Here is a 1,153,433-nt window from a genome sequence, read left to right on the forward strand (position 1 = left end):
GCACGCCCATGCTGCTCTTTTTAGCACCCGCGCATAGATTTGTGCCAAACCACTTGTTGAGCATGCACATGAATTTTTGGTAGACGCGGACGTTCTTTTCTGCAAAACCACAAGTTATGCATGCGCATGGTGCTTTTGGCAGAGCGCGCAAGTGTATTTCTGCCAAACGACACGCTAAGCACGCCCATACTGCTCTTTTTAGCACCCGCGCATAGATTTGTCCCAAACCACTTGTTGAGCATGCACATGCATTTTTGGTAGACGCGGACGTTGTTTTCTGAAAAACCACAAGTTATGCATGCACATGCTGCTTTTGGCAGAGCGCGCACGTGGATTTCTGCCAAACGACGTGCTAAACACGCCCATGCTGCTCTTTTTAGCACCCGCTCATGGATTTGTGCCAAACCACTTGTTAAGCATGCACATGCTTCTTTTGGTAGACGCGGACGTTGTTTTCTGCCAAACCACAACTTATGCATGCACATGCTGCTTTTGGCAGAGCGCGCACGTGGATTTCTGCCATACGACGTGCTAAGTACGCCCATGGTGCTCTTTTTAGCACCCGCGCATGGATTTGTGCCAAACCACATGTTAAGCATGCCCATGCATCTTTTGGTAGACGCGGACGTTGTTTTCTGCAAAACCACAAGGTATGCATGTACATGCTGCTTTTGGCAGAGCGCGCACGTGGATTTCTGCCAAACGACGTGCTAAGCACGCCCATGGTGCTCTTTTAGCACCCGCACATAGATTTGTGCTAAACCACTTGTTCAGCATGCACACGCATTTTTTGGTAGACGCGGACGATTTTTTCAGCAAAACCACAAGTTATGCATGCACATGCTGCTTTTGGCACAGCGCGCACGTGGATTTCTGCCAAACGACGTGCTAAACACGCCCATGCTGCTCTTTTTAGCACCCGCTCATGGATTTGTGCCAAACCACTTGTTAAGCATGCACATACTTCTTTTGGTAGACGCGGACGTTGTTTTCTGCCAAACCACAACTTTTGCATGCACATGCTGCTTTTGGCAGAGTGCGCACGTGGATTTCTGCCAAACGACGTGCTAAGCACGCCCATGCTGCTTTTTTAGCACCCGCTGGATTTGTGCCAAACCACTTGTTGACCATGCACATGCATCTTTTGATAGAAGCGGACATTGTTTTCTGCCAAACCACAAGTTGTGCATGTACATGCTGCTTTTGGCAGAGCGCGCACGTGGAAATCTGCCAAACGACGAAGCACGCCCATGCTGCTCTTTTTAGCACCCGCGCATGGATTTGTGCCAAACCACATGTTAAGCATGCCCATGCATCTTTTGGTAGACGAGGACGTTGTTTTCTGCAAAACCACAAGTTATGCATGCTCATGCTGCTTTTGGCAGAGCGCGCAGGTGGATTTCTGCCAAACGACGTGCTAAGCACGCCCATGCTGCTCTTTTTAGCACCCGCACATGGATTTGTGCCAAACCACTTGTTAAGCATGCACATGCATCTTTTGGTAGACGCGGACGTTTGCTGCAAAACCACAAGGTATGCATGCACATGCTGCTTTTGCCAGAGCGCGCACGCGGATTTCTGCCAAACGACGTGATAAGCAAGCCATACTGCTCTTTTTAGCACCCGCGCATAAATTTGTGCCGAACCACTTGTTGAGCATGCACATGCATCTTTTGGTAGACGCGGACGTTGGTTTCTGCAAAACCAAAGGTATGCATGCAAATGCTGCTTTTGGCAGAGCGCGCACGTAGATTTCTGCCAAGCGACGTGCTAAGGACGCCCATGGTGCTCTTTTTAGCACCCGCGCATGCATTTGTGCCAAATCACTTGTAAAGCATGCACATGCATCTTTTAGTAGACCCGGACGTTGTTTTCTGCAAAACCACAAATTAAGCATGCACATGCTGCTTTTCGCCGAGCGCGCACGTGGATTTCTACCAAACGACGTGCTAAGCACGCCCATACTCCTCTTTTTAGCACACGCGCATGGCTTTGTGCCAAACCACTTGTTAAGCATGCACATGCATCTTTTGGCAGACGCGGACGATTTTTTCAGCAAAACCACAAGGTATGCATGCCCATGCTGCTTTTGGCAGAGCGCGCACGTGGATTTCTACCAAGCGACATGCTAAGCACGCCCATGCTGCTCTTTTTAGCACCCGCGCATAGATTTGTGCCAAACCACATGTTAAGCATGCCCACGCATCTTTTGGTAGACGCGGACGTTGTTTTCTGCAAAACCACAAGGTATGCATGTACATGCTGCTTTTGGCAGAGCGCGCACGTGGATTTCTGCCAAACGACGTGCTAAGCACGCCCATGGTGCTCTTTTAGCACCCGCACATAGATTTGTGCTAAACCACTTGTCCAGCATGCACACGCATTTTTTGGTAGACGCGGACGATTTTTTCAGCAAAACCAAAAGGTATGCATGCCCATGCTGTTTTTGGCAGAGCGCGCACGTGGATTTCTGCCAAACGACGAAGCAGGCCCATGCTGCTCTTTTTAGCACCCGCGCATGGATTTGTGCCAAACCACTTGTTAAGCATGCCCATGCATCTTTTGGTAGACGCGGACGTTGTTTTCTGCAAAACCACAAGTTATGCATGCACATGCGGCTTTTCGCAGAGCGCGCACGTGGATTTCGGCCAAACGACGTGCTAAGCACACCCATGCTTCTCTTTTTAGCTCTCGCACATGCATTTGTGCCAAAATACTTGTTAAGCATGCACATGCATCTTTCGGTAGAGGCGCACGTTATTTTCTGCCAAACCTCAAGCTAAGCATGCACATGCTGCTTTTGGAAGAGCACGCACGTGGATTTCTACCAAACCACGTGCCAAGCACGCCCATGCTGCTGTTTTCAGCACACGCGCATGAATTTGTGCCAAACCACTTGTTAAGCATGCACATGCATCTTTCGGTAGAGGCGCACGTTATTTTCTGCCAAACCTCAAGCTAAGCATGCACATGCAGCTTTTGGCGGAGCGCGCACGTGGATTTCTGCCGAACGACGTGCCAAGCACGCCCATGCTGCTCTTTTTAGCACCTTCGCATGGATTTGTGCCAAACCACTTGTTAAGCATGCACATGCATCTTTTGGTAGACGTGGACGTTGGTTTCTGCAAAACCACAAGTTATGCATGCACATGCTGCTTTTGGCAGAGCGCGCACGTGGATTTCTGCCAAACGACTAAGCACGCCCATGCTGCTCTTTTTAGCACCCGCGCATGGATTTGTGCCAAATCAGTTGTTAAGCATGCACATGCATCTTTTGGTAGACGCGGACGTTGGCTTCTGCAAAACCACAAGTTATGCATGCACATGCTGCTTTTGGCAGAGCGCGCACGTGGATTTCTGCCAAGCGACGTGCTAAGCACACCCATGCTGCTCTTTTTAGCACCCGCGCATGAATTTGTGCCAAACCACTTGTTAAGAATCTTTTGGTATACGCGGACGTTGTTTTCTGCAAAACCACAAGTTATGCATGCACATGCTGCTTTTGGCAGAGCGCGCACGTGGATTTCTGCCATACGACGTGCTAAGTACGCCCATGGTGCTCTTTTTAGCACCCGCGCATGGATTTGTGCCTAACCAAATGTTAAGCATGCCCATGCATCTTTTGGTAGACGCGGACGTTGTTTTCTGCAAAACCTCAAGTTATGCATGCACATGCGGCTTTTGGCAGAGCGCGCACGTGGATTTCTGCCAAACGACGTGCTAAGCACGCCCATGCTGCTCTTTTTAGCACCCGCGCATGGGTTTGTGCCAAACCACTTGTTAAGCGTGCCCATGCATCTTTTGGTAGACGCGGACGTTGTTTTCTGCAAAACCACAAGTTATGCATGCACATGCTGCTTTTGCCAGACCACGCGCGTGGATTTCTGCCAAACGACGTGCTAAGCACACCCTTGCTGCTCTTTTTAGCACCTTCGCATGGATTTGTGCCAAACCACTTGTTAAGCATGCACATGCATCTTTTGGTAGACGCGGACGTTGGTTTCTGCAAAACCACAAGTTATGCATGCACATGCTGCTTTTGGCAGAGCGCGCACGTGGATTTCTGCCAAACGACGTGCTAAGCACGCCCATGCTGCTCTTTTTAGCACCCGCGCATGGATTTGTGCCAAATCAGTTGTTAAGCATGCACATGCATCTTTTGGTAGACGCGGACGTTGGCTTCTGCAAAACCACAAGTTATGCATGCACATGCTGCTTTTGGCAGAGCGCGCACGTGGATTTCTGCCAAGCGACGTGCTAAGCACACCCATGCTGCTCTTTTTAGCACCCGCGCATGAATTTGTGCCAAACCACTTGTTAAGAATCTTTTGGTATACGCGGACGTTGTTTTCTGCAAAACCACAAGTTATGCATGCACATGCTGCTTTTTGCAGAGCGCGCACGTGGATTTCTGCCAAACGACGTGCTAAGCACGCCCATGCTGCTTTTTTTAGCACACGCGCATGGGTTTGTGCCAAACCACTTGTTAAGCATGCGCAGCATCTTTTGGCAGACGCGGACTTTGTTTTCTTACAAACCACAAGTTATGCATGCACATGCTGCTTTTGGCAGAGCGCGCACGTGGATTTCTGCCAAACGACGTGCTAAGCACGCCCATGCTGCTCTTTTAAGCACCGGCACATGAATTTTTGCCAAATCAGTTGTTAAGCATGCACATGCATCTTTTGGTAGACGCGGACGTTGGCTTCTGCAAAACCACAAGTTATGCATGCACATGCTGCTTTTGGCAGAGCGCGCACGTGGATTTCTGCCATACGACGTGCTAAGTACGCCCATGGTGCTCTTTTTAGCACCCGCGCATGGATTTGTGCCAAACCACTTGTTAAGCATGCACATGCATCTTTTGGTAGACCCGGACGTTGCTTTCTGCAAAACCACAAGTTATGCATGCACATGCTGCTTTTCGCAGAGCGCGCGCGTGGATTTCGGCCAAACGACGTGCTAAGCACGCCCATGCTGCTCTTTTTAGCACACGCGCATGGATTTGTGCCAAACCACTTGTTAAGCATGCACATGCATCTTTTGGTAGACCCGGACGTTGCTTTCTGCAAAACCACAAGTTATGCATGCACATGCTGCTTTTGGCAGAGCGCGCACGTGGATTTCTGCCAAACGACGTGCTAAGCACGCCCATGGTGCCCTTTTTAGCACCCGCGCATGAATTTGTGCCAAACCACTTGTTAAGCATGCACATGCATCTTTTGGTTGACCCGGATATTGCTTTCTGGAAAACCACAAGTTATGCATGAACATGCTGCTTTTCGCAGAGCGCGCACGTGGATTTCGGCCAAACGACGTGCTAAACACGCCCATGCTGCTCTTTTTAGCACCCGCGCATGGATTTGTGCCAAACCACTTGTTGAGCATGGACATGCATCTTTTGGTAGACGCGGACGTTTGCTACAAAACCACAAGTTATGCATGCACATGCTGCTGTTGGCAGAGCGCGCACGTGGATTTCTGCCAAACGACGTGCTAAGCACACCCATGCTGCTCTTTTTAGCACCCGCGCATGGATTTGTACCAAACCACTTGTTGAGCATGCATATGCATCTTTTGGCAGACGCGGACGTTGTTTTCTTCCAAACCAGAAGTTATGCATGCACATGCTGCTTTTGGCAGAGCGCGCACGTGGATTTCTGCCAAGCGACGTGCGAAGCACGCCCGCGCTGCTCTTTTTAGCACCCGCGCATGGATTTGTGCCAAACCACTTGTTAAGCATGCACATGCATCTTTTGGTAGACGCGGACGTTGTTTTCTGCATAACCACAAGTTATGCATGCACATGCTGCTTTTTGCAGAGCGCGCACGTGGATTTCTGCCAAACGACGTGCTAAGCACGCCCATGCTGCTTTTTTTAGCACACGCGCATGGGTTTGTGCCAAACCACTTGTTAAGCATGCACATGCATCTTTCGGTAGAAGCGCACGTTGTTTTCTGCCAAACCACAAGTTATGCATGCACATGGTGCTTTTGGCAGAGCGCGCAAGTGTATTTCTGCCAACGACGTGATAAGCACGCCCATGCTGCTCTTTTTAGCACCCGCGCATAGATTTGTGCCAATCCACTTGTTGAGCATGCACATGCATTTTTGGTAGACGCGGACGTTGTTTTCTGCAAAACCACAAGTTATGCATGCACATGGTGCTTTTGGCAGAGCGCGCAAGTGTATTTCTGCCAAAAGACACGCTAAGCACGCCCATGCTACTATTTTTAGCACCCGCGCGTAGATTTGTGCCAAACCACTTGTTGAGCATGCACATGCATTTTTGGTAGACGCGGACGTTGTTTTCTGCAAAACCACAAGTTATGCATGCACATGCTGCTTTAGGCAGAGCGCGCACGTGGATTTCTGCCAAACGACGTGCTAAACACGCCCATGCTGCTCTTTTTAGCACCCGCTCATGGATTTGTGCCAAACCACTTGTTAAGCATGCACATGCTTCTTTTGGTAGACGCGGACGTTGTTTTCTGCCAAACCACAACTTATGCATGCACATGCTGCTTTTGGCAGAGCGCGCACGTGGATTTCTGCCAAACGACGTGCTAAGCACGCCCATGCTGCTTTTTTAGCACCCGCTGGATTTGTGCCAAACCACTTGTTGACCATGCACATGCATCTTTTGATAGAAGCGGACATTGTTTTCTGCCAAACCACAAGTTGCGCATGCACATGCTGCTTTTGGCAGAGCGCGCACGTGGAAATCTGCCAAACGACGAAGCACGCCCATGCTGCTCTTTTTAGCACCCGCGCATGGATTTGTGCCAAACCACATGTTAAGCATGCCCATGCATCTTTTGGTAGACGAGGACGTTGTTTTCTGCAAAATCTCAAATTATGCATGCATATGCGGCTTTTGGCAGAGCGCGCACGTGGATTTCTGCCAAACGACGTGATAAGCACGCCCATGCTGTTCTTTTTAGCACCCGCGCATGGGTTTGTGCCAAACCACTTGTTAAGCGTGCCCATTCATCTTTTGGTTGACGCGGACGTTGTTTTCTGCAAAACCACAAGTTATGCATGCACATGCTGCTTTTGGCAGACCACGCGCGTGGATTTCTGCCAAACGACGTGCTAAGCACACCCTTGCTGCTCTTTTTAGCACCTTCGCATGGATTTGTGCCAAACACTTGTTAAGCATGCACATGCATCTTTTGGTAGACGCGGACGTTGTTTTCTGCAAAACCACAAGTTATGCATGCTCATGCTGCTTTTGGCAGAGCGCGCAGGTGGATTTCTGCCAAACGACGTGCTAAGCACGCCCATGCTGCTCTTTTTAGCACCCGCACATGGATTTGTGCCAAACCACTTGTTAAGCATGCACATGCATCTTTTGGTAGACGCGGACGTTGGTTTCTGCAAAACCACAAGTTATGCTTGCACATGCTGCTTTTGGCAGAGCGCGCACGTGAATTTCTGCCAAACGACGTGCTAAGCACGCCCATGGTGCTCTTTTTAGCACCCGCGCATGGATTTGTGCCAAACCACTTGTTGAGCATGCACATGCATCTTTTGGTAGACGCGGACGTTTGCTGCAAAACCACAAGGTATGCATGCACATGCTGCTTTTGCCAGAGCGCGCACGCGGATTTCTGCCAAACGACGTGATAAGCAAGCCATACTGCTCTTTTTAGCACCCGCGCATAAATTTGTGCCGAACCACTTGTTGAGCATGCACATGCATCTTTTGGTAGACGCGGACGTTGGTTTCTGCAAAACCACAAGTTATGCATGCACATGCTGCTTTTGGCAGAGCGCGCACGTAGATTTCTGCCAAGCGACGTGCTAAGGACGCCCATGGTGCTCTTTTTAGCACCCGCGCATGCATTTGTGCCAAATCACTTGTAAAGCATGCACATGCATCTTTTAGTAGACCCGGACGTTGTTTTCTGCAAAACCACAAATTAAGCATGCACATGCTGCTTTTCGCCGAGCGCGCACGTGGATTTCTACCAAACGACGTGCTAAGCACGCCCATACTCCTCTTTTTAGCACACGCGCATGGCTTTGTGCCAAACCACTTGTTAAGCATGCACATGCATCTTTTGGCAGACGCGGACGATTTTTTCAGCAAAACCACAAGTTATGCATGCCATGCTGCTTTTGGCAGAGCGCGCACGTGGATTTCTACCAAGCGACATCCTAAGCACGCCCATGCTGCTCTTTTTAGCACCCGCGCATAGATTTGTGCCAAACCACATGTTAAGCATGCCCACGCATCTTTTGGTAGACGCGGACATTGTTTTCTGCAAAACCACAAGGTATGCATGTACATGCTGCTTTTGGCAGAGCGCGCACGTGGATTTCTGCCAAACGACGTGCTAAGCACGCCCATGGTGCTCTTTTAGCACCCGCACATAGATTTGTGCTAAACCACTTGTTCAGCATGCACACGCATTTTTTGGTAGACGCGGACGATTTTTTCAGCAAAACCACAAGTTATGCATGCCCATGCTGTTTTTGGCAGAGCGCGCACGTGGATTTCTGCCAAACGACGAAGCAGGCCCATGCTGCTCTTTTTAGCACCCGCGCAAGGATTTGTGCCAAACCACTTGTTAAGCATGCCCATGCATCTTTTGGTAGACGCGGACGTTGTTTTCTGCAAAACCACAAGTTATGCATGCACATGCGGCTTTTCGCAGAGCGCGCACATGGATTTCGGCCAAACGACGTGCTAAGCACACCCATGCTTCTCTTTTTAGCTCTCGCACATGCATTTGTGCCAAAATACTTGTTAAGCATGCGCATGCATCTTTCGGTAGAAGCGCACGTTATTTTCTGCCAAACCTCAAGCTAAGCATGCACATGCAGCTTTTGGCGGAGCGCGCACGTGGATTTCTGCCGAACGACGTGCCAAGCACGCCCATGCTGCTCTTTTCAGCACACGCGCATGAATTTGTGCCAAACCACTTGTTAAGCATGCACATGCATCTTTCGGTAGAAGCGCACGTTGTTTTTTGCCAAACCACAAGTTATGCATGCACATGGTGCTTTTGGCAGAGCGCGCAAGTGTATTTCTGCCAACGACGTGATAAGCACGCCCATGCTGCTCTTTTTAGCACCCGCGCATAGATTTGTGCCAAACCACTTGTTGAGCATGCACATGAATTTTTGGTAGACGCGGACGTTCTTTTCTGCAAAACCACAAGTTATGCATGCGCATGGTGCTTTTGGCAGAGCGCGCAAGTGTATTTCTGCCAAACGACACGCTAAGCACGCCCATGCTGCTCTTTTTAGCACCCGCGCATAGATTTGTCCCAAACCACTTGTTGAGCATGCACATGCATTTTTGGTAGACGCGGACGTTGTTTTCTGAAAAACCACAAGTTATGCATGCACATGCTGCTTTTGGCAGAGCGCGCACGTGGATTTCTGCCAAACGACGTGCTAAACACGCCCATGCTGCTCTTTTTAGCACCCGCTCATGGATTTGTGCCAAACCACTTCTTAAGCATGCACATGCTTCTTTTGGTAGACGCGGACGTTGTTTTCTGCCAAACCACAACTTATGCATGCACATGCTGCTTTTGGCAGAGCGCGCACGTGGATTTCTGCCATACGACGTGCTAAGTACGCCCATGGTGCTCTTTTTAGCACCCGCGCATGGATTTGTGCCAAACCACATGTTAAGCATGCCCATGCATCTTTTGGTAGACGCGGACGTTGTTTTCTGCAAAACCACAAGGTATGCATGTACATGCTGCTTTTGGCAGAGCGCGCACGTGGATTTCTGCCAAACGACGTGCTAAGCACGCCCATGGTGCTCTTTTAGCACCCGCACATAGATTTGTGCTAAACCACTTGTTCAGCATGCACACGCATTTTTTGGTAGACGCGGACGATTTTTTCAGCAAAACCACAAGTTATGCATGCACATGCTGCTTTTGGCAGAGCGCGCACGTGGATTTCTGCCAAACGACGTGCTAAACACGCCCATGCTGCTCTTTTTAGCACCCGCTCATGGATTTGTGCCAAACCACTTGTTAAGCATGCACATACTTCTTTTGGTAGACGCGGACGTTGTTTTCTGCCAAACCACAACTTATGCATGCACATGCTGCTTTTGGCAGAGCGCGCACGTGGATTTCTGCCAAACGACGTGCTAAGCACGCCCATGCTGCTTTTTTAGCACCCGCTGGATTTGTGCCAAACCACTTGTTGACCATGCACATGCATCTTTTGATAGAAGCGGACATTGTTTTCTGCCAAACCACAAGTTGTGCATGTACATGCTGCTTTTGGCAGAGCGCGCACGTGGAAATCTGCCAAACGACGAAGCACGCCCATGCTGCTCTTTTTAGCACCCGCGCATGGATTTGTGCCAAACCACATGTTAAGCATGCCCATGCATCTTTTGGTAGACGAGGACGTTGTTTTCTGCAAAATCTCAAATTATGCATGCATATGCGGCTTTTGGCAGAGCGCGCACGTGGATTTCTGCCAAACGACGTGATAAGCACGCCCATGCTGTTCTTTTTAGCACCCGCGCATGGGTTTGTGCCAAACCACTTGTTAAGCGTGCCCATGCATCTTTTGGTAGACGCGGACGTTGTTTTCTGCAAAACAACAAGTTATGCATGCACATGCTGCTTTTGGCAGACCACGCGCGTGGATTTCTGCCAAACGACGTGCTAAGCACACCCTTGCTGCTCTTTTTAGCACCTTCGCATGGATTTGTGCCAAACACTTGTTAAGCATGCACATGCATCTTTTGGTAGACGCGGACGTTGTTTTCTGCAAAACCACAAGTTATGCATGCTCATGCTGCTTTTGGCAGAGCGCGCAGGTGGATTTCTGCCAAACAACGTGCTAAGCACGCCCATGCTGCTCTTTTTAGCACCCGCACATGGATTTGTGCCAAACCACTTGTTAAGCATGCACATGCATCTTTTGGTAGACGCGGACGTTGGTTTCTGCAAAACCACAAGTTATGCTTGCACATGCTGCTTTTGGCAGAGCGCGCACGTGAATTTCTGCCAAACGACGTGCTAAGCACGCCCATGGTGCTCTTTTTAGCACCCGCGCATGGATTTGTGCCAAACCACTTGTTGAGCATGCACTTGCATCTTTTGGTAGACGCGGACGTTTGCTGCAAAACCACAAGGTATGCATGCACATGCTGCTTTTGCCAGAGCGCGCACGCGGATTTCTGCCAAACGACGTGATAAGCAAGCCATACTGCTCTTTTTAGCACCCGCGCATAAATTTGTGCCGAACCACTTGTTGAGCATGCACATGCATCTTTTGGTAGACGCGGACGTTGGTTTCTGCAAAACCACAAGTTATGCATGCACATGCTGCTTTTGGCAGAGCGCGCACGTAGATTTCTGCCAAACGACGTGCTAAGCACACCCATGCTGCTCTTTTTAGCACCCGCGCATAGATTTGTGCCAAACCACATGTTAAGCATGCCCACGCATCTTTTGGTAGACGCGGACGTTGTTTTCTGCAAAACCACAAGGTATGCATGTACATGCTGCTTTTGGCAGAGCGCGCACGTGGATTTCTGCCAAACGACGTGCTAAGCACGCCCATGGTGCCCTTTTTAGCACCCGCGCATGAATTTGTGCCAAACCACTTGTTAAGCATGCACATGCATCTTTTGGTTGACCCGGATATTGCTTTCTGGAAAACCACAAGTTATGCATGAACATGCTGCTTTTCGCAGAGCGCGCACGTGGATTTCGGCCAAACGACGTGCTAAACACGCCCATGCTGCTCTTTTTAGCACCCGCGCATGGATTTGTGCCAAACCACTTGTTGAGCATGGACATGCATCTTTTGGTAGACGCGGACGTTTGCTACAAAACCACAAGTTATGCATGCACATGCTGCTGTTGGCAGAGCGCGCACGTGGATTTCTGCCAAACGACGTGCTAAGCACACCCATGCTGCTCTTTTTAGCACCCGCGCATGGATTTGTACCAAACCACTTGTTGAGCATGCATATGCATCTTTTGGCAGACGCGGACGTTGTTTTCTTCCAAACCAGAAGTTATGCATGCACATGCTGCTTTTGGCAGAGCGCGCACGTGGATTTCTGCCAAGCGACGTGCGAAGCACGCCCACGCTGCTCTTTTTAGCACCCGCGCATGGATTTGTGCCAAACCACTTGTTAAGCATGCACATGCATCTTTTGGTAGACGCGGACGTTGTTTTCTGCATAACCACAAGTTATGCATGCACATGCTGCTTTTTGCAGAGCGCGCACGTGGATTTCTGCCAAACGACGTGCTAAGCACGCCCATGCTGCTTTTTTTAGCACACGCGCATGGGTTTGTGCCAAACCACTTGTTAAGCATGCACATGCATCTTTCGGTAGAAGCGCACGTTGTTTTCTGCCAAACCACAAGTTATGCATGCACATGGTGCTTTTGGCAGAGCGCGCAAGTGTATTTCTGCCAACGACGTGATAAGCACGCCCATGCTGCTCTTTTTAGCACCCGCGCATAGATTTGTGCCAATCCACTTGTTGAGCATGCACATGCATTTTTGGTAGACGCGGACGTTGTTTTCTGCAAAACCACAAGTTATGCATGCACATGGTGCTTTTGGCAGAGCGCGCAAGTGTATTTCTGCCAAAAGACACGCTAAGCACGCCCATGCTACTATTTTTAGCACCCGCGCGTAGATTTGTGCCAAACCACTTGTTGAGCATGCACATGCATTTTTGGTAGACGCGGACGTTGTTTTCTGCAAAACCACAAGTTATGCATGCACATGCTGCTTTAGGCAGAGCGCGCACGTGGATTTCTGCCAAACGACGTGCTAAACACGCCCATGCTGCTCTTTTTAGCACCCGCTCATGGATTTGTGCCAAACCACTTGTTAAGCATGCACATGCTTCTTTTGGTAGACGCGGACGTTGTTTTCTGCCAAACCACAACTTATGCATGCACTTGCTGCTTTTGGCAGAGCGCGCACGTGGATTTCTGCCAAACGACGTGCTAAGCACGCCCATGCTGCTTTTTTAGCACCCGCTGGATTTGTGCCAAACCACTTGTTGACCATGCACATGCATCTTTTGATAGAAGCGGACATTGTTTTCTGCCAAACCACAAGTTGTGCATGCACATGCTGCTTTTGGCAGAGCGCGCACGTGGAAATCTGCCAAACGACGAAGCACGCCCATGCTGCTCTTTTTAGCACCCGCGCATGGATTTGTGCCAAACCACATGTTAAGCATGCCCATGCATCTTTTGGTAGACGAGGACGTTGTTTTCTGCAAAATCTCAAATTATGCATGCATATGCGGCTTTTGGCAGAGCGCGCACGTGGATTTCTGCCAAACGACGTGATAAGCACGCCCATGCTGTTCTTTTTAGCACCCGCGCATGGGTTTGTGCCAAACCACTTGTTAAGCGTGCCCATTCATCTTTTGGTAGACGCGGACGTTGTTTTCTGCAAAACCACAAGTTATGCATGCACATGCTGCTTTTGGCAGACCACGCGCGTGGATTTCTGCCAAACGACGTGCTAAGCACACCCTTGCTGCTCTTTTTAGCACCTTCGCATGGATTTGTGCCAAACACTTGTTAAGCATGCACATGCATCTTTTGGTAGACGCGGACGTTGTTTTCTGCAAAACCACAAGTTATGCATGCTCATGCTGCTTTTGGCAGAGCGCGCAGGTGGATTTCTGCCAAACGACGTGCTAAGCACGCCCATGCTGCTCTTTTTAGCACCCGCACATGGATTTGTGCCAAACCACTTGTTAAGCATGCACATGCATCTTTTGGTAGACGCGGACGTTGGTTTCTGCAAAACCACAAGTTATGCTTGCACATGCTGCTTTTGGCAGAGCGCGCACGTGAATTTCTGCCAAACGACGTGCTAAGCACGCCCATGGTGCTCTTTTTAGCACCCGCGCATGGATTTGTGCCAAACCACTTGTTGAGCATGCACATGCATCTTTTGGTAGACGCGGACGTTTGCTGCAAAACCACAAGGTATGCATGCACATGCTGCTTTTGCCAGAGCGCGCACGCGGATTTCTGCCAAACGACGTGATAAGCAAGCCATACTGCTCTTTTTAGCACCCGCGCATAAATTTGTGCCGAACCACTTGTTGAGCATGCACATGCATCTTTTGGTAGACGCGGACGTTGGTTTCTGCAAAACCACAAGTTATGCATGCACATGCTGCTTTTGGCAGAGCGCGCACGTAGATTTCTGCCAAGCGACGTGCTAAGGACGCCCATGGTGCTCTTTTTAGCACCCGCGCATGCATTTGTGCCAAATCACTTGTAAAGCATGCACATGCATCTTTTAGTAGACCCGGACGTTGTTTTCTGCAAAACCACAAATTAAGCATGCACATGCTGCTTTTCGCCGAGCGCGCACGTGGATTTCTACCAAACGACGTGCTAAGCACGCCCATACTCCTCTTTTTAGCACACGCGCATGGCTTTGTGCCAAACCACTTGTTAAGCATGCACATGCATCTTTTGGCAGACGCGGACGATTTTTTCAGCAAAACCACAAGTTATGCATGCCATGCTGCTTTTGGCAGAGCGCGCACGTGGATTTCTACCAAGCGACATCCTAAGCACGCCCATGCTGCTCTTTTTAGCACCCGCGCATAGATTTGTGCCAAACCACATGTTAAGCATGCCCACGCATCTTTTGGTAGACGCGGACATTGTTTTCTGCAAAACCACAAGGTATGCATGTACATGCTGCTTTTGGCAGAGCGCGCACGTGGATTTCTGCCAAACGACGTGCTAAGCACGCCCATGGTGCTCTTTTAGCACCCGCACATAGATTTGTGCTAAACCACTTGTTCAGCATGCACACGCATTTTTTGGTAGACGCGGACGATTTTTTCAGCAAAACCACAAGTTATGCATGCCCATGCTGTTTTTGGCAGAGCGCGCACGTGGATTTCTGCCAAACGACGAAGCAGGACCATGCTGCTCTTTTTAGCACCCGCGCAAGGATTTGTGCCAAACCACTTGTTAAGCATGCCCATGCATCTTTTGGTAGACGCGGACGTTGTTTTCTGCAAAACCACAAGTTATGCATGCACATGCGGCTTTTCGCAGAGCGCGCACATGGATTTCGGCCAAACGACGTGCTAAGCACACCCATGCTTCTCTTTTTAGCTCTCGCACATGCATTTGTGCCAAAATACTTGTTAAGCATGCGCATGCATCTTTCGGTAGAAGCGCACGTTATTTTCTGCCAAACCTCAAGCTAAGCATGCACATGCTGCTTTTGGAAGAGCACGCACGTGGATTTCTACCAAACCACGTGCTAAGCACGCCCATGCTGCTGTTTTCAGCACACGCGCATGAATTTGTGCCAAACCACTTGTTAAGCATGCACATGCATCTTTCGGTAGAGGCGCACGTTATTTTCTGCCAAACCTCAAGCTAAGCATGCACATGCAGCTTTTGGCGGAGCGCGCACGTGGATTTCTGCCGAACGACGTGCCAAGCACGCCCATGCTGCTCTTTTCAGCACACGCGCATGAATTTGTGCCAAACCACTTGTTAAGCATGCACATGCATCTTTCGGTAGAAGCGCACGTTGTTTTTTGCCAAACCACAAGTTATGCATGCACATGGTGCTTTTGGCAGAGCGCGCAAGTGTATTTCTGCCAACGACGTGATAAGCACGCCCATGCTGCTCTTTTTAGCACCCGCGCATAGATTTGTGCCAAACCACTTGTTGAGCATGCACATGAATTTTTGGTAGACGCGGACGTTCTTTTCTGCAAAACCACAAGTTATGCATGCGCATGGTGCTTTTGGCAGAGCGCGCAAGTGTATTTCTGCCAAACGACACGCTAAGCACGCCCATGCTGCTCTTTTTAGCACCCGCGCATAGATTTGTCCCAAACCACTTGTTGAGCATGCACATGCATTTTTGGTAGACGCGGACGTTGTTTTCTGAAAAACCACAAGTTATGCATGCACATGCTGCTTTTGGCAGAGCGCGCACGTGGATTTCTGCCAAACGACGTGCTAAACACGCCCATGCTGCTCTTTTTAGCACCCGCTCATGGATTTGTGCCAAACCACTTGTTAAGCATGCACATGCTTCTTTTGGTAGACGCGGACGTTGTTTTCTGCCAAACCACAACTTATGCATGCACATGCTGCTTTTGGCAGAGCGCGCACGTGGATTTCTGCCATACGACGTGCTAAGTACGCCCATGGTGCTCTTTTTAGCACCCGCGCATGGATTTGTGCCAAACCACATGTTAAGCATGCCCATGCATCTTTTGGTAGACGCGGACGTTGTTTTCTGCAAAACCACAAGGTATGCATGTACATGCTGCTTTTGGCAGAGCGCGCACGTGGATTTCTGCCAAACGACGTGCTAAGCACGCCCATGGTGCTCTTTTAGCACCCGCACATAGATTTGTGCTAAACCACTTGTTCAGCATGCACACGCATTTTTTGGTAGACGCGGACGATTTTTTCAGCAAAACCACAAGTTATGCATGCACATGCTGCTTTTGGCAGAGCGCGCACGTGGATTTCTGCCAAACGACGTGCTAAACACGCCCATGCTGCTCTTTTTAGCACCCGCTCATGGATTTGTGCCAAACCACTTGTTAAGCATGCACATACTTCTTTTGGTAGACGCGGACGTTGTTTTCTGCCAAACCACAACTTATGCATGCACATGCTGCTTTTGGCAGAGCGCGCACGTGGATTTCTGCCAAACGACGTGCTAAGCACGCCCATGCTGCTTTTTTAGCACCCGCTGGATTTGTGCCAAACCACTTGTTGACCATGCACATGCATCTTTTGATAGAAGCGGACATTGTTTTCTGCCAAACCACAAGTTGTGCATGTACATGCTGCTTTTGGCAGAGCGCGCACGTGGAAATCTGCCAAACGACGAAGCACGCCCATGCTGCTCTTTTTAGCACCCGCGCATGGATTTGTGCCAAACCACATGTTAAGCATGCCCATGCATCTTTTGGTAGACGAGGACGTTGTTTTCTGCAAAATCTCAAATTATGCATGCATATGCGGCTTTTGGCAGAGCGCGCACGTGGATTTCTGCCAAACGACGTGATAAGCACGCCCATGCTGTTCTTTTTAGCACCCGCGCATGGGTTTGTGCCAAACCACTTGTTAAGCGTGCCCATGCATCTTTTGGTAGACGCGGACGTTGTTTTCTGCAAAACAACAAGTTATGCATGCACATGCTGCTTTTGGCAGACCACGCGCGTGGATTTCTGCCAAACGACGTGCTAAGCACACCCTTGCTGCTCTTTTTAGCACCTTCGCATGGATTTGTGCCAAACACTTGTTAAGCATGCACATGCATCTTTTGGTAGACGCGGACGTTGTTTTCTGCAAAACCACAAGTTATGCATGCTCATGCTGCTTTTGGCAGAGCGCGCAGGTGGATTTCTGCCAAACAACGTGCTAAGCACGCCCATGCTGCTCTTTTTAGCACCCGCACATGGATTTGTGCCAAACCACTTGTTAAGCATGCACATGCATCTTTTGGTAGACGCGGACGTTGGTTTCTGCAAAACCACAAGTTATGCTTGCACATGCTGCTTTTGGCAGAGCGCGCACGTGAATTTCTGCCAAACGACGTGCTAAGCACGCCCATGGTGCTCTTTTTAGCACCCGCGCATGGATTTGTGCCAAACCACTTGTTGAGCATGCACTTGCATCTTTTGGTAGACGCGGACGTTTGCTGCAAAACCACAAGGTATGCATGCACATGCTGCTTTTGCCAGAGCGCGCACGCGGATTTCTGCCAAACGACGTGATAAGCAAGCCATACTGCTCTTTTTAGCACCCGCGCATAAATTTGTGCCGAACCACTTGTTGAGCATGCACATGCATCTTTTGGTAGACGCGGACGTTGGTTTCTGCAAAACCACAAGTTATGCATGCACATGCTGCTTTTGGCAGAGCGCGCACGTAGATTTCTGCCAAGCGACGTGCTAAGGACGCCCATGCTGCTCTTTTTAGCACCCGCGCATAGATTTGTGCCAAACCACATGTTAAGCATGCCCACGCATCTTTTGGTAGACGCGGACGTTGTTTTCTGCAAAACCACAAGGTATGCATGTACATGCTGCTTTTGGCAGAGCGCGCACGTGGATTTCTGCCAAACGACGTGCTAAGCACGCCCATGGTGCTCTTTTAGCACCCGCACATAGATTTGTGCTAAACCACTTGTTCAGCATGCACACGCATTTTTTGGTAGACGCGGACCATTTTTTCAGCAAAACCACAAGTTATGCATGCCCATGCTGTTTTTGGCAGAGCGCGCACGTGGATTTCTGCCAAACGACGAAGCAGGCCCATGCTGCTCTTTTTAGCACCCGCGCATGGATTTGTGCCAAACCACTTGTTAAGCATGCCCATGCATCTTTTGGTAGACGCGGACGTTGTTTTCTGCAAAACCACAAGTTATGCATGCACATGCGGCTTTTCGCAGAGCGCGCACGTGGATTTCGGCCAAACGACGTGCTAAGCACACCAATGCTTCTCTTTTTAGCTCTCGCACATGCATTTGTGCCAAAATACTTGTTAAGCATGCACATGCATCTTTCGGTAGAAGCGCACGTTATTTACTGCCAAACCTCAAGCTAAGCATGCACATGCTGCTTTTGGAAGAGCACGCACGTGGATTTCTACCAAACCACGTGCTAAGCACGCCCATGCTGCTGTTTTCAGCACACGCGCATGAATTTGTGCCAAACCACTTGTTAAGCATGCACATGCATCTTTCGGTAGAGGCGCACGTTATTTTCTGCCAAACCTCAAGCTAAGCATGCACATGCAGCTTTTGGCGGAGCGCGCACGTGGATTTCTGCCGAACGACGTGCCAAGCACGCCCATGCTGCTCTTTTCAGCACACGCGCATGAATTTGTGCCAAACCACTTGTTAAGCATGCACATGCATCTTTCGGTAGAAGCGCACGTTGTTTTTTGGCAAACCACAAGTTATGCATGCACATGGTGCTTTTGGCACAGCGCGCAAGTGTATTTCTGCCAACGACGTGATAAGCACGCCCATGCTGCTCTTTTTAGCACCCGCGCATAGATTTGTTCCAAACCACTTGTTGAGCATGCACATGCATTTTTGGTAGACGCGGACGTTCTTTTCTGCAAAACCACAAGTTATGCATGCGCATGGTGCTTTTGGCAGAGCGCGCAAGTGTATTTCTGCCAAACGACACGCTAAGCACGCCCATGCTGCTCTTTTTAGCACCCGCGCATAGATTTGTCCCAAACCACTTGTTGAGCATGCACATGCATTTTTGGTAGACGCGGACGTTGTTTTCTGAAAAACCACAAGTTATGCATGCACATGCTGCTTTTGGCAGAGCGCGCACGTGGATTTCTGCCAAACGACGTGCTAAACACGCCCATGCTGCTCTTTTTAGCACCCGCTCATGGATTTGTGCCAAACCACTTGTTAAGCATGCACATGCTTCTTTTGGTAGACGCGGACGTTGTTTTCTGCCAAACCACAACTTATGCATGCACATGCTGCTTTTGGCAGAGCGCGCACGTGGATTTCTGCCATACGACGTGCTAAGTACGCCCATGCTGCTCTTTTTAGCACCCGCGCATGGATTTGTGCCAAATCAGTTGTTAAGCATGCACATGCATCTTTTGGTAGACGCGGACGTTGGCTTCTGCAAAACCACAAGTAATGCATGCACATGCTGCTTTTGGAAGAGCGCGCACGTGGATTTCTGCCAAGCGACGTGCTAAGCACACCCATGCTGCTCTTTTTAGCACCCGCGCATGAATTTGTGCCAAACCACTTGTTAAGAATCTTTTGGTATACGCGGACGTTATTTTCAGCAAAACCACAAGTTTGCTGCTTTTGGCAGAGCGCGCACGTGGATTTCTGCCAAACGACGTGCCAAGCACGCCCATGCTGCTCTTTTTAGCACCGGCACATGGATTTTTGCCAAATCAGTTGTTAAGCATGCACATGCATCTTTTGGTAGACGCGGACGTTGGCTTCTGCAAAACCACAAGTTATGCATGCACATGCTGCTTTTGGCAGAGCGCGCACGTGGATTTCTGCCATACGACGTGCTAAGTACGCCCATGGTGCTCTTTTTAGCACCCGCGCATGGATTTGTGCCAAACCACTTGTTAAGCATGCACATGCATCTTTAGGTAGACCCGGACGTTGCTTTCTGCAAAACCACAAGTTATGCATGCACATGCTGCTTTTCGCAGAGCGCGCGCGTGGATTTCGGCCAAACGACGTGCTAAGCACGCCCATGCTGCTCTTTTTAGCACACGCGCATGGATTTGTGCCAAACCACTTGTTAAGCATGCACATGCATCTTTTGGTAGACCCGGACGTTGCTTTCTGCAAAACCACAAGTTATGCATGCACATGCTGCTTTTGGCAGAGCGCGCACGTGGATTTCTGCCAAACGACGTGCTAAGCACGCCCATGGCGCCCTTTTTAGCACCCGCGCATGAATTTGTGCCAAACCACTTGTTAAGCATGCACATGCATCTTTTGGTAGACCCGGACATTGCTTTCTGGAAAACCACAAGTTATGCATGAACATGCTGCTTTTCGCAGAGCGCGCACGTGGATTTCGGCCAAACGACGTGCTAAACACGCCCATGCTGCTCTTTTTAGCACCCGCGCATGGATTTGTGCCAAACCACTTGTTGAGCATGGACATGCATCTTTTGGTAGACGCGGACGTTTGCTACAAAACCACAAGTTATGCATGCACATGCTGCTGTTGGCAGAGCGCGCACGTGGATTTCTGCCAAACGACGTGCTAAGCACGCCCATGCTGCTCTTTTTAGCACCCGCGCATGGATTTGTACCAAACCACTTGTTGAGCATGCATATGCATCTTTTGGCAGACGCGGATGTTGTTTTCTTCCAAACCACAAGTTATGCATGCACATGCTGCTTTTGGCAGAGCGCGCACGTGGATTTCTGCCAAGCGACGTGCGAAGCACGCCCACGCTGCTCTTTTTAGCACCCGCGCATGGATTTGTGCCAAACCACTTGTTAAGCATGCACATGCATCTTTTGGTAGACGTGGACGTTGTTTTCTGCATAACCACAAGTTATGCATGCACATGCTGCTTTTTGCAGAGCGCGCACGTGGATTTCTGCCAAACGACGTGCTAAGCACGCCCATGCTGCTTTTTTTAGCACACGCGCATGGGTTTGTGCCAAACCACTTGTTAAGCATGCACATGCATCTTTCGGCAGACGCGGACTTTCTTTTCTTACAAACCACAAGTTATGCATGCACATGCCGCTTTTGGCAGAGCGCGCACGTGGATTTCTGCCAAACGACGTGCTAAGCACGCCCATGCTGCTCTTTTTAGCACCCGCGCATGGATTTGTGCCAAATCAGTTGTTAAGCATGCACATCCATCTTTTGGTAGACGCGGACGTTGGCTTCTGCAAAACCACAAGTTATGCATGCACATGCTGCTTTTGGCAGAGCGCGCACGTCAATTTCTGCCAAGCGACGTGCTAAGCACACCCATGCTGCTCTTTTTAGCACCCGCGCATGAATTTGTGCCAAACCACTTGTTAAGAATGCACATGCATCTTTTGGTAGACGCGGACGTTGTTTTCTGCAAAACCACAAGTTATGCATGCACATGCTGCTTTTTGCAGAGCGCGCACGTGGATTTCTGCCAAACGACGTGCTAAGCACGCCCATGCTGCTTTTTTTAGCACACGCGCATGGGTTTGTGCCAAACCACTTGTTAAGCATGCACAGCATCTTTTGGCAGACGCGGACTTTGTTTTCTTACAAACCACAAGTTATGCATGCACATGCTGCTTTTGGCAGAGCGCGCACGTGGATTTCTGCCAAACGACGTGCCAAGCACGCCCATGCTGCTCTTTTTAGCACCGGCACATGGATTTTTGCCAAATCAGTTGTTAAGCATGCACATGCATCTTTTGGTAGACGCGGACGTTGGCTTCTGCAAAACCACAAGTTATGCATGCACATGCTGCTTTTGGCAGAGCGCGCACGTGGATTTCTGCCATACGACGTGCTAAGTACGCCCATGGTGCTCTTTTTAGCACCCGCGCATGGATTTGTGCCAAACCACTTGTTAAGCATGCACATGCATCTTTTGGTAGACCCGGACGTTGCTTTCTGCAAAACCACAAGTTATGCATGCACATGCTGCTTTTCGCAGAGCGCGCGCGTGGATTTCGGCCAAACGACGTGCTAAGCACGCCCATGCTGCTCTTTTTAGCACACGCGCATGGATTTGTGCCAAACCACTTGTTAAGCATGCACATGCATCTTTTGGTAGACCCGGACGTTGCTTTCTGCAAAACCACAAGTTATGCATGCACATGCTGCTTTTGGCAGAGCGCGCACGTGGATTTCTGCCAAACGACGTGCTAAGCACGCCCATGGTGCCCTTTTTAGCACCCGCGCATGAATTCGTGCCAAACCACTTGTTAAGCATGCACATGCATCTTTTGGTAGACCCGGACATTGCTTTCTGGAAAACCACAAGTTATGCATGAACATGCTGCTTTTCGCAGAGCGCGCACGTGGATTTCGGCCAAACGACGTGCTAAACACGCCCATGCTGCTCTTTTTAGCACCCGCGCATGGATTTGTGCCAAACCACTTGTTGAGCATGGACATGCATCTTTTGGTAGACGCGGACGTTTGCTACAAAACCACAAGTTTTGCATGCACATGCTGCTGTTGGCAGAGCGCGCACGTGGATTTCTGCCAAACGACGTGCTAAGCACGCCCATGCTGCTCTTTTTAGCACCCGCGCATGGATTTGTACCAAACCACTTGTTGAGCATGCATATGCATCTTTTGGCAGACGCGGACGTTGTTTTCTGCCAAACCACAACTTATGCATGCACATGCTGCTTTTGGCAGAGCGCGCACGTGGATTTCTGCCAAACGACGTGCTAAGCACGCCCATGCTGCTCTTTTTAGCACCCGCGCATGGATTTGTACCAAACCACTTGTTGAGCATGCATATGCATCTTTTGGCAGACGCGGACGTTGTTTTCTGCCAAACCACAACTTATGCATGCACATGCTGCTTTTGGCAGAGCGCGCACGTGGATTTCTGCCATACGACGTGCTAAGTACGCCCATGGTGCTCTTTTTAGCACCCGCGCATGGATTTGTGCCAAACCACATGTTAAGCATGCCCATGCATCTTTTAGTAGACGCGGACGTTGTTTTCTCCAAAACCACAAGGTATGCATGTACATGCTGCTTTTGGCAGAGCGCGCACGTGGATTTCTGCCAAACGACGTGCTAAGCACGCCCATGGTGCTCTTTTAGCACCCGCACATAGATTTGTGCTAAACCACTTGTTCAGCATGCACACGCATTTTTTGGTAGACGCGGACGATTTTTTCAGCAAAACCACAAGTTATGCATGCACATGCTGCTTTTGGCAGAGCGCGCACGTGGATTTCTGCCAAACGACGTGCTAAGCACGCCCATGCTGCTCTTTTTAGCACCCGCGCATGGATTTGTGCCAAATCAGTTGTTAAGCATGCACATGCATCTTTTGGTAGACGCGGACGTTGGCTTCTGCAAAACCACAAGTTATGCATGCACATGCTGCTTTTGGCAGAGCGCGCACGTCAATTTCTGCCAAGCGACGTGCTAAGCACACCCATGCTGCTCTTTTTAGCACCCGCGCATGAATTTGTGCCAAACCACTTGTTAAGAATGCACATGCATCTTTTGGTAGACGCGGACGTTGTTTTCTGCAAAACCACAAGTTATGCATGCACATGCTGCTTTTTGCAGAGCGCGCACGTGGATTTCTGCCAAACGACGTGCTAAGCACGCCAATGCTGCTTTTTTTAGCACACGCGCATGGGTTTGTGCCAAACCACTTGTTAAGCATGAACATGCATCTTTTGGCAGACGCGGACTTTGTTTTCTTACAAACCACAAGTTATGCATGCACATGCTGCTTTTGGCAGAGCGCGCACGTGGATTTCTGTCAAACGACGTGCTAAGCACGCCCATGCTGCTCTTTTTAGCACCCGCGCATGGATTTGTGCCAAACCACTTGTTAAGCATGCACATGCATCTTTTGGTAGACCCGGACGTTGCTTTCTGCAAAACCACAGGTTATGCATGCACATGCTGCTTTTCGCAGAGCGCGCGCGTGGATTTCGGCCAAACGACGTGCTAAGCACGCCCATGGTGCCCTTTTTAGCACCCGCGCATGGATTTGTGCCAAACCACTTGTTAAGCATGCACATGCATCTTTTGGTAGACCCGGACATTGCTTTCTGGAAAACCACAAGTTATGCATGCACATGCTGCTTTTCGCAGAGCGCGCACGTGGATTTCGGCCAAACGACGTGCTAAGCACACCCATGCTGCTCTTTTTAGGACCCGCACATGCATTTGTCCCAAAATACTTGTTAAGCATGCACATGCATCTTTTGGTAGAAGCGGACGTTGTTTTCTGCCAAACGACAAGTTATGCATGCACATGGTGCTTTTGGCAGAGCGCGCAAGTGTATTTCTGCCAACGACGTGCTAAGCACGCCCATGCTGCTCTTTTTAGCACCCGCGCATAGATTTGTGCCAAACCACTTGTTAAGCATGCACCTGCATTTTTGGTAGACGCGGACGTTGTTTTCTGCAAAACCACAAGTTATGCATGCACATGCTGCTTTTGGCAGAGCGTGCACGTGAATTTCTGCCAAACGACGTGCTAAGCACGCCTATGCTGCCCTTTTTAGCACCCGCGCATGGATTTGTGCCAAACCACTTGTTAAGCATGCACATGCATCTTTTGATAGACGCGGATGTTGGTTTCTGCAAAACCACAAGTTATGCATGCACATGCTGCTTTTGGCAGAGCGAGCACGTGGATTTCTGCCAAACGACGTGATAAGCACGCCCATGGTGCTCTTTTTAGCACCCGCGCATGGATTTGTGTCAAACCACTTGTTAAGCATGCACATGCATCTTTTGGTAGACCCGGACGTTGTTTTCTGCAAAACCACAAGTTATGCATGCACATGCTGCTTTTCGCAGAGCGCGCACGTGGATTTCGGCCAAACGACGTGCTAAGCGCGCCCATGCTGCTCTTTTTAGCACACGCGCATGGGTTTGTGCCAAACCACTTGTTAAGCATGCACATACATCTTTTGGTAGACGCGGACGTTGTTTTCTGCCAAACCACAAGTTATGCATGCACATGGTGCTTTTGTCAGAGCGCGCAAGTGTATTTCTGCGAAACGACGTGCTAAGCACGCCCATGCTGCTCTTTTTAGCACCCGCGCATAGATTTGTGCCAAACCACTTGTTGATTATGCACATGCATTTTTGGTAGACGCGGACGTTGTTTTCTGCTAAACCACAAGATATGCATGCACATGCTGCTTTTGCCAGAGCGCGCACGTGGATTTCTGCCAAACGACGTGCTAAGCACGCCCATGCTGCTCTTTTTAGCACCCGCGCATGGATTTGTACCAAACCACTTGTTGAGCATGCATATGCATCTTTTGGCAGACGCGGACGTTGTTTTCTTCCAAACCACAAGTTTTGCATGCACATGCTGCTTTTGGCAGAGCGCGCACGTGGATTTCTGCCAAGCGACGTGCGAAGCACGCCCACGCTGCTCTTTTTAGCACCCGCGCATGGATTTGTGCCAAACCACTTGTTAAGCATGCACATGCATCTTTTGGTAGACGCGGACGTTGTTTTCTGCATAACCACAAGTTATGCATGCACATGCTGCTTTTTGCAGAGCGCGCATGTGGATTTCTGCCAAACGACGTGCTAAGCACGCCCATGCTGCTTTTTTTAGCACACGCGCATGGGTTTGTGCCAAACCACTTGTTAAGCATGCACATGCATCTTTTGGCAGACGCGGACTTTGTTTTCTTACAAACCACAAGTTATGCATGCACATGCTGCTTTTGGCAGAGCGCGCACGTGGATTTCTGCCAAACGACGTGCTAAGCACGCCCATGCTGCTCTTTTTAGCACCCGCGCATGGATTTGTGCCAAATCAGTTGTTAAGCATGCACATGCATCTTTTGGTAGACGCGGACGTTGGCTTCTGCAAAACCACAAGTTATGCATGCACATGCTGCTTTTGGCAGAGCGCGCACGTCAATTTCTGCCAAGCGACGTGCTAAGCACACCCATGCTGCTCTTTTTAGCACCCGCGCATGAATTTGTGCCAAACCACTTGTTAAGAATGCACATGCATCTTTTGGTAGACGCGGACGTTGTTTTCTGCAAAACCACAAGTTATGCATGCACATGCTGCTTTTTGCAGAGCGCGCACGTGGATTTCTGCCAAACGACGTGCTAAGCACGCCCATGCTGCTTTTTTTAGCACACGCGCATGGGTTTGTGCCAAACCACTTGTTAAGCATGAACATGCATCTTTTGGCAGACGCGGACTTTGTTTTCTTACAAACCACAAGTTATGCATGCACATGCTGCTTTTGGCAGAGCGCGCACGTGGATTTCTGCCAAACGACGTGCTAAGCACGCCCATGCTGCTCTTTTTAGCACCCGCGCATGGATTTGTGCCAAACCACTTGTTAAGCATGCCCATGCATCTTTTGGTAGACGCGGACGTTGTTTTCTGCAAAACCACAAGGTATGCATGTACATGCTGCTTTTGGCAGAGCGCGCACGTGGATTTCTGCCAAACGACGTGCTAAGCACGCCCATGGTGCTCTTTTAGCACCCGCACATAGATTTGTGCTAAACCACTTGTTCAGCATGCACACGCATTTTTTGGTAGACGCGGACGATTTTTTCAGCAAAACCACAAGTTATGCATGCACATGCTGCTTTTGGCAGAGCGCGCACGTGGATTTCTGCCAAACGACGTGCTAAGCACGCCCATGCTGCTCTTTTTAGCACCCGCGCATGGATTTGTGCCAAATCAGTTGTTAAGCATGCACATGCATCTTTTGGTAGACGCGGACGTTGGCTTCTGCAAAACCACAAGTTATGCATGCACATGCTGCTTTTGGCAGAGCGCGCACGTCAATTTCTGCCAAGCGACGTGCTAAGCACACCCATGCTGCTCTTTTTAGCACCCGCGCATGAATTTGTGCCAAACCACTTGTTAAGAATGCACATGCATCTTTTGGTAGACGCGGACGTTGTTTTCTGCAAAACCACAAGTTATGCATGCACATGCTGCTTTTTGCAGAGCGCGCACGTGGATTTCTGCCAAACGACGTGCTAAGCACGCCCATGCTGCTTTTTTTAGCACACGCGCATGGGTTTGTGCCAAACCACTTGTTAAGCATGAACATGCATCTTTTGGCAGACGCGGACTTTGTTTTCTTACAAACCACAAGTTATGCATGCACATGCTGCTTTTGGCAGAGCGCGCACGTGGATTTCTGTCAAACGACGTGCTAAGCACGCCCATGCTGCTCTTTTTAGCACCCGCGCATGGATTTGTGCCAAACCACTTGTTAAGCATGCACATGCATCTTTTGGTAGACCCGGACGTTGCTTTCTGCAAAACCACAGGTTATGCATGCACATGCTGCTTTTCGCAGAGCGCGCGCGTGGATTTCGGCCAAACGACGTGCTAAGCACGCCCATGGTGCCCTTTTTAGCACCCGCGCATGGATTTGTGCCAAACCACTTGTTAAGCATGCACATGCATCTTTTGGTAGACCCGGACATTGCTTTCTGGAAAACCACAAGTTATGCATGCACATGCTGCTTTTCGCAGAGCGCGCACGTGGATTTCGGCCAAACGACGTGCTAAGCACACCCATGCTGCTCTTTTTAGGACCCGCACATGCATTTGTCCCAAAATACTTGTTAAGCATGCACATGCATCTTTTGGTAGAAGCGGACGTTGTTTTCTGCCAAACGACAAGTTATGCATGCACATGGTGCTTTTGGCAGAGCGCGCAAGTGTATTTCTGCCAACGACGTGCTAAGCACGCCCATGCTGCTCTTTTTAGCACCCGCGCATAGATTTGTGCCAAACCACTTGTTGAGCATGCACATGCATTTTTGGTAGACGCGGACGTTGTTTTCTGCAAAACCACAAGTTATGCATGCACATGCTGCTTTTGGCAGAGCGTGCACGTGGATTTCGGCCAAACGACGTGCTAAGCACACCCATGCTGCTATTTTTAGCACCCGCACATGCATTTGTCCCAAAATACTTGTTAAGCATGCACCTGCATTTTTGGTAGACGCGGACGTTGTTTTCTGCAAAACCACAAGTTATGCATGCACATGCTGCTTTTGGCAGAGCGTGCACGTGAATTTCTGCCAAACGACGTGCTAAGCACGCCTATGCTGCCCTTTTTAGCACCCGCGCATGGATTTGTGCCAAACCACTTGTTAAGCATGCACATGCATCTTTTGATAGACGCGGATGTTGGTTTCTGCAAAACCACAAGTTATGCATGCACATGCTGCTTTTGGCAGAGCGAGCACGTGGATTTCTGCCAAACGACGTGATAAGCACGCCCATGTTGCTCTTTTTAGCACCCGCGCATGGATTTGTGTCAAACCACTTGTTAAGCATGCACATGCATCTTTTGGTAGACCCGGACGTTGTTTTCTGCAAAACCACAAGTTATGCATGCACATGCTGCTTTTCGCAGAGCGCGCACGTGGATTTCGGCCAAACGACGTGCTAAGCGCGCCCATGCTGCTCTTTTTAGCACACGCGCATGGGTTTGTGCCAAACCACTTGTTAAGCATGCACATACATCTTTTGGTAGACGCGGACGTTGTTTTCTGCCAAACCACAAGTTATGCATGCACATGGTGCTTTTGTCAGAGCGCGCAAGTGTATTTCTGCGAAACGACGTGCTAAGCACGCCCATGCTGCTCTTTTTAGCACCCGCGCATAGATTTGTGCCAAACCACTTGTTGATTATGCACATGCATTTTTGGTAGACGCGGACGTTGTTTTCTGCTAAACCACAAGATATGCATGCACATGCTGCTTTTGGCAGAGCGCGCACGTGGATTTCTGCCAAACGACGTGCTAAACACGCCCATGCTGCTCTTTTTAGCACCCGCGCATGGATTTGTGCCAAACCATTTGTTGAGCATGGACATGCATCTTTTGGTAGACGCGGACGTTTGCTGCAAAACCACAAGTTATGCATGCACATGCTGCTGTTGGCAGAGCGCGCACGTGGATTTCTGCCAAACGACGTGCTAAGCACGCCCATGCTGCTCTTTTTAGCACCCGCGCATGGATTTGTACCAAACCACTTGTTGAGCATGCATATGCATCTTTTGGCAGACGCGGACGTTGTTTTCTTCCAAACCACAAGTTATGCATGCACATGCTGCTTTTGGCAGAGCGCGCACGTGGATTTCTGCCAAGCGACGTGCGAAGCACGCCCACGCTGCTCTTTTTAGCACCCGCGCATGGATTTGTGCCAAACCACTTGTTAAGCATGCACATGCATCTTTTGGTAGACGCGGACGTTGTTTTCTGCATAACCACAAGTTATGCATGCACATGCTGCTTTTTGCAGAGCGCGCATGTGGATTTCTGCCAAACGACGTGCTAAGCACGCCCATGCTGCTTTTTTTAGCACACGCGCATGGGTTTGTGCCAAACCACTTGTTAAGCATGCACATGCATCTTTTGGCAGACGCGGACTTTGTTTTCTTACAAACCACAAGTTATGCATGCACATGCTGCTTTTGGCAGAGCGCGCACGTGGATTTCTGCCAAACGACGTGCTAAGCATGCCCATGCTGCTCTTTTTAGCACCCGCGCATGGATTTGTGCCAAATCAGTTGTTAAGCATGCACATGCATCTTTTGGTAGACGCGGACGTTGGCTTCTGCAAAACCACAAGTTATGCATGCACATGCTGCTTTTGGCAGAGCGCGCACGTCAATTTCTGCCAAGCGACGTGCTAAGCACACCCATGCTGCTCTTTTTAGCACCCGCGCATGAATTTGTGCCAAACCACTTGTTAAGAATGCACATGCATCTTTTGGTAGACGCGGACGTTGTTTTCTGCAAAACCACAAGTTATGCATGCACATGCTGCTTTTTGCAGAGCGCGCACGTGGATTTCTGCCAAACGACGTGCTAAGCACGCCCATGCTGCTTTTTTTAGCACACGCGCATGGGTTTGTGCCAAACCACTTGTTAAGCATGAACATGCATCTTTTGGCAGACGCGGACTTTGTTTTCTTACAAACCACAAGTTATGCATGCACATGCTGCTTTTGGCAGAGCGCGCACGTGGATTTCTGCCAAACGACGTGCTAAGCACGCCCATGCTGCTCTTTTTAGCACCCGCGCATGGATTTGTGCCAAACCACTTGTTAAGCATGCACATGCATCTTTTGGTAGACCCGGACGTTGCTTTCTGCAAAACCACAGGTTATGCATGCACATGCTGCTTTTCGCAGAGCGCGCGCGTGGATTTCGGCCAAACGACGTGCTAAGCACGCCCATGGTGCCCTTTTTAGCACCCGCGCATGGATTTGTGCCAAACCACTTGTTAAGCATGCACATGCATCTTTTGGTAGACCCGGACATTGCTTTCTGGAAAACCACAAGTTATGCATGCACATGCTGCTTTTCGCAGAGCGCGCACGTGGATTTCGGCCAAACGACGTGCTAAGCACACCCATGCTGCTCTTTTTAGGACCCGCACATGCATTTGTCCCAAAATACTTGTTAAGCATGCACATGCATCTTTTGGTAGAAGCGGACGTTGTTTTCTGCCAAACGACAAGTTATGCATGCACATGGTGCTTTTGGCAGAGCGCGCAAGTGTATTTCTGCCAACGACGTGCTAAGCACGCCCATGCTGCTCTTTTTAGCACCCGCGCATAGATTTGTGCCAAACCACTTGTTGAGCATGCACATGCATTTTTGGTAGACGCGGACGTTGTTTTCTGCAAAACCACAAGTTATGCATGCACATGCTGCTTTTGGCAGAGCGTGCACGTGGATTTCGGCCAAACGACGTGCTAAGCACACCCATGCTGCTCTTTTTAGCACCCGCACATGCATTTGTCCCAAAATACTTGTTAAGCATGCACATGCATTTTTGATAGACGCGGACGTTGTTTTCTGCAAAACCACAAGTTATGCATGCACATGCTGCTTTTGGCAGAGCGTGCACGTGAATTTCTGCCAAACGACGTGCTAAGCACGCCTATGTTGCCCTTTTTAGCACCCGCGCATGGATTTGTGCCAAACCACTTGTTAAATGCACATGCATCTTTTGATAGACGCGGATGTTGGTTTCAGCAAAACCACAAGTTATGCATGCACATGCTGCTTTTGGCAGAGCGAGCACGTGGATTTCTGCCAAACGACGTGATAAGCACGCCCATGGTGCTCTTTTTAGCACCCGCGCATGGATTTGTGTCAAACCACTTGTTAAGCATGCACATGCATCTTTTGGTAGACCCGGACGTTGTTTTCTGCAAAACCACAAGTTATGCATGCACATGCTGCTTTTCGCTGAGCGCGCACGTGGATTTCGGCCAAACGACGTGCTAAGCGCGCCCATGCTGCTCTTTTTAGCACACGCGCATGGGTTTGTGCCAAACCACTTGTTAAACATGCACATACACCTTTTGGTAGACGCGGACGTTGTTTTCTGCCAAACCACAAGTTATGCATGCACATGGTGCTTTTGTCAGAGCGCGCAAGTGTATTTCTGCGAAACGACGTGCTAAGCACGCCCATGCTGCTCTTTTTAGCACCCGCGCATAGATTTGTGCCAAACCACTTGTTGATTATGCACATGCATTTTTGGTAGACGCGGACGTTGTTTTCTGCTAAACCACAAGATATGCATGCACATGCTGCTTTTGGCAGAGCGCGCACGTGGATTTCTGCCAAGCGACGTGCGAAGCACGCCCACGCTGCTCTTTTTAGCACCCGCGCATGGATTTGTGCCAAACCACTTGTTAAGCATGCACATGCATCTTTTGGTAGACGCGGACGTTGTTTTCTGCATAACCACAAGTTATGCATGCACATGCTGCTTTTTGCAGAGCGCGCATGTGGATTTCTGCCAAACGACGTGCTAAGCACGCCCATGCTGCTTTTTTTAGCACACGCGCATGGGTTTGTGCCAAACCACTTGTTAAGCATGCACATGCATCTTTTGGCAGACGCGGACTTTGTTTTCTTACAAACCACAAGTTATGCATGCACATGCTGCTTTTGGCAGAGCGCGCACGTGGATTTCTGCCAAACGACGTGCTAAGCACGCCCATGCTGCTCTTTTTAGCACCCGCGCATGGATTTGTGCCAAATCAGTTGTTAAGCATGCACATGCATCTTTTGGTAGACGCGGACGTTGGCTTCTGCAAAACCACAAGTTATGCATGCACATGCTGCTTTTGGCAGAGCGCGCACGTCAATTTCTGCCAAGCGACGTGCTAAGCACACCCATGCTGCTCTTTTTAGCACCCGCGCATGAATTTGTGCCAAACCACTTGTTAAGAATGCACATGCATCTTTTGGTAGACGCGGACGTTGTTTTCTGCAAAACCACAAGTTATGCATGCACATGCTGCTTTTTGCAGAGCGCGCACGTGGATTTCTGCCAAACGACGTGCTAAGCACGCCATTGCTGCTTTTTTTAGCACACGCGCATGGGTTTGTGCCAAACCACTTGTTAAGCATGAACATGCATCTTTTGGCAGACGCGGACTTTGTTTTCTTACAAACCACAAGTTATGCATGCACATGCTGCTTTTGGCAGAGCGCGCACGTGGATTTCTGCCAAACGACGTGCTAAGCACGCCCATGCTGCTCTTTTTAGCACCCGCGCATGGATTTGTGCCAAACCACTTGTTAAGCATGCACATGCATCTTTTGGTAGACCCGGACGTTGCTTTCTGGAAAACCACAGGTTATGCATGCACATGCTGCTTTTCGCAGAGCGCGCGCGTGGATTTCGGCCAAACGACGTGCTAAGCACGCCCATGGTGCCCTTTTTAGCACCCGCGCATGGATTTGTGCCAAACCACTTGTTAAGCATGCACATGCATCTTTTGGTAGACCCGGACATTGCTTTCTGGAAAACCACAAGTTATGCATGCACATGCTGCTTTTCGCAGAGCGCGCACGTGGATTTCGGCCAAACGACGTGCTAAGCACACCCATGCTGCTCTTTTTAGGACCCGCACATGCATTTGTCCCAAAATACTTGTTAAGCATGCACATGCATCTTTTGGTAGAAGCGGACGTTGTTTTCTGCCAAACGACAAGTTATGCATGCACATGGTGCTTTTGGCAGAGCGCGCAAGTGTATTTCTGCCAACGACGTGCTAAGCACGCCCATGCTGCTCTTTTTAGCACCCGCGCATAGATTTGTGCCAAACCACTTGTTGAGCATGCACATGCATTTTTGGTAGACGCGGACGTTGTTTTCTGCAAAACCACAAGTTATGCATGCACATGCTGCTTTTGGCAGAGCGTGCACGTGGATTTCGGCCAAACGACGTGCTAAGCACACCCATGCTGCTCTTTTTAGCACCCGCACATGCATTTGTCCCAAAATACTTGTTAAGCATGCACATGCATTTTTGATAGACGCGGACGTTGTTTTCTGCAAAACCACAAGTTATGCATGCACATGCTGCTTTTGGCAGAGCGTGCACGTGAATTTCTGCCAAACGACGTGCTAAGCACGCCTATGTTGCCCTTTTTAGCACCCGCGCATGGATTTGTGCCAAACCACTTGTTAAATGCACATGCATCTTTTGATAGACGCGGATGTTGGTTTCAGCAAAACCACAAGTTATGCATGCACATGCTGCTTTTGGCAGAGCGAGCACGTGGATTTCTGCCAAACGACGTGATAAGCACGCCCATGGTGCTCTTTTTAGCACCCGCGCATGGATTTGTGTCAAACCACTTGTTAAGCATGCACATGCATCTTTTGGTAGACCCGGACGTTGTTTTCTGCAAAACCACAAGTTATGCATGCACATGCTGCTTTTCGCAGAGCGCGCACGTGGATTTCGGCCAAACGACGTGCTAAGCGCGCCCATGCTGCTCTTTTTAGCACACGCGCATGGGTTTGTGCCAAACCACTTGTTAAGCATGCACATACACCTTTTGGTAGACGCGGACGTTGTTTTCTGCCAAACCACAAGTTATGCATGCACATGGTGCTTTTGTCAGAGCGCGCAAGTGTATTTCTGCGAAACGACGTGCTAAGCACGCCCATGCTGCTCTTTTTAGCACCCGCGCATAGATTTGTGCCAAACCACTTGTTGATTATGCACATGCATTTTTGGTAGACGCGGACGTTGTTTTCTGCTAAACCACAAGATATGCATGCACATGCTGCTTTTGGCAGAGCGCGCACGTGGATTTCTGCCAAACGACGTGCTAAACACGCCCATGCTGCTCTTATTAGCACCCGCGCATGGATTTGTGCCAAACCATTTGTTGAGCATGGACATGCATCTTTTGGTAGACGCGGACGTTTGCTGCAAAACCACAAGTTATGCATGCACATGCTGCTTTTGGCAGAGCGCGCACGTGGATTTCTGCCAAACGACGTGCTAAGCATGCCCATGGTGCCCTTTTTAGCACCCGCGCATGGATTTGTGCCAAATCAGTTGTTAAGCATGCACATGCATCTTTTGGTAGACGCGGACGTTGGCTTCTGCAAAACCACAAGTTATGCATGCACATGCTGCTTTTCGCAGAGCGCGCGCGTGGATTTCGGCCAAACGACGTGCTAAGCACGCCCATGCTGCTCTTTTTAGCACACGCGCATGGATTTGTGCCAAACCACTTGTTAAGCATGCACATGCATCTTTTGGTAGACCCGAACGTTGCTTTCTGCAAAACCACAAGTTATGCATGCACATGGTGCTTTTGGCAGAGCGCGCAAGTGTATTTCTGCCAACGACGTGCTAAGCACGCCCATGCTGCTCTTTTTAGCACCCGCGCATAGATTTGTGCCAAACCACTTGTTGAGCATGCACATGCATTTTCGGTAGACGCGGACGTTGTTTTCTCCAAAACCACAAGTTATGCATGCACATGCTGCTTTTGGCAGAGCGCGCACGTGGATTTCTGCCAAACGACGTGCTAAACACGCCCATGCTGCTCTTTTTAGCACCCGCTCATGGATTTGTGCCAAACCACTTGTTAAGCATGCACATGCTTCTTTTGGTAGACGCGGACGTTGTTTTCTGCCAAACCACAACTTATGCATGCACATGCTGCTTTTGGCAGAGCGCGCACGTGGATTTCTGCCATACGACGTGCTAAGTACGCCCATGGTGCTCTTTTTAGCACCCGCGCATGGATTTGTGCCAAACCACATGTTAAGCATGCCCATGCATCTTTTGGTAGACGCGGACGTTGTTTTCTGCAAAACCACAAGGTATGCATGTACATGCTGCTTTTGGCAGAGCGCGCACGTGGATTTCTGCCAAACGACGTGCTAAGCACGCCCATGGTGGTCTTTTAGCACCCGCACATAGATTTGTGCTAAACCACTTGTTCAGCAAGCACACGCATTTTTTGGTAGACGCGGACGATTTTTTCAGCAAAACCACAAGTTATGCATGCACATGCTGCTTTTGGCACAGCGCGCACGTGGATTTCTGCCAAACGACGTGCTAAACACGCCCATGCTGCTCTTTTTAGCACCCGCTCATGGATTTGTGCCAAACCACTTGTTAAGCATGCACATACTTCTTTTGGTAGACGCGGACGTTGTTTTCTGCCAAACCACAACTTTTGCATGCACATGCTGCTTTTGGCAGAGCGCGCACGTGGATTTCTGCCAAACGACGTGCTAAGCACGCCCATGCTGCTTTTTTAGCACCCGCTGGATTTGTGCCAAAGCACTTGTTGACCATGCACATGCATCTTTTGATAGAAGCGGACATTGTTTTCTGCCAAACCACAAGTTGTGCATGTACATGCTGCTTTTGGCAGAGCGCGCACGTGGATTTCTGCCAAACGACGTGCTAAGCACGCCCATGCTGCTCTTTTTAGCACCCGCACATGGATTTGTGCCAAACCACTTGTTAAGCATGCACATGCATCTTTTGGTAGACGCGGACGTTGGTTTCTGCAAAACCACAAGTTATGCTTGCACATGCTGCTTTTGGCAGAGCGCGCACGTGAATTTCTGCCAAACGACGTGCTAAGCACGCCCATGGTGCTCTTTTTAGCACCCGCGCATGGATTAGTGCCAAACCACTTGTTGAGCATGCACATGCATCTTTTGGTAGACGCGGACGTTTGCTGCAAAACCACAAGGTATGCATGCACATGCTGCTTTTGCCAGAGCGCGCACGCGGATTTCTGCCAAACGACGTGATAAGCAAGCCATACTGCTCTTTTTAGCACCCGCGCATAAATTTGTGCCGAACCACTTGTTGAGCATGCACATGCATCTTTTGGTAGACGCGGACGTTGGTTTCTGCAAAACCACAAGTTATGCATGCACATGCTGCTTTTGGCAGAGCGCGCACGTAGATTTCTGCCAAGCGACGTGCTAAGGACGCCCATGGTGCTCTTTTTAGCACCCGCGCATGCATTTGTGCCAAATCACTTGTAAAGCATGCACATGCATCTTTTAGTAGACCCGGACGTTGTTTTCTGCAAAACCACAAATTAAGCATGCACATGCTGCTTTTCGCCGAGCGCGCACGTGGATTTCTACCAAACGACGTGCTAAGCACGCCCATACTCCTCTTTTTAGCACACGCGCATGGCTTTGTGCCAAACCACTTGTTAAGCATGCACATGCATCTTTTGGCAGACGCGGACGATTTTTTCAGCAAAACCACAAATTATGCATGCCCATGCTGCTTTTGGCAGAGCGCGCACGTGGATTTCTACCAAGCGACATCCTAAGCACGCCCATGCTGCTCTTTTTAGCACCCGCGCATAGATTTGTGCCAAACCACATGTTAAGCATGCCCACGCATCTTTTGGTAGACGCGGACGTTGTTTTCTGCAAAACCACAAGGTATGCATGTACATGCTGCTTTTGGCAGAGCGCGCACGTGGATTTCTGCCAAACGACGTGCTAAGCACGCCCATGGTGCTCTTTTAGCACCCGCACATAGATTTGTGCTAAACCACTTGTTCAGCATGCACACGCATTTTTTGGTAGACGCGGACGATTTTTTCAGCAAAACCACAAGTTATGCATGCCCATGCTGTTTTTGGCAGAGCGCGCACGTGGATTTCTGCCAAACGACGAAGCAGGCCCATGCTGCTCTTTTTAGCACCCGCGCATGGATTTGTGCCAAACCACTTGTTAAGCATGCCCATGCATCTTTTGGTAGACGCGGACGTTGTTTTCTGCAAAACCACAAGTTATGCATGCACATGCGGCTTTTCGCAGAGCGCGCACGTGGATTTCGGCCAAACGACGTGCTAAGCACACCCATGCTTCTCTTTTTAGCTCTCGCACATGCATTTGTGCCAAAATACTTGTTAAGCATGCACATGCATCTTTCGGTAGAAGCGCACGTTATTTTCTGCCAAACCTCAAGCTAAGCATGCACATGCAGCTTTTGGCGGAGCGCGCACGTGGATTTCTGCCGAACGACGTGCCAAGCACGCCCATGCTGCTCTTTTCAGCACACGCGCATGAATTTGTGCCAAACCACTTGTTAAGCATGCACATGCATCTTTCGGTAGAAGCGCACGTTGTTTTTTGCCAAACCACAAGTTATGCATGCACTTGGTGCTTTTGGCAGAGCGCGCAAGTGTATTTCTGCCAACGACGTGATAAGCACGACCATGCTGCTCTTTTTAGCACCCGCGCATAGATTTGTGCCAAACCACTTGTTGAGCATGCACATGAATTTTTGGTAGACGCGGACGTTCTTTTCTGCAAAACCACAAGTTATGCATGCGCATGGTGCTTTTGGCAGAGCGCGCAAGTGTATTTCTGCCAAACGACACGCTAAGCATGCCCATGCTGCTCTTTTTAGCACCCGCGCATAGATTTGTCCCAAACCACTTGTTGAGCATGCACATGCATTTTTGGTAGACGCGGACGTTGTTTTCTGAAAAACCACAAGTTATGCATGCACATGCTGCTTTTGGCAGAGCGCGCACGTGGATTTCTGCCAAACGACGTGCTAAACACGCCCATGCTGCTCTTTTTAGCACCCGCTCATGGATTTGTGCCAAACCACTTGTTAAGCATGCACATGCTTCTTTTGGTAGACGCGGACTTTGTTTTCTGCCAAACCACAACTTATGCATGCACATGCTGCTTTTGGCAGAGCGCGCACGTGGATTTCTGCCATACGACGTGCTAAGTACGCCCATGGTGCTCTTTTTAGCACCCGCGCATGGATTTGTGCCAAACCACATGTTAAGCATGCCCATGCATCTTTTGGTAGACGCGGACGTTGTTTTCTGCAAAACCACAAGGTATGCATGTACATGCTGCTTTTGGCAGAGCGCGCACGTGGATTTCTGCCAAACGACGTGCTAAGCACGCCCATGGTGCTCTTTTAGCACCCGCACATAGATTTGTGCTAAACCACTTGTTCAGCATGCACACGCATTTTTTGGTAGACGCGGACGATTTTTTCAGCAAAACCACAAGTTATGCATGCACATGCTGCTTTTGGCACAGCGCGCACGTGGATTTCTGCCAAACGACGTGCTAAACACGCCCATGCTGCTCTTTTTAGCACCCGCTCATGGATTTGTGCCAAACCACTTGTTAAGCATGCACATACTTCTTTTGGTAGACGCGGACGTTGTTTTCTGCCAAACCACAACTTTTGCATGCACATGCTGCTTTTGGCAGAGCGCGCACGTGGATTTCTGCCAAACGACGTGCTAAGCACGCCCATGCTGCTTTTTTAGCACCCGCTGGATTTGTGCCAAACCACTTGTTGACCATGCACATGCATCTTTTGATAGAAGCGGACATTGTTTTCTGCCAAACCACAAGTTGTGCATGTACATGCTGCTTTTGGCAGAGCGCGCACGTGGAAATCTGCCAAACGACGAAGCACGCCCATGCTGCTCTTTTTAGCACCCGCGCATGGATTTGTGCCAAACCACATGTTAAGCATGCCCATGCATCTTTTGGTAGACGAGGACGTTGTTTTCTGCAAAACCACAAGTTATGCATGCTCATGCTGCTTTTGGCAGAGCGCGCAGGTGGATTTCTGCCAAACGACGTGCTAAGCACGCCCATGCTGCTCTTTTTAGCACCCGCACATGGATTTGTGCCAAACCACTTGTTAAGCATGCACATGCATCTTTTGGTAGACGCGGACGTTGGTTTCTGCAAAACCACAAGTTATGCTTGCACATGCTGCTTTTGGCAGAGCGCGCACGTGAATTTCTGCCAAACGACGTGCTAAGCACGCCCATGGTGCTCTTTTTAGCACCCGCGCATGGATTTGTGCCAAACCACTTGTTGAGCATGCACATGCATCTTTTGGTAGACGCGGACGTTTGCTGCAAAACCACAAGGTATGCATGCACATGCTGCTTTTGCCAGAGCGCGCACGCGGATTTCTGCCAAACGACGTGATAAGCAAGCCATACTGCTCTTTTTAGCACCCGCGCATAAATTTGTGCCGAACCACTTGTTGAGCATGCACATGCATCTTTTGGTAGACGCGGACGTTGGTTTCTGCAAAACCAAAGGTATGCATGCAAATGCTGCTTTTGGCAGAGCGCGCACGTAGATTTCTGCCAAGCGACGTGCTAAGGACGCCCATGGTGCTCTTTTTAGCACCCGCGCATGCATTTGTGCCAAATCACTTGTAAAGCATGCACATGCATCTTTTAGTAGACCTGGACGTTGTTTTCTGCAAAACCACAAATTAAGCATGCACATGCTGCTTTTCGCCGAGCGCGCACGTGGATTTCTACCAAACGACGTGCTAAGCACGCCCATACTCCTCTTTTTAGCACACGCGCATGGCTTTGTGCCAAACCACTTGTTAAGCATGCACATGCATCTTTTGGCAGACGCGGACGATTTTTTCAGCAAAACCACAAGGTATGCATGCCCATGCTGCTTTTGGCAGAGCGCGCACGTGGATTTCTACCAAGCGACATGCTAAGCACGCCCATGCTGTTCTTTTTAGCACCCGCGCATAGATTTGTGCCAAACCACATGTTAAGCATGCCCACGCATCTTTTGGTAGACGCGGACGTTGTTTTCTGCAAAACCACAAGGTATGCATGTACATGCTGCTTTTGGCAGAGCGCGCACGTGGATTTCTGCCAAACGACGTGCTAAGCACGCCCATGGTGCTCTTTTAGCACCCGCTCATAGATTTGTGCTAAACCACTTGTCCAGCATGCACACGCATTTTTTGGTAGACGCGGACGATTTTTTCAGCAAAACCACAAGTTATGCATGCCCATGCTGTTTTTGGCAGAGCGCGCACGTGGATTTCTGCCAAACGACGAAGCAGGCCCATGCTGCTCTTTTTAGCACCCGCGCATGGATTTGTGCCAAACCACTTGTTAAGCATGCCCATGCATCTTTTGGTAGACGCGGACGTTGTTTTCTGCAAAACCACAAGTTATGCATGCACATGCGGCTTTTCGCAGAGCGCGCACGTGGATTTCGGCCAAACGACGTGCTAAGCACACCCATGCTTCTCTTTTTAGCTCTCGCACATGCATTTGTGCCAAAATACTTGTTAAGCATGCACATGCATCTTTCGGTAGAGGCGCACGTTATTTTCTGCCAAACCTCAAGCTAAGCATGCACATGCTGCTTTTGGAAGAGCACGCACGTGGATTTCTACCAAACCACGTGCTAAGCACGCCCATGCTGCTGTTTTCAGCACACGCGCATGAATTTGTGCCAAACCACTTGTTAAGCATGCACATGCATCTTTCGGTAGAGGCGCACGTTATTTTCTGCCAAACCTCAAGCTAAGCATGCACATGCAGCTTTTGGCGGAGCGCGCACGTGGATTTCTGCCGAACGACGTGCCAAGCACGCCCATGCTGCTCTTTTTAGCACCTTCGCATGGATTTGTGCCAAACCACTTGTTAAGCATGCACATGCATCTTTTGGTAGACGTGGACGTTGGTTTCTGCAAAACCACAAGTTATGCATGCACATGCTGCTTTTGGCAGAGCGCGCACGTGGATTTCTGCCAAACGACTAAGCACGCCCATGCTGCTCTTTTTAGCACCCGCGCATGGATTTGTGCCAAATCAGTTGTTAAGCATGCACATGCATCTTTTGGTAGACGCGGACGTTGGCTTCTGCAAAACCACAAGTTATGCATGCACATGCTGCTTTTGGCAGAGCGCGCACGTGGATTTCTGCCAAGCGACGTGCTAAGCACACCCATGCTGCTCTTTTTAGCACCCGCGCATGAATTTATGCCAAACCACTTGTTAAGAATCTTTTGGTATACGCGGACGTTGTTTTCTGCAAAACCACAAGTTATGCATGCACATGCTGCTTTTGGCAGAGCGCGCACGTGGATTTCTGCCATACGACGTGCTAAGTACGCCCATGGTGCTCTTTTTAGCACCCGCGCATGGATTTGTGCCAAACCACATGTTAAGCATGCCCATGCATCTTTTGGTAGACGCGGACGTTGTTTTCTGCAAAACCTCAAGTTATGCATGCACATGCGGCTTTTGGCAGAGCGCGCACGTGGATTTCTGCCAAACGACGTGCTAAGCACGCCCATGCTGCTCTTTTTAGCACCCGCGCATGGGTTTGTGCCAAACCACTTGTTAAGCGTGCCCATGCATCTTTTGGTAGACGCGGACGTTGTTTTCTGCAAAACCACAAGTTATGCATGCACATGCTGCTTTTGCCAGACCACGCGCGTGGTTTTCTGCCAAACGACGTGCTAAGCACACCCTTGCTGCTCTTTTTAGCACCTTCGCATGGATTTGTGCCAAACCACTTGTTAAGCATGCACATGCATCTTTTGGTAGACGCGGACGTTGGTTTCTGCAAAACCACAAGTTATGCATGCACATGCTGCTTTCGGCAGAGCGCGCACGTGGATTTCTGCCAAACGACGTGCTAAGCACGCCCATGCTGCTCTTTTTAGCACCCGCGCATGGATTTGTGCCAAATCAGTTGTTAAGCATGCACATGCATCTTTTGGTAGACGCGGACGTTGGCTTCTGCAAAACCACAAGTTATGCATGCACATGCTGCTTTTGGCAGAGCGCGCACGTGGTTTTCTGCCAAGCGACGTGCTAAGCACACCCATGCTGCTCTTTTTAGCACCCGCGCATGAATTTGTGCCAAACCACTTGTTAAGAATCTTTTGGTATACGCGGACGTTGTTTTCTGCAAAACCACAAGTTATGCATGCACATGCTGCTTTTTGCAGAGCGCGCACGTGGATTTCTGCCAAACGACGTGCTAAGCACGCCCATGCTGCTTTTTTTAGCACACGCGCATGGGTTTGTGCCAAACCACTTGTTAAGCATGCGCAGCATCTTTTGGCAGACGCGGACTTTGTTTTCTTACAAACCACAAGTTATGCATGCACATGCTGCTTTTGGCAGAGCGCGCACGTGGATTTCTGCCAAACGACGTGCTAAGCACGCCCATGCTGCTCTTTTAAGCACCGGCACATGAATTTTTGCCAAATCAGTTGTTAAGCATGCACATGCATCTTTTGGTAGACGCGGACGTTGGCTTCTGCAAAACCAGAAGTTATGCATGCACATGCTGCTTTTGGCAGAGCGCGCACGTGGATTTCTGCCATACGACGTGCTAAGTACGCCCATGGTGCTCTTTTTAGCACCCGCGCATGGATTTGTGCCAAACCACTTGTTAAGCATGCACATGCATCTTTTGGTAGACCCGGACGTTGCTTTCTGCAAAACCACAAGTTATGCATGCACATGCTGCTTTTCGCAGAGCGCGCGCGTGGATTTCGGCCAAACGACGTGCTAAGCACGCCCATGCTGCTCTTTTTAGCACACGCGCATGGATTTGTGCCAAACCACTTGTTAAGCATGCACATGCATCTTTTGGTAGACCCGGACGTTGCTTTCTGCAAAACCACAAGTTATGCATGCACATGCTGCTTTTGGCAGAGCGCGCACGTGGATTTCTGCCAAACGACGTGCTAAGCACGCCCATGGTGCCCTTTTTAGCACCCGCGCATGAATTTGTGCCAAACCACTTGTTAAGCATGCACATGCATCTTTTGGTTGACCCGGATATTGCTTTCTGGAAAACCACAAGTTATGCATGCACATGCTGCTTTTCGCAGAGCGCGCACGTGGATTTCTGCCAAGCGACGTGCGAAGCACGCCCACGCTGCTCTTTTTAGCACCCGCGCATGGATTTGTGCCAAACCACTTGTTAAGCATGCACATGCATCTTTTGGTAGACGCGGACGTTGTTTTCTGCATAACCACAAGTTATGCATGCACATGCTGCTTTTTGCAGAGCGCGCACGTGGATTTCTGCCAAACGACGTGCTAAGCACGCCCATGCTGCTTTTTTTAGCACACGCGCATGGGTTTGTGCCAAACCACTTGTTAAGCATGCACATGCATCTTTCGGTAGAAGCGCACGTTGTTTTCTGCCAAACCACAAGTTATGCATGCACATGGTGCTTTTGGCAGAGCGCGCAAGTGTATTTCTGCCAACGACGTGATAAGCACGCCCATGCTGCTCTTTTTAGCACCCGCGCATAGATTTGTGCCAAACCACTTGTTGAGCATGCACATGCATTTTTGGTAGACGCGGACGTTGTTTTCTGCAAAACCACAAGTTATGCATCCACATGGTGCTTTTGGCAGAGCGCGCAAGTGTATTTCTGCCAAAAGACACGCTAAGCACGCCCATGCTACTATTTTTAGCACCCGCGCGTAGATTTGTGCCAAACCACTTGTTGAGCATGCACATGCATTTTTGGTAGACGCGGACGTTGTTTTCTGCAAAACCACAAGTTATGCATGCACATGCTGCTTTTGGCAGAGCGCGCACGTGGATTTCTGCCAAACGACGTGCTAAACACGCCCATGCTGCTCTTTTTAGCACCCGCTCATGGATTTGTGCCAAACCACTTGTTAAGCATGCACATGCTTCTTTTGGTAGACGCGGACGTTGTTTTCTGCCAAACCACAACTTATGCATGCACATGCTGCTTATAGCAGAGCGCGCACGTGGATTTCTGCCAAACGACGTGCTAAGCACGCCCATGCTGCTTTTTTAGCACCCGCTGGATTTGTGCCAAACCACTTGTTGACCATGCACATGCATCTCTTGATAGAAGCGGACATTGTTTTCTGCCAAACCACAAGTTGTGCATGCACATGCTGCTTTTGGCAGAGCGCGCACGTGGAAATCTGCCAAACGACGAAGCACGCCCATGCTGCTCTTTTTAGCACCCGCGCATGGATTTGTGCCAAACCACATGTTAAGCATGCCCATGCATCTTTTGGTAGACGAGGACGTTGTTTTCTGCAAAATCTCAAATTATGCATGCATATGCGGCTTTTGGCAGAGCGCGCACGTGGATTTCTGCCAAACGACGTGATAAGCACGCCCATGCTGTTCTTTTTAGCACCCGCGCATGGGTTTGTGCCAAACCACTTGTTAAGCGTGCCCATTCATCTTTTGGTAGACGCGGACGTTGTTTTCTGCAAAACCACAAGTTATGCATGCACATGCTGCTTTTGGCAGACTACGCGCGTGGATTTCTGCCAAACGACATGCCAAGCACGCCCATGCTGCTCTTTTTAGCACACGCGCATGGATTTGTGCCAAACCACTTGTTAAGCATGCACATGCATCTTTTGGTAGACCCGGACGTTGCTTTCTGCAAAACCACAAGTTATGCATGCACATGCTGCTTTTGGCAGAGCGCGCACGTGGATTTCTGCCAAACGACGTGCTAAGCACGCCCATGGTGCCCTTTTTAGCACCCGCGCATGAATTTGTGCCAAACCACTTGTTAAGCATGCACATGCATCTTTTGGTTGACCCGGATATTGCTTTCTGGAAAACCACAAGTTATGCATGAACATGCTGCTTTTCGCAGAGCGCGCACGTGGATTTCGGCCAAACGACGTGCTAAACACGCCCATGCTGCTCTTTTAGCACCCGCGCATGGATTTGTGCCAAACCACTTGTTGAGCATGGACATGCATCTTTTGGTAGACGCGGACGTTTGCTACAAAACCACAAGTTGTGCATGCACATGCTGCTGTTGGCAGAGCGCGCACGTGGATTTCTGCCAAACGACGTGCTAAGCACACCCATGCTGCTCTTTTTAGCACCCGCGCATGGATTTGTACCAAACCACTTGTTGAGCATGCATATGCATCTTTTGGCAGACGCGGACGTTGTTTTCTTCCAAACCAGAAGTTATGCATGCACATGCTGCTTTTGGCAGAGCGCGCACGTGGATTTCTGCCAAGCGACGTGCGAAGCACGCCCACGCTGCTCTTTTTAGCACCCGCGCATGGATTTGTGCCAAACCACTTGTTAAGCATGCACATGCATCTTTTGGTAGACGCGGACGTTGTTTTCTGCATAACCACAAGTTATGCATGCACATGCTGCTTTTTGCAGAGCGCGCACGTGGATTTCTGCCAAACGACGTGCTAAGCACGCCCATGCTGCTTTTTTTAGCACACGCGCATGGGTTTGTGCCAAACCACTTGTTAAGCATGCACATGCATCTTTCGGTAGAAGCGCACGTTGTTTTCTGCCAAACCACAAGTTATGCATGCACATGGTGCTTTTGGCAGAGCGCGCAAGTGTATTTCTGCCAACGACGTGATAAGCACGCCCATGCTGCTCTTTTTAGCACCCGCGCATAGATTTGTGCCAAACCACTTGTTGAGCATGCACATGCATTTTTGGTAGACGCGGACGTTGTTTTCTGCAAAACCACAAGTTATGCATGCACATGGTGCTTTTGGCAGAGCGCGCAAGTGTATTTCTGCCAAAAGACACGCTAAGCACGCCCATGCTACTATTTTTAGCACCCGCGCGTAGATTTGTGCCAAACCACTTGTTGAGCATGCACATGCATTTTTGGTAGACGCGGACGTTGTTTTCTGCAAAACCACAAGTTATGCATGCACATGCTGCTTTTGGCAGAGCGCGCACGTGGATTTCTGCCAAACGACGTGCTAAACATGCCCATGCTGCTCTTTTTAGCACCCGCTCATGGATTTGTGCCAAACCACTTGTTAAGCATGCACATGCTTCTTTTGGTAGACGCGGACGTTGTTTTCTGCCAAACCACAACTTATGCATGCACATGCTGCTTTTGGCAGAGCGCGCACGTGGATTTCTGCCAAACGACGTGCTAAGCACGCCCATGCTGCTTTTTTAGCACCCGCTGGATTTGTGCCAAACCACTTGTTGACCATGCACATGCATCTTTTGATAGAAGCGGACATTGTTTTCTGCCAAACCACAAGTTGTGCATGCACATGCTGCTTTTGGCAGAGCGCGCACGTGGAAATCTGCCAAACGACGAAGCACGCCCATGCTGCTCTTTTTAGCACCCGCGCATGGATTTGTGCCAAACCACATGTTAAGCATGCCCATGCATCTTTTGGTAGACGAGGACGTTGTTTTCTGCAAAATCTCAAATTATGCATGCATATGCGGCTTTTGGCAGAGCGCGCACGTGGATTTCTGCCAAACGACGTGATAAGCACGCCTATGCTGTTCTTTTTAGCACCCGCGCATGGGTTTGTGCCAAACCACTTGTTAAGCGTGCCCATTCATCTTTTGGTAGACGCGGACGTTGTTTTCTGCAAAACCACAAGTTATGCATGCACATGCTGCTTTTGGCAGACCACGCGCGTGGATTTCTGCCAAACGACGTGCTAAGCACACCCTTGCTGCTCTTTTTAGCACCTTCGCATGGATTTGTGCCAAACACTTGTTAAGCATGCACATGCATCTTTTGGTAGACGCGGACGTTGTTTTCTGCAAAACCACAAGTTATGCATGCTCATGCTGCTTTTGGCAGAGCGCGCAGGTGGATTTCTGCCAAACGACGTGCTAAGCACGCCCATGCTGCTCTTTTTAGCACCCGCACATGGATTTGTGCCAAACCACTTGTTAAGCATGCACATGCATCTTTTGGTAGACGCGGACGTTGGTTTCTGCAAAACCACAAGTTATGCTTGCACATGCTGCTTTTGGCAGAGCGCGCACGTGAATTTCTGCCAAACGACGTGCTAAGCACGCCCATGGTGCTCTTTTTAGCACCCGCGCATGGATTTGTGCCAAACCACTTGTTGAGCATGCACATGCATCTTTTGGTAGACGCGGACGTTTGCTGCAAAACCACAAGGTATGCATGCACATGCTGCTTTTGCCAGAGCGCGCACGCGGATTTCTGCCAAACGACGTGATAAGCAAGCCATACTGCTCTTTTTAGCACCCGCGCATAAATTTGTGCCGAACCACTTGTTGAGCATGCACATGCATCTTTTGGTAGACGCGGACGTTGGTTTCTGCAAAACCACAAGTTATGCATGCACATGCAGCTTTTGGCAGAGCGCGCACGTAGATTTCTGCCAAGCGACGTGCTAAGGACGCCCATGGTGCTCTTTTTAGCACCCGCGCATGCATTTGTGCCAAATCACTTGTAAAGCATGCACATGCATCTTTTAGTAGACCCGGACGTTGTTTTCTGCAAAACCACAAATTAAGCATGCACATGCTGCTTTTCGCCGAGCGCGCACGTGGATTTCTACCAAACGACGTGCTAAGCACGCCCATACTCCTCTTTTTAGCACACGCGCATGGCTTTGTGCCAAACCACTTGTTAAGCATGCACATGCATCTTTTGGCAGACGCGGACGATTTTTTCAGCAAAACCACAAGTTATGCATGCCCATGCTGCTTTTGGCAGAGCGCGCACGTGGATTTCTACCAAGCGACATCCTAAGCACGCCCATGCTGCTCTTTTTAGCACCCGCGCATAGATTTGTGCCAAACCACATGTTAAGCATGCCCACGCATCTTTTGGTAGACGCGGACGTTGTTTTCTGCAAAACCACAAGGTATGCATGTACATGCTGCTTTTGGCAGAGCGCGCACGTGGATTTCTGCCAAACGACGTGCTAAGCACGCCCATGGTGCTCTTTTAGCACCCGCACATAGATTTGTGCTAAACCACTTGTTCAGCATGCACACGCATTTTTTGGTAGACGCGGACGATTTTTTCAGCAAAACCACAAGTTATGCATGCCCATGCTGTTTTTGGCAGAGCGCGCACGTGGATTTCTGCCAAACGACGAAGCAGGCCCATGCTGCTCTTTTTAGCACCCGCGCATGGATTTGTGCCAAACCACTTGTTAAGCATGCCCATGCATCTTTTGGTAGACGCGGACGTTGTTTTCTGCAAAACCACAAGTTATGCATGCACATGCGGCTTTTCGCAGAGCGCGCACATGGATTTCGGCCAAACGACGTGCTAAGCACACCCATGCTTCTCTTTTTAGCTCTCGCACATGCATTTGTGCCAAAATACTTGTTAAGCATGCACATGCATCTTTCGGTAGAAGCGCACGTTATTTTCTGCCAAACCTCAAGCTAAGCATGCACATGCTGCTTTTGGAAGAGCACGCACGTGGATTTCTACCAAACCACGTGCTAAGCACGCCCATGCTGCTGTTTTCAGCACACGCGCATGAATTTGTGCCAAACCACTTGTTAAGCATGCACATGCATCTTTCGGTAGAGGCGCACGTTATTTTCTGCCAAACCTCAAGCTAAGCATGCACATGCAGCTTTTGGCGGAGCGCGCACGTGGATTTCTGCCGAACGACGTGCCAAGCACGCCCATGCTGCTCTTTTCAGCACACGCGCATGAATTTGTGCCAAACCACTTGTTAAGCATGCACATGCATCTTTCGGTAGAAGCGCACGTTGTTTTTTGCCAAACCACAAGTTATGCATGCACATGGTGCTTTTGGCAGAGCGCGCAAGTGTATTTCTGCCAACGACGTGATAAGCACGCCCATGCTGCTCTTTTTAGCACCCGCGCATAGATTTGTGCCAAACCACTTGTTGAGCATGCACATGAATTTTTGGTAGACGCGGACGTTCTTTTCTGCAAAACCACAAGTTATGCATGCGCATGGTGCTTTTGGCAGAGCGCGCAAGTGTATTTCTGCCAAACGACACGCTAAGCACGCCCATGCTGCTCTTTTTAGCACCCGCGCATAGATTTGTCCCAAACCACTTGTTGAGCATGCACATGCATTTTTGGTAGACGCGGACGTTGTTTTCTGAAAAACCACAAGTTATGCATGCACATGCTGCTTTTGGCAGAGCGCGCACGTGGATTTCTGCCAAACGACGTGCTAAACACGCCCATGCTGCTCTTTTTAGCACCCGCTCATGGATTTGTGCCAAACCACTTGTTAAGCATGCACATGCTTCTTTTGGTAGACGCGGACGTTGTTTTCTGCCAAACCACAACTTATGCATGCACATGCTGCTTTTGGCAGAGCGCGCACGTGGATTTCTGCCATACGACGTGCTAAGTACGCCCATGGTGCTCTTTTTAGCACCCGCGCATGGATTTGTGCCAAACCACATGTTAAGCATGCCCATGCATCTTTTGGTAGACGCGGACGTTGTTTTCTGCAAAACCACAAGGTATGCATGTACATGCTGCTTTTGGCAGAGCGCGCACGTGGATTTCTGCCAAACGACGTGCTAAGCACGCCCATGGTGCTCTTTTAGCACCCGCACATAGATTTGTGCTAAACCACTTGTTCAGCATGCACACGCATTTTTTGGTAGACGCGGACGATTTTTTCAGCAAAACCACAAGTTATGCATGCACATGCTGCTTTTGGCAGAGCGCGCACGTGGATTTCTGCCAAACGACGTGCTAAACACGCCCATGCTGCTCTTTTTAGCACCCGCTCATGGATTTGTGCCAAACCACTTGTTAAGCATGCACATACTTCTTTTGGTAGACGCGGACGTTGTTTTCTGCCAAACCACAACTTATGCATGCACATGCTGCTTTTGGCAGAGCGCGCACGTGGATTTCTGCCAAACGACGTGCTAAGCACGCCCATGCTGCTTTTTTAGCACCCGCTGGATTTGTGCCAAACCACTTGTTGACCATGCACATGCATCTTTTGATAGAAGCGGACATTGTTTTCTGCCAAACCACAAGTTGTGCATGTACATGCTGCTTTTGGCAGAGCGCGCACGTGGAAATCTGCCAAACGACGAAGCACGCCCATGCTGCTCTTTTTAGCACCCGCGCATGGATTTGTGCCAAACCACATGTTAAGCATGCCCATGCATCTTTTGGTAGACGAGGACGTTGTTTTCTGCAAAATCTCAAATTATGCATGCATATGCGGCTTTTGGCAGAGCGCGCACGTGGATTTCTGCCAAACGACGTGATAAGCACGCCCATGCTGTTCTTTTTAGCACCCGCGCATGGGTTTGTGCCAAACCACTTGTTAAGCGTGCCCATGCATCTTTTCGTAGACGCGGACGTTGTTTTCTGCAAAACAACAAGTTATGCATGCACATGCTGCTTTTGGCAGACCACGCGCGTGGATTTCTGCCAAACGACGTGCTAAGCACACCCTTGCTGCTCTTTTTAGCAACTTCGCATGGATTTGTGCCAAACACTTGTTAAGCATGCACATGCATCTTTTGGTAGACGCGGACGTTGTTTTCTGCAAAACCACAAGTTATGCATGCTCATGCTGCTTTTGGCAGAGCGCGCAGGTGGATTTCTGCCAAACAACGTGCTAAGCACGCCCATGCTGCTCTTTTTAGCACCCGCACATGGATTTGTGCCAAACCACTTGTTAAGCATGCACATGCATCTTTTGGTAGACGCGGACGTTGGTTTCTGCAAAACCACAAGTTATGCTTGCACATGCTGCTTTTGGCAGAGCGCGCACGTGAATTTCTGCCAAACGACGTGCTAAGCACGCCCATGGTGCTCTTTTTAGCACCCGCGCATGGATTTGTGCCAAACCACTTGTTGAGCATGCACTTGCATCTTTTGGTAGACGCGGACGTTTGCTGCAAAACCACAAGGTATGCATGCACATGCTGCTTTTGCCAGAGCGCGCACGCGGATTTCTGCCAAACGACGTGATAAGCAAGCCATACTGCTCTTTTTAGCACCCGCGCATAAATTTGTGCCGAACCACTTGTTGAGCATGCACATGCATCTTTTGGTAGACGCGGACGTTGGTTTCTGCAAAACCACAAGTTATGCATGCACATGCTGCTTTTGGCAGAGCGCGCACGTAGATTTCTGCCAAGCGACGTGCTAAGGACGCCCATGGTGCTCTTTTTAGCACCCGCGCATGCATTTGTGCCAAATCACTTGTAAAGCATGCACATGCATCTTTTAGTAGACCCGGACGTTGTTTTCTGCAAAACCACAAATTAAGCATGCACATGCTGCTTTTCGCCGAGCGCGCACGTGGATTTCTACCAAACGACGTGCTAAGCACGCCCATACTCCTCTTTTTAGCACACGCGCATGGCTTTGTGCCAAACCACTTGTTAAGCATGCACATGCATCTTTTGGCAGACGCGGACGATTTTTTCAGCAAAACCACAAGTTATGCATGCCCATGCTGCTTTTGGCAGAGCGCGCACGTGGATTTCTACCAAGCGACATGCTAAGCACGCCCATGCTGCTCTTTTTAGCACCCGCGCATAGATTTGTGCCAAACCACATGTTTAGCATGCCCACGCATCTTTTGGTAGACGCGGACGTTGTTTTCGGCAAAACCACAAGGTATGCATGTACATGCTGCTTTTGGCAGAGCGCGCACGTGGATTTCTGCCAAACGACGTGCTAAGCACGCCCATGGTGCTCTTTTAGCACCCGCACATAGATTTGTGCTAAACCACTTGTTCAGCAGGCACACGCATTTTTTGGAAGACGCGGACGATTTTTTCAGCAAAACCACAAGTTATGCATGCCCATGCTGTTTTTGGCAGAGAGCGCACGTGGATTTCTGCCAAACGACGAAGCAGGCCCATGCTGCTCTTTTTAGCACCCGCGCATGGATTTGTGCCAAACCACTTGTTAAGCATGCCCATGCATCTTTTGGTAGACGCGGACGTTGTTTTCTGCAAAACCACAAGTTATGCATGCACATGCGGCTTTTCGCAGAGCGCGCACGTGGATTTCGGCCAAACGACGTGCTAAGCACACCAATGCTTCTCTTTTTAGCTCTCGCACATGCATTTGTGCCAAAATACTTGTTAAGCATGCACATGCATCTTTCGGTAGAAGCGCACGTTATTTACTGCCAAACCTCAAGCTAAGCATGCACATGCTGCTTTTGGAAGAGCACGCACGTGGATTTCTACCAAACCACGTGCTAAGCACGCCCATGCTGCTGTTTTCAGCACACGCGCATGAATTTGTGCCAAACCACTTGTTAAGCATGCACATGCATCTTTCGGTAGAGGCGCACGTTATTTTCTGCCAAACCTCAAGCTAAGCATGCACATGCAGCTTTTGGCGGAGCGCGCACGTGGATTTCTGCCGAACGACGTGCCAAGCACGCCCATGCTGCTCTTTTCAGCACACGCGCATGAATTTGTGCCAAACCACTTGTTAAGCATGCACATGCATCTTTCGGTAGAAGCGCACGTTGTTTTTTGCCAAACCACAAGTTATGCATGCACATGGTGCTTTTGGCAGAGCGCGCAAGTGTATTTCTGCCAACGACGTGATAAGCACGCCCATGCTGCTCTTTTTAGCACCCGCGCATAGATTTGTGCCAAACCACTTGTTGAGCATGCACATGCATTTTTGGTAGACGCGGACGTTCTTTTCTGCAAAACCACAAGTTATGCATGCGCATGGTGCTTTTGGCAGAGCGCGCAAGTGTATTTCTGCCAAACGACACGCTAAGCACGCCCATGCTGCTCTTTTTAGCACCCGCGCATAGATTTGTCCCAAACCACTTGTTGAGCATGCACATGCATTTTTGGTAGACGCGGACGTTGTTTTCTGAAAAACCACAAGTTATGCATGCACATGCTGCTTTTGGCAGAGCGCGCACGTGGATTTCTGCCAAACGACGTGCTAAACACGCCCATGCTGCTCTTTTTAGCACCCGCTCATGGATTTGTGCCAAACCACTTGTTAAGCATGCACATGCTTCTTTTGGTAGACGCGGACGTTGTTTTCTGCCAAACCACAACTTATGCATGCACATGCTGCTTTTGGCAGAGCGCGCACGTGGATTTCTGCCATACGACGTGCTAAGTACGCCCATGGTGCTCTTTTTAGCACCCGCGCATGGATTTGTGCCAAACCACATGTTAAGCATGCCCATGCATCTTTTGGTAGACGCGGAAGTTGTTTTCTGCAAAACCTCAAGTTATGCATGCACATGCGGCTTTTGGCAGAGCGCGCACGTGGATTTCTGCCAAACGACGTGCTAAGCACGCCCATGCTGCTCTTTTTAGCACCCGCGCATGCGTTTGTGCCAAACCACTTGTTAAGCGTGCCCATGCATCTTTTGGTAGACGCGGACGTTGTTTTCTGCAAAACCACAAGTTATGCATGCACATGCTGCTTTTGCCAGACCACGCGCGTGGATTTCTGCCAAACGACGTGCTAAGCACACCCTTGCTGCTCTTTTTAGCACCTTCGCATGGATTTGTGCCAAACCACTTGTTAAGCATGCACATGCATCTTTTGGTAGACGCGGACGTTGGTTTCTGCAAAACCACAAGTTATGCATGCACATGCTGCTTTTGGCAGAGCGCGCACGTGGATTTCTGCCAAACGACGTGCTAAGCACGCCCATGCTGCTCTTTTAGCACCCGCGCATGGATTTGTGCTAAATCAGTTGTTAAGCATGCACATGCATCTTTTGGTAGACGCGGACGTTGGCTTCTGCAAAACCACAAGTAATGCATGCACATGCTGCTTTTGGCAGAGCGCGCACGTGGATTTCTGCCAAGCGACGTGCTAAGCACACCCATGCTGCTCTTTTTAGAACCCGCGCATGAATTTGTGCCAAACCACTTGTTAAGAATCTTTTGGTATACGCGGACGTTATTTTCAGCAAAACCACAAGTTATGCATGCACATGCTGCTTTTGGCAGAGCGCGCACGTGGATTTCTGCCAAACGACGTGCCAAGCACGCCCATGCTGCTCTTTTTAGCACCGGCACATGGATTTTTGCCGAATCAGTTGTTAAGCATGCACATGCATCTTTTGGTAGACGCGGACGTTGGCTTCTGCAAAACCACAAGTTATGCATGCACATGCTGCTTTTGGCAGAGCGCGCACGTGGATTTCTGCCATACGACGTGCTAAGTACGCCCATGGTGCTCTTTTTAGCACCCGCGCATGGATTTGTGCCAAACCACTTGTTAAGCATGCACATGCATCTTTAGGTAGACCCGGACGTTGCTTTCTGCAAAACCACAAGTTATGCATGCACATGCTGCTTTTCGCAGAGCGCGCGCGTGGATTTCGGCCAAACGACGTGCTAAGCACGCCCATGCTGCTCTTTTTAGCACACGCGCATGGATTTGTGCCAAACCACTTGTTAAGCATGCACATGCATCTTTTGGTAGACCCGGACGTTGCTTTCTGCAAAACCACAAGTTATGCATGCACATGCTGCTTTTGGCAGAGCGCGCACGTGGATTTCTGCCAAACGACGTGCTAAGCACGCCCATGGCGCCCTTTTTAGCACCCGCGCATGAATTTGTGCCAAACCACTTGTTAAGCATGCACATGCATCTTTTGGTAGACCCGGACATTGCTTTCTGGAAAACCACAAGTTATGCATGAACATGCTGCTTTTCGCAGAGCGCGCACGTGGATTTCGGCCAAACGACGTGCTAAACACGCCCATGCTGCTCTTTTTAGCACCCGCGCATGGATTTGTGCCAAACCACTTGTTGAGCATGGACATGCATCTTTTGGTAGACGCGGACGTTTGCTACAAAACCACAAGTTATGCATGCGCATGCTGCTGTTGGCAGAGCGCGCACGTGGATTTCTGCCAAACGACGTGCTAAGCACGCCCATGCTGCTCTTTTTAGCACCCGCGCATGGATTTGTACCAAACCACTTGTTGAGCATGCATATGCATCTTTTGGCAGACGCGGACGTTGTTTTCTTCCAAACCACAAGTTATGCATGCACGTGCTGCTTTTGGCAGAGCGCGCACGTGGATTTCTGCCAAGCGACGTGCGAAGCACGCCCACGCTGCTCTTTTTAGCACCCGCGCATGGATTTGTGCCAAACCACTTGTTAAGCATGCACATGCATCTTTTGGTAGACGCGGACGTTGTTTTCTGCATAACCACAAGTTATGCATGCACATGCTGCTTTTTGCAGAGCGCGCACGTGGATTTCTGCCAAACGACGTGCTAAGCACGCCCATGCTGCTTTTTTTAGCACACGCGCATGGGTTTGTGCCAAACCACTTGTTAAGCATGCACATGCATCTTTCGGCAGACGCGGACTTTCTTTTCTTACAAACCACAAGTTATGCATGCACATGCTGCTTTTGGCAGAGCGCGCACGTGGATTTCTGCCAAACGACGTGCTAAGCACGCCCATGCTGCTCTTTTTAGCACCCGCGCATGGATTTGTGCCAAATCAGTTGTTAAGCATGCACATGCATCTTTTGGTAGACGCGGACGTTGGCTTCTGCAAAACCACAAGTTATGCATGCACATGCTGCTTTTGGCAGAGCGCGCACGTCAATTTCTGCCAAGCGCCGTGCTAAGCACACCCATGCTGCTCTTTTTAGCACCCGCGCATGAATTTGTGCCAAACCACTTGTTAACAATGCACATGCATCTTTTGGTAGACGCGGACGTTGTTTTCTGCAAAACCACAAGTTATGCATGCACATGCTGCTTTTTGCAGAGCGCGCACGTGGATTTCTGCCAAACGACGTGCTAAGCACGCCCATGCTGCTTTTTTTAGCACACGCGCATGGGTTTGTGCCAAACCACTTGTTAAGCATGCACAGCATCTTTTGGCAGACGCGGACTTTGTTTTCTTACAAACCACAAGTTATGCATGCACATGCTGCTTTTGGCAGAGCGCGCACGTGGATTTCTGCCAAACGACGTGCCAAGCACGCCCATGCTGCTCTTTTTAGCACCGGCACATGGATTTTTGCCAAATCAGTTGTTAAGCATGCACATGCATCTTTTGGTAGACCCGGACGTTGCTTTCTGCAAAACCACAAGTTATGCATGCACATGCTGCTTTTCGCAGAGCGCGCGCGTGGATTTCGGCCAAACGACGTGCTAAGCACGCCCATGCTGCTCTTTTTAGCACACGCGCATGGATTTGTGCCAAACCACTTGTTAAGCATGCACATGCATCTTTTGGTAGACCCGGACGTTGCTTTCTGCAAAACCACAAGTTATGCATGCACATGCTGCTTTTGGCAGAGCGCGCACGTGGATTTCTGCCAAACGACGTGCTAAGCACGCCCATGGTGCCCTTTTTAGCACCCGCGCATGAATTCGTGCCAAACCACTTGTTAAGCATGCACATGCATCTTTTGGTAGACCCGGATTTGCTTTCTGGAAAACCACAAGTTATGCATGAACATGCTGCTTTTCGCAGAGCGCGCACGTGGATTTCGGCCAAACGACGTGCTAAACACGCCCATGCTGCTCTTTTTAGCACCCGCGCATGGATTTGTGCCAAACCACTTGTTGAGCATGGACATGCATCTTTTGGTAGACGCGGACGTTTGCTACAAAACCACAAGTTTTGCATGCACATGCTGCTGTTGGCAGAGCGCGCACGTGGATTTCTGCCAAACGACGTGCTAAGCACGCCCATGCTGCTCTTTTTAGCACCCGCGCATGGATTTGTACCAAACCACTTGTTGAGCATGCATATGCATCTTTTGGCAGACGCGGACGTTGTTTTCTTCCAAACCACAAGTTATGCATGCACATGCTGCTTTTGGCAGAGCGCGCACGTGCATTTCTGCCAAGCGACGTGCGAAGCACGCCCACGCTGCTCTTTTTAGCACCCGCGCATGGATTTGTGCCAAACCACTTGTTAAGCATGCACATGCATCTTTTGGTAGACGCGGACGTTGTTTTCTGCATAACCACAAGTTATGCATGCACATGCTGCTTTTTGCAGAGCGCGCACGTGGATTTCTGCCAAACGACGTGCTAAGCACGCCCATGCTGCTTTTTTTAGCACACGCGCATGGGTTTGTGCCAAACCACTTGTTAAGCATGCACATGCATCTTTTGGCAGACGCGGACTTTGTTTTCTTACAAACCACAAGTTATGCATGCACATGCTGCTTTTGGCAGAGCGCGCACGTGGATTTCTGCCAAACGACGTGCTAAGCACGCCCATGCTGCTCTTTTTAGCACCCGCGCATGGATTTGTGCCAAATCAGTTGTTAAGCATGCACATGCATCTTTTGGTAGACGCGGACGTTGGCTTCTGCAAAACCACAAGTTATGCATGCACATGCTGCTTTTGGCAGAGCGCGCACGTCAATTTCTGCCAAGCGACGTGCTAAGCACACCCATGCTGCTCTTTTTAGCACCCGCGCATGAATTTGTGCCAAACCACTTGTTAAGAATGCACATGCATCTTTTGGTAGACGCGGACGTTGTTTTCTGCAAAACCACAAGTTATGCATGCACATGCTGCTTTTTGCAGAGCGCGCACGTGGATTTCTGCCAAACGACGTGCTAAGCACGCCCATGCTGCTTTTTTTAGCACACGCGCATGGGTTTGTGCCAAACCACTTGTTAAGCATGAACATGCATCTTTTGGCAGACGCGGACTTTGTTTTCTTACAAACCACAAGTTATGCATGCACATGCTGCTTTTGGCAGAGCGCGCACGTGGATTTCTGTCAAACGACGTGCTAAGCACGCCCATGCTGCTCTTTTTAGCACCCGCGCATGGATTTGTGCCAAACCACTTGTTAAGCATGCACATGCATCTTTTGGTAGACCCGGACGTTGCTTTCTGCAAAACCACAGGTTATGCATGCACATGCTGCTTTTCGCAGAGCGCGCGCGTGGATTTCGGCCAAACGACGTGCTAAGCACGCCCATGGTGCCCTTTTTAGCACCCGCGCATGGATTTGTGCCAAACCACTTGTTAAGCATGCACATGCATCTTTTGGTAGACCCGGACATTGCTTTCTGGAAAACCACAAGTTATGCATGCACATGCTGCTTTTCGCAGAGCGCGCACGTGGATTTCGGCCAAACGACGTGCTAAGCACACCCATGCTGCTCTTTTTAGGACCCGCACATGCATTTGTCCCAAAATACTTGTTAAGCATGCACATGCATCTTTTGGTAGAAGCGGACGTTGTTTTCTGCCAAACGACAAGTTATGCATGCACATGGTGCTTTTGGCAGAGCGCGCAAGTGTATTTCTGCCAACGACGTGCTAAGCACGCCCATGCTGCTCTTTTTAGCACCCGCGCATAGATTTGTGCCAAACCACTTGTTGAGCATGCACATGCATTTTTGGTAGACGCGGACGTTGTTTTCTGCAAAACCACAAGTTATGCATGCACATGCTGCTTTTGGCAGAGCGTGCACGTGGATTTCGGCCAAACGACGTGCTAAGCACACCCATGCTGCTATTTTTAGCACCCGCACATGCATTTGTCCCAAAATACTTGTTAAGCATGCACATGCATTTTTGGTAGACGCGGACGTTGTTTTCTGCAAAACCACAAGTTATGCATGCACATGCTGCTTTTGGCAGAGCGTGCACGTGAATTTCTGCCAAACGACGTGCTAAGCACGCCTATGCTGCCCTTTTTAGCACCCGCGCATGGATTTGTGCCAAACCACTTGTTAAGCATGCACATGCATCTTTTGATAGACGCGGATGTTGGTTTCTGCAAAACCACAAGTTATGCATGCACATGCTGCTTTTGGCAGAGCGAGCACGTGGATTTCTGCCAAACGACGTGATAAGCACGCCCATGGTGCTCTTTTTAGCACCCGCGCATGGATTTGTGTCAAACCACTTGTTAAGCATGCACATGCATCTTTTGGTAGACCCGGACGTTGTTTTCTGCAAAACCACAAGTTATGCATGCACATGCTGCTTTTCGCAGAGCGCGCACGTGGATTTCGGCCAAACGACGTGCTAAGCGCGCCCATGCTGCTCTTTTTAGCACACGCGCATGGGTTTGTGCCAAACCACTTGTTAAGCATGCACATACATCTTTTGGTAGACGCGGACGTTGTTTTCTGCCAAACCACAAGTTATGCATGCACATGGTGCTTTTGTCAGAGCGCGCAAGTGTATTTCTGCGAAACGACGTGCTAAGCACGCCCATGCTGCTCTTTTTAGCACCCGCGCATAGATTTGTGCCAAACCACTTGTTGATTATGCACATGCATTTTTGGTGGACGCGGACGTTGTTTTCTGCTAAACCACAAGATATGCATGCACATGCTGCTTTTGGCAGAGCGCGCACGTGGATTTCTGCCAAACGACGTGCTAAACACGCCCATGCTGCTCTTTTTAGCACCCGCGCATGGATTTGTGCCAAACCATTTGTTGAGCATGGACATGCATCTTTTGGTAGACGCGGACGTTTGCTGCAAAACCACAAGTTATACATGCACATGCTGCTGTTGGCAGAGCGCGCACGTGGATTTCTGCCAAACGACGTGCTAAGCACGCCCATGCTGCTCTTTTTAGCACCCGCGCATGGATTTGTACCAAACCACTTGTTGAGCATGCATATGCATCTTTTGGCAGACGCGGACGTTGTTTTCTTCCAAACCACAAGTTATGCATGCACATGCTGCTTTTGGCAGAGCGCGCACGTGGATTTCTGCCAAGCGACGTGCGAAGCACGCCCACGCTGCTCTTTTTAGCACCCGCGCATGGATTTGTGCCAAACCACTTGTTAAGCATGCACATGCATCTTTTGGTAGACGCGGACGTTGTTTTCTGCATAACCACAAGTTATGCATGCACATGCTGCTTTTTGCAGAGCGCGCATATGGATTTCTGCCAAACGACGTGCTAAGCACGCCCATGCTGCTTTTTTTAGCACACGCGCATGGGTTTGTGCCAAACCACTTGTTAAGCATGCACATGCATCTTTTGGCAGACGCGGACTTTGTTTTCTTACAAACCACAAGTTATGCATGCGCATGCTGCTTTTGGCAGAGCGCGCACGTGGATTTCTGCCAAACGACGTGCTAAGCACGCCCATGCTGCTCTTTTTAGCACCCGCGCATGGATTTGTGCCAAATCAGTTGTTAAGCATGCACATGCATCTTTTGGTAGACGCGGACGTTGGCTTCTGCAAAACCACAAGTTATGCATGCACATGCTGCTTTTGGCAGAGCGCGCACGTCAATTTCTGCCAAGCGACGTACTAAGCACACCCATGCTGCTCTTTTTAGCACCCGCGCATGAATTTGTGCCAAACCACTTGTTAAGAATGCACATGCATCTTTTGGTAGACGCGGACGTTGTTTTCTGCAAAACCACAAGTTATGCATGCACATGCTGCTTTTTGCAGAGCGCGCACGTGGATTTCTGCCAAACGACGTGCTAAGCACGCCCATGCTGCTTTTTTTAGCACACGCGCATGGGTTTGTGCCAAACCACTTGTTAAGCATGAACATGCATCTTTTGGCAGACGCGGACTTTGTTTTCTTACAAACCACAAGTTATGCATGCACATGCTGCTTTTGGCAGAGCGCGCACGTGGATTTCTGCCAAACGACGTGCTAAGCACGCCCATGCTGCTCTTTTTAGCACCCGCGCATGGATTTGTGCCAAACCACTTGTTAAGCATACACATGCATCTTTTGGTAGACCCGGACGTTGCTTTCTGCAAAACCACAGGTTATGCATGCACATGCTGCTTTTCGCAGAGCGCGCGCGTGGATTTCGGCCAAACGACGTGCTAAGCACGCCCATGGTGCCCTTTTTAGCACCCGCGCATGGATTTGTGCCAAACCACTTGTTAAGCATGCACATGCATCTTTTGGTAGACCCGGACATTGCTTTCTGGAAATCCACAAGTTATGCATGCACATGCTGCTTTTCGCAGAGCGCGCACGTGGATTTCGGCCAAACGACGTGCTAAGCACACCCATGCTGCTCTTTTTAGGACCCGCACATGCATTTGTCCCAAAATACTTGTTAAGCATGCACATGCATCTTTTGGTAGAAGCGGACGTTGTTTTCTGCCAAACGACAAGTTATGCATGCACATGGTGCTTTTGGCAGAGCGCGCAAGTGTATTTCTGCCAACGACGTGCTAAGCACGCCCATGCTGCTCTTTTTAGCACCCGCGCATAGATTTGTGCCAAACCACTTGTTGAGCATGCACATGCATTTTTGGTAGACGCGGTGGTTGTTTTCTGCAAAACCACAAGTTATGCATGCACATGCTGCTTTTGGCAGAGCGTGCACGTGGATTTCGGCCAAACGACGTGCTAAGCACACCCATGCTGCTCTTTTTAGCACCCGCACATGCATTTGTCCCAAAATACTTGTTAAGCATGCACATGCATTTTTGATAGACGCGGATGTTGGTTTCAGCAAAACCACAAGTTATGCATGCACATGCTGCTTTTGGCAGAGCGAGCACGTGGATTTCTGCCAAACGACGTGATAAGCACGCCCATGGTGCTCTTTTTAGCACCCGCGCATGGATTTGTGTCAAACCACTTGTTAAGCATACACATGCATCTTTTGGTAGACCCGGACGTTGTTTTCTGCAAAACCACAAGTTATGCATGCACATGCTGCTTTTCGCAGAGCGCGCACGTGGATTTCGGCCAAACGACGTGCTAAGCGCGCCCATGCTGCTCTTATTAGCACCCGCGCATGGATTTGTGCCAAACCATTTGTTGAGCATGGACATGCATCTTTTGGTAGACGCGGACGTTTGCTGCAAAACCACAAGTTATGCATGCACATGCTGCTTTTGGCAGAGCGCGCACGTGGATTTCTGCCAAACGACGTGCTAAGCATGCCCATGGTGCCCTTTTTAGCACCCGCGCATGGATTTGTGCCAAATCAGTTGTTAAGCATGCACATGCATCTTTTGGTAGACGCGGACGTTGGCTTCTGCAAAACCACAAGTTATGCATGCACATGGTGCTTTTGGCAGAGCGCGCAAGTGTATTTCTGCCAACGACGTGCTAAGCACGCCCATGCTGCTCTTTTTAGCACCCGCGCATAGATTTGTGCCAAACCACTTGTTGAGCATGCACATGCATTTTCGGTAGACGCGGACGTTGTTTTCTCCAAAACCACAAGTTATGCATGCACATGCTGCTTTTGGCAGAGCGCGCACGTGGATTTCGGCCAAACGACGTGCTAAACACGCCCATGCTGCTCTTTTTAGCACCCGCGCATGGATTTGTGTCAAACCACTTGTTAAGCATGCACATGCATCTTTTGGTAGACCCGGACGTTGCTTTCTGCAAAACCACAAGTTATGCATGCACATGCTGCTTTTCGCAGAGCGCGCACGTGGATTTCGGCCAAACGACGTGCTAAGCGCGCCCATGCTGTTCTTTTTAGCACACCCGCATGGGTTTGTGCCAAACCACTTGTTAAGCATGCACATAGATCTTTTGGTAGACGCGGACGTTGTTTTCTGCCAAACCACAAGTTATGCATGCACATGGTGCTTTTGGCAGAGCGCGCACGTGGATTTCTGCCAAACGACGTGCTAAACACGCCCATGCTGCTCTTTTTAGCACCCGCGCATGGATTTGTGCCAAACCACTTGTTGGGCATGGACATGCATCTTTTGGTAGACGCGGACTTTTGCTGCAAAACCACAAGTTATGCATGCACATGCTGCTTTTGGCAGAGCGCGCACGTGGATTTCTGCCAAACGACGTGCTAAGCACGCCCATGCTGCTCTTTTTAGCACCCGCGCATGGATTTGTACCAAACCACTTGTTGAGCATGCGCATACATCTTTTGGTAGACGCGGACGTTGTTTTCTGCCAAACCACAAGTTATGCATGCACATGGTGCTTTTGGTAGAGCGCGCACGTGGATTTCTGCCAAACGACGTGCTAAGCACACCCAGGCTGCTCTTTTTAGCACCCCCGCATGAATTTGTGCCAAACCACTTGTTAAGCATGCACATGCATCTTTTGGTAGACGCGGACGTTGTTTTCTGCAAAACCACAAGTTATGCATGCACATGCTGCTTTTTGCAGAGCGCTCACGTGGATTTCTGCCAAACGACGTGCTAAGCACGCCCATGCTGCTCTTTTTAGCACACGCGCATGGGTTTGTGCCAAACCACTTGTTAAGCATGCACATGCTTCTTTTGGCAGACGCGGACTTTGTTTTCTTACAAACCACAAGTTATGCATGCACATGCTGCTTTTGGCAGAGCGCGCATGTGGATTTCTGCCAAACGACTTGCTAAGCACGCCCATGCTGCTCTTTTTAGCAGCCGCGCATGGATTTGTGCCAAATCAGTTGTTAAGCATGCACATGCATCTTTTGGTAGACGCGGACGTTGGCTTCTGCAAAACCACAAGTTATGCATGCACATGCTGCTTTTCGCAGAGCGCGCGCGTGGATTTCGGCCAAACGACGTGCTAAGCACGCCCATGGTGCCCTTTTTAGCACCCGCGCATGGATTTGTGCCAAACCACTTGTTAAGCATGCACATGCATCTTTTGGTAGACCCGGACATTGCTTTCTGGAAAACCACAAGTTATGCATGCACATGGTGCTTTTCGCAGAGCGCGCACGTGGATTTCGGCCAAACGACGTGCTAAGCACACCCATGCTGCTCTTTTTAGCACCCGCACATGCATTTGTGCCAAAATACTTGTTAAGCATGCACATGCATCTTTTGGTAGAAGCGGACGTTGTTTTCTGCCAAACCACAAGTTATGCATGCACATGCTGCTTTTGGCAGAGCGCGCACGTGGATTTCGGCCAAACGACGTGCTAAACACGCCCATGCTGCTCTTTTTAGCACCCGCGCATGGATTTGTGTCAAACCACTTGTTAAGCATGCACATGCATCTTTTGGTAGACCCGGACGTTGCTTTCTGCAAAACCACAAGTTATGCATGCACATGCTGCTTTTCGCAGAGCGCGCACGTGGATTTCGGCCAAACGACGTGCTAAGCGCGCCCATGCTGTTCTTTTTAGCACACCCGCATGGGTTTGTGCCAAACCACTTGTTAAGCATGCACATAGATCTTTTGGTAGACGCGGACGTTGTTTTCTGCCAAACCACAAGTTATGCATGCACATGGTGCTTTTGGCAGAGCGCGCACGTGGATTTCTGCCAAACGACGTGCTAAACACGCCCATGCTGCTCTTTTTAGCACACGCGCATGGATTTGTGCCAAACCACTTGTTGGGCATGGACATGCATCTTTTGGTAGACGCGGACTTTTGCTGCAAAACCACAAGTTATGCATGCACATGCTCCTTTTGGCAGAGCGCGCACGTGGATTTCTGCCAAACGACGTGCTAAGCACGCCCATGCTGCTCTTTTTAGCACCCGCGCATGGATTTGTACCAAACCACTTGTTGAGCATGCACATACATCTTTTGGTAGACGCGGACGTTGTTTTCTGCAAAACCACAAGTTATGCATGCACATGCTGCTTTTTGCAGAGCGCTCACGTGGATTTCTGCCAAACGACGTGCTAAGCACGCCCATGCTGCTCTTTTTAGCACACGCGCATGGGTTTGTGCCAAACCACTTGTTAAACATGCACATGCTTCTTTTGGCAGACGCGGACTTTGTTTTCTTACAAACCACAAGTTATGCATGCACATGCTGCTTTTGGCAGAGCGCGCATGTGGATTTCTGCCAAACGACTTGCTAAGCACGCCCATGCTGCTCTTTTTAGCAGCCGCGCATGGATTTGTGCCAAATCAGTTGTTAAGCATGCACATGCATCTTTTGGTAGACGCGGACGTTGGCTTCTGCAAAACCACAAGTTATGCATGCACATGCTGCTTTTCGCAGAGCGCGCGCGTGGATTTCGGCCAAACGACGTGCTAAGCACGCCCATGGTGCCCTTTTTAGCACCCGCGCATGGATTTGTGCCAAACCACTTGTTAAGCATGCACATGCATCTTTTGGTAGACCCGGACATTGCTTTCTGGAAAACCACAAGTTATGCATGCACATGGTGCTTTTCGCAGAGCGCGCACGTGGATTTCGGCCAAACGACGTGCTAAGCACACCCATGCTGCTCTTTTTAGCACCCGCACATGCATTTGTGCCAAAATACTTGTTAAGCATGCACATGCATCTTTTGGTAGAAGCGGACGTTGTTTTCTGCCAAACCACAAGTTATGCATGCAGATGGTGCTTTTGGCAGAGCGCGCAAGTATATTTCTGCCAACGACGTGCTAAGCACGCCCATGCTACTCTTTTTAGCACCCGCGCATAGATTTATGCCAAACCACTTGTTGAGCATGCACATGCATTTTCGGTAGACGCGGACGTTGTTTTCTGCAAAACCACAAGTTATGCATGCACATGCTGCTTTTGGCAGAGCGTGCACGTGGATTTCTGCCAAACGACGTGCTAAGCACGCCCATGCTGCTCTTTTTAGCACCCGCACACGCATTTGTGCCAAACCACTTGTTAAGCATGCACATGCATTTTTGGTAGACGCGGACGTTGTTTTCTGCTAAACCACAAGATATGCGTGCACATGCTGCTTTTGGCAGAGCGCGCACGTGGATTTCTGCCAAACGACGTGCTAAGCACGCCCATGCTGCTCTTTTTAGCACCCGCGCATGGATTTGTGCCAAACCACTTGTTCAGCATGGACATGCATCTTTTGGTAGACGCGGACGTTTGCTGCACAAGTTATGCATGCACATGCTGCTTTTGGCAGAGCGCGCACGTGGATTTCTGCCAAACGACGTGCTAAGCACGCCCATGGTGCCCTTTTTAGCACCCGCGCATGGATTTGTGCCAAACCACTCGTTAAGCATGCACATGCATCTTTTGGTAGACCCGGACATTGCTTTCTGGAAAACCACAAGTTATGCATGCACATGGTGCTTTTCGCAGAGCGCGCACGTGGATTTCGGCCAAACGACGTGCTAAGCACACCCATGCTGCTCTTTTTAGCACCCGCACATGCATTTGTGCCAAAATACTTGTTAAGCATGCACATGCATCTTTTGGTAGAAGCGGACGTTGTTTTCTGCCAAACCACAAGTTATGCATGCACATGGTGCTTTTGGCGGAGCGCGCAAGTGTAATTCTGCCAACGACGTACTAAGCACGCCCATACTGCTCTTTTTAGCACCCGCGCATAGATTTGTGCCAAACCACTTGTTGAGCATACACATGCATTTTCGGTAGACGCGGACGTTGTTTTCTGCAAAACCACAAGTTATGCATGCACATGCTGCTTTTGGCAGAGCGTGCACGTGGATTTCTGCCAAACGACGTGCTAAGCACGCCCATGCTGCTCTTTTTAGCACCCGCACATGGATTTGTGCCAAACCACTTGTTAAGCATGCACATGCATTTTTGGTAGACGCGGACGTTGTTTTCTGCTAAACCACAAGATATGCATGCACATGCTGCTTTTGGCAGAGCGCGCACGTGGATTTCTGACAAACGACGTGCTAAACACGCCCATGCTGCTCTTTTTAGCACCCGCGCATGAATTTGTGCCAAACCACTTGTTGAGCATGGACATGCATCTTTTGGTAGACGCGGACGTTTGCTGCAAAACCACAAGTTATGCATGCACATGCTGCTTTTGGCAGAGCGCGCACGTGGATTTCTGCCAAGCGACGTGCTAAGCACGCCCACGCTGCTCTTTTTAGCACCCGCGCATGGATTTGTGCCAAACCACTTGTCAAGCATGCACAAGCTTCTTTTGGTAGACGCTGACGTTGTTTTCTGCCAAACCACAACTTATGCATGCACATGCTGCTTTTGGCAGAGCGCGCACGTGGATTTCTGCTAAACGTCGAAGCAGGCCCATGCTGCTCTTTTTAGCACTCGCGCATGGATTTGTGCCAAACCACTTGTTGAGCATGCCCATGCATGTTTTGGTAGACGCGGACGTTGTTTTCTGCAAAACCACAAGTTATGCATGCGCATGCGGCTTTTGGCAGAGCGCGCACGCGGATTTCGGCCAAACGACGTGCTAAGCACGCCCATGCTGGTCTTCTTAGCATCCGCGCATGGATTTGTGCCAAACCACTTTTTAAGCATGCATATGCATGTTTTGGCAGACGCGGAAGTTGTTTTCTGCCAAACCACAATGTATGCATGCACATGCTGCTTTTGGCAGAGCGCGCACGCGGATTTCTGCCAAACGACGTGCTAAGCAAGCCTTACTGCTCTTTTTAGCACCCGCGCATAAATTTGTGCCAAACCACTTGTTGAGCATGCACATGCATCTTTTGGTAGACGCGGACGTTGGTTTCTGCAAAACCGCAAGTTATGCATGCACATGCTGCTTTTGGCAGAGCGCGCACGTAGATTTCTGCCAAACGACGTACTAAGCACGCCCATGGTGCTCTTTTTAGCACCCGCGCATGCATTTGTGCCAAATCACTTGTAAAGCATGCACTTGCATCTTTTGGTAGACCCGGACGTTGTTTTCTGCAAAACCACAAATTAAGCATGCACATGCTGCTTTTCGCAGAGCGCGCACGTGGATTTCTACCAAACGACGTGCTAAACACGCCCATGCTGCTCTTTTTAGCACGCGCGCATGGCTTTGTGCCAAACCACTTGTTAAGCATGCACATGCATCTTTTGGCAGACGCGGACTTTGTTTTCTTCCAAACCACAAGTTATGCATGCACATGCTGCTTTTGGCGGAGCGCGCACGTGGATTTCTGCCAAACGACGTGCGAAGCACGCCCATGGTGCTCTTTTTAGCACCCGTGCATGGATTTGTGCCAAACCACTTGTTAAGCATGCACATGCATCTTTTCGTAGACCCGGACGTTGTTTTCTGCAAAAGCCCAAGGTATGCATGCACATGCTGCTTTTGGCAGAGCGCGCACGTGGATTTCTGCCAAACGACGTGCTAAACACGCCCATGCTGCTCTTTTTAGCACTCGCGCATGGATTTGTGCCAAACCACTTGTTAAGCATGCACGTGCATCTTTTGGTAGACGCGGACATTCTTTTCTGCAAAACCACAAGTTATGCATGCACATGCTGCTTTTGGCAGACCACGCGCGTGGATTTCTGCCAAACGACTTGCTAAGCACACCCATGCTGCTCTTTTTAGCACCCGCGCATGAATTTGTGCCAAACCACTTGTTAAGCATGCACATGCATCTTTTGGTAGACGCGGACGTTGTTTTCTGCAAAACCACAAGTTATGCATGCACATGCTGCTTTTTGCAGAGCACGCACGTGGATTTCTGCCAAACGACGTGCTAAGCACGCCCATGCTACTCTTTTTAGCACACGCGCATGCGTTTGTGCCAAACCACTTGTTAAGCATGCACATGCATCTTTTGGTAGACCCGGACATTGCTTTCTGGAAAACCACAAGTGATGCATGCACATGGTGCTTTTCGCAGAGCGCGCACGTGGATTTCGGCCAAACGACGTGCTAAGCACACCCATGCTGCTCTTTTTAGCACCCGCACATGCATTTGTGCCAAAATACTTGTTAAGCATGCACATGCATCTTTTGGTAGAAGCGGACGTTGTTTTCTGCCAAACCACAAGTTATGCATGCACATGGTGCTTTTGGCAGAGCGCGCAAGTATATTTCTGCCAACGACGTGCTAAGCACGCCCATGCTACTCTTTTTAGCACCCGCGCATAGATTTATGCCAAACCACTTGTTGAGCATGCACATGCATTTTCGGTAGACGCGGACGTTGTTTTCTGCAAAACCACAAGTTATGCATGCACATGCTGCTTTTGGCGGAGCGTGCACGTGGATTTCTGCCAAACGACGTGCTAAGCACGCCCATGCTACTCTTTTTAGCACCCGCGCATAGATTTATGCCAAACCACTTGTTGAGCATGCACATGCATTTTCGGTAGATGCGGACGTTGTTTTCTGCAAAACCACAAGTTATGCATGCACATGCTGCTTTTGGCAGAGCGCGCACGTGGATTTCTGCCAAACGACGTGCTAAGCACGCCCATGCTGCTCTTTTTAGCACACGCGCATGGGTTTGTGCCAAACCACTTGTTAAGCATGCACATGCTTCTTTTGGCAGACGCGGACTTTGTTTTCTTACAAACCACAAGTTATGCATGCACATGCTGCTTTTGGCAGAGCGCGCATGTGGATTTCTGCCAAACGACGTGCTAAGCACGCCCATGCTGTTCTTTTTAGCACCCGCGCATGGATTTGTGCCAAATCAGTTGTTAAGCATGCACATGCATCTTTTGGTAGACGCGGACGTTGGCTTCTGCAAAACCACAAGTTATGCATGCACATGCTGCTTTTCGCAGAGCGCGCGCGTGGATTTCGGCCAAACGACGTGCTAAGCACGCCCATGGTGCCCTTTTTAGCACCCGCGCATGGATTTGTGCCAAACCACTTGTTAAGCATGCACATGCATCTTTTGGTAGACCCGGACATTGCTTTCTGGAAAACCACAAGTTATGCATGCACATGGTGCTTTTCGCAGAGCGCGCACGTGGATTTCGGCCAAACGACGTGCTAAGCACACCCATGCTGCTCTTTTTAGCACCCGCACATGCATTTGTGCCAAAATACTTGTTAAGCATGCACATGCATCTTTTGGTAGAAGCGGACGTTGTTTTCTGCCAAACCACAAGTTATGCATGCACATGGTGCTTTTGGCAGAGCGCGCAAGTATATTTCTGCCAACGACGTGCTAAGCACGCCCATGCTACTCTTTTTAGCACCCGCGCATAGATTTATGCCAAACCACTTGTTGAGCATGCACATGCATTTTCGGTAGACGCGGACGTTGTTTTCTGCAAAACCACAAGTTATGCATGCACATGCTGCTTTTGGCAGAGCGTGCACGTGGATTTCTGCCAAACGACGTGCTAAGCACGCCCATGCTGCTCTTTTTAGCACCCGCACACGGATTTGTGCCAAACCACTTGTTAAGCATGCACATGCATTTTTGGTAGACGCGGACGTTGTTTTCTGCTAAACCACAAGATATGCGTGCACATGCTGCTTTTGGCAGAGCGCGCACGTGGATTTCTGCCAAACGACGTGCTAAGCACGCCCATGCTGCTCTTTTTAGCACCCGCGCATGGATTTGTGCCAAACCACTTGTTCAGCATGGACATGCATCTTTTGGTAGACGCGGACGTTTGCTGCACAAGTTATGCATGCACATGCTGCTTTTGGCAGAGCGCGCACGTGGATTTCTGCCAAACGACGTGCTAAGCACGCCCATGGTGCCCTTTTTAGCACCCGCGCATGGATTTGTGCCAAACCACTCGTTAAGCATGCACATGCATCTTTTGGTAGACCCGGACATTGCTTTCTGGAAAACCACAAGTTATGCATGCACATGGTGCTTTTCGCAGAGCGCGCACGTGGATTTCGGCCAAACGACGTGCTAAGCACACCCATGCTGCTCTTTTTAGCACCCGCACATGCATTTGTGCCAAAATACTTGTTAAGCATGCACATGCATCTTTTGGTAGAAGCGGACGTTGTTTTCTGCCAAACCACAAGTTATGCATGCACATGGTGCTTTTGGCAGAGCGCGCAAGTGTAATTCTGCCAACGACGTGCTAAGCACGCCCATACTGCTCTTTTTAGCACCCGCGCATAGATTTGTGCCAAACCACTTGTTGAGCATACACATGCATTTTCGGTAGACGCGGACGTTGTTTTCTGCAAAACCACAAGTTATGCATGCACATGCTGCTTTTGGCAGAGCGTGCACGTGGATTTCTGCCAAACGACGTGCTAAGCACGCCCATGCTGCTCTTTTTAGCACCCGCACATGGATTTGTGCCAAACCACTTGTTAAGCATGCACATGCATTTTTGGTAGACGCGGACGTTGTTTTCTGCTAAACCACAAGATATGCATGCACATGCTGCTTTTGGCAGAGCGCGCACGTGGATTTCTGCCAAACGACGTGCTAAACACGCCCATGCTGCTCTTTTTAGCACCCGCGCATGGATTTGTGCCAAACCACTTGTTGAGCATGGACATGCATCTTTTGGTAGACGCGGACGTTTGCTGCAAAACCACAAGTTATGCATGCACATGCTGCTTTTGGCAGAGCGCGCACGTGGATTTCTGCCAAGCGACGTGCTAAGCACGCCCACGCTGCTCTTTTTAGCACCCGCGCATGGATTTGTGCAAAACCACTTGTTAAGCATGCACAAGCTTCTTTTGGTAGACGCTGACGTTGTTTTCTGCCAAACCACAACTTATGCATGCACATGCTGCGTTTGGCAGAGCGCGCACGTGGATTTCTGCTAAACGTCGAAGCAGGCCCATGCTGCTCTTTTTAGCACTCGCGCATGGATTTGTGCCAAACCACTTGTTGAGCATGCCCATGCATGTTTTGGTAGACGCGGACGTTGTTTTCTGCAAAACCACAAGTTATGCATGCGCATGCGGCTTTTGGCAGAGCGCGCACGCGGATTTCGGCCAAACGACGTGCTAAGCACGCCCATGCTGGTCTTCTTAGCATCCGCGCATGGATTTGTGCCAAACCACTTTTTAAGCATGCATATGCATGTTTTGGCAGACGCGGAAGTTGTTTTCTGCCAAACCACAATGTATGCATGCACATGCTGCTTTTGGCAGAGCGCGCACGCGGATTTCTGCCAAACGATGTGCTAAGCAAGCCTTACTGCTCTTTTTAGCACCCGCGCATAAATTTGTGCCAAACCACTTGTTGAGCATGCACATGCATCTTTTGGTAGACGCGGACGTTGGTTTCTGCAAAACCGCAAGTTATGCATGCACATGCTGCTTTTGGCAGAGCGCGCACGTAGATTTCTGCCAAACGACGTACTAAGCACGCCCATGGTGCTCTTTTTAGCACCCGCGCATGCATTTGTGCCAAATCACTTGTAAAGCATGCACTTGCATCTTTTGGTAGACCCGGACGTTGTTTTCTGCAAAACCACAAATTAAGCATGCACATGCTGCTTTTCGCAGAGCGCGCACGTGGATTTCTACCAAACGACGTGCTAAACACGCCCATGCTGCTCTTTTTAGCACGCGCGCATGGCTTTGTGCCAAACCACTTGTTAAGCATGCACATGCATCTTTTGGCAGACGCGGACTTTGTTTTCTTCCAAACCACAAGTTATGCATGCACATGCTGCTTTTGGCGGAGCGCGCACGTGGATTTCTGCCAAACGACGTGCGAAGCACGCCCATGGTGCTCTTTTTAGCACCCGTGCATGGATTTGTGCCAAACCACTTGTTAAGCATGCACATGCATCTTTTCGTAGACCCGGACGTTGTTTTCTGCAAAAGCCCAAGGTATGCATGCACATGCTGCTTTTGGCAGAGCGCGCACGTGGATTTCTGCCAAACGACGTGCTAAACACGCCCATGCTGCTCTTTTTAGCACTCGCGCATGGATTTGCGCCAAACCACTAGTTAAGCATGCACATGCATCTTTTGGTAGACGCGGACGTTGTTTTCTGCAAAACCACAAGTTATGCATGCACATGCTGCTTTTTGCAGAGCACGCACGTGGATTTCTGCCAAACGACGTGCTAAGCACGCCCATGCTGCTCTTTTTAGCACACGCGCATGCGTTTGTGCCAAACCACTTGTTAAGCATGCACATGCATCTTTTGGCAGACGCGGACTTTGTTTTCTTACAAACCACAAGTTATGCATGCACATGCTGCTTTTGGCAGAGCGCGCACGTGGATTTCTGCCAAACGACGTGCTAAGCACGCCCATGCTGCTCTTTTTAGCACCCGTGCATGGATTTGTGCCAAATCAGTTGTTAAGCATGCACATGCATCTTTTGGTAGACGCGGACGTTGGTTTCTGCAAAACCACAAGTTATGCATGCACATGCTGCTTTTGGCAGAGCGCGCACGTGGATTTCTGCCAAACGACGTGCTAAGCACGCCCATGCTGCTCTTTTTAGCACACGTGCATGGGTTTGTTCCAAACCACTTGTTAAGCATGCACATGCTACTTTTGGCAGACACAGACTTTGTTTTCTTCCAAACCACAAGTTATGCATGCACATGCTGCTTTTGGCAGAGCGCGCAAGTGGATTTCTGCCAAACGACATGCTAAGCACGCCCATGGTGCTCTTTTTAGCACCCGCGCATGGATTTGTGCCAAACCACTTGTTAAGCATGCACATGCATCTTTTGGTAGACCCGGACGTTGCTTTCTGCAAAACCACAAGTTATGCATGCACATGCTGCTTTTCGCAGAGCGCCCGCGTGGATTTCGGCCAAACGACGTGCTAAGCACGCCCATGCTGCACCTTTTTAGCACACGCGCATGGATTTGTGCCAAACCACTTGTTAAGCATGCACATGCATCTTTTGGTAGACCCGGACATTGCTTTCTGGAAAACCACAAGTTATGCATGCACATGCTGCTTTTGGCAGACCACGCGCATGGATTTCTGCCAAACGACGTGCTAAGCACACCCATGCAGCTCTTTTTAGCACCCGCGCATGGATTTGTGCCAAACCACTTGTTAAGCATGCACATGCATCTTTTGGTAGACCCGGACGTTGCTTTCTGCAAAACCACAAGTTATGCATGCACATGCTGCTTTTGGCAGACCGCGCACGTGGATTTCTGCCAAATGACGTGCTAAGCACGCCCATGGTGCTCTTTTTAGCACCCGCGCATGGATTTGTGCCAAACCACTTGTTAAGCATGCCCATGCATCTTTTGGCAGACGCGGACTTTGTTTTCTTACAAACCACAAGTTATGCATGCACATGCTGCTTTTGGCAGAGCGCGCACGTGGATTTCTGCCAAACGACGTGCTAAGCACGCCCATGCTGCTCTTTTTAGCACCCGCGCATGGATTTGTGCCAAATCAGTTGTTAAGCATGCACATGCATCTTTTGGTAGACGCGGACGTTGGTTTCTGCAAAACCACAAGTTATGCATGCACATGCTGCTTTTGGCAGAGCGCGCACGTGGATTTCTCCCAAACGACGTGCTAAGCACGCCCATGCTGCTCTTTTTAGCACACGTGCATGGGTTTGTGCCAAACCACTTGTTAAGCATGCACATGCTACTTTTGGCAGACGCGGACTTTGTTTTCTTCCAAACCACAAGTTACGCATGCACATGCTGCTTTTGGCAGAGCGCGCACGTTGATTTCTGCCAAACGACATGCTAAGCACGCCCATGGTGCTCTTTTTAGCACCCGCGCATGGATTTGTGCTAAACCACTTGTTAAGCATGCACATGCATCTTTTGGTAGACCCGGACGTTGCTTTCTGCAAAACCACAAGTTATGCATGCACATGGTGCTTTTCGCAGAGCGCGCGCGTGGATTTCGGCCAAACGACGTGCTAAGCACGCCCATGCTGCTCTTTTTAGCACACGCGCATGGATTTGTGCCAAACCACTTGTTAAGCATGCACATGCATCTTTTGGTAGACCCGGACATTGCTTTCTGGAAAACCACAAGTTATGCATGCACATGCTGCTTTTGGCAGACCACGCGCATGGATTTCTGCCAAACGACGTGCTAAGCACACCCATGCTGCTCTTTTTAGCACCCGCGCATGAATTTGTGCCAAACCACTTGTTAAGCATGCACATGCATCTTTCGGTAGACGCGGACGTTGTTTTCTGCAAAACCACAAGTTATGCATAAACATGCTGCTTTTTGCAGAGCGCGCACGTGGATTTCTGCCAAACGACGTACTAAGCACGCCCATGCTGCTCTTTTTAGCACACGCGCATGGGTTTGTGCCAAACCACTTGTTAAGCATGCACATGCATCTTTTGGCAGACGCGGACTTTGTTTTCTTACAAACCACAAGTTATGCATGCACATGCTGCTTTTGGCAGAGCGCGCACGTGGATTTCTGCCAAACGACGTGCTAAGCACGCCCATGCTGCTCTTTATAGCACCCGCGCATGGATTTGTGCCAAATCAGTTGTTAAGCATGCACATGCATCTTTTGGTAGACGCAGACGTTGGTTTCTGCAAAACCACAAGTTATGCATGCACAGTCTGCTTTTGGCAGAGCGCGCACGTGGATTTCTGCCAAACGACGTGCTAAGCACGCCCATGCTGCTCTTTTTAGCACACGCGCATGGGTTTGTGCCAAACCACTTGTTAAGCATGCACATGCATCTTTTGGCAGACGCGGACTTTGTTTTCTTCCAAACCACAAGTTATGCATGCACATGCTGCTTTTGGCAGAGCGCGCACGTGGATTTCTGCCAAACGACGTGCTAAGCACGCCCATGGTGCTCTTTTTAGCACCCGCGCATGGATTTGTGCCAAACCACTTGTTAAGCATGCACATGCATCTTTTGGTAGACCCGGACGTTGCTTTCTGCAAAACCACAAGTTATGCATGCACATGCTGCTTTTCGCAGAGCGCGCGCGTGGATTTCGGACAAACGACGTGCTAAGCACGCCCATGCTGCTCTTTTTAGCACACGCGCATGGATTTGTGCCAAAGCACTTGTTAAGCATGCACATGCATCTTTTGGTAGACCCGGATGTTGCTTTCTGCAAAACCACAAGTTATGCATGCACATGCTGCTTTTGGCAGAGCGCGCACGTGGATTTCTGCCAAACGACGTACTAAGCACGCCCATGCTGCTCTTTTTAGCACACGCGCATGGGTTTGTGCCAAACCACTTGTTAAGCATGCACATGCATTTTTTTTTCAGTCGCGGACTTTGTTTTCTTACAAACCACAAGTTATGCATGCACATGCTGCTTTTGGCAGAGCGCGCACGTGGATTTCTGCCAAACGACGTGCTAAGCACGCCCATGGTGCTCTTTTTAGCACCCGCGCATGGATTTGTGCCAAACCACTTGTTAAGCATGCACATGCACCTTTTGGTAGACCCGGACGTTGCTTTCTGCAAAACCACAAGTTATGCATGCACATGCTGCTTTTCGCAGAGCGCGCACGTGGATGTCGGCCAAACGACGTGCTAATCACACCCATGCTGCTCTTTTTAGCACCCGCAAATGCATTTGTGCCAAAATACTTGTTAAGTATGCACACGCATCTTTTGGTAGAAGCGGACGTTGTTTTCTGCCAAACCACAAGTTATGCATGCACATGGTGCTTTTGGCAGAGCGCGCAAGTGTATTTCTGCCAACGACGTGCTAAGCACGCCCATGCTGCTCTTCTTAGCACCCGCGCATAGATTTGTGCCAAACCACTTGTTGAGCATGCACATGCATTTTTGGTAGACGCGGACGTTGTTTTCTGCAAAACCACAAGTTATGCATGCACATGCTGCTTTTGGCAGAGCGTGGATTTCTGCCAAACGACGTACTAAGCACGCCCATGCTGCTCTTTTTAGCACACGCGCATGGGTTTGTGCCAAACCACTTGTTAAGCATGCACATGCATCTTTTGGCAGACGCGGACTTTGTTTTCTTACAAACCACAAGTTATACATGCACATGCTGCTTTTGGCAGAGCGCGCACGTGGATTTCTGCCAAACGACGTGCTAATCACACCCATGCTGCTCTTTTTAGCACCCGCGCATGGATTTGTGCCAAACCACTTGTTGAGCATGGACATGCATCTTTTGGTAGACGCGGACGTTTGCTGCAAAACCACAAGTTATGCATGCACATGCTGCTTTTGGCAGAGCGCGCACGTGGATTTCTGCCAAACGACGTGCTAAGCACGCCCATGCTGCTCTTTTTAGCACCCGCGCATGGATTTGTGCCAAATCAGTTGTTAAGCATGCACACGCATCTTTTGGTAGACGCGGACGTTGGTTTCTGCAAAACCAAAAGGTATGCTTGCACATGCTGCTTTTGGCAGAGCGCGCACGTGGATTTCTGCCAAACGACGTGCTAAGCACGCCCATGCTGCTCTTTTTAGCACCCGCGCATGGATTTGTGCCAAACCACTTGTTAAGCATGCACATGCATCTTTTGGTAGACCCGGACGTTGCTTTCTGCAAAACCACAAGTTATGCATGCACATGCTGCTTTTGGCAGACCGCGCACGTGGATTTCTGCCAAATGACGTGCTAAGCACGCCCATGGTGCTCTTTTTAGCACCCGCGCATGGATTTGTGCCAAACCACTTGTTAAGCATGCCCATGCATCTTTTGGCAGACGCGGACTTTGTTTTCTTACAAACCACAAGTTATGCATGCACATGCTGCTTTTGGCAGAGCGCGCACGTGGATTTCTGCCAAACGACGTGCTAAGCACGCCCATGCTGCTCTTTTTAGCACCCGCGCATGGATTTGTGCCAAATCAGTTGTTAAGCATGCACATGCATCTTTTGGTAGACGCGGACGTTGGTTTCTGCAAAACCACAAGTTATGCATGCACATGCTGCTTTTGGCAGAGCGCGCACGTGGATTTCTCCCAAACGACGTGCTAAGCACGCCCATGCTGCTCTTTTTAGCACACGTGCATGGGTTTGTGCCAAACCACTTGTTAAGCATGCACATGCTACTTTTGGCAGACGCGGACTTTGTTTTCTTCCAAACCACAAGTTACGCATGCACATGCTGCTTTTGGCAGAGCGCGCACGTTGATTTCTGCCAAACGACATGCTAAGCACGCCCATGGTGCTCTTTTTAGCACCCGCGCATGGATTTGTGCTAAACCACTTGTTAAGCATGCACATGCATCTTTTGGTAGACCCGGACGTTGCTTTCTGCAAAACCACAAGTTATGCATGCACATGGTGCTTTTCGCAGAGCGCGCGCGTGGATTTCGGCCAAACGACGTGCTAAGCACGCCCATGCTGCTCTTTTTAGCACACGCGCATGGATTTGTGCCAAACCACTTGTTAAGCATGCACATGCATCTTTTGGTAGACCCGGACATTGCTTTCTGGAAAACCACAAGTTATGCATGCACATGCTGCTTTTGGCAGACCACGCGCATGGATTTCTGCCAAACGACGTGCTAAGCACACCCATGCTGCTCTTTTTAGCACCCGCGCATGAATTTGTGCCAAACCACTTGTTAAGCATGCACATGCATCTTTCGGTAGACGCGGACGTTGTTTTCTGCAAAACCACAAGTTATGCATAAACATGCTGCTTTTTGCAGAGCGCGCACGTGGATTTCTGCCAAACGACGTACTAAGCACGCCCATGCTGCTCTTTTTAGCACACGCGCATGGGTTTGTGCCAAACCACTTGTTAAGCATGCACATGCATCTTTTGGCAGACGCGGACTTTGTTTTCTTACAAACCACAAGTTATGCATGCACATGCTGCTTTTGGCAGAGCGCGCACGTGGATTTCTGCCAAACGACGTGCTAAGCACGCCCATGCTGCTCTTTATAGCACCCGCGCATGGATTTGTGCCAAATCAGTTGTTAAGCATGCACATGCATCTTTTGGTAGACGCAGACGTTGGTTTCTGCAAAACCACAAGTTATGCATGCACAGTCTGCTTTTGGCAGAGCGCGCACGTGGATTTCTGCCAAACGACGTGCTAAGCACGCCCATGCTGCTCTTTTTAGCACACGCGCATGGGTTTGTGCCAAACCACTTGTTAAGCATGCACATGCATCTTTTGGCAGACGCGGACTTTGTTTTCTTCCAAACCACAAGTTATGCATGCACATGCTGCTTTTGGCAGAGCGCGCACGTGGATTTCTGCCAAACGACGTGCTAAGCACGCCCATGGTGCTCTTTTTAGCACCCGCGCATGGATTTGTGCCAAACCACTTGTTAAGCATGCACATGCATCTTTTGGTAGACCCGGACGTTGCTTTCTGCAAAACCACAAGTTATGCATGCACATGCTGCTTTTCGCAGAGCGCGCGCGTGGATTTCGGACAAACGACGTGCTAAGCACGCCCATGCTGCTCTTTTTAGCACACGCGCATGGATTTGTGCCAAAGCACTTGTTAAGCATGCACATGCATCTTTTGGTAGACCCGGATGTTGCTTTCTGCAAAACCACAAGTTATGCATGCACATGCTGCTTTTGGCAGAGCGCGCACGTGGATTTCTGCCAAACGACGTACTAAGCACGCCCATGCTGCTCTTTTTAGCACACGCGCATGGGTTTGTGCCAAACCACTTGTTAAGCATGCACATGCATTTTTTTTTCAGTCGCGGACTTTGTTTTCTTACAAACCACAAGTTATGCATGCACATGCTGCTTTTGGCAGAGCGCGCACGTGGATTTCTGCCAAACGACGTGCTAAGCACGCCCATGGTGCTCTTTTTAGCACCCGCGCATGGATTTGTGCCAAACCACTTGTTAAGCATGCACATGCACCTTTTGGTAGACCCGGACGTTGCTTTCTGCAAAACCACAAGTTATGCATGCACATGCTGCTTTTCGCAGAGCGCGCACGTGGATGTCGGCCAAACGACGTGCTAATCACACCCATGCTGCTCTTTTTAGCACCCGCAAATGCATTTGTGCCAAAATACTTGTTAAGTATGCACACGCATCTTTTGGTAGAAGCGGACGTTGTTTTCTGCCAAACCACAAGTTATGCATGCACATGGTGCTTTTGGCAGAGCGCGCAAGTGTATTTCTGCCAACGACGTGCTAAGCACGCCCATGCTGCTCTTCTTAGCACCCGCGCATAGATTTGTGCCAAACCACTTGTTGAGCATGCACATGCATTTTTGGTAGACGCGGACGTTGTTTTCTGCAAAACCACAAGTTATGCATGCACATGCTGCTTTTGGCAGAGCGTGGATTTCTGCCAAACGACGTACTAAGCACGCCCATGCTGCTCTTTTTAGCACACGCGCATGGGTTTGTGCCAAACCACTTGTTAAGCATGCACATGCATCTTTTGGCAGACGCGGACTTTGTTTTCTTACAAACCACAAGTTATACATGCACATGCTGCTTTTGGCAGAGCGCGCACGTGGATTTCTGCCAAACGACGTGCTAATCACACCCATGCTGCTCTTTTTAGCACCCGCGCATGGATTTGTGCCAAACCACTTGTTGAGCATGGACATGCATCTTTTGGTAGACGCGGACGTTTGCTGCAAAACCACAAGTTATGCATGCACATGCTGCTTTTGGCAGAGCGCGCACGTGGATTTCTGCCAAACGACGTGCTAAGCACGCCCATGCTGCTCTTTTTAGCACCCGCGCATGGATTTGTGCCAAATCAGTTGTTAAGCATGCACACGCATCTTTTGGTAGACGCGGACGTTGGTTTCTGCAAAACCAAAAGGTATGCTTGCACATGCTGCTTTTGGCAGAGCGCGCACGTGGATTTCTGCCAAACGACGTGCTAAGCACGCCCATGCTGCTCTTTTTAGCACACGCGCATGGGTTTGTGCCAAACCACTTATTAACCATGCACATGCATCTTTTGGCAGACGCGGACTTTGTTTTCTTACAAACCACAAGTTATGCATGCACATGCTGCTTTTCGCAGAGCGCGCACGTGGATTTCGGCCAAACGACGTGCTAATCACACCCATGCTGCTCTTTTTAGCACCCGCGCATGGATTTGTGCCAAACCACTTGTTGAGCATGGACATGCATCTTTTGGTAGACGCGGACGTTTGCTGCAAAACCACAAGTTATGCATGCACATGCTGCTTTTGGCAGAGCGCGCACGTGGATTTCTGCCAAACGACGTGCTAAGCACGCCCATGCTGCTCTTTTTAGCACCCGCGCATGGATTTGTACCAAACCACTTGTTGAGCATGCATATGCATCTTTTGGCAGACGCGGACGTTGTTTTCTTCCAAACCACAAGTTATGCATGCACATGCTGCTTTTGGCAGAGCGCGCACGTGGATTTCTGCCAAGCGACGTGCTAAGCACACCCACGCTGCTCTTTTTAGCACCCGCGCATGGATTTGTGCCAAACCACTTGTTAAGCATGCACAAGCTTCTTTTGGTAGACGCTGACGTTGTTTTCTGCCAAACCACAACTTATGCATGCACATGCTGCTTTTGGCAGAGCGCGCACGTGGATTTCTGCTAAACGTCGAAGCAGGCCCATGCTGCTCTTTTTAGCACTCGCGCATGGATTTGTGCCAAACCACTTGTTGAGCATGCCCATGCATCTTTTGGTAGACGCGGACGTTGTTTTCTGCAAAACCACAAGTTATGCATGCACATGCGGCTTTTGGCAGAGCGCGCACGCGGATTTCGTCCAAACGACGTGCTAAGGACGCCCATGCTGCTCTTTTAAGCACCCGCACATGGATTTCTGCTAAACCACTTGCTGAGCATGCACACGCATTTTTTGGTAGACGCGGACGATTTTTTCAGCAAAACCACAAGTCGTGCATGCCCATGCTGCTTTTGGCAGAGCGCACACGTGGATTTCTACCAAACGACGTGCTGAGCACGCCCATGCTGCTCTTTTTAGCACCCGCGCATGGATTTGTGCCAAACCACTTGTTAAGCATGCGCATGCATCTTTTGGTACACGCGGACGTTGTTTTCTGCAAAACCACAAGTTATGCATGCACATGCTGCTTTTAGCAGAGCGCGCACGTGGATTTCTGCCAAACGACGTGCTAAGCACGCCCATGCTGCTCTTTTTAGCACCCGCGCATGGATTTGTGCCAAACCAGTTGTTGAGCATGCATATGCATCTTTTTGCAGAAGCGGATGTTGTTTTCTGCCAAACCACAAGTTATGCATGCACATGCTGCTTTTGGCAGAGCGCCCACGTGGATTTCTGCCAAACGACGTGCTAAGCACGCCCATGCTGCTCTTCTTAGCATCCGCGCATGGATTTGTGCCAAACCACTTTTTAAGCATGCATATGCATGTTTTGGCAGACGCGGAAGTTGTTTTCTGCCAAACCACAATGTATGCATACACAGGCTGCTTTTGGCAGAGCGCGCACGCGGATTTCTGCCAAACGACATGCTAAGCAAGCCTTACTGCTCTTTTTAGCACCCGCGCATAAATTTGTGCCAAACCACTTGTTGAGCATGCACATGCATCTTTTGGTAGACGCGGACGTTGGTTTCTGCAAAACCGCAAGTTATGCATGCACATGCTGCTTTCGGCAGAGCGCGCACGTAGATTTCTGCCAAACGACGTACTAAGCACGCCCATGGTGCTCTTTTTAGCACCCGCGCATGGATTTGTGCCAAACCACTTGTTAAGCATGCACATGCACCTTTTGGTAGACCCGGACGTTGCTTTCCGCAAAACCACAAGTTATGCATGCACATGCTGCTTTTCGCAGAGCGCGCACGTGGATGTCGGCCAAACGACGTGCTAATCACAACCATGCTGCACTTTTTAGCACCTGCAAATGCATTTGTGCCAAAATAGTTGTTAAGTATGCACAGGCATCTTTTGGTAGAAGCGGACGTTGTTTTCTGCCAAACCACAAGTTATGCATGCACATGGTGCTTTTGGCAGAGCGCGCAAGTGTATTTCTGCCAACGACGTGCTAAGCACGCCCATGCTGCTCTTTTTAGCACCCGCGCATAGATTTGTGCCAAACCACTTGTTGAGCATGCACATGCATTTTTGGTAGACGCGGACGTTGTTTTCTGCAAAACCACAAGTTATGCATGCACATGCTGCTTTTGGCAGAGCGTGGATTTCTGCCAAACGACGTACTAAGCACGCCCATGCTGCTCTTTTTAGCACACGCGCATGGGTTTGTGCCAAACCACTTGTTAAGCATGCACATGCATCTTTTGGCAGACGCGGACTTTGTTTTCTTACAAACCACAAGTTATGCATGCACATGCTGCTTTTGGCAGAGCGCGCACGTGGATTTCTGCCAAACGACGTGCTAAGCACGACCATGCTGCTCTTTTTAGCACCCGCGCATGGATTTGTGCCAAATCAGTTGTTAAGCATGCACACGCATCTTTTGGTAGACGCGGACGTTGGTTACTGCAAAACCAAAAGGTATGCATGCACATGCTGCTTTTGGCAGAGCGCGCACGTGGATTTCTGCCAAACGACGTGCTAAGCACGCCCATGCTGCTCTTTTTAGCACACGCGCATGGGTTTGTGCCAAACCACTTGTTAAGCATGCACATGCATCTTTTGGCAGACGCGGACTTTGTTTTCTTACAAACCACAAGTTATGCATGCACATGCTGCTTTTCGCAGAGCGCGCACGTGGATTTCGGCCAAACGACGTGCTAATCACACCCATGCTGCTCTTTTTAGCACCCGCGCATGGATTTGTGCCAAACCACTTGTTGAGCATGGACATGCATCTTTTGGTAGACGCGGACGTTTGCTGCAAAACCACAAGTTATGCATGCACATGCTGCTTTTGGCAGAGCGCGCACGTGGATTTCTGCCAAACGACGTGCTAAGCACGCCCATGCTGCTCTTTTTAGCACCCGCGCATGGATTTGTACCAAACCACTTGTTGAGCATGCATATGCATCTTTTGGCAGACGCGGACGTTGTTTTCTTCCAAACCACAAGTTATGCATGCACATGCTGCTTTTGGCAGAGCGCGCACGTGGATTTCTGCCAAGCGACGTGCTAAGCACACCCACGCTGCTCTTTTTAGCACCCGCGCATGGATTTGTGCCAAACCACTTGTTAAGCATGCACAAGCTTCTTTTGGTAGACGCTGACGTTGTTTTCTGCCAAACCACAACTTATGCATGCACATGCTGCTTTTGGCAGAGCGCGCACGTGGATTTCTGCTAAACGTCGAAGCAGGCCCATGCTGCTCTTTTTAGCACTCGCGCATGGATTTGTGCCAAACCACTTGTTGAGCATGCCCATGCATCTTTTGGTAGACGCGGACGTTGTTTTCTGCAAAACCACAAGTTATGCATGCACATGCGGCTTTTGGCAGAGCGCGCACGCGGATTTCGTCCAAACGACGTGCTAAGGACGCCCATGCTGCTCTTTTAAGCACCCGCACATGGATTTCTGCTAAACCACTTGCTGAGCATGCACACGCATTTTTTGGTAGACGCGGACGATTTTTTCAGCAAAACCACAAGTCGTGCATGCCCATGCTGCTTTTGGCAGAGCGCACACGTGGATTTCTACCAAACGACGTGCTGAGCACGCCCATGCTGCTCTTTTTAGCACCCGCGCATGGATTTGTGCCAAACCACTTGTTAAGCATGCGCATGCATCTTTTGGTACACGCGGACGTTGTTTTCTGCAAAACCACAAGTTATGCATGCACATGCTGCTTTTAGCAGAGCGCGCACGTGGATTTCTGCCAAACGACGTGCTAAGCACGCCCATGCTGCTCTTTTTAGCACCCGCGCATGGATTTGTGCCAAACCAGTTGTTGAGCATGCATATGCATCTTTTTGCAGAAGCGGATGTTGTTTTCTGCCAAACCACAAGTTATGCATGCACATGCTGCTTTTGGCAGAGCGCCCACGTGGATTTCTGCCAAACGACGTGCTAAGCACGCCCATGCTGCTCTTCTTAGCATCCGCGCATGGATTTGTGCCAAACCACTTTTTAAGCATGCATATGCATGTTTTGGCAGACGCGGAAGTTGTTTTCTGCCAAACCACAATGTATGCTTACACAGGCTGCTTTTGGCAGAGCGCGCACGCGGATTTCTGCCAAACGACATGCTAAGCAAGCCTTACTGCTCTTTTTAGCACCCGCGCATAAATTTGTGCCAAACCACTTGTTGAGCATGCACATGCATCTTTTGGTAGACGCGGACGTTGGTTTCTGCAAAACCGCAAGTTATGCATGCACATGCTGCTTTCGGCAGAGCGCGCACGTAGATTTCTGCCAAACGACGTACTAAGCACGCCCATGGTGCTCTTTTTAGCACCCGCGCATGGATTTGTGCCAAACCACTTGTTAAGCATGCACATGCACCTTTTGGTAGACCCGGACGTTGCTTTCCGCAAAACCACAAGTTATGCATGCACATGCTGCTTTTCGCAGAGCGCGCACGTGGATGTCGGCCAAACGACGTGCTAATCACAACCATGCTGCACTTTTTAGCACCTGCAAATGCATTTGTGCCAAAATAGTTGTTAAGTATGCACAGGCATCTTTTGGTAGAAGCGGACGTTGTTTTCTGCCAAACCACAAGTTATGCATGCACATGGTGCTTTTGGCAGAGCGCGCAAGTGTATTTCTGCCAACGACGTGCTAAGCACGCCCATGCTGCTCTTTTTAGCACCCGCGCATAGATTTGTGCCAAACCACTTGTTGAGCATGCACATGCATTTTTGGTAGACGCGGACGTTGTTTTCTGCAAAACCACAAGTTATGCATGCACATGCTGCTTTTGGCAGAGCGTGGATTTCTGCCAAACGACGTACTAAGCACGCCCATGCTGCTCTTTTTAGCACACGCGCATGGGTTTGTGCCAAACCACTTGTTAAGCATGCACATGCATCTTTTGGCAGACGCGGACTTTGTTTTCTTACAAACCACAAGTTATGCATGCACATGCTGCTTTTGGCAGAGCGCGCACGTGGATTTCTGCCAAACGACGTGCTAAGCACGACCATGCTGCTCTTTTTAGCACCCGCGCATGGATTTGTGCCAAATCAGTTGTTAAGCATGCACACGCATCTTTTGGTAGACGCGGACGTTGGTTACTGCAAAACCAAAAGGTATGCATGCACATGCTGCTTTTGGCAGAGCGCGCACGTGGATTTCTGCCAAACGACGTGCTAAGCACGCCCATGCTGCTCTTTTTAGCACACGCGCATGGGTTTGTGCCAAACCACTTGTTAAGCATGCACATGCATCTTTTGGCAGACGCGGACTTTGTTTTCTTACAAACCACAAGTTATGCATGCACATGCTGCTTTTCGCAGAGCGCGCACGTGGATTTCGGCCAAACGACGTGCTAATCACACCCATGCTGCTCTTTTTAGCACCCGCGCATGGATTTGTGCCAAACCACTTGTTGAGCATGGACATGCATCTTTTGGTAGACGCGGACGTTTGCTGCAAAACCACAAGTTATGCATGCACATGCTGCTTTTGGCAGAGCGCGCACGTGGATTTCTGCCAAACGACGTGCTAAGCACGCCCATGCTGCTCTTTTTAGCACCCGCGCATGGATTTGTACCAAACCACATGTTGAGCATGCATATGCATCTTTTGGCAGACGCGGACGTTGTTTTCTTCCAAACCACAAGTTATGCATGCACATGCTGCTTTTGGCAGAGCGCGCACGTGGATTTCTGCCAAGCGACGTGCTAAGCACACCCACGCTGCTCTTTTTAGCACCCGCGCATGGATTTGTGCCAAACCACTTGTTAAGCATGCACAAGCTTCTTTTGGTAGACGCTGACGTTGTTTTCTGCCAAACCACAACTTATGCATGCACATGCTGCTTTTGGCAGAGCGCGCACGTGGATTTCTGCTAAACGTCGAAGCAGGCCCATGCTGCTCTTTTTAGCACTCGCGCATGGATTTGTGCCAAACCACTTGTTGAGCATGCCCATGCATCTTTTGGTAGACGCGGACGTTGTTTTCTGCAAAACCACAAGTTATGCATGCACATGCGGCTTTTGGCAGAGCGCGCACGCGGATTTCGGCCAAACGACGTGCTAAGCACGCCCATGCTGCTCTTTTAAGCACCCGCACATGGATTTCTGCTAAACCACTTGCTGAGCATGCACACGCATTTTTTGGTAGACGCGGACGATTTTTTCAGCAAAACCACAAGTCGTGCATGCCCATGCTGCTTTTGGCAGAGCGCACACGTGGATTTCTACCAAACGACGTGCTGAGCACGCCCATGCTGCTCTTTTTAGCACCCGCGCATGGATTTGTGCCAAACCACTTGTTAAGCATGCGCATGCATCTTTTGGTACAAGCGGACGTTGTTTTCTGCAAAACCACAAGTTATGCATGCACATGCTGCTTTTAGCAGAGCGCGCACGTGGATTTCTGCCAAACGACGTGCTAAGCACGCCCATGCTGCTCTTTTTAGCACCCGCGCATGGATTTGTGCCAAACCAGTTGTTGAGCATGCATATGCATCTTTTTGCAGAAGCGGATGTTGTTTTCTGCCAAACCACAAGTTATGCATGCACATGCTGCTTTTGGCAGAGCGCCCACGTGGATTTCTGCCAAACGACGTGCTAAGCACGCCCATGCTGCTCTTCTTAGCATCCGCGCATGGATTTGTGCCAAACCACTTTTTAAGCATGCATATGCATGTTTTGGCAGACGCGGAAGTTGTTTTCTGCCAAACCACAATGTATGCATGCACAGGCTGCTTTTGGCAGAGCGCGCACGCGGATTTCTGCCAAACGACATGCTAAGCAAGCCTTACTGCTCTTTTTAGCACCCGCGAATAAATTTGTGCCAAACCACTTGTTGAGCATGCACATGCATCTTTTGGTAGACGCGGACGTTGGTTTCTGCAAAACCGCAAGTTATGCATGAACATGCTGCTTTTGGCAGAGCGCGCACGTAGATTTCTGCCAAACGACGTACTAAGCACGCCCATGGTGCTCTTTTTAGCACCCGCGCATGGATTTGTGCCAAACCACTTGTTAAGCATGCACATGCACCTTTTGGTAGACCCGGACGTTGCTTTCTGCAAAACCACAAGTTATGCATGCACATGCTGCTTTTCGCAGAGCGCGCACGTGGATGTCGGCCAAACGACGTGCTAATCACACCCATGCTGCTCTTTTTAGCACCCGCAAATGCATTTGTGCCAAAATACTTGTTAAGTATGCACACGCATCTTTTGGTAGAAGCGGACGTTGTTTTCTGCCAAACCACAAGTTATGCATGCACATGGTGCTTTTGGCAGAGCGCGCAAGTGTATTTCTGCCAACGACGTGCTAAGCACGCCCATGCTGCTCTTTTTAGCACCCGCGCATAGATTTGTGCCAAACCACTTGTTGAGCATGCACATGCATTTTTGGTAGACGCGGACGTTGTTTTCTGCAAAACCACAAGTTATGCATGCACATGCTGCTTTTGGCAGAGCGTGGATTTCTGCCAAACGACGTACTAAGCACGCCCATGCTGCTCTTTTTAGCACACGCGCATGGGTTTGTGCCAAACCACTTGTTAAGCATGCACATGCATCTTTTGGCAGACGCGGACTTTGTTTTCTTACAAACCACAAGTTATGCATGCACATGCTGCTTTTGGCAGAGCGCGCACGTGGATTTCTGCCAAACGACGTGCTAAGCACGACCATGCTGCTCTTTTTAGCACCCGCGCATGGATTTGTGCCAAATCAGTTGTTAAGCATGCACACGCATCTTTTGGTAGACGCGGACGTTGGTTACTGCAAAACCAAAAGGTATGCATGCACATGCTGCTTTTGGCAGAGCGCGCACGTGGATTTCTGCCAAACGACGTGCTAAGCACGCCCATGCTGCTCTTTTTAGCACCCGCGCATGGGTTTGTGCCAAACCACTTGTTGAGCATGCATATGCATCTTTTGGCAGACGCGGACGTTGTTTTCTTCCAAACCACAAGTTATGCATGCACATGCTGCTTTTGGCAGAGCGCGCACGTGGATTTCTGCCAAGCGACGTGCTAAGCACACCCACGCTGCTCTTTTTAGCACCCGCGCATGGATTTGTGCCAAACCACTTGTTAAGCATGCACAAGCTTCTTTTGGTAGACGCTGACGTTGTTTTCTGCCAAACCACAACTTATGCATGCACATGCTGCTTTTCGCAGAGCGCGCACGTGGATTTCTGCTAAACGTCGAAGCAGGCCCATGCTGCTATTTTTAGCACTCGCGCATGGATTTGTGCCAAACCACTTGTTGAGCATGCCCATGCATCTTTTGGTAGACGCGGACGTTGTTTTCTGCAAAACCACAAGTTATGCATGCACATGCGGCTTTTGGCAGAGCGCGCACGCGGATTTCGGCCAAACGACGTGCTAAGCACGCCCATGCTGCTCTTTTTAGCACCCGCACATGGATTTCTGCTAAACCACTTGTTGATGATATGTGGTTTTTAATGGCGCAAGGGCCAGTTATGGCCAAAGAGCGCCATGTCCATGGTAATGAGTTTGCAATGAAATCATGAGTTCGATGAAGTTGGTGTGTTGTGGCTGTAGAGGGGCCTTAAAAATGTTCGCGCTAAAGTGCGCAAAATCTGTACATTAAGATTATGGCGATGTCTTATGACGTGTACTATGAACATTTAAGGTGCATTTAAAAAGAATGATACAATGTGCAAAAATATATATGGTTATAAGATATGCGAGAGCACTATTGCCTCCTTAGAGCCCTTCAAGAACAAGGGCCTGGAGGCATGTGCTATGCAAAACTGTTATCGCAGTGGCATCCTCTGGAGCGAGGATGCTCTACGAATTTAATGGGCATATAACGTGTAGTACGACATCATTTAAATAGTTGAGGATTGCCTTCGTGTCAAAAAGCGGTTCCTTGCCGAGAAACATAGCCGGGTGTAGAGGGATGTTATAATGGTAAGCAAGCGGAAAATGCTTCTTTCTCTCTGTTTCGGCTTCCCGACACTCCAGGAGCACGTGGAGGACGGTAAGCCTCTCACCGCATCTGCCACAGGTTGGAGGTTCACTTTCAGTAAGCAGGTAACTATGGGTGGAAAATGTGTGTCCTATTCTGAGGCGACAGAATAGGACATCTGTTGGCCGAGATTTTGTTGGGGAGGGCCAGAAACCTAACTGGGGCTTTATAACGTGCAGTTTGTTATTTGTTTGCCCGTCCCACGTGCACTGCCAGTGATGTCGCAGTTTATTTCGTAAGAAAGGCCTCAGATCTGTGACAGGCACATCAGCGGTAGGGTTAACAGCTTGCGATGTGATTGACGTGGCCATCTCGTCCGCGAGAACGTTACCTTCGATTCCCCTATGGCCAGGGACCCAGCATATTATGATGTTCTGGTTAGATGAGTACGCTTTACACAATACCGAATACAGTTCATTGAATACGGGATTTTTATGTTTGTAGAGTGACATTAGGGCCTTCACGACGCTTAGAGAGTCTGTATAGATCGCTGCTTTTGGAAGTTTTGATCTTCTTATATGCTTCACAGCAGAGAGTAATGCGTAGGCCTCGGCCGTAAAGATGCTTGTTTCCGGATGCAGTACATCGGATTCCGAGAAGGATGGGCCGACGGCTGCATAGGATACCCCGGCATTTGACTTCGAAGCGTCTGTGTAGTACGCTGCGCAGGAGTGTTTGTACTGCAGTTCGAGGAAATGCATTCTAATTTCGGCCTCAGGAGCGTGCTTTGTAATATTTATAAAGGATATGTCACATTGTATCACCTGCCATTCCCAAGGAGGTAAGAGCTTGGTTAGGTGCTTTAAGCGGTGCTCCAGGAGTGGGACATGCATTTCATCGCTAAGCTCCTTCACACGCAGCGAGAAAGGCTGTCTTATGGAGGGGCGATTGCTGAAAAGTGTAGCGCACGTCATATCGGTAACGGTATGAAAACATGGATGTTCAGGATTGGAGCGTACTTTAAGGAAATATGTAAAGCTAATGTATGATCTCTGTAGATGGAGCGACCATTCATTAGATTCCGCGTATAAGCTTTCAATCGGGCTTGTTCTGAAAGCACCAGTGGCTAAGCGGATACCGAGATGGTGGATAGGATCTAGGATTTTTAGTGCGCTCGGAGCGGCAGAGTTATATACTACAGCACCATAATCCAATCGAGACCGAATTAGGCTCTTGTATAGGTTCATTAAACACTTCCTGTCACTACCCCATGTAGTCTTAGAAGTTTCATTAGGTTCATGGTTTTTAGACATTTTTCTTTCAGATATTTAATGTGTGGAATGAAAGTGAGTCTGTAATCAAGTATAATACCCAGAAATTTGTGCTCTTTGTTGACAGGTATTTGGTGTCCACACAGTTCTAAGGAAGGATCCGGAAACAGGCCTCTCTTTCTTGTAAAAAGAACGCAAGAGCTTTTGTGGGGGTTGATTTTAAATCCGTTTTTGTCTGCCCACTTGGAAATCTTGTTCAAGCCCTGTTGCACCTGTCTCTCGCATACTGAGAGGTTACAGGATTTGAAGCCGATTTGAATGTCGTCAACGTAGACAGAATAAAGAATGGCAGGTGGTAGCGAAGCACGAAGCGAGTTCATCTTCACGATGAAGAGCGTACAACTCAGCACGCCTCCCTGTGGTACACCTGTTTCTTGTGTGAAAGGTCGCGACAATATGTTGCCGATTTTCACTCGGAAGATTCGATTCAACAAATAGCTGTCAATTATTTTCAGCATATTGCCACAGATGCCCATTTCCGACAAGTCTCGCAAGATGCCGTAGCGCCATGTTGTGTCATATGCCTTCTCCATGTCAAGGAATATTGACATGAAAAACTGCTTATGTACAAATGCGTCCCGAATATATCCTTCAATGCGTACAAGGTGATCTGTTGTCGACCGGCCTTCTCTGAAGCCACACTGATAGGGATCAAGTATATTATTGAGTTCAAGGAAGTGTATGAGTCTGCGATTAATCATTTTTTCAAAAACCTTACACAGGCAGCTCGTAAGAGCTATTGGGCGATAGCTTGCCGCCATGGATGGGTCTTTCCCCTGCTTCAAAACAGGGACCACAATTGCTTCTTTCCATGCAGTTGGAAAGTATCCCGCAGCCCAAATAGTGTTGAAAATTTTGAGTAGTGTAACTTCGGTGTCATTGTGTAGGTTTTTCATCATTTCATACATAATTCTGTCACAACCCGGTGCGGAGCTCTTGCATGATCTCAAGGCAGCTCTGAACTCGGCAATACTAAATGGACAGTTGTATGGTTCATTCTTTCGACATTTTCCTATGAGTGGCTTACATTCTTCTATTTGTTTGTATTTTAGAAAGGATTGCGAATAATTTGTTAGACTTGACACGCTCTCAAAATACTCCCCAAGTGAGTCTGCCTGGTCTTTCAGTGTATCGCCCTGTGTATTTACCAGGGGGAGTGAATATGTTTGGCGCCCTCTAATCCTATTCACCCTGTTCCAGGCTTTGGCCTCATCTCTAAACGAGTTAATACTCGATAAATACTTCTGCCAGCTTTCTCTTCTGGCCTGCCTGCGGGTTCTCCTGCCTTGAGATTTGATTTTCTTAAAGTTAATAAGATTCTCTGCAGTGGGGGAAGCGCGTAGCAACCCCCACGCTTTGTTCTGTTTCTGACGAGCAATCCTACATTCGTCGTTCCACCACGGGACACGCCGTCTACATGCCAAACCACTTCCTTCGGATATGCATTTAGATGCGGCATCTATTATGAACGCTGTAAAATACTCCACAGCGGCATCAATTTCTAGAGAAGACATATCAGCCATGCTGCTCTTTTTAGCACCCGCACATGCATTTGTGCCAAAATACTTGTTAAGCATGCACATGCATCTTTTGGTAGAAGCGGACGTTGTTTTCTACCAAACCACAAGTTATGCATGCACATGGTGCTTTTTGCAGAGCGCGCACGTGGATTTCTGCCAAACGACGTGCTAAGCACGCCCATGGTGCTCTTTTTAGCACCCGCGCATGGATTTGTGCCAAACCACTTGTTAAGCATGCACATGCATCTTTTGGTAGACGCGGACGTTGTTTTCTGCAAAACCACAAGTTATGCATGCACATGCTGCTTTTGGCAGAGCGTTCACGTGGATTTCTGCCAAATGACGTGCTAAGCACGCCCATGCTGCTCTTTTTAGCACCCGCGCATGGATTTGTGCCAAACCACTTGTTAAGCATGCGCATGCATCTTTTGATTGACGCGGACGTTGGTTTCTGCAAAACCACAAGTTATGCATGCACATGCTGCTTTTGGCAGAGCCCGCACGTGGATTTCTGCCAAACGGCGTGCTAAGCACGCCCATGGTGCTCTTTTTAGCACCCGCGCATGGATTTGTGCCAAACCACTCGTTAAGCATGCACATGCATCTTTTGGTAGACCCGGACGTTGCTTTCTGCAAAACCACAAGTTATGCATGCACATGCTGCTTTTCGCAGAGCGCGCACGTGGATTTCGGCCAAACGACGTGCTAAGCGCGCCCATGCTGCTCTTTTTAGCACACGCGCATGGGTTTGTGCCAAACCACTTGTTAAGCATGCACATACATCTTTTGGTAGACGCGGACGTTGTTTTCTGCCAAACCACAAGTTATGCATGCACCCCGCAGGGGCGTCTGCGTCAGCAGGCGTTTGGTGTGTTGCGACACCACGGACCCGAGCACACGAGGGTTGGACCCTCCCGCGTGTAGCCGTGCGCGGCTTAGCCGTGTCCGGGGAAAGGGGGATCCTAGGGGTTGAGCCGATGCCGGGTGTTCGGACCTTTAAGGCCCCCCGGCGGAGGCAACACACCTCTTTGGCCTCGGCTTCGCGTAGACGGCACCCCCGGACTGACCCACCCGGGGGAAATCGGCAGTCGCCGTTTCCTGTCTCTCCCTCCTCGAACCTTCGTCTTTTCTCCCACTTTTTGACCTTTCCTGTCTCCTTCTCTCTTCTTTTTACTTCCTTTCTCCTGGCGGCAAGGGTTAACCCTGTGTGGCTATCCAACCTTGGGTACACCATATTCGGTTATAGTGACTGCGTACGACTGGCGTCGTGCAGACTTGTACGCAAGCTCTGCCGCGTCCCCTCGTTGGGCTCCGTGGTGGGCGGTCGGCGCTGTTGCCGAATGCATACGTTTTTTCATGGAAACTTCTTTCCCCTCCCTTACTGATCGCCCTCAGAAACGAGGGCGCACCGAAGATGTCTTCAAGTTTTTTGGACGCCAAACTCAGAACTTTCCCCGCTTCCATGTTATTCATTCCGAAAAGCCAAACAAAGCAGTGCGAAACATCTCACCATTCCTTGTTTCAAAGTCCCTAACTGATATTTTTGGTCCAGGTTACAAAGTGTCGAGGATGACAAGCGGCGACCTCCTCTTGGAGCTCCGCGATGTAAAACAGTATGAGAAACTACCGCAACTAGTGTCATTTGGAGAGACCCCCATAACAGTAACCCCGCACCGTACAATGAACACCACCCGTGGTGTTGTGTCAGATGATGATTTGCTTGAGCTGACTGAAGCGGAACTACTGGAGGGCTTCAGCGAACAAAATGTGATCAATGTCAGAAGAATTAATATGAGGCGGGATGGAAAAGAGATTCAGACGAAGCACCTAATAATTACCTTTGGATCAAGTATCTTGCGACAACCCCGTAATCGTGGCCGGGGACTTCAACGCCCCTAACACGGCCTGGGGATACGTCGCCAGCAGAGCCAAAGGCAAGGACTTGCTAAACGACGCCGATGAACTAGACCTAACGCTCATCACGAACGCCGAGTACCCCACAAGAACGGGTAACTCGGTCAACCGCGACACAACGCCAGATCTCACTTTCGTCCGCAACGTTCCACACTATCAGTGGAACAACCTCTTCGAGGATCTGGGCAGCGATCATCACATTGTTGAGACAACAATTGACACCCCATCCAGAGGACCCAGAAAGATGACGTACGTCGATTGGGACAAGTTCCGCGAGTTCAGACACGAACGCCGAACAGGCAACGAAACAATGGAACAATGGACGTCGCAACTAAAGGCCGACATTAAGGCGGCCACGAAGGAAATAGAGACAGATCTTCCCGTTCAAAGCATGGACAGCCGACTGGCCCACATGCTCGAAGCCAAACAATCGCTCACCAGGAGATGGAAAGAACAAAGACACAATCGACGGCTCAGGAAAAGAATTTCTTCCCTCAACCGGCTGATTGCAGAATATTGCACGCAACTATCTAACCAGCAATGGAACGAGGTGTGCGACGCCGCGGACGGCCGCATCAACAGCGGGACGACGTGGCACCTGCTCAAACATCTTTTAGATAGAACCAAAACCAAAGCGGACCAGCGTCGTACGCCGAACAAGATCATGCACGAGGAACTCAAAATTACTACGGAAAACGAGCTCATTGACCGTCTTGCCGACAAGTACCTCCCGCTGGCCAAAAATGCTAGAGGCACGACCGCCGATGCATATCGCGGCAAAGCCAACCCAGAGCTTGATCGGGACTTCTCAACCGAAGAGGTGCGCACGGCGCTTCAGAACCTAAACAGCAAGTCAGCGCCGGGGCCGGATGGCGTAACTAACAAGGCACTTAGAAACCTCGAAGAAACCTCAATCGAAACCCTCACAGAGGAAATCAACAAAATCTGGAGGAATGGAGCACTACCAGAAGACTGGAAAACGGCCCTTATCGTGCTCATCCCAAAGCCTGGCAAGGCGCCCAACATCAATAACCTCAGACCTATCTCGCTGACGTCTTGCGTCGGCAAGGTAGCCGAGCACGCGGTCCTAAACAGGCTCTCGAAACATCTCGAAGATAGAGATGTCTACCCCGCAGCAATGATCGGCTTTAGACCCGGGCTATCCACCCAAGACGCTATGAAGCTCCTCAAGCATCAGATCATTGACGCAGACACGAGAGACGCGAGAGTAATCCTAGGGCTAGACCTCGAAAAGGCATTCGATAATTTATCACACGACTACATACTCGACACGATCTCCAACCTCGACCTCGGCACGAGACTCTACGCTTATACAAAATCGTTCCTGAGCGACAGAACGGCCACCCTCCGTCTAGGGGAAATCAAGTCCCAGAAATACAAACTCGGAGGCAGGGGCACCCCGCAAGGTTCTGTCATCTCTCCGACGCTTTTTAACCTTGCGCTAGCTGGCCTAGGCAAGAAACTGGATCAAATCGAGAACGTCAAATACACGATATACGCCGATGACGTAACGCTCTGGGTCCCCGGAGGTAGCCTGGGATCAATTGAAAGCGCTCTGCAGGAAGCGATAGACGTGATCGAGGAATACCTCGCTCCCACCGGCCTGCGATGTTCGCCTGCGAAGTCGGAGCTCCTCGTCTACAAACGATCGAGGAGCGGTCCCAAACCAAAGAATGAAATCAGAGACACACACGTCATTAGTGTCAGAACAAAAGACGGAGGAACCATTCCACACGTCAGCAAAATCAGAGTCCTTGGGATGTTCATTGAGAGCAGCGGCTCTAACGCCGCTACAGTGGAGAAGATCGTGACAAAGTCGAATAATGCATTGAACCTCATACGACGCGTAGCCAACAGACAACACGGCCTTAAGGAAGAAAATCTTCTCAAGCTAACACACGCCTTTGCGCTATGCCACTTCACCTACGAGGCGGCCATGCACAGATGGAAGGTAGCGGAGAAGGACAAACTCAACGTACAACTGAGGAAGCTAGTCAAACTAGCGCTGGGAATCCCCAAGAACACCGAGACAGAGCTCCTGCTGCAACTGGGGGTACACAACACACTTGAAGAAATCGCCGAAGCTCAAGAACGGGCTCAATGGACAAGACTCTCTGGAACAAAACCGGGTAGAGACATCCTAGCCAAACTAGGTCATGACACCACAGTAATCGAGAATCTATATCAAAGCGTTCCGACGGACATACGCAACTTTTACACGGTTCGCCCACTGCCGCGGAACATGAACCCGGCGCACCATCAACCCAGAAGGCTGGCACGCGGATCGTTCATCCTGCGCGAAATACGTGATAAGAAGATCCTAGCCTGTTTCGTTGACGCGGCACAGTACCCAACCAGGAAAGCGTTCGTTGCCACCACGATCAATAAGCAAGGTCAAGTGAGAAACGCTCTCACAGTCAAGACCCACAAGTCCGAGATAGCAGAACAGGTTGCCATTGCACTCGCGCTCACAGACCCGACTACCACCCACGTCTACAGCGATTCACGCTCGGCCGTCAAAGCCTTTCAGAAAGGAGCAGTTGCAAGACAAGCACTACAAATAATCAATAGATCCGCAACGCTGCAGCATCACACCATCTGCTGGTTCCCGGCACACCTCGGAGAGATCGAGGACGCCCCTCGCAATCTCAATGAGATGGCTCACAGGAGCGCGCGAGACCTAATCTTCCGCGACGCCCCCTATTCTGGTCGTGACCATCCCAGCGAGAATCGGGACCCTCCCTCCACATATAACGAGATCATAAAGCACTTTTATCTAGACCGCAGAATATACAGCACACCTCACAATAAGCTCACCAGGCCTCAAGCCCTGACGTTCAGAATGCTTCAAACAAACACGTACCCCACGCAGAACAGACTCCACCACTACATGCCTGACCTATACAAAACATCATATTGCGAAAATTGCCATAGAACACTAGACGTACATCACTTGCTCTGGCCATGTGGTCGGACCCACGCAAACAAGGATCAAGACTCCGCCAGGCTACAAGACGCATTACGCAGCACGGACCTGGCGGAGCAGCTCTGGGCCGTCCAGCGAGCCCACGATGCGGCCAGGGAGTTACAACTCCCGGTCCCAACGTGGGAGTAGCCCGCTCTATGGGACCTTGCGCCCCGTAGCTCGCAGGACCTTTCTATAAAGTTACTCCATCCATCCATCCAAGTATCTTGCCCGAATCAATCGAGGCCGGGTACATCAAGCTCCGTGTCAGGCCGTACGTGCCAAACCCACTTCGATGTTTCAAATGCCAGCGCTTCGGCCACAGCTCGCAGAGCTGCCGAGGCCGCCAAACATGTGCAAAATGCAGTGCCCACGAACACACATCTGAAGCTTGTGAGAATGCTCTCCACTGTGTAAACTGTGATGGGGAGCACGCCGCGTACTCGCGGGCGTGCCCATCCTGGAAAAAAGAAAAGGAAATTGTAACAGTTAAAGTAAAGGAAAATATAAGTTTCAAGGAGGCACGCAGGCGGGTATCGTACCCGCCCAAGAAAACCTTTGCCGATGTGGCGCGTCAGGGGGCAGCGTCACAACGGCCTCCGGCGGCTGTCCGACCCACAGGCAGTGAGTCGGCAGTTACGCCATCTGCCCCCGCGGCGGTTGCAGCTAGCGCTGCTCCGTCGACCCAGAATGAGGGACCGTCGACCCCGAAGGTGGCCGCCGCCGAGGCTGTCCCAACTTCCCCGGCCCCCTCCAGCGCTGGCAACAGCCGGCGCAGCCAAATCCCGCAGGGTGCCCCATCAACCTCTGGGCTGGTGGGCGCAGGGGTCTTGCCCTCCAAGGCAGGACTCTCTCTTCTAACTTCTCGCTCGTAAGAGCACGTGTCCGGCGCCTCACAAGAGGCAATGGACACTACTCCGGTCCTCAAGGCGCACCAAACGCCTAAGGAGCGGCGAGGCTCCCTCGAACGCTCCAGAAAGGCCAGAACCCCCGTTACAGGGCCTCGAAAGAGCTCTGTAACCTAAATCATCACCTCCCTTTCCGTACACACAGCACTTATTTACTTTCAACATGGATACACAAATCATTCAATGGAATGTCAGAGGTCTTCTTAGGAACCTTGATGATGTGCAAGAGATTATACACAAACACAATCCAAAAGTGCTGTGTCTACAGGAAACACACCTAAAAGCACAACACACAAGTTTTCTCCGACAGCATGTTACTTTTCGCAAAGATCGCGATGATGCAATCGCATCATCGGGAGGTGTTGCAATTGTAATCCAAAAGAGCATAGCATGTCAGCATTTACAGCTACGAACGGCCCTTGAAGCAGTGGCGGTTCGAATAGTTTTGCTAAACAAACTTATCACTATTTGCTCTATTTATATACCCCCACACTACAAACTAAGCAAACATGAATTTCAGTCCTTCATAGATGAATTGCCAGAACCTTATGTTGTTCTTGGCGATTTCAATGCACACAGCAGCTTGTGGGGAGACTCTCGTATCCATGCGCGAGGGCGTCTCGTTGAACAGTTCCTTTACTCTTCTGGAGCATGCCTTCTAAATAAGAAAGAACCCACATATTACTCTCTTGCGAACAGAACCTTTTCGTCAATAGATCTTAGTATAGTTTCCGCCTCTTTACTGCTTGAACTCGAATGGGAAGTTACGAGCAATCCTTACGGGAGCGATCACTTCCCCCTATTGCTAAGAACATCTAAAGAAAATGAATTTCCTCCACAAGCTCCTAGGTGGAAGATTGATACAGCAGACTGGGAGAAATTCCGAACTTTAAGTAGTATTTCATGGGATGACATGTCCGCGTTAGGAATTGATGCTGCTGTGGAATATTTTACAGCCTTCATAATAGATGCCGCAACTAAATGTATATCACAAGTAAATGGATTGACATGCAAACGGCGTGTCCCGGGGTGGAACGACGATTGCAGGATCGCTCGTAAGAAACAAAACAAAGCGTGGGGATTGCTACGCGCCTCCCCCACTGCGGAGAATCTGATCAGTTTTAAAAAAGTAAAATCCCAAGGCAGGCGAATCCGCCGACAGGCCAGAAGAGAGAGTTGGCAGAAGTTTTTATCCGGTATCAACTCCTATACAGATGAGGCCAAAGCCTGGAACAGGGTTAATAGGATAAAAGGGCGACAAACGTATTCACTTCCTTTGGTGAACACACAAGGGGAAACACTGAAAGATCAGGCAGACTCACTTGGAGAACACTTTGAGAATGTGTCGAGTTCAAACCATTATTCGCAATCCTTTTTGAAATACAAACAGATAGAAGAATGCAAGCCAATAATACGAAAATCCAGACAGAATGAACCTTATAACCGGCCGTTCAGTATTGCTGAGTTGAGAGCTGCCTTGACCACATGCAAAAGCTCTGCACCGGGACCTGATAGAGTCATGTACGAAATGATCAGAAACTTACACACTGACACCAAACTTACACTACTCACGCTTTTCAACGCTATTTGGGCTACGGGATACCTCCCATCCACATGGAAAGATGCGATTGTGGTCCCTGTTCTTAAGCAGGGTAAGGACCCTTCCTTGGCTGCAAGTTACCGTCCGATAGCTCTTACAAATTGTCTTTGTAAGCTTTTTGAAAAAATGTTTAACCGCCGACTTGTGCATTTCCTTGAACTCAACAATATCCTCGATCCCTTTCAGTGTGGCTTCAGAGAAGGGCGGTCCACAACCGATCACCTTGTGCGCATTGAGGGAAACATTCGCGACGCCTTTCTACATAAACAATATTTCCTATCCGTATTCCTCGATATGGAGAAGGCGTACGACACTACGTGGCGCTATGGAATCATGAGAGACTTGTCGGGAATTGGCATCTGTGGCAATATGCTCGTCCTCATAGAAAGCTATTTGTCCAACCGTACATTCCGCGTGAAAGTCGGCAATGCATTGTCGCGACCTTTTATACAGGAAACTGGTGTACCTCAAGGTGGTGTACTTAGCTGCACGCTCTTCATCGTGAAAATGAACACCCTTCGTGCTTCATTACCGCCAGCAATTTTTATTCTGTTTACGTAGACGACATACAGATAGGCTTCAAATCCTGCAACCTTGCTGTATGTGAGAGGTAAGTTCAACAGGGCTTGAACAAAGTGTCCAAATGGGCAGAAGAAAACGGATTTAAAGTTAACCCCAACAAAAGTTCTTGTGTGCTTTTCACAAGAAAGAGAGGGCTCATTGCAGAACCCAGTATCGAAATGAATGGTCAGCGAATTCCTGTGATCAAAGAACACAAGTTCTTAGGCATCATACTTGATTCGAAATTAACTTTTAGTCCACACATAAAGTACCTCAAGGTCACATGTTTAAAAACAATGAACTTACTCAAAATGTTATCCCACACAACATGGGGCAGCGACAGGAAATGTTTAATGAATCTTTACAAGAGCCTCATCCGATCACGGTTGGACTACGGCGCCGTGATCTATCATTCTGCAGCCCCGAGCGCGCTAAAGATGCTAGATCCGGTCCACCATCTAGGAATCCGACTGGCCACTGGAGCTTTCAGAACAAGTCCTATTGAAAGCTTATATGCAGAATCGAATGAGTGGTCACTTCATATCCAGAGAACATACATCAGCCAAACATATTTTTTGAAAGTCCACTCTAATCCTGAACATGCCTGTTTTAACACCATTAATGATATGACATACGCTACACTGTTTCGTAACCGTCCTTCCGTAAGACAGCCTTTCTCGCTGCGTGTGAGGGAGCTTAGTCATGAAATGCGTGTTCCCCTCCTCGAACTTCGCCTAATGCATCCAGCCAAGCTGCTACCTCCTTGGGAGTGGCAGCTCATACAATGCGATATATCTTTCATGCAAGTTACGAAACACGCTTCAGACATTGAAATCCAAATGCATTTCCGGGAACTCCAGCACAAACACTCCTGCACGGAGTTCTATACAGACGCATCGAAGTCACACGACGGGGTGTCCTACGCAGCCATCGGGCCATCCTTCTCGGAAACCGATGTACTACATGCGGAAACTAGTATCTTTACGGCTGAGGCCTACGCACTATTGTCGGCTGTGAAACATATCAGAAAATCAAAACTCCAGAAAGCAGTCATATATACGGATTCCCTTAGTGTTGTGAAGGCCTTGATGGCATTCTCTAACCACAAGAATCCGGTAATTAACGAACTCTATTCTGCTCTGTGTAACGCGTATATAGGTAATCAGCATGTCATCATATGCTGGGTGCCAGGTCATAGGGGCATCGAAGGTAACGTTGTGGCGGACCAGATGGCCACGTCAGTTGCATCACATTCTGCTAATCACACCGCTGCAGTTCCTGTCACAGACCTGAAGCCCTTCTTACGGAGGAAACTACGAAATCACTGGCAACGCCTATGGGACGCGGAAACAAATAATAAACTCCACGTGATAAAGCCACAGTTAGGATTCTGGCCCTCCGTAACAAAATCACGCCGAACAGATGTCCTATTCTGTCGTCTCAGAATAGGACACACATTTGGCACGCATAACTATTTACTCACTGAAAATGATCCGCCAACCTGCGGTAGATGCGGGGAGAGGCTGACCGTCCTACACGTCCTCCTGGAGTGTCGGGAAGCTGAATATGAAAGAAAGAAACATTTTCCTTTAGCATACCGGCATCATATCCCCCTTCATCCCGCAATGCTACTCGGGCCAGAACCTTTATTTGACACCAACGCCGTCCTAAGTTTTCTGAAAGATGTTGTCTTGCATGTTTTTAGCCCCACATGTTCGTAGCGGGTCCTCTCTTCAGAGGATGCCGCTGCGATATCTCTTTAGTATAGCACATGCCTCTAGGCCCTTGTCTTTCAAGTGCTCTGTCGAGGCAGCAGTGCTGCAAGTAATTTTACGATCTTATATATTTTATAATTTGCATCATTCTTCTACGATGGATTTTAATCTTCATAGTATTCGTCATAAGTCATCGCCATAATTTTATAGCACGTAGACTTTACGCACTTTACAGCGAACATTTTTAGGCCACTTTACAGCCAAGTCACATCTTCCATAATACATCTTCAACATTACCACGTGTCATGGCGCTCTTTGGCCAAATCTGGCCCTTGCGCCACAAAACACCACATATCATCAAGATATGCATGCACATGCTGCTTTTGGCAGAGCGCGCACGTGGATTTCTGCCAAACGACGTGCTAAACACGCCCATGCTGCTCTTTTTAGCACCCGCGCATGAATTTGTGCCAAACCACTTGTTAAGCATGCACATGCATCTTTTGGCAGACGCGGACTTTGTTTTCTTCCAAACCACAAGTTATGCATGCACATGCTGCTTTTGGCAGAGCGCGCACGTGGATTTCTGCCAAACGACGTGCTAAGCACGCCCATGGTGCTCTTTTTAGCACCCGCGCATGGATTTGTGCCAAACCACTTGTTAAGCATGCACATGCATCTTTTGGTAGACCCGGACGTTGCTTTCTGCAAAACCACAAGTTATGCATGCACATCCTGCTTTTCGCAGAGCGCGCGCGTGGATTTCGGCCAAACGACGTGCTAAGCACGCCCATGCTGCTCTTTTTAGCACACGCGCATGGATTTGTGCCAAACCACTTGTTAAGCATGCACATGCATCTTTTGGCAGTCGCGGACTTTGTTTTCTTACAAACCACAAGTTATGCATGCACATGCTGCTTTTGGCAGAGCGCGCACGTGGATTTCTGCCAAACGACGTGCTAAGCACGCCCATGGTGCTCTTTTTAGCACCCGCGCATGGATTTGTGCCAAACCACTTGTTAAGCATGCACATGCATCTTTTGGTAGACCCGGACGTTGCTTTCTGCAAAACCACAAGTTATGCATGCACATGCTGCTTTCCGCAGAGCGCGCGCGTGGATTTCGGCCAAACGACGTGCTAAGCACACCCATGCTGCTCTTTTTAGCACCCGCACATGCATTTGTGCCAAAATACTTGTTAAGTATGCACACGCATCTTTTGGTAGAAGCGGACGTTGTTTTCTGCCAAACCACAAGTTATGCATGCACATGGTGCTTTTGGCAGAGCGCGCACGTGGATTTCTGCCAAACGACGTACTAAGCACGCCCATGCTGCTCTTTTTAGCACACGCGCATGGGTTTGTGCCAAACCACTTGTTAAGCATGCACATGCATCTTTTGGCAGACGCGGACTTTGTTTTCTTACAAACCACACGTTATGCATGCACATGCTGCTTTTCGCAGAGCGCGCACGTGGATGTCGGCCAAACGACTTGCTAATCACACCCATGCTGCTCTTTTTAGCACCCGCACATGCATTTGTGCCAAAATACTTGTTAAGTATGCACACGCATCTTTTGGTAGAAGCGGACGTTGTTTTCTGCCAAACCACAAGTTATGCATGCACATGGTGCTTTTGGCAGAGCGCGCAAGTGTATTTCTGCCAACGACGTGCTAAGCACGCCCATGCTGCTCTTTTTAGCACCCGCGCATAGATTTGTGCCAAACCACTTGTTGAGCATGCACATGCATTTTTGGTAGACGCGGACGTTGTTTTCTGCAAAACCACAAGTTATGCATGCACATGCTGCTTTTGGCAGAGCGTGGATTTCTGCCAAACGACGTACTAAGCACGCCCATGCTGCTCTTTTTAGCACACGCGCATGGGTTTGTGCCAAACCACTTGTTAAGCATGCACATGCATCTTTTGGCAGACGCGGACTTTGTTTTCTTACAAACCACAAGTTATGCATGCACATGCTGCTTTTGGCAGAGCGCGCACGTGGATTTCTGCCAAACGACGTGCTAAGCACGCCCATGCTGCTCTTTTTTGCACCCGCGCATGGATTTGTGCCAAATCAGTTGTTAAGCATGCACATGCATCTTTTGGTAGACGCGGACGTTGGTTTCTGCAAAACCAAAAGGTATGCATGCACATGCTGCTTTTGGCAGAGCGCGCACGTGGATTTCTGCCAAACGACGTGCTAAGCACGCCCATGCTGCTCTTTTTAGCACACGCGCATGGGTTTGTGCCAAACCACTTGTTAAGCATGCACATGCATCTTTTGGCAGACGCGGACTTTGTTTTCTTACAAACCACAAGTTATGCATGCACATGCTGCTTTTCGCAGAGCGCGCACGTGGATTTCGGCCAAACGACGTGCTAATCACACCCATGCTGCTCTTTTTAGCACCCGCACATGCATTTGTGCCAAAATACTTGTTAAGCATGCCCATGCATCTTTTGGTAGAAGCGGACGTTGTTTTCTGCCAAACCACAAGTTATGCATGCACATGGTGCTTTTGGCATAGCACGCAAGTGTATTTCTGCCAACGACGTGCTAAGCACGCCCATGCTGCTCTTTTTAGCACCCGCGCATAGATTTGTGCCAAACCACTTGTTGAGCATGCACATGCATTTTTGGTAGACGCGGACGTTGTTTTCTGCAAAACCACAAGTTATGCATGCACATGCTGCTTTTGGCAGAGCGTTCACGTGGATTTCTGCCAAACGACGTGCTAAGCACGCCCATGCTGCTCTTTTTAGCACCCGCGCATGAATTTGTGCCAAACCACTTGTTAAGCATGCACATGCATCTTTTGGTAGACGCGGACGTTGTTTTCTGCAAAACCACAAGTTATGCATGCACATGCTGCTTTTTGCAGAGCGCGCACGTGGATTTCTGCCAAACGCCCATGCTGCTCTTTTTAGCACTTCCGCATGCGTTTGTGCCAAACCACTTGTTAAGCATGCACATGCATCTTTTGGCAGACGCGGACTTTGTTTTCCTACAAACCACAAGTTATGCATGCACATGCTGCTTTTGGCAGAGCGCGCACTTGGATTTCTGCCAAACGACGTGCTAAGCACGCCCATGCTGCTCTCTTTAGCACCCGCGCATGGATTTGTGCCAAATCAGTTGTTAAGCATGCACATGCATCTTTTGGTAGACGCAGACGTTGGTTTCTGCAAAACCACAAGTTATGCATGCACAGTCTGCTTTTGGCAGAGCGCGCACGTGGATTTCTGCCAAACGACGTGCTAAGCACGCCCATGCTGCTCTTTTTAGCACACGCGCATGGGTTTGTGCCAAACCACTTGTTAAGCATGCACATGCATCTTTTGGCAGACGCGGACTTTGTTTTCTTCCAAACCACAAGTTATGCATGCACATGCTGCTTTTGGCAGAGCGCGCACGTGGATTTCTGCCAAACGACGTGCTAAGCACGCCCATGGTGCTCTTTTTAGCACCCGCGCATGGATTTGTGCCAAACCACTTGTTAAGCATGCACATGCATCTTTTCGTAGACCCGGACGTTGCTTTCTGCAAAACCACAAGTTATGCATGCACATGCTGCTTTTCGCAGAGCGCGCGCGTGGATTTCGGCCAAACGACGTGCTAAGCACACCCATGCTGCTCTTTTTAGCACCCGCGCATGAATTTGTGCCAAACCACTTGTTAAGCATGCACATGCATCTTTTGGTAGACGCGGACGTTGTTTTCTGCAAAACCACAAGTTATGCATGCACATGCTGCTTTTTGCAGAGCGCGCACGTGGATTTCTGCCAAACGACGTACTAAGCACGCCCATGCTGCTCTTTTTAGCACACGCGCATGGGTTTGTGCCAAACCACTTGTTAAGCATGCACATGCATCTTTTGGCAGACGCGGACTTTGTTTTCTTACAAACCACAAGTTATGCATGCACATGCTGCTTTTCGCAGAGCGCGCACGTGGATGTCGGCCAAACGACGTGCTAATCACACCCATGCTGCTCTTTTTAGCACCCGCACATGCATTTGTGCCAAAATACTTGTTAAGTATGCACACGCATCTTTTGGTAGAAGCGGACGTTGTTTTCTGCCAAACCACAAGTTATGCATGCACATGGTGCTTTTGGCAGAGCGCGCAAGTGTATTTCTGCCAACGACGTGCTAAGCACGCCCATGCTGCTCTTTTTAGCACCCGCGCATAGATTTGTGCCAAACCACTTGTTGAGCATGCACATGCATTTTTGGTAGACGCGGACGTTGTTTTCTGCAAAACCACAAGTTATGCATGCACATGCTGCTTTTGGCAGAGCGTGGATTTCTGCCAAACGACGTACTAAGCACGCCCATGCTGCTCTTTTTAGCACACGCGCATGGGTTTGTGCCAAACCACTTGTTAAGCATGCACATGCATCTTTTGGCAGACGCGGACTTTGTTTTCTTACAAACCACAAGTTATGCATTCACATGCTGCTTTTGGCAGAGCGCGCACGTGGATTTCTGCCAAACGACGTGCTAAGCACGCCCATGCTGCTCTTTTTAGCACCCGCGCATGGATTTGTGCCAAACCACTTGTTAAGCATGCACATGCATCTTTTGGTAGACCCGGACGTTGCTTTCTGCAAAACCACAAGTTATGCATGCACATGCTGCTTTTCGCAGAGCGCGCGCGTGGATTTCGGCCAAACGACGTGCTAAGCACGCCCATGCTCCTCTTTTTAGCACACGCGCATGGATTTGTGCCAAACCACTTGTTAAGCATGCACATGCATCTTTTGGCAGTCGCGGACTTTGTTTTCTTACAAACCACAAGTTATGCATGCACATGCTGCTTTTGGCAGAGCGCGCACGTGGATTTCTGCCAAACGACGTGCTAAGCACGCCCATGGTGCTCTTTTTAGCACCCGCGCATGGATTTGTGCCAAACCACCTGTTAAGCATGCACATGCATCTTTTGGTAGACCCGGACGTTGCTTTCTGCAAAACCACAAGTTATGCATGCACATGCTGCTTTTCGCAGAGCGCGCGCGTGGATTTCGGCCAAACGACGTGCTAAGCACACCCATGCTGCTCTTTTTAGCACCCGCGCATGAATTTGTGCCAAACCACTTGTTAAGCATGCACATGCATCTTTTGGTAGACGCGGACGTTGTTTTCTGCAAAACCACAAGTTATGCATGCACATGCTGCTTTTTGCAGAGCGCGCACGTGGATTTCTGCCAAACGACGTACTAAGCACGCCCATGCTGCTCTTTTTAGCACACGCGCATGGGTTTGTGCCAAACCACTTGTTAAGCATGCACATGCATCTTTTGGCAGACGCGGACTTTGTTTTCTTACAAACCACAAGTTATGCATGCACATGCTGCTTTTCGCAGAGCGCGCACGTGGATGTCGGCCAAACGACGTGCTAATCACACCCATGCTGCTCTTTTTAGCACCCGCACATGCATTTGTGCCAAAATACTTGTTAAGTATGCACACGCATCTTTTGGTAGAAGCGGACGTTGTTTTCTGCCAAACCACAAGTTATGCATGCACATGGTGCTTTTGGCAGAGCGCGCAAGTGTATTTCTGCCAACGACGTGCTAAGCACGCCCATGCTGCTCTTTTTAGCACCCGCGCATAGATTTGTGCCAAACCACTTGTTGAGCATGCACATGCATTTTTGGTAGACGCGGACGTTGTTTTCTGCAAAACCACAAGTTATGCATGCACATGCTGCTTTTGGCAGAGCGTGGATTTCTGCCAAACGACGTACTAAGCACGCCCATGCTGCTCTTTTTAGCACACGCGCATGGGTTTGTGCCAAACCACTTGTTAAGCATGCACATGCATCTTTTGGCAGACGCGGACTTTGTTTTCTTACAAACCACAAGTTATGCATTCACATGCTGCTTTTGGCAGAGCGCGCACGTGGATTTCTGCCAAACGACGTGCTAAGCACGCCCATGCTGCTCTTTTTAGCACCCGCGCATGGATTTGTGCCAAATCAGTTGTTAAGCATGCACATGCATCTTTTGGTAGACGCGGACGTTGGTTTCTGCAAAACCAAAAGGTATGCATGCACATGCTGCTTTTGGCAGAGCGCGCACGTGGATTTCTGCCAAACCACGTGCTAAGCACGCCCATGCTGCTCTTTTTAGCACACGCGCATGGGTTTGTGCCAAACCACTTGTTAAGCATGCACATGCATCTTTTGGTAGAAGCGGACGTTGTTTTCTGCCAAACCACAAGTTATGCATGCACATGGTGCTTTTGGCAGAGCGCGCAAGTGTATTTCTGCCAACGACGTGCTAAGCACGCCCATGCTGCTCTTTTTAGCACCCGCGCATAGATTTGTGCCAAACCACTTGTTGAGCATGCACATGCATTTTTGGTAGACGCGGACGTTGTTTTCTGCAAAACCACAAGTTATGCATGCACATGCTGCTTTTGGCAGAGCGTTCACGTGAATTTCTGCCAAACGACGTGCTAAGCACGCCCATGCTGCTCTTTTTAGCACCCGCGCATGGATTTGTGCCAAACCACTTGTTAAGCATGCGCATGCATCTTTTGATAGACGCGGACGTTGGTTTCTGCAAAACCACAAGTTATGCATGCACATGCTGCTTTTGGCAGAGCCCGCACGTGGATTTCTGCCAAACGACGTGCTAAGCACGCCCATGGTGCTCTTTTTAGCACCCGCGCATGGATTTGTGCCAAACCACTCGTTAAGCATGCACATGCATCTTTTGGTAGACCCGGACGTTGCTTTCTGCAAAACCACAAGTTATGCATGCACATGCTGCTTTTCGCAGAGCGCGCACGTGGATTTCGGCCAAACGACGTGCTAAGCGCGCCCATGCTGCTCTTTTTAGCACACGCGCATGGGTTTGTGCCAAACCACTTGTTAAGCATGCACATACATCTTTTGGTAGACGCGGACGTTGTTTTCTGCCAAACCACAAGTTATGCATGCACCCCGCAGGGGCGTCTGCGTCAGCAGGCGTTTGGTGTGTTGCGACACCACGGACCCGAGCACACGAGGGTTGGACCCTCCCGCGTGTAGCCGTGCGCGGCTTAGCCGTGTCCGGGGAAAGGGGGATCCTAGGGGTTGAGCCGATGCCGGGTGTTCGGACCTTTAAGGCCCCCCGGCGGAGGCAACACACCTCTTTGGCCTCGGCTTCGCGTAGACGGCACCCCCGGACTGACCCACCTGGGGGAAATCGGCAGTCGCCGTTTCCTGTCTCTCCCTCCTCGAACCTTCGTCTTTTCTCCCACTTTTTGACCTTTCCTGTCTCCTTCTCTCTTCTTTTTACTTCCTTTCTCCTGGTGGCAAGGGTTAACCCTGTGTGGCTATCCAACCTTGGGTACACCATATTCGGTTATAGTGACTGCGTACGACTGGCGTCGTGCAGACTTGTACGCAAGCTCTGCCGCGTCCCCTCGTTGGGCTCCGTGGTGGGCGGTCGGCGCTGTTGCCGAATGCATACGTTTTTTCATGGAAACTTCTTTCCCCTCCCTTACTGATCGCCCTCAGAAACGAGGGCGCACCGAAGATGTCTTCAAGTTTTTTGGACGCCAAACTCAGAACTTTCCCCGCTTCCATGTTATTCATTCCGAAAAGCCAAACAAAGCAGTGCGAAACATCTCACCATTCCTTGTTTCAAAGTCCCTAACTGATATTTTTGGTCCAGGTTACAAAGTGTCGAGTATGGCAAGCGGCGACCTCCTCTTGGAGCTCCGCGATGTAAAACAGTATGAGAAACTACCGCAACTAGTGTCATTTGGAGAGACCCCCATAACAGTAACCCCGCACCGTACAATGAACACCACCCGTGGTGTTGTGTCAGATGATGATTTGTTTGAGCTGACTGAAGCGGAACTACTGGAGGGCTTCAGCGAACAAAATGTGATCAATGTCAGAAGAATTAATATGAGGCGGGATGGAAAAGAGATTCAGACGAAGCACCTAATAATTACCTTTGGATCAAGTATCTTGCGACAACCCCGTGATCGTGGCCGGGGACTTCAACGCCCCTAACACGGCCTGGGGATACGTCGCCAGCAGAGCCAAAGGCAAGGACTTGCTAAACGACGCCGATGAACTAGACCTAACGCTCATCACGAACGCCGAGTACCCCACAAGAACGGGTAACTCGGTCAACCGCGACACAACGCCAGATCTCACTTTCGTCCGCAACGTTCCACACTATCAGTGGAACAACCTCTTCGAGGATCTGGGCAGCGATCATCACATTGTTGAGACAACAATTGACACCCCATCCAGAGGACCCAGAAAGATGACGTACGTCGATTGGGACAAGTTCCGCGAGTTCAGACACGAACGCCGAACAGGCAACGAAACAATGGAACAATGGACGTCGCAACTAAAGGCCGACATTAAGGCGGCCACGAAGGAAATAGAGACAGATCTTCCCGTTCAAAGCATGGACAGCCGACTGGCCCACATGCTCGAAGCCAAACAATCGCTCACCAGGAGATGGAAAGAACAAAGACACAATCGACGGCTCAGGAAAAGAATTTCTTCCCTCAACCGGCTGATTGCAGAATATTGCACGCAACTATCTAACCAGCAATGGAACGAGGTGTGCGACGCCGCGGACGGCCGCATCAACAGCGGGACGACGTGGCACCTGCTCAAACATCTTTTAGATAGAACCAAAACCAAAGCGGACCAGCGTCGTACGCTGAACAAGATCATGCACGAGGAACTCAAAATTACTACGGAAAACGAGCTCATTGACCGTCTTGCCGACAAGTACCTCCCGCTGGCCAAAAATGCTAGAGGCACGACCGCCGATGCATATCGCGGCAAAGCCAACCCAGAGCTTGATCGGGACTTCTCAACCGAAGAGGTGCGCACGGCGCTTCAGAACCTAAACAGCGAGTCAGCGCCGGGGCCGGATGGCGTAACTAGCAAGGCACTTAGAAACCTCGAAGAAACCTCAATCGAAACCCTCACAGAGGAAATCAACAAAATCTGGAGGAATGGAGCACTACCAGAAGACTGGAAAACGGCCCTTATCGTGCTCATCCCAAAGCCTGGCAAGGCGCCCAACATCAATAACCTCAGACCTATCTCGCTGACGTCTTGCGTCGGCAAGGTAGCCGAGCACGCGGTCCTAAACAGGCTCTCGAAACATCTCGAAGATAGAGATGTCTACCCCGCAGCAATGATCGGCTTTCGACCCGGGCTATCCACCCAAGACGCTATGAAGCTCCTCAAGCATCAGATCATTGACGCAGACACGAGAGACGCGAGAGTAATCCTAGGGCTAGACCTCGAAAAGGCATTCGATAATTTATCACACGACTACATACTCGACACGATCTCCAACCTCGACCTCGGCACGAGACTCTACGCTTATACAAAATCGTTCCTGAGCGACAGAACGGCCACCCTCCGTCTAGGGGAAATCAAGTCCCAGAAATACAAACTCGGAGGCAGGGGCACCCCGCAAGGTTCTGTCATCTCTCCGACGCTTTTTAACCTTGCGCTAGCTGGCCTAGGCAAGAAACTGGATCAAATCGAGAACGTCAAATACACGATATACGCCGATGACGTAACGCTCTGGGTCCCCGGAGGTAGCCTGGGATCAATTGAAAGCGCTCTGCAGGAAGCGATAGACGTGATCGAGGAATACCTCGCTCCCACCGGCCTGCGATGTTCGCCTGCGAAGTCGGAGCTCCTCGTCTACAAACGATCGAGGAGCGGTCCCAAACCAAAGAATGAAATCAGAGACACACACGTCATTAGTGTCAGAACAAAAGACGGAGGAACCATTCCACACGTCAGCAAAATCAGAGTCCTTGGGATGTTCATTGAGAGCAACGGCTCTAACGCCGCTACAGTGGAGAAGATCGTGACAAAGTCGAATAATGCATTGAACCTCATACGACGCGTAGCCAACAGACAACACGGATTTAAGGAAGAAAATCTTCTCAAGCTAACACACGCCTTTGCGCTATGCCACTTCACCTACGAGGCGGCCATGCACAGATGGAAGGTAGCGGAGAAGGACAAACTCAACGTACAACTGAGGAAGCTAGTCAAACTAGCGCTGGGAATCCCCAAGAACACCGAGACAGAGCTCCTGCTGCAACTGGGGGTACACAACACACTTGAAGAAATCGCCGAAGCTCAAGAACGGGCTCAATGGACAAGACTCTCTGGAACAAAACCGGGTAGAGACATCCTAGCCAAACTAGGTCATGACACCACAGTAATCGAGAATCTATATCAAAGCGTTCCGACGGACATACGCAACTTTTACACGGTTCGCCCACTGCCGCGGAACATGAACCCGGCGCACCATCAACCCAGAAGGCTGGCACGCGGATCGCTCATCCTGCGCGAAATACGTGATAAGAAGATCCTAGCCTGTTTCGTTGACGCGGCACAGTACCCAACCAGGAAAGCGTTCGTTGCCACCACGATCAATAAGCAAGGTCAAGTGAGAAACGCTCTCACAGTCAAGACCCACAAGTCCGAGATAGCAGAACAGGTTGCCATTGCACTCGCGCTCACAGACCCGACTACCACCCACGTCTACAGCGATTCACGCTCGGCCGTCAAAGCCTTTCAGAAAGGAGCAGTTGCAAGACAAGCACTACAAATAATCAATAGATCCGCAACGCTGCAGCATCACACCATCTGCTGGTTCCCGGCACACCTCGGAGAGATCGAGGACGCCCCTCGCAATCTCAATGAGATGGCTCACGGGAGCGCGCGAGACCTAACCTTCCGCGACGCCCCCTATTCTGGTCGTGACCATCCCAGCGAGAATCGGGACCCTCCCTCCACATATAACGAGATCATAAAGCACTTTTATCTAGACCGCAGAATATACAGCACACCTCACAATAAGCTCACCAGGCCTCAAGCCCTGACGTTCAGAATGCTTCAAACAAACACGTACCCCACGCTGAACAGACTCCACCACTACATGCCTGACCTATACAAAACATCATATTGTGAAAATTGCCATAGAACACTAGACGTACATCACTTGCTCTGGCCGTGTGGTCGGACCCACGCAAACAAGGATCAAGACTCCGCCAGGCTACAAGACGCATTACGCAGCACGGACCTGGCGGAGCAGCTCTGGGCCGTCCAGCGAGCCCACGATACGGCCAGGCAGTTACAACTCCCGGTCCCAACGTGGGAGTAGCCCGCTCTATGGGACCTTGCGCCCCGTAGCTCGCAGGACCTTTCTATAAAGTTACTCCATCCATCCATCCAAGTATCTTGCCCGAATCAATCGAGGCCGGGTACATCAAGCTCCGTGTCAGGCCGTACGTGCCAAACCCACTTCGATGTTTCAAATGCCAGCGCTTCGGCCACAGCTCGCAGAGCTGCCGAGGCCGCCAAACATGTGCAAAATGCAGGCCCACGAACACACATCTGAAGCTTGTGAGAATGCTCTCCACTGTGTAAACTGTGATGGGGAGCACGCCGCGTACTCGCGGGCGTGCCCATCCTGGAAAAAAGAAAAGGAAATTGTAACAGTTAAAGTAAAGGAAAATATAAGTTTCAAGGAGGCACGCAGGCGGGTATCGTACCCGCCCAAGAAAACCTTTGCCGATGTGGCGCGTCAGGGGGCAGCGTCACAACGGCCTCCGGCGGCTGTCCGACCCACAGGCAGTGAGTCGGCAGTTACGCCATCTGCCCCCGCGGCGGTTGCAGCTAGCGCTGCTCCGTCGACCCAGAATGAGGGACCGTCGACCCCGAAGGTGGCCGCCGCCGAGGCTGTCCCAACTTCCCCGGCCCCCTCCAGCGCTGGCAACAGCCGGCGCAGCCAAATCCCGCAGGGTGCCCCATCAACCTCCGGGCTGGTGGGCGCAGGGGTCTTGCCCTCCAAGGCAGGACTCTCTCTTCTAACTTCTCGCTCCTAAGAGCACGTGTCCGGCGCCTCACAAGAGGCAATGGACACTACTCCGGTCCTCAAGGCGCACCAAACGCCTAAGGAGCGGCGAGGCTCCCTCGAACGCTCCAGAAAGGCCAGAACCCCCGTTACAGGGCCTCGAAAGAGCTCTGTAACCTAAATCATCACCTCCCTTTCCGTACACACAGCACTTATTTACTTTCAACATGGATACACAAATCATTCAATGGAATGTCAGAGGTCTTCTTAGGAACCTTGATGATGTGCAAGAGATTATACACAAACACAATCCAAAAGTGCTGTGTCTACAGGAAACACACCTAAAAGCACAACACACAAGTTTTCTCCGACAGCATGTTACTTTTCGCAAAGATCGCGATGATGCAATCGCATCATCGGGAGGTGTTGCAATTGTAATCCAAAAGAGCATAGCATGTCAGCATTTACAGCTACGAACGGCCCTTGAAGCAGTGGCGGTTCGAATAGTTTTGCTAAACAAACTTATCACTATTTGCTCTATTTATATACCCCCACACTACAAACTAAGCAAACATGAATTTCAGTCCTTCATAGATGAATTGCCAGAACCCTATGTTGTTCTTGGCGATTTCAATGCACACAGCAGCTTGTGGGGAGACTCTCGTATCCATGCGCGAGGGCGTCTCGTTGAACAGTTCCTTTACTCTTCTGGAGCGTGCCGTCTAAATAAGAAAGAACCCACATATTACTCTCTTGCGAACAGAACCTTTTCGGCAATAGATCTTAGTATAGTTTCCGCCTCTTTACTGCTCGAACTCGAATGGGAAGTTACGAGCAATCCTTACGGGAGCGATCACTTCCCCCTATTGCTAAGAACATCTAAAGAAAATGAATTTCCTCCACAAGCTCCTAGGTGGAAGATTGATACAGCAGACTGGGAGAAATTCCGAACTTTAAGTAGTATTTCATGGGATGACATGTCCGCGTTAGGAATTGATGCTGCTGTGGAATATTTTACAGCCTTCATAATAGATGCCGCAACTAAATGTATATCACAAGTAAATGGATTGACATGCAAACGGCGTGTCCCGTGGTGGAACGACGATTGCAGGATCGCTCGTAAGAAACAAAACAAAGCGTGGGGATTGCTACGCGCCTCCCCCACTGCGGAGAATCTGATCAGTTTTAAAAAAGTAAAATCCCAAGGCAGGCGAATCCGCCGACAGGCCAGAAGAGAGAGTTGGCAGAAGTTTTTATCCGGTATCAACTCCTATACAGATGAGGCCAAAGCCTGGAACAGGGTTAATAGGATAAAAGGGCGACAAACGTATTCACTTCCTTTGGTGAACACACAAGGGGAAACACTGAAAGATCAGGCAGACTCACTTGGAGAACACTTTGAGAATGTGTCGAGTTCAAACCATTATTCGCAATCCTTTTTGAAATACAAACAGATAGAAGAATGCAAGCCAATAATACGAAAATCCAGACAGAATGAACCTTATAACCGGCCGTTCAGTATTGCTGAGTTGAGAGCTGCCTTGACCACATGCAAAAGCTCTGCACCGGGACCTGATAGAGTCATGTACGAAATGATCAGAAACTTACACACTGACACCAAACTTACACTACTCACGCTTTTCAACGCTATTTGTGCTACGGGATACCTCCCATCCACATGGAAATATGCGATTGTGGTCCCTGTTCTTAAGCAGGGTAAGGACCCTTCCTTGGCTGCAAGTTACCGTCCGATAGCTCTTACAAATTGTCTTTGTAAGCTTTTTGAAAAAATGGTTAACCGCAGACTTGTGCATTTCCTTGAACTCAACAATATCCTCGATCCCTTTCAGTGTGGCTTCAGAGAAGGGCGGTCCACAACCGATCACCTTGTGCGCATTGAGGGAAACATTCGCGACGCCTTTCTACATAAACAATATTTCCTATCCGTATTCCTCGATATGGAGAAGGCGTACGACACTACGTGGCGCTATGGAATCTTGAGAGACTTGTCGGGAATTGGCATCTGTGGCAATATGCTCGCCCTCATAGAAAGCTATTTGTCCAACCGTACATTCCGCGTGAAAGTCGGCAATGCATTGTCGCGACCTTTTATACAGGAAACTGGTGTACCTCAAGGTAGTGTACTTAGCTGCACGCTCTTCATCGTGAAAATGAACACCCTTCGTGCTTCATTACCGCCAGCCATTTTTTATTCTGTTTACGTAGACGACATACAGATAGGCTTCAAATCCTGCAACCTTACTGTATGTGAGAGGTAAGTTCAACAGGGCTTGAACAAAGGGTCCAAATGGGCAGAAGAAAACGGATTTAAAGTTAACCCCAACAAAAGTTCTTGTGTGCTTTTCACAAGAAAGAGAGGGCTCATTGCAGTACCCAGTATCGAAATGAATGGTCAGCGAATTCCTGTGAACAAAGAACACAAGTTCTTAGGCGTCATACTTGATTCGAAATTAACTTTTATTCCACACATAAAGTACCTCAAGGTCACATGTTTAAAAACAATGAACTTACTCAAAATGTTATCCCACACAACATGGGGCAGCGACAGGAAATGTTTAATGAATCTTTACACGAGCCTCATCCGATCACGGTTGGACTACGGCGCCCTGATCTATCATTCTGCAGCCCCGAGCGCGCTAAAGATGCTAGATCCGGTCCACCATCTAGGAATCCGACTGGCCACTGGAGCTTTCAGAACAAGTCCTATTGAAAGCTTATATGCAGAATCGAATGAGTGGTCACTTCATATCCAGAGAACATACATCAGCCAAACATATTTTTTGAAAGTCCACTCTAATCCTGAACATGCCTGTTTTAACACCATTAATGATATGACATACGCTACACTGTTTCGTAACCGTCCTTCCGTAAGACAGCCTTTCTCGCTGCGTGTGAGGGAGCTTAGTCATGAAATGCGTGTTCCACTCCTCGAACTTCGCCTAATGCATCCAGCCAAGCTGCTACCTCCTTGGGAGTGGCAGCTCATACAATGCGATATATCTTTCATGCAAGTTACGAAACACGCTTCAGACATTGAAATCCAAATGCATTTCCGGGAACTCCAGCACAAACACTCCTGCACGGAGTTCTATACAGACGCATCGAAGTCACACGACGGGGTGTCCTACGCAGCCATCGGGCCATCCTTCTCGGAAACCGATGTACTACATGCGGAAACTAGTATCTTTACGGCTGAGGCCTACGCACTATTGTCGGCTGTGAAACATATCAGAAAATCAAAACTCCAGAAAGCAGTCATATATACGGATTCCCTTAGTGTTGTGAAGGCCTTGATGGCATTCTCTAACCACAAGAATCCGGTAATTAACGAACTCTATTCTGCTCTGTGTAAAGCGTATATAGGTAATCAGCATGTCATCATATGCTGGGTGCCAGGTCATAGGGGCATCGAAGGTAACGTTGTGGCGGACCAGATGGCCACGTCAGTTGCATCACATTCTGCTAATCACACCGCTGCAGTTCCTGTCACAGACCTGAAGCCCTTCTTACGGAGGAAACTACGAAATCACTGGCAACGCCTATGGGACGCGGAAACAAATAATAAACTCCACGTGATAAAGCCACAGTTAGGATTCTGGCCCTCCGTAACAAAATCACGCCGAACAGATGTCCTATTCTGTCGTCTCAGAATAGGACACACATTTGGCACGCATAACTATTTACTCACTGAAAATGATCCGCCAACCTGCGGTAGATGCGGGGAGAGGCTGACCGTCCTACACGTCCTCCTGGAGTGTCGGGAAGCTGAATATGAAAGAAAGAAACATTTTCCTTTAGCATACCGGCATCATATCCCCCTTCATCCCGCAATGCTACTCGGGCCAGAACCTTTATTTGACACCAACGCCGTCCTAAGTTTTCTGAAAGATGTTGTCTTGCATGTTTTTAGCCCCACATGTTCGTAGCGGGTCCTCTCTTCAGAGGATGCCGCTGCGATATCTCTTTAGTATAGCACATGCCTCTAGGCCCTTGTCTTTCAAGTGCTCTGTCGAGGCAGCAGTGCTGCAAGTAATTTTACGATCTTATATATTTTATAATTTGCATCATTCTTCTACGATGGATTTTAATCTTCATAGTATTCGTCATAAGTCATCGCCATAATTTTATAGCACGTAGACTTTACACACTTTACAGCGAATATTTTTAGGCCACTTTACAGCCAAGTCACATCTTCCATAATACATCTTCAACATTACCACGTGTCATGGCGCTCTTTGGCCAAATCTGGCCCTTGCGCCACAAAACACCACATATCATCAAGATATGCATGCACATGCTGCTTTTGGCAGAGCGCGCACGTGGATTTCTGCCAAACGACGTGCTAAACACGCCCATGCTGCTCTTTTTAGCACCCGCGCATGAATTTGTGCCAAACCACTTGTTAAGCATGCACATGCATCTTTTGGTAGACGCGGACGTTGTTTTCTGCAAAACCACAAGTTATGCATGCACATGCTGCTTTTTGCAGAGCGCGCACGTGGATTTCTGCCAAACGCCCATGCTGCTCTTTTTAGCACTTGCGCATGCGTTTGTGCCAAACCACTTGTTAAGCATGCACATGCATCTTTTGGCAGACGCGGACTTTGTTTTCCTACAAACCACAAGTTATGCATGCACATGCTGCTTTTGGCAGAGCGCGCACGTGGATTTCTGCCAAACGACGTGCTAAGCACGCCCATGCTGCTCTTTTTAGCACCCGCGCATGGATTTGTGCCAAATCAGTTGTTAAGCATGCACATGCATCTTTTGGTAGACGCAGACGTTGGTTTCTGCAAAACCACAAGTTATGCATGCACAGTCTGCTTTTGGCAGAGCGCGCACGTGGATTTCTGCCAAACGACGTGCTAAGCACGCCCATGCTGCTCTTTTTACCACACGCGCATGGGTTTGTGCCAAACCACTTGTTAAGCATGCACATGCATCTTTTGGCAGACGCGGACTTTGTTTTCTTCCAAACCACAAGTTATGCATGCACATGCTGCTTTTGGCAGAGCGCGCACGTGGATTTCTGCCAAACGACGTGCTAAGCACGCCCATGGTGCTCTTTTTAGCACCCGCGCATGGATTTGTGCCAAACCACTTGTTAAGCATGCACATGCATCTTTTGGCAGTCGCGGACTTTGTTTTCTTACAAACCACAAGTTATGCATGCACATGCTGCTTTTGGCAGAGCGCGCACGTGGATTTCTGCCAAACGACGTGCTAAGCACGCCCATGGTGCTCCTTTTAGCACCCGCGCATGGATTTGTGCCAAACCACTTGTTAAGCATGCACATGCATCTTTTGGTAGACCCGGACGTTGCTTTCTGCAAAACCACAAGTTATGCATGCACATGCTGCTTTTCGCAGAGCGCGCGCGTGGATTTCCGCCAAACGACGTGCTAAGCACACCCATGCTGCTGTTTTTAGCACCCGCGCATGAATTTGTGCCAAACCACTTGTTAAGCATGCACATGCATCTTTTGGTAGACGCGGACGTTGTTTTCTGCAAAACCACAAGTTATGCATGCACATGCTGCTTTTTGCAGAGCGCGCACGTGGATTTCTGCCAAACGACGTACTAAGCACGCCCATGCTGCTCTTTTTAGCACACGCGCATGGGTTTGTGCCAAACCACTTGTTAAGCATGCACATGCATCTTTTGGCAGACGCGGACTTTGTTTTCTTAGAAACCACAAGTTATGCATGCACATGCTGCTTTTCGCAGAGCGCGCACGTGGATGTCGGCCAAACGACGTGCTAATCACACCCATGCTGCTCTTTTTAGCACCCGCACATGCATTTGTGCCAAAATACTTGTTAAGTATGCACACGCATCTTTTGGTAGAAGCGGACGTCGTTTTCTGCCAAACCACAAGTTATGCATGCACATGGTGCTTTTGGCAGAGCGCGCAAGTGTATTTCTGCCAACGACGTGCTAAGCACGCCCATGCTGCTCTTTTTAGCACCCGCGCATAGATTTGTGCCAAACCACTTGTTGAGCATGCACATGCATTTTTGGTAGACGCGGACGTTGTTTTCCGCAAAACCACAAGTTATGCATGCACATGCTGCTTTTGGCAGAGCGTGGATTTCTGCCAAACGACGTACTAAGCACGCCCATGCTGCTCTTTTTAGCACACGCGCATGGATTTGTGCCAAACCACTTGTTAAGCATGCACATGCATCTTTTGGCAGACGCGGACTTTGTTTTCTTACAAACCACAAGTTATGCATGCACATGCTGCTTTTGGCAGAGTGCGCACGTGGATTTCTGCCAAACGACGTGCTAAGCACGCCCATGCTGCTCTTTTTAGCACCCGCGCATGGATTTGTGCCAAATCAGTTGTTAAGCATGCACATGCATCTTTTGGTAGACGCGGACGTTGGTTTCTGCAAAACCACAAGTTATGCATGCACATGCTGCTTTTTGCAGAGCGCGCACGTGGATTTCTGCCAAACGCCCATGCTGCTCTTTTTAGCACTTGCGCATGCGTTTGTGCCAAACCACTTGTTAAGCATGCACATGCATCTTTTGGCAGACGCGGACTTTGTTTTCCTACAAACCACAAGTTATGCATGCACATGCTGCTTTTGGCAGAGCGCGCACGTGGATTTCTGCCAAACGACGTGCTAAGCACGCCCATGCTGCTCTTTTTAGCACCCGCGCATGGATTTGTGCCAAATCAGTTGTTAAGCATGCACATGCATCTTTTGGTAGACGCGGACGTTGTTTTCTGCAAAACCACAAGTTATGCATGCACATGCTGCTTTTTGCAGAGCGCGCACGTGGATTTCTGCCAAACGACGTACTAAGCACGCCCATGCTGCTCTTTTTAGCACACGCGCATGGGTTTGTGCCAAACCACTTGTTAAGCATGCACATGCATCTTTTGGCAGACGCGGACTTTGTTTTCTTAGAAACCACAAGTTATGCATGCACATGCTGCTTTTCGCAGAGCGCGCACGTGGATGTCGGCCAAACGACGTGCTAATCACACCCATGCTGCTCTTTTTAGCACCCGCACATGCATTTGTGCCAAAATACTTGTTAAGTATGCACACGCATCTTTTGGTAGAAGCGGACGTCGTTTTCTGCCAAACCACAAGTTATGCATGCACATGGTGCTTTTGGCAGAGCGCGCAAGTGTATTTCTGCCAACGACGTGCTAAGCACGCCCATGCTGCTCTTTTTAGCACCCGCGCATAGATTTGTGCCAAACCACTTGTTGAGCATGCACATGCATTTTTGGTAGACGCGGACGTTGTTTTCCGCAAAACCACAAGTTATGCATGCACATGCTGCTTTTGGCAGAGCGTGGATTTCTGCCAAACGACGTACTAAGCACGCCCATGCTGCTCTTTTTAGCACACGCGCATGGATTTGTGCCAAACCACTTGTTAAGCATGCACATGCATCTTTTGGCAGACGCGGACTTTGTTTTCTTACAAACCACAAGTTATGCATGCACATGCTGCTTTTGGCAGAGCGCGCACGTGGATTTCTGCCAAACGACGTGCTAAGCACGCCCATGCTGCTCTTTTTAGCACACGCGCATGGGTTTGTGCCAAACCACTTGTTAAGCATGCACATGCATCTTTTGGCAGACGCGGACTTTGTTTTCTTACAAACCACAAGTTATGCATGCACATGCTGCTTTTCGCAGAGCGCGCACGTGGATTTCGGCCAAACGACGTGCTAATCACACCCATGCTGCTCTTTTTAGCACCCGCACATGCATTTGTGCCAAAATACTTGTTAAGCATGCACATGCATCTTTTGGTAGAAGCGGACGTTGTTTTCTGCCAAACCACAAGTTATGCATGCACATGGTGCTTTTGGCAGAGCGCGCAAGTGTATTTCTGCCAACGACGTGCTAAGCACGCCCATGCTGCTCTTTTTAGCACCCGCGCATAGATTTGTGCCAAACCACTTGTTGAGCATGCACATGCATTTTTGGCAGACGCGGACGTTGTTTTCTGCAAAACCACAAGTTATGCATGCACATGCTGCTTTTGGCAGAGCGTTCACGTGAATTTCTGCCAAACGACGTGCTAAGCACGCCCATGCTGCTCTTTTTAGCACCCGCGCATGGATTTGTGCCAAACCACTTGTTAAGCATGCGCATGCATCTTTTGATAGACGCGGACGTTGGTTTCTGCAAAACCACAAGTTATGCATGCACATGCTGCTTTTTGCAGAGCGCGCACGTGGATTTCTGCCAAACGCCCATGCTGCTCTTTTTAGCACTTGCGCATGCGTTTGTGCCAAACCACTTGTTAAGCATGCACATGCATCTTTTGGCAGACGCGGACTTTGTTTTCCTACAAACCACAAGTTATGCATGCACATGCTGCTTTTGGCAGAGCGCGCACGTGGATTTCTGCCAAACGACGTGCTAAGCACGCCCATGCTGCTCTTTTTAGCACCCGCGCATGGATTTGTGCCAAATCAGTTGTTAAGCATGCACATGCATCTTTTGGTAGACGCAGACGTTGGTTTCTGCAAAACCACAGGTTATGCATGCACAGTCTGCTTTTGGCAGAGCGCGCACGTGGATTTCTGCCAAACGACGTGCTAAGCACGCCCATGCTGCTCTTTTTAGCACACGCGCATGGGTTTGTGCCAAACCACTTGTTAAGCATGCACATGCATCTTTTGGCAGACGCGGACTTTGTTTTCTTCCAAACCACAAGTTATGCATGCAGATGCTGCTTTTGGCAGAGCGCGCACGTGGATTTCTGCCAAACGACGTGCTAAGCACGCCCATGGTGCTCTTTTTAGCACCCGCGCATGGATTTGTGCCAAACCACTTGTTAAGCATGCACATGCATCTTTTGGTAGACCCGGACGTTGCTTTCTGCAAAACCACAAGTTATGCATGCACATGCTGCTTTTCGCAGAGCGCGCGCGTGGATTTTGGCCAAACGACGTGCTAAGCACGCCCATGCTGCTCTTTTTAGCACACGCGCATGGATTTGTGCCAAACCACTTGTTAAGCATGCACATGCATCTTTTGGCAGTCGCGGACTTTGTTTTCTTACAAACCACAAGTTATGCATGCACATGCTGCTTTTGGCAGAGCGCGCACGTGGATTTCTGCCAAACGACGTGCTAAGCACGCCCATGGTGCTCTTTTTAGCACCCGCGCATGGATTTGTGCCAAACCACTTGTTAAGCATGCACATGCATCTTTTGGTAGACCCGGACGTTGCTTTCTGCAAAACCACAAGTTATGCATGCACATGCTGCTTTTCGCAGAGCGCGCGCGTGGATTTCGGCCAAACGACGTGCTAAGCACACCCATGCTGCTGTTTTTAGCACCCGCGCATGAATTTGTGCCAAACCACTTGTTAAGCATGCACATGCATCTTTTGGTAGACGCGGACGTTGTTTTCTGCAAAACCACAAGTTATGCATGCACATGCTGCTTTTGGCAGAGCCCGCACGTGGATTTCTGCCAAACGACGTGCTAAGCACGCCCATGGTGCTCTTTTTAGCACCCGCGCATGGATTTGTGCCAAACCACTCGTTAAGCATGCACATGCATCTTTTGTAGACCCGGACGTTGCTTTCTGCAAAACCACAAGTTATGCATGCACATGCTGCTTTTCGCAGAGCGCGCACGTGGATTTCGGCCAAACGACGTGCTAAGCGCGCCCATGCTGCTCTTTTTAGCACACGCGCATGGGTTTGTGCCAAACCACTTGTTAAGCATGCACATACATCTTTTGGTAGACGCGGACGTTGTTTTCTGCCAAACCACAAGTTATGCATGCACCCCGCAGGGGCGTCTGCGTCAGCAGGCGTTTGGTGTGTTGCGACACCACGGACCCGAGCACACGAGGGTTGGACCCTCCCGCGTGTAGCCGTGCGCGGCTTAGCCGTGTCCGGGGAAAGGGGGATCCTAGGGGTTGAGCCGATGCCGGGTGTTCGGACCTTTAAGGCCCCCCGGCGGAGGCAACACACCTCTTTGGCCTCGGCTTCGCGTAGACGGCACCCCCGGACTGACCCACCCGGGGGAAATCGGCAGTCGCCGTTTCCTGTCTCTCCCTCCTCGAACCTTCGTCTTTTCTCCCACTTTTTGACCTTTCCTGTCTCCTTCTCTCTTCTTTTTACTTCCTTTCTCCTGGCGGCAAGGGTTAACCCTGTGTGGCTATCCAACCTTGGGTACACCATATTCGGTTATAGTGACTGCGTACGACTGGCGTCGTGCAGACTTGTACGCAAGCTCTGCCGCGTCCCCTCGTTGGGCTCCGTGGTGGGCGGTCGGCGCTGTTGCCGAATGCATACGTTTTTTCATGGAAACTTCTTTCCCCTCCCTTACTGATCGCCCTCAGAAACGAGGGCGCACCGAAGATGTCTTCAAGTTTTTTGGACGCCAAACTCAGAACTTTCCCCGCTTCCATGTTATTCATTCCGAAAAGCCAAACAAAGCAGTGCGAAACATCTCACCATTCCTTGTTTCAAAGTCCCTAACTGATATTTTTGGTCCAGGTTACAAAGTGTCCAGGATGGCAAGCGGCGACCTCCTCTTGGAGCTCCGCGATGTAAAACAGTATGAGAAACTACCGCAACTAGTGTCATTTGGAGAGACCCCCATAACAGTAACCCCGCACCGTACAATGAACACCACCCGTGGTGTTGTGTCATATGATGATTTGCTTGAGCTGACTGAAGCGGAACTACTGGAGGGCTTCAGCGAACAAAATGTGATCAATGTCAGAAGAATTAATATGAGGCGGGATGGAAAAGAGATTCAGACGAAGCACCTAATAATTACCTTTGGATCAAGTATCTTGCGACAACCCCGTGATCGTGGCCGGGGACTTCAACGCCCCTAACACGGCCTGGGGATACGTCGCCAGCAGAGCCAAAGGCAAGGACTTGCTAAACGACGCCGATGAACTAGACCTAACGCTCATCACGAACGCCGAGTACCCCACAAGAACGGGTAACTCGGTCAACCGCGACACAACGCCAGATCTCACTTTCGTCCGCAACGTTCCACACTATCAGTGGAACAACCTCTTCGAGGATCTGGGCAGCGATCATCACATTGTTGAGACAACAATTGACACCCCATCCAGAGGACCCAGAAAGATGACGTACGTCGATTGGGACAAGTTCCGCGAGTTCAGACACGAACGCCGAACAGGCAACGAAACAATGGAACAATGGACGTCGCAACTAAAGGCCGACATTAAGGCGGCCACGAAGGAAATAGAGACAGATCTTCCCGTTCAAAGCATGGACAGCCGACTGGCCCACATGCTCGAAGCCAAACAATCGCTCACCAGGAGATGGAAAGAACAAAGACACAATCGACGGCTCAGGAAAAGAATTTCTTCCCTCAACCGGCTGATTGCAGAATATTGCACGCAACTATCTAACCAGCAATGGAACGAGGTGTGCAACGCCGCGGACGGCCGCATCAACAGCGGGACGACGTGGCACCTGCTCAAACATCTTTTAGATAGAACCAAAACCAAAGCGGACCAGCGTCGTACGCCGAACAAGATCATGCACGAGGAACTCAAAATTACTACGGAAAACGAGCTCATTGACCGTCTTGCCGACAAGTACCTCCCGCTGGCCAAAAATGCTAGAGGCACGACCGCCGATGCATATCGCGGCAAAGCCAACCCAGAGCTTGATCGGGACTTCTCAACCGAAGAGGTGCGCACGGCGCTTCAGAACCTAAACAGCAAGTCAGCGCCGGGGCCGGATGGCGTAACTAACAAGGCACTTAGAAACCTCGAAGAAACCTCAATCGAAACCCTCACAGAGGAAATCAACAAAATCTGGAGGAATGGAGCACTACCAGAAGACTGGAAAACGGCCCTTATCGTGCTCATCCCAAAGCCTGGCAAGGCGCCCAACATCAATAACCTCAGACCTATCTCGCTGACGTCTTGCGTCGGCAAGGTAGCCGAGCACGCGGTCCTAAACAGGCTCTCGAAACATCTCGAAGATAGAGATGTCTACCCCGCAGCAATGATCGGCTTTAGACCCGGGCTATCCACCCAAGACGCTATGAAGCTCCTCAAGCATCAGATCATTGACGCAGACACGAGAGACGCGAGAGTAATCCTAGGGCTAGACCTCGAAAAGGCATTCGATAATTTATCACACGACTACATACTCGACACGATCTCCAACCTCGACCTCGGCACGAGACTCTACGCTTATACAAAATCGTTCCTGAGCGACAGAACGGCCACCCTCCGTCTAGGGGAAATCAAGTCCCAGAAATACAAACTCGGAGGCAGGGGCACCCCGCAAGGTTCTGTCATCTCTCCGACGCTTTTTAACCTTGCGCTAGCTGGCCTAGGCAAGAAACTGGATCAAATCGAGAACGTCAAATACACGATATACGCCGATGACGTAACGCTCTGGGTCCCCGGAGGTAGCCTGGGATCAATTGAAAGCGCTCTGCAGGAAGCGATAGACGTGATCGAGGAATACCTCGCTCCCACCGGCCTGCGATGTTCGCCTGCGAAGTCGGAGCTCCTCGTCTACAAACGATCGAGGAGCGGTCCCAAACCAAAGAATGAAATCAGAGACACACACGTCATTAGTGTCAGAACAAAAGACGGAGGAACCATTCCACACGTCAGCAAAATCAGAGTCCTTGGGATGTTCATTGAGAGCAACGGCTCTAACGCCGCTACAGTGGAGAAGACCGTGACAAAGTCGAATAATGCATTGAACCTCATACGACGCGTAGCCAACAGACAACACGGCCTTAAGGAAGAAAATCTTCTCAAGCTAACACACGCCTTTGCGCTATGCCACTTCACCTACGAGGCGGCCATGCACAGATGGAAGGTAGCGGAGAAGGACAAACTCAACGTACAACTGAGGAAGCTAGTCAAACTAGCGCTGGGAATCCCCAAGAACACCGAGACAGAGCTCCTGCTGCAACTGGGGGTACACAACACACTTGAAGAAATCGCCGAAGCTCAAGAACGGGCTCAATGGACAAGACTCTCTGGAACAAAACCGGGTAGAGACATCCTAGCCAAACTAGGTCATGACACCACAGTAATCGAGAATCTATATCAAAGCGTTCCGACGGACATACGCAACTTTTACACGGTTCGCCCACTGCCGCGGAACATGAACCCGGCGCACCATCAACCCAGAAGGCTGGACGCGGATCGTTCATCCTGCGCGAAATACGTGATAAGAAGATCCTAGCCTGTTTCGTTGACGCGGCACAGTACCCAACCAGGAAAGCGTTCGTTGCCACCACGATCAATAAGCAAGGTCAAGTGAGAAACGCTCTCACAGTCAAGACCCACAAGTCCGAGATAGCAGAACAGGTTGCCATTGCACTCGCGCTCACAGACCCGACTACCACCCACGTCTACAGCGATTCACGCTCGGCCGTCAAAGCCTTTCAGAAAGGAGCAGTTGCAAGACAAGCACTACAAATAATCAATAGATCCGCAACGCTGCAGCATCACACCATCTGCTGGTTCCCGGCACACCTCGGAGAGATCGAGGACGCCCCTCGCAATCTCAATGAGATGGCTCACGGGAGCGCGCGAGACCTAACCTTCCGCGACGCCCCCTATTCTGGTCGTGACCATCCCAGCGAGAATCGGGACCCTCCCTCCACATATAACGAGATCATAAAGCACTTTTATCTAGACCGCAGAATATACAGCACACCTCACAATAAGCTCACCAGGCCTCAAGCCCTGACGTTCAGAATGCTTCAAACAAACACGTACCCCACGCAGAACAGACTCCACCACTACATGCCTGACCTATACAAAACATCATATTGCGAAAATTGCCATAGAACACTAGACGTACATCACTTGCTCTGGCCGTGTGGTCGGACCCACGCAAACAAGGATCAAGACTCCGCCAGGCTACAAGACGCATTACGCAGCACGGACCTGGCGGAGCAGCTCTGGGCCGTCCAGCGAGCCCACGATGCGGCCAGGCAGTTACAACTCCCGGTCCCAACGTGGGAGTAGCCCGCTCTATGGGACCTTGCGCCCCGTAGCTCGCAGGACCTTTCTATAAAGTTACTCCATCCATCCATCCAAGTATCTTGCCCGAATCAATCGAGGCCGGGTACATCAAGCTCCGTGTCAGGCCGTACGTGCCAAACCCACTTCGATGTTTCAAATGCCAGCGCTTCGGCCACAGCTCGCAGAGCTGCCGAGGCCGCCAAACATGTGCAAAATGCAGGCCCACGAACACACATCTGAAGCTTGTGAGAATGCTCTCCACTGTGTAAACTGTGATGGGGAGCACGCCGCGTACTCGCGGGCGTGCCCATCCTGGAAAAAAGAAAAGGAAATTGTAACAGTTAAAGTAAAGGAAAATATAAGTTTCAAGGAGGCACGCAGGCGGGTATCGTACCCGCCCAAGAAAACCTTTCCCGATGTGGCGCGTCAGGGGGCAGCGTCACAACGGCCTCCGGCGGCTGTCCGACCCACAGGCAGTGAGTCGGCTGTTACGCCATCTGCCCCCGCGGCGGTTGCAGCTAGCGCTGCTCCGTCGACCCAGAATGAGGGACCGTCGACCCCGAAGGTGGCCGCCGCCGAGGCTGTCCCAACTTCCCCGGCCCCCTCCAGCGCTGGCAACAGCCGGCGCAGCCAAATCCCGCAGGGTGCCCCATCAACCTCCGGGCTGGTGGGCGCAGGGGTCTTGCCCTCCAAGGCAGGACTCTCTCTTCTAACTTCTCGCTCGTAAGAGCACGTGTCCGGCGCCTCACAAGAGGCAATGGACACTACTCCGGTCCTCAAGGCGCACCAAACGCCTAAGGAGCGGCGAGGCTCCCTCGAACGCTCCAGAAAGGCCAGAACCCCCATTACAGGGCCTCGAAAGAGCTCTGTAACCTAAATCATCACCTCCCTTTCCGTACACACAGCACTTATTTACTTTCAACATGGATACACAAATCATTCAATGGAATGTCAGAGGTCTTCTTAGGAACCTTGATGATGTGCAAGAGATTATACACAAACACAATCCAAAAGTGCTGTGTCTACAGGAAACACACCTAAAAGCACAACACACAAGTTTTCTCCGACAGCATGTTACTTTTCGCAAAGATCGCGATGATGCAATCGCATCATCGGGAGGTGTTGCAATTGTAATCCAAAAGAGCATAGCATGTCAGCATTTACAGCTACGAACGGCCCTTGAAGCAGTGGTGGTTCGAATAGTTTTGCTAAACAAACTTATCACTATTTGCTCTATTTATATACCCCCACACTACAAACTAAGAAAACATGAATTTCAGTCCTTCATAGATGAATTGCCAGAACCCTATGTTGTTCTTGGCGATTTCAATGCACACAGCAGCTTGTGGGGAGACTCTCGTATCCATGCGCGAGGGCGTCTCGTTGAACAGTTCCTTTACTCTTCTGGAGCGTGCCGTCTAAATAAGAAAGAACCCACATATTACTCTCTTGCGAACAGAACCTTTTCGTCAATAGATCTTAGTATAGTTTCCGCCTCTTTACTGCTCGAACTCGAATGGGAAGTTACGAGCAATCCTTACGGGAGCGATCACTTCCCCCTATTGCTAAGAACATCTAAAGAAAATGAATTTCCTCCACAAGCTCCTAGGTGGAAGATTGATACAGCAGACTGGGAGAAATTCCGAACTTTAAGTAGTATTTCATGGGATGACATGTCCGCGTTAGGAATTGATGCTGCTGTGGAATATTTTACAGCCTTCATAATAGATGCCGCAACTAAATGTATATCACAAGTAAATGGATTGACATGCAAACGGCGTGTCCCTTGGTGGAACGACGATTGCAGGATCGCTCGTAAGAAACAAAACAAAGCGTGGGGATTGCTACGCGCCTCCCCCACTGCGGAGAATCTGATCAGTTTTAAAAAAGTAAAATCCCAAGGCAGGCGAATCCGCCGACAGGCCAGAAGAGAGAGTTGGCAGAAGTTTTTATCCGGTATCAACTCCTATACAGATGAGGCCAAAGCCTGGAACAGGGTTAATAGGATAAAAGGGCGACAAACGTATTCACTTCCTTTGGTGAACACACAAGGGGAAACACTGAAAGATCAGGCAGACTCACTTGGAGAACACTTTGAGAATGTGTCGAGTTCAAACCATTATTCGCAATCCTTTTTGAAATACAAACAGATAGAAGAATGCAAGCCAATAATACGAAAATCCAGACAGAATGAACCTTATAACCGGCCGTTCAGTATTGCTGAGTTGAGAGCTGCCTTGACCACATGCAAAAGCTCTGCACGGGGACCTGATAGAGTCATGTACGAAATGATCAGAAACTTACACACTGACACCAAACTTACACTACTCACGCTTTTCAACGCTATTTGGGCTACGGGATACCTCCCATCCACATGGAAATATGCGATTGTGGTCCCTGTTCTTATGCAGGGTAAGGACCCTTCCTTGGCTGCAAGTTACCGTCCGATAGCTCTTACAAATTGTCTTTGTAAGCTTTTTGAAAAAATGGTTAACCGCAGACTTGTGCATTTCCTTGAACTCAACAATATCCTCGATCCCTTTCAGTGTGGCTTCAGAGAAGGGCGGTCCACAACCGATCACCTTGTGCGCATTGAGGGAAACATTCGCGACGCCTTTCTACATAAACAATATTTCCTATCCGTATTCCTCGATATGGAGAAGGCGTACGACACTACGTGGCGCTATGGAATCTTGAGAGACTTGTCGGGAATTGGCATCTGTGGCAATATGCTCGCCCTCATAGAAAGCTATTTGTCCAACCGTACATTCCGCGTGAAAGTCGGCAATGCATTGTCGCGACCTTTTATACAGGAAACTGGTGTACCTCAAGGTGGTGTACTTAGCTGCACGCTCTTCATCGTGAAAATGAACACCCTTCGTGCTTCATTACCGCCAGCCATTTTTTATTCTGTTTACGTAGACGACATACAGATAGGCTTCAAATCCTGCAACCTTACTGTATGTGAGAGGTAAGTTCAACAGGGCTTGAACAAAGTGTCCAAATGGGCAGAAGAAAACGGATTTGAAGTTAACCCCAACAAAAGTTCTTGTGTGCTTTTCACAAGAAAGAGAGGGCTCATTGCAGTACCCAGTATCGAAATGAATGGTCAGCGAATTCCTGTGAACAAAGAACACAAGTTCTTAGGCGTCATACTTGATTCGAAATTAACTTTTATTCCACACATAAAGTACCTCAAGGTCACATGTTTAAAAACAATGAACTTACTCAAAATGTTATCCCACACAACATGGGGCAGCGACAGGAAATGTTTAATGAATCTTTACAAGAGCCTCATCCGATCACGGTTGGACTACGGCGCCGTGATCTATCATTCTGCAGCCCCGAGCGCGCTAAAGATGCTAGATCCGGTCCACCATCTAGGAATCCGACTGGCCACTGGAGCTTTCAGAACAAGTCCTATTGAAAGCTTATATTCAGAATCGAATGAGTGGTCACTTCATATCCAGAGAACATACATCAGCCAAACATATTTTTTGAAAGTCCACTCTAATCCTGAACATGCCTGTTTTAACACCATTAATGATATGACATACGCTACACTGTTTCGTAACCGTCCTTCCGTAAGACAGCCTTTCTCGCTGCGTGTGAGGGAGCTTAGTCATGAAATGCGTGTTCCACTCCTCGAACTTCGCCTAATGCATCCAGCCAAGCTGCTACCTCCTTGGGAGTGGCAGCTCATACAATGCGATATATCTGTCATGCAAGTTACGAAACACGCTTCAGACATTGAAATCCAAATGCATTTCCGGGAACTCCAGCACAAACACTCCTGCACGGAGTTCTATACAGACGCATCGAAGTCACACGACGGGGTGTCCTACGCAGCCATCGGGCCATCCTTCTCGGAAACCGATGTACTACATGCGGAAACTAGTATCTTTACGGCTGAGGCCTACGCACTATTGTCGGCTGTGAAACATATCAGAAAATCAAAACTCCAGAAAGCAGTCATATATACGGATTCCCTTAGTGTTGTGAAGGCCTTGATGGCATTCTCTAACCACAAGAATCCGGTAATTAACGAACTCTATTCTGCTCTGTGTAACGCGTATATAGGTAATCAGCATGTCATCATATGCTGGGTGCCAGGTCATAGGGGCATCGAAGGTAACGTTGTGGCGGACCAGATGGCCCCGTCAGTTGCATCACATTCTGCTAATCACACCGCTGCAGTTCCTGTCACACACCTGAAGCCCTTCTTACGGAGGAAACTACGAAATCACTGGCAACGCCTATGGGACGCGGAAACAAATAATAAACTCCACGTGATAAAGCCACAGTTAGGATTCTGGCCCTCCGTAACAAAATCACGCCGAACAGATGTCCTATTCTGTCGTCTCAGAATAGGACACACATTTGGCACGCATAACTATTTACTCACTGAAAATGATCCGCCAACCTGCGGTAGATGCGGGGAGAGGCTGACCGTCCTACACGTCCTCCTGGAGTGTCGGGAAGCTGAATATGAAAGAAAGAAACATTTTCCTTTAGCATACCGGCATCATATCCCCCTTCATCCCGCAATGCTACTCGGGCCAGAACCTTTATTTGACACCAACGCCGTCCTAAGTTTTCTGAAAGATGTTGTCTTGCATGTTTTTAGCCCCACATGTTCGTAGCGGGTCCTCTCTTCAGAGGATGCCGCTGCGATATCTCTTTAGTATAGCACATGCCTCTAGGCCCTTGTCTTTCAAGGGCTCTGTCGAGGCAGCAGTGCTGCAAGTAATTTTACGATCTTATATATTTTATAATTTGCATCATTCTTCTACGATGGATTTTAATCTTCATAGTATTCGTCATAAGTCATCGCAATAATTTTATAGCACGTAGACTTTACGCACTTTACAGCGAATATTTTTAGGCCACTTTACAGCCAAGTCACATCTTCCATAATACATCTTCAACATTACCACGTGTCATGGCGCTCTTTGGCCAAATCTGGCCCTTGCGCCACAAAACACCACATATCATCAAGATATGCATGCACATGCTGCTTTTGGCAGAGCGCGCACGTGGATTTCTGCCAAACGACGTGCTAAACACGCCCATGCTGCTCTTTTTAGCACCCGCGCATGAATTTGTGCCAAACCACTTGTTAAGCATGCACATGCATCTTTTGGTAGACGCGGACGTTGTTTTCTGCAAAACCACAAGTTATGCATGCACATGCTGCTTTTTGCAGAGCGCGCACGTGGATTTCTGCCAAACGCCCATGCTGCTCTTTTTAGCACACGCGCATGCGTTTGTGCCAAACCACTTGTTAAGCATGCACATGCATCTTTTGGCAGACGCGGACTTTGTTTTCTTACAAACCACAAGTTATGCATGCACATGCTGCTTTTGGCAGAGCGCGCGCGTGGATTTCTGCCAAACGACGTGCTAAGCACACCCATGCTGCTCTTTTTAGCACCCGCGCATGAATTTGTGCCAAAGCACTTGTTAAGCATGCACATGCATCTTTTGGTAGACCCGGACGTTGCTTTCTGCAAAACCACAAGTTATGCATGCACATGCTGCTTTTGGCAGAGCGCGCACGTGGATTTCTGGCAAACGACGTGCTAAGCACGCCCATGGTGCTCTTTTTAGCACCCGCGCATGGATTTGTGCCAAACCACTTGTTAAGCATGCACATGCATCTTTTGGTAGACCCGGATATTGCATTCTGGAAAACCACAAGTTATGCATGCACATGCTGCTTTTCGCAGAGCGCGCACGTGGATTTCGGCCAAACGACGTGCTAATCACACCCATGCTGCTCTTTTTAGCACCCGCACATGCATTTGTGCCAAAATACTTCTTAAGCATGCACATGCATCTTTTGGTACAAGCGGACGTTGTTTTCTGCCAAACCACAAGTTATGCATGCACATGGTGCTTTTGGCAGAGCGCGCAAGTGTATTTCTGCCAACGACGTGCTAAGCACGCCCATGCTGCTCTTTTTAGCACCCGCGCATGGATTTGTGCCAAACCACTTGTTAAGCATGCACATGCATCTTTTGATAGACGCGGACGTGTGTTTCTGCAAAACCACAAGTTATGCATGCACATGCTGCTTTTGGCAGAGCGCGCACGTGGATTTCTGCCAAACGACGTGCTAAGCACGCCCATGGTTCTCTTTTTAGCACCCGCGCATGGACTTGTGCCAAATCAGTTGTTAAGCATGCACATGCATCTTTTGGTAGATGCGGACGTTGGTTTCTGCAAAACCAAAAGGTATGCATGCACATGCTGCTTTTGGCAGAGCGCGCACGTGGATTTCTTCCATACGACGTGCTAAGCACGCCCGTGCTGCTCTTTTTAGCACACGCGCATGGGTTTGTGCCAAACCACTTGTTAAGCATGCACATGCATCTTTTGGCAGACGCCGACTTTGTTTTCTTCCGAACCACAAGTTATGCATGCACATGCTGCTTTTGGCAGAGCGCGCACGTGGATTTCTGCCAAACGACGTGCTAAGCACGCCCATGGTGCTCTTTTTAGCACCCGCGCATGGATTTGTGCCAAACCACTTGTTAAGTATGCACATGCATCTTTTGGTAGACCCGGACATTGCTTTCTGGAAAACCACAAGTTATGCATGCACATGCTGCTTTTCGCAGAGCGCGCACGTGGATTTCGGCCAAACGACGTGCTAATCACACCCATGCTGCTCTTTTTAGCACCCGCACATGCATTTGTGCCAAAATATTTGTTAAGCATGCACATGCATCTTTTGGTAGAAGCGGACGTTGTTTTCTGCCAAACCACAAGTTATGCATGCACATGGTGCTTTTGGCAGAGCGCGCACGTGGATTTCTGGCAAACGACGTGCTAAGCACGCCCATGGTGCTCTTTTTAGCACCCGCGCATGGATTTGTGCCAAACCACTTGTTAAGCATGCACATGCATCTTTTGGTAGACCCGGACATTGCTTTCTGGAAAACCACAAGATATGCATGCACATGCTGCTTTTGGCAGACCATGCGCGTGGATTTCTGCCAAACGACGTGCTAAGCACACCCATGCTGCTCCTTTTAGCACCCGCGCATCAATTTGTGCCAAACCACTTGTTAAGCATGCACATGCATCTTTTGGTAGACCCGGACGTTGCTTTCTGCAAAACCACAAGTTATGCATGCAATGCTACTTTTGGCAGAGCGCGCACGTGGATTTCTGGCAAACGACGTGCTAAGCACGCCCATGGTGCTCTTTTTAGCACCCGCGCATGGATTTGAGCCAAACCACTTGTTAAGCATGCACATGCATCTTTTGGTAGACCCGGATATTGCATTCTGGAAAACCACAAGTTATGCATGCACATGCTGCTTTTCGCAGAGCGCGCACGTGGATTTCGGCCAAACGACGTGCTAATCACACCCATGCTGCTCTTTTTAGCACCCGCACATGCATTTGTGCCAAAATACTTGTTAAGCATGCACATGCATCTTTTGGTAGAAGCGGACGTTGTTTTCTGCCAAACCACAAGTTATGCATGCACTTGGTGCTTTTGGCAGAGCGCGCAAGTGTATTTCTGCCAACGACGTGCTAAGCACGCCCATGCTGCTCTTTTTAACACCCGCGCATAGATTTGTGCCAAACCACTTATTGAGCATGCACATGCATTTTTGGTAGACGCGGACGTTGTTTTCTGCAAAACCACAAGTTATGCATGCACATGCTGCTTTTGGCAGAGCGTGCACGTGGATTTCTGCCAAACGACGTGCTAAGCACGCCCATGCTGCTCTTTTTAGCACCCGCGCATGGATTTGTGCCAAACCACTTGTTAAGCATGCACATGCACCTTTTGATAGACGCGGACGTTGGTTTCTCCAAAACCACAAGTTATGCATGCACATGCTGCTTTTGGCAGAGCGCGCACGTGGATTTCTGCCAAACGACGTGCTAAGCAGGCCCATGGTTCTCTTTTTAGCACCCGCGCATGGACTTGTGCCAAATCAGTTGTTAAGCATGCACATGCATCTTTTGGTAGACGCGGACGTTGGTTTCTGCAAAATCAAAAGGTATGCATGCACATGCTGCTTTTGGCAGAGCGCGCACGTGGATTTCTGCCAAACGACGTGCTAAGCACGCCCGTGCTGCTCTTTTTAGCACACGCGCATGGGTTTGTGCCAAACCACTTGTTAAGCATGCACATGCATCTTTTGGCAGACGCGGACTTTGTTTTCTTCCGAACCACAAGTTCTGCATGCACATGCTGCTTTTGGCAGAGCGCGCACGTGGATTTCTGCCAAACGACGTGCTAAGCACGCCCATGGTGCTCTTTTTAGCACCCGCGCATGGATTTGTGCCAAACCACTTGTTAAGCATGCACATGCATCTTTTGGTAGACCCGGACATTGCTTTCTGGAAAACCACAAGTTATGCATGCACATGCTGCTTTTCGCAGAGCGCGCACGTGGATTTCGGCCAAACGACGTGCTAATCACACACATGCTGCTCTTTTTAGCACCCGCACATGCATTTGTTCCAAAATATTTGTTAAGCATGCACATGCATCTTTTGGTAGAAGCGGACGTTGTTTTCTGCCAAACCACAAGTTATGCATGCACATGGTGCTTTTGGCAGAGCGCGCACGTGGATTTCTGGCAAACGACGTGCTAAGCACGCCCATGGTGCTCTTTTTAGCACCCGCGCATGGATTTGTGCCAAACCACTTGTTAAGCATGCACATGCATCTTTTGGTAGACCCGGACGTTGCTTTCTGCAAACCCACAAGTTATGCATGCACATGCTGCTTTTCGCAGAGCGCGCACGTGGATTTCTGCCAAACGACGTGCTAAGCACGCCCATGGTGCTCTTTTTAGCACCCGCGCATGGATTTGTGCCAAACCACTTGTTAAGCATGCACATGCATCTTTTGGTAGACCCGGACATTGCTTTCTTGAAAACCACAAGTTATGCATGCACAAGCTGCTTTTGGCAGACCACGCGCATGGATTTCTGCCAAACGACGTGCTAAGCACACCCATGCTGCTCTTTTTAGCACCCGCGAAAGAATTTGTGCCAAAACACTTGTTAAGCATGCACATGCATCTTTCGGTAGACGCGGACGTTGTTTTCTGCAAAACCACAAGTCATGCATGCACATGCTGCTTTTTGCAGAGCGCGCACGTGGATTTCTGCCAAACGACGTACTAAGCACGCCCATGCTGCTCTTTTTAGCACACGCGCATGGGTTTGTGGCAAACCACTTGTTAAGCATGCACATGCATCTTTTGGCAGACGCGGACTTTGTTTTCTTACAAACCACAATCTATGCATGCACATGCTGCTTTTGGCAGAGCGCGCACGTGGATTTCTGCCAAACGACGTGCTAAGCACGCCCATGCTGCTCTTTTTAGCACCCGCGCATGGATTTGTGCCAAATCAGTTGTTAAGCATGCACATGCATCTTTTGGTAGACGCGGACGTTGGTTTCTGCAAAACCAAAAGGTATGCATGCACATGCTGCTTTTGGCAGAGCGCGCACGTGGATTGATGCCAAACGACGTGCTAAGCACGCCCATGCTGCTCTTTTTAGCACACGCGCATGGGCTTGTGCCAAACCACTTGTTAAGCATGCACATGCATCTTTTGGCAGACGCGGACTTTGTTTTCTTCCAAACCACAAGTTATGCATGCACATGCTGCTTTTGGCAGAGCGCGCACGTGGATTTCTGCGAAACGACGTGCTAAGCACGCCCATGGTGCTCTTTTTAGCACACGCGCATGGATTTGTGCCAAACCACTTGTTAACCATGCACATGCATCTTTTGGTAGACCCTGACGTTGCTTTCTGCAAAACCACAAGTTGTGCATGCACATGCTGCTTTTCGCAGAGCGCGCACGTGGATTTCGGCCAAACGACGTGCTAATCACACCCTTGCTGCTCTTTTTAGCACCCGCACATGCATTTGTGCCAAAATACTTGTTAAGCATGCACATGCATCTTTTGGTAGAAGCGGACGTTGTTTTCTGCCGAACCACAAGTTATGCATGCACATGGTGCTTTTGGCAGAGCGCGCAAGTGTATTTCTGCCAACGACGTGCTAAGCACGCCCATGCTGCTCTTTTTAACACCCGCGCATAGATTTGTGCCAAACCACTTATTGAGCATGCACATGCATTTTTGGTAGACGCGGACGTTGTTTTCTGCAAAACCACAAGTTATGCATGCACATGCTGCTTTTGGCAGAGCGTGCACGTGGATTTCTGCCAAACGACGTGCTAAGCACGCCCATGCTGCTCTTTTTAGCACCCGCGCATGGATTTGTGCCAAACCACTTGTTAAGCATGCACATGCATCTTTTGATAGATGCGGACGTTGGTTTCTGCAAAACCACAAGTTATGCATGCACATGCTGCTTTTGGCAGAGCGCGCACGTGGATTTCTGCCAAACGACGTGCTAAGCCCGCCCATGGTTCTCTTTTTAGCACCCGCGCATGGACTTGTGCCAAATCAGTTGTTAAGCATGCACATGCATCTTTTGGTAGACGCGGACGTTGGTTTCTGCAAAACCAAAAGGTATGCATGCCCATGCTGCTTTTGGCAGAGCGCGCACGTGGATTTCTCCCAAACGACGTGCTAAGCACGCCCGTGCTGCTCTTTTTAGCACACGCGCATGGGTTTGTGCCAAACCACTTGTTAAGCATGCACATGCATCTTTTGGCAGACGCGGACTTTGTTTTCTTCCGAACCACAAGTTATGCATGCACATGGTGCTTTTGGCAGAGCGCGCACGTGGATTTCTGGCAAACGACGTGCTAAGCACGCCCATGGTGCTCTTTTTAGCACCCGCGCATGGATTTGTGCCAAACCACTTGTTAAGCATGCACATGCATCTTTTGGTAGACCCGGACGTTGCTTTCTGCAAAACCACAAGTTATGCATGCACATGCTGCTTTTCGCAGAGCGCGCGCGTGGATTTCGGCCAAACGACGTGCTAAGCACGCCCATGCTGCTCTTTTTAGCACACGCGCATGGATTTGTGCCAAACCACTTGTTATGCATGCACATGCATCTTTTGGTAGACTCGGACGTTGCTTTCTGCAAAACCACAAGTTATGCATGCACATGCTGCTTTTGGCAGAGCGCGCACGTGGATTTCTGCCAAACGACGTGCTAAGCACGCCCATGGTGCTCTTTTTAGCACCCGCGCATGGATTTGTGCCAAACCACTTGTTAAGCATGCACATGCATCTTTTGGTAGACCCGGACATTGCTTTCTTGAAAACCACAAGTTATGCATGCACAAGCTGCTTTTGGCAGACCACGCGCATGGATTTCTGCCAAACGACGTGCTAAGCACACCCATGCTGCTCTTTTTAGCACCCGCGCATGAATTTGTGCCAAAACACTTGTTAAGCATGCACATGCATCTTTCGGTAGACGCGGACGTTGTTTTCTGCAAAACCACAAGTCATGCATGCACATGCTGCGTTTTGCAGAGCGCGCACGTGGATTTCTGCCAAACGACGTACTAAGCACGCCCATGCTGCTCTTTTTAGCACACGCGCATGGGTTTGTGCGAAACCACTTGTTAAGCATGCACATGCATCTTTTGGCAGACGCTGACTTTGTTTTCTTACAAACCACAATCTATGCATGCACATGCTGCTTTTGGCAGAGCGCGCACGTGGATTTCTGCCAAACGACGTGCTAAGCACGCCCATGCTGCTCTTTTTAGCACCCGCGCATGGATTTGTGCCAAATCAGTTGTTAAGCATGCACATGCATCTTTTGGTAGACGCGGACGTTGGTTTCTGCAAAACCAAAAGGTATGCATGCACATGCTGCTTTTGGCAGAGCGCGCACGTGGATTGATGCCAAACGACGTGCTAAGCACGCCCATGCTGCTCTTTTTAGCACACGCGCATGGGCTTGTGCCAAACCACTTGTTAAGCATGCACATGCATCTTTTGGCAGACGCGGACTTTGTTTTCTTCCAAACCACAAGTTATGCATGCACATGCTGCTTTTGGCAGAGCGCGCACGTGGATTTCTGCCAAACGACGTGCTAAGCACGCCCATGGTGCTCTTTTTAGCACCCGCGCATGGATTTGTGCCAAGCCACTTGTTAAGCATGCACATGCATCTTTTGGTAGACCCGGACGTTGCTTTCTGCAAAACCACAAGTTATGCATGCACATGCTGCTTTTCGCAGAGCGCGCGCGTGGATTTCGGCCAAACGACTTGCTAAGCACGCCCATGCTGCTCTTTTTAGCACACGCGCATGGATTTGTGCCAAACCACTTGTTAACCATGCACATGCATCTTTTGGTAGACCCTGACGTTGCTTTCTGCAAAACCACAAGTTATGCATGCACATGCTGCTTTTGGCAGAGCGCGCACGTGGATTTCTGCCAAACGACGTGCTAAGCACGCCCATGGTGCTCTTTTTAGCACCCGCGCATAGATTTGTGCCAAACCACTTGTTAAGCATGCACATGCATCTTTTGGTAGACCCGGACATTGCTTTCTGGAAAACCACAAGTTATGCATGCACATGCTGCTTTTCGCAGAGCGCGCACGTGGATTTCGGCCAAACGACGTGCTAATCACACGCATGCTGCTCTTTTTAGCACCCGCACATGCATTTGTGCCAAAATACTTGTTAAGCATGCACATGCATCTTCTGGTAGAAGCGGACGTTGTTTTCTGCCAAACCACAAGTAATGCATGCACATGGTGCTTTTGGCAGAGCGCGCAAGTGTATTTCTGCCAACGACGTGCTAAGCACGCCCATGCTGCTCTTTTTAACACCCGCGCATAGATTTGTGCCAAACCACTTATTGAGCATGCACACGCATTTTTGGTAGACGCGGACGTTGTTTTCTGCAAAACCACAAGTTATGCATGCACATGCTGCTTTTGGCAGAGCGTGCACGTGGATTTCTGCCAAACGACGTGCTCAGCACGCCCATGCTGCTCTTTTTAACACCCGCGCATGGATTTGTGCCAAACCACTTGTTAAGCATGCACATGCATCTTTTGATAGACGCGGACGTTGGTTTCTGCAAAACCACAAGTTATGCATGCACATGCTGCTTTTGGCAGAGCGCGCACGTGGATTTCTGCCAAACGACGTGCTAAGCACGCCCATGGTTCTCTTTTTAGCACCCGCGCATGGACTTGTGCCAAATCAGTTGTTAAGCATGCACATGCATCTTTTGGTAGACGCGGACGTTGGTTTCTGCAAAACCAAAAGGTATGCATGCACATGCTGCTTTTGGCAGAGCGCGCACGTGGATTTCTGCCAAACGAAGTGCTAAGCACGCCCGTGCTGCTTTTTTTAGCACACGCGCATGGGTTTGTGCCAAACCACTTGTTAAGCATGCACATGCATCTTTTGGCAGACGCGGACTTTGTTTTCTTCCGAACCACAAGTTATGCATGCACATGCTGCTTTTGGCAGAGCGCGCACGTGGATATCTGCCAAACGACGTGCTAAGCACGCCCATGGTGCTCTTTTTAGCACCCGCGCATGGATTTGTGCCAAACCACTTGTTAAGCATGCACATGCATCTTTTGGTAGACCCGGACATTGCTTTCTGGAAAACCACAAGTTATGCATGCACATGCTGCTTTTCGCAGAGCGCGCACGTGGATTTCGGCCAAACGACGTGCTAATCACACCCATGCTGCTCTTTTTAGCACCCGCACATGCATTTGTGCCAAAATATTTGTTAAGCATGCACATGCATCTTTTGGTAGAAGCGGACGCTGTTTTCTGCCAAACCACAAGTTATGCATGCACATGGTGCTTTTGGCAGAGCGCGCACGTGGATTTCTGTCAAACGACGTGCTAAGCACGCCCATGGTGCTCTTTTTAGCACCCGCGCATGGATTTGTGCCAAACCACTTGTTAAGCATGCACATGCATCTTTTGGTAGACCCGGACGTTGCTTTCTGCAAAACCACAAGTTATGCATGCACATGCTGCTTTTCGCAGAGCGCGCACGTGGATTTCGGCCAAACGACGTACTAAGCACGCCCATGCTGCTCTTTTTAGCACACGCGCATGGATTTGTGCCAAACCACTTGTTAAGCATGCACATGCATCTTTTGGTAGACCCGGACGTTGCTTTCTGCAAAACCACAAGTTATGCATGCACATGCTGCTTTTGGCAGAGCGCGCACGTGGATTTCTGCCAAACGACGTGCTAAGCACACCCATGCTGCTCTTTTTAGCACCCGCGAAAGAATTTGTGCCAAAACACTTGTTAAGCATGCACATGCATCTTTCGGTAGACGCGGACGTTGTTTTCTGCAAAACCACAAGTCATGCATGCACATGCTGCGTTTTGCAGAGCGCGCACGTGGATTTCTGCCAAACGACGTACTAAGCACGCCCATGCTGCTCTTTTTAGCACACGCGCATGGGTTTGTGCCAAACCACTTGTTAAGCATGCACATGCATCTTTTGGCAGACGCGGACTTTGTTTTCTTACAAACCACAATCTATGCATGCACATGCTGCTTTTGGCAGAGCGCGCACGTGGATTTCTGCCAAACGACGTGCTAAGCACGCCCATGCTGCTCTTTTTAGCACCCGCGCATGGATTTGTGCCAAATCAGTTGTTAAGCATGCACATGCATCTTTTGGTAGACGCGGACGTTGGTTTCTGCAAAACCAAAAGGTATGCATGCACATGCTGCTTTTGGCAGAGCGCGCACGTGGATTGATGCCAAACGACGTGCTAAGCACGCCCATGCTGCTCTTTTTAGCACACGCGCATGGGCTTGTGCCAAACCACTTGTTAAGCATGCACATGCATCTTTTGGCAGACGCGGACTTTGTTTTCTTCCAAACCACAAGTTATGCATGCACATGCTGCTTTTGGCAGAGCGCGCACGTGGATTTCTGCCAAACGACGTGCTAAGCACGCCCATGCTGCTCTTTTTAGCACACGCGCATGGATTTGTGCCAAACCACTTGTTAACCATGCACATGCATCTTTTGGTAGACCCTGACGTTGCTTTCTGCAAAACCACAAGTTATGCATGCACATGCTGCTTTTGGCAGAGCGCGCACGTGGATTTCTGCCAAACGACGTGCTAAGCACGCCCATGGTGCTCTTTTTAGCACCCGCGCATAGATTTGTGCCAAACCACTTGTTAAGCATGCACATGCATCTTTTGCTAGAACCGGACATTGCTTTCTGGAAAACCACAAGTTATGCATGCACATGCTGCTTTTCGCAGAGCGCGCACGTGGATTTCGGCCAAACGACGTGCTAATCACACCCATGCTGCTCTTTTTAGCACCCGCACATGCATTTGCGCCAAAATACTTGTTAAGCATGCACATGCATCTTTTGGTAGAAGCGGACGTTGTTTTCTGCCAAACCACAAGTTATGCATGCACATGGTGCTTTTGGCAGAGCGCGCAAGTGTATTTCTGCCAACGACGTGCTAAGCACGCCCATGCTGCTCTTTTTAACACCCGCGCATAGATTTGTGCCAAACCACTTATTGAGCATGCACATGCATTTTTGGTAGACGCGCACGTTGTTTTCTGCAAAACCACAAGTTATGCATGCACATGCTGCTTTTGGCAGAGCGTGCACGTGGATTTCTGCCAAACGACGTGCTAAGCACGCCCATGCTGCTCTTTTTAGCACCCGCGCATGGATTTGTGCCAAACCACTTGTTAAGCATGCACATGCATCTTTTGATAGATGCGGACGTTGGTTTCTGCAAAACCACAAGTTATGCATGCACATGCTGCTTTTGGCAGAGCGCGCACGTGGATTTCTGCCAAACGACGTGCTAAGCCCGCCCATGGTTCTCTTTTTAGCACCCACGCATGGACTTGTGCCAAATCAGTTGTTAAGCATGCACATGCATCTTTTGGTAGACGCGGACGTTGGTTTCTGCAAAACCAAAAGGTATGCATGCCCATGCTGCTTTTGGCAGAGCGCGCACGTGGATTTCTCCCAAACGACGTGCTAAGCACGCCCGTGCTGCTCTTTTTAGCACACGCGCATGGGTTTGTGCCAAACCACTTGTTAAGCATGCACATGCATCTTTTGGCAGACGCGGACTTTGTTTTCTTCCGAACCACAAGTTGTGCATGCACATGCTGCTTTTGGCAGAGCGCGCACGTGGATTTCTGCCAAACGACGTGCTAAGCACGCCCATGGTGCTCTTTTTAGCACCCGCGCATGGATTTGTGCCAAACCACTTGTTAAGCATGCACATGCATCTTTTGGTAGACCCGGACATTGCTTTCTGGAAAACCACAAGTTATGCATGCACATGCTGCTTTTCGCAGAGCGCGCACGTGGATTTCGGCCAAACGACGTGCTAATCACACCCATGCTGCTCTTTTTAGCACCCGCACATGCATTTGTGCCAAAATATTTGTTAAGCATGCACATGCATCTTTTGGTAGAAGCGGACGTTGTTTTCTGCCAAACCACAAGTTATGCATGCACATGGTGCTTTTGGCAGAGCGCGCACGTGGATTTCTGCCAAACGACGTGCTAAGCACGCCCATGGTGCTCTTTTTAGCACCCGCGCATAGATTTGTGCCAAACCACTTGTTAAGCATGCACATGCATCTTTTGGTAGACCCGGACATTGCTTTCTGGAAAACCACAAGTTATGCTTGCACATGCTGCTTTTCGCGGAGCGCGCACGTGGATTTCGGCCAAACGACGTGCTAATCACACCCATGCTGCTCTTTTTAGCACCCGCACATGCATTTGTGCCAAAATACTTGTTAAGCATGCACATGCATCTTTTGGTAGAACCGGACGTTGTTTTCTGCCAAACCACAAGTTATGCATGCACATGGTGCTTTTGGCAGAGCGCGCAAGTGTGTTTCTGCCAACGACGTGCTAAGCACGCCCATGCTGCTCTTTTTAACACCCGCGCATAGATTTGTGCCAAACCACTTATTGAGCATGCACATGCATTTTTGGTAGACGCGGACGTTGTTTTCTGCAAAACCACAAGTTATGCATGCACATGCTGCTTTTGGCAGAGCGTGCACGTGGATTTCTGCCAAACGACGTGCTCAGCACGCCCATGCTGCTCTTTTTAGCACCCGCGAAAGAATTTGTGCCAAAACACTTGTTAAGCATGCACATGCATCTTTCGGTAGACGCGGACGTTGTTTTCTGCAAAACCACAAGTCATGCATGCACATGCTGCGTTTTGCAGAGCGCGCATGTGGATTTCTGCCAAACGACGTACTAAGCACGCCCATGCTGCTCTTTTTAACACCCGCGCATGGATTTGTGCCAAACCACTTGTTAAGCATGCACATGCATCTTTTGATAGACGCGGACGTTGGTTTCTGCAAAACCACAAGTTATGCATGCACATGCTGCTTTTGGCAGAGCGCGCACGTGGATTTCTGCCAAACGACGTGCTAAGCACGCCCATGGTTCTCTTTTTAGCACCCGCGCATGGACTTGTGCCAAATCAGTTGTTAAGCATACACATGCATCTTTTGGTAGACGCGGACGTTGGTTTCTGCAAAACCAAAAGGTATGCATGCACATGCTGCTTTTGGCAGAGCGCGCACGTGGATTTCTGCCAAACGACGTGCTAAGCACGCCCGTGCTGCTCTTTTTAGCACACGCGCATGGGTTTGTGCCAAACCACTTGTTAAGCATGCACATGCATCTTTTGGCAGACGCGGACTTTGTTTTCTTCCGAACCACAAGTTATGCATGCACATGCTGCTTTTGGCAGAGCGCGCACGTGGATTTCTGCCAAACGACGTGCTAAGCACGCCCATGGTGCTCTTTTTAGCACCCGCGCATGGATTTGTGCCAAACCACTTGTTAAGCATGCACATGCATCTTTTGGTAGACCCGGACATTGCTTTCTGGAAAACCACAAGTTATGCATGCACATGCTGCTTTTCGCAGAGCGCGCACGTGGATTTCGGCCAAACGACGTGCTAAGCACACCCATGCTGCTCTTTTTAGCACCCGCACATGCATTTGTGCCAAAGTATTTGTTAAGCATGCACATGCATCTTTTGGTAGAAGCGGACGTTGTTTTCTGCCAAACCACAAGTTATGCATGCACATGGTGCTTTTGGCAGAGCGCGCACGTGGATTTCTGGCAAACGACGTGCTAAGCACGCCCATGGTGCTCTTTTTAGCACCCGCGCATGGATTTGTGCCAAACCACTTGTTAAGCATGCACATGCATCTTTTGGTAGACCCGGACGTTGCTTTCTGCAAAACCACAAGTTATGCATGCACATGCTGCTTTTCGCAGAGCGCGCGCGTGGATTTCGGCCAAACGACGTGCTAAGCACGCCCATGCTGCTCTTTTTAGCACACGCGCATGGATTTGTGCCAAACCACTTGTTAAGCATGCACATGCATCTTTTGGTAGACCCGGACGTTGCTTTCTACAAAACCACAAGTTATGCATGCACATGCTGCTTTTCGCAGAGCGCGCGCGTGGATTTCGGCCAAACGACGTGCTAAGCACGCCCATGCTGCTCTTTTTAGCACACGCGCATGGATTTGTGCCAAACCACTTGTTAAGCATGCACATGCATCTTTTGGTAGACCCGGACGTTGCTTTCTGCAAAACCACAAGTTATGCATGCACATGCTGCTTTTGGCAGAGCGCGCACGTGGATTTCTGCCAAACGACGTGCTAAGCACGCCCATGGTGCTCTTTTTAGCACACGCGCATGGGTTTGTGCCAAACCACTTGTTAAGCATGCACATGCATCTTTTGGTAGACCCGGACATTGCTTTCTTGAAAACCACAAGTTATGCATGCACAAGCTGCTTTTGGCAGACCACGCGCATGGATTTCTGCCAAACGACGTGCTAAGCACACCCATGCTGCTCTTTTTAGCACCCGCGAAAGAATTTGTGCCAAAACACTTGTTAAGCATGCACATGCATCTTTCGGTAGACGCGGACGTTGTTTTCTGCAAAACCACAAGTCATGCATGCACATGCTGCGTTTTGCAGAGCGCGCACGTGGATTTCTGCCAAACGACGTTCTAAGCACGCCCATGCTGCTCTTTTTAGCACACGCGCATGGGTTTGTGCCAAACCACTTGTTAAGCATACACATGCATCTTTTGGTAGACGCGGACGTTGGTTTCTGCAAAACCAAAAGGTATGCATGCACATGCTGCTTTTGGCAGAGCGCGCACGTGGATTTCTGCCAAACGACGTGCTAAGCACGCCCATGCTGCTCTTTTTAGCACCCGCGCATGGATTTGTGCCAAATCAGTTGTTAAGCATGCACATGCATCTTTTGGTAGACGCGGACGTTGGTTTCTGCAAAACCAAAAGGTATGCATGCACATGCTGCTTTTGGCAGAGCGCGCACGTGGATTGATGCCAAACGACGTGCTAAGCACGCCCATGCTGCTCTTTTTAGCACACGCGCATGGGCTTGTGCCAAACCACTTGTTAAGCATGCACATGCATCTTTTGGCAGACGCGGACTTTGTTTTCTTCCAAACCACAAGTTATGCATGCACATGCTGCTTTTGGCAGAGCGCGCACGTGGATTTCTGCCAAACGACGTGCTAAGCACGCCCATGGTGCTCTTTTTAGCACCCGCGCATGGATTTGTGCCAAGCCACTTGTTAAGCATGCACATGCATCTTTTGGTAGACCCGGACGTTGCTTTCTGCAAAACCACAAGTTATGCATGCTCATGCTGCTTTTCGCAGAGCGTGCACGTGGATTTCTGCCAAACGACGTGCTCAGCACGCCCATGCTGCTCTTTTTAACACCCGCGCATGGATTTGTGCCAAACCACTTGTTAAGCATGCACATGCATCTTTTGATAGACGCGGACGTTGGTTTCTGCAAAACCACAAGTTATGCATGCACATGCTGCTTTTGGCAGAGCGCGCACGTGGATTTCTGCCAAACGACGTGCTAAGCACGCCCATGGTTCTCTTTTTAGCACCCGCGCATGGACTTGTGCCAAATCAGTTGTTAAGCATACACATGCATCTTTTGCTAGACGCGGACGTTGGTTTCTGCAAAACCAAAAGGTATGCATGCACATGCTGCTTTTGGCAGAGCGCGCACGTGGATTTCTGCCAAACGACGTGCTAAGCACGCCCATGGTGCTCTTTTTAGCACCCGCGCATAGATTTGTGCCAAACCACTTGTTAAGCATGCACATGCATCTTTTGGTAGACCCGGACATTGCTTTCTGGAAAACCACAAGTTATGCATGCACATGCTGCTTTTCGCAGAGCGCGCACGTGGATTTCGGCCAAACGACGTGCTAATCACACCCATGCTGCTCTTTTTAGTACCCGCACATGCATTTGTGCCAAAATACTTGTTAAGCATGCACATGCATCTTTTGGTAGAAGCGGACGTTGTTTTCTGCCAAACCGCAAGTTATGCATGCACATGGTGCTTTTGGCAGAGCGCGCAAGTGTGTTTCTGCCAACGACGTGCTAAGCACGCCCATGCTGCTCTTTTTAACACCCGCGCATAGATTTGTGCCAAACCACTTATTGAGCATGCACATGCATCTTTTGGTAGACCCGGACGTTGCTTTCTGCAAAACCACAAGTTATGCATGCACATGCTGCTTTTCGCGGAGCGCGCGCGTGGATTTCGGCCAAACGACGTGCTAAGCACGCCCATGCTGCTCTTTTTAGCACACGCGCATGGATTTGTGCCAAACCACTTGTTAAGCATGCACATGCATCTTTTGGTAGAAGCGGACGTTGTTTTCTGCCAAACCACAAGTTATGCATGCACATGGTGCTTTTGGCAGAGCGCGCAAGTGTGTTTCTGCCAACGACGTGCTAAGCACGCCCATGCTGCTCTTTTTAACACCCGCGCATAGATTTGTGCCAAACCACTTATTGAGCATGCACATGCATTTTTGGTAGACGCGGACGTTGTTTTCTGCAAAACCACAAGTTATGCATGCACATGCTGCTTTTGGCAGAGCGTGCACGTGGATTTCTGCCAAACGACGTGCTCAGCACGCCCATGCTGCTCTTTTTAACACCCGCGCATGGATTTGTGCCAAACCACTTGTTAAGCATGCACATGCATCTTTTGATAGACGCGGACGTTGGTTTCTGCAAAACCACAAGTTATGCATGCACATGCTGCTTTTGGCAGAGCGCGCACGTGGATTTCTGCCAAACGACGTGCTAAGCACGCCCATGGTTCTCTTTTTAGCACCCGCGCATGGACTTGTGCCAAATCAGTTGTTAAGCATACACATGCATCTTTTGGTAGACGCGGACGTTGGTTTCTGCAAAACCAAAAGGTATGCATGCACATGCTGCTTTTGGCAGAGCGCGCACGTGGATTTCTGCCAAACGACGTGCTAAGCACGCCCATGGTGCTCTTTTTAGCACCCGCGCATAGATTTGTGCCAAACCACTTGTTAAGCATGCACATGCATCTTTTGGTAGACCCGGACATTGCTTTCTGGAAAACCACAAGTTATGCATGCACATGCTGCTTTTCGCAGAGCGCGCACGTGGATTTCGGCCAAACGACGTGCTAATCACACCCATGCTGCTCTTTTTAGCACCCGCACATGCATTTGTGCCAAAATACTTGTTAAGCATGCACATGCATCTTTTGGTAGAAGCGGACGTTGTTTTCTGCCAAACCACAAGTTATGCATGCACATGGTGCTTTTGGCAGAGCGCGCAAGTGTGTTTCTGCCAACGACGTGCTAAGCACGCCCATGCTGCTCTTTTTAACACCCGCGCATAGATTTGTGCCAAACCACTTATTGAGCATGCACATGCATTTTTGGTAGACGCGGACGTTGTTTTCTGCAAAACCACAAGTTATGCATGCACATGCTGCTTTTGGCAGAGCGTGCACGTGGATTTCTGCCAAACGAAGTGCTCAGCACGCCCATGCTGCTCTTTTTAACACCCGCGCATGGATTTGTGCCAAACCACTTGTTAAGCATGCACATGCATCTTTTGATAGACGCGGACGTTGGTTTCTGCAAAACCACAAGTTATGCATGCACATGCTGCTTTTGGCAGAGCGCGCACGCGGATTTCTGCCAAACGACGTGCTAAGCACGCCCATGGTTCTCTTTTTAGCACCCGCGCATGGACTTGTGCCAAATCAGTTGTTAAGCATACACATGCATCTTTTGGTAGACGCGGACGTTGGTTTCTGCAAAACCAAAAGGTATGCATGCACATGCTGCTTTTGGCAGAGCGCGCACGTGGATTTCTGCCAAACGACGTGCTAAGCATGCCCGTGCTGCTCTTTTTAGCACACGCGCATGGGTTTGTGCCAAACCACTTGTTAAGCATGCACATGCATCTTTTGGCAGACGCGGACTTTGTTTTCTTCCGAACCACAAGTTATGCATGCACATGCTGCTTTTGGCAGAGCGCGCACGTGGATTTCTGCCAAACGACGTGCTAAGCACGCCCATGGTGCTCTTTTTAGCACCCGCGCATGGATTTGTGCCAAACCACTTGTTAAGCATGCACATGCATCTTTTGGTAGACCCGGACATTGCTTTCTGGAAAACCACAAGTTATGCATGCACATGCTGCTTTTCGCAGAGCGCGCACGTGGATTTCGGCCAAACGACGTGCTAAGCACACCCATGCTGCTCTTTTTAGCACCCGCACATGCATTTGTGCCAAAGTATTTGTTAAGCATGCACATGCATCTTTTGGTAGAAGCGGACGTTGTTTTCTGCCAAACCACAAGTTATGCATGCACATGGTGCTTTTGGCAGAGCGCGCACGTGGATTTCTGGCAAACGACGTGCTAAGCACGCCCATGGTGCTCTTTTTAGCACCCGCGCATGGATTTGTGCCAAACCACTTGTTAAGCATGCACATGCATCTTTTGGTAGACCCGGACGTTGCTTTCTGCAAAACCACAAGTTATGCATGCACATGCTGCTTTTCGCAGAGCGCGCGCGTGGATTTCGGCCAAACGACGTGCTAAGCACGCCCATGCTGCTCTTTTTAGCACACGCGCATGGATTTGTGCCAAACCACTTGTTAAGCATGCACATGCATCTTTTGGTAGACCCGGACGTTGCTTTCTACAAAACCACAAGTTATGCATGCACATGCTGCTTTTCGCAGAGCGCGCGCGTGGATTTCGGCCAAACGACGTGCTAAGCACGCCCATGCTGCTCTTTTTAGCACACGCGCATGGATTTGTGCCAAACCACTTGTTAAGCATGCACATGCATCTTTTGGTAGACCCGGACGTTGCTTTCTGCAAAACCACAAGTTATGCATGCACATGCTGCTTATTGCAGAGCGCGCACGTGGATTTCTGCCAAACGACGTGCTAAGCACGCCCATGGTGCTCTTTTTAGCACCCGCACATGGATTTGTGCCAAACCACTTGTTAAGCATGCACATGCATCTTTTGGTAGACCCGGACATTGCTTTCTTGAAAACCACAAGTTATGCATGCACAAGCTGCTTTTGGCAGACCACGCGCATGGATTTCTGCCAAACGACGTGCTAAGCACACCCATGCTGCTCTTTTTAGCACCCGCGAAAGAATTTGTGCCAAAACACTTGTTAAGCATGCACATGCATCTTTCGGTAGACGCGGACGTTGTTTTCTGCAAAACCACAAGTCATGCATGCACATGCTGCGTTTTGCAGAGCGCGCACGTGGATTTCTGCCAAACGACGTACTAAGCACGCCCATGCTGCTCTTTTTAGCACACGCGCATGGGTTTGTGCCAAACCACTTGTTAAGCATGCACATGCATCTTTTGGCAGACGCGGACTTTGTTTTCTTACAAACCACAATCTATGCATGCACATGCTGCTTTTGGCAGAGCGCGCACGTGGATTTCTGCCAAACGACGTGCTAAGCACGCCCATGCTGCTCTTTTTAGCACCCGCGCATGGATTTGTGCCAAATCAGTTGTTAAGCATGCACATGCATCTTTTGGTAGACGCGGACGTTGGTTTCTGCAAAACCAAAAGGTATGCATGCACATGCTGCTTTTGGCAGAGCGCGCACGTGGATTGATGCCAAACGACGTGCTAAGCACGCCCATGCTGCTCTTTTTAGCACACGCGCATGGGCTTGTGCCAAACCACTTGTTAAGCATGCACATGCATCTTTTGGCAGACGCGGACTTTGTTTTCTTCCAAACCACAAGTTATGCATGCACATGCTGCTTTTGGCAGAGCGCGCACGTGGATTTCTGCCAAACGACGTGCTAAGCACGCCCATGGTGCTCTTTTTAGCACCCGCGCATGGATTTGTGCCAAGCCACTTGTTAAGCATGCACATGCATCTTTTGGTAGACCCGGACGTTGCTTTCTGCAAAACCACAAGTTATGCATGCTCATGCTGCTTTTCGCAGAGCGTGCACGTGGATTTCTGCCAAACGACGTGCTCAGCACGCCCATGCTGCTCTTTTTAACACCCGCGCATGGATTTGTGCCAAACCACTTGTTAAGCATGCACATGCATCTTTTGATAGACGCGGACGTTGGTTTCTGCAAAACCACAAGTTATGCATGCACATGCTGCTTTTGGCAGAGCGCGCACGTGGATTTCTGCCAAACGACGTGCTAAGCACGCCCATGGTTCTCTTTTTAGCACCCGCGCATGGACTTGTGCCAAATCAGTTGTTAAGCATACACATGCATCTTTTGCTAGACGCGGACGTTGGTTTCTGCAAAACCAAAAGGTATGCATGCACATGCTGCTTTTGGCAGAGCGCGCACGTGGATTTCTGCCAAACGACGTGCTAAGCACGCCCATGGTGCTCTTTTTAGCACCCGCGCATAGATTTGTGCCAAACCACTTGTTAAGCATGCACATGCATCTTTTGGTAGACCCGGACATTGCTTTCTGGAAAACCACAAGTTATGCATGCACATGCTGCTTTTCGCAGAGCGCGCACGTGGATTTCGGCCAAACGACGTGCTAATCACACCCATGCTGCTCTTTTTAGTACCCGCACATGCATTTGTGCCAAAATACTTGTTAAGCATGCACATGCATCTTTTGGTAGAAGCGGACGTTGTTTTCTGCCAAACCGCAAGTTATGCATGCACATGGTGCTTTTGGCAGAGCGCGCAAGTGTGTTTCTGCCAACGACGTGCTAAGCACGCCCATGCTGCTCTTTTTAACACCCGCGCATAGATTTGTGCCAAACCACTTATTGAGCATGCACATGCATCTTTTGGTAGACCCGGACGTTGCTTTCTGCAAAACCACAAGTTATGCATGCACATGCTGCTTTTCGCGGAGCGCGCGCGTGGATTTCGGCCAAACGACGTGCTAAGCACGCCCATGCTGCTCTTTTTAGCACACGCGCATGGATTTGTGCCAAACCACTTGTTAAGCATGCACATGCATCTTTTGGTAGAAGCGGACGTTGTTTTCTGCCAAACCACAAGTTATGCATGCACATGGTGCTTTTGGCAGAGCGCGCAAGTGTGTTTCTGCCAACGACGTGCTAAGCACGCCCATGCTGCTCTTTTTAACACCCGCGCATAGATTTGTGCCAAACCACTTATTGAGCATGCACATGCATTTTTGGTAGACGCGGACGTTGTTTTCTGCAAAACCACAAGTTATGCATGCACATGCTGCTTTTGGCAGAGCGTGCACGTGGATTTCTGCCAAACGACGTGCTCAGCACGCCCATGCTGCTCTTTTTAACACCCGCGCATGGATTTGTGCCAAACCACTTGTTAAGCATGCACATGCATCTTTTGATAGACGCGGACGTTGGTTTCTGCAAAACCACAAGTTATGCATGCACATGCTGCTTTTGGCAGAGCGCGCACGTGGATTTCTGCCAAACGACGTGCTAAGCACGCCCATGGTTCTCTTTTTAGCACCCGCGCATGGACTTGTGCCAAATCAGTTGTTAAGCATACACATGCATCTTTTGGTAGACGCGGACGTTGGTTTCTGCAAAACCAAAAGGTATGCATGCACATGCTGCTTTTGGCAGAGCGCGCACGTGGATTTCTGCCAAACGACGTGCTAAGCACGCCCATGGTGCTCTTTTTAGCACCCGCGCATAGATTTGTGCCAAACCACTTGTTAAGCATGAACATGCATCTTTTGGTAGACCCGGACATTGCTTTCTGGAAAACCACAAGTTATGCATGCACATGCTGCTTTTCGCAGAGCGCGCACGTGGATTTCGGCCAAACGACGTGCTAATCACACCCATGCTGCTCTTTTTAGCACCCGCACATGCATTTGTGCCAAAATACTTGTTAAGCATGCACATGCATCTTTTGGTAGAAGCGGACGTTGTTTTCTGCCAAACCACAAGTTATGCATGCACATGGTGCTTTTGGCAGAGCGCGCAAGTGTGTTTCTGCCAACGACGTGCTAAGCACGCCCATGCTGCTCTTTTTAACACCCGCGCATAGATTTGTGCCAAACCACTTATTGAGCATGCACATGCATTTTTGGTAGACGCGGACGTTGTTTTCTGCAAAACCACAAGTTATGCATGCACATGCTGCTTTTGGCAGAGCGTGCACGTGGATTTCTGCCAAACGAAGTGCTCAGCACGCCCATGCTGCTCTTTTTAACACCCGCGCATGGATTTGTGCCAAACCACTTGTTAAGCATGCACATGCATCTTTTGATAGACGCGGACGTTGGTTTCTGCAAAACCACAAGTTATGCATGCACATGCTGCTTTTGGCAGAGCGCGCACGTGGATTTCTGCCAAACGACGTGCTAAGCACGCCCATGGTGCTCTTTTTAGCACCCGCGCATGGATTTGTGCCAAACCACTTGTTAAGCATGCACATGCATCTTTTGGCAGACGCGGACTTTGTTTTCTTCCAAACCACAAGTTATGCATGCACATGCTGCTTTTGGCAGAGCGCGCACGTGGATTTCTGCCAAACGACGTGCTAAGCACGCCCATGGTGCTCTTTTTAGCACCCGCGCATGGATTTGTGCCAAGCCACTTGTTAAGCATGCACATGCATCTTTTGGTAGACCCGGACGTTGCTTTCTGCAAAACCACAAGTTATCCATGCACATGCTGCTTTTCGCAGAGCGCGCACGTGGATTTCGGCCAAACGACGTGCTAATCACACCCATGCTGCTCTTTTTAGCACCCGCACATGCATTTGTGCCAAAATACTTGTTAAGCATGCACATGCATCTTTTGGTAGAAGCGGACGTTGTTTTCTGCCAAACCACAAGTTATGCATGCACATGGTGCTTTTGGCAGAGCGCGCAAGTGTGTTTCTGCCAACGACGTGCTAAGCACGCCCATGCTGCTCTTTTTAACACCCGCGCATAGATTTGTGCCAAACCACTTATTGAGCATGCACATGCATTTTTGGTAGACGCGGACGTTGTTTTCTGCAAAACCACAAGTTATGCATGCACATGCTGCTTTTGGCAGAGCGTGCACGTGGATTTCTGCCAAACGAAGTGCTCAGCACGCCCATGCTGCTCTTTTTAACACCCGCGCATGGATTTGTGCCAAACCACTTGTTAAGCATGCACATGCATCTTTTGATAGACGCGGACGTTGGTTTCTGCAAAACCACAAGTTATGCATGCACATGCTGCTTTTGGCAGAGCGCGCACGTGGATTTCTGCCAAACGACGTGCTAAGCACGCCCATGGTGCTCTTTTTAGCACCCGCGCATGGATTTGTGCCAAACCACTTGTTAAGCATGCACATGCATCTTTTGGTAGACCCGGACATTGCTTTCTGGAAAACCACAAGTTATGCATGCACATGCTGCTTTTCGCAGAGCGCGCACGTGGATTTCGGCCAAACGACGTGCTAAGCACACCCATGCTGCTCTTTTTAGCACCCGCACATGCATTTGTGCCAAAGTATTTGTTAAGCATGCACATGCATCTTTTGGTAGAAGCGGACGTTGTTTTCTGCCAAACCACAAGTTATGCATGCACATGGTGCTTTTGGCAGAGCGCGCACGTGGATTTCTGGCAAACGACGTGCTAAGCACGCCCATGGTGCTCTTTTTAGCACCCGCGCATGGATTTGTGCCAAACCACTTGTTAAGCATGCACATGCATCTTTTGGTAGACCCGGACGTTGCTTTCTGCAAAACCACAAGTTATGCATGCACATGCTGCTTTTCGCAGAGCGCGCGCGTGGATTTCGGCCAAACGACGTGCTAAGCACGCCCATGCTGCTCTTTTTAGCACACGCGCATGGATTTGTGCCAAACCACTTGTTAAGCATGCACATGCATCTTTTGGTAGACCCGGACGTTGCTTTCTACAAAACCACAAGTTATGCATGCACATGCTGCTTTTCGCAGAGCGCGCGCGTGGATTTCGGCCAAACGACGTGCTAAGCACGCCCATGCTGCTCTTTTTAGCACACGCGCATGGATTTGTGCCAAACCACTTGTTAAGCATGCACATGCATCTTTTGGTAGACCCGGACGTTGCTTTCTGCAAAACCACAAGTTATGCATGCACATGCTGCTTATTGCAGAGCGCGCACGTGGATTTCTGCCAAACGACGTGCTAAGCACGCCCATGGTGCTCTTTTTAGCACCCGCACATGGATTTGTGCCAAACCACTTGTTAAGCATGCACATGCATCTTTTGGTAGACCCGGACATTGCTTTCTTGAAAACCACAAGTTATGCATGCACAAGCTGCTTTTGGCAGACCACGCGCATGGATTTCTGCCAAACGACGTGCTAAGCACACCCATGCTGCTCTTTTTAGCACCCGCGAAAGAATTTGTGCCAAAACACTTGTTAAGCATGCACATGCATCTTTCGGTAGACGCGGACGTTGTTTTCTGCAAAACCACAAGTCATGCATGCACATGCTGCGTTTTGCAGAGCGCGCACGTGGATTTCTGCCAAACGACGTACTAAGCACGCCCATGCTGCTCTTTTTAGCACACGCGCATGGGTTTGTGCCAAACCACTTGTTAAGCATGCACATGCATCTTTTGGCAGACGCGGACTTTGTTTTCTTACAAACCACAATCTATGCATGCACATGCTGCTTTTGGCAGAGCGCGCACGTGGATTTCTGCCAAACGACGTGCTAAGCACGCCCATGCTGCTCTTTTTAGCACCCGCGCATGGATTTGTGCCAAATCAGTTGTTAAGCATGCACATGCATCTTTTGGTAGACGCGGACGTTGGTTTCTGCAAAACCAAAAGGTATGCATGCACATGCTGCTTTTGGCAGAGCGCGCACGTGGATTGATGCCAAACGACGTGCTAAGCACGCCCATGCTGCTCTTTTTAGCACACGCGCATGGGCTTGTGCCAAACCACTTGTTAAGCATGCACATGCATCTTTTGGCAGACGCGGACTTTGTTTTCTTCCAAACCACAAGTTATGCATGCACATGCTGCTTTTGGCAGAGCGCGCACGTGGATTTCTGCCAAACGACGTGCTAAGCACGCCCATGGTGCTCTTTTTAGCACCCGCGCATGGATTTGTGCCAAGCCACTTGTTAAGCATGCACATGCATCTTTTGGTAGACCCGGACGTTGCTTTCTGCAAAACCACAAGTTATCCATGCACATGCTGCTTTTCGCAGAGCGCGCGCGTGGATTTCGGCCAAACGACGTGCTAAGCACGCCCATGCTGCTCTTTTTAGCACACGCGCATGGATTTGTGCAAACCACTTGTTAACCATGCACATGCATCTTTTGGTAGACCCTGACGTTGCTTTCTGCAAAACCACAAGTTATGCATGCACATGCTGCTTTTGGCAGAGCGCGCACGTGGATTTCTGCCAAACGACGTGCTAAGCACGCCCATGGTGCTCTTTTTAGCACCCGCGCATAGATTTGTGCCAAACCACTTGTTAAGCATGCACATGCATCTTTTGGTAGACCCGGACATTGCTTTCTGGAAAACCACAAGTTATGCATGCACATGCTGCTTTTCGCAGAGCGCGCACGTGGATTTCGGCCAAACGACGTGCTAATCACACCCATGCTGCTCTTTTTAGCACCCGCACATGCATTTGTGCCAAAATACTTGTTAAGCATGCACATGCATCTTTTGGTAGAAGCGGACGTTGTTTTCTGCCAAACCACAAGTTATGCATGCACATGGTGCTTTTGGCAGAGCGCGCAAGTGTATTTCTGCCAACGACGTGCTAAGCACGCCCATGCTGCTCTTTTTAACACCCGCGCATAGATTTGTGCCAAACCACTTATTGAGCATGCACATGCATTTTTGGTAGACGCGGACGTTGTTTTCTGCAAAACCACAAGTTATGCATGCACATGCTGCTTTTCGCAGAGCGCGCGCGTGGATTTCGGCCAAACGACGTGCTAAGCACGCCCATGCTGCTCTTTTTAGCACACGCGCATGGATTTGTGCAAACCACTTGTTAACCATGCACATGCATCTTTTGGTAGACCCTGACGTTGCTTTCTGCAAAACCACAAGTTATGCATGCACATGCTGCTTTTGGCAGAGCGCGCACGTGGATTTCTGCCAAACGACGTGCTAAGCACGCCCATGGTGCTCTTTTTAGCACCCGCGAAAGAATTTGTGCCAAAACACTTGTTAAGCATGCACATGCATCTTTCGGTAGACGCGGACGTTGTTTTCTGCAAAACCACAAGTCATGCATGCACATGCTGCGTTTTGCAGAGCGCGCACGTGGATTTCTGCCAAACGACGTACTAAGCACGCCCATGCTGCTCTTTTTAGCACACGCGCATGGGTTTGTGCCAAACCACTTGTTAAGCATGCACATGCATCTTTTGGCAGACGCGGACTTTGTTTTCTTACAAACCACAATCTATGCATGCACATGCTGCTTTAGGCAGAGCACGCACGTGGATTTCTGCCAAACGACGTGCTAAGCACGCCCATGCTGCTCTTTTTAGCACCCGCGCATGGATTTGTGCCAAATCAGTTGTTAAGCATGCACATGCATCTTTTGGTAGACGCGGACGTTGGTTTCTGCAAAACCAAAAGGTATGCATGCACATGCTGCTTTTGGCAGAGCGCGCACGTGGATTGATGCCAAACGACGTGCTAAGCACGCCCATGCTGCTCTTTTTAGCACACGCGCATGGGCTTGTGCCAAACCACTTGTTAAGCATGCACATGCATCTTTTGGCAGACGCGGACTTTGTTTTCTTCCAAACCACAAGTTATGCATGCACATGCTGCTTTTGGCAGAGCGCGCACGTGGATTTCTGCCAAACGACGTGCTAAGCACGCCCATGGTGCTCTTTTTAGCACCCGCGCATGGATTTGTGCCAAGCCACTTGTTAAGCATGCACATGCATCTTTTGGTAGACCCGGACGTTGCTTTCTGCAAAACCACAAGTTATGCATGCACATGCTGCTTTTCGCAGAGCGCGCGCGTGGATTTCGGCCAAACGACGTGCTAAGCACGCCCATGCTGCTCTTTTTAGCACACGCGCATGGATTTGTGCAAACCACTTGTTAACCATGCACATGCATCTTTTGGTAGACCCTGACGTTGCTTTCTGCAAAACCACAAGTTATGCATGCACATGCTGCTTTTGGCAGAGCGCGCACGTGGATTTCTGCCAAACGACGTGCTAAGCACGCCCATGGTGCTCTTTTTAGCACCCGCGCATAGATTTGTGCCAAACCACTTGTTAAGCATGCACATGCATCTTTTGGTAGACCCGGACATTGCTTTCTGGAAAACCACAAGTTATGCATGCACATGCTGCTTTTCGCAGAGCGCGCACGTGGATTTCGGCCAAACGACGTGCTAATCACACCCATGCTGCTCTTTTTAGCACCCGCACATGCATTTGTGCCAAAATACTTGTTAAGCATGCACATGCATCTTTTGGTAGAAGCGGACGTTGTTTTCTGCCAAACCACAAGTTATGCATGCACATGGTGCTTTTGGCAGAGCGCGCAAGTGTATTTCTGCCAACGACGTGCTAAGCACGCCCATGCTGCTCTTTTTAACACCCGCGCATAGATTTGTGCCAAACCACTTATTGAGCATGCACATGCATTTTTGGTAGACGCGGACGTTGTTTTCTGCAAAACCACAAGTTATGCATGCACATGCTGCTTTTGGCAGAGCGTGCACGTGGATTTCTGCCAAACGACGTGCTAAGCACGCCCATGCTGCTCTTTTTAGCACCCGCGCATGGATTTGTGCCAAACCACTTGTTAAGCATGCACATGCATCTTTTGATAGATGCGGACGTTGGTTTCTGCAAAACCACAAGTTATGCATGCACATGCTGCTTTTGGCAGAGCGCGCACGTGGATTTCTGCCAAACGACGTGCTAAGCCCGCCCATGGTTCTCTTTTTAGCACCCGCGCATGGACTTGTGCCAAATCAGTTGTTAAGCATGCACATGCATCTTTTGGTAGACGCGGACGTTGGTTTCTGCAAAACCAAAAGGTATGCATGCCCATGCTGCTTTTGGCAGAGCGCGCACGTGGATTTCTCCCAAACGACGTGCTAAGCACGCCCGTGCTGCTCTTTTTAGCACACGCGCATGGGTTTGTGCCAAACCACTTGTTAAGCATGCACATGCATCTTTTGGCAGACGCGGACTTTGTTTTCTTCCGAACCACAAGTTATGCATGCACATGCTGCTTTTGGCAGAGCGCGCACGTGGATTTCTGCCAAACGACGTGCTAAGCACGCCCATGGTGCTCTTTTTAGCACCCGCGCATGGATTTGTGCCAAACCACTTGTTAAGCATGCACATGCATCTTTTGGTAGACCCGGACATTGCTTTCTGGAAAACCACAAGTTATGCATGCACATGCTGCTTTTCGCAGAGCGCGCACGTGGATTTCGGCCAAACGACGTGCTAATCACACCCATGCTGCTCTTTTTAGCACCCGCACATGCATTTGTGCCAAAATACTTGTTAAGCATGCACATGCATCTTTTGGTAGAAGCGGACGTTGTTTTCTGCCAAACCACAAGTTATGCATGCACATGCTGCTTTTGGCAGAGCGCGCACGTGGATTTCTGCCAAACGACGTGCTAAGCCCGCCCATGGTTCTCTTTTTAGCACCCGCGCATGGACTTGTGCCAAATCAGTTGTTAAGCATGCACATGCATCTTTTGGTAGAAGCGGACGTTGTTTTCTGCCAAACCACAAGTTATGCATGCACATGGTGCTTTTGGCAGAGCACGCACGTGGATTTCTGGCAAACGACGTGCTAAGCACGCCCATGGTGCTCTTTTTAGCACCCGCGCATGGATTTGTGCCAAACCACTTGTTAAGCATGCACATGCATCTTTTGGTAGACCCGGGCGTTGCTTTCTGCAAAACCACAAGTTATGCATGCACATGCTGCTTTTCGCAGAGCGCGCGCGTGGATTTCGGCCAAACGACGTGCTAAGCACGCCCATGCTGCTCTTTTTAGCACACGCGCATGGATTTGTGCCAAACCACTTGTTAAGCATGCACATGCATCTTTTGGTAGACCCGGACGTTGCTTTCTGCAAAACCACAAGTTATGCATGCACATGCTGCTTTTGGCAGAGCGCGCACGTGGATTTCTGCCAAACGACGTGCTAAGCACGCCCATGGTGCTCTTTTTAGCACCCGCGCATGGATTTGTGCCAAACCACTTGTTAAGCATGCACATGCATCTTTTGGTAGACCCGGACATTGCTTTCTTGAAAACCACAAGTTATGCATGCACAAGCTGCTTTTGGCAGACCACGCGCATGGATTTCTGCCAAACGACGTGCTAAGCACACCCATGCTGCTCTTTTTAGCACCCGCGCATGAATTTGTGCCAAAACACTTGTTAAGCATGCACATGCATCTTTCGGTAGACGCGGACGTTGTTTTCTGCAAAACCACAAGTCATGCATGCACATGCTGCGTTTTGCAGAGCGCGCACGTGGATTTCTGCCAAACGACGTACTAAGCACGCCCATGCTGCTCTTTTTAGCACACACGCATGGGTTTGTGCCAAACCACTTGTTAAGCATGCACATGCATCTTTTGGCAGACGCGGACTTTGTTTTCTTACAAACCACAATCTATGCATGCACATGCTGCTTTTGGCAGAGCGCGCACGTGGATTTCTGCCAAACGACGTGCTAAGCACGCCCATGCTGCTCTTTTTAGCACCCGCGCATGGATTTGTGCCAAACCACTTGTTAAGCATGCACATGCATCTTTTGGTAGACCCGGACGTTGCTTTCTGCAAAACCACAAGTTATGCATGCACATGCTGCTTTTCGCAGAGCGCGCGCGTGGATTTCGGCCAAATGACGTGCTAAGCACGCCCATGCTGCTCTTTTTAGCACACGCGCATGGATTTGTGCCAAACCACTTGTTAAGCATGCACATGCATCTTTTGGTAGACCCGGACGTTGCTTTCTGCAAAACCACAAGTTATGCATGCACATGCTGCTTTTGGCAGAGCGCGCACGTGGATTGATGCCAAACGACGTGCTAAGCACGCCCATGCTGCTCTTTTTAGCACACGCGCATGGGCTTGTGCCAAACCACTTGTTAAGCATGCACATGCATCTTTTGGCAGACGCGGACTTTGTTTTCTTCCAAACCACAAGTTATGCATGCACATGCTGCTTTTGGCAGAGCGCGCACGTGGATTTCTGCCAAACGACGTGCTAAGCACGCCCATGGTGCTCTTTTTAGCACCCGCGCATGGATTTGTGCCAAGCCACTTGTTAAGCATGCACATGCATCTTTTGGTAGACCCGGACGTTGCTTTCTGCAAAACCACAAGTTATGCATGCACATGGTGCTTTTGGCAGAGCGCGCAAGTGTGTTTCTGCCAACGACGTGCTAAGCACGCCCATGCTGCTCTTTTTAACACCCGCGCATAGATTTGTGCCAAACCACTTATTGAGCATGCACATGCATTTTTGGTAGACGCGGACGTTGTTTTCTGCAAAACCACAAGTTATGCATGCACATGCTGCTTTTGGCAGAGCGTGCACGTGGATTTCTGCCAAACGACGTGCTCAGCACGCCCATGCTGCTCTTTTTAACACCCGCGCATGGATTTGTGCCAAACCACTTGTTAAGCATGCACATGCATCTTTTGATAGACGCGGACGTTGGTTTCTGCAAAACCACAAGTTATGCATGCACATGCTGCTTTTGGCAGAGCGCGCACGTGGATTTCTGCCAAACGACGTGCTAAGCACGCCCATGGTTCTCTTTTTAGCACCCGCGCATGGACTTGTGCCAAATCAGTTGTTAAGCATACACATGCATCTTTTGGTAGACGCGGACGTTGGTTTCTGCAAAACCAAAAGGTATGCATGCACATGCTGCTTTTGGCAGAGCGCGCACGTGGATTTCTGCCAAACGACGTGCTAAGCACGCCCATGGTGCTCTTTTTAGCACCCGCGCATAGATTTGTGCCAAACCACTTGTTAAGCATGCACATGCATCTTTTGGTAGACCCGGACATTGCTTTCTGGAAAACCACAAGTTATGCATGCACATGCTGCTTTTCGCAGAGCGCGCACGTGGATTTCGGCCAAACGACGTGCTAATCACACCCATGCTGCTCTTTTTAGCACCCGCACATGCATTTGTGCCAAAATACTTGTTAAGCATGCACATGCATCTTTTGGTAGAAGCGGACGTTGTTTTCTGCCAAACCACAAGTTATGCATGCACATGGTGCTTTTGGCAGAGCGCGCAAGTGTGTTTCTGCCAACGACGTGCTAAGCACGCCCATGCTGCTCTTTTTAACACCCGCGCATAGATTTGTGCCAAACCACTTATTGAGCATGCACATGCATTTTTGGTAGACGCGGACGTTGTTTTCTGCAAAACCACAAGTTATGCATGCACATGCTGCTTTTGGCAGAGCGTGCACGTGGATTTCTGCCAAACGAAGTGCTCAGCACGCCCATGCTGCTCTTTTTAACACCCGCGCATGGATTTGTGCCAAACCACTTGTTAAGCATGCACATGCATCTTTTGATAGACGCGGACGTTGGTTTCTGCAAAACCACAAGTTATGCATGCACATGCTGCTTTTGGCAGAGCGCGCACGCGGATTTCTGCCAAACGACGTGCTAAGCACGCCCATGGTTCTCTTTTTAGCACCCGCGCATGGACTTGTGCCAAATCAGTTGTTAAGCATACACATGCATCTTTTGGTAGACGCGGACGTTGGTTTCTGCAAAACCAAAAGGTATGCATGCACATGCTGCTTTTGGCAGAGCGCGCACGTGGATTTCTGCCAAACGACGTGCTAAGCATGCCCGTGCTGCTCTTTTTAGCACACGCGCATGGGTTTGTGCCAAACCACTTGTTAAGCATGCACATGCATCTTTTGGCAGACGCGGACTTTGTTTTCTTCCGAACCACAAGTTATGCATGCACATGCTGCTTTTGGCAGAGCGCGCACGTGGATTTCTGCCAAACGACGTGCTAAGCACGCCCATGGTGCTCTTTTTAGCACCCGCGCATGGATTTGTGCCAAACCACTTGTTAAGCATGCACATGCATCTTTTGGTAGACCCGGACATTGCTTTCTGGAAAACCACAAGTTATGCATGCACATGCTGCTTTTCGCAGAGCGCGCACGTGGATTTCGGCCAAACGACGTGCTAAGCACACCCATGCTGCTCTTTTTAGCACCCGCACATGCATTTGTGCCAAAGTATTTGTTAAGCATGCACATGCATCTTTTGGTAGAAGCGGACGTTGTTTTCTGCCAAACCACAAGTTATGCATGCACATGGTGCTTTTGGCAGAGCGCGCACGTGGATTTCTGGCAAACGACGTGCTAAGCACGCCCATGGTGCTCTTTTTAGCACCCGCGCATGGATTTGTGCCAAACCACTTGTTAAGCATGCACATGCATCTTTTGGTAGACCCGGACGTTGCTTTCTGCAAAACCACAAGTTATGCATGCACATGCTGCTTTTCGCAGAGCGCGCGCGTGGATTTCGGCCAAACGACGTGCTAAGCACGCCCATGCTGCTCTTTTTAGCACACGCGCATGGATTTGTGCCAAACCACTTGTTAAGCATGCACATGCATCTTTTGGTAGACCCGGACGTTGCTTTCTACAAAACCACAAGTTATGCATGCACATGCTGCTTTTCGCAGAGCGCGCGCGTGGATTTCGGCCAAACGACGTGCTAAGCACGCCCATGCTGCTCTTTTTAGCACACGCGCATGGATTTGTGCCAAACCACTTGTTAAGCATGCACATGCATCTTTTGGTAGACCCGGACGTTGCTTTCTGCAAAACCACAAGTTATGCATGCACATGCTGCTTATTGCAGAGCGCGCACGTGGATTTCTGCCAAACGACGTGCTAAGCACGCCCATGGTGCTCTTTTTAGCACCCGCACATGGATTTGTGCCAAACCACTTGTTAAGCATGCACATGCATCTTTTGGTAGACCCGGACATTGCTTTCTTGAAAACCACAAGTTATGCATGCACAAGCTGCTTTTGGCAGACCACGCGCATGGATTTCTGCCAAACGACGTGCTAAGCACACCCATGCTGCTCTTTTTAGCACCCGCGAAAGAATTTGTGCCAAAACACTTGTTAAGCATGCACATGCATCTTTCGGTAGACGCGGACGTTGTTTTCTGCAAAACCACAAGTCATGCATGCACATGCTGCGTTTTGCAGAGCGCGCACGTGGATTTCTGCCAAACGACGTACTAAGCACGCCCATGCTGCTCTTTTTAGCACACGCGCATGGGTTTGTGCCAAACCACTTGTTAAGCATGCACATGCATCTTTTGGCAGACGCGGACTTTGTTTTCTTACAAACCACAATCTATGCATGCACATGCTGCTTTTGGCAGAGCGCGCACGTGGATTTCTGCCAAACGACGTGCTAAGCACGCCCATGCTGCTCTTTTTAGCACCCGCGCATGGATTTGTGCCAAATCAGTTGTTAAGCATGCACATGCATCTTTTGGTAGACGCGGACGTTGGTTTCTGCAAAACCAAAAGGTATGCATGCACATGCTGCTTTTGGCAGAGCGCGCACGTGGATTGATGCCAAACGACGTGCTAAGCACGCCCATGCTGCTCTTTTTAGCACACGCGCATGGGCTTGTGCCAAACCACTTGTTAAGCATGCACATGCATCTTTTGGCAGACGCGGACTTTGTTTTCTTCCAAACCACAAGTTATGCATGCACATGCTGCTTTTGGCAGAGCGCGCACGTGGATTTCTGCCAAACGACGTGCTAAGCACGCCCATGGTGCTCTTTTTAGCACCCGCGCATGGATTTGTGCCAAGCCACTTGTTAAGCATGCACATGCATCTTTTGGTAGACCCGGACGTTGCTTTCTGCAAAACCACAAGTTATGCATGCACATGCTGCTTTTCGCAGAGCGCGCGCGTGGATTTCGGCCAAACGACGTGCTAAGCACGCCCATGCTGCTCTTTTTAGCACACGCGCATGGATTTGTGCAAACCACTTGTTAACCATGCACATGCATCTTTTGGTAGACCCTGACGTTGCTTTCTGCAAAACCACAAGTTATGCATGCACATGCTGCTTTTGGCAGAGCGCGCACGTGGATTTCTGCCAAACGACGTGCTAAGCACGCCCATGGTGCTCTTTTTAGCACCCGCGCATAGATTTGTGCCAAACCACTTGTTAAGCATGCACATGCATCTTTTGGTAGACCCGGACATTGCTTTCTGGAAAACCACAAGTTATGCATGCACATGCTGCTTTTCGCAGAGCGCGCACGTGGATTTCGGCCAAACGACGTGCTAATCACACCCATGCTGCTCTTTTTAGCACCCGCACATGCATTTGTGCCAAAATACTTGTTAAGCATGCACATGCATCTTTTGGTAGAAGCGGACGTTGTTTTCTGCCAAACCACAAGTTATGCATGCACATGGTGCTTTTGGCAGAGCGCGCAAGTGTATTTCTGCCAACGACGTGCTAAGCACGCCCATGCTGCTCTTTTTAACACCCGCGCATAGATTTGTGCCAAACCACTTATTGAGCATGCACATGCATTTTTGGTAGACGCGGACGTTGTTTTCTGCAAAACCACAAGTTATGCATGCACATGCTGCTTTTCGCAGAGCGCGCGCGTGGATTTCGGCCAAACGACGTGCTAAGCACGCCCATGCTGCTCTTTTTAGCACACGCGCATGGATTTGTGCAAACCACTTGTTAACCATGCACATGCATCTTTTGGTAGACCCTGACGTTGCTTTCTGCAAAACCACAAGTTATGCATGCACATGCTGCTTTTGGCAGAGCGCGCACGTGGATTTCTGCCAAACGACGTGCTAAGCACGCCCATGGTGCTCTTTTTAGCACCCGCGAAAGAATTTGTGCCAAAACACTTGTTAAGCATGCACATGCATCTTTCGGTAGACGCGGACGTTGTTTTCTGCAAAACCACAAGTCATGCATGCACATGCTGCGTTTTGCAGAGCGCGCACGTGGATTTCTGCCAAACGACGTACTAAGCACGCCCATGCTGCTCTTTTTAGCACACGCGCATGGGTTTGTGCCAAACCACTTGTTAAGCATGCACATGCATCTTTTGGCAGACGCGGACTTTGTTTTCTTACAAACCACAATCTATGCATGCACATGCTGCTTTAGGCAGAGCACGCACGTGGATTTCTGCCAAACGACGTGCTAAGCACGCCCATGCTGCTCTTTTTAGCACCCGCGCATGGATTTGTGCCAAATCAGTTGTTAAGCATGCACATGCATCTTTTGGTAGACGCGGACGTTGGTTTCTGCAAAACCAAAAGGTATGCATGCACATGCTGCTTTTGGCAGAGCGCGCACGTGGATTGATGCCAAACGACGTGCTAAGCACGCCCATGCTGCTCTTTTTAGCACACGCGCATGGGCTTGTGCCAAACCACTTGTTAAGCATGCACATGCATCTTTTGGCAGACGCGGACTTTGTTTTCTTCCAAACCACAAGTTATGCATGCACATGCTGCTTTTGGCAGAGCGCGCACGTGGATTTCTGCCAAACGACGTGCTAAGCACGCCCATGGTGCTCTTTTTAGCACCCGCGCATGGATTTGTGCCAAGCCACTTGTTAAGCATGCACATGCATCTTTTGGTAGACCCGGACGTTGCTTTCTGCAAAACCACAAGTTATGCATGCACATGCTGCTTTTCGCAGAGCGCGCGCGTGGATTTCGGCCAAACGACGTGCTAAGCACGCCCATGCTGCTCTTTTTAGCACACGCGCATGGATTTGTGCAAACCACTTGTTAACCATGCACATGCATCTTTTGGTAGACCCTGACGTTGCTTTCTGCAAAACCACAAGTTATGCATGCACATGCTGCTTTTGGCAGAGCGCGCACGTGGATTTCTGCCAAACGACGTGCTAAGCACGCCCATGGTGCTCTTTTTAGCACCCGCGCATAGATTTGTGCCAAACCACTTGTTAAGCATGCACATGCATCTTTTGGTAGACCCGGACATTGCTTTCTGGAAAACCACAAGTTATGCATGCACATGCTGCTTTTCGCAGAGCGCGCACGTGGATTTCGGCCAAACGACGTGCTAATCACACCCATGCTGCTCTTTTTAGCACCCGCACATGCATTTGTGCCAAAATACTTGTTAAGCATGCACATGCATCTTTTGGTAGAAGCGGACGTTGTTTTCTGCCAAACCACAAGTTATGCATGCACATGGTGCTTTTGGCAGAGCGCGCAAGTGTATTTCTGCCAACGACGTGCTAAGCACGCCCATGCTGCTCTTTTTAACACCCGCGCATAGATTTGTGCCAAACCACTTATTGAGCATGCACATGCATTTTTGGTAGACGCGGACGTTGTTTTCTGCAAAACCACAAGTTATGCATGCACATGCTGCTTTTGGCAGAGCGTGCACGTGGATTTCTGCCAAACGACGTGCTAAGCACGCCCATGCTGCTCTTTTTAGCACCCGCGCATGGATTTGTGCCAAACCACTTGTTAAGCATGCACATGCATCTTTTGATAGATGCGGACGTTGGTTTCTGCAAAACCACAAGTTATGCATGCACATGCTACTTTTGGCAGAGCGCGCACGTGGATTTCTGCCAAACGACGTGCTAAGCCCGCCCATGGTTCTCTTTTTAGCACCCGCGCATGGACTTGTGCCAAATCAGTTGTTAAGCATGCACATGCATCTTTTGGTAGACGCGGACGTTGGTTTCTGCAAAACCAAAAGGTATGCATGCCCATGCTGCTTTTGGCAGAGCGCGCACGTGGATTTCTCCCAAACGACGTGCTAAGCACGCCCGTGCTGCTCTTTTTAGCACACGCGCATGGGTTTGTGCCAAACCACTTGTTAAGCATGCACATGCATCTTTTGGCAGACGCGGACTTTGTTTTCTTCCGAACCACAAGTTATGCATGCACATGCTGCTTTTGGCAGAGCGCGCACGTGGATTTCTGCCAAACGACGTGCTAAGCACGCCCATGGTGCTCTTTTTAGCACCCGCGCATGGATTTGTGCCAAACCACTTGTTAAGCATGCACATGCATCTTTTGGTAGACCCGGACATTGCTTTCTGGAAAACCACAAGTTATGCATGCACATGCTGCTTTTCGCAGAGCGCGCACGTGGATTTCGGCCAAACGACGTGCTAATCACACCCATGCTGCTCTTTTTAGCACCCGCACATGCATTTGTGCCAAAATACTTGTTAAGCATGCACATGCATCTTTTGGTAGAAGCGGACGTTGTTTTCTGCCAAACCACAAGTTATGCATGCACATGCTGCTTTTGGCAGAGCGCGCACGTGGATTTCTGCCAAACGACGTGCTAAGCCCGCCCATGGTTCTCTTTTTAGCACCCGCGCATGGACTTGTGCCAAATCAGTTGTTAAGCATGCACATGCATCTTTTGGTAGAAGCGGACGTTGTTTTCTGCCAAACCACAAGTTATGCATGCACATGGTGCTTTTGGCAGAGCACGCACGTGGATTTCTGGCAAACGACGTGCTAAGCACGCCCATGGTGCTCTTTTTAGCACCCGCGCATGGATTTGTGCCAAACCACTTGTTAAGCATGCACATGCATCTTTTGGTAGACCCGGACGTTGCTTTCTGCAAAACCACAAGTTATGCATGCACATGCTGCTTTTCGCAGAGCGCGCGCGTGGATTTCGGCCAAACGACGTGCTAAGCACGCCCATGCTGCTCTTTTTAGCACACGCGCATGGATTTGTGCCAAACCACTTGTTAAGCATGCACATGCATCTTTTGGTAGACCCGGACGTTGCTTTCTGCAAAACCACAAGTTATGCATGCACATGCTGCTTTTGGCAGAGCGCGCACGTGGATTTCTGCCAAACGACGTGCTAAGCACGCCCATGGTGCTCTTTTTAGCACCCGCGCATGGATTTGTGCCAAACCACTTGTTAAGCATGCACATGCATCTTTTGGTAGACCCGGACATTGCTTTCTTGAAAACCACAAGTTATGCATGCACAAGCTGCTTTTGGCAGACCACGCGCATGGATTTCTGCCAAACGACGTGCTAAGCACACCCATGCTGCTCTTTTTAGCACCCGCGCATGAATTTGTGCCAAAACACTTGTTAAGCATGCACATGCATCTTTCGGTAGACGCGGACGTTGTTTTCTGCAAAACCACAAGTCATGCATGCACATGCTGCGTTTTGCAGAGCGCGCACGTGGATTTCTGCCAAACGACGTACTAAGCACGCCCATGCTGCTCTTTTTAGCACACACGCATGGGTTTGTGCCAAACCACTTGTTAAGCATGCACATGCATCTTTTGGCAGACGCGGACTTTGTTTTCTTACAAACCACAATCTATGCATGCACATGCTGCTTTTGGCAGAGCGCGCACGTGGATTTCTGCCAAACGACGTGCTAAGCACGCCCATGCTGCTCTTTTTAGCACCCGCGCATGGATTTGTGCCAAACCACTTGTTAAGCATGCACATGCATCTTTTGGTAGACCCGGACGTTGCTTTCTGCAAAACCACAAGTTATGCATGCACATGCTGCTTTTCGCAGAGCGCGCGCGTGGATTTCGGCCAAATGACGTGCTAAGCACGCCCATGCTGCTCTTTTTAGCACACGCGCATGGATTTGTGCCAAACCACTTGTTAAGCATGCACATGCATCTTTTGGTAGACCCGGACGTTGCTTTCTGCAAAACCACAAGTTATGCATGCACATGCTGCTTTTGGCAGAGCGCGCACGTGGATTGATGCCAAACGACGTGCTAAGCACGCCCATGCTGCTCTTTTTAGCACACGCGCATGGGCTTGTGCCAAACCACTTGTTAAGCATGCACATGCATCTTTTGGCAGACGCGGACTTTGTTTTCTTCCAAACCACAAGTTATGCATGCACATGCTGCTTTTGGCAGAGCGCGCACGTGGATTTCTGCCAAACGACGTGCTAAGCACGCCCATGGTGCTCTTTTTAGCACCCGCGCATGGATTTGTGCCAAGCCACTTGTTAAGCATGCACATGCATCTTTTGGTAGACCCGGACGTTGCTTTCTGCAAAACCACAAGTTATGCATGCACATGCTGCTTTTGGCAGAGCGCGCACGTGGATTTCTGCCAAACGACGTGCTAAGCACGCCCATGGTGCTCTTTTTAGCACCCGCGCATAGATTTGTGCCAAACCACTTGTTAAGCATGCACATGCATCTTTTGGTAGACCCGGACATTGCTTTCTGGAAAACCACAAGTTATGCATGCACATGCTGCTTTTCGCATAGCGCGCACGTGGATTTCGGCCAAACAACGTGCTAATCACACCCATGCTGCTCTTTTTAGCACCCGCACATGCATTTGTGCCAAAATACTTGTTAAGCATGCACATGCATCTTTTGGTAGAAGCGGACGTTGTTTTCTGCCAAACCACAAGTTATGCATGCACATGGTGCTTTTGGCAGAGCGCGCAAGTGTATTTCTGCCAACGACGTGCTAAGCACGCCCATGCTGCTCTTTTTAACACCCGCGCATAGATTTGTGCCAAACCACTTATTGAGCATGCACATGTATTTCTGGTAGACGCGGACGTTGTTTTCTGCAAAACCACAAGTTATGCATGCACATGCTGCTTTTGGCAGAGCGTGCACGTGGATTTCTGCCAAACGACGTGCTCAGCACGCCCATGCTGCTCTTTTTAACACCCGCGCATGGATTTGTGCCAAACCACTTGTTAAGCATGCACATGCATCTTTTGATAGACGCGGACGTTGGTTTCTGCAAAACCACAAGTTATGCATGCACATGCTGCTTTTGGCAGAGCGCGCACGTGGATTTCTGCCAAACGACGTGCTAAGCACGCCCATGCGGCTCTTTTTAGCACACGCGCATGGATTTGTGCCAAACCACTTGTTAAGCATGCACATGCATCTTTTGGTAGACCCGGACGTTGCTTTCTGCAAAACCACAAGTTATGCATGCACATGCTGCTTTTGGCAGAGCGCGCACGTGGATTGATGCCAAACGACGTGCTAAGCACGCCCATGCTGCTCTTTTTAGCACACGCGCATGGGCTTGTGCCAAACCACTTGTTAAGCATGCACATGCATCTTTTGGCAGACGCGGACTTTGTTTTCTTCCAAACCACAAGTTATGCATGCACATGCTGCTTTTGGCAGAGCGCGCACGTGGATTTCTGCCAAACGACGTGCTAAGCACGCCCATGGTGCTCTTTTTAGCACCCGCGCATGGATTTGTGCCAAGCCACTTGTTAAGCATGCACATGCATCTTTTGGTAGACCCGGACGTTGCTTTCTGCAAAACCACAAGTTATGCATGCACATGGTGCTTTTGGCAGAGCACGCACGTGGATTTCTGCCAAACGACGTACTAAGCACGCCCATGCTGCTCTTTTTAGCACACGCGCATGGGTTTGTGCCAAACCACTTGTTAAGCATGCACATGCATCTTTTGGCAGACGCGGACTTTGTTTTCTTACAAACCACAATCTATGCATGCACATGCTGCTTTTGGCAGAGCGCGCACGTGGATTTCTGCCAAACGACGTGCTAAGCACGCCCATGCTGCTCTTTTTAGCACCCGCGCATGGATTTGTGCCAAATCAGTTGTTAAGCATGCACATGCATCTTTTGGTAGACGCGGACGTTGGTTTCTGCAAAACCAAAAGGTATGCATGCACATGCTGCTTTTGGCAGAGCGCGCACGTGGATTGATGCCAAACGACGTGCTAAGCACGCCCATGCTGCTCTTTTTAGCACACGCGCATGGGCTTGTGCCAAACCACTTGTTAAGCATGCACATGCATCTTTTGGCAGACGCGGACTTTGTTTTCTTCCAAACCACAAGTTATGCATGCACATGCTGCTTTTGGCAGAGCGCGCACGTGGATTTCTGCCAAACGACGTGCTAAGCACGCCCATGGTGCTCTTTTTAGCACCCGCGCATGGATTTGTGCCAAGCCACTTGTTAAGCATGCACATGCATCTTTTGGTAGACCCGGACGTTGCTTTCTGCAAAACCACAAGTTATGCATGCACATGCTGCTTTTCGCAGAGCGCGCGCGTGGATTTCGGCCAAACGACGTGCTAAGCACGCCCATGCTGCTCTTTTTAGCACACGCGCATGGATTTGTGCAAACCACTTGTTAACCATGCACATGCATCTTTTGGTAGACCCTGACGTTGCTTTCTGCAAAACCACAAGTTATGCATGCACATGCTGCTTTTGGCAGAGCGCGCACGTGGATTTCTGCCAAACGACGTGCTAAGCACGCCCATGGTGCTCTTTTTAGCACCCGCGCATAGATTTGTGCCAAACCACTTGTTAAGCATGCACATGCATCTTTTGGTAGACCCGGACATTGCTTTCTGGAAAACCACAAGTTATGCATGCACATGCTGCTTTTCGCAGAGCGCGCACGTGGATTTCGGCCAAACGACGTGCTAATCACACCCATGCTGCTCTTTTTAGCACCCGCACATGCATTTGTGCCAAAATACTTGTTAAGCATGCACATGCATCTTTTGGTAGAAGCGGACGTTGTTTTCTGCCAAACCACAAGTTATGCATGCACATGGTGCTTTTGGCAGAGCGCGCAAGTGTATTTCTGCCAACGACGTGCTAAGCACGCCCATGCTGCTCTTTTTAACACCCGCGCATAGATTTGTGCCAAACCACTTATTGAGCATGCACATGCATTTTTGGTAGACGCGGACGTTGTTTTCTGCAAAACCACAAGTTATGCATGCACATGCTGCTTTTCGCAGAGCGCGTGCGTGGATTTCGGCCAAACGACGTGCTAAGCACGCCCATGCTGCTCTTTTTAGCACACGCGCATGGATTTGTGCAAACCACTTGTTAACCATGCACATGCATCTTTTGGTAGACCCTGACGTTGCTTTCTGCAAAACCACAAGTTATGCATGCACATGCTGCTTTTGGCAGAGTGCGCACGTGGATTTCTGCCAAACGACGTGCTAAGCACGCCCATGGTGCTCTTTTTAGCACCCGCGAAAGAATTTGTGCCAAAACACTTGTTAAGCATGCACATGCATCTTTCGGTAGACGCGGACGTTGTTTTCTGCAAAACCACAAGTCATGCATGCACATGCTGCGTTTTGCAGAGCGCGCACGTGGATTTCTGCCAAACGACGTACTAAGCACGCCCATGCTGCTCTTTTTAGCACACGCGCATGGGTTTGTGCCAAACCACTTGTTAAGCATGCACATGCATCTTTTGGCAGACGCGGACTTTGTTTTCTTACAAACCACAATCTATGCATGCACATGCTGCTTTAGGCAGAGCACGCACGTGGATTTCTGCCAAACGACGTGCTAAGCACGCCCATGCTGCTCTTTTTAGCACCCGCGCATGGATTTGTGCCAAATCAGTTGTTAAGCATGCACATGCATCTTTTGGTAGACGCGGACGTTGGTTTCTGCAAAACCAAAAGGTATGCATGCACATGCTGCTTTTGGCAGAGCGCGCACGTGGATTGATGCCAAACGACGTGCTAAGCACGCCCATGCTGCTCTTTTTAGCACACGCGCATGGGCTTGTGCCAAACCACTTGTTAAGCATGCACATGCATCTTTTGGCAGACGCGGACTTTGTTTTCTTCCAAACCACAAGTTATGCATGCACATGCTGCTTTTGGCAGAGCGCGCACGTGGATTTCTGCCAAACGACGTGCTAAGCACGCCCATGGTGCTCTTTTTAGCACCCGCGCATGGATTTGTGCCAAGCCACTTGTTAAGCATGCACATGCATCTTTTGGTAGACCCGGACGTTGCTTTCTGCAAAACCACAAGTTATGCATGCACATGCTGCTTTTCGCAGAGCGCGCGCGTGGATTTCGGCCAAACGACGTGCTAAGCACGCCCATGCTGCTCTTTTTAGCACACGCGCATGGATTTGTGCAAACCACTTGTTAACCATGCACATGCATCTTTTGGTAGACCCTGACGTTGCTTTCTGCAAAACCACAAGTTATGCATGCACATGCTGCTTTTGGCAGAGCGCGCACGTGGATTTCTGCCAAACGACGTGCTAAGCACGCCCATGGTGCTCTTTTTAGCACCCGCGCATAGATTTGTGCCAAACCACTTGTTAAGCATGCACATGCATCTTTTGGTAGACCCGGACATTGCTTTCTGGAAAACCACAAGTTATGCATGCACATGCTGCTTTTCGCAGAGCGCGCACGTGGATTTCGGCCAAACGACGTGCTAATCACACCCATGCTGCTCTTTTTAGCACCCGCACATGCATTTGTGCCAAAATACTTGTTAAGCATGCACATGCATCTTTTGGTAGAAGCGGACGTTGTTTTCTGCCAAACCACAAGTTATGCATGCACATGGTGCTTTTGGCAGAGCGCGCAAGTGTATTTCTGCCAACGACGTGCTAAGCACGCCCATGCTGCTCTTTTTAACACCCGCGCATAGATTTGTGCCAAACCACTTATTGAGCATGCACATGCATTTTTGGTAGACGCGGACGTTGTTTTCTGCAAAACCACAAGTTATGCATGCACATGCTGCTTTTGGCAGAGCGTGCACGTGGATTTCTGCCAAACGACGTGCTAAGCACGCCCATGCTGCTCTTTTTAGCACCCGCGCATGGATTTGTGCCAAACCACTTGTTAAGCATGCACATGCATCTTTTGATAGATGCGGACGTTGGTTTCTGCAAAACCACAAGTTATGCATGCACATGCTGCTTTTGGCAGAGCGCGCACGTGGATTTCTGCCAAACGACGTGCTAAGCCCGCCCATGGTTCTCTTTTTAGCACCCGCGCATGGACTTGTGCCAAATCAGTTGTTAAGCATGCACATGCATCTTTTGGTAGACGCGGACGTTGGTTTCTGCAAAACCAAAAGGTATGCATGCCCATGCTGCTTTTGGCAGAGCGCGCACGTGGATTTCTCCCAAACGACGTGCTAAGCACGCCCGTGCTGCTCTTTTTAGCACACGCGCATGGGTTTGTGCCAAACCACTTGTTAAGCATGCACATGCATCTTTTGGCAGACGCGGACTTTGTTTTCTTCCGAACCACAAGTTATGCATGCACATGCTGCTTTTGGCAGAGCGCGCACGTGGATTTCTGCCAAACGACGTGCTAAGCACGCCCATGGTGCTCTTTTTAGCACCCGCGCATGGATTTGTGCCAAACCACTTGTTAAGCATGCACATGCATCTTTTGGTAGACCCGGACATTGCTTTCTGGAAAACCACAAGTTATGCATGCACATGCTGCTTTTCGCAGAGCGCGCTCGTGGATTTCGGCCAAACGACGTGCTAATCACACACATGCTGCTCTTTTTAGCACCCGCACATGCATTTGTGCCAAAATATTTGTTAAGCATGCACATGCATCTTTTGGTAGAAGCGGACGTTGTTTTCTGCCAAACCACAAGTTATGCATGCACATGGTGCTTTTGGCAGAGCACGCACGTGGATTTCTGGCAAACGACGTGCTAAGCACGCCCATGGTGCTCTTTTTAGCACCCGCGCATGGATTTGTGCCAAACCACTTGTTAAGCATGCACATGCATCTTTTGGTAGACCCGGACGTTGCTTTCTGCAAAACCACAAGTTATGCATGCACATGCTGCTTTTGGCAGAGCGCGCACGTGGATTTCTGCCAAACGACGTGCTAAGCACGCCCATGGTGCTCTTTTTAGCACCCGCGCATGGATTTGTGCCAAACCACTTGTTAAGCATGCACATGCATCTTTTGGTAGACCCGGACGTTGGTTTCTGCAAAACCACAAGTTATGCATGCACATGCTGCTTTTGGCAGAGCGCGCACGTGGATTTCTGCCAAACGACGTGCTAAGCACACCCATGCTGCTCTTTTTAGCACCCGCGCATGAATTTGTGCCAAAACACTTGTTAAGCATGCACATGCATCTTTCGGTAGACGCGGACGTTGTTTTCTGCAAAACCACAAGTCATGCATGCACATGCTGCGTTTTGCAGAGCGCGCACGTGGATTTCTGCCAAACGACGTACTAAGCACGCCCATGCTGCTCTTTTTAGCACACACGCATGGGTTTGTGCCAAACCACTTGTTAAGCATGCACATGCATCTTTTGGCAGACGCGGACTTTGTTTTCTTACAAACCACAATCTATGCATGCACATGCTGCTTTTGGCAGAGCGCGCACGTGGATTTCTGCCAAACGACGTGCTAAGCACGCCCATGCTGCTCTTTTTAGCACCCGCGCATGGATTTGTGCCAAACCACTTGTTAAGCATGCACATGCATCTTTTGGTAGACCCGGACGTTGCTTTCTGCAAAACCACAAGTTATGCATGCACATGCTGCTTTTCGCAGAGCGCGCGCGTGGATTTCGGCCAAACGACGTGCTAAGCACGCCCATGCTGCTCTTTTTAGCACACGCGCATGGATTTGTGCCAAACCACTTGTTAAGCATGCACATGCATCTTTTGGTAGACCCGGACGTTGCTTTCTGCAAAACCACAAGTTATGCATGCACATGCTGCTTTTGGCAGAGCGCGCACGTGGATTGATGCCAAACGACGTGCTAAGCACGCCCATGCTGCTCTTTTTAGCACACGCGCATGGGCTTGTGCCAAACCACTTGTTAAGCATGCACATGCATCTTTTGGCAGACGCGGACTTTGTTTTCTTCCAAACCACAAGTTATGCATGCACATGCTGCTTTTGGCAGAGCGCGCACGTGGATTTCTGCCAAACGACGTGCTAAGCACGCCCATGGTGCTCTTTTTAGCACCCGCGCATAGATTTGTGCCAAACCACTTGTTAAGCATGCACATGCATCTTTTGGTAGACCCGGACATTGCTTTCTGGAAAACCACAAGTTATGCATGCACATGCTGCTTTTCGCAGAGCGCGCACGTGGATTTCGGCCAAACGACGTGCTAATCACACACATGCTGCTCTTTTTAGCACCCGCACATGCATTTGTGCCAAAATATTTGTTAAGCATGCACATGCATCTTTTGGTAGAAGCGGACGTTGTTTTCTGCCAAACCACAAGTTATGCATGCACATGGTGCTTTTGGCAGAGCACGCACGTGGATTTCTGGCAAACGACGTGCTAAGCACGCCCATGGTGCTCTTTTTAGCACCCGCGCATGGATTTGTGCCAAACCACTTGTTAAGCATGCACATGCATCTTTTGGTAGACCCGGACGTTGCTTTCTGCAAAACCACAAGTTATGCATGCACATGCTGCTTTTGGCAGAGCGCGCACGTGGATTTCTGCCAAACGACGTGCTAAGCACGCCCATGGTGCTCTTTTTAGCACCCGCGCATGGATTTGTGCCAAACCACTTGTTAAGCATGCACATGCATCTTTTGGTAGACCCGGACGTTGGTTTCTGCAAAACCACAAGTTATGCATGCACATGCTGCTTTTGGCAGAGCGCGCACGTGGATTTCTGCCAAACGACGTGCTAAGCACACCCATGCTGCTCTTTTTAGCACCCGCGCATGAATTTGTGCCAAAACACTTGTTAAGCATGCACATGCATCTTTCGGTAGACGCGGACGTTGTTTTCTGCAAAACCACAAGTCATGCATGCACATGCTGCGTTTTGCAGAGCGCGCACGTGGATTTCTGCCAAACGACGTACTAAGCACGCCCATGCTGCTCTTTTTAGCACACACGCATGGGTTTGTGCCAAACCACTTGTTAAGCATGCACATGCATCTTTTGGCAGACGCGGACTTTGTTTTCTTACAAACCACAATCTATGCATGCACATGCTGCTTTTGGCAGAGCGCGCACGTGGATTTCTGCCAAACGACGTGCTAAGCACGCCCATGCTGCTCTTTTTAGCACCCGCGCATGGATTTGTGCCAAACCACTTGTTAAGCATGCACATGCATCTTTTGGTAGACCCGGACGTTGCTTTCTGCAAAACCACAAGTTATGCATGCACATGCTGCTTTTCGCAGAGCGCGCGCGTGGATTTCGGCCAAACGACGTGCTAAGCACGCCCATGCTGCTCTTTTTAGCACACGCGCATGGATTTGTGCCAAACCACTTGTTAAGCATGCACATGCATCTTTTGGTAGACCCGGACGTTGCTTTCTGCAAAACCACAAGTTATGCATGCACATGCTGCTTTTGGCAGAGCGCGCACGTGGATTGATGCCAAACGACGTGCTAAGCACGCCCATGCTGCTCTTTTTAGCACACGCGCATGGGCTTGTGCCAAACCACTTGTTAAGCATGCACATGCATCTTTTGGCAGACGCGGACTTTGTTTTCTTCCAAACCACAAGTTATGCATGCACATGCTGCTTTTGGCAGAGCGCGCACGTGGATTTCTGCCAAACGACGTGCTAAGCACGCCCATGGTGCTCTTTTTAGCACCCGCGCATAGATTTGTGCCAAACCACTTGTTAAGCATGCACATGCATCTTTTGGTAGACCCGGACATTGCTTTCTGGAAAACCACAAGTTATGCATGCACATGCTGCTTTTCGCAGAGCGCGCACGTGGATTTCGGCCAAACGACGTGCTAATCACACACATGCTGCTCTTTTTAGCACCCGCACATGCATTTGTGCCAAAATATTTGTTAAGCATGCACATGCATCTTTTGGTAGAAGCGGACGTTGTTTTCTGCCAAACCACAAGTTATGCATGCACATGGTGCTTTTGGCAGAGCACGCACGTGGATTTCTGGCAAACGACGTGCTAAGCACGCCCATGGTGCTCTTTTTAGCACCCGCGCATGGATTTGTGCCAAACCACTTGTTAAGCATGCACATGCATCTTTTGGTAGACCCGGACGTTGCTTTCTGCAAAACCACAAGTTATGCATGCACATGCTGCTTTTGGCAGAGCGCGCACGTGGATTTCTGCCAAACGACGTGCTAAGCACGCCCATGGTGCTCTTTTTAGCACCCGCGCATGGATTTGTGCCAAACCACTTGTTAAGCATGCACATGCATCTTTTGGTAGACCCGGACGTTGGTTTCTGCAAAACCACAAGTTATGCATGCACATGCTGCTTTTGGCAGAGCGCGCACGTGGATTTCTGCCAAACGACGTGCTAAGCACACCCATGCTGCTCTTTTTAGCACCCGCGCATGAATTTGTGCCAAAACACTTGTTAAGCATGCACATGCATCTTTCGGTAGACGCGGACGTTGTTTTCTGCAAAACCACAAGTCATGCATGCACATGCTGCGTTTTGCAGAGCGCGCACGTGGATTTCTGCCAAACGACGTACTAAGCACGCCCATGCTGCTCTTTTTAGCACACACGCATGGGTTTGTGCCAAACCACTTGTTAAGCATGCACATGCATCTTTTGGCAGACGCGGACTTTGTTTTCTTACAAACCACAATCTATGCATGCACATGCTGCTTTTGGCAGAGCGCGCACGTGGATTTCTGCCAAACGACGTGCTAAGCACGCCCATGCTGCTCTTTTTAGCACCCGCGCATGGATTTGTGCCAAACCACTTGTTAAGCATGCACATGCATCTTTTGGTAGACCCGGACGTTGCTTTCTGCAAAACCACAAGTTATGCATGCACATGCTGCTTTTCGCAGAGCGCGCGCGTGGATTTCGGCCAAACGACGTGCTAAGCACGCCCATGCTGCTCTTTTTAGCACACGCGCATGGATTTGTGCCAAACCACTTGTTAAGCATGCACATGCATCTTTTGGTAGACCCGGACGTTGCTTTCTGCAAAACCACAAGTTATGCATGCACATGCTGCTTTTGGCAGAGCGCGCACGTGGATTGATGCCAAACGACGTGCTAAGCACGCCCATGCTGCTCTTTTTAGCACACGCGCATGGGCTTGTGCCAAACCACTTGTTAAGCATGCACATGCATCTTTTGGCAGACGCGGACTTTGTTTTCTTCCAAACCACAAGTTATGCATGCACATGCTGCTTTTGGCAGAGCGCGCACGTGGATTTCTGCCAAACGACGTGCTAAGCACGCCCATGGTGCTCTTTTTAGCACCCGCGCATAGATTTGTGCCAAACCACTTGTTAAGCATGCACATGCATCTTTTGGTAGACCCGGACATTGCTTTCTGGAAAACCACAAGTTATGCATGCACATGCTGCTTTTCGCAGAGCGCGCACGTGGATTTCGGCCAAACGACGTGCTAATCACACCCATGCTGCTCTTTTTAGCACCCGCACATGCATTTGTGCCAAAATACTTGTTAAGCATGCACATGCATCTTTTGGTAGAAGCGGACGTTGTTTTCTGCCAAACCACAAGTTATGCATGCACATGGTGCTTTTGGCAGAGCGCGCAAGTGTATTTCTGCCAACGACGTGCTAAGCACGCCCATGCTGCTCTTTTTAACACCCGCGCATAGATTTGTGCCAAACCACTTATTGAGCATGCACATGTATTTCTGGTAGACGCGGACGTTGTTTTCTGCAAAACCACAAGTTATGCATGCACATGCTGCTTTTGGCAGAGCGTGCACGTGGATTTCTGCCAAACGACGTGCTCAGCACGCCCATGCTGCTCTTTTTAACACCCGCGCATGGATTTGTGCCAAACCACTTGTTAAGCATGCACATGCATCTTTTGATAGACGCGGACGTCGGTTTCTGCAAAACCACAAGTTATGCATGCACATGCTGCTTTTGGCAGAGCGCGCACGTGGATTTCTGCCAAACGACGTGCTAAGCATGCCCATGCTGCTCTTTTTAGCACACGCGCATGGATTTGTGCCAAACCACTTGTTAAGCATGCACATGCATCTTTTGGTAGACCCGGACGTTGCTTTCTGCAAAACCACAAGTTATGCATGCACATGCTGCTTTTGGCAGAGCGCGCACGTGGATTGATGCCAAACGACGTGCTAAGCACGCCCATGCTGCTCTTTTTAGCACACGCGCATGGGCTTGTGCCAAACCACTTGTTAAGCATGCACATGCATCTTTTGGCAGACGCGGACTTTGTTTTCTTCCAAACCACAAGTTATGCATGCACATGCTGCTTTTGGCAGAGCGCGCACGTGGATTTCTGCCAAACGACGTGCTAAGCACGCCCATGGTGCTCTTTTTAGCACCCGCGCATGGATTTGTGCCAAGCCACTTGTTAAGCATGCACATGCATCTTTTGGTAGACCCGGACGTTGCTTTCTGCAAAACCACAAGTTATGCATGCACATGGTGCTTTTGGCAGAGCACGCACGTGGATTTCTGCCAAACGACGTACTAAGCACGCCCATGCTGCTCTTTTTAGCACACGCGCATGGGTTTGTGCCAAACCACTTGTTAAGCATGCACATGCATCTTTTGGCAGACGCGGACTTTGTTTTCTTACAAACCACAATCTATGCATGCACATGCTGCTTTTGGCAGAGCGCGCACGTGGATTTCTGCCAAACGACGTGCTAAGCACGCCCATGCTGCTCTTTTTAGCACGCGCGCATGGATTTGTGCCAAACCACTTGTTAAGCATGCACATGCATCTTTTGGTAGACCCGGACGTTGCTTTCTGCAAAACCACAAGTTATGCATGCACATGCTGCTTTTGGCAGAGCGCGCACGTGGATTGATGCCAAACGACGTGCTAAGCACACCCATGCTGCTCTTTTTAGCACACGCGCATGGGCTTGTGCCAAACCACTTGTTAAGCATGCACATGCATCTTTTGGCAGACGCGGACTTTGTTTTCTTCCAAACCACAAGTTATGCGTGCACATGCTGCTTTTGGCAGAGCGCACACGTGGATTTCTGCCAAACGACGTGCTAAGCACGCCCATGGTGCTCTTTTTAGCACCCGCGCATGGATTTGTGCCAAAATATTTGTTAAGCATGCACATGCATCTTTTGGTAGAAGCGGACGTTGTTTTCTGCCAAACCACAAGTTATGCATGCACATGGTGCTTTTGGCAGAGCACGCACGTGGATTTCTGGCAAACGACGTGCTAAGCACGCCCATGGTGCTCTTTTTAGCACCCGCGCATGGATTTGTGCCAAACCACTTGTTAAGCATGCACATGCATCTTTTGGTAGACCCGGACATTGCTTTCTGGAAAACCACAAGTTATGCATGCACATGCTGCTTTTCGCAGAGCGCGCACGTGGATTTCGGCCAAACGACGTGCTAATCACACACATGCTGCTCTTTTTAGCACCCGCACATGCATTTGTGCCAAAATATTTGTTAAGCATGCACATGCATCTTCTGGTAGAAGCGGACGTTGTTTTCTGCCAAACCACAAGTTATGCATGCACATGGTGCTTTTGGCAGAGCACGCACGTGGATTTCTGGCAAACGACGTGCTAAGCACGCCCATGGTGCTCTTTTTAGCACCCGCGCATGGATTTGTGCCAAACCACTTGTTAAGCATGCACATGCATCTTTTGGTAGACCCGGACGTTGCTTTCTGCAAAACCACAAGTTATGCATGCACATGCTGCTTTTCGCAGAGCGCGCGCGTGGATTTCGGCCAAACGACGTGCTAAGCACGCCCATGCTGCTCTTTTTAGCACACGCGCATGGATTTGTGCCAAACCACTTGTTAAGCATGCACATGCATCTTTTGGTAGACCCGGACGTTGCTTTCTGCAAAACCACAAGTTATGCATGCACATGCTGCTTTTGGCAGAGCGCGCACGTGGATTTCTGCCAAACGACGTGCTAAGCACGCCCATGGTGCTCTTTTTAGCACCCGCGCATGGATTTGTGCCAAACCACTTGTTAAGCATGCACATGCATCTTTTGGTAGACCCGGACATTGCTTTCTTGAAAACCACAAGTTATGCATGCACAAGCTGCTTTTGGCAGACCACGCGCATGGATTTCTGCCAAACGACGTGCTAAGCACACCCATGCTGCTCTTTTTAGCACCCGCGCATGAATTTGTGCCAAAACACTTGTTAAGCATGCACATGCATCTTTCGGTAGACGCGGACGTTGTTTTCTGCAAAACCACAAGTCATGCATGCACATGCTGCGTTTTGCAGAGCGCGCACGTGGATTTCTGCCAAACGACGTACTAAGCACGCCCATGCTGCTCTTTTTAGCACACACGCATGGGTTTGTGCCAAACCACTTGTTAAGCATGCACATGCATCTTTTGGCAGACGCGGACTTTGTTTTCTTACAAACCACAATCTATGCATGCACATGCTGCTTTTGGCAGAGCGCGCACGTGGATTTCTGCCAAACGACGTGCTAAGCACGCCCATGCTGCTCTTTTTAGCACCCGCGCATGGATTTGTGCCAAACCACTTGTTAAGCATGCACATGCATCTTTTGGTAGACCCGGACGTTGCTTTCTGCAAAACCACAAGTTATGCATGCACATGCTGCTTTTCGCAGAGCGCGCGCGTGGATTTCGGCCAAACGACGTGCTAAGCACGCCCATGCTGCTCTTTTTAGCACACGCGCATGGATTTGTGCCAAACCACTTGTTAAGCATGCACATGCATCTTTTGGTAGACCCGGACGTTGCTTTCTGCAAAACCACAAGTTATGCATGCACATGCTGCTTTTGGCAGAGCGCGCACGTGGATTGATGCCAAACGACGTGCTAAGCACGCCCATGCTGCTCTTTTTAGCACACGCGCATGGGCTTGTGCCAAACCACTTGTTAAGCATGCACATGCATCTTTTGGCAGACGCGGACTTTGTTTTCTTCCAAACCACAAGTTATGCATGCACATGCTGCTTTTGGCAGAGCGCGCACGTGGATTTCTGCCAAACGACGTGCTAAGCACGCCCATGGTGCTCTTTTTAGCACCCGCGCATGGATTTGTGCCAAGCCACTTGTTAAGCATGCACATGCATCTTTTGGTAGACCCGGACGTTGCTTTCTGCAAAACCACAAGTTATGCATGCACATGCTGCTTTTGGCAGAGCGCGCACGTGGATTTCTGCCAAACGACGTGCTAAGCACGCCCATGGTGCTCTTTTTAGCACCCGCGCATAGATTTGTGCCAAACCACTTGTTAAGCATGCACATGCATCTTTTGGTAGACCCGGACATTGCTTTCTGGAAAACCACAAGTTATGCATGCACATGCTGCTTTTCGCAGAGCGCGCACGTGGATTTCGGCCAAACGACGTGCTAATCACACCCATGCTGCTCTTTTTAGCACCCGCACATGCATTTGTGCCAAAATACTTGTTAAGCATGCACATGCATCTTTTGGTAGAAGCGGACGTTGTTTTCTGCCAAACCACAAGTTATGCATGCACATGGTGCTTTTGGCAGAGCGCGCAAGTGTATTTCTGCCAACGACGTGCTAAGCACGCCCATGCTGCTCTTTTTAACACCCGCGCATAGATTTGTGCCAAACCACTTATTGAGCATGCACATGTATTTCTGGTAGACGCGGACGTTGTTTTCTGCAAAACCACAAGTTATGCATGCACATGCTGCTTTTGGCAGAGCGTGCACGTGGATTTCTGCCAAACGACGTGCTCAGCACGCCCATGCTGCTCTTTTTAACACCCGCGCATGGATTTGTGCCAAACCACTTGTTAAGCATGCACATGCATCTTTTGATAGACGCGGACGTTGGTTTCTGCAAAACCACAAGTTATGCATGCACATGCTGCTTTTGGCAGAGCGCGCACGTGGATTTCTGCCAAACGACGTGCTAAGCACGCCCATGCTGCTCTTTTTAGCACACGCGCATGGATTTGTGCCAAACCACTTGTTAAGCATGCACATGCATCTTTTGGTAGACCCGGACGTTGCTTTCTGCAAAACCACAAGTTATGCATGCACATGCTGCTTTTGGCAGAGCGCGCACGTGGATTTCTGCCAAACGACGTGCTAAGCACGCCCATGGTGCTCTTTTTAGCACCCGCGCATGGATTTGTGCCAAACCACTTGTTAAGCATGCACATGCATCTTTTGGTAGACCCGGACATTGCTTTCTTGAAAACCACAAGTTATGCATGCACAAGCTGCTTTTGGCAGACCACGCGCATGGATTTCTGCCAAACGACGTGCTAAGCACACCCATGCTGCTCTTTTTAGCACCCGCGCATGAATTTGTGCCAAAACACTTGTTAAGCATGCACATGCATCTTTCGGTAGACGCGGACGTTGTTTTCTGCAAAACCACAAGTCATGCATGCACATGCTGCGTTTTGCAGAGCGCGCACGTGGATTTCTGCCAAACGACGTACTAAGCACGCCCATGCTGCTCTTTTTAGCACACGCGCATGGGTTTGTGCCAAACCACTTGTTAAGCATGCACATGCATCTTTTGGCAGACGCGGACTTTGTTTTCTTACAAACCACAATCTATGCATGCACATGCTGCTTTTGGCAGAGCGCGCACGTGGATTTCTGCCAAACGACGTGCTAAGCACGCCCATGCTGCTCTTTTTAGCACCCGCGCATGGATTTGTGCCAAACCACTTGTTAAGCATGCACATGCATCTTTTGGTAGACCCGGACGTTGCTTTCGGCAAAACCACAAGTTATGCATGCACATGCTGCTTTTGGCAGAGCGCGCACGTGGATTGATGCCAAACGACGTGCTAAGCACACCCATGCTGCTCTTTTTAGCACACGCGCATGGGCTTGTGCCAAACCACTTGTTAAGCATGCACATGCATCTTTTGGCAGACGCGGACTTTGTTTTCTTCCAAACCACAAGTTATGCGTGCACATGCTGCTTTTGGCAGAGCGCACACGTGGATTTCTGCCAAACGACGTGCTAAGCACGCCCATGGTGCTCTTTTTAGCACCCGCGCATGGATTTGTGCCAAGCCACTTGTTAAGCATGCACATGCATCTTTTGGTAGACCCGGACGTTGCTTTCTGCAAAACCACAAGTTATGCATGCACATGCTGCTTTTCGCAGAGCGCGCGCGTGGATTTCGGCCAAACGACGTGCTAAGCACGCCCATGCTGCTCTTTTTAGCACACGCGCATGGATTTGTGCCAAACCACTTGTTAACCATGCACATGCATCTTTTGGTAGACCCTGACGTTGCTTTCTGCAAAACCACAAGTTATGCATGCACATGCTGCTTTTGGCAGAGCGCGCACGTGGATTTCTGCCAAACGACGTGCTAAGCACGCCCATGGTGCTCTTTTTAGCACCCGCGCATAGATTTGTGCCAAACCACTTGTTAAGCATGCACATGCATCTTTTGGTAGACCCGGACATTGCTTTCTGGAAAACCACAAGTTATGCATGCACATGCTGCTTTTCGCAGAGCGCGCACGTGGATTTCGGCCAAACGACGTGCTAATCACACCCATGCTGCTCTTTTTAGCACCCGCACATGCATTTGTGCCAAAATACTTGTTAAGCATGCACATGCATCTTTTGGTAGAAGCGGACGTTGTTTTCTGCCAAACCACAAGTTATGCATGCACATGGTGCTTTTGGCAGAGCGCGCAAGTGTATTTCTGCCAACGTCGTGCTAAGCACGCCCATGCTGCTCTTTTTAACACCCGCGCATAGATTTGTGCCAAACCACTTATTGAGCATGCACATGCATTTTTGGTAGACGCGGACGTTGTTTTCTGCAAAACCACAAGTTATGCATGCACATGCTGCTTTTGGCAGAGCGTGCACGTGGATTTCTGCCAAACGACGTGCTCAGCACGCCCATGCTGCTCTTTTTAACACCCGCGCATGGATTTGTGCCAAACCACTTGTTAAGCATGCACATGCATCTTTTGATAGACGCGGACGTTGGTTTCTGCAAAACCACAAGTTATGCATGCACATGCTGCTTTTGGCAGAGCGCGCACGTGGATTTCTGCCAAACGACGTGCTAAGCACGCCCATGGTTCTCTTTTTAGCACCCGCGCATGGACTTGTGCCAAATCAGTTGTTAAGCATGCACATGCATCTTTTGGTAGACGCGGACGTTGGTTTCTGCAAAACCAAAAGGTATGCATGCACATGCTGCTTTTGGCAGAGCGCGCACGTGGATTTCTGCCAAACGACGTGCTAAGCACGCCCGTGCTGCTCTTTTTAGCACACGCGCATGGGTTTGTGCCAAACCACTTGTTAAGCATGCACATGCATCTTTTGGCAGACGCGGACTTTGTTTTCTTCCGAACCACAAGTTATGCATGCACATGCTGCTTTTGGCAGAGCGCGCACGTGGATTTCTGCCAAACGACGTGCTAAGCACGCCCATGGTGCTCTTTTTAGCACCCGCGCATGCATTTGTGCCAAACCACTTGTTAAGCATGCACATGCATCTTTTGGTAGACCCGGACATTGCTTTCTGGAAAACCACAAGTTATGCATGCACATGCTGCTTTTCGCAGAGCGCGCACGTGGATTTCGGCCAAACGACGTGCTAATCACACCCATGCTGCTCTTTTTAGCACCCGCACATGCATTTGTGCCAAAATATTTGTTAAGCATGCACATGCATCTTTTGGTAGAAGCGGACGTTGTTTTCTGCCAAACCACAAGTTATGCATGCACATGGTGCTTTTGGCTGAGCGCGCACGTGGATTTCTGGCAAACGACGTGCTAAGCACGCCCATGGTGCTCTTTTTAGCACCCGCGCATGGATTTGTGCCAAACCACTTGTTAAGCATGCACATGCATCTTTTGGTAGACCCGGACGTTGCTTTCTGCAAAACCACAAGTTATGCATGCACATGCTGCTTTTCGCAGAGCGCGCGCGTGGATTTCGGCCAAACGACGTGCTAAGCACGCCCATGCTGCTCTTTTTAGCACACGCGCATGGATTTGTGCCAAACCACTTGTTAAGCATGCACATACATCTTTTGGTAGACCCGGACGTTGCTTTCTGCAAAACCACAAGTTATGCATGCACATGCTGCTTTTCGCAGAGCGCGCGCGTGGATTTCGGCCAAACGACGTGCTAAGCACGCCCATGCTGCTCTTTTTAGCACACGCGCATGGATTTGTGCCAAACCACTTGTTAAGCATGCACATGCATCTTTTGGTAGACCCGGACGTTGCTTTCTGCAAAACCACAAGTTATGCATGCACATGCTGCTTTTGGCAGAGCGCGCACGTGGATTTCTGCCAAACGACGTGCTAAGCACACCCATGGTGCTCTTTTTAGCACCCGCGCATGGATTTGTGCCAAACCACTTGTTAAGCATGCACATGCATCTTTTGGTAGACCCGGACATTGCTTTCTTGAAAACCACAAGTTATGCATGCACAAGCTGCTTTTGGCAGACCACGCGCATGGATTTCTGCCAAACGACGTGCTAAGCACACCCATGCTGCTCTTTTTAGCACCCGCGAAAGAATTTGTGCCAAAACACTTGTTAAGCATGCACATGCATCTTTCGGTAGACGCGGACGTTGTTTTCTGCAAAACCACAAGTCATGCATGCACATGCTGCGTTTTGCAGAGCGCGCACGTGGATTTCTGCCAAACGACGTACTAAGCACGCCCATGCTGCTCTTTTTAGCACACGCGCATGGGTTTGTGCCAAACCACTTGTTAAGCATTCACATGCATCTTTTGGCAGACGCGGACTTTGTTTTCTTACAAACCACAATCTATGCATGCACATGCTGCTTTTGGCAGAGCGCGCACGTGGATTTCTGCCAAACGAAGTGCTAAGCACGCCCATGCTGCTCTTTTTAGCACCCGCGCATGGATTTGTGCCAAATCAGTTGTTAAGCATGCACATGCATCTTTTGGTAGACGCGGACGTTGGTTTCTGCAAAACCAAAAGGTATGCATGCACATGCTGCTTTTGGCAGAGCGCGCACGTGGATTGATGCCAAACGACGTGCTAAGCACGACCATGCTGCTCTTTTTAGCACACGCGCATGGGCTTGTGCCAAACCACTTGTTAAGCATGCACATGCATCTTTTGGCAGACGCGGACTTTGTTTTCTTCCAAACCACAAGTATTGCATGCACATGCTGCTTTTGGCAGAGCGCGCACGTGGATTTCTGCCAAACGACGTGCTAAGCACGCCCATGGTGCTCTTTTTAGCGCCCGCGCATGGATTTGTGCCAAGCCACTTGTTAATCATGCACATGCATCTTTTGGTAGACCCGGACGTTGCTTTCTGCAAAACCACAAGTTATGCATGCACATGCTGCTTTTCGCAGAGCGCGCGCGTGGATTTCGGCCAAACGACGTGCTAAGCACGCCCATGCTGCTCTTTTTAGCACACGCGCATGGATTTGTGCAAACCACTTGTTAACCATGCACATGCATCTTTTGGTAGACCCTGACGTTGCTTTCTGCAAAACCACAAGTTATGCATGCACATGCTGCTTTTGGCAGAGCGCGCACGTGGATTTCTGCCAAACGACGTGCTAAGCACGCCCATGCTGCTCTTTTTAGCACACGCGCATGGATTTGTGCAAACCACTTGTTAACCATGCACATGCATCTTTTGGTAGACCCTGACGTTGCTTTCTGCAAAACCACAAGTTATGCATGCACATGCTGCTTTTGGCAGAGCGCGCACGTGGATTTCGGCCAAACGACGTGCTAATCACACCCATGCTGCTCTTTTTAGCACCCGCACATGCATTTGTGCCAAAATACTTGTTAAGCATGCACATGCATCTTTTGGTAGAAGCGGACGTTGTTTTCTGCCAAACCACAAGTTATGCATGCACATGGTGCTTTTGGCAGAGCGCGCAAGTGTATTTCTGCCGACGACGTGCTAAGCACGCCCATGCTGCTCTTTTTAACACCCGCGCATAGATTTGTGCCAAACCACTTATTGAGCATGCACATGCATTTTTGGTAGACGCGGACGTTGTTTTCTGCAAAACCACAAGTTATGCATGCACATGCTGCTTTTGGCAGAGCGTGCACGTGGATTTCTGCCAAACGACGTGCTCAGCACGCCCATGCTGCTCTTTTTAACACCCGCGCATGGATTTGTGCCAAACCACTTGTTAAGCATGCACATGCATCTTTTGATAGACGCGGACGTTGGTTTCTGCAAAACCACAAGTTATGCATGCACATGCTGCTTTTGGCAGAGCGCGCACGTGGATTTCTGCCAAACGACGTGCTAAGCACGCCCATGGTTCTCTTTTTAGCACCCGCGCATGGACTTGTGCCAAATCAGTTGTTAAGCATGCACATGCATCTTTTGGTAGACACGGACGTTGGTTTCTGCAAAACCAAAAGGTATGCATGCACATGCTGCTTTTGGCAGAGCGCGCACGTGGATTTCTGCCAAACGACGTGCTAAGCACGCCCGTGCTGCTCTTTTTAGCACACGCGCATGGGTTTGTGCCAAACCACTTGTTAAGCATGCACATGCATCTTTTGGCAGACGCGGACTTTGTTTTCTTCCGAACCACAAGTTATGCATGCACATGCTGCTTTTGGCAGAGCGCGCACGTGGATTTCGGCCAAACGACGTGCTAAGCACGCCCATGCTGCTCTTTTTAGCACACGCGCATGGATTTGTGCCAAACCACTTGTTAACCATGCACATGCATCTTTTGGTAGACCCTGACGTTGCTTTCTGCAAAACCACAAGTTATGCATGCACATGCTGCTTTTGGCAGAGCGCGCACGTGGATTTCTGCCAAACGACGTGCTAAGCACGCCCATGGTGCTCTTTTTAGCACCCGCGCATAGATTTGTGCCAAACCACTTGTTAAGCATGCACATGCATCTTTTGGTAGACCCGGACATTGCTTTCTGGAAAACCACAAGTTATGCATGCACATGCTGCTTTTCGCAGAGCGCGCACGTGGATTTCGGCCAAACGACGTGCTAATCACACCCATGCTGCTCTTTTTAGCACCCGCACATGCATTTGTGCCAAAATACTTGTTAAGCATGCACATGCATCTTTTGGTAGAAGCGGACGTTGTTTTCTGCCAAACCACAAGTTATGCATGCACATGGTGCTTTTGGCAGAGCGCGCAAGTGTATTTCTGCCAACGACGTGCTAAGCACGCCCATGCTGCTCTTTTTAACACCCGCGCATAGATTTGTGCCAAACCACTTATTGAGCATGCACATGCATTTTTGGTAGACGCGGACGTTGTTTTCTGCAAAACCACAAGTTATGCATGCACATGCTGCTTTTGGCAGAGCGTGCACGTGGATTTCTGCGAAACGACTTGCTCAGCACGCCCATGCTGCTCTTTTTAACACCCGCGCATGGATTTGTGCCAAACCACTTGTTAAGCATGCACATGCATCTTTTGATAGACGCGGACGTTGGTTTCTGCAAAACCACAAGTTATGCATGCACATGCTGCTTTTGGCAGAGCGCGCACGTGGATTTCTGCCAAACGACGTACTAAGCACGCCCATGGTTCTCTTTTTAGCACCCGCGCATGGACTTGTGCCAAATCAGTTGTTAAGCATGCACATGCATCTTTTGGTAGACGCGGACGTTGGTTTCTGCAAAACCAAAAGGTATGCATGCACATGCTGCTTTTGGCAGAGCGCGCACGTGGATTTCTGCCAAACGACGTGCTAAACACGCCCGTGCTGCTCTTTTTAGCACACGCGCATGGGTTTGTGCCAAACCACTTGTTAAGCATGCACATGCATCTTTAGGCAGACGCGGACTTTGTTTTCTTCCGAACCACAAGTTATGCATGCACATGCTGCTTTTGGCAGAGCGCGCACGTGGATTTCTGCCAAACGACGTGCTAAGCACGCCCATGGTGCTCTTTTTAGCACCCGCGCATGGATTTGTGCCAAACCACTTGTTAAGCATGCACATGCATCTTTTGGTAGACCCGGACATTGCTTTCTGGAAAACCACAAGTTATGCATGCACATGCTGCTTTTCGCAGAGCGCGCACGTGGATTTCGGCCAAACGACGTGCTAATCACACCCATGCTGCTCTTTTTAGCACCCGCACATGCATTTGTGCCAAAATATTTGTTAAGCATGCACATGCATCTTTTGGTAGAAGCGGACGTTGTTTTCTGCCAAACCACAAGTTATGCATGCACATGGTGCTTTTGGCAGAGCGCGCACGTGGATTTCTGGCAAACAACGTGCTAAGCACGCCCATGGCGCTCTTTTTAGCACCCGCGCATGGATTTGTGCCAAACCACTTGTTAAGCATGCACATGCATCTTTTGGTAGACCCGGACGTTGCTTTCTGCAAAACCACAAGTTATGCATGCACATGCTGCTTTTCGCAGAGCGCGCGCATGGATTTCGGCCAAACGACGTGCTAAGCACGCCCATGCTGCTCTTTTTAGCACACGCGCATTAATTTGTGCCAAACCACTTGTTAAGCATGCACATGCATCTTTTGGTAGACCCGGACGTTGCTTTCTGCAAAACCACAAGTTATGCATGCACATGCTGCTTTTGGCAGAGCGCGCACGTGGATTTCTGCCAAACGACGTGCTAAGCACGCCCATGGTGCTCTTTTTAGCACCCGCGCATGGATTTGTGCCAAACCACTTGTTAAGCATGCACATGCATCTTTTGGTAGACCCGGACATTGCTTTCTGGAAAACCACAAGTTATGCATGCACATGCTGCTTTTTGGAGAGCGCGCACGTGGATTTCTGCCAAACGACTTGCTCAGCACGCCCATGCTGCTCTTTTTAACACCCGCGCATGGATTTGTGCCAAACCACTTGTTAAGCATGCACATGCATCTTTTGATAGACGCGGACGTTGGTTTCTGCAAAACCACAAGTTATGCATGCACATGCTGCTTTTGGCAGAGCGCGCACGTGGATTTCTGCCAAACGACGTGCTAAGCACGCCCATGGTTCTCTTTTTAGCACACGCGCATGGACTTGTGCCAAATCAGTTGTTAAGCATGCACATGCATCTTTTGGTAGACGCGGACGTTGGTTTCTGCAAAACCAAAAGGTATGCATGCACATGCTGCTTTTGGCAGAGCGCGCACGTGGATTTCTGCCAAACGACGTGCTAAGCACGCCCGTGCTGCTCTTTTTAGCACACGCGCATGGGTTTGTGCCAAACCACTTGTTAAGCATGCACATGCATCTTTTGGCAGACGCGGACTTTGTTTTCTTCCGAACCACAAGTTATGCATGCACATGCTGCTTTTGGCAGAGCGCGCACGTGGATTTCTGCCAAACGACGTGCTAAGCACGCCCATGGTGCTCTTTTTAGCACCCGCGCATGGATTTGTGCCAAACCACTTGTTAAGCATGCACATGCATCTTTTGGTAGACCCGGACATTGCTTTCTGGAAAACCACAAGTTATGCATGCACATGCTGCTTTTCGCAGAGCGCGCACGTGGATTTCGGCCAAACGACGTGCTAATCACACCCATGCTGCTCTTTTTAGCACCCGCACATGCATTTGTGCCAAAATATTTGTTAAGCATGCACATGCATCTTTTGGTAGAAGCGGACGTTGTTTTCTGCCAAACCACAAGTTATGCATGCACATGGTGCTTTTGGCAGAGCGCGCACGTAGATTTCTGGCAAACGACGTGCTAAGCACGCCCATGGTGCTCTTTTTAGCACCCGCGCATGGATTTGTGCCAAACCACTTGTTAAGCATGCACATGCATCTTTTGGTAGACCCGGACGTTGCTTTCAGCAAAACCACAAGTTATGCATGCACATGCTGCTTATGGCAGAGCGCGCACGTGGATTTCTGCCAAACGACGTGCTAAGCACGCCCATGCTGCTCTTTTTAGCACACGCGCATGGGCTTGTGCCAAACCACTTGTTGAGCATGCACATGCATCTTTTGGCAGACCCGGACGTTGCTTTCTGCAAAACCACAAGTTATGCATGCACATGCTGCTTTTGGCAGAGCGCGCACGTGGATTTCTGCCAAACGACGTGCTAAGCACGCCCATGGTGCTCTTTTTAGCACCCGCGCATGGATTTGTGCCAAACCACTTGTTAAGCATGCACATGCATCTTTTGGTAGACCCGGACATTGCTTTCTGGAAAACCACAAGTTATGCATGCACATGCTGCTTTTTGGAGAGCGCGCACGTGGATTTCTGCCAAACGACGTGCTAAGCACACCCATGCTGCTCTTTTTAGCACCCGCGCATGAATTTGTGCCAAACCACTTGTTAAGCATGCACATGCATCTTTCGGTAGACGCGGACGTTGTTTTCTGCAAAACCACAAGTTATGCATGCACATGCTGCTTTTTGGAGAGCGCGCACGTGGATTTCTGCCAAACGACGTACTAAGCACGCCCATGCTGCTCTTTTTAGCACACGCGCATGGGTTTGTGCCAAACCACTTGTTAAGCATGCACATGCATCTTTTGGCAGACGCGGACTTTGTTTTCTTACAAACCACAAGTTATGCATGCACATGCTGCTTTTGGCAGAGCGCGCACGTGGATTTCTGCCAAACGACGTGCTAAGCACGCCCATGCTGCTCTTTTTAGCACCCGCGCATGGATTTGTGCCAAATCAGTTGTTAAGCATGCACATGCATCTTTTGGTAGACGCGGACGTTGGTTTCTGCAAAACCAAAAGGTATGCATGCACATGCTGCTTTTGGCAGAGCGCGCACGTGGATTTCTGCCAAACGACGTGCTAAGCACGCCCATGCTGCTCTTTTTAGCACACGCGCATGGGCTTGTGCCAAACCACTTGTTGAGCATGCACATGCATCTTTTGGCAGACGCGGACTTTGTTTTCTTCCAAACCACAAGTTATGCATGCACATGCTGCTTTTGGCAGAGCGCGCACGTGGATTTCTGCCAAACGACGTGCTAAGCACGCCCATGGTGCTCTTTTTAGCACCCGCGCATGGATTTTTGCCAAACCACTTGTTAAGCATGCACATGCATCTTTTGGTAGACCCGGACGTTGCTTTCTGCAAAACCACAAGTTATGCATGCACATGCTGCTTTTCGCAGAGCGCGCGCGTGGATTTCGGCCAAACGACGTGCTAAGCACGCCCATGGTGCTCTTTTTAGCACCCGCGCATAGATTTGTGCCAAACCACTTGTTAAGCATGCACATGCATCTTTTCGTAGACCCGGACATTGCTTTCTGGAAAACCACAAGTTATGCATGCACATGCTGCTTTTGGCAGACCACGCGCGTGGATTTCTGCCAAACGACGTGCTAAGCACACCCATGCTGCTCTTTTTAGCACACGCGCATGGGTTTGTGCCAAACCACTTGTTAAGCATGCACATGCATCTTTTGGCAGACGCGGACGTTGTTTTCTTACAAACCACAAGTTATGCATGCACATGCTCCTTTTGGCGGAGCGCGCACGTGGATTTCTGCCAAACGACGTGCTAAGCACGCCCATGGTGCTCTTTTTAGCACCCGCGCATGGATTTGTGCCAAACCACTTGTTAAGCATGCACATGCATCTTTTGGTAGACCCGGACGTTGCTTTCTGCAAAACCACAAGTTATGCATGCACATGCTGCTTTTGGCAGAGCGCGCACGTGGATTTCTGCCAAACGACGTGCTAAGCACGATCATGCTGCTCTTTTTAGCACCCGCGCATGGATTTGTGCCAAATCAGTTGTTAAGCATGCACATGCATCTTTTGGTAGACGCGGACGTTGGTTTCTGCAAAACCACAAGTTATGCATGCACATGCTGCTTTTGGCAGAGCGCGCACGTGGATTTCTGCCAAACGACGTGCTAAGCACGCCCATGCTGCTCTTTTTAGCACCCACGCATGGATTTGTGCCAAATCAGTTGTTAAGCAAGCACATGCATCTTTTGGTAGACGCGGACGTTGGTTTCTGCAAAACCACAAGTTATGCATGCACATGCTGCTTTTGGCAGAGCGCGCACGTGGATTTCTGCCAAACGACGTGCTAAGCACGCCCATGGTTCTCTTTTTAGCACCCGCGCATGGACTTGTGCCAAATCAGTTGTTAAGCATGCACATGCATCTTTTGGTAGACGCGGACGTTGGTTTCTGCAAAACCAAAAGGTATGCATGCACATGCTGCTTTTGGCAGAGCGCGCACGTGGATTTCTGCCAAACGACGTGCTAAGCACGCCCGTGCTGCTCTTTTTAGCACACGCGCATGGGTTTGTGCCAAACCACTTGTTACTCATGCACATGCATCTTTTGGCAGACGCGGACTTTGTTTTCTTCCGAACCACAAGTTATGCATGCACATGCTGCTTATGGCAGAGCGCGCACGTGGATTTCTGCCAAACGACGTGCTAAGCACACCCATGCTGCTCTTTTTAGCACCCGCGCATGAATTTGTGCCAAACCACTTGTTAAGCATGCACATGCATCTTTTGGTAGACGCGGACGTTGTTTTCTGCAAAACCACAAGTTATGCATGCACATGCTGCTTTTTGCAGAGCGCGCACGTGGATTTCTGCCAAACGACGTACTAAGCACGCCCATGCTGCTCTTTTTAGCACACGCGCATGGGTTTGTGCCAAACCACTTGTTAAGCATGCACATGCATCTTTTGGCAGACGCGGACTTTGTTTTCTTCCAAACCACAAGTTATGCATGCACATGCTGCTTTTGGCAGAGCGCGCACGTGGATTTCTGCCAAACGACGTGCTAAGCACGCCCATGGTGCTCTTTTTAGCACCCGCGCATGGATTTGTGCCAAATCAGTTGTTAAGCATGCACATGCATCTTTTGGTAGACGCGGACATTGGTTTCAGCAAAACCAAAACGTATGCATGCACATGCTGCTTTTGGCAGAGCGCGCACGTGGATTTCTGCCAAACGACGTGCTAAGCACGCCCATGCTGCTCTTTTTAGCACACGCGCATGGGTTTGTGCCAAACCACTTGTTAAGCATGCACATGCATCTTTTGGCAGACGCGGACTTTGTTTTCTTCCAAACCACAAGTTATGCATGCACATGCTGCTTTTGGCAGAGCGCGCACGTGGATTTCTGCCAAACGACGTGCTAAGCACGCCCATGGTGCTCTTTTTAGCACCCGCGCATGGATTTGTGCCAAACCACTTGTTAAGCATGCACATGCATCTTTTGGTAGACCCGGACGTTGCTTTCTGCAAAACCACAAGTTATGCATGCACATGCTGCTTTTCGCAGAGCGCGCGCGTGGATTTCGGCCAAACGACGTGCTAAGCACACCCATGCTGCTCTTTTTAGCACCCGCGCATGAATTTGTGCCAAACCACTTGTTAAGCATGCACATGCATCTTTTGGTAGACGCGGACGTTGTTTTCTGCAAAACCACAAGTTATGCATGCACATGCTGCTTTTTGCAGAGCGCACACGTGGATTTCTGCCAAACGACGTACTAAGCACGCCCATGCTGCTCTTTTTAGCACACGCGCATGGGTTTGTGCCAAACCACTTGTTAAGCATGCACATGCATCTTTTGGCAGACGCGGACTTTGTTTTCTTACAAACCACAAGTTATGCATCCACATGCTGCTTTTCGCAGAGCGCGCACGTGGATTTCGGAAAAAAGACGTGCTAATCACACCCATGCTGCTCTTTTTAGCACCCGAACATGCATTTGTGCCAAAATACTTGTTAAGCATGCACATGCATCTTTTGGTAGAAGCGGACGTTGTTTTCTGCCAAACCACAAGTTATGCATGCACATGGTGCTTTTGGCAGAGCGCGCAAGTGTATTTCTGCCAACGACGTGCTAAGCACGCCCATGCTGCTCTTTTTAGCACCCGCGCATAGATTTGTGCCAAACCACTTGTTAAGCATGCACATGCATCTTTTGATAGACGCGGACGTTGGTTTCTGCAAAACCACAAGTTATGCATGCACATGCTGCTTTTGGCAGAGCGCGCACGTGGATTTCTGCCAAACGACGTGCTAAGCACGCCCATGGTGCTCTTTTTAGCACCCGCGCATGGATTTGTGCCAAACCACTTGTTAAGCATGCACATGCATCTTTTGGTAGACCCGGACGTTGCTTTCTGCAAAACCACAAGTTATGCATGCACATGCTGCTTTTCGCAGAGCGCGCGCGTGGATTTCGGCCAAACGACGTGCTAAGCACGCCCATGCTGCTCTTTTTAGCACACGCGCATGGGTTTGTGCCAAACCACTTGTTAAGCATGCACATGCATCTTTTGGCAGACGCGGACGTTGTTTTCTTACAAACCACAAGTTATGCATGTACATGCTGCTTTTGGCGGAGCGCGCACGTGGATTTCTGCGAAACGACGTGCTAAGCACGCCCATGCTGCTCTTTTTAGCACCCGCGCATGGATTTGTGCCAAATCAGTTGTTAAGCATGCACATGCATCTTTTGGTAGACGCGGACATTGGTTTCAGCAAAACCAAAACGTATGCATGCACATGCTGCTTTTGGCAGAGCGCGCACGTGGATTTCTGCCAAACGACGTGCTAAGCACGCCCATGCTGCTCTTTTTAGCACACGCGCATGGGTTTGTGCCAAACCACTTGTTAAGCATGCACATGCATCTTTTGGCAGACGCGGACTTTGTTTTCTTCCAAACCACAAGTTATGCATGCACATGCTGCTTTTGGCAGAGCGCGCACGTGGATTTCTGCCAAACGACGTGCTAAGCACGCCCATGGTGCTCTTTTAAGCACCCGCGCATGGATTTGTGCCAAACCACTTGTTAAGCATGCACATGCATCTTTTGGTAGACCCGGACGTTGCTTTCTGCAAAACCACAAGTTATGCATGCACATGCTGCTTTTCGCAGAGCGCGCGCGTGGATTTCGGCCAAACGACGTGCTAAGCACACCCATGCTGCTCTTTTTAGCACCCGCGCATGAATTTGTGCCAAACCACTTGTTAAGCATGCACATGCATCTTTTGGTAGACGCGGACGTTGTTTTCTGCAAAACCACAAGTTATGCATGCACATGCTGCTTTTTGCAGAGCGCACACGTGGATTTCTGCCAAACGACGTACTAAGCACGCCCATGCTGCTCTTTTTAGCACACGCGCATGGGTTTGTGCCAAACCACTTGTTAAGCATGCACATGCATCTTTTGGCAGACGCGGACTTTGTTTTCTTACAAACCACAAGTTATGCATCCACATGCTGCTTTTCGCAGAGCGCGCACGTGGATTTCGGAAAAAAGACGTGCTAATCACACCCATGCTGCTCTTTTTAGCACCCGAACATGCATTTGTGCCAAAATACTTGTTAAGCATGCACATGCATCTTTTGGTAGAAGCGGACGTTGTTTTCTGCCAAACCACAAGTTATGCATGCACATGGTGCTTTTGGCAGAGCGCGCAAGTGTATTTCTGCCAACGACGTGCTAAGCACGCCCATGCTGCTCTTTTTAGCACCCGCGCATAGATTTGTGCCAAACCACTTGTTAAGCATGCACATGCATCTTTTGATAGACGCGGACGTTGGTTTCTGCAAAACCACAAGTTATGCATGCACATGCTGCTTTTGGCAGAGCGCGCACGTGGATTTCTGCCAAACGACGTGCTAAGCACGCCCATGGTGCTCTTTTTAGCACCCGCGCATGGATTTGTGCCAAACCACTTGTTAAGCATGCACATGCATCTTTTGGTAGACCCGGACGTTGCTTTCTGCAAAACCACAAGTTATGCATGCGCATGCTGCTTTTCGCAGAGCGCGCGCGTGGATTTCGGCCAAACGACGTGCTAAGCACGCCCATGCTGCTCTTTTTAGCACACGCGCATGGATTTGTGCCAAACCACTTGTTAAGCATGCACATGCATCTTTTGGTAGACCCTGACGTTGCTTTCTGCAAAACCACAAGTTATGCATGCACATGCTGCTTTTTGCAGAGCGCGCACGTGGATTTCTGCCAAACGACGTGCTAAGCACGCCCATGGTGCTCTTTTTAGCACCCGCGCATGGATTTGTGCCAAACCACTTGTTGAGCATGCACATGCATCTTTTGGTAGACCCGGACGTTGCTTTCTGCAAAACCACAAGTTATGCATGCACATGCTGCTTTTCGCTGAGCGCGCACGTGGATTTCGGCCAAACGACGTGCTAAGCACGCCCATGCTGCTCTTTTTAGCACACGCGCATGGGTTTGTGCCAAACCACTTGTTAAGCATGCACATCATCTTTTGGCAGACGCGGACGTTGTTTTCTTACAAACCACAAGTTATGCATGTACATGCTGCTTTTGGCGGAGCGCGCACGTGGATTTCTGCGAAACGACGTGCTAAGCACGCCCATGCTGCTCTTTTTAGCACCCGCGCATGGATTTGTGCCAAATCAGTTGTTAAGCATGCACATGCATCTTTTGGTAGACGCGGACATTGGTTTCAGCAAAACCAAAACGTATGCATGCACATGCTGCTTTTGGCAGAGCGCGCACGTGGATTTCTGCCAAACGACGTGCTAAGCACGCCCATGCTGCTCTTTTTAGCACACGCGCATGGGTTTGTGCCAAACCACTTGTTAAGCATGCACATGCATCTTTTGGCAGACGCGGACTTTGTTTTCTTCCAAACCACAAGTTATGCATGCACATGCTGCTTTTGGCAGAGCGCGCACGTGGATTTCTGCCAAACGACGTGCTAAGCACGCCCATGGTGCTCTTTTTAGCACCCGCGCATGGATTTGTGCCAAACCACTTGTTAAGCATGCACATGCATCTTTTGGTAGACCCGGACGTTGCTTTCTGCAAAACCACAAGTTATGCATGCACATGCTGCTTTTCGCAGAGCGCGCGCGTGGATTTCGGCCAAACGACGTGCTAAGCACACCCATGCTGCTCTTTTTAGCACCCGCGCATGAATTTGTGCCAAACCACTTGTTAAGCATGCACATGCATCTTTTGGTAGACGCGGACGTTGTTTTCTGCAAAACCACAAGTTATGCATGCACATGCTGCTTTTTGCAGAGCGCACACGTGGATTTCTGCCAAACGACGTACTAAGCACGCCCATGCTGCTCTTTTTAGCACACGCGCATGGGTTTGTGCCAAACCACTTGTTAAGCATGCACATGCATCTTTTGGCAGACGCGGACTTTGTTTTCTTACAAACCACAAGTTATGCATCCACATGCTGCTTTTCGCAGAGCGCGCACGTGGATTTCGGAAAAAAGACGTGCTAATCACACCCATGCTGCTCTTTTTAGCACCCGAACATGCATTTGTGCCAAAATACTTGTTAAGCATGCACATGCATCTTTTGGTAGAAGCGGACGTTGTTTTCTGCCAAACCACAAGTTATGCATGCACATGGTGCTTTTGGCAGAGCGCGCAAGTGTATTTCTGCCAACGACGTGCTAAGCACGCCCATGCTGCTCTTTTTAGCACCCGCGCATAGATTTGTGCCAAACCACTTGTTAAGCATGCACATGCATCTTTTGATAGACGCGGACGTTGGTTTCTGCAAAACCACAAGTTATGCATGCACATGCTGCTTTTGGCAGAGCGCGCACGTGGATTTCTGCCAAACGACGTGCTAAGCACGCCCATGGTGCTCTTTTTAGCACCCGCGCATGGATTTGTGCCAAACCACTTGTTAAGCATGCACATGCATCTTTTGGTAGACCCGGACGTTGCTTTCTGCAAAACCACAAGTTATGCATGCACATGCTGCTTTTCGCAGAGCGCGCGCGTGGATTTCGGCCAAACGACGTGCTAAGCACGCCCATGCTGCTCTTTTTAGCACACGCGCATGGGTTTGTGCCAAACCACTTGTTAAGCATGCACATGCATCTTTTGGCAGACGCGGACGTTGTTTTCTTACAAACCACAAGTTATGCATGTACATGCTGCTTTTGGCGGAGCGCGCACGTGGATTTCTGCGAAACGACGTGCTAAGCACGCCCATGCTGCTCTTTTTAGCACCCGCGCATGGATTTGTGCCAAATCAGTTGTTAAGCATGCACATGCATCTTTTGGTAGACGCGGACATTGGTTTCAGCAAAACCAAAACGTATGCATGCACATGCTGCTTTTGGCAGAGCGCGCACGTGGATTTCTGCCAAACGACGTGCTAAGCACGCCCATGCTGCTCTTTTTAGCACACGCGCATGGGTTTGTGCCAAACCACTTGTTAAGCATGCACATGCATCTTTTGGCAGACGCGGACTTTGTTTTCTTCCAAACCACAAGTTATGCATGCACATGCTGCTTTTGGCAGAGCGCGCACGTGGATTTCTGCCAAACGACGTGCTAAGCACGCCCATGGTGCTCTTTTAAGCACCCGCGCATGGATTTGTGCCAAACCACTTGTTAAGCATGCACATGCATCTTTTGGTAGACCCGGACGTTGCTTTCTGCAAAACCACAAGTTATGCATGCACATGCTGCTTTTCGCAGAGCGCGCGCGTGGATTTCGGCCAAACGACGTGCTAAGCACACCCATGCTGCTCTTTTTAGCACCCGCGCATGAATTTGTGCCAAACCACTTGTTAAGCATGCACATGCATCTTTTGGTAGACGCGGACGTTGTTTTCTGCAAAACCACAAGTTATGCATGCACATGCTGCTTTTTGCAGAGCGCACACGTGGATTTCTGCCAAACGACGTACTAAGCACGCCCATGCTGCTCTTTTTAGCACACGCGCATGGGTTTGTGCCAAACCACTTGTTAAGCATGCACATGCATCTTTTGGCAGACGCGGACTTTGTTTTCTTACAAACCACAAGTTATGCATCCACATGCTGCTTTTCGCAGAGCGCGCACGTGGATTTCGGAAAAAAGACGTGCTAATCACACCCATGCTGCTCTTTTTAGCACCCGAACATGCATTTGTGCCAAAATACTTGTTAAGCATGCACATGCATCTTTTGGTAGAAGCGGACGTTGTTTTCTGCCAAACCACAAGTTATGCATGCACATGGTGCTTTTGGCAGAGCGCGCAAGTGTATTTCTGCCAACGACGTGCTAAGCACGCCCATGCTGCTCTTTTTAGCACCCGCGCATAGATTTGTGCCAAACCACTTGTTAAGCATGCACATGCATCTTTTGATAGACGCGGACGTTGGTTTCTGCAAAACCACAAGTTATGCATGCACATGCTGCTTTTGGCAGAGCGCGCACGTGGATTTCTGCCAAACGACGTGCTAAGCACGCCCATGGTGCTCTTTTTAGCACCCGCGCATGGATTTGTGCCAAACCACTTGTTAAGCATGCACATGCATCTTTTGGTAGACCCGGACGTTGCTTTCTGCAAAACCACAAGTTATGCATGCGCATGCTGCTTTTCGCAGAGCGCGCGCGTGGATTTCGGCCAAACGACGTGCTAAGCACGCCCATGCTGCTCTTTTTAGCACACGCGCATGGATTTGTGCCAAACCACTTGTTAAGCATGCACATGCATCTTTTGGTAGACCCTGACGTTGCTTTCTGCAAAACCACAAGTTATGCATGCACATGCTGCTTTTTGCAGAGCGCGCACGTGGATTTCTGCCAAACGACGTGCTAAGCACGCCCATGGTGCTCTTTTTAGCACCCGCGCATGGATTTGTGCCAAACCACTTGTTGAGCATGCACATGCATCTTTTGGTAGACCCGGACGTTGCTTTCTGCAAAACCACAAGTTATGCATGCACATGCTGCTTTTCGCTGAGCGCGCACGTGGATTTCGGCCAAACGACGTGCTAAGCGCGCCCATGCTGCTCTTTTTAGCACACGCGCATGGGTTTGTGCCAAACCACTTGTTAAGCATGCACATACATCTTTTGGTAGACGCGGACGTTGTTTTCTGCCAAACCACAAGTTATGCATGCACCCCGCAGGGGCGTCTGCGTCAGCAGGCGTTTGGTGTGTTGCGACACCACGGACCCGAGCACACGAGGGTTGGACCCTCCCGCGTGTAGCCGTGCGCGGCTTAGCCGTGTCCGGGGAAAGGGGGATCCTGGGGGTTGAGCCGATGCCGGGTGTTCGGACCTTTAAGGCCGCCCGATGGAGGCAACACACCTCTTTGGCCTCGGCTTCGCGTAGACGGCACCCCCGGACTGACCCACCCGGGGGAAATCGGCAGTCGCCGTTTCCTGTCTCTCCCTCCTCGAACCTTCGTCTTTTCTCCCACTTTTTGACCTTTCCTGTCTCCTTCTCTCTTCTTTTTACTTCCTTTCTCCTGGCGGCAAGGGTTAACCCTGTGTGGCTGTCCAACCTTGGGTACACCATATTCGGTTATAGTGACTGCGTACGACTGGCGTCGTGCAGACTTGTACGCAAGCTCTGCCGCGTCCCCTCGTTGGGCTCCGTGGTGGGCGGTCGGCGCTGTTGCCGAATGCATACGTTTTTTCATGGAAACTTCTTTCCTCTCCCTTACTGATCGCCCTCAGAAACGAGGGCGCACCGAAGATGTCTTCAAGTTTTTTGGACGCCAAACTCAGAACTTTCCCCGCTTCCATGTTATTCATTCCGAAAAGCCAAACAAAGCAGTGCGAAACATCTCACCATTCCTTGTTTCAAAGTCCCTAACTGATATTTTTGGTCCAGGTTACAAAGTGTCGAGGATGGCAAGCGGCGACCTCCTTTTGGAGCTCCGCGATGTAAAACAGTATGAGAAACTACCGCAACTAGTGTCATTTGGAGAGACCCCCATAACAGTAACCCCGCACCGTACAATGAACACCACCCGTGGTGTTGTGTCAGATGATGATTCGCTTGAGCTGACTGAAGCGGAACTACTGGAGGGCTTCAGCGAACAAAACGTGACCAATGTCAGAAGAATTAATATGAGGCGGGATGGAAAACAGATTCAGACGAAGCACCTAATAATTACCTTTGGATCAAGTATCTTGCCCGAATCAATCGAGGCCGGGTACATCAAGCTCCGTGTCAGGCCGTACGTGCCAAACCCACTTCGATGTTTCAAATGCCAGCGCTTCGGCCACAGCTCGCAGAGCTGCCGAGGCCGCCAAACATGTGCAAAATGCAGTGCCCACGAACACACATCTGAAGCTTGTGAGAATGCTCTCCACTGTGTAAACTGTGATGGGGAGCACGCCGCGTACTCGCGGGCGTTCTCATCCAGGAAAAAAGAAAAGGAAATTGTAACAGTTAAAGTAAAGGAAAGTATAAGTTTCAAGGAAGCACGCAGGCGGGTATCGTACCCGCCCAAGAAAACCTTTGCCGATGTGGCGCGTCAGGGGGCAGCGTCACAACGGCCTCCGGCGGCTGTCCGACCCACAGGCAGTGAGTCGGCAGTTACGCCATCTGCCCCCGCGGCGGTTGCAGCTAGCGCTGCTCCGTCGACCCAGAATGAGGGACCGTCGACCCCGAAGGTGGCCGCCGCCGAGGCTGTCCCAACTTCCCCGGCCCCCTCCAGCGCTGGCAACAGCCGGCGCAGCCAAATCCCGCAGGGTGCCCCGTCAACCTCCGGGCTGGTGGGCGCAGGGGTCTTGCCCTCCAAGGCAGGACTCTCTCTTGTAACTTCTCGCTCGCAAGAGCACGTGTCCGGCGCCTCACAAGAGGCAATGGACACTACTCCGGTCCTCAAGGCGCACCAAACGCCTAAGGAGCGGCGAGGCTCCCTCGAACGCTCCAGAAAGGCCAGAACCCCCGTTACAGTGCCTCGAAAGAGCTCTGTAACCTAAATCATCACCTCCCTTTCCGTACACACAGCACTTATTTACTTTCAACATGGATACACAAATCATTCAATGGAATGTCAGAGGTCTTCTTAGGAACCTTGATGATGTGCAAGAGATTATACACAAACACAATCCAAAAGTGCTGTGTCTACAGGAAACACACCTAAAAGCACAACACACAAGTTTTCTCTGACAGCATGTTACTTTTCGCAAAGATCGCGATGATGCAATCGCATCATCGGGAGGTGTTGCAATTGTAATCCAAAAGAGCATAGCATGTCAGCATTTACAGCTACGAACGGCCCTTGAAGCAGTGGCGGTTCGAATAATTTTGCTAAACAAACTTATCACTCTTTGCTCGATTTATATACCCCCACACTACAAACTAAGCAAACATGAATTTCAGTCCTTCATAGATGAATTGCCAGAACCCTATGTTGTTCTTGGCGATTTCAATGCACACAGCAGCTTGTGGGGAGACTCTCGTATCGATGCGCGAGGGCGTCTCGTTGAACAGTTCCTTTACTCTTCTGGAGCGTGCCTTCTAAATAAGAAAGAACCCACATATTACTCTCTTGCGAACAGAACCTTTTCGTCAATAGATCTTAGTATAGTTTCCGCCTCTTTACTGCTCGAACTCGAATGGGAAGTTACGAGCAATCCTTACGGGAGCGATCACTTCCCCGTATTGCTAAGAACATCTAAAGAAAATGAATTTCCTCCACAAGCTCCTAGGTGGAAGATTGATACAGCAGACGGGAGAAATTCCGAACTTTAAGTAGTATTTCATGGGATGACATGTCCGCGTTAGGAATTGACGCTGCTGTGGAATATTTTACAGCCTTCATAATAGATGCCGCAACTCAATGTATATCACAAGTAAATAGATTGACATGCAAACGGCGTGTCCCGTGGTGGAACGACGATTGCAGGATCGCTCGTAAGAAACAAAACAAAGCGTGGGGATTGCTACGCGCCTCCCCCACTGCGGAGAATCTGATCAGTTTTAAAAAAGCAAAATCCCAAGGCAGGCGAATCCCCCGACAGGCCAGAAGAGAGAGTTGGCAGAAGTTTTTATCCGGTATCAACTCCTATACAGATGAGGCCAAAGCCTGGAACAGGGTTAATAGGATAAAAGGGCGACAAACGTATTCACTTCCTTTGGTGAACACACAAGGGGAAACACTGAAAGATCAGGCAGACTCACTTGGAGAACACTTTGAGAATGCGTCGAATTCAAACCATTATTCGCAATCCTTTTTGAAACACAAACAAATAGAAGAATGCAAGCCAATAATACGAAAATCCAGACAGAATCAACCTTATAACCGGCCGTTCAGTATTGCTGAGTTGAGAGCTGCCTTGACCACATGCAAAAGCTCTGCACCGGACCTGATAGAGTCATGTACGAAATGATCAGAAACTTACACACTGACACCAAACTTACACTACTCACGCTTTTCAACGCTATTTGGGCTACGGGATACCTCCCATCCACATGGAAAGATGCGATTGTGGTCCCTGTTCTTAAGCAGGGTAAGGACCCTTCCTTGGCTGCAAGTTACCGTCCGATAGCTCTTACAAATTGTCTTTGTAAGCTTTTTGAAAAAATGGTTAACCGCAGACTTGTGCATTTCCTTGAACTCAACAATATCCTCGATCCCTTTCAGTGTGGCTTCAGAGAAGGGCGGTCCACAACCGATCACCTTGTGCGCATTGAGGGAAACATTCGCGACGCCTTTCTACATAAACAATATTTCCTATCCGTATTCCTCGATATGGAGAAGGCGTACGACACTACGTGGCGCTATGGAATCTTGAGAGACTTGTTGGGAATTGGCATCTGTGGCAATATGCTCGTCCTCATAGAAAGCTATTTGTCCAACCGTACATTCCGCGTGAAAGTCGGCAATGCATTGTCGCGACCTTTTATACAGGAAACTGGTGTACCTCAAGGTGGTGTACTTAGCTGCACGCTCTTCATCGTGAAAATGAACACCCTTCGTGCTTCATTACCGCCAGCCATTTTTTATTCTGTTTACGTAGACGACATACAGATAGGCTTCAAATCCTGCAACCTTACTGTATGTGAGAGGCAAGTTCAACAGGGCTTGAACAAAGTGTCCAAATGGGCAGAAGAAAACGGATTTAAAGTTAACCCCAACAAAAGTTCTTGTGTGCTTTTCACAAGAAAGAGAGGGCTCATTGCAGAACCCAGTATCTAAATGAATGGTCAGCGAATTCCTGTGAACAAAGAACACAAGTTCTTAGGCATCATACTTGATTCGAAATTAACTTTTATTCCACACATAAAGTACCTCAAGGTCAAATGTTTAAAAACAATGAACTTACTCAAAATGTTATCCCACACAACATGGGGCAGCGACAGGAAATTTTTAATGAATCTTTACAAGAGCCTCATCCGATCACGGTTGGACTACGGCGCCGTGATCTATCATTCTGCAGCCCCGAGCGCGCTAAAGATGCTAGATCCGGTCCACCATCTAGGAATCCGACTGGCCACTGGAGCTTTCAGAACAAGTCCTATTGAAAGCTTATATGCAGAATCGAATGAGTGGTCACTTCATATCCAGAGAACATACATCAGCCAAACATATTTTTTGAAAGTCCACTCTAATCCTGAACATCCCTGTTTTAACACCATTAACGACGTGACATATGCTACACTGTTTCGTAATCGTCCTTCCGTAAGACAGCCTTTCTCGCTGCGTGTGAGGGAGCTTAGTCATGAAATGCGTGTTCCCCTCCTCGAACTTCGCCTAATGCATCCAGCCAAGCTGCTACCTCCTTGGGAGTGGCAGCTCATACAATGCGATATATCTTTCATGCAAGTTACGAAACACGCTTCAGACATTGAAATCCAAATGCATTTCCGGGAACTCCAGCACAAACACTCCTGCACGGAGTTCTATACAGACGCATCGAAGTCACACGACGGGGTGTCCTACGCAGCCATCGGGCCATCCTTCTCGGAAACCGATGTACTACATGCGGAAACTAGTATCTTTACGGCTGAGGCCTACGCACTATTGTCGGCTGTGAAACATATCAGAAAATCAAAACTCCAGAAAGCAGTCATATATACGGATTCCCTTAGTGTTGTGAAGGCCTTGATGGCATTCTCTAACCACAAGAATCCGGTAATTAACGAACTCTATTCTGCTCTGTGTAACGCGTATATAGGTAATCAGCATGTCATCATATGCTGGGTGCCAGGTCATAGGGGCATCGAAGGTAACGTTGTGGCGGACCAGATGGCCACGTCAGTTGCATCACATTCTGCTAATCACACCGCTGCAGTTCCTGTCACAGACCTGAAGCCCTTCTTACGGAGGAAACTACGAAATCACTGGCAACGCCTATGGGACGCGGAAACAAATAATAAACTCCACGTGATAAAGCCACAGTTAGGATTCTGGCCCTCCGTAACAAAATCACGCCGAACAGATGTCCTATTCTGTCGTCTCAGAATAGGACACACATTTGGCACGCATAACTATTTACTCACTGAAAATGATCCGCCAACCTGCGGTAGATGCGGGGAGAGGCTGACCGTCCTACACGTCCTCCTGGAGTGTCGGGAAGCTGAATATGAAAGAAACAAACATTTTCCTTTAGCATACCGGCATCATATCCCCCTTCATCCCGCAATGCTACTCGGGCCAGAACCTTTATTTGACACCAACGCCGTCCTAAGTTTTCTGAAAGATGTAGTCTTGCATGTTTTTAGCCCCACATGTTCGTAGCGGGTCCTCTCTTCAGAGGATGCCGCTGCGATATCTCTTTAGTATAGCACATGCCTGTAGGCCCTTGTCTTTCAAGGGCTCTGTCGAGGCAGCAGTGCTGCAAGTAATTTTACGATCTTATATATTTTATAATTTGCATCATTCTTCTATGATGGATTTTAATCTTCATAGTATTCGTCATAAGTCATCGCCATAATTTAATAGCACGTAGACTTTACGCACTTTACAGCGAATATTTTTAGGCCACTTTACAGCCAAGTCACATCTTCCATAATACATCTTCAACATTACCACGTGTCATGGCGCTCTTTGGCCAAATCTGGCCCTTGCGCCACAAAACACCACATATCATCAAGTTATACATCCAAATGGTGCTTTTGGCAGAGCGCGCAAGTGTATTTCTGCCAAACGACGTAATAAGCACGCCCATGCTGCTCTTCTTAGCACCCGCGCATAGATTTGTGCCAAACCACTTGTTGAGCATGCACATGCATTTTTGGTAGACGCGGACGTTGTTTTCTGCTAATCCACAAGATATGCATGCACATGCTGCTTTTGGCAGAGCGCGCACGTGGATTTCTGCCAAACGACGTGCTAAACACGCCCATGCTGCTCTTTTTAGCACCCGCGCATGAATTTGTGCCAAACCACTTGTTAAGCATGCACATGCATCTTTTGGTAGAAGCGGACGTTGTTTTCTGCAAAACCACAAGTTATGCATGCACATGCTGCTTTTTGCAGAGCGCGCACGTGGATTTCTGCCAAACGCCCATGCTGCTCTTTTTAGCACACGCGCATGCGTTTGTGCCAAACCACTTGTTAAGCATGCACATGCATCTTTTGGCAGACGCGGACTATGTTTTCTTACAAACCACAAGTTATGCATGCACATGCTGCTTTTGGCAGAGCGCGCACGTGGATTTCTGCCAAACGACGTGCTAAGCACGCCCATGCTGCTCTTTTTAGCACCCGCGCATGGATTTGTGCCAAATCAGTTGTTAAGCATGCACATGCATCTTTTGGTAGACGCAGACGTTGGTTTCTGCAAAACCACAAGTTATGCATGCACAGTCTGCTTTTGGCAGAGCGCGCACGTGGATTTCTGCCAAACGACGTGCTAAACACGCCCATGCTGCTCTTTTTAGCACACGCGCATGGGTTTGTGCCAAACCACTTGTTAAGCATGCACATGCATCTTTTGGCAGACGCGGACTTTGTTTTCTTCCAAACCACAAGTTATGCATGCACATGCTGCTTTTGGCAGAGCGCGCACGTGGATTTCTGCCAAACGACGTCCTAAGCACGCCCATGGTGCTCTTTTTAGCACCCGCGCATGGATTTGTGCCAAACCACTTGTTAAGCATGCACATGCATCTTTTGGTAGACCCGGACGTTGCTTTCTGCAAAACCACAAATTATGCATGCACATGCTGCTTTTCGCAGAGCGCGCGCGTGGATTTCGGCCAAACGACGTGCTAAGCACGCCCATGCTGCTCTTTTTAGCACACGCGCATGGATTTGTGCCAAACCACTTGTTAAGCATGCACATGCATCTTTTGGTAGACCCGGATGTTGCTTTCTGCAAAACCACAAGTTATGCATGCACATGCTGCTTTTGGCAGAGCGCGCACGTGGATTTCTGCCAAACGACGTGCTAAGCACGCCCATGGTGCTCTTTTTAGCACCCGCGCATGGATTTGTGCCAAACCACTTATTAAGCATGCACATGCATCTTTTGGTAGACCCGGACATTGCTTTCTGGAAAACCACAAGTTATGCATGCACATGCTGCTTTTGGCAGACAACGCGCGTGGATTTCTGCCAAACGACGTGCTAAGCACACCCATGCTGCTCTTTTTAGCACCCGCGCATGAATTTGTGCCAAACCACTTGTTAAGCATGCACATGCATCTTTTGGTACACCCGGACATTGCTTTCTGGAAAACCACAAGTTATGCATGCACATGCTGCTTTTCGCAGAGCGCGCACGTGGATTTCGGCCAAACGACGTGCTAATCACACCCATGCTGCTCTTTTTAGCACCCGCACATGCATTTGTGCCAAAATACTTGTTAAGCATGCACATGCATCTTTTGGTAGAAGCGGACGTTGTTTTCTGCCAAACCACAAGTTATGCATGCACATGGTGCTTTTGGCAGAGCGCGCTAGTGTATTTCTGCCAACGACGTGCTAAGCACGCCCATGCTGCTCTTTTTAACACCCGCGCATAGATTTGTGCCAAACCACTTATTGAGCATGCACATGCATTTTTGGTAGACGCGGACGTTGTTTTCTGCAAAACCACAAGTTATGCATGCACATGCTGCTTTTGGCAGAGCGTTCTCGTGGATTTCTGCCAAACGACGTGCTAAGCACGCCCATGCTGCTCTTTTTAGCACCCGCGCATGGATTTGTGCCAAACCACTTTTTAAGCATGCACATGCATCTTTTGATAGACGCGGACGTTGGTTTCTGCAAAACCACAAGTTATGCATGCACATGCTGCTTTTGGCAGAGCGCGCACGTGGATTTCTGCCAAACGACGTGCTAAGTACGCCCATGGTGCTCTTTTTAGCACCCGCGCATGGACTTGTGCCAAATCAGTTGTTAAGCATGCACCTGCATCTTTTGTTAGACGCGGACGTTGGTTTCTGCAAAACCACAAGTTATGCATGCACATGCTGCTTTTGGCAGAGCGCGCACGTGGATTTCTGCCAAACGACGTGCTAAGCACGCCCATGGTGCTCTTTTTAGCACCCGCGCATGGACTTGTGCCAAATCAGTTGTTAAGCATGCACATGCATCTTTTGGTAGACGCGGACGTTCGTTTCTGCAAAACCAAAAGGTATGCATGCACATGCTGCTTTTGGCAGAGCGCGCACGTGGATTTCTGCCAAACGACGTGCTAAGCACGCCCATGGTGCTCTTTTTAGCACCCGCGCATGGATTTGTGCCAAACCACTTGTTAAGCATGCACATGCATCTTTTGGTAGACTCGGACATTGCTTTCTGGAAAACCACAAGTTATGCATGCACATGCTGCTTTTCGCAGAGCGCGCACGTGGATTTCGGCCAAACGACGTGCTAATCACACCCATGCTGCTCTTTTTAGCACCCGCACATGCATTTGTGCCAAAATATTTGTTAAGCATGCACATGCATCTTTTGGTAGAAGCGGACGTTGTTTTCTGCCAAACCACAAGTTATGCATGCACATGGTGCTTTTGGCAGAGCGCGCACGTGGATTTCTGGCAAACGACGTGCTAAGCACGCCCATGGTGCTCTTTTTAGCACCCGCGCATGGATTTGTGCCAAACCACTTGTTCAGCATGCACATGCATCTTTTGGAAGACCCGGACGTTGCTTTCTGCAAAACCACAAGTTATGCATGCACCTGCTGCTTTTCGCAGAGCGGGTGCGTGGATTTCGGCCAAACGACGTGCTAAGCACGCCCATGCTGCTCTTTTTAGCACACGCGCATGGATTTATGCCAAACCACTTGTTAAGCATGCACATGCATCTTTTGGTAGACCCGGACGTTGCTTTCTGCAAAACCAAAAGGTATGCATGCACATGCTGCTTTTTGCAGAGCGCGCACGTGGATTTCTGCCAAACGACGTACTAAGCACGCCCATGCTGCTCTTTTTAGCACACGCGCATGGGTTTGTGCCAAACCACTTGTTAAGCATGCACATGCATCTTTTGGCAGACGCGGACTTTGTTTTCTTACAAACCACAAGTTATGCATGCACATGCTGCTTTTGGCAGAGCGCGCACGTGGATTTCTGCCAAACGACGTAATAAGCACGCCCATGCTGCTCTTTTTAGCACCCGCGCATGGATTTGTGCCAAATCAGTTGTTAAGCATGCACATGCATCTTTTGGTAGACGCGGACGTTGGTTTCTGCAAAACCAAAAGGTATGCATGCACATGCTGCTTTTGGCAGAGCGCGCATGTGGATTTCTGCCAAACGACGTGCTAAGCACGCCCATGCTGCTCTTTTTAGCACACGCGCATGGTTTTGTGCCAAACCACTTGTTAAGCATGCACATGCATCTTTTGGCAGACGCGGACTTTGTTTTCTTCCAAACCACAAGTTATGCATGCACATGCTGCTTTTGGCAGAGCGCGCACGTGGATTTCTGCCAAACGACGTGCTAAGCACGCCCATGGTGCTCTTTTCAGCACCCGCGCATGGATTTGTGCCATACCACTTGTTAAGCATGCACATGCATCTTTTGGTAGACCCGGACCTTGCTTTCTGCAAAACCACAAGTTATGCATGCACATGCTGCTTTTCGCAGAGCGCGCGCGTGGATTTCGGCCAAACGACGTGCTAAGCACGCCCATGCTGCTCTTTTTAGCACACGCGCATGGATTTGTGCCAAACCACTTTTAACCATGCACATGCATCTTTTGGTAGACTCGGACGTTGCTTTCGGCAAAACCACAAGTTATGCATGCACATGCTGCTTTTGGCAGAGCGCGCACGTGGATTTCTGCCAAACGACGTGCTAAGCACGCCCATGGTGCTCTTTTTAGCACCCGCGCATAGATTTGTGCCAAACCACTTGTTAAGCATGCACATGCATCTTTTGGTAGACCCGGATATTGCTTTCTGGAAAACCACAAGTTATGCATGCACATGCTGCTTTTGGCAGACCACGCGCGTGGATTTCTGCCAAACGACGTGCTAAGCACACCCATGCTGCTCTTTTTAGCACCCGCGCATGAATTTGTGCCAAACCACTTGTAAAGCATGCACATGCATCTTTTGGTAGACGCGGACGTTGTTTTCTGCAAAACCACAAGTTATGCATGCACATGCTGCTTTTTGCAGAGCGCGCACGTGGATTTCTGCCAAACGACGTGCTAAGCACGCCCATGGTGCTCTTTTTAGCACCCGCGCATGGACTTGTGCCAAATCAGTTGTTAAGCATGCACATGCATCTTTTGGTAGACGCGGACATTGGTTTCTGCAAAACCAAAAGGTAAGCATGCACATGCTGCTTTTGGCAGAGCGCGCACGTGGATTTCTGCCAAACGACGTGCTAAGCACGCCCATGCTGCTCTTTTTAGCACACGCGCATGGGTTTGTGCCAAACCACTTGTTAAGCATGCACATGCATCTTTTGGCAGACGCGGACTTTGTTTTCTTCCGAACCACATGTTATGCATGCACATGCTGCTTTTGGCAGAGCGCGCACGTGGATTTCTGCCAAACGACGTGCTAAGCACGCCCATGGTGCTCTTTTTAGCACCCGCGCATGGATTTGTGCCAAACCACTTGTTAAGCATGCACATGCATCTTTTGGTAGACCCGGACATTGCCTTCTGGAAAACCACAAGTTATGCATGCACATGCTGCTTTTCGCAGAGCGCGCACGTGGATTTCTGGCAAACGACGTGCTAAGCACGCCCATGGTGCTCTTTTTAGCACCCGCGCATGGATTTGTGCCAAACCACTTGTTAAGCATGCACATGCATCTTTTGGTAGACCCGGACGTTGCTTTCTGCAAAACCAAAAGGTATGCATGCACATGCTGCTTTTCGCAGAGCGCGCGCGTGGATTTCGGCCAAACGACGTGCTAAGCACGCCCATGCTGCTCTTTTTAGCACACGCGCATGGATTTGTGCCAAACCACAAGTTATGCATGCACATGCTGCTTTTGGCAGACCACGCGCGTGGATTTCTGCCAAACGACGTGCTAAGCACACCCATGCTGCTCTTTTTAGCACCCGCGCATGAATTTGTGCCAAACCACTTGTAAAGCATGCACATGCATCTTTTGGTAGACGCGGACGTTGTTTTCTGCAAAACCACAAGTTATGCATGCACATGCTGCTTTTTGCAGAGCGCGCACGTGGATTTCTGCCAAACGACGTGCTAAGCACGCCCATGCTGCTCTTTTTAGCACACGCGCATGGGTTTGTGCCAAACCACTTGTTAAGCATGCACATGCATCTTTTGGCAGACGCGGACTTTGTTTTCTTCCGAACCACATGTTATGCATGCACATGCTGCTTTTGGCAGAGCGCGCACGTGGATTTCGGCCAAACGACGTGCTAATCACACCCATGCTGCTCTTTTTAGCACCCGCACATGCATTTGTGCCAAAATATTTGTTAAGCATGCACATGCATCTTTTGGTAGAAGCGGACGTTGTTTTCTGCCAAACCACAAGTTATGCATGCACATGGTGCTTTTGGCAGAGCGCGCACGTGGATTTCTGGCAAACGACGTGCTAAGCACGCCCATGGTGCTCTTTTTAGCACCCGCGCATGGATTTGTGCCAAACCACTTGTTAAGCATGCACATGCATCTTTTGGTAGACCCGGACGTTGCTTTCTGCAAAACCACAAGTTATGCATGCACATGCTGCTTTTCGCAGAGCGCGCGCGTGGATTTCGGCCAAACGACGTGCTAAGCACGCCCATGCTGCTCTTTTTAGCACACGCGCATGGATTTGTGCCAAACCACTTGTTAAGCATGCACATGCATCTTTTGGTAGACCCGGACGTTGCTTTCTGCAAAACCACAAGTTATGCATGCACATGCTGCTTTTGGCAGAGCGCGCACGTGGATTTCTGCCAAACGACGTGCTAAGCACGCCCATGGTGCTCTTTTTAGCACCCGCGCATGGATTTGTGCCAAACCACTTGTTAAGCATGCACATGCATCTTTTGGTAGACCCGGATGTTGCTTTCTGCAAAACCACAAGTTATGCATGCACATGCTGCTTTTGGCAGACCACGCGCGTGGATTTCTGCCAAACGACGTGCTAAGCACACCCATGCTGCTCTTTTTAGCACCCGCGCATGAATTTGTGCCAAACCACTTGTAAAGCATGCACATGCAACTTTTGGTAGACGCGGACGTTGTTTTCTGCAAAACCACAAGTTATGCATGCACATGCTGCTTTTTGCAGAGCGCGCACGTGGATTTCTGCCAAACGACGTGCTAAGCACGCCCATGGTGCTCTTTTTAGCACCCGCGCATGGACTTGTGCCAAATCAGTTGTTAAGCATGCACATGCATCTTTTGGTAGACGCGGACATTGGTTTCTGCAAAACCAAAAGGTAAGCATGCACATGCTGCTTTTGGCAGAGCGCGCACGTGGATTTCTGCCAAACGACGTGCTAAGCACGCCCATGCTGCTCTTTTTAGCACACGCGCATGGTTTTAAACCACTTGTTAAGCATGCACATGCATCTTTTGGCAGACGCGGACTTTGTTTTCTTCCGAACCACATGTTATGCATGCACATGCTGCTTTTGGCAGAGCGCGCACGTGGATTTCTGCCAAACGACGTGCTAAGCACGCCCATGGTGCTCTTTTTAGCACCCGCGCATGGATTTGTGCCAAACCACTTGTTAAGCATGCACATGCATCTTTTGGTAGACCCGGACATTGCCTTCTGGAAAACCACAAGTTATGCATGCACATGCTGCTTTTCGCAGAGCGCGCACGTGGATTTCGGCCAAACGACGTGCTAATCACACCCATGCTGCTCTTTTTAGCACCCGCACATGCATTTGTGCCAAAATATTTGTTAAGCATGCACATGCATCTTTTGGTAGAAGCGGACGTTGTTTTCTGCCAAACCACAAGTTATGCATGCACATGGTGCTTTTGGCAGAGCGCGCACGTGGATTTCTGGCAAACGACGTGCTAAGCACGCCCATGGTGCTCTTTTTAGCACCCGCGCATGGATTTGTGCCAAACCACTTGTTAAGCATGCACATGCATCTTTTGGTAGACCCGGACGTTGCTTTCTGCAAAACCACAAGTTATGCATGCACATGCTGCTTTTCGCAGAGCGCGCGCGTGGATTTCGGCCAAACGACGTGCTAAGCACGCCCATGCTGCTCTTTTTAGCACACGCGCATGGATTTGTGCCAAACCACTTGTTAAGCATGCACATGCATCTTTTGGTAGACCCGGACGTTGCTTTCTGCAAAACCACAAGTTATGCATGCACATGCTGCTTTTGGCAGAGCGCGCACGTGGATTTCTGCCAAACGACGTGCTAAGCACGCCCATGGTGCTCTTTTTAGCTCCCGCGCATGGATTTGTGCCAAACCACTTGTTAAGCATGCACATGCATCTTTTGGTAGACCCGGATGTTGCTTTCTGCAAAACCACAAGTTATGCATGCACATGCTGCTTTTGGCAGAGCGCGCACGTGGATTTCTGCCAAACGACGTGCTAAGCACGCGCATGGTGCTCTTTTTAGCACCCGCGCATGGATTTGTGCCAAACCACTTGTTAAGCATGCACATGCATCTTTTGGTAGACCCGGACATTGCTTTCTGGAAAACCACAAGTTATGCATGCACATGCTGCTTTTGGCAGACCACGCGCGTGGATTTCTGCCAAACGACGTGCTAAGCACACCCATGCTGCTCTTTTTAGCACCCGCGCATGAATTTGTGCCAAACGACTTGTTAAGCATGCACATGCATCTTTTGGTAGACCCGGACGTTGCTTTCTGCAAAACCACAAGTTATGCATGCACATGCTGCTTTTGGCAGAGCGCGCACGGGGATTTCTGGCCAACGACGTGCTAAGCACGCCCATGGTGCTCTTTTTAGCACCCTCGCATGGATTTGTGCCAAACCACTTGTTAAGCATGCACATGCATCTTTTGGTACACCCGGACATTGCTTTCAGGAAAACCACAAGTTATGCATGCACATGCTGCTTTTCGCAGAGCGCGCACGTGGATTTCGGCCAAACGACGTGCTAATCACACCCATGCTGCTCTTTTTAGCACCCGCACATGCATTTGTGCCAAAATACTTGTTAAGCATGCACATGCATCTTTTGGTAGAAGCGGACGTTGTTTTCTGCCAAACCACAAGTTATGCATGCACATGCTGCTTTTGGCAGAGCGCGCACGTGGATTTCTGCCAAACGACGTGCTAAGCACGCCCATGGTGCTCTTTTTAGCACCCGCGCATGGACTTGTGCCAAATCAGTTGTTAAGCATGCACATGCATCTTTTGGTAGACGCGGACGTTCGTTTCTGCAAAACCAAAAGGTATGCATGCACATGCTGCTTTTGTCAGAGCGCGCACGTGGATTTCTGCCAAACGACGTGCTAAGCACGCCCATGGTGCTCTTTTTAGCACCCGCGCATGGATTTGTGCCAAACCACTTGTTAAGCATGCACATGCATCTTTTGGTAGACCCGGACATTGCTTTCTGGAAAACCACAAGTTATGCATGCACATGCTGCTTTTCGCAGAGCGCGCACGTGGATTTCGGCCAAACGACGTGCTAATCACACCCATGCTGCTCTTTTTAGCACCCGCACATGCATTTGTGCCAAAATATTTGTTAAGCATGCACATGCATCTTTTGGTAGAAGCGGACGTTGTTTTCTGCCAAACCACAAGTTATGCATGCACATGGTGCTTTTGGCAGAGCGCGCACGTGGATTTCTGGCAAACGACGTGCTAAGCACGCCCATGGTGCTCTTTTTAGCACCCGCGCATGGATTTGTGCCAAACCACTTGTTCAGCATGCACATGCATCTTTTGGTAGACCCGGACGTTGCTTTCTGCAAAACCACAAGTTATGCATGCACCTGCTGCTTTTCGCAGAGCGCGTGCGTGGATTTCGGCCAAACGACGTGCTAAGCACGCCCATGCTGCTCTTTTTAGCACACGCGCATGGATTTATGCCAAACCACTTGTTAAGCATGCACATGCATCTTTTGGTAGACCCGGACGTTGCTTTCTGCAAAACCAAAAGGTATGCATGCACATGCTGCTTTTTGCAGAGCGCGCACGTGGATTTCTGCCAAACGACGTACTAAGCACGCCCATGCTGCTCTTTTTAGCACACGCGCATGGGTTTGTGCCAAACCACTTGTTAAGCATGCACATGCATCTTTTGGCAGACGCGGACTTTGTTTTCTTACAAACCACAAGTTATGCATGCACATGCTGCTTTTGGCAGAGCGCGCACGTGGATTTCTGCCAAACGACGTAATAAGCGCGCCCATGCTGCTCTTTTTAGCACCCGCGCATGGATTTGTGCCAAATCAGTTGTTAAGCATGCACATGCATCTTTTGGTAGACGCGGACGTTGGTTTCTGCAAAACCAAAAGGTATGCATGCACATGCTGCTTTTGGCAGAGCGCGCATGTGGATTTCTGCCAAACGACGTGCTAAGCACGCCCATGCTGCTCTTTTTAGCACACGCGCATGGTTTTGTGCCAAACCACTTGTTAAGCATGCACATGCATCTTTTGGCAGACGCGGACTTTGTTTTCTTCCAAACCACAAGTTATGCATGCACATGCTGCTTTTGGCAGAGCGCGCACGTGGATTTCTGCCAAACGACGTGCTAAGCACGCCCATGGTGCTCTTTTCAGCACCCGCGCATGGATTTGTGCCATACCACTTGTTAAGCATGCACATGCATCTTTTGGTAGACCCGGACGTTGCTTTCTGCAAAACCACAAGTTATGCATGCACATGCTGCTTTTCGCAGAGCGCGCGCGTGGATTTCGGCCAAACGACGTGCTAAGCACGCCCATGCTGCTCTTTTTAGCACACGCGCATGGATTTGTGCCAAACCACTTTTAACCATGCACATGCATCTTTTGGTAGACTCGGACGTTGCTTTCGGCAAAACCACAAGTTATGCATGCACATGCTGCTTTTGGCAGAGCGCGCACGTGGATTTCTGCCAAACGACGTGCTAAGCACGCCCATGGTGCTCTTTTTAGCACCCGCGCATAGATTTGTGCCAAACCACTTGTTAAGCATGCACATGCATCTTTTGGTAGACCCGGATATTGCTTTCTGGAAAACCACAAGTTATGCATGCACATGCTGCTTTTGGCAGACCACGCGCGTGGATTTCTGCCAAACGACGTGCTAAGCACACCCATGCTGCTCTTTTTAGCACCCGCGCATGAATTTGTGCCAAACCACTTGTAAAGCATGCACATGCATCTTTTGGTAGACGCGGCCGTTGTTTTCTGCAAAACCACAAGTTATGCATGCACATGCTGCTTTTTGCAGAGCGCGCACGTGGATTTCTGCCAAACGACGTGCTAAGCACGCCCATGGTGCTCTTTTTAGCACCCGCGCATGGACTTGTGCCAAATCAGTTGTTAAGCATGCACATGCATCTTTTGGTAGACGCGGACATTGGTTTCTGCAAAACCAAAAGGTATGCATGCACAGGCTGCTTTTGGCTGAGCGCGCACGTGGATTTCTGCCAAACGACGTGCTAAGCACGCCCATGCTGCTCTTTTTAGCACACGCGCATGGGTTTGTGCCAAACCACTTGTTAAGCATGCACATGCATCTTTTGGCAGACGCGGACTTTGTTTTCTTCCGAACCACATGTTATGCATGCACATGCTGCTTTTGGCAGAGCGCGCACGTGGATTTCTGCCAAACGACGTGCTAAGCACGCCCATGGTGCTCTTTTTAGCACCCGCGCATGGATTTGTGCCAAACCACTTGTTAAGGATGCACATGCATCTTTTGGTAGACCCGGACATTGCCTTCTGGAAAACCACAAGTTATGCATGCACATGCTGCTTTTCGCAGAGCGCGCACGTGGATTTCGGCCAAACGACGTGCTAATCACACCCATGCTGCTCTTTTTAGCACCCGCACATGCATTTGTGCCAAAATATTTGTTAAGCATGCACATGCATCTTTTGGTAGAAGCGGACGTTGTTTTCTGCCAAACCACAAGTTATGCATGCACATGGTGCTTTTGGCAGAGCGCGTACGTGCATTTCTGGCAAACGACGTGCTAAGCACGCCCATGGTGCTCTTTTTAGCACCCGCGCATGGATTTGTGCCAAACCACTTGTTAAGCATGCACATGCATCTTTTGGTAGACCCGGAAGTTGCTTTCTGCAAAACCACAAGTTATGCATGCACATGCTGCTTTTCGCAGAGCGCGCGCGTGGATTTCGGCCAAACGACGTGCTAAGCACGCCCATGCTGCTCTTTTTAGCACACGCGCATGGATTTGTGCCAAACCACTTGTTAAGCATGCACATGCATCTTTTGGTAGACCCGGACGTTGCTTTCTGCAAAACCACAAGTTATGCATGCACATGCTGCTTTTGGCAGAGCGCGCACGTGGATTTCTGCCAAACGACGTGCTAAGCACGCCCATGGTGCTCTTTTTAGCACCCGCGCATGGATTTGTGCCAAACCACTTGTTAAGCATGCACATGCATCTTTTGGTAGACCCGGATGTTGCTTTCTGCAAAACCACAAGTTATGCATGCACATGCTGCTTTTGGCAGAGCGCGCACGTGGATTTCTGCCAAACGACGTGCTAAGCACGCGCATGGTGCTCTTTTTAGCACCCGCGCATGGATTTGTGCCAAACCACTTGTTAAGCATGCACATGCATCTTTTGGTAGACCCGGACATTGCTTTCTGGAAAACCACAAGTTATGCATGCACATGCTGCTTTTGGCAGACCACGCGCGTGGATTTTTGCCAAACGACGTGCTAAGCACACCCATGCTGCTCTTTTTAGCACCCGCGCATGAATTTGTGCCAAACGACTTGTTAAGCATGCACATGCATCTTTTGGTAGACCCGGACGTTGCTTTCTGCAAAACCACAAGTTATGCATGCACATGCTGCTTTTGGCAGAGCGCGCACGGGGATTTCAGGCCAACGACGTGCTAAGCATGCCCATGGTGCTCTTTTTAGCACCCTCGCATGGATTTGTGCCAAACCACTTGTTAAGCATGCACATGCATCTTTTGGTACACCCGGACATTGCTTTCAGGAAAACCACAAGTTATGCATGCACATGCTGCTTTTCGCAGAGCGCGCACGTGGATTTCGGCCAAACGACGTGCTAATCACACCCATGCTGCTCTTTTTAGCACCCGCACATGCATTTGTGCCAAAATACTTGTTAAGCATGCACATGCATCTTTTGGTAGAAGCGGACGTTGTTTTCTGCCAAACCACAAGTTATGCATGCACATGGTGCTTTTGGCAGAGCGCGCAAGTGTATTTCTGCCAACGACGTGCTAAGCACGCCCATGCTGCTCTTTTTAACACCCGCGCATAGATTTGTGCCAAACCACTTATTGAGCATGCACATGCATTTTTGGTAGACGCGGACGTTGTTTTCTACAAAACCACAAGTTATGCATGCACATGCTGCTTTTGGCAGAGCGTGCTCGTGGATTTCTGCCAAACGACGTGCTAAGCACGCCCATGGTGCTCTTTTTAGCACCCGCACATGGATTTGTGCGAAACCACTTGTTAAGCATGCACATGCATCTTTTGATAGACGCGGACGTTGGTTTCTGCAAAACCACAAGTTATGCATGCACATGCTGCTTTTGGCAGAGCGCGCACGTGGATTTCTGCCAAACGACGTGCTAAGCACGCCCATGGTGCTCTTTTTAGCACCCGCGCATGGACTTGTGCCAAATCAGTTGTTAAGCATGCACATGCATCTTTTGGTAGACGCGGACGTTGGTTTCTGCAAAACCAAAAGGTATGCATGCACATGCTGCTTTTGGCAGAGCGCGCACGTGGATTTCTGCCAAACGACGTGCTAAGCACGCCCATGCTGCTCTTTTTAGCACACGCGCATGGGTTTGTGCCAAACCAATTGTTAAGCATGCACATGCATCTTTTGGCAGACGCGGACTTTGTTTTCTTCCGAACCACAAGTTATGCATGCACATGGTGCTTTTGGCAGAGCGCGCACGTGGATTTCTGGCAAACGACGTGCTAAGCACGCCCATGGTGCTCTTTTTAGCACCCGCGCATGGATTTGTGCCAAACCACTTGTTCAGCATGCACATGCATCTTTTGGTAGACCCGGACGTTGCTTTCTGCAAAACCACAAGTTATGCATGCACCTGCTGCTTTTCGCAGAGCGCGTGCGTGGATTTCGGCCAAACGACGTGCTAAGCACGCCCATGCTGCTCTTTTTAGCACACGCGCATGGATTTATGCCAAACCACTTGTTAAGCATGCACATGCATCTTTTGGTAGACCCGGACGTTGCTTTCTGCAAAACCAAAAGGTATGCATGCACATGCTGCTTTTTGCAGAGCGCGCACGTGGATTTCTGCCAAACGACGTACTAAGCACGCCCATGCTGCTCTTTTTAGCACACGCGCATGGGTTTGTGCCAAACCACTTGTTAAGCATGCACATGCATCTTTTAGCAGACGCGGACTTTGTTTTCTTACAAACCACAAGTTATGCATGCACATGCTGCTTTTGGCAGAGCGCGCACGTGGATTTCTGCCAAACGACGTAATAAGCGCGCCCATGCTGCTCTTTTTAGCACCCGCGCATGGATTTGTGCCAAATCAGTTGTTAAGCATGCACATGCATCTTTTGGTAGACGCGGACGTTGGTTTCTGCAAAACCAAAAGGTATGCATGCACATGCTGCTTTTGGCAGAGCGCGCATGTGGATTTCTGCCAAACGACGTGCTAAGCACGCCCATGCTGCTCTTTTTAGCACACGCGCATGGTTTTGTGCCAAACCACTTGTTAAGCATGCACATGCATCTTTTGGCAGACGCGGACTTTGTTTTCTTCCAAACCACAAGTTATGCATGCACATGCTGCTTTTGGCAGAGCGCGCACGTGGATTTCTGCCAAACGACGTGCAAAGCACGCCCATGGTGCTCTTTTCAGCACCCGCGCATGGATTTGTGCCATACCACTTGTTAAGCATGCACATGCATCTTTTGGTAGACCCGGACGTTGCTTTCTGCAAAACCACAAGTTATGCATGCACATGCTGCTTTTCGCAGAGCGCGCGCGTGGATTTCGGCCAAACGACGTGCTAAGCACGCCCATGCTGCTCTTTTTAGCACACGCGCATGGATTTGTGCCAAACCACTTTTAACCATGCACATGCATCTTTTGGTAGACTCGGACGTTGCTTTCGGCAAAACCACAAGTTATGCATGCACATGCTGCTTTTGGCAGAGCGCGCACGTGGATTTCTGCCAAACGACGTGCTAAGCACGCCCATGGTGCTCTTTTTAGCACCCGCGCATAGATTTGTGCCAAACCACTTGTTAAGCATGCACATGCATCTTTTGGTAGACCCGGATATTGCTTTCTGGAAACCACAAGTTATGCATGCACATGCTGCTTTTGGCAGACCACGCGCGTGGATTTCTGCCAAACGACGTGCTAAGCACACCCATGCTGCTCTTTTTAGCACCCGCGCATGAATTTGTGCCAAACCACTTGTAAAGCATGCACATGCATCTTTTGGTAGACGCGGCCGTTGTTTTCTGCAAAACCACAAGTTATACATGCACATGCTGCTTTCTGCAGAGCGCGCACGTGGATTTCTGCCAAACGACGTGCTAAGCACGCCCATGGTGCTCTTTTTAGCACCCGCGCATGGACTTGTGCCAAATCAGTTGTTAAGCATGCACATGCATCTTTTGGTGGACGCGGACATTGGTTTCTGCAAAACCAAAAGGTATGCATGCACAGGCTGCTTTTGGCTGAGCGCGCACGTGGATTTCTGCCAAACGACGTGCTAAGCACGCCCATGCTGCTCTTTTTAGCACACGCGCATGGGTTTGTGCCAAACCACTTGTTAAGCATGCACATGCATCTTTTGGCAGACGCGGACTTTGTTTTCTTCCGAACCACATGTTATGCATGCACATGCTGCTTTTGGCAGAGCGCGCACGTGGATTTCTGCCAAACGACGTGCTAAGCACGCCCATGGTGCTCTTTTTAGCACCCGCGCATGGATTTGTGCCAAGCCACTTGTTAAGGATGCACATGCATCTTTTGGTAGACCCGGACATTGCCTTCTGGAAAACCACAAGTTATGCATGCACATGCTGCTTTTCGCAGAGCGCGCACGTGGATTTCGGCCAAACGACGTGCTAATCACACCCATGCTGCTCTTTTTAGCACCCGCACATGCATTTGTGCCAAAATATTTGTTAAGCATGCACATGCATCTTTTGGTAGAAGCGGACGTTGTTTTCTGCCAAACCACAAGTTATGCATGCACATGGTGCTTTTGGCAGAGCGCGCACGTGCATTTCTGGCAAACGACGTACTAAGCACGCCCATGGTGCTCTTTTTAGCACCCGCGCATGGATTTGTGCCAAACCACTTGTTAAGCATGCACATGCATCTTTTGGTAGACCCGGAAGTTGCTTTCTGCAAAACCACAAGTTATGCATGCACATGCTGCTTTTCGCAGAGCGCGCGCGTGGATTTCGGCCAAACGACGTGCTAAGCACGCCCATGCTGCTCTTTTTAGCACACGCGCATGGATTTGTGCCAAACCACTTGTTAAGCATGCACATGCATCTTTTGGTAGACCCGGACGTTGCTTTCTGCAAAACCACAAGTTATGCATGCACATGCTGCTTTTGGCAGAGCGCGCACGTGGATTTCTGCCAAACGACGTGCTAAGCACGCCCATGGTGCTCTTTTTAGCACCCGCGCATGGATTTGTGCCAAACCACTTGTTAAGCATGCACATGCATCTTTTGGTAGACCCGGATGTTGCTTTCTGCAAAACCACAAGTTATGCATGCACATGCTGCTTTTGGCAGAGCGCGCACGTGGATTTCTGCCAAACGACGTGCTAAGCACGCGCATGGTGCTCTTTTTAGCACTCGCGCATGGATTTGTGCCAAACCACTTGTTAAGCATGCACATGCATCTTTTGGTAGACCCGGACATTGCTTTCTGGAAAACCACAAGTTATGCATGCACATGCTGCTTTTGGCAGACCACGCGCGTGGATTTTTGCCAAACGACGTAATAAGCACACCCATGCTGCTCTTTTTAGCACCCGCGCATGAATTTGTGCCAAACGACTTGTTAAGCATGCACATGCATCTTTTGGTAGACCCGGACGTTGCTTTCTGCAAAACCACAAGTTATGCATGCACATGCTGCTTTTGGCAGAGCGCGCACGGGGATTTCAGGCCAACGACGTGCTAAGCACGCCCATGGTGCTCTTTTTAGCACCCTCGCATGGATTTGTGCCAAACCACTTGTTAAGCATGCACATGCATCTTTTGGTACACCCGGACATTGCTTTCAGGAAAACCACAAGTTATGCATGCACATGCTGCTTTTCGCAGAGCGCGCACGTGGATTTCGGCCAAACGACGTGCTAATCACACCCATGCTGCTCTTTTTAGCACCCGCACATGCATTTGTGCCAAAATACTTGTTAAGCATGCACATGCATCTTTTGGTAGAAGCGGACGTTGTTTTCTGCCAAACCACAAGTTATGCATGCACATGGTGCTTTTGGCAGAGCGCGCAAGTGTATTTCTGCCAACGACGTGCTAAGCACGCCCATGCTGCTCTTTTTAACACCCGCGCATAGATTTGTGCCAAACCACTTATTGAGCATGCACATGCATTTTTGGTAGACGCGGACGTTGTTTTCTGCAAAACCACAAGTTATGCATGCACATGCTGCTTTTGGCAGAGCGTGCTCGTGGATTTCTGCCAAACGACGTGCTAAGCACGCCCATGGTGCTCTTTTTAGCACCCGCACATGGATTTGTGCGAAACCACTTGTTAAGCATGCACATGCATCTTTTGATAGACGCGGACGTTGGTTTCTGCAAAACCACAAGTTATGCATGCACATGCTGCTTTTGGCAGAGCGCGCACGTGGATTTCTGCCAAACGACGTGCTAAGCACGCCCATGGTGCTCTTTTTAGCACCCGCGCATGGACTTGTGCCAAATCAGTTGTTAAGCATGCACATGCATCTTTTGGTAGACGCGGACGTTGGTTTCTGCAAAACCAAAAGGTATGCATGCACATGCTGCTTTTGGCAGAGCGCGCACGTGGATTTCTGCCAAACGACGTGCTAAGCACGCCCATGCTGCTCTTTTTAGCACACGCGCATGGGTTTGTGCCAAACCAATTGTTAAGCATGCACATGCATCTTTTGGCAGACGCGGACTTTGTTTTCTTCCGAACCACAAGTTATGCATGCACATGCTGCTTTTGGCAGAGCGCGCACGTGGATTTCTGCCAAACGACGTGCTAAGCACGCCCCATGGTGCTCTTTTTAGCACCCGCGCATGGATTTGTGCCAAACCACTTGTTAAGCATGCACATGCATCTTTTGGTAGACCCGGACATTGCTTTCTGGAAAACCACAAGTTGTGCATGCACATGCTGCTTTCTCGCAGAGCGCGCACGTGGATTTCGGCCAAACGACGTGCTAATCGCACCCATGCTGCTCTTTTTAGCACCCGCACATGCATTTGTGCCAAAATATTTGTTAATCATGCACATGCTCTTTTCGTAGAAGCGGACGTTGTTTTCTGCCAAACCACAAGTTATGCATGCACATGGTGCTTTTGGCAGAGCGCGCACGTGGATTTCTGGCAAACGACGTGCTAAGCACGCCCATGGTGCTCTTTTTAGCACACCGCGCATGGATTTGTGCCAAACTCACTTGTTAAGCATGCACATGCATCTTTTGGTAGACCCGGACGTTGCTTTCTGCAAAACCACAAGTTATGCATGCACATGCTGCTTTTCGCAGAGCGCGTGCGTGGATTTCGGCCAAACGACGTGCAATAGCACGCACCATGCTGCTCTTTTTAGCACACGCGCATGGATTTATGCCAAACCACTTGTTAAGCATGCACATGCATCTTTTGGTAGACCCGGACGTTGCTTTCTGCAAAACCACAAGTTATGCATGCACATGCTGCTTTTTGCAGAGCGCGCACGTGGATTTCTGCCAAACGAACGTACTAAGCACGCCCATGCTGCTCTTTTTAGCACACGCGCATGGGTTTGTGCCAAACCACTTGTTAAGCATGCACATGCATCTTTTGGCAGACGCGGACTTTGTTTTCTTACAAACCACAAGTTATGCATGCACAATGCTGCTTTTGGCAGAGCGCGCACGTGGATTTCTGGCCAAACGACGTGCTAAGCACGCCCATGAGCTCTTTTTAGCACCCGCGCATGGATTTGTGCCAAATCAGTTGTTAAGCATGCACATGCATCTTTTGGTAGACGCGGACGTTGGTTTCTGCAAAACCAAAAGGTATGCATGCACATGCTGCTTTTGGCAGAGCGCGCACGTGGATTTCTGCCAAACGACGTGCTAAGCAAGCCCATGCTGTCTTTTTAGCACACGCGCATGGGTTTTGTGCCAAACCACTTGTTAAGCAAGCACATGCATCTTTTGGCAGAGGCGGACTTTGTTTTCTTCCAAACCACAAGTTATGCATGCACATGCTGCTTTTGGCAGAGCGCGCACGTGGATTTCTGCCAAACGACGTGCTAAGCACGCCCATGCTGCTCTTTTTAGCACACGCGCATGGATTTTGTGCCAAACCACTTTTAACCATGCACATGCATCTTTTGGTAGACTCGGACGTTGCTTTCTGCAAAACCACAAGTTATGCATGCACATGCTGCTTTTCGCAGAGCGCGTGCGTGGATTTCGGCCTAACGACGTGCTAAGCACGCCCATGCTGCTCTTTTTAGCACACGCGCATGGATTTATGCCCAAACCACTTGTTAAGCATGCACATGCATCTTTTGGTAGACCCGAGACGTTGCTTTCTGCAAAACCACAAGTTATGCATGCACATGCTGCTTTTGCAGAGCGCGCACGTGGATTTCTGCCAAACGACGTGCTAAGCACGCCATGGTGCTCTTTTAGCACCCGCGCATAGATTTGTGCCAAACCACTTGTTAAGCATGCACAATGCATCTTTTGGTAGACCCGGAATATTGCTTTCTGGAAAACCACAAGTTATGCATGCACAGTGCTGCTTTTGGCAGACCCACGCGCGTGGATTTCTGCCAACGACGTGCTAAGCACACCCATGCTCTCTTTTAGCACCCGCGCATGAATTTGTGCAAACCACTTGTAAAGCATGCACCATGCATCTTTTGGCAGACGCGGACTTTGTTTTCTTCCGAACCACATGTTATGCATGCACATGCTGCTTTTGGCAGAGCGCGCACGTGGATTTCTGCCAAACGACGTGCTAAGCACGCCCATGGTGCTCTTTTTAGCACCCGCGCATGGATTTGTGCCAAACCACTTGTTAATCATGCACATGCATCTTTTGCTAGACCCGGACATTGCCTTCTGGAAAACCACAAGTTATGCATGCACATGCTGCTTTTCGCAGAGGGCGCACGTGGATTTCGGCCAAACGACGTGCTAATCACACCCATGCTGCTCTTTTTAGCACCCGCACATGCATTTGTGCCAAAATATTTGTTAAGCATGCACATGCATCTTTTGGTAGAAGCGGACGTTGTTTTCTGCCAAACCACAAGTTATGCATGCACATGGTGCTTTTGGCAGAGCGCGAACGTGGATTTCTGGCAAACGACGTGCTAAGCACGCCCATGGTGCTCTTTTTAGCACCCGCGCATGGATTTGTGCCAAACCACTTGTTAAGCATGCACATGCATCTTTTGGTAGACCCGGATGTTGCTTTCTGAAAACCACAAGTTATGCATGCACATGCTGCTTTTGGCAGAGCGCGCACGTGGATTTCTGCCAAACGACGTGCTAAGCACGCGCATGGTGCTCTTTTTAGCACCCGCGCATGGATTTGTGCCAAACCACTTGTTAAGCATGCACATGCATCTTTTGGTAGACCCGGACATTGCTTTCTGGAAAACCAAAAGGTATGCATGCACATGCTGCTTTTGGCAGAGCGCGCACGTGTATTTCTGCCAACGACGTGCTAAGCACGCCCATGCTGCTCTTTTTAACACCCGCGCATAGATTTGTGCCAAACCACTTATTCAGCATGCACATGCATTTTTGGTAGACGCGGACGTTGTTTTCTGCAAAACCACAAGTTATGCATGCACATGCTGCTTTTGGCAGAGCGTGCTCGTGGATTTCTGCCAAACGACGTGCTAAGCACGCCCATGGTGCTCTTTTTAGCACCCGCACATGGATTTGTGCGAAACCACTTGTTAAGCATGCACATGCATCTTTTGATAGACGCGGACGTTGGTTTCTGCAAAACCACAAGTTATGCATGCACATGCTGCTTTTGGCAGAGCGCGCACGTGGATTTCTGCCAAACGACGTGCTAAGCACGCCCATGGTGCTCTTTTTAGCACCCGCGCATGGACTTGTGCCAAATCAGTTCTTAAGCATGCACATGCATCTTTTGGTAGACGCGGACGTTGGTTTCTGCAAAACCAAAAGGTATGCATGCACATGCTGCTTTTGGCAGAGCGCGCACGTGGATTTCTGCCAAACGACGTGCTAAGCACGCCCATGCTGCTCTTTTTAGCACACGCGCATGGGTTTGTGCCAAACCACTTGTTAAGCATGCACATGCATCTTTTGGCAGACGCGGACTTTGTTTTCTTCCGAACCACATGTTATGCATGCACATGCTGCTTTTGGCAGAGCGCGCACGTGGATTTCTGCCAAACGACGTGCTAAGCACGCCCATGGTGCTCTTTTTAGCACCCGCGCATGGATTTGTGCCAAACCACTTGTTAATCATGCACATGCATCTTTTGGTAGACCCGGACATTGCCTTCTGGAAAACCACAAGTTATGCATGCACATGCTGCTTTTCGCAGAGGGCGCACGTGGATTTCGGCCAAACGACGTGCTAATCACACCCATGCTGCTCTTTTTAGCACCCGCACATGCATTTGTGCCAAAATATTTGTTAAGCATGCACATGCATCTTTTGGTAGAAGCGGACGTTGTTTTCTGCCAAACCACAAGTTATGCATGCACATGGTGCTTTTGGCAGAGCGCGAACGTGGATTTCTGGCAAACGACGTGCTAAGCACGCCCATGGTGCTCTTTTTAGCACCCGCGCATGGATTTGTGCCAAACCACTTGTTAAGCATGCACATGCATCTTTTGGTAGACCCGGATGTTGCTTTCTGAAAACCACAAGTTATGCATGCACATGCTGCTTTTGGCAGAGCGCGCACGTGGATTTCTGCCAAACGACGTGCTAAGCACGCGCATGGTGCTCTTTTTAGCACCCGCGCATGGATTTGTGCCAAACCACTTGTTAAGCATGCACATGCATCTTTTGGTAGACCCGGACATTGCTTTCTGGAAAACCAAAAGGTATGCATGCACATGCTGCTTTTGGCAGAGCGCGCACGTGTATTTCTGCCAACGACGTGCTAAGCACGCCCATGCTGCTCTTTTTAACACCCGCGCATAGATTTGTGCCAAACCACTTATTCAGCATGCACATGCATTTTTGGTAGACGCGGACGTTGTTTTCTGCAAAACCACAAGTTATGCATGCACATGCTGCTTTTGGCAGAGCGTGCTCGTGGATTTCTGCCAAACGACGTGCTAAGCACGCCCATGGTGCTCTTTTTAGCACCCGCACATGGATTTGTGCGAAACCACTTGTTAAGCATGCACATGCATCTTTTGATAGACGCGGACGTTGGTTTCTGCAAAACCACAAGTTATGCATGCACATGCTGCTTTTGGCAGAGCGCGCACGTGGATTTCTGCCAAACGACGTGCTAAGCACGCCCATGGTGCTCTTTTTAGCACCCGCGCATGGACTTGTGCCAAATCAGTTCTTAAGCATGCACATGCATCTTTTGGTAGACGCGGACGTTGGTTTCTGCAAAACCAAAAGGTATGCATGCACATGCTGCTTTTGGCAGAGCGCGCACGTGGATTTCTGCCAAACGACGTGCTAAGCACGCCCATGCTGCTCTTTTTAGCACACGCGCATGGGTTTGTGCCAAACCACTTGTTAAGCATGCACATGCATCTTTTGGCAGACGCGGACTTTGTTTTCTTCCGAACCACAAGTTATGCATGCACATGCTGCTTTTGGCAGAGCGCGCACGTGGATTTCTGCCAAACGACGTGCTAAGCACGCCCATGGTGCTCTTTTTAGCACCCGCGCATGGATTTGTGCCAAACCACTTGTTAAGCATGCACATGCATCTTTTGGTAGACCCGGACATTGCTTTCTGGAAAACCACAAGTTATGCATGCACATGCTGCTTTTCGCAGAGCGCGCACGTGGATTTCGGCCAAACGACGTGCTAATCGCACCCATGCTGCTCTTTTTAGCACCCGCACATGCATTTGTGCCAAAATATTTGTTAATCATGCACATGCATCTTTTCGTAGAAGCGGACGTTGTTTTCTGCCAAACCACAAGTTATGCATGCACATGGTGCTTTTGGCAGAGCGCGCACGTGGATTTCTGGCAAACGACGTGCTAAGCACGCCCATGGTGCTCTTTTTAGCACCCGCGCATGGATTTGTGCCAAACCACTTGTTAAGCATGCACATGCATCTTTTGGTAGACCCGGACGTTGCTTTCTGCAAAACCACAAGTTATGCATGCACATGCTGCTTTTCGCAGAGCGCGTGCGTGGATTTCGGCCTAACGACGTGCTAAGCACGCCCATGCTGCTCTTTTTAGCACACGCGCATGGATTTATGCCAAACCACTTGTTAAGCATGCACATGCATCTTTTGGTAGACCCGGACGTTGCTTTCTGCAAAACCACAAGTTATGCATGCACATGCTGCTTTTTGCAGAGCGCGCACGTGGATTTCTGGCAAACGACGTGCTAAGCACGCCCATGGTGCTCTTTTTAGCACCCGCGCATGGATTTGTGCCAAACCACTTGTTAAGCATGCACATGCATCTTTTGGTAGACCCGGACGTTGCTTTCTGCAAAACCACAAGTTATGCATGCACATGCTGCTTTTCGCAGAGCGCGTGCGTGGATTTCGGCCTAACGACGTGCTAAGCACGCCCATGCTGCTCTTTTTAGCACACGCGCATGGATTTATGCCAAACCACTTGTTAAGCATGCACATGCATCTTTTGGTAGACCCGGACGTTGCTTTCTGCAAAACCACAAGTTATGCATGCACATGCTGCTTTTTGCAGAGCGCGCACGTGGATTTCTGCCAAACGACGTACTAAGCACGCCCATGCTGCTCTTTTTAGCACACGCGCATGGGTTTGTGCCAAACCACTTGTTAAGCATGCACATGCATCTTTTGGCAGACGCGGACTTTGTTTTCTTACAAACCACAAGTTATGCATGCACATGCTGCTTTTGGCAGAGCGCGCACGTGGATTTCTGCCAAACGACGTGCTAAGCACGCCCATGCTGCTCTTTTTAGCACCCGCGCATGGATTTGTGCCAAATCAGTTGTTAAGCATGCACATGCATCTTTTGGTAGACGCGGACGTTGGTTTCTGCAAAACCAAAAGGTATGCATGCACATGCTGCTTTTGGCAGAGCGCGCACGTGGATTTCTGCCAAACGACGTGCTAAGCACGCCCATGCTGCTCTTTTTAGCACACGCGCATGGGTTTGTGCCAAACCACTTGTTAAGCAAGCACATGCATCTTTTGGCAGAGGCGGACTTTGTTTTCTTCCAAACCACAAGTTATGCATGCACATGCTGCTTTTGGCAGAGCGCGCACGTGGATTTCTGCCAAACGACGTGCTAAGCACGCCCATGGTGCTCTTTTCAGCACCCGCGCATGGATTTGTGCCATACCACTTGTTAAGCATGCACATGCATCTTTTGGTAGACTCGGACGTTGCTTTCTGCAAAACCACAAGTTATGCATGCACATGCTGCTTTTGGCAGAGCGCGCACGTGGATTTCTGCCAAACGACGTGCTAAGCACGCCCATGGTGCTCTTTTTAGCACCCGCGCATAGATTTGTGCCAAACCACTTGTTAAGCATGCACATGCATCTTTTGGTAGACCCGGACATTGCTTTCTGGAAAACCACAAGTTATGCATGCACATGTTGCTTTTGGCAGACCACGCGCGTGGATTTCTGCCAAACGACGTGCTAAGCACACCCATGCTGCTCTTTTTAGCACCCGCGCATGAATTTGTGCCATACCACTTGTTAAGCATACACATGCATCTTTTGGTAGACGCGGACGTTGTTTTCTGCAAAACCACAAGTTATGCATACACATGCTGCTTTTTGCAGAGCGCGCACGTGGATTTCTGCCAAACGACGTGCTAAGCACGCCCATGGTGCTCTTTTTAGCACCCGCGCATGGACTTGTGCCAAATCAGTTGTTAAGCATGCACATGCATCTTTTGGTAGACTCGGACATTGGTTTCTGCAAAACCAAAAGGTATGCATGCACATGCTGCTTTTGGCAGAGCGCGCACGTGGATTTCTGCCAAACGACGTGCTAAGCACGCCCATGCTGCTCTTTTTAGCACACGCGCATGGGTTTGTGCCAAACCACTTGTTAAGCATGCACATGCATCTTTTGGCAGACGCGGACTTTGTTTTCTTCCGAACCACATGTTATGCATGCACATGCTGCTTTTGGCAGAGCGCGCGCGTGGATTTCTGCCAAACGACGTGCTAAGCACGTCCATGGTGCTCTTTTTAGCACCCGCGCATGGATTTGTGCCAAACCACTTGTTAATCATGCACATGCATCTTTTGGTAGACCCGGACATTGCCTTCTGGAAAACCACAAGTTATGCATGCACATGCTGCTTTTCGCAGAGGGCGCACGTGGATTTCGGCCAAACGACGTGCTAATCACACCCATGCTGCTCTTTTTAGCACCCGCACATGCATTTGTGCCAAAATATTTGTTAAGCATGCACATGCATCTTTTGGTAGAAGCGGACGTTGTTTTCTGCCAAACCACAAGTTATGCATGCACATGGTGCTTTTGGCAGAGGGCGCACGTGGATTTCTGGCAAACGACGTGCTAAGCACGCCCATGGTGCTCTTTTTAGCACCCGCGCATGGATTTGTACCAAACCACTTGTTAAGCATGCACATGCATCTTTTGGTAGACCCGGATGTTGCTTTCTGCAAAACCACAAGTTATGCATGCACATGCTGCTTTTGGCAGAGCGCGCACGTGGATTTCTGCCAAACGACGTGCTAAGCACGCGCATGGTGCTCTTTTTAGCACCCGCGCATGGATTTGTGCCAAACCACTTGTTAAGCATGCACATGCATCTTTTGGTAGACCCGGACATTGCTTTCTGGAAAACCACAAGTTATGCATGCACATGCTGCTTTTGGCAGACCACGCGCGTGGATTTCTGCCAAACGACGTGCTAAGCACACCCATGCTGCTCTTTTTAGCACCCGCGCATGAATTTGTGCCAAACGACTTGTTAAGCATGCACATGCATCTTTTGGTAGACCCGGACGTTGCTTTCTGCAAAGCCACAAGTTATGCATGCACATGCTGCTTTTCGCAGAGCGCGCACGTGGATTTCTGGCCAACGACGTGCTAAGCACGCCCATGGTGCTCTTTTTAGCACCCGCGCATGGATTTGTGCCAAACCACTTGTTAAGCATGCACATGCATCTTTTGGTACACCCGGACATTGCTTTCAGGAAAACCACAAGTTATGCATGCACATGCTGCTTTTCGCAGAGCGCGCACGTGGATTTCGGCCAAACGACGTGCTAATCACACCCACGCTGCTCTTTTTAGCACCCGCACATGCATTTGTGCCAAAATACTTGTTAAGCAAGCACATGCATCTTTTGGTAGAAGCGGACGTTGTTTTCTGCCAAACCACAAGTTATGCATGCACATGGTGCTTTTGGCAGAGCGCGCAAGTGTATTTCTGCCAACGACGTGCTAAGCACGCCCATGCTGCTCTTTTTAACACCCGCGCATAGATTTGTGCCAAACCACTTATTGAGCATGCACATGCATTTTTGGTAGACGCGGACGTTGTTTTCTGCAAAACCACAAGTTATGCATGCACATGCTGCTTTTGGCAGAGCGTGCTCGTGGATTTCTGCCAAACGACGTGCTAAGCACGCCCATGGTGCTCTTTTTAGCACCCGCGCATGGATTTGTGCGAAACCACTTGTTAAGCATGCACATGCATCTTTTGGTAGACCCGGACATTGCTTTCTGGAAAACCACACGTTATGCATGCACATGCTGCTTTTGGCAGAGCGTGCTCGTGGATTTCTGCCAAACGACGTGCTAAGCACGCCCATGCTGCTCTTTTTAGCACCCGCGCATGGATTTGTGCCAAACCACTTGTTAAGCATGCACATGCATCTTTTGATAGACGCGGACGTTGGTTTCTGCAAAACCACAAGTTATGCATGCACATGCTGCTTTTGGCAGAGCGCGCACGTGGATTTCTGCCAAACGACGTGCTAAGCACGCCCATGGTGCTCTTTTTAGCACCCGCGCATGGACTTGTGCCAAATCAGTTGTTAAGCATGCACATGCATCTTTTGGTAGACGCGGACGTTGGTTTCTGCAAAACCAAAAGGTATGCATGCACATGCTGCTTTTGGCAGAGCGCGCACGTGGATTTCTGCCAAACGACGTGCTAAGCACGCCCATGCTGCTCTTTTTAGCACACGCGCATGGGTTTGTGCCAAACCACTTGTTAAGCATGCACATGCATCTTTTGGCAGACGCGGACTTTGTTTTCTTCCGAACCACATGTTATGCATGCACATGCTGCTTTTGGCAGAGCGCGCACGTGGATTTCTGCCAAACGACGTACTAAGCACGCCCATGGTGCTCTTTTTAGCACCCGCGCATGGATTTGTGCCAAACCACTTGTTAAGCATGCACATGCATCTTTTGGTAGACCCGGACATTGCTTTCTGGAAAACCACAAGTTATGCATGCACATGCTGCTTTTCGCAGAGCGCGCACGTGGATTTCGGCCAAACGACGTGCTAATCACACCCATGCTGCTCTTTTTAGCACCCGCACATGCATTTGTGCCAAAATATTTGTTAAGCATGCACATGCATCTTTTGGTAGAAGCGGACGTTGTTTTCTGCCAAACCACAAGTTATGCATGCACATGGTGCTTTTGGCAGAGCGCGCACGTGGATTTCTGGCAAACGACGTGCTAAGCACGCCCATCGTGCTCTTTTTAGCACCCGCGCATGGATTTGTGCCAAATCAGTTGTTAAGCATGCACATGCATCTTTTGGTAGACGCGGACGTTGGTTTCTGCAATACCAAAAGGTATGCATGCACATGCTGCTTTTGGCAGAACGCGCACGTGGATTTCTGCCAAACGACGTGCTAAGCACGCCCATGCTGCTCTTTTTAGCACACGCGCATGGGTTTCTGCCAAACCACTTGTTAAGCATGCACATGCATCTTTTGGCAGACGCGGACTTTGTTTTCTTCCAAACCACAAGTTATGCATGCACATGCTGCTTTTGGCAGAGCGCGCACGTGGATTTCTGCCAAACGACGTGCTAAGCACGCCCATGGTGCTCTTTTTAGCACCCGCGCATGGATTTGTGCCAAACCACTTGTTAAGCAAGCACATGCATCTTTTGGTAGACCCGGACGTTGCTTTCTGCAAAACCACAAGTTATGCATGCACATGCTGCTTTTCGCAGAGCGCGCGCGTGGATTTCGGCCAAACGACGTGCTAAGCCCGCCCATGCTGCTCTTTTTAGCACACGCGCATGGATTTGTGCCAAACCACTTGTTAACCATGCACATGCATCTTTTGGTAGACTCGGACGTTGCTTTCTGCAAAACCACAAGTCATGCATGCACATGCTGCTTTTGGCAGAGCGCGCACGTGGATTTCTGCCAAACGACGTGCTAAGCACGCCCATGGTGCTCTTTTTAGCACCCGCGCATAGATTTGTGCCAAACCACTTGTTAAGCATGCACATGCATCTTTTGGTAGACCCGGACATTGCTTTCTGGAAAACCACAAGTTATGCATGCACATGTTGCTTTTGGCAGACCACGCGCGTGGATTTCTGCCAAACGACGTGCTAAGCACACCCATGCTGCTCTTTTTAGCACCCGCGCATGAATTTGTGCCATACCACTTGTTAAGCATACACATGCATCTTTTGGTAGACGCGGACGTTGTTTTCTGCAAAACCACAAGTTATGCATACACATGCTGCTTTTTGCAGAGCGCGCACGTGGATTTCTGCCAAACGACGTGCTAAGCACGCCCATGGTGCTCTTTTTAGCACCCGCGCATGGACTTGTGCCAAATCAGTTGTTAAGCATGCACATGCATCTTTTGGTAGACTCGGACATTGGTTTCTGCAAAACCAAAAGGTATGCATGCACATGCTGCTTTTGGCAGAGCGCGCACGTGGATTTCTGCCAAACGACGTGCTAAGCACGCCCATGCTGCTCTTTTTAGCACACGCGCATGGGTTTGTGCCAAACCACTTGTTAAGCATGCACATGCATCTTTTGGCAGACGCGGACTTTGTTTTCTTCCGAACCACATGTTATGCATGCACATGCTGCTTTTGGCAGAGCGCGCGCGTGGATTTCTGCCAAACGACGTGCTAAGCACGTCCATGGTGCTCTTTTTAGCACCCGCGCATGGATTTGTGCCAAACCACTTGTTAATCATGCACATGCATCTTTTGGTAGACCCGGACATTGCCTTCTGGAAAACCACAAGTTATGCATGCACATGCTGCTTTTCGCAGAGGGCGCACGTGGATTTCGGCCAAACGACGTGCTAATCACACCCATGCTGCTCTTTTTAGCACCCGCACATGCATTTGTGCCAAAATATTTGTTAAGCATGCACATGCATCTTTTGGTAGAAGCGGACGTTGTTTTCTGCCAAACCACAAGTTATGCATGCACATGGTGCTTTTGGCAGAGGGCGCACGTGGATTTCTGGCAAACGACGTGCTAAGCACGCCCATGGTGCTCTTTTTAGCACCCGCGCATGGATTTGTACCAAACCACTTGTTAAGCATGCACATGCATCTTTTGGTAGACCCGGATGTTGCTTTCTGCAAAACCACAAGTTATGCATGCACATGCTGCTTTTGGCAGAGCGCGCACGTGGATTTCTGCCAAACGACGTGCTAAGCACGCGCATGGTGCTCTTTTTAGCACCCGCGCATGGATTTGTGCCAAACCACTTGTTAAGCATGCACATGCATCTTTTGGTAGACCCGGACATTGCTTTCTGGAAAACCACAAGTTATGCATGCACATGCTGCTTTTGGCAGACCACGCGCGTGGATTTCTGCCAAACGACGTGCTAAGCACACCCATGCTGCTCTTTTTAGCACCCGCGCATGAATTTGTGCCAAACGACTTGTTAAGCATGCACATGCATCTTTTGGTAGACCCGGACGTTGCTTTCTGCAAAGCCACAAGTTATGCATGCACATGCTGCTTTTCGCAGAGCGCGCACGTGGATTTCTGGCCAACGACGTGCTAAGCACGCCCATGGTGCTCTTTTTAGCACCCGCGCATGGATTTGTGCCAAACCACTTGTTAAGCATGCACATGCATCTTTTGGTACACCCGGACATTGCTTTCAGGAAAACCACAAGTTATGCATGCACATGCTGCTTTTCGCAGAGCGCGCACGTGGATTTCGGCCAAACGACGTGCTAATCACACCCACGCTGCTCTTTTTAGCACCCGCACATGCATTTGTGCCAAAATACTTGTTAAGCAAGCACATGCATCTTTTGGTAGAAGCGGACGTTGTTTTCTGCCAAACCACAAGTTATGCATGCACATGGTGCTTTTGGCAGAGCGCGCAAGTGTATTTCTGCCAACGACGTGCTAAGCACGCCCATGCTGCTCTTTTTAACACCCGCGCATAGATTTGTGCCAAACCACTTATTGAGCATGCACATGCATTTTTGGTAGACGCGGACGTTGTTTTCTGCAAAACCACAAGTTATGCATGCACATGCTGCTTTTGGCAGAGCGTGCTCGTGGATTTCTGCCAAACGACGTGCTAAGCACGCCCATGGTGCTCTTTTTAGCACCCGCGCATGGATTTGTGCGAAACCACTTGTTAAGCATGCACATGCATCTTTTGGTAGACCCGGACATTGCTTTCTGGAAAACCACAAGTTATGCATGCACATGCTGCTTTTGGCAGAGCGTGCTCGTGGATTTCTGCCAAACGACGTGCTAAGCACGCCCATGCTGCTCTTTTTAGCACCCGCGCATGGATTTGTGCCAAACCACTTGTTAAGCATGCACATGCATCTTTTGATAGACGCGGACGTTGGTTTCTGCAAAACCACAAGTTATGCATGCACATGCTGCTTTTGGCAGAGCGCGCACGTGGATTTCTGCCAAACGACGTGCTAAGCACGCCCATGGTGCTCTTTTTAGCACCCGCGCATGGACTTGTGCCAAATCAGTTGTTAAGCATGCACATGCATCTTTTGGTAGACGCGGACGTTGGTTTCTGCAAAACCAAAAGGTATGCATGCACATGCTGCTTTTGGCAGAGCGCGCACGTGGATTTCTGCCAAACGACGTGCTAAGCACGCCCATGCTGCTCTTTTTAGCACACGCGCATGGGTTTGTGCCAAACCACTTGTTAAGCATGCACATGCATCTTTTGGCAGACGCGGACTTTGTTTTCTTCCGAACCACATGTTATGCATGCACATGCTGCTTTTGGCAGAGCGCGCACGTGGATTTCTGCCAAACGACGTACTAAGCACGCCCATGGTGCTCTTTTTAGCACCCGCGCATGGATTTGTGCCAAACCACTTGTTAAGCATGCACATGCATCTTTTGGTAGACCCGGACATTGCTTTCTGGAAAACCACAAGTTATGCATGCACATGCTGCTTTTCGCAGAGCGCGCACGTGGATTTCGGCCAAACGACGTGCTAATCACACCCATGCTGCTCTTTTTAGCACCCGCACATGCATTTGTGCCAAAATATTTGTTAAGCATGCACATGCATCTTTTGGTAGAAGCGGACGTTGTTTTCTGCCAAACCACAAGTTATGCATGCACATGGTGCTTTTGGCAGAGCGCGCACGTGGATTTCTGGCAAACGACGTGCTAAGCACGCCCATCGTGCTCTTTTTAGCACCCGCGCATGGATTTGTGCCAAATCAGTTGTTAAGCATGCACATGCATCTTTTGGTAGACGCGGACGTTGGTTTCTGCAATACCAAAAGGTATGCATGCACATGCTGCTTTTGGCAGAACGCGCACGTGGATTTCTGCCAAACGACGTGCTAAGCACGCCCATGCTGCTCTTTTTAGCACACGCGCATGGGTTTCTGCCAAACCACTTGTTAAGCATGCACATGCATCTTTTGGCAGACGCGGACTTTGTTTTCTTCCAAACCACAAGTTATGCATGCACATGCTGCTTTTGGCAGAGCGCGCACGTGGATTTCTGCCAAACGACGTGCTAAGCACGCCCATGGTGCTCTTTTTAGCACCCGCGCATGGATTTGTGCCAAACCACTTGTTAAGCAAGCACATGCATCTTTTGGTAGACCCGGACGTTGCTTTCTGCAAAACCACAAGTTATGCATGCACATGCTGCTTTTCGCAGAGCGCGCGCGTGGATTTCGGCCAAACGACGTGCTAAGCCCGCCCATGCTGCTCTTTTTAGCACACGCGCATGGATTTGTGCCAAACCACTTGTTAACCATGCACATGCATCTTTTGGTAGACTCGGACGTTGCTTTCTGCAAAACCACAAGTCATGCATGCACATGCTGCTTTTGGCAGAGCGCGCACGTGGATTTCTGCCAAACGACGTGCTAAGCACGCCCATGGTGCTCTTTTTAGCACCCGCGCATAGATTTGTGCCAAACCACTTGTTAAGCATGCACATGCATCTTTTGGTAGACCCGGACATTGCTTTCTGGAAAACCACAAGTTATGCATGCACATGCTGCTTTTGGCAGACCACGCGCGTGGATTTCTGCCAAACGACGTGCTAAGCACACCCATGCTGCTCTTTTTAGCACCCGCGCATGAATTTGTGCCAAACCACTTGTTAAGCATGCACATGCATCTTTTGGTAGACGCGGACGTTGTTTTCTGCAAAACCACAAGTTATGCATGCACATGCTGCTTTTTGCAGAGCGCGCACGTGGATTTCTGCCAAACGACGTGCTAAGCACACCCATGCTGCTCTTTTTAGCACCCGCGCATGAATTTGTGCCAAACCACTTGTTAAGCATGCACATGCATCTTTTGGTAGACGCGGACGTTGTTTTCTGCAAAACCACAAGTTATGCATGCACATGCTGCTTTTGGCAGAGCGCGCACGTGGATTTCTGCCAAACGACGTGCTAAGCACGCCCATGGTGCTCTTTTTAGCACCCGCGCATGGACTTGTGCCAAATCAGTTGTTAAGCATGCACATGCATCTTTTGGTAGACGCGGACGTTGGTTTCTGCAAAACCAAAAGGTTTGCATGCACATGCTGCTTTTGGCAGAGCGCGCACGTGGATTTCTGCCAATCGACGTGCTAAGCACGCCCATGCTGCTCTTTTTAGCACACGCGCATGGGTTTGTGCCAAACCACTTGTTAAGCATGCACATGCATCTTCTGGCAGACGCGGACTTTGTTTTCTTCCGAACCACATGTTATGCATGCACATGCTGCTTTTGGCAGAGCGCGCACGTGGATTTCTGCCAAACGACGTGCTAAGCACGCCCATGGTGCTCTTTTTAGCACCCGCGCATGGATTTGTGCCAAACCACTTGTTAAGCATGCACATGCATCTTTTGGTAGACCCGGACGTTGCTTTCTGCAAAACCACAAGTTATGCAAGCACATGCTGCTTTTCGCAGAGCGCGTGCGTGGATTTCGGCCAAACGACGTGCTAAGCACGCCCATGCTGCTCTTTTTAGCACACGCGCATGGATTTATGCCAAACCACTTGTTAAGCATGCACATGCATCTTTTGGTAGACCCGGACGTTGCTTTCTGCAAAACCACAAGTTATGCATGCACATGCTGCTTTTTGCAGAGCGCGCACGTGGATTTCTGCCAAACGACGTACTAAGCACGCCCATGCTGCTCTTTTTAGCACACGCGCATGGGTTTGTGCCAAACCACTTGTTAAGCATGCACATGCATCTTTTGGCAGACGCGGACTTTGTTTTCTTACAAACCACAAGTTATGCATGCACATGCTGCTTTTGGCAGAGCGCGCACGTGGATTTCTGCCAAACGACGTGCTAAGCACGCCCATGCTGCTCTTTTTAGCACCCGCGCATGGATTTGTGCCAAATCAGTTGTTAAGCATGCACATGCATCTTTTGGTAGACGCGGACGTTGGTTTCTGCAATACCAAAAGGTATGCATGCACATGCTGCTTTTGGCAGAACGCGCACGTGGATTTCTGCCAAACGACGTGCTAAGCACGCCCATGCTGCTCTTTTTAGCACACGCGCATGGGTTTCTGCCAAACCACTTGTTAAGCATGCACATGCATCTTTTGGCAGACGCGGACTTTGTTTTCTTCCAAACCACAAGTTATGCATGCACATGCTGCTTTTGGCAGAGCGCGCACGTGGATTTCTGCCAAACGACGTGCTAAGCACGCCCATGGTGCTCTTTTTAGCACCCGCGCATGGATTTGTGCCAAACCACTTGTTAAGCAAGCACATGCATCTTTTGGTAGACCCGGACGTTGCTTTCTGCAAAACCACAAGTTATGCATGCACATGCTGCTTTTCGCAGAGCGCGCGCGTGGATTTCGGCCAAACGACGTGCTAAGCACGCCCATGCTGCTCTTTTTAGCACACGCGCATGGATTTGTGCCAAACCACTTGTTAACCATGCACATGCATCTTTTGGTAGACTCGGACGTTGCTTTCTGCAAAACCACAAGTTATGCATGCACATGCTGCTTTTGGCAGAGCGCGCACGTGGATTTCTGCCAAACGACGTGCTAAGCACGCCCATGGTGCTCTTTTTAGCACCCGCGCATAGATTTGTGCCAAACCACTTGTTAAGCATGCACATGCATCTTTTGGTAGACCCGGACATTGCTTTCTGGAAAACCACAAGTTATGCATGCACATGCTGCTTTTGGCAGACCACGCGCGTGGATTTCTGCCAAACGACGTGCTAAGCACACCCATGCTGCTCTTTTTAGCACCCGCGCATGAATTTGTGCCAAACCACTTGTTAAGCATGCACATGCATCTTTTGGTAGACGCGGACGTTGTTTTCTGCAAAACCACAAGTTATGCATGCACATGCTGCTTTTTGCAGAGCGCGCACGTGGATTTCTGCCAAACGACGTGCTAAGCACACCCATGCTGCTCTTTTTAGCACCCGCGCATGAATTTGTGCCAAACCACTTGTTAAGCATGCACATGCATCTTTTGGTAGACGCGGACGTTGTTTTCTGCAAAACCACAAGTTATGCATGCACATGCTGCTTTTTGCAGAGCGCGCACGTGGATTTCTGCCAAACGACGTGCTAAGCACGCCCATGGTGCTCTTTTTAGCACCCGCGCATGGACTTGTGCCAAATCAGTTGTTAAGCATGCACATGCATCTTTTGGTAGACGCGGACGTTGGTTTCTGCAAAACCAAAAGGTTTGCATGCACATGCTGCTTTTGGCAGAGCGCGCACGTGGATTTCTGCCAAACGACGTGCTAAGCACGCCCATGCTGCTCTTTTTAGCACACGCGCATGGGTTTGTGCCAAACCACTTGTTAAGCATGCACATGCATCTTTTGGCAGACGCGGACTTTGTTTTCTTCCGAACCACATGTTATGCATGCACATGCTGCTTTTGGCAGAGCGCGCACGTGGATTTCTGCCAAACGACGTGCTAAGCACGCCCATGGTGCTCTTTTTAGCACCCGCGCATGGATTTGTGCCAAACCACTTGTTAAGCATGCACATGCATCTTTTGGTAGACCCGGACATTGCTTTCTGGAAAACCACAAGATATGCATGCACATGCTGCTTTTCGCAGAGCGCGCACGTGGATTTCGGCCAAACGACGTGCTAATCACACCCATGCTGCTCTTTTTAGCACCCGCACATGCATTTGTGCCAAAATATTTGTTAAGCATGCACATGCATCTTTTGGTAGAAGCGCACGTTGTTTTCTGCCAAACCACATGTTATGCATGCACATGGTGCTTTTGGCAGAGCGCGCACGTGGATTTCTGGCAAACGACGTGCTAAGCACGCCCATAGTGCTCTTTTTAGCACCCGCGCATGGATTTGTGCCAAACCACTTGTTAAGCATGCACATGCATCTTTTGGTAGACCCGGACGTTGCTTTCTGCAAAACCACAAGTTATGCATGCACATGCTGCTTTTCGCAGAGCGCGCGCGTGGATTTCGGCCAAACGACGTGCTAAGCACGCCCATGCTGCTCTTTTTAGCACACGCGCATGGATTTGTGCCAAACCACTTGTTAAGCATGCACATGCATCTTTTGGTAGACCCGGACGTTGCTTTCTGCCAAACCACAAGTTATGCATGCACATGCTGCTTTTGGCAGAGCGCGCGCGTGGATTTCTGCCAAACGACGTGCTAAGCACGCCCATGGTGCTCTTTTTAGCACCCGCGCATGGATTTGTGCCAAACCACTTGTTAAGCATGCACATGCATCTTTTGGTAGACCCGGACATTGCTTTCTGGAAAACCACAAGTTATGCATGCACATGCTGCTTTTGGCAGACCACGCGCATGGATTTCTGCCAAACGACGTGCTAAGCACACCCATGCTGCTCTTTTTAGCACCCGCGCGTGAATTTGTGCCAAACCACTTGTTAAGCATGCACATGCATCTTTCGGTAGACGCGGACGTTGTTTTCTGCAAAACCACAAGTTATGCATGCACATGCTGCTTTTTGCAGAGCGCGCACGTGGATTTCTGCCAAACGACGTACTAAGCACGCCCATGCTGCTCTTTTTAGCACACGCGCATGGGTTTGTGCCAAACCACTTGTTAAGCATGCACATGCACCTTTTGGCAGACGCGGACTTTGTTTTCTTCCAAACCACAAGTTATGCATGCACATGCTGCTTTTGGCAGAGCGCGCACGTGGATTTCTGCCAAACGACGTGCTAAGCACGAAGAGAGGACGAAGAGAAAGAGGAATGCACACACGAAGCTTAACCGTCCCACTTGCTGAAGGGAGACAGCACTGTGGAGACTACGCAGACATCAGGGTGTGTTGCAAGCCGTGGGTAAGAAGGTGAAAATGCCTGTACAAATGATAAGGTCTTTTTGCTATTGGGGCCTCCTAGGCGTTTTCCAACGGTTGCAGGCGGCTCGGCGTATTTAAAAGGTCCAGCCTTTCACTGTTGCTTTGGCGCCGCGATACAAATCGTTGACCACACAGGCCAGTCATAACATCAGTTAGACTAGTTCTTGCGCACGTTCAAGGACACTGAGCTTGAACGACGCCGTGAACGCTCTGTCTTTTCAGCGCTATTAGAACTGTTCTTGTATTTTCTGTGTATACGAAGTCGATTATAGATCTCTTGTGCATTTTGCAACGTGGCCTTAGATATCCAAGCACTGAAACGCAGCCACATGATCAGAGTGAGCAGCATTCACTTGCATATCGTGACTTGCCAGAATAAATTGAAGATATTGTGCTGCGACTATCATTACTGCGTCATGAAGCAACCAGAAATGACTGTACCATGCTTCACAATGCGACTTTCATTTCTCCCCTGGTGCGCTTGTACTTTTCTGGTCCCCTTTCCACTGTGTAGGGCTCCCAGAAAAGCTTTTCTCAGGACAGGGGACCATACTGTGCGCTCAACCAGGTGGCACCCATCACCACAACATTGCCCCAATCAGTCTGACCTTGTCATCTCTCGTCCTGTCCAGTGACGTCCTTCACATTTCAAGGATGAAGGTTTAGCACTGTGTTTCCAATGACTCTCTTTAGAGCTCTGGGACAGCGCTTCCGCTGCCAGGGGTAATGCTACAGAATAGCGATTCCACTGACCCCAAGCAGGTACGCCATGTTTGAAGAGACAAAGATAAAACCTTGTGCAGGCTGTCCGACATACATATACATCTTTTTCTGCGTCTCTTTCTAAGCAACAATACTTTCACTGGTGAACAGGAAGGCAGCATTTGTTTCTTTTTTTCATTATCGTTTCTCAGTTTTACAAGGCCACGAAGAAAAATAAAGAAAACAGGAAAGATTGCAAACCAGCCCTGCAATTTTCCTGAATTATTGGAAACGAATATGTGCGAACAGAGGATGCCAAATGAAATGAACAGCCAGGTGCAACAACAAGTGACATCATTCAGGTGGTGCAGGCGGTTTGGCGGGCCCATAAAATGCCTTAATAACGAGATTTATTTGAGCGTGAACATGGTGAGAAGGCTGCTTCTGCCTTGCAGTGGTGTAAAGACTGCTGCATGTCTGGAGGTTAAAATGCTCATCATTCTATCATACATGGAAGTATTCCGACTATTTAGTGGAGTCATGGGAAAGCCACTCAAGCCTACATTAGCAAAATGTGTGGTACTGATTACAGCGAACACACTCCCTCCATATTCATGCAACCGAATGCAAACATACTGAAACCTGAGGTGTACCTGACGAGTGTACCTGCCAACAGCCCATAGGACAGGAAAGGCAAATCCCTGTGCACGCATAGTGAATTCGTCACTGCTGTGCATGCTCATTTCGGCAAACTGGCACAACAGATGAATTGCGAGTGCAATATGTGACTGTAAAGCACGGGGCGCATCTTTGTCACCATAGCTTGAGCTTGGTGAGAATCAAGTGGTTTGATAAATGTACAACAGAGTCAGCAATGGTAGGACAGTTCTTAGAAACTTCACAGCATGCCCGTCTGCCTCTACAATGTAAAAAAAAATCGCTTTGATCCAAGAGTCAGATCTTTCTGACTGGGCAACATTCATGCACCAGCTTTGTCAGTTTTTTGATGCTCCCACTACTTGTGCTGAGGTCGCTAGAAGAGCTCGGAGAGAGTATAAAATTCGAGAATCATGTACCTCTTACATTGTGGATGTCCTTGCACTGTGCTAACGCATGAACACCACCACGTCTCAAAATGATCGAATGCGACATATTAAAGGCACAAACACTGTTACCTTATACGTCCTTGGTATGCAGAACCCCAGCACCTCCACCACTTCTAAGGAACCGCTTTATTCTTGCCGAGCTAGAGCTAGGGCAAGGAAGAAGCGACACACACTACGTACGGATGAGGAAGATGAAGGAAAGTCACATTGCGCTCACAATATCGCTAACGTGGTAGTTTCCCAAAGGAAGCGGTCACACCACTACATATAAAGTGTATGCACAGGGATTCTCATATGTCTTCCCTGTCCAAGGGACTGGTGGCAAGCACCACAGAGCAGCACTGGTCAGGTGCATTCCAATTAAATTCTTAAGAATTGAGAAAAGGCCGATTCAACACAAAGCAACGATCTGACACCCTTGCCAAAAAACCTGTTGCACTGGCATTAAGTTTCAGATATTTGCGGCCACACATAGGTAAACCAATGGGCAAGGTTCTGACTGGTGTTGTAGTGAGTACTGCTCCAGGAGGGCACATGTAACCGGCAAACAGAGGCCTCAGGAGAGCATTAGAATATAATCAAGGAGGCGGCAGGGTACCCAAGGGGCAGCGGAGGGATCAAAACTGGAAGCAGGGCGGTCCTAAACTGGAAGCAGGTTATGTTGCTCCAACTCACGGACCACCCTGACTCCAGCCTTGTCCGCGAAAGCGGACAGCTGATCTTAAAATGCGTCAGAAAATTCGGAAAGTACGACTTACACACAGCCTACAGACATCATAGATATACTACTAGCACGCGCAGGCCTCGGCGAGCCCCAACCCATGGACCAGTCCGCGTTCTAGCTCTGGTGTCCCCGTTACCGATTTGGTGTCCTGGAGACGCCGCCAATAATATGAAATAGTGACACGTTGTTACTAGTAAAAAACACGATTTAAGCCGCTAACGCTGCGTTCAGCACTGCCGCGCCCAACAACTTCTACAACGCCTGTGAGAACTTCACCAAGCAATGGTTGTTCTTGGCAATACTAAGAACTTGTGAATTTTGTGTACCGCTCATGCTTAACTTTGTAGTGCACTGTGGCTTAGTGAAGGACTACGATTGCGTGTAGCATACGTACACATCTTACCTGATAGACGGTGAACAGGGTCTTGTACAAATTTCCGCTGAAGAAGAAAAGACTACACCTTCACATGTGTTAAAACACATGCCAAACTTGAAAAAACAGACGTACAATGAACCTCCACACGTTAAAATAGCAAAAGCATCACTTAAAAGGCGAAAACTATTGAAAGCTTTGCAAGCGCCATGGCAATCGCAAATCCGCCATTGCTGCTGATATTGATGTTGATCAGGCTGTCCCCTTGCGATCGAGTCAACAAGCGCGCGGAAGCGCGTTTCTTTATTCTATGGAAGCGCAATTGGCGCAATGTAGCCAAAATAAGTAAATAAAGAAAATTGTGCATCAACTCCAAATACACACACGCAAAAGAAAATAGTCGGGATTCTCTATAACAACGTTTCCAACCCCTTGACTGATATTTCATACAGCTCGTTGCATTAATTAAAATACCTGCAGTGCATTGTTTTCATAACGCGCTAAAAAAATTCTGCGCTTAAGCTTACCCGCACAAACACGCGGCGCAAATTCGTAGAACGCCACCAGTGCAGCCCCCCACCCCCCAAGAAAATATATGACTAGTCAATAATAATAGCATACAATTATAACGTGAGCATCGGCGCAATCAATGGAGAATTCAATTTTATTTGTTATAGAAAATCAAATGCAATGCAGTAAACAATGGATAGAATTAAGCATATAGCTTCCTGGAGTCTAAAAAAAATCTGCCTTGAAACTTGACGTGGTGATGCGGCAAATTGTGAGTATATGATTGAAAATAATTGCTATAGTGTGTTCGTGTATGAGTAAGCTTCTCAAAAGGAGTTTCAAGTGTTTCCATGGTATGGTAAGCTTATATCTTGATTCCTCAAGTTTTTTTTATTCATATAGGTCAATTATGTTTAAAAAGCGAATTGGAAATCCCAATGGTTTTGTTTTTTACCGGGGGAACACAGAGTTGAGCCACTGTTTTGAAACAAACTTTTATTTAAAGTAGTTACAAGTAACACCGACACCCTCGCTCATGGCAAAACAACTTTCACTCACTGTGTCCAGACACCTGGTTCAAGTTGCATGTAATGCTTAATCTCCAAGCTTTGCGTGGTTTCTTAAAGGCATTGTGAAATCTACACGGTGTTTTTATTTTACACCTCCTCATCTCATAGCACAAGATCTGAAATGCGTGAACAAGAAGAATCAGGCCAGCACATATTCACAGAAATGAACTCTTCACAGTGCAGTTGACAAGTGCAAAAATTACAGCAGAAACTGCCAGTCACATGATATGAGCAAAACACAACTGTTCTTTTTGCGGGAAAGCCTCAGTCCCATGCCGACATTAACCCATATGGTGGTCATCACTGGCAATGTTTGAAAGATTTTCATAAAATAGAGACTGAATGTCTGGAGTATTTATCATAAGGGAAGTAGAAACGCACACATCTTCTAAACAGCCCTTTGCAGTGCTAAATGTATGCTGGCTATTGATAGTAATAAATAGTATGACTGTTACAACTGTTAAACAAGACAAAAGCTCACAGGAATATGAAGGCTTGAAGTGATAAACAGTGTTTGGAGGGGGAATGTAGCTGGAGTGAACCTTTTGACAAAGATTCGTTTTCGTCAGTGCCGCAATTAAGTTCGGCACAGCAATCTTTATGCACGCTTAGCTCACTTTCCCACACCCTCAATGTAGGATGAAGAGGAGACTAAGAAAGTGCGTAGAATGAAGTTGAAGTGTAGAAAAGAAATGGGGAGACAGTGAAAGAGAAGGTAGGAGCACTGTTGTAGATTATTCTTCCAAGGTTACTCTTCCAAAAGAAAAAAAGAAAAATAATAAATGTGTAAGGAAGCATTGCCAATTGTTATTATGCCTACTCAAGTAACAGATGCACCATAAGGGATGCAATATAAAACTGATCTGATATGTAGAGTAGCCTAAAGCTTTCTGCATAGTCTTTACAATCATTATGACACTGTCTGCTGCTTCTAAATATTCAGAAGTTTTAATTGAGTGCTCATGACCAGAGCAACTTATCCAGACTACACACAATACCATTGCATATGCCCTCTATTTTGGTAGTCTGAAAAATAAGTTTATTCAAATGGGCAATAAGAACATCACGTGGAACACAATATCTAGATCGAATTATGAGGCATGCCACAGTGCGGGACTCAGTATTATTTTTGACCACCTTGGGTTTTGTGATGTGCACTTAAATTCAACTACACAATTTTTTTTCATTTCACCACCACTGAAATGCAGCCACCTTTGCTGGGATTGAACCCGCAAGCTCGAGCTCAGCAGTGCAACATCATAACTACTGCGCTACTGAGTGTTTACACAAATTTATAAGTAGCAAAACACATTGGAGGCTTTTGCACAATGAAGCACTACACACCATCCAATGCACTTCCTTACATCTATGTACAGACATACTTACCAGCGGTTCATATGACAAGCATGGAGGCGTGCTCTAACACACTACCATCCAACAGCTGCCACATACCAGAGATGACCACTGGGTTTGTACCTATTTTCACAAAACACTTACCAGCAGCTCATACAACAAGCATGGTGGCATCTCTCGTGCTCTAACACAGATACCATCCAGCTGTGATATATGGCTGCACACCACAGACAAAAACAGACGGGCTAATCATCAGAGACCACATGTCATGATTTGTTAACATGCGAGCCCTCAACCTGCTTCAATAAGGCATGACAGCACAGCACTACTGCACCAATTCTCTCTTCCTAACTGCACTGGAGGCTTGTTACCAGTAATCGTGCCCTGCTGACATGGTTATCTCTTGTTTTTATGTTGCTGTCCCTAAGCTGTTATTTAAGGACTTCCTTTTGAGCTTGAGTGGGCCTTGAAAGGCTAGATGATGGCTGCGACAATCTAGGGTTTTTTGTAGAGTGAAATCTTAACAGGTGCACAACTTTTTTGTTGGCTGGTTCATTTGAATGGTCTGGCATCTTTCTTTTTGGGTCACTTTCACTTTCAACAAGCATGAAAACTGGCTCAAACAAATTGTTTGCCTTCTCAGCCACACCCTCAGAGACTTCACCATCTGATATTGCCTGTCTGACTGAGTCCATTTTTGCTCTTAAGAGGGCTGAGCTTGACACTGCTTTGGCTGCTTCCAGCTTTGTTATACTCTGTACAATGTGCAATGCCCGACTTGCCTCACATGCTTCTTCGGGTGAGCTCTCATGGGCCTTGCTGCTGCTAGTTGGATTAGCGATGACCACACAGTGAATGTGCTTGCACACTGTAAAGTGTATAAGATGGTCATAGCAAGTGCACATATAAGTATGCACACACACTGCGCATTCCTTGCACCTCAAAGGACAGCAAGCACCATCTCCCACTTTTGACACTTTATATGAGAGCCCTTTAATAGACTGAGATGGCACAGTCCATATGCCATCTTCATTTAATTTGGCACAAGCTGCCATTTCACTGCCAGACCTGTGGTTCTTCTGAATTCTGCTCAGCTTCTTACCCTTTGCCCCTTTCATCATCTGGATAGCCCTTTTCATTAAAAAATGATTTGTCAAGTCCATGAGGGCAGAAATTAGTTTGTCACCATGCTTATTCTGTTTTCTCTCCAGCATAGTATGCTTTAACGTCCTGTGCTTGCTCTCAAGGTGCATGTTAGTGTTGACAGCTGCTCTAGTCCTAAAGCAATAGGCCCACTCTTGCGGCCTAACTGCATAATGGTCATCGAAGTACTTCAGGAAGTCCCTCAGTTTTTCTTCCTCACTAGAAAGGAATTGCTTAAAATAATCTTCAAATGCCTTTTCCGCGAGGAACTCTAAGAGTAGCCACACACTATGGTAAACATGTGGCCTTAGCTGTTTCTCTACACACTCGAGTATCTTCTTACGCCAATTGTTATCCACATGCCAGGCACAGAGAAGTTTCTGTTGTGCAGCACCCATGACCATGGACCATGCTTTGTAGAATTGCGACGCATCATCAGATGTCAATGTCTTAGCAGCTACTTTTTTGGCCATGGCAGACTCCAGATATTTGAAGAATGCTGTCAAAGTTTGCTCGTTCATCTCGTTGCAGATGAAATAAGCTATAGCTACACCTGATCCTACTTTATCTAGCACCAGAAGAGTGGTCAGCTCAAACTGGTACTCTGTAGTTCCATGTGTAGAGTCAAAACATACAGTACCTGCAGGGCCCAATTTTTCTAGTAGCTCCTTCTGAGGCTCTGTCATCAGAACAAGAGCAAAGTCTGCTGAAGGAAATGTACCACTTGGGTCCACTGCACCTTGTGCCTTGTACAGGCGGACAAGTGTTTCACCTTTTTCTTTCATCACAAGTACCCACGTGTCTGCACTGATAGCGTCATTAGTGTGACAATGTTCAGGAGCAGCAATGTTAAACTGCTGTTTCATGTTATGCAGGGTTGAGCACTCTGCCAAGTGCACTTGCCTCAGCTTGGATGCCACAGATGTTCTTACTCGCTTTAGAATGGTTTTCATGGGCACACCCCTTTCTAGGTTCTCTGCTACGCTGGCCTTTTCCTTGTCACTCATTCTCAAGTGCTGAATTTCTGGCTTATGACCGTAATGGTTTCTTTGATACCTGACTTTTATGGTGGTGCCTTCAGGTGTCGGACTCTGAGTGTTGTCCATTGTGACGGTAATAAATGGAAGACATATCTTACCAGACCTACAGCTCCCCTGACTTTTCTCCCGACGGTCACTATGACCTTCCTCTTTCCTTGCCTCGCCTGATCTATTACAGTAATAGTGGATCCTTGTTTCTCCACTGGCCAGCTTTTTGGGGTCCCTGGGCAAAATGAACCAGCAGTTTTGGTTACCCTCTTTTTCTGCTTTCCATTCATGAAATTCTGTAATAAAAGCACAAAATTGCATTAGATAGTGACAAGTACTATTGGGAGAGAGATGCAAACAAAAATAATCACTCTGAAGGCTTTGAACACGGGCTAATGTAGCATTTACTTTACTCCCTCACCTTCAACTCGACTGTGTCATGAGGTCACCCTTGATATTGCTCAAATTTATGTTAAAATTGAATTTCAAATGCAATGCGCCATAATTTGAAAAAATGTATCATATTAGTTTTGTTTTAATAAGAAACAAATATGAAACCTAAGCATGATCTATGCTCACTCCTTCCTCAATATTGAATCAGACTGTACATTCATAGCAATGCTGTTACGATAAGACAAAGACGAACTGAGAGCATGTGGTGCAAGCTACGCTGCAGAACAGTGTGAATCCCTTCTCTCAGTTTCTTCTTGAAAAGCTCCTTCTTTTCAAAAAGAGCTTGATTTTTTTACTGTACATAGGGGCTTGGCGAGGGAGTGTTCCATCGTCACGCGGTTATGATCTGGCTTGGGCATGCGCCTGGTTCGAAGAGGCAGCATTATGTGCGATTTCAATAAACCAGTTGCTAGTCTGCGTTCGTCCTGTCTTCTTGTACGTTGGTGTCTTTTCCCAAGCGCAGTTTACGTTAACAAAAAGATGTCTTACCAAGTAGCCTCCTAACACACTCTTCTTAAAGAAAAAAGGATTGCGCGTACGTCAAATTTCGCTCTACTTTATGAAATCTACAACCAGAGTCCTTCAATTGAAGGACTGTGGTACTACTAAAGAATTTTCCCAAAGTACGCCGGGAGACCAAGCCGCTGACAGCCGCAATTGCAAGTGTGGTCCTGGACCTACGTCGGCCTGCATTCGGACCTATTGCGGCCTGCACTGAGGCGAAGACTACACCACGCACGCAAGTAGCGCAGAGCAACGTCAGAACGCAGAGCAAATTCCTCCTCTCGTTTAAGTAAAAAAAAAGGGGGGGGAGGGGGTTGCGCGAGCGTCACATTTCGCTCTATTCTATGAAATGTACTGCTAAAGAGCTTGCCCACAATACGCTGGGAAACCATCCCGGCGACATCCGCAAATTCATGTATGGTCCCGGTTCTGCGTCTCTGTCGCATTGCAACGTGCACTGAGGCGAAGACTAGGCCACGCACGCATGTGGCACAGAGCAACGTCAGAACGCAGAACAGCTTACTCCTGTCGCTTAAAAAAAATAAGAAGATGTACAAACGTCAAATTTCACTCCAGTTGCCGTGCAGGATAGCAGACAATGCCAAACGTATGTCATGTAGCGCATCGCTGGGAGCGCGCACACATGACTATACTATAGATGGATAAACAAACAAATTATATTTAACGAGGACACAAACTTCAAAATACCCCAAGGAAATAAATTAGGCACCCGCGCAAAAGCTGCTCTTCGCGAAACAGATGGAGAAAGAGAAAACAAAGGCCCGCAAAGCATAAACAACTGCCTTTTTGGAAGCACACTGCGCAACAAGAAATTTAAAAAAAGTCCAAGATATAATATTGCGTTTAAACGTCATTTGCTCACGATGACTGAGAATAAATTTAATAAAACTGTTCCTCACCCTTACTCTTCCGGAACACCAGGTGCACGTCAGCCTCGAAGTTGTGCGCAGCGATCTGGTGCACCGAATACTTCTCCATTGTAGGCAGGGAAGTGCCACATACGTCGCATTTCATCAATTTCTTGACATCCACGGCCATTTTGTGAACGTTCCTGATGTGTTGCAGCATGTTCTTCCTCTGTATGAATAGTTTGCTGCAAAATTCGCAGCGACGATCGTCATCGCCGATGGCAGCTCGATCACAGACGCGCGCCATTCCGAAGCGGAGTAGGCGGCGTTTGGAAGCACGTGGTTTCTGTGTCATTGCACGCACTACAGCAATACAGAGAAGAAACCTCCCCAATCACGTGACACACTAGGTATTCAGTGGCCCCATAGGGACAGTTGGAAACCAACTTAGGGAACCAACATCCGGGAACGCAGGGTCACGTGGATGCTGCCTTCTATAGTTCACCGGCCTCAGCCGGCCTGCGGGGAGACGCATGTTATGCAAATAACCAACTGATGCTAATTTGGCTTGGCTCCCGTTGGATTTTTAAAAGGCGCGGTAGTGCGCTTTGGAGATTTCTTGTGAGCGACTGTGAAACAGGGTGTAACCTCACTATGGTGAAACCTTTTCGATGTGTTTCTGCGTTGTATTTTCGATTTAAGTGGTCTTCGCCGCCGTGGTTAGTTTGTTTGGCTAGTTAGTACATGTGCAAATGGTCTTTGCTTATGATTGTGATGTTCTGGAGTTGTGGAAGGTTGTCGCCCCTATTGCAAGTACTTGTGTTGTCGCGACATCATTCGAACCAGAGCAGAAACAAGTGTAGGCGTCAGCTCTCGAAGTGTTGGGCAATGCACGGTGTGAGCCCGTGTTATCTGCGGATGCGTGCTTCCACCAACTCTGACGAAACTCTGATCATTCGGGACCTATGAAAGCAGTGCTGTATTGTTTTTGTTCCCTGCTTAGTTCGCCTGTTTACATACTCGCCTGAATGTGTGCTATTGCGATTTGTAAGTTTCCCCCCGTCTGTCTGTACCAGATACCTCGCATTCAGCTGCTTATCGCCTGTAGTCGTTTTATAACTTTGCTGCAGAATTTTGCCCTTAAGTCAAATAAACTTGGGAAGGAAATCCTGAAGCTTTACCAAGGTAAATATACCTGGTAGCGAAGCTTCCATAGGAGCCTATACGTTCATAACATGGCGGTCCATCGATGGATGGATGGATTGATGGAAGGTAGGAGCGTCCCCTTTGAAACGGGGCGATGGCAGTTGCCACCATGCTCAGATTTTTATTTTGCCTTTTATTTTTATCTATGTTGTGTGTTATTGAATTTCTCGATTTTCTTTAAATACGTCTTCCTACCCTTTTAACCTTATGTCACCTCTCTGCTTTTGAGCCACCAGTCCTCCAATCGCCTTTTGCTAATTTCCACCGCATATTTATTTACATGACTATCATCTCTGAACCCTAGGGCCTCAGGAAGGGTGACTGTGGCCGCATCGACATCGGGATTGATACCATCACATTCTAGTATGAGGTGTTCCATCGTTTCTACATATTTACCACACACAGTACATGTGTCTTCTTCTTCGCTAAATTTTTTTTATAGCTCCGCGTTCTAAGACATCCTGATCTAGCTTCAAAGAGTAGGGCACTGCCTCTTGAGTTATCATAAAACGCTTCCTTCCTGATCTGCTGTTTCCAGTATCGATATAGTTCTACACTATGCTTCTTTTCCATTGAATTTATCCAATTTTTACCTTCCGCATTTTTAACCTGTCGTTTAATGCGCTGTCCTTTTTCGTCCTCGTGTCTGGCTTACTTACTGGTTAGCTTCCTAGTTCTTTTCCGCCATTGTGAGTCAACGCTCTTTCTGTATAGGTATTTAAACACCTTAGCTGCCCACCTGTTATCATCCAATTTCCTCAGACGTTTTTCGTATAGGATTTTACTCTGAGCTTCCCGTGCTTCGAATGATGCCCAGCCCATATCTCCCTGTACTGCTTCGTTTGTGGTTTTCCCGTGGGCACCTAGTGCTAACCTTCCCACAGCTCTCCGATTTACTTCTAGTCTCGACTGAACCTCTGCCCTTAAACACATTACCGCATTCCCGAAAGTAAGCCCCGGCACCATTACTCCCTTCCAAATGCCTCTCAGTACCTCATACCTGTTGTAACCCCACAATGCCTTATGTTTCATTATCCCGGCATCTCTTCGCCCTTTTGCTATTAGAGACTGTTCGTGCTTTTCCGTGTACATCTGCCCTTTGTTTATCCATACCCCGAGATACTTGTATTCGGCCACTCGGGGTATTTCGTGGCCTTGTATTGTAAGCTCCTGATGAGTTGTATCGTTGAAAAACATCCCACCGGACTTATCTGCACTAAAACTGAAACCTAAACTGTCTCCTTCGTCCCCACAGTAATTACCAGAGTTTGCAAATCTTCCTGGCTATCTGCTAACAGTACAATATCGTCCGCATACATTAAACCCGGTAGTCGTTGCTCAACAACCTTTTCGCCTAATCTGTACGACAGATTATGCCCTAGATTGCTTCGTTGTAACCTCCTTTCCATGCTTATCATATAAAGCATGAACAGCAGCGGTGATAGAGGACAACCTTGCCTTAATCCTTTGTGAACCTCGACAGTTGTCGTACTCTTGATTCCTTCCCATGTTATTTCAACATTATTTTCTCGATATAGTTCCTGTAGAAAATCAATTACCTCATTACCGATACCTTCAGCTTTTAATATGTTCCACAGGAGTTCCCTGTTCACATTGTCGTATGCACCACTTATGTCCAGGAAGGCTAAATACACAGGTCTATTTTCCGCCTTAGCTATTTCTATGCACTGGGTAAGCACGAACAGGCTATCATCTAAGCGCCTACCACTTCTGAACCCGTTCTGAAGTTCTCCAAGTATTCTATTACTTTCTACCCATGACTGCATTTTTAATTTCACCGCCTGCATCGCCAGCCTATATATAACTGATGTTATCGTAATTGGTCGGAAAGATTTTATGTTCTTCTTATCACCTTTCCCTTTATAAATCAAATTCATTTTACTCTGTTTCCAGCTGTGCGGAATTTGCTTATTTGTTATGACTGCCTCCAATGCTTTTATCAGCGTTTCCTTGCTTCGTGGGCCAAGTTCATTAATTAACTTGATTGGAATTTCGTCTATCCCCGCGGACGTGCATTTTGGAACATTTGCTTCCGCCTTTTTCCAGTTAAGATTGATCAATTCTAAGCTGTTTTCTATTATGCTATTCTGTGTTGCTCCCTCACTTGGGCCGATTACCCTATCGTCTTTCCTAAATGACTCTGCTATAACTGAACCAATGTAGTTCACAGCGTCATCTCCCTCTAAACAATTTCCTTCGGCATCGTGAATCTGCTCCTCTTTTCTGTGATTAGCTTTACCCAGCCAGCTTATATGGTTCCAGAATTTTCTTGACCCCCCTTTAGTTGCATCGCGAACTTCAGCCAGCCAGCGATCAGAGGACTGCTTTATTTTAGCCTGGACGAGGACCTGCACTTGTTGTTTCTTTTGTCCATAATATTCCCATTTTTGGCCTATTTCCTCTTCAGATAACTGCGCCCTCTCTGCTTCTCTGTGTTCCCGAGATGCCCACCGTCGTTGTTCGATGGCCTCTCTAATTTCCTTATTCCACCAACTTCGTGGCTTCCCCTTCCCTCTCCAGCGGTTTACTCCTTTTACCTCTTTTATTTTTGTACTAATGAGTAGTTCTAACTGATTATAATCCCACCTTTCCATAGGATGTTTCTTTATTGCTTCCTCTATGCCAGCCGCTATTTGCGCTATTTGCGCGTCATTTAATTTTGCGCACTCTTTTTGGCTTCCCTGCATTTCTCTTTTGAGTAGGGCTCCTAACTGTAGACTAATCCGCTTATGATCACTTCCGAGGCTGTGCTTCCCCTCTTCGTCTATTTCCATTTTTGCTAGCTTGCTATACAATCCCTGCGACATTAAGCAGTAGTCAAAATGGATGGATGGATGGATGTTATGAGCGTCCCCTTTGGAACGGGGCGGTGGCTTGCGCCACCAAGCTCTTGCTACTATGCTGCCTAATATCCTACCTAGGTTAACCAATGAAAAAAAAAACACTATGAACTACCACGTCCAAATTTTCTGATACCCTATTGCGAACTGTGCTTTTGTACGTCTCCGTCCTTTGTCGTTTCCCTACTTTTCTTCCACCAATCCTCCAATCGCTTCTTACTGATGTCTATTGCGGACCTGTTTGCTTTACCACTGCTCCCGCTGAACCCAAGGGCTTCAAGGAGGCCAGTGGTGCCTAAATCGACCGCTGGATAGACGTCTTCACATTCTACTAAAATATGCTCCGTCGTTTCCCTAGCTTTACCGCAGCAAGCACATGCTTCTTCTTCCTTCTTATATCTCGCTTTATAGGTGCGTGTTCTAAGGCATCCCGATCTCGCTTCGAAAAGTAATGAGCTTTCCTAATTTCGTTTTTTCCCCTTAAGTAGTTACTCATGGCAGGTTTCTTTTCCATTGCCGCCACCCATGAGATTAATTCAGCCTCTCTGACTTTCCGCTTGACCTTCTTTGTTGCTGTGTTGCCCACCCCACAGGCCGCATACTTGCTGGTAAGCTTCCTAGTTCTTTTCCTCCACTGTGAATCAATGTTTTGCCTGTACAGATACCTGAACACTCTCCCAGCCCATTTACTTTCCTCCATATTCCTCAGCCGTTCTTCATACTCAATTTTACTGCGAGCTTCCCTCACTTCAAAACTAGTCCAGCCCATATCCCCTTGCACAGCTTCATTTGTAGTCTTCCCGTGAGCGCCCAATGCGAGGCGACCCACTGACCTTTGGTTCCCGTCGAGTCCTGATTGTACCACTGATTTAAAGCAAACAACCGCATTTCCAAAAGTAAATCCTGGAACCATTACCCCTTTCCACATACCTCGGAGGACCTCGTACCTATTGTATCCCCATAGCGCTCTGTGCTTCATTATGGCTGCATTTCTCTTCCCCTTAACTGTTATGGTTTTTTCCTGTGTTTCCATATATCCGTTGCCTTCGTTTATCCATATACCAAGGTATTTATATTCTGTTACCCGAGGTATTTCTTGGCCCTGTATCTCCACTGTCTGTTCACTGTTTTCATTGAATACAATAACATCCGATTTTCTAACACTAAATTTCAAACCTAAATTGTTGCCTTCCTGTCCACAGATATTAGCCAGACGTTGCAAATCACTTTGCTTGTTTGCGAGCAACACAATGTCGTCCGCATAAAATAAACCTGGGAGTTGCTGCTCTATTACTGTACCTGCCTGTTTGTATGAGAGATTAAACCCGATATTACTTCCTTCTAGCGCCCTCTCCATCCTCACCATGTACATCATAAACAGCAGCGGGGATAAAGGGCACCCCTGCCTCAGTCCCTTGTTGATATGAACTTTCTCCACGCTCCTCATCCCTTCCCATTCAACGCAAACAGTATTTCCTAGGTAAATCTCTCTCAAAAGCTGTATACAATCGTTACCTAAGCCTTCCCCTTCCAGAATATCCCACAAAATGCTGCGGTCTACGTTGTCGTATGCTCCTGTAATGTCCAAAAAGGCCACATACAATGGTCTGCTTTCTGCTTTTGATATTTCAATACACTGAGTAAGAACAAACAAGTTATCATCCAAACGCCTACCTATTCTAAAGCCATTCTGAAGCTCTCCCAAAATGCCATTATTTTCTGCCCATGCTTGAAGCTTTAATTTGATTGCCTGCATTGCTAGCCTGTATATTACCGATGTAATGGTCAACGGTCTATACGAGTGAATTCTGTCTTTCTCCCCCTTACCTTTATAAATTAAATTCATTCTACTTTGTCGCCAACTGTCTGGTATTCGTCTATCTTTTAAAGTTTTTTCAACTGCTTTCACGAGAGCTTCCTTACTTTTTGGTCCCAGTTCATTTATCAGCCTAACGGGAACCTCGTCTAGCCCTGTGGCTGTGCGCTTAGGAATTTTCTCTTCCGCTTTCTTCTGTAGACAGGCCAGCAGTTGGGCGAACAACGAGTTTATTGCGGTTGGGCAAGTTCATATATACAGAAGCCAACGTGACGTAACAGATCACGGGATTACTGGTGCGCCGTGACGACTGCAGATTCAGCCGTGCTACATCTCCCCTTTACTGGGAGACAAATTAATTATGCCTTTCAGGTTGCGGGTATCGACAGGGCTTGTGGCGAGTCCTCGTGCTTCTGCGTAGCTCTTGGGAAGAGTGGTCTTCTCTTGAACCCTCTCCGGGAGCCGTTGCTGGACTATCTTCACGATGGGTCGGAAAGCCCCGCAGGTGTTCTCTTGTGCGCCTGATTTCTCGACCATCATCCGTTCTCAGGATCGCTGAACGGGGCGTGTTGGCTGGCCTCAAAAGAATAGCAGGCGACCAGGTTCGCTGGAGGGTGTCGTATGTAGTGACTGGCTGGCCTGGAGAGAGGGGTGGTAGGTGCCTGGTTCCGCGGTTATAATATACCTTCTGGCGTTGACGGATCTCCTGGAGCCGGCTGTGAACGGCTTTGCTTGATACTGCCTCTGGTACTAGGTGGCTGGTGGGCACAGGCAGCAAGGTCCTCGTTTGCCGTCCCATGAGTCTCTGCACAGGTGACTTTAGAATATCATCTCTGGGGGTGTTGCGCCATTCGAGCAACGCCATATGAAAGTCAACTCGGTTACGTGAACATTTCTTTAGAAGCTTCTTGGCCTCTTGTACTGCTCTTTCCGTCATACCATTAGAGCGGGGATGATACGGACTTGACGTAACATGGGCAACGCCTAGCTTCAGCAGGAAATCTTTGAAAAACGCGCTGGTGAACGGTGGTCCGTTATCACTGCAGAGCTTAAGCGGTAAGCCATGTGTGGAGAACAGCTCTGCGCACCATGACGTCAGAGCGCTAGCAGTGCTCTGACGGAGTTCCCGGATCTCAAAAAAGAAAGAATAGAAGTCCACAATTACAGCAAATTCGCGGCCCTCATGGAAGAACAGGTCCATGCCAACGAATTCCCAGGGCAGCTTTGGGATGTCGTGGCAGTAAAGAGGCATTTTCGTGTTTCGCGGCTGGTATTTCTGGCAGACAGCGCAATTTTGGCAAAACTGCTCTATGTCATGCGACATATTTGGCCAGTACATAACGTCTCTTGCCCGTGCCTTCATTTTTTCCGCTCCCGGGTGCGCAGCGTGAAGCAGCAGCAAAATTTCTCGCTTTTTTGAAGATGGTATGACTACCTTGTTGCTGCGAAATACAAGGCCGTCTTGCGCATGCAGCTCTTCTTTGTAGGACCAGTACGGACGCACATTTTCGGGTACCTCGCTTCTTTCTGGCCAGCTTGTTTCGGCGTAACCTCGAAGCTTGACGAGAGCAGGATCTTCATTGGTGGCCGCAAGAAGATCCCTCAGGCGCTGTTGCGAAGCTGAAATGTAATCAAGCACATTTACTTGAAATTGCTCAGTTTCTTCTCGCAAGAGTTTCTTGCTAGGGAATCTAGATAAGGCGTCAGCCAAAAACAGTTCTTTCCCTGGCTTGTAGGTCAGCTTTATAGGATATCGCTGCAAAGTCAAACGCATGCGCTGCAGGCGAAGTGGACACTGATATAGTGGTTTGCTAAATATAGGCACCAAGGGGCGGTGATCAGTTTCGACTGTTACGCTTTCCTGGCCGAAGATGTAATCATGAAACTTGATGCAGCCATGCACTATCGCCAATGTTTCTTTCTCAATTTGTGCGTAGCGTTGCTGCGCCTCTGTTAGTGACCGTGACGAGAAAGCGACGGGGCGGCCATCTTGAATAAGCACTGCACCAACTCGCATTTGGCTCGCTTCGACGGAAAGGGTGACCGGCTTAGTTGCATCGAAAAAGGAAAGGATTGGTGCGTTAACTAAGCTCTCACGCAACATTTCATAGCTTCGTTGCTGAGCCTCGGTCCAAACCCAGGCAATGTCCTTGCGCAGCAATGTTCTCAGTGGTGCAGTCACGACGGACATGTTGGGAATGAAACGTTGCACATAATTCATCATGCCTAGAAAGACTTGGAGTTCCTTACTGTTCTTTGGCTCTTTCATTTCCAGTATGTCGTTCACTCGACCAGGGTCTAGGCGGAGGCCTTCTGTGCTAAGGATGTGCCCTAGGTAGCGGACTTCGGGCTGCAAAAAGGTGCATTTCTTGAGGTTTAGCTTGAGGTTGTTTTCGAGACAGCGTGCCAACAAAAGCGACAGGTGGTGGTCATGCTCGTCCTTCGTGCGGCCCCAAAGTAGTATGTCATCCATTACCACGGCTACGCACGGTAAGCCTTCCAGCAAGCGATGCATAGCTGCTTGGAATATTTCTGGAGCTGACGCAATGCCGAAGGGCATTCGAAGAAACCGATATCGCCCATACGGCGTGCTCATCGTACATAGTTTAGAGCTTGATTCAGAGAGTTTAATTTGCCAAAATCCTGATGCTGCGTCGAGTGTTGAGAAGTACTTAGCACCGGACAGTTGCGAGGCTGCGTCTTCTAGGGTTGGCATTGGGTAATGTTCGCGCAGCAGCACTTTATTAAGCGCCGTAGGGTCCAAGCAAATTCTAACCTTGTCCTTCTTAACAACTGTAACCATATGGCTAGACCACTCCGTAGGCTCGGTTACCTTTGTTATGACGCCTTGTGCTTCCATACGCTGTAGCTCAGCCGTGACTTTGTCCTGAAGAGCAACAGGAACTCTTCTTGCTGGAACGACGACGCCCACAGAGTGTGGCTTGAGCTTCATGTCGTACTCGAAATCTTTTAGCTGCCCGAGTCCCTCGAAGACGTCTGCAAAAGGCTGCGCTGGAGGGTACAGTTCATGCTGTATGTGTTGCATACGGTATATGAAGCCGAGACTTTCAGCTGCTGCGCCACTCAAAGTGGCAGGGACGTCTTGTTCGACAATAAAAAACGTTTGTTCCTTGGTTCTGTCATTTGCTGAAAGTATCAATTGGACTTTCGCATGCGCGGCTGTTGTGTGGCCAAAAAATGCTGTGAGCTTGACATTGCAGGCTTGTTGAGGCTTTTTTGGCAGCTTTGCAACGTCGCTTCTTGAAATGACACAACAATTGGCGCCTGTGTCTAGCTTGCACATGATGGGATGGCCCTCGATGTCGACCGTTGCGCTCCAGTGATCGGTGGTTATCGCACCGATAGTCAACGTTTGCAAAAAAAATTCGTCGTCTTCGGTTCGTAACCCTCGCATTTGTTGGTTGGCACTGCGCGGAAAGTTGGACGACTTGCATGCTCGAGCGAAATGGTTCAGCCTTCCGCACTTACGGCATGTTTTTCCTTTTGCAGGGCACGTGTCACTGCGGTGCATTTTACCCCCGCATTTGTAGCAAATGTTTTTTCTTGTTGCTACCGCGTTTACTATGGTGCCTTCGATGGCTCCCGTAGCTTCACTTATCTCACGAAAGTGCTCTTTGCCTTGTTCTTGCGCGCGGCAAATATCGACCGTCTTTTGGTACGTCGGGTTTTCCGCGATCAGTCTTTGCTGTAGGCTCTTATCCTGAGTGCCCAAAATAATTCTGCTACGCAACATGCGGTCTTCAAGTTCCCCAAATTCACAGTTCTTCGCTAACACACGCAGTTCTGTTAGCCATTCGTTAAACGTCTCGCCTTCTTTTTGGTTCCTTGAACCAAAACGAAATTCTTGGAATGTTAAGTTCGTTGCAGGCTTGTAATGCTCCTCAAATTTCTTAATCAGAACTTCAACGTCATTCCTGTCTTCCGCTTCCTCGAACTTGAAGGTACTGTACGACTTCCTAGCCTCTTCGCCTATGGTAACTAGCAACGTGGCTGCTTGAACGTCTTTTGGCTGCTTGTTCAATTGCGTAGCAGTGGAAAACAGCAGAAACTCACTTTTCCAAGTTTTCCAGGCAATCCAACGGTCGTGCGATGCATCCATAGACTTCGGGGGCGGTAGTAGAGCGGACGCCATCGACATATCGGCTGGGTTCCGCTGCCTCCATGTAGACAGGCCAGCAGTTGGGCGAACAACGAGTTTATTGCGGTTGGGCAAGTTCATATATACAGAAGCCAACGTGACGTAACAGATCACGGGATTACTGGTGCGCCGTGACGACTGCAGATTCAGCCGTGCTACATCTTCCAGTTTAAATTTGTAAGCACTAGCTCCTTTCCCCCGTGGGTCTCTTTCATGCTCTTTTTTTCTTCAAATACAACCTCGTCCTTGCCTTGGAAAGATTCGGCTGTTACTTTTTGGATGTAATTTATTGCTGCTTCTCCTTCCAGTCTGTTTTCATCTTCGTCTAGGATATGTGTTCTGTGCGCATCGCGAATGCACGGCCAGACTTTTCTTTCAAGAGGGAAGCGAGCCTTCCTTACTTTTATTGCTTTCTCTTTCACTGGCCCCCGCGGACTCCGAGCTGTGCGCGAAAGAAAGGACCCCGCTCCCTCCGTTCGGTTCCTGGAAGTGACCCAGTGACGACGCTTCGGGCTGTCGGGTGTTGTTTCCCGGGCCTGGGGGCGGCGACGGGGATGGAAACCGCGGTTGGAAAAGCGCGGGACGGGCAGACTCGCCCCACCGGCCCTAGAGAACGGACCACTTTTTTACGGGGCTAAAACTGAACGTGTTGTGTATTTTTAACTTGCCTTTTTGACCTTCTCAGTGTAATTGAAGTTTGTTTTAAATGTTCAACTGCGTTCGACCCGTTATCTAGCTGGACAGCGGACGCTTTGATCCCGTCAAGTGCGATCCGCGAGGCCAGCATAGTAAAAAAGTGAAGTCGACTGCCATCGGCCGCCAACTCAACGTCCGCTGCAGTGGAATACGTCGCACGGCAAGACCTCCGGTTTGACCATGACATCCGCCTACTGCAAGGACACGGCATCGCCTACAAGTTGAGCAGCTGACGGCACACAGGGCAACGACAAGGTGGGCTCGTTTCAAATTTGATCGCGCAGCTTAGCAGGCTTCACCACATACGTCCGCTTTGAGTGAGATACGTCGTGAAGCACGCACGCCAAAATGGATCAGGACAAGCTGACGCCTGAAACGTCTCAAGTTATGACAGGGGAGCATGAAGTTTCACCGGCAAATATTCGACCACGAAGAGCAACTACGTTTTCCATGAAAGCTAAAGAAACGTATGAAACGAGCCGCGATGAGCACTGCCGGAGAGTAGACGCTGCCTGGAAGAACGTGGAGACAGCTATTTTCAAAGTATCATGTGCGAAAGAGGAAGACGTTAACAGCGCCGCAACGCAGCTTCGCGCAAGCTACGAGCGCTACGAGCACGTCGCCGCCAGATACGCTACCTTCCTCGCCAAAACGAGCAGATCTGAAACCCAGCAGGAATTAGAACTTCAGAAAACAATCGACGCAGATCGTTATGTGACTGTGAGCGACAAATTACGTGAGGCTACAGAACGAGAACGCGACCGCTTACAAGAGGTAATGTCGCAGCACTCTCTATCGGCCCACTCAAGCGTTTCTTCGAGGTCACGACGATCGGGCTCGTCAACAATCAGCCTAGCCGCTGTACAAGCACGCGCACAAGCTGAAGCCGTCCGGGCCAGAGCAGAGTTTGGTCGCAGAGAGGCCGCGATGCGCATTGAGAAGGCAAGGATAGAGGCTGAATTGGATATTTTGCAGCATGAAAAAGAAGCGGCAGCTGCAAACGCACAGGCGAATGCGCTCGAGGCAGCCGTGGAGCAGGATGGCGGGGAGCGCATGCGCACGCTCCCTCCTGTGGACCGAACGCTGCAGACTAGGAGTTACATCGATGAACAGCAAGCCCTACGCAACTCTGCGCTTGTGTTAACCGAGGTGGCTGTCACCAACTCTAGCGGCGACGTAAACAATGCTCACACGGCGCCGGGTGCCCACACGGCTGCGTATAATTCAATGTGTCTGCAAGCTGATGAACGGCCACCTGACTGCCATGCTGCCCCTAACAACTCAAGTTATGAGCATGCTGGAGCTACGAGTCGTCCTATGAACTTACGAGTTGATCCGCATCCGCTTGTGCACGCCCCAGCACACAACAGTTCAAGCTCAGAGCTAGCCGGTGTCCTTAAGTTCCTGTGCCGCAAAGACCTTGTTTCAAGCGGTCTTATCAAGTTTGATGATCGACCTGAGAACTTTCGCGCTTGGAAATCATCGTTCAAGGGTGTTGTCAGAGATCTAGGTCTTTCTGCCCAAGAAGAGCTAGACCTTCTCATCAAATGGCTTGGCCCTGAATCGTCACGTCAGGCTCGGAGGTTGAAATCAGTGCATGTCGATGACTTTTCAACGGGCTTGAACGTTGTGTGGAAACGGCTCGACGACGTCTTCGGGCGCCCTGAGGCAATTGAGGATGCACTACTGAAGCGGCTGGAAGACTTCCCGAAGATATCTCACCGGGAAAATACCAGACTCCAGGAACTTGGCGACCTCCTGCTAGAACTCGAGGCTGCGAAAACTGACCCGTATCTTGCCGGTCTTGGCTATTTGGATACCGCAAGAGGGGTCAACAAAATTGTATCGAAGTTGCCATCTGGACTTCAAGAAAATTGGATGTCGGCGGGATCGAAATACAAGAAAGATCATGACACTGCATTTCCACCCTTTTCTTTCTTTAGCAAATTCGTTAGAGATCAGGCCAGCATGAGGAACGACCCGAGTTTCATCTTGAATCCACAAAATGCCTCGTCCGAATTCAATCAAAGGAAGGAAGACAATGCTACGAAGACCACGCGGCAAAGATCATCTGTGTCAGCGAGGAAAACAGAAGTGGATCCTGCTTCTGCCAAGATTAATCAAGGTGCCACTGCTAACGAACAGCAACCGGAATCGAGGGACTTGAAAAGGTGGTGTCCATATCACAAGAAACCTCACCCCTTGGAAAGGTGTCGCGCCTTCCGTGAGAAAACCTTGGAAGAGCGGCAATCTTTCATAAAGAAGCAAGGGATCTGCCTACGATGCTGCTCATCCAAGAACCACATGCAGTGGCAATGTCAGGCAGTTGTGATATGCCTCATATGCGACAGCGCCGACCACGCCACAGCGCTTCACCCAGCACCGCCAACCTCAGAGCCGTCAAGGGCTAGTGGGTCTGATGACAGTACGACAGATGACTCAGAAAGAAGAGTCACATCTAGGCGTACCGAAGTGGCAAACGCTGGCAACAGCACAAAGTCGTGTGCTAAAATCTGCCTCGTAGAGGTGACCCATGAGACTCAGCCTGAGAAGACAGTCAGAGCGTACGCGATTCTTGACGACCAGAGTAATCGCTCGTTGGTTAGGCCAGAACTCCTCAACGATTTCGGAGTGAAGGGGACGTCTACGCAATACACGCTCCGCACTTGCTCCGGCAGTACTGAAGTGATTGGAAGAGTCGCTCATGGTTTTTTCGTGCAGAGCATGTCAGGCGAAGTCAAGTTTCCTCTTCCGCCTCTCCTCGAGTGCAAGGCAATTCCAGAAAACAGAGATGAAATTCCGACACCTGACGCTGCAAGGCACTACCCGCACTTGAAGTCTGTAGCAAATCACATTCCGCCTCTTGAGGAGGCTGGAATACTGCTCCTCCTTGGCCGGGACATCCTAAGAGCTCACAAGGTTCGTCAGACAATCAACGGACCCCACGACGCGCCGTATGCTCAGAAGCTTGACCTCGGATGGGTCATTGTCGGCGACGTTTGCGTTGGTCGAACGCGGGAAACGGGCAGCGTCAACGTGTTCAAGACCCATGTGCTGTACAGTGGGCGACCATCTCTTTTTGAGCCGTGCCAAAGACATTTCTTTGTTAGGGAGGCGCCGATTCTCTACTCTGCGGATAAGGTCTCAAAAGATTTACGATTGGCAGCAACATTGGATGACACCCTGGCCCCGAATCTTTTCGAAACAACAGAACTTGACAAGCAGCGTGCTCTCTCCATGGAAGACAAGACATTCCTCAAGATAATGAATAGTGAATTCACCCAAGACAAATTAAACAATTGGGTCGCCCCTCTCCCCTTTCGCACACCGAGAAGTCGGCTTCCGAACAACAGAGAACAAGCTCTGTCTCGTCTGCTCTCGCTACGGCGTTCCCTGCGAAAAAATCCTGAAACAAGGGAACGTTTCGTGAACTTCATGAACGAGCTCTTCATCAAGGGTCATGCGGAGGAAGCTCCACCACTTCACGTGGACGAAGAATGTTGGTATCTGCCCATATTCGGCGTTCACCACCCCCAGAAGCCTGATCAAATCCGAGTCGTATTTGACTCCAGCGCTCAGTATGAAGGGGTATCTCTGAACAACGTTCTCCTGACCGGCCCTGACCTGACGAATAACCTTGTGGGGATTTTGATACGCTTCCGGCAAGAACCAGTTGCGGTTACAGCAGACGTCCAGCAAATGTTCTACAGCTTCATGGTTCGCGAGGACCATCAGAACTACCTGAGGTTCCTCTGGTTTAAGGACAACGATATATCCAGAGAAATCATAGAGTGCCGAATGAAGGTTCATGTTTTCGGCAACAGCCCATCGCCAGCTGTTTCAACGTATGGCCTTCGACGGACTGCCCAACAAGCTGCCCCAAGATTTGGTGAAGATGCCAGGAAGTTCATTGAAAGAGATTTCTACGTCGATGATGCGCTTAAGTCTCTTCCGAGCGAAGAAGATGCCATTAGTCTGCTGCAAAGAACGCAGAAAATGCTTGCAACAGCTAACATAAGGCTTCACAAGATAGCTTCGAATAGGCAGAATGTGCTGAATGCATTTCCTCGAGAGGACCACGCCCAGGGACTGAAGAACCTCGACTTCGGCACAGACGCGTCGCTTACGCAGAGAAGTCTCGGTCTACTGTGGGACATAGGCGACGACAGCTTCGTCTTCAGGGCTCCTCGTCAGGACAGGCCATATACGCGGCGAGGAGTGCTGTCGACCGTCAACAGCCTTTACGATCCACTAGGGTTTGTGGCTCCAATAACGGTTCAAGGCAAGTACCTTCTCCATGACCTCGTGACGAAGGGCTATGACTGGGACACGCCGCTTTCGGACGAGAAGAAGCAGAGATGGGACGAGTGGAAGAACTCTCTCCAGACACTACAGCACCTTCACGTGCGAAGAACGTATACGCCAGTCTCGACACTTGAAGCCGGAAGTAGGGACATCCATGTATTTTCAGACGCGTCCACAAGGGCCGTCGCAGCTGTGGCATACCTACGCGTGACTGACAAGCAAGGAAACAGACACGTCGGATTTGTCATGGGAAAGGCCAAGCTTGCTCCACAACCAGAACACACCATCCCAAGGCTTGAGTTGTGTGCAGCAGTGCTTGCTGTAGAGATGACCGATTCTATATTACGAGAATTGGACTTCCAGCCGAACTCGGTCACGTTCTACACAAATAGCAAAGTGGTCTTGGGTTACATATACAACGAAACACGAAGGTTCTACGTGTATGTGGCCAACAGGGTGCAGCGGATACGTAGCAGCACGCAACCTGAACAATGGAAATACGTTCACACAGACGAAAATCCAGCAGACCACGCCACTAGAGCGATTCCAGCGGCACAGCTTAAGAGCACGAACTGGTTGTCCGGACCTGATTTTCTCTCACGACGAGAAGAGGAAGCACGGTCGTCGAGCTTCATCCTCCTAAATCCTGACGAAGACAAAGAAATACGCCCTGAAGTCTGCACTCTGGCGACGGAGGTGAACAAACGACAGCGACTCGGAGCCGAACGCTTTCATAGGTTCTCGAACTGGAAATCTCTCACTCGTGCTGTAGCAAGCCTGATCCAGGTTGCCCATCGCGCAAAGAACGCATCACAAGGAGAGGTAGCTCCCGTTGAGGCGCTCTCCAAAGCCAGGCTCGTCATCATTCGCGCAGTACAGCAGGACGCATTTTATGAAGAGATATGCTGTATCCAGAGAGGAGAGCAGGTTCACAAGACAAGCTCGCTTCGAAGGCTTGACCCATTCTTAGACGCCAACGGCTTGATCCGCGTCGGCGGCCGCTTGAACAGAAGCGACCTGCCAGACGATGAGAAACACCCTCTCTTAATGCCGGGTCGGCACCATGTGGCAACGCTTCTCGTGCGCCACCACCATGAATGCGTGCAACACCAGGGCCGACACTTCACAGAAGGAGCCGTACGAGCTGCTGGGTATTGGATCGTCGGAGGTAAAAGGTGCATCTCATCCGTGCTGCAAGCATGCATTTCATGCAAGAAGCTGCGAGGGCGCTTTCACGACCAGAAGATGGCTGACCTTCCGGCAGACCGAATCAGCACAGATCCTCCTTTCACGAATGTTGGAATCGATGTTTTCGGTCCCTGGATGATTGCCTCTCGCCGAACGAGAGGTGGTGTTGCAAACAGCAAGGGCTGGGCAGTCATGTTCACTTGCTTAAGCATTCGCGCAGTGCACATTGAGCTGATCGAATCAATGGATACGTCGAGTTTCATTAATGCCTTCCGAAGGTTCCTAGCAGTGCGAGGCCCCATCAAGCTAATACGCTCTGACTGCGGGACCAATTTTATCGGAGCTTGCAGAGAACTTGGAATCAGCGCAGAGGGCATTCATCGCTCACAAATAGGCAAGTTCCTCAGCGGAAACGGCTGCAAATGGATATTCAATCCACCGCACGCGTCCCATATGGGCGGTGCGTGGGAGCGGATGATCGGCATTGCACGCCGCATTCTTGACTCAATGCTCATGCAGTCACGTCATCAACGACTCACGCATGACATTCTTGCAACCTTTTTGGCAGAAGTTGCAGCCATCATTAATGCCAGGCCCATAACTCCTACTTCGTCTGACCCCGAAGATCCCACAATCCTAACTCCGGCGACACTCTTAACCCAAAAACACGGAAGCGCATCTGTAACAACTGGGCAGTTAGATACAAGCAACCTCTACAAACGGCATTGGCGTCTCGTGCAAAACCTGGCTGACGAGTTCTGGAAGCGCTGGCGCACAACGTATGTCACTACTTTGCAGCAACGCCGAAAATGGCAAGCAGCAAAACCCGACCTCAAAGAAGGCGACGTCGTTCTACTCAGGGATAAAGAAGCGACCCGCAACGACTGGCCCGTAGGAGTGATTACGCGAAGCCTGCTCAGCGCAGATGGAAGGGTGCGCAAGGTCGAGCTGAAAACAGCCAAAGACGGGGTTGTGAAAACATTCTTCCGACCAACAACAGAAGTTGTGCGTTTGCTGTGACCGTGATATAGTGGTGGCGTCTTAACAACGAAAGACACCAGACGGGGAGTGTTCTGTGCGCATCGCGAATGCACGGCCAGACTTTTCTTTCAAGAGGGAAGCGAGCCTTCCTTACTTTTATTGCTTTCTCTTTCACTGGCCCCCGCGGACTCCGAGCTGTGCGCGAAAGAAAGGACCCCGCTCCCTCCGTTCGGTTCCTGGAAGTGACCCAGTGACGACGCTTCGGGCTGTCGGGTGTTGTTTCCCGGGCCTGGGGGCGGCGACGGGGATGGAAACCGCGGTTGGAAAAGCGCGGGACGGGCAGACTCGCCCCACCGGCCCTAGAGAACGGACCACTTTTTTACGGGGCTAAAACTGAACGTGTTGTGTATTTTTAACTTGCCTTATTGACCTTCTCAGTGTAATTAAAGTTTGTTTTAAATGTTCAACTGCGTTCGACCCGTTATCTAGCTGGACAGCGGACGCTTTGATCCCGTCAAGTGCGATCCGCGAGGCCAGCATAATATGTTGTTGTATTGTTGTTGACTTCCTGCCTAATAATTTTATGTGATTCCAAAATATTCTAGGTGCGGCCTTCTTTTTCTCACGTATTTCTGACAACCAACTTTCACTTTCACCTTTTAATTTTGCTTGCACCAGTATTTGAACCATAGACTTTTTCTCCCGGTATATTTCCCATTTACTGGTTACTTCATCCTGTGGCAACTGCGCCTTCTTTGCCTGCCTGTGCTCTCGAGATGCTTTCTGTCGTTCGGCGATCGCTTCTCGTATCTCCTTGTTCCACCAGCTTTTCGGTTTCTTTTTTCCTTTCCAATGAACATGTTGTTTCTCTTTCCGTATTTGTGTCGTTACTACACTTAGAAGCTCACCATATTCCCACCCCTTACTTGGCGACTTGCCAATTTCTTCCTCCACTCTAGTGACTATATTTGCTATTTGTTCAGCGTTCAAATTTGGACTGGCCATTTTGCTTTCGTTGCTCTCTTTCCCAACTACATATCCCATTTTCAAAATGATGCGTTTATGGTCACTCCCTATGCTGCTAGACCCTTCCTCATCGATGACCATTTCTCTCAACTTATCATGAATTCCTTCTGTCATCAGACAGTAATCAATGGTCGATTGCCGGTTTCCCACTTCCCACGTGATCTGTCCTTCACACTTAGGCCCTGTATTCACGATCACGAGGTTATGTTGCTCGCAAAGGTCTAGCATTGACTTCCCGTTATTGTCGGCATAGCCATCTAAATCCTGTATGTGGGCATTCATGTCACCTAATAGGACTATCTCAGCACCATTACCGAAACCCCTAATATCAGCGCTTATGCATTCCACTAACTCCTTATTCTTCTCTGTGCAATTTATTCCGGTCCACAAATACGCAACTCCAAGCCAAGTTTCTTTCCCACTCATTGTACCTGATAACCAAAGATGCTCTTGACATTGTGAATTTACTCTTTTCCATTTGGCTCCCTGATGGATGAGCATTCCGACTCCCCCTCCCTTTCTTTCCGACTTAGTTCTGTTGCACCCTTCCCATACATAATTCTCAATAACTGGCGGCTCTTCTGAGTCTCTAAGGTGCGTTTCTGTAACCGCATACACCCCTATTTGTTCTCTATGTAACTGCTCCTCAATCTCTGCCCACTTTTCCTTTCTTCTGCCGCCCTGCATGTTTATGTAGCCTATTGCATGGCGAGCTCTTGTTCTTGCTTTCCTCCTTTTTCTCTTATCGACGGCGATGCTCTTCTGATGTTCCCCTAGGGGACCTTCTTTATTACTACCTACTCTGACCTCCTGAGCGCCCGCGGGCCCCCTAAAAAAGCAACAGCGCGACCCCCAAGTCGCCAGCCCACTTCTCGTGCTAGCCTGTAATTGAAGTGGATCCCATCTCGTTTAAAACCACCACAACTTCTCACTTCCCTGTTTACTTCGACAACCTCGAAGCCTTTCTCTCGGCTCATTTTCCATATTGCCTCATTGGCAGCCATTACGGCTCTTTGTACGTGACTGTCACGCACAGGCACCTCCGGCACCGTGCACACCACGATCTGCACCTGAGGGGATAGCTCGCGCAAGTCGTCCACCCCCTTCGCCAAGCGCTGGGCTAGTCCTGGCCCTTTCCTGTTCAGGACGTCATTTAGCCCACCTGCTACTACGACAAGGTTGCGCACGTGGGCATTTTCCGTGAGCTTTTCTTTTGCTCGCTCCATGACAGAACCCAGTGTCTGCCCTGGAAATGTCCCTACCGCCACTCTTTTGTCGCCTTTCACCCTCTCCACAATTGCTTTTGAGCACCCAGCCATGTTTGAGTCGCCAGCGATAATCACCCTTTCACTCTCTCCTACCTCTCCCTGCTTCCCGGCTTCCTGTGGCTGCAGCGTCGCCTCACTCGGGGCGTGTTGCGCTGCTTCGCTATAGCTACGCCGATTCACCGGCGGCGAGCTGGCGACCGCTTGCTTTGGCTCCCTGCCTCCCACTTCGCCCTCGCTTTGGTGTCCTGACCCGACATTATCCGCTGCCCGAGTCTCAAGAGCGTCGAGCCGCCATTGCAGTTCGGCGCTCCTTTCTTTCGCCTCCCCAAGCTCGGCCACAGTCCTCACCAACTGCGCGGCCTGGGCCGCCTCCACCTTGACGAAGCTACGCCGATTCACCGGCGGCGAGCTGGCGACCGCTTGCTTTGGCTCCCTGCCTCCCACTTCGCCCTCGCTTTGGTGTCCTGACCCGACATTATCCGCTGCCCGAGTCTCAAGAGCGTCGAGCCGCCTTTGCCGTTCGGCGCTCCTTGCTTTCGCCTCCCCAAGCTCGGCCACAGTCCTCACCAACTGCGCGGCCTGGGCCGCCTCCACCTTGACGAAATTTTCAACCTTCGCCTGCAGTGCTACCCGCTTCTCCTGCTCCTCCCTCAGGTTTGCCTTAAGCTCTTCAAACTTAGCCGCCCAATTCCTTTCCAGTTTTTGGACGGCTTCCCTGACGCCCTCGCACGACCTGCACGTGAAGCTAGACCCCTCCGCGCCTGCTAAATTCTGAACCAAATGGTTCATGGGGCTTAGCGCCATCTGTATGTGGTGGGAACACTTCCGGCGGAAGAAAAAATAATGTGACGCCATGTCTGTTAAAAGCAGAAGTGACGTCATGTTGTTTTCGAATTAAGGCGCGAAATTTGTTTTGTTGTCCTGCCTTTGGAGCTATATATTCAAATGCCCCGCCATTCGACTTGATGGGCGTTTCACGCTTTCAGCGTGGAAAGGGATGCAGGAAAAGGCCAGCCGTACAGTTGTCGAAATCGCATCCCTGCCCAGAACATACTTTCTTTGGAGGCCGACGAAAGCTTTAGGTGTAGAGTGCTGATCCTGTTGTCGGATGCCAAGCCCGTCGGCCAGCGCAGTCGCGCGAAAACAACTACACAATTATCTGGCGGTCGTAACTCACTACTTAATTTTTTGACTGAACAGATTAAGAAGCGATGAAGCTACCCACGTCACCACATTCAGACAAACTTCGACAAGCAAGAAAGCACAAACTGTGAGGGGGGCGTATTTCAACAGGTGACCTTTACGAGTGCGCCTTTGTGCACAGTTCAAGCATTGCGAGTGATAGTGGCGTCAACGCCCCCTGTACGCGATGGGCGCTGAAAAGAAATGCATTCATTAATAATAATGAAATTAAATAAACTTGTATTTTCTTAACTCTTGACGAATATATAAAATTGACTAGGCATTTTATTTTCATTGAATGAATCTAACTGTGTCTCGCTTGAATTAAAAAACGCGTTTTTCTTTCCCAATGTTTGTTCCCTCCAAACATAGTCGCGCTTCAATCGCTGATCCCATAACCCGCCATGCTGATGTCGGTGACAATTTGTACTGAACCGCTTTTCGCCCGAAGCTTCGCGACCTATATGAATCGACCTTGGCTTTACTCCCGAAACGCGCTTGTACGTCCATAGAATTTACAGTTCAAATGCAACACATATCCTCATTTAAATTTTAGAAGAATTTATGATTTCATTCAGTTCAAATTGCAAATAAACAGAATCCAATAAATTGAAGATTTCATTCTATATGCACACCAAATAAGTTCTGCAAAGTAAAACGGTTTGTTACATTAAAGTTCAATATATGAAGGTGTAATTTTACAAAATTGATTGATATAGGGGTTGATTAGATACAGGGTGTGCATATTCACACTCCTGCTTCCTTAGTCGTTACGTGCTGGTTTACTTGGGCAATAAACCAAGCAACAATGTTGATGTTTTCGAACAGTTCATATATCGGGAGCACACCAAGAAGGTGATCTAAAACCTCCAAGCATATGGTAACTTTCTGTTCCAAAAGAAAAAAAAGTAATAGTAATAAAGTGTACAGTGGCATAGCAGAGTAAACAAACAAAAAAGCTGTCTTTTTAAGACAATGCTACATTTTTTTCCTAATTACAGCAGCTGTGCAAGGTGTTCTAGATCAGTTAAAATATTTGAAAATTCATTATGTGATTGGGCAGTCTGTTTCCCCTGGTGTTATAATGGCCTCATATTCTTGCAAAGTTAATCATATTACTCCTGGATCCTTACTACATTGAACTCCTGAAATGTTTCATCCTGGCCACTGCCCCTCATCTGCCATGCTTTTTCTGCTTAAAAGTTCTCAAGGCAATTATATTGCCCTCCTCTCCCTATTATTCAGGTAGAGAAACTGTGAGACCCACATGGCCATCACAAACTAATTTTCACTTGCACGTGCCCCAACGTTCAAAACATTGCAGTTAAGCATAAGGGAAGCTAGAATCAGCACTAGTGAAATTTGAAGGTTGTTGCCAAAGGCGTCCGCAGTATGTGAGGCCACAGTTTATGCGAAGATGAAAGTATTAAGAAAAATTATATAAATTTGGCAGTTGATATTGTTGTTTTATTAATGCTGCTCTTGCTTTAGTTATCCTTTTTTTAGTCACCATATGTGTTAAATATGTCACAGCATTTAATATTATAGCATTGACAATATATCGGGGGAGGGGGGGGGTCTTCATCTGGATAGTGCATTTCTAATGCATACACTTTGCATGGCTTCTTTGCATTGCCAACACCTACGGTATTACTTTGCAATTAAAACGTTCACAATTGTTTTTCACTCAAAAATAAAACAAGCAGTCTAAAAATGTTCCTTTGTATCATGCAATATAGCGCTCCTCTCACCTAAAGCTGTATGGTCTCGAGACACAAGTAAACAGCTACATGTTAGCTGCATAACCTCTTAAATTTACAGCAATATCGAATATGTTGAGACAAAAAAGATATTTTGGTGAACATATTGCTGCGGATGCTGACCAGCACATGAGTAGTGCTTCGTTTATTACAAACATTTAATCACCTTGCAGAGAGTGTGTACCGCTTAGATCACAATCATTTTATTGAGATATTTTTGTATCATTTCCATGTGGCAGAAGCAGGAAATAGTAAGCTGACTCTGCCTTAAAGCAAACATGTGCATGAGAGAGCGCTTAAACCATTACTTGTTCAAACCGAGGCATTGGTGTCTAGACTTCATGACAAAGAGAGTAAAATGTGAGGCCACTTACCCTGTATTCTGAAACCATCTATGACTGGAAGCTTCATTCCACTGAGCTGAGCACAGTGCCACCGCTTGAATGAAGACGACGCTGTGTTTCACAGCAATTGACATGAAGTTTGATTAAAGCTAAGCAAAGGCTTCTGTCAAGGAGCGGGGCTGCTGTGCACTTGAGTCCAGGTGGAGTGTTGAGTAGAGAATACGGGAGTTAGTCATCTTTACCTATCCTCAAGCCTCTTAAGAGATTTCCTACAGCATTTAAGCTCAGCCTTTCTGTTTTCTTACAGCATAGTTATTACAGGTGGTACAAGACATTCCATTTTACAGTTTCTATAATTCTTTGGGAAAACATCCATCGGCGCACTAAACAGGAATAGGCTCGATAGGTTCACTGGTATCATCTATAGTGTTTCCATCCAAGACCTACTGCTATTACAAGGCATTACAGACATTCAGTGACGTAGCCAGAAATTTATTTCAGGGAGGGATTCTCCACGGGCCACTACCACTGCCCCTTCCCCGTCACCTCTCTCTCTCGCGCTATATAAATGTGTGGAGGGTTTTACATCACGCCAAGACAAACTCCTAGCACTCCCCGGACAGGAATGTTTTAGCAACGAGGATGCACGTTTTTACGTTGCCAAAACAACTTTGCTTAACTTCTGACAAAAGTTTTTCATTGCTAAGGCATGCAGCCACTATGCTTAAAATTATGCTATCATCCTAGTGCTGTTTTTAAAAATGATTATATTAAAAATAACAATTTGTTTACAAATTGATGTATTTATATAATGTATATTATGATCTAGTTGGTACATTACTTAGGAAAGCGAACCGTGCTAAAAACATGACAGCGCTCTGTCTTGTGTCTTCTTGTTTGCAGCCCAGACTTGTTGCAGCCCAAGTAACAGTGGAGGTCAGCGTTATTTTCTTACCAGATTTGCTAGTGAGTGGTTCAGCCATGGCTGTGTATGGAAGAGAGCGGGCACTATTTTGCAAGTCGCCTATTACTTAATTGCAGGCATTATGGGCATGCTGCCCTGACACCTGGCTATTCTAAAGACTGCAGAGCAGCAAGCACAGCACATGCTATGACAGGGTAGGTGAACCTCAGCTAAGGCAACTGGCCACGGCCATCTGGTGTTGAGCAATCGAGCAGTGATGAGACAATCCCCCTATGTTCCACAATTTTTCACTTAACTTCATTCTTGGTGCCCTTAATACGCGTCACCACCCCAGCCCCCTTACCGTATCCACCTCTCCACTCCCTGGAGCTCACTGAAACTCTTTTCAGCCAATCACTGTCACACTTTTCAACATTCACGGGGTTGTTGAATGACGCAGCGTTCTCTAACATTCCTATATTTCCGTTTCTGTGTGGACATCGAAGCCATTCACCTAGCTCCCCTCCCACCTGTTTGTTGTGGTGGCTTCTTAGCTTCCGTGGCCCAGCACCCCGTCCTTGATATAAATTGCTGCGCGCAAATCAACATTCTGTAGGCCTTTCTTTCTTGTCCCGTTTTCTTTCCATTTTTTCATTCTTAGCAGTGTGTACAAACTAGCCTAAGCTCTTCTGAAGTTTAATAACATAATGAAAGTCAGAGTCAATGGAAAGTAAAAGAAGAAAAAAAAAGGTCGGGGAGTGTTGTTTATGAGTTTTCTAAACAAGCAAGTTGCAATATTTTCGGAATGCTTTTCCTCTGCACAGTGTGGTCGATGATTCGGGGACGCACCAGAAATGAGAAGCTCTTCGATGACACGAAGGCCTAGCTGATCTAAGTTTTAAGCATGTGCTTGTCGCATTTTTGTCTGTGTAGAATTTTAACGCTCATCCACCCTCAGTAGTTATGCTTAACATAATCTGGAATGAGGTAGAGAGGCACCATGGGTGGGGCCACAATGTTCTGCCTGCTACAGGCACTGGGCAACCTCTTTCTCCTACTCTGCAAAAGCGGTGCACTCCTTGTGCCCATTTGGCACAATGAGTGTGGTCCTAGACATAGCAGTCCTAAACATTAGATTCAGGGGAGAGGGTTTCTACAGCTGAATTTTTTTTTCATCACATCTGTGTTTGCGCCTCAAACAGCAGCCAGGTCAGGCAGCACATCTCTCATCCACCAAGTATCTCATCAGTGGTGCACTTCGTGTGCACAACCAGCGATTGGCACAAAGCAAGGGCTGGTCATTCTTCAGAGAACAATAAAGTTATGATTGTTTCAACAAAGAAAAATGTCAAGTTGCTTGAGACAGTGTTTTGCATGCTTGTCGATTTTGCCTTCAATAAAGCAGTTCCCTGCTCCCATAATCACTATGTGCCTGTCATAAGCATGCATACCTGGCAGGAGCAGCGATGTGGATGAACTTGTGTGTTCACTTCAAAAATGCCTTGACACTGGCAGTGAAACTAAGGCCCCCAGAAATTACTGGAATCTTACTATGTATAATACACAATAACCTGTAGGGTTACACCTCTTGAAACGGGCTTTCTTAATTGTCCGCTTGCCAATGCATCTGTGTTGTGTAGCATGGTCGTGTAGGCGCTGTGAATCTCCCGGACTATTGGTCAGTGCACACTGGGTGTCTTTGTGATCTATGTATGGGCAGCACTGCATGTTTGCACTAACTCTGACAAATAAGGAGTGCTGAAAGCAGTGCCGTGCTGTTTCTGTTACCTGCTTGGTCCGCCTGTTTTGTTTACAAACTCACCTGAATATTTGCTGTTGGGACGTAAATTTGCCCATTGTACTTATACAAAGATACCATGCACTAAATTGCTGGTCGCCTATGGTTTCTTTATAATTTTGCAAAATGTTAGCCTGAAGTTAACTTTACTCCCGTAACGCACTTGTATGTTCCTACGAATTGTTAGTTTACATGCAAAACATGGTGGTGGTAACAACTTTATTGAAAATCCGGCAAATTCGTGGCCTGGCCCTTGGCCGCTCTCGAGTAGGTCCGGAGATCCTGTCTCCTTGCCGCTTCACGGGCTCTCTGGGTGGTCTTGGAGGTTTGAGTTGCATAGCGCGCGGCCGTCCACTGCGCCGCAGCTTTGTCTGGGGAGGCTGCATTTCCTCTGCCTATAACCTCACATTCCCAGAGAATGTGTCTAAGATGCATGAGCCCTGCCGCTTAGCTTGTATTTGTCGTCTGAAGAGAAGATGTCTGGATATATCCTCCTGAGATGAACAGGATTGCGGAAGGTCTTGGTTTGTAACTGCCTCCAGTCTACCGCTTGGGCCCTGTCGAGGGGTCAGGCGGTGGGTAAACATGCCTGGAATTTTGATAAAATTTTGAAATGTCACAGTACTTGGTCATTCTGTCCCTCTCTGTCCATGCCTCCATTAGATTTCCAACCCCCAGAGAGGATCCTTCTACGCATAGAGTAATTATATTGTGGGAGAAGAAAATCATTTTACCAGCCGTGGTTGCTTAGCAGCTATGGTGTTGGGCTGCATAGCGTGGCCACAGCGACCGCATTTCGATGGTGGTCAAATGCAAAAGCACCCGCGTACTTTAGATTTAGGTGCACATTGGTGGTCTAAATTTCCGGCGTCCCCCTCTACGGCGTGCCTCATAATCAGATTGTGGTTTTGGCACGTAAAACGCGATAATTTAATCTTTTTAAGAAAATAATTTTAAGCTTCGGTGCAAACGTTAAGATTCTAAGCCATGCTCCTGCCATTTTATCTGTATTTTCTCATTGCTATTCATATGGCTTTATGGTTCATCATGTCCAATAGAATTATTGTTTGCCAAAATGCAAATCTCGCATGTCGAACATGAAGGAAGCTTGTGTGTTTGACAACTTGATTTATGCATAGATACCTTGAATACTTGCTGTGTCTGCCTATGTGATTATCCAATTTTGACATGCTCACTGAAAGAAATGCATTAGCTGATGTAATTTGTAAAAAGACGCAATGTTCTTGTGTAGTTACCTTGTTTAGCTTCTTTAGCATTTATCCATGACCTGTGAAATCTATAAAATGACTCATCTATTAGCCTGAGTGGATATTTAGCACATAAACTGCTTTCCTTTGTGCAATTTGGTTGTATTATTAGTATCGGGATATTTTGTTATTTTTCTTTGGTTTACTAAAAAACGTCTTGTGTGTTTTGTTAGGTGGGTAATTTATGCACCAGTTCACTGAGTATATCTCTATAACTAAGCTTATGCATTCAACTCGTCTTTGTGTATTGGAGCTGGAACAACAAGCAGATTCACTGGAAGATGTAAATAGTGATGTCGAATAAGGAATGTTTTGGGCTGGAGCCAACGTTGTGACAAACTCTTCTTTGTCAACTAGTCCTCTTGTTGAAACATTGGCTGCAGCCAGAGGCCTCCCTTGTTTAGCTGATGTTGATCACTTGTAGAACAATCACTATTATAAAAATAAATAGGCTATAGAATAAATTTTCTTATGTACAGTAAGGTTTCAACATTTCCTGGTAATAACCCAACGGAACAAAACCATTAAAGAAAAATTTTTCAAAGCTCAAAAAGGCTTGCATCCAAGTGTAATACTGCATGCAGAAAAGAAAAGTATTCAGGCAGCTGTCCTCTTGAAGCTTTGCTTCACAATCGCAGCAGGCGAGCAAGCATCAAGTATGAAAGAATAAAAAATACATTTACACTTCTCATCTGACAAAATTTACTGTGCTTTTACTGAAATGAAAATCATTGAAAAGGAAGTGGGTGTTTACGTTGAGATATGAGCATGTAATCTAGTAAGCCTCATAAGCTTATGTCAAGTAAATCATGATATCCTGAAAGATTAAGCTTTTTAAGTACACATGTTATAATAGGAACACCAATTACCTTCAGGATGATAAAAATCACTGTAGATCAAGGTTCTCTGTATAGTGGAAACATTGCTAAATCTGTTAAGATGTGAATGTGGGCAAGTTGGTTATAAATTTCTAACTTGCTAAAGCACATTACTGTCCTCATCGAACATATAACTGTAGTTTCTTGCACATGTGCCTTGATCACATTCAGGACAACATTATGTATTTTGATCCCGAATTTCGGTGAGGGCAAAATGCGAGAACACGCGTGTACTTAGATTTAGGGGCACGTTAAAGAACCTCAGGTGGTCAAAATTTCTGGACTCCTCCACTACGGCGTGCCTCATGATCAGGAAGTGTTTTTGGCATGTAAAAGCCCATAAAATTTTTATTATGTATTTCTATCGCTTTTCAATACATTCTGTGGCCCTTCAACGAATTCCAGTTGGAAGAAGCACCGTGTTTGTCTTGTATGTTTCTTTGTCTAAGTTCCATCAGTGACGTGCTTTAGCAAGTTAAAATAGTCTGCTAAGCTTTTGTGTCCAACCAGCATGCTCCCTCAGCTTCAAGCGTGCTCTGCTTTTGTAAACACCACAGTGTCACCAAGAACGCCGTGTGCTATGTACGCTGTACGGTGCCCAAGTTGGAAAGAGATACAAAAGAGCTCCGGTGTGATAAGCTGAACATATTAATTATATTTATATATCAATCGTATTTGTATAAGTTTGTTGTGGTGTTGACAATTTTCTCCATGTGCACCGACACAGGCGCTCAACACAACATTGCAGTCAGGCTAGTTTGTCTGAATCCGAGGTTACAGACAGCACAGAAATGATGTGAGGAACAGATTACACTGCTTATGTCATTTGTTTCTCTTGTCTTCGTGACTTTTCTGTTTTGTGTAAAGAGCTTGGATGCATTGAGTGCAACCAAGTGGGAGCCCATAGCCACGGGTGCAGCTACAACGAAATTGCAACTGCACATTGAAGAAGTTTTGGGTACCTGAAACAAAGCTGTCAGAAAAGTCTCTCTTTGGTATAAAAGCCCCCTCCCTGAACTTTGACACAACAGATATTTGGACACATGCCTGCAGGAGCAGCTTCACATGCAAAAGTGTGACATGGTCGTGTGCATCTGTGGAAAGGTGTATGCAACTGCAGAAAAGTACTGATAACGAAATAAGAACCAAGACAGATGTCTAGGTATTCTTGCATACTCCAAAGTACCTTTTGAAGCAGTGCACCTTTTCTTTGCTAATGTTGAGAACAGAAAATGTGTCGCTTGTACAAGCTTGTCTTACTGTGTATAGTGAACACATGACAGCATGGCCACTCTAGAAAAGAGGTCATGAATGCTGTTACTCCCGTTTAAGAAAGTAACATCTTCAAAAGCAATAGAACCGTTGCAACTGACAATGGAATTGCTTTAAGGAATTAAGGCTTGGATGGAGGCCTGCAGGCTAACCTTTCAATAAAACATCTGCCAAACCTTTCTATTGCTCACTTTTCCTATTAATTGAACGAATGTTGGAGCTCTACAGGTTTGAGTACTGTTTAAAAAGAGCGACACAGACCACAGCGCTGTCCTTTCGTTTTGCGCTGTTTTCTGCTCGTAATCCTGAATCAACCAGCCCAAGTGCGTACTCTTCTACTCCTCTGAATACTGTAGTTCAATGTTTCTTACTCTGAATGCCAATGTACATAGATGCATACAAGTTCTTCATATGACTGCAGGCCATAACGATGCACTTCCTATGCGAGAATTACCCATTTGTCTTTTGTGAGGTGAAAATGTGAACGCACAGTTCCGTATTACAAAAGATTACAAAAGCATAATATAAGACAGTCACTTTAGCATATGCCAAAGAGGGTGAAGGTGAAAGCCTGCACGCTCAAGAGACATGCATTAAAGTACTCGAAATTCTCATTCAAACGCGTTGTTACTTCTTATTACTTGTTTTCTCTCACTAAAGGCCGTAGATTCGAGTGCCTTAAGAAAGAGAGAGAGAAAAGCAATAGAAAGAGAGGGAGGTTAACCAGAGATTATATCCGGTCGGCTACCCTGTACTGGAGAGGGGCAAAGAGATGTGAGAGGCAAGGGAGAAAAAGACTGACAAAAAAATTGAAGAGAAAAAAGTGTCATCATCATCATCATCATCATCAGCCTGGTTACGCCCACTGCAGGGCAAAGGCCTCTCCCATACTTCTCCAACAACCCCGGTCATGTACTAATTGTGGCCATGTCGTCCCTGCAAACTTCTTAATCTCATCCGCCCACCTAACTTTCTGCCGCCCCCTGCTACGCTTCCCTTCCCTTGGTATCCAGTCCGTAACCCTTAATGACCATCGGTTATCTTCCCTCCTCATTACATGTCCTGCCCATGCCCATTTCTTTTTCTTGATTTCAACTAAGATGTCATTAACTCGCGTTTGTTCCCTCACCCAATCCGCTCTTTTCTTATCCCTTAACGTTACACCTATCATTCTTCTTTCCATAGCTCGTTGTGTCGTCCTCAATTTGAGTAGAACCCTTTTAGTAAGCCTCCAGGTTTCTGCCCCTTAGGTGAGTACTGGTAAGACACAGCTATTACATACTTTTCTCTTGAGGGATAATGGCAACCTGCTGTTCATGATTTGGGAATGCCTGCCAAACGCACCCCAGCCCATTCTTATTCTTCGGATTATTTCCGTCTCATGATCCGGATCCGCCGTCACTACCTGCCCTAAGTAGATGTATTCCCTTACGACTTCCAGTGCCTCGCTGCCTATTGTAAATTGCTGTTCTCTCCCGAGACTGTTAAGCATTACTTTAGTTTTCTGCAGATTAATTTTTAGACCCACTCTTCTGCTTTGCCTCTCCAGGTCAGTGAGCATGCATTGCAATTGGTCCCCTGAGTTACTAAGCAAGGCAATATCATCAGCGAATCGCAAGCTACTAAGGTATTCTCCATTAACTTTTATCCCCAATTCTTCCCAATCCAGGTCTCTGAATACCTCCTGTAAACACGCTGTGAATAGCATTGGAGATATCGTATCTCCCTGCCTGACGCCTTTCTTTATTGGGATTTTGTTGCTTGATTTATGGAGGACTACGGTGGCTGTGGAGCCGCTATAGATATCTTCCAGTATTTTTACATATGGCTCATCTACACCCTGATTCCGTAATGCCTCCATGACTGCTGAGGTTTCGACTGAATCAAAAGCTTTCTCGTAATCAATGAAAGCTATATATAAGGGTTGGTTATATTCTGCACATTTCTCTATCACTTGATTGATAGTGTGAATATGGTCTATTGTTGAGTAGCCTTTACGGAATCCTGCCTGGTCCTTTGGTTGACAGAAGTCTAAGGTGTTCCTGATTCTATTTGCAATTACCTTAGTAAATACTTTGTAGGCAACGGACAGTAAGCTGATCGGTCTATAATTTTTCAAGTCTTTGGCGTCCCCTTTCTTATGGATTAGGATTATGTTAGCGTTCTTCCAAGATTCCGGTACGCTCGAGGTCATGAGGCATTGCGTATACAGGGTGGCCAGTTTCTCTAGAACAATCTGTCCACCATCCTTCAACAAATCTGCTGTCACCTGATCCTCCCCAGCTGCCTTCCCCCTTTGCATATCTCCTAAGGCTTTCTTTACTTCTTCCGGCGTTACCTTCGGGATTTCGAATTCCTCTAGACTATTTTCTCTTCCATTATCGTCGTGGATGCCACTGGTACTGTATAAATCTCTATAGAACTCCTCAGCCACTTGAACTATCTCATCCATATTAGTAATGATATTGCCGGCTTTGTCTCTTAACGCATACATCTGATTCTTGCCAATTAGAAGTGCAGCGGTGGCGTAGAGGTAGAACACCCGCCTCGCGTAAGAGGTCCGTGGTTCGAATCCCGGTGCCGGCAATTTTCCACCGGATTTTTAAAAAAAATCCGCGTGTTGATAAAATTGCACAAACAGGCCTGGAGTGTGGCCTGATCCCGGTTTGGCCACCCTGGTGCAGTACTTGGCCACAACCTCCTATGAACACAACAATCAGAAAAAAGTGTGTACATACACAATACAGAACTCTTTCTGTGGGCACTGTCACATACTCTGCGAAGGCATTCCTAGTGGCACACTGTCATATGCACCTTAGCATGTTCAGTGCGAAATGCTTTCTTTAGGTCTTGTTTTACATGCGGAGGGACCTACCGGTGGGACATGTGGCTATGCCTCTTTCTTTTACTCCAAAGAGATGGTGCTGCTATATTTGCAGCTGGCATACATTTATTTGAAAGATGCTATAAACATATGTTCAACTACAACGTGCTTGCCACAAGAAAAGACAAGAAGTCAGTTCCTGTGATAGAAATATTTATTAGTTTGAGAAAAGGTAAAATTTAGTAGGTACATTAACCATGTTTTGAAGTTTTCATCCTACTCATATTACAGTTGAAGCTGGCTTGCTTCTCAGCTTACTTGTGCTTGGAATTAAAGCACAACAAACAGATGAATGGCTTGCCAGGGCATTGTCCACAGAAAGTGGTCACTTTTCTCACTCTCACCCTAGTGTTTGGGCTACTGCTGGTACTGCTGGCCGAATAGCATCCAGTGCAGTGCTGCTGAGTGTCGTGTGCCAATGTGCCAGTTTTTTTAGCGTGTGGGCGCTCCTCCCACGAGTTTCTTCAATGTTGTCTTGACAAGGGCTGAACAGTGAATGAGCCAGTTTTTCTTGAAATTTTATAATTGGCGTAGAATTTCCTTCAAATGTGGCACAAATGTTCCATGCATTTGCGATGGCACTTCCAACAAGCAACTCAACAGCTACCTTTCTGTACCACTTGAGTCCTGACCTAAGGCAGTTGTGGTATGACATCATTTGGTCACTATAGATAACGCCTTTTTTTTTGCTGCATTGTAATCGAGAACAGCCTGATGTTTCGTGATTGGTGCACCGTCCCTTGTTTTCTTCCAGCTGTCCACGAAAGTTGCTTAATATTTGGTGACAGATGTATCTGAACTGGCCTCTTGTCCATCCACTTCAGTACTTTCACTCCATCTTTGAACTGAAGTCCGGTAACACTGTCATTTGCAACCTTTACTTCAGTGACATCTTTTGGCAGCCCTTTCCTCGCTGAGTGAACTGTGCCACAAATGAAAGTGTCTTCCCTTAGAAGGGGAAGAGTGAGCGGCAAGCTTACGGAGAAGTTGTCTACATACAGCAGGCACCCGACTCCCTTGTAATTTTGCATGAGTTTCAAACATGTCCGATGCCAACTTGTCAGTCACACTTTCCGGCATATACATCAACCTTTAGCGTGTAACCATCTTTTGTACATGCCTTAAAGAGCCTGACTCTGTACGAATGAAAGTCGGCCACGCCATGGCACTATTGTTTCATCTATCACGACCTCCTTTCCCGGCTCAAGTACAGTGGCAAAAATTTTGGTTCAATTTCTCTACCAGAGGCTGGATCTTAAAGACGATCCTGCAACTCTGCAACCAGTTCATTGTCCGCAAAATGCCAGAACCTCAAAAGTAGGAAAATGGTGGTCATGGCTCATATTTTGATGAATGAGTTCAACACCACACAGGTTACTTTTTGCACAGTAGTGACTCGAATAGGAAGACGGAGGAGACCAATACAAATCAGTATTCGAATAAATGCCTGCATTTCTTGGACATTGGTTTCCGTCCAATTTTTCAGCCGTGATTTAGATTTGGGAGTAGTTGACTCCAACACTTGTTGTGTGAACCTGTTTGTTTAATTGACCATCATTTGCCAGATATCATCCATAATAAACAGTGAGTATAAAGACAGGGCATAATGGCTAGATGGCAACTGAATGATAGTGACCGGCCTAGAGTGTGGTGTCACACTAGGTGAAGTGGTTGTTGCCAGTGTCCATTTCTCTAGAGATGGGCTGAGAGAGATGAGAGCATCGTATCCTGAATCATTCGCCTCAGAATCATCAGTCAGGTCCGACTCTCCATTCGACATGCTGGCTGAGGTCTGTGACGGTTCGTAAACACTATCTTTGTCACTGATTTCACTTTCTGTCCACTGCTGAACATCTGACACTGAAGCACTTGACTCATCAGCTGGTGATCGCAAAGTTGCTGGTGCATTCTTGTGGCCCAAAACTAACTTTATTTGTTTCCTTTGAATTGTGCTTTTCTTTTGTATCCGTAAGAGGCATGACGATCTATTAGACACGCTGAGAAGTTTAGGAGTAGCAAGAAAAATGCGGGTACTTATTCTAACGACACATATTTAAAAAACTGCGGCGAAAAGTTTGCAAGCAACCCAACTGAGAAATGTGCCGCCACTCCACTCTCCGAAACAAACATGCCACCCCATGTCCAATGCAATAAAAAGATATATTAGTTGCAATTTCAAACCTCAGATAGCAACACAAGAGCGAGAATTCTTGCGTGTGGGTCACCGGTGGGTCACACCGCACACAGCATAAGAAATGTTTTCATTGAGTGCATTGTGGATTGCCAGTGGGTCATAGCATTTAACATCAGACAAGTATTCTACTGGCCATCTATAACCTAATGCAACAAAAATCATACCTCTGAGTTCAAGTGTCATAAAGTTATTGCAGCAGCAAGCAGAAGAACGCCCTTAACTTTGCTGCTGCATAGGAGGAGCACAGGCTGTGACCCACCGGTCACCCACAATGCAGTTAAAGTGTTAAATAAAACTACCTTAATTTGCTGTGCATTAATCAAATTTGCCCTAATCAACACCAAGGGCCGTGGGTTCGAGTGCCTTAATTAACTCTATTTAACTGTACCTTTCATTTTTGCATGATTAGTGGTATCAATGTGGAAGACGACAACGAACGCGTGAGCAGTGTTGCAGGCGCTCTGATTAACCGTGCCTTTCGTTTGGCATGATTAGTGGCATCAGTGTGGCAGCGATGTGGATGACAAACGTGCGAGCAGTAGCACGAGCGACCTTGAAACATAGAGGAACCTCGCAAAGCGACCTTGAAGTATAGAGATCTGAAGCTTTCGCTTTGAAGGGCTGCGCATCAGGGCTGCGCATTTGGAATTGACAAGTGCAGTGCGTACAATGCGCGCTAACGATCGTGTCTGCTAAGTATTACATCCCTACATGCTGTGGAAAGAGCTTAAATTTCAAACCATATTGCCTTCTTCTCAAGGCGGCTGTGCATTCTCACCTGGACAGTTGACGTCAATCGCACAAGTGCGCCTACGTACATGGCAGTGCTGTGATGTCACTCAGAGTGACACGTGAATTACATAATTATTCAAGGCAGCATCAGTTATTTGTTGAATCTGTTGGCGCTTCAGTGGACTAATTTATGTTTAAAGAAATAATGAAAGATACATACCGAATGTCTGGGTGCTTTTGTTTTATTTCGCACTGTAGCAAGAGAGATGAACTTCCGTTTGGTCTCCTTTTTTCGACGTTTGCACGCGCGCTGAGAACGAAACGATATGTCATTTTCTACCCTGTTCCAGCACTGCGATCATGCTCTTTCATCCTCTCGCGTTTGCCTCAGTGCTGGGGCACTGACTTATACCGCTAATCACGTGTTCTCGTGTAGAGCGCGCATATTGTCCGCTACAGGAAACGAGACAAGCGCAACAGATCGCGCGACGCCGTCACCGGAAGTGTGCCGGTGACTGCGAAAAAAGAAGACGGCAGAGTATACCCGCCGCGCGATCCCTCGGCTCCGGTATGGGAGAACGCAGTGAAGGAACTTCGCTTACACAGGCGAAACGGGGAGTGTCGAGAGAGTGCTTATATAGGCGGCGACTCTCGCCTCCTGAATGCATGTGTTCGCGGCACTTCAATCATTCTCTCTCTGCTGTTAATGAACCAATTTGAAAAATTCTTGCGGTAGAACACTTCTTAGAGGGCACGTGACAACTTTCAGCGTATAACCAAAATTTATGTAGCCTTTGAGGGGCCCTTTAAAACAAACTCGGTAAAAATCGGGTGGACCGTGGGATGCTGTTACAGCTGCGTCGAGCTTCACAGCCCTCTAACACAAGCATTGCTGTGAAGCCTGTGGCAGAAATAGAGTTTTATGAAATCAAAGGCCTGCATAGAGCGCGCTCTCGTGTTGTGCTACGTGAATTAAATCATTCGTTTCCTGCCTGCACAAACGTTTGCATCTTGAGTGAATTTCGAGCACACCGTATAATAATGTGCAGTTCCGTCGTGCTTCGCAGCACTATACACAAGCATTGCCGTAAAGCTAGTGGTAAAAGTGCGATGTCATGAAACCAGATCAATGCATATACTACGCTCTTTTGGTGCGCTGCGTCAATGAAAACATTGGTTGCCAGGTTGCACAAACGTTTGCATCTCGAGTTACTATCAAACAGACCATTTAATATGTGCAGTTTTGTTGAGCGCTTCACCGCACTATAGTATAAATAGGGTTTCATGAAAGAGCGTAGGTTAGGGCGTGTTGGTTTGATGACGTCAAATGAATTCTTTATTCTTTATTCAGACATATCCCCGCTTAGCCCGAAAGCGTTACAGCAGGGAGGTTACAAGCATGAAAAGAATACATCTTGATTCTCACTGCACACCTGTTCACATGACAGTCTATTCCACTGAGCGATAGTTTTTACAAAAAAAGAGTTGGCATACAGGCCCGTCCTAGCCCGGTATTCTCTAATTTTGCACTGGTGGTCAGTGCGTGCCGATATATAGTTTGGCGGTTTTAAGTACATTTCCCTATCAATTCCAGTTTTGTTATGATAGATTTCATACAGAAGCTTTAGCCGCAGCCTCTTTCGGCGAGACGACAGGGACTCCCAGTTGAGCTCTGTTTTCATTGCTGTGCAACTGTGCCTCCTCCCGTACCTACTCAAGACGAACCTGGCTGCTCTGTTTTGTATTTTTTCTAGTTTATTTATCAGACATATCTGTGACGGGTCCCATAAGGTACAAGCATATTCCAAAATAGGCCGTATACAAGTTAGGTAAGCCGTGCTTCTAAGGTTGGAATTTGCGCATTTTAAATTTCTTTGAATGTAATTCAGAGCAACTGCCGCTTTGCCAACTACATAGTCCACGTGTGCCCGCCAAGAGCAGTCGCCCGACAGCATTACGCCCAAATATTTAGTCTTGGATTTAGTACTTAATATATTATTCATTAGACTGTAGCTGGCATCGATTACTTTTTTCTTCTTAGTAAACCGCACATGGACGCACTTTCCGGTATTCAAATTCATTTTCCACTTTGAGCACCATTCGCAAATACGATCTAGGTCGGCCTGCAGTTTGAGAACATCGTCTTCATTATCGATTTTTCTATACACAATACAGTCATCTGCGAAGAGCCGCATGTTAGAGTCAATACCTAAGTTAATATCATTAATATATATAAGAAAAAGAAGAGGCCCCAAAACTGATCCTTGCGGGACGCCTGATGTGACCTCAAGATAATCTGAAGTAGTACCATTTAGGACCACACGTTGACGGCGACTTGACAAATAGTTCTTTATCCAGCTAAAAACACTAGAATCTATACTTAGCATTCGAAGATTATGAAGTAGTAAAGAATGGCAGACAGTATCAAATGCTTTGCGGAAGTCCAGAAATATGCAGTCTATTTGTCCACCCATATCAACCACCGACGCCAGGTCATCATAAAATTCAATCAGTTGTGTCGAACATGAAAACCCCTTGCGAAATCCGTGTTGTCTGTTCGTAAGCAATGTGCTGTCCGTTAGATGTTCCATGATAGCCTTATATATTATGTGTTCCATGATCTTGCACGAAATCGAGGTAAGTGAGATAGGCCTATAATTAGTAACTTCTTTTTTAGAGCCCGCTTTGTGAATAGGGACTACATTTGCAATTTTCCAGTCCTGTGGCATCTGACCAGTAGTTAATGACTTGTGAAATATTAAGTAAAGGTAAAGCGAGATGGCGTGAGAACACTGTTTTAAAATTCTTGGAGAGATACCGTCAGGGCCAATAGCCTTACTTTCATCAAGGTTTTTTTAGCAGAGATTCAATGCCGCTAACGCTGAGTTCGATTGGTTTCATAAGAGGAACGTTGCTTTTGGATGATTTTGGGCTGCATGCAGATTGAGAAAGAAAGACTGATTGGAAATATCTGTTTAGGCATGTCGCTTTTTCTGCATCGTCAGTAAGAATGCGTTCATTGTAAATAATTTCATTTATTCCAACAGGATCAGACCCACATCCCTTCAAATATTGCCAGAATGGTTTAGGATTTATTTTCATTTTGTCATTTAATCGTTTAAGATACTGTTCTTTTGCTTTTTTCGACAGGTCTTTGTATTCGCGTGTTAATTCTTGTAGCCTTTTAAAACACGCATGTGTTATTGTTCTTTTATATCTTTGAAACACATGCCTTCGTTTTTTAATTAACCTCAATACACGAAAGGTGATCCACGGTTTCTTACGCTTTTGGAGTCTAGCCGATTCAATACTTGGTACGAACTTCTCTGTAAGGTCAAACAGCTTTTCTTTAAATGTGCTCCATAAAAATTCTACTTCATGTTCCTCCGCAAAGCATTCAAAAACAGGAAGAAACTCAAGAAGTTTATCCGAAATTGATGAATAATCGCCCTTTTCAAAGAAGAAAATTTTTCTGCTGATGCACTTTTTTATGCGCTGTACTTTCGTTTTGATCTCTGCAACCACAACCCGATGATCACTGATGCCTGGAATGACATCAACATTACCAACTAAATTTGGTGAATTACAAAGGAGAAGATCTAGGGTACTATTAATTCGTGTGGGTTCGAGGACATACTGAAAAAAGCCAAAGCTATCAACCAGGTTCCTCATTTCTAGATTAATACGGTTTGCACTCATTAACTCGCATGTACCGTTTTCCCACTTTAGGTCGGGTAAGTTAAAATCACCCGCAAGCAGTATTATTTGCCCAGATACCTCCATGCGTAAACCTCGCACTTGTGGTGTACAAGGTAAACAAATAATTCGTTGCCATGTCTCCGTAGTAGTTGATCACGTTGATTTGTGTGAGCATATAGGTTCATGTGCCACATCTACCTCTGTGATGATAAAATAAGCAAGAATGTCAGCTGCTATGTGTCGATGCATATGCTTTTTATTACAAGGTGTAGGAGCAGTACATTTTACTGCATGAGTAAACCACTCATGGAAACAGTACGTTCCCTGAAAATTGCAGCTATTCAATAGCCTAGAAACTGCGTTATAGTTGAAGTTACAATTGTTTTTGTTCGCAAAATTAAACAACTAAATGCTTTTTCTAAAAGCAAATTTCGCAATGATACGTGTGCTGCGTGAGTAAGTTAGAAATGGCAGCACATAATTAGGTTAAACCAGAGGAATATCTGCAGGTAGGGATTTATACAAATGTGCAGAGTATTTAAAAAAAAATGTTTTCTCAAATGTTTTAACAGTGTGGAGTAAGGAGTTGCATGTGGGCTTCATGGCCACATGAAACAAAGAAGCCACGGAGTTGTCGCTTAATTCGTGTCCTCTTAGCGATATGCGTCCAGCGCTGATTTCCTGCAGCGCTTAATATTTTTATTGAACCCTGATGTAACAAAGACGTAACATATTCAGCACTATACTTTGTTACATCATTTTTTTTTTTTTACAATGGAACACTGCATTCTACTGTACGTGCCGCTCATGCGCACCAAAATTTTGGCTCCTCTAAGGAAGTCACTGTTTAAGTAACTGTTCTCTAAATTTCGCCCGAAGCCTATAGATAACGCTACTTCCAACACAATATGAAACCAGCAGCCACGTCGGCTTGCCGCCTTTACGCCGGCCGCAAATTAAGAGCGTGGTACGCGCGGGCCGTGTATATGGACTCTGCTGCGGACAGCCATATGCACGGGCACGGCCGGGCAAGAGACGCGCGCTCTCCTACCCTGCGCGCGCTTGATCACGGGACGTGGACAGAGCGCATGAAACTGCCATATCCTTCTCGGCTTACCCTCGCACCCTTTCATTCGCAATTAACCCGAGTTTGTGGGATGCAGCGGGGCACTATAATTTTTGTAACACTTGGACTTTAAACCGTACATCAGGGCGATGGCGAAAATTTGCCTAGGGTGTCCAAAAATTGCTATCGCAATAATACACTATAGAGAAAGGTATTATGGAAATTATCTGTGGATGGGTCGAAACCCCCTAATTTCCCAAACACGCACCCATCCACTGGCTCGCTGCACACATGGATCCCGCGCGGCACCCTGCATCATTAAGGCGTATCGGTCTTCTCTAGCCCTATGGCAATTTATGCAGTAGTCACTTGGCGAGAAGCTTGATTTCCAACCTATGCGCAAGTGTCGTACCTGAATTTTGAAAGTACATGGACCATATATATGTTGGCAAAATAATCGGATATTTAGATTCGCCAAAATTATACTTAGCTGCTCACTTGAACTCATAAGAATACTACTCGGCCGAGTTCACTCAGGCTCAAACTCACCAAAATACTGCTCAGCTGGGCTCACTCAGACTCATGGCATGATCTGAGGGAGTTGACTCATCAGAGAGTTTGCCAGCGTATGATGTGTGCTGAACCACAAGCTTAACTTTCTTGAATAAAAACAGTTGGTCGCTGCAGCATACATCCCGGTCTGTATATGGATGCACATAAGTGTAATTCAGAGAGTGTGACATTGTAAAGGCTGCCACAGTTACCATGCCATGCTGCAGCTCGTTTCAATTGTCAAATGCAATACCCCTGCCAGCTTTGAGTCAGTCGATCAAATGCGATTATTATTATCTCATCACAACACCTAAATTTCCTGCCTAAGGTTTTGGGTGAATTTTCCTTGGCATCCATTTTGTTACTCTAACAGGTTACTAGTTATCTGTTGCCTATACGAAATTTGAAGTTGTGCAAGTCATGTGGACTCCATGCCAGACTTGTAGTACTGCATGCGTTTTGCAGTTAGGTCTAGAGTATACAGAATCGCGTGTAGGAGCTACTTTAGTTAGCAACTGTAGCTTTGGAACAAACATGTGCATGAGAGTGCTTAAGTGTTACCTGTCAAGACTGGGAGCACCAAGGCAACTTGTGCAATAAAGGCATGGGCAGTACTAGCCCGCATGCAGATTTTACTAAGTGTGGCTGAGGTGATGCATCTAGACTTCACTATGAAGAGAGCCAAATATAAGGTCACCTATCCATCATACCTATTCTGGAGCCTTTTCTTGAGCTTTTCTAAAACATTAAGCTCAGCGTGTACACTTTATCACAGCATAATTATTACATGTGATGTAAAACATTCTATTGTGCAGTTTCTCCAACTCTTCGTGAAGGCATCTATCCATAGATTAAACAGGAATAGGCTCAATATGTTGACATATCTCCACAGTAGCATCTCCAGGACCTCCTACTGTCACAATGCATCACAGACACTATTTAAGTGAACTAAAAGTGAAGCTCTTCGTTAACATTAACTAAAATTGTATCTTTATATAGCAAAATGATCATGCATAAATCTGTATGTCACGACAGAACACTTCATTGTCTCTCACAGACTTTAGTTTACGATTGTTTTCAGCATCAGGAAAATTGTGCAGTGGGCTAGTTGGTTCGACATACTTAACACTGTTGTGCAGAGCGACGAAGGGACAGGACTTGAGCGAGAAAACAACACACGACACCTGAGCACAAACTATCAACTGGTGATTATCACAAGACAATGATTCTGCTGAAAAGTAGGAACCAAAGGAAAAGAGAAGTCGTGGAAGCATACAACATCAAGATGTACCACAGGGCTCATGTGTCAGTGTGCCGTCTATTTCAATCAGCAATAAACAGACTAGCATAATCGCTGACAATAGGTAGGTAGACTGGGAAGAAGACTCCTGTGCATGCATGTAGGCTTTATGTACGCTTCATTTGCAGAAAAGTAAACCAGTTTATAGTTTGCGCTCAGGTGTCGTGTTGTTTTCTCGCTCAAATCCTGTCCCTTCTTCGCTCTGCGCAACAGTGTGACGTCTTCAGGTTGTTCACTATGTGATGTAGGAAGGGTAAAATTGATGGGAAATGCGAATATTCTCAGGCATATTGCGAAAAATATGGCCCAAGTCAAGTGTCATTTGAGGCTTCACAGCCCCCTTTTACAGGGCAAATAGCAATAGTTTGAATTCTAAGGATGCTGGTTGCTTTTTCTGACTTGACCTAGGCCATGCTCAGCTCTCAGTTGAAAGGAACAGGTAAACAGGAGGACTTGCCACATAAGCAGGAGGTAGCACTCCACACAAGACTTAAGCTTAATATACTGCGTGCTTCTACAGCCCTAGGGGGCTAGTCTGCAAGTGTTGACTAAGTGGACTGTCCATTCCAGTACACGCTGAATGAATAGAGCAAGAGAGCCCACAGTGACGATTGCCGCTTGCTCTACCACCTTAGAGCTCTACCTAATCAGTGCGTGCTGAAATAGACAGTCGTCTTAGTGGACCCTTACAGAATCCTTTCCTTGAGCGATGTTTGTGTTGGTAGGTTGCAAGAATTGCACTTTCTTTCCTTTCATGTGGGCAGTTCCCACACATGGATGTCAGTTAACGAATTGTATTCATATTGCCTTTGGCCTATAAATTTCCAATTCATGCTTATAACCAGGCCTACCAGCTCTTGTCCTGCATATTTATATAGCGTTTTCATTTCTGCATCAACACTGCACATATTCATAGCAAATTGGAGTCATTCTCCATTATACCCTCAAGCACTTGAAGTAGACACTGCAATAACCCCAGGGGGGGGGGGGACAGTAACGCGAAAACCTTATTGGGTTTGCAGTGCTGCTGAAGGATGCACACATACCATTTATGTTAAAATTCTCAGCAGACATTCCGAAATTCGTAAGAGTTCGACTTTAGCTGGCTAAACTGAATGATGCATTTTGAAGGCAATTCTTGCAACACTTGGTCAAACTGAATGAAACTGGACAGCACAATTAGTTGCATTCATCTACCATTTATACGACTGCTGCCCTGAGCATTGTGCCTGTTATTTTGCCTTTCGTTTCTGTACTATCAAGTTCAAGTACACACGTACTTTACCACTGCACAAGTAAAACGGCTTCAAGGCTTTTCCTGGGCATTAACAGTCACTATTTATTCCTATAAACCTTCCTGCATGTGAAGGCAAAAGAAACATTAATTCATGCTGGAAGTATAAAAAGACAGTTATTTGGACAGAAAATGTTTATTTTGAGCACCGATGTTCTTGATGTAGATATGGTGCTGGCTCCCTCCCTCCTTGCCCGAGGCATGTGCTTGCTGTACACAGCACCAGATGATGGCTTCCTAGGTCAAAAGATCAAATTGAAATAAGAGGCATTTTGTTTTAGCTCCAGAAAGAGAAAGCAGGATTGAGAGATTGACATGTAAAAAAATACTTGCCTAAAGAAAAATTAATACACAAGCAAATTCACTAAAGAGGTTCACTTTCAAGAGCAAAAGCATGGTTACGATGAAAATTACAAGGAAGCTTCACTGCTCATTGAGGTTTTGGTTCAGTAGTTGTTGAGCCACGGGGGTTAGCATGCTACATCTTGCATATTATGTTTTGTAGAACAATATTGCACTTTGAACAATGTAGTGCCTATTGAAATGAACTGACAAGGAACGCTGAAGCTCCAGGCTAGTTTGGTCTGCGTAAGATATGATACAGACACTGTACTGCATTCATTTAGTGTTCTTGTAACTGATCTCATGCACAAAGGTCCTTCAATCCTATCCTACATGAAACGCAGTTACTTCTTTGAAGCTTCATCTAGTCCTTGAATTTGCTGTATGCTTATGTCTAAGGGAGTTTGTTTGGTTCCTGTTAATGTGGTACATCTAAGCAACTGCTATCAAATGCCTATAGTGTTCCCTTGCATGTACAAAACATCCTTGGCCCTTTCAATGCACAATACTCATTACACTTGACCACATGACCACATGCGAGACCACATGCGTTGCCAGTGGTCTCGCAATCTCCTTCGCAAGAAAGGTCTCAGATCTGTGACAGGCACCGCAGCGGTGCCGCTACCAGCTGCGGTGCGATTGCGTCAATCGCATCGCAAGCTTGCGATGCGATTGATGTGGCCATCTCATCCGCCAGAACGTTACCCTCGATGCTCCTATGGCCTGGCAACCAGCATATAATGATATGCTGGTTAGATCTGTATGCTTTACACAAGACGGAATATAGTTCATTAAGTACAGGATTTTTGTGTGTATAAAGTGACATCAGGGCCTTCACGACACTTAGGGAGTCTGTATATATGGCTTACTTTAGAAGTTTTGATTTTCTTATATGCTTCATAGCGGATAGTAATGCGTAGGCCTCGGGCGTAAATATACTTGTTTCCGGATGTAGTACATCGGATTCTGAGAAGGATGGGCCGACGGCAGCATACGACACCCCGGCATTAGACTTCGAAGCGTCTGTGTAGAACTCTGCGCAGGAGTGCTTGTGCTGGAGTTCTAGGAAATGAGTTCGTATTTCGATCTTTGGTGCGTGTTTTGTTACTTCTAAAAAGGATATGTCACATTCTATGACCTGCCACTCCCAAGGCGGTAACAACTTGGTTGGATGCATTAGGAGAAGCTCGAGGAGTGGGACATGTATCTCATCACTAAGCTCCCTCACTCGAAGCGAGAAAGGCTTTCTTACAGAGGGACGATTATGGAAAAGTGTAGTGCAGGTCATATCGTTAACAGTGTTAAACCATGGATGTTGATGATTGGAGTGTATTTTTAGCAAATATGTAAGGCTGATGCAAGTTCTCTGTAGATGGAGGGACCATTCATTTGATTGCGCGTATAAGCTTTCAATCGGGCTTGTTCTGAAAGCGCCAGTGGCTAAACGGATACCTAGATGGCACACAGGATCTAGGATCTTTAGTGCGCTCGGAGCGGCAGAGTTATATACGACGGCACCATAGTCCAATCGTGATCGAATTAGGCTCTTATAAACATTCATCAGACACTTCCTGTCGCTACCCCGTGTTGAGTGGGGTAGAATTTTCAGCAAGTTCATTGTCCTTAGATATTTTTCTTTAAGATATTTAATGTGCTGTATAAGAGTAAGCTTGGAGTCCAGTATAATACCTAAAAATTTGTGTTCTTTGTTGATAGGCATTTGATGTCCACACAGTTGAACAGAAGGATCTGGAACCAGGCCTCTCTTTCTAGTAAAAAAAACACAAGAACTTTTGTGGGGGTTAATTTTAAACCCGTTTTCGTCTGCCCACTTAGATATCTCGTTCAATCCCTGCTGTACTTGTTTTTCACACACTGCAAGGTTACAGGATTTAAAACCTATTTGTATGTCATCTACGTAGACGGAATAAAAAAATAGCTGGTGGTAATGAAGCGCGCAGTGTGTTCATCTTAACTATAAAGAGGGTGCAGCTGAGCACACCTCCTTGGGGTACACCAGTTTCCTGTATAAATGGACGCGAAAGTACACTCCCGACTTTCACGCGGAATGTACGGTTGGACAAATAGCTTTCTATTAGGGCGAGCATATTGCCACGGATGCCCATTCCAGACAAGTCTCTCAAGATTGCGTAGCGCCACGTGTCGTACGCCTTCTCCATATCGAGGAATACGGATAGGAAATATTGTTTATGTAGAAAGGCGTCGCGAATGTTTCCCTCAATGCGCACAAGGTGATCGATTGTGGACCGGGCTTCTCTGAAGCCACACTGAAAGGGATCAAGCATTTGGTTTAATTCCAGGAAATGTATGAGTCGCCGATTAATCATTTTTTCAAACAGCTTACAAATGCAACTTGTGAGGGCTATCGGGCGGTAACTTGACGCCAACGAAGGATCCTTACTTTGCTTCAGAATGGGAATCACAATCGCTTCTCTCCATGCAAGTGGAAGATATCCAGCAGCCCAAATAGTGTTGAAAAGTGCAAGTAAAGTCAGTTGTGTATCAGTGTGTACGTTCTTAATTATGTCGTACATAATTCTATCAGGTCCTGGTGCAGAGCTCTTGCATGTGATCAAGGCAGCTCTCAGCTCGGCAATACTAAAGGGACGGTTTTAAGGCTCATTCTCTCGACTTTTTCTTGTTAATGGCTTACGTTCTTCTATTTGTTTGTATTTGAGAAAAGATTGTGAATAATTTGTTGGACTTGACACGCTCTCAAAATACTCCCCAAGTGAGTCTGCCTGGTCTTGCAGTGTATTGCCCTGTGTGTTTACCAGAGGGAGTGAATATGTTTGCCGCCCTCTAATCCTATTAACCCTGTTCCAGGCTTTGGCCTCATCTCTAAACGAGTTAATACTCGAAAAAACTTGTGCCAACTTTCTCTTCTGGCCTGTCGGCGGGTTCGCCTGCCTTGGGACTTTATTTTTTTTAAATTGACATGATTCTCCGCAGTGGGAGAAGCGCGTAGCAACCCCCACGCCCTGTTCTGTTTTTTACGAGTGATCCTACAATCGTCGTTCCACTACGGGACACGCCGTCACGCCAAGCCATTTACTTCTGATATGCATTTAGATGCGACATCTATTATGAAGGCTGTAAAGAACTTCACTGCAGCATCAATTCCTAACGAAGACATGTCAGCCCACGAGATACTAGTAAGAGATCGAAATTTCTCCCAATCAGCTGTCTCAATCTTCCACCTAGGAGCGTTTGGTGGATATTCGTTTTCTTTAGGTGATCTTAGCAGTATAGGGAAGTGGTCACTGCCGTAAGGTAATTTTCCATTCAAGTTCAGGCAGTACAGACAGGGAGACTATGCTAAGATCTATTGAAGAATAGGTTCTGTTTGCAAGAGAGTAATATGTGTGTTCCTTCTTATTCAACAGGCACGCACCAGAGGAAAAAAGGAACTGTTCAACAAGACGTCCTCGCGCATCTATACGAGGGTCGCCCCACAGGTAGTTATGTGCATTGAAATCGCCCAGAACAACATGGGGTTCTGGCAATTCATCTATAAAGGACTGAAATTCATGTTTGCTTAGTTTGTAATGTGGGGGTATATAAAGCGAGCAAATAGTGATAAGTTTGTCTAGCAGAACAACTCAAACCGCCACTGCCTCAAGGGCCGTTCGTAGCTGTAAACGTTGACAGGCTATGCTTTTTTGAATTACAATTGCAACACCGCCCGATGATGCGACAGCATCATCGCGATCTTTGCGAAAAGTAACATACTCTCGAAGAAAGTTTGTTTATATTGATTTTAAGTGTGTTTCCTGTAAACACAGCACTTTCTGATTGTGTTTATGGATGAGTTCTTGCACATCATCAAGATTCCTAAGAAGACCTCTGACATTCCATTGAATGATTTGTGTATCCGTATTTAAAGAAAATTGGTGCTGTGTTTACGGAAACGGAAGGGATGCCTTAGATTACAAAGCCCTTTCGAGGCCCTGTAATAGGGTTTTTGCCCTTTCTGAAGCGTTCGAGCGAATCTCGGGGCTCCTTAGGCGTTTGGTGCGCCTTGAGGACAGGTGTAGTGTCCATTGCCTCCTGTGAGACGCCGGACAAGCGCTCTTGCGAGCGAGAGGTTTTCCGAGAGAGTCCCGCCCTGGAAGGCAAGACCCCTGCGCCCACCAGCCCGGAGGTCGATGGGACTCCCTGAGGGATTTGACTGTGCTGGCCGTTGCCAGCGCTGGAGGGGGCCTCGGTGGTTGGGGCAGCCTCGGCTGCGCCCACCTTCGGGGTTGATGGCCCCGTCTGCTGGGTTGGCGGAGCAGCGCTAGCTGCAACCGCCGCGGGGGCAGATGGCGTAGCAGCCGACTCACTGCTTGTGGGTCGGACAGCCGCCGGAGGATGTTCTGACGCTGCCCCCTGACGCGCCACATCGGCAAAGGTTTTCTTGGGCAGGTACGATACCCGCCTGCGTGCCTCCTTGAAACTTATATTTTCCTTTACTTTAACTGTTACAATTTCCTTTTCTTTTTTCCAGGATGGGCACGACTGCGAGTACGCGGTGTGCTCTCCATCACATTTTACACAGTGGAGAGAATTCTCACAAGCTTCTAAAGTGTGTTCATGCGCGCTGCATTTCGCACAAGTTTGGCGACCTCGGCAGCTCTGCGAACTGTGACCAAAACGCTGACACTTAAAACATCGGAGGGGATTTGGCACGTACGGCCTAACACGGAGCTTGATGTACCCGGCCTCGATTGACTCGGGCAGGACACTCGAACCGAAGGTGATTATCAAGTGTTTCATTTGGATTTCTTTTCCATCTCGCCTCATCTTAATTCTTTTGACATTTATAACATTCTGTTCACTGAAGCCCTCCAAGAGCTCAGCCTCAGTGAGCTCCAGCAAATCATCGTCCGAGACAACGCCGCGGGAGGTATTCATCGTGCGGTGCGGGGTTACTACCACTTGGGTCTCTCCAAATGATACTAGCCGAGGCAGTTTCTCAAATTGCTTCTGATCGCAGAGCTCCAAGAGGAGGTCACCGCTAGCCATCCTCGACACCTTATATCCTGGACCAAAAACTTCGGTAAGAGACTTAGATACAACGAACGGTGAGATGTTCGCACTTGTTTAGCTGGTTTTTCTGCATGGATCACGTGAAAACGAGGAAAATTGTGGACTTGGCGTGCGAAAAACTGAAAGACCTCTTCGGTGCGCCCTCGTTTCTGAAGGTGATCAGGGAGTTTAGGAAAAGCGTTTTCCATAAGTACAGTTGGATCTTCGGCCGCGATGCCGACCACCCACCATGGAGCCCAACAGGGGAACGTGACAGAAGTTCCTGCTAGAGAAACCCTGCCAACGCCAGCCGCACATCGCTGCTATAACCAAATACAGCATAACCAAGGCTGGCTAGCTACACAAGGTTAACCCTTGCCGCCGGGAAACTAGGAAGTGAGGAGAAGTGATGAGAAGACAGGAAAATTGAAAAAGGCGAGAGAGAAAGACGAAGATTGGAGAGGAGGACAGGAAAAGGCGACTGCCGATTTCCCCCGGGTGGATCAGTCCGGGGGTGCCGTCTACGTGAAGCAGAGGCCAAAGAGGTGTGTTGCCTCCGCCAGGGGGCCTTAAAGGTCTGAACACCCAGCATCGGCTCAACCCCCAGGATTACCGTTTCCCCGGACACGGCTAAGCCGCGCACGGCTACACGCGAGAGGGTCCAACACTCGTGTGCTCGGGTACGTGGTGTCGCAACACACCAAACGCCTGCTCATGCAGACGCCCCTGCGGGACACAGTGAGAGAGTGTGGGCGCAACACATGCCTGACTTTCAACTTCATCATTTGCACATCTTTTCCATCTGCATATATCATCACCAGCAGCACAGTTTAATCCTCGAGGTAGTAGCCCGAGCTTGGCTGGAATAAAGCGATTCCTTACGATATATATATATATATATATATATATATATATATATATATATATATCTTGCACTTCAAGAAACTTCGTGTGACCTTGAAGACTTGAGCACTGAAGCTACGGTGCTAAGTATATATTGCAAGACCTCATAGTAGGAGACAGTCCAATTTCACAGCCTGAGTCCCCTTGGTGGTGTAATCTTCCTTCGTGTAATTGTCACATACTTGGCTATCACTAACACTGCTTCGCCTTTCTGCAAAACTGCAGCCTCTCTCTTTTTTTTTTCTCCTAGTCCGAGCATAAGCGCTACCGCACATGACTGCTGTTGATTCTGATTTCGAGTGAATCCGGCTTGGCCTCATTTCGGTTACTGAGTGAATTATACAGAGAGAGAGGAAAGGCAGAGAGGTTGCCCAGACGCATGTCCGATTTGCTACCCTGCACTGGGGAAAGGGGTATGGGGATGAAGAGAGAGAGTGTTCCACAGCTCTCATGCACTAAGATTTAAAAAAAGAACAGTTCCGTTACTCGAAGAAAACCTAGTGCATATTGTTCCCAGTAAAGTGGAGTAGCCGCCAGAAATTCTTTCGTTACTGAGATTTAATTTGGTAACTCTCACCCGCATCGTAAAGCAGTGCCCTCAAATAAGCTGATCGAAAACAACTGCATTGCCTATTGCAAACCCGAAGAGACAGCGCACCACCTTGATAATGGTACGGAAGGAGCCCCAACAGCAGGTTTCGCTGCTTCGCAGCTACTCCTTTCTCTCTACGTCACCCTTATTATTCCTCTCTCAAGGCCGACTGATCAATGATAATAAAAGCCCCTTGATAACGCAGCCAATGTGCAGCTCTGACCACACACGAAGAGTGAAGAGAAATGTAATAGGCACAGAATGTTTCAAAATTCAGCCTTTGCTCGCACAGCAGCGAAAGAGTGCGGGCGAAGTTATATTTCGCACCAGAAACTTGCTTCGGACCAAAGCCATTAAAAAGTGAGCGTTTTATTTTTTATGAAAGTGTATATGTGCTGCAAAAACAGGTTCGTGTCAACAAATAAAAGCGAAATAAACACACTGGAAAGCGACCAACTTGTAGAGAAAAGACAGAACGAACGCGTTCACGAAATTATATATACCACTTCTATGAGCCGAACTGGCAATCAGAATGTGGGCACACACACACAGACAAAAAAAAACTGTGTGCTCTTATTATTTATGAATTCGTAAGCTCCGTCAGAGTCCTTCCATGTTTTTCTGGTCACGAAACTCCGCCGTCACGCTATGGGAGAGGTTCATATGCTGCCCAAAGGTGCCGCGACGCGGCGCCACTGTGCCGCAGAGGGCATCGTTCGCGTACCGAAACGCGTGCGCAGTGCGAGGCGAGCTGAGTGAACGGGTGGGTTCTGTGCATCTGCTGCACTATTTTTCGAGTGCTGGGCTGTTCAGTTGAAGTGGCGGGGTGGGACAACGACGCCGAACACGTGTTGCAAGTAACAGCTGAAGAAGTAGGAGGGTGGTATCTCTAACAAGCCATTAAAAAATTGCTGCATTCGGGATGTGGCTACTTGTGTTCGTTTGACAGTTATTTTGCCATGTGTAATAAAATGCTTATGCTTTACACTTTCTTGTTTATAGAAACAATCGATTATGCATTCTGTATTAATTGCCATTCGTTTGCTGGTGTTTGTTTCCTGCCCCCACGTTTTATGTTATTTCTTTATGCTTATTATATCAGTGTCATGCTTTTAACGAACTTCTTGCATTGTGAATGGTGGACCATTCGTGACCGGACGCCTCTGTGCTGTCTGTATTTCGCTCCGCTTATTTTACATGATAAATAAATGATCGTGCTTGTTTGTTGTTCTTGCACCAACAAGTTCTATTTTTTTTCTTAATTGAATTATAATTCATGAATGGTCCACCATTCACAATGCAAGAAGTTTGTTAAAGTTTTTAACATATTGCAAATAGTTGCGCATTAAGAACCAAAATACCTAGTCTCGTCGTTTCTGCGTCGAAACCACGAGCAGCGTGAATAAGTGCCGGGCTTACTGACGCTTCTAAACGACTGCTTGCTAAGGCAATTGCCTAATTAAAATACAGCTAGTTTCAACTGTGCAGGTCTTAACAGTTCACGTTCGCTTTAATCCGTTGCTAAAAGTCGCACCGAAAACATTTAGTAGCGAAGTTTGTCTTGCACAAATCCTACCTAAATCTCATTCAGAAATGGCATCGCTTTGCAGCGAAATCTTAAGCGCATGGAGCAGCTCAATTTCCTTTTCTTTGTCATTAAGTATTCTACAGTAGCGGCCCTTTGCAATAACAATTTCATTCTTTTGATCTCCTTATAAGATACTGCCCACAGTCAGAGTCCTTCTCTGCCATAGTTTACAAGAAAGTGAACAGCTGTGCTCGGCGAACAATCTGGCGCTCAATTTCCTTTTCTTTGTCATTAAGTATTCTACGGTAGCGGCCCTTTGCAATAACAATTTCATTCTTTTGATCTCCTTATAAGATACTGCCCACAGTCAGAGTCCTTCTCTGCCATAGTTTACAAGAAAGTGAACAGCTGTGCTCGGCGAACAATCTGGCGCTATGCGCAACGGAGAGTTGGCGCTTAAGCGCGGGTGCAACAGCCCATATGTTTGCATCTGGTGATAAGTGGGACCACTGACGCTCTGTTGCGAATGCGCGGCGTTTAATTTCAGGCAAATATTAAAAAGCGGAGCCAACCGAAGTGTTGAGGCGAACGGCGATGACGAAGAAATCTGGACCGAGACCGCCCGGCCCGTTTATTTAAATTTAGGTGCAAGTTAAAGACATTTAGTAGCGAGGTTTGTCTTGCATTAATCCTATCTAAATCTCATTCAGAAATGGCATCGCTTTGCCGACCTTTAGGTGCATTTAAAGACATCTAGTAGCGAAGTTTGTCTTGCATTAATCCTACCTAAATCTCATTCAGACATTTATTTACATTTATTTAAATTTAGGTGCATTTTAAAGGATCCCAGGTGGTCAAAATTAATCCTGAGTCCCCCACTACGGCGTGCCTCGTAATCGTATAGCAGTTCTGGCTCTTAAAATCCCAGATTTTTACATTTTTTTTTTTGGTCTGGGACCGCCGCAAGCTTTATGTTATGAGCGGCTTCTTTTCATCCCGGGCGCTCATATCATGGCAGAAGACACGCTCAGGCAGTAATTTAAGCATATTCAATGCTAAAAATAGTTACGTGAGACTAAAGCGACGGTAGAGGAAGTTGAGAAAGCTAGAATACCGAGGCTGCCCCACACACAATCACAGCGGTAGCGGCGTTCGCATGCCCTCTCATGCACGGTTGCGCCTCTAGCGGCGGGCGCTGGCCCTATATGAAACTGAGGCGGCAGTTTCGTGACCAGAAAAAAAAATGGAAGGACTCTGGCTCCGTTGAACATCAGCCTAAAGGACGTGTTCAAATAGGTCTCCTTTTGCAGCTACGCAGTACTGTCTATTTTATCCCACTTTTAGTGGCTTTCTTGATGACCGATGCCGGAATTCTACGGCAGACATCCGTTATCCTTACCTTGACCTAATCTGATGTCCGTCTCGATCATGTAAGCACAATCTTTCACATAACCCCAAAGAAAGAAATTGAACAGAGAGAGGTCAGGTGACCTAGCCGGCCAATTTACAGGCTCGTGCCTTCCAATCTATAGCGCGTGAAAAGTAGCACCCAACCAGTTTCGTGCTCAGCTGCTGCTGCATGCAGGTGGCCCGTCTTGCTGATACCGCAGAAGTGGAAGACGTGACAGCGGAACTTTGCTGAGAAACTCATCCACCACTCCTTCAAGGATTTCGTTCACGTAACGCTGTCCAGTCAGTGCGTGATCAAAGAAAATGGTACTGATTATTGCACTGGGGCTAAATTCCAAACCACACATTGAGCAATCACTGGTACTGGGGCTCATTGCGCTTTACTTAATGTAGATTGGAGTCCCTCCAATAGTGTGCATTATGCAAATTTACCTAGGTGCTTCTGCGAAAACTGGCTTCATCTGTGCACATTATCTTGCTCCAAAAGTCTGGAGACTCATAGGCTTCTGCGAGGACCCAATTCGAGAAATCTAGACGATTCTACAGGTCCCTATCTTCTAAGCATTGGTGCTGGTTCAGGTGGTACGGGCGAAAGGCCGTCATTTACAATCCTCCAAACTGATGACTTGGAAATTGGTACCTCGATGGCCCCGTCTTGCACGCTAGCACAAGGGTTTGAGGCCATAAATGCTAGAACACTCGTGCGTAGGTTAGGACTCAAAGATGGAGTCCTCCGCTGCCGTTTCTTGAAGCTGCCGGTTTGGCTCAGGTATTCATAATTTCTGATGATAGTCGATGCATTTGGTCTACCACCACCCTTCCATGACTGATATATATATATTTGCGGCCTTCCTCTTTTTGTCACTTGCAGATCTTAAGGCAAGAATCATGTTTACTTTCTGCTCAATAGAGAAAGACATGGAAACAAAACGCACAGTTAAACCTTTGCACCGACGTTGCCAATTCGCTTTTGTAGGAAAAGCAAAACGAAAAATGAGACATCCGTGCACTTTATTGATGCTAAGACAACAGCTATCACAACTGTTTTCCAACTAACATCAAACACGACGTGTTACTTCAGCCGGGACATGGCAGATAAGGAACTTGCTCGATCACAATGTTTTTCTTTATTTCGTTCTGGCTAACTCGGAAGCAGCCTGTCCGAGGGCACTGCTTCATGATCTGGGTGGGAGTGCAGTTACTTGGTATTCTCCATATTTCGTGAGGTTTATTTATCAGTTGGTAAAAAATTAGTATGCAATTAGTTTGTTGCTGAAAATACCGTAGTTAGATGCCCCTTGGCTGTGCCTTCAAATGCCTCACTGACACTTTGATAATTAGGATAGTATGTCTCAAGTTAGGTAATTATTTAGAATTAAAAACAAAAAAATTACTGGCAGCTACTCCACTGTACTGTAAACACTAGGTTTCTTCTAGTAACGCATTGCCCTTTTTTAAAATATTGGTGCATGATAATTAATCGGGACACCGTGCATATATTTATGACGTTTGCATGCAACTGATGATGTTTCCTTCCCTAATATATGTTGTAAATTATTAGAAATGTTTTTTTCATGAGTCGTTAGCATTGCTTAGTTGAAAGAGAAGGAATACTGAGACACACAACATTCACATGCATTTCACACGCCACTGATTAAAGACTCTGCTGAAGGGGTCATTGAAGTCTATAGGTTATTTCACGGTCAAAAAAGCATGCAAAGCAATTTGAAGCATGGTGAACATACAGCAACATATTCATTCCCTAGGCATAGGCTATCTATACCTTTAGAAGTAATGTTTAATTGGCTACCTCCTTTTCTTTTAAAAATATAATAAACTCTGTCCTGTGTGTATATTTATATATATGGTGTATATGCATGGTGTTTAACGTGGAAATTTAAAACAAGGTTGAAGTGAGAAAATATGTACGAGGCAGCCGCCGCTAGTGCTTCTAATATGCGTGTCCTCCTATTCTCAGGACTTGCAGAAATAAAGCGAAAGTATGAATTAAAAGCCGTGCACGTCCACACCAACAATGATGCAGTAAGCTCTGTAAAATTTCAAGTGAAAAAGTCGAGGAAAGTCAAAAGAAACCTCAAACGATGTGGGTTACAAAGCTCTGGTAATGGCACTTTAGGGGTGTGTGTGTGTGTGTATGGGGTGGTATTTGGCATCACCCGGGGCTGAGCACCCCCCGAAAACTCCAGAGGGAGCTCGGGCCCCAGAGCTTTCCCGTAATCGGCACCTATGCCTGCTCGTTTTGAAACGAATGATGGGGTTGCTGCACCACTAAAATTAATGGAAGAGTGAAGCACCTCATAATGTTTCAGATGGTGCAGGTGAGACAAACCTTTAGCTCGAGTTCGTCTGCATAAGCTTAAGAGGCAGAGTACAGTGCAATGACTGGTCCTGAACTCCAGATACAAGCCAATGTCTTGAGCTTATTGGTCATAAAAATAGCAGAAAGCCATTTGTACTTCCATTTGTACTTCCATTTGTACTGGAAGCAAAAAATAATGTAGAGAAATGAGTAAATGTTTGGAACGGTAAGGTTAGTTCTGCCGATGAGAGAAGTAGTTTAAATGCATCCTATATGTTAATAAATATCAATTTTTTTTTCGCTACAGATGATCAGACAGCATTTTCTAAAAGCAAAGTGCACCGTGGAAGTGAACGTCAGTATCTTGGAATGAACTGGTCATGCCTTTGTTAACAAGGATGCAGACAATTGTTTTTCTGTATTAAATTTTACAAGGCAATAAGAGCACAAGAAAACTACCAATGCAGATGTATTGACAGAGGCATATTTAATCTGAAGTAGCATTGAGTTGATCAATACAGACAGTTGATTTGCAGCCTAACGGCAAATACAGAACATGCTAGTGTACATGCATGCAAAGCATGTACACTAGCATGCTGTAGATGCAGAAGATGTAAGTGGGGTTTCGATGGTGTCTTGTCTGCTGCATCGCTGATTAGCACCTGTACTTCTGCGCCAAGGTAGCAATGCATGAAACATGCTGCACCGAGGGATGGTGCTGAAAAATTGTTAACCAACCAAGCCCCTTTTGAAATGAATAGCAAGGGTTAGAAGGCACTATCAATGAGGCACTGAAATGAATGGTAGGGTTCAGTACCATGTGAACTGTTTGAAATGGTGCTGGTGAATCAAACAGCCATAAAATGACACACACACAAAAACAGACAGGGCAAATATGGTCAATGAAGAACAACCAAACTCCAAGTGAAATACTGTTTCGAATCACTTTTGACAACATAGAAAGATTCAACAAAGCACTCCTAGAAACAATGGCACCCTGTGCTGATGCTGAGAGGTGATTGAGAAAGCTGTCAATGCAGACATCGCTATTGATGCAACAGATACTCATGTGGTACACAGAACAGGTGCTTAAATGGGCAGCGGTGCCGGTGCAGCAGATAAACAGTGCCATGGGTGCTGATGCAGCACACTACTCACACTTTTCTATCAAGCGATGAGGGGTAGGCCGTGTTATTTGCTTGATTGGATCAGTTCATGGTCTCGTGCTTATGGCTGCTTTTTTGAATCAGTGCAAGCTTTTTATGCTTCCACAAAGTTGTGCCATAAACAACATTGCCTGCTCGTCCTGGAGCATAGTCAAGCAAATCTGCCAGGAGCTTTAAAAATAAATAAATAATAATAAATATTACCATTGTACAGTAAAACCTTGTTATAGAATTGATATACACCATCAGGGGTGACGAATGCGGTCTTCACTTGGTCCTTTTCATCCACAGATATTTGCCAATAACCAAGACCGAAGGTCTATTGATGAAAAGTATTTGGCACCGTGGAGACAATTGAGGGCATCATCAATGCGAGGCAAGGGGGTAGACATCTTTCTTGGTAATGCGGTTTAGACGACGATAATCTACGCAGAAAACCATGTTCCATTTTTCCTTTTAACAAGTACCATGGGCAACGCCCAAAGGCTCGACAAAGGTTCAACAATACCTTTTGCAAGCATCTTGTTCACTTCATCTTGAATAATCTTATGCTCTAAAGCAGAAACTCGATATGGCCGGCGAAGAATAGGACTGGCATCACCAGTATTTATGTGATGCTTAACAACTGAAGTCTGGCCCAATTGGAGATTGTTGAGGTCGAAGATGTCGTGGTAGGAAACCAAAAGGCGACACAGACTTGCTGCTTGTTCAGGCAATAGGTCCGCAGCAATCATGGGACAAAATGTTGCATCAGGGCAAATAGCATCCTGTAGACATGGTGAAGAATCTGAGCAGACGTCTACTGAGAATGTTGTGACGTGGTCAACTCCTATAGCATGCAGTGTTGCAGCCGATATGCCTTGGGGTAGAACTTCCTTTGTCAGGTCAAAATAGACAACGGGGAGGCATGTCCGGTTATCGGCGAGGGTTATGACGGAGTGGTGCAGAGAGATATTGCGCATCAAAAGGACATCAGGAGCAGGTGTGGCAACATAATCACCATCTGGCACAGGAAAAGATGATAGCAAATCGACGAAAGTCAAGGCTTTAGGCGACAGGCGGACAAAGGTGGTCATACTAAAATTGTTCGGCAGTTCGACACGAATATGCACGAGTAGAGGAAGTTCGAGGCATAGGGTACTGGCAGAACAGTCAATCAAAGCTGAATGCGCCGTAAGAAAGTCGAGTCCAAGGATTAGGTCATGGGGACAATCGATCTGCACTGTAAAAAGAACAGGAACGTGGCGGTCGGCGATACTGATAGGGGTAGTGCACATTCCTGCAACGTCAACAGTGCTACCATCGGCCACGCGTACGGCTCGAGTAGTAGGAGGCATGAGAACCTTCCTCAGTCAACTATGGAGCTTACAACTCATTGTGGACACCTGGGCGCCAGTATTTATTAACGCCGTCAGAGGGACACGGTCGACGTGAACATCAAGTAAGTTCTGGTTCGCTGGGAGCGTCAATGGAGGATTTTGACACAACGAAGATAATGCAGCACTACCCCCAGGAGCTGCATGGTCTAGTTTTCTGTCCGGGAATGGGTCCATAATTGGTCGGCGATGAATAGCAGTGTGGCTGGTTCGACGGGGACTGACAGCGCTGAGGTGATGCCTGAGGTAGGAGGCATACGGTGAGGCGAGTAACGGCATGGGTCGGCATATGGGCAAGGAGACGGGGAAAAAGAGCTAGAATATGGCGATGTCCAGGAGGTGCAGCAGTGGAAGCGACGTGGCCAATGCGGAGGCAATGGAAGCAAAAGGGCTTGTTGTCCGGAGTTCTCCACTGGGTAGGGTTGCGGTACCTGGGAGGGAAATACAGATCGCTGTGACGCAAAGCTGTCGGAACCAGTCGGGCGTCAGGTTAGGAGATGGAGCAGGCAGCAGGAAAACCGAGGTTGGCAAATTCTTGCCGCACAACTGCCTGAATGAGAGATCGCTAGGGCTGGTTGGTCAATGGTGGGGTTAAGTGGGTGTGGATGGAATGGCACAGGACTTGTAGCCTCGATTTCACGGTGAACAATAGTGTGACGTGCTCACTTAAGGGTGGTGAAGCGGTAAGGTCGACGCAAGACGACCTCGCAGCCGTGTTAGGGAGCTGGGAGAACTGTGGAAAGACGCGGCGGCATACCTTGACAATGACGTTGATGGTGGACACATTGTTGAAGACTAACAAGTTGAACGCGTCATCCGCGATCCCTTTGAGTATGTGGCCGACTTTCTCAACCTGAAACATTTTGTCATTGACTTTCCGGCAAAGAGCGAGCGCTTCTTGTATGTATGAGACATACGATTCAGAAGAAGACTGAACTCTGGTAGCAAGCTCATTTCTAGCAGCCAGCTGCCGAACGGTGGGATTTGCAAAGAGGTCGCTGAGCTTCTCCTTGAAGCATCCCAGCTAGAGATCTTGCCCTCGTGTGTCTGGAACCAGACACGAGGAGTTCCACCCAAGTAGAATGGAACATTTGCTAGCATAATGGTAGGGTCCCAGCGGTTGTTTTGGCTAACACGCTCATACAGGTTGAGCCAGTCCTCAACGTCGACATTATCTTGGCCGGAGAATATGCCAGGATTTCAGGGGTTAGTAACCGTAATGGAAGTTTTTGGCGGGGTCGCAGCAGAAGAAGCAGATGAGGTGTCGTCACCGGGAGCCGTGGCGGAAAGCAGGATGGTGCGGCCGCTGCGGAGCTCCGTGGCGAGGACGGGGAACGGCACCCCCCACCAAAATGTTGCGCAAACGAAGGATTAAGAACTGGAGATTATTTACAAAGGATAATGCGGTGCTGGCCAGTTCAGCCTAAAGCCCCTCTATACACGTTTCCGCCGAAGCGGCGGTGGCGTGTAGATGCAGGGGCTTTAGTTCAGCCGACAGCTCGAGAGCCAGAGAGCGTTCGTCGTCTTCGTCGGGGCGCCTGCGTGCATCGTCCACAAGAAAAACGCAATATGCATGTACCTACTTAATAAGCAATTCCAATTTAAATGTAGCCATAATGAATCCCCTGCCCTGTCGCCACCCAACCCGATGCATTGGCTGAGCACTTAGCCATAGTTGCTTAATGCATGCCAAACGGTTAATGTGTAGTATTTACTTCATTTTTCAGAGGGTACAAGCATGACTGACGAATGACTGCTTAAACCATATCATGAGAAGCCAACAAACACTGACACTAAGGACAACATAGGCGAAATTAGTTGTGCTTAATAAATGGAATGAAGAAACGATAAATTAATGGAAATTAAAGTGTCGTGGCTTTGGTTCCCACCTGCGGCAAGTTGTTTTTTCGTCCACTTTAATTTCATTAATTTATCGTTTCTTCATTCCATTTATTAAGCACAACTAATTTCCCCTATGTTGTCCTTGGTGTCAGTGTTTGTTGGCTTCTCATGATGTGACTAATAAAAATCGGGCCGCTCGGTTAACCCCCTTTCTTCTCGTTGCTTAAACCATAGTCATTTGATGCATGCCAAGTGGTTAATGCGTAGCATTTACTTCATTTTTCGGCGTGTACAAGTGTGACATTGGCAAAATGTTGTGCTTGCAGATCATAGATAGCAAAATTGTGGCACACGGACCTTTCCCGTACTGCATTGCCACCGATAGTGAAGTCAAAACCCGGTAGCCATGACGTGTTTCCTGCTCCTATATCTTCTTGCACTTCCACGTCATCGTCACAGATGACGACATGGATGATGGCACTTCCGTATCTGACATGGCTAGTGTGTTGACTATCATCAGGGCATTTGCAGAGAAGTGGAGACTGATGGAGAAACTGGCTGGTGGACTTGCCGTGTTTTAGGATGCCGTCACCACTGCAAGGTCGCTACTGCGGCAAGTGAAAGTAACAAGTTTTTTTGCTGCCTGCCCGCAAATAAAGCTTGTCTGCGTGTGTTTGAGTGAGAATTAACATGTTTTTTTTTAGCCGGTAAGTCTATAGCTGCTCATCTGTGATTGTTGGCTAATTAGTACATCGATTAGTGCATACTTGATCCACGTTACCCGCCAACTACATATTAACTAGGTTTTAAAGTAACAGTGCCCCCAACAAATATCAATGTGCTGGACACTTTTCTGGCTGCATGTTGAAACTTCGTCAAAGAAGTTACAGAGTGTATGCACACCCACTGGAAGTGCCCACTGGGTCTGCAAACATCACCCCTGTGAGCATCGTTTGCATGGTGCTGCGAACCTCAGCAGCACCAACTAACGAGCAGATGCAGTGGTTCCCTGCAACGCAGTGGCACATTGCCTACACCATGCCACAAATGAGAACTGTTGTGCAGCAGCATGCTTTTGCACCAAAGAATTGAGGGCTATGGGACAGCACACCATGACTGGTGCGCATGGTGCAGTAAACTGTGCATAAATCAGACACACCTTATTTAGTACATCTACCACCATGTCTGCAGCATGCCGAAGTGCCACAGTCATTTCAGCCACAGCTGTGCGCATCACTGAGTGACACTCCACGATAAGGCTATCAAAGCAGTCTGCGCAGTGGGCTTCAGGGAAGATTCTTAAGCAGATATTGAGTGTGCATCCAATGGCAAACAAGCCAAATTAAAGTTTGTTCTTGTTCAGGAACCTTGACCCCTGTTTCTCACTGATGGTAGCACAAAGGCATATGTACTACAATGTTTAGACATCAATTACCATAGATGTTTAACGTTTTGACAAGATGGAAAAGATCTGACAGTGATGTTCAGGACTCAAAGCACAACAAGGTAAGGACAATTAATGTATATGTGATGGCACGTGCACTAGTTCTTTTGGGTAAACTCATCATGCCACAGGTTCTTAGTGTCAAGATGTAAAACTTACCAGACCAAGCTTCTCTTGTCAGTCAACAATACACACCATAGAATTAATGTCTAAAGTTATCACGAAAATGAGTGCTAAAACCCCTTAATGCTTACATTAGGACCAGAATTCACAAGTGGCTGTAATATCAACGTGTAAGCGCTCAGAGGGTTCCTGAAGCACTGTTGAGCACATGAACATAACTTCCAGCCGGCATAATACACGTGCGATGGGAGACAATGCTGCACTCTTAAAGTCGCTCGTTACAAAGCAATACACAACACCTTTTCTCACAAAACCTTATAACACTAGCAAAATTGGCTGGCCAAGTTTCGATTTATTCTACTTTGAAGCAAGCACATAAAGAGAACATCCCAGTCTTTCATCCACGATTAAACCACCAGTATTAAATGCACCCACCTTAAGGTTTATTTGGAAACAGCATGTGTACGTCCATGCTTGTATCGTTTATTGATTGTCCCGCTCTAGTAGAACGGACGACCACGCAGCCTGATTATGCACTTTGTAATTAAGCTTCTTTCTAGAAAATCACAAATACCGACCGCACACACAACCTCCGTCACATCTGCACAGAGCACTCGAGCGTTACGCTGCGGAGAAAGGTTACCAGAGAATGGCTGTTGACAGCGCAGCGATATTACTATGGCTATAAAACGAACGCTGTTTCTCGCGCGTGCAATGACGCCGCAAAGCACTCATTTAGCGACTTCATTCACTACCGCCCTTAGTCGGCGGACGGCAGACCTGAACCATGCGTCAGGAATGTTCGTTTACATTGCGAAATAAATGATGAATACTGATGATAATGATGAATACTGATAATTTTTTCTAAACAAGTCCGCGCACATGCCGCACTTGGGTCATCTGCCATTTACACATTCTGCCGTGTAGCAGCACCGTAACCAGGTAATGCTTCAGAAGAACTTCACTTTGGTCTAGTTGGTATTTACTGCATATCATATTGACCACAAATAAGACGGGGACAGAGGGAGAGAATACATAAACCGCCCGTGCTGTTTATGTGTTCTCTCCCTCTGTCCCCGCCTTATTTTATATGATATGCAATAACCAGGTAATTTTACATTTAAGTGATTGTGAAAAAGGCTCTTACGAAGTCTGAAGGAACCTAAGATAAACAGTGTCGTCTAATATGCATTCTCGGCGCTAGTACACTGTAGCACTCGCTGATCGGCGTGGCGGTCCGTGGGATGCGTCACAAGGTAAATAAGCTGGTAAGGAACCTGGAAATGAAGTATCAGGCAGCCGAAAGCGTAGGTTTGCATAGTAGATGCACATCGAATGGAAAAGTTAAGTACTTACGATAGCTTACGCTAGCACAAGCACCAAAAAATAAACGATCCAAATCTTTGTGCAGTTGTTTGAGCGAAGCTCCTCTTTGAGCTTGCCATTCTGCCGCCAAAACCAAAGGCGGATGTGACATCACGGACGCGAAAAACAAAGAACAAATGTCACACATCCCGGACGTGACGTTTTGGTGAACTCTATAGGTGAACCTAACGCCTGCGTTCCGTCGACCGGGTGAATGCAGACACGTTCCGTCTTCAAGGTGTCCTGTTTTTACGAGAACGATGCCAATCCGAATCCACAATATACCGGCATTCTCATGCATGGATGGATGGATGGAAGGTAGGAGCGTCCCCTTTGAAACGGGGCGATGGCAGTTGCCACCATGCTCAGATTGTTATTTTGCCTATTATTTTTATCTGTGTTGTGTGTTATTGAATTTCTCGATTTTCTTTAAATACGTCTTCCTACCCTATTAACCTTATGTCACCTCTCTGCTTTTGAGCCACCAGTCCTCCAATCGCCTTTTGCTAATTTCCACCGCATATTTATTTACATGACTATCATCTCTGAACCCTAGGGCCTCAGGAAGGGTGACTGTGGCCGCATCGACATCGGGATTGATACCATCATATTCTAGCAGGCCCCGCACACTCTCAAGTTCAACAAATGGCCACAGAGGGCGAAAAATCAATCGAGGCGCGTTTCAGCGTAAGCGCGCAAGGGGAGCTACTGTAATTTGATCGAATACTTTAATTTGTGCTTTCTCTGCTAGGGGCGCTGAACATGCTGAATTTTTTAATTTACACAGACCATTGACATGAACAATCGAGGTGTCTAAGGATGCTTTCTTACCTCATGCAAATAGGCAGTTGATTTTTTAAAAATTTGATTGTTGAAGCTGCTTTTTAGTCATAGCGTCAAGGTTTTTGTGCTCGATTAACCACCGACAGCCGACAGCCTATTGGTATCGATGTGTTTCCTGGCCGTTGGCGTTCGAATACTACGGCGGTAAAACATTTTCGAAAGCATGCTGTGGTTTCGTCTGCGAGTCATTACATAGACTTGCTGTAAAAAGGTCTACTCTTGGCAAAGAATAGTGCCTCATTTTGTTTAGGCGTTGATTATCATAATGAATGCGGCGGAGGTTGAGGGAGTACGCTTGAAGGTACGTTTTTATGCCGTTGATCTCCGTAACACCGCAAGTACGCAAACCGATGTCACAGAACACCCGATCATCATTGTGTGTTCTCCGTCATCGCTTGTTTGCTGTATGCCTACTAATTCTTCATTTCTTCAAGTGTTGTATCCTCCTTTTGTCCTTGCTCTCTTGTGCTTCACTTACAGTATGTCGTTCCGTCAGCTGTAATGCGCATTTGCAAAACCAATACGTTTGATAAGACGCAGTGGTTATCATAATTTCACTACACGTGTATTAAGCTGGCACATATGGTTCAGATACAGATACCTGTATGCGAACTTGCACGACGTTGATGCGGAGATTAGGATAATTATGACACCCGTAAGGAAGAGGCAGCTGACGGCCGCATAAGCTGTTGCGTTCTTTCCGCCGAACTACCCGGCCTGGTAGTGCTGTAACGATGCTGTATAAAAGTGACACGCGGTGACAGGGAAATTATTATACTTAGCAGCCGACCGTACGTTTTGTAGCTTAGGTCTTCTTTCTTGTGCGTTTGTGCTACCCTTATTAATGAGCCATTTCTTGACTATGTTCTTGACTATGTAACTGCGTTTGTGTGGATGCGTAGACGTGTGCTTTTTGTTGTACTTGTAAAATGCAAATAAAATATTTTCAGGCTTACTCAATCTTTGGTGTCGTGTGCGTTTATTCCAGTCGAGGCCATCGTGTCACCTGGAAACCGCATTCTGTCAGTAGCCCTACACGAAATGCAACAGCTGGAGCGCGGCGGCACAATTTAACTCAGGGTAACGGCGGCGTAATAAACGAAAAACCGCTCGGGATGCCCTTAAAAGTCAGTTCAGAGTGTGCCTTAACTCGATATGACTCAGCGCTACATGTATTCTGCTGCGCCTCGATCGTGCTCCCGCCAGTTTCGTTGCTGTGTGGCAAACGTAGCGCCTACATAAATATGTAGGCGCTACGTTTGCTACACAGCAACTAAACTGGCGGGAGCACGAGCGAGGCGCAGCAGCCAGAAACCCAGTAAAGCCACAGAACACCTGGTAAAGCTTGTGCGAAACCCCGTTTCCGTTTCCTGTTCTACAGCGCCACCTGTGGTCGCATACTTTAGTTCACGACGCCACCGCTATGCTTATTTCCGTAGCACTGTGGAAGGTACAGTTTCCCTTCTCTAAGTTTGTATAGATGTTCTGTGATTCTAGTATGAGGTGTTCCATCGTTTCTACATATTTACCACACACAGTACATGTGTCTTCTTCTTCGCTAAATTTTTTTTTATAGCTCCGCGTTCTAAGACATCCTGATCTAGCTTCAAAGAGTAGGGCACTGCCTCTTGAGTTATCATAAAACGCTTCCTTCCTGATCTGCTGTTTCCAGTATCGATATAGTTCTACACTATGCTTCTTTTCCTTTGAATTTATCCAATTTTTACCTTCCGCATTTTTAACCTGTCGTTTAATGCTCTGTCCTTTTTCGTCCTCGTGTCTGGCATACTTACTGGTTAGCTTCCTAGTTCTTTTCCGCCATTGTGAGTCAACGCTCTTTCTGTATAGGTATTTAAACACCTTAGCTGCCCACCTGTTATCATCCAATTTCCTCAGACGTTTTTCGTATAGGATTTTACTCTGAGCTTCCCGTGCTTCGAATGATGCCCAGCCCATATCTCCCTGTACTGCTTCGTTTGTGGTTTTCCCGTGGGCACCTAGTGCTAACCTTCCCACAGCTCTCCGATTTACTTCTAGTCTCGACTGAACCTCTGCCCTTAAACACAGGACCGCATTCCCGAAAGTAAGCCCCGGCACCATTACTCCCTTCCAAATGCCTCTCAGTACCTCATACCTGTTGTAACCCCACAATGCCTTATGTTTCATTACCCCGGCATCTCTTCGCCCTTTTGCTATTAGAGACTGTTCGTGCTTTTCCGTGTACATCTGCCCTTTGTTTATCCATACCCCGAGATACTTGTATTCGGCCACTCGGGGTATTTCGTGGCCTTGTATTGTAAGCTCCTGATGAGTTGTATCGTTGAAAAACATCCCACCGGACTTATCTGCACTAAAACTGAAACCTAAACTGTCTCCTTCGTCCCCACAGTAATTACCAGAGTTTGCAAATCTTCCTGGCTATCTGCTAACAGTACAATATCGTCCGCATACATTAAACCCGGTAGTCGTTGCTCAACAACCTTTTCGCCTAATCTGTACGACAGATTATGCCCTAGATTGCTTCGTTGTAACCTCCTTTCCATGCTTATCATATAAAGCATGAACAGCAGCGGTGATAGAGGACAACCTTGCCTTAATCCTTTGTGAACCTCGACAGTTGTCGTACTCTTGATTCCTTCCCATGTTATTTCAACATTATTTTCTCGATATAGTTCCTGTAGAAAATCAATTACCTCATTACCGATACCTTCAGCTTTTAATATGTTCCACAGGAGTTCCCTGTTCACATTGTCGTATGCACCACTGATGTCCAGGAAGGCTAAATACATAGGTCTATTTTCCGCCCTAGCTATTTCTATGCACTGGGTAAGCACGAACAGGCTATCATCTAAGCGCCTACCACCAAGTATTCTATTACTTTCTACCCATGACTGCATTTTTAATTTCACTGCCTGCATCGCCAGCCTATATATAACTGATGTTATCGTAATTGGTCGGAAAGATTTTATGTTCTTCTTATCACCTTTCCCTTTATAAATCAAATTCATTTTACTCTGTTTCCAGCTGTGCGGAATTTGCTTATTTGTTATGACTGCCTCCAATGCTTTTATCAGCGTTTCCTTGCTTCTTGGGCCAAGTTCATTAATTAACTTGATTGGAATTTCGTCTATCCCCGCGGACGTGCATTTTGGAACATTTGCTTCCGCCTTTTTCCAGTTAAGATTGGTCAATTCTAAGCTGTTTTCTATTATGCATACCACAGCGCAGCAGCGCCAGATTTCCCTCAAGGTGCTCTAGGTAATGTAGTGAGGAACTCTATGCTAATATGCAACTCTATGGCTCTCGCCTAGTATTTCTCCTACTTTGGACCGCGCCGCCTTGTTAGACCTGGCAACACTGCTATATTCCTGCCCGAGCGTGCTTCTGTAGTTTGGTTCTGGTTTGGTTGGTTCTTTATGGGTTGTTTATTCTATGGCTTAATCGCATGTGGTCGTAGCACAGAACAAGATATCGAATACACGAGGTTTCAGATTTTGCTTAGGTGGTGCCCTAGGGCCGTGCTATCAAGTCGCAAGGAGCATCCCTGCGCTGTTGTCAATCAACATGGGGGAGAGTCTTCTTTACTACACCCTGTTGGTACCGCTTACGCTTCCAGTGGCGATGTTCTTCATGTTCTGGGCATGGATGGGCTTTCAGGCTGTGATCAATAACTGAAGCCAGGTGAGAATTCTACCGAATGAAGGTATTGGTAATAAAAATACCGGAAAATAACTTTGGAGTCGCGTCTTCCCAGAGGAACCTAGCAAGTATCCTAAAAACCTGTGAGGTTATTCATACCAACAGTCAATTAGGTCTATTAGTGTATTAGTCTAATATAGCCTAACCATGTATTTACAGTATATTACGGTATATTAGTCTAATACACTCTTAGGCAAAGTTACACCCTTTGGAGTGCCCCTTCTGCCACACAACAATCGTCATCTGCCTTGATGCGTTTCCTTTCTTTGACGCTGCGAGCCTGGCACTTTCCAATTACGAACGGCATGCGCGTTATCAGCATGATAGCATTCCCGACAGGAAAGTAGCGGGTGCGGCGTTTTCAAGAAAGGAAACGCATCAAGGCAGATGATTATTATTGTGTGGCAGAAGGGGCACTCCAAATAGTGTAACTTTGCCTAGGAGTGTAGGTCTATTGGTGTATTAGTCTGATAGGAGTATTAGTGTATGATTATTATGCTAGTGTGAAATAAAATGTTGCAATGTACCACATACAGAAAGAAAAACAGGCATAATTGCTAAAATTTTTAGAAGCATTTATTAGTTTTCACAGATTGCTCTTTCGAGATCTTCTTCAGGCCAGCAATCTTGATTGCCAGAGCTTTTCGTACACTTCGACCAGAGGATGTCCTTTTAAAGAAGTGTTAAAAAAAAAAGCCTGAGCACAAAAATACATACATACAGAAACATTTACAAGCAGGGGTGCTAGTTCTACCACTAGAAGTTTAAGCTGGCAATATTTGCTTTTAAATGGGAGTGGTGTGGTTCCACAATTACCAAGCCAATTTTAGGACAAAGTGTGATATGCAACCTCGAAATGTTTATCATAATGAAAAATGGTGCCACCTGACACGACAGAACAATTAGAAAGCACTCAAAAGCAACATAATATGTTCTGTGCGTTACATCGAAACTGCAGGCAATAAGGAGCAACTATAGGCAGAAATCTTGCACAGCATTGTTGGAAACAAACATGTCATTTCTGCAATGCGCACGACAATTGGCCCGATCACACTGTACTGAAGTACATGCACCTTTGGGATAAAAAGACCCCCCCCCCCCCCCCTCATCCTGGTCTGTCAACGCACGCGCGTTAGCTGGTGTGTCAAGGGCGTCTGACACGCCGGGTGACAAAAAAGAAAGAAAAGCAAAGGAAAAAAAAGAAAGGGGGGGGGATACGACAAGAACTCAACCTAAGTGTTGTTGCCTATATCTTGAAGTTTAGCATAGCGAATGGATTCTAAAGCTCCCTTTGAAACGTTTATGCCTGTTGGTTGCAATGTCTTGAACTTATGGATAAGGTATGATTCTCTGTATTTTCTTTCTCGTTCAGAACGAAAATTTGACTGTAAGATGTAGAGTTTAAGTTCCTCAAAGTTATGACCTGGTTGGTTGAAATGCTCAGCGACGGCTTTGGGAAGCTTTTTAGCTGTGTCTGCGTGATGTCCGTTTAATGTGACGTTCATTGATTGTCCTGTTTCGCCGATATATTGTTTCTTACAGAAGGAACATTCAAGCATATAAACCACATCCGAACTTGTACAAGTGAAGCTAGATTTGACTTCATGCATATAACTATTTGCGGTGCTTTTAATTTTAATGTCACTTTGAAGGTGCCTGCAGATTTTGCAGCTAGGGCGACAACATGCTTTTATTACGGGGGAATGCTGTTGGCTGAATTTTGCGTGCACTAACATGTCTTTAACGTTCTTGTTTCGGCGATAGGTAACCCTGGGTACATTCAGGAATGCTTTTCGCAGACGCTCATTACTTGATGATATTTGGTGGCATTTTCTTAGTATGTTGTTTATGTTTGGGAGTGCATTAGAATATATTGTTATAAAGGCCGGCAGTCTGTCAAATTCTAATGTGGGCTATCTCTTCGCCAATTCCGACTGTCTCTCCAATCTTGACGCGGCATCATACGCTCTATCGAGAGCAACTTGGGGATAGTTCCTTTCTGCTAGCGTTGATTTAAGGTCATTTAGGTGGTGGATATAATCGTGGTCTTCGCTGCAAATTCTTCTTATACGTTTCGACCGCGCTACGACCATGCTATTCTGGTCACTTTGGATGTTTCTGCCCTTTGCACCAACATTCCCATGAGTGAAGGAATTGAAGCCGTTTCTAGATCCCTCGCAATCAATCCCCAAGCACACGCTCCTGAAGTTTACTTATTGCTCCTTAGGTTAGTTCTCACGCTCAACTATTTCGAATTCGATTCTATACACTACCTGCAAAGTTTTGGCACTAGCATGGGTACGCCATTCGCTCCCACGTATGCGAACATCTTCATGGGACAGCTTGAAGCAGACCTGCTGAAATCCTGCCCTTTAAAACCCCACACCTATCTTCGTTACATTGACAACATATTTATAATATGGGAACACGGCACAAGCCCCTTAACTGACTTAATTAGCCATTTCAATCGCTTTCACCCGAGTATTAAATTTACTGCTTACCACTCTCCTAGTCAGATCAACTTCCTGGACACGACGGTCTACATAGAAAATGGAAAACTGAGAATGACACTTTACTGGAAGCCTACAGATAGCCAGCAATATTTAGACTACAACAGTCATCACCGGCGACATTGCAAGCAAGGAATTTTTGTAGGACAAGCGAAACGTATAAGAAGAATCTGCAGCGAAGACCACGATTATATCCACCACCTAAATGACCTTCAATCAACGCTAGCAGAAAGGAACTATCCCCAAGTTGCTCTCGATAGAGCTTATGATGCCGCGTCAAGATTGGAGAGACAGTCGGAATTGGCGAAGAGACAGCCCACATTAGAATCTGACAGACCGCTGGCATTTATAACAAAATATTCTAATGCACTTCCAAACATAAACAACATACTAAGAAAATACCACCCAATATTATCAAGTAACGAGCGTCTGCGGAAAGTGTTCCCAGATGTACCCAGGGTTACCTATCGCCGAAACAAGAACTTTAAAGACATGTTAGTACACGCAAAATTCAGCCAACAGCATTCTCCCGTAATAAAAGCATGTTGTTGCCCTAGGTGCAAAACCTGCAGGCACATTCAAAGTGACATTAAAATTAAAAGCACCGCAAATAGTTATGCGCATGAAGTCAAATCGAGCTTCACTTGTACAAGTTCGGATGTGATTTATATGCTTGAACGTTCCTTCTGTAAGAAACATTATATCGGTGAAACAGGACAATCAATGAACGTCAGATTAAACGGACATCGCGCAGACACAGCTAAAAAGCTCCCCAAAGCCGTCGCCGAGCATTTCAACCAACCAGGTCATAACTTTGATGAACTTAAACTCTACATCTTACAGTCAAATTTCCGTTCTGAACGAGAAAGAAAATACAGAGAATCATACCTTATCCATAAGTTCAAGACATTGCAACCAACAGGCATAAACGTTTCAAAGGGAGCTTTAGAATCCATTCACTATGCTAAACTTCAAAATATAGGCAACAACACTTAGTTTGATTTCTTGTCGTATCCCCCTCCTTCCTTTTTTTTCCCTTTCCTTTTCTTTCCTTTTTTTTTGTCAGCCGGCGTGTCAGACGCCCTTGACACGCCGGCTAATGTGCGTGCGTTGACAGACCAGGATGAGGGGGGGGGGGTTGTGCCCTGGCTTTGACCTTGTACACAGCGTTCTTTTACTCTCAATTCGACACGCTAACACATTTTCCCTCGTTTCCGCATCCTTCAGCCTCACACCCTCTCCCCTTTACAAGAACCCCACCTACATATACTGTGGCGAGGAAAGCATACGTCGCCTTGAAGAAGACAAGTCCACTTGTCGAAACGTTGGCTCCTGCATTCACCTTGTTCACGTTTTGCTCATCGTCTTGAATTTCCATCTCCCGCATTCCCCGTCTTTTCTGAGGGAACCATTACAGTTCAAGTTTTGCATGCACGTGAGACATACATCATCAGTACATCATGTCATGAGTGCATCAGACGTGTGCGTTTTTTGTGACAGGCAATTGAGTAACTTCGTAATGCTGAATTTATGTCCGTTCCCTAGCAAAAATTCAAATAGAAGTTTGTATTAGTCTAATACAGTTTTGTATTAGTTGCATAAGTTGTGCATTATACAAATAGGAATTCCTATTAATTGTACTGATTTACCTATAAGACCTATAGACCCTGTGTACTAGACTTATTAGTCTTATACAGTGTTGCGTGTCTAGTAGTTTCTCTATTAGACTAATAGGTTCAATTCGTCCTATACAGATTGTTGCTGGTCAGTTATATAACATGCATTGCTGGATTCCGCTACTCTTGATTAATGTGAGGGTGAAAGTTTATGAAAATTTAGTCTATATAGGGGACCACTTGCTTGCGTGGAGAGGTGTTTACATTTAAACGTTGAATCATTAAGCATTCTGCTCTACTACAAATGTAGAGCATACTGCGTTAGCATGTTTGTATTACTTTCAGCGCACTAAGCTAGTGAAACTGGTCCCTATCAGAAGCGTACACGAAAGCGATGCGCGCATACATGGTCTTGCCAATTTTGCTTCACTGACGTTACATAGTTAGACCTCTGTTCAGCGTCGTGATGATGAGTCACTGAGGAAAAAGCTAGTGTTTACTGCACAGCGAATGCTTCCCTGCAAAAAAAAAATAAACAGCCATGATTTGCAAGGAAGAGGCGCAGAGCCCGGTGAGTTTACAAACAATGGTGTGATCGTAGCAACCATATTTGTTTGCCTGTAAAGTTTAGTTAGTTCTGTATCTTCTGTTGGAGGTGCACGTGACAATTTTAAACTTGTAACTTAAATTGCTGACTTGATACTGCATATAGAAGGCTATATTTATTGACATCAAAGAGCAGTACTGCAGAGAAGGAAACGCCACGGATGGTAAGAACATAAAACTGCGACCGTAGTCAACCATCGTTGCGCACAGCACATCTGCACTGGCAGCTGCCATGTCAAGGCAAGGCATGTGCGTTTGTTAGTGAATGAACAATGTGTCTTTCAGGGACCCATGGTGTTAGCACATGCACAATCTTATTCGTGCAATAGTATTTTATTCCAGCCATTCTTATTCTTCTGATTATTTCCGTCTCATGATCCGGATCCGCCGTCACTACCTGCCCTATGTAAAAGTATTCCCTTACCACTTCCAGTGCCTCGCTACCTATTGTAAACTGCTGTTGCCTTCCGAGACTGTTAAACATTACTTTAGTTTTCTGCAGATTAATTTTTAGACCCACCCTTGGGCTTTGCCTCTCCAGGTCAGTGAGCATGCATTGCAATTGGTCCCCTGAGTTACTAAGCAAGGCAATATCATCAGCGAATTGCAAGTTACTAAGGTATTCTCCATTAACTCTTATCCCCAATTCTTCCCAATCCAGGTCTCTGAATACCTCCTGTAAACACGCTGTGAATAGCATTGGAGAGATCGTATCTCCCTGCCTGATGCCTTTCTTTATTGGGATTTTGTTGCTTTCTTTATGGAGGACTACGGTGGCTGTGGAGCCGCTATAGGTATCTTTCAGTATTTTTACATACGGCTCGTCTACACCCTGATTCCGTAATGCCTCCATGACTGCCGAGGTTTCGACTGAATCAAACGCTTTCTTGTAATCAATGAAAGCTATATATAGGGGTTGGTTATATTCCACACATTTCTCTATCACCTGATTGATAGTGTGAATATGGTCTATTGTTGAGTAGCCTTTACGGAATCGTGCCTGGTCCTTTGGTTGACAGAAGTCTAAGGTGTCCCTGATTCTATTTGCGATTACCTTAGTAAATACTTTGTAGGCAACAGACAGTAAGCTGATCGCTCTATAATTTTTCAAGTCTTTGGTGTCCCCTTTCCTATGGATTAGGATTATGTTAGCCTTCTTCCAATATTCTGGTACGCTCAAGGTCATGAGGCATTGCGTATACAGGGTGGCCAGTTTCTCTAGAACAATCTGCCCACCATCCTTCAACAAATCTGCTGTTACCTGATCCTCTCCAGCTGCCTTCCCCCTTTGCATAGCTCCCATGGCTTTCTTTACATCTTCCGGCGTTACTTGTGGGATTTCAAATTCCTCTAGACTAAAGCCCCTGCATCTACGCGCCACCGCTGCTTTCTTAAGTAGCGACAACCTTTGTTGTGCGCCGCCTTTTCCCCTCACACCAAATCCGGTTCCGGTATTTCCGGTTTAAAAATTTCCGGTTCCGGCGTTTCCGCTTCCTGGAGTTGCGCTGCGGGAATTTCCGCTTTGACTGCTGTTAGACGATGGTGAGATGCCTGCGCATGCTTAGCAGAGCTGTGGCAGTCACCATAAGAAGAATGCAAAGGGGAAAAGCTGTTGTATTCCGCTGAAGTAGTAGTTCGCGGTCGCTGTTGTCCAAATGCACGAAAAACGGCAGTGGTCTCCAAGTGCTCAGGCACTACATTCCACTGTACGTTGTCGCTCGTGCCACAACCTGTCGCAGGTTGACGCAAAGCAGCGAACACGAGCAGATCGCTGGTTATAGTAGGCGGTGGTTCTTGGATGGAATCGCATTCACAGTTTCAACCGCAACTCGTGCAATTAAAGCCTCTCCAGCGGCGCGAAACTAAACAACGCTAAAAAACAAAGTGTCACTTCCACTCGGAACAGGAAGCTGTAGCTACGTAAGTTCCGCTTGACGCCGGAAGCTAAGGGGGTGAGTGGGAGAGGAGCGTGGAGGAGGAGGGCAGGTTGGCGGTACTTAACCTGGTCGGCGGAAACGTGTATGGAGGGGCTTTACTCTAGACTATTCTCTCCCGTTATTGTCGTGGGTGCCACTGGTACTGTGTAAATCTCTATAGAACTCCTCAGCCACTTGAACTATCTCATCCAAATTAGTAATGATATTGCCGGCTTTGTCTCTTAACGCATCCATCTGATTCTTGCCAATTCCTAGTTTCTTCTTCACTGCTTTTAGGCTTTCTCCGTTCCTGAGAGCATGTTCAATTCTATCCATATTATACTTCCTGCTAGCGTTGTTTTAAGGTAATTTAGATGGTGGATATAATCGTGGTGTTCACTGCAGATTCTTCTTATTCGTTTCGATTGTCCAAAAAAAATTTCTGATTTCCAGTGTCACTGGTGGTGACTGTTGTAGTCTAGATATTGCTGGCTATCCGTAGCCTTCTGGTAAAGTATTAAAGTGTAAAGTTGGGTGGGTTGGTATACGTTCATAATGGTAACAGTACAAACAAGATGATAACGGAGTGAAAGGACACAGGAGGAGCGCTCGTCCTGTGTCCTTTCACTACATCGTCTTGTTCGCGCTGTTACCATTAGGAATGTATTCCGGTAAAGTGTCGTTCTCAGTTTTCCGTTTTCTATGTAGACTGTCGTGTCGAGGAAGTTGATCTGACTAGGAGAATGGTGAGCATTAAATTTTATACTCGGGTGAAAGCGATTGAAATGGCTAGTTAAGCCGGTTAACGTGCTTGTGCCATGTTCCCATATTATAAGTGTGTCGTCAGTCTAACGAAGATAGGTGTGGGGTTTTAAAAGGTAGAATTTCAGCAGGTCTGCTTCAAGCTGTCCTATGAAAATGTTCGCATACCTAGGAGCGAATGGTGTTCCCATGCTAGTGCTGAAAGTTTGTAGGTAGTGAATAGAATTGAATTCGAAATAGTTGAGCGTGAGAACTAACCTAAAGAGCGACAGGTAAACATCAGGAGCGTGCGCTTGTGGATTGATTGCGAGGGATTTAGAAACTGCTTCAATTTCTTCACTCATGGGTATGTTGATGTAAAGGGCAGAAACGACCAGAGTGTCTAGAATAGCACAGTCGGAAAGGATTTGGTTGGTGTTGGTGCCGTCGATAAGTCGAAGGAAGTGCAACCTGTCTTGAACAAAAGATGGGAGGGTGGTGGGGATGTTTGACAGGTGATGATTTAAGAATTTAGATAGTGACTCAGTAGGTGTGTTGTTATTAGACAATAGGCCGGCCTTGGATTTCTGCTGTAAATATTTCTTCCATCGGAACGTTATAAAAGAAGATAAAAGGGGCCTGCTTTGTTGTTCTGGGCATCATGAAGCGATGTTCAGATTGTGTTATTAGTTCTCTGGACAAGAGCTCCGCTATTGTGTTTTTCACATTGCTGTAGTCTGAAGTTAGGTTAGAGTTGAGTTTTCTGTTATGGGTGTAGTATCTCAGTTGTCAGCTGGTTTTATTACAATATCATTCCTTTCCGCAAGTTCTTTAAGAATTTGGTGCTGAGCCAATGGCAATGCCGCACTGACTGTAGAATTTTTTTTAGGTCAGCTTTATGTATAAATTCAGCGTTAGGGTGGATAGTTGGGTGTGTTGGTTAAGCATGATCTGAAGTGAAAGGGTGACAACGGTGGACGAAGAGGGAACACACACATACACAGGGCACCCTGTGTGTGTGTGTTCCCTCTTTGTTGTTGTGCCTTCACTTCAGATCACATATAAATCCAGGTCTGGGTGCTGTTCGGTTTCCGGTGTCCACGTGCTAGGTGGTCTAAGAAAGTCTCTATCTTGTTTTCTTTGTCTGGCCTATCAAAAAAGAACTTGATGCGCTTATATCTTGAAAGCTCTGTTATATCTTTGTGGAGTTTGTATTCATTTACTGCATTGTTCATGGAACAAGACATTAGACCACATTTCAGGAGATCAACTTCCTCGGGGCTTAGACTCTGGGATATGTCTACTACGTTGCTGCAGTGCTCTGGATGCTTGCCTGTAGGACTATCGGTGGAGCTATGTGCTCTAGGGGTTACATTAGTTTTCTTGGGTGGATCTGCAGCTCTAATATCTTTGTGCTGGTATTTATCTAGTAATTTTTCCTCCCTAGTTTGGACAAATTGCTCAAGTTCTCTTCTTTCCGGTTCAGATAAATTTATGCTGTCGAGTTGATCAGCAATTATCGCAAGTTGTTCCTTGCAGTGTTCTTAGAGAATATCAATTAAAAAGAGCAATGCATGTTCTAGGAGAGCATTCCACTTCAATAATAGCCTGGAGGGTAAAGAACCGAGAGCACATCTAACCTTAATTCTTAAACCTTTTGGGATTTTTCTCTGTTTAATGCAGCTAATGTAAGTTTTTAGGTGAAAACTGTAATTTGTTTGATTGTTGTGTTCATATAGGAGGTTGTGGCCAAGTACTGCACCAGGGTGGCCAATCCTGCTCTGGTGAGGGAGTGCGTTACCGGTTCTGGTCACCGGGATCAGGCCACACTCCAGGCCTGTTTATGCAATTTTATCAACACGCAGATTTTTTTTTTTAATCCGGTGGAAAATTGCACGGCACCGGGATTCGAAGCACGGACTTCTTGCATGCGAGGCAGGTGTTCTACCTCTACGCCACCGCTGCACCTGGAAAGAAGAATGATGGGTGTAACGTTAAGGGATAGGAAAAGAGCAGATTGGGTGAGGGAACAAACGCGAGTTAATGACATTTTAGTTGAAATCAAGAAAAAGAAATGGGCATGGGCAGGACATGTAATGAGGAGGGAAGATAACCGATGGTCATTAAGGGCTACGGACTGGATTCCAAGGGAACGGAAGCATAGCAGGGGGCGGCAGAAAGTTAGGTGGGCGGATGAGATTAAGAAGTTTGCAGGGACGACATGGCCACAATTAGTACATGACCGGGGTTGTTGGAGAAGTATGGGAGAGGCCTTTGCCCTGCAGTGGGCGTAACCAGGTTGATGATGATGATGATGTAATTTGTTTGGCGGCGAGTTTGCGGGATTGAAGGAAAGGGCGAGAGTTATTGTTGCGTGTGCTATCCACCTTGAAGAAGACAAGTCCATTTGTCGAAACATTGGCTCCTGCTTTCACCTTGTTCTCGTTTTTCTCGTCTCGATATTAGTAAAGCTTTCGATAGCATTTGCCACAGGCCTAACCTTTAATTAGGCTTTCATGGCTCCTTTTTGAAGTTGAACATTCTTTCAGACAGACAGTAGTTTGTTGCTATTACAAGTGCCCCTGCAAAAGTATCATTACTGAAGGATGAACGAAGAGAGGAAGAAGATTGCAAGATGCTGGCTGCTGCGGGTTGTTGGTGGGTAGCCATCTTAACTACTCAGACTCATTTTGTATATATACAGGAAATATAATCTTCTATACTCCCAACATCCCCATAACATATTGGTGAGAGGTGCGGGGTACCACGGCTAGAAACGGAGCTCCGCAGTGGACGTGGCATCACCATCCGCACCATGAATGACGGTGAGCACTCAGGATCAACGTCGTTGCTGTCTCCTACATCACCGTTGCATGCTACGTGGCTGTCACCTTCGGTTGTTGTGCAACCCAAGGATCCTGGAACTTTCTGTGGGACCGATGGCGCCGACGAAGAATGGGTGGCCATGTACGAATGTGTGAGTGGAATCAACAGATGGGACCCTACGCTTATGCTAGCTAACCTGTTGTTCTACTGAAGAGGCACGGCAAAGGTGTGGTACGAAAACCACGAAGAGGAGCTAACTAGCTGGGACAAATGCAAAGAGAAATTGACAGAGTTGTTTGAGCCGGCCATAAAATTGGTGCGAAGCTGGAACTGGCCTCCCGTGCCCAATTCCCCACGGAGTCCTATGTCTCGTACATGCAGGACATGCTGGCACTTCGTCATAAGGCCGATCATGACATGACAGAAGCTGAGAAGGTCGGGCACGTGCCTAAAGGGACCCTGAAATGATTTTGACGATTTTCTACAAACTTACTGAGTCATTAGAGTAGGTCCTTCTGTTCATTAATTGACACATCTAAGTGCTCTGCGTAAAGCGTCATATCATAAGAAGCCAACAAACACTGATACCAAGGACAACATAGGGGAAATTACTTGTGCTTAATGAATGAAATAAAGAAACGATAAATTAATGAAGATTAAAGTGGATGAAAAAACAACTTGCCGCAGGTGGGAACCGAACCCACAACCTTCACATTTCGCAAGTTGTTAGGCTTGCTTCGCGGCAAGTTGTTTTTTCATCCACTTTAATCTTCATTAATTTATCGTTTCTTTATTTCATTTATTAAGCACAAGTAATTTCCCCTATGTTGTCCTTGGTATCAGTGTTTGTTGGCTTCTTATGATATGACTAATAAAAATCGGGCCCCTCGGTTAACCCCCTTTCTTTGCGTAAAGCGTGTAATTTATTATAAGGTTTTAAAATTGCACATCGCTGCCGATCGCAGCAGACTGCTCGGCGGAATTTTAAGCCGCCCCTACCTATATGACGGAAATCGCCCATGTGACGTCAGTGGGGCAAGCTATCCGATTGGCTGACCAGGGCGCGTGATCGATAATTTTTCCTACTTTATGGTAAACAAATGATGTTTGTAATAGTTGGAATGTTAGTTAATTTGTTTTTATAACAAGAAAGTAACAATAAGAGAATGCACAAGAACAATTTTTCGGTACACTTAAGCACTTCCGGCACACAGCAAGTGTAGTCTGCTTGTGTTACAACGCGCTCCGTCTTTGACAAGAGCTCCGCGGTCAGTGTCGGTCTGTCTTTTCGCGAGCGCTATGATTCGACTTTGTTCCATTGTGGACTGCAAGCGTAGCGACTGGCAATATGTCAAGCTGCGGCATCGTGTCCTTCTGCAAGCCAGTAGACAAGTGGACTGGCTGCAGCGCATTGGACAGCCGCTATCTGATGGGCGCCAGGATTTGCGCGATTGCAACCGTCACTTTACACCGAAAGATTACTAACGCAATAGCGTTTCGCGAGTCTGGTATTGGGGTAAACGCAAGCGCAAGGGGACAGGGCCTGGCCGTGTCCCCTTGCATGTCATTTCAGGGGACGAACAGAAGCTCAAATGTGAATGGTCTGCACGGTGCAGCCACCTGGTGGCATAGAGCTCAACTGCACACAGTAGCAGTAACAAAATGTATTCTTCTTTGCTGCTGGTGTAAATGTTTCGCAGGAGTGTAATCGTTAACACATTTTTTGTAAATGTCTAAAATGTTTTACACTTGGTTAGAGCAATATTAGCTCTTTGTTTGGCTGGTTAAGCTCTGCGCCAACGGGTGGCTGGACCGTGGAGACCGATCAGGTAGCTCACGTACGTCTACGCTAAAGTTCCTTCATCAGCTTGAGTTTATGCTTCATCATTCCGTTGAAAGGTTCTGCTAGTGTGTGATTACCGGAATACCAGACACGTTCGGCGCTGCGACAGAATGCTCGCAACGCACGCTGCTTCGATAGCTCTCGCTTGGGGTTGACGGCAAAGCCACTAGCGGAGACGTATCGCAGGGGTGGGCTCCAAAACAACCGGAAGTGGCCGATGTGACGTCGCATTGTGACGCAGAATGAGTGAAGGCGGAGCTTAGCCCCGATTGCTCGGCGAAAAAGTTGAGGAGGAAAAGCATGGCTAGGGAGGAGGGTAACTTGTAATCGCTTGTAGCTCCATTAATATGTAATGCCTCACTTAAATTATGGTGCGAATGTCCTTCGTCCTTAAAAGATCCGACAAGGAGGCTTGGACGATGGGCTTTGCGGCTACAAGGGTATTCCTATTCGGTGGTGTATAAGTCTGGTCGCCTACACAAGGACACTGACTGTTTGTCCTGTTACCCTGTACACACGCCCGCCAACGCCGACATGGACGCTTCCGCAAGTGTTCTTTCAATTTCCCAGCTTTTGGACATGGCCAACGAGCAGCGCCATGACACTACTTTGAGAACCCTCATTGACTGAATGGAATCTGCTCCTACTGATCCATCGTTACGGTGGTTCGTTCTCAACGACGGGATATTGTACCGACGCAGTTTTCATCGTGACGGTCCTCCCCTTCTCCTTGTCGTTCCTCAACAACTCCGCTCAACCGTGCTTCAGGAGCTTCATGACGCCCCCAAGGGCTTTGCTCGCACTTACGACCGCGTGCGCTGCCGCTTCTTCTGGCCCGGCCTCGAACGCTCCGTAAGGCGCTACGTAGCCGCTTGCAAGCCCTGTCAACATCGCAAAAAGCCAGCAACGCTTCCTGCTGGGTACTTACAGCCAATCGACATCCCACCTGAGTCGTTCTTTCGCATGGGTTTGGATCTCTTTGGCCCTTTTTCCGAGTCCAGCTCTGGCAACAGGTGGATCGCTATGGCTACTGATTATGCGACGCGCTACGCCATCACATGGGCACTTCCCACGAGCTGCGCAACCGACGTCGCAGGTTTCCTACTCCAAGATATCATTTTAGTACATGGCGCCCTGCGACAGCTCCTTACTGACCGCAGCCGCACTTTCCTCTCTCAAGTCATCGCCGATATCCTACGATCATGTTCTACCAAGCACAAACTGACCACCTCCTATCATCCCCAGACCAACGGCCTTACTGAGCGACTTAATCGGACTATTGCTGACATGCTATCGAAATACGTTTCACCCGACCACAAGGACTGGGTGTGGCGCTGCCCTACGTCACGTTCGCCTATAATTCATCACGCCACGATACTGCTGGGTATTCCCCCTTTTACTTACTCTGCGGCCGTGACCCTGTATCACCATTGGACGCTTCCCCCCTTGATACAGGATCCGAGGACCGAGTATGCCCGCGACGCCATTGCCCACGCTCACCATGCGTGCCAGCTTGCCCGTACTCGTCTGTTGGCATCGCAGGAATCTCAATGGCATGCTTACAATTGCCGCCATCGTGACACATATTTTTCACCAGGCTCTCTCGTGCTACTTTGGTCCCCTTGCCGCTGAGTGGGGCTCTCCGAGAAACTCCTCCCGTGCTACAAAGGCCCTTACCGTGTTCTACGTTGAGTGACCAATATAGCTTACGAGATCATCCCCGAGACCTCCGTCATGCCACCCGGTTCCACATCACCTGACGTCGTACACCTCTCTCGGCTTAGGCCGTACTATGCCCTTACCGACGGCCCCATCTGAAGCACCGGGACGGTGCGTTTTCTGCCGGGGGTCGTGTTGCGGTGGAAAAGAGAACAAAGTCGTCGATGGTAAAAACGACGAAGTGGCAACAGCCTCTTGAGGTTCTGTGCTGCTGTATATATATGCATCATGTAAATACATCGTGTAAATAGTTTATACCCGTGACAATATCAAGGCAGTACTCTAGACGCGCAACTATAACAGCAATAAAGAAACATGTTAGACTAGAACTGCTACAGGTAAGACGCCAGAAGCACCGGCTGAAACTTCTGCACGCAACGTACACTGATGTGACAGACATTGACAAGCTAAAATACCTTAAAGCACCCCACTATATCTCAAACAAAAAAGACCACAGTTTAAAAATACGTGAAATTTTCTGCAAAACGAACTATATGAAGTTTTCTTTTTTTCCCCGCTGTATTTCTGAATGGAATAAGTTGCCAGTTGAAGTTGTGAGTGCTCCTCGGGATGTATTTTTAAGACTAATCAATGATTTGTGGTTGCAATCTCCTTCCAAACCAATGGCTGCAGGCTGAATGTACTTTTTTCTTGTACTGTTATTCAAGTACATTTTTTTACTTTTTTATGTATTTTTCTATGTACCTTTCTTTTTCTATCTTGATGCATTGCTCCTTTGTCATCCCTCCTTTTTGTGTGATTATATTCTCGTGCTAGTGACTTTATGTTGTACCCACTTCCCTGCTATAATGCTTCGGCGCTGCAGGGTGTATTGTAAATAAATAAACAAAATAAAGTTCCCAATGCTAAGTTTGGACTGCAGTCCTCAGTTTCAGTTTGCATTCACAGGCTGTGGAAAAAATCGGCTTTATCGTGCAATCGCCTGTTCGTATACTTTTGCTCACGGGTGTACATCTCTCTTACTTCGGTGGGAAGTAAAGCAAAAAACACACAGACATTCTTTTTGTCTGTTTTATTATTTCTCTAAACTGCAGTTTGTCAATATTTCTTTTTGAAATTGAAATTGATTTATTAATTATAGATTGCAGGTTATAAAAAAAAAATAATATACAGAAGGAGGTCCCATAGTCAATGACTGTATCGGGACCTCCTTATCTGTATCGGGAATTCAAGCAACAGATCACACTGATAACAGCTGTTATCTTGAATAATTGTGTAAGTCACGTGTCACCACGAGTGACGTCACACTGCGGACACTAGTACGTAGGTGCAGGTACACGAGTACGTCACCGTCCGGTTTGGAGCACGGTTGCTGCGACGGAAAGGGAAAACGGTGTTCGGATTGAAATTTCAGACCTTTCTGCAACGCGTAGCAATGTAATTCTTTGCAATCACGCATTGTGTGCTCTGCGCTTGTGGGCTCAAAATGGCCAGACCTGCTGTGAGGGGCTCTTTAAAGGGCCCCTTTTGAGCATGCATCAGAAATGCTTTTTCACGCTAATATATGAATCACACTGGCTGGGTACACAGTAAAACATAGGAATTTAAAAAAGATGTCTATGTGCATGAGGTTCACTGAATTGTTTGCGTGCATTTGGCCCCAACATTAGCCCTTAGGTGTGGTTTTCAGGGTAGCTTTTTTTTTTTGTCATCATTCTCGGGAAGTGCATTGGGTAAGCATTGCACAACACTTTGAGTTGTTAGAAACTAGATAGAAATAGCGGGCACCACAAACGCAAACGGCATATACAGAGGTAAACAAGGTGAAGGTCAAGGGAACATTTGGTTATGGCGAGAACTAGCCAGAAGGCGAAACTGCCGTTAAAAAAATTTAATTGATGGTATATAAATTGAACTAAGTGCAACAAGGCAAGCTGGGAAGTGCACATGCATGTAGGCACTACGATGTCAACAAACGTGCCCTTCATGTGGCACACATTGCATATCCACCACTCTAGCTCGTTATGGGAGGCACTGCCCCATTGAGAAATGAAAAGAAGTTAATTCTGCTGGACATAAAATATACTTTGAGCTAGCAACACTGTGGGTGACATTGTGAAGCTGTGATGTAAGGTCACGCAGTGTTACACTATGCGCCGGCGGCAACAACATTCATGATACATACCTACGTTTCACCCCATGTGGCGGCACACTCTATATGCATGTATATGTATGTTTATATGTTGTACATTTTCTAGTTACATTTAATAGTGTTTTGTTTCCTGTAAGTACCGGTGTCTAGGTGTATAAAATGTTTAGTGACACTAATGCCACTGTGTTCTATACTCAGCATGGATCCTGGTGGAGAAGGTGACAGGCCGACTGCTGCCAGCGGTGGACCCGAAGCACTGTTGGCTGGTGTGCAGGGCTGCGATGCTGAAGTAGCCGGTCTGGGAACAAGTGCTCTAGCCGAGGGGTTGTTGTGGGCAGCTGATGTGGAAATGGTGTCAGACCAGGTACCTGAGCTTCATGGCCTTGGCATATCTGTGTACAACCAGGCTGATCTGGAAAAAGGTGTTCTGGAGGAGATGGATCGCATTGCCCAGCGAAAGGAGGCCGAAGAGTGTCGAAGGGCCACCGAGAAGAAGCTGTTGGCTGTACGTAAGGACATCACGTGAGTGTTCATTTCTTGACCTCCATGTTCAGATTGGGCATTTCCAGCTGCTGCTGCTGGTATCATAGGGTGGCAGCAAAGTGTGGATTCACCATTGAAAGGACAACGCACAGCCCTTATATACTTCTGCTGAATTGCCACAGATCACCTATGGAGGCACCACTTACGCAGTTGAGTTGCTATATATATTAGCGCGACAAATCTTGCCAGTGCTCATTGCTGCACCATTGGCAGAGGAGAGCAAAGGTAAATAATACAGATGCCAACCAATAATTTGCACTTGACGTGGATTGCCAAGAAAGTGAGTACTCGGGAGTCGGTAATGCGATATTTGCCTGAAATAAAGTGGCTTTATTCTGAAAGTGGCCAGAAAAGGTGTGCCATAATCTTGGATGTCACTTTTGGGGGCAGCTTCAAATTCGTGTGACTAGCGCAATATGCATCTGCATCTATGAGACAGCATTCTTGGAACAGTGGCAAGCCCGCAATCTTGTCACAGTGCGGCAATGCTGCCAGCTGTTGATGCGTGTGGTGCCAGCAATGTGAAATATTGCGAAAATGAATGTATCTTCGGAAGTGATCAGAAGAATACAGCCCAAGTTCGTCAACATGATGCTGCACACACATACACACTGGCTTTTGGCCTGGACAGTCCACAGCCATGATTTTCTAGCAATGCCTTTTATGCTCTTCCTTTTTACGGTCAGTGGTCAGAGTGATGGTTGCACACATTGTCAGTGGGATCAGCTGCTCATGAACGGTGGATGATAAGAGCAGTGCAGAATTGAGCAGAAGGCATCGCTACAAAATCTCTGCCTGTATCTCGACCATTGTCATGCTGTTGCTACAGATATACAAAAGTACAGTCAATGTGTGCACGGAATATTCATCGGCGACTAGTAGACTCCCTTTAAGACGAACTCGAAGGGACCAAGAAAATTTGTTCGTCTTATCAGTTGAATAATTGGCAACATGACCAGGTGCATCCAAATATCTTATTTCAGAACAGTAAATGAAGTAGACGTAAAGAGGCGGAAGAATGACTACAGTTGAACCTCGCAATAACGAAATTGGTGGGAAACATGAAAAAATTCGCTGTCGCGAGAATTTCGTTGTTGCGAAAAGAGACAGCACAGATAGGTAATGCATCGCAGAACAAAACTTTACTGTCCAAATTCCGTTAGCTTACTTTGCAAGCTTTGCTCGAAGATATAGAACCACATTGTTGACAGTACAAAGTGTGCCGCATGCGTCGACCAGCAGTGGCAGTAGTGCTGTAGCGCAGAATTTACGGTCAACTGCCTTCGGAGATGCGATCACTTGCTGAGATTTTGCGTAACTCGGCACCGGATGCAGAGCAAGAGCGCATGCAGCAGCATTTCTCCAGCGCATGCTGTTGCCCATAGGCGCCGACGCGGCCGGTGCCGATCGCAAAAGTGATCGTATCTTGTGTATGCAAAGGCAAACGATCGAGATAACGGCCCTTTCGTGCAAATCTACATCCGGCGTAGAATCCACACACGATGCCTGTCGGGTGGCACCAAAACCAGCGTTCTTGAAGCAAGGGATGCGTATTCCCGGACGATCGGTCAGTCATGGCCCCATGCGTGACACTCCATATGCCGCGACCGCCATCTCAAGCGCCATAAACAATTCCACATAGGTGGGACGTGGATTTCTTTGTTCTTGCTGCATTTTTCTCACCGACGCGCACATTACGCAGTGCACTGCCGTGATCGGGGATTGTTGTTCTAAACGCGCGTCCAGTTTGCGTTCAGTCTCGCCTCACGCAATTGGACTAGGCCTCGCCGAGTCGTCAACCGCGGGGAACGCAAAATGAACACGCGTTTCGAACAACGATCTCGCCTGGAAGGCGCGCAAACACCGTCGTCACATGTCGGTAGCAACGTGCGTGCCGCTCATGGTGCCGCTTCAAACGGGCGATCAACAAACAAGGTGGCGGCCATGACGTGTTTCCAGCGCACTGATCGCTTCCGGCGCTTGGTTGTTCTTGTGAACAAAAATGGCGGCCCCCACACAAGTGTTATGTGGTGGTATTTTACGCAATTTTAATGCAAAACAATCGCATTTGAGCACATTTTGGAGCCTGCTAGCCTTACGCAATATGCGAAGTTACGTTCCGGCAAATTTCGTTGATGCGGGATTGCAGTACAGCTACATTTCGTTGCCGAGAGGTACGAAATGCATTAAATCCTATGGGCGTTCGCCGGGGATACGAAAATGTTTCGTTGTCGCGGGAAATTCGTTGTTGTGGTATTTCGTTATCGTGGGTTCTGACTGTAAAGGATTTATTTAGCTGAACTTAATAGAAAGCTGTTTTCAAGTGGTACTCTTGCTTGGTTTAATCCAGTCCGTGATGGATGTTTCGTGCTATGCAAAGCAGCCTCAAACGATGCCATTTCACCTATTGTGCTTTCTGTGCTTTGTGCTGTTGGAAAAAGTTCACTAGGGAGTTCAAGCAGGCATCTGCCGCCTCACAGGTCATCGGTGCAGACTCCAAGCTAGCCGAATTACAAAGGAGTGCGCGGCAAAGCAACCTAGACAAAAGTCTAGGTGATGTTGAGTGAAGTGGGGAGGGTGAAATGAGGCAAAGCATTACAGAGGAGGAAGGTAGCCGGAGGTGCACTGGCTTGACCTCCTCTGGCAGTTGCTGCAGGTTTCATCTGCAATACAGACGTACCGGGTTCGTCTCGTGATAATATCGTCCTCGCACACCGTACACTGTATGAGCGAGTCAAAGTGTGCGACGGTGAGCTGACGATGGCAGCTCAATCTCGCGTGCGCAAAGGAGGAAAGGGGGGGGGGGGGAGGGAGCGCGCCGTCTTCAGTCGCGCACATGGCACCGGGGAGGGAATGTTGTACCTAGGTCGTGTGGGCTTTATCTTGAATGCGATCTGCTTTGAGGGCACAGTCTAGGCAGGTCGTAGCTTTGCTTACGCTGTGTTCTCGTCGCTCAGTTCACGTCGAAGCGATAGACAGCGCGAATGTCACTTCACTCACTGCTGCTGCCGCGATTCCTCACACCAGCATTTTGAAAGTGAGCATCTGTGGTCATTGAGCGGGATATGTTCATGTTTGCCTGTCTGTGCTGACATCACGCTTGTTAATTTAGTTAGTAAGTGAATGTTTACAAGTGGGCATTCTACTCAGGTGCTTGCTGTTATGCAGCAAGCACCTGAGTAGAATGCTCCCAGGTGCAGCGCATCGAGGCACCCTGGCCTCCAGGATCGGTAGCGGTGGCGGTCATTCTGAATGTTCGTCTTAACCGAAGAGCACGTCTGAGGTTCATCTTAAGGGATTTCTTTTGCATTGAGTCTATGAAAGAACAAACAAATGTTCCCATGTTGTTTATTATATGTGAGAATTTGGCTTAACCAAGTTCGTCTTAACGAGAGTTCATTCACTGTACTAGATTGACTATGCTTTGACAGTTTCGGTTTCGAGGAGGCGCCAGTGGCGTATCAAAACAAAAATATTGCTATTTCTGCTCAACTTGGTGGCCATATTAGTGCACAATCGTGCAGTCGGAGTCAGAATTATTGAACAGTGCACTGTAAGGTGTCTGAAATTTTGGTCGTGCTTATAGTACATTAAGTCTGTGAGGCCAATGAGGGAGCTGTTCTGAATAATCAAGCATGTCTGCATTATCGATGTCTGAACAATTGGTTGATGACTGTAATTGAGAATATACAATGTATATTTGAATTCTTTGTTTATTAGTGAAATACTGCAGGCCTTGGAAGGCCCAAGCAGGAGGGGTAATTACATATATAACAATGCAGAACATGTAGAATTGAAGTACAACACAAACATATTACGACAAGCATGTTAGAAAAGAAAAGTAAAATGTGACATTATACAAACAGTACAACAAAATCAGTTTATGCAACACAGCTCCACTAGTGCAAAAGTACAAGTTATTGATAAACTAGAAAAACAACAGCAACAATAACAATAAAGGGTTCATGAGGGAGCAGGTTCAACAACAGGTTAATTAAACTTGAAAAACTCTGCCAATTTAATTAGATATATGTTCATCGACTCAATGCTGGTCACTTCTTCATTGGGCAGGTGGTGATGGTAAGAACTAAATTTTTCACTGCCGTATACATGCCACTAAAAAAGGGAAAAAAATTACTTGTGAAGCAGCGACAATTCATTAGTGGGTATACACTGATAGGTGTGGGCTATATGAAAAAGTTCTAAGAGTTTGAAGATAGAAGGCAAATTTATGGAATTACATAAGCATGAGATCTTCGAATTCTATATCTGTAAGAATCAATTTATTCAGTTGGCCCCGCAACTGATAACAGACTCTTTATAGTTGATACATGTACTTAGTTCTGGTGTAAGGAATTAGCGAATGCTGTTCATGATGATTAGGGTAGTGTGACTCATTCGGATGCATGGAAGCTAACCCTGAAATACAGTTAAACATTGATATGAGAGAGTCGGTAAATCGGCACTTTACTTTGTTATTAAAATTTTGTTATATTTAAATTTGACCTTTTTATGCAAATAAGTATGTCGCCGACAGATTTTTCTCGCACAGGATGGTCCATAATGTTTTTCGAATTATTGTACAATTGAAAAAAAATTGTGGCGGAACCCATCTCAGTATGACTGTCAACGGTAATGCATTAGCTTGGATTCAATATAGCGACACAACGTATTGCCACCGTTGAAACAAATTACAGCAAAACCTTGTTATAATGAAGTTGAAAGGGGGTTCTAAGCACTTCGCTATAACCATTAGTTCGTTATAGCCACTATCCATTTCTACCACAATTAGCAAGCAAGAGAGGATGTCATCATCATCATCATCAGCCTGGTTACGCCCACTGCAGGGCAAAGGTCTCTCCCATACTTCTCCAACTACCCCGGTCATGTACTAATTGTGGCCATGTCGTCCCTGCAAACTTCATCCGCCCACCTAACTTTCTGCCGCCCCCTGCTACGCTTCCCTTCCCTTGGAATCCAGTCTGTAACCCTTAATGACCATTGGTTATCTTCCCTCCTCATTAAATGTCCTGCCCATGCCCATTTTTTTTTCTTGATTTCAACCAAGATGTCATTAACTAGCGTTTGTTCCCTCACCCAATCTGCTCTTTTATTATCCCTTAACGTTCCACCCATCATTCTTCATTCCACAGCTCGTTGCGTCATCCTCAATTTAAGTAGAACTCTTTTTGTAAGCCTCCAGGTCTCTGCCTCGTAGGTGAGTACTGGTAAGACACAGCTGTTATACACTTTTCTCTTGAGGGATAATGGCAACCTGCTGTTCATGATCTTAGAATGCCTGCCAAACGCACCCCAGCCCATTCTTATTGTTCTGATTATTTCAGTCTCATGATCCGGATCCGCGGTCACTACCTGCCCTAAGTAGATGTATTCCCTTACCACTTCCAGTGCGCCGCTACCTATTGTAAACTGCTGTTCTCTTCCGAGACTGTTAAACATAACTTTAGTTTGCTGCAGATTCATTTTTAGACCCACCCTTCTGCTTTGCCTTTCCAGGTCAGTGAGCATGCATCGCAATTGGTCCCCTGAGTTACTAAGTAAGGCAATAACATCAGCGAATCACAAGTTACTAAGGTATTCTGCATTAACTCTTATCCCCAATTGTTCCCAATCCAGGTCTCTGAATACGTCGCGTAAACACGCTGTGAATAGCATTGCAGAGATCGTATCTCCCTGCCTGACGCTTTTCTTTATTGGGATTTTGTTGCTTTCTTTATGGAGGACTACGGTGGCTGTGGAGCCGCTGTAAATATCTTTCAGCATTCTTACATACGGCCCGTTTACACCCTGATTCCGTAATGCCTCCATGACTGCCGAGGTTTCGACTGAATCAAACGCTTTCTTGTAATCAATGAAAGCTATATATAGGGGTTGGTTATATTCCGCACATTTCTCTATCGCCTGATTGATAGTGTGAATATGGTCTATTGTTGAGTAGCCTTTACGGAATCGTGCCTGGTCCTTTGGTTGACAGAAGTCTAAGGTGTCCCTGATTCTATTTGCGATTACCTTAGTAAATACTTTGTAGGCAACAGACAGTAAGCTGATCAGTCTATAATTTTTCAAGTCAGTGGCGTCCCCTTTCTTACGGATTAGGATTATGTTAGCGTTCTTCCATTCAACAAATCTACTGTTACCTGATCCTCCCCAGCTACCTTCCCCCTTTGCATAGCTCCCATGGCTTTCTTTACTTCTTCTGGCGTTACTTGGGGGATTTCAAATTCCTCTAGAGTATTCTCTCTTCCATTATCGTCGTGGGAGCCACTGGTACTGTATAAATCTCTATAGAACTCCTCAGCCACTTGAACTATCTCATGCATATTAGTAATGATATTGCCGGCTTTGTCTCCTAATGCATACATCTGATTCTTGCCAATTCCTAGTTTCTTCACAGCTTGTAGGCTTCCTCCATTTCTGAGTGCAATTCAATCCATATTATACTTCTTTATGTCAGCCGTCTTACGTTTGTTGATTAACTTCGGTTGTTCTGCCAGTTCTATTCTAGGTGTAGGGTTAGAGGCTTTCATACGTTGGCGTGTCTCCATCTCTCGTACTGCGCTTCAACCACTCCAACCGCCGCGGGCCCCAGGGCACGCGGCGAAGCCGGATTACAGGAGACGGGAGCTATGCGGGAAAACAATGTATCAGGGGACACGTGAGAGTTGCGCATCCCCCCAGTGTTTATGTGCAAGTGCGTCAAGTATTAGCATATGACTACGCATTATGAGTATCCCCTATAGACTCATTGACCAAATTCATGGCATGTGCATCAATATCTAGTGACATGGAAAACCTGGAAAAGTCGGGGAATTGTCAGGGAAATTTCGTTCAAAATGAGCAAAGTCAAAGAAAATGACGAAGTGCTGAATTTGCAAATACATGTGCTGAATTGCATAACGAAAGGATGCATTTGTAGTAGAAGTACAGCACTGGAAGCGACATGACAACGCCTGCCATGTAGTGAAGCATCTTGTACATTGTGGGGAAGCATATTGATAGTGCCAGGGTCAAACCTAACATGTAGAGTACATGCCAGTGATGAGTTGAGCACTCTTTTTACGTTGAGCTCTTGTCAAAGTGGTTTGCGATGCACATGGGGTGTGACAGCGTGCAGAGGGACCGGAATCAGAGGAAGGGGCTGAAAGTAGCACAGAACTAAAGTACATGGCTGTGGTAACTGCTGCACTAAGCACTTTGTTACACTACTAAAAGCTGGTCATATGTAGGTCAGATTGGGTACGGGTGTCCATGCAAGTGATTCACACATTCAGGCATGCACTTTCAAGTTTTGTCTTGGTACGTGCACTTGCGATTTTTGCAGGATGGCTGGATTTTGAACTCTAATTGGTGCTGTAACAGCTGTCAGTCTAAATTGTATTTGTAATCATGGAACCAATCACTGGGAAGCATGTACGGACATATTAATAACAAGCTTTTAATGGTACCAGGATTCCTCCTAATTTCAAGGAACACTCTGGATGTGAGCAGTAAGCTTGGCAGCCAGTGAGCTCAGTGAACACCTGTCTCCAGAGTTGTGCACTGTTAGCAGAACTTATGGTATAGAAGGTGTCAGCCAGTAATTGAACGGCTGTTGTATTCTGCAGTGCTGCCAGGCAACGGCTTGACCGCCTGGAGAAGAGTGTGAGCCTGCATCAGCTGGCCTCCAGCCACCATGTCTCGCCAGCCATCTTCACCATGTGCAAGGATAGGGATGACAAGGTGTGTCCCTGCTAATCATCGACCTACAAAAATTGCTCAATTGTCAATTTTAATGCAGCAGCTTTGTATTTCTACATTTTCTGTGCAGTGTATTGTGCATGCTGAACATTCTTTCTTTTTTCTTTTGACAACAAGCAGCTCAATGCCAGACGAATGCCAGAGAGTAAAAAAAGATAAGAAAAAAACGTAGTTGAATGGGGGTCGAAGGTAAGAGTTAACCTCCATTGCACTAAATTTGCATTTCTAACTTACACATGCCATTAATCCCATGCAGTGTTCTTTGGTTCTCATAACGACCTTGCATCATTTCCGATGAGAGTGAGCAAGCACTCCAATAATCTAAGTAATCAATAGCACACATTTCACATTACGAACATGGGAAATTAAGGTCTAAACGAAAACATATATGTGTTGTACCATGGCACACCTGTAAACAAGAAGTAAAAGAACTCCCTGCTCTGCTAATTTCGGCACTGCACAGTATGTAGGAAGGGTAAAGTGCAGCAGTCGAACATTGGTGAGTTCCTGAAATTGGGCAGTAAAGGTTCCTAAAAAAAATAAAGAAGGGGGAGGGGTCAACATGAGGAAGTGGAAGAATGTACCTTTTTCCAATGAGTGACCCCTCTAGCGGTCGCCACTTCAACGAAATTTGATGGGCAAGGCACTTTTCGCCTCTATGCAGTGGTAGCGTTCCACCAAGCAGGCTCTCGTGACGGCCGTCTCTGTTTTCTTTCTTTGTTTTTTTTTGTTGCTTGTGTTGTCGAAGTAACTTCTCGTCGTACTGCTCTAGCAAGCATGTATTTGCTCACGTGTAGCAATAACAAATTTTCTGTTTACTGATGTGAAGGCAACATGCTGTGCGACATGCAGGCCATTTGTAACCAAGATTTGAGAGATGCACCAGCCTTTATTCTTCAACAGCTTGGCTAGTACTTTGATCCAACTGGTGAAGATGTATGAGCGTCAAATGCGTCGCGGCAGGACTTTCTTCAGGATAAACTCGAACGTCGGTTCGAGTGACTCAACTTAAATTAGGTGGTCAACATAAGCAAGCACATGTTTTCTTCAAGAGGGGGCCATGCAAGCAGCTGATCACAATGGACAGACAACGCACAAATGTTCTGCATGGGTACTGCGAGTGTACTGCAGGGGAAGTGTTTCTTTTATCTCGAGATATATATCATATGGCATGGTATGGAGGGGAGTGGGCAGAAGGTAAGTGGATGCAACACATTGTTTTGTCAAGCGCAGCAAATCATTTGCCTGCAAAAAAAGTGAGACTCGCGAGTTGTGTATAATGCGGCCCCACGAGTGTGTCACTTTGGTCTCGTACAATGCATTCCAACGGGCTGTGTGGTGACATTCCTGTTTTTGTTTGACCCCATGTATGGTTGTACAGCTAGTTCGGCCTGCAGGTGCTAGCGCGTTCTTCTTCTTCTTCTTCTTCTTCTACTTCATCATCATCATCATCATCATCATCATCATCATCATCATTCTGGTTATGCCCACTGCAAGGCAAAGACCTCTCCCATACTTCTCCAACTACCCCGGTCATGTACTAATTGTGGCCATGTTGTCCCTGCAAACTTCTTAATTTCATCCGCCAACCTAACTTTCTGCTGCCCCCTGCTACGCTTCCCTTGGAATCCAGTCCGTAACCCTTAATGACCATCGTTTATCTTCCCTCCTCATTACATGTCCCGCCCATGCCCATTTCTTTTTCTTGATTTCAACTAAGATGTCATTAACTCGCGTTTGTTCCCTTATCCAATCTGCTCTTTTCTTATCCCTTAACATTGTCTGTGTCCCTTCACTCGTCCTGTCGTTTAGCACTGTTTTTATTGCTCGTAATCATGAACCAACCAGCCCAAATGCGTACTCTTCTGCAGTTACACCCATGATTCTTATTTCCATAGCTCGTTTCGTCGTCCTCAATTTAAGTAAAACCCTTTTTGTAAGCCTCCAGGTTTCTGCCCCGTTTGTGAGTACTGGTAAGACACAGCTGTTATACACTTTTCTCTTGAGGGATAATGGCAACCTGCTGTTCGTGATCTGAATATGCCTGCCAAACGCACCCCAGCCCATTCTAATTGTTCTGATTATTTCAGTCTCATGATCCAGATCCGCGGTCACTACCTGCCCCAAGTAGATGTATTTCCTTACCACTTTCAGTGCCTCGCTACCTATGGTAAACTGCTGTTCTCTTCCGATACTGTTGAACATTACTTCAGTTTTCTGCAGATTAATTTTCAGACCCACCCTTCTGCTTTGCCTCCCCAGGTCAGTGAGCATGCATCGCAATTGGTCCCCTGAGTTACTAAACAAGGCAATATCATCAGCAAATCGCAAGTTATTAAGGTATTCTCCATTAACTTTTATCCCCAATTATTCCCAATCCCGGTCTCTGAATACCTCCTGTAAACACGCTGTGAATAGCATTGGACAGATGGTATCTCCCTGCCTGACGCCTTTCTTTATTGGGATTTTGTTGCTTTCTTTATGGAGGACTACGGTGGCTCTGGAGCCACTATAGATATCTTTCAGTATTTTTACATACAGCTCGTCTACACCCTGATTCCGTAATGCCTCCATGACACCTGAGGTTTCGACAGAATCAAACGCTTTCTCGTAATCAATGAAAGCTATATATAAGGGTTGGTTATATTCCGCACATTTCTCTATCACCTGATTGATAGTGTGAATATGGTCTATTGTTGAGTAGCCTTTACGGAATCCTGCCTGGTCATTTGCTTGACAGAAGTCTAAGGTGTTCCTGATTCTATTTGCGATTACCCTAGTAAGTAGTTTATAGGCAACGGACAGTAAGCTGATCGGTCTATAATTTTTCAAATCTTTGGCGTCCCCTTTCTTGTGGATTAGGATTATGTTAGCATTCTTCCAAGATTCCGGTACGCTCGAGGTCATGAGGCATTGTGTATACAGGGTGGTCAGTTTTTCTAGAACAATGTTCCCACAATCCTTCAGCAAATCTGCTGTTACCTGATCCTCCCCCGCTGCCTTCCCCCTTTGCATAGCTCCCAAGGCGTTCTTTACTTCTTCCGGCGTTACTTGTGGGATTTGAAATTCCTTTAGACTATTCTCACTCACATTATCGTCGTGGGTGCTATTGGTACTATATAAATCTCTATAGAACACATCAGCCACTTGAACTATCTCATCCATATTAGTAATGATATTGCTGGCTTTGCCTCTTAACGCATACATCTGGTTCTTGCCAATTCCTAGTTTCTTCTTCACTGCTTTTATGCTTCCTCCGTTCCTGAGAGCTTGTTCAATTCTATCGATATTATACTTCCTTATGTCAGCTGTCTTACACTTGTTGATTAACTTCGAAAGTTCTGCCAGTTCTATTCTAGCTGTAGGGTTAGAGGCTTTCATACATTGGCGTTTCTTGGTCAGATCTTTCGTCTCCTGCGATAGCTTACTGGTATCCTGTCTAACGGAGTTACCACCGACTTCTGTTGCACACTCTTTAATAATGCCCACAAGATTGTTGTTCATTGCTTCAACACTAAGGTCCTCTTCCTGAGTTAAAGCCGAAAACCTGTTCTGTAGCTTGATCTGGAATTGCTCTATTTTCCCTCATACCGCTAACTCATTGATCGGCTTCTTATGTACCAGTTTCTTCCATTCCCTCCTCAGGTCTAGGCTAATTCGAGTTCTTACCATCCTATGGTCACTGCAGCGCAGCTTGCTGAGCACCTCTATATCTTGTATGATGACAGGGTTAGTGCAGAGTATGAGGTCTATTTCATTTCTAGTCTCGCCGTTCGGGCTCCTCCACATCCACTTTCGGCTATCCCGCTTGTGGAAGAAGGTATTCATAATCCGCATATTATTCTGTTCTGCAAAGTCTACTAGTAACTCTCCCCTGCTATTCCTAGTGCCTATGCCATATTCCCCCACTGACTTGTCTCCAGCCTGCTTCTTGCTAACCTTGGCATTGAAGTCGCCCATCAGTATAGTGTATTTTGTTTTGACTTTACCCATCGCCGACCACGTCTTCATAGAAGCTTTCGACTTCCTGGTCATCATGACTGGATGTAGGGGCATAGACCTGTACAACCTTCATTTTGTACCTCTTATTAAGTTTCACAACAAGACCTGCCACCCTCTTGTTAATGCTATAGAATTCCTCTATGTTACCAGCTATATCCTTATTAATCAGGAATCCGACTCCTACTTCTCGTCTCTCCGCTAAGCCATGGTAGCACGGGACGTGCCCGCTTTTTAGCACTGTATATGCTTCTTTTGGCTTCCTAACTTCACTGTGCTCTGTTATATCCCATTTACTGCCCTCTAATTCCTCCAATAGCACTGCTAGACTCGCCTCACTAGATAACATTCTAGCGTTAAACGTTGCCAGGTTCATATTCCAATGGCGGCCTGTCCGGAGCCAGGTATTCTTGGCACCCTCTGCTGCGTCGCAGGTCTGACCGCCGCCGTGGTCAGTTGCTTCGCAGCCACTGAGGACTGAGGGCTGGGGTTTTATTGTGGTATTCATATAGGAGGTTGTGGCCAAGTACTGCACCAGGATGGCGAATCCTGCTCTGGTGAGGGAGTGCATTACCAGTTCTGGTCACTGGGATTAGGCCGCACTCCAGGCCTGTTTATGCAATTTTATCAACACGTGGATTTTTTTTTTAATCTGGTGGAAAATTGCACGGCACCAGGATTCAAACCACGGTCTTCTTGCACGCGAGGCGGATACTCTACCTCTATGCCACCGCTGCACCTTGCACGTGCACCAAGTGCGCATTCTTCAGCCAATGGTAAAAACCCTCCAATATACATACCGGTAGATTAAAACATTGCTGGGACTTCCGAATCAGTCGTAGGGCGGCATGTGCAGTTGGAATGTTCACAACGCTAGTGTTGTGCTTTTACCAGAATGGTGGCTTGCCTCACTCAGCAAGAATCGCGTAATGATTCACTGGTAATGTGGCGCATTTAAAAAAAAATTGACTATCTGCGCCACACTAGTACAATATTGTCACGTACGAGTTTGTGCCGCTGTGGACAATGACATTGGTGGGTGAAGAGGAGATTGAAGTGTCTCAAAGATTGGGTGATAGTGTTACCCTGGTCGCTGAGCTACACCCTTGTAAATGTATACTATATTTTAAGTAAATATATTTTCTCCCCGTAACATTTTGGTGGACACGAGGGGTACTCTCGCCTCAAGCTGGCCCTGGATCTTTGCAGCGGGCGTTACATCGGTTCTGCTGTTAAGGCTACTGACGCTGCCTCCGCCGCTCAGACACTAGCGGAAGTAGTGCTGACCCAGCTATGTCACCCGGTAATCTTTATCGGCACTGGCAAAGTCGATGTCGAAGACTGGCTGACGTCGTATGAGCACGTCGGTAAGCACAACAAGTAGGGTGCCACACTTTTGCTGACCAACGTGATAGTTTACTTGGGAGGAACCGCAAAGGTATGGTTCGAGACGCATAAAGCTGATATTAGAAGCTGGGACTCCTGCAAGGAAAAGCTATGCAATCTTTTTGGAAGACCTGTGGGACATCAAATGGAGGCCAAGCAAGAGCTAGCGTGTTGTGCCCAGACATCAACCGAATCGTACGTCGTGTATATTCAAGACGTTCTGGCTCTCTGCCGTAAAGCGGACGCAGACATGCTGGAGGCCGATAAGGTCAGACACATCTTGAAGGGTATTGCAGACGATGCATTCAACCTCCTGCTTTGCAGGAACTGCTCAACTGTCGAGCCCATCATTAAGAAATGCCGGAATTTTGAGCAAGCGAAAAGCAAACACATCGCATAACACTTCGACCACCTTCCGAATACGGCTGCCACTTCCTCCTGCAACGACCCTCCGGCGTCACACGACGACCCTCCGGCATCACATCCGCCTACAACGCCAAGCTTGACACAGGTCATCCGTCGCGAACTTGAGGCTATGGCTCCATGTTCTCACTGTCCCATACGCATGACAACATGACCGTATCACTCATTCAAGCTGTTGTCCACCAAGAAATTGCAAACGTGGACATCCAGTCTGCCGTCCGCCCACGTCCCACCCCTACCGCTCCTGTCATTGCCTCTACTGCCCCTTGACAGTCGTTCCTGAATCGATATCGGAACCCCTCTGAGTGGCGAACACCGGATGACAGGCCAATTTGCTTTACTTGCTCCCGGGTCGGTCACATATCCCGCCTCTGCCGTAGTGTATGCTGATATGCTGTATATGCTGACCATATGCTGATTGCCGCTTCGACCGAGACCCTCGGCCTCTGTCGCCCCTCTCTGAACCATACCATGCCGGCCTTCCCTCTCGGGGAAACCACTAGCCACTCACCCTCGCCTCAACGCCGTCTATTGCGTTCGCACACACCTCGACGTCTCTCGTCCCCGTCCTACGCGGGCCGCTTCTCGGGAAACTAAACAATGCGGCCTCTGGAGGTGAGGCTGCATTGACAACTTGGACTGCAAAACCTCTGCTGACCCCTGCTGCTCGACCGAACCTTGTTGAAATTTTGTTGATGATGTACCCGTTCAAGCCCTCATCGATACTGGCGCTTGGGTGTTGGTTATGCGATCAGATGTTCGTAGCCGTCTCTGTAAAGTTCTGACACCTGCCGAGTCGCCTGCCGTCTGAGTAGCTAGCGGCAGTACAACAGCTGTGATGGGAATGTGCGTCGCGAATGTTACCATTGACGGCCATCCAGGGTTAGTCCTGTTCACTGTATTGGCTGAGTGTCCACACGAAGTGATTCTTGGAATCGACTTTCCGACTGCCCATTCAGCACTTATTGACTGTGTAACCGGCACCCTTCGCCTTAAACTGCCCCATTACTTTGCCGACCCGACCAACGACCATAAGTCCTGACTTCGTTCTACTGAATTTGTTCTACTGCAACCTGATGCTGCGACTTGCGTCGTCATGTCGCCTTCTCCACCACTTCGAGATGGCCTTTACATGGTGTCCACACTTTGTGATGTCCTCGTGGCACATCAAATAGCACTACCAAGCTCAATAGTAACTCTTGCCAACAATCGAGCATGGCTTCCTCTTCTGAACTTTGGTTCGTGTCTGCAAGTGCTTCCTGCGGGTGCATCTCTTCCTGTGCTATTCCCTTTGGAAGACTGTGGAGTAGCTGCTCTTACGCCCAAACCATGATTTGACACTGCTCCAGCTTCCGCCCCTCCTACTTCACGCAATGACAAGTTCACATCAATGATCGCTACTGATCTACGACCTGCTTATGCCAACGCCCTTCGCCGCATTCTGATGTCCTATGAAGACACCTTTGATTTCGGCAATCGCCCGCTAGGTCGAACCCGTGTCGTCACCCATCCAATCCACACTGGTGATGCTCCTCCTATAGACTGGAGGTCCTACTGTGTGTCTGCAGCTGAATGCCACGTTATCGAAATGGAGGTGGACAAAATGCTCTCCAAATATATTATCGAGCCTTCCTGCAGTCTATGGGCATCACCTGTCATTCTGGTTAAAAAGAAGGACAACACCTGGAGATTTTGTATAGATTACTGTCACGTTAATAAAATTACCAAAAAGGGTGTGTATTTGCTTCCACGTATTCCGCGCTGGACTGCTTACATGGTGCAAGTTATTTTTCGTCGATTGATTTGCGCTCTGGCCACTGGCAAATTGCAGTGGATGAATGAGATCGCGAAAAGACCGCTTTTGTCACCCCAGATGGTCTCTAACAAAACGGCAAGTTGGGCCAGTTGGTTGGGATTCATAGTAAGGTTTGTTACGGTGCAACACAAGACAACGACAAAGGAAGGTATTCATAGTAAGGTTTGTTACAGCGCAACACAAGACAATGACAAAAGAAGGTAAGAAGGTTTTATACCTTCTTTTGTCCTTGTCTTGTGTTGCGCTGTAACAAACCTTACTATGAGTCTCTACCAATTTAAAGTGATACTTTTCGGACTGTGTAATGCTCCTGCTACCTTTGAGTGCATGATTAACTATCTTCTGCGTGGATTCAATTGGACCACATGCCTCTGCTACCTTGATGACGTCATTGTTTTTCACCGACGTTTAAAAGCCACCTCCACCGACTCTTATCCTTGCTGTTTTTCGATGAGCTGGCCTACAACTCAGAACGACAGAAAGCTGAGCTAGTTGGTAAGGATTCATTATGCAAAAAAGAGATGAGCCGTGCGGACAGGACACAAGAGTAGGTTTGAAGGTTTGAAGGTTTATTTCTGCAACTGGTGTTGCGAGGACAGCCAGGGAAAAAGCTGTATAGACAGCTTGAGAGGTCCTGAGAGCTTGAGAGGTTCAGAGGTAGATAAATGAACAACAGGAACGCCGACTTGTTGGTGTTCGTGTTGTCCACTTCTCTACTCTTGTGCCCTGTCTGCACGCCTTAACTCTTTTTTGCATAATGAACCTACAACTAAATTCTGCAAAATGCCATTTCGGCCACCGCCAAATATGAGTACTTGGGTCACTTGGTTGACGCTGCTGGCATCCAGCCTGATCCTGATAAAGTTCGATTATCTACTACGTCAAACTCTTGCCTTTGCTTCGTGTCGACAAATTCGACTTCGCCCTGCCATCTGCTAGTCACCTGGTTAGCTCAAATGGTAGAGCGGCTGCCCTGGAAAGGCGGTGGTCCCGGGTTCGAGTCCCGGACCAGGGCGAATTTTTCTTCAACTATGAGGCTTTTCTTTTGAGGAACCCGTATGGGTTTCCTTTGTAGCAATCGCTACGAACTGGTGGATGTCTGATTTTTCCTTTATTCACCTGATAAAGTTCATGCCGTTGGTGAATTTCCTCTTCCACATTCTTCTACCGATGTTCGAAGGTCCTAGAGCTGTGTTCCTATTTTTGGCGATTCATCCAAAATTTTGCCGAAATCGCTCGTCCTCTCACAGACTTCCTCAAAAAGGACGCTACTTTTCGTTGGGGACCCGACCAGGCTGCAGCATTTTCCACGCTTATCAGTCACCTTATCAATACACCCGTGTTGGGTCATTTTGATCCGCATGCCTACACTGAAGTTTGCACTCATGCAAGTGGCCATGGCATTGGCGCTACCTTGTCCTAATGACAGCGGAACACCAATCGCGTGATTGCATATGCTAGCTGTCTTCTTTCAGCACCAGAATGCAACTACTCCATAACAGAATGTGAACGCTTGGTCCTTGTTTGGTCCATTGCTAAGTTCCACCCTTACCTGTTCGGTCGACATTTCACCATCGAGACAGATAATCATGCCTTATGTTGGCTATCCTCACACAGAGATCTGACACGCCGCTGGGCATTGTGCCTGCAAGAGTGCACCTTTTCCGTGTCCTACAAATCGGGGCGGCTAGATAAGGACACCGACTGCCTCTCCCGCTATCCTGTCGACCCACCCGATGGCACCGAAACCGATACAGATACCTGCGTTTTGTTGATTTTCGACTTCTCACGCATTGCCGATGAGCAGCATCGTGACCGATATTCGTGATCCATCATCAAATGCCTTACCTCGGAGCAACAGGACGTTTCCTTCCGTATGTTTATTCTCCAGGACGAAACTTTGTACCGATGCAAAATGCATCCAGATGGAGCTGAACTGCTTCTCGTCGTTCCCCAGCATCTGTGCTCGAGAATTCTCTCGCGGTTACACGGTCTGCCCACCGCTGGTCAATTGGGTGTCTCCCGTACGTACGACCGTGTGCGTAGGCGATTTTTCTGGCCTGGGCTATAATCGCTTTGGTCGAAGCTACGTCACTGCCTGCAAACTTTGCCAACGCTGCAAGAAGCCTTCATTGTCTCTCGTTGGGCACCTTCAGCCTATAAATATCCCCAGTAAGCCATTTTTCCACGTCAGCCTGGACCTCCTTGGCCCATTTCCAACTTCATCCTCAAGCGACAAGTGGGTGGCCGTTGCGACGAACTATACTGCGCATTATGCTATAATGCGGGCCTTGCCTACAAGCTGTGCAACTGATGTGGTTGATTTTCTCCTCCATGAAGTGATCCTACCTCATGGTGCCCCACGTCAGCTACTCACTGATAGAGGCCGCTGTTTCTAAGGTTGTCAACGACCTTCTCCGCTCTTGCTCAACGTCCCACAAGTTCACGATGGCTTACCACCCACAGACAAATGGACTTACCAAGCGTCTCAACCGTACACTCACGGACATGCTCTCCATGTACGTGTCCGATGATCACTGGGATTGGGACTGCTCCTTACCCTTCGTGACGTTTGCATACAATTCGTCATGTCACAATATTACAGTCGCCGACCGTTTATTCGGACCTCACGGGGACTGCGGAAATGTCCAAATAAACAGGTGTCCGAAAAAGCAGATTAAGAAAAAAAAAAAGAAATTGTGAATGCGCCGTTGCACGCTGTTCCGTTTACGCGCAGTCAGATAAGCCTGAATCTCGGAGAGGGTCGTACGGTCACTACAGGTGGCTGAAAGCACAGTCACTGCTTGTACACGCTCCGCATGCGATGGCAGCGTAGCACATGGTACATCATCTTCTGACTTGGAGTCATTGTCTGGCGGTGCAGCAGAAACCTGACGAATGATCTCGCCATCGTCGAGTTCTGTGCATGTCAGTACAGCAGTGTCAGCACCCGTGAAACTGTCAAATGAGACGGTGTCCGGAATCGCAATGCAACTACTGCGCAGGTCTCAACAAAACATTTTCAGCGTAAGTAGGGAGCATATCGGAAGGCGACAAATTCTAGGCCTCCCAGCACCTGCTTGCCGGCATTCCCCAGCGCAGTCTGTGCAGGCACTGTCGGAGTGTGTACTGTCGGCGCCATTAAGCACTTGACGTGATGTTTCCATATGTTGCATTGGATCACCGCAACCTTGACACAGCACACAAAGCAAACACCACCACGCCGTCACACTGACACCAGTCGCACAAACGAAAAACGTGGCTTACTCGCAGCGTCGTGCACGAAGAAAGAAACAAATCAGCTGCTGGATTGTATTGACATGGCTTACTAAGCTGAGACCGGAGCTGCTCTAGCCACTCTATCAAACCATGCAGAAACGATGATGATGAGCCGGGATTCGCAGTAGCACCACTTCGTGGGGCAGCAAGGAGGCTCCGTTCAAAACAAAAATGGCGTTCAGCAAGTCGAACCATGCACCGGTCAGAGTCAGAGCACGGTGCTCTCGATCGAGTTGGCCCAAGGAGTGTCCGAAAAATCAGACGAGAGGTTGCAAGGTGTCCGAACTTTTGGCACTTGTTATACATTATGGTGTATGGGGAGAATGGCCGTGCTGTGAAGCAGACCGAATAATCGAGCATGTCCGAATTTTTGGTGTCCAAAAAATCAGTTGGTGCCTGTACTAGTTATTCTCCATTCTATCTACTATATGGCCGTGACCCACTCCTACCTCTTGACTCACTGCTCCCTTGTGATGCCAACACTACCACAGTCTACGCTCACGACGCCATTGTTCGCATTGCCCGTGATCGTCTTCTGGTGTCTCGGACTATCCAGAAGCATGGTTACGACAGTAGTCGTCAGGACGCTCATTTCAGCCAAAGGTCACTTGTCCTGCTTTGGTTACCCTCCCGTCGCGTCAGCCTCCGCGAAAAACTGTTGCCACGATACGTCTGGTCGAACCGAGTTCTTCGCCAAGTCACTAGCTTCACATATGAGATATCACCTGTGACTTCAACGTCTTCTACCCCACCAAGAACTGATATCGTGCATGTTTCACGACTCAAGCCCTATAACTCGCACGCTGATTCGTCACCGTAAAAAGCATTGAGACGATGCTTCTGCGGCCAGGGGTTAAGTCACGTACGAGCTGTGCTGCTGTGGACAAAATGACGGCAGGTGAAGAGGAGATTGAAGTGTCTCAAAGATCGGTTGATGGTGTTACCCTGGTCGCTGAGCTACACCCTTGTAAATGTATATATTGTAAATACTGCAAGACAGCTGTTAAGCCTCAATGGTTTATTTCGCAGGTCGCGCGCTCAAGATGATGACGCTGGCCATGATGATGAATATATGCAGATGAAGAAGATGAAGGGGTAAAATAATGCTCACACAATTCCCCCGCGCATGGAAGCAGCCAACCTGGTCACTGGTTACGCTGGATATGGCGGGAAACGCCGTATAAAAGGCTTTAAACGCGAAACATGCACAATCTTTGTGGCACGGCAGCGGCCGTCCAAAGGCGGAACAACTGGAGTCACATGATAGGTAACTGGCGAAGTCTGTTCCCAAACAATGTAGGGCCCAATAAAACGGGACTGAAATTGTTCGCACAATCCAGGAGCGTGAACTGGGGTCCGCAGTAACACTTCGTCTCCAGGGTGGAAGGAAACGACACGGTGAGATGCATCATAGTGAATTTTGCGGTCTTGTTGACTGGCGTCGGTGTTGAGGCGGGCACGTTGGCGACACCGGGCAATGCGCGAAACGAACTGCTCACACACTGATGTGGACGAAGGCACGGGGACACCGAAGAAAGAAACGTCGAAGGTAGTGATCGGTTGGCGACCATACACAAGGAAAAAGGGCGAGTACCCTGTAGTGCATTGGACGGCTGTGTTGTATGCGAAAGTGATGAATGGTATAATGACATACCAATTGGTGTGGTCAGGGTTGATGTACAGTAGACTCGCGATAATTCAAACTCTGATAATTCGTACTTTCGGTTAATTCAAACAAAAATCAAATTTTTGGTTGGTTCGCCATGTTTTCAATGTATTTTAAGGCCGCTCAATTCAAACACCGCAATTCGGTTAATTCGTACTTTTTGCTTGTCCGTACCGGAAAATTATCGGCTATCGTTGCCACCACTGGTGAAAAATCTGACTTCTTATATCACCACAACAGTGGAAAATGTTAAAATAAGCGCACTATGGCCTAAAAAAAATAAAAGAAAGCGAACAAGAGCCTAACAAACAAACGTTCGAAACAAAAGCCTCCCGAAGGGCACATTGTTGCTCAACTTTCCGTGGCTTGCTAGCATGCTTGCTAGCCAGTTCAAAGCAGGAAGTTCGAAATTAAAACACATAACCCTCAAAACTTGTGGAAATGACGACTGTCCACCTGCGTTTGTCAAAACGCTCAAAACTGACGTAAAACCTGACGTAAAAACAAAGAGCACGAGAAAAGGAAAAAAAAAAAGTGCGAAAGTGACGCGAGTAGCATCGGCCGATTCCGAATCACGTGACCGCTCGCGCTTTTCTTTCCCTGGTCGGTCGCCCACGTTGGTAGCATCATGTCTCCGCGGGGGAAGTACCGAACCCTTTCTGTGAAAGAAAAATTGGCAGCCATAGAAGAAGTTGAGGCTGGAGCGAAGAAGACTTCTGTGGCATTGAAGTATGGAATCACAAAAAGTACGCTGACAACGATTGTGAAAGCGAAAGACAAGCTGCGAAACAACGCAGGCCATTTCGCTCCTGACAGAAAAAGGCTTAGGGAGGCGGCGCATCCGGAGCTTGAGAAGGCAGTTTTTCTTTGGCTGAAGCGCGCTCGGAGCTGCAGTCTACCAGTAAGTGGACCAATCCTGCGAGAGAAGGCCGAACAACTGTCTTTGCGCTTTGGAATTGAAGACTTCAAGTGTAGTGATGGATGGGTGTCGCGATTCAAGGAGCGACATGGCCTCACTTTCAAAACAGTAAGTGGAGAAGCGGCAGCGGTCGATGAGGCGGTTACTACCGACTGGCAGCAGACGCGACTTCAGAGCCTACTGCTTGAATACTCCCCAGCTGACAATTATAATGCTGACGAAATGGGACTGTTCTTCAAGTGCCTTCCTCAGCAAACATTGTGTCGCAAGGGGGAACGTTGCACTGGCGGAAAGCTGAGCAAGGAGCGGCTCACAGTCATGGTTTGTGCCAATATGGATGGTAGTCACAAGCCCGAACTTTTCGCTGTTGGCAAATCGAAGCGTCCGAGATGCTTTAAAGGCGTCCGAACTCTTCCCGTTTCTTATGCAGCAAATACATGTGCATGGATGACGCAATCTTTGTTTGAAGATTGACTGCGGAAACTTGACGTGCGGTTTAAGCGCGATAAAAGAAAAGTGCTGATGATAGTGGATAATTGTCCCGCTCACGGTGACGTGGAGGGGCTGGAGGCAATTCGTCTTGAATTCCTCCCTCCAAACACAACAGCTGTCCTCCAGCCTCTGGATCAGGGGGTAATCAAATGTCTGAAGATAAACTACAGAAAGCTACTCCTTAAGAGGATGCTAATATGCATGGATAATTCCATGTCGTACAGCGTAACACTGCTGTCGTTTGTGGGAATGCTAGCTGACGCATGGAGTGCAGTAACATCGGCAACGATACGGAACTGCTTCCAGCATGCCTTCCGCATACCAGGCCACACCAGTGATACCTTGCCTGACTGCGCTCGAAATAAAGGTGAAGACTGCCTCCAAATGGAGAGCGATGAAGCAAGGCTAGTGCTTTCTGCACTCCAAGCACACAACATAGCTGCTGACCTCAGTGAATTTGCGGCTGCCGATGATAACCTCTGCGTGTGCAGGGAAGACACCCTGGACGACTTGGTGGCTGAGGTGCTGCCAGCACAGTACAGCAGCGAAAGTGAAGAGGAATCAGAAGAGCAATCCTCTGTGACAGCAGCACAGGCCTTCCACTACCTTGCCGAGGTCCACAAATTTCTGACTGTAGAAGAAAATTCTCAAGAACAACTGGCTGCTCTTAATGGAATAGAGAACTTTGTTCTTAATGCACATGTAAAGAAAAAACAATCAACAATTCATGATTTCTTCAAACGGTCTAGTCAGCCATATATTTCCAGTAAACTTGTTCTGGATCCTTCACCTCTGCTCTGTTTTTACTGTGTAATTAAAGAGTGAAATGTTTAAAATATGATTTAAGTGGATAATTAATTGTAATGTGCGCTGTAATCTTGCTCAGAGTCATATATGCGAGAACTTCCGATAATTCAAACAAAATCCTGGGGTCCCTTCGAGTTTGAATTAACGAGAGTCTACTGTACATAGATATCATGTCGGACAGCGTGCGATGAAAGCGCTTTGTGCGACCATTAGTTTGAGGGTGCTAGCTGAAAGTCGTTTTATGGATGGTATTGGACGCACGGAAAACATCGTCGGGAAGTTTAGAGGGAAAGATCCTGCCGCAATCACTCAAAAGGACATGTGGGGCTCCGTGCTGTAAAAAGATGGCTTCCAAGAAAAAGGCTGCAACCTCCTCTGCGGATCCCGAAGATAGTGCAGCTGTTTCAGCGTACCGTGTCAAGTGGTCTACAGCTGTGATGATCCATCGTTTACCGCCAGTGGTTAAGGGTAGCGGTCCATGGAGGTCAATACCAATGACTGCGAAAGGAGCTTCAGGACACGGTACAGGTTGGAGCAGTCCAGCCTGAGGGGAGGTCAGTTGTTTGCGGTGTTGGCAGAGCGAACAGGAAGCCATGTATTTTTCTACGCTGGTTGCAAGTCCAGGCCAAGAGAAGTGGCTGCGAATTCGCTCATAGGTTTTATGGAAACCAAAGTGACCGGCAGTGGGATCGTCGTGAAAGGTCTCCAATATCTGGGCCCGAAGTGATACGGGAACGACAGGAACCCAACGGTGTCCTTCGGGATGAAACATGTACCGGTATAAGATTGAATTTTCGATCTTGAAGTTCTTCAACTGCCAACGGAGCCAAGCGTTAAGTGGGCGAGATGATCCACGAATGCGTTCCATAACGGAGTGGCAGTAGGAGTCATTACATTGGCTAGAGGCAAACGTATGAGAATGGCTGGAAGGGAGCCGGTCGAGAGCTGCGAGCGAAGGGAATGCAGGCGACGTGCCCTGCGGTTTCCTCACGGAAGGTGGTAAGCAAGCAGCGTTTGAAGACGATGGTAGGGGACAACGAGAGAGAGCATCGGCATCCTGGTGTTTCTTTCTAAACTTGTAGGTGACGTCGAAGTCGTATTCTTGTAAATGAAGTATCCAACGGCCGAGACGTCTCGTTAAATTCTTTAGCGTCGCCACCCAGCACAAGGCGTGGTGATCAGTAACGACCGTGAAGTTGCGGCCGTGCAGATAAGGCCGATATTTTTGGACGGACCAAATAACGGCGAGACACTCTTGTTCGGTAAACGTATAATTTTTCTTTGCAGCTGTTAGCGTGCGACTTGCGTATGCAACCACACATTCTTCAGAATTTTGCTGATGTTGCAGAAGAACGGCGCCGATACCGTGTCCGCTGGCGTCAGTACGTAGAAGAGTGGGTGCGGTGTTGTCGAAATGACAAAGCACTGGTTCGGATGTGAGGGCACGCTTGAGGGTGTCAAAAGCAGTTTGGCATTCGTCCGACCATACGTAGGGAGCTCCAGAAGGAAGGAGTTGATGGAGCGGCGCCGCAATGGTGGCAAAGTTGCGTATGAAGCGCCGGAAATGCGCTGCTAGGCCAAGGAAGCTACGCAAGTCTTTGGCGCGTTGAGGCCTTGGGAAGCGAAGGACAGCGGTAATCTTGTCGGGGCCGGGTTGAAGGTCCTCGTTGCTGACAAGGTGTCCGAGCACTTTAATGGTTTTGCTGGCAAAGTGGCACTTTTTTGTATTCAGCTGAAGGCCACCAGCTGAGAGGCATGTCAGGACTTCGTCGAGGTGCTGCAAGTGCTGATGGAAGGTCGACGAAAATATAATGATGTCGTCAAGGTAGCATAAGCAAGTCCTCCACTTTAGGTCCCGTAGTACGATGTTAATCATCTGCTCAAACGTGGTGGGAGCATTACACAGGCCGAAAGGCGTTACGTTAAATTCATAAAGTCCAGCAGGTGTGGCAAAGGCGGTTTTCTCCTTGTCTGCTTCGTGCATGGGGATCTGCCAGTATCCGGAGCGTAGATCAAGGCTGGAGAAATACTCTGCGCCTTGTAATGAATCTAACGCATCATCGATTTGGGGCAGTGGATATACATATTTGCGGGTTATCTTATTCAAGGCACGGTAGTCTGCGCAAAATTGCATTGAGCCGTCTTTCTTGCGCACCAAAACGACAGGTGATGACCAAGGGCTTGAGGATGGGCGGATTATGCTACGTTTCAGCATGTCGGCAACGTGGGTATCGATGATCTGTCCATAATTGTCCAGCCAATCATCAACGTCGTCACTATGAAGGCCAGCGAACATGGTGGGATCGCGCTGCCGCGTGCTGACGGTCCATGAAGGCACGGCCGGTGGGGCAGAGACGGTGATGCCGTAGGCTCCTGGAGGATCTTCTTGGGGCATCCTGGCAGAAAGGCGGAGCAAGCGGCGGCCTGAACGAAGCTCCAGGGAAACTCGAAGGCGTAGAGGACCAAGGGATCGAAAGCAGCCTCCACCACTTGCGAGACAGCTGTTAAGCCTCAATGGTTTATTTCGCTGGTCGTGCGCTCAAGACGATGACGCTGGCCATGATGAGGAATATATACAGAGGAAGAAGATGAAGGGGTAAAATAATGCTCACAATACATATTTGTTCTCCCCCTTACAATATGTTCAACATTACAAGGTGGCTTGTGCAATCGACACTACAGCAAGTGTTCAGCATGAGTCTCGTTGCTGACGCTGAGCCTATTGCTCGAGCGTTAGTCCACGGAGTCGCTTTCGTCGACAAAAGTGCTTGCAGTGTTTCCTATGAACTGCTAAAGTGCTTCCTTTAGCTAATATTCTTTCCCAGAAACACAATAAAAATCATTGTTCAGTCCCTGAAGCTCAGGAAATTACCACGGATCATGAAAGGGATCACGCACTCGGTTCCCACAACTGTCCTGCTGTAATCGTGGCGCAGCTTGGAATGCAGCTGGGGTGAGGGTAGGCGCATATGCATAACTGAATTAAAAAAAGGTTCATTCTAGGGAGCCATTTGATGGGGATTTGACATAGTTTATGGAAGAAATGCAAGTTCTGTCAGTGATGAGCTTAGAAGTGTTTTGAGAAGTGTATTGACACATGTACTTGTTTATCCTTTTCTCGGGGAGTGCATTTCACCCACTTACAACTTAAAGTCAGCGCAAGACGCACTTGCATGATTTGGAACTGACTTGAAGGTTATTGTTTTTTATATCTGGTATGTCTGTTGTCACCGAAATTTGAGTAATCTGATTGTATCTGCAATGTGAATTGTGTCGTATTTTCTGAAAGGCATGCAGGCACCAGCGGTTATGCTGGAACCTTCGACGCGCCATGTATAAAAGCCGACATGCTTGACTCGCAGATCAGATTTCCGATGATTGCTGACTGCGCTTGCTGCTATCATTGTGCTTCGAGTATCACTTGCTTTTGTGCTCACAAGCTCACCCTATAAAAAGTTAGTTTCATGATTCATGGTTTTGCTGTTCATTGTTCTTCACTGTCACTACAACATGACATCTGGTAAAGGTGCTTGTGCGTTCATAGCCCTGCATAGCTGTGATCCCAGCCCAAACTGCAAAGACAACACCACCATTGCCAAGGGCCAGCGAGCTAGCCACAGGCTTCAAGGATTACTGCCAGAGTAGGGACCTCTCCCTGAGAAGACCATTGAAATCAAGGACAAGTCAACAACCACATTGGCAGCCCCACTGTGTCCCATCGTGCTGTAGCAGCTCAGGGAGCCATCAATCTTTTGCAGATTGTCATTTGAAGACCTGGAAAGCTGGCTGGAAATGTGCGAAAGGGCCACTACGTTCTATAACTGGAACTACAATGAGAAGCTGCGCCATGTCTATTTTTCCTTGAAGGAGGCCACTCGAACGTGCTTTGAGAATCTAGAGTCAACCCTGAAGGCATGGGTAGCACCTTCTTAAACACCTTCATGAGGGTCGTGTGAAAAGAAAGGGCCGAAGCTCTGCTAGAAACCCAGAGCTACTATTTGACTACCTAATGGGAGCATCGCACTTTTCATGGAGGAGACGACTTGAATGTTCAGACATGCTGACCTTGACATGTCAGAAGAGAAAAAGAAGTTTGCTTCTTTATGGGGGGTGAAGCATAAGCCCTCCGCCCGATTGATATGCAACCAGTAGTAGTACAACTGTGTTATTTGCGCCATTTTGCTACAATTCGACTGGCCTGCTCCAGGCTGTGCAGGTCGCAAAGGCTCTTCGCCATTCGAACGACAAAGACCACTGGAGTCCCTCTTTCCTAGATTTTTTTCTAGACTTTCTCTCCAGTTTGTAAAAGCAATGGACAACTCGCATGCTGCGTCGTCAAGCTCACCATGTCGCTCTTCATGATGACTTGCTTCACCTTCTACATGATTGCTGCAACCAACAGAGTCCCCATGATAACCACTACAGTTCAGACTACCTTGGTACGCACAGCAGAGGCAGCGGCAATACCGTTAGCGATACGAGGCGCCAACTTCAAGGGCCAGTTGGCAGCGTGTCGACACTTCATGTGGGAAATGCTACCATGCAGTGCCCAAAGAATACTCGGCTCACGGCTCGATCTGGACCATGGTAATACGTGGTGCCCCGCGCACAATAGACTGGACAGGAACGAAAGGGCAGACCACATAACTTGAAGAAGCAACGACCGAGCGGCGGCCAGAACCCTAGAAGAACCTCTGTCCGTAGTGCTCGACATATTAGAGAATCAGAGGAGACGAACCTATGGCCCTCTGCACTTCAAACTAAAGCTAAACAGAAGACAAGCACAGGAATGGAGCCATGTAACTAAGCCAATAAACCCTTTTTGTTTTCATATTAAGCAACTTGACTTAGCAGTCGATAGGCTTGGTGGATTCCCTGCCTTGAGCACCACCCCAGCCGCAACAAACTGGTTGGCAGCGGTAGGATCAAGAAGCCAGTCCTCTCGATCTGGGATTGTTGGACCTGTGTACGTGGCTCCAGGAGACACGAACTTCAAAGATCGGGGGGAACTACGGATGGTAGAGCGACTTCTGCAGATCCAGGATCAGCAGACCTCCATTTCGTGGCTCAAGGAGGCACAACCGTCACAGTAACAGCATGGATCCTTGGACGACTTGAGGAATCTGGAAGGAAGAGATCAAGAAGGCAGTCCTCACAATCTGGGTTTGGCGGACCTGTGTACGTGTTTCCGGGAGACATGACTTTCGCAAGCTCGAGTTTGGGTGAGTGCTTGAGTGACTACGTTTTGCCGGACGATAAGGACAGGGTTCTATCGGGCAGTTAGTTGTAGTGCGGTCAATACAGAGGAAATTGTAGTCAGTTCTCGAAAAGCATGGATATTGCAGCAGATCTTGGCAGCAGAGCTCGGTATGGTGATTAACCATAGGTTGAGGAGTAGGAGGAGGAGGAACTTTATTATTGCAGAAACCGTTGCGCGGTTTATTCCTGGGTGGTTCCCTCTGACAGGGCTCCACTGGCGATCGCGGCTCGCCGGGCCTGGTCGAGGGTCGCCATTTGGCTTCCCAGGTCTAGTTCGGAGAGTCTCGCCTCCCAAGACCACGTAGTGAGTGTGTGTGTTGTGACTCGTGGCGAAATTGCGTCGCCCGGACGGTCGGTGCATCCGTGTGTTATGTGCGTGAGTGTCGCTGTGTGGTTGCTACACCAGGGACATGTTCGGGACGTATAACTATCTGGGGAGATTGCGTGTAGACGAGACAAGTGTGGGTATGTGTTAGTTTGCAGGCGGCGCCAGTCCCTTGCCTGGAGTTTATTGAGAGCTTTGTGTGGGGGAGCGTATTGCGTTCTTCCGAGCCGTTGGTTCTGTAGTATTTGTTGACCTGTCGTTAATAACTTGTGGGTCGCTCGTCCGTCTGTCGGGGGCTGAAGAACGGTGTGGTCTGCCGCTCGGCTAGTGAGACCTCGAGCTGCGCAGTCCGCCTCTTCGTTGCCCCGCAGGCCTTCATGCCCGGGGCACCAGACGATACTGTGGGTCCATCCTAGTGTGCGACCCAGGATTTGAATGGCTTGTATAGGGAGTGTTCCATTCATGTATAAATGACACGCCGCTTGCGAGTCCATAAGGACGCGGGCAGACTTTCCCTTGCTCTCGACGTCGCGAAGTGCGAGAGCGATTGCTGCTGCTTCTGCTGCTGCGCTGCATGTGGCGCGGATGGAGGCTGAGGCTACCAGGTTCCCCTGATTGACAACGGCGAGTGTGTATTTGGGCCCGCAACGTGGCGACGAGGGATACGGGCTAGCGTCCGTGTGACACGCGCTGCTCTTCTCTCTTGATTGTGGGTGGGGCGCATGTTCTTGGGGATAGGGTCTACTCTCTGAGGTGTTCTCTCTAATGTGGTTAGGCAAGAGTTGTGTTTCTTCTTTGCAGTACTGAGGTGTCAGCAGGTACCCTAGCCTTTGAAGAAGGTGTCTTCCCTGTTGAGTCTTGTTGAGGCGCTCCCTCTGCGCTATGAGCGTGGCACTTGCTAGCTCCTCAAAGGTGTTGTATACGCCTAGCGCTAGTAATTTATTTGTGCTTGTGCTTGATGGTAGCTGTAAGGCCGTTTTGTACGCCGTTCTTGTAAGAGTGTCCATGCGCTCTGTCTCGCTTTTGCGCTTGACTTGATACGGTAGTGCGTACGCGACACGGCTGATGACGAGGGCTTGTACCAGTCTTAAGGTTTCGTCCTCTATGAAACCATCTTTGCTGCGCGCTACTCTGGCGACGAGTGATGCGGTGCTTCTTATAACGTGATTTAATTTCTCTGAGGCTAGCTTTATGCCGTTGTTCTCCTGGACGTGCATACCTAGTATGCGTGCGGTCGGGACGCGCTTTATAGGTTGCTCGGCAATCTCAAGATGTATTGGCGGGGCTCGATGTTCCTTAGTTTGCTTAGGCCGGACTTGAAGGTACTCCGACTTGTGTGGGGCACACCTCATTCCTGCTGTGGTTAGGTATGACTCGATGTATCCTATAGCTGTGAGTAATGTGTTTTCTCTGTCGCCGTATGAACACTTGGTTGCCCATAGAGTGATATCGTCGGCATAGAAGGCACATCCGAGTTTTGGGATGTTTTCCAGTTGTAAAGCAAGTTTTCTAAGTCCGATGTTGAAGAGGAAAGGAGATATTATTGATGCTTGCGGAGTACCCTTCTGCGGTAGATCATATATGTCCGATTGTAGACCTGCTATGTCGATGCGGGCTTTGCGGTGGCTGAGAAAAGCCGCGACATAATGGTATACTCGCTCTCCGCATCCTATGGCGGCGAGGCCATGTAGGACGGTTTCGTGTGCTATATTATCAAATGCTTTTTCTACGTTGAGGGCTAGGAGTATGTTGTTGTTGCTGCCCGGTTGTGTGTTGAGGACCTCTTCCTTGAGGAGGACGAAGACATCCTTTGCGACACTACTTTCCGAAATCCGTACATGCAATTGGGGTGTAGTCCATGTTCTTCCATGTTTTGTTCTATTCGAGTGAGTACAATTCGTTCAAGAAGCTTGCCTAGGCAAGACGTGAGCGGGATCGGTCGTAATTGATCGAGCCTGCGCGGTTTTCCTGGTTTGGGTATAAGGACTATGTGAGCTGTAGTCCATTCCTCGGGTAATGTTCCGCCCGGTGCCCATATTTCTTCGTTCAGCTGCTTTGTAAAGGCTCGCAAGGTTTCATCGCTTAGGTTTCTCAAGATGGCGTTGGTGATCCCGTCGGGACCCGGTGCCGTGTTTTTCTTGAAGCTCTGTGCTGCCGCGTATACCTCCGCATACGTGATGGGTGCATCAAGTATCTCGTTCGGAGCTCCCGGATATTGAGGGTATGATTTCGGATGCCCGGTCCGGATTCCCGTGTACGTTTGCTGGAGTTCCTGTATGAGTTCATCCTGGGTTCCCGGATATTTGCCAACGAGTTTTTGTAGGGTTGTGTTTGTTTCTGTTTTGGTATTTGAAGGATCGATGATGCTGCGGAGTATGTTCCACGTATTTTTGGTGCTTAGCGTGCCTTTAAGTGAATCGCAGAATGTGCGCCAATTGTCCCTGTGAACCTTCAGGCCATAATCGCTGGCCTGTTTAGTGACGTTTGAAATCCTAAGTCTAAGTTTGCGATTTAGCTTCTGTTTGCGCCATCTTCTTGTGAGGCCTCTGCATGCTTCCCATAAGTGTATGAGATGGTTGTCGATTGCCGGCGTGTCGGTATCGGTTTGGTACACTTTAGTGTTGGCGTCATATAGTTCTTTGATGCGTTGGGCCCACTCCTTGATCGTGGTTAAGTGGCCTTGATGTTCCGGGAAGGGCAGACTTGTATCTAAATCAAGCTGTTGCCTCTCCCTAAACTTAGGCCAATTTGTAATTTTGGCCTTCCCTAGGGGTCAGCGTAGTTTGGCCGAGGCGCTGGTGATTTCGATAATGTAGTGATCACTACCCAGCGAGTCATCTAGGACCCTCCAGCTTGTTCCCACGGTATCGTTGGTGATGGTGAGATCAGGAGTCGTGTCCTTGCTGGCGCTGTTTCCTATTCGAGTAGGCGTACCTGGTACAGTAATTAGTGTGTATTCGTGGCGCTCTATGGCTACTAGGAGCTTGGCGCCCTTGGTGTCTGCTTTCGAGTAGCCCCACGTGTTGTGCTTTGCATTGAAATCTCCGGTTATAATTAGGCGATCGCGGTGCTCCAGCATTCTCCGTAGGTGCCGGAACAATGACGCGTAGTCAGCCTTTCTGTCCCGGGGGGGGGGGGGGACTGTATACATTGCATACGACTTGTTTAGTCGTATGCAACGGGTTCGCAAGGTTGTGGGTTCGGTTCCCACCTGCGGGAAGTTGTTTTTTCATCCACTTTAATTTCCAATAATTTATCATTTCTTTATTTTATTTAGTAAGCACAAGCAATTTCCCCTATGTTGTCCTTGGTGTCAGTGTTTGTTGGCTTCTTATAACAGTGGAAAGAAGGAGGTTGAAGTAGCTAGCTCGGGAGACGTAGTTCAGCGGGAGGAGGAAATCTTTCCGAGTTTCCCTCCCGAAATTCTGGAAGTGAGTCGGGCGCTGAATTAGGATGAAGAACTCAGGGTGAAAAAAAGAGGATGAAGCAGCTAGCTCGGGAGGCATAGTTAAGCTGGAGGAGGAACTCTTTCTGATTTCCCCAACAGAAATTCAGGAAGTTGGTCAGGCTGAGGAGCCGCCACCGAAAAGAAAAGAAAGGCACTGGGAACGGAGCACCAGAAACAGTGGCAAGAGAAAGAGGTGTCGCAAATTCAGAATTTCGGCATAGAAAACAGTGCGGCTGAGTAAATCTACAGCACTAAACCCTGTGGGGAGCGCATAGAAAGATTTAGAAAAGCACGTTTATGGGTTAGAATGTTTCGAGTCGGAGCGCGTCAGAATCGTTAGACGAGGTTGAAAAAAAAGTGACGTTCGGTGCGGAGGAGGACAAACGCTAGGGGGCAATTATGTTCCCCCTCGTTTAGTTCTTTTCGAGGTTTAGACTGTATGACGCGAGACAATGCGGCGGTCAGGCAACGCAACGTGGTCGTAAGGCAGTGCATTTCGAGGGCAATGCCATTAAGGCAGGAGTTCACTATGAAAGGTATCGGTGCTCTGGAGCGAGGGGAATGGCATAAGTGCCTTTTGTATTCCCGGGTTTAAAAATTTAACAGGAGCTTTCAGACAGCTCCCGCCTCGAGTACGGCGTAAGGAGACGGTTTTTGCGCGCATATAATTTGGAAACTTAATTTTTTCATTTTTGATATGTCGTTCTTTTTTAACAGATAGGCTTCATTTTTTTTAGATGCACTTGCACACCACCAAGTCTGGGTTGTTTGTTAGAAACCTGCAGGGCACGCTTGAGTAGCAGTTCTATTTTCATAAGTGGTCGGGAGATTTCTTTTTTTGAAAAAAGGCGCATTATTTGGTGGAGCCGCTCTTAACTGCACAATTTAGAAAGCGTTAGTACTGTCCCATTGAGGCATCATGCTTGGACACAAAAAAGTAAAGCGTTGGTGCATGTCTCGCACGTGTATTCATCAGACAGCAGCATTTCAGTATTGCTTAGAGCGTTGCATGGTAGCAGTTAGAAGGTAGCTCGAATGTTCATGTAGTTTGAAGCGTGTAATTTATGCAGCCCATTTCTTGTGTTTTTCTTTAGAGCAGTTCCTTTGTGGACCAGAGAAAGAAAAGGCATGTGCGTGAGTCGCACGAAAGTTGAAGATTAGCGGAGATTATTCAGAAAAGGTGGATTTCTTACGAGGGATGCTTTGTCTTCACGGCCTGTACTTGTCTCACCAGACTTCTGCAGAGGATGCATTCTCTGGTGTGATGCCAGCAACCGTGGTCAAGGCGTCGTCCTTGCCCAAATTAATGAAAGTGTTGAAGTGCATCCTGTGCAGTACCTCAGTTGAAGATTGACACTGTGAGAAGAGGCTTTTAGCACCTGGAAAAAAGAGTGTTCTTGCATGGTATGGGCAATTCAACTGCTAGGATGCGATATTCAAGGCACTAAATTCATGTTCGAGAGTGACCATGGCCCTCTTGCATGATTGAAGCAAATGTCTGAAAGAAACGGGAGACGAATGAGATGGTCGCATTTAGCCGGAATAAAAATGCAGACGGGCTGCGCCGGAGCAACGAGCTCAAAGTATATATATATTTTTTGGAATGTGTCATGTACATATCGCTAGTTATGTTATTGAGTTAGGCAACCAACCTATTTTTGTCTTGTCGAGAGCTCACCACAACTAGTAAGGAGGAAGACAAAGAGGGGTAAAACCTCGTAAAGTGGTATGGGAATCATAGTGTCCGGAGGGCGTGTCACTCAGGCACTCCGACGAGTGTGTGTGTCTGCGTGTGTTTTCCCTAGGAGGAAGACACAACAAAGTGAGGGCTGGACTCTCGAGCTGCCATGGGACTTCAGGCAATATTCTAGAGTGATTCCCGAGGTAGCGACCGAACATTGACGCTTCAGGCAACCTGACATCTGGTCACCCTCATGTCGAATCTCTTGGCGGCGGAGATGTTTATTATGTCTCAACACCACAAAGGTGTTAATTGAATGTTTGCCACAAGTCAAACCACCACCCATCCATTAGCACCTATCCAGATGTCAACGCAGCGTGGACACCGACTGTTGAAGGGTCCCACGAAAGGCCCTCACCCCGCCATTACCTGGAAATCTGAGCAAAAAATGAAAAGGAGGACAACCACGTCAACGAACTGAGAGTCGCAGTTTAATAATTAGACATTTGCAACGAGTCAAACAACCACCCATCCATCAGCACCTATCCAGACATCAACACAGCGTGGACACTGACTGTTGAAGGGTCTCATGAAAGGCCCTCACCCCACCATTACCTGGAAGCCTGAGCAAAGGATGAAAATGCGGGGAACAATGAAGATGAACTGGGTATCGCAGGTTGCTTTCTTGCCACAGATTCCGAACCAGTCTCTTCCGAGGCGGAGTTACTGCAGGTTGTTGGGAGCATGAGCGTGGTATCACAACAAAGTCAACGATTATGATTTGCTGCTGGACAGTCTTCAGATACTCTAATTGACTCGCTTAGGGAAGGCGATGGTATTAAAAGTGGAGACTTCTTGATAGCGAGGACAGAAGGTCCTGATGTGAACTCGGACGTTTAACTTGCTCTTGCATGGAGTGGGTTTCTGTAACTGGAGCCATGTAATTGAGCTAACAAACCCTTTTTCTTTCATTTTCTACAACTTGATGTAGCTGTTGATGGGCTTGGCAGATTCCCTGCTCTGAACACCACTCTAGCCGCAACAGCCTGGTATCCAACGTGTAAAGTCCAACGTGTAAGGCACACCATCATTTTCTTCACTTGAGGTCTTTGGCACTTATCACCAGCAAAGCCAAGGCTGAACCACCACAGGATATAAGTGGTCATGGGGGCATTGTGTAGTCAAGGAGCACGGGAAGCATGTAAGAAAATTTCATTTAATTTTTACAAAGATTCCACAACTACTTTAATTCTTCAAAAGAACTGTTAGGCAAGGAGACGCAATCTCTGCAGTGCTTGAAATAAATATTCAGGATGATAGACTGCGAAGAGTTAGACATGATGAAACCTGTAACAGAAACCTGAAACTGATTTGCATTGAATGGTGGAGGACTTTAACCAGAAAAGTATAAGTACTGCTTCATGTATTAATGTGCAGAAGGCTAAAACGATGCTTAAAGGCTCATGTACAATCATTGCAATCTCTTGGTACTAACATGTGGTGGAAATGTATAGGTTAAGAAACAGGCATGAGAAGCAGTCAGGAACTTCATTGTACTCACATTAATCGTGGTATGCCAAGAGCACATGATGATTGAGATGACAAAGCAGGGTAAACATGCAGCATAATGTATGACAGTAGCACGCGGCACAAATATGATACACGGCTGTAAAAAAACTAAGTGTAGCATACTAGATGTCTTCTAATCTCTTTCATACAGTCTGTTAAGCTGCCAATAAATGTGTATAATTAAGCAGATCGCCTTGGTCAACTGCATGACATACATTGTAACAGGAGTGCAGCAGACGACGCTGCAGCTCTTTTGAAGCAGACGGCACCACAGGGTGCTCACGCTAAATTATCTCTGTAATATATTTCTGTCATTCGAAATGTGATGACAATAAAGACGATATGCTTATTGGCATTCAGAGACGACAAGACTGCTGCAGCACTTTTGGAACCAGCCATCGCAGGTGACTGACTACTGCAAAAGCGCTGTGGCCCACTGCTGCCCTTACTGTACCTGCAGCCCCGCCACAATTATTATCATCATAATGAAACATGGCAGCCACCTACAGGCATTGAAAATTCTGGTCTATAGCCACTATAGACCAGAATCCTCATCTATAAGGCACAATCGCCTCGCATCTGCATTTTCTAACACGCTCCGAGCACGACTCCTTTTTGTTCAGAATGCCGCCCAGCTCTTTGACAAGTTTCAAACCTTGTTTCAGAGCAAAGAGCCTCTTCTTCATTTATTTTATGATGAAATAGTTGCTGTGGTCAGACAGCTGATGGGCAGATTTTTGCGGCAGGAGTCGTTTGTAGATGTAACTGGTTTCCATTTGAAGAATGTTCAAGTTGAATCGCAAGCTAACTGGAAAGTGAAACCTGAGCTTGGCTTAGATACTGAGAAAGAAATGGAGCTTTGGACACCAACTCAGAAAAAGGCTTTCTATGTCAAGACCAGAGCTTTCTATATATCCTGCACAAAGTACCTCGTCTCAAGGTTACCTTTGGACAACAAAGTGCTGTTCCACAGTAGATTTTTGAAGCCTGGTGTAGTAGGAGACCACTACACAACGTCACTGCGCTACATCGCGAATGCCCTGCCACAAGTCATGCCACCCAGCGAAGTATCATCTCTAACTGATGAGTGGTTGCGCCTTTGCTGCGAAATTTCTGACTGGGATGTTTCAACAAATGTTGTTGAACACTGGGTTAATGTGTTTGCACTAAAAATGCCCACTGGCGAACCCAAATACCTAAGACTGGGAAGGCTCGTAAGGGCTGTTCTTTCCTTGCCGCATGGCAATGCAGACTGCGAGAGAGGATTCAGCGAAAACAAGCAGGCGCTTCACCATCGAGCCTCTTTGTCAATAACAAGTGTGTCAAGCCTTCGTCAAACGAAAGCATACTTGAAGCGTTATGGGGGTGACGTCACAAAGGTGCCAATCACTAGAGATCTCCTGAAGTGTGTTGGAAAGTCGTACAGTGGTTATCGCAAACGCGTTGAAATGGAAGAAGAATCAAAATCACGCAAACGGAAATGTGACGAGCCACTGACAGAAAGCAGCGAAGAAAAAAAAGCTGAAAGAGGAAAAGGCCACCCTGCAGTGCCGTCTATCCACCCTGAAGGCATTACTTACCAGTGCCGAGGAACTCATCAGCACAGGAGTAAAATCGAAGGACATGGACAAAGTGGAAACTGGAAACGTTTTGCTCGTTGATGTGAATTCCAAATTGCCGGCGGTGCTTGAGCGCATTAGAATGATAGATTCCACGCTGGAATCTAACAAGTAATTCTAACAAGCAAATTGAATGCTGAATAAAATGATTTTCTTTGCGTTTTTTTGTATGTCAGTGTGAAGTTGCAATTATTACAAGTACTTTACTCTAGAAACATGCTCCGAAACGCAATTTTTGTGCTCCAAAACATAACTTTCGTGCTCCAAAGCTGCTCCGGAATGGCATTATTACTGCTCCATGAGCTGCTCCAAAATGCTCAAGCCTGCTTCCACCCCTGATAGTGCTCTAGTTGAGGGGCAAAAATGTCGTCGTGGATGGAGGTGCGTGATGTAGTGGGCGGTGGTGACATTTTCATGCTTCACGGCTCAATTCAGACTGGGCATTGTGACATTCTTGAGAAGACTAGGCTTTCAAGTTATTGCATGTCTTGTTCAGAACCCTTGAGGTAGTCTAGCAAACAGAATTGAAAGTGTGGATTTGGAAGCAGCTGTGTTTCTGTATTTATGTGATGACAGATTACTATAACAGAAGAGTTGGCCGCTCGTCAGGGACTGCATCTTCTCCTCCGAGTTCAGAAGCACATTCTCTTTCAGAGCTGGCAAGTGTGCCACTTGTGAAAGTTGTGTGGCTGCCCCAAGATTGTTTTTGACCACGGCTAGCGATCTGTGGTTGGCATGGCAGTAATAAAACGACTGTGCCCAGCCTGCTAATATAGGAGCTAAACCAACTAACGAACCTTTGAGTAATTTATTTTATGTAAAATCGCGGATGCTGGAGATACAGCCAGTGAGACCCCTGTAAGAGCCTCAGTTCCTTTTGTAGCTGACCTTTTGCTCTGTAACGTACCTGATGTTGTATACAATGTATGGGTGTTGCCAGGTTTGAGCGATCACAATGTTGTTCTAGCAGATTTATCAGTTCTGTATGTGAAGGCTGCAAAAACGCCTAGTCGAAAAATTTCTGCCTACAGCAGGGCCAACTATGAAGCGATTAGCGCTGCTTTCGAGTCGTTCTTTCCAACTTTTGATGCACTCGCAGATAATCTAGATATAGAAAAACTGTGGAATACTTTCAAATTGAAATTGTTTGAACTACGTGAAGCTTTTGTCCCATCACGAGTTATATCAAGTAGGTGAGCTTGAGCCAAACCCTGGTTTAACACAGAGTTACGTGCCCTTGTTCGACGACAGCGCCGAAATTATCACAGATACAAGGCGTCTAATTTGCCAGAGCATTTATTTATTTATTTATTTATTTCACATACTTTCAAGGCCTGAAGGCGTTACAGAAAGGAGTGGAGTCAGAACAAGAAGTAATGCAGTAAGAAATACAAACAAAAAGTATTAACAAAAAATATTAACAAAAGGCATTCTGAACGGCGGTCTTGAAGTTAGTAGGGTCGGTGATGAGTGCGATTGAGGTGGGAAGGCGATTCCAGTCCGTGCTTGTCTTGGGGATGAATGAGTCACTGTACCGGTTAGTACGGCACAATGGCACCCCGATTTTAAGGCTGTGGTCAGTGCGGGCCGAAATATAAGACGGAGGGGCAAGAAGGGTCTCTTTTAAAAGGGAATTCAAGTGAAAAACTTTGTGAAAAAGGGAGAGACGGGAAGACTTGCGGCGTGACGAAAGATCAGGTAAGTTAAGAGTGCGTTTCATTGAAGAAATACTTGCATAGCGAGAATAATTAGATAAGACAAAGTGTGCACTGCGGTTTTGAATACTTTCAAGAGTAGAAACTAATGAAGACTGAGTGGGATCCCAAATGGCTGAAGCATACTCCAATTTGGAGCGAACTAAAGTTTTATAAAGAGTTAGCTTCAGGGAAGAAGGGGCAGAGCTAAAATTACGGCGTAAGTAACCAAGCCTGCTATTAGCGTTTTTAGTAACATAGTCAATATGCGAGTGCCAAGAAAGGTTATTATAACCCGCCATGGTTGCTCAGTGGCTATGGTGTTAGGCTGCTGAGCACGAGGTCGCGGGATCGAATCCCGGCCACGGCGGCCGCATTTCGATGGGGGCGAAATGCGAAAACACCCGTGTACTTAGATTTAGGTGCACGTTAAAGAACCCCAGGTGGTCAAAATTTCCCGAGTCCCCCACTACGGTGTGCCTCATAATCAGGAAGTGGTTTTGGCACGTAAAACCCCATAATTTAATTTAATTTTTTAAGAAAGGTTATTTGATATGTGAAGGCCGAGATACTTGTAAGAGCTAACTGACGTCACAGGTGCACCATTAATAAAGTAGGTGTGCGAGGCAGTGTTACAAGATATACGCATGGCCTTGCATTTATTTGAATTTAGTTGCATGCACCAATTAGAACACCACTCAATTACGCTGTTAAAGTCGTCCTGCAGCTCTTGGGAATCTGAAGGATTAGTAATTTTACGGTAAAGAACACAGTTGTCCGCGAAAAGCTTTATGGAAGAGGAAAGAACGCAGTTCGGAAGATCGTTAATATAGATTAGAAAGAGAAGTGGACCCAGGACTGACCCTTGAGGAACACCTGCTGGTACGTTAGAAAACTGAGAATTACAGTTATTAGTGTTTACAAACTGCGTCCTGTTCGAAAGAAAGTTTTTTATCCACTCGAGTACATTTGTGTCCAAGTTGAGTCAGCTTAAGCAGAAGTAAATCATCGGTCACAGAGTCAAAGGCTTTGGCAAAATCAAGAAATGCGCAGTCAATGTCAGTACCTAGATCAGAAATTGCAAAGAGATCGTTAGTAAATGTTAAGAGCTGTGTTTCACAGGAAAAGAACTTACGGAAACCATGTTGACAGGGGTTGAAAAAGGAGTTTGATTCTAAAAACTCAGCCAAATGTGAATATATTATATGCTCAAGAGTTTTACATGAAATTCTTGTTAGTGAGATAGGCCTGTAATTGCTGGGTAAGTGTGTGTTACCTGATTTATGAACTGGAATCACCTTTCCTGCGCACAAGTCGTGTGGAAGAGCAGACTGCTGTAATGACTGAGTGAAAATGTGCGACAAAATAACAGCAGAAAATACATTAGTACACTTCAAAATTTTTGAGTTCGGGCAGTCTGGGCTGGCGGAGGAGGACGTTTTTTGATTGTTAATTAGGCAGCTAACTCCAACCCAGTCAATAGAGATTGGATCCATGGGTGAAAAACCAGAATTGGATACAAGTGGTAATCTACGTGGCATTGTGATAACATGGGAAGAGAACACATCATTAAATACATTACAGCATTCTTCAGGAGCAACAGGTTGATCATTTGGGTATGTTAATTGGATTATTTTGCTTGGAGTACCGTTAACTATGGTCCATTAACTTTGGCCTTGCTGAAAGCAATAAAAATTGAATTTAGACATAAGTCCGACATCGCTAAGGACTTGTATTTTTTTAATCTAGGAGAAAGACTTGTCAGGAATACCAAAGAATTTTGGAGGTATGTGAAGTGTAATGGTAAAAACAACAGATCAATATCTGCTTAGAAAAACAAGGAAACAATAATTTATGATAATGAGTCTAAAGTTGAAATTTTTAGCCGTTATTTTTCATCTGTGTTTTTGCCGTCTAGCTCACATACTGTCTGTTTTGAATTATCTGCTGAAATAGACCGCATGCAGAAAGTCACCTTTTGTGTCGATGGTATCCGTAAATTATTAAAAGATGTAAACCGGGCTAAGGCATGTGGGCCTGATGACATTCCTGCCGCTATCATAAGAAATTGTGTGGACGCGTTATGCTTTTATTTCAACCGTTTGTTTCAGATCTCCCTCAATGAAATCGACATGCCTCATGATTGGAAATTAGCGCTAGTCGTGCCCATACATAAGAGTGGGGCGCGTAACTCCGTTCAGAACTACAGGCCCGTCTCCTTAACTAGTATAACCCGCAAAATTATGGAGCATGTAATATACAGTTGCGTTATGGCCCATTTAACTAAGCATAATCTCCTAAGCCCCAGCCAACATGGTTTCCGGCATGGTTTATCTTGCAATACACAGTCGGTAGAGTTTATTCACGATTTAGCCTCGGCAGTTGATAAGCAACAAGTTTTCTTAGATTTCAGTAAACCGTTTGATGTAGTCACACACAGTCTCTTATTCTCCAAATTAAAAGCTTATAACTTCGATGGTAAAATAATAGCTTGGATTGCCGAACATTTGTCATTGCGGAAACAGGCTGTGGTTCTGAATGGTATATCTTCTCAATATGCATCAGTTAACTACAAGAATGTTACACGACTAATATTGCAATTGTTTTGAGCACTTTTTGTTATTCCATGATTCATGAGAAACAAAGAAAGTGTCTTGTGTTGAATACCAGTGTTGTTGTATGGCAGTTTCCTTTTGTTTTCTATATTTTTTTCTTCCTGTTTTTTCCATGCTCGTGTATTTTTACAATCCGCTTCCTGTTTGGGCCTGTGCAAAAGGCCTACAGTATTGTTAAATAAAAAAAATAATAAAAGTTACGTCGGGAGTTCCCCAAGGCTCAGTGTTGGGGCCACTGTTGTTTTTGTTGTATATTAATGATATTTCAACTGGTATACAATCTTCATTCAGGATGTTTGCCAATGATTGTGTTGTTTATAGAGTCATAGATGCCATTTCCGATTCACAAATCCTGCAAGTTGACCTATATACTATAGCGGACTGGTGTGTATGTTGGGATATGTTATTAAATATAAATAAGACTGTTCACGTCACCTTCACAAGAAAATGAGCTAATCATCCGTATAGGTATAGAATTCATGATTCAAATCTAAACATAAGCAAGGGATTTAAATATCTAGGTGTGTTTTTTACTTCTGATTTACGAAGGAACAAGCATGCTAACTATATTGGAAATAAGGCATCATCAGTTTTGAGATTCTTGCGGCGGAATTTTAGTCATTTACCTAGTAACTTAAAGACGCAGTCGTATTTCAGTCATGTACATTCAATACTTGAATATGGATGTGTTTGTTGGGACCCACATACATCTGAGCTTATAAATAAATTAGAAAAAATCCAGAATGGGGCAGTTAGATTTGTTTTTGGTAACTAGAGCCGGCAGCTTAGCATGACAGAAAGCAAACTTAAACTTAAATGGCAAGAGCTGAAGGATCGTAGAAGGCATATCAGATTAAAATTTTTCCACGATATTTATTATTCTAGAACGGGTTAAACTGCAAACAATATATGCAGGCACCACACTACATATCTAAGCGACTTGACCACTGTTTGAAGGTCAGGGAATTTTCTTGTAAGGGTGACGCCTTCTGTTATTCCTTTTTTTGTTAGAACTGTTCGAGATTGGAACAGTTTGCCATCGAGCATTGTATACATCACAAAAAATGATGCTTTTTTCCACGCATTGAAATAATTTGTTCATGTATTCATTCAAGTCTGTAACCTCCCTGTGTAATGCCCTACGGGGCGATGCAGGTAATAAATAAATAAATAAATAAATAAATAAATAAATAAATAAATAAACAAACAAACAAATAAACAAACAAACAAATAAACAAATAAATAAATAAGTAAATAAAGCTTGAGCTTGACAGAGAGGTGAAAAAGATGAGGTCGCTAACCCATTTGTCTAGGTTAAGCTTTCTCGCTGTGCCACATGTGCCATTTTATAGTGTACGATGGTGTTGATACTGTGCAGCGCACATTTTGGAGCCTGGAAATCTGGACCTTTAGCTGTAGTGCCTTTATGATGCAGATGGAGCAGCTGAGGAAGCTGGAAGCTGAAGAGAAGAGGCTGCTAGATCTTGAAGAGGGTAAGGCCTTCTTGCAATAATCCTGCTGCCGCCGCTGCTGGCCTAAACATGGCGCTGTCAGTAGTTTGGTACCATCACTAATGCCAACCGCAAGGAAATTCGCCTAGATCTATGTATTTTTGGCTTTGCCTACCATGGGGAAAATGGTGTTTTTTGTAGGCTATGCCAGAGTTTCTTTCCTGAAGGAAATACTGCAGTAAATATTTTATGTAATACTTAAACAAAAACATACTTTTCATGCATAAAAGTTTTATTAGCAAGATATATGTAAAAAATATATAAATTGCCAGAATCGAAATTGTAGAATAAAATTGAACAAATTTTTTGTAAAGACACACTTGTATCTTCTAAGAAAAAACAACGAAAATTATGAGATATAGAAAATGTATTGCCATCTAATAGGCACTATCATCGAAGAAATTAAATTTTTCATTGAACAAGTATTCCACTACAAAAATTTAACAGTAAGCACTATAGTTGGGCTTGCCAGGCTGCAGCTGCCAATGTTCCGAGCTGGTTTGTGTCTTCATCGCTCTCAGAGTCAAAGTTCGACAACAAAACAGCATCCTCAAACTCGCTGCTGCTCAATCCATCGATAAAATCAGCCGCAGACACAGCGTAATCATGCTATCTTTTGAAGCATGTGTGCTGCTCCTGGAGGCGGCCATTATTGCTTTTTACTTTGATGTTCTCGAAACTTAGGAGTGAGTGAAAACTCTATTCGAAATGTGTGGCAATTTGGCCAGGGTGGGGCCATAAAAATTACTGCCTGGCAGGAAAAAAGCGAACTTCTTAAAAAACAAAAATGTAATTCTCCTTCACGTCTGATGGCACAGAGTGTTGTGGAATAACAGACTGAGAACTTTTGACAGACGTCCGTTCATTTTGAGCGCATCAAAAAGACGAATTTATTTTTGACTAGAAAGTACAGGAAAGAAAAGAGAGTAGAGAGAAAGGGAAAGTGCCGAACAGGCTTTCTTGCACTCCGCACATGCAAGCAACCCGCTCCAAACCTGAAAGGCACCACCGCTCGTCGCTGTTCGTAGAACATGCCCGCCAGTGATTTGCATGCAGTATGAGGGGTTTCAAGTGTCCGGCGCTCCTGCTACAGCGACCTCAGCAGTGCCGTTTTAGGTGGGGGAGTCCTCCTCGCCACATCATCGGTGGCCCCCAGCGCGGGGGCGCTTTGGCTTCGAAATGGAGGATATACAACAACCTCCCCCGGATGAGCGAACTATTATTGAGCTCATTGCTCCAAAATCTCAAAGGGAAGCAGCTGTATCGGTCACTTCACCTCTGTTCCCCCACCTAATACCAATTTGCAGGAACATCCCCTGCCGTCTCTACTCTTAAATGCTTCCTTAATTCTGGCGGTCTTTTACATGTGGCGTTTCAAGCGGTCTTCCCTCAGGAGCACCAAGGCGTCGTTCTTCAGATCACTTGATGTCGTTGGTCGGCACATATGTGCCGATCTGAGCTCCAGTAAGTACTTTTCCTGCCACCGTCTCCAGAAACCATTGGCCATGGCAGTCCAGTACTTCCAGCATTGTGAGTGATGCATGGCACTGCCAGGAATTTTGTCCGGCAGCAGGTGTGGAGGAAGGGTCGTCAACTTTCGACAAGAAAGTGCGCCGGTGACAGTGGTTCTAGCTCTTGAGCATCATCATATATGAAAGTCAAAGGGCGTGAGTTGATTGCGACCTCCCCCTCATAAATAACTGACCACTGTTCTCATGTGGACCCTATATCCAAGCTCGCAATGTCTGTAGGAGAAACTGCTGCTGTCTAGGGCACATCAAGTTATCTCCTGTGCCTAATGAGTTCTTCAACACCGTGGCTTGCTCAATCACCGGTGACGAAGATGCATCCCCTTCATCAGTGTTGCGGTGACTTGCAAAGTCAGCGTCGCACATTGTCAAGTGTTGTGGGGAGCACACGTGCCCATCTTCCCCCACGTCGTCGAGAGCCGGCATAGACACGGGAGAGGCGCACTATGCCTTCTCCCGCTTCTCCCTCGCTCTCGCGACGCACGCGCACCCTTCCTCCCCGACTTGCAGGCAGGTAGCTGACAGACGAGGACATTCCCCTCACCAAGGTAAAAAGGTACAAAGCAGTGTCACCGGGGGAGACCCTCTCTCTCTGATGCCGGACCCCTAACCTGCCGGACTGGAGTACCTGCCGCAACCCGTGAGTGACCTCGTTTGCCTGATTACACGGGCAATGAGGCCAGCCTATTATTACTTATTACAGAGAGGCCGCCCCTCTGCCAGTGTTCTTTATTGCTGGCAGCAATAAACGTTGCTACAGTTGATGCCGCTGGTTGCCTTATTCGTTCGAACCTGACGTAGCCGCGATTCCCGCACTACGTGTTGGGCAGTACCACGGAGTGCCTGTGTGGGGCTAGATCCGGAGCTCGCCTTCAGCCCTAGCCGCACGCAGAGTGGAACCTCCACATTTGGCGCCCAAGGTGGGGCGCCAGATGTGGGATTCTCACCCGTGCTCCTGGGACAAAGGAACGACAACACAGTAGGGCAAACAATCACAAGGGCATTTATTGCACCTTTCATAGACTAATGCCTGCTAGCCGAGTTGCCACCCAGAAATATGCCGATGGGTGCGCAACAAAATTGCGGAGGTCCGATTCACCGCGACCAGATAACGAGCGAATATGTTCGCCCCATGCTGTACACCAATGCCTGGTCGTTCGTGCGTACGGTCACGCGAATGGTGGCGCATTCTAACGAGGCCTCGCGAGACGGTCTCGCAGAAGCAGGGATCGACGCACACGCGGAACGTCCGCGCCGCTTGCCGATCCCGAACCCAAGAGCAAGAGCCTTCTCCTTTCCGCACCCAAGTAACCCCGCTCTTAGGTGGCGTTAGCAGAGCCACACTAGCGCCATCTCTCGCAATGCGCTTCAACTACACCGACTGCCACGGGCACCAAGCCACGCGGCGAAGCCGAATTACAGGAGACTGGAGCTATGCGGGAAAACAACATATCAGGGGACGCGTAAGAGTCACACATCCTAACAGTGTCTGCCGTTGCAATGCGTGCACCTGAGCCACTTAGCTTTACGGCATTCTGTTGCCGTGTGCCCCCTTGTTATGCACCGGAGACACCGATTGTCATGCTTCTGCACCTCTTTCTTATCCGCCACATACATCTTTGCATTTCAGTTGCTGGTCTCGTGGCCATTTGAATTACAATATAGACATCCTGTGCTGTCCTTGATTTATGTTGCAACAGAACTGCTTGTTGGCCTAGTTGGTGCTTGCTAAAAGACATGTTTTTTTGCCGCAATTGAACACACACAAAAAACAAATACTCGTAAACAAAGAGCACAAATTTCTAGGTGTTATACTAGACTACAGACTCACTTTCGTCCCCCACATTAAACATCTTAAAGAAGAATGTCTGAAAACAATGAACCTAATGAAACTTCTATCCCATACTTCGTGGGGTAGTGACAAGAAGTGCTTAATTAATCTCTATAAGAGCCTGATTCGTTCACGATTAGATTATGGTGCCGTGATCTATCATTCTGCCGCCCCGAGTGCGCTAAAGATGCTAGATCCTGTTCACCATCTAGGTATCCGTTTAGCCACAGGAGGTTTCAGAACGAGTCCCATACGAAGTTTATATGCAGAATCGAATGAGTGGTCACTTCATCTGCAGAGAACATACATCAGTCAAACATATTTTCTGAAAGTCCACTCTAATTCTCAACATCCATGTTTTAATACCGTGAACGATATAACACATGCTACACTCTTTTGCAATCGTCCTTCCGTAAGACAGCCTTTCTCGCTGCGTGTGAGGGAGCTTAGTCATGAAATGCATGTTCCACTCCTCGAGCTTCGCCTAATGCATCCAGCCAAGCTGCTACCTCCTTGGGAGTGGCAGCTGATACAATGCGATATATCTTTTATGCAAGTTACAAAACAGGCTCCAGAGATTGAAATACAAATGCATTTCCGGGAACTCCAGCACAAGTACTCCTGCACGGAGTTCTACACAGACGCATCAAAGTCACGCGAGGGGGTGTCCTATGCAGCCGTCGGCCCATCCTTCTCGGAATCCGACGTACTGCATCCGGAAACTAGTATCTTTACGGCTGAGGCTTACGCACTGCTGTCGGTCGTAAAGCATATAAATAAATCAAAACTCCAGAAATCAGTTATATATACGGACTCCCTTAGTGTTGTGAAGGCCTTGATGTCTTTCTGTAACCACAAAAATCCGGTAATTAATGAACTTGTGGCGACGAGCGACCACGTAGACCGTTAAAGTCTCGGGCTCTCGCAGGAGAGGAAGAACCGACAGTCCGTCTCTTAGTGTAGCATTCTTTTTAATGATCTCCTTCGGAACGCTAGCCCGTGCCGGAGCGCCAGCCGCTTGAGCCTCGTGTAGACGTGAGCGTCTACGTCATCCCTCGTGCAACGCCGATGCTGCTGCCGCTACAGAGGGCTCCCCCCCTAGAGAGGAGGAAAGTTCGACGAACGATGGAAAGTCCACGTGACGCGGCGTGTCTTGGCGTTGGTCTTGGGTGTCACGTGCACTGGCGGCGGCGAAGGATGCAGCAGGGTCGCGTCGCATACTGGTGGAGCTGATGGCGTGGGTGCTTCTATGTAGGCAGGTTTGAGACGTTCCAGGGCAGTTGTGTCTGATCGGCCGTTGACATTCACAACAAACGTCGTCGGACGACGCTCTAGAACAATATGGCCCGGAGTAGTGTGGTTGCAAAGGCTTCCGCACGGCACAGTTACGCACGAAAACGTGGGTAGCAGAGCTGAGTGCGGGAGAAACGTACGGGGACCTTGCTTCTTGTGAACGTGTAGGCACGGGGTGCATCTGGCTGAAGAAAGCTTGCAGTTCGGCAACGTAGTCGACAGGTGATGGCATAGGCGTTTGGGGGGTGGCGACGAAGAAATCGCATGGAAGGCGTAGGTGGGTGCCGTAGACTAGCTGAGCACAGGAGCAACCTAGGTCACTCTTGAGTGCGGTTCTGATGCCAAGTAAGACAAGGGGCAAATGTAGGACCCACTTCTCCGGCGATTCATGTGCCATAAGGGAGGCCTTGAGATGCCGGTGAAAACGTTCAACTAGTCCGTTGGACTGAGGGTGGTAAGCAGTTGTGCGAAAACGTGTCGTTCCGAGTAGTTTGAGTAGCTCGTTGAAAAGTGCTGAGTCAAACTGCCGACCGCGATCTGTGATTATAGTGGATGGGCAGCCGAACCTTGCGATCCACGTAGACATGAAAGCTGCTGCAACAGTGGGCGCTGAGATGTCAGATATAGGTGTAGCTTCTGGCCACCGTGTATAACGGTCGATGCATGTCAGTATGTAGCAGTAGCCTTTCGAGGGTGGGAGAGGGCCGACGAGGTCCAGGTGTATGGTGTCAAAACGAGCATCCGGTGGAAGAAAAGACTTGGCAGGCGGAATGGGGTGACGCTGGATCTTCGAACGTTGACACGACAAACAGCAGCGAACCCAGTCGCGAACTTGCGCGTTTAGCCGAGGCCAAACGAAACGACTGGAAAGGAGCTTCTGTGTCGCGCGTATGCCAGGGTGCGACAGGTTGTGCACGGCTTCGAATAGACGTCTGCGAAGGGATGCCGGAATGTATGGTCTAGGTGTGTCGTTAGAAGTGTCGCAGACGACGGATGTACCATCTGGGGTCACAACGACGTCTTCCAATTTCAGGGACGTGGAAGAATTCCGGAGTGTACGAAGTTCAGTGTCGTCACGCTGTTGACTGGCGAGTAAGTCGGCCTCGATGATGAAAGGTTCCGATGTCAACGTGGAAACGACATTGACACGACTGAGGACGTCGGCTGGAACGTTGTCGGTGCCCTTGATGTGGCGGAACGTTGTTGTAAACTCGGAAATGTAGGAAAGGTGGCGAACCTCGCGGGGCGAGTAACAAAACGCCGAACGATTCATTGCGTGCACAAGGGGCTTGTGGTCCGTCAAGACAGTGAATGCACGGCCTTCGAGGAAATGGCGAAAATGCTTGATAGCCAGGTAAACAGCGAGTAATTCACGGCCGAACACGCTGTAGCGGGACTGCGCAGGCTTCAGTTTCTTGGAGAAAAAAGCGAGTGGATGCCACGCATTGTCGATGAATTGCTGCAGAACGGCACCAACGGCGTTGTTTGAAGCGTCGGTCATGATGCAGCGTGGCGACGGCGAGGGCAGACTTGACTCTTGTGAAAGCGTCGGTGGCCTCTTCAGTCCACTGAAGCACTTGTTTGCGTTTGTTTACCAGGAGGGCGTCTAGCGGAGCCATAAGTCGTGCGCACTCGGGAATGAATCGGCGGTAGAAATTGACGAAACCGAGAAACTGGCGAAGCTTGTTGAGTGTGGTCGGTCGGGGAAGGTTTTCGATGATGCGAATCTTGGACGGCAGTGGTCAAATGCCGTTAGCGTCGATGATATGACCGAGGAACTCGAGTTCGGTTTGACCGAATTCACTCTTGGCGGCGTTGATGACAATTCCTTTACTGGCAAGGCGTGAAAACAACAACCGCAAGTGGTGAAGATGTTCTTCTGCTGAAGAGCTTACGACGAGAAGGTCGTCAATGTATGCAAAAACGAAAGGCAAACCTCGGGTGACGGAATCGATGAAACGCTGAAAGGATTGGCCCGCGTTCCGTAAACCGAAAGGCATGCGGAGAAATTCGAAAAGACCGAAGGGTGTGGTGATGGCGGTCTTGGGAATGTCTTCTTCAGCGACCGGTAGTTGATGGTAGGTGCAAACAAGATCGATCTTAGAAAAGATCGTTGCACCGTGCAACGCTACCGGGAAGTCCTGAATGTTCGGTAGAGGGTAGCGATCAGGAACGGTGACGTTGTTTAGTGCCCGGTAATCACCGCATGGGCGCCAGTCTCCCGTCTTCTTAGGCACCATGTGAAGTGGTGATGCCCAGTTACTGGAGGAAAGGCGGATGATGCCAAGTTGCAGCATGTGTTCGAACTCCGCGCGAGTGATCTTGAGTTTCTCCGGGGACAAACGCCGGGGTCGGAAGTAGACCGGTGGGCTGGAGGTGACGATGTGATGGCACACGTCATGTTGTACCGGTTGCGTCCAGTCCGGCAGGCGCGTCAAAGTGGGAAACTCGCGTAGGAGCGCGGCGAAAGGTTCGTCCAACATGGCAGAAATAGGCGCTATGGGCGATGTGCCTGATGATGGGACGCCGGGAACGGATAGCTGGGTCACGGAGTCGATGAGACGGCGTCGTTGGATGTCCACAAGGAGTCCGTAGTTATGCAAGAAGTCTGCTCCAATGACTGCATGACGGACGTCTGCAACCAGGAAGATCCAGCGGAATGCTCGTCGAAGGCCAAGGTTTAGCATGACGGAGCGTGACGAGAAAACTGGAATCCTGGTGCCGTTGACGGCTTGCAAAAACGACACAGGAGTCGCTTTTCGGTCGGAGCGCTGGGCGGGGAGAATGCTGACGTCAGCACCTGTGTCGACTAAGAATCGTTGTCCCGTAACTCTGTCCGTCACATAGAAAAGGCGACTTGTGTGTTGGGCCGGACCACTCGTCGCCGTTAGAGGTCGGCCGGCCTGTTTCCCTGCCAAGCGCAGGGACGCCGACAGTGACGAGCGTCGTTTCCAAAACGGCGGTGTTAGTAGCAAACGCCAGGCGCTGTAGTTGAGGTTTCATTTTGAGTGCCCGTGCGTCTTGATCTGCTGGAACTACGGCTGCGTGGGCGATGAGACGCGCGGCGATGTTTTGCTCCACAGATGATGCGTTCCAGGCGCTCACACATGGAGTCGAGCGGAGATTGCACTGCGGAAGAGCAGGGAAGAGTTTGCAGAGCGGTTGTATTGTCACCCGGAGACGGTGACGTGGCTGCGATGGTTGGGGTGGCTACTTCCATGACTTTGTCGGCCAAAGCGGCAAGTCCGGTAAGGTCCATGGTAGAGGCTGTCGCCAGGACCATCTGCACGTTAGCCGGGAGTCGTTGCAAAAACAGTTCGCGCAACAGCGTGTCGTCGATGGATCTCGCGTTGTTTCCGAGCAGCTGGCTCATTCGGCGAAGAAGTTGACTAGGGCGTCGGTCGCCGAGTTCTTCAGCGGACAGAAGCTGCTGGATGCGAGAACGTTGTGAAGCTGCTGTGCGCTGTAGCAGTGCTGCCTTGAGATCGTCATAGGCGGCGGCAGACAATGGGGAGTTCAGCAAATCTGCCACCTCGTCAATGGCGGCGGGCGATAGCGCTGCGACGGCGTAATGGAACTTCGAGGCTTGAGAGCGGATACCAGCGACTTGAAATTGCGCTTCGGCCTGAAGAAACCACGCCGAAGGATGCTGGTCCCAGTACTGTGGGAGGCGGACAGTGATGGCGGAACAGGAGGGCTCACCGCGTTCCTCGGATGGGTTCTGGCCTTGAGCTCTCGTAGCGTCGGTCTGGTCCATGGTCGTCTGTACCACAGGAGCGTATGGCAGTATCACGTCCGGGTTACCAAACTGTGGTGACGAGTGACCACGTAGACCGTTAAAGTCTCGGGCTCTCGCAGGAGAGGAAGAACCGACAGTCCGTCTCTTAGCGTAGCATTCTTTTTAATGATCTCCTTTGGAACGCTAGCCCGTGCCGGAGCGCCAGCCGCTCGAGCCTCGTGTAGACGCGAGCGTCTACGTCATCCCTCGTGCGACGCCGATGCTGCTGCCGCTACAAACTCTACTCCGTACTGTGTAAAGCATATATATCCAACCAACCTGTGATTATATGCTGGGTGCCTGGACATAGGGGCATCGAGGGAAACGTTCTAGCGGACCAGATGGCCACATCAATTTCATTGCATTCAGTTATTCCCACTGCTTCGGTCCCTGTCACAGACCTGAAGCCTTTCTTAAGAAAGAAACTGCGAAGCCACTGGCAACATATGTGGGACGCAGAAGTAAATAACAAACTGCACATGATAAAGCCACAGTTAGGTTCTTGGCCCTCCATAACAAAATCGCGGCGAACAGATGTCCTATTCTGTCGCCTCAGAATAGGACACACATTTGGCGCCCATAACTTCTTACTCACTGAAAATGATCCTCCAACCTGCGGTAGATGCGGGGAGAGGCTGACCATCCTCCACGTCCTCCTGGAGTGTCGGGCAGCCGAATCTGAAAGAAGGAAACATTTTTCCCTAGCATACCGGCAGCACATCCCCCTACATCCCGTAATGCTACTCGGCCCAGAACCTTTATTCGATACCAACGCAGTCCTAAGCTTCCTGAAAGATGTTGTCCTGCATGTTTTTAGCCCCACATGTTCGTAGCGGGTCCTCTCTTCAGAGGATGCCGCTGTGATAGCTTTTTGGTATAGCACATGCCTCTAGGCCCTTGTGTTTCAAGGGCTCTGGCGAGGCAGCAGTGCTCCAAGTAATTTTACCATCGCATATATTTTCTATTCTGCGTCATTCTTTTACGATGGATTTTAATGTTCATAGTATTCGTCATTAGTCATCGCCATAATTTTATAGCACATAGATTTTACGCACTTTACAGCGACTATTTTTAGGCCACTTTACAGCCAAGTCACATCTTCGTCACAGAACTCATCATTCCACCGCGAAATCACTAACACCGTCTTGGCGCTTTTTGGCCATATCTGGCCCTTGCGCCACTAAACCACACACATACATATACACACACAAGGCAGACACATAAAGGCAACACAGGCGGCACTTCCAACAGTTGGAAGTGCCGCCCGTGTTGTCTTTATGTGTCTGCCTTTTGTGTGTGTTCAATTGTGGCAAAAAACATGTCTGTCCTTGATTGTGGTGTGCAGTGCCGCTGCAGTAGGCATGTTCGCCGCTTTAATATTGCTGTTGGGCCTTTGCTTTATCAATTCGGCACTGTTGTCTCTCGGTGCTTTGGCCTGCTATATGATCTCCCGTGTCGCAACCTCTTTTTTCAAAAATGCAGGAGCACCTCCAGCTCACTTCCCTAGTTCGTAGCCTCGTTTTTTCGTTGGTATTCCAGACGAAGGTTGGTAGGCACCGCTTTCTTTATTATGGTCAGCAACAAAGTTCCATAAGTGCCAACACTCACGCCTAAAGAAGTGAGGCTGCGTACGCCTGTCTCTACTTTGTTGATGAGGCTGCACAGTTGACCGAGATTCCGTGAGTCATGCACTGGCTTGATGTTAAGTAGCCGTGACATGTGGTCTTCTATAATTACTTCCTTTCTGCCGCGCCTCTCCTTTAATAGCGAGAGAGCAAATTCATAGTTGCCTTCCAACAAGTCAAGTCCTGCTACCGCAGCCGCCGCCTTTCCTGTCATGTAGCTGTTGAGGTACTTGAATTTGTCTACGCTTGAGAGGTTCTGGTTAGTGTTGATAGTTGACTCAAACTGACTCCAGAACCCTTGCCACTCTCGAAGCCCTCCGTTGAATTTATTGATTTCGAGCTTTGGCAGCTTTACGGTGGGGCATATTTGCGAGTCGTTTGCACTAAACTCCTCTTTGTTCTGAGGACTTTAGTGTGCGATCTGATAAAGCATTTGCGCAGCTAAAGTCGCATAGCATGCGTTGTGCCTTTGTTTTCGCCACGCTGATCTTTTCTCTGTACATTTCGGACCATGCGCAGAACTTCCTCTTCGAAAGCTTCATCTTCAACGCCTTTTTTTATCTCCCGATCTAGCTCTTTCAGTGAGTCTTCTTTAAGAAAGAAGATTTATCATTTCTTCCAGCTCACCGATTGATGCGCTGCCATCCATGGTGGGTACTTCATTGAGCAGCTTGATTGTAGATGTTTGCACCACAGCCCTTCTTCGCGTTAATCTGTCGATATCCATCGTTTGACGTCCCTATTCCCGGGTTTCGGCACCGAAATGTTGTGGAATAAGAGATAGAGAATGTTTAACTTATGGAAAAATGACAGACGTCCATTCTCTTCGAGTGCATCAAGAAGACTAATTTATTTTTGACTAGAAGGTACGAGAAAGGAGAAGAGTAGAAAGAAAGGGAAAGTCAGAATACTCTGTGCCAAACAGACTTTCTTGCACCCCGCACATGCAAGCAACCCGCTCCAAACCTGAAAGGTACCACCGCACCGCACCGCCCGTCGCCGTTCATAGAATGCGCCCGCCATTAATTTGCATGCAGTTTGAGGGGTGTCAAGTGTCTGGGGCTTCTGCCACAGCGACCTCAGCAGTGCCGTTTTAGGTGGAGGAGTCCTCCTCGCCACATCGTCTGTGGCTCCCAGCGCGGGGGTGCTTTGGCTCCAAAATGGAGGATATGCAACACAGAGTGTCCGTGTGCGGCACGGAAGGTCTTGAAAGCGGCATTTCAAACCACCAATAGTGGGTGGCCATTTTTGCTTTCTAATTTGACAATTGCGAAACCTCGAAGCATGTTCAAAAAACACCGCCTGGTGGGAAAAATTTAACTGCTTAGAAAAAAAAAAATAGCGTTCTTGTGTCCGATCATCATCATCATCAGCCTGTTTTATGTTCACTGCAGGACGAAGACCTCTCCCTGCGATCTCCAATTACCCCTGTCCTGCGCCAACTGATCCCAACTAGCGCCCCCGAATTTCCTAATTTTATCACTTCACCTAGTCTTCTGCCGTCCTCGACTGCATTTCCCTTGTCTTGGTATCCATTCTGTTACCCTAATGGTCCAACGTTTATCTAACCGGCACATTACATGACCTGCCCAGCTCTATTTTTTTCTCTTGATGTCAATTAGAATATTGTCTATACCCATTTGCTTTCTGATCCAAACCGCTCTCTTTCTGTCTCTTGACGTTATGCCTAGCAATCTTCGTTCCATCGCTCTTTACGTGGTCCTTAACTCGTTCTCAAGCTTCTTTGTCAGTCTTCAAGTCTCATATGTCAGCACTGGTAAAATGCATTGATTGTACACCATCCTTTTTTATGATAATGGTAAGCTTCCAGTCAGAAGCTGACAATGTCTGCCGTATGCGATCCAACCCATTTTTATTCTTTTTATTTTTAAACTTGGACTCTGACCCAACTTCAGATTACAGCAGTATTGTGATAAACACAATAGCGGAGCTCCTGTCCAGGGAACTAATCACGCAATTTGAATATCGCTTCATGATGCCCAAGAACAAAAAAGCAGGCCGCTTTTATCTTCTTCCTAAAGTTCCGGGCGAAGAAATATTTACAGCAGAAATCCCAGGTCGGCCTATTGTGTCTAATAAAACACCTACTGAGTCACTATCTAAATTCTTAAATCACCACCTGTCAAACATCCCCACCACCCTCCCATCTTTCATTCAAGACACGCCGCACTTCCTTCGAATTATTGACGGCATCAACGCCAACCAAATCCTTTCCAACCACGCTATTCTAGTCACTTTGGATGTTTCTGCCCTTTACACCAACATTCCCATGAGTGAAGGAATTGAAGCCGTTTCTAGATCCCTCGCAAGCAATCCCCAAGTTCACGCTCCTGAAGTTTACTTATCACTCCTTAGGTTAGTTCTCACGCTCAACTATTTCGAATTCTATTCTATTCACTACCTGCAAACTTTCAGCACTAGCATGGGTACGCCATTCGCTCTCACGTATGCAAACATTTTCATGGGACAGCTTGAAGCAGACCTGTTGAAATCCTACCCTTTAAAACCCCGCACCTATCTTCGTTACAGTGACGACATATTTATAATATGGGAACATGGCAGAAGCGCCTTACCCGACTTAATTAGCCATTTCAATCGCTTTCACCCAAGTATTAAATTTACTGCTCGCCACTCTCCTAGTCAGATCAACTTCCTGGACACGACGGTCTACATAGAAAACGGGAAACTGAGAACGACACTTTACCGGAATACATTCATAATGGTAACAGCGCGAACAAGACGATGGAGTGAAAGGACACAGGACGAGCACTCCTCCTGTGTCCTTTCACTCCGTCATCGTCTTGTTCGTACTGTTACCATTATGAACGTATACCAACTCACCCAACTTTCCACTTTAATGCTTTACCGGAAGCCTACGGATAGCCAGCAATATTTAGACTACAACAGTCACCACCAGCGACACTGGAAATCAGAAATTTTTCTGGCCTGGCCTTGGCCTTGTGCACAGCATTCCTTTATTTTCAATTTGACACGCTAACACACCTTTCCTCGTTGCTGCACCCACCTGCCTTACACCCTCTCCCCTTTGGAAGTACCCCACCTATATATACTGTGGCGAGGAAAGCATATGTTGCCTTGAAGAAGACAAGTCTACTTGTCGAAACATTGGCTCCTGCTTTCACCTTGTCCCCGTTTTGCTCATCTGCTAAGCTAGCCTCATTCAAGAGGGTTCAGGTGTTAAACGTTGCAAGGGTCAGTTCCCATTGGCGGCCTGTCCGGAACCAGAGATTGGGATTCTTTGATTTTCCACTTCTGGCTACCCGCGGGCTGCCAGAGCCAGCCAGAGCATCTTCGTTTTGCTTGGGCTGGACGGTTCTGGCTACCTGCAGCCTGCCAGTACCTGCCAAGACAATTTTGGTCTGGCTGCTCTATGGAAGTTCTCTGGCTAGCAGATGACTAAAAGAGGCGAAGGGTGCTCGCCGCCATCTTTGCGGGAACTTCACGGATTGCAACGCAGGCGCTTGAGGACTTAAATTTACCTCGCCCAGCGAAATGTCTACGGTCATCTTCAGATTTCCTTGTTTCTAGCGTTGTGTTTTTAGGTGCTAATACACCGTTCCACATTGCGAAATGGTGTGATACGAGCAGTGGTGAGCCGTTTCAAGCTTTTGTGTGTATGTGTGTGTGTCCCCAAGGCTTCTTCGTGGTGGTGATCAGCGTGCCATGCTCTCATGCGTGCATGTTATCTGCATCGTGTTCCACACAAGTTGTAGATGCTCATTCACACATATTTCAGTACATTTTCGGTTCGTCTTTCTCTGGTGGTGTTCCTTTTTATATATCTCGCGTATTATACGGAGATATCTCCTTTTTCTGCAGTTAGCGAAGGCATTGCAGCTATCCCGTATTTGCTTCGTCTCTCCATTGTATGCTTGGGTGGCAGCTTGAAACGGATATGTGTCCGAATTGCAGGCCGTTGGTGTAAGAATGCACTGGTTGAGTAATAAACACACGTACATTAGACACACGTACATTGGTTTATTGCTCTCATGATTGCGACCAATGTTCTTTTTCGTGTGAAACTTTTCGATGGTCACGGGCACCGTGCATTTTCATGCGCCAGCCGCATCTCCAGCTCCTTAGGGTCAAAATGAGAAGCACCACCAGCCACGACAAACTTTCTGAAATCGAAGCCCAAGCAGGTAGGCACGAAATTTTATGTGTAATGACGTACCCGATATCCTGCTTTTTCATGTCTTGTGAAGGGATGACACAACGTCAACTCATCAATGTCGCCAGTGGGCGAAGTAATCGCGAGCAGGGATCCTCGAGCTATCGCTTTCGAGGATACAATCACTAAAGCACGATTTTGCATCTTGTCACCAGACACGTCGTAGGCCATCTGTTGCGCTGCGGAAGGGGAGGTTGGTCCAGTGCTTGTCCTGTGCCAAGTCATGTGAAATCGCGCGAACCCTGAATGCAGCTATATATTTTCATGCTGACAATGCATAAATGGGCCGACTACACCGAGTGCACACCGGCCTCGGGCGCTGCCATGCTGATAGCATGTTTACATTCAGCCAGCTGTCCCGGCATTCGATTTTGCAAACTTCGGGCAGGTTTGGGTTGTCTTGGGATCCCAGCCCACGGGACTTCCTATCAGGATCGGAACTAGCTGGCTGCCAGTAGGCTGCCTGAACTCCGAAAATCGAAAAGCCCATTCTTAGCGCCCTCTGCTGCATTACAGGTCTGACTACCGCCTTGGTCAACTGCTCGGCAGTTGCTGGGGACTGAGGGCCATAGGGTAATTGAGTGATTCATTTGGAAGGGCATATCCGAATATTGCACCAGGGAGGCCAATTTCTGTTCTGGTGAGGGAGTGTCTTGTCGAAGCTTTGTGGGCCTTCCTAATTTGGTTGTACCTGGATTAGTATAGCCCCACTCGCTTTCGGCATCTTTTTCCGGTGACAGGCACTGGAGGTGCCTGGAGGTGGTGAATTTCAAGCTCACCATCGTAAAAAAAAAAAAAAAAAAAGAAAGGAAAAGCTTATAGAGTGATTCGAAGTTCCGACTATGGCAACCGAGCATTTGACATAGCTCAGTCAGATAATTCTATAGGCGGCGAGGTTACCTTATCGCCGACAAGCACAGCCCAAAGGGCCTTACATGCCTGAAAACTTCTTTGATGTATTCGCGGTAGACGTGTTTTCGTTACATTATTTATTTCTTATTGCTTGCATGCTACTGTGAACCTTCTCATCACTTTTTCTCTTCCTTTAGCGCTCCAAATTTTTTTTTTTGGTGGGGGAGGGGGGGGGCGCTTTCATTAGAAAGTCTGCGCGAGGCATGTCAGTAGAGTCAGTTTAAGTCGATTTAGTATATCTGAAGTGCCTGAAAACTTGCTTCAATTATCCGCAGTATACGGGTTTTGATGATTGCGGCAGGTGGCACTGCATAGTATTTCTCAATGGTTCTAACACCGTGGTTTTGGAGTCTCCCATATGCAAGCGGCCATGAACGTGGCTAGATCCACTATATATTGTTACGAAGGATGTTTATTTACAGGGTGAAATAAGGTCCGAGGGGAAGCTACAGGGCAGGCCCAGCTGACGCAAAGTACCCCGAGATCATGTGCGTGCACTCTGCTTCTTCTTTCTCTGCCTCAGTCGCACAGTGCTGTGACATTTTCCCAAAGGTCAGACGAAGCTCGCTGAGCGAGTTCAAGAGAACTGTGATTGTACTGCTTGAGTCTGGCCACGTGAACAACTTGCGTCGCACGTGAGCGCCGATTACTTGCTATCACTTTGGTGACGACATAGTTCACATTACTCAAGCGGCTGAGTATAACGAATGGTCCGGTGTAAGTGGCGAGAAACTTGCGGTACAATCCCTTTTTGCGAAAAAGTGTCCACAACCAAACATAATCACCGGGAGTAAAGCTGACGGGGATATACTGCGCATCTTAGCGAATCTTGCTGTTGCCTTGTGAGCACAACGTCCTAAGATGCGCCAGTCGACGTGCTTCCTCAGCACGACACAGAGTTTGGGCGGTGGAAGGATCTTCTTGGCACGATAAAGGTAGAATAGTGTCCAGAAAGCTCTGGGGAGCGTGTGCGTACAGCAAAAAGAAAGGCGCTTATCCAGTAACTTCGTGCTTGGCACTATGTACGTGTACATTACAAAACGTAAGATGGCGTCCCAATTCTTGTGGTCAGCAGCGACATACATTGATAACATGTTGGTAAGGGTTCGATTCGTCCACTCCTTGAGGCCATTGGTTTGCGGGTGGTAAGGAGTGGAATGACGATATGCAGAACCACAAAGCCGTAAAAGTTCTTCGACGTCAACAGTGAATTGCCGTCCACGGTCACTGATGACAACCCAGGGAGCGCCGTGACGGAGTGTGATGTAATGCAACAAAAGTGAAGGGACATCTGTTGCAGTGGCAGATGGAAGTGCCGCCATTTCTGTGTTGCGAGTAAGGTAATCTACGCATACTATAATCCAGCAGTAGCCAGCTGACGTCTTTGGGAGCGGACCAACCAAGTCAATGCCGACTTTTTCAAAGGGTAACGTCGGTGGCCTAACTGGTTGCAAATAGCCTGCTGGAGCTGTTGTCGTTTGCTTGTGGCGCTGGTAAAGAGTACAGCTGGTGACATACTGTTTCGTTGTTTTCCAGAGCTTGGGCCAGAAAAATCTCTGTCGAAGTCGATGTAATGTGTGTGCAAAGCCAAGGTGCCCAGACGTGATATCGTCATGCATGGAACGAAGGACAGCAGGGCGCAGGTTTCCGGGCACAACTAGAAGCTATGGAGGACCATCAAAATAAAACACGTTGTGGGGCTAGTTGGTGCATAGCTTTCAAAAAATGAAGCGCCAACGGTAACGGCACACAAAGAAGGAACAAGACAGGACAAGGCGCTGATAGTCCTTAAAAAATGAAGCGCCAATGGTAACGGCACACAAAGAAGGATCAAAAGACAGGAAGCGCCTTGTCCTGTCTTTTGTTCCTTCTTTGTGTGCCGTTACCGTTGGCGCTTCATTTTTTGAGGACCATCAGCCGAGTAATTTTTTTTGTACAGCAAACCATTACGAAAAGTAAACGGTGTTGTCCCTGCTGGCTCACGTGCAGCTGCCCATAGGGATTTCAAGGTAGGGTCACAACGTTGCTCGCTCTTGAAGGTACTCTGGTCTGGAAAGTCAGAAGAGATGGAAACTAGGTAGTCATCGAAGTCATCATCCTCAGCTTTAGTGTGCGGCGAAGGGAGACGGGATAGGCTATCAGCGTCCGCTCTTGTAGATAACGGAAAAGCTGTACTCTTGAAGGCGCAAAGCCCAGCGGGCCAACCGGCCAGACGGGTCACGCAGCCCAATGAGCCAACAGAGCGAATGATGGTCAGTCACCATCGTGAATGCACGGCCATGTAGATACGGACGGAACTTCTGAATGGCAAAGACGACTGCTAGACACTCGAGTTCAGTAACGGTGTAGTTTGTCTCCACTTTTGTAAGTGTCCGACTAGCATAGGCAATGACATGCTCACGGCTACCGCAGAGCTGAACAAGCACAGCGCTAACACCCACACCGCTGGCGTCAGTATGCAGCTCAGTTGAAGCCTCCGGATCAAAATGCCGCAGAACCGGTCCAGAAGTCAACAAAAATTTCAGATGTTGAAACGCCGACTCACACTCGGCAGTCCACAAGTATGGGGCGTCTTTGTGAAGGAGAGATGTGAGGGGAGAGGCAACCTGTGCGAAATTCTTGATAAAATGCCGGAAATATGAGCAAAGGCCTGGAAAGCTTCCACAGATCTTTCACCATGTGTGGCTCGTGAACCGCTGCTATCTTTCCAGGGTCTGGTTGTATGCTGTCTTTGCCATAAAGCCTAGTACGAGGGCTTGATGCTCACCGAAATGACATTTCTTCGAGATTAAAATAAAGCCAGCTTGCTGGATACAGTCAAGAACGACTGACTGACAGGCGCTGATTGTGCTCATGAAATGTCCGGCCATAGATGACGTCGTCTAAATAGCACATGCGAATTTCCCATTTGAGTCCGCGGAGCATGGTATCCATAAATCGCTCGAATGTCGCTGGAGCGTTGCATAAGCCAAAGGGCATAATGTTGAACTCAAAGAGACCGTCAGGTGTCGTGAAGGCTGTTTTCTCCTTGTCTGAGGGGTGCATGGGAATTTGCCAATATTCCGACCGTAAATCAACAGAAGAGAAATACGACGTGGAGTGGAGGCAGTCGACGGCATCGTCTATTCGTTGTAGGGGGTACACATCTTTCTTTGTGATGGTGTTCAGGCGGCGATGGTCCACACAGAATCTGCATGAGTTGTCTTTTTTTCTTGACTAGGATCACAGGAGCAGCCCAAGGGCTACTTGATTCCTGGATCACTCCTTTCTGTAACATTTCTTCGACCTGCTCAGCGATGACTTTTCTCTCTGAAGGTGAAATGCGATACGATTTCTGACGAATTGGTGTCGCTTGCCCTGTATGTATGCGGTGTTGCATACAAGACACCGGTGGTGCATGGGACGCTCGTTGGCCTTGAGCAAAATCAAACACTGTGGCATGGCGAGCGGGCACTCCTTCAAGCAGACACTGCTCACTAGAAGACTGCGACTTGTTAATCATGCGCTTAAAGTCATCAGAATTATCATGGTTGGAATCGGGGTTGGATTTTTTTCTGGAAGTTGACATTTCGACTGTTCCGACGCTGACAATGGCTTGTTCATCAAAACTTGCCAGTTTAAGCCCTAGCGGCAGTATTATAGATTGGGTTGAAACGTTCACTGTCCACAAACAAGTACAACCAAAAGTGGTGACCACGAGGGAGCAAGGGACTATCACATTTTTCTCGGGCGCATTGTTATAATCAGGCTCGGTTTAACCGCAACAAGAACCTGTATGAGGGCGAGAAGTATTGACAGGTACAAACACTGCAGTCTGAGGGGGCAAACGCACATCTTGCGACACGGAGAGAACGTCGGTGGCATCACTGGTGTTATCTGTCATTGAAGTTCGCGTGTCGTGGCGAAGAGAAATCGCGCCTCTTCCACAATCCAAAGTTGCCCCCCACTCACGCTAGAAATCAATTCCTAAAATAATGTCATGCATTGTATGTGCAAGCACAGTAAACTCACTTCGAAATGTCTGGTCCCCTATCATAACTGAAACAGAACAGACCCCAAGTGGGCGTAACGTTTCCCCGCCAACTCTGCGAAAGGTAGCGTTCCTATCCCAAGAAAACATAACTTTTTGTCCAAGACGATTTTTGAAGGACAGGCTCATAACAGAAACTGCCGCCCTGGTGTCAACTAAAACAAAAGCACTCACATTGTTAACTAAAACCCACACTTTGTTTTTAAACAATTTTACACAAGGGGGTCTTGATGAAGACGAACATATTGCGGCCTCACCCTCATCGGTCGCCCAAGTAAGTTTCCCAGCGGAGGCGGTGACAATGAGCGACAACGAGGTGATGGAGAGCGCCGTTGTTGTGTCGGTGGTGGTGTGAGGCTGCGATCGGAAACGGGGGAGTCAGTGTGGTTCACGTGTCCCTGCTACAGCCGCTGGAAGGAACTGGGATACGGCCAGGGCTCGACAGGGGGCACATGGGGTGTATAGGAATTAAACCATGGAGCACGCTTCTGGCGGCGGTGGCAATACCTGGCAATTGTTCCAGGCACCCCGCAGCTCTAGCAAATGTGGTAGTCGCGGCCTGTCGCGGGTGACAACGGGGACATAGTTGTCATGGGTAGAAACGTACTCTCAGGCTGGTTGTAGGAGGGAGAAGCCCACAGAACAAATCGTTGTGGTGCATCTTGCCGGGGTCCCAGACTTGTCGGTTGAGGTGGCAAGTTGCTGCTCCCCGGACAATCAGCATAGGTCCTGCGAGGTTCTCGATAACTCTGACAATCCCATGTGGCCGGTGGCACACGAGAGCGATCGTCAAAGGCACATTGATGACACACATGAGCGTCGTCAACAACTTTAAGGCGTTCAAGCTCTTTTTTAACCACTTGCCGTATCACCGAGGAGATGTCATTGTGGGTTGGGACGGACACACTTGCAATAGTAGTAACATTGTCCAAGCGTCCGAACTTTGGTCCAATCCTTCTCATTTTCATCACTTCAAACGCCCGGCAGTGTTTCTTCAGATCAGACGGAGTACAAAGATCTTCCTTCGTTATAAGAAAATTATAAACATCTTCAGCGATTCCTTTAAGCAGATGTCTTACTTTGTCTTCGTCTGTCATGGTGGCGCTGACGATTCCACATAACTTCAAAACAGCCTCTATGTACTTTGTACACGTTTCGCCAGGTAATTGAGCTTGTCGGGAAAGCGTCTGCTCAGCCTTCTTTTTCTTAGAGATCGGGTCCCCGGAGCATTTGGGGAATTCTACAAAATTATCCCAGCTTGTCAGAACGTTTTCATGGTTTTCAAAACAGAGGAGCGCGGTTCCAGCGGGAAAAAAAACCACGTTATCGAGCTGCTTCGTAGTGCTCCAGTAATTCTGGTGACTCAGTCTGTTGTAGTTGATGAAGAAATTGTGGTCACTGACCAAGTCAAGGTGAAAATAACACAGAGGCGTTTCGGGACCCGTACGTGTTCCTTGATCACATTAAAAGCGGGCAAGAGCCGCAAGTTGTTTCTATGCCAAAATGTGACGTAGGGAACGGTTGTAGTTGGCAGGAAGATTTCCATCAGTCCTGTTGATACTGTTGTCAGTAGTTTGAATAAATAAACATTCTAACAAGAGTTGCGTCATCGAATTCTTTTCCTTAGCTTTTATAGCAGCGTTTTCCCAATCGATGTGGTGACTGCGATTTTCGGCGTGTTCGGCAAGGGCGTTCGAGACTTTTTTCTTGTTGGAGACGTCCCTTTGGTGCTCTTTGAATCTTCTCGTAAATTTGCCGGTTTCACCGATGTAACTGCAGCTGCAGTCTGCGCATGGTACCTTGTAAATGACACCGGGGTAATTCTTGCTTTCAAGCTGATCCTTTACGTTAACAAGCTGATTTCTCAGCTTGTTGGATGGCATGTGTGCTATTCTAAGATCGTATCTTGAGAATACACGGCTAAGAGCTTCGCTGATGCCAGGCACATATGGGACGCCAGCACGTTTCGTGAACGACTTGCCTTGTGACAGCTTTTAATGGAGGACACGGACTTCCATTTTGTTAATAAACTTTTTTGGGTACTCGTTCCTGGATAATTCGTGACGGCTTGTATTCAGTTCGTTCTGCATTTCGTGGTCACTTGAGCAGATGCGTGTGGCCCGCGTTACGAGGGATGAAACAACGGATTGCTCGTGGCAGGCCAGGTGACATGAATTCAAGTTTAAGTACCGGCCGGCATGGAGTCGCCTTCCTATGCACGGCAAATGAGAGACTTGTTCCACTTCGCCGCACGAGGATGTCAAGGAAGGGGAGGCTGTTGTCACACTCGTATTCTGTAGTAAATTGTATGGCTGCATCTGCTGAGTTGAGAAGACGTAGGAGGCGTGAAGCGTGCTGCCTTCGCACAATGCAGAAGCAGTCGTCTACGTAGCGGACGAAAACCTTCGGCACGGGAGCAAAGTCAGCGAGGGCCTTCTGTTCAATGACCTCCATGATCAAGTTGGCGGTCGTTACGGAAATGGAAGAACCCATGGCATTTCCGTTTATCTGCCTGTAAAACTGCTTGTCGTAAGTGAAGTAGGTGTTGCGCAAACGAAAGTCTAAAAGCTCGCAAATGTGCCATGCGTCACGCAAGGCTGAGACGTCGGATGTGAGGAGGGTGCATTGACTGAGACTTTCGCTCAAAGGCAAATTCTCAGTGGCGAGACGGGCTGCCAAACAATAGTTGAGCCGCGCCTAAAATAGGCGACCTTGGAAGCAGCCTTGCTCTATGGTTGGAAAGCGCTCATACCACGCCTCCTTTTAGCTACAGCGTAAGCTTCTGTGTGCGATCAGTTAGACATTGTTTGTACACTTCGCGCGGGAAACCTATCGATGTCCTGTTTGCCGCCGAACTTGCAATGCATGCAATTTAGCAGTTGCGGATACATGCTCGTGATTTACAGGAGTACACAAAAGGGGGGTCATCTCAGTAGGCACATATCGGCAGCGTGTTTCGGAGATTTCTGCAACCCGTTTCGTAAATCTTACGTGCCTAACAACTTGTTGATGTATCTGCGGTAGATTTGTTTTCCTGATCGTGATGAGTAACTCAGTATAGAACCATTTCTAAACGGTTGTGGCCTCGTAGTTCCGGAATCACACGTGCGCAGACAGCCGTGAACTCTGCTAGACAAAGCCTACAGGCATACGGATGACCATTCACAGTTGCGAACACATGTTCGTGATCTACAGGAGTACAAATGGAAACCGCCATTTTCGTGACTCGCAACCCACGTCTTCAGTTCTCCACAACAACACTACGAAAGTACCTGAGAACTGTGTGTTTTGTTAGTCGAGTCAACGTTCCACGGAAAACTGTGCGCTTGATCTTCCACTACAGCTGAAACCTGCGGTAACGAAATCCCAAGGGAACGAAATTCTCGCCACAACGAAATATTTTCGGATCCCCGGCGAACAGCCATTGGAGTCAATGCATTTCCTATCTCGCGACAACGTAACTTTTTTCTATAGCAATCCCTCATTAACGAAATTTTCTGAAACGACAGTCCGCAAATAATCTACTCACGCAACACTAATTGTGTCTGACAACTGCTCAAATGCATTCATTGTGCACTTAAATTGCATTAACTACCACCAGAGCACACTTGCGTGGTCGCCGCTATCACTGTTTACAATAAAAAAAAGCCTCGCACCACCTTGTGACAGGCGACAGCGATGATGATGATGGTGGTCGTTCGCCCGTCGCAACGGGTGACTGCGCAGTGTCCAGGCCAAAAATGTAATTATTAGTATTTAAATGATACAAATAAAAAAAGACAAAAACTGTAGGTGATCTCGCAGTGAGCACATTTTATTTAATCCTGTGTGCAATCACAGCATGTGCTAAATGCGGAGCGAAATGCCTGCGTGCGTGGCAGCCAAATCGACATCTACTACACGTGAAGGCTCCGATAACCCGGATGACGCTTTATCAGTGGGCTTTGTGTACTGCCGCACATGGTCATGTGCCCAGTGTCGTTGGTGCTAGAGTGCGTCAATTGTGTGTCTGTGTTCTAATCGGACCATTTGCTTTGACAGCCTGCTAAGATGCCGCCTCCAGCCAAAAAGAGGAAATTTATGACACTGCAGGATAAGGCTGCAATTATTGCCCAAGCTGAAAAGGGCAGGAAGAAAATGGATATTGCCGAAGAATTTGGAATTGCATGCAGTTCGATATCTATGATCCTGAAAAACAAGGCCTCCATTCTCGGCACGCTCGGAAATGGTGTGAGTGTGAAGAACAAAACGGTGAGCGCTGCAGCATTTCCAGACGTAGACAAGGCGGTGTTTGCATGGTTTTGTGAACAGCGTGCCAACAAAGTGCCACTGTCTGGCAGAGTTCTTCAGCAGAAAGCGCTGGACTTCGTGTGCATTCTCAGGCACGCTGATTTTAAGGCTAGCCCTGGCTGGTTGAGCCGTTTCAAAGCCCGCCACGATATAGTGGCCAAAGTCATTTCCGGGGAGGAAGCAGCCGTCGACCCTGTGACAACGTCGTCGTGGCTGCTGACCAATAAACAAGTATTGGACCAGTACAAGCCCTCGGATATTTACAACACAGATGAGACGGCCTTATTCTAGAATGCCGCGGGGGGAAACACAGCAAGCGGAATGTCACAATTTTGTTGTGCACTAACATGGACGGCACAGATAAACGGCCACTGCTTGTAATTGGCAGAAGTAAGAAGCCCCGCTGCTTCAAGGGAAATCGTTGGCTGCCCGTACAATACACCATGAACCTGAAGGCATGGATGACCCGGGCCATATTTGGCAGCTGGCTCGAGGTCTTCGTTACAGACATGCGGAATGCAGGCAGATCGGTCTGCCTTTTTTTGGACAATTGCAGTGCCCATCATGTCGATGATGTGGAACTGGGAAACGTGCGCTTGGTTTTTTTCCCACCGAACTGCACTTCCGTGCTGCAGCCACTTGATCAAGATGTCATTCGTAGCGTCAAGTGCGCCTACAGGAAGAGGCTGATTCAGCGTCTGCTGCTGAACCTCCAGTTGAAGCATCCCACCGTAGTGGACATGTTCATGGCGCTTGAGATGGTGGCCGCTGCATGGGTTGCGACGTCGCCAGCCGTGATAGCTAATTGTTTTAAACATGCCGGCTTCATTGCCCGGCAAGCATCATGCGCTGATCCAGTGGCATCGCAAGAAGATTCGCCTGAAGGTGCACTAGTTGACAGTGCTGACGGCGCACTCGATGACAGTGCTGATGGCGCAGTGCCGCCATCGCTGGCTCACGCATGGGATGAACTTTCTGCCATGACAGATGGTGTTCTGGATGGCGTCAGCATCGATGAGTTCGTTCGTGTGGATAAAGGTGTTGTCGTGCATGAAGAGATGACTGATGAGGTCATCATAAGTAGCGTTTGCCAAGGTGTCGACGACGCCGACGACCACCAGACACCTAATCATGAGAATACTGTGAACCTGCGAGAAGTGTTGAATGCCTTCGACATAATTTGTTCATTTTTCGGCGAGCATGATGAGGACATGGCAATGGACCACTTTTTGCAGTGCGAGTCGAGAGCAGTAAAATTGCTGCAAGGCAAAGCTCGGCAAAGTAAGCTGACCAACTTTTGGCAATAATTTTTTTTTTTTTTGCCAGCCAATTTCCTTCCCTGTCTTTTCTGCCTCATTCTCACGCTAACGAAATTGCCGCAAAAGTGAAATGTTTTGCTTTCCCCGGCGATTTCGTTATTGCAGGTTTCGACTGTATTGCGAAAGAAGCAAATTTTATCAGTAGACATGAGGTGCTTTCGATGCACGACTAAAGGTCACAGGGTGTGTGATTGTCAACGCAAGGTTACCTGCTCTACCTGCCAAGGACATCATGCGAAGAGTGTGTGTGATCCGCAAAAAGTAAGCCAGAAGACACGGGAAAATGGCAGAACAACTGCCAGAATACCAACAAGGAATCCAAGCACAAACATGACTGTGTGCGCATCTTTAGGGAAAGATGGGCATAATATCGAGGATTCATCGACGAGCGTTCTCCTGCAGACGCTCCGAGCTTGGGCAGTAACAGACGTCACCTGTCAATATATCAGAGGTGTCATAGACAGAGGCAATCAGCGCACATTTATCACAGAACGGCTATCATGATAGCTGAAGTTGCAGTGTGTGGGCTCTACCATCATTGCGCTCAATACGTTTGCAAGCAAGTCTAATTGAGCAGTGCAGAAGCGGCGTGCTGTGCAACTCCATCTGCGGAGCCAGTTCTCAGATATGGAAATTGCCTTGCAAGTGATAGAAATTCCACACATATGCCAAGGTATCGAGGCAAGTACAACCAGCTCACCGTTCATCGCAGAAATTCAGAGGTCTGGAAAGGACATTGCTGATCATCGACTATACAAATCCGTTGTCGGGGAAGCAGGCATAAGCGTTTTTATTGGTTCCGACCATATGTGGACTGTGATGATGGCTGAAGTCACATGATGCGAGAACAATGAGACACTGATTGCTATCAACTCTAAGCTAGGGTGGATGTTTCAAGGCAACACCAGACTGGCTAGGCGAGTCAGAAGATAGATGGCCACTACAATCCCCAGAACCTATCAGCACCGACGATAGGATAATCTGTCAAATGACTGCTGTTCACATTGCGATCTCCAGTGCGACTAAGTTGACATCGATTCTGGACATTGACAGCTACAGGAGAATCGAAAAGCTGCTCAGGGTCATGGCATGGATATTCAGATTCATCAAACACTGCTGATTCAAAAGCAGAGTGCACACTGGTTTTCTAGTAGCCGAAGAGATCACTGAAGCAGAGAAATATTGGACCAGACATGTACAGCAGCAAGCCTTCAGCGAAGATATAAGTGCGATTTCAACAAGTACATCAGCAAAGACAACCTCGCATCAAAGACCTCAACCCGTTCTTGGATGCCGACAGCATCCTCCTGGTGGGCGGGCACCTGTTGCACCTTGACACATCTGAGGAGTGTCATATGTAAGAGGCATAGGGCACAAAAAGAAAAGGAGAGGACAATGTGCGCCGACTAGTCCAAACGGCACGAGTCCTCGAGGCACGTGACCTGAGGTGTGATCGGGGAAGAAGCGGCGCCAAGCTGGGATTATCGACGTGGCTGTGGGCCAAGAAGGTTGGAGCACCAGCTTCGCACTGGCGACGGGAGCCATGGAGGTTTGGACTGGCCCGTGACACTGGCTACCCTGCGTGTGGCCGTCAACCTCGGCGACGCTCGAGCGATCTCCCTGGACCTGCTGCAGCCTCCCACGGCAGTGCCGGGCACTCCAGGAATTGGATCCCCCTTCTTCGGCAGACCAGCACGGACGGTAGTCCCCAGGGCGTCCCGCCGGCACTCTGAGAAGCGGCGGATCCCGGTGTTAGGCCTAGCCAGGAAGGCCGGAGTGCCACATCACCGACATAGTTCGGGACACCGACATCCAAGACTGAGGAGCTGGCCGGTCGATACCAGGGCAACAAAGCTTGCACAGTCGGCAGGAGCACTGACTGGGACCAAGAGCTGATGCACATCGGACTTGGAGATAGGTGTGACAACCGCACTTTGTAAGAGCGTTCCTTTTTGTTCGCGTGCAGCCATAGGCCAGGGTTGCTGGACTTTTGCACGAAATGCACTAAGGATGCATGTAGGCGAGGATAAGGACATTGTTTTGGCTATGCAATTGTGGAGTTTTATTTTTTGCCAGTTGAGTTTTGACTTTTCCATTTCGAATTTGAGTAAATTAAAATCTGTTTGCTGTGCTCACCTGCGTCTCCAGACTCCATCTCTCCCAACATCCGCATGGCCCCAAGATCAGTGTGACAAGGAGGTAAAACACCCAGTCATCTTCCCGCACAATCATCACTTTTCTACGTTACTGACAATGCGAGCACACTGCGAAATACTACACAGAAGCTTGAGAGACACCCTGTCACAGTTGCGAGAGCACTATTGGATCTGCCGGGCAAGAACATTAGTGAAGAAAGTCATACACGGCTGCTATACGTGCAGATGTTTCAGAATTGGCCCTGGCGACACTCCAACTGCTCCTATAGCACGTCATCGTGTAAGGTCGACGAACCCATTTGAAGTCACTGGAGTTGACTTCGCAGGACCACTTTTTGTTGTGACTCAAGCTGGAGAAACAAAATGTTACATAGCGCTCTTCGCATGTGCCACATCACGAGCAGTGCACCTGGAACTGGTTTCCAGCATGACCTCAGAAGCATTCCTCATGTCTTTACGACGCTTTGTAGCGCGAAGGGGTCTACCTCGCGTGATTTATTCAGATAATGCAAGAGCATATAAAAGATGTCAAAAGACTTAGAGAAGCTTTTCAAGTTGCTTTTCCAAGAGGATGTAACGGCGTACTTGAGCCAAAAGATTTTCAGTTGGAAGTTTATTGTTCCCAGCGCAGCATGGTGGGGCAGCTGGCAGGAGCGTCTTGTCAGGACGATCAAGCTTCCACTGAGAAAGGCTCCTGGCAAAGCTCAAGTTAACTTTGAAGAGCTGACAACTGTGCTTACGGAAGTCGAAGCGGTCGTGAACTCCGGGCCTCTCACCTGCGTTGAGTCGGACAGCAAAGAACCTGGCACATTAACACCAGCAGACCTCATGATAGGACGTAGACTAGTAACGCTACCACAGTGCAGCAACAACGTGTCAGTGAACTGTACGTGCACGGAAGCTGTCCGATGACACAGGGCTACAGGAAACGCCTAGCTGAGAACTTCTGGAAGAGGTGGACGAAAGAATATTTGCTGCAACTTCGATCAGTGCACTTTTCCCATGGGAGACCCACCAACGAAATAAAGACAGGAGCTATTATTATAGTTAACGCCGAGAAATTACCTCGACAAATGTGGAAACTCGCAAGGGTTCTTGAAGTCTACAAGGGTGTTGATGGCCATGTCCGCTCTTGCAAGATTCAACAACAGCAAGGAGTTATTACCACCAGACCAATACAAAAACTTTATTCGCTCGAGCTAAACGAGTGATTTGGCGGCTGGTAGTGTGTTGAATTATTCTCAGCACAGTCTTGGATCGAAGAAGAAGCGCCTCCTTCCTGGAGGGAGCCCGTGCTCACGAGCACGTGCAGCCAAGGGCTACCTGAACGGCAAAGAATAAAAATAATGCCTGATGCTTTGAACCTCGCTTCTTGTCAGTAAACCGTACGGCATCTTAAACACCTATGTGCCATGTATGGTGCAGAGGGTGATGCGCGCAGGTGCGCATTATGAAGAGCAAGTAGACCAGCAAGCTCTGGAACAGTGAATGCTTTATTCGGAACAACGGGTCCTCCTTATACATGCTGGCGGTTGCTTATCCGCTTCTGATAACACAGAATGATGCCTGTCGGCGCTATCGTATTCCTTCCCCCACAGTTAAGTTCTTTTGTGAAAGCCCTCCAACTCGTAAAGAGCCGGTTGTTACTGCCTTCGTAAAATTCTACGTAGGACGGCAGGAGCCGCGGCTGGCGTTGGCTGGATGGTTGTCTGGTGGGGGGGGCCATGCTGGCATGGGGGCCATGGTCTGAATGGTTGCCTCCTTCCTTGGCTTTGTTTGAAGATGTCTCATTCTGACGGTCTTCCTCCATGGCCTGGTCATACTCAGGCACAGTCGTCGTGCTCCCGGGCGCGCCTGTAGGGATCGTCTGGGGGCCCACGTATGGCAGCTGCTCTGGAGTGGCTAAGTGAGATGACTGACATGGGGTAGCCATACGTGTCTACTGGGAATAACTGGCAAGATGTAGATGATCAACCTTAACGAAGTGCACTTTACCCTTTGTGTCCACTGAATACGTCACTGGACTAATGACTTTCACTATTTTTCCTTTAGTCCACGCTATTTTCTACTCTCTGACAGTTTTAACATAGAAGCGGTCCCCTTCCACGAAGAATCGAAATACAGAGCGACCTTAGTCGTGTTGAGCCTTGGCCTTTTGTTGCCCCTTTTTCATATCTTCTTGAAATAATTGTTTTAGCAGCGACAGCTTTGTACGCAGCGGCTGTTTCAAGAACAGTTCAGCCAAGGAGCAGCCCGTTGCTGTGCATGGAGTTGTTCTATATGCAAGCAAAAAATGGTCGAGGCGTTCACTTGGCGTCCTGTGGCTGCCGGAAGTGCTATCATGAAGTAGTTGCTTGCTCAAGGTTCTTTGAACTGTTTGCACACACCTCTCAGCTGCTCCATTAGACTGTGGGTGATAAGGTGGGCTGTATGTATGACGCACTCCCCATGACTTGAGAAAATAGTTGAAATCCCGCGCCACAAACTCAGGACAAACTCACACAAAATGTCGACTCCTGATATATTGAACGTCAAGCGGTGTAAAAGTGCCCTCAGAAGTTCGCTTTCCCTCGCGGTGGCGTGAAAACCTAGTGGCGTGGCTCCATCAAACCGCTCTCCCTACAGTGACTGCACTACGTTGAGTCGACGTAGACACCGTCGACACCCCCCTGCAAAAAATTATTCTGGCCCGCCCGCAGCTCTTGCTCAGACAGCCAATCAGAGGCTCTTGTGCCCTGGTTGTGCAAGATGGTGCAAGTGCGAGTTGTCTCGCTGCTTTTCGGGTTCATTGTGTTTGTGCCTTGTGGGCCTTCTCCCGCAGTGTTGCCGTGATGAAGCGGCAGAATTCGCCTTTCGCCGTGAAGCTGTAAATCATAAATCGGGTTGAGCGCAGTGAGAAGTCGGATGCCCTGCAGTGTGCAAGATTTCTACGGGCACTCTTAGCGTGATCTTGGAGAATAAGGGGAAGATTAGGGCTAAAGCGGCCAAACTTGCGACCCGGTGCCCGTGGCGCCCCACGCATTCTGACACCCGTATACAAGTGGTTCATCCAAAATTGCTTCAGGCGTGCTGCCTTCCGCGTGCCCGGTGATAACTGTAAATTCTGATGAATGCGACAAAGCCGTTGCTGGCGTTGCCGAAGTTTGGAGTGAGCTGTCAATTTCAGGAAGCCGTTGATGAATCAATGGTCGATGAGTTTGAGTGCAGATGATGGGGTCGCAACCACGGGAGAGCCTGAAAACGAAGAATGCTGACACTGTACCGAGCGCAAGTGAAAGTGGGCACAATGAGGAAAGCAACGACAGTCCTTTGCCCACGTCCTCCGAGGTGATTGGTGCACTCGCATTAGTCCGGTGCTTCTGCGCAGGTGTGGAAGCTGCTCCAACTCCTTAGAGAAATGCATGCATCACGGGCAGCAAAATTACCCGAGCAGAAGAAAATACAGGACTATTTCATGCGAAACTAAGCTAGTTTCATCAATAAAGTGATTTTATAAATGATATGTGTTTTTATGACATCCAATTCTTTAGCAGCCTTATATCGAATTATGCTCCATATCAAACTGATGTGCATCTTTTTGCGAGTTCGATATAGCCGGGTTCGACTGTAATAAGGCGACCTGGAGTGGCTGACAAACTTCACAAAGCAAACTTTCCAAAGCAAACTTCACAAGCAGTCTGTATTGTAAATCTTTTGTTTCACCATTCCTTCACCTCATTTTCACTTTGGTGTGCTTCACGTGGTGAGCATCTTTTAGGAGTGATTATTTTGTGGTTCTCAAAGCTTTTTTTTGTACATAAGACAGGCTTTACGACGACGAGCCCGTTCACAAGCCAACACTCACTGACGCTCGCAGTAGACAGCTTCTTCCTCAGGCGTACACACTACTTGTAGTCTTCCCATAGTTGTAGCTGGGATGGAATGGGAGGAACCACTAATCCACACTTTCATACATTGGGCGCAAGGCACACCACTGGAGATGCGGGTGCTGCAATGGTTTGGTGATTGGTTGGATTGGTTTGAAGATTGACGTCTTCGTGTTTCTTGATGAGGTTATACACACGTTTGGCTACGACAGAGAGAACAACGCCAGTGATTGTATGGCCGTAGTCCGCCGTTGCCGCTTGCATTTGATGTCTCGAGTTTACACGGTGGCATAGTTAGCAGAATCCGCCTGGCGTTGCCGCTTGCGTTTCTTTAAAATGAAATTGCTTCGAAATTGAATCTGTCCATCATGTAAGACAATTGTCACATAGTAGTGACATTGAAGAAAGAGCAAAATTGCGAGTGATGAAACTAGCTTTTTATTGGGCGAACCTGTGCCCTCAAAAACAGGCTATACTCAAAGAACAACAGTAGCAACAAACACCGTCAATGATCATAGAAAATCTGATCTGCCAGTCAAGCGCGCCGGATTTTATACATTAGTCATTGAAGGGTCCAGAGTAATCGCTCGTCCCCGCGTGCCTTCCAGAAAGTTCTACACAATTCGCGTCTCACATGCAATCAGATTACACAAACTTCGGTGACAACAGACAGAAGATAGAAACATCATTAACACTCGAGAAACTTCCGACACGTGGGGGCGTATCTCACGCTGAGCAATAAAATTGGTTAGATGGTGAAAAGTGGTCACCCGAAAAAAGATTAACAAGTACATGTGTCAATGCCTTCCTCTCAAAAAGCATCGTCCCGATGCTACAAACATAACACGAGAGCGAAAAACAAAAGGACACTTGTTAAACAAAAGTAACAAAACAACAAAGAAAGAAACTCCAAAGTAATGCAATAAAAAAAAAAAGCCCAAGTTCAGCTATGCAAAGTCCCAAAATTCGTTAGTGCTGGTTAATTCGCACAGCATGGACTATTTCAGGTCATGAGTGGCGCTGCTGTGATTGCGAAATACCGTCTGGCACGACCTCATAGTCGAGTGTGCCAATGCGTCGGATAATCTTCTAGGGTCCAAAATTGCAGCATAAAAGCTTCTAAGTCCTTGTCTGCATATCAGGGTCCAAGCCCAAACACGGTCGCCAAGCTCATATTTCACGTATCATTGCCGAAGATTGTAGTGCTGGCTGTTGGTTATCTGCTGATTCTTGACGTGCAGGCTGTCGGGCTTCTTCGGTGTGCTGGAGATAGGCGGCGATGTCGAGATTCTCTTCATCAGTGATGTGCGGCAGCATGGCGTCGAGGAGTTATCGTCGGATTCCTTCTGTAAAGCCTGTTTCACATGCAAGCGATTGAGCGAATGGAGCGAACAGCGGCGCGGCGCTGCGGAGCTTTTCGCAAGGTTTCATTTCACATTCATTGCCGCAGCGCGTTTTCCGCCACTGTGAATAGCAGTGTTGCTGGCAAAAAACACGGGACTTTCAGCCAGTTTCGGTAGTTTGCGACTACCAACATAAGCATCGCTTTGTCCCTGCCTCTCAAATTTTTATTTTATAAATACATATCCTGCGCTTAGCAATTCGTTGAAAAGCTCTCTTGGCATGTTGCCCGTACGACGTGCAGCAAGTACCGTATTTACCCGCGTATAACCCGCCCCTGCGTATAACCCGCACCCCTAACTTTGAACTCGGCGGAAAAAAAAAAAAAAAACTCGCGTATAACCCGCACGTTTACCTGAAAAAAAAAAAAATGAGCGCTAGAAAGATGCAACTCACACTCAGTGATCATTTCGTTTTCAGAACATTTATTCAAACGACCGCCACCACGTCACTGGTTATCCGATTCTTAATCGTCGCCGCTCTCACTACTGCCATCCGAGGCTTCATCGCCACTCTCAAAGACGTAGTCGTCCTCGGAACCATCCAGACTATTACTGATCGCACATTTTTTAAAGCTTTTGCGCACCAAATCGGCCGGTATCGCTTTCCACGCATCCACGATCCACTGGCACAGCAATGGAATATCAGGCCTTCGCACGCGTCCCGTCGGTGTGAGGGCGTACATGCCGTCGGCCATCCACTGGGCATACAGCCGCTTCACGTGTGCCTTGAACGGCTTGTTCAGGCACACGTCGAGTGGCTGTAGCATGGACGTCATGCCGCCAGGTATTATGACGAGGTCGGTGCTGGTCTCGGCAAGGCGAGCCTTCACCGCATCAGTGCAGTGGCCTCTGAAGGAATCTAGTACGAGCATCGACCGGCGTGCCAGCAAGGCACCTGGTCTTCGCTCCCAGATTACTCGAAGCCAGTCACCGACTAGGCCACTGTTCATCCACGAATTTTCTTCCGCACGCACAACGATTCCTGGGGGCAGTGGAATGCTAGGTAGCGTCTTGCGTTTGAAAATCACATACGGGCGCAGTTTCGTGCCGTCAGCCAAAGCGCATAGCATGACTGTGCAGCGCAGCTTGGCATTTCCGCCGGTCAGCACGCTGACTGATTTGGAGCCCTTTTTTTTCATGGTCGTGTCCATCAGCATCTCAAAGTACACAGGTGTTTGATCAGCATTTCCCACCTGAGACAGCAAATAGCTGTGCTCCTTCCGAAGTGCGATCACATATCGTTGAAAGTTCAACAACTTTTCCTCGTAGGCTTCAGGAAGCCGCTGGCACATGGTTGTTCGCCGCCGCATAGAAAATCCATGTCTTCGCATGAAGCGCTGAAGCCATCCACGGCTTGCACGAAACTCACGTGGAATGTTCAATTCCCGGGCCAACTTCAGGGCTTCCATTTGCGTCATCTCAGTCGAAACAGCGTGGCCACGACTTCTCTGCTCCTCAATGAACTTCGCAAGCTGCGTCTCGAGGTGGGGGTACGCGCCAGTCTTCGGACCCCGAAACGCTCGCCTGTTCCGGTTCGTTGCTTCGAGACTCTCTTTTTTCTTCCTCCAGTCGCGAATGCACGACTCGTCGACGTCATGCTGTCTTGCAGCAGCTCTGTTGCCGATTTCTTCGGCAGCGGCTATAATCTTTAGCTTCTCTTTCGCTGTGAAACACTGCCGTCGAGTCGCACTCATGATGCCAAAACAAAGCAGGCAAACAGTGCAAACTGGGGTAAGTACACTAAACAGCGCCTAACGCGAGGCTCAACAATGCTGGCCTTTCGTTGGCCCTTCATCGGCTTGACAAGCGTCGATGACGATGGGGATGGCGGACTACACGGGGAGGCTGCCGCACATTGCGGTGAAGCCGACCCCCCCTCCCAAGGAAAAAATTCGCAGATAACCCGCACCCCCACTTTTTAAACGCGTTTTTTCACATTTTGGTGCGGGTTATACGCGAATAAATACGGTAAATAAACATCGTCCTATGCGCAGGCTTTCCCCCACTAGTCCTCCACTGGTCACATGTCGAGGCGGGCCGTTCGGAAGCGCTGCTGCCGCTCTGCCGCTGCGATGAAATTCCAACTTGCCCGAACCTCGCCGCTCCCGCCGCTAGTGCCGCCGCCGCCGCTCGAAAGAGATTTCTGCGGTGCGGCGGCAGGATTCGCGAGCATTTTCGCTTGCATGTGAAACAGGCTTAATCTAGTTTGAATGGCATCATTTGAGTTGTTTCGTGGACTGCCGTGTTATAAGCAAAGGTTACATATGGCAAGACTGCACCCCACATCTTGTGTTCGACATTGACGTACATTGCTAGCATGTCGGCGAGGCTATTGTTCAGCCGTTCCATGGGACCATTCATCTTCGGGTGGTATGCATTTGTCCTCCTGTGGTTTGTCTGGCTGTATTGAAAAATGGTTTGGGTAAGCTCTACAGTGAAGGCTGTTCCTCTGTCGGTAATGAGGACTTATGGGGCACCATGTTGCAGCATGTCACAGGAGGTATTCAGAGACCTGGATTGGGAACAATTGGGGATAAGAGTTAATGGAGAATACCTTAGTAACTTGCGATTCGCTGATGATATTGCCTTGCTTAGTAACTCAGGGGACCAACTGCAATGCATGCTCACTGACCTGGAGAGACAAAGCAGAAGGGTGGGTCTAAAAACTAATCTGCAGAAAACTAAAGTAATCTTTAACAGTCTCGGAAGCGAACAGCAGTTTATGATAGGTAGCGAGGCACTGGAAGTGTTAAGGGAATACATCCACTTAGGACAGGTAGTGACTGCGGATCCGGATCATGACACTGAAATAATCAGAAGAATAAGAATAGGCTGGGGTGCGTTTGGCAGGCATTCTCAGATCATGAACAGCAGGTTGCCATTATCCCTCAAGAGAAATGTGTATAATAGCTGTGTCTTACCAGTACTCACCTACGGGGCAGAAACCTGGAGGCTTGCGAAAAGGGTTCTACTTAAACTGAGGACGACACAACGAGCTATGGAAAGAAGAATGATAGGTGTAATATTAAGGGATAAGAAAAGAGCAGATTGGGTGAGGGAACAAACGCGAGTTAATGACATCTTAGTTGAAATCAAGAAAAAGAATTTGGCATGGGCTGGACATGTAATGAGGAGGGAAGATAACCGATGGTCATTAAGGGTTACGGACTGGATTCCAAGGGACGGGAAGCGTAGCAGGGGGTGGCAGAAAGTTAGGTGGGCGGATGAGATTAAGAAGTTTGCAGGGACAACATGGCCACAATTAGTACATGACCGGGGTAGTTGGAGAAGTATGGGAGAGGCCTTTGCCCTGCAGTAGGCGTAACCGGGCTGATGATGATGATGATGATCATCATCATCATGATGTTGCAGCAGGGTATTCTCGACGAAGAATTTAGTAACTTCGATTGTACTATCTTTAGGCAGAGCTTTCGTTTCGGCATAGCGGGTAATGTAGTCGGTAGCCACGACGATCCACTTGTTTCCAAATGTTGACGTTGGAAAGGGTCCCAACAAATCCTTCCAGATCTGCTGAAATGGCCAGCAAGGAGGCTCGATCGGCTGTAGTAGTCTGGCTGGCCTTGTCGGTGATGTCTTGTGTCGCCGACAGTCTCGGCATGTCTTGACGTAACGGACGACGTCGACGGTCAGATGCAGCCAGTAATACCTTTTTTGTATCCTTGATAGCGTCCGGGAGAATCCGAGGTGCCCAGTGGTTGGATCGTCACATAGGGCCTGCAGTACTTCAGGATGCTGTGGGGAGGGAACAGCAAGGAGGTAGTTGGCACAGACTGGTGACGAGTAGGTTGTTTTGAAGCGAAAACGAAGACGCTCCTCGCTTAAATGCCCTAGGGACAACATCAGTGTTTCCTTCCAAATACTCTGCAAGGCTTTTTAGCTCTGGGTCTGCTCGTTGCTGTTCAGCAAAGGCTTCTGCGCTTATTATTCCAAGCAAGGTGAACACATTCGGCGTTTGTTGAAAATCTGATCTGCCGGTCAAGCACGCCGGCTTTTATACATGAGTCATCGAAGATTCAAGAGTAATCGCTGGTGCCCACTTGTCTTCCAGAAAGTTCTACACAATTCGCGTTGCACATACAATCAGATTACACAAGCTTCGGTAATAACAGACAGAAGATAGAATCATCGTTAACATTCAAGAAACTTCCGATATATGGGGGCGCGTTCCGCGCTGAGCGATAACATTTATTGGACGATGAAAAGCAGTCCACCTGAAAAAGGTAAACCAAGTATACGTGTCACAATGAATCGGTCATACCCCCTTAAGCAATGGCTTATACTCCCGTAAACGCAGCCTCCCCTTTACGACAACAGAAGAGAATAAACTTGCATCAAAAGTAAACTTTACTGCTCTAAAACACATTTTTGGCTGCTCCAAAATGGCATAGGCCAGTAGCATCACTGGAAATGCTTGCACTATACTCTGGATATGTCAATATCTCAACTGCAGAAGTGTAGGGAGAATGTCACTACCCAAAGGCTTCCATACATTGTGTGCAGCCACGATATCGCCAAAATGTGACAGGACTGCAAGTGTGTAGCGAAATGTGATTCATTCTACGCCACTCTTATCATCCACTGTTCATGGCCGACTGTGGCTTCATTGATAATGCAGGCGGAATTCGCTCTGACCCCTCACGAAGCGCTATAAGTGCGAGGAGGGGTCATAAATGCTCAAGGACAACATGAGGAGGACAACATAAATGCTCAAGTTTATGGGGCAGCTGCAGCGAATGTTGGTCATGTTTTTGGCATTTTTTTAAGTTCAGAGTCGCGATTTTATAGCATTGCCCTTTTCGATGCCGCTTCTTATTATGCTTCGTCAGTGATAATAGCGACTCTCCATCTGTGTTATGAATGGGATAAGTCAGCTGAGAATGCTGGATGAAACAGCGGCATGTAATCAAGCATAAGTCATGGCTGCAAAATCGAGGCCCTGAGGTAGTATTCCCAGTCAATTACTTTTTGGTGATACAAGCATTTTGGTATGCCACCAGGTTTTTGAAATTTCAGTGCCTATGTACAACAGCATTTTCTTGGCTCTGTGCAAAGCTCACCTGTAGATGCCTATAGATGCCTGTGAGTGCCGAGTCGCACAATATCTCGCAAAAGGGATCTACTAAAAATACCGCTTCTGGTATTTGCTTCTGGAGCTTTTATGAGAAATCTAGTGGCTACTGGCGCCTCTTTTGAAAGGCTCTGTGTAAGTTTGCCCAGCCTTGGGCTTATACATTTGTGAATTCGCTTATCTAGAAACATTGCCTACCTAGAAAATTTTCCAGGTTTTTACAAATTCCAAGTTAACTGGGTTTTACTGTATTATACACTTGTGTGAATATCAATTTTTTAATTTGTAGTCAAGTCAAAGCAAATAGTAATTCGTGATAAATAATTTCAAAGGAAATATAGTTCGATATAGTGGGATTTGCATATAAACTGGGCATAAGAGCCAGTTGTTGACAAATCTAAGAAAAGTTGGTTCTTGCAAAAATGGAAACAGGTTCATTTCTGGAGTCAGTTTACCATATTTACTCGCACAATGATCGCACTCGCGTAATGATTGTGCCCCAGAATTTTGTCATCAAAATTCTATTTTTTTATTTCCCGTGTAATGGTCACGCCCTGTACTTGCCACAGCGATATGTTGTGTGCCAAGTCTAGCTAATAATGATTGCACTTACCATCTGTCAAATGCTACGCGAACGACTCTTCCAAGACAAACCAAGCAGTCTACACACACCAAACAGTCTTAAGCAGATGCCCCATTTCATTCCTTTCATCACTTTCCACACTTCCATGACAAAAAAGAAAGCTACAACCAAATTTGCCTTTATTATGTGTAGGCTTTATAATGGTTTTGGTCAACAACAACAACATAAAGGGCGCCTTTCGTTTCTTCTCGTCTGCACTCGTGGGCACGCAACAAATCGCAAGCAGCAACGATAGTGTCCACGTTTACAGTGATATGTGTTGCAAGTTTACACTGATATATTTGTAAATAAATAAAAATAAAAATATGTTAGATGTGTACCCTATTCATATGCCGACGCTTGTAACGCAGCTAAGATATTCGCCCACCCTTAGCGGAAACGTGCCATATTAGGACAGCAGCGAAGACAAATGCCGCAGTTTCCGTAGCATGCCCGCCATGTGTTTCTGTCACTGGCAGCTAAGCGTGCCCATCTCTGTTTCTGTCCCCTCAAAGTGGACATGGCTACGTTATTGCCGCAAACTTGCCGATATTAACGATATTATTCATTACTGATACGGAAGAAACTGTTTCAATGCATGTAATATACTCATGAGAAGAAAAAAAATTGTGTTCGGCGCGTTCGGCTTGCTCCGCTGGCTGCCATTTTTGTTTTGGTGTTCCGCACTACATACAACGGCAGCTCTGCCTATTTGTTGACCTGTTGTCATCTCACTGCTAACGTGGGTTGAAAATTTTTTTTTTTTCGGGTAATTTAACCCGCGTAATGACCGCACCCCTGAATTTGCATCAATTTTTTTACAAAGAAGTGCGATCATTATGCAAGTAAATGCGGTATTTTTAAAGTGCTGTTAGTCAGATATTTTCACGCAAGAGAAGCAAGTTTAACCTTTTTTACAAATACAGCATCAGAGAAAGTTTCTTTGTAGGCTCTTGCTCACTGTTGTGCTTCAGTCTTTGTGGTGGCCGAGGCCGCAGGAGCATTCGCCCGTACGAATCGTCACGATGCTATGAAGTGTGACCTTGAGTGCTCAGTGCCAGCAGTTTATGCCATGTTGTGGAAGTTCTGCACAATGCTCTTCTCAGTCTAGCCCCCCACGTGCACAATCACCAATGAGCTGCAAACTTTGCCGGACTGGTTTGCCATCCACCACAGCTCTCTTAGCTGCTACGCCTAAACAGTTTCGTTATGGTGGGTGTCGGTTGCCAAAGTTATTTTTCAATGCTGTGTCAAATCAAGTCTATTCACAGCGGCCACATAGCTCTTGGTAAGCCATACGACAACTTCAAATAATATTTTAATATTATGTTTGGGCAATCGAGCAGATAGAGAATGTGGGTGTGTGTATAAAAAGTGCCTGTGAAATTGAGCATTAAAAGTGTGCTGCGTTTATATGTCAATTTAGCCTTGAAGTGTGGCTTCACAGCACTGCAAATGTCACCTAGAGGTGAGTTTCGTGACAGCCTGGGCCACGCTGACCTGTAGGGCCAAGTTCTTCGCCACCGAAGAGGTGGGAACAGAGCCGCTGGCCAAAATTAAATCAATTCGTGTATCTGTGAATGGAGACTGTTTATTACAAAGATTTGGGCATTATATGCAGTTATTTCTGCTGGTACGCATATTTTTAAAGAATTTGCATGGTAGAGTAATTGGGAGGGCCAGTTATATGCAGCAAAATACTTATATTTGTTCTTTTCTAATACTTTGTAAACTTCAAATACTGAAATTCGAGTCGGAGTGAATATTGAATAGCATATTATTCAATTGAATATTTTAACGTATTGGATATTCGCACAAGCCTAGCATATTTTCAACCCACATGAAGAAGATGCATTGTTGATTTGGCAAGTAAGTGATCGTGTTTATTGTCCTTTCGCGGCTTCTCTAGCCTCCTTTATCGTCTCAGGATGATTACGCTGTCCTTGGACTTCGCCATATTTTCTTACGCTTCATTTTAGAATACTTTTAGCTTAGAGCGGTGACAAACATTTAAGTAGTTTAAGAATACTCAGAAAAAAACTTGAATTATAGAATTTGCAATAATCTTCTATAAGACAAACAAGAATTTATTTTTACAGAAAACATATTGACAAGCTGAACAAACCCCACCTTGCAGAAACCTAGGGAGCTTTTCTATCTGTGTTAAGGGAAGATTGGGTTCCAAGGTTGGCATCATTTGAGGTTGAGTAACTGCTTTAGCAAAATTCTCGAAAGGTTGCCAGAGCCACTAGCAAATAATGGTATGACGCTTGCTTCAGGAAGAGATGACTCAATGAGATGGTGCTACAGTTATGTGTTTTGTTGTGATGCAGGGGAGCTTGGCAACAGTGCGAAGCTTTGTTTCGAAGGGGCACTTGGCCGTGAGGAGACTAAAGAGGAAATGCTGATTCGTACCGGTGAGATGACACCATTTGGCACAGCTGCTGCTCCCCACACTGGCCACTCTGTGCTGCCCTCAACCAGTGCGGGTGCAGAGTTGGTGCGCCAGGTGGCACCGCCTCGGAAAAGGAAGAAGAAAGAGAAGCTGGGTACAGTGGTGCGCAGGGGAATTCCTCCTGCACGGACATCGTGCAACAGCTTGCTGGATGAGGAATTCCTTCTGGATCCTGAAGTGAGCGACTCTGGGGATGCTGGGCTGTCTGACGGTGATGATGAGTATCAACCCGAAGAAGAATACCTGGCCAGCGATGACGATGATGATGATCCTTGCAAACCCTTGCTTGTCGTAAAAGGTAATGTGTCTATTCTCATGTATACTTACTTATTTATTTCGGTACTCTTAAATGCTCTAAGGCTTTACATAGAGGAGTGGGTATCTTTTTATGCTCATAAGTCCTCAAACATGTTTTCTTGTAGGCAGTAACATCAGTAATTGCAGCTACAGAAGAAGGGCTATTATTCCATTCGTTGCTCGTGCTAGCTATAAAGGAATTAGAAAAAAGGTTGGTTCGGCATGCAGAAACTCCTACTTTGAATTCATAGCCACTGTGAGAGGAAACGTAGGTGGAAGCCAGAAGAAGCTGTTCTTTAAGGAAGGGATTAGTAAAACAAATCTTATGATACAAACACAAACAAGAGCACATGCATTGCAATAACAGACTAGAAGACAAAGCATTGATTTTATAGAAGGTGCGCTCACTTCACTGAAGTAATTGGATACAACAAAACGGCCGGCACGGTTTTGAACACTTTCTAGAGCATGCGATGAGGTAACACTAGATGGATCCCTGACAGACCTGGCATACTCTGGCTTCTATCTCACGAGGGATACATGAAGTAGAAGTTTCACATGGGTATGGACGGAACAGAAGTTTTGGTGCAGAAAGCCAGGCGTGCAGCTGGCATTCCTAATTACAAAATCAACATACATACCATATTCCATGATAGGTCTTGTGTAATGTGTATCCCAAAGTATATATAAAAGCAAACAGCTGCTTTGTGTGTCATTGAGGTAGTAAATGAGAGGCTGACTTGAGTTAAGAATGTGCAATAATCTCATTGTTTTACATATTGTAATGCTAAGACTCATTAACAATTGATCACCCTTAGACGAGAGATTATTTATGTGACCTTGCAAAGCAAGAACACCATTAGGTTCATTAATTTGCCTATGTAGGATGCAATGATCAGCACAACACTTAATTTAATGTTTAATTCCAACAGCCAAATCATCAATTTATATAAATAATAGCAGTGGTATGGGGAACTCCTGAGGTAACTGATACTGATGAAAAATCAAAGCCATTGGCATGCACATATTGAGAACATTTCGAACAGAAGCAGACTATCCTGTCTAAAATGTTCTGATCTATTTTTAGTTGGGACATTTTTAAAAGAAGGAGATTATGTGAGAAAGTCAAAATATACAGTTAATAATCATTTTCTTATCTGCAGCTGCAAACAAGTCGTTAGTGTATCAGCATGGCCCCATGCTTGCGATTGCCAGAACACGAGTGCCCAGGATTTATTGAGCAGGTATTTTATACAGTAAAATGGGGCAACGCCCCTCAGACGGTCGTGCGACGATATACAGAGAAGTGGGACTACGCACCCTCAGTTTATCATGCATAGCACACGTGTCAGACGCGATACGATACATCCTCTTTTGTTACGAGAAAGAAAACAAAATAAAAAGCGCAATTATTTACAGATCTGGTATAGTGATGATTCCAAGGTTACACTGAGATGTCTGCAATTGCCGTAACACTGGCTGGCATTGGCAGCGCAATGTGGGACATGTCCGCGGCTGTCGCAACACTATTACTCGGCGCTGGGTCGTTGGTGTGACGAGCAGATGTCGAGCACTGTGGTTCCGCATCACTACCATTGGGAATGAAGTCAGGCTGAAAGGTTTCCCCGGTCGGTAGTAGGTGTTTGCGATTGCGTCGAAAGGACCGTTCCTCCGGCGTGATGACATGGTACGACCTGGGGTACGTCGATGGTTTCAGAACCTGGTGCTTTCGTGGCCCACGTGCCAGCCTGGACTCGCACGACATCGCCTTCGTGGAGCGGTGCTAGTGGCTGCGCGGAGGTTTGAAGCTGATGGTTCTTGCAACTTGGTGGGCTTCGAAGGCAGGCAGCAGTGTTCGTAGTTGGCGGCCTTGGAGGATCTCTGCTGGCGACCGGCCACACTCCAAGGGAGAAGCCCTGTAAGCCATAAGTGCCAACCAGAAATCCTGTTTAGCTTCGGCCGTTTTCTTTAGGAGTTTTTTGACCACCTGTACCCCCTTTTCCGATAACCCATTGGAAAGTGGGAATCCCGGTCTTGAGGTAATGTGTTTGAAGTCGTAAGTGCGCGAAAACGTGGCAAATTCTCTGCTAAAAAATTGGGGACCATTGTCCGAAAGAACCTCGATTGGAATGCCATAACGGGCAAATATAGCACTAGTCGCTTCAATGGCGGTCTTGGCTGTAGTGTCTCTCAGGTATTCTACTCCTGGGAAGTTAGACAAGGCGTCATAGACACACAGGTAGGACTTGCCGCCATAGTGGAATATGTCGATTCCTACGCAATACCAAGGCTGGTCCTGAACGGGACGCATCATAAGTGGCTCCTTCGGCTGGTTATACGCATACTTTTTACATGTAGCACACCTCTGAGCAAACACCTCGATTTCCGAGTTCATGCCAGGCCAGAAGACGAGACGACGAGCCCTAGCTTTACATTTGCCGATTCTTAGATGACCCTCGTGAATCCTGTGCAAAGTCTCTCGCCTCATACTGCTTGGAATTACTACCTTGCACCCCTTGAATAGGATACCTTTAATATGAGATAGCTCAGATGGAAATGGTTTCAACGGACCGCCTATTGGCTCATTCATTATTTAGTTTTGCAGTACCACTTTCAGGTAACTATCCTTCGCTGTTTCTGCTGCGAGGCGCTTCTATGTTTCATCACTGATGAGTGAAGATACCGTACTCACGGCGTGCACTTCTACGTCAGCGGTGCCAACCGCATCCGTGTCCAAATTGCTGGGTGCTCGAGACAGCATGTCCACGAGCACAAGCTGTTTTCCTAGAACGAATTGCAGGTCAAAGCCATATCTGAGCAATCGCATAAAGAAACGTTGTAGCCTGGGTGGCATGTCACCGATTGCTTTCTTACAGATAACAATCAAAGGGCGATGATCGGTCTCAATGAAGACCTTTCGGTCGTACACAAAGTGGTCGAATTTTTCGCAGCTGTATGTAATGACTAGCATTTCTTTTTCTATTTGTGAATAGCGTTTTTCCGCTTCTGAAAGTGTTCTCGATCCATTAGCAACTGGTTTCCAAGTGCCGTTGTGGCTCTGCAAGAGTGCGACGCCTACGCCACTGCGTGATGCGTCACACGAGAGTTTTGTTTCTTTTGCTAGGCCGAACACTGACAGCAACGGTTTACTATTTAAGGTGTGGCATATCTGACGCCATTCTTTCGCGTGATTCGGCGTCCAATCAAACACTGCATATTTCTTGATTATGCTGCGCAAAAGCTTCTTCCTTTCTGCCAGCGCTGGAATAAACTTGCCAAAATAATTTACAACTCTGAGCATTCTCTGCGCGGCTTGTTTGTCACACGGTTCTGGAATTTGGAGCATAGACTGAACGAGGGCGGAACTCGGCCTTATTCCTTCTGCAGAAATTATGTCTCCTAGGAACTCTATTTCGTTGACTCCAACAACGCATTTGTCAGGGTTGAATGTTAGCCCTGCTTTTTCTGAAGTCTTTAGCACCAACCTCAGTCGTTTGCCATGCTCTTGCCTTGATGAGCCCCAAACCAATATGTCATCGACATATACCATATTTACACGATTGTAAGTCGACTCGAATGTAAGTCGACCCCCCCATATCGCTTGGCCGAAAAAAAAACAAAAAAAACCCGAGGGCGCATTCGATAACGAAAATTTATTAGTAGCTGACATGGTCACTGGACTACTCGTCTTCACTAGTGCTGTCATGCTGCGGTCCCACAGCGCGTCGTGGTCCAGCGAAATTTCAAATTTGGCAAACGACCGCACCAGGACATCTTGCAGAACAGCTGCCTACGCCAAATGCACCCAACCACACGCAGCTCTCAGGGAGGCTCTTTTGACAGGTCCGGTTGGCGTAATTTCGCAGTCTTCTGCCGCCAGCCACTCGTACTCACGGCGGAGCAGAACCTTAAAATTAAGGCGAAGGTCCAGGCTTGTTTCATGACCACGTCACACTTCACTGGCAGGGACCGATCACGCATTTCAGCGACGCTGCCGCAAGCTTAGCCTACAGCTCCGCAAAGCGTCCAGACTTCGGCACGTGGGAAATTTCGCACTTGCCGCCACAGGGTGAAAATTTCGCTTCGCTGCAGTCGCCACTCTCACACCACCCGCTTGGAAACATCGAAATTGCGGCCCGCTGCGCAGTGATTTGTTTCTTCGGCGTAAAGGATGGTAGCCCTCTTGAACGCTGCTGTGAACGAGTGCCGAAAGATTAGTGGGCCTGCTTATTGACGACTGGGGAAGCATAGAAGTAGCACGTAGCCGGCAGTCAAGTGGAGCGCGTCAAAAAGTTGGTCAAACCAATGCCAATGCCTTTAAACAGAGAAAGAGAAACCCGCGAACGGTGTCTGCTCTTCCATGAACTACCGATACTCCCCGCAAGCGCCGCCGTTCTAAGGGTGCCGCCGCAAATAGGAACAGCGGCGCTTCCATCAACTATTGACACACCCCCCCATGAGTGTTGCATGCACTGTAAGACTCTCAAAAATGTTGAAAAACCCTTCCGAAAAGCAAACAAACACGCGGGATAGCGAAAAGATACGGGTAGGACCATAGAGCAAACATAAAATTGTAACTACCCTGTAGCTCTCGTTGGTATCGCTTTTTTTTGGCGGGGCCATGTTTTGGTTTCGATTGTAAGTCGACCCCCCAACTTCAGACTTTCAAATTTTAAAAAAGGGGTCGACTTACAATCGTGTAAATACGGTACCTTTGTTCCTGGTACAGTCTCAAAAATGTCGTTTAAAGCCTTTTGGAACACTTCTGATGCTGACGATATGCCAAAAGGCAATCGGCAAAAGAGCAGATTCTTGACGTTTCGTCGTGAAGCGAAATCTGGTAGAAACTGGAATTTGCATCTAGGCGAGTGAACACTTTAGCTCCTGCGAGCTCAGATTCAATGTCCTCTCGCCTAGGCATTTCGAAGTGTTCTCATTTAATGGCCTCATTTATTTTACACGGGTCCATGCACACACGTATTTTACCATTTTTCTTGTACACTGTGACAAGAGGGCTTACCCATTCAGTAGGCTCAGTCACCTTCGTGATTATGCCTTCCCGCTCTATGCGCTCCAGCTCGTGTCGAAGCTGCTCTCTCAAGGCCAATGGTACTCGACGCGCCGGCTGGATGACTGGGAGTGCTCCGTCGCGCAGGACCATGCGATAGTGGCGCTAGATACAGCCTATGCCAGAAAAAAGGTGGCGAAATTCATTCACAATTTTTTCTGAGCTGCTTTGCGACACGCTGTGTACTTGTCGGGATACTAGCTCCATGGTCTCGCATGTCTGCAGACTGAGAATTGCTTGGGCTCCCTTGTGGATAATGAAAAAATCTCGAGTGAAAGTGCGGTTGCGCAGCGTCACTTCTTGCCTTACGGTTCCCAAATGCTTGATTTCGCTTCCCCCGTAGGATCGTAACACCACACTGCAGGGCTTTAACTGTGGCTTCAGGTTCATCTGTGCTTACAGCGCTAAAGGTAGCAGGTTGGCCTGTGATCCAGTATCTGTTTTAATATCAATCAGTTTTCCTCCCACCTTCGCTTTCACCATCCAGTCTGCTCGGCTGGACTTATTTCCGATATCGAGAATTTGAAAATCATCTTCACTACCTTGCAACTTGTCTACTTGCGGTTTTGATTTGCAACATATAGCAAAGTGGTTTTTTCCTTGGCATGCACGACATTTTTGTCCGTAAGCTGGGCATTTTTGTGGTGCATGCACCATTGCACACCTTTGACATATATAACTTTTGCACTGCTTTACTTCCGAAGCACGACTCGTCCTGTGCATTGCGGCGACTTGCTTTTGCTCTCACATCCAAATTGCCTGGTTCGCTACTGCTACTTCAGCTGCTTTGCACTGTTCTTCGGCCTTTTGCAGCATCAACTGGTTTTTAGAAAGAAGCTTTTCTCGAACCTTGGCATCGTTTGTGCCAAAAGCAATTTGGTCTCTGATCACTGACTCTGCTAGCCCACCAAAGTTACACGCTCGTGCTTTCGTCTTCAGATCTCGTAAGAAATGCTCAAAAGGCTCACCGGGCTCTTGCATTCGGCTACGGAACAGGTAGCGCTGATGAACCTCATTGACTTGAGAAGCGAAATATTTGTCGAACTTTTTGATTACTGCGTTGTAATCGTCCTTTGACTCGTCTTCCGTGAAGCTGAAGGTGTTGTAGATCTCGATGGCTTCCTCTCCGGCGACGCTCAGTAGCAAGGCAGTTTTTGTCGATGCTTCTTTTCTTACTCGATGGTTCCGTTGCAGTCAGGAATAGTTGAAACCATTGCTTGAACAGCCCCCAGTTCTTACTTATGTCACCTTCAAACCGCAGCGGTTCCGGTGGCTCTATGAAATCCATGCTGGCAGTCTTCGAACGGTGACCTCGGCGACTGCTATCCTTCTGACGAGCGGATGTGGGCAGGGGCTAGAAACTTCTGACACCATGTATCAGCATGGCCCCATGCTTGCGATTGCCAGAGCACGAGTGCCCGGGATTTATTGAGCAGGTATTTTATACAGTAAAATGGGGCCACGCCCCTCAGATGGTCATGCGACGATATACAGAGAAGTGGGACTACGCCCCCTCAGCTTATCATGCATAGCACACATGTCAGACGCGATGCGATAAGAAGACAAGAGGGCTTACAAGACAAGAGGGAAAGTAATTAGTTGCATTTCCCAAGAGAAAGCTTCCTAAAACCATGTTGCCGTGAAGAAAAAAAATGTGTTAGATTCAAGAAAAGACATGAGGTTAGAATATATAGTTGAACCTCGATATATTGAACAGTGCGTTGATCGCGAAATAGTTCAATATACCCAGAATTCGATATATAAAATCCCATAAAAAAAGCTTCAAAACCTTATGCAAATCAATCAGTGAACCAATGGCGCGATCAGGGATCGTTCAGAGTGCGCGTTCGGTTGCGCTACGCACAATTGGCCTAGGCCGTGCCAACTTCGTCAGCCGTGAGCGCGCGGGCAATTGTGCTACAGGCAGCACCGACTTCGTTCACCGGACGAAGTCGCAACCGCGCAACCGAACGCATACTCCAAACAACAATCCTCAATTGCGCCCCAATCGTGGTGCAGTAAATACTCACATGAAGCTTCACACAAAGTATTTATTTGTTTGGCTGAAACTACTGCAGCAGTGTAGCCTGCTTCTTATTGGCATCTGCATGCTTAAACACGGAGTCCTCAACATAGTCTAAACGATCCACGTGCGATAGGCCGGTGCCTTCTATTGCGCCGCAGTAGCAGCGTAGACGGGCAAGATCAGCTACAGCTCCAGTTGAAGTCGGGAACGGGGCAACATCAGCACTTGTGGGATCAACCTCGGCAGAGTCTTTGTTTGGCCGCTACTTCTGCTGCGATCTCTACGTCCGTTAATCGAAGCATTTTGAAACACTGTCAGAAACTAAGCACAGTGGAACCTCGATTATCTTGGGACCGCGAAAAAGCCTTGTAAAATACGGGCATCGTAAAATTTGAACATAAATTATGCCTATGAAAATACTACTTATTTCGTGCTATGGATTTACGAGAAACTTCAATGTAAGCTACTAACATGCTCTGCAGGGCTTGGTAAGAAATGCGATAAGAATTAACGCTGCAGTACAGGTACCAATCATCCTTTACTCACACGAACCTTTACAGCACTCCACTGCCCACTGCTGCAATTCCCGCCAACTGGCGCGAACTATGAAAAAGTCGGTAAGTTTCTTTTGGACCTTTTCTGATCCGTGAACCAAGTGCTTTTGCTCGAGTTGGGTGACGTCCAAAAGAAGGTCCTCTGTGGCGTCGTGTGAACAGATGAAGTTCCGGATGCCGTCTATGTGCCGTAGCATCTCGGGGGAACGTGGTAGGCACAGACACGGCATCTGTGGCAGCGTCGTTGTCCTTGTCCGATGTCGCAGCAGTGTCGGCACTAGGCAAAGCCTCCTCGATGGTGTCATCCAGCAACACCTTGCCGCAGATCGCAACGTTGTCGTCGGCCTCCACGTACTCGGCGAAGGTCATAGTGAGACCCTTGCTTAATGCACTTATCCAGCGGCTATAGCCGGCTTGTGCAGTTGGGTGGAAAAAAGCAACCTTTATGTTCTTCAGGCTGGACGTATCGGGTGGGTGGCATGGTGTGTTGTCCACGAAAAGCAATATTTTCCTTGCCTTAGCACCCATTATGTTATCCAGCCGCTGCACAAAATTTCTGAAGAGTGCAGACCTCATCCACTCCTTTTTTTTGAAGTTGTCGCTGCACGGCAGCGTCACGTTCTTAAAGCACCGTGGCTTTGCAAACTTTCTAACAATGAGCACGGGCAGCCTCTTGGAACTGCCCTCGTTAGCACAGAATAGTGCCGTCACACGACCTTTACTATGCTTGCCACCATGACAGCTGTCATCCTTAAGCGCAAGGGTTTGCTTGGGCTGCATATGGTAAAAAATACCGCTCTTATCGGCATTGAAAATGTCGCAGGGCTTGTATGCAGCAATCATCTCCGGCAGCGACTCCATCCACTCGTTCACCGTCGAAACGTCCATGGAAGTGCTTTCTCCGCAGGGGCGGCTGTACACAATCCTGTTTCATTTTTTAAAGCGAACCAGCCATTGTTCTTTGCCTGAAAGTCGTTGATGGCCAGACGCAATGCCACAAGGTTTGCCTTTTCTTTTAGAATGGCGCCTTCAATGTTGGTCGCAGAGCTCTGCTTGATGCAGCCACTTGATGAGAACGTTTTCCAACTTCTCCTGCTGTCCTTCTTTTGTCGCTTTTCGCTTGAGCCTGAACTTGTTCGCATTCCGCAATATCATCGCTTTGTTTGCCAGGATCGTCTTAAGCAAAGATTCGGGTATCTTAACGTCCCGGGAAATGTTGACTTTCGTTACTCTATGCCGCTTTTCTGCTTCCTCGATAATATTCAGCTTATGGCCGAGCAAAAGAACTGTCCTCTTTCGGGACATCGAGCGTCGCATTGCTCCACATAACTCAAAACCTCCGCTGAATGCTGGTCGCTAGGATTATGACGAAGAATATGTGCGATAAACCTAGGCCTCTCCGTGCTACCTTGTCGGCGATCTGCTGCTGGGAAACTGGAAGGAGAGAAACGCTTCCCCAACGTGACGAGAGGCGACGCCACCGAAAAGAGAAGGAGAAAGTGATTGTGGAGAAAAAAAGGTGCTATTACAGCACAGCGGGTGTCGTGGGCGGCCGTTGGTGGGGGAAATAGAAACGAACGATGAGACAAGGCAAGGAAGAAAGCTGCGCCGGAGCTAACCGGTTGAGTGGTGTCAAACGCTCTGCATGTGGAGAGACGGAGTGAGGAAAGAGTCCAGCAGCACTTTTCTTTCGTCCGCCATTCCGTCCCACGCTTCGCGAGAGTCGTCGTATAATGTGGGTCAGGCGTAAAATTGTGTCGGATAACCGGGGTTTTTAATGCATTGTTTCTATGCGGACTTCGCCCGGACTGCGCTGATCCGTCGTAAAACTCGGGTCGTCGCAAAACCGGGGGACGTATAACCGGGGTTCGACTGTATTAAAGGGGCCCTGAACCACTTTTTATCAAAGTGGAGAAAGACATTTGAAGTGAAGATATTGTGACACGCTGACGAAGATGTTTTAATCATCGTTGGAAGAAGACGGTGCTCTCGTCTTCGCGCGCTGTCAACCATTTTGTCAGCTGCTATAATTATTGTAAATATTCTGTATTCTGTAAATACACGTCTGACTGTTTTTAACCCCGTAACATTTTTGGTGGAGGTGGGGGATCATTATCAAGATGGATTTACGTAGCGGGTGCTCCTTGGCTGCATCTACAATGCCAGCTCAAGGTGAGGATGCTTCGGGTCCATCGGCACCCACGCCCACCGTCATTCTAGCCCAACCCCGCGACCTAGGAACCTTTTCTGGCACCGACGACACTGATGTTGAAGACTGGCTTCAACTATATGAGTGGGTGAGCGCCAGCAACCACTGGGACCAGACCATCATGCTCGCTAATTTGATATTTTACCTCGTGGGCACGGCACCTGTCTGGTTTCAGACCCACGAGGAGGAACTTACCAGCTGGGACATTTGCAAACAGAAACTCAAAGATTTGTTTGGCAAGCCTGTTGGACGTCAGCGCGCCGCCCAAAAAGACCTCGCTTCGTGTGTCCAGACGTGCACTGAATCCTATCTCACGTACATCCAGGAAGTGCTCGCTCTGTGCCGCAAAATGGATCCAAAGATGTCCGAACCTGATAAGGTTGCACATGTCATTAAGGGCATAGCAGATGATGCCTTCCATCTCCTTTTCTTCAAGAATTCTTCCACTGTGCAAGCCATCATTACCGAACGCCGGTGGTTTGAAGAAGCCAAGAGTCGCTGCATTGCCCAGCCATTTCCCCGCCTTCCCAACACGGCTGCTACGTCCACCTGCGAAGACCTCCGCAGTCTTCCCACACCCAATCGCTCTGATGACATCCTCCATGTCATCCGACGTGAGATAGAAGCCGCATCTCCTGTCACGACTCCTGATGGCCCCGACAATTGCCAGGCGACCATCTCATTGATACAGTCCGTCGTGCGCCAAGAATTGGCCAACGTTGGCTTGACCAACGTCTGCTTAGTTAATTGGCCTGACTACACTCTGTACAGCACTGTCATATGCACCCGCCACCTGAATGCCCCAACGCGGTATCGCAACCCGGCTGAATGGCGTACTCCAGACGACAGGCCTGTATGCTTCACTTATGGCCGTATCGGCCATATTTCAGGTCACTGCCGGTCTTCGTGGAATTCGACCCCCTGGTCCTACCACCCATCCCACGGCCCTCATGCTGCTCCTCAGGTCGCCCCGCAAACGCAGCCAGCAAATTCTGGCGACACTGCTCTCCTTCACCACGTCGCCGCTTCTCCCGATCACCTCCATCTCGCCGATCACCATCCCCTAGCTCCTTCTGGCGCACCCTTCCAGAAAACTAAAGGGGGCAGCACCTGGAGGTGATGCTGCCAAACCGACCTGACGCAAAAATTGTCTTTTGACCTTTCCCACACATCGGAACCTCATTAACGTGAATGTGGATGGTGTACTTGTTACGGCTCTGATTGACACTGGCGCGCACATATCTGTGATGAATGCTCAGCTTCGGAATCATCTCAAGAAAATCCTGACTTCTGCCCCTTTGCCTGTGGTCCAAGTCGCCGACGGTGGAACACCAGCCGTTATTGGCATGCGTCCGGCTCGTATGAGTGTCGCCGGACATCATACTTCTGTTTTATTTTATGTACTAGAGCACTGCCCTCACGACCTCATCCTGGGCCTTGACTTTCTGTCTACACATTCCGCTTTGATAGACTGTTCTGCTGGTGTTGTGCAACTCGCTCTACCTGCTGCTATTGACCCTCCCGATAGTGCTCCGATACGGCTATGTTCCACAGAGCATGTTCGCCTCCCTCACCGTGCCGTTACCTACATAGGTGTCTCCCCCGTTCCACCTGTACCAGACGGTGACTACATCGTATCTCCTAATCCAGACGTCCTGCTGTCGCATAACATCGCTTTTCCTCACACCGTCGTTACCATTTCGGACAACACGTCCTGCCTTCCACTTGTGAACTTTGGACTCTGTACACAAGTACTCCCGCATGGAATATCCCTGGCGCAAATAACGCCAGCCAGAGACTACCGCATTTCAGCTTTAACTTGTGACAGCTCCTCGTGTTCAACTCTTGCTTCACCCCCTGTCCCTTTAGACTTGAATGCCCTAACAAAAATGCTTGCTCCCGACCTTCCTCCCCAGCGTGCTCAAGAACTACGTTGCCTCCTTGCCTCATACTGGGACATATTCGACCTTGGAGAACGCCCTCTAGCACAAACATCTGTCGTAAAACATCGAATAAACACCGGTGATGCGAGCCCGATCCATCGGCGACCCTACCGCGCCTCGCCTGCTGAGTGACATATCATCCAACACGAAGTTGACAAGATGCTTTCTCGAGATATCATCGAACCTTCTTGCAGCCCATGGGCATCTCCTGTTGTACTAGTTAAAAAGAAGGACAACAGTTGGCGATTTTGTGTCGATTATCGACACCTCAACAAGGTAACAAAGAAAGACGTCTATCTGCTACCACGCATTGACGATGCCCTGGATTGCCTGCATGGAGCACAATATTTTTCGTCCATCGACCTTCGCTCTGGATACTGGCCAATTGCCGTCGATGACATGGGCCGCGAGAAGACAGCTTTTATTACTCCTGATGGCCTGTAGCAATTCAAAGTGATGCCTTTCGGTTTATGTAATGCCCCGGCCACATTTGAAGGAATGATGGATGCCCTCCTACACGGTTTCAAGTGGTCCATCTGCCTCTGTTACCTGGACGACGTGATCATTTTTTCTCCGACTTTTGCGACACACCTCGAACACCTGTTGACGATTGTATCTGTTTTTTGTCAGGCGGTGCTACAACTAAATTCGTCCAAGTGCCACTTCGGTCGTCGTGAAATTTCTGTGCTCGGGCATCTCGTCGATTCTTCTGGTGTATGCCCTGATCACGATAAAATACGGGCAGTCAAAGACATTCCCGTGCCCACATGTGCCAAGGATGTTCGCAGCTTCTTGGGCCTTTGCTCCTACTTCCATCGGTTTGTCCAAAATTTTGCGAACATTGCGTGCCCTCAATCAGCTTCTCAACAAAGACGCTGCATTCATTTGGGGCCCTGAGCAAGCTGGTGCTTTCACCGAGCTGATTGGGCTGCTTACGTACCCGCCCATTCTTGCTCACTTTGATGCGTCAGCTCCAACAGAAGTCCGTACCGATGCCAGTGGCCACGGTATTGGAGCTATCTTGACACACAAACAACAAGGGCGCAAACGTGTTATGCACTATGCTAGCCGCCTTCTTTCCTCTGCGTAGAGCAATTATTCTATGACCGAACACGAGTGTCTGGCTCTCGTTTGGGCAGTGGGTAAATTCCGCCCCTATTTGTACGGCTGCCAATTCACAGTCATCACTGATCACCACGTTCTGTGTTGGCTTTCGTCCCTCAAAGATCCTTCAGGGCGCCTTGGCCGCTGGGCTCTGCGCCTCCAAGAATAGAACTATTCAGTTGTATACAAGACCAGCCGGTTACATCAAGATGCGGACTGCTTGTCGCGCCATCCTGTCGACCCTCCTGACATTTCTGCGGCCGGCATCCCTGTCACCGTTCTCTCTCTGGGTGCTTTTCGCGACATTGGAGATGAACATTGGGATGCCTTCTTGCAACACCTTATTCAACGGCTCACTTCAACGACACCCGATCCTTCCCTTCGCATGTTTGAACTTCAAGATGGTATATTGTACTGCTCTAACATGCGCCCAGATGTCCCTGCCCGACTCTTCGTTATGCCTGAGCATCTGCGTCAGACTGTTTTCGCCCAGCTTCATGATGTACCATTTGCAAGTCACCTTGGCGTGTCACGGACTTATGACCGCGTTCGTCGGCGCTTCTTTTGGCCTAATCTATACCGTGACGTCTGCCGTTATGTCACTGCATGTGATCTTTGTCAACGACGCAAAAAGCCGCCCACACTCCCCGCTGGTCGTCTTCAACCACTTGACATACCATCAGAACCATTCTTCCGTGTAGGTGTTGATCTTTTAGGCCCTTTTCCCTACGTCTGCTTTGGGAAGCAAGTGGATTACTGTAGCAACAGACTATGCCACTCGATATGCAATCACACGGGCTCTTCTGACAAGCTGTGCAACCGATGTCGCCGACTTCCTCCTAGAAAACATCATCCTTCACCACGGTGCCCCTCAACAGCTCCTCGCCGACCGAAGCCGCTACTTTCTTTCTAAAGTTGTCAATGACATTCTACACTCGTGCGCAACTAAACACAAACTTGCTACTGCTTACCATCCACAAACGAACGGTCTAACCAAGCGCCTTAACCGCACCCTTACTGACATGCTGTCCATGTATGTCTCCGATGACCATCGCGACTGGGACGTTGAGCTGCTGTTCGTTACTTTCGCCTATAATTTGTCTCGCCATGATACTGCAGGCTTCTCTCCATTCTTCCTCTTGTTTGGCCGAGACCCTACGTTACCTTTAGACACCGTTCTGTCTGCTAGTCTGAATTCCACATCGGAGTACGCCCGTGAAGCCATCCTCAAAGCACAAGAAGCATGCCATATTGCCTGACGTTGACTTGTGGTGTCGCAGGACAATCAGCGGCACTTATATGATGCCCGCCATCGTGACGTCCATTACGCACCGGGCGCCCTGGTTCTCCTTTGGTCGCCGTCGCGATGCGTTGGCCTCTCGGAGAAGTTACTTTCACACTACTCCGGCCCTTACCGTGTCTTGCGTCAAGTAACTGACGTCACATACGAAATCGTGTCTCTTGAGCGAAGCGAGGCTCAGCATCGCTCCAACATGGTCCACGTCGCGCGTCTTAAGTTGTATCTTTCGCCCGCCTCATAACCAGCACTGAGCCGGTGCTTCAGCCGCCGGGGGTCATGTGACATGCTGATGAAGAAGATGTTTTAATCGTCAGAAGAAGACGTATGTTCTGGTCTTCGCGTGCTGTTTACCATCTTGTCAGCTGCTATAATTATTGTAAATTTTCTGTAAATATACGTCTGACTGTTATACACGTCTGACTGTGATAGGGGCAGGTGTTTCCACGAAAGCTTTTTTAGAAATTCTTTTAATGTACTTAAAGTCGATGCTGATTGGGTGGAGAGATGGCGTGTTTCTGCAGAAATCGGGCATTTCTATTGGCTGAAAAGTTGCCCCCATTCTTAGCGATATTTACCTGAGTAAGGTTGACAGCTGCTTAGAGAAAGCCTTAGGTGATTGCGTTATCAAGATATTTCGTTACGTTGATGATTACCTGATTTTCTGCGAGAGAGAACAATTCGATTCCACTGCTACCTCAGTAAATGAGCAATTCACTTTATGGAGGAGGAGTAAAGTTTACCAAGAAATTTCCTCAGTGACGCGTAATTCAGTTTCTAGACATTTTCTTGGTCTTCAAACAAAATCACGTTTGTTGGCAGTACTCCCCAAGATCTTCGAAGCCATTGTTAAACTTTCAATCCAATCATTCCAAAGTAGTAAAAAACGAAATTGCGATGTCGTGCCTTAAGTCTTCTCTCACCAGATCCTGCATACACAAAATGAGTGCCAGTTTTAATGCGTAGGTCTGGCGCCTATTAGAAGCAGGTTATCCTAGCGTAGCAGTGGCCACTGTGGCTGAAAGCCTAAAGTCGGTTTCGAGGGGGACGGACGTGACTACAGAAAGCAGTAATAGCAAAAAAAGAGTAGTCGCTGTTCCGTACATTCATTCAGTATCGCACAGGCTTAAAAAAGTTGCAAGTAGATATGATGTTAATGTTGCTTTCACTGCTCCCAATAAGCTAGGTAAGATATGCGCTGCCGTGCAGAGGAAAAGGGAGCAGGTAAAAGGCATAAAAAGAACAGATATTTGTCCAGTGAAGCACAATAAGAACAACAGTTTTACTGACTGTCGTATGGGTGTGGTTTATAAAGTTCCCTTTAGCTGTGGCCAGTTCTATTTAGGGCAAATGGGGCATTGTATCAATCGGTAGCTAATGGAACATAAAAGGTTGTTAACCGGTGGATCACCTTCTAATCTTTCCCTACATTGCCAAGATTGTAACTGCACGCCAGAGTTAGATGAATGCACGATATTGAATGTGCGATATTGATATAAGAATGAAGATACGCGTCTTGTGGTAGAGGCATGGCATATCTATAATGGTGGAAGTGCGTGCATGAGTCAGCCTTCAATTACTTTACATAAGGAAGAGATTAAGTGCCTTAACAGCTATCTCTCACGTAGACCGGCGCATGAACCCGACTGACACGTGGTGATACCATTCCAGAGCTTGCGCAGATGAGTTTTGTGTTTCTTTCTTTTTTTTGCCTCAGTGCTCACTTCAGTTGATAGTCGGCGTTCGTGTTGTCCACTTCTCTTCTCTTGTGTCCTGTCTGCATGCCTCACCTTTCTTGCATAATGAATCGAAGCTACGGGAAACAAGATAGTGGCGGCCGTAAAAAACGGTAGACTTTTCTCTAAGCATGCCTTGGACGCAGCAGCTGCCAGAGTAGAACCCCCCTCCCCTCGGTGCTTTGTGTGTGACAAAAGAGAGCATGCTACGTCCCCGCTTTCCTCTCTTGTGCGCACGCAAGATTGAGCCGCCATCGTCGGCTCACTTTTGCATGCTTTTGCTCGCACATACAGCATATGGCGTGTGGTGCCGATGTTATTGCTCCTAGATTTTTATACAGAACATCATGGCGACGGCAGAAATATACCTGTAGTGCCCATATTGTTGCTACGGCAATAAAAGTAGGTTGAGGGCGCTGAGAACAAACTAGATATTAGGGAGGAGCGCGCTGCAGCTGGTATAATGTAAGACTATTCGAGTCTGTATTTATGCCCATATGGGCAAAGCCTCGGCCATTTTGACCTGTCATGAAAAGCTAATGGCGTATTATGAATGAAAACAGATTGGAATAGTTTTATATTCCGCCATTCTCTTGCCATTCCAGTGTTACATGTATGAAAAAAACCCTGAATCTGCCAGATCTTTTATTACGCTGCAAATGTACTCGTCTTTGCCTATTCCACAAGGTTTATCACTCTAACCACATGCTCAAGAATCAACTTATCACCCCACCTTTGTACGTTTCATCCCGTTCTGACCACAGATATAAAGTTTCCATCCCATCCTCCTGAACGAACAAGTACCATGATTCTTTTTTACCCCGCACAAGTGTCGACTGGAACCATCTTCCTGCGTCCATCATTCAGATCACAGATATATCTTCATTCAAAACAGCAGTCTACCACGCTATCGCTTAATGTTGTCTGCATACCATTGTCTGTATATTACATTGCTTTGTTATGTACCACTCCTTTCTGTAGTGCCTTAGGGCCTTGAAAGTATGTATAATAAATAAATGAATAAATAAATATTACACCAGAAGGTTAAGCATAAGGTGCTTTGGAATAGCCCTGGTCTAATATGTAGAAAGGACTTTCAATAAACCACAGTAACTTATAACTCTGGCTTCTCTCTACGGTGTATTGCTGAAGCACATTTCTAGGCACTTCATGCACAATGTTGTGACATTAAAAAAATATTTATATATGAGAAAATGTCCTGGGCTACTTTTCGAAATGTTGGACTTACTATTGCAGAATGGATGTTTTTTGTGTTTGCTACCACTAATAAAAAATCTACAGGAACTATTACTAAAATTTACATGCACTAGATGGTTTCAGTATCAGGGTAATCTGCTTTAAAATTGAGCTTAAGACGTTGCTTAATACAGTTGCAGTATAGTGCTTGTGTTGGTTTATCTGTCATGGTTTGGAAGTGTGCTCGTATCTTCGTCTTGCATGGTCTGGAGCAGGGGGAAGGGAAGGTGAAAACTGCTGTGCACCCAGTTCGGTTGCACTTTCATATTGTAGAACTTCGCGTACACCCTCCATTTACCACAAGCAGGTTTGAAGCGGTTGTCCTAATAGTACGGCGCTCTTGAAAATATTTGTCAAATCTGGCCGCAGTTTTCATAAGTGCTGTCAGAGAATCATAAGTGCAGTGAAATGTGCTCATTATAAATAATAATTCGTTATAACTGGGTTCATTACAAGCGGGCTCGACTGTAGTAGCAGCCCAATTTACTGTGTTTGTAAATGAAGCAAGTTATTGGCAATTCAACATGAATATCTGCTTTGTTTAGAGAGGAAGGGGCGACAAGCCAAGAGGGCGACCAGCAGACGGGCCGAAGAATCACCTAAGAAGCGTCTCAAGAAGCTCGCAGACGATGGGAATTATGCAACCTACCTCAAGAGGCTCAAGTGAGTAAACAGTTTGGCATGAAAGCTATGTTGATTGTCTAAAGTGTGAGGTTGCTACATCAACATGCAATGTTGGCTGATTGCATTTCAATCAGCCTTACAGTGCAGCTGATATATCACTGGTGCCCAATTTTGTTACATGTAAGGCCATGATCATCTCTAAGTGGGGTCAGCTGGGCTCGTTGGTTGGGAATAGCATTACGAAACATTGTTCCAGCCCACAAATAAACACAGATGAGCAGAGAGGGACAAACAAGAACAGTGGACCTAACTCATTGGTTGGTTGGTCAGTGCACTGATGAAACTGCCGTATTGGTGATGGTCTATGCTTGCTGTCCAAATTGCTAATCCAAATTGCAAATCTTGTCCACATCCAAATTGCATCTGCAAATACATGAAGCTTGGGAGCATGTAGGTTTATTTATTTATTTATACATGTACCTACAGCACCTTCTAGGGGCATTGTTGTTGGGGGGCTTACTTTACAAAAAAAAAAAAGTTATGATACAAAGAAATTGTAAAATACATCATCATCAGCCTGGTTACACCCACTGCAGGGCGAAGGCCTCTCCCGTACTTCTCCAACTACCCCGGTCATGTACTAATTGTGGCCATGTCCCTGCAAACTTCTTAATCTCATCTGCCCACCTAACTTCCTGCCGCCCCCTGCTACGCTTCCCTTCCCTTGCAATCCAGTCCGTAACCCTTAATGACCATCGGTTATCTTCCCTCCTCATTACATGTCCTGCCCATGCCCTTTTCTTTTTCTTGATTTCAACTAAGATGTCATTAACTCACGTTTGTTCCCTCACCCAATCTGCTCTTTTCTTATCCCTTACTGTTACACCTATCATTCTTCTTTCCATAGCTCATTGCATCCTCCTCAATTTAAGTAGAACCCTTTTTGTAAGCCTCCAGGTTTCTGCCCCGTACGTGAGTACTGGTAAGACACAGCTGTTATACACTTTTCTTTTGAAGGATAATGGCAACCTGCTGTTCATGATCTGAGAATGCCTGCCAAACACACCCCAGCCCATTCTTATTCTTCTGATTATTTCAGTTTCATGATCTGGATCTGCGGTCACTACCTGTCCTAAGTAGATGTATTCCCTTACCACTTCCAGTGCCTCGCTACCTATCATAAACTGCTGTTCTCTTCCAAAACTGTTGAACATTACTTCAGTTTTCTGCAGATTAATTTTTATACCAACTCTTCTGCTTTGCCTCTCCAGGTCAGTGAGCATGCATTGCAGTAGGTCCCCTGAGTTACTAAGCAAGGCAATATCGTCAGCGTATCGCAAGTTACTAAGGTATTCTCCATTAACTCTTATCCCCAATTCTTCCCAATCCAGGTCTCTGAAAACCTCCTGTAAACACACTGTGAATAGCATTGGAGAAATCGCATTTCCCTGCCTGGCTCCTTTATTGGGATTTTGTTGCTTTCTTTATGGAGGACTCGGTGGCTGTAGAGCTGCTATAGATATCTTTCAGTATTTTTACATACGACTCGTCTACGCCCTGATTCCGTGATGCCTCCATGACTGTTGAGGTTTCGACTGAATTAAACACTTTCTCGTCATCAATGAAAGCTATATATAAGGGTTGGTTATATTCCGCACATTTCTCTATGACCTGATTGATAGTGTGAATATGGTCTATATTGTTGAGGAGCCTTTACGAAATCTTGCCTGGTCCTTTGATCGACAGAAGTCTAAGGTGTTCCTGATTCTATTTGCGATTACCTTAGCAAATACTTTGTAGGCAACAGACAGTAAGCTGATCGGTCTATAATTTTTCTAGTCTTTGGCATCCCCTTTCTTATGGATTAGGATTATGTTAGCGTTCTTCCAAGATTCTGGTACGCTCGAAGTTATGAAGCATTGCGTATACAGGGCGGCCAGTTTTTCTAGAACAATCTGCCCACCATCCTTCAACAAGTCTGCTGTTACTTGATCCTCCCCAGCTGCCTTCCCCTTTTGCATAGCTCCCAAGGCTTTCTTTACTTCTCCCGGCGTTGCTTGTGGGATTTCAAATTCCTCTAGACTATTCTCTCTTCCATTATCTTTATGGGTGCCACTAGTACTGTATAAATCTCTATAGAACTCCTCAGCCACTTGAACTATCTCATCCTTATCAGTAATGATATTGCCAGCTTTGTCTCTTAACGCATACATATGATTCTTGCCAATTCCTTGTTTCTTCTTCACTGCTTTTAGGCTTCCTCCATTCCTGAGAGCATGTTCAATTCTGTCCATATTATAATTCCTTATGTCAGCTGTCTTACGCTTGTTGATTAACTTCGAAAGTTCTGCCAGTTCTGTTCTAGCTGTAGGGATAGAGGCTTTCATACATTGGCGTTTCTTGATCAGATGTTTCGTCTCCTGTGATAGCTTACTGGTATCCTGTCTAGCGGAGTTACCACCGACTTCTAATGCACACTCCTTAATGATGCCCACAAGATTGTTGTTCATTGCTTCAACACTAAGGTCCTCTTCCTGTGTTAAAGCTGAATACCTGTTCTGTAGCTTGGTCTGGAATTCCTCTATTTTCCCTCTTGCCGCTAACTCATTGATCGGCTTCTTATGTACCAGTTTCTTCCGTTCCCTCCTCAGGTCTAGGCTAATTGGAGTTCTTACCATCCCATGGTCACTGCAGCACAGCTTGCCGAGCACGTCCATATCTTGTATGATGCCAGGGCCAGCGCAGAGTATAAAGTTTATTTCATTTCTAGTCTCGCCATTCGGGCTCCTCCACATCCACTTTCGGCTATCCCGCTTGCGGAAGAAGGTGCAGATTGAAGCAGAAGTGCAGAAGAAGGTGTACATTGTGCAGTAAAAGTGAACAATTTAACAGCATACGATAGATGATACAACATACACTGGCAGGACAGTTGCCCTTGACATCAAAAACCGTTGTGAAAAAAGCAGCACTAAGTCAAGACATGCTCTTTTAAATATGAACGAAATGCTTTGTGTAGGGTGGTAACAATCTACGCCGGGAGGCTGTTCCACTCATGTGTTACTTTTGGAAAAAATGCAAATTCAAACATATATTCGCGCACTTTCAAAGAATGGTCCCTTTGTGATGAGATGTAACTGGGTGACTGTATGGAGTTTTGTTTATTGATCCCCGTTTTTATCGTCGTCATCATCATCATCATCATCATCATCATCATTAATTTTCCCTTAAAGGACCCCTGTCGGGGTACTACATAAGAGGGGGGATTACAGAAGCTAAGAATAGAAACAAAGATATGGTTACAATTTCCTACAAAACTCAGCCTGTGGATTCGTATGAGAACAGAAAAGGAACAAAAAAATGAGAAAAAAAAAGAGCGAGAAAAAAGAAGGCCAAAAGGCACACTGAATAGAATGCAAAAGCAAATCAGCAGAACAGTTACAATGTGAGACGGCAATCGCAAAAGAATGAAGACACAGTACGGTCATTATAAGGTTAGGGTTTGAGGTGACCAGTAAGCAGCTGTTTGAAGATAATAGGCTTACGCTCATTGACAACTCTATCTGGTAAATTATTCCACTCTGCAATGGCGCTAGGCAAAAATGATTTATTAAAGGAAAATGTTGAACCATGCGAGCGCTGGATGCTGCAAGAGTTAAAAAGGCGACGAGATGTACAGGTTGGTGGGATTAGATGCTTTCCATGCAGTTCAGGGAAGTTATAATAAAGTAGTTGGAAAGGCACAGTTTTGCAATTTTCCGATGCAACACCTATGGTTCGAATCCTAGAGATGATTTAATCCCACTGACACCTTCTTCACGGCTGTACCTGGAAGTGATGAATCTAGCAGCACGATCTTGTATTGATTCTAATATATTAATTACCTAAGTAAGTTTGATGATGGCTCAAAATAGCTGAGGCGTATTCAAGTTTACTTCGAATGAAAGTTTCATAAGCTAGTTTTCTTGTGGATTAGGGGCACAGCGCAAGGGTACGTCTGACGTAACCAAGTGATTTAGTGGTGTCGGTAGCCAATTTTGTTATATGGTCGGACCAGGTCAACTTGCTATTAATAGTGATACCGAGATAGCGATATGATTCAACGGTGGATAGGGCTGTCGAGTTTAAAAAGTATGGGTGATCCTTGTTGGAGTGTTTACGGGATACCTGCATAACTTTACATTGGGAGATGTTAAGTTTCATTAAAGAGTTGGAACACCAGGTTTTTAATAAATGTAAGTCTTTTTGGAGCATTGCATGCTCGGTTTGGTCTTTAATACGACGATAGATTACGCAGTCATCTGCAAAAAGTCGGATATTGTATGATATGCCTTTAGGAAGGTCATTTGTGAAGATGAGAAAGAGAAGGGGACCAAGGAAGGACCCCTGTGGTACTCCGGAGATGACGCTAGCAGTGGTTGAACAATGATTTCTGACAGCTGTGTACTGGAATTGATTAGTAAGAAAGCAACAGATCCATGACAGTTTGTTGTTTAATACGTTATAGAAGAGATCTAATAATCTGAGATATTTACGCCTTGATGAAAGTGATGGCCATCCCAATGCTTTGACAATTTTGCTTGAGCTTCTGGTGAAGTTGTAATTGCCCGTTACAAACCGGGCGGCACGTTTCTGGATACGCTCCAGTTCATAAATATTTGCGCCAGTTTCTAAGTCCCAGGCATTGCAGGCCTATTCCAAAATTGGGCATACATTTGATACGTAGAGAATTTTTTGAAGAACAGAAAATGCTTTCCTGAAATTACGTGGTAGAAAGTTTAGCATGCGACTGGCTTTTGCTGATACCTTATGAATATGGTCATTGCAGGAAAGTGTGCTGTTAATGACAACCCCTAGGTACGAATATTCCATAGCAACACATAGCAATGTCTGTTCCATGCTGTAATCTGTAAGTAGAGGCTGCTTTCTTTTTGTAAACTTAAGTACACTTCACTTTCACACGTGGAGCTTTCATTTTCCATTTGGCACACCACTTTATTATTGAGTTGATGTCATTTTGCAGTTATTTGGAATCCTTTGTGCACCTAATTTTGTGAGATATGCAGCAGTTATCTGCATACAACCTGATATGACTGGCCACACATTGAGCAAGATTATTGATATAAATAAAAAAAAAGAAGTGGCCCCAGAACAGAGCCATGTGGCACCCCCGCTGAGACGGACACATGTGATTTGATCATGATGCACCATGAAGGACGGTGCATTGTTTTTGGCATAAAAGATAGGCTTGTAACCATGCTAGTGTGTTAGGGGATATGTTAAGGCACGATAATTTTAGCAAAAGGAGCGAGTGTGTTACAGTGTCAAAGGCCTTGCTGAAATTGAGGAAAATGCAATCCATTTGGCTACCAGACTTTAACGTTCTGGTGATGTCATGTGTAGATTCTATTAGTTGTGTGTTGCAGGAAAATTATTTTCTAAAACCATACCCTGTCTGACAGAAAAATTTATTAGCCTGAAGGTGGTTTATTAATCCTTTAACACCAATTTAACATCTGAAAAAGGTGCCAAAATCATCAATTTTTTTAAGTAGTCCTAATTTTTTCCATGTAATTCTGATTCTGAAAATATATTACATCATTGATTTCTGTCTGGAATTAGCACAGAAATTAAAAAAGCAAAGAACTGCTGTTGAAGGCAGCTTTCCCTCAATGCATGTCGTGGTAATGGGTCAGAATGTACTGAAAGTCCAAGTATTTATTTGATGCAATACACGGTAACACACTGGAAAGTGCACAGGCATTGCTTTGTCGTAACAAAAGCTTTCGTGATTAATAGTCGCTCTTTGTGTGGTAGATTTCGAAGCATGGTGTCACACAAAGCCCGACTTGGCAGTCCTCGCACCACATTAGAATTTTCTTGTGCAGCTTCTTTGATGTGTCCTTCGAATGGGCACGTGTGCAGACAACACATCTCCACGTTGGCTCCTGCTTTTTTGGTGTTGGTGGAATTTTTCTTGGAAAGTGTCGGGCTTTGAGCCTTATCAGAGATAAGTTGGATCTGCAACCTGTTCCGGCCAGAGTGTGGAGGCACTTCTCAAGTACTAAGTCCACAAGTCACACGTGGAAATTCAAATGGCTCAGTCTTGCTCCTGACTTCTTGTACAGACAAAAGGCATTGAAGATAGCTATGTCAAGGAAGTGGTGAAATAGTGTCTTGTAATAAAGCTGCTGCCCTTTGTACAACGATGGATAGTATGACAGGTTTTGGTCCGACCTGTCGACGCCACCCATTGTGTAGTTGTAGTTGAGAGCAATCGTGGGGGGGGGGGGGGGGCTTAGAAATTTGCACATTCCTGCAATTGTCAACATCTTGCATTGTAGGTGAATGAATGGGGCTTAGAAAAGTCACAAGCTTCTTGTCTCTCCATTGGAGGGCGAGGCATATCCCACATTGAAAGTGGCAATTCCACCTTTTTTCAAACTGGTGTTTTTGAATGGAGGCATGACCTTTCTTCCAGGACAAGCTGTTCCATAGACATTGGTTTTCCACTTGAGAAGAATGTTGGCTAGTTCCGGTGAATTTTAGTAGTTGTCATCCGTCAAGGTGTGCTAACCCTTGTCAAGAAAGTGCTCCATTAGGTCCATCATCACCTTGGTACCCATGGCTTCATTGCCGGCCATGTCTACTGTCCCCTTGCCCCTTGCCAATCAAATTGCAGATGTAGCCACTTGAATATTCACACCATAGAAAGAATCTCAAGCTAAATCTTGCACGTTTCAGTGGAAGATACTGCTTCCGTGTTAATCTTCCCTTGAAAAGCAAGAGGCTCTTGCTTTTTTGGGATATGAATTGTAGTAGTTGTCATCCGTCAAGGTGTGCTAACCCTTGTCAAGAAAGGGCTCCATTAGGTCCATCATCACCTTCGTACCCATGGCTTCATTGCCGGCCATGTCTACTGTCCCCTTGCCCCTTGCCAATCAAATTGCAGATGTAGCCACTTGAAGATTCACACCATAGAAAGAATCTCAAGCTAAATCTTGCACGTTTCAGTGGAAGATACTGCTTCCGTGTTAATCTTCCCTTGAAAAGCAAGTGGCTCTCATCAACGGACACATACTGTTCTGGCACATAGGCAGCAAGGAATGCCTCGTTCAGCCTTGTGATAACGGGCCACAGCTTCTATAGCCTGGGGTGCAGATGGGTAGTATCATCCAAGGTTTTGAAGTTGGTGAAATGAAGGCAGCACATCAACACGTTGAAACGGTTCCTGCTCATGGTCTTCCTGAACACTGTTGTCTCCAAAACTTCCTTTGTTGACCAGTACATCTCAACTTGAGATTTGCGAACAATACCCTGCTATATTATCAGCAAAAATAAGACCATAATCTCATCGTGGTCTACTGGTTTTCATGTAGAACCCTCAGCAGCAAAGTACGCTACCACATAATGATTCGTGTCCATGACGATTAGGCCAATGATGCCTAACCAGCCGAGAATGTCATTCTTGTCAGTGGGCTGCCACAAGATTCCGGGCACATAAGAGAAGAGAAACTGCAGAGGCTCAGGTGGCAGCTTATCGGTGTTCACGTGCTGCCACACACGTGCACTGCTCAGTGCCACACCATCGCTCTCGTTGTCATCTGAAGCAATGTCCAGGGTAAAGACAATGTCCGAGTCACAGCCCAACACATTTTAATAACTACAACATCATGATCACTAATTCCCGGCACTGTAACAACAGAAGATGTAAGGCTTTGGTCATTGCAAAACAACAAGTCTAACACGTTTGCTCTGGAACTGCAGACCCTCGTAGGGGCGGTCACAAGGTGATATAACTGATGAACATTAGCAATTTCTTTGATAGCTCTATTCAGCAATGACTCACTGTGGACTACCGGTATGAATGAGGTCCACACCACATCTGGCAGGTTAAAATCAATGGCAAGAATAAATTTCTCGACATAAGTTATGTCGAGAGTTCACAAAATATTTGTCACATATTTGTCAAATTGTTTATCAAGTTCAGCTCACACTTGGGGAGTGAAAAACACCTGAGGGCATTTCAGCTTATTGGGCCAGGTTTGGCATTCGTGTCTAAGTGGCTCAGGAATAACTTTTTTTCATACTTTGCCATGCCCCACAATCTTTGAAAAAGGACTTTCATCCTAACAATGAATAATGATTGGCAACCTAATAAATCGAAAATCTGTGCGGTCATCGGAAGGGCATATCTTTTGGTGTCGACCTTTTCTTTAGAAGTTGCAACAGTGATTCCATGTTAATAAGCCTGTCAGCAGCTGTGTTCCATAGCACACCAAGAACCTTCATAGGAACCACTGCTGGAATGGAGTCCAATTCATCAGCAATGTGCCGTCTTAGTTCAGTTCAGTTTCATTACCTTAAAGGCCCCTTTCTGGGGGGCATTACATAAGGGATGGGTTTTCTTATTTATATAACGAACATGCAAGCAAGGTTAATTAACATTTGATGATCACGAACACAATCGTGAAAAGTAAATGTTGAAGCAATGATGGCGATGTCCTGGAAAAGGCCGTTCCTGTCTGTAGCTGCTTGATAAAAGAACGAGGCGGAAAAAGTAGTAGAGCGCGATGATGGGCGGGCAACCTGAAATGGATGACTGGTGCGGTGAGATATGCATGTTGCAGCTGTTATATAAGGTGGCTGATTTAGTGAAGAATGAAATATTTAATGATAAAGGGCGAGACTGGCAATGCGGCGACGCAATGAAAGGGGCTGTAATTCGGATTTAGCTTTCAAAGATGAAATGCTGATGTCATACAAATATGAAGAGTGAATGAATCTAGTGGTGCGATTTTGAACTACTTCTAATGCTTTAATAAAAACTCATTGTGTGGGCTCCAGACAGCAGATAAATATTCTAATTTTGGTCTGATGAGTGACTTATAAAGAGCAGTTTTACATTTGGGGGGGCAAGGCAGAGATGGCACTTTAGAAAATGGAGCATTTTATTTGATGCTGAAATGATGTTACTAATGTGGGTACGCCATGATAAATGATAAGACAAGGTTACTCCTAGATATTTATAACATGGTACTAATTCAATTGGGGTGTTAGCGATGGAATACAGGAAGTGATGCAGACTATGGCAATGAGAAAAGGACACAAGTTTGTGTTTAGTAGGATTGAGGGACATTAGCCAGTTGTCACACCAATTAAGTATGCTGTTAATATTTTCCTGAAGAGCAAGCTGATCATGAACATTACTAATAGTGTGGTAAATGACACAGTCATAGGCGAACATTTGAATACTGCAAGAAACATGCTTGGGTAAATCGTTAACATATACAGTCTAACCTCGATATAACGAAGTCCAATTTGCAGCCGAAAATTTCGTTAAATCGCAAGTTTCGTTGAGTCGAGGTTTGTATGTTTCAACAGTCCAAATAATGATGCCGGTTCTTCGAACACTCCTGGCGTATGACACTTTGTAGATAGCAAAATTACAAAGATAATTAATAAACCCCGGAACTAATAACACAACCATGAGCGTGATGCCCGATAGCCAGCGGGTACGAACGCATTTTTCTCCATTACGCGTACGGTGAAGAGCAGGTCTGCAGCAAGCGCCGCGCCTAGCGCTCATAGCTGCCACTAGATGTGGCCATCAGTGCCATCATCATCATGATTTGTCATCACTAAAAAAAAAAAATCGTTTACGAAGACATGGCAACCCGTGGCGCAAAGAAAAAAAAATTATGCACATACCAGAGCTATCAACTTGAATATTCTTTCGAAGAAAATTGGAAGTAGTACTAACTTGGTGGATCCATGAGGCCACCACTTACCATCGGATGATACCGCGCTCAGTAAAGCAATGAGGACGTTGATTCATAAACGCTGGAATATTTTATTTAACTTCCCGCAGAGCAATTCTATGCAACTCGGGTGGAAGTGAAGAACTCCGTCAGCTTCATCTGCCGCTTTTTAATATCACAGAGCGCAGAGCAGCTGCCACTAGTCAACATCTGTTGTGTACGCCATACTTTCGTCACCGTCATTGTACTCGCGGTGGAGCGGCACCACAGAACACCTATACAAACTTAGAGAAGGGAAACTGTACCTTCCACAGTGCTACGGAAATAAGCGTAGCGGTGGCGTCGTGAACTAAAGTATGTGACCACAGGTGGCGCTGTACAACAGGAAACAGAAACAGGGTTTTGCACAGTATGGCCGTTGGCTTTACCAGGTGTTCTGTGGCTTTACTGGGTTTCTGGCTGCCGCGCCTCGATCGTGCACCCGCCAGTTTAGTTGCTGTGTGGCAAACGTAGCGCCTACATGTATATGTAGGCGCTACGTTTGCCACAAAGCAACCAAACTGCCGGTAGCACGATCGAGGCGCAGCAGAATACATGTAGCGCTCAGTCATATCGAGTTGAGGCACACTCTGAACTGACTTTTAAGGGCATCCCGAGCGGGTTTTCGTTTATTACGCCGCCGTTACCCCAAGTTGTGCCGCCGTGCTCCAGCTGTTGCATTTCGTGTAGGGCTACTGACAGAATGCGGTTTCCAGGTGGCACGATGGCCTCGACTGGAATAAACGCACACGACACCAAAGATTGAGTAAGCCTGAAAATATTTTATTTGCATTTTACAAGTACAACAAAGAGCACACGTCTACGCATCCACACAAACGCGGTTACATAGTCAAGAACATAGTCAAGAAATGGCTCATTAATAAGGGTAGCACAAGCGCACAAGAAAGAAGACCTAAGCTACAAAACGTACGGTCGGCTGCTAAGTATAATAATTTCCCTGTCACCGCGTGTCACTTTTGTACAGCATCTTTACAGCACTACCAGGCCGGGTAGTTTGGCGGAAAGAACGCAACAGCTTACGGCCGTCAGCTGCCTCTTCCTTACGGGTGTCATAATAATCCTAATCTCCGCATCAACGTCGTGCAAGTCCGCAAACAGGCATCTGTATCTGAACCATATGTGTCAGCTTAATACATGTGTAGTAAAATTATGATAACCACTGCGTCTTATCAAACGTATTGGTTTAGCAAATGCGCATTACAGCTGACGGAACGACATACTGTAAGTGAAGCACAAGAGAACAAGGACAAAAGGAGGGTACAACACTTGAAGAAGAAATGAAGAATTAGTAGGCGTACAGCAAACAAGCGATGACGGAGAACACACAATGATGCATCGGGTGGTCTGCGACATCGGTTTGCGTACTTACGGTGTTATGGAGATCAACGGCATAAAAACGTACCTTCAAGCGTACTCCCTCAACCTCCGCCGCATCCATTATGGTAATCAACGCATCAAAACAAAACGAGGCACCATTTTTTGCCAAGAGTAGACCCCTTTACAGCAAGTCTATGTAATGACTCGCAGACGAAACCAGCATGCTTTCGAAAATGTTTTACCGCCGTAGTATTCGAACGCCAACGGCCAGGAAACACATCGATACCAATAGGCTGTCGGCTGTCGGTGGTTAATCAAGTACAAAAACCTTGACGCTATGACTAAAAAGCAGCTTCAACAATCGAATTTAAAAAAAATCAACTGCCTATTTGTCTGAGGTAACAAAACATCCTTAGACACCTCGATTGTTTATGTCAATGGTTTGGGTAACGTAAAAAATCCGGCATGTTCAGCGCCCCTAGCAGAGAAAGCACAAATTAAAGTATTCGACCAAATTACAGTAGCTACACTTGCGCGCTTACGCTGAAACGCGCCTCGATTGACTTTTCGCCCTCTGTGGCCATTTGTTGAACTTGAGAGTGTGCGGGGCCTGGCGGCACTTCCATCGCAGCGGCACTTCCATCAACTATCGACACCCCCCGATGAGTGTTGCATGCACTGTGAAACTCTAAAAAATGTTGAAAAACCCTTCCGAAAAGCGAACAAACACGCGGGATAGCGAAAAGATACCGGTAGGGCCACAGAGCAAACATAATATAGTAACTACGTTGTAGCTCCCGTTGGTCTCGCTTTTTTAGCGGGGCCATGTTTTGGTTTCGATTATAAGTCGACCCCCCAACTTCAGACTTTCAAATTTAAAGAAAGTGGTCGACTTACAATCGTGTAAATACTGTAACCAACTGAGAAAACGTGCCCAACGACCGCTGTTCGTAAACTTACTTCCGGTTGACGCTTTCCCGTTCCAACAGGCCGCTGACGTCATAGCATCACGCGTTCCGGAACTTGTGAAGTACTCCGGCTAGGGTGGCTAGAATGGGGAGGTGTGAAGACCGGCCTCCGGAAGCTGGTCCCAAAACACGTTCCTGCCACGTGACGGCGCTGCCGGCCGGGGCGCCGTTTAGGGCGCCGTAGTTTCTCGGGGCGTCTGCATACCTCCGAGCGGGAAAATGATTTGGTAGCGCTTAGTTTTTGCGTTTGAATGCGTTAAAATCTGACCAGACTTTTTTCTCTACATTGTAGATGCTGAGAGAACTTAATGATGTTTCGCTGCTCTCATTCCACATGGGAACAGCGAGCACCGACTACGCAGCCGACACCGCAACGGTTTTTGCGACCACCTCTTGCCGAGATTAGCGCGCTTATGCCTTACCGAAAATATAGTTCATAGGAATTGCCGCGCAAGGCGAGCACATTGGAATAACCTTGAATGTGTTGCCCGCACATAAGTCACATATTTTGGATTGCAACATTACTTTAAATGGAGGAAGTTCATGCAATATATCAGCATTGTGGTGAAGAAATTCTAGAAAGTACAAAGCGCTTGCGACTTAATACATGTTTATTGGAAATAACGCAGTTATTGCATAACATCACATTCTTACAAAATGCAGGGCTTAACCTTCTTGGCTTTGTTGTGGATGACACACTGATTTAAGCTTTTGAGGAAAAAGTGAATGCGTGTTATACAATAAAACCTAGACACCGATCCTGTTAGATCAGCGGAATGCCTCCTGCAGCCAATCTGTGGCACATTGGCTGCTAAAAACAAGAAATTCTTCACAACTTTTGCGTGCAGTCGAGTAGTGCTAAATCCACGAGTGAACCTGTCCTCGAGTGTCTGAATGAGGTTGTATAGACATGCTGAGGGATACAGAAGCCCCCGAGACGCGGTCCCGTATGACAACAGCAGAAGTCGGTTGAGAATACAAAGCTTGGACCCCATCTGCCGGAAACCCACACTAAAACCAGCCCCTTCCAGAACATGGAAAAGGTACCTATGGCTAATGATGCCGAAAGCCTTCTCCTGATCGAAGGAGCAAAGAATACCGGAAGTTTTCTGGTATTTCCCTCCAGGAGAAGGTCCCTCACTGCTAAACCGTGAAGCTGAGTAGAGCGCCCCTGGACACTACATGCCCGGTATGGAGCCAAAACAGTGCTGAGCACTGCTGTGAGTCGTGTACACAGGCACTTTGCTATGAGCTTATAATCGCAGTTCAGAAGCGTGACTGGACGCCATGCTCTCAGATCGGAGCTCCTCGACTCGTCCTTACAAAGGAGAGTGATTAGCCCCTCTCGTTGAGACGCTAAGTCCCTTCACCGAGTAGCCTGTTCACCAGTGATATGAACGGCTTCGCTAACAGTGTCCAAAATTTAACATAAAATTCGGCTGTCAGACCATCGGATCCTGGACTGTGATTACGCTTCATAGACTTCAAGGCCGAAAATAGCTCGTGCTCATCTATGGCTGAGTTGCACGCTTGTGGCGGCTCAGCTGGTGAAGCAAACGGAAAGACAGCTGGAGAGGCAACTGGAGAGGCACACAGGGTCATGTAAAACTGCCTCGCCAGTGCAAGAACTCCATCTGGTGAGTCGACTATGCTGCCATCACTTGGATCTATTAGGGAAAAGAAAGTTGTGTTCTTCCTTGAAAGATGCTTACGTAGGACGTTTCTGCTGCACCACGCTTCCATTTCCCACAGCTCTGCTCAGGCTGTGGCCCTCAAGCCGTCCCAGCGTCGCTGCAGGAGAATCCGAAGCTCCTTTCGGAGTGAGGCCAGAGCCGAAGCAACACCAGGCCCGCTGGACAGTGGCCTCGAGAGCAGGAGGATCGCGTCGGAGACGATTTTAATCTCCCCACGCTCCTCGTGCGCTCGAAGCTTGCCCCAAGACCTGAAGCACTCACGCACTCTGACCTTCACGTCATCCCATTTTGTGCCACTTAGATTCGCTGTGTTGTGAAGCGATCGAAATTTAGGAAATGCGAGAAAAATACAGCTGCGCACTATACCGACCACGAGAGTTACTTTGCACTGCACCGTGGCCTACGAGACTGACAAGCTCACGGCGCTCCCACGCTAGCCACCCTACCCGCGCCCCCGACGGAAGCGCCAAATTTTACCCCAGTGGGAGGAACGCGTAGCGGGGCCTCCCTAGGCAATGGCGGCGGCGCCGCGGTCTTCACACCTCCCAATTCTAGCCACCCTACTCCGGCTAGCACTACATGAGCGCGTCCGCTGCGGGTTTCATACGTACACGATAGATGGCGCAGCGGCACGTTCTGCTCCACGTATTGAAGCGCGCCGGGGAAATTGAGCATTAAAGGGCGCATGCAAATCGCTGTATGCCCAGCTAAAGTTTTCACCTGCCAGTCAAGGAGGCTCCTGGTACATTCGTGCGATGCGCGAGGACTTCATTAAATCGGAAGTACAGTATAAAGTGACCTCGTTAAATCGCGAAATAAAATACATGGTTTTCAATGGGGCAAAGATTGGGAAAAATAAAAAGTGCGTTATTTCGAGAATTTCATTAAATTGAGGTTCGTTATATCGAGGTTCGACTGTATTAGGAATAAAAGAAGACCGAGGACAATTCTTTGTGGCACACCTGGCATGACCAGAGGGGTTTTAGACAGGTGGCTATTAACAAAGACTGATTGAGAACAATTTGTTAGAAGTCGTTCAATCCATTGAAGAATGTTAGGATGTAGGTTGAGCTGTGAAAGTTTTCGTAAAAGACGGCGATGTGGAACTTTATCGAAAGCTTTTGCATAATCTAGAAAGATAGCATCAGTTGCATGTTATGGTCAAGGTTAGTGTACACGTCATGAAGGAAAAGCGCTAATTGCGTTTTGCAGGAGAGGCCTTTATGGAAGCCGTGTTGTGAAGGGGTGGAAGAAATTGCATGAGTCCAAAAAGTTCATAATTTCATCATTAGTGGACCATTTTTTGCAGCTTCATGCCCGCTTTGCTAAAGATGAGATTTGCTTCCTTATAGAGACCAAAATCTTCTTTTAAACATGGAACTCCTGTGGTGAGATTGTCAGCAAGTACCATTGCACTTGATCTCAGCACAGAATTGATGGGCTTGAAATGATACTGAAGCGTCGCTGTCAAGAGGAACGGACTTGCTGTAGTTCCGAATGGCACTCCACTATTTTCGGCACACATTTATTGGCATTGCTGTGCTGTCAAAACTATAAAAATCACAAGGCATTAAAAAAATTATGGGGTTTTATGTGCTAAAACCACTTCTTAATTATGAAGCACGCCATAATGGGGGGCTCCGGAAATTTGGACCACCTGGGTTTTTTTAACGTGCACCTATATCTAAGTACAGTGGAACCCCGGTTATATGTCCCACGGTTTTGCGACGACCCGGGTTTTACGACCGATTAGTGCAGTCCCAGCGAAGTCTCCATAGAAGCAATGCATTAAAAACCCCGGTTATCCGCCGCAATTTTATGCCTGACCCATGTCATACGACGACTCTCGCGAAGCGTGAGACGGAATGGCGGATGAAAAAAAAGTGCTGCTGGTCTCTTTCCTCGGTTTGTCTCTCCACATGCGGAGCGTTTGACACCACTCAACCGGTTAGCTCTGGCGCAGCTTTCTTCCTTGCCTCGTCTCATCGTTCGTTTCTATTTCCCCCACCAACGGCTGCCCACAACACCCGCTGTGCTGTAATAGCGCCTTTTCTTCTCCACAATCACTTTCTCCTTCTCTTTTCGGCGGCGTCGCCTCTCGTCGCGTTGGGGAAGCGTTTTTCTCCTTTCAATTTCCCAGCAGCAGATCGCTGACAAGGTAGCACAGAGAGGCCTAGGTTTATCGCACATGTTCTTCATCCTAATACTAGTGACCAGCGTTCAGTGGGGGTTTTGAGTTATGTGAAGAAACGCGACGCACAATGTCCCGAAATCGGACACTTCTGTCGCTCGGCGATAAGCTGAATACTATAGAGGAAGCGGAAAAGCTGCATGGAGCCACGAAAGCCAGCATTGCCCAGGACCTCAAGATACCCGAATATACGCTGAAAACGATCCTGGCAAACAAAGCGATGATATTGCAGAATGCCAACAAGTTCAGGCTCAAGCGGAAAGCGGCAAAAGAAGGACAGCATGAGAAGTTAGAAAAAGTTCTCGTCAAGTGCCTGCATCAAGCACAGAGCTCTGCGATCAACATTCACGGTGCCATTCTAAAAGAAAAGGCGAACCTTGTGGCATTGCGTCTGGGCATCGACGACTTTCACGCAAAGAACAGGTGGCTGGATCGCTTTAAAAAATGAAACAGGATTGTGTACAGCCGCTCCTGCGGAGAAAGCACTTCTATGAACATTTCGACGGTGAACAAGTGGATGGAGTCGCTGCTGGAGATGATTGCTGCATACAAGCCCTGCGACATTTTTAATGCCGATAAGAGTGGTATTTTTTACCATACGCAGCCCAAGCAAACCCTTTCGTTTAAAGGTGACAGCTGTCATGGTGGCAAGCATAGTAAAGAGCATGTGACGGCACTATTCTGTGCTAACGAGGGCGGTTCCAAGAGGCTGCCCGTGCTCGTTGTTGGAAAGATTGCAAAGCCACAGTGCTTTAAGAACGTGACGCTGCCGTGCAGCTACAACTTCAACAAAAAGGCGTGGATGACGTCTGTGCTCTTCAGAAATTTTTTGCAGCAGCTGGATAACAAAATGGGTGCTAAGGCAAGGAAAATATTGCTTTTCGTGGACAACACACCATGCCACCCACCCGATACGTCCAGCCTGAAGAACATAAAGGTTGTTTTTGTTTGCGCCCAACTGCACAAGCTGGCTGTAAGTGCGTCAAGCAAGTGTACCGAAAGCGGTTAGTGCAGCGTCGGCTGGCGGCTATGGAGCTCAGCGAGTCGGAAAAAAAGATCACTGTGCTCGATGCCATGCATTTTATTGCCAGTTCGTGGAACGCAGTGTCGCAAAGCACAATCGCTAACTCGTTCAAGCACTGTGGCTTTAAGCGAGAGACTGCCTTCTCTGCTGGGGATGCAGCAACCTGAATGCAGGCTTCGCCGACAACGATTTCGAGGGTTTAAACCTCACCATTACCCGCCGAGTACGTGGAGGCCGACGACAACGTTATGATCTGCGGCGAGGTGTCGCTGGATGACACCATTAGGAGGCTTTGCCTAGTGCCGACATTGCTGCGACATCGGACGAGGACAATGACGCCGCCACAGATGCCGTGCCTGTGCCTACCACGTTCCCCCAAGGTGCTACGGCACATAGACAGCATCCGGAACTTCTTCTGTTCACACGACGCCACAGAGGACCTTCTTTTGGACGGTGCCCAACTCGAGCGAAAGCACTTAGTTCGCGGATCAAACAAGGTCCAAAAGAAACTTACCGACTTCTTTTAAAGTTTGCGCCGCCTTGCGGGAATCGCGGCAGTGGGCAGTGGAGTGCCGTAAAGGTTCGTTTGCATAAGGCATGATTGGTACCTGTACTGCAGCATTAATTCTTATCCCATTTACTTTTTTGGTAAGTTGTGTTTCCAAGCGGTACAGAGAATGTTAGTAGTTTACATTGAAGTTTCTCGTGAATCCGTCACGTGAAATAAGTAGTATTCTTATAGGCATAACTTATGTTCAGATTTTACGGCGCTCGCATTTTGCGATGCTTTTTAGTACTCTGGACCCCTGGTCATACCTCGCTGCCGGGTAACGAACGTGCGCATGCGGTTGCCCGAGAAATTTCCCTCCGGGCGACTCGGCGTGGTGAGGCGACTAGTTCAGAGTGGGGGGATCCCTTGCTCCTTTACAAAGACATACTCCGTCATTATACACGCATTCGTCGCACCCACGCCGCACCACCGCCGACCTTCTCGCGGGAGGAAGCAGTGGCATTACGCCAGTTACAAACCGCAACTTTTCCAAATCTTGTCTCTCTCAATAAATTCTACTCACACTGTTATGCAGATCGTTGCCCTGGCTGTGGCAGCTCGCCCACAATCTTCCACGTCACGATTGAGTGCACTGCAAACCTCTTTCCTCCCTTGCCAACTCTCCTTTACCCCCTACGCAACAAAGAGCTGTGGGACGATGCCCTCCGCGACGGACCTCCCGAGGTCATCCGAGCTGTGATACAACGGGCTCGAAACATCGCCGGAATCATCTTAGGGACCCTGGACTGAGCTCCCACACTGCTCTCGCCATTCAAATATTATTAATAAAGATGTTTTACCCTCTTAGCGCTCCCGAGAAAGTCGTATAATCGGGGTTCCAGTGTACAACGGGTGTTCGCGAGTTTCGCCTGCATCGGCTGCGTGGCCGGTATTCAATCCCGCGACGTCATGCTTAGCAGCCCAACACCATAGCCCCTAAGCAACCCTGTGGGTAAATCGCAAGGCGTAGCTCTTGAATGATGGTTTGAAGAAATGCCTTTTGTACATCAGCAGTAACTTCAATCTTGTGCCGTCTGAAATTCACGAGTGTTTTAACCATGTGATTGTTGATCTTGGGCCCTCTTTCTAATACCGTATATACCTACGCGTGTAATGGAGCCACCCTTTTCTTTTTTCCAGAAAGGTAATGTGAATTTGGAGGGAGAGCTCATTATGCGGGAGAAAAATAAAATTCCGACAGATTTATAACAGTTGAAAATTCGTATCACGATGTAATAAGAAGCTCGCTATTAAAGCCTTACCTTTTCAGTAAAAGTATGTACGCAATATAAATGTACAGGGTGTTTACCAATTGGGGAAACCGGGAATTCTCGGGGATTTTGTGTAGTCTGAATACGGAAAACTCAGGGAATTTATGCTTCTATCAGGGAAAATTAGCTTTAATTTTATAGAAAGGGAATGAAAGTTTCGGTAATGCTGGCTCGAGTAACAAAGAGGAATCGTAATGAATCTACTTTGACGCCATGTCGTCGGCTGGAGGAGGTACCAGTGTACAGTCAACGACCGACTTTCCGGACGCCCGATAATTCTGGCAGCTTCGAGGCACCACCACGTACCCCATAGAGTCAACGTCTGACATTTTGGACGCAAGAACCCTTCGCCGTCCGATATTTCGGACTTTTTGCCGTGACCAAGGTCCGAAATGGCATTAAACAGCCATATTGATTACTTCGCCGCCTCGAAGGGCGCTCTCGCACGCAGATCCGCTTGCAACCGTAGCCACCATCGCGACAGTGCTAGGCCCAGCTGCTTCGACATTCGCTGTTAAGCTTCTTGCTGTTCGGTGCGGTGTTTTTCATTGAAAGTATTCGCCACTGTCAACAATGCGACTCCACCTTAGTGGTCCTCGCTATTAGCTTCGAAGCTCGGAAAGCACGGCGCGTTGTATAAGGCAGGTTCCTGAAAGGTATCTTCGCCTTAGTACAGTAGTGTTACGTAGTACAGTAGTGTTACGTAGTGAAGCATACGCAAAAGTATTGCAGTGAAGCATAAAAAGCGTCAGAAGGGGCAATTGTCACGAGACGCAGTATGTATTCCTTAATTGTACATGCGTACACTCGCCATCTCCTGTCACAGTACGAGCACCGATATGTCTAAAAAGTGTATTGGTACGCACTCAGAGCTTTTTCGCATGTGCTCGTGGCAATTTGAGCCCTTAAAGGGACCCTGAAACGATTTTGACGATTTTGTATAAACGTACTGAGTCGATAGAGTTAGTCTTTCTTATCATTAATTGACGCAGCTAAGTGCTCCGCGTAAAGCGTGTAATTTATTACAAAGCTTTTAAAATGTACACCGCTGCCGATCGCAGCACACTGCTCGGTGGAATTTTCAGCCGCCCCTACCCGTACGTCGTAAATCACCCAATTGACGCCAGTAGGGCGAGCTATCTGATTTGCTGCCTAGGGCGCGTCATCGATAATTTTTCCATCTTTATGGTGAACGAATGATGTTCGTAATAGTTGCAATGATAATTTGTTTCTGAAAAAGAAAGTAACAGAAAGAGAATGCATAAGAATTTCTTACTACACTTAAGCACTTTCGGCACACAGCAAGTGTCGTCTGCTTGTGTTACAATGTGCTCCATTTTGACGAGAGCTCCACGCAGGGTGTCTACCAACCGGGAAAACCGGGAATTCTCAGGGAATTTGAATAGTCTGGAAATACTCTGGGAAAAATCAAGGAATTTGTGCTTCTATCAGGGAAAATTAGCTGTCATCTTATTGAAAGGGAACGAAAGTCGTGTTAGAACGACTTTTTTGTTAGAAGTCGTGTTAGAAAAATCAGACATCCACCCGAACGGGTGGATGTCTGATTTTTCCTTTATTCATTATTTCTCTCCACCTTGTGGGTTTCCGCAGAACTACTACGTCAAACACTTGCCTTTGCCTCGTGTTGTCGACAAATTCGACTTAGCCCTGCCATCTGCTAGCCGCCTGGTTAGCTCAGGTGGTAGAGTGGCTGCCCCGGAAAGGCGGTGGTCCAGGGTTTGAGTCCCGGACCAGGACTAATTTTTCTTCAACTATGAGGCTTTTCTTTCGAGGAACCCGTATGGGTTTCCTTTGTAGCAATTGGTATACGAACGGGTGGATGTGTGATTTTCCCTTTATTCGAAAGTCGTGTTAATTCTGGCTCCAGTAACAGAGGAATCGCAAAAAATCGTCACTGACGCCGTGTCATCGGCACGAGGTATTGCCAGAGTAGTTAATGGCCGATTTTTCGGACATGCCCGATAATTTGCACGGCTTCGCGGCACCACCACGTACTCCATAGAGTCAATGTATAGTGCCCGGACTATAGGTCTGAAATGGCATCAATCTAAGCCACCACCGCCGCCATTTTGATTATCTCGCCGCCTCAAACCGGTGCTCTCGCACGCAGATCCGCTGGCAGCTGTAGCCACCACCGGGAAACGTTAGGCCTAGCTGCTTCTACGTTCGCTAGCTTCTTGCCGTGTTTTTCATTGAAAGAATTCGCCACTGTCAGGAGTGGCACCGACTCCGCCTTTGTAATCCTCGCGATTGGCTTCCAAGCTTGCAAAGCACAGCGCGTTGCGTAATGCCAGTCTCCAAAAGTTAGCTTCGCCTCAATAAAGAAATGTACACGGTGAAGCATAAGTGTGGGAAGGGGAAGTCACGTGACACAGTATGTATTCCTTAATTATACATGCTTGCCCCCCCCGTCTCCTGTCAGAGTACAAGAACCAATATGCCTAATAAGTGTACTGGCAGGCCTTAAGAGCTTTTTCGGACGTGCCTGTGGCAATTTGAGCCTTTAACTCTTTCGTTATTGCGAAAGAACTGTAGTTTTTTATAGGTCTCAGAAAAAAAAAATGTTTACCACTACAAATAATACTTCAGAATACATTGCAGCGTAGCATGTTGTGCATAATGAAATTCTCCATCCAAAAACATACGTTGCCGAGCAAAAAATTTTTTAGGTAGAACAAAAATTTTAGAAAGCACCATTTTTGCTGTCAGTTGATAAAAACAATAAAGGAATGATATCTGCTAAAACATTACTATCAAAGAAAATTCCTAATAGACATTTCAAAGATAAATAACCCAGGAATAGTGTCTGAAAAAATAAATGCTCAGTACACCGCCGTTCTTTGGATACAAAAAAGAAACTAAGACCAGTTCATCACTCATGCCATGCGGTGAAGCAGTTTTTAGATTTTGTGAAGCATAAGTGAACTCCGCACTTTTCCCGCAAAATGTCTGGTATTTGTTCATCTTTGCGGTCCTTGTAACACATTTTGCTGTTCCGTATTTTGGCATCTGAGGATGGTCCGATGAGAAGTCCAGGGAACGTACTTCACCAGGGGTGCGATCGGAGATATTTCGTTTGATGCGTTCTGTTCGGTTGCTGCAATGTCACAAAGTGGCAGTATGCAAAATTTGTGACAACGGGGCGGAGAGAGCAGCCAATCAGGAAGCGGTGACCTCCCCGGAAGTTTACTTCCGTCGTTAGTCGTCTGCTTGTAGACAGTCTACCTCAAAACGAAATGAATGAAATCTTTATCTAAAAAAAGTTATTGTTTTCTTCTCAAGCCCAAACATGTTTTCAAATAGTAGTACTTGTGACTACTGCAATTTATAACTATTTTTACAAAATCGTTGCAAACTTCTGAGGTTCCTCAAGAATGGAAAATTGCTAAAATTATTCCGATACATAAATTGGGTGATGCTACAAATCCTTCAAACTTCCATCCTATTTCACTCACTTGTACAGCGGGGAAACTTTTTGAGCATTTAATATTAAAACACGTAACTTTTGTTGGAAGTCATTCTCTAATTAACCCTAACCAACATGGATTTAGGAGTGGTTTGTCTACAACTCAATTAATAGAGACTATTCATGACCTAGCATTAACAATCGATAAGCGAGGACAGGTAGACATTTTTCTAGACCTACCAAAAGCTTTTGATCGGGTATCGCATCCAAAACTAATCCATAAGCTGCAAGGAATTCTGGGACATGGTATTCTTACAAAATGGTTAAAAGCATATGTGTCACGACGTCAACAATTTGTTCATTTCGAAGGGCAATCCTCAGACTACGTTGAAGTTCTATCCGGTGTACCTCAGGGCACAGTTTTAGCTCCCATTCTCTTCCTTCTTTTTATCAACGACGTAGCAAATGGCATTGACGCAACGGTACACATGTTCGCAGATGACTGCAATATTTATAAAGCAATGCAGACCAAGGATGATCAGGTTGTTTTGAATGACGCACTTAAAAAGATAGCAAAATGGTGTCAGGACTGGCAGATGATGCTAAATTCAGAAAAAAACTGTCTGTACGATGTGGGGATGCGTGACTCTCACGCCTCCCCTGAGATCTAGTTTTCCCACATGGCTCGTCTCCTGCAGGGCGGCTTCGCCCGCCGCGTGGCCTGGCGCCCGTGGCGGTTGGAGTGGTTGAAGCGCAGTGCGAGAGATGCCGCTAGTGTTGCGCTGCGTCGGGGTTACTTAGGCGCGGGAAAGAAAGGCGCTGGGGCTTTTTTCCCGGCGGGTCGGCTAACAGCGAGGACGTCCCGCGCGCCGACCCATGCTTCTGCGAGACCGCCTCGCGTGGCCGCCTTCGAACGCGCCACGATTCGCGTGACCATACACGCGAAGGACCAGGCGTTGGGATCCAGCATGGGGCGAACATATTCGCTCGCTTCCGGTCGCGGTGAGTCGGACTTCTGGATTTGTCGGCATGTTTTGTGGGTAGCAACTCGGCTAGCAGGCACTGATCTATGAAAGGTGCAATAAATGCCCTTGTGATTGTTTGCACTACTGTGTTGTCGTTCCTTTGTCCCAAGAGTACGGGTGTGAGAGACCCCACATCTGGCTGCCCAACGTGGGACTCTTGGGACATCGGACGATAGATTTAACAGTTTGCTTCATTCGAGACCTTTGTTTGAACCGAAGCGTAGGCCTAGCGTGAATTTTGATCGCTAGCGTCGGCGGCGTGCTTTCTTGAGCGAGGTGATGGTGGCTGTAGTGTGTTTGAACATGTCAACATGCTAAGCCTTTTCGCAAGTGTTTTTTTTAATGACATTCGTCAGTACGAGAGCCACGTGGTCTGCATCCTGGGAGAGCGAGGCTGAGCGCCCGCGGAGCAGTGGCAAGCCTGAAGCGAGTGAGTACGGAAGCCTCGTGGGTGGTCCGAATTTCTTATGTAAATAGCTTCTCCTATCTCTTTGACTCTGATGAAGTCGCGGCTCTGGGAGCCGGGTGGCCGCGGGCCACAGGTGCCACTACGGGCTGACTGGTATTGCGGCCTGGCACCGGGCGCTCCGACACCGTCTGGGACGGTGGGCGCCGTCAACTCGGATGCTTTGTGCACCGAGCGGAGTAGGACCACCTCACAGAGCTGACGTCTCCTCGCGGCTGCCTGTTTTGCGCTCATTTTGGGTGTTGTTTTTGGATGCCGGTTGTTGTCAGGGTAGCGACGCTTTAGGCCTTTAGGCCTAAGGCTTTACGAAGCTGCCTGTCGCACGTGAAGGGACACAACCTGGTGGACCGTGGCGTTGAGGTGTTGCAAGTTGCTTCCCTCATTCTAGTTAGCCTCGCACGAATTGAAATTACTCGTTCGACTCAAGAAAGCGAGCTTCGTTCACGTGAACTTAGCATCTGAGTAGCTGCCCGATCTTTTGCTGGCCGAGTTGAACATCGTGCCACGTGGGCGATGCGTGTGCATAATTCCTCTCCCTTGCACTACTTTAGTGTTTGCCGAGTGTGTTGAGTTTACGCAGCGTGATTGGAGTCACCCCTGGTTTGCCGTCACCTGCACATCGTCTGCGCTGCTGCCCCGGACTAGGATCGAGTCACCCCAGGCGATGGTGATGCTGTGGCCAGTTTGGCGCAGCGACTTCGGCGGCCTCCTGTATCTAGCTCACAACCCTCGGCGGCGGACAAAAGAGCCGGCAGTCACCGACAGCTACGGCGGCTCTTCCGGCCAGCAGGGCGCGTCGGCGCGAGCGACGCTTGCTCGCACCGACTACTGCGTCGTCGTTTCCGAAGTGCTGGCCTGGAATCGTGCCGTCGAGTCCGCAAAGCTGCTGCTGTGACCGGCGGACGCCAGCGGTGTACCCAGGGACAGTCGGCTCGCATGTTATGGACAGCGTGTGGACATTTCCCCGGCGCGGCCACTGTTGCATGTACCACCTTGTTCACGAAGCACGTGTTGATGTTAGACTGTGTGAAATGTTTCGCCGGAATATGTAGTGATTTAAGGTTGGGGGGATGTGGGGATGCGTGACTCTCACGCCTCCCCTGAGATCTAGTTTTCCCGCATGGCTCGTCTCCTGCAGGGCGGCTTCGCCTGCCGCGTGGCCTGGCGCCCGCGGCGGTTGGAGTGGTTGAAGTGCAGTGCGAGAGATGCCGCTAGTGTTGTGCTGCGGCGGGGTTACTTAGGCGCGGGAAAGAAAGGCGCTGGGGCTTTTTTCCCGGCGGGTCGGCTAACAGCGAGGACGTCCCGCGCGCCGACCCATGCTTCTGCGAGACCGCCTCGCGTGGCCGCCTTCGAACGCGCCACGATTCGCGTGACCATACACGCGAAGGACCAGGCGTTGGGATCCAGCATGGGGCGAACATATTCGCTCGCTTCCGGTCGCGGTGAGTCGGACTTCTGGATTTGTCGCGCGCCCATCGGCATGTTTTGTGGGTAGCAAAGCAACTCGGCTAGCAGGCACTGATCTATAAAAGGTGCAATAAATGCCCTTGTGGTTGTTTGCACTACTGTGTTGTCGTTCCTTTGTCCCAAGAGTACGAGTGTGAGAGACCCCACAACGACAGTCACAAGAAAGAAAGCACCACTAACCTTTCCATACCAAATTCAGCAAAGACAACTATAAAGGGTTGAAGAATACAAGCATTTAGGTATCATTATTTCTTCCGATCTAAAATGGAACAAACACGTGTCATACGTGGCAACAAAATCACTCTCGGCACTTTTTTTTCCTCAAACGGTCCTTCAGATACGCTTCATCCAATACCAAACTACTCGCGTACATGGCACTCATTCGCTCCGTTATAGAATACGGCGCCATATGCTGGTTCCCATACACTAAATGTGCCATAGCAAAGTTAGAAAACGTACAAAGAAGAGCAGCCAGATTCATTTATAATAAATACCATTGTCATGAATCCTCAACTGAACTTCTACGCTTAGCCGAACTTCCAACAATTAGCGATCGTGCTAGATATCTCAGACTAAAATTCCTGTTTATTCTCCAGAGCAATGCTCTAAAAATAGACAAAAACAAGTTTTAGTACACTCTAACACTAGAATTTCAAGAAAGAAACACAATAAACAATTATCTGAGTATAGGTTTAACAATGACACCTTCAGGTATTCATACTTCCCACAAGCTATCAGAGAATTGAATCTGTTACTACAAGAGGTTGTCGATTGTACAACCCTTGATTCTTTTTTGTCTAACCTGTCTGACCATATCTTTGTTGCTACTTGATGAAATCTGGTTTTTACATTATGTTCTATTGTCACCAAGAATGTGCATTGTCATATCGCTGTGCGTGTGTATGAATAAGCTTGTTTTTAAACCAAAGCTAAGGCCTCTTGTAAATGATTATCGTTGAACCCTGTGTGAATGATGTATTTTCCCTTTTATGAATGTACCCTTTCCTGCCAAAGCCTTCGTTAAGGCTAGCAGTATGTACCAAATAAATAAGTAAAATAAATAAGTAAAATAAATAAGTAAATAGTTTCTTTACGTCGTCCCTAGGTGGTGTCGCGCACAGTGAGAAGAAAAAGAAACTATGGGAAGAATGGCGCACTTTTCAAGAGGCAGCGACAACATTCCAGTGGCTCGCTGGCACCAATGATGGGGTCAGCTTCGCTGTACAACCAACGAATTATTTGTTTAGAGAAACAAAAACAACGCCGGAATTCACTTTCTGCCATTTCTTCAAACGCGTTTCGCACCGCCACCCGCTTTCCTCCTTCCTCTAGAAACGCCAGCGCAACAACCTAAGTTCCCAACAGAAGTGCCATTTTCTCGAATTAAACTATGGATTGGATCCAAACGTGCCATGCCGCAGCCACCGGTTGGATCCAATCCAATCCACCAGACGTGGCGTGCGAAGCCGTATGATCGCTCCAAACTTCCCAGCTCCCGTCGGGTTCGGCGCCTAGCAGACCAAATGCTCGGTGGGAGGATGATTGACAGGAGCGTGTCATCATTTTGACATCACCAAAAACGTGGCTGTGCCCCGCGGCTGGCGACGTCGGCGCAGAGTAGGCCAATCGCGTGCGCCGGTAACTGAACGAACGCGCCGAACAACCATCTCCGATCGCAGCCCAATTCGCGTAGAGTCATGCACCTCTTCAGGACCGATCGCTCTCAGCGTAGCTGGGCAACTACAAGATTATGCATCCAAGCATATCTGTATGCATTTTTGCAGATTGTCTTCATTACTTCTGCAGAGAAGAAAGAGTAGGAAAAAATCCCATGCCGTTGCAAACTGTCTTGTGCTGATCTGCAGTGCTGGGCCAAGATGTGCTACGGGTGACTTTCTTGGCGTGAATGGAAGTTTCTTTGCTGCCGATGGCAGCACATCATAACCAAGTGAAGTATACACCCTGAAGATAATCAGGAGAGCTCTCAGGTCGTGCTAAAAGATTGGCAGATAAGTGCGCACAGGGAAGGAAACCGCTCAAGGTCGTAATGGAAACTCACTTGTGAACAGTTGCGGATGTCCCATGTTGACTCAAAGCATTGTCGCCGTCAGATCTTGAATCTGCTTTGCTGTCATCTTTGAAATCATAACTCGAGTCCTCATCACTAAATTGAAGTGGAGGTGCTGCATAGTTTCGAGCACTACGCTTTTCTCGTGACGCAGCCGCGTGGGATGACGACATGGGAGCCTTTCAATAACTGCGCAGTAACACGGCAGTGCCGCTTGCCTAGATTTTACGGGAGAAGTGAAACCGATACTCTTGGAAACTGATTGAAAAGGCCAGATGCACATGCTAGACATGCGGCGGACCTTCAGAAATACACTTAGGTGGAATAAAACAACTCTTGACTCCAAACCATAGCTCACTAGTGAACAGCTGGCATCATTTTCAGTTATCAATGCTCAGCACTGTCAGATGGAAAAGCTGGCGATATAATTTAATTCTTGACTTATTGGGAGTCATTTGATTACAAAATTTTCATGCTAGTGCAGTGTAATCATGAGCGACAAGATTTTTTCTCAAGCGCAGCGGAAAGTGATGGCCATGCCTTTTTTTGCTACAACATACGCACATTCGTTCGCTAGAAGGTCCATCAAAAATCATAACATTACCGGAGAGTGAAAATTTTAACTGATTATGAAAGTTCAGTGCCTGTACTAACTACTGGATGGCCTTAAGTGGATATGAAACGGCTCCAACATGTCGAAATCGGTGATCTAAAGTATCGATCACTGGTGATCGATTTTAATATACGTGGTAACAAAAGAGTTAAGGAAAGTTAGAGACATGCATTCATTTTTTTCGGACTGCCTGATTTTTCGGATGTTTTCGCAGCCCCTAGGGAGTCTGAAAAATCAGACGTTGACTGTACAACTGACCAAGAGGATGCTTGAAATGATACATGGGGCGAACGTGTGGTGGAATGAGGATGAGAACAGAAAGAACTGACGCCCTGAGGCATTAACAAGAAAGGAAGCATGCCGCCTCCTTTTTGAAGCTGCTTGAGCTCAAAAAATAAGTGTTGGTTGACGCCAAGAGGCAGGTGTCCCTCATTCAAACCAAACTCTTAAATCAGTGAAACCCTTCACCGAGATTTTGTGTACGCGCTGATAGTATGTCAGGACAGTTGAGGTCGACTTCCCAGCTGCTGAGAGAGAATCTTGGTTGTGACAATGTTCAGGCCTCATACCGATGAGCTTGTTATCAGTTGATAGAAATAGCTCATATTTGAAAATATTTACTTCTGTATGCGTCTCCTTTTCATGCGTATTTGAATATGTTCGACTCGATTCGGAATGGGTTTTGCCATCCTTTTCGCTGTGCATTTTACTGTCACCTTCTTTCTGTTTTCTCTTTGAATAAAATAGATATTACTTTTTACTATTGAAACTGGATTAAATCATTTTGTTTCAACATGCTTACTAGAGAGTGACAGCATTGGGCAACATAGTGTCAGCCCATCTTGACTTAAAACAAAGGTCTGGCTCATTCAGGAAATTTCACAAGGGTGCTCAGGGAAAACATGGAAAACTTAGGGAATTTGTAAATGTCAACTTTGTAGACACCCTGTCCGTGGTCAGAGTCGATCTCAGTCTTTTTGTAAGCATTATGATTAGACTTTGTTGTGTTGTGGACGGCAAATGTAGCGACTGGCAATATGTCAAGCTGGGACATCGTGTCCCTCTGCAAAACAGCAGACGAGCAGACTGGCTGCAGCACGTTGGACTGGCGCTATCCGATCGGTGCCAGGATTGGCATGTTTGTGGCCGTCACTTTACACCAGAAGATTACTAACGCAATAGCGAATTGCGAGTCTGGTATTAGGGTAAACGCAAGTGCAAGGGGACAGGGCCTGGCCGTTTGACTGTGTCGTTTCACGCAATGAGCAGGAAAGCAAATGTGAATGGTCTGCACGGTGCAGCCACCGGGTGGCACAGTGTCTTATGATAGAGGCATAGGACACAAAAAGAAAGAGAACGATGTGCGCCGACTGGTGCGAACGGCTCGAGCCCTCGAGGCGTGTGACCCGAGGTGTGTTTGGAGGAGAAGTGGCACCAAGGTGGCATTATTGACGTGGCTCTGGGCCAAGAAGGTTGGAGCACCAGCTTCGTACTGGCGATGGGACCCATGGAGGTTCGGACAGGCCCATGGCGCTGGCGACCCAGGGTATAGCCGTCGACCTCGGCGACGTTCGAGCGAGGCTCCCTGGACCTGCTGCAGCCTCCCACGGCGTTGCCGGGCACTCCAGGAATTGGATCCCCCTTTTTCGGCAGACCAGCACGGACGCTAGTCCCCGGGGCTTCTCGTCGGCAGACGGAGAGGCAGTGGCGGAGCCCGGTGTTAGGCGTAGCCAGGCAGGCCTGTGTGCACCGTCACCAACATAGTTCGGGATGCCGGCATCCGAGACGGAGGAGCTGGCCGGCCGATACCAAGGAAGCAAAACTTGCGGAGTTGGCAGGAGCACCGACTGGGATCAAGAGCCAATGCACGTCGGACTTGGAGATGTGCACGACTGAACTTTGTAAGAACATTTCTTTTGTAAGCTGGATGGATGGATGGATGGATGGATGGCGGCTATACCCTTTGTAACGGGCGGCGGCTGGCGCCACCTAGCCTTTTGCTCCCCTTCCTATTTTATTATTATTCTTCTTTTTCCCCTTTCTTTATATCCTCTTTTCCTTAACCTAGTTTTCACTCCCCTCCTCCCCCCAAAATAACTATCTAACACAGTAGAGGAAACATCTCCCCGATTTATAGTATTATCTATCCCTTGACTTCCTCCACCAATCCTCTAGCCTCCCCTTCGTTACTGCCACTCTTTTCATGTCTATTTGCCCTCGTTCCCCGGGAAAACCTAATGCCCCTTCCATATCTGCCACTGTTCCCTCTGCCAGGGTTTGGCGAAGGTCTGTGCATCTCAGCACTATATGCTCAGTGGTCTCCATTTCGGTTCCGCATGCTGTGCAGCGAAGGTCCACGTCTTCAAATTTAGCCCTGTATGTTTTCGTTCTCAAAACCCCTGTCCTAGCTTCGAATAATAGTGAGCTGCCCCGCGAGTTATCAAATAAGAGCTCTCTCTTAATCTCCTGTTTTTGTGACCTATACATTGATAGCGCTGGCTTTCCGAGCATTCTTTCTTCCCACATTTTTCTTTCCGTCTCCTTCACCTCCTTTCCCACACAAGAACCACGTTGGACCCCCTCCCTCGGCTGTAGGTATCTATTCCTCAGCTTCCTAGTTCTGAGTGTCCACTTTGTGTTCAAACTTTTCATGTACAGATATTTGTATACTTTTCCTGCCCACCTTTTTTCCTCCAGTGCTGGGAGTCTCTGTTCAAATTTTAGTTTACTTATTGCCTCTCTACCTTCGAATGACGTCCATCCCATGTCCCCCTGCACTCCCTCATTAGGGGTGTTCCCGTGTGCTCCTAAGGCCAACCTGCCTACACTTCTCTGTCTCGTTTCCATGCATGCCTGAACTTCCGATTTCATGCACAGTACTGAATTTCCGAATGTGAGGCCAGGTACCATAACCCCTTTCCATACGCCCCTAACCACCTCGTACCTATTATAGTTCCAAAGTGCCTTATGTTTCATTACAGCTGAGTTCCTTTTCGCTTTTTCAATCATAATTTTTTCCTGTTCTTCCAAGTACTTTTTGCCCTCGTTTAGCCATATGCCCAAATACTTGTATTTTTCAACATGATCAATCTTAGTGCTTTGTATTTCCAATGGTTCCCCCCTTTCTTCATTGTATACTATTATCCCAGACTTCTCTCTACTGAATTGCAGTCCCAATTTTTCTCCCTCCTCTCCACATATGTTCATTAGTTCCTGTAGCTCTACTCGGGTGTCAGCAAGCAGTACAATATCATCTGCATACATCAGTCCGGCTAGTACTTGAGCTACCTTCTGCCCTTCCAGCATATAGCTTATGTCAGTTCCTATTGTGCTCTGTTCTAGTCTCTTTTCCATTTGGCTCATGTAAATCATAAAAAGCAGAGGCGACAATGGACAGCTCTGCCTGAGACCTCTTCTTATTTTAGCTGGCTTTGTAGTTTCCCCCTCCCATGTTATCTCTACCTCATTATCTGTATAAACTTGTTGTAGGAACTCAATCATCTTTCTATCTAGATCATATTCCCTCAACTGGCTCCATAACTTTTCTGGGTTTACATTATCATAGGCTCCTCTAATGTCTAAAAAAGCTATCCATAGCGGTTTCTGCCTGGCTGTCGCTATCTCTATGCACTGTGTTATAACAAATAAATTATCATCTAGCCGTCTGTTCCTTCTAAATCCATTCTGCAGTTCTCCCAAGATCTCTTCACGTTCTGCCCATTCCTCCATTCTCTTTTTCACCATCTGCATTGCTACTCTGTATATGACTGATGTGATAGTTATTGGCCTGTAGGATTTAAGCATGCAGCCATAGGCCAGGGTTGCCGGACTTTCGTGCGAAACGCACTAAGGACGCACGTAGGTGAAGATAAGGACATTAGTTAGGATAAGAAATTGAGTGTGCAGTTGTATCTTTGTCAGTTGAGTTTTGAATTCTATTTTGAGTGTGTTTTATTTTGGTGTTGTTATTAGTAAAGTCTGTTTGCTGTGCCTGCCTGCGTCTCCCGACTCCATCTCTCGCAACATTCGCACGGCCCCGAGATCAGCGTGACACACAGAGCTCAACCACACACAGTAGCAGTAACGAAATATATTCTTCTTTGCTGCTGGTGTAAATTTTTTGCGGGAGTGTAATCGTTAACACATTGTTTTTGTAAATGTTTAAAATGTTTTACACTTGGTTAGAGCAATATTGGCTTTTTGTTTGGCTGGCGAAGCTCTGTGCCAACAGGTGACTGAACAGTGCAGACCGATCAGGCCGCTCACGTACGTCTACGCTGGCGAAGCTCTGTGCCAACAGGTGACTGAACAGTGCAGGCCGATCAGGCCGCTCACGTACGTCTACGCTTAGGTTCCTTCTTCAGCTTGAGTTTATGCCTCCAGCCATCTGTGGAAACACCCAGCTCGCCTGTGACTACCGGAATACCAGACACGTTCGGCGCTGCGACAGGATGCTCGCAACGCACGCTGCTTCAATAGCTCTTGCTTGGGGTCGACTGCCAAGCAGCTGGTGGAGAGTTTGGAGAAGCTTCGCGCGCCTGCTCCTAGAGAACCAGAAGTCGACGATACGACATGCCATCATGACGCAGAGCCAGTGAAGGTGGAGCTTAGCCCTGATCACTCAGCGAACGAGTTGAGGAGAAAATGCATGACTATGGAGGAGGGTAACTTCTAATTGTCTGTAGCTCTCTTAATATGACATGTTTCACACAAATTGTGGTGCGAATGATTAACTTTAGTTGTACCCTACGTGTCTACAAAATTTGTCCAAACTGTTTTAGGGGCCCTTTTAGGGCAATAAAAGACATGCATTTATTTTGTCGAACTGCCCGATCTTTTGGATGTTTTAGCGGCCCTTAGGGAGTACTGAAAATCATGTTCACTGTACAACTGACCAAGAGGATGGTTCAAACGGTTCGTGAAGCAAATGTGCATCGGAAGAAGGACAAGAACAGAAAGGACTGACGCATTGAGGAATGAACGGGAAAGGAGGTGTGCCGCTGCTTTTTTGAAGAAGCTCGAGATAAAAAAACAAAGTGTATTGTATTGGCTGACGCTGAGATGCAGGTGTCCCTCATTAAAACCAAAATAAACTCTTTTAAGCAACGAAATGCAACACTGAGGCGGTGTGCGCGGGCTTAGCCTGGACAGGTGAGGGTAACTTAACAGCTGTTGAGAGAGAAGCTCACTTGTGACAAAGTTTGGACATCATACCAATGAGCTTGTAATGAATAGATAGAAATAGCTCATATTTGAAAATATTTGCTTCTGTATGCATCTCCTTTTTATTTGTATTTGAGAATGGTCGACTCGATTCGCAATTGGTTTTACAATTTTTTTCGAAGGTATTTTTTTTGCTGAGCATTACCCTAGCCCCTTCCCCCCCCCCCCTTTCTGTTTTCTTATTGAATAAAATAAGCACTACTCCGTATATAAAAACTGGAAGTCTCTTTTTTTATTTTTAACATGCTTACAAGAGAGTAACAGCATCGGGCGACAATGTGTCAGCCCGCCTTGACATAAAACAAAGTTCTGTGTCACACAGGGAATATTGTAAAGTCACTCAGGGAAAACCTGAAAAACTCGGGGAATTTGGAAATCTCAACTGGGTAGACATCCTTAATGTAACTACTGTATTTATTCAGTGCGATCATTACGCGAGTGCATAATGATCGCACCCCTGAATTTTGTCAGCAAAATTCGATTTCTTTTATTTCCTGTCTAATGATCGCACCCCGATCTTGCTGCAGCGATATGTCGTGTGCCAAGTCTAGCTAATAATGATCGCGCTTACCATCTGTCGAATGTTACGCGAACGACTCTTCAAGGCAAATCAAGCGGTCTGCATGCACCAAACATTCTTAAGCAGATGCCCCATTTCATTCCTTTCATCACTTTCCGCACTTCCATGACAAAAAAAAAAAAAAAGCTACAACCACGCTTGCCTTTATTATGTGTAGGCTTTACAACAACAAAAAAGGCGCCTTTCGATTCTTCTCGTCCGCACTCGTGGGCACGCAACAAACCGCAAGCAGCCACGATAGCAGCCACATTTGCACTGATGCGTTATAAGTGTACCCTATTCATATGCCGATGCTTGTAACACAGCTAAGATATTCGCCCAACCTTAGTGGAGACGTGCCGCAGTAGGATAGTAGCAAAGACAAATGCCGCTGTCTCCGCAGCATGCCTGTCATGTGTTTCTATGTCACTGGCAGCTAAGCACGCCCATCTGTTTCTGTCCCCTCAAAGTGGACATGGCTACATTATTGCCACAAACTTGCCGATGTTAACAATATTATTCCTTACGGATACGGAAGAAACCGTTTCAATGCATGTAGTGTACTCTTGAGAAGAAAAAAAATTGCGTTCGGCGCGTTCGGCTTGCTCCGCCGGCTGCCACTTTTGTTTTGTGTTCCGCACTACATACAATGGCAGCTCTGCCTATTTGTTGACCTGTTGTCATCCCGCTGCTAACGCAAAATGAAAACATTTTTTCTTGCGGGAAATTTAACCCGCATAGTGATTGCACCCCTGAATTAGCATCAATTTGTTTTTTACAAGAAAGTGTGATGATTATGCGAGTAAATACGGTAATTTTCTTTATTCGTGTCACTAGCCAGCCATTTGTTAGTGCTCCTACTCCCAACTAAAACTGTCGTCGCTGTCCTCACAGACGTCGCTTGCTGCTTCTTTGTCGGCTCACGGTGCATCATCTTCTGGGCTGCCCAGGCTGTTTGAAATTCCATTCCTTTTGAATCTGTGGATGGTCATATTGCTGGGAATTACGCTCCACGCCTCCAGAATCTATCTGCAGAGTATGTCAATGAATGGCCTCCTTATTTCACCTGCTGAGTAAAGTCGTGGTTTCTCTCAGCCATCTACTCTGTACAGCCGCTGCACGTTGTCCTTGAAAGGTTTATTGAGTGACACATCAAGGATCTGCAGCACAGACGTCAGGCCACCTGGGATCACGGCGATGTCTGTACGCATTTCTTTTCTTCGGTGCTGGACACGTCCTGTAGGTGACCGTGGAAACTATTGACGACGAGCAGTGACGGCAAAAAAAGAGCCCCCGAATGCCATCCCCAAACTGTCTTCAACCAGTCTACCATCAGCTCCGTCCAGCCCTTCTCCTGAGTACGGACATGGATGCCTGCGAGAACAGAGTTCTTGGGAACTGTCTTCCCCTTGAAAACGACAAAAGGAGGAAGCGTCCTTCCGTCAGCTGTCACTGCCAAGATCACCGTGGAACATTATTTTTTGGTGCCTGCTGTCTTCACGGGCACACTTTTCGCACCTTACAGTTCCACCGTGCTGCTTCGCGGCATGTCCAAGTTTAGACCAGTCTGGTTGGTGTTCCCAATCTTAGAAAGAAGTAACTGCTTAGTGATGTCTGCTCTCAGGCCAGTTGGTACATGGCTTTCAGAAATGGCCTTAGGAGAAAAAAATAAAACATGACAACAGAATGAAAGATACGGACAGGCGCACTCTCGCAAGTGACTTTTATTTTTCCTGATGCTTCACTTATATACCCTGAGGAATGCAAACAGGAACATACACATGTGAGTTTACATGAAATAGAAACCAAATCTTATCATATCCTATCATCCAGGAAACTAAACTCATTCTTGTGAAGAGATAACAATGGAACGATGACACACTGGTCATCAAACTTTCAAATTCAAATTCTTTATTCAAAACACAATAAAAGTGTGTCCAGTACTATTTGGACCCATAGCCGTAGGCTAGTTATGGGTCCAAGAAGTGAAGTGAAAGTGAAATGAAGAAGTGAAATTCTATAAGGCAGACACTTCGTCACATGCACAATAAAAAGCTAGATGAGTGGAGAGGGGGATATATACATAATACAAATGACAAAAAGAAAGCATAATAAGAAACAGTTGCTTCAATGCAAAAACATTGTGCATGTTATATTACAATAATAAATGGGATGCGAACAGCAGATAGATGTCTTTTAACATGTTTAATGCACGCGCTGAAAGAATTTTTTAGCTGAAGTGCAAAATTTTTAGCGTATTTTATTTCTTGTAAAAGAGTATTCCATACCTGAAAACCAATGAAAGAGCTGTCATTCTCCATAAACGTTGTGCGTGGGCGGTAGATTAAAGTAGCCTAATAGCACATTTCTGGTAGTACGCGATGATGTATGGAAGAGGGACATATGAAAGGGCTGGTTGTTTCTTACGATACTGTTTACAACAGTTGCTGTTTTTAAGAGGCGTAATGAATCGAAGGGTAATATTCTGGATCGTGGAACAATGGGTTGCTTGGGTGATCCTGCTTAGATTGCGTTATGATTCGTAATGATCGTTTCTGCAATTTTCTCATTGGCTGGAGATAACTATCGTAGGTCCATCCCCATGATTCCAGACAGTATGAGAGATGACTATGGATAAAGGAGAAATATAAAATACGTAATGTACTTGTGTCAAAAAAGTCGCGTGCTTGAAGCAGTTTATAGCACCTCGATGCCACCTTCGTCCCCACTTCTAATAAATGGTTTTGCCAGTGCAGGTGTCTATCAAAGATTACGCCAAGATATTTAAAACACGATTTCTAGTAGTGAGTTGTCAATACTAACGTTTACAGAGTTGGCATTTACTTGTTTTCTACGGGAGTGAAATATAGTATATTTTGTTTTCTTGACATTTACACTAAGCTTGTTGGCTGAAAACCATTAAGAGACATTTGCCAAATCTACGTTTGCTTAGGACTGTATTTCCTCGATGCTATTGCCTGTAATTATTATAGCAATGTGGTCTGTGTACATCAGCATTTCTCCGAATTTTAAGACACGTGAAAGGTCGGAAATGTATATAGAAAAAATCATGGGTCCCAAAACAGACTCTTGGGGCACGCCTGTATGAATACGTCGTGTTGACGATGAGATATTTATGACAACTATCTGATGACGTTCATTGAAGTAACTAGAAAACAAATAGAAAATCCATTCCCGAAAACCGTAGTGATTTACCTTGTACAAAAGGATGGAATGGTCAATCGTATCGAAAGCCTTTTTTAAATTGAGAAAGACTGCAGCTATAAGTTTGTTGTCCTTTAAGCACAATTTATAATGTGGGCTAAAGACTGCACTGCTAATGAGGTTGAATGGTTTGGCTGAAAACTATGTTGCTGTGGGCAAATTATGTTGTATTTGTGTGTAAAGCTATTGATTCGATTTGCAAGGATTTTCTCAAAGTATATTAATGGCGCTGTGCACTGATATTGGTTGGTAACTAGAATGCTTGAGGACTTTCTGATATGCATCGCCTCTGCTAGTTCCCGTGCCACCGTATTCTTACTTTTTTGTAATATGCATGTGTTTTCCAGCAAAGGTTTACTCGTCCACACTTTGCAGTGATACGGCAAATGCGAGCCAGTCCCATTCTTGATTGATAAGAGCATTCTCTTGCAGGCGATCATTTCCCAGTATGGCCGATGTATGCCTTGCCACAGTCTAAAGGAATATTATACATGATGCCAGCTTAACATTTTTTCAAAAAACTGTTTATGTGGTTCTTTACACACTCTGCCCTTTTTATGGAAGACAGGCGCGTATAAAGGTGAGAAAGTTCCAGAGGAGCCGAAAACACTACCGGTACATCGTACAGTACCTAGAAGCAACATTCTTTAATGAATTAGCAACTCTGTGTATATTTGGAATGACAACAGGACGCATTTTCCATTTCTTTTCGCATTCCCCCGAAGCATTGTTAGGCTCACGCCTAAATTTCTTCAGCAAAGCTTTGCTCACCGAAACTCACAAAGAAGCAGGGAAGCCCGCTGAGCCAAGCTTACACATTAGAAAATTAAAGCTTTCCTGAATGACGTGGATGACGTGAGTGACGTAGTTGGAATCAGTTGGTGCAGAACAGGCGTAATTGGAGATCGCAGGGAGAGGCCTTCATCCTGCATTGAACATAAAATAGGCTGATGATGATACTGCTGCTGCTGCTGATGATGAATGAGGTGGGGGCAGGACCTAGTTAGAGCCAACTGTAAGCTAGTAATGGCAATAGCTCGTTTTACTGTTTTTGAATGAGCGGAATGAAACAGCAAGAATTATTTCTGTGCACGGGGGCAGTACATCCAACAAACATGGTTTTCATGAAGGGTAAAATGAAGGTCTAAAGATGTCAGCTTGTCAAAAATAGGAAGCCCATGGGTGAACTTGAGCTCTTGTCCAAGCACTTTAAATGTGTCTAATATGTTTTAATGCACACTGTATAGGTACATTCCTGTTGTTTGTTCAAAACAATCAAAAGGTCATCTACATACCTGAAGGTCTGCAATACCTTGTCCTTCAAAGGGACACTAAAGGCAAATAATAAGTCAAGCTAAAGTGATAGATTAGTGCTCGAGAATGTCTAAGGGGTCAGTATTATTGCGAACAGAGCCTTAATAATTGAGAAATTGAGGTAAATGCAGGACATGGTTAGAGACTCCCCCAGGACATTCAAGCACTTGCCGGAGGACGAAAGCACTCCTCAGTTAAATTCTGTCACTAGCACTCAACCATTCATTGCAAAAACATCCTTGTATTGTTTTATAAGACAAAATAAAATGCTACTTGCCCAGTTCTATTTCATTTCTTAGAAAAAAGAACTCATTGAAATTACCCTTGACAATGACGTAGGCGGCCGAAAGGTTTCATTTTAGTTCGACTCCGCATCGCCCACGCTTTTGCGTTTCACTAGTTTCGTTATTGTATGGTGCTGCACTGGTCGATGAATGTGCACAAGCTTGAGTGGTTGTACACATACGAGTCATGGCACCACCCTGGTGACCCAATGCTCACATAGCGGGAGCGATAGTGGTGGTCAACCAGTGCCAGTAGTATGATGCTATACCTGCGAAAGAAACGAGACAACTTTTAATGTTGTCCAGAGGACATGGAATTGGGCTGTGTTGAGCATAAATACTGAAAAACACTGAGATCACACCCGTTTGTAATATAGCTGGCAACTGCTTGCTATTACTGTATTTAAAAGAATTTTAACCATGCTATTATGGTACTGTGGAAGGTATTCATGAGCTATGCAATCAGGTCGCTGTGGAATCTTTATAATTACGTTACGAAAACAGACTAGTGAATATGTTGATTCTAGAGATTGCAATTTACAAAAGCGACAACTTGGATACGGCACTTTTTTTACCCACCAGCCTTTGTAGTTGTGATAATTGCTGACTTGGTCCTTCGGAGGGGACACTGGGAAGTGGCCGCCATCCAAAGCACCAAATCCTTGTGGAAATCCAGCCATCGTAGAGAATTCACGAATGTGCTTGCCCATTTTGGTGGTCGGCACCATGATTAGCCACTCCTGTGCAAGGCTACGAAGGACAGCAGCACAAAAGTCCTTATATATCATGTTCACCGTGGAGCGTCCCACACCAAATACTTTTTTTTCTTTTTGCTCTCTTCCTTTTTCTGTTCTATATGTCTAGCACAAGAGCACATATTATTCTTGTCCTACATGAGTGTTTGCCGAAATGCGCCCACCTGCTTAGTCTGTATAGACTGCAGTATGTACAAATAAAAAAGAGCTCGCCGACTGTCTGATCTACTGCTGTCGAGCAAAGCCGGAACTGTCCAATCCCAACCCTTTTCTCTACAGAAATTGTGTCTTTCATGATGCTGTCCTGTCTCTGCAAATCGGCACGACAGGCATCCATACTGTACCTGTATGTGGCCTGGGAGACACAGAAAAACCTTTTAAAGTTGGCTTCACCCAACTGAGGCAATGTGTCCTCAAACCAGTGCGAGTTCCTTGGAAACCGCCACCGCTGCCTGGGCACAGCGACAAATGGACGCACGGCAACAGCACTAATTGTGAGTGCGTTAGCCAGGAGAAACTGTTTGATTTCACGGCGGCGACTCCTTGCCTTGTTGGCCTCATACTGAAGCCTTTGAATTTCTCGACGATGTTTGGCTCAAAGAAGCACATACACTGCAACAAACTGGAGCACACAGTCTAAGTATTCAGGATCGCTACTTGAAAGTGTTGATGCTGTGAGTGCCATTTTTCCAATTTTAATGCTTTGGCTACACTATGGATTGGCTGTTCAGCTAGCTTCGGCTTGAAATAGCTTACGGCTGGGTGCAAGAATGACATTCCTAAAGTAAAATAAGAAAAATATGCCTATAAATGATTCTCATGCCATTTATTAAACATTCGCTCCCTAAATAACTCTTTTTTATTGTATTATGATTGACAAGCAAACCTAACTGTTTCACTGCAGCTATCGTCATCGCGATGCTTAATGCCATTAAGTATGCGCATGTAGCACCGACCGAAATGTAATGGCATTAAAGAACTTAAGGCCTTACACTTTTAATGGCATTAATCTTGCCTGTGTGGCACGGGTATAAGACAACCTATACGAGCGGCTCAGTCAAATAACCCTGCAGGCAATAAGGCCACATTATGGCGGAGAATTTCAGCCCAGAGGATCTGTGCCTAAAAACTCCCTTGATTTATCCACCATAGGTGAGTTTTGCTGATTGCGATAGGTAGCACAATACAGAATTATTTCTAACTGGTTCTTACCTCATAGTTCCGGAATCTCATGTATGCAGGCAATCGTGAACTCGACTAGGTATATGATGCATTTCGATGACTTCGAACAGCACTTTAAAGCAAGCAGGGGGCAAAATAATAAACTGGTTGCTTCTCTCACCTGAAAGGCGACGAGACACGGGGTACATCCACCTTGTGCTGAATTTATCTAAACTTTAATTTGTCTACTGAAGTAACAGATTACACAAATAACAGATGTTGCCTTCAGTAATTCTAGAAAATGACGTGCCACTAGGAGCGACGTCACAGCACTGCCACGTACCGAGGTGCACTTGTGCGATATTCATCGACTCTCCAGCTGGGTGCACGCGCCCGCGAGGAGAAGGGCAAACAGCGTTTGTTTTGAAATTTCAACTTTTTCTGCGGCTCGTAACGATGTAATACATAGCAAACACGATTGTTAGCACATATTGTATGCAGAGCACTTGCCTGCTGTAAATGGCCAGACCTGGTGAGAGGCCCTTTAAGAATGTGGCCGTTGTATGGTACATGTCCTTGAAATGTCCAGCCAAGCTTAGTATTGATCGCAGCTGGTCCTGTCACTTCGTCATGTGACCAAACGTCGTTTAGCATGGTCGGCTCCAGTGAGCAAGCTTATGCCGACTTCTGTCTTTAGGCCAGGAAGCGACACAAAGCCAGCAATAAACTTCTTTTCAGTGATATAGCAGAGTATGGGTGTAGGCCAGTTGGTGATTCATGATTTGCGAAGTTACTGCAAGGAGCACACGAGATGAAGAAAGGGACAATATGAAGCAGGGCTTTTCAGTGGCCAGTTTCTGCACAAATATCTATGACTGTGGAGGTTCAGTCAAGTGATCACAAAGAAAGAAAACCTCCAAAGCCTCGATTTCATGCTTGGAGTTGTCAAACTGGCTCACCAGTCACCTTAACCAAGTTGAGCTGCCCTTTTGGCGCACCGCTTGAACCACCAAATGCTTTCACTTCAATAGCTACCTTCAGTTTTAGCAGGCTTAGTTTTCTGGATATATCTTTTCTGATAAACGTCCTCTGGCCCCTGTTGTCCAAGAACTGCAGTCACGAAATGTCTCGAAATGTCTGCAGTAATACGTCATTTCCGAGCAAATTCCCTGTAAATATACCTGTGATTGCAGCATGCAAGCTCAGGTTTTGGCATTTGCTCAGTTTCTTCATTCCAGCGTAGTTGGGATCACAAACAGCTGTTGCGTGCTGGCCTTCACAGTTAGCGCAGCGGATATTGCGTCAGCAGTATTTCAAGCGGTGACCTGATATTGTGCACTTGAAACATCTACCTGATTTGGTCAGATGGCTCTTCTTCTCATGCAGGCTTAGTGTCAAGTGCGCATTTCAATAGCATGTGTGGGTGAAAGGCAGAAAAAACAAGTACCTTTCGTCTTGCTAGCTTTGTGCAAAACAGAGGCAGTAGGCATTGCACTGGACCTCCTGTCGCACCTTCCAGTTGTGTGTCGTGAATGCAAGACTCCTGTTGCCTGCTTTTTTCATGGGCTTTGACCTCCAGTCGTAGATATTACAATAGCTGCAGCTCTGTCTCTGACGTCAGGGTCTTTTCAGGCTTTTGTAGTAAGCTCTGTTGCTTGTAGTGTTCCACCGCAATGTCATTGGGGATCACAGAACAAGCAACTTCTTGGTGCTGCCCTTGCGGAAAAGAAAAAGGCCAGATGGAAATACGTCTGGGTCAGCTCGGGTAAAATTTTGGCACGGAAAGATGAACAGACCGATGCCATTCGAATTGCAAACAAAGAAGATATCGCCCGCATCAAATAATACTAGATGTCATTGTGTTGGTCCGGGTTTTTCATTTAATCAGTATGATGCTCAACTCAGCCTCTTTCATTACTGAATTGTCCACACTAAAATCAAATCTTCGATATTTACACCCATGTTTTTCCTTATTACACTTAAATGTCCGTATCATGAGGAACAAACAAGATGAGCTGGACATTTGGCTAAAGTCCCTGCAAGTTAATTTTGACGCATTCATGTTCACAGAAACATGGTTAAGCAAAGATGAGCCTTCCCCTAGTCTTACTGATTGCATGCCAATACGATTAGGCAGAATTGGTAGAGGTGGTGGCCTGATTATTTATCTACAACGAAAGTACACATATCATATTGTTGATAAGTGCACAGTTATGAATAGGGATATAGAGTGCCTAACGGTGGAAACTGGCATGTTTTTAATTGCTGATCTGTACAGACCACCGACTAGATACAAGCGGCATTTCCTACAGCATTTAGAAAACGTAATAATCTATTGTATTAATACTAATAAGCAGTTCTTTCTCTTGGGAGATGTAAACATCAACATGTTGGCCAACGACTCTTCTGCGCGCGACTTAATGAATCTCTTATCCTCTTATGGGTGCGAAAATGCTATTTCTATGCCAACCTGAATTATCATCATCATCATCATAATAATTTATTGTCCCTTAAAGGCCCCTGTCGGGGTATTACATAAGGGGGGAGCGTGTACAAGGTAGAAAAGAACAACGGTCAAAAACATAACAATCAACACAGGGACATAAAAAGAAGCAAGGAACGCAATAGTTAACACGGTGCTTGCCAATATTGCCTTTAAGCCACAAGCGCCACACATGTCGGCGAAAGGTTAGGGCAGCAGGGCGAGTACACAATGGTTACTGGGAAGAAAAAAAAAAAAACTCAATACAGGAAAAGGGATTAAATATCATGAACACAAATCGGAGCAAAAAGAAACATGTCAACCCAGATGATTTAACATCGCCTTAAACCTTGTCGCGTCGTGCTCATTAGTTATTGAATGGGGCAGCAGGTTCCATTCTTCAATTGCGGTCGGAAAGAAGGACTTGTTAAAAGCATTAGTGGAGCCATGAAGTCGTTGGACGCTATTAGAATTGAATAGGCGGCGCGATGTACGAATGGGAGGAGATATAAGGGAACCGCGCAGATAGGGGAAATTGAAATATAACTTATGGAATAAACACAGGCGTGCAACTTTTCTTCTGAGAGCTAAGGAAGTGAGGCCAAGTGATAGTTTAATGGAGCTTACGCTGGAATGAAAGTCATATGTCGATGATATGAAGCGTGCTGCACGGTTCTGGACGGATTCAAGCATGTTAATTATGTAGGACTGATGAGGACTCCAGATCGCAGATGCATATTCAAGCCTACTGCGGACAAAAGTTTCATATGCCAGTTTTCGTATGTTAGCGGGGGAAGTGGGAAGTGATCTTCTGATAAAACCAAGTGTACGTGAAGCGTCGGCCGTGATTTTTGTGATATGATCAACCCAAGTTAATTTGCTATTGATTGTGATGCCAAGGTAACGATAAGATTCTACCTGCAATAGGTCCTCTGAAAATAAAGAGTAAGGATAAATTAAATTAGACCGCTTCCGAGAAATTTGCATAAAACTGCACTTCCTAGTGTTTAATTCCATCATCCACGATGTGCACCAATTTTCAATAAGCTTCAGATCGTTCTGGAGGGCAGCTTCATCATCTTTAGTATTTATACGCCGGTAGATAATGCAAACATCTGCGAAAAGGCGGATGGTGGATGAGATGTTGAGTGGGAGGTCGTTAATAAAAATTAAGAAGAGAAGCGGGCCCAACACAGACCCCTGTGGTACTCCGGAGGTGACGCAAGTAGAACTTGAAGACCTCTGTGGTACTCCGGAGGTGACGCAAGTAGAACTTGAAGGAAGTCCGCCTATTACGGTGAACTGAGAGCGAGATGTGAGAAAGTTGTGAATCCAGTCTAAAACAAGTGGGTGAAGGTGAAGACCTGAAAGTTTGTACATAAGACGTTGATGTGGAACACGGTCGAATGCTTTAGAGAAATCAAGATAGATGACATCGGTTTGGAACAAAGAATCAAGGTTTAGGTGAAGGTCCATGGTAAACTCGAATAACTGTGATTCACATGAATAGCCATGACAAAAGCCATGCTGATTTTTGAAGGAGAAGGAATTGGAATTCAGGTGGGATGCAACATGCGAGTATATAATATTCTCAAGAAATTTACATGGTATGCAAGTTAATGAAATGGGACAATAGTTCAACGGGTCGCTCCGGCTACCAGCCTTGAATACAGGAACAACTTTAATTTTCCAGTCACTAGGTATAGAACTGTTCGCAAGAGATTGATAAAAAATTATCTTTAGAAAATGAGAAGATACATTTTTTGTGTGTTTTAATATCTTCGCAGTGATGTTGTCTGGCCCGGCGGCACTGGACATGTTTAGTTTGTCTATTAGAGCACAAATGCCAGTAGTAGTGATGTTGATAGGGGCCATCGCAGGAAAGTTAAAAAATGTTTGGTGTGGTGTATTCCAGGCAGGCTCATGTGTGAAGACTGATGTAAAATAAGTGTTCATGACGTCAGATCGAAGTTCTGGAGGCAGCTGTGAACCATCAGGATATAAAAGGGTAATGCAATGAGTGTTGCTTGATTTGGGTGATAACATCCGCCAGAATTTCTTTGGGCTTGTTAGTAGAATGCCATACAGATCATTGTGAAAAAACTTTCTTTTTGTACTCCTAAGGAGACGCGTGTAATCCTGTAGGCATGCAAAATATTTCTTCCATTTAAAAGCCAGCGCAGTTCCTTTAGCTTCACGAAAAAGACGCTTTTTCTCTTGAGAAAGCCTCCTTAAGGAGTTAGAATACCAGGGCTTGTTGGAGTTGCCGTGAATGCATATCAGCGGAACATAGGTTTCGACCAGTTCTGAAAGTTTATTTTTGAAAGCTAGCCAGTTTTCCTCGACAGACCTATTAGATGCGGATAGCCTGAAATGAAAAAAAAAGTTCTCAAGCTCTGAGTTGATACGGGCGAAGTCTCCCTTTTTATAATCGCGAATGAACTTAACAGAATGCTGCCGTTGGGAAAACGGAAGTGATAGGTTGAAAATAACAGTTTTGTGGTCACTGAAACCGTCACTGCTCGACATGGATTGGATGAGTTCAGGGCTGGACGTAAAGACTAAATCAAGGGTGTTACTGCCACGTGTGGGAAAGTTTACTGTTTTGCTGAGGTTGAAAGGCATGACAACGTCGAGGAAATCTTTCTATTGACGAGAAAATGCGCACAAGTTTCCCCAGTCGATGTCAGGGAAATTAAAGTCACAGCAGAGGATGTAATTGGCTTTAGGAAAACGAGTATTAAGATCGAGCAGAACCAAGTAAATATCAGTAGTAATGTAACTGTCGCTGTCAGGAGGGCGATAACATGCAATAACTATGCATGTGGTTGTGGAAAGGGTAATTCTGATACAAAGAATTTCATGGCAGGAATGAGTCGTAAGAAGAGAAGAATTAAGGCTGGTTTTAATAAAGGCTAAAACACCCCCACCCCTGCGCGAAACCCTGTCACATCTGTAGATGAAAAACGGTTTATTGTTGTCAAGCAGTTCCTCGTCTAGGATATTTTCGGAGAGCCGCGATTCTGTAAATATAGCGATATCGGTGCCGTTGTCATCAAGAAAAGCTTCCACTGACTCTCTCTTCGGAAGATAGCTACGAATGTTTGCTAAAACAAACGCCATAGATTCACAAACACGTGGGCGTGACGGAGGCAAAAGTGGCTGACGGTGGGAGGGGAGTAGATAGTGGCCGCTATGGCCCATGCTCTAGCACGGAATCTGTATCAGCATTGTAGACAAACTGCTTGTTGGTTAACTTGTCATACCGTATTTTGTATTTTGAGCCACTTTCTTTGCCGAACGCACGAAGTTTCTTTTGAGCTGTACGCACACGCGCTGAAAAATCTTCACAGATTGGAAAGTCAGTTTGCTTGAGCTTAGGGCCAGCAGAAAGGATTTTGCATTTATCTTCAAAATGCGAGAATTTGACTATTATTGGCCGTTTCTTCCCTTGCTCAAAGCGGCCTAAGCGATGCGCTCTTTCAATGTTGGCGGAATCGATTGATATGCTTAACTTATCTGAGCAGATAGAAATTACGGCCATTTCAGATTGCTCCCATGTTACATCCGCCGCATCGGGCAGTCCGAAGAACAGCAGGTTATTTCGCCGAAGTCGGTTTTCGGAATCGTCACATTTTTCTTTGAGGATTCGAATTTCGGATGAAAGGCTGTGAATATCCGAGTTTGAATTAGGCGTTAGACTGACATCATTGCACTGATTCGTTGCGACAATTTTTTCCAGAGCATCAACGCACGATGAAAGGCTACTGACCAAGCTTTGGAAATTTGACTGGGAATCGCGAATCATTGCAGTTCAGACAAAACGGAATTTTGTGCAAGTTCTAAGCGTGACAAACACTCAGCAATAGAGTCAAGGGACGGGGGAGGACCAGGATTTAACCTGATGTCGCCTGACAGAACAAGAAGCAAGGAGTCAAAGTGAGCATTGACGGCGAAAGAACATATGCACCGATACAAAAACACTTGGCAACGTTTGAATGTGTCTGAGGGGCATGACACCGCAAGTAAGCATGGATCAGTAGAGCGAGTACAAGATGCGCCCGGCAAATAACCAACCTGCAGCAAGAAGAAAGGCATTCCTGTGACCATGCTCGTAGCGGTGCGGTGCCCCAAGTGGTCCGTGAAGGTTGGGTGCCTTTGTAGCCAAGGCAATGCTCCCGCGCAGATAGTGGCATGGGGTTGCCAGGCGAAAATCCGGTCGAGGGTTGGAAAAGGCGATGACGGTTGGACGATGTTTTCACGCTGGTTCCAGCCCGCCTCTTCGCAAATTCCTGCGCCGGTGGTGACGTTGCAGCCAAGGCAGTCTTCCCAGATAAATTAAAACTGGCCAAAGTAATTCCAATACACAAAGGAGGCAGAATTGACGATATTACGAATTACCGGGCAATCTCAGTGCTACCGGTGTTTTCAAAGATTTACGAATTGTCAATCAATAACAGGCTGTCAAAATATCTAACCAAGTGTCATATAATATCACCCTCACAGTATGGTTTTTTGAAAAATAAGACAACTCGGGACGCTCTTCTTGCCGTCAAGCAGCAAATAATCAGAAATATTGAAGATCAGCTCTTCACCTTAGGAATATTTCTCGATCTGCGCAAAGCTTTTGATTCTGTTGACCACAAAATCTTAGCTATAAAGCTAGATTGCTATGGAATTCGAGGTATCACATTGGACCTTATCAAGAGCTACTTATCGTTTTGGCGTCAGTTTGTTAAAATAGACTGTAGTTCTTCAAAACAACTTGACATTAAACTAGGTGTCCCGCAAGATTCGATATTAGGCCTGTTACTTTCCTCTTATATGTGAATGACATTACGGAACTACAAAGAACACCCACAATAACCATGTTTGCAGATGACACTAGTTTATTCTTTACAGGTAGAACACTGCAAGACATTGAACAATTGGCCAATCTGTACTTAAATGATTTATCCACATAGTTGCAACAAAAAAAACTTCAGTTGAATGCAGTAGAAACAAAGTACATGATATTTAAGCCAATCAATAAGCATAAAAAAAATGATTAACTTACAGAGGACATAAGCTCGAACAAGTAAGTGTGCAAAAGTTCCTTAGGGTATGGTTTAGTGAAGAGTTGTCTTGGGCCCCTCATGTCAATCATCTCCTCTCCGAACTCGTAAAGTCTCTTGGATGTATTAGAAAAATAGCTCCTCTTCTACCTCTTTGGCTAAAGCAATCACTATATTACTCCCTGTTCTATTCTAAACTTTTGTATGGCATTCTGGTGTGGGGGACAACGACAAAAGGGAACTATGATAGGATACAACTGCTGCAAAAACGTGTCCTCCGGATTTTTTGAACCACACCGGCCCTATTAGTTTGTTGCCGACGCAACCACTTTTTCCCAGATTTGATGTTTTACCTGCAAATAAAGTCTATTTATGGATACTGGCAGAGTGAATATATAAACAGAAACTCCACAGTATTTACACACCTGTCTTGGCGCAATATGATATCCGTAACCCCAAACGCAGAAATAAAAAAGTCAGAACAAATTATGGAAAACAAGATCCGGAATATCAGGTAATAGACATGTTAAATAACTGTGCTTCTATTTTGGATTTCTGCCTACCCAGAAAAACGTTCAAACGTGAACTGCGGTCAGTTTTGTTTTCCGTTGATTTTGTTTTCCTTTGAAATTGTTAAGTAACAATCATAAATGTAAATTTCCATTTCAATTGTTCACTTCCTTTTAAATGTTTTTGTGAAATGAGCGAATCTTCAATGTGATTTTTAAAAATGAACTGTCCATAGTGCTTAAGTACAGCCATATTGTATAGGATGTATGATGTATGAATGCTGTAGGATGTATGCGTGTACTATTTGTAACGCCGCTTCTCTTTTTTTACCAGCTCTCTGCTGTACTGCTGTGGACTGCTCCTTTTGTTACGGGGGCAGAGACCTCATCAGGCAATCATGCCTTTAGTCTCTGCCACCCGCCGGATGATGTGATTTTCCTGCAAATAAGAACTGGCTGACTGACTGACTGACTTTCATTAGAATCTTGACGAGCATCACAGTGTATGAGAACTCCTATTGTCCAAGAGCCTTGAGACCTCTCACGTTAATGTGTACGGTATCCAATAAGAACTGGCTGACTGACTGACTGACTTTCATTAGAATCTTGACGAGCATCACAGCGTATGAGAACTCCTATTGTCCAAGAGCCTTGAGACCTCTCACGTTAATGTGTACGGTATCCAGAAGATTCCTCGTAGCTGTCACGTCAGTAGAAAAAACCTCACCGGCCTGAGAATTTGAAGATTCTCCAAGTACTGTATTTACTCGATTCTATCGTGCCCTCGATTGTTATGTGCACCTGTTTTCCGTAATGACAGAAAAAAGAAAGCTTTCGATTGTAATGTGCACTCGTTTGCTGTGACCTAAAAAAAAAAAAAAGAGAAGTCCTTTATAGCACCACGCACCTCATTCTTTCATACAGAAATAAAACTTTCTGTCATATGGAAAAACAAACATTTACCCCCAATGCACTAAAGTTGCGATAAATAAAAAAAGTCGCAGCTTCACCCGAGAGGTGAAGCATCAATTATGATAACAAATTAATAGACAGCGACACGATAAGTAAGGATAGTACGAGCAATAAAAAACGCTCTTCTGTAGTTTAAGGATAGTAGTTTTATTGGCCGTATAAATGTTTTTTAAACTTTTGCTTACTAACTAAATTAAGAAGCATGGTGTCATGCGCACCCAAGCAAACATGAACACATCTCATGCAATGACTGCGGAAACTCTTTATCAAAATGCTGGAATGAGGAAGTGTGGTAGCAGGAGTGAGCGAATCGACTTTTGTGCGGCCTCTCGCTTCTGTGCGAACTAAGCGACGAGAACACAGCGTGATGTGCCTAGATGCGTCGATTTTGTCTCCATCGCAGATCACTTTCAAAATGGGGGCCGCGCAGCCGCGCTGTACGTAGCAGCCGCCGGACAGAACGCCTCTTGCGCCAGTTGCGCACACAAGTTTCGGGAACTCTGAATGCCCGTGATCCGGCCCGATTTCTTTCTGTCTCCGCACACGGGATCATTTTCGTTTTAATTGCGGCATAGTGATGAACTCGGCATATCTTTGCAGTCGGCATTTCCATGCTGATAGTGCAAAGGTAGAAAACGGGAAGACTGGGAAGACAGACGGTGCACTAACCTGCAGCACATGGAGGAAGCTACAGCAGCTAGGCTCGAAGTGCAGGCGAGGTGGCCATATTGAAATGCCGATGGCAATATGGTAACGCACATTTAGGTTCGTACTCGATTCTGATGCACACACAATTTTATTTATTTATTTATTTATTTATTTGTACATACTGCAGTCTATACAGACCAAGCAGGTGGGCGTATTTCTGCAAACACTCATGTAGGACAAGAATAATATGTGCTCTTGTGCTAGACATACGGAACAGCAGAAGGAAGAGAGCAAAAAGAAAAAAAGAAGTAACAAGTTGGCTTTTTTGTATTTCAAAGGACGATATTCACACTATCAGAAAAGTGCACTGGGATAGTCAATATCACATCAAATTAACAAGTTCCCATCAGAACAAAATGCACTTGCATAGGCGATAGTAAAAATAACATGAATAAAAGAGGGGAAAAAATAACATTCCATATCATTGTGCAAAATACATGAGTAGTGCCTGCTCAAAATTATCAGCAGAGAAAATTTCTGAGTGTAGATCATTCCACTGAACAACAGTACGACGAAAGAATAAATTTTTAAAGAGGTTAGTGCGTGCATGGAAAGGGAGCAAGTTGTGAGTGTGACGGTGTCGAGACTGTGATGACCCTAATATGGGACAAAGGTTCGTGTACTCAAAAGGTTCTGACGGTTCTCTTAGGCGGAGCCTCCGAGAACCCAATTGAGGACAAAGCCGTTGGTTTGAACACACACACAAAGACTTTTAATCAAACTAAAAAGAGGCATAAAGTAAATAGAAGGAAATAGAAAGCATGCCTAAAATGAACACTCAAGCAGACATTGCGGCAAGGAACACACATAGGGCTTGCATGAGGTTAACGAGTGCGCGAGTCCAGGCTTGCCACGAGGGCAGGGACGCGTAACAGTCTCGACGCGGCGACAGGCTGGCGAAAGGCGTGGCGCCGGTCTCACCATAGGTCGCGGTGTAAGCTGACCGACCGGGCGACCGGAGCGCGCCAGCTCTGGCTAGGCGAGGTAAAGTGGGCGGCTTGGTGGCAGGAGCAGACGGCGTCGGCGTTCTGGCCGGGCAGCTGGGTGTAGAGTTCAGGCCCGTAGCCCGACTGCTCTTGTCCCGTCCACGGGCGCAGAAGCTTGAACACCGGCCTCGGGCAGCAGGCAGCACGACAGACGGGGGTGGCGTTCTGGCCGGGCAGCTGGCGTAGAACTCGGGTCTGAAGCCCGACTGTTCTCGTCTCGCCCACGGGCGCAGAAGCTCACCGGCCTTGAGCAGCTGGCGGCCTGCTCAGGTAGACGGGCGACGCACAGGAACAGGTTGGCAGGAGGCCCCGGTCGGGTGAAGTCCTGGTGGCTTGGGTCGGGGACCCGACGGCCCGTCTTCAACGCCCGCTCCGGTGGTTGACCTCCTCCTGCCGTTGCTTCCTGGAACTCTCCTGGCGCCTCCCCTGCGTCTCCTTGCGTGTCCTCCCGTTCTGCCAGCGCACCACGCTTTTTCTTCTGATCTGGCCGATTTGGCATTCTCGAATTGGCTGCCTGACTCCCCGTGGTCTTTTCTAATTGGTTGCTTTCCTTCTTTTTGTTGTTATTCATGCGCCGCGCGTTCTCGTGCCGGACGCTCTTCGGCGTCGTTGTTTTCCTTCTTCCACCTCGGTGCGCGTGCACTCAGTGTTGTCTGCTCCTGGCCGTCCCGATCACCGCACCATGTCGCGCACCACACATCACAGAGACGCGCGTGACAGGTAAGGTGGAATGTATGTTTGTCCATTAAATTCAAGCGACTTGTCGTACATCGTGATAAGAAATTTTAGTTGTGCTACAAATCTTCGTGCTTCTAAGGTAGGGATATGGTTTTCGGTCATTAGTTGTGACGGCGAATCAGTGGACCTAAACTTGTTGAAAATGAACCGTACTGCTCGCCTCTGAACCATTTCAAGCTTATGCTTATCCTTTATGTAATAAGGGTTCCATACTATTGAGGTGTATTCTAGTTTTGGCAATCATCATCATTTTTTATTATATGAAACCAATACAACAAAACATGATTGGACCCATAGCCAGCCATAGCCACCCATAGCATATATAATTTCTGTATGCTAGAAGTTTTAAACTTGAAGGTGCTGTTTTCAGTTTATGACGCAGAAAGCCAAGCTTTCGAGAGGCAGATGCACAAACGTTCGCAATGTGTTTCGACCCGTTTTATCAGACAAGAAGTGCACGCACAGATGCAAGTAAATACGGTACTTCTGCTCGCTGATCCTCATGTTGCCGAAGCAGTTAGTTAGAATTTCAATGACATGTGCATATTATGCATCATTCACTTGAATTCTCTCGATCGCTTTGGCCACTGGCCCAGTAAAAAGTGGAAGTGGTCAAAGTTTGTTAAACTGACATTTTCGTGGAGAGCATGCTTGAACATTTTGCAGAAAGGCTGCCACTGTTGCACTGTTTCGTTGAAGTGAACCAAGTCGAGCTTTGGAAGTCTAGAAGCACCGACAGCCGGTATTGAGGTATCACTGAGGGCACAATGTCCTGAGGTCATACTTGAAGCTGAGGCATCATTGAGTGTCGGCAGGTGTCTATCCCCAGTTGTTTAAGGCTGAAGCTGTTCGATGTGGTGACAGAGAAGGGACAATGTTGCTGCCGTGTTGTCTGCATAATCCACGACCGAGATGCACTCTTCAGATGCTTGCTCGTCTGTGAGGTAACCCTCCATCTGTTTGTTGAGCACCCATGGTCCGTTGTTGCAGTTCTTCAGTCTGTCTTGCAGCACTCGAAGCACCAGAGGGCTAAACTGGCTCAATTCTATGAGTTGGCTCGCCTCTTTATGGAGACACGTGTGCAAAGCTCGTTGGGTCACTTGCTTGCCATTTATCTCCTTCATCTTTGTTGCTGGCCAAGTCTTTTTGTGGTTAGGTCACTTGGATCACACAGTCCCAGGTTTCGGCACCAGAAAATGTGAAACAAAGGAGTCTTTGCAATAGAAGGGCAGAAAAGGGGGAGTTTATTGCTCGGAGAATAGTAGTAACGCGTCCATCCTGGCCATTGTAGTCAATCTAAGTACATGAACACGAGCAGGATCCTTGCGCTGCACATGCTAGTTCCCGTTGTTGTCCTCTTCCTCTGATATCTCACACTTCCTTATCCATATAGTGATGCTTCTGCCACTTATGTGAAAACTGAAGAGCCTAACATTGCAGCTTCTTTCGCTGGTTGAATTGGACAAATTCTGGATATTTCCTGCAGCATGCAGTTGCAACTCTTGATTGGCATTTGTACAGTCAATGTGCACCGCATGAGCAGCAGTCAGATCGACCATCGTAAGGAATGCATGCCTCTCAGATTTGTTTGGGCTTTCCTGGCCCTCCTGTGACTATACAATGCATCATGACAGGCATTTGTCCCACAGCAGGTTATTCTTTTCAAGAGTAATCCAAAATTGTGAAGTTATTAATAATCAGCTATTTTTATTCACTGACATTTAGTTATAACATCGCAGAATTAAGGCTGTTCGCATGTCTACACAGTGGCATTTCGGTGTTCATCACATGCTGTGGAATATTTGACTCCAACATCTGCCCGAATGCATTCCACATAGCTTTGAACCAGCAGTGCTAAAAGATGGCTTTCTTGAAAATAAGTAGCAATGTCAATATAACTTTAAAAAGTCTTGAGACAACTGCTAAGCGGCTATACCTTACTTCACTTGTGCAGCTGCATCATGTCCTCTGGAACAAAATAAATTGTGCTACTCGGTGACCCGTCAGGTGTGGCGGTGCTTCCTAATGAGTCTTTAGGAAGGATGGCACTAAAGTTCACTTGCTACCAGACCTTCCTGGTACTGAATGTGTTTCAGTTGAAGTCAGTGACTTGGTGCTTTTTTTTATTGAGTGGAGTTATGTGGCAAAGTGCACTGTTGTGAGTTTATGTCTGTGATGACTGCTGGGTGTGATAAAAGCACACATGACACTGATTAGTATGTCTTTATCGTTTCACCTAACACAAGGTGTCACCACTGCTATCAGAGAAAGAATTGCGCTAATTGCAGTTTCGTTCTTGTCTTCTTAAGTGACTCATTGTTAAAAAATGACTTTGAATGTTAAATTTCTGAGATAATAAAGCAATTCCTGTTAATTTGCATGTTGCTAGCAATGCTGTGAAACCCACATACAAATTGGTGCTGTATCTTAATGATGCTAATGATGAGCCTGTTGTTGAACAATTGGCAAATGATCAAATGATCACTTCCTGTTCTCGAGTAAGCAGTGGGATGTAAACACATTGCTGGAATATTATTTTTGCTGTAGTGTTGCATCGGTGATATTTTTTTTTTTCAATAACTGTGTCAATGTTAACCTCGAACATCCCTGGTATTCAACTACGTCACTAGATCAAGTGACTCTGAAAGCATAACTCCCAATCTTCTCTAATCACTTTGTGTCGCTTTAATCCTTTAAGCTGTGTCTTACCAGTACTCACCTACGGGGCAGAAACTTGGCGGCTTACAAACAGGGTTCTACTTAAATTGAGGACGACGCAACGAGCTATGGAAAGAAGAATGATGGGTGTAACGTTAAAGGGAAACTGAAGAGTCTGTTGAATTCAATAAGATGCTTATATATGGATGCGGGAACTTTATAAACCATGCAGGTAAAATTTTGGGGGGGATTTTTCACTTAGGAGCGACCTAATCGTCCGTTAAAATTGCGCTGTTGCTCTGCCCCTGTCGAGTGCCGCGCGCTGCTGCTGACGCTGACGATGCGAGCGGAGACCGGAAACCGTGGCGCAGTGACGTCAGCACTGGTGTTCCGCTCCTTCTCAGTCCCCGCGACCGTGCCTGACCGTGCTTCGTTTCTGCATGTGTGCCGTCATAATCTGCTTCGCTCGACCCTGCATTCCTTTGTTTGTGTGTTTGTAGAGTGGTAGTTTACGTGCGCAGCATCAATTGAAGTGGCGGGCCGATCATGCCGGCGTTCTGTGCAGCCTACAGTTGCACGAACACCAGCGGCCGCCCCCGACGATGTTCCGATGTTCCTTTACTTCCTGCAAGACAAGATGCTTTTAGCTAAGTGGGAGGCTGCTGTGAATCGAAAGAATTTCAAGCACTCAAGAACAACAGTGCTGTGCTCTAACCACTTTCATGACGACGATTACTACCAGAGTTTATCAATAATGCGTGAATGAGTGGGAGTACGACTTGCAGTTAGCGGGCTTTCTAAACGCAGTGCGAGAAGGTCGGGGCAACGAACACATAAAGACAGGACGGGTGCGGGCGGTCGGACGGATGGTAACAGGTCTTGGAAGACCTTATGAATACACGAACTTGTCCAAACCTGGATTTTAATTTACTGCTAGCTTTGTGTTAGCATGCTGAATGGAAGGTGCATGTTTATCTCTCATCCTTGACGCAGGTTTGGTCGCAAACCGTCGTTAATTTTCTATTAGCACGTGCGTTGTGAAACAGCCTACATGCAGCTACCATAACCCAGGGCAAGTGTAAAATTTGCATGTGTTTGAAAGCCAGCGCACGTCAGGACGCTGCACTAGAGCTGTGTGCGGGCCGCAATTCTGAGCCCGCACCTGGCCCGGCCCTACACTACCACAGGCGGCCCGGCCCGACCCGACGCTAAAGCAGCCTGAGTTCGCCTGGCCTGGCTCTGCCTTAGGCCAGGTTAAGGCCCAACCCGGGCCCGGCCCGGGCTCGGCCTGACCTGCAATAAAGCGACGCCGACACAAAAAGAAACAATATCAGGAAAATCAGTTTATTTAAATGACCTTATAATGTTGAACACTTGCATTCCATATAACAAAATCGTGAATATATACAGATGCAGCGCGCGCACACAATTGTTATTCTAAGTTATTGTGCAAAAACAACAAGTCGTCCATTGATGAAGGGTTAAGGCAAGCACTTCCGGGTGCGCGTCTTCAGAGTTTTGTGAAGCCTTGTCCTGAGAATGCGACAAAACACCCGATTGTCCCATTTTTTGGGTGCTAACAGCGGCGAGTTGAAAAAGTTCACCTGTTTCTAAGGCGCGGCTGAAAGAAAACAGTGACCTTTCTAGCATGGGCGATGACGACGTGTGCTTCCTGTCGATTTCGGTCAACGACCAGTCTTCAAACAATACCACTGCCCATTGGAAAAGCCCCCTATACGCCGCCACTTGGCTAATTTGTATGTGGGGCAAAGGCGACCCTGCGTGTACCGTACACAGACTTCGCTTCCCGAATGCTTCCCTTCTCAGCCTTTTTACTGGGAGGCGCCTGCAAGCGGCGGCTTTTCCACAGCGTCGGTACTTGGTAGAACCGAAAACGCATTCTAAGCCTCCGCTAGCTTTCGTTTGCCTTTTGTTAGCATTTGTACTTTTCTCCCGTCCCTGTAGATTCCATTTTTGATGAATAAATACATTGCACTTCCTGCTGTACCTACATGCGAGATGACAAGCATACTTTCGCATAAGGTACGCAGTCGAGATCGGGGAGCCCGACCGGTCCGTCCGAGACGTAGAAAGCCTGGCCCGGGCCCGGCCCAAGCCCGAGTGAGAGAATCTCCAAATGGGCCTGAGCCCGGCCCGCGGAGCCGGGTCCGGGCTTTTGGGCCGGCCCGAGCCCGTGCACAGCTCAACGCTGTACTCCCCCTTCTCTCGAGCACAGAGAGAAACCGGCCGTCTAACGTAGCCGACAGAATTCGCTGCCTTTACGGCTCCGGTTACGAGTAGCGTGCGGGTGGTGCGCTGATGAAGGTCACTACACGTGCTGCAAGAGCCGGAAAACTTTTCCCGCATGTAAACCGTCTGTATAGATTGCCGACCGTTTTGGGCAGCGCACAAATGCCGACGATCGTATCCCCACTTAAATTCCATGAGGAGGCATGTAGGAACGTATCAGTACAGTTGATTGCTCGGAAACGAACTCACTGTATCGCTGAATACAGCTTTGCAAAAAACATGCCCACCAAAGAACATTTCTAACACGAGGAGATGCTAAAACTTTGCTTTCGTTTCCGTCGAAACCGCTGCTTGCTACCAGCATCGTTTGCTTCTTCGAGAGGCCGGCTCCTCGCAATCGGCTCGTACATGTAGGGAGCAAGGCCGAACTCCTCAGAGGAACGCAAGCTCTCGAAATTTATAATTACAGTCTCAGCAAAACAACAGCGCCGAACCACCTTGCACCGTGCTTTATAGGTAGCGGCTGCGGCTGGTCCGGACAAACACCATTGTTGGCGTCACGAGGCACCCGACCAATCACAGGCACAAACGAGGCGGGTGAGCTGCCCCGAGTCTGCTGCTGCACTTTTCGTCGAAATAAAATCTGTTTGCGTTCTTTTGCTCAATTTCGATGTGATATTCGAATTCAGAGGGTTGAAAACCATTACGTACAGCTATTCACTCATTTTTTCTGGAAAACCCTTCAGCTTCCATTTAAGGGATAAGAAAAGAGCAGATTGGGTGAGGCAACAAATGCGAGTTAATGACGTCTTAGTTGAAATCAAGAAAAAGAAATGGGCATGGGCAGGACATGTAATGAGGAGGGAAGATAACCGATGGTCATTAAGGGTTATGGACTGGATTCCAAGGGAAGGGAAGCGTAGCAGGGGGCGGCAGAAAGTTAGGTGGGCAGATGAGATTAAGAAGTTTGCAGGGACGACATGGCCACAATTAGTATATGACCAGGGTAGTTGGAGAAGTATAGGAGAGGCCTTTACTTTGCCCTGCAGTGGGCGTAACCAGGCTGATGATGATGAATCCTTTAAGTCCTCTCGATGAGTTTTACTCAAGTACAATTTTTCTTGCTATTATTGAAGGACTAGTCTTTCTCAGCTATGTGTTTGGACGCTCTTTCTAAGTGCCAGTAACGGACCAGGCTCGTCCGATTCATTTCGACATTCGGGCGAGCTCCTTCTTTGGCTGCTAGGGGGTCTGCAGACTCTGTTCTACTTTAAGTAGAGGCTAAACAGACCCATTTATCGTGGGCTTGAAGTAAGAACATAAAAATGCACATTTATTTATTTTTTTAGATTATTTATTTATCACATATCACATACTGCGGGCCGAATGTGGTCCAAGCAGGAGAGGCAGAATACAAGAATGACAAAAATATTCGACCCTGAAGAAAAGAAAGCACGCGTACGTATTGACAAAAAGACACTAAAAAATGGATGATCCATGATTATACAAAACTGAATGAGATATTGCATGCATAGGAAAAAGCCATAAAAGAGAACCAACACGCAACATTAACAACATAGCACATCACAGACAGTGCATTCTGATGGTCCAAGTCACTCATCACGGACAAAGAGGAGAGAATCGTGGCAGCGCATTCCAATCTGCGATTGTATTGAGGAAAAATGAATACTTATAAACATTTGTACGAGCAAAAATAGGTTCAATAAAGTGTTGATGCCTATGACGAGATTTTTCAAATGATTGTTTAGTTATGTATTTTGGGGGATTAATGCCTAGTTTAGAAAAATATAAGCGGTTAAGAAACTTAATTCTTGCAATTCTTCTGCGTTCTTTTAAGCATTCCAGCTTTGCTTTCTGCAACATAGCAGATGGAGAATCTCATCGTTTATAGTGGTTATATATAAAGAGATCCGCTAATCTTTGAATATTTTCTATTTTTTCTATATCTGCCATTGGTGTGAGGGTCCCACACAATACTTGCGTACTCTAGAGAATGTCTTAATATGGCTTTGTACACCTTGTTTCTTAGTTGGTTTGACGATCTTCTTAAGTTGTCTTTTAGGAAGCCTAATTTTTTACGATCTGAAGAGCATACATTATCAATGTGTGTGGTCCATTTAAGTCTGGATGTAATTGTAATTCCAAAATACTTTATTCCTTTACTTGTTTGATCATGTTACCGTTTATGTTATCTGATGTTATACGATAACACCAGTTTTTTTCTTCTATTAGTAAGGCACATCTGTACTGTTTTTCAAAATTATTAATCATATCCCACTGAGCACACCATTCTGCCAGTAATATTAGATTCATGTTCAACTCAAGCTGGCCAGAAACAGAATTTCTGGTTTTAAAGATGACACAGTCATCGGCAAAAAATTTAACTGAAACAGATTATTTGACAGAGTTTACCATATCACTAATATAGATGTTAAACAAGAGCGGTCCTATTAAAGATCCTTGGGGTACTCCCGAGTAAACATCCAAATTTCCAGAGCATGATCCGTCTATATCCACGTATTGTTTTCTATTAGTCAAATAAGATTTAATCCAGTTAATTATTTTGGAAGGTATACCAATTGTTTTCATCTTCAGGATCAATTTATTTTGAGACACCCTGTCGAAAGCTTTGGAGAAGTCCAAAAGTATTATGTCCATCTGACCATTCACATCTAGAACTTTAGCAAATTCATTAATGGTGTCTATTAATTGCTTGTTAGTAGAGAAGCTTTGTCGGAACCCATGCTGGGCATTGCGTATGATATTGCGTTTATCCAAAAAGTTACTTAAATATTTCACCAGAATATGTTAACGCCTTGCAAGAAATACACGTAAGGGAAATTGGTCCATAATTACTCATTTCTATGTAGCTACCCTTCTTAAAAACCGCAACTATGGGAGCCAGGAGCCAATCTGTCGGTACTTTACCAGTTTTAAGGACTTATTCAGAATCAGTATCAGAATTTATTATTAGAAGTTGGGTCACATTACAACTATTTAGTATACAGAAGGAGGTCCCATAGTCTGACTGTATCGGGACCCCCCTGTACAAAAACAATTACAGTTAACATCTCAAAGCAACAGTAGCATATAATAATGAAGTATACACGCAACAAGAAAATAATGGTTACAGAACAAAATACAGAATTGATTACAAATAATAACATGGTTTAGCATATCTCATGGTAGCAGGAAAAATTGTGCAGGAACAAAATATCAACAGTTTATTCACTTTAACTATTATGAGAAGAAATCTACCTGCCAGTTGTGCGTATCTCTTAAAAGAAATAGGCGGAATTTTATCTGGACCTGTTGACTCCTTTGCGTCTAACTGTAAGAGCAGTTCAACTACACCCTCCAAGGATATGGAAGACTGCCTGATCCATCTGTTGCGGGAGTGACATCGCAATTGTTGTCTGGCTTTGAAAACACACTTTGAAAGGGATAATTAAACATTTTGGCTATTGGCCTGCCGTTTGTAACAAAAGTGCTGCCCAACGCCTCCTGCTCAATTCAATGGCCCTTGTGCCCCAAGAACTGCCATAATTTTCGTGGGCTTTCTGATGCAAGATGCCCAAGTGCTTCAGTGAAATAACGTTCTTGGGACTCTCGCAATTCGTCCTCAAGAGTAGTTTTTCAGGGTGTCTACCAACCGTGATAACCGGGAATTCTCAGGGATTTTCAATAGCCTGGAAAAACTCAGGGAATTTGTGCTTCTATCAGGGAAAATTAGCTGTAATTTTATTGAATGGAAAGAAAGTCGTGGTAAAGCTGGCTCGAGTAGGAGTTGCCAGTGTTTAGTCAACGACCGACTTTCCGGACTCCCGATAAATCGGACGGCTTCGCGGCACCACCACGTACAGAGCCTATGTGTGCAAGAGCCCTTCACCATCCGATTTTCTGGACTTTTTGCCGTCACGGCAGGTCCGAAACGGCATTAATAAAACCACCACCACCGCCACCGTTTTGATTACCTCGTCGCTCCTCGAACGCTCTCGCACGCAGATCCGCTGGCAGCCGTAGCCACCACCGCAGCAACGCTAGGCCTAGCTGCTTCTGCGTTCGCTATTAAGCTTCTTGCCGTTCTGTGCCGTGTTTTAGAGCGCAGCTCTTTGGCGTCCGTTCCTGGGTTTCGCGTCGTCGTCGGCGTTGTCGTCGGCCTCGTAACCAGCTCCGCCCCCCTTTCATCCCCCCAGCGCTAGCAGCGACCGACTGATACCGCTGGATGCCGCTGACGCCGCTAGAGAGTCAAGATAACGTGACTGCATAGAACACCGTCGCCGCCATGCAGAAAGAGGAAAGGGTCCCCCCCCCCCCCCTGTTCTTGTGTGGCGGATAGGATGCTCTTCAGTTGCCGACGCGCCGGTTATTTCACGTAGGCCCCGGCACGTCGACGAATACGTGACCACCTTCCCACGGCTAGACCTGGTTCTTAGCGCTGCGGAAGCGAGGGTATCATATTGTTTGTGTCGGCATCGGCGGCGTTGTCCCTGAAACCAACTCCGCAGCTGGGGTTGACTCACTATCGGCGTCAGCGGCATCAGTCAGTCGCTGCTATCTCTTCCCTCCTCCCTTTATCGTGTTGTCCGCTTGCTGCGCGCGCTTCTGCCCCCATCGTTTGCCGCTGGGTGTACACGCCGCCCCCCTCCCCCCTCTTCCTGCGAGTCTCCGGTTGTCAAAGCGCCGGCTCGAACTTAATTCCTTTCTTCGCTCCTCCTCCAATGCAACCCCTGTGCGGTGGCAATCAGAGAGCCAGATCGGTGGCGGCGGATCTGTATATGTGCACCGCCCAGTGGCGTAGCAACAGGGGGGGCCGGGGGGCCGTGGGCCCCGGGTGCAAGGGGCCGGTGGGGGGGGGGTGTCATATACGAAGATACCCCTCTTTCCGCCGGCTTGACTGGGCACAAGTTGCAAAGAATGCTCCGGTATCCAGTACCCCGAGCTCATGCACCCGATGCGTTGCGCCGCAGAATTGTCGGCTGCAGCTCTGTCAACACCCCACAAAATAATTGCACGAACGTGCGGGCTAAAAAATTTAATTCGCTAAATGGTCGCTAAACTACTCGCATTAGCGGAACGTTTCTTGTGGGGTGCGCTCGTGCTGTGCGTTCATGCTGGGAGCAGGAGTCGCTAAACATACACTGAGGCGTTGTAAGGCGCTGGGGCTCTTGGGTCCCTCTTCCGTTCAGAACGCGCAGCGAAGACGAACAAAGACAGCAGCAAGAGGGCGTTCAACCAGAGCGCCCGGCGCTCGCGTTTACGGCGAAGCGTTCGTTAAGAGCGACGTTGCATAAGTCGGGCCGTCAAAAGTCGCGAATGGGATTATCTGGATCGTCTTCAGACTCGGTTCGGCCGAAGAGTTTGGCGGCGTATGACTCTACAGGCTGTAGCCGCGGGCCCGCCGCGATGTCCGGCTCGCTTTTACTTCCCCTCTCCCGCTCGCTCCGAGAAGCCGCTGCGAAACCTGCCGTTATGTTTCAGGCTTTCCTTCTTACCCTCGAAAGTTTCAGAAAACTGTTGTTGTTGTGTGACTTCATGTCACAAGTACAGTGTCTGTATCAGCTGCACAGAATTTAATAAAAGAAAGGTGAATTTTGTAACGATATTTCCCGATCGAGATTCTATGAAGTTATGTCTTTTTGTGATTACTAAGAACTCAGTAACGCGAAAAATATGGCAGATAAGTAATAACCATATCCTTAATAATCCCGTAATTAGTACTTATAGAGGAAGCACTTCAATTCGAGAACTGAGGATTCCAAAGTCGTATTATTACCTCAACAAAAACTTCTTAAACAAAATCGTTTTGGGTGCTACATCCTACAGTACTTTGGCACGTTGGTCGGCGCCCAGTATATCGCAGAAGCGAAAGAAATATGAAGTAGTGGACGAGTGACGTTGATCCCTTAATCCTCTCCATAGCGAGTGCAGACCAACAGTAGTGCAAGCTTTCGCTGGCACGGGCTTCATTGCGGCCTTTTGTTTCTTTTTTTATGGGCACGCCAAGAATCGACGCGAAGAGTGCTCTATTCTGTTCCCAATCTTGCGGTGGTACCGCAGCTCGGATAATCACGTTTGTCCGTATACCAGCAAATGAAAACAAGGCTTTATTGATCAGAATGAAGAGAACTCGTAATTGTCATAGGATTGGCGCCCGCGCAGCGGGGAGGCAGGTAGCGTTTCTAATAGGGTGGGGAGATCAGCGTCACTGACAAACAATTTAATTTTCGTTTTCGTTCAGGGCTGCCCACAGACAAAATACTGCGTGCCATAGTACCTACGACAATTTTTGTGAAGTTGTTGTTGGGCAAGATATGAATGTCGGGCTTCAATTTTGCAAACGCAATATTGCCGCTAAAATTGGTAATTAAAACTTTATTAAAAGATATTTTTTGTTACTTGTGACGTGAGTCATGTTTTCCACGATGCCGCATTTGTATTGGCTGCTAAGCCTTACAGTCTGACAGAAGATGTGCACATGGGCTTATCACACGTTATCAGTGCAGTACCCTGTGGTACTTGGCACAGGTAAAACAGCGTGTATATTTGCTGCATTCGCGGTCTCTGGGAAAGAAAGCGAAGGAGAGGGGGACCCGGGGAACGCGCGCGGTATCCAAGGCGGCTGTACTGGTGCTGAAACCCGGCAATTGTCGATATCCTCGCCTTCCTCAGCTACATCAGACGGGGGAGGGGGGGGTGACAGAATACCTATGGGCCCCGGGTGCCAGACGACCTAGCTACGCCACTGGCACCGCCCGAGCCGAAATTGCCGCTGCCGTTCGCCCTGTGCGGTGGCAATCAGAGAGCCAGATCGGTGGCGGCGGATCTGTATATGTGCACCGCCCGAGCCGAAATTGCCGCTGCCGTTCGCCACTGCGAAATTATCTGCCAGTTCTTTCTGAGCCATGAGCGAGACGACCGATGGAAGTCCTCCGTCTGCTGCTGCTGCTGCTGCTGCTAAACGAGCTGCCAGAGCAGAGGCCCAGCGCCGTCGCCGTCAGAATCCAGAGGTGCGTGCCGCCGAAGCAGAAGCTTACCTAGTGGAGTCTTTGTTAAAGGAATACGTGTGAAAAATAAAAAAAAAATTCTGTGATAGCGCATACATATGTTGCTCGATTTCTTTGCCTCAATCTATCGAAAAGGTGAAACAGCTTATTTGCTGCGCTCAAATTTCGCATTAGGAAGTAACGTAATCGTCGGCAATTTTTTCTTTTTTCATTGAAAGAATTCGCCGCTATCAGCAATGGCACCGACTCCGCCTTTGTGGTCCTCGCGATTGGCTTCGAAGCTCCGAAAGCACGACGCGTTGCATAATGCCGGTTGCCGAAAGTCAGCTTCGCCTCACTACAGCATTATTACGCGGTGAAGCGTGCGCAAATTATTGCGGTGAAGCTCAACAAGCGTGGGAAGGGGCAATTGTCACGGGACACGTGTGCACCCGCTGCCTTTTGTCACAGGATGAGCCCCGATGTGCCTAATAAGTGTACTGGCAGGCCCTCGGAGCTTTTTCTGATGTTCTGCGGCAGTAAAAGACATGCAGTGGCGTACCAACTATTTCTAGAGTGTGTGTGGGGGTGGGGGGGCAAACCGCAGACGGTCTGACCTTTCGTTCTCTCTCTCCCTCTCTGTGTGTGTGTGTGTGTGTGTGTGTATATATATATATATATATATATATATATATATATATATATATATGTATATATATATATATTGCCAATTAATATTACAATAAGTGAAATAGCCTGGAAATGTTTTTGTTAGAAGTATATTTAACCGACAGGGACCTATTTATCAATCACACATGGTGTACCATGGGGGCCCAAAAAATGAGCTTAATTTACATTTATCTCTTGCAACTATATAACATCTCAAGATGATACAGGGGCAAAAGGCAATGAGTGCACCCACAGTGGTTTCGGATCGCACCCAGTAGTAGCAGTACAGCATACATAAAAAGGCACATTTGCTACAAAGAATTTAAATAATTCAACAAAGAATTGTACTTGCTGTTTAAGTCTACAAGATAAATGTATTGTTAGTTTAGGTAATAGTACTGTCGAGGTTATAGGCGACGACATACAATCAACATAAATTACTTCCAATATTCACACATTATAAAAAGTGGACTTGCCCTCTTGGCCCTGCGACAGTGGACATCCAGCGAACCTGTTAAAAACCACCACTACAACTGCTGAGGGGGGGTATGCAATGCTTTAGTGTTTTATAATGCCCCCCTACCCTTCCCACACACTCAATTTCCACTATATATCTGTTGAGTTCACAATTATCCCAGGGCAGTGGGATAAATTCTTTGTTCGCAAAACACATTCATAAAGCTCCAAAAAGCTTACATGTGTACTATACTAAAAATATCATAATTAGTTCTCTATCTTCGAAGTTTGCCTTCATATTGGTGGTAATGCGCCCTTTATTTTCGCCAAATATAAACAAAAACCGCGGGATCGAATCCCGGCCACGGTGGCCGCATTTCGATGGGGGCGAAATGCGAAAACACCCGTGTGCTTAGATTTAGGTGCACGTTAAAGAACCCCAGGTGGTCAAAATTTCCGGAGTCCTCCACTACGGCGTGCCTCATAATCAGAAAGTTGTTTTGGCACGTAAAACCCCAAATATTATTATTATTAAATATAAACAAAATGTATTGTTCATAGAGGACATTGCTGAAACAAGGAAGGAAGGTGTTATGACACATGAAAATAATGAAAGAAAAACGATGGCTCATTATTATTTACGCTTTTAACCGGACCAGGAACGTAAAAATTTCGTCACACATTGCAGTTACAATGGCTCCCCTCCACTTCCCACAATATATGAGCCTGTTGTAAACTACAGCTATGATGGGACACCAGGAAGCATAGTTGATAGCAGCCATATCATACACTTTAATGCTTGAATAAGAAAATTTTTACAAAAGCTGTATTTGATCTAACCACTTTGCACAGGAGGTTTCCATTGGGCACCACTAATTTTTGCTAAATTTGGTCTTGGCGGCTTCTATAGTGCTGCCAGAGCAACGGGCTCAATTCTTCCGCTCTTGTTAGAGACACTCAAACACGCTGGAGTGCTTGCATATGTAATTTATTACGAAAGCCATCTATCTTGAACTTCACCTCCACATCACCCATTAATTTGTCCTTAGAGTCACCAAACCTAATGAAGCTGCCTTCTTTAGTTCAGTGAGGATGCCAGCCGAAACTAATAATAATAATAATTCCTTTATTGGCAATAATCAAACCAGTACATTCATACAGGCCTGCTAAAGCCTTTGAAGGCTTGGGTGGCAGTGCCTGGCAGGCAGCAAAACCATACACGGTACATTAATAGACCAGTTAAAAGCAGCAAACTCAAGTATAGAACACCAACAAAGGTTATTAAAATTTATACAGTGCCTATGAAAAGAATTTTCAGTGAGCATAATGAAACACAGAAGCACAGCAATGCGTGTGAACAAAAATGACCATGAGATAATGCATAACCATATACCAGTCTGACCGTCATGGTGCAAAGAAATTGCACAATCACATGCACGAACACAAGCAATAACGGTAAACAAAAGGAACAAATGTGCCTTTATGAACAGGTACGCCTCAGCAGTCTGTTTTTAACTTATACTTTGTTTTTGCACAGAAGGTGCTGTGTGGTAATATATTGAAGTAGGTGGGTACATAATGGGCCGGAGCTCTAGTTTCGCACCTTGTGGAACAACGTGGCCTCCAAAAGGGGTCCCTGGGCCCTAAGCATCGGGAAGAAGTGTAGGGAACTAGGAATTGACTGGGACCAGAAGTGTTTTAAAACAACAGTTTGCATTAAAAGATCGGCATCGAAAGTATTTTGAAACGGTCTGTGTCAGCATTCAGGCTCAGATCATAAGACATGTTTTTTAAGAGGGAGTGCAGTATCGCATTTATTCTGTTGTGCCAGAGGACATCACAGTGCCCATAAATTGTTATTCCATACCGGTGTAGTCTGTAACCTAAAGCATGTGCTATTGTTTTCCTTACTGATAAGGGCATGTAGTATCTTATATTGTACAGTAGACAGGATACGGCGCGAAGCTTTTTACAAACGTAAGCAAGGTGGCTGTTCCAAGAAAGGTCGCTGTCAAGATATAAACCAATATATTTTACAACAGATGAGTACTGTAATGGTCTACAAGAACAAGCTGAACAATCTGAAGAATGCAAAACAAAAGGATCGTCAACGGCTACCTTCCTTAAACGATTATGGAAGCAGATTAATTGCGTCTTAGATACATTTATAGTAATTAGGTTATTTCGAAACCAATCCATAGCTTTTGTGGCAGCAGACTGTAAAGAAGTAATTGCATCATACTAGCTGTGGGCAGAAGTTACGATCATCGTATCATCGGCGTATTAATAAAGAGAAATGGGTATCATGCTAGAGAGGTCATTTACAAAAATATTAAATAATAACGGGCTGAGTATAGATCCCTGCGGAACTCCAGCATTAATAATGAAGAATGCACTATGAACTTGCCCAACTGAGACGACCTGACGCCTACCCCGAAGGAAATTTGCTAACAATGACCAGAAAGCACCCCGAAATCCTAACAAGAAAAGCTTATTTAACAGCAGACCATGATGAACACTGTCAAAAGCCTTGCTACAATCAAGAAGGAGCGCACAAGCAACTTTATTATTATCGAAAGCTATATTCAATTGATCAGATAAATCTTCCAGGAGAATTTGAGTGCTTTTGCCGGGCCGGAAACCATACTGACTAGGCGACAAAATGCTGTGGGCGTCCAGAAAACTTGTCATTGTTAACAATAAGTGTTTTTCAAGTATTTGAGCAATAGAAGGTAGAATTGAAATCGGGCGACAATTTTCAATTCTATTACGCGCACCGCTTTTATAAAAAAGTATAACTATTGCTGTTTTCAGTTTTTCAGGAATTTCACCACTTGAAATTACGCAATTAAGTAGTGCTAGCAAAACCTCTTGGATGTATTCATATGTTCTGTGCAACTCATTAATGGAAATACCATTAATTCCAGGAGATTTATTACATTTTAAATTGAATATAATCGATCTTAGCTCTTCCTGAGAAATTGAAGGCAGGTATGCCGACTCACTTATGCTGTGACTCAAACTACACAAATCTACCTGTAAGTTTGTGTTTCTCATTACACGAGAGAAATGATTATTAAACTCATCAGAAATATTCTGTCTGCCGCTGGATAAACTGGAAGGAAAATAAGTTATTATATCAGCTCGCGTATTAGCGCCTCTGAAGCTGTTTATTAACGACCATGTTTTCTTACTACTGTAACTAGTGGCTTTAAATTTGTCTCGAAAATGTATTCGCTTTGTGGAGTGGATCATGGCAGTAACTTTATATCTGAGCTGCTTAAATTGGGCCCGTAGGTCTGCACAATTCGGGGCATGCTTGCATTGGGCCCACAGTAAGTCTTTTTCTTTTATTGCAGCAAGTATGTCAGACGACATCCACTTGTTATCCACATTACGTTGTTTGATATGTGTTGTTCGGGTAGCACTTTCTTTTAAGTTTTTGAGCACTTCTACGAGTTTATCGTATATGTCAGCAGGAGACTCTATTGCTAAAAAAGATTTCCAGTCATATTGAGCCACCATATTTTCAAATATTTTCGGATCAAGCACTGAAATTAGTTTTTTGGAATCTGTGGGTGCTGTCGCAGTATCTGGATAACTCATTGAGCCGCAAACGAAATAATGGTCAGCAAGATTAATTTATACTTTAGCGGATTTTATGGCTAGATTTTGAGCGCGAACGATAACGTGATCAATGCAGGACACAGCGAGTTTATACCGAGTTGATAGCCCAGTCATTGTGTTTGAACCTCTCTTCTTGTCCTTCGTGTTTTGTGAATGGTTTCTATTCTTTTACTATCACAGATGGTATTTTTTTTTCCTATTGAGTTTTCAGGATAAAATCTGGGCTTCGTTTCACCATTTGCACTTCATTGGCCACATATGCGAAACACACTGGGGCATTATTTTCAAGCGATCACATTTACTGATACTATTGTCACATTCACGAGACTGTGCATTGAACTTGACAACGTGTATGCGTCTGACAGTGTTTCCAGCACTGTGCGCAGATAGCGAACTTGGCACAGGGCCAGAAATGGTGTCAGCCAATTGCGCCCACAGGTCTGTTGACAAGTTGCGCGAAAACTCATGAAAGTGTCTCTTAAGGTTATTTGCTGAGAATGCTGCTCTAGATCATAGTTGAGCATAAAATGATCCAACTTTCGCTCGTATAACTAGGTTCAAGCCACGTTGAGCCTAAGCCACATTAAATTTTTTTTTAATATGACTGAAATGTGGAATAAACTTGATGGCTCCCTTTGGACATTAACTCTTTGAGGGTGAAATTTTTTCAGAAAAAGTTTCTCCTCGATGTGACATTTTTTCATTGCAGATTTTAATTCTTCCGAGGAACTCAAAAAAAAAAAAATATTTTTAGGTGTCAACTTAAGGAGAAAATATTTTTCGTGTACAATTTATGCATGGCTATTGTAAAATTCATATGTAAAATAGCATAACTAACTTTTTTCACACGCAATAAAGCTCATGCAACCTATTTTCTTGTGTTTTAAATTGGTTTGATATTTGGGCTCGTATTTTGAAACATTCCATTTCCTTTTATTATGTGTCGCATGCTACCCCGGCAAGGACGGCAGTGCGGTGGCGTCTGAGCCACATATTAACCAATGACGAAAGGCCCAAAGGACGTATAACGAAGTAATTAGTTAAATAATATAGCCCCAGGCATGCTTGGCCATAGTGAAACTAAGGCATGCCACGTGAGCGCATGCAAGCAAACTCAGAGGTGTGCCTACCTTGAAAAGCATATTGAGCACCAGCAAACAAGGACAGAAGGGAGACGACACCACAATGTGCTATTCCGTCCTTCCGTCCTTGTTTGCTGGCGCTAAATATGCTTTCCAAGTTAGTTTACCAACACGGCCAACAAATGGCAGTGCGCATGCCTGTCATAAAAATGAAGCGAGTGAGACTTGCAGGAATTGGTTGTTAGATCACTAGATCAGTTGGTGTGAATCTTGCAAGAACAGTTGCACACATGGAATTGCCGCCAGTCTGCGAGTGCCCGCCTGCAGGCATAGGCCTGAAAAGAAGCATCGCTGAACAGCGGCACATGGCTGAGACAGATAAAGCGCCGACTTTCAACCAATGTTTTATTAAGCACACAGCAATATATACACGAACTTGATTAAGCAGAAGGGAGAGGAGAACATGCCAAAATAAGAATACATTGCCAGGAAGATAGCCACGATGAAGAATGTAAAACAGCACAACTAAATGGTTGCCACCATCTACAATATATGCGAGTTCCTTGATGAGCGATATCGAAGGCATACTTATGCACATAACACCTTTTTTGTCCATGCAAAAGGCCTTGTATATTTCACATTCATGCTGGTCACCATAGCGCCTGTGTATATTGCATTGATTAAATAACCGCAACGGGAGCTATGTGTGGCTAGGTGGCTGCCAATTCACATCCCTTCATTGAATTAGAATGTTCTCAGAGGTGGTCATTTACACAACACCTAGTTTGGCCGATGCATCATCGACCGCACGAGAGAGGAACCTTATTCACTACTTTGTGGCAGCAGTCAACAAACTTTTTTGTGTGCTTCTTATTGCATATGTGAAGCCCTGTATCTTCCCTGTTCACTTTTTGGCACATACTGGAGAATTTGTTTTTTGCCTAAAGGTAACTCTGATGCCTGCCTTATGTGCTAGCTTTTTTATACAATTAAACACTCAGTGTAGATAAGGAAAGACCGCGGTTCTCGAATATGAGCTTTTCTCTTTTCGATTGTTATGTTTGTTAGGTTTTGGCTATTTTAAGTCTGCTAAATGGACATTCGGCGATGGTAGACAGTAAATTTTCGAGGTTGGCGTTCATTCGCAATCTGAGCACCCGTGAATCAAAACTGTCACTCATTGTATAAAAGCACAACTGTTACAAGGCAGCTCCTAAACAATATTTGAAAAATCCCATGCTTCACAAGCTTTGAATGCGCTGAGCTATAAGGTAGGAGGCTCTTCTTGGAGCAGAAGGCATACTGTTAGCACACATGGTCAGATACAGTTTTGCTCTGAACAGCTTGGCCTTACTATGGTGAACGCACAGTTTGAGCGCGTGCATAGATTAGGGCGTTTTTCTTCTGAGAAACGTCGGCCCATCATAGCACGATTAGCCCTTTTTAAGGACAAGCAGAATATCCTCGCACTTGCGCACAAGCTAAAAGGTACTGAGTATTCCATACGTGAAGATTTTTCTTTGTCCACAAGGCAAGCAAGGAAAAAATTAATTGAATTTGCCAAAACAAGAAAACAGCCTTTCAAACTTACAATAGATAAGGTTCGTATTAATGACACCACCTATGTTTATGACCGCGCTACCGACACAGTTGTGCCGTCAATCCTGTAGCTAAAGAAAGCTACATTTGCTGGTATAGCTAAGAAATCGCAATCTTCCTTAACGTCAACGCTGTCGTTATCTTACACGAACATTCGCAGCCTACTAAACAAGCGCGATGCATTGAGTGCTTATATGGAAGATGGCGATCCCGATATCGTAGCATTAACTGAGACTTGGTTGCACACAGACATCACTAACGAAGAACTTCTTTCCAACAGTAACAAATACAACATTTACAGGCATGACCGTAGTGGGAAGAGGGGTGGTGGTGTCCTGATTGCTATAAAAACCTGCATTTCGTCCTTTCTCGTAGACACCAATTCCCCAGCTGAAATAGTTTGGGTCGCGTGCGCAACAGCCTCTGCCCGCGTCCTAGTGGGCACATGTTATCGGCCGCCCGACGCTGACCACTCGTTTCTCGATATACTGCGTGAAAGCATTACACGTGCTACTCAACAATGTTCCACGGCTCTTGTTTATCTCCTGGGAGACTTTAATTTTTCACTTATTGATTGGCCAAATCTGTCATCATCATGCCGCTCCTCTGCTGAATTTATTAACTTAACACTAGATTACAATCTAACCCAGACAGTCGATCAACACACCCGTGGTCCCAACATCCTAGATTTAGTATTAACTTCCGCACCTGATACCACCGGTCCTATTGCTTACATTGATGGCTTGAGCGATCACAAAATTCTTCAATTTGACATTAATATTCCACAAACTTTCTATCAGGTCCAGACTAAAAGTATTAGAGATTACAATAGGGCCGACTATAAAAATATTAATGCTGAATTGGCTATCTTTCTTAGTGAAGTGTTTCTGCCATTCTTTAATTCAAGATCGGTAAACGACAGCTGGGAACCTTTTAAGAAAAAATTAACAGCTCTTGTAGAAACTTACGTGCCAAAAATCGTTATAGCGAATGACAGATCTAATCCTTGGTTTACAAAGCACCTTCGAACACTAAGAAACAAGAAGAAGCGTCTGTATCGGGCGGCCAGAAGGGACAATCAAGCCTCATCTTGGGCAGCGTACAGTGATTTTTTAACATTTTACTGCAAGGAACTATGCGCAGCCAAAGACAAATATTTCTCACGTTACCTGCCATCTCTTTTAATCAACAATCCCAGAAAATTCTGGCAAATCATATCACCAGCTAACACTGTCCGCAATATTGTGCTACATGATGATGCTGAAAGCCCTCTGTCTGACGCTGATTGTCCAGTAGCGTTTAACAATTTTTTCACATCTGTTTTTACACAGGAAGACTGTTCCACTGTTCCCATAGTTCCCGACTTTGAATATCCTTTTATGGATCCAATAGATATTACAGCAGATGGCATTTCGTCTTTAATAAATAATCTGAAATTATCCACATCCTCTGGTATAGACAATATCAACTCCAAAATACTAAAAAATACCGTTACAATTTCAAGCCAAATTTTGTGTCATATTTTTAGGAAATCCTTAGCATCTGGCGAACTACCCCTGGACTGGAAAATCGCAAAGGTTATCCCTGTATTCAAGGGGGATAACAAGTACTCTCCGCGAAATTACCGTCCCATCTCATTAACATGCATCTGCTGTAAACTACTGGAACATATCATAGCATCGCATATCTACCGCCATTTAGAATCAAATAACTATTTTTATTTTAACCAGCATGGATTCAGAAAAGGCTTATCTTGTGAAACTCAGTTGCTTGAATTTACAACAGAATTACATTCCAGCATGAATAACAAACAGCAGACTGACTGTGTATTCTTAGATTTTTCCAAAGCATTTGATCGTGTCGCTCATTGTCGCCTCATCTCAAAAATATCCGCGCTCCGGCTGGATTCATTAACTTTATCTTGGCTCCGAAACTTTCTCTCCTTGCGGCAACAGTTCACTGTTGTTAATAACCACTCATCGCTTACTTCTGACGTTACATCTGGCGTACCGCAAGGCAGTGTCCTTGGTCCTCTTCTTTTCTTAATTTTCATTAATGACCTTCCACAAAACATATCATCGCAGATAAGGCTTTTCGCCGACGATTGCATTTTATACCGTACAATAAAAACATCTGATGACCATTTAGTATTGCAGAACGACCTTAACCTTGTCAGTTTCTGGTGCAGTACGTGGCAGATGACCCTGAACTCAGACAAATGTAAAGTTATGTCCTTCTCGCGTAAACATTCAAACTCTCACTTTTCCTACGTCCTAAATAACACCGCCGTACCTCCGACATTGTCCTACAAGTACCTTGGCATTGAACTCACAACTCATCTTTCCTGGAGTACACATATAACGGCTATCTGCGCAAAAGCTTCGAAAACTCTGGGTTATCTTCGACGGAACTTGCGTAAATCCCCTGCTACAGTTCGTAAATTAGCATATCAGACTTTTGTTCGCCCACAGTTAGAATTTGCGTCATCAGTATGGTCACCACATCAAAATTATTTAGTTGATATGCTAGAAAAAATTCAGAACAGGGCATCGCGCTTCATCACAAGTAACTACGACAGAACTTGCAGCGTGACCAAGATCAAAGCAGATATTTCGCTCCAGCCACTTGAAACTCGTCGCACGATAAGTCTTCTTTGCCTTTTCCACAGATACGTCCATGGTAATCGAGCTCATGTGTTGCCGCTTGAAGTACCAGCGCGCACGTCACGTCGCCTTAACAATAGCCATAGTTTCATGCGCATATTCGGTAATACACTGTCATTTAACGCATCAGCACTGCCACGTGTCATAACCGTATGGAACAGCCTTCCTGATAACATTGCGAGCATAACAGATCGTGACGCTTTTCGCGAAGAATTGCTGAATTTCCTGTAGAAACATTGTATAAGGATGTTATTGACCTGCTTTCCTTCGCTGTTTTTCACACTTGTATTTTTATATTTTTGTGAGCATGAGTATACTACTGTGTTTACGCTCTCTAAAGCTTAGCCTAGACAAACATTTATTGAACTTCGTTTTACTTATCTTGTGAATGCATGTATAGATATTTATATTCTCTACTCCTGTACTGCTTTACTTATCTTGAGAAAGCCTGTATTGATGTTTATATTATTTACTCCTGTTGAAACACTTACTTTGTGTCCCCCCTTACCCAATGCCCTTAAATGGGCCTGTAAGGTATTTTAAATAAATAAATAAAAACAGTTCAAGGCCAATAAACCAAAGTTTGTTATTATTAGAAAATTCAATTGTTAGTTCTAGTTTCTTCATGGAGGAACAAAACATGTCAACAGTTTGTCTAGCACTAACCTGAGTGTCACATTGGTTAGATCTATACCAATGTGACATTGGTTAGATTTATACATAAACGACATCACTAATGAAATTTCTCATCCTGTTCAAGTTAGACTATTTGCTGACGATTGTGTATTGTTTAACGAGGTTACTTGCCACGAAAATCAATTAATGCTTATCTCTGACCTTCAAAACATTCTTTCCTGGTGCAGTCGGTGCGGCATGGAATTGAACAGAGAAAAAACTGTTTACATGTCCATAACAAAAACAGTAAATAACATGTCGTTTGTCTATAACCTCGACTCTGAACCGCTGACCAAAGTCAGCCAGTATAAATATCTTGGAATCACAATAATCAGTGACCTCAGCTGGAATAGGCACATTTATAATGTATGTTACTCGTCTTTCAGGAAGCTTTGTCTCCTCAGGCACAAACTAAAGCACACTCCCTCTGGTAGTAGATTACTAGCTTACACTTCACTCATCCGCCCGAAACTAGAATATGCAGGCATTGTGTGGGATCCCTATAAGAAAATTAACATTAACGCTTTAGAGATGGCCCAACGTAAAGCTGTCAGGCTTATTTTTTCTAAATATAGACTGTGTGACTCTCCTACTAGCCTAATGAAGCAACATAATATTCAAATGCTACAACTACGCAGGAAAATGCGACAACTGAAATTTCTTTTCTTGCTTAAAAACAACTGTTTGTCCTTCCACCCACAGGCTTATGTTAAACCACTTACAGCACGCCGAACATGGCATCATCACACTGATTCTTTAACACCTTATAACACCCAAACTAACCTCTTTAAGTTTTCCTTCTTCCCGCGCACTGTAACAGATTGGAACAGCCTGCCATTATCACAATTGATAAACACCGATTCTATTGAACGCATGTGTCTTTAATAGTAGGAGTATTGCCATGTCGGCAAGCCTTGTTACTGTTTTATTTTCATTTTTTTTACACGTGAATTTTGTTTGATACTTTCCACATCTTCCTTTTTCTATTATGTTTAGTATTTTGCAATGGTCGCTCGTTCAACTTCTGGTACTTGTTCTTTCTTTTCCTCTCTCGATAGTGCTTGCAAGTGCTCATATATGCATGTGATACTGTTCTGATGTTTGTCAAGTTGTCTTCCTTCAGTGTACCTTCTCTTAATCTTATTAGTCGTCGCTTTCATTTTTGTTTTCTTCGGATATTTACATATGTTGTATTGCTTTTGTATTTCTTTTTCATGTGTGTATGTATATATGTGCGTGCATATGTAAATATTTATGTATTCTGCCCCTCCTGTTTGGGCCCCCATTTGGGCCTGCAGTATTGTATGAATAAATAAATAAATAAATAAATAAATAAATAAATAAATAAATAAATCTGTAAAAAAACTGAAAAGTCATCTACAAGTCTGAACACTCTTACAGTGCTTGTCTGTTGCTGGCATTCTGTGAGGCATCTATCATAACTTGCTAAAAGAATGTCAGTAAGAATCGGGACAAGACACGTGTTGATGCAGGCACCTTCTGTGCCTACATTTTACGCTTTCTATGCATACAGAAGGCACGATCTTTGTCTGGGAGTTGCTGAAGGTTGCAAAACCTTCGCAGAGATGCTACACAGCTCCAAAAAGGTGCGTTTTTGAAGCGTTTGGTCACCGCTGTCACCGTTCGAGATCTGTTTCTGCCTTCATGTGTGTATGATAATGACCCATGAAGGTTTAACCACTGATGAGCATGTAAAGGTATATACAAACAGTGTTGCATGTTATTGTTTGAATCTGTGCTGTGCCAATAATTGAAAAAATGCAAGTTTGGGCATGTTGGTATCCCAATTCCATTAATAATAACAATTATCTATGTTGTGTTGTTCATTACAGTAGAACCTCGTACATACGTTTTAGAAAAAAATGTGACAAAAATACCTACTAACCTGGAAAATGTACGAAAGTCAGTAAAAAGTGTGTCAGACTCAACTGCAGTTCACTTCTATAATGCGAACGTTCCATAAATCGTTGTGATGCTGACGTGTCACAATAATTTTGTAATTGCATTACAAAAGGTGCACCTCCGGCACATTGTTAATACCGATCCCCGATTGACAACAAAAACTTCATCACAAAAATACTAAGTTATACGAGCAGATTGATTCTACGATTACTGAATTTTACAGATATTTTATTTTGGAGAAGAAGAGTAAAATTTTCTTAAATCAATAGCGACCGTGCAACGCCTTCAAATACATCTCGGAAGCCCTGATCCTTGGTTTGTACCATGCTTACAAATTATAATCCGCTAAAAACAATTTGCCAAAATACTTAATGTACAGACTACTAATTTGTCTCACAGAGAATTGAAGATGTATTTTGTTCACTTATGAACATTTATATTTAGGTATAATGATGCTTATTGTATGACCGCATTTTATTTTTTATGATCTGTATGAGATATGTTGTCGGTTTCTCTATTGCATGTCAGATATCCTGTCAAGAGGCTTGTATATGAAAAATGTTAAAATTTATCTTTTTCATTTGTGTCTTTGCTTTAGTACATATTGAACTGCTTTAGTTTGTTTAGTGTTGTTAATTATGTACGTTACAAAGTACTAGCTGTTATATCACGCTGTCACACACAACGTTTCCCGAGTTCAGTCAAGCTGCTTATGGCTGCTTTTATCCCAGGAGGAGATTTCTAGTGTATACTAGAAGAATAAATAAAGTTGAAGTTGAAGCATCCTCCTTCAAAAGGCCCCTCATCAGGCCACGTAGCAAATTTTGGTTATATGCTGGAAGTTATTACATGCCCTCTAGGAAGCATTCTAGCACAATTTTTGAAATTGTTTCATTAATAGCAGAAATAGAAATATTTGGCCTGCTGTAAACACATGATTTCAGCAGGCTAGCATGACAACCAACATAGACACTCTCCCCACTTTCCCTCGCCCAGCCTCTGCAAGCGAAATTCCTTCCCTGCGTTCTCCCATACCGGAGTCGGAGGTTCGTGTGACATATATGTCACATGCCCTGCCTTCTTTTCTTGCGTGTTTTTACTGTGCATCTTATTTTGGTGACAGTGCTGTTGCGTTTGTCTCGTTTCATGCAGCACACAATTTTGCATGCTGCGCACAAGAGCACCTGAATAGCAGTCAGTGCCACACTAGCACTGAGGCGGACACAAGCAGATCAAAGCACATGATCAAGCGCTGGAATCTTGTAGAAAATGGCAGATAGTTTCGTTTTTCTGTGCGCGCAACTACAGGCCTGCAAACAACCAGCCATGCGAACGAGCCGAAATGGAAGTATGTCCCTCTTGCTATGGCATGGGATAAAACAAGGATTTGCAGACGTTCGGTTTGTAGTTTTTATGGTTTATTGAAACTTTAAATCATCTAGTGAAGCAAGCGATCAAAGAAGCAACTGCTGTAGCCTCAAATAATTGTCTAAGTCACCTGTCGGGGTGAGTGATGTTTCAGCCATGCGATATACATAAAGGCACTTGTGCGTCAGACATAGACTTTCCTGCTGACAGTGCTTCTCCCTTGCGAAAAAGGGTGCATTGCATTTGGTTTGAAATTTCAGGTGTTTTTGTGGCATGGCAGTGTAATACTTTGCAGACACGGTTGTCAGCACGCATTGTATACACTGCACTTGTCTGTTTAAAATGGCAAAACCTAGGAAGGACCCCTTTGAAGCAGGTCTGTTTAACCACTCATGTATACCTATTGATACTGTTGTTTTATTCATGTTACTTAGGTCTGTTTCATTATGAAATACTTACCAGGCTGTGTTGCTTTTCATGCTTTACCTTATTGATTTTGCTCTTGTATTATTTTTTATACCTGTACTTGCTCACCCTTTATAATGAAAGGGCAGTGTATGTAGGTGCAGTCAACATCTGTTGATTAACAGGACAGGTGAAATTGATTGAATTATCTGGCAGGTCGAATTAAACACGATGCAGAAAAAACATCAATATAGAGCTTTTCATTGGGCAAGGAGGAAAGGGTGCGTGGCGAGCTTTTCCTCCTCTTTGGCTTCTGTGAGCCGGCATTGCGCTGCTTGAACATGTTGCTGGTCACGTGCTGTAGAACAATTTACAGGGTGTATTTCTGAGTATAACTTATGTGATGTCAATTCATACGAGGTCATCGAACAACCACTGTTTAGCCTTTATGTGCACCAGTAGCTACAGTATCTGGAAATCTCTCTTGGCTATGCAAAAATGCAACACGTGTCATCAGCCGCGGTGTTGTGAGCTATTTTGGATGTATCGCTTTTCACTTGACGAAGGGAACTGGCGTCTGTGAGTTGCCAGCATGAATTGGAAAATCTTTTAACAAAAGAGTGCTCCTGTATGGCCAACCCTATGCAACCCCAAAACATCTAAGCACCAATTGTTATAAAACATTTGCATCAGCTGCCGACATTTTCTCACGCATTTCAAAACTAGTAGACTTCAAATCACTATGTCTACGTTAGCCTCCTGTACAAGGCCAAAGGTCTTGCTCAACATTGTGAGCACAGCAGTTGGTAAACCAAGATGATACATACATGCTTTGTGCTTCGATCAGTAGTGCCCTTTTTCCCTGTAAGGCATAAATTCCAAAGGGATTTGAAAAGAATCCAGCGGCTATTTGTAAGGACACAATTTCCGTAAGATGGGGGGAGTGCGTCGTAGAGGAATGGACTAACAAGACTGGAAAAAAAGAAAAAGAGGGAAAGGTTCTTATTTCTTTCTTTCACGAAAAAAAAGAGAGAGAACAGAACACAGGATAATGCCGCATACTCGGATCGCTTGGATCATGCGCTATATAGAACAAACAGATCTATATAACACAGCCATCCACTACTGCCTCTGACGCCTGAGCAGTCTGCAGCTGATATTTTGACGAGTCGACAAGTGGGATTCACGCTGTACGGTATGCGGGTATTATAAGCTGAAACTATTTTATTTGTGCACGGAAACCTCGTCCGGCAAACAAGGCAACTTGAATGCTATAAACGTAGCAACTTGAATGCTATAAATGTCAGAGTAAACATAACTTATTTTGCAGCAGAAGGGTACCCAAGCTGTTAGGGTCATCATATGTTTTGTAACTACTCGTTGCTGCTAAAGCACAGCTTAGAATTTCTGTGAGAACGCTGCAGTAAGGTCACATTCTTGAATTTTCAGCAATACCTAATTGATCTCTGAGGCTGATTGTAGGCTCATACAAACGCATGCACATAGCGCTTCGTGCTCCGTCTGCCCTAACGCCTGAAGGAACTCCAGCCATGCCCACTTAATCACTTCAATAAGCCTCACAGAACCGTTCCCTATGTAGAAGATGCCATTTTATACTAAATAGACTGTGCAAGTGCGAAGAAACCTGCCAGAAACTACCGCTGAGTGCGTACCATAGCATACAACATGGAGCGGTCACCCAAGCCAGCATGCCAACTGCCCATAGATGGCCCCACTGCCTATGCAATATGGTGACGCCCATGAAAAAACGGTCTATGCACCTCTGATTCACTTGGCAGTATTTGCCCTATTCTAACCTCAAATCACACACGCCCACCCACTTTATATGTGTCCAAAGAAGAGAACTAATATAGAAATGACAGTAACACAAAAGGAGTAATTTAACGTGCGCCCGATTTTGTACCGAGAAAAATGGGCAAGCGTCTAATATGTGTTCCAAAATGGCAACTGGTTTCCTAAAGTCAGCTTTGCGGCATGGTTATCCTGTACTATGCAGTAAAGCATATGAATATTGCAAATGCAGGTTTGGTTATGTGTTCGATAGCACCGCATAGGTGATATTTGGCACAAATTTCTTTTTAAAAAAGCTGTGCATTAGAATTGGATAAATACTCCAATCAGACATTGTGAGCTGTCCTTATTCCTTGGAAATGGTCCTAGGGCAGGCCAAAAATAGATGTTTTCGATGGGGAGGTGGGGGGACATAGGTTCAACGCATTCATCATCTTTATCTTTAGCATAAAGTCAGGCCACAGCAAAGCCACTGAAAGACACAGGGAAGATAAAAGAAAGGCTGCAGTTATCCCTTACCTTCTTCGCATTTCACATAACCTCAAAAGGGTGGTTTAACAACACCTGCAGACGGGCTAGATGGTGCATTGCAGATAAACGGAAAATAAGTGCACAGGAAGACACACACGAACAGCCGAGAAAGACTCACTACAGGCGCTGTCTTGTGTCTTTCTCGGCTGTTCATGTGTGTCTTCCTTTGCGCTTATTTTCTGTCGATCTCAAAAGGGTGGGTTCTTGGGCCAATGTCAATGTTTTTTCTGCACCCAATAAACTCTCAAAGCTCTGCCACATTGTAAACTCCAGCAACACAAGGAAGGAGAGCTTTACCAAGAAGCGACAAAAACGTTTTGTACCCTGTAGCAGCAATGTTGTGTACAGGTTTCCGCTATCTTGTGGCAATCACTACATGGGGCAAACTGGCCGATACCTTAATGACTGGCTATGGGAGCATAGCAACGACGTGAGCAACACCGCAACCGGTCATCTGGGCATTCATTGCAGAGATTGCACGGAAGAAAGAAAAAAAGATTAAGGAAGCATCTTGCTATCCCATTTTCAGTCAGTGCAGCGTGTTGTCAGATAATCGCACAAAACTCACTAGAGAGATAATTGAAGCCCATGGAATCCACAGATTCAAAGACAAATGCGTAAGCGTTGCCTCAATAGCTCTGTTAGAAAAAGAACTGTGTTTTCTTGAAGATAAATAGGAAACACATGCACAGCTGTTCATGTGTCACTGTAGCCCTGTGCTCAGATGCTGGTCATTCCCACCAATTTTGTGTGTCTGTGTATTATTATTTGATATTGGTTGCCGCCGTACTCCATACTTAAGCAGTGGAAATCGTCTCAATAAAACAAGTTGTAAGTCAGCGCTGTGTATGTGCACTCGTCTCGTCCTTGTTCCTTGCACTGTTAAAAAAGAATGTCACACCAACTTGCCCAAGTTCCAGCAGTATCTTTAGCCTATATTTATGTCCACTGCAGGACGAAGTCCTCTCCCAGTCATCTCCAATTAGCCCTGTCTTGCGCTAGCCAATTCCAACTTGCGCGTGCAAACTTCCTGATTACATCAACGCATTGACTGCCTTCTAATGAGCTCCTCCCAGACATGCTGCCATTAAAGGGCTCACTATTTAATTCACCGTAGGGGTCAGGCACTTGCATGTCGCATGGTCAAGTTTGAATTATCCAGTGAAGGCGAATTTTATGATTTAAATAATGAAAGTTTAGCCCATAGAAGTGTGTGGGTGCCAGCCAGGACTTTTGGTTGGGATTGAATTGTTGAAAAAATTTAAATAACCGGAGTCAAATCAACGGAAGCGTACTGTATCTATATAAAATAAATTGCAGTAGCGACAAGGGAACAACTGTAAAGATTTGTTGCTAAGGTTTATTTATTGAATTTAGAATGTCAAACATCTTTTGTAGATTTTTGTTGTGATTATACCGTAGTTTAGAACACATGACTGAATATTACGTCATTTGATATTTACTTCAGTTTGAATTTCACTATTTGGAATGTCTGCTCAGCTGCCATCCACCCCTAGCAAGCTCTTCTCCTCCTCTACCCTGGCCGTTGCTGTGATAGAGCGCATATGCGGGCCACGTACTCTGCATCTGGGAGGTAATTTGCGGCAAGCACAAAGAGCGATCCGCTTTGTGTTGGCGGTCGCTTAATCTCAAGTTCCCGACACATGATAAACCGAAAGGCAGCACAAAGCATTCACTCCATGTATCCTTTGCCACACTAGCCTTTCAACAGGTTTCTTTCTGGGAAACGGTTTGGGGGGAGGGGGTTTCTTGTGTAGCTTCTTGTTACTTTTGGGTGGATGACAATTTTTCCTTTTATGATCTTTTCTCCACCTTGCAAGATCTGCAGTACTGATTTGACATATTCATTGTGCCTGTCCTACGAGTTGCACATTAGTTCACCCTCGTTCTAGAAGCAGTCTGCTAGTCTCCTGGTTAGCTCGGATGGTGGAAGGCCCTGGACCCTGACCCTTTCTCGTTTTTCCTAGTGCATGATGTGCACAGCACTGTTGTGCTGTACACATAGTGGATTACCAGCTAGCCTTCTCTAATCAGTGGGAAATCTGATGCATATAGGCAATTACATCAGTATGGTTTTATCTGAGCTATTGTGCTTGCTGTTGTACAACCATATATTGTGACTCAACCTATGGTGTGAGGAAGCAGCTTGCAACCCAGGATTTGCCATGGCAGCTTGTCTTTTGCCTTGTACCAGGAAACACCGTCAGCAGAAGCTTGTGGAGAAGCATAGAAGCATCATGGAGGATGAGGAAAATGACTCCACTTCTGGGAGCACCGTTGAGGTGGATGACGAATTCCGTGTGCCCAAGGTGATCTGGAACAAATTGTACAGGTGGGGGCACTTTTTTATTCCTAAATTGACTAGATTGCAACAGCATGTCAAAAGGTTAGGCAATGTTTCAACGGTCAAGTACAAATTGGACAGGTAGGGGCACTTTTTTTATTCTTGAATTGACTAGATTGCAACAACATTTCAAAAGGTTAAGCAATGTTTCAATGGTCAAGTAGTACTTGTTTTCTATTGGGCAACCTTATGAGGATGTTTCTGACAGCTGACTTCCAGCAGTGGCGGCCTCTACTGTCTCGGCATCCTTGTCAATAGCCAACATCAACATTCTGCAGACGGTCTGCTGACGGTCGTGTTCGCTGATTCTGACCGTCAAGAGGCTATCAGATTTTTCTGTAAGACGGCATGAGCATAAAGACCTTATGTCGATGTCTTCATGGCTACTGTGGAGTTTGCATCCACTGATTTCTGCATGTCTTGCCAGCTTTCTTATCTGTTTTACCCTGTCTTAAATATAATTTTTTTTGCCTGGTAATGCATTTTATTACCCAAGTAAATTGTAATATCGCTCGGTGCATAAATTGTAGGTTCTGAATTAGTGCACCCCATGCTCATGCACTTACTGAGTTCTCTCTAAATAAAATTGATTCTACTCTTGCATACTTTTCTTTTTCTCCTTTGCACATCACACAATTAGAGCCCCCAAACGACATGAAACTTGGCAACTATGCTTCAATATTGTGTCAGTAAATTGTGGAGATTACAAAATAGCAGACAGAAAATAGCATTTCTGCATGTTACATTCAATTTATTTTTTGGAATCGCATATTAAAAAAGAAATTATGGGGTTTTACGTGTGAAAACTACGATCTGATTATGAGGGGAAACACAGGAAAGGCGGGAAATGGAAATTCAAGACGATGAGCAAAACGAGAACAAGGTCTAAGTAGGAGCCATTTCAACAAGTGGACTTGTCTTCTACAAGGCGACATATGCTTTCCTCACCACAGTATATATAGGCGGGGTTCTTCTAAAGGGGAGAGGGCGTAAGGCGGGTGGGAGTGGGAACGTGCAAACATGTGTTAGCGGCGAGGGTGTCGAATTTAGAATGAAGGAGTGCTGCGCAAAGGGCCAGGGACACGGCCGTCTGTCAATCACGTGTCGACACCTGTGCGTCAGCTGGCATGTCAACGGCATGCACAGCAGCCTTCTGTGATGGACATGGGCTATCGTGTCTCTGAAAGAGGTAATAGAATGACTGTTGTAGTCATCACCCGCGACACTGCAAGCAAGGAATCCGTGTCTGACAAGCGAAACGAATAAGAATCTGCACCAAGGACCATGATTATATCCACCACCTGAATGACCTTAAAACAATGTTAGCAGAAAGAAACTATCTACAAGTTGCTCTCGATAGAGCTTATGATTTCGCGTCAAGATTGGAGAGACAGTCAGAATTAGCGAAGGAACAGCCTACACGAGAACCTGACAGACCGCCGGCCTTTATAACAAAATATTCTAATGCACTTCCAAACATGAACATCCCACGAAAATATCACACAATATTATTACGATATTATTGGGAGATACTCAAGAGACGAGCCGCCGTGAGAACGATGACGAAGTGGGTCTGTGCCCTTGGCGCGAGTGAATGTCGGCCTGGTGCTCTGTCTCCAGTCCAGTGTAAATAGCCTGTAAATAGCCTCTTCCGTCTGTGTCTTTCTACACGGTAACATTCTGGTGGAGGTGAGTGATCCCCGTCCTTGCCATGGAACTCCGGAGTGGTCGGTACATCGAGCCTGTCGCCATGCTTCCCGGTAACGAGACTGCCTCTGCAATGGCTTCGGCTTGTCCGACTGCTCCAATCATCACGGTTGCCCAACATCGCGACCCTGCTGTGTTCTCTGGCCTGGAGGGACAGGACGTTGACAAATGGATCAAGCTATATGAACATGCCAGCGCTAATAACAGGTAGGACCCAACCATTATGCTCGTCAGTGTCATCTTTTATCTCGGCGGCACCCCACGCGTGTGCCACCAGACGCATGACGACGAGATAGCCAGTTGGGACAGTTTCAAAGAAAAGCTATGGGAACTGTTCAGCAACACCATTGGCCTCAAGGTTGCCACGAGAAAGGCTCTTGCATCTCGTGTTAAGACATCTACAGAGCCGTACGTTTCATACATCCTCGACGTCTTGGCTCTATGCCGCAAAGCTGACGATGCTATGTCTGAAGGAGATAAAGTGTCACATGTTATAAAAGGCATCGCCGCCGACGCTTTCAATTTGCTTGTTTTCGGCAACGTCTCGACAATCGACGCCATCATCAAAGAATGCCTTCGCCTTGAAAAGCTAAGAGCCGCCGCATCACACACCACATCACGCGGCTACCCAACACTGCTGCTATGTCGACATGTGAACGTCGACCATGTCAGGCCACCACCTGAGACGATGTCACCCATATTGTTCGCCGCGAGCTTGAGGCCTGTTCACCAGCTTTCGCTGCAACGCCTCCCGATCCGCCAGCAACCACAATTGCGATGATTCAGGCCGTCGTCCCACAGGAATTTGAGAACATGGGTTTGAACTCCGTGTGTTCAATGTCTCAAGCCAGCGCTCCCCAGTTCTCTACTGGCCCTCCCCGTCTCCGGCCGTCCTTTTCTGCCATATCTCGCCGTAACCCGTCCAAATGGCGTACCCCTGATGACAGGCGCATCTGCTTCCACTGTTGTCGCATCGGCCACGTCGCTCGTCACTGCTGCAACCTATGGCCACCACCTCCTCAGACATACGCTGCCATTTATTCCCGCACCTTTGGACCTTCTGTTCCCTATGCCACCCGTGATGAACCCACTGCCGCTGATGCCCCTGCTCCGAACCTTCGCTACAGCCGTTCGCCCTCACCTCGATGCCATCAGTCTCGTTTGCCCCAACCCCAGCGCTTCTCTTCGCTGCCTATCGCCTCCCGGACCCAGCCGGAAAACTAGGCACTGCAGCTTCTGGAGGTGAAGCTGCATTGTCGACCCTGCCCTCAAATCTTCTGCTCACGTTACCTATGAACCAAAACCTTCTTGACGTTGATGGCTATCCTGTCACTGCACTGATCGATACAGGTGCACATCTTTCTATTATGTGTTGCCTTCCGACGACGACTCAAAAAGCTCTTCACCCGTGTCGGCACGCGTAATCCGTGTCGTGGATGGTGGTACTGTGCCTATCGTCGGCATGTGTACGGCACGTGTCAGCATCGCCGGCCGCCACACTTCCTCTTCACCGTGATTGCTCAATGCCCCCACGACCTAATTCTCGGCCTCGACTTTCCCTCCGCACATTCTACCCTTATTGACTGCTCTGCCAGTACCCTTCAACTTGAGTTGTCGATTCTCGCAGAACCTTCTGACGCACCCCAGTGCCGCTTACGCCCCACCGGCTTTCTTTGCCTGCCGCCAAAGTCAATAGTCTTTATTGAACTGTTGTCTTCCCCACCAGTTCCTGATGGCGAGTACCTTGTCACTCCTCTGCCCAACATTCCACTACATTGTGACGTTACCGTGCCTCACACTAACTATTACTGCGAACCGCACTCACATACCTATCTTTAACTTTGGATTGGCAAAGCAAATTCTACCGCAAGGTATTTTCCTTGCCAACGTTGATTGTCTCGGCGACCATCACGTGGCAGCGTTATCAATTGATGGTTCTTGCGAGCTTCGCAGGCCCCTCGCGCCAGCCTCGGGTGCTGATCTCAACATAAAGAAAATGGTTGCGACGGACCTGTCCTCTGCGCAGGCTGAAGACCTTTGCCAAGTATTATCGTATTACCGAGATATTTCCGAGATATTTTCGACTTCGACAATCGCCCTTTAGGCCGAACGCTCGCAGTCAAGCATTGGATTTGTACTGGCAATGCTACGCCTATTCACTGACGACCGTATCGAGTTTCTGTGTCGGAATGCCGAGTAATTCAAACTGAAGTGAACAAAATGCTAGATAAAAACATCATTGAGCCTTCTTCGAGTCCCTGGGCGTCACCTGTGGTGTTGGTTAAGAAGAAGGACGGCACATGGCGTTTCTGTGTCGACTACCGTCCTCTGAACAACATTACTAAGACGGATGTCTACCCGCTCCCTTGTATAGATGATGCCCTTGACTGCTTCCACGGTTCTAGCTATTTCTCTTCTATTGATCTTCGTTCTGGATACTGGTAGATTGCTGTTGATGATATGGACAGAGAAAAAACTGCGTTCATTACACCTGATGGCCTATACCAATTTAAAGTAATCCTGTTTGGATTATGCAAAGCCCCTGCCACCTTTGAGCGTATGATGGACTCCTTGCTCCAAGGTTTCAAATGGTCCACATGCCTCTGCTACCTCGACGACGTCATTGTCTTCTCACTAACGTTCGACACTCACCTTGAGCATCTAACAACTATACTTGATGTATTTTGAAAGGCAAAGCTGCAACTTAACTCGTCCAAATGTCATTTTAGCCACTGTCAACTTACTCTTCTAGGCCATCTCGTTGACGCTTCCGGAGTACAGCCTGATCCCGACAAAACTCTCGCTGTCCGAGACTTTCCGGCTCCAAAGACAGCCGCAGACGTCCAAAGTTTTGTAGGACTATGCTCGTACTTTCGTTGTTTTGTTCCAGATTTTGCGACAATTGCTAGACCCCTCACTGATCTTTTGAAGAAAGGCGTACAATTCTCATGGGGCACTTCAGAAGCCACCGCCTTCTCTCGTCTCGTCACTCTTCTAACCTCACCACCCATTCTCGCCCACTTCGACCCTGGTGCCCCTACAGAATTGCGTAAAACCCGCCGTGGTTGCTCAGTGGCTATGGTGTTGGGCTGCTGAGCACGAGGTCGCGGGATCGAATCCCGGCCACGGCGGCCGCATTTCGATGGGGGCGAAATGCGAAAACACCCGTGTGCTTAGATTTAGGTGCACGTTAAAGAACCCCAGGTGGTCAAAATTTCCAGAGTCCTCCACTACGGCGTGCCTCATAATCAGAAAGTGGTTTTGGCACGTGAAACCCCAAATATTATTATAGAATTGCGTACAGATGCCAGTGGTCATGGCGTAGGTGCCGTCTTAGCCCAGCGTCAGCGTGGCCAGGATCACGTTATTGCTTATGCGAGCCACCTCCTACCACCATCGGAGCGCAACTATTCCATTACGGAACGAGAATGTCTTGCTGTTGTCTGGGTGGTTGCGAAGTTTTGTCGTTACCTTTACGGTCGCCCTTTTTCCATAGTCACTGACCATCATGATCTCTGCTGGCTCTCATTGCTAAAAGATCCTACAGGCTCGCCTGGTCGATGGGCTTTGAGGCTATAAGAATTTTCATATTCCGTGGTGTACAAGTCTGGCCGCCTGCACCAAGACGCTGACAGCTTGTCGCGTTACCTTGTTGACGACCCTGACTCCTCCAATATTACCAGTGCTGCTTGCGTATTCTCTTTATCACAACTGCTTCATTTCGCCGACGAGCAACGTCGTGACACCTACATCAGAGCACTCATCGACCGTTTGAACACTCCGACCGATGCCACTCTACGCCTCTTCGTCCTCCGCAACAGTACTCTGTACCGTCATAACCTTCATCCGGACGGCTCTGAGTTCCTACTTGTCATACCTAAACACCTCCGCTCAACCTTTCTAGAAGAGCTTTACGACGCACCAATGGCAGGACATCTCGGCGTATCTCGACACCCTCGTGTTGCTTTGGTCACCATCACGTAAAGTTGACCTTTGTGAGAAACTGCTTTCCTGTTATAGAGGCCCATATCGCGTGCTCCATCGGCAGGCAAGTCCATCGTGTACGTCTTGTGGCTGCTGCGAGACATTTCAGCATGTTATATTTGAGTGTCTCGCTTTCAGTGCACAGGGCATGTCGCTAGTGAGAGACTATCATCTGCTTGGCCTGCGGTGTACGACACTCGACGAATGTTTGTACCCCAGTGGTTGTGCGTCTAAACGTGACCAGGCTTATCGAGCTCTACTTACTTGTCTAGAGTTAAATAACTTAGGTTCACGTTTGTAGCGTCGAAACTATTCTATTCAACATTCTGTAGTAGCGTGACCTTCAGTGACCGGCCCTACTGTCTGTGATCTGTACTGTGTTCTACATTATTCTTTAGATTTGTCCTGTTGCTCTTCCTTTCCTCTTTCCTCCCCTCCTTCCTATCTTCCGTCTCTGTGTTTCTGTCGCCTCCCTTCTGAAGAGTAGGCAGGAGTTGTGCCCCTTCCGGTGGCAGTTGCCAGCCTGCTCCTCGCTTTCCCTTTCCTGTTAATTGTATATATGTGCTCAAAACAAATAATAATAATCAATAATTAAGGGTAAGCATAATGTCCAATATGGTGCCTCCTGGGGTGGAGCAACCATAGTTGAGCTCTCGCCAATTAATAAAGGGCAAATTAAAATCACCAGTTATTATTAGACTTTTTCCCTGAAATTGTAGTGCGTGATCGTGCAATTGGTACAAGTACAAGTCATCAGTATCGGGAGGGTGAAAAACAGCAACAAGAACAAACGTAATATCAAAAAACGCGACTCTCAAAAGCAGGCCTTCATGGTTATCAATTTGGTCAAGTACTTGTACGTCGACCCTCTTTTGAGCAACGACAGCTACGCCGCCACCACGTGAGCCTCTATCCTGTCTGTACAACTGATAGGCCGGTGAAACAACTTCATCGTCTCGAATTAACTCATTTAGCCAAGTTTCTGTTATGACGCAGACATGTGGATCATACAGCAGCAGCAAATCTTCAAGTTTATCCAATTTATTCACAACACTTCGAGAATTCAGAGAAAGCAAGCGCAGCTGGCAAGGCTGTAGTCGCTAGCTAGGTGCAACCGCTGCAAGGTTTCGGCAAGCACTTTTTGGTTTTGGCACTGCTTTGCGTAAATGGGAGCCATCGTCTCACGTGTAAGAGCAGTCATCAACACAAAGTCTATCGTGTACCAGAGACACCTTCTTCCCGGCTTCCTTATCAGTCATAGCACTGTCCCAAAGTAGCTTACGCCCTCTGAGTGTGTCTGCGCAGTAGTCATATTGATTAGAAATTTGCGTTCCTTTTAGTTTTTTTACGTTGTTCCAGACCGCTTGCTTTTCCCTGTAATCTTGGAAATAAAGAATAATTGGACGATTCGGCTTTAGCTGGCCAAGCCTGTGAATGCGGGCAACCAACAAGCAGGTGGCGCCCATTTTATCTTGAAATAGTTCTTTTATAATGGTAGTTAGCAGGGTTTCTTCCAATTCTGCAAGTGTTCATTATGCAAAATAGAAGTGAGGCGTGCAGACAGGACACAAGAGTAGAGAAGTGGACAACACGAACGCCGACTATCAACTGAAGGGGGCACTGAGGCGAAAAAAGAAAGAAGGCACAAAACTCATCTGCGCATGCACAGGAATGGTAACACCACGTGTCAATCGGGTAAACGTGCCGGCCTACGTGAGAGATAACTGTTCAGGTACTTAATCTCTTCCTTATGTAAAGTAATCGAAGGCTGACTCACGCACGCACTTCCACCATTATAGATATGCCATGCCTCTACCATAAGACGCGTATCTTCATTCTCATGCCTGTACAATATCGCGCATTCATCTAACTCTGGCGTGCAGTTACAATCTCGGCAATGAAGCGAAAGATTAGAAGGCGATCCACCGGTTAACGACCTTTTATGTTCCATTAGCCTCTGATTGATACACCGTCCCGTTTGCCCTACGTAGAACTGGCCACAGCTAAGGGGAATATTATAAACCACACCCATACGACAGTCAGTAGAACAGTTGTTCTTATTGTGCTTCACTGGACAAATATCTGTTCGTTTTTTGCCTTTTACCCGCTCCTTTTTATTCTGTACAGCAGCGCATATCTTACCTAGCTTATTGGGAGCAGTGAAAGCAACATTAACATCATATCTACTAGCAACTTTTTTAAGCCTGTGCGACACTGAATGAATATACGGAATAGCCACTACTCTTTTTTTGCTATTACTGCTTTCTGTAATCACGTCCGTCCCTCTCGAAACCGACTTCTTTAGGCGCTCAGCCACAGTGGCCACCGCTACACTAGGATACCCTCCTTCTAATAGACGCCGGACCTGCGCATTAAAACTGGCGCTCATTTTGTGCATGCACGATCTGGTGAGGGAAGACTTAAGGCACGACATGGCAATTCCGTTTTTTACTAATTTAGAATGCTTGGATTGAAAGTTTAGCAACGGCTTCGAAGATCTTGGGGAGTACTGCCAACAAACATGATTTTGTTCGAAGATCAAGGAAATGTCAAGAAACTGAATTACGCGTCGCTGAGGAAATTCCTTGGTAAACTTTAATCCTCCCCCATAAAGTTTAAATTGCTCACTTACTGAGGTAGCAGCGGAATCGAATTCTTCCCTATTACAGAAAATCAGGTAATCATCAACGTACCGAAATATCTTGATAACGCTATCACCTAAGGCTTTCTCTAAGCAGTTGTCAACCTTACTCAGGTAAATGTTGCTAAGAATAGGGGCAACCTTTGAGCCAATACAAATGCCTGATTTCTGCAGAAAAACGCCATCTCTCCACCCAATCAGTGTCGACTTCAAGTACATTGAAAGAATTTCTAGAAAAGCTCCCGTGGAAACACCGCATCTGTCAATAAAAGCCGACTCTTGCACTTGTTCTTTAATGCACTCATTTACGGAATTTAGCAACCCGTCATGCGGCAAGGAATAATACAGGTCTTCGATATCCATACTAAAAGCAGTACAATCACCAGGATTTTCCTCTCTCAAATACTGAACTAGTGCCTGAGAATTACGCAGGCAAAAGGGGTCTGAAAAAACTAGAGAAGCTAGGCAGTTCTGAAGGTAACTAGCGACACAGACCTGCCACGTCCCTTTCTCTGACACTATAGCACGAAAAGGAATTTCTTGTTTATGGGTCTTGGCCGAGAAAAACAGTGGCTGGTCTCGTTCCCCTGGCTGGCTTTCCACCCGGGCTGTCCTCCCCGCCATGCCTCTACCATAAGACGCGTATCTTCATTCTTATGCCTGTACAATATCGCGCATTCATCTAACTCTGGCTTGCAGTTACAATCTTGGCAATGTAGCGAAGGATTAGAAGGCGATCGACCGGTTAACGACCTTTTATGTTCCATTAGCCTCTGATTGATACACCGTCCCGTTTGCCCTACGTAGAACTGGCCACAGCTAAAGGGAATTTTATAAACCACACCCATACAACAGTCAGTAAAACTGTTGTTCTTATTGTGCGTCACTGGACAAATATCTGTTCGTTTTTTGCCTTTTACCCATGCCATGCTACATGCTTTTTTTTGCTACATTGCCGAGATTGTAACTGCAAGCCAGAGTTAGATGAATGCGCGATATTGTACAGGCATAAGAATGAAGATACGCGTCTTATGGTAGAGGCATGGCATATCTATAATGGTGGAAGTGCGTGCGTGAGTCAGCCTTCGATTACTTTATATAAGGAAGAGATGAAGTGCCTTAACATTTATCTCTCACGTAGACCAGCGCATGTACCCGATTGACACGTGGTGTTACCATTCCTGAGCATGCGCAGATGAGTTTTGTGTCTTCTTTCATTTTTCGCCTGAGTGCTCCCTTCAGTTGATAGTCGGCGTTCGTGTTGTCCACTTCTCTACTCTTGTGTCCTGTCTGCACGCCTCACTTCTATTTTGCATAATGAATACCCACCAACTAGCTCAGCTTTCTGTCGTTCTGCAAGTGTATCAGGAACACCGAATACAGTCAGGTTTGACCGGCGGCTTCTATCCTCTAAATCAACTAATTTTTCTTGCTGCATGTGAAGCGTCTTTTCTATTTCCACTAAGCCAATACCTTCATTCAGGGAAGTCTTGTTTTTTCATTCTTTCACTTCGTCTTCTAGTCTTGTCAAACGGGCACCAAAGCTATATATATAAATTTTTCCGTAGTCTCCAGGCAGTCTTTCAAGTAGGATATATTAGATTTAATCAACTTCTGACCTTCCACAAGCATTGCTAACATCTCCTCTACCGTAGGTCCAGGACTTTCCTCTGCATCGCCACAAACAGTTTGCAAACACAAAAACAGTTGTACGCAGTGCATACGCAAGTGTGTGGGCACGGCATGACAACCAGGAATCTGTTATCACTTCTCAAGGAACTGCAACTAACCTGTAAGATGACAACTAAATGCATGATGAGTGATCTGCGCCCATCGCCTTCACCGTGCCGACTGAACTTACGACTGTCTTACAGACTGAACGCCTGTAAGACAACAACAAAATGCATGATGAGTGACCTGCGCCTAGCACTTTTGCCGTGCCTGTGACATATCGGAATGCAAAGTTGTCAGGATAGTCACTGGCGACCATCAGCTTGGTAGTTGTGTCGATACAAGAGGTTGTTTAGGACAGTGATATGAGCAGCTTGGCGACGCAGGGGATGGGAGATACAGGCATAACACATAGGAGATGCAAAAGAGGCCAGCCAGGGATTCTTGCGCTGTTTTGATGTGACGGTGTCGATGTCGACCGAAGACACGACCATAAAGGTGGAGAGCTAGGTGGTGTCGACTGGCAGCGGAGAGCATGACAGAGCGTCGGCGTCAGTGTGCTTGCGGCTGGAGCAGTGGACTACATCTACCTCATAGTCTTGATTGTGAAGAGCCCAGCAGACGAGGTGTCCAGATGTGTGTTTTGAAAAGGATAACCAATGAAGGGCATGTTGGTCAGTTACCACGTTGAATGGCTGGCCACATAGATAAAGGCGAAATTTTCGAAGTGCCCAAACGATAGCCTGACATTATTTTTCGGTGATGCTATAGTTGCGTTCTGTTTCTGTCAATGGACAACTGGCGTAAGCAACGATGTACTCAGAGTAGCCAGATTTGTGTTGCGCAAGGACAGCGCCAAGGCCACTACCGCTGGCATGCACTTCAGTTGGGGCAGTGGGGTCTTAGTGTCGCAGTATAGGTGGAGACGTGAGGAGATGGCATAAGATCAAGAACCTGGTGTCACATGTAGGAGACCAGGAGAATAGGTCATTGGCACCACTTAAGAGTTGTGTCAGAGGTGATATAAGCGAGGCAAAGTTGCAAACAAAGCGTCTGAAATAAGAACAGAGGCCGATAAAGGTGCAGAGCTTTTTAAGTGTCTTAGGTTTTGGAAACTCTGCCACAGCACAAAGTTTTGATGGGTCGGGGCAGATTTCATCTTGCGGTACAACATCGCCCTAGAATCATGAGCTTGTGCACGGCGAACTGGCACTTTTTCAGGTTAACTTGCAGGCCTGCATTGGTCAAGGACGTCAGCACTTGCCTAAGGCAGAGAAAATGTGTGTTGAAATTGGGTGCGAGCACAACAATGTTGTTGAGGTAGCATAAACACGTGCTCCATTTTAGACTGTGCAAGATATTGTCATTCATTCGTTCAAATGTTGCAGGCACATTGCGTAGTCCAAATGGCATCACATTAAATTTGTATAAACTGTCTAGAGTAATGAATGCAGTTTTAGGGTGATCAACTGCTGACAATTGGACCAGCCAGAAGCTACAGCATGAATCCAATGTAGAGAAGAATTCAGAACCTTGCAAGTTGTTCAGAGCATCGTCAATGTGCAGTAGAGAGTAGGTGTCTTTTCATTTTATCTTATTAAGATGGCAATAGTCAATGCAGAACCAAATGGAACCATCTTTTTTTTTGTGATGAGAACCACCGGTGATGCCCACAGACTATAGAAAGGTAGAATGACACTGTGCTGAAGCATGCCGTCAACGTGCTCACTGATGACCTGGCACTCCTTGGCTGAGACACGGTACAGGCGCTGCCGCAATGGCACATTGGAGCCAGTGTCGATGTGATAGCTGATGGTCGATATGCGGTCCAAAGTAAGCCGAGTGATGTCAAAAGAAGAATGAAACTGGGCAAGCAGGTGAAGAAGCTGGGAGCATTGCTAGGAAGTAAGGTCATTGACAATAAAAGGAGTGAACACATAGGTGATGGCGAAGGAGAAGTGAAAAGTGCACAAAAGTCAGTGAGCTCTGCATCTGAAGCATCCGGCACGTCAATAATAATCATGTCATCAAGGGGCTGAACACGGCCAAGTGCTTTGCAGTGGAGAGCTGTCAGTGGTGTAGTGTAATTGGATTGCAGACAACTATGGAGCTGAGGCCGGCTGAAATGTCAAGTGTGTTGAAAGGAAGGGGAATGTCTTTGTGGGCTATGAAGAGGTCTGAAGGACTGAAGAGGATGTAGCGTTCAGAGACAGTGGCGCAGAAAACGGGAGCAACGGCAGACGAGTACAGTGGTATATCAATGTCTTCCCGAAGGACCAGCTTAGTGGGAAGGGAAGCGGTGCTGGCAAGGGGCACATCACACAGAGGCGATAGTTCGACTTCAGCATGTGCAAAGTTGACAGTGTTATTTCGTGAGAAAAAATCCCAACCAACTACAATGTCGTGAGAGCAGGACGGCAGAACCGTAAACTCGACAATGTAGGGAAAACCCTGAATAACAACTCTTGCTGTGCATGCTGCTGAAGGCTAAACTGGCTGGGTGCTTGCTGTGCGGAGAGAAAACCCAGGAAGTGGCATTGTAAGTTTTTGTAGAGCATGAGAGAGGTGTTCGTTTAGTACAGACATGGCTACTCCAGTATCAATTAGCGCAGTACACCGTCTGGCACTCTTTGTCCATACCTCGCCCTTGTGCCACTAAAAACCACACATTCATTCAGGTATGCTGTCAACAGTAAAGTCGACAATGTTCGAAGGTGACATTGGAGGACTTGTAAAGCTCGACGGTGACACAGTTCATACTGTGGAAAGATAGACATTTGGGTGAGTTGGTTCTGGTTGAACATCTTGAAGGGGCAGCGCAATAGGACGAAGACAGAAGGCAGGAACACACAGGACAGTGCTGAACTCACAACTAGCTTTATTCGAAGGCATACATAAACTTAAGCACACAACCCAAGCCACGTGCTCTCCCACCGATGGCATCATTATCAGTGCACAGGCTAAAAACGCAAAACCCTGTAATCTAATGTTACACTATGAGGTGGCTTAAAAATTCAAATTCACTGTCATGCAAATTTAACGATGGCATGCTTACACAATGTGACCCTTTTTTCCTGATATAGTAGGCCTCAATAATCTCCCTCGTGGTCTGATTTTTATGCGCGGAAAGTATTGTGGTGTTTTTATAGGTTGGAGTGCACCCATGCTCAGAGCAATGCCACGCGACATGCGAGTAGGCGTTACCCGTTAGCGAGCGCCTATGCTCAGACAATCTAATATTTAGGCAACGACCTGTTTGACCTATATAGATGTGTCCACAGGAAAATGGAAGCTCGTAAACAACTCCCATTCTACAGTGCACAAACGGGGAAGTATGCTTAACAGTACAGCCTTTCCCAGCATGAGTGGAGGCAGCCTGAGCCAATTTCCTATCAATCTTACCACAAATTTTGATAATCTTATTAGGGCAGAAAAACAACCTTTACATCAAACCTGCCTGCTACATTTCTGAGGCTGTGTGATAGTTTATGCACATATGGAATTACAACCAGTTTTTTCTTCTTGTTAGCAGGCTCTGGTTTGTTCATTCTTGTGGGTGCTCCTAATTTTACACGCTTAACAAGCTTCTGTACGGTCATGCAAATAGCATTCTCTCGAAAACCTGCCGCTCTCAAGCGCTCCAGTTGTTTTAAGAAACTTTTAGACGTCTGGTGAAAACACGATTTCGAAAGTGCAGAAAACAGAACCGAAAAAGCAATGCCATTTTTTACCACCTTGGAATGTGGTGAGTGAAAATTTAAAATTGGTTTTTCTGGCCTTGGGCAATGCATCCAGCACACATGCTTATCGGTTAGTTTGAGCATCGTATCTAAAAATTGTAGCTCGTTCTTATCTGGCACTTCATGTGTAAAAACTAACCCTGAGCCACATTTGTGGAATACTTGAAGTACATTATGAACCATTTGTTGAAAATTAGTACTCTTTACAAAGATCAGAAAATCGTCAACATATCTTAGCACTTTGAATGTTCGGTCATCTAGGTTACCTTCTATATTTTTGTCTACGCTACCTAGGAAAATGTTAGTTAGTACCGGTGCAACCTTGGAGCCAATGCAAATGCCAGATTTTTGCCGGTATAAATTTACTTTCCATTGAACAACAGTTGAAGCTAAGTAAAAAGAGAGATTCTCGAGAAAACTGCTGACAGATATACCACAGCTGCTAGAAAATTTAAGCTCATCATTGTCCTCGGTGATGCACAGTTTGACGCTTATCATTAGTTTGTTATGTGGAATGTTATAGTACAGGTCTTGAACATCGATGCTAAAGATATTACAATCACCAGGATTAGATTGAATGAGGAAGCTGATGAGATCATCCGAGTTTTTTACCACAAACGGATCTCTGATCACCAATGATTGCAAATGCCTTTGTAAGTATCCTGAGACAACCCGCTGCCATGTATCCTTTTCCGTGACTATTGCTCGAAGTGGAATGTCAGGTTTGTGGGTCTTTGCTGCGAAGAAAATATCCAAATTAAGACTTTTTGCCTTTTTTACTGATGAAGCTAGTTGCTCAAGGTTGTGGTTGTGCAGCAGCGACAGTGCGCGCTCCTTAACTTTAGCGGGCTTTAGATCTACTGCTGTGAAATTCTTTTCTATTGCATCTTGCGCTTTTTTTCAGAAGATATTCTCTGGTACTGCAACAAACAACCCTTCCTTATCAGAGGTCAAAATGTGAAGGTTTCAACTCACAGCATAGTCTACACAATTGTTTACAGTCTTATTCTTCGAGCGCTTCTCTCCTGATCGTCCCAGCACATCCACACACTCTGCTATGAAGTGTGGTCTTTCTTCGTCGGACCCCCGGTAGGTGACTGTCCTAGCCATAGTAACCTTCTCCGCCGGGGTGAGGCTTGGCTTGTGGGCGAATTTCGGGCCAAGACCAAGGGTTCTTCTGTGCTGTTCTGGTATAGTCTCGTCGCCAAGAACCAACACTTTTGCTTCGGGCATCTTCTTCTTTTGTGGTATTGGAAGGATAGGCCAGGCGCTGTTCCACGTCCAATCGGCTATATGATAGGATGTTTTATGCCACTCCAGGAAATCCCTTCTGCTCTTACCTTTGTCTTTTTCCTGCGAGCAGGCTGTACGGAGACAATCTTTGAGGTACCGGGCTTGATTCATCCATTCCGTGCATAAAAATCAGACCACGAGGGAGATTAGTGAGGCCTACTATATCAGGAAAAAAGGGTCGCATTGTGTAAGCATGCCATCGTTAAATTTGCATGACAATGAATTAGAATTTTTAAGCCGCCTCATAGTGTAACATTAGATTACAGGGTTTTGCGTTTTTTACCTGCGCACTGATAATGACGCCATCGATGGAAGAGCACGCTTGGGTTGTGTACATAAGTTTGTGTATGCCTTCGAATAAAGCTAGTTGTGAGTTCAGTGCTGTCCTGTGTGTTCCTGCCTTCTGTCTTCGTCCTATTGCGCTGCCCCTTCAAGATGTTCAACAGTTCCTACGTCGTGAACTGCGGCGCTTGGCTTCCCTCTTAAGTGGGTAAAGGATGCTGACGCATGGGAGACAACGAGCAACGATGCGGGGAATGTGAACGATGTGCAAGTAAGGGGTGCTCGGCTGGTGGCCTGCTTGACTGCTGATTAAAGTAAGCGTCATGGAAAGGTTGCGCGTCAGTGTAGGGAGGTGCCGGCGTAAAGCCATTAGAGTGCAGCATGCGTCGGTGGCTGAATCATGCAACATGTCCGGGTATACCACAGGCATAACATATGGGTCTGTTGTTCTGCATGCGCCCAGGATTTACAAAGGCTTACAAATAATTACAAAGTTAACTGGCAGGCCGGTTAACGGGATGATGAATATGTGGTAGCGGCCGAGGATGTATCATATCAAGTGGTTGGTGAGGAGGCTGCACGGTGACAGAGGTGTAAGTGAGGGGAGCGGCAACAGGGTGCTGCTGATTCTGCATTAATAGAGTTTCAGCAACTTGCTCTTCAATAACTCGCCGGAGCATCGGGGCGAGCTGTGTAGGAGGTGGTTGCGGCAGTGTTGTTGTTGGGGCAGCTCAGCGAAGGGTAGTTGAGAAAGCTGAGCCACAATGGCAGAAATATGGAAAATATTTTGAGATCCGTGACATCACAGTCTCTTAACAAAACCTTAGCAAGTCTCATTTCATGAATTTCATAACAAAACGTTAGCACTGGTGCTAAGATTTTGGCATGAAATTCATGAAATGAGACTTTGACCTTCATCTCCTCCATGAAAACTGTGTTAAGCGCAAAAAGACAGACACAAGAAAGACGACAGGACAAGGCGCTAGCGCCTTGTCCTGTCGTCTTTCTTGTGTCTGTCTTTTTGCGCTTAACACAGTTTTCATGGATTCGCACCAACTAGCCCGCCAACGCATTGTGCTTCATCTCCTCCTTTATTAATTGAGCAGTTACAGCAGAACTGAAGAAAATTAAGTTATGAAGGTACTGTTTACCACTTTGAGCTGATTTAATGTTTCCTTTAATACCCAATGAGGGTTGAGTGTCAGACTTTCTTTGGACAGTCATCAAGCTTGCCTTTGAAGAAATTGATATGCTTCACAAGCAGTGAAGTTGTCAGCATAGTAAAGCACCAAGATATTTGGACACATCTGTAAAATTCAAAGCAGCATGTTTTAGCCAGCTGCTCACTGCCACAGTGCTGCTGCTAAGTGAATGGATGTGTGAAATTTTCAGCTTAGGTGATGGCATAGTCGAAAAAGCTGTTTTCTGTAGAAAAAATGTGGTGAGTGCTAATAATGTACTGCAGGTACCAGCAGACCGGTGTGCGCTGGCTGTGGGAGCTGCACAGGCAGGGCTGTGGGGGCATTGTGGGTGACGAGATGGGCCTGGGCAAGACCGTCCAGACAATTGCCTTCCTGGCGGGCCTGAGGCACAGCCATCTGCGCACTCCTGGCGACAGGTAGGCTGCATCATTGCTGGACTATGTGGACGACTGGTGTGTGGCAGTTAAAAAACAAGGCTGCCTTGCTGGTTGGTTGGTGCTCTGCCGCGTTGTTCCTTTCAAGCGCCACTTAATTGAGTTCATTGAAAATTTAGTTGTATTACATGCTGTGCATCTTTAGAATTACAAGGGCAGAATCATTTGAGAATTTTCAATTCGTCAGTGAGCTCAATCAAGGTACAGAATGTGGACACCGTGCAATAGCTCCCCAAAAGACATCAGCCTTATTATTCAGGGTGTCTACCAACCGTGAAAGCCGGGAATTCTCAGGGATGTTGAATAGTCTAGAAATAATACTCAGGGAAAACTCGGGGAACTTGTGCTTCTATCAGGGAAAATGAGCAGTAATTTTGTTCGGGAGCTAAAGTCACGATAATGCCGGCTCGAGTGACAGAGAAGAATCGTAACGAATCCTCTTTGACGCCGAGTCGTGCGCGCTGGAGGAGTTGCCAGTGTATAGTCAACGACCGACTTTCCGGACGCCCGATAATTCGCACGGCTTCGCGGCACCACCACGTGCCCCATAGAGTCAATGTATAAGAACGTCTGCAATTTCGGATGCGAGAACCCTTCACCGCGTCCGATGTTCCGAAATGTTTGCCATGACCGCAGGTCCGAAATGGAATTAATCAAAGCCACCTCCGTCGCCGCCATTTTTATTACCTTGTCCCCTTCGAACCGGTGCATGCAGTTCCGCTGGGAGCCGTATCCAGCACTGCGGAAACGCTAGGCCTAGCTGCTTCGACATTCGCTATTATGCTTGCCGTTCTGTGCTGTGTGTTTCATTGAAATAATTCGCCGCTGTCAGCAATGGCCCCAACTCCGCCTTTGGGTCCTCGCGATTGGCTTCGAAGCTAGGAAAGCACAGCGCGATGCATAATGCCGGTTCCCGAAAGTCAGCTTCGTCTCAATACGGCAGTGTTACGCGGTGAAGCATACGCAAAAGTATTGTGGCGAAGCATAATTGGTGTGGGAAGGGGCAATTGTTACGGGACACAGTATGTATTCCTTAATTATACACGCGTGCACCCGGTATTTCCTGTCAAAGTACGACCACCGATATGCCTAATATGTGTACCGACAGGCCTTCAGAGCATTTTCGAATGTGCCTGTGGCGGTTTGAGCTCTTAAGGGCAGTAAATGACATGCATTCTTTTTCCAACTGGCCGATTTTTCGGACGTTTTCGCGGCCCCTAGGGAGTTCGAAAAATCAGACGTGGACTGTGCAACTGACCAAGAAGATGCTTGAAATGGTACGTGGGGCGAACGAGTGGTGGAATGAGGATTTTATTTACTTTATTTATTTTATTTACAGAATACTGCAGGCCAACTTGTGACCCAGGCAGGAGGGAATTCGTTCATAGAGTAATGCAATTAAATACGTTCAAAGAAAAGAAGGGCATATGAAATATGAAATACATTGAATCATATGAGGTACATTGAAGGATGATATAAATACATAAAAAACACATTCTACAAGCATACAATGCAAGGGATTGAATTGAAAGGAGAGAAATGTTTACAGTACCAGTTTACACAGTTTTTTTTTTCATGCTAACACGCATGAAAGTACTCATGCGGTCGCACGTTTATTTGAAATGCAGTTTTTCAATGGCATGTAATATGTTATTGGACAGGAATACATCGGCCGGCAGAGAGTTCCAATCATTTATTGTTCTAAGAAAGAAGGAAAATTTAAAGCAATTTGTACTTCCGAAAATAAGGGTTATCTTGTCGGGGTGATAATTTCTGGTAGCTCTAGCTGGTAGCGGCTGGAGACAGGGTGAATGACCAAGTTGTAGTTCCCTTTTCCAGAGGCAAAAAAGCAATGTTAGGTGTGCTACCTTTCTTCGGGATTCTAGGGTGGCAATATTATTTTCAATAATCAATTGAGAGGGGGAGTCATATCGTCCATAACAATTATATATGTAGCGGACGGCAAGCCTGTTTATGTTTTCCAGTTTTTTAATATTTTTTTTCGTGAATGGTCCCAGACGACGCAAGCATATTCTAATCACGACCTTACGAGTGTGTTGAATGCCAATTGTTTCACGGATGGAGGAGAATGTTTCAGCTTGTGTCTCAGTAGGCCGAGTTTACGTCGAGCAGACGCACAAACATTATCAATGTGTTGTGACCAGGTTAGACGATTGTTGATGGTTACACCCAAATATTTAAAGGAGTCTGTTTCAGAGACCGCGGATTGATTAATAGTGTATTGATACGCTAGAGGGTGTTTTTTGTTGGTAATGCGCATAAAAACCGCTTTTTTTCTTCATTAATTTTCATTTCCCAGGTGTCGCACCAGTCAGAAAACGCAGTAAGACTTTTACTCAGGATCACTTGATCATTGGCATCTTTAATCTCTTTGTAAAGTAAACAGTCGTCCGCGAACAATTTAATACTCACACTATCGTCTATGTATGCTGTTATGTCGTTAATGTATACTAGGAAAAGTAGCGGTCCAAGCACGCTTCCCTGCGGCATTCCCGAATTTACGGGGAGACATCCAGAGTAATGGCGCTCAACATTGATGAATTGTCTGCGCTTGCTCAAATATGCACAGATCCAGTTTACAATGTTAGGTGGAAACCCATAGTTGCTTAGTTTTGTTATCAAACCGAGAGACCCTATCGAAGGCTTTGCTGAAATCAAGGAATATAACATCAACCTGGCCGGCTTTATCAAAAACGGAGGCAAAAGCGTAGACACTAGAGAGAAGCTGAGTAGTGGTAGACAGCCCCTTACGAAAGCCGTGTTGGCACGAGGACAGAATACCACGTTTTTCAAGAAATTCCGTGATGTAATTTGAGATAATATGCTCTAAAAGCTTGCAAGATGTAGCCATCAGTGATATAGGGCAATAGTTTGATAGTAATGTAAGGTCGCCTTTCTTAAATACAGGCACAACACGAGCGACCCGCCAGTCTGATGAAACGATGCCACAAGATAAGGACGAGTGGAAAATTACGAGAAGAAAATGTGAAAGCCACTCAGCATAGCGACGAAGAAAAGCATTAGAAATGCCGTCAGGACCGCATGTCTTTTTTGTGTTTAGATTTAAGAGCATAGAAGATATACCCTCGTATGTTATAAAATCAGAATTTACGTTTTCCACATCTTCAGCAATGACCGGAGAGCACTGATTAGACTCAGAGAAGATAGAATGGAAGTAATGATTAAATTTGGATGCCTGGTGTTGCTTATCCTGAATTATCTGACCATCAATCTTTAGGTGGTCAAGAGCTTGCCTCTTATAGTTCAAATGTCGCAAAATTTTTCAGGGTCAGTCTTAAGAAATTGGGTGAGCGTGTGGGAGCAATAAAACTGTCTACCTGCTCTATTTTTTTTTTTGAGTGTTTGTTTTAGCTCGTCGAATACTGGGCCAAATTTTTTGCCTTCGGAATCTTTTTACTTTCCTAACGAGGTGGATTATATCTCGATTGATCCAAGGATCTTTTCGGTGCACCTTCTTCATTTTACTAGGGATGAAGTTATACAGAAGTGGCAAATGGATTTCAGCTTTAGCCATAGGTAGTCAACATCATCGCGAGAGAAGTCTTCCAGTGCTAGTTCAAGGTAATCGATAACGGACTCGTCATTTGCTTTAGTATAGTTTTTGACAGATTTTCATTCTTTAAGCGCGTTATTGTTTGAACTATCTGTTCGATATGTGAAGCACACAAGCCGATGATCTTATATGCCTTCCTCAATGGTTATTTAAACGTCCAGAGGAGATCTGCTGTGAAAACCAGATCAAGAATAGAGGAAGCAGATCCCTGCACCCGTGTTGGAACGTGAACTGCTTGGTCAAGATCGCAAGCTAACATTGTGTCGAAGATAATTTGGTCCACTAGAGTTGGTGACGAAAGTTTCTTCCAATTTATGCTGGGAAGGTTAAAATCGCCAGCCACTATTATGGTCTTTCTGCAATATTTAACAATATGTTCATGAAGTTTGGTTGGGAAATCTGACGTGGCACACAGTGGACAGTACACTGCTACAAGGTTAAACAAGAACCCGTTCAAATTGATCTGTGGGAACAAACTTTCATGATTATCAATTTGTTCTAGTAACGATACAGACGTGTTTTTGCTCACAATAATGACCACACCACCGCCACGGGAAGTTCGGTCCCTTCTGTATATATTGTAGGATCCAGGAACCAAGTCCTCGTCTTTAATTTCTTCATGGAGCCATGTTTCGGTTAATACTACTATGTGAGGGTCCTGACAAAGGAGTATAGTTTCTAGTTCTGCAGTTTTGTTAATTATACTTCGTATGTTTACGTTTAAGAGGCACAAATGCTGTGGCCGAGAAACACGTGGTTGTCAATTGCTATCCGCGTTGACGCATCTAGCAGGGAGCCTAACACGTGTGTTTTTGCACTCGTCAATCCGCAGTTTATGATTGACAAGATAGACTTTTTTTCCATTTGCCCTTGCACTCTCATACAGAAGCCGGCGCCTGTGCAGAGTGCGACGGGAATAATCATGCTCGATGAAGATACGCGTGCCTTTCAGTTTCTTAGCATTTTTTAGAATGCACTGCTTTTCATTGTAATCCTGCAGGTACAAAATAGTCGGCCAATTTTTTTTATGACTATGACCAAGCCTATGAATTCTACCAACGGACGAACATTTCACCCCAAGCTTCTGTTCGAATATTTCATTTACAATTTTATTTTTTAGTTGATCTGCTGTTTCATCGGGCGCCTCAGGTACGCCGTAAACAACCAAGTTGAAACGATGGCTGCGGTATTCAAGGTCGACCAACTTCTCAGACTGCTGAGTGACAGAACCGCGAAGTGAATCAATAGCACTATTAATGTCGTTAATTTGGTCTGTAGACTTTTTGACTTCTTGCAGAAGTTTATCAAGTTCCACTAGCCTGGCACTGACTGCAACTAAAGCAGCCTGTGATGCCGTCAACTGGGATTTCAGTTCTGCAATAGCTTGAATTATTGCATTCTGGCCTGCCGCGATATCACTTAACTTGCTCTCGTATCAGGGCCAGGATTTGACTCAACATCTCCGCAAACAAGGAGCTCGCACGTGCAAGAAAACATTTATACATGATATGCATAAGAGTGCTTGGGCATGGCACAACTACAAGAAATCTGTTACTAGATTTTACAGAAGAATGCGAGTAGCTAACCTGAATTACAAAAGGAAGACGAACGGTCAGCATTGTTGACAATTTCATTTTGCCATGCCCATTGATTCAGGAGCATTGAAGTTCAGGCTTTATAGCTTCGGGAAGCTGTGACGTCACTGATTGCCGCGCCACGCTGATACGGATGGGTAGATAAACAGAAGAGCCAGCAAAATGGGTCGGGGAGAGATGGAATGTTGATGCGGGATCCAGGCATAGAATGGGCAGTGGTAGACCAGCAGAACAGGCACACGCTCCACCAAGAAGAAATGCCTTAATTACAAAAGGAAGACGAACGGTCAGCGTTGTTGACAACTTCATTTCGCACTGAGGAATTAACGGGAAATGAAGCGTGCTGCTGCCGTTTTGAAGGAGCTTGAACTCAAAAAACAGTGTTGGCTGATGCCGAGATGCAGGTGTCTCTCATACAAACCAAAATAAACTTTTTAAAGCAGTGAAACACAACACTGAGGCATCATGCATGGGCTCAGAGTATGTCAGGACAGTTAAGGTTGACTTACGAGCTGTTGAGAGAGAATCTCAATTATGAGAAAGTTCGAGCCTCATACCACTGAGTTTGCTATCAGTTGATAGAAATAGCTCATATTCGAAAATATTTGCTTGTGTATGCATCTCCTTTTTATTCGTATTTGTGAATGTCCGACTCCATACGCTTACTAGACAGTGACAGCATCAGGCGATATGGTTTCAGCCCGTCTTGACATAAAACGTAGTTCTGCATCACTCAGGGAAATTTGCAAAGGCACTCAGGGAAAATCTGGGAAACTCAGGGAATTTGGAAATGTCAACTTGGTAGACAGCTTGGTTATATCGAAATTTCATTGTATTGAAATCCAACCTTTTATGCAAAAAAATACAGTCGCTGATGGATTTATCTTACATGGAAAGAGGCTGCATAATTTTCCAGATTATCAGGCAATCGAAAGAAAGCAAATTTGAATGAGAAAACAACCTTTTTTGATGACTTTGGAAGTTGGTGATGAATGATACGGTTTCATGCCACGTTGACGATATCATCACATTGGCGGTACGAATTAAGCGAAACCAGCCATGCTTTGGCATTCACTCCACCCACGCTGCTGATAGCGTTTCCTGCACTGGGTCGTTGAAGACAGCTTACATGATGCCATGCCATCTAGGCACGTCCACTTTTTGCACACAAGCCAGATTATCTCTAAAGCAGGGTGCGTGGCTGAGTATGCACTCAGCCGTGTACTGTTCTAGTGGTTGATGTCATAAGCGCGAGGATGCCTTGTAATTCACTTTCACTTTATTTTCTTAGAGACCTCACTTGGGGTTCATAAGGGGTGGGTCAGAAAAAATATCAAATACAAAGAATATCAGAGGAATACTATTACAAGGTGTAATGCGAGGCAATTGCTTCTATGAAGGCAGATGAGCTGGGCATAGAAATGATGTGCTCAATTGCATCGGTTTGTATGGTAATATTGAAATATGAGTGTAGGTCATGAAGAAAATTAGCTAGTTGTGTTTTGCAAGTTAGTCCCTTGCAGAAGCCGTGGTGGGATTGGTTAAAGAAATTGTAAGCATCAAGAAAGTTAGTTATATGGGTGTATATGACACGTTCCATGATCTTACAGGGCACTGACTGGGTGGAAATGGGGTGGTAGTTCGAAGACAAGCTTTAATTGCCCGATTTGTATACTGGAACAACCTTGCCCACTTTCCACTCTTTCAGAAGGTTTCCAGAGGATAGTGACTGAAAACAACAATGTTAGATATGCAGAGATGAATTAAGTGTTTTTAAAAACATTGATGAGATTTCGTACAAACCTGCAGATGACGTAAGTTTAGTATTAGCTACAGTAAAATCTTGTTACTACGAACACCACATTAACAAACTTTTCAGATTTACGAATTTTTTTTAAGATCCCCGCCAAAATGCCTATATTTTCAATGTAAAAAACTTTCAGTACTGCGAATTTTCAGAATAATGTACGTAATTTAATCCCATAATCACCAAGATGCTTCGTTATTATGAAGTTCCATTGAAGTTTCGGTACCGAATTCCTGAGGCTTACACCTATCATTATCATCCACACCAGCAGCAGCCATGCACTGGGGAATCTGTTTCAATGGGTACAGCCCCAGCAGCATCGGCATCAGCGTGAGCGTCTCATATGATCATGTTTGGACTCTCCTACTATATCGTAGGCCTAGTGTCACCACATTCATAGTGATCGGCAGGAGCTGCGAAGTTATCGGTGCTGTGACTGTGTTGTGCGTTTGCTTTGCTGACAATGAGTTCTCCTGGCCCCCGCGTTAAAAAGAAGCTACGCCAGTTCATCACTCAAAGAAAAAGTGGACAAAAAGTGCTTGGCAACTACCCAAACGTCGACGACGCCGACCTCACGTGGTTTAAGGGTGCCAGAGAAAACAATGTGCCCTTGTCAGTCCTGATTATTCAAGAGAAGATGCTACAGTTTGCGGCCGCCTTGCACATTTCCGGTTTCAATGCAAGTGATGGATGGCTTTACCCCTTCTGGCAAAGGAATGGCATTGTGTGGCAGGTTGCTTGTGGCGAAGAAAAGGCAGCAGATGCCGAGAGTGTGGTGGCCTGGCGGAATGAGCTCTTTCAAGAGATTGAGTCTTTCTCTCCAGACGAAGTTTTCAACAGCGATGAAATGGCGCTCTTTTATCAGTTGTTGCCTGATAAAACAATGAACTTCAAAGGTGACAGGTGCAAGGGCGGAAAGAAATCATGTCTCCGTGTTTCGGTTCTGTTCTGCTGCAACTCCACGGGCAAGGAAAAACTGACTCCGCTAGTTGTTGGCAAGTCTGCTAAGCCACACTGCTTGAAAAACGTCTCGTTGCCTTGCAACTACCGAGCCAACAAAAAAGCGTGGATGACTCGAGAATTGTTCACTCAGTGGCTGCTGCAGCTCGACAACACAATGAAGAAGAAAGACAAAAATATTCTTCTCATCGTTGACATTTCCTTGGCGCATATCGTGAACGTGCGATTGAGCAATGTGCAACTTGAATTTATGCCCCCAAATTGTACTTCTTTGCTCCAGCCTTTGGACCAGGGCATCATCAGATGTGTGAAGGCCGAATTTCTGAAGCGTCTTGTACAGCGCCTGCTGATCAGTATTCGACTGAAGCTGCCCACACAGGCAAACGTCTGTCAAGCTGCAGAAATGCTTACAGGGTTGTGGTGGAATGTGAAGGCAAGCATGATCAACTACTGGCGAAAGGCAGGCCTTTTAATGGCTTCACCTACGCTACAAGACTGGAGGACACAGAGGAGCTCAACCCAGAACTCTGGAATGAGCTTACCGAGAAGCTTCCCGTTGACACCACCGTGGCCTTCGATGATTACATTGACAGCGACAGCATGGTAGCTACATCCGTGGAGCTCACCAATGAAGACATAAGGAATAAATAGGGTGTCTACCAACCGGAAATTCTCAGGGAATTTGAATAGTCTGGAAATACTAAGGGAAAACTCAGGGAATTCGGGCTTCTATCAGGGAAAATTAGCTGTAACTTTATTAAAAGGGAACGAAAGTTGTGTTAATGCTGGCTCCAGTGACAGAGGAATCGCAACGAATCGTCCTTGACGCCGTGTCATCGGCACGAGGCATTGCCAGAGTAGGTAATGCCCGATTTTCCAGACGCTCGATTTTTCGGACATGCTTGATAATTCGCACGGCTTTGCGGCATCACCACATACTCCATAGAGTCAATGTATATGGCCCTGACTGCAGGTCTCGAATGGGATTGGATGGATGGAAGGTAGGAGCGTCCCCTTTGAAACGGGGTAATGGCAGTTGCCACCATGCTCAGCTTCTTTTTTGCCTTTTATTTTTATTTACCTGTGCTGTGTGTTATCAAAAATTCTTGATTTTCTTTAAATACGTCTTCGTACCCTTTTAACCTTATGTCACCTCTCTGCTTTTGAGCCACCAATCCTCCAATCGCCTTTTGCTAATTTCCACCGCATATTTATTTACATGACTATATTATTATCTCTGAACCCTAGGGCCTCAGGAAGCGTGACTGTGGCCGCATCGACATCAGGATTGATATCACATTTTAGTATGAGGTGTTCTATTGTTTCTACAGATTTACCACACACAGTACGTGTGTTCTTCTTCGTTAAATTTCTTTTTATAGCTCCGCGTCCTAAGCCATCCTGACCTAGCTTCAAAGAGAAGGGCACTGCCTCTTGAGTTATCATAAAACGCTTCCTTCCTGATCTGCTGTTTCCAGTCTCGATATAGTTCAACACTATGCTTCTTTTCCATTGAATTTGTCCAATTTTTACCTTCCGCGTTTTTAACCTGTCATTGCTCTTTCTTCATCCTCGTGTCTGGCATACTTACTGGTTAGCTTCCTAGTTCTTTTCCGCCATTGTGAGTCAACGCTCTTTCTGTATAGGTATTTAGATACCTTAGCTGCCCATCTGTTATCGTCCAATTTCCTCAGGCGTTTTTCATATAGGATTTTACTCTGAGCTTCCCGTGCTTCGAACAATGCCCAGCCCATATCCCCCTGTACTGCTCGTTTGTGGTTTTCCCGTGGGCACCTAGTGCTAATCTTCCTACAGCTCTCTGATTTACTTCTAGTCTCGACTTAACCTCTACCCTTAAACACAGGACTGCATTCCCAAAAGTAAGCCCTGGCACCATTACTCCCTTCGAAATATGTCTCAGTACTTCATAACTGTTGTACCCCCACAATGCCCTATGCTTCATTATTCCGGCACCTCTTCGCCCTTTTGCTATGAGATACTGTTCGTGCTTTTCCGTGTACATCTGCCCTTTGTTTATCCATACCTCGAGATATTTGTATTTGGCCACTCAGGGTATTTCATGGCCTTGTAGTATTGTAAGCGCCTGATCAGTTGTATCGTTGAAAAACATCACCCTGGACTTAGCTGCATTAAAACTGAAACCTAAACTGTCTCCTTCGTCTCCACAGTAATTAACCAGAGTTTGCAAATCTTCCTGGCTCTCTGCTACTAGTACAATATCGTCTGCATACATTAAATCCGGTAGTCGTTGCTCAACAACCTTTCCGCCTAATCTGTACAACAGGTTATACCCTAGATTGCTTCGTTGTAACCTCCTTTCCATGCTTGTCATATAAAGAATGAACAGCAGTAGTGATAGAAGACGACCTTAGCCTTAATCCTTTGTGTTCCTCGACAGTTGTCATACTCTTAATTGCTTCCAATGTTATTTCAACATTATTTTCTTGACATATTTCCTGTAGAAAATCAATTACCTGATGAACGATACCTTCATCTATTAATATGTTCCACAGGAGTTCCCTGTTCATGTTGTCGTATGCACCGCATATGTCCAGGAACGCGAAATACAGAGGTCTGTTTTCCGCTTTAGCTATTTCTATGCACTGGGTAAGCATGAACAGGCTATCATCCAAGCGCCTACCACTTCTGAACCCATTCTGAAGTTCTCCGAGTATTCTATTACTTTCTACCCATGACTGCATTTTTAATTTTACCACCTGCATCGCCAGCCTGTATATAACTGATGTTATTGTAATTGGTCGGAAGGATTTTATGTTCTTCTTATCACCTTTTCCTTTATAAATCAAATTCATGTTACTCTGTTTCCAGCTGTGCGGGATTTGCTTATTTGTTATGACTGCCTCCAATGCTTTTATCAGCGTTTCCTTGCTTCTTGGGCCAAGTTCATTAATTAACTAGATTGGAATTTTGTCTATCCCCGCAGACGTGCATTTTGGAACATTTGCTTCCGCCTTTTTCCAGTTAAGATTGGTCAGTTCTAAGCTGTTCTCTGTTATGCTATCCTGTGTTGCTCCCTCATTTGGGGCGATTACCCTATCGTCTTTGCTAAATGACTCTACTATAACTGAACCGATGTAGTTGACAGCGCCATCTTCCTCTAAACAATTTCCTTCGGCATCGTGAATCTGTTCCGGCTTTCTGTGATTAGCTTTACCCAGCCAGCTTATATGGTTCCAGAATTTTCTTGACCTCCCTTTATTAGTTGCATTGCGAACTTCAGCCAGCCAGTGATCAGAGGACTGCTTTATTTTAGCCTGGATGAGCACCTGCACTTGTTGTTTCTTTTGTTTATAAGATTTCCGTTTTTGGCCTATTTCCTCCTCAGATAACTGCGCCCTCTTTGCTTCCCTGTGTTGCCGAGATGCCAACCGTCGTTGTTCGATGGCCTCCCTAATTTCTTTATTCCACCAACTTCGTGGCTTCCTCTTTCCTCTCCAGCGGTTTACTCCTTTTACTTCTTTTTTTTTTGTACTAATTAGTAGTTCTGATTATATTCCCACCTTTCCATGGGATGTTTCTCTATTGCTTCCTCTATGCCGGCCGCTATTTGCGCTACTTGTTCGTGATTTAATTTTGCGTACTCTTTTTGACTTCCCTGCATTTCTCTTTTGAGCAGGGCTCCCAGCTGTAGACTAATACGCTTATGATCACTTCCGAGGCTGCACTTCCCCTCTTCGTCTATTTCCATTATTGCGAGCTTGCTATACAACCCCTGCGACATTAAGCAGTAATCAATGGTCGTTTGTCTGTTACGGGACTCCCACGTGATTTATCCCTCACACTTAGTTTCTCTATTTACTATAGCTAGGTTGTGTTGCTCACAGAAGTCTAGCATCAACCTCCCATTACAATCTGTGTATCCATCCAGATCCTCGATGTGGCCATTCATGTCACCCAGCAGACAAATATCGGCACCTTCTCCAAACTGCTTTATATTGTCATCGAGACACTTCACTAGATCCTTGTTCTCTTGCCTGCATTTGGCCCCTGTCCCTAAATAAACTACTCCTAGCCATGTCTCTTTACCGGCAATTGTGCCTGATACCCAGACATGTTCTTTGCAAGTTAATTTTATTCTTTTCCAATTTGTTCCTTGATGTATCAGGATACCTACTCCTCCTCCCTTCCTCTCCGTTGTTGTTCTATTGCTCCCTTCCCAGACGTAGCCTTCAATAAATGGTGGGTCCTCTAGATCCCTGAGATGTGTTTCGCATAGCACGTATACACCTACTTCTTCGTCCTTTAACTGCTGTTGTATTTCTAACCACTTCGCTCTCTTTCTACCGCCTTGCATGTTTATGTACCTGATTCTGGTGCTAAATTTATTTTTTGTAGTTTTCTTCCTGGACCTCCTAGTGGCCATTTTATTGGCGTCAGCATCTATTGTTGCACTTTCTACACTGTTTTTATCTACCCCTACGCCCTGAGGAGCAGTGGACCCCCTAAAAAAGCTACTGCCCGACCTGCCAGGTGCCAGCCGATCTCGGCTCCTAGCCTTCCATTAAAGTGGATGCCATCGCGTGTAAAGCCTCCGCCAAAGCCTGCTCTATGCACTTCTCTGTTTATGTCTGCCACTTCAAATCCTTTCTCCTGGCATAGCTTTCTTATCTTACGATTAACAGCCACAACGTCCTTAGCAATTTTTCTGTTCCGTCCTTACACCTCCGGCACTGTGCATACCACGATCTGGACTTGCTGTGCTATCACCCTTAAATCGTGAACTCCCTCCGCTAATCTTTCCACTACTTTTGCGGCTTCACCATTCAAGACATCGTTTAGCCCCGCCGCTACCACTACCATATTGCGCTCTGCAACATTCTCAGAAAGCTAGCTTTTTGTTTCTCTCAGTACTGCGTCCATTGTCCTGCCTGGGAACGTCCCGACTGCTACCCGCTTATCACGCTTTGCACGCTCCATTTATAGCTCTTTTGCATCTCCTCATATTTGAACCCCCACCGATAAGTAGTAGGCATTCCCTCCTTCCCAACTTCCAGATTATGCTGCCTTTTATCATTGGCTATGAGCTCATTCCTTGGGGTTAGCTTGTTTTCCTCCTCTCCCCGCGTTCGTTGGCGCCCCTGTGGCTGCAGCGTCGCCTCACTCGGGGCGTGTTGCGCTGCTTCACTATAACTTCGCCGATTCACCGGCGGCGAGCTGACGACCGCTTGCTTTGCCTCCCTGCCTCCCACTTCGCCTGTAGGGTCTACCCTACTTTCTGAGTTTTTGCCACCGCTTTGTTGTCCTGACCCGACATTCTCCGCTGCCCGCGTCTCAAGCGCATCGAGCCGCCTTTCCAGCTTGGCCACGGTCCTTACTAACTGCGCGGCCTGGGCCGCCTCCACCTTGACGAAATTGTCAACTTTCGCCTGCAGTGCTACCCGCTCCTTCTGCTTCTCCCTTAGGTCAGCCTTAAGCTCTTCGAGCTTATCCGCCCAATTCCCTTCCAGTTTTTGGACGGCTTCCCGGACACCCTCCGCGTCTGCTAAATTCTGGAATTTAGTCTCGTCGAGGAAGCACCATCGCAGACACTTGTTCGCCGTCCCCAGCGGCCTTTACATTGTTCGATTTCATCGCTAGGCCTACGTCCCTAAGCCCAACGAGCAAATTCGCCAAATCACTCAAGCAAAGCCGACTCAACCGCTATCCCAAACAAAAATACAGAATCATTACTCCCTACCCCATGTAAGAATCCGAAGGGCTAGCTGAAAGTATTAAATAAGCCTATCAAATAGGTCCCTCCTAGCTACCACCTAGGCCTAACGGGGGAGCCGCCAGACCTAGACAAAGCCGGTACGTTTACTACTCTTACCAAGAATTTAAAATTTGCGCCCCTACTCCATGCAAAAAAAAACACTTCAAAACACTTGCTAATAAAGATAAAAGAGCACTTAGCTACGAACGAAGTCGCTGAAGCCTCGAACGCAGGAGCGTCCGCGAGCAATCCAACCTCAATCCAACTACAAACTTAATCAAAGCCACCACCGCCGCCATTTTGATTATCTCGCCGCCTCAAACCGGCACTCTCGCACGCAGATCCGCTGGCAGCCGTAGCCACCACCAAGGCAACGTTAGGCCTAGCTGCTTCTACGTTTGCTATTAAGCTTTTTGCCGTGCGGCGCCGTGTTTTTCATTTAAAGAATTCGCCGCTGTCAGCAATTGCACCGACTCCGCCTTTATAATCCTCGCGATTGGCTTCGAAGCTCGTAGAGCACAACGCGTTGCGTAATGCCAGTCTCCGAAAGTTAGCTTCGCCCCAGTACAGCATTGTTACGCGGTGAAGCATAACAAGCGTGAAAAGGGGCAATTGTCACGGGACACTGTGGGCCTCTTCGATTTTCGGAGTTCTGGCAGCCAGGTGGCAGCCAGCTAGTTCCGGTTCTGACAGGAAGTCACGTGGGCTGGGATCCCAAGACAACCCGAACTTGTCTGAAGTTTGCAAAATCGAACGCCGGTCAGCTGGCCAAATGTTAACATGCTACCAGCATTGCAGCGCCTGGCGAGGCCGGCACGCGCTCGGCGTAGTTGGCCCATTTATGCGTTGCCAGCTTGAAAATATACAGTTGCATTCAGGAATACGATCACTTTTGCGCGACTCGGCGCAGGACGCGTACTGGGCCAACCTTGCCTTGCCTAGTGCTACAGCTGGCCTCCGACGCTGTGGATGACAAGACGCGAAATTGTGATTGTATACTCGAAAGCGATAGCTGGAGGATCCCCGCTCGCAGCGATCACGTCACCCACCGGTGACATTGATGAGTTGGTGCTGTGTCATCACAAGACATGAAAAAGCAGGTTATCGGGCACGTCTCACACGCATAAAATTTCGCGCCGACCTGCTTGGGCTTCGGTTTCAGAAAGTTTGTTGTGGCTGATGGTGCTTCTCATTTGGGCCCTAAGGAGCTGGGGACGTGGCTGGCGCATGAAAATGCATGTCGCCTGTGACCAGCAGAACGTTTCACACGAAAAACAACATTGGTCGCAATCATGAGAGCAATAAGCCAATGTACATGTGTCTGATGTACCGAGTGCAATCAGTGTATTCTTAGATCAACGGCCTGCAGTTCAAACACATATCGGTTTCGAGCTGCCACCTAAGCATACGATGAAGAGACGTAGCGAACACGGGCTAGCTGCAAAGCCTTTGCTAACTGCAGAGAAAGGAGAGATATACATACGCGAGATATGTGAAAAGGAACGCTACCAGTGAAAGACGAACCCAAAATGTACCGCAACGTGTGCATGAGCGTCTACAACTTGTGTGGAACACGATGCAGATAACATGCATGCATGAGAGCGCGGCGCGCTGTTCGCCGCGAAGAAGCAATCAGTGGACACACACACATATACGCACACAAAAGCTTCAAACGGTTCACCACGGCTCGTATCACACCGCTTCGCCATGCGGAACAGAGCGTTAGCACCTAAAAAGATAACGCTAGAAGTGAGGAAATCCGAAGATGACTGTAGACAGTTGGCTGAGCGAGGTAAATGTAAGTCCTCAAGCGCCCGCGTTGCAATCTGTGAAGTCCTCGCAAAGATGGCGGCGAGCGCCCATCGCCTCTTTTAGTCGTCTGCTAGCCAGAGAACTTCCAGAGTGCAGCCAGACCAAAATCATCCTGGCCGGTTCTGGCAGCCCGCGGGTAGCCAGAACCGTCCAGCTTGAGCAAAATGAACGCCCTGCGGAAGTGCGTTGTGCGGTGGGCAGAGCAACCTGAGAAAAACGGAAGACGCTCTGGCTGGCTCTGGCAACCCGCGGGTAGCCAGAACCGTCCAGCTCGAGCAAAACGAATGCCTGGCGGAAGTGCGTCGTGCGGTGGGCAGAGCAACCTGAGAAAAACGAAGACGCTCTGGCTGGCTCTGGCAGCCTGCGAGTAGCCAGAAGTGGAAAATCGAAGAAGCCCAGTATATATTTCTTAATTATACACGCGTGCACCCCTGTGTCCTGTCGCAGTACGAGCACCGATATGCCTAATAAGTGTACTGGCAGGGCTTAAGAGCTTTTTCGGATGTGCCTGTGGCAATTTTGGCCCTTAAGAGGAAGCTTTAGCTCGGGCCCAACTCCGACGCGGCCTATTCAAATACATGTAAAAACGCAAAAACGTTTTTCTGAGGTAACCCCTGGACCGATTTTAATGAAATTTATTGCATTTCAGAGGGCAAGTGAAATTCTAGCGACTGTTGGTCGTGCAATTTCTATTTAGCTCCTGAATTTTGTTAAAAAGATTTTCAAAAATTCGAAAGTTAGAAAAAAATAGAAGCACGAAGTTTACAAATTCATAACTCTGCATCAAGAGCAGATATCATGGTTCTGTAAACGAGATCCATCAGATCATTGAAAGCGGACAAATTCGATACGTCATTTTATATCTTATGTGAATTTGTTACGTTGTTTACATTGGGTTCTGCAAAACCTATATTTCCATTTTACTATACTTTTTGACATTCATGTGTAACGTATCAATTTTGTCCGCTTTAGATGTACTATTAGATGCAGTTCACGGAATTGTAATATCAATTTTCGTTGCTGAGTTACAGAGTTGTAAACTTGATAGTTTCGTTTTTTGAAAATTTTCGCTTTTTGCCAATTTTTAATAAAAAATTGACGACCTAAATAAAAAATCCGAAACCAACAGTCACTAGATTTTTAGTTTTTCTTTTAAATGCAACAACTTTCATCAAATTTGGTGCAGTGGTTGCAGAGAAAAACGAATTCTGTTTTTACATGTATTTAGATAGGAGCACCCGAGCTAAAGCTTCCTCTTAAAGGGAATCTGAAGAGTCTGTCGAATTCAATACGACGCTCATATACGGATGCGAGAACCTTATAAACCATGCACGTAAAATTTTGGATGGGATTTTTCACTTAGGAACGACGTAATCGCCGGTTAAAATTGCGCCGTCGCTCCGCTCCCCGTCGAACACTGCTGCTGATGCTGACGACGCGAGCGGAGACCGGAAACTACGGCGTAGTGACGTCAGCACTGGTGTTCCGCTCCGTCGCAGTCTCCGCGACCATGCCTGACCGCGCTTGTTTCTGTGTGTGTGCCGTCGTAATCTGCCTCGCTCGAACCTACATTTCTTTGTTTGTGTGTACGTAGAGTGGTAGCTGATGTGCGCAGCATCAATTGAAGTGGTGGGCTGATCATGCCGGCGTTCTGTGCAGCCCACGGTTGCACGAACACCAGCGGCCGCAACGATGTTCCATTACTCCTCGCAAGACAAGAAGCTTGGAGCTAAATGGGAGGCTGCTGTGAATTGAAAGAATTTCAAGCGCTCAAGAATAACAGTGCTGTGCTCTAATCACTTCCGTGACGACGATTACTACCAGAGTTTATCAGTAATGCGTGAATGAGTGAGAGTACGACTTTCTGCTAGCAGGCTTTCTAAATGCAGCTCGAAAAGGTCGGGCCAACGAATGCACAAAGGCGGGACGGGTGCGGGCGGACGGATGGTAACTGGTCTTGGAAGACCTTATGAATACATGAACTCGTCCAAACCTGGATTTTGATTTATTGCTAGCTCATCATCATCATCACCATTTATTGACCCTTAAAGGCCCTTGTTGGGGTTTACATAAGGGGGGAGCATACATAAGAAAAAGAAACGTACAAACAGTCATGACTGAAGTAAGAAACAACATTCATAAGGGTAAAGAAGGTGTAATCAAATGAATGTCAAACACAAAAAGTAATAACCGATGCACTAAAAAAAAGTGTGATGTAGTAAAAATAAGTCAAGTCCATTGAGCATCAAGACTCAGAATGTTTGTTAGTATGTTTTGAAACTTGGTAGGGTTACGTTCGATTACTACGCGGTCCGTTAAACTAATCCATTCTGCAATAACTAGCGGCAAGAAAGAGCTGTTGAAGGATTTAGTAGAGCCGTGAAGACGTTGAATACTGAGGTTGTTTGAGAGACGGCGTGAAGTACGGTTGGGTGGCAAAAGAAGTGTGTCGCGTAAATACGGGAAATTGTAATAGAGCTTTTGAAAGAGGCATAAATGAGATTTTTTGACGATGTACTAATGCTTGGATGTGGAGGGATGATTTGATGTTTCTAACACTTAGCCGATAGTCGTACTGGGATGTAATAAACCGGGCTGCGTGATTTTGGACGGCTTCCAGTAGCTCAACAAGGTACGCTTGATGGGGATTCGATGCGAATTCCAGTTTAGTACGGATAAATGTTTCACATGCTAGTTGATGGATCACAGGGGGTGATGATGATAGTGACAGTCTTATGAATCCCCGGGATCGATTAGTGGCAGTAACCAGATTTTGGATATGTTCTGACCATGTAAGCTTGTTAGTGAAGGTGATACCAGCGTACCTGTATGATTGAACCAGCTCAATAGGAAGACAATGCAAAGAGTATGACATGAGAGAGTGTTTCCGCGATATGCGCTTGAACTTACATTTTTTGACGTTTAGCTGCATGAGCCACTTTGTGCACCATTTTCCAATTGTAGTGAGGTCACGCTGTAAAAGCAACTGATCATTGTACGAGTTTATACGGCGGTACAGCACGCAGTCATCGGCAAAGAGCCGGATGGATGACGAAATACCAGAGGGGAGGTCATTAATGAAAATTAAAAATAAAAGGGGTCCAAGGACTGAACCTTGCGGTACTCCAGATAATACTTCGGTGACTGTAGAGGGACGGTGTCCAATCACTGTAAACTGTGATTAGCCAATTAGGAGGCACCGGATCCAGGACGTGATTAAAGGATGCAGACACAAGCTGTTCACTTTGATCATTAGTTGTTCGTGAGGTACACGGTCAAAGGCTTTTGAAAAGTCTAGATAAATTACGTCTGTTTGGAAGAGAGAATCAAGGTTTAAATCGAGGTCAGTAGTGAATTCAAAGAGTTGAGTTTCACATGAGTGACCTGGTCGGAAGCCATGCTGGTTACAGAAAAGGGAAGAGTTAGCTTCAAGATGAGAGGCAACATCAGAATAGATTAGGTGTTCAAGAAGTTTGCAGGCAATACAGGTGAGTGATATCGGGCGATAATTCGATGGATCAGTTCTGTCGCCACTTTTGAAAACCAGGGCAACCTTGCTTAACTTCCAGTTGTTAGGAATGGTACTGTAGTTATTTGTTGTTTAGCGTTGTTTTACTGCTTGTAATCATGAACCAACCAGCCCAAATGCGTACTCTTTTGTGTTACATTAGACATGAAAATATTGGTTTTTCAGTACTACGATTATTCAAATTAACGAATTAAATTCGGCGATCCCACAAAGTTCGTTGTAATGAGATTGTACTGTATTATACTTAAATTCCAAGTACCGAGAAAGTGATACGTGCATTGTAGGCATAGAAGGGGCAAGAAAGGTAGGTAAGGTTGCATTGGATTCTTTAGTGAACACTGAAGAAAAAGCAGTATTAAATGTGTTAGCAGTGTCCCATTTCTGATGAGATTTCCCCCGGTTTATTCGGTAAGGAGATAGTGAGGGATGGCAGTGGGTTAATGATTTGCCAAAATTTCTTTATGTTTTCACTTACCGTGTTAGCCAGGTCGAAATGACAATAAGTGAACTTGCGTGCTCAGATTGCTGTTGGGTATATGCAGTACTTGTTCCTTGAGTGATTGTTCGGGTTTTGCTTAGCTTGACGAAAAAGGCACTTTTTCTTATTTTCGAGTGTTTTCAGATTTTTTCAGAACCATAGTTTATGGCAGTTAGCATGAATCGATAATGTTGGTATGTATTTTTCATTAAGGGTGCCACTTTTTTCTGAAAGAGTGACCAGTTTTCTTAGACGGATCGGCGTTGAAAGGTCGTTTCAAATTCATAGTAAAATTCTTCTAATTTATGATATATTGCAAGTAATTGGCTTTTTCATAAAGGGGGATTATTTTTTATGAAAATGACGTGGGGCATAAAAATGACATGGGGACGGGGTTAGGGTGATCGTGGCATGAATTACTTTGTGGTCACTTATTTCGTTAGAATAAGTAAAAGATGATAGTATTTCAGGATTGGAAGACAATACTAGGTCTAAAATGTTGGCATTATCATGTGTGACACGCGTTGTTTCAGTTGCCAATTGTGTAAGGTTTAAGTTAAAAAAGACATTAACGAAGTCTTTGAATTCAGTGCTACCAGTATTATTTGAGGGTTAGACCAATCAATGTTTGGATAAAAAGTGAAAAATGTGCAAGTTGGTATAGAAGCATGGCTAAAGTGCCATGTCCTAGGAGTTTGCGCCTGAATTTAGCAATGTTTGGATAATTGAAAACCCTGAACGATGGAATGTATATATTAGGGTCCTTTTGACTAGTTGGCCTAGGATGTTATTCAGTTTTGTGTAGTAGTTCTGGTATGGCATGACAGAGGATCCACAAAATTTCTAAATCCAAGCGTATGTCAATGGTGAAAAACGATGGTTCTTTTTTTAAGGCCGATCCACACAACGGACCAAATTGCTCTTTTGGACCGCGGTCCGCGCATGACGTGATAGGACATCACCAGTTCGTGCGTACCGCCGTTGGCCCGCACAAGACCGCGGCCCTCACGGTCCAACAAATTGCCGAGGCTTTTCCTGCTTCCGTTTTGGCGGCGGACCGCATGCAAACCGCAGCGATTTTGGCTTAGCCAACGAATGTTGTCCGGCAACAGAGTGTCTTCAGCCAAATCCAATCTAGTTTTCGGCTCAGCAAAAGCCAGTGGTTTCATGTTCGCAGTTCCGCCTACACGTTCGTGCAGCAGATATATTTTTTAAACACTGTGTCCTCTTGGAGTGACGAGGAGGTTTTTTCATTTTGTATACCTCGTTGAGCAGTTCCCGGCTTTGTGGGACTCGAGCCGGTATGATAACAATGATAACACTCTGGCCGAGAGTGTAGCTGGTTGGTCTGCTCAGCCGTCTGCTATGACGGTCCGCCATGTGGATGTGCTCTGCGCCGGACCGGACCGCGGCGGGCCGTGACGTCGCATCACGTGACCGAGCGGCCCGCGGACTTGGTCCGTCGTGTGGATCGGCCTTTAGTGGCTATAAGGACACCTTCACCGCTGTGTCCTTGCTGATCTTTGCGTATTAGTTCAAAGTTTGGTAGGTCTTCTAATATTTCAGTATCGGGAATGTCATCTGTGAGCCATGTTTCGGTGAGTATGAGCAGGTTACTTTCGGATGATGAGACAAGATTTGATATAGTATCGTGTTTTGGAAGGATGCTTCTTGTGTTAGTGTAGGTAACTGAAAATCATGGAACTGAACGAACGACAGTTGTAGCAGAGTGAGGCAGTTTTTGACTGCATAATAGCTATGTTGGTTCTTGGACACTTTGGGAAGACTCGTCAAAGACATATCGTTAGGCGTTGATATGCAATGTTTTGTAATGAAAGGAGTAAGGCTTAGATTTGTGTTTTGCAATTTTTAAAGAGAGATAAGATGCTTCCGTGCATGTTGGACCTGGCAGGAGTAGTCTTCACTAATGAAGAAGGGAGCACCCTTTAATTTACGGCCATTAGATAAAACCGCTTCATTGGTTTTGAAGGAACTGAATTTAACGATGATTAGACGGTTTCGACTTTGGGTGTGTCTGCCCACTCAATGTACACATTCATTGAGGGTCTAATGTGAAGTTAAGGTACTCAGAGCAATGGCGAATGACTATTTCTCTGGAACTTGCAAAAGATTTTTTTGGGTTAGTATCAGGAATAGACTAGAACAAGTTACTACATCTGGACTGGTTCTCAGTACCATCAAAACTGCGTTCCAGTTTTACTATTCCGGGAACAGTGTTAGCTGTGTCTGTCTGTAATGCTTCCAGCTACCATCGCATAGGCTCAATACGCTGACAATTGGTCTCTGTTGGTCAGCCTTGTACTAAGTTCAGGTTTAGCATTTCTTGTTACAAGAAGTTGAGCTTTAAGGTTTTGTACCTCTAAGCAAAGTAATTAGTTTGGCTTGTTGGTTGAACATAGTGCAAGGCTACAGCGTGAGAACCGACAGAGGCAAAGGAGACATGCAAAGTACACAGACGTAGCGCTGACTTTCAACAAAAATGTTTACTTCCATTTGGGTCTGCACACTCTAAATTCATGAAGAGAAGTATTGTTGTCTCTTGCCTTTCAAATGCCTTGAAGAAATCCTGTGTGCACAAGGCAGAAGAAAGCTTTCAGTCCCGGGTATCCTGTCTCAGCGCTGCTGGATATGGAATCGAAATACCTTATGTTTGCAGGTTAGTGTCGCGGAAGGCTTACTTGAGAAAGTTAAAAGAGCTGGTCGCGCAAGGACACAGTTCACAGAAGTTCAAAGTTGTGCTAACGTAAAGAAGGCAGTTATTCCATATTTTCATGGAGTGTCGCACAATCTTAAGAAAGTTGGCCAGAGAGCAAATGTTGATGTCGTTTTTTCCGCGCCTAGAAAACTGGTATCACTGAGCAAGCACACTTGTGCTGTCTTCCAAGAAAAGGCCCAGTGTAAAACTAATCACAGACAGTTCTTTGCGCAGTGTGCCCAGTGTGTCATATAATAATAATAATAATAATAATAATAATAATAATAATAATAATAATAATAATAATAATAATAATAATAATAATGCCTTTATTGTCCGTCCCAATAATGTGGGAGGGGGAGAGAAAAGGCTAGATATCCAGCTTGACGGGCTCTCGCCTGCCCGATACAATACGTGGTGTTTAGAAAAAAAGAAAGGCAAACAGTACAAGCATATGAGTACAGACAAAAAGAAATATCACAGTGCACAAACAAATGACAATTTTTACACAAATGTACAATTCCAAAAAACAAAGCGATGTGCATAATATCATGTCGTACATTTCAAACAGAAAGTGCCGCCATTTCGCGTATAACTGAAACAAGATGACGCAAATCTTTTGGCTGGGTGCGTTGGAGATTTAAATTGTAATGTTGGCACAGGTTTAAGAGATATGGAAGAGTGTTTCTGAGCATATGTTGTCCGTAACCTGTTCTGAATGAATGTATGTACCAAATATCGGTATCTCTGGTTGTGTATGTGAAATTTCTTTTCTGCAGTGATGCCAGTTGTGCAATGAACGAGACGTTGTTTTTGACCTCGGTAATGTATTTAGAGATTAGGCGGTATGCATATGAATCGACATTATGTTGTCTTTCATAAAGAGCAGTTTAGATGGGTGGTCATATGCTACATTGTATATTATTCTGAGCATTCTTTTCTGCTGAATGTGTAATTTTCGTAGATTCGTGAGGGATGTTTCCCTCCAGACCAAATGACAACAATTTAGATGGGAACAGAACAATGAATTCTGAAGTAGCAATTTCACTTTTATAGGGAGGAGGTGCTTATGGAGTGTAAATTGATCCAATGACATGTGACAGTTTAGATGCTACGTAATTTGTATGGTCATCCCATGTCATTTTCTCATTGAAAAGTACACCTAGTACTTTAAAGGAATTTACTATCTCTATTTTAAAATTATTAAGAATGATATCATCGTTACTATGAACATCCTTGTTTTTTGGACGGCAAATAATGGCCTTTGTTTCGAAAGTGTTAATTTTTAGAGCATTATATTTTGTCCACTTCTCAAGCTGCCTAAGTGCTGTATTTGCTTTCATGACCACGTTCGAGGCAGACGAGGCTGAAAAGAATAAGCTGGTGTCATCAGCATATATGACCATATTTATTTCTCTGTCCATCTGTGTTATGTTGTTCACGTATATATTAAAAAGAAATGGGCCCATAATGCTGCCTTGCGGTACGCCGGAAGAGATTTTTAACATTGGATCAGTGACCATTTATTTCAACATACTGTTATCGACTTCCGAGATAGCTGCTCAAAAGCTTCAATGATGTTCCTCGAAAGCCATATACTTGAAGCTTTTTTAAATGTAACTTGTGGTTCAGGTGGTCAAAAGCCTTAGAAAAATCTACATATATTCCTAATGCTAAATTCCTATCATCAAGAGATATTAGAATGCATTCTTTTTGTTCTAATAGAGCGAGTTCGATAGACCAGTGTTTCTGAAAACCAAATTGTGAAGGTGTCAATATATCATGCTTACTACAGAAGTTATTCATCCGGGTCAAAATTACTTTCTCAAGCCCGCCCTTTTGAGAAAACAGGTAGTATTGACAAAGGCCTATTCTTTGCAAAGTCATTCTTGTCACCTTTCTTATAAATAACTACTATTACAATCTGTATTTGCTGAGGAAAGACACCATTTGCCAGACAAAGTTGAATATGTGGGTGAGACTTGGTGCTATTACATCCATAACATATTTCGCAGGTTTCACCTTAATACCGTCTTTGTCACAGCTCCCGGAATTATTTTATGAAAAAAATATGGTCTCTACTTCGGACTGAGTTACAGGACTTAGGAAACATGTCTGATTCATGGTACAATTTACGTAGTCCACAGCCATCACATCATAATCATTTCTCTGGAGATCAATAAAAAAAATCATTAAACGCATCAGCCGACTTCCTGCCCGACAATTCTTCATTTTCCTGACTAACTTTTATAACTTGGTTTGATAGGGAGGGAGGATTAAGCACACTTTTTTACTTTTTCCATGTCACGTCAGTCCTAGAGGTTGAGTTAACAAAGAAAATGCAATAATACTCATCTCTAGCGGTTCTGATATCTTTCGTTAGTTTATTACGAAGGCATTTGTATGTTTTAAAAAGATCAGAATCGCGAGTTTTCAAGAACTTCTTATACATCCTACCCTTCGCTTGAATTCTAGTAAGTAGACTTGGCGTTATCCAGGGTTTACGTATTTTTTTTTAACTGTGTAAGGTACTTGTAAGGAAATTATGCATAATATAATTTCACAAAGCTACTCAAGAATAAGTTATATGCATGATCTGCTTCTGTTTCGCACAGCACATTGCTCCAATCAAAATTATTTACTCTTTGTCATGATGAAAAACGATGGTTCTATTTTAGTGGCTATAAGGAAACCTTCACCTCTGTGTCCTTGCTGATCTTTGCGTATTAGTTATGAGAAACCTATCTCATGTGGAAAAGTCTACATCGGGTGACGATCAATAGGAAGCTCACATGGTCGCCTCAAGTGAAAAAACTGAGTTAGAAGATTTCCTTGGCGTCGCACCTATTCCAATATTTAGCCGGATCACAGTGGGGCAGCAACTGTCGATCAATGGTGCTCCTCCATAAGGCCTACGTCGACGGAACACTACGATATTACCTCCCGATCCTGCACAACATGTCTCCCACAAGCAAGAGCAAACTTGAGGCAGCATGGAACAACTGCCTTCCCGTATGTCTTGGCCTTCCGAAGGGGTCGTCCCGCTCGGAAACTGAAGCAGAAGCTGGATGCTTGCCTCTTGAAGTGCTATCTTCGCAGGAGACACTTCGGATTCACCTCCGCCATGTCATTCATACGAAGACTCACTTTTTAAAGGATATTTCTAGAACCTGTGTTACATCTAGCTTTGGACAGGCCGTCGGAAGCATATCTATTTCGATTCCTGCTCAGGCGTCACAAATTATGCCACGAAAAATTTCACCGTGGACACTGTCTCCACTGGAAATCGTGCCATATATCCCTGGAATCAGTACGAAAAATAAAATGCCTCAAGCAGCGACTTATCAGATAGCTTTGGAATATATGCACAAAGAATACGCAGCCGCAACGCACATTTACACAGATGGCTCTACAACTCCACATCGCTCATCGTGCGGACTTTTTGTTCCTTCCACAGGGCAACGATTCTTGTTTCGTCTTGAGCGAGCGACATCATCTACTTCAGCGTAGTTATATGGCATTAAGGAGGCCCTTGTGTATGTACTTCGACAGCAGCCGCCAAAGACATGGCTGATTTTCAGGGATTCAAAAGCAGCCCTACAAAGTATGTGGAACAGGCACAAGCGTTGCAATAATCAACCTGCAGCATTTGACATTGCTTATCTTCACCACAAGGCTAAGATTGCTGGGCATTGCATCAAGTTCCAGTGGATACCTGGCCATGCTGGAATTTTGTGAAATGAAAGAGCGGATGAAGCTGCCAGAAATGGACTGCAATACCGCAAATTCAAAAGAACATTTTTTATAAAAGCCGACGCTTCAAACATGGAGAAAAAAATATGCCTATCAAGAAAAAGACCGCATCTGGAATCTGCCACTTTACCAAGATAACTTCCTGCGTTACATTGACCCAGAAATGAGATCGAAAATTCCACGACCACTTCCTCGACACTTAGAGACATTGTACCATCGTCTTCGACTGAACGTGGCATACAATGCAGCACATATTACTAGAATGCCCCGTGTACCACGACAAGAGAATTTTTTGAGTAACAAATGGACATGATTTGCCACGAACCGTTAAGATTGCCGAGCATCTTAGGTCCAATGCTCGGCCCTTCAAAACAGCGGCGGGTTTTGGATTTATTGTTCAAATACCTGTCAGAAATTGGTCTAATAGGAAAGCTTTAAAAATTGCACACTTCATTTGCACACTTTCTTTGTTTTTTTAGCATATTGTCACATGGTAGTGACGGTGAAGAAGGCAGCAGAACTGTGATTAATGAAACTAGCATTTTATTGGGCGAACTTGTGCCCTCAAAAGCAGGCTGCACTCAAAGAACAACGGTAGCGGCGAATACACTCGGTGATCATCGAAAATCTGATCAGCGGGTCAAGCGCGTCGGCCTTTATACAGAAGCCGTCGAATGTTCCAGAATAATCGTTGGGACCCACGTGCCTTCCACAAAGTTCTACACCATTCGCGTCAGGCGATGAAATCAGATAACACAAGGTTCGGCGATAACAGACAGCAGATAGAAGCATCGATAACTATCCAGAAACTTCGGATACATGCAGGCGTGTCCCGCGCTGTGCGATAGCATTTGTTAGGCGACGAAACGTGGTCGCCCGATAAAGATAAGTACACATGTCAATACCCCCCTCTTAAATAGCATCGACCCGATGCTACAAAGAAATGAAATTAAAAAAAGAAAAGCACTTGTAGCAAAGAAAACAACAAAATAAGGAAGTTCGTAAGCGTCCGTAAAAGGATTTAAGGCGCACCACGTGGACCACTTCAGATCGTGCACGGCGCCGCTGTAAATGTGAAATGCCATCTGGCACGACCTCATAGTCCGGGGCGCCAATATGTCGGATGACCTTGTAGGGTCTGAAATAGCGTTGCAGTAGTTTCTCACTCAGTCCTTGTCAGCGTATCGGGGTCTATACTCAAACACGGTCCCCGGGCTGGTACTCGACGAAGCGTCGTCGGTGGTTGTAGTGTTGGCTGTCGGTCCTCTGCTGGTTCTTGATCCACAGGCGGGCGAGCTGTCGGGCTTCTTCGGCGTGCGGGAGATAGGTAGCGACGTCAAGATTCTCCTCGTCAGTGATGTGCGGCAGCATGGCGTCAAGCTGCCGTAAACCAGCTTAAACAGCGTGATCTGTGTTGTTTCTTGCACCATCATGTTGTAAGTGAATGTTACGTATGGCAGGACGGCATCCCAGGTCTTGTGTTCGACGTTGACGTACATTTCTAGCATGTCGGCGAGGGTCTTATTCAGGCACTCCGTCAGACCATTCGTCTGTTGGTGGTAGGCCGTTGTCCTCCTGTGCCTTGTCTGACTGTATTGCAGAATGGCTTGGGTGAGCTCCGCTGTAAAGGCCGTTCCTCTGTCAGTAATGAGGACTTCTGGGGCGCCATGTCGCAGCAGGATGTTTTCGACAAAGAATTTCGCCACTTCGGCGGCGCTACCTTTTGGCAGTGCTTTAGTTTCAGCGAAGCAGGTGAGGTAGTTCGTCGCCACGACGATCCACTTATTTCCGGTTGTTGACGTCGGAAAAGGTCCCAACAAGTCCATCCCAATCTGCTGGAATGGTCGGTGTTGTGTCGGCAGCGGCAGGCGACGGGGGCCTGGCGTCCGGCGAGCGCGCGGCGAGCGCCCAACGCAGAGAGGGAGACGCAGAGCCAACTGCTCCTGATGAAACCGGACAAAGGACTGGGCCGTCTAGCGGCCGTTTATTACACGTAGACTCCACACGCCAGATGGCACCTCCTGATTGGTCCAAGCTCGACACATGACCAAAGGGGGGGGGGGGTGCGCCATCTAGCTAGACTACACCGGAACATAAATGGATGGTAACACGGAGATCTCTCAGAGGGAGACACTATACCACAGTCGGCAAGGAGGCTTGATTGGCTGTAGTAATCCCGCTGGCCTTGTCGGTGGTGTCTTGCGTCGCTGACAGTCTCTACATGTCTTGACGTTACGCGCGACATCGCCGGTTAGGCGCGGCCAGTAATACCTTTCCTGTATCCTCGATAGTGTCCGGGAAAATCTGAGGTGTCCAGCGGTCGGATCATCATGCAGGGCGTGCAATACTTCTGGACGCAGTCCTGACGGGACAACAAGAAGGTAGTTGGCACGCGCTGGTGAGAAGTTCTGCTTTACGAGTAGGTTGTTTTGAAGTGAGAACGAAGACAATCCTCACTTAAATGCCTTAGGGACAACGTCAGTGTGTCCTTCCAAATACTCAATGAGGTTTTTCAACTCTGGGTCTGCTCGCTGCTGTTCAGCGAAGTCTTCCGCGCTTAAAATGCCAAGGAAGGCGTCATCATCTTCGTCATCTTGCAGCGGCGAGTCAATGGGGGTGCGTGATAGGCAATCGGCATCAGAGTGCTTTCGTCCAGACTTATAGGTAACAGTGATGTCATATTCTTGCAGTCTTAGCCTCCACCGCGGCAGCCGTCCTGAAGGATCCTTTAACCAACACAAGGCGAGATGGTCGCTGACGACTTTCAATGGCCTGCCATATAGGTAAGGGCGAAATTTCGCTGTAGCCCAAACGATGGCGAGGCATTCCTTTTCGGTTGTAGAATAATTGCCTTCCAGTTTTGGCAACGACCGTCTAGCGTATGCTATCATGTGTTCATGGGCCATATTCTGTAGCGGTTCGCTTTGGAACCTGTTCGCTCTGGCTGTTGCCATTGGCCGGCGCTTCGTTGTTGTCATCCCTGGGGGGCGGGACGACAAATTTTGTTGACGTCACACAGGCTGCCAATCATCTGGAAAGGAACCGGTTCCCCTGCTACAAGAGGAACCGCGGAGAAGTGGTTTGCTTGAGGGTCACGCGCGGCATGCATGATGTCGAGGGTTGCTAGGGCAACCATGGCTGCCGGCTAGTCTCGCGCCAGCTGACGAGCCGGCACCTAGACAAGACGAGACAGAGACGGCAATGGCAGCTTCTTTGGTTGTGCTGCTGGCGAGCGCCGAAAGACGACGCGACAAGAGGCAACGACGCAACGTGTTCGGCACGGCCGAAGAAGAGTTTCGAAGGCATTTTAGGCTCTCCAAAGACATAGTGCGACGTCTTTGCGATGAGCTGGAAGAACATCTCGGACCTCAGGTATTTTGTGGTGTCGACACTACGATGAAAGTGCTGTGCGCGCTGCGGTTTTTTGCCACTGGGAGCTTTCAACAGTGCGTCAGGAATGAAGAAGCGATTGCACTGTCGCAGCCTTCGGTCAGCCGGATCATTACAGCTGTCGCCAAGGCCATTACGGTTGTGGGCAAAGAAAAAGGATGGGTTAGATTCCCATCACAATGCAACAGAAAGCCGCCGTCAGCTGCTGGCCCAACACACACGACGCCTTTGCTAGGTAAGGGTGCTCCTCGACAAATGAAATGAGTATTTCGCGCTGCGTCGCTGAAACATGAGCACCCAGCCGCCTGTCCTTGTGTGACGACTTCGTTTTGGTTTTGGCGCGCAAACAAGTCCAAAACGTAAACAAAGTGAGGCAAGTTGTTTGCATAACGTATTGCGCACCACCTAGCGACTAAATAAGAAAACAGCACAAATAAAATTACAACTCCCAATAGCCGTCTGCGCCGCAAGCTCACATTTATTACTGAAAATTATGTTTGGAAGTGATCTATACAAACCAATGTTTTTTTATCAAACCAGCAACATCCTTCAACTGCTATACCGTCCTCCAAGTACAAACAAAAATGATGACGTGATCTTCCGGCAGACCGCCGCTCGTTGATTGATTCCCCTCATGCCGCCCCGTTTTATTCTTTCTCCGAGTGGTGTAATCCATACGTAACAGCCAGACCGAACCGGTTCCAAAGCGAACCGCTACAGAATACAGCCCCATGTCCATCTTTTCTCTGGACTAGGACGGCACCGAGGCCTAGGCTGCTGCCGTCAGTGTGGATTTCGGTATCGCCATCCTCGTCGAAGTGCGCAAGTATGGGTGGCGACTGCATGTGTCGTTTGAGTTCTTGAAATGCGTCGGCCTGCGGCGTTTCCCACTTCAACTCGACGTCACATTTAGTTAGCTGTGTCAGCGGCTCAGCGATGCGTGAAAAGTCCTTGACAAAGTGCCTATAGTAGGCACACATGCCAAGGAATCTACACACTGCCTTCTTGTCGATGGGCTGCGGGAAATTTGTGATGGCTGCTGTCTTCAGCGGGTCGGGGTTGACTCCAGACTTGCTGATAACGTGGCCTAGGAACAGAAGTTCATCGTAAGCGAAGCGGCACTTTTCTGGCTTCAGAGTGAGCCCTGATGACTTGATGGCCTCTAGTACTGTTGCCAGCCGCTTAAGGTGATTGTCGAAACTTCTGGCAAAGACGACGACGTCATCCAAGTAAACAAGACAGGTCTGCCACTTCAATCCTGTTAACACCGTGTCCATGACGCGCTGGAATGTTGCAGGTGCCGAGCACAGTCCGAATGGCATGACCTTGGACTCATAGAGGCCGTCTGGCGTGATGAAGGCGGTCTTTTCGCAATCTCTCTCATCGACTTCTATTTGCCAGTAGACAGACTTGAGATCCATCGACGAGAAGTACTTTGCGTTGCAGAGCCGATCTAATGCGTCGTCTATCTGTGGTAGGGGGTATACATCTTTCTTTGTGATCTTGTTCAGCCGACGATAATCGATGCAGAAACGTAAGGTTCCATCCTTTTTCTTCACCAAGACAACAGGGGATGCCCACAGGCTTTTCGACAGCTGGATGATGTCGTCGCCCAGCATTTCGTCGACTTGTTGCCTAATAGCTTCACGTTATCACGTCGAAACTCGGTGAGGGCTCTGGCGGAGTGGTCAAGCGCACTCCTCGTTGTTTATGTGTTGCTTTGCGACTGTTGTCTGTTGAATCCTTGATGACGTCGAGGAGCAGCCAAGTATCGTCGGAGCAGACTTCTGAGCTGTTCTTGCTTAATCATGGGGAGACTTGGATTAATGTTGCAGTCTGGTTCGGGAACCATGGTCGTCGGGGTAGATGCGGCGGAATCCAAGAGGACAAACGCATTACTGGTTTCCAGAATTTCGTAGATGTACGTGATCGTCATGCCCTTGTTGATGTGCTTGAACTCCTGGCTGAAGTTTGTCACCAACACTTCAGTTTTCCCTCCGGGCAGTCGAGCGATCCCTCTTGCGATGCAAATTTCACGGTCGAGCAGTAGACGTTGGTCACCCTCGATGACGCCTTCTACGTCGGCAGGTGTTTTGGTGCCAACGGAAATGACAATGCTGGAGCGAGGCGGGATGCTGACTTGACTTTCGAGCATGCTTAATTCATGGTGACTATGGGAGCTCTCCGGTGGTATCGCTCCATCTCTCGACAGCGTTATCGACTTCGACTTCAGGTCGATGATTGTGCCGTATTGGTCCAGGAAATCCATGCCGAGAATGATGTCTCGTGAACACTGTTGGAGGATAACGAAGGTGGCAGGGTTCGTTCATGAACGGAAATTCTTGCCGTGCAGATTCCAGTCGGCGTGATGAGGTGTCCTCCAGTGGTCTGAATTTGAGGGCCTTCCCATGCAGTTTTTACTTTCAGCTGGGCGACGATGTGTCCACTCATGTCGGAGTAATCAGCCCCTGTGTCGACTAAGGCAGTGACTGCGTGGTCTTCGAGAAGCACGTCGAGGTCGGTGGTTCTTTGTCGTGCATTACAGTTCGGTCTTGGTGTGGGATCACGGCTGCGTCGCGTTGACCTGTAGCTGGTATGTGACGTTGTCATGTCGTCTTTCATCGTCGTATTCTTTGCTTCCACACTTCGTCGGGACGGGGGCATGTCGTTATGTCGTCGAGGTAGTTTCTTTGGCGTCTTCGGCGACAGAGGATCTTCGTCAGTTCGACGAACAGCAACCGCACCTCCATCGGTTGCTGCTTTTAGTTTTCCGGATACGGACTCGCTGACCGGCCCTGGGCTGGGCCAATGTATGGTCGGCGCTGCGGCGACAGGTTGCGGCCTGGTGATGGTGAACGAGACGGTCGTCGAGGACTCCACTGAGTGACGGCGAGGTAGTCGCCGATATCGCGAGGTCGTTCGCCAATCTGTGGTCGCGGCGCATTAACGGCAAACTCTTGCAGTCCCATCTCCTGGTATGGGCATCGGCGGTAGACGTGACCCGCTTCTCCGCAGTGGTAGCAGAGCGGGCTGTGGTCAGCAGCGCGCCAAATGTCCGTCTTCCTCGCGTAGCGGCGCTGGACGACGTAATTGTGGTGTTAAAGGGGCCTGGCGCGGTCGTGCAGGGGGGCCTTGATGACAGCGTAGGTCATTGCTTTTAGCTGGGGCTGCGGCGATCCTGGTTGTACCTCAGGAACTCCAAGCGATCGGTGCACCTCTTCTTTCACGATGTCGGCGATCGAGGCCACTTGAGGCTGCGACGAAGGCAAGACCTTGCGCAGTTCTTCGCGCACAATGGCCCTGATGGTCTCGCGCAGATCGTCTGTGGCCAGTGATTGAATTCCTGCGTAGTGGGTAGAGTTTGTACGGTGGTTGAATTGCCGGTTCCGCATTTCGAGTGTTTTCTCAATGCTGGTGGCCTCGCAAAGGAACTCTTCTACGGTCTTCGGTGGGCTTCGTATCATTGCGCCGAAAAGTTCTTCCTTCACACCACGCATGAGAAGGCGGAGTTTCTTCTGCTCGGGCATATCTGGGTCGGCGTGGCAGAACAGATGGTTCATTTCTTCCGTAAAGATGTCAACATTCTCGTTAGGTAGCTGCACTCGGGCGTCCAGCATGGCTTCGGCCCTTTCCTTGCGCACGACGCTCGTAAAGGTGCGCAGGAAGCCGCTACGGAAAAGGTCCCATGTTGTCAAGGTCGACTACCGGTTCTCAAACCACGTTCTGGCGGCATCTTTTAAGGCAAAGTTCGACTCCCAGTTCTCAAACCACGTTCTGGCGGCATCTTCTAAGGCAAAGTATACATGCTGCAGCTTGTCGTCGTAGTCCCAGTTGTTAAAAGTCGCGATTCCTTCGTAGGTCTCCAGCCAGGATTCCAGGTCTTCAGTCGCTGCTCCATGGAAGGTCGGTGGGTCCTGATGTTGTTGTAGGATAACGGGGGACGCTGGGGCAGCCATTGGGGTTGTTTTGACCACAATCTTGTTTGTCGACTCGGGTAGAAGTCCATGCTCTGGGGGCAGTCCTTGCAGTCTGCGGCTAGCACGCTGGTTGGTCTTGGATGATGTTGGTTTTGTCTTCGGGCTTCGGGCTTGGATTGCGGCTTTGCGGGGGCGTTCGGCACATGAACGTACTAGCACCTCCACCAGATGTCACGTGGCATTGACGGTGAAGAACGCAGCAGAACTGTGATTAATGAAACTAGCCTTTTATTGGACGAACTTGTGGCCTCAAAAGCAGGCGACACTCAAAGAACAATGGTAGCGGCGAATACACTCGGCGATCGGCGAAAATCTGATCTGCGGGTCAAGTGCGTCAGCTTTTATACAGCAGTCGTCGAATGTTCCAGACTAATCGTTGGGACCCGCGTGCCTTCCACAAAGTTCTACACCATTCGCGTCAGGCGATGAAATCGGATAACACAAGGTTCGGCCACAACAGACAGCGGATAGAAGCATCGATAACTTTCCAGAAACTTTGGATACATGCACGCGCGTTCCGCGCTGTGTGATAACATTTGTTAGGTGGCGAAACATAGTCGGCCAATAAAGATAAGTACACGTGTCAGTATAAATTGTCCGACGAACCAACCTGCATGACAAATCGCAAAAGGTTAGTTGACGCGTTAGTGGCACAGCCACCAACCCCACAGTGTGATCCAAATTGGGGCACGAGCTTTATAGGAGGCAGCAGGGCCGTTGTCATTGCTGACGGGGCCAGCCAGGGCGGGGTGTGATTCAGTGGTAGGGGATGTGGCGCATGTCGATATTCAGAAAGGTTGCTTCTAGGCGGCTCCCACAGGCATGTTGTAGGAATGCCATCAGTGCAGAGCAACGGCACCTGAGAAGGCACTGCGCATGATGACTGTGCTTCCAAGCAAGGAAGTAGTGTCAGCAGTTGAGCAGCTCAAACATTAGCCTGCATGGTTGGTTGACTTGTTTGTGTCACAGCCACCAAGCCCACAGAACGATGTGGATCGGGGAACAAGCTTTATAGGAGCTAGCAGAACGGTTGTCGTTGCTGTCGGGGTCAGGGAGGACGGGATGAGGACCAGTGGTTGGGGATGTGGCACATGTAGATATTCAGAAAAGTTGCTTCTAGGTGGCTCCCACAGGCATGTTGTAAGAATGCCACCAGTGCAGAGCGATGGCCCCTGAGAAGGCACTGCGCATGATGACACTGCAGCCAAGCCAGGAAGTAGCGTCAGCAGTAGAGCAGCTTAAACATTAGCCTGCATGGCGAATCGCAGAAGGTTAGTTGACTCGTTTGTGGCAGAGCCACCAAGCTCACAGAGCGATGAAGATCTGGGCACGAGCTTTATAGGAGGCAGCAGGACAGTTGTCATTGCTGGCGAGGCCAGCCAGGGCGGGATGACGACCAGTGGTTGGGGATGTGGCGCATATAGATATTGTCACGTGGTAGTGACTGTGATAGCGCTGACAGGCGTTGTTCAGTGTTTATTATCAGAAGCGGATAAGCAACCACCAGCATGTATAAGAAACACGCGCTGCTCCGAATAAAGCATTCTCTGTTCCGGAGCCCGTTGGTCTTCTTGCTCGTCACGCTGCATGCCTGGGCGCATCCCCGTCCGCACGTAGTACACAACACATGGCGACGAGGGTGGGACCGACGCAAGTGGCTGCCTGGGACTGTGGCGGAGGCTGACAACAAGCGCGGCAGGCAACCAGGCCAGGCCGACGGTACCTCGAGGAAACGGCAACATGTCAAAGGTGGGAAGAATCGATTGCTTTGACGAGAAGGCTGAAAGTTTTGACTCGTACGTGGAACGGTTCGAGTCGTATGTGGAGGCAAATGAGGTAGCCGACATCAAGAAATTAGCCGTATTCTTGACGGTCGTAGGACCGAAATCATACGAAATACTGAAAAACCTGCTCGTACCCGATGCGCCGTCCAGTAAAACATACGATGAAGCAAGAGCAGTTCTGAAGAACCATTACAGCCCCCGGAAAGTCATCGTAGCGGAACGGTGCAGATTCAACCACCGTGTACAGTTTGAACAAGAAAGCGTGACAGACTTCATACTCCAGCTGAAGAATTTAGCCAGAAGTTGCGCATTCAGTGACTTTCTTGACCAAGCCTTGAGGGACAGGCTTGTAGCGGGGCTGCGATGCGCGGACACCCATAGCTGTTTGCGGCTGACGCCGGGGTTTTGCCCTTCGAAGGGGCTTGCAAAATTGCTCTGAACCGCGAAATGGCATCGAAGCAGTCGCAACAAATTAAGTCTGAGGAAGCAGCTCGTCAGACGGACCTGACAGCGGAAAGCAGGCAAATAGGCAAGCTCTCAGGCCAACAACGCCCCGTCAGAGAGAACCGCAGGCGAGGAGTCGCAACAGAACCAATAGAATGTTTCCGATGTGAAAAAAAACACTCGGAAAGAACATGTCGATACCGCAGGTACAAGTGCCACAACTGTGGCACGCAAGGTCATCTCAGGACGATGTGCAGGCGGAGAACCGAACCACGCAAAGAACTAAATTGGGTGGACGACTCCACGGAAGAATCGGATAATGATTTGCAGATTTGTAGTATCACCAGCAACAAGTCCGCGTATTATGTTACCATGGATGTAGAGGGCCACAACATGACCATGCAAATAGACACGGGCGCCTCAGTAACGGTGATGCCAAAGGCAATCTATCAGCAGAACTGGGCGCACCTGCCCCTGGAGGCGGTGGCTGATCCGTTACGAACGTACACGGGCGAGCTTGTCCCAGTTCTTGGTTCGGTTGACGTGCAAGTAAAATGCAACAAGCAGACTTGCGTCCTTCCCCTGATAATAGTCAATGATGCAGGAAAGCAGTGGTCATGCCTATTGGGAAGAAACTGGCTGAGTCGACTAAAGGTAAATTGGAACGAAGTCACTGCCATAAGGTCAGTAGACATTGTCACTGAGCTGAAACAGAAATTTGCGCCTGTTTTTTCGAAGCAGTTATAACCAATTTTCGGGTACAAAGCGCAAATACTAATAGAACCGGACAGCAAACCTGTATTCTGCAGAGCACGTAAGGTACCTTTTGCTCTTGTTGAACCAGTGGGAAATAAGCTGGATACTTGGGAGGAAGCCAGCGTCGTGAAGCGGGTAACACGGAGTGATTGAGCAACACCTTTGGTCGCTGTGCCAAAGGACGGAGGGGCGGACGTCCGGTTGTGTGGTGACTATAAGCTCACTGTGAACCCCGTGCTGAAAACAGAGCATTACCCGCTTCTGCTACCAGAAGACTCATTCGCAGCTTTAGAGGGCTTGAGTGTTTTTTGCGTTTTGGATCTTGCCTCTGCATACCAGCAAGTAGATCTTTTAAAACTTATTGTGCGCAATGTGTTCCAACTAGGCCGACTCGCAGTCTTGCTTCAGCAAGTAGAGCTATGTGAAGACTCCAAGTCACTCTTGACGATAAACACTCATAAAGGGCTCTTCCAATACGAGCGTCTGCCTTTTGGCATTGCAAGCGCTCCGGCAGTATTCCAGTCGCTTATGGACAGAATTTTCAGTGGTATTCCTCACATAGGATGCTACATTGATGATGTAATCATTGACGGTACCACCACATCGGACTGTCGCGAGCGGCTAGAACAAGTACTCCAGCGGTCAGGCCCAGAATGTAACCCTTGAAGAGGAAAAATGCAAGTTTTTTCAAAGGGAAGTTCGGTACCTGGGCCATCGGATATCTGCAGCCAGAATCCAGCCTTTGGGATCAAAAGTTAAAGCAATTACGGCTGCGCCAGAACCCTCAAATGCAACGGAATCGAAATCATTCTTGGGCATGGTGACCTTTTATTCCAAGTTCCTGTCGAACTTGGCGACCGTGGCAGCACCGCTGTACGCTCTTTTAAAGAAAGGCCTGCGGTGGCACTGGTCCAAAGAATGCGCTGCTGCTTTCCACAAAACAAAGAAGCTGCTCACGTCAAGCCCAGTACTCTGCTACTACAACCCAAAGCGACCGCTTGTACTCAGTTGCAATGCATCCCAGTACGGACTGGGCGCAGTGATTTCGCACATGCAACCAAACGGGGACGAAAGGCCCATTGCGTTTGCCTCTCGAACATTATCGACAGCGGAACGCGCATACTACTCGCAAATTGAAAGAGAAGCGTTGACCATAATATATGGGTTGAAAAAGTTTCATCGATACCTGTACGGCCGTCGTTTTACGCTTTTCACAGACCACCAGCCATTACTCGGCATTCTAGGTGCCTGCAAGCCGATACCAACTTTGGCTGCTGCGCGCATGCAACGATGGGCGCTTATCTTGGCGGGATATCGTTACGAGCTCAGGTATCGGAAAGGGTCCCAAATGGAAGTACCCGATGCGTTATCGAGATTGCCACTTCCAAGTCAAGCAAAGGATGAAGAGGCCGACTGTTTGGCAGTTTTTGATACGACGCCGCTGTCAGCCTGAGATGTCGCCAAGGCTACCAGACAGGACAAAGTGCTGTGCAAGGTTGCTGAACTTATGCGTAGTGGATGGCCACTGCAAGTAGAAGCCGAGCTATGACCATACCACACCAGACGAATAGAACTATCGCTAGAGCAAGGATGCATGACATGGGGTAGCAGGGTCGTTGTTCCACCTAAACTGCAAGAATATGTGTTGGCATTACTGCATGCTGAGCACCCTGGATATCATTAAAGCTTCTTTCTGGGCGAGTTGGTGCATACTTGACATAAAAATTGTAACAGCGCAAGCACATGCAACCACAAAGTACCAAGGACGAGACACAAGCGCTGACTGTCAACTAAATTTTATTGACGGAATACCTTATATAGATACCTTATATAAGGGGAAAGGCAGAAGTGAATGGGGGAGGGAGTGATACAATCGGGGAAAATGATATTGCGCATCGATGAACGAACGTGCCGGCAGACAACGGAATCAGGCGCAGGAAGACAAGAAAACTAGAAAAAACTAGAAAAAATTAAAAAAAAAAGCGATGGATACTAAGATACAATCAATCAGTAAACGGTCGCTTCCAAAAACTGAAGCTCTGCAGTAAAAAGCGATACAGAGGGGGTGCTTACGCACTTGCTGCCATATTTCTGTATGTGAAACGCTTCCAAACTGACCCATGCCGTCGCGTCTGCACTCTTACCGAGAATCTTCCTCTCTCCCAATCGAGCCTCGCAACCTGTGCATGCAATTAGGTGCGCAACCAAATGTGCGTACTTGTCCTTTAAGTTACTTAAATTTCGGGCATGTTCCCCCAAGCGTTCATTAATGCAGTGGCTGGTTTGGCCGACATAAGCCTTTCCACACTTCAAGGGAATGGCGTATACCACTCCTGTGGAACACTTGATGAATGGCTTCTCATGTTTTAGCTGAAAACCTCTTTTTTTCGAGTTGCAGATGCGTGGGCATAACTGTGCCAGCTTGTTGGGTGCCGAAAGAACAACGGACAGCCCATGCCTGTTGGCTACCTTCTTGAGACTGTGTGAAGTCTTGTGCAGGTACAGCACAACCAATGGTCATCTTTTATTTGTGTTCCTAGTTTTAGCTTCTGAAGGAGGGTCTCAGACACAGCAATCAAGACCGAATAGGGGAACCCAGCCGCCAAAAGTCGGCTGGCCTGATTCTCAAAACTTTTCTGCATTAGGTGCGGGCATGACTTCTGAAAAGACGATTCCAAACAGTGCGACTCTATAGCTCTCTTTACAGTTTTGGAATGCGCTGAATCATACGGTAACAGATCTTTTTTTGCACGAGGCAAATAGCCCCAGCAAACGTGCTTTTCATAAAAGGTTAGTCTAAGGTCTAAAAACTGTAAAACATCTGCGTCAGGTAGTTCATGGGTAAAATTGAGCCCAAGTCCATGCTTGTCAAATGCGTTTAAAACTTCACCTGCTGTAGAGAGGTAGGTGAAGGCCGTCTGCTTTTTTAAAAGCACTAAAAAGTCATCGACGTACCTAAAAACCTTTAAAACAAACCTCCCCAAGAAAGTCCTATCTAAACGTTTATCTACTTTTGCTAAAGATGTATCACAAAGAATCGGGGCCACGCAGGACCCAATGCAGATACCGTTGCGCTGCAAAAAAGGCAGGTTGTCATAAACAATAAAAGTGGATCTCAGGTAAAACTGCAATAACGATATAAAATTATCTACTGACAATCCTGTTGTATTCCGAAATGACACTTCACCGTTTGGTTCTATGCATTCCCTAACAGCCAACAAAAGCTGATCTTGAGGCACAGAATAAAACAAGTCTTGCACACCGACGGAGAAACCAAAGCCAATGTTATCTGTGCTCTCAAGAAACAGCACGACATCCATAGATTTCTTTTTTAGGAACGGATCATCCGAAGCAAGTGCTTTGAGATGCTTTTGCAAAAACTGACTAACGCTTATTTGCCACGAACCGTCTTCACTAACGATAGTTCGGAAAGGAATATCTGGTTTGTGGGTCTTGGCAGTAAAAGATGCGTTTAGGCTGCTACCTCTGCTATTACCAATATCCCTCGCAAGTTTGTCAAGATTTAATTCCTTACAGAAGTTAATAAACTTGGTCTTGACCCTAATGGCACCCTGGAATAGTCCGAATGAAGATGTTAGTTCGCGGCCTAATGTGGTGGCCTGGGCTTGACACAGCCATCGAAACCGTCGTGAAAAGTTGCAAAATCTGCCAAGCAACGCAGAGTAGTGCTCCCCACGCCCCTTAGGAACCCTGGCCATTTCCCGCTCGCTGCTGGCAAAGAGTACACGTTGATTTTTTCGAGTGCGAAGGCACTTCATTCTTGCTGTGTGTTGACTCTTATTCGAAGTGGATTGATGTCTTTCACATGAAGTCGACAACGGCCTTGAACACCACTGAACGGCATCGTACCCTCTTTGCTGCATACGGGTTGCCGGAACAGCTAGTGTCAGATAATGGCCCCCAGTTTACGGCACGAGAGTTCAATGATTTTCTCGAGTCATGGGGAGTGCGTCACATGTACAGCCCACCTTATCACCCGCTGTCTAATGGAGCAGCTGAGAGGTGTGTGCAAACAGTAAAGAAAACTTTGCGTAAACAACTATACTCCATGATAGCGCTTCCGGCAGCCACAGGACGCTACGAGAACGCCTAGACCATTTTTTGCTTGCCTATCGGACAACTCCATGTGCAGTAACGGGCCGCTCACCAACCGAACTGTTTCTAATAGGGCGCCGCGTACAAAGCTGTCGCTGCTAAAGCCATCATTTCAAGAAGACATGTTAAAGGGGCAACAAAAGTCCAAGGCTCAACGTGACTGAGGTCGCTCTCCATGGCACTTCTTCACGGAAGGGGACCGCGTCTACATTAAAACGGTCATGGGGGGGGGGACAGCATGGACTGAAGGCCGAATAGTGGTCATTAGCCCTGTCACGTACTTGGTGGACACGATGAGCAAAGTGCATTTCGTTCACGTTGATCATATGCGTCTGGCCAGTTATTCCCAGCATGTAGATACGTCTACCCCATGTCAGTCATCCCAGCCAGCCATTCCAGAGCATTTGCCGTACGCGGGCCCCTAGACAGTCCCGGCGGGTATGCCCGGGAGCACAACGGGTGTGCATGAGCGGGTGTGCATGATGGTCTCCCATGGAGGGAGACCATCAGCCGATGGGATCAACGAGAGCATCTTCAAATAAATCTTGAGGATGAGGCAACCGTTCAGACCACGACCCCCACACCAGCACGGCCCCTATGCCAGGCACCCGTCCAGCCCACGTCACCCGAGCCCCCTTGCCGTACCACGTAGAAGTTCACGACAGCGGCACCAACCTGTTCGTTACGAGTCGGAGGACTTTCGCAAAGGAACTTAATTTGTGGGGGAAGGAATGTGATAGCGCCGACAGGCGTCGTTCAGTGTTTGTTATCAGAAGCGGATAAGCAACTGCCAGCGTGTATAAGAAGCACGCGCTGTTCCGAATAAAGCATTCTCTGTTCCGGAGCCCGTTAATCTTCTTGCTCGTCACGCTGCACGCCTGGGCGCGTCCCCGTCTGCACGTGGTACACAACAGTGACGTTAAAGGACATAGTAGCAATACTGTGAAAGACAAAACTAGCTTTTACTGGGCGAACCTGTGCCCACAAAACAGGCTACACTTATAGCACAACGAGAGCGGCGAACACAGTCGGCGATCATCGAAAATCTGATCAGCGGGTCAAGCGCATCGGCTTTTATAGATCAGTCGTCGAATGTTCCAGAGTAATCGCTGGGACCCGCATGCCTTCCACAAAGTTCTACACCATTCGTGTCGCGCATACATGCAATCAGATTACAAATGGTTCGTCGACAACAGACAGCGAATAGAAGCATCGATAACATTCTAGAAACTTCCGATAGATTTAGACGTGTCCTGCACTGTGCGATAACATTTCGTGGACTATAAAAGCGCTCACCCGTAAAAGATAAAAAAGTTCACGTGTCAATATTTAAAAAGGTTGCTTCTAGGCAGCTGCCACAGGCATGTTGTAGGAACGCCACCAGCGCAGAGCAACGACGCCTGAGAAGGCACTGCACATGATGACACCGCAACCAAGTCGGGAAGTAGCGTCAGCAGTATAGCAGCTCAAACATTAACCTGTGTCACGAATTAAAGAAGGTTAATTGACTTGTTTGTGGCACAGCCACCAATCCCACAGGCCAATGGGGATTGTGGTGCACTGCTTTATAGGAGGCAGCAGGACGGTTGTCGTTGCCGGCAGGGCCAGCCGGTGTGGGGTGAGGCCCAGTTGTTGTGGATGTGGCGCCGGTGAATATGCAGAAAGGTTGCTTCTAGGCAGCTTTTTCAGTCATATTGTAAGAACGCCACCAGCGCAGAGTGATGGCGCCTGCGAAGGCACTGCACATGACGACACCGCAACCAAGCCAGGAAGAAGCGTGAGCAGTAGAGCAGCTCGGACGTTAGCCTGCGTGGTGAATTGCAGAAGGTTAATTGACTCATTTGTGGCACAAGGCCAACGCGGATCGTGGCGCCAGCTTTATAAGATTCACCAGCACGGTTGTTGCCGGTGGGGCCAGCCAGGGTGGGATGAGGACCAGTGATCGCTGATGTGGTGCAGGAAGATATGTTGAAAGATTGCTTCTAGGTAGCTCCGACTGGCATATTGTAGTAATGCCACCACCGCAGATTGTTGGCGCCTGTGAAGGCACTGCGCATGATGACACCGCAACCAAGCAAGGAAGAAGTGTCAGCAGTAGAGCGGCTCAGACATCAGCTTGCATGGTGAATTGCAGAAGGTTAGTTGACTCGTTTGTGGCGCAGCCACCAAACCCACTGTGTCCTAGTCGTTGGGTCCCTGTGTGCTGGTCATCAGTCTCTCGTTTGTGTCCTCGTCCATGTCGTCATGCTCTCCATACAATCACGTTTGGGTCACCACATTTCTCGACCGAGATTAGGTTCAGCACAGCAGCGTGTGAGTCAGCAAGTGAAAAAAGCCTGAGAACCACTCAGTCTGATGGCAGGGGCTAAAGAAACTCTTTTCTTCTTCTTCTGACCTCGCAGTTTAAGGCACAAGACACATGCGCTGAAGCACACTATATATAAAATGCAGCTAAGGAGGATGACGATGGCTACTGGGTAAATAGCCAGTGTCCCAGGGATGAAATTTCGACGATTGACAATCCGCCTCTTTCATGTTCCTATGCTGCCCTCTGACGCACGCTGCTGGAAACGTTTTGGAAGGGGATCGGGGATTTCGCCGGCTGATTTGTGTACCTGCGCCCATGTTGAGTGTGCGTCGGTTGTGCAATTCGTGGATCGCGAATAATTATTAATGGTTTCTCCGGTGCAGCATGTCGTTCACCCATCGAGTATAGTGGGTGAACAGGCCCGAGTGCGTTGTTGTGGTAACAGTGCGGCCGATAAAGGCACGCCAAGTTCCTTCTGCCGACGCGGCTGCCTTGAGTTCGTTGTCGCTGATGTCTGCAGCTTGTTACGTTTCGCCTACGACGCGCGGTATAGCCAGCGCGGATGCAAAGGACGCCGGGGCTTCGTTCAAAGCGGCGGACATTTCGGCCCGTTCAGCGCGGCCGCAACGCCTCCTGCCATGCGCGCCCGGGCATGTTTCAATGCCACGTGTCTTCGTGTGTGCGTGTGTGTGTGTGTGTGTGTGTGTGCATGTTGGTGCCCACGCTTGTCAAAGCGCGGCAGCCGGGGAGAGGAGCTCCCCAAATGTGAAGCGAGGAGGTCTGACCGGCGCCGGCCCGGCGGATGCGTCACCTTCTAGTCTCAATGTGCCCGAGCGCCGCCGTCACGTGGCTGTTGTGTCGGCAGCGGCAGGCAAGCGGGGGGCCCCGACTGGGCGAACGCGCGGCAAGCGCCGGCGCAGGAAGGAGACACGGAGCAAACTGCTCCCGATGAAAACTGGAACGAAGACTCGGCCGACCCACGGCCGTTTATTCCTTATAAAGGCTGCACACGCTAGATGACACCTCCAGATTGGCCCAAGCTCATCACATGACAGAAGGGGGGGCGCCATCTAGCTAAACAACTACAAAACATACATGTACGACGACACCGAAATCTGACAGGGGGCGGCACTATACTACATCATCCCCCCCTGGAAACAAAGTAAAGATACAGTGAAACGCACACACAAGATGCGCACTTAAGTCCAAAGGCGATTTCAGTTCGTTCCCCCCCACGTTCACATACACGCGCACCAGTCTTGGGCACCAAAACACAGGCAGTCACTCAAACAAAGTCTGACAAGGAACACGGCACAAAACTCACTGCACCGCAACAAGCACTTTTTTCCTGTGTTAATGAAACGTGGACTGTCTCCTAAATGTCACATCGAGGCCCCTAGCCGTGGCATTTCGAAGACTGCAATACGCTCTACACTACAAAAACAAAATCATCGAGCCACGGAGACCGTTTTCTGTCACGATGAAGACGCGTGCGTACCTCAGAAGAACTTTGGGGGTTGAGACGCGTATCGGTAGACTTTAAAGACCCAGTCGTCCCACTATTTCCCTCCCCCTGGTTGGACAATTGAATGTGGTTGTCGCTCAACGCTGGAGAGGGTTGCCCAGGAAGCTCCTCTCGAAGGCCCAACAAGTCCTGGGATGCTACAGATTCCCCCATGGAATCAGAAACGACTGCTGACTGTGTAAACTCGGAAGTGATACAGTCAGACTGACTACTCAATTGAAGCTTATGACTCTGAGAAGACGCTGTCACTACAGACGAGTCATCGGAATGACTATCCAAGTTTGAATACGAGTACAAAAAATCTTTGTCACTTGTACACAATGTACTACCTGCAGAATCCTTTATCACTAGGGTTAACTTAGACACATGCCACGTCTTCCCATCACTGAGTAGAAAAGTAGATGGTCCTATCTGGGCCTTGACTTTACGAGGTTTACTATACTTAAAAAATCCTTTCCTCTTAAATCTTATTCTGACGGTGTCTCCCACCTTGATACGAGTTGCCTGAGCACCTCTACGTTTGTCTACGTACTGTTTAATCTGCCACTGTTTCTGCAAGACCCTTTCTTGAACGTAAGGCACAAGACTGTCCTGTTCCCTTAGATCTACACAGAGCTGCATGGTTCCATCCTTCTTGCGCACCACCACGAGTGGAGACACCCACTCAGAAGCCTCGACGCGCTCGATGACGTCGCAGTCCTCGAGACGTCGCAATTCATTTGGGACCTGGTCACGGAGAGCCAGGGGTAGTCGGCGCAACTTTGAAGATACTGGTTTCGCATCTTGCTGCCGATGAATTCGGTGCACAAAGTTGTTGACGAGACTCAACTCGTCACTGAAGAGGTGATCAAAACCCGGAGGCACACCTGTGGGGCTCTGTACTGAAGGAAGCGATGGTAGACATGTCAGCGACGTACCGTCGATCTGTATGCCCAAGCGTTGGATGGCGTCTAAACCCAGCAGTGATGTTCCTGTAGTCGTTACGTGGAACGTGACGGAGCATGACCTTTGGAAAAACTGGACAGTGGCTTGAAACAGGCCTTGAATGTTGATGCGTTGCTTGGAGAAATTTTTCAAGTCCACTGTTGTTTGTGACAGTCTGTGCTGTCGACCAAAGTGCTTTCCAAAATCCTCGGCCGTCATCAATGAGACAGACGCTCCCGTATCCACCGGCAGTCGCATGGAGACGCCGTTAACTACGACCGGAACTTCCAAATCTTTAGTTTCAAAAGCGCTTACCGTCAAGACAGACGCGGACGGCTGCCCTGCGGAAGTTGAAGACAGCGTCTCTGCGGAAGAGACGTGTTGAACAATACGGGTTTTTCGGCATACTGATGCAAAATGGCCCAACGTGTGGCAGGCGTTGCACCGCCGGTTCCTTGCTGGACAATTCTTGTACGTTGCAATATGTTTCGTGCTGCCACACCGGTCGCATGCACCACGGTTCCCGGAGGAGCCATGTGCGAAATGTCGGCCCTCTTGGCGGCTTCTCGGAAGAAGTCTGCCCTCTTGGCGGCCTGCCGGACTACGTCGGCCATCTTGGCGGCCTCCCGGACTACGTCGGCCATCTTGGCGGCCTCCCGGACTACGTCGGCCATCTTGGCGGCCTCCCGGACTACGTCGGCCATCTTGGCGGCTCCCCGGAAGAAGTCTGCCATCTTGGCCCGTCGACGGAACGCCAAGTTGAGATGCCTCGATTCTTCGTACATTTTCGGAGCCGAACGCGCGGTTCGCTCGATGCAGGGCTTCTAACGAGCGTCCAATTTCTTCTGCCTTGTCCAGGGTCAGGGTTTCGCCATGAGCCAGCAACTTTTCGCGAACGCTGACGTTCGCTACCCCATGTATGATTTGGTCTCGGACGCGCTCGTCATAGCTTGTGCCGAAGTTGCACTGTACCGCCTTCTCCTTCAATGCGGTCACGAATTCCAGGAATCCTTCTCCCTCGAACTGCTTTCGGCTGGTGAATTCGTGCCGTTCCGCCAGGACATTTGTTGACGCGGCGAACAGCCGGTCAAGCCGCTGCAAGAGTCTCGGAAACTCTGACGCTGGCGGGACCGCATCACTTGTCGTTGACGCTGCGCCGGTCGACTGCCTTGCTGCTTCGCTTGAAGCTGACGCTGCGCTGGTTAACTGCCTTGCTGCTTCCTGCTCCTCGTCTGCAAAGTACTTCCGTTGTCCCTCACGCCCGAGAGCGCTGACGAGCGCGGACGCTCGTCGCGCGTCCGTCCAGTCGCCACCGCCGGCCGCTTCGAGGTGGGCCTGAAAAATTTTTTTCCAGCGATACCATGGAATTAACGGTGGGCCGGGCACTTCAAGAAAAACGGGAAGGTTCGCCGTAAAAGACGCCATGCCCGGTAGCGCGCAGGAGACAGTGCAGAAAACAAGCCGGAGCTCGCAGCAGGAATGGGGCACGGAAGAACAAGGGGGCGAGTAGGCCTAGGCTCGGAAGCCTCGCGACGCCAAGTGCGTCGGCGGCGTTTGCAGGCCGTGCCGACACGTAAAGGACGCTTCACTTACGAAGCTCGCTGGTTTCCCGGGGCTTCGGTCGGAAACGCTGCGGGAATCCCATCCTCGTCGCCAAAAGATGTTGTGTCGGCAGCGGCAGGCAAGCGGGGGGCCCCGACCGGGCGAACGCGCGGCAAGCGCCGGCGCAGGAAGGAGACACGGAGCAAACTGCTCCCGATGAAAACTGGAACGAAGACTCGGCCACCCCCGGCCGTTTATTCCTTATAAAGGCTGCACACGCTAGATGACACCTCCAGATTGGCCCAAGCTCATCACATGACAGAAGGGGGGGCGCCATCTAGCTAAACAACTACAAAACATACATGTACGACGACACCGAAATCTGACAGGGGGCGGCACTATACTACAGTGGCCTCATCCCGAGACGTTCCTTCTTGCCCTCGACTCCGAGAGCATAAAAGCAGCTGCCCCCGGACGCCAAGATAGGCTCCAATTTCTTCCGTCGAGTAACGTGCTCTCCCGTCTCTCCACTTCGGTCGACCTGACTGGCCGCTCTTTTGCGATGCTCGAATAAACAAGTTGTTCTGTTAGCAGTCGACTCATGCTTTGCCAGGACCTTCGGATGCTTCCAGTTGTGCCCCAGGCCGCCAGGCCAACGCTACCCTTGGGGCTTGCGACCCAGATGCAACAACTGGTGGCAGCGGTGGGATCGCGACAACGGAGGCCAGCAGCGAAGATATGCGGTTGACTGTATGCTGAGCAGCACAACGACCATGCGGGAGCAGTGCAACGAGCCCTGTGTGATGACTAGTTGCCTGCAGCGGAACGACTGCGCTGAATTCTTGGCTGCGAGGTTTGGTGAGTGCGGGACTTTCTTCTTCTGAGTTTTGCCAGGCTTGTGTTAGTGTCAGAAACAGAGCTGGTAATTGTGGTTGTCGTTGCTGCCGGGTTAGTTTGCGGCAAGACAATAGTAGGCAGTAGAGAAAGCAGCATTCAGAGCAGCCATGGATTGGAAGTCGTTGCACAAACCGAAATTGCTGGAGCTTGCAAGAGAGTTGGGTCTGGATGTCTCAGACAAACTCAGAAAACCAGAACTTCTAAGGGCTATTCTTGAGTTAGAAGCTGAGGATGACGAGCTGTCGGAATGCCTTGAGACCATTGAGGAGAGGGAGACGGCAAAAAGACAGGAGCGCGAACGAAAAGAACAGAAAGAGAAAGAAAAAAAGGAGCGCGATCGTCAACACGCTTTGGAAATGAAGCGTCTCGAGGTAGAGATGGAACGCGCTCGTAATGGAAGTGAGGCACACGGTGCAGGAGAACGAGTATCGTTCAAAATGACTGACCTGATGCGGCCATTTAAGCTTGGAGAGGACATCGGTTTGTTCCTGGTTAACTTTGAGTGAACGTGCGAGAAGCAGGGGTTCTCTCGGGAAACGTGGCCACAGCGCTTGCTCACTTTGTTACCCGGCGAGGCGGCCGACGTAGTCGCTGGCTTGAAGAGAGAGGAGGCAGAGGATTTCGACAAAGTGAAATCGAGTCTGCTAAAATAGTACAGACTGTCAGCAGAGGCGTTCCGTCGGAAGTTTCGGGAAAATGAGAAAGGCAGAAGTGAGTCATATACAGAGTTTGCCTACAGGCTTATGTCAAACATGCAGGAGTGGCTCAAAGAAGAGAAAGCGTTTGGTGACCACGAGAAAGTTCTGCAGTGTTTCGGGCTGGAACAGTTCTATAGTCGGTTACCTGAGAACGTGCGGTACTGGGTCTTGGATACGCCAGACGTTAGTACAGTGGCTAAAGCCGCCGAGCTAGCCGAGGAGTTTGTGACGCGTCGGGCTGGCGGAGCTAAGGACGGTCAAAAGGGTGAATTTGGCTCCAAGTTTGAGAGGCCGAAGTTCACACCCATGAGAGCAAGGGGGAACACACGTAGTGCGGATGCGAGTGAAAGCAGTCCGACCGAACCTAAGGAGACGGCGGCAGCCGAAGCCGAACGCAGAAAGCGGTTCGAGACGAGGCAAGCGCGCGTGTGTTATACGTGCCAGAAGCCGGGTCACTTTTCGGCGCAGTGCCCGGAAACAAAAACAAAAGTCGTGTTTTTGTCATTATGCAGCACTGACGAGAACATGAAGCTTCTCGAGCCTAACATGCGAGACCTCCTCGTGAACGGGAAAGAGTGCCGAGTGCTTCGTGATTCCGCAGCTACAATGGATGTAGTTCACCCCTCTTACATAGAACCCGATATGTTCACGGGCGAGTGCGCATGGATCAAGCAAGCCGTAGAAGCTCATAGCGTGTGTCTGCCCGTAGCAAAAGTGCTTACTGAAGGACCTTTCGGAGCACTTGAGACGGAGGCCGCAGTGTCATCTATGCTGCCTCCCCAGTACCCGTACCTATTTTCGAACAGGTCCAATCACCTCCTGCGCGAGAAGGGGCTTTTCTTTGGTGAGGCTAGCGTTCAGGCCTTAACCAGATCGAGAGTTCGGGAGCTCGCTGCAAAGGCGGTAGTTGCGGGGCCGACGTCGAACAATGAGAAAGGGTCGGAGGCGCAGCAAGCTGATATTCAGAGCACGTCCGCACTGAATAAAATTGAGCCTGTAGCGTTGAAGGCACCAGATACTGGAGAGGAAATGCCCGACACGGGAAAGTTAGAAGAGCTACCTGCAGATTTGCTCATCGCGCCTACGTCAGATGGACTTAATAGGTTGCTAAAAGTCAGCCGGTCGGCTTTGATAGCCGAGCAAAAAAAGGATGGCAGCCTAGAAAACATGCGCTGCAATGTCAAGGAAGGTATCGCCAAGAAAAATGCTCGTTTTGTGGAAAGAGGTGGGGTCCTGCACCGGAAGTACCTAGACCGTAGGGGAGTGGAGTTCGATCAGCTGATCGTGCCTCAGTGCTACCGTCAGGATCTCTTGCGCTTGTCGCGTGGGGGTTCGTGGTCCGGACACCTAGGAGTTAAGAAAACTAAGGACCGTCTCTTGCAAGAGTACTATTGGCCAGGGTGTTTTCGGGACGCAGACCACTTTGTGAGGACATGTGACACCTGTCAGCGGGTGGGCAAACCAGGGGACAAATCAAGGGCGCCGTTGAAGTTGGTACCTATCATTACGGAGCCTTTTAGACGGCTCGTTATTGATACAGTGGGACCTCTGCCGGTAACAGCCACGGGGTACAGACACATTTTGACTGTGATCTGCCCAGCGACAAAGTTCCCTGAAGCAGTGCCGCTTAAAGAACTCAGCTCAGTTGAGATAGTCAATGCACTACTGTCCATATTTGTGCGAGTTGGTTTTCCTGCGGAAATCCAGTCAGATCAGGGCACAGTGTTTACTAGCGCTTTGACGACAGCCTTTCTCGAAAGGTGCGGGGTAAAGCTGTTACACAGCTCAGTGTACCACCCACAGTCGAATTCCGTTGAGAAGCTCCACTCCGTCATGAAGCGCGTGTTGAGAGCATTGTGTTTTGAACAACAAACTGACTGGGAGCTGTGTCTGCCTGGGGTGATGTTTGCATTAAGGACCGCGCCGCATGCGGCTACAGGGTTTTCGCCAGCTGAGCTGGTGTACGGTCGCTCGCTGCGGTCTCCGCTTCGCATGCTTCGAGAATCGTGGGAAGGCAGGGGCGACGACCCAGTCGTGGTGGAGTACGTGCTTAGGCTCCTCGAACGCTTAAGAAGGGCACAGGAGTTGTCAGGTGAAGCAATGGCAAAGGCCCAGCAGGGGGCCAAGGTTTATTATGATCGGACAGCCAGGGCCCGTCGTTTTGAGGTGGGCGATGAGGTCATGATATTGCGCACATCGCTAAAAAACAAACTCGATGTGCAGTGGGAGGGCCCAGCATGGGTTGTTCAAAAACTGTCGGACGTTAACTACGTGGTGAGTCTGCCAGGAAAACGGAAAGCACAGCAAGTTTACCACTGTAATCTGCTCAAACCCTATAGACAACGGGAAGCAGTGGTGTGTATGATGGTAAACGTTCCCGAAGAGCTTCCGGTCGAACTTCCGGGACTAGGCTCAGTGACGAACAGGGAAGACACCGATCAAGTCATTAGTGACTTAATCAGTAAAGCACCGCTGTCGCCTGAGCAGAAAACCGAACTACACCAGCTCTTACAAGAGTTTCAAGATCAGTTCTCTGAGAGGCCTGGTAGGACTTCTGTCCTTACTCATGAAATAGAACTTACCTCCCCAGAGCCAGTACGATCCAAGGCGTACCGGGTGTCACCCCGCCAGCGCAATATTATGGAGGCTGAGGTAAAGAAAATGCTACAGCTCAGTGTTATTGAGGTGGGTGAGAGTGATTATACCTCCCCTTTGATTTTAGTTGAGGTACCGGGCAAGGAACCTCGTCCTTGCGTCGACTACCGCAGGCTTAATTCCATCACTAAGGATCAAATTTATCCGATCCCTAACATCGAGGAGCGCCTTGAGAAAGTTAGTAGCGCTCAGTTTATTTCCACCCTAGATCTTGTCAGGGGTTATTGGCAGGTTCCACTTACAGAAGAGGCTAGTAGGTATGCGGCGTTCATTTCACCAATGGGAACATTCCGTCCTAAAGTTTTGAGTTTTGGTTTGAAGAACGCGCCATACTGCTTTTCAAGCCTCATGGACAAAGTGTTGCGGGGACAGGAAGAATTCGCTTTACCGTATTTAGACGACGTAGCGATATTCTCCGCATCCTGGTCTGAGCATATGGCACACTTGCGGGCAGTGCTAACCCGCCTGCGCGAAGCAGGCTTGACAGTCAAGGCTCCCAAGTGTCAGTTAGCACAGGCCGAGGTTGTCTACCTCGGTCACGTGATTGGACAGGGTCGTCGCCGCCCCTCAGAAATAAAGGTGGCCGCTGTGCGAGACTTCCCGCAACCGCGCACGAAGACCGATATTCGGTCGTTCTTAGGTTGCCAGACTACGATTGCAAGACTACACAAAAGGGTTCGTTGTTCAGTGCGATGCTAGTGAGCGAGGCATGAGCGTTGTACTGTGCCAACGGGAAAATGGAGAAGTGGAACACCCTGTCCTGTATGCTAGTCATAAGCTGACCAGTCGTGAGCAGGCGTACAGCGCCACCGAGAAAGAGTGTGCGTGCTACCTAGCCGGCTCGAGGTTTATCATTGAGACGGATCACTGCCCTCTCGACGGCTGCAGACCATCTCTTCCAAAAATGGCCGCCTCCTGTGCTGGAGCCTCGCTTTGCAACACTATTCCTTTGAGGTGCGTTACAAAAAGGGGAGTCTCAACGGTAACGCCGATGGCTTAAGTCGAAGCCCCTAACGTAGGAATCAGCCTCAAAGTTATTTGTTACTGATGTTTTTCTTCCTGAGGCAGGATTTTTAACATATTGCTTTTGTTTAGTGTTTCAAAGTGATGACGTGCTTTCTAGTGCAATTTTCCAATTTGTGGACGCGTTCTGAGTGCTGCTAGACTACTGTAAGGAACTAGGCAGTAGTATAAAAGGGGAAAGAGCCTGGCATGGCTTGGTGAGGGTTGTGCCGTGCTTGCTGACTGAGCGGTTGAGTTAAGGTGTAGTTCTAACGCTTGCTGGGAACGAGAACAAAAATGGCAACTCTCCCGAAGTCACTTTGCAGTTTCCTGTGTGAACCTGAACGTGAGAACGAGGCCTTCTCTCTGCGCTGCGCTCAAGAAACGCCGAGGGACGACCGACTTCGGTTATGAGTATCATCGAGCGACATCCCTCCGGACAGCGGATGCAGTCCCCTGACCATCGGGATCTCCTTCTCCCGGCGGGGCGGTCTGTTACGTTTCGCCTACGACGCGCGGTATAGCCGGCGCGGATGCAACGGACGCCGGGGCTTCGTTCAAAGTGGAGGACATTTTGGCCCGTTCAGCGCGGCCGCAATGCCTCCTCCCATGCGCGCCCGGGCATGTTTCAATGCCACATGTCTTCGTGTGTGCGTGTGTGTGTGTGTGCATGTTGGTGCCCACGCTTGTCAAAGCGCGGCAGCCGGGGAGAGGAGCTCCCCAAATGTGAAGCGAGGAGGTCTGACCGGCGCCGGCCCGGCGGATGCGTCACCTTCTAGTCTCAACCTGCCCGAGCGCCGCCATCACGTGGCCTCATCCCGAGACGTTCCTTCATGCCCTCGACTCCGAGAGCATAAAAGTAGCTGCCCCCGGACGCCAAAAGAGGCTCCGATTTCTTCCGTCGAGTAACGTGCTCTCCCGTCTCTCCACTTCGGTCGACCTGACCGGCCGCTCTTTTGCGATGCTAGAATAAACAAGTTGTTCTGTTAGCAGTCGACTCATGCTTTGCCAGGACCTTCGGATGCTTCCAGTTGTGCCCCAGGCCGCCAGGCCAACGCTGCCCTTGGGGCTTGCGACCCAGATGCAACAGGCTGCACATCGCTTCTTGTATTCCTTTTACACATTCACTAAACATTTCGCATATTCAAGAAGCCTTCGAGCGCATCTTTCCACGTGGGATTTGCCAAAGCGGTGCACTTGTTGACATCTACAGCTTCAGATCGCTGTAAGCTTCGGTTATTGTAGAAACGGCGCATCGCTGATGTGAAGTGAGTCAATATAAGCAGCCGAGTCCCTTAAACTACTGCAACTATGATCCAGACACATATATATTACGAGCTGTTACTACCGATTCTCGCTTTTGTTTAACTTCATCATACTTACAGTTTGCGCATGGTATAAAGTATTATTAGAGACAACTGTGCTCTGCATAAGTCCCCACTTATATGCCGTGTAGTTCTCTCGCGAAAAGGCCGATGTCATCGATGACATCGTTGACAACTGAGTGAGCTTATGCTGCTGTATCGAATGCACTGTCTCTTCATTCCTGTTTGACGCAGAGGTAAATAGTGCTTCTTTGGAATTAAGAAATGTCAGCATACCAACACACACAGACCCACCATCTACGGGAATGCGACCGGCAGCGTTCGGGAATGGTGACTAAAGTACAAGATGTTGGCACAGCGCTGTGTCGTCACTTGCCGCTTATTGTGTATGTGTCATGCAAATCGCTATAGGGCTGCAACCTAACTATAAGAGCGGTTTCCTTCGTCCTGACTGCTTATTTTTTAAGTTGAGCTCCATCGGTAGCGGGTGCACGAACTCGAAGTGGTCAGGCCTAACCCAAACTTCGCTAAACAGGATCAACATTGACTCAAACTTCACGTGCACGGCTTGAGAGGACTGAAGCTCGTGCATTTCAACTTCGAAGGCATGCCGATGCATGTTGAGCGCGAATAATTATAGTTACAAGTGAATAAGCTGCAGCTATCACGTTGTCGGTTCGACGGCTGATCACGTAGCGTTCGGTCAAGCTATCACGGTCGGCATGCTGATTTTGTTGGTGCTGTCGACACGAAAGCCCATCGCGCTATATGACAACTCGCACCCGTCGGTTGCCTCGTTGTCGGCCTATTACTATCAAACGGTCTCAGTGACACAGTGCTGAATAGTTGACCAATCGTCGGCGTCAGCGTCTTGTCGGTCTCGTATCGACCCAATGTTACCACGCCTTAAAACAGTACATGAAGTCAGGCACGCGCTGCCACCACCAGCCACAGTGGGCCGACGCTGCAAGAAGACTGCGTCAGCAACGTGTTTTTGAAGTGTCGCCCAAGTGTAACGCAGGAGTTCATCGATAAATTTGACAGCCATCAATGCAAGGCGGCAACTACGTGGTTTATGGTGCAGTCCGGACGAAGCCCTGGCCCTTTTCTGTTTCAAAGTGGAGTTGCAGTCTTACGCACGTTTTCGGCAGCGGCGCGGTACATGGCACGAGTGTTTGCAACAGTGCGCATCCAAGTGCTTTTTTATTTCCGGGGTACTTTCCCACAATATCTGGCCGCGTGGTCGTGCGCGCGCGTCCCTTCCAAAATGTTTTGTGACTAATCCGCTAGGGCAGGGCGCATGCGCAGTCGCGCCGTGAAAGAGGCGGATTAGGCTCACCGCCATCGTCCTTCGAGTCACTTGTTTGTCTGGGCACAAGTTCGACCAATAAATAGTCAGGTTTCATGACTGAGTTTTCCTGCGGTCTGGTTCTTCACTGCCATTGCAATGTGACAATATGTAAATAAATGAGGTTGCTTGTTTTTCTCAACTTCTTGAATACATGCTTTTTAGTCACTCTACTAGTTTCTGGGAGGGATATTTCATCATCTAGAACAGCTACAGCTATAATTATTATTTGAACATAGTCCTAAACTGTAGACCATATTGTCACATAGTAGTGACCATGAGTAATGCAGCGGTAAAACTGTGAATGACGAAACTAACTTTTTATTGGGCAAAGTTGTGCTCACAAAAGCAAGTTACAGTCTAAGCACAGTAATAGCGGCGAACACGGTCGGCGATCGGTGAAAATCTCAGCAGCAGGTGAAGCACGTCGGCTTTTATACATCAGTCATCGAAGGTTACAGAGTAATCGCTGGTGCCCGTGTGTCTTTCAGAAAGTTCTAGTGCACCATTTGCATCGTGCAGACTTGCAATCAGATCACACAAGGTACGATGACAACAGACAACGAATAGAACCATTGAGAACATTCCAGAAACTTCCGACAAATGCTGGTGCGTCCAGAGCTGAGCGATAACATTTCGCTAGAACAGCAGCTTGGGCTTGTTGGTTTTCCATCCGGTGTTAACAGTGCAAAACGTAGACGGGACACGAGATGAGAAGACACACCACAAGCGCTATTTGAAAGAAACAACGTTTATTTGAAAGAAACGGCTTCTTATACCATTGCCTAAACGTGTCCTTCATCATTCTAAGAGTTACAAATTACGATTTGGTTTGGAAACTGCTTCCAACCCTGCCTTTATTGCATGTTCTACTGTTTAGCTATCCAATAATAGTTTTTTCATGGCAGTTTTATCTAATGTCTTTAGAAACAATAGAGTGGCAGCTTTATCTATCTGCTAATTGATCGAACTATAAGTAACATTATTGCATGCCATATTTACCCGATTCTAAAGTCCAGACCACACATACGCTTGCGGATGTGCACTAGTTCGTGCCCGCATGCCCATGTATGCGTAGATGGTGCAGCACGACTTGCACGCGTCAAAATGCGGCGCGAACATAGTGAACAGTTCCTCTTTTATTCTGCACTTGGGCTGCCTCACATCGTCATGCCTGGCTATGCAGCTGTGCCGTGGTACAATCAACTCTTATTGAAGCAAATGTATATTATGCAAGACAGTGCTTTTCTTTTCTTTTGTGCTCATTAACAGCCCTAGAAATAGAACAATTACATTTATAGATATTGCAGCATTTTGAAACGCTGTCAATAACAAAATGAGAACCAGGTAAAAGCGGGAGCCAACGTTTCTACACTGGTCGACTGTTGGCTTGTCTCCTGCCTCAGCCTGCATCGGGATTGTCCCCGGCTTGGCCTCCTTGTTCTGAGTTGATTGTATCTCGGGCGCTGTTGTTGACCCTCGTTGGCCCTCTGGAGCATATCCAGGATGTCCCGGCCCTTTTTTTCCTTCAGGAACATCGCCAGCATGGGCTTGCAGTTTTCAAGAAACTCTTCAGCCAGGAGGAGATCTTTGATTTCCTCATGGGACTTCGTTGCCTCTGAGAGGTGGACCCATCTCTCCCAGTAATTCTCCAGCCAGGCGAAAAACTGCGATGGCGCTTCATCGTCCTGGGGCACTTCCGTCCTGAATTTATCCTAGAAGCCCTCCTCTGTCAGGCGAAAGTGACATAGGAGGGCCTGTTTAACCTTGTCGTAAGCCAACGCCTCTGACGCTGGCATGCGGCTGAATACAGTAGGTGCTTTTCTCATCAGGCACATACTGAGGGCGGTGGCCCATTGTTCCCTCACCCATCCGAGGGCTTCTGCCACTCGCTCAAAGTGCGTCAGGTATGCGTCCAGGTCGTCCGATTTCTTGTTAAAAGGTGCCAGTAATCTCTGCAGGCTGACCCCTGTGAACTGCGCTGTCACTAGGCCTGCATTTGGCAGGCCTTCTCAGCCGCCATTATTGCTTGTGCTATCGCTCTTCGCGCGCAGTATTACTGCACTCTCCGTTCCGGAGGGGATGGGGTGACAACAATCCCACACTGTGTGCGTTACAGGTGGTTCGATTGGCTGACCGGAAATAATGTCCATGCCTGATTGACCGTGGACCTGAGGCACGAGGCAAGAAGTGGCCGAGGAAGAACAAAGGGTTTAATTAAACCCAAGATCGTACCAGCGAAGCATGAGGACAATCCACACAGAATACACCCATGCGGCAAGCCTAGCCGGCCGGCGAGGGGTTAGCCCCCACTACGTAATACTCCCCGGAACGTGTACAGGCCGACCTCGTGGGGACTACGGCCGTTACCAATTATTAATACAAAAATACTACGCAACAAGTGAACAATAAACCCGACAATACATGCGACACAAACTGCAATGAAAGTCATTACAACAATGCACTAAGCAAAGCCCACCACGTGGGGATTTCCAACGCTCGTGAAATAAAAAAATACCCGACACAAATGAAAAATATCCGCGACAATAAATGTCACAAGCACTACACTAACAGAGCATGCAAAAATGAACACACGATCAATAAGTAACTTAAAGAAGTAACTTAAAGATGAAACGCAATTAAAAAAGAGAGTCCCAACATAGTGCCTGAGCACTTATCTGCGGACTGTCGAGTAAGACGTCCGAGCTGGAGAGGTGCCGGGCTGCTGGGTTCATTGTCACTGCACGTCATTGCCGAAGATCAGAACAGACTCAGGGCCGTGTATATGGAGGCCCTGGCTATGAGAACTCAGGCCGCCGGCCACAACTTTGCCTGATGTCCAATACATGTGCCGCTCGCCTCGTCGGTTCAACAACTCTGCCCGCTTGCTGCGGTTCACCCGACGCTCTCCCTCTCTCTCCTTCTCTCTCTCTGGCCAAGGGCTGGCTGTCACGTGATGAACCGGTCCGGAGGTCCGCAGGATCTAGGGACAGCGCTCCCTGCAGCCGGGCACACCGCGGCGGGATCTCTTGGCGGTGGTGTGGTGGCGCGTAGGAATACATGCACTTTGTTACGTCCGCAATTGTCGAAAATGAGACCTGTGGATCAGACACGACGGCAATTTATACGTGACTCATTGAACCATTCAGCTTGATCGCTGGTGCTCACATAGGTGTTTGAATGTACACAAATATTCGTGTTGTGCAAGCCTCGGCAACAACATAAAGAGCAGTTAGAACCAGTGGTAACATTCGAGAAGCCTCCGATATGGAAAACTGCATCTTTCGCTGAACAATGTTTTTTTAACATTTGTTAGCCAGTGAAATACAATCACTGCAAGAACATAAACAAGTACCCGTGTCAATATAGAATCTACACTCTCGCTGCTTTCTTTCTTTCTGCTAAAGGTTGGCTGGTTTCATCATGAAAGGCAGCTAACAAAAATGAGTTAGAACAGAGGGGCAGAATTGTAATCATAGAAGGCTCACTATAGCTCATAGCTTGCAAAGGATTGCATGAATCGCGCAGATGTGCAATTTCTTTATTGTCATACTAGCTGACGGAGGGTGTGCTCAAACATGATTGCACGCTGCCATGAATAGCATAGCCCTTGAAGATTTCACGAGCACATTTTGTCAGAGCACCCAGCTATCGCTGGAAAGTTGTTTGTCACCTACTGAACAATGCGACTTAAGAGCCAACGAAAATGCATTGGCATATTTTTTTTCATACGTTTGTAATGCCATGGCAAATGACCTTAACTCACAGTACAGCAGCACCATTACCTTGATAATTTCTTGCGCAAGGCCATCACTCAGCCATTTAAATTGAGCTGCACCTTGTGGAAAATGTCAGAACGGGCGAGTCTGATTGTAAGATGCTTATAGATTATTGTCTCGTCGTTACTGCTGCTTTCACCATGGTGTGTGTGCAGCTTCACGGGTCTGGGCCCTGTCCTGCTGGTGTGCCCGACCACTGTGATGCATCAGTGGGTACGCGAGTTCCACTGCTGGTGCCCCCCACTGCGTGTTGCCATCCTGCACGAGTCGGGGTCCTTTGCTGGAACCAAGGTCAGCTCTTACTCTTTTGTTACCACGCCTATTCAAATCAATCACCAGTGATCGATGCTTTAGATCAACGATTTCGACATGTTGCAGCCGTTTCTTATCCACTTAAAGCCATCTAGTAGTCACTACAGGCACTGAACTTTCAGAATGAGTTTAAATTTTCGCGCTTTGGTGATGTTGTGATTTTTGATGTACCTTTTTGCAAACTAACGTGCGTATGTTATAGCAAAAAAAGGCGTGGCGTCGGCTGCGCTCAAGAAAGAAAGCATGCCATGCCGCTCACGTTTACGCTGCACTAGCGTCAAAATTTTGTAATCAGATGACTCCAGCAAGTCAAGAATTAAATCGCCGGCATTGCCATCCGACAGTGCTGAGCAGTGGTAATTAACTGAAAATGACACCAGCTGTTCACTAGTGAGCTTTGGTTTGGAGTCCAAGTTGTTTTATTCCGCCAAAGTGTATTTCTGAAGGTCTGCCGCATGTCCAGCATGTGGACCTGGCATTTTCACCCAGTTTCCAAAAGTTTCGGTTTCGCTTCTCTTGTAAAATCCAGGCAAGGGGCACGGCCGGTGTCACTGTGCAGTTATCGAAAGTCGCTCTCATGTCCTGCGCGGCTGTGTTGCGAGAAAAGCTTCTTGCTCGAAACAATGCTGTGCCCGCACTTCAATTTAGGGATGAGGACTGTAGTTATGATTCCGAAGATGACAGCAAAGCAGATTCAAGCTCTGACGGTGACGATGTTTTGAGTCAGCATGGGGACATCTGCAGCTGTTCACCAGTGAGTTTCCTTTACGGTGTTGAATGGTCTTCTTCCTTGTGCGTGCTTATCTGCCTATCTTTTTTGCACGACCTGAGAGCTCTACTGATTATCTTCAGGGTACGTACTTCACTTGGTTATGATTATAAAGCCGTCGAAACTGATGGCTTTATAATATCGCAGGCTTTTAATATTTATTTTCAGAGCATTTTCTCTCCGTCAAGTGCTTACGTTCCCCAACCCGCTATGCTTGATGATATGCACATTCCTATCGTCACAAGGGAAGGTGTCTTAATTATGTTAAGGAACTTGAGCACCAGAAAGAGTATAGGATCAGATCAAATCCCAAATACATTTTTACAGCTCTATTCTATACAGATAAGCGATTTCTTGGCACAGGTCTTTAATGCATCTTTGTGTAGTTGCGAACTTCCGGACGACTGGAAAATTACAAGCGTAATCCCCATCTTTAAAAAAGGTGATAGGTCAATAATTTCTAGGTGATCAAGGCAGAAAGCTGGGCTAGTCGTGTGTCATCATTATTCAAAAGACTAGCGCAAAATAGCAGGGACAAAGACAGAGAAGACTCGCGCTCGTCCTGTCGTCTTCTCTTTGTCCCTGCTATTTTGAGCTTGTCTTTTGAATAACAATAATTTCTAATTATAGGCCGATTTCTTTAACTTCTGTTTGTTGCAAGTTACTAGAGCATATTGTGGCTCACAATATCCAGTGCTTTTTAGCAGATAATAACGTCTTATCTCCTTGCCAACACGGCTTTTGGAAGGGAATGTCCACAACGACACAACTGGTAACAACTATTCACGACTTTTTAGCAGCTTTAGATCGCTCTGGGCAAATTGATATACTTCTGTTGGATTTTTCTAAAGCATTTGATAAGGTTCCGCACTGTAAATTACTTCTAAAATTAAATAACCTAGGATTGCCGCTATATCTTATCAAATGGGTTGAGGCATATTTAACTAATAGAACGCAGTTTGTTGAAATCAAATCTTGTGTATCTAGGATGCTCAGTGTTACATCCGGTGTTCCCCAGGGGAACATTTTGGGGCCATTATTATTTCTTATATATGTAAATGATTGAGTGCAAGTAATCCCGGACTCAGTGTCTATTAAACTTTTTGCGGACGATTGTATTGTGTTTAAAGAAATAACCTGCCATGAAGATCATAAGCTACTACAGCGAACTCTCAGCTACATTGAATGCTGGTGCGCAGAATGGGACATGGAACTAAACGTTAACAAAACAGTGTTATTAAATTTAACGTGGAAAATGAATCCTAGCATGTTCACTTACACTATCCATGGCTCTAACATTCAAGCAGTAACTCAATATAAGTATTTAGGGATTGCTCTTTCTAGTGATATGACATGGGGGGCGCACATCTCTGCAATTTGTGCAACAGCTTTTCGCAAACAATGTTTTTTAAAAAGGAAGCTTACAAAGGCAATGGTGAATAAAGGGAAAATCAGACATCCACCCGTTCGTAGCAATTGCTACGAAGGAAACCCATACGGGTTCCTCGAAGGAAAGCCTCAGAGTTGAAGAAAAATTTGTCCTGGTCCGGGACTCGAACCCGGGACCACTGCCTTTCTGGGGCAGCCGCTCTACCATCTGAGCTAACCAGGCGGCTAGCAGATGGCAGGGCGAAGTCGAATTTGTCGACATCACAAAGCAAAGGCAAGAGTTTGACGTAGTAGTTCTGTGGAAACCCGCAAGGTGGAGACAAGTAATGAATAAAGGGAAAATCAGACATTCACCTGTTCGTAGCAATTGCTACAAAGGAAACCCATATGGGTTCCTCCAAGGAAAGCCTCAGAGTTGAAGAAAAATTCGACCGCGTATGATGCCGGTTCTTCTGGCTGGGTCTCTACCACTCTGTGTGTCATTATGTCACAACTTGTGAATTGTGTCAGCGCCGAAAGAAACCTCCCCTGCGACCTGTTGGACAACTGCATCCAATTGAAGTTCCCTCTGAACCTTTCTTTCACATAGGCCTTGACCTGCTAGGCCCTTTTCCAACAACGATTAGAGGGAATAAGTAGATCGCTGTTGCTACTGATTGCGCGACATGCTACGTGACCACAAAGGCGTTGCCGACTAGTTGCTGAAGAGACGTCGCCGATTTTCTCCTCCACGACGCCATTCTCCTCCACGGTGCACCTCGACGGTTACTTACAGACCGCAGCCGCTCGTTCTTGTCTTGAATTGTCGACGACCTCCTCCGCCCTTGTGCCACTGAGCACAAGCTGTCTACCTACTACCACCCACAAACGAACGGTCTTACAGATTGTCTCAACCGAAAACTCACAGAGATGCTGTTGATGTACGTTTACAACGATCACCGTGACTGGGATGCCACGCTGGCCTACGTGACATTCACGTATAACTCGTCCTGACATGACACCACAGGATATTCACCCTTTTATCTTTTGTATGGTCACGACCCCACATTGCTGTTTGACACCATACTCCCTTCTGTTCCGCATGTTGCTACAGAGTACGCTCGTGAAGTCATCGATTGCGCTCACGTGGCGTGTTATGTCGCCCAATCTCATTTATTAGCTTTGCAGAATATACAAAAATAGCATTATTACCGGTGGCATTGTCATGTTAAGTTCGGCCCAGGTACTTGGGTGCTCCTTTGGTCACTATGTTATCGGGTCGGCCTCTCCCAGAAGCTTCTCTCTCGCTACACATGGCCTTTGAAATCCAACATCAAGTTAATGACGTCAATTATGAGATTTCGCTGTTACAATTTGATCCATCCTCAAGTCCGACACCTGTTGACATCGTACACGTTTCGCGGCTGAAGCCACATTTTGCTCGCAATTCTTCGCCTACCATGCTTGTGTATATATGGTAAATACAGTCTTTCTATACTCCCAACATCCCCATAAGAATATCAGAAAGAACGAAAAATCAGATTGTTATAACGATCATCCCTTTATCTGGACTGCCGTTAAAAAAAAAAAAAAAAGAATGCGGCTGAACAAACGCTCATAGCTCCGAAACCAAATTTGCCACTTACGATAACAAATTTATGTTCTAAAAATTGGGTGTGAAAAATGAAACTTTGTGTGGAAGCATGAGACAACAGTGCTAACATTCATTGATTGGAAAAAGGACACAGTGCAAAAAAAGACAAGAACGTGTGCATGTCACTCTCATGTGTTCTTGGCTTTTTTTGCACTGTCTTTTTTCAAAAAAATGAAACGTTTATTTACATGTCCAAACAGCATGTGAAGCATTGGGCGCGCTGAAAAATCAGATATCTGCACTTGCTTTCACGGAAGTTACAGGTTCACAACCGTGGTGTGCATCGTGTCCTGCGGCTGCGCGAACGGTGGTGGCTATAATTTAGCGTGTATGAAATCATTGAGCGACTCTATCGACGACAGTACACTTTGCGTGAACATTGGAGTCTGTGTCAAAGACAGGCCACTGTCAATCTCGTTGTCACTGCCGCTGCTGTCGTCGCCTCAGTCGCACAATGCTGCCGGCTATTACGACAATGATCGTCGCCGTCGGAGATTCTTCGTAGAACAAGGCAGCGCTATCTCCACTCGGAAACTCCTCCATGAAAGCACCACCTATTCTATCGCCTGTAGCGACGTACTCCCAGAGTGCAGTAATGTCAGTGGCTACCACCGTGTTGATTTCACAAGGGGGGGGGGGGGGGGTTGCCCGGGCGCCCCGCTGTTTCCGTTGATTGGCATGGTCACTGGTTCTAGCCTTCTTGTTCGTGGCGCTTGCAGTTTTCAAAATCGCCAATGTCATCGGCTTTGAGAGCTCGTGCTTTGAGTCTAGCAAAATTTGCAGCTTTGTCTCAAGTGATACAGCTTTGCACCTTGTCGGCGCACCCACCACTGCTTTCGCGGTGCATTTCCGCACTCGCCCAGGAAGAAGGGGAGTGCAGGCGCAGTTCGCTTCTTGCATTGTTTGTTTTTTTCTGTCTGTGGACGCATGCCCACAGAACACCTATATAAACTTAGAGAAGGGAAACTGTACCTTCCACAGTGCAACTGAAATAAGAGTAGTGGTGGCATTGCGAACTAAAGTGTACGACCGAGAGGTGGTGCTCACAAGATGAAAAATAATATCATGATCATTACGTTGTAAGCAATATGACTGCTGTGGTAGCGGTTGGTGGGGTTCATTGTGCTGCTGGCTTGTTGGTTTTGAGCATTTTATTATCTCTTTCCGGGCCGTAATTGTGTGTGCATTACTCTAACATGACTACAAATATCTTTATTATGTCACCAGCTGACTGAGAGACTTCAACTGGCAAAAAAAAAAAAAAATTACACTTGAAACAAGTAAGCTTATATTGTTTATTGTCAATATTGAATGAAGCAGTACAAGCCCACAATTTTCGTACAGGTCAGGTGGACTTAATGCCATCAGTCACTAAGTTTACTACAGTATTACAGAAGCACAGATAGACATCTGTTTAGTGGAATTGAAAGCTGACAGCGGACTAAGCTTTCTCACTGTGTTCGGAGTGCCACTAGAGCAGGGAGAGCAAAGCTTCAGACAACAATATTTATACCGGGTTACCCTCGTACTTGTAGTTACATACAGTGCTGCTTGACGTGTTTCGTACTATACGTATATTGGGTCTCCGTTCGACGATTTCAGCTAGACTAAAAAAGAAACATAAAGAGTGCTCGGCAAAGAGTGCTCAGCAAAATAAGTTCAAGCTGCAATATCCCATTGTTTTCATAACACATTGGCGAGAGGCACGTAGTGTAGTGAAAAAGAAAAGACTGTTACGCTGTATTTTACTGCACATATTGCCTGCTCTTGACACTTCTGCTGCACATTTGGTGTTCAGGTGCGACAGTAAAGGCTTTGACACAAGTGGAGTGCTGGAAAAGTATGTTGTGGAGACAACAGTGCTAACAAGGACTTATGCAAATATTGTGCGAATAAACAAGGACACTAAATAAACATTTAAGCAAGCCCAATTAATTCTCATCGATCCTTGGAAAAGGCAATTTACGGTTTCATGCTGAAAAAACATCTCTATTTGAGTATTCAAACAAGGAAAAGAGGTTGTAAGGAGATGAACACTTCAACTTAGAAACAGAGGTGAGCAAGGGAAGCCTCAGGAGCCAATGTTTCAGCAAGGAAACATGTTTGTAAGGGCGGTGACGAAAACAAGTTCCCACGCTGAGGCTTCCCTTGCTCGTCCACTGTTGATTGGCTGAATGCTGAGCTGAACTTACTCCTAACATATTTTGAAAAAATCTTTTTGGGCACACACTGTGCTCAGGTTTGTCGTCTGTTGTTAGAAGAGAAAAAAAAAATTGTTTTTAGTCACTTGTCTGTTTGAGAAGTGTGGAATAGGCCGATTGTGTGAATATACCTTTCCCAGTTGTCTCTTACGGTGCAGGGCTAGCTAGCCTGGTTATTGATTTCATGCAAACTGTACATGAACCATTTGTAATTAACAGATGTAAAATAATGCACGTATCTATGCCTAATTCTAATCCTAGCACTTGCCATTCTAACATTCCCTTAGATTTCGTCATGTCATTTAAATATCTTGCTGTACACATTACAAATACAGTAAAACCTTGTTAATTTGAAGTCATTGGGACCACAAAAAATCTTCGAATTAAGTGGCTTTTCGAATTAACCAAACACACAAAAAATGCAACCCAGGCAAAAATTTTCACTGCAGGTATGCGCTACCTTTATTCGTCGATCTTTGGATTGCTTAAAGTAATAAGAGATGCTGGTTTGCCGTGTCCTGTAGTTTGAGGCTCCAAGGGTCATGTTTTGTAGTTGGCCAGCTACGTGCAGCATTTGAGAATTTCCACCGTGGCACTCAACGAAACTGTGGATAATGTTCAGCAATCCGATAACTTCCCTGAGAGCGGGTGGTCTGGAAGGCTCATTAGCGTCGTCGTCGTCGCTGTCATCACACATAGTTGCATCAGCAGTAGCTTCACTCTCCAAGTCTGAGTAGCATGTTTGTTGATAATTTTCAAAGTTCAGATACTCGGTGAAGCCGACTGCGCTGGATTCGCTATCCTCTGCACAGAGCGCATTCATGCAGTTGCAATATTCGGCTCCTTCTTCATCAAGTGCACACACATGAATAGTCAGCATCAGCATCAATGGTGCTTTCCTTCGAGGAGCCAGCATGTTCAAAACACCGCACGATCATAGTGGGTTCCATTTGCTTCCGTGCATGAACAATAAGACATATGGCCTTGAGGAGGTCGATGGAGTGCTCCTTGCTGTTGTCGTAGCAAAGGAGCATGCGCTTGAGCAGGTGGTGGCGGTAAAGCTTCCTCGTGTGCTGAACGACGCCTTGGTCCATTGGCTGTGAGATCGACGTGGTTTTCGGAGGAAGAAATACCATCCTGATAGCTTTCAGGTGTGGGATGTCACCATGCACTGGGCAATTAACAACAAAGAGTAAATTCCTGCCTGTGGCCGCGAACTTGCGGTCAAGCTGCCGAACATAATCTTCATATATTGTAGCTGTGACACAGGCGTTCTTGTTGTGCCGGTAGATAAACGTATCCCTTTGCAGCAGTCATGCATTTTTAAAGCAGCGAGGCTTCCCACTCTTTCCAAATACTAGTAGCAGGAGCTTGTGTTTACCGAACAGGTTCGCTCCGAACAAAACAATAATTCTTTCCTTGCCCTGCTTTTGACCCTTGACCGCAGTGTCCTTTGCTGCGAATGTTTATGTGGGCAGCATCTTGCAAAAAAGGCTGCTTCGTCAAGGTTGTACACATCATCTGCACCGTACTCGCTAAGCAACAGAGCCAACGTGTGTTTCTTCCAGTCGTCGCCGACGCTCTCGTTTGCGCTGCCGCTCTCGCCACAGACGGCTATGAAGGTAAAATTGCTGTGCTCTTTAAAATGGCTGAACCATCCATTGCTACACTTGTACTCTTCGTGCCCAAGTTGTAGAGCCAAGTCATTGGCCATCTCCCGCAGCATCAATCCATTGATGGGAAGTTGGGCTGCGTTTGCTTTCTACAGCCAGCTAAGTAAAGCTGATTCCACATCTTGGTACGTGGAAGCCCGTACTCGCGACCACTTCGAAGATGTTTTGCTATAGGCCTCTAGTACCTTCGATTTGTTCCTAAATATTGTGGACGACGTCTAGAGGGGCACGCTGTGCCTTTCAGCCAGCTTGGTCTTGGAACATGTGTTCTTACCCGCTTCTTGGATCAAGCAAAACTTCTGCAGTGTTAAAGTCTTATACTTTGGCATCTTCGCTCACTGGCACTTCTGCATTCTTCAGAAAAAAAAAGAAAAGAACACCATGCTATCTGCAACACCCTTAACCACCACACGCAAAGAAACAGCACAGACCGGCGTTGCAGGCACACACGCAGACGGAGCATGGGCGAACGGCAGCCAGTGGCAGCGACATGAAACACGCGCTGATGCTGTGACCACTGCGACTGCGAGGAGCATGCGAACTGGTATGCCTACTGCATTGCAGTGAAGCGTGTCTTCTCCTCTGCAGGCGTGCGTTTTGGCGATGCGCGGGGCGTACCGTGGACTGATTTTTGTGCTAGCAGTACTATGGGTTGGGCGCTTAGTCTATAAATAATCGCGATTGCTATGTGGTGTTGCCTCACGGCTACGGATGGCTGTTGTTTCGTCAGGTTTGTGGTGAAATGGGGATCAAGAATTGCCACACAGCACCCCAAATCTTCGAATTAACCGGGTTGGCCTAGGCCACCGGTTCAAATTATCCGGTCAAATTTACATTGGAAAATACGGGACCGCAAAACACTTGAATTATCAGAGATTTCAAATTAACGGAATTCGAAATAACGAGTTTTTACTGTAACTTAATGTGGACCATTAAATACAGGCCATCATTAACAATGCTAATCATATGCTCGAGTATTCACAGTGCAATTTTTTCAAAGCACCATCTACATTAAAGCTACAGCTTTACAAGACTCTAATACGTTCGAAAGTTGAATTTACATCTGCAATATGGGATCACAGTCACGTTATTTGACGTTGTAAAAAATAACTCTACTCGTTTCATTCTAATTATAACTATTGCGAATATAACCTCAATAAAAACTAACATAGCACTTATTCCGCTAGCTAACCGCTGTAAAGTTGCCTGTCTTCCTCAATTTCACAAAAAATTTTAAAATACAGCTTAACAAGACTAACATGCTCTAAGCTTGAATATGCATCTGCAATATGGGATCCCACTCGCGTTAATCTTATTTCGTTACTTGAACTAGTAAAAAAAAAGCTCTACTCGTTTCATTCTAATTATGACCACATTTCGAGTATAATCTCAATGAAAATTAACCTAGCGGTTATTCCAATAGCTAACCGCCGTAAAGTCACCCATCTTTCGCTATTTCAAAAAAATTTTCCATTACATTGACTTCATCACATGTTCACTTCATACTACGGTCTCAGTACATTTCAAACGGTGTCAACCATCACAGTAAGGTACGAATTGATTCATGTTACATGAGGTCTTTCAGTTTTTCATTTCTCGTACATGTTAGGAATGTAACTACCTTCTCTTAAGTATCGTAGCGGTCACTGATAACAAACTTTTTGCAAAGCTGTAGCTAACATTGTATAATAATCATCATAATCATAACCATCAGCCTGGTTACGCCCACTGCAGGGCAAAGGCCTCTCCCATACTTCTCCAACAACCCCGGTCATGTACTAATTGTGGCCATGTCGTCCCTGCAAACTTCTTAATCTCATCCGCCCACCTAACTTTCTGCCGCCCCCTGCTACGCTTCCCTTCCCTTGGAATCCAGTCCGTAACCCTTAATGACCATCGGTTATCTTCCCTCCTCATTACATGTCCTGCCCATGCCCATTTCTTTTTCTTGATTTCAACTAAGATGTCATTAACTCGCATTTGTTCCCTCACCCAATCTGCTCTTTTCTTATCCCTTAACATTACCCCCATCATTCTTCTTTCCATAGCTCGTTGCGTCGTCCTCAATTTAAGTAGAACCCTTTTCGTAAGCCTCCAAGTTCCTGCCCCGTACGTAAGTACTGGTAAGACACAGCTGTCATACACTTTTCTCTTGAGGGATAATGGCAACCTGCTGTTCATGATCTGAGAATGCCTGCCAAACGCACCTGAGCCCATTCTTCTGATTATTTCAGTCTCATGATCCGGATCTGCGTTCACTACCTGTCCTAAGTAGATGTATTCCCTTACCACTTCCAGTGCGTCGCCATCTATCGTAAACTGCTGTTTTCTTCCGAGACTGTTAAACATTACTTTAGTTTACTGCAGATTAATTTTTAGACCCACTCTTCTGCTTTGCCTCTCCAGGTCAGTGAGCATGCATTGCAGTTGGTCCCCTGAGTTACTAAGCAAGGCAATATCATCAGTGAATCACAAGTTACTAAGGTATTCTCCATTAACTTTTATCCCCAATTCTTCCCAATCCAGGTCTCTCAATACCTCCAGTAAACACGCTGTGAATAGCATTGGAGCGATCGTATCTCCCTGCCTGACACCTTTCTTTATTGGGATTTTTTTGCTTTCTTTATGGAGGACTACGGTGGCTGTGGAGCCGCTATAGATATCTTTCAGTATTTTTTTTTTTTACATACGGTTCGTTTACACCCTGATTCTGTAATGCCTCCATGACTGCTGAGGTTTCGACAGAATCAAACGCTTTCTCGTAATCAATGAAAGCTACATATAAGGGTTGGTTATATTCCGCATATTTCTCTATCACCTGATTGATAGTGTGAATATGGTCTATTGTTGAGTAGCCTTTACAGAATCCTGCCTGGTCCTTTGCTTGACAGAAGTCTAAGGTGTTCCTGATTCTATTTGCGATTACCTTAGTAAATAGTTTGTAGGCAACTGACAGTAAGCTGATCGGTCTATAATTTTTCAAGTCTTTGGCGTCCCCTTTCTTATGGATTAGGATTATGTTAGCGTTCTTCCAATATTCCGGTACGCTCGAGGTCATGAGGCATTGTGTATGCAGGGTGGCCAGTTTCTCTAGAACAATCTGCCCACCATCCTTCAACAAATCTGCTGTTACCTAATCCTCCCCAGCTGCCTTCCCCCTTTGCATATCTTCCAATGCTTTCTCTACTTCTTCCGGCGTTACCTGTGGGATTTCGAATTCCTCTAGACTGTTCTCTCTTCCATTATCATCGTGGGTGCCACTGTTACTGTATAAATCTCTATAGAACTCCTCAGCCACTTGAACTATCTCATCCATATTAGTAATGATATTGCCAGCTTTGTCTCTTAACGCATACATCTGATTCTTGCCAATTCCTAGTTTCTTCTTCACTGCTTTTAGGCTTCCTCCGTTCCTGAGAGCATGTTCAATTCTATCCATATTATACTTCCTTATGTCAGCTGTCTTACGCTTTTTGATTAACTTCGAAAGTTCTGCCAATTCTGTTCTAGCTGTAGGGTTAGATGCTTTCATACATTGCCGTTTCTTGATCAGATCTTTTGTCTCCTGCGATAGTTTACTGGTATCCTGCCTAACGGAGTTACCACCGACTTCCATTGCACACACCTTAATGATGCCCACAAGATTGCTGTTCATTGCTTCAACACTAAGCTTCTTTTCCTGAGTTAAAGCCGAATACCTGTTCTGTAGCTTGATCTGGAATTCCTCTATTTTCCCTCTTACCGCTAACTCATTGATCAAACTGGTTTGTACCAGTTTCTTCCATTTGTATTTGTAACATTAAATTTGTAACATTGTATAATCAGGATAATAATCATATTACCAGAACTCACTTCACTTGTTTGTTTGTTTGTTTACATTACTCTACTTCTTTGTAACCACTCCCCTCTTTTGTGCCATATGGCCATTAGGGCATTTCAAATAAAAGATAATATGAGCAGTGACTGCGAGAGATTGAGTCAACATGAAGTAGCATTTGCTCAAAATTGCACTGGGTGCATTTGATCGTTTTAAAATTCTTTGCATCTTCATGTAACAAATTGTTTTGAGTTAGCATGTGATGCCTGGTGGAATGCCCGTCAAGCTGATTTGCAAAGAGCAGATGACAGAGTTTGTGCATTAGCAAGTTTGCTAAATATTTCTGTTCCAGTCATCATGGCTATAACGAATTGAAAAGAAACAAGTTGGCACTAAACATGTTACTTCTCTAGTTGTTATAAGATGCCTGTAAATGCAAGTAAGCTTGTATGTAAAATTCTAGCAGTTCTGCTGGGTACGGTACAATAATGTAGGCTGCTGCTTTCCTGATAGTGCTCACACCCCTCTATCTGGTAAACTTGCAAACATTTCATGTTGAGGCACATAGTTCAAAAGGACCCGTTGTCATTATGGTGACCGTTGCGCTTCTTATGCCTTGGCGTGGGCAGCTTACAGACCAATAATCTTTCTTTTGTCCGTCTTCCTGAAAAGAAAAATTATGACAAAAATTAAGCCATGAAAAACATGTAAGTAAAAAATTGTGAAGAAGACTTAGTCAAATAAATTAACAAATTATTTATTTTATTTATATATTTCACAATACTGCAGGCCAGATTGGCCCAAGCAGGAGGGGCATGTAAACACAAAATCATAACAGCACGCAAACGCACAAAAAAAGAAAAAAAGATTACATTGCATGTGACATACAAGAGAATAAAAAATTAAAAGATGACAGCAGAAACTGAAACAATGAACATTGAAATTGTTTACTTTCTACTGAAGAGACAAAGTTTGAAGGACCTGTTCCACGTCAGGAGAGCGAAAAATCGATTCAGGAAGTGTGTTCCAATTAGCTATTGTTTGAGGAAAAAAAAAACTGCACCTAAATGAGTTTGTTTTAGCAAATATAGGCTGCAATGAGTGTTCGCTATAATGTTGGGTCCTTCGAGTAGTGGAGTGCCTGAGGAATGAGGCGGGAGCAATGCTAAGCTTTCCTGCCAAAATTTTATGAAGGAAAGAAATGCGATTCAGTTTTCTATGTGTACTAAGCAACGGGATATTATTGTCCTTCATAAGTTGTGTTGGGGAGTCTGACCTTCTGTATTTATGAAAAACGAAATGTACTGCCTTTCTCTGAATGAGCTTTAATTGATAGATGTCTTTCTTAGTGTGGGCGTCCCAAATTACGGATGTGTATCCAAGTTTGGACCTGATGAAAGTTTTATAAGCCAAGAGTTTAATATGGCTAGGAGTATGTTTTAATTTTCGTCTCAAGGAACAGAGCTTCGAGAATGCAGTTGAACAGATCTCAGAAATATGAGTGCCCCTGGTTAATCGGTTGTTAAGAGTTATTCCTAGGTATTTATATTGTGAGACCTCTCTAATGTGACTGTTGTGGAGGTAATATTGGTAACAGCTAATATTTCTTTTTCGCGTAACTCGGAGAAGCACACTTTCATCAATGTTTAAATCCATATTCCATTCTTCACACCAGTGACATATTTTAAGCAAAGATTGTTGGAGCAATTTATAGTCTTCTATTGATGTTATTTCTTTATATACAACGCAGTCATCTGCGAACAATTTTACTGACACTGACCGCGGAATTACATTTACTAAGTCATTTATATATATTAAAAACAGCAAAGGTCCTAACACACTACCTTGTGGAACACCGGAAGTAACAGCAAGCAATTCAAAAAGGGTGCCATTCACATCAACAGACCGTTCTACCACTTAAGTATGCTCTGACCTATTCTACAAGATACAGCGGAAGACCAATCAACTGCAATTTATAAAGCAGCTTTGAATGTGGTACCTTGTCAAAAGCTTTCGCCATATCCAGAAAAAGAACATCGATCTGTCCCGAGTTATCCAGTACGCTGAGAAAGTCATGAACCGTCGTAATTAGTTGAGTAGTGGTTGACATGCCCTTCCTGAAACCATGCTGAAAAGGTGATAGGATGTCCTTTTCCTTTAAAAAGTCATTTATAAAGCAGGCCACGACGTGCTCTAAGAGTTTGCAAGATGTAGAAATAATTGATACCGGTCGGTAATTAGACACGAGTAACTTATCTCCTTTTTTATAGATTGGTACAACACGAGCCTTCCTCCAATCCTTAGGCAACTCACTGGTTTGCAGAGATAAAGTAAAAATTTTAGCAAGATGCTCCGAGATCTGGTCGGCATAACGCTTCAAAAAAGCATTTGGAATGCCGTCAAGACCATGACCTTTCCGAATATTTATTTTACGAAACGTCGACAAAACCCCTTCTGTGGTAATGACAGGAACCTCGCTAGGATCGATGGATCGTTTCGGTGCATCAAAAACCATATCTGAAAGGCCCCCAAAAACGGTTTGAAAGTATTCATTGAAGAGCTGAGCTGAGCTTCCTTCCCCTTGGTAACGAGGCTCCCATCATCACTTTTAATTTCTTTTATGACCTCTTCTTGACGGCCAAGGTAATTCCAAAACTTGCAGGGATCTGTTTTTATGAACGAAGGAAGAGTAACCTTAAAATAATGGAATTTCGAAGTGGACAGTTTCTGTGCTAATTCATGTTTTAAATTCTGCAAATACTGAGGAAATGTAGAATGATGTCGCCTAAGATTTTGAAGTCTCCACTTCAAATGAATAATATCACAACTCACCCAAGAGTTTCGACGCCTATTTCTCACTCTCCGTTGAGGTACAAAATTTGTGATAGAAAATAATATGCCTTCCTTGAGGAGGCATTCCCATAAGCTGTGTACATCACCCTCATTGGTACGCAGCAGTACATCATCCAAATAATCAATAATAGAAGCGTCGTCAGTGCGGTCAAAATCGTGGACGTAGGCAACAGACAAGTTTCGAGTACTATCAACGCAATTAGTACGACAAGAAAAAAAAAAAGCAAATGGTGATCAGAAATACCAGGCTCAACTCTGAGTTCACCATTAGAGAACAATTCACTGACGAAGAACAAGTCTAACACAGCATTTTTACGGGTACAATCACGCACAATTTGGTTAAGGTTTAAAACTAACATGGTGTCCATAATTACATCACCAGAGGCACAGCTCCCTTAAGCTAAACTCCTCCAGTCCAAGCCTGGTAGGTTGAAATTTCCCGTCATAATCACATTGCTTTCACGCTTGGTTAATAAGTGGCCATATAAGCTTTCAAGGAATGTTAACGGAGAATCAGGAGCACGATATACCGCGCATGATAAGAAGGTCAAGCCCCAACATGACACATTTAAAAACAGGCTTTCGTGCTCTGGAATTTGGTCAAGAACAGTGACCTGAACAAACGACTTCACAATAACTGCGACACCCCCACCCCTTGAACCACGATCCCTTCTAAAAACATGATAGCCAGGGGGACTAATTTCATCATTACTTATTTGATCATGTAGCCATGTTTCTGAAAGAACAAGAATGTGCAGGTCATAGGAAAGGAGTAATAGTTCAGGGGCGTTAGTGTTATTCTTAATACTTCTGCCATTTAGAGACAAAATCCGTAGTTCTTGTCTTTCAGAACTATCACCTCTGCTGATAGGTGCTGGCGCCCGTGTACTCGATACATCATCCCACACGTAGTAGGTGTTATCGATTCGCAGTTTGTCGTGAATAAGGGAAACTTTCTTGCCACTATTGCTTTCATTTTTTGCACTATGCCAAAGTAATTTATGCTTTTTTACTGTTTCCGCAGAATAGTTGTTTTGGATAGACGCGCCGGTTCCCTACCGCCGGTTCCAGTTATGTTCAGAAACATACCGTGTGAGGACTTTGGCTCCTTCATGTTGCTTTCAGTGGTGACATATTCACTGCTGTCTAGTATGTCCAGAGACAATAGAGTCCGAAGGGATCATCAAATATCAGCGGCGTCTTGGAGGCTGCAGTCGAAAGAAAAAAAAGAGCCTCAATTACTATGGTGTAAGTGTGAGTGAGTTTGTGATCCATGTATGAATAAGAACAGTGCACAAAACACTCCATGACAGAAAAACACACACACTCGCGCAACACTGTTTTGCGTGTGCATTTCTTTCAGTAGTATCTTTGTGTGGGCTGTGCGTAGTGAAGGCTCAATTAGATGACAATTTTTTCTGCCAAATACTAGGTAATAAACATAGTCATTTTAGTATGTCTTAAGTGCAATTAATCTAACTGTATCACTGGAAGTACACTTGCCACTAATGTGAAGGGAATTTATTGCAGTGTATTCTTTGTTGAGAAACAGCCAAAACTATTTATTATTTACACTCTATTTATTTATTTATTTATTTATTTATTCGGTATACCTACGTCGCCTGTACGGCATTATCGTAGGGGGGTTAAAATACAGGTGGTCACAATGGAAACATATTCAGCAACATCAAAAGAATACATCAGTAAATAGAACATAGTTTAAGCACTGAAATTCGCAAAAGCGGAATAGAAACTAACAAAGTACAAAACAAAGTGAGTGATAAAGTAACTAACTAACAAAACAGAAAAAAAAGTAGCGTATGTGCAGAGATGAATAACAGAACAATCAAAGAATATGACTCTCAATAGCATTTTCAAAACTAGAAGCTGCCATCACTTCATTAGGGAGCTCATTCCAATCGCTAATCGTGTTAGGAAAAAATGAATACTTAAACACATTGGTACGGCACTGATAAGCTCTAATTTTGTTAGCGTGGTCTCTCCTAGATGAAACGTAATGCGGCTCCTTGATGAACAGTGTTTTGTCGATACCAGTTTTACTTTTATATATATTGTAAAGGAATTTGAATCTTAGGATTTTCCTGCGTGAAGAAAGAGTTTTCCAACCCAACCCTTCCCTTATTCTAGATCCTCTGGTAGTAAAATTATAATTTCCTGTTACGAAGCGTGCTGCTTGCTTTTGGACGCGTTCTATTTTTTCTGTGAAGTTTATAGTGTATCGATCCCAGATAACGCATGCATATTCTAGAATAGGCCTGATGTTTGTTAAATACAAGGTTGCCTTCAGTGATGAAGGAGAATGCTTAAAATTTCATCGGAAAAAGTGAAGAAGACGGTAAGCTTTCGCGCTAATTGAGTTAACATGATTAGTCCAGTCAAGCGTTTCAGAAAACGTAACTCTGAGGTACTGAACATCCTTAGCGGTACTGAGTGCAATATTATTTAGGCAATAGGAACTGGGGAATTTTTTCTTTTTCTTTGTAAACTGCACATGGTAGCATTTACCAGTATTCAGAATCATCTGCCACCGCTTGCACCAAATAGAAACTTTTTCAAGGTCGTCCTGTAAGACAGACATATCGGCATAACATTTCACTGCACGATACATGACGCAGTCGTCGGCATACAGTCTAACTGTTGAATTAAGGCCTACTACTAAATCATTAATATAAACTAGGAACAAAAGAGGCCCAAGCACAGAGCCTTGAGGCACTCCCGATAGCATCTGCATTGGAGCCGAGTTTACCCCATTAAGAACAACTTGCTGTTTGCGCAGGTGTAAATAATCCTTTATCCAGCCAAAAATATGTTCAGGAAGGCCTAGGAATGATAATTTTAAGCAAAGTAGATTGTGCGGGACGACATCAAGTGCTTTCCGCAGATCAAGAAAGAGTGCATCTATCTGTTCACCATGGTCGAGGCCGAGTGCAATGTCATGAGTGAATTCGGCTAGTTGTGTTACGCACGAAAAACCAGAGCGGAACCCATGCTGAGCCGAAGTGAAAAAGTTATTTGTTTGAAAATGTTTCATCAGATTAGAGTACAGGACATGTTCGAGAGTCTTACAGCAAACGGAAGTTAAAGATATCGGCCTGTAATTGCCTACGTGTGTACGATCACCCTCTTTAAATATCGGAGTCACGTTGGCTGTCTTCCAATCTTCGGGCAGTTTTTGATTATCTAGTGACTTGTTGAATAATATTACTAAGAAAGGTGCTATCTGTCTCGAACATTGTTTCAAAACATGATTAGAAATTCCATCGGGTCCATGAGCTGAATGCAGGTTTAGGTTAAACAACAAAGCCTCCACTCCTTCCTTGCTCACGGCAATGTTTTCCATTTCCGGTAATGGTGTCGGTGTGTAAGAAATAGCAATGCTACATGGCTTTGTAAAAACTGAATGAAAATACTTGTTGAATACTTCTGCTTTTCCTTTGTCCTCTTTAATTAGGTTACCATCATTTGTGATGGCCGGGATGCCAGTGTCATCCTTCTTGTTGCTCTTAATATACCACCAGACCTCTTTGGGATTCGTTTTTAGTTTATCTGCTAAGGCTTGTAGATATGCGTCCTTCGCAACCTTCAATTCGCTTTTAAGTTTTGTGCTGATATCCCTTAGCTTTTTGTACATGCTTGGGTTTTTAGTTTTGCAATATATTTTGTAAGTTCGGGATTTTTTCTGAATTGATGAACGTAAATCCTTATTAATCCAGGGTTTATCCTTGCGGCGCTTAGTCGAAACCACCTTAGACGGAACGAAATCTGAGGTCAATGAAAGCAGTTTATCCCTGAATATGACCCACAGACTGTCGATGCTACTAAATGAACTGTAATGCGCAAATATAGGCAGGAAATCATTTAACTCATTAGAAATAGCCTCATAATTACCCCTTTCATAAAAGAATACCTTTTTCGGCCGCATTTTGGTAAATTCTATTTTTCTGCAACGAATAGTACCTGCAACTACTTCATGGTCACTAATCCCTGGTACTGGACAATGAAGTCTATGATATCTTTCTGGTTACTAAAGACCAAGTCTAACACATTTCCGTCTGTACATCCAAAACGAGTAGGAAAATCAACGAACTGGAAGAGCCCATAGGTCATTATCAGCTCGCAAAATGCAGACTGAAGCAATGACCTATCATTCTGTACAGGACATAGGTCACGCCATTCAACAACTGGCATGTTAAAATCACCACCAAGAATTATCGTTTCAGATGACAGGACTGAGAGTGACCTTGAAAGGCTGATAAATGGTTCAAGAGTGTTCAAATTCGGTGGTCTGTAGAAGGAACTCACAATAAGGGTGTTTCCATCTGAAAAGCATAGTCTGCACCATACAGACTCTGAGGTATCGTCAGCTGGAAGAAATGGTGCACTTTCAATTGTGTCCCGAACTAGAACAAACGTCCCCCCCCCCCCTCCCCGCGCATTTCGGTCCTTTCTATATGCAGCATAGTCTGATGGAAATACCTCAGAATCCGCAATGTCAGAGTCTAGCCAGGATTCGGTGGCGATAACAATGTCAGGCTTTGATATCGATAGAAGGCCTGCAAAATCATTAGTTTTATTCTTCAGGCTTCGACAGTTTACGACAATAAAAGAAAGTTGTTCGGGTCTATTTCTAGTAAATCAGGAAGAAGGCTGTGTTGTTTGCTATTGCGTACATTCTCGAACAGAACCACTAGAGCCATCAAAAATATATGTTTTCCCACCCATCACCAGCTTGTTATACCTAAGCGTGTACTTCGTTTTCCGTTCCCGTGCATATGCGAGCAGAGAATTTCTTGCCTGACGAACATGTTTAGAATAATCTTCGCTTATTGAAAAGTTAGTTCCCTTAAGCTTAGAGGCAGCAGTCAAGACCCTTTGCTTATCTTTGAAAGCAGTGAACTTCACAATTACAGGCCTTTTTTTGTTAACTGCGTGTCTGCCAATTCTGTGCGCCCTCTCTATGGCGGAGGGGTTAATTTCTAGTTCGAGATTGTCTGCACAAAGCGAAATCACCTTGGACTCGGACTCGTTCCATGTTTCTTTTTCGGTGTCATCCAAACCAAAGAAAAGTAAATTATTTCTGCGCGACCTGTTTTCAATATCGTCTTGTTTTGCCAATACATTGCGCACGGTATCAGCCAGATTAGTGTTGTGTGACCGCAAACCTTCCCTTCCATTGCCAGAACACTGTAAACGTCACAATTGCCGTCCGTATCTTTGTGACACCAGGTTTCTGGCATGGTCTAGAGATAGACTAGAACGGGAGATATTAGAAGCTTTTTACATTGCAAAGGCCGAGGGCACGTGCATTAGTTGCCCTTCAGTGACGCTTACCGAAAAAGAGATAGCTTTTCTGAAGAGATAGGGAGGTCGTGTTGTCACGATGGGCCATTCTTGGTTGCATCTATTTAAAGTTCTGTTTGTTCAAAAAACATTTAGTTGGAAGTAGCGCCTTGTCTGTCTTACATGTTCTTTCGTCCGCGTCTTCGTAGCGCTCTTTTCATCAAGTATGCAAAACCAACTCGCCCACATCAAGCTTCTGCTGGTAAGACACAGCTGTTATACACTTTTCTCTTGAGGGATAATGGCAACCTGCTGTTCATGATCTGAGAATGCCTGCCAAACGCACCCCAGCCCATTCTTTTTCTTCTGATTATTTCCGTCTCATGATCCGGATCCGCCGTCACTACCTGCCCTAAGTAGATGTACTCCCTTACCACTTCCAGTGCCTCGCTACCTATCGTAAACCGCTGTTCTCTTCCGAGACTGTTAAACATTACTTTAGTTTCTTGCAGATTAATTTTTAGACCCACCCTTCGGCTTTGCCTGTTTAAGTCAGTGAGCATGCATTGCAATTGGTCCCCTGAGTTACTAAGCAAGGCAATATCAGCGAATCGCAAGTTACTAAGGTATTCTCCATTAACTTTTATCCCCAATTCTTCCCAATCCAGGTCTCTGAATACCTCCTGTAAACACGCTGTGAATATAGCATTGGAGATATCGTATCTCCCTGCCTGACGCCTTTCTTTATTGGGATTTTGTTGCTTGCTTTATGGAGGACTACGGTGGCTGTGGAGCCGCTATAGATATCTTTCAGTATTTTTACATACGGCTCGTCTACACCCTGATTCCGTAATGCCTCCATGACTGCTGACGTTTCGACTGAAACAAACGCTTTCTCGTAATCAATGAAAGCTATATATAAGGGTTGGTTATATTCCGCACATTTCTCTATCACCTGATTGATAGTGTGAATATGGTCTGTTGTTGAGTAGCCTTAACGGAATCCAGCCTGGTCCTTTGCTTGACAGAAGTCTAAGGTGTTCCTGATTCTATTTGCGATTACCTTAGTAAATACTTTGTAGGCAACGAACAGTAAGCTGATCGGTCAATGATTTTTGAAGTCTTTGGCGTCCCCTTTCTTATGGATTAGGGTTTTTTTAGAGTTCTTCGAAGATTCCGGTACGCTCGAGGTCATGAGGCATTGCGTATACAGGGTGGCCAGTTTTTCTAGAACAATCTGCCCACCATCCTTTAAAAAATCTGCTGTTACCTGATCCTCCCCAGCTGCATTCCCCCTTTGGCTTTCTAAGGCTTCCTAAGGTTCCTAAGGCTTTCTTTACTTCGTCCGGCGTTACTTGTGGGATGTCAAATTCCTCTGGAGTATTCCCTCTTCCATTATCGTCGTGGGTGTCACTGGTACTGTATAAATCTCTATAGAACTCCTCAGCCACTTGAACTGTCTTATCCATATTAGTAATGATATTGCTGGCTTACTATTCAAATCAATAAACGGCACGGACTGCAATCGATACCAGTGGGCTACTGCTTATCACATTTTAATGAGGTCCCAAAACTATATTCAAGTAGTAAAGCCCAGGTGTTAATAATATAAGTCCAATAAAACAATGCTCTGCTTATCGTAAAACAATGACATCTTAACTATGTTTCTAGGTTATTACCAAATATTCAGCCGCATTGACCACCCCTAGAAGAAAAATTACGAATTAAAGTATACGGCCAAATTACAGTAGTTCCACTTGTGCGCTTCATGGTTGAATGCTATGCAATTAATTTTTCACCCTCTGTGGCGATCGCTGCAACTTGAGAGTGTGTGGAGTCTGGCTTGCCAGCGACGCGGACGCTCAGCATCTGGTGCCATCTTGTGGCATACTGCACCAACTTGCGATGCTCTTCACGGCTTTCGTAATTAGCACGCTGGCGGGATGCGTTGCGCGGTAATGGTGGCAGATATGAACTCGTGTACGTAAACTTTTCGCCTTGTCTCGGATAAGGCGAACTTAACAATGCAAGTTTAATTCTACCGGGAAAACGCCACCCAATATGCAGAATTGTGATCATTATTCCGATATGCGGTGAATAACATATTGTTATATATGTGTTTCTTTCTCATAGCCCTAATGTATAAATTGATACTCTGAAATCGACTACCCGCCGTGGTTGCTCAGTGGCTATGGTGTTGGGCTGCTGAGCACGAGGTCGCGGGATCGAATCCCGGCCACGGCGGCCGCATTTCGATGGGGGCGAAATGCGAAAACACCCGTGTGCTTAGATTTAGGTGCATGCTAAAGAACCCCAGGTGGTCAAAATTTCCGGAGTCCTCCACTACGGCGTGCCTCATAATCAGAAAGTGGTTTTGGCACGTAAAACCCACAAATAATATTATTATCTGAAATCGACTCATCGTTGTAACTGATATATAGTTATAAGCGGACTGCACTGTACACTATTTTAAAGAAATCAGTACCTTTGATTTCTTGAGCCAATGTTTCTATCGTTTTACAGTTCATCACAGATGATGGTACCGTATTTATTCGCATAATGATCGCACTCACGTAATGATGGACCCCTGAATTTTGTTGTCAAAGTTTTTTTTCTTTCCCGTGTAATGATCGCACCCTGAACTTGTTGCGGTGATATGTCGTGTGCTAAGCCTAGTTAATGATGATCACGCTTACCATCTGCCGAATGCTACGCGAACAACTCTTGAAGACATACCGAGCGGTCTGCATGCACCCAACATTCTTAAGCAGATGGCCCATTTCATTCCTTTCATCACTCTTCGCACTTCCATGAAAAAAAAAAAAAAAAAAAAAAAGCTACAAGCAAACTTGCCTCGGCTTTATTATTTGTAGGCTTCATAATGGTTTTGGTTAACAACAACAACAACATAAAGGGCACCTTTCGACTCTTCTCGTCTGCACTCGTGGGCACGCAACAAATCACAAGTGGCTACGATAGTGGCCACGTTTACACTGATATGTTCGAACCGACTAGCCCCCCAACAAGTATTACTCAGTATTACTTCGAAGTGTACCCTATTCATATGCCGATGCTTGTAACGCAGCTAAGATATTCGCTCACCCTTAGCGGAAACGTGCCGTATTAGGATAGCAGTGAAAACAAATGCTGCAGTTTCCACAGCATGCCCGCCATGTGTTTCTATGCCACTGGCAGCTAAGCGCGCCCATTTCTGTTTCTGTCCCCTCAAAGTGGACGTGGCTACGTTATTGTTGCGAACTTGCTGATATTAACGATATTATTCATTACTGATACGTAAGAAACTGTTTCAATGCGCGTAAGATACTCACGAGAAGAAAAATAATCCCGTTCGGTGCGTTTGGCTTACTCCGCCGGCTGCCATTTTTGTTTTGGTGTCCCGCACTGACAGCGGCAGCCACCTGCTTGTCATCCCACAGCAAATGCGGGATGAAAAAGAAAATCTTTCTTTTCGTGGGAAGTTTAACCCGTGTAATGATCGCACCCCTGAATTTGCGTCAATTTTTTTTTTTAACGATGAAGTGCGATTATTATGCGAGTAATTATGGTAGTTCATTCCAGTGTGCTATAGATGACGGAAAAATAGAGTTTTTGTGAATGTTGTTGTGACTTTTAGGTAGCCGTATTGTCTTGTTGTGGTTAGTTCTTGAGAAGTGCCTGAGCGGTTCAGGCAGATGCTCTGTTCTGGATCTTTTATAATGCTCATGATGTAGAAGATACAAAAATTTAAGTTTGGAAATTATTCTACATTGATCAACACAATGAAGTTCGGCATTTTTATGCCGAGCGGTAACACTGGTACACCTGGAATAGCTTGAAAACACAAATCGAACTGCTAAATTTTGCACTCCTAACAAAATTTAACAATTTGATTAAGGAATTGCTGATGAGGATTCCAAATGCTGTCAGCATATTCTAGTGCTGGTCTAATTAGCTTGTTATAGGCGATTAACTTTACTTCAGGTGGAGCATTATATAGTTTTCTTTTGAGAAAATATAGCTTTCTTTGCACTTTTGAACAAATAGCCACTACTTGCGGTTCCCAACTAAGGTTGGATGTTAATGTAACTCCCAAGTGCTTTACGTGATCACTTTTAGAAATTTCAAAATTTTCCTGATGTGTAAGGAAAGTTAAGAGGCTTATTTGTAAAACTTATGGCTACGGTTTTTCTTGTGTTTAGGGCCATTCCCCATTGGGAGTGCCAGGCCATAATCTTTTGTGACGAACGATTAAGGTTGATGGGGTCCTCAGTTTGATTTACTGTTCTGTACACGACGCAGTCATCTGCGAAAAGCGTTATCTGAATGGGTGAGTTGACACTAAAAAGAATATCATTAATATAGATAAGGAGTAAAATTGACGCTAAGACACCTGACGCTAAGACACCCTGTGGTACACCTGACGGGACGTCTAGGCTGCTCGAAATATTGTTGTTCACAGAAACAAACTGCTTACGGTTCTGCAAATAGAATGTTACCCATTTAATAATGTTATCCTCAATGCCAATTGCTTCCATTTTTATAATTAGATCATGGTGGGGAACAACATTGAATGCTTTGGCGAAATCTAGAAAAATGGCATCTATTTGAGGGAGGGTCTGTTTATTTATTTATATATTTATTTCAGTACTCTCAGGGCCAGAGGCATTACAGAGAGGAGGGGCATACAAAATCGGTGGCAGTTTTCTTAAATTTGTTGACGTCGGTGATGGCAGCCATGAAGGCAGGGAGGTGGTTCCAGTCATTTCCAGTTCGAGGAGAAAATGAATTTATACAAAGGCTAGTTCGGCATTGCGGTATTCCTACCTTGAAGCTGTGGTCAGTGCATGAAGATATATAAGATGGAGAGAGGAGTAACTTATCTTTGAGAATAGGGTTGGTATAATAAATTCTGTGAAAAAGACATAAGCGAAAATATTTACGGCGCAGAGAAAAAACGGGAAGACCAAGTGCAGATTTCTTTGCAGATACGCTTGCTGTTCGGGAATAATTTTAAACAATAAAACGGGCGGCACGGTTTTGAACAGACTCTAAAGCGTTAATTAAGGTCATCTGATTAGGATCCCAAATGGAGCAAGCATATTCTAGTTTAGGTCTGATTAACGTCCTAATAGATGAAGCTTAACGGTGCTGTTAGAAGCTATGAAGTGGCGCTGTAAGAACCTGAGCATGCGGTTAGCCTGGTTAGATATGTAGTTCACGTGCATTTTCCAGGACAGATTGTGTGTCAAGTGAATGCCCAGGTATTTGTATGGGAGTGTTGAAGGAGTGTCTGATCTTCATCCCACTGCTCATCACGTGGCACATAGTGTTTCAGGTCGCATATGTGTACCGACCTGCTGGTCGGCTTTCCTTTCATGTTTTCGAGCTGGTAGACAAGCGAGGAAACCTTCTCTTGCACTTGATACGGCCCGGTCCTCTTTGGCGCCAACAAGACAGTTTGCTAGAATCGCTGAGAACATGCTGGCATCAAAGCACCAAATCATCCACTTTGTAGTGGACGGTCTGATGCATGCGATCGTACTGCACCTTCTGTTGTGCCCTAGCAGTGTGAAGATTACGGCATGCTTTGTGTGAAGCTTCCATCAGTTTGGCACATAGGTGCGTCACGTATTCAGCTCATGCTGCCGGTGCGACTGGCATTCCACTGTGATTCATGAGATCCCTATCTATTCAGCGGCTCTAGAAGGTGCATACCCAGTCGAGCGGTTCACTGTTGATCACAATGAAAACCCAATCTCTGGAAGGTAGGTATCCCGGTCTTTATGTCTTTCAGAGAATGCGACAAGCATATCCTTAATGTTGCGATTGACTTGTTCAGTGAGAATCAACTGAGCATGGTAGGTTGTTGTTTTCTTGTACCAAGTGCAGCGCACGAGTCAGCAAAAACCTTTGCAGTGATGTACAACGCATTGTCTGTTATCAACTGCTCCGGGAAGTCAAACCTGGTGACAACCTCCATCAACTTATCCGTAATCACTCTGGCCGTCACTTTTCGCTAGGGGAATAGTTCTACTCGTTTAATGAAGTGATCCGTGACTACCGGCAAGAATTTGTTCCTGCTCGGTGTCGTGGGATGAGTCCAATGACGTCACACGCTGCGATTTGCCAGGGAGTCTGGCTGTTGATAGGCTGCATGAAGCCGGGCAGTCGTCCGCCTCGGGGCTTCATGCTTTGGCACACATGACATACGCGAGTGTAGCGAATCACGTCCCATTTCATGCCTGGCCAGGCAGCGAGGCGACACAACTTAACGTAAGTCTTGGAGCCGCTCGCGTGCTCAGTGATGTACATGTCATGAAAGTACCGTAGCAGTGCTCGTCTCAATGCGCATGGTATCACCACCTTAAACGCTTCACTTGTGTCATCCTTGGCAGGAATGTACCACAGCAGGACACCGTCTGAATTCAGCAGATAAAAATCCAGCATGCTCACAGCATTACCACATGTTCCCGAGCGCTCCACACCGACAGCAATACCAGCTGCCTTCATATGCACGGCGGTCGTGCCACCTGGCCTTTCGAACACTTTTCGACAAAGCGGGTCTTTCTGCTGAGCCTCGAACAGCTCCCCTCTGCGGAATACAACTCCTGCAGAACCGACATCTACATGGTTCACGCTCTCGCCCAGGATCGACGGTTGTTCCGCATTCCTTACTTGGGCTACGGCTAGGGTTTCTCCCTCACCTCGGACTGACGCTCGCGAAAGTGCATCAGCTACAGCATCGCTTTTTCCTTTGCGGTAGCACATGGTAAAGTCGTAATGCTGCAACAGCAGTGGCCATTGTGCCAGGTGGCCACTCGGCTCGCTCAAGCGCCTCAACCAAGTGAGAGCAATGTGGTCAGTCTCAATCTTGAATGCTACTCCATTGATGTAATAGTCAAACTTTTGCAGAGCGAAAACTAATCGCCAGGCACTCCTTCTCTGTGACCAAGTAGTTCCTTTCTGCCAGCGTCAACGAACGGCTCACGAACGCAACTGGTCGGAGAGTGCCTCCATGCTCCTGAAGCAAAATTGCACCAAAACCCATGTCGCTTGTGTCTGTTTGGATCACAAACTCTCTATTGAAGTTGGGCAGCTGCAATGCAGCCATGTCAGTGAGCACCATCGTGAGGCCATGCAGTGCGGCATCCTGCTCTTGATCCTAAGTGTACCGCTCGTCTTTCCTCAAGGGTTCGTCAGAGGCGCTTGCACTGCCACACAGTCTGGAATGAATTGGTGATAAAAGTTCACCAATCCCAGAAAGCATCTCAGTTTGCCCTTTATCTTTCAGTGACGGGTACCTCAGTATAGCCTTGAGCTTATCCTCACTCGGCAGAATGTGGCCGTTGTCCAGTGTGAATCCCAACAACACTATTCTGCTTGCAGCTTTGTTCGGGTTCAGTGTGATACCCACGGACCTCAGCTTGTCTAAGACGTCTCCCAAGTGGCACAAGTGCTCCTCAAATGTTTTCGAATAAACCACTCTGTCGTCCAGATATGTGAGAGCATGTTGCCCCTTCGCGTCTCCTAGCACTCGTCCATCAATGTCTGATAAGTAGTTGGAGCTCTGACTAAACCAAGAGACATTCTCTTAAATTGAAAGAGCCCCCAGTGACAAGTAAAGACCGTTTTCTCTTTGTCATGCTTACCGGAATCTTGGAAGAACGCTAACATAATCCTAATCCATAAGAAAGGGGACGCCAAAGACTTGAGAAATTATAGACCTATCAGCTTACTGTCCGTTGCCTACAAAGTATTTACTAAGGTAATTGCAAATAGAATCAGGAACACCTTAGACTTCTGTCAACCAAAGGACCAGGCAGGATTCCGTAAAGGCTACTCAACAATAGACCATATTCACACTATCAATCAAGTGATAGAGAAATGTGCAGAATATAACCAACGCTTATATATAGCTTTCATTGATTACGAGAAAGCGTTTGATTCAGTCGAAACCTCAGCAGTCATGGAGGCATTACGGAATCAGGGTGTAGATGAGCCATATGTAAAAATACTGGAAGATATCTATAGCGGCTCCACAGCCACCGTAGTCCTCCATAAAGCAAGCAAAAAAATCCCAATAAAGAAAGGCGTCAGGCAGGGAGATACGATATCTCCAATGCTATTCACAGCGTGTTTACAGGAGGTATTCAGAGACCTGGATTGGGAAGAATTGGGGATAAAAGTTAATGGAGAATACCTTAGTAACTTGCGATTCGCTGATGATATTGCCTTGCTTAGTAACTCAGGGGACCAATTGCAATGCATGCTCACTGACCTGGAGAGGCAAAGCAGAAGAGTGGGTCTAAAAATTAATCTGGAGAAAACTAAAGTAATGCTTAACAGTCTCGGGAGAGAACAGCAATTTACAATAGGCCGCGAGGCACTGGAAGTCGTAAGGGAATACATCTACTTAGGGCAGGTAGTGACGGCGGATCCGGATCATGAGACGGAAATAATCAGAAGAATAAGAATGGGCTGGGGTGCGTTTGGCAGGCATTCCCAAATCATGAACAGCAGGTTGCCATTATCCCTCAAGAGAAAAGTATATAATAGCTGTGTCTTACCAGTACTCACCTACGGGGCAGAAACCTGGAGGCTTACTAAAAGGGTTCTACTCAAATTGAGGACGACACAACGAGCTATGGAAAGAAGAATGATAGGTGTAACGTTAAGGGATAAGAAAAGAGCAGATTGGGTGAGGGAACAAACGCGAGTTAATGACATCTTAGTTGAAATCAAGAAAAAGAAATGGGCATGGGCAGGACATGTAATGAGGAGGGAAGATAACCGATGGTCATTAAGGGTTACGGACTGGATCCCAAGGGAAGGGAAGCGTAGCAGGGGGCGGCAGAAAGTCAGGTGGGCGGATGAGATTAAGAAGTTTGCAGGGACGGCATGGCCACGATTAGTACATGACCGGGGTTGTTGGAGAAGTATGGGAGAGGCCTTTGCCCTGCAGTGGGCGTAACCAGGCTGATGATGATGATGATGATGATGCTTGTCCATTTTGACCTAAAAGTATCCACGACTAGCATCGAGCGTCGTAAGGTACTTCGCCCCACCTAGGTTAGACACTAAAGAGGAAATGGAGAGTAGAGGTTACGCATCCTTTTTCGTAACATCATTCAGCCTGTGGTAGTTGACACATAGGCAAAAAGTATCATCCTTCTTTGGGACTAGAACTACCCGGAAGCCCCATGGGCTGCTCAACCATTCCACAATGCCTGTGTCGATGAGTTCGTCTAAGGCGCTGTCCAGTGCCTTCCGCTTAGTCTAGCTAATCTGCCAAGGATTACATTTCCATAGGGCAGTGTCACCCGTGTCTATCCTGTGCGTGACTGGCATAGTGCGACCCGGATGGTTCGTGAAAATTGTGCCGTATTCGTACAACAGTGACGACAGACTTGCCCTTTCTCAGTCCGGCATGTTGTTGAGCTCTGACAAAAGTGGATGTGCTATCCCTCACAGAATGGCAGCACACTGTTCTGCCGCTGTCTCTCTGTTACTCTCCTCACCTTCATCGTTTACTGTTCGCTCGGTTGGCTGTGGCTGGGTGTGGCCCGCTAGCACCGTGCCTGGAGACTGGCTTGTCTCCTCTGCCACGAGCACTTTTGCGAAAAGCTTTAAAGCACCCCTTCCATTCTCTCGGTAACCTCCGCTGCCGATGTCTATCACAATGCCCAACTTGACGAGAAAGTCTCGACGGAAAATGACGGGTACTTGCAGACCGGAGAAATGTACGGGGCATTGTTGCCTGGTGCGTTTCTCCCAATGGATCACTCAATGGATCAACCCAGCTTCACCGCTAGAATGTGCTGTGCCGGAAGCAAGTCAGAAGGTAGCGCCATTATCTCTTAAGTGGATATTGTTCTCGCGGAGATGATGCAACACCTCATCACCAAATAAAGAAGTGCTTGCCCCAGTATCCAACAATGCATCAAATTTCTTTCAGGCTATCATTAGCTCGATGAATGGCACCGGCGAGTCTGTGCATCTCGTATGCGACAAGCCAAAGGTGCGAGTAACCCGATAGCACCGGTTGTGTTCGAGATCGCCGTATGGGACCCGAGGTGTATCACTGGCGGTCTAGCCCGTTTCCCAAGCCACGCGCTCGGCCTCTGCCCGGCATGTGGCCACAGTCACGGGTGATGTGCCCTGGTCTGCCGCACCAGAGCAACTGCTGCCGATGCCTCAGTGGTTTGGGCTCCCGTCGCTCCAATCCGGCAGGCTGTAGCTTCCTCGCTCTGTGGTTGGCGTGTGCCGCACCTCCGATCTTGCATCGGCCTCCCGTTGCTGCCACTGTGCGCTGCGTGCAGCGTTAGTCGGTGCTGTTCCCAGCGCTTAGGTGTACGGGTCCAAAACGTGGTCTGATGTCTGATAATTCCCAGCTACGCTGGACCTGCTCGTCAGCCAACAATGCTGACACGTCGACTCTAGATGAGTGTGAAGCGATCACGGTGCCATTCCATGTGCAGCGAGGCTCGAGTGACAGCTTTGCAAGTAGAAGCTGACAGTATGCTCACACCGTGAGGATGTCACCCTAGATGCGCTTTGCCTCGGCGGCGAGTTCATCTAGGTCTATAAACCTACATCCTTTAATGTAGACAAAAGTTGGGTGCACTTGCTATGTGACATGCTCGACTTTCTCTGCATTTGTGGCGAGAAGGTTCACGGGATGATAAAGTTCATCCATAGTTTGAACATACTTCAGCAGGGACTCATCTGGATGCTGGGTATGATGCTCTAACTCACTCCTCAAACGCCGCTCGTAGTTCGCCAGAAAAAAATTCCTCGCGGAAGTTCACTCAGAGCTCTTATACCGTGTGGCCTCGATGTCCAGCTAGTTGGAACCATTGAACCATCGGGGCCACATGCTCAAGAAGTTCGGCGTCTGAAAGCCCTTTTTCTTTCTGGTAATACTGCATATAATACTGGTATACTGCATACTGCAAGTATATAACAGCTGCGTCTTACCAGTACTCACGTACGGGGCAGAAACCTGGAGGCTTACGAAAAGGGTTCTAGTTAAATTGAGGACGACGCAATGAGCTATGGAAAGAAGAATGATAGGTGTAACGTTAAGGGATAAGAAAAGAGCAATTGGGTGAGGGAACAAACGCGAGTTAATGATATCTTAGTTGAAATCAAGAAAAAGAAATGGGCATGGGCAGGACATGTAATGAGGAGGGAAGATAACCGATGGTCATTAAGGGTTACGGACTGGATTCCAAGGGAAGGAAAACGTAGCAGGGGGCGGCAGAAAGTTAGGTGGGCGGATGAGATTAAGAAGTTTGCAGGGACAACATGGCCACGATTAATACATGACCGGGTTAGTTGGAGAAGTATGGGAGAGGCCTTTGCCCTGCAGTGGGCGTAACCAGGCTGCTGCTGATGATGATGAATACTGCAGACAGTCGTGGTACTCGTTTGCACTTGTGCGATCGTGGTACTCACTGTAGGTAGGCATGTTCACCTTAATCCGTGGTTGCATGCTCTGTGATAGGGCCTGAATTGTGCCTTACAGGGTGCTGGCTATGCTCCGCATGATTTGCAGCGCATTCTGCAACATTGTTTAGCTCAACTGCAGACTCTCACCCAAAGGTTCGAATGCCTTCGTCGCTCAGGTCGAGCTATTTAGTGGCATGTGTGCCTCTATGTCTGCGTCGCAAAGCGGCGAGGTGACCAATGTGGTACGCTTCATATCAGGGCTAACCCCTGCCAACATGGCATTTCCACAATCGTGACTGTTCCACGTGAAACACTCAAAACCAACGCTGCCGGCTTGTTTGGCAGCTGCCGCCGCATTACCAATGGGTCTCTGATTTTGCACCGCTACATCCAACAACATGAGCAAATCTGAGAGGTCAGACAAGCCAGCCACTATTGTTTGCTGAAACGTCAGTAGTCCTAGTGCCAACACACAGAAGACTCACCGTGTTGCCAAATGTGGGGGTCTGCTCTGTGCGTGGCTGTTAAATGTGCCATTGCTTTGATGTGTCTAGAATCTTCGTTAATGAAATCTTGTCATCACTCTGTGAACCAGAGTTTCATTGCACAGTTAAATAGGCTGCAGGCTGCAGGCTGCGGGTTACCCAAGTGTGGTGGTGATGTCAGTCTCGGAGGTATTGCTTCAGAAACTGAAAGGGAAGCAGCACAAAAGTAACTGTATTACACAAAAGAAGAGGCCCGAAGTTGTGCCGTGTTGCCATAGAGTGGCTCACAATCTAAAGAATGTCGCCACTAATAATAATAATATTTGGGGTTTTACGTGCCAAAACCACTTTCTGATTATGAGGCACGCCGTAGTGGAGGACTCCGGAAATTTTGACCACCTGGGGTTCTTTAACGTGCACCTAAATCTAAGCACACGGGTGTTTTCGCATTTCGCCTCCATCGAAATGCGGCCGCCGTGGCCGGGATTCGATCCCGCGACCTCGTGCTCAGCAGCCCGAATGTCGCCACTAGATACCAAATTCCAGTAGTGTTTTCTGCTCCTCAGAAACTGTCAATGTTGTGCAGCTGTATTTCTAAAACAAGTAAAAAAACAGATTGTTAAAAGAATCACTTGAAGTTGGTAGATTGCAGCGTCGGTGTGGTATATAAGAGTTCGTTGTCACGTGGGAAAGTGTATGTAGGGCAGTCAGGCCGCTGTGTTAACGAGCGCCTTAGAGAACTTGAGCAATCCATACCAACAGGCACAGGTTCCTATTTGGCTCAACATCGTAAAATATGCAAGTGCAAAGCCATGTTTCGTGATACTACGATTTTGATAACTCTCGGGCAGTGATATCACCGTCCGAGAGTTATCGGAAGGATTCTTCATACAGTCATGGGGTCACAGTGTGTCTTCTTTAACCTTGTACAGTGCTGAATATGTTTTTTTTGGATTCTGTCGCATGAGTGCGCTCTTATGATCGGATGTTGGTGGTTCCTGCACATGGTGCTCACTGCGCATGTTCCTCTAGCTTCTGCTGTCTATAAAGGAGTGACACAATAAAATGATGTCCGTTGAGAGTAGCGCCTTGTCCTGGTCATCTTGTGTCCGTTGTTTTGTGCTAAACAAAGTAATTATGGCTGAAGGCAAGCTCCAGATGTAGCCACACACAGTTGTTTCGTGGTACTTCTCAATCCGTAGTGTATGTAAACGCAGTTACGTCAGGTTCGAACAAATAAAGCAACCAGCCAGCGGTGTCGACTCTAACGTTTATTGCTACAAGCAATAAAGGACACTGGCAGAGGGAAGTCCTCTCTGCAATAAGTAATAAATAGCATTGCCTCGTTGCCTGGGATAGTGAGGCAACGGGTTACAGCAGGTAATCCAGTCTGGCAGCTTAGAGGTCAGGTGCCAGAGGGAGAGGATCACTCCTGGTGGCACTGTTTTATACCTTCCCGCGAGTTAGGGGGGGGGGGGAGGCAGTAGGGTGCGCACGTCGGGAGAACAAGAGAGAACTGGGGAGAAGGCGCAGTATGCCTCTCCCGTCTCTATGCCAGCTCTCGACGCGTCTGCAACATGCGACCGCAGTGACGCGAGGGAAGATGGGCACGTGTGCTTCTCACAATGTCATCGAGGTTTTACTGTATTCAAATGTCTAAATATCCTACTTGGGTGTGAGCGTGCCTGTTGGGTGTATTCACTGAGGTCTGTGAAGCCCATTCTGGATTTCCGTTCTGATCACTCGAAGCTAGTGAAGAACAATATTGCCTCATCCTACTTAGAAGCTGCATTGCGTAAGTCTTTCCCACATCGAATAATTGAAACTTTTTCTAATCAACTCAACAAGCTTAGGCAGTCAAGTTATCCAGTAAATACTTTAGCCTCCCTCAGTGAAAGATTACTGAAGAAGCTGAAATGGGGGGGGAAGCAAAAGGTGTCGTGACAAAAGAGATCAACACTAATGATAAACCAGTTGCCAGCATTCCATATCTGCACATCTTGTCTCACCGCATGAAAAAGGTGGGTAGTAGATTTGGCGTAAATGTTGTCATCTCGGCAAGACGCAAATTGGGCTGCATCTGCACAGTGGTAGGAAGAAAGGTTGAAGCTAATACATATAAGTTGAGTGATTTTGATGTCAAACACCTTGACGGGTTGATTGACTGTGTAAAGGGGGTAGTCTATCAAATTCCCCTGCCCTGCGGGAAATTGTCTGGACATTGTAAGAAAATTCTTGTTGATTGACATGTTGCTGCCTTCTGATGGTATCTTCTTTCAGTCATTGAACTTTCACTATAAAAGTCGGGACAATTTTAAGAAAGCAATTTGCATGAGACCCTGTTCTTGTAAGCTTATAATAATTATCGGTTATTGAAGCTTTTTTCATGTTCAACGCACCTTTTCATTGTGGTATCATGAACGATATTCTTAACATTGTATTCCAGTTGTTATAATGCCAGTTTACACCTGTTGTGCCCATTTGTAGCCAGGGCTGAAAGGGAAGATGCCACATATTCTCAGGTAAGAACACACAGCTCTTTGTTCACCATCTCATTTTTGCACTATTTGCAGTGATGAATTCGCCTATTTATGCACATGAGGGCCAGGCATTCCTGACATTGGCACATCACAATATTGCAACATGGATCATAATCTGAAGCCCAAGGCTATAAAAAAAGTTGATTTGAAGTTTTCTGTCTGTTGGCGGCAGCATGTGCTCTCTCTTACTAGTGGGTTTTGTTCTCTTGTCTTTCACCAGGAGTCCCTGGTGAAGCAGATCACCAAGGAGAATGGGGTGCTGGTCACCTCGTATGCTGGTGTCTCCAAGCTGTCCAGGTTACTGCTCAAGCATGACTGGCACTATGTGGTGCTCGATGAGGGCCACAAAATCCGCAACCCAGATGCCCAGACCACACTGGCCTGCAAGCAGGTGTGTGCACAACATGTCTCCATTACATGGCAAGGGTTTTTTGTCCAGATGGTGTGCCATAAATACTTTCCTGTACAAACCTTAGTTTTTGCATGGCCTCCCTACTTGCTACAACAGACCTGCCATGACATGAGACCATATTGTGAGTTCGTTAACATAGTGCAATATGGTCTTGTGAGAGCGTGTAAGCCATTACTGTCATGTGCTACCTTACTGCTGCATTTACTCTCAGCCTTAAGCTTTAGCTCTGGGGCTCCTATCTGAAAACACTGAAATCTTGTTGATATGATCTCGTTTCGTCCGTTTACCCAGCACCAACGTTCACAACCAAGAACACAAGCAATAACCCAATACACTAATGTTTCTTCTTTACCGGTTAATACATTCCTGAAAAACACAATCTTTCAGCAGCAACATCCAGTACATTGCCAAACTTCAATCACACGATATGTCTTAAGGGTGCTAAATCCCACATGAACAAAAAAGCATGAAGCATACACGATCGAGAGCAGTAGGCAACCTCCAAGGCAGCTTCCTCGCAATACTTGCCCGGTTGTGTGACGTGAAAATGATGGCATGCACTTGGTTTTCTCTTTAGGTACTTTTCTCTTTAGGCCCTTGTGGGTCATGGTACATCACACTTAAAGCTATTGCTGCCAATCCTATTGCGGTTAGCATTTTCACCAATCTGTTTCACAACATATGCATAGTGCCGTCAGAAGCATACTGCATGCATCTAATAGGCGATAACCCAAATGCCCTGCCATTCCCTGCTGCAAGTGGCTCTTTGGGTTATCACCTAATAAAAGCGTGCAATACTTTTTAGCGGCACGATGCCACATGGCGCATTCCATGAAACAGATATGAGGAGATACCACAATAGGGTCGGCTACAATAACTGTGAAGTTGTGTAGCATAGCATTTCTCACCGCTCAAGTCATACAGCATCAAGCTGCAGCTACAGACTGCAGCAATATGTGTCTGTTCGCTTAAGCGCTTAGCATATTTATTTGAATCTAGGCCACTAGATTCTTTTTTCAAATAATCGTATACCAAACTCTAGGGTTGCTTCAGATTTGAGGATTTAAAAAAAATGTGCCAGTTTTTAATTGAAATTGATAAATATGGTGCATAGCTAGCGCCATCTAGAAAAGTCAGTATTGCAACCGCTACTAACCGCGCTACTAGCCAACTGAAGTACACGAGTGATGTTACCATTTCAACCTGTGTTGTATCAGTGTCTGGCATGGCGTATGCTGCCACTTTCAAATGAAAAATTGTGCTAGCCGCATAGGCATTGTCAAACGTTCAAGGCAGACGGAACTTCGGTATCAATGAGAAAAATGTCCACTGTTGGAGGGGACAACAGAAGACGCTTTTTGTGTGTGCCGGCCGCAATAAGGAGATGACAGCGATAAGGAAGATAGAGAGGTAGCAGAGTGTCTACCAACCGGGAAAACCGGGTATTCTCAGGGAATTTGAATAGTCTGGAAATACTCAGGGAAAACTTGGGGAATTTGTGCTTCTATCAGGGAAAATTAGCTGTAATTTTATTGAAAGAGAACGAAAGTCGTGTTAATGCTGGCTCCAGTAACAGACGAATCGCAAGGAATCGTCGTTGACGCCGTGTCATTGGTACTAGGTATTGCCAGACTAGTTAACGACCGACTTTCCAGAAGCCCGATTTTTCGGACATGCCCCATAATTCGGGCGGCTTTGCGGCACCACCACGTACTCCATAGAATCAATGTATATTGCCCTGACTGCAGGTCTGAAATGGCATTAATCAAAGCCACCACCGCCGCCATTTCGATTGTCTCGCCGCCTCGAACCGGTGCTCTCGCACGCTGATCCGCTGGCAGCCGTAGCCACTACCGCACAGCGTTAGGTCAAGCTGCTTGTATGTTTGCTAGCTTCTTGCCGTGCTGTGCCATGTTTTTCATTGAAAGAATTCGCCGCTGTCAGCAGTGGCACTGACTCCACCTGTGTAATCCTCGTGATTGGCATCGAAGCTCGCAAAGCACAGTGCGTTGAGCAACGCCAGTCTCCGAAAGTTAGCCTTGCCTCAATAGAAAAATGTTACGCGGTGAAGCATAACAAGCGTAGGAAGGGGCAATTGTCGCGGGACACGGTATGTATTCCTTAGTTATACACACGTGCATCCCCATCTCGTGTCACAGTACGAGCACCGATATGCCTAATAAATGTACTGGCAAGCCTTAAGAGCTGAGTGATCTCGGTACTGCACATCCAAATTCACATATATTGCTATTCGGAGATTTCAATTATCCCGGTATCGACTGGCAGAAACTAGCTCCCTCAGGTGCGAACCACAGAGAATTAAAGGATTTTATAGAAGTATGTTTGAATGCTAATCTCACTCAGTTAGTAAGGGAACCAACGCGTGTTGCTGGCGTCAGTGCTAATATCTTGGATCTTATACTAACTACGAATCCTGAGAGCTTATCACATATAACTTACCTGCAAGAAATTAGTGATCACAAAGTTATCCACGCCGAGTTTTTGTTCTGCCTTGAACGGCGCGAAAAATGTAAGAAAACAATCCTTCTATATGAGAAAGGTAACTATGACGCAATTAACTACGAGCTTAGAAATTTTTTCCCGTTATTTGAAGCCCAATTTTACAGCATGCCTCTCCAGGAGAGCTGGGAGGTATTCAAATACAAAATACAGGACTTGGCCAACAAATTCATTCCTAAAATTACTTTCCGTGAAAATCGCCAAAAGCCATGGTACACTAAGGCACTTAAAACATTAGAAGGCAGAAAAAAGCGCTTCTTTCGTGCTGCTAAGGCAAGAGCCTCATCTAATGCGTGGCAGCGGTACTATACTGCCGAGAATGCCTACCTGATTGCTGTGAGAAATGCTAAGTTCAAATTTTTCAACAACGATTTGACAAAATTGTTAAATGATAACCCGAGAAAATTTTGGAAGGTCATCAACCCTATCGAATCGCGCGCTATCACTCTGACCAACGAATTGGGAGAAACCGTCGGGGACCTAGAATGCGCTAACACCTTCAACATTGCTTTTAGCACAGTTTTCACAAAAGAACCCAGCACACCTCTGCTTACGACACCAGCTAAAACTCTGTCTACTATGCCTGCTATCACAATAACTCATGATGGAATTTTATCTTTGTTAGATAACATTAAGCTTTCTTCATCGACAGGCGTCGACGAAATCAATTCCAAGCTGTTAGGGAACACCAGACATACCATTACTGCGTATCTGTGTATTTTGTTTTCTCATTCACTCTCTGTAGGTCACTTGCCAAATGATTGGAAAGTGGGGAAGGTTGTTCCTGTCTACAAATCTGGTAAAAAAGATTCCCCGCTAAATTACCGCCCCATATCATTAACAAGCGTCCCGTGCAAAATCATGGAGCATGTCATTTATTCTAATATCATGGCATTTCTCGATAAAAATAACTTTTTTCATCCATCTCAGCATGGCTTTCGAAAGGGCTTCTCATGCGAGACCCAACTGGCCATTTTCATTCATGACTTGCATGTTAACCTCGACACCAACATACTAACTGATGCCATTTTCTTAGATTACGCAAAAGCGTTTGATAAAGTGCCGCATCAACGATTAGTTTTAAAACTAAACCAGTTAAACCTGGACCACAACATTCTGATTTGGATCAAGGAATTCTTGTCTAACCGGTCCCAACACGTCCTTGTTAATAATCATACCTCTGACCCTGTTCCTGTAACATCTGGTGTACCCCAAGGTTCTGTTCTCGGTCCTCTCCTATTTCTAATATATATTAACGACTTGCCTCAACACTTATCTTGCCAAATCCGTATGTTTGCTGACGACTGTGTAATTTACCGATCAATTTCTAATCATTGCGACGCAGCAAAACTTCAGCATGATCTAGACCGTGTCCAGGAATGGTGCGACCGCTGGCTAATGACCCTTAATCCGACTAAATGTAAACTTCTTTCCATTACTCACCAAAAGCACCCCGTTACATTCCCGTACATAATTGCTAACGAACCTATACAAGCAGTAACATCGTTCAAATACTTAGGCGTTACTTTGTCCAATGATCTCTCATGGCATGCACATACTACAAACATCATATCATCGGCAAATAGGACTCTCGGTTTTCTGAAACGTCACCTTCATAACGCTCCCCAACAAGTTAAATTACTAGCCTATAAGTCACTTATCCGTTCAAAACTAGAGTATGCGTCAGCCATATGGTCCCCACATCGAGCATGCGTCGTAGATGACCTTGAAGCGGTACAAAATCATGCCGCCAGATTCATTCACTCATCTTATTCTCACGAAATCAGTGTTACCGCCCTCAAAGCGGAATCTGGGCTGCAAGCTTTATCCCTCCGCCGACGCATAGCAACACTTTGTCTATTCTATAAGCTTTACCATTCATCACTTAACAGTGCCCCTTACATAACACCACCCGCATACATATCTCCTCGCACTGGTCACCAACTGCAAGTTTCCCGTACACGTATGAGAACAGTTAATTTTTCAGCATCTTTTTTTCCTCGTGCAGCCAAAGACTGGAACAGCCTTCCTCGCAATATCGTCGTTCTCACCTGTCCATCATCTTTTTCTGCCAATGTGACTGAGTACCTGTCGTCACAAATTTGAGTGTTTTATTTTTTATGTACACCCACCCCTTATGTAATACCCCCTAGTGGGGTCTTTAAGGTAAATAAATGAAATGAAATGAAATGAAACCTTTGCTTCTTTAAACCGTGGCACGCACTCGCAAACCATCACATGCGAAACTAAATTCGCAAGTTTGTCTTGTTTAGTTAAGTTTTGATAGTGTTCCCTTAAGCGGTAATTGAGGCAACGCCCCGGAGTGGTATATTTTATTCCCCTGTCCTGCGGCAAGTGCTATATCGGGCAGACGGGGCATTGCCTCAATGACCGCTTAAGGGAACACTATCAAAACTTAACTAAACAAGACAAACTTGCGAATTTAGTTTCGCATGTGATGGTTTGCGAGTGCGTGCCACGGTTTAAAGAAGCAAAGGTTCTGGGCAGAAGTGCAAGCGCTAAAGCTAGAGTTTTGCTGGAAGCTTTCCACATACAAAAAAAGGAGGGTCTGTGCATCAGCGATGCTTTAATAAATTTGTACTCGGCTGAGCGCACACTTCTGGGGAGATTTGAAAAACCGTAACGTGTGGCTTTCTTCAATTGGTCATGTGTTCACTTCTTGCTGCTCGGGTGTTTTATCATTTCACTTCGCCTGCATGTTTTCGACATTGCGATAAAGAAGGCTGGTGCAGTTCGGTTGTGCGCATGTGTTGTGATTCTTTTAAATATAGAACTTTTTCGAAAAATAAACCAGTTGTCAGTAGCGTTTCCTCGTCGTCGTGTCGTCTTTTCATCGTGTGTCCGTCCTTTTTAGCGCTACCATCAGTTTTAAAGAATAACTCAAAAAAATGCCTAAAACAACATATCTTTACTTCATGAAATAACTGGTTATTGTTGCTTGTTGCACGCAAGAAATTTGCGCGGAAAGCACAATTTTTCGGAGTTCTTGTAGGTGGTGCAGTTCATGCAGACTGTCAGGAGAAACAACACACATGTCCTCCAAAACTTTAAGGGCATCATCAGCCTCTTTACCAGCGCGGCGCGGCACTTCACACGCATTCATGACGGGCGCATTTTCGCTATCAGAGTCAGGCTCTTCGTCGTCTAGTGCATCCACTATTTCATTGTTGTTGATGCGGCCGGCAATGGCAACATCACTATCGGTGGGAATGTATTTGTCCAGCAGGATGTCCAGAGGCAGAAATCTGTTGAAGCGACTGTCATCTTCCTTGGCGTTTTGGTTAACGTCCACGTCCCCAGCTTCCAAAGAATCACTGTCACGGACAAAGCCGCTGTGTCGGAAGCAGTTCGCAATTACTGCGGGCGGCATGTTGCCCCACACATGCACCACCATCTGTACTGCGCTGAGCAGAGTTACATCATATTTTTTCTTTGCCTCCATACAGAGCAACATGTGTTCAAGCAGTTCTCTTCTGTATCGGCCTTTCACATACTGAATAATTCCCTGATCCAGAGTCTGCAGGGAAGCCGTTGTGTTAGGCAGCAAAAAATGCAGCTGCATGTTTGTCAGCCCCGACACATTATTTTGCACACTATAGTTATCTAGAACAATTAGCGCTTTGATCAATTTTGCACAAAAGCAGTGGTCCAGTTCGCGCAGCCAGGCCTGAAATATCGCTGAGGTCATCCACGCCTTTCGATTCGAGCGATGGTCTATGGGAAGTTTTTTATGCTTTGAAGCACCTTGGCTTTTCTGCTTTGTCGATTATTAGTAGTGGTAGCTGCTCCGTGTCAGTCATGTTGGCAGCCAGCAAAACTGTTATTCTGTCCTTGCTTCGATTATCGCCAACGCAAAGGTCCCCCTTAAATGTGATGGTTTTATTTGGCAGGGCTTTGTAGAAGAGGGCCGTCTCATCTGCATTAAAAAGGTCGAAGGCATCATAATCAGCTAGGCGTGCCGGTAATCCGGCCCTCCAATCTTCGAGAACGCCTTCATTCACCAGCCCTTTTCACGCCACACATGCTTTGGAAGAGCAGGCCGTGTATTTTCTTTAATCGGTCGATCCTGCCTTCCGATGCCTTGAAGTCTTCAATGTTGTGCTTCAGCGTGTACTTTTTGGCCTGCGCACAGGTAAGGGGGCCACTCAAAAGCAGCTGTGCGTCGTGCGAATTGGCAATCCATCTTAAGAACGCTTCTTCAAGGTTCGGGTGCGCTGCCGTTCATAGTCTCTTCCTGTTGTCAGTGAACTTGTCGCTGTCTTACGCATGAAGAATCTCCACTTTATTTTTCATGTATGTTCTGAGCGTGCTTCTCTTCACGTTGAAGTTATTCATTATGACCTGCCGAGGCACCCCTGCATTCACGGCTTTCAATATTTCTACTTTTGCTGCCAAATCCTTCGCCTCACACTTCGCCCACTTTGGCGGGGCACGAGAGCACATGGTGGCACGGCAACAAAGCGATGAGTGCACGCACAATGTCAAGAAAAAACTAAGTATAAACAGAAAAAAAAGTGCAAACAAAATTTAACGCACACACACAAAAAAGTTCCGCTGTCCTCGCACATGCACCTGACGCAGACCAATAAAAATGACAAAAACGAATACGAGAAAAAACTGCTCAACTCCACAACCACACAACTGCACAAGCAGAAGACAACGTCGGAGATGGCAGACAGCAATACAAAGAAAAAAACATGTATGTATAGATTAGGGTTGCTAGCATAGACCGATAACTACTGTGCCGATAACTACAGTGCCGATAACCATAGCGATGCAGAGGTAGTGCCAAGGGTTAAAAGCGACTGTAAAGCCAGAAGTACGTCATTGCCACCATGTTTTTTGAGATGTAGGTATGTCTATTATGTAGCAATAAAATAAACATGGCGGCCTTGACGTATTTCCGGCCTTTCGACACTCCCAGCACATGCAAGCATGGCCTTTGAGATTGGCGCACGCTAATCGGAGACTCCATCGCTGGAGGCACGATTTGAACATCCTCTAGTGCCACCTGATCCTATATGCCTCATGTGCCTCTGAGCTCCGCAAACTGTCCAAATTAACCGTAGTAGAGCCAAATATGTCCGAATTAACAAAAGTTTCGTGCCATAGGGTTATGTACATGTTTGATGGGACCAGACGGCGCGTCCGAATTAACCGAATTTCCAAATTAACGGGGGCCAAAATAACGATGTTTTACTGCATATAACTTTTCATAATCTCTTGTTCATAGAACACCACATATTCAATGTAACAAAGTGTGTGCATGTGATTTCAATATAACGAAATTTCACTGCCACCACAAAGGAATGCCGAGACAATAAATTGAAACTTCCATGGGCGCAGATGATCAAATGATTGAATTACAAGTGGCTGCTTGCAAACGCGCCTCTCAAATTGCGCGACAAGAGTGACCACCAAAGTGTAGGCACATCATGTTCCGCATAAAGCCTAAATGCGGTAAGGTCCTATTGTGCCCCATGCACTGTGTGCTTTAGGTGCGAGTAAAAGTGCGAAGGTGAGACAAGAAAGATGGTGGCTTCACAAATGCCGCCTTCCTGTGTGAGCATAGGGAAAGAGGGCGACGGGAGCGAGTTCGCGGTAACGTGATCAAGCATGTGTGAAGGGGCGGGGTAAGCCGGCGCGCATCTCGGCCGTAAAAGGTGTAAGCGCTGCTGAGTGCATATGCAGCAGCGCACCATGCTTCAGAGCTAAAGTGTCGCGTGTGCAAAGGATGGGCGTGCCAAGATGGTGCGGCATCATGTAAGCTGTTTTCCTGTGCGTTTAGTAGATTGCATAATCTCGAGTTTCAGTGACCCGTTGAAGTGAGAGGCACACTAATCATTTGCTCTGCATTGCCGGTGCTTTTCATGATAAGTGTTGTTCCAGTGCAGGTAACGCTATCAGCCGTGAGGTCAGAGTGCATGCAAAAGCATGGCTGGCTTCGCTTCATTCGTACTGCCAATGTGAACATATAGTCGAAGTGGTATGCAGCCATATCATTCGTTGCTGACTGCCGAATTCATCAAAATGAATTGCTTTCTCATTCAAATTTGCTTTCTTCGATTGCCCGATAGTTCGGAAAATTCTGTGGCCGCTTTCCATGCAAAAAAAAAAAAAAAAATTGATTGGGGACTGTACTTATTTGCATAAATGTTGAGTTTCAATACAACGAAATTTTGATATAACGAAGCAAATCGCCAATTTTACCGACTTTGCTATATCAAGGTTTAACTGTAGATTGAAAAACACATAAAACATTATGGGCACCAACTACTAGTTGAAGTTTATTGCAGAAAAACGCAGTGCTTCTATAACAATCCTTCATGCACATACTTGAAACCAAAAAAGTGAGCATGTGTAGATTGAAAAATATTATTTGCCATTCTCTAGAAATAGTATTTCTTTGTCCAACAGGGCACGCGATGGCGCACTTATTCTCAGCTTTCCTGATGTGAACTGCCTCGGCAATCTCAGCTTACTTTTTGTGTTATTTGAACTTGGTTCCATTGAACAAAGGCATGAATGCGCACACTTTGCAATCAGCTGCAAATAATATAATGTAACAATGGATATTTAAACACCACTTTTTTGTACAGTTCCTGTATCAGCCACAGACAGGCAGTGAGTGCCTTCAAAGAGGTGGTGAAAGTCTTGTAAGGCCAGGGCAACCTTGTCTGTTGTTACGGAATCGAAAGTGCTAGGGATTCAGCCAGTTCCAGACCTAAGATGTGCTGGCTCCATTTCACAACAAAGTCTGCGAGGCACCAATGGTCGTTGACTACTTTAATTGTCACTCTGCACTGCAGGATTGCATTTCCGCTGTAGGAGGGCAAAATGGAATTAATTGGCCTCGGGCGTGGCTTCGTTTGGAATCTGTTGTTTGCTGACATAGATTGGCTTAAGAATCCAGTGTCCATCTTCAACGCAGCCTGTTGTTCTCCAACTGGGGCCTTAATAATCCAGTCCATTTTATGAAATCCGCATATGGTGAAGTCCAAGATTTTGAAAACGCCGTTTTCGTGTTGCACTTTGTTAACTTCATGCTTTCTGCAGCAAACCGCAAAATGATTTCGGGCTCCATAAGCACGACAAATTTTGCCAAAGGCGAGACACTTCCTTGGCTCGTGTCTTCTATTGCACTTGGAGTACTGGAATGTCTTTTACAGACCTTGGCTGCGGTGTCGGTAGACTTTTTTGGTAGTGTCCACTTTTTCTTCCTTACTTTGCCATGCTTCGTTTTGTTTGCTTGCAACCTCTGTGGCATTCCAGATTTGTGCTGCCTTTTAGAGTGTCAAATTCTTTTCTCAGCATTTTTTTACTTAGTTTACAGTTCCAAGTACCACACACGATTCAGTCGTGAATCATCAATTCGAAAGGCAGGCAGAAGTTTCAATACCTTACTTGCTTGCTCAGGTCTCGTATGAAGTGCTCCGCTGGTTCAACTTCATCTTGCGTCCTTGTTCTGAAGACCTTTATTTTGCTGCTCTGTGCAGTACTTTTCAAATTTTTTTACCACAGTCTTTTGTAGTCTTGGTCGTTTTTGCCTTCAGAAAATGTAAAGTTACTGAAGACCTCCAGTGCATCATCCCCAGCAGCAGTTAGGAGCTTGGTGGTTTCTGTCAGCGGTTATTTTGCTTGCTCTGTTGCTTGTACGTACAGTTCGAACTTTTGCTTGAAGAGCTCTCACTTCTTAACATTTCTTGTTAGATGAAGTTGGTCTGGTGGCTTCAGTAGTTCCACGATTGTTGGTATGGTAGCTGCTTCCTCCACCATGGATCCCACTTTTGATGCCATGCATCAGCTACAGACAGGCTGAGACAGTTACCGATGAATCCGGGAGCAGCAGTGCAGCTGCAAGTGTTAGTGCTTATATAGGGCCTCACTGGTCGATGCGTGTCATGTGCCATGGTCGGCATGACCTAGTGCGATACAAGTCCGCTGCATCGTGCTACAACTGACTGTCTGTAGCATGTCAGCGGATCAATTTTGTTTCGCTTGTCATCTCGGCAGTTTTTTCTGAAACAGTTTCAACTGCTGTAGGATCTTTCCCTTAATTACACGGACCGCTTCAGCATCAGAAATTTTTTCAAGTCCTTTAAATTCCTTTGCGTGGCATTTCTCTAAAAAGAAAAAAGAAAAAATATCACCGCCCAGGCACTCTGTACAGATGGTTAACCAGCGAAGCTGAAGCATGCGGCTCCGGTGTTTATCACGGGGTTAATCTCAACAGTTCATTAAATGATGGCTTGGTAGGCTGCTAGATCCTTGGTACGCAGTTGCTGCTTGCAGTCGGCTGCACGAATATGTTCTTGTGCTCGGGCTGCAGCATTGGGACGGCTTAGACGAGCTCGTTCCTGGTTCTGCTCGCGGCGTTGATGATCAAAAACTGCCGGCTTCTGAGGAGTATGTATGACGTGTGGCCTAGCCATTTCACCCAGCCTACCTATTTCGGAGCCGGAAGGAAACTGCTGCGTGTGCACTTAGCTGTGATGGAGAGTGAGGGCGTCACTAGTGGTGCAGCCAATCGCGTGCCTCTCTTTCTCTTCTTTTTTCCCCCTGCGTGGTCATGGGGTTGCGCCGGAGTAGTTTTTGGTGTACAGGTGACGAACAGACAAATTGGCTAGCCATATACAGCTTTGCCATAAAAAATAAACACTATCCACAGCTTTAGGGACTTCACTCCATTTTTGCATGGGTAAGCGAAGAATGGGGTGCAGTGAGGAGAGCTGTGACTTGCACTACCCAGCCAATTTCGTGGCTCGCAAGCAAGTCGCAGCACGGCATGTTCAAAAGCTCAGGGGGTCATGCCACCACCCTTATGACAATTCACCATGTAACAATAATGTTGGGGATTATGTGCTGCTCAGCATAGTCGATGGGTCCCTCTGCTTTCAGGAAAGTTTCTCGAACAAAAAGCGCCCACTTTCAAAGACTTTTGCTACAGGCAGTAGCACACAATGCCTTACAAACTTTTCAAGCACTTGTCGAGTGCGAGAACTATGCACAAAACAAGTCAGACCACCTGTGTTACTGCAGAAATGACATCTTTTCTGCACCACCTAGTCAGCACCGCCAGGTCGTGCCACTTAAAGCACCAGCCCGTCTGCCCCATTGCACTGAGCTTGCACAAGAACACTGAGAGCAGAGCACCTGGGAAATATTTTGAGCTTTTCTTATACGCAAAAAAGAAGGAGACCTGTGCATCACGATGCTGCCACTGTTGTGACATGAACAAGAAATATTGTAGTATCTGTTTCAATAGCCTGATATTCCCAACCCACATTTTCCTTCCTTCAACGGCTGTATAAATTGCCAGAAGTAATATAAACTTTGTATGGTCTTTGCAGTTTCGCACCCCTCATCGGCTGATCCTGTCAGGCTCACCGATCCAGAACAGCCTGCGGGAGCTGTGGTCTCTGCTGGACTTTGTCTTTCCAGGCAAGCTGGGCACCCTGCCGGTCTTCATGCAAGAGTTTGCTGTCCCCATCACACAGGGTGGCTACTCAAATGCCTCGGACGTCCAGGCAAGTTTTCTCTTCCTTTTCTGCTGCAGGTGAGCACCCAATAAAACATCTTGCCACCACTGTGAGCTAAAGCATGCCAAAAACAGCAGCATTTCTTGCATATCCACCTAACGAGCCACTTAGCCCTCCTTCTGTGCTTCCTTCTGTGATGCACTTCTTGGCCAGTTTGTAGATTGTAGGTATTCGACTGATGATTGTCAGTGGCTTTGCAATCTCCAAAGGTTTCGACGTCCAGCATGTAGATGCCCGACTGAACCTTTGAAGTGCTGTGCGCGAGTCTAGGAGCAACCCTGGCACATTTCCGAAGTCGTCGTCGTCGTCGTCGCCGTCGTCGTCGTCGTCATCATCATCATCATCATCATCATCATCATCATCATCATCATCAGCCTGGTTACGCCCATTGCAGGGCAAACGCCTCTCCCATACTTCTCCAACAACCCCAGTCATGCACTAATTGTGGCCATGTCGTCCCTGCAAACTTCTTAATCTCATCCGCCCACCTAACTTTCTGCCGCCCCCTGCTACGCTTCCCTTCCCTTGGAATCCAGTCAGTAACCCTTAATGGCCATCGGTCATCTTCCCTCCTCGCGACATGTCCTGCCCATGCCCATTTCTTTTTCGTGATTTCAACTAAGATGTCATTAACTCGCGTTTGTTCCCTCACCCAATCTGCTCTTTTCTTATCCCTTAACGTTACACCCATTATTCTTCTTTCCATAGCTCATTGCGTCGTCCTCAATTTAAGTAGAACCCTTTTCGTAAGCCTCCAGGTTTCTGCCCCGTAGGTGAGTACTGGTAAGACACAGCTATTATACACATTTCTCTTGAGGGATAATGGCAACCTGCTGTTCATGATCTGAGAATGCCTTCCAAACGCACCCCAGCCCATTCTCATTCTTCTGATTATTTCTGTCTCATGATCCGGATCCGGCGTCACTACCTGCCCTAAGTAGATGTATTCCCTTACCACTTCTAGTGCCTCGCTACCTATCGTAAACTGCTGTTCTCTTCCGAGACTGTTAAACATTACTTTAGTTTTCTGCAGATTAATTTTTAGACCCACTTTTCTGCTTTGCCTCTCCAGGTCAGTGAGCATGCATTGCAATTGGTCCCCTGAGTTACTAAGCAAGGCAATATCATCAGCGAATCGCAAGTTACTAAGGTATTCTCTGAGGTATTGGCATCCGAGGTCAGTGGATGCCAATGAAATTCACTTGGTACGTTCACCTACACACTTATGTAATTTCTTTAAAACAGCAAGCGTTAGAGTTCCGCAGATCTTTTGCTAATGAATTTCATTAATTGCCTCAACCCACTTGCCTTCCCTCCTACTGGTCACCTTGTGTAAATGGTGGCATGCAGAGACCGTACTGAGAATGAATGGCAGACGAGGCTAGTGTTGGGCGTCAGAAGTTGCTGTCACAAGAAGTTACGTTCTGTGTGGATGGGCAACTGATGGGTGGCAAGTGGTGTTCTGTAGTTAGCTGCACTAACTTGAGCCCTTGCCTGCTGCACCCCCAGTTAGCTGATGTCAATTGTGTTTAGCCGAGGTTAGGCCTATCACAGTGGACGTGTTTATGCGTCTGTTGCTGGAGGACCTGCCCTGAAGGTCAAGCCATTTAGATGAAAAAAGAAAAAAAAAACTGCTTTTATACTTTAGATTTTACCATACTGACACTTGTACTTATGTATCCTTTATTTTCGGACTGGATTTCACCCATTTACAACTTAATTTATCGCTCAGCAGAAGATGCGCCGGCATTATTTGGAACTTACTCGAATATTATTGTTAATTCTATCTGTTGAATTTCATTCAACAGATAGTTGTATGTGCTCGCCGAACCTTGTGCAATCAGATTGCATGAGTGACCTAAATTTTGTAGTACTTTCTTGAAGGCACGTGAGCACCAGCGATTATGTTAGAACTTTCAACGAGTCATGTATAAAAGCCAACACGCTTGACCCGCAGATCAGCTTTTCGACGATTGCAGACTGTGTTCGTCGCTATCGTTGTGATTTGAATGTCATGCACTTTTAGGGTCACAAGTTCACTCAATGAACTTGTTTCATCATTCACAGTTCTGCTACTGTGTTCTTGTTTGTCACTACAATGGGACATCTGGTGGAGGTGCGGGGTAGTGAATTCGCCAACAAAAGAAGAGCTGATGACATGACGTACCATCCACAGGTATGTCATGGACATACCTGTCGATGAGGTGTCCTCTAGTTATACAAATCTAGACAGCTGTAGGAGACCTCATAACTCCGAGCATAATCTGCGCGGCAAAAGTTACAGTTCATGACTGGACTTATCCTGCGACCCGCAACAATGCTCACGAGATGCAATTTTCGGCATGGGCTTCCTGAGCCAACACGGTGCTGTCATCCACTTAAAGTGCTATTTGATAACTCTGTCCACAGATCAAGCTGAAGAGGACACTCAGTCAGCGTTTCCTAAGTGTACTTGAAGATCAAGTCAGCATTTTGCATCGCGGCAGCATCACGATTTTTGTCGTTGCAGAAGTACCTGGAGATGTTGAAGTCATTGTTGAGAACGACAAACAGCTGCTGCTCAATCGTGAAATCGGCGTTGCAAGGGGTATTGCCCAGTTACGCCAAGGAAAATTTTATGTAACGGTGGCAAACTTCAGCCAGGAATTTAAACACCTGAACAAGGGCACGAAGACCGCACATATACAGCAGTCAGTGACACACTTGTCCTCTCGGATTCCGTTGAAGCTATAATGACGATGCATGTACCTGAACCACTTTCTGATATTAATCCATGTCTTCCCAGCCATAAGCAAGAACAGCTCAAGGGTCTCCTCCAGCAATACAAGGACTACTTTTCATCATCATCAAGGATTCAACAAACATCAGTTGCTAAGCATTGCATAATATTGAAGAATCCACTCGACCACTCTGTCAAGGCCCGTACCAAGTTTTGACAAGAGAGCGACATATCATTAACCGACAAGTCAACGAAATGCTGCGTTACAAAATCATCCCGCTGTCGAATAGCCCACGGACATCTCCTGTGATCTTAGTGAAGAAGAAAGATGGAACTCTCCGGTTTTGCATCAATTATTGTCACCTGAACAAAGTCGCAAAGAAAGACGTGTACCCACTACCATGGAGAGATGACACACTGGACTTACTCTGGAACGCACATTATTTTTCGTCGATGGTCATCAAGACGGGCTACTGGCAAATCAAAGTGGATGAGAGAGATACTGCCTTTAACACACCAGGCCGTATAAAGTTGTAAATGTTCCCTTACTAACTAAATTAACAAGCATGGTGTCATGTGCGCATTGGTAAACATGAATACCTCTCGCTCGATGACTGCGCAAAGTTGCTGTCAAAACGTTGGAGTGAGGCAGTATGGCAGCAGCAGCGAGAGCGAATTGACCTTTGTGCTGTCTCTCGCTTCAACATGAACTAAATGTCGAAAGCACAGTGCATACCGTATTTACTTGATTGTAAGTAGACTTGAATGTAAGTTGACCTCCCATATATTGCGTATGACAGGGAAAAAAGAGAGCATACCCGACGGCGCATTCCATAATAAAAATTTATCAGTAGCTGGCATGGTCACTGGACTACTCATCTTCACTTGTGCTATCGTCCTCACTGGTGCTGCCATCATCATCGCTGCTAAGGTCCCACAGCGCGCCGTTGTCCAGTGAAATTCCACATTTGGCAAACAACTGCACCATGACATATTGTGGAACAGCAGCCCACACCGAATGCACCCAACCACATGCACCCGTCAGGGAGGCTCTTTTGACAGGTCCGGTTGGTGTAAGTTCACGGTCTTTTGGCACCAGCCACTCGTATTCACGGCGGAGCAGGTCCTTAAAAGACGAAGATCCGGGCTTGTTTCATGACCATGTCGCACTTCAATGGCAGGGAGCGATCATGCATTTCAGTGACATACGCCGCAAGCTTGGCCTACAGCTCCGGAAAGCGTCCCAACTTCGGCCCGTGGGAAATTCTTCGCTTGTCGTCACAGGTAAAAATTTTGCTTCGCTGCAGTCGCCACTCTCGCACCACTCGTTCAGAAACATCGAACTTGCGGCTCGTTGCGCAGTGATTTGTTTCTTCAGCGTAAAGATTGGCAGCCCTCTTGAACGCTGCTGTGAACGAGTGCCGAATGTTTAGTGGGCCTGGAGCACTCATGATGACTGAGAAAGCATGGAAGTAGCGCGTAGCCGGCAGTCAAGTCGAACGCGTCAAACTAAGAACTACAGGTAAAGAGAAACGCACGAGCGGTGTCTGCTCTTCCATGAACTATCGGTACTCCCCGCAAGGGCCGCTGTTCTGAGGGTGCCGCTGTGAATGGAACAGTGGCACTTCCATCAACTGTCGACACCGCTCCATGAGTGTTGTGTGCACTGTAAAAAACTTTTAAAAATTTTGAAAAACCCTTCTGAAAAGTGAACAAATGTATGGGGATAGCTAAAAGCTACAGGTAGGGCCATAGAGCAAACATAAAATTGTAACTACATTTTAGTTTCCCTGATATCTCGTTGGTCTCGCTTTTTTGGTGGGGCCATGTTTTGGTTTAGATTGTAAGTCAACCCCCCCCCCCCCCCTTCATATTTTCAAATTTTAATATATAGATCAACTTACAATCATGTAAATGCGGTACGAAGCTACCGGCACTGGGTGCACTTTATCCAGATCGCAGGTCACGAAGATGAGGCCCACGCGGGCACACATTTTGTCCCCATCGCAGATCGCTTTAAAAATACGGCGCCGGCGTGGTTGTGCATATTGTCCACCTCCCAGATCGCTTTCAAGATACAGCGCCTGTGTACAGGCCGCGCTGCAAGCAGCAGTTGCTGGAGTAGGAAATCCCCTCTCCCTCACCTCTCGCCCCATGCCTTGTGTGCTAAAGAAGATGGCACGCGATATTGAGCCGCGATCATTGGCTGACCCTTGCAAGTCAGTTGCCAGCCCGTGTCAACACGACAAAAGTATGTTTTATACGGCCGATTTTGAAAAGAATTGCCACTAATTTTGTCCACTGTAGCCAATAGTCTGTTGTAGTGCGGTCCATTAAAAGTGAACTTCCTTGCATTCATAAAATAAGTAGAGCAAACTAAGGTTGTAATATGGTCCATTACAACCGAAAGTCTGGTGTATGCAGGTCCGTTGTAATGAGCATAGACTGTAATACTGCGAGAAGAACTGCGAAAAAGTTATTGTCACTCTGCTTGCAAATCATTCTGGCATGACATCCCTGGCAAGGTCGTATATGCGGTTACTGAAGATTGATGCCCAGATCCAAGAATTACAAGAGAACAGTCAAAGTGAACCTAAGATGCCTGTACATTTCTGGACGAAGCCTGAACGTCCATGGAGCCGAATTCATATATGAGGGCGAATCAGAAAGTCATTGCCCCTATTTTTTATTAGCCAAAGTAAGGTACATACAGGTAATTGCAAACATACATACTATTCTACGTACTTTTTTGACAATGCCACAGCATTTCCAAGCAACGAAATGCAATCCAAAGCAAAATGGCATTTGATAGATGTGTACAGCACCATACTATCCCGCAAGCGGGCCAAGCGCATGGTTCGCAAGCTAAAAGGCAGTCTCCGAAACTAGAGAGCCAGGGCACAGTGGTGTGTAAAATGTCTTGTTTTTTATTCAAGCAGCACTCCATACCCCCCTCTGAGACCGGCAGTACGCCAGCAAAACTTATGCTGTGCAGGAGCCTCCATTCTGCCCTGTCAAGATTGCAGCCCGACGTTGACGACCCCAAGTGCACCAAGCAGCCACCCTTGAAGAAATTCCAACACGGTGATCCCATGTATGTGTGGTACTTATCTCATGGTCCGTATGAAGTGGCTAACCACAGTGGTGCTAATGTGCTTAGGCCACATCATGCACAAAGTACAAACTTCGGACAGTTCTGCACACCGACGTCATCACAACCACATGTGGAGAGCATGGGAGACTCTACCGTGAGCCAAGCCAATGACTCTAACCTCTACTACAAGCTTCCAGCGACAAAATACAGTGTAGAGATCACCTTTGCCAGAACCTCCGCTAGTGTGCTGCAGTTCTACCTGGGAACATCGACCTGTTCTCATTATGGCATTGACTACTAGAAAGTGGGGGGATGGGGGGGCGGAAACATGTGATCACAGCATGAATTGACTCAGTAGTCCATCCACTGCGTATGTTCTTCTTCTTTTAAAGTCATTGCACATGTGGTGATAAGCAACTCACCATGCCTACGTAAACTCATGTATTTCATCCAATAATGTAATCTTGTAAGAGTTGCGGCTGCGGTGTCCACATCGGTTATTACACTCGGGCCTAGTGACATCAAAAAAGACAACACCAAAAACATCACCAATACTTTATTCTCAGCATGAGATGAGACAAGGCAAAGGTTGATTTTACCATTAACTTTTGCTGTCACAGCAAAGAGCAAGTGGCAAGAACAAATTCAGATTGAAGGGAGCGGATTAGTTGCTGCCATGCACAAATATTTGATAACTGGCGGAAGCTGCTGCGTGGGCTGCCAGGCAGCAAGCAATCTTTTCTGGCTGAGTAGAAAACCAGGGATGCGACAAGCAGCAGCGACTGATTGCCCTTTGCAACTGCAATACCAGTCGATTGTTGCCGTGGCTCTAACGTGACGTGACATGTCTTCAAAATCGGCCAGAAGGGGTTGCTTGTTAAAACCGCATGTAACGAAAACATGTTATGCCATTATCACTTCTTATCTTTCAACTCTACAAGCCACACACCTTACTTAGGTATCGTTGTGCAGAGGAAAGAAGCCATTATTCAATCATGTGTGTCACATGCGCAGATTTATTTATTTATTTATTATCATACTCTCAGGGCCCAATGGGCATTACAGAGGAGGTGGGTACATGGTTTACAAACAAAAAGCATTCAAGCGTATAACACAAGGACAAGCCAGTATGGACAGGACAGTAAGAGCAGCAAAATAAAATAAAAAAAAACCAGCAAAATTCCAGTCATTTTAAAAGATGGTGCTGTTTTCCTGTCCCACATGACATACTTGGAGCAAAATTTAACGTTGCAGGAAGCATACAGAGTGGCATGGCTTGGCAATACTTTTGTCCATGCGAGCATGAATGGTCAAGTTTAAGAGAGCTCACTATGCCATAGTAGGTATAATTTGTCAAAGTCAAATGGGCGCTCATCAGGAGTTATAAGGCCTACACGTGTGCTATTTGCTTAAGAAATTTTATGTTTGCTAGGCTGGCAAGCCCCCCCCCCCCTCCCCCCCCCGCGTTTGACAAGTATGGTCCAGAAATGGTGTGAACAGACATGGGCAGCAACATACCAAACCCTTTGGACATGGCAGAATGTGTCCGTTTTCATAGAGTGCTAGTGCAGGAGCCGTAGCCATGTTATGAGAGCCACGAGTTGAAGCGGCGCAGAGCAGCCTTAGGCAGTGCCAGCACGGGAATCATTTCTTTACCCCGAGCATTTTTTGCAAAACAAATGAGCCCATTACGAATAGGGAGTGAGCACGATTGCAGAATTGGACCATAAAACCTCCAATAGCTGCAACATACCGTACTTATTCAACTATAAGGCAGTCATGATTTACAAGGTGATGGCGTAGTTGGGTTACACAAGAAAAAGAATGTAAGCTTGCTATTACAAGATGATATAGAGTAACCTATGGATTCTATATGCTTCTACGAGTAGTTTTCTCCCTCTTTTCCATGCCTTTCATGGTCTCTGTACGCACGAGCCGTTCGTAACTTGATTCCTTTGGGGCTCATCATGGAAAAGGTGCATAAGCTGCCACGATTGCCAATCATGTTGATCGGAACGTGCAGCTCGCTGCTGCACAAATGCGCGTGCGTGAGGTTCGTCAGCAATTCAAATCTACAACAGCCAATAGGAGCGTGCCCTGGGCCCCACGTGATTGCTGCACCCAATCGCAATGCCGCATTTGTCTTTTTTTTGCTTGCATTTGCTGCTTTATTTTTCTGTGGAGAAATGCGTTGCTCCAGCTATCTTTAGCTCTGATCTCTCCTCTTTATGGTGATACCAAAATGGCAGCGCTGCATCAACAGATAGTCGGGCGATCTGCAGTGCGACGAGGCCTTTCGAAGCCCCACTTTTCTGCAATTTTTGAGGATAGCACTCTAGGAAAGTGCTGTTTTCTCGACTTCTACCACCTATCTTGCTTTAATATTTCACCACAAGGTAAATAAAGTTTTCATGGATTGCAAAAAAATAAATAAATAAGAAAGTCGAAAATTTTGACAATTTGACCACTTCAACTGGCACGTCCCCCTTTAAGCATGCAAGCTTTCTAATCTGTGAATAGACGTAACTTGTATATTTGGTTATGCCACTTCTGTACCCTAGTGCCCATACATCCTCTGTACCTCACACAAGACGTTTCATGCGCCCTACAATTAAGTTTGGCATCAAATTCAGGCCATTGCTTGTCCATTGCTCCTGATGGCACCCTTCTTGGTCTGGGCTCCTGGCCCTCAATATTACGTTCGTTGCCAGGCTACATGTTTCAGATAAGGCTCGCATCAACTTCGCCTGTACAGGTTTATTTACACATATACATTTCCCCAACAACTTGCCGAGTCATCGACTCCAGCTCTTTGGTCACTCTCTTCTTTAAAAAAAAGACAGAAACGGAAAAGAAAAAAAAAAGGAAGACATTTTAAGCTATTCGATTCACACGAGAATTGCACTTCTCTGCCCCTCGGCAGCACCGGCCCGAACTCACAAGCAGTTTTACGAGCACATGACTGTTGCGAACCAATGGTTAGCTCAAATCAGCCCAAAAGTTTTGTTTTTGTCACTCCTATTGGTTCCCTTCGCTCTTTCTCGGTTTCCTGTGGCCACTCCTTACATTGTAGCTTCACTTCAAAGCAAACATAAACAAACCAGAATAAACAAACCACGAAAAAAAAAAAACTACAACAAATAAAGTACACCAAGAAAAGCATTTCCCCTCCATTTTTAGAATCCGCTTGTTACCCGGCCCATGCCCTCAGGCAAGCTGCAAACTAGAATGCGCTCTGTTATAGCTTGAAAACAGGCAGTCACCTATTCTTTGTGATGAAGACTGCAAAGCAATGCGATTTCAATCTGCCCATTAGCCCCACAAGGAGTGCTGCCGGTGCACGCCTTTTTATAACTGAGGTTGAAAAGTGCGAACAAAACAAGGACACGAGAAAACAAATATCACGGACAAGCACTGACGGCCAACTAGAAGTTTACTTGAAATTCTCCAGACATTTTATATGTTTTTCAGCATAGGCGTGCGTAGACCAGTCGCAAACACATCTGCAAATCAGCAACATCATAATGTTTCATCCAAAAAAGCTATTTCTTTTCCCGACAAGGCAAGAAAGGGAGTGCTTACACGTTTATCTGTTTCCTTTCTAATGTAATAAGCCTGTATTATTTCCTTTCCCTATGAATATTGTTTTTTCAAATATGGGAGTGCAGGGACGCTCAACGCTCAATTTGTGGTCTCCTCGCGATGCTCACGCAGCGCGCACGCTCCGATTCCGCGCGCGGGACGACCACCGCGGGTTCGAGCACTCCGAGCCGCCATGCGTGCAGGGCACCGCTTCTGCGCCTGCTCCGGTCCGCTCCGTGTGCCGACGCGCAGCTGCGCGCGTGCGCGCCCCGCCGGCCCCAGCTTAGGGGAAGGCGAGACCACGCGCCAGCAGGGAGACCCTAGGCAAAGCTCTCGAGAAGCCAGAAAGTACACTTATTAAACTGGGACTCAATACAAACACACGTTTTAACATCACGTCCGGATCTGAAGCTAATTAAGACACAAAGCATGGCCAAATGGTCGCCGGTGGCCACTAACGGCGCACCGCGACAGAGAGAGAACAAAGAAACGAGGAACAAAGAACAAAGAACCCCGGCAGTAAGAAGTTGCCTATCCTTCGGTCAACGCCTGCCATCGCGCGCCCCACAGCAGAGAAAAGGGAAATAGAAAGAAACGACAGACGAACAGACGGGGGCACGATCGGCAGACGCTGCCTCAGGACATCGAGACGACGGAAGAGTGCGCGCGCGCCCGCAGAGGCCGGGACCCCGACGAGCCGAAGTAACCATCGGCCGGCGGCGGCCCCCTTTGTCCGCCGCCGGCAGAGAGGAACACGTACGCACCTTCCGACGCCCCGATGTGGTCTCCCCGGGTCCCGTCTTGCGCGCGCTTACCCGGAGTGCACGCAAGCAGGGCCCCGAATCCCACCAAAATGTCAGCCAATGGGGAAAGCCTGTTGACCCTCCCGTGGGCGGGATGACAGCAGAGCGACAGTGTTTTATGACCCGCTGCCACCCCGTCCAGGCAAGGAGGAGAGGGACACGGAGCCCTGGCAACACAACGCAATGGCCTCTGCACAACACCGCGAGAGCCCGAAAAACGCCGCGAGAGCCAGAAACCCCACATCCCTCCCTCCTTAAATGCTCCCTACCAATGCAAGGCTGGTGGCTCCGCTGTCAGCCAAAGAAAAGAAAACAAAGAACAAAGAAATATTCATTACATTGCAATACCGGAGCTATCCATTGGCAGCTAGAACCTAAAATTACCAGCCCCCCAAAACATAAATAAAAAGACATCAAAGGAAGAAAACCAAGCTATTAGAATAAATTAAATAGGGAGGTCTGAGGTACACAACAGCAACACAAAAGAAAGTCCGCACGAACCCACGCTTTAACACGAACATGCACAATAAAAGCATCCACCTAAGAAAATGAAAGAGCAACAATAAAAGACAAAACCTTAGAGACATAATGACATTCGGACACAAACGCGGACAAGGGAAAAATAACAAAACGTTGGCCTATGCCATCAATCAAAACAAAAGAGAATAACAAACGGTTCAGAAGACGTACAGAGAATGTCTGAGCTAAAAGTCTCCGGCGAGCACGAACAAAGCCCACATGCCGCACGTGCGACTCCGAACCACTTTAACAGCGTCCGGCAACGGCCTCTGTTGCCGGTGCTTCTGGCGGTGTCCGCTCCATGGTACAGCCATGATCCGCGCCAATCGTCGTGACCGCACAGCCTGATCCACAGCCCCGCTGTCGCCAGGCTTCGATCCAGGTCGACATCACCCGTTGACGCAACACGGCAGCGAAAACACACACGAAACATTCTCGAAACGCAAAATACATAGATACAAATAAATGACTAACATAAAAGCAACACGAACCGTACCTAAGGAAACACATACACAAAAGCAAAACGAAGGCGGCTAGGTAAGACATAAAGAAACAAGTAGCCTAACGAAGAAACACTGAAAAAAAAAAGGGAAAACAAGGACAGAGAAAGACGGATAGCAGCCTGCCTGATTGCAGCGAAGTGGATAGCTGAGAGCTTTTTGAAGATAGATGGGTGGCTGATCCAAAGTTGTGGATCCGCATAGGCATGCCTCATCTCAGTATAAATGGTTACTCCATCTGAGTTCAGCCGGACGCAGTAAACGTGGTCTTCACTAGCGCGATGACATACGACTTCGACGCTAGTGGAAATGCCTTCCACGGACGCACACTGTCCATCCGCGACACCAATCAAAATTGGCTTCGACTACGCGATGTCTATGCAATGAACAGACGTGGAAGGTTCGGCGATAGACGAAGAGTCGCTCCACGCAGGGCCAAGACACAGCGCGAATCGATTTTAACGAAAACCTTGGCGCTCTGATGACCGTGCGATACTTGCCGGAGTGGTGCTCTCCGGCGCCGGGGGTTACCACCTCAAATACAGCTCTCAGATTGCGGTGTTAGCGGGTGGCACGCGATCTTCATTGGCCGAGCTTGTTGTGACCGCACAGAGCGAACCCACCCGGGGCAACATCAACACACGCTGTATCCGGCCCCGCGCGTCCGTTGCAATACCAGCAATGCTACGGCGCCCACGCCCGTGCAATACCAGCCACGTTCCGGCGCTCTGCCTCCCTGAGGCCGTCGAACAACTATGTACAATTATTTACAAATGGGTCACTCTGCGGTCCCTTCGACGCTCTTCGGGCCGTTTAAAAAAAATACAAAAAGACGATTCCGACACCCTATAGTGGGGGTGGCTGGTCTCGTTCCCCTGGCTGGCTTTCCACCCGGGCTGTCCTCCCCGCCATGCGTCTACCATAAGACGCGTATCTTCATTCTTATGCCTGTACAATATCGCGCATTCATCTAACTCTGGCTTGCAGTTACAATCTCGGCAATGTAGCGAAAGATTAGAAGGCGATCGACCGGTTAACGACCTTTTATGTTCCATTAGCCTCTGATTGATACACCGTCCCGTTTGCCCTACGTAGAACTGGCCACAGCTAAAGGGAATTTTATAAACCACACCCATACAACAGTCAGTAAAACTGTTGTTCTTATTGTGCGTCACTGGACAAATATCTGTTCGTTTTTTGCCTTTTACCCACTCCTTTTTATTCTGTACGGCAGCGCATATCTTACCTAGCTTATTGGGAGCAGTGAAAGCAACATTAACATCATATCTACTAGCAACTTTTTTAAGCCTGTGCGACACTGAATGAATATACGGAATAGCCACTACTCTTTTTTTTTGCTATTACTGCTTTCTGTAATCACGTCCGTCCCTCTCGAAACCGACTTCTTTAGGCGCTCAGCCACAGTCCCCTGTCACAGTACGAGCACCAATATGCCTAACAGGTGTATTCGCAGGCCTTAAGAGCTTTTTTGGATGTGCCTGTGGAAATTTTAGCCCTTAAAGGCAGTTAAAGACATGCATTCATTTTTGCGTACTGCCTGATTTTTCGGGTGTTTTTGCGGAGCTCGAAAAATCGGATGTTGACTGTACAACTGACCAAGAGGATATTTCAAATGATCCATGGGGTGAACGCGTGGCAGAAGGAGGATGAGAACAGAAAGGATCGACGCACTGAGGAATTACCGGGAAAGGAAGCGTGCCGCCGCCTCTTTGAAGGAGCTTGAGCTCAAAAAACAGTGTTGGCTGATGCCGAGATGCAGGTGCCCCTCATCTAAACCAAAATAAACTCTTTAAAGCAGTGAAACCCAAGACTGAGATGTTGTGTACGGGCTGAGAGTATGTCAGGACAGTTGAGGGTGACATTCCAGCTGCTGAGAGAGAATCTTAGTTGTGACAAAGTAGGCCTCATATCGATGCGCTTGCTATCAGTTGATAGAAATAGCTCACATTCAAAAATATTTACTTATCTATGCGTCTCCTTTTCATTCATATTTGAAGATGTTCGACTCCATTTCGAATGGGTTTTATCATTTTTCTCGCTGTGCATTTTACTAACACCTTCCTTCTGTTTTCTTTTTAAATAAAATAGATATAACTCCTTGCTATTCAAACTTGATGAAGTCATTTTTTTGTTTCAACATGCTTACTAGAGAGTGACAGCATTGGGCAACATGGTGTCAGCCTGTCGTGACATAAAACAAAGTTCTGGCTCATTCAGGGAATTTTCCAAAGGTGCTCAGGGAAAACCTGGAAAACTCGGGGAATTTTGAAATGTCAACTTGGTAGACACCCTGTATAAAGAAAGTGTCATTTTCTGCATGAACATGCCTTGAACTGAATGACCCATTAACTTACTTCTCATGTCTGCACTTGCGTTTTTCAAGTACAGTTGAACTCGACTATATCGAACCTGTTTACGTCGAATTGTTCTATATATCGAACAATTTCTGAACATGGTATAGTTACAATAAGTATGTACAGCAAAAATTACGCTTACATCGAACAAAAATAGCAGAGATTCCCAACATATTGAACATCAAGCGGCGGAAAAGTGCCTCCAGAAGTTGCCTTTCCCTCATGGTTTCGTGGGAACCCGGCAGCGCGGCTTCATTCAGCCGCTGTCCCTACCATGACCGCACTGCCTCGGGCAAGCCGTCGGTACCCCCCTGCAAAAGAATTATCCTGGTCCGCCCACAGCGCTTGCTCAGACAGCCAATCGGAGGCTCTTGTGCCCTCGTCGTGCAATATGGCGCAAGTGCGAGTTGTTTCGCTGCTTTTCTGCTTCATTGTGTTTGCGCCTTGTGGGCCTTCTCCCGCAGTGTTCCCGTGATGAAGTGGCAGAATTCGCCTTTCGTTGTGAAGCTCAAAATCATAAATCGGGTCGAACGCGGTGAGAAGTCGTATGTCCCCGCAGTGTGCAAGATTCCGAGGAGCACTCTCAGCACGATCTTGAAGAATAAGGGGGAGATTAGGGCTTGAGCGAAGGAACTCGTGGCCCGGTGCCTGTCGCGCCCGACGCATATGCGCGTCCGTGTACAAGTGGTTCCTCTGAAATTGCTTCAGACGTGCCGGCTGCCGTGTGCTTGATGATGATTGTAAATTCTGATGAATGCGACAAAGCCGTTGTCGGTGTTGCCGAAGTTTGGAGCGAGCTGTCAGAGTTTCCGGAAGCTGTTGACGAATCAATGGTTGATGAGTTTGTGAGTACAGATGATACTGTCGGGACCACGGGAGGGCCTGCAAACGAAGACTACATTGCCAACATTGTACCAAGCACAAGTGAAAATGGGCACAATGAGGAAAGCAATGATGCTCCTTTGCCCACATCTTCCGAGCTTATTGGTGCACTCACACTAGTCCGGTGCTTCAGTGCGAATATGGAAGGTTGCGGCCTCAGCTGCTCCAACTCCTTAGACAATGTGAAAAAGTGGGTGCGTCGCAGGCAGCTAAATTGCCCAAGCAGAAGAAAATACAGGACTATTTCATCTGAAACTAAGATAGTTTCATCAGTAAAGTGATTTTATAAATGGTATGCGCTTTTATGGCATCCAATTCTTGAGCAGGCTTATATCGAAATATGCTCTATATTTAATTGATAGGAATTTCTTTGCGAGTTCGATATAGCCAGGTTCAACTGTGCTACAAAAAACTCAACACTGGTAAGCAGCACAGGCCCTTGGGGATAGTTGGGTTGATGAAATAGTAGAACCTCATTGATAGGTCCAGTTACATACGTTTTCCCAGCACGAATGTTCCCTGTCGAGAACTCAAAAAATGTCCCAATAGAATTATGCGCATTTTTTTCCAGTTCATACGTTCTTGGAAAATACTATTTTTTGGCACCGACCTTAAGTGCTTTACCAAACTGCAATCATATAATACACTTTCCGGCTGCTAGATCCCATGTAAACAAGAAAATGTGCGAGGCGCGTGCTATCGAGAACATTATATATCTGCCCACTACAGCAGCCTCAACGCAATTAATACTCTCCCGCCCGTGTCACGGGAAAACGCAGGCGCGCACTCAGTTTCTCATTTCGGTGCCAGCAAATCTGCACCCGCTTCGTCGCACGCCGTATTCACAGCTATTGCCGCGAAACCTATTGTGACAAGTAACTTGGCATATGTGTTTCACAGTGCATGGTGCCATTGGAAGCATAGGTGATAAGCGAAACGCGCTGCCATTCCCTGCTGCAGACTGCGATCGCATACGTTTCCCGCCGCTAGATCCCATGTGAACACGAAAAGGCGCATAGCACGCGTGATCGAGAATATAGCCACCCGTCTCACGTGAAAGCCATGGTGCGCGCAGTTTCTTATTCCAGTACCAGCAAATCTCTGCCCAGTTCGTCGCATGCTGCATTCACAGCTATTGTCACCAAACCTATTGCGATAAGTATCTTCACCTATCTATTTTACAGCGCATGGTGCGTAGTGCCATTGGTAGCGTACTGCACGCTTTTAGTAGGCGCGATATGCCGCCGTTCCCTGCTGCAGGTGGCATGATGTGGGCATTACATGTCGCTTCCGTGGCATCCGGCGTCGCCCAACAGCTTGATTTAGTTTCTGTTTTCCGACGCCCCCTTAAAACACCACGCAATAGGAAAACAACAAAACGCGTCTTGGGCCACCTGAGTACCACTAGCACAACGCGCTTCAGCGTCTCGTGCTGCGACAATCCGTGCAACGCTTTGCATTACATAGATGTCAGCAATATTTGAGTCTGTCGAAATTTTTTTTAGTTACTTCGGGTCGTACGTTTTCCCGGTTAGTATGTTTTTCTCGCAGTTTTTTTCCCAAAAAGTATGAATGAGGTTGTACTGTACCCGTGGCAACTGCTGTGCAGTGCAGTTGGGTAGATGCATGAGCAACCTGTTCCAGAATGTGTTACCTTTGCCTTGTGTCTTGTTTGTTATGTTCCATAATGAAGATATTGTGTCTCTGGAACGCTTCACTTTACTTCGCTTTCACTTTATTTCCTTAAAGACCCTCATGTGAGGGTATTACATAAGGGGTGGGTCACATATAGGTTAACAACAGAATACAGAAAAAAATGTTGAACGAGTTATACAAACAAAAATGATTATTGTGCTGCAAGCGCACGCGTAATTTGGTTAAGGAACATAGATGGGCATGTGATGGCAGCAAGTTCTTGGGGAAGGCCGTTCCAGTCGCAAGCTGTCCGGGGGAAGAATGACGAAAAAAAGTTTTTGTGCGTGCTCGTGGTCGAGATACCTGCTGCTGATGTCCAGTGCGAAGAGAGAAACGTGGTGGGGGAGGGCAGATGTAGGGTTCCTGTGATAGCACGGAATAAAATAATTCATGAAATAAGCCCAAACTAGAAATGTGGCAATGAAGTGCAAGAGTAGGCAGATTGGACTGCGATTTCAGAGATGATATGCTGATATCAAAAGAGTGCGAGGAATGAATGAATCTAGTTGCCCTGTTTTGAACTGATTCAAGTGAATTAACTAGGTATACTTGTTTCGGAGACCAGATGGGCGATGCGTATTCTAATTTTGATCGAACTAGTGATTTGTATGCGAGTAGCTTAACATGCAGGGGGGCAGAATGGAGATGACGCTATATGGCTATTCCACGTAAGATCATGACTAAGATGAACACCGAGATATTTATATGATTGGACAGGGTCGATAGGAATGTTAGAGATAGTGTAGGGAAACAGGAGAGGATTACTGTGACGGTGGAAAGATATATATTTGCATTGCTTTATATTAAGTGTCATTAGCCAGTCGTTGCACCAGTTTTGTACCAGATTTAGGTTATCTTGTAGGGATTGTTGTTTAAAGGTGTCAGTAACTGTTTTGTAAATAGCGCAATCGTTGGCAAACATCCGAATATGGCAATCTAATTTCTGAGGTAGGTCGTTAATATAAATTAAAAACAAAAGAGGCCCTAGGACGGATCCTTGGGACACCCCTGAGGAAACTGGTAATAAGTTGGACATTTGTTTATTAATGACGACTGATTGGGAGCGGTGAGTCAAGAATTCTTTTATCCATGCTAGTATGTCACAATGCAAGTTTAGGCCAGAAAGTTTCAGAAATAGGCGGTTATGGGGTACCTTGTCAAATGCCTTAGCAAAGTCGAGGACGATTGCGTCAGTTTGGAGGTTAGCGTCAAGGTTGACATGCAGGTCGTGAACGAAAATGGCTAGTTGGGTCTCACAGGAGTAACCTTTACGAAATCCGTGCTGTGATGAATGAAAGAATTTGAGTCCAGAAACTGCATTGTTAAAGAGTAAATGACGTGTTCCATGAGCTTGCAGGGTATGCTGGTAAGTGATATGGGGCGGTATTTAAGTGGTGAACCTTTTTTACCCGACTTGTGGACTGGGACGACCTTCCCCACTTTCCAGTCGTGGGGTATGATACCTGTAGAAATGGACTGCGAGAATAGCAAGCATAAAAACTTGGCAGACATGTGGCGAGTGTTTTTCAAGACCTTTGTGTTGATTTCATCAATGCCGGTAGATGAAGAAAGTTTTAACTTATCTATAAGAAGGGATATGCCGGTTTCTGAGAACGTAACAGCTGGCATTGCATTTGTGGGGTCACTGGCTGTCATGAGGGGTGGTGGTTTTTGTTCTTTAGTGAATACAAATGCGAAGGCAGAATTAAATATGTTAGCGTACTCAACGTCTGAAATAACACGTCCTGAATCGTCAGTCGGGGTAACAGCGCGCGAAGATTGGGGGTTTAAAAGCTGCCAGAATTTAGTCGGGTTATCTGTAAGTATGTTTGGCAAATCCATGTGGTAAAAGGAAGGTTTAGCATTTTTTACTGCGATCAAATACGCCTTTTCAGCAGCGTAATATTTTTCCCATGCGCAGTCTGTTCTGCTCAGTTTAGCACTACGGAAAAGGCGTTTCTTTTTATTTTCTAATCTTCCCAGAGTCTTGGTGAACCATGGCTTGTGGTGGTTAGCGCGGAAGCTGCATTTGGGGATATATTTATTAGTCAATTCATTCATTTTATGTTTTAAACATTGACCAGTTTGTGTGGATGTCTTGTTCGTCAAATGACCCCTGATATGGTGGAAAAAAGGCCTCCAATTCCGCGTTGAAGGCCTCATAGTTTCCTTTGTTGTAAAGAGAAATTGTTTTTTGGCAAGTTGCTTTTGTTATTGGGGTGAAGTTAAAGCATGCATGAATGACTTTATGATTGCTGATTTCACGGAGATAAGTAATAGCGTTGAGGCTGTCGGGATGGCTAGATAGTATGAGGTGAAAAACACAACAGGCATTTTCTTGTGCACTGCAAAAGGAGACTTATTTGCATAAATTGGGATATGGTGAGCTTTTGGAATCAGCATATGGAGAAAATCAGCATAAGTTGCATTCCTTTACCCTTTATAGTGTTGCAGTACTTTCTCAATTCCCTTGGCACGTCGTAGGTGCAGACTGCGTACCGGTGTGCCAGTGCCCTGCGAGACACCATCAAGCCGTACTTACTGCGCCGGATGAAGGAGGATGTGCGTACTAACCTGCAGCTGCCCGACAAGAATGAGCAGGTAGTTGATTCTGCTGCACTACTTTTGCTGACAGCAATGGTTCGTGGCATCTGGTTGCCTCATTTCCGACAGCAACTACTGCGCTTGAAACATGCACGTTGTTTTCGTTTCATTTTTGATAAGTGCAGCTGCTCTTCCCTATGAGTCACTTCTATCTTTCATGGTGTTAATAGCATGAGTTACGCAAAATTCTTGTGCAGGTTTTGAGAAGAACTGTAGTCAACATCAGTGTCTTTTCCATGGAAGGCACAGGACATAACACAGGAGAAAACGTACAGAACTGACTTGTTTAACAAGTTTTATTCACAAGCATAGAAAGAATACAGTAATACCCCTTAACTCAAAATCATAAAAACATAAAGAGAAAAATTACATATAGATGAGCAGACTTTTCGATACTCTAAATCATGGAAATATAAGCGTTTGGCTGTGCACAGACCACATAGACCTTTTTCAGAATTACAGTGGTAACTTCCTAGCGCAAGCTCAGTACACTAGCATCATTGTTCTCTGTAAATAATTTTTCGGTGATACAATAACTTTTGTGAGATTTCATGTGACTTTGCACCAGACACGTTGTTGCTATGGGCAACATTGCTCCTGGCTGTGTTCCAAGATGGCGTGCTTGGCACTAAAAAGGTCATACTATTCATCCTAAAGCAAGGCTTGGAGCCTGTGCTATCCGAGGGGTTCAGAACTCGTTTCAGACATGGAAAACAACTAACGCAGCTAATTTCTGTAGTGTAATCAATTCCGCATAATTACACTCGCAAAAGCAAAACTGAACCACGGAAGAGCGCTGTTGTCATGCCTTTCAGACTCCCACGAATGAAGTGACTGTTTATGCTGCGCGAGCGCTATTGCAAGCCGCTGTTTCACCTGGGCTTATGGTATGGGCTCGCACGGTTGCCTTGTATGCTTGCTGCGTGTGGTTTGATCGTACCTGTTCAAGTGATCCAATTGTCTTGCTAAAGGACACGCATTGTAACAACATTGATGTGCCACTGACAGCATCCTGAATGAGAAGGGAGAAAAAGGCTAGACTCCCAGCTTATTGCTCTTGACATGAGAACCGCCATGAAGTTGCACTGAGCAAGCAAGCCTGAGCACTAGAAAGGAAGAAAGGATAAGGGGGGAGTGCAGCATGACTGAAGACATCTGGCTTGTCTAGTGAACTTGGCACAATGGTATGCTGGGTGAAAAGCACAGGAAGCCGCGGTGCTCCGTGGCTTCTTAGGCAAAGTGGAAGGTGTGGAATAAGTAATTTCCCTTGGAAAAGATGCCCCAACAATCCCAGATGCATTGTGAGAAGTTTGGCGCAAGTCCTGTGTGATTTACATGTGTACGGGTAAAGTAGCAACCGTTGTAAAGGGCACAGGCCATTCTGAGTGACCCAATTGATATGCCACAAGGTGTGCTTCGGACACCTTGTGGTGTCCGAAGCACACCTTGTGTCGGCTTATGTTGGCCAAACGAGCCGCTGCATTAATGAACGCTTGGGGGAACATGCCCGAAATTTAAGCAACTTAAAGGACAAGTACGCACATTTGGTCGCGCACGTAATTGAATGCACAGGATGCGAGGCTCGTTTGGGAGAGACGAAGATTCTCGGCAAGAGTGCCGACGCGACGGCGCGTGTCACTTTGGAAGCGTTCCACATACACAAATATGGCAGCAAGTGCGTAAGCACCCCTTCTGTATCGTTTTTTGCTGCAGAGCTTCATTTTTTGGAAGCGACTGCTTACTGATTTCAATGAATCTTAGTATCCCTCGCCTTTTGCTAGTGTTTTTCTAGTTTTTTTCGTTTTCTTGTTTTTCTGCGCTGATTCCATTGACTGCTAGCATGTTCGTTCCTCGATGCACATTGTCATTTTTCCCCGATTGTATCACTCCCTTCCCCCTTCACTTCTGCCTTTCCCCTTATATAAGGTATCTGTCTTCCGTCAATAAAATTTAGTTGACAGTCAGCGCTTGTGTCCCGTCCTTAATACTTTGTGGTTGCATGTGATTGCGCTGTAGCAATTTTTATGTCAAGCTTACTGTCCGTTGCCTACAAAGTATTTACTAAGGTAATCGAAAATGGAATCAGGAACACCTTAGACTTCCGTCAACCAAAGGACCAGGCACGATTCCATAAAGGCTACTCAACAATAGACCATATTCACACTATCAATCAGGTGATAGAGAAATGTGCGGAATATAACCAACCCTTATATATAGCTTTCACTGATTACGAGCAAGCATTTGATTCAGTCGAAACCTCAGCAGTCATGGGGGCATTACGGAATCGGGGTGTAGACGAGCCGTATGTAAAAATACTGAAAGATATCTATAGCGGCTCAACATCCACCGTAGTCCTCCATAAAGAAAGCAACAAAATCCCAATAAAGAAAGGCGTCAGGCAGGGAGATAAGATCTCTCCAATGCTATTCACAGCGTGTTTACAGGAGATATTCATAGACCTGGATTGGGAAGAATTGGGGATAAAAGTTAATGGAGAATACCTTAGTAACTTGCGATTCGCTGATGATATTGCCTTGCTTAGTAACTCAGGGGACCAATTGCAATGCAGGCTCACTGACTTAAACAGGCAAAGCCGAAGGGTGGGTCTAAAAATTAATCTGCAAGAAACTAAAGTAATGTTTAACAGTCTCGGAAGAGAACAGCGGTTTACGATAGGTAGCGAGGCACTGGAAGTGGTAAGGGAGTACATCTACTTAGGGCAGGTAGGGACGGCGGATCCGGATCATGAGACGGAAATAATCAGAAGAATAAGAATGGGCTGGGGTGCGTTTGGCAGGCATTCTCAGATCATGAACAGCAGGTTGCCATTATCCCTCAAGAGAAAAGTGTATAACAGCTGTGTCTTACCGGTACTCACCTACGGGGCAGAAACCTAGAGGCTTACGAAAAGGGTTTTACTCAAATTGGAGACGACGCAACGAGCTATGGAAAGAAGAAAGCTGGGTGTAACGCTAAGGCATAAGAAAAGAGCAGACTGGGTTAGGGAACAAACGTGAGGTAATGACACCTTAGTTGAAATCATGAAAAAGAAATGGGCATGGGTAGGACATGTAATGAGCAGGGAAGATAACCGATGGTCATTAAGGGTTACGGACTGGATTCCAAGGAAAGGGAAGCGTAGCAGGGGGCGGCAGAAAGTTAGGTGGGCGAATGAGATTAAGAAGTTTGCAGGGACGTCATGGCCACAATTAGTACATGACCGGGGTTGTTGGAAAAGTATGCGAGAGGCCTTTGCCCCGCAGTGGGCGTAACCAGGCTGATGATGATGATGACCACTTGAAGTGCCTCGCTACCTATTGTAAATTGCTGTTCTCTTCCGAGACTGTTGAACATTACTTTAGTTTTCTGCTGATTAATTTTTAGACCCACCCTTCTGTTCTGCCTCTCCAGATCAGTGAGCATGCATTGCAATTGATCCCCTGAGTTACTAAGCAAGGTAATATCATCAGCGAATCGCAAGGTACTAAGGTATTCTCCATTAACTCTTATCCCCAATTCTTCCCAATCCAGGTCTCTGAATACCTCCTGTAAACATGCTGTGAATAGCATTGGAAAGGTCGTATCTCCCTGCCTGACGCCTTTCTTTATTGAGATTTTGTTGCTTGCTTTACGGAGGACTACGGTGGCTGTGGAGCCGCTATAGATATCTTTGAGTTTTTTTTTTTTTTTTTACAAACGGTTTGTTTACACCCTGATTCTGTAATGCCTCCATGACTGCTGAGGTTTCGACAGAATCAAACACTTTCTCATAATCAATGAAAGCTATATATAAGGGTTGGTTATATTCCGCACATTTCTCTATCACCTGATTGATAGTGTGAATATGGTCTATTGTTCAGTAGCCTTTACGGAATCCTGCCTGGTCCTTTGCTTGACAGAAGTCTAAGGTGTTCCTGATTCTATTTGCGATTACCTTAGTGAATACTTTGTAGGCACTGGACAGTAAGCTGATCAGTCTATAATTTTTCAAGTCTTTGGCGTCCCCTTTCTTATGGATTAGGATTATGTTAGCGTTCTTCCAAGATTCCGGTACGCTCGAAGTCATGAGGCATTACGTATACAGGGTGGCCAGTTTTTCTAGAACAATCTGCCCACCATCATTCAACAAATCTGCTGTTACCTGATCCTGCCCAGCTGCCTTCCCCCTTTGGATAGCTCCCAAGGCTTTCTTTACTTCTTCCGGCGTTACTTGTGGGATTTCAAATTCCTCTAGACTATTCTCTCTTCCATTATCGTCGTCGTTGCCACTGGTACTGTATAAATCTCTATAGAATTCCTCAGCCACTTGAACTATTTCATCCATATTAGTACAGTCGACTCCCGTTAATACGAAGTTCGCGGGGACTGCAAAAAACTTCGAATTAAACGATCTTCCAATTAAGCACAAAACACAAAAAACAGCACTTTATTTGTGGCGAAATCGAGTATTTTCTCTAAGAAAAATAGTCGGTCATCTTGCTTTGCTTCTTCTTGCCGAATCGCGCTGCTGAAAGCAAGTTCTGCAGGCTGTAGATGTGGCGGAACGCTTCTTCCGCGTTACCTTCAGCGGCAAAGAAGCGCTCCGCATGAGCAAGGCCCGCAGCTACATCGGCAGCCTTTTAGGTTGCGGCTCGCCTTCAACGTCATCGTCGCTTTCCTGGGTCGCTTCCTGGGGCCGAATAATCTCTACAATTTCGCTATCCGTCAGCACACCGCACGTTTTGACCGCCTTGTCTACGGCGACGTAATCTTCAAAATTGACGTCCCCGAGAGCATCACCAAAATCAGTGCCGTCAAGCTCGCTTGTTGACGCTTCCTCCGCTGAAATTTCAGAGGCATCCTCCGAAGAAGCTGCCACAAAACCGCAAGCCCTGAAGCAGTTTGCGATGGTTTCTTGCTTCACACGATCCCATGCTCGCGCCAACATGTGGATGGCACTAAGCAGGCTCACCTCGTACTTTGTGGAGCTATCCATACACAAAATCATGCGCTCGAGGAGGTGCCGCCTGTACAGGACTTTAACATTCTTGATGATGCCTTGGTCCATTGGCTGCAAAACAGCCGTTGTGTTTGCAGGCAAAAATGCGAGGTGTATTGCACTCAAGGCTGGCACATTCACGTGAGCACTGCAGTGATCGACAAGGAACAACACCTTGCGGTTTGAAGCAGCAAACTTGCGGTCCAATTTTCTTATCCAGCTCTTGAAGATTTCGGCCGTCATCCACGCTTTTTTGTTCGCCTCATAGTCCACAGGCAGCGTCTTCACGCCTTTAAAACATCTCGGCTTCGCGGCTTTCCCGATCACAAGTAACCGACATCGTTCCGTGCAGTCATGTTTGCCGCGATCAGCACCGACACTCTCTCCTTGCTGCGTTTGCCCCCAGCACAGTCGTCATGCTTGAATGTCAGGGTCTTCTCTGGTAGAAGCCGATAGAAGAGTGCAGTCTCATCTGCATTGAAGATGTCTTCCGGTCTGTATTCGGCGAGATATTCACGCAGCTTTCCGTCCTTCCACGTGGCGCATGTTTCCTGGTTAACGGACGCCTTTTCACCACACACGCTCTTGAAAACCAGGTCATGGCGATTTAAAGCGCGTCAGCCATCCATCTGACGAAACGAAGTCATCGATCCCCAACATTGCTGCAAGCGTTCGAGCTTTCATCGCAACGATGTCTCCGCTGAGAGGAAGTCTGTTGCTCCTGGCCTCCCTAATCCAAACCAGCAGAGCCTTCTCCAACTCTGGGTAAGCGCCGGTGCGCATTCGCTTCCGAGAAGTCTTGAACTTGTCGTTCTCAAATGCATCCATTATTGTGCGCTTGTTCTTGATGTAGTTAGAGAGCGTGTTCGGCTTGATCCCGTACTTCCGTGCTATGTCTTGTTTGGCGGCACCTCCCTTCTCAACTTCGCTCGAAACCTCGACTTTCGTTGCCAGGTCAAGCGTGCGATAAGAACCACGGTTTGCCATGGCTATAAACTGCGCAACTAGGTACAGTCAATTCCGAATCACTCGTGGAACAACCTAGCCTACGAGCTTCCCGCTTCCCGCACAAAGGCGCTCGACCAACACACGCCTCGACGTAACGCTGCGCACGCTGCAAGACTAATCTCGCACAATCTCGCCACTGCCAGTATGCAGCGCTGCATGCACCTATGGCACCCGCGTGGCCTCCGCGATCAGCTCCGGCCACGCGCGGCAGCCGCGCGTAGCCTCCGGCGGGAGCCGCTTCGCCTCCTGCCGGAGTTGATCGCGGAGGCCACGGCAGCCGTAGCAATGAATAATCGCGCCACTCCAAGAAGGATGGCGTTGCGGGCGGCTGCGGTGGCGATGACACCAACGCGGAGCACGGAACTGTTGCAACACTTGAAAAATTGCACATTCTACCAAAGAATGACGGTCACCTCGAGGATCCCGGCTGAAAATTAACTTCCAATTAAACAATATTACTGGATGAGGACTACGAATTATCGAGCGATTTCTTCTATAGGATTACATGCAAAACTGACGGGACCAGCACTTCACTTCTAATTAACCGAAAATTCCAATTAAGCGGCTTCGAATTATCGGGAGTCGACTGTAATGATATTCCCGGCTTTGTCTCTTAAAGGGACACTAAAGGTTACTATTAAGTCAATGTGGACTGTTGAAATACCATCACAGAAACCTCGAAACGCTTGTTTCGTGCCAAGGAGAGACTTATTTTAAGAGAAAATGCGTTCTGAAGCGTCCGCGTACCTCTAGCGCAGTTCAAATCGCCCGCCCTCCGATCGAGGAGTACTGACATCATGGTCTCATAGTGACGTTGCGCCATCGGTGAGTCAATGCCTCCTTTACTAGATGCCTGCCGCGTTGTCCGCTAGCTCGGTTCCGGGCCCTCTCCCTTTTCTCTCCTCCGCGAAAAGGCAACGAGCACCTCTCATGGCGAACGCCTGCAACTTGCAATCACGTGTTGCGGCCTCTGAGATTAACATGGCGTCTGTCACCGTCTCGGAGGCCCGCGATAACGCTCGCTAACAGACGCCCGCGCATATAACGCGCCGGCGGATACATTCAGCCGCCGCTACCACATCCGCCGGAAGTTCAAAAGGCAACGAGCGCCGCCTCACGGAATTTATGCTGAACTAACTCTAACTAAGGGAACCGCCGCTACAATGGGAAAGCGAGCAACGCGGCGGGCATCTAGTACAGGAGGCATTGGGTGAGTAGAACGGCGTCCGCAGACGGCGCTACGGCTTTTTGCGCAAAACGCGAACGCGCGGCCAGAAACAGAGCCAAGACAGAGCCGACAGCAGAGCGAAAGCGGGAGTATGGTGGCTAGCGGAAGGAGAAACGAATCACGTCCTACATTACGTCCCACGGCACACGGACAGTCCGTTTTCGTTAAACTATAGGCTGCGGCGAGCTCGCAGCGTGGTCGGCGTGGTCTATGAGAAGCGACGAGCCTTTTCGCACTCGCAACAGGGCATAAAAATGTGCGAATCGACGCAAAACTTGGCCTAGAAACGTGCTTCGCCACAGCCAGGGCTCAATACGACCCAAGCTGGCACGACCCAGATGTCGTTTTCCGCACCGCCACCAGGCGCCGCTACTATACCTCAAACTACAGCGCAAGACGCCCATAAGCTGGTACTTCATTGTATGACGCTAACTTCGATGCTCGTCGCAATGGACCCTGACACCAACAGATTGGCTCGCGATGGTGGGCTCAACTTCAGCGATTTGAGCACCGACGAGCGCGACCTGCTGCTGAGGGCTCGCACTGCCGGCGTCGTTGCGTACTACGACGGCGGCCTCGACACCGGCTCTCCGGAGCGGGAAAGTAACGAGGGCTTCCCACGACATCACATGGACGTGGCATTCTCGCTGCTTGTTCCAAATGAAAGTTTCGCGAGCCAGCAGAACCCTCACAGCACGACGCGATAACGAAACTACTGAAACTCCAAAGCGTGCGCGGCGCAGAGTCGAGCGCGCAGAGTCGAGCGAAAACGAAACCTTTCGAACACCCATATTACTGAAGGGTAACGTCAAAATGTTATTTTTTCTTAGAATCGAATAGACGTAGACAAGTAGCATTTTTTTCCGTCTTATAATCGAATGAAATGATATTTTTAATACGAGTAGTTGAGTATTAGTAACACAAATTATGAGGAGTCCTTTCGTAATCGGGCTAGTACCAGAATGTCACTGGGGGGTCTCAAATCGTGTCATGCATTTACCTCAATTTCTCGGTTACTAAAGCTCTGTTCGCGATTATATTGACGCCTTAGACGTTCTAGAACATTGCTCTACCACTTTAACTTTAGTTTCTGGTAACCTTTAGTGTCCCTTTAACGCATACATCTAATTCTTGCTTATTCCTAATTTCCTCTTCCCTATTTTTAGGCTTCCTCCGTTCCTGAGAGCATGTTCAATTCTATCCATATTATACTTCCATACGTCAGCTGTCTTACGCTTGTTGATTAACTTGGAAAGTTCTGCCAGTTCTATTCTAGCTGTAGGGTTAGAGGCTTTCATACATTGGCGTTCCTTGATCAGATCTTTCGTCTCCTGCGATAGCTAACTGGCATCCTGTCTCACGGAGTTACTGCTGACTTGTATTGCACACTCCTTAATGATGCCCATAAGATTATCGTTCATATCTTCAGCAGTAAGGTCCGCTTCCCGAGTTAAAGCCGAATACCTGTTCTGTAGCTTGATCCGGAATTCCTCTATTTTCTCTCTTACCGCCAGCTCATTCATCGGCTTCTTATGTACAAGTTTCTTCCGTTCCCTCCTCAAGTCTAGGGTAATTCGAGTTCTTACCATCCTATGGTCACTGCAGCACACCTTGCCGAGCAAGTTCACATCTTGTATGATGCCAGGGTTATTGCAGAGTATAAAGTCTATTTCATTTCTAGTCTCGCCATTCGGGCTCCTCCATGTCGCCTTTCGGCTATCCCGCTTGCGGAAGAAGGTATTCATTATCCTCATATTATTCTGTTCTGCAAACTCTACTAATAACTCTCCCCTGCTATTCCTAGAGCCTATGGCGTATTCCCCCACTGACTTGTCTCTAGCCTGCTTCTTGCCTACCCTGGCATTGAAGTCGCCCATCAGTACAGTGTATTTTATTTTTACTTTACCCATCGCCGATTCCACGTCTTCATAGAAGCTTTCGACTTCCTGGTCATCATGAGTGGACGTAGAGGCCTAGGCCTGTACGACCTTCAATTTGTACCTCTTATTTAGTTTCACAACAAGACCTGCCACACTCTCGTTAATGCTATAGAATTCCTGTATGTTACCAACTATATCCTTATTTATCAGGAATCCGACTCCTAGTTCTCGTTTCTCCGCTAGGCCCCGGTAGCCCAGGATGTGCCCGCTTTTCAGCACTGTGTATGCTTCTTTTGCCCTCCTAATTTCACTGAGCCCTATTATATCGGATTTACTGCCCTCTAATTCCTCCAATAGCGCTGCTAGACTCGCCTCACTAGATAACGTTCTTGCGTTAAGCATTGCCAGGTTCAAATTCCAATGGCGGCCTGTCTGCAAGGTGTCTGCAAGCGCCGCCGCCGCCGCCGCAAACTGTGCAACACAAAAATGACCGAGGTGGGTTGCTGTTATTCATGGAAAGTCACCATGGCTGTGAAATTCTGTTCTCTCGTTTTGCTAATATTGCTGCTGCACGCAAAATATGAACATCTTTGGGCAGTTGCTTTTGCCTGATATTTTTGAAGCTGATATTTTCGATATAGAGAGTATGATGAAAAAAAGTTTTCTAGCTAGCAGGTAAAAAAGACGCATTCAGTTGCCATTGCGGCAGGAAAAGATATTTGCTTAAGGGGCGGCGACGGCTCTCATAATCCAGAAATGGCCAAATAATTTTTTGAAAATGACATCTTCAATTTCTGTTAGCGGCGAGGACTTAACGGAGTCACCATCTGTTGGAAGTGCCTTGCTTGCGTAGTATGAGGGATAATGCAACGTGCTTCTCATAGGTTTGGCTGTCGGCACTCAATAAGAACACTACGCGGGAGGCCTCCTGAAAGTTTCTGTAAGTACTCTTAAAACGACAAAAGCTTTTACTATCAAAATAATAATCTTGGGCAAACAGTAAGCACAGAATGGTTTACAGATACTATATATTTACCGAATATGGACAGTGAATGCCCACTGCATGTGGTTGCCGCGATGGAGTCCCTCGAACTGGTTTCTTGCATGAAAGGTAGGCAGTCACTGAGAGCAAACTATGTGAAGTATGTTTTTATGGTGGACTGTCTGTGTAACCAAGTGGAGCATAACAGAATGAAGCCTCAGTACAGCGTTTGCATGGGTTCGCAGCAAACGACTGTGTGTCTGCATGCATGTCCACGCATGATGTTTTGCTTTTGCTGTGAGCGTGTTTTTCCATCGTTCCATCAGCTTTAGACTGTAGCGTACCAGCATTTGACAGTACCCAAGCAACCATTGTTGCGTGGATGCTATTAGAGTTGTTCAAAAATAATTTCGTTATATAGTCGAAACCCGCAATAACGAAATCGCCGGGGAAACAAAACATTTCGCTTTTGCGGTAATTTCGTTAGTGCGAGAATGAGGCAGAAAAGACAGGGAAGAAAATTGGCTTGCAAAAAAAAAATTATTGCCAAAAGTCAAGTCAGTTTACTTTGCCGAGCATTGCCTTGCAGCAATTTTACTGCTCTCGACCCGCACTGCAAGAAGTGGTCCATTGCCACGTCGTCATCATGCTCACCGAAAAATGATCGAATTACATCGAAGGCATTCAACACATCCCGCGGGTTCGCAGTCCTCTCTTGATTTGGTGTCTGGTGGTCGTCGGCGTCGTTGGCACCTTGGCAAACGCTTCTTATGATGACCTCATCAGTCATCTCTTCATCCACACAAACGAACTCATCGATGCTGAGACCATCCGGAACACCATTTGTCACGGCAGAAAGTTCATCCCATGCGTGGGCCAGCGATGGCGGTACTGCGCCGTCAGCACTGTCAACTAGTGCACCTTCAGCCGAATCTTCTTGCGATGCCACTGGATCAGTGCATGATGCTTGCCGAGTGGCAATGAAGCCGGTATGATTAAAACAATTAGCTATCATGGCTGGCGATGTCACAACCCATGCGGCGGCCATCATCTCAAGCGCCATGAACATGTCCACTACGGTGGGACGCTTCAACTGGAGGTTCAGCTGCAGACGCTGAATCAGCCTTTCCTTGTAGGCACACTTGACGCTACGAATGACGCCTTGTTCAAGTGGCTGCAGCACGGAAGTGCAGTTCGGTGAAAAAAAAACCAAGCGCACGTTTCCCAGTTCCACGTCATCGACATGATGGGCACTGCAATGGTCCAAAAAAAGGCAGACCGATCTGTCTGCCTTCCGCATGTCCGTATCGAAGGCCTCGAGCCAGCTGCCAAATATGGCCCGGGTCATCCATGCCTTCAGGTTCGCGGTGTACTGTACGGGCAGCCGACGATTTCCCTTGAAGCAGCGGGGCTTCTTACTTCTGCCGATTACAAGAGTGGCCGTTTATCTGTGCCGTCCATGTTGGTGCACAACAAAATTGTTACACGCCGCTTGCTGTGTTTCCCCCCGCGGCATTTCTGGCCTTTTAAGTCCAGGGTCTTCAATGGCAGCATCTCGTAGAATAAGGCCGTCTCATCTGCGTTGTAAATGTTCGAGGGCTTCTACTGGTCCAATACTTCTTTGTTGGCCAGCAGCCACGACGACGTTGTCAAAGGGTCGACGGCTGCTGCCTCCCCGGAAATGACTTTGGCCACTATGTCGTGGCGGGCTTTGAAACGGCTCAACCATCCAGGGCTAGCCTTAATATCAGTGTGCCCGAGAATGCATGCGAAGTCCAGCGCTTTCTGCTGAAGAACTCTGCCAGACAGCGGCACTTTGTTGGCACGCTATTCACAAAACCATGCAAACACCTCCTTGTCAACGTCTGGAAAAGCCGCAGCACTCACCGTTTTGTTTTTCACACTCACATCATTTCTGAGCGCGCCGAGAATGGAGGCCTTGCTTTCAGAATCGTTGATATCGAACTGCACGCAATTCCAAATTCTTCGGCGATATCCAGTTTCTTCCTGCCCTTTTCAGCTTGGGCAATAATTGCAGCCTTATCCTGCAGTGTCATAAGTTTCCTCTTTTTGGCTGGAGGCGGCACCTTAGCAGGATGTCAAAGCAAATGGTCCAATTGGCACAGAGACACACAATTGACGCACTCTAGCACCAACGACGCTAAGCACACGACCATGTGCGGTGGTACACAAAGCCATAGAGTTTCTCACTGTAACACCTAGAGGGTAATCTGGCGCCACCGTCTATGGGAGTTTCTTAAGGGGGCACCGTGCCGTCATGGGAATGACGGTATATGTGTCTGCGAGGCTCGTGTTGGCTGGTGTTGTAAGAGGCTTCGTCTAAAACGTGGATACGGCTACGCAAATAACGCATTCTCAAAGTAAAATCTTCATAAAATGTTTCCACTCACGCATATTACATCTTTACTCACCCATGATGCATGACCAAGCAAAGAAAAGTAAGAACAGACGACCAACTGTTTCAAAGCGAGCGCGAACCTTGTCGTCTGTCTTCCAACTTTAGCGGCCCGCTGATACTTTATACGTAACATGCAGTCACACACAATAACAAGTTCTCATAGTTAAACAAAACATGTTTTCGCGTAATAATAAAGCTAAAACCGCTTTTCACGTGCTGTTTTAGTAGAAAATGAATTATTGTGACAGACGGAACGGTACTTGCCAAATGCGTCTTCAAGGTGTCCTGCCTCTACGAGAACGATGCCAATCCAAAGTCACAATATACCGGCATTCCCATGCATACCACAGCGCAGCAGCGCCAGATTTCCCTCTAGGTAATGTAGTGAGAAACTCTATGGGTGGTGTGAGGCTTTTTTTATTGTAAACAATGATGGCGGCGGCCACGCAAGTGTGCTGTGGCGGTAGTTAATGCAATTTAAGTGCACAACGAATGCATTTGAGCAGTTTCGGGACACAATTAGTGTTACATCAGTAGATTATTTGCGGACTGTCCTTTCAGAAAATTTCGTTGAGGAGGGATTGCTACAGAAAAAAGTTTCGTTGTCGCGAGATAGGAAATGCATTGACTCCTAAGGCTGTTCACCGGGGATCCGAAAATATTTCGTTGCGGCGAGAATTTCGTTCCCTCGGGATTTCGTTACCGCGGGTTTCGACTGTAACTACATACTTCGATGCCTACAGCGACTTGTGATGTGCCATCGCAAGGGTTCAATCTTTTCCTTTTTTCTTCTAAACTCTTGGTTGTTTCAGTATCATTATCTCTCAAGTTGCGTCACACTGTATGTCTGTACGTGCGGGCAAGCATCTCAGTGCGCACTTTCTGCTACTCACTGAACACTGCAGCCCCGACTCCGTCGCAGAAATCTTTCTTGTGGAAGTGCTTGCTGTACACCCCATGGCTGCTTGCCCTTTCTAAGTTTCACGATCTAAGCTTCACGCAGCTTCTTGTCCTGCGGGTACACGTGAAGGGTGACACCGGGCTCCGTTGTGTACGACCGGCACTGCGGCATCAAGCAGTAGCCTCCCGTGTTGGATGCCTCTTAAGGCAGCCACTACCTCTTATAGTGCTTGCAAGTGTTGTCAAGCAGACACCCAAAGCGGGAAGACCTCCCCCCTTAATCAGAACCGCAGCGCAGGTGGGACTTTAAACTTTCGTTTTCAGCTTGCTTTGGCACTTCCGAAGCAGTCGATGTGGCCGCCGTGTCCACGTGATCCCTCATACAATGTCGTGCCGACGGCAGCGCCAGTTTTTCCAGTGGTGGAGCCCGCCCAAACAGCTCTTTTTCTATTTGATGGTGAAATTTTTTCACTGATAACCACATACAATTGCTCTGAAAAATGTGTTGTATGAGCCAAAGTGGTTAAAAAATTTGGAGGACAATAAAGCTTCACCTTTTAAGAGTGGAATGCGATAGCATTAAAAAACCCCTGACTGCTTTTCATGCTTCCCAGCAACTGCAGCTTATGTAAACGTAACGTTTACTGGGAAATGCTGGTGGCAAACACTATGCATTGAGGCAAGCTTTCTGATAGAAATGCAGCCTCTTGCATGGGTCACTCTCCTGTTATTGTTCAGCACTTTTAATATTCAGTCTGAGAAGAGCTAACATAAAAGATAAGTGCTGTCAGAATTTTTTTTCCCATTACATTTGTTTGTGTGCTGCTGTTCTCAAAATTTCGAGGAATAACTTCGTAAAGAATGAAAGACAAGGAGGAGGAGGAACAACGTTATTAAAAACACCAGTCAATGAACGTCACGAGAGAAATGCTTCTCCCCCTTCGTCCCTAGCCATCGGCCGGAATACCTTGAGACACAGCAGGAGCAAGGGCTTGACCGATGATGTCCTCCTAGACGTTGGGGTCTGGGCTGTGGAGCAAAGCCTCCCAGGATTCTAGAGTGTGCGAGCTATCATGCTTAGACGGACCTGTCCACACCATGTAAACCAGATTTGCTGCCTCATCGCAGAATTTGCACTTTGACCTGAATACTCCTGGATGCCACTTGCTGTAGAGTATGGGGTTTGGAAAAACCCTCATCTGTAATTTCCTCCACATAACCTCATCTTTCTTACTGAACGTTCTGTCCACTCCCGGGTAAATTTGTCGATTTACTCTGTAGTGTACTGTGATTTCCTGGTATGCGCGCATATCCTCTCTTCCTTTTAAAGTTCCGGCGATTTGGGAGCTTCCGGGGGTCGACTGGTAAGTGAGACCTTGGGCGACCGAATGAGCATCCTCATTCCCTCTAAGTCCCTGGTGAGCTGGTGCCCAAATGAGCAGAACAAGCTGCCTGGGTCCTCCTTCCCTGTTTTATATACGGATCGCAGTCTCCGTCACCCTCCCCGATTCGTAATTTCTCACAATGTTTTTGGAGTCGCTGATGACCACATTTACCCCCCCTTTGGCTGACGGCCAAGGCTATGGCTACTTCCTCAGCTTCAACCGTCTCGACGCCACTGACTGTGCAGCACGCCACCGGTGTTCCATCTTCTCTAACCGCCACAGCCGCATGTGCCGCTTTGCTGTCATATTCTGCAGCATCCGTATTGGCCTCGAGCTCCACCACAGGAAAAGCTGGCGCCACCGTCGGCGTGACGTGTTAGGAGGGATCACGTGGACATAGCGGCCGCGTCGGCTGCTTCTGGCGCGCCGAAGCGAGCTGAAAACAAGTTTAAATTACCTCGTACGCTGCGGTCCTTATTTAGTGGCGAAATTTTCCCGCTTTGAGTGTCTCCTTTACAACGCTTCAAAGCACTACAATAGGTAGTGGCTGCCTTTGAAGGCGCGCAACATGGTAGGCTACTGCTCGGTTCCGCAGGGCCGGACGCACGTAACGGAGGCCGGTGTCAGCATTATTCACACGTAGCCGCAGGACAAGAAGCTGCGTGAAGCTTGGCTCACGAAACATAAAACTGGCAAACAGTCATCGGCTACAACTTGGGTATGCAGGAAGCACAGACGCGAGGAAGATTTCTGCTACGTCGCCCGGTCTGCGATGTTCTGAAAACGCGCACTGAGACGCTCGCCCGAGTCCGCTGCCCGACTAATGTCATAACGGTTTGGTCTATGAACTTGTCGATGCTATAGATACTCGCAAGTTCAGTGGAGTGGAAAGGCAGCGGTAAGAAGCACATTTAAAAAAAGCATGGCATATGGTCATGTTTGTGTTTTGAATTAATGCACTGGATTACAAAAAAGGAGCAGCGGGAAATTGCACGCCTAGAACACCGATAAACATACAGTGCGACGCAACTCGAGAAATAATATTGAAAGGTCAAAGAATTTATAAGAAAAAAAAAAAGATTGAATCGTCGCGACGAGACATCACAGTCCCCGTAGGCGTCGAAGTCTCTACAATGAAATTATTTTTGAACAGCTCTGATAGCTCCCACGCAACAATGGTTGCTTGTATACTGTCAAATGCTCATATTCTGCGGCCTAAAGCTCATGGCACGGTGCGAAAACGCTCGTGCGGAGAAAGCGAAACGGTGCGCGGACAAGCATGCAGACGCGCAGTCGGTCGCTGCGAATCTGCACGATCGCTGCATTGAGGCTTCGTTCTATTACGCTCCATTTAGTTATACAAACACTATAAGAACATATTTCACATAGTTTGCTCTCAGCGTTTACCTACCTTTCACGCAAGAAGCCGGTTCGGGAGACTCCATCGCGGCGACCGCGCGCAGTGGCGTTCACTGTACGTATTCGGTAAGGAGATAGCGTCTGTAAACGATTGTGTGCTTTCAGTTTGCCCAAGATAATTATTTAGACAGTAAGAAACTTCTTTCGTTTCGAAAGTACTTATAGAAATGTCCGAGAGAGCTCGCGCGTGGTGTTTTCAGTGAGCGCTGACAGCAAAACCTATGAGGAGCGCGCCGCGTGATCCCTCGTACTACGCCAGCGAAGCGCTTCTGATAGATGGCGACTCCGTAACTCCTCGCCGCCAACATAGGACGTCCTGTCGACCAGTGTATCTAGCTTGTAATGCCTCTGCCCTGTCTTTACGTCTGCTGTCGTGAAAGGCAGGGTTCATGTTTCTGGGTGGCGGAGGTATTTTTATCTTGTCCCTGATCTGTCTGGGTATGTCTCTTGAGCGCACTTGCTCATGTTTGGGCTCGTAGCCTGATTTCTCTAACATTTTCCTCCCTGATCCAAGTAGCCTCTGATGCTGCACGGTAATGGCAGCCTCAAGCAGTTCCTCAAGAGTGTTCGACACACCTAGCTTCATAAGTTTGTCGGTGGGCGTGTTCGGGAAAAGTCGGAGTGCGACCTTGACACTTTTCCTAATAATGATTTCGAGCTTGTTTCGTTCTACAGAACTGAGCTTGAGGTAGGGTGCCACGTACACTATCCTACTGATTACGAAGGCTTGCGCTAGCCTCAGGAGATTTGCCTCCTTCATCCCAGCGTGCCTGTTCGCTATTCGTCTGATAAGACGACACGTTTGATTTGAACTGGCTTCTAACCTAGCAAGCGTTTCATAATTTTTCTGGTTTGCCTGAATCCTCAGCCTGAGGACGTGGATACTGTTGACCGCGAAGATTTCTGCGCTGTTGACGTACAGGTGGATGCCCGCCTTGCACTTTTGGTGAAGCCGCCATTTTCCGGGGGGCATCAGGAACAGTATTTCCGACTTATCAGCCGAACATTTATGTTCTTTGAGTTTCAGGTACTCTTCGATGATGTCAGTTGCAATTTGCAGGGAGCTGTCGATTTGCCCATAACTGCCCTTGTTTATCCATAGTGTTAAGTCATCCGCGTATATGGTGTGGTTTAGATTCTCAATTTCCCCCAATCGTTCGGGGAGTCTCAACATTGCAATGTTGAAGAGGGTACGTGATAAAACTGAGCCCTGCGGCGTCCCCACGTTACCCAGTTCAATGTTCTTTATAAATCTTGAGAGTGGCTTTCCTGTTGGTGAGAAAGTCCTTGATGTAATCGTACACCCTCTTCCCAACATTGAGTGAGTTCAAATTCTCCAAGATGGACACGTGCCTCACGTTGTCGAATGCCTTTGCCACATCTAACTCCACGATCACTTTCGTGTCTCGCATTTGCTTGTCTATAATTTGGTCTTTGAGCTGCATCACGTCACATGCCGACAGCTTTGGTCGAAAACCGATCATGGTGTCCAGATACAGTCCATTTTCCTCCATGTACCTATTGAGCTATGTCTGAACGACATGCTCCATAAGCTTACCCATGCAGGAGGTGAGCGATATAGGCCTGAGGTTCTTGAAGCCCAGCTTTTTACCCGGCTTGGGTATGAAAATGAGGTTGGCAAGTTTCCACTCCTCCAGCACTCCTGCATGTACGTTGCGAGATTGGCGATTGAGCTGTCGTCTAAATTACGAAGCATAATGTTGCTCACTCTGTCCGGCCCTGCCGCTGACTTAGTCCTTAGCCGATTAATCTCCGCTCTGACCTCAGCTAGGGAGATCGGGGCATCTAATTTAATACAAACAAGCTACCGTCTCTCTTTCTTCGCGGTATCAGTTCTACGAGAATGCGGTCGATTTGTGCACTCCCGGTGTCATGCTGCACTGCTGTGACATTTCGCGTGATTAGGGTGGCCACCTGTGTGCTTTCGCCTTCGCCTACATACGATTTATACTCCAACAATTTTGCCTTTCTGCCGAATTCCTGAAGTGCTATTAGTTCCGGTCGATCCTCGTTCCTCAGGAATTCCTGTAGGACCGCACGCTTGCGTGTGAATCCTCTACAGTTCCATTGCCAAACGGTGTTTTTACTGGATCTGTGAGCCATCACTGTCAACTAGCCGATTAATCTGATTTCCTAATACTTGCTGGGTGAGCTGTTCATAGGCCCAGTCCCTCTTTGCAAGTTCTGCCTTAAGTTCTTCAGTGAGTTTATTATCCCTCTGATGCAGTTGCTCTGTGATATTGTTATCTCGCTGATGCAACTGCTGTGTCAAATTTTGGAACATCCCCAACATGTGTTCCTCGATGGCCTTGTGCCATTCATCGTCCTGACCAGATTTGGTCTCAAATTTTTCCTCCAGTTTCGCTATTTTAATGTCTATCACTGTCTCTATGTCCTTATCTATCATGGGGTTCTCCATTTCCTTCGCCCTCTTTTTAGCAGGGGGCGGAGACGCTATCTCCTCCTCTGATCCCTCTATATTTCGCTTTTGCGACACTTGCGGTTGTTTAAAAGGTGTTGTATTAGGCTTAAGGGCTATTTTAAGCTCCTCGATTTGCCTATTCATCGCCGCTAGCTGTTCTTTAAGCATGCGATTCTCTTCCTTAATCTGAAACATTTCCTCATCGCGTTTATCCTTGGAGGCCCTGCCTGCCCAACCCACCTTTCTGTTCGCCGACGTGGATCTTGCTGGATTGTTGACGACAGCGCTGCCGGAGGTCCCCGCATTCCCGGGCCCGACCTTCTCTTGCTTCTCCCCTTCCTGCCGTTGCAGCAGTCGCGGAAAGGAATCCGACCTCCCTCTCGACGTGCTCCGCTGTCTTGGCGGACTCCTGGACCTGCCTTGATTCTTTTCCCATCTGCTCCTTCCTACTTCGGCCTCCTTCGCCTTCCACGCTTCCTCCTCCAAGCACAGCTTGGCCTCCCATTGCCTCTTCTTTATCGTATAAGGGGTCCTGAAAGCTTCCTTGCATTTCCGGTCCGCTGTCAAATGACCTTTGCTGCACAACTTACACTTGGGCTCACATGCGTGATCCTCCAGGTGGAGACGTCATTCCGCATCCCCAACATTGAACTTGTTTGCTGACACATACGTCCGATCTGTGTCCTAGCTCACCACATTGGTAGCACACCTCATAGCGTTTCTTGTAGAGCACACACTTCAGAGGTACGCCATAACAGTACATCCACCTCGGCACTGTCTCGTTTTTGAAGGTGACGATTGCCGAGGTGGAGTTGCCCATCTTCCTAACGCCAAGTATCGGTGGGTTCATCGGGTTACCGAACGCCTCTGTCAGTTCCTCCATTGTTAATCTCGGGTCGATGCTGTACACCACACTCCGCCCGTTGTCTTCGTACGGCGCAAGGTACGCCGTGACTTTGTAGTCCTTGTCTTCGATCTTCATAGACTTAATCTTAATCACCTTCCAGACAGTGTCCATGTCTGGGGTGCTGCAAATCAGGGTGCCTTGCTTGTCGTTAACAATCAGCACGTCCTTTTCTTGCCCCTTAACCCATGGAATTTGCGCTGCCATGCGCACCGCCGCACTCAGCCTGGTAGTCGGAACTTTTGCGAGCGCAAGCCCGTTATTTGGCTGAAGGATGATCTTGTAGTCGTTCGCTGGTAATCGCGGGAGGTGCGACACAATTGAATGCTCCACAATCTTCTGCCCCAGCTTCTTATACGCGGCGTTCGCCGCTGCCGCCTTCTTGCGTTCCCCGAACGCGGTTACGCGTTCCGCCCGCTTGCCGTTGTTTTGGCTTTCTCGCCATTCACCTCTCGCAAGGTCCTGCAGCTCCTTGACATGTTTTCCCACTTTCGTGATCCAATCCGCTGTTTTCAATTCTTCGGGGGTAATTTCTGTACCCTCCATGGTCATCGTGCCTCCACAGCGGGGTTCCAAAGCGGGCGCCAGGGGCTTCGGCTGCCGCTGAGCTGCCGCGTTTGTTCAACGCTAGCGTTACCCTTAGCTAGATGGGAGACGTGGTCGACATAAAAGTGGCCATAAAGCATCCAAAAGTCCACTTACAGTCATAAAATTGTAATCCAGGTGATCCTTGGGACTTCCGACAGGTGATCAGATCACTTATTTCTATGAATCGGCACTGTTTCCACCAGACAAAGCAACTTTCAATGAAAGACGAGGTATGAAGAATCGACGACATTTGGGTGAGTTGCTACTGGTAGAACATCTTGAAGGGGCAGCATGAGACAACAGAGACAGAAGGTAGGAAACACACAGGACAACGCTGAACTCACAACTAACTTTATTAAAAGGCATACACAAACTTCTACATGCTCTCCCGTTTTGCCTGTGCACTGATAATGACGCCATTGATGGGAGAGCATGTGGGTATAGGTTCTTGAATACTCCCGACGGTTTCTTTCGCAGTTCTTCCGAACTTTCCATTCTGCAGGAACAGTATTTGTCAGCCAAACTAGCTGCGGTTTGCAATGTCTCTACACTTGGCTTTTCCTGAATCCACAAGCGCATTTGCCCTGGAATAGACTCCTAAAGTTGCTCTAGTGCAAATGCTTCAATCAGACGTATCTTGTTCTCGTATGCGTTGGCACCTTTAAGCCATTCTTCCAACAAGTTCATGGATTTATAGGCAAATTCTGAGAATGACTCCCCTTGACTACATCTCATATTACGAAACTTCATCCTTAACGAGGGTTGCAATGTGGGCTTGTTGGTAATGCATCTTCAAGGGGAGTATGGTAGCGCGATTCAAAGACGGGACAAGAGAAGACACAAAGGGACACACACAGCGCTAACTTCCAACACTGTTTATTGTCGAAAACCTGGTCGTACTTATACACTCAGACCACATGAGTCACAGGCACGTGAACAGATTAACAATCAGAGCGATACATTTTGTGATATGCTAAGCCATGCGCAAAAATTTAAGTTCTTTTTCAGAGAGAGCCAATGATGGTTTGCAGATACATGAATCCCCTAGGGCATCAATCTGCTCGGCTTCTATTATAAGTCTAGTGAGTTCGCACTTGTTTCTACTGGTAATGATTGTTGATTCGAAGAGAGGGGAGCACTTATGTTGCTTACAATGAAGGGAGAGAAACCCATCTGATACAAGTTTGTCGACTTTATTTTTGTGTTCGCGCAGTCTATCATTAATGCATCTGCCCGACTGTCCGACGTAATACTTCCCGCACGATAAGGGTATACGATATATAATTGAAGCCTTACATTCTCTGAACTTCTTCCTGTGCTTAACTTGGCAGCTAGGGGCACTTCCTTTTTTTTCTGGTCTTGTTTTCCTGCACAGGCTGATTAGTTTGTTGGGTGCTGAAAAAACCACATCAGTGTTACCTCGGCGGGCAATTTTCTTTAGGTTGTGCGACAACCGGTGGATATAAGGTATCACTGTTGGTCTTTTTTTCTCTCGGTTACTATCTCTTTCCGCTCGTTCAGCAGTCCCTGATTGCTGCACTTGCCGAAGTATTCCCTCTGCAACTGATGTCAGTACATGATTGGGATAGCCTGTTTCATGTAGCCGCATGGCTTGCTGTGTGAAGGCTTCGTCAGTGCAATGATGGCATGATTTAGTTAGTGCGTTAGTGAAACACATTTTCGCAATTCCTCTTTTTACCAGTTTAGAATGGGCTGAATGATATGACAACAACGGTTTATTTGTCCGGGGACTGTAACACCAGCAAGTTAGTTCATCACCGAAGGTAAATTTAATATCCAGAAATTTGATCTTTTGTTCTCTAGGCACTTCGAACGTAACTTCTAGAGGACAAAGGCACTCGCGTATAATATTACTAATAGCTGAACACTCTGTGTCAAAGTTGTCTGGTTGAACATTCACAAACACCAAAAAATCATCAACAAATTGAAATATTTTAACAACTTTTGTATCATTGATGCGTGAGCACAGGTCTCTGTCTAGCTTGGCTAAGTACAGGTTGCTTAAAACAGGCGCTAAGCAGGATCCTATACAGACCCCTTGTTTTTGAAGGTACGCAATGTCATTTCTTTGCACAAATGTTGACTTCATGTACAAGTCTAAAAGTTCTAAAAAATATTCAACGGTTGTGCCCGCCTTCGTACTAAATCTTACTGCCCCAAATTCATTTATAGATGATTGAACACAACTTAACAATTCATCCTGTGGCAAAGAATAATACAGGTCCTTAACATCTGCTGAGAAGGCCTTTAGTCCCACGTTACAGTTGGCCTCTACAAAGGCTAACACTTCCTCGGTATTTTTCGCGATGAACGGATCTTTAATCTCGAGTAGGTTAAGCTTGTCTAATAAATAGACTACAATAGATTTCTGCCATGTGCCTTTCTCCGATACTATTACTCTGAAATTTTTGCGCATGGCTTAGCATATCACAAAATGTATCGCTCTGATTGTTAATCTGTTCACGTGCCTGTGACTCATGTGGTCTGAGTGTATAAGTACGACCTGGTTTTCGACAATAAACAGTGTTGGAAGTTAGCGCTGTGTGTGTCCCTTTGTGTCTTCTCTTGTCCCGTCTTTGAATCGCGCTGCCATACTCCCCTTGAAGATTCATCCTTAAGGCTTCTATACACAAGCTGTACCTTCGCCTCAGCTGAAGCTTTACTTTATTGTGGTCACGCGCATCTTCATCTGGCATCTCGTGATTACGTCTGCTGCTTCGTTTGGAAGCAATGTCAGTAGGCGTTGTGACCAGGTCTCTTCTGCAAGTGCTATTCTAGTACATGTACTCTCAAAGTTGACGAGGTACAAAGTGATGTCACTTCTAGCCTTAAAAGGTTGCATGTGTCCGCACATGTTGAAACTGTCAGTTTGTTCAAGGCTATGCAGCTGCATCTCTTTTAACTTCTGTTCTACCTCTCGTTCTTTTAGCTGTTGGGAAATTGCCTTCCAACATTCCTCGACTTCATTGTCGTTCGCTCCGCATTTGGATATTGTTTCAATAATACAGGCTTGCACATCAACTTCTGTACTGGGATACCTAACTCTTCAGCAAGCAACACTTGGTTGGGTTTCGTTAATGATGCGAGGTTCATGACTGATGATAACAAGTGCCACTCTTACACGTACTGCTTATAGTTAGCAGAGTCAAAATGCCTCGACTACCAAGTAAACATTGCTAATGCTCCCAGTGAAGTCAAGTAAGCCGTGCTCTCACCAAACCGGACGCCAAGGCTACTGCCGATGTGCGCTCCATCCTCTGTCCACAGCCACCAGCTGTTATGTATTTGGCGGCTAGACGCCGAGGGCGGCAGGATGACCCCGGCCCAAGGAACGGACGACCCAGGCAGCGTCATGAAGACCATCACATTTATTCCTTCAGCGATGCACTTTTTGCGCACTAAGTAGCCAATCAGAGGGTGGCAACAAAGAAAAGAAATCGCGGCAAGCGTGGCAATCTTATCTGCAGGCCCCAACGTAGAATGAGACCAGCACCGCGAATGTTACACCGTCAGTTGAGAGGATGCGAGTCTGATAGTTTTCTCAAGGAATGCGGCATCGTCCATGCGTATCCGGCTGTCTATCACTTGCAAACTAATGGCCAAGTCGAAAGATTTAGCCGGATACTCAAAGAGTATGTTCAAGTTTGTACCTGAGAACGTTAGCCTATGAATGAAGCCATCATCGAATATCTTGGAGTGTACCATTTCATGACGCATGCCACCACAGGATTGAAGCCTGCAGTCCTTCTGCATGGCCATCACCCAAGAACTAAACTGGATCTTGTAGGAGCGCCGAGTGACCAGTTTTTCTTAGACGCGCAGGCAGAGATGGAAGCCATCTGCTGTGAGTAACAGAAAAGCAGTACGCAAGTCGACAGTCTTCACTGACTGTCGATGAGCTGCAAAGCATTCTTTATTAATAACAGGTCCACCAGCACGAGTCAGGTTGCCAGGTCACGTGCCTAAGTGCACATTGAGGTACTCAAGCCCATTCACCAGCATTGATCAATGTGGTCAGGACACTTACAAATTTAATGATGGCCACACCTGGAACTGGAATATGTTAGCGCCCTGCACCCAACCAGTTACACTGTCTACTGTTGCAAGAAGCTGTTCACGTGAAGCAGTAATGTTGCTTGGCGAGTGACAGCTAGAAAACCCTGGCATGTGTTGGGACTGTGGAGATGGGTTTGTACAGGGGTTGCCTACAGTGGGTTGCCCTACGAGTGACGGTCAGGAAAGGGCATGACACTCCCCCATTTCGCAACGCAGAAAGGCACTATGCCAGTGTTAGTCAACTCTCTGACACGGTGTAGGGAAGGCTCCAGAGTCAGATTGCCAAGAAGCACAGGTTTATTCACCCAAGGTACAGCACAGTGCGGCACTTGCAGGCTAAGGTTCACTGCCAGACCGATTGAGTGCACATGCCCACTGTGTCAGGGCTAACCAGACAGCAGTCCACCAAGTGCGAGACCAAAAATTCGTGTAGCAAAGTTTCCACGTAACCACCTTGTTACAGCTCTGTGAGCATCTGTCACGGCAATGAACTGCTCAGTGAAAGAGAGCTCGGGTGGAGAGGGCGCCCGGGGGCCCCCACTTGGGAGGTAAATCAGGGCACGTCCCGGTGACGCTTGCTGTCACGGTGGCTCGATCCCAGGAGGGAGAAGCACGGTTTGCGCGGAGCGGTAGCTCCGGTGCGCATGCTGTGTCTGCCATGTTGCCATTACGGTGGCGGTTCCCGGAGATCGAGCTAAGCACAACGCGTGAGCTGGGGGACGAGGTGCGAGAAGGCACCTAAATTCCCACAGTACACCAGTTGAAATGAATGTTCCAGAGCCAAGGCATTCGACAAGACAGAGAGTGCCGTCGTGGTTTAAAGACGTCCATTGGGCTGTTCTAGTTGTTTGTTAATTTGTCAAGTTGCTCTTTTGTGATAGAAGAAATTGTAGTAATTAGTAATTGTTTTGTGCAAAACTAGATGGTGCAAGGCATGCAGCTTAGCAGGATCGGCTGCGACATGCATCTGTATAGAGTAGAACCACATTGATATGTTCCCGTTACGTACATTTTCCCGGCGCCAACGTTTGCACTCGAGAACATAAAAAATTACTGAATAGAGTTACGCTCATTTGTTACCGGTTCATACGTTCCTGCAATACACAATTTTTCGGCACCAGCGTTCAGTACTTTGGCAAGCTGCGATCGTATGATACGTGTCCGTTCGCATCCGCTAGATCCTATGTAAGCAAGAAAACGCATGAGGCACGTGCAATCAAGAGCTGCCCACTGCGGCAGCTTCACCGCAATACTCGCCTGCCCATGTCACGGGAAAATGCAGCCACACACTCAGGTTCTCATTTCGGTACCAGCAAATCCTTTTCCGGACCAGCGTTGTCCTGTCTGTTTCTACTACTTGTGCTTGTGCTACTTGTGCTTTTTTTTGCTATTACTGCTTTCTGTAATCACATCCGTCCCCTTCGAAACCGACTTCTTGAGGCGTTCAGCCACAGTGGCCACTGCTATGCTAGGATAACCTGCTTCTAATAGACACCGGACCTGTGCATTAAAACCGGCGCTCATTTTGTGCATGCAGGATCTGGTGAGGGAAGGCTTAAAGGGCCCCTGAAACGGTTCGGACAAATTTTGTAGACGCGTAGGGTTCAGCTTAAGTAGAACACTCGCACCACAATTTAAGTGAAGCGTTACGTATTAATGGAGCTACAAGCGATTAGAAGTTACCCTCCTCCCTAGCCATGCTTTTCCTCCTCAACTCGTTCGCCGAGCGAGCGGGGCTAAGCTCCGCCTTCACTGGTTCAGCGTCACGATGCGACGTCACATCGTCCACTTCCGGTTGTTTTGGAGCCCGCCCCCGCCCGCGCGTCTCGTGCGCGAGACCTCTCCGCTAGCCGCTTGGCCGTCGACCCCAAGCGTGAGCTATCGAAGTAGCGTGCGTTGCGAGCATTCTGTCGTAGCGCCGAACATGTCTGGTATTCCGTTAACCACACACTAGCGGTAACCACAGGCAAGCTGGTCATTTCGGCAAATGACTGGAGGCATAAACTCAAGCTGATGAAGGAACTTTAGCGTAGACGTACGTGAGCGGCCTGATCGGTCTGCACGGTCCATACACTTGTTGGCGCAGCGCTTAACCAGCCAAACACAGCGCTAATATTGCTGTAACCAAGTGTAAAACATTTTAAACATTTATAAAAACAATGTGTTGATGATTACACTCCTGCGAAAAATACACACCAGCAACAAAGAAGAATACACTTCGTTGCTGCTACTGTGTATGGTTGAGCACTGTGCTACCAGGTGGCTGCACCGTGCAGACCATTCACATTTGCCCTTCTGCTCATCTCATGGGTCATCCTGTTACGGCACAGTCAAGCAGCCAAACTCTGTCCCCTTGCGCTTGCGTTTGCCCTAATACCGAACTCGCGAAACGCTATTGCGTTAGTAATCTTCCGGTGTAAAGTGACGGCCACAAACGCGCAAATCCTGGCGCCGATCGGATAGCGGCAGTCCGATGCCCAGCAGCCAGTTCGCTCGTACGCTGCCTTGCAGAGGGACACGATGTCGCAGCTTGACACATTGCCACTCGCTACGTTTGCACTCCACAAGGCAACAAAGTCGAATCATAGTGGTCGCGAAAAGACTGAGACCGATTCTGACCGCGGAGCTCTCGTCAAAATGGAGTACGTTGTAACACAAGCAGACGACACTTGCTGTGTGCCGGAAGTGCTCAAGTGTACTGAAAAATTATTCTTGTGCATTCTCTTTATGTTACTTTCTTTTCATAAAAACAAATTAGCTAACATTCCAACTATTATGAAGATCATTTGTTTACTATAAAGTTGGAAAAATTATCGATCACGCGCCCTTGTCAGCCAATCGGATAGCTCGCCCCACTGACGTTGTATGGGTGATTTCGGTCATATGGGTGGGGGCGGCTTAAAATTCCGCCGAGCACTGTGCTGCGATCGGCAGTGATGTGCATTTTTAAAGCCTTATAATAAATTACACGCTTTACGCGGGGCACTTAGATGTGTCAATTAATGATCAGAAGGACCTACTCTAACGACTCAGTACGTTTGTAGAAAATCGTCAAAAGCGTTTCAGGGTCCCTTTAAGGCACGAGATGGCAATTCTGTTTTTTACTACATTGGAATGCTTGGATTGAAAGTTCAATAATGGCTTCGAAGATCTTGGGGAGTACTGCTCAATTGGTAGAGCATCGCACGTGAAATGTGAAGGTTGTGCGATTGTTCCCCTCCTGTGGCAAGTTGTTTTTTCATTCTCTTTAATTTCCATTAATTTATCATTTCTTTATTTCAGTTATTAAGCACATGTAATTTCCCCTATGTTGTCCTTGGTGTCAGTGTTTGTTGGTTTCTTATGATACGACTAATAAAAATCGGGCCCCTTGGTTAACCCTATTCTTCTTGTTTTTTACATATATTGTGTATCCTTGCAGTTATATGTGGTTTTCACTACTTTTTTAACTTTTCAAACTATGAATTGCCATTTTATGGACAGTTCTCTTTTTGTTATTCTCATGGAGTGTTTGTGCTTATGTGTAGCTGGCGCTTTGTCAGGTATTTATTTTCCTTTTCGCCAGCTTCCACAAATAATCTGTACATGATTGTCCGAAAATAACAAACTTCAAACAAATGAGGCAAGGGAAAACCTTGTATTTAATAAAAATGAACCAGTTCGGCATGAAGAAACTAGCAACCGTTCAACATGCACGAAGCCTAGCAAAAGGTAGATCCATAAACATGAACTGTGTGACAGCAACAACTTAATGGGCTGCATAGGACTAACAAGAGCAGTCCTTGCAAGCTTCAGAACCTTTAACACACAACGCGATGCACTTGTACAGTCGTGCACTCTAGTAAGAGCAGCAGAGTAAGGAAGTAGCAAACAGTAAAGGTAGCAAACGACATTTCAAACCTAAGCTCTAAGCCGCATACAGCAATGCATAAAACTGAACCAAAACATGGGCAGGCCATCATCAACGTCATCGTTTGCCCATGTAAGCATGATCAGGTGCCACAAACACCGGGATGACTAAAGAAAGCTTGATAACAAGAAATTTCCCACCGAACGGCTGCGATTCATTGCTGATATTGCTCCTGCTCATGAGGCCTCGCGAGACTGATCGAATAGAATCTTGTTGCTGGCAAGTTTTGGCAGGTATTTGAGCACCCCACCATGCAAGAATTGTTCTTTGTCATGCCTTGAAGCTTTAGCTACTACACGCATGTGACAAGTGTCACTTATTTCATTCCAAATGCTTGAATCAAACAGAGAAGCATGAGCAACGATGGAGAAATCCATGGTGGACATCTGCCTCCTTTCTCGAATGCACTTAGCCACCAGTGGTGCGTCTTTTGGCGTGTGCTTTTTGTGTGTAGGCAGTGGATGTTAATGGCATGCCCTGGTTGAGTAATGGCGAGCCTGGTCTGTATAACCATGCATACATTCGATTATTGCTCTCATGTTTTTCATGTGAAAATTCTAGCTGGTCACAGGTGGCATGCATTTTCATACACCTTCTGCAGCCCCAGCTCTTTCCTTAGAGGGGAAGAAGACAGCACCATCAGCTGAAACAACTTGCTGAAATTGAAGCCCAAGTGGGTCAGCATGGAAATTGTATACCTTTTTTCTGTGTCTTGTCGAATATGACCACTCAACACCAACTCATCGATGCAAATGACCAATGTGACCTCTGTGAGCACGTATAGTTGAGCAATCACTTTCACGCATACAATCACTTACATGTGATTTCATGCCTTGGCATCGGACGCATCGGTGGTTGTTTGTTGTGCTGGCGGCAAATAGCGAGGTTGGCCCAGTGCATGTCCCGTGCCGAGTTGCATGAAATCTTGCAAAAGTAATCATATCCCTGCATGCTATCACTTGAGAATACCACTAGAGCTCTTCAGTAAACGTAATTATATATTTCCAAGCTGGCAACACTTAAATGGGCCAACTATACCAAGTGCACGCTGGTTGCTCCCATGCCTATAGCTTGTTTACATTTATCTTGGTGCCAGCTGTCCCAGCATTTGATTTTGCAACCTTCAGGTAGCTGCAGGTTGTCTTGGATTGTCTTCAGGTTGTCATAGACATGTGTAGTTACCTGCACATGTCCATGACTGATTGGTTGGCACTGGATTCTTTTTAGCATGTGCAGATAAGGCTTAGGTTGTTCCCGCCAGTCGGTAATCGCATTTGGGTTTTAGCAGACGATACCACTTCATCAATGTGTGACAATTATTTAACTACCTTAATTCTTGAACTAAACAATGAGCTTGACCATATATTGCTTGGTGTTCGTCCAATCATTTAACTATCAATCCTTCAAAAACTCAATTTATGATTTTCCGTTCTAGCCAAAGAATACTACCTCGATTGCCTGAGATAACTCTAGATGGTCATCACATTCCCATCTCTGACTGTGTAGTATCATTTTTGGGCATCAAATCAGATTCTAACCTTAAGTTTTCTCAACACATTGCCTTCATTATTAAGCAAAAGTGTGCCTTCGATATTAGATCATTAATCAAGTCAAGAACATATTTCTCTAAAAACGCTTTATTAGCTTTATACTTTGCCTTCATTCACAGTCATTAATTCTGGTATTGTTTCCTGGGGAAACACATATAACTGTCATATCTCGTCTATTCGGCACTTACAAAACCAAGCAATATGCATTACCACTAACAGTGGGTTTTTCACGAGTGCTACTCTACTACTTCGTGAAAATAACATCCTTGTTGTAACGAACTTGTTCAACTATCATCTAATAATTATGTTTCATAAATTACTTACTAAACACCTCTCATACCAATTCATCGATTCCAGGCACCTCATCAATAACAATAATACCAGGTTTGCGCGTAACTCCAATTTTCTACTACCTATGGTTCATTCTAATTATGGAAAAATGACATCTTCATTCGCTGCTATAATACTGTGGAATGGTTTACCCGTCAGCATTAAATCTTCATCCTTTCATACATTTAGTCATGCCGTTAAGCTGTTTTATATGTGTAACTAAGTGTACGTCATTCATTACACTACATTTGTCAATTGTGTGTATTGACAGTTTTTTGTTTTGCACTTTAGGCTTGTACACATTCAATTTGTTTTCATTGATCTTCTTTTCTATGTTGTATTTTCGCGATTGTGTGTGTTTCTTTTAGTTAGCTTGCTCTTCTTGAATACATCTCTACATTGTTATTATTAACCGAGGGTCCCGTTGCAGTCTTTGACTTTGGGACCCTCATCTGTATATTGTCTCTTACCAATTCATTGTATTTAAAGAATAATAAACTGAACTGAACTGAACATTCTACAGATTCTACTTGCCTGCCTATATCATGAAGGCATAACATGAGTGCACAATCTCTTCAACCTCCATAACTTGTGTCAGTGCAGATTGGTTCAGTCCTTCAACATTGGACTTAACCTGGCTGGCATCTGGCTGGCAAACTGCTTCCCAATTAGACTGCACCAGTGCCGACAACCTTGTGCACACATTGTGTTTCCGCCACTATCCTGAAGGGTAGAGGTTGTGGGGGTTCCACTCTGCGTGCAGCTAAGGCTTTTTTTGCATAATGAATCCTTACCAACTAGCTCAGCTTTCTGTCGTTCTAGGGCTGAAGGCGAGCTCCGGATCTAGCCCCACGCAGTCGCTTCGTGGTACTCCCAACCCATAGCGTGGGAATCGCGGCTATGTCGAGTTTGAACGAATAAGGCAACCAGCGGCGTCAACTGTAATAACGTTTATTGCTACCAGCAATAACGAACACTCGCAGAGGGACGTCCTCTCAGTAATGGTACTAAATAGGCTTGCCTCGTTGCCTGGGTTGGTCAGGCAAATGAGGTCACTCACGGGTTCAGGCAGGTGATTTTGTCCAGGCGGTGCAGTTGTCTGGCGTCCCAAGAGAGCGAGTCTCCCCCGGTGGCACGCTTTTATGCCTTTTTACCTTTTTGCGAGGGGAAGTCCTCCTCGCCCGCCGGATAAGTTTCCCTTTTCCGCGACCCGAATGGGGGAGAGGGGTACGCACGTCACAAGAACGACAGAAAAAGGGAGGGCGCGTAGTGCCTCTCTCTCTTGTCTACGCCGGCTCAACCCGTCTGCCACGTGCGAATGGGATGATGCAAGTACACGGGAGGAAATGGGAGCGGGTGCTCCCACAACGTGAGGGCGACCGAAGGAACGACACACATACAAAGTGTATGGGCCATGCATGTTCTGCTACAAGCTGTGCTGACCATTCTTGCGTATTTCACATTTATGAGCTACAGCGCCATCATAAGCTGTATGCCGCTCATCTAAAGCTGCATATAGACAAGAACAGTCCCGTTTCTTGAGCCAAGGATGATACGATGGGCATTAGTGGCTGAGACAAGCCGACCTGATAGTGTAGTCGAGTACTCCACTGCTTGTGAAACCACTTCGATAGTGCATGCTAAATGATGGCGCTGGATTGCTACACCAGCACATAAGATATCGCAGCATAACGCACTTCTCTTGTCTGTAATTTGCTAAGATGGAATTAGGAAGAATGTAAGGCACGACGAAAGTTATAGATCCTGCACTCAAGGCCTTTTTTGTCATTGTTGTTGCACTGTAATAGTCAGTGATGCCTTCGTGATGCAAGCCTGAGAACATGTCAAAATATATTCTACCTATCCTGTTGTGCGAAACGAAGCTTGCATTTGCAATGGCATATTATGCAGCGAACACGCTCTGTGTATGTGAGACCACTGTAGCAAACACAATGAGACCTGCAGCAGAACCCCTGTGGCCCACAAGCTTTCTATGCTTGTCCTGTGCTCGCCCGCACTTCTGTGCACACAGGGTTGTTGGCATTATGCAAGATGTCTATAGCCATCATCAAGACAGTCAAACTAATAGTCAAAGAGTTTCAAAGAGTCAAAGAGTTTATTCAGACAACATATGGTACAGTTGTCTAGGGCGCAGACCAAAAGGCAAGTACGACTACACACACTATACATTTTCACACACTACACACACACTACACACTACACGACTACACATTTTCTACACATTGTGAGCAGCTACACCACATTTTCTCTAAAATGCACTCTGGTTTTTGGCATGTTCTGCAGCTAGTGAGGCATTTTTTGTCCCTGGTCTCAGCTGAGTGCAGAGAAAAATTGTTGCGCAGGTGCTGTTCTGCCGCTTCACGGACCATCAACGGGCGCTGTACCAGCAGTACCTTGATTCAGCCGACGTTGCCAGCATCCTGGTTGGAAGGCTTCAGGTACACGCTTTTATCCCTGTGCACTGGTGTGTGGCGCATTGTGTTGTCGTGTCCCTTCCGTCCTTGTTTGCTGGCGCTAGGTATGCTTTCAGTTTACCAACACGCCCAACAAATGGCAGTGACCACATCATTGCATGGCATCATTGCAAAGCAAGAGAGCAGGCTGCTTTCATTACTTCCGTCAAACCCACTTATACTGTCTGTCACGGCTTGTCACCCATGCGCCGTCGAAAGGGTATACAAGCTGGTTGGTCGTTTCATACTCAAGCAAACATGGTGAAGCAGTTGGAGTCGAAAAATTATATATATGTATTTATCGACTGACAACAATGCGCAAATTAAAACAAAAACAAAAACACAAGAACACTAACACACATGCACTTAATATATATCAGTGATGATGACAAAAGAAATACAACAAGCAATTAACAGTGGACATAAAAACTAACACTACACAAGGATGCACTTAACAGAGGTCCACTAAAACAGAGTTCCATAAGTTGTGGAGTCGACGGCAGAGCTTTCCTGAAGAACGCTGGCGAGCCAATCTCGTGGCAGTTGATGCTATTGCTGGGCTGGGCTTCCCGGGAGTCTAGATCTGACGACTTTCCTCAAGCAGGTTGAGCTAACTTGAGGGGAACTACCATGAGCTTCGTTGCAGATGTTGGTTTGTCGTCTTGTACGTCAACTAGTCGCTCGGAGTTCAGACGTGGCTAGTTGGCCCAAGCGATACTGGACAGCACTAGCCCCTTGACTGCTTCTCAGCAGATTATAGGTTTAGCTTTTAGACTGCCTATCTTGGTTCAAAACCTGCATTTAAATAACTTTTCCTTTCCCTAGTTCCCTTGTTCCCTTGGTCATGGAATGGCAAATATTGGTGACGATCCAATCGAGTTCACTCAATTGTATAACGACCCCTCCCAAAGTCTTGGCCGTGCCCCTTTTAATTAGGGGTAAGGGAACGGGTGATTCCCCGCCCCCCACTGTTATTGGCCTCGAGCTCCACCACTGGAAAAGCTGGCGCCACCGTCGGCGTGACGTGCTAGGAGGGATGACGTGGACATAGTGGCCTCGTCGGCTGCTTCGGGAGCGCCGAAGCGAGCTGAAAACAAGTTTGAATTCCCTCGTATGCTGCGGTCTTCATTTAGTGGCGAAATTTTCCCGCTTCGAGTGTCTCCTTTACAACGCTTGGACGCACTACAATAGGTAACGGCTGCCTTTGAAGGCGCGCAACATGGTAGGCTACTGCTCGGTGCCACAGGGCCGGACGCACGTAACAGAGGCCGGTGTCAGCCTTATTCACACGTAGCCGCAGGACAAGAAGTTGTGTGAAGCTTGGCTCGCTAAACATAAAACCGGCAAACAGTCATCGGCTACAACTCGGGTATGCAGCAAGCACAGACGCGAGGAAGATTTCTGCTACGGCGCCCGGTCTGCGATGTTCTGAAGACGCGCACTGAGACGCTCGCCCGAGTCTGCTGCACGACTATAATGTCATGACGGTTTGGTCTATCAACTTGTCGATGTTACAGATACTTGCAAGTTCGGTGGAGTGGAAAGGCAGCGGTAAGAAGCACATTTAAAAAAAGCATGGCATATGGTCATGTTTGTGTTTTGAATTAATGCACTGGATTACAAAAAAGGAGCAGCGGGAAATTGCACGCCTAGAACACCGATAAACATACAGTGCGACGCAACTCGAGAAATAATATTGAAAGGTCAAAGAATTTAGAAGAAAAAAAAAAAGATTGAATCGTCGCGACGGGACATCACAGTCCCCGTAGGCGTTGAAGTCTCTACAGTGAAATTATTTTTTTACAGCTCTGATAGCTCCCACGCAACAATGGTTGCTTGTATACTGTCAAATGCTCATATTCTGCGGCATAAAGCTCATGGCACGGTGCGAGAACGCGCGCGCGGAGAAAGCGAAACAGTGCGCGGACAAGCATGCAGACGCGCAGTCGGTCGCTGCGAATCTGCGCAATCGCTGCATTGAGGCTTCTTTCTATTACACTCCATTTAGTTATACAAACACTATAAGAACATATTTCACATAGTTTGCTCTCAGCGTTTACCTACCTTTCACGCAAGAAGCCGGTTCGGGAGACTCCATCGCGGCGACCGCGCGCAGTGGCGTTCACTGTATGTATTCGGTAAAGAGATAGCGTCTGTAAACGATTGTGTGCTTTCAGTTTGCCCAAGATTATTATGTAGACAGTAAACAACTTCCCTCGTTTCGAAAGTACTTACAGAAATGTCCGGGAGAGCTCGCATGTGGTGTTTTCAGTGAGCACTGACAGCAAAACCTATGAGGAGTGCGCCGCGTGATCCCTCATACTACGCCAGCGAAGCGCTTCCGATAGATGGCGACTCTGTAACTCCTCGCCGCCAATAGGTTGTGCACTTGCATTGCACCACACAGACACACCCGCACATTCTTGAGTTCGTGGCGGACCTCTATTGTCCGTTGGCAAACACAGAAGCGACGGCAGCCGGCCATATGACACCAAACCCTCTGACACACATACGCTGTCAGCAATTCGTGGACATGGGATTGCACACAGACACCACTTGAGCCTGGGTATTAGCAACCCCTCCCGTCTTAGCAAGCTTCTCTATGCTTGCGCGAGGCAGAGAATGCACCGTGAGGCTTATAGCATGTGAAAAAGACAAGGGCGAAAGGGAGATGTGACACACACAGGCGCTATGTGTGTGCAGCGCCTGTGTGTGTCACGTCTCCCTTTTGTCCTTGTCTTTTTCACGCGCTATAAGCCTCACGATGTCTTACCAACAAGCCCAAATCACTGCTTTAGAGAATGCACAGCGATTCCTACAAAAGGCTCTCAGGGCCTCAAGGTTATGCTCCCCCAAAATAATAATAATCTGTAAACCTGCCTTCGACATTTTCGGCTGCTTGCCTGAGTGGCCGGCAATACCCGTCTTTCTCACCAGTTCCTACTCCCTTTTGGCACTTGTTGATCGGCGCTTCGCCGACTTGAACAATGCCGCGGCGTGACACTATCCCAGAATGAGGTATCAGTTATAACGAATGCATTTTTTTGCATTTACAATTTTCCTACGCTGCTTATTGAAACTGCATCCAGATATTTATTTATTTATTTATTTATTTATTATACATACTTTCAAGGCCCTAAGGCACTACAGAAAGGAGTGGTACATAACAAAGCAATGCAATATGCAGACAAAGGTATGCAGACAATGTTAAGTGATAGCGTGGTAGACTGCTGTTTTGAATGAAGATATATCTGTGATCTGAATGATGGAAGCAGGAACGTGGTTCCAGTCGACACTTTTGCGGGGTAAAAAAGAATCATGATACTCGTTCGTTTGGGAGGATGGGACGGCAACTTTATATCTGTGGTCAGAATGGGATAAAACATAGAAAGGGGGGGTGATAAGTTGATTCTTGAGCACGTGGTTAGAGTGATAAACCTTGTGGAATAGGCAAAGACGAGCACATTTGCGGCGTACTGAATGATCTGGCACATTCAGGGTTTTTTTCATACATGTAACACTGAAATGTCGGGAATAGTTAGATAAAATAAAGCGAGCTGCTCGATTTTGAATTGCTTCAAGGTTTACGTTTAGTGATGCTTGATTGTTATCCTGAATGGCAGATGCGTATTCAAGTTTTGAGCGGACTAGGGTGTTGTAGAGCGTCAATTTTATTGAGGTAGGGACGATAGAAAAGTTACGACGAATATATCCTAACATGTGATTAGCATTAGCAGTAATATAATTAGTGTGCATATGCTATGAAAGATCATTAGTTATGGGAAGGCCAAGATATTTATGAGCGTTAGCGGTCGCTAATGAAGTGTCATTCAGTACGTATCGGCACTGCTTGCTATTACTGGCTGTACGTGATATGCGCATCGATTTACACTTGCTAGCGTTCAGTTTCATGAGCCATTTCTTAGACCAGAGTGATACATTGTTAAGATCTCCTTGTAGTTTATCTGAATCATCAGGGTTAGTGATATTTCACTATATTACGCAATTGTCTGCAAACAGATTAATTGATGATGACGTTACACAGTTAGGGAGATCATTAATATAAATCAAGAAGAGTAAAGGCCCCAAGACGGAGCCTTGTGGCACTCCGGATGTAACTGTTGAAAAAGCAGATGAATAGTTATTGGTTGTGACATATTGAGGTCGATTAGAAAGAAACTCCTTAATCCAAGACAACACATTTGGGTCAATATTAAGCTGATTAAGTTTATGGGTAAGTAGGTTATGACGTACCGTGTCAAAAGCTTTGGCAAAATCTAAACATATGCAGTCAATATCAAATCCTTGATCTAAGGCAAACAAATTGTTAGTGAAACAAAGAAGTTGAGTATTGTATGAAAACGTTTTTCTAAAACCGTGTTGAGATGGATGGAAGAACGAGTTTCTTTCCAGGAAATCGATGAGGTGAGAATATATTATGTGTTCTAAGAGTTTGCATGGAATGCTAGTTAATGAGATGAGTCGGTAGTTCTCGGGACATACTGCGTTACCTGATTTATGGACTGGCACCGCCCTCACCATTTTCCAGTCTGTAGGAAGCGATGACCACTGTACTGACCGAGTATACAGTTTAGATCGAATAACAGATGAAAATAATGCCGTACATTTTAACATTTCTGAATGTTTGATATAACAAACATCTTCAAAAGCGCCATCTGTAACAACGAACACTTCAGACACGGTTGTGGTAAGAGAAAGCACACGCTAAATTCTGAAGCATGGTAGCATGACCAAACTATATGCATGGAAGCGCTGCTCTAGTCTAACCTCGCTGAAGATTTGAGCGCCAAGATGAGCGAGCTCCATGCACGGATTTCAGAAGCTGCGAGGAAAGTAGCTCACTTTCAACAATGTTAGGCTAACCATGCTCTCAAGGCATGTCCACTTGTCTCCAACACGCTTCAGGGCGAAGGAGTATGGTAGCGTCCGAGATAGCTTATAGCTCATAGTTTCGAAATGGCAGGTGATCACGCAACCAGCTGGGTGCTGTTTTGAAAGAGCTACATCGCCTCATTCTGTTCTTTAGATGACACTTTTAACAGAAATTTGCACCTAGATGCGGGAGTGTGTCTGGAACAAAAACTGAAATACGATTTTCAAAGTAAGATGTGGTCAAGTAATAGGAATTGTAACTGCCAATGCGAGCTGCAGTCACGTTAGTTTTTTCATCTGTTGGAGGGTGCATTCACATATAATGAACTCCTGATACAACGATCACTATTTGCGATGGTATCGAATTTATTCTATAAACGGGTTTGACTATCAGACGACAAGGCAAAAGTATGTAAAGGTCGGCATGTTCGAGCTTAGCTATTCAAAAGGCACAGTGCGACTGGGACGGAGACAAAGAAACATAAACCACAACACAAGCGATGACTAACAACTGGTTTTATTTGCACCGAAACTGGCCTATTTATGCACAAAAAAGCTTGCCATGTAGCATTGCAGTTAGCACAGATATGGTCACACATGATCAACCAAAAACAAGATACCGCAAACATTTAAGAATATGTTACTAAATCCATAGAACCAGTAAGAACAAGGTATGGTCATCGAACAGTCTACTATCACCACGTATCTCAATGCTTCGGCCGAAGGTGAAGTCACTATGCATAAGAAAATATGATAATGGAAACAAGGAACATGCGCACAGAGCAAAGTATCCACGAACTTGGTTTGAGCAGGCTTCTGCAACAAAAACGAAAAGCACCTTTAGCAGGGGGTGAAACATTTTAGACCTAAACAAAACCTTCAAGAAACTCAATCTCATCGTCATTCAAAAATATGGATGGCTTGCTGACGCAGTTGTCTGCCAATCTTTTGATAAAAAAAGCTTCCACGATTTCTCGCTTGGTCCTTCCATTTCCTTTCATCAGAAACTTGGTGCCGTGAAAGTTTGGTTTGCAGCCGCACAGCTTGTAATGTTCAGCCAGAAAGCTGCCTGTCTCATTACGCACATCAAGATTGTGCTCCTTAGCCTGCTCGTTGAAACATCTCCCCGTTTTACCTATATACCAGTGACCGCAGCCCAAAGGAATTTCATAGACAACATTTGCCATACAGTCTGTGAATTTATTTCTGTGCTGAGTAATGCATTGTGGCAACTACTCTTTGTCTGTCATTATACAAATTTTTTACAACACACACGGCACAGAAAATACAATCGGAACCTCATGCTTCAAAGCAATCTTCTTGATGCTGTGTGACAATTTGTGAATATACGAAATCACCTGCACCGGCCTTTTTTGCTTACCAGGCTTACTTTTCGGATTAGGGTTCTTAATCTTTCGAAGCAGTCCTTCTGAAACCACAGTAACTAAAACCGATGGGTATCCGGCTTCCTTCAGCCGCGTCACCTGAAAGCTGAAGCTTTCACTCATTACATAGAAACATGTTTTCTTTAGGGCTGATTGAAGGCAATTCATTACAATTCCTCTTTTGACATGGAATGGGCACTGTTAACAGGCAGTAGCCCCTTTTTAGACCTCGGGTTATATTGCCAGCATATATAGTCATCCCTAAATAGCAACAATAGGTACAGATACTGTAATTGGCAGTTCTTTGAAGTTTCCCAAGTGAAGCTAAGCCCTGCAGAGTTGGATGAGAACACCTTAATAGTGTCATTAACAGCAGCCTTCAGATGATCGTTTGAAACACTTCTTAAAATTGCGAGAAAATCATCTACATACCGGCATATTTTAACAACGCAAGGATCCTGCACATGTGAGTGGATGCGTGTCTTGACATAGGCCAAAAACACGTCACAAAGAACCGTAGCTACAGCGGAACCTATACATATTCCTCACTTTTGGAGGAAAAAGTTTCCCTCAAACTTTACAGCAGTTGAGTTCAAATAAAATTCTAACAACTTTAAGAAAGCATCATTTCAAATCCCTGTAGCATTCTGAAAAGCGCTTTCTCCTTAAGCTGCTACCTTTTCTTTCAAGACACTTTGCTGCTCTTGATGTGGAACAGAGTTAAACAATTCTTCTATATCAACTGAAAACCCATTGTGCAACCCAGGTGACAGTTCATCCAAAAATGTTACAATGTCCGTGTCACAATCCGCCCAGGTTTGTGAATGAGGGAGGGCTCGAGGCACTCTCCGTTAGACAGACGCTCTGCAGCGTGATGGTGAGGAACGATGACTGACCACCGAGCAGCTGTGCTCGTTGGTGTTTATTGGGTGCAGTGACCTATGTTGCCTACCGAGCCTGGCAGGCCACAGAGCGGGCTATTGAAGATTATGCCCGAGGGGCTGTCAGATGCTTGTTACACACCCTTACCATCAGTTTGTTTGTCGACAACAAAAAAACGTCAAAGTTAAAGGTACGAGGCTTTGCCTCCATCTTAGCTGGGTCAACGGTGCCCGCTACCCAGGCGAGTAACGGTTCGGTGACCGCCACCGTTAAGTACTCCGCCTGGGCACCAGTGTTGTCGGGTGGGGGTGGCAACGCCGGGTGATGCCTGAGCCAGCCTCGCTCCATCCAGAGGCTCCGCAGTGGTCGGCCTTGTGAGTGGTGCCAGGCTCTACACCAGCCCAACGGGCGCCGCACCACTGCCAACGCTTGCCGCCTCCGAGGTGGGTGGTGCTCTGCTGGAAGCAACTGGTGTTGCCGCTAGTCCTCCTGTGGGCTGGAACTCTGAAGTGGCAGTCGAGGGTGCTGGCCAGGTCCTGAGGCGAGGCCTAACATAGTTGGCGTGTCTGTGCTACCTGGCCCCGTCTGGCATGCGGACGAGCAGCGATGAGACACTAGCAGGAGACACCACCTGTCCAGTGGACCAGGGTGGGCCAAGACAGAAGTTCCTGGCAAAAACTGGAGCTCCCAACTCCGGCAAAGGCCTGGGTCGGCACCCTCGGTCAGCAGCCAGCTTCCGCTTCAGCTGCTTCAAGAGCACTGTGGATCGGAGGTCCGGATGCAAGACGTCCAGGGGTGTCTTGACCATCTGACCCAGCAGGAGCTCACATGGCGCACGGAAAGTGACATCGTGGGGCGTGGCCCAGTACTGGAACAATATCCAGGCAATCTGCGTCCGGAAATCCCCAGTCTAGCTCTTCTTGAGCTTGTCCTTGATAGTTTGCACCACCCGCTCGGCTGCACGGTTTGAAGCAGGGTGGTACGGCGGAACCATCATCCAGTAGATTCCGTTCTTCATCAGCCAGGCCAGGTACTCTATGCTGGTGAAAGCAGGACCAATGTCAGACATGACAACCGGCAAACCCTGGGCGACGAAGACGTGTCGTAGCGCTGCAATGGTTGTGCCTGCCGATGGAGTTGTGACAGGTAGAACCTCCACCCACTTCGAAAATGCATCCACCACCACCAGGACATGATGGCCCTTGAAAGTCCCCCCCAAAATCCATATGTAGGCGGGACCAGGGTCTCTGTGGGAACGGCCAGGGGGTGATTTCCACATGACGTGAGGCTCGCTGATGCTCCTGGCAGATTTGGCAGCTCTGCACCATGTGAAGGATGTCCTGGTCCAGGCCAGGCCACCAAACATGGGACCGGGCCACCATCTTGGTCTTTTCCACGCCAGGATGACCCGCCTGCAGCAACTGCAGGACCCTGGAGCAGAGACTTTGTGGGACCACCACCCTGGAACCCCACAGTAGGCAGCCCTGCTGCAAGCTCAGCTCAGCGGGCTTGCGGCTATAGGCCTGCTGAACCAATTCCTCTCCACGGGACACCGCCCTGACAACCCGAGACAGGACTGGGTCCTGGCTGGTCACTTGCGATACCGCAGATCTGGAACAGCATCAGGCACCTCTGGCAGGGGCAGGCGGCTCAGGGCGTCAGCAGTTCCCAGGTCCTTCCCCGATGGTAAACCAGCTGGTAACTGTAAGCTGCCAGCCTCAAGGCCCAGCGTACCACTCAAGGTGATGCCTGCACGGGAACTGCCTTGTCAAGCCCCAGAAGTGCCAACAGCGGCTTGTGGTCCGTGACCGCCTCGAACTTCCAGCCCCACAGATACTGGTAGAAGCGTTCGATACTGAACACGAGGGCCAGGCCTTCCTTGTCCAGCTGGCTGTAGCGTTGCTCTGCAGTATGAAACCGACGAGAAGCAAATGACTAAGGGTGTTCCTGGCCATCCTTGTCCCGGTGGGCTAGGACAGCTCCCACGTCGTACGGCGACGCATCTACGGTCAGGACGACAGGCTCGGCAGGATCGAAGTGTACCAGCACTGGAGCCTTGGTGATTAGCTCCTTGCTGCGCTGGGAGGCCCGGTCCGGCTCCTTCTTCCAGACCCATTGCTGCCCATCTCGAAGCAGAAGATGGAGCGGCTGTAAATGCTCTGACAGGTTCGGCAGGAAACTCCTATAGAAGTTGATGAGGCCGAGGTAGCTCTGAAGCTCCTTCTTGTTCTGGGGCTCAGGCGCCTTGAGCACAGCATCAGCTTTGCGGGGAGCCGGGCTAGGCCAGCCTGGGAATTGACATGTCCCAAGTACTCAACACTGGGGGCCAGAAAATGCACTTTTCCAGCTTGAGCTTGAGACCAGCGTCCTGCAGTCGTGCCAGGATGTTGTGCAGGTTCTGTAGGCGGTCCCCATCATCGCTGCCAGTAACTGGGATGTCGTTCAAGTACACCGCCACGTGCCTCATGCCCCTGAAGAGGTTGCCCATCTCCCTCTGAAATATGGCTGCAGCTGAGGCTACGCCAAAGGGTAAACGTGTGTACTGGAAGAGGCCCAAAGTTGTCGATATTGTGACATACTTCTGGGAGGCATCCTGGAATACCAGCTGCTGGTAAGCATCTCTGAGGTCGAGCTTGGTAAACTTCTGTCCACAAGACAATGCTGACCAGAGATCTTTGATCCGGGGCAGCGGGTACTTCTCGACAGTAGCGACGGGGTTTATGGTAACCTTGAAATCCCCACAGATCCTGACACTGCCGTCTCGCTTGAGCACTGGTACGATGGGAGGAGCCCATTCAGACCTCTTGACGGGCACCTGTATGCCCTCTCTGTAAACGTTGCAGCTCCTGGGTGACCCCGTCCTTCAGGACGAACGCAGTGGGTGAGGCTTGAAAAAAAAAACGGGGCGGGGCTCCTTCAGGGAGCCCACTCCTGGCTGGACCAGGGACTTGAACTCGGTCAGAAGGCTGGGGATGTCTTTCACCACATGCAGGCTGGCTTCCTGGTACTCTGGCAGACGAACACTCAGTGCATGAATCCAGTTTCGGCCCAGCAGTGTCGGCGAAGACCCCTTGGTTAATGTAAAGGGGAATGGTTGCCTCCCTGTTGCCAAAGCGAACACTGACCTGTGCCTGACCCTGGAGCTGGGAGAGCTGCCTGGAGTAGCTGCACAGCATCACGCCCGAAGCCTCTACAGACACGCCGGGGAAAGTACGCTTGAACAGTTTCCCGGCCATGACCGGACACGCTGGCCCCTGTGTCCAGCTCCATAGAAATGGGATGCCCGCAGATTTCGACGGTCAGCATGTACGGGACCACAGACCATGGTATAAGGCCTGTGTGCCACATGTCGAAAATCGGCGGGTCCTCGGCCACGACATGGAGCCTGGCTGTAGAAGAACTCGAGCCTGCTGCCGCATGCCCAGCCGCGTACCCTTGTGATGACTACCATGGCCACGGGCTTGTGTGGTACCTGGGCTTGAACCAGGCTGCTGCTGCTGTCCACTGTTCATTCTCCCCCTTCGTCATACCTGTGCCAGGTGCCCAGTTTTCCTGCACGTGAAGCATTGTTCTTGAGAGAACTGGCACTGTGAGGGGGAACGGGCACCACCACAGTGACCACAGGTACTTCCCTTTGTCGCCAACTTCTTGACCGCCGCTTCCGCCAACGTGAGCCAGTTGCACGGGCAGTCTCGCCGGCGTCCTTGGCGGCAGCTTCCATTGCCAGCACTGCCTTCATGGCGTCATCCAGCAACGGGTAGGGAAATTCCAGGAGTCACGTCTGCATGGCGGTGTTGTTGATGCTACAAACTAAACGGTCCTAGCGCAGCGAGTCCAGCTGGTCCACGAAGGCGCAGGCACTCGCTAACCCTCGTAGCGCAGCAACGAACTGCCCAAGGGTCTCTCCTTCCCGGCAGCTCCAGGTTAAAGCAGAAACACTTCATTAGTGTGGACGGTGCTTGGTTGAAATGCGAGCGCAGTATGATGAGCAGCTCACCCAGCGTCTCAATATGCAGCGTGGCTGGCTTGAAAAGGTCGAGCAGGAGACTGAAGATGCCGGTCGCACAGGTGGCCAGAAAAATGTGCCACTGTTTGGCCTCGGGTCTTTCCTTTGCCCGGAAGAACACGTGGACTTGTTCCTCGCAAATTGGCCAGGCGGACCCATCTCCCTCGAACAGCTCAAGCCTTGTATACAGCAGCATGGTGGCAGTGACGGGGGGCAGTGTTTCGCCGCTCACGATGGCATGGGACGATCCGTGGGTCATTATCATCATCATCTTCTTCTTCAGCCTGGTTAAGCTCACTGCAGGGCAAAGGCCTCTCCCATACTTCTCCAACTACCCCGGTCATGTACTAATTGTGGCCATGTTGTCCCTGCAAACTTCTTAATCTCATCCGCCCACCTAACTTTCTGCCGCCCTCTGCTACGCTTCCCTTCCCTTGGAATCCATTCCGTAACTCTCAATGACCATCGGTTATCTTCCCTCCTCATTACGTGTCTTGCCCATGCCCATTTCTTTTTCTTGATTTCAACTAAGATATCATTAACTCGCGTTTGTTCCCTTACCCAATCTGCTCTTTTCTTATCCCTTAACGTTACACCAATCATTCTTCTTTCCATAGCTCGTTGCGTCGTCCTCAATTTAAGTAGAACCCTTTTCGTAAGCCTCCAGGTTTCTGCCCCGTAGGTGAGTACTGGTAAGACACAGCTGTTATAAACTTTTCTCTTGAGGGATAATGGCAACCTGCTGTTCATGATCTGAGAATGCCTGCCGAACGCACCCCGCCCCATTCTTATTCTGATTATTTCAGTCTCATGATCCGGATCCGCAGTCACTACCTGTCCTAAGTATAGATGTATTCCCTTACCACTTCCAATGCCTCACTACCTATCGTAAACTGCTGTTCTCTTCCGAGACTGTTAAACATTACTTTAGTTTTCTGCAGATTAATTTTTGACCCACCCTTCGGCTTTGCCTCTCCAGGTGAGTCAGCATGCATTGCAGTTGGTCCCCTGAGTTACTAAGCAAGGCAATATCAGCGAATCGCAAGTTATTAAGGTATTCTCCATTAACATTTATCCCCAATTCTTCCCAATCCAGGTTCTGAATACCTCCTGTAAACACGCAGTGAATAGCATTGGAGAGATCGTATCTCCCTGCCTGACGCCTTTCTTTATGGGAATTTTGTTGCTTTCTTTATGGAGGACTACGGTGGCTGTGGAGCCGCTATAGATATCTTTCAGTATTTTTACATACGGCTCGTCTACACCCTGATTCCGCAATGCCTCCATGACTGCTGAGGTTTCGACTGAATCAAACGCTTTCTCGTAATCAATGAAAGCTATATATAAGGGTTGGTTATATTCCGCACACTTTTCTATCACCTGATTGATAGTGTGAATATGGTCCATTGTTGAGTAGCCTTTACGGAATCGTGCCTGGTTCTTTGGTTGAGAGAAGTCTAAGGTGTTCCTGATTCTATTTGCAATTACCTTAGTAAATACTTTGTAGGCAACGGACAGTAAACTGATCGGTCTATAATTTTTCAAGTCTTTGGCGTCCCCTTTCTTATGGATTAGGATTATGTTAGCGTGTTTCCAAGATTTCGGTACACTCGAAATCATGAGGCACTGCGTATACAGGGTGGCCAGTTTCTCTAGAACAACCTGCCCACCATCCTTCAACAAATCTGCTGTACAAATCCGTGGGTACTCATCGCCAGTGTCACGATCTGCCCGGGTTCGTGAACGAGGGAGGGCTCGAGGCACCCTCCATTAGACAGTCGCTCCACAGCGGGGTGCTGATAAACGATGACTGACCGCCGAGCAGCTGTGCTCGTCGGTGTTTATTGGGTGCGGTGACCAATGTTGGCTAACGAGCCTGGCAGGCCAATGAAGATTATGCCCGAGGGGGTTTCACATGCTTGTTACAGTCTGAAGAACTCCTTATAGAAAGGGGATCTCCGCTCTCTAGAAGCTGCAAATGCTTTTGAAGGCATCGAGTGAAGACGTGTTGCCATAAACTCCCTCCTTATATGATATTTAAAAGGAAGACACTGCCTGCTCGAGAAACTTTCCCAAGAAATGTCATTGTGCGGGCAAATGAGAACGGGTGGATGACGGGTGCGATGGTGGAAGAGTGGGTTAAGATTGTGTGGCAGGGCGCCCAGGAGCCCTTTTGACAGAACTCACTCCTTGTCGTCATCTCTTGCTGTGGGCACTTGACTGATAACGTGAAGACTGCGCTCGCCCAAGCGAACACGGACCTCGCTGTCATACCGGGCAGCATGATGGGCCAGTTGCAGCCACTTGATGTCTGCATCAACAAACCTTTCAAGGATCGTCTGCGGAAATATTACACGGACTGGTTTACTGATCTACATGCTAATGGCAACGGGCCGCATCAAACCTGCAACGCTATCACAGCTGGCGGGCTGGGCAGCTGCAGCAGGGATGACATCCCAGGTACTTTGATCGTGCGCACCTTTAGAAAGTGCAGCATATCTAATGCACTTGGCGGTACCGAAGGTAGTGCACTGTTTGAAGGTGACAGTGACAAGGAACACAGCGATGAGTCTAGCAGCGATGACGACGTTGAATGAGCTCTGCACATTCAGATTCAATAAATGCTGTTTGCATTTTGTGAACGCTGTCCTCGCTTTTTTGTTCAGCCTAAATTCAAGGTAATATGTATATATATATATATATACATATATATATATATATATATATATATATATATATATATATATATATATATATATATATTTGTTGTTGTTGGCTTCGGACTTTAGGGGGTTGGCTTAGAATCGGGGTTGGCCTAGGTTCGAGTAAATATGGTAAACAAAATCATGCAAAAAGATGTCTACCCACTACTACGCATCGATGACGCCTTGGACTGCTTTCACGGAGCTAAATACTTCTCGTCCATCGATCTGCGATCCGACTACTGGCAGATCTCACTTGATGAAATGGACCGTGAGAAGATGGCCTTCATCACGCTGGATGGCTTATATCTGTTCAAAGTCATGCTCTTTGGCTTATGCAATGCTTCTGCGACATCTGAATGTATGATGGACTCTCTTCTGCGAGGCTACAAATGGACCACCTCTCTTTGTTACCTTGACGACGTTATTGTTTTTCTCCCACGTTCGGCAGCCACCTTACCCGACTTGCTGAGATTCTTGCGGTCCTCCGAAAAGCCAGCCTCCAACTGAACTCCATGAAATGTCAATTTGGGTGCCGTCAGATCCAGATGTCTTCAGGAATATGCTACCTCTGCGCAATGTCCCTTTGGCCCATCCTTCGAAACGTTACTCGGGACCGCCAAATCCAACGATGTGATACAACTATCGCATCATCGTTGGATTGAAGCACCAGACCTGCGTGGCTTGACCTTTGGCGAGCCCTTCTGCGCATGGAGTACTACCACAGCGTCACCTGGTCGTTTATACAGTGCTATAAAGCCGAGGACGGACGCTATGCTCTTCAGTGGGTCTTGCAGCGGCACAATGAGCACATGGTTCAAACTTGTCTGCACTGTCTTTCAGGTAGGCCCGAAGTACGATTTTCCTTGTTATAGAAGTGATGATCGATGTATAGTGCTGCTGCCTGGCCCACTGATGAGAGCATTATCTGTTTTTTCTGTCCATAGAATGTTGTTGATGTTATCTGGTGACGTTGAGACCAATCCTGGTTCCGATAAGTTACAAGAAACGCTATCGCAATTGCTCGCAGGGCAGGAAAAAATTCATTCCGAAATATCTTCTTGAACAGCCAAGTTTGCTTCCATTGAAGAAAGGTTAGATAGGCTTGAGACGTCAGTACTACCAGTCACAGAAGTGATTCCGCGCGTTCAGGAACTTGAAAAAACTGTCGCTCATCTTACAAACGTGGTATCGAAGCTGGAAAGTTGGTCTGACGATCTTGAAAACAGGTCCCGTAGAAATAACCTTGTTGTCTATGGATTACCTGAACCCCATTCTGAGCCCTCCGGGCAACTACTTGATGTGTTCACAAACTTAATATCTGATAAACTTGGTGTTCAGTGTGCAGACATTGAACGTTGGCACAGGCTTGGGGTGCGTAGAGGTGATAAATCACGTCCTGCTATCTTCAAATTTTTGGACTACAGGTCAAAGCTAGCAATATTAAAAAATGCCCGAAAGCTTAAAGGTACAGAAATATATATAAATGAGGACTTCTCTAAATGGGTTCGAAAGATACGCAAAGCTCTTTGGAGACTTAATGTAAATCAAAGGAAAAATGCATCTACGATTCATCTGCAATATGATTCCTTGCTGATAGACAATGTACGCTATGTGCTGAATGAATCAGGTGATTCAATGATTAAAACCAAAAAGCAAACCTCTGCAGTACATGAAACTTGACTGCATTCCGATACTAATTTCTCGCTGGTAAATGTTAATGCCCACAATCTTCTTAACAAAATTCAAGACTTGCATCACTTCGTTGCATTTTATCATCCTTCTGTGATTTGCGTGACTGAAATGTGACTTGGTGAGCACATCCTAGATTCTGAAATTTTACCGCCAGGTCACGGCATCCTCAGGAAAGATAGAAGTGGCCGGCGTGGTGGCGGTGTGGCACTCTTTGTAAACCGAGACATTAAGTTTACAGTATTGCCTGATATTCCTAACTGCGAATCTGTATGGTGCAAAATAAGGCTTTGTGGATTCACTTTGGCTGTAGGGGCTCTTTATCGACCCCCTGACTTGGATCTCAGTGTCTTTTCCGATCCTACCGATTATATAACCAAACATAAACTTAACTGTTGTAAAATGTTACTTGCTGGTGATTTCAACACCCCTGGCATAAATTGGCCAACACTATGTGCTAGTGGCCATCACAAAGCCGTTTGTGATTACTTGATTAACATGACTATTTCTTTCGATCTGACGCAAATTGTGAATACCACAACCTGCAAAAGCTCAATTTTAGATCTTGTTTTGATAAATGAGCAACTTAGACAAAATGGTTACGGTTGCAATATTGTTAAAGGCCTGTCGGACCATAAGGGGGTCATTGTTTATTTGAATTTAGCAATTATGCTTCCTTCACAGACATTAAATTAGCTTCCTTCACATCAGACAGTATGGAACTTTGAACGTGCTGATGACAACTCCATTACTGAGTTACTCGCATGCTCTTTTGATGAGTTTTCGAGTTGCGTGAACCATTCCTCTGTTAACGTGTTAGTGAGCCGTTTTTGCTCAATTGTCAATCAATGTATAACTGATTACATTCCAACCAAGTGTATAAAGCGCAATCCCAAGCACCCTTGGTACACACGTGAAATTATACACCTAATTCGTCGCATCAGGCGTCTGCACAAACAACCCTATGCAAACAATCCAATGTAAGCTTCAGTATTGTCTACGCTTAACAACAACTTAAAATCTGCTGTCAAATGCTAAAAGCTTCTATTTTAATAGCACCTTGTCATACTTAATTAAAAACAAGCCATCAAAGTTCTGGCGAACCATCAGTCCACCAAGTGAGAGCTCTCCTTCATTCATTATTGCCGATCAACCAAGCTTAGATAATCTTACATTACTGAAGCCTTTAATAATTACTTTAAATCAGTGTTCACCTGTGATGATGGACGCACCCCCACGTTTTGCAGTGCTCTTTCGTCATCACCTTTTCCTAGTATGGTAATCACTTCAGCTGGTGTACATAATCTTATACTCAAGATCGATACTATGAAAAGTACTGGGCCAGATAATATACCAGATATGTTTTTACGGCAATATTCTGAATGAAGCTCTCAGTACTTATCCCTAATTTTTTCGAAATCCGTAGAATCCTCCACTGTTCCAATACTCTGGAAATGTGCTAAGGTGGTTCCCATTCACAAAGACGGTAATAAGCAGGAAATGTCTAACTACAGACCTATTTGTTTAATATCAACATCTTGCAAACTATTGAAACACATTATTCATAAATATATCATTGAGTACTGATCTGAACATAATGTTCTTTCGCACACTCAACATGGCTTCCGTTCCGGATTCTCGACGGTAACGCAACTTCTAGAATTCTCCCATGATATTGCATCCACACTTAAGCTTAGAGGACAGCTTGATGCCATTTTTATTGATTACAGTAAAGCTTTTGACACAGTGTGTCATGAAAAGCTTCTCATTAAACTCAAGGCAATAATTCATGATTATAAACTACTAGGTTGGATACAGGACTACCTAAGTACAAGAACTCAGTTTGTTGCATTTAACCGTGTTCACTCATCTCGTGTCAATGTTACATCCGGTGTACCACAGGGGTCTGTCTTGGGTCCTTTGCTGTTTGTTGTCTATGTAAATGATGTCGTTGAAGTAAGTGCGGGCACATCTGTCAAAATAAGACTATATGCTGATGACTGCGTCCTTCATTCTACTACTATAAGTAGTAATCATGATCATTTGGAGCTGAATGAAGTCTTCGCCCGTTTTTGTGAATGGAGCACAACATGGCAAATGTCACTTCATTTTAAGAAAATCGTATCAATGACTTTTTCGAAGAAAAAACAACCATTACAATTTACATATTTTAATGAAGCACACAAGCTTGCAAGCGTCCACACGTTTAAATACCTTGGTGTTACTTTCTCCCCTGATCTGAAATGGCATGCTCACATTAACTGTATAACCAACAAGGCGTTGAGAAAATTGGGTTTTCTTAAAAGAAACTTGCGAGATGCAACTAAATAGTGTAAATTAACGGCATACAGATCACTAATAAGGCCTCTACTTGAATACGCGTCGGTAGTGTGGTCGCCACATCATTCCAAAGACATAGACATGCTTGAGCCTATTCAGAAAAAGGCCATAAGGTTTATACATAATCGTTATGACTGCTATTTCTTACCGACATCACATGCTAGTAAGCTGCTACTAAAGCCTCTGGCCCATAGACGTACTTCTGACCGTGTTGTTCTGCTACATAAAATTGCTCATGGGAAAACTTATGTCAATGCACCTATTGTCTTTACTAACCCTTTTTCTCAGCCCACCAGAAGAAGTCATCTCTTAACATTGTTCCTTTGAATGCAACGATTGATTGTTTTAGGTTTTCCTTTTTTCCGCATACAATTGCGATTTGGAATGGCATTGAGAGGTCCTTGCATGAGTTATCAAGTGATGTATTTGCCAACCTTTTACCTAATTATGTTGAATTGATTGACATATGTATGCACTCACTCCTGCAATATCTTGCTATGCAAGATGGCAGTATATGTAAATAAATAAAAATAAACTACCGTGTTGGGACACCTCATTGATGCATCCAGTGTACTACCAGATTAGGAAAAAGTTTGTGCCGTTCGCAGTTTCCTCGTGTCACGTTCTGCTTCTGACATGCGTTGCTTCGTTGGCTTATGTTCTTACTTTCACTGTTTCGTCAAAAACTTTGCCGACGTTGCCCGGCATTTGACAGATCTTAAGAAGAACACGCCATTCTCATGGGGCCCTGAGCAAGCTCACGCATTCACTGCTCTCATTGGGTTTCTGACCACTCCTCCCATACTTGCCCACTTTGATCCGTCTACACCGACCGAATCCACACTGACGCAAGCGGCCACAGCATCGGCGCTGTTCTAGCCCAACAGCAGAATGATACCGAGTGCGTGATAGCTTACGCCAGCCTGCTGTCACCTGCTGAGAGAAATTACTCCATCACCGAGCCGCAGTGCTTGGCTTTAGTTTGGGCTGTCGCCAAGTTCCGGCCATACTTGTGCAACCATACGTTTTTGGTCGTTACACACCACCACGCACTCTGCTGGCTGTTTTCCCTCCGGGACTCCATGGGACGGCTTGGTCGCTGGGCTTTGTAGCTCCAGGAATTTTCATTTGTTGTCAGCTATAAGTCTGCATGTCAACAGAAGGACGCTGACTGCCTCTCGCGTCACCCTGTGGATCCGCCTGATCCTGTTGTGCATGATTCGGTGATCTGCATGATGGCTTTGACTGACATGACCGACACGCTTGCTGAACAACAACGCGACGCATCCTTACAGTCCATCACCGGAGTGCAATCTGGCAGCACCGACGGCACCTGCTGAATGTTTGTGCTGCGTGACGGCATCCTCTACCACCGCAATATCAACCCTAATGGCCCTGAGTTGCTCCTTGTCCTTCCTCGTCATCTAGGATCCATTGTTCCCGAACAACTTCGCGATGCACCGATGGTGGGACACCTTGTAGTTTTGTGTACATACAACCACATATGGCAATGGTTCTTCTGGCCGGTTCTCTACTGCTCTGTGCGCCGTTATGTCGCAACTTGCGAATTGTGTCAGCACCGGAAGAAACCTCCCCTGCCACTTGTCGGCAGACTCCATAAAATTGAAGTTCCCTCTGAACCATTCTTTCGCGTAGGCCTTGGCTTGCTTGGCATTTTCCGATGAAGACTAGAGGGAATAAGTGGATCGCTGTCGCTACTGATTACGCAACACGCTATCACACAAAGGCATTGCCGACTAGTTGTGACCGAACGGTACACTTCATGTATAACATTCATGTATAACTCGTTGCAACATGACACTGCAGCATACTCACCCTTTTATTTTTTGTATGTTCGCGACCCCACACTGCCATTTGACACCATCCTCCCTTCTGTGCCACATGCTGCAACTGAGTACGCTCGTGAAGTCATCGATCGCGCTCACATGGCACGTCAAGTCACCCGATGTTGTTTATTAGCGTCGCAGCATATACAAAAAGAGCGTTACGACCAGTGCCATCGCGATGTTAAGTTTGCCAAAGGTGCTTGGGTGCTCCTTTGGTCACCATGTCATCGGGTCGGCCTCTCCCAGAAGCTTCTTTCTCGCTACACAAGGCCTTATGAAGACCTACATCAAGTTAAAAACATCAATTACGAGATCGTGCCGTTACAGTTTCATCCATCCTCTAGTCCGCTGCCTGTTGACGTCGTTCACGTTTCGCAGCTGAAGCCATACTTCACTCGCAGTTCTTCGCCTACCATGCACCGAGACGGCGCTTCACCAACTGGGGGTCCTGTTACGGAAAGATGAAAGAAGATAGAAAGAAGATCACAAGACGCTGGCTGCTGCGTGTTGTTACCTTCAGCCATTTGAACCCCATTGTCTCTGCTTGTATATACATTGTAAATACAGTCTTACTCCCAACATCCCCGTAACAATATTGACGCCTTGGAAATTCTTGAGCACTAATCCATCACTTTAGCTTGACTTAATATTTGCCTTTAGTGTCCCTTTAAAAACCTATTTTTGCGATTTTAAGACAGTGTTTTTAGGGCGAAACATTATGCACCTTCATAGTAAATTACATTACAGATTTAGCCACCTTTTGAAGCAATGTGAACAACATCCGTTACAATTGGCCATTTCAGTCTAAATAACTAACAAGTGAAGGGCACCCAGAGGAGATCTACCAAGTGCTTGCCAAAAAATTGAAACTGCACTTCCATGGCTTGATAGCGATGGCCACTTTGGACATTGATGTCAAGGAATCACCCATGGTGACTTTTCAGTTTTTCACTGCCCCTATCTAGATCACCTTCTCCTTACCCAGCAACAACGAAACGTCTGGGCATCGGAACATTGAGCATTTTTGTGGTGGTTACTCAATGACTGACAAAGAAGTTTGAGAACAAGTTAAGGACCACACAAAGAGCAATGGAACAAAGAATGCTAGGCATAACTTTAAGAGACAGAAAGAGAGCGGTTTAGATCAGAGAGCAAACGGGTATCGATGATATTCTAATTGACATTAAGAGAAAAAAATGGCGCTGGGCAGGTCATGTAATGGGCAGATTAGATAATTGTTGGACCATTAGGGTGATAGAATGGGTACCAAGAGAAGGGAAGTGCAGTAGAGGACGGCAGAAGACTAGGTGGTGCGACGAAATGAGGAAATTTGCGGGTGCTAGTTGGAATTGGTTGGTGTTGGACAGGGGTAATTGGTGATCGCAGGAAGAAGCCGTCATCCTTCAGTGAACATAAAATAGGCTGATGCTGCTGATGATGATGATGATTTTGTGGTGGTAATATGTTGTAGCAACATGTGGCTTTGGCCTGGCAATAAGGCCAGCGATGGTCTTAGTGCCCTTTATAATGTTACTGTGGTACGTCACCACGTTCCCCTCAAACCAGTCTCTCTTAAGAATGCAAGAGACTAGAAATACCTTTGCAGGCTGTAACTCAACCTTTTAGGATCGAAGACACGGTGTCGCAGGCATGCTTGTGGTGGGTCCTTCTTTCACAGGTTCTCAGGCAAAGGGTCCTGTTCTAGGCATTTTGGGCCTGACTACAGAGAGTATTCAGGGATTATTGTCTCTTTGCACACAGTATAGTTCGGAGAATTGACGTGCCATACTGGTGTGACGTGCCATACTGGTGTGAGTGCCATACTGGTGTGATGTGCCATTGAACCATACTGGTGTGTTAGCAGATCCTATCTTCTGAGCAAGGTGTTTGTGCATTACAGCACAGCACTTCTCCCCAACACGCACATTGAGTGAGTTCTCAGTGTTGCTGCAGATTTATTCTCAATAAAGCGAGGAAAGATTACCGAAGAGCATTTAAAAACCAATTTTTAGTGAAGATAAACAGTGTGTTAATTGTAGCAGAGGACGTGTTGGAAGATCTAGTCCAGCTTGTATTTACTGTGTTTGTGAAATGATAATTAAATTAGGCTGGAAAGTAATGCCAAAGTAACCTATTACATTTTAGTAATTGCTCAGTTATGTTCATTAGGCTGTAATTGATAATGGTAATCAAATACACTTTTTAACTGATTGTAATCGGTTAATCTTAGTAGTGCATGAATACCGAATAGTACATTTCAAATCAAATATTGAATCGAATCAAGAGAAAGAACGTTAAATATCGAACTGAGTATCACAAAATGTTTCACAACGTTTAATGCTTACAAATTTGGGACAAGAAATTACGGTGCTGCACTTGCTCAGGAGTCTCCTAGTAATGCATAACAAGAATGTAGCAAGCCGCCAGTAGCTTAGATACATAGTAATCAAGATATACGAGGGTCTGGATCTAAGCTTTGTACGGCATCGTTTTCCTTAAAGCAAGTCAAGCGCATAAAGACACGAACAGCGAAAAGAAAACAAACAGAGCACTCCTGTTATACAGTTATAGACTATGGCCTACTGCTATTAAAGGGAACACCAAATAAGTATACCAGCGCAGATTACAGCTTTAGAAAATGTTTTAGCAATAAATTTGTGTTAGATAGAATTGAGGGGCTTTTATCCCTCAGAAACTAATGAATTAGTCGCTTTCTCTTGTATCGGATACCGACGAGGATCTCAGTTTAATAGTGGTAGAGTGTTTTGCTACAATCTGTTATTTATTGCTTGGCTTTCCAATTTTTTTCTGAATGACATAAGGGCCATCCCAACGTTACAGCAGGTGGGTTATTGTAAGGCCAATCTGCGCGACAAATGAAAGGACCGTGCATCATGCAACTTGGTCACCACTCCGCTTGTAGCTTATGCCAATGGTAAAGAACAGGCGCCGTCTGCTCCGTTTCATTGACAGTAATGACGCTTTTTGTGCACAAGACTAGGACAGGGAAGAGGCTGACACACAAGTGTAGGCTTACAAGAGTGTTTTATTTCGGAGAAAGGGACCACATATATGACAAAATCTGTGGCACATCACGTCTGTGCTGCACGCAGATAATTCCTATCTCTACGCAAGAAGGATAGCTCCTTGCTGGAAAGGGCAATAGATGGTTTACACATACCTGTCAATCAATTCCGCTTCGATGATCTCCTGGTTCAACTGAACAATTGAGTAAGCACTATATACCGGTTAACATGTGACCTTTGTTGTGGCCTTTGCCTGATTATGCATGCAATTTCTGCCGTGTGCATCCAAAAACCCCCCTGAACTCGCCCAGCTTGCTGTGTTAGTGAACTTCGTGGTAGCGTTCAGCGTGATTTGCCACGAGTCAAATATTTAACATTTGGAGGGCCTCAGCAAGTTTGTGCAGCGCCCTCCGCATGTAACCGAGTCATGACATTTCAGCACCCGCCATATAAATTAAAAGCTAGCCTTGTGATGGGCCGATGTGCATCTACAAACGGCATCCTGAGGGAAGCGTGTTTCTATTTATGCCCCAGCCCAGTGCTCGACCGCTGCACCACCCGCACGTGCCACGTTTCTAGGTACTTTTTCACTGATGTGCGAATAACAGATTATCTTGATTCTTGTTTTTCTGAATTTTGCCAGAATGACGCTATGCAGCTTTGGGAAAAGTTTAAAGCAATTTGTTTATTCTGCATTGATTAATTGATACATAACAAACTTAAAAAGCCATCTAAACATATGCCATGGATAAATAGACGCACTATTCAATTAAAATGTAAGCCCAAGCCGCCTAAGAAAAATAAGCCCAGCTACTAACAATTTAACCAGTGTTCGTGTCGCCCTTTCAGAGGCCATTGCAGAAGCAAAAAATTTTTATTTCAGTAACACTTTACCAAATTTTGTTAAGGAAGATCCCAAGAAGTTCTGGAACTTTATTGAGGAATGGAATAAATCCATAACGAACATTATTCACGATAGCATTCCAATAACTGATCCCAAGGCTGTTGCTAACCTTTTAAATGACCTCTTCTACAGTGTCTTCTCCCTGCCAACTGAACCCTCTTTCCAAACTTCACTGTCCTGCTCTTCTGACGTTAACAACATTTCTCATCAAGGTGTACTTAACATGCTCCTCCGGTTCCAAGTAAAATCATCTGTTGGTCCAGACGGCATTCCCAACACCTTCCTTCAGCGTTATGCGGAACACTTAAGTAAATTCCTTGTAGTAACCTTTCAGGCCTCTCTACATTCCACGGTACTACTTCCGCTCGATTGGATCGATTGGATGGGATTGTCACCCCTATATTAAAAAAAGGTGACCCAAGCTCAGTCTTGAATTACCGACCAATTTCCATATTATCCTCTTGTAAATTAATTGAACACAATGTTGCTGACTACATTAATGATTTCTTAAACTAGCGCAACATTTTATCTCTTTTCCAACATGGCTTCCGGAAGGGGCTCTCGCCAGTCACCCAATTAAGTGCAGTCATTCATTCATTTGCTTCTGTCCTTTACAAGGCTGGCCAAGTAGATGTGATATTTTTGGATTTTTAAAAAGCATTTGATGTAGTTCCTCATGACAAGTCAATTTTTAAATTAGAATTCCTTGGTCTTCCTGGCTTTATCCTGTACTGGGTTTCTGCTTACTTGATGCGTCGAAAACAGTTCGTAGTGGTTGATGGGCAGCAGCCCGATTCTCTTTCAGTAACCTCTGGCATGCCTCTAGGCAGCGCGCTTGGCCCACTACTATTTCTTATTTATTGTAACGACATATTTGATGTAATAGAGGCCCCTGTCAATATTCGTCTGTTCGCAGACGACTGTAGTATTTTTAACGACATTAATACAGGTAATGATCAACTATCTCTTCATTTAACCTTAAACAACATCCTTGAGTGGAGCAACAAGTGGGGAACGAAACTTAACTCTGAACTCTGATAAATCCAAGCTTGTACGTATAAAAAAAAAAACTACCCCCGAAGTTTTCTTATTCTATTGGCTGAAGTGAGTGAGTACAAATATCTTTGAATTACAATTACTAACAATCTAAATTGGTATAGCCACATTGCTGGTACCGCATCTTCTGCTTTCAGAAAGCTATGTCTACTTCGTCATAAGCTCAAACATGCATCCCATGAAGTAAAATCATTAGCCTATACCACTTTTTATCGACCCAAATTGGAATACTCGTGCATTATTTGGGACCCGTTTACAAAAACCAACATTAACGCCCTTGAAAGGATACAAAGAAGAGCCGTACATTTTATTTTTTCCAAATATGGCCGCAAAGAGTCTATAACTGAATTACTGCGGGCAAATGGTTTTCACACCCTTCAAACGAGGCGAAAAATAACATGCCTGAAGTTCCTTTACTCCTTCCTAAACCGTAAATTTTCTTTAGGTCCTAGTCCATACATAACTCTTTCTGCATCCAGGAAAACCCGTCATTCCCACTCCCTCACTCTCTCCCCTTACGTTGCCAGGACAAGCCTCTTTAAATTTTCATTCTTTCCTCGAACTATAGAAAAATGGAACCTCATTCCTTTCCATCATCTGAACTCCCCTGAATCAATTCAGACTCATATTATTAGTATTTCCTAAGTGGCGTTGCTCTTTCGTGATATATTGTTTGATTTCTTAAGTTTCAAATTTTGCAAGTCTGCCTTTTGTGCGTGTATTTTTTATTTGTTACCTTGCCTCTCCTCCTTGGGCCACACGGCCTGCAGTATGATGTAAATAAATAAATAAAAAATAAAAATAATCTTTTGATGCGAAAGGTACATTGACATTTCCAAAGTCGTGCTTTAGATTTTCAATTCTGGAACCTTATGACTTTAATGTTGTGATAAACATTTGATGCCAAAGGTGCATTGACTTTTCTAAAGCCAGTGCATCGGACCATACAACGAGAAAAACTAAATCAACACACAATCAGAAATCAGACAAGTTGACAAAGCATGCAGCAAGGTCTGATGAGACAAAGTGTTGTGGTGGTTCATTTTTGCCGTCATGTCACAGAAAATAATATCAGCATTTTTGTTCGCCTGCGCCAAAGCAAACACTAAAGCCAGCATTTACGTTCTCATTTATTTTTCTACTTTTACTTTTATTCGTGAGGAGACATTGAGCCACTCCCCCCCTCAAAGGGTTGCAACATGTTTGCTTGAGCACAACCTCCGAAAAATTTTGTCTCACTAGTGTAGGACACCGAGCAGTATGCGTATGGTTCTCTGTGGGCCAAGTGCCTCACGTTTTCTTTGATATTCCTTCAGTAGCCACATTAGATGCCCAAAGTAGACATTTGCTTGTGGCCAACATGCTTTCCTTTGTGTTTTTTCATTTCCATGCCCCTGCCCCACAAAAGAAAAATAGACATTGTTGCGGTGCAGCACATTGTCACATAGTCAAAGTTCGATTTTGTTACTTCTTCTTTTGCAGACAGTAATGGGCCATGGGATGCTTCAGTTGCTGGATACTCTTATTATATTATTGTGATAAATATGGACACTCCAGGCGTATTCCTGCCGCCTGCTGCTGGAGTATCCCTGCCGTTGCCATCGCCCTCATGTTCCGTATAAAGTCAAGGGTGATAACATCGAGACCGCGCGCCGCATGCTGTATGTGTGAGTGAAAGCATAAGGGGTGGGGGAGGCATCGGTAAGCCGACGATGGTGGCTGAGTCTTGTGTGCGCATGGAAGAAAAGTGGGCAGGAAGCGTGCTGCCTCCTCTCTGTGCGATACATCAGGAGGAGTGGAGGGAGGGGGGGCTGTGATCTGTGAATCTGTGGTTGCGCAAGATGTTTATTTGCCTTGTTTAACGCATTATATACAGTGATTTTTTTTCTTATATACGTAGATTTATTGTAGACTTATACATATATTTAAATATCTTGTTGCAAGGTTTTGTGGATACGCACAGTAAACTTTGTTTCCAGCGGCACTTTTTTGCCCGTTATCAAGCTCTATCGTCGCATTTCTAATGTGTGAAGGCAAGTCAAATAAGAATGAGCCTACCCACCCTGTGCAATAATGGTTCGGTTCATTATCTGCGTTGCATGTGCGTAGTACACAAGCATCTCTCATTTGCAAAGGGGACATGCAGGTGTTACTATAAAGGTTCTTTAATGCTCTTATACACTGGGTTGAACCTGGTTGTGTGACATAATGGACACTCCCAAAGTTGAACAGCGTGGTGCCGTGAGGTTTCTCACAGCTGAAGGTGTTTCCTAAAAGGTGTTTCCCAGATGGTGTTTCCCAGATGTGTTTCCTGTATGGCTGCCGTGTACGTTGCACATTGCATTTCATTGGCCGCTGTGCAGCGTTAGAGCAAACGGTTCAAAGAAGGGCATGAACATTGCAAGGATGATCCAAGACTGGGCCAAAGCCACCATGGAATCACCCCCAACACAATTGCAAAGGCTGATGAGCTGATTAGACAAGAACGGAGGATAGACCCGTCGTGGTTGCTCAGTGGCTATGTCGTTGGGCTGCTGAGCACGAGGTCGCGGGATCGAATCCCGGCCACGGCGGCCGCATTTCGATGGGGGTGAAATGCGAAAACACCCGTGTACTTAGATTTAGGTGCACGTTAAAGAACCCCAGGTGGTCGAAATTTCCGGAGTCCCCCACTACGGCGAGCCTCATAATCAGAAAGTGGTTTTGGCACGTAAAACCCCATAATTTTTAATTAAGAACAGAGGATAATCATGTATGAATTGGCAGGGCATACCCATTGCACATGTAATCTGTAATCATTGTAAACAAGGCTCCTGTACGAAAGCTGAAACGTCTCATTTGTTTCCGTGAGCCCAATTGGACAATTCAACTGATTTACGCAAGTCCAATTGCTTTTCCTTAAACCATTCGAAATCCATTTGGAGTAAATGGTACCATTTGGACAACCCAAAGGGGTCCAAAGTTTTTTTTTCTGACGGTTGGGAGCTGCAACAGGCCTCCTTGCATTCACCGGAATGCATGCCATATTTTACCGTGCAGGTGTTTGTGGGCCTGATGAATTTGCGCAAGATCTGCAACCACCCAGACCTCTACGATGGGGGGCCGAAGGTGTTCCGTGACACAGATGTGGCCACACTGCCCCCTGAGATGCGTTATGGTTTCCCTGGCCGCTCAGGAAAGATGACTGTTGTAGAGTCCCTTCTGCGGCTCTGGAAGAAACAAGACCACCGCGTGCTGCTCTTCACACAAAGCCGCCAGGTGAGATAAATTTGCATGTCAGGTGGGAAACATTCAACGTTCAAACAAGCTGGCGTGGAGGTATCATCAAGTGTTAATGGAAGATATGGACAAATGCCAGGAAATTAAGTGACCAGGCTTTCTCTCCTTTCAGCCCAGCAGCATTCACCTCTTGTAATGATTGCTTTTCCAACTTTTTGCCAAAGATGGTATAGTTTTTGAAGCACTACCAATTAGCTTCTAAAAATGGGAATTTTTTCGAAAAGTGCAGCAAGTTGGGCAGGTTTCGTATACTTGCATAATAAACAGCGGAATAATGGGGTCTGATAAATTCTTTTTTTTTCAGCTAGCTACTCTGCAATGTTTCTGTATTCTATTGAAGATATGCTCACGTGTGTTGCCTGCCCATGCGAAACTCGCAAGGTATGAGCTATGTTAAATAAGTAGGTTCATTTCATTTATTCATACTGTCAGCCTTTTACTGGCTGTTATAGAAGTGGCTAGCATACCTAAACAACAGAAGTGCACTTGCAAAGAAGAACAAAAAAAGGCATTTCTGACATTGGAAGCGAGGTGTTAAGCATTCAAGAACAGGCAAAAGGGAAAAAAAAAAGAGCAATCAAACCACACTCAACGTGATAGCACTTTTATGATCAAATATCAGGGTACACAAAGCAATTTAGTGTTTTAAAAAAATTTATTGGCAGAATTTGATGTAACAACAGTCTAGTAAAGACTACCAATATTTAATGGCCCTGGGGAAAAAATATATTTGAAGCAGTCATCATGCGCTATGAGAGGGGCACGTGCATAGTGCCAGTGTTGGGACGTTTTGTCCGTTTTTCATTGAAAATTATAGCTTAATTTTATTTGATTGTCGATCACTTCTATAACAAAAATTTCAGTCTATCATATTCGGTTCATTTTTCTAGCTCTGGGAGCTGAGCGAGTTTACGTAGTTCAGTCGGAGAGTAATGATGACAATATTTATTAAATATGGACCTGGAAGCAAGACGCTGGGCTTTCTCAAGTTTTAAGCAGCTTGTTTGGGTATAGGGATCCCATACAATTTTAGCATATCCAATGATAGGTTTTACCAAGGCTTTATGTGCTAAAATTTTAATTTCTGGTGAGTTGCAATGGAAGTTTCATCTGAATTCCTATATCTTCTTAGTTTTTAAACAAAATTCTTCTGTAGTCGCAGCAACTTGATTTGGGCAAGTTGGTTCACCTGGAGTAAAACTTGAAGCAGCACAAAGAAGACGAGGACAGTAATAGAAAACAAACACAACAGGACGAGCGCTTGTGTTTGTTTTCGATTACTGTCCTCGTCATCTTCGTGCTGCTTGTAGTTTTACTCAAAACTCTTCTATATGGAAATTCCAGTGCAAGTCAGGTATAAATATGAGATCTAAGTATTTATGTTTAATTCGAGTAAGTGCATGGCCATTTATGCTGAATGAGAAATTAAGAATATTTCTTTTTCTAGAACTGGTCATAAATACTGACTTAATTGGCTTTAGCTGCACTTACCAATGATCGTGTGATTCCCTAATTTTTTAGTTTGGCTTGATCCTTCACTGATTCTATTCTTCTGTATATTATGCAGTCATCTGGGAACATTCTCATTTCAGTTGTAATATCTCCTGGGAAATCATTCCTGAAGACCAGGAACAAAAGGGGCCCTAAAACACTTACCTGGGGTTCCCCAAAGGCTACAGATTAGCTAGACTGTGGGCATCCCAGTTGTACAGACTGCTCTCTTTGCGTAAGATATGAACTGAATCACCCTGTAAGAGTGGGATTTTTGAAGGTGACATTGATTTTAAGTAATAGCTGATAAGTATGAGACATCAAAACTGAGAGTTGGGTGAATTGATGCGGTTCCATCTTAACGAAAAAGTGCGTGAAAAAAGGGTAGACGTTGTCTATGTCTTTTTCACACACTTTCTCGTTAAGATGGAATATGAGACGCCTTATCGAAAGCTTTTGCAAAGTCCAAGAATATTATGTCTGTTTGGCCAGGGGTAATTATTGTGCAGAAGGAATCGTGTATTATTTCAATAAGCTGGGCAATGTTGGATAGGCCTTTTCTGGAACCATGTCGGTCTGGAAAAGTTAAATTATTTTCATCAGGATATTTCAATAAGTGCTTTGGTACAGTATGCTCAAGGGTTCTAGAACAAGTGCTTGTCAGTAATATAGGTCAGTAGTATAGCATCGAAAGCAGTGCCACCTTTATGTGTATGGACATGATCTTCGCACGCTTCCATGCAGAGGGAAATGAGCCACTACTTATTGATGATTTAAAAATTAAAGCCAAATACTTGATGCCCACTCAATGTATCTATTGTCACGTGGTAGTGACGGTAAAGAACACAGTAGCAATACTATGAAAGACGAAACAAACTTTTATTGGGCGAACCTTTGCCCACAAAAACAGGCAACAGCTAAAGCACAACGATAGTGGCGAACACAGTCTGCGATTGGCGAAACTCTGATCAGCGGGTCCAGCGCGTCGGCTTTTATACATCAGTCGTTAAATGTTCCGAGTAATCGCTGGGACCCGCGTGTCTTCCACAAAGTTCTGCACTATTCACGTCACGCATATATGCAATCAGATTACACAAGGTTCGGTGATAGACAGTGGATGGAACCATGGATAACATCGCAGAAACTTCCGATACATGCAGGCGCGTCCTGTGCTGTGTGATAGCATTTGTTAGGTGGTGACAAGCGGTCACACGGAAAAGATAAACAAGTACACGTGTCAATGTCCCCCTCTTAAGAAAAGCATCGACTCGATGTTGCAAACAAATGAAAGCAATAAACAAAAACACCCATAGCAAAGAAACAACAAATAAGGATGTTCGTCAGCTTGCGTAAAAGGGCTTAAGATGCACCACGTGGATCACTTCAGATCGTGCGCGGCGCCACTATGAATGTGAAATGCCATCTGGCACGACCTCATAGTCCAATGCGCCAATACGTCGTATGATCTTATAGGGTCCGAAATAGTGTTGCAATAGTTTCTCACTGAGTCCTCGTCGGCGTATCGGGGTCCAAACATGGTCGCTGGGCTGGTACTCGACGTAGCTTCGTCGAAGGTTGTAGTGTTAGCTGTCAGTAAATTGCTGGTTCTTGATCCGTTGGCGGGCGAGCTGTCGGGCTGCTTATATGTGGTGACATCAAGATTCTCTTCGTCAGTGACGTGCGACAGCATGGCGTCGAGAGTCGTCGTCGGGTTCCTGCCGTAAACCAGCTTGAATGGCATGATTCGTGTTGTTTCTTGCACCGCTGTGTTGTAAGCGAAGGTTACATATGGCAGGACGGCATTCCAGGTCTTGTGTTCGACATCGACGTACATTGCTAGCATGTCGCCGAGGGTCTTATTCAGGTGCTCCATAAGACCATTTGTCTGTGGGTGGTAGGCAGTTGTCCTTCTGTGCCTTGCCTGACTGTACTGCAGAATGGCTTGGGTGAGCTCCGCTGTAAAGGCCGTTCCTCTATCGGTGATGAGGACTTCTGGGGCGCCATGTCGCAGCAGGATGTTCTCGACAAAGAATTTTGCCACTTCGGCTGCGCTACCTTTCGGGAGAGGTCCGGTTCAGCGAAGCGGGTGAGGTAGTCTGCACCATGACGATCCACTTATATCCGGCTGTTGACGTCGGAAAGGGCCCCAACAAGCCCATCCCAATCTGCTGAAATGGTCGGCAAGGAGGCTCGATCGGCTGTGGTAATACCACTGGCCTTGTCGGTGTTGTCTTGCGTCGCTGACAATCTTGGCATGTCTTGACATAACGGGCGACGTTGGTGGTGGTCAGGCATGGCCAGTAATACTTTTCCTGTATCCTCGATAATGTCTGGGAGAATCCGAGGTGCCTAGCGGTCAGGTCGTCATGTAGGGCGTGCAGCACTTCTGGACACAGTGCTAAGGGAACAACAAGAAGATAGTTGATGTGGACTGGTGAGAAGTTCTTCTGTATGAGTAGGTTGTGGGACAACGTCGTTGTGCCCTTCTAAATACTTGACGAGGTTTTTTAGCTCCGGCTCTGCTCGTTGCTGTTCAGCGAAGTCTTCCGTGCTTATTATTCCAAGGAAGGCGTCGTCATCCTCGTCATCTTGTGGCGGGGGGTTAGTGGGGGCTTGTGATAGGCAATCGGCATCGGAGTGTTTTCGTCCGGGCTTGTAGGTTACAGTGATGTCGTATTCTTGTAGTTTTAGGCTCCGCGACGCCAGCCGTCCTAAAGGTTCCTTTATATTCACTAGCCGACACAATGCATGATGGTCGCTGATGACTTTGAATGGCCTGCCATATAGGTAAGGGCGAAATTTGCATTAACCCAAACGATGGCGAGGCATTCCTTTTCGGTCGTAGAATACTTTCCTTCTGCTTTTGACAGCGACCGTCTAGTGTAAGCTATCACCCGTTCAAGTCCGTTCTTTCTCTGGACTAGAACGGCACCGAGGTCTAGGCTACTGGCATCGTCTTCCGCGTTCGGGCTTGGGTCACGGCTTTGTGGGGGCGTCAAGTACATGAACGCAAAGCACCTCCACCAGATGTCACGTGGTAGTAACGGTAAAGAACACAGCACCAATACTTTGAAAGACGAAACTAACTTTTTTTGGGCGGACCTGTGCCCACTGAAACGGCCAAGGTTGAGGACTGGGCGTGTTGGTATAGCATATTGGAGGCTCGATTGCGCAACATTTGGACGACACACACAGAAGAAAAACACACACCACAGAGCGCTACTTAGTAAGTACAGAGCACCACAGAGCACTACTTAGTAGCGCTCTGTGGTGTGTGTTTCTTTTCTGTGTGTGTCGTCCAAATGTTGTGCAATCGAGCCTCTAATACACTAAAACAGGCTACACCTAAAGTGCAACGATAGTAGCGAACACAGTCGGCAATCATCGAAAATCTGATCAGCAGGTCAAATGCGTCAGTTTTTATACATCAGTCATCGAATGTTTCGGAGTAATCGCTGGGACCCGTGTGTCTTCCACAAAGTTCTACACTGCTTGCGTCGTGCATACAGGCAGTCAGATTACGGAAGGTTCGGTGACAGACAGTGGATGGAACCATGGATAACATTCCAGAAACTTCCGACACATGCAGGCATGCCCTGCACTGTGTGATAACATTTGTTAGGCAGTGACAAGTGGTCAACTGGAAAAGCTAAATAAGTTCATGTGTCACTATACTGGAATTCATAAGGAATTAGGTCAGGTCCAGGGTTCCTTTTCGTTTTAACGTGAAGCAGGAGATTCAGAACGTCCTAGTCAGTGATCGTTATATGTATATGAAGGCTGTCTGAAGAATCAGTGGAGCTAGGCAAGGTACTATCAACTGCAAAAACTGATGAGAAAAAAAAATTTAGTCTTTGCACTCTTCTGGCTACCTTCATAGGCATGCACCCTAAACAACTTGGTTGGTGGATTCAGGTAGCTCCAGAACTTGTACGAAGCATTTTGGAGAAATTGCTTCAACTTCATGTTATAGAAATTGCCTTTAGAAATTTCTACATTATTGCTGAGGTCTTTACTTAAATGTTCAATGCAACTTCTTTTTCAAAGCTTGGGTGGTGTCTGTAGGCCTTCCGTTTCCGTAAGTTGTCGTTTAGCATGTGTTATCTCGCGAGTTATCCAGGGTTTCTTTCTTTTTTGCATTTTTAAAATGCTTAATTAAGGATGAATATATTTGTGTGTAGAATGCTCCCATGTCCTGAATAAATTCCCACAGTTATTCAGTACTGCTAGATTATCTACACACACCCAGAAACTGATAATAAGACTGCTCCAAGTGTTCCAAAATAATTAGATCATTTGTGGCTTTGAAGTTCGGAATCATGCCGTACCTGCTCGCATAAAGAACACACTTGTATAATGAAATCGAGGGTTCGACGGAAGCCCGTCTGGTCGGGATGAAGCATTGAAGAAATAAAACGAAGGACACCGACCAACATAGAAGTGCTAAAAAATGAAAGAAAGCTAAAAGACGTTTCGGCCTCGCTACGGAAGCCTTGTTCACAATGTCGGTGTCCTTCGTTTTATTTCTTCAACACTTGTATAATAAATGAATTGCCAACTGGGTGATTCCACGAGAGGTTAACACGGGTCAAAAATTTCATATTTTAGATTTCATTGAATATTTTATATTTTATGCGCATATCACTAGGTAGCACTAAAGTGAACGTGGCTTCTTTGCCAAATGAATATTTTAGGAGGAAAAAAATAACGAGATTCTTCAGTGTGGAGGTGCCTATTTAATGCACAAGGCATTTTCACAAATTCACAACGATGTGAAATACAGTATGTTACAGCTACAAAGAATACAATCTTGTGTGTAAAACCTAGACGTAAAGAAGGGTCAGCTAGCACTGTTTCAGGCTTCCGTGCAAAACAGAAGTGTTTTAAAAAAATTGCTTAATTTGCTACAATCTTCAAAAGTTGCTATATTTACGATTTTTTATCAACTAAACCAATACATATAGCCTTTTGAAATTTGCTGGACTGCGAGACCTTAACCTATTCAACAATTGTGCTGAATATTCTTGCTGTATCACAAATAACCATTTCTACAATTCGCCTCAAATTTGAAGTTTTGACAAAAATGAACGCTATTTAAAAATGAAAATAAAAAAAACCCCATCTTAAATTTTTCTCAAGATCTCGTAAACAACTATTCACAGGCACGTGAAAAAGAATATTAAAAAACACGTTGCATTATTTTGTTTGTAATCACAATACAGGTGGTAGAAATGAGAGCTTTGCCAGAATGCAGCAAGGTGCTGAGGAAAAAGGACATCGGGGTAAAAAGAGCGTGCATAAGGCTCTGTTTTGCCTAAACTTGACCGTAATGGCGACATAAAGCCAGCTTTGACCTTATAATTAATACTTCTGCATAAAAGTTTGTTTAGTACACTACTTATTCGCTTAAATGGGAATAACGAAGCGTCAGCATAACCATTACGTGGCTCATTTTATTTAACAGCAAGTGCAGCGTAGATAATTTGTGCCTTCTGTTAATGCAGGGTTTTTATTTCTTTCTGTGCTACAGAATTAACAGTTAACTCTGTATAAATGTACACAGGTAACAGAATGTACGGCAGGTAAATGCCTAAAAAAATGTCGTACTGGTCATTACATGAACATCATTATACAACCTAAGAGGCGGTGGTGGGAGTGGCGATGGTGTTAGTTAAGGCAGGGTTAGCTGGAAGATAGTTCCAGCGATTGCTTATTTTACCGCCTCTGAAGAAAAAGAAAGAAAGGAACTGTTAGAATACTATATAATCACAAGTTCAAAGTCCCTAAGGATCACCACTTGTCGGAAAGTTCACAGTTTCTTAGAAAAGCTGGAAAGGAGCACGAGACTTCTGCTTGGCAGAACCAGATGAACTCTCGGCCAAACTTGCTGGAATACAATGTGTGGGATAGTTGTTGAAGCACCACTGACGAATGCTAAACGATGATAGCGTGCTGAGGACAGGTCCTAAGTTTACGAAGCGCTGCAGTACTGGCAGCTCTCCGCATTTTTCTATAGGACCAGCTGATCCAGAGGGCTAGATCACGCAGTTCTAATGGAGCGAATCCAATACGCAGTGGCACAGTTGCTTGCCTGTTGACTTACTGACCTGTCAGTGCACACTTGATGATCCGCACATGCCGCATGGAGGCAGGGAGAGGGCACAAGGAACTTCGAGCATACCTGCTGTATACTCTCAGAAAGGCTTGATCCTTTTCCAATTACCTGCAGCAGTGCGAGACACTAATACAACGCGATCGAAATTGGTGGCGTCAGGCTCGCTTAACCAAATGTGCCATAACCGTATGCCCGGAACACGTGGCAAAGATTTCCACTGGTTCCTTTTGAGGCAGCGAAAGTTCTCTACTTCATCCACATCTGCATAGAGCAGTTTTACGTTTTTCAGCGTTGCGGCCATCTGCGCCACCATTTCAGAGGCTGACCTAATGATTGTAGTGCTGTCTGCTCCGAGATTGTACAGCGAGGCTTGGTGCTTTACTAAGCCACCAACATCATCGCAAGCGTTTTTGCCATGGCCTGTGGCCGAAAAAAGCCACTTTGTTGAGCGTGCTCCTTCTGTGACAGCTGCTAAAGCTGATATTTGTTTTTGAAATAGCTACTGGCGCCGTCAGACACGTATGTAGCATGTTTGCTAAGCTGAAGTTCTTCCTTCATGCACTCAGATTTTTTCTAGCGCAAAGCAAGCGTGTGCAGCATCATGACATACGTCTTCACTGAGAACCGCAAAACATTGAGTGGATCCGCTACTCGTGACGACACACGTAAATAGCCAGACCTGTTTTTTTGTGCCAATGGTATGATTGTACGTCGTTCGGTACAACAGCTGTCCAATTCTCTGCAAAGTCAAAGAGACGAGATCCGTGCTGTTGATTCTGTTTGGCGTCGTGTATTGCTGATGCTTGAATGCCCTTATATAATCATGGGTGATCCACTTGACAAGCCATGCACCAAGCTCCTGGAGAAAGGTAGTAGCCTGTGCTGGGTCTTTCTGACGAGGTCGCCATTTTCCCATACCGCATTGTTTACCTCTGTCTCTTCAGGGATTCCCAAAGTTGTAGTAGTAAAAGCATCCTCATTTGCACAGTAATCACAATCGCCCAGGAAAGAATCGGCTGTGGGCGAGGTGCAAAGACATAGTTCTTTGAGGTGGGTAATTGTGTAGGCACATTCAATGAGCTCTTCTAGCGCGGAAACACACTGTGTGGCGTTGGCGCAATACATGCAAAGGTACACTTCTTGTTGTGGAGCAAGAAGAACCCATTTCGGCCGGAGAGAATAAAGCTTTGAGAGCCCAATAGATGTATCCGGATTGGCTTCCTTAAAGAGACCATATGTCTCCCGTCCCTGTACATGTCATAGGTTTCTATAAATTTGGCGAACTATTCGGTGCACATGCCGAATTTGGTACCTGAGGGGTCCAAGTGGCACTTGCACTATACGAAGTAAGATTTGGAACTTGCAGTGCTACCGAGTTGAATTTGCTTTAGCACCGGGCGAAAGTTCCTTCGTCGCGAATCCTGCTTCTGCTGATGAACGGGAGGTACAAGTTTCAAGTGGCACTTCTTTCTACCTCCCTGTTCGTCTTCTTCCGGTAAGAATTCATCGCCTCCCATGGATTCACTTCCCATTCTTCTACACTCTATCAACTCGATTAAGAGAGGCGATTTTTACAGCAGCCGCATCTGAAAAGGTGAACTAAATATGGGCGCCAATGATGGCCGTGGAGAGGCATGACTCCACGAATTTATGTCGGAAATTCAGACATTTTAGAACGGCGTGGTTGAAATAATTATAGTTTACCAAAACTGGCTTTATGTCGCCATTACGGTCAAGTTTAGGCAAGTCAGAGCCTTATGCACGCTCTTTTTACCCCGATGTCCTTTTTCGTCAGCACCTTGCTGCATTCTGTCAAAGCTCTCATTTCTACCGCCTGTATTGTGATTACAAACAAAATAATGCAACATGTTTTTCAATATTCTTTTTCATGTGCCTGTGAATAGTTGTTTACGAGATTTTGAGAAAAATTTACGATGGGGTTTTCTTTATTTTCATTTTTAAATAGCGTTCATTTTTATCATAACTTCAAATTTGAGGCGAATTGTAGAAATGGTTATTTGTGATACAGCAAGAATATTCAGCACAATTGTTGAATAGGTTAAGGTCTCGCAGTCCAGCAAATTTCAAAAGGCTACATGTATTGGTTTAGTTGATAAAAAATCGTAAATATAGCAACTTTTGAAGATTGTAGCAAATTAAGCAATTTTTTTAAAACACTTCTGTTTTGCACGGAAGCCTGAAACAGTGCTAGCTGACCCTTCTTTACGTCTAGGTTTTACACACAAGATTGTATTCTTTGTAGCTGTAACATACTGTATTTCACATCGTTGTGAATTTGTGAAAATGCCTTGTGCATTAAATAGGCACCTCCACACTGAAGAATCTCGTTATTTTTTTCCTCCTAAAATATTCATTTGGCAAAGAAGCCACGTTCACTTTAGTGCTACCTAGCGATATGCGCATAAAATATAAAATATTCAATGAAATCTAAAATATGTAATTTTTGACCCGTGTTGATCTCTCGTGGAATCACCCAACTTTCATTTTCAACATTTGGATTTTTGTTTCCACCACACTTTGCTCCTGTACAATCCCACGATCGAATGGCAGTGCTTTGTTTGATGTGCTTATTTGTGCAGTACGAAGCGCCAATGGCATGCCAAGAGAGATGCCTAGGCGTGGGTCCGAAGGAGTCGATGCTTAATGTGCTTAGTTGCACAGTCCAAAGCACCAGTGCGCAAAATACTTAGCCGCGAAACTGAGAAGTCCGTACGCGATGATCTTCATTGCTGAGTCTGAGACAATGATGCGCAAGATGCTTAGCCGCGGGGCCGAGAAGTCCACGCGCGATGATCTTGATCACCGAGTCTGAGATGCTGATGTGCAAGATGCTTAGCTGAGGGGCCGAGTAGTCTGCGCGCGATCATCGTGACCGCCGAGTACCCAAGCAGCAGACAGTCCCCGTTACAAAATCGGCCCGACGTCTCTGGCCGACTGCAAAACAGTTGGCCCGACCTCAGCGCCTTATGTGGGACCAGCATCGGGTATTGACACTGGCCTAATGTCTAGCGACCATTGGCAAGTGACTTAGGCCCGACCGCTGTAGCCGACTTGGCCAAGTGCACACTGCACGCGGGCCGACTATGACCCAACATTTCGTAAACACCGGTTTGCTGTTAACCATCGGCTGGGTGCGGACGTTCTTAAAATTTTTTTTATTAATTTAAAAAAACACACATCCGGATTTTCTTTTCTTTTTTTTTGCTGTGTGTTGTGTTTTCAGGTCAACAATATACAGTTTTTTAGAGGCGTTTAACTCACGCTGACAATTAATATACGCGATATGCACGGAATTCACATGTGAAACATAATTAAATGCCACTAATTATTGTCTGTACTCCTTAGTATAAATACATAACACACAACAAAAGAAACATGTGAACGCAATGTTTTCTTTTTAGGTGTTTATTTTGCAACCATAAAATACATTAATTTTCTCGTGTAGCAGTCTTAACAATTTGCAAGTAGTCTTTGTTCACTGAAATAGTATGATACAGCTAAAGAACAGTGCTGGTCTGGTGTGAGAGTTTTGCATACTGCCTGGGAGGCTCTTCTTCAGCCGTTCCATGTTCTGGGTTCTGAATGGTACACTATCTGGCATTTCTCTGTCCCTGTCAAGAGTGAAGCTTAGATAGTTACAGTGCTCATATAAACTGAAACAAATGAACAAACAAATAATATTGTTACGTAGGGAGACGCAGACGAATAATGACTAACTTAGTGAGCCATGCAGATGATTTAGTGGACTTTTTCACATTTGTGTGTAAGAAATCCTTATCCTGGCACAGCCACAGACAAAATAATTATTTCGTCATTGCACATGCATGTAATAGACATATACTGTGCACTTCCAGGGAAAATTAGTGCGTTCAATTTCTGCGACGTGATTCACGCTTTACAACCGCCCAAGGAAATACGAGGACAGGAAGGATCGATTTACTGACTTGTCTCAGAATATCGTTGAAAAAGATATACAGTGCAACCCCGTTCATACGTTTTTCACCGGACCGAGGAAAAAAAAACGTAACAGCCGAGAAAACGCAACAGTAAGGAAAGCTTCGAAAATGAATGAAAAAAGTGCAGCTTCAACTATAAACAATTTATTTCCACAGAGTGCGCTTAGAACTTTAAAAAGTCTAGAATGGTGGCTGACCGTTTCTTTCGCTCGCTAGAAATCGCCACACATTTCTCAATAGCCTGGAAGGCTGCATTGTTGTCAGCGTCGCTGTGAGGTGCGACGTACCTGCGAAGGTCCAGAGCCGTGACGGCTTCTCCAAAGCTAGGATTTGGCAACTCCCTGGCATCATGCGGCTCGTGCTCCTCGTCGTCACCGCACCACGGCAGTGGCAACGGACGAAGGAATATCCGGGAAATTTTGCCCTCTTTGGCGTAATCATGCTAACATGCTAATGATTGTTTAGTATTGCTGCACAACGTGCGCGTCCGAGCAGCCCGGTTGCTGCAGCGTGGCGTGGTTTCGTGAGAAATGTAAACAAGAGAGGAGAGCTGGCCCGATAGGCGGAGCAACGCCATGAGCAACGCCAACTTCCGGCTTCCCTTTAGCTATAGCTTCACAAAGAGTGACGTCAGGGCCTCTCCTTAGTTTCCTTCCTCCGTGAGTCGACCCGTCCAACAAACCATGTGGTGACCGTAATCACAGTGATGATAGTGAGAGCATTTTTCATGAATGGCCGGCCTCTCGAACTGGCGTGCGACTTCTTGCAGCCAGTTCCACAGCCAAGCCCGGCCAAGCCCGGTCAAAACTCGTCAAAAGCCAAAATAGCGGTTGGAGCGCGTTGCCTACTTTAGCCCAGGCGGGTTCGGGTTGCGACGCATCATGCGGGAACATTTTCACAGCTGCTACATAACAGTGGGGTTCCTTATACATTGGATCCTATGGAAGCTATGCCGGGACCGGATGAAAACGACGTAGCAGCTGGGAAAACGCAGCAGTGAGGAACGTAACAGTAAGCTTCTACTGTACACACAGGGAGCGCGATAAATGAATACGACAACGCATGGCATGCACAAACAAAATAGCATGCAGGCTGCTACGAGATAAGTGTAAAGGTTTACATCACGTCGAGACTGTGGTGACGAAGTTTTACACGTAAACTATGAAAATGCGACAACAGAACAATTGAGAAACAACTTACATATCGGTTGTCCGCAGTGTTTCACGTCTGTGTATTTTTGTCCGATGTTCCTAGATCTACTCTAGTCCACATGCGGAGATGTGCCAGACACAATCCATTCTTACCTGCAATGCAGCAGTTGTATATTGTACAGTAGTGGGTATTTACAGTTTTGTTTTTTCATATGTGGGAAGGAAGAAAAGCAACTTCGAAATAATTATCACTTTTCCGCAATGACAACCAGACAAGCGTCTTACAAAGACAGAAAGCTGAGCTAGTTGGTACGGATTCATTATGTGAAAAAGAAGTGAAGCGTGCAGACAGGACACAAGAGTAGAGAAGTGAACAACATGAACGCCGACTATCAACTGAAGGGAGCACTGAGGCGAAAAAAGAAAGAAGACACAAAACTCATCTGCGCAAGCCCAGGAATGGTAACACCACGTGTCAGTCGGGTACACGTGCCCTCTACGTGAGAGGTAACTGTTAAGGCACTTATTCTCTTCCTTATGTAAAGTAATTGAAGGCTGACTCACGCACGCACTTCTGCCATTATAGATATGCCATGCCTCTACCATAAGATGCCACGTTCTTCATTCTTATGCCTGTACAATATCGCGCATTCATCTAACTCTAGCGTGCAGTTACAATCTTGGCAATGTAGCGAGAGATTAGAAGGCGATCCACTGGTTAACGACCTTTTATGTTCCATTAGCCTCTGATTTATACACCGTCCCGTTTGTCCTACGTAGAACTGGCCACAGCTAAGGGGAATTTTGTAAACCACACCCATACGACAGTCACTAAAACTGTTGTTCTTATTGTGCTTCACTGGACAAATATCTGTTCTGTTTTTGCCTTTTACCTGCTCCTTTTTTCTCTGTACGGCGGCGCATATCTTACCTAACTTATTGGGAGCAGTGAAAGAAACATTAACATCATATCTACTTGCAACTTTTTTAAGCCTGTGCGATACTGAATGAATATACGGAATAGCCACTACTCTTTTTTTTTTGCTATTGCTGCTTTCTGTAATCACGTCCGTCCATCTCTAAACTGACGGCTTTAGGCGCTCAGCCACAGTGGCCACTGCTACACTAGGATAACCTGCTTATAATAGGCCTGCCTATTAATCTTAATAATAATATATTAATATTGTTACGTGTAGCTGGAGCCCAATACTATATACAATTTATTTACACGGAAGTAACGGAAGGCCAAAATGGCGACGCTATATCAAGCGGGCCCACGTCGTCGTCTTTCTCCTCAGTGCAGCCTCACTGTGGCGGCTGTTCCGTAGCATCACCCCCGGCAGTAGAAGCACCATCCCGGTGCTTAATCTACACATCCGCGGTGAAAGGTGTCTGGTATCGCTTTAGTCTCGCCACGTGAACTATGTCACTTGCAGCCGACGATGACACTGACAGGTCGGCAGGGATGACTTCATACGTGACATCGATCACTTGTCCCACCACACGGTATGGGCCAGTGTAGCGTGACAGCAGCTTTTCTGAAAGGCCTACACGTCGAATGGGTGACCAGAGAAGCACCAGAGAACCCGGAGTAAACTGCACGTCACGATGGTGGAAATCATAGAGGCGTCTCTGATGCTCCTGTGAGGCCTCGAGACGGGTGCGGGCGAGCTGGCGCGCGTGGTCGGCGTGTGCGATCGCGTCGCTGGCGTATTCAGTGGTTGAACGTGTGTCCGAGGGCAACAGAGTGTCCAAGGGCAACGCGGGTTCTCGGCCATATAGGAGATAGAATGGTGAATAGCCGGCGGTGTCATGATGCGATGAATTATACGGGAACGTCACATATGGTAAATGAAGATCCCAGTCGTGGTGGTCGGTCGCAACGTACTTTGAAAGCATGTCGGTGATGGTCCGGTTGAGGCGCTCCGTGAGGCCGTTGGTCTGTGGGTGGTAGGACGTGCTGAACTTGTGCTTTGTCGAGCAGGAGCGGAGGATGTCCTCGACGACTGCCGACAGAAAGCTGTGGTCACGGTCAGTGAGTAATTGGCGCGGAGCACCTTGCACTAAAATGATGTCATAGAGCAGAAAGTCAGCAACGTCAGTAGCACAACTTGTCGGAAGGGCTCTGGTGATTGCGTACCGCGTCGCATAATCAGTAGCGACGGCGACCCATTTATTTCCGGAGCCCGAGAGAGGAAATGGTCCAAGAAGGTCTAGACCAACATGGAAAAAGGGTTCCGGTGGGATGTCGATCGGCTGGAGACATCCAGCTGGAGGTGTGGAGGGCTTCTTCCGGCGCTGACAGGGCTCACAAGGGGCAACGTAGCGCCGCACAGAGTGGGCGAGACCCGGCCAAAAGAATCGACGACGTACACGGTCGTATGTGCGCGAGACGCCCAAGTGTCCAGCCAAGGGAGCGTCGTGAAGTTGTTGGAGGACAGTCGAACGCAGGTGTGACGGAATTACGAGCAGAAGGTCAAGGCCATGTTGATCGAGATTGCGGCGGTATAATGTCCCCTCCTTAAGGAGAAACATCCGGGGAGAGGCGTCGCCAGGCGTTGACTCCAGATGGTCGATGAGGGCTCGTAATGAAGGATCGCGGCGTTGCTCGTTGCCGATTTCAAGCAACTGGGAGACAGAGAAAACGCAAGCAATGGCGTCCGCATCAGCAGGTTCGTCGACGGGTTAGCGGGACAAACAATCGGCATCCTAGTGCTAGCGTCGCATCTTACGTACCACGGAGAAGGTATATTCTTGCAGGCGTAATGCCCAGCGAGCGAGTCATCCCGTGGGGTCCTTGAGTGAGGATAGCCAGCAGAGTGCGTGGTGGTCAGGGATGTCACAGAAGGAGCGTCCGTACGAGTATGGCCGAAACTTCGCAACTGCCCACACAAGAGCGAGGCACTCGTGCTCTGTGATTGAATAATTGCGCTTGGCGGGTGATAGAAGTCGGCTGGCATAGGCTATAACGCGGTCATGTCCACGCTGGCGTTCTAACCCTGCTTCTATGCCGTGACCACTGGCATCAGTTCGAACTTCCGTTGAGGCAGACGGGTCAAAGTGGGCCAGAATTGGAGGCGTGGTAAGGAGAGTAGTGAGCTGCAAAAAAAATGCGGCATGGTCAGGTCCCCAAGAAAATGGGGGGTCTTTCTTCAAGAGGTCGGTAAGGCTTGGACGTGCGATAGTCGCAAAATCCTTCACAAAGCGTCGGAAATATGAGCACAGCCCTACGAAACTACGAACGTCCTTGGTAGACTTTGGAACAGGAAAATTCGTAACGGCGCGAATTTTGTCCGGATCAGGTCGCATGCCTCTGGCGTCCACGAGGTGTCCAAGGACGGTGATTTGGTGGCGAGCAAAGTGACATTTTGACGAGTTCAACTGGAGACCGGTGCGGCGAAACACGTCAAGAATCGCTGAAAGATGCTCTAGATGCGTGTCAAATGTGGGCGAATAAACGATGACGTCGTCCAGATAGCACAAACAGGTGGACCACTTGAACCCCTGAAGCAAAGAGTCCATCATTCGTTCGAAGGTGGCGGGCGCGTTACAGAGACCGAAAGGCATCACCTTGAACTGATAAAGGCCGTCAGGGGTAATAAATGCAGTCTTCTCTTGGTCCATGTCATCGACGGATTTCTGCCAGTAGCCAGACCGTAAGTCGATAGAAGAAAAATAGGTGGTACCGTACAAGCAGTCTAGAGCGTCATCAATACGTGCCAAGGGGTATACGTCCTGTCTTGTGATTTTGTTCAGGTGGCGATAAGCTACACAAAAACGCCACGTTCCATCCTTCTTTTTGACAAGTATGACGGGAGAAGCCCAGGAACTACAGGAAGGCTCGATAATGTCCTTTGCAAGCATCTTTTTTACTTCCTGTTGGATAACAGCTCATTCTGACGCAGAAACACGATATGGACGTTGGTGAATAGGGTTCGCATCGCCAGTGTTTATGCGATGGGTCGTGACGGACGTTTGACCTGAGGGTCAATTGTCAAAGTCAAAAATGTCGCGATAGCCGTCAAGAACGCGGGAAAGGGCTTCAGCTTGAACAGGTGTAAGGTCAGAGGAAACCATCTTCTCAGTGTTGACGTCAGTACCGTGCGATGACGTTACGGTATGGGCTGAGCTGTGACGATCTTCCACTGTGAATGGCTTGATCTCATCATCCTGCAAAGTGCTAATTATAGCCAATGAAATCCCCTGAGGCAGAACTTGCGCAGTTAGCGTGAAAGTGACAAGGGAAAGGCAGGTGCGGTTGCCAGTAATTGTCAGCACAGTGTGCGGCACCGTAACACCATGTGTAAATATAACTGTCGGAATTGGTGTGACCACGTAATTACCGTCAGGTGAGGACAACGAGTCGACGTGTGATTGAGGCAGTAGGCGAATAAAATCCATGTAGCTCAAACGGCTTGGAGGCGGGTCCACAAGGTCGGCAAGAAGAGGCAAGTCAAGGCGAAGTGAGCCGGCCGAACAGTCAATGAGGGCCGAATGATTGGCAAGGAAATCCAGACCGAGAATGAGGTTGTGAGGGCAATGCTCGATGACGGGGAAGAGAACGACGGTTTGTCTCTCAGCAATGGTGAGTCGCGCAGAGCACATGCCAACAAAAGCGACAGTCCCTCCGTCGGCGACTTGTACAAATCGGTTCGGGGCGGGCGTCTGAACTTTCTTGAGCCGACGGCGAAGAGCAGCACTCATAATGGACACATGCGCCCCAGTGTCAATCAACGCGCACACAGGAACATTGTCGACAAGAACGTCCAAAAGATTCTTGTTCGTGGGTAAGGTGAAGTGAGGATTTCGTACTAATGTCGTCTTTGCAGCTTCACCTCCAGAAGCTGCACTGTCTAGTTTTCGGGTCGGGGGTGCGGCGAGTAGGTCGGAGAAGGAGCACGGCGTGATGGGGGCGAACGAGAATGACGACGCGAGGGAGAAGGCGAGCGGGAGTAGCGGGGTCGTGTCAGAGGTGTCGCAGGGTCATATGATGGAGCGGGCATAGAAGGGGCGAAGGAAAAGGACGCGCTAAAGGGGCGAAGGTGGTAATCTGGAGAATAGCGCATCAGAGAAGTCCAGCGGCTACGGCAGTGGCGAGCGACATGTCCATTGCGTCGGCAATTAAAACAGATCGGCCTGTCGTCCACTGTTTGCCATTCGGAGGGGTTGCGCTGTCCGTAAGAAGAATAAGAAGAGCGTGGTGGGGACGTGTGGGGAGAAAGAGCTTTCGAGCGTATGGAACGAATGGATTGCAGGCCGACGTTGGACAACTCTTGACGGACGACGGCCTGGATCAAGGAGATTGTCACTGGAGAATGATCAGGTGCCGGGAATGAAGGGGCCGCCGGTTGTGCCGCTTCAACCTCATGACGAATGATGCCGGTCAAGTTGTCACATCGCGACGGCTGGTGGAAGAGGTCGTCACAGGATGACGTAGCAGCTGTGTTGGGAAGTCGCGTGATGTGCCGGGATACCCGGCGGCTTTTAGCATGCTCAAGACGGCGGCACTCCTTGAGGATCGAATCGATGCTGGTGACGTTTGTAAACACCAGTAAATTGAAGGCGTCATCAGCAATGCCTTTCAGAACGTGATTAACCTTATCGTCCTCAGACATGGTCGGGTCAGCCTTGGCACAAAGGGCCAAGACGTCGAGAATGTACGACACGTAGGACTCGGTCGACGTCTGTACACGTGTGGCAAGGGCTTTCTTGGCATTGACTTGGCGACCGAACGGATTGCCAAAAAGGTCACGAAGCTTCTCTTTGAAGAGATCCCAGCTTGAGATCTCCTCTTCGTGAGTCTGGAACCATGCAAGTGGAGCTCCGTCGAGGTAGAAAAGAACGTTTGCAAGCATAATAGTCGGATCCCACCTGTGACTGGTGCTGACACGTTCGTATAAGCGGAGCCAGTCGTCAACATCAGGACTGCCGACTCCGTTGAAAACACCAGGATCTCGAGGGGGGAAACGGTGACGTAGGTCGGGGCTGCAGGCTGAGACGGTTGCGTAGATGAAGTGCCGCCAGCAGGAGCCGAAGTTGCACTGTCGCCATTGCGACCGCTGCGAAGCTCCATGACGGGTACGGGGAACGTCAACCTCCACCAAATTAATGTTACGTGTAGCTGGAGCCCAATACTATATACAATTTATTTACAGGGAAGTAATGGAAGGCCAAAATGGCGACGCTATATCAAGCGGGCCCATGTCATCTTCTTTCTCCTCAGTGCAGCCTCACTGTGGCAGCTGTTTCGTAGCAATATATACATAATACAGGTTATTAATATTAATAATTAATATGAATAACAGCAGGTTCTGGAACAGCGTCAGGCACTCCTGGCAGGGGTAGGTGGGTTAGGGCATCAGCAGGTCCCAGGTCCTACCCTGGACAGTAAACCAGCTGGTAATTGGAAGCTGCCAGCCTCAAGGCCCAGCCTACCACTCGAGGTGATGGCTGCACGGGAACTACCTTGTTAGGCCCCAGCAGCCCCAACAGCGGCTTGTGGTCCGTGGCTGTCTCGAACTTCTGGCCCCACAGATACTGGTCGAAGCATTCAACCCAGGACATGAGTGTCAGGTCTTCCTTGTCCAGCTGGCTGTAGCATTGCTCTGCAGCATGAAGCCGACGAGAAGCAAACTACACAGGGCGTTCCTGGCCATCCTTGTCCCGGGGCACCAGGACGGCTTCCACGCCATACGGCAACACATCTATGGTCGGGATGACAGGCTTGGCAGGATCGAAGTGTTCCAGCACTGAAGCCTTGGTGATTAGCTCCTTGCTGCGCTGGTAAGCTCAGTCCTGCTCCTTCTTCCAGACCCATTACTGGTCATCTCGAAGCACGAGATGGAGCGGCTGTAGATGCTCCGATAGGTTCGTCAGAAAACTCCTGTAGAAGTTGATAAAGCCGAGGTAGCTCTGAAGACAACATCAACTGAAACAACTCGCCTAGTCACAACGTTAGAGGCCAGTTTCGACGACGCCGAAAACTGATCTCGCCATAATAACCTGATCTTCCACGGAATTACTGACCCCACTACAAATGAAACATTTACTAAGTCTGAAGAATTAATAATTCAGATCTGCCGTAATCATTTACAAACCGACATCAACCCCACAGATATAGAACGGGCACATCGCTTAGGAAAACACACCAAAGATCGAAATCGTCCAATAATAGTAAAATTCGCACATTGGAAAACGAAAGACGCCCTTTTGTCAAAAGGCCGAATGCTGAAAGGAACTAATTATAGTGTAGGTGAAGATTTCTCTCGCCTGACTCAGAAAGCACGGAAGGCCCTTTTGCATTTCGCCAAATCTAAATCACTTGCATACTCTCTACGCTATAAAACCTTGTACATTGGTCCTAAACGATAGGTTTTTGATGAATCATCTAACTCTGTAAAAGAAATTGTGTAGCAATCATCCCGTCGTCTACAAAAAAATAATCAACCAGAACTTGCACCTAGAAAAAATCTTTCGTTTTCCGCAGTCTTTACTAACGCACATAGTTATCTTCCGAAGCGCGAGCTTATATCTAACATCATATCATCAACAGGCAGCAACTTGCTCATTCTAACAGAAACCTTCCTACACAATGACGTCACTGATACCGACGTTTTGGCCGAGCTACCCGACTTCCATGTTTATCGAATTGACCGCGTAGGCACAGGGGCGGTGGCGTTCTTGTAGCAGTTCACCGGCAACTTTTCTGTTCATTTATTAACATCGCATCAAAACTCGAAATACTATGGCTACTATATCACACATCACCACTTACAGTGCTGCTGGGGGTGTTTGCTACAGGCCTCTCCATGCCACTCCTGAATTCTGTGGGGAGCTCAATAACAATTTAATACAACTAACGACCACCTACCCTAATGCCTCCATCCTACATTTCGGGGACTTTAATTTCCCAAACATAGACTGGAGCAACTTACCATATTCTGCAATAGTAGGTCCCCCAAAGACAAGGAATTTCATCGACATTTGTTTGAACTTTAATCTGACACAATTAGTTTCGGAGCCAACGCGTTTCACACCAGAATCCGCAACCATTTTGGACCTCATCCTGACTAATGATCCCAGTACCCTCTTATCAATTACACACCTTCGAGGAATTAGTGACCATAATGTCATTCATGCTACTTTCTCTTTTCCTGTAAGCCAAATAAGACGCATAAGAAAGCTATAAGGCTTTACGAAAAGGGTGACTATGACGCAATTAACCGTGAACTTGAGACCTTCTTCCCCACGTTTGAAGCCACGTATCGCAATCAGTCAATATTCCATAACTGGTCGATGTTTAAGGATAAGTTAACAGATTTGGCTAACAAATATAGTATTCCTAAAGTTCACATTCGCCCCAATAATCAAAAACCTTGGTTTACTAACGCCTTAAAAAACGAGAAAATAAAAAGAAACTCTTTACCGAGTGGCTACAAATAACGGGAACTCACATCAATGGGAAATCTACTACAAAGCTGAAAACGAATATCTGATTGCAATCCGCAGCGCAGAGCGTTCCTTTTATGGCACTACACTCCCAAATTTGCTGCGCACCAACCCAAGACAATTTTGGCAAGTAATAAATCCTCATCCTGTTCACACTATTACGCTCACCAATGACTCACACGAGACAATTACCGATACTGAATGAGCTGACACTTTTAATTCCGCATTTACAACAGCATTTACGAAAGAAATCGAAACAAACATTTCTTTACCTTTGTACAACATTGAAGGTCACATGCCATGCATCACACTTTGTACTGACGGAATTTCATCCATAATCCAGAAGACTAAGCTATCATCTTCATTTGGCATTGATGAAATTAACTCTAAACTTCTAAGAAACACAAGACACATGGCTGCATCATACTTGTCCTTACTGTTCTCACAGTCACGCTCTTCAGGAAACATGCCGGGTGATTGGAAAGTAGGAAGGGTCATTCCAGTCTACAAAACAGGTAACAGGAATTTTCCATTAAATTATCGACCCATCTCACTAACAAGCGTGCCGTGCAAAATCATGGAACATGTCATCTACTCTCAAATCATTGCCTTCTTTGACAGTAATAACTTTTTTCACCCTTCACAACATGGTTTTCGCAAAGGTTTCTCTTGCGAAACTCAATTAGCTATTTTCGTTCATGGTTTGCATACTAACCTTGACATCAATGTACAAAGTGACGCAATCTTTTTAGATTTTGCAAAGGCATTTGATAAAGTATCCCACCGTTTGCTACTAAAACTTCAACTGTTGAACTTGGACCCTAACATTCTAATCTGGATAAATGAATTTTTGTCTAATTGCACACAAATCGTTTTAATCAACGGTAACCTATCAATTCCCCTCCCAGTAACCTCTGGCGTGCCCCAAGAATCTGTTCTTGGTCCTCTGTTATTTTTAATATATATTAATGATTTACCTCAGTGTGTCTCCTGTAATATACGCATGTTTGCAGACGACTGCGTCATCTACCGCTCTATCAATAACTCATCTGACCATACTGCACTCCAAAATGATCTTAACAGTGTTTTAGAATGGTGCAGCAATTCGCTGATGACCCTTAACGCCAAGAAATGTAAATTCGTGTCCTTCTCCCGCCGTCGCAACCCTTCCTTCTTCCCATATGCAATTAATACCACACCATTAGAATCAGTACAATTCTATAAATATCTAGGTGTAACCCTGTCTCACGATTTGTCTTGGTGCGCACATGTCACTAGCATTATCTCCGCAGCTAACAAAAGCTTAGGTTTTCTAAAACGGAATCTACGGCAGGTCCCATCAGATTTAAAATTACTAGCATTTAAGTCACTTGTCAGGCCAAAACTGGAATATGCGTCAGCCATCTGGAACCCGCATCAAGCATATCTCACTGACGCATTAGAATCAGTTCAAAATCGTGCTGTTAGATTCATTCATACCTCATATTCATACGACGTCAGCGTTTCATCACTGAAATCAGAATCCGGCTTGCCAATACTTTCATGTCGACGTCGCATTTCCAGTCTTTCCCTCTACCACAAGTTCATCTTTTCTTCCCTTAATCAAGAGCCCTACATCACAGCAGCAGCACGCATATCTCATCGCACCAGCCATGCACTTCAAGTGGCATGCCCACGTGCACGAACAACCACCTTCGCAGCCTCCTTTTTCTTCCGTACCGCCACAGACTGGAAAGGCCTTCCCGCCAACATCGCTAATACGACTTGTCCATCTTCGTTCACAGAACTTGTAACTGACCATTTTGTTAAATAATTATTTCTGATGATGTTTTGCTATCTTATGAACACCCACCCCTTATGTAATGCCCCTACGGGGGACCTTTAAGGTAATAAACTTAACTGAACTGAACTGAAGCTCCTTCTTGTTTTGGGGCTTAGGCGCCTTGAGCACAGCATCAACTTTGCGGTATTAGATTTGGCAGTCGTAGTCGTAGGGATGAACTTGAGTCTTGGTCGGGACTTAGGCGAGCTGGATTTATTTACGTTATTTACAGCTGAAACAAGACATACATCGACAGTCTAGCGTGACTCCCAAATGGAGCCCACAAGACGAACATACAGCAAACGAGCACACAGCTCACGAGTACATTTCGAGCACGACAACGAGCACGCACTAGTAGCTGACAATCGCTGCTTATAAGCACTCCGCTCGACGTCATAGTTTGACGTCATTGAAGATGACCCGCCCTTTTGGAGGAGGAGGGCTCACATACACGTGCCGCACAGGTTTCAGTGCTCTCCGAAGGTAGATGACCTTTGCAGCGCGGTCGTCGTGGTATTCATTGTCCCGCGTCCCCGTAGACAGGTGGTCACGCCCGACCTCAGTCGGCGTCACTAAATTCCAGAGCGGACCTCGCACATAGTCTGGGGTCTCGAAAAGCGCATGGGGAGGTTCCGCCCATTACCTCCCCTCGAGAACTCCCCTGAGCTGGCCCTTCGCCGCGTGGCTGCCGGTTATCCGCAGTTCTCTGAGGTGCACCACCACCCCGTTTAGATCGAAACACGTGCAGCGGGCTGAAGTAACTTGCACTTTGTCACCCTGGCAGGCCATTCCTTACAGCGAGGAGCCGGGGTACGGCCAGGCTCGGAAATGACATATCCCATGTGCTCAACACTGGGGGCCAGAAAATGCACTTTTCAAGCTTTAGCTTGAGATCGGCGTCCTGCAGTCGTGCCAGGATGTTGTGCAGGTTCTGCAGGCGGCCCCTTCATCGCTGCCAGTAACCAGGATGTCATCCAAGTACACCGCAATGTGCCTCATGCCCCTGAAAAGCTGTGCATCTCCCTCTGAAATATGGTTGGGGCTGAGGCCATGCCAAACGGTAAGCACATGTACTGTAAGAGCCTCAAAGTTGTCGATATTGTGACATACTTCCGGGAGGCATCCTGGAGCACCAGCTACTGGTTAGCATCTCTGAGATCGAGCTTAGTAAACATCTGTTTACCGGACAATGCTGACCAGAAATCTTCCCTCCTGGGCAGCGGGTATCTCTCGGCGGTAGCAACGGGGTTGATGGTACCTTGAAATCCTTTGCAGATGCTGACACTGCCGTCTTACTTGAGGACTGGCACTATGAGAGTGGCCCATTCAGATGTCTTGGCGGGCACCAGGATGCCCTCTCGCTGTAACCGTTGCAGCTCCTGGGTGAGCCCATCCCTCAGGGCGAACGGCAGTGGGCGAGACATGAAAAGACGAGGCCGGGTGCTCTCAGGTACATAGGTGCAGCCATCGTGCTGGTGAATGTGCCCACCCCTGGCTGGAACAGGGACTTGAACTCTATTTGGAGGCTGGGGACATCTCTCACCACATGCAGGCTGGCTTTCTGGTACTCTGGCAGACGAACGCCCACTGCATGAATCCAGTCTTGGCCCAGCAGGGTCAGCGACAACCCCTTGGTTAAGTAAAGAGGAAGAGCTGCCTCCCTGTCGCCAAAGCGAACGCTGACCTGGGCCTGACCCTGGACCTGGGAGAGCTGCCCGAAGTAGCTGCGCAGCATCACGCCTGAAGCCTCAACGGACACGTCGGGGAAGGTGCGCTTGAACAGTTTCCTGGCCATGACTGACACGCTGGCCCCTTTGCAAACTCCATGGAAATGAGGTGCCTGCAGGCTACGACAGTCAACATGTACAGTGGAACACACAACGGTACAAGGCCTGTGTGCTGCATGTCGAAAATTGGCTGATCCTCGGCCACAACGTAGAGCCTGGCCCGGAAGAACTCGATCCTGCTGCCGCACGCCCCTGTCGCGTACCCTTGCAACAGCTACCATGGCCACGGGCTTGTATGGAACCTGGGCTTGAGCCAGGCTGCTGCTCCTGTCTGCTGTTTGTCCTCCCCCTTCGACATACCTGTGCCAGCTGCCCAGTTTTCCTGGATGTGAAGCATTGTGCTTGAGAGAACTGGCATTGTGAGGGGGAGTGAGCACCACCACACTCCGTGTGGGCACCACCACCACAGCGACCACAGGTACTGCCCTTTGTTACCAACTTGTTGACTGGCGCTTCCGCCAACACTGAGCCAGTCACACGGGCAATCTCGTCAGCATCCTTGGCGGCAGCTTCCTTTGCCAGTGCGGCCTTTACGGCGGCGTCCAGCAAGGGGTCGTTGAAGCTCCAGGAGTCACGTCTGCATGGCGGGGTTATTGATGCCGCAGACGAAACGGTCCCGGAGCAGTGAGTGCAGCTGGTCCCCGAAGGCACAGGCACTCGCTAACTCTTGTAGAGCAGCGACAAACTGCTCAAGAGTCTCTCCTTCCTGGCGGCTCCGGTTGTTGAAGCGGAAACGCTCAATTAGTGTGGATGGTGCTGAGTTGAAATGCGAGCGCAGTGTGATGAGCAGCTCAGCCAGCGCCTTAACATGCAGCGTGGCTGGCTTGAGAAGGTCGAGCAGGAGACTGAAGATGCGGGTCCTGCAGCTGGCCAGGAAAATGTCCTGCTGTTTGGCCTCAGGTGTGTCGTTTGCCCAAAAGAACACGTGGACTTCCTCCTCATAAACTGACCACACGGACCCATCTCCCTCGAACGGCTGGAGCCTTCCATACAGCGGCATGCAACGAGGGGCGCTGTTTTGCCGCTTGCGGCGGCGTGGGAGATTCCGTGGGTACTCATTGCCAGTGTCACGATCTGACCATATTCTTGAACGAGGGAACGCACGAAGCACCCTCCGTTAGACAGGTGCTCCGCAGTGTGGTGGTGATGAATGATGACTGACCGCCGAGCAGCTGTGCTCGTCAGTGTTTATTTGGTGCAGTGACCAATGTTGCCCACCGAGCCTGGCGGGCCAATGAAGATTATGCCCGAGGGGGCATCACATGCTCGTTGCACAATCAGTGAGTTGATAAGGATGATAAGTAGTGATGAGAGGATTTATGGGCTTCATCACGGTTGATAATGGCCCAGCACAGATGGATAAGATGCTAAAAAGTGATAAGGGCTCATATTGGCCGGAGCAATTTTGACTTGGTTAATAAGCACTGATAACGGTTGATAAAGGTCGGATCATGTTCAATGATATGGATAAGGCTTGATAAAGATTGAATTGCGATAAGGTTGATACTAACCAATAATCGTTGATTGGGCACGGCAGCACTCACAGAATGCGGTCAGCTAACAATCCGCTTATCTTCATCCTACAGCTTGTGCTCGGACTGCTGCTCCATGCCGGTCCGAGTTTCAAGCCACCAGGACAAGCCGGAAGAACATGCGTTGCCAATGCCACCAGTATCAGCCTACAACGAGATTCCATGCCACTCATGTCATGGGACCCCGTGTTGCATCACTCATCATCCACCTGCGAGGACGCTGGGAGCATGGGCTGTACGCATGGCCTGTGCCCAGCTCCACCACTCAAACCAGCGATAAAATACCACCTTAAGCAAGGCCGGGCCATTGGGCACCACAGCAGCACTCACGGAATGCAGTCAGCTAACAATCCACTTATCTTCATCATACAGCTTGTGCTCGGGCTGCTGCTCCATGCCAGTCCGAGTTTCAAGCCACGAGGACAAGCCGGAAGAACATGCGTTGCCAATGCCACCAGTATCAGCCTACAACGAGATTCCATGCCACTCATGTCATGGGACCCCGTGCTGCATCACTCGTCATCCACCTGCGCAGACGCTGGGAGCATGGGCTGTGCGCATGGCCTGTACCCAGCTCCACCACTCAAACCAGCTATAAAATACCACCTCAAGCAAGGCCGGGCCATTGGGCACAGCAGCACTCATGGAATGCAGTCAGCTAACAATCTGCTTATCTTCATCATACAGCTTGTGCTCGGACTGCTGCTCCATGCCAGTCCGAGTTTCAAGCCACGAGGACAAGCCGGAAGAACATGCGTTGCCAATGCCACCAGTATCAGCCTACAATGAGATTCCATGCCACTCATGTCATGGGACCCCGTGCTGCATCACTCGTCATCCACCTGCGCAGACGCTGGGAGCATGGGCTGTGCGCATGGCCTGTACCCAGCTCCACCACTCAGACCAGCTATAAAATGCCACCTCAAGCAAGGCCGGGCCATTGGGCACAGCAGCACTCACAGAATGCAGTCAGCTAACAATCCGCTTATCTTCATCCTACAGCTTGTGCTCGGACTGCTGCTCCATGCCAGTCCGAGTTTCAAGCCACCAGGACAAGCCGGAAGAACATGCGTTGCTAATGCCACCAGTATCAGCCTACAACGAGATTCCATGCCACTCATGTCATGGGACCCCGTGCTGCATCACTCGTCATCCACCTGCGCGGACACTGGGAGCATGGGCTGTGCACATGGTGCAGACGCTCAGTAGCCAGATTTAATTATAGTCCACAATGGTGGCATTATAGCATTGTAATACGTGGTTTATTTTACCATAAAACACATAACAAAGTTGATGGTGCACCGGTTGCTCATTGTTGTATCAAATATAATGTTAAAATCGGTCTTATTATAAGGGAGTTCAACTGTATTGGGCATGTGCCACATTTCACAGCCTGGTGTGAGATAAGTAGAGTGTCATATTCATACTCATTGCTTGCTTTTCTCATTAGCACTCTTAACTTTGTTCAGCAGGCGGTTACCCTTCGACTTTTACAAGCCCGTGCGTACCCTAACCTCGCGGTTTTTCATGCCATATACCCTGAAAGATATCCCAGTGCGGACTGCCCTGCCTGTGGACTAAGGCCAACATTGGACCATGTGTTGTGGGAGTGCGAAGCCATCGGCTCCTCCTTCAGCGAGGATAGGTGGGCTGCGCTCTTGGGCAGCCTCAAACTCAGTGACCAAACCCTGGCCATCCAGAGTGCCCGCGATCGGGCCGTCAAGCTCGGCTTGGCGATCCCTACGTGGGACTAGCCGGGTGGCGCGGGGTCTCCCCTGCGTCTTCTCTGGACCTAATAAAGTTATTTCACTCACTCACTCACTAAGCGCGACGACTATGCACAATATTAACTGGATGAGGTCTAGGCTTTCTACCAGGAAAGAAACTAGAAGTCACCTCTGTACCTGGAGTCCCTCGAGATACAATCTACAGGACATTTGAAATGAGGGAACCCTCCCCCCATCTTACGCATGGTGCTTGCACCACATGCTAAAACCTATTTAAACAGGCACTTCAACCATTTTCGCCCCATTGTAAACAAGGCTTCCGTATGCAAGCCGAAACGGCGTCTTTAAATAAGTTTTACTTGGTCGGTGTACGTCTTTCTTTGTCTCTTGATTATATTGATTACATTGAACTCTCGATTATACAGGAAGAATCTCTTTTGTCACTCTCATGGGAGAGTCTCACTAACGTCTCTCTTTATGAACACCCCCATTGGAGTCTGCATGTGAATGACCCTGAGGAGTGTCATTGAATTTTGGCTCCATGCTTCTCTTGTGGGCTCAGTAGTTAGAGCTGACCTGTAAATGTTAGTTGTTTATGGTGCACTTGGAAATGACAAAGTGGCAATACTACATGGAGAATGCTGACGGTGCTCGACAACAGTGTCTCTCTTGATCACTCTTTCAGATGCTGGTGATTCTGGAGCGCTTTGTCCAGGAGCAAGGCTACACGTACATGGTGATGACTGGCGCCACGCCCATTGCTTCCCGGCAGCCAGCCATTGCCAAGTTCAATGCAGTGAGTTCATTTTGCTCTGTCAGAGAGCTTCTCCTAGTGAGGGAGGAGCTGTGCTCACAGGCAGGCACCTAATAAAGACATGGATAGATAAGTGATATTTTACTGCACTCTAACAGATAGGCTGAGGCAGCCCATCCAAATGCTGGTCAACAGCCGCCAACCATTTTTACGGTGCCCAATTCTAATGAGCTCAAGTTTTTAAGACATCACACTCAAAGATGTATGCACACTAAAGCGCCCATCAGACTGCGCCCATTAAAAAATGAGCCAGCATTGTTCGTACTACATTCGACTGATCCCGCCCCAACCTGGTTTTTAAAGAGCATAAGTTTGGGCATGTTGGTATTCCATAACTTTTACGTTTTTAGCACACAAAAAGGGACGAGAGACAGAAGTATGACACGGACACAGTGCTAACATTGTAGGCTTTGTAGGCACAGCTGTGAGGGACACCAGGTGTGCTGGGCATATGAACCGATGGCGAACAAGCTGCTATTGCCATTTTCATCACACCCCTCTAAGTTGGTTAAGAGGGGCATCGCAAAGTCAACCCTAATGAGTGAGCTTTGCTGCTCATGTCTTCACAAGTGTTTGTCCAGTTTCCTGGCACAAGAGGATCGCCTGAAACAGGCTGGTTTTCCACAGTATATCATCACAGCTGTGGCTGAAGGTCTCCTTAAGACCGTAAAACGCTGGCAACAGGATGAGCAGCTTACTTCACCGGAAATTGTGCGAGCGAAGCAGAAACTTGCGATAACACTGTACATCCACAATATCTCACACCGACTGAAGAAGATTAGCAATAACGCAAATGTAAGTGTCATCTTTTCAGCGCCAATCAAGCTGTCCAACTTGTGCAAGGCCAGCTACTGTGGTTCTGAGAAGCCCAGTTGCCGGACAAATCACAAGGAAGGATATGTTCTTCGTGAGAACAATGTCGTATATGAACTACCCCTGTCGTGTGGCAAAAATACATTGGCCAAACGGGAAGGTGCATAAATGATAGGCTGCGTGAACGTGCAAATAATGTGCGAACTGGAGGAGTGGGGTATCTGGCTTTTCACTGCAGAAAGCATGGGGGCAGTCCCGTTTATAATCAGTGCACTGTGGTAGGAAGAAGCCCAACGCAAACAACACATGAGATTATTGAAGCGGCGAAGATCACCAGTTTGGGGAACGCTTGTGTTAGCGCGCCTTCAATCGATCTTTTAGAAAAAGAATTCGATTTTTTAAACGTGACACAGAGGGTGGCTTGATGGAGAAAGCATTTTAGTCTTGCAGTTACAAAAGCTTTTTTTAGCTATGCATGGTCGCCTTTTTCATCTTCAATATCATCTTAACTTTCCATTACACATGTCTCATTGCTGTCCTATTTGTTCAAAACCAGTACATATGCGCATGGGTGTGCTGCTGTCTGTTCCCTATACATCTGTGTACCCCTCCGTAGAATAAAACACAGTTGTTAGAACTAGGGTGGTTTCTTGGGCTAGTTGGTAATTCATGATCAAAAATAACGTACTGCGTAAAGGACAAGGACTGCGAGAGACGACATACACAGTACACAGTGCTGTGTATGTCGTCTCTCGCAGTCCTTGTCCTTCTCGTTGTACATTATTTTTGATCAATTTTTGGAAGTTAGTGCAGTGTCCGCGTCGTACTTCTGTCTCTCATCCCTTTCCGGGCGCTAAAAACGTAGAAGTTTTGGATTTTAAGGGAGGAGGCTACCCTGGAGACCGAACTTTCTTATTTTTAAAAATATCCGGATGAAACTTTCAGCATGCATTCACACCACCACACTACAAGGAACTGCAAAGTTTCATGAAGATGTGTTTATTAGTTCCAGAGTTATTGAGGTCTAACTAGGTGGTTCATGTATACGCCTGAGGAAGAGCCTGAAGAAATGCCAAGACGCTGTAGGAAGCTGCAATTCACTGTGATGATTCCTTGATAGATATCCCTGGGGGCTACAAAGCCTTTTTCTTTAATTTCCCCTCCAAAAAATTTTAACGAAACTTTGAATTTGATGTAGCCAGTAATAACCAGATTCATAAAAAATTAATTGCTTATTATAAGTTAACTACACCAGCTTTAAAAAAAAGAAGCTTATTAACCCTAAGCAAAGTCATTCAGGAACAGAAAAAAAAAAAAAAAACGGCACACAAATCTGAAAAGCGGTTCTTGAGATATCGCCTTCCCCAGCACCACTACTAGCAAAACAAATCCATTCCTAGAAAACTGGCCTTAAAGTTGAACACGTTTTTATTAGAATGCTCCTGCAGTGCTTCTAATTAGCTCTTGCTGCTCCAGGCACACTCGATGTGTTGGATTCTTGACTGGCGACAGCTGATAGCACAGTTCCACCGCCGCAAGCGTCTACGCAGTCGGCACTCGCTGCGGAAGATCGGAAGTTCGATGCACGTAGCAAGCCTCATATCGCGCTTTCGTGCACCGAACATCTGCACTGTCTTGGGCTTCGTTGTTGGCATCGTGTGCAGTAAAGAACTAGCGAAAGAAAAAGCTTACAAAATAATTTAAAAGATAGCGCAAGGCGATGAGCAGCTCGCAAGGAGGTGTCTGTTGAGGCGGACGGAGCAAAGGGCAGCAACAACGCGAGCGCAGCGGGTGCGGCCATAGAATAAAAAATGCGTGGCATCAAAGGGAGCAGCCACCCAGGGTTGCCAGATGGCCCCAACAAAAAATCGCCAAATGACTTCAACATGTAACCCAAAGATAGCCAAACCCAAATTTTTCATGAGGGAAAAATAGCCAAAAACAGCCAAAACGTTAAATGATGTTCTGCAGGTGTCTGGACACCACCGCAGTGTAGGTGGTGGCGAAATCTCACCATGTATTTCCGACTCCAAAATTACTTCTACCATTTGCAAAAAGCACAACTGTTGTCTCAAGGCCTGCGTAAAAAAATTCTTCTAAGAGCTGACACTCGGACGTGGATGTGGACACCACTTTTTGTTACGCTGAGCCGAAGGATTTCTTTTCCGATTGAGTCATGATGTTCCTGGTATTTACTGAGCTGCGTTCTTAGCTAACTTTAGTTGCCAACTCCAACCTCGAGGATCAGCTTCGGTTGGTCACAATCAAGTACCCAAAAGGTGGCCTGAGCTCAAAACATTTTAGAATAGGGATGCCTTTCCCAAGCTTGATTCATAAAACAAGCCTGTTACTTTTCTCCCGCTCCCTGTCCATCTCTCTCAATTTTGTATATTTAACTTGAAAGCGGCTCGACGTTCAGTGAGTAAATTCTGCCGCTTGGAGGCACACGGGACTCTGGAGAAAACTTGAAACCTTCTTGCATTTTCCTCGTGCGAAGAAGCTGCAGTTGTGACTGCAATTCGCCTTTGAGTGGGAACAAACAGAGCGACCTGCTGGCCCACAAAAGAAGAGGCGAATTAATATGTACAGTTTCAATTGCCACCTGGAGAACAACGCTGACAAAAATCCAGGTGCTATTAGTATCGAAAAGAGCTGAACTGAGCAATATTTAAACAGGAATTTGCTGGCAATATTCATGCAATATGAAAACATGTACTTAAGTTTCTGTGAATGCAGGCACGAGTGCATGTGTTGCCATATTTATTAGGGGGAGTGCATACCTTACTTTCAGTGTGACATGAAAAAAAAATGTAGTTCTACTAGGAAAAACTCAAATCATTTTTATTGGTCGCTCACGGCTGTCCTGAAGTACAAAGTAAACCGCCCTTTGTCCAACACATCCAAGCACTATACAGCAGAATATGAAGTCAGTAGAAAGCCTTATATACGTTTGCAAACTGGCAAAACTCTTTGCCCAACCACGATTGCGATATGTGCAAAAAAGATTAATACGTGCAGGTAACAGTACGACAAGGACTTATTATCCATATCGAACGCCATTTTTTTTTCTCATCACAGCTGGAAAATACACGTGAGCAAAGTGAATACACCCTTCATCATCAGCCTGGTTACGCCCACTGCAGGGCAAAGGCGTCTCCCATACTTCTACAACTATCCCGGTCATGTACTAATTGTGGCCATGTTGTCCCTGCAAATTTCTTAATTTTATCCGCCAACCTAACTTTCTGCCACCCACCTAACTTTCTGCTGCCCCCTGCTACGCTTCCCTTCCCTTGGAATCCGGTCCGTAACCCTTAATGACCATCGGTTGTCTTCCCTCCTCATTACATGTCCTGCCCATGCCCATTTCTTTTTCTTGATTTCAACTAAGATGTCATTAACTCGCGTTTGTTCCCTCACCCAATCTGCTCTTTTCTTATCCCTTAACGTTACACCCATAATTCTTCTTTCCATAGCTCGTTGCGTCGTCCTCAATTTCAGTAGAACCCGTTTCGTAAGCCTCCAAGTTTCTGCCCCGTAGGTCAGTACTGGTAAGACACAGCTATTATACACTTTTCTCTTGAGGGATAATGGCAACCTGCTGTTCATGATCTGAGAATGCCTGCCAAACGCACGCCAAACGCATCCTGAACACTCTAAAAACAGTTAATGTACTGTAATAAATGATCACAGACTACGTGCTTATAAAAAGTGAGCCACAATCACAATTAGTTGTACGCAAATAGTTTAAAGGAAAAGAAATTGACGCAGGAGTACGGTATGAAAACCAATGAGTTATCATCCTGATGTTGCCTGATATTGAGTAAGAAATCACTCGCTACCGTGCTTTACACAGCCACGGCTGGACTCGACTCTCTCCTACACGCTCCCTTAAAGGGAAGGGAATAACGCATCCAAATTGAGCGAAAGAAAGCGCCAACAGATTTTATTTCGACGAAAAGTGCAGCAGCAGACTCTGGCAGCTCGCGCGCCTCGTTTCCACCTGTGATTGGTCGGGTGCCTCGTGAAGTCAACATTGATGTCCGTCCGGACCGGCCGCTGCCGCCACACATGAAGCATGGTGCAAGGTAATTTGGCGCTGTGCTTTGGTGAGACAGTAATAGTAAATTTCGAGAGCTTGCGTTTCTCCGAGGAGTTCGGCATTGCTCCCTACATGTATACGTAGCCGGCCTCTCCAAGAAGCAAAAGATGCTGGTAGCAAGCAGTACTTTCGACGCGAACGCAAGCGAAGTGTTAGCATCTCCTCGTGTTAGAAATGTTCTTTGGTGAGCACGTTTTTCGCGAAGCTGTATTCAGTTATCCAGTGAGTTCGTTTCTGGGCAAACAACTGTACTGCTATGTTTCTGCATGTCTCCTTGAGGAACGTAAGGAGGGATGCGATCGTCGGCATTTGTGCGCTGCCACAAAGCTGTCGGCAATCTACACAGACGGTTTACATGCGGGAAAAGTTTTCCAGCTCTTGTAGCACGTGTAGCGGTCTTCATCAGCGCGCCATCCGCATGCTACTCGTAACCGGAGCCGTAAAGGCGGCGAATTCCGTCGGCTACGTGAGACCGCCGGTTTCTCTCTGTGCGTGAGGGGGAATGCAGCGTCCTGGCGTGCGCCGGCTTTCAAACGCATGAAAACTTTACACTTGCACTGCATTATGGTAGCTGCATGTTGGCTGTTTCACAACACACGTGCGAATAGAAAATTAATGGTGGTTTGCGACGAAACCTGCGTCAAGGGTCGGAGATGAACATGTACCTTCCGTTCAGTGTGCCAACACGAAGGAGCTAGCAGTCAATCAAAATCCAGGTTTGGACGAGTTCGTGTATTCATAAGGTCTTCCAAGACCAGTTACCATCAGTCCGCCCGCACCTATCCCGCCTTTGTGCATTGTTGCCCCGAACTTTTCGCGCTGCGTTTAGAAAGCCTGCTAGCAGAAAACTGTACTCTCACTCATTCATGCATTATTGATAAACTCTGGTAGTAATCGTCATCACAGAAGTGATTAGAGCGCAGCACTGTTGTTCTTGAGCGCTTGAAATTCTTTCGATTCACAGCAGCCTCCCACTTAGCTGCAAGCTTCTTGTCTTGCGGGGAGTAATGGAACATCATCGCGGCTGCTGGTGTTCGTGCAGCCATAGGATGCACAGAACGCCGGTGTGACCGGCCCGCCACTTCAATTGATGCTGCGCACATCAACTACCACTCTACTTACACACAAACAAGGGAATGCAGGCTCAAGCGAGGCAGATTATGACAGCACGCACGCAGAAACAAGCGCGGTCAGGCACGTTCGCGGAGACTGCGAAGGAGCGGAACACCAGTGCTGACGTCACTACGCTGCGGTTTCCGGTCTCCGCTCGCATCGTCAGCGTCAGCAGCAGCGCGTGGCGCTCGACGGGGGGCGGAGCGACAGCGCAATTTTAACCGGCGATTATGTCGTTCCTAAGTGAAAAATCCGGCCCAAAATTTTATGTGCATGGTTTATAAGGTTCCCGCATTCGTATATGAGCGTCCTATCGAATTCGACAGACTCTTCAGCTTCCCTTTAAGGGAGCGCGGAGGAGCGAATGAGGCGAGTCCGGCCGTGACACAGCGCACTGCCCTCTGCTGAAAGAAGCTTTCCCCATCAAAAGTTGTCAATGTTCTCACTCGAAGACCATGCTCATGCAGTGCTCTCGCGAACATGCAGATCGCAACTAGACCAGAATATTTCGTTTTGATCTGGTTTTGATTGACAGTCGAGACTACTGCACTGTGTACATAAAGACTGTGGGTGCCCGCCGCAGTGTCTTAGCGGCTATGGTGTTGGGCTGCTAAGCACGAGGTCGCAGGATCAAATCCCGGCTGCAGCAACTGCATTTGAACAGCAGCTAAATGGAAAAACGCCAGTGTCTCATTCGTTGGGGGGCACATTAAAGATGCCCTGTTGGTCAAAAATTAATCTGCAGTCCCCCGTCACGGCGTGCCTCATAACCAAATCGTGGTTTTGGCATGTAAAAACCCAGAACTAAAATAAAGACGAACGATTGCATTTCTCATTTAAAATTACTTGAAGATTTTTTCAAAGTTACTGATCAATAAATAATGCTGTGATCTGCGGGAAAACGAAGCCATAGTATTTGTGGAACCCCTGATAAACATTGAATGACCACAGGTAAAAATGACGTGCCACGACATGCATGCGAATACTGTTGTGTAATAAGTCCACATAATAGCAGCCGGCACGGGACACTTACTGGAAAGCTGTCAGCCTCACAGTTTTTCTTAAACACATGTGAACCGGCAGCAGATAGTGCCGAAACCAACACAAAAAGAAAACACCTTAGCGCTGTAATGACGTATAAACATGGCAGCCATGACGTAATGCCTTCTTCACAGCACCAACATATTGCCTAAAAACTCAGCCTTCGAGATTGCCTACATATCTCTGTAGCAGCAATGAGCTTTGGGTTTTGATAAACTGGAGTTCCGGAATTTTCTCAGTGTTGATCTGCTCCTTGGGACTTGTAAGTCTATAAGGCAAAAATAGCCCAAATATAGCCATGTAGCCAACTCAGAATTTTTGATACCAAACCGCATAAAAAGTAGCCCAATTTGGCTATTAATAGCCCAATCTGGCAACCCTGCAGCCGCCGCCGCTGCCCGCGCAGCAGCCAATGGCAGGCGCGCTTTAGCCCGCGGGATTTGAACGCACTGCTGCGGCCAATCAGCGCTCCGCATTGCATTGCGGGAAAACGCCAATAGGGCCTCAACCGCGCCGACGATGCAATTTTGCAAGGCGGCAAAACAGAGACAAAGAATTCAGGGTCAAGATGACACAAAGATGGCGCCGGCAGGCCGCATGGGCCGGGAATGGTGCGCGCACGAAGTTTGACTTCATTTCGGCATTTGCGCGTGTTTTGTGGGCCGCAGTGGCCTCAAAAGTAGCGGGTTTCTTTTTCTGTACTTAGTGATTGAATTAGGTGCTGATAATTACAGAACAGGTAGTTTACGAGACATACAACCCAAAAATGTCGTTTTTCAAAAATCGTCTTTTTTGCAATTTTTTGGTTTTCGAGGGCCGTCCCCCCCCTAACCTTAACCTGCTCCAGCCAAATTGAATTGCCATCATGTAGTTGGCGCAGAAAAAAGAAGATGGATGTGCTTGTTTGTGTCCGTAATCTTTGAGCCATTTGGCATCTAAGCGCCAACTGAACCATTATGTGAGGAACACACCCGTAATGGCACCTCTAAGTTACAGCCTAGGTATTTCAGGAAAAAAATAATTGTGTGTGGGCTGCACACCCTGTTTAGAGCATATGCTCTTATTAGCCACATAGTGGTATCTCCAGACAGTACTGATATGGTAGACAGATACGGCTACCCTCTTTGGTTGTAATCGCATTTGATAACTTTTTGGTAGGGACGTGTCAACCTGCATGCATATGTAGAGTAGCTGGCCAGAGCAAGCCATAGCTCTGGCCGACCTCTCTGCCTTTCTGTAATTAACTTTTTTTCTTTCTCTCTCCCTCTCATCAACTTACCATTGGTGTAGTCATGGGAGCGGAAGCTTCTCGGCTCCCTCGATTTATGAGTGTTTCCGCAGTTTTTGTGCGTCCTACACCCGAAAGCGGCATATCATCTGAAAGATCAAGTCATCGCGAACCCAGGGATACCAACTTTTTGGGTGAGCGTCAACTTTGCGAGTTTTTACGGCACGAAAATCACACGAGTCCCGTGTGAGCGAGGCCAGGCCTAACGACAGTTGGGCCTGGCGCATCCTTCGTTGGACTCGGGGTTTGAACGAAATACCACCGAGATGGAGATAGACGAGGCAAGAACTGGGGAGACGCCGGATAACGGACCCAACGACGCAAAACGCGTTTCCGTGGGAGAAGACGCTGAAGGCGTTGCGGACGGTTGGATCGAAGTTACACACAGAAGAAGGCACCGCACGAACGCTACCCAGATGGCGGGAAAGGACGACACCCGCTCGCGAAGCCCGATGCCCCGAGGCGGCCGAAGCTTAGTGAACAAAGTTCTACGAGCAAGTAGGATGCCCAGACTACCCAGGGATGATATCAAGATAATTGTTCGACCGAAAGACGGGCTGAATATAAGGAACACGTGCGGAACGAGTCTCGACGAGGCGATACGCAAAGAAGCGGTAGTGGGCGACGACGAGATGATCACGATCTGTCCCAATGCCATGCAAAACATCCTGGTGATAAGCACACCGGACGAGACAACTGCGACGAAAATCGCTAAGATCAAGTTTTTGACGATTAACGGGAAGAGGCACGAGACCAACGCGTACGTTTCGGCGCCCGAGCGAATGGCAAAAGGGATTATCCGCAACATTCCCCTGAAGTATACGCAAGACCAGCTCATGCATGCTCTGGTGAACTCGAGAAACCCCTCTTTAACATACGCCAAGCGGCTTGGCAGTACGACCACCGTGATATTGCTGTATGAGGGAAACAAAGTCCTCACATGGGCTTACTTCAATAGCATCATGATAAGAGTATCATTGTATCGGAAACAGATTGACTTTTGCAAAGAGTGCGGCAGGCTCGGCCACCGACCCGACGTATGCCCTAGACCGGAGATCAAACTATGCCCGGCCTGCGGGTCGAAGAACCCGAGCATCGAACACGAGTGCACGCCCAAGTGCCGGATCTGCGGCGAGGCGCACCCAACGGCCGACCGAATGTGCAAGGCCAAATATAAGTTGCCACACATTGTGAAGGAGAGAAGGTGGCGGGCGAGAAGCAGAGAAGAAAAGGAACACACATTGGAAGAAGGAAAGCCCCCTCAGCGGACCCTATCACCATCGGGGTACAGTATGGCGCAGGGAAAAGGCCAAAGTCGCTCGAGATCCGGATCCCTCTCGCCGATAAGAAGACGTAGCCGAAGTCGTAACAGACCTAAGAACAGAAGTCGAAGCCGGAGTCGGAGTGGAAGCCGCAACCGAAACCGAAACCGCCCCATGCCAGACGGCGTGCGGGCCACACATGGCGAGATACAGACAGGGCCGCGCAAGGTCACCTGGTCCGACATAGTCGCGGAAAGAAATGGATCCTCTGTAGAGAGCACCCCACTTTCTGGCAGCACGAGGGAAGCCCCCGACTCCCTCCTGGCGGCGAGGATGGAGAAAATGGAGCGAGAGAATAAGGAACTTCGAGAAGAGCTGGGCAGGGCCAGAAAGCAGAACGAACAATCAGCGAGGAAAATCGACGAGCTACAACAGACGCTCAACGAAATCTTGAAGGGCATGAGAGAATCCCCTCATGAGAGGATCTCCTCCTTCACCTCCCGCGAGGCCGCCGAGCGAGGCGATGCGACCGCGACAGGAGGCGAAGTAGGCCAGATGGACATGTGTTGCGTCGAAGAAGAAGCGCCGGCAGCGGCGGGCTCCAAGCGCAAGGGCACAAGCGATACGCCACCTACGGAAGACACTTTGGACCACGCACAAGCACTGAAGAGACCCAGGTCAGGAGCCAGAAAGATAGACGCGATCGAAGAGATGGTGAACAAACTGACGGACAAGACGGAGCGAATGTTTGACATACTCCTGACAAGGCTGAACGAATCCGCCGCGGGACGGAACGCGCAGTACGCAGCGGTTAACACCCAACTCGTGGCCATGAATAAGCGAATCGAAGATCTGGAACACGGGACGATGCAGCTGAGGCAAGAGCAACATCACCATCACCTGCCTGGAAGGGCCGGGGTACCATCGTCAAAAGCGGTAAACGCACCGACCATCCTCGCCTGCGAGAACAACGCCAACGCCACCCGCACCGGGGCAGGAGGGACGCACGGACAGTTGTGTCCCCCCAACACCTCTGCATAACCATCATGGCTGTGTCCCGCAAGTCCGACAATAGCCGCATAGTCTGGCAGTGGAATTGCAGGGGCTTCAAAAACAAGAAAGCAACGATGGTGCAATACATGAAAACGCTTGCCAATAACAAACTTCCTGTCGTGATTGCCTTGCAAGAACCTTTCGATCGGGCCCAGCTCCCGGGTTATGTGACGTGCGGTCCCCCCTACGAATCCATGGGGAGGGACGTCAGGGTGTGCACCCTGGTTAAGCGCGGGACGGCCTTCATCGAACACGAACTCCTGCTCCACGAGGAGTCGGGCATAGACCATGTACTGATCGAAGTCGTGCCGAGTATTGGAAGCAGGAAAACCGGCCTTTTCGTGCTCAACGTATATAGCTCCCCCTCGCAAAGATACCGCACTCACACTTTCGACGCCCTCTTTCGCGAAGCGATGGCCAAGGCCGCCTCTAGTCCCTTGCTGATATGCGGAGACTTCAATGCGCCGCACACGCAATGGGGATACGGAGCCGACTCGCCGAAAGGGAAGAGGCTAGCCGGACTGATGGACGAGCTCGGCCTGACAGTACTCAATGAACCTGCTTCGCACACCAGGATCGGACAGGGAGTGTGCCGCGACACGTCCCCCGACCTCTCCGTCTGGTCAGGCGCGGGCGTGGTCACTTGGTCGAACTCCTTCGAGGACCTGGGGAGTGACCACAGGATCCTGTGCGTGACCGTGGGAGAGGATGAAAGCGAAGAGGGCGTCTGCCGAAAGGTGAGAATCGTAGACTGGGACAGGTTTCGGAAACATAGAGAGCAAGACAAGAAGGAGGGCCCGATCGAAGACATCAGCGAATGGTGCCGAGTACTACTCGCAGACGTAGAGAAAGCAACCGATGAGGTCGAATGGACGGACTGGCGACAAGAACCACCCAAAGAAGAGGCAGACAGGTCCCGCGGAGCCGTGGGCGACGACGCTCCCCAACCGTCCAGAGTGGACAGTCGGCTGGCACATCTTGTTGCGGCCAAGAAATCCATGCAACGGAGAGCGAGTAGGCAAAAACTCAACAGGAAAATACGCAAGAAGATCGCCGAAATCAACCGGGAGATTGAGATGCATTGCGCCCGCCTGTGCGAGCAAGAATGGCAGGAGCTGTGCGACACGATGAACGGGAACATGAGCGCTGGACGCACCTGGAAGATTCTCAGGCACCTGCTCGACCCGGGAAGCACCAGAACGGCGACCCGTACAGAGATGGCCAAGCTGCGACACAAGTACAAGGACGACCCAGAGGCCTTCGCGGAAGAGATCGTGCAGACGCACCTCGCACGCCCGGAAGGGCAGAGTCACCCAGAGTACTGCGGGGCTCCCAACGAGGAGCTGGACGCGGACTTTTCCGTGCAGGAAATTAGAACGGTCCTCCAGCTACTGAAGACCAACTCGGCGCCCGGTCCTGACAGGATCACCAACAAAATCTTGAGGAACCTGAACGACGACGCCATCGAGAAGCTCTGCGAGTACATCAACACGTGCTGGAAGGAGGGCCAAATTCCGCAAGAGTGGAAGACCGCAGACGTTATACTGATACCAAAGGCGGGCAAACCGCTGGAGGTCCGAAACATGAGGCCGATCTCCCTCACGTCCTGCGTCGGGAAAGTGATGGAGCATGCCTGCCTTAACAGGGTGACGACGCTGCTCGAGAAGCAGGACGCCTTCGGCACCCACATCATCGGTTTCCGGAAGGGACTTTCAACGCAGGACGCCATGCTGCAGATCAAGGAACAGGTCGTGAACGCTCCGAGCACACACGTGCGCGCCCTCCTCGGGCTAGACCTCAAGAGCGCCTTCGACACTGTGAAGCACATGGCCATACTGGACAAGATCAGCCGACTTGATCTCGGGGCGAGGTTCCACCGATATGTCAGCAGCTTCCTGAATGGGCGCGAGGCGACAGTCAAGATCGACGGGGCCCCACCACGAACGGTCCGCATGGGTGGTGCGGGAACGCCGCAGGGCTCCGTACTTTCCCCCATGCTTTTCAACCTCGTCATGATCGGCCTGCCGGAGCGTCTTGACGCGATAGAGGGCATCAATCATACGATATACGCAGATGACGTGACGGTGTGGACCACGGAGAACACGAGCGTCGGAGAAATGGAAGACCGACTGCAGCGGGCTGTACGGGAGGTGGAGCGGCACCTCGAAGACACGGGACTCGTCTGCTCACCCGACAAGTCGGAGATCCTGCTCCACAGGCCGCGCAAGAAAGGGCCCCTTCCGCAGGCCGTGCTGGACGCTCGTCGTTTGGGCGTCCGCGTCACGACGAGAGAGGGGACCCGAATACCGACGGTGTCCAAGTTGCGAGTGCTCGGCCTGTGGCTGGAAGAGAACGGTGCCAACCGCGAGCTGGTTGCCCGACTGCAGAAGAAAGTGGCCGCCGCCACACACCTCGTGCGGCGGGTCGCGAACAAGAGGAAGGGAATGAAGGAACACAACGTAACGAGGCTGATACAGGCATACGCGCTGAGCCACATAGCGTACGTCGCCGCATACGCCGACTGGAACAGGAGCGAAACCGACAAGCTGAACGTGGCGATCCGCAGGGCGTTCAAGACCGCCCTGGGAGTACCCCAGTACACGCCAACCCACAGGCTCCTCGAGTTGGGCGTACACAACACGCTCGAGGAGATCGCCGAGGCGCAGAGAATCGCGCAGCTGGAGAGGCTGTCGAGCACCGTAACGGGAAGACGAATACTAGACTTGCTCGGGATTCGATATCACGAGGCGCGTGGACTGAAAGAATCACTGCTACCGGAAGTTAGGGACGCCATACAGACGGAAAACATGCCGAAGAATATGCACCCGCTGCATGACGTGCAAAGACGTATACGCAGGGCGGTAGCAATTCTCGAGAAGCATGGAAGACAAGAAGGCGTTCTCTTCGTCGATGCAGCCAGGTACCCGCGGCCAGTCGGTGACTCTGATGGCGACGAGGAACGTCGACCACCACCGCCGCAACAAGGGAATGTGCGAGACGAACCGCAGTTACCAGCACCACCACCACTACTGCTACTACGACAAAAACGGCAGCAGCAACAACGGCAACATCGACACGGCCGGCCGACGGCGGCGGCGCCCGCCTTCTCCATGGCAGTCGTAGATACAAAGGGAACGATCCGAGTCACGGCATCAGCGAGGCTGCCGTCGGCCGAAGCAGCGGAAGAGATGGCCATAGCCCTCGCGGTACTCCACGGAGGTGCGGAGGATAACCTGATCATCAGCGACTCCAAATCAGCGATTCGGAATTACACCAAAGGTTGGGTGTCCGCGGATGTGGCACGCATGCTCAACGCCCGGGCCGGGGACTTCGGATCCGGCACGATTACAAACAAGTCCCTCAAGTGGTTCCCCGCGCACGTCGGGGAGCTTGGCGGTACCAACAACAGCCACGACAATAATGACACCAACAATGCTAACGGCCGAAGACGCAACGACACTCCACCCAACCACAACGAGCGAGCCCACCTCGTCGCGAGGCAGCTTACCCGCCGCGACGCGGTCACCCAGAGGGCAGCCGCTGCCGTTGTTGTGCGGGACCCCAGCGGAGGAGTGACGGCGACGGCGGCTGCCAGCCCGTCTGGCGCGGCCGCTATTGTTACCAATACAACACAAATCGCGGCGGACGGAGCTGGGGATCACGAGGACGCTGTCAAGGAGTTTCCGGCAACGTACCGGGAGGTGCTTGGCCACTACAGGAAAGAACGTAGAAAATATCCACAACCCCACGGGCGCCTAGACAGGTCCCAGGCGGTCGACCTGAGACGGTTGCAGACGGGCACTTTCACCAACCCCTACCACCTGCACCGCCTGTGGCCCGCGCTGCACCCGTCGCCCGGCTGCCCGTGGTGCGAGCACGAACGGGCCGATATGGCCCATGTGCTTTGGGAATGCCGACGCCACGTGGACCAAGGACAAAGAGGAAGGGGGAATACAACAGCAGAACCCTCTGAAGCGGGGCGCCTCGCTGAGAGATGGCAAGCCGCCCTCCTCAGCGAGGCACCCGAAGACCAGGAGTGGGCCGTCCAGCGGGCCAGGGCCGTTGCCGAGGATCTCGAAAGATTTTCCTCGGGCGATGGAACTCTGGCAGCCTAGCCCCGGGCACCAACATCAACAACCGTTGGACAAATAAAGTTTATTCCTATCCTATCCTATCCTAGTGCCATCACATTTTTCGGCTGCACCGCCTTTTGCTGACAGCTGCGTGTGTGGACTGCACTTGATAGACTTTTCTTGCTTTGTGTGCAAAATGTGTGCGCAGAATGTGTGCCTGTGTTTTTCCATAATGTTCGCATGCTCCGTGAAAATTTCATTAGCTTTACATTGAACAACCCTACTCACGCCGTGACGTCGAAGCCTGCATCGCAACAGCCTAACCTTCAAACAGTGTGATGCCAAGGAGGTGCAGAGGCATATGGTCTGCTATTTGGTATTTCCATGATTTTGCTCAACTAGGAACTGGCAAAATTCATATCCTGACGTCCCATGGCTTGTTCACCGGCGTGTGTTCATACAATGCCATGGTGCCCACATACTTCACACACTGTACCTACTCTACTTGCTTGCACAATGCGCCTTTGGTGCTCCCATGCCACCGGAAACATACACAGGCAATAATATCTTACTCGAAAACGACCTTTTTTTGTGCAACCTTATGTGCAGTGCACTGTCTGAGCCTGCATCTGAGGATGGTGCCTCAGACGCAGAATTAGCCATTTCGCCCATCAACCCAGCAGTTTACCAGTTGTCACTGTATGAGCTATCCACGAAAACATCGCTGTTGGCTCTCAGCCCACGTTGTTGGTATTTTGCATAGATTCCCTCGCCACACACCACTGCAGCACCAGATATAGAGGGGTGTGCACAGAAGAGATGCTGACACCAAGAAAACCATCACCAACAAAAAAAAAGCCCCATGTCGCCTCCAAAGCGCAATGTTTCTTTTTTTGTTTGTTTGTATTTCGCATCCCTTGCCACAGAGACTGCAACTGAACTATTCCAAAGTGCAAGCGTCAATGACACCGTCTGGAAAGTGCAACTGTGAAGACGTCCCCGCAAGCACCGAGGTTACATTTATTTGTGTGCCTAGCTGGTACAGCCCCAAAAGGAAGTGTGAAAGAAAGAGAAGGCGTGCGCAGAAAAATGAGCGAAAGAAGAAGATGCACCTCCATTGCTAGGCAATATTTGTCTGTGTGGAGCATGTGCTCGTAAAACCTGATGCGTCGTCGCTTTCGCAATAGAAAAAAGAAAAATAGGGGCGTGCAAATATTCGAAAATTTCCAATATTATCGAATATTATATTTTTAATATTCGTGCTCGATTCGAAAACTAGGTTTTTGAAACAAATCAGCTATATTGCTGGCTGTATGGGAGCAAGCATGGTTCTTAGCGTTTATTTCTGTCTTATCTAAGAAAGTGTCTGATTTTGTGCTGAATTTTGCGATAACTTCATGCTGCTGGCGAAATTTCGCCTGTAAAACACGCTTAGCCACTGAATGTCTAAGCTTTGCAGCAAAGCCAGCCTTTTGATAGCAGGTGGCACGGGTTTGCTCACAGGGAGGGTACACTCTTTTGCCACACCCGATCCTGAGCTTTTTGCTTGACAGCAAATGCGATGACTGACGCCTGGCACAAGGTCAAATGCCTCTCGAGTTTATGAGAAATTGATGCTGTATAATAAGACACAAGTTAGCAAGAACAGACAACTAGCAGACATTACTCAATTTTCCAAAGCTAACATGAGCCAAATACACAATCTTTTAGTATACTTTTTAATAATGACAATGTCATTGCTATGTTGCAACATGTTAAAATAAACCAGCTTGCTAATAAGTTTATGTGCATATCAGTATTCAATATTCAGTTTGATGTTTTTGATTCTAAGAATTCGTATTCGATAATTTTAATATTTGCACACCCTTAAAAAAAGAAAGAAAGTCCCCACTTGTTTTCTTTTTCTTCCAGCGCCGTCTCGGTTTTTCTGAACCCATGCAATGCGGCATCCGCTTCCTGCGCCTTGTCTGCTAGCCTACTGTTCCAGCTGCTGTAAAGAATACAGGGAATTCTGAGAATCTCCAGATTTTGGAATATTAGTTAGTAGTACTGACGCATTGTTAACATGACACGGCAACTGAGTCACGGTTGTTATTCTCAAAAGTTCGGTATTCTGAAGTTCGTAGTATTGAAATATTATTGCATTGGGAAGCTATGAGCAGTCAGCAGGGATTTCTGAAGAATTGTTTAATCTGAAGAATTCATCAATGTGGTGTTCCTTGTAACGAGGTTTCGCTGTAACGGACAAAGTGCTGATTTTTGTTAGGCAAACGTTTATATGTCACGTATACCTTGCTGGAGTATACACGCTGAATGAAGATCCAGGCGGTTGCACTTTACAAAAACCAACGCCTCCTATAATGTACTATGCCTGGAACGTGAGCCGCAAAAGCGCTGCCCTTCCCTCGCCTGTACTCTCCTCCTTTTGGTACGGTGGCTAGCGCCTCTTGCGGCCAGCCCTTGTAAACACGCCGGTGGCGTGGCTACCGGGAGCGACGTCGGCAGCCAAGCGGCTGGCGCGTCGTGAGCTTTCGGCGGCGGCGGCGGCTGTGGTTGTCATGGAGACCGGTACGGTGGCGCGCGCCGTCCTGCGGTGCATGGGCGCAAAACTCGGCAGAGAGCTTCCTATGGAAAAGAGAGCGACGTTCCAGGCATATAGTTATAGGAGGCGTTGACAAAAACATAAGCGGCAATGCGCGATGCCGAGACAAACTTCATTCTCCTCTTCTTCAGTCCCCTTGCTGTGCCAAACCATGTGGCATTACCCCTTCTTTGGAAAAAAAAGGAAAAAGAAAGAAGGAAAACATATATAGGCTTGACGTGAGAGCGCCGAGATGGTCTAGGACGAACACATAGGCTATAGTCACAATCGCTGTGGTGTGCGATATAGTCACAAGGCACTGAGGGATGAGCAACAACAAAAACTAACCGAAGCGGCTGAAAACGTCAAATGTTAGGGGCTATAGTACGGTTTCAACCACACAACATGCACAATCTCAGATTGCGGTTGTCGACGTCGGAGAGGCTGGCTTCCGTCAGGAAGGACTTCGTAATTCACGTCACTAATTCACGGCAACACTCATTAAGGTCCGAAGTAGCGACTCAAAAGCTTCTCGTATAGTCCTTTTCGGCGCATGGGAGTCCGGATCAAAACTTGATCACAGGATGGAACTTGACTTGTCGATGGCGGAGATTGTAACGGTGTGCATCAATGCTTTGTTGTTTCTTTATGTGGACTCAGGCAAGCTGTCGGGCTTCTTCCGCGCGTTGCACAAAAAATTCGGCATCTTGGACGAGGTTGAGATGATCGTTGTTGTCGCATGGCAGCATTGCTTCTAACATAGTCTGCACTTCACGGCCGTAAACGAGGTAAAACGGCAGGAAGCGTGTTGTTTCTTGCGTAGCAGTATTATAGGCAAACGTTACATAATGGCCGGAGTATCTCGGCCCACGTCTTGCGCTGTATATCTATGTACATAGACAGCATATCAGTCATCATTTTGTTCAGTCGTTCGGTCAAGCCGTTTGTCTGCAGATGATAGGCAGTTGTCCTTTGATGGGTGTGCAGCTGAGTTTAAAAACGTCTTCAGTGAGCTGTGCTGTAAAGGCTTTGCCTCGGTCTGTGATGACGTGCGATGGGGGCCATGCCATAGGACGATGCTCTGTATGAAAAACTGGGCAACCTCGGAAGCTGTGCCTCGAGGCAGTGCCTTTGTCTCAGTGTACCGCGTTAAATAGTTCGTGGCGATGATTATCCGCCTGATGCCAGAAGATGACAGTGGAAACGGGCCCAGAAGATCCATGTTGACCTGGTTGAAAGGTTTGCCAGGTGGGCCAATCGGATTCAGCAACCCTGCAGGCTTCACAGCCGGCTACGTTCGGTGCTGGCATTCATGGCAGGCTTGGACGTACCGCTTAACACACTCAGCAAGTTTCGGCCAGTAGTAGGATTTGCAGACTGTATCAAGGGTTTGCGTAAAACCCAAATGGCCAGATGGAGGCTCATCATGACAGGCGGGCAAAACTTCAGCACGGAGGTCTGCTGGAATTGGTTATCGCCTAATAAAAGCCTGTGCTACGCTTTTGATGGCAACACGTGCTGTGAAACAGATAGGCGATAAGGGTAGTGATATGGGCTTATTGGTCGGTCATCATAGAAAGGTATCTGTATAACGCACCAAAACAAAGACACAAGAAGAAACGAAGATGAAGACAAGTGTTAACTATCAACAACAAAAATTATTGTTTCCAAGATCGGTCATATTTATACTCCCAAACAACCACATGCACAGTGATATCAACCATGAAGATATACTTACGTAAATGATGGTATGAAAACAATCCAAAACTGGTACAACCAGAAAACTTAAATGATATATTGTAAATGCCGTCAGCCTTCATGCCATGCGCAAATAATCTAACTCTCCCGCGGACAATGACAGTGACAGTTTGCTGATGCATTGGTCAGCGGCCGAGTCTCGTCTTCCTCTTCGTCTTCGTTTCTTCTTGCGTCCTTATTTTGGTGCGCTATACAGATGCTTTTCACTGATAGGCGAAGATGCTTATCGTAATAGGATTGAATGCGATAGCGGTGAATCCAGCATGCGACAACCATGGAGAAGATTTGCTGGTACCGAAATGAGAAACTGAGTGCAGGCTGGTATTTTCACATGAGGCGGGCGGGCGATTATTGCGGTGAAGCTGACACGGCGGGCAGCTGTATACTGTTTTCAATCACGCATGGATTGTGCATCTTCTTGTTTACATGGGATCTAGCGGCTGGAAAACGTATCATACGATAGCAGTTTGGCGACGTACTGAACGTTAGAGCTGTAAAATTGTGTTTTCTGGGAACTTCATCATCATCATCGTCATCAGCCTCTTTTATGTCCACTGCAGGGCAAAAGCCTCTCCCTGCGATCTCCAATTACCCCTGTCTTGCACCAACAGATTCCAACTAGCGCCCACGAATTTCCTAATTTCATCGCTCCACCTAGTCTTCTGCCGTCCTCAACTGCATTTCCCTTCTCTTGGTACCCATTCTGTCGCCCTAATGGTCCAACAATTATCTAATCTGCCCATTACATGACCTGCCCAGTGCCATTTTTTTCTTTTAATGTCAATTAGAATATCATCTATACCCGTTTGCTCTCTGACCTAAACCGCGCTGGTTTTTGGTTTTTAAAGTGCTCTTTGGCAATCTTCCCTCGCTTTATTGAGAATACGTCTGCAGCAACACTGAAAACTCACTCAATGTGCGTGCTGGGGAGAAGGGCTGTGCTGTAATGTACAAACACCTTGCTCAGAAGATAGGATCTGCTAACACACCAGTATGGTTATTTAAAATGAGGCACGTCAATTGTCCGAACTATACTGTGTGCAAAAGACAATAATCCCTGAATACTCTCTGTAGTCAGGCCCAAAATGCCTAGAACAGGACCCTTTGCCTGAGAACCTGTGAAAGAAGGACCCACCACAAGCATGCCTGCGACACCGTGTCTTTGATCCTAAAAGGTTGAGTTACAGCCTGCAAAGGTATTTCTAGTCTCATGCATTCTTAAGAGAGACTGGTTTGAGGGGAACGTGGTGACGTACCATAGTAACGTTATAAAAGGCACTAAGACTATTGCCGGCCTTATTGCCAGGCTAAAGCCGCATGTTGCTACAACATATTACCACCACAAAATCATCATCGTCATCAGCCTATTTTATGTCCACTGCAGGATAACGGCTTCTTCCTGTGATCTCCAATTACCCCTGTCCAGCACCAACCAATTCCAACTAGCACCTGCAAATTTCCTCATTTCATCGCACCACCTAGTCTTCTGCCGTTTTCTGCTGCACTTCCCTTCCCTTGGTACCCATTCTGTAACCCTAATGGTCCAACGGTTATCTAACCAGCACATTACATGGCCTGCCCAGCTCCATTTTTTGTTCCTAATGTCAATTAGAATATCGGCTATACCCGTTTGCTCTCTGATCCATACCACTCTTTCTCTGTCTCTTAACATTATGCCTAGCATTCTTTGTTCCATCGCTCTTTGTGCGGTCCTTAACTTGCTCTCAAGCTTCTTTGGCAGTCTCCAAGTCTCTTCCCCATATGTCAGCACTGGTAAAATGCATTGATTGTAGACCTTCCTTTTCAATGATAATGGTAAGCTTCCAGTCAGCAGCTGACAATGTCTGCCGTATGCGATCCAACTCATTTTTTTTTCTTCTATGAATTTCCTTCTCATGATCAGGGTTCCCATGGATTAGTTGGCCTAGGTAAACACACTCCTTCGCAGACTCTAGAGGCTGACTGGTAAACTTATGAACCGGTAAAAATGAGTGTAACTCTATTGGGTTGTTTTTTTGTATTCTCAAATGCGAACATTGGTGCTAAAGAAACATATCTAATGGGAATGTATCAACGAGGTTCTACTGTATTAGGCCGAAAGGCCTGTCGCCACTTCAGTGTGCACCCTCGCACTGTAGCTGAATTTCTATGTTTGCTGGCACTTTAGGGAATAAAGTCCGGCTACCTGCTAACTAGGTGGTCATATGGTGGGTCATTTCAGGAGGGTATATAGGCTGACAGGCCCTGTCATTACTTCAAGTGGGCCCTTGCATTGCAGTTGCATTTCTCCATTCACCTGCCCAGTAGGGAATAAAGTCTGGCTACAAGCTGGTGGGAGAAAGGCTAACTAGGTGCATTTCTTCAGGTTATACCGGTGGCGTGGCCTGGGGCCAGCCATGTCGTGGTTTGCCTGCGGTTTATTGACCGCCTCCCCCTCTCCCCACTTGCTTCTCCTGGCAACGAAAAATTCGAGGTCCGACACGTGAACTGGACTGCCAACTGGTCTCCCTTGGAAGTCTGTCAGCTTGTGTACCAGAGGGGAAATTTTAATCTCCACTTGGCACGGGCCCAACCATTTGGCTGACAGGGAGGCAAAGATGCCTTGGGCAGCATCACTCAACACGGCCAACGACAAGATTGCCGACACCCTAGTGCGGGTCCCGATGCGACCAGTCCTTTTGGGCCTTCTGTCCAGCTCGTGCTTCTGCCAGGTTGGAAGGGTCAGATCAAGGGCCGCGTTTATCCATGAGAGCAGTTCCACTGCATAGCGTGAAAAACTGGCTTTTGTGGTGCATGTCCTGCTGCTGGTCCGCAGAACGTGGTCCATGGAGTTTGGCAGCCCTCTCTCGAACTTGAGGAAAGTGGTCATGTACCGAGCCGCACGGTTCACTGTGGACTGCAAGGTGAAGCCTGTCTCGTTAGGACAGACATCCCAATTCCTGTGTGGCCGGGCAAATGCTGTGAGCAAGGGCTTGAGGTTCTGGTTAATCCACTCTTTCGGGTTGGCCATAGGTGATATATGGTTGTCTTGCAGTGCTTAACATTTTCGTGACCGCAGGAATATTGGCAGTTTTTGCTGGGTCTAGAAAATATTTTTTTCCTGCCACAGGAAAAGCTTGATGTTAAAGTGTATGATGTAAAATTGTAGAGGAAGGAATTATCTTTCCAGTGGTATTAATTTCAAACAACAGATTGCTACATGCGTGTGATACTTGCTTGTTTGAACGAGGCGTTTGGGCGCCATCGCTCAAGAAAAGATGAAGAAGAACAAACTGGGCTCACGCTGCAATCGCTGTTGTAAATATAACCTGTAAATAGAGGTTGAAGTGGCGAGTCTGGCCTCCTTTCATTCATAACCCCCTGACTAGCGTTGACCAAGCAGACCCCACTATTTCCGTTATTCAAGCCGTTGTGTGGCAAGAAATTGCAAACCTTGGCATCCCTACTGCCTGCTCTTTCTCCCAACCTGATTCGGCACCCATTCCCATATCCGCAACCTGTAATGACCAGTATTTCGCTTCCAGACCACGCAATCCTGCTGAATGGCGAACCCCAGACGACAAACCGATCTGCTTCTGCTGCCACCGCGTTGGTCATGTATCCCGCCACTGCCACACCACTTGGATGCCGCCATACTGCAGCTGGAACGGAAGAAACTGGTACATAAGAAGCCGATCAATGAGTTAGTGGTAAGAGGGAAAATAGAGGAAATCCAGATCAAGCTACAGAACAGGTATTCGGCTTTGACTCAGGAAGAGGACCTTAGTGTTGAAGCAATGAACGACAGTCTTGTGGGCATCATTAAGGAGTGTGCAATAGAAGTCGGTGGTAACACCGTTAGACAGGATACCAGTAAGCTATCGCAGGAGACGAAAGATCTGATCAAGAAACGCCAATGTATGAAAGCCTCTAACCCTACAGCTAGAATAGAACTGGCAGAACTCTCGAAGTTAATCAACAAGCGTAAGACAGCTGACATACGGAAGCATAATACGGATAGAATTGAACATGCTCTCAGGAACAGAGGAAGCCTAAAAGAAGTGAAGAAGAAACTAGGAATTGGCAAGAATCAGATGTATGCGTTAAGAGACAAAGCAGGCAATATCATTACTAATATGGATGAAATAGTTCAAGTGGCTGAGGAGTTCTATAGAGATTTATACAGTACCAGTGGCACCCACGACGATAATGGCAGAGAGAATAGTCTAGAGGAATTTGAAATCCCACAGGTAACACCGGAAGAAGTAAAGAAAGCCTTGGGAGCTATGCAAAGGGGGAAGGCAGCTGGGGAGGATCAGGTAACAGCAGATTTGTTGAAGGATGGTGGTCAGATTGTTCTAGAGAAACTGGCCACCCTGTATACGCAATGCCTCATGACTTCGAGCGTACCGGAACCTTGGAACAACGCTAACATAATCCTGATCCATAAGAAAGGAGACGCCAAAGACTTGAAAAATTAGAGACCGATCAGTTTACTGTCCGTTGCCTACAAAGTATTTACTAAGGTAATTGCAAATAGAACCAGGAAAACCTTAGACTTCCTTCAACCAAAGGACCAGGCAGGATTCCGTAAAGGTTACTCAACAATAGAACATATTCACACTATCAATCAGGTGATAGAAAAATGTGCGGAATATAACCAACCTTTATATATAGCTTTCATTGATTACGAGAAAGCGTTTGATTCAGTAGAAACCTCAGCAGTCATGGAGGCACTGCGGAATCAGGGTGTAGACGAGCCGTATGTAAAAATACTGAAAGACATCTATAGCGGCTCCACAGCCACCGTAGTCCTCCATAAAGAAAGCAACAAAATCCCAATAAAGAAAGGCGTCAGGCAGGGAGATACGATCTCTCCGATGCTATTCACAGCGTGTTTACAGGAGGTATTCAGAGACCTGGATTGGGAAGAATTTGGGATAAGAGTTAATGGAGAATACCTTAGTAACTTGCGATTCACTGATGATATTGCCTTGCTTAGTAACTCAGGGGACCAACTGCAATGCATGCTCATTGACCTGGAGAGGCAAAGCCGAAGGGTGGGTCTAAAAATTAATCTGCAGAAAACTAAAGTAATGTTTCACAGTCTCGGAAGGGAACAGCGGTTTACAATAGGTAGTGAGGCACTGGAAGTGGTAAAGGAATACATCTACTTAGGACAGGTAGTGGCGGCGGATCCGGATCATGAGAATGAAATAATCAGAAGAATAAGAATGGGCTGGGGTGCGTTTGGCATGCATTCTTAGATCATGAACAGCAGGTTGCCATTATCCCTCAAGAGAAAAGTTTATAACAGCTGTGTCTTACCAGTACTCACGTACGGGGCAGAAACCTGGAGGCTTACGAAAAGGGTTCTACTTAAATTGAGGACGACGCAACGAGCTATGGAAAGAAGAACGATTGGTGTAACGTTAAGGGATAAGAAAAGAGCAGATTGGGTGAGGGAACAAACGCGAGTTAATGATATCTTAGTTGAAATAATGAAAAAGAAATGGACATGATCAGGACACGTAATGAGGAGGGAAGATAACCGATGGTCATTAAGAGTTACGGAATGGATTCCAAGGGAAGGAAAGCGTAGCAGAGGGCGGCAGAAAGTTAGGTGGGCGGATGAGATTAAGAAATTTGCAGGGACAACATGGCCACAATTAGCACATGACCGGGGTAGTTGGAGAAGTATGGGAGAGGCCTTTGCCCTGCAGTGGGCATAACCAGGCTGATGGTGATGATGATGATGATGATACTGGAGCTCATTCCCTGCACCTCACCCATACGCCGATGCTCGCTGTTATTCATCTCGCTGTCTTTACCCTACTTCGGATGCCCCTGACAGCTGCTCCTCCATGCGATTGCCGTCGCCCCAACGCCGTCGCTCCCCATCGCCCCAGCCTCGTCGCTTTTCCTCGCCAAACCGGCGGACGGAAAACTAGGCCATGCAGCTCTTGGAGGTAGCGCTGCATCAAATTCGTCCTGTCCAAATCCTCCATTGACACTCCTCACCAATATGAACTTAATTGAAGTAGATGTAGATGGTTTTCCGTTGATGACATTAATTCATACTGGAGCCCAAGTGTCCATAATGAGCACTAACCTATGTCGTTGCCTCAAAAAAGTTCTTACGCCTGCCATCACTCGAGCCGTACGCATCGCCAATGGCGCCGCTGTTGCTGTCAAGGATATGTGCACTGCTTGTATAGGAATTGCTGGCTTCCAAGTTCAAGTCCTGTTCACTGTGCTGACCAGTTGCTCTCATGACCTAATCTTCTAGCTCAACTTTTTGATGACGCATTCTGCCCTCATCGACTGTGCCACCGGTACGCTGTGCCTCGAGCTTCCTCTTCTTTCAGATGTTCGCCCCGAACAACCGCACACCCTCTGCACTACAGCGTTTGTTCGCTTACCTCCAAAAGCCCTAACCTTCGTCGAATTGGCCTTAACGGCAACCGTGCCTGATGGCGACTATGTCGTCGCACTTATTCGTGATGTCCTCCTGGCGCGCGACCTCTCCGTGCCACACTCCGTCGTAACCCTTGCCGCTAATAGGATGTGTCTCCCCGTTATCAATTTTCGCTCGACAATGCAAGTGTTGCCTGAAGGCATAGCGGCGGCCATGCTCCGGTCAGTGACAGACGAGCACATCACTGCTTTTGCAGCCGACGTGTCTCCAGATCCTTCTGATTACCCACAGGATGCCTTGAACCTCGAGGGCTCATTACGTCCCATGGTCGCTCCGGACCTCGCACCTGACCAAGCAACCGCCCTTTATCGCCTTTTGCTTTCCTACCGCGACATATTTGACACTGACAATTGACCACTTGGTCAGACGTCGCTTGTTAAGCTTCGGATAAACACGGGCGATGCTTTTCTCATTCACCGCCGACCGTATTGCGTGTCCACGGCAGAGCGGCAAGTTATTCAGCAGGAAGTCTACAAGATGCTCGCCAGAGACATTTTTGAGCCCTCATCGAGTCCTTGGGCGTCGCCGGTCGTGCACGTCAAAAAGAACGATTGGAATATGCATTTCTGCATTGATTACCGCCAACTAAACATAACTACTAAAAAGGGCGTTTACCCTTTACCACGAATCGACAACACTCTGTAGTGTCTTCACAGTGCCAAATACTTTTCAACCATCAACCTTTGATCTGGTTATTGGCAGATTTACGTCGATGAGCAAGACCAAGAAAAGACCGCTTTCGTAACTCCAGATGCCCTCTACCAATTCAAGGTTATGCCGTTTGGTTTATGCAATGCCCCCGCCACGTTCGAACGGATGATCGACTCTCTGCTTCAAGGTTTCAAATGGTCAACCTGCCTTTGTTACCTCGACGACGTCCTTGTGTTCTCTCCGACATTTGAGACGCACCTTGAGCGCGTCACAGCTATCCGTGGCGTCTTCTGCAGGGCTGGACTTCAATTAAACTCATCAAAGTGCCTCTTCGGGCGCCGACAGGTTACAGTGCTAGGCCATCTCGTCAATGGAGTACAACCCAACCCAGAAAATGTTCGAGCAGTAATGGCTTTTCCTGTACCTCAGTCTGTCAAAGACGTCCACAGTTTTGTGGGGTTCTGTTCTTATTTCCGACGGTTCGTGAAAAATGTCGCAGCAATCGCTCGACCACTCGCTGAACTTCTGAAGAAAGACGTGCCTTTTACGTGGGGTTCCCCTCAGGCTGCCGCATTTTCACACCTTATCACGATTCTCACCAATCCTCTGGTCTTGGCCTACTTTGACCCGTCCGCACCTATAGAGGTCCGAACCGATGCCAGTGCTTATGGGATCGGCGCTGTCTTATCGCAACACCAACACAGACACGACCGCATTATAGCCAATGCTAGCCGGCTCCTGACAACTGCAGAGCGCAACTATTCGATTACCGAGCGCACATGTCTTGCTCCTGTTTGGGCTGTTTCAAAGTTCCGCCCATATTTATATGGCAAGCCCTTTTCAGTAATCACAGACCATCATGCGCTCTGTTGGCTTTCGTCGCTCAAGGATCCTACTGGCCGCCTCGGTCGTTGGGCCCTCTGATTCAAGAATATCCCTACACAGTGACTTATAAGTCGGGATGCCAACAAAAGGACGCAGAATGACTCTCTCGCTACTGAGTTGAAGACGCGACCTCTACGTCTTGGACTGACACCGACGCCTATGTTCTCTCTGTTTTTCCCCTGCTGCATGTCACCGACGAGCAGCGCCGTGACCCGTCCTTGTGTATCATCATTGACTGCCTGGAATTGTCGCTCGCCGACAGTTCCCTTCGCTTATTCACACTTCAAGATGGCGTACTCTACTGCCACAATGTTCACCCCGATGGCCCTGCATTACTCCTTGTGATCCCTAAACACCTTCGCTCAGCTGTTCTCCACAAACTTCACAACCTCCCCACTGCCGGTCACTTGGGTGTGTCACGTATCTACGACTGGATCCGCCGGCATTTCTTTTGGCCAGGGCTTGCTCCGTCTGTTCGAAGATACGTAGCTACGTGTGAGAAATGCCAGCGACACAAGACACCATCGGTGCTCCCTGCTGGGTACCTTCAACCACTCGACGTGCCCGCGGGACCATTCTTTCTGGTTGGTTTGGACTTACTTGGCCCTTTTCCTCTTTCTACCTCTAGGAACAGGCAGATCGCTGTGGCCACGGATTACGCCACGCGCTACGCCATCACCCGAGCGCTTCCTACAAGCTGCGCCACAGATGTCGCCGATTTTCTTCTACACGACATGATTTTATTACATGGAGCTCCGCGACAACTTCTCACAGACCATGGCCAGGCATTTCTATCAAAAGTTATCGCGGACATTCTGCAGTCCTGTGCCATGAAGCACAAGCTATCCACGTCGTACCATCCATGAACAAATGGCCTCACGGAGCATCTCAATCGCAATCTCACAGACATGCTCGCGAAATATGTCTCTTCAGACCACACTGGCTGGGACCTCACTCTACCGTTTGTGACATTTGCTTAGAATTCCTCGCGCCACGACACAGCCAGTTATTCCCCATTCTTTCTTTTTTTTTTCTGTTTGGCCGAGAACCAGCGCTGCCCTTCGACACAACTCTCCCTGTTCACGCGGCACCGACCAGTGAAGATGCACTTGACGCCATCGCCCAGTGTGCCCACGCAAGGGAAATTGCCCATGACCTCCTTCTGAAATACCAAGACAGTCAAAGGCGTTTGTATGACCAGCGCCGCCAAGACGTGCACTTCCCGCCTGGTTCTTTGGTGCTTCTATGGTCTCCGTCGCGTCAGGTAGGCCTGTCGGAAAAACTGCTGTCTTGTTACACAGGCCCATACCGAGTGCTTCGTGCCGTGACTCCTGTCACCTATGAGATCGCCCCTGACCTGCTTCCCAATCCAGTGATATCATGCACGTTCATCATCATCAGCAGCAGCAGCAGCAGCAGCAGCCTGGTTACGCCCACTGCAGGGCAAAGGCCTCTCCCATGCTTCTCCAACAACCCCGGTGTCATGTACTAATTGTGGCCTTGCCATGCCTGCAAACTTCTTAATCTCATCCGCCCACCTAACTTTCTGCCGCCCCCTGCTACGCTTCCCTTCCCTTGGGATCCAGTCCGTAACCCTTAATGACCATCCGTTATCTTCCCTCCTCATTACATGTCCTGCCCATGCCCATTTCTTTTTCTTGATTTCAACTAAGATGTCACTAACTCGCGTTTGTTCCCTCACCCAATCTGCTCTTTTCTTATCCCTTAACGTTACACCTATCATTCTTCTTTCCATAGCTCGTTGCGTCGTCCTCAATTTGAGTAGAACCCTTTTCGTAAGCCTCCAGGTTTCTGCCCCGTAGGTGAGTACTGGTAAGACACAGCTATTATATACTTTTCTCTTGAGGGATAATGGCAACCTGCTGTTAATGATCTGAGAATGCCTGCCAAACGCACCCCAGCCCATTCTTTTTCTTCTGATTATTTCCGTCTCATGATCCGGATCCGCCGTCACTACCTGCCCTAAGTAGATGTATTCCCTTACGACTTCCAGTGCCTCGCTGCCTATTGTAAATTGCTGTTCTCTTCCGAGACTGATAAGCATTACTTTAGTTTTCTGCAGATTAATTTTTAGACCCACTCTTCTGCTTTGCCTCTCCAGGTCAGTGAGCAGGCATTGCAATTGGTCCCCTGAGTTACTAAGGAAGGCAATATCATCAGCGAATCGCAAGTTACTAAGGTATTCTCCATTAACTTTTATCCCCAATTCTTCCCAATCCAGGTCTCTGAATACCTCCTGTAAACACGCTGTGAATATAGCATTGGAGATATCGTATCTCCCTGCCTGACGCCTTTCTTTATTGGGATTTTGTTGCTTGCTTTATGGAGGACTACAGTGGCTGTGGAGCCGCTATAGCTATCTTTCAGTATTTTTACATACGGCTCGTCTACACCCCGATTCCTTAATGCCTCTATGGCTGCTCAGGTTTCGACAGAATCAAACGCTTTCTCGTAATCAATGAAAGCTATATATAAGGGTTGGTTATATTCCGCACATTTCTCTATCACCTGATTGATAGTGTGAATATGATCTATTGTTGAGTAGCCTTTACGGAATCCTGCCTGGTCCTTTGCTTGACAGAAGTCTAAGGTGTTCCTGATTCTATTTGCGATTACCTTAGTAAATAGTTTGTAGGCAACGGACAGTAAACTGATCGGTCTATAATTTTTCAAGTCTTTGGCGTCTCCTTTCTTATGGATCAGGATTATGTTAGCGTTGTTCCAAGATTCCGGTACGCTCGAAGTCATGAGGCATTGCGTATACAGGGTGGCCAGTTTCTCTAGAACAATCTGCCCACCATCCTTCAACAAATCTGCTGTTACCTGATCCTCCCCAGCTGCCTTCCCCCTTTGCATAGCTCCCAAGGCTTTCTTTACTTCTTCCGGTGTTACCTGTGGGATTTCAAATTCCTCTAGACTATTCTCTCTGCCATTATCGTCGTGGGTGCCACTGGTACTGTATAAATCTCTATGGAACTCCTCAGCCACTTGAACTATTTCATCCATATTAGTAATGATATTGCCTGCTTTGTCTCTTAACGCATACATCTGATTCTTGCCAATTCCTAGTTTCTTCTTCACTTCCTTTAGGCTTCCTCTGTTCCTGAGAGCATGTTCAATTCTATCCGTATTATACTTCCTTATGTCAGCTGTCTTACGCTTGTTGATTAACTTCGAAAGCTCCGCCAGTTCTATTCTAGCTGTAGGGTTAGACGCTTTCATACATTGGCGTTTCTTGATCAGATCTTTCGTCTCCTGTGATAGTTTGCTGGTATCCTGCCTAACGGAGTTACCACCGACTTCCATTGCACACTCCTTAATGATGCCCACAAGATTGTCGTTCATTGCTTCAACGCTAAGGTCCTCTTCCGGAGTTAAAGCCGAATACCTGTTCTGTAGCTTGATCTGGAGTTCCTCTATTTTCCCTCTTACTGCTAACTCATTAATCGGCTTCTTATGTACCAGTTTCTTCCGTTCCCTCCTCAGGTCTAGGCTAATTCGAGTTCTTACCATCCTGTGGTCACTGCAGCGCACCTTGCTGAGCACGTCCACATCTTGTAGGATGCCAGGGTTAGCGCAGAGTATGAAGTCTGTTTCATTTCTAGTCTCGCCGTTCGGGCTCCTCCAGGTCCACTTTCGGCTATCCCGCTTGCGGAAGAAGGTATTCATTATCCTCATATTATTCTGTTCCGCAAACTCTACTAATAACTCTCCCCTGCTATTCCTAGTGCCTATGCCATATTCCCCCACTGCCTTGTCTCCAGCCTGCTTCTTGCCTACCTTGGCATTAAAGTCGCCCATTAGTATAGTGTATTTAGTTTTCACTCTACCCATCGCCGATTCCACGTCTTAGAAGCTTTCGACTCCCTGGTCATCATGACTGGATGTAGGGGCGTAGACCTGTACAACCTTCATTTTGTACCTCTTATTAAGTTTCACAACAAGACCTGCCACCCTCTCGTTAATGCTATAGAATTCCTGTATGTTACCAGCTATATTCTTATTAATCAGGAATCCGACTCCTAGTTCTCTTCTCTCCGCTAAGCCCCGGTAGCACAGGACGTGCCCGCTTTTTAGCACTGTATAGGCTTCTTTTGGCCTCCTAACTTCACTGAACCCTATTATATCACATTTACTGCCCTCTAATTCCTCCAATAGCATTGCTAGACTCGCCTCACTAGATAACGTTCTAGCGTTAAACGTTGCCAGGTTCATATTCCAATGGCGGCCTGTCCGGAGCCAGTGATTCTTAGCACCCTCAGCTGCGTCGCAGGTCTGACCGCCGCCGTGGTCAGTTGCTTCGCAGCTGCTGGGGACTGAGGGCCGGGGTTTGATTGTTGTGTTCATATAGGAGGTTGTGGCCAAGTACTGCACCAGGGTGGCCAATCCTGCTCTGGTGAGGGAGTGCGTTACCGGTTCTGGTCACCGGGATCAGGCCACACTCCAGGCCTGTTTGTGCAATTTTATCAACACGCGGGTTTTTTTTAATCCGGTGGAAAATTGCCGGCACCGGGATTCGAACCACGGACCTCTTGCACGCGAGGACGTCGCTTCTGCCACCAGGGGATTATGCTACGCGCATGTGGTACTTGCTTGTTTGAATGAGGCCCGTGGGCGCCATCATTCGAGAAAATAGGAAGAACAAACTGGGCTTGCACTGTGAATCTAACCGGTCAGCGCTGCAACCGCTGTTGTAAATATAACCTGTAAATAGTTGCTCGTCTTACTGACTCGTCCTTCGCGTAACAATATTTATTAAATTTAGTAAGAAAAATATTACTGAAACACAAAAAGTGTAACAAAAACGAAAAATATTAATGTAAACATCAATGCTGCTTTGCATAAAATGAACTTTGAAAAATGTGACATGTGCATTTTGAACAAAATGGCCATATGCAATAATCCTGCAAATATAAGCTCTGTATCTGCAAAATTTCTGTATTGGTTTCTGTAATGGTTTCCGTTTCTCCACACAGAAAACAGTTACTGTTTTGTTCTCTCAGAAACAAGGGCTACACAGCGATCCAGTCCTAAAATTGAACGACACCATATTGCCAGTGAAACAAGATCATAAGTTTTTAGGAGTAACCTTTGACACCAAACTTAATTTCCTAACTCACATAGAAGCACTAAAGATTAAAGCAAATAAAGCTCTAAATCTCCTTAAAGTTTTGTCTCATAAGCACTGGGGTTCCGACCGAACGTGCCTTTTACGTGTTTACCGGTCTCTTGTGCGGAGCCTTTTGGACTACAGCTCCGTGGTTTACGGCTCAGCCAGACAGTCCTACATCAAGCGACTTGATCCAGTACATAACCTTGGACTGTGACTGGCAAGTGGCGCCTACAGAACGTCACCTGCCCAAAGTTTATATGTTGAGTGTAATGAACCCTCATTACATCAGCGCAGAGCATTACTCACCTTTTCCTACGTACTAAGAATTCAGTCATCACCACAACACATATGCTACAATATCCTCACACAATGCAACTCACGCCTACACTATACAAATAAACCGAACACGATTAAACCGCTTGTCCTGCGATATGAGGAATATGTTCGGGATTATAACATTCCTTGCGAAGTCCTACAGGTTGCCAGAAAGCCACAGCGTTTGCCCCCGTGGTACGATCTTGAACCGCTATGTGACTGGACATTGACACATTTAAAGAAGAAAGACACCCCACGCGAACATATCACACAAGAATTCCGTACACTTCAGGACAAATATCAAAATAACATGCTATATTATACTGATGGCTCTAAAACGAAAGAGCACGTGGGTGTGGGGGTCGTAACAGAAAATTGGGAAAAAAGTATTCGATTGCCACAACACGCCTCTGTGTTCACGGCCAAAGTTTTCGCTATATGGGTTGTTGTAAAAAATATTATGGCTGATAAACACAAAAATGCAGTCATATACACAGATTCTTTAAGCCCACTAAAGGCTCTACATTTTAAGTCTGAGTGTGAACCCTTGATTGGAGACATTTTAAACGTAGTGGTGCTTAACGAATACGGGAGGTCAATTCGTTTCTGCTGGGTCCCAAGCCATGTTGGGATACCGGGTAACGAAGCAGCTGATAGATATGCATTGATGGCAGCGCACAAAGACATTACAAACACAACACTCCCATATAATGATAGCATCCGTGCAATTAGAAAAGCCTTAACGGTAAAATGGCAACGCGAATGGGACCGTTTTGCCGACAAGCTACATCTCACGAAACCCATAGTTGGCGAGTGGAAGTCATGCTATCATCAGGAGCGGTTCATCGAAGTAGTTTTATGCCGACTACGCATTGGGCACACACACCTCACACACAATTACTTACTTACGAAAGAAGACACACCAACATGCGAGAAATGTCATGCTATCATCAGGAGCGGTTCATCGAAGTAGTTTTATGCCGACTACGCATTGGGCACACACACCTCACACACAATTACTTACTTACGAAAGAAGACACACCAACATGCGAGAAATGTCAACAGCCACTAACAGTTATGCACATATTACTCACATGTACGGAGACTGAAACACACAGACGAACACTTTTGCACAAATTATATCAACTACACATACCTTTACACCCTGCTCTAATTTTAGGTGATGACCCACTAGTACCATTATGTGACGTTCGTAAATTTCTAGATGACACTGGCTTTTTACATAAAATATAGATTAACAAAGCCTTTTCCTTCATAAAGTGGATTTTAAAACACCTCGTGTTTGGCGCAGCATAGCCTCAGCCGCTTTTGCGCCATTAAATCCCATTTAACTAACTTTAATAAAGTTAGTTGTGAGTCAGCGCTGTTCAGTATTTTTCCTTCCTTGTGTCTTCACCATTTGCAGTGCCTTATCAGGATTTTCAACCAGTACCAACTTGCCCAAATGTCAGTTGTTCTGCTATTATAGCACGCTAGCATGAAGTTCTTGTGAGAAAGCATTTCTTTATCGATAGCCTGTGGGCCTAGGCACAATACAAAAACCATGTCAGGGATCCCTTAATGTAAAAAAGCACTCGAGCAGCTCCAGCACAGGAGCTGACATGCAGTGAATTGTGAAACGAATAAAAAACTCAGCTAGATCTTTGTGTAGACATTTGCCGCCTGCTTTTGTCTTGCAGAACACACATAGGGCTCATAATGCTAAATAAAATAGCAGCAATCGACACTTCCGAAAGGTCGATTTAGTGCTCTGTGCTTCCTTGCAACATGCCTCACTGCATTTGCCCAAATACATTCCAGTACAAAAACAGCAATGACTAGCTCCAAACAAAATTTAAATTCCACTTTAACGATAAAATGTGTCGCATCCTTGATCGTGCAGGACACAGCCCGGTTCAGTACTTCGTTCAAATTAGGAGCCTCACCAATACCCACAATGACGTCACGATTGTCTTTGCCAATCACAGCCTGCCATCCAGTTCGCAGCATTCCCTGTGACTGCTGCTACTCATTTTTGCTCATTTGAAGCAACTTGCTGTGTTTTATAGCCTGTTAAACAGCATTTTTTGTATTCAAAGAGTGAATAGCTGCGATAACTTGGTGCAAGCTCACTTTTTATGTGCTTCAGCTTCCCTTTAACCTGTCGAAAATAATGTGACATTGCTGTTTATTTCAAGTCAAAGCATCAAATATGCTATTGTAGAAAATTCATTATGATATATGGTTTTGTAAGGGCATGCCCACAAATTATAAAAAAATTGCGAAGCAAGACACAGAGGAAGGAAAAGGAAAAGGGTGCTGGACTAACAACTCACCATGTACCAATGCTCTCAACAAGCCAATCTTTTGAATATAGTTTGCACATTATGTGAGCTTGATAAACAATCGCGTCTGCCATCAGTAGTAACAAAACCTAACGTGCCTAATCGACCGGGAAATATATGCGTGAAATCCAGCATGAATAACAAACTGCAACTAGACAGTCGCACAGTAATCATGATGTTGAATACTATGATGTCGTGTTATACTATGCCCCCGATGTACAGCATTTGCCTGTAGTTGCATGTTCTTTGAATTGTTCTGTATGTGTGACTTCGTCAGAATAGATATGACTTTGAAAGGATACCATGCTGCAACTGCTGAATTTTTGTATATCTTGAGTATCATGTATGCAACAAAGCACGAAATTGCCACGGCATCCAAAGGCATCTGAGGTGTCTCATGAGAGACACCTCATAAAGATTACAACTCGCAGTGTGTGTGAATAACCGAAAGGCATGCAAAAGTATGTACAATGAGTACTCAAAGCCAGCATTAAAAAAAAAAACTCCCTTCATTTGCAGCGTAGCATGTCAACAAATGCATAGAACATACAGAACCGAATTATTTTTTATCTGTCACGTTAGCATGTTGGTGTTGAAGGTACGTACCAGATTGCACTTTTCTGAATTTGTTGAATGACAGATGACATTTTCAAGAACTGCCATAACCCAACGAAACCAAGAAATATCTCTTGGCGCAATTTTGATGAACTTCTCCCCTTTGCGTTTCTTTTTTGGTGTCCAAAAATCGCACCGATGGGTGTGATTGGTGCGTCGTGCAACCAACTTGTTGGTCACTTGTCTTGAGGGAGGTCGATGAGTGTGATTACGATTTCTGTTGCATGCAATTAAAATTGTGCTTCCGAAGTGACATAAATTGCGCTATGTGAAACAGCCTTGACAGTGAAAGTGTGCAGAACACAAGATGTGGCTGCTGTGGAAAAAATAAGCAAAGTGCTAGCTGCTCAATATTTGTAGTTCAAGCAAAGCACTGTTGAAATGCAAAAGAAACCCCTGCAATTCATGAGGCAGGCAAAATAGAATCACTTCATGTATTTTATTAGCATAGATGTTTATATGGTGAATCACAGGTAGCGTTTACTTAGTTTTTGCAGAAGCTGGCCATTACGCTCGAACTTCATTAAAATGAAGTTGGGTGAGCGCAAGGTAATGTGATAAAGCATGTGTATTGGTGGGTGGGAGAGGATCAGAGGCAGCTGAGCGTGTCTCTTCCCCATGTTGATGGCTGCACATGGCTTTCAGCATGGTTGAGCACTATGTGGCTCATGCGCTTGGAAGCAGGAAGCGGCGGGTGCACATGTCAGGCTAGCCGAGATAGCTTTGTGTGCAGTCTTCCTGCATATTTAGTGCAGGAGGTCGCGGTACCTTTAGTTTCGGAGACTTGTTCAAGTAAAGTGGCTCATAAAGTATTTGTTCTTTCCCTGTGCTTTTCATGATAGCGTCATCCCACTGGGGGTGGCACTATCCAACGTGGGGGCGGAGTGTATGCGAAAGCTTCACAGACATCACTTCGTACCCCTGATGGGAAGGTATTGTGGACATGGCATAAAACCATATCTTTGGTCACTGGCACTCAAATGAAATTTGTTTTCTCATTGCATTTTCTTTTTTTCCTATGGCTCAATATTTCATAAAATAGTGCGGTCCCTTTCGTTTAAGGAAAATCTGTCAGTGACTGTACTCAATTGCGTAACTGGCATAATTTCTATACAGTGAAGTAACAGACCGATTTTACCGATTTCATTATATCAAGTTTTAACTGTATAACTTGGCCTTTTAGTCTTTCCTGAAATAAAACCTTCATAAAAGCTTCTTCTTCTCCCGTGACACAACCTGCAATAATGTTTTCTCTCACATAGCAAAAAATGTCAACAAAAGGAATGATTGAAAGGAATCTGCAATGAGCACCGACCTTCTCATACAAATATTTACGGATGTGCAGGTGGTGCTGTTTACAATTTGCATAGTAATTGGTAGATAACAGCATTTTATGTGTTGTTTGACTGAACAGAGTCTCTGAAGCTCTTGTGGTGTCAGACCTGTAAGACAGAGCCATTCACAACAGGACCCGTCAGTGTTTGTGTTCCTGCTGACAACGCGGGTGGGTGGCCTGGGTGTGAACCTGACGGGTGCGGACCGAGTGGTCATCTATGACCCAGACTGGAACCCGAGCACAGACACACAGGCCCGAGAGCGTGCTTGGCGCATTGGCCAGCGCCGGGATGTCACCATCTACCGCCTGCTCACGGCTGGCACCATTGAAGAGAAGATATACCACAGGTATTATGCATTTGGCCTTAACCCTTTAAGGACGAGACAAATTAATGCCATATTTTCGCGATTCTAAGCGCCCCCCGATTCTAAGCACCCCCCCCCCCCCCCTCTATATTCGCGAAAAAATTGGGGAATAAGTTTGCATGTGAATCTACACACCTCCCTATTTGTTAGAAAGCGCACGTAGCCAAGGCCGCCAAGCGCGCTTGCTCACTCTGTCATCGAGCCGGAGCCGTCGGAGTCCCGAGGTGGCATGGCGTCTGCAGCGCGAGTACGCCGTACAGCCAGACTGTACGGATGTATGGCGAGAGCTACAGAAAACGCCCCCATCAACCATCGCAATGTGGATTTCGGACGCTTGGAAGCGGGTCCAAGTGTATGTTGTGGTCAAATCATTTAAGAACTGCTCAATCACAAACGACTTCGATGGAACGGAAGACGACCTGCTGTGGGATACCGAGAGCGGTGGTTCAAGCGGTGCGACGAACTCGAGTCGCAGTGATAGTAACTGAGCATGCGACACAAGCGGTGGGTTCACTACTGTGTGCACCGATTTTTCTTTTGAATGTTTGCAAAATAAAATATTATTTCTCGCACCCATCTCGTGACGTCACAGCGAAAAGAGGGAAGGTGGGGGTCATTCTAGATTTTTCAAATCTAAACACCCCCCCCCCCCCCTCGCTTTGGGCATTGCGATCGTGAAAAAAAAGGGGGTGCTTAGAATCGAGTAAATACGGTATGCAGAAAAACTTTATTTTTTTATCGAAATGTGCAAAACACATCAAGAATTAGCATAATCAACAAAAATAAAAGAAATATTTTGTGGAATTTATTTCAGCTATAGAGAGAAGTAGCAGGCAGGAAACTGGACGTGGGCTTCACCCCAAACGACCTAAAGCTTCATTTTGTATTTGTACAGGCAGCCCTCGTCATATGTGGACTACGGGTGTGCATTTCGTTTGCTTTACATCACGTGTGCGACACCACTGCCGCTGGACATGTCTCCCCTGAGCTTGCTTTCAAAAGAAAGCGAGTCGCATGGAAAACTTCATCCCATGTTTCTGCTCCAAACGAACAAATGACGCTCGCTGCCTGTCATTCAGTGTTGGCCGAAGACATTTTGCCAGAAACTTCGTACTCAATGCTAAGACTAGGGAAGATAAAAATTTTTTTCTCGTATGTTGCCCATAGGCAACACTCGTCAGTAGAGGGTTAACGTTTGTGTGCCTAGACATTCCTAGGCAATATTGATTTTTTGGTTCAAAGCTAAGTCAAAGCGAACAGTAATTTGTGTCGAATAGTTCAAACAGTTGTGTGATTTGCACAGAACCTTGACACAAGTGCCAGATATTGACGAATGTTAAAAAGAACTGGTTCTTAACTTGCAAAAAAGGAAACATCTCTGGAATCAAGGAGGTACATATTAGTGTGACTTCAAAACAGACCTAATACGAGGAAGTAAAAAAAAAAAAAACTGAGCGAGCGCTAAAAACAACAGATAAAAATAATGCTTGCTTTCTTCTTTTCTACTCCCTCCTACTGAGTCTTTGTTTTCTCTAGTCTTTCACCAACTTCCCCAGCAACGTATTGTTGCCAGGCAGAGACAAGCACAAATGTTATTTATGCAAGGCGAATGCTGAAGGCACTAGCTTACGCTTGAACGTGGCAGTGGAAATGCCTCAACAACAACAGCACTTCTTCGTCATCTTCTTTTTGTCTGCACACCCTGTTCTACGTCGTGACACTATGCCGCCGGGGCTGGAGTGCCGACCTGGCACAAGCGATCACGGCCCGGCAAACACATGGACATAGGGCTTTAAACGGAAGACAAGAACAGCATCGGTGCTTGGCTGTACGGACGACGGGCCTGGCTCTTTGGGAGCAATCTCGTATGTCACATCCGAAAGCTGTCGCAGGATTTGGTAGAGACCTGAATATCGCAACAGAAGTTTTTCCGATAGGCCCACAGGACGAGTTGGTGACCACAGGAGCACGAGGGAGCCAGGTAAATACTGCACGTCCCTGTGGTGCATATCATAACGAGACTTCTAGGAAGCCTGGGAATCATCGAGGCTAGCGCGGACAATCTGACGTGCCTGTGCTGCCATAGAAATCGCATCGCGGGCATAAGTGGTGTGCAACTGTGTGATTTGTGAAAGTGCAGTGACCAGGGGCAAAATGGGATCACAGCCAAACAGTAGATGAAACGGTGAGTAACCTGCAGTGTCATGGTGGGACGAATTATACGCCTAAGTGACATACGGCAGAGCGACATCCCAGTCCTGGTGGTCTGGAAAAATGTACATAGCTAACATGTCGGCAAGTGTTCTGTCCAGTGACTCTGTGAGACCGTTAGTCTGTGGGTGATAAGCAGCGGCTATTTGATGCTATAGATTATAATCAATGACCGCAACGTCCGCAAGAACGTCCGCAATCTGTGAGGAGCTGACGTGGAGCATTGTGATGCAGGATAACATTGTGTAGGAGGAAATCCGCGATGTCAGTGGCACAACTGGTAGGCAGAGCTTCCGTAATGGTGAAGCGCGTGGCATAATCGGTTGCAACCGCAACCCATTTTTTACCCTTAGTTGAGAAAGGGAAAGGGCCAAGTAGGTTGAGTCCCACGCGAAAGAAACGCTCAGTGGGAATATAGATGGGTTGTAAAAGCGCACTGGAGCCCATGGGATTGGGCTTCTGGCATTGGCACAGGTCGCAAGCAGTCAACTACCAGTGCACAGAGCGGTAGAGGTTGGTCCAGGAGAAACGGCACCAGACTCGGTCCATGGTGCCAGTAACACCGAGATGCCCAGCGGTGGGCGTGTCGTGGAGTTGTTGAAGTACGGTGTGTCGAAGATGCCCGGTACGACCAGCAGTAGATCAGCACCACCAGGGCGTAAGCTGCATTTGTACAGGACTCTGTCGGAAATACAGAAGAGACGAAAGGAAAGACCAGGAGTCAGTGAGCTTAACCGATCCATGATGGTTCACAGAACAGGATCACTGCACTGTTCATTGCCAATGTTGAGGATGCCTGAGATGGACATAACACTAATGTCGGATTCAAGGTCTGTGGCTTCCGGTGGGTCAACAGGGTGGTGGGACAGGCAGTTGGCGTCCTGATGTGAACGGCCGGATTAGGGTAAGGGTACACTTGCAAGGGTACATTACATTGCACTTGCAAGGGTACACTTTCTCTGCAGAGAAAGTGTACCCTTGCAAGTGCAATGCCCAATGCCCAAGACACCCTGTAGGGTCCTTGAACAAGGAGAGCCAGCAGAGCGCGCGGTGGTCTTTAACTACACGAAAATGGCGACCAAATAGGTATGAGCGAAACTTTGCTATCGCCCAAACTAATGCTAGGCACTCTCATTCTGTGATAGAATTGAAAGCACATTTAGCGCCAGCAAACAAGGACGTAAGGGAGACGACACCACAATGCGCTAACTTCAACTTGATTTTCAGGAAATACACCTATATAACCCATGCACAATAGCGCCAGCTCATCCAAATCTTAAAGGAGTACTGACAAAAAAAATCAACGTGGTTTTTTCTGCTTTAATAAGTAGTTAATGACCCAGTAATCACGCCACGAAACTTCATTTACTTCAGAGTGCGTCAGGTGATTATTTGCCATCTTTTTTGTAGCGACCAGTCAAAGTTTCGGTTTCGGAGAGCAACGAGACTGTAGAAGCGGGAACCTAAACAAAGTGGTCACGTGTTCGCAAAAAGCCATGACATATGCTCTGACGCGCAGCCAGCGTGCGCGACTAACTTGCTGAATATTGTCGTGCGACTGCCGCATCTGTCGGACGACTGCAGCCAATGACAGCGCCGGTAGCACGAACGTCATGGCCACGTGGTAGACCCAGCGGGGCGGGGCCTGCGAGCGGGCGCCTCGCCGCTCCGATCACGTATGTTTCTTTTTCTCTCCCTGGTCGAAATGCGGGGCTCTTTTGCCGCTGACGGCGGCACATAAATTGGCTACAATTTGTTTCGGACTCGAAATAATTTCTAGAATGAAGTGACCTCGAACGAGTGCGAGTTATAAAACGTTTTGCAAAATAGTAGATCGTTGGCGTGACTTCTACTCTGACGCGATCAGGGCAGACGCGCCAGCAATCGTCTGTATACGAAGTGGCTCGCCTGACTGGCGTCTTTACTCATCGCTACTAACGGCAATGGGAAAACTAACAGTATTTTCACTTAAGAGAAACAAATGTTCAGGCATTGATTGTGCTGACGAATTTAGGCGCTCTATTACGAGCTGTGGACGCATCGCAAGGACCCTCTGCCCCGGATAGACGGAGGCCTACATCGTATCCCAGCGATCGCAAGCTCGCCTAGCATGCTCGTTCGCTTCTGTCGGCGCCAATGAAATCAAATGTGCTGCAATTTAAGCGGGTCATAACTGTGTACGCATTGTGCCGACTAACATAGGCGCTTCGTTATACGAGCTGCAAGCGATCGTGTCACAAGCGCAACCGATGTCGGATTCGATGGCCCAGCGAGCTATGCCTGCCAGCTCCTGGCCATCGGCGGTTGTCAACGGATCCGATACTGCTAACGCGGCCTTGCGGAAACACGTCAACAGTGCTCGTATAGACGTGTTTATATTGTCATCGTTTCTTTCAAACAAGATAGCTGTGCAAATACGGTTGCTTTCACTTTCTGTTCGAAGGTACGCAGCATTCTGAACTTCCACACAGGGGCGGTGGTTCTGTGCGTAGCTACCCGCTGCTCGCTCATTTGTACCATGTGTCCCGAATCGTCGCATGCGGCAAGTCGCACATGGCGCACCGTACGACAGATCGCATGGAAAATCGCACCATGTGTCTCGCGCTTTATATGTGGCCAATCACTTAGCGACTCGGATATTGTGGCCGGCGATGGCGAGTACGAACCTCAACGAAACCCTCGCGTCCGCCACGTTCAATGGTAAGACACAACAAATCGGCGTTGAATGTTGTGGCCTGCACGGTATTTAACCAGTAGCGTGTATATATTCGTGCGGGGTCAGTGCAGCGCAGTCAAGCTGATAGTGTGGGAAATATCCCGATGGACACGACAAAAACTGCAGTTGCAGCGACACGGAGAGCGTCCCACTACGAGTACAACAGCTAGAACAAGCAACAGAGGAGAAGAGCACATGTAAGCCGCATGGCAGCCAACGAAAATTCGTGACGTAGCCAGATGACGTAGCGTTTTCTTGGTTATTTACAACCCCACCATGATGTCAATGTCGCGAGGTGCTGCGTTTTGTGGTTGGCTGTGCGCACATACTTTAACATTGATTTTAAATATGTTCTAAGTTATATTGGCTGCTGATATTCTGTAGACGATGTGTGTGTGACCACCTAAATCGATCTCACAAGTTATCTCGACTGCAAATTTTTGTGTCAGTACTCCTTTAACTATCCAAAAAAGCCGTCTCCTTATCTAACAAGTCGACTGAAGGGGCACTAACACACTTATCACTAATCCGCCAGATAGCCTGAGCCTCAAAAATCTCTCGCACATCTTTATCCTTGTGCTTCGCAAGAACCCGGCAAGATCCATACACCGGCGCACAGCCGCATTCCTGACAGTACGTTGACAGATGACCGTATTGCCTATTTTTCACGTTTAGGCCATGTTCCTGTAATCGGTCATTAAGACATCTCCCTGTCTGTCCGATGTATTTTTTCCCACAGGACAGCGGAAGCTCATATACAACAGCTTCTACGCAACCCACTGGTGCTTTTCGATGATTCGTAGAGCATCCGGCAGCTGGCTTACGGTACGGGTCCATTAATCGACATATTTTTGCCAGCTTTTGTGGTGCTGAAAAGATCACTTTTGTGTCCACTCGGCTAGCGATTTTCTTAAGACTATGTGCCGTTCTATGCAGGTAGGGCACTACCGCTGGGCACTACCGCTACTACAAAATGGAGGTAGAATATCTCTCGGAGGTAGAATATCACATTTGCTAGCATTAGCGTTGCGTCCCACCGATTATTTTCGCTTACACGCTCATACCAGGAAATCCAGTGTTCAACGTCTGTACCATCGATGCCATTAAGGTCCCTAGGTCTCACGGCTGGGACAAACGACGTAGGTCAGAGTCTGTGGCACCAGGGTGGGGGAGAGGGGCCAGGGGGGGGGGGAGTCATTGTGGCACTTTGGGTGTTGATCATCATGTCAGGGCTCATGCGGCGTTCGCTGCGGAGCTCAGTGTTGGTGCCCCACACCTCCACCAAAATGTAGTGATGTGGAGACAAGCACAAATGTTGTTTATGCAAAGCAAATGCCGAACGCACCAGCTGACACTAAAACATGGTGGCGGAAGTACTCCACAACACCCGTACTTCGTCATTGTCTCGTGTCTGCATGTCCAGCTCTGCTTCGCGAGAATATTCTACTCATCCCTGGAATCAGGTTATTTTCATAGTGCTGTTGTTAAGACATACTCTTGCAACAATGCAAGTTTCTATTTTGGAATTCCAGCAGCACAGAATATTCATTTACAGGATTTTGCTCAATGCTGCTCAATTTAGTGGTTGTCAAGGCTGTGGGAGCATTTCACATTTTCCCCTCATGATGCCGGCGATTCAACAACATTTAGGCCATGTTTTGCGAATTCAGCTCAGTGCTTTCTATGTACACACAAACCTAACCCTTTTTGTCATGTTAGCGCACAGATGGCAGACATCCTCGCCTGCTCTGCAGCACTCGGCTTAGCTTACGTGTATGAAAGCCCATAAAGGAAAGGAAAACCGGCAACAGTTTTCTGGCCTATGTCACACCTGCCTTGGCCTGTCTTGGCTGTTAGGTCTAATCTACAGTGCTTTGCTATGTTTTGGTGACCTAAGCTACAGTTTCGTGCCACATTGACACATACCGTATTTTCCAGTTTATAACTTGCGCCTTTGTATAAGTCGCACCCCTCTCAAAATGGCAGTTTTTCCAGAGATAAGAAACACAAGTTGTAGCGGTGTATGAGAGGCACCTGTTCATTCGGTAAGCGATGCGAAAATTCGTTGAGGATCTGATCGTGAGAAAGTGCTACGAAAATACTTGCTTGAAGTGGCTGCTGCTTCTGCACACATCCTCCGCTAGGCAGTGCTGACCCTGTGCAAGTGCCTTCAAACGTTTAGACAATACTTTTCAGAGGTATTTTATTCCCATAGCATGAACAGTGCTATTGATAGCTTACATGACAATGTTTAGTCAAGGCTATCAAACTCGGCCTCCTCTTGAGTCACAAGAAATGCAGCTACTTCAGGTTGGAGTTTCGCTGGCTCATCACTGTCATATTCTGACTAGCGGATATCCAACTTGCCAACATCACCATAAGTCACGATCAACCCAGCTTTGTGAAGCTCTGCCACAATATTTTCAGAAACTTCAGGTTGGAGTTCCGCTGGCTCATCGCTGACATCTTCTGACTAGCGGGTATCCAACTTACCAACATCACCATCAGTCACGATCAACCCAGCTATGTGAAACCCTGCCACAAAATGTTTTTTTTCTGAAATTGTGTTCCATGCTTCACTAACCCACTTCTCGAAGCGTCGCGTGCACCCCATTTTTGTGAAGTCGCAGATAATTTTTTCTCTGACTTCGAATTTCCTCCCTGATGCTCGGTTTTCATGCTTCACTGCTAATCCAACTGCACGCAGCTTGAATTTCACGTCATAATTTCACCGACTTCACTTTGCATGCAGCGTCATGGCTAGCGAAGCTATGACGACATATGCAAAGTGCGCAGCAACAACGGAAATGAGTGCAAGAAAGTGTGGTTGCTGTGCATGGCAGAAAGTGATGCATAATAGAATGCCATTTGATGCCCGCTCGATACAAAGGGTGTGGCCATAGCATGCAATCCTATTTTGACTGTAAATAATAAGTTGCACCATTGTAGAAGATGCAACGACAAATAATAATAATAATAATAAAATGAAGGAAAAACCACGTCTTATACACTGGAAAATATGGTATTTATTTATTTATTTATTTATTGAGTACCTGCATCGCCTTGGAAGGCATTACAGCAGGGGGGTACATACATATCTACATCAATTTACACTCATTTCAACATACAAAAGGCGGTAAAACTTTGCATTACATTGCATACCTGCAATATTTGATGGGAGAGCATTCCACTCCCTCGTGGTCCTATAAAAAAATTCATAACGCAAGGTGCCGCCTTTAAAAGGAAATTCATGGAGTTTCAAGGCATGGTCTCTTCTACGCAAGATATACGATGATAGTGCAATATATTTGTTCCTGTCAATGCCTGTTGTAGAATAGTAAACACCGTGAAAAAGTGTTAGTCTGAGGCCCTTTCTTCTGTCCTTTAGATTCTGCCAGTGAAGTCTGCGCTTGCCTTTGGGGATGCTGAGGTTTTTATCGTAATTCCCCAGAACAAATCGAACCACCCTATTCTGAATTTTTTCAAGTAAATCGACTAACTGACACCTATAAGGATCCCAGCAGATACAAGCGTACTCAAGTACCGAACGTACGTGAGTAAAATACAGCCGTTCTTTCAATTTACTAAGTAATTGTTTCGACGGATGAAGCCCAACTTTCGTGCCGCCTTCCTTCTTACCTCCTGTACATGCCTGTTCCACCTTAAATCCGAGGTAAACCAAACTCCCAAGTTTTTGCATTCCATAACCCTGCTTAGAGTAACGCTATTTAATTTGTACTCGTATTGTATGAATGTTTCCTTGTAAAGGTTATGTTTAAACATTTTGAAACGTTAAGCGACATTTCCCATTTCGCACACCAAGTTGTAAGTTTATCTAAATCACTCTGAAGTGCATAAAAATCACAATCACTATCAATAAACTAATATACTATGCAGTCGTCTGCAGACATCCTGAAAGATGACGTAATACCACTAGTGATATCATTTATATATAATAAAAATAAGAGGGGCCCGACGAGAGAGCTTTGGGGTACCCCAGAGGTCACTGCAGCAAGATCAGAGGAGATGCCATTGAGAACCACAGGCTATTGTCTATGTGGAAGATATTCAGTTATCCATGCAATTATCTTTTTGTGCAACTTGCAGGCGTGTAATATGCTAATAAGTAGGTCATGAGCCACAACGTCAAATGCTTTACGAAAATCTAGAAAGATGCAACCAATTATCTGCCTTTTGTCTATTGCTAGGGCCAAATCGTGAGTGAATTCTACAAGTTGCGTAGTACAAGAAAAACCCTGCTAAAATTCGTGTTGGTTTGCATTTAATAGATTATGTTTAACTAGATGTGACATAATACAACTATATATAACGTGTTTCATTATTTTACATGTAATACTAGTCAAAGACACTGGGCCTGTAGTTCTCAATGCAGTTTTTAGGCCCATTTTTGTATACAGTCGGTAGGTACGGCACCCTTGTCTAAACATTTTTGGAAAAGACGGCGTAAATACAGGCATAACGACTCACAACAACTACTAAGCATTGCTGCTGCTATATCGTCTGGTCCATTTGCCTTTGCGCACACCTTCCAAAGCAAACTCAACTTCGGGCATTTCTTCATTGCATAGCAAAAAATCGAGACTTACAACCAGAAACTGGCAATTATTAAATACGGGAAAAAATAACTACAAATGTTTCAACTTTGTGCTTGTCATCATCGATTACCCTGCCTAAGTATTCAAGAGGAAGGACAGAATTGTCGTTCTGTCCATTACGCAGAACATACTTCTAAAATTCTTTGGGATCTTCTACCAACTGTTCCCCAAGACGAGCAAAATAAGATTTCTTAGCTGATTTGACTGAATTCTCAAAATCAAACTTTAGCCTCTTTAGTTTGGTTAAGTTCTCCATGGACCTGTGTTTGATAATTTAAGTATACCCTCCGCACCCTGCGCAGCAAGATGCGCTGTTCCTGCCGAAACCACGGTTTATCTTTATCACATTTAGATGTGGTGGGGATGCGCGACTCTCGCGCGTCCCGTGATATCTTGTTTGCCCGCATGGCTCCTGTCTTCTGCAGTTCGGCGTCGCCGCGTGGCCTGGCGCCCGCGGCGGTCGAAGTGGTTGAGGCGAAGTGCGAGAGATGGCGCGAGTATTGCGCTGCTAGCGCCGCCTGACGGCAGGGTTACTTGGGGGTGCAGGAAAGATAAGGGTCGCTCTTGGGCGGCGGGCCGGTGAGTGCGAGCGCCGATCCATGCTTCTGCGAGACCGCCTCGCGTGGCCTGCCTTCAAACGCGCCACCGTTCGTGTGACCGTACGCGTGAACGACCAGGCGTTGGGATCCAGCATGGGGCGAACATATTTGCTCGCTATCCGGTCACGGTGAGTCGGACTTCCTAAATTTGTCGCGCGCCCATCGGCATGTTTTGTGGATAGCAACTCGGCTAGCAGACATTGATCTATGAAAGGTGCAATAAATGCCCTTGTGACTGTTTGCACTACTGTGTTGTCGTTCCTTTGTCTCAAAAGCACGGAGGAGAACCCCACATCTGGCGCCCAACGTGGGGCCTCTTGGGGCATCGGACGATAGATTTAAGTTTTGCTTCGTTCGAGACCTTTGTTTGAACCGAAGCGTAGGGCTAGCGTGGATTTTGATCGCTAGCGTTGGCGGCGTGCTTTCTTGAGCGAGGAGACGGTGGCTGTAGTGTGTTTGAACATGTCAACATGCTAAGCCTTTTCGCAAGTGTTTTTTTGTAATGGCATTCATCGGTACGAGAGCCACGTGGTCTGCATCCTGGAAGAGCGAGGCTCAGCGCCCACGGAGCATTGCCAAGCCTGAAGCGAGTGAGTACAGAAGCCTCGTGGGTGGTCCGAATTTCTTATCTATAGCTTCTTCTATCTCTTTGACCCGGATGAAGTCGGGGCTCTGGGAGCCGGGTGGCCGCAGGCCACGGGTGCCACTACGGGCTGACTGGTATTGCGGCCTGGCACCGGGCGCTCCGACACCGTCTGGGATGGTGGGCGCCGTCAACTCGGATGCTGTGTGGACCGAGCGGGGTAGGACCACCTAACAGAGCTGACGTCTCCTCGCGGCTGCCTGTTTTGCGCCCATTCTGGGTGTTGTTTTTTGGATGCCGGTTGTTGTCAGGGTGGCGACGCTTTAGGCCTAGGCTTTACGGAGCTGCCTGTCGCACGTGGAGGGACACAACCTGGTGGACCGTGGCGTTGAGGTGTTGCACTTTGCTTCCTTCATTCTAGTTAACCTCGCACGAATTGATATTACTCGTTCGACTCAAGGAAGCAAGCTTCGTTCACGTGAACTTAGCATCTGAGTAGCCGCCCAATCTTCTGCTAGCCGAGTTGAACATCGTACCATGTGGGCGATGCGCATGCAGAATTCCTCTCCCTTGCATTACTGTAGTGTTTGCCGAGTGTGTTGAGTGTACGCAGCGTCATTGGAGTCACCCCTGGTTTGCCGTCACCTGCACATCGTCTGCGCTGCTGCCCCGAACTACGATCGAGCCACCGGGCAATGGTGCTGTGGCGCGTTCGGCGCAGCGACTTCGGCGGCTGCCTGTATCCAGCTCGCAACCCTCGACGGCGGAGAAAAGAGCCGGCGATCATTGACAGCTGCGGCGGCTCTTGCCAGCAGGGCGCGTCGGCGCTTGCTCGTACCGACTACTGCGTCGTCGTTTCCGGAGTCCTGGCCTGGAATCGTGCCGTCGAGTCTGCAAAGCTGCTGCTGTGACCGGCGGAGGCCAGCGGTGTACCCAGGGATAATGTCGGCTCGCATGCTCTGGACAGCATGTGGACATTTCGTCGGCGCGACCACTGTTGCATGTGCTACCTTGTTCGCGAAGCACGTGTTGATGTTAGAGCGAGTGACATGTTTCGCCGGAATATGTAGTCATTTAAGGTTGGGGGGATGTGGGGCTGCGCGACTCTCGCGCGTCCCTTGATATCTTGTTTTCCTGCATGGCTCCTGTCTTCTGCAGTGTGGCGTCGCCGCGTGGCCTGGCGCCCGCGGCGGTTGGAGTGGTTGAGGCGCAGTGCGAGAGATGGCGCGAGTGTTGCGCTGCTCGCGCCGCCTCATGGCAGGGTTACTTGGGGGTGCGGGAAAGATATGGGTCGCTCTTGGGTGGCGGGCCGGCGAGTGCGAGCGCCGATCCATGCTTCTGCGAGACCGCTTCGCGTGGCCTGCCTTCGAACGCGCCACCGTTCGCGTGACCGTACGCGCGAACGACCAGGCGTTGGGATCCAGCATGGGGCGAACATTTTCGCTCGCTATCCGGTCGCGGTGAGTCGGAGTTCCAAGATTTGTCGCGCGCCCATCGGCATGTTTTGTGGATAGCAAGTGGGCTAGCAGGCATTGATTTATGAAAGGTGCAATAAATGCCCTTGTGATTGTTTGCACTACTGTGTTGTCGTTCCTTTGTCCCAAGAGCACGGAGGAGAAAACCCCACAGATGAAAGCATCCGAGTCAGAACGAATTTATCTAGAAGATAAAAGAGCTTTTCTTTAAAGCTTTCCCACAGCTGTTCAATCCTTAAATCATTTGCTAATGTGTCAAACGTTGGCAAGTACGAATCTAACGACTGATTTATAGAACAGTAATGAGCCTTACTGTACAAAAACACTCTTCTAGACGGTTTCTTCACCACTGGCACATTTGTAACACTAACGTCAGCAATAAAAATGTTATGGTTGCTCAATCCAGGTAGTGCATGAACGTCTGATACAATACCAGACCCATTACACAACAGCAAGTCCAAGGCATGACCAGTACCATCGTCATGCGATGCACTGAGGACATGTTGAAATGCATGAGTGTCCATTAGATCAAAAAACGAGTACAAACAACCATGAACAGAATTCCTAGGAACTGCACATGACCAATCAATTTCAGGTAGGTTAAAGCCCCTCTGATCAAGACACGGTCATTTTTCGAACACTCCAGAAAGTCAGAAAGCGCTTGGTGTACGGTAGGAGGAGCCAAACACCATGCTTTCTCCATTTACCAGCCGAGTCCTACAAAAAACTGCCTCGATATCAAGTAGTGGGGTTGCCACAAGAACGCAATGTATACTACCATTTACAAGAATAAAGACACCTCCACCGTGAGAATTTCGATCGCGTTGAAAACAGTGGTAGCTTGCCGGAAAAATTTCAGGATCAAAAACCGAAGAATCCAGCCATGACTTGGTGCCCAACACCACCGTGGGCTGTAGGGTATGTAGCAGACTTTGAAATTTGTCAATTTTATTCTTTATGCTCCTGCAATTTATGATTAGAACCCTGAGAGGCAATCCTGTTGTACACTTATGCAAAGGTCACTGCTGAACTACATCTCCCGTTGCCCTATTGAGCCGAAAGCGCTTTCCCCGCAGATGAAGCGTATTATGCTTCAAAACAGCCTTGTCCCCTTCCCGCTTGTTCAACTTCGCAGTCCCATAGTTTCTTTTGTCCCTGACAGATTGTGAAAAATCTTCAGATATGTTATGTGTTACGTGTCACAAGCAGTGACGATGTAACTGCTCTTCAGTCTGACCTGAACGCTATTGTGGTGTAAAACATGGCTAATGGAACTTTACATCACAAAATGTAAATCTCTTCGCGTATCCAGAACTTGCTACAGTATCCCCACTTATTCCTTAGATCATGTCCTCTTAGAATCGGTAGGCTCGTGCAAGTACCTTGGTGTACACATCACTTCCACTCTCACTTAGTCTATACATATCGCATACATAATTAACAATGCTAATCGTATCCTTGGTTACATCCGCCGCAACTTTTCTAAAGGGCCCTCATCCCTCAAACAGCTGTTGTACAAAACATTAATACTAGAGTACGCCGCATCCATCTGGGACCCTTATCATGAAAACCTAATACATTCACTAGAAATGGTCCAAAATAACTCGGTTCGCTTCATTCTTTCCAACTATAACAGGACCACTAGCATATCTTCAATGAAATGAAGCCTTCATCTACCATCCCTAGCCTGACGTCGCAAAGCGTTTCATATCTATCTGTCCCATTAGATGTTTCATCATCTACACTTGTGTAGCGAGTTAATCCCTCCCCCTTGTCACCTATCGTCGCGATTAGATCATGCCTACAAGGTCGGTGTCCCATTTTGCAGAACTAACGCTTTCTTTCGGTCATTTATACCTCGTACAGCAGCAGAGCGGAACCACCTTCCGGCACTGACAGCCACCATCAAAGATTACCAGCTTTTCAACAATACCTTAGCTAATATTGTATGAGTAGACACACCTGTTAACTTTTTATTGCAATACTCCTGTTCCTTGTATCACATTTCCTATTTTTTCTTGTTTTGCATGCCTGTAACCACTCCCCTCTCCAATGCCACTGACCCTGAGGGTATATGAAATAAATAAATAAACTGGTGCCTTTGAGTTTGTAAGTATTCAACAGCACCGATTGACGGGATTTATAGGAACAAAATTTTGCTATGACTGGACGTGGCTTCCCTGTCGCATAGGGATGCGCACGTTCAGTACTCAGGCCTGTGATGCCAAGCCTGCTTCTGCATAATTCTGCAATAAGTTCTTCAGATTCGGCTGCTGTTTCTTTCAGGGATGAATCATCCAACCCATGGAAGACCAAATTGTTCCTTCTTTGCCTGTTTTCGATATTGTCAATCTTTTGGGTGAGAACCGTCAGTGTAGCACGATCACCCTGTTGTTGGTCTGCCATTGTTGCGAGAGCATCGCGTACGTCATCGAATTTGCCAATCTTTTAGTGACAAAATACAAGCCTTCGAGTCTGGGACATCTAGGCTCAACTGGTTTTGTTTTTCTTCGATAGAATTTAACCTCGACATCATTTTACTTTGACCATCTAGGAGCTTTGAAAATTGCACATCAGTTGGCCCTGGGCTAACTTCAATATCTCAGCCATACAGTAATACAAGCAGCAAATAACGCACTGAACTACGAAAAACAACAAACTGCCGTGTCGGCTTCCTTCTTTTCGAATGCGACCGAGATGCAAACATAGAAAACAGCACTTGGGGCGGAACCGGCATGACAGAATACGGTGTCTTACAAAAGATTTCGAGAGCACCAACCTGTGTAAGCAGTAGGAAACTGGTAAGCGCTTCCACCATGCTGCCGGTTTCACGCCCCATCGCCGAATGCCGTTGCAGACTATTTGTAGCTAAAGGTGACAGTCAGTGTCACGGGGTGCACATTGTTGCATACTTTAGTGACAGAAAACGTCGAATTCGGTTGTGGGGATGCGTACTTGAAGTGTTTCCGAACAGAAGTCAAGCAGTGATCGGCTCGAAGGGCGCACCAGGCGCACATCGTCGTGAATGGATGCTAGATAAACCGCTGAAGAAATATCCGCCGGGGTCCTCGGTTGCAAACTGCCACCACGAAGGGTTGTTGCAAGCATCGCTGCTGAGAAACCGTGCACCTAGACAACCTGCGTAAGCAGTAGGAAACTGGTAAGCGCTTCCGCCATGCTGCTGGTTCCACGCCCCCGTAATAGGTTCCACGTACCTATTATCGGCAACTGTATGGCTCCCAGGAAGCTGAGAAACCATTTCACCAGTGAAAGCAAGGCTTTGGGGGACATCCTAAACAGCGCCAACTTTCTTCACTGCCGTCATGTTAACAATATTGTGCACCCAGGTCACGTTTGCGATATCGAGCAAAATCGAAGCGTTTAGGTGTCCAAAACTTTGGTCATCATTATACGTCGGGTCAGTAGTGAAGGTGGTGGTGCCACAAGAATGATGTTAACATAACCGAGCAAGTACAAAAATAGGTTGGGGGCAGTTAACAAATTCTTCATCTTTGGGCTGTCTTGTTTATGAGCCATGTCATGGCAATGAAACTTACTCACCAAGACCAGAACTGTCAATTATATGTGCAATATAAATTTATATTTTTCCATTTCAAATGCTTTGAGAAATTTCAACAGAAGCAAATTTCAAATAGCATAATATTAAAATGTATTCACTATTCACACAAGCCTAAACATTTCACAATTATAAGTGTTTCATTATGCTGATGAGCAAAATGAGAACAAGGTAAAAGCGGGAGCCAACGTTTCGGTAAGTGGAGTTGCCTTTTTCCAGGCAAAAGAAAGGACGAGTCCACTTGTCGAAACGTTGGCTCCCGCTTTTACTTTGTTAATAATAATATTTGGGGTTTTACGTGCCAAAACCACTTTCTGATCATGAGGCACGCCGTAGTGGAGGACTCCGGAAATTTTGACCACCTGGGGTTCTTTAACGTGCACCTAAATCTAAGCACACGGGTGTTTTCGCATTTCGCCCCCATCGAAATGCGGCCGCCATGGCCGGGACGCTTTTACTTTGTTCTCGTTTTGCTCATCGTCTTGAATTTCCATCTCCCGCCTTCCCCTGTTAATTCCCTCATTATGCTGATGACACTCTCCTTAAATCTGGGCATTTTAATTCTCAAGAAGCTACAAATCAGTATGAATCCCGACAATTTATACAGAGCGAAGCTGGCGAGTTTTAAAAAGCCTCTTATTTGTTGCAGATAAGGGATAAATAGTGCAAAACAAAAAAAGGAAGGCAGTGTTGCTTGCAACTGTTTAACAGTCAGGAAAGTTGCAAGAACAAGTAGCCCAACAGTATATTTTATTTATTTATTTATGTATTTATTAGAAATACCTACATTGCGAAACAGCACTATTAAAGGGAGGTTATACAGTTAAAGCTTGATCTAACTTGTCTATTCTTCTTTCGGAGCCGGCTTAATCGATGAGGCGAACGTGGACACTCATGGTCTTATTATGCCAGCATCTAACATATTGTTACGTGTAGAAAGATACAGACGGAAGAGGCTATTTACAAGCTATTTACACTGGACTGGAGCCAGAGCACCAGGCCGACATTTTTCTCACGCCAAGGGCACAGACCCACTTCGTCGTCGTTCTCGCGGCGGCTCGTCTCTCGGGTATCTACCGATAATATCGTAATAATATTTTAGGTCTTGCTTTTCAACCAAAGTTTCTTCTCACGGGACATGCTGTAAGAGTATCTCCTGACCAGTTTAACATCTTTCAGCTTGAAAAGGACAAAACATTTTGTTGTTACTGGTGGATAGTTGCCTAAACAGACAAGTTCGTTATATTTGCGATGGACGTCTTCGCACATACCAGGGTGGTCCGGGAAGTGTTCCTGGGAAGTGTACATCAGGGAAGCCCACAGTTACTTCATTGTTCCAATAAACGTTTGACTTCAGGGTGTTTATATGGGGCCTTGAAACTAAAAATTTGTAGTCGCACTGTTTTATTATGAGGGCGTTGCTGTCAACATTCTGGCCTTGATAAGAGACGCTTGCTCTCGTCCTATCAAAGCTTTCCACTTATATCGGCCTTCCTCGAATAATTTCTTCTCTCTTCACAATTGCCTCATTTATGAAAGACATGGTTGCACGATTATTCACAAATGCGTCAATATCTTCACTATTTATCGTTTGCTTGATATTGACACATGTATTTGTTTATGTTTCTCCGTTGACTGCTTTTCACCGACTAGCAAATGTTAAACTTTATTGCCCACCGCAAGACATGCCTGCATGATTTGGAATTTAGGCGAATGTTATCGTTCATTCTATCTGTTGTGTATCTCCTCGCCGAACCATGTATTATCAGACTGCATACGTGACACGAATTGTGTAGTAGTTTCTGGAAACTGTGCGGGCACCAGCAATTACACTAGAGCCTTTGACGAGTGATGTGTAAAAGCCGACGCATTTGACCCGCTGATCAGATTCCGACGATCACAGGCTGTGTTTGCCGCTATCCTTGTGTTTGAGTGTAACTTGCTTTTGTGGGCACAGACAGGTTCACCCAATAAAAAGTTAGTTAAATTATTCAGTTTTGCTGCTGTGTTCTTCCCGACCGTCACTACTATGTGACATCTGGTGGATGTGCTTGTGCGTTCATGTACCGGACACCCCCGCAAAGCCACAATCCAAGCCCGTGACCCAAAGACCACACCAACTTCCCAAACCATCGAGCAAGCCGCAGGCTACAAAACCTGCCCGCAGAGAGCACAGACTTCCAGCTGAGATGACCAAGAAAAAGTTTGCCAATTCGACAACCCCAATGGCAGCCCCAGCGTCCCCCATTGTGCTGCAACAGCCCAGGGAGCTACCAACCTTCCACGGATCCTCCTTTGAAGGCCCGGAAAACATGCTGAAAACACACGAAAGGGTCGCTGTATTCAATAGCTGGAACTCCAACGACAAGCTACGGCATGTGTACTTTGCCTTAATAGACTCCACCAGGATGTGATTTGAGTACCGGGAATTGACCCTAATGACATGGGACCTGTTTCACAAACGCTTCCTGCAGACCTTCATGAGTCTCCTGTGCAAAGAGCGAGCCCAAGCTGGGCTGGAAACACTCACGCAGCTGCCCTATGAGAACATAGCAATCTTCAGCGAGGACATGTCGCACCTGTTTCGCCACGCCGACTTGGATATGCCTAAGGAAAAGAAAATTCCGTTCCTCGTGTGTGGGGTAAAGCAAAAGCTCATTGCCGGACTTATGCACAGCCCACCCAAGACTGTAGCAGAATTTCTGACGGATGCTGCGACAATTGAGAAAACGTTAGAAATACATGCAAGACAGTACCATCGCCGCTCGACGCAAGACAGCATATACCTTCAAGCACTCTGCTCTGATGATCTATTGGAGATCATAAGGTCAGTTGTACGAAAGGAACAACAAAAGATGTTCCCAGTATTGCAATCCCAAGTGAATTCGAATGCTGGCGTGGTCCAAGAGGAAATCCAGCAGTCACTAAGAGATCCTGGACCGCCACAACGTCAGCTGGATATGATCACTTACGCTGCCATAGCCAGCCATCATGGTCCCCCTACGCACCGAGGCCAGAGCCTCATGACGCCACGATTCTGTTGCCAGATGCCGCCACCCTGCCCACCTGTAGGCTGGCGCAACGCCCCAAGGAAGACAGACATTTGACATGCCCCCTACCACAATCCACTCTGCTATCACTGTGGGGAAGCCGGCCACATCTACCGCTGCTGCCCATATCGTGAGATGGGACTATGAGGGTTTGCCGTGAATGCATCATGCCTGCTGCAAGTTCAAAGTCCTCATGATATCGCTAACTAGCTCACCACCACTCAGTGGAGCCCTCGACGACTGTCCCGTTCACTATCACCAGACCGCTACCTGTCACCGCAGCACCAACCATACACTGGCCCAGCCCGGGGCTGGTCTGTCAACCCATATCCGAAAAACGAAAAGCAACCGATGGAGGTGCGGTTGCTAGGGTGGTTGCTTGGGCTAGTTGGTAATTCATGATAAAAAAATAGTATACGGTGCGAAGGACAAGAACTGCGAAAGACGACATACACTGCGCTGACTTCCAACAATATTTTATTGTGTTGCCACATCGTGTGTATATATACAAGAGGGGGCACACACAGAAAATGAAAGGCTGTCACTAGGGGTGTTCTAACAGCAAGTCATTGTATTAAGAACATGGTCACTTGAAAAAAAAAGACAAACATTACGATTTCTATCTGTTGAGATACATGACTTCACTAGGGGTCAGCACTATAGAGGGGGCACTAATGCACCCACTACCCAGTTTTCTGATGAAATCAGCTTCTATAATTTCCTGGATAAGCTGTGAGCTGTGTCTCGCTAAAACTTCCGTATCTTCAAAGAGGGGCACACAGTGGCAGTCCCGGCAATGGATGCCCAAGGGGCCTTGAACAGTGTTATGGTTGTTCTTGCAGTGCTCTCTTAAACGATCGTTTAAGCACCTGTCTGTCAGTCCAGCATATTTACTGCCACAAAACAGGGGAGTTTGGTAAACCGCATTCGTTGTGCATGTTGCAAAACGTTTTCTGTGCCCGACAGAGCAACAACTCTGACGTGATTTAGGCGACACAATTACAGAGCCTTGCCAGCTTTTTCAGGGCTGAGAAAACGACTGTGATTCCTGCACGCTGCCCAATATTTTTTGGCCTATGGGAGACATCATGCACATACGCTAGCACTGCAAACCTGCGTCTTTCAACCGGCTGGTTCCTTGACTGTGCGGGCTCATCACGTATTGTGCGCCTCAAAAGCTGTTCCGCTATGGCTGAAATTAAGGCCTAAGGGTAGCCAGCCCAAGAAAGGCAATCGACCTGTGCAGCATGACTATGTTGCATCTCCTGTGAGCAAGATTTATTGAGGCTGTTAACGAGGCATAACTTTATAATACGTCGTTTAACAAGCTTTTAGTGTGCGGAGTTAAAGGGCAAGAGTGGCTTTTTACTTCTTGGTTCGAAGCCAAATGTTTGTTAGCAAGGCACAGCCTGAGATCTAGAAAGCGCAAGGAATCATCAATGGGGACCTCATGCGTAAGTTCTAGAGGCTGCAGCTCTTTCTTAAAGATCTCTAGGACTCCCGAAGCAGCAGGCTCGAACTGATCAAACGGTCGAAGATCCTCTATCGAAGAAAAGATGCCAAAAAGATTATGTCGATGACATATCAACAAGACGCTGCCACTCTGACGATGCCTAGAGGCAAAGAATATGGCAACAAAAGAACACCTGACGAGGTCAACATGAAGCAGCCGTGATCCGATGCCAAGACCCAATTGGAACGCAAGACAGAGAACTACCGACCTCGATGTGCTTCTCGATGGCCATGCAGTCACCGCCTTAGTGGGCACAGGAGCCGGTTACTCTGTCATCAGTGGATTGTTCGCCACCAAGTTGAAGAAAATTAAGGCTGCATAGCAAAGCTCTCAAATCCTGACAGCTGCAGGACACCTAATAATATCAACCGGAATCTGCAGAGCAAGAATTACCGTTCATGACCGGACCTACCCTGCCACCTTCATTATCCTCCAACAGTGTTCACGAGACGTCATTCTTGCATGGACTTCCTGAACCAACATGGCACAATCATCAACCTGAAGTCGAAGTCAACAACACAATGCAAATATCAAGCGACACTGCCGGAGAGCTCTCGTAGTCACTATGCCTTGATTGTGCTCAAAGATCAAGTGAGCAACCCGCCTCGCTCCAGCATTGTCATTTGTAACTTTATCTTGGATTGTAGCGCGAAGTGACACGGACACAGACTAGAAGCACACAGGATGAGCGCTAACTCTCAACTAAATATTTATTGAAACGAAGAACACACACACACACACACATATATATATATATATATATATATATATATATATATATATATATATATATATATATATATGTTCTTTGTTTCAATAAAAATTTAGCTGAGAGTTAGCGCTCGTCCTGTCTACTTCTAGTCTGTGTCCGTGTCACTTCGCGCCACACTCCAAGACCATGTTACTGTACCGACTCGCCCAACTTTCTATCCTTTTTTCATTTGTGTCGGCACCAAAACATCCACAGACCTAAATGGCGTCATCGAGGGCGACCATTGTCTATTGCTCGACCATGAAATTTGCGTTGCGCGATGGATCACACTGCTGCATCGATGGGGGTGGCAGAAAGTTAGGTGGGCAGATGAGATTAAGAAGTTTTTAGGGACAACGTGGCCACAATTAGCACATGACCGGGGTAGTTGGAGAAGTATGGGAGAGGCCATTGCCCTGCAGTGGGCGTAGCCAGGATGATGATGATGATTATGACTGCGTTAAGGAAAACCGGAAGTGATGCTATGACCAACTTGAAGCAGAAGTTCAAGCATGTCATCAAGTCCACGACGATCGCATGCCTCGAGGGAATTGTGGAAGCCAGCAATGCATTTGTCCTCTCGAATTCTGCTGCATCTACCTCGATGACCATAGCCCTGAAACCAATCTTCGACATAATGCCAAGTCTCCCCATGAGTAAGCAACAACAGCTCGAGTCTTCTCCGACAATACAAAGACTGCTTTTCAACGTCATCAAGGACTTGGCAAACACAGTGTCAAAGCATGGCACAATAATCAAAGAAGCCACTTGACCATTCTGTCAGAGCTCTTACCGAGTGTCAACACGAGAACGAGAAGCTTAAGGCAACAAATTGATCAAATGTTGTGCAACATCATCATCCAGTCATCGAAAAGCCCGTGGGCATTTCCTGGGGTCTTAGTGAGGAAGAAGGATGTAATTCTGCGCTGCATCAATTAACTATGCAAAATAGAAGTGAGGCGTGCAGACAGGACACAAGACACGCCTCACTTCTATTTTGCATAATGAATCCTTACCAACTAGCTCAGCTTTCTGTCGTTCTATGCATCGATTAACACCACTTGAAAAAAATAATAAAGAAAGACGTATACTTCCTCCCACGGTAGACGATGCATTAGACTGACTCTGCAATGCTAAGTACTTTCGTCGATGGATCTGAAGACTGGTTATTGGCAAATTGAAGTCGACGAAATGGATAGAAAGAAGACCGTTTTTATCACGCAAGACAGCCTCTTGGAGTTCAAGGTGATGCCATTTGGACTTTGCTCTGCACTTGCAACGCTCTAGTGCGTGATGAACAGTCTTGGCAGGATTGAAGTGGCAGACTTCTCTTGTCTACTGGGATGACATTGTTGTGTTTGCCACCAATTTTGAAGGTCATTCAAGGCATCTTCAGACCTTCAGACAGTACTAGAGGCAATCAGGCACTTAGTATGGACTCACGCTGAAACCGGCGACGAAGAACTTCTGTTCCTAGGCCACATCATCAGCAAGTCCGGAGTCAGTCCTGACCCACAGAAGACAGCTGTCATAGCTAAGTTCCCACAGCCTGTCGACAAGAAGGCAATAATTGGAAACGTTGGTTGCGCTTTTTAGACAATCACAAGGAAGGTAGACAGGACGGGCGCAAACTAACAACTGAGGTTTATTCAAGAAAAACACTTAAATATTAGACCAAGCCAGCGCAGGCGCTTCAGTGCACAGATTTCTTGGCCTGTGTGCCTGTTACAGGTGCTTTTTGAGAGACTCTTATAGCATTGCGGAGCCATTAATCCACATCATGAAATCTGACATCGACTTTAAATGGGAAACGTGGCACTATGACACATCTCAGAAGCTGAAGTAACAGTTGCAGTCACCGCAGATGCTTTCACACTTCAACAAGGATGTCAAGATGGAAATCCACACCGACGCAAGTAACGTAGGCCTCGGTGTCGTGCTAGTTCAAAGAAAGGATGGAGTAGAAAGCATAATAGCTTATGCTAGCCAGTCACTGTCACAAGTAGAAGCGAAGAAAAGAGTGCATTGCCATCATTTGGGTTATGGTGAAATTTCGGCCTTACATATATGGTAGGCACTTCAAAGTGGTAAGCAACCACCACGCCTTTTGTTGGCTGGCAAACTTAAAGAGTCCTTCAGGTCGCCTAGCATGATGGAGTCTCAGCCTCTAGGAATTCGGCATCAGTGTGATGTATAAATTTGGGAGGAAGTATTCTGACACCAACTGCCTGCTGCACAGCCCTATTGACCTGCCACCGCAAGGCGAACTGGACGACTATGCCTTCCTAGGAATAATAACTGTAGGCGACTTTGCCGAACAGCATTGAGCAGACCCAGTGTTATGAAGCCTTGTGGAGTACCTAGAAAGCAAGACCTCACCAGGGCATTTTGGCATGGACAGTCTTCATGTTGCTTGTGCAACGACGTCCTCGTAAAAAGGAACTCCCTAGTTTGCCCAAACTAGCTTCTCGTTGTGCCAGCAGCACTCCTTGGCATCTTAATTACTACAAAACTAACCCGGGCAACACATAATAAGGTTTTAGCAGATGTCTGAGGTCACTGGGATTCATCAAAAGGAATCCTTGTCACCACCCTATGTTAGACAACGGGCCCACGAAACATATGTACACAGAAAGCTCGAATACGCTGCGTGTTTTTGGAACCCCTATCAAATTTACCTCATTAACACTGCTGAAGCGGTCCAGAACTGCGCAGCACGATTTGCATGTTCTAATTATGACTACGAGCACAGCATCAGTAAAATAAAGCACTCCCTCAGTCTTTCTACTCCAGCATACCAACGTCGAATTGCCCTACTCTATTTCACAGAATGTACATTTTTGAATTTACGTGGAACGCTCCTTCTCCTGCCAATTCGCACTTCTAGCCGTCTTTTCAATTCATTGAACGTTCAGTGTCTTGATGGTTTTACTAAAGCCTTTAATAACTCGTTCTTGCCGATTGCTATTGCAGAATGAAATAACCTACCTGAATTGGTCATGCTTGAACATGATCATGTAAAATTTCGTGATTTATTATCCACACAACTTATGTAATCCTTCTACTTACTACAGTTCACCTTTCTTTTTGTTTGTTTCAAGCATGCCTTGTTTTTCAGTTTTGCGTCTTTGTACCAAGCGTCCTTGAATTGTTTTTCGCTCCGCCGTTTGGATGCTGTGTAACATTCTTTTTCTAGTATGTCTTAGCGATCCCTGTTTGACCATGTGTATCCTGTTGTTTTTTAGCTGCTTTTTGTTCATTTTAATGACTTCTCGCATGCTTCCCCACTTTGTGTTACTGATGAATTATAGTGTATTCTGTTGATGTACTCCCCCCCACCCCCTATGTTATACCCCAAGCAGCGGCCTTTAAGGGAATAATAAATCATGATGATAGTGTTGTTGTTGATGATGATGATGATTTGTTGGAACCCTTGTGTCAACATCTGTAAACAAGTGGATCATCATGGCCACCAACTAACCACCTTACCCGCTACGCCAAAATGAAAGCTCTGCCGAAAGATAGTGTAGCTGAACTCGCTAAATTCTTTGTCGAGAATATTCTGCTGCGACATGGTGGCCCAGAAGTCCTCATCATGGGCAACAGAACGAGCTTTATTGCAGGGCTCACCCAAGGTATTCTACAATACAACCAGACAAGCCACAGGAGGACGACTGCCTACCAACCACAGATGAATGGTCTTACGGAATGCCTGAACAAGACCCTCGATGCGGACATGCTTGCAATGTACATTGACATTGAGCACAAGACATGGGATGTGGTCCTGCTATTAGTAACCATCGTTTTCAACACAGGGGTGCAAGAAACAACGCGCATGACGCCGTTCAAGCTGGTTTATGGCAGGAACCTGATGACAACTCGATGTCATGCTGCCGCATGTCACCGACGAAGAGAATCTCGATATTGCTGCCTATCTCCAGCATTCTGAAGAAGCCCGACAGCTCGCCCGCCTGCCCATCAAGAATTAGCAGAGGACCGACAGCTGGCACTACAATCTTTGACGATGCTACGTGGAATACCAGCCCAGCAACCGCGTTTGGGTTTGGGCCCCGACACGCCGATGAGGACTTAGCGAGAAGCCTTCATGCCGCTATTTCGGACCCTACAAGATAATCCAATGCATTGACGCACTCGACTATGAGGTCATGCCAGACGGCATTCGGAAATCACAGCAGCACCCTGCATGACCTGAAATAGTCCATGTTACTAAATAGTTGAGCTGTTCTATCAGCGCTAACAAACTTTTGGACTTCATTTCTTTGTTGCTTTGGTTCTTCATGTTTACTAAGTGTGCTTTTGTTTTTCGTTTTCCTGTTATGTTAGTAGCAGCGGGACGATGCTGTTGAATAGAGGGGCATTGACACGTGTACTTGTTTGCCTTTTTCAGGTGACCTCTTTTCACTGGATGAAAAACGTTAAATGTTATCGCTCAGCGCAGGAGGCGCCTGCATGTACAAAAATTTCTCGAATGTTTAGATGGTTATATCCGTTGTCTGTTGTCACTGAAGCTTGTGTAATCTGATTGTATGAGCGGCGTGAATTATGAAGTAGTTTCTAGAGACTACTCAGGTACCAGCGATTACACTAGAACTTTCAACGAGTGATGTATAAAAGTCAATGCGCTTGACCCATTGATCAGATTCCCATGATCACTGACTGTATTCGCCGCTATCGTTGTGGTTTGAGTAAGTTGCTTTTGTGGGCACAGGTCCGCCCAATAAAAAGTTGGTAATGTTATTCACAGTCTTGCTGTTGGGTGCAGTCAGAAAGAAAATCTTTATTCCAGTGGAATACCTTGGTGTCTAAGTTAAGTTTGCTTAATTTAAGAAGAAGCAAGTCATGCGCCATCCCATAAAAAGCTTTAGCAAAACCCAAGAATATGCAATCAGTGTCAGAGCTGATGTTGTTATTTATAAAGAGATCATTAGAAAAAAATAATAGCTGCATTTCACAGGAAAAAGCTTTCATGAAACTATGCTGGGAGTTACTGAATAAAGAATTTCCTTCTAAAAATTTAAATAAATGAGAATAAATAACATGCTCAAGAAGCTTGCATGGGATGCTTCTAAGTGATCATCATCATCACCAGCCTGGCTATGCCCACTGCAGGGCAAAGGCCTCTCCCATACTTCTCCAACTACCTCGTCATGTGCTAACTGTGGCCATGTTGTCCCTGCAAACATCTCAATCGTCAACCTAACTTTCTGCTGCCCCCTGCTATGCTTCCCTTCTCTTGGAATCCAGTCCATAACCCTTAAAGGGACCGTGAAATGATTTTGATGATTTTCTACAAATGTACTAAGTCGTTAGAGTAGGCCCTTCTGATCATTAATTGATGCATCTAATTTGCTCCGCGTAAAGTTACTCGCTTTACGCAGAGCATTTAGATGCATCACATCTCGCATCTTAGCACACTGCTCGGCGGAATTTTCAGCCGCCCCTACCCATATGACGTAAATCACCCAATTGACGTCATGTGGGCGAGCAATCGGATTGGCTGCCCAGGGTACGTCATCGATAATTTTTCCACCTTTACGTTGAACAAATGATGTTTGTAATAGTTGGAATGTTAGTTAATTTGTTTCTTTAAAAAGAAAGCAACAAAAAGAGAATGCACAAGAACGATTTCTCACTACACTTAAGCACTTCCGGCACTCAGCAAGCGTTATCTGCTTGTGTTACAACGTGCTCCATTTTGACGAGAGCTCCGTGGTCAGAGTTGGTCTCAGTCTTTTTTGCGAGCACTATGATCCGACTTTGTTGCGTTGTGGACTGCAAACGTAGCGACTGGCAATATGTCAAGCTGCAACATCGTGTCCCTCTGCAAGGCAGCGGATGAGTGGACTCGCTGCAGCGCATTGGACTGCCGCTATCTGATTGGCGCCTGGATTTGCGTGTTTGCGGCCATCACTTTACACCGGAAGATTACTAACTCAATAGCGTTTCACGACTCCCGTATTAGGGTATAACGCAAGCACAAGGGGACAGGGCCTGGCCGTGTCCCCTTGCGTGTGAGCAGAAGGATGAGCACACGGATGAGCAGAAGCGCAAATGTGAATGGTCTGCACGGTGCAGCCACCTGGAGGCACAGAGCTCAACCACACAAAGTAGCAGTAACAAAATGTATTCTTCTTTGCTGCTGGTGTAAATTTTTCACAGGAGCGTAATCATTAACACATTGTTTTTGTATATGTTTAAAATGTTTTACACTTGGTTGGAGCAATATTAGCTCTTTGTTTGGCTGGTTAAGCTCTGCGCCAATGGGTGGCTGGACCGTGGGGACTGATCAGGCAGCTCATGTCTATGCTAAAGTTCCTTCATCAGCTTGAGTTTATGCCTCCGCCGTTCCGTCAAAACGCGTGGCTAGCCTGTGGTTACCGGAATACCAGACACATTTGGCGCTGCGACAGAATGTTTGCAACGCATGCTGCTTCGATAGCTCTCACTTGGGATCGACTGCCAAGCAGCTGGCGGAGAGTTTGGAGAGGCTTTGCACACTCACTCCTAGAGAACCGGAAGTCGAAGACACAATGTACCAGCATGACGCAGAGCCAGTGAAGGTGGAGCATAGCCTTGATCACTCGGCGAACGAATTGAGCAAGTGCATGACTATGGAGGAAGGTAATTTCTAATGATCCATAGCTCTCTTAATTTGAGACGTTTCACACAAATTGTGGAGCTAATGACTAACTTTAGCTGTACCCTACACGTCTACAAAATTTGTCCAAACCGTTTCAGGGGCCCCTTAATGACCATCAGTTATCTTCCCTCCTCATTACATGCCCTGCCCATGCCCATTTCCTTTTCTGGATATGGTTCTGTAATTATTGGGTAGATGTACATTACCTGACTTATGGACTGGAACCACCTTCCCTACCTTCCAATCACTGGGAATTGTGGAGCACTCTAAAGATTGAGCAAAAATGTTGGACAAGATGACGGAGGAGTACACTTCAGTCATTTTCAATATTTTTTACATATTTGTGTCACAACCAGACGAAGATGAAACGTTAAGATTACGAATGAGTTTACCAATGCCTACAGAATCAATGACTATGGGATCCATAGAAGGAAAGTTGCGGTCATGAAAACATGGAAAAGAAACAGGTGTGGTTTAACAGAAAAAAAGAAACAAACACATTGTTAAACACTGAGCAGCATTGTTGAGGAGGGACTAAAGTGTTATCATTGCGTGCCAGTTGGATAAGATGATTCTCTGAGCCACTGACAATATTCCAGAAATTGCGCGGGCTAGTTTGCAACATTTCCAATAAAGTAGTGTTGAAAAACAAATCCTTGGCATGCTCAATGTTGTTATTGTACTGCATGTTTACTTGGATATAGGCAGCCCAATGATTGGGGTTATTGGTTTGCTTAGCATGATGAAAAAGACGTTTCTTTTTGTTCGAAAGCCGTTTTAAAGCAGCAGTAAACCAGAGTGACCGTGAGTTAGAAATTTTCTTTCGCAATAGTATGAAGCGCTGGACTAAAGAGCCCAGTTTCTCATGGAGGCACTCGTTTTCCTCAACTGCACCTAGAGAAATTGCTCGTAAAATCAAGGAGGAACAATTGCATTTCGGCTATTATCGACGTTACATCTGCCCGACCGTTATTGTGAACCATCTTATGCTTTTTTGTCGAGTAAGATCCTTGCTTTGATTTTAAAGTGAATCAAAGAATGATCGCTTATGCCAGGGATGTTGCTTCGTAAAATAAATATTCATTGCTTCGTAAAATAATTTAAAATAATTTAAATGCTCCCCTGCAAAACTTGTGGCTGTGGTGTTCTTGTGTGACATTCACCTCATGCCATTTTTTGCAGGCAAATCTTCAAGCAGTTCCTGACAAACCGTGTGCTGAAGGACCCAAAGCAGCGACGCTTTTTCAAGACCAATGACCTGCATGAGCTTTTCACGCTTGCTGACGACGGCAAAAAGAAGCGCACTGAGACGAGTGCTATCTTTGCTGGCACTGGCTCAGACATCCGGCTCAAGAGGAAGAAGAGAATGTTGGACTCCTCGAGGAAGGAAGGATGTGAAAGCAAGCTCAGCTTGCATGCCAGCACTAGTAGAAGCGAGCGGCCTGCAGCAGCAGTGGCTTTTGACACCGTGAAGAAAGCACACACTGCTGGTGAAGTTGGCATAAAAGCAGATTGTTCTGTGAGCAGCAGCCCATCTGGAGGTTTGACTTGTGCTTCGGACTCTCAAGGTTATGCTCAGCTTCTGAGCGAAAAGAAAATTAGGCAAATGCGTGAGCTGGCAAGACGACTGAGCCAGAGAATTGGCCAGGGGCCGGCCAAGAAATCATGTGACAAACAACGCGGCAACAGCAGTGAGTTTACTTCATTGCTTTCTTTGGCAGGGGATACAGGTGACTTGGGTGATACACACACCACTCGGGTTTATCGAAAAACAATTATACCTTGAAATGAGAATAAAATTAATGCAGAGCCAGAGTTGCTGACAGCATAAAAGGAAGTAGATAATTCTGTCCAGCTGGCTCACATTCTTCAGGCTTTCTTGACCTCCCAGTGCTCAGATTTTCAAGGAGCAGTTCAGAAGACATGCTTTCCAGTTACTCTGCAAGAAGCTCTAGCCAGATGTTTTTTGCAAACCACAAACATGTTTTTCTACCGCAACTTGACAGCCTGCTCCTGCAAGAACTAAATGTGGATGATATTTTAAGAGTCTAGGGATAGTACATGATTGATGTCGTTGTCTTACATGTTATGCCTCCAGTACTTCAGTAGCTCCCAGTGTTTTACTGTGTTTCAAACAATGTTCATTGCAGAAAGTTTTTTGCTCAATGCCAGCATGTAGGAATATTTCTTGTTACTGTTTAAATGCATTCCTTTACATACATCACCGACCAAATCAGAAGCCTGCAGCACTCCACTAAGACACTCACAAATGTGATGACCACAATGGTGGCAAAGACAGAATATTGTTGGCAACTGCATTATAGGAAAGCATATCATATCACGGACAAATAATATTGGCAGTTTTGCCCAAATTCAAAGCGCTGGAAGCGACAGCATAATCTAATGTTGCGCTGAAGCTCTTCGCATGGTGTGGTAATACGCAGAGGCGACATCACGTGATGCAGTACCTGTGCCGCAGCAACTGTGCCCTAGCAGGCTACCCTACGTGTCACAACTATGGCGTGGTAATGAACACTCGCAGTGGCCTTACAGGCATTGCACCTGGATGATGCACGAGAGGAGACCAATCATTTTCAGTTGGTGTTTGTCAGCGCCGAGTGAGGATTCAATAGATTTAGCTTGAGCTTTGATGTTTGCTCCACTCAGGCACCATGGTGTGTTATGGACACAGCTGCTAGCTGGAATTCTAATGTGTGCTCACAATGCTTGTGCCAATAGCAGAAGCCAGAATGTTGCCCTGGTTTCGGCAAAGTCGACTGAGCATTTTATGACAGAGCATTTATTTGGCTTCGTCGCTTTTACAGCCAAACGCACTATGCGTCTCTGGAGACCTTCTAACCCTGCACGCCTGGGCCATGCATGCACCTCATGTTGCACCACCATCATGTTGTCACAATATGACAACATGATGGTGGCTGTAACATGTTTCGAGTGTCCGTATAATTGCTGTTGCAATAAACGAAACTTGCATGGTCGGTGCAGACCTTAACGTCGGCTTCGGCTTGCCACTGCGCAAGCCGACACAAAGCAGCATTGAGCACACAATATATTAGCCATGAAGGCAGACGAACATTATAACAGTGTAATGGATATAATGAAGTACGTTTGCTTCCCCTTGAACTTTGTCCTAACAATGATCTGAAGTGAAGGCGCGATGACAACGGTGGACGAAGAGGGAAAACACACAGGGCGCCTGTGTGTGTGTTTCCTCTTCGTCCACCGTCATTTTCGCGCCTTCACTTCAGATCACGCTCATCATAAACCATGCCCGTAAAATTTTGGGCGGGATTTTTCACTTAGGAACGACCTAATCGCCGGTTAAAATTGCGCTGTCGCTCCGCCCCCTGTCGAGTGCCACGCGCTGCTGTTGACGCTGACTGCGAGCGGAGACCGGAAACCGCAGCGTAGGGACGTCAGCACTGGTGTGCCGCTCCTGCGCAGTCTCCGCGAACGTGCCTGACCGCGCTTGTTTCTGCGTGCGTGCCGTCATAATCTGCCTCGCGCGAGCCTGCATTCCTTTGTGTGTATGTAGAGTGGTAGTTGATGTGCGCAGCATCAGTTGAAGTGGTGGGCCGATCACGCCGGCGTTCTGTGCAGCCTACGGCTGCACAAGCAACAGTGGCCGCGACGATGTTCCATTACTCCCCGCAAGACAAGAAGCTTGGAGCTAAATGGGAGGCTGCTGTGAATCGAAAGAAGTTCGAGCGCTCAAGAACAACAGTGTTGTGCTCTAATCACTTCCGTGACGACGATTACTACCAGAGTTTATCAGTAACGCGTGCATGAGTGAGAGTACAACTTTTTGCTTGCAGGCTTTCTAAATGCAGCTCGAAAAGGTCGGGGCAACGAACGCACAAAGGCGGGACGGGTGTGGGCGGACGGATGGTAACAGGTCTTGGAAGACCTTATGAATACGCGAACACGTCCAAACCTGGATTTTGATTTATTGCTAGCTCCTTTGTGTTAGCACGCTGAATAGAAGGTACATGTTCATCTCCCACCCTTGACACAGGTTTCGTCGCAAACCGCCATTAATTTTCTATTCGCACGTTTGTTGTAAAACAGCCAACATGCAGCTACCATAATGCAGCGCAAATCTAAAGTTTTCATGTTTTTGAAAGGCAGCGCACGTCAGGACGCTGCGCTCCCCCTCGTGCACAGAGAGAAACAGTCAGTCTCACGTAGCCGACGGAATTCGCCGCCTTTACGGCTCCGGTTACGAGTAGCATGCGGATGGCGCGCTGATGAAGACCGCTACACGTGCTACAAGAGCTGGAAAACTTTTCCCGCATGTAAACCGTCTGTGTAGATTGCCGACAGCTTTGTGGCAGCGCACAAATGCCGACGATCGCATCCCTCCTTACGTTCCACGAGGAGGCATGCAGGAACATAACAGTACAGTTATTTGCCCGGAAATGAACTCACTGGATCGCTGAATACAGCTTTGCAAAAAACATACTCACCAAAGAACATTTCTAACACGAGGAGATGCTAACACTTCGCTTTCGTTCGCGTAGAAAGTACCGCTTGCTACCAGCATTTCTTGCTTCTTGGAGAGGCCGGCTACGTATACATGTAGGGAGCAACGCTGAACTCCTCAGAGAAACGCAAGATCTTGAAATGTACCATTACCGTCTCGCCAAACCACCGCCCCAAACCACCTTGCACCGTGCTTCATGTTTGGCGGCAGCGAGCGGTCCGGACGAACACCAATGTTGACATCACGAGGCGCGCAACCAATCACAGGCGGAAACGAGGCGCGCGAGCTGCCCGAGTCTGCTGCTGCACTTTTTGTCGAAAAAAAAAATGTGTTTGCGCTTTCTTTCCCTCAATTTTGATGTGATATTCGAATTCGGAGGGTTGAAAACCATTATGTACAGCTCTTCACTCATTTTTTTAAACTCTTCAGCTTCCCTTTAAGGGCAGTTAAAGACATGCATTCATTTTTTCGGACTGCCCGATTTTTCGGGTGTTTTTGCGGCCCCTAAGGAGTACGGACACGGACGTTGACTTACAACTGACAAAGTGGATGCTTCAAGTGATCCATGGGGTGAACGCATGGCAGAAGGAGGATGAGTACAGAAAGGACTGATGCACTGAGGAATTATCGGGAAAGGAAGCGTGACGCCGCCTCTTTGAAAGAGCTTGAGCTCAAGAAACAGTGTGGGCTCACACCAAGATGTAGGTGTCCCTCATGCAAACCAAGATAAACTCTTTAAAGCAGTGAAACCCAAGACTGAGATGTTGTGTACAGGCTGAGAGTATGTCAGGACAGTTGAGGTTGATTTCCCAGCTGCTGAGAGAGAATCTTCCTTGTGACAAAGTTCAGGCCCCATACCAATGAGCTTGCTATCAGTTGATAGAGATGGCTCATATTAAAAAATATTTAGTTATGTATGCATCTCCTTTTCATTCGTATTTGAATATGTTCGACTCAATTTGTAATGGGGTTTCCTGTTCTTTTTCACTGTGCATTTCACTAACACCTTCCTTCTGTTTTCTTTTTATATAAAATAGATATTACTCCTTACTGTTCAAACTGAATTAGGTCATTCTTTTTTCAACGTGCTTACTAGAGAGTGACAGCATCGGGCAACATGGTGTCAGCCTGTCTTGACATAACACAAAGCTCTGGCTCATTCAGGGAATTTTGCAAAGGTGCTCAGGGAAAGCCTGGAAAACTCAGGGAAATCGGAAATGTCAACTTGGCAGACACCCTGATGTTTTAGAATTGTCCTTTTTTTATACATCTTCAAAAAACGCACTTCTAGTCTCTCACCAATTTTTTTTACTGCGAGTGTGCTCGGTTTTCCTGTTTAGCACCGTGTAGCCTATAGTGTCACTCAAGGTCCCTAAGTGCACGTAACTTACTCACTTGTCAGGGGTATAAGTGAGCTTTGCTTATGATGATGAAGAATCATTTCTTCCATACATGTTGTGTCGGCAGCGGCAGGCAAGCGGGGGCCCGCGCCCAGGCGAACGGGCGGCGAGCGCCCGACGCAGAGAAGGAGACACGAGCCAACTGTTCCTGATGAAAACCAGACAAGGACTGAGCCGGCTCGCGGCCGTTTATTACCAAAAAGGACTTCACACGCCAGATGACACCTCCCGATTGGTCCAAGCTCGTCACATGACAGAAGGGGGGTGCGCCATCTAGTTAGACTACTACGAAACATAAATGTATGATAACACGGAGATCTGGCAGGGGGAGACACTATACTACATCATCCCCCCCTGGAAACAAAGTAAGCATACAGTGAAACGCGCACACAAGACGCGCACTTAAGTCCAAAGACAAACTCAGTTCGTTCCCCCCACGTTCACGCACCAGTCGCACACAAGGCACGCACTTAAGTCCACAACAAATTCAGTCCGTCCCCGCCCAAGTTCACGCACACGTGCACCAGTCTTGGGCACCAAAACACAGGCAGTCACTCAAAACAAAATCCGACAAGGAACACGGCGCAAGACTCACTGCACCGCAACAAGGAACACATTTTATACCTGTGTTAACGAACTGTCTCCTAAATGTCGGGAGGCCCCTAGCCGTGACATTTCGAAGACAGCAATACGCTCTACACTCAAGAAACATAATCATCTTACCACGGAGGCCGTTTTCTGTCACGATGAGGACGTGTGCGTACCTCAGAAGAACTTTGGGGGTTGTGACGCGTATCGGTCGACTTCGAAGACCCAGTCGTCCCACTATTATTTCCCTCTCCCTGGTTGGACAATTGAATGTGGTTGTCGCTCAAAGCTGGAGAGGGTTGCCCAGGAAGCTCCTCTCGACGTCCCGACAAGTCCTGGGAGGCTACCGATTCCCCCACGGAATCAAAGACGACTGCTGACTCTGTAGACTCGGAAGTGATACAGTCAGACGAACTACTTAACTGATGCTTATGACTATGAAAGGACGATGTCACGACAGACAAGTCATCGGAATGACTATCCCAGTTTGAATATGAGTGCAAAAAGTCTATCACTTGTACACAATGTACTATCTGCTGAATCCTTTATCACTAGGGTTAACTTAGACACATGCCACGTCATCCCTTCGCTGAGTAGAAAAGTAGATGGTCCTATCTGGGCCTTAACTGTACGAGGTTTACTGTACTTAAAAAAATCCTTTCCTGTTAAATCTTATTCTGACGGTGTCTCCCACCTTGATACGAGTTGCCTGAGCACCTCTACGTTTGTCTACGCACTGTTTAGTCTGCCACTGTTTCTGCAAGACCCTTTCTTGAACTTGAGACACGAGACTGTCCTGTTCCCGTAGATCTACAGAGAACCGCATGGTTCCATCCTTCTTGCGCACCACCACGAGTGGAGACACCCACTCAGAAGCCTCGATGCGCTCGATGACGTCGCAGTCCTCGAGACGTCGCAATTCATTTGTGACCTGGTCACGGAGAGCCAGGGATAGTCGGTGCAACTTTGAAGAAACTGGTTTCGCATCTTGCTGCCGATGAATTCGGTGCACAAAGCTGTCACGAGACCCAACTCGTCACTGAAGAGGGATCAAAACACGGAGGCACACCTGTGGGGCTCTCTACTGAAGGAAGCGATGGTAGACGACATGTCAGCGACGTTCCGTCGATCAGTATGCCCAAGCGTTGGAAGGCGTCTAAACCCAGCAGTGATGTTCCTGTAGTCGTTACATGGAACGTGACGGAGCATGACCTTTGTAAAACTGGACAGTGGCTTGAAACAAGCCTTGAATGTCGATGCGTTGCTTGGAGAAATTTCTCAAGTCCACTGCTGTTTGTGACAACTTGTGCTGTCGACCAAAATTATTTCTAAAATCTTCGGCCGTCATGAATGACACAGACGCTCCCGTATCCACCAGCAGTCCCATGGAGACGCCGTTAACTACGACCGGAACTTCCAAATCTTTTTTGGTTTCAAAGCGCTTACCGTCAAGACAGACGCGGACGGCTGCCCTGCGGAAGTTGAAGACAGCTTCTCTGCGGAAGAGATGTGTTGCACCGCTGTTCGGGTCTTTCGACATACCAAAGCGAAATGGCCCAACGTGTGGCAGGCGTTGCATCGCCGATTTCTTGCTGGACAATTCCTGTAAGACGCGATATGGTTCCTGCTGCCACACCGATCGCATGCACCACGGTTCCCGGAGGAGCCATGTGCGAAATGTCGACCATCTTGGCGGTTTCTCGGAAGAAGTCGGCCCTCTTGGCGGCTTCTCGGAAGAAGTCGGCCCTCTTGGCGGCTTCTCGGAAGAAGTCGGCCCTCTTGGCGGCTTCTCGGAAGAAGTCGGCCCTCTTGGCGGCTTCTCGGAAGAAGTCAGCCCTCTTGGCGGCTTCCCGGAAGAAGTCTGTCATCTTGGCCCGTCGACGGAACGCCAAGTTGAGATGCCTCGATTCTTCGTACATTTTCGGAGACGAACGCGCGGTTCGCTCGATGCAAGGCTCCTAAAGAGCGTCCAATTTCTTCTGCCTTGTCCAGGGACAGGGTTTCGCCATGAGCTAATAATTTTGCGCGAACGCTGATGTTCGCTACCCCATGTATTATTTGGTCTCGGACGCGCTCATTGTAGGTTGTGCCGAAGTTGCACTGTACCGCCTTCACCTTCAGTGCGGTCACGAATTCCAGGAATCCTTCTCCCTCGAACTGCCTTCGACTGGTGAATTCGTGCCTCTATGCCAGAACATTTGTTGACGCGGCGAACAGCCGGTCAAGCCGCTGCAAGAGTTTCTGGAACTCTAACGCTGGCGGGACCGCATCACTTGACGTTGACGCTGCGCCGGTCGACTGCCTTGCTGCTTCCTGCTCCTCGTCTGCAAAGTACTTTCGTTGTCCCTCACGCCCGAGAGCGCTGACGAGCGCGGACGCTCGTCGCGCATCCGTCCAGTCGCCACCGCCGGCCGCTTCGAGGTGGGCCTGAAAATTTTTTTTCCATCGATACCATGGAATTAACGGTGGCCCGGGCAATTCAAGAAAAACGGGAAGGTTCGCCGTAAAAGAAGCCATGCCGGGTAGCGTGCAGGAGACAGTGCAGGGGACAAGCCGGATCTCGCAGCAGGAATGGGGCAAGGAAGAACAATGGGGGCGAGAAGGCCTAGGCTCGGAAGCCTCGCGAAGCCAAGTGCGTCGGCGACGTTTGCAGGCCGTGCAGACACGTAAGGGACGCTTCACTTACGAAGCTCGTTGGTTTCCCGGGGCTTCGGTCGGAACCGCAGCGGGAATCCCATCCTCGTCGCCATAAGATGTTGTGTCGGCAGCGGTAGGCAAGCGGGGGCCCGCGCCCAGGCGAACGCGCGGCGAGCGCCCGACGGAGAGAGGGAGACACGGAGCCAACTGTTCCTGATGAAAACCGGACAAGGACTGAGCCGGCTCGCGGCCGTTTATTACCAAAAAGGACTTCACACGCCTCCCGATTGGTCCAAGCTCGTCACATGACAGAAGGGGGTGCGCCATCTAGTTAGACTACTACGAAACATAAATGTATGATAACACGGAGATCTGGCAGGGGGAGACACTATACCACACCTGTTTATTCTTGTACGCTGTTTTTCACTACCTCCATAGCATGGCCAGAACACTCCTCATTGACCCCTTGAATATGCCATCTGTGAGAGAGCACCAGCGCACTTTAAGAAATGCAATTTCTGAGCACATCTTTAACGCATTAGCATTCTTAGGGTACACTTCACACACATTCCAGGGGGCCAACTCTCTATGTATGTTTGTATCTGTGTATCTATATATGTTTCTGTCTCACATCTTTGCCTCCTATCTGAGTCACTGGGTAGTCCATGGTCGAATCGGTAGGGCATCAGGATGCTGTGTTGAAAGTGTCAGGAAGCGAGGGCTCGCAGCGGAGCACCAAAACAGAAAGACCAGCGTAGCAGGCATCTAGAACCGAACTGCGTGTGCCATGCTTGAGCATTGAGCATGCGTTGCCCAACTTTATTTTCCATGTTTTTCACAGCCAGTACCAAGACGCTGGCTGAGAGCACCGACCTTAGTGTCCCCGCATTGTGGGTCCGTAGCCACTACAGAGCCCCCCGCCCATACGGAATGGCAAAATGTACGCATCGAATAGGTAGAGATGGGGCTATCTTGGTGACATGCAGATTGGTGGATACGCCGGCGACATCAGCAGGGAGCTCCTTGGGAGACGTCTCGAGGTAGGCTGGTTTGAGGCGGTATAATGAGACCGCCTCTTCACGGCCATTCCATAGTTTGGTGGCGGGCTTCAGTGTCTTGTGCAGGACCCCGTAAGGCCCATCGTAGGAGGGTGTAAGATGTGCCTTTATAGAGTTTTCTCTGAGAAAAGCATGCGTCGAAGACACAAGGTCCAGATGCACAAAGATTCTGTGGTCAGAAAGAAGATCAAGGCGGGGCAGGGCACAGTTGCTCAGTGCAGTCCTGTAGGAATTTGAGGTACTATAGTGGTTGGGGCAAGGGAACTGAATGAACCCTTGCCCCAACCCATGCTGAAACAAAGGCCTTGGTGACTGTTTCCACATTTATGTCTGGAATGGGCATATGGCTTCGGGCCAAGGGGTGAAGAGGGGTGACCTCCAGGAAGTCTGAGGGGTGCACCATAGATGAGTTCGGCTGCTAAACAGCCAAGGTCGCAATGAAGGACTGCACGAGGCCAACAAGCACCATAGAAAGGTGGTCGACCCTGTGCTCTCGATCCAGGCGCACAGTCAGGGCAGCCTTGAGCTGGCGATGGAGCGACTCAACCATACTGTAGGCACAGGGATGGTATGCTGTGTGGGAGTCTTCGTGTGGCGGGTCACTTTGACAGTCTGGCAAGCGAGGCACGAGCAGGCCACTGTCGAACATCGGTGTTAATGCTCAGCCAGACGTACCACTGCGTAACAAGCCATTGTGAGGCACGGATGCTGGGATGGCATATGTCGTGAAGGTACTGGAATACTGTATGACAGAAGGCAGCCGGAATGAAGAGCAAGGTGCAGCCACTGACGTGTCACACCAGAGTGAGCCAGGCACAAACGGGTAAGGAACGAGTTGCAAATGGAGGGAACGGGTATAGTCAAGCAGAGCTTGCAACTCGGGGTCTTCCATCTGTGCCCGATTTTGACGTTTCCAGTCCACAGCAGGTGTAGAAGTGCCAAGGGATGTGATGTGTAAAAGTGCGTCAGTTGCCTCGTTCTAGGTGCCTCTGATGTGCCGGATATCCATTGTGAACTCTGATGTAGGCCAGTTGATGAAGCTCATGTGAGAGGTATTTGAAAGAGTTCATATGGAAGACATACACCAGAGGCTTGTGATCAGTTAGGGCATAAAATGGCTGGCGCTCTAAGAAGTGTTATCTAACAAGTGCTGTATGGTGGAGTAGACGGGGAGCAACTTACTGCCAAAAACACTGCAGCGAGTCTCGGCAGGTTGGAGCTTCCAAGGGAAGAAGCCCAGTGTGTGCCACTCGCAGGTGATTTTCTGTTGGATATCCACGCTGGAAGCATGCACCCTGACGTGAAGAGACACGTTAGTTCTAGGATGGATAAGAAGCACCGAATCGGCAACGGCTTGTTAGCAGCCTTGAAAGTAGCTTGAGTTTCAGGAGACCAGGAGACCGGATGAGGAGCTCTTGGTTGTGCAAGAAGGTATACAAACAAAAAGATTTTTACAAACATCGCCATCCACCAATGCCACGCCAGCTTTATCATGTGAAACTATATGAGACAGACTGTACAATGTTTGAATGAAAGATTAAAGGAGCATGACTATAACGTTTCAAAAGCAGTCGCCTGACACCTTGGGATACATTGTAGAGATTGCGGATGTTGGCCATTCTTTGAGAAATGCAAGATGAGCAAAGATGGCAGCCAAAAATGGCAGGTGAGCAAAGATGGCAGCCAAATGATGGGAGAAATAATCGAAGGCGCTGAGATCGCACATTTGGGAAGTATGTGCGTGAGCATGTCATCAGTCTCCCTTAGTGCAAAGGAAATAATTTCCTCACGCGCTAATCTGGAATTTTGTATCATGGTCCCTTTTTTGCGATGCCAAAGATGATCACATGACAAAGCTGGCTTGGCTTTGGTGGATGGCCATGTTTGTAAAAATCTTTTTGTTTTTGTCGTCACCCCCTCCCCGAGTATCTTCCAGTATTTATTCCATTGACAAAGGAATAAAACGATAGTTGCGAGTAGCGCTCTGTGGTGTGTGTTTCTCTTCTGTGTGTGTCGTCCAAATGTTGCACAATCGAGCCTCTAATATGCTAGACAGACACCGCTGTTTGAAGGAACTTTTTAATGCACACTTGGAGGACTGGGTATGGACTGACTGGGTGCGTACCGCACAGACCAAGTGGTCTGTGCTCGTCTTCAATGAACCTCTTTGACTTGGGTCAATCAGTATGTGCCAGTAGGTGCATACCACTTTTCAATAAATGCCTTTGATGCCAACTTGGGTAACTAGGCATGTGGCACTCTACAATGGCAAAAGAAAAAAAAAACGGTGAAACGCATTTTATTATGACTGTCAACAGTAATGTGTTTGGCATTGAATCAATATAGCGATACATTGTATTGCCACCGTCAAAATAAGTTATGTATGAGTCTTGTACTGCAGTGGGATTCCTATTTCGCATTTCCTTAAGAACATTCAGCATCATTTAACGCCGCTGCCACGAAGCCTGCACGGGACTTCCGAAAAGCATGACGCGCCAGTGTATGCGAATGCGTAGAAATGCATCATGAGGCAATCGGGCTCTTTTCTTGCACTTCTTTCTAGACAGGCCATGACATCTAGTGTTGCTGCTGAAAAGTTCGCACATGGCCTTTGAGATGAAAAGCATGGTGCCCCGGTGCCTGCAAACGCTGAGAATTGGTTCTCTTGCTTGCCTCACATCCAGTGGCGCATCATACTCAGTTACCCAAGTTGGCAAGAGGTTCATTGAAGACAGTTCCAGCTTCCAGACAGTAAACTTCCTGATTATGGGAAGCTAGCTAATGTTGTACCCATTTTCAAGAGCAGTTCCAAGAGCACCGTCTCAAATTATAGACCTATTTTCCTTACTCCCATCTGTTGAAAGCTGCTCGAGCATATTTTGTATTCGGCTTAATTTCATCATTTAAACTCCATTGGGTATCTAACCCAATGGAGTTTAACCCAGCATGGATTTCGAAAAGGCCTTTCTTGCACCAGTCAAGTATTGACCTCTGTGATGAAATTACTCATTGTCTTTACAATAGAGGTCAATGAATTGTGTACTTCTGGATTTCAGAAAAGCAAATGACATGGTGTCTCACTCACTTTTGTTCAAGAAACTTGCTCTCATAAGCACTAACACAATTGGATCAAACATATTTTATTGTTTAGAAAGCAAATAGTCGTCTTGAAAGGGAGTTTCTCGGATGATGTTACTGTTACATCTGGTGTTGTGCAAGGCTCCATGTTGGGGCCGCTTCTCTTTTTTTGTTTTTATAATAATATTTGTGATGGTATTGAAACTCAGATATGATTGTTTGTGGATAATTATGTAGTGTATGCAAGGGTATTTGATGAGACATTGTTTTCCAGTGGTGGCTGACTTGAAGTGCATAGAAAAATGGTGTGTCACTAATAGCATGTCTCTGAACATAAATAAATGTGTACTTGTTGGCTTTCCAAGGAAGATTAACAAAATAATGGATACGTATTTGTTAAGTTGCCAAGAAATAGGAAATAATCAATCAGTAAAATTTGTAGGTGTTATCTCCTGTCAGAGGATAGCTCTTGGTCAGAACATGTTTATATCACAGAAGTGCAGGACATGTCCTTGACTTCTTGCAACAAAGCTTAAAACACGTAAGCATTGACATTAAAGAAGCAGCATATAAATAAAAAAACATGTTTTGCCATTGTATTGGAGTGTGCTTGCTCTGTGTGGGATCTCTTTTGTGGTGTACATATGCATTATAAAAAAAATTCATTGTGGCAAGATTTGTCCTGGGAAGATACGACTGTTTTGGAAATGTAAAGAAAAAGGAAAAAAGAACTTGGTTGGAATCGTTTGTTCGAACAATGAAGCAGGTTACAGATACCTTAAGCTCTTTTATTCAGTCTTCCATAACGATACGGGAACCTGCTCGTCCAACTATCTGAAGGCCCCACATTATGTTCCCTTGTGTAAAGGCCATTCACCTAAAGTTAGGCTGTACCTTTCCAGGACTAAGTAATTATTTTTTATTTCCAAGAATCATTGTCTCTTGCAATTCACTACCTGCAGATGTGGTGCGCTGCAGCACTGTTGATGGGTTTTACGGAAGTTGCACCCCCACCCCCAATAATGCCTTCATGACACTGCAGGTAATGTATGAATAAAGAAATAAAGAAGAGTGGTACATACCCACTGTATTCACGGTGCAGCTCGCTAAAGCGTTGGGGTGAAAGACATTTATTAAAATGTGGCACATACACTGCATTTGGGGCACAGCTTACTAAAGCATTGTGTTACCGTCCTTGAGGAGATCTTATGTTTTTGGTTATTTCCACTCAGCATCTGAGAAATTTAACACTTGTGCTAGACGGTGCCGAGTGTTTTTAGGGAAGCGCGAAAGAGGAGTTCTGCTGAATTTTTAAGATATGGGAAATCTGGAGGCTCACCGAATCAGTACACACATAAGTAATGATTGTCATAAGATTGTTGTATCTGAATAGTGGCTAATTCTCTCTCTCCTCATTATTTTCTGTTGTGATGTCACTGGTGTCAGAAGTAAGCAGCAATGATTCAACTTTTATTTCACATTCACATATCACCCCTCTATGCTCATTTCACTTTCTCAGTGCTCACAGATGAAATACATTTCCTATAAGAGAGCATCTTCTCTGTCAACTTTTCTTGCCGCCCAAGCACTCACCCAAATGTCCTTAGCCCACCAATACTCACCCAACAGGTGCTGCACATCAAAGCAGCAACCGTATGATGTCAGAGATGCTGTCTTATTAATGGCAAAATTTCTCTGCCACACAAAGGATAAGTGCGGGCGGACCCACTTTTGTGGCAACCATACGGCGACGTGGTCAATCAGCAGCAGAGGAGTGATCGCTATGGCTGTCTGGTGTCTCGTTGCTATGGATTTCCGGTTCACTTTCAAGCTGTAGCTGATAATGCTTCAGAACAAACCATCGACACTCACAAATCGCAATGACATGCCACAGTTGTTTTTCATTTCACATAGAAAAAAAATATTGTGAGATAGCGTAGGTTAGGGTGTTTTGGTATTCCGTAATTGAGGTTTTTTAGCGCACGAAAAGGGACGAAAGACAGTGGCAAGACGCGGACACAGCGCTAACTTCCAACAATTGTTTTATTCCACAAAGCGGTACACATATATATAGGTAACTCACACTACCGTACGCATGCGCATATGTACTGATTTTTAATCAAATGATACAGCAACGAGACATGTGTAATGGAAAGTTAAGATGATGTCAAAGATGAAAAAACAACCATGCATAGTCCAAAAAAATTTTTTTGTAATTGCAAGATTAAAATGTCATCTCGATTAGACCACCCCCTGCGTCATGTTTAAAAAATCGAATTCGTTTTTTAAAAGATCGATTGAAGGCACGCTAACACAAGCTCTCCCTAAACTAGCGATCTTCGCCGCTTCAATAATCTCACGTGTTGTTTGCGCTGCGCTTCTTCCTATCACCGTGCACTGTGACTGGAGTATAGGGGCATCTGGCTTTTCACTGCAGAAAGCATGGGTGCAGTCCCATTTATAAACAGTGCACGGTGATAGGAAGAAGCGCAGCGCAAACAACACGTGTAATTATTGAACCGGCGAAGATCGCTAGTTTAGGAATCGCTTGTGTTAGCGCCGCCTTCAATCGATCTTTCAAAAAAAGAATTTGATTTTTTAAACGTGACGCAGGGGGTGGTCTGATCGAGATGACATTTTAATCTTGCAATTACAAAAATTTTTTTTGGCTATGCATGGTCATTCTTTCATCTTTGATATCATCTTAACTTTCCATTGCACATGTCTCGTTGCTGTCTCATTTGATTAAATATCAGTACATATGCGCATGCGCACGGTGGTGTGTGTTACCTATATATATGTGTACCGCTTTGTGGAATAAAACAATTGTTGGAAGTTAGCGCTGTGTCCGCGTCTTGCCACTGTCTTTCGTCCCTTTTCGTGCGCTAAAAAACCTCAGAAATTGTGAGATATGCGGCACCGTCCGCAAGCCACATGCCAATCTATCTAAAATTGTCACTGAAAATCGCTAAACCTATCATTGGAAATCATACACCAACACAGAAGTAGTTGAACGCTGCTTGAAGAAAAATATCAGGTTAAGCCGCAGACACCATACGAACTACGAAAAAATGTAATAGTCAAGTCCAGATGACTTACAAATTACTATGCAAAAAAGGTGAGGCGTGCAGGTAGAACACAAGAGAAGTGGACAACACAAACGCTTCTCTTCTGTCCTGTCTGAACGCCTCACCTTTTTTGCATAATGAATCCTTACCAACTAGCTCAGCTTTCTGTCATTCTGTGTTACAAATTATGCCTTACAGAAATTACCATCGCTAATACCAGAACTCCTGAACGAATACACCAACATATTGAACCTTTTACACAACGACATGTCCCCAATACAAATTAAAAAGCAAGTTAAGGCAATATTACTTTCTAAGGGCTAGGTTTGTGCTGGGTGTTGCATTACAGTCGAACCCACTTATAACAATACCAGTTTTAACAATATATCGGTTATAACAATGAGAAGCAGCTGAACTGTCAACATCTGCCCTCATGCGACATTATCGGCTATAATGATGAAGTCTGGCTATAGGGTGTCCATGCTAAAAGGTGATGGAATGCGAAATCCTTGAAAAGAAAAATAAGTTTGAACCGCTGCATGCTGCCCCACGGTTTCCCGCCTTCTCCACTTCACCAGCCTCGCACACCTTTCCCGTTGTCATTCCCCCCTTCCGAACACGATTGGGCTGCGCCCATAGCATTACGCCGCGCCACCCTCCGCAACACAAGTTGACCACGCCAACTTCACTGACAGCACTGGGCGCTGCTCCAAGATTGCTCACTGGCCCCTCATGCTGTGCACACTCCGTAGTTCTACCAATGGATTAAGCTGCTCGTGCTTGTCTTTTTTGGTTGCGTTGAAGTCATTCCTGGGCACGTAGTTTCTCTGCCTCGTTTTACTTGACGCCGAAACAGGAGGTGGCTGATCCAATCGCTGTACATTGGCAATGCATGACATTGCCGGTGAAAAAAAACGAAACAAAGTGCTTCTAACTGATCAGGCAATCATTGCGAACGTGCCTGATTCGGGTAGCGACGTTGGCAGTGATGGTGATAACGGCAGCGACGACGCGGTAGGGCAGGCTGCTTCAACGTTATTCTTGCAAGAGGCCCTGGGGACGATTCAGTCCCCCCAGTGGCTTCGTTTTTGCGAGGGACTTTCCACTGGACTACATGGAGCACCTGGATGCCTTGGAGAATGATGTTGGCAAGCTTTGTGTGAAGCAAACAAAGCTGATGAACATGGCGCTTTCTCATTGGGGCGATCTCACCACAGCATTTCTGCTGGATTTCTCAAGCTGAGAGGCTGCCGTGGCAACCTTCTCACATTTTTTAAAAGGCCCCTTTTGAGGCCACCAAAGCATTGCTTTAGTGGAGTTCGCATGTCACTTGTCGCCTGTGACCCCGCTTTGCAGTTATAGTAGTAGTGCCATTCTTGAACGCCAACAGCGGCGGCTTGTTACATGCAATCGGAGTGCGCAGGAAGCAGAGTTAAACAGTTATACGAGTCAACAGAATCGGCAGTCAGATAGAGGAAGGTGGTGGGGAAGGGCACTGGCCTCCCCACCATTATAGGTTTCTCTCAACAGTTCTGCACTCCCCCATTTTGATTTTTTTTCGTGCAACCCAGTTTTAACAATTATTGGTTATAACAATGGAATTTCTGTGGCACTTGAATATTGTTATAAGTGGGTTCGACAGTATAGATTTCATTTTGGTGTGTGATGTGCTATGAACTATATGATACATGTGTAACATTGTTTGTTTGTTGTCCTTTTTATTCTTCTGAAGAGCAGAAAAAATAATTGCTATATTTACATTGAGGTATGCGCCTCATTGGGATTGTATGATCTGTAACAATATGAAAATGATGGCACTGCTGTGGCTGTTGTCTGGGTGGCATAGCCTAGCCAGGCACTTACTGGGCCTTCTTCTATGCCTCCCGAGACAATTGTCTTGAATGAAGAATGAATCAATCTCGCGGGATAGCACCCATTGCATGGTTGCATATTCACAGCGGTGCAGAGTGTGTACATGCAGTTTAGTGTTGTTCTCATGTTCTCTTGGGCCATCAAAATCCACAGGAGACTCTTTGCTGGCCCATTGGAGGCACCCACCTTACCTTTCTTTTACGTAGACCTAATTCTAATTCAAAAAAAATTTTTATCAAGGTATTTTGCTTATAGCGAAAATAGAATATGTGATACAGGTATTTTTGTCCGATACAGCATTGTCCACACTACAGGTGAAATTCGGGCTAGTTGGCTATTTATGATCTAATAATAGCATGTAAAACAAGGGACGAACAAGCACTGTGTATATTATCTCTTTATGCTCGTTCGTTGTTATTGAAGCAACATTGTCATAATGAGGTTCGACTGTATGTTCTTGTATCTTTTGTGCAATGAGCATACAAATGCATTTTTCATGTGATTGAAGGAACTTCAGTATTCAAACACTAAAGGTTGCTATTTGTTTAAGCCTTCTGTGGCAGGCTAATGTGTTGCTTGCACCAGAAGCTTCTGGTGGGCTTCACTCAAGTGAAAGCACTGATGAAAGGCATACCGCATTAGTGTGAACTCATCAGTTGCCTCCGTTCAAGGCACACACATGCTTTCGTCTTTTTTAATCCATGCAGATCTGTGAACTGCTTATCCTGTGTGCTTGTATACTGATAACGCAGTGAAAATTTCTTACTACATTGTAATCACGCCATAGAGGCAAAGCATGAGAGCCCGCTCGAGTTTGTTTCAGTCGTAATAATGACTGTCTATTTTGTTTCGTATGTGGTTAAACCTGAATTCATTTATATTTGAGAATATAATGAGGAGTTTGAAACATAATGAACTTTTTCTTATAAACACCATCAAATGAGGTCGTGTTGGTGATATTTTGTTCTTCTGCAGTCGTGGAAGGTGAGAGCATCAACTACGTAGTCAAGAAAGCAACATACAAGCCAGAAGTCCACCCAGAGCAGAGCCAGAAGCATGACGATTACGTGCTACAAAAGCTTTTCAAGAAGTCTGGTATGTGCTTGATGCATGTAGGGAAGTACAGTTGAGTGCCTTCACAAGGAAATGATGAGTGAACGAAGGAATAATTCTGCCCCAGCTTTATTGTGAGCTACCTTTGCAATGAAGTGACCTGTTTAACAAATGATTTCAGAGGCCCTATAAAGGCATTGAAGTGTACTTCTTGAAAGTATTACTCCTAACTGAGTTTGTTTATTTATTAAAATCACAACATGCACCCATAGGGCATCATTGTAGCAGGGGTACCTTACTCAGTAACATCAAAGATTATGTTGGTTGGTTCTGCATGACTAAAGGTGACAGTGCAACTTCTTGAATGAAAATAAAACCTACAAATAACACAGACAATGAAAAGCACTGACTTCTAATTGGGAATACCGTATTTACTCGCATAATGATTGCACTTTTTAGTAAATAAAATTGATGCAAATTCAAGGGTGCAATCATTACGTGGTTTAAATTTTCCGCGAAAAGAAAAAAAATTATTTTTTTTTCATCTCGCGTTTGCTGCGAGATGACACCATGTCAACAAGCAGGCAGCTGCTGCTGAACAGTGCGGTACAACAAACCAAAAATGGCGGCCGGCGGAGCAAGCCGAACGCGCCGAACGCGATTTCTTTTATTCTCGTTGCACGCATTGAAACAGCTTCTTCCGTATCAGTAATGAATAATATCATAAATATCTGAAAGTTTGCGACAATAACGTAGCCATGTCCACTTTGAGGGGCAGAAACAGAGGTGGGCACGCCTAGCGGCCAGTGACATAGAAACACATTACAGGCATGCTGCGGAAACTGCGGCATTTGTCTTCACTACTACGCTAATACAGCATGTTTCCGCTAAGGGTGGGCGAATATCTTAGCTGTGTTAAAAGCCTCGGCATATGAATAGGGTACACTGCTAACGTATCAGTGTAAACGTGGCCACTATCGTTGTCGCTCGCGATTTGTTGCGTGCCCACGAGTGCAGACGAGAAGAATCGAAAGGTCCCTTTTGTTCCTGGTGTTAACAGTACAAAACGTAGACGAGACACGAGACAAGAAGACGACACCGCAAGCGCTGACTTTCAACAACGTTTATTTGAAAGAAACACGGCTTCTTATACCATTGCCCATACGTGGCGCAGTCACGGGATCGCACATCATGTGAAACACACACTTTTTAGAAGGGTTGAAATCTAGGCCACTTGGTACATATTTGAAAGAAAAACCAGTCAAAAAACACAAAGGACAAGAGGAGAGGTTCACACCACAACGACTGGACTATCAACTGAGCTTTATTAGAATCGGTGTAGTCCCAGCAAGACTTTCTTTTTTTGCACTCAAGACAGCGGTTGTACATGCAAAAGCTCAAGTTCTTTTTTTTGTGTCATTAACAAGGACGGCGTGCTAACGCATTGATCATGAAGTCTGTTAATCTCGGCTGCCTCAATTATCTCCCGGACCAGCTGGTAATTGGGTTTCTTCAGCACTCACAGCGTCTGAATTCTGCGACGCAAGCTTTAGAGGGGCAATCCCTGACATGGATACCTAGATTCCTGTTAGCCTGTTCGAGGCCAAGTTTATGTTCCTTTAGTCTTTCGTTTGTGCATCTTGAAGTTTGCCCTATATACTTTTTTCCACATTTCAAAGGTATTGAATACACCGCGGCTTCTGTGCACTCCACAGAACGATTCTGGTGATTTATCATGCACCGTTGCTGCTTTATCTGCTCTTCAGCATTGACACGTCGGCAGAGGCTTTTCAGTTTTTCCGGGGCAATAAGCACTACATTAACTCCAGCTTTGCGCCCAATCTTTTTCAAGCGGTGAGAAAAGTTGTGCACATATAGCAGGGCCACGGTCCTTCGCTTTTCTTTCATTTTTGGCTTCTCGCCACCTTGTTCGCCTCGGACACGCTCGAGTTTTAGGTTCTTGCTCATTTTTTTCTGCAACAGACACAAGAAGGTGCGACAGGTAACCAGCCCTAGTAAGGCGGTCAACCTGCCGACGAAAACTTTGTTCCTTCGCGTGGATGCACAATTTTTTAAGGGTATTTTTTAGACAAAGGTTTGCAATTGCTCTCTTCACCAGTTTTGAATGCGCTGATTGGAATGGCAGTGGCGCCTTGTTGCCTCTGAGTTTATAGGCCCAGCAGACCTTCACCCTGGAGAGCTCAAGTCTGAGATCAAGGAATCTCAAAGACACTTGCGTGGGGGCCTCGTGGCTAACAACAAGCGGCTGAAGTGCATGACTAAAGCATGTTACTGCCTCCAAAACTGCGTCCTCTGAATTCGCGCCAGAGCCATCACAGAACTAAGTAATCGTCAACATAACAAAAGACTCTCCGGACGCTTGTTCTGGTTAGGGCATTCTGATGTAATCTATCTTTCTGGGCAAGATACAAATAGCTAAGTGCTGGCGCAATATATGACCCTATACAGATGCTGTGTTTCTGGAGGTACACATTCGCTCCCACAAAACATGAGTGGGCTTCAAATATACAGAAAAGAATTCCAGGAACCCACCGGTTGAAACCCCGCAGGCATTTTGAAAAGCACCAGCACCGTGTGCATCTATACATTCTTCCACGCAGTCGAAAATCTCATCTTGGGGGATCGAATAATGTAAATCTTGAACGTTTACAGAGCATGCTACAAATTCAGTGCTAGAGCTGTCTTTTAAAAACCTTATTACATCGTCTGAGGATTTCACCTGGAAAGGATCGTCAACAGTTAGTAGTTTTAGTTTGTAGTTTGCAGTTAGTAGTTTTTTTGTTGTTGTTCTTCACCAAAACCATTATGAAGCCTACAAATAATAAAGCCAAGGTAAGTTTGGTTGAAGTTTCTTTTTTCATGAGAGTGCGGAAAGTGATTAAAGGAATGAAATGGAGCATCTGCTTAAGAATGTTTGATGCGTGCAGACCGCTTGGTATCTCTTCAAGAGTCGTTCACGTGGCATTCGACAGATGGTAAGCGCGATCATCATTAGCTAGACTTGGCATGCGACATATTGCTGCAAAAAGTTCGGGGTGCGATCATTACACGGGAAAGAAAATGAATTTTGACGACAAAATTCAGGGGTGCGATCATTACGCGAGTGCGATCATTATGCGAGTAAATACGGTATTTATGTGCACAAAAGCTGTGCACATTACAAGTGCGGCAAGTTCGACTGGTTTATAAGGTTGTAATCGAGAGTTCGACAGAAGCCCGTCTGGTCGGGATGAGTCATGACAAACACGTACAGTCGAACCCAACTATATCGAACCTGTTTACATCGAAATATTCTATATATCGAACAACTTCTGGACACGGTATAGTTACAATGAGTATATATAGCAAAAATTACGCTTACATCAAACAAAACTAGTAGCGACTCCCGATATATCGAACGTCAAGTGGCGGAAAGTGCCCCGGAAGTTGGCTTTCCCTCGCGGTTGTGGGAAAGCCCGGCAGCACAACTCCATCCAACTGCTCTCCTTACGTGACCGTGCTACCTTGGAGCCGCCGACACCCGTCTGCAAAAATTATCCTGGCCCGCCCACAGCGCTTGCTCAGACAGCCAATCAGAGGCTCTTGTGCCCTCGTCGTGCAAGGTGGCAAAAGTGAGAGTTGTCTCGCTGCTTTTCTGGTTCATTGTGTGCGCCTTGTGGGCCTTCTTCGCTGTGTTACTGTGATAAAGTGGCAGAATTCGCCTTTTGTCGTGACGCTCAATCATAAATCGGGTCCAACGCGGTGAGAAGTTGGATGTCCCTGCAACGTACAAGATTCCGAGGTGCACTCTCGGCACGATCTTGAAGGGGGAGATTAGGGCTAAAGCGGCCTAACTCACGACCCAATGCCCGTGCCACCCGACGCGTACGCACGGCCGTGTACGAGCGGTTAATCCGAAACAGCTTCAGCCGTAATGACTTTCGCGTGCTCGGTGATGACTAAATTCTGATGAATGCGACGCAGCCTTTGCCAGTGTTGCCGAAACTTAGAGCGAGCTGTCATAATTTCCGGAAGTGTTGACGAATTAACAGTGGACGAGTTTGTGAGCGCAAATGATGGTGTCGCGACCACGGGAGAGCCCGGAAACAAAGACTACATTGCCGAAATCGTGCCATGCACATGTGAAAGTGCCCCCAATGAGGAAAGCAACGACCATCCTTGGCCCACTTCCTTCGAAGTGATTGGTGCGCTCGCACTAGTCCGGTGCTTCTGCGCGAATGCGGAAGGTTGCAGCCTCAGCTGCTCCGACTCCTTAAACAAAGTGGAAAAGTGCGTGCGTCGCACGCAGCGAAATTGCGTAAGCAGAAGAAAATGCAGGACTATTTTGTGTGAAACTGAGCTAGTTTGATCAATAAAGGGATTTTAAAAATGGTATGTGCTTTTATGACATCCAATTATTTAGCAGGCTTATATCGAATTATGCTCTATATTGAACTGATCGGTGTTTTTTTGCGAGTTCGATGTCGCCGGGTTCGACTGTACACTGACCAAGTAAACCTTATTAAAAGACAAGACATTACGGCTTTCATATGGAAGCCTTGTGCCCAGTAGGTCAAAAAAGGTTGAAGTGCCTGTTTAAATGTCGAAAGAATATCAGCAATCTCGAAGGTATAGTAAAAGTAGCGGGAGAATTCTATACTGACTTGTACAGTACCCAGAAGACTCAGGATAACTCCATTCGAAACAGTAATGAACAGGATACAGAAACACCTCCTGTAACTAGCGGGGAGGTTAGAAGGGCCTTGGCAAAACATGAAATGGGGAAGAGCGGCAGGAGAGGATAGAATAACAGGCGATTTAATCAAAGATGGAGGAGACATAGTGCTTGGAAAACATAGTGCTTGGAAGTCTCTGTTGACTGTAAGGATCCCAGAAAACTGGAAGAATGCAAACATACTAATCCACAAAAAGGGAGATGTCAAAGAATTCAAAAATATACAGGCCCATTAGCTTACTTCTCATATTACGTAAAATATTCGCCAAGATAATCTCCAATAGAATAAGGGCAACACTGGACTTTAGTCAGCCAAGGGAACAGACAGATCTCGGGAAGGGATGCTCTACAGTGGATCACATCCATGTCATCAATCAGGTAATCGAGAAATCCGCGGAGCGCAATCAGCCTCTATATATGGCTTTCATAGGTTACAAAAAGGCATTTCATTCAGTAGAGATACCAGCAGTCATAGAGGCATTACGTAATCAAGGAGTACAGACCGCGTATGTAAATATTCTGGAAAATATCTACAGAGATTCCACAGCTTAATTCTCCACAAGAAAAGTACGAAGATACCTGTAAAGAAAGGGGCCACACAAGGAGACGCAATCTCTTCAATGCAATTCACTGCATGCTTGGAAGAAATATTCAAGCTATTAAACTGGGAAGGCCTAGGAGTAAGGATTGACGGCGAATATCTCGGCAACCTTCGGTTTGCCGATGACATTGTTTTATTCAGCAACACTGCAGACGAGTTACAACAAATGATTGAAGACTAACAGAGAAAGTGTAAGAGTGGGGTTGAAGATTGTGCTATTGACCGAAGGTGAAGTCAGGCTCCAGCCGTTCCGATGTAAAAAGCCGTTTGTTTATTCAACATATACAACCATATATATAATGAAGAACAGAAGCGCCCCCTGGGGAATAAAGAACTCAAAAGAATAACGAAACTAAATACCACATACTCCCTCCCTTATGTTTAGTGATTAGTGGTTAGTAAGTATTAGTAAGGAAAACCCCAAGGTATGCACACTGCTTATTTACATATTTACAAACTATATACACAACGTCAGACCGCCAACTAGTTGGTCTGATAGTCTTGGAGCCAGGCCGGCGGCCGGCGCTCTCGGGTCGGCCGCTTTGGACGTCGCAGTGGCGACGAGCTCGTAGACTGCTGCTGCGGTATGCCAGGAGACCGCGCCTACCAAAGTGTGAAGCACTCTGTGTGGGGCAACGGGAAACTGTCTGGAACAGTAGCTTTGTTCGGCTCTCGAAGGTCTACACACATACTGATGCTACCGCCTTTCTTGTCAACAACAGCAATGGGGGCACCCATTCAGAAGCATCGATGCGTTCGATGATGTCAAGGCTCAGCAACCTCTGAAGCTTCGAAGTTACAGGCTGCACGCCTTGCCGCATCTTGATACAATACGTGAACCCCTTAGCAAAACCCAACTTGGGACTGAAAAGTGAACTGAACTCATGTGCTAAGGCTGGCGGAAGAGCTTTGTTACGGGGCTGCGTGCTTGACGGTGTGGAAATGGAACAGGATAGCGCGTCAACAACAGTCGGCAGCGGAGCAACGGACGTGTATAAGCACTTGAAAGGAGAACCCTCAATGCGAAGATCCAAGGCTTTAATGCCATGGATCTTCGCATTGAGGATCTTCGAATATAAAAACGTAGCGACGCTGTGCGGCCTTTAAACTGAACGTCTGCCTGGAAACAACCTAGCACGGGAATTGGCCGTTGAGAGTAGTCAAACAGAGTAACATGCGGAGCAGGCAGGAGCGGAACGCTCTGAAAATATCGACTGAATTCTTGCTCCAAAAGGATCGAAACAGACGACCCTGAATCTACAAGGAATGTCAAGGTGACATTGGCGACTTGGACTTGAATATGAATTCCGCTATGCGTGGAACGCTGCACAGTCAAAACTTGCTCAGCGCTGCTAGATGACGAAACATCTTCATGAAATTCAACTTCACGGACTCGGCCTTGCATTTGAGTTAGCTTGCGGTTGCATACCCTTTGAAAGTAGCCCTTGCGACCGCAAAACGAGCAAGTCTTGCCATGCGCTGGGCACTGCGGCGCTGACGCGATGTGGTCCCGCGAGCCGCTTCGGAAACAATGTGGTGAACCGCAGCGGCTACTTTTTTCTCGGTTCCGCTCAGGGCGGCGGTTCCGCTGCGGCGCACGTGAGCCGCCCGCGCTCCTCATTAAATTCTGCTCAGCGGTGGCTGCCGGTTGTGAATTCGTTTTTTTCGAAGAATGCGAGGATGGTTTAAAACGCTGCCGCAATGAAATTGCTTCGACGGAAGCAGAAAGCTCCTTTAGCTCTTCAGCCGCCTGCTCAAACTGAAGTGCAATTCGAACTGAATTCTCGAATGAAAGTTTGGAACCCTCAAGCAGTAACCGCTAGCATACGCGATTAGAAGCTACGCCGGCAACGAATTGATTCCGCAGAGCATCATCTTGCGAGGCAAATGAACAATATGATGCTAGCTCCTGTAGAGCGCCAACAAAGTCACGAACGGACTTGCCTGTGTGTTGGCTGGGGCGGTGAAAGCGATGACGCTCGACGATAATGTTGCATGACGTTGTAAACTGGTGCCGTAATGCGGCGAGTGCAGAGTCGTATTCGTCAGGAGGGGCCACGACAGACTTGTCATCAGCAAGGGCTGCGGCACTTGGCGCTGCCGGTGCTGCGGTGCTGGTCCCTGCATGTAGCGTCTGATAAATACGCTAGCCCTCCGCCCCCAAACAATGCAAAAGAATAACCTTGCGTTGCTCCGGCTTGAATGCGGTGGCTCCGGATGCCAGTAAGTACCGTTGAACATCTGCTCCCACTGCTCCCATGGCAATGACGGCCGGCCGGGCGTCGGAAGGAAAAACGGTGGCGGAGCAAGCCCGGTGAAGCTCATGGTTGGCGGATCCGGATGGCGCAGCGGGGCTAAGGGTACGTTCAAGGCATCCTCATTGCCAATGTGGTATTGACCGAAGGTGAAGTCAGGCTCCAACCGTCCCGATGTAAAAAGCCGTTTATTCAACGTATACAACCATGTATATAATGAAATACAGAAGCCCCCCCTGGGGAATAAAGAACTCAAAGGAATAACGAAACTAAATACAACTTTAGTCAGCCAAGAGAACAGGCAGGACTCGACAAGGGATATTCTACAGTGGGTCACATCCATGTTATCAATCAGGTAATCGAGAAATTCGCAGAGTACAATCAGCCTCTATATATTGTCACGTGGTGGTGACGTTGAAGAACACAGTAGCAATACTGTGAAGTACAAAACTTAACTTTTATTGGGCGAACCTGTGCCCACAAAAACAGGCTACACTTACAGCACAACGATAGCGGCGAACACGGTCGGCGATCGTCGAAAATCTGATCAGCGGGTCAAGTGCGTCGGCTTTTATAGATCAGTCGTCGAATGTTCCCGAGTGATCACTGGGACCCGCATGCCTTCAACGAAGTTCTACGCCACTCACGTCGCGCATACATACGATCAGATTACACAAGGTTCGCTCACAGACAGTGGATGGAAGCGTCGATAACATTCCAGAAACTTCCGATACATGCAGGCGCGTCCTGCGCTGTGCGATAACATTTGTTAGGCGGTGAAACTTGTCGCCCGATAAAGACAAACAAGTACACGTGTCAATACCCCCCTCTTAAAAAGCATCGACCCTGCAAACAAACGAAAGTAATAAACAAAACCCCCGTAGCAAAGAAACAGCGAACTAAGGAAATTCGTAAGCGTGCGTAAAAGGGCTTAGGACGCACCACATGGACCACTTCAGATCGTGCGCGGCGCCGCTGTGAATCTGCAATGTCGTCTGGCACGACCTCATAGTCTAGTGCGCCAATACGTCAGATGACGTTGTAGGGTCCGAAATAGCGTCGCAATAGTTTCTGAGTCCTCGTCGGCGTATCGGGGTCCAAACCCAAACACGGTCACCGGGCTGGTACTCGACGTAGCGTCGTCGGAGGTTGTAGTGTCGGCTGTCAGTAAGCTGCTGGTTCTTGATCCGTAGGCGGGCGAGCTGTCGGGCTTCTTCGACGCGCTGGAGATAGGTAGCGACGTCAACATTCTCTTCGTCAATGATGTGCGGCAGCATGGCGTCGAACGTCGTCGTCGGGTTCCTGCCGTAAACCAACTTGAACAGCGTGATCTGTGTTGTTTCTTGCACCGCCGTGTTGTAAGCGAAGGTTACTTACGGGAGGACCGCGTCCCACGTATTGTGCTCAACGTCGACGTACATTGCTAGCATGTTGGCGAGGGTCTTGTTCAGGCGCTCCATGAGACCATTCGTCTGTGGGTGGTAGGCAGTTGTCCTCCTGTGGCTTGTCTGGCTGTATTGCAGGATGGCTTGGGTGAGCTCTGCTGTAAAAGCCGTTCCTCTGCCGGTGATGAGGACTTACTTCTGGGGCACCATGTCGCAGCAGGATGTTCTCGACGAAAAATTTCGCCACTTCGGCTGCGCTGCTTTTTAGTAGAGCTTTAGTTTCAGCGAAGTGGGGGCGAGATAGTCGCTACGACGATGCACATATTCCCGGATGTTGACATCGGAAACGACCCCAACAAATCTATCCCGATCTGCTGGAATGGTCGGTGAGGAGGTTCGATCGGCTGTAGTAATCCTGCTGGCCTTGTCGATAGTGTCTTGCGTCGCTGACAGTCTCGGCATGTCTTGACATAATTGGCGACGTCGGCGGTCAGACGTGGCCAGTACTACTTTTCCTGTATACTCGACAGCGTCCGGGAGAATCCAAGGTGCCCAGCAGTTGGCTTGTTGTGTAGGGCGTGCAGTACTTCTGGACACAGCGCTGACGGTACAACAAAAAGGTAGCTGGCACGGACTCGTGAGAATTTCTTCTTCACGAGCAGTTTGTTTTGATGCGTGAACGGAGACAACCCGCGCTTAAATGGCCTAGTGATAACGTCGGTGTTCCCTTCCAAATACTCGACGAGGCCTTCTAGCTCCGGGTCTGCTCGTTGGTGTTTAGTGAAATTTCCCGCGCTTATTCTAAGGAAGGCATCGTCATGCTCGTCGTCTTACGGCGGGGGATCGATGGGGGCACGTGATAAGCAGTCGGCGTCAGAGTGTTTCCTTCCGGACTTGTATATTACCGTGACATCATATTCTTCCAGTCTGAGGCTCCACCGCGCCAGCCGTCCTGAAGGGTCCTTTAAGTTAGCTAGCACAACAAGTGATGGTCGCTGACGACTTTGAATGGCCTGCCATAGAGGTAAGGGCGGAATTTTGCTGTAGCCCAAATGATGGCGAGGCATTCCTTTTCAGTCGTAGAATAATTGTCTTTTGCTTTCGACAGCGACTGGCTAGCATAAGATATCACCCGTTCAAGTCCGTCTTTCCTCTGGACTAGGACGGCACCGAAGCCTAGGCTGCTGGCGTCAGTGTGGATTTCGGTATCGGCGTCCTCGTCAAAGTGTGCAAGTACCGGCGGTGACTGCATGCGTCGTTCTTGAAATGCATCGGCCTGCGGCGGTTCCCACTTGAGCTCGACATAACATTTGGTTAGATGTGTTAGTGGCTCCGCGATGCTTGAAAATTCCTTGACAAAGTGCCTCTAGTAGGCACACATGCCAAGGAATCTGCGCACTGCCTTCTTGTTGATTGGCTGCGGGAACTCTGTGATGGCAACTGTCTTCTGCGGGTCGGGGTGTACTCCAGATTTGCTGATGACGTGGCCTAGGAACAGAAGCTCATCGTAAATGAAGCGGCACTTTTCCGGCTTCAGAGTGAGCCCTGATGACTTGATGGTCTCTAATACTGTCGCAAGCACTGGATGTGCAGCGGTGGCGTAGAGGTAGAACACCCGCCTCGCATGCAAGAGGTCCGTGGTTCGAATCCCGGTGCCGGCAATTTTCCACCGTATTTAAAAAAAAGAATCCGCGTGTTGATAAAATTGCATAAACAGGCCTGGGGTGTGGCTTAATCCCGGTGACGAGAACCGGTAACGCACTCCCTCACCAGAGAAGGATTGGCCACCCTGGTGCAGTACTTGGCCGAAACCTCCTATATGAACACAACAATCAAACCTCCGGCCCTCAGTCCCCAGCAGCTGCGAAGCAACTGACCATGGCGGCGGTCAGACCTGCGGCGCAGCAGAGGGTGCTAAGAATCCCTGGCTCCGGACGGGCCGCCATTGGAATATGAACCTGGCATCGTTTAACGGTAGAGCGTTATCTAGTGAGGCGAGCCTAGCAGTGCTATTGGAGGAATTAGAGGGCAGTAAATAGGGTTCAGTGAAGTTAGGAGGCCAAAAGAAGCCTATACAGTGCTAAAAAGCGGGCACGTCCTGTGCTACCGGGGCTTAGCGGAGAGAAGAGAACTAGGAGTCGGATTCCTGATTAATAAGAATATAGCTGGTAACATACAGGAATTCTATAGCATTAACGAGAGGGTGGCAGGTCTTGTTGTGAAACTTAATAAGAGGTACAAAATGAATAATAATAATATTTGGGGTTTTACGTGCCAAAACCACTTTCTGATTATGAGGCACGCCGTAGTGGAGGACTCCGGAAATTTTGACCACCTGGGGTTCTTTAACGTGCACCTAAATCTAAGCACACGGGTGTTTTCGCATTTCGCCCCCATCGAAATGCGGCCGCCGTGGCCGGGATTCGATCCCGCGACCTCGTGCTCTACAAAATGAAGGTTGTACAGGTCTACGTCCCTACATCCAGTCATGATGACCAGTGAGTCGAAATCTTCTAAGACGTGGAATCGGCGATGGGTAGAGTGAAAACTAAATACGCTTTACTAATGGGCGACTTTAATGCCAAGGTAGGCAAGAAGCAGGCTGGAGAGAAGGCAGTGGGGGAATATGGCATAGGCACTAGGAATAGCAGGGGAGAGTTATTAGTAGAGTTTGCGGAACAGAATAATATGAGGATAAGGAATACCTTCTTCCGCAAGCGGGATAGCCGAAAGTGGACCTGGAGGAGCCCGAACGGCGAGACTAGAAATGAAACAGACTTCATACTCTGCGCTAACCCTGGCATCCTACAAGATGTGGACGTGCTCGGCAAGGTGCGCAGCAGTGACCACAGGATGGTAAGAACTCGAATTAGCCTAGACCTGAGGAGAGAACGGAAGCAACTGGTACATAAGAAGCCCATCAATGAGTTAGCGGTAAGAGGGAAAATAGAGGAATTCCAGATCAAGCTACAGAACAGGTATTCGGCTTTAACTCAGGAAGAGGACCTTAGTGTTGAAGCAATGAACGACAATCTTGAGGGCATCATTAAGGAGTGTGCAATGGAAGTCGGTGGTAACTTATCAGGCAGGATACCAGTAAATTATCGCAGGAGACGAAAGATCTGATCAAGAAACGCCAATGTATGGAAGCCTCTAACCCTACAGCTGGAATAGAACTGGCAGAACTTTCGAAGTTAAACAACAAGCGTAAGACAGCTGACATAAGGAAGTATAATATGGACAGAATTGAACATGTTCTCAGGAAAGGAGGAAGCCTAAAAGCAGTGAAGAAGAAACTAGGAATTGGCAAAAACCAGATGTATGCGTTAAGAGACAAAGCCAGCAATATCATTACTAATATGGATGAGATAGTTCAAGTGGCTGATGAGTTCCATAGAGATTTATATAGTACCAATAGCACCCACGACGATAATGGAAGAGAAAATAGTCTAGAGGAATTCGAAATCCCACAGGTAACGCCGGAAGAAGTAAAGAAAGCCTTGGGAGATATGCAAAGGGGGAAGGCAGCTGGGGAGGATAAGGTAACAGCAGTTTTTTTGAAGGATGATGGACAGATTGTTCTAGAGAAACTGGCCACCCTGTATACGCAATGCCTCATGACCTCTAGCGTACCGGAATCTTGGAAGAACGCTAACATAATCCTAATCCATAAGAAAGGGGACGCCAAAGACTTGAAAAATTATAGACCGATCAGCTTACTGTCAGTTGCCTACAAACTATTTACTAAGATAATCGCAAATAGAATTTGGAACACCTTATACTTCTGTCAAGCAAAAGACCAGGCAGCATTCTGTAAAGGCTACTCAACAATAGACCATATTCACACTATCAATCAGGTGATAGAGAAATGGGCGGAATATAACCAACCCTTATATATAGCTTTCATTGATTACGAGAAAGCGTTTGATTCTGTCGAAACCTCAGCAGTCATGGAGGCATTACGGAACCAGGGTGTAGACGAGCCATATGTAAATATACTGAAAGGTATCTATAGCGGCTCCACAGCCACCGTAGTCCTCCATAAAGAAAGCAACAAAATCCCAATAAAGAAAGGCGTCAGGCAGGGAGACACGATCTCCCCAATGCTATTCACAGCGTGTTTACAGGAGGTATTCAGAGACCTGGATTGGGAAGAATTGGGGATAAAAGTTAATGGAGAATACCTTAGTAACTTGCGATTCGCTGATGAGCCTTGCTTAGTAACTCAGGGGACCAATTGCAATGCATGCTCACTGACCTGGAGAGGCAAAGCAGAAGAGTGGGTCTAAAAATTATTCTGCAGAAAACTAAAGTAATGTTTAGCAGTCTCGGAAGAGAACAGCAATTTACAATATGTAGCGAGGCACTGGAAGTGGTAAGGGAATACATCTACTTAGGGCAGGTAGTGACGGAGGATCCGGATCATGAGACGGAAATAATCGGAAGAATAAGAATGGGCTGGGGTGCGTTTGGCAGGAATTTTCAGATCATGAACAGTAGGTTGCCGTTATCCCTCAAGAGAAAAGTGTATAATAGCTGTGTCTTACCAGTACTCACCTACAGGGCAGAAACCTGGAGGCTTACGAAAAGGGTTCTATTCAAATTGAGGACGGCGCAACGAGCTATAAAAAGAAGAATGATAGGTGTAAAGTTAAGGGATAAGAAAAGAGCAGATTGGGTGAGGGAACAAACGCGAGTTAATTACATCTATGTTGAAATCAAGAAAAAGAAATGGGCATGGGCAGGACATGTAATGAGGCGGGGAGATAACGGATGGTCATTAAGGGTTACGGACTGGATCCCAAGGGAAGGGAAGCGTAGCAGGGGGCGGCAGAAAGTTAGGTTGGCGGATGAGATTAAGAAGTTTGCAGGCTTGGCAAGGCCACAATTAGTACATGACACCGGGGTTGTTGGAGAAGCATGGGAGAGGCCTTTGCCCTGCAGTGGGCGTAGCCAGGCTGATGATGATGATGAATACTGTCGCAAGCCACCTAAGGTGATCGTCGAAATTTCCGGCGAAGATGACGACGTTTTCCAAGTAAACGAGACAGGTCTGCCACTTCAATCCTGCTAAAAGCGTGTCCATCACACGCTGGAACGTTGCAGGCGCCGATCACAGTCCGAATGGCATAACCTTGAACTCATAGAGGCCGTCTGTGGTGATGAAGGCGGTCTTTTTGCGATCTCTTTCGCCGACTTCTATTTGCCAATAGCCAGACTTGAGGTTCATCGACGAGAAGTATGTAGCGTTGCATAGCTGATCCAATGCGTCGTCTATCCGTGAAAGGTTGTACACGTCCTTCTTCGTGATCTTGTTCAGTCGACGATAATCGCCGCAGAAGCGTAGGGTTCCATCCTTTTTCTGCACCAGGACTACAGGAGATGCCCACGGGCTTTTCGACAGCTGGATGATGTCGTCGCACAGCATTTCGTCGACTTGTTGCCTAATAGCTTCACGTTCTCGCTTCGAAACTCGGTAAGGGCTCTGGTGGAGTGGTCAAGCGCACTCTTCGGTTATTATGCGATGCTTTGCAACTGGTGTTTGTCGAGTAATACTTGTTGGGGGGCTAGTTGGTGCATGTTTCCAGAAGAGGGTTATTGCGCCTGTCCCGTCTCGCTTGCTGTGTGTTGTGTTTTTTCGGCGCTATAACCCTCTTCTGGTGTTTGTCGAATCCTCGATGACGTCGAAAAGCAGTCTTTGTATCGTCGGAGAACACTTCTGATCTGTTGCTGCTTACTCATAGGAAGACTTGGATTTACGTCGAAGTCTGGTTCGGGGACTATGCTCATCGGGGGAGATGCGGCAGAATCCGAGATGACAAATGCATTGCTAGTTTCGACAATTTCCTCGATGTACGCGATTGTCATGCCCTTGTTGATGTGCTTGAACTCTTGGCTGAAGTTGGTTAGCATAAGGTCCGCTTTCCCTTCGTGGAGTCAAGCGATCCCTCTGGCGACGCAAATTTCACGGTCGAGCAGTAGATGTTGGTCGCCCTCGATGACGCCTTCTACGTCAGCGGGTGTTTCGGTGCTGACAGAAATAATAATGCTGGAGCGCGGCGAGATGCTCACTTGATCTTCGAGCATACGCAAGACATGGTGACTATGAGAGCTCTCCGGCGGTATCGCTTGATCTTCCGACAGCGTTATCAATTTTGACTTCAGGTCTATGATTGCGCTGTGTTGGTTCAGGAAGTCCATGCCGAGAATGCCGTCTCGTGAAAACTGTTGGAGGATAACGAAGGTGGCAGGGTAAGCCCGGTCATGAACGGTAGTTCTTGCCGTGCAGATTCTAGGCGGCGTGATGAGGTGTCCTCAAGCGGTCCGAATTCGGGGGCCTACCCATGCAATCTTAACTTTCTTCAACTGGGCGGCGATGTGTCCACTCATGACGGAGTAATTGGCCCTTGTATCGTCTAAGGCGGTGAGTTCGTGGTCGTTATGTTATGGCGGTCTGAATTCGGGGGCCTTCCCATGCAATCTTAACTTTCTTCAACTGGGCGGCGATGTGTCCACTCATGACGGAGTAATTGGCCCTTGTATCGTCTAAGGCGGTGAGTTCGTGGTCGTTATGGAGTTCGTTATGTCGTCGAGGTAGTTTCTTCGGCGTCTTCGTCGACGGCGGAGGATCTTCATCAGTTCGACGAACAGCAACCGCACCACCTCCAGTTGCTGCTTTTAGTTTTCCGGATATGGGCCCGCAGAGCGGCCTCGGGCTGGGTAGGTGTATGGTCGGCGCTGCGGCGACAGGTAACGGCCTGGTGACAGCGAACGGGACGGTCGTCTCGGGTTCCACTGAGTGGCGGTGAGGTAGTCGGCGATATCGCGAGGTCGTTCGCCAATCTGTGGTCACGGTGCGTAACGGCGAACCCTTGGAGTCCCATTTCCCGGTATGGGCATCGGCGGTAGATGTGCCCGGCTTCTCCGCAGTGATAGCAAAGCGGACGGTAGTCGGGAGCGCGCGAAACGTCTGTGTTCCTTGGAATGCCGCGTGGGGTGACGGGTTGGCGTGCTGGCGGCAGGGGTGGTGGTGGACGACGGAACTGTCGTCACTGGGCCCTGCCGTGGGTGCGGAGGGGGAACGTGACGGCGGGCTACAGTGGCATATGTCATCGCTTGTGGCTGAGGCTGCGGCGATTCAAGGGCTACTCCGAGTTGTTGGAGCGCCTCACGTACGGCGTCGGCAATCGAAGCCACTTGAGGCTGTGATGACGGGAACAGGTTCTGTAGCTCCTGCGGCACGACCGCTCGGATTGTCTCGCACAGGTCGTCGGTGGCCAGTGACTGAACTCCGGCATAGCTTATTGAGTTCATGCGGCGGTTGAATTGCCGGTTCCGCATTTCCAGTGTCTTCTTGAGGCTAGTGGCCTCGCGATAAAACTCGTTGATAGTCTTCGGTGGGCCTCGTACCATTCTGGTGAATAGTTCCTCCTTTACACCACGCATCAGTAGGCGGACTTTCTTTTCGTCGGACATATGCGGGTCGGCATGGCGGAACAGACGGCTCATTTCTTCCATAAAGATGGCAACATTCTCATTAGATAGCTGCACTTGGGCGTCCAGCATAGCTTCGGCCCTTTCCTTGCGCACGACGCTCGTAAAGGTGCGCAGGAAGTCGCTATGGAACAAGTCCCATGTTGTCATGGTCGACTCCCGGTTCTCAAACCATGTTCTGGCGGCGCCTTCTAAGGCGAAGTATACATGCCCCAGCTTGTCGTCGGAGTCCCAGTTGTTGAAAGTCGTGATTCGTTCATAGGTCTCCAGCCAGGATTCCGGCTCTTCAGTAGCTGCTCCATGAAAGGTCAGTGGGTCCCGAGGTTGTTGCAGGATAATGGGGGACGCTGAGGCAGCCATTGGGGTTGTCTTGGCCATGATCTTCTTTGTCGTCTCAGGTAGAAATCCGGGCAGCCCTTGCAGTTGGCTGCCCGGATTTCATACTGGTCTTGGGCGATGTTGGTTTTATCCTCGGGCTTCGGGCTTGGATTGCGGCTTTGTGGGGGCGTTCGGTACATGAACGCACAAGCACCTCCACCAGATGTCATGTGGTAGTGACGTATAAAGAACACAGTAGCAATACTGTGAAAGACAAAACAAATTTTTATTGGGCGAACCTGTGCCCAAAAAACAGGCTACACTTAAAGAACGGCGACAACGGCGAACACAGACGGTGATCCTCAAAATCTGATCAGCGGGTAAAGCGCGTCGGCTTTTATAGATCAGTCGTCGAATGTTCCAGAGTGATCGCTGAGACCCGCATGCCTTCCACAAAGTTCTACGCCATTCGCATCGCGCATACATGCGATCAGATTACACAAGGTTCGCTCACAGACAGTGGATGGAAGCATCGATAACATTCCAGAAACTTCCGATACATGCAGGCGCGTCCTGCGCTGTGCGATAACATTTGTTAGGCGGTGAAGCATGTCACCCGATATAGACAAACAAGTACACGTGTCAATATGGCTTTAATAGATTACCAAAAGGCATTTGATTCAGTAGAGATACCAGCAGTCATAGAAGCATTACGTAATCGAGGAGTACAACCGCGTATGTAAATATTCAGAAAATATCTACAGAGATTCCACAGCTTAATTCTCCACAAGAAAAGTAGGAAGATACCTATAAAGAAAGGGGCCAGTCAAGGAGATGCAATCTCTCCAATGCTATTAACTGCGTGTTTGTAAGAAATAGTCAAGCTATTAAGCTGGGAAGGCTTAGGAGTAAGGATCGACGGCGAATATCTCGGTAACCTTCGGTTTGCCGATGACATTGTTTTATTAAGCAACACTGCAGACGAGTTACAACAAATGATTGAGGACTCTAACAGAGAAAGTGTAAGAGTGGGGTTGAAGAATAATATGCAGAAGACAAAGATAATGATGAAAAACCGGACAACGGAACAAGAAGTCATGATCGTCAGTCAGCCTCTAGAGTCTATGAAGGAGTACATTTACCTAAACTAAACGTAACAGCGCAAACACCTAAGACGAGCCACAATAAGAAAGACACGACACACACCGGCGCTGACTAACAACTTCCTTTTTTTCTTTTCGTCGTCGATGCATATATATACCTAGGCCACACAACTGCGCAGGCGCATATAATACATTACTGACATATGCCAACTTATCGTATATGCAAACATAGGAAATCAATTTCTGATGGGTGCAGGGACAAAGATGTGTCACTAATGCAATTATTTCCTTGTCTTTTTATGTGATAGGCCTCTAAGGCAAGCCGCGCATGTTCATTCTTGCTTTTTCCAAGAATTATCGTCCGATCAAGTCGCGCCTCACAATTGCTGCAAGAGTTTATATGCGCAACCAGGTGCGCTCCTTTATCTACATTTTCGTTTAATTTTTGCGCATGTTCCCTGAGTCGCTTATTGACGCAACGCCCTGTCTGGCCAACGTATGTCTTACCACATGAGAGTGGAATGCCATAAACCACGCCGACAGCGCACGACACGTATGAGGCATCATGCCGAATTTGGCATCCCCCTCTGCTCTCTCCGCAGGTGCGGGAACATAGCTTTGAAAGCTTGTTTGGCGCAGGAATTGCCAAAGGAACACCATGCCTGCAAGCAACTTTCTGGAGTTGATGGGTCACCTTATGCATATAAGGGACCACCGCAGGCCTTCGCGTTTCACGTTCGGCGGCCGGCCTATTTGTGGTTTTACTTCTCTGAATCAGAGCTTCAACCACGGCAGTCAAAAGCGACACAGGGAACCCAGCTGCCAAAAGCCAAATGTTACTTTTAGTTTAGAATTATGTACCAACTAGGCCCAAATGAAGTGTTACATTTACCTAGGTCAATTGATCACAGGGAACCCTCATCATGAGAAGGAAATTTATAGAAGAATAAAAATGGGTTGGATCACAGTTGTTAACTGTTCGTATTCACCCCCTTGCTATGTCACTTCCGGTGTTCCACAAGGCAGCGTTTTAGGACCCTTACTATTTCTAATATACATCAACGACCTGCCTACTGACATATCTTCTTCTATCCGTCTTTTTGCTGACGATTGCATAATTTATCGCACCATTAATTCTATCGCCGAGCACATCTCACTTCAAAATGACCTCAAGAATGTTTCTGATTGGTGTAGCACCTGGCAAATGCATCTTAACGAATCTAAATGTAACGTTATCACTTTTAGCCGTAAGCATGTTAATTCTAAGTTCACCTACTTTCTTAACTACTCTCAGGTCTCGGAAGCATCTTCGTATAAATATCTCGGAGTTCACCTCGCTCCTAACCTGTCCTGGGCATCCCACTTCACCGCCATTTGCGCCAAACCCTCACGAACTTTGGGGTATTTACTAAGAAACTTAAAAAATGCCCCAACCAGAAGCCGGAAGCTTGCATATGCAACATTTGTCCGGCCTCAACTAGAATTTGCAAGCCCTATGTGGTCGCCTCATCAAAAATATCTAATCAGTATGCTACAAGCCGTACAGAATAGAGCAGCACGTTTTATTTCTTGCGATTATAACTATTCTCATAGCGTAACTGAGGTTAAACAGAATCATGACATCATTTCACTTGAAACTCGCCGTTGCATTGCACTTCTCTGTTTGTTCCACAAGTATGTTCATGGTTAATAGGCTGTCTCCGCTACCTCTCGAAAGGCCTTTGCGCATGTCAAAACGCCTCCATAACAATTTCAGTTACTCATGCATCTTCGGTCACACATTAACCTTCAACAGCTCTTCGCTTCCACGTGCCATTTCTCTGTGGAATGATTTGCCTGACACTATCGCTTCCTTAACAAACCATGATTCCTTCCGCAGCCAAGTCAGCAGTCATCTTTCAATAACACCCTTTTAATCTTTTCACCGACCTATTGCTTTTCATTGTTATTTCTCAGTTGCATTGTGGTCTGTACTGCGCATCAGTTACATATTGAAAGTGCTGTATCTCTTGAGTTTGAATGCTTTATAGTAGAAATGTATAAGTGCCACTTGCTACATAATATGTTTACTGGCTCTTATAGTACTGTTTCCGTTTATACCCCCCCCCCTTACGTCATGCTCCTAGGGGGGCCTGTAAGGTCTTTGTAAATAAATAAATAAATACATATATACGGCAGACATTGTCAGCTCCTAACTGGAAGCTTACCATTGTCATTGAATAGGATGTTGTATAATCAGTGCATTTTACCGATGCTGACATATGGGGCAGAGACTTCGAGACTGACAATGTAGCTTGAGAACAAGTTAAGGACCGTACAAAGAGCAATGGAACGACGAATGCTAGGCATAAGCTTGAGAGACGGAAAGAGAGTGGTTTGGATCAGAGAGCAGCGGGTATAGCCGATATTCTAATTTACATTAAGAGAAAAAATGATGCTGGGCAGGTCATGTAAGATAACCGTTAAACCATTTTGGTTACAGAATGGGTAACAAGAGAAGGGAAGCACGGTAGAAAATGGCAGAAGAGTAGGTGCTGCGATGAAATTAGGAAATTCGCTGGTTCTAGTTGGGATCAGTTGGCACAGGGCAGGGGTAATTGGAGATTGCAGGGAGAGACCTTCGTCCTGCAGTGGACATAAAATAGGCTGATGATGACAATGATGATGATGACGAGGTAATAGTTTTGTTTGATGTTGTGTTGTGATGTTTACTTCCATTCCCACTGACATGGCCATGGAAGCGTGTTCTGCTGCTCTCGACGCCAATCCGGCTCTACTGGAAAGGTCGCCATTTGATGTCCCCGACTTGGAGTCTCCTCAGTTTTTGCCTGGGCAACACTAACTTCTATTTCGATAAGGCTATCTACAAGCAAGTCCACAGCACACCAATGGGTGCCTGCGTCTTGGTGACCGCTGCAAATCTGTCAATGGAATGGCTGGAAAGTTGCACGCTCACTCCTTTTGGCCCATCACCAAGAATCTTTCCATGCTACGTTGACAATTCTTTTTGCATAATCAAGTGCTATGCTTTGGAAGCTTTCACCACGCATCTAAACAATCAAGCAGATTCCTTTCAGTTCATGATTGAGCTGGAGACAGACCAGAAACTGCCTTTTTTGGATGTGTTTGTGAAAGTAAGTGATGGTGTGCTTTTTTTTTCAAGATTTTCAGAAAGAGTACACACACTGGCCCGTACCTGAATTTCTTGTCTGTGCACCCTGACACTCACAAGAGGTCAGTAGTTGCCTCCCTGTTGGGCCGTGCGAGCCGCATTTGCACGAAACCTGAAGACATAAATTCTGATGTGCCGACAATTCGGAAAAATCTTTTGACGAGCAGTTACCCCCCTTCGTTCATGAATGCTGAGGAACACCGTTTGTTCAACCCTTAAAAGTTGGCAGTGCCCGTCCGAAGAAACGCACTCCTATTCCTTATGTTCCTGGGATAAGCAAAACCTTATCACGCGTGCTGTGTTAGTATGACGTTCAGGTGGCTCACATTCCTGTGTGCAAACTGAGGCACGCACTCATTAGTGGGAAGGACAAGCTGCTGAAGGAAGCCTTTTCTGGCTGTTGTGGGATTCTCACCCATGCTCTTGGGACAAAGGAACGACAACACAGTAGTGCAAACAATCACAAGGGCTTTTATTGCACCTTTCATAGACTAATGCCTGCTACCAATGTTGCTATCCACAAAACATGCTGATGGGCGCCCGACAAATCTAGGAAGTCTGACTCACCGCGACTGGGTAGCAAGCGAATATGTTCGCCCCATGCTGGATCCCAACGCCTGGTCGTTCGCGCGTACAATCACGCGAACAGTGGCGCATTCTAAGGAGGCCACGCGAGACGGTCTCGCAGGATCGGGGTTGCTAGAAGCATGGTTCGGGGCACGTGCGGAATGTCCACGCAGCTTGCCCAACCCGAACCAAAGAGGAAGCGCCTTCTCCTTTCCGCGCTCAAGTAACCCCGCTGTGAGGCGGCGTTAGCAGCGCAACACTCGCGCCATCTCTCGTACTGCGCTTCAACCACACCGACCGCCGCGGGCCCCAGGCCACGCAGTGAAGCCGGATGACAAGAGACGGGAGTCATGCGGGAAAACAACATTCGGGACGCGTGAGAATCGCACATCCCCACTGTGTTTACAAGATCCCCTGTGCGGATTGCGATTGCGTCTACATAGGGCAGACGGGCAACCTTAAACATCAGCTGCGCTAACATCATAACGATGTGGGTAAGAAAAGAGTGGCTTCAAATGCTTTGGCAGAGCACGTGGCAATGACTGCACACAATATTGACTAGATGAAGTCTCGTCTAATCGAACAGAAAAGAAACTGGAAGTCTCGTCTGTACCTGGAGTTTCTTGAGGTACAATCAACGGGACACATGCTCAATCGAAACGAAGGAACCCTCCCCCCATCTTACGAGCGGTGCTTGGGCCACATACTGAAACCTATTTAAACAGACACTTCAACCTTTTTTGCCCCATCGTGAACAAGGCTTCCGTATGGAAGCCGAAATGTCTTGTCTGTTAATAAGTTTTACTTGGTCAGCATACGTATTTCTTTGTCATGGTTGGTAAAGTTGCATTGTGAATGTAAAACAGTGCTAAAAAATACGAGGACTGAGAAAAGGTAGATATAAAGTTCACGAGGGTTGCAATGTGGGCTTGTTGGTAATGCATCTTCAAGGGGGTATCGTAGCGCGATTCAAAGACGGGATAAAAGAAGACACAAAGTTAGCGCTGCGTTAGCGTTAGCGTTGGAAGTGTTGAGACACGCCACATATATATGAAATCATAGCAAATGACTATTTAATTTTGTCCATTTGTTATGTAGATTGTAATTTGCCGCCTGCTTTTATAGGTTTCACTATATTTTCACAGGTTGCTCCAATCACTGAGCTGGCATAACTGGACTCTTGCAGTTTTATGGCTTGTTCCTGAACACGTTCCACTAAATGCGTGCCTGATTTTGAAACGGCAGAGCAAGCACACAGCTGGCATTATGCCCTTGAGGAGTTCTGAGTGGCCTGATTAATGACTAGGTAGGGCTTTTGCCGACTTGGGTTTGTATTGCCAGCATGTACTTTGCGAGGTGGAACAATATTTGTACGTCGAAGTACTAGATTTTGCCACCATTGGCTGTTTCACGAGTGAAAGACAGTCCCAAACCTTCTTCCTTGAACACCAAGACAAGTTGCAGCACCTATACTTTTCCTTTGAAGATGCCTTGAGGACTTGGTTCAAAAATTGAGTCCTTGCTAATACATGGGACCTGTTTCATGGCACATTCCTGAATACCTTCGCGAATGTCATGCGAAGAGACAGGGCTGAGCTCCTTGATGCCCAAGTAAAACTCCGAAATGAGAGCATCAGGATCTTCACAGAGGAAGTGACTCATCTCTTCCGCTACGCTTGCCCCAACATGACACAGGAAAAGAAAGTCAATTTTTTTATTTGTGGTATGAAGCAAAACCTTTTCACCGGAATAGTATGAAACTGCCGAAGACTGCAGAGGAGTTTTTTTCTGCAGCCACCAGCATCTAGAAGATGCTAGAGATGCGGAAAAGGCAATTTCACAGTCGCATGCTTACAAAAAACTATGCTGAAGCTCAAGTGCTAGACACCAACAACCTCCATGAAAAGATCAGAGTAGTTATATGAGTAAGAGTGGCAGAAGTTGTTCCCTTCATCACTGCATCAAGTGGCTTCGATTGCTGGTATTGTCCATGAAGAGATCCAGTAGTCATTAAGAGTTCCCGAAGTGCAGCTGGAATTGCTGCAGCCGCAGCTGAAAGTGATGCGCTCGTTGTCAGGGTCCCCCTCTGCAACCGCACCAGAGCCCACTTGACACTCAGCGCAACTTCCCATGGAAGACAGACATATGGCACACTCTGGACCACCACCCACTCTGCTATCACTGAAGTGGGCCCTGTCTACCGCCGTTAACCATACTGCAAGATGGGACTGTGAAGGTTTGCCGTAAACGTTCCAAATCAAGAAGAACGACCTCATCATATTGCAGACTACCTTGTCGCGACTTAGTTAAGGCTCCAACGACCTTCCCGTTTGTCATTGCTAGGTCACTGCCTCTTGTCGCAGCGCCATTCGGTGGTCTGTCAGCCCTTATCCGGAAAACTGAAAGCAGCTACATATTCAGCAACCATATGTCAATGGAGGTGTGGTGGCTGTTCGTCGAAATGCCAAACATGCTCCGTTGCTGCCAAAGACGCCACTAGAAACATCTCGACAACCTAGCAACAACATGCCGCCTCCCAGACGAGGTTTCAAATCTAAGAATACTACACCACTTAACACCCAATGATCTGGCGCAACAACAGTTGGACAATGTGCCACAGCTTTGACCCGAAGCTGTGACGTAACTGCTATGCAAGACAGAACCGCTGACGTCGATGTGTTTCTCGACGGCCATATGAAGTCTCCGCTCTAGTAGACACAGGAGCCAACTACTCCATTATCAGTGGATCCTTTTTCAGTAGTTGCAAAGTAGAAGAAAGTGACGACTGCATGGGACGGCTCCCAAATCTGGACTGCTGGAGGACACTTAATGCCGGTGGCAGTTCATGAGTTACAGTTCACGATTGTAGTTAGACTGTGACGTTAGCTATATTCAGATAATGGCCACGTAGTGTCATGCTCAACATGGACTTCCTCACCCAACATGTTGCAGTCATGAACTCATCGACTTAGATAATGCTGCCCACAGGCCAAGCAATATCACTGAATAGGGTTCTCAGTTGCTGTGCATTGAATGCGCTCGAAGACCAAGTCAACGTCTTGCTTTGCAGCATTGTTTCCGTCTGCATCAAAACACCTGCAGACATAAAAGGTGTTCTCGAGGACGACCAACCTCTGCTGTTCGAATGTGAAACTTGGGTTGCAAGAGGAATAGTTTGATTGCGTGGAGGGAAAGTGAAGGTGATGCTGATTTCAGCACATCTTCAGCACATTGACAAGGGCAGAACAAATGTATACATAGCAGAAATTGGGAAACAAGCGTTATGTTCGTCCTCTTGGATTCTGCCCTATTTAACTCGGAAGTCCCTAGTTCCTGAACCAACTTTCAACATCAACCCAGGTCTCCCCTTGTGTAAAAAGGAACAGCTTTGAAGTCTATTGAAATGTTACAAAGACTGTTTTTCAGTGTCATCAAAGATTTTACAAGCAAATATTGCAAAACATCGCATAATAACTGAAGAAGGCTCTCAACCACTGCATCAAAGCTTGTACCGAGTTTCTGCTTGAGAACAGGAGGCGATAGAGCAACAAGTTGATAAAATGCTTCCTGAAGAAATGATCCAACCATCTAAGAGTGTGTGTGCATCTCCCATACATTTAATGAAGAAGAAGGATGGCACTTTGCATTTTTGCATCGATTATCACTGCATTAACAAATTCGTGAAGATCATAACCCTTTCTCATAAACAAATGACAGGTGGGATGGGTTCTGTAACGCTAAGTATTTCTTCTCTATGGATCTCTAGACAGGCTACTGGCAAATTAAGTTGATGATGGAGATTGCAAGAAGTCCGCCTCCATCGCACCACTCAGTAAAAAAGCAGCGGTAATACCATACGTTCATACTGTCTCACACAGATTTAAAAAAGCAGAGGCCAGATATGGTGGCAAAGTTTTTTTTTTTCAGCTCCTAATAAAGTTGGTAATATGGGAGCAGCTGTCCAAAGAAAGAGAAGGAATAGGAAAGAACACAGGCTGTAAAATAAACCACGGGAAAAAGCCCGTGCCCTGTAAGATTGCTGTTGTTTACCAAATCCCTTTGTCATGCGCCCTTTCGTACATTGGGCAGACAGGCCGATGCATTAATGTGAGGCTATTGGAGCACCAGAATTCTTTAGACAAGAAATCTACAAACCAGGCAAAGCACTGTTTCGAATGACGGTGTAAACCATTCTTTGATGATGCATAACTTCTATTTGTGCACTATTATAGCATTACAAGGGAAGTGGCGGAAGCATTTCTCATAATGAGAAAAGGTACTGGGTGTGTCAGTCAGCCTTCCGTAACCTTAGCTTTGAAGGAAATGGGCTTGCTGAACAGGGGTGAACAACGGTGTTAATCTCACCCGCAACCACGAGGCAATGTGTTGAGAATGACAAGTGCTTTTATTCATATCGAGAATGCGCGCACGCTTGATCTGAGGCTTTAAAAAGCCATTGTCATTTTTCCAATAAACACAGTTGTAAGGCAGCGCCGTTTGTGTCCCATTCTCAATTTTGTTGTGCAGTGTGCATTTTTAGTGATGTTTTTAAATTTTATGGAAGTCCAAAGTTCATCTATGCAAAGTCCCAAATTTCGTTATTGCTGTTTGAATGGCTTAAGTTGCACAACATGGACTATTTTAGGTCGTGAGTGGTGGCGCTGTGATTGCGAAATACTGTCTGGCACGACTTCGTAGTCCAGTGCGCCAATGCATCAAATGATCGTGTAGGGTCCGAAATAGTAGCGTAAAAGCTTCTCGCTAAGTCCTGGTCAGCTTATCAGTGTCGAAATCCAAACAAGGTCACCGGGCTGGTATTCCACGTGGCCTCGTTCAAGATTGTAGTGCCAGCTGTCACTCCTCTGCTGGTTCATGATGCGCAGGCTGGCAAGCTGGCAGGCTTCTTCGGCGCACTGGAGATAGGCGGTGACACCGACATTTTCTTTTTCAGTGGTGTGCGGCAACATGGGGGGGGGGCGTCAAGAGTCGTTGTAGGGTTTCATTTCATTTCATTTCATTTATTGAAGCCTTAAAGGCCAGGAGGCATTATATAAGTCGTCGTAGGGTTACTGCCATAAACCAGCTTGAACAGTATGATCTGTGTTGTTTCTTGCACCACCGTGTTGTACGCGAAGGTTGCACGCGACAACACCGCATCCCATGTCTTGTGCTCGATGTCGACGTACATTGCTAGCATGTCGGTGAGGTCTTGTTCAGGCGTTCCATAAGACCGTTCATCTGTGGGTCTTACGGAGCCAAAGGAGGCACTTGTCCTCCTGTGGCTTGTCTGGCTGTATTACAGAATAGCTTGGGTGAGCTCTGCTCTAAAGACCGTTCCTCTGTAGGTGATGAGGATTTCTAGGGCAGCATGTCGCAGCAGGATGTTCTCGACGATGAATTTCGCCACTTCGGCTGCACTACCTATCAGCAGAGCTTTACTTTCAGCAAAGCTACTGAGGTAGTCCGTCGCCACGATGATGCACTTATTTCTGGTTGTTGACATCGGAAAGGGTCCCAACAAATTAATCCTGATCTGCTTAAATGGTCGGCAAGCAGGCTGATCCCGCTGACCCTGTCGGTGGTGTCTTGCGTCGCTGACAGTCCCGGCATGTCTGACGTAACGGGCGACGTCAGCGGTCAGGTGCTGCCAATAATACCTTTCCTGTATCCTCGATAGCGTTTGGGAGAATCCAAGGTGCCCGGTGGTCAGATCGTCATCTAGGGCGTGCAGTACTTCTGAACGGAGTGTTGAGGGAACAATAAGAAGGTCGTTGGCGCTGACTGGTGAGAAGGTCTTCTTTATGAGTACGTTGTTTCAAACGAAAACGAGGACAATCCTCGCTTAAGTGCCCTAGGGACAATGTCAGTGTTCCCTTCCAAATACTCGACAAGGCCTCTTAGCTCCGGGTCTGCTTGTTGCTGTTCAGCGAAGTCTTTCACGCTTATTATCCCAAGGAAGGCGGCGTCATCCTCGTCATCTTGCGGCTGCGGGTCAGCGGGGGCGCGTGATAGGCAATCGGCATCTGAGTGTTCTCCTCTGGACTTGTCAAGTTACAGTGATGTCGTATTCTTGTAGTCTGAGGCTCCACCGTGCCAGTCGTCCTGAAGGATCCTTTAAATTCGCTAGCCAACTCAAGGGCGGAATTTTGCTGTAGCCCTTACCTAGATAGGCATTCCTTTTCGGTTGTAGAATAATTGCCTTCCGCTCTTGAAAGAGACTGGCTAGTGTTAGCTATTACCTGTTCAAGTCCGCCTTTCCTCTAAACTATGACAGCACCGAGGCCTAGGCTACTGGCGTCAGTGTGGATTTCTGTATCGGCGTCCTCGTCGAAGTGCATAAGTACCAGTGGCGACTGCTAGCATCATTTGAGTTCTTGATATGCGGCGACCTGTGGTGTTTCCCATTTGAACTCGACATCCGATTTAGTTAGATGTGTCAGCGGCTCAGCGATGCGTGAAAAGTCATTAACAAAGCGCCTGTAGTAGGCACACATGCACAGGAATCTGTGCACTGTCTTCTTGTTGATGGGCTGCTGGAACTTTGTGATGGCAGCCGTCTTCTGCGAGTTGGGGTTGACTCCCGACTTGCTGATGTTGTGGCCCAGGAACAGAAGCTCATCGTAAGTGAAGCGGCACTTTTCTGGCTTCAGGAGGAGCCCTGATAACTTGATAACCTCTTGTACTGTCGCAAGTCGCCTAAGGTGATCATCGAAATTCCTGACGAAGGCGATGTCATCCACGTAGGCAAGACAGGCCTGCCACTTCAACCCTGCTAACACAGTGTCCATCATGTAATGGAATGTTGTAAGTGTCAAGCACAGACCAAATGGTATGACCTTGAGCTCATAGAGGCCATCTGGCGTGATGAAGGCGTTTTTTTCTTGATCCCTTTTGTCAACTTCTTTTTGCCAGTAGCCAGTCCTGAGATCCATCGACAAGAACTATTTTGCGTTTCGAATAAAGGGAAAATATTTCATAGCCGATCTAATGCGTCGTCTACCCGTGGGAGGGTGTGTACGTCCTTCGTGATCTTGTTCAGTCGATGATAATCGACGCAGAGACGTAGAGTTCCATCCTTGTTCTTCACCAAGACCACAGGAGATCCCACAGGCTTTTCGACGGCTCGATGATGTCGTCGCGCAGCATTTTGTCGACTTCTTGCCTTATTTATTTATTTATTTAACAGTACTGTTAACCCTCTTGCGAGGGTCCTTACAGAGAGGGCTATGAATATAAAAGAAAAGAACATGTGGAATAATCACAAACACAGGATACATCGGAATCAAGCAGCGCGCTCTCATGGATAGTCATCCAGAGTTTGTTTGAATTGAGACAGATCAGTACGTTCCACAACACACATCGGTAACTTGTTCCACATTTCAATTACGTTGGGGAAGAAATACCTGAATGTATCATTATTAGCGGTATAAGCTTGGATAGATCGATTATGGTTAGTTCTGGAGCTCCGTTTGCCAGCTTCCAGTATGTATGTTTCCTTCCTAATATTTATTTGGCCTTGGAGTATTTGGTATATTAATTTCAATCGCTTTTTTTTGTCTACGTGTTTCTAGCAAGCCCATTTAGAAAAATGGAGCATTTCTGTGACTGAATCAGTCCTTCGATATTGGGTGACCACGTTTCACCACCTAACAAATGTTATCGCACAGCGCAGGACACGCCTGCATGTATAGGAAGTTTCTGGAATGTTATCGATGGTTCCATTCGCAGTCTGTCACCGAACCTTGTGTAATCTGATTGCATGTATGCACGACGCGAATAGTGTAGAACTTTGTGGAATACACGCGGGTCCCAGCAATTACTCTGGAACATTCGACGACTGATGTATAAAAGCCGACGCACTTGACCCGCTGATCAGATTTTGACGATCGCCGACTGTGTTCGCCGTTGTCGCCGTTCTTTCCTGTTTTTTTGGGCACAGGTTCCCCCAATAAAAATTAGTTTTGTCTTTCAGAGTATTGCTACTGTGTTCTTTATACGTCACTACCACATGGCATCTGGTGGAGGTGCTTTACGTTCATGTACCAGACGCCCCCGACAAGCCGTGATCCAAGCCTGGACCTTAAACAGAACACCAACGTAGTCCCGGACCATCGAGCAAGCCACCATCTACAACAACTGCCCCCGGAGCACGGACTTCTACCTGAGAAGACCAAGAAGATTGTGGCCAGGACAACCACAATGGCAGCCACAGTGTCACCCATCGTGCTTCAACACACCAGATAGCCCCCTACCTTCCGTGGAGCTACGTCGGACGATCCGGAAACCTGGCTCGAAACCTTCGAAAGGATCACGACCTTCAATAACTGGACCTCTGAGGATAAGCTGCGACATGTGTACTTCTCCTTGGAAGATGCCGCGAGGGCTTGGTTCGAGAACCGGGAGTCCACCCTTACAACATGGGACCTGTTCCGCATTAGCTTCCTGAGGACGTTCACGAGCGTTGTCCGAAATGAAAGGGCTGAAGTTCTGCTGGAAGCCCTAGGCCAACTACCCAATGAGACCATTGCCATCTTCACGGGAGAGATGACCCGTCTTTTCCAGTACGCCGACCCGGAAATGTCTGAAGAGTAAAAAGTGTTTCTTGAGGCGAGGCGTAAAGCAAGAACTTTTTGCCGGACTGATCCGAAACTCACCGAAAATCGTAGCTGAGTTCTTGACAGAGCCAATGATGATTGAGAAATTTATAGAAATGCGCACTAGGCAATATAACCGACAAGTGCGCACGCCATAGTACGCCATCCAAGCACTGGGCTCCGGTGATCTCCAAAAGACCATCACGGCCATTGTGCATGAAGAACTGCGCAAGATGGTTTCTTCTTCGCAACCTCAGGTGTCCTCAGTCACTGACGTCGTCAAAGACGAGCTGCAGCCCGAATCACCGCTTCTCGTGCCGGAAACGATGACCTACGCCGCCGTCGCGCGTAGTCAAGGTCCCCCTCCGCGATTGCGCCAGGACCCTGTAACGCCACAATTCCGTCATCCACGGCCGCCACCGCCAGCACACTCACCCATCGCCCAGTGCAGCTACGCGAAGAAGACAGACATTTGGCGAGCCCCGACCACCGCCCGCTCTGCTATCACTGCGAGGAAGCCGGACATATATCCCGCCGATGCCCATACCGCGAAATGGGACTACGAGGGTTCTCCGTCAACGCTCCACGCCTGTTGCAAGGTGAATGCCCTCGCGATATTGCCGACTACCTCGCCGCTACTCAGTGGAGCTCTTGACGACTGTCCCGTCTGACATCACCAGGCCGCTACCTGTCGCCACAGCGCCGTCCAGCCTGGGGCCTCTCTGCAAGCCCATATCAAGCCCACAGTGGGCACGGGACCAGCGTTGGCAGCGTTGTGCTTAATCGTCACGTTTTTGCGATGCAGGCAGTGTTATCGCTAGCCCTTGCTTAGCTCTCGTCAGCTCCCGAATCCCGGACCAGCCTTACCTCATCGTTGCCGAACTTCGACTACGACCATGGCTCCTACCCCGATGGTCCATTTCTGGATTCAACTTCCGTCGCACAGCTCCCGCCAGTCTACCCAGCGCCATCGTCAACGTCATCACTTCTGCCTGCGAATTTAAACAGCTGGCACTCTGGCACGCTCTTCAGTGGGCACGGGACCAGCGTTGGCAGCGTTGTGCTTGATCGGCACGTTTTTGCGATGCAGGTGCGTACACAGTTCTTACCATACACTAAAGAAACTGATGAACTCTGCCTGATTGTCTTCCCGTGCCCACGGGTGTTGTGCGAGTCGTTGCTCGAGTGCTACGCAATGACGATTTTATTGTTATGCGCTGGAGACATTGAATCTAACCCTGGACCTAACACACGTACTGTCGCCTTATCTGAACTGGATTATTTACCTGATGATCCGGCAGACCAAATGAAGATCATGTTTAAACTGCTTAAGGACGTACACTCTCGTTCACTATAGTCTTCGAAGTGTCAAACCGAACTTGTTTCAGATGTCAAAGCCATTAAAAACGGACATAAAAACATACAAACTGAGCTAGCAGGTATCAAGAAAAGGCTTGACGATTTAGAAGAAAACTCAAAATTCCTAGGCCGTTTCGACACTAACCTAACACGCATGCAAGACAACGTAGATAGCCTCGCTGCTCAGAACAGCTCCTTATTATCGCGTCTGGATGATCTGGAGGACAGGTCTCGTCGCGATAATTTAATATTTCAAGGCGTACCCGACTCGAAAGAAACCTGGCAACAGACAGAAGAAAAACTAACCACAGTACTTAACGCTGCTCTTGGATCTTTTCCCAGCAGTTGATTTCAGCGAGCCCACCGGCTCGGCACTTACCAAGCTAACAAATGTCGTCCGATAATTGCTAAATTTACTAACTACAAAGCGAAAGAATCGGTACTTTCATCACGCGCGCAGTTAAGACCTAGCAACATTGCAGTTAATGAGGACTTTTCACCCGCAACTCGACTTGCCCGTAAAAAACTAATTGAGTTTGCGAAATCGCAACCAGACTTGCCACAGTTTAAACTCAGCCACAAGAAACTGCTACTAAACAACAAATGCTACATGTACCATTCTAACTCGAATAGTATTCAGGAGATGCCAAGACGCAACGTCGGCCTAGACCATGTTTCAGCTGCCTCGCAACACGTTCCTACTTAGGGACATGTGAGGGGCAGTGGGCATGCGCAAAATAATCAAGTCAGCATCCTTTATACTAACATCATAAGTGTTCTGAAGAACCGTGACTCATTATCATCCGCAATTGGCACGTGTTCAGCCCATATAATAGCTTTAACTGAAACATGGCTCTCGAATGACATTCAAGACTCAGAACTGTTTCATGATAGCAAACAATTCACGATATACCGCTGTGACAGAACAGAGCGCCGTGGTGGCGGCGTACTTCTTGCCCTTTCGAAACGCATCAATCAAGAATCAGTGTGGGCTACAGCAACTCTGAACCATCAAAAGGTAATTTTAGGCCTTTGCTATCGTCCACCTTCTTCGTCACCCGCATTTACCAATGAATTGCATGATATAATTAGTACCATTACGACAAAGTTTCCTTCTACACCTCTTTTCTTATTTGGTGACTTTAATTTTCCTAATATAGTTTGGAACAGTGATATACCTAACTTATTATCTTCTTCTTCTGATTCAAAAGATTTCTTGGGCATTTGTACTACATTTTCATTAACTCAGTTAGTCACACAAGCCACGAGATTAACATCCACGTCCGCAAACATTCTCGATTTGATCCTAACCAATCGTCCCGATTATGCCTCTACCATCCATTACTTACCGGGTATCAGTGACCACTTATTACTAAATATTCACTTTAATACTGCGTTTGTGAAACTTTCGAAGACTAAAAAAATAATTAGAGACTATAAGAGAGCTAACTTCGAAACAATAAATAATGAACTCAGTCTATTTCTTAACATATTCATGAGTGATATTGAAAATCGTAGTGTGCAGTCAAACTGGAACATGTTTTCGGCAGAGGTAAATCGCTTAATCAATAAACACATCCCAACCCGTACTATAACATGCAACCCGCGCGCGCCTTGGTACAATAATCATTTAAAACGACTATCCAACAAAAAAAGACGACTGTATCGTTCCGCGAAGCAATCACCCACTGACTCACGTTGGAAAGCCTACACATTAGCATCTAACACCTATGTAGCCGCACTCAAATGCGCTAAAGAAACATTCTTATCAACCACATTACCATCTATGCTGATAACTAACGTAAAAAAATTTTGGCGCGTCATACATCCACCTTCCGATGATTCTGTCACTCTTAACACTTGCTCTGGTAACCCTGTTCCGAAAAACCTATGCGCAACTCTCCTGAATAATAACTTTGTTAAAAATTTCTCGTGCACAGTTGATATTGAACTACCTATCTTGAATGACTATAACTTCTTAACTATGCCTCCAGTGACTGTTGAAGTTCCTGGAGTTATTCGACTAATAGACTCATTGAAGATGGATTCGTCACCCGGCTTTGATAACATCAGTGCTAAATTTCTGAAAAACACCTGCACTTATAGCTCCATTATACTAACCAAAATATTTCAAAAATCACTCAACACATCTACTGTTCCATCCAGAATGGAAAATAGGAAAAATAATTCCTTTGCACAAATCTGGCAGGAAAACATCACCTACAAATTATCGCCCGATATCATTAACCAGTACCTGCTGCAAACTGCTAGAACACATTATTCTTACTAAAATTGCGGATTTTCTCGAATCTAATTCATTTTTTTCGTCATCACAACATGGTTTTCGAAAATCATTCTCATGTGAACCACAATTATTAACATTTACTCACAAACTACACCAAATACTTGACTGTTCTTCTCTTGCCGATTGCATCTTTTTAGATTTTTCGAAAGCCTTTGACAAAGTGTGTCATATATCCCGGCCACGGCGGCCGCATTTCGATGGGGGCGAAATGCGAAAACACCCGTGTGCTTACATTTAGGTGCACGTTAAAGAACCCCAGGTGGTCAAAATTTCCGGAGTCCTCCACTACGGCGTGCCTCATAATCAGAAAGTGGTTTTGGCACGTAAAACCCCAAATATTATAAAGTGTGTCATAAACCTTTACTTTATAAACTAAGCAAATTAAACCTCGATCATAGCGTTCTCAAATTGGTTGAGTCATTTCTCGCTAACCGTTCTCAGTTCGTAACAGCTAATGGCCATGACTCACTTCATAGCGACGTTCAGTCCGGTGTGCCCCAAGGTTCCGTCCTGGGACCTCTATTATTCCTTATCTACATTAATGACTTACCTTCAGCAATAACCTCTGACGTGCATTTATTTGCAGACGACTGTGTAATCCTCAGAGAAATAACTAACGAACACGACATCTCCCTGCTTCAGGCCGATCTCAATAATGTCAGCAAATGGTGCCGATTGTGGCGAATGGAACTCAACATTAACAAATGCAAATTTCTGAGAGTATCCCGATCTAACGATAATCTGCCTTTGTACTACTTGAATAACGTTGCTTTAGAATCTACTAACTCATATAAGTACTTAGGCCTACATATAACATCTAAATTAACATGGAATCATCACGTCGAATACATAATTAATCAAGCTAACCGCTTGATGGAATACTTACGCCGTAACCTCTCTCATGCTCTCTCTCCTTTAATATTACTACATTATAAAACCCTGTTACGGCCAAAATTAGAATACGCTGCAGCTATATGGGACCCTTACCACGAAAACCTAATACATTCCCTTGAACTCATCCAAAACAGCGCCACTCGTTTTATTCTTTGGAATTACTACCGTGGTGCGAGCGTTTCTTCAATGAAATCGAATCTGGGTCTTCCACCGCTAGCAACACGTCGAAAAATTTACCGCCTTTCATTTTTTCATAAGCTGTATCACCACCCTACACTTCATCCAAAATTCATGTCGCTACCATATTACTTATCTCACGGTACTGATCATCATCATAAAGTTAGAATTGGTACATGTGACACGACACACTTCTTACATTCATTTTTGCCACGTACGTCGAAAGATCGGAATGAGCTTCCTTCTGACATTGTTTCCATTAATAACAATGATCATATTCGAAAAGCACTAGCTAACAATGTACAATAGCAAACGTTTGTACGAACTGCTCCTGGTGTTTTCCTTTTTCTTGTTTAATGTTACTTTTATATGTCATGTTCTATTACTGCATTTATCATACTTTCAGCTAACATTGTATAATTAGGAAATATTGTGTATAAGCTCATGATTTATTTCCTTCGTATTTGTTGTATAACCCACTCCCCTCTCTAATGCCGAAAGGCCCTGAGGGTAAATAAATAAATAAATAAATAAATAAATATCTGGAAAACTAAAAGCAGCAACCGATGGAGGTGCGGTCGCTGTTCGTCGAACTGATGAAGATGCTCCGAAGACGCGGAAGGAACTATCTCGACGACATAACAGCGACACGCCACCGTCCCGACAAAGTCTAGAAGCAAAGAATACGCCAACGATAGATTACCTGACGACGCCACGTACCAGCCATAGGTCAACGCGACGCAGCCGTGATCCGATGCCAAGACCTAACTGTAACGCAAGTTCAAGGGGTTTACGGTAGTGCGATTGAAAGATGGGACAAATGAAGACACACAGGGACACACACAGCGCTACCAACAAGCCCACATTGCAACCCTCGTGTAACGCAAGACAAAGAACCACCGACCTCGACGTGCTTCTCGATGGCCACGCAGTCACCGCCTTAGTAGACACAGGGGCCGATTACTCCATCATGAGTGGACACATCGCTGCCCAGTTGAAGAAAGACTGCATTTGAAGGCCCTCAAATTCGGACTGCTGGAGGACACCTCATCACGCCAACTGGAATCTGTACAGCAAGAATTACCATTCATGACCGGGCTTACCCTGCCACCTTCGTTATCCTCCAACAATATTCATGCGACGTCATTCTCGGTATGGACTTCTTAAACCAACACGGCGCAGTCATCGACCTGAAGTTGGTAACCCTGTCGGAAGATCAAGCGATAATGCTAGAGAGGTCTCGTAGCCACCATGCCTTGCGTATGCTCGAAAGTCAAGTCAGCATCCCGCCCTGCTCCAGCATTGTCATTTCCATCGGCACCAAAACACCTGCCGGCATAGAAGGCATCATCAAGGGTGACCAACGCGTACTGCTGGACTGTGAAATTTGCGTCGCAAGAAGGATCGCTCGACTGCACGGAGGAAAAACGAGTGTTGCTGACAAACTTCAGCCAGGAGTTCAAGCACATCAACAAGGACACGACGATCGCGTACATCGAGGCAATTGTGGAAACCAGCAATGCGTTTGTCCTCTCGGATTCTGCCGCATCTACCCTGACGACCGTAGTTCCCGAACCAGACTTCGACATAAGTGCAAGTCTCCCCATTAGTAAGCAGCAACAGCTCAGAAGTCTTCTCCGACGATACAGAGTGTTTTTCAACGTCATCAAGGATTCGACGGACACCAGTCGTAAAGCTTCGCATAATAACGGAAGAGTGTGCTCGACCACTCCGCCGGAGCCCTTACAGAGTTTCCACGCGAGAATGTGAAGCTATTCGCAAGTCGACGAAATGCTGTGCGACATCATCCAGCTGTCGAAAAGCCTGTGGGCATCTTCTGTAGTCTTGGTGAAGAAAAAGGATGGAACCCTACGTTTCTGCGTCGATTACCGTCGACTTAACAAGATCTCGAAGAAGGGCGTATACCCCCTCCCACAGATAGACGACGCATTGGATTGTCTCTGCAACGCTAAATATTTCTCGTCGTAGAATCTCAAGTCTAGCTACTGGCAAATAGAAGTCGACGAGAGAGATCGCGAAAAGACCACCTTCATCACGCTAGACGACCTCTACGAGTTCAAGGTCATGCCATTCAGACTGTGCTCGGCGCCTGCAACGTTCCAGCGCGTCAGGGACACGTTTTTAGCAGGTTTGAAATGGCAGACCTGTCTTGTTTATTTGGATGACGTCGTCGTCTACGCCGAAAATTTCGATGATCACCTTAGGTGGCTTGCAACAGAACTGCAGGCCATCAAGTCATCAGGGCTCACTGTGAAGCCGGAAAAGTGCCGCTTCGCCTATGATGAGCTTCTGTTCCTGGGCTATGTCATCAGAAATTTTAGAGTCTGCCCCGACCCGCAGAAGACAGCTGCCATAGGAAAGTTTCCGCAGCCCATCGACAAGAAGGCAGTGCGTAAATTCCTTGGCATGTGCGCCTACTACAGGTGCTTTGTCAAGGACTTTTTACGCATCGCTGAGCCGCTAACTCATCTAACAAAATGTGGCGTCGAGTTCAAATGGGAAATGCCGCAGGCCGGCACATTTCAAGAACTCAAATGATGCATGCAGTTGCCGCCGGTACTTGCGCACTTTGACGAGGATGCCGATACCGAAAACCACACTGATGCCAATAGCCTAGGCCTCGGTGCTGCCCTAGTGCAGAGGAAAGACGGACTTGAACGGGTGATAGCTTACGCTAGCCGGTCGCTGTCAAAAGCTGAAGGCAATTATTCTATGAATGAAAAGGAATGCCTTGCCATCGTTTTCGCAACAGCTAGATTTCGCCCTTAACTATATAGCAGGCCATTTAAAGTCATAAGCAATCATCACGCGTTGTGTTGGCTAGCGAATTTAAAGCATCCTTCAGGACGACTGGCGCGGTGGACCCTCAGACTACAAGAATACGACATCACTGTAACTTACAAGTCAGGACGAAAACACTCTGCTGCCGATTGCCTATCACGTACCCCCGTTGACCCGCCGCTGCAAGATGAGGAGGATGACGACGCCTTCCTTGGAATAATAAGTGTGGAAGACTTCGCTGAACAGCAACGAGCAGACCCGGAGATAAAAGGCCTCATCGAGTATTTGGAAGGGCACACCGACGTTGTCCTATAGGGCATTTAAACGAGGATTGTCTTCATTCTCGCTTCAAAACCTACTAGTAAAGAAGTACTTCTCACGAGTCCACGCCAACTACCTTCTTGTTGTTCCCTCAGCGCTGCGTCCAGATGTGCTGCACGCCCTGCATGACGAGCCGACCGCTGGGCACCTCGAATTCTCCCGGATGCTGTCGAGGATACAGGAAAGGTATTACTGGCCGCGCCTGATCACCGATGTTTCCCGTTACGTAAAGACATGGCGAGACTGTCAGTGACGCAAGACACCACCCACAAGGCCAGCAGGATTACTAAAACCGATTGAGCCTCCGAGCCGACCATTTCAGCAGATCGAGATGGACTTGTTGGAACCCTTTCCGATGTCAACAATCGGAAATAAGTGGATAGTCGTGGCGACGGACTACCTCACCCCCTTCGCTGATACAAATGCTCTGCCGAAAGGTAGCGCAAGTGAAGTTGCGAAATTCTTCGTTGAGAACATCCTGCTGCGACATGGCGCGCCAGAAGTCCTCATCACCGATAGAGGAACGGACTTTACAACGGAGCTCACCCAAGCCATTCTGCAGTGCAGTCAGACAAGGCACAGGAGGACAACTGCCTGACACCCACAGACGAATGGTCTTACGGAGCACTTGAATAAGACCCTCGCGGATATGCTAGCAATGTACGTCGACGTCGAGCACAAGACATGGGACGTGGTTGTGCCGTAGGTAACCGTGTTTATTTATTTATTTAGTGATACTGCAATCCCAGGAAGGGATTTTCGCAGGGTGGGCATGCAGATGCAAGCACTGGTCAAATATTTACAAAAGAAGCCAGAAAAAAATTAAAAAGGCCGCAAATGATTAGCGAACAAACAAATAGGATCAGCATTTGAGAGAACAAAGTTCAATGATGGCAGTGCAACATAGGAGTAGACATAGCAGCACTGTAAGGTTTGTGGCATATCTTTATCATTCAGGAACATATAAAATATTAGTAATACAGTAATACAAAATGTGAGGGGCAAGAATGAATTGGTAACTATATGGGCAGCAGGGAATAAATACAACAGAAAATAGATGTTAATGGACACTGAGGCTTCTGGTGAATGACGTCAGAGATTGCTGTAGTACTTGATCGTTAGTAAGTCGATTCCATTCCATTACTGTTCTTGGAAAAAAATAATATTTAAAGCAGTTATTACGCTGAAGAAAACTGGTGATTGTGAGGTTATGACGTCTTGTAGTGTAACCTGAAGAGAAGGATATTAGTCCGTCAATATTTATCTTAAAGTTACCTTTGATTGATTGGTACAGTCGAACCTGACTATATCAAACCCATTTGCATTGAATTCTATATATCGAACAATTTCTGGGCACGGTATAGTTTCAATGAGCACACATAGCAAAAATTATGTTTACATCGAACAAAAATAGCAGCGACTCCCGATGTATCGAACGTCGAGCGGCGGAAAAGTGCCCCCAGAAGTTGGCTTTCCCTCGTGGATGCGGGGAAACCCGACGGCGCAGCTCGAACCAACCGCTCTCCCTACCGTGACCGCACTGCTTCGGACGAGCCGTCGACACCCCCCTGCTAAAGTTATCGTGGCCTGCCCGCAGCGCTTGCTCAGACAGCCAATCAGAGGCTCTTGTGCCCTCGTCGTGCAAAATGGTGAAAGTGTGAGTTGTCTCGGTGATTTTCTGGTCCATTGTGTGTGTACCTTGTGGGCCTTCTCCCGCAGTGTTGCCGTGACGAAGCGGCAGAATCTGCCTTTTGTCGTGAAGCTCGAAATCATAAAACATAAATCGGGTTGAACGCGGTGAGAAGTCAGTTGTGTCTCCGCAGCGTGAATGATTCCGAGGAACACTGTCAGGACGATCTTGAAGAACAAGTGGGAAATTAAGGCTAAACGGGCCAAACTCTTGCCCCGGTGCTTGTGGCGCCCGACGCGTACGCACGGCCATGTACGAGTGGTTCATCCGAAATAGCTTCAGCCGTAACGACTTCCGCATGCTCGGTGATGACTGTAAATTCTGATGAATGCGACGCAGCCTTTGCCAGTGTTGCCGAAACTTGGAGCGAGCTGTCAGAATTTCCGGAAGCTGTTGATGAATCAACAGTGGACGAGTTTGTGATTGCAAATTGGTGTCGCGACCATGGGAGAGCCCATTAATGAAGACTACATTGCCGACTTCGTACCGAGCACAAGTGAAAGTGGGCACAATGAGGAAAGCAACGACCATCCTTGGCCCACATCCTTAGAAGTGATTGGTGCGCGCACTAGTCCGGTGCTTCTGCGCGAATGCGGAAGGTTGCGGCCTCAGCTGCTCCCGAATCCTTAGACAATGTGGAGAAGTGCATGCGTCGCAGGCAGCAAAATTGCCCAAGCAGAAAGAAATGCAGGAATATTTCATGCGAAACTAAGCTAGTTTCATCAATAAAGTGGTTTTCTAAGTGGTATGTGCTTTTTATGGCATCCAATTATCCAGCAGGCTTATATCGAATTAGGCTCTATATCGAACTGATAGGCGTTTTTTTTTGCGAGTTCGATATAGCCGGGTTTGACTGTATAAGAACTTAAGTCGGGAAACGCGATTTCTTTCGGATACAGATATCAAACCAGCACTATTTAACAGATCAGTTACTGATGTGCCTGCATAGTTATTGTAAACAAAACGAGCTGCTTTCTTTCCTACGTTTTCAATTTTATTAATGTTCGTTTTAGTAAATGGATCCCAAATTATCGCCGCATAATCTAACATTGGAAGGACAACCGATTTGTAAGCTAGGAGCCGGACTCTGTGTGTGGAGTTTTAGCACTCGCCTAAGAAAAAGAAGTTTACGGTTAGCATTGCTTATTTTCTTGTTCTGCTTATTTTAGTATTTATTTATTTATTGGTGTCGTGTGCGTATCATAGCCACGCACGCTTATATCGCCTTCCGTTTCTCTACCACGGGTGCGCTTTAAAACCATGGCGCTGCATTTTTTGCTTTCCTTTCCTTCCTTCTTCTCTGCCCTTAAACTGGCGCTCTTAACTACTACATGCAGAGACAAAGCAACAACGCGCGCATTAGATCCCATAGATGAGATGAATATTTACAATTATTATTAGGGTTATAACTATATTCGAGTGCTGATTGCCGTGCTATCGTTTGTTAACGAAGCTTTCTCTCAAGTCTAAATATTTTGACAGTTTGTCGTGTGCGTATCATAGCCACGCACGCTTATATCGCCTTCCGCTTCTCTACCACGGTTGCGCTTTAAAACAACGGCGCTGCAATTTTGCTTCAGAGACTTTCCTTCCTTCTTCTCCGCCCTTAAACTGGCTCTCTTAACTACTACACGCAGAGACAAAGCAACAACGCGCGCATTAGATCCCATAGATGAGATGAATATTTACAATTATTATTAGGGTTATATGTATATTCCAGTGCTGATTGCTGTACTATCGTTTGTTAACTAAGCTTTCCCTCAAGTCTAAATATTTTAAGGCAGTTTGTCGTGTGCGTACATAGCCACGCACGCTTATATCGCCTTCCGTTTCTCTACCACGGGTGCGCTTAAAACCACGGTGCTGCAATTTTGCTTTCCTTTCCTTCCTTATTCTCCGCCCTTAAACTGGCTCTCTTAACTACTACACGCAGAGACAAAGCAGCAGCGCGCGCATGCGATCCCATAGATGAGATGTATATATATATATATATATATATATATATATATATATATATAATATAGCAAAGTATAAGTCATAGCTCTCGTAGTATAGCCTTCCGGGCCGTTTCCTTTTTTTTCTTTTTATTCGTAAGTAGTTCTATTAGGGTTATTATAATTACACGGAGGTATTTCGCCCTCGTCAGCCGCAGTCCTTGAGATAGCTATTCTGGCGGCTAGCTTCCCACGCTGTGCGTGCCGCCCTCGCACCTGTTTAAGCTTTTCCTAGACGCTAGAGTTATACTATGTCCGCGCAACCTTGAGCGATCGGAAAGCGCGTTTTCCCCGCTTGGCCGGCGGAGAGGGGAGGCTTTGTTCCGGCCGCAGAGCTCCACGTCTCAGTAAGGTGCCTGGTGGTGGTCTCGCGCGGACGATGCCCTCTCGGTGAGCGCATATTTCCCCCCTCATCGTTTAAGAGGTTCAATACTTGCAAGCATTTGTCTCGCAAACCATATTTCTTTCAAGGGAATTTTCCTCGTCTCAATAATTTCTCTCGTTGTATTCGAGTGCTGATTGCCGTGTTATTGTTTGTTAACGAAGCTTTCCCCTCAAGTCTAAATATTTTAAGGCAGTTTGTCGTGTGCGTATCATAGCCACGCACGCTTATATCGCCTTCCGTTTCTCTACCACGGTTGCGCTTTAAAACAACAACGCTAAAATTTTGCTTCAGAGACTTTCCTTTCCTTCCTTCTTCTCCGCCCTTAAACTGGCTCTCTTAACTACTACACACAGAGACAAAGCAACAACGCGCGCATTAGATCCCATAGATGAGATGAATATTTACAATTATTATAAGGGTTATAATTATATTCGAATGCTGATTGCTGTGCTAACGCTTGTTAACGAAGCTTTCCCTCAAGTATAAATATTTTAAGGCAGTTTGTCGTGTGCGTATCATAGCCACGCACGCTTATATCGCCTTCCGTTTCTCTACCACGGGTGCGCTTTAAGACCACGGCGCTGCATTTCTTGCTTTCCTTTAATTCCTTCTTCTCTACCCTTAAACTGGCTCTCTTAACTATACTACACGCAGAGACAAAGCAACAACGCGCGCATTAGATCCCATAGATGAGATGAATATTTACAATTATTATTAGGGTTATATGTATATTCCAGTGCTGATTGCTGTACTATCGTTTGTTAACTAAGCTTTCCCTCAAGTCTAAATATTTTAAGGCAGTTTGTCGTGTGCGTATCATAGCCACGCACGCTTATATCGCCTTCCGTTTCTCTACCACGGGTGCGCTTCAAGACCACGGCGCTGCATTTTTTGCTTTCCTTTAATTCCTTCTTCTGTACCCTTAAACTGGCTCTCTTAACTATACTACACGCAGAGACAAAGCAACAACGCGCGCATTAGATCCCATAGATGAGATGAATACATACATATATATAATATATATACATACATATATAATATATATACATATATAATATATATATATATATATATATAGCACAGTATAAGTCATAGCTCTCGTAGTATAGCCTTCCGGGCCGTTTCCTTTGTTTCTTTTTTTTCGTAAGTAGTTCTATTAGGGTTATTATAATTACACGGAGGTATTCGCCCTCGTCAGCCGCAGTCCTTGAGATAGCTATTCTGGCGGCTAGCTTCCCGCGCTATGCGTGCCGCCCTCGCACCTGTTTAAGCTTTTCCTAGACGCTAGCGTTATACTATGTCCGCGCAACCTTGAGCGATCGGAAAGCGCGTTTTCCCCGCTTGGCTGGCGGAGAGGGGAGGCTTTGTTCCGGCCGCAGAGCTCTCCACGTCTCAGTAAGGTGCCTGGTGGTGGTCTCGCGCGGACGATGCCCTCTCGGTGAGCGCATATTCGGTGAGCGCACGATCGCGGACAACGTCAGCCCCTTTCCACGTAAGTGTGAGGCTCGGAGCGGGAGCTATGGCGCTTGAAAGTAACCTGGGGCTTGACGAACCAACCGACTGAGCTATCTTTACGGGCAACATCCAAGGGTGACGAGTTGAAATCACCTCCCATGTTCCTTTTCTTTCTCCCCTTTTTTTCTTTTTTTCTTTCTTTTTAATGTCTTTTCCTTTATTTTATCACTGTACGGGAACCCTCCTAAAAAAATAAACTATATATATCCTCAATTATGTATGGCCACACATGTGCAGGTCATAAATACCAGGTTCTCTAGCCGAGTGCCATCCGTGCGGTATAACCGAGCTCAGATTGGTCCACCTTGACTGATCAAATAGGGCACCACTGTAGGTTAAATAAGGCGTACAACTGGTGCGGCACCCGCCGTGGTTGCTCAGTGACTATGGTGTTAGACTGCTGAGCACAAGGTCGCGGGATCGGATCCCGGCCACGGCGGCCGCATTTCGATGGGGGCGAAATGCGAAAACACCCGTGTACTTAGAATTAGGTGCACGTTAAAGAACCCCAGGTGGTCGAAATTTCCGGAGTCCTCCACTACGGCGTGCCTCATAATCAGAAAGTGGTTTTGTCACGTAAAACCTCATAATTAAAATTTTTTAATTTAACTCCTGCGGGGACGGTAGAGTATCCGTCTCCCGTGCAAGAGGACCGTGGTTCAAATCCCGGTGCCGCGCAATTCTCCACCGGAAAATACAAAATACAAAAACCGTGTGGTGAGAAAATTGCACGAACAGGCCTGGAGTGCGGCCTGACCCCGGTGACCAGAACCAATAACGCACTCTCTCACCAGAGCAGGATTGGCCACCCTGGTGCAGTACTTGGCCACAGCCTCCTATATGAATACAACAATCGAACCCCGGCCCTCAGTCCCCAGCAGCCGCGAAGCAACTGACCACGGCGGCGGTCAGATCTGTGACGCTGCAGAGGGTGCTAAGAATACCTGGCTCCGGACAGGCTGCCATTGGAATCTGAACCTGGCAACGTTTAACGTTAGAACGTTATCTAGTGAGGCGAGTCTAGCAGTGTTATTGGAGGAATTAGAGGGTAGTAAATGGGATATAATAGGGCTCAGTGAGGTTAGGAGGACAAAAGAAGCATATACAGTGCTAAAAAGCGGGCACGTACTGTGCTACCGGGGCTTAGCGGAGAGACGAGAACTAGGAGTCGGATTCCTGATTAATAAGGAAATAGCTGGTAACATACAGGAATTCTATGGCATTAACGAGAGGGTGGCAGGTCTTGTTGTGAAACTTAATAAGAGGTACAAATTGAAGGTGGTACAAGTCTATGCCCCTACATGCAGTCATGATGACCAGGAAGTCGAAAGCTTTTATGAAGACGTGGAATCGGCGATGGGTAAAGTCAAAACAAAATACACTATACTGATGGGCTACTTCAATGCCAGGGTAGGCAAGAAGCAGGCTGGAGACAAGTCAGTGGGGGAATATGGCATAGGCTCTAGGAATAGCAGCGGAGAGTTATTAGTAGAGTTTGCAGAACAGAATAATATGCGGATAATGAATACCTTTTTCCGCAAGCGGGTTAGTCGAAAGTGGACATGGAGGAGCCCGAATGGTGAGACTAGAAATGAAATAGACTTCATACTCTGCTTGAACCCTGGCATCATACAAGATGTAGACGTGCTCGGCAAGGTACGCTGCAGCGACCATAGGATGGTAAGAACTCGAATTAGCCTAGACTTGAGGAGGGAACGGAAGAAACTGGTACACAAGAAGCCAATCAATGAGTTAGCGGTAAGAGGGAAACTAGAGGAATTTCGGATCAAGCTACAGAACAGGTATTCGGCTTTAACTCAGGAAGAAGACCTTAATGTTGAAGCAATGAACGACAATCTCATGGGCATCATTAAGGAGTGCGCAATAGAAGTCGGTGGTAACGCCGTTAGACAGGAAACCAGTAAGCTATCGAGGGAGACGAAAGATCTGATCAAGAAACGCCAATGTATGAAAGCCTCTAACCCCACAGCTAGAATAGAACTGGCAGAACTTTCGAAGTTAATCAACAAGCGTAAGACAGCGGACAATAGAAACTATAATATGGATAGAATTGAACAGGTTCTCAGGAACGGAGGAAGCCTAAAAACAGTGAAGAAGAAACTAGGAATAGGCAAGAATCAGATGTGTGCGTTAAGAGACAAAGCCGGCAATATCATTATAATATGGATGAAATAGTTCAAGTGGCTGAGGAGTTCTATAGAGATTTATACAGTACCAGTGGCACCCACGACGATAATGGAAGAGAGAATAGTCTAGAGGAATTTCAAATCCCACAAGTAATGCCGTAAGAAGTAAAAAAAGTCTTGGGAGCTATGCAAAGGGGGAAGGCAGCTGGGGAGGATCAGGTAATAGCAGATTTGTTGAAGGATGGTGGACAGATTGTTCTAGAAAAGCTGGCCACCCTGTATACACAATACCTTATGACCTCGAGCGTACCGGAATCTCGGAAGAGCATTAACATAATCCTAATCCATGAGAAAGGGGACGCCAAAGACTTGAAAAATTATAGACCGATCAGCTTACTGTCCGTTGCCTACAAACTATTTACTAGGGTAATCGCAAATAGAATCAGGAACACCTTAGTCTTCTGTCAAGCAAAGGACCAGGCAGGATTCGTAAAGGCTACTCAACAATAGACCATATTCGCACTATCAATCGGGTGATAGAGAAATATGCGGAATATAACCAACCCTTATATGTAGCTTTCGTTGATTACGAGAAAGCGTTTGAAAACCTCAGCAGTCATGGAGGCATTACGGAATCAGGGTGTAGACGAGCCGTATGTAAAAATACTGAAAGATATCTATAGCAGCTCCACAGCCACCATAGTCCTCCTTAAAGAAAGCAACAAAATCCCAATAAAGAAAGGCGTCAGGCAGGGAGATACGATCTCTCCAATGCTATTCACAGCATGTTTACAGGAGGTATTCAGAGATCTGGATTGGGAAGAATTGGGGATAAGAGTTGATGCAGAATACCTTAGTAACTTGCAATTCGCTGATGATATTGCCTTGCTTAGTAACTCAGGGGAGCAACTGCAATGCAGGCAAAGCAGAAGAGTGGGTCTAAAAATTAATTTGCAGTAAACTAATGTTTAACAGTCTCGGAAGAGAACAGCAATTTAGAATAGGTAGCGAGGCACTGCAAGTGGTAAGGGAATACATCTACTTATGGCAGGTAGTGACCGCGGATCCGGATCATGAGAAGGAAATAATCAGAAGAATAAGAATGGGCTGGGGTGCGTTTGGCAGGCATTGGCACGGGCAGGACATGTAATGGGCATGGGCAGGACATGTAATGAGGAGGGAAGATAACCGATGGTCATTAAGGGAAGGGAAGCGTAGCAGGGGGTGGCAGAAAGTTAGGTGGGCGGATGAGATTAAGAAGTTTGCAGGGACAACATGGCCACAATCAGTACATGACCGGGGTAGTTGGAGAAGTATGGGAGAGGCCTTTGTCTTGCAGTGGGCGTAAACAGGCTGGTGATGATGATGATGATGATGATGAATCATCCAATGCTTTCCAGACGTACATGTTGCTGGGTTAGTTGGTTCATATTGCTGAGTACACCATAAATATGGCGCTCCCCATTTTCCCGTCCATCCTTCCTTGTTTGTGCCAAAGCGAACATATTTATGGTCTGCTCAGTCATCATCATCATCATCAGCCTGGTTGCGCCCACTGCAGGGCAAAGGCCTCTCCCATGCTTCTCCAACAACCCCGGTCATGTACCCCGGTCTGCTCAGTAATCCAATGTTTTGACTGCTTCATCATAGGTGAGCACATTGGGCTTCCTTGGTGCCACTCTTCCTGCGAGCACTTGAACGGTGCGTGTGTTGAGCGCCGCGATAAGCAATGCTCTCTTCTTCGCCTGGTCGCTGATGCCTGTCGCTTCAAAAGTAAGCTTCTGCCTTGATGACGTACGCCTTCCAGTTGTTCTTTTCGTCATCATAATCTGGTAGCTGTTGTTGCGCCATGGGAGCAATTCTTGCAGCAACTGCTGTACGGTCTTCATTGGTTGGCTCTTTCTTGATTCCGCGGGTTTCTTCCAGCCTCGTCACCAATGTTATGTCATAGCGCCCCGCCAAGTGTGCTCCCCGATCCCTGAATGACACGAGTGACATGTAAGCATCAGAACAACCTTTATTGGTGTCAAATCAGCATTTTTATAGCCATGAAGGAAAGGGAGGGTAAGCAGAAGTGAACACTGATGTTCTTGGTGCCCACATGCAGCAATTCTGTGTCGTGAAATGTAAGCCGCCATAGCTGTCAATTGTACAATAACGTGAAAGAAACTTGCTATATGCCAAGAATTGGTGCTACTCTCTTTGTCACCATATAGCGAGCAGTACTCACTCGCTAACCTTAGAGATTAGTACTACAATGCTGGCAGATGAGTGATTTTCTTTTATTCTCGATGGAAGCCATGCATTGGAAGAGCCGGCTACTCAGGTAGTCCCTATGCAGCAGCACTCCGTGAACTTGAACACACAGATTCATTCCATTCATTAATATACCAGTCACAATTTTTTGCAGCCAACTACTGCACACGTCATCACTCTACCGCTCCATATTTTGCTGCATGAATGGAGCACAATGCATAAGCGAAAACCCAGTTGCACTTCCAGCAGCTTATCGCACAGAAGCAGGGCAGAAGAGGTCATGGTTTTATGTTCGTACGCTTTCGCTGAGGCGGTGCGCCGCTGAAAGTGCTTTTTTGTTTCTCTGCAGCAAACTCCTTTGCAAAAAGGGTCAATAATGCAGGTGCAGATGCATAGGTACATAGAAGACGATGGTAGAGATGTTATTGCACTTTTGTTAGCAGGTTCGCCATGGAGTCTTTCATATTGTGACGCAAGTATCCCTTTCTGAGAGGAAATCCTTCACATTTTTGTTGTACTCACTTCTTTTGAGCAACACCATGGTGTTTTTCTTATCCACAGGAAGGATAGTAATGGAGGCATTGTTCCGAAGGCCCTTGATGGCTTGTTTCTCAGCAGGTGAAAACCGAGCTTGAGGGTTGCGCTTCTGCCATTTGGGCAGAGCAGTGATAGTGTAGGTGCAGGTTTTGTCTCTTACTTGGGAAGGAAGCTGAGTGACGGCGTGTTCTGCGGTGCAGGTTTCTTTCATTACGTTGGGTGCAGAGCCAGTGCTGAAGTTCATTCCCTTGCACAAAATGGCAGCTTCAAGTTCAGTGGGTTTGTAGGTGTCGATGATGACTTCCTTGGTTTGAGCAGTTTTTTTTTTGGTCTTAAAGCATTGAGCTTGCTTTCTTCTGACTTTCTGCAATGGCACTCCCTTAGCGCCACTGTGAAGTTGGTGTGAAGCTGTATCTGAAGTACTAAAGAGCCAAACAGACGACACAAGAAGAGACACGGACGAGCGCTTGTCCTTGTCTCTTCTTGTGTGCCGTCTGTTTGGCGCTTTAGTACTTCAGTAACATGCACCAACTAGCCCAACAAAACGTTCTGCGTGAAGCTGTATGTTTGGGAAGTCCTGAACAGTGAAACATTCTAGCTGATGCCTTGCAAAGAACATTTCAATTTTCAAGTCCTTGATTTTCTGTTGACATTCTTGAACTTGTGCTGCAAGTGATTTCTTCTCTCGGCTTGATGAATTATTTTTGGCCCCACACTGACATAACTGGTGTCTTCAAGCGCCGACGCTTGAAGCCCTCTGCATAAGGCCCTCCGCTTTGCACGTATGGTTGAAGGATTGTGGCACTTGAAGGCAGCTATTTTCAACTTAAGTGAGTGAGACGAACAAGCAAACCTAGGATACGATGTCTTGTCCAATGTTAGTGGGAGATGTAGTCAAAAACTCAACGAAAGTTTGTCTAGTCAAGTAATGATGAAGAAGTTGCAATCACCGATCCAGTCAAGTTGAATATACTAACAGAGACATTTCGGAAGCTGTACGAATTAATCACATTAAAACTGGCCAGAGCCATGTGTTGTTTATTAAGCCAATATGTGACTGTAATGAAGGAGTGTAGGTAGCGGGCAGATTTCTATCAGTTCTGTTAATACTCTGGTCCGTCATTTGAATCAATAAAGATTTCATTAGAAGCTTAGAACGAGAGACAGCTGAGCTAGTTGTTAAGGATTCATTATGCAGAAAAGAAGTGAGGCGTGCAGACAGGACACAAGAGTAGAGAAGTGGACAACATGAACGCCGACTATCAACTGAAGGGAGCGCCGAGGCGAAAAAAGAAAGAAGACACAAAACTCACCTGCGCAAGCTCAGGAATGGTAACACCACGTGTCAGTCGGGTACACGTGCCGGTCTACGTGAGAGATAACTGTTAAGGCACTTAATCTCTTCCTTATGCACGCCAGAGTTAGATGAATGCGCGATATTGTACAGGCATAAGAATGAAGATACGCGTCTTATGGTGGAGACATGGCATATCTATAATAGTGGAAGTTCATGCGTGAGTCAGCCTTCGATTACTTTACATAAGGAAGAGATTAAGTGCCTTAACAGTTATCTCTGACGTAGACCGGCACGTGTACCCGACTGACACGTGGTGCTACCATGCCTGAGCTTGCGCAGATGAGTTTTGTGTCTTCTTTCTTTTTTCGCCTCAGTGCCCCCTCGGTTGATAGTTGGCGTTCGTGTTGTCCACTTCTATACTATTGTGTCCTTTCTGCACGCTTCACTTCTTTCTTTGCATAATTTCATTACAAGTTGTGTCATTTTTTGCTGTTATGCCAGCATTTTCCCAATCGAAGCGGTGATTGTGATTATCGGTGTGCTCCGCAGGGGCATTTGAAGCTTTTCTGTTATTGGAGACGTCCTATTTATGCTCCTTTATTCTTATTGTAAACTTGCCGGTTTCACCGATGTAACTGCAGCCGCAGTCACGGTATCCTGTAGAAAATACTGGGGTAATCCTTGCTGTCTAGCCGGTCTTTCACGTTTACAAGCTGATTTTTCAGCTTGTTGGATGCCACTGTGCGATTCATAGATTCTATCTTGAGAAAACACAGCTTAGTGCTTCGCAGTTAGTGTGCTTTACATGAAACCTTGGCAACTGATTTTCTATCTCATGCAGCAGCCACAGTGAAGGTGTTCCTTTTGTGCTTTTTCCTTCTTGTGTGTTTTTTTGTATAACTTCAATGTATATTTATAAAAAATCGACGTACATGCGTACGAACTGAATGAGTGGACGATTAGCGACACTGATTTGAAACATCCAAGCAGAAATGATGGTGTAGACGCAGTCTGATTTATTGCAATAATGTATTTGAATTCTTTCTTTCATTTATTTATTTCAGTTTATAAAAGCGGAAGGTTTTGCACTATGGATTTGAATTTTGCACACAGAGCACACTGGTTTCTCACAGCACACTTCTGGTTGTGTCATAACAGAAGTGGCTATGGACACCCCATACATTACAAGAGAGTTTGATCTCACTTGAACCTTGAAATGGGCATGGGCAGGACATGTAATGAGGAGGAAAGATAACTGGTGGTCATTAAGGGTTACGGACTGGATTCCAAGGGAAGGGAAGTGTAGCAGGGGGTGGCAGAAAGTTAGGTGGGCGGGTGAGATTAAGAAGTTTGCAGGGACAACATGGCCACAATTAGCACATGACCGGGGTAGTTGGAGAAGTATAGGAGAGGCCTTTGCCCGGCAGTGGGCATAACCAGGCTGATGATGATGCTGATGATGAACCTTACCCTGAGGGGCACATCCACGTGCCAGGAGTTTGCTACAGGGAGGCTTTAATTAAATGTCTCAGTACCATTTCCCTTTCCAGCATGTAGCATGTATGGCCAGTAATAGATGACTGTTGCTTCTACCTACTGTAGCAAGGTTTGAGTATGGGCTAGTTGGTGTTCCATGGTATCAATCGTCACTTACAGCGCATACATAGACGAGGGACAAAAAAAGGACGACGAAGGCAAGCGCTGTCTTCGTCGTCCCTATTGTCCCTCGTCTATGTATGCGCTGTAAGTGACGATTTTGCCTACTGTGTTTGGCAACTAACTTGGTGAGGCATGCATCTTTCAATTGGCTGGTTTTTGTATCACTGCGTGATATTGACATGTACATTCAGTGCCTTTCCATGTGTTGTACAGTTACAGTTTGATTGACCTTTATATCGCGAGCAATGGAGGATTCAGTGAAGAAAGACGAGGACGACGAAAACATTCTGCTCGGTCGGAGCTGTTTTGCTGGGTGGCCAGCTGTTGCCTGTCATGTTAATACCGTGACAAAACTGGTGAAGTTGAGAGGGTTTTGTCACAATAGTAACACGACAAGCAATAGCCGGCCAACCAGCAGGACAGCTCCGATCAAGCAGAACATCTTGTTCATCGTCCTCGTCTGTCTTCACCGAATCCACTGCGATGAGCGAAATAAAGCTCAATCAAACTGTAACTGCACAACACAAAGAAATGCACTGAATATACGTGTCAATATTAAATGCAATATAAAGACACAGTCAGAATCTTTGAACATCAGTTGAGCACATTGTGACCAACCTTGCAGGTGTGCACTCGGCCATGCGGCACGATGTGATCATGGACTCTGCAGCCCCTGACTACGCCCTGGTGGAGGGTGAAGCGGAGCGGGTTGCGCAACAGGCTATCCGGCGGCTACAAGAGTCCCGCAGACGCTGCCTGTCGGCTATGTCGGGAGTGCCCACCTGGACAGGGCTGCACGGCATGTCAGGGGCTCCACCCAGGTGGGTTGTTTACTGAGCAGGAATGTAATTTACATACTTCATCTCAGTAGTGAATTACAGCTAGGGTTTTCTTGGATATGAAAAAGAATGACAAAAAGAATATTTTTATTGGCAATATATAGATGTGTTGGCAGCTATAGAAAGCAGCCATTCCAGAAGGGTTGCTGCTTGTTGCCTGCTCATCGGACAAAGGTGGCAACCCACTCAAAATGAATGCTTTTTGCAGCTGCTGACAGGCAGCGACACAAGTTTATTGCCTTAGCAGTAGGTAGCTTCCCCATAAACAAAGGCAACTTTGTATTTCTTACATTAAAAATTAGCCGTGTATTTTGGTGACAAATGTTCCATTTAATGATTCACACAATAAAATGCAGCTTTCTGCAAAACTTCAGTAACACCAGAGCAGTAGAAAGCACAACATTACCTTTCTACGATTTTAAGAGAAAAACATCCCTGTATAACCCGCAGATTTTGATGCCAGTACATGCTGACTGAATCGAGCTCTGAGTTGTCTCTGTATATTTCTTGAGTAAGCAACCTATTCTGAGTCAGGTCAAGTTACAAACCTTTGTGTCTGAGCCTTCTTTCCATAAGATTTGGGCGAGTCTGAGCGCATGATTCCTGCAAGTCTGAGTGAATCTGTGACTCTGAGTGATTACGAGTGAGTGTAAATTCAGGCGCTCATGACACTGGTTGAGGCAGCCTGGGCATGATTTCTGGTGAGTATAAGCCCGAGTGAACCCAGCAGAGTCTGGTCTCATTGAGTCTGAGTCAGAGTGAAGTGTGCTGAGTCTGAATTATGGTTTTTATTAAGTTGTGGCGATTTATGTGCCAGAGCCAAGACATGATTATGAAGCGCGCTGTAGTAGGGGACTCCGCATTAATTTTGACCAACTGGTGTTCTTCAATGAATGTGCACCTCATGCACGGTACAACTCACTAACAAACCCTACAACCTGAAGTCCGTAAAAAATTTGCAGATTGGCATTTCCATAATGCGAAGCATTGGACCAATAACATGCACCAAGCTGGTGGGGCCCGAGTGGCTCGAGACTTACAATGTTCTTAAGGCTTTGGCAAGCTTAACATTTGCGCTCCTCGAATTTGGCCTGGGTCGACAGCATCATCGGGCATGGCACGTTGGCGAGCAGTTCTGTGATGTCCACTCGGCAAGAATCATTGTGGCAGGAAAAACTGACGCACTTCAAGCTGGTGAGGCTTCAGTGTTTGTCATTTTTCTGTTACGCAGTGTTTTAAGACAGCAACAGGAAAATGAAATAGACCTGATGGGCGATGCCGCAATATGGTGCTACCAGGAACATGATGCCCACTTCGCGTCACCTGCAGCAGGGAATAGTGGCGGGTGCATTCATCACAAATTTCAGTGATCCAAAGACAGACAGAAGACAATGTGGTAATGTTAGAAAAAACATAACTCAAAAGCGAGTAAGCCAAAAAAAGAAACGACAAAGAAATACTGCAAAGAACAACTCTAAGCACCCACTAAGTCCTTACTGCTCATGCATAACAAATCAACACCTAAACTATGGTGTCTCCATTCCTAATAAACTGAAGGCCAAACAGTCTGACCATCATGACGAGGCGGTAGCCGATCAACATGTAACAAGACGCCACTGTTGTAACTCCAGTGTGATGCAGGCGCCGGCCTCCGTCACTGTCGCTTGATGGGGCTGGTTTCCACTCTGGTGGCAGTTATTACTGGCTCTCCACCGTGACAGCAACAAGTCAATGGTTAAAATCCATCATCGCTTCGTCTCATCTTATGCTGAGGGCAAAGGTGTAGGTATGTATTGTCATTAATATTGCTACGGAACAGTATTCGCGATGACGAAGAGGCGAGCAGTGTGAAGACGACGAGGACGATTGGAGGCTAGTGTGGGCTGTTGCCTCTTGGCCAAGTGTGGCGTAATCCCTTGTAAATATACCGGAAAAACCGGGCTATGCGCTCCTGACACTGCCCAGGCAGCGCGTCTGAGCAGCGATCGTCAGTGCCTCTTGCGGCACCTTCCGTCAAAACTAACACTGACGGACCACGCTATTCACGCTGCCAACGTGATCGCATGTACATGCTTGTCTTGAAACGAACAAATGGCGCAAGTATTGCTGTGTGATTTCAGACCAATCTCAAAATTAGACGGTCGGATACACTCTGGCATTCGTAGTAAAGGGAAAAAGCTCTACGCTGCCAGGCACGTTCACAGCGTGAAAGAAGTCGCCTTGTGACTGCGCTGGCGAAGTGTCACTCCCAGCAAGGCAAGCACAACTGCAGCGTATTTCTGGCCTGAGTACACTAAATTATTCAACTATCATATTATGCTTTGATCAAGCAGCTCAATTGAGTGCACAGGCATGGCTGAGCTTATTAAGTGTTAGGCATAGGTGTTCTTATCCAACCATTTGAGTTACCGTAGACAAAACGTGTCCTTCCGTGGTGCTGTTTTGACACGCTTGCAAAGCCTCATTGGCCAGGGATGATAGGCGCCATATCTTTTATAAGTACTAAAAGGCTCTATTAAACAACTTGCACAAAAATTTTATCAGACTGCTATGTTCTGCCAAGCAACCGCAGTACTTTGTTTACACTCTAAAACAAAATTGCACCCTATGGGTTGTATCTTGCCTCACAACAATAAACGTCATCTGTGTTGTCCGCATTTCCCTTCTTTAACGCTGCGAGCCCGGTACTTCCCAGTAACGAACGGCATGCGCCTTATCAGCATGACATAGCATTCCCGACAGGATAGTAGCGGGCGCGGCGTTTTCAAGAAAGGAAACACAAGCAAGGCAGATGATGATTATCATTGTGTGGCAGATACACACCTCAAAGGTTGCAAACTTTTCGTTAGAGTGTAGAACTGCCGAGGCACCGTCACGACCTTGGGCCGTTCAAGCCGCCAAGACTCGGGTGACCGTACCTGGCAACCTGGACCCAAGCAGGGCCACACAGCGTGAAGTGCTGAGCGACTCACGCAAGCCAGAACACCTGCAGCCACCACAAAGTACGCTTCGTACAGCACAATAAATAGCTCTAAAAGATATGGGGAATCTGCAAAAATATGTAAGTCGGCTGCCCGGCAAGACTCCTTCTTGACCAAAAACTTCAGTCTACTGACTACAATACTTTCTAGTGTGATCCTCCAGGAAGGAAGCATGAGCACAAAACCACGGCTGGCCAGGAAATCTGTAGAGTCGGAGCGCAGGCAGCCCTCCACGGCCGTGACAGCCTTTGACGAAACAGTACCGCCGTCCCCTCGCTTTTTTTCCTGGGCTGTTTTCGATCTCTCGCACATTTGCCATTGTAAAACAGCGGTATGAGAACGTTTACCTGCAGGACGGTGGCACACGTGGTTCAGAAGTTTCGAATCACACGCGGTCATAACAACACGTGCGCCACTGGATTCTACGCCGTCGACTGAAGTTGTATCAGTACCAGAGTTGCGCTTTCGACGCTACAGGTGGTGCGGCCGTCGCCGGGAAACTCCACTGTCAGGAGCGTGTAGGTCGGACGGGAATATAGGTCGATTCCCCAACTAACGAATTCTAAAAATTAAAGAAATAGTTTTCAATGGCAAAAGTACCGAAAGACACTCTTACTTTGAAACAAATGCGACTCACGCACAATAGTGACAGTATTTATTTAAATGCTGCTCGCATGTGCACCCGGCCACTTTTTAACAGCATTGCGCGACCATCGACCCGCGTGCTTGTCAGCACCTTATTAACGGCGCTGAGCGGCGAAACAAACGCGATACGCGCATGTGTACACGTGCCCTTACTTTCGCTATTTCACCGCTCTGTGCCATAATGATAAGATGCTGACAAACATGCGGGTCGATGGTCGCGCGATACTGTTAAAAATTGGCCGGGTGTACAGTACACAGAAGGGCACGAAGTGCGCAAGCGCTACTCCGAACCAGAGCAACGCCTTTGATCAGAGTCGTCCGAACTAGAGTCGGATGACGAGTGCTTCTCGCTGCCCAGTTCAGAGGTGTGCGCGATCTCTACCGCTTTCAAACAGATGCATTCGGCAGTCACAGGCAGCGATCTTACACGCAGCTCCCACACGAACTCCGCAACCTTGTCTACCAGTTCTGCGGTCGGCCCACGAAATGACATTTTCTGTTAGTTTGCTGCTTCTGCCTCCACCAGTACCGAATGCTCTTTTCGGATACTCCAAATTCGCGCTGTGCCGCTAGGTTGCCGTGGGCTTCCGCGCACTCAATCGCCTTTTTCTTGAAGGCGACGGTGAATTGCCGTCGGCATCGGCTCATTTTGAAACAAAATGTGAAAAAGCAGCCTTTAACCAATATAACTTTGTGACAATGTAAATGCAAATTGGCGGCGCCACAATGTTGCCACGTCGCGCTGCTGCTGATGGCGATGGCGAAGGCGGCTCTTTACTTCATCTGGCCATTGTTGCAAGACTTTCGTTGTTTTTCGGTCAATGTCCGGTATAAAAGACGAAGGTCGACTTTTCGCAATGTTGTTTTGAGAAAAGTTCGACTTATATTCCGGTTTTTACGGTACTTGTATATAGCTTTTCGTCTGCGTCTTCCTACGTAAAATATCTCGTGGAGGTGGACGTTCCCTGTACCTCGTCACGGAGCTTTGCAGTGGACGGTACATCGAGCTTCCTTCGTGGCTCCCGGCGATGACAGCTCAACTCAGCCGCCTCCGACACCTGCTGCCACTTCGACGACCTACATCAGTCTCCCCGCTCCCCGTGATCCTGGCGTATTCTCGGGCGAAGATGGGGAAGACGTCGAGGACTGGATCAACCTGTGCGAACACTTCAGCTGGTGGGACCGGTGGGACCCTACTATCATGCTCGCCAACGTAGTCTTTTACCTCGGTGGCACACCTCGAGTTTGGTTTCGGACGCACGAAGATGAGCTCACCAGTTGGGATTCGCTTAAGCAAAAGCTCCGAGACTTGTTCGGCAACCCATACGGTCACCATCTTGCCGCGCAGAAGGCGTTATCCAGCCGTGTGCAGACGTCAACGGAGCCCTACGTCACGTACATTCAGGACGTCTTGGCTTTGTGCCGCAAAGCTGACGCACATATGACTGAGTCCGACAAGGTTTCCCACATCCTCAAAGGCATTGCCGATGACGCCTTCAACTTGCTCGTTTTCAACAACGTGGCGACGGTGGATGCAGTTTTAAAAGAGTGCCGCCGCCTGGAACTCGCTAAAAGCCGACGTATCGACCAGCAGTTTGCCCGTCTGCCCAGCACCCCAGCGACATCTTCCCGTACCGACGCTCCTCGTCCCACCAACACTGGCGATGCTACCAGGATAGTCCGGCGTGAGATTGAGGCCGCCTATCCGGCTGCCTTCGATTCCAGCTCCTCCAACGCACCTGCACTCACGGTTTCTCTGATCCAGGCAGTTGTCCGCCAGGAATTCGCAAACATGGGTCTTCACACCATCTGCTCGGCCCATCGCCCTAGTACCCACCCGGCTTCTTCGACTGCGCCCCGTCCCGCATCTTATTACCTACCACGTTTCCGCGACCCATCTGAATGGCGCACTACTGATGACAAGCCCATTTGTTTTCACTGCCCTCGAATCGGGCACATTTCTCGGCACTGTCGCAGTCGCTGGAATTCCTCGACCCGGTCTACTTATATTGCCTACTCTCGCCCCTCGGGTGGCCCTTCTCGTCCCTATGCCGCACGCTCCGACAATGCCGCCACTGATTCTCCTGCGCCGAACCGCCCCTATTCTCGTTTGCCGTCGCCACAACGACGACAATCTCGCTCTCCCCAGCCCAGTCGCTCGTTTCCGCCGACTCCCTTCCGACGCCGCTCCCAGCAGGAAAACTAGACGATGCAGCGCCTCGAGGTGACGCTGCATTGCTCCCAATGCCGCCAAATCCTCTACTGACGTTGCCCACTCATCTGAACCTTCTTTACGTGCAAGTCGACGATGTTTCTCTATATGCTCTTATAGAGACTGGGGCGCATTTGTCGGTAATGAGCGCTGACCTTCGTAACTGAAGAAAATAATCACGCCCGCCATGACGCCTGTTGTCCGTGTCGCCGATGGCGGAACAGCCCCCGTAATTGGTATGTGTGCCGCCCGCGTATCGTCGATCGCTCCACTATCGCGCTATTCAGTCATTGCCCACTGTCCCCACGACATCATCCTCGGCTTAGACTTCCTCTCCGCACATTCTGCGCTCATCGATTGTTCCGCCAGCAATGTACGCCTTGACCTGCCTGTTCTGGATTCCGCTGAACCACAGCCCAGTCGCCTCAGTTCCGTCGACTTCGTTCGCTTGCCACCTTCGGCACTGACTTACGTTGACTTAGTGTCATCCCCACCAGTGCCCGACGGTCACTACATCGCGGCTCCTATGCAAGACGGCCATACTTATATGGCCGACCCTTTTCTGTTGTCACAGACCATCACGCGCTTTGCTGGTTGCGCTCACTGAAAGATCCTACAGGAAGACTTGGTTGCTGGGCCTTAAGCCTCCAAGAATATTCGTATACTGTCACCTACAAATCTCGCCGACTACACAAGGACGCTGACTACCTTTCTCGCTACCTAGTAGACGAGCCTAACGATGCCGACAGTACTACCGCCAACGGCATTTTCTCTGTGTCTGCCTTCGCTAACATCGCCGATGAGCAGTACCGAGACCTATCGCTGCGAGCACTCATCGAGCGTCTGCGCTCTACACCTACCGACGCATCCGTTCGCCGATATGTCCTCCAGGGCGGCATTCTGTACCGAAGGAACTTCCTCCCCGACGGATCTGATCTTCTTGTCGTGCCAGAACATCTACGACAGACTGTGCTCTTTGAGATGCATGACGCACCCACTGCGGGACATCTTGGGGTAACCCGCACGTACGACCGCGTCCGCCGCCGCTTCTATTGGTCTGGTCTCACTCGCTCCGTCTGACGCTATGTTGCTGCCTGTGATCCCTGCCAGCGTCGGGAAACACCTCAGGTGCTACCTGCCGGTCATCTCCATCCGATCACCGTCCCTGTGGAACCGTTCTTTCGTGTTGGATTAGACCTCCTCGGTCCCTTTCCCGCGTCATCCTCTGGGAACAAATGGGTAGCCGTCGAAACTGATTACGCCACCCGATATGCTATCACGCGGGCTCTCCCTACCAGTTGCACCACTGACGTCGCGGACTTTCTCTTGCGTGACATTATCTTACTTCATGGCGCCCCGCGACAGCTGCTTACTGACCATGGTCGTAACTTCCTCTCGAAAGCTATCGCCGCCATTGTGCGTTCCTGCTCCACTCAACACAAGCTGAGTATACCTCATACCATCCTCACACCAATAGCCTGACAGAGCGGTTAAACCGTACTCTTACCGATATGCTGTCCAAGTACGTTTCCAAGGACCACCTCGACTGGGACATTGCCCTTCCTTGCGTCACATTTGCCTATAATTCTTCCCGGCACTACACCGCCGGATTTTCTCCATTTTATCTCCTGTATGGTCGCGAACCGACCTTGGCCCTTGACAAGGCACTTCCTCCTGCTGTGATCTCAACAAGCGAGTATGCGCGCGACGCCATCGCCCTCGCTAACCATGTACGCCAGCTTGCCCGTGCTCGACTGACGGCCTCGCAAACCACTCAGCAGCGTCAGTACAACGCCCGCCACCGTGACATACACTTTTCGCCTGGTGCGCTCGTGCTTCTGTGGTCGCCCTCTCGTCACGTCGAACTTTCAGAAAAGCTCCTTTCGCGATACACAGGCCCCTTTCGCGTGCTGCGCCAGGTGACACCTGTGACGTACGAAATTGCATCTGTGAGTTCGACCTCGTCCTCTACTCTGGCATCTAGCGATGTCGTGCACATCAGTAGGCTCAAGGCCTGCTACACTGCTTCCGAGTCCGGCCTTTACTCGCTCCGGGACGGCGCTTTTGCCGCCAGGGGTAGTGCTACGAAACAGTATTGGCGATGACGAAGAGGCGAGTAGTGTGAAGACGACGAGGACGATTGGAGGCTAGCGCGGGCTGTTGCCTCTTGGCCAAGTGCGGCATATTCCCTTGTAAACATACTTGTATATAGCTTTTTATCTGCGTGTTCCTACGTAACAATATTGAGAGGAGCTCTGTGTTTGGCCTTGATAGAACTACATAGTCAGCGCCGAGCTGTAAAGGTGGTTTATTAGTAGATGGTGCCACAGCATTCTCGCTGGTGATGCTTTGATGATCAGGAACGCTATGAAGGCCTAATTATTGGCTACATCATTGATACTACTCCAGTCTACTTTGTTGCACAATGACGGGGGGGGGACTGTTGTGTGTTAGTGAGTGACAGTGCATGAAACCAGTGTCACAGATAAAGGGAGCGGTGCGGTGAAGACAACTTAACATCGAGAGCGAATGGGGCGCAAGAAGCCGATGACGAAGAAGCAACGCGTGTGATAACTGACGCGCTGTCAAAACAAAATACAAAGAAGAAAGGAACCATTAAGGACCATGCACAATGGGTGACGTAGAAGAAAATGAAGGAAGAAGAAGAGCGAGAGACTAAAAAACGGCATGGTGGTGTTCGGACGAAAGTGAATGCCGAAGAAGTCAACATCTGCCGGGAGCGGGAGTAAGCCGTCGGACCGTGGGCCCGAGCTTCCAGACCCCTACTTGCAGAACCTGGACTGCCTAGCCTCCGGTGCTAGAAGGTCTCACCGTGTGACTAGAGTGAGCTGTCGGGCCACAGGCTCGAGCTTCCAGATTCCCACAGGCAGAACTTGGACTGCCTAACCTCCTGAGCCAGTACAAGGTCCCATAGCGTGACAACCTGGATTTCACTCAAGTAGCGACCAGTGCCTTCCGTTGACGACGGCACGGCGCCCTTCACCTACGCGACCATGTTCCATAACTGTTGGTGTGCCGCACCCCGCTCTCAATCTACTGTCCTTGTGTATTCGGACATACCTAATAACTATAGGACTAGAATAGCGGTGACTTTGATTAATGAAAACTGTGTTATAAGCACTGTAGAATGCTCTTTATCCTTTTGTTTTTTTTTCTATCCTTTGTTTATGCGTGTTTTCTTTCCACTTGATTATTTGTAAATATACATTCTTCTTTCACTTCTGGAATCAAACGCTCTCATCCTTCATTTGAAAGGAAAACATGGATAGCGATATTATTTTAAGTCGCTTTCCATAAACGAACCGTGACAAATTGGCGTCCGTGACAGGACGAAAAAAGAACGATAAGAAGAACGATAAGAAAGAAAAAGAAATGACAGGCGAGAGTTAGTGGCGCTAGCAGAACGCATGGGGTTGGAAGGAGTGGCACTGCAAGCATGGTTCGATGAGCGAGAGGCGCGAGCGCGCAAGAACGAGCTGCGGAGAGAGAGGCGAAGACAGACCAGCTGGAACTGGAGGGTCAAAACTTACAGTTGCGCCTTACAGAAACGGAAGGTCATAGCGGAGAGGCGAGCCAGCGAAGCTTGGAAATGGAAGAATGGACGTTTCAACTGTGCCTGAGAGTAGCCGAGACTGGTCCCGCTGAGCAAACGGTGGTTGACTCTGGGCTCCAAAGAGGTGCGTCTTCAGTCGTGAATCCACACAATTTTATACCGGCTTTCGACGAGGACCGAGATGACCTTGACGCCTATCAGAAGAGATTCGAGAGGGTGCCGACAGATCAACGCTGGCCTCGGGAAAAGTGGGCAACGGCTCTTAGTTTTTTATGCCTAAGTGGCAAAGCTCTGAAGGTATTTGGGCGATTGTCGCCTGATGACTCTCTAGAGTACGACAAGGTCAAGTTGGCATTGCTCCAGCGTTTTGGTTTCACGGCTGAAGGCTACAGGGATAAATTCCGTAAGAGCAAGCCACAAGACGCCGAAACTGGAAGGCAGTATGCCACAAAGCTTCTAAGGTTTTTCGACCGCTGGATAGAAATGTCCCAGACAGGGAAGGACTTTGATTCTGTCCGTGACTTAGTTGTGGCTGAAGAATTCATGGTCAACTGTCACAGTCAGCTGGCGCTCTTCTTACAAGAGAAGAACTGAAAGAGTCTTCAAACCGTGGCAGAAGCGGCTGATATTTTCATGAAGGCAAAAAGACTACGGAACTTACTAATACTTCGGGATAAGGGTGAAAACACAAATATAAAGGTGGTAGGAGATAACACGGGTTCAAAGGCGGAGATCAGATGCTTCGTTTGTGGGCGTACGGGACACAAGGCCTCTGACTGCCGCAATAAGGTGAAGCAACTATATTGCCCATACTTTCAAAAAACTGGACATGAACCCAAGAGTTGTACCAAAAGAAAACACATCAAGGCCAGCTACCTCTTGCCTGCTGTTGACCAGGGGCCCTATAACGTAAAACTATTCCAATATGTTTTTATTCCAATCTCCTGACGTCAAATTTGCGTAACCGCCTACGCAAGCTTCGGGTGGTCACCCGCAGGGTTGTCTGAACAGACCAATCAAACGCTCTCCCCATTGATAGGAGGTCACTTTTGTTTGCTTGAAAAACGAATAACCTTGCCTACACTGAGCGGCTTGTCTTATCTAATGGGCTGACAAGAGGCAAGGCGCACACTATCTGTTATACTGGCTAATGTTCGCAGTTACATGTCAAAAAAGATACCATTAAAGCCCTTCTCGACGACAATAACACAGACATGGCCATTTTCACTGAGTCTTGGTTAACCCCTGACTTAGATAGCACTGAGCTACTGCATGCAGATTCCCCCTGCACTGTATACAGACGCGATAGAAGGGAACAAAGGGGTGGTGGCGTTCTTGTCCTTACGAAAAACAGCATTCCTTGTTACCAGCTCCCGAACAATTGTACTCACGAAATTCTTTGTGTGCACATATCCATGCCTACATGCACATGCATACTCATATCTTGTTATCGCCCACCCGATTGTGATCCTTCCTTTATCGACGAACTTAACACGGTCATTTTAGATGCAACCTCTCAATTCCCACGCGCTAACTATATTATTTGTGGTGATTTTAACTTTCCGGATATAAACTGGGACAGTCTAACAGCATCATCCCGCCAGTCAAAAGATTTCCTTGATTGAGCCTTAAACTTCAACCTTACACAAACAATAAACTTACCTACACGTGGTTCAAACACCCTTGACCTGGTCCTCACTTCTCAAACCGAATACATTCAGTCGATAGCATGTGTCAATGGGCTGAGCGACCACAGTATTGTCCTTTTCAATTTGAATATCCCAGTTCCAGTCAAACAGTGTTCAATAAAACTAATACAGGACTACAAGAAAGCTGACTTTTCCAAAATTAACAGTGAACTGAATATTTTTTTGAATACCTTAAGGACACTGCCTCCAGAAGGTCTGTTGATGGAAACTGGCTGTTGTACAAGCACGTACCCCTTGTTTGCATTCGTGGTGTCATGGGAAAACCTTGGTACACAAACCAACTAAAAAAACTAGCACAAAAAAGCGCCTTTTCAGGGTGGCAAAAAAATGTAGTTCTGCCCCGAAATGGAAGAAGTATTTCACCTGCCTGCGCGAGCCTTCTGAAGCTTTCTAAGAAAAAATTTTATAACGAAGATCTCAGTATCATCCGTGTAAACCCGAAAAAATTTTGGAAAATACTCGCACCAAGTAGAAATCAGTCGCATAACATTACCACAACTAATCCTAATGGGTCCCATGTTCCAGTTGAAAAGCGTTCTGACGTCTTCAATTCATACTTCTCTTCCGTCTTCACTTGTGAATCTTCCACCAACATTTCTGTTTTACCAAGATTTTGTGGCACTGAAATGCCTCCCATTGATGTAACTGCTGAAGGTATCGCAAGCCTAATCAATTAACTTAATATATCTAGTTCCCCCGGACCTGGCAACATACCGGTGAAGATACTAAAAGCCACTAACGTCTTTTCTAGCCGGATATTACAAATCATTTTTACCCAGTCTATAAGCGAAGGTACTATGCCCAAAGACTGGAAAATAAGCAAAGTAACCCCCGTTTTTAAATCTGGTAAGCGCTCCGACCCATCCAATTATCGCCCGATCTCACTTACATGTATTGCCTGTAAACTTTTAGAACACATCATATATTCCCAAATAAGGTCCCACCTCGGCAGAAATTCTTTTTTCTTTGGCAAACAACATGGCTTTCGTCCGGGCTTATCATGCGAAACACAACTTTTTGAATTCACCACAGATCTCCACCTAAACTTAGATTTTTCATTTCAGACTGACGTAATTTACTTAGATTTTTCAAAGGCTTTCGATCGCGTCCCTCATCACTGACTAGTGACCAAACTTTCATGCCTTCACCTCGACCCAGTAATCCTATCATGGATCATTTGCTTCCTGACAGATCGCCTCCAGTTCACCTGTGTTGGCGGTCGCTGTTCAGATACTACCAAAGTAATATCGGGTGTACCGCAGGGATCCGTCCTCGGCCCACTCCTTTTTCTAATATACATTAACGACCTCCCAACTGACATATCATCCACAATACGTCTATTCGCCGATGACTGTGTTATTTACCGTCGTGTCACTACTAACACTCACCAATCCATTCTGCAAAATGACCTAAATTCTATTGACAAGTGGTGCTCACGCTCGATGACGGAACTAAATGTCTCCATGTAAGTTAATGCATGCATAACGTAAACGTTTTATATCCAAATTTCTATACTCTTTGGGCTCTGTAAATTTATCTGAGGTTGACAGTTACCACTACCTTGGCGTTATCATCACTAACAAACTAAATTGGTCGAACCTCATTCTACAAATAACAGCCGATGCCTCAAGATCCCTTAACTAAATTAAAAGATCCCTATTCTTGTCTCCTCCGTCGATTCCTAAACTCGCATATGAAATTTTCATCCGTACGAAATTAGTATATGCGTGTACAATTTGGAATCCGCATCAAAACTACTTGATTGACACCTTAGAAGCTACTCAAAATCGGGCCTCCCGTTTTATCTTATCGAATTATGACAAGACTATCAGCGTTACGAACTTGAAGTTATCTATTCGTCTACCCCTTTTAGCATCAAGACGTATAATTTCGCAACTCTGCCTACTCCACAAATTGTACTATAACTTTCCTGACCTTCGTTCCTCACTTTTATTTCCACCCGTGCGCTCATCACATCGTCTATTCAATTCTTTATGTATCGAACGCCTTCACGGTTCTATAAACGCTTTCAACAAATCCTTCCTTCCCGTTGCAATAGAACAATAGAACTCGCTCCTGGAATCTATTGTTGTAGAGCGAATCCCTTCGAAATTTCGAAAGTTACTAACCACCCATATTTGCAACTAATTATGCAAAAACCTATTCTTTTTAATGTCTTTTCAGTTGTTGCCTTTTTTTGCTTCGTACATGACCATTCCTTGGATGTTTGTATTATTGTTTTGCCCCCCCCCCGCCCTATTACATAGGGCGGGGGGCCCTTAAGGGCCCCGATATATCTAAGGCCCCAATATGGGGCCCTTAAGGGAATAATAAATGATGATGATGATGATCACTCAAGTGGAGAGGGATTTGATGGGGCCGAGCAACTGCACTGAAAATCGATAACCGCATGAAGAGGGTGGTTTGGGCATCTGCGATTGGTCCGCTTTCCCTTACTTAGCTTGCAGTGGCTGGTCGAAAATCACAGCGGCATGCAACGGAAGCTTAAGAATGACGCTAAAACAGATTCTCAGCAAGGAAGAGTTGGCAGAACGAGGTCGTAAGCGTGCCGAAAGTGCTCAAGCTTGTTACACGGCCAGGCAAAACGCTTTATTATACGCAAATAAACTCATGCTCTCCGCCAGGTGTGAGTAGCCAGTGTCTTAGCAACCGGCAGCAGCCATCTTTTATGCTTTTCGGAATGGGGCAGCCTGCGGCTATCCAGAAGAAAATTCAGTTTTGTTCGGCATATTAATGCATCTTTAACGCGTACACCTCACTTTGACGTGGTGAGTTTTTCCGGTTTTGTGACGTCGCGTGACAGGCAGGTGAAGTGGATGCAGCTTGAAAACTTTTGACCAATAATCCATTATGCAAGAAAGGTGACTCGTGCAAATAGAATACAAGAGTAGAGAAGTGGCCAACACGAACGCCGACTATCAACTGAAGGGAGCACTGAGGCGAAAAAAAGACACAAAACTCATCTACGCAAGCTCTGGATTGGTATCACGTGTCAGTCGGGTAGACGTGCCGGTCTACGTGAGAGATACTGTACTGCTAAGACACTTAATCTCTTCCTTATGTAAAGTAATCGAAGGCTGACTCACGCACGCACTTCCACCATTATAGATATGTCATGCGTATAAGACGCGTATCTTCATTCTTGCGCATTCATCTAACTCTGGCGTGCAGTTACAATCTTGGATATGTAGGGAAAGATTAGAAGGCGATCCACAGGTTAACAGCCTGTTATGTTCCGTTAGCCTCTGAGTGATGCACCGCCGTGCTTGCCCTATGTAGAACTGGCCACAACGAAAAGAAATTTTATAAACCACACCCATACGACAGTCAGTAAAACTGTTGTTCTTATTGTGCTTCACTGTACAAATACCTGATCTTTTTCTGCCTTTTATCTGCTCCTTTTCCTCTGCAAGGCAGCGCATATCTTACCTAGCTTATTGGTAGCAGTGAAAGCAACATTGACATCATATCTACTTGCAACATTTTTAAGCCTCTGCGATACTGAATGAATGTACGGAATAGCCACTACTCTTTTTTTGCTATTACTGCTTTCTGTAATCACGTTCGTCCCCATCGAAACCGACTTCTTGAGGCGTTCAGCCATAGTGGCCGCTGCTGTGCTAGGATAACCTGCTTTTAATAGGCGCCGGACCTGCGCATTAAAACTGGCGCTCATTTTGTGCATGCAGGATCTGGTGAGAGAAGACTTAAGGCATGACATGGTAATTCCGTTTTTTACTACATTGGAATGCTTGGATTGAAAGTTTAACAACGGCTTCGAAGATCTTGGGGAGTACTGCCAACAAACGTCATTCTGTTCGAAGACCAAGGAAATGTCAAGAAACTGAATTACGCGTCGCTGAGGAAATCTCTTGATAAACTTTAATCCTGCTCCATAAAGTTTAAATTGCTCAGTTACTGAGGTTGCAGCGGAATGGAATTCTTCCCTATTGCAGAAAATCAAATAATCATCAACGTAACGAAATATCTTGATAACGCAATCACCTAAGGCTTTTTCTAAGCAGCTGTCCACCTTACTCAGGTAAATATCGCTAAAATTAGCGCAACCTTTGAGCCAATACAAATGCATAATTTCTGCAGAAACACGCCATCTCTCCACCAAATCAGCGTCGGCTTTAAGTACATTGAAATAATTTTAGAAAAGCTCCAATGAAAACACCGCATCTGTCAATAAAAGCCGACTTTTGCACTTGTTCTTTAATGCACTCATTTACAGAATTTAGCAACCCGTCATGCGGCAAGCAGTAATACAGGTGTTCAATATCCATACTAAAAGGTGTACAATCACCAGGACTTTCCTCTCTCAAATACTGAACTACTGCCTGAGAATCATGCGAGCAAAAGGGTTCTGAAAAAAACCTGATGCCGGATATTGTACAGGCATAAGAATGAAGATACGCGTCTTATGGTAGAGGCAAGGTATATATCTATAATGGTGTAAGTGCGTGCGTGAATCAGCCTTTGATTACTTTACATAAGGAAGAGATTAAGTGTCTTAACAGTTATCTCTCACGTAGACCAGCACGTGTACCTGACTGACACGTGGTGATACCATTCCAGAGCTTGCGCAGATGAGTTTTGTGTCTTCTTTCTTTTCTTCGCCTCAGTGCTCCCTTCAGATGATAGTCGGCGTTCGTGTTGTCCACTTCTCTACTCTTGTGTACTGTCTGCACGCCTCACCTTTTTTGCATAATGAGCCCTTACCAACTAGCTTAGTTTTCTGTCGCTCTGACCAATAATCGAGTGCTAATGGTGAAAAGGCGTCTAATCAGAAATAACCTTTTTTTTTCATTCGGTCAAATCATGCATATTAGTGTGTACATGTCATATCAGATGGGGAGCGATCGCGGTTTTCGTGGCATCGCGTGACAGACAGATGAAGTGGTGGTGGTCCAAAAAAGCTTTTGACCAATCGCGGAGGGCTGATTGCAGAATTGGAATTGAAAACTTTGGAATAATTTTACGTTATAGCACCCCAGTTCGTTGCAACCCACATACGATTGGAACGCCTTGAAACAAGATGAGGACATCACTGGTACGGTGAGGCGCAACCGCTATCTAGTACACGTCGCATGCTTGTTTTGCCAGAAGTCAATGGACAAACGGTTCATGTCTTAACGGACACCGTAAGTAATACTTTGATTGCTCGCCGATCACTTGTGCCAGATGAAGCCCACACTGGCACTATGGCTACTTTGTGGTTGGCGGATGGAAGTAGCATTGTAGTCCCTGAAGCCGAGGTGCAAATTAGGTCTCCCTACTTCTCTGGGACAGCGATTGTCAAGCGTATAACATCACCGCTATACGATGTCACAGTGGGAAATGTACCTGGGTCGCGTGAGGCCAATGACCCCGACGATTCCTGGAAATTTTCTTCTCAGAACGATACCAATAAGAGGGAAGTTCACTCTGCGGATGAAGGTAACCGGCCAAATTAACTTCTAGTTAGTATAAAACGCACGAAGAACTTGCAAAGATTGCCGTCCGCTAAATTCCCTTGGCAAATGTCTCACAAGAATTTCCGGAAAGAACAAGGACGGGACGCTCGATGTGTGTAGAGCCAGAGTGGGCAAGAAATTTGTTAGCAAAGGATCAACAACCTTTGCGTTTGTCATCAAGAAAGGGATTTTATATCGTCACTACTTTCTATCCCCTTGCAAAACTTTTCAACAAGCAGTAGTCCCAAAGTCCCTGCGAGGTCAAGTGTTGCATTCCGCTCATGAGAATGTCATGTCTGGAGAAGGGTTGAAATCTGGGCCAGTTGGTACATACTTGAACGAAAAAACCAGTCAAAAACACAAAGGACAAGAGGAGAGGTTCACACCACAACGACTGGTGTGTTGTGGTCAAAGGACTTCACCAAAAAGCAAGGTGATCAAGGTGCCCTTGGGAAGGATGCCGTTGAACGTGTGGCTATTGACATCATTGGACCTCTAACTCCCACTTCCGCAAGTGGTCATCGAAATATACTCACTCTTGTGGATTTTGTGACTTGCTACCCAGATGCTGTAACTCTGACAGCAATCGACTCAGCTACAGTTGCGGAAGGACTCGTCGAGATATTCTTTCGCATTGGCTTCCCATGCAAAGTTCTGTGCGACCAAGCTTCATGTTTTACATCGGATCTCATGAAGGAAGTCAATGAATTGTTGGCAATCAAGCATCTTAGTTGCACTCCGCATCACCCTATATGTAACGGTATGGTCGAGAGGTTTAACCTTGAAACAGATGTTGCGAAAGCTTGTACAAGAACAGCCAAAATCTTGGAATCGCTCGCTTGCACCTCTTCTGTTTGCATATCGTGAAGCCCCACAAGCAAGTTCCGGGTTTTCGCCTTTTGAACTCCTTTATGGCCGTCATATCTGAGAAACCCTGAGCATATTGAAGGCGCTCTGGACTCAGGAGCAAGAAAATGGAGAAACTACGACAGCATGCGGATATGTCCTAGATTTAAGAGAATGCCTCGAAAAGACGTTGGAGTTGGCACAACAAGACTTGAGCTGAGCACAGAAGTCGCAAAAGCAGTATCATGACCGCCGCAGCAAACAATGAGAACTCAAAGTTGGCGACCGCGCCCTGATTGTGCTTCCCACTAATAACAACAAATTACTAATGCAGTAGAAAGGGCCGTTTCTTGTCACAGGAAAGAAGAATGATTACGATTATTGGCTGGACCTGGGACATAACAAAAGGCATTTTCACATCAACATGCTAAATAAATATGAAGAACATTAGATGGAAGAGCTTCCTCAAACATCATCTTTTGTGGTGGTAGAGGAAGAGGAGTCCGAGAAGCCATTACCTACCTTCAAGGTCCATGAGAGCTGTGGCATTGACTCCGTCACGATCGGAGATGATATCGACAAGATTCAGCGAGCCGAAATATGTGATGTACTAAGTACATATAAAGGCATATTCTCAGAGATTCCGGGTAAAACGAACCTGGTGGAATGCCGGTTAGAAATGACCACCCCGGAACCAATTCGCACTCCACAATACCCTTTATTGTTTGCCATGAAAGAAGTCGTTGAAAAGAAGGTCCAGGACATGTTGAAACTTGGGGTTATAGATCGCTCCAAATCACCATATAATTCCCCTCTCATTCTAGTTGAAAAACCAGACAAAAGCTACAGCGCATGCATAGATTTTTGACGCATAAATAGTGTTCTAGTCTCTGACGCAGAACCTATACCCAGAACCGATCACCTGTTTGCCGGAGTAGGGAAAAGAGATGGTTCTCGAAGTTTGATTTAACCAAAGGATATTGGCAGGTACCATTTGAAAAAGAGTCGCAGCGGAAGACTGCTTTCTCAACTCAATCTGGGCATGATCATTTCTTCTATATGCCTTTTGGCATAAAGACCGCATCTGCGGTGTTCACTCGTCTAATGAGAAGGCTGCTTCTGGAAATCCCAAACATGGTTCATTACATAGACAACGTGCTGGTCGCTACCACAACATGGGAAGAGCATCTAGCAACATTGAAAGAATTCTTTTCCAGAGTGTCACAAGCAGGATTGAAGATAAAACCGCAGAAATGTGAAGTGGCTATGACCACAGTCACATTTTTGGGTCACCGATTGAGAGGTGATAACACCCGGCCAGTCGAAAGCACAATAAAGAAAATTGCTGGTGCTTCGAAGCCAGAGACAAAGAAGCAACTTCGCTCGTTCTTTGGGTTGGCTGGTTACTACCGCGGCCTAATACCCCGTTATGCCGAAAAGGCAAAGCCCCTTACCGTGATAACAAAGATGGAGAAGAATAAAACGACATAAAACAGGGAAAGAGAAGAAGCGTTTGAATCGCTCAAGAAGGCGCTATTTTCTGGACCAATTGTAAAAGCACCTGACCTTGAAAGGGAATTTGTGCTCCGCTCAGACTCCTCAGACTCCTGTATAGGTGCTATTCTCTTGCAAGACCATGATGGTTTCCTCCACCCTGTGTCGTATGCCAGCCATCAACTTCAGCCTCGCGAAAAGAGATACTCCACAGTCGAGTGGGAACGTTTGGCGTTAGTTTGGGTGATTGAGAAATTTCAGGCCTTTCTCTATGGAACCTCATTCGTGGTACAAACCGATCACCAGCCCTTACAGTATCTCTTAAAAGTGAAGCACTTGAACAACAGAGTGTTGCGGTGGAGCCTTGCATTACAGGAATATTCGTTTACGTTAGAGCACATTAAAGGCTCAGAAAATGTTGGTGCGGATTATATGAGTTGGCTATGAACATGCCATCTATAATTCATATTCAAAACAGCGCCAAAAAAACACGGACAAGGGAGGACACAGGACGAGCGCTGACTGCCAACAACACCTTTATTGGAGCCTGCGCAAGCATATACAGTTCACAACGGGCATAAAGAGGGTGAAAGAAGAAGGGGAAGGCGAGTCATCATCGGTCAACTTCTGCTGTGCATGCGTCAATAACATTAAACAATATAAAACTAACCATAACATGGTGGACACAGACCAAACTGATTAACTTCTAAGGAACTTAAGTTCTTTATCACAAAGTGCTATGGAAGGGGAACTAACACAGGTGGCTCCTAACTGACACATTGAAAATGCCTCAAAGATTTCTCTGGCCATCTGATTGCTGTACCTTTTCAACACACGTGCGTCGTCAAGGGGTGGTGAGCAGCCACACTTTGCACAATGAGCAGCCGGATTACTGCCAGTCTTAATCTTCACACAGTTCGCATGCTCACGCAAACATTCATTGTTACACGATTCCGTAACTCACTGAAGAACTGAAAATTCTTAATCTGGCTATTGAGTTTTGTTATGGTCAGCCTGTCAAGTGGGAGAAACATTCAGGCATGTGTTCCCATGACGAGATGATTTGTCTCGTCCCAGAAAAGGCTGTTAGGATAAGCCGGGACCTAACCTCTCAAGTGTGGGAAAGATTCAAGCGGGCATTCCCATGTCGACATAATTACCCTCTTCCCCGAAAAAGTATCACCCCTTTATACCCTGAGGGTACACAAAGGGAAGGACCAAGAGGAGAAGACATGAAGGGGAGGAGCTCGTCGACTTCACAACCTGACAAAGGCACTGATACTTTCACAAGTTCCCCAAGTTTTCCAAGAAGAAATCGACGACCACAAGACCGCAAGGGGTTATTTAATGCCGTCCTGGCCCCCGTGTTAAGCAGAACCGCTCAAGACTCAGATAGAGTCACAACCATGTACCAATGAAGTGGATACATTCTTTTTTATTTTTTTAATCATCACGATGTCCGCCTTCGTCGTCGTTTCCTGATTATTGTGGTTAAGACCCACCTCACCCGGCCAGGATGATATCAGTATGGAATCGCCGGGAAGTGCTATAGCTACAAGTGAATAGTGTGAACCCGGAACAGGAAGTACATCAGTCGCGTACTACCAGATGTCCTACGGAACAAGCACACCAAATTTTGATGTGGGGCAACATAAGACCTACTGCAAGACATTCAGAAATATTTTATGCTGCTCTGTAAAGCAAAAGAAATCAACTTATATTTTTAGATCATGCTTCACACCAGTGTTGGTGCGTATTTGCTGCCCTCATACAGGCAACTCTAGAGAGCTGTCGCCAAGAGCAAGTTAAGCATCCGTTGTCATATAGTGCACATTGCAATGGGCTGGGGACGAATGGAGCAAAGCATGTTATGCCTCCGTAGTACCTAGGTGCAGTCCCATGATTTCTCTTGTAACTCACACATGCGCACAAGCATTGGGCAAAGGCGGCACAGCACTTGCATGTCTTCACTGTTGAAAAAACTGAAATATGCCATCTGCAGAGGTGTCCCTAGTGGGAACTGCTATCCCTTCAGCAAATTTGGCCTGAAGTTTCGTGACTAGTAGAAAAGTATTAAAGGACTCTAGTAGAAGTAATGCCCCCCCTCTCTCTCTCCAATTATGACCTCCAATTTTGCATGAGATAGCAGAGAGGCTATTTTTGTTTGGGGATGTTTTTCAGACATATGATTGAAGGGCATGTTACGAACAGTTCTATCAAGTGATGCCCAATTGAAATTTCAAAAATGCTAGGAGCTCTTACTTTTGCACATACTGTAACAAATCATGTTCTCACTGTCTCCCTTATGCTTCACCACACCACAGGCATTGTCTTGTTCCGAAGCAGCTTTCAATGCTCAACAAATCATATTGCTGATATTAGCAATTTTGCATTCTTGATAACTAAACTGGCTGTACTTTTCTGTTCCTTGAGGTTGGCTTTTTCTCACCATGGGAATGGTCGAAATTTTTATTTTTAGTGTAATAGCAAGGCTTTGCCCATTATTACAGTACCCTACTGCCCACTACAGTAGACTTCCGTAATTCGATCCCGGTCGGCGCCCATGCTTTTCTATGGGATAAAACTTTTGACCTTCACTGGATAATTTGAACTTGACCAGTCAGCATGCATGCACCTGACCCCTATGGTACCCCAGTAGAACCCCAATAGCTGTGTCTGTCTTCGTAGAGTTTAGGAGATAGGGATGCGGAACACAAATGATCTCCTTTTGAAAACGCATATTTTTGGCTGGCCCTAGGAAGATTTTTAAGCAACAGCCATAGCTCACACTGTCTGATTACAGTATTTACCCAATTATAACTCGCAGATTTTTGTTTTTTTCTTTAAAAAAAGTTGGGCTGAAAATTGTTTGCGCGGTGCAATCGAACACCCTATAAAAAACGGCCTTCGTGGCATTTGTATGCTTTGTGCGTAACACAAACGCATTATGGCAAAGCCGACTTCAACAAACCGTCCCATCGTTGTGCAACACGTATTAAACTCTGGGCCATGTTATTATTAATAAAAAAATCAGGTGTACGTTACATTTCTACGTTAACAAAAAGTGTTTCATTACCGCTTGTACTGTGCTTCTGTGTCTTTCTTTTGTCCCGTCCTGGAGCTGTGCTTACGTGTATTCAGTTGCATTTCTACTTTTTTTAGGAGCTCTAATGTAATTTTTACGGCAAGTTTTTTACTTTCGACACATAGAAAGTGGGAGCATATTTGATTCGGGTGAGTGTAGAGTCGGGCAAATACAGCTAGGTGAATCTTCCATTTGCAACGAGGTATTTTCTGCATTTTGTTTAATTCGACCCGCCGGATAATTCAATCTATTTTGTCGGTCTTGTCAGGGTGGTATTAACAGAAGTCGACTGTATTTCAGAGTGTCTACGAAGTTGACATTTACAAATTCCCCAAATACGTTTGGAAAATTCCCTGAGTGACGCAGAACTTCATTTTATGTCAAGACTTGACACCATGTAACTCGATCCTGACACTCTCTAGTAAGCATGTTAAAAAATAATAAAAAAACTTAATGCAGTTTGAATAGTAAGGACTAGTGTTTCTTTTATTCAGAAAGACAACAGAAGGGCAGGACATTTCGGCATCAGCCAACACTGTTTTTTGAGCTGAAGCTCCTTCAAAGAAACCGTCGCACACTTCCTTTCCCGTTAATTCCTCAATGCGTAGGTCGTTTCTATTCTCGTCCTCCTTCCGCCACATGTTCACCCCACGGAGCATTTGAAGCATCCTCTTAGTCAGTTGTCCAGCCAACGTCCCATTTTTCTGGCTCCCTAGGGGCCGCGAAAACGTCCGAAAAATCCGGAAGTTCGAAAAAATGAACACTTGTCTTTTACTGCCCTTACAGGGCCCCTCACCAGGCCACATAGCAAATTTTAGTTATACGCTGGAAGTTGAGTGCTCTCTAGGGGGTGGTCTGCTGCAAGAATTTTTCAAATTGGTTCACTAATAGCCGAGCTAAAGATATTTCAGTGCCGCGAACCCAACATATTATGAGGCGAGGGCCACTGCCAAGAGAGACACTCTTTCTACTTGCCCCGTCTAGCCTCTGCAAGCGCAATCCTTTCCCTGCCTTCTCCCATACCGGAGCCCGAGGATCGCGTGACACATACATCACGGGCCCGCCTTCATTCTTTCCCTTGCTTTCTTGCTGCGCGGTGCACTTCTGCCGATGGCGTCGCGCGCAAGCTGTTGCATTTTGTTTTGTTTTGCGCAGCACATGAATTTGTGTTCTGCGCACGAGAACACCTGACTAGCGCTATAAGCCAGTGCTACGGGCATACTGAGGAAGACAAGCGGATCATAGAGCGTAATCGCACGCTCGAACATTGTAGAAAATGACATTCTTTCATTGTCTGAGCGTGCAACTGCACGACGTGGGGACATGCAGACTGAATGGAAGTAGATCTTGCAACGGTGCGAAGTAAAATGAACACAGACATTCGGTTTGTGTTTTATTATTTTTCTAAATTTTAATCCATCTCTTGAAGCAACAGATAACACAAATAACAGATGTTGCCATGAATAATTCTCGAAGTCACGTGTCACTACGGGCAACGTCACAGCAGTGTGATGTACGTAGGTGTACTTGTGCGATTACGTCCGCTCTCTGACTGGGAGCATGGTGCCTGCAAGAAGAAGGGCAGATGGCATTCGGTTTGAAATTTCAGCTCTTTCAGCAGCGCGTAGCAATGCAATACTTAGCAAGCGCAATTTTTAGCGTGCATAGTATGCACAGCGCTTGTCAGCTCAAAATGACCAGACCTGGTGAGGGGCCCTTTAGGGGCTCAAATCGCCATAGGCACATCCAAAAAAGATAGCTGAAGAGACCATAAATATGATCGCTTTGGCGTAAACAAGGACGGATGGAGGGGAACAAGGGGAGCACCATGGGCAAGCAACATGTACTTCTCTAAAAAGCTCAGAAGGCCTGCTAGTACACTAAATAGGCGTATCGGTGCTCGTACTGTGACAGGAGATGGCAAGTGCATGCATGGAATACATACGGGATAGATTCTTAAGGAATACATACTGTGTTCCATGACAACTGCCCCCTTACCACGCTTATGCTTCACCATGTAACATTGACAAAAGAAGTGAGGCCAAGCTGTCTTTCGGGAATCAGCATTATATAACGCGACATGCTTTCCGAGCTTCGAAACAAATCGCAAGGACCACAAAGGCAGAGGGGTTGCCATTGCCGATGGCGGCGAATTCTTTCAGTGAAAAACACAGCACAGAACGGCAAGAAGCTTAGTAGCGAACATCGAAGCAGCTAGGCCTAGCGTTGCCGCGGTGGTGCGTACGGCTGCCAGCAGATCTGCGTGCGAGCGCCGGTTCGAGGCGACAAAGTAATCAAAACGGCGGCGATAGTGGTGGCTTTGATTAATGCTGTTTCGGACCGGCGGTCACAGCAAAAAGTGCAAGCCGTCCGAATTATCAGGTGTCCGGAAAGTCGGTCGTTGACGGTAGACTGGCAACTCCTCCAGCGGATGGCACGATGTCAAAGAGGACTCGTTACGATTCCTCTCTGTCACTCGAGCCAGCACTATTGCGACTTTCGTTCCCTTTCAACAAAATTACTGCTCCTTTTCCCTGATAGGAGCACAAATTAATCATGCTTTAGCATTGCTTCGCCATAGTACAAATGCCATCATTGTTTTACAAACGCCACATGACACACCGTGCATATGATCGCATAGTTGCCGCATGAATCCGTGTTACTCTCAATTACACTCATCGACTGCCTATGTAGAACCCAACATGATGGTCGTCACAACTCACACAGCTACTAATTAATTCGTACAAACACATTGGGTTTATTTATTTATTTATTTATTTATTTAAGAATACTGCAGAGTCTCTTGACTCCAAGCAGGAGTAGACACAAATAGAAATACATCAGAAATCCACAACAGCAATAAAAACTAAATACAATAAATCAAGACATGAAACAGTGCATATAACACAATGCAGTAGGTGCAAATGGAAATACATCAGAAATCCAGAACAGCAATAAAAAAACAAATACAATAAATCAAGACATAAAACACTGCATATAACACAATGCAGCTGGCACAAATAGAAATACATCAGAAATCCACAATAGCAATAAAAAGCAAATACAATAAATCAAGACATGAAACACTGCATATAACATAATGTAAGTACCCTTTACCCATGCATATTCAAGTTTGTAAGAAACCCTTCGACAGTTGTACTGTCTACAGTATATTTCGGTAATTTATTCCAGGCGCGTATGGTTTTCGGAAAAATGAATATTTAAAAGTATCGTTTCGAGCATTGTATTCCTGTAACATTTTCCCATTATCAAAACGCGAGCTTGTGCGCAGAGTATGAGGAGTAATGAAATTAGAGTTGTTGATTTGTATTATGTTGTTATACATTAAATACAAGTATTTTAATCTGCATTCGGTACGTCTAGCTTTAAGTGTATCGATACCAAGATAAGCAATCATTTCTGTCACGCTGTCAGTGCGCTTATATCGGTTGCAAATGAATCTAGCCGCGGTTCTCTGAACGTTTTCTAATTTTGCAACGTTTTTTTTCTGTATAAGGGTCCCATATACACTAAGCATACTCAAGACATGGCCGGACCAACGCTTTGTATGCTGCTAATTTTACGTTCATAGGGGCTTTTGAAAGCTTTAGTCGAATGAACCAGAGAGATATAAAAGCTTTAGTGCAGACTGTATCAATATGAAGGTCCCAACTGAGATTTTCTGTAATAGCGATCCTTAACAGCAGGTGGTTCCTTCAGCACAATGCCATCCACAGAATAAGAATGTTGTAAAATGGTTTTGTTCCTGCATACACGGAGGACTAAGCACTTGTCAGCGTTTAAGAACATGTCCCATATCTTGCACCAGCCTGAAACTTCTGCGAGTGTGTTATTAAGCGTAGTGTGGTCGTCTACAGATTTAACCGAGGTATAAAGAACGTAGTCGTCCGCGAAAAGCTTTATCTTAATAACACTGTGTATGACTTTCACAATGTCGTTAACATAAATGAGGAATAAGATCGGTCCCAGAACTGACCCTTGCGGTACCCCTGATGTCACCTGTAAAGTATCCGAGCAGTACTTGTCAACTTGGACATACTACCTATTTTGTAGATAAGCCCTAATGAATTCAGTAAGCGTGTTATTCAATCCGATGGCGTAGAGTTTCTGTAATAATTTATTATGGGGCACTTTATCGTCCGGTATTGATTTGCAGAACCCTTAGCAATGTTTGATATTTAGGTACTCAAGGTATGCTTCTCATAACATATTGATTCGTATAGTCATGGCATCTGCACACTTTTTTGGCTAACCTAAAATACTTTTTGAATTTGTGGAGAAATTCTATTACCGGACGCGTCACAGGAAGGCCAGCGGCTTAAAATTGTCATTACCCTGATATGGTCAAAAATAGCCATAATTGCCCTTTAAGCGCTACTTAGCATCCCAGTATGACAGACCGACTAGCTCGAATCCAATGCCTTAGTCAACTTCATTTCTAGTTCAACAGGCCTCTTCTTCAATGTCAGTCCCTGTCTTTTTAATCAGTAACAAAGATGCCAGTATGGCAGACCAACTAGCCTTGGTCCAGTTAATTTCTTGTTCAGCAGGCCCTTTCTTCAATTTCTGTGCCTGTCTTTTTAGTGCTTTGAGGATCCCAGTATAACAGACCAACAAGCCCCAATTAATGCCTTGATTTTTTCCAGGCCTCGTTTTGGCCAGAAGCAAGCAACAGGTCAGGCAGCACCAGCCACATCATCTCAATCAAAGCCACCCCCGAAAAAGCCAAGCTCACTCATGTTCAAAGAAGCCAACGTCTTCACTCAAGAGGAGGCATCATCAACTCCTGCATCTTCGAGCGAGCTGCTTGCTTGCATCCGAGCTAGAAAGCCTGCGGAGTCTTTTGAACCCTTTCTGGAGACAGGGGATGGGGAATTTGATGAGCTCCTCTCAGATCTGCAGACCTTTGTGGCCTTTGGTGCAAGTGTGGATGGGCAGGCAAGCACCAGTGAAGTGCTGGCTGCCTTCAAGGACAAAGTGCATGGCAGGGCACCTGTGTTTAAGGCCCTGCTCAGCAAAATCTGCGAGTTCCACAGGCAGCAAAACGGCGAGGGAGTCTGGAAGCTCCGGCCTGAGTTCCGATAGTGTCATCACAAATGCCTTCGTTCCAATGTGTGCAGAACAGAGCAGTAACATGCATGCCCAAGGCAGTCTGCTGCTGTGGCTGTTTATTCAAACCAATAATGTTATGTAGAATACTAAAGTGCAGGTTAGGATTTGAGTAAATTAAACTGAATTAGTAAGCCGCACTGCTGCCTTAGCATAGTGGCAACATTTTATTGCATATTTTCTTATTCAATAAAAGACTTCAGTCTTTTATTGGCATGTGCCAGTCAAAACAGGGTGGATGTAAAAAAGCCTTGACACACACTTCAAGGATTTCATTCGCAAAGTGGTCAGTTGGATGCAGCAAAAAACAAATAATTAATTGTTTGTGGGAGAAATTAAAATCGAACACCTCTGTGTGCATAATATATGGTCAAAAATCACAATTGGTCGTTTTGTGTATGCTATGTGTAGGTACTGAAGGCTGAATTTATTTTTAATTAAACGTGTAGGTTTTCTCTGCACAATACAAGCAACCATTTGTTGCCATAATGTCAGACGTGAATCGGACAGAAAAAATGAAACCCTCGGTTTTCCTTATCTTGACACGGTATAGGGATTTCTATGATACCTACAAGAATGTACGTAGGTTGCTTAAAATCTTCTTGAAACAGATTTTGTGCTTACTGCTGATTCTTGCGCAAATTTCGCAGCAAGATCTGATTTTGGAGTCTTGCGGTTGTTCAGTGTAACACTTGGTCTTGCTAATTGGATAAAATTTTTGGAAAAAGTACCATGTTGCATTTTACATGCTGCTGCTAAGACGTCGCTGGATGGATGGATGAAAGGTAGGAGCGTCCCCTTTGAAACGAGGCGATGGCAGTTGCCACCATGCTCAGATTTTTATTTTGCCTTTTATTTTTATTTTCATCTGTGTTGTGTGTTATTGAATTTCAGGATTTTCTTTAAATACGTCTTCCTACCCTTTTAACCTCATGTCACCTCTCTGCTTTTGAGCCACCAATCCTCCAATCGCCTTTTGCTAATTTCCACCGCATATTTATTTACATGACTATGATTATCTCCGAACCCTAGGGCCTCAGGAAGGGTGTCTGTGGCCGCATCGACATCGGGCTTGATACCATCACATTTTAGTATGAGGTGTTCCATTGTTTCTACATATTTACCACACACAGTACATGTGTCTTCTTCTTCGTTAAATTTCTTTTTATAGCTCCGTGTTCTAAGACATCCTGATCTAGCTTCAAAGAGTAGGGCACTGCCTCTTGAGTTATCATAAAACGCTTCCTTCCTGATCTGCTGTTTCCAGTATCGATATAGTTCCACACTATGCTCCTTTTCCATTGAATTTATCCAATTTTTACCTCCCGCATTTTTAACCTGTCGTTTAATGCTCTTTCTTCGTCCTCGTGTCTGGCATACTTACTGGTTAGCTTCCTAGTTCTTTTCCGCCATTGTGAGTCAACGCTCTTTCTGTATAGGTATTTAAACACCTTATCTGCCCACCTGTTATCGTCCAATTTCCTCAGACGTTTTTCGTATAGGATTTTACTCTGAGCTTCCCGTGCATCGAACGATGCTCAGCCCTTATCTCCCTGCACTGCTTCGTTTGTGGTTTTCCCGTGGGCACCTAGTGCTAGCCTTCCCACAGCTCTCTGAATTACTTCTAGTCTCGACTGAACCTCTGCCCTTAAACACAGGACCGCATTCCCGAAAGTAAGCCCCGGCACCATTACTCCCTTCCAAATACCTCTCAGTACCTCATACCTGTTGTACCCCCACACTGCCTTATGTTTCATTATCCCGGCATCTCTTCGCCCTTTTGCTAGGAGAGACTGTTCGTGCTTTTCCGTGTACATCTGCCCTTTGTTTATCCATACCCCGAGATATTTGTATTCGGCCACTCGGGGTATTTTATGTCCTTGTATTGTAAGCTCCTGATCAGTTGTATCGTTGAAAAACATCCCACCGGACTTAGCTGCACTAAAACTGAAACCTAAACTGTCTCCTTCGTCCCCACAGTAATTAACCAGAGTTTGCAAATCTTCCTGGATATCTGCTAACAGTACAATATCGTCCGCATACATTAAACCCGGTAGTCGTTGCTCAACAACCTTTTCGCCTAATCTGTACGACAGATTATACCCTAGATTGCTTCGTTGTAACCTTCTTTCCATGCTTATCACATAAAGCATGAACAGCAGCGGTGATAGAGGACAACCTTGCCTTAATCCTTTGTGAACCTCGAAGTTGTCGTACTCTTTAATTCCTTCCCATGTTATTTCAACATTATTTTCTTGATGTAGTTCCTGTAGAAAATCAATTACCTCATGATCGATGCCTTCAGCTTTTAATATGTTTACAGTTTGCTAGAATAGAATATTCTAGTACACTGTAATATGTTCCACGGGAGTTCCCTGTTGACGTTGTATGCACCACTTATGTCCAGGAAGGCTAAATACAGAGGTCTATTTTCCGCCTTAGCTATTTCTATGCACTGGGTAAGCACGAACAGGCTATCATCTAAGCGCCTACCACTTCTGAACCCGTTCTGAAGTTCTCCGAGTATTATATTACTTTCTACCCATGACTGCATTTTCGCTAACATAACCTTGTGTCGCCACCTGCCGGGAGCTGCAGAAATCAGTTGGTCAGAGATGGTTGCCGCGTGCCGCCCCCATATTGCCCGCTTCTCTTGAACACGTAGTAACCTTAGGGGGAGTGTGCACACCCCCTTAAGCGACTTAAGCGACTCAGTGCCCGTAGCTGGCTTGCGGTGGAAGGCGTAACGGTGTTTATGTAGGGGACACATTTGATGTCCTTTTTGCTTAGTTTTGTCTGTTCATAAATACGACTTTGGTCCTTGTTTAAAGTGAAGTAATTGCTCGCAATCTCTGTTATGAGTATGACGCAGATTGTCATACTCATGACAATCTTGCAAAGTTGCAGCCACTTGACCAAAACACGTTGGCGGGCTAGTTGGTTGGAATCCATGATAGAGTGTATAAGCGGGACTAAACGAGGACGTAGAAAGAAACAAATACACAGAGTTGAAAGTGAGTGCTGTCTGTGTGTATCTGTTTCTTTCTACGTCCTCGTTCAGTCGCGCCTATACTCTAGTCACTCGACATCATCGGGACTACCAAGCCTTCCGTATCATTGTGTGTGGGATTGGTACCATCCGAGTGCAGTTCAAAGATTTCACGGCCCGCTGCACCTTGTTAATGTCATTCCAGTGTTCCATTGTCGATGGAACATTGGTCTGCTACAAAGAAACGCCCACATAGTTTGCACTTAACCCTGAGGTTGTGTCCGTCCGCCTAACAGCAGGAACGGTTCCTTTCGCTCTTCGACCGAAAATTGACACCGAGTTAGACAAACTGGTACAAGAAGTCCTGGAACCGGTTGGTCATGCTTGTTAGGAAACCCATATTGTTACGCCACAGAATCCTCGAAACATGGAAGCAGCTATATTATGACTTGAGGCAGAGCGGAAAAAAAGGACAAGAAAAGGAAACGAAGGCACAGCGCTCTGTCTTTGTTTCCTGCTCTTGTCCTCGTGCTTTTTGCTATTTGCCTCAAGTTATCCAGTACCAACTAGCCCACCAGTCTTATCTTGAGCGTTTTTATGTCTCGTTGCGATCGACATCGCCAGTGACCAAGGATCAGGAGAGAAGAAGAGAAGCTCACTTGAGAATGCCGCAATATACTGACAGTCACCATGTCTACATAGAAACTTTACATTGGCACGTCCGACAGGACTGACTTAAAGGAGCACCTCAAGACTAAGCTGCAGCGCCAGACATACCAGATTCAATTCAGCTATATTAACATCTGCCAGATGTTTGGAGCATGGACAAAAAGTCTGAAAAGGCTTGACTTGGTCCCAAGTGACTATGAAGACGCACTTTGATCGTTGCCATAAAACAAAGGTGCCAGATATCGACTCTGGATCCATGATATTGATGTGAAAAAGACGACTCGAAAACTCCATTCACTGGTCCGTACTTCGTTGTTAGAACAGCTAAGCAGCAAAGACTATTGGAGACCATCTATTATAATGGACCAAGTGCTAGAATTGAAGAGGCATGTGTCGAAAATGTGCTACCATATTACCAGTGCCAGGGCAATGACAGTTGGCCGGAAGAGTAGTGATCCCCATCTCCAGTGGCCAAGGTTCAGGAGAGAAGAGAAGCTCACTTGAAAAGGCTGCAATAAACCGATATAGTCACCTGTCTACATAGAAACTTTACATGTCTAAAAGGTGTCTTGAATGGATAATTCAAAAGGTTAGTAGCCGTCTTGATCAAGACACTTTGTAGTCGTGGACGTCTAGAGTACTTCAGTAAACCCAGCTAGCGTTACGCTAAAGGTTGGCTAAGGGACATCTTGACAAGAGCAACTCATGACTTTTATAAGAGATTCTCTCAAATTCTTGTGGCAGCAGTCACAGTAACGTGAGGTGTGTCCACAGTTACACTTTATTTTAAATGAGGCACAGACATAAATAAGAATATATTATTGGATAGAGGTAGAGGGATAGAGGGATGCGCAGGTAGCTTTTCCTGATGCGAACCATGGCAATACAGTAGTACAGTCTGTTCGTAGCAATTGCTACAAAGGAAACCAATACGGGTTCCTCGAAAGAAAAGCCTAAGATTTTCATTCCTTCTCTCCACCTTGCGGGTTTCCGCAGAACTGCTACGTCAGTAGTACAGTCTGATTGATCGACTTGCGCATTTTGCTTAGACCACTCAATTGAGTGCTGCCTAACACAATTATTTCTGTAAAGAAAAAAAGCATGTGTATTGTATGCAGATGTCATTCCAATCTGCCCCCATTGACTGAAACAAGGATGTCACTTCTGCGTGAAACACATCATTGTTGACAAACGATTGCCCTGGCTCCAGCAAACTGATGTATTTTCGAGCAAGGAAATATTTTGTCAGTGATGCTGTGTCTCAGACCGAAATTGCATCCCGGTTTCAGTTACAGGGGACAGGATAGCATAACACCAGTTTGCAAAACACAATGCTGTGTTATAATAAATGCTTAAGAAACAAAGAATGGCTCAAACCTGTAAAAACACTCCACGCTACTCTATCTGCCAAATAAACATTTTTGTAAGTACATGTCTCATCATAAAGTACTTTGTAACTTAGTATGTTGGTGTCCCTTGTAAAGTATAGCCATATGCTTGCATTGCAACACGCAGAAATAATGGCCAGTTCTTCGGCATACCACTAGTGGAGTTCACCGTAGTTTGTGTGGGCGGCTGCATGTAAGGGTCACGCGGTGTGGTCAAAAGAGACGCGTCGTTTGACACCAAGACGGCGGTGGAGAGTTAGGGCCGATTTATGCTCGAGCCGCTCATCGCCACACGTCGCACCGCAAGCGAGCGGTTCATGAAAAGCAAGTGGTCGTCGCGATCGGTCACAAAATTACGTTTACGCTGAAATCGCATGGTGCGGTGCGGTTCGCATGCGCCCTTTGGTTGTCCAAATAGGTAACCAGCAACTGGCAACATGTATCAGTGAATTGGCAGCCTCGTGTGCTGGCGACCAGCAAAATTCCGCGCCGTGCCAGGATTTTGTTATTACATTTGCTGTCTTACTAGTTATTTTTTTATTAGCTCGAGTGGTTCGCATGCGCCAGCATCCGCACTTCGTTTTGGAGACGTGACGTCTGTTGAAAGCTGGCAACAGTTCGGCAGTGTGCAGAGCAACGCTGTTCGAAATCCGCAACTATCGCCAACAGCAGACGACACTGGCACATTTTTGTCGATGTAGGTTGGCGCTTCCGCGTCGTGGTGAAAACGCGACTTGCACGTCACATTCTGTGCTGCATGTGTGGCGGTGACGTGGTGACCCACCTTTGGAACACTGTGCAGTCGTTTTACCTTTGTCGTTATTTTTGTTTATTGTTACCGCATAATGTTGCGAGAACATACGTCACTATGTGCTTGGTTGTGTACGGCGCGATGGTTCACTTTTTGTAGCTGTGCTAGTGAAAGCTTGTGTTGTGGACAAACGACGCACCACCGCTCTTCGGATGGACAAAGCACCAGCGCGAAAGAAACGGGAAGCGACCCCATCCCGAGTCGAGCTCTGAGAATCCTCCGTCGCCCTCAGCGTCTCGGCTACCGGACAGGGACCGAGAGTTTGCCCCCTCCAACACATGCAGCTCTCGCGTGCATCTTTTGTAGAAAATAAACGTAGTCTGTTTTCTGCCACCAACCTATGAGCACTCCTTTCACGGACAGGGCCAGACCCCATACGTAACACTGTCGACGAGGCAGGAGTTGCGAAGTGGATAAGTTTTCGAAGTTATGGCCACAGGGCGAATGCACGGCACTGTCGAGCCTTTCTCGGGCAAATCTTGGGAATCGTGGATCTAGCGCCTCCACTTTTACTTCGTTGCGAGCGACGTCATCGACGAAGCGAAGAAGCGGGCACTTCTCGCGCTTTGTGGCGCCGACACTTTCGAACACTGTGTGCGCACTGATAGCGCCGAAGCTCCCGGGAGAAGTCAACTTCAATGATTTAGTGACACTTCTCAGGCGGCACTTCGACACCAGGACATCCAAGCTTTACAGCCGGTACGTGTTTCAAAGACCCGACCAACGGCCAGAAGAGTCGATCAGCAGCTATGCTGGTGTCCTCGGAACCTTGACAGCTGACTCCAACTTCGGAGCTCTGCCTTCGGCTACAATATTGTCACGAAGTCGTGACGTCAAAGAACACAGTAGCTCTACTGTGAAATGCAAAAACTAGCTTTTATTGGGCGAACCTGTGCCCACAAAACAAGCTACACTTAAAGCACAACGAGAGCGGCGAACACAGTCGGCGATCGTCAAAAATCTGATCAGCGGGTCAAGCGCGTCGGCTTTTAAAGAACAGTCGTCGAATGTTCCAGACTCATCGTTCGGACCCGCGTGCCTTCCACAAAGTTCTACACCATTCGCGTCAGGTGATGAAATCAGATAACATAAGGTTCGGCGACAACAGACAGCGCGGATAGAAGCATCGATAACGTTCCAGAAACTTCGGATACATGCAGGCGCGTCCCACGCTGTGCGATTACATTTGTTAGGCGGCGAAACGTGGTTGCCCGATAAAGATAAGTACACGTGTCAATAGCCGCCTCTTAAAAAGCATCGTCCCGATGCTACAAAGAGAGCGAAACACAAAAGGACACTTATTAAACATAAGTAACAAAACAACGAAAAGAAACAAAGTCCAAAGGTCAGTTACGCGAAGCCCCAATGTTCGTTAACGCTGGTAGTACGGCTTGAGTCGCACAACGTGGACTATTTCAGGTCGTGAGCGGCGCCGCTGTGATAGCGAAATGCCGTCTGGCACGACCTCATAGTCCAGTGCGCCAATACGTCGGATGATCTTGTAGTCCGAAATAGCGACGCAAAAGCTTCTCGCTCAGTCCTCGTCGGCGTATAGGGGTCCAAACCCAAACACGGTCGCCGGGCTGGTACTCGACGAAGCGTCGTCGGAGGTTGTAGTGTTGGCTGTCGGTCCTCTGTTGGTTCTTGATCTGTAGGCGGGCGAGCTGTCGGGCTTCTTCGGCGCGCTGGAGATAGCTAGCGACGTCAACATTCTCTTCGTCAGTGACGTGGGGCAGCATGGCGTCGAGCGTCGTCGTCGGTTTCCTGCCGTAAACCAGCTTAAACGGCGTGATCTGTGTTGTTTCTTGCGCCGCCGTGTTGTAAGCGAAGGTTACATACGGCAGGACCGCGTCCCACGTCTTGTGCTCGACGTCGACGTACATTGCTAGCATGTCGGCGAGGGTCTTGTTCAGGCGCTCCGTGAGACCATTCGTCTGCGGATGGTAGGCAGTTGTCCTCCTGTGGCTTGTCTGGCTGTACTGCAGAATGGCTTGAGTGAGCTCTGCTGTAAAAGCCGTTCCTCTGTCGGTGATGAGGACTTCTGGGGCACCATGTCCAAGCAGGATGTCCTCGACGAAAAATTTCGCCACTTCGGCTGCGCTGCCTTTTGGTAGAGCTTTAGTTTCAGCAAAGCGGGTGAGATAGTCCGTCAACACGACGATCCACTTATTCCCGTATGTTGACATCGGAAACGGCCCCAACAAATCTATCCCAATCTGCTGGAATGGTCGGCGAGGAGGTTCGATCGGCTGTAGTAATCCTGCTGGCCTTGTCGGTAGTGTCTTGCGTCGTTGACAGTCTCGGCATGTCTTGACTTAACGGGCGACGTCGGCGGTCAGACGCGGCCAGTAATACCTTTCCTATGTTCTCGACAGCGTCCGGGAGAATCCGAGGTGCCCAGCGGTTGGATCGCCGTGTAGGGCGTGCAGTATTTCTGGACGCAGCGCTGACGGAACAACAAGAAGGTAGTTGGCGCGGACTGGTGAGAAGTTCTTCTTCACGAGCAGGTTGTTTTGTAGCGTGAACGAAGACAACCCGCGCTTAAATGCCCTAGGGACAACGTCGGTGTTCCCTTCCAAATACTCGACGAGGCCTTTTAGCTCCGCGTCTGCTCGTTGCTGTTTAGTGAAGTCTTGCGCGTTTATTATCCCAAGGAAGGCGTCGTCATCCTCGTCGTCTTGCGGCGCGGGATCGATGGGGGCGCGCGTTAAGCAGTCGGCGTCGGAGTGTTTTCTTCCGGACTTGTATATTACCGTGACGTCATATTCTTGCAGTCTGAGGCTCCACCGCGCCAGCCGTCCTGAAGGGTCCTTTAAGTTAGCCAGCCAACACAACGCGTGATCGTCACTGACGACTTTGAATGGCCTGCCATAGAGGTAAGGGCGGAATTTAGCTGTAGCCCAAATGATGGCGAGGCATTCCTTTTCAGTCGTAGAATAATTGCTTTCCGCTTTTCACAGCGACCGGCTAGCATACGATATCACCCTTTCAAGTCCTTCTTTCCTCTGGACCAGGATGGCACCGAGGCCTAGGCTACTGGCGTCAGTGTAGATTTCAGTATCGGCGTCCTCTTCGAAGTGTGCAAGTACCGGCGGCGACTGCATGCGTCGTTTGAGTTCTTGAAATGCCTTGGCCTGCGACATTTCCCACTTGAACGCGACGTCACATTTGGTTAGATGTGTTAGCGGCTCCGCGATGCGTGAAAAGTCCTTGACAAAGCGCCTATAGTAGGCACACATGCCAAGGAATCTGCGCACTGCCTTCTTGTCGGTTGGCTGCGGGAATTTTGCGATGGCAGCTGTCTTCTGTGGGTCGGGGCGTACTTCTGATTTGCTGATGACGTGGCCTAGGAACAAAAGCTCATCGTAAGCGAAGCGGCATTTTTCCGGCTTCAGAGTGAGCCCTGATGACTTAATGGCCTCTAACACTGTCGCAAGCCGCCTAAGGTGACCGTCGAAATTTCCGGCGAAGACAACGACGTCATCCAAGTAAACAAGGCACGTCTGCCACTTCAGTCCGGCTAACACCGTGTCCATGACGCGCTGAAACGTTGCAGGCGCCGAGAACTGTCCGAATGGCATGACCTTGAACTCGTAGAGGCCGTCTGCCGTGATGAATGCAGTCTTTTCGCGATCTCTCTCGTCGACTTCTATTTGCCAGTAGCCAGACTTGAGGTCCATCGACGAGAAGTATTTAGCGTTGCAGAGCCAATCCAATGCGTCGTCTATCCGTGGAAGGGGGTACACATCCTTCTTCGTGATCTTGTTCAGTCGACGATAATCGACGCAGAAGCGTAGGGTTCCGTCCTTTTTCTTCACCAGGACTACAGGAGAGGCCCACGGGCTTTTCGACGGCTGGATTATGTCGTCGCGCAGCATTTCGTCGACTTGTTGCCTAATAGCTTCACGTTCTCGCGTCGAAACTCGGTAAGGGCTCTGGCGGAGTGGTCGAGCGCTCTTTTCGGTTATTATGGGATGCTTTGCAACTGGTGTTCGTCGAATCCTCGATGACGTCGAAAAGCAGTCTTTGTATCGTCGGAGAAGACTTCTGATCTGTTGCTGCTTACTCATAGGAAGACTTGGATTCACATCGAAGTGTGATTCGGGGACTATGCTCATCGGGGTGGATGCGGCTGAATCCGAGAGGACAAAGGCATTGCTGGTTTCCACAATTTCCTCGATGTATGCGATTGTCGTGCCCTTGTTGATGTGCTTGAACTCTTGGCTGAAGTTGGTTAGCATAACTTCCACTTGCCCTCCGTGGAGTCGGGCGATCCCTCTTGCGACGCAAATTTCACGGTCGAGCAGTAGATGTTGGTCTCCCTCGATGACGCCTTCTACGTCAGCGGGTGTTTCAGTGCCGACGGAAATAATAATGCTGGAGCGCGGCGGGATGCTCACTTGATCTTCGAGCACACTCAAGGCGTGGTGACTACGACAGCTCTCTGGCGGTATCGCTTGATCTTGCGACAGCGTTATCGATTTCGACTTCAGGTCGATGACTGCGCCATGTTGATTCGGGAAGTCCATGCCGAGAATGACGTCTCGTGAACACCGTTGGAGGATAACGAAGGCGGCAGGGTAAGTCCGGTCATGAACGGTAATTCTTGCCGTGCAGATCCCAGTCGGCGTAATCAGGTGTCCTCCAGCGGTCCGAATTTGAGGGCCTTCCCATGCAGTCTTAACTTTCCTCAACTGGGCGGCGTTGGGTCCACTCATGACGGAGTAATCGGCTCCTGTGTCTACTAAGGCGGTGACTGCGTGGCCGTCGAGAAGCACGTCGAGGTCGGTGGTTCTTTGTCTTGCGTTACAGTTAGGTCTTGGCGTCGGATCACGGCTGCGTCGTGTTGAACTGAAGTTGGAACGTCGCCTCGTCAATTCGTATTTCGTCGGTGTAGTCTTGGCTTCCTGATTTCGTCGGGACGGCGGCGTGTCGTTATGTCGTCGAGGTAGTTTCTTCGGTGTCTTCGTCGGCGGCGGAGGATCTTCGTCAATTCGACGAACAGCAACCGCACCTCCATAGGTTGCTGCTTTTAGTTTTCGGGATGTGGGCTCGCTAACCAGCCCCGGGCTGGGCCAGTGTATGGTCGGCGCTGCGGCGACAGGTAGCGGCCTGGTGATGGCGAACGCGACGGTCGTCGAGAGCTCCACTGAGTAGCGGAGAGGTAGTCGGCGATATCGCGGGGGCGTTCACCTTGCTGCGGGCGCGGAGCGTTCACGGGAAACCTCGCAGTCCGATCTCCCGGTGTGGACATCGTCGGCAGACGTGACCCGCTTCTCCGCAGTGGTAGCAGAGCGGGCGGTGGTCAGGAGCGCGCCAAATGTCCGTCTTCCTCGCGTAGGTGCGCTGGGCGACGGGTGGTCGTGCTGGCGGCGGCAGTGGCGGACGACGGAACTGCGGCGTGACAGGGCCCTGGCGTGGTCGCGGAGGGGGACCTTGATGGCGTGCGACGGCGGCGTAGGTCATCGCTTGCGGCTCAGGCTTCGGCGATTCAGGGGCTACTCCAAGTTGTTGTTGGAGCTTCTCACGCACGGCGTCGGCACTCGAAGCCACTTGAGGCTGTGATGATGGGAACAACTTTTGTACCTCCTCCCGCACGACATCTCGGATAGTCTCGCGTAAGTCGTCGGTGGCCAGTGACTGAACTCCGGCGTAGTTTGGCGAGTTCGTGCGGCGGTCGAATTGCCGGTTTCGCATCTCGAGTGTCTTCTCGATGCTGGTGGCCTCGCGAAGAAACTCGTCGACGGTCTTCGGTGGGTTTCGTAACATTCCGGCAAAAAGTTCCTCCTTCACACCACGCATCAGCAGGCGGGCTTTCTTCTCCTCAGACATTTCTGGGTCGGCGTGGTGGAACAGACGGCTCATTTCCTCAGTGAAGATCGCAATCATCTCATTCGGCAGCTGCGCTCTGGTCTCCAATAGGACTTGGGCTCGCTCTTTTCGCATGACGCTTGTAAATGTTTGCAGGAAGCCGCTACGGAAAAGTTCCCAGGTCGTTAAGGTGGCTTCTCGGTTCTCGAACCACGTCCTGGCCGTGTCTTCCAATGCGAAGAAGACATATCGCAGTTTGTCGTCGCTGTTCCAGTTGTTAAACGTAGCGACTCTCTCATACGTCTCAAGCCAGCTTTCCGGGTCCTCGAAAGTTGAACTGCGGAACTTCGGAGGCTCCCTGGGCTGCTTCAGCGCGACGGGGGACGCTGGGGCTGCCATTGGGGTGGACTTGGTGGCCATCTTCCTAGTTGTCTCAGGCAAAAGTCCGTGCTCCGGGGGCAGTCCTTGCAGCCTGCGGCTACCTCGCTGGTTCTTGGCGACGTTGGTGTCTTCCGCGTGATGGCTTGTGTCACGGCTTTGTGGGGGCGTCCGGTACATGAACGCAAAGCACCTCCACCAGATGTCACGAAGTCGTGACGTCAAAGAACACAGTAGCAATACTGTGAAAGGCAAAAACTAGCTTTTATTGGGCGAACCTGTGCCCACAAAACAGGCTACACTTAAAGCACAACGAGAGCGGCGAACACAGTCGGCGATCGTCGAAAATCTGATCAGCGGGTCAAGCGCGTCGGCTTTTAAAGAACAGTCGTCGAATGTTCCAGACTAATCGTTCGGACCCGCGTGCCTTCCACAAAGTTCTACACCATTCGCGTCAGATGATGAAATCAGATAACATAAGGTTCGGCGACAACAGACAGCGCGGATAGAAGCATCGATAACGTTCCAGAAACTTCGGATACATGCAGGCGCGTCCCACGCTGTGCGATTACATTTGTTAGGCGGCGAAACGTGGTTGCCCGATAAAGATAAGTACACGTGTCAATATCGACGACGTCACTTGACACCCAAACGACTGCTTCAGCAGGGAACCCAACTATGCCGCCCCAAGATGTGATGCCCCGGGACAGGTTCGTCCGCGGCGTCTGGGATGAACATCTTCCGCATAGGCTGTTCGCAGAAAAAGCCTGACATTTCAACGCGCTCTGGACTTAGCCCTGCCAGCCGAAAGTGTGTCGAGGCATCAGCGAGGAATCAAGGGAGTGGCAAACTCAGGGGAAATTAACAGGATGTCGCAAGTCAAGCCAGGGGGCACGCATACGTCAGCACGACATTGCTATCGATGCGACGGCTTGCACGACTCTGAAATATGCAAATTCAAGACAGCCGAGTGCCGTTTCTGCTCCAAGGAAGGTCATGTCGAACGTGTATGCATATCAGAGGAAAACACGGACCCACGCTCCGACAACAAGCAGCTATGTGCACACAGTGTCAACCCACCACCTGTCAGTAAGTCCTGTTGCAAGCTGCGCACAGCGAGTGTATGTATACAGTGCCCCAAGTTCCTTGTGGACTTGAGAGTGGAGGGAAAGATAGTCCAATTTGAGGTGGACACAGGTACGACATGCTCCCTGATAAGCGAGGATACAGACTACAGAATGGAGAAGAAAAACACTCCAGGGCTCTCAAGCGAGCCGCTCAATTTGTGCACATGGTCAGGTAAATAATTATACGTCCTGGGCTCCGCACAAGTTTATGCGAGCTTGAGATCAAAGGATCTATCTGCTGCTGTTGTTGGTTATGACGGGCACCGGGTGCAACCTCCTAGGAAGCGATTGGTTTTTGGCACTTCACATCCAGGTGAAGGGGATCAACTACGTTGGAGAGGCAGCACCAGAAATTACAGAGGTCATGGGATGACACCCAGATGTATTCAAGGAAGACATTTGCAGCTATACGGGTCCTTTAGTTCACCTGGAAGTTCACCTGGAGCAAAGTTTTGCAAGGCTCGTCTGCCTTCAGTGGCGCTGCAAGCGCTTATAGAACATGAGCTTGATCGTCTACAGCGCCATTTAGGATGCCTTGGCGCTGTAGACGATCAAGCTCATGTTCTATAGCGGCAAGCGGCAATGGGCAAACCCATTGGTACTTCTTCGAAAGAACGACGGTACACTCATTGTCTGTGGTGACTACAGGAGTACTGTTAATGCAGCAGCGAAGAAAGCATCGTACCAACTATAGGTAAAGTGTTCGCAAACCTACCTGGTGGAACCCTCTTCTCAATGTCGGATCTTTATCAAGCATATCAACAAGTGAAAGTGGCGAAGAAACAGCAGGACTGCCCACAGTGAACAGCACAATATGACTATTCAGGGTGGAATGCCTCTCGTTCTGAATTTCGGTTGCAGAAGCTATCTTCCAGTGCATGATGGAGACAATGTTACCTGGAATTCCAGGCGTGAGTGTTCACCTTGACGACATCATTGTCAATGGGAATGGTGCAAATGAGCACGCACAGCTTCTGAATTAGGTTCTGTCGAGGCTAACTGAGAAAGGCCTACACCTCAAGAAAGAAAAATGCAGGTTCGGAATTACATCAGTTGAGTTTCTGGGACATCGAATTGACAGCAATGGTGTTTGTAACACCGAAAAAAAGGTTGAGGCTATACTTCAAGCACCCAAACCATCTGACAAGACATCCCTAAGGGCTTTTCTGGGCTTTATTTCATTTGATGACTGCTGTTTCAAGAACGGAGCGATGGTTGTGGTGGAACTGTATAGGCTCCTAGAGAAAAACACGCCCTGGAAGTGGAAAAGCAAGCACCAAGCCGCTTTCGAGGTGCTTAAGGAGATCATCTGTGCATCTACAGTGCTCGCTCACTACGACGAGATGAAGCCCCTTTTTTTGTCCGCGGACGCATTGCCGTATGGCGTTGGTGCCGTCCTCACTCAGGAACATGCTATTTGCCGAGAGGTGCCCATTGCATTCGGTTCATGAACACTGGGAAGCGGCAAAAGGGCTCCCAGCTCAACAAAGAAAGTGTAGCAGTAATCTACGGCATTGGTCATTTTCATAAGTGCATAAGTTTTATTTCATCTCTCTTTGTTGAGAGATGAAATAAAACTTTGATTTGATTTGATTTAGCTGGCCGGCAGGTGACCATAAAAACAGATTACCAGCCATTGATTGGAATCGTGAGTGAAACAAAGCAAGTACACCGGGCCCATTCATCAAGGATGATGGGATGGTGCCTTAAACTAGCAACGTAGAATTACAAGTTGGTGTACAGGCCAGGCCTACTGCAGAAAAATGCTGACACTCTAAACGGACTTGATGAGCCTTATCCCCCGGGAGACCCATGCCCAGCTTCGAGCTTTCACCACGTCAACTAGCACGAATGACTTGAGAGGACTCAGTTTTGTCCCAAGTGCTGGCGGCTGTCTCAAACGGTGAAGTTCATAAACTGCCGAAAGAACAGTTTTCATCGTGCCAGAAACTGGAGACGGAGCTTTCAGCGCACGAAGGGTGCCTTGTTAGAGGCTCCCGGATGGTAACTCCAACAAAGGCGATAAATTACCTTCTTAAATTCGCACCTGCAAAACACCGCGTAATTGTGGCCATGAAGGCATGCGCACGTAGGTACTTTTGGGGGCCAGGCATTGACGCAGATATCGAACTGCAAGCTAGAAACTGTGCAACTTGTCAACACCAAAGGGCACCAGCCAGGGCACCAGTGCCCAAATGGGAACGCACAAAAACGACTTGAGACACAGTTCACGCAGACTTCGTTGGTCCCGTAGAAGGCAGAGTGCTGCTAATTGTTGTGGACGCATACAGCAAATGGTTGGAAGTGTGCTTCATGCTTAGTACATAGTCTACCACATTGATTGAGGAACACTGGAACCTTGTCGCAGCTTTTGGGCTCCCCAAAAAGCTTGTGACTGATAACTGACCATCCTTTGTTTCAGTAGAAGTTGAGAGCTTCCTAAAGAAGAATAGGGTGACCCATATAACAAGCGCACGATATCATCCTACAACGAATGGCCAAGCAGAAAGGGTGGTTTTTGAAACAAAACGAGCATTAGCCGAAAACAAGGACAGAACATTCGCGTGTAGGCTGGCCCAGTTTTTGCTAAAGCAACGCACCACCATCTGCACATTAACGGTCGAAATATCAGCTGCACTTGTGTTCAGACATGAGCTGGATACAGCTCTCACGCGCATTCAGCCCCAAGCAAAAGCGAACAAAATCCATACCAACTGAAACAAGGACACAAAGTAGAGAGTACTCGCTGTCGGACAAGCAGTTTTCTTTCGAAACTTCGGAGGGAACCCAATCTGGATGGAGGGAACGGCTTTGGAAAAGCTAGGCCACAGATCGTGGCTTATTAAAGGCCCTAACAGGTTAGTGAGATGACAATGTGACCACATCAAGCGCGACGCTTTAAGACACCCCACAGAAGATTTGGCGACACAAGATAAGGGCTGTACGCTAACCACGAGCAGTGTCCCGCTCCCATTTATGCTTGGGATAAAAGCAGATAACTCCACTTCATCAGAGGTCACTTTCTCATGAACGCTGGAGCATTCGAAATCATCGGTGACCAAACCAGAGATTGACACTGCCCCTGAGACTGTGCCAAACACGACTGCAGAGTCATGCCCGCAGCGGGAACGACGCCCTGCGGATCACTTCGGCGACTCCATCTGAGAAGGGAGGAAAGTGTTCTGTACAAGCGATGCATCACCGCTCCTCGGCTGGACAAAGCACCAGTGCAGACGAAACAGGAAGCGACCCCACCCCGAGTCTAGTTGCAGGAATTCTCCATCACCCCCTGCGTCTCGACCACTGGACAGGGACTGAGAGTTTGCCCCTTCGAACACATGCGGCTCTCGTCTGCGTCTTTTGTAGAAAATAAACTCGGTCTGTTTTCTGCCACCAACCGATGCGCATTCCTTTCACGGATGGGGCCAGACCCTGTACGTAACAGCATGCAGCGTGCAGCTTGCATACACGAACACACAGGTGTATCTAAGCCAATGAGCAAGGGATCTGTCGCAGCAACAGCGTAGCATGCTGAAGCGCCGCAGCATTATCTGTTAACACACTCCTATACAGATGGTTCTATTATCACGGGATACAGCTGTGTTGATTGACAAGTCACTTCATCAGCGAGCATGCGTGTGAATCTTCACAACAATGGCTTGTTGATTTAGTTGCACTTTGCTGCTGAGGTCTCTTTAGTAGCTGTCAAGTTAATAGTGAGCCTACAATTGATTATATGATGTAATATGGCACCGCACTTTGGAACAATGATGTAACACCGAATGAACATACAGGACCATCGGTGACCAAACCAGAGAATGGCACTGCCCCTGAGACTGTGCCAAACACGACTGCAGAGTCATGCCCTCAGCGGGAACGACGCCCTGCGGATTTAGTTACACTTTGCTGGTGAGGTCTCTTTAGTAGTTGTCAAGTTAATAGTGAGCCTAAAATTGATTATATGATGTAATATGGCACCGCACTGTGGAACAATTATGCAACACCGAATGAACATACAGGAGTGCTGTGCGACACACACACATAGTTGGTATTTGTTCATTATATGTTGCTTAATTGTTTCAAGGTGCACTGCTATATTATGTCATGACTAACCAACTAGCCCACCAGTACGTCTGAAGCAAATGATTACAATTATGACAGACATAAAAGTGATATGTACATATCACAGTTACTTCTTCAGACAGAGATGCTTGTCAGATATGTTTTCAAGAGAAGAATGTTCGCATGAAAACAAATATTAATTCATATTGCTGAAAAGACACCCCACCCTATATAGGCGTGCATTCACGTAATGGTTTTATTTCTTGTTGGTGCTAAAAATGTCCCTGCAAATAGAAGTAGTGTTATGTCATTCATGCCTTGAGATATGATAGAAGTTTACGGAGGCACGCAATGGGGGGGGGCAGCAAAGCCCATGCATAAAGGCCTGGGTGGCCAATTTGCCGCCCCTTCACTATTTACTCATACTTCTATCAGCATTTAAACAATGTACAGCCTATGGTCAAAGTGAATGCAGGCATGCTTAATCTCTCAGCAATGGCGACAATCAAGGATGATTGCCTTGAGACTGTTTGCAGCTGTCAGCATCATTTATGCATGCATTCTCTTTTTAATCTTTTCCCTGGATAAAAAAGAAGCTTGCACAGGATGCATGAAGTCATTGAGCTATAATAAAGTAATGTTATTTGATTGCGTTGGGCATAGCCCAAATGTCATTCATGTAGTGACAACCTAGCTAGCTAATGCACAGCCACATTAAAAAGAAATAGTAGTGCATAGGCTAACAAACAGGTGCACAGTACCTGTATTTCATCTCGAAGCAAACCAAGATTATCAAGCGACTATAGAGATCTAAATTAAGAGGACCCAAGCGTTGCGGCCCTCTAGTACTTGGGGCCCCAATGATTGCATCCCCCTGATCTAAAACTCTCTAATAAGCTTTGCAATGAGTATACTGATCTTGCATGCGAAATGGTTGGCGTAGTAAGTCATTTTGTATTTGCCTTTTTTAATCAATAACTGCTTAAACAGGTACACGACAACGAAATGAAATGCTGGCTCATATGGTGCACAAGACACAAGTAAGGGAGAACATTTGCCATGCCTGCTGTAACACCAATTCCAACATGGAGTAGCTTGTAGGCAATGAATGCATGTTCATTGTGTCAGTGCAACTTGCACCTACCTCTAATGAAAGAACAGAATGTCTGTATTGTAGACATTAGTTCATTAGCACCGTGTGCGGGGCAGCAGAAGAAAGTAAGGCAATGAACAACTGAGGTACTGCTTCCGCAGGGAGCCTCACTGCCACCTCCCCAATTTTATAAATACTTAGTACTGTTGACAACATAGACATGCTCAAGTTAACTTCACAGGCTGTGTTTTAACACGACAAATAAACCAAATAAACCTAACAGCCGTTATATCATTCTCTTAATCACTTGAAATAATAACTGGCACATCGCATGTAGTCATATTATGTTCTGTTTGTATGTTTGGTGAATTGCACAAATCATGTTTGTCGCCCTTACAGTCTATTGATGATGCCTTTCTTTATAACAATAAAGCAACAACCTTACTTGGTGCATTGCTGTGAGAACTACAACTAGCTTCACAGTAGCACTGCCTATGTACCCTCAGACCGCATCGTAGACATGCTTCTATAGCTCAATATAATTTTTGAATCTAGGTGAACAGGGTGCGAATTCATGTGTATCAAATAAATGTCTGTTCCATTGAGAGGCTGTGTATTTGTGTGCGATATAGTTATCAATTCACCATACTTATGGCAGAAGAACAGAATACACAAACCAACAAAATCAAGTTCTCTCTGAAAAGCTGCTTTTTGCCACTATTATATGAAGCAAAGTAAGACTTCAGAATGCACAAATATGCCTTGGGCGCATCTTTGTGCATTGTATAAGAAGTAGACGTGGGCGAATTTTAATTTTTTTCAAACGCAAATTGAAAAAAATTAGTAAGTATCAAATATTGAAGTGACACGACGATGTAAGTACTTGTAGTAGCAATGTTTATTTCCATATATTTAGGTACTACATCTTAACCAACTAGTGCGAAAGATAGCTAACTATTGGGTACAAGGGTAAGTTTTAAATATGAGGCTACTAATTGTTTATAATAAAAAAACCTACTTGAATAGACTATCAACAGCTTTAGAGCGTCATTGCAAAGAAGCTTTCCAAGAAAAAATGGCTGCTGTATGAAGAGCTTCCAAAAATGCACAATAAATTACAAAAAAAACATGAAAGTTGTAGAAAAAATAAACTTAATGAAGGACCATTGTTTTGCAGACACATGTAAAAGGACTTGTTCCAAGGAAAACAGCACAGACTTGTCGCATAAAAGATAAATATGATAGAACAAAAGATGTGTGGTTGTCTTTTACGCAGAAAAAAGCCTATAGGAAAGTTTTGTGCCAGTATGACTAAAAGATACTTTCGTCACCACGCTAGCCTTTGGGAGGCCACATACACTTGTTCACATGCAAGTACTTGTCACATATTCGTTGTTAAAAAACTTCCAATTTATGGATTGACACAAAAGCCTCCTCTGATCACGGAAAAATAATAGAATTGTCATATAGTATACGTAACATTTAAAACATCAGGGTACTATTTTTTACATTACGCAAATACTCATGAAAGACATAACTGCAAAGAACTGCATAACACTTTGGCATAATCCGTAACTGATTATGTCAACGAGTTTCCCATATCATGTGGCAAAGTTGCATAGGGCAGATGGGATGTGACATATGCGATTCGGAGATGCGTTATTGTATCTGGGTTCAAGTATTACACAACTTATCATTGTGTGAATAAAGCAATAACAGGCATTGATTACCAGTGTGTCATCATGTCACTTCTATCTGAAAAGTGACTATCATTTCAAGTTAAGCTTGCAACTCGCGAACTTGCATTGAGCATCATGTGCCTATATATGTGTACCGATGAACCGTTGCTTTAAGTTATCACCAGTGTCACGTCATTCCTGTATGTAATTGTGGTTTTACACAATACACCTATAAAACTTTTGATCAGCATCCTAGTACATTTCCTCGTATTTGCACTCAGGCTTTCTGTGGCAACAGCCTCTTTGCACCCATGATAAACGCTGCAGTCAGTAAAATACAGCTTTAGATTATTTCCTAAACTGCTTTCCTTCCAGCAAGTAGACGCCGAAAAGACGGTGTGCCACAAGTGAACATTTATGAGGGAATTCATTCTTGCTGTTTTTTATGGTGGCTTCAAGGTAAATGGAGGGAAAGTGTACAGGTGAAGCGAAGCTCCACTATCGCATGCACGTAAACAAAGCTTATGGTTATGGCGTCAAAAATTTTTTTGCGTTAGCCCTCCAACCATGGAGCATGTACTGACAGGATGGAAAGCAGACACCAAGAAGACAGCGCAGCGCAATGATCACATCTTGAGGTGCATTCAGCATTCCTATTAGCTAAGGAGCCCAGCAGCTTCTCCAGTGTTGCAAGGAACTACTGAGATGGAGTACAGCTCACAGAACACATTGTTAGCGTGAAAGTTTGGTGTTGCGTTCCAGGGCTTCCGTGAACGAAGAGGCAGACTGAACTTGAAACAAGTTTTATTGCATGGCAGCAACTTAACTTGGCAGAATGACAGCCAAGAAATATAAGGACAAAAAGCACACCACAGCTTGGCGGCCAGCGATTATATACACATAGTGGGAGAGGGTGACGTGATATAAAGAGAGGGTGAGTGTAAAATGTGCAGAGACAGCTCTGGAAACAAACGTGTACAAAGCAAGGAATCTGCTTTGATACAATACCTATATTGAGATGCATAAGAGCATGAGCGACTAGCGATGCTTCTGCAATGTTTATTGCTTCAGAGCACATGCAACTGACAGAAAAAAAAATCACAGACGATTACGATACTTCCTAATACGAAATTTGAGTGCAGCTCTACACGTGTTGTCATTTCGCTGGTGTGGACAATCTGTCTTGTGTGGCATGTTGCAAACGGAGCGAAGTGTGGCGCCACTGCCTTGCTAATCTGGAGATCGCGTGAGCCAGCGCAAGGGTGACACGTGGGCGTGATTCACCAAAGCTACCGCCAACAAACCTCCCACACATGCCGCCAACAAAGCTCCCAGACATAGCGTGCGGCTCTGGCACCGCCTCGTAGCTACCATAACTGCACTTCACTTTTATTCGCACGCCTTTGACATACACTCCTCTGCTTACTGCCTCATGGTTCTGCTGCACCTTCCTCTTTGCTCTCCTCCTCGTGCCTCTTCTCACTTGCCGCTTTTTTTATCTCCCACTGCATGCTGCGTTCGCCCTCATCTTTTGCTGAACTTGTTCGCTTGGTTAAATGAGCGAGCGAGTGCTCCTCACAGCACAACAAAAGCTAAAGGAAATGTGTTCAAAAGTAGATGGTATGACCAGCGAAAGGGATACCCTGGCTGCATGCACTATAAACCACGTTAAGTGATTGATTGAATGCACGATAGACGTGGTCTACAAGATACCTTTGACACATGGGGCTGTTATGTGGGTCAAACAGACAGGTGCGTAAATGATCGACTGCGCGAACATCAATACAACTGCAGTCTGATACAAGCACCTAGAGACCTTGCCATATATTGCGCTTCATGCAGTATCTTCCACAGGATGGGGATCTGATCTTGCTGAAATGTAGTAACTAAAGAAAAAGAAGTCGTGGAAGCCTACATCAAGATGACCCCATGTGCGATCTATATCACTCAGCAAAAAGATTACCTTAATGACTGACAATAGATGGCATGGATCAACTGGGAAGAGCATCCCTGCACATGCGAGTAGGCTATATGAATGTCTCATTTTCCGAAAATGAGACATTAAGGAAGGACAGCACGTGGACGAACCGTCCACGTGCTGTCCTTCCTTAATATCGTGTTTGTAAAACTGAGCGCAATATAACCATGAACGTTCACCAACTAGCCCCCTTCATTGCTTTACTAAACAGTTTTTAATTTGCACTCAGGTGTCGTGGATTGTTTTTTTCTCTTAAGTACTGTCCCTTCGTCACTTTGCGCAACAGTGTTATGTCGAACCAACTATCCCACTTGAAAATTTTCTTTAATTATATGTAATATGCTCTGAGTGCACATTTATGTTAGTCTTGTTTGCAATGTACACGTGAAAGACAGCACAAAAAATGCAATGTTAGAGGTGAGCAAATAGGGATTTTTGGAACCGAATAGAATAGTGAGAGAAGCAAATTGAATCGAATACTTTTTTAAAAATGAATAGCCGTTATCATAATTAATACAAACTGGTGTTTACATCGCAGTATTTTTGAAGTTAGCCAAGTTTCTGTCATCATATAGTACCTTATTAAGTATTGTATTTGAAAAACACAAACTATGCATTACGAGCAAGCAAGTACTTTATTCGCATGCACAGGGCTCTTTAGAGGATGCAAATGATCATTGTACAGCCTGTAAAGTGCGGCTACCCGAGTGACCTAGCCTGCTCCACTGCGCAAGTTCTCATGTTTTAAGGCTATAGTATGCCTGTCATACTTTTCTCCAATTTAATGTTTATGTGGGTTCGGTTGGCATTTTGAAATACCCGAAAGGCATGGAAAAAAATATTCACATTTAAAAAAGTGACCACCGAATCGAATAGGGCACTATTCGGTGCATAACTACAAGTTGCAAATATTCGCACATACCTATGCAATATCAACAGCTTGAAATAATGGTTTTGACACTTACATACGCACTACATGCTGCAGCAGCCAACAGAAGATCATATATTGACAAAAGGGTGTTTAACCGGGCTAGTTGGTTCATTCTTCGAGGATTGTAGCAGCAGAACTTTAGGAACATGGACACAGAACGGACGACTAGACGAGGACGCAGCTGCATTGTCAACCGATTTCTTTATTGAATTTCATACTCTTATTTATTTCGTTGCCATATCTCCTCTCTTATCTATCTCAGGCTGTCTCAAAAAGATGACTTCCTTTCTTGTCAAGGCGACTGATGGTGTGCTTACACATTGCGCCCCTGTTTCACTTATCTCAAATGTCTCAAGAACCTCAAGAGTTAGCCTATCGTTCCTTTTCAGTACTTGCACTTCAGGAAATTTGGGGGTGCACTTGCTTACTTAGCTATCGTGTCCCTACTTGTCCGTTTCATAATGCTTGCAGTGCAAGGCCAGATTGCTGCCAGGGGTCCCTGAAAGTGATGATGCGTGCTCTCTTGTTCGATCATTAAGGCATTTTCCTGTTCGCCCTATGTATTGTTTTCCACAGGACAGGGGGATGGCGTACACTACTCTTTTGACGCAATCGCAGTCAAATCGAAATGAACACAAGATAGCCAAGTAAGCATGTGCACCCCCTAAATTCGTCAAATGCAAGTCCTGAAAAGGAATGACGATAGTATAACTCGGGATATTCTTGAGGCATTTGAGATGAGTAAAACGGGACTGTAATTTGTAAGCACACCGTCAGTGGCCTTGACAAGAAAGGAAGTCCTTTTTGAGACAGCCTTAGATATATAGCAGAAGAGATATGGCGATGAAAAAAATAAGAGAAGGAATTTCACTAAAGAAATCAGTTGACTGTACAGCTGTGTCCTCATCCAGTCGTTCTTTCTGTGTCTGTATTCCTGAAGTTCTGATGCTACAATCCTCGAAGAATGAAACCACTAGCCCAGTTAAACGCCTTTTTGACATTCATTTTCAGCATTGTGAACGTTTGTACTTGTTTCCTGCATCTGCTTGACTCACGACAAATATGTCTTCACATTGCCTTCAGTTGCCAGGCCTGCTTATTCTCATGTGGCACCAAGAAGAATGTTTTGGTGGAAGGCGTTAAGTTGTTACTGGGGTTGTTGTCGCCTTCCCAAGGACATGCAAGAAGAATTATGAAGATACTGCAGGCTGAAATGTGGAAACAGATTCGCCTACTCACCGACTTCCTTAAGGTGAGAACCTCTGGCAAAAAATCCTATCATCTTCATTTGGCCAGCGGCAGTTTTAGCACTGAACACATGTGGAATAAGTGGTTCCTGCCAATCTTGAAGTCAACAATACAAGGTCAAAAAGAGTGCGAGAGGATAAGCAAGAACTCAGTGGTCACAGTAGGACAGGTGGAGCTCTCACAACCTTCTAAGGAATTATAGGAAGTCGGGCCAAAATTTGCGCTTCCTCCGAGACTATAGTCGTATACAACTTTAGAAACAACTTTAGAGAAACGGTGCAGCGGTGGTGTAGAGGTAGAACACCCGCCTCGCGTGCAAGAGGTCCGTGGTTCGAATCCCGGTGCCGCGCAATTTTCCACCGAATTAAAAAAATCCGCGTGTTGATAAAATTGCATAAACAGGCCTGGAGTGTGGCTTGATCCCGGTGACCAGAACCGGTAACGCACTCCCTCACCAGAGCAGGATTGGCCACCCTGGTGCTGTACTTGGCCACAGCGTCCTATATGAACACAACAATCAAACCCCGGCCCTCAGTCCCCAACAGCTGCGAAGCAACTGACCACGGCGGCGGTCAGACCTGCGACGCCGCAGAGGGTGCTAAGAATCCCTGGCTCCGGACAGGCCGCTATTGGAATATGAACCTGGCAACGTTTAACGCTAGAACGTTATCTAGTGAGGTGAGTCTAGCAGTGCTATTGGAGGAATTAGAGGGCAGTAAATGGGATATAATAGGGCTCAGTGAAGTTAGGAGGCCAAGAGAAGCATATACAGTGCTAAAAAGCGGGCACGCCCTGTGCTACCGGAGCTTAGCGGAGAGACGAGAACTAGGAGTCGGATGCCTGATTAATAAGAATATAGCTGGTAACATACAGGAATTCTATAGCATTAATGAGAGGGTGGCAGGTCTTGTTGTGAAACTTAATAAGAGGTACAAAATGAAGGTTGTGCAGGTCTACGCCCCTACATCCAGTCATGATGACCAGGAAGTAGAAAACTTCTATGAAGACGTGGAATCGGCGAAGGATAGAGTGAAAACAAAATACACTATACTCGTGGGCGACTTCAATGCCAAGGTAGGCAAGAAGCAGGCTGGAGACAAGGCAGTGGGGGAATATGGCATAGGTACTAGGAATAGCAGGGGAGAGTTATTAGTAGAGTATGCGGAACAGAATAATATGCGGATAATGAATACCTTCTTCCGCAAGCGGGATAGCCGAAAGTGGACGTGGAGGAGCCCGAACGGCGAGACTAGAAATGAAATAGACCTCATACTCTGCGCTAACCCTGGCATCCTACAAGTTGTGGACGTGCTCAGCAAGGTGTGCTGCAGTGACCATAGGATGGTAAGAACTCGAATTAGCCTAGACCTGAGGAGGGTACGGAAGAAACTGGTACATAAGAAGCCGATCAATGAGTTAGCGGTAAGAGGGAAAATAGAGGAATTCCAGATCAAGCTACAGAACAGGTATTCGGCTTTAACTCAAGAAAAGGGGCTTAGTGTTGAAGCAATGAACGGCAATCTTGTGGGCATCATTAAGGTGTGTGCAATGGAAGTCGGTGGTAACTCCGTTAGGCAGGATACCAGTAAACTATCGCAGGAGACAAAAGCTCTGATCAAGAAACGGTAATGTATGAAAGCATCTAACCCTACAGCTAGAACAGAATTGGCAGAACTTTCGAAGTTAATCAACAAGCGTAAGACTGCTGACATAAGGAAGTATAATATGGATAGAATTGAACATGCTTTCAGGAACGGAGGAAGCCTAAAAACAGTGAAGAAGAATCTAGGAATTGGCAAGAATCAGATGTATGCGTTAAGAGACAAATCCGGCAATATCATTACTAATATGGATGAGATTGTTAAAGTGGCTGAGGAGTTCTATAGAGATTTATATGGTACCAGTGGCACCCACGACGATAATGGCAGAGAGAATAGTCTAGAGGAGTATGAAATTCCACAGGTAACGCCGGAAGAAGTAAAGAAAGCCTTGGGAGCTATGCAAAGGGGGAAGGCAGCTGGGGAGGATCAGGTAACAGCAGATTTGTTGAAGGATGGTGGGCAGATTGTTCTAGAGAAACTGGCCACCCTGTATACGCAATGCCTCATGACCTCGAGTGTACCGGAATCTTGGAAGAACGCTAACATAATCCTAATCCATAAGAAAGGGGACGCCAAAGACTTGAAAAATTATAGACCGATCAGCTTACTGTCAGTTGCCTACAAACTATGTACTAAGATAATCGCAAATAGAATAAGGAACACCTTAGACTTCTGTCAAGCAAAGGACCAGGCAGGATTCCGCAAAGGCTACTCAACAATAGACCATATTCACACTATCAATCAGGTGATAGAGAAATGTGCGGAATATAACCAACCCTTATATATAGCTTTCATTGATTACGAGAAAGCGTTTGATTCTGTCTAAATCTCAGCAGTCATGGATGCATTACGGAATCAGGGTGTAGACGACGCGTTCTTAAAATGCTGAAAGATATCTATAGCGGCTCCACAGCCACCGTAGTCCTCCATAAAGAAAGCAACAAAATCCCAATAAAGAAAGGCGTCAGGCAAGGAGATACGATCTCTCCAATGCTATTCAAAGCGTGTTTACAGGAGGTATTCAGAGACCTGGATTGGGAAGAATTGGGGATAAAAGTTAATGGAGAATACCTTAGTAACTTGCGATTCGCTGATGATATTGCCTTGCTTAGTAACTCAGGGGACCAATTGCAATGCATGCTTACAGACCTGGAGAGGCAAAGTATAAGAGTGGGTCTAAAAATTAATCTGCAGAAAATTAATGTTTAACAGTCTCGGAAGAGAACAGCAATTTACAAAAGGTGGTGAGGCACTGGAATTGGTAAGGGAATACATCTACTTAGGGCAGGTAGTGACGGCGGATCCGGATCATGAGACGGAAATAATCAGAAGAATGAGAATAGGCTGGGGTGCGTTTGGCAGGCATTCTCAGATCATTAACAGCAGGTTGCCATTATCCCTCAAGAGAAAAGTATATAATAGCTGTGTCTTACCAGTACTCACCTACGGAGCAGAAACCTGGAGGCTTACGAAGAGGGTTCTACTTAAATTGAGGACGACGCAACGAGCTATGGAAAGAAGAATAATGGGTGTAACGTTAAGGGATAAGAAAAGAGTACATTGGGTGAGGGAACAAACGCGAGTTAATGACATCTTAGTTGAAATCACGAAAAAGAAATGGGCATGGGCAGGACATGTCGCGAGGAGGGAAGATAACCGATGGTCATTAAGGGTTGCGGACTGGATTCCAAGGGAAGGGAAGCGTAGCAGAGGGCGGCAGAAAGTTAGGTGGGCGGATGAGATTAAGAAGTTTGCAGGGACAACATGGCCACAATTAGTACATGACCAGGGTTGTTGGAGAAGTATGGGAGAAGCCTTTGCCCTGCAGTGTGCGTAACCAGGCTGATAGCTTTAGAAAAAAGGGGGCGTTTACTTCTCCGAGGCGGAGGCACATGAGCACCCACCAATGGGCGCGCACTCTGGACTAACGTCCTCAGCCGGACGGCCGGTGAGCCCGCCGACGGAGAAGATGGCCGCCCGCGCTTCGAACTGGGCGAGGTCGCGTCATCTGTGTGCTTCAGCCCCTCGTCAGGGTGAATTCCAGAACTGTTTGTGATTGTCTATCATGCCGGAAATATAACTGCGAGCTTACGATGCCGCATCTGTGCCACGTGCGTTTATTCTGATCCGTGATCCGGCGAAGGAACATTGCAGCGAGCATCGCTGGCGCTGCGCTACGCTTTGCCTGAAAACAGGATTCCGCGGCGACCGCTACGAACACACATCCTGCGTGTTTGTTCCATGTTGTTTTATTTCGCTCCCGAGTGACGTTACGATGAGAAAAGTTTTCCAAAGACCTGTGCCTACTGTTAGCGGCGGGTGTGTTTGTGTACTGTGTCGCTGCGTTTTTCGTCTGACGGTGTGAAGTGATGAAGCAAAACCATTCTCAGGAGAAATCGGAAAAGTGTACGCGCATGAAACAAACCTACGAGTGTCTCAACAGAAAATATTTGCAGAAGAAGCCTTCAATGCGAAGATTTGTCGCCGTCAACTTAGCGTGTACGATCATTGTCAGCAGTGATATAGCCGAGCGTCTAGTGACGGTGTTCGAGCGTTGTGTAGCACCGTCGATTGACTGCTGTCTACCAGTGCTCACTGCACGCGCAAGCTGTAAAATGCGTGCTGTGAAATTGTGAAAGCACAAAACCAAAAAAATATAAATTTTATGCTATTTAAAACCAAGAGTATTTATTTAAAACGATGAATGAAGCATTTTTGTACCTTCCTGCCTCGACCGTACTCTCGCCCCAGGTTTGTAATGGTTGCGATAAATGCATTGTTTTATATAAGTACTTTTTCAACAGCAACTGATTTATTTTAAGCTTGGAAAACAAGTAGTAAATACGCCATGTACATGTAAACAAGCGCAGAAGCCATGCAGCGCTGCTCTTTCTACTTTTGTCACTAGCAATGAAGCTAAAGAGCAGACGACGGGCAGCGTTGTAGAAGGCACGGAGTTATTTTTCTGTCACTATCCGACATGTGCTGTAGCACATGAGAGCTCTACTAAACCAGTCATCAAAATGCAAAAGTCTTTATTTATACCGAGAATTACGCGTTTCAGGAGGATGATTTTTCGAGCGGGACTATTTTAGTCGCGGAGGCAATCGGTTGTCGCGCTTCGGTCATCTCGGTGGGGCCTCCTCTTTTTTTCTAAAGTTGTATACGACTATAGATGCAGCAGGGAAGCTTGCCATTGTCAGACGAGTCGCAGCAAACGCCAATGAAGAGGACGCTAGCAGACTTGTGGCTGAAGGAGTAAATGCACTGGCTCGTTCAAAAGAATGCAAACGCCATGTGCACAGTTTCGTCAAAACTAAAGGAATTGAAAAAACAAAATTTGATATTGTGCCTTTCAGACAAAGAAGGGGTATTTGTAGTATTCGATGCCAGCAGCTACAATACAAGAGCATTAGAAGCCATCAACAAGAACTTCCGCAAGGTAGAAAATAAAGACCTAAAGGAAACGAAAAGAAAGGTTAAGATTTATTATTTATTTATTTTATTTATAAATACTGCGATCTGAAATCAGATCATAGCAGGGTGGGTATACATAGAAATATACAAGCATGTGAACACATACAAATCCATCACATATGCAGGCATTTTCAGACATTGGTGAAGAATACATAACATAAAAGAAAAAAACACACTAGCAGATAACACACACGAATTCATAACATTTGCAAGCATTTTTCAAACATTGATAAGGAATTCTGGGTAACAGTATGAGAATTAAGATTATTCCAGTCTGTTATTGTCCTAGGAAAAAAGGAATATTTGAAACAGTTATTCCGTGCGTTGATGGGGGTTATCGATAAAGCATGCCTTTGTCTCGTGTTATAACCTGATGAGTAAGTAAAGAACGTGGAAGTGTTAACCTTATAATGGCCGTTTACAAGTTGAAAGAGGAACTTTAATCGACAGATACGGTTGCGCACAGTCACCGGGGGTAATCCACTGCGCCTTACGAGCTCACCAACAGACGCGCGGCCGTATGAACTAAAAACAAACCTAACTACCTTATGCTGTACACGTTCCAGTTTTTTAATATTGGTTAAAGTGAATGGGTCCCAAATAATTACGGCATATTCCAACAACGGACGAATGTAGGAATTGTACGCCAGTAAACGAACACCAGACGTAGACGATTTCAGTGAGCGCCTCAAGAAAAACAGTTTACGCAAAGAATTCGCAACAACAGTATCTATGTGCTTCGTCCAGGAAAGCTCATTGGTTATCCATAATCCCAAATATTTGTACTCTCTTACCCCTGATAGAGATACGTTGTCAACATTATATGCAAATTGAAGAGGTTTTTTCTTATGTGTGATTCTCATAAAAACAGTTTTTTCAAAATTAATAGACATTTGCCACTGTTCGCACCAAGCAGTGACCTTTGCCAGGTCATTATTTAGACGCACCTGATCATCAACAGAAGATATCTTTACATACAAAATACAGTCATCTGCGTAAAGTTTCACGGAAACTGAAAGTTCTGCGACTATGTCATTTATAAATAATAGAAATAAAAGTGGTCCCAAAACTGATCCCTGGGGGACTCCAGACGCAACCTCTGTATTGTTAGAAGAAGTATTGTTTAAGGTGACAAATTGGTGTCTGTTAGTAAGATAGGCTCTGATCCATGTAAGTATGTGTTCATTTTTTATATAATACTCTAATGTATGGATTAATTTGTTATGTGATACCTTGTCAAATGCTTTACGAAAATCCATGAACACAATATCTGTTTGGTTCCCTTCATTAATTGCCTGTGCGAGATCGTGAACAGTCTCAACTAATTGAGTACATGTAGAAAACCTATGCCTGAAACCATGTTGGACATCTGTAAGTACCTTGTGCTCTTCTAAGAAACTTAATATATGTTTATGAATTATATGCTCTAAAATTTTGCATGATGTAGATGTAAGAGATACTGGTCGGTAATTGTCTATGTGTGTTTTGTTCCCGGATTTATGTAAAGGTTTGATTTCGGCTGTCCTCCAGTCATCCGGTAGGGAACCATCGCGTAAAGATCTGGTGAATACGACGTACAGGTACTTGGCACACCATTCCGCATAACGCTTTAAAAACGCGTTTGGTATTTTATCCGGTCCTGGTGACTTTTTAGTATCAACGTTCAGTAGCAAATTAAAAACGCCACTCTCAGAAATGACAACGTCAGATATAACAGGAAGCGATATAGAAAAGTTGGGAAGGCAACCATTATCTTTGGTAAACACCGACTGGAAGAATTTGTTAAAAGCAGAACAAACGACAGTCTCATCACTTACACATTTGCCGTCTATCATGAACCCACTGGTAGAAGAAGATTTAGGTGTGATTTGGCGCCAGAATCTCTCGGGAGACGTTTTAATAAATGAAGGCAGGATCGTTCCGTAATATTTTTATTTGTCGCAAATTATTTTCTGTTTTAGTTGTTCTGAAGTGCCTTCTACAATAGATTTTAAGGTTACATTTGTTCTTGCTTTCACTTTTAACCTTTTAAGCCTTCGCTGTAAGCGTAACGTCTCGCGAGAAATCCATGGGTTACGGTGCACAGAAGATTTTGCAATTGTGGGAACGAATCATTGGATGCATTCAGAGACAATTCCCCTAAAAAAAGCCACAAGTCATTTACATTGCAAGTGCTGTTTCTGAAGTCATCAAAGTAGAATGCAAGCATATCCAGAATAGATTCATCATCAGCACAAGAAAAATTGGGAAACAAATGAACACCGTTTTTGTGATCAGGGTAGACATTTGACAAGCTCAACAAGACAGCTTTGTGATCAGAAATCCCGTTTGTGACTTCACAGGTTATCGCATTTCGGATGGCGCCACTTACAAAAAATAAGTCCAGAATTGAGCATACGGCTCCCTGTACTCTCGTGAAATTATTTACCATTTGCAGTAAATCAAACGTGAAAGCAATATCAAAGATTGTGTTAACAATACTGTGAGCAGAATGCAATGAAAAGGTGTGCCAATCAATGTTTGGTAAATTAAAGTCCCCTGCCAGTAGTATTCTGTCATCTGATTTTACATGGCAGTGAATATATTCCCTTAAGTTTTCAAGTACCGCAGCAGAAGAGTTTGGAGGCCTATAAAAAACACCAAGGATGAAGCGGGCCTTGTTGATGTATGCTTTGCAAAAGACAGCTTCAATATCTTGCGCATCGGGCATACTAAAAAGTTGCATTGATGATTTGTACAATATGGCCACTCCTCCACCTCTTCTGTCACGGTCACCCCGAAGTACCTTATAGCCCTTAGGAACAAACTCGCTGTCAAATATTTCACTGCTCAACCACGTCTCTGTAAGGATGGCAGCGTCTGCATCATGCGAGAACAGCATGCCCTCAAGTTCTGCAGCTTTATTGACGACACTACGATAGTTTATGTTTAAGATTTTGAATGCAGGGCTGGTCTCTTTGTGGTGTCATTTATGGTTCTTCGGGATTTTATACCGTTTGTTTTTTGCATTATCCCATCCAAACATATCACCGTTAATGCTTAACTTATCAAAAACCAGCTTAACGTTAGCACCATTAACCTTTTCCTGTGATGGGCTTTCCCATAATTTCTTTCTGACATCACGAATTCTTTTCGAGTAGTCTTCGCTGATTGAATATTCTGAACCTTTCAATTTCGGGCATGCCTTCATTATTAAAGTCTTCTCTCGGTAATCATGTAGATTTATGATGACAGGACGATTCCTGTTTGATTTCCTACCTATCCGATGGCATCTTTGCATGCTCTTTATCGAAACTCCAAGTTTTTCGCTAAGAATGTCCTGTGTTATTTTGTCCGTAAGTTCCGTTTCTGTTTCCCTTTCCTCTTCTTCTATGCCGTAAATATGTAAGTTATTCCTACGGCTGCGATTTTCCAAGTCGTCAGTTTTAGTTAACAGGTGTGATACAGTGGCTTCCAGTTAATTAATAGTTGACCTCACGTGCTCTACTTCTGCTTTTACGGTCTTGATAGTTGCCACCTCGTCTTCCAAATTGTTGATTCTATGGGTCAAACCATCTATTGTTTTCTCAAATGAGCCCTGTTTTGCAAGAATATCACTGACAGATGATTTCAGGGAGCTTTGACCTAATAGAATCTGCTGGAGCATTTCCCTTTCAGTCGTGTCTGGGCCTGGGTTTGATTCAATATCACCGCATTTTAAAAGATCGTCGTGGGAAGAAAAAAGGTATGCACAAACACTCAAGATGGTTCTAGGAAAATCAAATAACGGTAGCTAGCTGTGCAACAAGGTTAAAGCAGCAAAAACTACCACGCTGTCGGTGTTCTTCAGTAACAAAACCCACAAAAATGGTACCCCCTTGCACACCATTTTATCGGAAGCAGACACGTGGCAATCGCTGCTTTCGGCACACCTTTTCAGGCAACTTTCCAAAGTTAGGGTAGAAAATTTGTTCATGATTAGGAACTCTGAAGAACTAACCTCCGAGATAAGAATGTACGAAATGAATAACTGGTACGAGTTCTCGATTGACATCGAAGACATGTATTATTCAACACCGCACGCGGATTTGATGAATGTACTGAGAGACACCATCGAGGAGCAAGGAGCCATTCCATCTCAAAACTCGGTAGGAATGTCGGTTGAAACCTTCTTGGAGCTGTTGAGCGCCTATCTCGCTGCCACAATAGCTGTACATGATGATACTTTGTTTGTCCAAAAAAGAGGAGTCTGCACTGGATCAAAAATAGCAGAAATTCTGAGTGACTTGTACTTGGCAGTATGCGACAAGAAAATTCAAGGATCCATCAAGGAAAGGCGCGTTACACGGATTTATCGATATGTGGATAACTTGTTGATACTGTGCCAAACAGAGAATGCAACAGATTACCAACAACTTAAGGACACCGTACGGGAGTCCTTTCGATGAATGTGCCCAGAGCTGACCTTCACTTATGAGCGTCCGGACCACAGTTCCCTGAAGTTCCTCGACATTTTACTAGAATTCCAACCGGGACATTTATGCTGGGGTACGAGCCCAGAGCACAGAAACAATTTGTTCCCTTCATGTCAAGTCATTCCAAGACTGTAAAAAAGGCAATAGCGAGCGCAGCGTTTAGTTCAGCACTAAAGAAATCATGCCAGCATCAAACTGAACAGTTTTCAGCAGCAGTTAAGTAGGCTGAAAAATGCAGGGTACCCCACGTCAATGCTATGCAGCATAGCTGAAGGCATGATAGAGAAGATTAAAAGAAAACAAGAAAGCACAAGCGAACCTGAAGTTGCGGATGCCAAAAATAATTCTGCAAAAATTCCATATGTGCATGGACTGACCCACAATCTCATCGAGATTGGTAAAAGACACAGCGTCCGAGTAGTGTGCTCAGCACCAAACAAGGGAAAAAGTATGTGCGCACGAGTGAACCAAGAAAAAAAAAGGAACCACAATGTCAGATCACGCACCAGAGCAGATATTGCGATTGCGTCAAAGGAGTAGTGTATACCATCCCCCTGTCCTGTGGAAAACCATATATAGGGCAAACAGGTAGATGCCTTAATGATCGAACAAGAGAGCATGCATCATCACTTTCAGGGACCCCTGGCAGCAATCTGGCCTTACACTGCAAACATTATGAAACGAACAAGTAGGGACATGAGAGCTAAGTTAGCGCATGCACCCCCAAATTTCATGAAGTGCAAGTCCTGAAAAGGAACAACAATAGGCTAACTGGGGAGATTCTTGAGGCATTTGAGATAAGTGAAACAGGGGCGCAATGTGTAAGCACACCGTCAGTCGCCTTGACAAGGAAGTCACCTTTTTCAGACAGCCTCAGACAGATAAGAGAAGAGAGATGGCGATGAAATAAATAAGAGTGGAAATTTCAATTAAGAAATCAGTTGACAGTGCAGCTGCGTCCTCGTCTAGTCGTCCATTCTGCGTCCGTGTCCCGTAAGTTCTGCTGCTACAATCCTTGAATCGTATATTGACCATACCATTTGTTTTGTCATATTCGTACTTTGTTACGTGCACATGGCTTTTTATCAAAAATGAAAATGTGTCAAGAATCGAAAGTAAGTATGTAGTTTTCATACATTATATGCTCATCATGCCGTGCCACTGATCTTTGCACAAACAGTGTGTGCTCGGACACTAATAACAAGACGGCTGAATTTCTTGCACATGCAAGGCGCTCAGATCCCTCAGTATAAGACTGTGCACTTTGCTTAATCTAGAAATATGCCTCAGGATTTCTGCTGTTCACACCAATGTCCACATGACAAAAATGAAGAGTGCCCGAAATTTGCGTTCATGAGTACAGTGTATAAGCACGCCCACATTTCACGACAGCGCGCATGTACACGTCTAACTTTTAGGCTGTTCCTTATATTGCCCTCATCGATTATAAACACTATACGGGCGCGAAATGCGTCCGCTATAGACAGACGCGCGCAGAGAGAAGAGAACGAACTTTGAGAGCAACCGGCGAGCAGCCGAGCGGCGGTGAAACTGAACATTTATTGTACGTGCCTTCCACGCCGAGGAGGCCGGCGCCGCGAACATAAACATCCGCTCGTTGTGCATACGCTCACGGCGGCGGCGACGGAATCAGATCCACTACAGGGCTCCCCCCCGTAGATACAAAGGTCGCTGCTGTCGCACGGATGCCCAGGACACGTGTTTACTCACGGGGCAGGGTACGGATGGGGGAGAATAGGGCGGGGAACGAGTGGGGAGTGCAAGAGGAACGCACAAGTTTGCCATGTACGCGGGCTTCACACGGTCGATTGAAATCACGTTTTCACGGCCGTTCACAGAAACAGTAAAAGTCTTTTCTCCGCGCTTTAGCACTTCGAACGGGCCGTCGCACGGTGCAGTGAGGGCGGGTCGGATGCCTTCGCGGCGCACGAAAACGTGAGTTGAGGCAGCTAGGTCGTTGCTTACGAAAACGTCGTAAGTGGAGCGCTGTCGAGGTGATGTTGGTCGGAAGCGCTCAAAGAGCGACCGAAGTTGCTCAACGTAGGCAGGAGGCGAGAGGTTGGGGACTGCGGGTGGTGCGAAGAATTCACCGGGTAGACGTAGTGTCGTCCCGTAGTCCATTTCGGCAGCTGTACACCCGAGGTCCTCTTTTATCGCCGACCGAATGCCTAGTAGAACTAGCGGCAGGTCGTCGACCCATGAAGTTCGAGCGTCGGGGGCGATGACGGCGGCTTTCAACTGGCGGTGAAGCCTTTCCACCATTCCATTTGCTGACGGATGGTATGCAGTTGTGTGGATGTGGCGGATACCGAGGATGCTTGTTAACGCTCCCAAGAGCTCACTTTCAAATTGTCGTCCGCGGTCGGTTGTTACCACGCTGGGGCAGCCGAAACGAGATATCCAACCGGCCACGAAAACGGACGCCACGGTTGGCGCCTAATATCGTGTACGGGAAGCGCTTCAGGCCAGCGCGTGTAGCGGTCAACGCAGGTGAGGATGTATCGTTTACCACGCGATTAAGGCAGTGGACCGACAATGTCGATGTGAACGTGGTCAAAGCGAGAGTCGGGCGGACGGAAGGGTTGAAGTGGTGACTTGGTGTGGCGGGTCGTTTTTGCACGCTGGCAGCGTTGACATTCTCGAGCCCAGCGGCGGACATCTGCGTTGATGCCGGGTCACACATAACGGGAGGTGATGAGGCGCTGAGTGGCGCGAACACCAGGATGGCTCGAGTCGTGTAGCTTGCCAAAAACTTGACGACGGTGCTAGGAAGGCACAAATGGACGGGCACAGCCTGTTGACATGTCGCAGACGATCGTACCGGAGGAGAGCGGCAGTGGCACCTCAGCAAACGAGAGAGATGTGGACCCTGCACGCAGGTCACGCAGCTCGTTGTCAGAATGTTGTGCCTCTGCGATGATGTCGAAATCCACAGCAGCAGTGGAAAGCGCGTTGACACGTGACAGGGTATCGGCAGCCGCATTAACGGGTCCTTCAATGTACCGTAGGTCGGTCGTGAATTCGGAAATAAAATGCAGGTGCCGAATTTGCCGGGACGTGTGTGTGCTGTGGTTTCCACGGAAAGCAAATGTCAGTGGCTTATGATCCGTCAGTACGTGGAACACGGTACCTTCGAGAAGGTGGCGAAAGTGGCGAATGCCAAGGTAGACAGCGAGCAGTTCGCGGTCGAAAGTGCTGTATCGAGTTTCTGCCGGCTTCATCTTCTGCGAAAAGAAACCGAGTGGACACCACAGATTATGCTGGAATTGTAAAACTCCACCAACGGCACTGGAGGAGGCGTCGGTGATGAGCCGCATGGGCTCGTCAGTTAGGGGATGCACTATAGGAGGGTGGCTTGTGCCAGGGCATTCTTGGCTTCTTGGAAGGCGGCGTCTGCTTCGGATGTCCACTCCAAGATCGCAGATGGTGCCTTTGGAGCCTTCAGCATGTCGGTCAGAGGTAGAATGATGCACGCTATATTCGGCAGGAACCGACGATGGAAGTTCAGAAGCCCGAGAAATTCGCGTAGCTTGCGAAGCGACGTTGGACGTGGAAAATCCCGCAGCGCTTGAACCTTCCTGTCCAATGGCTTGATTCCTTCAGGTGTGACAAGGTGTCCAAGAAATTCGACGTTGTCAACACCAAACACACATTTGGCTGTGTTGATAGTTAAGCCATGTTCCTGCAGTCGCGAAAACAGCAACCGCAGATGGTCAGCGTGCTGCTCTGGTGAAGAACTTGTCACCAGCAGATCATCAAGATAGGCGATGACGAAGTGCAGGCCATGTATGACTTCATTGATGAAGCGTTGGAAAGTTTGGCCTGCATTACGTAACCCGAAAGGCATGCGGACGTACTCGAATAGGCCAAAAGGTGTTGTGATGGCAGTCTTCGGTATGTCCGCTGGTTCCACAGGAATTTGATGATATGCCTTGACTAGGTCAACCGGCGAGCAGCCGAGCGGCGGTGAAACTGAACCTTTATTGTACGTGCCTTCCACGCTGTTTTGATCTGACTGCTGGTACGATCTGTTGGGAACTCGGCGCTGACGCCCGTGGTTGTACCTGGGTCGCAAGCCCCAAGGGTAGCGTTGGCCTGGCGGCCTGGGGTACAACTGGAAGCATCCGAAGGTCCCGGCAAAGCATGAGTCGACTGGTAACAACGAAACAACTTGTTTATTTTAACATCGCAAAGAGTTGGCGGTCAGGTTTGACCGTAGTAGAGAGACGGGAGAGCACTTCACTCAACAGAAGAAATCGGAGCCCTCCTTTTGGCGTCCGGGGGCAGCTGTTTTTATACTCTCGCAGTTGAGGGCAAGAAGGAACCCCTCAAAAGACGAGCACGTGAATGCACAATGGGCTAATGGTGACGCACACTGTCGTAGCGATGCCGTAGCACCATGTCGAGCACGATCTCGTAGCACCCTGTCGTGGCGCTGCCGGTCGGACACAATGACTGTAATGAGAAGATGGTCCCTGCTTTGGCATCGCCTGTTTCGGGCATAATGACTGGAACGAGATCCCTGCTTTGGCATCGCCTGTTTCGGGCCCAATAACTGGAATGAGATCCCTGCTTTGGCATCGCCTGTTTCGGGCACAATGACTGGAACGAGATCCCTGCTTTGGCATCGCCTGTTTCGGGCCCAATAACTGGAATGAGATCCCTGCTTTGGCATCGCCTGTTTCGGGCACAATGACTGGAATGCGAGGATGATCCCTAGGCGGTCGCATCGCCGCAGTCGCGCCTGGAAACACCTGGCGATGAGTGTTGCGGCGACGACGATCGGGCCAAAATGTCCGCCGCCCCGCCGCAGTTGCGCCGGCAAAACCACGTGTCGCAGGCGAAACGCAACAGACCGCCCCGCCGGGGGAAGGAGATCCCGATGGACAGGGGACTGCATCCGCTGTCCGGAGGGATGTCGCTCGATGATGCTCATAATCGAAGTCGGGCGTCCCTCGACGTTTCTTGAGCGCAGCGCACAGAGAAGGCCTCGTTCTCTTGTTCAGGTTCGCACGGGACACTGCAAAGTGACTTCGGGAGAGTTCACATTTTTGTTCTCGTTCCCGGCAAGCGTTAGAACTACGCTGAAACTCAACCGCTCAGTCAGCAAGCACGGCACAACCCTCACTAAGCCCTGCCAGGCTCTTTCCCCTTTTTATACCACTGCCTAGTTCCTTACAGTAGTCTAGCATCACTCAGAACGCGTCCACAAATTGAAAAATTGCACTAGAAAGCATATCATCACTTTGAAACACTAAACAAAAGCAATATGTTAAAAAAAAATCCTGCCTCAGGAAGAAAAACATCAGTAACAAACAATTTTGAGGCTGATTCCTACGTTAGGGGCTTCGACTTAAGCCATCGGCGTTACCGTTGAGACTCCCCTTTTTGTAACGCACCTCAAAGGAATATTGTTGTAAAGCGAGGCTCCAGCGCAGGAGGCGGCCATTTTTGGGAGAGATGGTCTGCAGCCATTGGAGAGGGCAGTGATCCGTCTCAATGATAAACCTCGAGCCGGCTAGATAGCATGACAATTTCTGAACGGCCCACACGAGACATGCACACTCTTTCTCGGTGGCGCTATACGCCTGCTCACGACTGGTCAGCTTACGACTAGCATACAGGACGGGGTGTTCTACTTCTCCCTTTTCCCGTTGGCACAGTACAACGCCCATGCCTCGCTCACTAGCATCGCACTGAACAATGAACCCTTTTGTATAGTCTGGCGATCGTAGCACAGGCTGGCTTGTTAGGGCACTCTTTAGGGCGCTAAAAGCTCTTTCCTTGGTCTCGTCCCAGACGACTGTTTGAGGCTCTGTCTTTCTTAGAGCATCCGTCAGGGGAGCCGCGATATCAGAGTACCTAGGGATGTACCTCTGATAGTAGCCGGCGACACCCAAGAACGACCGAATATCGGTCTTTGTGCGCGGTTGCGGAAAGTCTCGCACAGCGGCCACTTTTATTTCAGAGGGGCGGCGACGACCCTGACCAATCACGTGACCGAGGTAGACAACCTCGGCCTGTGCTAACTGGCACTTAGGAGCCTTTACTGTCAAGCCTGCTTCGCGCAGGCGGGTTAGCACTGCCCGCAAGTGTGCCATATGCTCAGACCAGGATGCGGAGAATATCGCTACGTCGTCTAGATACGGTAAAGCGAATTCTTGCTGTCCCCGCAACACTTTATCCATGAGACTTGAAAAACAGTATGGCGCGTTCTTCAAACCAAAACTCAACACTTTAGGACGGAATGTTCCCATTGGTGAAATGAACGCCGCATACCTACTAGCCTCTTCTGTAAGTGGAACCTGCCAATAACCCCTGACAAGATCTAGGGTGGAAATAAACTGAGCGCTACTAACTTTCTCAAGGCGCTCCTCGATGTTAGGGATCGGATAAATTTGATCCTTAGTGATGGAATTAAGCCTGCGGTAGTCGACGCAAGGACGAGGTTCCTTGCCCGGTACCTCAACTAAAATCAAAGGGGAGGTATAATCACTCTCACCTGCCTCAATAACACCGAGCTGTAGCATTTTCTTTACCTCAGCCTCCATAATATCGCTCTGGCGGGGTGACACCCGATACGCCTTGGATCGTACTGGCTCTGTGGAGGTAAGTTCTATATCATGAGTAAGTACAGAAGTCCTACCAGGCCTCTCAGAGAACAGACCTTGAAACTCTTGTAATAGCTGGTGTAGTTCGGTTTTCTGCTCGGGCGACAGCGGTGCTTTACTGATAAGGTCACTAATGACTTGACCGGTGTCTTCCCTGTTCGTCACTGAGCCTAGTCCTGGAAGCTCGACCGGAAGCTCTTCAGGAACGTTTACCATCATGCACACCACTGCTTCCCTTTGTCTATAAGGTTTGAGCAGATTACAGTGGTAAACTTGCTGTGCTTTCCGCTTTCCTGGCAGACTTACCACGTAGTTAACGTCCGACAGTTTCTGAACAATTCGTGCTGGGCCCTCCCACTGCACGTCTAGTTTGTTGTTTAGCGATGTGCGCAATATCATGACCTCATCGCCAACCTCAAAACGACGGGCCCTGGCTGTCCGATCATAATAAACCTTGGCCCTCTGCTGGGCCTTTGTCATTGCTTCACCTGACAACTCCTGTGCCCTTCTTAAGCGTTCGAGGAGCTTAAGTACGTACTCCACCACGACTGGGTCGTCGCCCCTACCTTCCCATGATTCTCGAAGCATGCGAAGCGGAGATCGAAGCGAGCGACCGTACACCAGTTCAGCTGGCGAAAACCCCGTAGCCGCATGCGGCGCGGTCCTTAAAGCAAACATCACCCCAGGCAGACACAGCTCCCAGTCAGTTTGATGTTCAAAACACAAGGCTCTCAACACGCGCTTCATGACGGAGTGGAGCTTCTCAACGGAATTCGACTGTGGGTGGTACACTGAGCTGTGTAACAGCTTTACCCCACACCTTTCGAGAAAAGTTGTCGTCAAAGCGCTAGTAAACACTGTGCCCTGATCTGATTGAATTTCTGCAGGAAAACCAACTCGCGCAAATATGGACAGTAGTGCATTAACTATCTCAACTGAGCTGAGTTCTTTAAGCGGCACTGCTTCAGGGAACTTTGTCGCTGGGCAGATCACAGTCAAAATGTGTCTGTACCCCGTGGCTGTTACCGGCAGAGGTCCCACAGTATCAATAACGAGCCGTCTAAAAGGCTCCGTAATGATAGGTACCAATTTCAACGGCGCCCTCGATTTGTCCCCTGGTTTGCCCACCCGCTGACAAGTGTCACATGTCCTCACGAAATGGTCTGCGTCCCGAAAACACCCTGGCCAATAGTACTCTTGCAAGAGACGGTCCTTAGTTTTCTTAACTCCTAGGTGTCCGGACCACGAACCCCCATGCGACAAGCGCAACAGATCCTGACGATAGCATTGAGGCACGATCAGCTGATCGAACTCCACTCCTCTTCGGTCTAGATACTTCCGGTACAGGACTCCACCTCTTTCCACAAAACGCGCAGTTTTCCTGGCGATACCTTCTTTGACATTGCAGCGCACGTTTTCCAGGCTGCCATCCTTTTTTTGCTCGGCTATCAAAGCCGACCGGCTGACTTTTAGCAACCTATCAAGTCCGTCTGACGTAGGCGCGATGAGCAAATCAGTAGATAGCTCTTCTAACTTTCCCGAATCGGGATTTTCCTCTCCAGTATCTGGCGCCTTCAACGCTACAGACTCAATTTTATTCAGTTCGGGCGTGCTCTGAATATCAGCTTGCTGCGCCTCTGACCCTTTTTCGTTGTTTGATAACGTCGGCCCCGCAACTACCGCCTTTGCAGCGAGCTCCCGAACCTTCGATCTGGTTAAGGCCTGAACACTAGCTTCACCAAACAAAAGCCCCTTCTCGCGCAGGAGGTGATCGGACCTGTTTGAAAATAGGTACGGGTACTGGGGTGGCAGCATAGATGACACTGCCGCCTCCGTCTCAAGCGCTCCGAAAGGTCCTTCAATAAGCACTTTTGCTACCGGCAGACACACGCTATGAGCTTCCACGGCTTGCTTGATCCATGCGCACTCGCCCGTGAACATATGGGGTTCTACGTAAGACGGGTGAACTACATCCATCGTAGCTGCGGAATCGCGAAGCACTCGGCACTCTTTCCCGTTCACGAGGAGGTCTCGCATGTAAGGCTCGAGAAGCTTCATGTTCTCGTCAGTGCTGCCTATTGAAAAAAACACAACTTTTGGTGTTGTTTCCGGACACTGCGCCGAAAAGTGACCCGGCTTCTGGCACGTATAACACAAGCGCGCTCGCCTCATCTCGAACCGCTTTCTGCGTTTGGCTGCCGCCGTCTCTTTACGTTTGGTCGGACTGCTTTCGCTCGCATCCGCACTACGCGTGTCCCCCTTTAATCTCATGGGCGTGAACTTCGGCCTCTCAAACTTGGAGCCAAATTCACCCTTTTGACCGTCCTTAGCTCCGCGAGCTCGACGCGTCACAAACTCCTCGGCTAGCTCAGCGGCTTTAGCCACCGTACAAACGTCTGGCCTATCCAAGACCCAGTATCGCACGTTCTCCGGTAACCGACTATAAAACTGTTCTAGCCCGAAGCACTGCAGAACTTTATCGTGGTCACCAAACGCTTTCTCTTCTTTGAGCCACTCCTGCATGTTCGACATAAGCCTATACGCAAACTCTGTATATGACTCACTTTTGCCTTTCTCATTTTCCCGAAACTTCCGACGGAACGCCTCCGCAGACAGCCGGTACTTTTTTAGCAGACTTGATTTTACTTTGTCGAAATCCTCTGCCTCCTCTCTATCCAAGCGAGCGACTACGTCGGCCGCCTCGCCGGGTAACAAAGTGAGCAAGCGCTGTGGCCACGTTTCCCGAGAGAACCCCTGCTTCTCGCACGTTCGCTCGAAGTTAACCAGGAACAAACCAATGTCCTCTCCAAGCTTAAACGGCCGCATCAGGTCAGTCATTTTGAACAATACGCGTTCTCCTGCACCGTGTGCCTGACTTCCATTACGAGCGCGTTCCATCTCTATCTCGAGACGCTTCATTTCCAAAGCGTGTTGATGGTCACGCTCTTCTTTTTCTTTCTCTTTTTGTTCTTTAAGTTCGCGCTCCTGTCTTTTTGCAGTCTCCCTCTCTTCAATAGTCTCAAGGCATTCCGACAGCTCGTCATCCTCAGCCTCTAACTCAAGAATAGCCTTTAGCAGTTCAGGTTTTCTTAGTTTGTCTGAGACATCCAGACCCAACTCTCTTGCAAGCTCCAACAATTTCGGTTTGCGCAACGACTTCAAATCCATGGCTGCTCTGAATGCTGCTTTCTCTACTGCTTACTATTGTCTTGCCGCAAACTAACCCGGCAGCAACGACAACCACAATTACCAGCTCTGTTTCTGACACTAACAAAAAGCCTGGCAAAGCTCAGAAGAAGAAAGTCCCGCACTCACCAAACCTCGCAGGCAGGAATTCCGCGCAGTCGTTCCGCTGCAGGCAACCAGTCGTCACACAGGGCTCGTTGCACTGCTCCCGGATCGTCGTTGAGCTGCTCAGCATACCGTCAACTGCATCTCTTCGCTGCTGGCCTCCGTTGTGGCGATCTCACCGCAGGCAGACAGTTGTTTGAAGTCGGAGGCGATCCCACCGCTGCCAACCAGATGTTTTGATCTGACTGCTGGTACGATCTGTTGGGAACTCGGCGCTGACGCCCGTGGTTGTACCTGGGTCGCAAGCCCCAAGGGTAGCGTTGGCCTGGCGGCCTGGGGTACAACTGGAAGCATCCGAAGGTCCCGGCAAAGCATGAGTCGACTGGTAACAACGAAACAACTTGTTTATTTTAACATCGCAAAGAGTTGGCGGTCAGGTTTGACCGTAGTAGAGAGACGGGAGAGCACTTCACTCAACAGAAGAAATCGGAGCCCTCCTTTTGGCGTCCGGGGGCAGCTGTTTTTATACTCTCGCAGTTGAGGGCAAGAAGGAACCCCTCAAAAGACGAGCACGTGAATGCACAATGGGCTAATGGTGACGCACACTGTCGTAGCGATGCCGTAGCACCATGTCGAGCACGATCTCGTAGCACCCTGTCGTGGCGCTGCCGGTCGGACACAATGACTGTAATGAGAAGATGGTCCCTGCTTTGGCATCGCCTGTTTCGGGCATAATGACTGGAACGAGATCCCTGCTTTGGCATCGCCTGTTTCGGGCCCAATAACTGGAATGAGATCCCTGCTTTGGCATCGCCTGTTTCGGGCACAATGACTGGAACGAGATCCCTGCTTTGGCATCGCCTGTTTCGGGCCCAATAACTGGAATGAGATCCCTGCTTTGGCATCGCCTGTTTCGGGCACAATGACTGGAATGCGAGGATGATCCCTAGGCGGTCGCATCGCCGCAGTCGCGCCTGGAAACACCTGGCGATGAGTGTTGCGGCGACGACGATCGGGCCAAAATGTCCGCCGCCCCGCCGCAGTTGCGCCGGCAAAACCACGTGTCGCAGGCGAAACGCAACAACGCCGAGGAGGCCGGCGCCGCCAACATAATCATCCGCTCTTTGTGCAGACGCTCACGGCGGCGGCGGCGGAATCGGATCCACTACAAACACCCTCAAAGCACAGAAATAACTTCTGAAAAACACACTTTACGTGAACGAGGCAGAAAGGGCCGGAACCAAAACTCGCCCGCAAAGCTTATGCACGGTTCACTTCAGAACATATGCATATTGCTTAAAACGAAGACTTATACGCCTAGCACCACTGTGACAAGAGTTCTGACTGGTGTGGTTTAAGTTTGTTGCCAGTTTGCGGGTCAATGTTGCCAGACTGCCTGCCAAATTTGACGGGGGAAAACACGGTTAAATGTAGCGAATGCAAGGACGCCGTTTCCGAAGCGCGCAGAGCTACCAGATTACACGCGCGCAGGCTCCCAGCTCCCAACAGTACCGGAAAATTGCAGCATAACCCGCGCGCTTTCGAATCGCTTGCTTGTTGTGGGCCCTGTTCTCCTACGGTACGAAGCGCTTTCTTTCGCTACACATGCTGCGGCTGGTCCGCGCGGGACGAGGCTTTCGCTGGATCTGAAACAGACGCGTCGGATAACACTCGGGGCGCGATATATCGCTGCGCGCTCTCGCCGCAGCGGTAGAAAAGGGTTGCATCGCCTTGATTTGCACAGGCAGTCCTCCTGGGGCTTAGGAGGGTCGCAATAAAGACTTTTCTGAAACTGAGACGCGTCGCATAACACTCGGGGCGCGATATATCGCTGCTCGCTCTTGCTGCAGCGGTAGAAAAGGGCTGCATCGCCTTTCTTTGCACAGGCAGTCTTGTTGGAGCTTACGCCGGTCGCAATATAGACTTTTCTGAAACTGAGACGCGTCGCATAACACTCGGGGCGCGATATATCGCTGCGCGCTCTCGCTGCAGCGGTAGAAAATGGTTACATCGCCTTGATTTGCACAGGCAGTCCTCCTGGGGCATAGGAGGGTCGCAATAAAGACTTTTCTGAAACTGCGACGCGTCGCATAACACTCGGGGCGCGATATATCGCTGCGCGCTCTCGCTGCAGCGGTAGAAAATGGCTGCATTGCCTTTCTTTGCACAGGCAGTCTTGTTGCAGCTTACGCCGGTCGCAATACAGACTTTTCTGAAACTGAGACGCGTCGCATAACACTCGGGGCGCGATATATCGCTGCGCGCTCTCGCTGCAGCGGTAGAAAAGGGCTGCATCGCCTTTCCTTGCACAGGCTTCCGCTGCTCGCAATAAAGACTTTTCTGAAACTGAGACGCGTCGCATAACACTCGCGGCGCTTTATATCGATGCGCGCCCTCGCTACAACGTTAGAAAAGGGTTGCATTGCCTTGCTTTGCAGAGGCACTCTCCTAGGGCTTCCGCTGTTCGCAATATATACTTTTCTGAAACTGAGACGCGTTGCATAACACTCGGGGCGCGATATATCGCTGCGCGCTCTCGCTGCAGCGGTAGAAAAGGTCTGCATCGCCTTTCTTTGCACAGGCAGTCTCCTGGGTCTTCCGCTGCTCGTAACAAATACTTTTCTGAAACAGACGCGTCGCATAACACTCGGGGCGCTTTATATCGATGCGCGCTCTCGCTACAACGTTAGAAAAGGGTTGCATTGCCTTGCTTTGCAGAGGCACTCTCCTGGGGATTACGCCGGTCACAATAAAGACTTTTCTGAAACTGAGACGAGTCGCATAACACTCGGGGCGCGATATATCGCTGCGCGCTCTCGCTGCAGCGGTAGAAAAGGTCTGCATCGCCTTTCTTTGCGCAGGCAGTCTCCTGGGGCTTCCGCTGCTCGTAACAAATACTTTTCTGAAACAGACGCGTCGCATAACACTCGGGGCGCTTTATATCGATGCGCGCCCTCGCTACAACGTTAGAAAAGGGTTGCATTGCCTTGCTTTGCAGAGGCACTCTCCTGGGGATTACGCCGGTCACAATAAAGACTTTTCTGAAACTGAGACGCGTTGCATAACACTCGGGGCGCGATATATCGCTGCGCGCTCTCGCTGCAGCGGTGGAAAAGGGCTGCATCGCCTTTCTTTGCACAGGCAGTCTTGTTGGAGCTTACGCCGGTCGCAATATAGACTTTTCTGAAACTGAGACGCGTCGCATAACACTCGGGGCGCGATATATCGCTGCGCGCTCTCGCTGCAGCGGTAGAAAATGGTTACATCGCCTTGATTTGCACAGGCAGTCCTCCTGGGGCTTAGGAGGGTCGCAATAAAGACTTTTCTGAAACTGAGACGCGTCGCATAACAATCGGGGCGCGATATATTGCTGCGCGCTCTCTCTGCAGCGGTAGAAAAGGTCTGCATCGCCTTTCTTTGCACAGGCAGTCTCCTGGGGCTTCCGCTGCTCGTAACAAATACTTTTCTGAAACAGACGCGTCGCATAACACTCGGGGCGCTTTATATCGATGCGCGCCCTCGCTACAACGTTAGAAAAGGGTTGCATTGCCTTGCTTTGCAGAGGCACTCTCCTGGGGATTACGCCGGTCACAATAAAGACTTTTCTGAAACTGAGACGCGTCGCATAACACTCGGGGCGCGATATATCGCTGCGCGCTCTCGCTGCAGCGGTAGAAAAGGTCTGCATCGCCTTTCTTTGCACAGGCAGTCTCCCGGGGCTTCCGCTGCTCGTAACACATACTTTTCTGAAACAGAGGGCTGCGGGTATGAGCCATGGTCTGAGCTGACGTGCTCACATCGGCTCCGGATTTTATGACCAATTTTGCTGTGCTAATTATTTTTTACCGGGGTATAACTATTACCACTGTGTCTGTGAGAGTGCGGGTCATCAACCGGTACCAGTGGCTACCAAAAGGTACGATTTTTCGCCAATTTCCCGGGACTTCCAGTGGAGGCCGGCGCCGTTCGACTAAGCCTGATCGAACAGCTTGGATCTGCCCATAGGCAGGTCCAACCTCTGCGAGGAAAGGCCGTCGTCTTCGGGCGGCGGCTATACAAACATGTCGACCGCGATGGAGACGTCCATTGTTCGGGACCCGGCGAATTCCGGCGTTAGCCAGATGTGTGTTGAAATTCAAGGGGAAGAAATTTCTTCCGAGGAATTCAACGACGATGCAGACTGGTCGCACGTAGGTCGGCGTATAAAGACCTTGGCCGGCCAGGGGACTGCCGCTCGCCAGTCAAGACCTACGACGAAGAACTTTGCCAGGAACGTGAAAGCTTCGGTGACGAGGGCAGCAAGGATGCCGGACGCTCTACCGAGGGAGGAGACCAAGGTGATAGTGCGGCCTCGGGGCGGCCTTAACATCGCGAGGACTCAGACCGCCACCGTGGCATCAGCCATCATGACGGCGGCGAACGTATCAAGGGAGGACGGAGCAGCGGACACCTTCTGCCCCAACTTGCAACAAAGCATCATGGTGGTGAGTACCCCCGACGACATACGTGCTTCACGTTACGCAGAGATAAAATCGATCTGCATTGGTGGCAAGGAACACGTGGTTGGCGCATATCAAGCCGCGCCATATGGCACCGTTAAAGGCATTATTAGAGGTATCCCAATAGAGGACTCCACGGCCGCAATCGACCGGAACATTGTTAACTCGAGAAATCCCTTGGCACTTGGCGCGAAGAGGATTGGTAGCTCGACCACAGTCATCGTGGCTTTCAAGGGCCTGAAGGTCCCGAATCACGTGTGCTACGGTCCCGTTCTCACCAAGTGCAGCCTATATCGAAAACAATTCGATGTATGCAAGCAGTGCGGAAAGGTGGGCCACCGCCGCGACGTTTGTCCAAACCCTCACGTAAAGGCTTGCTTTGCTTGCGGGGTCGTTGACCCCAAGGAAGCCCATAGCTGTACCCCCACTTGCAGATTGTGCGGAGGGCCACATCTGACCGGTGACAAGGTTTGCAAGAATAGGTTCAAGGTCCCATACGTAGTTACAAGGAGACAATGGGAGCGCAAGATGGCCGAACAACAAGCGCAGCAGCAACAACGAGCATCTCTCAGAGCTGAGGAATTTCCATCGCTGATGTCAGCAACCGCAACATCTGCCGGCCCAGCTGGTCGCCGAGCGTCACGTTCCGTCTCGAAGCGCAGGGCCAGCGAGAGTAGACAGCGTAGCCTTAGCCGTAAGCGATCGCAGTCACGTGACCGCGTGAGCTGGGCCGATGCAGCGAGGCACGGTGCCAAGAAAGCGCAGGGGGGTGCCACCACCACCACCACCTCCAATACCGCAACGACCACCGCAACGACCAAGACAATTAGCACCAGCAAGACCGTCGATGGCAACAACAACAGCAAGACGAGGGAAGACGAGGCGATGAGGACGTTGAAGGAAGCCAACGAGGCACTCAGGCGCAAAAACAACGAGCTCGAGACGAAATTCAGTAGGCAAGAGGCCACTATTAGCAAGATGGCAAACGAGAACATGGAAATCAAGAAGCTTCTGACGACCCGTTCCACCAATAACGAAACGCCCCAAGCGGTATCATGTGAACCAACACCCAGCATCAGCAGCGCTGTACCATCAACATCCGCTGAGAAGGAACCGGCACCCATGAGACGAGCGATCGAGAACCTAAAGGAGCGCAAGCTCAATGACCGGGTGGACAACCTGAAAGACAAGGTCGACCAAATCGAGGAACACCTCGACGGGCTCGAAGATTATATTAAAACAACGTTCACCACGATGATTAACGACAGGTTCGCCGCCATCGAGCGGACGTGTCAGCAGTTAACGCAATACAGCAAAGAATGCGGCAGTACAATCAGCAACAATCATGGCCGCTACAGCAACAGCAACAACTACAGCAGTGAAGGGTCTCGTGACCTGGCACTGGAACTGTAATGGTTTCGCTAGCAAGAAGGCAGTCTTGCAGCAACACATAACACAAGTAGCAAGCAAGCCTGATATAATCATGATACAAGAGACTCGCACTGATGCAGTGTCGCTACCCGGTTATCGGGTATACGCCAAGTCTCCAAAGGTCAGCGGCGGTAGAGGGATATGCACATTGGTTCGCAAGGGACTCACTTTCATTGAGCACGAGTTGCACAATAGTAAAATTGAATACACTCTCATCGAGGTCGTTACGGGCAAGAAACAAAAGCACAGCACCTTTCTGCTTAACGTCTACAGTAGCCCTTCACACTGGAAGCAAAAATTCAAGACGCTCCTTCACAGAGCCAGCACCGTGGCGGGGACTCACAGGCTCATCGCCTGCGGGGACTTCAACGCGGCACACCCGGCATGGGGATATAACAGGCAATTGGCCAAGGGGCGAGACCTGTTCCAAGACACATTAGACCTGGGCTTCACCCTCATCACAGACCCGACTGATCCTACAAGGATTGGGAACTCTGTGTCCAGGGATACGACGCCGGACCTCACGTTCGTGAAGAACGACGAGAAGGGGAATATCTCCTGGCGCAACACGGGGTCAGAGCTCGGCAGCGACCACTACATCGTAGAGGTCATCATACCGGAAGAGGTCAAGGCTTCGGAGGACACCAGAAAACATAATTTTACGGATTGGGATGCCTTCCGTAGCCTGTTACCAACGGAGATGGAGGAAATCGAGAATATAGAAGAATGGTCCGCCCACATCGTGGGGAAGGTCAAGGAGGCGACCAAAATCATAGAAACGGATGCGCAGGTCGACAAGGTTGACAGCCGCCTCGCGCACTTATTCGAAGCAAAGCAATCTATCCTCAACAGGTGGAAGAAGCAGCGACTAAATCGGCGCCTAAGGAAGAAGGTAGCGGAGCTGAATCGCGCCATCGAAGTTCATTGTCGGCTGCTCTGCACGCAACAATGGAACGAAATCTGTAATGCTGCGGACGGGCAGATGCATTGCGGCAAAACCTGGAACTTGATGCCGCATCTGCTCGACGATACTAAAACAAAATCCCACCAACGCGACCGCCTCGCAAAGATCATTCACAGAGCAGTCAAGGAAAACGGGGAAACCGAAGTAATCAGACGCATAAACAGCAAGTACCTTCCGGTTACACCCACGGAAAGGCATCCTGACTACGGCGGTCAAGCCAACGAGAAGCTCGACCGCGATATCAGCGTCGAGGAGGTGCGAGCGGCCCTGCACGAACTAAACAGCAAGTCGGCGGCCGGCCCGGATCACATCTCGAACAGAGCGCTCAAGAACCTCAGCGATGTGGCCATCGAAAACCTCACCGGTTACTACAACAAGTGCTGGAGTGCGGGGTCACTGCCCCAGCAATGGAAGACTGCCAAGACCATACTCATCCCCAAACCAGGCAAGCCGCCGAACACGGACAACCTACGGCCCATCTCGCTCACGTCCTGCGTGGGCAAGGTGTTGGAGCACGTCCTCATGTGTAGGTGGCAGGATTACCTGGAGGAGTCAGGTCTATACCCCACCACGATCATCGGGTTTCGGCGTTCCCTCGGCACCCAAGACGCGATGATTCTGTTGAAGAAAGATATCATTGACGATGACACCCTAACGAAAGACAAGGCCATTCTGGGGCTGGACCTGCAGAGCGCCTTCGACAAGGTGAAGCACTCTGCGATCCTAGCCCAGGTGTCCAGACTCAACATGGGCGCTAGAACGTACAATTACATCAAGGACTTTCTGACGGGGCGGACTACCGAGCTCTGCGCCGGCGATCTACGGCTCCAAGAGAAGAGGCTCGGCAGTGTTGGGACCCCCCAAGGCTCAGTCATCTCGCCGTTCTTATTCAACCTCGTTATGATCGGGGTGGCCAAGCGACTCTCTCGCGTCGAGGGCGTCCGGCACACCATCTACGCCGATGACATCACGCTGTGGGTTCCGGGAGGCAGCGATGGTCACATTGAGAGCACGCTGCAAGAAGCCGTCGACGCGATTGAGGACCAGCTGAATGGTTCCGGTTTGATCTGCTCACCGAGCAAGTCAGAACTGCTGGTGTTACCACCGAAGTACGTCAGACGTAAGAAGAGCGATGCGAGGGATTACGAGGCCATCAAGATCGTGACGAGAAACGGCCACGTGATCCCGGAGGTTGACAAAATTCGGGTGCTCGGCATGATTATAGACAAGCGACGGGGCAACGGCGAGACTATTTCCCGCCTTACAGCCAAGATTACCAACGCCATACGTCTCATCAGACGGGTTGCCAACCGCAAGGCCGGGATGAGGGAGGAAAGCTTGATTCGGCTTGTGCACTCCTTCGTAATCAGCCACATCACCTACGTTGCAGCCTTCCACAACTGGATGCAATGTGAAAGGAATAAAATCAACGCCCTGATACGCCGAGCTTACAAGGCGGCGCTCGGACTATTCGAGTGTACGAACACCAACAAGCTCCTGAGCCTGGGGGTACACAATACCCTCGACGAAATTGCGGAAGCGCAACGGACCGCCCAGCTGGAGCGGCTCTCTATGACCGAAGCCGGCAGGCGCATACTTCAATACTTGGGCTTCACGCCCGGAGCGAAAGCGGCGAGTAGCGACGTTTCCGTCCCGGACGGAACCCGGCGCCGGATTCGGGTGGACCTCATCCCGAGAAACATGAACCCGGAGTATAACAAGGAGAGAAGAGCGGCGAGGGCCAAGGCCCTCATCGACTTTCACGCCAAGGACGAGCACGCAAGGTTCGCGGATGCGGCAGAATACCAGGGAGACTGCGCGGCGTTCGTAGCTACCGTCATCGAGGCGTCGTCCGGCGCGACGAGGGCAGCGGCGAGCTTACGGGTCCGCGAGGCCTGTAAGGCGGAGGAGGTGGCCATTGCCCTGGCCATTGCCGACCCCGGGTGCCAGACAGTGTTGTGCGATTCGCGAAGTGCAGTGCGGAATTATGCAAAGGGTAAAGTGTGTGGTGAGGCTGTGCGCGTTCTGTGCTTGGCTGACCTGAAACGACAGAATCGGTATGTTAGAATCAAGTGGTTCCCGGCGCACGCGGGCAACGATGCGTCCGAGAAGCACGATAACCACAACGAGACGGCACACGCAGTGGCGCGAGCGCTAACCAACCGCGCCGCTGCAACCGACCGTCCAACGTGGTGTAGTGCAAAGGACCCCATGACGACGTTCAATGAACTTACACAGTTCCACCGCCTGGCTCGAAGGACTTTCCCACTCCCGCACCCGGGGCTGAGCCGAGCGGAGGCGGTGTTGTTCAGACAATTGCAAACTGGTTCTTTACCCACCCCAGTGTTAATGACTCATCTATACCCTAAATTATATGTGAGTGATGTGTGCCGCGTGTGCCAGCGGGAGAGGGCCACCCTGACGCACATCCTATCGGATTGTACCAAGTTCCCCAATGAGGCTTCGACAAGTACAACGATTCCGCCGCGACTCGCGGCGGCGGCGGAATGCTACGACCACGAAAGTCAAACCTGGGCCGTCCAGCTGGTCTCGGCGGCTCTTGAAAGACAAAGGCCGAGCGAAACCGACGGAACGTTGCCCCTCAGGGCGACCGACCGCGGGAGTAACACGCGCTGGAGTTGAGTAGAGACCACCCGCTGAGAAGACGTCAGGACCCGCGTCACGGCGCCATTTAGTCATGGTGTCGTTCTGCAGGCGACTACATGAAGTTGTCTCTCTCTCTCTCTGAAACAGACGCGTCGCATAACACTCGGGGCGCTTTATATCGATGCGCGCCCTCGCTACAACGTTAGAAAAGGGTTGCATTGCCTTGCTTTGCAGAGGCACTCTCCTGGGGATTACGCCGGTCACAATAAAGACTTTTCTGAAACTGAGACGCGTCGCATAACACTCGGGGCGCGATATATCGCTGCGCGCTCTCACTGCAGCGGTAGAAAAGGTCTGCATCGCCTTTCTTTGCACAGGCAGTCTCCTGGGGCTTCCGCTGCTCGTAACAAATACTTTTCTGAAACAGACGCGTCGCATAACACTCGGGGCGCTTTATATCGATGCGCGCCCTCGCTACAACGTTAGAAAAGAGTTGCATTGCCTTGCTTTGCAGAGGCACTCTCCTGGGGATTACGCCGGTCGCAATAGACTTTTCTGAAACAGAGACGCGTCGCATAACACTCGGGGCGCGATATATCGCTGCGCGCTCTCGCTGCAGCGGTCGAAAAGGGCTTCATCGTCTTGATTTGCACAGCCAGTCTCCTGGGGCTTCCGCTGCTCGCAATAAAGGCTTTTCTAAAGAAACTTTTCTAAAGAGGGTGCAGCGGTGGCGTAGAGGTAGAACACCCGCCTCGCGTGCAAGAGGTCCGTGGTTCGAATCCCGGTGCCGGCAATTTTCCACCGGATTAAAAAAAAAAAAAAATCCGCGTGTTGAAAAAATTGCACAAACAGGCCTGGAGTGTGGCCTGATCCCGGTGACCAGAACCGGTAACGCACTCCCTCACCAGAGCAGGATTGGCCACCCTGGTGCAGTACTTGGCCACAACCTCCTATGAACACAACAATCAAACCCCGGCCCTCAGTCCCCAGCAGCTGCGAAGCAACTGACCACGGCGGCGGTGAGACCTGCGACGCAGCAGAGGGTGCTAAGAATCACTGGCTCCGGACAGGCCGCCATTGGAATATGAACCTGGCAACGTATAACGCTAGAACGTTATCTAGTGAGGCGAGTCTAGCAGTGCTATTTGAGGAAATAGAGGGCAGTAAATGGGATATAATAGGGCTCAGTGAAGTTAGGAGGCCAAAAGAAGCATATACAGTGCTAAATAGCGGGCACGTCCTGTGCTACCGGTGCTACCCTTGCGTGGTGACAGACAAGCAGAAACATGCAGGTAAAAATAACTTGCAAGTACGAAGCGATAGATCCGCGCCGGCCCGCGACGCACTTGCGGCGGAAACCGCGCGCTTAGCCAGAAAGAGAGCCCCGGGGGTTTTGCGTTGCGTTTCAGAAAAATTCTTTACACAGATAAAGGCACAGCAAACACTTTGCCTCGTTGCAGCGATCGCGCGCAGCGAATTAATAATAATAGTTGGGGTTTTACGTGCCAAAACCACTTTCTGATTATGAGGCACGCCGTAGTGGAGGACTCCGGAAATTTTGACCACCTGGGGTTCTTTAACGTGCACCTAAATCTAAGCACACGGGTGTTTTCGCATTTCGCCCCCATCGAAATGCGGCCGCCGTGGCCGGGATTCGATCCCGCGACCTCGTGCTCAGCAGCCCACTGCGCAACCACGGCGGGTCGCGCAGCGAATTAAAGCGTCCCCAGTGTTATGCGACGCGTCTCAGTTTCAGAAAAGTGTATAGATAGTATACACGCGACGTCACATCCGCTGCTTCCGCTACTTTCCGCCATCTTCGGGTACCTTTTCAACAGGCGCGCGCATTGGCCCACCGTTTATAGATCATTTTCAGTCCCGCATCTGCTCGCCGCGCCCGCAGCGAGTATGCGGCCCGCCTCCTCTGTGCCCGACACCGAGGCGCTGCTGTCGAAGTTTGCGCCAAGGAAGCGCGCGTCGTCTGCTACAGGCGCCTAGCTTTCCGTTGTGGCTTTGCACGGCGCTTATTCGATGGTATTGCTCACGCTTCACGGCGTCATTACCTACGCTGTACAAGTTTTAAAAGTTAGCCCACGTATGCGCGCAAATGATCAGTGATTTAGAAAAAGATGGACATTGGCGATTGCATTTCGTTTTCGGCAGAATAGTCGCGTTCGTGCGTGTGCATTTCGCGCTTTTGGTTTTTAATGCGTTTAAACGCTTTAAACCCGCTGTAGAAAACTACGCTGTCGCATATATGGCGTATGAATCGACGTTTATTGATCAAAACATCTATAAACAATGTTATAAATCGTGTGAATCTAGTTAATCGTCTGTGCATCTCAGCGCTGGAGTTTGATACCTTACGCATTTGTATGGCGAAATATGGAGCTTACTTCACACTTCCGCTTGAACGGTGACGCTACATCTCCTTATCAATCACACTGATCGCGAATAATTTTTATTCCTGTTTTCCGAACGCGAAATCGCGCAAGTCAGTATTTAGAAAAATTGAAACAACGAAGCCTGAACATTTCCCCCTATTTTATTAAGGACAAGATACACCCTCCAGCGTCGTCAAGAGAGGTTTCATAAAGCGACTCCTTAGTTTCCAACGCACATATAGAGGGCTACCTGATAAATGGATATCATGCTGACATCGCTGTGCTACCTCTGCTATATAGTTATAAAATAAGAACATTAAACAGACGTTTTTTAGTAGAACTGTATTAGCTGCATGATAGTTTATTAAAACTTTTCACACGCTTTCAGAGACCTTCCTTTTCACTTCATTTACCATTCACACGAGCTTTGCTTCTTTACATTCCCTCCGAGCTCCATTGGCACTGTAGTTCTCCTGGCTCTTCTTTCGAGCAAAAACTCATTCGTCTGACCAAATAGAAGTATACAATCTGTGCTTTAAAATCAAAGCTATGCTCCGGGCAACCGATACAGTTTGTCCTTGTCTTGGCAAGGACATCTAAAACATCCAGGAAAAGTCCCCAAAGGCTTCTTTTTTTATGCTTGCACAATGGTGTCTTCTATGCTTTTCACGCAGCTAAACAGCTTCCTTGAAGGACAAACAAGGCTGCCAGTCACAAACTCGCGTTCAATCACAAGCATTGCTTCAGGAGGTAGAAAGACTTGTGAAGCCATTGTATCCCTTTTGCACTTCATGCAGGATGTCACGTTCATCATTTTATGTGATTTTAAGTGATTGCCCTATCCACGGGCGACGTCGGTGCCAGTTTTTCGCGGGCAGATAATACGTAGCTCATGCCTTTGCGAACTACGACACTCTTCCATATTGTGTATACCTCTCCCTCCATTACTGCCTCATAAAAAACAATCTGTGGTCGCTGTCTATTTAGTCTTCAAGAGCTGCCGATCTCCACTGTCCAGGCAACCGCAAAGACGCGCTCTTCTCCACCAACTAATTAACGTTCAAACAGCTGATTTGCACGGACTGCGGTTGCTCTTGTACGGTGTCCTCTGCAGCGTCGATCTGAGTTGCCCTTGCGTTTGCTGCGACACTTGCTCTCTCTTTCGGAGATTTTCTCCGTTTACGATTTGAGGATAAGTACTGCGGGAGATTGGAAAATATGGTAGGAACTGCATCAATTCTAAGAGACCATACCCCGCGCTCGATTTCAATCACTTTCTGTTGATTATATAAGTTTATACGACTTCACAATGGGGGGTGGGAGGGGGGGGTCCCTTCTTGGAAGTGGGTGGCGCACACTTCGGATGTTTTCTCCAACACTTTGCCTGCGCGGAGTATCGCCCTCACCCCCGTTGCAAGGAGAAGCGGATCGCTTGGCGGAGAGAAGTGCCACTTCTCTGACGGCACCCGCTGGTACATCCCGGTCCGAAACACGTTGGCATTTGGTTGCCAGTCCTAACACATTGTAACGAAGATAAATCACACGCACCACCTACCTTCTAACAGCGAAAAATAAAAAAATCTGACGTTCAAGAGCGGCAGCACGCGCTACTTGCGTACATGCAGGTGCAAGGGCAACATGGGCGCCCACACCGACCACACCATACCATACACCGAAAGCTGCAGAAGCGCAACTTGCGCACTACTCATGATAATGCGCACACACTTACCTGGAAAAAATCAGGACCACTCCACAAGAAAACGCGATGCAAATGCTTACGGCTACTGCAGCGTCAGAGCGTGCTGCACGGCAGGATGGCTAGCGTAGCGCAAACTTCGACCGCAGCGCCATCTCAGTGCCTAGGCGCAAAACGCGCCCGCTTTGGGAGGAGCAGTTTCGAACCTAAAAAAAGGTTTATAAACGGTGCATAGGCCTATAGGTTCCCCAAGATGGCGCTGCCGTAAACCGGATGTCGCGGAGTATCATTGAATGACGTACGTACATACTATGTATAACTGCGAGCAGCGTAAGCCCCAGGAAACTGTCTGTGCAAAGCAAGGCGATGCAACCGTTTTCTACCGCTGCAGCGAGGGAGCGCAGCGATATATCGCGCCCCGAGTGTTAAGCGACGCGTCTCTGTTCCAGAAAAGTCTATTGCGAACGGCGTAATCCCCAGGAGAGTGCCTCTGCAAAGCAAGGCAATGCAACCCTTTTCTAACGTTGCAGCGAGGGCGCGCATCGATATAAAGCGCCCCGAGTGTTATGCGACGTGTCTGTTTCAGAAAAGTATTTGTTACGAGCAGCGGAAGCCCCAGGAAACTGTCTGTGCAAAGCAAGGCGATGCAACCGTTTTCTACCGCTGCAGCGAGAGAGCGCAGCGATATATCGCGCCCCGAGTGTTAAGCGACACGTCTCAGTTTCAGAAAAGTCTATTGCGACCGGCGTAATCCCCAGGAGAGTGCCTCTGCAAAGCAAGGCAATGCAACCCTTTTCTAACGTTGCAGCGAGGGCGCGCATCGATATAAAGCGCCCCGAGTGTTATGCGACGCGTCTGTTTCAGAAAAGTATTTGTTACGAGCAGCGGAAGCCCCAGGAGATTGCTTGTGCAAATCAAGGCGATGCAACCATTTTATACCGCTGCAGCGAGAGCGCGCAGCGATCTATCGCGCTTAGAACGACAGAAAGCTGAGCTAGTTGGTAAGGATTCATTATGCAAAAAAGAAGTGAGGCGTGCAGACAGGACACAAGAGTAGAGAAGTGGACAACACGAACGCCGACTATCAACTGAAGGGAGCTATTGCGTATATTCATTCAGTGTCGCACAGGCTTAAAAAAAGTTGCAAGTAGATATGATGTTAATGTTGCTTTCACTGCTCCCAATAAGCTAGGTAAGATATGCGCCGCCGTACAGAGAAAAAAGGAGCGGGTAAAAGGCAAGAAACGAACAGATATTTGTCCAGTGAAGCACAATAAGAACAACAGTTTTACTGACTGTCGTATGGGTGTGGTTTATAAAATTCCCCTTAGCTGTGGCCAGTTCTACGTAGGGCAAACGGGACGGTGTATCAATCAGAGGTTAATGAAACATAAAAGGTCGTTAACCGGTGGATTGCCTTCTAATCTTTCGCTACATTGCCGAGATTGTAACTGCACGCCAGAGTTAGATGAATGCGCGATATTGTACAGGCATAAGAATGAAGATACGCGTCTTATGGTAGAGGCAAGGCATATCTATAATGGTGGAAGTGCGTGCGTGAGTCAGCCTTCGATTACTTTACATAAGGAAGAGATTAAGTGCCTTAACAGTTATCTCTCACGTAGACCGGCACGTGTACCCGACTGACACGTGGTGTTACCATTCCTGAGCATGCGCAGATGAGTTTTGTGTCTTCTTTCTTTTTTCGCCTCTGTGCTCCCTTGAGTTGATAGTCGGCGTTCGTGTTGTCCACTTCTCTACTTTTCTGTCCTGTCTGCACGCCTCACTTCCTTTTTGCATAATGGATCTATCGCGCCCCGAGTGTTATGCGACGCGTCTCAGTTTCAGGTCCAGCGAAAGCCTCGTCCCGCGCGGACCAGGCACAGCGTGTGCAGCGAAAGAAAGCGCTTCGTACCGTCGGAGGACAGGGCCCACAACAGGCAAGTGATTCGAAAGCGCGCGGGTTATGCAGCAACTTTCCGGTACTGTCGGGAGCTGGGGGCCTGCGCACGTATGATCTGGTAACTCTGTGCGCTTTTTGTCTACTTGCACTGTTTGCACTACCCGCACTACTTGCAAGCGGGGACGTTGAGCTTAATCCAGGCCCAGGAATAGCAGAGCAACTCGAAGAAATTCTCCAAAATCAAAAAGCTTCTTCATGCGAACTAAAGGCTATCGGAGTTAAGCTAGACTCGCATATTACAGCGACAAGCGTGAGACTGTCTTCCATTGAAGGTAAACTGGAAGTGCTTTCACAGACAGCTAAAAGGATGGAGACATGCGAGCAATCGTTGCGGAACTAAACGAAGAGATTGCTTCACTAAGGAGAAATGTGGACAACATTGAAAATTATTCTCAGCAAAACAATCTGCTCGTGTATGGTATGCAGGAGTCTGAAGCATAGACGGTAAATAGTCTTAAGGAACATATTCTAACAGAAATTTTTGAGCGAAAACTTGAAATAAAAGGAGAGAGCCTAGAAAGTTTACATCGCCTAGGAAGAAAAGTGGTAGAAAAGCGCGTCCGGTGATTATAAGGTTTTTGACTTCACTGAAAAAGCGGAACTTCTCAGAAATGCTTCGAAGCTGAAGGGAACTCAAACGTACATTTCGGAAGACTTCTCACCTAGGCTAAGAAAAATTAGAAAGCTGGTCTGGGCTACTGCTAAAGATAAGGAGCCTGAGGATAAAGTGTACCTTAAGTATGATAAATTAGTCATTAACAAAGAGGTCTACGCGTGGGACGAAAAGAAAAATCAAAGGTTTAAAGTACCTGAAGCTGCTTCACGCGGTATTGATCACAGCTATGAGAGTGGTGCAACTAAAGCCGCACAGCCGGGGCAAAATGCAGGTCGTCCGCGAAGGAAACGCGCCAATGCTTCTAGTACTTGACAAGCCACAGGTTCAGAATCACTCTTTCTTTTTTTACGCCCATGGTTCTCCGAGTCAAGCGAAGCATAAACCGCCATCGGTTAATATTAACGCCGGTAGTTCTCGTGACGTCAAGACGACCCCATCGCCAGATACGTGCCAGTTACGTGTGATATCCCTGAACGCTAAAAGCATTGTACACAAAATAGATAGCCTTCAAGTTCTGCTCATTTCTTACGATCCTCACCTACTGGTGGTTTCCGAAACATGGTTGCATAGCGGTATTCTTGATGAAGAAATTGTGCCACCGGACTACGTCATATACAGACGCGATCGCGGCACACGTGGTGGAGGCGTTGCTGTGATTGCGAAACGTGCAGTAAACGTAACGCTGCTTGAACAAATTGATCAGCATGAAAGTTTGTTGTTGCAGGTTACTGCGCATGGTCTCACTTTTTTTCTTTGTGCTGTGTATCGTGCACCTGATGGAGCGGATTCTTTCATGTCTAGTTTATTTGACCGGTTACTACCTTACCAAAACCGGAACTTAATTATTACCGGTGATTTTAATTTCCCTGCTATCGATTGGGATAAACCGTATTAGGGCCTGTCTGCCTCATGTGATATTATTCTTGATCTGATGTTTTCTTTAAACCTTAAGCAAACCGTTCATGCATACACCAGAGAGGCATCTGTCTTAGACCTTTTCTTTGTTAGTCAAATCTTTTTTGATGGAGTGCTTAGTGTTGAAACTGAAATCTCGGACCATCGTCTGTTGTTCTTCTGTTGTGTTTCGCCAATTGTTTCTGGGATGCGTCCGGTTAAAATGATCAAGGACTACGCACGTGGTGACGATAACGCAATCATCGACTCTTTACAATCACAGTTAGATAACCCTTGCAGCAATGACCTTCATAGTTTATGGCAGCACTTTAACAATACAGTACAGTATACTATTAAACATTTTGCTCCCCTTAGAAAGGTTCGTATAAATCGCCGCAATCCTTGGATATGTCGTGAAATTGTTCAAATGAAACGCAAAGTAAGGTGCTGTAGGAAGAAAAAGATACCTTGTCCGCAACAGTTCCAGGTTCTAAAAGAGGAACTTGCCTATAAGTTAAAATTAGCAAAGTCCCGTTATTTTGACACAACGCTTCCCGAATTTATCAGAAGTGATCCCCAAAAAATTTGGAATTTTCTTGGTCGCAGGACTCACTACTTGACCAAAATCCGAGTTAATAACAGCCTTGTAACCGACTCTACGATCATAGCGCAAAGTTTTAACTCGTATTTTCAAAGCGTGTTCCTTATGGAACGTGCAACCACAGCTAGAATTCCAGTTGAAGATCCGGGTGACGTACCAGCTATCTCTGTGAACGGTTTTGTGTTTATGCTGCGTAAACTCGCAGATAAAAAATCCGCGGGTCCCGATGGGCTTCCAAATGCCTTTCTGAAGCGCTTTGCAGCACAGGTATCTATTTTCTTAACGAGGATCTTTCAAGTCTCGTTACTTTCGGGAGATGTGCCGGAGGACTGGAGGATGGCCCGCGTTGTGCCAATTCTAAAAAAAGGGGACAAGCTAACCATTTCTAATTATCGACCAATCTCAATCACTTCCTCTTGTTGCAAGCTGCTTGAACACATAGTTTCTGGTTATCTTAACTCCTATCTTGCTGAAAATAACATTTTATCACCTGCACAACATGGCTTTCGGAAAGAAATGTCCACTGTGACACAGTTAGTTACAACAATTCATGATTTTTCTGTTGTGCTTGATAAATCAGGGCAGATTGATGTACTTATTCTAGATTTTCGCAAGGCATTTGACACAGTTCCCCACAGTAAACTTATTTATAAACTGGAAAGTATTGGTGTCCCTACTTACCTTGTTAATTGGATTAATGCTTATTTAAAACACAGGACACAGTACGTAGAAGTTAATGGTTGTAAATCTGAAGTGCTTCCAGTTACGTCAGGTGTACCCCAAGGAAGCGTTTTAGGCCCGCTGCTATTTTTAATTTATATTAATGATTTGCCGGCTGCTGTTTCCGAAAATGTCTCTGTCAGGCTTTTTGCAGATGACTGCATTCTTTTCAAGAGCATAAACGAGCGTAATGATCCTTACCTCTTACGAAACTCACTACTAGCTGTTCATCAATGGTGCCTTAAATGTAATATGCAACTTAACCTAGATAAAACTGTCCTCTTGCGAATTTCGCGCAAAAAGCAGGTTTCTCCTTTCTCTTACAGCCTTCTAAATCATTCTATTATGGAGGTCACACATCATAAATACTTAGGGATTACAATAACAAACGATTTAACCTGGTCTGCGCATATTGCAGACATTTGTTCCTCATCATTTTCCAAGCTGTGCTTTCTGAGGCGGAAGCTTAGAGGCGCTCCAAGTAAGCTTAAACGTCTTGCATACATAATATTTATTAGATCAAAATTAGAGTACGCGTCGGTCTTATGGGACCCGTTCATAAAGAAGGACATTTACCAGCTTGAGATGGTGCAAAAGAAAGCGATTAGGTTTATTTATAACAAATACAGAAGCCTTGATTCACCTACGACACTAATGAAAACAAATAACATCCAACTACTTCAAGTACGTAGGAAAATGTCCCGTTTGTTGTTCATGCACAACCTTTTAGCACATAAACTAAATATTTCGCATCCCGCAGTACTTAAACAGCTATCGTCTAGACGAACACACGACACAGGAAGTCATTTACTGGAACGAATTTTTGCAAGAACTGAAACATTCAAACACAGTTTTTTCCCGAGGACCGTTTCCGACTGGAACTGTCTTCCGGGGGCCATTTTCCAGTCCTCTAATTTTGCTAAAGCTCTAGAAGAGTATTTGTTTGATGAATGAGTGCTGTATATGAGCGTGTACGTGTATATATGTATAAATATGTACATGTGTATACACATTTTTCTGCTTGTTTATCAGCGGCAATCTGTTTAACTGCCCTTCTTTTTTTTCTTTTTCTTTTTATGTCGCAGTGTATTTCCATGCCTTGTATAGCCCCTCCTGCATGGGCCATAACTGTTGGCCTGCAGTATTTTGAAATAAATAAATAAATAAATAAATAAATAACGTCGTTGCATTCGCTACATTTGACAGTGTTTTTGCCCGTCAAATTTGGTAGGCGGTCTGGCAACATTACCCGGAAAACTGGCAACAAATTTAAACCACACGCGTGCGTCTATTTGTCGTACAAAAATCCCTCACGTGACCTGGTCCTAGGTGCCTAGGGACAGCATCGTTTAGGGATTTTTGAGAAGGTGCGATGCTGGCGCCTAGCGACGCCGTGGCGTGTTCGTCCTCGGCGTGATCGTTCTCTGGACCGCGCGTTGTTCAACATTGCTCATGTGATCGTGCGTGCGTTGCTTGTGTGGTGGTTGTAGGTTCTGTGTTGTTTGGCGGAAAGCCGGGAGTAGTGGCGGTGCGGCAGTGCGGCAGTGCGGCTTTGGCCTCGGTGAGCTCTGGCACTACGGAATCTGCGTTGTGTGACCCGTGCTTTTTTGAGAACCCGGCGGTGGTGACAATTGAAACATCGAAGTGGCTAGCGCCTCGGCAGCGAAGTTCTGCGAACCGCGATGTGGCGTCGCCGTGTCCGACTTTGCTTAACGGACATCGAGGGATGTGCTGCTCGTTGCAAGTCATGTAAATGCAACTGCGTCGACGGCCCACTGTTCAGCGCTGAATGTGTGTTTGGTGCGCTGTGCTTGAAACGAGTGGCGCACCCGTTCAGCGGGGGTGGCGGAGGAGGAGAGTGGCTTAGGGTTTGCGCATTCACAGACATGTGCTCCCGTCTTGGTCTCATTAGCGGCTGTCGCGGGACTGCGGTGTGCTAGCTCCTTGCCTAGTATGAAGTTTACGACGCTAACACACAGCATGTTCACGTTTTTCCGCGCTATATGTCATTTGCGTGACGGCCGAGTTTGTGTGTTGTAAATTACTTTCTGTTGCGGAAGTTCTGGGAGTCTTATTACGCAAGGAGTGCGAACGTAAACATAAACACATATGTGTGTTTGAAATTTTGAATTACCCATAATACCTTTTACGACTGATAGGTAGGCTACACGGCCTGTGTGAATCACCTACCGTATGTTGCGACGCTCTTTCGTGTGGTAGAATGATGCATGGTGCGCGTTTATTTCTGTACTGTTGTAAAAACCATTTGTTTATTCACTCAATACAAATGTACGGCTTCTTCGCCGCAGTACATTTTAGTTACGCGGTGAAGCATACTAAAAGTGGGAGGGGGCCGCTATCAGCCAGCATAGTATGTCCACTTAGGCGATCTGAGAGGCGGCGGGTGCGCGAGTGCATAATTAAAGAACTCTTATTATGTCCAGTGACAGTGGAGATCATTAACTGTAGCACCAAAGTAGTGGACCACTACCAGAACAAAGGCATGTAGTATGCCCATCTTAATTCTTGTGCTTATGCCAGTCTACTTTTTTACAGCAATAGCTGCTATGGGCTAACTCCCCTGGTTGTTCTGATGTTACTGGTGTTGTCACTGGAATTCCCGAATTTCTAGCTAGAATATTGCAAATAAAGTTCTCATTGTGCTGCGAGGATTCAAACATACGATCAAAAGTGTGGCAGTCCACAATTCTACATTTCAGCCACTCTGCTAAAGGTTCAGTCGCGGTGAATACTGATCCCGGAGAGCGTGATCTAGCCAACAGGTGCCATGATTGGCTAACACCTGCTCAATGTCTGCGTACTGTATATAGAGCTGGCATCCACAAATTCAAGTTCTTACACATCACCTTCCCACTTGTGAAGGCAGTCCTATGTTAAATTTTCTTCTTACGTGTGATGACAATGATTGGGTGCACCTGCTTCATTTATCTTCTAGTGCTTGGCTGCTCAGATTTACTGGATGGAGCTGTTGGTGTCTTGTTTTCCTCAAGCAAAGCGCGAGACCTAGCAATGGCTAGCCCAAATATAGATTTGAGAAAACCAAAACGAATTCAGGAGTAAGAAGATAAAGGGTTGTTTTGGTGTAGATCAGTGGCTAAGTCCGGATATGAAAGAGGAGGAAGAAAAGCCGAGTCTTTCCACTTTAACACTGTGAGGCACAACTCCCACAAATAAATACGACTCTTACTTATTTTACTTCTTTAAGGAGATTACTGACTTGCATTGGCAAGTGTTCACTTCAACAAACACTACATGAAGTAAGCTTCCTGCGCATATTTCACCAGCGACTGCATCACTGTTTCCCATTATGAGTGAAACTGCAATTTTCTTTATGCTACAAGTTGCCCAATTTTGTGTTTTGCAGTAGGATGTTAGCAGTGCTATTAAGGCACTTAAATACTCATGAATAGTAGTAGAGAGAAAAGAGAATAGTAGTAGAGAGAAAAGAAAGTAAGAAAGCAGTGGCTTTTTGTGCGTAGACTATGCATACACCTGGCGCTCTTATGGTCATTTCTTCCCTATCCGCTAAACCATTCTAATCAAGAAAAGTTTATATACAATTAGTTTATACACAGACCACAACTAAACCACAGGTATCGTTGGCAAGCAAAGTATACTTATTCGGTGACATTTGCTGCAGCCCTGCTATTGGGCTTTCCTTCTTTCCTTTTCAGCTGTGCAGGTTCATTAAGAAGTGATGATACAGTTCGACAATTTTAATCTTTGAAAGACTTAGCGAAACCTTTTTCGGGTTGTTTTTTCTTGGTTTTAGCTCTCCACATTGCATTTTAAGGCGTGTTTTCTGTGTTTGTTGCTTTTTCTTTATGGGTAGGGCATGTCAACATTTTTTTACACCATTTCAAGTATGTGGTGCCAGACTGTTCTTAGATGGAGTCTTGCCCTTTCATTCTGTACAACATGTCGGTTTTTTGTGTCCAAGGCCGTTTTACAGCGTGATTGTAGCATTTTGCTAAGTTTTGCCTCTGTCACCCAAGCTTGAAAGATTGCTTCCCGCTGCTGGTGGCATGACACCATGTCACATTTCTTTTTCAATAAAAGGAAGTCTGTCGCTCATCCTGTGCACTGGTTGTCTTTTGTCTCTTTGAATCTGCTCAGTGGCTATGGTGTTGGGCTGCTGAGCACGAGGTCGCGGGATCGAATCCAGGCCACGGCGGCCGCATTTCGATGGGAGCGAAATGCGAAAACACCCGTGTGCTTAGATTTAGGTGCACGTTAAAGAACCCCAGGTGGTCAAAATTTCCGGAGTCCTCCACTACGGCGTGCCTCATAATCAGAAAGTGGTTTTGGCTCGTAAAACCCCAAATATTATTATATTATCGCTTTGAATTGCAATTGGTTGCCTATATTTGCTCTTTTGTTGCATTTCAGATTAGGAATGGCTATCATAATTGACATTTAACCATATTGCACACAATGTGGATGATATGTAATTGCAATATATGGCCACCATAAATATAACAGAAGTTAATAATTCAAGAATAGTGCCTTTGCATGGTGGTGCAGCCATGAATTGTGGCTATAAGGTACCAGCGCTGCAGATAGCACTGCTTGTGCAGAATATAGATCAACTCTACTACTTTCAAACATCATTGTTTTTATCTGCATTTGTATGGCTCCAGTTTCTGTGAACAACACACATCTGGTGGAAGAGTGGCTTGCACCTGCAGTTGGGCCGAATGAATAGCCAAATTTCTGCCCGTTTTCATTTTATTGGCATATTAGTAAAGGCAGTCGTTTTTATAGTAGCCTGTTTGCCCAGTGTAGAAGCTGCTGCAGGGTGTCAGGATCTCATACACATATTCAGCTTTGCAGGGGACACAGCATCTGGCACATAGTTTGTCACAGGCCATGTATTCGAGGCAGGTTGAGTTCACTCACTACCAAAGGGAGAACCAAGCTTGTTGGATGTGAAGTAAACCGCCTGTATACTCAGTGGCCTTTTTCATTTCGTGTGACATATGTGGTTATAGCGACCCTTGTTTTAAGCATTTCTTGTCCAGCAGTGGTCGTTTGCTTTTGAAACACTCAGGATAGCTTTCAGCAAGCTGGACAGGAATAACGCTGAAAAACAGCAGATGTTAATTCTCGCACTTATCATGCGAAGCTTCGTACAGTATGATGAGGGCGTAAATAAATGAGGGTGTTCCTCAAGGCCTTGTAGCACATGTCACGAGTTTGGAGCAACATGATGTATAGCACTTTTTTGATCGCATGCTATAGGTTTAGCAGGTGTGGCCATGGTTGAAGTGCAGTGCAAGGTCAAGAAAACAGATATCTATGAGCAGCACCCTGGTAAAGGAGACTCTGGGAAAACTAGTGGGAAGCCTGTTGAACATCTCGTTGACCCACTTGCTGGCTCCATCAGGCAAAGTATGATAAAGAGAAGGAAGTCATCAACACATCAGAAGGCTTTTACATATAAACATTGTGCTAAGGTCATAACATGCCAACAAGTCTTAGTGCACAGGCTATGCACAACCAACTACATATGCTTTCTGTTCGGACATTGCTCATTGTAACTAACAAAGATGGAGTGGACAAAAAAAGAACAGCAGCTCCATTAATTTGGTTTCACTGGTATCAACGGTGTTTTGTACGTGTACATTGCCATACTCCCCAATGCCTTCTTGGGTGACATCAGCAAGGACCAGCTTGAGGCAAGGGGTAATAGACGTCTTTACAAGCTAAAAATGCATGCATGCATGGAGAGCATATTGTGTCATGGAGAAGGAACAGGTTATTAACAGTGGACAAAGACAAGCTACTAAACACCCAACACTGTTGCCATGTAACGACCTCTGAAACAATCCCTCTTAAAGAGGAAATCATCTTTGTGTATCCATACAGAGGGCAGATGGGCAAAGCCCCTTCATTAATGCTGCCAGCTTCAAAAGCCCATTTTGCACATCCTGAATGCTTCCTCCTTAAGACTTTGCTGGGTGCAAGCGTTCTACTGTCCAAAAGCTGTCATTGAGAGCACTGTTGGTTTGGTGGCTATAAAGTTCAGAAGCAATTGCAACAAACATCCCTTTGTAGTTGGCCTAGTTATTTGAATAAAACCGTTCTGATGTCTTTCTGCAACAAATCTTCCCCCTCCCTTTTCAGTTACTCGTCCAATGGCCGTACAGTAGATAAGGTTGCTGAGTATAAGTATCTTGGTGTCATGTTTACGCATAACATGTCATGGTCCAAACACATTGACTACATATGCAGTAAAGCACTAAAAAAATTAGGTTATTTGAGGCGAACGCTAACCCGATCTCCTAAAGATACAATGTTACTAATGTATAAATCTCTAATCCGCCCTGTTCTTGATTATGCATCTGTAGTTTGGAGCCCGCATAAGCAGTTCGAGATTAATAAACTAGAGGCTATACAGAAAAAAGCTGTGCGATTTATATGTCATCGTTACGATCGAGACTTTTCGCCCTCTTCAACACTTTCTTCCTTGAACCTAAACACGCTCTCTTCTCGTCGCCGTGTGGAATCATTAAAATTCTTGCATTGCATTGTCAATTCTTTAGTTAGGCTCTCAAATGATAATTACATTAACTTGGCGCCGGGATCATCAACGAGAAGTCATCATGACCTAAACTTAATACCCTACTACGCACGTACTAACATGTTCAAATTCAGCTTTTTTCCCCGCTCAATCGAAGACTGGAATTCATTACCTGGATCCATTCGCTCATGCTCATCCCAAATTTTTGCAACCTCCATCCCAGATGCATAATCATGGGTATGGGCATAATCAGGCATGGGTATGCCTGGCAGCATTTGTATAACTTCTTGTGTATTCTTTCATCAGTGCTCGTTTGTAAAAGTGTTCACTTGTATTTTTGTGTGTTTTCCTTTCATCTGTGCTCTTTAAATGTGTTCACTTGTGTTTACCACTGTATACCCCAATGCATTTTCTGCACACTTCTTAACCCATACTGCAGCGCAAATTGCGCTGCAGTATGTATAAATAAATAAATAAATAAATAAATAAATAAATAAATAAATAAATAAATAAATAAAATGCTCCCGGTGCTTATGAAGCAGCACCATGAGGCAAGCAAGGTGAACGGATGCCTCCAAGCCCTTGTTCATTTATCACACTGTTCTGTTAGTAACAACCACGAAACTTGAAACCAACAAGCTCAAGTTAGGCACTCGCGTGGTTACTGCGGAGGATCCATAAAAAGCACAAAAACAGAAAACTCAAGGGAAAGGATAAAGCACGTGCCATTTAACACTTAGTATTGCTACAGCCCACCCCCTTTTATTTTGTCTGGTCATGCTACATCTTTTTACTATAGATAGGCATGAACTTAGGTGATGTTCCCAATCAGTGTCCAATTTTTATATACACTATGTGCTGGTTCAAAGAGGTTCGAAACACTGCAATGGAAGCTTCAAGTATAAAAGGAGCCCGGAAGAAAAATAAAAGCTGTGCTGCAACCATCTCGGCAACATCTTGTCCCTTTAATAAAAATTGTGCTTGCATATTAACTTGAGCCCTCCAGTTTAGAGTAAAGTACCAGTGCACTTATGAACAATGAATCAATTCTCAAAGAGCATGTGCAGTCCAACCAAAAGCAGGGGCAAGAATCCACATTGTGCTCCTGCATTGAAAGTGAATAACACGTACCATATTGGCGAATGTGCTTTAGTAAGCTTCCCTGCAATATGAGTTTGTAATGTACAAAGAATTGTCAATGAAGCTTACCAGGAGCACAGATGCACTTGCAAATTAAGTTACAATTGAAAATAATGAGCACAGTGTAAACCTATGTGCCCTTTCCACTCTTATTATGCTTTACTGCACGATGCTTATTTACACCCCATATTGCGATGTAGCAAGCTACAAAAGAAACTTTGCATAATTAGGCTGTTCAGGATTATCTTTCTCGCAATACAATAATATTTCGCGGTGAAGCCTAAGCAATGTATTGTGGTGAAGCATACTAAAAGTGAAAAGGGGCCACTGTCACTGGACATAATAAGAATTCTTTAAACATACACTCGCGAACCCGCCGCCTCTCAGGTCGCCTAAGTGGACATACTATGCTGACTGATAGCGGCCCCTCCCACTTTTAGTATGCTTCACCGCGTAACTAAAATGTACTGCGGCGAAGAAGCCGTACATTTGTATTGAGTGAATAAACAAATGGTTTTTACAACAGTACCGAAATAAACGCGCACCATGCATCATTCTACCACACGAAAGAGCGTCGCAACATACGGTAGCTGATTCGCACAGGCCGTGTAGTCCTCTTATCAGTCGTAAAGGGCATTATGGGTAATTCAACATTTCAGACACATGTGTTTATGTTTACGTTCGCACTCCTTGCGTAATAAGACTCCCATAACTTCCACAATAGAAAGTAATTTACAACACACAAGTGCGAAGAACACAGAGATATGTCTCGTTTTCAACTCGGCCGTCATGCAAATGAGATATAGCGCGGAAAATCGTGAACATGCTGTGTGTTAGCGTCGTAAACCAAAGGGGCTTTATCGTAAACTTCATACTAGGCAAGGAGCTAGCACACCGTAGCCCCGCTAATGAGACCAAGACGGGAGCAGATGTCTGTGAACGCGCAAACCCTAAGCCACTCTGCTCCTCCGCCACCCCCGCTGCACGGCTGCACCACTCGTTTCAAAACAGCGCACCAAACACACATTCAACGCTGAACAGTGGGCGGTCGACGCAATTGCATTTACATGACTTGCAACGAGCAGCACATCCCTCGATGTCCGTTAAGCAAAATTGGACACGGCGACACCACATCGCGGTTCGCAGAACTTTTTGGCGAGGTGCTAGGCCACTTCGATATTTCATTTGTCACCACCGCCGGGTTCTCAAGAAAGCACGGGCCACACAACGCAGATTCTGTAGTGCCAGAGCTCACCGAGGCCAAAGCCGCACCGCCACTACTCACGGCTTTCCGCCAAGTAACACAGAACCTACAACCACCACACAAGCAACGCACGCACGATCACGTGAGCAATGTTGAACAACGCGCGGTCCAGAGAACGATCACGCCGAGGACGAACACGCCACGGCGTCGCTCGGCGCCAGCACCGCGCCTTCTCAAAATTCCCTAAACGATGCTGTCCCTAGGCACCTAGGATCAGGTCACGTGAGGGATTTTTGTACGACAAATAGACTCACGCAAACCACACCAGTCAGAACTATGCCTTCCTTCCGGCCCTCGCGTAAACACAACACACATCCGTCTGTTTCCTTTGGCGATCGCACGTACTGAAGAGGTCAGGAAGAGCTTGCTGCGTTAGACGAACAGCTTTGCAGGTGCTGAATAGCTGCTGCAGTAATCACAATAAACTATACAAAAAACAAACTGCCGCTGCAGCCTAGGGGTCTAGGCCTCGCGCTTCGCTTCGAACCAGCGCCATGTTTGTGCGGTCGCCGCACGGAGGCAAATGTTCACTACCACTTCACGACCACCTCATAGAGTAACATAATAAACGTAAAGAGCGGACACTCCCACAGGCGCCTGCGGCCGACTTTGGCTCTCAGCGCACCTAGCGGAATCGGCGAAACGCACCAGCCTCCAAGATCGTCGCGCACGCTGCCGAATCTCGGAGGCTCCAATTTCAGTTTCGTTGCCTTTTTTTTTTTTGGTGACCCTCTACCCATAGAGTTTCATATTAGTATAGCTAGAGGGAAATCTGGCGCTGCGAAAGCCCACCAATCTCCCAAAGTAGCACCATTCACTTCCCTCCTCCTCCGCTCGGCGCGGCCTCGACGGTGGCGCCGCCGGTGCTGGGCCTGCCGTAGCAGACGACGGCTAACACGCTACGGGAAGAAATCCGCGGAAAAGCTTGTTCGAGCCCTGCGGAGCAGTTTTTTCAATAGAGATCTTGCTTCGCCAGTCGGTAACTGGCCTTAAATATGTCGTGTTGGAATTGTGGAAGAAATAGAGAAAAGGACTATTATTGGAGGCGTATTTAAGGCGTAAAATGCGCACATGTTGAGAGTTCGTGTTGCTGAAACACGACGCAAGCACGCGGTGTGCTCAAACACGCGCGTAATTACCAAAGTTTCAGGTTTTGACAGCGTGAAAGTATGTGTACAGTCGCGTTCGTAAATTTGGAGACCATGAGAGCCCGTGGGCGTGTGCATGCGCGGCTTGGTGCCTGCTGTCGACAGTATCGCAGTGCGCATGCGCGTCCATCCTATCTCGCTGGCCTGTGTGTTCGCTCGCTGCGCACCGACGCGCGGGCCGATTATCGTAACTTGCGTTCGTTGTCACCAGGGGCGCTATCGGAGATCTTTGTTCGTTTCGCGCTCTGTCCAGCTGGCGGTATGCTTGCAGAAGACTAAGCGGCAATACGCAAAATGCGCTTATACACTTTCACAGTGTAAGACTTCTCAAACTACGTCTGTGTACGCCTATAGGGAGGCGCGATAACGCATTGGAAATATCTGAGCATAGCAGCGTGAAAGCCTAACAATGACTAGCGCTTCTTCGAACGTGGCATTCTGCCGACGATAGCACTCTGTGCCGGGAACGCCCCGCTCTGCAGAAAGCGCGAGTGGTGTGTATCGGCCACGGTGCAAGATATGTACTCCTTAGGTGGGGAATCTTCTCGGCTTGCTGAGACACGATCGACCAGCTAAAGTTGCAGCGCCGCGCTTCCATCGGCCCGGTGACGGCAGCGGATACCTAGCTATTGATGGGACGACGCAACTTCAGTTAGAACGCAGGCGGTGGCTTGCGCGGGCAAGGAACACTGCATCCCCGCAGGGGCGTCTGCGTAAGCAGGCGTTTGTTGTGTTGCGACACCACATACACGAGCACACGAGGGCTCGACCCTCCCGCGTGTAGCCATGCGCGGCTTAGCCGTGTCTGGGGAAAAGGGGATCCTGGAGGTTGAGCCGATGCTGGGTGTTTGAACCTTTAAGGCCCCCCGGCGGAGGCAACACACCTCTTCGGCCTCGGCTTCACATAGACGGCACCTCCAGACTGACACACCTGGAGGAAATCGGCAGTCGCCTTTTCCTTTCTCTCTCTTACTACAACCTTCGTCTTTCCCTTACTTTGCACGTTTCCTGTCTTCTCTCTTCTATTTACTTCCTTTCTCCTTGGCGGCAAGGGTTAACCCTGTGTGGCTATCCAACCTTGGGTATACCATATTTGGTTATAGTGGCGGCGTACGACTGGCGTCCTGCAGATATGTGTGCAAGCTCTGCCGCGTCCCCTCGTTGGACTCCGTGGTGGGCGGTCGGCGCTGTTGCCGAATGTTTATGTATTTTCATGGAAACTTCTTTCCCCCACCTTCCTGATCGCCCTCAGAAACGAGGGCGCACCGAAGATGTCTTCAAGTTTTTTGGCAATCGTACACAAAACTTTCCCCGCTTTCATGTCATCCACTCTGACAAGCCTGAGAAGACGGTGAGAATGATCTCACCTTTCGTTGTCTCCAAATCTCTGACGGAAGTTTTCGGTTCCGGATACAAAGCACCGAAAATGGCTAGCGGTGATCTTCTCCTAGAGCTCCGCGATCAGAAACAATATGAGAAACTGTCCAAACTTGTATCTTCTCGGGATGTTGGGATGTTCGGGATTCCTCACAGTGACCCCACACCGTACCATAAATACTACCCGTGGCGTTGTATCGGATGCTGATCTGCTAGAATTGTCTGAAGATGAACTTCTAGAGGGTTGGAATGATCAGAACGTGATCAATGTTAAAAGAATTAAAATAAGACGTGACGGAAAAGAAATCAATACCATGCACCTAATACTTACATTTGGCTCAAGCAACCTACCCGACACTATCGAGACAGGGTATGTGAAAATCCGAGTGAGACCGTACATCCCAAATCCCCTACGATGCTTCAAGTGCCAACGATTCGGCCACAGCTTACAGAACTGCCGAGGCTGCCAGACCTGTGCAAAATGTAGTGCCTATGAACACCTATCTGAAACATGTCAAAACTCTCTCCACTGTGTGAACTGTCATGGGGAGCACGCTGCGTACTCGCGGCCCTGCCCATCATGGAAAAAAGAAAAGGAAATTGTAACAAAGTAAAGGAAAATATAAGTTTCAAGGAAGCACGCAGGCGGGTATCCTACCTGCCCAAGAAAACCTTTTGCCGATGAGGCGCGTCAGGGGGCAGCGCCACAACGGTCTCCGGCGGCTGTCCGACCCACACCTAGTGAGTCGGCAGAGACGCCATCCGCCCCACCTCCCTGGCGGCTGCAGCTAGCGCTGCTACGCCAACCCAGCAGACGGGGCCATGAACCCCGAAGGTGGGCGCAGCCGAGGCTGCCCCAACCTCTCCGGCCCCTTCAAGCGCTGGCAACAGCGCTGGTAACATCTCTCAGGGAGCCCCATCGACCTCCGGGCTGGTGGGCGCAAGGGTTTTGCCCTCAAAGGCGGGACTCTCTGTGGTAACTTCTCGCTCGCAAGAGCACGTGTCCGGCGCCTCACAAGAGGCAATGGACACTACACCTATCCTGAAGGCGCGCCAAGCGCCTAAGGAGCGGCGAGGCTCCCTCGAACGCTTCAGAAAGGGCAAAACCCCGATTACGGGTCCTCGAAAGAGCCCTGTAATCTAATCTCCGAAATCTCTGTAATTAATACTTCTGTTTCCGTACACACAGCACCTATTTACTTCAAATATGGATACACAGATAATTCAATGGAACGTCAGACGTCTTCTTAGAAACCTTGATGATGTACAAGAACTCATCCACAAACACAATCCACAAGTGCTCTGTCTACAGGAACCACACTTAAAATCACAACACACAAACTTTCTCCGACAGTATGTTACGTTTCGCGAAGATCGCGATGATGCTATCGCATGATTGGGCGGTGTTGCCGTCGTTATTCAGAAAAGCATTGCGTGTCAGCGCTTACAGCTACGAACGCCCCTTGAAGCAATGGCGGTTCGTGTTGTTCTCCTAAACAAACTGGTTACCATTTGCTCCCTTTACATACCCTCCATTACAAATTATAGAAACATGAATTTCAGTCCTTTGTAGATGAATTGCCAGAACATTACATTGTTCTTGGCGACTTCAATGCGCACAGCTGCCTGTGGGGCGACTCTCGTATAGAAGCGCGAGGTCGTCTTGTTGAACAGTTCATATTCTCTTCTGGTGCGTGCCTTCTGAATAAGAAGGAACCCACATATTGCTGTCTTGCAAACAAAGCCTTTTCTTGAATGGATCTCAGCATAGTTTCTCCTTCTATTCTTGCTGAACTCGAATGATAAGTTAGAAAGAATTCTTACGGAAGCGAACACTTTCCCATACTGCTGAGAACATATAAACAAAACAAATATCCACCACAGGCACCTAGGTGGAATATTGATACAGCTGATAGGGAGAAATTCCGAACTCTCACTAGCATCTCATGGCATGACATGTCCTCGTTAGGAATTGAGGCTGCTGTGGAGTATTTTACAGCCTTCATAATAGATGCCACATCTAAACGCATATCACAAGTAAATGGCTTGGCATTCAAACAGCGAGTCCCGTGGTGGAACGACGACTGTAGGATCGCTCGTAAGAAACAGAACAAAGCGTGGGGGTTGCTACGCGCCTCTCCCACTGCGGAGAATCTGATTAACTTTAAGAAAATAAAGTCCCAATGCAGGAGAACGCGCTGAGAGGCTAGAAGAGAAAGTTGACAGATGTTTTTATCGGGTATCAACTCGTATACAGATGAGGCAAAAGTCTGCAACAGGGTTAATAGGATAAGAGGGCGACAAACATATTCACTTCCTTTGGTAAACACACAAGGTGATACACTGAAAGATCAGGCAGACTCACTTGGGTAGCACTTTGAGCGTGTGTCGAGCTCAATCTATTATTCCCAATCCTTTCTCAAATATAAACAAATAGAAGAATGTAAGCCAATCATACGAAAATCCAGTTCGAATGAACCCTATAACCGGTCTTTCAGTATTGCCGAGTTGAGCGCTGCCTTGAACACATGCAAAAGCGCTGCACAGGGACCTGACAGTCATGTATGACATGATCAGAAACTTACATACTGACACAGAAGTTACACTACTCACACTTTTCAACACTATTTGGGCTGCGGGATACCTCCCATCTACCTGGAAAAAAGCAATTGTGGTTGCTGTTCTGAAGCAGGGAAAAGACCCTTCCTTGGCAGCAAGTTATCGTCCGATAGCTCTTACAAATTGTATGTGTAAGCTTTTTGAAAAAATGATTAATCGCAGACTCGAACATTTCCTTGAACTCAGCAATATGCTCGATCCCTATCAGTGTGGCTTCAGACAAGGGCGGTCGACAACCGATCATCTTGTGCTCATTGAAGGATATATCCGCGATGCATTTGTACACAAACAGTATTTCCTCTCAATATTCCTCGATATGGAGAAGGCATATGACACAACATGGCGTTACGGGATCTTGCGAGGCTTGTCGGGAATAGGCATCCGTGGAAATATGTTGAAAGTAATTGAAAGCTATTTGTCCAATCGTACTTTCCGTGTAAAAGTCGGTAATGCACTACCAGGTCCTTTTACGCAGGAAACTGGTGTACCCCAGGGAGGCGTGCTTAGCTGCACTCTCTTTATCGTTAAGTGAATACACTTCGTTCTTCACTGTCACCAGCCATTTTTTATTCCGTCTACGTAGACGATATACAGATAGGTTTCAAATCCTGCAACCTTTCACTGTGTGAAAGACAGGTACAGCAGGGCTTAAACAAGGTGTCCAAGTGGGCAGACCAAAATGGATTTAAAATCAACCCGCACAAACGTTCTTGTGTTCTCTTCACAAGAAAGAGAAGCCTGGTACCTGATCCCTTTGTAGAACTGGGTGGACAACGAATTCCTTTCAACAAAGAGCACAAATGTCTAGGTGTTATTCTTGACTCCAGGCTCACTTTCATTTCACACATAAAATGTCTTAAAGAAAGATTTCTAAAAATCATGAACTTGCTTAAAGTTCTATTGCACACTACATGGGGTAGCGACAGGAGGTGCCTCTTGAATCTTTACAGGAGCCTAGTTCGATCACGACTTGACTATGGGGCCGTGGTTTATCACTCTGCCGCACCGAGCGTGCTAAAGATGTTAGACCCTGTTCATCTGGGTATCCGCCTGGCCACTGGCGCATTTAGAACACGCCCGGTCGAAAGTCTATATGCGGAGTCAGACGAGTGGTCACTACATCTTCAGAGAACGTACATCAGCTTTACCTATTTTCTCAATGTGCGCTCCAATAAAGAACATCCGTGTTAAAAAACTGTTAAGGACTTGACGTGTGAAACACTTTTTCGTAATAAAGCCTCCATGAGACTTCCTTTCTCACTGCGTGCAAGAGAACACCGGTGGGCTCGGTGGCTGTGCCACGATGCAGTCATCCAGCCCGCTCGTTTTCGCTACGCAGGTTTTTGCACCGCTCATCACCCAGATGCTATTCCTGTCCCTGGTTCCCGCCCCTTCGCATGCCACCTGTGCCATCGAATCCCTTCATTTCAAATCTCCCGCCGGCCTTGCTGCACAGCTGCCTGCAGTTTCAGCCTGCCCGGCGGCGCTACCTCTGCTATTCCTCGACTGCCCCCGGACTCTCCCATGGTCATCAACAGCGACAGACACGACGACTATAAAGGCGCATCATCCGCGCTCGGCGCTCTGTGGGCTCGGTGGCTGTGCCACGATGCAGTCATCCAACCCGCTCGTTTTCGCTACGCAGGTTTTTGCACCGCTCATCACCCAGATGCTATTCGTGTCCCTGGTTCCCGCCCCTTCACATGCCACCTGTGCCATCGAATCCCTTCATTTCAAATCTCCCGCCGGCCTTGCTGCACAGCTGCCTGCAGTTTCAGCCTGCCCGGCGGCGCTACCTCTGCTATTCCTCGACTGCCCCCGGACTCTCCCATGGTCATCAACAGCGACAGACACGACGACTATAAAGGCGCATCATCCGCGCTCGGCGCTCTGTGGGATCGGTGGCTGTGCCACGATGCAGTCATCCAACCCGCTCGTTTTCGCTACGCAGGTTAGTAAGCAATACTCTCTTTTCGCAAAAAAATCGAACAACTACTGTCTCCTGCAGCTGCCGAGCCCACAGTGCTGCCTTTCTATTGCTCTCGAATGTGCTGATGTCATGCTTATCCTGTTGCTCTTGGCTGGCGACGTTGAATCAAACCCAGGCCCCGAAAAGGTGCTAGAACAACTGAAGAAACTGTCTGATGGACAGTCACATTTAATCGCCGAGGTCCAAGGACTTAGAAATCAACTTACTACTACGGCACAAGCTATTTCTGATCTGAGTAACAGGTTATCCGCCCTGGAAACTAATTATCAAGATGTTGTAACCCATACGCACCGACATAAACACCATTTGCGCTAACACCACCCAAACAACCAAAGAAATCCGAGGTATAGAAGCCCGTTTGGATGATGCCGAAAATCGCTCACGACGTAACAATTTAATTTTTTACAGCATTAAAGATGAGAATGCATCCGAAACATACCCCGAACCTGAAGAAACAGTCTTCCGCCTGTGCCGTGATCACTTAAACTTATCCATTGACCCCAAAGAAATTGAAAGGGCTCACCGTCTCGGGCGCCATTCTGCTAATCGCATACGACCCATAATAGTCAAATTTACATTTTATAAAACCAAGGAGCTGATTCTTTCAAACGGCCGTAAGTTAAAGGGCACCGATTACAGCATAGGAGAGGACTTTTCACGCCCTGTCCGAGAAGCGCGAAAGCACCTTGTAAAGTTTGTCAAAGCTACTAACACTAAATTTTCCTTGCGCTACAAAACCTTGTGTATCGGTACTAAACGTTATGCATTCGACGAGTCATCACAATCTGTACATAAAATCTCATAGCATACGACTTATCGCCGCACTACTAATCTTCCTTGTAAAAGCCTTCGCGGTAAACTGCCAAATCTTTCTTTTTCTATTATCTTTACCAACATACGTAGCTTCCTCCCAAAGCGTGAACACATCTGTAATCTTGTTTCTTCATCTGCCAGCAATATACTCGTACTAACAGAAACGTGGCTAACAGACGACGTCACCGATCCGGAAGTTTTGGCTGATTTGCCGCAATTTAACGTTTTTCGCAAGGACCGCAAGAGCTCACGAGGAGGAGGTGTTCTTATTGCCACTAACCAGCTGTTGCCTTGTTCTGTTATTAACATCCAATCGGAGCTTGAAATACTATGGGTAATCTGTCGTTCTGTACCACAAATCGTCATACTAGGCGTCTGCTACAGACCCTCCTCCAGTAATCCAATCTTTTCTTCGCAGTTAAACGATAGTCTGAATCAAATAACTGGCAAATATCCCAACGCGCGCATTATTCTTTTTGGTGAGTTTAATTACCCCTCCATTGACTGGCTGAACCTAACACCAACAGGCAACACCGAAATAACTAACTTCGTTGACGTTTGTTTGAATTTCAATCTCACCCAGTTAGTAACTGAACCCACACGAGTCACACATGAATCCTCCAACATCTTGGACCTTATTCTTACTAATGACCCAGAAAGTTTATCATCGCTTACTTACCTCCGCGAAATCAGTGACCACAAAGTTTTACACGCTACTTTCACCGTCACCCCTGAATCGCGTCAAACTTTCCACAAAACAATTCGCCTCTATGACAGAGGGAATTACGAAGAAATTAATAATCACCTGACGGCGTCATTTCCAAACTTTGAGACGGGTTTCGATGATCGATACCTGGAGGATAATTGGCTCACTTTCAAATTTAAGATTGCCGAACTCACCGCGAAGTTTATTCCCACCATCACATTTCGTGCAAGTCACAACAAACCATGGTTTTCAAAGCTCTTGAAGACACTCGAGAACAAAAAAAAAAAAAAGACTTTTCCGTGCAGCAAAATGCAACCCAAGCGCATGCGCCTGGAAGAAATATTACACCGCCGAATCAACATACCTGCAATCTATCCGTAATGCCAAACGCGATTTTTTCCAAACTGACCTCCCCAAGATCCTAACAAATAACCCGAGGAAGTTCTGGAAAGTACTAAATCCTCAACAGGCTCCGATCATCACACTAGCTAACCCACTTGGCGAGATGACAAGTGATATTGACTGTGCAGATATTTTTAACACCGCTTTCTCATCCGTCTTCACACACGAAACCGATATGCCACTTTCTACCGCAACTATCAACCTAAGTTTGCCTATGCCTTCAATCACGTTTTCTGCGCACGGCAATATATGTATTATAGAAAATATCAAGATGTCATCTTCAGCGGGTGCTGATGAAATCACCCCCAAGTTACTCAAAAATACTGGCCATGCTTCCGCACCGTATCTATCAAAACTTTTTGCACAATCACTTTTCACAGGTAGCATTCCCAGCGATTGGAAGGTGGGGAAGGTAGTTCCGGTCTTCAAATCAGGTAACAAAGAATCACCCCTTAACTACCGCCCCATCTCTTTAACAAGCGTGCCGTGCAAAATCATGGAACATGTCATTTATTCCCACATAATGAATTTTCTTGACTCTATTAAATTTTTTCATCCTGCTCAACCTGGCTTCCGTAAAAACCTATCCTGTGATACACAATTGGCTATTTTCATCCATGACTTGCATATGAACCTTGACTGTCACCTTCAAACTGATGCAATATTCCTGGACTTCGCGAAAGCGTTTGACAAAGTACCCCACCAACGCTTGCTACTAAAACTTTCATGGTTAAACCTTCATCCTAACATTTTACAGTGGATAAGTGAATTCCTTGCTAACCGCACCCAGTATGTTTACGTTAATAATCAAGCCTCTAGTCCTCTTCCCGTAACATCAGGTGTCCCGCAAGGATCAGTCCTTGGCCCGCTATTATTTTTAATATACATTAATGACCTACCAACGCATGTCTCTTGTAACATCCGTATTTTCGTCGACGACTGTGTCATCTATCGCACAATCAATAACACCTCTGATCAGCTCGCCCTCCAGAATGACTTATACAGCGTACAGGACTGGTGTAACCAATGGCTCATGGAACTAAACCCCAATAAATGTAAACTCGTGTCTTTTAACCGAAAACGTAATCCCCTCCTCTTCTCATACAAAATCTCGAACGCCACGGTAGAATTAACTCACACTTATAAATACCTCGGCGTAACTTTGTCCGATGATCTAACCTGGAACGCACATGTCACAAAAATCATATCATCCGCTAACAGAACCCTTGGATTCTTAAAACGTCATCTACGACATGCCCCACAAAACGTAAAACTACTTGCCTACAAATCACTTGTCCGTCCTAAATTAGAATACGCCTCTGCTATTCGGAGCCCTAACCAAAATTATCTAACAATTTCCTTAGAATCAGTACAAAGTCGAGCCACAAGATTCATATATTCATGCTATTCATATAACGTTAGTATATCATCATTAAAGGCAGAGGCAGGTTTAACATCTCTAGCTTGTAGACGCCGTATTACTAGTATGTGCGTGTTTCATAAACTTTATTACAGCTCACTTCGTCATGCGCCCTACATCAATCCGCCGGCACGTATCTCCCCCCGCATTGGTCATCCCCTTCAAGTTGCGGGCTTCGTACGCGCACTGCTACTTTCGCATCTTCATTCTTTCCACACTCAGCCCCGGACTGGAACGGCCTTCCACACGACATCGCCGCAATCATCTGTACATCCAAATTTCTAAATTGTATAACTACTATATTTAACAGCGAATAATTTATGTTCATTACGTGTTTTCTCTGTTTATTATGATTTATACATGTAACTCACCCCTTATGTAACACCCCCAACCCCGGGGGCCTTTAAGGTAATAAAGTGAAGTGAAGTGAACTTAGCACGGAAATGGATGTCCCTGTTCTCGAACATCGCCTAATGCCTCCAGCTAAGCTGTTACCGCCATGGGAGTGGCAGGTGATAGACTGTGACGTATCCTTTGTAGAGGTCACAAAGAACGCACCTGACCTCGAAATCGCTATGCATTTCCGTGAACTTCAATCGAAGTACAGCTGCTCCGAATTCTACACAGACGCATCAAAATCACATGCTGGTGTATCTTATGCTGCTGTTGGTCTCTGTCTTTCTAAATTTGACTTATTGAACCCGCAAACAAGTATCTTTACTGCAGAAGCCTATGCAGTACTGTCTGCAGTAAAACATATACACAAATTAGAACTCGACAGAGCAATTGTATACACAGACTCGCTAAGTCTCGTAAAAGTGTTAATTTCATTACAAAAGCTTAAAAATCCTGTTTTCATTGAACTTTACTCCCTCCTTTGCAGTATTTATCTATCACATATACATGTAGTTATATGCTCGGTACCTGGCCATAGAGGTATCGAGGGTAATGCACTGGCTGATATGGTCACATCACTCACATCACTAAACACTTTTACTACAGCTGCTGTCCCTGTCACCGATCTGAAGCCTTTCTTGCTCACGAAACTGCGACAACAATGGCAACGCATGGGGAACGCAGAAATAAACAATAAACCGCACGTTATAAAGCCACAGTTCGGTTTTTGGCCCTCCCCAACAAAATCACGGCGAACAGATGTCCTATTCTGCCGCCTCAGAATAGGGCGCACATTTGGTACTCACAATTTTCTGCTTACTGGAAATGAACCGCCAACCTGTGGTCGATGTGGTGAGGCCGACCGTCCTCCACGTCCTCTTAGAGTGTCGCAAAGCCGAATCTCAAAGAAAGAAACATTTTCCTCTTGCATATCGTTATTGCGTACCTCTTCACCCAGCTATGTTTCTTGGTAAGGAACCATTTTCCAACACCAAAGTAGTCCTCAATTTTTTAAATGAGGTTGTCCTACATGTCATGAGCCCAATAAATTCATAGCGCATCCTCTTTCCAGGGGATGCGCTACGAATTTACAGTGACTATATTTAGGCCCCTTTACAGCCACGTCAATGAACTTCATAGAACCCATCACTCCACTGCGAAATCACTTAATACTTGCATGGCGCTCTTTGGCCATACCTGGCCCTTGCGCCAATAAAAACCACATTCATTCAAGGAACGCTGCATAATACAAGCAACCAGAAAACGGCGTCTGCAGGCGGTGATGCATCGCCGTATCTGTTCATTAGCCCGGCGATGCCCTCTCCCCCACCATCTCCCCTTACCATGGTGACCTATAAATATATGTAATTATACTTTCGCGCGTCACTCAATCACTTCGGATTTTCTGCGAAGCGCCATTGCCATACCAACGGGACATAAAACCAATGAAACATTTTCTGTCTTGAAGTTGCGTCGTACCGCAGGTAGGCATCCGCTGCCATCGATGCGCGCGGTTGCACCTAAAGAGTAGATATCTTACATCGTGGTATCGGCCAGACAGCCGTGACAGAAGCGGGGAAAGTAGGCGCTTCTGTAGTTGAAAAACCTTGCCGAGATCGGACCAAGGGGTTCGAAGATGCCGCGACGCTGCTTCGCGAACAACACTACTGGCGGCGGCGGCTGCAAATTCCTGTGAATGGCGCGCTCGCGGGTGCGCAGCGAGCGAGCGAGCAGGCCAGCAAGATAGGATGGACGCGCATGCGCACTGCGATACTCTCGACAGGGGACACCGAGCCGCCAGAAGGCGCGCGCATGCACACGGCCACGGGCTCGCATGGTCTCCAAATTTATGAACGCGACTGTACGTGGTTTCGTAGGTTCATTTACGTACATGCAGGATACTTTTGTTCGGCCGGCCCGTGAGAGATTTTGACTGCCTGCGGTCAGCAATACCTGGCAACAGGGCCGCTTTTTTTTATTGCGGGGTGCTTTGGTAATCGTGACGATAGATTGTTTTTTTTTACAAGTACTACTCCAGGAGTGTATCGGACACGTGTACTGATTATATCAGCGCGAATGCACATCGGTGATGCGCAGTGTGTACAGCGCGCTGCATTCATGTCTCTATATGCCGCGCTCGCAATAAACCTTGGTTCTTTCCTGCACTGACCATGCTGCTGTAAGCGTCGTCTCCCTTGGCACGTTACATGGTGTCAGAAGTTGCTCCGCTGCCTGTCGACGCCTGAGGGGAATCGTACCCGCGAAGAACGCGTTATGGACCTGCTGAAGGCACCACAGCCATTGCGGCTGACGGGTACCGTCACGGAAAACTGGAAGCGTTTCAAGCAGAAATTTGAGTTATTTCTGCAGGCAACGGCGGCAAAGGACCGGCCGAAAACGGAAGCATCGAAGGCAGCCTTCCTGCTGAGCATGTCGGGTGACGACGCGCTGGACGTCTTCAACAACTTCCAGTTCGCGCTGGATGAAGACAAGACCGACTACAGTACAGTGGTGAGAAAGTTTGATGCCTATTGTGCCGAAGTGAGCAATGAAGTGCACGAGAGATATGTATTCCGTTCAAGAAAGCAAGCGGAGGGTGAACCATTTGAAAAATTTGTTCGTGACCTGAAAAAGCAAGCAGCGCAGTGTAATTTTGGCGTTTTGCAAGAATCCATGATAAGGGACCAGATCGTATTTGGCACGCACGATCCTAGTCTACGGGAGAAAATGCTTCGTGACAGCCAACTGACTTTGCAAAAAGCAGAGCAAATGTGTAAATCAGCGGAGACGGCAGCACAGCGAAACGAAGTATGGCGTAGCGGGGAAGACAGAGTCGATTCCGTTTCGAGGCGCATGGCGCCAGCCTCAAAAGAGCGGAAGCAAGGAAAAGAACAATTTCACTGTCGTAAGTGCAACCGCTGGCATAAACCGAAGCAATGCCCAGCGTTTCGAAAGAGGTGTCGTTTGTGCCACAAGCTGAACCTCTTTGCAAGTAGTTGCGCGTCAGCGGTAGTCAGCGAAGTCAAAAAACAGCAAGACGAGGACTTCTACATTCTCAAGATCACGACATCTAGTCACGAAAGGGATTGGACGGTTAAAGCCCAAGTTCGCGATCGCGAGATAAGCTTTAAAGTGGACACGGGGTCGCAGGCAAGCCTGTTTCCCATACCGCCAGCTGAGGGGAGCTGGAGATTTGAAGCCAACGAATTCGATGCTGAGGGCGTATAAAGGGGGTACCATAGCGTGCTATGGAACGTTTACGCAGGAAGTAAGGCTTTGTAATACTTCTTCTACGGTCACATTTTTTGTTGTGAAAATGGCCGTCAGGCCATACTTGGGCTAGAAGCTAGTGAGGCTTTGGGGCTGGTCCAGCGTAAAGTAGGCGCCGTAGACAAGATTTCCAACGACGGACTTCTCAAGAAATTCAGGCATGTCTTTGAGGGCCTAGGTTGTTTGCAGCAGGCATACAGCATGGTCCTGCAACCTGAAGCGGCGCCAGTCGTGCAACCAGCTCGACGAGTTCCTTTGGCACTGGAAGAGCCTCTAAAGAAGGAACTTGAAAGAATGGTGCGTGCTGGCATAATTGTTAAAGTGAACGAGCCTACCGACTGGGCCAGTCCTTTAGTTCTGGCAAAAAAGATGCCACGCTACGGGTGTGCATGGACCCCAGAGCTGTTAACAAGTACATAAAGCGGCAGCATTTCCCGCTTCCTAGGCGCGAAGATTTGGAAGGCCGTTTAACCAATGCCGCGTACTTCAGCTTTCTTGACGCGAACTCCGGCTATCATCAGATACCGCTTGACGAGCGCACATCTAAAATCTGCACTTTCTCTTCACCGTTTGGGAGATACCGTTTTCTGCGTCCACCCTTCGGCATTTCGTCCGCACCGGAGGCATTTCAACAAACGATTAGTCAAGTATTCGAGGGCCTACCTGGGGTGCTGGTATACATTGACGACATTTTAGTTTGGGGTTCTAGTAAAAAAGAACACGATGAACGGTTAACGGAATGCTTAAGGCTGCCGAGAAAGCAGGATTGACTTTCAAAGCGCAGAAATGCAACTTCGGTGTGAAATCAGTCAAATTACTTGGTGACGTCATAAGCCGAACGGGCATATCGCCTGACCCAAAGCTTATCGAAAGCTTGGCGAATATGCCGACACCAACGTCCAAGACTGACGTCCAGCGGATGCTGGGAGTGCTGAACTATTTCAGCAAATTCGTGCCACGGTTGTCCGAGCGAACGACGCTTTTACGAGAGCTTATTGTTTGGATCCCACCGATGGCATCGGTTGTTGGGAACTCGGCGCTGACGCCCGTGGTTGTACCTGGGTCGCAAGCCCCAAGGGTAGCGTTGGCCTGGCGGCCTGGGGTACAACTGGAAGCATCCGAAGGTCCCGGCAAAGCATGAGTCGACTGGTAACAACAAAACAACTTGTTTATTTTAACATCGCAAAGAGTTGGCGGTCAGGTTGACCGAAGTAGAGAGACGGGAGAGCACTTTACTCAACAGAAGAAATCGGAGCCCTCCTTTTGGCGTCCGGGGGCAGCTGTTTTTATACTCTCGCAGTTGAGGGCAAGAAGGAACCCCTCAATAGACGAGCACGTGATTGTACAATGGGCTAATGGTGACGCACACTGTCGTAGCGCCGCCGGTCGGGCACAAAGACTGGGAGGAGAAGGTAACTTCGGCTCTCGTAGCGCCTCTGGTCGGGCACAATGACTGGAAGGAGAGGGTGACCCCCTGCTGTCGCATCGCCGCCGTTCGGGCACAATGGCACATACACTCACACACGCACATGAAGACACGTGGCATCGGAACATGCCTGGAAACGCCTGGAAACGCCTGGCGGGGAGCGTTGCGGCGACGCCGAACGGGCCAAAATGTCTGCCGCCCCGCCGCAGTCGCGCCGGCAAAACCGCGCGTCGCAGGCGAAACGCAACAGACCGCCCCGCCGGGGGAAGGAGATCCCGATGGACAGGGGACTGCATCCGCTGTCCGGAGGGATGTCGCTCGATGATGCTCATAACCGAAGTCGGGCGTCCCTCGACGTTTCTTGAGCGCAGCGCACAGAGAAGGCCTCGTTCTCTCGTTCAGGTTCGCACGGGACACTGCAAAGTGACTTCGGGAGAGTTCACATTTTTGTTCTCGTTCCCGGCAAGCGTTAGAACTACGCTGAAACTCAACCGCTCAGTCAGCAAGCACGGCACAACCCTCACTAAGCCCTGCCAGGCTCTTTCCCCTTTTTATACCACTGCCTAGTTCCTTACAGTAGTCTAGCATCACTCAGAACGCGTCCACAAATTGGAAAATTGCACTAGAAAGCATATCATCACTTTGAAACACTAAACAAAAGCAATATGTTAAAAAAAATCCTGCCTCAGGAAGAAAAACATCAGTAACAAACAATTTTGAGGCTGATTCCTACGTTAGGGGCTTCGACTTAAGCCATCGGCGTTACCGTTGAGACTCCCCTTTTTGTAACGCACCTCAAAGGAATATTGTTGTAAAGCGAGGCTCCAGCGCAGGAGGCGGCCATTTTTGGGAGAGATGGTCTGCAGCCATTGGAGAGGGCAGTGATCCGTCTCAATGATAAACCTCGAGCCGGCTAGATAGCATGACAATTTCTGAACGGCCCACACGAGACATGCACACTCTTTCTCGGTGGCGCTATACGCCTGCTCACGACTGGTCAGCTTACGACTGGCATACAGGACGGGGTGTTCTACTTCTCCCTTTTCCCGTTGGCACAGTACAACGCCCATGCCTCGCTCACTAGCATCGCACTGAACAATGAACCCTTTTGTATAGTCTGGCGATCGTAGCACAGGCTGGTTTGTTAGGGCACTCTTTAGGGCGCTAAAAGCTCTTTCCTTTGTCTCGTCCCAGACGACTGTTTGAGGCTCTGACTTTCTTAGAGCATCCGTCAGGGGAGCCGCGATATCAGAGTACCTGGGGATGTACCTCTGATAGTAGCCGGCGACACCTAAGAACGACGGAATATCGGTCTTTGTGCGCGGTTGCGGAAAGTCTCGCACAGCGGCCACTTTTATTTCAGAGGGGCGGCGACGACCCTGACCAATCACGTGACCGAGGTAGACAACCTCGGCCTGTGCTAACTGGCACTTAGGAGCCTTTACTGTCAAGCCCGCTTCGCGCAGGCGGGTTAGCACTGCCCGCAAGTGTGCCATATGCTCAGACCAGGATGCGGAGAATATCGCTACGTCGTCTAGATACGGTAAAGCGAATTCTTGCTGTCCCCGCAACACTTTATCCATGAGGCTTGAAAAACAGTATGGCGCGTTCTTCAAACCAAAACTCAACACTTTAGGACGGAATGTTCCCATTGGTGAAATGAACGCCGCATACCTACTAGCCTCTTCTGTAAGTGGAACCTGCCAATAACCCCTGACAAGATCTAGGGTGGAAATAAACTGAGCGCTACTAACTTTCTCAAGGCGCTCCTCGATGTTAGGGATCGGATAAATTTGATCCTTAGTGATGGAATTAAGCCTGCGGTAGTCGACGCAAGGACGAGGTTCCTTGCCCGGTACCTCAACTAAAATCAAAGGGGAGGTATAATCACTCTCACCTGCCTCAATAACACCGAGCTGTAGCATTTTCTTTACCTCAGCCTCCATAATATCGCTCTGGCGGGGTGACACCCGATACGCCTTGGATCGTACTGGCTCTGGGGAGGTAAGTTCTATATCATGAGTAAGTACAGAAGTCCTACCAGGCCTCTCAGAGAACAGACCTTGAAACTCTTGTAATAGCTGGTGTAGTTCGGTTTTCTGCTCGGGCGACAGCGGTGCTTTACTGATAAGGTCACTAATGACTTGACCGGTGTCTTCCCTGTTCGTCACTGAGCCTAGTCCCGGAAGCTCGACCGGAAGCTCTTCAGGAACGTTTACCATCATGCACACCACTGCTTCCCTTTGTCTATAAGGTTTGAGCAGATTACAGTGGTAAACTTGCTGTGCTTTCCGCTTTCCTGGCAGACTTACCACGTAGTTAACGTCCGACAGTTTCTGAACAATTCGTGCTGGGCCCTCCCACTGCACGTCTAGTTTGTTGTTTAGCGATGTGCGCAATATCATGACCTCATCGCCCACCTCAAAACGACGGGCCCTGGCTGTCCGATCATAATAAACCTTGGCCCTCTGCTGGGCCTTTGTCATTGTTTCACCTGACAACTCCTGTGCCCTTCTTAAGCGTTCGAGGAGCTTAAGTACGTACTCCACCACGACTGGGTCGTCGCCCCTACCTTCCCACGATTCTCGAAGCATGCGAAGCGGAGATCGAAGCGAGCGACCGTACACCAGTTCAGCTGGCGAAAACCCCGTAGCCGCATGCGGCGCGGTCCTTAAAGCAAACATCACCCCAGGCAGACACAGCTCCCAGTCAGTTCGATGTTCAAAACACAACGCTCTCAACACGCGCTTCATGACGGAGTGGAGCTTCTCAACGGAATTCGACTGTGGGTGGTACGCGGAGCTGTGTAGCAGCTTTACCCCACACCTTTCGAGAAAAGTTGTCGTCAAAGCGCTAGTAAACACTGTGCCCTGATCTGATTGGATTTCCGCAGGAAAACCAACTCGCGCAAATATGGACAGTAGTGCATTAACTATCTCAACTGAGCTGAGTTCTTTAAGCGGCACTGCTTCAGGGAACTTTGTCGCTGGGCAGATCACAGTCAAAATGTGTCTGTACCCCGTGGCTGTTACCGGCAGAGGTCCCACTGTATCAATAACGAGCCGTCTAAAAGGCTCCGTAATGATAGGTACCAATTTCAACGGCGCCCTCGATTTGTCCCCTGGTTTGCCCACCCGCTGACAAGTGTCACATGTCCTCACGAAATGGTCTGCGTCCCGAAAACACCCTGGCCAATAGTACTCTTGCAAGAGACGGTCCTTAGTTTTCTTAACTCCTAGGTGTCCGGACCACGAACCCCCGTGCGACAAGCGCAACAGATCCTGACGATAGCATTGAGGAACGATCAGCTGATCGAACTCCACTCCTCTGCGGTCTAGATACTTCCGGTACAGGACTCCACCTCTTTCCACAAAACGCGCATTTTTCCTGGCGATACCTTCCTTGACATTGCAGCGAATGTTTTCTAGGCTGCCATCCATCTTTTGCTCGGCTATCAAAGCCGACCGGCTGACTTTTAGCAACCTATCAAGTCCGTCTGACGTAGGCGCGATGAGCAAATCTGTAGATAGCTCTTCTAACTTTCCCTTATCGGACATTTCCTCTCCAGTATCTGGCGCCTTCAACGCTACAGACTCAATTTTATTCAGTTCGGGCGTGCTCTGAATATCAGCTTGCTGCGCCTCTGACCCTTTTTCGTTGTTTGATAACGTCGGCCCCGCAACTACCGCCTTTGCAGCGAGCTCCCGAACCTTCGATCTGGTTAAGGCCTGAACACTAGCTTCACCAAACAAAAGCCCCTTCTCGCGCAGGAGGTGATCGGACCTGTTTGAAAATAGGTACGGGTACTGGGGTGGCAGCATAGATGACACTGCCGCCTCCGTCTCAAGCGCTCCGAAAGGTCCTTCAATAAGCACTTTTGCTACCGGCAGACACACGCTATGAGCTTCCACGGCTTGCTTGATCCACGCGCACTCGCCCGTGAACATATGGGGTTCTACGTAAGACGGGTGAACTACATCCATCGTAGCTGCGGAATCGCGAAGCACTCGGCACTCTTTCCCGTTCACGAGGAGGTCTCGCATGTAAGGCTCGAGAAGCTTCATGTTCTCGTCAGTGCTGCCTATTGAAAAAAACACAACTTTTGGTGTTGTTTCCGGACACTGCGCCGAAAAGTGACCCGGCTTCTGGCACGTATAACAAACGCGCGCTTGCCTCATCTCGAACCGCTTTCTGCGTTCGGCTTCGGCTGCCGCCGTCTCCTTAGGTTCGGTCGCACTGCTTCCACTCGCATCCGCACTACGCGTGTTCCCCTTTGCTCTCATGGGTGTGAACTTCGGCCTCTCAAACTTCGAGCCAAATTCACCCTTTTGACCGTCCTTAGCTCCGCGAGCCCGACGCGTCACAAACTCCTCGGCTAGCTCAGCGGCTTTAGCCACCGTACAAACGTCTGGCCTATCCAAGACCCAGTATCGCACGTTCTCCGGTAACCGACTATAAAACTGTTCTAGCCCGAAGCACTGCAGAACTTTATCGTGGTCACCAAACGCTTTCTCTTCTTTGAGCCACTCCTGCATGTTTGACATAAGCCTATACGCAAACTCTGTATATGACTCACTTCTGCCTTTCTCATTTTCCCGAAACTTCCGACGGAACGCCTCCGCAGACAGCCGGTACTTTTTTAGCAGACTCGATTTTACTTTGTCGAAATCCTCTGCCTCCTCTCTATCCAAGCGAGCGACTACGTCGGCCGCCTCGCCGGGTAACAAAGTGAGCAAGCGCTGTGGCCACGTTTCCCGAGAGAACCCCTGCTTCTCGCACGTTCGCTCAAAGTTAACCAGGAACAAACCAATGTCCTCTCCAAGCTTAAACGGCCGCATCAGGTCAGTTATTTTGAACAATACGCGTTCTCCTGCACCGTGTGCCTGACTTCCATTACGAGCGCGTTCCATCTCTATCTCGAGACGCTTCATTTCCAACGCGTGTTGACGGTCGCGCTCTTCTTTTTTCTCTTGTTGCTCTCGCTCTTTCTGTTCTTTACGTTCACGCTCTTCTTTTTCTTTCTGTTCTTTACGTTCACGCTCTTCTTTTTCTTTTTGCTCTTTAAGTTCGCGCTCCTGTCTTTTTGCAGTCTCCCTCTCCTCAATGGTCTCAAGGCATTCCGACAGCTCGTCATCCTCAGCCTCTAACTCAAGAATAGCCTTTAGCAGTTCAGGTTTTCTTAGTTTGTCTGAGACATCCAGACCCAACTCTCTTGCAAGCTCCAGCAATTTCGGTTTGCGCAACGACTTCAAATCCATGGCTGCTCTGAATGCTGCTTTCTCTACTGCTTACTATTGTCTTGCCGCAAACTAACCCGGCAGCAACGACAACCACAATTACCAGCTCTGTTTCTGACACTAACAAAAGCCTGGCAAAGCTCAGAAGAAGAAAGTCCCGCACTCACCAAACCTCGCAGCCAAGAGTCCAGCGCAGTCGTTCCGCTGCAGGCAACCAGTCATCACACAGGGCTCGTTGCACTGCTCCCGGATCGTCGTTGAGCTGCTCAGCATACAGTCAACTGCATATCTTCGCTGCTGGCCTCCGTTGTCGCGATCTCACCGCTGGCAGACAGTTATTTGGATCGCACCGATGGCATCGGTTGTTGGGAACTCGGCGCTGACGCCCGTGGTTGTACCTGGGTCGCAAGCCCCAAGGGTAGCGTTGGCCTGGCGGCCTGGGGTACAACTGGAAGCATTCGAAGGTCCCGGCAAAGCATGAGTCGACTGGTAACAACAAAACAACTTGTTTATTTTAACATCGCAAAGAGTTGGCGGTCAGGTTGACCGAAGTAGAGAGACGGGAGAGCACTTTACTCAACAGAAGAAATCGGAGCCCTCCTTTTGGCGTCCGGGGGCAGCTGTTTTTATACTCTCGCAGTTGAGGGCAAGAAGGAACCCCTCAATAGACGAGCACATGATTGTACAATGGGCTAATGGTGACGCACACTGTCGTAGCGCCGCCGGTCGGGCACAAAGACTGGGAGGAGAAGGTAACTTCGGCTCTCGTAGCGCCTCTGGTCGGGCACAATGACTGGAAGGAGAGGGTGACCCCCTGCTGTCGCATCGCCGCCGTTCGGGCACAATGGCACATACACTCACACACGCACATGAAGACACGTGGCATCGGAACATGCCTGGAAACGCCTGGAAACGCCTGGCGGGGAGCGTTGCGGCGACGCCGAACGGGCCAAAATGTCTGCCGCCCCGCCGCAGTCGCGCCGGCAAAACCGCGCGTCGCAGGCGAAACGCAACATTATCAAGTCCCGCGCAGAGTTCCAATGGACAGAAAACCACGCGAAAGAGTGGCAAATCTTAACGCAAGTTTTGACTACCGCCCCCCTACTTGCAATGTTTGATCCGCAACGAGAAACTAAGATAACGTGCGACGCATCAAAGGAAGGTGTCGGTGCAGCATTATTGCAAGGCTACAATGGTGAATGGCGACCGGTGGCGTATGCATCTCGTGTATTAACCCGAGTCGAGCAAAGCTATGCACAAATTGAAAAGGAGGCACTCGGAATTTGTTTTGGCTGTGAAAGGTTTAACGAGTTTGTGTACCGAAGAAAAGCGCTTATCCAAACAGACCATAAGCCGCTTATAGCGATCGCGCAAAAGGAAATCGCCTACATGCCACCGCGAGTGCAAAAACGTTTTGCGGCTACTAAAATACAACTTTGTCTTGCAGTACATTCCCAGGAAACAGCTGGTTCTCGCTGACATGTTGTCACGCTCAACGGCTGACCAGGGCAAAGATCAAGTTGGCACTACTTCTGGTACCACGGACGACGTGGAGATCCATGCGGTGCAGTTTTTAGGCTACATGGTCACTTCCGAAACGCAGCGGTTACTGCAGCAAGAAACGTCTCGTGACGTATACTTACAGGCCGTGAGGAAGAGCTTAACAAGCGGGCAGCCGGTGACCGCGGAACTCAAGCCTTTTGCGAAAGAGCTGTCAGTCGTTAATGGAATAGTGTTGAAGGGCTCGAAAGTTGTAATACCGAAGAGTATGAGACAAAGCATCCTGAACAGGATACATGCTGGCCAACTCGGGTTGCAAAAGTGCAAAGAGAGGGCCTGAACTCTTGTATTTTGGCCCGGTCTGAACGGCGAAATCGCTGCGCTAGTAGAAAGCTGCGCAACCTCCCGAAAGTACGCGTACAGGCAACCACATGAAGCACTTCTAATGAGGCCAGTTCTAAAATGTGCTTGGTATAGGGTCGGCGTAGATATCTTTTCTTATGCTGGAAATTCGTACGTGGTTGCTTACGACGCCTTTTCAAATTTCCCTGAGGTTGAGAAACTTGACGACACAAGTGCAGCAACTACGATCGCAGCCCTTAGCGCCATGTTCGCCAGGTACGGCGTACCTGTAGTAGTTTGCGCGGATAACGGACCCCAGTTTTCAGGCCACGAATTTGCCAGATTTGCCAAAACATACGACTTCAACCATGTAACCTCCAGCCCCCGTTATTCGCAGTCGAACGGCTTGGCTGAGAAAGGTGTGCAAATCGTAAAGCGGATCCTGAAAAAGACTCGAGAGGCGAGGGAGGACTTCTGGCTGGGTGTACTAGCCTATCGCTCAACACCACTGGAAGATGGGCATTCTCCGGGTGAGCTCGTGCAAAGAAGGCGACTTCGTTCTAACCTTCCTGACTTCGGTAGGGTGTCCCGGACCCCTGTGAGGAAGCACCACCAAGCCAAGGCCGGGAAGCCTTTGCCAACACTGAGCAGAGGCACGAAGGTGAGGCTTCAGGATGCGACTGCGTGGTCCCCAAAAGCGAAGGTCGTTGGTGAAACTGCTCCACGTTCCTATTTGGTACGAACGCAAGATCACCGTGTTCTGCGCCGCAACCGCCGACATCTACTTAGGACGGGTGAACAGTATAGCGGTGAAAGGGATGACGACTGCGAGGAGATTACACCATGTGAAAACTCCCGTGCGCCGGCGCCTGCAGCACCAGCTGAACCAACAGCACAAGCCTCCGAGGCGTCATCTCTAGAAACAGCCGTAGGATCAATGCTACCAGCAAGTGACGGCGATCCTTCGCCTAGCATCCAACCGACGCATGCTACTAGAAGGTCGACTCGTGTCGTCCGGCCTCCCCAGAAGCTTCATTATGATGAACATTTTCAGCAAGTGTCATAAGTTTTGGCAAATGTGTATATGTATCTAAGTCTCTCTTTTGTTTGTTGCCCGAGGGAGGATGTATCGGACACGTGTACTGATTATATCAGCGCGGATGCGCATCGGTCATGCGCAGTGTGTCATGTCATGCGCAGCGCGCTGCACACTTTATAAGCCACGCTCGCAATAAACCTTGGTTCTTTCCTGCACTGACCATGCTGCTGTAAGCGTCGTCTCCCTTGGCACGTTACAAGGAGGGCACATAGGGCACGTTACAAGGAGGGCACAACGCAGGCCTCTGAAGAGCACGTGACATTACAATAAAGCAGGCGGCGCAGCGAGTCTTCGCATACAAAATTGGCTGCCCGCTATAGCAGACAGCCTATCTCATACTCTCTTGGCATGCACAGGCTTCGGCGAGCCCCATCCAGCCCTGGTTCTAGCTTTGGTGCTCCCGTTGCAGCTTTGGTGCCCTGGAGGCGCCGTCAATAGTACGAAATAATGACACGTTGTTACAACTAGTAAATAAAATATATTGAAGAAATACAATCGCGCTGAGGCTCCAACTTCTAAAGCAGCGCGCCCGCGCGTGAATTATGAAACGCCAACGAGGAATTCACCGGCCCGCGTACGACTCTATGATCAAAGTGCACGTTAAAGATCCCCTGGCGACCTAGATAAAGTTATCCGGAGCCATCCACTACGACCTCCATCATAGCTTTAGTCGCTTCGGGACTTTAAAAACGTTAATCACCACAAACCAAATCAATACATGCGGGCGTACATTCGAAGCTAAAAGACTGCATCCACAAGTCATAGTGAGCCTTGCAAAAGCGTCGAGAATGTGCTAACTTCTGGTGGAGCTCAAAACACGCCCAGCATAAAGTCGCTTCTATGTCACAGGCCAGCTGCAGATGTGTGCACTTTCACCGCAAGACGAAACTACATGAAACAAAAAGAGCACATTCGAAAAAAAAAGTTAACTTCAACGCGCTAAAAAGCACGCAGAGCATGAACACATACACTTTTTCGAAGCGGAAGGTGTCAACTAGGCTCAAAAGAAGAGGCTGTGTAGAGCCGTGGCACTTACTTCACGAAGCCGTGCGTTCTTTGCCACTTCCTCGAAGTCAACCCGCCCGATGCTGTGAATCCACACTTTTCTTTTTGCGTTGCGCCCGCCGGATGGCAAAGCAAAAAGCTTTTTGCCCTCGCTGTGTCTGTTGCGGCAGCACGGCATCGCAATTAAGTTCGCGGCCCTAACACATTCTATTACGCTAACGCATTCCGCCAGTCCGCCTGCCGTACTTTTGTCGCGCTGGAAAAAGAAATATACAAAAGCGCGGCGCCTGCTTTGCTCTGGAAAGAAAAAAAATATACAAAAACGCGGCGCTTGCTTCCACGTGACACAGATTTGCCAATGGGGAGAGGAGGAAACTGGGGAGACAGGAGGCGGGGAGGAGGAAGCGCCAGGGTGAGACGAGCACATCGATATTCGATTTCACCGCTCTTTCTGCGCACGTGCGAGGAGCAGTAGTTGCGAGATAGAAATGTGGGGACTTTTGGTGCTCAAGATTACTCTTCGCCTAGGTACTACGGGGAAGAAAGCTGTTAGCTCCGTTTGTCCCTAGCCGAGCTTGCTGCACAGAATCGACAGGATGCGTGGCCGGCAAGGCGAGAAAGCCGCGTCCGAGGTGAGTTTGTTGCTATTTTGTTGCGACGGTAGCATATTAAATTCTATAGGCGCAAGGGGATACGTTTGGAAGTGAGGCGTCTTCTTGAATGACTTTAGTGGCAAAGCATTGAGTCGTGCCGATGCATTGTTCATTAGTGTCGTTGATCAAGGTCAGCATACCACACACTTCAGGGGAATCGCGGGAACGGAAACAGTTTATGAATGAACTGCCGTGCCGATGCAGTAGTTCTTAATGTAACTGAGAATACATCGCACTTGGAGGTTCGTGGGAATGTAAATCTTGTACTCTGTATGTGTAAGTACTAAAACTTGCGTCGCCATGCAATCTGAGCCGTAGATAGTTGTGAGAGCTGTACAGCCACACTGGCAAAACACTACGCCCTGCGGATGAATACGGAAGAAATGTATGCGAAAGAAAAATGGTCGTCATGCAATTTCATAGCAGTAGACCTTTGTGAAAGCTGTACAGTAACACTGATATTGGCTAGTTAATAATCCCGGCTGTTACGATGTCTAGCTCATATACGGGGCGCTCTATGTGGACGAAACAGGGGCTCAGATCGCTACAACCGCATGCGAAATACTCTGAATGCCTGCCAGTACACTTGTTCGGCGTCTCCGTGCTTGTACTGTGGCAGGAGACATGACGGCAAGTGGGCGCGTATATCACAGTGGCCGCTTTTTTCACTCTGGGTATACTTTGCCGCAATACTATGCGCGTGCTTCATTGCGCGACACTGGTGTCCTGCAGCGAAGCTGGCTTTAGGCAAACGGCATTATGCAACGCTCGAGCCATCTTGTCCGTCACTGCGGATAGAAAACGCATACACGTTCAAGCTATTTGAGCTGCATCATTTTGTCAATGTTTACCCCTCTTTACTAAATGAAGAGGATAACGTACGCCAGCGTGGGTGATTTAAAAGATTAATAAAAACCCTGGTAACATATGTGCAGTCAGTGAAAAAAACACTATTAATGCAGGCCTCCACGCTCCTATAAAGAAAAAAAAAAGATGCAATTCAGTGGTGACCCTCTGGAGGTGATCCGTACCTATGTAAGCACAGCCGGCTCATTAGTCACAAAGTAGGAGCTGAAGAGAACTTTTTAATGCTCATTACACTACATTTACAGCGATTAATTTGTGGTCAGCCAGTGACAAATGCATTGCACCAAACAGTGAGACTTCGTCTTAATCTGCAATGCTTACGTGGCGAACCAGGAGAGCAAAAGGTGAAAACAATGTTTTCATACAAGGCCAGTCATCCATGTAGTGGAATTGCATTTATCGTTGGTGTAGTGTTGATGCACTTTCTGAAGTCCAACCTTTGATTCAGCTTAGTTTCCGTTGGTGCAAGTGCTTCTACTGGAAACATCCAAAATATGATTTATCAAATCAGGTTGCCGTCTTGTAATTTTTGAAATTTTCCTCTGGTCTTAAGTGTTTTCTGAATCTGGAAGAGCTGGCTGATTGTACATTTCATCTCGAGATAGTTCACACACTTCCAGCAGCACAGTGCAGATGAGCACTGCAAATTCAGTCATTTTGATGAGGCACCGATCTAATGCCGCTGACTCTTGCCACAACGCTTTCTCAACTTGTACTGTACTTGTTTCTTCCACCTTCCATTTGCAGCACCAGGGCTAAGGCACAACAGCAATAACATTTCTAGCAGAAAATGCTTGCTCCTTGGCATCTGATCCCCCGTTCATTTGCTACTTTCTTCCAATTTTTTTATGTGATGCTCCTGCCTTCACACACTGTCAGACTGTTCTCCTTCATGCGTTTCCTTGTACTCTTTCTGTCCGCTTCTTGCTCAACATACCGTGCATGCCTTCAGTCATGTCCAATTGGTCGATGCAGTCTTGTCCTTTTCTATCTCTCCTCCAGAACCTGCAACTTTCGACAACCTAGCATTATTTTGCTTCTTTTTGTGACAGTGCCTGGGCATCTGTTGCTGATGCCACACATTCACTTTGCAATGGTTTATTAGACCACATACATAAATTAATAGCTGTATAAAACCTTGACCCTCCAGCAGTTCCACAAAATTAACGCAGAAGTGGAAACAAAGATTACTTAATTCCTCACCACACGTTACTATGTCTGCATCAAAGCTTAATATTACCAACATGTGTGCAGTGTCGTTGCCCATGCTCCCTGGACAGGAAAGCCAGTTGCTCCAGTTCACAAGGCTAGAACAACTGCGAAGTGATTGAGCTATCTGCTTGTGCTGCATTTTGTTGCCACAAGCTGTACAAGTTCATGGCTTGTGCTGCAGAAACTGCATCTTTATGCCTGCTGCATTCCCTTGTGATGCATTGAACGTGTCTGCTTCCGTTTCCCCTGCTATTTTTACAGAGAAGCTGTATATGGCTAGGTTCTGACCATGACCAATAGTGCATACATCGACAGGGTGTGTAGAAAAAAGTTGCGTCGACAAAATTGAATCCACAGTAGCCTGCTGTGCGCCAGCAGTGCTCAGTGGCTCCGGAGTGGATGGCAGAATAATAAAACGTCGTTGTGTACCCACCGATGTCTGTACCTCGTTTTCTTGTGAAGTCGACATCGCTCTAGCGACGTTATCAGCAGTTTTACTTTGGTCCTGCTATGGCCAGGACGCGTCTAGTCCGTACTGAAGAAGAACAATGTGCATGTTAAGAGCACCGGTGTGAGCAACAGCGTGAAGGCAACGGGCAGCTGCTATAGCCAGACCCGTCTTGTCTGCAGATCCGTAATGTCGGATAGCTGCTCTGTGACCGATGAAGAACAGCGTGCCCGTGAGGATCACCTTTGCAAACAGAAGCGGGAGTGAGCACGAAAGCATCGGCCACCAATTGCAGTATATCACAGTGACCACAAAGCAATGGTTACCGTGGTGACAAAGTAAATAGGAAATCAAAGATAACGAAGTTGTGTGTATGTTTCTTTATTTAATCAATATAGCAATTAACCATATATAACTCAATATACTTGTCAACAAGTACAGCTTCAGGTGGTCTTCCATCTTCACATAGTGGAAGGGCTCTGAATTGTATTTTTTTATCATTTGTCATCAAACTTGTGCATTTTCTTTTTGTAATGCTACAGCCTGTTTCGTGCCATTACTGTTTTCTCTACTTTCGCCTATTCTGCAGCAGTTGCTGGCATTGTCTCTTGCCTAGGTGTTGGTCCGCATGACATGCTAGACATGCCATAGACAGTTCAATCACAGGGTGTTCAATGTAAAAGAAGGTCAAAATTACTGGTGTTTCTAATTTTTTAAGCAAGATTTTTCAACTCTTGTGTGATAAAATCTGGCTTTGTTGATAAACAAGTGATTCTCTTTGACAAGTTGTTTCCAATGAGAACATTTTTTCTGCGTCGAAAGTTCACACTTTTGCCAACAAGGTGCGCACACGACTCAAAGAACCTTGAAACTTTATAGGTCTTGCTTCATGCTTTGTCACTTGGTTTGACATTTTATTCCCATTTTTGATCTCATTAACCTGGCTGCTGTGCGGGAATACGGAACTTACTACTTAGTACTCAGCACGAAACAATGCTTTAAAACCACTGTGTTGTCCACTTGCCTCACCATGCCACTGTGTGGTTTTGATCAGAATTTTCCATCATAAGTACACTGTTACAAACTTGCACATGACAAGTATGTTACCCTATATGCAAGCAATGCACTGTTTAAAGCCGAGCTAAATACTTCACCAAAAGAACTGCTTTCTCCTCCAGTCCACTCTTTTTAGTCTGTTGTCTAAACATCCTGCCAAATACTGTCATTGCTATTGTGTCCTGCCGCAAATGTTCATTGTCAGTATACCTTAATTGTTTTGCCTGCTAGCGCAAGTAATATGCCTGAAAATGTACTATGGTGGTGTCCTGTCCTCTTAAGGATGACCAATTTTCCTGGAAACCATAGTAGCCAGAAGAAAGGTATTTAAAATGTGCATCACCAAGGTCCTGCAGAAGAGCACAGCTCAGTGTTTGAGCCTTGACATCACTCCATAGAATACCTGCATATTATTTGTGCTCAATTAACCTTGCTGCAAGACTTTTTCCAAGGGCAAGGCCTAGAATGTTGGTCAATTTTTGATGCTCTGACCTAGTTTGATGTGATTTTCTGTGACATTTTTCTCTATTCCTTTCTTGATTATTTTGGATAGTGGCCTTCTTAGGAGCTATTGCTTCATTAGATGTTTCCTAGGAAGAAAAATCTTGGATGCCTTTATACCACACTAGTGCGCATCATCTGTATGGAAACAAGGCGCTGCATGAGCAGAGGTCTGTCTGCGGCAGCTGCTGTGAATTGCGCCCACGCATCACCCATGTGCTGCTCTCGTGGTCTTCCAATTAGCAACGCTGTCGCGCCACACTTCGCTTTGTTTGCGAAGTGCCGCACGAAACAGATTGTCCATGCTAGCCAATATATTGCGAAATGGAAACATGTATAGAGCTGCACTCAAATTTCGCATTAGGCAGTAGGCGAAATATTTTGTAAAAATAACAAATATATAAATACCATGCAATGAAAGCAATCAATATGTACTGAACCAAACTTGTCACCTAATCGCACTGCAGGGAACCCCTGATCATTCTAAGTTACACCAAAGGCTTGTCATAGTTAAATAGTCTCTTGTGCACGCAGTGCATGAATGTGATATCATTGAAAAATATGTGAATGCCTAAGGGAGTGTAATCAGGACTGGCACTTTTTTCACTTTACCTGTCAGTTCCCTATATGTTGCTTTGCTATAGGGAGGTTATGCTCTAATAGAAACAGTTGGAAGACGGTTCTGTCCAGATTGTCACTTCCATCTATATTTTGTTTTGCACTGTGCGTTCGTTTAAGACCCATCAACTAGCCCAAATTAATTTACATATCTCATAAAAGCAAGTGCACTGCAGTTGGAGCTTTGGAAATAGGCCTGTGTTTAAAACAGATTCGAGTGGTCGACACATGAAGTAGGCTCATTCATGCGAGTACCCATGTCAGTGCTGTATTGTCTTTTTTTGAAGAGGATCGATCAATTGTTCCTGCTTTAGATAAAGTCTAGTGATCTAGAGAGCATATATTAAAAGGCTGATGAAAAAGGGAACACTTTTGGATTTTGCATGCTAACTACTATCTTGTCAGCTGCTACAGTTTTTGTAAATATTCAGTAAATATATTTCGTGCATCTCTTTTCCTCTGTAACACTTTCATGGAGGTTGCGGACGCTTCCAGACGCAAGACTGGTTTATGCAGCAGGCGCTCCTTGGCTGCATCTGCAATGCTAGCTCAAGGCGAGAATGCTTTGGCCACGTTGCCATCTGCATCCACAGTCATCCTGGCACAACCGCCATGGTATGTTGGCCACAGAAACGTCACGTGGGTTGACAATATGTGTAGGCTGCTGTGAACACAGTTGGCAGGTGGGCTTTGCTTACCTTGCGTGGTTTAGCTTCCAGCTTATGATCTTGAAAATCTCACGTTGTGCTTATACTAAAGCATTACAAGCAATGGTGTCTGTCCTTTGGCATCATTATCTAAAACTTTTCACCTGTGTTGCCATCTGTTTACAGCAATGTTTCTCTAACTTATCTTATTTTCAAGTGCGATTGTAAGTTAATTCTGGTTCACACATTTGACCCATCCTGTCATGTCTCGGCACCAAATGTTACGGAACCTGTATCTGTGAAAATAGAGGGTTTTCACACCATTTTCTCCTCTAACACAGGATACTGATGATGATTAGAGCATCAGCAAGTGTTGATAGCGTCTTGTTTCTAACATAGGATACTGATGATGTTTAGAGCATCAGTAAATGTCGATAGCGTCTTGTTTCTGCAGAGAAATCAGCAAGGAAATGCTCTGTCCTGACAGACGCGTGTACCGTGATGGGGCCGATAACACCTGTGTGAATCAGGCCTTCGTGAGGAACATAGTTGTCAATTTACCTTTAGACTAGTCTGTCTATGTCAAGAATTGCTGGATAAAACATACTTCTCTCTTTCAGAAAGAGATAATTGAAGTGTTTTGGAGGTTGTCCTAATTTCCTGCATCTGGCTTGAGCAGGTGTGCAAGATGCAAGCATTAGGTCCATAGAATTGACTGCACCATTTGAAGGTGCACCACTGTAAATGTTTGGTTTGCCTGTAAGACTGTGAAACATGCTTTGTTAAGAGTCTTATGGCTTTGGTAAATATTACGTCTCAATGTGCAGAAATACGTCTCAAGGTGTTGAACTTTAAAGGGGTACTTACATGATATTTTTGACTATTCATTTCTTGCGTTAAATCAAGGTCCTAGACTTTTAAACTCTAGAAAAAATTGTGACAAGCTTCAGAGCGCAGTTAGTAATTTACTAACTTTTCTACAGCCAATTTCAGTGTCGTTTTTTTATACAGCGGAACCTCGATACGATTCTGGTTAATACGTTTTTCGAGATGTTAAGTTTCTTTTTTCCGAAAATCCGATTTGGTTGGATAACATGTTGGATGATACAATTTTCCTATGATCCACTTTATTTTCCAGTTCCTGTGAAGATCGTATCAACGAGGTTCTACTGTATTTCAGTTTTTAATTTATTTCTCATTAACCCTTTATTGACAATTGTTGCCTACAGGCAACATACCAGAAAAAGAATGTTTGTCTTGCGTAGTTTCATTATTCAGTACCAAGATTCTGGCTAGGTGTCGTTGGCCAACACTGAATGAGAGGCAGCAACTGTCATTTGTTAGTTTAGAGCAGGAATACTCGACGAGGAGAAGTTTGGCATGTGACTTACTGTCTTTTAAAAGTAAAGTCAGAGGATACAGGCCGATGTAAGATATCCAACTGCGGTGGTGTCACACATCTGAAGTAAAGCAAAAGAAATGTACAGCTATGGTTCATATGTGATGAGAGCTGTCTATACAAATTGAAAACAAAGCCTCAGGTGGCTTGGGGTGAAGCCCACTTCCAGATTCCTGCCTGGGGCTATTGTATTAAATAATTACCCCTTCATATCAGTAAAATCATAAAACTTTCCACATATTTATTCATGAGGTGGAAATGTGCACATCAGCTGCTGTGAAATATAACCTCACCGAGCATTCGACCTCACTCAACCTCAAATTTGTCCATGAGGTTGTCATTGCCATAGCTAAAAAATTTTAACAGCCAACCAATGTCGCATCACTTTGGGAGGTTGAGATCAGCTTAGGTTGAATTCATTACGTCAGCCGTGTGAACCTTGTGAGGTTGGCCATCTTTGCATGGAAGCCTACATTCTATGGCCCCCTGTAGAATCCTGGGGTGCTATAACATAAAATGATTCCAAACTTTTCTATTCCAATTCTGCAATCAGCCCACCACGATTGGTCAAAAATTTTTCAGGCCACTCCAAACTTCACCCTTCTGTCACGCGTCGTCACGAAAACCGTGATGGCTCTCCATCTGATATACATGTACACACTGATTATGAATGATTAAACCGCACAAAAGAAAAATAATTATTCCTGATTCAACCCCTTTTCACCATTATCCCTCTGCTATTGGTTCATTGCTTTTGGGCTACACCCACCTCGCCTGTCTGTCACGCGACCTCACAAAACCGCAAAAACTCCCTGCATCAAAGTGACGTGTACGTGAAAAAAAATGCATTAATATGCCGAACAAAACTGAAAATTTTTCTGAATAGCCAGAGACTGCCCCGTCCTGAAAGGAATAGAAGATGGCTGCCCGCTGATCGCTCAGGTCCTCGCTACTCACACCTGCCGGTCAGCATGTATTTATTTGCACATTATAAACCTTTTTGCATTGCAGTAAAACGTTATCGAGCCCTTGCGGCATGTATACAGCATCGCTCTGCCAACTCTTCCTTGTAGAGGATACGTTATAGCGGCCTTCTTATCCTTCTGTTGCAAGCCGCCGCGATTTTCGACCTGCCACCGCAAGCTAGTTAAGGTGAAGCGGACCAATCGGAGAAGCCAGCACCACTCTCTTCATGCGGTTATCTATTTTCACTGTGCTGGCTCGGCCCCATCGAAACCCTCTCCACTAGACCGTACTACTCGCCTCTTGTCAGCCAATTAGATAAGAAAAACCGCTGAGTGTAGGCAATGTTATTGGTTTTGAAAGTGAACAAAGGTGACCTCCTATAAACGAGGAGAGTGTTTGATTGGGTGGTTCAGACCACGCTGCAGGTCACCGCCCGATGTTACGGTTACGTAAATTTGATGTCAGGAGATCGGAATCGGAAGTTTGAAATCATTTTATGTTATAGCACCCCTGAATGTGCTTTACTTTAGATGCGTTCAATTCGCCTGCACCGCCTGAACCAGTTCACGAGGTGTTGCACCCTGCCATTCGTTCCAGTGGTGCAGCAATGGCACCCGCTGAACCACTCCGTTCGTTTCAAAAGGTGCAGGGCTGGTTCATGATTTTGCTGCACCTACTCCACTGTCGGTGCCGACTTGGTGCAGGCGTACAGGTGCGACGCAGCAGTGCAGCAGACAATCCAGCACATGGGTGCAAGCACCATTAAAAGCCCGCTTACACACGTCTGATGTGTCTACAAGTGTGGTTTGTAGTTAGGCCCACAAGCTGATAATACTTGTAGTTCACGATCTTTCAAATGTACGCACTTTGTGCACATTAATCGGGCGTAACATAACGCCTGCACCGCATCTGCACCTTGGCATTCGTTTCGAGTGTTGCGCTGTGCCTGCACCGCAGGAACAAGCTGCACAATTTCTGAACTTCTCGTGAACCTCCGTTAACTGGTTCACAGTTGTGCAGGTGAATTGAGCAGACCTTTTAAGGGCTTCCATATGAAGCTCTTATTTGCCCTTACGTTGCTTGGTGGCCGGATGGCTGCTTCAGGTATTGTACAAAATGTTCGATTCAACATTGAAAGAAAATTCAAGGATACGAATGCTCATGAAGGCCAAAATTCAGTGACATACAAATGCATTAATTCTGTACATAAACTAAAAATTGTCAAATTTCCTTCTTCCTAGCTGCATTCAGTTAAGCATGCTACTAAGTTGGAATTGCTGGAAAAGTGTAAAAAAAGGCAATTCTCTTTTATAGTGTAGAGTGTCGACTGATAACTGGCCTTACGGCCAGAAATGATGTGCTTACCTTGAAGAGGATGCTTTATTTAGTTCAGTGCCAACTCTAATCTCTTCATTCAAATACATGTAAAATGCAGAAATGCTTTTGAGACAACTACAGGAATAATTTCAATGAAATTTGTTGCATTTGAGAGAAAAAGTTAAATTTTATTCATTCTAGGCTGCATAATTTCGATTTAGGACCTTGACTATTTAGGAAAAATTGCTGAGAGTCAGTAAGCTTACGAAATATAAGCACAAAGTTTACAATTTCATTGCTTTTTTATTAAGTTGTACACTTCATACGGAAGTCGTTTTAATTTCACAATATTCAAAATTTCCTGCTGTTTTTTTTTACATGTAACCAACCTCATCGAATTCCGTTGCTGGCTTCAGAGAAAAACTATTTCTCTGTTCCCATGTATTCAGATAGGAGCTCCCGAGATAAAACTGCCTCCAAGTCAGGTAAAACATTTTATTAAAGAACAATATAAGGAAGAGGAGGAGAAGGAAAAACTTTTATTAAAAAAAGAAAGGAAAAGCAGGTGTCTTTCTGCTTGTCTGGGAGGCGCCCTTAGTCCAGGACTCCTGCGGCTCTTGCTGTCTCCCGGGCTCGCCACACCTGGTGTAACAAGAATTGTGTTCTCATCAGAATTACTGGAGTATACTTTTTCCTTTGTCATAGGTGGAAAAGTAAAGTATCAGCAACGTTCTCACACCTACGCTGTCCTTATTGGTATGTCCTTATTGGTTCTCACACCTACACTGTCCTTATTGGTTATCCTGGCAATTGTGGTTGCTGGCGGGTCGGGAGGTGTCGCGGAGAAGGCTGGCCAACAGGTGGCCTCGAGCTGGCGGCGAACAATACGGGTTAGGTCATCACAGGTGGTCGCCTGATGTGGTCGACCGTCACATGTCGACGTAGCAGCAGTGTTGGGTAGCTGCGTGATGTGGTGTGTGATACGGCGGCTCTTAGCTTGTTCAAGGCGACGGAATTCATTTATCATGGCGCCGATAGGAAAGACGTTGCCGAAAACAAGAAAATTGAAAGCGTCGTCGGCGATGCCTTTTAGCCACCTTATCTGCTTCAGACATAGTATGGTGGGCTTTGTGGCAAAGAGCCAAGACGTCTAGGATGTATCAAACGTATGGCTCTGTAGATGTCTGGTCACGAGGCGCAAGAGCCTTTCTCGCGGCAACCTTGTGCCCAAAGGGGTCGCTGAACAGTTCTCGTAGATTTACTTTGAAACTGTCCCAGCTCATTATCTCGTCATGCGTTTGAAATCGCATGCGTGGGGTGCCTCCGAGATAAAAGATTACATTAGCAAGCATAATTGTTGGATTCCACCTGTTATTAGCACTGGCGAATTCATAGAGCTTGAGCCATTCATCAACGTCCTGTCCCTCCAGGCCACAGAAGAGACCAGGGTCACGATGTTGGGCAACCATGACGATAAGAGCAGTCGGACAAGCTGAAGCCGTTACAGATGCGGTCTCGTCACCGGGAGGCACGGTGACAAGCTCGATGTACCGACCACTTCGGAGTGCCGTGACGAGGACGGGGATCGCTAACCTCCACCAGAATGTTGCACAGACACAGATGAAATACACAGATGAAAGAGGCTATTTACATGGGCATTTGGCAGTAGCGACGAGCGCGTCGGAAGCACCCTAATCTCGTCTTGCCTTCATCGCAGGGAACACCCACGCAGCCGCACTGGGCGCCAGCCTTGATTCATCCTGTAGCCTGCCGCTGTGAAAACACGGACTACGCTGGACCCACCTGGTTCAGGAAGGCGCCACCGTCGGCTGCGCAGTGACCTGCTACTTTGGCTCCCACGTGATCTTTCACACTTACAAAAGAGGCACCTTCGTCGACTTTTGCGGCATTTGGCAGTAGCGACGAGCGCGTCGGAAGCACCCTAATCTCGTCTTGCCTTCATCGCAGGGAACACCCACGCAGCCGCACTGGGCGCCAGCCTTGATTCATCCTGTAGCCTGCCGCTGTGAAAACACGGACTACGCTGGACCCACCTGGTTCAGGAAGGCGCCACCGTCGGCTGCGCAGTGACCTGCTACTTTGGCTCCCACGTGATCTTTCACACTTACAAAAGAGGCACCTTCGTCGACTTTTGCGGCATTTGGCAGTAGCGACGAGCGCGTCGGAAGCACCCTAATCTCGTCTTGCCTTCATCGCAGGGAACACCCACGCAGCCGCACTGGGCGCCAGCCTTGATTCATCCTGTAGCCTGCCGCTGTGAAAACACGGACTACGCTGGACCCACCTGGTTCAGGAAGGCGCCACCGTCGGCTGCGCAGTGACCTGCTACTTTGGCTCCCACGTGATCTTTCACACTTACAAAAGAGGCACCTTCGTCGACTTTTGCGGCATTTGGCAGTAGCGACGAGCGCGTCGGAAGCACCCTAATCTCGTCTTGCCTTCATCGCAGGTTAGTGCAAAGAACCCATTTCATTATACGCATTGCTATTAGTCGCTTGTCGCTGCTGCCAAGTGTTTCGCCAACTTTTGCTATTTTGTTCGCCAACTTATTGAGTGTGTTTCTTTGGCTGTAGGGGGAGGGGACACAAGTTCTAAAATGGCTGGCAAGGAAGTGGCAAAAATGAAAGAGGATTTCAGAGCTGATTTCGCAAAGTTCAAAGAAGAAACCAAAGCTGAAATCAAGCTATTTCATGAAAGGATAGAGCGGGAAATGCGAAATGAAATTCGAGAACTAAAGAGTGAAAAGCAAGGCTTAGTTAAAAGCCTCGAGTTTGCACATGACTCAATTAAAGAGCTTGAGGGAAAACTAAACGTTGAAATCGCTAAGAGCAACAACCTTGCTGCTGAAAATGAGACGCTTCAATCAATGCACACCAGTCTGGAAAGAAAGGTGCTCGATTTGGACAAGCGACTTGTTCTGTCCGAGCAATATTCAAGAAGGGCGAACCTTGGTCGTCGTTCTGCTCTTTGATCACGAAACAAACAAAAATGACTTATCACGAATTAGCCCTACCACAACAAGTGAAGCTAATAGACCCAAACTGTGAAACCGCTTTGCACATTAACGCCCGCTCGGTAGGCAACAAGCAAGAAGAAATCGTTCTACTTCTAAAACAATTCTCTTTCGAATTCACGGTTTTTATGATCACCGAAACGTGGTATCAATCTGATAGCAAGATGCTAGAGCTGCCTGGTTACGAAATGTTTTTCCTTAACAGATCTAACAAACGCGGTGGCGGTGTTGCTATCTATACTCTCGCGTGCAAACGGTGCCACATTCTGCCTAACCTTAGTGACGTTACTGATGATTATGAAGTTCTAACAATACAAAATCGAAATCAAATCATTTCAGTGGTATACCGCCCCCCAAATGGTAACATGAAACATTTTACGGATTATTTTGACCAAATTCTAGAATATGCGTCACTAAACAAATGTTCGTTTTTGTGCAGCGGTGATTTTAATATTAATATTCTAGACCATAACGCTACTGTACACGATTTCAACACGAAGATTCTCTCCTGTGGTTTTGTCAACTTAATAGAAACAGCAACACGTGTCACATGCGCTACTGCGTCGGCACTAGATCTAATAATCACGAACATTGAAACGAGTGTGCTCTCTGCTGGTACAATCGCTTCTGATGTGAGCGATCACTGTCCGGTATTCGTCGTTTTTCGGCATGAGCATGCTAAGCGAAATACTGTTAAAGAATCTGTTACTGTGCAGCGCATAACTGATGCCTCTTTGGAAGCCTTTAAGCACGACATTATGAACTTCGACTGGTCCTGTGTGCTGCAGAAAAGTGATGTCAATGATGCGTACGACCTTTTTTTTCACCATTTCCTTCGTTTCTATTCCAAGCACTTTCCACTCGAAACGTACACGAAAAATACAAAAAAGATAAGAAAACCATGGGTAACAAGAGAACTTTTCAAAATGATAAAGGACAAAAATCGTCTCTATCAAACGTTCCTTCGAACACGTGCAGGGGATACACTCCTTCACTTTAAAAAATTCAGAAACCGATTAAACTGTGAGCTACGGAAAGCGAAGACATCATATTATCAGGAGCTCTTTTGTAACGTCAGTTCAAGGAGACCAGATATTGCCTGGAAAGTTTTAAACGATGTCCTAGGTCGCCGTGCGAATAACTCTGTCACAAAATCTATGCTAGTAAATGGCAACAAAATAAAAGGGAGGGCACTTGCAGAATACTTTAACAAGCATTTTCTTAATAACGTTTCATCTCATGACCTCAGCGACATTACAATTACCACTTATCCTAGTCAGTTTAGTGACACTATATTTTTCGAGCCTACTGATGCAAATGAAGTTTATAACGTGTACATGGGAATTAGTAACAGTAAAGCCTTAGATATCAACAATATGCAGATGAAACCATTGAAATATGTGCTACCCATAATTTGTCCCTTGATTTCACACATCTACAATCTTGCATTTGAGTGCGGGGTTTTTCCCAACGCAATGAAAACTGCAAAAGTATCAGTCATTTTTAAAGGGGGCGACCAAAACGTACCAACAAATTATAGACCGATTTCAGTACTCCCTGTGTTTTCCAAAGGTCTGGAAAAAGTCATTTCTTCAAGAATAAGTAAGTTTTTTGACAAACATAAATTAATATCTGAGTCACAATTTGGTTTCAGAACTGGTAAATCTACAGAAACAGCGTTATTAACAATGAAGGAAATAATTTTGAACAATATTAATAAGAATTTGTATACGCTGGGCCTTTTCCTTGATTTTAGTAAAGCTTTTGACTGCTTAAATCACACGATTCTTGTTAACAAACTTGAAATGTACGGAATCCGTGGTAGACCACTCACATTGCTTGAAGGATATCTCCAAAACAGAAGCCAGTCGGTGTCTTTAGATAATGAACTTTCATCTCTTTTGCCTATCAGTTGTGGTGTCCCACAAGGGAGCATATTGGGACCCCTTTTGTTCAATACGTACATAAATGATATTGTAAGCATAGATCCTTCCATTGATTTTGTAATATACGCGGATGATAGCACACTACTTCTTTCAGGCCCTAACCTTAATGATTTAATGGTGAAATGTAATGACCTACTGATGAAATTGTCTAGGTGGTCAAGGATGAATAAATTAAGAATTAATCCTACAAAATCCAAGGCTATAATATTTCGCGCAAGAAACAAACCGATAGTACCGCATTGCACGCTTCACTTAGAAGATCACCAGGTAGAAATAGTTGAAGTGCACAAAATACTTGGAGTACATTTTTCCTGCTATTTAAACTGGGATGCCCACACTGACTTTGTCTGCAAGAAACTCTCTTCCGTCTGCGGGGTTCTATCGCGATGTCGTGAAACTCTACCTTTAACATGTAAATTACAAGTTTACTACGCACTTTTCTTTTCTCACCTTAACTACTGCAATTTAGTATGGGCCACAATGACCAAAACTAACATAAATAAGATTCTCGTACTGCAGAAGAAAACTGTTCGAATAATCGCCAACATTGATAATACAACTACCTCCAAGTATGCTTTTGAAACACATAACATTGTCCGGGTCAACCATTTGTATCATTTTAAGTTGTTACAAAAAATGTATTTTTCGACGGCATCCATTGCCGATTTTTATTCGACTCTGGCATCTTTGGACATGCGTCATGCTAACATACACACAAGAACTATTAATACTTGGAATATACCACGTTTTCGTACTAACTATAAATTACAAATGTTGTCTTACAACTTGCCCCATGTTCTAAACACATATAAACACACAATAGGATATACTAAAGCTGAACTGCGGAAATATTTTGTTGAAATGTGATTTTATGTCATTTATGTTTTGCTTGATTATTCCTGTTTTACTCTGAACATTTGTATGACCATTTGAGCGTCTCTATTTTCGATTTTATTGTTTAATTTTATTTTTTTTCAATGGATTGTTACACTCTGTATGTATAACTCGTGAATGCTTTCTCTTTATTGACTGTAACTATTGTATGTGTGTCAGATTTCTGTACCACTCGTGTGCTACTGCTTGTAGGGGTTTTCTGGACATAGTCAAGCTGCCCATGCAGCTTTTTGCCAGAAAACCCTCCAGTTGAACCTGGAAAATAAAATTTACTTACTTACTTACTTACTATTTACACTGGAGCCAGAAAGCCAGGCGGACACTCGCTCACGCCATGAGCCCAGACACACTTCATCTCTTCCTCGCGGCGGCCTGTACTACATAGTGTGGTGTGTAGTGTGTGACACGGTGCGGCAGCTGGAGAGAGACAAGAAGCAGACGAGAAAGAATGTGCGCGCAGAGGCGAATACCGTACTGGATGGAAGACAACGATGAAGAGCGTCCGGCACGTGAGCACGCAGCACAAGAAAAAAATAAAAGGAAAATGCATCCAATCAGAAGAAAACACGGAGCTTCCAGGGGCCAATCAGGAAAGGAAAAATCGACCAGAGCGGCAGAAAAGCGAGGTGCGCTGGCAGAAGAAGGGAGAGTTCTAGGAAGCGACGCCAAGAGAAGGTCGGCCACCGGACTGGGAGTTCAAGACCGGCCGGCAGGTTCCGGACCCGAGCCACCAGGACTTCACCCAACTGGGACCTCCTGCCAACCCGTTCCTGGGCTTCGCCACTCTACCCGATCGTGAACTGCTGCTCGAAACCGGCGAGTTTCTGTGCCCATGGGCAGAACGAGAGCAGTCGGGCTATGGGCCCGAGTTCTACGCCCAGCTGCCTGGCCAGAACGCCATCACCATCTGCCGCCGCCTGCCTTCCCTCTTCAAACCGGACTCTGGTCGCTTGTTCATCCACCAATCCCATCGACATTGTGGTGAGACATTACATTTTTTTCTGTTTTCCAAATCCCCTTCACCAATGAGAAATTTCGCAGCTTCAAGTATTTCCCCTTCAAGTATTTATTGAAGAAAACTTTCAATCAAGAATTCATTCATGCTGATGTAATTATGCAATTAATTACAGCACTTCATTCAACTTGCTTGAATAATGAATAAATTAAATGGAAACCATTAGTCGGTGGGACTACACCTTAACGTGCAACATAATTGGTGAATGTATATCCATAATTTATTTCCTTCCATGTCAGTTAATTTCATTGCTCTGAGAAATTTTCTAAATTTTTTTTGTGCTTGCATTACTATGACCACAGCTAAAGTAACGCAAGGCGGCAAATTATTCACTGCTGCCAAAAATCTAAATTTTTTCGGCCACTTGTCGGCAGCAATGCAAGTGCAAAACTGCTTAGCAAGATTTGTATCTAGCAAATACGTATGCAGTTGCCATCTTCATAACAACAGAGAGGTGGATCATGCTACACTGAGGCTCAAGGGCTAACTGGACAAACCTAGCTGAGCTAGACAAGGGTGGACCAGTGCATGGCACTGGCTCGGGTCAGGCCAGGGAAAAGTGTTCATGCAGTGCTCTACTTTTATGCACTGTTTTCAAGTACTGAAATTTCATCCTTAAAAAACTTCTAGGTATTGCAAGCATACTATGCTCTTCTATATTCATCACAGCTGCCTCTCATTTTCACAACTGCCCAAGCTTTATAGCTCAAAATAGCTGTAAAAATAAGGTATACTGAAGCATACACTAATGTTTTGTTTACGTGTTCCTGTCGTATGTTGAAAAAAACGTTTTGGTTGCAAGGTGACTTTCAGTTGTGTTTTGCCTCGGCACTATGACAATGACGTATTGTTTTCAAAAATTCATTCAACAAGAGAGATAGCAGTTGATGCCACAACGTCACGTTTACCTTTTAAGTAGCCGGAACACATAGTTACACAAATTCGCCCAAGGCGCACGATCACCAGGTCACTGCAGATGTTGGTAAAGCACTATTTATTTCACACAACTGTTTCACCTTCCTTGCAACTGTTGCATGTTCCTTTCCTTAAATTCTTTTCTTTTTCACACGGAAGGGGCGGTTTGCATAAAATTAAAATATCCGGATACACAAAAATACGGAGCAGTAAAGGTAAAGCGGCAGATGAGGAATATTGTCGCTCCAACGTAGTGACAAATGAGCTGCTGCAAATGCTTCTTAACAGTCATGCTTTAACGGTGCGAGTGGTGCCTGCATTATGTTTAGAAAAAATTTACGGTGCACTACCGAGGTTTTGCTTCATTTAACATGTTAAAGGTAAACAGCCGGACTCCGCTGTTATACTCTGCGTCGTCGCAAACTACTGAAAGGCGTCACAACGCATCTACAGCGCGTAAATGGATAAAGTATGGCTATCAAAAGCTCATCTTAAATGCAAATCGGAGCGCCGAACCTACGCGTCCTGTTGGAAAGACGAAGCGAGGGCTCTTCAAAACGCAATAAACAATGGCCACATATCGATTTATCAATAAAGATCGTTATAAAACGCTTCTGTGTACTGGCGGTGCAAAAAATACAAACTGTTCGAAGAATTTAAACCATTTAAACTGGGACTGAATCCTTCAATGACACGGACGCCCTGCAACAAACCAATAGAATAACTTCCGAGCGCTGAGAACGAGATTAACGCTTACAAAAAAAAAAAGATTGGCTTTGCTAGTTTCTGTTTCGGTTTCTGATGCATGAAGCGCCACCTGCTTCCTGCAAAAAGTGCCATGGCAGCTTCCTGTTTCCTTTTCGAAGTTGGCGTAACTAACGCAGCCGAGTCTCGAAGCTTTCGTGTGCCGTTATGCTTAACGCAATCTCATTGAATAGATGCTGTGAGTATTTGTGGAGCCTCTAGAAAGTTTTGCATCGATACGTGTGTCTTTGTATACGCGCCATCTCTGGAGGTAAGCAAACCCTCTCAGCCAGCTTGCGCCGACCTTCGTTGCAAGGGCAATATTTGTAATTTAACTACATGGCTTTATCGATATACGGCTGCATCTGACCGCCACTTTCTTATAGGCCTGATGAAAAGTGGTATTGAAACCACTACATGGGTACTACCGTAACCGTAATCTCTACCGTAATCTACCGTAATCTTAACCTCCGTTTTCGTTTGCTTCAGTTCTAATTCGATTTGAAAACAAGATCCCATTTGTTGGTACTCATCGTTCATTATATGCTTAGCATATTGGCTTCGCCCGATTTGTCCAGAATAATATATATATATCATCGCCTTATAACAGACACGTCGGTATCGGAGAAGCTCGCAGGTGGGTGTGCCGTTTTCACTGCCTAAAGTACGTATGAACGACGTAGATAATGACACCTAGTGATTCATAAATAACTTGTAGTAAAGAAATGCTGTGTTGCTGCGAAATTTTAGTAACAACAAAGCAAAGACACGCCTGAAATGTTTTTCAGTGAAGTATTTGTGCGCATACTTGGGGACGTATTCTGAAACGTTCCACTTCGGCGATAGTTTGCCTAGGCAACAATTTCGCCTTCAGGCGCGCGCTGAGATGCTAAGATTGCATAACAAAATACAAATTGCATAGCAAAATACAGTGGTGACTACCAGCTGATGCTTTTTGCGGGAATTACAATATATGTAGCAATCAAAATGCAAGAAAAAGTAGCAACAGAAGAAAACAAATTAAACACCTGTGAGTTTATTCAACGATACACTTGTGCATATATATGTGCTCACAGGTAGTTCTAGCTTTCTTTTATTGTGTCCGTGTTTTGCTGCACTACCCAGATACCATTCCATGATGACCGACCAACAGGCCCATATTGCCACCCTTGTCGATTTCATTTCTAATACAACAGGCTTTTTTTCAATATGTTCCTCGGGATTCCGGGCATACTGTTGCCCTCATTGCCACGGCTGCTAGCAGCAGGTGTGTCCTAAGGTTCTATATTCATAACAAGCAGCTTCCACAGGATATAAAATCGTTGCTTACTGGTTTCGCACCATTCGGATGTCAGTCACGGAAAAAGAATTTTGAAGATTGTACGTGCTAAACGACTTCAGCAGGCGTGTCTCCACAGAGATTACCTCAGCGTGTAGATGTTTGATCAGTATGAGCAGTGCGTCGCAAGGAATCTTCTGTGGAGGCATCTGCACTTAGCTGATCAGGTCACCAAGTTCCTTTGGCAACCTCAAATAAGACTACTACGGGCTCACGTGAACAAGGATTGACAGAAAGCAACAAGTGATGTCTACGTTTCTGAAGGTTTCATCCTTCCCAACAGTGTGTGCAACGTTCTTGGCCTCGCTCCAAAATTTGCCCAAGCTACCAGCTGGACTAAACCGGAACTTCCCTGTCCGTCATAAGTAAAGTGTCCAGAAGAGCCCTGCAAGAAGATGGTGTGAGGATGAACTCGGAAGGTTTAGATGTCCTGTTATAATGTCAGCCCCAACCTTCTAAGTTACCTGTAAAATGTGTAGTCTTACCTGAAGAATATTTCATTGTGTGTAATACCAGCAGACAAAGAGGGTGGTTTTGCAGTTTTTTCCTTTAAATGTTTCTTGGAAAAAGCCAGCCAAGCAACTTCTGCAGTGTTCAATGAGCGCAAGGATGTATCACTTATGAAAGCAGCAGCGAAACCAAGTGAAATTTACAGAAAGTTGAATCTCGATAAACTAAGGAAAAGTTCAGAGATGTAATTTTTAGTAAGTGCACAAGGAGGATGTTCCTTTTCAGGTCATAATTTCCGAAAGGGGTACCTGGCAGAAGCAAGCTGCCCTGTACCTGGTTTGAAAGCTGAACGTTAGATTGATGACCAGTTTCTTGTAAAAGGTTCTGACGAATCCTTGATTTTGTTAGGTTTCACGGCAAAAAGGGCTTCAAGGCCTTCTCAGCTAAGGTCAAAGAATTATATTATTCTATCCTGCTCAATGACCTTATTCAATGTGCCGAGGATTGTATTGACAAATATGGCGCCGTAAGGTTTTCACAGGAAGCAGGTCGTTTCAGTAGAAGGGTATTTAGAATTATGGTGTTTTTACATGTCGTCAACCTTTGCACAGTGGAACAATAGGCTGCATCTGCAGAAGAAAGGCATTTGCATAGGGTTGTGTCTGGCTCCCGTCTTTAGCAACCTATATTTAGCACAATTAAATAGGCACATATATGACCACCTCACGGGATTAAGTTCTTCAGCGAGCTTTTAGATTTGCCAACAATTTTTTAGTGTTTCTGGATTTCCCTAGTAATAGTTTTCTAGAAAAATGTCCTCATGTCTAAGATTTTTCGCGAGTGTTTGCGACCTCTTGAAGGGACTTTTGAAGTGCAATACGTTTCAGTTTCTTGACTTTCAGTTCATCTCTACTGATAGTAGGACTTGCTGGGCTTACAGTCCATGAGCTAAGAAACACCTTCTCCAATTTCGTTCAGCCCATTTGAATTTGGTGAATAGGGGCATAACTAACTAATAGGGATGGCTTTCTGCCCACTGCTGCGCATGTGGATGTAGGCCGAAATTCAAAAAAATGTTTTACCGTTGCAAAACACGGAGACAGTCTTACACGTGAGATAATCAAAGCGGGAGAAATTCTACGTTTAAAGGATGGTTGAATCAGCACCCCTCTATCGCTCTCACTGATGAGGAGATCATATACCTCGGGCTATTACCACGTTGAATTTTGTGTGGCTTTGTCGTGGCGTTCTAAGCATGGTTGGTGGGCTATTGTGTGACTGTATAAATAGCGATGCTTTCTGAAAAGAAAATAAACAGTTGGAAGTTCAGCGCTCGGTTCTCTCTTCTATCCCTTTTGGCGGCTTTGCGCTGTTAACCTGACTTTGAAGCATAATTTATCAACAAGCCCAATCTTACACCCTTCGTAACTAGCATGTGTTTCAAAAACGTCCTAATGAAAACCAGTTTCCAGCAACAGGCTGCAAGTCTTGAGGAGGCTGGTTATCCTAACCATGTGTTGGTGTCAATGGCAGAAAGGCTGCTCAAACAGGAACGTTCGAGACGATGCCTCCGTGCAAATGCAAGAGCTAGCAGCCGTGACCAGGTGAAAACCGCTGCGATTCCGTATATACACCAGATATCACATAGCCTGAAAAAGATAGGAAACCAAGGTAACGTGCGGGTGTTTTTTCAGCTCCAAATAAGCTAAGCACCTCGTGTAAAACCACTAACCCAATAAGGACAAAAAAGTCGGTTTGTGGTAGAATCGCAAAGATGAGTTCGTCGGATGCGCTGTAGGAGTGGTCTATCATATTCTACTGTCATGCGGTAGATGCTACATAGGCCAAACCGGAAGACGCATTAATGAACACTTAAGTGAGCACAGAAATATGGTGTATGGGGTGACGATTTTCTTGCTTTGCATTGCAATACATGTCCATGTCGCCCTCTTCTAAATGACACCGCTGTTATATACGGGGATAAGCACAAGTGTGTAAGATTAATAGTAGAAACTGGGCAAATCCTCTCGGCCGCTGACCAATGTATCAGCAAACTATCACTATCATTGTCCGTGAGAAAGTTAGATTATTTACGCATGCCATGAAAGTTGACTGCATTTGCAATGGATCATTTAGGTTTCTTGGTGTTTTCTTGTTGTGCCGGTTTTAGACAGTGGTGGCTCTACTCATGAGCCATATATACAGTCGACTTCCATTATTTTATCACCTTTCTGGGGTTTTACTTGCCAAAACCAGTTCTGATTATGAGGCATGCCCGTTAATTCGATCCTGACGGGACCATTGAGAGTGGTTGAATTAAACAAAAGGCATAAAAGAACATTGAAACATGCCATTTCTTCACTTTGCAGTATTTGCCTTTAAAATTAACTTTGGCCGCATTTCAGTTTAGCGCTACACCTGCAACCATCAACAGCTGCCAACTCGCCCAGTTTACTATTTTTCTTAATGTTAGCTTCACTGCATACAGCCATGTTATGCATAGAACCATAACAAGCAGGGAAAGGTGCCATTGTTGCAAGACAGCTTGTGTTCCCTAATTTACGTACATGCACAGTATGAGCACCAAGACGCCTAATAGGTGTATGGGCAGGCCTTCAGAGTTTGATATATTCACACTCTTTTGTTGGCTTTTAACATCTCCTCGGCTTATCGCAGTTTTTTCAACTTACTGCCTTCCTTTTTGCTAGCTTTCCCAAAACACATGATTGTTTTCCACTTCTCTGTGCACGGCACATTTACTTAAAGAACACGTACTAGGCCTCATTAACGGTCTCATATACGAGGCATGCATGGAAGGTGAAAAAAGGACTCAAATTACCACTGAAACGTAAGAAACAGCTATGAATGGCTGCCAGTATGCTTATTAGGTGGCTAGGTGTTCCTACTGTGACAGGAGACTGCATGCCTGTATAATCAAGGAACACGTGCTATGTCCTGTGACAGTGGCCCTTTTCCATTCTTGGTATGCTTCACCACAGTAATTTGCATATGCTTCAGCGCATAACACAGCTGTATTTGGGCGAATCTGACCAGTGAGGTTCGAATTATCCGACGAAGGCCAATTTTGAGACTGAAATAACAGAAGTTTAGGCTCACAGAAACGTATTTCATTAAATAAAAAACAAGCATCAGCAAACAACTTTATTTAAAACGGGTGACTGACTACTTCTATATCATTAATATATATTAAACATGACAAGAGGCCAAGCATGCTGCTTTGAGGAACACTGGATGTAACTGGCACTTCATGGGAAGGGCAATCGCTTATGCTGACGAATTGTTTGTGCTTAGTTAAGTATGCAGAGATTCAGCCAATTAAGTATGGCAGAAGATTTGTGATTTCGAGCTTCTCAATTAGTTTGGAGTGTCAAACAAGCTCAAATGCTTTTATGTCTGCAATACAGAAATATAACATCAATCTGGCCAGGTTTATCAAGAATGCTAGCAAATGCTTGCATGTATAAACCCGTGATCCAACTTCCAATAAATCGTTGAAAGTACCACTTGTGTGTGTCTCTTCTCTCATCTGTCTTGTCTATGGTTTCTGCGCTAAGCACTAAAAATGTTGTACTAACAATGTTAAAAGTGCACCCTTGCAATGTAAAGTTTCTTTTTTTTTCAAAAATATTCCACAATTCTCTGAAATGTGAACATATTTGTTATTCAATATTCAATAGGTCAGTTTCGTCAAATATCCATATTTAATTCTATGCAGAAATATCAGAATATGAAAACCCCTACTACATATGGGCCTTGAGTGGAGCAGTATGGCCTTAAATGCGTGTAACCAATGCTACTTACAGGGAACACAAGAGGTGAGTCTGGGGTTTTATGTGCAAAAACCACGACATGATTATAAGACACATGGGGGACTCCGGTTTAATTTTGACCACCTGGAATTCTTCAGTGTGCACTCAATGCATGGTAAACAGGTGTTCTTGCATTTCTTCCCCGTGGAAATGCAGCTGCTGCAGTCGGAATTTGATTCCGCGCCCTTGGGATTAGCAGCACACAATGCCAAAGGCATTATGGCGGGTTTTGAAACTCGAGAGGTGGAAAAGAAACCGCGGAAAGCTTTAGAAGAGATGTTTTTTAGGTTGTTTGACACATGTAATGCCAGTCACAGCCAGGCTTCTGGTCAAGTGATAAGTTTGTAAATGAGAGTGACTGAAAGGTAATAGTATCTGCCGCACCAAGATGACATCAGGAACATGTTCACATTGTCGAAATGATAATTTTTACAGCATCAATTGAGAAAACAAATCCGTTGGCTGCCTAAAGGCGAGGCATCCTTACTGCGCGACTAGAAATTACTAAGCAAAGCAAAAAAGTACCTGATCTATATGTCCGCTCAGGAACTGCAGTTCCCTTTGAGAATGGTCACCACATGCACATGACTTTCTCCCTAAAGATTCCAGTATGTGTAATTATTGACAGAAAGGAAGATTTGATAACTTCTAATTGTGTGTTCTCCAATTGAATACAAGTCAAATGGTCGACAACTATTTGATTTACATTTGACATTTTGAACATTCGCACAGCACAAGCCATACTCGAGAAGAACACCATCATTGCAGATTGTGAAACACCTGACGAGTAGGGCAAAAAAAGCTTCGTTTTCAGGGCTCTGAAATTATATTGAGTTTTGTGCAAGTGCACCGTCAGTAGCGTACCTACTGGATATCATCAAGGGTTCAGCATTTAATATATCTGCTCTTACCAACACTAACAATACGAGATATTCCTCTAACAATTCTTTCTTTCAAATAAACACTAATTGTCAATGTTTACTGCTCTTTTATGGTGATTAAACAATAAATTAAACCACCCTGCCGCACAACATTAACATTCAAGAGAGATATGAAGAAATATTTACTATCGACACTACTGGCTACAGACTCATTACTATGAACATATATTATATACAAATTTATTTTACCACTTTCAGCGCTTCTGTATTTGCCTAATGTATCGCTTTTATTCTCTATATCCCATTGTCTTTTCCATTTCCATTTTTTCCTTCCTTATTTTTAGAAATTTTAAGTTTTTTGTCGCACAGTATATATTTCACTTGTACTTTGCATATTGTAAGCATATTTTTGTTTGTAACTATCTCGTACATTAACCTTGTGTTCTTTGATATGTGTCATCCCTATGTTTCCATAACGTGCCAATACTACATTTTTATTTATTCATACGCAGCATCTATTTCATTTGCTTGTATTTGTAAGCACCTTCTTTGTATTTGATTACTTGCTTCATTAACTTCGTGTATTCTGATGTGTATCACTGCTATGTTGCCATAATGCATTAATTACTATATTAACTACTAATAGGTTCCACTGACAGTCTTTGTAACTCCGGGACCTCCTTCTGTACTTATGATGAATGGTGAAATAAAATTTAGCTATTCTGCATCAATTGTGTAATTATTAGGTATTGAACATCACCATTGCTAGATGTCACAGCGGCACCACTCCCCAGGTTTTGAGCCACCTCTAGTAGAACGAACAAGTGATCTTTTTTCATGAAGTGGATTGGCTTCCCCACATGACATCATTAAGAATACACAAAGCACGCCTCCTCATTAAGCTTATTTTTAGTAGGATATGAAGGCATAGTAATTGATGTACCTGTAAAAGTAAACACACTAATGTAAGACATGTAGATGTTTCTTGAGTCCAATGGTAGACATGCCTGAGATAGCAGATTGTCTGCCAAAGTTGTCGACACACATACTATCGACTACAACAGTTTACGGACCACGGGATCTCAGAAAACGCTAAATATCCGAGCAGCCTTTAAAAGTAGCCAGTAAAACCGTACATCACAATGTTCGCATATACTAGTAGAGGCTAGAAATGGGAATACCAGGCTTCGTTTTGAGACTGCGGAGATATTCAGCTTTTTGTTAGATTCCTTCATTCGTTAACTTTTTGGGTCGATAGTACATTTGTATGTGTGTGGTAGGCAAGGTATGAATTAGAGAGTTTCTTCAAAAAAGCAGGGCTTTGCTATAGATGTGCCAGGCTGTAGATGTGCAGGCAAAGATTGAAAAAGAATGCAATAATGTTTAACAATAGCACAGTGACGACAGCAACCAAAGCAAAGCGGCAGAGGGGTACATGTGGTGGCAGAAACTTGCACTGTATCTATTGCACTTATATTCTGGTACTGCAGGTGAGCGCAGAGAGTAATTTACCGCGACTGCACACTGTAGAAAACATAAGCGCTCTGTGTAAACTTCGTTTTGAGGCCATCATCACCACAATAACAAAAAAAGCTGCATCTCTAAGTGACACGGGAACACATTAGGTTCAAGTAAACTGCAAGTAGCCAACACTACTGTCATTTTACGATTTCGTGTCCAATGACGCAGGACATAGCCAAGGCCACATAGAATAAAAGTGACACTGGAGATGAAAGGCTTTAGAGGAGGTAATTTTTAACCACTTGCAGCTCTTTATATAGCATGGTGACATGAAGCTTTTTTGAGTAACCATTTCGAGGAGAGATACTGTGTACGTGTAGGTAACACACAACTAAAATAGTTTCAGGGACCCTTTGGGTGATGAGGCTAACATATAGTCTTTCTTTCTTTATGCACCCAAAAGGTTCTGTTACACATGTGCAGTTTGTCCGTGAACATTTTTTTTCTTCATCAAATTGTGTTGTACCTGTTTTTTCACCAATAAACTTCCAGTTGTGAATAGGTGCTCGTGTGTGTTCCTTACTTTCCTTGTACGATTTTGTTCTGTTTTCTTTAACTTCAGTCTTTCCTCAGCGGCAATGCTTATGTCATTGTTATTGATTTCTAGTGCTTTAAGCTAATATGGCTAGTCCTACACAATAGAGAAAGAGTGAAATAAAGAAATGCGCAAGATATGCATGCTGGGATGTGAAGTGATTGCTTACGATGGGGCAGGGTGGACACCTTAGGGAATGATGGCTGGAACAATGTTATAATTATTTTCTTTTTCACACTTTCTCATCGGTCTCAGCAGCATTCTGCTTACATTATCATCAGCAGGTCTGCCAGTAAATAATAAACAAATTCTGACATTATACCAGCTAATAACTGCCTTGCTCAAGATGGACAACTGAGGTATTTCATGATAAGAGTGTTTGAAAACTTGCAATCAATACTGACTGAACGAAATGCTATTTTGCTTCAGCTACCTAGAAAGAACTAGCATCAGTGGGGTTGATCTCTTGATATGTCTTATGGTAAATGCATGGAGGTGCATTTGCCCATTTAGAATGAGAATAGTGGAAATTAATGGGACATTGAAAAGACACTTAAACATTCCGACGGTTGTTACAATTATGAAGGGCATGACAGTTCCCGTAGCATTACTGTTCTGCTTACCATTTAAAGGTTACCAGCTTACTGCTGTGGTTTGGACATTAAACTCTACATTGGACCTCACATTGGGTGTTCTTGTTGCACCTGCCTTGAACCCCACCCTTTCCATGCATATGAGGTGTGTTGAAAAAGAAACCGAACTTTTGCTATAACAGCTTTGCTGCTTATGGTACAACATCTTAAGTGCTGTACCCTTCAAAGTAGTCCCCTCTACTGGCAATGCACTCTTCCCATCTTTTCTTCCATTTTTGGAAAGCCTCCTGGAATGCAATTTCTGGGATGGCATGCAGGTCTCTTCTCGCATTGTCCTGGATCTCCTCTACGATTTGGAAAGGGTCTAGGTCCGGAGAATATGGTGGGTGGGGCACAAAAGGAGTGTGGTGTTTCGCTAAGTAGCTGCGGACAAGGAGCGACATGTGAGCCAGGGTATTGTGATGATGCGACATTCAAGCCTGATTTTACCACAATTCAGGCCTCTTACTGCTCACAGAATCGCTCAAACATGCTAGCGTTCCCTGGCAAACTTCTTTGTTTACCATCCAACCATGTGGCACAAATTCCTGATGGGCAATGCCTTTGCAGTCAAAAAACACAACCAACATCACCTTCATCTTTGACCGACTCATGCGTGCTATCGCTCAACACCACTGGAAGATGGGCATTCTCCGGGTGAGCTCGTGCAAAGAAGGCGACTTCGTTCTAACCTTCCTGACTTCGGTAGGGTGTCCCGGACCCCTGTGAGGAAGCACCACCAAGCCAAGGCCGGGAAGCCTTTGCCAACACTGAGCAGAGGCACGAAGGTGAGGCTTCAGGATGCGACTGCGTGGTCCCCAAAAGCGAAGGTCGTTGGTGAAACTGCTCCACGTTCCTATTTGGTACGAACGCAAGATCACCGTGTTCTGCGCCGCAACCGCCGACATCTATTTAGGACGGGTGAACAGTATAGCGGTGAAAGGGATGACGACTGCGAGGAGATTACACCATGTGAAAACTCCCGTGCGCCGGCGCCTGCAGCACCAGCTGAACCAACAGCCCAAGCCTCCGAGGCGTCATCTCTAGAAACAGCCGTAGGATCAATGCTACCAGCAAGTGACGGCGATCCTTCGCCTAGCATCCAACCGACGCATGCTACTAGAAGGTCGACTCGTGTCGTCCGGCCTCCCCAGAAGCTTCATTATGATGAACATTTTCAGCAAGTGTCATAAGTTTTGGCAAATGTGTATATGTATCTAAGTCTCTCTTTTGTTTGTTGCCCGAGGGAGGATGTATCGGACACGTGTACTGATTATATCAGCGCGGATGCGCATCGGTCATGCGCAGTGTGTCATGTCATGCGCAGCGCGCTGCACACTTTATAAGCCACGCTCGCAATAAACCTTGGTTCTTTCCTGCACTGACCATGCTGCTGTAAGCGTCGTCTCCCTTGGCACGTTACAAGGAGGGCACATAGGGCACGTTACAAGGAGGGCACAACGCAGGCCTCTGAAGAGCACGTGACATTACAATAAAGCAGGCGGCGCAGCGAGTCTTCGCATACAAAATTGGCTGCCCGCTATAGCAGACAGCCTATCTCATACTCTCTTGGCATGCACAGGCTTCGGCGAGCCCCATCCAGCCCTGGTTCTAGCTTTGGTGCTCCCGTTGCAGCTTTGGTGCCCTGGAGGCGCCGTCAATAGTACGAAATAATGACACGTTGTTACAACTAGTAAATAAAATATATTGAAGAAATACAATCGCGCTGAGGCTCCAACTTCTAAAGCAGCGCGCCCGCGCGTGAATTATGAAACGCCAACGAGGAATTCACCGGCCCGCGTACGACTCTATGATCAAAGTGCACGTTAAAGATCCCCTGGCGACCTAGATAAAGTTATCCGGAGCCATCCACTACGACCTCCATCATAGCTTTAGTCGCTTCGGGACTTTAAAAACGTTAATCACCACAAACCAAATCAATACATGCGGGCGTACATTCGAAGCTAAAAGACTGCATCCACAAGTCATAGTGAGCCTTGCAAAAGCGTCGAGAATGTGCTAACTTCTGGTGGAGCTCAAAACACGCCCAGCATAAAGTCGCTTCTATGTCACAGGCCAGCTGCAGATGTGTGCACTTTCACCGCAAGACGAAACTACATGAAACAAAAAGAGCACATTCGAAAAAAAAAGTTAACTTCAACGCGCTAAAAAGCACGCAGAGCATGAACACATACACTTTTTCGAAGCGGAAGGTGTCAACTAGGCTCAAAAGAAGAGGCTGTGTAGAGCCGTGGCACTTACTTCACGAAGCCGTGCGTTCTTTGCCACTTCCTCGAAGTCAACCCGCCCGATGCTGTGAATCCACACTTTTCTTTTTGCGTTGCGCCCGCCGGATGGCAAAGCAAAAAGCTTTTTGCCCTCGCTGTGTCTGTTGCGGCAGCACGGCATCGCAATTAAGTTCGCGGCCCTAACACATTCTATTACGCTAACGCATTCCGCCAGTCCGCCTGCCGTACTTTTGTCGCGCTGGAAAAAGAAATATACAAAAGCGCGGCGCCTGCTTTGCTCTGGAAAGAAAAAAAATATACAAAAACGCGGCGCTTGCTTCCACGTGACACAGATTTGCCAATGGGGAGAGGAGGAAACTGGGGAGACAGGAGGCGGGGAGGAGGAAGCGCCAGGGTGAGACGAGCACATCGATATTCGATTTCACCGCTCTTTCTGCGCACGTGCGAGGAGCAGTAGTTGCGAGATAGAAATGTGGGGACTTTTGGTGCTCAAGATTACTCTTCGCCTAGGTACTACGGGGAAGAAAGCTGTTAGCTCCGTTTGTCCCTAGCCGAGCTTGCTGCACAGAATCGACAGGATGCGTGGCCGGCAAGGCGAGAAAGCCGCGTCCGAGGTGAGTTTGTTGCTATTTTGTTGCGACGGTAGCATATTAAATTCTATAGGCGCAAGGGGATACGTTTGGAAGTGAGGCGTCTTCTTGAATGACTTTAGTGGCAAAGCATTGAGTCGTGCCGATGCATTGTTCATTAGTGTCGTTGATCAAGGTCAGCATACCACACACTTCAGGGGAATCGCGGGAACGGAAACAGTTTATGAATGAACTGCCGTGCCGATGCAGTAGTTCTTAATGTAACTGAGAATACATCGCACTTGGAGGTTCGTGGGAATGTAAATCTTGTACTCTGTATGTGTAAGTACTAAAACTTGCGTCGCCATGCAATCTGAGCCGTAGATAGTTGTGAGAGCTGTACAGCCACACTGGCAAAACACTACGCCCTGCGGATGAATACGGAAGAAATGTATGCGAAAGAAAAATGGTCGTCATGCAATTTCATAGCAGTAGACCTTTGTGAAAGCTGTACAGTAACACTGATATTGGCTAGTTAATAATCCCGGCTGTTACGATGTCTAGCTCATATACGGGGCGCTCTATGTGGACGAAACAGGGGCTCAGATCGCTACAACCGCATGCGAAATACTCTGAATGCCTGCCAGTACACTTGTTCGGCGTCTCCGTGCTTGTACTGTGGCAGGAGACATGACGGCAAGTGGGCGCGTATATCACAGTGGCCGCTTTTTTCACTCTTGGTATACTTTGCCGCAATACTATGCGCGTGCTTCATTGCGCGACACTGGTGTCCTGCAGCGAAGCTGGCTTTAGGCAAACGGCATTATGCAACGCTCGAGCCATCTTGTCCGTCACTGCGGATAGAAAACGCATACACGTTCAAGCTATTTGAGCTGCATCATTTTGTCAATGTTTACCCCTCTTTACTAAATGAAGAGGATAACGTACGCCAGCGTGGGTGATTTAAAAGATTAATAAAAACCCTGGTAACATATGTGCAGTCAGTGAAAAAAACACTATTAATGCAGGCCTCCACGCTCCTATAAAGAAAAAAAAAAGATGCAATTCAGTGGTGACCCTCTGGAGGTGATCCGTACCTATGTAAGCACAGCCGGCTCATTAGTCACAAAGTAGGAGCTGAAGAGAACTTTTTAATGCTCATTACACTACATTTACAGCGATTAATTTGTGGTCAGCCAGTGACAAATGCATTGCACCAAACAGTGAGACTTCGTCTTAATCTGCAATGCTTACGCGGCGAACCAGGAGAGCAAAAGGTGAAAACAATGTTTTCATACAAGGCCAGTCATCCATGTAGTGGAATTGCATTTATCGTTGGTGTAGTGTTGATGCACTTTCTGAAGTCCAACCTTTGATTCAGCTTAGTTTCCGTTGGTGCAAGTGCTTCTACTGGAAACATCCAAAATATGATTTATCAAATCAGGTTGCCGTCTTGTAATTTTTGAAATTTTCCTCTGGTCTTAAGTGTTTTCTGAATCTGGAAGAGCTGGCTGATTGTACATTTCATCTCGAGATAGTTCACACACTTCCAGCAGCACAGTGCAGATGAGCACTGCAAATTCAGTCATTTTGATGAGGCACCGATCTAATGCCGCTGACTCTTGCCACAACGCTTTCTCAACTTGTACTGTACTTGTTTCTTCCACCTTCCATTTGCAGCACCAGGGCTAAGGCACAACAGCAATAACATTTCTAGCAGAAAATGCTTGCTCCTTGGCATCTGATCCCCCGTTCATTTGCTACTTTCTTCCAATTTTTTTATGTGATGCTCCTGCCTTCACACACTGTCAGACTGTTCTCCTTCATGCGTTTCCTTGTACTCTTTCTGTCCGCTTCTTGCTCAACATACCGTGCATGCCTTCAGTCATGTCCAATTGGTCGATGCAGTCTTGTCCTTTTCTATCTCTCCTCCAGAACCTGCAACTTTCGACAACCTAGCATTATTTTGCTTCTTTTTGTGACAGTGCCTGGGCATCTGTTGCTGATGCCACACATTCACTTTGCAATGGTTTATTAGACCACATACATAAATTAATAGCTGTATAAAACCTTGACCCTCCAGCAGTTCCACAAAATTAACGCAGAAGTGGAAACAAAGATTACTTAATTCCTCACCACACGTTACTATGTCTGCATCAAAGCTTAATATTACCAACATGTGTGCAGTGTCGTTGCCCATGCTCCCTGGACAGGAAAGCCAGTTGCTCCAGTTCACAAGGCTAGAACAACTGCGAAGTGATTGAGCTATCTGCTTGTGCTGCATTTTGTTGCCACAAGCTGTACAAGGTCATGGCTTGTGCTGCAGAAACTGCATCTTTATGCCTGCTGCATTCCCTTGTGATGCATTGAACGTGTCTGCTTCCGTTTCCCCTGCTATTTTTACAGAGAAGCTGTATATGGCTAGGTTCTGACCATGACCAATAGTGCATACATCGACAGGGTGTGTAGAAAAAAGTTGCGTCGACAAAATTGAATCCACAGTAGCCTGCTGTGCGCCAGCAGTGCTCAGTGGCTCCGGAGTGGATGGCAGAATAATAAAACGTCGTTGTGTACCCACCGATGTCTGTACCTCGTTTTCTTGTGAAGTCGACATCGCTCTAGCGACGTTATCAGCAGTTTTACTTTGGTCCTGCTATGGCCAGGACGCGTCTAGTCCGTACTGAAGAAGAACAATGTGCATGTTAAGAGCACCGGTGTGAGCAACAGCGTGAAGGCAACGGGCAGCTGCTATAGCCAGACCCGTCTTGTCTGCAGATCCGTAATGTCGGATAGCTGCTCTGTGACCGATGAAGAACAGCGTGCCCGTGAGGATCACCTTTGCAAACAGAAGCGGGAGTGAGCACGAAAGCATCGGCCACCAATTGCAGTATATCACAGTGACCACAAAGCAATGGTTACCGTGGTGACAAAGTAAATAGGAAATCAAAGATAACGAAGTTGTGTGTATGTTTCTTTATTTAATCAATATAGCAATTAACCATATATAACTCAATATACTTGTCAACAAGTACAGCTTCAGGTGGTCTTCCATCTTCACATAGTGGAAGGGCTCTGAATTGTATTTTTTTATCATTTGTCATCAAACTTGTGCATTTTCTTTTTGTAATGCTACAGCCTGTTTCGTGCCATTACTGTTTTCTCTACTTTCGCCTATTCTGCAGCAGTTGCTGGCATTGTCTCTTGCCTAGGTGTTGGTCCGCATGACATGCTAGACATGCCATAGACAGTTCAATCACAGGGTGTTCAATGTAAAAGAAGGTCAAAATTACTGGTGTTTCTAATTTTTTAAGCAAGATTTTTCAACTCTTGTGTGATAAAATCTGGCTTTGTTGATAAACAAGTGATTCTCTTTGACAAGTTGTTTCCAATGAGAACATTTTTTCTGCGTCGAAAGTTCACACTTTTGCCAACAAGGTGCGCACACGACTCAAAGAACCTTGAAACTTTATAGGTCTTGCTTCATGCTTTGTCACTTGGTTTGACATTTTATTCCCATTTTTGATCTCATTAACCTGGCTGCTGTGCGGGAATACGGAACTTACTACTTAGTACTCAGCACGAAACAATGCTTTAAAACCACTGTGTTGTCCACTTGCCTCACCATGCCACTGTGTGGTTTTGATCAGAATTTTCCATCATAAGTACACTGTTACAAACTTGCACATGACAAGTATGTTACCCTATATGCAAGCAATGCACTGTTTAAAGCCGAGCTAAATACTTCACCAAAAGAACTGCTTTCTCCTCCAGTCCACTCTTTTTAGTCTGTTGTCTAAACATCCTGCCAAATACTGTCATTGCTATTGTGTCCTGCCGCAAATGTTCATTGTCAGTATACCTTAATTGTTTTGCCTGCTAGCGCAAGTAATATGCCTGAAAATGTACTATGGTGGTGTCCTGTCCTCTTAAGGATGACCAATTTTCCTGGAAACCATAGTAGCCAGAAGAAAGGTATTTAAAATGTGCATCACCAAGGTCCTGCAGAAGAGCACAGCTCAGTGTTTGAGCCTTGACATCACTCCATAGAATACCTGCATATTATTTGTGCTCAATTAACCTTGCTGCAAGACTTTTTCCAAGGGCAAGGCCTAGAATGTTGGTCAATTTTTGATGCTCTGACCTAGTTTGATGTGATTTTCTGTGACATTTTTCTCTATTCCTTTCTTGATTATTTTGGATAGTGGCCTTCTTAGGAGCTATTGCTTCATTAGATGTTTCCTAGGAAGAAAAATCTTGGATGCCTTTATACCACACTAGTGCGCATCATCTGTATGGAAACAAGGCGCTGCATGAGCAGAGGTCTGTCTGCGGCAGCTGCTGTGAATTGCTCCCACGCATCACCCATGTGCTGCTCTCGTGGTCTTCCAATTAGCAACGCTGTCGCGCCACACTTCGCTTTGTTTGCGAAGTGCCGCACGAAACAGATTGTCCATGCTAGCCAATATATTGCGAAATGGAAACATGTATAGAGCTGCACTCAAATTTCGCATTAGGCAGTAGGCGAAATATTTTGTAAAAATAACAAATATATAAATACCATGCAATGAAAGCAATCAATATGTACTGAACCAAACTTGTCACCTAATCGCACTGCAGGGAACCCCTGATCATTCTAAGTTACACCAAAGGCTTGTCATAGTTAAATAGTCTCTTGTGCACGCAGTGCATGAATGTGATATCATTGAAAAATATGTGAATGCCTAAGGGAGTGTAATCAGGACTGGCACTTTTTTCACTTTACCTGTCAGTTCCCTATATGTTGCTTTGCTATAGGGAGGTTATGCTCTAATAGAAACAGTTGGAAGACGGTTCTGTCCAGATTGTCACTTCCATCTATATTTTGTTTTGCACTGTGCGTTCGTTTAAGACCCATCAACTAGCCCAAATTAATTTACATATCTCATAAAAGCAAGTGCACTGCAGTTGGAGCTTTGGAAATAGGCCTGTGTTTAAAACAGATTCGAGTGGTCGACACATGAAGTAGGCTCATTCATGCGAGTACCCATGTCAGTGCTGTATTGTCTTTTTTTGAAGAGGATCGATCAATTGTTCCTGCTTTAGATAAAGTCTAGTGATCTAGAGAGCATATATTAAAAGGCTGATGAAAAAGGGAACACTTTTGGATTTTGCATGCTAACTACTATCTTGTCAGCTGCTACAGTTTTTGTAAATATTCAGTAAATATATTTCGTGCATCTCTTTTCCTCTGTAACACTTTCATGGAGGTTGCGGACGCTTCCAGACGCAAGACTGGTTTATGCAGCAGGCGCTCCTTGGCTGCATCTGCAATGCTAGCTCAAGGCGAGAATGCTTTGGCCACGTTGCCATCTGCATCCACAGTCATCCTGGCACAACCGCCATGGTATGTTGGCCACAGAAACGTCACGTGGGTTGACAATATGTGTAGGCTGCTGTGAACACAGTTGGCAGGTGGGCTTTGCTTACCTTGCGTGGTTTAGCTTCCAGCTTATGATCTTGAAAATCTCACGTTGTGCTTATACTAAAGCATTACAAGCAATGGTTTCTGTCCTTTGGCATCATTATCTAAAACTTTTCACCTGTGTTGCCATCTGTTTACAGCAATGTTTCTCTAACTTATCTTATTTTCAAGTGCGATTGTAAGTTAATTCTGGTTCACACATTTGACCCATCCTGTCATGTCTCGGCACCAAATGTTACGGAACCTGTATCTGTGAAAATAGAGGGTTTTCACACCATTTTCTCCTCTAACACAGGATACTGATGATGATTAGAGCATCAGCAAGTGTTGATAGCGTCTTGTTTCTAACATAGGATACTGATGATGTTTAGAGCATCAGCAAATGTCGATAGCGTCTTGTTTCTGCAGAGAAATCAGCAAGGAAATGCTCTGTCCTGACAGACGTGTGTACCGTGATGGGGCCGATAACACCTGTGTGAATCAGGCCTTCGTGAGGAACATAGTTGTCAATTTACCTTTAGACTAGTCTGTCTATGTCAAGAATTGCTGGATAAAACATACTTCTCTCTTTCAGAAAGAGATAATTGAAGTGTTTTGGAGGTTGTCCTAATTTCCTGCCTCTGGCTTGAGCAGGTGTGCAAGATGCAAGCATTAGGTCCATAGAATTGACTGCACCATTTGAAGGTGCACCACTGTAAATGTTTGGTTTGCCTGTAAGACTGTGAAACATGCTTTGTTAAGAGTCTTATGGCTTTGGTAAATATTACGTCTCAATGTGCAGAAATACGTCTCAAGGTGTTGAACTTTAAAGGGGTACTTACATGATATTTTTGACTATTCATTTCTTGCGTTAAATCAAGGTCCTAGACTTTTAAACTCTAGAAAAAATTGTGACAAGCTTCAGAGCGCAGTTAGTAATTTACTAACTTTTCTACAGCCAATTTCAGTGTCGTTTTTTTATACAGCGGAACCTCGATACGATTCTGGTTAATACGTTTTTCGAGATGTTAAGTTTCTTTTTTCCGAAAATCCGATTTGGTTGGATAACATGTTGGATGATACAATTTTCCTATGATCCACTTTATTTTCCAGTTCCTGTGAAGATCGTATCAACGAGGCTCTACTGTATTTCAGTTTTTAATTTATTTCTCATTAACCCTTTATTGACAATTGTTGCCTACAGGCAACATACCAGAAAAAGAATGTTTGTCTTGCGTAGTTTCATTATTCAGTACCAAGATTCTGGCTAGGTGTCGTTGGCCAACACTGAATGAGAGGCAGCAACTGTCATTTGTTAGTTTAGAGCAGGAATACTCGACGAGGAAGAAGTTTGGCATGTGACTTACTGTCTTTTAAAAGTAAAGTCAGAGGATACAGGCCGATGTAAGATATCCAACTGCGGTGGTGTCACACATCTGAAGTAAAGCAAAAGAAATGTACAGCTATGGTTCATATGTGATGAGAGCTGTCTATACAAATGGAAAACAAAGCCTCAGGTGGCTTGGGGTGAAGCCCACTTCCAGATTCCTGCCTGGGGCTATTGTATTAAATAATTACCCCTTCATATCAGTAAAATCATAAAACTTTCCACATATTTATTCATGAGGTGGAAATGTGCACATCAGCTGCTGTGAAATATAACCTCACCGAGCATTCGACCTCACTCAACCTCAAATTTGTCCATGAGGTTGTCATTGCCATAGCTAAAAAATTTTAACAGCCAACCAATGTCGCATCACTTTGGGAGGTTGAGATCAGCTTAGGTTGAATTCATTACGTCAGCCGTGTGAACCTTGTGAGGTTGGCCATCTTTGCATGGAAGCCTACATTCTATGGCCCCCTGTAGAATCCTGGGGTGCTATAACATAAAATGATTCCAAACTTTTCTATTCCAATTCTGCAATCAGCCCACCACGATTGGTCAAAAATTTTTCAGGCCACTCCAAACTTCACCCTTCTGTCACGCGTCGTCACGAAAACCGTGATGGCTCTCCATCTGATATACATGTACACACTGATTATGAATGATTAAACCGCACAAAAGAAAAATAATTATTCCTGATTCAACCCCTTTTCACCATTAGCCCTCTGCTATTGGTTCATTGCTTTTGGGCTACACCCACCTCGCCTGTCTGTCACGCGACCTAACAAAACCGCAAAAACTCCCTGCATCAAAGTGACGTGTACGTGAAAAAAATGCATAATTATGCCGAACAAAACTGAAAATTTTTCTGAATAGCCAGAGACTGCCCCGTCCTGAAAGGAATAGAAGATGGCTGCCCGCTGATCGCTCAGGTCCTCGCTACTCACACCTGCCGGTCAGCATGTATTTATTTGCACATTATAAACCTTTTTGCATTGCAGTAAAACGTTATCGAGCCCTTGCGGCATGTATACAGCATCGCTCTGCCAACTCTTCCTTGTAGAGGATACGTTATAGCGGCCTTCTTATCCTTCTGTTGCAAGCCGCCGCGATTTTCGACCTGCCACCGCAAGCTAGTTAAGGTGAAGCGGACCAATCGGAGAAGCCAGCACCACTCTCTTCATGCGGTTATCTATTTTCACTGTGCTGGCTCGGCCCCATCGAAACCCTCTCCACTAGACCGTACTACTCGCCTCTTGTCAGCCAATTAGATAAGAAAAACCGCTGAGTGTAGGCAATGTTATTGGTTTTGAAAGTGAACAAAGGTGACCTCCTATAAACGAGGAGAGTGTTTGATTGGGTGGTTCAGACCACGCTGCAGGTCACCGCCCGATGTTACGGTTACGTAAATTTGATGTCAGGAGATCGGAATCAGAAGTTTGAAATCATTTTATGTTATAGCACCCCTGAATGTGCTTTACTTTAGATGCGTTCAATTCGCCTGCACCGCCTGAACCAGTTCACGAGGTGTTGCACCCTGCCATTCGTTCCAGTGGTGCAGCAATGGCACCCGCTGAACCACTCCGTTCGTTTCAAAAGGTGCAGGGCTGGTTCATGATTTTGCTGCACCTACTCCACTGTCGGTGCCGACTTGGTGCAGGCGTACAGGTGCGACGCAGCAGTGCAGCAGACAATCCAGCACATGGGTGCAAGCACCATTAAAAGCCCGCTTACACACGTCTGATGTGTCTACAAGTGTGGTTTGTAGTTAGGCCCACAAGCTGATAATACTTGTAGTTCACGATCTTTCAAATGTACGCACTTTGTGCACATTAATCGGGCGTAACATAACGCCTGCACCGCATCTGCACCTTGGCATTCGTTTCGAGTGTTGCGCTGTGCCTGCACCGCAGGAACAAGCTGCACAATTTCTGAACTTCTCGTGAACCTCCGTTAACTGGTTCACAGTTGTGCAGGTGAATTGAGCAGACCTTTTAAGGGCTTCCATATGAAGCTCTTATTTGCCCTTACGTTGCTTGGTGGCCGGATGGCTGCTTCAGGTATTGTACAAAATGTTCGATTCAACATTGAAAGAAAATTCAAGGATACGAATGCTCATGAAGGCCAAAATTCAGTGACATACAAATGCATTAATTCTGTACATAAACTAAAAATTGTCAAATTTCCTTCTTCCTAGCTGCATTCAGTTAAGCATGCTACTAAGTTGGAATTGCTGGAAAAGTGTAAAAAAAGGCAATTCTCTTTTATAGTGTAGAGTGTCGACTGATAACTGGCCTTACGGCCAGAAATGATGTGCTTACCTTGAAGAGGATGCTTTATTTAGTTCAGTGCCAACTCTAATCTCTTCATTCAAATACATGTAAAATGCAGAAATGCTTTTGAGACAACTACAGGAATAATTTCAATGAAATTTGTTGCATTTGAGAGAAAAAGTTAAATTTTATTCATTCTAGGCTGCATAATTTCGATTTAGGACCTTGACTATTTAGGAAAAATTGCTGAGAGTCAGTAAGCTTACGAAATATAAGCACAAAGTTTACAATTTCATTGCTTTTGTATTAAGTTGTACACTTCATACGGAAGTCTTTTTAATTTCACAATATTCAAAATTTCCTGCTGCTTTTTTTTTTACATGTAACCAACCTCATCGAATTCCGTTGCTGACTTCAGAGAAAAACTATTTCTCTGTTCCCATGTATTCAGATAGGAGCTCCCGAGATAAAACTGCCTCCAAGTCAGGTAAAACATTTTATTAAAGAACAATATAAGGAAGAGGAGGAGAATGAAAAACTTTTATTAAAAAAAGAAAGGAAAAGCAGGTGTCTTTCTGCTTGTCTGGGAGGCGCCCTTAGTCCAGGACTCCTGCGGCTCTTGCTGTCTCCCGGGTTCGCCACACCTGGTGTAACAAGAATTGTGTTCTCATCTAAATTACTGGAGTATACTTTTTCCTTTGTCATAGGTCGAAAAGTAAAGTATCAGCAACGTTCTCACACCTACACTGTCCTTATTGGTATGTCCTTATTGGTTCTCACACCTACACTGTCCTTATTGGTTATCCTGGCAATTGTGGTTGCTGGCGGGTCGGGAGGTGTCGCGGAGAAGGCTGGCCAACAGGTGGCCTCGAGCTGGCGGCGAACAATACGGGTTAGGTCATCACAGGTGGTCGCCTGATGTGGTCGACCGTCACATGTCGACGTAGCAGCAGTGTTGGGTAGCTGCGTGATGTGGTGTGTGATACGGCGGCTCTTAGCTTGTTCAAGGCGACGGAATTCATTTATCATGGCGCCGATAGGAAAGACGTTGCCTAAACAAGAAAATTGAAAGCGTCGTCGGCGATGCCTTTTAGCCACCTTATCTGCTTCAGACATAGTATGGTGGGCTTTGTGGCAAAGAGCCAAGACGTCTAGGATGTATCAAACGTATGGCTCTGTAGATGTCTGGTCACGAGGCGCAAGAGCCTTTCTCGCGGCAACCTTGTGCCCAAAGGGGTCGCTGAACAGTTCTCGTAGCTTTACTTTGAAACTGTCCCAGCTCATTATCTCGTCATGCGTTTGAAATCGCATGCGTGGGGTGCCTCCGAGATAAAAGATTACATTAGCAAGCATAATTGTTGGATTCCACCTGTTATTAGCACTGGCGAATTCATAGAGCTTGAGCCATTCATCAACGTCCTGTCCCTCCAGGCCACAGAAGAGACCAGGGTCACGATGTTGGGCAACCATGACGATAAGAGCAGTCGGACAAGCTGAAGCCGTTACAGATGCGGTCTCGTCACCGGGAGGCACGGTGACAAGCTCGATGTACCGACCACTTCGGAGTGCCGTGACGAGGACGGGGATCGCTAACCTCCACCAGAATGTTGCACAGACACAGATGAAATACACAGATGAAAGAGGCTATTTACATGCTATTTACACTGGAGCCAGAAAGCCAGGCCGACACTCGCTCACGCCATGAGCCCAGACACACTTCATCTCTTCCTCGCGGCGGCCTGTACTACATAGTGTGGTGTGTAGTGTGTGACACGGTGCGGCAGCTGGAGAGAGACAAGAAGCAGACGAGAAAGAATGTGCGCGCAGAGGCGAATACCGTACTGGATGGAAGACAACGATGAAGAGCGTCCGGCACGTGAGCACGCAGCACAAGAAAAAAATAAAAGGAAAATGCATCCAATCAGAAGAAAACACGGAGCTTCCAGGGGCCAATCAGGAAAGGAAAAATCGACCAGAGCGGCAGAAAAGCGAGGTGCGCTGGCAGAAGAAGGGAGAGTTCTAGGAAGCGACGCCAAGAGAAGGTCGGCCACCGGACTGGGAGTTCAAGACCGGCCGGCAGGTTCCGGACCCGAGCCACCAGGACTTCACCCAACTGGGACCTCCTGCCAACCCGTTCCTGGGCTTCGCCACTCTACCCGATCGTGAACTGCTGCTCGAAACCGGCGAGTTTCTGTGCCCATGGGCAGAACGAGAGCAGTCGGGCTATGGGCCCGAGTTCTACGCCCAGCTGCCTGGCCAGAACGCCATCACCATCTGCCGCCGCCTGCCTTCCCTCTTCAAACCGGACTCTGGTCGCTTGTTCATCCACCAATCCCATCGACATTGTGGTGAGACATTACATTTTTTTCTGTTTTCCAAATCCCCTTCACCAATGAGAAATTTCGCAGCTTCAAGTATTTCCCCTTCAAGTATTTATTGAAGAAAACTTTCAATCAAGAATTCATTCATGCTGATGTAATTATGCAATTAATTACAGCACTTCATTCAACTTGCTTGAATAATGAATAAATTAAATGGAAACCATTAGTCGGTGGGACTACACCTTAACGTGCAACATAATTGGTGAATGTATATCCATAATTTATTTCCTTCCATGTCAGTTAATTTCATTGCTCTGAGAAACAGGTAGTTCTAGCTTTCTTTTATTGTGTCCGCGTTTTGCTGCACTACCCAGATACCATTCCATGATGACCGACCAACAGGCCCATATTGCCACCCTTGTCGATTTCATTTCTAATACAACAGGCTTTTTTTCAATATGTTCCTCGGGATTCCGGGCATACTGTTGCCCTCATTGCCACGGCTGCTAGCAGCAGGTGTGTCCTAAGGTTCTATATTCATAACAAGCAGCTTCCACAGGATATAAAATCGTTGCTTACAGGTTTCGCACCATTCGGATGTCAGTCACGGAAAAAGAATTTTGAAGATTGTACGTGCTAAACGACTTCAGCAGGCGTGTCTCCACAGAGATTACCTCAGCGTGTAGATGTTTGATCAGTATGAGCAGTGCGTCGCAAGGAATCTTCTGTGGAGGCATCTGCACTTAGCTGATCAGGTCACCAAGTTCCTTTGGCAACCTCAAATAAGACTACTATGGGCTCACGTGAACAAGGATTGACAGAAAGCAACAAGTGATGTCTACGTTTCTGAAGGTTTCATCCTTCCCAATAGTGTGTGCAACGTTCTTGGCCTCGCTCCAAAATTTGCCCAAGCTACCAGCTGGACTAAACCGGAACTTCCCTGTCCGTCATAAGTAAAGTGTCCAGAAGAGCCCTGCAAGAAGATGGTGTGAGGATGAACTCGGAAGGTTTAGATGTCCTGTTATAATGTAAGCCCCAACCTTCTAAGTTACCTGTAAAATGTGTAGTCTTACCTGAAGAATAATTCATTGTGTGTAATACCAGCAGACAAAGAGGGTGGTTTTGCAGTTTTTTCCTTTAAATGTTTCTTGGAAAAAGCCAGCCAAGCAATTTCTGCAGTGTTCAATGAGCGCAAGGATGTATCACTTATGAAAGCAGCAGCGAAACGAAGTGAAATTTACAGAAAGTTGAATCTCGATAAACTAAGGAAAAGTTCAGAGATGTAATTTTTAGCAAGTGCACAAGGAGGACGTTCCTTTTCAGGTCATAATTTCCGAAAGGGGTACCTGGCAGAAGCAAGCTGCCCTGTACCTGGTTTGAAAGCTGAACGTTAGATTGATGACCAGTTTCTTGTAAAAGGTTCTGACGAATCCTTGATTTTGTTAGGTTTCACGGCAAAAAGGGCTTCAAGGCCTTCTCAGCTAAGGTCAAAGAATTATATTATTCTATCCTGCTCAATGACCTTATTCAATGTGCCGAGGATTGTATTGACAAATATGGCGCCGTAAGGTTTTTACAGGAAGCAGGTCGTTTCAGTAGAAGGGTATTTAGAATTATGGTGTTTTTACATGTCGTCAACCTTTGCACAGTGGAACAATAGGCTGCATCTGCAGAAGAAAGGCATTTGCATAGGGTTGTGTCTGGCTCCCGTCTTTAGCAACCTATATTTAGCACAATTAAATAGGCACATATATGACCACATCACGGGATTAACAGTTCTTCAGCGAGCTTTTAGATTTGCCAACAATTTTTTAGTGTTTCTGGATTTTCCTAGTAATAGTTTTCTAGAAAAATGTCCTGATGTCTAAGATTTTTCGCGAGTGTTTGAGACCTCTTGAAGTGACTTTTGAAGTGCAATACGTTTCAGTTTCTTGACTTTCAGTTCATCTCTACTGATAGTAGGACTTGCTGGGCTTACAGTCCATGAGCTAAGAAACACCTTCTCCAATTTCGTTCAGCCCATTTGAATTTGGTGAATAGGGGCATAACTAACTAATAGGGATGGCTTTCTGCCCACTGCTGCGCATGTGGATGTAGGCCGAAATTCAAAAAAAATGTTTTACCGTTGCAAAACACGGAGACCGTCTTACACGTGAGATAATCAAAGCGGGAGAAATTCTACGTTTAAAGGATGGTTGAATCAGCACCCCTCTATCGCTCTCACTGATGAGGAGATCATATACCTCGGGCTATTACCACGTTGAATTTTGTGTGGCTTTGTCGTGGCGTTCTAAGCATGGTTGGTGGGCTATTGTGTGATTGTATAAATAGCGATGCTTTCTGAAAAGAAAATAAACAGTTGGAAGTTCAGCGCTCTGTTCTCTCTTCTATCCCTTTTGGCGGCTTTGCGCTGTTAACCTGACTTTGAAGCATAATTTATCAACAAGCCCAATCTTACACCCTTCGTAACTAGCATGTGTTTCATAAACGTCCTAATGAAAACCAGTTTCCAGCAACAGGCTGCAAGTCTTGAGGAGGCTGGTTATCCTAACCATGTGTTGGTGTCAATGGCAGAAAGGCTGCTCAAACAGGAACGTTCGAGACGATGCCTCCGTGCAAATGCAAGAGCTAGCAGCCGTGACCAGGTGAAAACCGCTGTGATTCCGTATATACACCAGATATCACATAGCCTGAAAAAGATAGGAAACCAAGGTAACGTGCGGGTGTTTTTTCAGCTCCAAATAAGCTAAGCACCTCGTGTAAAACCACTAACCCAATAAGGACAAAAAAGTCGGTTTGTGGTAGAATCGCAAAGATGAGTTCGTCGGATGCGCTGTAGGAGTGGTCTATCATATTCTACTGTCATGCGGTAGATGCTACATAGGCCAAACCGGAAGACGCATTAATGAACATTTAAGTGAGCACAGAAATATAGTGTATGGGGTGACGATTTTCTTGCTTTGCATTGCAATACATGTCCATGTCGCCCTCTTCTAAATGACACCGCTGTTATATACAGGGATAAGCACAAGTGTGTAAGATTAATAGTAGAAACTGGGCAAATCCTCTCGGCCGCTGACCAATGTATCAGCAAACTATCACTATCATTGTCCGTGAGAAAGTTAGATTATTTACGCATGCCATGAAAGTTGACTGCATTTGCAATGGATCATTTAGGTTTCTTGGTGTTTTCTTGTTGTGCCGGTTTTAGACAGTGGTGGCTCTACTCATGAGCCATATATACAGTCGACTTCCATTAATTTGATCACCTTTCTGGGGTTTTACTTGCCAAAACCAGTTCTGATTATGAGGCATGCCCGTTAATTCGATCCTGACGGGACCATTGAGACTGGTTGAATTAAACAAAAGGCATAAAAGAACATTGAAACATGCCATTTCTTCACTTTGCAGTATTTGCCTTTAAAATTAACTTTGGCCGCATTTCAGTTTAGCGCTACACCTGCAACCATCAACAGCTGCCAACTCGCCCAGTTTACTATTTTTCTTAATGTTAGCTTCACTGCATACAGCCATGTTATGCATAGAACCATAACAAGCAGGGAAAGGTGCCATTGTTGCAAGACAGCTTGTGTTCCCTAATTTACGTACATGCACAGTATGAGCACCAAGACGCCTAATAGGTGTATGGGCAGGCCTTCAGAGTTTGATATATTCACACTCTTTTGTTGGCTTTTAACATCTCCTCGGCTTATCGCAGTTTTTTCAACTTACTGCCTTCCTTTTTGCTAGCTTTCCCAAAACACATGATTGTTTTCCACTTCTCTGTGCACGGCACATTTACTTAAAGAACACGTACTAGGCCTCATTAACGGTCTCATATACGAGGCATGCATGGAAGGTGAAAAAAGGACTCAAATTACCACTGAAACGTAAGAAGCAGCTATGAATGGCTGCCAGTATGCTTATTAGGTGGCTAGGTGTTCCTACTGTGACAGGAGACTGCATGCCTGTATAATCAAGGAACACGTGCTATGTCCTGTGACAGTGGCCCTTTTCCATTCTTGGTATGCTTCACCACAGTAATTTGCATATGCTTCAGCGCATAACACAGCTGTATTTGGGCGAATCTGACCAGTGAGGTTCGAATTATCCGACGAAGGCCAATTTTGAGACTGAAATAACAGAAGTTTAGGCTCACAGAAACGTATTTCATTAAATAAAAAACAAGCATCAGCAAACAACTTTATTTAAAAGGGGTGACTGACTACTTCTATATCATTAATATATATTAAACATGACAAGAGGCCAAGCATGCTGCTTTGAGGAACACTGGATGTAACTGGCACTTCATGGGAAGGGCAATCGCTTATGCTGACGAATTGTTTGTACTTAGTTAAGTATGCAGAGATTCAGCCAATTAAGTATGGCAGAAGATTTGTGATTTCGAGCTTCTCAATTAGTTTGGAGTGTCAAACAAGCTCAAATGCTTTTATGTCTGCAATACAGAAATATAACATCAATCTGGCCAGGTTTATCAAGAATGCTAGCAAATGCTTGCATGTATAAACCCGTGATCCAACTTCCAATAAATCGTTGAAAGTACCACTTGTGTGTGTCTCTTCTCTCATCTGTCTTGTCTATGGTTTCTGCGCTAAGCACTAAAAAATGTTGTACTAACAATGTTAAAAGCGCACCCTTGCAATGTAAAGTTTCTTTTTTTTTCAAAAATATTCCACACTTCTCTGAAATGTGAACATATTTGTTATTCAATATTCAATAGGTCAGTTTCGTCAAATATTCATATTTAATTCTATGCAGAAACATCGGAATATGAAAACCCCTACTACGTATGGGCCTTGAGTGGAGCAGTATGGCCTTAAATGCGTGTAACCAATGCTACTTACAGGGAACACAAGAGGTGAGTCTGGGGTTTTATGTGCAAAAACCACGACATGATTATCAGACACATGGGGGACTCCGGTTTAATTTTGACCACCTGGAATTCTTCAGTGTGCACTCAATGCATGGTAAACAGGTGTTCTTGCATTTCTTCCCCGTGGAAATGCAGCTGCTGCAGTCGGAATTTGATTCCGCGCCCTTGGGATTAGCAGCACACAATGCCAAAGGCATTATGGCGGGTTTTGAAACTCGAGAGGTGGAAAAGAAACCGCGGAAAGCTTTAGAAGAGATGTTTTTTAGGTTGTTTGACACATGTAATGCCAGTCACAACCAGGCTTCTGGTCAACTGATAAGTTTGTAAATGAGAGTGACTGAAAGGTAATAGTATCTGCCGCACCAAGATGACATCAGGAACATGTTCACATTGTCGAAATGATAATTTTTACAGCATCAATTGAGAAAACAAATCCGTTGGCTGCGTAAAGGCGAGGCATCCTTACTGCGCGACTAGAAATTACTAAGCAAAGCAAAAAAGTACCTGCTCTATATGTCCGCTCAGGAACTGCAGTTCCCTTTGAGAATGGTCACCACATGCACATGACTTTCTCCCTAAAGATTCCAGTATGTGTAATTATTGACAGAAAGGAAGATTTGATAACTTCTAATTGTGTGTTCTCCAATTGAATACAAGTCAAATGGTCGACAACTATTTGATTTACATTTGACATTTTGAACATTCGCACAGCACAAGCCATACTCGAGAAGAACACCATCATTGCAGATTGTGAAACACCTGACGAGTAGGGCAAAAAAAGCTTCGTTTTCAGGGCTCTGAAATTATATTGAGTTTTGTGCAAGTGCACTGTCAGTAGCGTACCTACTGGATATCATCAAGGGTTCAGCATTTAATATATCTGCTCTTACCAACACTAACAATACGAGATATTCCTCTAACAAATAAACACTAATTGTCAATGTTTACTGCTCTTTTATGGTGATTAAACAATAAATTAAACCACCCTGCCGCACAACATTAACATTCAAGAGAGATATGAAGAAATATTTACTATCGACACTACTGGCTACAGACTCATTACTATGAACATATATTATATACAAATTTATTTTACCACTTTCAGCGCTTCTGTATTTGCCTAATGTATCGCTTTTATTCTCTATATCCCATTGTCTTTTCCATTTCCATTTTTTCCTTCCTTATTTTTAGAAATTTTAAGTTTTTTGTCGCACAGTATATATTTCACTTGTACTTTGCATATTGTAAGCATATTTTTGTTTGTAACTATCTCGTACATTAACCTTGTGTTCTTTGATATGTGTCATCCCTATGTTTCCATAACGTGCCAATACTACATTTTTATTTATTCATACGCAGCATCTATTTCATTTGCTTGTATTTGTAAGCACCTTCTTTGTATTTGATTACTTGCTTCATTAACTTCGTGTATTCTGATGTGTATCACTGCTATGTTGCCATAATGCATTAATTACTATATTAACTACTAATAGGTTCCACTGACAGTCTTTGTAACTCCGGGACCTCCTTCTGTACTTATGATGAATGGTGAAATAAAATTTAGCTATTCTGCATCAATTGTGTAATTATTAGGTATTGAACATCACCATTGCTAGATGTCACAGCGGCACCACTCCCCAGGTTTTGAGCCACCTCTAGTAGAACGAACAAGTGATCTTTTTTCATGAAGTGGATTGGCGTCCCCACATGACATCATTAAGAATACACAAAGCACGCCTCCTCATTAAGCTTATTTTTAGTAGGATATGAAGGCATAGTAATTGATGTACCTGTAAAAGTAAACACACTAATGTAAGACATGTAGATGTTTCTTGAGTCCAATGGTAGACATGCCTGAGATAGCAGATTGTCTGCCAAAGTTGTCGACACACATACTATCGACTACAACAGTTTACGGACCACGGGATCTCAGAAAACGCTAAATATCCGAGCAGCCTTTAAAAGTAGCCAGTAAAACCGTACATCACAATGTTCGCATATACTAGTAGAGGCTAGAAATGGGAATACCAGGCTTCGTTTTGAGGCTGCGGAGATATTCAGCTTTTTGTGAGATTCCTTCATTCGTTAACTTTTTGGGTCGATAGTACATTTGTATGTGTGTGGTAGGGAAGGTATGAATCAGAGAGTTTCTTCAAAAAAGCAGGGCTTTGCTATAGATGTGCCAGGCTGTAGATGTGCAGGCAAAGATTGAAAAAGAATGCAATACTGTTTAACAATAGCACAGTGACGACAGCAACCAAAGCAAAGCGGCAGAGGGGTACATGTGGTGGCAGAAACTTGCACTGTATCTATTGCACTTATATTCTGGTACTGCAGGTGAGCGCAGAGAGTAAGTTACCGCGACTGCACACTGTACAAAACATAAGCGCTCTATGTAAACTTCGTTTTGAGGCCATCATCACCACAATAACAAAAAAAGCTGCATCTCTAAGTGACACGGGAACACATTAGGTTCAAGTAAACTGCAAGTAGCCAACACTACTGTCATTTTACGATGTCGTGTCCAATGAGGCAGGACATAGCCAAGGCCACATAGAATAAAAGTGACACTGGAGATGAAAGGCTTTAGAGGAGGTAATTTTAACCACTTGCAGCTCTTTATATAGCATGGTGACATGAAGCTTTTTTGAGTAACCATTTCGAGGAGAGATACTGTGTACGTGTAGGTAACACACAACTAAAATAGTTTCAGGGACCCTTTGGGTGATGAGGCTAACATATAGTCTTTCTTTCTTTATGCACCCAAAAGGTTCTGTTACACATGCGCAGTTTGTCCGTGAACATTTTTTTTCTTCATCAAATTGTGTTGTACCTGTTTTTTCACCAATAAACTTCCAGTTGTGAATAGGTGCTCGTGTGTGTTCCTTACTTTCCTTGTACGATTTTGTTCTGTTTTCTTTAACTTCAGTCTTTCCTCAGCGGCAATGCTTATGTCATTGTTATTGATTTCTAGTGCTTTAAGCTAATATGGCTAGTCCTACACAATAGAGAAAGAGTGAAATAAAGAAATGCGCAAGATATGCATGCTGGGATGTGAAGTGATTGCTTACGATGGGGCAGGGTGGACACCTTAGGGAATGATGGCTGGAACAATGTTATAATTATTTTCTTTTTCACACTTTCTCATCGGTATCAGCAGCATTCTGCTTACATTATCATCAGCAGGTCTGCCAGTAAATAATAAACAAATTCTGACATTATACCAGCTAATAACTGCCTTGCTCAAGATGGACAACTGAGGTATTTCATGATAAGAGTGTTTGAAAACTTGCAATCAATACTGACTGAACGAAATGCTATTTTGCTTCAGCTACCTAGAAAGAACTAGCATCAGTGGGGTTGATCTCTTGATATGTCTTATGGTAAATGCATGGAGGTGCATTTGCCCATTTAGAATGAGAATAGTGGAAATTAATGGGACATTGAAAAGACACTTAAACATTCCGACGGTTGTTACAATTATGAAGGGCATGACAGTTCCCGTAGCATTACTGTTCTGCTTACCATTTAAAGGTTACCAGCTTACTGCTGTGGTTTGGACATTAAACTCTACATTGGACCTCACATTGGGTGTTCTTGTTGCACCTGCCTTGAACCCCACCCTTTCCATGCATATGAGGTGTGTTGAAAAAGAAACCGAACTTTTGCTATAACAGCTTTGCTGCTTATGGTACAACATAAGTGCTGTACCCTTCAAAGTAGTCCCCTCTACTGGCAATGCACTCTTCCCATCTTTTCTTCCATTTTTGGAAAGCCTCCTGGAATGCAATTTCTGGAATGGCATGCAGGTCTCTTCTCGCATTGTCCTGGATCTCCTCTACGATTTGGAAAGGGTCTAGGTCCGGAGAATATGGTGGGTGGGGCACAAAAGGAGTGTGGTGTTTCGCTAAGTAGCTGCGGACAAGGAGCGACATGTGAGCCAGGGTATTGTGATGATGCGACATTCAAGCCTGATTTTACCACAATTCAGGCCTCTTACTGCTCACAGAATCGCTCAAACATGCTAGCGTTCCCTGGCAAACTTCTTTGTTTACCATCCAACCATGTGGTACAAATTCCTGATGGGCAATGCCTTTGCAGTCAAAAAACACAACCAACATCACCTTCATCTTTGACCGACTCATGCGTGCTTTTTTTGGACGAAGAGAACCTTTGGCCACCCACTGCGATGACTGCACTTTCGTTTTAACATTGTAGGCATAAACCCATGTCTCATCGCCTGTTATGATGTTCTTAAGAAAGTTTTCATCGTCATTGGCAGCGGCAAGCATTTCCTGGCTGATTTCAACACGGGTCTGCTTCTGTTCACCAGACAACAAACGTGGCACAAATTTTGCACTGACACGACACATCCCAAGTTTGTCACTCAAAATTTTATGACATGATCCTACGCTGATACCCACTTCATCAGCGACTTTTCGAACAGTCAAACAACGATTTCCACGAATCATAGTTCGAACTCTCTCGATGTGGTCATCATCTGTGGATGTGGAAGGTTGTCCAGGCTTGGGATCGTCACCGACCAACATTCTTCCCTCTTCAAAACGCTTGAACCAATCATAGCACTGCGTGCGACTCATATAGTCCTCCCCGTATGCTTGGCTAAGCAACTGAAATGTCTCTGTGAAAGTTTTCCCAAGTTGTAGCAGAACACACACTGTTCTTCCAATTCCTTCATTGTCACTTTGGCACCAATCCGAAGAGCAGCTTGTTCTTGTGCTCACTTCAGCGGCTGTAGCTCGCCAACTAACGGTCAGAGTGAAACGCGGCGAATGGCAGTTTGTTGTCTAAACCTGCCGCTACATGCGCTCAGTAGCCGCAGCGCGCTCCCTCTGCTGATTGGCACGCTATTTCAAAAGTTCGGTTTCTTTTTGAACCCACCTCGTATATATTACTGCACACACACAGACACAAACAAAAAACCTTGAGTCATAAGTGAGCACTGTCTCTGTCCCCTTTCCTTTTCCAATTAGTTGACACTGTTTTTGTTCTAAATACCTTCTAGGTACTAGGCCATCAAGAAACTGTCTTGCAAGTGCCCTATATTATCTGTGTTGTACAGTCCAGTTTGTCAGTCCACCTAAATTTAGCATTGTTTATAAATTATGCTTAAGTGCTTCAAGATTTTATGTATTCTGTACACTTCTACAGGTCAACACGACCACATATTTCATGTAAGTAAAAGTTACTGTGCAGAAAATGCTCGTTTTATTTGAAGACTAAGCAGTTTAAGTGATAATGCATGTCCTGGCTAGGTAAAGTTAATGAAAAGTGACCAAACATATTTTTCAAAGAAAGGCTATGTATATGTACTACAGGCAATACAAACCTCTATTTGTATGCCGCTGCTATAGGTCCCATGACCAGTGTGACTTGCTTTCTGTAAGCAGTACAGGCTGTACAGAGCTGTCAAGTCAGCTAGTCTTTAGTCTATTTAGCTTGCTTTTCTGGTGCTTTCATGTATACAAACCAGAAGGCCGCCTTCTACAGTATTATGCTGAAGATTATAAATGGTTGCCTGACACTGCGCCTTGCAATGTTCACAGGCATTCGGCTTGCCAGGAGACATCATTTGTGTTGGCAACAGTACGTGAGAGGTAAATAAAAAATAAAGTACACATTAATTTAAAAGCCTTCATCTTCACTACATTGTGCAACATGAGGATGCCTTTTCAAAGGAATGTAGCCAGTGCCATCTGCAAGCACATTGCTGACCAGCTGCAGTGGCCTCATATCGACACAGGTGACACGCAAAGACATCATCGTGCTTGAAGTGAGGTGCATGTAAAGCACCACAATCCAATAAAACTGCTCATCTTTTATACATGTACTGCGTTTTTGCTCCCACTTTGAGGTTGACATGATGAGCCTGAATGCCATCAGCCATCCCATACAAAAACTGTCCCAAATTTCATTCAAATGACTCAACCTAACTGTGATAGGCTAGCAATTTTCTTGTTTGGATATGCTGTTCAGTTTGTGCATGTTATAGTGCAGGCATACCACCAATTGAGTTAAGCATTGTGAAAATCAAGTACACTACGTTGCCTACTTAAGCACATTAACATTTAAGCAACAAAATCGTTTTCTGCTCATGCAGTGACCTACAGCTACAAAGGAATACATAAAGACAGTGCAGACGTGTAGGTAATATCAAGCTTTGATGCAGACATAGTAAGCTGTGGTGAGGAATGAAGTGTAATCTGCGTTTCCACTTCTACATGAATTTTGTGGAAGTGCTGGAGGGTCAAGGTTTTATACAGCTACTAATTTATGTATGTGGTCTAATAAACGATTGCAAAATGAATATGTGGCATCAGCAACAGATAGCCAGGCGCTATCACAAAAAGAAGCAAAATAATGCTGGGGATTGGTTGTCGAAAGTTGCAGGTTCTGGAGGAGAGACAGCAGGACAAGACTGCATCGATCAATTGGACATAACTGAAGGCATGCACGGTATGTCGAGCAAGAAGCGGATAGAAGGAGTATTAAGGAAACGCATGAAGGAGAAGTCTGACAGTGGCAAGTCTGACAAGGCAAGAGCATCACATAAAAAGAAAAATTTGAAGAAAATAGCGAATGAACAGGGAGATCAGATGCCAAGGAGCAAGCATTTTCTGCTAGAAATGTTATTGCTGTTGTGCCTTAGCCCTGGTGCGGCAAATGGAAGGTGGAAGAAACAAGTACAGTACAAGTTGAAAAAGTGTTGTGGCAAGAGTGAGCGGCATTAGATCGGTGCCTCATCAAAATGATTGAATTTGCAGTGCTCATCTGCACTCAACAAAGTGTGGTAACCTGTGCTGCTGGAAGTGTATGAACTATCTCGAGATGAAATGTACAATTAGCCAGCTCTTCCAGATTCAGAAAAGACTTAAGACCAGAGGAAAATTTCAAAAATTACAAGACGGCAACCTGATTTGATAAATCATATTTTGGATGTTTCCAGTAGAAGCACTTGCACCAACGGTAACTAAGCTGAATTAAAGGTTGGACTTCAGAAAGTGCATCAACACTACACCAACGATAAATGCAATTCCACTGCATGGATGACTTGCCTTGTATGAAAACATTGTTTTCACCTTTTGCTCTCCTGTTCGCCACGTAAGCATTGCGGATTAACACGAAGTCTCACTGTTTGGTGCAATGCGTTTGTCACTGGCTGACCACAAGTTAATCGCTGTCAATGTAGTGTAATGAGCATTAAAAAGTTCTCTTCAGCTCCTACTTAGTGACTAATGAGCCGGCTGTGCTTACATAGGTACGGATCCACCTCCAGAGGGTCACCACTGAATTGCATCTTTTTTTTTCTTTACAGGAGCGTGGAGGCCTGCATTAATAGTGTTTTTTTCACTGACTGCACATATGTTACCAGGCTTTTTATTAATCTTTTAAATCACCCACACTGGCGTGCGTTATCCTCTGCATTTAGTAAAGAGGGGTAAACATCGACAAAATGGTGCAGCTCAAATAGCTTGAACGTGTATGCGTTTTCTATCCGCAGTGACGGACAAGATGGCTCGAGCGTTGCATAATGCCGTTTGCCTAAAGCCAGCTTCGCTGCAGGGCACCAGTGTCGCGCAATGAAGCATGTGCATAGTGTTGCGGCAAAGTATACCAAGAGCGGGAAGCGGCTACTGTGATATACGCGCCCACTTGCCGTCACGTCTCCTGCCGCAGTACAAGCACGGAGACGCCGAACAAGTGTACTGGCAGGCATTCAGAGTATTTCGCATGCGGTTGTAGCGATCTGAGCCCTTGTTTCGTCCACATAGAGCGCCCCGTATATGAGCTAGACATCGTAACAGCCGGGTTTATTAACTAGCCAATATCAGTGTTACTGTACAGCTTTCACAAAGGTCTACTGCTATGAAATTGCATGATGACCATTTTTCTTTCGCATACATCTCATCCGTATTCATCCGCAGGGCGTAGTGTTTTGCCAGTGCGGCTGTACAGCTCTCAACGATCTACGGCTCATATTGCATGGCGACGCAAGTTTTAGTACTTTCATATACAGAGTGCAAGATTTCCTTTCCCACGAACTTCCAAGTGGGATGTATTCTGAGTTACATTAAGAACTAATGCATCGGCACGGCAGTTAATTCATAAACTGTTTCCGTTCCCGCGATTCCCCTGAAGTGTGTGGTGTGCTGACCTTGATCAACGACACTAATGAACAATGCATCGGCACGACTTAATGCTTTGCCACTAAAGTCATCCGAGAAGACACCTCACTTCCAAACGTATCCCCTTGCGACTATAAAATTTAATATGCTACCGTCGCAACAAAATAGCAACAAACTCACCTCGGACGCGGCTTTTTCGCCTTGCCGGCCACGCATCCTGTCGATTCTTGTGCAGCAAGCTCGGCTAGGGACAAACGGAGCAAACGTTTTCTTCCCCGTAGCACCTAAACGACGAGAAATTTTGAGCTCCTGAAGTCCCCACATTTCTCTCTCGCAACCACTGCTCCTCACGCGTGCGCAGAAAGAGCGGTGAAATCCAATTTCGATGTGCTCGTCGAGGACGAGCGGGTTGGCGGAAAGATCTAAGAATGGCGCTACTTCTGAAAAATGGAGTGGTTTTATCAACCACCATAGGAATGATGGGAACTACAGGCTTCGGAATGGCATTCTGTTGACAGGCGAACTAGTCTACAAGTATCTTTTTGGCAGTTTTGGTTTCGCTCAAAGCGCAATTGAGAAAGCAACGGCATCGTAAACGTTGAAAGAACATGTTTTGAGCGTTTGGACTTTGGTTTGTTAAGTGTGTTAGGTTGGCGCTGTAGCGTTACGTTCTTTATGAAACTTCGGAACAGGAAAAAGAAGGCACTACTGATACAAGACAGACAGTTGTACTTCTAGTGACTTGGCAATCAAATTTTATTGAGGGCTTCATTATGCATTGCTCGTTTATGTGCTCATTGAAATGCGTGTTTTAGGACTTTGAGAACACAAACTTACTTGCGGTAGGAAAGGTTGCTGCTTCCTTGCTGTAGTCTAGTGTCGCAAAATGGGTACGTGCAAAGCCACGCCGTAACGCTTCGGAAGCGGTATGTCAATATAAAATATGATGAATCATACTCGTAGGAGGCCACTAGCGTCCCAGCTAGCACTGCAGCAGATGTGCTTAAAAGTACTTGAAGACGTTCAGCAATCGTGACAGCCGACGCAGCCTTTCGAAAGAGCGAGAGAGTTCGCAAGTGCCTGTCGTCTGCGAGAAAACTCTCGCGTTTGCAGCGAGCAGGCGTCGTAGCAGACGACACTTGTAGCATTTCTTCCCTCAAGGGCGTAACACTTTCTCACAATACAACATATTTATTTCCATAAATACTTGATGAGTATTTTTATATAAGTACACGCACGGTTGTTATTGCTGTTGCAAAAGTAAATAAATAATTATTCTCTGGCGTTACGTCGGGAACAGAATCGCACAAGAATGCATACCGTGGTGTGTCCTGGTGATAAACCACAGTAAGCCATGCTTCCATCTCAAAGTCATGCAAAGTTTATGCAGCATGTTGTACATTATATAACATACTGCAGAAATAAAATTAAATTCTATGCTATAATATTTGAGTATAGCTTTGTTTACTGCGCCGCAAGCAAACGCCACTAGGCTAAAGATCGAAGCCAATCTGAAGCCTGTACTTCCTATTATTCCCATGTATGTTGAGGAAACGCTCATGAGATGCCCCGTAGACACTAGCGCCACATTTCCCTCTAGGGTATTTATTTAGAAACTCTATGCCCCTACCTTTGCTTAAATCGCGTGATTTCATACAGGCGCTTGTGCCGCTGTTTATATGTTGTGACAATGAGCGCGTAAAAGGGTTTCACTCATGTTAGTTTCATTTAAATTTATATTTGCTATTTTTCAAGCTGGTAACTTAGTGCAACAATCATGCCAACTGTTGAAGTAGAAGTTTATCGCTTATGATATTGTACGTCTAGTAACTCACGCCAAAAGGTGTATCGTAAATAAATATGCCGTCTTCATTAAATATAAATGAACTTGCTGCACATTCAAGAACACGAAAATAGCAGTCAACAATTTATTGCAGCAAGACAGCATACATGAAAATAGGAAGAAACAGCGAAATGCAAATACGGGTGTCACACGGCGCACTTTTAAACGCGATCAAGCCCAATCAGAGTTGAATTTTCAGTCACGATTGGTTCTTTTGCGCAAGGTGCGCGATGGCGCGAATATCAGTCGCGAATTTCAATCCGGATCAGACTTGTTCGCGATCGAAAGTGGTCGTGTGACACCGGTATAATGGAGAGTAGTCGGAAATGAATGGAGTGATGGCAATAAGTATGCGCAAGCAAAACACATAGAAGACGTGTTGCAACTTTCCAGATAATGCAAACAAAAACTGCAAATACACGACATCAACTAATTCGCTCAAAATGGGATTGTTCTAGAAGGAAAAAAATATGACGTTTTTTCTTGTACTTCTGCGAAGTAGGGTTAATTAGGGCAGCAAAATTATGTGAATGGTAGCGTGCCGAAATAAAATGGCTGCAAAAATAATTGAGCACGCACCAACATTTCGAATGTGTAAGCCAGGGTGTCCGTCATTAAACAACTGCAATTAAGCACTTTGTGATGGGGGTCTTCACCTGCTGTTTTCGAAGCCTTGCAATCGTCTTCTGATACTTGGAATTTCACCCTTGGGTATGCGTCATGTCCTTTGGCTGTGCAGTGTATTTTGAGGAAATGGTGGAGATTCCTGCAATACGTAGAACGACAGACAGAAGGTAAGCAATACTGGAGGCTTCAAAGCTATTGAATGTAGACGCTACGTTCCTTCGTATAAGCAATATTGGAGCCTGCAAAGCTTTATAATGGAGATGCTGCGTTCCTTCATGCAATGCGTATTTTATTTTATTTTTGATTAGGAAGCACTGTTAGAAAGGTTAAGAAACAAGGAACTTTCTACGGTAACGACTCCATACACAATTAAAACATGAAAACACCTATTTTCAGCCCAATGCAGAACAGCTAACAGCGGTCAAGCGCACATAGCCTCCTAGAGAGGTTGGGAGAGAGCGCATTATTGTCATACTGCAAATATTGCACGTGTACCGCTTTAGAAATAACTACATGTCTTTTGCAGAAATAGAGCACCATACTTTTTCAACAGTCGACGCGCGTATCATAAAGCTCTCTGCCCGAACGGCATGTGTTCATAGGCCACATTTCTTAACGAACCATTTTATTTTATTTTCTAACTTCGTCATTGTATCGAACGTGCATCGCAGCTCGGACGCTGCCGCATCGCTGTTATCGCTAGCATCACCGCTCATTGCCGCGCATAAAAAAAGAATACGAAATGAAAGTCAGCGTAGCAAATGGGCAGCAGCTGTACATGGCTGCAAGGCCGCCGTCACTCGTTCATGCGGCTAACAGTGATATAACGAAATGCGAAGAGAATAAGTCGTTAACAACGTGCAAAAGAACTTGCTGTGGCCTTACCAAGGTAAATATACCTGGTAGCGAAGCTTCCATAGGAGCCCATACGTTCAAAACATGGCGGTCCATCGGCGGTTCATGGGGCTTAGCGCCATCTGTATGTGGTGGGAACACTTCCGGCGGAAGAAAAAAAAATGTGACGCCATGTCCGTTAGAAGGAGAAGTGACGTCATTTTGTTTTCGAAGGCGCGAAATCTGTTTTGTTGTCCTTCCTTTCGAGCTATATATTAAAATGCCCCGCCATTCCACTTGATGGGCGTTTCGAGCTTTCAGCGTGGAAAGCGATGGAGGAAGAGGCCAGCCGTACGGTTGTCGAAATCGCATCCCTGCACAGAACATACTTTCTTTGGAGGCCGACGAAAGCTTTAGGTGTAGAGTGCTGATCCTATTGTCGGATGCCAAGCCCGTCGGCCAGCGCAGTCTCACGAAAACAACTACACAATTATCTGGCGGTCGTAACCCACTGCTTTTAACTGAACAGATTAAGAAGCGATGAAGCTGCCCGCTTCACCAAATTCAGACAAACTTCGACAAGCAAGAAAGCACAAACTGTGAGGGGGGCGTATTTCAACAGGTGAACATTACGAGTGCGCCTTTCTGCCCATTTCAAGACGTGCATTGCATCGCGAGTGATAGTGGCGTCAACGCCCCCTGTAGCGACGGGCGCTGAAAAGAAATGCATTTATTAATAATAATAAAATTAAACTTGTATTTTCTTAACTCGTCATCAATATATAAATATGACTAGGAATTTTATTTTCGTTGAATGAATCTAACTGTGCCTCGTATTAATTAAAAAACGCGTTTTTCTTTCCGAATGTTTGTTCCCTCCAAACATAGTCGCGCTTCAATCGCTGCTCCCATAAGCCCCCATGCTGATGTCGGTGACAATCTGTACTGAACCGCTTTTCGCCAGAAGCTTCGCGACCTATTTGAATCGACCTTGGCCTTACCATGAAACGGCGACGAAGCAGACGCTGGAAGAAGAACCCAACAACGATGCTCAAGTGCATTTTACAGAAAGAGCCCAGCGGAGCGGTCTGACAAGGCTTCGCACATGTTGGGCATTGTTGCGTGGTGCCCAGTCACAGTGGTCGCGCCCCCTGTCAGGCTGCTAGCCGCAGCCACAGCCGCATTTTTCTTGATAGGCTCTGCCACCTAGCGGAATCGGCGAAGCTCCATAGCTCGGCCGCGAAACAGCTCGAGTGTCCGCTCTTGTCGTTTACTATGTTACTCTCTGACCACACTCTATACACTCTAAGAACAGTTTACACCCTTTGGCGTGCCCCTTCTGCCACAAAACAATAATCGTCATCTGCCTTGATGCGTTTCCTGTCTTTAACGCTGCGAGCCTGGTACTTTCCAGTAACGAAAGGCATGCGCATTATCAGCATGATAGCATTCCCGACAGGAAAGTAGCGGGCGCGGCGTTTTCAAGAAAGGAAACGCATCAAGGCAGATGACTATTATTGTTGTGTGGCAGAAGGGGCAATCCAAAGGGTGTAACTTGCCTAGGCAAAGTTACACCCTTTGGATTGCCCCTTCTGCCACACAACGATAATCGTCAACTCTCTTGATGCGTTTCCTTTCTTTAACGCTGCGGGCCCGGTACTTTCCAGTAGCGAACGGCATGTGCGTTATCAGCATGATAGCATTCATGACAGGAAAGTAGCGGGCTCGGCGTTTTAAGAAAGGAAACGCATCAAGGCAGATGACGATTATCGTTGTGTGGCAGAAGGGGCAATCCAAAGGCTGTAAACTGCTCTTTGAGTGTACGCTCAAACCGCCCATCGCCGCACGCCGCACAGCATGCAGGCGGTTCGTGAAAAACTGGCGGTCGTCGCCATCGGTCACAAAATTGCATTTACGCTGAAACCGCATGATGCGGTGTGGTTCGCATGCACCCTCTGGTTGTCCAAATAGGTAACCAGCTACTGGCAACATGCATCAGCGAGTTGAGAAGTCTCGTGTGCTGGCGACCAGCAAAATTTCGCGCCGTGCCAGGATTTTGTTATTGCGTTTGCTCTCTTATTAGTTTTTTTATTGTTAGCTCGAACGGTTCGCATGCGCCGGCATCCGCACTTCGGTTTGGGGACGCGACGTCTCTTGAAAGCCAGCAAACATTCGGCAGTGCGCAGAACAACATTGTTCGAAGCCGGCAACTATCGCCAACAGCAGACGACGCTGGCATATTTTTGTCGATGTAGGTTGAAGCTTCCGCGTCATGGTGAAAACGCGACTCTTGCGCTGTCACATTCTGTGCTGCATGTGTGGCGTTGACGTGGTGACCCACTTTTGGAACACTGTGCAGTCATCTTACCTGTGCCGCTTTTTTTATTTGTTTATTGCTACCGCATAATGTCGCGACAACATGTGTCACTATGTGCTCGGTTGTGTATGGCGCGATGGCGCACTTTTTGTAGCTGTGCTAGCGAAAGCTTGTGTTGTGGACAAGCGACGCACCACCGCTCCTCGGCTGGACAAAGCACCAGCGCGGAAGAAACGGGAAGCGACCCCATCCCGAGTTGAGTTCTGAGAATCCTTCGTCGTCACCCTCAGCATCTCGGCCACCGGACAGGGACCGAGAGTTTGCCCCCTCGAACACATGCAGCTGTCACCTGCGTCTTTTGTAGAAAATAAACGTAGTCTGTTTTGTGCCACCAACCGATGCGCACTCCTTTCACGGATGGGGCCAGACCCCGTACTTAACACTGGCGATGAGGTAGGAGTTGCGAAGCGGATAAGTTTTCGAAGTTAAGGCCGTGGCTACGGGACGAATGCACGGTGCTGTCAGCCTTTCTCGGGCAAATCATGGGAATCGTGGATCCAGCGCCTCGATTTCACTTCGTGGCAAGCGACGTCATCGACGAAGCGAAGAAGCGGACACTTGTCATGCTTTGTGGAGCCGACAGTTTCGAACACTGCGTGCACGCGCTGATAGCGTCGAAGATCCCGAGAGAAGTCAACTTCAATGATTTAGTGACACTTCTCGGGCGGCACTTCGACACCAGGACATCCGAGCTTTACAGCCGGTACGTGTTTCAAAGACCCGACGTACGGCCAGACGAGTCGATCAGCATGCAGCTACGCCGCGGCCCTCGGAACCTTGACAGCCGACTGCAACTTCGGAGCGCTGCCTTCGGCTACAATATCGACGACGTCACCTGACACCCAAACGACCGCTTCAGCAGCGAACCCAACTATGCCGTGATGCTCCGGGAAAGGTTCGTCCGCGCGTCTGGGACCAACATCTTCCACGGAGACTGTTCGCAGAAAAAGCCTGACATTTCAACGCGCTGTGGACTTAGCCCTGTCAGCGGAAAATGCGTCAAGGCATCAGCGAGATATCAAGGGAATGGCAAACTCGGGGGGGAAATTAACAGGACGTCGCAAATCAAGCCAGAAGGCAAGCTTACGTCAGCACGACATTGCTATAGATGCGACGGCTTGCATGACCCTGAAACGTGCCAATTCAAAACAGCCGAGTGCCGTTTCGTTCCAAGGAAGGTCACATCGAGCGTGCCTGCATTTCAAAGAAAAAGAAAAACACGGAACCACGCTCCGACAACTAGCAGCTACGGGCACACACTGCCAACTCACCACCTGTCAGCAAATCCTGCTGCAAGCTGCACACAGTGAGTGTACGTACACACGGCCCCAAGTTCCTCGTGGAGTGGAGGGAAAGCTAGTCCAGTTTGAGGTGGAAAGAGGTACGGCATGCTCCCTGATAAGCGAGGACACGGACTACAGAATGTGGAAGAAACAATGCGTGACTTTCATGCCAGCCGCTCGATTTGCGCACATGGTCAGGTAAAGAATTACACGTCCTGGGCTCCGCACAAGTTCGTGCGAGCTTGAGATCAAAGGATCTATCTGCTGCTGTTGTTGGTTATGACGGGCACCGGGTGCAACCTGCTAGGAGGAGATTGGTTTTTGGCACTTCACATTCAGGTGAAGGGGATCAACCACGTTGGAGAGCCAGCACTAGAAATTACAGAGGTTCTGGGATGACACCCAGATTTCTTCAAGGAAGACATTGGAAGCTATACAGGTCACTGCAGCACTGCTCACAGTGAACACCACAAAACGTCTATTCAGGGTGGAATGCTGCCGTTCTGAATTTCCGCTGCACCAGCGGAAATTCAGAACGAGGGAGACAAGGATACCTGGAATTCCAGGGGTGAGCGTTCACCTTGACGACATCATTCTCAACGGGAATAGTGCAAATGAGCACGCACAGTGTCTGAATCAGGTTCTATTCGAGGCTAACTGAGAAAGGCTTACGTCTCAAGAAAGAAAAATGCAGGTTCGGAATTACGTCAGTTGAGTTTCTGGGACATCGAATTGACAGCAATGGTGTTTGCAACACCGAGAAATAGGTTGAGGCTGTACTTCAAGCACCCAAACCATCTGACAAGACATCCCTAAGGGCTTTTCTGGGCTTTATTTCATTTGACGACTGCTTTTTGAAGAACGGAGGGATGGTTGTGGTGGGAACTGTATAGGCTCCTAGAGAAAAACACGCCCTGGAAGTGAAAGAGGAACCATCAAGCCAATTTCGAGGCACTTAAGGAGATCATCGGTGCATCTACAGCGCTCGCTCACTACGACGAGACGAAGCCCATTCTTTTGTCCGTGGACGCATCGCCATACGGCGTTGATGCAGTGCTCGCTCGGGAAGATGCTATTTGCCGAGAGGCGACCATTGCATTCGGTTCATGAACGCTGGGAAGTGCCCAAAATAGCTGCTTCTATGTGGTGTTGACCGAAGGTGGAAGTCAGACTCCAGCCGTCCCTAAGTACAAAGCCGTTTATTTAACATATACAACCAATGTATATAATGAACAGAAGCGCCCCCTGGGAAATAAATAACTGAAATGAATAACGAAACTGAATATAACATTCTAGCTCAACAAAGAAAGTGTAGCAGTAATCTACGGCATCAGTCATTTTCATAAGTACATAGCTGGCCGGCATGTGACCATAATAACAGATAGCCAGACATTGATTAGAATCGTGAGTGAAACAAAGAAAGTACCCCGGGTCTTTTCATCAAGGATGATGCGGTGGTGCCTTAAACTAGCAACGTTTGATTACAAGTCACTGTACTGGCCTAGCCTACTGCGCCAAAATGTGGACACTCTAAGCTACTTCCACTACCGGCACAAGTTGATGAGCCTTATCCCCCGGGAGACGTGCTCATGTTGGCTACCATGCCCAGCTTCGAGCTTTCACCCCGTCAACTAGCACGAATGAGTCGAGAGGAGTCAGTTTTGTCGCAAGTGCTGGAGGCTGTCTCAAACGGTGAAGTTCATAAACTGCCAAAAGAACAGTTTTCATCGTGCAGGAAACTGGAGTCTGAGCTTTCAGCGCAGGAAGGGTGCCTTGTTAGAGGCTCCCAGTTGGTAACTCCAACAAAGGCGCAAAATTACCTCCTTAAACTCGCACCTGCAAACCACCACATAATTGTGGCCATGAAGGCATGCGCACGAAGCTACATTTGGTGTCCAGGCATTGACGCAGATGTCGAACGGCTCGCTAGAAACTGTGCAACTTGTTAACACCAAAGGGCACCAGTGCCCAAATGGGAACGCACAAGAACGCATTGGGACACAGTTCACGCAGACTTCGTTGGTCCCGTAGAAGGCGGGAATGCTGGCTTATTGTTGTGGACGCATACAGCAAATGCTTGGAAGTGTGCTCCGTGCGCAATACACAGTCTGCCACATTGATTGAGGAACTCTGGAGCCTTTTCGCAGCTTTTGGGCTTCTCAAAAAGCTTGTGACTGATAACAGACCATCCTTCGTTTCAGTAGAAGTTGAGAGCTTCCTAAAGAAGAATGGGATGACCCACGTAACGAGTGCACCATATCATCCTACAACGAATGGCCAAGCAGAAAGGATGGTTTTTGAAAGAAAACGAGCATTAGCCGAAAACAAGGACGGAACATTCGCGTGTAGGCTGGCCCAGTTTTTGCTAAAGCAACACACCACCATCTGCACATCAATGGGCAAAATGCTAGCTGCACTTGTGTTCGAGCGTGAGCTGGATACAGCTCTCACGTGCATTGAGCCCCAAGCAAAAGCAAACAAAATCCATACCAACTGCAGCAGGAACACAAAGTCGAGAGTACTCGCTGTCGGACAAGCAGTTTTCTTTCGAAACTGCGGAGGGAATGGTTTTGGAAAAGCTAAGCCACAGATCGTGGCTCATTAAAAGCCCTAACAGATTAGTGCGATGACAACATGACCACATCAAGCCCGGTGCTTTGAGACACCCCAAAGAAGATTCGGCGACAGAGGATAAGGGTTGTACAGTAACCGCGAGCAGTGTCCCGCTCCCATTTATGTTTGGGATAAAAGCAGATAACTCCACGTCGTCAGACGCCACTTTCTCAGGCACACTGGAGCCTTCGCAATCATCGGTGGCCAAACCAGAGATTGGCACTGCCCCTGCAACCGTGCCAAACACGACTGCAGAGTCATGCCCGAAGCGGGAACGATGCCCTCCGGATCATTACGGCGACTCCATCTAAGGGAGGAAAGTGTTGTGTACAAGCGACGCACCACCGCTCCTTGGCTGGACAAAGCACCAGTGCAGGCGAAACAGGAAGCGACCCCACCCCGAGTCGAGTTCCAAGAATTCTCCATCACCCCCAGCGTGTCGACCACTGGATATATAGGGACCGAGAGTTTACCCCTTCGAACACATGCGGCTCTCGTCTGCGTCTCTTGTAGAAAATAAACTACGTCTGTTTTCTACCACAAACCAATGCGCATTCCTTTCACGAATGAGGCCAGACCGTGTACGTAATAGCATGCAGCGTGCAGCTTGTATACACGAACACGCAGGTGTATCTAAGCCAATAAGCAAGGGATCTGTCGCAGCAACAGCGTAGCACGCTGAAGCGCCGTAGCCTTATCCATTAACATACTCCTTTACAGATGGTTCTATTATCACGGAATACAGCTGTGTTGATTGACAAGTCACTTCATCACCGAGCACGCGTGTGAATCATCAACAATGGCGTGTTTCTTCAGGTGCACTTTGCTGCTGATGTCTTTTTAGTAGCTGTCAATAGTGAGCCTACAATTGATTACATGATGTTATATGGCATCGTACTTCGGAACAATGATGTAACGCCGAATGAACGTACAGGAGCGCTGTGCGACACACACAGAGCTAGTATTTGTTCCTTCTGCGTTACGTCTTTGTTTTAAAGTGCACTGCCATATTAAGTCATGACTAACCAAAGAGCCCACAAGTAAGTCTTAAGCAATTGATTACAATTATGACAGACATAAAAGTGATATGTACATACCATAGTTACTTCTTCAGGCAGAGATGCTTGTCAGATATGTTTTCAAGAGAATAATGTCTGCATGAAAAGAAATAATAATTCATATTGCTGAAAAGACACCCCATATAGGCATGAATTCACGTAATGTTTTCATTTCTTGTTAGTGCTAAAAATGTCCCTGCAAATAGTAGTGTTATGTCATTCATGCCTTAAGAGATGACAGAGGTCTACGGGGGCACACAAGGCAGCAATGCCCATGCATAAAGGCCTGGGTGGCCAGTCTGCTGCCCCTTGACTATTTATCCATACCTCTACCAGCATTTAAACAATGTACAGCCTGTGGTCAAAGTGCATACAGGCATGCTTGCTCTCTCAGCAATGGTGACAATCAAGGATGATTGTCTTGAGACCGTTTGCTGCTGTCAACATCATTTATGCATGCATTCTCTTTTTTTATTCTTTTCTCTAGACAACAAAGAAGCTTGCACAGTCAATAAGCTATAGTAAAGTAATGTTATTTGATTGCGTTGGGCATGGCCCAAATGTTCCGTTCCATTCATGTTCCATTCATGTACCTAGCTAGCGAATGCACAGCCACATTAAAAACAGAAGTGCATAGGCTAACAAACAGTAACTGTACTTCATCTCAAAGCAAACCAAGAGTATCAAGCAACTATAGAGGTCTAAATTAAGGGGGCGCAAGCGTTGAGGCCCCGTAGTACTTGTGGCCTCAACGATTGCATTCCCCTTATCTAAAACTAATAAATCTAAATATATTAAGCTTTGTAATGAGTGCAGTGATCTTGCATGTGAAATGGTTGACGTAGGAGGTCGTTTTATATTTGCCTTTCTTAATCAGTAACAGCCTAAACAGGTACACGACAATGAAATGAAATGCTGGCTCATATGGTGCACAAAACACAAGCAGGGGAGAACATTTGCCATGCCTGCTGCAACACCAATTCCAACATGCAGTAGCTTGTAGGCAATGAATGCATGTTCATTGTGTCAGTGCAACTTGCACCTATCTCTAATGAAAGCACAGAATGTCTGCATTGTAGACATTAGTTCATTAACACCGTGTGCATGGCAGCACAAGAAAGTAAGGGAATGTTTATGGCCATTATTTATTTTCATAGCCAACAGACAGTTTCTTTGGAGGAGCTTTGTGACGAATTCATAATATGTTCTGTGTAAATCTGCAATGCGGACATGTTCTATTATCCAATCACTTAAGTAGTCGAATGAATGCACATAGCCCCATAAGCACTGTGAAACGGAGTGCAGAAATTTGTAGTTAAGAAGCCATAGCAACTCGCACTTTGTGCTGAACATAAAATAGAAAAAATGCATAGTGACAAATTGGGCGCACATTCTCATCTGTCATAGAAATCCATAGATTACAAGTAATCGTTAACTCATTCTCATATTGCTTACAGTTGCGCAAACCTTACTGCAGCATCCACTGTGGAGTAAAATAATCTTGCAAGTCACAGCTACTTGTTCATTCTATTAATATATATTAGCCACCAGGCTTTCCTGTATTTCTTCACGCATGCTACCATAGCATGGCTGTGCTCAATCCACCTCCTGCCATTCCACTGAAATAAACATGGTATATATTTGTTACCAAAATATTCTCTGAAGCATAACTGTTTATCAATCTTTAAGCCTCTGAGAAGTAAGGATGGACGTTCAGCCTTGCTGTTGTGGCATTTCATAGGTTCTAACCCACCGTCATATTTCTAAACAAGCAATGATGAAATTATATAGTCAAGCCATACCATTACGACAATGAATAAAGGGAAAATCAGACATCCACCCTTTCGTAGCAATTGCTACAAAGGAAACCCATACGGTTTCCTCGAAAGAAAAGCGTCAGAGTTGAAGAAAAATTCATCCTGGTCCGGGACTCGAACCCGGGACCACCGCCTTTCCGAACAGCCGCTCTACCATCTGAGCTAACCAGACAGCTAGCAGGTGGCAGGGCGTTTATACAAATCTACAGCGCACATTTTCCCTTCAAAAAGATTAAGCAATCCAAAAAAATAAGGAAGCCCTGGATTACACAGGAACTTTTTAAAATGATAAAACACAAAGACAAACTGTACCATAGATTTCTTACAACACGCTCGCCTGAAACGCTGACACTGTTTAAAAAGCAGAGAAACAGACTAAATACGGAACTTAGACGCGCTAAGAATGCTCATTATGAGCATCTGTTTGCAAACGCCACTGGTAAACATCCTGAAAGCTTGTGGAGCATTATCAATAAGGTTCTTGGCCGCGAAAAGCATGCTACCTCACCAGACAAGATAATCTATAATAACAATGAAATTTCAGATTTAGCACTCGCAAACCATTTCAATAAGTACTTTGCAAGTATAACCGTGCCACAGCAAACTTGGCCTGATACGTCATCGTTTCTTTCCGTTTCTAACAGCTTATTTTTCAATCCCACTAGTGAATTTGAGGTATTTAGCACTATCATGAACCTTAAAAATAGTAAAGCTCTTGACATTGATGATATCCAAATAAAACCTATCCAGTATGTTTTAGAATACATCACTCCCTCTTTAACGCGTATTTTTAATCTAGCTTTACAGTCTGGGGTGTTTCCAGAAAAGATGAAAATGAGTAGGGTAACTGTACTTTTTAAAGGAGGCAACAGAAACGACGTGTCAAATTACATACCCATCTCAATCATTCCAGTATTTTCCAAAAGATTAGAAAAGATTATTTTTTCTCGCTTATCAAACTTTTTCGACAGACAAAACATTATATCTTGTATTCTGTACGGCTTCCGTAAAGGTAGGTCAACAGAAACTGCTTTGCTCACACTCAAGGAGCATGTACTAAAAAACATAGAAAGAAATTTCTTCACATTGGCACTATTCATTGATTTCAGTAAGGCATTCGATTGTATAAATCATAAACTTTTGCTATGGAAATTATCACAGAATGGCATTAGAGGTACTCCTTTAGCATTATTTGAGTCTTACCTTACTAATCGAAAACAATCAGTATGTATAAAACACGACAAGTCAAGTTTTGTTCCTTTACTAAATGGCGTGCTACAAGGGAGCGTACTAGGTCCTTTGCTTTTTAACCTTTACATTAACGACATTGCTAATATTGATACAACTGTAAAATTTATCGTGTATGCCGATGACACTAATTTTCTCATTTCTGATCCGAATTCACAAGAACTAATGGAAAAATGTAACTATCTACTCAATAAGCTATCTGAATTCCTTTGTAGCAATTGCTACGAACGGGTGGATGTCTGATTTTCCCTTTATTCATTACTTCTCTCTCCACCTTGCGGGTTTCCGCAGAACTACTACGTCAAACTCCTGCCTTTGCTTCGTGTTGTCGAGAAATTCGACTTCGCCCTGCCATCTGCTAGCCGCCTGGTTAGCTCAGATGGTAGAGCGGCTGCCCCGGAAAGGCGGTGGTCCCGGGCTCGAGTCCCGGACCAGGATGAATTTTTCTTCAACTCTGAGGCTTTTCTTTCGAGGAACCCGTATGGGTTTCCTTTGTAGCAATTGCTACGAACGGGTGGATGTCTGATTTTCCCTTTATTCATTACTTCTCTCTCCACCTTGCGGGTTTCCGCAGAACTACTACGTCAAACCATTAGGATAACTGACGTATTGCTTCCCCAGGGGGTCTCACTGCCACTTCCACAATTTCGTAAATACTTAGACATGTTGACAACTTAGACAGGTTGAAGTTAACTTCACAGCCTATGTTTTAACACGAGAAGTAAGCCTGATTAGCCCAACAGCCCTTATATCATTCTCTTAATCACTTGAAATACTAATTAGCACATGGCATGCAGTCATATTATATTCTGTTTGTATGTTTGGTGAATTGCACAAATCATGTTTGTCGCCCTTACAGTCTATTGTTGATGCCTTTCTTTATAACAACAAAGCAACAACCTTACTTGGTGCATTGCTGTGAGAACTACAACTAGCTTCACAGTAGCACTGCACATGTACCCTCAGACCACATTGTAGACATGCTTATATAGGCACTAGAGGCTGGCCACAATCAGCACAATCTTGAAATCTAGATGAACAGGGTGCGAATTCATGTGCATCAAATAAATATCTGTTCCATTGAGAGGCTGTGTACTTGTGTGCCATATAGTTATCGATTGACTACACTTATGACAGAAGAACAGAATACACAAAACAACAAAATCAGGTTCTCTCTGAAAAGCTGCTTTTTGCCGCTATTAGGTATATGCAGCAAAGTAAGACTTCAGAAAGCCCAAATATGGCTTGGGCGCATATTTGTGCATTGTATAAGAAGTAGAGGTGGGCGAATGCTAATTTTTTTCAAACACAAATTGAACAAAAATAGTAAGTATCAAATATTGAATAGTGACACGACCACGTTAGTGCTTGTAGCAGCAATATTTATTTCCATAGATTTAGGTACTACCTTTTAACCAACTAATGCAAAAGTTAGCTAACTATTGGGGACAAAGGATAAGTTTTAAATGCAAGGCTACTAATTGTTATATTAAAAAAACAACTTGAATAGTCCATCAACAACTTCAGAGCCTCGTTCCAAAGAAGCTTTCCAAGAAATAATGCTTGCTCTATGAAGAGCTTCCAAAAATGCACAATAAGTTGTTACCAAAAAACATGAAAGTTGTAGAAAAAATAAACTTAATGAAGGACCAACGTTTTGCGGACACATGTAAAAGGACTTGTTGCAAGGAAAACAACACAGACTTGTCGCATAAAAATAAATCTGCTAGATCAAGAGATGTGTGGTTGGTTGGCTGTTATGAAAAAAAAGCCTAGAGGAAATTATTGTGCCAATATGGCTAAAAGATAATTTCGTCATCGTGCTAGCCTGCTAGCCTTTGGGAGGCCACATACACTTGCTCACATGCAAGTACTTGGTACATATTCCTTGTTAAAAAACTTCCAATTTCTATATTGACACAAAAGCCTCCTCTGATCACGGAAAAAGAATAGGATTGTCATATAGTATACATAACATTTAGAACACCAGGGTACTATTTTTCACATTACGCAAATACTCGTGAAAGACAAAACTGCAAGAAACAGCATAACACTGGCATAATCTGTAACTGGTTATGTCAATGAGTTTGCCATTTCATGAGGCAAAGTTGCATATGGCAGATGGGATGTGATATCTGTGATTCGGAGATGCGTTATTGTATCTGGATACAAGTATTATACAATTGATCATTCTGGGAATAAAGAAATAACAGGTACCCGCAGGGGCGTCTGCGTCAGCAGGCGTTTGGTGTGTTGCGACACCACGTACCCGAGCACACGAGGGTTGGACCCTCCCGCGTTTAACCGTGCGTGGCTTAGCCATGTCCGGGGAAAAGGGGATCCTGGGTGTTGAGTCGATGCTGGGTGTTCGGACCTTTAAGGCCCCCGGCGGAGGCAACACACCTCTTTGGCCTCTGCTTCACGTAGACGGCACCCCCGGACTGACCCACCCGGGGGAAATCGGTAGTTGCCTTTTCCTGTCTCTCCCTCTCCCTCGAATCTTCGTCTTTCTCTCACTTTCCATCTTTCCTGTCTTCTCCTCGCTTCTCTTTACTTCCAATTTTTCCAGGCAGCAAGGGTTAACCTTGTGTGAATAACCAACCTTGGTTATTTCAGATTTGGTTATAGTGGTAATGTGCAGCTGGCGTTTGCAGGCCCTGTTTCACAGGCCCTGCAGCGTCCCCTTGTAGGACTCCACGGTGGGTGGCTGGCGTTACTGCCGAAATTACAATCTCTAATGGCTTCTTCTTTCCCCCCATTACCTGATCGCTCCCTCAAGAGATCGCACCGATGATGTCTTCGAATTTTTTGCCCGTCAAAAAGAAACATTTCCTTGTTTCCATGTAGTGCACTCCGAAACACCAGACAAACCCGTGCGAACAATCTCACCATTCCTCGTGTCCAAGACTCTTACCCAAGATTTTGGTACAGGTTATAAAGCATCCAGGATGGCAAGCGGCGATCTCCTCTTGGAACTCCGCAACCAAAAACAATATGAAAAGCTACCCAATCTAGTTTCATTTGGTGACGCCTCTTCGAATTTTTTGCCCGTCAAAAAGAAACATTTCCTTGTTTCCATGTAGTGCACTCCGAAACACCAGACAAACCCGTGCGAACAATCTCACCATTCCTCGTGTCCAAGACTCTTACCCAAGATTTTGGTACAGGTTATAAAGCATCCAGGATGGCAAGCGGCGATCTCCTCTTGGAACTCCGCAACCAAAAACAATATGAAAAGCTACCCAATCTAGTTTCATTTGGTGACGCCAAAGTAGCAGTAACTCCTCATCGTACCATGAATACCACCCGTAGTGTAGTCTGCGATGATGATCTCTTGGAGCTGACTGAGGCTGAGCTCCTGGAGGGCTTCAGTGAGCAGAACGTCATAAATGTTAAGCGAATTAAGATGAGGCGTGATAATAAGGAAATACAGACCAAACATCTGATACTTACTTTTGGCACAAGTGTTCTGCCCGAGTCAATCGAGGCCGGGTATATCAAGCTCCGTGTTCGCCCATATGTTCCTAATCCCCTGCGTTGTTTCAAATGCCAGCGTTTCGGTCACCGTTCACAGAGATGCCGAGGCCGCCAAACCTGCGCGAAATGCAGTGCTCATGAGCACACATATGAATCTTGTGAAAACACTCTCCATTGTGCAAACTGTGAAGGCGAGCACGCCGCGTACTCGCGGTCGTGCCCGTCTTGGAAGAAAGAAAAAGAAATTGTCACGATCAAAGTGAAAGAAAATATATCGTTCAAGGAGGCACGTAGGCGGGCGGCATGGCTGCCTAAGAACACATTTGCCGAAGTGGCGCGTCAGGGGGCAGCGCCACAACGGTCTCCGGCGGCTGACCGTCCCACACCCAGTGAGGCGGCAGTGACGCCATCCGCCCCCCTGGCGGCTGCAGCTAGCGCTGCTACGCCAACCCCGCAGAAGGGGCAATCTACCCCCGGGCAGGTGACCTCAAAGGCCTCGTCCAACGTGCCGAGGCCTTCACGCCAAACAAAGCGCTCGGAAGAGCGCGTGTCCAGCGTCTCGCAAGAGGCAATGGACACAACCACCAGCAAGACGGCGCCACCAGCGCCGAAGGAGCGGCGTGGCACTCTCGATCGCTCCAAAAAAGACAAAACTCCCGTCACGGCGCCTGAAAAAGGCCCGTGAGCTAATCCTCGTGTCTTAAACACACAGCACTAAACACAAATAGCATAATGGCTACACAAATACTACAGTGTAATGTACGAGGACTTCTAAATAACCTCGATGACATTAGAGAACTACTACACAAACACAATCCCAAGTTGCTGTGTGTTCAGGAGACACATATGAAACCTACTAACACAAACCTTCTTCGCAGTTACTTCATCTTCCGAAGAGACCGCGATGACGCTAACGCCTCTGGCGGAGTAGCAATAATAGCGGACAGGTCTGTAGCTTGCCGACATGTCGCCCTTCAGACGACCCTTGAGGCAGTGGCAGTTCGGGCCATTCTTTTTAATAAATTAATCACTGCCTGTTCTATTCATATACCCCCGAACCATCATCTCAAAAAAACAGACTTTTACAACCTTATTACCCAACTTCCCGAACCTTACATTCTTGTGGGAGATTTTAATGCTCAACACACGATGTGGGGAGACACACGATGCGACGCGAGAGGTCGATTAGTAGAAAACTTTTTAGTAAACACGGGAACATGCCTCTTCAATAAAAACGAACCGACTTATTATAATATGTATCACCACTCACATTCTTCCATAGACTTATCTATCGGTTCCGCAGATCTTTTCCCTTACCTAGAGTGGAGTGTTATTAAAAACCCATGCGGAAGTGACCATTTTCCGATACTTTTAAACTTAATTGAAGAACATCAATGCCCTCCATATACGCCTCGGTGGAAGCTAGCTTCTGCCGACTGGGAGAATTTTAAGGAATCGACCTACCTATCGCGAGATTTTATCACAGATTTTAGCATTGACGACGCGGTAGCTTATTTTACCGGTTTTATCTTCGAGGCAGCAAATAACTTCATCCCACAATCAAGGGGTACCTCATCCAAAAGACGAGTTCCATGGTGGAATGAGGAATGCAAGGAGGCGCGGAAAAAACAAAATAAAGCGTGGGGCATACTGCGCCGATACCCCACTACAGAAAATCTGATAGAATTTAAAAACATTAAATCGCAGGGAAGGCGGACGCGAAGGCAAGCAAAGAAGACAAGCTGGGAGAGATTCTTGTCCGGCATTAACTCCTACGCACAGGAGGCAAAAGTACGGAACGGGCTGAGGAGACTAAAGGGAACACAATTTCAGCCATTGCCCTTTGTTGACAAAGAAGGAAACAAGTTGGGAAGACCAGGCTGATGCTCCTGGTGAACACTTCGAGCGCGTGTCTAGCTCCACTCAGTATACGGAGAACTTTCTTAAACATAAAGCAATAGAAGAACTTAAGCCACTGAATCGGAAATCCATCCCAAACGATCCTTATAATCGTCCTTTTACGATTGCGGAACTTAAAGCTTCCTGGTCAGTATGTCGGAGCTCTGCACCGGGCCCCGATAGAATCATGTATGATATGCTTAAGCACCTACACTCCGACACACAAATCACGCTACTTACACTTCTCAATACTATCTGGGCTGCTGGTTACCTCCCATCAAAGTGGAAGGAGGCTATAGTAATCCCTGTTTTGAAGCATGGTAAAGACACTTCATTGCTCACTAGCTACCGTCCCATAGCGCTTACAAGCTGCCTTTGTAAGCTTTTTGAAAAAATGATCAATCGCCGTCTCGTACATCTCCTAGAGTCCAGTAAAATGCTTGACCCATTTCAATGTGGTTTTAGGGAAGGGCGATCTACAAACGACCATCTCGTGCGCATCGAAGCGAGCATTCGCGATGCCTTCGTGCACAAGCAATCTTTTCTATCTGTATTTCTGGATATGGAAAAAGCGTACGACACAGCCTGGCGGTACGGCATCCTGCGCGACCTTTCGGCGCTGGGCATCCGCGGTAATTTGTTAACTATCATAGAGAGCTACCTAGAGAACCGTACATTTCGGGTTAAAATAGGTCCTGCACTGTCGCGTACATTCATACAGGAAACTGGGGTACCCCAGGGTGGAGTACTCAGCTGCACGCTCTTTGTCGTAAAGATGAACACGCTTCGGGCATCATTACCACCAGCTATTTTTTATTCCGTCTATGTAGACGATATACAAATAGGTTTCAAATCCTGCAATCTCACAGTCTGCGAGAGACAGGTACAGCAGGCCCTAAACAAGGTGTCCATGTGGGCAGACCAAAATGGATTTAAAATCAACCCCCACAAATGTTCCTGTGTTCTCTTCACAAGAAAGAGAGGCCTGGTCCCAGATCCCTTTCTAGAACTGGGCGGACAACAAATTCCTTTTAACAAAGAGCACAAATTTCTAGGTGTTATACTTGACTCCAAGCTTACATTCATTTCACACATAAAATGTCTAAAACAAAATGCCTAAAAACAATGAACCTACTTAAAATCCTATCCCACACTACATGGGGTAGCGACAGGAGGTGCCTGTTGAATCTTTACAAGAGCCTAGTTAGCTCACGGTTAGATTATGGTGCCGTAGTATATCACTCTGCTGCACCTAGTGCGCTAAAAATGTTAGACCCCGTTCATCATCTGGGTATCCGCCTGGTCACTGGCGCATTTAGAACAAGCCCGGTGGAAAGTCTATATGCAGAGTCAGACGAATGGTCACTACATTTTCAGAGAACGTACATCAGCTTTACCTATTTTCTCAATGTGCGCTCCAATAAAGAACATCCGTGTTTCAAAACTGTAAATGACTTAACGTGTCAAACACTTTTTAATAATAAACCCTCCATGAGACTTCCTTTCTCACTGCGTGCAAGAGAACTTAGCACGGAAATGGATGTCCCTGTTCTCGAACATCGACTAATGCCTCCAACTAAGCTATCACCGCCCTGGGAGTGGCAGGTGATAGACTGTGACGTATCCTTTGTAGAGGTCACAAAACACGCACCTGACATCGAAATCGCTATGCATATCGGCAAACTTCAATCGAAGTACAGCTGCTCCGAATTCTACACAGACGCGTCTAAATCACATGCTGGTGTATCTTATGCTGCTGTTGGTCCCTCTCTTTCTTATCTGACTTACTGAACCCGCAAACAAGTATCTTCACTCCAGAAGCTTATGCAGTACTGTCTGCAGTAAGACATATACAGAAATTAAAACTCGACAGAGCTATTGTATACACAGACTCGCTAAGTCTCGTAAAAGCGTTAATTTCATTACAAAAGCTTAAAAATCCTGTATTCATTGAACTTTACTCCCTCTTATGCAGTATTTATATATCACATATACATGTAGTAATATGCTGGGTACCTGGCCATAGAGGTATCGAGGGTAATGTACTGGCTGATAAAATGGCCACATCACTCACATCACTAAACACTTGTTCTGCAGCTGCTGTCCCAGTCACAGATCTGAAGCCTTTCTTGCGTAAGAAACTGCGACAACACTGGCAACGCATGTGGAACGCAGAAATAAACAATAAACTGCACGTTATAAAGCCACAGCTAAGTTTTTGGCCCTCCCCATCAAAATCACGGCGAACAGATGTCCTATTCTGCCGCCTCAGAATAGGGCACACATTTGGTACACACAATTTTCTTCTTACTGGAAATGAACCGCCAACCTGTGGTCGATATGGTGAGAGGCTGACCGTCCTCCACGTCCTCTTGGAGTGTCGCGAAGCCGAACCTGAAAGAAGGAAGCATTTTCCTCTTGCATATCGTCATTGCATACCTCTTCACCCAGCTATGTTTCTTGGTAAAGAACCATTTTTCAACACCAAAGCAGTCCTGAATTTTTTAAATGAGGTTATCCTGCATGTTATGAGCCCAATAAATTCGTAGCGCATCCTCTCTCCAGAGGATGCCGCTGTGATAGCTGTTTTATATAGCACATGCCTCCAGGCCCTTGTGTCTCAAGGGCTCTAACGAGGCCATGGTGCTCTAGCTAATCTTAGAAACCTACGCTTTTTTTATATATCGTATCATTATATTGCAATGCACCTTAATGCACATAGTGCACGTCATTTGTCATCGCCATAATTTTATTACACGTACATTTTACGCACTTTAGAGTGACTATATTTTAGGCCCCTTTACAGCCACGTCACATCAACTTCAGAGAATTCATAACTCCACTGCGAAATCACTAACACTTGCATGGCGCTCTTTGTCCATACCTGGCCCTTGCGCCAATAAAAACCACACATTCATTCATTGAGAAATAACAGGCATTGATTACCAGTATGTCATCATGTCACTTCTATCTGAAAAGCGATTATCATTTGAAGCGAAAGTTGCATTGAGCAGCATATTTATGTGCCCGTATATGTGTATCCCATAAACCGTTGCTTTAAGTTATGACCAGTGTCATGTCATTGCTGTATGTAATTGTGGTTTTAGACAGTACACCTATAAATCTTTTGATCAGCATCCTAGTACATGATCATGTACTCGTTAGAGCCCTTTGATCATGAATTACCAACTAGCCCAAGCAACCACCCTAGTTCCTAGTACACTTCCTTGTATTTGCACACAGGCTTTCTGTCGCAACACCCTGTTCGCACCCACGATAAATACTGCAGTCAGTAAAATGGAGCTTTAGATTATTTCCTAAACTGCTTTCATTCCAGCAAATTGACGCCGAGCAGACGCTGTGCCACAGGTGAACATTTATGAGGGCGTTCGTCTTTGCTGCTTATTAAGGTGGCTGCAAGGTAAATGGAGGAAAAGTGTACAGGTGAAGCAAGGCTCCGCTGTCGCATGCACGTAAACAATGCTTATGGTTATGGCATCGAAACATTTTTTGCGTCAATCCTCCAGTCATGGAGCATGTACTGACAGGATGGAAAGCAGACACCGAGCAGACGGCGCAGCGCGATGAACACATATTGAGGGGCATTCAGCCTTCCTATTAGCTAAGGAGCCCAGCAGCTTCTCCAGTGCTGCAAGGTACTACTGAGATGGAGTACAGCTCACAGAACACATTGTTAGCGTGAAAGGTTGGTGTCGTGTTTCAGCGCTTCCATGAACGAAGAGGCAGACTGAACTTGAAACATGTTTTATTGCATGGCAGCAACTTAATGTGACAGAATGACAGCCAAGAAATATAAGGACAAAAAGCACACCACAGCTTGGCGGCCAGCGATTATATACACATAGTGGGCGAGGGTGATGCGATTGGAATATGGCCCGCGTGACAGAAAGGGAAACGCTATCACACAGATGTTATGCGACAGTTGGGCAGTGGCAGAGAAGGTGCTTTGCTGTGTCGTCACACGTGCAAAAAATTACAGAAGGAGCATTTGCATAGCTTACATTACAGCAGATGACACCTAGCACAAAATAAATAATTGCAATGCAATGTGTTCTGTGAGCTGTACTCCATCTCAGTAGTTCTTTGCAGCACTGGAGAAGCTGCTGGGCTCCTTAGCTAATTGGAAGGCTGAATGCCCCTCAAGATGTGTTCATGGCGCTTTGTCATCTGCTCGGTGTCTGCAGTGGTACAACTTCCAAGCTGTTCCTTAGCCTCCCCTCTTCATAAAGTGTAAAATGTGCAGAGACAGCTCTGGAAACAAACATGTACAAAGCAAGGAATCTGCTTTGATACAATACCTATATTGAGATGCATAAGAGCGTAAGCGACCAGCGATGCTTCTGCAATGTTTATTACTTCAGAGCACCTGCAACTTACAGTAAAATTCACAGACGATTTCGATACTCCCTAATACGAAATTTGAGTGCAGCTCTACACGTGTTGTCATTTCGCTGGTGTGGACAATCAGTCACGTGTGGCATGTTGCAAACGGAGCGAAGTGTGGTGCCACTGCCTTGCTAATCTGGAGATCACGTGAGCCAGCGCATGGGTGACACGTGGGCGTGATTCACAAAAGCCACCGCCAAGAAACCTCCCGGACATTGCGTGCTACGCTGGCCACATCTCGTAGCTCCCGTCACTGCACTTCACTTTTATTCGCACGCTTTTGACATACCCTCCTCTGCTTACTGCATCATGGTTCTGCTGCACCTTCCTCTTTGCTTTCCTCCTCGTGCCTCTTCTGACTTGCCTCGTTTTTTATCTCCCACTGCTTGCTGCGTTCGCCCTCATCTTTTGCTGAACTCGTTGGCTCGGTTAAATGAGCGAAAGAGTGGTCCTCACAGCACGACAAAAGCTAAAGGGAAACCAGCGATAGGAATACCCTGAATGCATGCACTATAAACCACGTTAAAGGATTGATTGAATGCACGATAGACATGGTCTACAAGATACCTTTGACACATGGGGCTGATTATGTGGGTCAAACAGACAGGTGCGTAAACGATTGACTGTGCGAACTTCGACACAACTGCATTCTGATGCAAGCACCCAGAGACCTTGCCATATATTGCGCTTCATGCCATATCTTCCACAGGATGGGGATCTGATCTTGCTGAAATGTAGTACCTAAAGAAAAACAAGTCATGGAAGCCTACAACATCAAGATGACCCCATGTGCCATGTATATCACTCAGCAAAGAGATTAGCTTAATGACTGACAATAGATGGCATGGCTCGAATGGGAAGAGCATCCCTGCACATGCGAGTAGGCTATATGAAGGTCTAATTTTCCAAAAAATAAAATGGTTGTTAATTTGCACTCGGGTGAAGTGCATTGTTTTTTTAAGTCCTGTCCCTTCGTAACTTTGCGCAACAGTGTTATGTCGAACCAACTAGCCCACAGGGAAATTTTCTTTATTATAGGTAATATGCTCTGAGTGCACATTAATGTGTCTTGTTTGCAATGCACATGTGAAAGACGGCACAAAAAAAGGCGCAATATTAGAGGTGAGCAAATAGGGATTTTAAATAGTGCCAGAAGCAAATTTGATCGAATACTTTTGCAAAAGCGAATAGCCATTACCATAATTAATACAAACTGATGTTTACATACCGGTATATTTAAGTTAGGAAGTTTCTATCATATAGTACCTTAATAAATATTGTATTTGAAAAACACAAATTGCGCATTACGAGCAAACAAGTACTTTATTCGCATGCACAGGGTTCTTCAGAGGATGCAAATGACCACTGTAGAGACTGTAAAGTGTGGCTACCTGGGTGACCTAACCTGCTCCACTCATGTTCTCATGTTTCATGGCTATAGTATGCCTGTCGTGGGGAAAATTTACCATACTTTTCTCCGATTTATTGTTTATGTGGGTGCGGTTGGCATATTGAAATGCTCGAAAGGTATGAAAAAAAATATTAACAATTACAAAAAGTGAGCACCAAATGGAATAGGACACTATTCGGTGCATAACTACAAAGTTGCAAATATTCGCATACCCCTATGGAATACCAACAGCTTCAAATTATGGTTTCGACACTTACATAAACACTACATGCTCCAGCAGCCAGCAGAACATCATATATTGACAAAAGGGTGTTTAACTGGGCAAGTTGGTTTATTCTTCAAAGATTGTAGCAGCAGAACTTAAGAAACACGGACACAGAATGGACGACTAGACGAGGATGCAGCTGCACTGTCAACTGATTTCTTAATTGAAATTACCACTCTTATTTATTTCGTCGCCATATCTCTTATCTGTCTGAGGCTGTCTCAAAAATGTGACTTCCTTTCTTGTCAAGGCGACTGACGGTGTGCGTACACATTGCACTCCTGTTTTACTTATCTCAAATGCCTCACGAATCTCCCAAGTTAGCCTACATCGTTCCTTTTCAGGACTTGCATTTCACGAAATTAGGGGCTGCACAAGCTTACTTAGCTATCTTGTCCCTTCTTGTTCATTTCGCAACGTTTGCCGTGCAAGGCCAGATTGCTGCCAAGGGTCCCTGAAAGTGATGATTCGTGCTCTCTTGTTCGATCATTAAGGCATCTTCCTGTTTGCCCTATGCATTGTTTTCCACAGGACAGCGGGATGGCGTACACTACTCCTTTGATGCAATCGCAGTCGAATCGAAATGAACAAGGGACAAGATAGCGAAGTAAGCATCTGCACCCCCGAATTTCATGAAATGCAAGTCCTGAAAAGGAACGATGTAGGCTAACTCGGGAGATTCTTGAGGCATTTGAGATAAGTAAAACAGGAGCTCAGTGTGTAAGCACACCGTCAGTGGCCTTGACAAGGAAGGAAGTCACCTTTTTGAGACAGCCTCGGACAGATAAGAGACATGGCGACGAAATAAATAAGTGTGGTAATTTCAATTACGAAATCAGTTGACAGTGCAGCTGCATCCTCGTCTAGTCGTCTATTCTGTGTCCGTGTTCCTTATGTTCTGCTGCTACAATCCTGGAATCATATATTGACCATACCAGTTGTGTTGTCATCTTCATGCTTTGTTACATGCATATGGCTTTTTATCAAAAAATGCGAATTGTCAAGAATCAGAAGGAAGAATCTAATTTTCACACATTATGTGCTTATCATGCCGTGCCACTGGTGTTGGCACTAACACTGTGTACTCAGATACTAACAAGAAACCAGCAGCTGAATTTCTTGCACATGCAAGGCACTCACATCCCTCAGTATAAGACTGTATACTTTGCTTAATCTAGAAATACGCCTCAGGATTTCTGCTGCTCACACCAATGTCCACATAGCAAAAATGAAGAGTGCCTGAAATTTGCGTTCATGAGAACAGTGCATATATGCGCGCCCACATTTAACGACAGCGCGCATGTACTCATGTAAACTTTAAGCTGTTCCTTATATTGTCCTCATTGATTACAAACACCTTCATAGCACAGAAATAACTTCTGAAAAACACACAAGATACGTGAACGAGGAAGAAAGGGCCGGAACCAAAACTCGCCCGCAACGCTTATGCACGGTTCACTTCAGAACATATGCATATTGCATGAAACGAACACTTATACGCCTAGCACCACTGCGACACATTGCACGCACACATCACAGTACACTTACGCTTCGTAAACGTAAGAACCCTAGGGCTCGAACGTTCTGTACGTGTTCGCGGTCCCCAATGCGCATCGCAGCCCGCAAAACAGCTTACACGAAGCAAGAAACAAACAGCACATTACGAATGAGTGCGATGACACGACAGTGACGCTCATCGCTACACATCGTGTCATCAGTTCTGAACACTGCACAAACTTACAATCTTCGTATCGATGAAGCGCGCACACACAACACCTACGAACACCATATGCTGAGGAGGGCGATCGCAATCTTTTCATTTTGGCGCGTACCGAACTAGTGTCATGCTTAGAATTCAGGTGTATGCGATGGCCTTCGCGTTTGTAATGCACATGCAAAAAACGGCAAAACATACAAAATCGGCGGCTTCATTCCTTTCGACCCTTGCGTAAACACAACACACATCCGTCTGTTTCCTTTGGCGATCGCACGGACTGAAGAGGTCAGGAAGAGTACAACTGCTTGTTGCGTTAGACAAATAGCTTTGCAGGTGCTGAATAGCTTTTGCAATGATCACAATAAACCACACAAAAAACAAACTGCCGCTGCAGCCTAGCGGTCTAGGCCTCGCGCTCCGCTTCGAACCAGTGCCAATGTTATGCGGTCGCCGCACGGAGGCGAAAGTTCACGACCGCCTCTCGTGACGTCACGTCGGCCATTACTGGCGAACCGCCCGCGTTCGTTGCGGCTTGCCGCGATGGGCTGCTCGAGCGTAAATCGGCCCTAATGGGCCAGGTGCTCCAACCGGGCGTGGAAGTGTCTTTTTCAGGGAAGTGTGTCTTGCGATGTTCTGAGACTCGTTGCACTGCAAAAGTTCTGTGGAAACGGCCTTCACGTATTGGAACTCCGGATAGTGTCAACTGGAGGCCCCTTGTATGCACACTGCGCACACCGCAATGTGATTGGACGAACGATGGGGCGAGGGCGCTGTTGGGGAGGCTATTAGCTACGTGTGGGGCCGTTGGAGGGGATTCGGTGGAGATTCGGCTAAGAGAAAGAAGACCAAAATTCTAACTTTTGACTCGTAGTTTGATGTCCGTGTAAATAGTTTCCATTCAATCACTTGCCTAGTCTATCTTAATGAAGTTAACCCCTTTGCAATCAGCGTCACAGCCTTGCCTACTGCAATGTGACTTCGTGACATCCACAACATCTTCAAGTTTCCCTCACTGACATTGAGGCTAACATCAACTCCAGCCATTACTGAATTCCTTGCATATTGCAAGTTACCGAAACTGAAAAATAAATCAGAATATATATATTATATATATATATATTGTCACGTGGTAGTAACGGTTAAGAAGGCAGCAAATTTTATTGGGCGAACTTGTGCCCTCGAAAACAGGCTACACTCAAAGAACAACGGTAGCGGCGAACACACTCGGCGATCGTCGAAAATCTGATCAGCGGGTCAAGCGCGTCGGCTTTTATACAGCAGTCGTCGAACGTTCCAAACTAATCGTTGGCACCCGCGTGCCTTCCACAAAGTTCTACACTATTCGCGTCAGGCGATGAAATCAGATAACACAAGGTTCGGCAACAACAGACAGCGGATAGAAGCATAGATAACTTTCCAAAAACTGCGGATACATGCAGGCGCGTCCCGCGCTGTGCGATATCATTTGTTAGGTTGCGAAATGTGGTCGCCCGATAAAGATAAGTACACGTGTCGATACCCCCCTCTTAAAAAGCATCGACCAAATGCTGCAAACAAACGAAAGTAGTAAGGGAAAGCACTCGTAGCAAAGAAAACAACAAAATAAGGAAGTTCGTCAGCGTCCGTAAAAAGATTTAAGGCGCACCACGTGGACCACTTCAGATCGTGCGCAGCGCCTCTGTGAATGCGAAATGCCGTCTGGCACGACCTCATAGTCTAATGCGCCAATACGTCGGATGACCTTGTAGGGTCCGAAATAGCGTCGCAGTAGTTTCTCACTGAGTCCTCGTCGGCGTATCGGGGTCCATACCCAAACACGGTCTCCGGGCTGGTACTCGACGAAGCGTCGTCGGAGGTTGTAGTGTCTGTTGGTCCTCTGCTGGTTCTTGATCCGCAGGCGGGCGAGCTGTCGGGCTTCTTCGGCGTGCTGGAGATAGGTAGCGACGTCAAGATTCTCCTCGTCAGTGACGTGCGGCAGCATGGCGTCGAGCGTCGTCATCGGGTTCCTGCCGTAAACCAGCTTAAACGGCGTGATCTGTGTTGTTTCTTGCACCGCCGTGTTGTATGCGAATGTTACGTATGGCAGGACGGCATCCCAGGTCTTGTGTTCGACGTCGACGTACATTAAGATGAAATGAAATGAAACTGTTTATTTGCCATCCTGTACATTTACAGATGGAGGGACTGTAGATAAAAAGCTGTCCTTCAACAGCTTGACGTGTCCACAATCCCTGTTTCTGCAGGAAGGCAGCATAACATATGCGCACATACAAATACATACATATATATAGCTGTATACATAGCTTCAGTGACATGTTACTCACTCACACTTTGCTTCATGTCAACAAAAAATGCAATAACACAGATACATAACGCTACCAGATATTACATCGAAACCGTATACATCAGTTTTAGTTCCTTGGATGATGACGTGAAAAAATCAAATCGGACCGAGTTATAGTAATTTAACAGTGTAGGTATTATGTATTTAAGGCATTGTTTTCCATAGCAAAGGGCCATGTTTGGCCTGCAAACTCTCAATCCGTTGAATAAACGTTTTTCATCCATAGTTCGAACGTGGTGTTGGTACTAACCAATCCTCAGTGTCTTTAACGTAATTTGTAGATTTTCTCTAAAGTTGGGCTAGAGTACGCAGGTTGCTGATATTTCGATGGATTTCCAGTTTATATACATGACTTAGACGATATCTGTAGAGATTGTGAGCTGGGATCACACCAGAATTATTAAAGAAGGTTTTTGTCGATGCTGTGTAGGAAGCTTTATATGCGTTGCGGAGATACTTCTTTTGTAACAGGTGAATATCTTCTAGATTGGTGGATGTTGTATAACGCCATACTAATTGGCAATAGTTTAAATATGATTGGAAAAGTGAATAGTACAGCAAGAGTTTAATACGCGTGGAAAGAATGTATCTCATACGGCCTACTACACCAGTTATTCTACTTATTTTGCTTAGAACGTGTTTGACGTGATTGTCCCAAGACATGTTCGCTGAAAAGAAGACACCCAGACATTTGAAAGTCTCGACTATTTCAATAGTCTTTGAGTTTAATACAATGTCTTGATGGGGAGGTATTTGCTTGTTTTTCGGTCTGAATATAACTGCTTTTCTTTTGTTTGAATTTATCTTCATTAAATTCACTCTTGACCATTCCTCTAAGGATTTCATTGCATTGTTGCATTGTTCTATAAGAACTTGAATATTATTACCAGTGAAGAAAATACTCGTGTCGTCCGCGTAGATAATAAACCTTGCCTGAGAGTTAGTATTGACGATATCATTGAGATATATATTAAAAAGCAAAGGCCCTAAAATACTTCCCTGTGGCACTCCACAATGGACAGCTCTAGCCTTAGAAGTAAAGGTGTCGATTTTCACAATTTGGTGTTCTGTCAGATAAGTAGGATTTGACAAGAGATAGCGCCTGTCCTCGTATTCCATAATAGTTTAATTTCTCCAATAAAATGTTAATGTCAACTAAGTCAAAGGCCTTAGAAAAGTCTACGAAAATACCAACAACTCTGTTAATATATATTCTTTTTGCTCTACTAATGCTAACTCGACTGACTTTTTCTTACGAAAACCAAACTGGTGTGGTGTTAACAGGTTACGTTTTTCAATAAAATTTGTCATCCTCGAATGCAAAATTTTTTCAACCACCTTTGAAAAGATTGGCAAAATAGATACCGGCCTGTAATTTACCAAATCATTACGATCTCCTTTTTTGTATAGAACGGTTACTTTCGCAGACTCAGCTTCACTGGAAAAATTGCCGATTCCAAACACATGTTAAAAATATGGGTGAGTATTGGGGCAATGATTTCAACTACATGTTTAATTGGGCACACTTGAAAACCGTCAATGTCAGAACTACTGCTATTGTTTAAGCTTTTTATAACTGACACAATTTCATTCGGTGTGACGGGCTGAAGGTATATTGTGTTCTCATTGTTAGTGCAAATATATTTATTAGCATGACAGGTCGTAGCGTGAGTACTAGCCATATCTGGCCGTTTTGAGAACCTTGTTACCTTAAATATAAACGCTCGTAGTATTGTTAAAAAATTTCCTGACTTATTGTCCCTTATATCTATTCATTCCCCCCATGTTATCGGCATCACAGAGACTTGGCTGCACAATGGTATTTACGAATCTGAGTTCACTCCACCCGGTTTTGTTTCCGTGCGCTTAGACAGGATTTGCGGTACTGGTGATGGCGTGGCACTGCTTATCCGGTCGGATCTACGATTCTCAGTCTTGCCTTCTCCTCCTGAAACAGAATCCGTGTGGTGTAAAATTTACCTTCATAATCGGTGTATTGTGATTAGTGTTATATATCGTCCCCCCGGCTGTACTCTTGATGTTCTTCATGCTGTTGCAAATTTCATGAGCGAGATTAACAATGCTTCGTCGAGTTTTATCTGTATGGGTGACTTCAAGCCCCTGGCATCCAGTGGCCATCATTGTCTGTAGTCGGTCGCGGCACAGCTATTTGTAAAGAACTAATAAACATTTCCTTGTCCTTTGGTCTCACCCAGGTTGTTCCTAGTGCAACCAGATTAAATTCCGTCCTTGACTTAGTTTTTTTGAGCGCTAACCTAGCCGAACGTGACTTTCCTGCGAGGTAATTGATGGTATTTCAGACCATAAAGGCGTTTTAGTGTCACTCTCCTGTGCAATTTCTAAATCCCCCTACACGTTTACTAGTTTCCCTGATTTCACTCGTGCGGACGACAATTCTATTACTGATGTCTTATCTCATCATTTCGATACGTTTAGTGCACTTGCAGACAACCAGGACGTCAACTGCCTTGCTAATTACTTTGAGCGTCTTATCAAATCATGTATCGAACGTTTTGTGCCCATCAAAACTAAGAAAAGAAAGTCTAGCATTCCATGGATGACTCGTGATATCTTGCATTTGTCCCGTCGCGTTCGAAGGTTACGGCGTTCCAGAAGAGGCGCTGATCCCATGGCGTTGGATAGTTAAGTTAAGGCAAAGAATGAACTCAATCTTAAGTGGCGAAATGCCAAGGTTTTCTTTTTTCGCGTTCGCCTGCACAATTTGTTAAGAACTAACCCACGAAAATTTTGCTCTTCTATTTTACCTCGCGATGCTTCATCCACTTCTTTCAGAATAGATAATGACGTCATCAACGACCCGGCGGTGATATCCGATGCTTTCAACAAGTATTTCCAATCCGTGTTTGTTTCCGATAACAACTTTATCCCGACACTTACCAATATAGTTTCTTCTGAAGCAATCAGTGACGTTGAGATAAACTGCGAAGGCATCCTCAACCTTATATTAAACCTGGATGTTAAGAAATGCACCGGTCCGGACGGGATACACAACGCGTTCCTTGTTCGTTATTCGTTGTGGTCATCAAAATATCTGTCAGTCATATTCAAAAAGTCATTATCATCCTCTACTGTACCTTCTTCATGGTACAGTGCTCCCTCTTTATAAATCTGGAGATAAGCAGTGTTTGTCGAACTACAGACCAATTTGACTGACGTCACAGTCATGCAAAATGTTGGAACACATCATTCATAAGCACATAACGCTCTTTCTGAAATCAAATAATTTATTGTCTAACATGCAACATAGATTTAGGCGCGGTTTTAGCACGTTAACGCAGCTAGTTGAGTTCACGCATGACATTTCATTTAACCTTGATGTAGGCAACCAGGTTGATGCCATTTTTATAGATTTCTCGAAGGCATTTGACACCGTTTTACATTCTAAACTTATAGCTAAACTTAATGCTGTACTGAATAATCCTCATTTAGTTAACTGGATTTTAAGCTTTCTCTCATTTCGCTCCCAGTTTGTCTCTTACAGTTCGACTGACTCCGCTACTGTTGATGTTACATCAGGTGTCCCCCAAGGCTCCGTCCTTGGGCCGCTTCTTTTTTTTTATACATAAACGATTTGCCACTTCACTGCTCTTCTAACATCCGTCTCTATGCTGATGACTGTGTTCTATATGAAGTGATTAAATCTTCTAATGATCATTATCGCCTTCAAGAGTCGTTTTCTAGATTTTGCGATTGGCGTAACACTTGGCAAATGAACATTAGTTTCAACTAAACCCTTCTGATGTCTTTCTGCAACAAATCTACCCCCTCCCTTTTCAGTTAGTCGTTCATTGGCCGTGCTGTAGATAAGGTTTCTGAGTATGAGTATCTTGGTGTCATTTTTACGCATAATATGTCATGGTCCAAACACATTGATTACATATGTAGTAAAGCACTAAAAAAATTAGGTTACTTGAGGCGAACGCTAACCCGATCTCCTAAAGACACAAAGTTACTAATGTATAAATCTCTAATCCGCCCTGTTCTTGATTATGCATCTGTAGTTTGGAGCCCGCATAAGCAGTTAGAGATTAATAAACTAGCAGCTATACAGAAAAAAGCTGTGCGATTTATATGTCATCGTTACGATCGCGACTTTTCGCCCTCTTCAACACTTTCTTCCTTGAGCCTAAACACGCTCTCTTCTCGTCGCCGTGTCGAATCATTGAAATTCTTGCATTGCATTGTCGATTCTTTAGTTAGGCTCTCAATTGGTAATTACATTAACTTCGCGCCGGGATCATCAACGAGAAGACATCATGACCTAAACTTGATACCCTACCGCGCACGTACTAACATGTTCAAATTCAGCTTTTTTCGCCGCTCAATCGAAGACTGGAATTCATTACCTGGGTCCATTCGCTCATGCTCATCCCAAATTTTTGCAACCGCCATCCCAGATGCATAATCGTGCTCACGCATGTCTGGCAGCATTTGTATAACTTCTTGTGTATTTTTCTTTCATTTTCTTTCATCAGCGCTCTTTAAAAGTGTTCACTTGTGTCTACCGCTTTATACTCCAATGTATTTTCTATACCTTTTCTTAACCCACTCCTGCTATAGCGCAAATTGCGCTGCAGTATGTATAAATAAATAAATAAATAAATAAATAAATAAATAAATAAATAAATAAATAAATCTGTGAAAAAATATTAAATGCATCAGCTAGTTCATTACCTGATAATTCTTTGCCATTAATTTGTAATATCAATAAAGGTTTGTGGCAATCATTACGATTCAAAAGTCGGTTGAACCTCGCCCATAGTAGACTGTGTTTATGGCTTTCGATGTCCAGAAAAGATGAGTAGTATGCTGTGCGTGCATGCCGTAACTTCTTAGTTAGTTAGCAAGAGATCAAGCACAAACTTAACAGGTCTTATTTGAAGTCCGTTCACATCGCGGGATTTACTATTTTTTAGTGACATGAAAATTGCATAAACTTCATATGGATCTGTAGGTTTAAGGGAAGCTGTACGTGCGTTCCGTGTGCCCAATTACTTGGTTACTGCTGTGTCGTGAGTACTTTTTTCCAGACTTGTGAAGCAATAATTGAATATATTTGCTAATTCTTTGCCTCTTAGCGTTCTATCTTCAACTACAAGTTCAAAGTCAACACTATTGTGGACATCGGAATGCAAAAGCTTTTTAATTTCGCGCCATAGTAGACTGCTCCGATTACTCACCTCTTGAAAAAGGTTCTCGTAATACAGCTTTTTTGCATTTCGTGTAAATTTCGTAACATAGTTCCGGTATTTTTTAAAGCTTGCAAGATCATCAGGGTTTCTTGTTCTGACAAACTTATGATACAGTGAATCCTTCTCAAGGATCATCCTAAGGCATTCGTCATTAAGCTACGGTTTCCGTTTTCTAGTTGTCTTCTTTACTCTTATATATTTAAAGGAGTTGTCATACGCTTCCTTAAGGGAGCGCATGAGTTTATCATATGCATCATCAGCGTCCTGACATAGAAGCACCGAAGTCCAATCAATATTATTAATTTTTTGCCGGAAAGTGTTTAGTGTTTTGTAATTAATTTCCTGGAAAACAAATGACTGAGACTGACGCACTGGTTTTGAAGGCTGATGAAACCTACAGAACATGTATATAACCATATTGAAAGAATTCGATGACTGACTATTCGAACCCATGTCAATGTTGAAATCTCCGCCAGCTATTAAAGTTTTGGAATTATGATTTTGAACCACATATGCAAGAAATTGATCGTAGAACTTTATAAACGCCGGTATATCACCAGTCGGTGGTCGATAGCACACAGAAAATACATGCTTACCAGTGCATAGTGACAATATTTCATAGTCAGGTGAAATCACAGTATAAGAATCAAGGATTTGACATTCAACGTCATCTGCAATCAGCAACGCTACTCCATCCCCTCGAGAGTGTGACCTATTTAAATAGTAAGTATTATAATTAGGCAACCTAAATATATCACTTTCAGAAGTGCTCCATGTTTCGGTTAGAATGATAACGGAAAATTGAAAGGAAAATGCGGTAATCAGCTCCTTCAAGCCCGACATTTTATTTCTCACAGAGCGCGTATTTAGGTGGATACATTTTATGGAGGCTGTAGTAAATGTTGCTGCAATTTCATTTACATCATTTGGCAAGTAAAACTCCACTTCATCATACATCCCTCAGATATTGCAACCAACTCCACTGTTTAGAGCTCCTCAAGTTCATCCTTATTCTTAATGTGAACTGCATGAGCTCCCTCGGTCTTCCGTACAAGGACCTTACCATTGACGTGCCAAACAAACTTATAACCCTTTTGCCTGGCCGCTTCTTTCGTAGCCCGTAGAAGCTCCCTGCTGTGTCGAGTCAGATTTTCTTGGAAGAAAATTCGAGGGTTGTCGCCAGTGAGGGTGTACTTCTTTTTTAGCCACGCGTCTCTGGTCTCTTGCTTTGTGAAGCGGATAATAATTCCTGGCACCTTGTCGTGCTTACCGAGCAGCCGATGCACGGTTGCGATATCAGCCTTTGTAAGCTGAGGTACTCTAAGCTTATCAGCGACTTCATTTAGACAGTTCATGAAGTTTTCACCCTCCACAACAGGGATGCCGTGAACTTCCAAGTTCAATCGCCTACTTCGGAACTCAAGATCATTCACCTGTCGCATAAGGTTGCATTCTGCAGATGCATGTGCCTTTTTTCTTTCTTCCAGTTCTGTCACCCTTTTTCTTAGCCCCTTGATTTCAGTGTGTTGTTTAGTTATCTTTCCTTGAAATTCATCGAATTTCTGGGATAGAAACTGAACCGACTGTTCCATGCTATTTGCTTTTCCTATTAAAGCCGGCAAGCCCTCAAGTTTCTCGTTTATCGATGCAAGAACTAAATGTACGTCAACTTCATCGTCACTGTGACTACCCCGAGGGCCCATGCTCTTACATGTCATGCACTTCCAGGCCTTCTTTGCCGTTCCCGATTTGGATTTGTATGATTTTTCTAGCAGGCCAGCACACTTCCCGAAGTGGTACATGTGTAAACACTCGCTACATTTCACGTACCCTTCATCCTCTACAGGTAAGTGGCACGATACGCAGGTGTCGGGCATAGTGCAATAAAGGCACAAACAGACAAGAAAAAAGAACCAGGAGCTAGAAAGTTCTGCAAAGCAACTACTGGTTAAGCATGTTGTATCATTCTATAGCAGCAATGGCAGCAGCGACAGCTTAACTAAGAGAAAACAGCAGCAGTACAAAATAATGTCAAAGATAACTAACCTGCAACAGCAGTGTACATAGAATCAGACGTGTTTCCAGATGCTGCCGCCGCTGCCAAAAGACCGCCGACTGGGAGATGCCCCGCTATATCAGGATGCGATGCGTCGAACTGCGCTTGCGCAAATAGAGTCCGTCAGCATCGCGAAGCCAGAAGCGAAGCACGGTCGAGCAGATTTCGTCGCCGAGAAACGCTGACGATAAGAGCGCCCGCAAGAAGGCAGTAGATCCGAAGATGCTCAGGTACGGTGGAAGTCAGCACGGCTCCGATGCGGCTCCAATGCGGCTACTGCAACAGCCTGCAACAGCAGTGTACATAGACTCAGACGTGTTTCCAGATGCAGCCGCCGCTGCTTTAGCTTGTCGGCGAGGGTCTTATTGCTAGCTTGTCGGCGAGGGTCTTATTCAGGCGCTCCGTAAGACCATTCGTCTGTGGGTGCTAGGCCGTTGTCCTCCTGTGCCTTGTCTGACTGTATTGCAGAATGGCTTCGGTGAGCTCCGCTGTAAAGGCCGTTCCTCTGTCGGTAATGAGGACTTCTGGGGCGCCATGTCGCAGCAGGATGTTTTCGACAAAGAATTTCGCCACTTCGGCTGCGCTACCCTTCGGCAGTGCTTTAGTTTCAGCGAAACGGGTGAGGTAGTCCGTCGCCACGACGATCCACTTATTTCCGGTTGTTGACGTCGGAAAAGGTCCCAACAAGTCCATCCCGATCTGCTGGAATGGTAGGCAAGGAGGCTCGATTGGCTGTAGTAATCCCGCTGGCCTTGTCGGTGGTGTCTTGCGTCGCTGACAGTATCGGCATGTTCTGACATAACGGGCGACGTCGGCGGCCAGGCGCGGCCAATAATACCTTTCCTGTATCCTCGATAGTGTCCGGGAAAATCCGAGGTGTCCAGCGATCGGATCGTCATGCAGGGCGTGCAATACTTGTGGACGCAGTCCTGACGGGACAACAAGAAGGTAGTTGGCGCTCACTGGTGAGAAGTTCTGCTTTACGAGTAGGTTGTTTTGAAGCGAGAACGAAAATAATCCTCGCTTAAATGCCCTAGGGACAACGTCAGTGTGCCCTTCCAAATACTCGATGAGGTTTTTCAACTCCGGGTCTGCTCGCTGCTGTTCAGCGAAGTCTTCAGCGCTTAAAATGCCAAGGAAGGCGTCGTCATCTTGCGGCGGCGAGTAAATGGGGGTGCGTGATAGGCAATCGGCATCAGAGTGTTTTCGTCCGGACTTATAGGTTACAGTGGTATCATATTCTTGCAGTCTTAGGCTCCATCGCGCCAGCCGTCCTGAAGGATCCTTTAAATTCGCTAGCCAACAAAAGGCGTGATGGTCGCTGACGACTTTGAATGGCCTGCCATATAGGCAAGGGCGAAATTTCGCTGTAGCCCAAACGATGGCGAGGCATTCCTTTTCCGTTGTAGAATAATTGCCTTCCGCTTTTGACGACGACCGGCTAGCGTATGCTATCACGTGTTCATGTCCATCTTTTCTCTGGACTAGGACGGCACCGAGGCCTAGGCTACTGGCGTCAGTGTGGATTTCCGCATCGGCGTCCTCGTCGAAGTGTGCAAGTACCGGCGGCGACTGCATGCGTCGTTTGAGTTCTTGAAATGCGTCGGCCTGCGGCGTTTCCCACTTGAACTCGACGTCATATTTGGTTAGATGTGTTAGCGGCTCCGCGATGCGTGAAAAGTCTTTGACAAAGCGCCTGTAGTAGGCACACCTGCCAAGGAATCTACACACTGCCTTCTTGTCAATTGGCTGCGGGAACTTTGCGATGGCAGCTGTCCTCTGCGGGTAAGGGCGGTCTCCAGACTTGCTGATGACGTGGCCTAGGAACAGAAGTTCATCGTAAGCGAAGCGGCACTTCTCTGGCTTCAGAGTGAGCCCTGATGACTTGATGGCCTCTAGTACTGTCGCTAGCCGCCTAAAGTGATTGTCGAAATTTCCGGCGAAGACGACGACGTCATCGAAGTAAACAAGACAGGTCTGCTACTTCAATCCTTCTAACACCGCGTCCATGACGCGCTGGAACGTTGCAGGCGCCGAGCACAGTCCGAATGGCATGACCTTGAACTCGTAGAGGCCGTCTGGCGTGATGAAGGCGGTCTTTTCGCGACCTTTCTCGTCGACTTCTATTTGCCAGTAGCCAGACTTGAGATCCATCGACGAGAAGTATTTTTCGTTGCAGTGCTAGTTCGTCCTTTCCGTTTTCCCCCTTATATTTATTTTATTGATTTATACCATTTCAGTATTTTCTTTTTTTCGTTTTTCTCTTTGTTTCTTGTTTTTTACGAGGACCAGTTTCTGCCGCTCCTATTATCTCTTACAGAGACACGATAGCCTACGACCACCAGTGAAACAAGTAATAGAGGGCTGCTGTGCACGCCGTTGACAGCCGGCTGACACCTGGGCGTTGACACGTGATTGACAGACGGCCGGGTTCCTGGCCTTGTGCACAGCACTCCTTTTTTTCTCAATTTGACACGCTAACACACCATCGCTCGTTGCCGCACCTGCACGGCTTGCGCCCTCTCCACTTTAGAAGAACCCCACCTATATATACTGTGGCGAGGAAAGCACATGCCGCCTTGAAGAAGTGAACTTGTCGAAACGTTTGCTCCTGCTTTAACTTTGACCTTGTTTTGCTCATGCTCATCTAGTTTGTTGTGTCATGTTTGCTTGTGGGCATTGACACCATGCTTGTTAATTCAGTTAGTAAGCTAATGTTACCAAGTCTATACGGCCAATAAAGCTACTATCCTTAATCCATATGGCTATCTAGTAATTTGCTGGCGCAATCGACGCTTCGCCTTTCGCATCACTTTATTGCTATGTAGGAAGAAAAGGTAGAGCCACATATGCAAAAGCTACTGAATTTTCTTTTGGCTACCCGTGTCATTGCGACGCTTTATTGCCAATACCGAAACTAGCCCTACTGTCCATGAAATGGTTTTAACAGTTGAAATTTTGATTGACTTCTGAGCCGGTTCTGCGACACTTTGATCCGGAGGCTTCAATTGAGCTGCATGCGGTGTGGGCGTTGGCTTTTTCAGATAAGCGGTGGTCTCCATTTGTCATTGCCTATCAGTCGGACACTTACAAGAGCGGAAACTACATCGTCCCTACATCGAGTGCTTAGCAGTCGTCTTCGCCATTCGGAAGTTCCCACCGCATCCGTACGGCCGCGGGTTCGCGATGTTGACCGACCTCAATTCACGGCGTTGGCCTCCGCGTCCCGAGTGGCCCGCTGGGCCTTCAAGCGCTTTTACGTCACCTTCAAAGGCGGACCATGTCTCACTGGTGCCTCTCTTCCCCGCACACCAAGGCTGACGACAAGGGTTTGGACGAGGGTCTAGCTTCTAGTTCCTTTGGGTTTACAGACCTCAGTACCTTAAAGAGCGGGCAAAGTTGCGATCCTATTTCGAAAGGGGTACGGGCACGTGAGTCATCATGAACAGCGCTTAGTTTTCGTAATGGCTAGCTGTACAAGATATGTTACTCTGCCGGTGGAACACATCTAGGAACACACGTAGAGCTGACTTGGATCATTGTAGAGATGACGAAAACTCCGACTTTGAGAAAATTCGATACCAAATATCCCCGATGCGTTTCAGTGGTCGCGGGATGTGCCTTTCGTAGCTGTGTTTCTCGCCGACCGAAATGCCACCGATCTCTTATGGCTAATGCGCGTCACATTGTGCAACAGAGATAAGCAGTCACTGAGTTGGTTAGGATGATAAGGATCGATGAGTGGTTATATGGCGCTTTTCATGGTTGACAATGATTCGAGGCGGATGCATAAGGTGCTAAAGAGCGATTAGAGCTTTATAATGGCCGGATTAATGTTGATCAGGTTAATACGCAACGACAAGGGTTGGTAAGGGTCCGATAAAGTCCAGTAAGGTAGATAAGAGCTGATTAGAGTAGATATGGGTCAGATCATGTCTCGTAAGCTTGACAAGGACAGATAAGGTTTCATAAGGGTCGGGTCGATTGGGATAAGGTTGATACCGACCGCTAAGGACTCATAAAGCTCGGATTGAGTCCCATAAGGTCGATAAAAATCAGATTTAGTCTAATGACTTTGATAGCGACTGATAGCGACCTTTAATAATCGAACCCGTTGGCATAGAAATGATAGCTCATGCGAGGCATTCGTTAACCTAGTTCAAGGGCAGGACTGGAGCGTTATATTAGAGCAGAGCGATATCGACATTGCATATGATATGTTTTTTCGCATGGTCTATAGCTGTTTTGACAAAGCATTTCCATTCAAGAGAATCGTGGTGCGTAGAAATAAGAAATACAGAAAACCTTGGATAAACAAAAATCTATATCAACGTATAAAGGATAAAAATAAATTATACCACGAATTCCTTGGCTGCCGGGATCCTGAAGTGTTTCGTAGATACAAAAAAATCCGAAATTCTCTGAACGATGATTTAAGAAAAGCTAAAAATAATTACTACGCAGCAAAATTTGAGTACATTTATGACAACCCTAAGAAGGTGTGGGAAATGGTAAATGCATTAACAAATAGAAAAAAACAGTTTGGTGATATAAAGGAAATGACTATAAATGGTAGAACTACTTGTGGTGAGGATCTGGCTAACTCAATGAATGCCCATTTCATAAATGCAGGATGTTATGAAGGGCCTAATGCCACTGATTGTGAGACTAATATTACAGCTATACCCATGTTAGAACAAACAATATTCATGCAACCAACATCTCCTACTGAAGTGGAAGCGTCCATAAGGCTGCTGAAAAGTAACGTCGCCCTTGGAATTAACGAAATTGGCTTCAAAGAATTAAAACAAGTATCTCACTTTGTTTCGGGGACAATTGCTCACATTATTAATCTCATGCTAATAACCGGTGTTTTCCCACATAAACTTAAGATAGCACGAGTAAGAGCTATATTTAAAGGAGGTGATAGAAATAATTTATCAAATTACCGACCGATATCGGTGCTCCCCATTTTGTCCAAAATCTTTGAAAGTGTGATTAACCAAAGGCTAATTTCTTTTTTTGACAAACACAAAATCTTGTCTAGTAGCCAATTTGGATTTCAAAAAAAATAGATCAACTGAAGAAGCGTTGTGCTATATTAAAGATAGCATACTTACAAACATTGACAGTAAAAAATTAACACTTGGTTTATTTCTCGACTTAAAAAAAGCATTTGACTCAATAAAATACGATATCCTACTGCACAAACTGTCTAGATATGGTGTGCGGGGAGTTGTACTAGAGCTCGTTAAAAACTACTTAAGTGACCGCTATCAAATCGTGCAAATAAAAGACGCCACGTCATCACAGCTAAAGTTAACACAAGGAGTTCAACGGGGGTCAGTATTAGGACCCTTTTTATTTCTTGTTTACATTAATGACATTGTAACTATACCCAACTATCCTGAACTTATTATGTATGCCGGTGATACTAATGTCTTTTTCAATTCCACAGATTTAACAGATTTAGAAAGAAGGGCGAACACTTAGCTTGCGTACCTCGCGGCCTGGCTCCGGAAAAATAGGCTGCAGCTTAACACAACGAAAACAAAGTACATAATATTTCGTGCACTTAACAAACCACTAAGTAGAGAAACAGTTTTAACTTTGGAAGGGCAACAGATAACCAGGGTTAAGGAGCAAAAGTTTCTTGGTGTTTGGTTCCAAGAGCACCTTTCATGGAATGTACACATTAATAATTTAGCTACCGAACTCTGCCGATCTGTTAGATGCGTGTATAAAATTGCACACTTAATACCTATTTGGCTGAAACAAAACTTATATACTTCACTGTTCTACTCCAGATTATCGTACGGCATATTGGTATGGGGTACCACAACAAAAGCTAACTACAACAGGCTCATTATTCTACAAAAGAAAATATTGCGCATTTATGAAAACTATCAGGGACCATGTCATGAACTAAGCACATTACCGTTATTTTTTAAATACCGAATGCTTAAAGCTAACGACGTTTAGGATTTTAAACTATTGCAGTATATATATAAAAATGCACTATATATACACGAAAACATTAATGAAGGTTCTTACGATATGAGACTAAAAAGAAAACGGACCCTAAACACAAGGACCAAGTATGGTAAACAAACAACCAGGTACCAAGTACTAACAATCCTAAATAAGCTAGAAGATAACATTGATTTCAGTATGACTAGAAATGCCTTCAAAAACCATGTGAAGGAATTGTTACTAACACAGTGTTTGAGAGAGTGATTTTTGCAACATAAATATATTATAACCCGCTTTTTTTCCTGTTTTTCTGTTTTACGTGGATACGTACATGTTCATGGTTATATGCTGCACTTTAGTGTACTATGGTAATTTACCGGTATAACCTGTACGTTATTGCCTGTGAACCGGGAGAGGAAAGGGGAAGAGGGGGGAAAAGGGGAAAATTTTTTTCTTATTTCATCGTCTATATTAGTAAACAAACTGTAACCCAATAATTTTGTCAATTCTGTTCTCAGTTTGTGTGAACTCGTGTACAATGTGTTAAAATATGTAACGTTATGTGTGTCCGCTCACTGCCAATGAACTACCACTAAATAATGTATAATAAAAGCGTATATTGGGGGTACAGGGGCCCCTGTCAGGCGCTGTGCGCCTTTTGCCCCTGCACCTTTCTTGAAAGTGTATTCAAGATGAAATAAACATACATTCATTCATTCATAATCGCATCATTGAAACTCTCATCCGCTCCTGGCTGTGTCTTAATTAACGCAAAGTTTCTAAAAAACACTAGCACATATTGTTCCATTATTCTTCAAAAATTTTCCAGCAATCACTTGACAAAGGTTCCCTGCCTGCAGAATGGAAGGTGGGGAAGGTGATTCCACTCTACAAAACAGGTACTAAAGATTCCCCACTGAGCTATCGGCCTATTTCCTAAACCATTATACCATGCAAAATTATGGAGCATATTCTGTTTTCTCATATTTTTTGAGTTTCGACACGGCTTCCGCAAAACATATTCATGTGACACCCAACTAGTGTCATTCACGCATAAACTGAACCTATTACTTGACCACTCTTCAGTTGCAGATCTAATTTTTTTGGACTTCGCAAGAGCGTTCGATAAAGTGTGCCACAGCTTATTAATCTACAAACTGCAACAAATAAACCTTTATCCTAAAATTTTGTGCTGGCTTGAGGTTTTCCTCACTAACCGTTCACAGTTTGTTTCAGCTAACGAAGTAACCTCTAATCTGAGTCCTGTTTATTCAGGTGTACCACAAGGCTCCGTGCTTGGACCCCTCCTATTTCTCATATGTATTAATGACTTACCTTCCTGTGTTTCATCTCAAATTCACCGATTTGCTGACGACTGCGTAATTTACACCGAAATAACTCGCGACGAGCATGTAACCAGGGTTCGAGCTGACCTTAACGCCGTTTCTGCATGGTGCAATTCATGGTTAATGGAACTAAATGTTAAGAAGTGTAAATTCATGCGTGTATCTCGAACTACCAGTGAACCACCTGTGTACTCTTTTAATAACGCTCCATTAGAATTGGTAACAACTTACAAGTACCTTGGCCTTCACATCACCTCTGATCTTACTTGGAATACCCACATCAGCCAAATAATAAGTAACGCTAACCGTATGCTAGGTTACTTACGACGCAACTTTTCCAAAGCACCTTCTTCCTAAAAATTAATCCTCTATAAAACTCTAATACGACCTAAACTTGAGTATGCTGCTTCAATCTGGGATTCAGGTCAAATAAATCTAACGCACTCACTGGAAATGGTTCAGAATAACTCTACTCGTTATATTCTTTCGAAATGTAATAGAACCGCGAGTATCAGTACCATGAAATCTAGCCTTAACTTACCGTCCTTGTCATCTCGTCGTAAAATGTTCCGTTTGTGCCTTTTTCATAAATTATTTATAAACAAACTTATTTCTCCGCCTCCGTATGAAACCGGCATGGCGGCAACAGTGCACTTCACGGTGTTTCTACTACTTATGCAGGTCGCTGGCGCTTCTTCTATGCGACAATGTGCCAGGAAAACACCGGCGTTTCTTCCAACGTTCGAGGGAGCCATTTCGCAAGGACTACGAGCGCCGACAACCCTTGAATTCGACATGGCACTTGATGACGACAGCGGAATGACATCGGCTGACGATCCGGGTTTCGGCGCATGTGCGATTCTTGCCAATAACCAATTGAGTGATTACCGGCTGGACGGTATCAGTCTGCTTCATAAAGCAGCTCTCTTCAGTGCACCGACGGGGCGTGAAACCGGCATGGCGGCAACAGTGCACTTCACGATGTGTCTACTGCTTATGCAGGTTGGTAATAAGGAATCCTCTTATTTTTTTCCGTTGTTTAGCTTGCCCGTTTCACCCCAGAAATTGTTTCACTGCGTTTCCTTGAACGCAACACCGTTCAAGGAAACAGTTTCGCCTGTTTCGCCGCTTCTCGTTTTATTTGCTGCTTTTAATATTATGTGGCGACGTTGAACTGAATCCTGGACCTTCAACTGAGAGGACCTTGCAGCAGCTCTTGGCAGGCCAGAATTTGATTAAGGAGAAATGAAACAGTATTGAATCTGTACAGGCTGCAAACAGGCTTGCTATAGACGAACTAGGTGGTCATATCAAATCTCTTGAAGCAATGTTAACCAAAGTTGATGAAATGAAATCGTCCGTGACGCAGTGCGCCCAACAATACGACACTCAGGGTCGAGCTTTGAGGTCTTTAATGTCAAAGGTTGACGATCTCGAGAACCGTAGTAGAAGGGGCGATCTAATTTTTCATGGCATACCCGACCAGCAGGCTAATGAGACAAATGTCGACTCTGAGAGACAGGTCTTGGATATATGTTCTTCGAAGTTGGGAATTTCCACTGTTGAAATAGAAAGGGCTCACCGGTTAGGACGCTTTCACGCTGGGAAGAGTAGACCTATTATTGCGAAATTTGCCTCGTTTAAAGAAAAACAGCGCGTGCTAAGTAACGCAAAAAAGTTAAAGGGTACTGCAATTGCTATTTCTGAAGACTTTTCGGAAGCAATGCGAAGGAAAAGAAAGATTTTTTGGGACTATGCAAAGGTACATAAACGGGACGGTGTTAACGCTACCCTTAGGTGTGATTACCTACTTTTGAACGGGCAGAAGTTGGTTGGCGATGATGTAACAATGCAGCTAACCTCACAGAAGTGACGATGCCAGTCTAGCGCTGTTAACCTTACTTTTCTTTTGCTCAATTGTAGGAGTATAAAAAATAAAAAAGATGAATTGTGTGCACTCATAGACGCAGCAAAGCCTTCAGTCATTCTTGGCACAGAATCCTGGTTAGAACCAAACATTAGTGATCAGGAGGTATTTCCACCTGCTACAGAAAGGAAAGAAATTGCCATGGAGGAGGTGTATTTATACTAATAGATAACAGCATAAGGTCTTCTCAGATTCAAGTGGATGTTGGCATATGTGAAGCCATTATGTGCAAACTAGAACTTCCGAATCGTAAGATCATTACATTATGTAGCTTTTATCGTCCTCCAAATGTATCACCAGACGTTCTCACGTGTTTTCAAGGCCTAAATGATGCAGTGCACACGGACACCATGGTAATTGGGGGCGACTTCAATTTACCGGATATTAAATGGGATACATCGAATAGTATCACAGCTACTGGAATAAGCAATACAGAAATGATGGATATGGTGAATCTGTATGCACTGCACCAGCTGGTCCTCTCGCCAACGCGGGGAAACAATATTCTGGACTTGCTGCTAACGAATCGACCTGATCTTGTGGATTCAACACTCGTGATTCTTGGTATAAGTGACCACCAGGCTGTCGTGTCGACGATGTCACTAGCCTATGTTAAAACCACAACCCATGTTCACAGAAGAGTGTACAATTATAAAAAAGCAGATCTAGATTGCATTAATCAAGCGTTGGACGCCTATTTTACTGTGTTTGAAACAGAAGCCGACTGTAGGAATGTGGAACAGTTGTGGCGGTTATTGAAGCAAAAGATACTGGAACTACGTGAGCGGTTTGTCCTATCTTGGTTACTGACGATGCGAAGAAGCAAAAACAAACCTTGGTTTACGAAAAGGTTGCGCCAACTCGCGCAAAAAAGGGCAGATAATTTATCGCGCCTTTTGCAGCACACCATCAAGAGAAACAGCGGAAAAACTGAAAGAAATAACTCGAGAGGTTAAAGAAGCAACACGCACTGCTAAAGACAGTTATTCAAAAACTATTCAATCACGATTAAAAAATAAACCAAAAGAATTTTGGAGACACGTGAAAAAGAACGGAAAGGATGTAGTAAATATTAGGGAGTTTTAGAATAGGGGCTCCAATAGTTTGGGGCCCCAAAGAGCTTTGCGGGTGTTAGCGTTGGGGCACGTAGGAGGGAAGAGTTTTAGAATAGGGTTTGTCGTTTGCGGATAGCGTCTTGCACTGACAGCGCCACTACGGCGTCAAAGAAGAACTATTAGAAATAATTAAATAAAATATACCATTTTATGATAGGAATAATAATTTTTGCTTCCGTGTATTTGCGTTTAAGTACAATTTAGAGGTTATTCTCTGTAAGCAGCAAACAATTAGTTGCGCTTAGTTTTGAGCAAACCAACTTTACTAGCCTTCACCAGCCAAGCTTAGCCGTGTTAGGCCTACGAGCCATAAAATCCATAATCAAATTCAAAATCAGCGGCGTCTAATGAGTCAATTTTCATAACGCACGCTAGTTGAGAGAAAGCGATAACCGCACTCACTTCTCCTAGCTTGCGAACTTCACGCGTTACCGCGAATCGAACCCAGTTTTGTGCTAGGCTTGAGCCGTCGCTTCGATGGGTGCCGCCATGTTTGCCGACGCAAAGCTTTTGGGGCCGCTATTTGGGCTCCCGCTAAATCGGTGAAATAGCGTTCCCAACGCAAAACCCAAACGGAGTTTGCGTCTTGCGCATGCGCAGTGGCTTCGACGCTATTTCTTTGGGGCCCCAAAACGTTTGGGGCCCCTATTCTAAAACTCTCTACTCCCCCTCTCGTGTCCGGTGATGTCACAGTTCATGACGACACTGACAAAGCAGAATGCTTCAACGCCTACTTCTGTTCCGTTTTCCCTCCTGCAACAATGCCTTCTGCGGACGAGCTAACGCTGCTTGAAACAAGTGACATGAATGATGTTGTAATCAATATGCGTGGCATCGAATCGTTGCTTCGAGGGCTCGACACTTCTAAAGCCTGTGGTGCCGATGAGTTACCAAACTTCCTGTTCAAGTCATGCGCTGAACCGTTTTCTAAGTACGTGAAATTAATTTTTGACAAGTCGCTGCTCGAAGCCTCCCTGCCTGATGGCTGGAAAACAGGTATTGTGGTCCCTGTTCATAAGTGTGGCCCTAGAAGTGACGTTTCAAACTATCGTCCAATATCATTGACATCCATCGCATGTGAAATACTAGAGCATATTCTATTTACGAGCATTGTAGCTCATTTCAATACTAATTCTGTGATTACGTCCTCCCAGCACGGATTTCGTAAGGGGTTTTCTTGTATTACACAGTTGTTAGAATTCACAAATGATATTGCTTCTGCTTTGGATAAACGGCTTTCAGTTGAATGTATCTTCCTCGATTTTAGAAAGGCTTTCGACACGGTACCCCATTCATTGCTCATAGAAAAAATCCATAAATATAAAATTTACCCGCAGGTTGTCGCATGGGTTAAAGAATATCTTACCCTGCGCCGGCAGGTCGTGGTTGTAAACGGGGTTCAGTCGCGCCCGCAAGCAGTTACATCCGGTGTACCCCAGGGCTCCGTCCTGGGGCCTTTACTTTTTTTATTGTATATCAATGATATTGGCGAAGGTCTTACATCGCAGCTAAGGCTGTTTGCAGATGACTGCTTGTTATATAGGGTGACTAACAACATGGATGATGCCAGTCTGATTCAGGAAGACCTCAATCTAATTAGTGAATGGTGCACTAAGTGGCGCATGCAGATAAACCTAACCAAAACAGTCAACATGACATTCACTCGAAAGAAGAACTTTATAAATTTCTCTTACACCTTGAATAACAAGTTAATAGCTAAAGTAACACAGTTTAAATACCTAGGTGTTTGGTACACCCCAGAATTATCATGGCAGAAACAGGTTAACTATGTAACCTCTAAGGCAGGGAAAATGTTAGGTTTTCTTCATAGGAACTCCAGGGCATTCAGCACGTCTACACGAGAGCTGCTATAGAAGACGTACGTAAGGTCCGTCCTTGAGTACACCTGTGTAGTGTGGGACCCTCCGACGGCACGTGACATTAATAAACTTGAGAGGGTACAGAATCTAGGTGTGCGGTACGTGTCAGGTCGATATAAAGCTAATTTCAGCGTTACGAGTGCTAAGGAAGAGTTTAAATGGGATACCTTGGAGGTACGACGCAGAAGGCTGCGACTGAAGCTTTTCCATTCCATATTCTACGGTACAATTGGTATAGAAAGGGGCAAGTATATAATGCCGCCTCATTACCGATCACAACGCGTGGATCATGCGCTAAAGGTACGAGAAGTTCCATGCAAGACAGTACTGTATAAGAAAACATTTTTTCCAATAACTATACAAGAATGGAATAGGTTACCTGCCAGTGTCGTCAACATCGTGTCAAATGATGTATTTTTTGCCCTGTTGAAGTGACTCAAATAGCCCGTTTCTTTTACTTTTAGATTGAATTGCCCATGTATAACTTACCGTGTTTTGAAAATTCTGTAAGTTCTGTTGAACTTTTGTTGTTGTTTTTTCTCACGTCGGATAAAAAATTCTTTTGTCTAAGTTTATAACTGTTCTGTAAAACCTTCCCACCCACTGTAATGCCTTCTGGCGCCTGTGGGTACTGAATACATAAATAAATAAATATCGCCCAGACTAGATCACATTCATAAGGTCGGCATTTCATTATGCAGATCCAACGCTTTTTGCAGTCATTTGTACCACGCACTTCCAATGAGTGGAATCGCCTTGCCGCTTCGATGGCCAGCATCGCAGATCACCAATTATTCAAGAATGCCATAGCTACTGTATCAGAGTATCACTAGGAACCTTCTTCTTCACATTGTTCAACCTGTACTCACAAACGCCATCGCTAACATTGTATATCTAAGTGCCACTTGTTAAATAGTTTCGCATATATATATATATATATATATATATATATATATATATATATATATATATATATATATATATATATACATATAATTTGCTTCACGAGTAACTCCTGTTTGTTGAATTTACCTGTTTTTCTCGTAACCACTCCCCTCTACAATATCGTAATGGCCCTGAGTGTATGATAAATAAATAAATAAGGTTTATAAAGGCTTATACTGGTCGGATCAGGTTTGATTACTTTGATAATGACACTGGGCTGCGTGGAGATGAGCTATAAACCTGGCGACAACTTTCTGTGACAGCGGGGCCAAGGCGACATGGACGGAACCTGTGCACATGTGTTAGTACGCCAAGTAGTCCGACCGTATCACCCGTAGTTTCAGTTTTGACTTCACAAGCGCATTCTGCAAAAGCGCATTGTTCGTAACGTTGCTACGTTGCTAATTTGTATGATCCTTGTGAAAGTAACATGAAGATTAATCAAACGTGTATAACAATAATCTAAAGGATATATATCCCCTCAGGGGCGTCTGCGTCAGCAGGCGTTTGGTGTGCTGCGACACCACTTACCCGAGCACACGAGGGTTGGACCCTACCGCGTGTAGCTGTGCGCGGCTTAGCCGTGTCCGGGGAAAGGGGGATCCTTGAGGTTGAGCCGATGCCGGGTGTTCGGACCTTTAAGGTCCCTCGGCGGAGGCAACACACCTCTTTGGCCTCTGCTTCACGTAGACGGCACCCCCGGACTGACCCAGCCGGGGGAAATCGGCAGTCGCCTTTTCCTGTCCTCCTCTCCAATCTTCGTCTTTCTCTCTCGCCATTTTCATCTTTCCTGTCTTCTCATCGCTTCTCCTCACTTTTATTTATTTATTTAAGATACTTTCAAGGCCCGAAGGCATTCCAGTAAGGAGTGGGTGAACATAACAAAACATTTGTGCAATATACAAAGACATATTCAATGTGGCGTTTCATGAATGCTGGTTTTGAAGGTGTCGGTATCCAGGATGGCTGCAACGGGGGCGAGAAGGTGGTTCCAATCGTTGCTCGTGCTAGGGATGAATGCATTACTACAAAGTTTAGTACGCGAAGACGGCATACCAACTTTGAAACTGTGATCAGAGCGAGATTATATGTATGACGGTTGAGTGATAAGCTGTTCGTTCAACAAAGGGTTCTGGTGGTAGATTTTGTGGAATAGCGAAAGGCGGAAGCATATACGACGGAAAGAAAGTTCTGGCAAGTTAAGTGTTGTCTTTATTGAGGTAACGCTAGCATGTCGGGAGTAGTTTGATAAAATGAAACGCGCTGCACGATTTTGAATGGCTTCTATGCTGTTTATGAGTGTAATGTTAGCCGGGTCCCAAATGGTGCATGCGTATTCTAGTTTGGAGCGAACTAATGTTTTGTAGAGTGTTAGTTTCAGTGACGATGGTGCGGATGAGAAGTTTCGGTGCAAATAGCCCAACATGCGATTGGCATTGCTACATATAATGTCGACATGCATGTGCCAGGAAAGGTTGCTGGTGATGTTTAGTCCAAGGTATTTGTACGACGAGACAACTGAGAGAGGGCTACTATTTAGGAAATATGTATGCAGATTAGTAGTATTGGTACGCTGTGATACCCGCATGCATTTACATTTGCTTAAGTTAAGCTTCATAGACCACTTGTTACACCAGAACAGAACGTTATTAATGTCATCTTGAAGTTTACGAGAATCATTGAGGTCAGTAATTTTATGATATATAAGGCAGTCATCAGCAAAAAGCCTAATAGTTGAAAATTTCACACAGGAAGCAAGATCATTAATATAGATTAGAAAAAGTAGAGGACCGAGAAACGACCCTTGCGGCACTCCTGACCTTACCGCGAAGGGCGCAGACGACGAAGTGTTCGCGATTACGTATTGTGTTCTATTAGCAAGAAAGTTTTTAATCCAGTCCAGTACTAGCGGGTCAATGTTAAGAAGACTAAGTTTATAGATTAGTAGGTTATGGGATACGGTATTGAAGGCTTTAGCAAAATCGATAAAGATGCAATCGGTGTCAAATCCTAAGTCGGTGTTAGAAAAGAGGTCGTTAGTAAAGCAAGCTAGTTGCGTTTCGCAGGAGAAGGATTTCCTAAAGCCATGCTGACTGTTAAAAAAAGAGTTCGTCTCAAGAAAATCAACTATGTGGGAATATATTATGTGCTCCAGAATATTACAGGGAATGCTGGTTAGTGATATGGGACGGTAGTTTTCGGGACAATGTGTGTTACCTGATTTGTAAACAGGAACCACCTTCGCCGCCTTCCAGTCGCTTGGTAGTCATGAGCAGTGTAATGATAGTTGGAATATCCTAGACAGAATAATTGATGAATTGATGAAATTCGGTACACTTGAGTATATTGGAATTAATTTCATCTGAACCAGCCTAGTTCCCGGCGGCAAGGGTTAACCTTGTGTAGCTAGCCAGCCTTGGTTATGCTGTATTTGGTTACAGCAGCGATGTACGGCTGGCGTTGGCAGGGTTTCTCTAGCAGGAACTCCTGTCACGTCCCCGCATTGGGCTCCATGGTGGGTGGTCGGCATCGCGGCCGAAAACTAAACTTTACTTATGGAAAACGCTTTTCCTAAACTCCCTGATCGCCCTCAGAAACGAGGGCGCACTGAAGAGGTCTTTCAGTTTTTTGGACGCCAAGTCCGCAATTTTCCTCGTTTTCATGTGATCCACGCAGAAAAACCAGCTAAACAAGTGCGAACAATCTCCCCGTTCCTTGTATCTAAGTCTCTTACCGAAGTTTTTGGTCCAGGATATAAGGTGTCGAGGATGGATAGCGGTGACCTCCTCTTGGAGCTCCGCGATCAGAAGCAATTTGAGAAACTGCCTCAGCTAGTATCATTTGGGGAGACCCAAGTAGTAGTAACCCCGCACCGCACGATGAATACCTCCCGCGGCGTTGTCTCGGACGATGATTTGCTGGAGCTCACTGAGGCTGAGCTCTTGGAGGGCTTCAGTGAACAGAATGTTATAAATGTCAAAAGAATTAAGATGAGACGAGATGGAAAAGAAATCCAAACGAAACACCTGATACTCACTTTCGGTTCAAGTGTCCTCCTCGAGTCCATCGAGGCCGGTTATATCAAACTTCGTGTTAGGCCATACGTGCCCAATCCTCTTAGATGCTTTAAGTGCCAAAGGTTCGGCCACAGTTCACAGAACTGTCGAGGCCGGCTGACATGTGCCAAGTGCAGTGACAATGAACATTGCTCCGAAACATGCCAGAACACTCCACATTATGTCAACTGTGATGGCGAGCATGCCGCGTACTCGCGGTACTGCCCGTCATGGAAAAGAGAAAAGGAGATTGTGACAATCAAAGTCAAAGGAAACATATCTTTCAAAGAGGCACGTAGGTGGCTGTCATACCTGTCTAAGAGCAGCTTTGCCGATGTGGCGCGTAAGGGGGCAGCGTCACAACGGCCTCCGGCGGCTGTCCGACCCACAGGCAGTGAGTCGGCAGTTACGCCATCTGCCCCCGCGGCGGTTGCAGCGAGCGCTGCTCCGTAAACACAGCAGAGGGGACCATCGACCCCGAAGGTGGGCGCAGCCGAGGCTGCCCCAACCTCCCCGGCCCCTTCCAGCGCTGGCAACAGCCGGCGCAGCCAAATCCCGCAGGGTGCCCCATCGACCTCCGGGCTGGTGGGCGCAGGGGTCTTGCCCTCCAAGGCAGGACTCTCTCTTGTAACTTTTCGCTCGCAAGAGCACGTGTCCGGCGCCTCACAAGAGGCAATGGACACAACACCTGTCCTCAAGGCGCACCAAACGCCTAAGGAGCGGCGAGGCTCCCTCGAACGCTCCAGAAAGGGCAGAACTCCCGTTACAGGGCCTCGATAGAGCTCTGTAACCTAAGGCATCACCTCCGTTTCCATACACACATCACTTATTTACTTTCAATATGGATACACAAATTATTCAATGGAACGTCAGAGATCTTCTTAGGAACCTTGATTACGTGCAAGAGCTTATCCAAAAACACAGTCCAAAGGTGCTGTGTCTACAGGAAACACACTTAAAGCCACAACACACAAACTTTCTCCGACCGTATGTCAAGTTCCGCAAAGATCGCGATGATGCTGTTGTATCATCAGGCGGTGTTGCCATTTTTATTCATAAAAATATTTCCTGTCAGCGTTTACAGCTACAAACGCCCCTTGAAGCAGTGGAGGTTCGAGCTGTTCTCTTAAACAAACTCATCACCATTAGCTCTCTTTACGTACCCCCACACTACAAATTAACGAAACATGAATTCCAATCCTTTATAGATCAATTGTCAGAAGCTTATGTTGTTCTTGGCGATTTCAATGCGCACATCTCCCTGTGGGGCGACTCTCGTATAAATGCGCGAGGTCGTCTTGTTGAACAGTTCCTTTTTTCTTCTGGTGCGTGCCTTCTGGATAAGAAGAAACCCAGTTATTACTGTCTTGCAAACAATATCTTTCCTTCAATTGATCTGAGCATAGTTTCCCCGTCCATACTGCCTGAACTCGAATGGGAAGTTACGAACAATCCTTACGGAAGTGACCACTTCCCCATACTATTAAGAACGCTTAAAGAAAACGAATATCCACCGCAGGCTCCCAGGTGGAAGATTGACGCAGCAGACTGGGAGAAATTCCGAAACTTAACTAGTATATCATGGGATGACATGTCTTCTTTAGAAATCGATGCTGTTGTGGAGTACTTCACAGCCTTCACAATAGATGCCGCATCTAAATGCATACGTGAAGTAAGTGGCTCGGCATGCAAACGGCATGTCCCATGGTGGAACGATGAATGCAGAATCGCACGTAGGATTCAGAACAAAGCGTGGGGGGTTGCTACGCGCTTCGCCCACTGCAGAAAATCTTATCAACTTTAAGAAAGTAAAGTCCCAAGGTAGGAGAACCCGCCGACAGGCCAGAGGAGAAAGCTGGCAGAAGTATTTATCGAGTATTAACTCGTTTACAGATGAGGCCAAAGTCTGGAACATGGTAAATAGAATTAGAGGGCGACAAACATATTCACTCCCTCTAGTAAATACACAGGGCGATACACTGAAAGATCAGGCAAACTCACTTGGGGAGCACTTTGAGAACGTATGAAGTTCAAATCATTATTCACAATCCTTCCTGAAATATAAACAAATAGAAGAACGTAAGCCATTAACAAGAAAATGTCGAGAGAATGAGCCTTACAACAGTCCTTTTAGTATTGCCGAATTGAGAGCTGCCTTGAGCGCATGCAAGAGCTCCGCACCAGGATCTGATAGAATCATGTATGAAATGCTCAAAAACTTACACAATGACACGCAAGTTACACTACTCACACTTTTCAACACCATCTGGGATGTAGGGTGCCTTCCAACCGCATGGAAGGAAGCCATTGTGGTCCCTTTTTTTGAAACAAGGCAAACACCCTTCCTCAGTGGCAAGTTACCGCCCGATAGCCCGCACAAGCTGCATTTGTAAGGTGTTTGAAAAAATGATAAATCGGCGACTCATTCATTTCCTTGAACAGATCAAAATGCTTGATCCTTATCAGTGCGGCTTCCGTGAAGGGCGCTCCACATCCGATCATCTCGTACGTGTTGAAGGGAATATCCGGGACGCATTTATACATAAACAGTTCTTCCTATCGATATTTCTCGATATGGAAAAGGCGTATGTGGCGTTACGGAATTTTAAGAGACCTGTCAGAAATGGGCATCCACGGTAATATGGTTAACATAACAGAAAGCTATCTGTCCAATCGTACCTTCCGGGTAAAAGTCGGCAATGCACTCTCACGTACTTTTATGCAAGAAACGGGTGTAATCCAAGGAGGCGTGCTCAGCTGCACGCTCTTTATCGTGAAGATGAACACGCTTCGTGCTTCATTACCGCCGGCCATCTTTTACTCTGTCTACGTGGACGACAATGCAAATAGCTTTCAAATCTTGTAACCTCGCAGTCTGCCAGAAACAGGTACAGCATGGCCTGAACAAAGTGTCGATGTGGGTAGACAAAAATGGTTTTAAGATCAATCCTAACAAAAGTTCTTGACTTCTTTTTACAAGAAAGAGAGGCCTGATCCCAGATCCTTGCTTAGAACTATGTGGACAACAGATACCCGTAAACAAAGAACACAAATTTCTAGGTGTTATACTTGACTATAGACTCACTTTCGTCCCCCACATTAAACAACTTAAAGAAATGTCTGAAAACAATGAACCTAATGAAACTTCTATCCCAGACTACGTGGGGTAGTGACAGGAAGTGCTTAATTAATCTCTATAAGAGCCTGATTCGTTCACGATTAGATTATGGTGCCGTGATCTATCATTCTGCCGCCCCGAGTGCGCTAATGATGCTAGACCCTGTTCACCATCTAGGTATCCGCTTAGCCACGGGCGCTTTCAGGACAAGTCCCGTTGAAAGTTTATATGCAGAATCGAATGAGTGGTCACTTCATATCCAGAGAACATACATCAGCCAAACATATTTTCTGAAAGTCCACTCTAATCCTCAACATCCGTGTTATAATACCGTTAACGAGATGACATATGCTACACTCTTTCATAATCGTCCCTCAGTAAGAGCCTTTCTCGCTGCGAGTGAGGGAGCTTAGTCATGAAAGGCATGTTCCACTCCTCGAGCTTCGCCCAATGCATCCAGCCAAGCTGCTACCTCCTTGGGAGTGGCAGCTGGTACAATGCGATATGTCTTTCATGCAAGTTACAAAACACGCTCCAGAGATTGAAATCCAAATGCATTTCCGGGAACTCCAGCACAAATACTCCTGCATGGAGTTCTACACAGACGCATCGAAGTCACACGACGGGGTGTCCTATGCAGCCGTCGGTCCATCCTTCTCGGAAGCCGATGTACTGCATCCGGAAACTAGTATCTTTACGGCTGAGGCTTACGCACTGCTGTCTGTCGTAAAGCATATAAATCAATCAAAACTCCAGAAATCAGTTATATATACGGACTCCCTTAGTGTTGTGAAGGCCTTGATGTCTTTCTGTAACCACAAAAATCCGGTAATTAATGAACTATACTCCGTACTGTGTAAAGCATATATATCTAACCAACATGCGATTATATGCTGGGTGCCTGGACATAGGGGCATCGAGGGAAACGTACTAGAGGACCAGATGGCCACATCAACATCATTGCATGCAGTTAGTCCTACTGCTTCGGTCCCTGTAACAGACCTGAAGCCTTTCTTAAGAAGAAAACTGCGAAACCACTGGCAACGTATGTGGGACGCAGAAGTAAATAACAAACTGCACGTGATAAAGCCACAGTTAGGTTATTGGCCCTCCGTAACAAAATCACGGTGAACAGATGTCCTATTCTGTCGCCTCAGAATAGGACACACATTTGGCACGCATAACTTTCTACTCACTGAAAATGTTCCTCGAACCTGCGCTAGATGTGGGGAGAGGCTGACCGTCCTCCACGTCCTCCTGGTGTGTCGGGCAGCCGAATCTGAAAGAAGGAAACATTTTTCCCTAGCATACCGGCAGCACATCCCCCTACATCCCGAAATGCTACTCGGCCCAGAACCTTTATTTGACACCAGTGCAGTCCTAAGTTTTCTGAACGATGTTGTCTTGCATGTTTTTAGCCCCATATGTTCGTAGCGGGTCCTCTCTTCAGAGGACGCCGCTGTGATAGCTCTTTCGTATAGCACATGCCTCTAGGCTCTTATGATTCAAGGGCTCTGGCGAGGCAGCAGTGCTCCAAGTAATTTTACCATCTTATATATCTTCTATTTTGCATCATTCTTCTACGATGGATTTTAATGTTCATAGTATTCGTCATTAGTCAAGGCCATAATTTTATAGCACGTAGATTTTACGCACTTTACAGCGACTATTTTTAGGCCAAGTCACATCTTCACAGTACACATCATTCCACCGCGAAATCACTAACACTCTCTTGGCGCTCTTAGGCCATATCTGGCCCTTGCGCCACTAAACCACACACATTCATTCAAGGATATATATATATATATATATATGTGTATATATATATATATATATATATATATATATATATATATATATATATATATATATATATATATATATATATAACCTGTGACAGTCGTATGATTTGTGAGTAATAATAAAATTTAGGGATTCGGCGATGAAATATTTTCAGTGGTTTTTGACTGCAAAATATACTGTGTTTGTCATTTTTAGATGACGCTTTCAACTACGCACTTGTTTTGCTGATATATGTATTGTCAGGATTGGGGGCTCAATCCCATCGCTCGTAATCAGTTGTCAAGATGGGAGTCGGGCATGAATTAGAAGGTAGCTGGCCCATGCCTTCGTCCAACTTATCCACGCTGAGGACGTTGATGAAGGGAAGGACTGCTTCTCATCGAGGTAGAAGAATATGGGTTTATTTACAGTATCTACATCAGTCTCGCATGACTGCTTGAGAAAGTACATCAGTCTAACATGACTGCTTGAGAGAGAGTGTCCTGAGCAGCCGCACAACAACGTTTTATAAACACTCGGTCCTCCTTCAATACCCAGGTCACGGAAACGGCCGTCCAGGCACCGTAGGCGTGTTGACGAGGCACCGTAGGCGTGTTGACGAGGCACCGTAGGCGAGTTTACGAGGCACCGTAGGGGAGACGACCAGGCACCGTAGGGGCATTTTATTCCCCGAGCTGACCCCCGCAGCGCGCCGGCCAGCTGCCCCAACGTTACTAGACTAGCTTCAGTTTTAAAACTCGGCGCCGTTGCGCGGAACCGCCACCCGCCCGCGCCTTCGTGGCGCTGCAGTCGCGCCCGGCTTCGCTTCCTCACTAGCCGGCTACGCGGGCATGCCGGACTAAGCACGCGGTGCAGCGTTGGTGTAGTCTGTGGTTCGTTATTGACAGCGAATTTCAGCAAGAATGTCATCCGTGTCATCCTTCGCCGAGTTTCTTAAGAATATCAGCAGACGATGCCGACGTGCTGCGTACCTGGCTGCATAGGCCGCTATCGGAACGATGTCGACAGTTCGGCGCACCACTTTTTCTGTGCTCCCAGCAATGCGACGCTTCGCTCGACGTGAAACAGAGCGATTCCTCGTGCCGACCGGGAACTCACTGCGAAATCAACGCCACGCGATCTTGTCACTGCTCCCGCGTTCGTCGTCGTCTTCCACAGCTGGCTGTGTGGCCGTTCATCTTTCCAGCGTAGAATTTCACTTCACTTCTGTCGTCGTAATGGGAAGGCCGCGTTTACGGGGGTATGAGCCATTGCTTAAGGGAGTATGAGCCACTCATGGTCATACGTAACGGAAAGATGTAATTTTGAAGAATCACAAGCGGCAAATCGCAGGCGAAGGCTGCTAACCACGCCGCCGAGCAAACTCGAGACATCGAACGCAAGCGACAACTGCGGACATACCGTCAGTGACGTCCTTCTCTCTCGCAGCCGATTGTGTGTGTAACCTCATAACTGAGAAATACTTTAATGAATCCTCGGGATTAACCCAGTGATAAACACAGGGGCCGCACGTTTCAGCTTCGCTGATTAAGCCTCTTCACGGAATAAAAAATCCGACGTTTTTTTGTGTGTGTGGCTTGTGTGTACAAAGACCAACCTCATCTTTAGTTTTGTAGGGCTTCTTTGGCGTGGTGAGAAGCTTCGGTTGGGATGAAGATCATCCTACAATCACGCACTTTGGCCAGATATTCAAGCTCGTGAGCCTAAACTGCGCGAAACGTTAAAACGACAGGAAGAAACGACATTTGGAAACGCAGCTTCTGCGTTTCGCTGTATGCGTTTCTTCCTTTCATGCAGTTTACCCTTCTTTCAGTATTAACGAACCGGCGCGATCAATCCTATTGCTGTAGGTGGATACCGCTTTCTCGTGGTATCACTAATTCGGACAAGGGAGAACGCCAGCGAGCGTGAAACTCGCGCAAACTGCTCGTCCGCACGAGCTCAAGGCTGTGACGAGGCGTCTGCAGTGGAGCCCGATGGAACAGCGTTGCCCTCTGGCGGCTGTCACAGAAGTGGCGACAGCGGCGGTAAGCGCGCGGGCGGGGAGTTTTACAACTGAAGCTACTCTAGTAACGCTGGGATGCCCAGTGTATTGCGTCTTTGTCGGCGCGTGGGAAGGGGTCTCAGTAAACGTTCCCGCGGGCTCAGTAACAATAGTTGGTCCGCCAAGCCCGGTTAGTCACAATGGCGACGAGGCTAGAGCGTAACGGTGGCGTTCCGAGACAAGGTTACCGCTGCTGTCGCAACTGGCAGGCAAAACTTGCACGTCATCGGGCTGTTCTTAACAGCGCCTCCATGGCCCGGAAAATCTCGACTGTCCAGTGCTGTCAACCGCTGGGCAGGATGAGAAGGGCTGGTGGCCAGGGGGTGATGCAGTGACCATTTGTAAGTAGCGACCACTTGTGTAATAATGTCACCGCCCCAAAACATCCAACAAGGACAGGCAACTGCAAAACGAACCCCACAACACGGCTCTGTGCCGAGATGACGTACCTTGGCTCTCACTTTAGACCCGCTAGGCTTCAAGCTTCCTGTGTGCTGCCTCTCGTCCTTGGTCCGGGTTGCGCTGCCCACTCATAGGAACATGTTCAATCACCAACTCGCCCATCTTGCCGTCTTAATTCAAAGAAAACATAAGTGCAGAAACAAAAAATGCTGCATTTCGCTATACCATTTTTTGAAGCTATTTCGTACTGACAAATTCAGCAATCATGGAGGGAATCTTGCTAAATGAGAGGGATCTTCTTGGCCTAACAAAATTAACAATAATAACCCTAAAATTTAGGCGGGACCCTTAAACGCAGAATTGAAATTAGCCTGCTCAGAGCATCCGTATTGCTAGTCAACTTTCCCTTCTTATATCTAACGGAGAAGTTGTACTCTTGGAGAGTGAGGCTTCATCGGAGCAAGCGGCTATTTTTATGTTTCGCTAGAATAGCAGCTTGGGCTTGTTGGTTTTCCATCCTGCTAGTAACAGCGCAAAATGTAGACAAGAGACGAGACAAGAAGACACCACAAGCGCTGACTTTCAACAACGTTTATTCCGAAACACGGCTTCTTATAACCATTGCCCACACGTGTCGCAGTCACGTGATTGCACATCAAGTGAAACAAGCACTTTTTTTCTTTTATGCACTCAAGATAGCGGTTACACGTGCAAAAAAAGCTCAAGTTCTTTTTTTTTTTTTAGTAACAAGGACGGCGTGCTAACGCATTGGTCACGAAGTCTGGTAATCTCGGCTGCCTCAATTATCTCCCGGACCAGCTGGTCATTGTGTTTCTTCAGCACTTTACAGCGTCTAAATTCTGCGGCGCAATCTTTTGAGGGGCAATCCCTGATATGTATGCCTAGATTCCTGTTAGCCTGCTCGACGCTAACTTTGTATTCCTTTAGTCTTTCATTTGTGCATCTAGAAGTTTGCCCTATATACCTTTTTCCACATTTCAGAGGTATTGAATACACCACCGCTTCTGTGCACTCCACAAAACGATTCTGGTGATTAATCGTGCACCCTTCCTGGTTTATCGGCTGTTCAGCATTGACGCGTCGGCAGAGGCTTTTTAGTTTTTTCGGGGCAGTAAGCACTACATTAACTCCAGCTTTGCGCCCAATCTTTTTCAGGCGGTGAGATAAGTTGTGCACGTATGGCAGGGCCATGGTCCGTCGTTTTTCTTTGAATTTTGGCTTCTCGCCACCTGGCTCGCCATGGGCACGCTCGAGTTTTAGGTTCTTGCTCATTTTTTCCGCAACGGACACAAGAAGGTGTGACTAAAGCCCCTCAATTTTTCAAAAGTAGCGCCATTCTTAGATCTTTCCGCCACCCCGCTCACCGGCGCGTCCTCCTCCACGCTTCCTGTCGCCCCGGCCTCCTCCGCTCCCCCATTGGCCAATCTGTGTCACGTGGAAGCAGGCGCCGCGCTTTTGTATATTTTTTCTTTCCAGCGCGGAGCAGGCGACGTGCTTTTGTATATTTTTTTACTTTTCAGCGCGCGCCGACCTCCATTGTTGGGCCTGCGCGACGAAACTACAGCAGGCGGACTGACGGAGTGCGTTAGCGTAATAGAATGTGTAGGGCCGAGAACTTAATTGCGATGCCATGCTGCTGCGCCTTCGGTTGCCGCAACAGACACAGCGAGGGCAAAAAGCTTTTTGCTTTGCCGTCCGGTGGGCGCAACGCAAAATGAAGTGTGGATTCGCAGGATTAGGTGGGTTGACTTCGAGGAAGTGGCAAAGAACGCACGGCTTAGTGAAGTAAGGGCCATGGCTACTCACAACCTCTTATTTCGAGCCTAGATCACGCCTTCCGTTTCGAAAAAGTGTGTGTTCATGCTCTGTGTGGTTTTTAGCGCGTTGTCTGACTTTTTTTTTCGAATGTGCTCTCTTTGTTTCATGTAGTTTCGTCTTGCGGTGAAATGCACGCATCTGCAGCTGGCCTGCGACATAAAAGCGACTTTATTTAGGGTGTGTTTTGAACTCCACCAGAAGTTAGCACATTCTCGACGCTTTTGCAAGGCTCAGTATGACTTACGATGCAGTCTTTTAGCTTCGAATGTACGCCCGCATGTATTGATTTGGTTTGTGGTGATTAACGTTTTTAACGTTCCGAAGCGACTAAAGCTATAATGCAGGACGTAGTGGATGGCTCCGGATAACTTCATGTAGCTCGCCTGGGGATGTTTAACGTGCACTTTGATCGTAGAGTCGTACGTGGGCCGGTAAATTCCTCGATGGCGTTTCATAATACTCGCGCGTGCGCGCTAGCGCTGCTTTAGAAGTTGGCGCCTCGGCGCGATTGTATTTCTTCAGTAAATTTTATTTACTATTTGTAACACCTTGTCATTCTTTCGTATTATTGACGGCGCCTCCAGGGCACCAAAGCGGCAACGGGAACACCAAAGCTAGAAGCAGGGCTGGATGGGGCTCGCCGTAGCCTGTGCATGCCAAGGGGTTATAAGATCGCGGACAGCCAACACCTTGTCATTTTTTCGTATTATTGACGGCGCCTCCAGGACACCAAAGCGGCAACGGGAACACCAAAGCTAGAAGCAGGGCTGGATGCGGCTCGCCGTAGCCTGTGCATGCCAAGGGGGTATAAGATCGCGGACAGCCAATTTTGCATGGGAACACTCCCTGCGACGCCTGCATTATTGTAATGTCACGTGCTCTTCAGAGGCCTCCGTTAGCCATTACATGTGCCCTCCTGGAGCAGTACTTGTTCACACAGCCGCACACAGCCATTCCGGCTGTGTGCGGTCAGCAATCTCTCACTCACCGGCCGAGCAAAAGTATCCTGCAGGTACGTAAATGAACCTACGAAACCACGTACACATACTTTCACGCTGTCAACACCTGAAACTTTGGTAATTACGCGCGTGTTTGAGTACACCGCGAGCTTGCGTCGTGTTTCAGCAACACGAACTCTCAACGTCGCGCGCTTTACGCCTTAAATACGCCTTGAATAATGGTCCTTTTCTCTAGTTCTTCCGCAATTCCAACACTAAATTCTAAAGGCCAGTTACCGACTGACGAAAAAAGATCTCGATTGAAAAAAATTACCGACGATTACGTTACTTCCTAATGCGAAGTTTGAGCGCAGCAAATAAGCTGTTTCACCTTTTCGATAGATTGAGGCAAAGAAATCGAGCAACACATGTATGCGCTATCACAGAATTTTTTTTTATTTTTCACACGTATTCCTTTAACAAAGACTCCACTAACAGTTCTTGACAGTCATGAAGGAAGCTTTGTGGTCGGAGAAATAGACTGATATATGTTCGACTTGGTACACCAATGCTTGATTCTCAAAGACGAGATCTATACAAGTGCCTCGCGAGGTTGTCACAGCCGTGGGACGCGTTACGAGCGAGAGGAACGGGATGTTCTCCCGCATAAGTGTTAGGAAATTGCTGTTTGTCTTTATGTCAAGCCGCCACCGATCTGGCTCTCTGATTGCCACCGCACAGGGGTTGCATTGGAGGAGGAGCGAAGAAAGGAATTAAGTTCGAGCCGGCGCTTTGACAACCGGAGATTCGCAGGAAGAGGGGTGAGGGGGGCGGCGTGTACACCCAGCGGCAAACGATGGGGGCAGAAGCGCGCGCAGCAAGCGGACAACACGATAAAGGGAGGAGGGAAGAGATAGCAGCGACTGACTGATGCCGCTGACGCCGATAGTGAGTCAACCCCAGCTGCGGAGTTGGTTTCAGGGACAACGAATAACCGGCGCGTCGGCAACTGAAGAGCACCCTATCCGCCACACAAGAACAGGGGGGGGGGACCCTTTCCTCGTCTTTCTGCATGGCGGCGACAGTGTTCTATGCAGTCACGTTATCTTGACTCTCTAGCGGCGTCAGCGGCATCCAGTGGTATCAGTCGGTCGCTGCTAGCGCTGGGGGGATGAAAGGGGGGCGGAGCTGGTTACGAGGCCGACGACGACGACGACGACGACGCGAAACCCAGGAACGGACGCCAAAGAGCTGCGCTCTAAAAACTGCTCCGCAGGGCTCGAACGAACTTTTCTGCGGATTTCCTCCCGTAGCGCGTTAGCCGTCGTCTGCTACGGCAGGCCCACCACCGGCGGCGCCACCGTCGAGGCCGCGCCGAGCGGAGGAGGAGGGAAGCGAATGGCGCTACTTTGGGAGATTCAGGGGCTTTAGGTGTGACGGGTAACCAGCCCTAGTAAGCCGGTCAACCTACCCGCCGTGGTTGCTCAGTGGCTATGGTGTTAGGCTGCTGAGCACGAGGTCGCGGGATCGAATCCCGGCCACGGCGGCCGCATTTCGATGGGGGCGAAATGCGAAAACACCCGTGTACTTAGATTTAGGTGCACGTTAAAGAACCCCAGGTGGTCAAAATTTCCGGAGTCCCCCACTACGGCGTGCCTCATAATCAGAAAGTGGTTTTGGCACGTAAAACCCCATATATTAAAAAAAAAGCCGGTCAACCTGCCGACGAAAACTTTGTTCCATTGCGTGGATGCACGATTTTTTGAGCGCATTTGTTAGACAAAGGTTTGCAATTGCTCTCTTCACTAGTTTTGAATGCGCTGATTAGAATGGCAGTGGCGCCTTGTTGCCTCTGGGTTCATAGGCCCAGGAGACCTTTCCTTTGGAGAGCTCGAGTCTGAGATCAAGGAATCTCAAAGACCCTTGCGTGGGGACCTCGTGGGTAACAGCAAGCGGCTGAAGCGCATGACTAAAGCATGTTAGTGCCTCCGAAACTGCGTCATCTGAATTCGTGCCAGAGCCATCACATAGAACCATCACATTAGAACCATCACATATTAGAACCACCACATAGACGATTACTTGGTTCTATGTAATGGCTCTGGCATGAATTCAGATGACGCAGTTTCGGAGGCACTTACATGCTTTAGTCATGCGCTTCAGCCGCTTGCTGTTACCCACGAGGTCCCCACGCAAGGGTCTTTGAGATTCCTTGATCTCAGACTCGAGCTCTCCAAAGGAAAGGTCTGCTGGGCCTATGAACCCCAGAGGCGACAAGGCGCTACTGCCATACGAATCAGCGCATTCAAAACTAGTGAAGAGAGCAATTGCAAACCTTTGTCTAACAAATGCGCTCAAAAATCGTGCATCCACGCAATGGAACAAAGTTTTCGTCGGCAGGTTGACCGGCTTACTAGGGCTGGTTACCCGTCACACCTTCTTGTGTCCGTTGCGGAAAAAATGAGCAAGAACCTAAAGCTCGAGCGTGTCCATGGCGAGTCAGGAGGCGAGAAGCCAAAAATGAAAGAAAAGCGAAGGACCGTGGCCCTGCCATACGTGCACAACTTGTCTCACCGCCTGAAAAAGATTGGGCGCAAAGCTGGAGTTAATGTAGTGCTTACTGCCCCGAAAAAACTAAAAAGCTTCTGCCGACGCGTCATTGCTGAACAGCCGATAAACCAGGAAGGGTGCACGATAAATCACCAGAATCGTTTTGTGGAGTGCACAGAAGCGGTGGTGTATTCAATACCTCTGAAATGTGGAAAAAGGTATATAGGGCAAACTTCTAGATGCACAAATGAAAGACTAAAGGAACACAAAGTTAGCGTCGAGGCAGGCTAACAGGAATCTAGGCATACATATCAGGGATTGCCCCTCAAAAGATTGCGCCGCAGAATTTAGACGCTGTAAAGTGCTGAAGAAACACAATGACCAGCTGGTCCGGGAGATAATTGAGGCAGCCGAGATTACCAGACTTCGTGACCAATGCGTTAGCACGCCGTCCTTGTTACTAAAAAAAAAAAGAACTTGAGCTTTTGCACGTGCAACCGCTATCTTGAGTGCATAAAAGAAAAAAAGTGCTTGTTTCACTTGATGTGCAATCACGTGACTGCGACACGTGTGGGCAATGGTTATAAGAAGCCGTGTTTCTTTCGGAATAAACGTTGTTGAAAGTCAGCGCTTGTGGTGTCTTCTTGTGTCGTCTCTTGTCTACATTTTGCGCTGTTACTAGCAGTATTTTTGTGTGACATTTGATTTAGCCACGTCAGAGGACAGTGGTCGGTCTCGAAGATGAACTTCGCTCCGTACAAGTAACACGACAACTTCTGGGCGGCCCAAACTAAACAAGCGCATTCCTTCTGTGAAGCGCTGTAGGCTTACTCCCTTACATTTAGTTTACGGCTGGCATAGAGGATAGGATGCTCCTCGTTATCGTCGCCGACCTGACTAAGTAACACGCCCATACCTCTGTCGCTTGCGTCGCATTGAACTGTGAATTCCTTTGTCTAGTCTGGCGCGCGAAACACAGGACGAGAAACCAATAGCGTTTTGAAACTTTGGAAAGCGTTCTCTTTGTCCATATCCCAGTGTACGCTACTCGGTGCTCCCTTTCGGAGGGCGTCCGTTAATTGACTTGCCATTTGCGAGTAATTCGGAATGTACCGTCGATATTACCCCACAAGTTCCAAAAATGAACGAAGGTCTATTTTCGTGCGCGGCTGAGAAAATTCTCCAATCGTAGCTATTTTCAGCTCGGCCGGCCGTCTCGTGCCCTGGCCGACAACATGGCCCAGATAAGTAACCTGTGAACAACCAAATCTGCACTTTTCCGCTTTCATCGTTAAGACGGCTTCCCTCAACCGTGAGAACACCTGTTTGACGTGCGATACGTGTTGTTCCCAGCTGTCCGAAAAAAATGCTACATCATCAAGATATGGCAAGGCGAACTCCTGCAAGTCTTTTAGGACAATATCCATTAACTTAGAGAAGCGAAACGGCGCGTTCTTCAGCCCGAAGCTGAGTGCGAGAGGGCGAAAAGTCCCTACAGGTGAGATGAATGCGGCATAGCGGCTGGCACTTTCTGAAAGGGGAACTTGCCAGTACCCCCGCACTAAATCTATAGTTGAAATGTATTTAGCAGCGCTAACTCTTTCAATTCGTTCCTCAATGTTGGGTATCGGGTACAGCTGATCTCTAGTGATGGCATTTAACTTCCTATAGTCAACACACGGACGAGGGTCCTTGTTAGGGGTTTCTACCAGTATTAGCGGTGACGTGTAGTCACTATCAGCGGGCTCAATAACTCCAAACTGTTGCATGTGCTGTATCTCTGCCTCCATAATTTCTCTCTCTCTTTGAGACACCCTGTAAGGCTTTGATCCTACGGGTTCCGTTGATGTCAGCTCTATTTCATGGGTTATTATTCGGTTCTACCCGGCCGATCGCTGAATCTGTCCAGGTATTCCCCTAACACCTCTTTTAGCTCACCTAGCTGCTCGGGTCTTAGAGCGTGCGAGCTTACCGAATGTTTTACTACTTCTAGGCCGATTTCAGAGTTGTAGGTCGCCTTATACTCCTTAAACTTGGTACTAGTGCCCTCCTGCTCTTTGATGGTATAGTTAACGACTCCGCTCCGCTCCGCATACGGCTTCATCAAATTGCAGTGATACATCCTCGCCTCCTTCCTGCGACCGGGCATTTTCAGAGCATAGTTAGTATCTAAAAGTTTGTGCAACACTTTAACGGGCCCGTCCCATTGAACTTCAAGCTTGTTCTTTCTTGAAGGTTTGAGGATCATTACCTGGTCTCCGGCGTTAAACGTACGAAGCCTCGCGTTCTTGTCGTAATAGAATTTGACGTTCTTTGGACCTATTCCCATGTTCTTTCTACTAGTTTTTGGGTTGCGCTTAGCCGTTCCAGCAGATTTAGCACGTATTCAGCCACTGTAGGACTCTCTCCTCTTTCCTCCCACATCTCTCTTAACATTCTTAGTGGAGAACGGAGTGTCCTCCCATACACTAGTTCTGCTGGCGAGAACCCTGTCGCTTCATGTGGAACAGTTCGTAAAGCAAACAAAGTTGCCGGCAGACAGTTCTCCCAGTCCTCCTTGTGCTCGTAACAGAGCGCACGCAAAACTCGCTTAGCACTGAATGCCACCTCTCTACACTGTTTGACTGAGGGTGATAGACGGAACTGTGTATTAACTTCACCCCGCACTTTTGCGAGAATGTGGAAGTCACTGCACTGGTGAATACTGACCCTTGATCCGCCTGAATTTCGGCTGGAAACCCAACTCGTGCAAACACTGTCAAAAGCGCGTCTACTACTTTGGTGGAGCTGAGCTCTTTCAAAGGGATTGCTTCTGGAAACTTCGTAGCCGGACACAGCATGGTAAACAAGTACCTTTAACCCGATTTTGTTTTTGGTAGAGGCCTTACCGTGTCTATTACAAGTCGTCTGAAAGGCTCTGTTATTAAGGGCTCTACCTTTAGTGGAGATTTCCATGTCTCTCCTGGTTTACCCGAGCGCTGGCAGGCGTCGCATGATCTTAACAAGTTTTCTACGTCTTTGAAACAGTCAGGCCGATAGTATTCCATAAGCAATCTTTCCTTTGATTTGTTTAAGCCCACGTGGCCGGACCACCCATTTCCATGACAGAGACTCAAAAGGTCCTCCCTGTACCTAGTTTTGACTAGGTACAGAACTGATCTAAAATCCTACCCTTTCGATCTCTGTAGTGCCGATACAGCAATCCTCCTCTCTCTTGTATCGTCACGTTGCGCCTAGCAATGCCTTCTTTAGTTGTGCGGGGTAATTTAGCTAAGCTGTCATCATTCTTTTGCTGGGCTGCCAGTGACTCTCTGTCCACACGTAAGAGCTGATCAAAGTTCTTTGAGGCCATTGATAGGAACGACCCTGTCTCGCTTGCGAGTGCATCAGCGGGCTCTTCCTGCAGGGGTGAACTTTGACACTAGCGATCCGCTCTCACTGAGCTGGTCAGCTGGCGAGCTTTCCTCGACCGTTTTTCATCCTTCGAGCCTAGCTCGGATTCGGTTATTGAAGTTATCCCCTTTTCTGCTTCCACTGGAGCAGCTTGTGCATTTTCAGGCGAAAGCGACGCGATCTTACGAGCTTGGCCTCGCGTGAATGCCTGTACTACGCCCTCTCCCAATTTAAGCCATTTGTCACGCAGTAACTTATTCGAACGATTCGAAAAGGTGTAAGGGTACTGCAGTGACAAAAATTTGGAAACTCCAGCCTCAGTCTCTAGCTCCCTGAATGGTCCACTGATTTTGACTTTGGCCATGGGCAGACACACGCTGTGTTCTACTACAACCTATTTGATCCATGCTACTTCTCCGGTGAAGTCATCTACCGTCACGTAACACGGATGGACAATGTCCATCGTGGCGGCACTGTCTCTTAGCACTCGGCATAGTTTGCCATTAACTTGCAGGTCGTTAAGATAGGGGCCTAAAAGTTCAATATTCTCGTCTTTTTCATCCACGTGGGAGAAAACTACGCTAGGCTTTCCGCAGTTCACAGCGATATGTCCCATTTTGTGGCACTTATAGCAGCGGATCGGCCTAAAAGATTCGAATTTTCTTTTCTGCTCTTTTTTGTACGGTTTCCCCGTTAGGTTTGTCCTGGCTCTTTTCTGCGGGCTTTTCCTCCACTTCTACACGCTCCGGTCGTCTAGTCTGCGAACCCTTTTTAAACGGAAATGGTTTCCGCGGTCTATTTCGACCGTCCCAATTTGCGTCCTCGGCGTTCAACTTTCTACGCGTTGCGTACTCTTCGGCTGATTCAGCCGCCCTTTCCACAGTGTTTACGTTCCTTCTGTCTTGCACCCACAGTTTCACAGCTTGGGGGATGCTTTTGTAAAACTGCTCTATACACATGCATTCAATGATCATGTCGCTGCTGTCGTACGCTTCCGCGCTTTTCAGCCACTCGACTAGGTTGGCCTTTAAGCCGTATGCAAACTCCGGATACCCCTCGCTATCTTTCTCGCCTGCGCTCCGAAACCTTTGACGAAAAGCTTCGACTGAAAGGCGGTATTTCTTCAGGAGACTAGCCTTAACTTTTGCATAATCATATGCATCCTGTGCACTCAGTCTGGCGATTACTTCCGCCGCCGCACACGGCAATATAGACAGCAACCGCTGTGGCCATGTACTCGGACCAAAGTTCATCTTCTGACAAGTCCTTTCAGAATTGCTTAGGAACAAGCCTAAGTCGGTCCCGACCTCAAATGGCTTTAATAGCCTATCCATGCAGAATGATTCTGCCTCACGTGATCGTCCCAGAGCCCCTTCACTTCCTTGAGGCAACTGCAAACGTTTGCTTTCAAGTTTCAGTTGCAGTTTTCTTAAGTCGCGTTCCTCTCTCTCCCTCTCCCGTTCTTCTCATTTTTTCAGAAGTTCAAACCCCATTTCAATTTCTTCCTTACTGGCCTGTTCGAAAATTAGCTTCAGTAATTACGATTTTAGCATTTCCTTGCGTACATCTAGGCTCAGTTTCTCACCAACAATCAACAATTCGTCTCTCATCAGTGTCCTTAGCTCCAAGATTGCTGCTTTACTGTCTTGGTCCTGCTCGCTAAATTTAGCTAGGAAAACACAACCTAGCTAACACTCAACAATGTAGCTTCCCTACTGTTCTAAACAGAACAACCACAAAATGAAGCCTAGAGATTCAAAGCAAGAACCAAGCACTCACCGCAGACACAGCACCACGTCGCAAAGTCCATTTCACCGCTGTCAGCCAGTTGTCAGTATTCTTTATTTATTCTTTATTCATCAATTACCCCGCAGCGCCCGAAGGCGTTGCAGCAGGGGGGTTACAACATGGAATAAAATACATCTTCGTTCACACAATTCACTTGCTTTTCAGTCAGCCTATTCCACTGCTTAATTGTTCGAACAAAAAATGAGTTGGCATACATGTTCGTCTTGGCAGGGTACTCGAGGATTTTCCAACTATGATCAGTTCGTTTTGAAATGTAATGAGGTTTGTGTAAGTAAATTTCCCTATTAATTCCTGTTTTATTGTAGTAAATTGAATATAGAAATTTTAATCTCAGTTTATTGCGGCGGGCAGAAAGCGATTCCCATCCTAGCTCAGCCTTCATTGCAGTGCAGCTCTCCTTTCTTCCGTACCGCCCCAAGACGAACCTGGCAGCACGGTTTTGTATTTTTTCCAGAGCGGCAATGAAGGTTACCTCGTGGGGGTCCCACACAACACAGCCATATTCTAAGAGTGGTCGAACACAAGTTGTATATGCCATACGTTTTAAATTCGCATGTGAACATCGCAGGTTTCTCTGAATGAAATTCAAAGCTTTACCAGCTTTGGCTATGATACTTTCTACCTGTGGTTTCCACGAACATTCAGACGACAGTAGCACACCTAAATACTTATACGTACTGCCTTGCTTCAATAGTACGTTGTTCAGATGATACTGTGACTGAATTGGTTTCTTCTTTTTAGTAAATGAGAGATGTACACACTTTGTTATGTTCAAAGTCATTTTCCATTTAGTACACCAATCATGAATGATTGTTAGGTCGTTCTGAAGTTCAATTGTATCATTGTGATGGGAAATTTTTTTGTACACAACACAGTCATCCGCAAACAACCGTATAGAAGATGAAATTCCGGCAGAGATATCATTAATGTACACCAAAAATAATAACGGACCCAGAACGGAGCCCTGTGGGACTCCTGACGTAACATTTGCATATTCGGAGCATTTTCCATTCAGTATTACACATTGCCTTCTTTGTGAAAGGTAACATTCAATCCATTTAAAAACAGTTGCATCAATGTGTAGGGTATTAAGTTTAAACAATAAGAGTGAATGTGATACCGTGTCGAAGGCTTTCCGAAAATCCAGGAACACACCGTCTACCTGTCCTCCTGCATCTACGCTGGATATTATGTCATGATAAAACTCAACTAGTTGTGTTGTGCAAGATAGTCCCCTACGAAATCCATGCTGCTCGTTAATTAGTACCTTATGCTTATTTAGATGATTTAGTATTTGTTTGTATAATATATGTTCAAGTATTTTACACGGGATAGACGTAAGTGATATTGGCCTGTAGTTACCAACGTCTTTCTTGGACCCACCTTTATGTATCGGAACAACGTGTGCAATTTTCCAGTCATGGGGTAAAATACCTGTCGATAAAGATTTTTCAAAAATTAAATAAAGGTACATAGAAATCGGCCCCGCGCAACGTTTGAGTACACGTGGAGAAATACCATCCGGACCACTAGATTTACTCTCATCAATATCTTTCAATAGTTTTTCAATTCCATTAATACTAAGCTCAACAGGAAGCATAGGCGAAATATTAGTTGTAGGTTGATGAATATGACAGGTGTGGTTGGGTAAGAATACCGAATGAAAGAAGTTGTTTAGGCAGGCAGCTTTATCTTCGTCTTCCATAATTATCCTACCGTTATAATTTAACTCCTGTATTCCGAAGGAATCTGATCCACACTGTTTTAAGTGCTTCCAAAACATTTTAGGGTTTGATTTCATTTTGTTGCTCAGCTCGTTGAAGTAGTCATCTTTAGCTTTTCCTATTTTTAGCTTATATTCGCGGGTAATCGTATGTAGTTTTGTAAAATGAGCAGCTGATTTGCTTTTCTTGAATGCGTTAAATGCCCTCATCCTTTTCTTGATAAGCTTTAGTATATGTGTTGTCACCCATGGCTGTTTGCGCTTTTTAAGCCGTGAAGAATCAACATTGGGGATATGTACACTTACCAGCTCGAGTAACATATCTTTAAAATTGTCCCACATATCGTGCACATTACGCTCCTCAGATAAGCACTCGAAAACAGAAAAGAAATTACGAAGTTTCTCAGAAATTGCATCGTAGTCACCCTTCTCATAAAAGTAGACCCTCCTAGTCGTGGATAACTTCGCACGGTTCTTTTCTTTATGGATAACGGCAACAACAGCCAGATGGTCGCTAATTCCCGGAATGACATTCACATTTCTTATGAAATCCGGCGAGTTACAAAACAGCAAGTCTAACACAGCGCCATTGCGAGTAGGATCGGTGACGTACTGCGTCAGACCAAACGTGTCTACAATATTTTTCATCGCAAAGTTCAGGCGCCCGCCAGAACTTATACACGTATCATTGCACCAAGATAACCCAGGCAGATTAAAATCCCCCCCAAGAAGTATCGTCTGAGCTGACGCCTCTGTGAGAATGTCATATAATGTTTGCACTGTGCTGATATCTGAGTTGGGCGAGCGATAAACCACACCAACAATGAACGTGAAATTATCTGATAGGACTATCTTGCACCATACAGACTCCAGTGCATTGCACTTATAATCAATTGCTGAAGACTGTAGTGATGAATGAACAAGCAAAAAGACGCCCCCACCTGCAGTGGGCCTATCTTTGCGATAGACGACGTAGTTTTCTGGAAACACCTCACTATCAGCAATTGAAGGCTTTAACCAAGATTCGGTGCCAAGGACTATGTCAGCGTCAACACTTTCTATCAACCCAGAAAGTTCGGCTGTTTTATTAACGACGCTTCGGCAGTTCACGACGACAGCAACGAGTCGTCGACATCGGTAGTTCTGCTTTTTTCTGGTCTGTCACTGCCTACGCAATGGAACGACCTCTTCTTTGTCTTCATCCCACCTGAAAGCCCTGCCGTTGATAATCAGTTTGTCAAAATTCAGTTTTACTTTATTGTTCTTATCCTCTCTTTTTGCCTTAGCGTATTCCCATAACTTCTTCCTAATACTTCTTGTTTCAGTTGAGTAATCTTCGCCGACGCTGTACTGCGATTCCTTAAATTTTTTAGCATTAAGAAGCACTGCCTGGCGGTCTTTGTACAAGGAAAATTTGACAATAATCGGTCTTTTTCTATTTTCTTTATAGCGTCCTAAGCGGTGTGCCCTTTCCAGAGACCCGAGCTCAATTCCAAGGCTCGTTTTACAAATGTTCTTTACCATAGCTTCGGATTCATCCCATGATTCTGAGGGTTTATCTTCAACCCCATAGAAAACAAGATTTTTCCGGCGACTTCTGTTCTCTAGGTCGTTTGTTTTCTTCTGCAAATCTTTTACCTGTTGCATGAGATGCCGTATTATAGCTGCCTGTTCTGTAGCAATCACACTGATGTCCTTTATCTGGTTCTGAGTTTGGCTGAGATTATTTTTCACTTCCATCAGCATGTTCTCATTCCTTTCGAACCTGGCTTCGATGCCGTTTAACTTTGAAATTAAAGTTTCCTGCCCACTGCGCAAACATTGCAGCAGTTCCATCTCCGGTGCGTTAGTAGGCCCCGGATTTAGTTCAACGTCCCCCGCGAGTATTAACAACAAAATCAAGTAGAGCACTCTGTTGGAAAATAAACGGAATCCCTTCAGACGCAATCTGTGTATGCTGCATCCGCGATTTTTGTTACAAACACTTGGCATCGTGGGAGGAGCCGGCAACGCACACACTAGCTTCTGAAATTCAGATTGATAGTAATGACTAACCTGCACCAGCAACAGCGGCATTAGCGTCATGTCGGCAAGTGTGCCGGCTCCAAATCCCACGAAGCCATCGCGCCGAGTGTCTATATAGCCTTGATCGGCATCACGTGGGTCCTGTTGGTCGAAGTCGATTGGTCGGTCCTCGCTGATCCATCCATGGTTCGCACCACGCATGCTGCCAACGATAGATGACGATTCATGCACACGGGTGGATGATAGCCGAGATATTGCAGACGTTATCCAGGGCTTCGACGAAAAAGGCCATGCCCCGTGTTCCTCTGCTTCAAGACGAACCGCCGAGACAAGGACCAAATGTACCTGCACCAGCAACAGCGGCATTAGCGTCATGTCGGCAAGTGTGCCGGCTCCAAATCCCACGAAGCCATCGCGCCGAGTGTCTATATAGCCTTGATCGGCATCACGTGGGTCCTGTTGGTCGAAGTCGATTGGTCGGTCCTCGCTGATCCATCCATGGTTCGCACCACGCATGCTGCCAACGATAGATGACGATTCATGCACACGGGTGGATGATAGCCGAGATATTGCAGACGTTATCCAGGGCTTCGACGAAAAAGGCCATGCCCCGTGTTCCTCTGCTTCAAGACGAACCGCCGAGACAAGGACCAAATGTACCTGCACCAGCAACAGCGGCATTAGCGTCATGTCGGCAAGTGTGCCGGCTCCAAATTCGGGGCTCAATCCCATCGCTCGTAATCAGTCGTCAAGATTGGAGTCGGGCATGAATTAGAAGGTAGCTGGCCCATGCCGTCGTCCAAATTATCCACGCTGAGGACATTGATGAAGGGAAGGACTGCTTCTCATCGAGGAAGAGGAATATGGGTTTATTTACAGTATCTTCATCAGTCTAGCATGACTGCGAGAGAAAGTACATCAGTCTAACATGACTGCTTGAGAGAGAGTGTCCTGAGCAGCCGCACAACAGCGGTTTATAAACACTCGGTCCTTCCCCGATAGCCAGGTGATGGAAACGGCCGTCCAGGCTCAGTAGACGAGTTGACGAGGCACCGTAGGGGAGACGACCAGGCACCGTAGGGGCATTTTATTCCCCGAGCTGACCCCCGCAGCGCGCCCGCCGGCTGCCCATTGTCTTGCGTCTTGGTCGGCGCGTGGGAAGGGGTCACAGTAGACGTTCCCGTGGGCTCAGTAACAATAGTTGGTCCGCCGAGCCCGTTTAGTCACAATGGCCACGAGGCTAGAGCGTAACGGTGGTGTTCCGAGACAAGGTTGCCGCTGCTGTCGCAACTGGCAGGCAAAACTTGCACGTCATCAGGTCGTTCTTAACTATATATATATATATATATATATATATATATTGTAGTGGAATGCCCGGCGCCGCAGCCACATAGCCAGTCGCCCGGGAGGCGCGAGCTCGAGATTGCCTGAGCTGCTGTGGTTGAGACACGCTGCCTGCTGCTGTTTGTGCTGTATTCCTATTAGATTCTCGTGGAGGTGCTACGGTTTTCCCCAACCTAGAATTACGCACCCGAACTCTGCCATCCGTCACGCCTGACGACCCCAGCCCGACATCCCCACCGGTTACTCCAGCCATCGTATGTGCCGGTGCCCAGCGTCAGCGGGATCGTGATATTTTCAGCGGCACCGATGAGAAAGACGTTGAAGATTCGCTGGAACGTATGGACGCGCCAGCAACACCAACAAATGGGACGATCCCCTAAAGCTCGGCAACGTGATCTTCTGTTTATCGGGCGCCGCCAAGCTGTGGTTAAAAAACCACGAAGCCGATCTCCGCACGAGGGTAGCTTCAAAATCGGCATCGCAGAAGTTTTAGGGCGCCTTGGCGTGCGCAAACTTCGCGCTGGACAACGCCTACGAAGCGAATCCTAGCAAACTGGGGAAACGTTCACCAGCTACATAGATGACGTCGTCGACCTCTGCCGGCGTGTCAACCCGACGATGGCGGAGACGGACAAGGTACGTCACATCATGAAGGGCATTTCCGACGATGCCTTTCATTTGTTCCTCTCGAAAAACCGAGACAAATTTGTTGGGCTTCTCCCCTCGTGCGCGAAAACGGCTCCTGACGTACAATTCGGCCCACTCAAAGGTAGTGAAAAGAGGCATCGCCAACCTGGCTGGAGTCATCGCTCCGGAAGTCGTGTGTGCATGAGATGCAAGGAAGTTTTGACAACCAATTGGGCAGGCTCGTTGCAGCTGGCTTCCCTGAGTCGGTCTTGGTCCCTGTGGCAGAAACGCTTTTGAAGAAGTTGAAGGTTGGTGTAAGCAGGGTAGAGCCGATGAAAAAAGAGTGGCCTGTAGTGGTACCATACATCCATAAAGTCCATATCCAGCTTTCCTGGACACGTACCAACTAGCGCCCCAAGCGGCCCCGGCATGAAGCTAGCGCGTTTTCAATGGAACGAGCGGGTTTTTCACGAATAACAAAAGCTGCAGGTAAATTTTTGAAAAAGGCAGGTGACAGACGTGTTCTGGAAGACAATCCACACGAGCCAAATTCAGTGATCACGCTATGGCACGTAAGAATTTTGTTCCCACAGCAGTTAAAGATTTAGCAATGGAAGCCTATGGAAACGACGAAAACTTGTACTCAATTTTCAAGGCGAGAGCTGTGTCTGTGATAAAACTACGGCGTCTAACGTAATACCCAGTGCAGCGGATGTAGTCCGGAGACTCAGCTTTCGATTGATGCTTATCTCGACTCTCCACATATAGCGTAACACTATTCCCAAAAGCGTCTTTTTGTAATACTGTGATGAAAATTCACGTGGTATCTATAAAAACATGAACGTACCACTTGGCGAAGCCTCGGAAGCCGTGGCCGAGTGGTAGAATCGCGCGCACCTTCAGTCTCGCCTCACGGTGGCTGCGGTGGAATTCCCGCTTCGCACTTTTCTTTTTTAGGACGCATACGACCTAGTTTTGTAGTCTCTCACTAGATGGCAGAGACACAAAACCCAAGATTTGCTTTCGGTTCTGGTTTTACAGCGGCGCAGTTTTATTTAAAGCCGCATAGGGCTTAGTTTTATAATCTCCCACTAGATGGCGAAAACACAAAACTCAAGATTTGCTTTCAGTTCTGGTTTTCCAGTGGTGCTCTTGAAATATGTTTTCTATTTTTCCTTCCTAAAAGGTAGCAGTGTCGTGTTCATTTGTTAAGTCATCGCTTTTATGAAGATTTTATTCATTGGACATGATAACTAGAAGCTTGCGCATAGGTTTGTGTTACGCAAAAAAGAAACTTTCCTGCTTTGTAGCGTGGACCCTGGGAGAACAAAATTACTATTCATATTGCGTTCTTCTAGAAGGTCCGTTTTCTTCGACTTGCCGCTGTCCTTAATGGAACACACTACGAGCGAATCAGGTCCACCTGGGCCACAATGCCACACGGTGGCCAGTGTCATTCCTATTCAACATTCGTGTGGAACAAAGGGTCTGCTAAGCTGAGTCGCTGCCCGAACGTTAATTATTTCTAAAGATTCATCCAAATCAGAAATGCACCAGCCAGGAGAAGATGTGCAGCGTCTGGATTGATAGCTACTGTTTGTGTTCCCTACAGCCAAGTGGTATGAATCCGTAGGTGTGGCCGAAAAAAAAAATCACTTGAATAAATGTCCCGTGCTGTGTCTGCCCCGGTCGCTCTACAGAGAAGCTAGCTTGGCTAGCCGTCAGCATTTAGGATAAACATATGGCGTCGCTCGTTCGGTGCATTTGCTTTTAATGCGCAGCATTCACTGTCGAGTACCCCAGCAATTTGGTAGCAAAATCGTGCAAAATTGTATCTGTAACGCCAAAAAACTTGACGCATTTCCCATATAAATACATAGGTCTTCATAAAAAGGGTTAATAATAATATTTGGGGTTTCACGTGCCAAAACCACTTTCTGATTATGAGGCACGCCGTAGTGGAGGACTCCGGAAATTTCGACCACCTGGGGTTCTTTAACGTGCACCTAAATCTAAGCACACGGGTGTTTTCGCATTTCGCCCCCATCGAAATGCGGCCGCCGTGGCCGGGATTCGATCCCGCGACCTCGTGCTCAGCAGCCCAACACCATAGCCACTGAGCAACCACGGCGGGTATAAAAATGGTTGGGGAGGGCAACATGAAATTGGAAGTGGCATCAGCATAAATTTAGGCGTGATACAGGGATGGGCCAAGTTGAATTTGGTAGTGATGTGGGAGTGGCCCAACGTACATTTGGGGTGAAATGGTAGTGAGCCAAGCTGAAGTTGAATCTGATGTGGGGGTGGCTTAACCTAAATTTGAGGTGATATAGGGATGGGTAAGCCTAAGTTCGGGGGAATATGGGGGTGAGCCAGCCTAGATTTGGGGATCATATGGGAGTGGGCCAACCTGGATTTGGGGATGATATGGGGGTGGGCCAACCTAAATTTGGGGGTGACATGGGGACGGCTAACGTAACCATGGGGGTGATGTGCGGCTGGGCCGAGCTGAACTGGGGGGTGATGTATGGGTGTGTAGCGGCGCGGCGATAGAGCTGCGCACCACCCCTGCAGCCATAAACAACTCCGCGGGGCGTCCCGCGGGCCTCCCGTAAGCGGACCTTCGCGAGTGTTGGACGCCAGGCACACGGACACATGATCACTGTGCCGAACGTCGTGCGCGAGCTCCCTTTTCTTATTACTTTGTTTACTGCTTTCCTTTCGCACTAGGTCCGCGCACCGCACTTCTCTATGCTCCTTTTCCCTCTCTTCTCCTCTCTCTCTCTAAAGCCCTCGCCACTTCCGGCGCGCTGCGCGCGCCCGCTCAATTCTCTTTTTGGACAGAATAAACTAGACCTTGTTACCGAAAAGACGTGTGTCCGTCTCGTTTACCACGGCTCTACAGGTGGACTAACCTTAATTGGTGGGTGATTTGCGGTGGGCCAACCTAAATTTGAGGTGATCGAGTGGTGGGCCAGCGTTAGTTCGAGGCGGATTTGGGGGTGGGCCAACCTAGATTTGCAGGTGGTATTGGAGTGGGCCAATCTAAATTTGGTGGTTTGTGGAGGCGGGCCAATCTGTATTTGGGGGTGATATGGGGCTGGTACTACCTAAATGTGGGGGCAATCTCGGGGTCGGCCAATCTGAATTTGGGGGCGTTATGGGGGTGGGCCGACCTAAATTGTGTGGTGCGTGGACTCGAACTTTGGGGGCGATTTATTGAAATTCGTGGGTGGACCAACTTGAAAATTAGGGGTGGCCCAATTGAAATTTGGGATTGGGCAAAGCTGAAGTTTAAGGCTGGGCAAAATGAAAATCGGGCGTGACCGACTTTAAACTTGGGGGTGGGCTAATTTAAATTTGAGGGTGTGCCAACTTGAAATTCGGGGTGGGTCTACCTAATGTTTGGGGGTGGGCTAATTGAAATTTGGTGGCCTGTTTACAAATAGTTAGAGAACACCAGTGTTGTTTTTGCACCGTTTTCGTAATCACGAAGTACGTACATTAATAATTGTTAGCCAATACCCCTCAAGGTGAGCTACCACTCGAGCCTTCCCAGCCCACTGGGCTAATAATGTCACAGGGCTGCCCTCATCGTGAGGACTGCGACGTTCAATGTGGAGATCCACAAGAACTTATCGCAGATGGAGCTGACCATTTTCACACCAATGTCATCGCTAACACTACTCGCTCGTGCTAGACGCAACACAAGCTTACAACGATCATAATTCAACTTTCAATCGCAGGCTAGTCGGCACGCTCTCAGTGCACAATTTCGCCAATCATATGGATAGGAACCTTGCTGGATGTTTTACTGTTATGTTGCGTCGTTTTTCACGAAGGCCTTCTCCCGCAAAGAGAATACATTTTTGAGATTAAGGATGCAAGCTAGTAGAAAATTCATACGAAGCAAATGTATAAACGGTTATAGTGATTTTTCATAAAAATATATAAGTAAATAAGATTTCAGATGTTTAGACCGGACATGACAACGATTTCTTCCCGCCTGTTACAGGGCTTTGACCGAAAACCTAATCATTTTGCCCAAACGTGTTGTTGCTCCAATACTATATTGGCTAAATGTAAAAAAGTGCGGTGCGTGGTCACAGCTTCAAAGCCAGTCTATTTTGTGTACCGTTGTTGATATTGTAGTAATGTGAAGTTTTCCTCTTCATAAGAGCACAGAAAGAAAATTATTACAGTTGGTAGCTAAGCGCAAAGTACATTGAAAGGTCTGAAACCAGTGATATTTTTTTTTAATTTGCGGGTTGGTCTTCTCGGCTGGTAGATCGCTGTCCGATCAGTTCAGCGAATTTTATTCGTGTGCAACTGCAGTAAAAACGCCGATACTACCGTTTCATTGCCAGGACCTTTATGCCATCCACACACACAAGAAGGACACCAGATAATTGGCACACGCACTTTTATAAACTGATATTGTTTTGTTAATTTAAGTGTAGCGAGGTGTCTGCGAACGGAGCATTTTCTTACTATCAGTCCAGTGTTAGCAGTGAGAAGCAGTTCGGTCGATCATACCCATGAGGGCATACTAGCCATTGTAACGCTTTACTGTGGGACAAGTGAAGTGCTAAAAACTTGGCGTGCCTTGCCCTTTCCGCAGGTCGTCCATCCATTATGTTATCGTGACGATCAACGTTGTGTCCGTCAGGCCTCCTCATTATTTTTAGCTTCACCATCGCGAGAGCGGACAGAGAAAGGAAGCTTTCTTCACAATCAGCCCCAGTGGGATTCCACCACTCGTAACTGCTGCAATATGCATTCAGTGGCTGGGCATGCTAACCGCATCCTTAGTTTCACAATCGTTAGAGCGCGCAGAAAAAAGGAGAGCTGTGGTCGCTATCACAACCCCGAACCCATGTCAATGCAGATATACGTACGTGCAGGGGCTGGGCATGCTAACTTCGGCGCTACCACCTGCCGCCGCCACCTTAGATCTTCCACGCATACCTGCTTCTTGTTTTCATCGCAGACGCATGCAGGGCAAACGCGGATGAGAAAAAAATCTCAGTGCCCTTCCACTCTGTGAAAAAGGATGACCAGCAAAGCTGTGCATGTGGGCCCCTTAATGGCGAACTGTACCTCCGCCGCGGGTCAGCCCGCCATTGCACTATCTTCGGGATCGGCCCACGTATAGGGAGTGCTTAACGCCTGCTTCACCGCCACCGGGCGTCAGTCCGGCATTGTACTATCTTCGGGATTTTGTTCTACACGTGGACACGACAGTGGAGACAGCAGCCCTTAAGAGGAAGCTTTAGCTCGGGTGATTTTATCTAAATATATGTAAAAGGAGAATTCGTTTTTCTCGGCAACCACTGCACCAAATTTGACAAGGTTTGTTGCACTTCAAAGAAAAACGTAAAATCTAGTGACTGTTGGTTTCGAATTCTTTATTTAGGTTGTGGCGACGAGCGACCACGTAGACCGGTGATGTCTCGGGCTCTCGCGGGAGAGGAAGAACCGACACTCGATCTCTAAGCGTAGCATTCTTTTAATAATCTCTTTCGGAACGCTAGCCCGTGCCGGAGCGTGCCCGCCGCTCGAGCCCTGTGTAGACGCGAGATTCTACGTCATCTCTCGTGCGACGCCGATGCTGCTGCCACCAGGCCCCGCACACTCTCAAGTTCAACAAATAGCCACAGAGGGCGAAAAATCTATCAAGGCGTGTTTCAGCGTAAGCGCGCAAGTGAAGCTACTGTAATTTGGTCGCATACATTAATTCGTGCTTTTTCTGCTAGGGGCGCTTAACATGCTGAATTTTTTGCGCGAAGATTTTTTGCGCGATGCGCGAAGAGCGAGCGGTCAAGAGCGGTCCTGTGCACGAGGCTTCAGCGACTTCGTTCGTAGCTAAGTACTCTTTTATCTTTATTAGCTAGTGTTTTGAAGTGTTTTCTTTTGCATGGAGTAGGGGCGCAAATTTTGAATTCTTGGTAGTAGTAGTAAACGCGTGAGTAAACGTACCGGCTTTGTCTAGGTCTGGCGGCTCCCCCGTTAGGCCTAGGTAGTAGGAGGGACCTATTTGATAGGCTTATTTAATTCTTTCAGCTAGCTCTTCGGATTCTTACATGGAGTAGGGAGTGATAATTCTTTATTTTTGTTTGGGATAGTGATCGAGGTCGGCTTTGCGTGAGTGATTTGGTGAACTTGCTCGTTGGGCCTAGGGACGTAGGCCTAGCGATGAAATCGAAGAACGTGAAAGCCGCGGGGGACGGGGAGCAAGTGCAGTGCGACGAGTGCCTGCGATGGTGCTTCCTCGACGAGACTGAATTCCAGAATTTAGCAGACGCGGAGGGGTCTAGTTTCACGTGCAGGTCGTGCCAGGGCGTCATGGAAGCCGTCCAAAAACTGGAAGGGAATTGGGCGGCTAAGTTCGAAGAGTTAAGGCAAACCTGAGGGAGGAGCAGGAGAAGCGGGTAGCACTGCAGGCGAAAGTTGAAAATTTCGTCAAGGTGCAGGCGGCCCAGGCCGCGCAGTTAGTAAGGACTGTGGCCGAGCTTGAGGAAGAGAAAGAAAGGAGCGCCGAATTGAAAAAACGGCTCGACGCACTTGAGATGCGGGCAGCGGAGAATGTCGGGTCAGGACACAAAAGCGGTGGCAAAGACTCAGAAAGTAGGGTAGACCCTACAGGCGAAGTGGGAGGCAGGGAGCGAAAGCAAGCGGTCGCCAGCTCGCCGCTGGTGAATCGGCGTAGCTATAGTGAAGCAGCGCAACACGCGCCGAGTGAGGCGACGCTGCAGCCACAGGAAGCTGGAAAGAGCGGCACCTACATTGAGGCCACGCGGGAAAAGCAGGAGCCCAGGGGACAACGCCCTTTGTCAAGTCAGAATCACACGGAAAGGGCCACAGGGAAGCAGGGTGAGGGTGATTATCGCTGGCGACTCAAACATGGCTGGGTGCTTAAAAGCAATTGTTGAGAGGGTGAAAGGCGACAAAAGAGTGGCGGTAGGCACATTTCCAGGGCGGACACTGAGTTCTGTCATGGAGCGAGCAAAAGAAAAGCTCACGGAAAATGCCCACGTGCGCAACCTTGTCGTAGTAGCAGGTGGGCTAAATGACGTCCTAAACAGGAAAGTGCAAGGACTAGCCCAGCGCTTGGCGAAGGGGGTGGACGACTTGCGCGAGCTATCCCCTCAAGTGCAGATCGTGGTATGCACGGTGCCGGAGGTGCCTGTGCGTGATAGTCACGTACAAAGAGCCGTAATGGCTGCCAATGAGGCAATATGGAAAATGAGCCGAGAGAAGGGCTTCGAGGTTGTCGACGTAAACAGGGAAGTAAGAAGTTGTGGTGGTTTTAAACGAGATGGGATCCACTTCACTTACAGGCTAGCACGAGAAGTGGGCTGATGACTTGGGGGTCGCGCTGTTGCTTTTTAGGGGGCCCGCGGGCGCTCGGGAGGTCAGAGTAGGTAGTAATGAAGAAGGTCCCCTAGGGGAACATCGGAAGAGCATCGCCGTCGATAACAGAAAAAGGATGAAATCAAGAACAAGAGCTCGCCATGCAATAGGCTACATAAACATGCAGGGCGGCAGAAGAAAGGAAAAGTGGGCATAGATTGAGGAGCAGTTACATAGAGAACAAATAGGGGTGTATGCGGTTACAGAAACGCACCTTAGAGACTCAGAAGAGCCGCCAGTTATTGAGAATTATGTATGGGAAGGGGTGCAACAGATCTAAGTCGGAAAGAAACGGAGGGGGAGTCGGAATGCTCATCCATCAGGGAGCCAAATGGAAAAGAGTAAATTCACAATGTCAAGAGCATCTTTGGTTATCAGGTACAATGAGTGGGAAAGAAACTTGTCTGGGAGTTACGTATTCGTGGACCGGAAAAAATTGCACAGAGAAGAATAAAGAGTTAGCGGAATGCATAAGCGCTGATATTAAGGGCTTCGGGAATGGTGCTGAGATTGTCCTATTAGGTGACATGAATGCCCACATACAGGATTTAGATGGCTATACCGACAATAACGGGAAGTCAATGCTAGACCTTTGCGAGTAACATAACCTCGTGATCGTGAATACAGGGCCTAAGTGTGAAGGACAGATCACGTGGAAGTGGGAAACCGGCAATCGGCCATTGATTACTGTCTGATGACAAAAGGAATCCATGATAAGTTGAGAGAAATGGCCATCGATGAGGAAGGGTTTAGCAGCATAGGTTTGTGACCATAAACGCATCATTTTTAAAATGGGATATGTAGTTGGGAAAGAGAACAAGGAAAGCACAATGGCCAGTTCAAATTTGAACGCTTAACAAATAGCAAATATAGTCACTAGAGTTGAAGAAGAACTTGGCAAGTGGCCAAGTAAGGAGTGGGAATATGGTGAGCTTCTAAGTGTAATAACGACAGAAATACGGAAAGAGAAACAACATGTTCGTTGGAAAGGAGAAAAAGAAATCGAAAAGCTGGTGGAACAAGGAGATACGAGAAGCGATCGCCGAACGACAGAAGGCATCTCGAGAGCACAGGCAGGCAAAGAAGGCGCAGTTGCCACAGGATGAAGTAACCAGTAAGTGGGAAATATACCGGGAGAAAAAGTCTATGGTTCAAATACTGGTGCAAGCAAAATTAAAAGGTGAAAGTGAACGTTGGTTGTCAGAAATACGTGAGAAAAAGAAGGCCGCACCTAGAATATTTGGGAATCACATAAAATTATTAGGCAAAAAGTCAACAACAATACAACAACATATCCTAGACGAAGATGAAAACAGACTGGAAGGAGAAGCGGCAATAAATTACATCCGAAACGCAGCAGCCGAATCCTTCCAAGGCAATGACGAGGTTGTACTTGATGAAAAAAAGAGCATGAAAGAGACCCAAGTGGAAAAGGAGCTGGTGCTGACAAATTAAAACTGGAAGAAAGCGGAAGAGAAAATTCCTAAGCGCACAGCCACAGGGCTAGACGACGTTCCCGTTAGGCTGATAAATGAACTGGGACCAAAAAGTAAGGAAGCTCTGGTGAAAGCAGTGGAAAAACTTTAAAAGATAGACGAATACCAGACAGTTGGCGACAAAGTAGAATGAATTTAATTTATAAAGCTAAGGGGGAGAAAGACAGCATTCACTCGTATAGACCGTTG

General features: G+C 47.0%; 2 protein-coding genes, 2 long non-coding RNA genes and 1 pseudogene across 8 annotated transcripts; 3 read left to right on the forward strand and 2 right to left on the reverse strand.

Moving 5' to 3' along the window:
* Window positions 1-268,249: 268,249 nt before the first annotated feature.
* Window positions 268,250-273,835, forward strand: LOC142568489 (uncharacterized). Its single transcript, XM_075678407.1, has one exon. It carries the CDS (start codon window positions 268,250-268,252, stop codon window positions 273,833-273,835), a length of 5,586 nt encoding a protein of 1,861 aa, XP_075534522.1.
* A 25,512-nt stretch (window positions 273,836-299,347) lies between these two features.
* On the reverse strand, window positions 299,348-318,749 carry LOC142568477 (uncharacterized). Of its 2 annotated transcripts, none has more exons than XR_012825439.1 (3): window positions 318,651-318,749; window positions 318,442-318,571; window positions 299,348-299,454 (listed from the first exon to the last, which is right to left on the reverse strand). It is a non-coding gene; the product is annotated as an uncharacterized LOC142568477 (long non-coding RNA). The 2 variants fall into 2 exon arrangements; XR_012825438.1 differs by lacking the exon at window positions 318,442-318,571 and adding an exon at window positions 316,085-316,335 and having other exon boundaries at window positions 318,651-318,743.
* A 3,748-nt stretch (window positions 318,750-322,497) lies between these two features.
* Window positions 322,498-918,309, forward strand: LOC142568468 (DNA excision repair protein ERCC-6-like). 4 transcript variants are annotated; one of them, XR_012825434.1, is made up of 21 exons: window positions 322,498-323,183; window positions 339,290-339,613; window positions 347,260-347,374; window positions 381,825-381,882; window positions 422,190-422,609; window positions 430,263-430,319; window positions 440,348-440,465; window positions 523,236-523,373; window positions 540,169-540,321; window positions 598,944-599,079; window positions 633,433-633,603; window positions 645,516-645,692; window positions 664,358-664,474; window positions 696,842-696,937; window positions 724,725-724,943; window positions 753,700-753,810; window positions 790,783-790,997; window positions 819,950-820,458; window positions 832,992-833,071; window positions 837,945-838,064; window positions 890,210-890,348. XR_012825434.1 is itself a non-coding variant. In XM_075678392.1 (21 exons), the coding sequence occupies exons 2-21, from the start codon at window positions 339,291-339,293 to the stop codon at window positions 917,553-917,555; spliced, it is 3,888 nt and encodes a 1,295-aa protein (XP_075534507.1). In that variant the 5' UTR covers window positions 322,752-323,183; window position 339,290; the 3' UTR covers window positions 917,556-918,309. The 4 variants fall into 4 exon arrangements, 3 of the variants coding, with proteins under 3 accessions (XP_075534509.1, XP_075534507.1, XP_075534508.1); XM_075678392.1 differs by lacking the exon at window positions 832,992-833,071 and adding an exon at window positions 917,117-918,309 and having other exon boundaries at window positions 322,752-323,183; window positions 890,210-890,405; XM_075678394.1 differs by lacking the exons at window positions 832,992-833,071; window positions 837,945-838,064 and adding an exon at window positions 917,117-918,309 and having other exon boundaries at window positions 322,499-323,183; window positions 890,210-890,405.
* LOC142568470 (uncharacterized) lies at window positions 477,595-487,207 on the forward strand. The gene is made up of 3 exons (XR_012825435.1): window positions 477,595-477,912; window positions 485,244-485,336; window positions 487,071-487,207. It is a non-coding gene; the product is annotated as an uncharacterized LOC142568470 (long non-coding RNA).
* LOC142568485 (uncharacterized) lies at window positions 843,842-845,683 on the reverse strand (annotated as a pseudogene).
* Window positions 918,310-1,153,433: the final 235,124 nt, after the last annotated feature.

This window comes from Dermacentor variabilis, unplaced genomic scaffold (assembly GCF_050947875.1).
Source record: "Dermacentor variabilis isolate Ectoservices unplaced genomic scaffold, ASM5094787v1 scaffold_19, whole genome shotgun sequence".
NCBI lineage: Eukaryota > Metazoa > Arthropoda > Arachnida > Ixodida > Ixodidae > Dermacentor > Dermacentor variabilis.

What these genes read in the sequence shown, in the direction of transcription:
- LOC142568489 (XM_075678407.1), top strand. Translation starts at nt 268,250, where the DNA reads ATGCGCATTGAGAAGGCAAGGATAGAGGCTGAATTGGATATTTTGCAG.
- LOC142568468 (XM_075678392.1), top strand. Translation starts at nt 339,291, where the DNA reads ATGGATCCTGGTGGAGAAGGTGACAGGCCGACTGCTGCCAGCGGTGGA. An exon ending in ACCTACCTCAAGAGGCTCAA is followed by an intron (nt 440,466 to 523,235) that starts GTGAGTAAACAG and finishes GCCTTGTACCAG; the next exon opens with GAAACACCGTCAGCAGAAGC. An exon ending in CCACACTGGCCTGCAAGCAG is followed by an intron (nt 633,604 to 645,515) that starts GTGTGTGCACAA and finishes TGGTCTTTGCAG; the next exon opens with TTTCGCACCCCTCATCGGCT.